The following is a 1,020,919-nucleotide window of genomic DNA, read 5'->3' on the forward strand; positions in this document are numbered from 1 at the left end:
TTATCCTTCCCTTTGAGACTTGAGGCTCACTAGCTCCTGGGAAGGCCAGCACCTTGCTGAAATATTGAACATATGAACTCTAAGCTAGTGATATACAAGTGAGTTGTGAACCAAGAGTCAGCTCTTCCCTCCAGAAGGCATTTCCTTCCCACTATGGGTACATCACACCATATCCAGGGCCACCCGGTTAACTAGGGCAATTATTTGTAAATGGTTAGAGCATGGTTGCCTCAAGGTTCTGATAGATAGGTCAAAGGAATATGAATGCAAATGTGTTTTTAAAGCACATTGCAGCTATTGTTGGGTATAATGGAAAGTCATTAAGCATATTAGCTGCTGATTTTATAATTAAGTGCTAACATTTTCTGGATGCTAACCTAAGTAACAGGAGATACTGGCCATTTGCAAAACATGGTTAAACAAAAAAGATTCAAAGACAAGAAGTGCCTCTCATCTTAATTATTTTTTTTTGCATCATAAAAACCTCATGAACATGCTTTTGCAAAGCATAATGGATGTGGAGCAGCTGTAGAAAACATCTCACTTCCTTTGTTTGGAAACAACATTTTACATTTGGAAAGAAAAATTCTGTCCAGCTGATTTTATTCCAAGGAGAGGGCGATTCTCTGCCGTCTGAGGAATATCTACCTTTGTCTATCAAACATTGGTAAAACTTTAGAGGGAATGGTTTGAAATTGTGTGCTTGTTTTCTGTCAGTGCTGCTTCTTCAAGGTCTCTGGGTGACTGCTGAGTCTGCAGGGGAAGGTGGACTGTTGAGCATTGCATCCTGCTCTTGATTGCCAAGGAGCAGCCACTCATGCTTGAATGAGTAGAGGGAGAAGTTCTGGTTCTCTTCTCTTTTAAGGAGTCATTCACAGGCCATCAGCATCAGCCCAGACTTGTTTTTCCAGATGGCTAAAATGAAATTACTGATCACATCACATCAGGAGCAGAACTACCCCAGTGCCTGAGCTGGTCATATATAGGCAGGCAGCACATCTTACCTTTCCAAGTTCTTAGATGTGAATCTGTGGCCAGTGAACTCTGCGTCCAGTGGGCTTAGCAATGGCCAACACAACCATGGATCCTCTGAGTCACTGTATTCCTTATCTCTCTCTGAGCTGACCTCTTTCAGAGGACAAGCTATCTGTCTCTATCCTGTATCAGTTAACAGTTATCATGTAGCAAACCATACCAAAATTTAGTGGCTTAAACAACAGCTGTGTATTACTTCTCATGAGTAACTGGTGACTGGGTGGTTCTGCTGATCTGGGTCAAATGGTCTGGACTAGGCTTGCCGATATGTCTGTGGTCAGTTAGCAGGTCTGCTTGAGGCTAGTTAGTCTAGGATGATCTTTGTTGGTATACATTAGCTTTTTCCCAAATGTCTCTGCTATCCCTACTATGGGTGAGCCTGGCACATTCTCATGGTAGTGGCATGGGTCCAAGAGAAACAGAATTCCTCAAGTACTTTATCAGGTCTCTGGCCCCATTAGCCAAATCAAGTCTCTGTCCTGACCATATTCAGTCACCAAATCAAACTGAGGTCCAGCTGGCCTGAATCAGAGTAACTAACATTGCTCTGCTCAGCTTCCCTTCCTTTCCTGGAGGGATGCGATCTTAATCTTTGTTACCCCTACCTATGGTTGGGGTACTGGTATGAATACCATGTATGATGTGGGCACCTAAGCGGAACAGGCCAAAATGTATTCTGGGACATGACAGAACATGGTGGATACTCAAACAGTGCATTATACAGTGGAAAAAGACAAATTCTGTATTCCCAAGATATAACTTAGTTAAATTCAGTTTTATCATTGCCCAAAATCTCCCACCAGAAAGGCCCTTGCTCCTGACTCAGTGTGGATATTTGCCTCAATCACACCTGAGTTCTTTTGCCTGCCTTGCCTGATACTGATAAACAGCCCTGGGTGAACTGGAGAAAACTGAATTGTCAACAACAAGTATCTGAGCAGTACACATGGCTCAAGATAAGGAGCCCTTTGGTTACCTTCCTCAAGATGAGGGAGTTTTTGAACTTCTTGGTCCACAAATTCAATTTACTTCATTCACCCAGGGAGTATTAGATCTGGGAAGGCTAGTTAGGTGTTCTTTCTACTTGCTTAATGTTTATTTAGCCCTTAAAGTTTTGCCTAACTATTCCTTTCTCCGTTAAGTCTTCCTCGAACAGGTATAACTAGACAACCTCTTGTGTATGACTCATTGAATTTATACAGTAGACTGTTTATTCTTCTTTCATTCATCTGTTTATCAAATACGTATTGAATACTTCCTCTGTGCCAGGCACTGAGTAAAAACCTTTGAACAAAAGCAAGGTCCCTGTGTCATGGAGCTTATGTTTGGGAGGGAGGGTTCTGTAATAAATAAATAATCAAATAAATATGTGCTATATTAGATGCTAAGAAGAACAATAAGATAGGGTAAGGGACAGACAATAATGGTGTGTGTGTGCGTGTGTGTGTGTGTGTGTGTGTGTGTGTGTGTGTGTGTTTGGGGTATGTCTTAGACAGTTGGTCAAGGAAGCCCTTTTTATAAGTTGCATTTGGTCAAGGATCTGAGCTATGGGCTATGTGGGCATTTGGGGGAGAGCTTCATAGGGAGAAGATAGTTCAGCACATGGAACAAGCTTGGCTCTTTTGAAGAACAGCAAAGAAGATAGTGGGGTTTGAATGAACAGAGAGAGAGTAGTCCAACATGAGATCAGAGAGATAGCAGGGCTCCTGATTGTATCAAGGGACAACTTAAGTTTGTTCTAAGTGGGATCATAAGTATGGTAGACAGAATAATGGTCTCCAAAGATGACCATGTCCAACCCTTGGAACCTGTGGCTATGTTATCCTCATGTGGCAAGAGAGTCTTTGCAAATGTGATTAAGCTAAGAATCTTGAGATGGGGAGATTATCCTGGGTTATCAGGGTGGGCCCAATGTAATTAGTAGGGTCCTTATAAGAGAGAGGGAGGCAAGAGGATCAGATTCAGAGAAGGAGATGGGACAACAGAAGCAGAGGCTGAGGTGATGCAGGGCGGTGAGCCAAGGAGTGGAGGTGGCCTATAGAAGTTAGAAAAGGCAAGAACAGATCCTCCCCTGGAGTCTCCAGAAAGGAATAAAATCTGCCACCACCTTGATTTTAGCCCATATGACCCATTTCAAACTTCTGGTCTCCAGAACTGTAAGATAATCAATTTGTGTCACTTTAAGTCATTTAGTTTATGATAGTATTTTACAACTGGAAGTCACTGGAGAGTTTTGAAGAGAATTGTCACATTTAATAGAAAATCCCTGGCTGATTATGTGGAAGATGGAAGGAGGAAGGCCAAGTAGAAGTGTTTGAAGGAGTCCAGAGAAGAGATTATGGTGCTTGGTCTAAGGCAGTGATGATGGAGAGAAGTGATGGAATCTCCATGTGTTTTTAAAACAGACTCTAGGACTCAGTATGTAAGAAATTGATTGTAGGTGCTGAGGGAGACAGAGGAGCATAGATGACTCCCAGATTCTTGACTTAAGTTCCTGAAAAGATGAAAATGTTATTTATTGAGAATGGTTGGAGGAAAATCAGTTTTGGAGGTTTGGTGTCTGTATGTGGAGGGGGAGAACTGATGAAGAATTCCACTTGGATATGTTATGTTTAAAATGTCTGCAAATCATCAAAGTAGAGGTGTCAAACAGGCAGTGGGTTTTTTTTTTTAATGAATTTGGAGCTCAGGGGAGTGCTCTGGGCTAGAGGTCTAAATGCAAGCATTGTTAGTGTAAAGATGATGCTTAAAATCATGGGGATGGATAAGATTGCCTAGGAAAGAAGTACAGATCAAGGAGAGCACAGGCTGGGGAGGGGACATGTCAGCATTCCATGTAGGACTTCCTAATGTCAGCAATACTCCCTCTTGTCTGGAACTTAGGCTGGAAAAGAGCTCTGCTAGAATGTTGGGATGGGAGTATAAAATTAAGGAGATTTCTTAGTTACCCATTTCCCTCCAAAATGTATAACATGACTGGACCCAAACTGATATTCCCTAGCACTTACTCATAATGGAAAGATATGATGCTTTCTTAAACAGATAAACAAAACCACATATTTAAGCAAAGGCAGCCATCATACCATGAGTACTGTGATACCCTTTGGCTGAGTATACCCATGAAAGTGCTTTAATATGGGTCCATGGGATAAATAATGATTGTAAGAAAAGGGTAAATACTTGGGAGAAGCAGACGAAAGTGCACTACGTGGAGGGCAACATGGCTTCCCAGATTGATTCATTTGCTCTTGTTGACTGTTTCTACACTATAAATCTCAGTTGAAGAGTCTTGCTGTACCTAAAATGAGGGCCCAGAAACCCCAAACAAGAATACAATGGCTCACCAGGGGAAGCATTAACCAACCTAAATGATGCTTTCCTTCCCTGAAGAAATCTCCTCCATCTGTGCCAGAGTCGTTATTTCTGCCTTTCTTGGAAAGGAGGAAATTTGCATCATCAAAAACAGGATTTGTGTGTCCAACCTGACTTTAAAGATATTAAATGATAGACTTTTCGAATAAAGAAACAGAATGAACTCAAAGTTCCCACTCCACTTGCTGGATGAATGAAGATGGAGCCTCAAGCAGAGCTCTAGAAGGAAGGAAAGCATGTTTCTTGGTACCCCACCCATTGATATGCTCTGACAAGGGCTCTATTTCGAAGACCTGGTCCAATATTAGAGCCACTAAGAAACTCATGATAATTGCTTGGTTATTTTCTATGTAAGTTATCTCTTATTTCAAACTGCTCATGCAGCTATATTCTTGCCATAGAGAGTGTATCAGTTAGCTATTGCCTCCATAATGCTGTGTAACAAGCCACCCCAAGCTCAATGGCATATACAATAAGTATTTATTTCTTGCCCATTTATCTGTAGGGCAGCTGGAGTTAGCTCAGGTGGCTCTGCTCCACATATTTTCATTCTTGGGCTCAGGCTAAAGGGGTATTAGTTATCTGGGAGGAGGTCTGTATGGTAGAGGTTGGAAGCTCTCAGAGGGGTGAATGGAATGATACAATGTCTTTTAAGGCTTAGGTTCAGAAGTAGTATCCACATTTCATTGGCCAAAGCAAGTCATATGACCAAGTCCAATATCATTAGGGGCAGGGAAGTATACTCTTCCCATGAATGTTGGGGAAAGAGAGTGAATATTTAATGAATGATAAGCTAATCTGTATAAGGAGGAATACTAATGTTTCTGTTTTTTATATGGGAAACTGAAACACAGTGAAATCAATGCCATGTCTGCAGTAGTTGAAATTTAGAGAAATCATTTTGTATTGATTACCAAAATGGTTATTCATGAGGCTATTTTTCTGCATCTTCATGTACTTAGTTACCAGATATAATTATTTTCTAGATGGGACCTCAGTGACTCTCCTGTTATCCATGGACTGCCTGGATGGCACTGACTATATAGTGACCTACTCAGGTAGTTGAAAGTTGATCAGAATGACCCCCAGACAATTTGGATGGTAGTATTGGAAGACAGAGGGAGCAAAAAATGCCCACTGAACTGAGGAGGCTCTTGAAACTGAAAAATCAGGTAGGCAGCTCCATACAATCAATTGATCAGTTTATTATAGGGTAACTTACAAGGTGACATCTGGATCAGGCAGACAATGATCTGGAAGCATCTGTACCTGTGTCTTAAATTAGGAATGTACATCCTCCTTCCAAGTAATGTACTTTATCACATTTTAACCTCAAAAATCCACTGATGCTTATCATGTCCATTTCACTGTTGAGAAAATCTAAGCTTGGAGTAGACGAGTAATATGCCCAAGATTGCACAACTAGAAAACTGGGGAAGTCGGGAGTGGATCCCAGGGTAGGGGACTCCAGAGCCCGTGTTCTTAACAGCTGTGCTGGGTTCCTAGCCAAGCAGATCATTAGCCAGGCTGGCAGCCCTTTCTCCAGGCAGCCTCAGACTCCCGCTTTTCCTGCTTTCTCGTCACTCCTGAGTGACTAAGCTTTCCATGCATAGCCCAGTCCTGGTCCATCTATGACTCTCCCAAGATCCAAGCAGAAGGACACTCCCTGCACCCCATGCTGCAACATCATTTATCTTCAAGCCACCTCTGTTTGGAATCAGGCCTCCCTGAGCCAGCCCTTTTATTAAAAAACCTCTGCCTGCCCTTTTGCTAACCCACACTGGGAGGCCAGGTCCACAGGAGACTCTCCTCTTCACCCTAATGATGGAGAGACTGATTACCCATCACTCCACTTTCCAGATTGCTGGAGCTGGTAGCGGCAGAAAAAACGCCATCAAGGCTACTGCATCAAAGCATGGACTTACCAGAACAATGATGAATGGGCTTGAAGAGGCCTGCATGTACTCTCATAGCATAATAAGGTGCTGGCTAGCAGACTCTTGCCAAGAAGGGCATAGACACTCCCTTGCTGGAATTAGGCCTCTGTTTTCTCTTTTGGGCTGAGGTCTAAGCTCCTGTCACTGTCACTCAACCTTGGTGTCAATTTCCAGGAAACAGTCAAATGCAGCTCAGAGAATTGAGAGGCCCTGCGAGGTGACTTGAGGTGAGAGAGTGGAATGGCAGTGAGCATGGAACAGGGCTCCTGACCAGCTGAGCCTGGACTCCTCAGTGCTTCCCCCCGTGGCCATGGCCTGAGGCCGGAGCTGATCCTATAGTTATAACTGAGGCAGTGTGTGAAGTAGTAGTCAGAGGTCTGCTGGCCTAGCTTGGAATGTTTGCGCCATCATTTCCTATTTATGAAACCATAAGTTAATTTCTAAACATCTGCAAGAGTCAGTTTTCTTAATTGTACAGTGGAGATTTTAGAAATAATACTGCTCCAAAAGGGGAGGACCTATGCAATCGGCAGGAAATTATGTAGCAGAGTCTCAGCTTTTATGATGTCCATCCTGGCCACCATGTCTTAAGCACGGCTTGTTTGGCCAGAAATAATTTTCAAGAGAACATTAAGGAAGTTAATCTACAAAACAGAAACAGAATCACGGACATAATAAACAAACTTATGAGTACTGGGGAGAAAGGGCATGGGAAGGGATAAATTGGGAGTTTGAGATTTGCAAATATTAACTACTATTTATTTATATAAAATAGATTAAAAACAAATTTCTTCTGTATAGCCCAGGGAAGTATATTCAATATTTTGTAGTAACCTATAATGACAAAGAATATGAAAACAAATATATGTATGTACATGTTTGACTGAAACATTATGCTGTACACCAGAAATTGACACATAGTAAACTGACTATACTTCAATTTAAAAAAGAGAGAGAGAGACCATTAAGGCCCTGGAAGAAAATTATGGCACAACCCATTGGTTTTCCTGTGGTCGTACTTTGGGGCTGGATTTGGAGAGAGGGGCAGGAGTAACCCTTGAAGCTACCCCCTTAGTTTTCTCTGCTGGTGAGAATCTGTCTGGAGCTAAAGGGTAAAGGAGTGAGGTTGTTGTGTTTTCCTCAGTGAATGAGCTGTCAGCTGGCCCTGTTCAATTGTGTGTCCATATGCTTCCCATCTGGAGGTGGCCCCTTACTTTTAAGATGGGAAGGACTGAAGAGTGTATTACTGTAGTTGAGATAGAGGCAGTGGTGGGGGGTGCAGAGGCCTACCACTAAGGCAGTGGGGAGGTTAGCACTGTGGCTTGGATTCTGAGAAGGGGAAGGGGACACGAATCTGCAGTGAAACCAGAGGGATTGACTTTTGCAATGAGGAAGGATGCCTCTTTCATTGCAAGAACACTTATAGCACCCTGGTCTAGTCCCAGGGCAAGCTTGTATTTTAAAAAGCTTAGTACAGACAGAAATTCCAGTCTTTCTTTGTGTTCTCAAACAAGGGTATTGTCTTGGTTTGGGTTTCTCCAAAAGCAGACTCTGAGCCTAGGATTTGAGTCCAAGGATTTTATTTGGGAAATAATCCCAGTAATTCCAATAGGTGGGTAGGGAAGAGACACAAGTGTGGTAGCCTGAAAAACGGTACCCAACAGCCTTTCAAGTCCTAATCCCTGGAACCCGTGGGTGTTAAGTTATGTGGCAAAGTCATGGTAGATTGTTAAAGACCCTGAGATGAGCAGATGATCCTGGATTATCTGTGTGGGCCTTAGCTGTAATCACATGTATCCTTATAAGGAGACAGAGGGAAATTTGAAGCACACAGAGAAGAAGGCAATGTGACTACCAGAGCAGAGATTGGAGTGATGTTGAGTACAAATCAAGAAATCCTAACTGCCATCAGAAGCTGGAAAGTTTCTCCCCTAGTACCTCCAGAGCAAGTGTGGCCCTGCTGACACCTTGATCTTGGACTTCTGGGGCCTCCAGAACAGTGAGAGAAAAAATTTATTTGCTTTAACCCACCAAGTTAATGATAATTTGTTACTGCAGAGCTAGGAAGCTCATACAACAGGGAGGCAAGGACGTTTTCAGGGTGTGTTAATAAACTGGTTTTCTCTGTGGGTGACTGCAGTTCAATCCCGCTGGGGGCCTCTTGAAGCTTGGAGGCCATGCCTCCCAGTTGCTTCACCTGAAGGGTGAGAAAACTGGAGTATTTATTCACCGAATCTTTTAGTCAATGCTCAGTGTCTGCTCATGGGGGCATCAACTCCCTGGCACCCCCAGCCTGCTCTGTGCACCAGAGCTTTACACAGAGAACTCCGTTAGGCAGAGTAGCTCTTGCAGTTTTCTGCAGTAGGAATTTGCCAGCATGTTTGGAGTGGTGAGTATTGAGGGGATAGAGTCTTCTCTGGAGGTTACAGTGGACCCTACCCGTGTTCATGATCCAGGTCAACTGTTTTTGTTTTTGTTTTTGTTTTTGTTTTTGTTTTTGTTTTTGCTTTTGTTTTTGTTTTTGTTTTTGTTTTTGTTTTTGTTTTCTAGTGTCTGAAACCCTCACAGAGCCAGCAGCCTCTGACTCTCCTAGCCCAGGACTCTCTCTGTCACCCACAGCATTCCTGTTCTGTCATCTTTGATACCTGAAAGCTCTGAGTCAGGGACAGGGAAAGTTGGTGAATACCTACAGGTGAAAAAATTTGGGTCCCATCATAAGTATAGTATGGGGCCTATACTTATGGTCCCATAAAAAGAGCAATGGATTCAGACACAGGATTGTAGAAAAGAATTTACTTTCTGGAACTCCTGATTGTCGGAGAGAAACATCATCTGAACGTTCTGTGGCCCAGCCTCTCTCCCTGTCATTTCTTCTCTAGAGTGTATTTCTCTGGATTTCAGGTGTGTTTAGGCAATACACTGTGGACATCACGAATATTAAGTACCTATGTAGGGTGTTTTACAGGTTACAACTCAGTTCTGATGATGAGAGGGTGAGGATGGTATTATAATTATTATAATCATACTGACCATTTTAACCATTAATCATTAACCACTGTCAGCCAAATCAATTTTACTGCAGAGAAAACATAAACTTATGGCCTTGCTACTCAAAGTGTGGTCTATGGACCACCAGCAGCATCACGTAGGAGCTTGTCAGAAATTCAGAATCTCAGGCTCCTCTTTGGACCCGCTGAACTTGCATTTTGCCCAGTTCATAGGTGGCTCATCTTTGAGAAGTGCTGACTTATTCATCCTGAGACCTGGGCCTCTCTTGTGATTCTGTTGACCTGGGGTCTTCTTTGCAGGCTGGAAGAGAGGGAATAGGGTGAGCAGAAGAAGACACTTCAGGAGGCCTCTTCTGGGGGATTCCTTGGGGTCTGAGGGCCTGATGATCCAGCAGGTAAATCTCTGTGACTCAACTACCTTCTCTTCCTTCAGATTGGTAGATGAGGCCTTTTTTACTGCTGGCCCCCAGTTGCCTGCCCTCTGCAATTGTGCGTTAAGAGGTGGGCATTGTGGGGGTGGAGAAGGACCAAACCACTTTTGATTTTTCCTGCTAGGCCAAGAATTTAGGGCAATTTTCTCAGCTGCTTCCTCTGGCAACTTCCCCTTTCCCTCTTCCACTCTGTCTTGAGTCTCTGAGGGGGAAGGGGATTATGCTTTGCTCCGCTCAAATTTGGAAACCCCTTTCTACTTTTCTTAGCCCCCTGTTCTGGCAGTGCCTGTTAAATTCTGCTTCCTAAACCTTCCCAGGCTCCAAATAATCTCCTGTGTCTTTCCCATAAGCTCTTTTGAATTCACTCGCTCATGTAACATGGAGAAGAGCTGCGTTGTTATGCCAAAGCCAGCTTCTCCCATGAGCCTTTGTCACACAGATAAAATAGATGTTTGCCTTTGTTGCTCCTGCTCCACTTTTTTTATATTCCCCTGGCATAGGCTTTTAACAGAGTTTATTAGAAATGGAAAAGAAAGCCTCTAAAGGCAGCGAAGGGCACCTGTGCATTCTTATGATTCTAGCTCCTGCCCTTCCCTGGTGCCTGTGTTTCCGATAATGAATGTCACAGGGGGATGGGGAGATGAATGGGGACTGATAAGTGCAAACTGTTATTGCGTTCAGCTCTTTGGAGCCTACAAGGGGTGCCACCACTGAGCTCTTGTGTGCTGCGGCAGCAGAGAGCACTTTCCTGCCACCTCCTCCTCCACCCCAGCTGAAAGGAGGACATTTTTGTAATGGTGCAGAGAGGGAAAAGCACTGGGAGTCCCAGTGATTGGGTTACTGGTTCTGGCTTTGCCACCAACATGCTGGGAAACCATTGCCGTGTGACTGAATCTTTCTGGGCTTCTGTTTCCTTCTGTGTGGTGAACCTGTAACCTTCTTTCTGCTTCATAAGGTTGCACAACTATATATGTTAAGATATTCCTCCTTGAATTAAGAAAGAAATATAGCTCCCTCCATGCACCCCAAAGTGCCTACCATTGGTTGTTTTCCTGTGGGGTTCCAGAGACCAAAGCTAACCTGACTTGGTGGGATAATAGACAGTTGTGCAAACACTTGGTGGACTGTAGAATGCTATGCCTGGGTGCAATCTTGCCATTATCTTCAGTCTGCTGAGGCAGCAGTGGGCCCATCGTGGGATGCTGAGAGGGAGAAAGTGAAGGAAGCTATGAGGGTTGGGTAGGCCTGCTGAGAAGCTATTGATGGGGGAATCTAAGGTGGGATCAAACTGGATAATGTGGGGAGACTGAGGGAAGTGGTGGGTGGTAAGAAAACAGGTCAGACAGTGATTAGACATAATGATTTTCTTAGTCCATTCAGGCTGCTGTAACAAAATGCCACAGACCAAGAGGCCCATAAGCAACAGAAATGAATTTCTCACAGTTCTGGGAGCTGGAAGTCTGTGGTCAGGGATCAGCGTGGCTAGTTGAAGGTCCTCCTCTGGGTCACAGACTTTTGCACTATGTCCACACATGGTGGAATGGTTGAGGGAGCTCTGCGGGGTTTCTTTTATAAGAATAGTAATCCCATTCATGAGGGCTCCACCTTCATGACCTAATTACCTCTCAATATTTCCATCTCCTAATACTGTCATCTTGGGCATTAAGATTTAACATACGGATTTTGGTCAGGAAGGCACGAACATTCTGACCGTAGCAATGATTGTAAAACACTTGGCATCCTTTTTATGCTTTCAGTTTTGATTTCATCCCTACTCTCTCATCTCTAAACCTACTCTGGGTTGTCACAGTCCCTCCTTATATGAGAATTAAGCTCAAATTTCTAGTCTGTTTTAACTACTTCAGTCATTGATAAGAGTATCACCTCCTTTAACAAACATACTCTTTAGCTATTAATACAGCCTAGAGCTACAATGGTTATTTTTGGTCTGTTTTTGTCAATCATGTTTTCCTTCAGACTATCTGAACTTGTGGACAACAAATGTAGTCCATCTTTTCTCTCATAGCTGGTGCCAATGTGGCTTTCACTGATTCTCTAATCTCACTGATTCTCTATTCTCTAGTTTTAAGAGAAAAGCTTTCCTCTAATTATGAGATTTATAATAATTTAAAATGTTGGCAGCTTTAAAGAGGCATGATAGTAAGGATCCAGCCAGGTAGATAAATCCTTTATGGGTATCCAGGGACATAAAATGGGGTTGGTGAAGTAGGTGGCCAGAACCAGAGAGGGGAGGGAAGGGTCAGATGGAAAAGGTGGGGGCCAGCCTCCTTGATGACCCACAGTGATCCTGGGCTCCAGGTATTCACACCTTTATGTAATCTCTTCCCATAATGACTCAGAGGGCCAGTCAATTATGGTGGTAATTACATTTGTGACTTCTGAGGCTACGTCATAAAAGGCATTGCAGCTTCCACCCTGGCCTCTTGGATCTCTCACTTTGGGGGAAGCTAGCCACCATGACATGAAGAAGCTCAAGGCCCAGGTGAGGAAGAACTGCCACCTCCTGCCAACAGCCAGCATCAGTTTGCCAGCCGCATGAGAGATCTACTTAGAAAAAAGCTTCTCCAACCCAAGTCAGGCCTTCAGATGACTGTAGTCCTGGTTAATCTCTTGGCCCTAATAGAGATCCTCAATTCAGAATTTTCCAGCTAAGGTGCTCTTGAATTCCTGACCCATAGAAGCTCTGAGTGAAAATAAATAAATATTTGCTATTATTAGCCACTGAGTTTTGGTGCAGCAATAGGTAATTAATATAGTGGGTACGAGAACTTGGTGTCAGGGAGAGCTGACAGAAATAGAGAAGCCGATTTTTGCTTTTAATCTACAGATTAAAACTTCTTATTTCTTTTAAAATAAAATTTTGTAGTTTATGAGAACTGCATTTTAGGAAGTGAAGAGGAGAGTACTCACCATTCAGATGCCTGGGACTTCCACACGCCAGACCCTTAATACATCAAGTACATGCTTTAAAAAAAATCCTTGAATATAACCAAAGGCTCCTGCAGACCTTGCCTTGTGGTCATCAGGGGAGGAGGAATCTTGTGACATTCATGGGGAGGGGGAGATGAAGCCCTGTGATGCTCAGCAGAGGAGAGGAAGGTGGTCCTTGCCATAAGTTAGCAAACATCAAAAGGCTTTTTGAAAAGCATACAGATAAAATATCTTTGAAAGAAGTCACTGTATTTGTCCAGTAAAACATGTAGGGTCTCTAAATGGGTTCTAGCATTTTTCCAAGAGAGTAAGTCTTTGAAGATCTATAAAAGGGTCATGGTGTCGGTCGAGCAGAGTAAAACACTCCGACTCTCTTGTTAGTTGAGGTTTTTCAGTTTCAGAATATGTGGCATGAAGTTCAGTTGACTGTGGACTGTCAGCAGCATGAGGACAGAAATAAAAGCCAAACCATAAAGCTCAGGAGCTGGGCAGAACTGCGGTGGCCAGGGCTAGGGCCAGGACTAGGGGCCAAGTGAGAAGGACTTGACAGTTGTTACCAACATGGCTGCTCAGATATTTTTAGAGGGACTTAAGCCTCTATGACTGGGATAAGCAATTCCCTGCTCTGTCTAGAGTTCTCCGATTTACTTTCCAAAATTTGGGGATAACAGGATTCTGTTAGTGCTTCCCTACTCTTGCAGTCTAGAAAGAAATCCATTGACTAGGTCAGGATGAGGCCACGGATGCCAGGCAGTGAAGGAGTCTGCTTTGCCGTGAGAGATCCACTGTGTACAGGAAGCCTCGGGTTGGGTTTCCATTTTCCTTCAGAGAAAGCAGTTTTCTTCCTTTCCCCATTTCTGTACCTGTGCTGCCCAGATGGCATGTGAAGACTGGATGGAGGGTGCTCATCAAAGCTGATGACACTGAGAATTACTGTTATTTTCAAGACATTGGGTCATGTTGCCTTTTTCATAAGATGGGCCTCTTAATAGTATTTTTTTTCTGATTTAAAATAAAATGCAACCAGTTGAAGAAATAAGTAACATTAGAGAAGTTTTAAAAGGTGATAATGCCTTAATCCAGGCACTCAAAAATACAGGTCATTTTATATCTCCTCTGGGCAAATAAAATGACCACAAGAGAGTTATGGCCTAGTCAAGAGTGATTTGGTTACAAGAGCCAAAATCCCACTTGAAACAAAATAAGCAAACCAAAGCAAAACCGAAACCAAAACCAAAAAACAAAGGAAGAAAGAAAGAAAAGAAAGAGAAATTGATTGGACTGTTCTGCAGGATGTTGACTTGACTTAGCTCCATCTTCCACTTCTTTGGTTCATATGCTCAAGAGGGAGAATTGGATTGGCAAGAGTGGTTCAGGATCCTTCCCGGGCAGACAGGCAGCATGGTGGTGGGGCCTGCCCTTCTGGGTAGATAGGAGGGCCATGAACTGGACAGACTCTCCAAAATGTCTTCTACAAACCTCTGCCCTGGTGGGGAACACTGGTTAGCTCATAAACATGCACACCTTGAGGGGTTGCAAGAAATACAAGGCTATAAAGTTGCCAGATTAAAAAAAGAGAGAGAGAGGAAGGGAGGGAAGGAAAGAGGAAGGTGATGGAAGGAGAAAGAGAGAGAGGGAGAGAAAATTAAGTATGCAATAATTGTGATATACTAAAACATTATTTGTTGTTTATCTGAAATGCAAATTTAACTTGGCATCCTGTATTTTATCTGGCAACACTACCCAAGGGTAATCCTTCTCTATTGGAACTGTCATGGAGAAGGACTTGGGAGAATTTAAACTGAGTCTCAAATTAAATTTTCTGTGCTCCAGGGCTGCTTGTGTCAATGTCCTGTTTGTTTCCTGTGATCTGGTTTTATTTTCAAGAGAAGCACCCTGGTATAATGAAAAAGCAGGTGTGATGAACCTGGCTTTGAGGTCTGGATCTGTCACTTAGGAACTAGGTGATGCTGGACAAGCCATTGGTTTTAAGGTGACTCTGTTTCCTCATCTAGAAACCAGGGATAGCTCTGCCTATTTCAGAAGATTTCTGTGGGGAACAAGTTCAGGAGGTAGAATCACCTAGCAGGATACAAGCCCCACAGCAGATGTTCAGCTAACATGTGTGTCCCTTTCTCTTTTCCTCCTCATTGAATGAATAGAAATACCAGTATCTATTAGTATTTATTGAATAGCTATAATCGTCTGTATGCCAGCTGCAGGATAATGCGCTGTACCAGCATTGTGTCATTTAATTCAAGCAACAGTGGAGTGAGAGAGCTACTATTTCCAATTTATTGATGATGAAACTGGGGCTCAGGTTGGTACAAGAGGATCTGAACTTCTAAATGACAGAACTGGGATACAAACCCAGGCCCATGGGTCTCCAGAGGGCAGGCCCTCAACCTTTGCTCAAATCCCCTTCATTGTACTCGTACAGCACACACCTCATGGCGTGGCACATGGAGTGTTTGCAGTGCCGGATCCACCCACTGCTGATATTTGTTGCGTGCTCGCGCCATCACAGGCTTCCTACTGGGCACTGAGGATGCAGGGATGATAAAGTCAAAGGCCTCTCTCATAGAGTTTCCATCCCAGTTAGGAAACAGACAGTAAACGAGTAAACAGACACAGGCAAGACATGGCATCCTACTGTGGTATGTGATACAAAGGAGAACAGGAATGAGAGGTGTGACCTGGGGCTAAGGAGTAGAAGAGAGGTATTTTAAATAAAGGTATTCATGGAGGGCTTCTTTGAGGAGGTGCCCTGTGAGACTAGATCTAAAAAAAGCAGGAGAAGATACAGGCAGAGGTGTGGCAAACGTAAACACAGAGACAAGAACAAGCCAGGGTGATGGAGCACAGTGAGGAGTCTTGTGTAAAGCACAGTGTGCACAACAGAGAGGCAGCAGGTGAGGTCAGACACTAGCAGAGTTGAGGATTTATTCCTCAGTGGTGGAAGATGCACGTTTGCCAGGGGCTGATCCGCCTGTGACCTGCAGCGCTGACCACAGCTTCAGGAGAAAGGCCCCTGTCTCCGAGAAGCGGCTGCGCCTGCACAAGGAAACCAATCATGCCACTTATCGCCCCAGTTTGAAAAGTAATTGCAGACACGTGTGTAAAGGGCAGGGCAATCTTTTCTGCCAATTACATGCCCTGCTATTAGGTGATTAGAAGCTGGTAAAGTCACGGTGTGAGGGATTAGCAGCACAATTCCCTCTCCCATCAGCCGTGCATTTCTACTTCTCCCAAGGGCGCCTTCTTCCCTCCCTGGGTGCCGGTCTCAGGTTGACCAGGTGCCTCTCCCAAATTATGTCCCCTCAACACACTTGTCCTTGTCTATAAAAGGAAAAAAGTCTGCAAGAGACCATTATAAAACTGCAGTTGAAAAACAAGGTTAGGTGTGCCTGGCTAGAAGACTGCAGACTTGTATTTACAGCCATATTTGTGAGGACTGTTTGGTCCTGGACATTTCCAAAGCTGCTTTCCAACCAGACTGTGCTGGTCCTTGCTGCACTTTCATGCGCCTGCTGGAGAGCCTGTGCACATCTGCCCATTTCTTTGCACCTTATAGTCCCTAATCCATCTGTCCCTTTGTTCTTCAAGTCAGTATTGAATTAAACATCTATTTTCTGCCTGGCATAGACTTGCTCTTTGAAATGAATAGTGAAGTCTAGTGGTTAAGAGCTTTAGGGTCAAATAGTCACATCGCAGCTCAGCTCCTTCAGTTACTTTTTTGCAGTCAGTTTTCTTCATCTGGAAAATGGGGATGGGGGCAGGGTGGGATTCTCTGCCTCTCCTACCCTTTCTAACCCTCTCCATCTACCCTCATTCTTAGTCCTGGTGGAGAGGGGCCTTCTAGCCTCTCACCCCACCTAGTCACAGCCTGAGAAGTCAACAGCTGCAAGAGGAAATTGGTTTGTAAGCATCTCACTCTGATGGTGAAGGTACAAGGGCAGGGCAGCTCCGCAGGACATGGGGTGGGGAGGAGGAAGGGAAAAAGAAGGGCAGGGGAAAGGAAGAAGGGAGCAGAAACAAAGAGAAGGTGCCTTCCAAACATGCGTCCAAAGGAGTCTAGACAGCTGTCCTAAACTTAGGCTGCTGCATACCTTGATTAGCTAAGGGAGTAACTTAAACGAGATTACTAGGGGTCAAGTTCTGGCTCTTCCCCTGGGTATGTAAGGCCTCTAACCTCTCCTTCTCGTTTCACCTCTAATAAGATCCTAACAATAGGACTTACCTCCTAGGGTGGCTGGAAGGATTCAGAGAGTGCATACATGCAAAATACTTAGAATAACACCCAGCACAGAGTAATCATGAAATAAACATTAGCAGTTATGGAATTTTCAGTCTCTTTCCATGGCTGTCTCCTCCTTTCCTGCCAGAACACTTGCCACCATTTGATCTTATCTCACAGATTTTATGTTGTTTATTACCTACCTACCCTCTGCCCACTCCACTAGAACTCAAGTGCCTTGAAAGTCTGGGGTTTTTGTCTGTTTTGTTCATGACTGTACTCCCAGCTCTTTCCTGGAACAGTGCAGGAAAGGGACACAATCGATACTTCATAATGATTGAGTGAATGAATGGGTAAATGAAAGAATGAATGAGTTATTATCCTGTGGACTCTAATTGTGTTCTTGATTAGCTCTGAGTGATAATGGGCTACCCACCCAACCTTTCAGATATTGTGAGCATAGTGGTGATGTTTTATGACAATAATAGTGGTATCAGCTTTCTGAGGACTGAGGAGCGTGGTATCTGTAAGATACCCAGGATAAGTGCCTGTCAGTGACATCATTGCTTTATATGGTGTACTTCCTCCTCTGAGACACCCGGGTGCCCACCAAAGTTTCTGAGCAAGGTGAGGAATCTATGAGAGATGAGGGAATTTAACCAAGCCTGTACAATCTGGTTCTTTGATTCTGTCCACATTGAGGGCAGGGAAACCATGTGGCCAAGTCCTAGAGCCACAGCTCTTTGGTGGAGGCTCCCTGGAATCAGAGAGAATTTTACCATCTTGTGATAGGTTACTGCTGTTCATGTACACTCAGTCCTTAGATGTGACAGAATTGGCTGAGACTGAAATATTTAGAAACTGTAGCTCAGTGGACAGTCCCATAAACTGTGCAGATGCCCAGCTCTGCCCCTGGGGCAGATTGCAAACTGACTCCAAACTCTTGATGGCCACTCTCTCCTCCTTCTCAAAGTGCTGGGTGGCATATGGGGTTCTTGAGTTCTGGCTGATTCCATAGAACTTGAGGATTGGAAGGGATGAGCTGTGAAACAGCCAGTCCAACCCACTCATACAGAGGTCAGTAGGTGTTTTACATGAGTCAAGTCATTTAATTTGTACAACAATCTGTGATGGAGAAACTGTTAGCAGCCCTTTTTTCTTAAGAGGCATCTGAGACTCAAAGAGGAGTTAGCAGTTTTGCTAGGCGAGAACTTGCAGGGTCTGTCTTTTCGTTAACATACAAAGAGAGGCAGATGGCGAGCTGGTCGAGAGTTTGTGTTCTATAGTTGAGGGGTCCAGGTTCAAGCCCTTTGTCCACTAATTTATGCCTCAGTTTATTCATTTCAAAGTGGAGCTAGAAATAGAACCAGCCTCTCAAAATTGTCATGTTAAATAATCTGACACATAAAAAGTGCTTAGACTAGTGAACTGTCACTATTATCAGTGAAAGTTAGCTATTAATTAATTATAATTATAATAAATAATTAAATTAAAATGAAATAATACTTCAAATAGATAATAAAAATAAATAATAAAACAGTAAAATTTTAAATAAAACAATTCTCAATTAATGTTATTTTTATCTCTGCAGTTACTCCCACCACACAGCTCAGACCTTGGCAGATGGCAAGTGCTCAGTGGTGATGAGTTAAGTAGCTCGCCTAAGCCTGTTCTAGCGAGTGACAGAGTGGCTGTCTGACTCCAAAGGCTGTGCTTATTAACAAGAAAGGAAACTGAGGCTTCGAGAATGCAGATCTGTTCTCTGCCAAGGCACAATTAGGCTGTGGAGACTGGCTCAGGACTCAGGTGCTTGGACTCCCAGTTCAGTGCTTTCTCCTCTGCCCCCAGCGCTGGTTTGTCTGTCATTGGTCACCAATAAAAGGGGATGATCATATTTTATATGGAGCTGGTTAGGCTTCATTGAGAAAAACATGAGTATGAAATACTTGGAAAAGTGCCTGGCACTTAATGAATACTGCAATTCTCATGATTATTTATCATGCATGCATTTATCAATGCATAGATGTTATTTTGAAGCCCTGTGTGTGTTGTGTTTGGCACTGGGCTTATTAAGGATGCAGATGAAAATAAGACTTGGTTCCTTACCTTAAGCAGCTGATATTCCAGAGAGGGATTCCAGAAAATTAATAATGACATGTTCTAAGTGCATTTAACTCAGCCTGTGTGGATCAGGGGCAACTTCCTGGAGTAAGTGGCATTTGAGGTGGTTGGTCCTTAATGATGAGCTATGACCCACCAATTAGACTTAGGCCTGCACAAGAGAAATCCAAGAAAGCAGTGCATGCAAAAGTCTTGTTGAATGAAATAGCTTTCTATGAGGTGGGGTGAATGGTAGAATGTCCTGTATGGCTGGGGCTTGAGCTTTGCTGGGGAAAATAAAGCAGAGCAGGCATATAGTATCTTTATGTATGACACTGAATGCCAAGTTTGGGATTTGGAATTAAAGGCAGTGGGGAGCCGTTGAAGATTTTATTCATATACCAAGAACAGATTCAGGAACAAAAGCCAGGAACAAAGTTGCTGTTATTCACTGCTAAGTAAAATAATGCCTAGCTCATAGTAGATACTTGATACTAATTGCTTTAATTAAAAATTCCTCTGCTAACAATGTGAAAGTCAACTGGGGAGTTGGAGGAGTCTGGCAATCTAGAGATTAAGCACTTAGCTTGATTCCAGAAAAATACCCCTTTTTTTGTTTGTTTACTATATATTGCTGCTTCTTATCAACACTATTGTTGAATGAATGAATGAACAAAGAAATGAATAAATAGTTGTCCTATTCTACTTTCTTTGTCAAGAGAGGAACAATTTTTGGGCATAGGAGGCATGTTAGCTGAAAGCAATAAAGTAGGTAAGTCCTGAAATAAGTAACCATTTCACCCCCAAAGAATAATAACTGGGTCAGGAGCATCCTCTGGGAATATGTCAAGACCTGCCTCTTCACCCATAAGGCTCCACGACAAGGAACGAGAATTCTTTGTCTTTCCTTTTGACATTCTGTGGTCTTCAGAGTCTCCTGGGTACAAAGAGTGAATCAATAGATTCATTACATGAACAAGAACCTGGCAGTTTGAAAGGGCTTTAGATGAATTCCTGACCTGTCAAGTAAGAGAAAATAGTGTTGAAAATATTCTACCATGTCTTGCTCAGGTGTGCCCCGGCTCACCTCAGCCTTCCCTGATTCACCTTGGGAATGCTGGGTCCTCAGTTCCCCTAGGGCATGCCCTGAGGCTCAAATGAGTTTAGTCTTGGCAAAGAGAATAGACTATTGTTTAGTTGGTTCACACAGGGCCCCTGGACCCTTGGTCTTATGTTTTACACAACAGAAGGCTTTGAAGTGTGCACTCTTAATCCTGACATATTTTTGAACACTGATTCCCTGGTGGTGTCCTGTAGTCATCAGCCATTGGACTACTACTTGGTATTCCTAACAACATGAATGCATCTAGAGACCCGCTGGTCCATCTACTCTCATTGGCCATAAGATCACCTGTTCATTCATTTCTTTAAAAAGAAAAAAAGGTTATTGAGTGCCTGTCATGGACCAGGCATGGTTAGGTCCTAGAGTACAATGATCAATAACAGATATTTAGTTGCCATCATGAAACTTAAATTCTAGTGAGGGAAACAAACAGAAAGAAGTGAACAATAAATAAAATAGTGACAAACGATGACAATTGCCATGAAAGAAACAAATAAGGAAATGAGCTAATAAAGAATCAACTGATAAGGGATGGCTTCTCCTCTGAAGCAGTGACATATAAACAGATTCTGGGAGGATGAGTGACCTGGAAGTAGAGGAATGAGCATTCCAGACAGAGTGACTGGAATGTGCAAAGGCCTGTGTGTAGGGAGAAGCTTGGCATGCTTGATGACTGACAGAAGAGCCGAGCCTAGTGAGCAAGGGCAAGGAGAAATGGCATGAATTTGAAGAGGGAGGCAGGAGAGAGCTTTGCAAGGCCTCAAAGGCTCTGGCCAGTTTCCCTTTTCCGTCATGTGTTAGGAGAGAATTTTATGATTCAAGACATTCTTACGTTTGAGTTTTATGCAATAGAAACAGTAGATACATAAAATTTCCATGTGGAGTGTTGAGACTGAATGGCGGTGCACAGTAGGACAACAATTTGAGAACCACTGCTGGAGAAGATGGATGCTGAAAGTAGAGGTGTATTGTTTGGTAGTTTTTTTTTTTTTTCAACTGTAATAAATGTAAGTATTATAGACAGCAGACATATAAGGCTAAACAGGACCTCTCCTGTGTACCTGCACTCTTTTACTGATGCACCCCACTCATGTCTGCTGAATGGCTACTCAGTGCCAGACAGTGTGTGGGTGAGGGGTATCCAGGGAGAGAAAGAGATAGGTCATACCTGACCCATGGAAATTACACATCATCCATTTTAACTCCATAAAACTCAGCTTAAGAAATGAAAGAGTCTCGAATTTGCCTTTTCTGACTTTCCTTTGGTTAAATTCTGGCAGCTGCCACACATACAGTATCATTAAAATGTAATTTTCTGTGCATAACTTGCTTCTGCAGATTGACTTTCCTCAACTCATTATGGTGGCCCTGACCTTGGTTTATTCATGAAAGACTAGAGAAACCATTAACTGGGTGGGCTTCTTTCTATAGGAGCAGCATAATTTTATCTACTAGAGGCATTGGCTGATTTGGGTTACATTGTAAATAAATTTATCCACTACAAACATTCATGGATCTGCCTGGCATTGTAAATAAATTTTCTCAAGTAATTCTTAAGTGATGGCCTCACAATTATGGTAGCATAAGAAAAACAACAAGAAACAGGTTCGGTAACTTTGCAGTAAATATTCAAAAAGGAACATAGGGATTTGCAAGGAGACAGCTGGCTTGGATTAGGTGGGTGGGAGGAGAGGACTGTGATGAGTAGAGAAAGTATTAAGGGCTTGAATTTGTAGTAAACAATAAACATTGGTCATACCCATGTAAACGTGTATGCTATATTTAAGTATTCAACTTTCAGCCCATGCCCTGAACTATTCATAGTCCCAAGAAGGGGGTTCATTTATGTATTAGTCAGCTGTTGCTGGATAATAAACAGCCACAACAGTGTCTGTGGCATGCAACAGTAAGCATTAATTCCTTTGGATCCATTGGTTGGTTGGAGTTTGGCTAATCTAAGCTAGACTCTGCTTCTCACTGCAGATCTGAGGATGGGTGGGGATGGCTCAGCTTTGCCTGTTTCTCATCCTCCTTGGGCCAGTTGGATAGCCAGGGCATGTTCTTTTCATGGAGATGGCAGAGGTGTAAGAGAGCAAACAGAACACAGTAGAGCTCTTAATACCTAGAATCGGAACTGCACACTGTCACCATCACCTCATTCTGTTAGCTGAAGCAAGCCAAATGATCAAGCCCAAAGTCAAAGGGGAGGAAGTTTACTCCACCACTAATGGGACATGAATTAGATACTGGGTAGGGTGAAGAATTGTAGTTCAAAGGTAATCTCCTGTAATTTAATAAGTATATTTAATTTATCTGTTATTATAGAAGGTTCTTTTATGTGCCAGGCAGCAGGAAAGATGGCCATGTAATATTCCCACACCACTCACTGGTTAGAAATCTAAGAAAAAGAATTCTGGCTCTTATCTTTTATATATTCTGTACAATGGTCTTCACAGAAGTCTCTCTTCCTTAGTTATGGCACTCGATGCAATTCATCTCCAATGTGGCCAGAGTCATAGTCCTAAAATGTAAATGAGCTATTGAACTTTCCGTCTAAGCAGTTTGGATGATTCCCCTTTGCCAGTATGACAGAGCTCAACCTCCAGATGTTGAAGTGTAAGCTGATTCTAATCTGTCCCCAAAACTGCCCAGACTTGTCTTCTGCCTTCCCTCTGGTCATCAGCCCCTCCCCGAAGTGTCTCCTCTTCCTTATTTCTCCCTTACTCTGGCAGTTCCCTGCTTGGGGCCACAGACAGGTGGGGACTGGAGGCATGGGGACTAGACTGTCATTGGAAGGCATCTTACTAAATGCTCACTAAGCATTATCTGTCAACTATAAATAATGCTCACCATCTCCCCCAGACACTGCCATTTGCAACTTTACCTAGGTAAGATTGTAAAGAATAAACTTCAAATTAAGGTAGAGGGAGGTGTTGAATTCAGCTGCCTTTTGCTATTATTTAGTTGCTCATCAACAGATACAAAAAGTACAACTCTGTCAAGCAGAGATCTGTGATAGTTTTGACATACAAAGGAAATCAACCACGGTGGAGCCCTTGCCTCTTCTTAAAGGCATCCTGCTCCCCCATAGCTCTGGCTTCTTTGACTCTCTCAGCATCTCCTGCAGCACATTGTAATAGAATGATGTCTTCCTCTCTGTGAGTCATATTTTCTGAGGCACACAAAACATACCTTTTCATTTCTCCCTCTGTTGCCTAGCTCAGTGGCTAATGTGCAAATAGGCGCTTTGTGGTATTTCTTGAATGAGTGAATGAATATATGTTAGTGAGTAGTGGAGAATTCTCTAGTGGTTCTCAAACTATGCATATGAAAAGCTTGTAAAACAGAGATTGCTGAACCCTAATCCCAAGTTTCTGATTCAGTAGGTCTTGGTTAAGACCTGAGAATTTTCATTTCTAACAAGTTTCCAGGTGATGCTGATCCTGCTGGTCTAAGGGCCACACTTTGAAAAGCACTGCTTTACCATATTGATGCTGAGATGATTCTCTGTGTAGAAATAACCCCAGTCACTAATTTTGGGTAAGGGAGACACCTAGAGGGGGGTTTTAACAACTTCTACTTCTTAGGATAAAATTGGTGTCTGAATGCCCAATTTTGCTACCATGGGGGACCGAAGTCCTAGACAGTTAGGCCAATTAAACTGAGATGGCTTAAAAGTCACTCCCCATTCTACCTCTGTGCTAGTGTTGAAGTCATGATTGTATTAAACATATTCACAAAGGATTCTCTATTAGTATAGTATCTCAAAAACCAAAGGAGTATTTTCTATCTTATTCTTAGATGCCTGGGCTCTTTACACATTGCAGAAATTCAGAAGGATGTCACAGCCTACATGTCCTTCACCGAAGAACCCAGACACCTCACTTGTTCACACTAGTCTCTGTGAAATGTTCCTTACTTTGTCTAATGCTGGTATAGACTATCATAAGAAGACCTAGCCTTGTCATAGGCTGAATTAGATGGCCACGGGAGGGGAGACTGTCAAAGTCAGAGGATGTTTTCCACATGGGAGGATTGAACTGTCACCATCAGGAAGTCTTTCTGGTAGGGCAGTACATGTAAGGGGGTTCATATCAGCATCAATATTTTCAATACAGAAGTCATTTAATTTATCTTCTCAGCATGAGTGTCTGAGGACCGACTGTATGCCGGACGCTATTCCAGAAGTTGAGCACACAGCAGCAAAAAGACAGACATAGAACTTATATTCCACAGGGATATACAGACAACAAACAAGCAAATGTAATTATTGGTTAGTTATTGCTGCATAACATACCACCCCTAAATTTAAAGCAATTATTTAGTTTTAGTTCAAATAACCCTGGGTCAGATAATCTGGACAGGACTCTGCTGGGCTTGCTCAAGCATCTCTGGGTCCAGGGGGTGCTCATCTCTCCTCCTGTGACCAGTGAGCTAGCCTGTGAATGTTCCCTTGAAAACACTGGTAAAGGCCCTGGCCAGAGCTGGCTGAAATGCACAGGGCCTCTTGGGGCCTGGGCTTATAGCTGGCACCCCATCACTCTGCCTCATTCCACTGGCCAAACGAAGTTTGTGTGTCCAAAGCCAAAGTCAAGGTATAAAAGGTAAGGTACATGGTTGGAATGAATAATTGAGACAATGATACAAGTGACCACTAGTAGTGTAAGGTCAAGTAACGTAAAGGGCTCCGAAGAAACATAAAGCAGATTCATGGCTCAAGAGTAATTAGGGATGCTCCTTCTGGGTGGCCAAGTGTTATGGGATGGTTTATTGTCATCAACCTGGATATTTTTACCAGCCTATCCCATTGGGAGGGGTATAGCTTCAGCATTGTGCTATGTTGTAAGGCTATGTAGGGTGAGTTTCCCTCCCTGCTGTCCAAGTATATCCCATACCCCAGTTATCGAGGGATCCTGGCATACATGATAACTGTCGTGTCTCGTAAGGGCATCTATCTGGTTTGTCACTGTTCTATTCAAATACCTCATCACAGCAGCACTTTCAGAGGGTGCCAAAATTTGAATAAATTATCTCTGCTGGATGATACACCAGTTACCCCCTTTCCATATACATACACCATGTGCTTGTTCACATAACCACAAACACTGCACTCACCCACACGGCCACCTCCACACACTCAGTAATGTCTTCAACCATGTCAGTCAATGAAAGGAAACAGTCTCACTCCCTGGCACCTCAGGAGACAGCCGCTGACTGTTGGATGATTTCATCAGCTCCAAAGCCAGGATGATGTGCCTGGAAAAGGAGTGTGAACCTGGAATGTGGCTCAGTGCAGACACAGCTTCTGGGGAGCCCACAGCTGCAAAAGCAGTCAGGGATTGGTGGGGGCTAGGGTGGGAGGAGATAGAGTGGGGATAGGTAGGGGGTGGTTTTCAGTTTCAATATTTACTTGCCACCATCAATCAATCCATCTGCCAAAGACCCTCATTAGGGAGCTGAAGGGAAAACAAGGCAAAACAAATAAACAAAAATGGATTTCTTCTTCAGAAGTCTTCTATCATTGGAGTGAAATGGTTTTTCTCTTGTCTTTGTTGAATAAAACCTGATATGTTATTGACAAAATGCACATTTTCTGAGAGTAGAGGGGAGTAGGGGATAAAGGGGGAAAATGACATCAGTTTTTATGATAATCCTTGGAGTGTTATGTTATTACTCCCATTTTGTTGATGGAGAAACTGATGCTTGAGGTGTAAAAGCAACTTGCCCAATATAAGTGAATTCTAGAGATCCCAATTCAGGCCTCATTTTATAGACAAATCTTTTCCCAGCCTTCCTAGCCTTCATGGGTTTCTAGAAGTAAGCCTCAAGGCCTAATAAGCCTCTTGAAGTTAACTCCCCCTGGGCCCAAAAGTCCAACCTGTGAAGACTAAGGTAGGAAGGAACAGAAACTGGCTCTTTGGACACCTGAAATCAGGTAAGCTGACTGGAGCCACTCTGCCTGCTGGTAGAACAGCTCAGGACGAAAGCCCAGGACCTTGGTGAATGTCTGTGCAGGTCCTGGCTGGAAAAAGAGTGAGCAGGATTTCAGTCAGGCAAATCTACAGCCATCTTCCCTGGTACCATCAGATGCACGAGGTCATCTGCAGCCTGGGAATCACAGGCTTTGGTTACCTGCTATGAGTCACATGTTAGTTTTATGTAGAGATGACAAAGCTGAGGGCAGATTGGAGTAGTGCCCTTGGCTGAACTGAGCTACCTCACCAAAGATTATTCCCCTCCTTGGAGGAACAGCCAACAGCTGGCCCTCAGGGGGCCACTCAGGCACGGCCCCTTGACTCTATTAGGCTCATCTCTAAAGGGCAACTCTTGCCTCAGAGCTCTGCTGGAATTGGCTGAGGCCTCTGCTGCAATTACGAAGTCTTCTACTTCTCCCTCTGCTGGACTAGTTTCCCTTCCTCTTGCAGTGGCTGCTCTTGAGAAAACTCCCCAGTAAGTGACTTGCACAAACCTCTATCTGAGCACCTATTCCAGGGACACCAACCCTTCTCACACTGGTGATTAAATGCTCCAGCCTTGAAGTGACACCTGTCACTGTTGCTCACAGCTCATTGGCTAGAACTACTTACTTGGCCCCATGGGGACCACAGATGGGCCAGCAAGTACAGCCCTGTCCTGTGCCAAGAAAGGAGGAAAACTGGACCTATTTAATGAACAGCAGTAAGGAGGATGGGATGGGGAGACCACAGAAAGGGCCAGAAGAACTGTAAAATTCAATTATACAGCTCTGTACTTTGGACAAGGCAGCCTTAGGCACACACTGCCATTCAGTGCTTCCTGGCCTGAGTGACTGCCCATGGAAAAGTGACTAGAACATCATCTGTTTTTGCCCTCTCTCCCCCTTATCATGATTGATCATCTTCTGAGCTCTGCTCTGCTCTCTTTGTCTTTCTGTCTGCTGAATCCACGGGCTCAGCTCATTTGGCCCCTGATTGACAAGAGGGCTCCTGCCCTGGAATGGAGAAAATTTAGGGTATTTCAGAATGCCTTGATCTGAAGCCTGTTTGATTCCAAAGTATCCTATTTTACTCTTACTGGTGGGGAACATGGGTGTGGGTCTCCACACACATGGTTTCCAAGCTGGGACAATCAGATCATCTGTCAAATACTGTGACTGCACTTCTCAGAGGCTCAGGGGTAGATGCCTACCTAGGCAAGAGGACAGTGGAAAGCTGAAGAGACTGGAAGAAGAGCATCCATCTTTCCTGGACTCTTCTGGGGGCTGTTTGGCCAACATTGCCATCTGTTGGGCCAGCACTGGCTAATGGAGCCAGGTGGTAAGACGGCATTGCATCTTCATCAGTGACCTTGGGACCACATGAGCTGACCTTGTGACCGAACTTCTGACAACGAAAGATTTTAAAAAGTACATCAGTTTACATTTATTGAGTGATTATTTTTCTAACCCTAACCTCATGAGTTCAGTAGAGTTTATATTTTCACTTAACTAGTGGACAAACAAAGGCAGAGAGAGTGAGCAATTTACTAGTCAGCGGCAGAGCTGGGGGTTAAGCTTAAGCAACGTGGCTCCAGATTTTTTGCCCTACTCCACCCTCTGCTACTTCTTGATTAAGTCCAAACATTTATTTCACACACACAAATGACTGTCTATATATTCCAAACCCTATGCCAGATGCTGGGAATACAGCTCAATCCTTTGAATCTCAGCATGGCCCATTGCTCAGTGTCCTGCTTTTAGATGTCACATTATACATTTATTCTAGTATTTAGCACCCAGGAAATTATGTCAGAAGATATATGTATGTATACATGTATCTGCAAGAACTCTGTAATTTACATGTTTCTCTTATTGCTTTGGCCACCAGGAAGCTCAGATTTAGCATTTCAGTTTTCTGATTTTTTTTTCCTGACCCAGATTTTTTATTTTGGTTGCATAAATTCCATTGAACAACTGTCCTTTATTATAAAACACCTTAAATCTTTTTTGTTTTTTTTTAAGGAGGCTGCATGGAAATGACAAAATAAGGTCTTTACTGCATATTCTTAAATTCCTCCTGGAAAAGTTAGACATAGATCTCCCTCTTACTTCACTCCCATAGCACCCCATTTATAAAATTTCTTGAGCAGTGGGTACTACTCTTTCCAATCTCTGGAGGCAGCTAGAAGCTTCTGAAAGAACACATCCAGATAGAGGGAAAAAAAGTTTCCTCAAATCAGTGTCAACTTTGGTGCCTGATGCACATTTGTGGAGTAGGCAGCCAGTCAGACTCTCACCTGAGCAGTTAATAAAATCTATTGCCCCTTGATGGATTTTTTTCTGTAAGCTAGAATTGATCGCGTCTTTGTGATTTGTGAGATGGTAGGGAAACACCAAACACCATCATGACTGGGCCACATTGGGGGGAAAAAAAAAAGAAAAAGGAAAAAAAAATCCACCACCAAGTATTTCCAGGCATAGAAAGGGCTGGAACTGTTGGGGTCATTTTATTTGATTTATTGGAAATAAAGTGGATCTTATTAACATTTTAATACAGAGAATTTTTTGCACTGGGCTGGAAGTGGCCGACAGTTCCCAGTGCAATTGCATTCTCTGGAAAAGTGGCACCAGCTGGCGTGATTTGTGGGGCTGGGCCCCAACAGTCCAAAAAAGCAAACTGGCTGCCTCCTCGGAGGGACTCGCTCTGTGCGAGGTGCTCGCCGCCGTATCTGCCATGCAAAACGAGGGAGCTTTATGAAGGAATCCTTCTTGTAAAGCCATTGGTCCTGGTCATCAGCCTCTACCCAATGCTTTCGTGATGCTGCCGCTGATCTATTTGGGAAGTTGGCTGGCTGGCGAGGCAGAGCCTCTCCTCAAAGCCTGGCTCCCACGGAAAATATGCTCAGTGCAGCCGCGTGCATGAATGAAAACGCCGCCGGGCGCTTCTAGTCGGGCAAAATGCAGCCGACAACTCCGCTTGTCCTGTACGTTCTTCTGTCCCAGGTAGGGAAGAGGGGCTGCTGGGCGCGCCCTGCGACCCGTTTCTGCATTCTGATCGCCTGCCGCGGGCTGGGCGAGGGGGCTTTTGGGGGTCGGGGGACTCTGGGTGCGGCGACGAAGGCAGCTCGGGGCTCACAAGGGAGGTCATTCCCAGCCCCTGAAATCCTACGGGGGCCCTGGTTTCCCACTCCGGCTTGCCAGTGTGTATGTGTGTACGTTCAGTGGAGGAGGAGAGAGCTCCCGAGTCCTTTCTTGTGCAAGCAGGGGCGACATTCTCGCCTACATCAAGTGGGGTAACTTTGATTCGCCGCCTCCGTAGGCTCATGCATTAGAGAAAGACTCAGTTGGAGGCGACTCCAAGGAGTCGTGGTTTTCCCCAACCCAGAGCCAAAAGGGGGAAGCGCAGCTCGGGTCGGGATTGCGGGCTGCCGGGCTGGTGAGGCCGGCCTGGCACCGCCGACTTCCCGGGGCGCCCGGGCCCCCTAGCCCAGACCAGCGGCGCGCTAGAAGGCGCCTCCGGCCAGCTGAGAGCTGCAGCCCGGCTGCCGCTGTCGCTCAAAGGAGCCGGCAGTGCCCGCATCGGGGTCCATTCCCTCCTTGACCTCGGGCCCAGAAGCGCCTGAGCGCGCCCCCCAGCCCGGGAGCAGGCCCCAGTCCCCCGCGCCCCCTTTGTCTAGCCCGCTGGAGCTCCGACCCTGAGTCCTGACTGCCGCCTCTCCTGCCTTCCCAGTCGGGCGCGGAGCGCGGAGAAAAGTTCAAGCCTTGCCCACCCGGGCCCTGCAGCTGCCTGTTAACCCTTGGAGCGCTGAGGCGCAAGGGAAGGGTTGGCGACGTGGTAGAGGGGGCGATGCAGACGGGGTTCTCCAGCAACCACCTCTGAATCTCGGAGATCTCGGGAAGTTTGTGTGCAGGAAAGCAGTACTCTGAGGAGGCCAGACTGGAGGTGCTGACTGGCAGCTGAGGGACACGCTCAGCCCTGCTCAGGGGCCTGTGGTTTCTGACAGCGCTGTGACCCAGTCCCCTCCAGGCCCCCCTGGCAGTCTGTGGGACTTGGCACGAGCTGGCAGCCTACAAGTGCATGGGTGAGATCAAGGAAAGACCAGGCAGGGAAGAGGGAAGGAGACAGGGAGTGCCTTGGGGTGCTGGGAATGGGTGTTGAATTCCTGGCCAGGACTCCTGGATGCCAGGGGATGAGGCACATGTGTCAGTGTGTGGGTGCGGTGAGAGGGAGGGAGAGGCAAGGGCTGGCTGGGATGCAGAGATGTAGTACAGCCTTCTGAGGGGAGACCACTGCCGTATCAGTGTTGGGGTTAGACTTTGGAAATGGGTCAATGTTCCAGCAAGCAGTGACCATGATGACTCACAGTGGGAGGTGGGGGTGGATGGTGGTGCCTGGAGGCAGAGTAAGGTACCTGATTGCTGAACAGCCCCCACCTTCCCCAACTCATGACTTCCTTCTTTCCTGGATATACAGCCCCCATTCAGGACTGCCCAGTTATATTCCTCTTCTACTAGGGCTTTGAGCTGATTCTCTTGGGGTCCCTGTAGCTTTAAGTCCTGCCACAAATCCTAAACCTGTCTGTGAACCAGTTTTCCAGACTTTCTGAACTCTTTCTCTGCAGTGGAGTATATGTGTGTTTGTGTATCTCTCTCTCTCTCTCTCTCGCTCTCCTGATTTAGCAGTGGTTCAGAGCACGCTTCTGATTCAGACAGATCCTCTCTGCCATATCCTAGTGGTACCACCTGGGTAACTTTCTTAACCTCTCTGAGTTTCCACATTCTCCACTGTAATTTTATCACTTTCCTAGGATTGCTAGGCAGATTGGAGGACATTCAACAGGATGTCCTAGGTGATACATCTGGCACAAGGCCTAGCACTCTGGAGCCTTCTATGTTGGGGAGCACTTACCACAGCCTTACCAAGGACTTTACAATCCTTTTCTCCATGGGCATGTTTTGACCTGTTTGGGTTTCAGGGTTTGCCCAAAGTTTTGTCTTCCTTTGAGTAAAAGAGACCACATGATAGCACCCAGCAGTCCCTATGCACTAGAGTCTTAGGTGATGCCTTTTGCAAAGCAACTGGTGTGTCTCCTCACCCAGGGCCTGACTGGCATAGGTAACTCCTGAAGGCTGTCTGCTCTCTCGGTTTCTTTAGGATCAGAGAGCAGAGGTTTTACTGTGAATTGCATTGCCTGCCCTGAGAGGCTTATTTCTCTCTCAGATTGTTATTCATAATCAGAGCAAATGTCCACATTAGGACAGTAATTGATATCCTGGTAGCAATAGCACCTTGCAGGGAAATCATTTTGGTGCAGATCAGTTAACTGGCAAGAGGTTCAAGTGCAGAGCTCTGTGTGCCACAGCGAAAAGTGGAGAGAGTCTTGGTGCCTTTGAGTCAACAAGCAAAAACAAAACTTTCCTGCAGCAGAGAGAAAACAGAAGAAGGGGAAAAACACCGTAATAAAGCAAATTAGTCATTTAGCCTTAGTGGTGTTCAGGCAAGTATGTGTGTGTTTTTCCACCGCAGTTGTGATACGCTGGGTCCAGCTTTGGAAGCCATCAATCTCTGTAAGTTTATTGGCTAGGGGGCTGGTTTAGCCATTTTGGAAGGAGGAAGAGGAATTCTAAGCAACAATGGCTGGAAGCTCACAAAGCAGAGAAACAGTCACTTCTCCTTCTCCCCTGGGGCATTTTGGGAAAGGCTGTCCCAGAAGTGGCCTCTGGAACTTGGCTATGATAAATAATGAATGTGAAACAAATCAAGAGAGGCATGAGTTAGGAATTCCACGGTAAATATGATTCCCCCACCCACCCACCTAATTTGGTAATCACATCTAGCCAAAATTTCTAACAATGAATGAGTAATCCCCTAAGAATTAGGGTTTTAGGGAGTGGTTCAGGTTTGGAGAACAGTCACTTAGGAGTGACTAAAAATGTTCCACAGAATTCTGAGATGTTGATTTAAAATGTGGAGGTCTTTCTTGGAGTCAGAATCTTGATTTTCAAGATTTTAAATGAGAATCAGTGTTGTCTAGTGCCCCTGCAACTTCATATCTTATATTTTTAAGGGCAGTGGTTATTTGCAGAACCCTTCTGATAAGGAGGAAAGACTTTGAGGGTTGCAGAGGGCATCTCCTGCTCTGAGATGGGTTCAACGTGGGACAGCCTGTAAGATTTTAAAAGCACTGGAGAAACAGAGATGTAAGTGGTGGAAGGAATCACGAAGTGCTAGAGTTCATGTGTCTGAACAACTTTTTAGCATATCCCCAAAGAGATTTAATAAACTGCAAGGCTGAATATGTGATCTGGAACTTATGCAATGCCACAGTCTATATTAAAAGCCCCAACAGTCATCTTAGCTAATATCTCCTACTCTGCCTCCCTCCCTTCTCTCCTTTTCTATCTTTAGCCTTTGGGCTTCCCATTAAATAAAATCTGTTTCCTTCTATGTGTTTCAGTGAAATAGCCCAATAAACCAATGTACCCAATAACTGCATTATCTAAAATTACCAGCATTTGGTTGTGTATATTGAGTCTCAGTCGGAAGTTCACTGTTTAGGTAAAAGTATAACTGGGTTCTTGTGAATATCTTTCTTTCTTTCCCTCCTTCCAGAAAGAAAGTTCCTTGAGGAGTCCAGTTAATTTCTGTTTAGTGGAAGGTAAAGAAAAGGACAAACTATGGATTCAGTTCACATCTAAGTAACAACAGCCAACAATATTTCATATTTCTGTGTTGTGCTTGTGTATGTGTTCATTTCTGTATGTTTTGATCTGTTTTAATACCTGTTGAAAAATTTCTCCAGAAGAGGGCTCCATCCACAGCATTACAAAATTCTAAATCTACAGCTCATATTTTAAAGAACTTCAATGTAGAAGCTCTGTCAAAATCAAACTAAAGTACTCTCCTTATTGTCAGTTATTTTCTACAAGCTCCCCTAATGAGAAGTCCTGTCATTTTGCACTGAGTATCTTTCCTCCTTTTTTCCCTATTGCAGTTGCTTCTGTTCTTTTCTTCAACTATGTATTCCCACTGAGTATGAGAGCAGGGAACATTCCAAAGACCCTTGTAGACAATGCAGTATGAAATGAGAGGAAGTTCTAAAGTTTCCCGGCATTTGACTTAGGTTGGACCTGGTTTTACTCTTTAGCTAGCCAAACAGCGTGAACAGTTCTGCCTGTGGAAGGAGATAATCTTCCCCATTAGGTAACTACCCAGAAGAGCAAATCATTAGCCAGATCCACTCGCCCTCCAACATGAGTTGAAAAGTAGAGGGAAATATCAGCCTGTCATCCAATTACAATAATCAGTTGGGCAGAATCAAATCAAATGACCACTGGTTTTGGCATTGTTTTCACTTAGCTGTCGGCAAGGTGCCCACATGCCTGGGAGAATCTGACCCTCCTGAGGTTGCTGCCAATACAATTCCCTGCAGCCTATCTCCTCTGCAGCTACCTGGGGACCCCAGATCTGGGTCCTTCTCTCTGAGCAGACTGCACAAATGATGAATGGCTGGATTGTAGGATCCCTTGCACCTTCACCAGACCCAAAGTAGTGGTTTTATTCTAGGGTGAGGGTAGAAAGTGATTTATTTCTCTACTGATAGAAGGAACTAAGGGCAAGCTAGAGGGGAGAAGCAATGACATTTCAAACTGGAAATGCAGACTGAGTCAGGGCTCATGGAGGTGAATGGGTTACTCTTTGGCTTAGCAGATTGAACCTCAAGATATCTTCTCAGTGGTGGGGAAGCCCATCCATCCTGACTTCTGCAACTTTAGTTTTGGGCAGAGGTTGCAAAGTAGCAGCCACAGGATAAATGTAGCTCATGGATGTATCTTGTTTGGCCCATGTTTTGAAAATAGGATATTGTACATTAAAAAAAAAAAAAGGTTTCTTGCATTTCTTATAATGTCAGAAGGTCAGGCAATCCTACAGCCATATTCCCACATGGCTACACTTCCCTGGAGTTGAGTCGTTATTGCCCACTTTAGGCAGGACATGCCTCTGAAGTTTGCCACAATCACCACGACTCCCTCCTATTCACCCAGAGCACTGTACTTACTTATTTTACCTACTTGCCCCTATAGGCATTTACGTTGGGAACTTCTGGTTTTGCAAATTTTGAGACTTGATCAAATTGATGTAGTCAGTTTTTCAGTGATAGGCTATTTGAAAAGGAAGAGACTAGCTTCTTTTTGGTCACTCTGATTGAATTTTATGGATGTGAACTTTGGAAGAACATGATCTAGAGGACCATGCCTCCTCCCTGAGAATGGTATTACTATCAATGCCACTGGGTAACTAGGGATACCCAGAACAGCATAACACTCAGTCATTGTTTCATGGGGAATCATTACACCCAGAGAAGTGACACACTGCAGCTTTGAGTCATTCTGAGTGCTGGTTCCCGAGTGTTGAACATCTAAAACATTGTTGTGTGTCAGCAGCCAAGGGGCTCTGAGACCACTGGATAATTGATAGGTAGGCCCTAGTGCACTCTACAGAGCATTACACCAAGGACATCACTACCCTTGGAGTACAGTGACACCCTAGGTGTTGCCATTCCAGCAGTGTTGCTCACCCACAGTATGTGTATCATCAGAATATCACAGTACCTTATTGGCCTTAGTCCTGTGGAGGACTCTGGGAGCGCTGAGTAACATCTGAGCATTTATAACTTCAGGGTAATGTTAGCACCAGAGCTTTGGTGTCTAGAATACTTTTATACACTGGAGTTTGTGTGATATTTTTATAACTGTTTTTAACAGTTAACACCCACCACAGTCTACACACAGTGCTAATGCTACAATTAATGTTCTCTGGCTCCATAAATGCTAGAATAATCTGTCCATTCATCCAATACTAGCAGGTAAGCCTCAGATAACTATTGTTTTCAGTAGTTACAGACCCCAAAGATCAGGGCAAATATAACTACGTACATATATCCAAAAAAAGTGTTTTTCTTTTGTCAGTTGCCAGCAGAAGTCAAATTCCTGAAAATTAGCATTAGCAATAAGCACGTTTTAACATGTCATGTCTCATTTCAAAGGCCCCAGAGAGTGTCACCCAATCGCTACAAAAGCACAAAGCCTCTGTGTCTCCCAGCTGAGTGCAGGCTGGGCTAGGGTGGAAGGCAGCAGCTGCTCAGCTGAGAGCAGCCCTGCCACATGCCTGGGCAGGGCCAGGAAGTGAGCTCAGCCTCTGGAGGAGCCTGGGGATCCTGCAAGAACTGTGGCAGCCTCCATTCCTGCCTAATGCGGCCAAAGTCTCTTTCCTCCGGGGATGGCAGGGACCTGCTTTTTCATGTGCTGCAGGAGATGGTGCCTGCAAATGCCTGAAGCACGAGTTACTGAGATCATCTCCTTGTCGGTCGATGTAGGGTCTGCGGAAAGTTGCTGGACCCTGCCACGGAGCCCATGGCTGAAGCAGGCCACACAAGCTCCACCTTCTACTGCCATGAGCTGCTGGGCATCTGGGATCATCTAACTCAGGGGTTGCAAACTGTGGCCTGTGGGCCAATTTTTTCCTGCAGCCTGTTTTTATAAATCGTTTTATTGGAACATAGCCATACCCATTCACTTATATAATTGTCTATGGCTGTGTTTGTGCTGTAACAACACAGTTGACACCATATGGCCCACAAAGACCGAAATATTTACTATTAGGCCTTTTACAGAGAAAGTTTGCTGACTCCTGTTCTGGCTCAAAATTACAGCGAAAGAGACTGCAGGGAGCCTTGTCGAAGGGCAGGGAGGCATTAGGGGTTTGGATTAGGAACTGTCCCTCCTGTGCCCCAAGCTCTCAAGCAACTTGACTTCAGGGGAATTCACCTGGGACGAAATGGATTCAATAAATACCTCTGATATCCATCTGGGACCTACTATGTGCTCAAGATAGAGCTGCTAGTAAGGCTGACTCAGTCTCTGCTCTCTTGGGGCTCAGACCTTGAGATCCCTTGACAGGAGAGATCAGTATCAATTAGTGAATAACTTGAAACAGAGACAACGGCTAGATGGAAGGAAACACAGTTGTGTGAGATCATGCCATTCTACATGTTTTGCTTGTCTGTGCCTTGATATAGGCTCCATCACAGCACATGTTGTCTAACTGAATCACTAATGTATTCCCAGGGCCTAGAACAGTATCTGGCAAATAGTAGGCCCTCAGAAAACATGAATGAATGAATGAATGAATGTAAGAAAGGCGTCAGATCCAGATGAAGGGTCTAGGAGGCATCCCTGACAGCTTGGTGTTTGGACCACGGTCTGGAGGAGTAGTGAGGCTTACAGACAAAGGAACACTAGGGTGTTCGTTGTGGGGGAAGCATTCCAGGCAGAAAGCACAGCCTGGGGAAGTCTCTGTGCGGGAGGAAACACCATGCAGCCCGAAGAGAGTGGTGCAAGGAGCAGCTGGTGGGGCATGTCAGCGTCTCAATGATTTTGGTGTTGGTCCTGGAGCAGTGGGCTGTCATTGACAATAATGAGGGGAGGGTCTAGTGTGACAAGGCCAGATTTCTATTTTGTAAAGGCAGTTTGGCCGCAGTGTAGCTAATGGATTGGAGCTGACCATGAGTGGAAGGGAGAAGCTAGGCTAGGCCTGAGATCGATCGTGGGAAGAGGCTAGGGACTCTTGTCACTCTAGACTAGGGAGTGACAGCACAGATGAGAGAAGCAGACACAGCCTGCTCAGGGCATCTGGGAGACATTTAGGGGAGAACTGGGCAGGGCTTGTTAGCTGGGTTTAAGATGGCAAGACAATGGCCAGGGAGGGGTTAAGGATACGAGCTTGAGTTCTGACTCTTCCAGTTGGCCAGAAGCTGGAGCCACTTGCGCAAGCAAGGAACCCAGGCTTTTAACATCGTAAACAGGGTCTGAGGGCCATTTCCTTGGGGGTGTTAGCCAGGCTGCAGTAATGCTCCTCCGAAGAGGCATCCAGGGCCCCAGTTACGCTAGTACTTGCGGGCCAGTCCATGCTTGCATCTGGGATGGGCCCTGTGGGGGCCTGGAAATGCCCTGGACTAGAGTGGCTGATGTGTAGCCTCTATAATTAACCAATCTCTAAGACTTTTCATGCAAAAGATATTTGGGAGAAACATTGCCAAGCCTTTTAATCGTTTCTTGAACATTCAATCAGCAGCACTGGAAATATTTCTTACATGAAGCAAATAATGATCTACAGCTTTCAGCAATCACTCTGCGAATGCTAACCAACCTTTCTTTCAGCATGCTGGATGTAGCCTTGGTGACACTTTTGTTTCTACATGTAGTAGCAGAATCTTCAAGTGGGTGCCAGGCAGTGGTGTGCTAGTAAATGTTTCACAGCTGGCCCTCTCTTAAAAAAAAAGAAGCACAGGTCCATTATCTTCAAAAGGTGAGGGATGTACAGTTGTCCACTTGCTAAGTATTAATGAAACGTTTGGAGAATTTGTAGGTGAACAAGATGGATGTGGATCCTGCTCTCATGGGACTTGCAGTCTGCTGAGGGCAGCCAATAAGAAACAAGAAAATAAATAGCTGAAATAATGCAAAGTTGGTAATTATTACAATACAAAACAATAGGGGCTAAATAAAATATTATTGGTGGAGTAAGATTGTTGAACCCTCCCTCCTTTCCTTCCAGTTTTTCCTTTCTCCCTCCTTCTCATCCTCCCGTCTTTTCTTCTTATAATTTTCAGTATCTAGTAAGTGCCAAGAATGCTGCTAATTTGGGAGTTCAGGGATGAGTACAACACAGCCCTGGTCCTCAATAGGGGAGGTGCTGGAGGTGAATCAGGGCCTATGGTCTCCTGGGACCCAGAGGAGTCAGAGTCTTAGCTTTGGAGCACCGGGGAGACTTCTGAACCTTTGAGAAGTGAATTTGAATCCTGACCCAACCATTTGCATGCAGTTTGACATGAGATGAATCACCATATTTCCCTCTTCTGTTTCCTCCTGTGTCTCGACACAGAGAGTAGGGCCACCTGCCTAATAGGGTGTTAGTGATGATTAAATAAGTGTATGCTCATGCTCACCCCATGTATGTAGAGTATATCCCATGATGGTCAGTGCTAGGAGCTTAAGGAACGCTAATTGCATTAACTCTCACACATAGTGTGTTCCAAGGCAGTTTATGGCTTGAAGGTACCATGGGGCCTTGGCCTTGAGCATCTGACTAATTTAGAGGGGAAAAATACTTGTATATTCAAAAATGCATGAACCTTAAATAAAATTTGCTCCCCAGGGAAGGATTTGCCAATTCCCATATTGGTAGCTCCCCAAAGATCTTTCCTCTGGGGACTTCATGCCTCATAAAATCATTTGGCCTGGTGGGGTGGAATCTTCTGGATGTATCTTCCCAGAAGCTATTCCGAGGAGGCTTTATCAGGGCAGTATGTAAGTGGGTTTGCATGCCAACACTATGAGCACTTATGATTATTATTGTTATTTAAAATAGGTTGAAATAACTATGGTAAATTTACCACACAATTTACTGCTAAGTGCTAGTTGCATACATTATCTCAAATCCTTCCTGCAGCCTTTAGGGCAACTATTCTTATCTCTATTTTGCATCTGATGAAAGGTAGTTCAGAGTGATTGAGTCATCTGCCTAAGGCCACACTAGCCATGAAGAATGGAGGTCAGGGTTTGAACCCATGCATATCTGATTCCTGTGCATGTGTGTTTTCCTCCGTATTTCACTAAGTGTATAAAAACTTCCTCCCTTGTCCCCTCAAATGATGTAAGAATTCTCTCCCTTGACTGTTCTGTTCTCTGGCTCTCTTGGAGTCAAAATAGCTGCCTGCACTGACCTCATTTTTGGATTCCTGATCTCTAAAATTGGTCCTGGGACCTGGACCTCCTCTCTGGGCTACTGGTTACAAACGCCATAACTAGGTTAGCCCAGGGTTATTTATATTCTTTATTGCTGAGTCTTTGCTTTTGACCAGGGACAAACAACCCACCCATATTGCATGCTTCCTCCAGCAAGAACAGACATCCCAGTGAGAACAGCCACACAGATGCCAGGACCAGCTCGGGTGTGGCTCCTTTGCAGCTTCCAACGGGCAGGCAAACTCTCTGGCAGTTTCCTGCCTGCTGCTGGGCCCTAAGGCTGGATGGCATCCCCTCCCCAAAGGTGCCAAGGAACTCCAGTGTCTAAGCCAGTGTCTCCTGAGTGTCACTGTCTACAATAATGCTTTCCCCCAATCTACAGGAAGATGAGAAATATAGAGCCCACAGCTTTATCGACACTCAGATCTATAATTAGTTGCAATTGGACTGAATCTAACCTGAAGTTTAGTTGTGTTTTACCAGACAAGTTCTCTTTTTTCTTTTAATTCAATTGAGGGACCTTTAGTCAGGGTAGCTATTGATTCAGGGAACATTTGTTGAGTACATGTTATGTACCGGGCACTATTTCATGTCCTGGCTATAGAGTAGTGAGTGTTCATGGAGCCTCTGTCCTGGGGGATGTACACACTCTCCCGCTGCCCAGTCCTCACCACTCCACACATTGGCCGTGTGTTTCTACCTCTCTCAGGATGTACATTTCATATGTGATTAAGTCATTCATTTAACAGACATTTACTGATCAATGACCATATCTCAAGCAGGACGCTTGACCTCTGGGTAAGAGGCAGTGGTTAAGAAAGATAAGGCCTGCCCTCGTGGAGTCTACGTTCTCATGAGGGAAAAAGAGAGTCAACAACAAAAATAAGTAAATATGATAATTTTGGAACGTGAGTGTTATGAAAAAAATTAAAATGAGATAGGCAGTTGTTTTGAGCTTATCTACTACTCTTTCTTGGAATGGGAATTCCATTGTTCTGATGCAATGATCTTTCTACTTTTTAGGGATGAAATGTCCTATATTTTGTGAAAGGAAGTTGATTAATAAACGGAGGGCATTTTTGTCCTTAGTGGTAAACTGTTGTTGGCAAAACTTTGTTCATTCTCTATTTTTTTGTTTTTCTTGAAATTTTGCTTTTGGGAATCCAAAACTATGGCAACCAATGATGTAAACCACGGATAGGTAATATTTTTCTGTAAAGGGCTAACAGGTAAATATATGGTCTCTCTTGTAACTGCTCAATGCTGTCAATGTAGCATAAAAGCAGACACAGACAATATGTAAACAAATTGGCAGGGTTGTGTTTTAATAAAACTTTATTTACAAAAATAGGCAGATGTAGATTTGGCTCTTGGGCTGTAGTTGGCTTACCCCTCATGTGAACCATTAGTCACCTCACCAGTTGGTTAAATTGGAATAGGGAAGAGGCCAGGGTGAAAGACTAAACATTTTCTTTGGCCTCTTGTCACCATAAGGATTGTGGTACATTTTTAGAGCCACAAATTATTGGATTATTATTTGTTAACTTTGATCAAGGTAAAGATGCCTGTAAAACTGTAGAACATAATTTTTAGACCAGCTCTAAAAGACATAATAATTTAACTTTTATAGTACTTAATCTGGTACCCATCGCAATTCTTAAGGCTTTCTCACCGCCCAAAGGTATACTGGTGTTAAACCCCGTATCTTGGGTTGAGTTCCCCCAAACAGTGATGGAGACATAGGCTTGGATGCAGGGAGCTCTTTTGGGAGATGACTCCAGGTCACAGAGTGAAGGCCATGAAGCAAGACAGAAGGAAAGCCAATAAAAAGTTTATCTTTGAGTTGGTTACTGTTGTGGGCAACTGAGTCTCATTGTTCATGGGGCCCTTTGGAAGAACTGTGTAAAACTTGCATCAGAATGGTCCCTCTGCAGGATAGGAGGCTAGGGTATGTGCACCCATGTCTATCTTACATTGAAGGTGGCCCCTGGGGCCAGTAATTCTTCTGAATTTCTCTGCTGACCTTTGTGGCTCTGGGAGCAACCATGGTTTTTGAAAAGTTCTGAGCAGAAAAATGAAGAGACATACCAGGTGCTCGGACAAGCAGTGTACCCCCTGGGTAGAGCATGAGTGTATAAGGGATTCCAATTGTCATCATTATGTGTTACTGGAAACTTGCTCAGTAGAGCTAATGACAAAGAAAGAGTTATGATGGTGGTTTTTATAAACCCTCTGAATTTGGTTTAGCACCCACCTGCAAATACACTCTCTCCCACTAGATGGTACCAGTATGCCAAAGCCCTGGAATGCTACATTAGGGCCTCATTTTTGATGTGGAATATTTTCCCACTACTTTTGATCAGTTAATGAATAAGCAAGTTGAGATTGGAGGAAAAGATTATGGGTGTTTTGGGGACAGAAGAGTGGAGCTTATCTAAATAAGTACCTTCATTCATTCCCAACAAATCTTACTGACCACCTACTAAGTGATCAGCTCTCTTCTTGGTGCTAGGGATACGGAAGTGAACAGTGTCCTCAAAGTCCCTGCCTCAATGAACGTCGATACTGGTTGGGCGAGAGACAGTAAAAAATGAACAGGTAGATCCATGACTTCCTTCAGGTGGTGATGAGTGCGGTGAAGGGTGACAAAGCAGGCAAAGGGATGGATGGGGGCAGGGAAAGCACAACCCTTCTCATACCTGTCTGACCTGTTGGTTGATAGGCTGCGAGATTATTTCCATCTGTTCCCTAACCCAGTTCTGCCACTCACCAACCTCTTAGGAGTATGCTTATGAGCTTTATTTTCAAAATGAGACTGTGAACTTGCGGAGGGCAGAAGTGGTGCTCTGCAAATGGGTGTTGACCAACTGGAATCTCCTGCAGCCTAACGCTCGGCTCCACCAACTCTTGTTGGTTGCTTTCATTTGTCTGGAATCACTATGAATTGCTATTGTTGTCGACACACAATAGAGTCACGTTTTACTCGAGGGTCAGATTATAAAGTCAAGGTTTAAGGCAAACACAGGGTCGTCATTAACCTTGAAATCTCTTAAGTTGCCCATTAAATTACAGTGTGTTTGATTTTGTGTATGCAGCCCTGTACTGTAATCAATGTGTAACAGTGTATAATGCATGCAATAATATACAGCGCATAATAAAGAATATAGGCAATATATAATTTTACAGCATTTAATTGCAGTATTTAAATTGTTCTTTTTCCTTCTCTTTTTGGAGGAAGAGCTCAATTTCCATTAGTTAAATGTGCATATGCTAAGACTTTACTGTGTTCATTTAAACTGGTTTTGTAATCATATAATCCTCACCAGGTTGTGCACTGGGGAGGGCAAGAGCTATGTACTTTGAGCTCTATTCATCGTTGATTCCCACCACCAGTCACATGCTTTGGGGCAGAAGAACAGCAGACTAGCAGTAGTGGTAGTAGTAATCGTAGTAGTAGTAGTAGTAGTAGTAGTAGTAGTAGTAGTAGTAGTAGTAGTAATGGAGGCTGACACCTAAGTGAGGCTTACTGTGAGCTGGGCCCTGGGTGAGACTTTAGATGTATAAATCAGCACATTTAGTCCTCCTAAGGACTCTGTGGTGTATCTAGAATGAACTTAATTCCATTTCACAGATGGAGAAGTTCCAGGAGAACTTGATAGAAGTCACACAGCTTTTGACATCTGGAGCTGAGATTCAAACTTGGGCACTCCCAGATACATAAGGCCACATGTTGTATGATTCCATGAAATAGAAAGAACTATTGCCCAAAATAAGCAAATCCATAGAGACAGAAAGTAGACTGGCGGTTATCTAGGGCTGCAGGGAGTGGGGAAGGAGGAATGATGGCAAGTGGGTGTGGGGTTTCTTTTGGAGGTGATGGAAATGTTCTGGAACTAGATAGTGGTGATGGTTGCACAACTCTGTGAGTCTACTAAAGACCACAGAATTGCATATTTTAAGAGAGTGAACTTTATAGTAAGTGAATTATGTCTCAATAAAACTGTTGTTAAGCTGAAAAACAAGCAAACCTTGGGCAGTCCAACCTCGGGGCTCCTGCATGAGCCATCCCTGAACACATGCCACCCTTCCTACAGGCGCTCACCACTTGCTAGTGGCATCCTGCTTGTTTACTTATATTAACTTGGCTGTTCCTCGAAAGGGCCCTATCATCTGCCCCATTTCAGAGATCAGAAAACCAAGGCAGAGAGATGCTGAGAAACTTGGAGCTGGCAAGTCACCCAGGGAGTTCTGGCCCTGAATTGGCTTTTGATTCACCATTTCTATACCGTTTTCATGTGTTTCACTCATAAAGGCAACCCTAGTGATTCAGAGTTGCAAGTGACTTTGGCCCATTAGAAATAAAACAATGATTCTTCTTTGCTTTTGTTTTGCTGATTTGCAAAGTGAATTAAGATCCATCTTTGTCTCATGGGTTATTATTCCCATTTGGCCCAGATGTCTCTGGTATAGGGTCCTGGCAGTAAGACCCAGGGACTATAGGAGAAGGAGGTGTTTAAAGTGGCTGACTTTTAAAAATAATAATCATAAGTGGCTCAAGAAGAGAGAGGGAAGATGGGGAGGGGGAGAGAAGGAGGGGGAGAGAGGTGGAAAAATGGGAGAGGGAATGAAAGAGGGAGAGGGCAAGAGAACTGAATTGACATGCTGTCGTTGTATTACAGTTGATACCAGATTGCTGAAAGGATTTACCCAAATTAGCAAGAATGTTTGGCACCCCTTGACTGGTTGGGTTGAAGATTTTCATAGGCTGGTAATGAGAAGGCAATCTAAAGCCTAAGGCTCATACTCCTTTTACTCCGCACTCATTATCTAAATCAAAGAACCCCTATTCCAAGCACACTCCTCCATCAGCACTTGCCACTCATCCCAGAACTTCTTTGATTCCCAGGCCCCCTAGGCATGGATTTTACTCCTCTCTGACCTTAACCTTAGGTTGCCGATTTGCATTTCTCATTCATGTTTAACATTCAGAGTGACAAAGCTCTTAGTCATGTGTGGTGCAACAGGAAAGGGCAGCAGGGCTTGCCCCCTGACCAGCCCAGGATGCCTGTTTGTGATTGTGGGAGGTGAGGATTTATAAAAGCACAGCTAAGGGACTGGAAATGCCTTCCTGGGTCTATAGTCTAGAGGAGCAGCCATAGTTTGGGCTGGGACAGGAGCTGTGGAAGGAAGGGGCTCTGGCTGAGACCTGGTCTCCTATGGGGCCAGCTCACAGGTCTGCTGGGCTCACTGTAATTCTTAAAGCCTTCTCAGGTGATAACAGGGGATCACACAAAGCCACATGAGTGTCTGATTCAGCCCTCTTGCATTGCTTTTCCAGCGCACTGTTTTGTAAAGTGTATTCCAAAGAGATACTATTTCTATGGGAGGTTAATAAGAGTTCTGGAAAACATAGGTTGCATGAGCTAGTATTTTGGGAAATTCTGAAGTTACCCAGAGAAGTGAACCAGCTTGTGTTTTGTTTTTCACGAACTGATCATCTCTGAGACTTTAATGTGCATTTAGTTTCAAAGAGGTGCTCCCCAAGCCTGCATTTCAAGCACTCTTCCCAAACTCCCAGGGGTAAGGGAACTCTTACAAAGAGGACGTCATGAGATAGCAATTCACAGGACACAGGTGGGAAGACAAGCTGTGTGGACTCCGGGGTCTAAGAACTTGGGACGTGCCCACCAAGACCAGCAGAGACAGCACCACCTGGGAGCCGTTAGAAAGGCACATTCCCTCCCCAGAGCCTGCGGACTCAGAGCTCCTGGGGTGGCCCTGGCCATCTGTGTCTTCTCACGCTGGCCCTCCAGGGGACTTTGACGCCCTCTGAGATTCGCAAACTGCTGATCCAGTGTGCTGTGAGGGAGAGAGAGCTCCTTGATGTTCTCTTGGGTGAAGGAGGGAAACAAAAGCTTAGACCAGGAATGTGGCTCCCCAGAAGAAAACAGAGACTGTAAAATAAAAACCAGTGAGACACAGAAGTAGGGGCTGACGGTTCTGCTCGGTACTATTATGACCATGGATGCTTGCTTCCATGAGACCCTGAGCTGGGTTTGTGTGCTGTCCGCACAGGCAGACCCAAAGACCTGGGGTGAGGACAGAAGAGACATTCGGGACAGTCTGCGGAGATAAGGCAGAACCCTTGTTAGGTTTTTAGCTGAAACTCTTTTAGAAAAAGATAGATTCATAAGAGAATAGCCAACAATGTATTAACACATACAACTCATATATACATAGGAAATACCCAGGGGATGTGAGTAACTAACTCTAAGAGGTGGCTTAGAACTCCAGTTTAAAAACTGTCTTAAACTAAAGACAAGAGAAAGAAAGGTGTATGGGAGGCTAGTTATGGGGAGGCAACCAGGAAAAGCAGGGTAAACAAGAGTAAGATTCGTTCTGCAGATTTAAGTCAGTGCCTTCTCCATTGATAAGGATCCCAAATTGTCTCTAGACATTAACCTTTGTCCTTGGGGAGGGAGAGAGGACTTCTTTGTAAAGTTATGTCCTGCTTTTAGGTAAATAGGAGGAAGGCAGTAGGCTTTTCTTGTAACTACTTCTTCTCAGTTGCCTTTAGCTCAAAATAATCCTCATGCCAAAGTGGTGTATTTTGGGGTGGCTTATGCTGCTACCCTTCATTTGACTTGGCAGCTACCTCCTTTGATTTTACATGTATGTGTGTATAACGTATAGTGAAGACAACTGGTAGCAAGTATAGTTTTTCAAAAGGTAAAAACCCTGACTCTTAGGTAAATATAACCATTAATTCATTAGTTTATGAGGAAACCAGTAAGATCTGATGATGGTTTCAAAGGGCATTTAAGAAGCTAGAGTTTATGAGCAATTTGACAAAGAAATGTTAAGAAGAGATTTTTGAGTTAGGAAAAAAAAACTAGTTAATGTACCACATGCCTTAATATTTGGGGTTATCTGTTACACTAGACAGAAATTATTTGCATCTCTACTTGGACACAATCATCAAGGATCAAGGAACTGGCAACTTCTCTAAATCTGGAGCCTTCAATCAAGAAGAGTAAACAACGCGGTGAACTAAGAGCATGGTCCTAGATATCTTCCTATGGCCTTTGTCCCTGAATGATATTCAAGGATTGCCATCAGTCATTTTGGCCTAGTTTACAAACTTTGGATAATTTTTTCTGATGCCTCAAACATATGACATTTAATTTACTCATGCTGCCTTACTAGAAATGGACTGTGAAATGTGGCACAAAGAAATCGTGGTCAGTTGAGGGCTAGAAATTCGTGGGAGGAGAGGTTATAGGAGGTCAAGGTGGTAGTATGCAGAGATGCCGTTTGTTACCTGCCTTTGATGAAATGTGCTCTGTGCTAGAGGCTTTCATTCAACCCTATCAGGTAGGTCTTACCATCGCCCCCACCTACAGATGAGGAAACTGAGTCAGGGAGAGTCAGGAATGTCAGTAGTGGACACGGGCAGAGTAAGAAGAAAATGGTGTGGGATCACGACCATAGTAGGGGAAATAGAATTTAGCCAGACAGTGAAGGGAGGGAGGGTGTTACCAGCTGGAGGGAAGCATAGCCCAAATTTGAGATAGAAATACTTGTAACATGTTCAGAGGGCAACGAGGAGGCTGTTCTGAGTGACAGTGAATGTGAAGGCAGTATGAAATTGGATCACTGCTACAGGAATGTCAGCTAATAATAGTATCAGTGTTATTTTAGCCAAAGGATTCTGATATCACTGTCGGGCAGTGCCAGGCAGTACACTGTGTGGGTTAAGGGCTCAGGTCTTGGGGGAAGGTGGAAATACTGTTTGAATCCCAGCTCTGCCACAGCAGAGCTATGTGGCCATGGACAAGTTGCATAACCTCTCTGTGCCTAGGTTACCAAATCTATGAAATGAGGGCAATATCTGCCTGATATGGTTGGGCTGGCGATTCAAGACAACCTTGTTAAGTCTTGGTCTCGCAAACAATGAGCCTTGGAAAATGGAAGTTGGTTCTTTGAGAAGGTGAATGAACAGGATTTAGCAGACCTTGGTTGTTAGCCATTTGTCTGTAAGTGTCACAGTCTCAGTCTGAGTTCCTTCAAGACCAGATTCTGAGAGGAGAATTTAATTGCAATTAATTCATCTGAGAGGTGATCCAGGGAGAACTGTAGGGTGGGTGGGGAAGCAAAGCAAAGTACAGAAGGAAGAGCAGCCACATAAAGGGTCTATTATGCAACCAATGGGACTGCCGGTGCCTGGACCTTTGGGAGCCAGTGTGCAATACCTCAGTTATCCCGCCTGAGGGGCAAGGAAGCTCCGGACTTTATGCCACAAATCTCTGTGGGCATCGTTTTTGGACTGCCCCAGATGGCATTGATTTTGAGCACTGCTGGACTGCTGTGTGTGGCCTCTGGTCCCAGAGAAAGCCTTCAGCAAAGAGGTGTAGATTCTTGCAGTGGAATATGGGTCAGCCCTCTAATGAAAGGCCAGAAGGGATATGGGCTTGGGGTGGGAAGCTGTCGGCATCTGCTGTAGTCAGTATTAAAAGGCATAAAAGCAGTAATGTTCTTTGAGCCAGTAATCTACATCTGACCATTAAAGAAACAGAACTAAATACAGAAAAAGATGTACAGAAATACTTCTCTGCATTATATGTGATAGCACAAATTGGAAATAATAACAATAGCCAACATTTATTGTGTATTTGCCGTGTGCCTGGCTCTCCTAAGTGCTTGACAAATAAGCTAAATTTCTAGCAAATGGAAACTGGTTAAGCAACTCTATGGAATATTACACAGGCATTCAAGAGGGCAGTTATGAAGACAGTGATGACATGAAAAAATCATTTAAGTGAGAAATGAATACTGAACAGGAGAATGTGTGTGGAGTAGGATTCCTACTAAACAAACAAATAAGCAAAAAGCTTCTATATGTGGAAAAGGAGAAGGGTAGAGTCCAAAAGGAAATTTTTCAAAATCCTAACTGCAGTTTTGTTCATGTGATGAGTTTCTAAGTGATTTTTTTCCCTTCTAGTTTATAAATCTCCATTGATGTACGTGTATTACATTTATAATGAAAAATATAATAAACTTGAAAAAGTGAACGAAGGAGAAGATTGAAAAAAATAGCTGGTGGAGATTCAGTGTAGGTTTTGAAGAAGGGAATAACATAATGGAAAATAATATTTCTGAAAAATTAATCTGGGGGTGGTATGGAAGATGGATTGGGCCGTAAAACCCAAGGCGAGAAGTCCAGCTTGTGAGCTAATAAAGGTCAAAAGAAGTGTTGAAAAGAAAGGGCCAATTTTAGAGGCTTGATGATGAATGACCTGAGGGGGAAGAAAGAAAAAATTGCCAGAAATGATTTCAAGATTAAAGGTTGACCGAGTGGGAGAAAATTAGCAATAGAACAATAAATATATGCTGAACACCTCTTTCAGCCAGGTTTCCTTACATCTGCTGTCCCATTTAACAACAACAATCCTATAAGTGATGCTCTTAATATTTGTTTTACAACTGAGACAACAGAAAATCAGAGAAGTAAAATACTAGTCCAAGTTTACAGAGAATCTGAGCTCAGCTCATTGTTAAATGAACTGGATAGATGATGGGTGGATGGATTGGTAACCACATAAGGGGGAGGAGATGTGGGGTATTATGATGTCAAAATAAGAAAGAGAATTTCAAGAAGGAACTTGCAGTTATCTTAGAAGGTAAAGAAGGAGGGGCTGGGGAAATCACTGGATACTGCAGGAAGAAAGAGTGACCACTGGTTCTCTTCTTTGAGAAGACCAATCTGGTCAAGTTATGGGAAGTTGACTTAGCTTCATGGGGGGCCATGACATAGTGGGGGAGCCTATGAAATGACTGCTCAGACCATGTACAAGCTTAAAAACAGGTACAAATGTAAGGAAGAGACACAACATTAGGAAGGAGAGGTGATGTAAGAGAACAAAGGGAAGGCAAGGGGATTGGAAGGAGAAATGGAAAAAGGAAAATTAATTACTGGTTAACAACGAGGACACCAGACTGCCTGTGCTTGACTCGCAGCTCCCACTGCCCTGTGACCTTGAGCAAATCCCATATACAACTCTCTTTGCCCCAGTTACCTCATCTATCAAATGGGAACAGTTTAACTCCATCTCATGGGTTTCTTAATGAGGATGAATTGAAGCATGTAACATGCTTAACACAGTGCCTGGTACACTATAAATCCAGACTGGGCAGGGATCTTGATGACTTAATTGTTACGATAATTGCTATTTCTGGGGAAACAGTCCCAAGCTATAGATCAAGAAACTGAGGCTAAGTAATTAAACAATGTGGCCCTAGGAAGTAGACCTGGAACCACACTGCCCAGGACAGCAAGTGGTCAGTTCTCCCATCCTTGAGGAGAAAATAGATTTTGTTTAACACCAGGTGCATAGCTTTATTAGATGGAAACTAACCTTCTGCAATTTGCAAGAAATGAGATACACTGGGTTTCACTTTTTTTTTCTTTTTGACCAAAGAGTTAATAAACAGAGGCTGCTCATTAAAGCAAAGTTAGGAGTTTCGGAGGCACTGGAGAATAGCTGGGGAGCAAAGTAATGAAGTACTTGGAAGATTTGGAGGGGGCGAAGGAAGATCCATCAGACCCCAGCAAGCACCACGAACTCATCACCCTTTCTCCATTCCAGAAAGCTTTATGCTCTTATAATTGATGCTTGGAGAAGTCTGCACACTGCAGACTCGGCATGAGGAACCCTAAAAGCCTTAATAACCCAGCCACTTAGGCTTTCAGAGAGCAACCCCTACCCTGGCTATTTTGGTTCAGGATTAACTGAGCCCCCAAGTGTTCCACTGTTGGGATGAAGAGCTTCAACTGAACACCTTTCTCTGGTTGCTCTCCTTCCAAATCCCCCTGCCTCTCTAGCGCTGGCTGCCGGCAAGCTGCATGGTGCTCAGCCTGCTTACTTCTGCCCTTTGCAATTGCGGAACCTGCCAAGGAAGCATTCTCTCTGAGGCTGAGCCACCAGAGAAATTGCACGCCCAAGATTGATTTTGCACAGTGTAAAAATCAATCTGCACACTGGGCAGTAGAGGCACCCTCTGAGGCTCCAGTCTGCAAGAGAACCAGTTCAGGCTGGTTGAAGGCCCAGTGGAGCAGTTTAAGTCAGAAAGTTAAAGAAGTAAATGGGAAAAAACAGGTGAAATTGAGGGGTGTGTTTTGCCAGGCTAGAATGGGCTTTCTCTTTCTGTGTTAATGAGCCTTATCTGGCACAGCTGGTCTCTACCTGTTGTATGGTTTTTTGGGGGAAAGGGGCAGTTGTAGAGAGCACCCCCCATTAGACACATTCCCTTGGCAGGAGGGGCCCCAGGGAGACACCGTCAGCTTGACATAGTGTCTCCAAGGACAGAACTTGAATTTGCTTTGGTGGTAAGACTAAGAACAACCATTATCATTTGTGCTCTAATAATTATTGTTTAATTAAATGACACTCTAATAATTATCTAAGTTAAAAAATAACATTTATGAAACATCATCTATGTGTCAGGCACTCAGCTAAGTATTTACATACAGAGTGTTTGATTCAACTTTCTGAATGTTGGAGTTACTATTATTCATCTCATTTTATGGCTGAGGAGTTCACCATTGGTGGGGCATGCTCACATACAACATCTTCATTGATCTTCACTCAACCCTCAGGAGGCTAGAGATGACGTTTTACAGTTAAGAAACCTGAACCTCAGGAACCTGTCTTCGTCAGGGGATAATTGGCAGAATCAGGATTCAAATCTGAATCTCCTGACTATTATTGCAATTTTATTGGGAGAGAGAGGTGGTGTCTATTCATTAAATTCCTTCTGTCAAGTCCAGAGAAAAGAGTTTATTGTGCATTATTGCAATCCTTTATCAGAAGGGCATGGCCTTCCCACTTTACAGATGAAGAAACTGAGGCTCAGAGAGGGGACTCCATTGGAACAAAGCCACATGAGTAGGGAGTAGAGCTGGGCCTTATAACTTTCCATTACAGCTGCCCTGCGGGTTTTCTCTGCCATCAGTGCCTCTCCAAGGCAGCACAGTTGATAGGAGAAACACCACATGATTTCCCAGTCAGGGTCAGAGGAGAGGGTGGTTCTGGCCTTGGACCTTAGGATTTAGGATGGGTCGCTGGTAATGATGATTGAACAAGCTGCTAGAAATGTGATCCTGGCCTGGAGGAACAATCAGACAGGACTGAGAATTCAGGAAGGACCAGCTTTGTCCAATCAGAAAAAATTTGAGGGCCTTTCATCTTTTTGAAGGCTATAGGTTAAAATTTGCATTTTGAAAGTAGCAACTTGCTGGGCCCACCTATTGTTGCTGCCTTCCTCTGCCAGTCACAGTCATCAAAGCAAAGTTCTCAGAACATGCGAATGTCACAGCACTTTCCAAGGAGTTCATTGTTCCAAGCAAGGCTCAGGTTCTAGGGAGGAGGGATTACGTTGTAGAGTTGGATCTCCATTTCCCTGGAGTCTTGTGCTTTAGAAAAGCATTGTTTGTCATTCCTGACTGTCACCGGTGACACCTCCTGGCTCTGAAAGATTACAGGAAAATAGCAGGCTTCTGGCAGTTTCCAGCAGATTCTCTTTCTCACCAGGGCCAGGATTGTGCATGTGCTTTTCATTCATGACTGGGATAAGGAGAGCTTGGTTAAATAAGGATCGGCTGCTCTTTGTACGTCTTCTTTTCTGATTAATGGCATCAGAAAGCCATTCATCTGGTTTGAAGATAGATAGGTGGTTGCCGTCACTACACTGTGGGCATTTGAAGTTCACTCTGCGATGTGATTACAGCACATACTTAGCTTGTGCCCCAGGGGGTAAGGTTGACCTTTGATCCTACTCCTCATTTAGAAATCACAGATCTTGGAAAATGAACCAGTCTAGGAAGAGGCTGGAAGCTGCATTTGCTGCTGAGGTTGGTTGTCAAACCAATTTAACTGGCCTGCTTTACCTAGAATTCTGTTTTTTTTTTTCTGATTAAAACAGATGACCTTTAAAGCCTTTTTTTCCTCTGACAATCTCTAGAGGACATCTGGTCTTTTGTGAGTTCTGATGGGAACTCAGAATTGTGCCACTACTGTGGGTTCCAAATGAGAAAAGTGCACAAAGCATCGATCAGAAGAAATTCAAGACCATTTTCCAAAATGAGAGTGCATGCTCATTACCTTTCTCTCTCTCTCTCTCTCATTCATTCATTCACTCATTTCATTCGTTCAGCATTTATAGAGAGCCTATCATGTGCTGATTCTGTGATGCAAGCAGCCATAAGGAGGTAACCAAATTATAGTCCCTGACCCCAGCATTTTATTCAGATTCGGAAGGTGAAACAGACAGACAAAAGTCAATATTGTCAAGATTGGATGAAGGGCCTGGGAATCTGGCTGCTTGGAAAACCAGTTTTGGCTTTGATAGATACCACCAGATAGTTTTCCAAAGAGCTTGTAAAGAAGGCAGAGGGGGGATTTTGAGAACCTGATAGTGTGTTATTTTTTGACCCCAGTTGCATGGTACCTTGTAGAAAATACTGAGCTGTACACTGAGGTTTTTGCACACTTCCTATAGTGCCTTGGTACAAATAAAATTAAAAAACTAAAGACATAAAGTGTTATCAGCTTCAGGCCCCTTGGGAGCACAGAGGAGTGGCTGGCCCTACCTGGGGAAGGAGTGCAAAGAAGAGGTGGAAGGACGGCTTTCTGGTGCGGACAATGGATGTTTGAAAGGATCAGCAGGAAGTAGGCAGTCAGATGTGCTTGCACAAAGCCCTCAGTAGGAAGGAAGGCATGGAATGGAGGGAGCTGGCAGTTGTGACTTGGGAAGGCTGTGAGTTGCTTGACGTGGGATGTGGCTGAAGCCCAGGGCTTGGTGCTGGCACATGTAGAGGGGGCATGGGATACGAGTCCAGAGGGGAGATTCTGAGGATACGGAGATGGAAGGGACCAATTCTTGTCCTCAAGGAGCCCCCTGTAGAGTGTGGGGAGACAGCAGGTCCGATTCTCTCTGCCTTAAACCTCAGAGGGTGTGTTTGAATTTACTTGGTGGTGTTGGTTTCCTCTCTGATTCAAGACCAGTTCCCCAGCCCCTGCAGTGTCAGTGATATGGCATTCCCCAAATCCCCTGCAAAAAGGATCCTTCCCTTGAGTAGTTGTGAGCTGAGCATACAACATTGCGTGCATGTTTGAAAACTTCTCCTGGTTCTCAGAATGCAATTCTGACAGTGCTGAAGGCTGCCAATTAAATGAAGATTTAGATAAAGGCTGTGTGGGAGAAGGAACGCAATATTCTTAAACCTAATAATGGTTTCCTTCTGTCTTTTTGAAGCTCTCGAATAATCCTGATTGACTGGCTCTCTGCTTTGAGCATTCCCATTTACTGGACAATTTAATAACATTTAAAATGTTTGACAACCTTTACTTGGGGGCAGACATCCCCAGGGGAGCAGACTGTGGGTAAGCATATGAATGCTGTATGGTTAAAAAGAGGAAGCGGGATTTAAATAGTTTTTTTTTTTTTATATTCACAAGTCGCCTGCATGCTGAATGGTGGGGGGCACAGGAAGGCTCTCCAATTATAATATTATAATATTAATCGTGAAAAACATGTAACAACTGCCATGTAACTTGCCTTGTAAGTCCTTTCCTCATATCACCTTATTTACTCTGATAGCACTGAGGTGAGTGCTAAGACTGTACCCATTATGCAGGTAATATAGCTAAGACCTATGGCCATGCAGCTAATAAGCTGGAGGGGGGATGCTGGTGGTTTGCCATCTTGTGCTCATTCTCTTGGTTCTGGAGTACAGGGTGGCTGCAGGAATTGGAGAAGGAATTTAGAAAGAAATCCAAGACAATTTCCTTCCCTTCCCCACTGTATCAGGGGATTCATCTGTTCATTCATTCATTCACTCATTCATTCAGCACATTTATTGAGTGCCCACTATGTGGCGGGTATGGTTCTAAGGCACCAGGAAAACAGCAGTGGGACACAACCAAGTCCTTGCCTTCACAGAGCTTTTGTTTCAGTGGGAGAAACAAATAGCAAAGAAAGTCCGTTAGTCGTAAGTGCTGCACAAAAACCAAGGCACTGTGAGGGATACAGTGTGATGAGGATGCTCTTTTCCATAGAGGTGGAGGGTTGAGGGGTCCCCTGGAGAGAGGACATTTCAGCTGAGATCTGCCTGTAGTGGAGGACACGGCCATGTGGGTCTAGGGGGACAGAATATGCCAGGCAGAGCAGAGAACAAATGTAAAATTCCTGAAGCAAGAATATAGTGGAAATAGTGAGGCGACTGAAGTGACTGGACCAAGAACAGGAGATGAGAACAGGAGACAGACTGGGCCACAGGGAGGGTTTGGATATTATCCTGAGAGTGAAGGTTATTGGTGGGAGGAAGGCAAGGCTGTGACATCATCTGTTACTATGTGCAGTAGAAGAAGCCAAAAGCAATTTAGAAGTCTGAAGAAGTTCACCTCCTCCACAGTCTATGGTTTCTTGTTTATATATGTTAATTTTGCATATATTAACTCATTAAGTTCTCACAACAACCAATGAAATAGGCATTGCTATTATTATTATTATTATTATTATTATTATTATTATTAATTTTACAGTGAGGAAGCTGAGGCCCAGAGCAGGAGGGTCACCCATATAGGAAGCAGTGGAAACAGGATGCCTTAGGGTCAACAGCGTACTACTCAAGTGTTTTAAGTTCATGCTAGCATTTGGTGGGCACTTGCTATGTGCCAGGGTCTGCATGAGGTTCTGAGATGCCTGGACACCCACTTTACACCCTGGCCTGTCACCAGGGAGAGGCAGAGAATTAAGAATAGAGTTAATGTGCAGAACAGCAAGTGCTGGGATAGCGGAGTGAGCTCTGATTTGATTTGGGAGTATGGGGAAAGAGCATCTGGCCCAGAGTGGTAGGGAAGCCCAAAGGTGGCATCTGAACCAGAGATTGGAGATGGTCAAACAGAGCTGGGGGTGTAGGGGAGGGGAGGAGGATTCCAAGCAGAGAAATCAGAGGTTCAAAGGGAGAGGGTGAAGAGAAAATGGCAGCTGGCTCAGCATAGCCAGAGAGAGTCAGGATGTACCTGGTTGTATCTGAATGGTGATCATTGTGTGTGTATGGAGGAGGGGGTTGTGTGTGTGTTGATATGGTGATAAGATAGGAGGCTGGATAGGGAGACAGGTTTGTACTTGATTGCATCTGTTTTTTTCAGTTTTTAAATAGATTCTATTTTTAGAGCAGTTGTAGGTTTACAGCAAAATTGAGTAGAAAGTATTCAGATTTTGCATATACCCCTTGCCCCCACATATACACAGCCACCCCTACTATCAAAATCCTGTGCCGGAATGGTGTGTTTGTTACAATTGATGAACCTACATTGACACATCATTATCACTTAAAGTCCATAGTTTACATTCAGGTTCACTATTGGTGTTGTACATTGTATGGGTTGGATAAATGTATAATGGCATATATCTGTCACTGTAGTAGCCTCTGGAATATTTCACTACCCTAAAAATCTTCTGTGCTCTGCCTTTTCATCTCTCCTTTCTCCTTAACCTCAGGCAACCACTGATCCTTTAACTGTCTCCATGGTTTTGCCTTTTCCAGAATGTCATATAATTAGAATCATACATTTTCAGATTGGCTTCTTTCACTTGGTAATATGTATTTAAGTTTCCTCCATGTCTTTTCATGACTTAATAATTCATTTCTTTTTTTTTTTTGCTAAATAATATTCCATTGTCCAGATGTGCCACAGTTTATTTATCCATTCACCTACTAAAGGACATCTTGCTTGCTTCCAAGTTTTGGTGATTATGAATAAAGCTGTTATAGTATTTGTGTGCAGGTTTTTTGTATGGAAATTAAGTTTTCACCTTCTTTGGGGAAATAGCAAGGAGTGCAACTGATGGATCATATAGTATGTTTAGTTTTGTAAGAAACTGCCAAATTGTCTTCCATAGTGGCTGTGCTATTTACTTTCTGTCAGCAATCAATGAGAGTTCCTGTTATTCTGTATGTTCATCAGCATTTGGTGTTATTAGTGTTTTGGATATTGGCCATTCTAGTAGGTGTGTAGTGGTATTTCAATGTTGTTTTAAGTTGTATTTTCCTAATGACATATAATGTTGGGCATCTTCAGTGTGATTATTTCCCAGTTGTATATCTTCTTTAGTGAGGTGTCTGTTAATGTCTTTGGCCTATTTTTTAATTGGGTTGTTTATTTTCTGATTGCTGAGTTTTAAAAGGTATTTATATATTTTGGATAACAGTCCTTTATCCGATATGTCTTTTGTAAATATTTTCTCCAAGTCTATGGCTTATTTTTTTTCATTCTCTTGACAGTGTCTTTTGCAGAGTGGAAGTTTTTAATTTTAATGAAGCCTAGCTTATCAATTCTTTCTTGGATCATGCCTTGGATGGAAGCCAGTGACATACCCAAGGCAATCTACATTTTCTCCTATGTTATCTTCTAGGAGTTTTACAGTTTTCGGTTTTACATTTAGGTCTCTGATCCACTTTGAGTTATTCTTTGTGAAGGATGTAATGTCTGTGTGTAGATTTGATATTTTGCATGTGGCTACCCAGTTGTTCCAGCTGTATAGTTTTTGTTGAAAAGTCTATCTTTGCTCTATTGTATTGCCTTTGCTCCTTTCTCAAAGATCAACTGACTATTTATGTGGCTCTCTATTCTGTTCCAGTAATATTTTTGGTCTGTTCTTCCATCAGTACCACAGCATCTTGATTACTGTAGCTTTATGGTAAATCTTGAAGTTGGGTTGTGTCAGTTGTCTAACTTTGTTATTCTTCAATGTTGTGGTGGGTAGTCTAGTTGTTTTTTTTTTTTTGCCTCTTCTTATAAACTTTAGAATCAGTTTGTTGATAGCCACAAAATAAGTTGCTGGGATTTTGGTTGGGATTGTTTGCTTTATAGATCAAGTTGGGAAGAACTGTCATGTTGACAATATTGAATCTTCTTACCCATGAACATGGAGTATCTCTTCATTTATTTAGTTCTTTGATTTCTTTCATCAGAGTTTTGTAATTTTCTCACATAGATTTTTTTACATATTTTGTTAGATTTATACCTTAGTATTTCATTTTTGCAAGTGCTAAGGTAAATGGCACTGTTTTTAATTTCAAATTTCTCTTATTTATTGCTGATATATTGAAAAGTGATTGACTTTTGTATATTAACCTTGTCTCCTGCAAACTTGGCATAATCACTTATTATTTTTATGAGTTTTGTTGTGTCCTTCAGATTTTCTACATAGAAAATCATGTTATCAGCAAACTAAGGCAGTTTTATTTCTTTCTTCCCAATTAGTGTACCTTTTATTTCCTTTTCTTATCTTTGGATAGGATTTAGTTAGGCATTAGATAGGCCTTCCAGTACAATGTTGAAAAGGAGGGATGAGAGGGGAACTTCTTGACTTGTTCTTGACCTTAGCAGGAAAGTTTTGAGTTTCTTAGTATTAAATATGATGTTATCTGTAGGTTATTTTGTAGATGTTCTTTATCATATCACATTCATCTCTGTTCCTAGTTTGCTAAGAGTTTTTAATCATGAATAGGTGTTGGATTTTGCCTAATGCTTTTTTTTTGCATCTATTGATATGATCATATGATTTTATTCTTCAGCCTGTTTGTATGATAGATTACATTAATTGTATTTGGATATTAATCCAGCCTTGTATACCTGGGATAAATCCTATCTTGGTTGTATGTTAATATACTTACTTTTTTCTGAATCTGTCTCAAGAGAGAGTATAGCTTAGTGGTTAAGAGTGGAGGCAGGCTACCTGAGTTTAAATTACACCTCTTGCTTATTAGATTTCCACATTTATCAAATAATGTATAACAGTACTGATACTAAAGGGTGATTGTGAGGATTAAATTACATCTAAAGAATTTAGGACTCCACCCAGTACATGGTGGATGAAATAATGGTTTGCCATGATTCTCTCTCTTCATTTGAATGTATGCTCAATGTGTTTTCTCTCTCCATTCACAGAGCCTGGTATAAAATAGATGCTCAACAAAATAGAGCACTGTGGAAAAAATACACATTTTCCCTTTTGTGTGTGTGCATGTGCAGTGAGGATTCTGTAATTCTACTTTGATTATACACTTGATATTCAGATAAATTAGCCCCAAAGTAGGTTCTCAAGGGGGTGAATTTTCTTGGACTGCTCTGATCATAGCCCCCAAAGCATTCTCCATTGTCTTATGCTGACTGTAACCTCCTCCTGGTCATCATCTCTGGTTGGTTCATAGTAGTTGCAAACAGGGAGCCTACCAATGAGGTGGAATAGGTATTATTATCCCTATTTTATAGAAAATAATGTTGGAATTAAAAACCATACATAGTTGCTGATGGTTCTCAAGGGTTTATAAAACTTCTTCAGAGATTTACCATCACCTATGTTCAGCGTCTAGATGGTGTAACTTCTCTATTTTACCCTGGTCCCACTACTAATTACTCACTTTTCATAGCACTGAAATCAGAATGCTCACTATCAACCTTGTAGAAATTACCCCAAAAGTAGAAACACGTAATTTATAAACAGATGTGAATAAACATTAGTCATAACAATGGAAGGATGGCCTTGGCATTGAGAGAAGGGCAGAAGCAAGGCCTAGAATCTCAATGAGCTAGCAGAGCTTATGTGTCGTCTGTGCGTCTTTGTGCAAAGTTATTAAAAATGGCAGTCTATAATCCACTCCAAGTGGAAATTGATACAAAAAATAATGTAAAAATAAGTTACAATGAAGGAAGGAGTATATACTAACTGATGTAAACATGGCAAAACCATTTGCATCAACATAAACTTCTCTATGGGAATTTTCCTTAAAGAAGTAATCCCAAAGAAATAAAACACCATGTTCACAAAGCCCACCACAGGCCAGGTACTGTGTGAGACACTGGGCATGCAACAGTGAGTAAGATGGACCTGAGGATTCATGGGAATGTCATGACAAAAGCCTGGGAAAATCTGAATGTGTAATACTAGGGGAGGGTTTCTCCACCGTAGCACTGTTATCATTTTGGGCATGATGATTCTTTGTGGTGGGGTCTGCCCTGTGCTTAGTAGGGTATCTTGAAGCATCCCTAGCCTTGATCCACTAAATGAGTTGCACCCCCCAACTTGTGATGACCAAAAATGTCATTGTGAATTATCTCCAGTGGGGGGTGCAACTTTGCTTCCTATTGAGAACCATTGGTTTAGGATAATAGTTAAGAAGTTATGGAACATTCATTCAATAGAAACCTAAAACTGTAATTGAGAGGCTTATACAGCAGCATTTGGAGAAAAGTAAGTTTAAAAAGCGGAAAGTAAGACTGCATTTATTCTGCAGATTGCAGCCAGCTTCACTGAGGTTCTAGGTCCAGAGGAAGCTGTTGAGAAGAGGGAAAGAGAAAAATGGTGGCCTAGAAGTCACAGGAGCCAGGGGACCTCAATGAATTGAGTATACTGGTTTGTCTAGGATGAGGAATGCAAAGATAAACAGAGGTTAGGTGGACACAAGTAAAACAATCAAACGTGGGGGCATGGAAAGTGAGTGTCAAAAGTGAGTTAAGTTAAAGCAGATAAACATGGGTATATCAGGGGTGTTATTTAAAATGTTTAACAGCCAAGTATGGCAGAGGAACCACCAGTCATAATGTCCATCAGCTGAAATCACCCAATAGGGGCTTTACTGTGTCTGCAAGGGTTCGCGGGGGTAGGAGGGGAAATCCACAAGGGAGCACCAGTTGGCCAGAGTGAGTCAATCTATCCATGGTCCAAAAGGGGCACAGGGATTAATCTTAGAGCAAGACCTGGAGAAATGGAAATGGTCAGAGGCCAGGGAGAAGTGGAAGAAATAAGAGAGCCTAGGGCCCAGAAGAAAATCTGCTGGAGGGTTGAGTTATATTTAATTCCATTCACTGTATACCTAGAACTGAAGACAGTAGAGCAGTTTCAGACATAAATTATGTATACACATGAACAAGACAGAAAGGGAGCACAGAAAAATGAAAACAGTTTGATTTGTAGGGCTTTCAGCATCATGGGTGATTTTTTCCCTTCCTTTATTTAGAGGTCTGTTGATGCTGCTACAATTTTCTTCCGGCAATAAAAGTAAAATATATGTGGATGTTAACAAAGATGAGAAGAGCCTTTGGAAGGATGTAACTGGTTAGAATTTTATATTCATTAGGTTAAAAAAATCTATTAAGTTCATTGAAGAAGTCATAAAAACAAACCAAACACCCACCATCTTCTTCCTTCCCAGGAGCATGACAGTGGCCCCTGCAAAGCAGGTCTGAAGGAAGGGGCTGAGTGTGTGATAACTGCCCGGGGGCCAGTGCGGTGTTTCATGCTGGAGGGATACAGCTGTTCATTTCCTTTGCCTCCTCTCATCCCACTCCAGCATCAGCTCATTGTTCATGCTGGCCCAGTGAGGTTGGCATCAAGCTCTCCCTCCCCATGTTGTATTAAGAGATAGTCCTGAGGACACACGCATCATCCATCGCAGCAGATTAGCTCTGGTCACAGCCTAATTACGTGAAGTGCAGCCAAACCCCTTATTTATGCTTTTCTGGGGATAGGCAGGAACAGATAGAAATGGGTAATTGAGGGACATTAAGAAACAGACTAAAATACTGCCTGCCGTGCTTTAATATGGGCACTATTAATGATGCAATATTGTAAGCAGTGAGTAAAAAGGTTGCTGCCAACTCGTTCATGCCAGGCAGCCAGCAGACCCTTCTTCCCAAGTAGGGGTTTAGTGCAGGTACCTCCTTGGTGGGAGCCTAGCTATCAGCAGAATCACCTTGTAGACACTCCAGCCTGTCTGGTGGTTTCAGGACAACTATGCAACTTCATAAAGGATGCTGAATGCATGTAGGAAGTTCTGCACCTTAGGGCTATTTGCAGCAAATATATGGGCACGTCTACCTTTTATTCCATCAGAAGTGAATGCAGTTTATAGGAACCTGGCTTATTATTAATAAAGAACACAAGGTATTGGAGGAAACCTCATTTAGAGAATAATGAGGTGTCAGAACTCAGGTATTCACACACACATAAATGTGCATCCAATCAGAATATCTAATGGAGACAATTTAGGAAAAACTAATGTATGCCCTTCAATTAGGGGACTCATTAGATCTGCACTGTCCAGTAAAGTAGCTACTAGCTACATGTGACTACATTTAAATTTTAATTAATCAAATTAAAGAAAATTAAAAATGAACAATTCAGTCCCTCAGCCTCATGAGGCATATTTCAAGTGCTCAATAACCTTATGCAGCCAGTGGCTACCAGATTATATACAGTGCAGATACAGGACATCTCCATCAGCACAGAGAAATCTGCTGGTTAGATAAATGATGGTGTATCCATATAATGGACTACTGTGCATATTCTCAGAAGAATGAGGTAAATACAGAGACTCTGACATGGAAAGGTCTCCATTGTGTATTGCATGTAAACAAGCTACAAAAATTTGTAATTAATTTTACTTAAAAAATGAAAGTGTTGTGTACACACACATACTTTTTGTGTTAGTGTAGCAAAAGCCTTGTAAGGATACTCAGTAAATTGTTAGCAGTATTTATCTTGAGAAGGAAGGCGTTTTTGCTTTTTATTTTCTCCACTTACGTATTGTCTGAATTTATTTCAATAAGAATGCGTTACTTTTATACTTAAAAAAAGAGATTAATTTGATGAATACACATGAAGAAGACAATTTAGAAACATGAATGAGGAGGTTTTTCTCTTTGGGACTTTAGTTAGTTAAAGCTTAGTTAATGGGGACACCTGAGTGGGGTTGACCAGATGACTTGTTCAGAAGGGGCACAGCAGGGGAAGAAGGGTACTGGTTCTGAGTGAATCCGTTCCTGCTATTCTCAAGACACACCCATAGGCATGCCCGGCTTGTCTTGAGTGTTCTGTTCTGTTAGGGAGACAAATGCACTTTATAGTCATTTCTGAGGACCTTTTTAATATAAATCTTTGGGTGAGTTGGTAGAAGCCTCTGCTCTGGGATGAGGCAGAAATAAACTGGGCTTAAATGTCAAATAGCACCTGGGAGGCATATCCAACCAGACTCATGTTGGACAGGGAGGGCTTCTCTGCCACTTAGAAGGGGAACAGAGGTGTCTTCCAGGCTGATGTAAAAGTGTTAAAGTTGTGTGTATGCGTGTGTTGGGGCATTTGAGGGGCCCTTATTCTTCTTGTCCTAAGGAATTTACCTTTCTGCTAGCTTGTGTGCTATGTGAACAAGCACGGGCTTGGAGAAGAAATGCTTTCTTTCTTTCAGAAATTTGTCTCTGCTCTCCAGCCTCACAGACTTTCTACTCCAGGTTGAGTCACTCGAACTCTTAGGACAGTTCTGGATCCACTTCTGCTCCAGTAGCTATGGGTCACGGGGCAGAGTTCCTTGACCTTTGGAATTCAGCCTCATTCTGGGGAAAGTAGAGTATGACTGGCCCCTTACCTCATAGGGTGGTTGCTCAAAGTCAAAGGGAGAAGAAGGGGGAGTGCTTGGCACATACTAAGTGCTACATAATGCTGCATGTTAGCTTCCACTGATGTTAGTGTTACTTTTTGCTGAGCAACACTGCAAAACAATTTGCTGCACCTGTGCTTGCGGATGTATTTCTCCTCTCCAAACGGAAGGAGTGTCCTTGGAGGGCATGAGTGTCTCTTCTTTCTCTCTCTCCAAGTCCCTGACAGTGATCTGCACTAACTAGTTGGTACATTCTGCACATACTAGTTGCCAAATGCCTGGTGCTTGAGAGTGAGATCTTAGTGCTGCACAGTGGGATGTGTCAGCCAGTGAGCCCAGCGCAGTCCTGGGGTCCTGTCAATGCAGTGGCTGGGTAAAAGATGTCAGCCATAATTTTGAAGCATAAATTTCTGAGAGAGAAGGCTGAAAGTCTTCCCATTTTGATGGCCGAGAGAAAGAATCCACATATTTTTTCTGCACGTTTTCTTAAAACAGCTACACTCTCTACCTGCTTTTTTTTTTTTCAGTTTTTTCAAAGTGAAGAAAATGTTGTTAACCTCTGACTATTGACTGTATTTGCAATTTCTTGCTTGTTTAGTTAGTGAAAATGAGGATTTACTTTTGCCTAGTGACAGATTTTCATATGAAACAATAATAATAATATAACATATTTTGAGTAAGTATGGTACAGAAGCTAGGCTAAAGCATTTTTTACACACATGTAACATGTATGCATATACACGTGATAGGATGTATAAATGTATATATATATATGTCTACACTCTCACACATACAGATTTCATCTTTATTATTTGAGGATTCTGTATTTGTGAATTTGCCTACTCACTAAAATGTATTTGTAACGCCCAAACCGGTACTCACAGCACTTTTGTTGTTATTTGCAGATGTGCACATAGCAGTGAAAAATTTGAGTCGTGTGACGTGCATGTTCTTGTGTCAACTAGGTCGTACTTTAACTTATTGTTTCAAGTCTCATAATACAATCAATGTTCTTTTAGTGGTATTTAGTGCCTTTTTTTTTTTTTTGCAGTTTTACACTTTTTGTTGGCAATTTTGCTCTTTAGAATGGCCCACAAGTGTAATCCTGAAGCGCTTTTAGTGTCCCCAAGTACAGAAGGCTGTGACGTACATTATGGAGAAAGTATATGTATTAGGTAACTTCATTCAGGCATGAGTTACAGTGCTGTTGGTTATGAGTTTAATGTTAATAAGTAAACAGTATATGTTAAAAAATTATCTTTAAACACAAACACACATAAAAGAAGGTTATACATTGATTGATGGACAGAAATGTTGTGACTAGATGCTTGCAGGAACCTAACCCTGTATTTCCACTGGGGTCATTGGTTCACTATTTGCTAATTCATTATTCACAGTGACTTTTTAGAACATAACTGCCATATCTATTGTATATAAAAATCATCTTAACTCCTCCCAGAGCCTGTATGAGAGAGAGTAGACTATGGTGCTTAAGTTCCTGAACTCTGGGCCAGCATCATGATGTGCCTCTCTGTCTACAGCTGTTGTGCACCTGGTTTTGCCACAGGGCCCATAGCTGCTGGTGAACCTGCTCAGGGAAGTTGGGGTGTGTTGATCCTTAGATATTTTCTGTCTTTCCAAGCTCCTACAGTCAGCTGTATACTTAGGGAAATGGATGCCTTATCATTCATTGTGCCAATTATGCCACAGGCAAAACTTTTTTATGTACATTAAATAATAGATCCACTTCAGTGAGGTGGCCAACCTCTCCTTCAAAGGTAAGGTCCCTGGATCATGGCATAGCAAGGCCATAACCAGCCCTCCCTCTCGGATGGATGGATGGCCACACATTGTGTTTATTGCTTCCATAGGAGAGCTAAACTTGGTGTGTTCCTTGAGCTAACCTCCCACTCTGTATGGGGGAGACAGTGGGCTGTGAGGGACAGCACAGGCGTTGGAATCTGGGCTGTATTCCATAGCAACAACAACAGTAGCTTTTAAAGATTAATGTATGTATGTATTTATATTTACTGTAACCCAGGCACTATGGTAAGTTTGGCATGTGGGTTATCTTTGATCTTTGTGTGCAAACTACCATAGTATGAGGATGGTCCTATTCATACCACCATTTTGCAGATGAGAACACTGAGGCTTAGAGAGGATCAATAGTGTGCCCAAGAACACATGAATGGAATGTGATGAATTCAAGGTTGAAATTAAGTTGTTTAACCCAAGTCAGCCTGCCTTCCCACCACCGCAGTGATACTATTCCGCATCCATGAGAGTCAGGGTCCTTGTCAAGGTGGTGATGATTCCAACAGATAACCAATACAAAATGCATTATGCAGGTCCTGTCACTGAGTTGAGTTCAGTAAGGGGTCCTAGTTCTATACCTTAAATATGTACTTCCCCTTCTGTCCCCCCTCCCCCCAGGCCAACACTGAGCATTCTTGTTTTTCTTCAGCTGTTTCTTCCTGGAGGAGAGTGGTTTGACTTGCATCTTTAGAAGTGATTTCACACCAGCTTATTCACATTGTCTCAGTTACTAGCAGCAGAAATTAAAGAATCAGGTGTTGGAATTTAGGAGGTCTGGCTTTAGTCACTTCCTTAGCTGGGTGACCATAAAGCAGAGGGCTTATGTGCTAATATTGTATGAGAGGAGATAATTCCAGAGAGCAGGAGTGAAGGAGAAGGGAAGTGAATCAGGAGTCTTGTGAGGATGTGCTGTCGAGCTGGATACCTCCAAGTGTAACTGATCAATGGGCTTCAAGATTCTGCCCCTGTGAGGCCTGTCTCCCTGGGTTGTGGGGGAAGGAGGGGAGAAGGAGGAGGAATTTATCCATTTATTCCCATCTGCCATTGGCTAAGTGTTTGCTCAAAGTGCTTTCCTTCCCTTGCAGCTTTGGGTTGTGTATTCAGGGATGAGGCTTCTCTATAGTCAAAAAGGAGGCCCTAAGGCAGGAGATGAGAGCTCATAGGCCAGACAGGAGCTGGGTGCTATCACACTGCCCCCACCTGAAGCTGCACAGAGGCACTCAGTGCTGGGACTAGGCACAAGGGAGGCCGGGAGGCTCCACAGCAGTGTGCACCCAGAGCCTGAGACAGTCATGAAACTGCAGTCACCATCACACTTCAGTCCATGCCCCTGCAGCTCATTCCTGCTCACTACCTCCCTGGGATTTTCCGTACCTCTGCCCTGCCACAGCAGGCTTTCACAACTGTGTTGTTAGGGAGCCTTTTCAATCTTTTTATGCTCTGCTTTCAAAGTTGCCTCAAAATGAGATAAGTTAAAGCCTAATACAGTTTTTCAGAAACACCTGTATTTGTCTGGCTGACCTAATATTAACACAGGTTCTCGTCTCTACTTGAATGTTACTCCATCTATTGCTACACCATTACCAGGGCTGTGCTCTGAGTCTTTAGAGCTCATCTGTGCACCTGATGCCATGAATACCAAGTAGATGTATACAGGATGGCTCAAACCATGCAGGGGAGACAGGACCCAGCTACCCAGTAAGTTTACGAAGACTCCCAAGAGGCAGCATACAAACCATGGGCTTGTTGCTTCCCTGTTCAACTGCTCCACTGAATTCTGTCATCTAAGACTTTGGTTGTTCCCTGTGCATGAGCCCTGATCACAAGGTGAGTGATACTGTCCAGGCTGCGAAAGCAGAGTTGATGAGAACTTTCAACCCCAGAGAGGTGTCAGACCCACTGATTAAAGGGCTTGTAGGACACATTGCCAAGTCTATTATTGATTCTAGTGGACTTCATTCTACAAAGGGCAAAAGAAGTTGACAGTGAAGGATTCAGGGCATAGGGGATGATGGTTTTTACCCTAAAGCTACAACCCAGGACCAGCCCTTTGGGCAGTGTTTTTCCTTAAGCAGCAGTCTGGACTATGTGCTTCAGAATCACTTAGAATGGTACGTATGAAAAATGAAGAGACTTTAGGGCCTGCCTCTGGCCTACAGGTTCAGAATTTATCAGGGTGGGGCCCAGGCGTCTGTTTTTTAACAAGTTTCCCAAGTTATTCTGGTGTACAGTAAAGTTGGGAACTACTGTCCTAGGTGTCATCAGCCATTGAGCCCTCACTGGAGGGCTCTAAGATGTGTCGTGGTCTAGCACAGCATCTGGGAGAGAACAGGGAGAGCCAAGGGGCGGCCCTGCCAAAGGGGCCATGAGCCCTCGCTTTGGACCTTTAGCAAGTTCCAGAATTTCTATGGATACGAGTTTCCCCCCTGTGGAAAATGGAGATGATGACAGTGCCTATAATTAGCCTAGGAGGTTGGGGGATGAGATGAGATGGTGTCCCTGATGTGCCCAGCACAGTGGCGTCCTGACTGTGTTTGTTATTGCTCTCAGTACCATCCACATCAGAGGGGCTGCATCGGCTGAGCCTTAAATCAGTGAAGCCCAAGATTCACTCTTAGAGCTTCCTGAGGCTCAGGCATGAGCAATATTTCCTAAGGGTATGGCAGGAAAGCCAATGGTCTGGGCACCTCTTGGGGATGCCATGCCTTTTTGGTAGCCTTTTGGGGGCATGTTTGGACAGGGGGACAGCATGTTGGATAAAAGTGATTCTCAGATCTGAGAATGGTTCCTTAGATGCCCAGTATAGGGCAGACAGACCCTGTCCTGGCCTTTCAAGCCCAGTAGATTATATTGCTTTATTAAAGCTCCTGAGAAATGGACATGGGTACGATGTATCTTATCCATGACCACATTAACAAAGTCTACAGAGAAAATAGTGGGTCTTTTAGGACTTACCCATTGAGCCTTTTATTTTAAGTGACACATTCTAGTACTAGCGTAATTGTAATTCTGATAACATTACTTGTAATACTGTCTTCAGTCCTCAGAATTAATTTGACTGGAAAAATTCCAGGACTTAAATGTTTCTCATTAAAAGCATTATAGATAACTTATTGGACATTGTAACTAATTGTAATATCACCCAATGTAAAGCCACCCAATTAAGATGCTGTTTCTTCTTCTGTGATTAGTTGGCAAACCTTTTCCATACGAGTATGCCCTCTAGAATCTAGACCAATTAAGCATATATAATTGGACTGAACCATTTGCTCCCCCATCATCACTCTCTCTAGTGAGATATATCCCAGCTGGGTTGGTTGGCTTGCAAAGACAAATGTCCCGAACTCTAGTTAGGGAATTGACAAATGGATCTCTATAAGCAGCTTATGTGCTAAATATTTCTCCTGGCCCTTTGGCAGAGATGTATTCTGTATTCTCAGTGTGGAGAATTTCTTGCAATTCATATATTTTCCCTTTAAAAAGTAAAGAGACATCATTATATGCTTTTCATTCTTGACCTGCCTTAAGGAGCAAATAGCGATAGGAAAGCGGCCTCTGCTGCGTAACTGCTGCTTGTAGCAGGGTTTGAGGTCCTGTCTGGGTTTCTTGAGTCACTGGGTATATGGGCTTCTGGCTGCACTCCCCACTCCCTGTGCCTGGGAATTTATTGGGGAAATTTAATAAAGCAAAGTGGGGATTTACCAGCTGCCACCAAAGTATTTGACTTCATGTTGAATTGCAAATTCTCCCCTAATCAGAACATTTGAAAGTCATCTAGAGGGATCAGGAAATAACCTGAAGGTTTTGTAGGAGAGTTAGAACAAGGACTGCTGTGGCCTGGGATTAAGAGGAAACAACAGAGAGCCATTTCTTTCCTCTTCCTTCTCTCTCCTTCCCCTCAATGGATTCTCCTGTGGGCACAATATGAATGTGAAATGAAAAAAAAAAAAATCACTTGAAACAAAATCAAAAGCAACAGTGACTCTGGAATCAATGAAAAGTTCCCATCTACAAGGAAGCATGAGTTGATAGGTTGTGTAACTGTATACTGCCCAGGTTTGCTGTACCTGGTGCAGCAGGGCAGATGTACACAGGACTGGCAGGTAGATGGACAGATGGACTGCAATTAGGGAATGAGCTTTCAGTAGATTCTCAGAATGGGCCAGACATTTGCAGTGTTCAGAGTATAGAGACTGGCACATAATCTGGGGTAGTCGGGTATGAAACTTAAAGGCACATCCATGGATTTCCCTTTAATAAATCATCTCCTTCAGCAGTCATTTTTCATCAACAGGCAATTCAGTAAAAGTTAGAATTGAGCATAATGTTGCATATCATTTCGGAACATCTGGTCCTAATATGTAGTAACAGCTGTTAGTACCTGAGATATAAACAAAACATTTTTCCCATGGCTGTCACTGTTTATCCTCCTGGAGGCGCAAAATCATTGAGGTAGGTCTTCTTCCCAGAGTCTCCTATCACAGATAACAGTAATAGTAACAATTTCAATGGTGCAATGATGATTATCATGTACTATTTTATTATGTGCCAGACACTGTGCCAAGCATGTCTTATATGCAATCTCATTAAATCTTTGCATCAGCCTTTTGTAAGCATTCAGATGAACTGAAAAGAAAGTCATAAAGCCAAAGATTATTGGCTCTGCCCAAAGTTGAACCCAAGTTTGTTTAATGCCAAAGCCAGTGCTCTTTTATCATTACAATAAATTTCTGCTAAGTAATGTAAATAAGAAAAGAACACAACTGTATAAGTCATAAATGACAAAGAAAACAGATGGGAACCCAGAAGGACTCTTTTTATGGTCTTGTTTCAAAATGTTAAGATTGATTTTTGCAACTGTATTGTACTATGTACACTGTCACCAGGTGGCGGTATTGTACCTTGGTCACATGAGCCAATCGACAAGCTCTGTTTTTCCCTAATATTCAAGATGGTAACTTTCTGAGCAAAAATCACATTTTTGAGCATGCCTTTACAAATATTCAATCAAAACTTTTAAAATAAAACATTAAAGAAAAGAATTATACCCATACACCCAATATCAAAAAAAATAAATCTTTAAAGCAAACGTCATAAAAAATAGTTTTAAGATACATAGGTGTGTTTTTTTTCCACTAACCCTTAACCATTACTCAAATGGCATAATCCACCCATCGTCTTCTACCTAGACTTGGATTAAAGTGCTGGGTTTTGTGAACCCAGTTGAAATCTGAATACCCTAGCTTCTCCAGAACTCAATTTCTTGGATCCATATTCAGGTTTCTGAAGACGTTAGTTGTTTACCTTCAGGGTTTTCTTAGGGATTCTTTTCCATTCATGACCTGTTGTTCTATTCAAGAGGAGATATATAAAATCCTCTTGTGTAAGCAGGCATGTCAAAAGTAACAGAAAGATAAATTTGTATACCCGAGAAGGCCCCCTTCTGATAACATTTACATTGTGCCTCACTGAAGAAGGAGGAATTTCTCCAGATGACTTCCTGCTTCCCCCTCATTGCCCTGCCACTATCACCTATTTTAGAAAGAATGTCTTCACTTCCAGCATGCTCCCAGGAATCATTCCTGTCTTCTCTTCTATAGTCTCCCTTGCTTTTCAGTGCCTAAGAACCAAGACTTTGAAGTGAGCAAATCTGTGTTCAAATTCTAACTCTGTAACTTTCTAATAGTTTGAGTTTGGCCAAATTACTTAATCTCTTAAACCTAAGTTTTCTCATTTGCAAAATAGGAATAAAGTAGGATAATAATAATACCCCTTGGGGCAAGGACCACCTGAGATAATGTGTGTGAGCTGTTTAGCAGAGTGCCATGCTTATCATTAACCCTCAATAAATGTTTGTTAATATTATTGTGAAGTTGGCTCATACACCTATTTCTTTATTCTGATTTTTCTCTAGGCTCCCATTTGTACAATATCACCTTAATTCAGTATGTCAGTATGCTATGATTACTCTCTAAAGTCAGCTTTAGTTCCTTTCTAACCACCATATTTCTATCACTGATATGGTTCTTGAAATCACCCAGAGTCAGAATGCCCAATATCATTCTTGACTCTTTGGACCCTCAGTTGATCCCTTTGACCCAAGTTATCCCACCCACTTTTCTACATACATCTCTGGGTAATCAGCCACTGATTCCCATCATTTCCTCTTTTATCTGCCCTAGGGGATGTCTCATATAAGCCTTGGTTCCATTCTCCTTGAAATAGTCCTTGCATTGAATTACTGATTTGCTGTTTTCCGTAGAAATCCCTCTGACTTTCTTGGTAGGTAAGGGTATCAAGTTTCACTTACGAAGGGAAACACTTTTTACTTCTTGTGTTTTCCCTCAGTGCCCAATAAAGCACCTGGCCCTGAGTAGGAATTTGGTAGATGTATGTGGTTGATTAATTTCCTCTTCTTATTGTTTCTTCTCACAGTCATTTGTCCCTTTCTTCTGTCATTTGTTCAACATTTCATTCATCCATTCATTCAACAAAGATTCTCTGAGCTTCATGCTCATGCGGGGAGCTGAGAATAATATAACAGCTCTCTCTAGGAACTTACCAACAGGAAAGAAAAGTATCTCCAAGGAAACAACCTTGGGAATTAAAATTTGCAGTGCAACAAACATTTACTGAACACTGACTGTAACCCAGGCACTTTATTGGGCCCTGGGCTTTCAGTAGTGAACAAGATAGACACAGAGCCCTGGTGGAACTCACAACCTATCAGAGAAGATGGTGTTAGATAATTATTCCAGGAGCCATGGGGATTACAAAGGGGAGAGGGAAACAGCTCAATGAAGTTTTTTTTATCATGTCTGAGTTGGGAAATGTCTCCTTGAAGAAACTGTATTTAGCCTGAAGTTGAAAAATTAAGTGTAACAGAACTAAGCATGGTGTGTGTTGGAGCAGAAGGAAGAGTGTTCACATTAGAGTGGATTGATCACGGAGATGATGCCACTGGCATGGGTTCTTGATGTGTGCACAGAAGCTCATCATTCAGTGTGGGAGCATTAGTAACAGAGGCAACTGGATGGGCAGCAACTCGAAATTCTCTAAAATTGCACGACCTTTTAAGATCTGCCCACATCTGGCAATGTTCTCTTTCATGCTTCTCTAGTATAAGGGTTGCTTTAATGTGTTAATAGAGTCTCCAGAATAAAAGTTTTCTTTCTCCTTCAAAACTTTGAAAAGTGTACTCCAGGGCTTGCGGAGGGGGAGTAGATCTGATTATGTTGGTTCTTATATTTGTGTTTTTCTTACCCTTTAAGAACATGCTTTTGAAGTTGCAGCCCTAAAATCTTATGATCAGAATTGGAAACAGGCTTTCACTTGTAACGGAAGGGGAATTAGAAGGAAATCCTAGCCCAGTTCAATAAACCTTGACCACTTGCGGTCACATTGTAGATGTTTTTTGCATACTTAGTAAAGTCACCATCTTAATTGGCAGGATTGACAGCTTAAATTTCACCCCTTTCTAAAGTGTCTTTATAAAGATCTTTCTTTAAATCAGACTAGAGATTGCACTACAACTCATATTACAATTGGATCACTTGGTTTTCATCACTTATTTAAGGTATTTATAATGAATGGGATGTCTAAGTAAATGAAGGTGCCTGAAAAGTGTTAACAGTTCTCCAGAGAGTTAGGAAGATCTCTTCTACCTCTGTCTCCACTATGTCAAAATTAAAATCCTTAGTTAACGGCAGCAGGGTCAAGTCCCTGGATTTGAAAATATCTTGACTCTTGTATTCCTAATTCTGCTCCAGAGGAGTTCTTGGATCACATACATAAAACCAGAGGGAAACTCTCACCAGAGATTACATAAATGGTGAATATTTAAATTTGCAAAACATTATTGAGAAATATGAGACATGTCAGCCATCTCCTAAGCTAACATTTTTTAAAAGTGAATTATTTTGTGGATGTTCTAGATGGAGGCATACTGGAAAGAAAAAAAGACAGGAGGAATGAAATTATTTATAATTATGATATGTATGTGTTGGCGGGATGGGGGCTGTCTTCTGAGACATAAGTGGATGACAAAGAATAAGTTATCTCTTTAAAGCTAGAACATGGCAATAATTGCATAGTTTCTGGCTTCAAAAAGTCATAATCTATTAATTTGATGGATATCCAAAAGCCATAATCTGTCAATCAGGTGTCAGAAGAAAGAGTGTCTCAGAGCTTTGAAGCATGACATTTAGAATTCTGCTGGATACCTTTATTTTTATTCTGATAGTAATAGGGAGAAAGGATTCAAACGTACTCAGCATAGTTAGGAAATAAGTATCGTTTTAGCTGTCTTAACAATTTTGCAACTTAAAAGTGGTATTTGATCAGTACACTGTATTGGAAAAGTGCATAAGTCACACTGCAGTAAATTAGAAGGAGATAATTTCATCCTAAGATTTTGCAGAGAAACCCACTGTGTCATTACTTTCTTGGTTTACATGTGAAGAGAGCCTGAGATTATTTCTTCGTAAATTCCTGTGGCCCATCTATTATTTCTATATACCATGTGGATATGTCCTTGAAACTTACTAATAGGCACTGGGGAAAATGCTTTAGTCTATCAGTGGAATATCAAATTGATGGAAGGAAGAAATGAGAGATGTCACACACAGAAAAGTAGAGCTTTTCCAGAATCCAGTAAGTTTGTTGGTACCAACGAATGAAGACCTCCTTCTCTGATGGGAAGAGAAGAATTTAATGCTGTAGCCGCATAACATTACAGTATATATTTCAAAGCTGAATGGAGTTGCATCTGTCTCATTACAATTTCTTACGTTTAAGATGCTCTTCTAGATACTTCAGAAATTTTATGCAAAAATATTTCTGGCAGAGGTCACCAAACCCACCGACTCACCTTCCTGCTCGCGACAAGCATGGCCAAGGAACATTCTGTGTTCCTTCCTGCCTTTCCTCCTGAGGCCCAGCTAAAGTTCACATTGAAGAGGGAATTATTCTGCATATCTAGTTTAGCTTTTGTGGCCTTTGTCTTTCTCACAAACACCTTGTTTGAAAAACCAAGAGTACCAATTGTGTCAGGGTTCAGAAGTCAAGAGAAAGGGGTATTACTCTTCCTGCAAAGAGCAATTCTGAGCTAGAGCATGTCCTCAGAAAACCAGAGCAGCTAGAGGTAGCAGACTGGCTCTTCTCTCCCTCCTCAGGAACCAGCTTCCCAGGGGGGTTGCCCAAATTCACTCATCATCCTATTGTTCAAAGCACAGGAAAAGAAGGAAGGGGGGGGGGTAAGATTTATTAACACCAGTCTGTTTCACATAGCATTCTAGATATTTTGTATGTGAACATTTATTTTATTTTCACAATGATCTCATCCATGTGCATGGTTTCAATTTTATCTACCTGACCACCAATGACTCATATTTAGCCCTTCAGTTTATTCATCACTGAGCTTCAGAACTGTATACCCTAACAGCCAGGTTGACATCCTCCTTTCATGTCTCAAGGGCACCTTGGACTCCATGCATTTCCCAGCCCAACATGTGATCTTCACTCGCATACCTTGCTGCTTCCTACTGTTCCCTACCTTAATCCGTGGCACCACCATCCATCCAGTTTTGCCCTTTCATTTCCAAATTTAAATCCTGCCTCCTAAATGTATTGGGAATCCATCCACTTCTCTCCATCTCTATTACCAGCACTCTAACTGAGCTACCATCATTTTTTGCCTTGAATACCAATATGGCCTCCCAGCTGGTCTCCACGTAGCTACTTATACCTTTCTCCAGTCTGCTCTTTTCTCCCCAGCCAGAGTGATCCTTTGAAAGCTTTGCTATGATGCATCTGATCATGTCACTCCATTGCTTAAAATCCATCAATGGTTTCCCTGTGCTTTGAGGATTAAATAAAAAACAGACCGTACAAGGCTTGGGATAGGATGTACTTACCAGTACCAACTTCTCCAATCTCCTCTCACACCACTCTACACTTTGAACTCCAGCCACACCAGTCTTTGTTCCTTTGCTGAAACACCATGTACCAAGGCCAAACTTCTTTCTCTATCAAGAATCTACCCATAATCTACCCCTGAGCCTTTTACCTAATTCAGACCCATTCATCCTTCTGATCTCAGCTCTACTGTCAGACTAGATCAGACACCCTTTTTATTCTCTCTCATAATGTCACATACATCTCCTCCATAGCCCAGGAGATAAACATCACTTCCATTTATTTATGGTGAATATGTGATTAGTGTTTACCTCCCACTGAAAAGCTCTAGAGGACAAGGGATTTTTTATTTTTTAAATTCATCATTGAATCCCCACTGCTGGGCACAGAGATTGGCAACTTGTGGGTAAATAATAAATTGACTGAATTAATGGATACATGAGTGAGATAGATAGAATTAGATCCTTTTTTTTAACAGATTAGGAAATCAGGGCCTACTCTAAGTAAGAGCTTAGAAGTATCAGAGGCAGGATTCAGTCCCAGGGTCACAAAATGTAAGACACTATAAAATCTACAGTAGCAAATGGCAGATTTTTTTTTTTGAAAGATCCTCTGATTGCACTACACTAACACACTGTTTTCAGTTAGACATACCTTTTTTTCTTTTCTTTTCTTTTCTTTTCTTTTCTTTTCTTTTCTTTTCTTTTCTTTTCTTTTCTTTTCTTTTCTTTCTGTGCACATAGGATATTTTGAGGGTGGGAGCCAGACACTCTAGTTGAAACAAAGCATTTCCTCCTCTTTTTTTTTTTCACTATCTTGATGTTTTCAGTGTGTCCTGGATAAGCCTTTCTTCAAATGCCCAATCAAACTAATCCAAGTGAACTTGGCTGCTGACCTTGCTCTCACAAATTTGTTATCTCAGAATGATTGATGTCTGCTTGGTCCCTGTTGGAAAAGTGGCTGCAAATATAATCCAGGAAATCTATAGTCACAAATCTAGCATAATTTTAGTCAGTCATGGTCAGAATACTAAGAAGCGCTGCATGGAAGTCTTGCATGAAAATTGCTCGTCTTCTGTCATCTATGCCCTTTACATCGGGCTCCCCAAGTCCCTGGTGGGGCATCCAGCATCAGAGACTTTTCTTTCCTATCAGAATGTTGTGACCAAACACATTTGTACTGGGTGGATGAATGCATGGATGGGTAGATGTGTGGATGCTTTATAATATATGTTTATCTCAAATAGATCACATATCTAGGACCAGAAAAAACGTGGAATAAATGTGGAGATTACTTTTATTAATCCTGGTTTAAAATGCAATGCATGGTATGTAGAAAAGATTTTTTTTTTGTCTTTAAAAGCTCAATTTTCACTTACATAATTGATTTCCCCCATTATAGTACTCTTTGCAAGGTGTGAGAATTTCTTGTTTACTTATCTGCTTTCAATCTAGAATGTTCACTCTCTAAGGGCAAGGACTAGGTTATGTTTACCCTTTTATCCTTGGAGACTTGCATAATCCCGGGTGTTTCTAGGTACTCAAATGTTCTTCTTCAGCAAAACATAGCCTTCTCATGATGACAGTGAAGCACGTTGGAAGCATGAGTGACTGGTTAGGAAGGTGAATCTCTGTTTTTCTTTTACTGAGGAATGTTTGAATCTCTCAGTGAGGTCAAGGATACATGCCTACTCCTGTGCAGTGGGCAGCTCTGTCTGCCTGTGGAGAGCACATAGTTTAAGGAGATTGTAGCCTGTGCAGTCCTCGCCTTCGAGATCTGGGCCACTCTGAGAGGAGATCATCTCTTAGGCAAGGAGAGTCTATTATTTGCCACAGATAGAAAACAAAACAATTCTTTCATCATTCCTGACTTAGCCTTCACTCACCCCAGGAGGCAAAGCCTAATATGACTGATTGTGTGATTCTAGGACACAGGTTGGGGGTGGGAGGAGTGAGACAGAAAAGGAAGGACCACCTTTTCAAGGGAGCAGATGCAGGTTGGTCACCACTATGGGCAACTGAGACACACCCTCCCAGGATGTTCTAGAAGAGCCACAGTAAATACACGACAATAATGCCTGTCTCTCAGGGACAGTTCCCGTCCCCCGTTGGTCAGGGCTTGTCTACAGGATGTCAACTCTCTCACTCCCAGGCTGTGCAAGTGTGAGTGACCCCGTGGGTTCCCTGGGGCATTCCATTCCATGGTGTCAGAGAAACCATAGGGCAGGATGCGAGAATGGGAGGTGCTATCTGATCACACCTGTGGGAAGCTGGTTATCACAGGCATGGCTGGGAAGCATGCAGCACAGGGTGCAGGAATGTGCAGAGCAGCCTACTAGTTAAGGTATAGACTTTAAAGGTCATATATGAGGATCTGCGTTCTGCTACAATGGGCTCCTGAGCCAGGAAGGTCAGGCTGGTGGGAGGCCAAAAGAGAGAAACTGAGGCAGAAGATATTTCAGGCTCTTGCATCAAAAACTGCTGGTTTTGAATTCTGCCACTGCTGCTTCCCAGCGTGAACTTGAGCTCATTATTTAATCTGTCTCGGTTACAGGTTCATCATCAGAAAAACGGGGATACAAATGGCAACCTCATACTATTTAAGTTTTGGATCTTTAACAAGGAAAACGTATCTACGTATTACCTGCATAACTGGAAATTATAATACTATGAACACATTTAAAAAATGGATCTGAAACAAATTTGCATCAGATCTTTAAAAGAGAACAAGACCTGATTAGATTGATAGGACCATTAAATGAAGTATGCTTTTAAGGCTGTTATCCCAGAGTAAACTTTCAACACGTGGTAGTCTTCTTGCTGGGAATGAAGAGCAGGGGGTGGGAAGGAAGGCCATCATAATAGCGCAGGGTGAGGAGGTCCCTGGGGCTCTTCTTGGAACGGAGGGTCCAGGGGAAGTTGCCTGTCTCCACATTCCCCATTCCCTCGTGAGGGGAAGAGAATCAGGTGCTGGTGTGCTTCAGCACTTGTCATCGTTGACTCAGAGTCTGGGAAGAATCTGAGCCAGCAGTGAGGACTTCTAACCAGTGCCAGGAGAAGCTGACAAAGACCAGGAGGGGAGAATGTGCGACCAGGACTAATGGGTGCTAACACAACAGCTGATGTTTATTGAGCACTTCTAATGTGTGGTCCTGTTCTGAGAACTTTCTGCATATTGTCTGCTAGTCATAATATAGGCACTATAATTCACATTTGGCACATCGTGAATCTGAGATTAGGTAATTTGCCCCAGGTCACAGTGCCAGGAGGTGCAGAGCTAAAAATTGAACCCTGGAAATGTGATTCCAGAACCCACATTACATAATTGCCCTGTTGCACTGCCTTCTAGCAATTACTGTGTAGTTCACATCTGGTCTGGGAAGTGGGGATAACACACAGGGGCACAGAGTATTGCTTGGTCCCCAAGTTATGACTATGCACTATGAAATGTGCTTTGGTAATTGGATAAACTATTGATGAGTTACTGTATCATCAGTTATTATTGCATTAGTCAGGGTCCCAGCAGGAAAGAGGCACACACAAACTGAAGATGTGAAGAAAGTTCAATGTACTGTTTACAAAGATGTGAGCATATTTGAGGAAAACTAATGAAGGATAGTGCACTGCTTGAGAGCTGTCAGCAGCAGGATGCTCTTCCTTCCTCTGGGACTGAAAAGTGCAGGGAGAGAGAGGGGCCAGCAGAACCTGGAGAGAAAAGCCCGGTGGAGAGGACCACTGACAGGAGCCCTGGTCTTCACAGAGGGACACAGTCAGTTTACCAGGAGAAAGAAATACCTTAGCTGCACTTGCTCGTGTCTGATATCCTGCCAGTAACTTCCATTAGCCAAATCTAACAGGAAGCCAGAGGAGAAGGCAGACCATAAAGCTAGGGTCTTGGAGCACAGATTGGGAAGGAGATGAGTGCGGGCGATCTCGTATGCCAGACAGGGCACACCTAGCACTATGGTCAACCTGCAGAGACACATCCTGGGGAAACCTCTGTGGTGTCCAGAACAATGAGAGGGAGTATAATCCCTACAATGGAAAATTGTTAAATCAGAAAAAAAGAGTGAAGCACTGACATGTTACGCCATGGATGAGCCTTGACAACATTATGCTGAATGAAAGAAGCCAGACATGAAAGAACACATATTGTATGATTCCTTTTATATGAAATATCCAGAACAGGCAAATCCAGAGAGACAGAGAGTAGCCTGGTGGCTGCCAGGCTCGAAGGAGGATGGAATGGAGAGTGATGACTAGTGGGTGCAGGGTTTCCTTCTGGGATGACAGAAGTGTTCTGGAAGTAGATAGGGGTGACGGTCACAAACACTGTGAATGTACTAAGTGACACTCATGGTAAATGTTACACTGTGCATCTTACCACAATTAAATAAACATGCAGATAAATAAATGCGAGAACTTCCTTCTCACAATGCTCCTATTTGTCTCTTAGCCACCATCTGAGCAGCGCACCAAAACGCACCTGATACTTTCTTGTTAGAAAGTTGGGGGGAGAGGCAGCAGATGCTCTTGGTGCCTCAGATGTGCTCCTCACCTTCATGCCGGCCCAGCCCCCCAAAGCTTGTGCCCACCCAACGTCCGCACACAGCAGTGCCAGGGAATTACCAGCCCTCAGGAGCCCAGCCAAGCACTGACAGGAGACAGTAAACACCAGACTCCCCACCCTCCATAGGGAATGAACTAGACATGAGGTGTGTGCTCCTCGCCTGCCTCCAAGGCCCAGCAGGCTTGAGCTCCAGTTGCCTGAGTGGTTCCCTGACAGCAACACCCCTTTACTGTACCCTCCCCTCCTGTCTCCCTTTCCCCTCACCTCTTGGTCCTGCCTGCATCTCCCACATCAGCCACAGCTTTCAAGCCCTTGTCTGAGGATTTATAACAACTATAAAATAATAGATAGCATGTATTGAATTCTTATTGTTAAAATATGTATGAGGAGATACTGGCTTGTGTTCGCTTTGCCTTTCCTGTTCCCCAAGATAATGCGGTCTTCATGCATCAGGCAAATTAACTACCACTGATTCTTAGACATTTGTATCAACAGAACCCCCTAGAAAGAGTGTGAACACTGCAGACTCCCAGGCCCTGCCCTCAGATACGCTGATTCAGTAAGTCTAGGTTCAAGGCCTTGGAATGTGCTTTTATCAAACTCTTCAGGTTATTCTTTTGCAGATTAGAAAAGGAACAGTCTCCACTGATAAACACGGGGAACTGTATAGTGAGAACTGAGAGGAGAGGCCACTTAATACAGGCATCCATGAGAATACCCCATGATACACTTAATCTATCTGAAACTGATGGAATCCACATCCACGTATGGAAGTTAATTTCAGTATTTAATAATCATTAAGTAAAGGGAGAGTGAAATATCTACACCATGTAATTATATAAAACATGCTTCTGGCAATATTTGCCCCCTTGGAAATTCTAATAGGAAGCCTCCAAGGAGCAAGGTTGTATTCTTGGAGGTGGACACAAAGTAATTGAGCTTAGCTAATGGATAATTAATTAGGAAATAGATGTGCTTGCTTCTAAGAAAAATATTGGAAGGATCTCCCAGAAGACCTAGCCCTCTGCTCTTACTATTTTGGAAGTCAGTGACACCTCAAGAGAATGGTGTTTCCTCTGTGCCATGGCCTAGCCTTGTTCAGGAATCGAGACAACAGAGGACAAACAGCCCGTGCCCACAGCTCGGCCCAACCCTGAGAGCGTCTGGGCTCCACCTGCAGGAAGCAGTGCCCAGCTCAAGCTGAGGTTCCAGTCCCAGCTCTCCACTCACTTATTAGCTCTCTGATCTTAGCCAGAGCCAATATGCTGGAGTGTGGCAAATTTAGCCAAGCTTGGCAAAACTTAAGACAAATGGTATATCTACTTTAGAGCAACATGTGTGTTTTGTGTGTTTACCTGGTAAACTTGTAAGTAATTGAGTATAGCCATTGGCAAGCAAGACCTACTTTAGAGAAATGATCCAGTGAGGAGATTGAAGCTTCAGTTTTGTTGAAAGATCATGAGATCATGTCTATGTTGTAAAAAGTGACATCTGGATCAAGAACTATTTGTTGTTGACAAAGATGTGTTTGTGCATGTATCCATGTGTGTGCATTTGTGTGTGTGTACTCCTGAGTGTGTGTATGTGTGTGTATGTACCTGTAGTGGTGTGTGAGCATTTGTATATGACATAAACTGCTCGGGCTTTGAGGAGCTCAGCCCATTCAACCAGACTTGGCTCAGGTAGTCTTAGCCTTGGTTGCCTGACCTTGTGCTCAGCCCTTGGGTCCCATGAAGAGGTCTGACCAATTCTAGAATGTTCACTGTGCCTAGGTGACATTTCAGAGGTCTTTAAACAGACTGTCTTTTTTTTTAAATTGAAGTATAGTCAATTTACAATGTTGTGTTAATTTCTGGTGTACAGAATAGTGATTTGGTCATATACATATATATATATTCTTTTTCATTATAGACTATTACAGAGTATTGAATATAGTTTCCTCTGCTATACAGTAGGACCTTGTTGTTTATCTATTTTAAATACAGTAATTAGTATATGCAAATCCTAAGCTCCCAATTTATCCCTCCCCATCCCCTTTCCTCCCTAGTAACCACAAATTTGTTTTCTATGTCTGTAGGTCTGTCTCTGTTTTGTAAATATGTTCATTTGTGTCTTTTTTTCAGAATCCATACATAAATGATATATGGCATTTTTCTTTCTCTTTCTGGCTTACTTAACTTAATATGATCATCTCTGGGTTCATCCATATTGCTGCAGATGGCATTGTTTCATTTTTTATGGCTGAGTAATATTCCATTGTATATACATATCACAACCTCTTGATCCAGTCATCTGTCAATGGACATTTAGATTGTTTCCATGTCTTGGCTATTGTAAATAGTGTTTCTATGAACATTGAGGTACATGTATCTTTTCAAATTAGAATTTCCTCTAGATATATGCCCAGGAGAGGGATCGCTGGATCATAGGGTAAGTCTATTTTCAGTTTTTTTCTTTTTAAGGAATCTCCATACTGTTTTCCATAATGGCTCCACCAAACTTCATTTCCACCAACAGTGTAGGAGGGTTCCATTTTCTCTATACCCTCTCTAGCATTTATTGTTTGTGAACTTTTTAATGATGACCATTCTGAGTGGTGTGAGGTGATACTTCACTGTAGTTTTGATTTGCATCTCTGATAATTAGCTGTATTGAGCATTTTTTTCATATGCCCATTGGTCATTTGTATCAGACAATCTTCTTGATATGTGGTTTTCGGGTACATGTCTTATGAATGACCCCTACTTATATATCACATGCCCCCTAGGGATTAAGTCATGACAAATGAGCTTGGTGCCTCCTCACAGAGAGCTGAGTACTAAGGTAGAAAAGAGTGTATTTCTCTTCCATGTTATCCCTAGTGAATTAGCATTAATATTTTTTTGCTAACTGTGAGTGGAAATGATAATGATCCTTGGCACCACCCTTCCACACCCTTCTCAGAAATTCAGGTAACGCATAATTATCTAAATCATCAACTGATGGTTACCAGTTGCAGAGAACGTGTTTTTGGTTTATGTGGGGCCTGGAGACAATGACCATGTAATTTCTAATTCAAACCAGGATACCCTTGAGAGCAAAAGGGGCTGCTATTAATATTGGAAACAAATGGACTAAACCAGGACATTCCTGGGCAAACCGCAACATGTAGTCATCTTACTTGGGTAAGATCTTTGAGCTCTTTCCCTCATAGTTCTGCAGAGGAAGAACTGAGAGGAACAGAGCAGATCACCAGATTCCTCAGGGGTGACACACTGATAAACGTGTAAGATCTTAATACTTATTTGGCTGCTAGCTTCATTTATGCCGTTGGTTGCTGGTGAGAGCAGAAGTTGTCAGGGAGAGGGACCGAGGAATGCAGGTTCCCAGCCTCTCTATTTTCCCCAGAGGCAGCAGTGTGGTATATGGATCAGAGAATGGTCTTGAAATCAACCAGTAAATCAACCATTTACTTGCTGAGGAACACTGGGCAAATTATTTAACTACTTTGAATGTCAGTTTTTCAGATCTAAAAATGAGACCATTTGTTTCCTCAAATGACTATTATGATGAATCCATGCGATGACTTCTGAGAAAGATTCTAGCACCCAGCACACTTTTCTTCCTTGTGTTGAAAACCCAGAATGTCACTTTATGCACAGGGAAAATAGAGTGACCAAGAACAGCAGTAATAAATGAGAATTTATTTTAGTAACTATGTCAAATACTGGTAATATATGTGGTCATAACATACCCCACTTTTGAATCATTCGGGAAAGAAAATTTCTTGTTCAAGTTATACCAAGAAATTTCCTCGCTGTATCTCCCAGAGAGAAGGCACTGGGAGATTCTCCATTTTTTATCAAAAGGTTAGAAATGAGAGCATTAGTAAGCTCTTACTTAATTAAACAAAGACACTGAGGATGAGGAAGCCACTGCTTCTCTCTCTTCACCGGTGTAGGGACCTGCCTCAAACATTGTACAACTGGGGGGAGAGAGGCAGGGAGCTGGCTCTTACATGTTACATGTAGGGGTCAAGAGTGCAGGTCAGTGGTTTACCTACGGCAGGCAGGCCAGGTCCTCACTTAGGATAGATTCTAGCCTTAAAGCTGATGCCAGGGGGAGGTTGGCACCCTTGGACAGCATAGTGCAAAGGATATAAAGGAGAAGGCAGGTTTGGCACAAAGAATAGCTAAGTCCTTAGCCTGTGGGGGACTGTGTGGTGAGATTTTGCAGTTCTTTATTCCTAATTTATAACAAGATGTAAGTGGCATCAATAGGAGGCCAGCTTTACTGGTCTATACAGGTAAAGAGATGATTTGCTGTATGGTTGCTTGCTATTCTGATCTCAGCCCATCAAAAGTGCGGATCCATACTGGTGGCCTAGCAGGGTCCTCCATTCAAATTGGCCATCTTTGAGGCAGGAGCAGAGCCAGGGTGAACAGTCATGAGCACTAAGTGATAGGATACCTGGCAGGCTTCTTCAGGACACACATGCTTGGGATTGTGTTGGTTGTGTTGGTAGGATGACATCACCTTTTCATTGCAGCACTGCAGCATTGCCATGAGGGACTCAGGCTCTCAGTGATCACAGACCTGTATGGTAGCAAGGGTCCAAGCACAGAAATGAGACTAGTGAGTGTGGCTTTGCCTTTACATGAAGTTGTTCATAACTGGGGCCGCTGCCTGGAATCTCTAAGTGCATAACCACAGCCAGTTGCTTGGCTTTTGCCTCACATGGACAAGCCAAGGGACCTCTTGTTCAACACTGGCATAACCTGTCAGTAACCACTACCTCCAGGCTACGTCCTGGATTCCCTATCAGGTATCTCCCCCCCGAAACCAAGTACCTAAAGACACAGCTGTCTTAAGTGAAGACAAACCATATAACTTAAACACACTTTTAAACCTCTCTGAGCCTTAACTTTCTCACCTGTAAAAAGGGGGCCACTATCACAGGGATGTCTGTGTACTGAATCAAATAATGACAGTTGCAAGCCCAGCACTGGTCTCTATTATTATTCAAGACTCTGAAATCCATCAAAGCAGAGTTCCCTGTTTCCTTGGTTGCATTTCCTGAGCTTGGCATCTGGTGGGGACTCAGAAATATTTATTGAATAAAACGTCAATGATGATAGCGTGGTTTAAAGTCTAATTATCAAAACATTATTCACTGGGTGACACGTGTCTTATAAACCATTTTGAGAAGTTTCTGTTAGTGTGTGTAAAAGGAATTAAGGATCCAAGGGTGATGCAAGTGAGTCTTCACCAATTATTTGCTTTGTTTTATTATATGTTTGCAATAGTTAGTAATTTTAAAAATACAGTTGAAAGAAGGTAAGAAGACTGGAAAGGCCTGGGTTGGTGGTTTGATGACCAGAGAGATGGATAATTAAAGGAAAAGGGGCCAGGATGGGAGTGAGAGGGGACCCTGGCCCAAGCTCCCTGACTATAGCCAATGCCTGGGAACACAGAGCTAGGCGCTGCTGGGAACCAGGGCGCCTGGATTTTCCCAGATCAGATGCTTCAGTTTAAGAACTGGGTCAGCCATTTTCCTTACCTGCTAGGTTCATCCTTGTGACAGTAACTGCTTAAAGTAACGGGCATGTTCTAGCAGGTTTAATGTACTTTTTTCAGGTTTAGTCCTCTAACTTGCTTGCATCCAGATGCTTTTTTCCCCTCAGAATAAAACCAGTGTGTCAAACTGTTCAGCTGACATTACCTGGTAGATTTGAGAAAGTATCTGAATTACAGATGGGCCCACACAGATTCCAGTGAGAATGAGTTTTTCAGCAGGTGTGAATCACTGTTATTAAAAATTTATTCTAAGGATAAATTGTTGGTAAGCTATCCCATCTATCCCCTCTTCTGCAAAGCCAGTTTTTTTTATTAGTTTTGTCCATTCTGATGACATCATTATTATAATCAGTTTAGTAATTTCCTTTTGCATAGCATTGGTTGCTTGTTTTTGTTTTCAAAGCCTCTCACAGCGGGCAGCTTGTGGCAAATTACCCAGGCTTGCCTCAATTTGAGACAGGCCATCCAACTCGGTGTTTCCTGTAGCTGGGAAGGGGTCTGCATAGACATTGATTTTTAACATACGTGGTAAACAGCTTCTAAAGTGGCCTCAATGGTCCCACCCCCTGGTATTCACAGCTTTGCATAATATTCTCTCCTTGAGGCACTTGCTTCTAGCTAATAGAACACCTCAGCCTCTAAGGATGTCACTTCTGTGATAGGATTACAAGACGTTCCAACTTCTGTCTTGCTAGCACACTCCTTTGCTGGCTTTGATGAAGCAAGTTGTTATGCTGAGGAGGCCCATGTGGCAGTGGAACTCAGGGTGGTCTTCCAACAGCCAACTAGGAACTAGGAGGCTCAGTCCAGCAGCCCAAAAGGAAATGAATCTACCTGCTATCATGACATGAACTTTCAAATGAGACCCCAATACTGGCTAATCCCTTGATTGATCCCCCAGGAGAGACCCTGAAGCAGAGGAACTGGCTAATGCGTGGCCAGATTCCTGACCTGTAGAAAACATAGAATAATAAATGTGCACTGTTCTAAGCCTCTTAGTTTGTGGTAACCTTTTATGCAATAATAGATAACTTATAAACACATGAAAATCTAGGTTTGGATATTATCTAGGAACCTGCTGGCAGAAACCTTGTACATGATCACACAGTTGTGTAGGACATTCACCCCTTTGCTGAAAACAGCATCCTTTGTCTCAGGAAGACCACTGCCTGGTCCAGTGATGAGCTCTAAACATTTAAGCATTCACCCTGATGTTCATGTATGGGGCATGAAAGGACACACATCTTCCAACGCCAAGCACTCTGCAAGAATCTCCGAGTAGACCATTTCATTAATATACCAGTGTGCAGGCCCAAATCAAAAAGATCTGTGCTACCAATAACACATTAATGAGTGCTGCTTTGCACACTGCATGTGTTAAAAGGCATAATTACATTCCAATATTGATTTGAGTTACTGCCACTTTAGGCATATTTCATAGAAGAGCAGGAGTAGGAAAACACGTCTGTTTTGTGCTGTTGATCCAAGGTGCTGTCAGAGTCATAAAAGCCTCCAGTAAAATTCCTGTGAACTTGTGGATTCTGCCATCTGTGAGTAATCTTATTACTTTCCTGGTTCAAACTCCTCATCTGTGTCTTCATGGGACACACCAAGGTACAGTGCAGACCCGGATTAAAATGCTGTCATTTATTTACTCAGTTTAAGGCCCTGAGCAAGTAATTTAAACACTCTGAAGCTCAGTTTCCACACCTGGTTAAAAATAAAAATAAATCATATACTTATACAATATAATCATTAAATTCACTGCCTGGCACTTAGTAGGTGCTCAATAACGCTCCCCCCCAATTAATTTATTCACAAGCCTATAGAGCTATTTATGCAGAAAAGTTTATGTGACAATTACCAGTTAAGGCTACTTTTACAGAAAATGTCTCAGCCTTCTGCCTTACGCTAAAAAACTGTGCTTGGCTCCAAGCAAATGAGATTGAACAGAGTTATCTGAGCTACTTATAATAAAATGTGACAGGCAGACTTTGGTATTTCGCCGCCCCAAGTTTTTTTATAGACTGCTCACTATCATTGCAACATTCAGCACTTTTTTCTGTGTCAGTGTGATAGACAATATTCATATTCTTCTTGGGTAATTGCCTTTTTAGTTGAATCAACAGCTTGTGGGCATGAGAAGGAGGCTATTTTATCTCAAATTTATTTATCTTATGATTATCCTAAGACTATTAAACTGAATCTCCCCTCCCGCCTTTCCCAGGCCTATTCTCAACCATCTCCCCAAACCTCTCAATACTTAGCTCTTTGGTGAATTTTCCCACTGCCATGTCTTGCATTCCCCAAATATTTCCCTTCTCTGGTAGAATTCCAAATTTCAAGAAGGGCCCAATGAATGAAGGAACCATTAGTATGATTCACACACTCATTCATTCAAAAAGTATTCTTTGAGGACTTACAGTGGGCAGACCCTGGGTTACAAGAGGGAGGAAGGAAGATGACATTATCCCTGTGTGTACAGGGACTACAGCAGTGGTGTGTTCTAAAAGGAAGTTCCTATGAAGGAGGGGTCTTAGGTATTCTCAGTGATCATAATAGATGCTAGTAACTGACTACTCAGGGAGGGAAGATTTCTCTGATGAAGTGACTCTTAAACTAAGATTTGAAGGACAAACACATAACTATGTGTATGTGTGGAGGAGGTATGTGGAGACTGAAGTTGGTGGAGGAGTTAAGGATACCAAGGCAGAGCGAACAGCATGTGCAAAGTCCTGGTGTTTGGATGAGGTGTGGGGTATTCTTTGAACTGGAAGCAGATCAGTAGGAAGGAGCCTGAAGACCCTGACAAGCAGGGTCTAGACCCTCGGGGGGAGCTGTGGCCCTTGTTGCACATTCTAGACTCCATGCCTGAGTGAACGGGGACTCCATGAAGGGTAAAAAAGATTCACATTTAACAAAGAACTCCTATTGGAGGTAGGGAATGGATTAGAGATAACCAGCTTGCATGTGGGGCTGTTGCAATATCCAGCTAAGATGTGATAAAGGCTTGACCTAGCATAGCTGCAGCATGGAGCGATGTAGATGGAATTTTGAGTTACTTAGGGGGTGAAATCCATATGATCTAGTGATGGATTGAATACGGAAAGTGCAGGAGAGATGAGCATGCAGGATAACTTCCCGATTTCTGACTTGACTCAAATGGGTGGTGGTGTCTGCCCTTCAGTTGTTGGAAAGTACTGGAAGAAAGACAGATTTGGAGGAGGGATGGTAGACCACTCTTGTATGTGGCTTTACATTCCCAGAGAGACTAGACTTCAGGAAAACAAGGCTGAACTGGTTAGGACTATGTTGAGTGAGCACTAGTTATATTCGTTTTGTTTTGTTATGTCCTCTCAGAGACCCTCCCAACCCTGGTTAAAGAGCAAGCGTCTCCCCACCAGTCTATACCAAACACACCACATCATCAGTCACAGATTATTCAGACAACAGGTGCCTTGGTCTTGCACAGATCTTTGACATACCTTTTCTCCTTCCTTGCTGCTGGAGACGCTAAAGCTGTATTTTCCTATTTGTTCACTAAAAAAAATTCAATCCCTTCCTAAATGTGTATTGGCAGTCCTCCCTAGCCTGTAGCCTCTATAATATCCCAACATCCTCAGTGATTTTGGGAATGACCATTTAGTGTTTCACCAAACTCTGCACTAATGAATTTAGGCAGAGGAGCTTTATCTCACAAGCCAGATCAGATTGAGTGTTAGTCGCTGCCTGGTATGTATGTGGAAGAAGATTCTGGAGCCATATCTAGGCTTCACAGGAAATAGTTCTGGCATTACCTGGTGGCACCTGTCATGGGCTTAGGAGGGGAGAACGGTGCCATATGAGCTGTTTGTTTCATTCCTCCTTTAGACTTTCCCAATTGCTAGCACATTTCTTTAATCTCTCTACATATTGGATGTTTAAAATATCCCAGACTTTGCCTCAATATGCTGTTCTTTAGATATTTCTGTTGTCTCTCAAACATACTACAAATTAATGACAGCAGATATCAGTTTATTTCTAATCCTTGGCCTCCTACTCGGCACTTGGCTGCCCAGAAGTGATTTAATAAATTATCTTTAACTCTACTTTTCACCATTTCCTCTCCCTTTAACCTATCTTTATATCTCTCCCACCCATGGCAGGGTTATCACATGGCTCCAGGACTGAGGAGGAATAATTTCATATTTTGTTTGTCATTTGGCTTTTGTGTGCACTGCTTCCAAAGGAATTAAGAGTCCAGAAGAGGAAAATCTGACTGCATTTTTAGGTCAGGTGTCCTTTGTCTGGGCCTAGGATGCATGCACTGCACCCTAACAGAATTGAGCTGAATAACTTTTGGATTTACAAGAGAGTGCATTTAATTTTTAACAGATTATGTACAAGGTATTGAGTGACATTAAACACGGATTTAAATCAACCATAACCCTTTTAAAGCAGCCTTGCAGATAAATGTCCCAAATCTACTAGCCTGCCAAATATATTCTTTATCTACACACATTTGTCAATTCTTTCCACAACACTAAGCCTTTCTAATGCTTCTCTAGGAGTTACTTTTTTCACTCTCAAGCCTGAAATATAGGTGACATCAACTCTTTGTGAAATAGATAGGACTGACAAGGGAAAGCCCCTGGATTTGTGATTGTTAATCCTTTGGTGATCACAGACCCTTTTGAGGATCTGAAGAAATCTTTGGGCTGCTCCCCAGTGGGAAAAGAAATGATGTAAACATTTATAAACACATTTTGCATACAGTCTATTGTGTTGATTGATTCTATTCACATTCATATCATAGAGTATAAAAAATAATCTTTACTGAAAAACAAGTGTCACTCTAGATTTTTCAGATAGAAATTAAGGGCTACTTTCCTTAAAAACATCAGAAAAAACACAAACTAAGCAAGTTAAACAAAAAGTAAACCTTAATTCTTTTCAAAAGTAAAAAGTAATGAGAACACTGCTGCTTTGCAAATGTAAGAAATTTTAAGGTCTTTGATTTGGCATCATGGAGGTCATCTTTAAAATCCAGTCAATTTCTGCACCTTTTTTGGGGCAACAAATGTGTAAAAACAGACTTTTTCATGCAGGTGGTAGCAACAAAATTAGAACTCCCATAGCTGGTGTAGGCTGGTGTCAAGGAAAGTGGACAAGAAGACTCTTCCCATTCATGTCCTATGATTTCTTTGTACTCAAGTCAGTTAGGTCAAACTCTGGCTAGTTTTATTCATTTAATGCTATCTATGTCTATTAAATATCTATTGCTGCATAAAAATTACCCCCCAAACCAAAGGACTAAGAACATATTTACTTTATGAACAGCTTAACTAGGTGGTTCTTGTTCAGAGCATTTCATGACACTGCTGTCAAGGTGTCAGCAAGGGCTGCAGTCTCATCTGAAGGCTTAGTTGGGGCTGGAGGATCTGCTTCCAAGACGGCACCTTCACATGGGTATTGTCAGGGGCCTCAGTTCCTTACCATGTGGGCCACTCTATAGGATTGCTATCATATCTACACAACATGGCAACTGGCTTTCCTCAGAGTGACATATCCCAGAGAGAGAAATGCAAGGAAGGAATCAGACTTCTTTCATGTCCTAATCTTGGATGTCACATACTATAACTTTTACCACATTCTATTCATTAGAAGCAAGTCACTAAGTCCAACTCCACACTCAAGGGGAGAAGAGTTAACTTTCACCTCTTGAAGGAGATGTATCAAAGAATTTGTAGACATGTTTTAAAACCATCACAATATGTCATCAAAGAAAGGATTGTACATTCATCTTTCAATTTTAAGTGGTTTGAACAAAGTTAACTCTCAGAACAGTTCATTCATGTTTCCAGATACTGGAGACAGAGACATTTCTCAGTAGGGAAAATGATGAGGCTTTGTCCCTCTCATTCTGCATTGTCCTGCAACACCATTTCATCACCTTTAAATGGACCAAGGCATTACTGGTGTGTGTGTGTGTGTGTGTGTGTGTGTGTGTGTGTGTGTGTGTGTGTGTGTCTGAATTTTTCATGTTCAATATAGCCACGTGGTTTTGAATATATAGAATCTGTACTTGCATTACTGAGAATAGATTATAATAAAGTTATGGAGCTATTTTATCTGCTGGTACTCCATCATGACAGTGCTGATGAGGAAGAAACAGGACTGGAGGACATAACCTACCCCACAGATAAGCTCCTTGAAGTCAGGGTTGTATGTCAGAGTTAGCATGGTGCTTGTCACATAGGAGCTACAGAGAAATGTTTTTGAATAAATGAATGAATGGAGACCCATGGAATGTAGCTTGGAGAGGCAGGTTCTAATTAGTGATGTTGGCTTGTCCAGAGTCTAGAAGACTGAACACTGTTAAGACTCAGAGCTCCAATTCCAGGGTTATGCCATCTCTATCTTCTTTAGTGTTGTCTGCCAGGTACGGAGAGTCCATAGATTTTAAGCATATGTTTGCATCCAAAAGCAAAGATGGGAACTGATAGGAATAACTTGCTCTCATTGAAGACTGAGGCAGAGAGCTGTATCTTTTGGGGTGTCCTCTGTAAGTGGTGGGGGAAGAAGAAAAAATATAAATCACATAGATTTTGGTGTGTAACAAAACCACAGTAGCATATGACTGGTAATATTTAGTGCTCGTGACTATGAGGTCAGCTGTCAGCTACGTCGCTCTGCTGATCTTGGCTGGTCTTGCTCACGTGTCTGGGAGTCAGCTGGCTATTGGCTGATTGATGTATGTTGATCTCGGCTGTGATGACTTGGGTGTCTTGGCTTTGCCCCATGACTCTCCCATTTTGTAGCAGACTGGCTTGGGCATTGTCTCAGAGTAGTGGCACAAGACAGAGCAAATACTAGTGCTTTTCAAGCCTGTTTGGCAAGCATTCCTTTGCTGAGTAGCCTGTAGCTGAGGCCAGTCTCAAGTGAGAGGGCATTGGTTATGTGGCACCAGCAGAGAAGAAGATCTGGGGACATTTTTGCAATCTACTACAGGAGGGTAAAGAAATATCCAATTTTTCTTTAAGACTGGAATCCACAAACTTTTCTGTAAAGAGACAGAGAGTAAATATTTTAGGTTTTGCAGGCCACGTATGAGCTCTGTTATATATTCTTATCTCCTTTCCCCTCCTCTTCTTTCTCTTCTTCTTTTAATAATTTTTAAAACATGTAAAAACTGCTTTTAGTGGATAAGCTGTACAAAAGCAGGCTTCAGGACAAATTTGATCCATAGGCCATAGTTTGCCAACCCTCGTTTTAAGAGGAAAGAAAATCATAATAATAATAATAATTTACTATGTTCTATTTACAAAATGCATTCACATCTGTTGTTTTATTTGACCATCACAACACTGGTGTGGGAGAGACATGGGGTTCACACTCATATTGAGAGAGAAGTCACCTGATTTGATAAAACTGGGATCTGGCTATAGCAGAGGCTGGGAGGGCCCATGATGTTTACCTAAGTTGCTCTGCCAAGAGCAGCTGCTCATCTCCACCGCGTCTGCAGGCTAAGCCTCCAGGAGGACTCCCAGCATGAGGAGAGTGGTCTGCTCCACCCTCCTGAGAGCACATGCTATGTAGGTGGAAGGGAGGCCATCTAATCATGTTAATTTCCACCCAAGGCAGGCTGAGATGAGGCTGATTGCACGGGTGCAGGAGGCGATGCTCTTGTTTCCTGGGGTTGCGTTTCCCAATCTCCAGTTCATTAGCACTGCTGCTTTGGATGTATTTCTTCCCTCTGCTTTCCAGAGAGGCTTCCTTTCTGCTAGGAATCTCTTAGAAATTATGTTTAAGGGACTGTGTTTAAAACAAGTCTTCATAGTGATTATGGTAGTTCCTTAACCCCAAATGTAATCAGTATACACACTTTGCTCTTTATACTTAATGCACAAACATAGCTTATAGTGTTTTTCCTATTCCTACCCACAACCCTAGACAATGTCATAGAACAAACGTAACAGAATATGAAGATCTCTTTTGTCAGTGGCAGGTGTCATTTAGCTGTTGGGAGAAGAAGGTCCAATTTAGTTTTCATGAACAGTAAACAGTACAGGCCTGTGTAGGTGGTACTAACTTGATGTCTCAACAGCTTTCTGAAAAAAGGGAAATAAAATGAATCAGCCAATTAGTTGGCTGGGCACTTACCTACAAGTTGTCAAACAGAAAGCTTCGTTCAATTATTTTAAATTGGCTAAGATTGGCTTACTGTAGAAGCTGGCTTAATTTAGAAGTATGCCTTATGGAAGCCTTTTCTAGGGTTATCCAAGGTATACTTTATGGATTTTAGTTCCTTAGGATACTGAAAGTATATGGAATCGAAGATACATGTGGATAAATAAGTTGGGGGACACCTAGGTTAAACAAAATTAAATATATGTTTTTTCTTTAGGACTTATCAAAGCCTTTAATATGTGAATGTGCACCCTAAATATTCTAGAAGGAGTTGGAGTGTGAGGTAGTTTCCCAGTCTACTTGACCATGGAACCCTTTTGTTCCAGGAACATCTCATGAGATAATATTCCATAGGACAAATTTGAGAATCATTACCTCAAGCAAAATGTCACAACAATCAGTGCCAGGGGAGCATCCTGGAAGCACTGTCACCAATGAAGAGCTACAGTGAATGAGTGGGCAATAATCTGTTTTTTCAAATAGTCAAATCAAACTTCAGTGTTTGGAGGAAGATATCATTATAAAAGTCAGGGCCAGTAATTGTGTAATATATGTATATACATCCCTAGGAATTAAGAAATTAAGATTGTGGGTTAAGCTTAATCATTTCTCAGATTCTGAGACATCAAGTCCTGTCCTAGAATTTTGAAAGCAGCTAGAGAAAGCAGCTGTTAGATCATCCTGTTGGGAGGCTGACTCTCCTCTTTGCCCTCATGCAAAATTTCACTGATGGTGTTGCTGACAGGATACATTTTAATTACTTTCTGGTATGAGTCCCAATACATTCAGCCTTGTTTTCTACAATATATAGTGATTATCCACAATGATTACTATTCAGAACACTAATCTGATATCTACAACTACAGAAAGAAGTAACATAGTTTGCTTCTTTTTATGATGGTTCATCTTTTTTTTTTTTTTCTCCTTTCTCACTGAGCATTGTAAGCAGCATTGTAAGTATGACTTTCCTCTCAGACTGGACATCGCCAACCTGCTGTCCTTCGAGCAGCTTCAGCTCCATGTGGCTGAAAGTGAGCTCATTATCTTCACTGTGAGTCAGTTCCTCTTCCTGTTTTTTTCTCACTCTAGCCAATAGTATTAACATCCCCTAAACCTCCAAAATTAGAAAGTTCTGAGTAATTTATTTCTTCCTCTTCCTTCCTTCTATTAGTTACCAAATCCTGTTGACTCTACCTCTGAAAAATTTTTTCAAATTTACATCTCCTTTTCATTCTCATGGTCATTGCCCAAGTTCAAGGTCCTATTTTTCTGAGACAGACCATGTGGTCCCTTTGCCATTATCTTCCCCCATCCAACTGATTCATCCACCACTGTTAACAAGACCCTTAGCAGATTTGAGCATGTGTCATCATTCTCCTCTGAGTGTTTTACATGCATTGTCATTCAGTCTCTACAATGACCTTCTGAGGTTGGTGTTATTATTATGCACATTTTACAAATGGAAAAAACAAAAAACCAACAACAGCAGAAAACTGAGACACAGAGAAATTAAGTGACATCCCCAAAGTCATACAGCTAATACAAGGATAGGTCTACAATTTGAATCTGGAGGGTTCTGTCCAGATACCTAAGCTCTTATGTACTACACAATGAACTCTGACAACATGTGGACCTTCTGAAAAATAATCCTGAGTAGGGAAACCCTCATCTCAAAAACATTCACTGGCTCTTCCTTTTCTATACAATAATATTAAGACTCTTTAGAATGGTATATACATTTTTTGTTTGAAAATACTCTTATTTTGCATTTATTTTTAAAATCAACTTTATTAAGTTTTACATTCAATAAAACACACCCACTTCTATGAGTTTTGACAAATTTTATGCACCTATGTAACTATCACCACAGTCTAGTCAAGATACAGAATATTTTATCACCCTAAAAAATCTCTTGTGCCCCTTCTAAGACTGTCCTCACACATGCCCCTGGTCTCAGACAATCATTGATTGACTTTCTTTCAGTATAGATTCATTTTTCTAGGATTTCATATACATGGAACTATACAGTATTTTGTGTTTGACTTTCTTTATTCAGCATAATGTTTTTGAGATTCATCTATATGGTTGCATGTATAAGCAATTTATTCCTTTTTGTTACTGAATAGTATTTTTATGAATACACCACATTTTGTTTATCCATTCAGCTGCTGATGGACATTTGGGTTGTTTTCATGGATAGAGCTGCTCTGAGCATTCATGAATGAGTCTTTGTGTGGGCATATGTTTAGTGTGGTATACTAATTAGGGCTTTTGGTTGCAAAGAACAGAAATCTACCCCAAACTAGCTCAAAACGAAAAGAAAGGAGGTTTATTGGATTCCACAACTGGAAAACATGGAGCTGTCTTAATTTCCATCATGGCAGGATCTTAAAAGTTATCATTAGAAAAATGTCTTATTTGCTTCCTTTCTCAGCAATACTTTCTTCTTTGTTAGCTCCACTGTGACAAAGCCTCTCTCATCATGGTGATAATGTGGTTTCTAGCAGTAGACTCAGATGTGCTGTCCATGCCCTCAGTAGCTCCAATAGGGAGAGGAGTTTTCTTTTCCCAACACATTCAATATGAATCTTTGAACTAAATTCTCTTTCATTAGGTCATGTGCCCATCATTGAACCAATTGCCAAGAACAAGGGGCTGGGATGCTCTGATTGTCCAGGACTTAGTCACATGTACCCTTCTGAAGCCAGAGATGGTGGGTTGTCAGCTTCATCCAATCACAAGGACTTATACTGCATGGGTGAGGGCGGCCCCCCAAAGAAAATGGAGCATTGTTATCAGAAGTAGGGAAATGGGTGAGTGGCCGGCAAACCAGCTAATGGTCATCGTTCATGGCACTCGAGGTGTTCTGTCCGGCCATTCCGTCAACTTTTCCCACCTCGTCTTCTGTTTCTGAATGCTAAGTACCAGATTTTCCAGTCCCTGTAAATGACTCGTTTCTCATCGTTTGCCGCAGTTTTCCTCATCCTGCCCTTATCCGTGCTTTTCACCTGCCGGCAACACCCTCTGTGGCTCTGGCAGGCTTGCTGACTCTGGAAGCCTAGTTCAAATGTCTTGTACCTTAGAAAGCCTTCTTAAACTTGCCCCTGCCTGGATTAGTCTCAGGGTACATTATCTGTCTCTGTCGTGGTTCTTACCATGAGACGCCTAATCAGGAAATTTCCTATGATCCCACCCTCCCCTACTAGACATGGACAGCATGACAGCAGGTCACTGTCTTGCTCATCTCAGTGCTCCCCAGGGCACAAACACAGTGCCTTTTACACAGTATGAGCTCCATAAATACTTATCGATTGATTCTGAACTTGCCATCCATTAAGAGAAGTTAATGGAGGTTTTCTGATTCCCAGCAGATGACCAATTTTGGAATGTTGTATCAGTCAAATTTCTAAGAATCGATAGGTCTTCATTTGGATTTTTCTTTCTTTCACTCAAAGAATATTGAAAAATAGTTGTATTTTCCCCTCCAATTTTAACTATCTGTAAGCATTGCAGAAAATTTACAAATATAAAAGTATAAAGATGATAACAAGCTTCTTCCTGTCTTTTGGCCATTGCTTTGCTATTTCCTCTGCTGCAGGCCCCTTCACCTACCTGGTTCCTTATCAGTCACATCTCAGCAAGAACTTCAGTTTCACACTGAGACTTTCCCCTGCTTCTCAGTTTTCTTTACACCACTTATCCTGATAAAAATGTATCCTCTGGGTTGCTTTGTGTGTTTCCGTCTCTTTGGACCATAATGTAAGCTCTACGTGGTTAAGAACCTCATTTAGCTTGGTCACGATGTATCCTCAGTCCTAGAACAGCGTCTTGCTCATAATATTTATGCATCAATTAATAAATGCTGTGATATATCAGAGATACATTACTTACATTTTTTTGTTTCTCCCACTCACATGAACACTTATACACTCAGATATGTGTGCTCATGTGTTATATGTGTGTATGTTATACATGCATATATATGTATACATACATACACATACTATATATATATACACACATGTAGGCTATCATAAAGTGTATGTAATATAATTCAGGGCTATCCCACTACCCTGTCAGTTTCCCATTCATGTTTACTTCTCACTCACCTTTCCTTCTGACAACTTCTCATGAGCTCTCGCTCTGGCTGCAGAAGCATTCTCAGCCTTCATGCAGGGCAGGCCAGAAGTGCTGGGGAATTCACATCCCAGGAGCAGCCCTCAACCAGGGACAAATAGGAATTGGAGGATAACTACCCCAGCTCCATCATCCCTTTGGAGGCATATCCCTGGGGAGCTTTCCACATTGTTTCTCAGAGTCCCCAGTGGATTGATGACCAAGTGGTCTTGTCTAGACTTATAATACTTTATTGGCTTCCTTCTCATGCCTGTGTCACCTCCCATCTCCAAATCACCACTTCCTGGAAGCACCTGCTAAATAAGCCACTTGCACATGACAACTAAGTCTGAGGGTTTGTGACTTGAGACAAGGAAAAAACTGTGAAAATCATTTTGTAAACAATAAGAAAATGGCCTTTGCTCCTTTCAAATCCCAGTTTGTAGATTTTGCTTTCCGCCTCCCCCTTCCTCTCTGCCCTTGCATGGAGGGAGTGGATACCAGCTTACAGCAGTGTGTCTTTTCTTTTTTGGGAAACCAGCTGTAGAGAGCCCCATTCATGTTACTTTGACTTAGAATGCAATCCTGTCCAGCACCTGTAGCTTTGCGAACTCTTGAGGCACCCATTATAGCCGCCTCTGTATTCAGCTTCGCTTTTATCTGTTTCCAATTTCTATTTTCAAGGCATTCTGCTTTTCTCCTTTCTCCTTCATCCCCTCCTTTATGACAGCACCCGATAAACAACCCATCACACTACTGCAGCTTAAAAAAAAAAGGCCTTTGAAAAAGGTGAATGTTGTGGCTCAAATGTTCCTGAACTCTAAAACTGCAAGTCACAGACAAATAAGGGGGAAGGGGATGGCAGAGTAGGGGTCTCTTAGTCCTATGGAAGCAGCTCTCAGGCCACAGCAGGCTCTGGGGGGCACAATCCCTCTCATGTGGTTTGAACATAGAGATTGGGGCATATGCCTTGCTGAATCTGAGTGTGAATTATAGATGTCACTGAATGAAACAGTAGGGCTGTGTCCATTGGGCTTGCTCTGGCTCTTGTGCCTGTTAACTTTGGTGCAGCATTGTTCAGTTTTATCCAAGCGTTACTTCAAGATTTTGTGTAGTGCTCTTTTCATTCTTTCATTCATTCATTCGTTCGTTCCACACTGACAGTGACTAAATGCTAGAACTACAAAAATGTCTAAGGCCCATTCTTTACACTCAAAGATCTCAAAACCTAATCGAGGGAGGTAGACAAGCAAATCAGTGACCTTGGTGCCTTGTGGTTGATGCTTCCCAGGGTGGGTGCTAAGTGGAACTGCTAAAGAGCAGGCACTGCAGAGTCAGCCACCCCTGGGTTCCTTGTCTTGGCCTGAGGGATCCAGAAAGGAATCCCAGAGGAGGAAGCAGGGCTCAGCTGTCAAGAACTAAGGCTATGATTAGATAGCCCTGGCTCTTCAGTCAGCTGTGTACTAAATTGACTGAATTTACTTAACCTTCCTGAGCCTCAGTTTCTGATCTGCTAAATGTCTAGAATGATATCTATATAATGGATTGTGCAAAGTAAATGAGAGAGTGTCTGAACTATGCTTAGCGGGATTCATAGCGTATAACAGCTACTTAATATATGATTATTAATTTTAACAATTAAATCAAGCACAGGCTACTGGGAGACACCCAGTGCAGACTGGGGAAGAGGACATAGATGTGCTGGATGAGGTGATACCTTGCTGGAACATGAGGATGGTGAATGACAGCGCCTTGCTTGCTGGACAGGCAAATAAATGGTTTCTTCTTTCTTTCCTCGTGGGCATCAGTGAGACCCAGCATATACATGTTTCAAAACCTGCAATTTATCAAAAATAAACCCAGAGACAGTAACAGTCTTGCTGGTCACAAAGGTGGGACGATCCAGGAAAACAGGCTTCTTCTGGGCCATTATTTCATGATAGGCTGTCAGGTATCAGCATGAGAGAGGATAAGGACCAGCTTTCCTCCTGGGGCCCCCATTGAGCAGGTGAGATGTCCCATGTATTTTTACTGAAGATTTGATTTACTCGCTCCTTCTCTCCAGCAAAAGGATGTTCAGAAATGTAACAATTAGAATTCAGTATGCTAATACAATGTCTCATTAGCAGAGCCATACAACCGCCTCTATTGGTACATGTGGGAAGCAACGCGGGTTCCTGGAAATTAGCTCAGCTTCCCACAGTACCCCTCTGAATCGAAAGAGTCAGGCTCATTTCAGCAGTGGAAATTTCACTAGGCTGGTCTCAAAACTCATTCAAAAAATTAATAAATTTTCTACTCCCTTAATTTTTTTTGTTTGGTGGGGACATATTTCATGACATATGTCTGCTTCTTCCTTGAAAGTATTTCATCCAAACTTAGTCTTCAAGTTTTCAAATTTTAAAGACTTAAAAATATCGATTATGGTCTAAGAGGATTAAGAGCTCTGTTTATGTCAGCCTTACATAATTCTGGAGAGAAGATATACTTGTGCTTTTAATTTCGTTTATGTTTCTGCAAGTTACCCTTTCTCTCCCGAGTGAATTCTGACTGCATTAGAAAAGTATAGATGCTTTTTCAACAGATTTTGGTCATCTGGTGTACTATTTAATGGATTAGATGGTGCTTTCCTTTGTGGGCTGCAGGCTTAAATACAGATCAGATATCAAGTTCATACTCATATTATTCACCCTCTCTCCTTCCCTCCCTTCCTCCCTTCTTCCTTCTGCAAACATTTATTCAATCCTGTTATGTACCAGTCACCACTCAAGGCACTGAGGTATACCAGTAAACAAGGCAGATGTAATTCCTCATATTATGCCGAGGATAACAGGTGATAAACAAATAAACAGCTCAAAAGATAAGAGCAATTCCCAGTAAGTGTTCTGAAGAAATAGAGAGACGCATAGGGAGTAACTTTGGAGGAAGCTGTGTGGTCACGGAGGTCTGAGAAAGAGCCAGCCAGTAAGCACTGGAGCAGAGGGCAGCCTGTGACTGCCCCGTAGTTAGCAAGGAGGAGAAAAGTGAGGAGATGGAGTGTCACATGGAAGGCAGATCACGCAACATGGCGGCAGGGATTTACAAGTCAAGATAATATTTGGAAAAACAGGACATTTTAATTTCAAAATGTTCTTAATGAGTGAGGTATATGTGCTGACCACGTTTTCCAAGCCAAATCTTTCTTTTTTCCTAGATATTTAATTTCAACTTTCACTCCAAAGTTAGAAAATTTGTTTGCATTTGGTTCTACATTTAGTTGAGTTCTGTATTACCAAAAGGAAAAAAGTACTTAACTCAGGAAGTGTTGCAGGAGCCTCAGACTGGAAGACCATCCACTGTGTGTACCATCCACTGGAAAGCAGGAAAATAACTTTTGTCACAGGCAGTTGCTTTGCTTCCTAAAGCATAAAGTCAAAGGTACAGTTTAGTCAAGTAGCTGATTTAGTTGTATCCAGCTTAACTAATTAACACCAATTCCATGCTCGATTCTTTTTTCACTAACTGAACAAAAGCCGTCTCTAATGAGGTATGTATACAAGGCCAGCTGACTTACTTTGTTGTGGAGATAGCAAATAAGGAGGGGGCTATAAATATTAGTAGGAAATAAATAGGCATAGACAGGATATTCAACATTTTTAACAACCGGTGCAACATAGGCACTGACCAGTCAGAATGCACAAAGTGCCACCAAGTTATATGGAGGACAAGGGGTAAGATGAATCCTCCAAACACAGGGAAATGACAGGAGTACATTCATTCCCTCCTAATACTTCCCAAAGTCTGATCTCCTCCCAGAATCAACTCAAAAGTCTAAAGTCTAAAATTTTATCTAAATATCATAGAAATTGGATATGAGTGAGACTTGAGGTATGATTCACCTGAGGCAAATTCCTCTTCAGCTGGGAACCTGTGAAATCAAACAAATTATGCGCTTCCAAAACACAGTGGTGGGAGAGGCACAGGATAGACATCTGCATTCCAGAAGGGAGAAAAAAGGAAAGAAGGAAGGGGTGACTGGTGGGTTCCAGGGTCTGAGCAATACCAAAACCCAACAGGGCAAATTACTTTAGACCTTAAGGCTTGAGAGAATCCTCTTTGGTTGATGCTCTGCCCTCCAGGTGTCCTGAGTCCAAGGTCCTTCCTTCCAGACACACTAGGGTGGGGTCCCTGCTCCCAAGACTCTGGGCAGCCCCACCCCAGTGTGTCTGCAAGGCAAGGGTGGCCATCTTGCTATGTGTTGCTGCGAGAAGATAGAAGTAATGGGGAGAAATCATGGGCAGACAGATTTTAGGTCAATAAAAACAGGCATAATAGATGGAGCTGCCCAAGAAAGGAATGAGTTTGAGAAAAATAGAAGTTCTTTTTAGCCAGAAGGTCTCCAGATGAAGCTGTGAGTTTGGATAATCCCTACAGCGATGTCCCAAAGTCAGCACTGTCTTCTGAGCTTGGTGACATATGGGTTAGGATAGACTGAGAAAGACTGCCTTAAATATTCTCCCCCCCATATATATATAAATATATATATTTTGATATATTTATATATGTATATACATATATAAAAATCTTATATTATATACATAATATTTATATACTCATGCATATAAATATATACATGTATAAATATTTGAATATATACTTTTCAGAATTAAATAATCCCATTTTAAGTATGCAGGAAAGGATAGTTTGATTTAGTATATCTTATAAACTGCCACCTGCTTTTTATCTAAGTCCAACATTAAAAAAACAAAGCTCGCGTATAAACAAGGTCAAGGAAGAAGCCAGTCATCTGACCTTCCTGTCTAGTATCAGTGTTATAATACGTTGCAGCTGAAGGTCTGGGCGAGTCGTCTGCATTGCATTGTATCTAAACACCTCTTGACATTTTCCACTTCCCTCTCCAGGTCTTCTAATAGGAATTGACATGAAAGGGCAGCGTGTATGTGACTGCATTGTGGAGTTCCTAATTATGATCATGAAGGGTACAGAATTTAGAAAGGGATCTTGCAGGGTTTACCACAGGCTTTATTTCATCTTGCCATTTGGACAGCACCTGATGATCTCTTCCCATGAGAATAGAATCTTCAAATCCCAAATGATCTTGCAGGACCTTAATCCTATAGTTTTTAAACTGTGTTCTATGGAGGTCTAGTACCGAGAGGGGCAATCAGGACTTACAGTGGGGAAAGTGTGAGAGGGATAGGGTGAAGGAAGTAGCTGGGACTCCAGCCCTGGGAGAAAACATCAATGGGGTAACTGTGCTTTAATCTCACTTAGATATTAGGGTTCAGGAGGAGATTCTATCTGATAAAAAAAGTGGAGGGATGTAAAAACAAAAGGGAGTTAGAATTCCAGTGCAGACCTATCTTCTCATTGTACAGACAAGGAAACAGGCTCAGAGGCATTGAGGGGTTCTTCTCAGGCACCCTTGTCCTTGGGAAAGCCAGGACTAGGATCCAGCACTCTGAACTCAACTATGGCTCTTCCCACCATTTGTTGCTGTTGATGAAATACGAAAGCTTAGTCTCAAGTCAGGATATCCCAGTGGTGATAATGAGGATAGCTAATGCTTACGAGTTCCTACTATGTGGCCAGTGCCTCAGAGACATTATTTTATTTAATCCTCACAACAGCGCTCTTGTTAATCCCGTTTTACAGTTAGGGAAATGAGATTCAAATGTTAAATCCCTTGCTGGACATCACACAGCTTCTAGGCTGCAGAGTTTCGATTGGAACCAAGGAGGCCTTAATCCAGAGGCCTCAGCATTAACCACCCTTGCTCTCTTATACTCCAAACTTCTCCCGGAAGAAAGAGGGTGGATACTATCATATTATTTTATCTAACCTTACCATATTTTTTTTCAACCAGCATAACAATATCCAGCAACCGTTCCATTATTGAATGTGCTACTTCTGTAGTGTTTGCCATGATGTAGCATGACCTTGTTGAAGACAATAACCCTTCCTGCATCAAATGGCCAATCTTCATTAATTTTCACTCATTAGGTAAAGACTGGTGTAATTTAGAGAAAGTCTAAATTATAGAATACATTTTATTTTATTACTGTTAAACACATACCTTAACAAAAAAAATTATATAAGAATGCTCCCTTCTGGGACTCACTTCAGTGATTTGTTATTACTATAGATGCTACTTACATGTAAATGAAAGGAAAGCTTAATGTGAGTACCTTGCTTATTCTTCTCTGTTCTAACTAATCCTGCCCAATAACCTATGAAAATGGCCTTATTAGCTCTCACCAGGCCTTCTACTACGATGGTCTCCAAACACGTTGCCCTGAGCCTCACCCATCATGTCTTTTCTGAGTAACTTTCTTAGGGGCTACTGTCAAAATTCAGTATTAAAGCACACCATGAGCCATGATCCACACCCCCACCTACATAAGTGTTTAATTTCACCACCAAACTTTCCCATCCTGCCCTCAAAGCCCCTGCTAAATGGCTGACTCCCTGGTCTCTCGGATTCTTGGCTGTTTCTGTGGCCTTGCTTGGGGTTACCTCCAGCAAGCATCACCTATTTTCAGTCTACTTACCTCCTGGAAGTCTTCCTAAGTTTCAGCTCTCAACCATCATTGGTTTCTCTTGCAAACTTGCCTAGGGCTTTGCCCCTCCCTGGGAGCTACCCTCATTCAGCTTCATATAGATCAAATGTTTTCTTATCTTATTTTCTTTGCTCTACTCTGAATTCCATGAGGGCAGCTATCTTTATAGTCCTGCCACCTGGGTACTTAGTAAATGCTTATTGAGTGAAAAGGATCCTGGAAAGCTGTAGTGTGTAGGGAAGGCAAATGATGCTTGGAGAGAAAAAGGAGTCAGGGGAGAGAATAGCAAGTCTAGGGGATTTCCTCTCATTTTGGGGTCCCTGTACCACCCACATTAGAATTCTTGGGATGCTGAATAAACGTATAGATTCCCCAACCTAGCCAAGGCCTATCAAAGCAGGGTTCCTGGGGGTGGGGGCCAAGGATTTGCATTTTTAACAAGTTCTGCAGATGATCTATACACATTAGTGTCTAAGATCTCTGCCCTCTGTGCTGTGATGCACATCCAGCCTGGTTTGAAGAATGTATATCCATCCCTGTGACACAAGGTGAACAAGAGAGCTTCTGGGTCCTCAAGTGTCTGGGGTGTGTCTCCTCCTGGGACACTTTCCTTGCCTTCTCCCAGAAGGGTTGGGTGGCCCATCCTCTGTGCTTCCTCTGCCGACACCCTGTAGAATGTTTCTGGGAGGCAGAATAGCAAAGAGGTCAAGAGTAGCAAAAACACAAGAAGAGGCAATTGGACTAGTGATTGCTGTGATATCTCCTAAGCAGAAAGTTTTACTGTGTGCTCTAAGTCTCCATCAAAAAGCCAACAATAGCAAACACATACTTAAAAAACGAAGACTAAGGATTGGAAAGCTTAGGTTCAAATCTCACCAAGGCCCTTACTGCTTCTGTGACCTTGGGCAAATCAGTTAACCTCTTTAAGTCTTCTGTACCAGCAAAAAGGGAGGAAAACAATAGTTTCTCTTTTGTAGGCCTTTTTTTGAGAATTAAATGAAATCATATATTGGAATTGCTGAGTTGAGGACTTAGACCAGATTAAATGCTCACTAAATGTTCCTGTGATGATAATTATTAGTGTCACTAGTATTCAAATCATGCCTTTATTTTTTGCATAATTAGAACCTTCTTCCTCATCTCTGTGCCCAGGCTTAGAGCCCAGGGCTTGGAAAGACCAGGTAGTCCTGGGTACTCAATATCCTGTAGAATGAAAGGACGACTGGCTGCAGTGTGGTCAGGTGGTAGAACCAGAGGGCAGGCTGGTTATGACTCTTCTGAGGGAGGGGACACTTCTCCTGCCTCTAACCATGCTGGGCTCATCATCCTGAGGGGCCCTTCTTTCCGGCATCTTCCTGTCTGAATGACAGAGCCCCTGATTGTCCATCCTAACACCTGACCCTAGGTGGGAAATTGAAGAAGGGATGAGTCCTGGAGTCTGCCATCACACAAGGAACCCCTGAAAGACCTCTGCTTGTGGCAATGGACCAGAAAAATCTGCCTTTACTGCATGCTTAGCTGAAAGTGATTTTTAGTGGGTGGTGTCTGGGCTCATTAAAACGAAGCTGGCAGATCCGTAACTTGTACTACCTAGCAACAGCCAGCCCCTCAGAAATCTGTGCAGGCAACTAATGATCTTAAAATGACTAGTAACCCCCCTTCAATACCCACTTTCCTTGCCAAATGGTTGAGATTCCAGGCCAGCTGGGTGTCTGCTTATTTACATAATTAATCTAGTATGAAGTCTTTATATGTCCCTTCTCAGCTTTCTCTTTTCCAGGATAAATAACCCCCAAATCCTCCATCCGTAAGCCCCAATTTTACAACCTTTTAATCATTTTTGTGACTCCCTCCTGAATTTTATTTGGGCTCTATTTAAATCTTATCTAAATTTAGCAGACATGCTACAAAGGCAATTAGGATAGAGGAATCCATTAGAACCTGGGACCATCTTAGCCCTACTTTGGATCTGAGTCTCTTTCTCTATAAGGGTCACATAGAGGATTCTCATCACCTTTCCTCCTGACAAACGCACTAGGGATAGGCTCTCAGTTTTGCTTTTTCTCAAGATGTTCTTTCAAGGTCTGGAAGAACCAGTGCCCATAAAGGCAGGAGCCAAAGGACATGTCTAAGCCCAAGAGGGAACTCCTTCCCAAATTGATTTCATGTGTGTGATTTAGTGTATGGAGATGGCAGGGGTCTGCTGTTGGCTGGACAGAGAGGTGATCAGTGACCTTGAACCTCAAACTTCTTGGAGACTTGAAGAATCCAGGCACTTTCTGATAGCTTGTGCAGAGTCTGCCAGGCAGGCCTACTGCTCTGGGTCCTGTGATCTTATCTGACCTTTTCTGGAAGTCCATTTCCTTATCTGACTTCTGGCTGAGCCAAAAAACTGAGCTGCTAGCAGACTGGGGAGAGGCTAACTCTTGAGTTTTCAACACCTCATAGCAGCCAACAGAGGGCTTAACTGCCACCAAACAGCCCATAAAAGGCATCCAGTGAAGTTATGATGCAGTTAAGGGAGAAAGGGCTTTTCTGGGGTTCTTAGATTGGGGATTTTCTAGCTAGGAATGTTCTGAAAGGAGAAGGAACAAAAGGAGGTAGGGCTGACTAAGGTTGTAGCTTATCATTTTGCAGAGATGAAATCCCGTCATCACCACTTTGTGCCACACATCAGTGTCCTCTTGTGGTTCTAATCTCTCCTGGGCTACAGATTTCCCCTCCTCAGCGTGGCCTGATATTTCCCAGGGACTCATTTGACAGGGTGCAAACAGCAGGGATGTATATCTGAGCAAGCGTTAGCAAATATAGACATTCCTGTTTTTGCTACCCTGTCAACATTTTCAAGGTGAAATCCCCATCAGTCCAGCAGCTAATTTGGTGAGGGAGCTTATTGTTCTGTGCAAAAATCAAATAAAATCCTTTGGGGCTTTTCTTAGGCAGCATTGCATATAGCGCTGGTCTGAAGATCAATAAAGCAGAACCTTCTCTTCGTTACATGTTAGTAATGCGCAAGCAGAAACCAGAGCAGGGAGCGGGCCTCTGTCTCCACACAGAAGATGGTCTGGCTTTGTCCTAAGCGGCGCAGGACTATCCCGATGATGGCCTAGCGACTCGTATGCAGCCGCAATTGACTTTCAGCCTGTAAGATCTAGAGTGCCTTCTGCATCGTGAAGAGCTTTTCATGGCACTCATGACATCCTTAGAAAAGCCCTATCCTGGCTGAAAGTGCTCTATGTTCATTAACCAGACATTAACCAAGTGAGTTAATGACAATTAATAATCAAGAAAATGTAGCTGAGATACCTCAGGAATAACCTTAGCAAGGGCTCTAAGTTCCCAGTGCTGCCTGAAGCCAGACCCTTTGGTGACTTTGGATCTAGACATGGCAGAAAGGGGTTGGGGCTTTGTACGAGTGTGCTAGGGCTGCTGAAACAAACTATCCAGCTTAAAACAACAGAAATTTATTCTGTCACAGTTCTGGAGGCAGCAAAATCTGAATCAAGGTAGAGGTTTCCCCTGCTACCCGGAAGTAGAACCATCCTGTGAAACCTTTCTGAAGCTGAAATGGCATAAAGCAAAGAAGCAATTCCCTTAGGGCAAATCTCGCACAAACGGTACACAAAGTAAATCAAGGTAAAGCACAGGTGCACAAGGGTGCCATTCAAAGCTATGGCGGCTCCATGCTGAGAGGCTGTGTGCAGTTCTCGGGGATGGAGCTTGGCGGCGCTACTCTTGCTGCCGGGGTGTGCGCTGCCTTTCTTAACCGCCTGCTGCAAAACAGAGACTGAGTGCTAGTCTGGATTTTCGACTTTTTTCGTGAAAGGGAAAATCCTCGTCAAATTTCTTTAGGTTAGCAAATACAGGTAGTAATGTAAGTTTTTCATAAAAGAGAAATGGTGTAAAAGCAGGGTATTCCTGTATCAGCAAGTCCACGCTCCCCCCGAAGCTCTGGGGGAGAATCTGCCCCATGCCTGTGCCCTAGCTTCTTGTGCCGCTGGCCATTCGGCGCTCCTTTGCTTGCAGGTGGATCACGCCAGTCTCTGCTCCATCACCACATTCGCCCCGGCGTGACCACATTGGGTGTATATGGCCAGTGTCTGTTAGAATCTGCTGGTGCCCTTGCTGTAACAGTTTTTAAATATTTTGAATACCATCCATGCCAAAGTCAGTATGTCTTTCCCTGGGTGGCTGTAAAGAGTAAAGGAGATATTCCAGAGGAAAGCTGTTTGCAATTTGTAAAGTCCTGTGTGAAGGCTGTTGCTGTTTTGTTGCTGGGGAGGTTTCAGGTTGAATCTGATAAGTTGAAAGGATTCAAGCCCTGGCACCAGTTCTCGCAGGTCTCCGTGAATAGGGCACTCTTAAATCCCTGCCATCAGCCTGTCATGTAATTTTTGGCCTGAGGCTTTCTGGAACTGAGAATATGGAGAGATCCATTCTGTTACTGAAGCCTTGAAGTTTGGGAAGTAAAAGTCCACTTTTTCCTTGGAGTCAGGCAGTCCTGGGTTCAAGTCCTGGCTCCACCATGGACCTCTGAGTGGCCTTGGGTGAGTCCCTGAGCCGCTCTCTAAGCATCTGTTTCCTCATCTGTAAAATGAAGTAATGACATCTAGCTCACAGGTTACATGAGGAGTGAATGCAGTGATGGACACAGAGTAGGGTCCAGTGCTTCCTCTGTTTTCAATCATTTGATTAAATAAAAGTCTTACTGTATTTACTGAAAGGGCTTTTGTTCTCACTGGCTATGTCTTTGTGGACCATTGCTTCAGTCAGTCACAGTGAGTGGCAAACATTGCAACTCACTGATTCACCCTGAACAGTGGTTCCTTAATCCAATACCTGGGACCTGCTTAGCTCTCCCAGATGTGTTTTCAACAGAGCAGTCCACTATAGGAGGACAGGTATGGAATCAAGGTCCTGAGCCAGCTTCCATACCTCTAACAAGTACGAAGTTGGCCAAGTGAAGCTCTCTGCTCCTCAGTGATAAATAAAATTCTCTTCTCTCAGGGCTGAGGTAGAAACTCTGTAGGTGAATGTACTCAAATCCATTATTTCAATGCTAGAGTGTCACAGGGTCTCAATAAATATGAGTGAATCTGATTCCTGGACTATAAGCTCCATGAGGCCTGGCTCATTCACAAATGGGTTTCCTGTGCCTAAAACAAGGTCTGGCAAGTAGTAGGTGCTCAATAAATATGCACTGAACAAATGAATAAATAAATGAATGAAGTTTCCTGGAGGTAGGATCAAGAACCTGCATTTTTGCACTTTGTCCTCATGATTATGGGATGCAGCCATGATTGAGAACTACTAGCACAAAACATTCATTTTATAGATGATGAAACTGAAGTCAAAGATGCTAAGTAATTCACTCCAAGAGCACTTGTTTGCTCAACAGTCATTCTTTCCTTTTGTTGAACACATATTCACTGAGCACTTCAACATTGCTGGTGGTATTTAAACCCAAGGTTCTACCATAAAGAATAAGAGATTTCCCTAGCCCTTGATAAACTCATGGTGTGGGAGAGGCTTCAGATATATAAACAAATGGCTGCATTACCATGTGCCATGGTATTTACACATATGGTGAGCTGAAGGAATATAGATGCAGGAGCATTAATTCTGTCATGTGGTCAATGGAGAAGTCACATTTAGGGTGACTGGGCACAGGGAGGCTAGCAGATTCTTAGGCAGCTAAAAGGGAGGAATAGAAGGCACAGAATAGAGCATGGCACATGGAAGGTCATGGAACTAGTGAATCATCCAGAGAGGTTAGAGCAGAGGGCCAACGCTTCTGAAACTGCTCATATGCACCAGGAGAAAAGCACTCCAACTGGAAGTAACAGCGAAGTCAAAGGCCAGTAGTCGGCAAATAGATTGAGAAGTCTAAAGAATTGAAAGCTAAACCCTGTGCGTGATGGAGAGAGTGGCCAGAACTGCAGTTTGATGACTAGACAAGGACCAGTGCATTCTGGTCGTTGTATGCCATGGTAAAAAGTTCAGGTTTTATTCTGATTCAATGGAAGCCATTCGTAATTGTAAGCAGGTGCTATTTAATGAGCTAAATTTTAGGGTCACTTTGTTACTATGTTGGAGCAGAGAGGCCAATTCTGCAGCAGGGAGAGTCATCAGGAGGCTGTGAATGAAGTCCAGGTGGGGAATGACAGTCAGGCTAGATTAAGCTGATGGCAGTGGAGATGGAAGGAAATCCATGCATCACTATGTGCTTTCATAAAATGTAGTGGGCATGTGCCATGTGCCTGAGTTCTGTACCACTGCCCTCTTTCACCTCCTCCATCCTCAGACCACACTTTAACTGGACTTATTATGAGGCAGGGACATGGGTTCAAGGAAGACTTCTTGGTTTGACTTGAAACCCAACAAAACATGTGTAGATAAAAATATTCCAAATGTGATTTTAATTTGATTCAATAAGCATTTTGAAATCTGTTTTTGTTAGGACCCTCTCAATTTTAGGTGATTATATGCAACTTAAAATGGGAAATGAATAGTTCACTGAACTGAAAAAGTCCAAGGAGTTGAGCTTCAGGAACAACTGAATTTGGGGCTTGACTATTGTCAAATTGGATTTGTTTCTCTCCATCTCTTGGCTCTGTTTCCTTCCATAGTGACTTCACTCTTAGGCAGGCTCTTCTCATAAAGCACCAAATGGCTACTGACGAGCCCACATTTGTAGCCTCAGTTTTGCATCTCCATAGATGTTGTTCTCCAACCATCCTTGCAGAGGGCTGACCATGATTCACCCAGTTTGGGTCCTGTGAACACCCCCAATACAGGCACAGTGCCTGGTGGACTGCTGAGATTGACCAGGCCAGGGTCATGTTCTGGAGCTGGAGATAGAGTCATCCTGAATTTTATAGATAAAATGTGGAGAGTGAGGAGGTTTCCCAAAGGCAAGTTGCATGCTGCAGCATGAAACGGAGATGGTGGGTAGACCAGAAGGACAGAAGTCTACTACCAGCATTTGCTGTCATGTGCAGAGCTCTGCTTAGCTCTCCTGCAAGGGAGTCAGAGATGAATAATTCAGTCACTGCCCTCCAGATGCTTGTGGGTATCAGTGTTGCAGATGCATACATAAGCCTCTGTAATACAACTTCGCCCATGGTAAGTGTCCTGATTTGGTGGCATCTCCAGTACCAACCATAAAGTTCTGACTGCTTATTCAGTGGGCACCTGAGGCTTGGCACATTTTCTCACATTTCTGTTTTAAAAGTCAATAAACTGTTTCTGGTACCTTGACAGGAAATTCAATCTGGGTTTTTCTTGCCCCTGATTATGGAGTTGAGATGTCCAAAGTTGACTCTCAGTGATAGCATTGGGTTAGTCTGACCCACCATCTGAGAACCATGGCTGTAGCAGTCACCAGTGTAGGCATAAAGGTAGAACATATAGACCGTGGGGAACAGGATGGTGAAGGAGGGGCTCCATGAGAGAGGAAGTTACCCACAGGGAGCACTAAGTCATCCTGAGTTCCAGCAAGATAATGACTCAGTATGTGTCCTTAGGTGGATGTATGTAGGGAGATGCTCTGCTCCTCCCTCCCACTGTGTATCATCCATCATGCACAGTAGGCTTATAGTTCTTTGCTTCTCATTGACATTCACTTTTCCATTCAACACATACTTAGTGAGCCCTGTGGTGGAGACTGGCTAGTTATTCACCAAGTCGTTTTCTTCCTTCTCCAGGGCACAGCTAGGTTACAGTTCCAGTCTCCCTTAGGCTGGGTTCTGGTCAGTGGACTTCAGGCTAATGTAAGGATAAGCCTGACTTCGTAAAACCTCCTGTGCAGTCTTCCATGCACATTTACTCTATTGTCCTGTCTTCCACCTGGAGGCAGAGGACCCAGTGGGACACAGTGGAGCCAGGGGATGAAGGAGGTTTCCATGACTACAGGGAGTCATCAAACCCCTCCCCCTCCCCCAAATGAAAAAATCCACAGAGTGGACAACCGTGATAGATAAATCTTCATGGTGTTAATTGTCAAAACTGAGGTTTTGGTTTTGTTTTGCTTTAGAATCTAGAATTTAGCCTACTTTGGCTAATCAAAGAGTCATAAAATACGGGAGATTGTGCTCTGCACTAGGGACTTGATGTTAAGCAAGGTAGGCGCAGCTTCCACCTTGATGGGTTTTTCGGTGTTACCTGTGACTTTCTCTATTCTCATCTCCTCCTTGCCCTCTTGTAGGCATTAACAAATAATGCTGGGAGCAAGAATCTTGAAATAACTTTGGTGAATGTCTAGCAGAGTCAACTGGGTTTTGGAAATGAAGATCTTACTTATCTGTGGGTCATAGCCTGATCCCATAGGCCTCTTGCAGATTGAGAGATTTTTTTTTTTCAATTGTGCAGATTAAAGATCTTTTTATTACACACAAAAACTTTACTTTTTCTTCTCTATCATTTTATCTCTCTAAACTAGTCCTTCTATTAGCTAGAATTTCATCCATCTGGTCATCCATCCATCCATTCTTTATACCTAGTTTTATTAATAATGTTTTCCTTTTCAAATGCTCATTTGCTAGGAGTTGTGCTAAGATATTGACATGCGTAGTCCTTTTTAATCCAAATGACAATCCTGCATTATGTAAGTGCCATCATTATCACTTAATAAATGAGGAAACTGAGGCCCTGAGACCTAATTTATCTATGCTGTAGGAAGTGGGGAGGCAGGTGTTACAGAGCCTGGATTCTTAGTATCTATGCTGTTCCACATTCCACTATTTATCAGGATGCTCTCAAATGTGTTTGATGAAGGGCTCACACAGGATAGCTGACTTGAAGGAGCTCATACCAAGTGTGTGTGTGTGTGTGCGCGTACACATGCATGCACACATGTTTTTGTGTGAAGATGGGGTGGCTGCAGGAGACTGTGTGTAAACAGCTAATACTTTGGAAAGGTGCTGTGAAAAACAGGAAAGAAAATTAAGGAGCCCTGCAGGAGACTGGGAGCCATCCTGATAATCTAAGGTGATGACAAACACTTGAGCTCTAGTCCACAAAGGGAGGGGTCAGGGAGAAGCAGGGATTAAAATTGTGCATTCTGGAGGCAGACTGATCTTACACCCTCAAACTTCCAGCTGCAGGGCGCGGGGTGTCTGAAGACAGCTTACCTTGTCTCTGTGACTCAGTTTCCCCACCTATAAAATTAGGATAAAATAAGTCATACCTAAGGGCTAAGGGTAATGTTAAGGATTAAATGAGATAGCATTGTCAGGAGTCACTGAGGTAATACACTTTGAACAGGATCTGGCATATGGTAAATTCTTGATAAATATTAACTTCTTTGTTGTTGCTGCTGCTGCTATGCTGATGATGTGGAATTAGAGGCAATAGAACCAACGTTCCTCCCCCCTCCCTTCTTCACAAACGGTGCACATGTGTCTTCACCCCTGTCTACAGTATTGTCTCTCAAGCTCTTGACTTGTCCCAGGTCCTGCCACCAACTGGTTTTGCATGGAACCTGTCTTGGCCTATTTTTATCTATAGGAGGTGTGGAGTTGTATACTCTGGAGCTAAAACTGCCTGGAATCACAGGCTAGCCCTTCTCTTAGCTGTGCGCCCTTGGGCAAATTATTCAGCTTCTCAGAGCCTTAGTTTTTTTCTTCTGCAAAATGGGAATAAGAGCAGTAACCATATCTGGGTCATTTCAAAACATGATCAAATGACCCACACTAGGTTATTAACCTATTCCTGCACAAGGTACTCTATCCATGAATGCTAGCTCTTCTCACTATAAAATCAAGGTCCCTTCAACTTTACTTGGTGGATTTTCCTTATGTGTTTTACCTCTGTTTTGCTTTGGATAATTGCATTCAGTTTCCCTGGCGGTGCATTCCTGAGTTATAAACTAATTTTGGCCCAATCTCCATTCTGGTTGGCTTTTGGAGAACTGCTGCTCTTTAATGAATATGAGAGCAGGGCTCACTCATTACCAGGTTATTTTAGGCAAGAGTGATTTTTAACTCGTTACCCAGATAATTATTGCACTTCTCTAGTTGTGTTTCTGTGCACTGACTTAATGAGCTCTGAGGATATGTGGCAGTGCTGAGATTAGAGAATTATTGAGGCTCCCAGGTGAAAGTGTGAAAACTTAGACGGGCAGAGGGTGGCCACGGCAGCCAAAAGGCCTGATATGACAGGGGCCAAGCTCCTTTGGGAACCTGGGCAAGCTTTCCCTCATGTGACATTTCCAGCCTGCCAGAGATGTTCATTTGCCTCCCTGAAAGAGGTCCAGAAATGAGTGGGTGAATGCGCTCGCCACATGCAGGTGCATAGTAAGTTATATACAAAGGGAAAGCAGGACCTAGTTAATTCACCCATTGGGGGGGGGGTGGTCCTCCAACACCTAGGGGTCAAGTAGACTGGTTGGCTGTGTTGTGTAGTGGCTTAGAGCAGGGATCACCAGACTTTTTCTATAAAGTATTTTCTGTGACTTTGCAGGCCATAAGGTTTCTCTTTCAGCTACTCAGTTCTGCTGATACAGTGTGAAACAGCAAACGGCAATATATAAATGAACGGATATGGCTGTGTTCCAATAACTTGAATTTCATATAAGTTTCATGGGCTACAAACTGTTATTTTTCTTTTAAAGTTTTTTTTTTTTTTTACCAATTGCAAATGTAACAACCATTCTTTCCTTGCAAGCCTTACAAAAACAAGTGGTGGACTGAATCTCACTAACAAACCATAGTTTGCTCAACCTTGGACCATAGTTTGTATCTGTATAAGCCCTACTCCTTCCATTAGGTGCTGTCTGACTTTGGGCACGTTTCTTAACTGCTCTATGCCTCAGTTTCCTCATTTGCAAAATGGGAATAACAGGAATAGCACCCCCTAAGGTGGCAGGGAAGACTAAGAGTTAGCAGAGGTGAAGTGCTTAAAACAGTGCCTTGTGCATAGCGCACCCCTGAGAAACATTAGCTGTTGATGTGATCATCTTCACTTTTATCATCTCATTGAATTCTCCCAGCCACACTGTGGTGGAGGTAGTATTATTATCCCCGTTTCCCAGATGAAGAAACTGAAGCATGAGATGCAAAGTCATTTGTTGAAGGCTAGAGTTAGAACAAGACTTATTTACACAGAGCAGTGGGGCCCTAATTTTGATAACTAACAAGGAAGAAATCTAAGTTGCTACAAAACTGTTTTTGTTCTTTTTCTAATGATACTCCAAGGATCCCCCTATCCATCCGAATTCACCTATGGCTATGAGAAACTCACCTTTGGCAAGGGGATGGGGTAATGGAGACTGATTACAAGACACGCACATGGTCATGAGGAAGGAGTGTCAAAGCAAATGACAGTGACAGAGCAGTGGTCGCCACAGTTTTTCATTTTCTCCCCATTGTTCTCTTTTTTGAACACACTCTGAAGTTTACTTTTGGGACATCCTTGTCAGGTTTGCAAATTGCTGGAGGTTGCAGTTGCAAGATGTGCATTTATCCTCTCCATTACATGATTTTTTCTCTCCCTAATGCACCAAATTAGAAGATTGGCTGATTTTCATTTTCCCTAAAAAGTAAAATTTCAGCTTAAATCATAAATGTCTGTAATGCACTTAGCAGCTACAACAGCTTCTAACTGGCAGCCATTATTCCTCATTGCTCTCTCTCTGAGAATAATCAGGTCTAGTTTGATTTAGAGATGCATTAGCTCCACTTAGAGCTAAAGATCAACTTTGACTTGTGGGGAAGTTACCTAAAATTTAAATGGTAAGAATCCATCCCACTTAGAGCTTGATATATTCATTCCTTTCCCTCCTTGCTCATGTAATTTATAAAAGGATAAGAGATCTGAGAAGATGTAAGAGTAGATTCTGGAGGGATTTAAGTTACTGGGACAAAAGTCAAATGTGACTGGTAGCTGACAAGTTTTGAACATTCTTATGCGGTCAGTTTATAAAGTCTTCCTCTCAGAAGACAGGTGGCCCCAACCTACAGGAATCTGCTCACCAGATTCCTTCACGATGGACCCCAGACCTACCCCACCCATCTTTGCCATCTATGTCTGAAGCATTTGGACAGACTCGCCCATTTTGTGTCATGAACCCTCTCATGCATGTTTTAGAGCCCTGTCTCTCTGCAGGTTCAAATTCCCCCGAATGAGAGAAGAGTTAACATCTTCTTCACATATCCCAGCTCCACCACTCATTAATCAAGTCCTCAGAGCAAGTTGCTTAATTGTTTACTGTCTTTGTTTCCTCTGTAAAATTGGGAGGCAATATTAAAACCTTACCTCAGGGGCTTGTGAGAATTAGTATTTATAAAACACCTAGAATGGTGTTTGACACGTAGGAATCACTCTAAAAATGTTTACTGGGATTAAAAACATTAAATGATAAGAGCTGGGAGAGATCAAGCTACTTCCCAGCTATAAACCTTCAATGGCATTTCACTTCTCATAGGATAAATCCTTATCTCCTAAATCTGGCTTACAAGGCCTTGCTTAGTTCACCCACTTGGCCTTATTCCACTCATCCATCTCTTCTCCCCAGCCACGCTCTATATCTTTCAGTTGGTTTAGGGCACTGATATGCTGGAGCCAGCTCATACCAGCCCTGAGAGTGAATTGTTACATTACCAGGAGTTAAATTATATAAACTCACAATTAACTATGCAAACTTACAATTAACTAAGTTATAGTAAAAACAAGGGTAATAAGTATACAAAACTTACCAGTTCCTAAATATTTTACTCCATTTTACCATTGTCTGTGCTTCTGTGGTTATTTAGGCCTGCTGGAGCCGTATGCTGACATCTGTGTAATGATGTGCTACTATTTCTCATCTGTTACCAATACTTCATTCCATGACGTCACACGATGGCGGCTTGAAATCAGCCGTGGTGGGTGTAGTTACACCACAAGAATAGGCAAACACTTCAAGTCAGCGCTTGATTTACTTTTTTGTGGGCGATCTAGAATATCAGTCAGTAAACTTTTTTCTGTAAAGGGCTGGATCATAAATATCTTAGGCTTTGTGGGCAATAAGTCTTCTGTTACAATTACTCAACTCTGCAGCTGTAGAAAATACATAGAAAGTTAACGAGCGTGGCTGTTTCAATAAAACTTTATTTACCAAGACAGACAGCAAGCTCATGGTTTGCTGACCTCTAGTCTAGACTTATAAAAATGATGGAGAAAATGTTAATAATGCCAATTAAAATTTTAAAACATATTATATCTGGTAACTGTTACATTGTGTATAGCCCCTACAAAACGTGAAGACACATTCTTCCAACATTTGAAAACTGTTGTATGACTCAGCACAGAAGATGCTCACATCACTGACAAATGAGTGCGCTTCTGACTTATGTCTTTGTTGTTTCACTTTCATCTTGTTAACTTTAAAGAAAAAAACAAAAAAACAAAAAAAAAAACAACATTTATATGGGAACTACACTCACTCACCAATTGTGACCATAGGTTGGGTACAGATAAATGAGTTTGGCAAAAATCAACAAAAACATTCTCTGAGAATCAATTGGCTATGTGTGGAATTTACAATAGAGCACAGTGTATATTTCATTATTGTTTGTAAATTATGTGTTACTTATCTCAGGTACCAGTAATATTTATAATAAACACATATGCATAGAGAAACACATATTGGTATTTGAAGGGAGCCAGTTAACTTTTACCAACACACCACTGCTTGAAGGGGACAGGTTCTTTCCAACCTCTGGGCCTTTGTTTGGTCCCTCCACCTGAAACAGCTCTCTTCCTTCCTCACTTTACCTATCTAACTCCTAGTCATCCCTTGGTTTGCAGCTTAAATATGACTTCTTCAAAAATGATTTCCTTGATTTCCCCAAGACCAGGTGGTTCACCACATTATGCCCGTTTTTCCTTGCAATGCTTGCCATAATTACAGTTAAAAGATGAATTTTTGTGGTGGCTTATCTCCTTTCACCAAAAAATTTGCAAGTGTCCCCAGGCAGGGATGGCCCATCTTCTTTATCATTGTGTCTTTGGAGCTTAACCCAGTTTCTGGAAAATAGTAGGCTCTCAATATATCTGTAGTTGAACTGAATTGTCATTTTAAAAAAATGAGCTCCATATTTAAGGGTTTCAGCATCAACTCCATCCCGCTGAAGTTAGGTATAAATTCAGCAAGTTAAGTAATAAATTGCTATCACTCAACTACGACATGCTCCAAATTCAGTTTTGAGGCCCCAGTCATTGCTGAAATCGATGCCCTCTTTCTCCAGGTATGGTAATTATTTCTCATATTGTTATTGACTGTCTCTTTAAATACCAGCCAGGACAAATCTATTTCTCATAGTGTTGTAAATGATTTGAAGCAGGAAGATGAATGGAATGGAAGGAGGGTTGTTGAAAAAAGATTTCTCCCTCCTCAAACTTGGTCAAGAAATGAGTGGTTAGTGCCACCAGTGCATCCCAGGTGAAAGCTCAGAAGATTTTCCAACCCATTCACTAGGGACTACAATTATCTAAGTGCTAATTCCTGATTGTAATTCTAACCAACAGCACATATTTTCAGATACACTGGGAGTCTGTTACTTGCTGTGGATTTCTGGTTTCATGGATACTTGTGTCAGGTGTCTGAGGATGAGCTAGGGGTCTGGGACTCCATTGTGCAGAAAGAGTCTTGTTGGGATCCTGGAGGGAGCTTCCAAATGGAATTTAAATTTAAGTTTCAGGGCTCCAGAAGGAGTAATGGGGGTGAAGCTTTCTTAAGCAGTGTATCTCCATTTCTCTTTCTGCTGTCCCCATCTAAAACAAATGCCAGAGGGTGACCAGGTTTATTCCACAGGTATATTCTGCAGTGTGTTGGTAATTGTTTCTGTCAACTGTGACAAGGTTTCAGGAAAGGGGCAGATAAGTTTACATCTCAACATACCCAGTTGATGGGAGGAAACTTGGAAAATCATTTCACTGATCATCCCCAATGTGTTAGTGATTATGTGAGGACAAGTGTGCAAAGTTATCAGTCCACCAGTGGGCACAGAATGAGCACTTAATAAATGGTCATTATAACTCTTCTGTATTTTTATTAGAATCTCTTTTAGCTATACATTAAAAAATAGTGTTCCCATGCATGTATATGTGAATTCTGATTAAAGGCACATGAGAACCCAATTTGTAAGCATGATCCTTGTCTTATCCTGGCAGAATGCTAACCAAAGGAAAGATCTAGTGATTTGGCTGATTATAACTCCCACGTACTGAGTGATTTCTAGATAGCAGGTTCTGTGTTGAGGGTTGTTCATTATCATGATCATATGTTATGTTCAATGTTGTGTCTCCATCTTACAGATGAAAAAACTGAGACTTAGTGAGGTCATATATATGATATGCTATATGTACAAGATCAAAGAGCTCGTAGGTAACTGAGCAGGGGTTTAAAACTCAGGTCTCACTAAAGGGCTTGTGCTTTTCATTCGCTCTCTCTGCTGGGATAAAATAGGTAAAAGGAACCTCTTAGGATATGAAGAGAACAGAAACACACACACACATACACACAAATACACAAAACAAAAACTGGAGGAAATGTTGAATTATCTGAGTATTCATTTATTTCTTCAACCATTCAACAAATGTTTACTTAGCAGCTATTTTGTACTAGTCACTGTTAAGGGCCTTAAAACAGATAAAATCCCTACCTTAATTGAACTTACCTCTTAGTGGGGGAAGATGAAGGGTAAACAAAAGAACAAATAAAATACAGTATTCCAGGTACCAATGAGTGCCACAAAGGAGGTAAGTCAGGAAAGAGAAATGAGCAGTGTTGGGAGCTGGAATTTTAATAGCGTGGTCAGGGAAGGAAACTTTTGAGTGAGGACCTGAAGGAAATGAGGGAGCCGGCCACGTTACTCTCTAGGGTTAGAGCTCAGCAAACCACAGCCTACAGGCCAAATCTAGCCCACCAACTGTTTTCATAAATACAGTTAATTGGAACAAAGACAGGCCTATTCGTTTTTGCATTGTCTGTGGCTGTTTTTGTACTAAAGTGGCAGAATTAAGTAGCTGCAACAGAGATTTTGTGGCCTGCAAAGCCTGAAGTACTTACTTTTTGACCCTTTACAGAAAATTGTTTACCTCTGCCCTAGAAGAAGAGTCTTGTAGGCAGAAAGAACAAACAGCCAGTGTGTCTCATGATGGGAGTGTGCCTGACATGTTTGAGGAGGCAGGTATGGCTGGAGCTGAGTGAGCAGGGCATGAGTGGGAGAAGATGAAGTGAGGGTGGAAGTGGGGACCAGATCCTGTGGGGTCTCCTGAGCCATTGTAAAGCCTCCGAAGACAGTGGGAGGAGAGAGAGTGTTCTGAGTAGGGTAGAGTCCTGGTCACACTTGGAGGTACGGGGATGACTCGGGCTATTTGTGATCCATGAACCATCACAGGCTGGGGAAGCAACTCTGAAGTGGAGTTTAACATGCAGGATGTTTCTGACCCCTTGGGATCAACTCCTGTGGAAAGGAGGGGCAAGAAACAGGATTGGGCTGAGAGAAAAGTCCAGATGTGACACAGCACAGTGACAGCCTTAGCCACTCACATAGGAGCTTCAGAATAGTCCCTGTTTAGCCTGAGATGCCCTGTGGTGTTGGTCAGTCATTGAATGTAGGTCATTTAATGGCAATGAAGATGACCATGAAAGAGCATGACCTGGACAACACCTGAGTAGCTGACAGCTGAGGTCTGTTTCCTGATTGCACTCCCAGAGGCTGAGGCAATGGGTCCTCCACTGAAATTGGATGTTGATGCTACATTGTCAAGCCCACTATGTAGAGGTAATGGGAGCAAGAGATAAAGCAAGACCAGTAAGTAGGTTACTCAGTAATCTAACTGAGAGATGAAGGCAGCTTGAACCGGGTGAACAGTTGGCAAATCCTGAATATTTCTGAAGTTACAGCCTTCATACATTCTTCATGTCCTAAGATAGTCTCGGAGGAGCACAGTAAAGGGGAGTAAGCAAAAGGGAAAATCTCCAAAGGTTTGGTCTAAGGCATAGAGTCTCCAAACTCAGTGATTATTGTCCATGGATGATCTTTGTTTCAGTTTAACCTGGGATCATCTTTTTCCAGGGTTTGTGGACAAAATGTGATGTAATCATCAATGCTTCAGTGACCTCCATGGGGTAGAACCTGTCGTGAGAGACAGAGCATACAAATCCTTGTCACATGGCTGGATCTGTCCCAGCAGTGACTGTACTGTTCCTAGACTAGCCAGTAAGAATGCTGTGCTGCTAAATTTGGCGTGAAACAATATAGTTATTCATGCATCTTCATGGCATGGGGTATTGCCTTGGATTTGAGATTCTGCTACCTGAGTGGGCAAAATCTAGAAATTGTATTCCATAATTTATCTCCAATTTGACGAAGAGCACTGTGTGTAATAGAAGGAGTAAGCTCGTAGATTTTAGCACATTTATTGCAGCATGATGTGGTTTGACACGGTGTCTATGAGCCGTGTGGGGTGAAATGGAAGGTTTAAATGGATTCCAATTTCATTATCCCACTGTGATCTGAGGAAAGCTGAGACCAGAAAGTTGCCACCCAATAAAGCACTTTATCAAATTCCCTTCTGGGCCAAACAGCATGGTTCTGCCAAAGAAAGCTATCTGCTGGGTAGACTGTTTAGCAAGTTGCATTTTTAATGCAGGTGCCCAGCCAGACAATGGAGTCTAACAGGCTTTGCTTACAGTGTGCATGGGTTGGCTATTTACGTGAGATTAACAACATGAGAAAAAACAGATTCTGCGCTCCCTAGGCTGATTTAGAGGCTTCTCTGCTCATTTGAATTTAGCCAAGCTGGTCAGACTAGCCCTGGAAAACCTGTAGAAGTAAAAGGAGAACCAATGGGAGTTATGAAAAACTTGAAGTGTATAGGAAATTAATTCCCCTGAGTTTTTAAACCAGTCCATGAGCCCCACTATGGTTTTGCTGTCTCTGTCTCTCCGATTGCTTAGGGGCTGGTAAAAATCTTGAAAACATTTGTTGACTTGTTTTTCTCTCTTTAGACTGAAAGATAGAAGTAGGGACGTTCAGGGTGTAATAGGCACACAGAGGTGGGGGATTAACTCCATCCTGGAGATGAGAAAGAGCTTCCTGAAAGAAGCAATGTCTGAGTTTAGACCTGAAAGACAAAGGGGAGTTAACCAAGTGAAGATAGGTAAGAACCTCTTAAAGGCTGGGACTGTGCTGTTCACTGATTCCATAAAAGTTTGTTGGGGGTCTTTCATGCCTCAGGCTCTATGGAAAATGCATTGGTGAATGACATGCAGTTCTTGTTCCAATGAGCTGATGGTCTAAATTAACAGAATATTACAATATATTGTTACATGTGTAGAAGTCCAGGTCTTGTTCTGCATCATATTCTAGTGTCTAGTAGGAACCTACTAAGTATTTGCTGAATTTAAGTTCATTGTGTCATAATATTTTTCTCTCTCTCCACTAGCTCACTGCCTTCATTTCAAGTCTTCTTTCCTTAATCCTCTACCAAAACTATCATTTTCTCAAATTTTTCACTAACAAATTTTTAGAAAAATTAGGCTACACTGTCACCATCTCCACCTCCTCATGATGTATTCACTCTCTTGCCCCTTCATTCCTTCAGGCAGCTCAATGTGATAGCTACGCATGTGACTTCAAGAAAAGGGCTCTCTTGATCGTCATCCCAGACCACCACGTTGCCTGGCCCAGGACTCTTTCAGTTCTCTCCCTCCTGAGCCTCTTTATTGTGTTGTAGTTATTGGGTCCTCTTCCCTTGCTTCCCAGATGCAGCATGATATTGGTTCTTCTTCCTCCTCTCTGAGTAGTCCTTCCTCTGCCTTTCTCAGTTCCTTTCCTTCTTCCCAACATCTAAATGATTTAAAAAAAAATTGTACTCTAACTCTTTGTACCTTCTCCATTAGCATTGGTTTCAAGTGTCCTATCATAGTTTTATTTAGGAGCTAATGCCTAAATCTCTATGTAAATTCCTGAACACTCTAGAATAATTTCACTTGCATGCTGGGCATCTGAATATCCCAGTATCCCATAGGCATGCAAACTCATCGTGTAAGCAACCAGACTCATCTGACTTACTTATTTCGTTTAATGGTATTGCCATTCACTTAGTCATCCAGGCGGAGGACCAAGAATCAAGATGGACCTCCCCCTTTGCTGCCTTCCAGATTGACACAGTGGCCATATCTTGCCAATTCACCTGTCTCTTTATCTCTGTTGCCTTTCCACGCCATTTCCATTTCATTCCCCTCATTGTGTGATGCCACAGAGGCTGTGTTATCTCCTACTGGACAAAAGGAATACAACCACAAAAATATGCTCCTTATTGTAGAAGGGAGGTGTTGTCTGATGACTCTTTTAAAATGATCTTACTATTAGCCAGTCAAGGGTATAACAGAGTCCCACAGAATGCCCCATAAGTCTTATATTTCATTCTTAAGCATATTTCAATGCAGAGGATCCATAAGGTGGCAGGAATTTGAGGGTGGCTTCTCAACTTGAGTCTATTTCATTCCTAAGTTCTTCCCCAGATGCAGGGATTTAACCCTGCAGGATCTACTCTAATAAAGTCCATCACCTCCAAAGTTTCCTCATGACCCCCTTTTTTGAGGGTAAGAACACAGCACAAAATATACCTTCTTAACAGATTTTTAAGTGCACAGTACAGTGTGGTTAAGGCATCGTGTTGTACAGCAGATCTTTAGAGCTTACTCATTTGCATAACTATCTACCCATCACACATTTACTAGATTCCATGTGAATCTGTCATCCAGAACAGGCTAAGAGTTCTTGGTTCTGTAAGAATCTCTTGCTAGAATATGATGGGTGTCTCATGGTGTAAGGTACAAGGGCTATAGGATAATCAGTCTTTTCTACTGTGAAAATAAACCTGTATCTCCAATACTTTATTATACTAAAACAGTCTGACTTCTTACCTGACTTAAGTTACATGACACAGAGCTCCTCGGTTTTTGTTGATGTCAAACCCAGGAAAGTGGAGATGTGGGAATTCTGTCTGAAACAGAACTAATGCCCTGGTTAGAGTCCTCGCTCAATGTCTCTCTCATTCTAATCCACTCACTTTTCATACTTTAATTATTTAACTAAGTTTAAAGAGTAAGCAAAAACCAAGTAACAGTTTACAAAGGTAAGAAATGATTCAAGCTATGTATACTCCCTGTTTAACTAAAGAGAAGATTCAACTTATTTAAAAAATATTAAAAGAGGAAGTGCTACTTCAAGTTAAATGGAAAGCACAGGTATTTGCTTCTAATTATTTAAAATAATTTAAATCTTGGTTCAACCATATTTTAAATAACACCTTGCCTTTGCAAAAGAAAAGGGAAATGTGGTGACATTCAGTCTATTGTCAGCCTTTCCAAAATATTAGCAAATTAAAAAAAAATTTGGTTCTGAATTGTGAGCTAAATATATGCCACCTGTAATATATTTACCTGAATAGTGTACGTTCAGAATGGAATATTGTTTAATCTCTTTTAACTTGCAAAAAAGCTTTCTTTTCTCTGAAGACACTTGAACTTGGCTACATATGAAAATATGTCAAACACCCAGATTCTACATCTCCAGATATTCAAAACTAATTATTCCTTAATTTGCATGTGAAAGCAAATTACAACCTAATAGACCATTTTCCTAGTAAACCTTTCTTTAGCTTAATGAACAGAGTGAGGAAGCCTGTTAAGATCTGATTAAAAGTCTCCATGCCATGCAACAGGTTGCTGGTTACAAATAACATGATCAGAGAAAGACAACAAAGATGTAAGTATTCTTATTTGAAACAGGGAGCTGAGCTCATGCCTGTCCGTTTAGTATTTTATTATAATGAATGTCAGCCTGGCAGGATCAATAGCCAATTGGCTTCTTATGTACTACATGAGTACTTTAATTCTGGATGAAAATTCATCAGCAACCTTCAGTTGATATGATGATGTTAACAATTAGAAGGACTGGGCTACATTTAATCATTACAAACTTCCATTTTTATTATCGCACTTTCCAGATAATGCACAGGGTATTAACCCAATCCAAGATCTTAATTTTTTTATTTTTAAAAATTAAAGTATAGTTGATTTACAGGGGTGATTCAGTTATATATATATTTTTTTTCATTCTTAGATTCTTTTCCATTATACATATTATAGGATATTGAGTATAGTTCCCTGTGCTATACAGTAGGTCCTTGTTTGTTATTTATTTTTTATATAGTATGTATATGTTAATCCCAAACTCCTAATTTATCCTTCCCCACCCTTTCCCCATTGGTAACCGTAAGTTTGTTTTCTATGTCTGTGAGTCTGTTTCTGTTCTATAAATAAATTCATTTGTATCATTCTTTTTAGATCACACATTTAAGCTATATCATATGATATTTGTCTTTCTCTCTCTGACTTACTTCACTTAGTATGATGATCTCTAGGTCCATCCATGTTGCTGCAAATGGCGTGAGAATTGTCTTTAAACAGCAATGGGCTATATCTAAGCAATTAAAGGACTGGAATATGCCAGTGTATCAGTTAGCTGTTGTTGTAATAACACTGTATAACAAACCATGCTAAAACTCAGTGGCTTACACACTGTAGGTCAGCCTGATTGGTCAGCCTGATCTAGACTAGGCTCAGCGGAGCTTGGATCCAAATTATTGGATCCAGGTCTGCTCTATGTGTTTCTATTTTCTGGAAACAGTGGGCCCCCTGGAGCACATATTTTCTTGGTGAAAATTGAAAGATTCCACACTAACATATGGACACTTCTTGAGTTTAAGCAGGAACTGTCACATGTCAATTCCATCCACTGGCCAAAGCAAGTCATTTGGGGAAAGTAATGCATTCTATCACAGCTACTGTGCTTTAAGATTTTTTAAAAAGGGATGATTATTCAAAAGGGGTTACTTCTTCCTCATGCCTATATTTTTTTAAGTAAATATATAGCTCTACATTGAATAGCTCAGGCTAAGAGTATCTTGCAGTTGCCCTTGGCCTGATTCTCTCTCTCTCATTCCCCAAATAATTCCAGATATTCCTGTCCTTCCCCTTTCTAGAATTCAAACTTACCATGTCTTTTCTCTGTTCAGAAACATATCAATGAATCCCTATTTTCCACTGGCAGAGCTTAAACCCTTGGCTGGCTTCAAAACATCCTTCACAATATGTTGATTGCCTCCTCTGTTGGGCTCTGCCAGACACTTCTTTCTCCCATGTTGGTGAATTCTTTTTTCTTTTCTTTTCTTTCTTTTCTTTTTAATTGAAGTATAGTCGTTTACAATATTGTGTCAATTTCTGGTGTACAGCACAATACTTCAGGCATACATGAACATACATATATTCATTTTCATACTGTTTTTCACCATAAATTATTATAAGATATTGAACATAGTTCCCTGTGCTATACGTGTGAACTTGTTGTTTATCTGTTTTATATCTAGTAGTTAGCATCTGCAAATCTCCAGCTCCCAATCTATGCTTATTCACTTTTCAGAGCCCGGCTGAAACTTTACAACTTCTGTATATCCTTCACTACTCCCCTGGAGAGTTTCCGGCTTCCTTATCTGTGGTTTCCTAGCATGTTTTACATATGTCTATGTGGCACTTATAATGATAGATTGGAATTTGTCTATTTTTCTATTAGACTGTGAAATCCTTGAAGATGGGGTCCATGTCTTATTAATTTTCAATCCTTGGTACTTATCTCTATGCCTGTAACATGGTAGACTTCAGATAAGGTGGTTGGATTGAATTGAAGGAGATTTTTTAAATGACTTTTTTTTTTTTTTTGGAAAGAAATAAAAATGGCCATGGCACAAGTAGATATGTTCAATTTCACTTGAACTATAAAGAAACAAATCAAAATTACACAAGATGCCATTTTTACTTTTCAAATTGGCAATTATGCGTTTAAAAGCTAAAACATAGCTTGTAAGGCTACAGATATCTGAAATTGCTTATGGGAGTTTTATAACAACTTTTTAAAGATTTTTATCATTCTGTTTCAAAATGCTTAAATATACTCATATGTGTTGACTGAGAAATTTGGCTTCAAATGATTTATCAAATGAAAATAAAAATGTGAAAAAGTTTTTACATAGGGTCATTAATTGTGGCATTACTTACAGTAGGAAAAAATGGAAACACTCTAAATTTCTAACAAGATGAGATGGGTTAGATAAATCATGGTGTAGATGTAACACTGAGCAAGAAAGTCTGCAGTTATTAGGAGGGATAGTTAATAAAATGGGGGAAATGTTTACTGCACATTTTCCAACAGAGAAATTAGGTTATAAAATAGAGTATACAGAATATACTGTACAATGCCAACTTTGTAAAATATAATAGGCCATTGAAATTTGCATCATATCTGAACAAAAAAGTGGACTTGAAAGAAATATAACAAAATATTAAGAGTAGTTACATCTAGGTATAGTAATCACAGGGTGATCTTAATTTATTTTTGTGCTTTTGTCTAAACTTCCAAATTTTCCATAATGAGCATACATAACATTTATAGTAAATGAAAAGATCTAAAAATATTTTTCTTAATATATCATTATGATACAGTAACTTGTTAAGTGGGCTTGTGAGAACTCTAAGTTATTGATTATACATGGCACATTACTTTATATGTGAGTTCTGCTACTTTTGAGCCTTTACTCTTGTTTATTTTTAGGCTAGCTTTCATTTTCTTCTGTAATTAACTAAGCACTGAAATGAATTTTTCTGAATAGAATTGTTCTTAATATAAATGCGAAATCCTGTTTTCCCTAATGTAATTGTACCTGAGTGAAAGTAACTGCAACAAGGACTATAAAGGAGGATAAAGTAGGAATATGATGTATAATTTCCCTTTGCATAATTGTAACTCTGAAGAATGCATGCTCCCAGCAGAAAGGTAATTTAAATTATATCACAACAAATGCCATATTTCAAAATAAAAACTATCCATCATGCATTGAGTAAAGCTGGTAGCAACTTACAAGTCTCAAGAATATACTGAAAATTCCTCCATGAGTCCATTAAAAATAAATTGCTTGGTTTAAATCTAGCACATGCTGAAATAAAGTCTAAGTGACATAATATAATTTTAAGTGCATAAATTACTAATTGTACATTTAGGGAAAAAATTATGTAAGATAGTAAGCAACATTACAAGTTCTTTTATTATAGAAATATTAAAACCTTTACCATGTAAACAGAATAGTATAATGAACTCCATGTATCCATCATGGACAGTAGGTTTTATTTTTTGTTTTCTTGTTTTTTTTCCTTTTTGGTACAATTCTCTTTAGGGTATGATTTTTAAAAATCTGAAACAATCATCTTATGGGCAAAACTAATTTTGAACAATTTGAACATTCTAATAGTTGTACACTACAGATTTTCCTAATTTTTGATGGGATTTTGTCCTAATAACCCATCATAAGTTGAAAATATCATAAGTTGAAATACATTTAATATACCCAACGTACTGAACATCATAGCTTAGCCTAGCCTCCCTTAAACGTGCTCACAACACTTACATTAGCCTACAGGTGGACAAAACCATCTAAGATAAAGCCTATTTTATAATAAAATGTTGAATATTTCATATAACTTGTACTGAAAGTGAAAAACAAAGTGGTTGAGTGAGAACAGAATGATTGTAAGTGTGTCAGTTATTTACCGTCATGGTCGAGTGACTGGGGACTGCGGCTCACTGCCACTGCCCAGCATCTCCAGAGAGTATCGCTAGACAGAGAAAAGGTCAAAAATCAAAATTTGAAGTACAGTTTCTATTGAAAGTGTACCACTTTCGCCATTGTAAACTAGAAAAATCACAAGGCGGGGTGCAGAGCTAATGCATATTTTGAAGGCATTGTTTGGAACGTCTTGGAACAAATGCTCTAACAAGGAAATTAAAAGGTTTTTCATCTAGACAAAGAATGGATACATCTTTAATTCATTTTCATAATTGAAAATACAAACCCTCACACTCAGCAGTCTTCTCCTTGACCAGCATGAAAGATCTGAATGTGGAAAAGACGTCAAGCATTGCTCCTTCCCCTATAGTTAATGTTTTCTCATATTCCTTTCCAAAATTTCTTCTCTGCAACTTTTGCATTTAAAAAAAATCATGCTTTGTATTTGTTTTTCAAAATAAAAATATTTTTGATTTTGTAGACATCAAATACTTATAAAGTATATCAGTTTATTCAAACTGTGTAAACTTGATTTTTTATAGAAAAATTTGAAATGGTTATTTTGATTGATTGCTTTGTCCATCCAGCATATATTAGGCCCCCACTATATGCCAAGTGCTGTTCTAGACTGTGGAAGAAATGGTGAACAAAATGGCTAAGGGATCCCATCTTTAAAGCATAGTTTTCTCTGGCTATTTCTTATTGGAGAGACAAGAGAAGCTTTTAGCTGAGGAAATTTTGAGTCTAGCTTACTTTCCCTTACTCGTTCAGGCCCAATTCTCCACCCCAGCTCAGCTAGCAGAGTTAGGATGATGTCTTCTATCAGTTTGTTTCAAGAATCTCCAGTTACTTCCTCAATAAAAGAAGCAAAAACACGGTTGAAACAATCCCCAAAAGCCAAGCAAAAGAATGACTGTTACATGAGTAATTATAGTAAACACTGAAAAATGGTGTCTATCTAGGGCTCTAATGTTCTCCCCCCTTGTAGTAATTTTCTACAGGTTGAACTTCCTGCACTCCAGAGAGAAAGAACCAAAATGTGTCTTATCTCTGGATAGCAGTAACTTGAGCAGTGGCTAGCTTCTTCTGGTTTCTAGTGAGTTTTTGAAATTCAGGAGGGGATTTTGTAATCCCAGTTGGTCCAGTTGCTCTATGTATGTATCACCCCTCTCTCTTTTCTGACATAAATCTCTGTGCTGGCTTCAGGATATCAGGTCCTTTTCCTCCCTCAATTTCCTTGTCACCTACTCTTCAAACTCCAAGGAGGAACTGTTACAGGATTGAGACAAAGATCTCCTTTCCCAGGATTCCTGGATAAAAAGTAGTAGCTGTGATTTTTTTGAGTGCTTACCATGTGCTAGGCAGTACAGTGACTATTCTATACATATATAGGTCTCACCACCTATTTCATGGGCTGGGTACGGTTAAACCTTTGAGGTGTAGATGAGGAAACTGAGGCACATGGCTCTGATTACGTGCACAAGGTGCAGAGCCTGTAAAATGGCAGTTGGGCAGTGATGCCAGATTAAGTCACTCTAATCCCAGAGCCCATGCAGGGCTGCCTCTCCCAAGACACAAAAATAGCCATATGGCTCAGAGGCAGCTCCACAGAGTCATTCTTTTCTTGTGCAGAGAGTAGTGAATTTTGAAAGGCTATATTTGTGGCAGAAATGCAGTCTAGTGGCAAAGCAACAAATGGTTAGAGCCTGAATTCAAACTTGAATTCTCTAACTTTAGAGTCTACATCTCGAACTATCACACTTTAAAACTTCTGTGAAACAGAAGGATGTAGTTTTCCCAGGCTAAGGAAGTCATGTGGGTGAGGTGATGCCCTTCTAAAGATAGCTTGGTTCATGGGGATTTGGATAGAAATTCAAGCTTCTGTAGTATTTCTTGCCTTAACACATTATTAAATAAAGATGAGATGTGTAGCTCTGGACTGATTTTGATTTTTTGAACATAATTTTTGTCTGTTAATAAAGTACCATAACAGCTCAACATCAATTAAAAAATGAGCAGAAGAACTGAATAGATGTTTTATCAGAGAGGAAATGCAGATGGACAATGGGCACATGAAAAGATGCACAACATTGCTCATCATCAGAGAAATGCACATCCAAACCACAGTGAGATATCACCTCATATCTGTCAGAATGGCCATCATCAAAAAGAACAGAAATAGCAAATGCTGGCAAGGATATGGAGAAAAGGGAACCTTCTTACACTGTTGGGAATGTAAATTTTTGCAGCCACCATGGAAAACAGTATGGAGATTTCTCAAAAACTAAAAATAGAACTACCATATGACCCAGAAATTCTACTCCTGGGTATGTATCCAAAAAAAGCCCCAAAACACTAATTTGAAGAGGTACATGTACTCCAATGTTCATAGCAGAATTATTTACAATTGTCAAAGTATGGAAGCAGCCTTAGTGTCCATTAACAGATCAATGGATAAAGAAGATGTGGTATACATTGGAATACTACTCAACCATAAAAAAGAATGAACTTTTGCCATTTGCAGCAACATGGATGGATTGGGAGAGCATTATGCTAAGTGAAATAAGTGGAACAGAGAAAGACAAATACTGTATGATGTCACTTATATGTGGAATCTAAAAAATATGACAAACTAGTGAATAAGACAGAAAAGAAGCAGACTCACAGATATAGAGAACAAACCAGTGAGGTGTGGGAGGGAAGGGGGGCAACATATGGGTAGGGGGAAAAACAGTTGTTACGGGATTATATGAAATCATGTGTGTGAAATTTTTGAAAATTGTAAAGTATCATGGAATTTTTAAAATAAATTTTTAAATGACCTAGAAAAAATAAAAACACTAATTTTAAAAGATATATGCACCCCAGTGTTCATAGTAGCACTATTTACAATAGCCAAGATATGGAAACAACCCAAGTGCTTATCAATACATAAATGGATAAAGAAGATGTGATACATATGTAGAATGAATGGTTGAAGACATGCTATGTATACAACAGAATATTACTCAGCCATAAAATGACTAAAATTCTGCCATTTGCAACAATGTGGATGGACCTAGGGAATATTATGCTTAGTGAAATAAGTCAAAGAATGATAAATACTGTATATCACTTATACTTGAAGTCTGAAGAATAAAACAGACGAATATACACAGAAAAACAGAAACAGACTCACAATTGTAGAAAACAAACTAGTGGTTACATGGGAAGAGGGAAGAGATGGGCAAGATAGGGGTATAGGATTAAGAGATACAAACTACTGTGTATGAAACAGGTACACAACAAGGGTGTATTGTACAGCACAGGGAGTTAAAGCCATTATTTTGTAATAAATTGTAATAGAATATAATTTGTAAAAATACTGAATAGCTATGTTGTACATATGAAACTAATATTATAAATTAACTAAACTTCAAATTAAATATTTTTAAAAAAAATTTTAGAAAGTACCATGAAGTCAGTAAAAAACATATTACAGAAAGTTTGAAAAAGAAAATAGAAGCTAAGACAATTCATTATCCTGCTATTTTGATATAACTATATTTTTGTGAGTTTCTCTTGTTCTTTTTCTTACAATATTTTACATGATTATCATCACAGGATGCATATAATTTTTAATTTTCTTTTTCTTATTTAGACATAAGTATTTTCCTGTGTTATCACTCCTCTTCATAGATGTGACTTCATGTGTACCATATAGTGATTTGACATTTGCATACATTATGAAATGATCACATTCTCTTTGTCGTTATCAGCTTTGCTTCAAAGTCTATTTTCTCTGATATAAATATTTCTATTCCAGCTTTCTTTTTGTTTCCGTTTGCATGGGGTACATTTTTTTCACCTCGCTTTCGTCTGTGTGTGTCTTTAGATATGATGTGTGTCTCTTGTAGGCAGCATATGTACGGGTCTTTTTAAAAATTCATTCATCAGCTGTGTGTCTTTTGATAGGAGCATTTAGTCCATTTACATTTAAAGTAATTATTGATAGATATGTACTAATTACCATTTTGTTAATGGTTTTCTGGTTGTTTTTGTATTCCTTTTACTTCCTTTCTTCTTCTTTTGCCTTCTTCCGTTGTTATTAGATGATTATCTTTATTGTTATGTTTGGATTCCTTTCTCTTTTTAGTGGGTGTATCTTTTATAGGTTTCTGGTGTGGTTACCATGAGTTTCATATGGCTCTTATATAACCAACCTACATCTTTACTCCCCACCTCACCAGATTTTATGTCTTTGATGTTATTCTTTACATTTTTGTTTTATGTACTCTTTACGTTCTGTGGCTATAGACAATTTTACTACTTTAGTCTTTTAACCTTCCTACTAGCTTTATATGTGGTTGACACTCTATGTTTGCCTTTACCAGTGAGATTTTTCTTTTATAATTTTCATATTTCTAGTTGTAGTCTTCTCTTTTCCACTTAGAGAAGTTCCTTTAACATCTCTTGTAAAGCAAATTTAGTAAGGCTGAACTCTTCTAGCTTTTTCTTGTCTGTAAAACTCTTTTATCTCTCCTCCAGATCTGAATGACAACCTTGCTGCGTTAGAGTACTCCTAGTTGCAGGGTTTTTTTTTCTTTCATCACTTTGACTGTATAGTGCCACTTCCTTCTGGCCTGCAAAGTTTTTGCTGAAAAGTCAGTTGAACGTCTTATTGGAGTTCCCTTGTTGGGTAACTAATTACTTTTCTCCTGCTGCTTTTAAGATTTTCTCTTTATCTTTAATTTCTGTAGTTTTAATTATAATGTGTCTTGGTGTGAACCTCTTTGCATTTGTCTTTTTTGAGACTCTCTGTGCTTCTTGAACCTGGGTGTCTCTTTCTTTCCCAAGCTTAGGGAAGTTTTCAGCTATTATTTCTTCAGGTAATTTTTATTTCCCCTTTTCTTTTTCTTCTCTTTCTGGGACCCCTATAAAGCAAATGCTAGTATGCTTGAGTGAGTTTAAGGTCTTCCTCCTCTGCCATCTTGGCCATCTTATTAGCTTGTTCTTTTATTCCCCTCCAGTTTGAGCCTGACAGGATTAAATTTTGTCTTCAATTATTTTACTTCCAGAGAATAATTTTATAGAACTAAGACTACCAAGTCACTAAGTACAAATATTTTTTCCAGTTTTTAATGCATACAAATTGCCAACTGTTTTCCAAAACTATTGGAAAATTTAAGAACACTATCAAATATACCCATTTATAAGTTTAATTAAAGTAGCATTATCCACTACCACTTTTAAAACATAATGGCTAAATAAACAGGCAAAAATATATTGTTCCTTTACAGACTTTGTAAACCATTCTCAAATAAATAGGATGGTATTTTAATGCTTTCTTCAAAGTCTAGGCAAGTCTGAATTTGCTTTCATCACTAAAAGCAGAAGGTGTCCCCATTATTGATAAAGCCCCATAGACTCATGAATTTAGGATTCTTTTCAGGCGAGCCATTGAAAATGAGAACTAAAGAATGAAACTAAGATTTGTTTTCCATTTTTAAAATAGCTTTATTACTTTAGGAGAAAAAAAAATTTTTTTTTTGCTTTTACAATTAATGGTAAAAGTTTCATTTGTGAGTGAAGTTATCCTACCAAATAATAAATTTTTATTTAAAATGCCAAGAGACATATTAGAATAAATTATTTCACTTAAAAATCTTCTAAAGTAAGTTGTTTATATACATATGTATCTCATTTTCTCAGAAGAAAAATCCAAACCTGCCTTTAAAAAATTTTTGAGAAATTGTTCAGTTTGCACAGAAATTGCAAGAATAGCACAATGATCAGAGCTTTTCTTAATTGCTTTGTGTTGTTTTGTCTTGGTATGGTATAAACTTAATTTTTAGTGACTGCTTATAGCAATTTAATGTCCTGGAATATTAAAATAATTATTAGGGGCTGGGTGTGTGATTAGATCAGCCCTATCTGCTTCATTTTTGTATCTCTGACAATGAAAATTGCTAGGCTAATAGTAGATACTCAGCATATGTTGTTAAATTGACTTAGTTCTCCTTTATGCCAGGCACTTTTCAATAGAATGTGATTGATCCAAAAAAGTGAAAATGTGCTTCTTCCATGCAAGGAGTATATTTCCTGTGGGACTGTTTAATCAGAATGTAATGTTGTTGAACCATGGATAATTGCCATGCCCAAAGAGGTTAACTCTTTTATTATGGAAGGCAAACTGTGGTTTTCAGACCAGCAGCATCAGCATCTCCTGGGAGCTATTAGAAATGCAGAGTATCAGGCCCTACCTGAAATCTAATGAATTGGAATCTGCATTTAACAAGATCCTCAGGTGATCTGTACACATTTTAAAGTTTGAAGAGTGTTTATTCTAGTAGCTTTGTTTGTTTGTTTTTTTCTTATATATCCTTTAGGTATAAAGGAAAGGGTTGGATTCTTTCATATATTGGGAAAAATACTTCTTTTTTAGTACAGTGGTTCTCAAAGTATGGTTCCCAGACCAGCAGCATCTGGGAACTTGTTAGAAATGCAAATTCTTGAGCCTTATCCCAGATCCACTGAACCAGAAACTGTGGGGTGTGGTGCTACTATTTAACAAGTCCTGCAAGGAATTCTCATGCCTAGAGTTTGAGAACCACTGTTTTGATGCTTACTAAACCTGAATTAGTTGTTTCAGTAGAAAGCTTAGAGGCTTTGAAACCATTTACAAATTAGTGTCCTGAAAGATGTTTAAAAAATGACTGAATATTGTGAATGTTGGGAATTATGCCAACTTTCAGGGTTTAGAAAAAGCATAATGTTAGTATTCCAAAGGCAAAACTGTAACTGTCTTTTCCACTTAGTTTTTCCCCACAAGTGACAAAAGGCTATGATTAACAACAGAAAGCCCATTTGTTTACACCCAGGTGACCTCCACTTTTAAAAAACCAAGGCATGGCTTTAGAAAGTTGATAATACCTGGAAAAGTTTGGGCTTAAGTGGAAGAAATAGGTTCCATTTGACTTTCCCTGTATTTCACAAATGCAAAAAATAAGAATTCATTTATATGTCTTCTGTGAGTCCAGAATTGTTTGCCCCATTCTCTGTATTTCGGTGTCCCCCATCTGATACAGCAGTTGGTCTGTCATATATGACTCACTGGCTTTCAGCATCATAGCTGAGGCTCTGCTAAAGCCCTAGATGCTTCTCCCTGGTGTGACGTACAACTGCCAAGAAAAGATACTGGATCCACAAACCTCACAGGAAATTAGTCTCATTACTGCAACTGAGTTTATGTTCCCATCCAGAAGAGGTCTTCAGCTGCAACTGCACGTGGCAGTTAATTTACTAAGCAGAGTGTGTTTTGCTTGGTATTAGCTTTTATTCTGACTTCCAGAACAAGATGATCGCCCATGTCCTTAATTGTGCGTGCAACTTGACAGTCAAAATGGGCTTCAAGTAATCTCTTGGCAGTGTCATCAGCAGAGAGGAAATTCTTCTCTAAGTTGAACTTTGATTCCATGAGACAGACTTCTGGGTTTGTCTTTTTTTCCCCTTGAACTATGACCTCAGTATGAGTCAGCAATGTGATACATCTGCAAAAAAGAGAGGGGGCAGGGAGAGAGAGAGAGAGGACAGAGAATGAGAGGGAGAGAGAGAGAGACTACTCTAAACTCTGTCAATAATAACACATTTTATGAAAGTGAGACATGTTGGTCCTACTGTGCTTGTAAAAATTCACCTAGAGAATTGCATATCTAGACACCCAAGTGTAATAGGTGATTCTCTTTACAGGGCCAAGATGGTGGGTGACCTGAGTACTAGACTTGAGCTACATTTTTGTTTGCCTGGCACCTTCTCCTTCCTACCATTGTATATTTTAAGCAATTTTACTTGAACTTTCAAATATGTGCCTCTGTCACTCCAAAAGATACCTATTCCAAGCTAGCCAATCAGATCTCTAGTTGTCTGGGCTAGGTTATTGGTATAGAGATACACTTATGACCAATATTGGGCAACTGAGACTTCTTTGGGGGAAGCAGTTTGAATTTGCAGAGTGTTGGCCATTTTTACTCCTCTCATATAATTCGTTCCAAAGACTAGTTGAGCCTGGAGCGCTGGGATCCAGCTTTGCTCCACATGCATGCAGTGAGTTGAATAAAAAAGCCAACAGATACAAGAAATGGAGAGAAAGAAGAGAGAGCAGTAAAAAGGAAGAAGAGAGAGAGACCTAATGGAGTTATTCAAATTCTTGGATCCAGATGTTCCAAAAGTTCACACCTCAGACTTTCCAGTTACATGCATCAATACATTCTCTATCTGCTTAAACAAGTTCAAGTTCACTTTATATTCAGGGAAGCTTGATTTATGGAGCCTGGAAATCCCATGCATGAGGAATGAGTTAAAGATAGAGACACCTATACCTAGAAAAAAGTGAGTCTTGATGGTGGCAGGGAACACCCAGTTCAGATGTGTCCAGATTTAGAATGCAGAAGAAGGTTTTCACAGGTTCTTGGTCATTCTGGAGAGCAGGACTAGGAACAGTCATGGGAGTGGCAGAGTAAGGGTGGAAGCAAGGTAAGGCAGACACACATATCTCAGCCTTATAGAACCCAGACACCCTCTCTAATTCTGCCATTTTCAAACTTTGCTCAAGTTAGTTAACTTTTCAGAGACTTCTTTCCTCATTTGTGAAATGTTATGATACTCTCAGCCCCTCTTATGTCTCTATGTCAAGTAAAAATGATGTAATAAATATTTATTAAGCACCTACTCTATGTCAGGCATTGTAATAGGCATTAAGGACACAGGGATGAACAAGGAAAACAAATCTATGCCCTCATATGGCTTAGAGTCTATAGGTGTTGGTAGTGAAAAGAATTTTTTTATTGTACAGTCAGTTACAGTGTGTCAGTTCCTGGTGTACAGCACAATGTCCTAGTCATGCATATACATACATATATTCATTTTCATTAAAGGTTATTACAAGATATTAAATTTAGTTCCCTGTGCTGTACAGAAAAAAAACTGTTTGTTTAAATCTATTTTTATATATAATGGCTAACATTTGCAAATCTCAAACTCCCAAATTTATCCAAGAATTATTAATGAGTAGCACAATCACATATGGATGTAGAGTTGTCACCATGATGGGGGTGAAGGAGAAGTGTGGGGGCTGTGATAACCTGTAGGAGGGGTAGCTGCCCAGTCAGGGGACACAGAGGAGGAGGTGAGCCCTGAGCTGATACCTGAATAATCAAGAGGAGCTTAAGAGTCAGAAAAATGTTCTTGGCAAAGGGAGCAACATGCACTGATTCACTGTGAAATGAAGAGTTAAAAATGGAGCCAGAGGGGATGGGTTGGAGTTCCCAGCGGGGAGCCTGGTATCTGGATTGGGTTGGAGAGTTAGGTGGGGAGCAGACCGTGAAGGTTGTTGGAGAGCAAATAAGGGGTTCTGTCTTCAGTTAAAGAGAAATGGGAAACCAAAGGAGAGATTAAGTAGGGATGGGCATGTTTGTAACATTCCTGTGGCCAGGTTGAGTACTGGCTGAAGGGGGACCAAAGTGGTTGTGAGAATACACATTATTCAAGAAATATTTATAAAATTACATTGAAAAAGCATAAATACTCTACAGATGCATCAACAGCACCATGGTGATGATGACAAATAGCTACCTCTAAACTGAGAACTTGATATATGATAACTCATCTATTCCTCAAAATAATGCTCTGACATAGGAGCTGTTATTAAGACTGTGCCGTAGGTAGGGAAACATCAGTTTGTAACTTGCTTAAAGCCACGTACAAAGTGGAAGAGCTGGGGCTGAAGCCCAGCATTATGCAATTGTTATAAGGAGGTATCTCTTCTCCTGAGATCTCATTGCATTGTATACATACCTTAAACTTCCTTAAACTTAATATACTTTAGTTATTTGCATAGTCCATAGAATATGCCTTGACCAGAGCATTTTTTTCTTCCATCTCTCCCTCCCACTGTCTCTTCCTTTCCTTCTTTTCTCACTCCCTCCTTTGTTTTCTCCTTTACTTCCTCTTTTTCATTTTCACCATCACCTAACATACATTGGACCCATCAAAGATTCTCAATATATTTCCCAATAACTAATTGAAAGAATTAATATGTGCTAACGTCAAGGCTCCCTGTCCCCAGAAGTACAGAGCTAAAGGCCAGCAGGTGTCTGTTCAGGCATTCAGGGTAGGGTGGCTGGGTTGGCTCAAAGATCAGATTAAGAATCGTCAAGTACCTTTTGCAACCAACAGTAACTGTTGGTGCTGCACCAAAAGGAGACTATCATCCTAAATACCTCTATGTGATTCCTGGAGGGCAGAGGATGCACTGAGTGAACGAACGGAGGTCACCTCCAAAGACAGTGGTACTCTAGGGGGCAGCGGTAAACAGAAATTAGGAAGCAGGTGGTTGGGAGCGAGGGGAATGTCTGTAGCCAGAAATGAGAATATCTTTATTGCTGAATAAGGAAACAAACCAGGTGCTGATCTAAATGAGTAGATGTTCCCTGAACATTTAGGAAGGATGTCTGGTCTTTAAGAGAGCTGGACTTGAGCATTTGTCTCAACTAGCCTTCATCTTTATCATGTGGTTTATTACCCGCTCTCTCCTTTGTCTTGTAAATCAATTAAAAGACCCTCCGCCCCTCGCACACCCACTTCAGGTCTGAGTGTTGCTAGGTTAGTGATTTGATACAAGACTGAAGAAGATTTCGAGGACTTGCCTGAAAGCTGAGCCCAGTTCTGCTCACAGTTCTCTTAAGAAGGTCCTCAGATGAAGAGAAAGCCTTTAAATATCAGGGCTTCTGTTTTTTGATAATGAAAAGGGAAAAATTTCTCAAAGAATGCTTCCGGTTGATCAGGGTTGGACAAGAACACCAAGGAGAAGTTCTCTAAGTTCACTTGAAGCTTGTTAACATTGAAAATTGCAAGAGATTGGCTTAAGCTGGTTCCTTTTCCCCAAAGCACAGGCAGACTTTGATTTCCACTTTTCTGTTATGGTTGAGTGCATTCTTTTGGCAAATACTTATGGAGCACTTTTAATGTTAGGATTGGTCACTTAAGACAAGTGGCTTCAAATATTCTTCATTTAGCCACATAATTCACATTATAACAATGATGGAATGAGAGACCATCAACAGCAATTTGCAAAATTGTGGTGCTGGTCCTCTTCCCAGACAATTCAACTGATCTCCTCCCCTTCTTCTTCCTGACCATCTTTCCCACTCACTGCTTAATCGTATGTAATCTTCAGCATGTGCTGTTACATAGAAAGCCAGGTGTGTACCAACTGGTGTCAGCATGACAGACAAGAAAAAGAGAAGTTTACGGTGATGATGGCTTTATGGGCATATGACATGTGCAGTTGCAAAGTGCCCCATGCTCAAAAGGGGGTCCTGTGTTTGGAGGTTTATGCTCTGTGGTCACCATCTTGAAATTTTTGATAGATTTTTTCTTTGCCTTTGTGTTTTGTAAATGAAGTCCCATGGGGCAATGGAGCATGATCTGGGGCTAGGGGCGTCCTTTCTCTGGTAGCTCCACTTCCCATGGCTTCCTCATCTCCCTGCAATGGGTTCTTGACTACCTGCTCCCTGACCCTGACCCTGCCCAGGCAATGCTGCAGCACCTCACTCCTGCTGGCGCACTCCAGGACAGGGAGGGACGAGTAAGGTATATGTGCTCCACTTGCAGAATCGAAGGGCAGAGCACCTGGGAGGGTTTATACTCCGGGAGCATGACATTAAATAACAAATAAAAAATACTATGACAGCTTCAGAGAGAGAAAGTGGAAAAAAGGAAAAATTTTTGCTGATTTTTGAGCAAGAGACCTCACATTTTCATTTCGCACTTAAGTTCTGCAAATTATGTGGCTGTCCCTACTTATAGCCTTTTGTTTATCACCATGAGGATGGGTGAGTGGCTGAGAAGTGTGAGTCCACCCATATGTGAGTATGGAAAATCATTCTTCAGTCTAAATGTACAGAAAGCTGGCCCCTGTAGGACAGCACAGCACTCAACTGGCATGCTTATTGGTTGTATCTGTCTCCCAGAAACATCCCTGCTAAAACACCATCAAATAATGACCATGTCTAACCACGTGAATATTCCTCTAATTCTGCTGCCAAATTTGGCGAAAACAAGATGATGACTGAAATTAACAGACTGTTCCCCAAAGCAGCAGCATGGGAAACAAGTGTGTTATTTACAGTATAAACTAACAAGGCAGGCTCTGACAATCGATACTTGCCCCTCCTCTCCACCAAGTCTCTTCTCATTATGTAAATAGGATGGCCTGAGGTGTGAGAACAATGAATAGAATAATAACTGGAAATGTAATGGAGCTAATAGCGGATTTCTCCGGACTGTCAACTTTTGTTCAAAGATTGTGGCAATGAAGGATAGAGAGCAGTGTGTAGAAAGGAAATCTTTCTCTGTTCCTGCTTTTGTGTGTTGCCTCCTGCAGCCTCCTTTTCTTCTCCTATCCTCCTCCCTCCCCCACTGCACCCTATGTGTCTAGAACTATCTCCTCTGCAATCCTTCACTTCCTAAATGACTTAGCCCAGAACCTTGTTTTGAATAGATACTTGAGCATTTTTTGATTGATTGATAAAAGTCTAAACTGATGTGAGCCCTAACTCTAAAACATGTGATGTGACTTTTCCTTTTGCAAATGTCCAGTTCTCAGTCATTGATTATTTGTTTGAAAGTAGCAAGCATCGACTCAAACAAGTTTAAGAAAAACAGGGAATTATTGAGAGGATAAAGGGCCAGGAAGTTCAGCTAGACTTTCCAAAGGGCCAGAACTAGGAGGCAGAATATTTGGTCTTGGGGACCCAGATATATCCAAGTCCTGATTTGTAGCATTTGCCTGTTTCTGTGGTAAATACCTCCATTATGGCTGATTTCAAGCTACCAAGTGTGATAGCTACCAAGCTGTCACTGAATGGGTGATAAGAAGAGGTGCAGAGTTGCACCCCATTGTATAGTATTTCTAGCAGAGAGATAAAATAGACATAAGTAACCTCAAAAGCATAGATAATAGTAAAACACAGTAAAATAATCAAGAAGTGATATATGTTGAGTATTTACTGCCTTTGCTTTTAATAAGATAATTTGTTTAACCATAAACACATAATTTAAAGTTAATAATATCTGTGTTTAATATCTGGGTTCACAAAATTCCTGAAAATTTAACAATCAACTCTTGGTAACAGTAAATTTTGGCTCCCATTTATCACTGTTTACTCCTTATGGGGCTGGGAGAGCAGCCTCTGTGAGAAGGTGGCAAAATGCAGAAGGGGCTATGGGTGTAGAAGGAAATGACTGGTAGTTCTGTCTCTACACAGATATTTTATTTTGGCATAATTCAAAGTCAGTATCTAGCTCCATGTCAAAAAAAATTCAGATCTGTTCTTGTCCTTGTTTTTCTCCAATCTCTCTGAACACCTATCTGTTCTTCTTCCTACCCCATAACTGGAGGCTTTCTGCTCTGTCTTTGGATATCATTTATCTTCTCTATGATGACAACACTTAAGTCTAAGAAATTCTTACTGTTCCTCTGCTGAGCTTCAGGTCTGCGTATTTAACTACTTCCTAGTCACCGCCACATGGATGTCCCACCATCACCTCGAATTCAAGTCATCCAAAACAATTGTATCTCTCCCTCCAAAACCATACCTCCCAAACAAGTGGCTGTGTGCTACAAAGGGAGGAATAGACTTTAAGTCTAGTGCCAGATTGTATCTCTAACTTCGCTTTGTTACCTTGGGCAAGTCATTGATTCTTCCTGATTTCAGTTTTGCCATTGGATAAATGGGCTTGACTTTGATTGTGGTCTTTATGCCATATTCCATGGAGACCTTGATTCTGGGGGTCCACCTTAGAAGTTGTCCAGGCATCAAGAAAAGAGAGCCTCCAGTGGAGTCCTATGCATCCCATCCTCCCTTTAGCCAGAAACACTCCACTTTTATTCTTTTCGTATGTTAAAATTCCGTGAAATATTTCTTTTATGAAACAGTTATCCCAGAAATTTTGTGAATCACTGAATTAGATGATCTCTTAGGTCCACTCTAGGTCTAAGAATTCCATGATTCTTCAGTTAGTGCTTAAGCTTCTGTTGTCTGTGAAGCTACTGGGATGGCAGCTCAAGATTATAGGACTGTCTATTACTCTCTGTAGTTCATTGCATAGAGTTAGGGGATGGAAGTTCCCCAACATTGAACATTGTCTGTGGTAACTGTAAAGCCTCATATCTGATTCTCATTTAGTGTTCTACAAAACCTTTTAATGTCTATTTCCCAGGGTCCTCCCAAATACAAATGGGCCCTCATTGATAATCATTGCTCAATAATGAACAAATGATTGTTGAAATGAGTGATTGAATACCATTAGGGAAAATTACTGTTTTGAATCCATCTCTGGGCCTGAACTTTAGGAGAGTAAATATTTGTTGCATTATTAAATAAGTCAGGTGTTAAATCAACCTTTCTGAACAGCTTCCCATTTTCTGGAAAAGAAGTAAGTTTCTTGTGTAAATTGTTTGAGGTTCCTGAGAATTGCTATGAAACATACATTTTGCTTTCTCTAATGCTAGGCATTATGAGGCAGAGACAAGCCTTTTGCATAGAGACAGTCTCTATTCTCTATTCAGGTCTGCTGGATCAATATTGTTATCATTTGGTTTATTTATTAATTTATTTAGGTTTCTAAGCAGCTCTGCGTTTTGTTGTGCTGATGATACAGCAAAATGCAAAACAGCTTCCCACATACCTTTGCTATCTAGACTCTTGATAATGATCTCTAAAAGCCAACTCATTTCATTTGCATCCTTTTATTACTAATACAAAAAATCCCCCCAAACCTCAACTAGTGCTTGTCACAGTCAGTGGGTACTTCACGAGCCAAAAGTGCATGAGAGGATATTTTTACTTCATTATTGGGTTTCTGTAATTGAAATGACATTTTGTGAGAGCAATTAGGTATTTTAAGGGGAAACTCAAACCAATGCAGTAGTTTCAAGGTCCTCATTACTATAACCATGAAAGACAAATTTGTTAGAAGTGTGTGTGTGTGTGTGTGTATAGACACTCACATACACACAAAGGCATGCACACATACTGGCATAGATGGACCTAATAAAATACATGCAGTGTTCTCTTTGTTCCAAATTCCGTTGGTCCTGTAGGGAGTAAATAGACAATTAGCTGTGGACTACAACCCTTCTCCAACTTTCCGCCTTTCTCTGATACTTGAGGCTTACCCACAAGGCCTGCAGGGATGTGGTCATTGGATTCAGCACCAAATGAAGGCTCATGGGGGTAAAGCGTTTACAAGCCTTCTCTTCTGACCCTCTGGTTAGATGGCAGTGATTGCTTAGAGAGAAAACCAGGGAATAACAAAGGAAACCACTTAAGCAAGTTGTGTTTGGGAAGATTAGAGAAGGGAGCGCACAGAGGATTGATTTGAAGTCTCTAAGGAAGTAATCGTGTTCAAATAATAGTTCTTGTAACCACATTTTCTCAGGTTGGTAATTTCTGATGGGGTCTCCAATTTTCTGAAATCTTTTTAAAACTTAGATTCTAGCTTTCTTCCTTTAATTTCCTTATTTCTGTTTTCTCATTCTGGCGCATCATCCTTTCATTTACTTATTCCATTGTTCATTCATTCATTCATGTATTCATTCAACTGACATTTACTAATGATAAGTTGAATAAAATCCCCGATTTCTATATACGGGGACAAAACAAAACCAAACACAAAACAAAACCAAACCCAAACCAGAACTTGCTGGGAATCCTGTTGTGGCATGGTTGACCTTTAAATGTGGGCATTCTATGGCCTTATTGGGTGTTTGGGCATTTGTTCTGATTAAATACCTTGTCAAATATTTTGCATGCCCAAATTGTGGTAGGAGTTACGGTAGTGACACGAGTACATTGAAGAAAATATGGAGGGATTCATTAAAATTATAGTTGGCACTCAGAGATGGGTCAGGAAGACTTTATAAGTTGGGTTGATTCCGCCTTAGGCAGACGTGAAGTCTCTGAGCCTTCTAGGTGGAGGAAGCTGCTTAAGTAAAGGCTGGGAGGCAGTAAAACAAGTGGTGTTTTCAAATTTAACTGGGTCCATTAACTTAGTTTAAAATGTTCAATGTGTAGGCTCTCTTGAGGAAAGGTTTTTGATGCGGCAGCTTGTGAAAGTTGCATACTTCATTTGTTGCTTGGGTAGCTTGGCCAAGAACCTGTTGGTTAGATGTAGATGTACTGTCTATCAATTAAATAAATTAGACACAGCCCAAAAAAATGAGGGAAAGAGAAGAAGGTCCCATGCTCCCAAACAGGCAAGTGTAAACTGATATCCTCCTGATGGGAGAAGTAACGATTCATGGGTTTGGACTGCTCTAGTAATAATAATAATGGCCACCATTGCTGATCACTTGCCACAAACCAGGCGCTGTGTGAAGTCCTCCCCATGTTCTGTCTCCTTTAACCTTCCTGGCAACAGAGATGACTGGGCAATGCAGGTAGTTTAGCAGTTCCTTGCCCCAGTTGCTTAGCCTCTTTCAGCCTCAGTTTCCCCTTCTGCAAATGGAGATTATAGGACTGTGGAAGACATTAAATGCGACAGAGCTTGTTATGTGTTTAGTACAGTGTCAAGCAGGGAGTAATAGGTCAGTGAGTATTAAAGTGTTAGCTAATATCAGCCCTCCTCTCTCCCTTTTCCAGATGAGGAAATAGAGGCTCTAGATGACCGTTCTAGATATGAGTAGTACCAAAAAACCATGCTCTTGTGAGCACTTATTAGACCTAAAAATCGTCTGATGCTCAGAGTGACAGCCAAACAACTCTCACCAACATGTGACCATCACCTTGCCATTTTTAAAGTATTTTACATGCACTTGATCTCATTTGACTCTCATAAGCTTTATGAGAGCAGATATTTGGGTTTTATCTACTGCTGTAGCCCCACACATGAAAGTTCCCAGTACATTGTCTGTCTTCCTTCCCTGGCAAACCTCTAAGTGTCCATCAGGAATCACTAAGCATCAACATTCCCCCTTCCTCCTAGCCTTGCCAACTCTCTGGGACTCATTCTGTCCTCATTTCCCACACAAGCTCTTAGTTCATTTTGTGGTCAGAGCATTTTCATGGGGGATTGTAGTATTTCTTCTTTCCTGTCTATTGCCCTACTTGCCCAGACTTCTCTAAGGAAAACCACTTTTTACCCCTCTCAGTGTCCCTGGCTCCTTGCTTAGGTTGGCTCACAGCAAGCCTTTGGAGATACTTGAATTAATAACCACAACTACCTTCATTGGTATCTGAACAGTTTTTTTGATATTTAAAATTCTTATCAAAACTCCCATACCCAAAGACCTTTGCCATTCACTCAGATTTTCAAAGAATGTTTACCTAGGTTTTGGGTAGCTCTCACATGCCTGGAAGTAAGCCCTGGAGCAAAAGCAATGCTGTAGCTCTGAAAGAATTATGTCAACATTTAATTGCGAGAGATCGTTACACTGCCCAGAGGGCTTCCAGAACAATTTAGCTTTTGATTTAAAGCTCAGTTTCTAAGTAATTGATCAGGTAGAAGAAATTTGACTATTGCAGCTTGGAAATGCAAGATTTGGTAATGCTGTGGCTTCTTAAAATGTTGCTATCAATGTATCTTGAGACTGGAAATCTCTCTGGCAGGTGTGTGAATTCCAAGGCAATGACTTTTAGGCTGTTTGGAGATGATCTACATCTTTGTTGATGACCCTTCAGCCTGACAAAGGCAAGAAAGACTGGGTCCATGATCAGGGCAATGGTCTGGTGGGTGTGGAAACACCAGACCCAAAGGGATATTTTCCTTGTATCAAATGGGTGAAGACCTGAACAAAACCAGGGAGTTGATGCATATTCTCCTGGCAGATGTTAACTGCTCTTTGAGCTGCAAGACAAAGGGGCATCCTTAGGTTATATTGAAATAACAGGGATTTGAGAAATAAGGGCAATGAGAATCTCAGGGAACTTGGGAATAACTGGACATCTAGGTCTCCTGGAAAAGGGAAGGTGATTGAGGAACTGGAGGAAAAGTTATGTTCCCAGCTCTACTGATGGTTTTCATGTCACCATGTTGGCCCAGAGGACTGTTGATACCACTCAATTTGCTTTGTTTCTGCATTTCTTTTAGTATGTGTCTCCTTTTAGCTGAGCAGTCTTTTCATTTTTGCCTAGTTCAAGTTCCTGGGGAAAATCCAATTGGGTAGAGCTTTTATACTATTGAACAGCCTATGGATGAGCTGCTCTTAGGTCACATGGCAACTGTGAACCAATCACCAGTGTCCAGAGGAGGAGTCATGTGATACAGAACATGGTTGCCTATGCTAAGGAACTATATAGGGCTCCTTCCTTGAGAGGTGTGACAGACTTGTACACTTTCAGATAAATGGGATATCAGCGTGGCAGGCATTGGGATGTTTCTATTTTATCAGAAGATAGAGCCATGATTAACCCAGTGAGCATTCAAGAATCATGGAAATTTAGGCATAATTTCAATTTAGGTAGCCTAGGATGTGACAATAACTTGAACTGATACAACTAAGTTCTTCTCAATTCTTCTTTTTCACAAGTAAATCTCTGAAACCCCTGCTAGTCTTTCCTTAAATGTGTGCAACAGCCACTGTGATTCTCTGTTCCTAGGCCACTGGCCCACCTAAGTTTTTCTATGCGAGGGAGGTAATTTGCAGCACTTCAGATGCATCTTTCTTTCTTCTCTAAGGGCTTTCTCAACACTGGGAACTTGCCAAGTAGAAAACAGGTGATTCCTGGAAATGTGGGAAGTTAACTCACTGGGGAGTTAACTCATCCAGTGGGAATCAGTGATAAATAACCCAGCTACCGTAGCCTCCTGTACAGACAACTCTGAGCCATATTACATGTTTTCACAGAGGGTCCCCAAAGGGGTTGCACCCCAGTTGTCCACAGGATGAACCTTATCATTAATGTAAGCTTTATTTGTGTATCTCCCTTCTCTGCCTCATTTTTCCACTTCCTCACTTGTGCTTCTTGGAATGAATTTCCAAATATATTACCTGTACCAAATTATTTGTCTCAGGCTCTTCCTTTGGGAGAATCCAAACTAAGACAATGATATACACCTACTTCAAGGAAGATTGTGTAGGCACCCTGTATTATGTTATTCAGCTAAATAAAATCTTTTCTACCTACTGAATGTTTTTATAGTGCCAACAGGCTCATAGGCAATTGACTAAATAAATGGGAATATCAGTATAGCATAAAAATTATTTTGGTGCATATGCAATATTCCCTAGAACACTGATGTTTTGCACCACTAAGAAGCAGCAGCTGAACAAAAGTATACTACTGAATGCAGCAAGCACAAGGGGAATGCAAAATAGTCTATGTGCATTTCATCCTAAGTTCCTCCTTCTGACTCACTTGACCAAATCCTCCCTCTTAGAAGGCCTATTGAGTAATTTCCTTGATCTTGCAACATTGTGCTTCTGTTTCCATAATTCAGCAGCCTCAGCCTTTCCTTACAATTCTTCCATAAAGCTGCATTCACTTTTTTAAAGTCCTATATTCACTGTACTTTTCTTTTAATTATTAAGAATCTATTCTGTCTTTAACAGTTAAAAATATTACCATTATTATCATTTGCATGGATGACATGGTTACAAATTTGCAAAGATCTGGAGTAGTGGCCTGTCCTCACTGTATCATTTCCAAAAACCCTGTGATTTTATTGCACAATTCTCCCAAGCATCAGGTTTTTTTGGAACACAAACCTTGTCCAGGGAACCTATTTCTGGGCTGCTCCAAGCATAGGAGTGTCTGTATCAGACAGAAGAACACAGCTTATCATTGCTACTTACCAAGGGGGTATAGGGAAGGAAGGCAGCACAACCCTGGCAATAACACACATTTAAATATGATAGGATTGGCAGTTAGCTTTGGCCCTCTGCCCAGCCAGCTCTCAAAACAGGAGGGTTGTATTCTTATCTTCTGCTAGGAGGTGGGAAGGGACGTTGGGTTTAGGAGGTGGTCACATCATGATCATTTGGTGTATTGTCAGTTACATCCAGCATAAGTTTCACCATTGCTTCTTTTATGATTTTATAACAATATGGACTAAGTGAAAAATTATTTTTATTAATATTACAGTGTTATAACCCCTTATTTTAAATGATTTCTGCCTGAAACCCTATTTGCAAAAATATGCCAGGTTTACAGGTTTATTAAATATTTCTACTGCATGCTAAGAACCATACTAAAAGGGAACATACATTATTTCCATGTAATTCTCATAGCAACCCTATGGGATAAACACTAGTATTTTCATTTCTTAGATGAGAACACTGAGGCACAGAGAGTTCTGGGTGGGGGACTAGCTAAGGTCTGGTATTCAGAATCAGCACTGTCTGAACTCACCTTCCATATTCCTTCCACCCAGGAGGCTGCTCTTTGGTAAATTATTTGAGGTCAGTTGCTTTCATCACAATGCACTGCATTATAGCTATGCTGGGTAAGCTCAAAAGTCACAGCAAACCGAGAGCTGGTAGAATTGTGACTTAGGCATGATTAAACGCCATGCGAGCTTTCAAACATATTTTATTCATCACTTGCTTCGTATCTAAACAACTTCCATTTGTTTAAGTTAGTGTTTACCAAGTTGCATTGTCATAAGCAGAACGTGACATATTTTTGAGGGGGAAAAATGAGAATGGTTTGAAGTGAAATTTGGAGTGATGTCTAACAGTTTTTCCTAACTTATCTGATTTTATTTATATTTTTATATATATATATGTCTGTGTGTATACATAAGTATAAATCATAGCAGGAAAAATATCAAAATACAGTAATTTAAAGAACAAGAAAAATGACTTCTGTTTACACTGAGTTCTTACAGGTGAGATATGCATTAAGGGCACAAAAGCTTAAAGACAAGAGAAATGGCAATTTAAGCACTTAGAAGGCTCGCTGAATTTGTTACAGATATGTCAAGAGGAGTTGCAAAGTGCAACTGCAAATCAGCATGACCAAGGAAGCAGCTGGGCAGTAGAATCTGCCATGGCCTGGTGGTTCCCTCCTATTCCCCAAGGACCCGCACCTTGGACTTCACCCACATCACTGTCATTTCTCTAAGACAAAGTGAGGGGATTGAACACAATGATCCCTGAGCTTCTCTTTCTGCTCCAAAGATACTCTGATTCTCAGGATTTCTAAGAGTTCTGTGCCATTAGAATTGATTACCTCTGAATTGTTACCTATTATTCATAAAAAGAAAATTATTCAAGCTTGTACTGTTTGGCACAAAATTTACCCACGACTTTTCTAAAATATTATCTTTTAATGCACACAGTTCTCAAGCACTGAAGCTAACTGGAACTACTGCAGAGTATTAACAGAAAATATATGCGAGAGGATGTTATTTAATAAACCCCTAAGTCTGTATTTCTAATGATTCAAATCAACTTTAATTTCCACTAATTAGAAGCCAGACTCTCAGCTTTGCTTCTTTTTATCTGTGGCTCCCCCTTTTTCAGACTGCTCAGTGATGGCTCCTGGCCGGGTCACTTCTTCCATGTCTACTGATTAGACAAGGCCAAACAGTGGGCAGGCTGCACTTGGGGGAGTGATTCCCTGGGAAACCGTGAACAAAGACTTGAGGACTTAAAGCAAAGACCGACTATATTGGAGAAAGAAAAAGGGAGCTCTGGTCTCTTTGTGTCTGTTTGTGTTTCTCTAATCAGTAGGCTCTCACTCTTGGGGATGCCCTGTGTGGTTTGGGTAGGCAGTCTCTTCATTGTCCAGCCATTGTTGTGGAGTGATTAAAGTAGCTTAATGACATTTCGAGGAAAAATAATTGTCTCCTGTGTTCTCCTGGAAGTTCACGAACTGCTCTAAGACTGCAAGTTTAAAGCAGGACATCCCTGGCCCAACTGTGTAAGGAATAACCAGCAGCACCTTGACATATATAGATTTTATTTAAGCATATGAATATGGGATTCCAGTGCACCTGTCTCCTCGCTAGTCCTAGAACACACCCATTCACCTCAGGGCCTTTACACATATTAGTCTCACTGCTTGGAATGCACCACCCCCTGCTTGATATCCTCATGGCTTGTTATTACTTTTATTAGTTTTTGCTTGAATGTCACCTTTTTACAGAGGGCATCCCTTCTGTCTTTAGTTACTATTTGGCCCCTGACTCTACTTTTTCTTTACAGCATTTAACACATCATGACGTAGTAGATATTTAAATGTTGTTTATTTTCCATCTTCTCCTCTAGATGCACGCCCCATAAGTATAGGTTCTTTGCCTCTTTTGGACCCTGTTTCATCCCCAGCCCTAGGATAGCAATAATGAGCACTCAGTAACTATTTGCTGGTGAATGAAAGAATGAAAAGATACACATGGAGATCTGAGCAACTCTCCAACAACTTAAGTCAAAGGACAGTCTTTACCTTAAAAGTGTGCAGTGTCTGCACACATTTGGCACTTAATAAATATTTAGTGAATCAATGGACACATGAATGGAATGGATATATGAATTTAATAGACATATCATTAAATAGGTATATAAATGAGCCCCTGAGTTTTAAAAGGAAAGTGAGAGTGGCAAACCCATGGTCCTTGGAAACCAAATAGTTGACAGCCATATTCAGTTTCTAGATGATCTAATTCTGAGCCCCATGACAATGCAAAAGCTACAATTGTACATTGTCTGTTTCCTCATCTATAAATGAGGGATAATTATTGTAACAATAATAATAATATAAATAATACCTTGCAGCTTCTAGTGAGGGTTAGGTGAGATAATGCATGAAAAACAATAATCTGGGTCTAGGGTCTGGGTAATAGTAAAATTTCCATGTATTATGCATATTTTTTAAAAAAGCAATCAAATGTTTAGAATGAGGGAGTGCAACCAGCTCTCGTCTATCTCTGACCTGCTAGAGGAGGTTCCAATTCTATGCATCCAGGTTCTTCCCCTTCCCCACCCTCCATTACAAGACCAGGAGGGAAAGTGGAAGGGAAAACTCAAACCTACATCTGGAAATGGAACTGTAAAACCTGAGGGTGCTAGAGGAGCAGATGTGAGAGCAGAGAGGGCATTTTGAGGTCCAATTTGCCTCCTTTATGGCATTAAAAACTATACGGTACAATTTGTGTCCATTTATTCCATAGATTTATCCGAGGCCATAGCGTGGGGCCTGGCACGTAGTAGGTGCTCAATAAATAGGTGTTGGATAATGGATGAAGGACACGAATCATTATGGAGTTAATTTTGGTTGTGGATTTGTGCGCCTTTACCTTATGAGACAGAACTGACCTCTGTCACTTTATTCATTCTTCATTCATTCATTTCTTCATGAAATCCCCATACTTCTGTATAGTTTGTGGATGTGTCAGGCAAATTGAATATCATTTTCCCTTTCTTAAGAGACTAGTATTTGGGTCCTCTGAGCTACAGAATTTCAGAATTCTTTCTGCTAAACATCTCTTGAGGTCCCATTTAATGAGAGTATAAACTCTTCTAGAACCATAAGGGTTTCCTTGCAAAGATACTAACATGCATCTTGTGAAAAGCCCCCCTAATTTTTAGCTCAATTCAACAAGCTTGCATTGAGTGCCCAGCGCTGGAAGTCTTAAATGGAAATTGATTCCCTAGTCCTTCTATTTTAACTGTCAAAATCATAGACTGCATTGTTTCTGACTGAAAACCCGCTAACAGCTCCCCACCGATCATCCCATTGCTCCTTCCCAGCTCTGGCACTGCCTGATACTAGTATCAATGGGGAATCTATATTGTGAACGGTATTTATTACAAGAAAATCATGTGGCATACAAGGAATAATTGCCTTCATGAGCATGTAATTTTTTATACTATGAGCTTCTCAATGGAAAGGCATTCTAAGGGAGGCATAATTGCTAATTCCAGTGTTAAACATACCTCTGCCGAGTATTTCACAGTCTGACTCTCTGAGTGTCATTTCTTCCTGTGGACCAGAGAAGAGAGTGGGAAGGAAATAAACTTCCATTGAGTATCTGCTCAGGGCCAGGCCCTGTGAGTTTTCAGACATGAATTTCTCCTTATGATGACTTGAGAATTACATGGAATTATCCTCATTATAAAAGAGAACTGATTCCCATAGGGCTTAAATAACTTCTCATAAAATCACCTCTTTATAGTTAAGTAAAATCAGGATGTAAGACCAAACTTCCTAGGGAATACTCAATGACTCTGTATCCTCTACCAATGTTTCTTTTACCAAATTTAAGAAAAGAAATGTTCCCAAGAGCCATCTACCCCAAAATATTTTCTTAGCACTTCACTTCCCTGTCTGGAAGTCCACTGTTAAAATCACTCTTATGACACAAGGCTGGAGTCAAAGTTCTTTAGGCTTCTGCTAAAATGTCTTGTGCTATATGGGATATGTAGTGTAACCTCTCTTCCAAGTCAAGGAAACTTTGCAGAATTTAGGTCAAGCCTTATGGAGAATAATATGCAAAACTTATCAATATAAAGCTGATATATTTAATACCAGGTCCGGATCGTTTCTGATGAATTGAAACTCCCACCTTCACTGTGGAGAGACTTGAGGTCCAATCTGAGACTAAGGAAACACTGTCCTGCCAAGAATAACTGCTGAGTATGTAACAAAGATCGAAGATGCTACATAGATTCTGGATTGGATAGACAAGGGTTCACCTCCTGGTCCTGCCAGTTGCCATCCATGTCCCACACACTACCAGCTCCATAACCTTCTGCCTGATTAGCTTTGGGCAAGTCAGCTAATCTATAGACACTTAGTTTCCTCATCAAAAAAATGAGATTATTCATTTTTGGGGGGTTGTGGTAGGATTAAATGACATAGTTCTTGAAAGCACTTAACCTATCACTTGACACACAAAGAGTAGTAAATAGATGGCAATAATAGTAGTATCCATGATTGTTGCTGTCTTTACTGTATATTATTATTATCCAGTATGTATTATCCATTATTCAATAAATCTGACTAAATCCCCGAAAAATTGCTTTCTTTCAGCTCTCCTCAGTGCAAAATGTGAGATGTCTTTTGACGGTAAAATAGACTGTTTACCTTAGCTTCAAAGCCCATCTGTGCCCAATGTACAATTTTTTTAAAAAAAAAACAATATTTTATTATAAAATTCTTCAAACTTACCAAAAAGTTGAATTTTGTAGCGGGCGCATGTGTACTCACCGCCTAGATTCTACATTAACATTTTACCCTTTGCTTTTCTTCTCTCCCTCAGCTCTCTATCCATCCTATGTTTTTGATTTGATGCATTTCCAAGTAAATTGCAGACATTGGTGTACTTTCCCCCTAAATACTTTAGCAAGAATTTTGTTTTAATATCTGTGTATAGTTTTTTTCTCTTTTGATACAAAATTTATAGACAGTGAATTGCATGTCCTCTGAGTTTTAACATATGTACACATCTGTGTAACCCAAACCTTTGTCAAGATGTAGAATATTCCCATTATCCCAGAAAGTTCCCTAAGCCTCTTCCTAGCCAGTTCTAACCCCCACCTACCCAACCCCAAAGCAACCACTGCTCTGATGATTGCATACCATGGATTGATTAGTTTTGTCTATTCTAGAATCTGGTATAAATGGAATCATGCAGCATGAGCTCTTATGCAAGGCTATGTTTTTAAGATTCACCCACATTGCACTAATGCACTCACTGAAGGAATACAAATTTTTTTTTAGTTGATGCAAGCAAAAGACTTTCTGGGTTTATCTTGTCCCATGTCAAACTTAAATTCCTTGTTCCAACTGCACTTGTGTCCCATCGTCCCCGGCCCTTTGGTTTCCCAGCTCAGTGCCTTTGCTCTTAGTCTTCCCCTTTACTGGGCCCTGGCCTCTGCTTGTTCATTCCCTGCTCTTCCTCCAGGGCTCAGCTCCAGTCCTAGCACCTCCCTGACTCCTCTGAGGACCACCAAGAGTTTCTGCCTAAGCTGTCTTTCCTTTGGACAGAATTGCCAGCCCACTGGTTGGTAGCGGTGCTGCTGGTGATCAGTTGCTGGTCATGGACTTGGGGGAGAACAAGGGACAGAGACTGGCACCAAAGGTCCCAGGGAGGGGAAGTCTTCACTTACAAGAGCCAAAATAAATGAGACCAGAGTGATAATTGCAAGACCTCAAAGAGAAAAGGAATGAGGAGAGAGAGAGAGGAGCCAAGGAGATCAGCTCTATCTGAGTAGTGGGTGTGAGTGGGTTGAGGCTGATGGCTCAGAAGGGAGATGCGGGAAGCTATGAGGAGTAACTTCTCATGTATAAGTTGTCTAAATATAGAGTAACTGGATTGATTTTCCTTGTGGCTGTTGGGAATGCTTCTCCTTGCTATGTAGTCATGCGACATATGTCTTAGTTTTTCAACTAAACTGCAAGAAAGTCTCTTACTATTGCCTGGGATAAAATTCCATAAAGTGTTTATTTTTTTCGTTCCCTACGGTGACCTGCACATGAGAAGGCCTCAGTAGCTACCCACTGATTGCAAGTGACACCTGTCACCTGGTCAGTCATTCTAGCAATTATTTTTATTGATATTTGGGGGGCTTGATTTAATGTGTATTTGACTGAATTGACTATTTCAGCTGCTCTATGCTTTGCAGCGGTTGTGTCTGTCAACTGTGCCAAGTAAATGGGAACTGGGCAATGGAGACTTTTTCCATTTTATTGCCATTTTACTACCATACCATTGTAGTGTCCAGCCATTAATGTTCATGGTCTAAACTGCCTATTTTGCCTTAAAAATATGGCATAGTATCAATCTCTGTTTTTGTTGCTTTAAAAATTAAAATAGAAAACTTGTTCCCAAAGTTTTGTCCATCAGACTTCCAGGCTAGTGCTTACATCTGTTTATAGCCCAGCAGTACCTCCACTGGAGGAGGGAAATGGTCTGACAGACACTGGACCTCAGTCTCTTACCTCTTTTTGTTTCTTACTTCCCTAACCCAGCAGACATCTCAGTTAAGACTGATTCTTATTCAGTCTAACAAAGAAGATCAGAAGCAATTCAGTGTCAGCAGACTCCCTTTTAGACCTTTAATATTTTGTATTTTGTCAATATTTCAAGGTAGTTTGAAGGTCCCCTGCTTTCTCATGAGGGCTGGGCATGAATGTTCAAGAGCGATCATTGTAATGACATCTCTCTGATTAAAAAGACAGCTAGTAAAATCGAGATAGAACATCAAATTCAGAAACATCATTAGCAGGATTCTATTTTGGCTAGGTCTAATCTTCTGTGGGGTCACCATGTTGCCTTCAATGAGTCTAACCATTTTATATCATTTAGATTGAAACAGACCCATCATGTCACAGGCAAATGGCTTTATCATATTTAATTAACCCAACACCATGTAATAATCTCCCTGGTAATTATCCCTCGCCAGCACTTGAAAGCATGCAGAAACAAATAAATCATCAAAGTTGCAGGTATACTTAAACTGTTATTTGATGCCATGGCAGAGGAGTATTGACAAGTTACTGTGCGATACTAATTATACTAAGAAAATGTAAATGGCTTAATCAAAAAAAGAAAGAGCCAGATGGCAGGTTTTGTATACTGTATCCTCATATGTTAGGAAGTGGGATATTAAAAAGGCATCATGCCCTCTGTATCAGGGAAGAAGGAGGAAAGGATAAAGATACCCGTGTCTTTATGGATGCCAGACTGAACCTCTGATTGGGGAAGCTGTTTGGAAAACGGTAACATTCAGGACATTAGTGGCTGTTGACATTTATGTCTCATGATGCCACCCAGAATATAGGTGAACGAATATTACTTAGGTGAATGCTAACTTTTTCTTGTGATAGTAGTTGCTGGAAAGAGAGAGGGAACTGACTTGTTTCATGGTGCCCTGGCTTTTCCTTCATGCTTGCAAATGATAAATTATTCATGGAAAGACATGCACCCACCATGTGGTGAATCAGTGGGCCTCCATTGAGCTGGTTTTTCTAATGCATCAGCAAGAACATACTTACCTGAATGTACTGCAGTTAAAAAACAAAATTCAGTTGGAAACAATGGACTTAAAACTACAGAATGCAACAGCATATGGCAGAGAGGAAATTCGATTTTGAAGGTGAGATTTGGCAAGCCTGTGAATGCACAGTGCAGACTACACAGGCAAGGAAGACTGAATTGGATTTTCAATAAGATAGAGTTCTGAATTCTCTTGTTCTTGCATTGCATACCATCTTACTCAGCTGCTGTTCCCAGCTAATGTCGCCATTGCTGAAGTGACAGCCAAACTGTAACTGTGGCTTGGGAGGTACTCATTTGAGTCTGATTCTTTGCTTAGGTTTGGCTGCTACCTGCCATAAAACATGGCTGTGATTTAGCCTTATTAGAAAACAAATTTGGAAACCATTAAACGAGAAGTGTGTTTGAGTAGTAATGTTCTCCCTTACTTTCCACTCCTTATTATTTCATCTGTGTATATGTGTGTTTGTGTGCGTGTTGCACTGTTGTTACTTAGCCAATCAATCAAAAAAGCTGTTTATTATAAAAGCAATTCTCCTTAATTAGAGAAAACTTGGAACATAAAAAAGAAAGAGAAAGAAAACCACTCAAGGGTTACAGACCTAATATGATCATTCTTAATCATTTACTGTAGTTACTTAGAGTCTTTCTCCTTTATGCATACACTTTTAACTTGGTTTAGTTTTTATATAGTTGGACTCATCATAAATCAAATATTCAATATTCTGCTTAAAATTATCATAAATTTAGTGCATATAATTAAATTAGCAATAATTATGCTTTGAGCTGTATTGCCATTCCATAGATAGGTATCATTTTATAATTTTAACACAGTCAGTTCTTAGTGGCCGCATAATATAATATTGCTCTATATGGATATATCATATATTAGTTAAGCATTTTCTGATTGTGGTATTTTGTTCTCAATGTTTCCAGTGTTTTTCCTTTGTATATTTTTTGAAAAACTAAGTTGTGACTTTAGTGGAAATTAAAATTTGTTTTACTTCACTTCATAAATCTTTTCACATTGTTTTATCATTTTTTATAAATGTGATTTTTAATGGCCATGTATTTTTTAAAATCAGAAGTCAGCCTCGTAACATTTTGCTCTTCTTTGTGTTTAACTGTTGAGACCAAGATGCTTTCTAACTTTTTACAATGTTAAATAATAGGCTGGCTCATTAGTTAATCAAAATGTGTTGTGTACCAATTACAGCACCAGGCTAAACTGATTATATTTGTGCATAAAACTTTTCCAAGTTTCGTATGCTTAGAAACTATGTCTCAAATTGGTACCATTGGATCCAATGGAGTGGGTGTTTTCAAGGGTCTGGGTAGAGATTCCCTGACAGTTTTTGTGAGGGGCACTTACTAATCTAATCCGCCAGCAGCACTTCACATGTGCTCATTTCACCTGGGCACTTCCTGGGTGTAAATTGCTAGTCCCTCCACGAGAAAGTGGAGATAGTGCAGCAAGGGACTTTATTGGATCATGAACAAAGAGCTGGCTCCATGCCTTCGGGGGATGCTAGTTACTTGTTGCACTGCTGTCTGGCTGCCCTGGTTTCCTGGGGAGGCTGGAGCTCAGGAACATGGCATACTTGGGTTTCTAGATTACAGAGCTGGTCCAGTGGGACCAGAGAATTTCCAGAAGACCCATTCCCTCTGTAGAGGGCAAAGATGGATGGAGGCCTGTTCCAGGAAAGGACATCCAAGGATCCTAAACTCTGATTCCAAAGGGCGGTCCAAGCTCAGGTATGGACCAGGATGTCACATAGTCCTACTAGCTGGGAGGGCTCAACGGTCACAATTCCAAGTGAAGCTCTGACCTAGAGGTCAGGCCAGATGCCCTCTTAATAACAATAACAATAGTAACAACAACAGCATTTATGGAAAATATATCATGTGCCAACCTCTGTGCTAAGCCCCTTAGATGGCTTAGCTTATTCATTCTCCCAACAACCCTACTGGTAGGGACTTATTAGGCCCATTTAATAGATGAAGAAATGTAGGCTCAGAGAGTTCATATAACTTTCCCAAGTCACACAGATTATATCAAAATCAGGATTTGAACTCAGAGCATTTGAAAGCAAGCTCTTAAGTACTGTCAGTTTGGCTCCCCAAAAGCAGGCTCTGGATGAGAAGTTGTGTGAAAGTGACTTTTTAGAAAGTTTCTGAGGAAACATCGATGGGGAAGTGGGGAAGTAAGACTGGGAAGGGAGGAGAGTGAGCAAGGGTGCTGTATCAAGAAGAGTCCCACGGAGGTAAGTTTGGCCTAATCCCCCAGAAAAACTGGAAAGGTGTGGGTCACACTTCAGTGTTGGCACATCAGAGGTGAGGGATTTTGCATATTTATATCTCTGAACCCACCAATCTGGGATGGGGGATGAACAGAGGCATAAATGCCCAGACAATTCCTATCCTCCCTGATTACAGACGAAACAGGTCCTGGCAGCCGGGATGCAGCCTTTGCAAAAGAGAAACACAAGCTGCCCGTGGTGTGCAGGCACTGACTTGAAACTTTGAGTGTTGGATGTTAAATTGGTAGGAATTTTGCAAGCTAGTTAACCTCACTAGCTTGAAATTAGCCATGGTGAGAGTAGTTACGCTATGGAAATTGGCTTACATTACAAATTAGGACTCTCCCATTCCCAGAGGTGGTTGTTAAATATTTACCAGCATACCACTGCAGGCGCCAGCTGTTAGCAATGAAAGCACGCTGGGAGTTGGTGTGCAGGAAAATGGCAAAGGGATCCGAGGGGATGTGGATGGGGCAGTACTGGTATGTGCTGCAGAGCTAATCTATACCAAGCACTATATGCAGCAGGAAGCCCATCCCAGCCTGCACACACACAGGCAAGGCAGGGGAGTCTGAGAGGAAGGGAACTGGTGAAAAGGAGGGTGGCCAGCTGGATTTCAGGGCAAAGTCCCTGAACCTGGAGGTGATCTGGGTAGGAGAAGTGCTAAACAGACAAAACCCAGAGCAAACTGAGCTAGTGGGTAACTACTGAGCTTTTACAGTGCCAGGCACTGTCAGATGCTTTGCTTTGGTTACCCTTCATAGGAGCCCTGGGGGGTAGATCTCACCACCATCTTCTTCACCGTCCCTTTTTTTTACAGATGATAACACTGAGAATTAGAGAAGTAACTTGTCCAGTATCATAGGGGAAGAGCTGAGCTTTGAACACATTAAGTCAATTTTCAAAAGCAAATCTTTTAATAATGAAGCCAGAATACTTCCCTGGTCCACTTTCTGTGGCCTGAGCCAACATGATGAGGGCATAAGATGGTAAAGGGGGTCATCCGGATGCCCCAGGAATACCCTAATCTAACATGGTCTTACATGGTCTGGTTATCAGACAAGGAAATGTAGATGGAGCACGGAATCCTAGTGGTTGGGTCTTGTTGTGGAAAGGATGGTACCCAAGTCCCATCAAGTGATGGGGCTCTGGATATAGTCCCTTTGTCTCTCAGAATCGGCTCAAGGCTAGGACTCAACACAAAGGATGCAGAGGCTGAGAAAGGCAGAGAAAACCTAGGACATGGGCTGAGCCAGCAGAAACATTTTCAGTCAAGCTGTCTGAATTCTCCTGTGGCAACAAGGATAAATGTCCCTCTTATTCTTTGTGGTTTTCTTTGCCTTGAGAGCTGCCACTTTGTGAAAGCCCCTCCTTTCCTTTCTCTGATTTGCCCATCCCTGGATTGATACAGAGGTCAGCTGTGAGGACAGGTGGAAGGGTCTAGAAAGCTGCCACTCTAGTTTTCTTACTGCCATGCTCTGCCCTTCTAGGCCCCTGGGGATCCCTTGACATAAACAGTTTTGTAGGGGGAGGTAATAGAGGGTCTTGCCTCTATGACAAGGTGGAGATATATCTGAAATTGAATATTAGCACATTACCGCTTTGTGTTTAGGGTACTTTTATCTTGTGTTTTATCCTGTAACAGTCTAGAGCTGCTTTTCAAATGTCACCAGTCTCCAATACATTTTGTGTTTTCTTCTGCGCATGTCTGTTTTTATGGATGTATATTCACTTATAATTATGAAGTTTGCTGAAGCAAATTGAAAATAAAGCCTTTCTTATGTTTCCAAAATTATATTTTTTCTTAACTCACCCAGGAATATTGATTTCCTTTACACTTAATTATTTGAGGGAGTTTCCTTTTAAAAAAAAAAATCTGTCTGCCTATCACTTGATCAGGTCTGGGGCCACACTGCCTAGGGTTTGAGATCCAGATCTTCCATTACAGCATATGACTTTAGTTCTATTCCTTGATTTCTGTATGCCTTGGTTTGCCCATCTGTAAATTGTGGGTACTTGTAGTGCTTTTCCCGTAGGTATTGTGAGAGAAGTGAGTCTGTATGCACAAAACCCTTAGAAATATGCCTGGCTCGGAGTAAGTGCTGCAGGATGTCAGTTACCACTATGCATTCTTCAAGGTTTAAATCTTGACCTTCAGAGAAAGAATTCTCTTCTTTTATTCAACAAGCATTTATTGAGCATTTACCATGTGCTCGGCTTTGTGCTATGCCTCTCCATATCGATTTTATCTGATGTAACTTATTTCTCACTACCACCCTGTGTGACAGTTACTATGATCTCATTTTCTCGGGTTTGAACCCTGGAAATGTCGTGCATCAGCTTTGTCTTTGTCGGCCAGGACAGGTGAGGCTATGCCGCAATCCCAGACCAGCACGGGTCTCAGAGCCTGTTCATGACAAAGCTTTAGTTCTCCCTCTTGAAAACCAAGTCGGGGAGCTCTTTCCTGTGAGGGGGCTGAACAAGCGAGGCTGTCCTGTCTCATCATGTCTCCGTTACCAAACGCGCTCCCACAGTTGCTACAGCTGGGGAAAGGGCGTTGGGGAAATTCTCCCTAGAGATTAAATGCTTTGACTTGGAAATGAAACGGGTTTCTTCTACCTACAGCCTATGAACAAGAATGCCTCAAGGGCCCTGCCCAATGGCCCTAGGACTCGCAATCCTCCCACATGTCTGGAAGGAGAGCAGGGCAGGGTATGGTGGGCATTAGGCGTGTCCCCTACCCGTTTGTGACTTTGAGCAAGTAGCTTAACCTTTCTAAGGCTGAGTTTCCTCATTCGTGAAATGGGGATGGCAGTTGCACCTCCCACATTCAGTTGTGAGACAAAGTGAGTGAGGTGAGTACGTGTGAAGCCCTTAGGACAGTACCCGGCACACAGGAAATGGCTGTTTTGTGGTCACTATTATTATCTACAAGAGAATCAGTAGGGCCTCACAGTTCAGTAATTACAGTAACCATGGCTTTGGGTTCAATCATGAGTGAGTTTGAATTCCAGTTCATCACTTACCATCTGTATGAGTGTGGAGAAGCATTTTGCCTTCTCTTACCTTCACTTTGCTCATCTACAAAATGGAGTGGAATCACACCCATCTCACAAGCTATGACGAGGGTAAGATCACTAACATTTATTGATTCCTTAGAGTGACGAGCTATTTGTTTAAAATCCGTTGGATCAGCTGAAGAAACTGAGCCACAGAGAGGTTAAATAAGATGCTTGATGTTCTGTAGTAAGTAAATAAATAGTGGAGCTATGATTTAAACCCAGGCAGTTTGGCTCCTCAGCCAATGATCTTAACTCATACGCCTCACAGCCTCCCTGAGGCCCACTGCAGAAGGCGGCCAGCACAGGGCCAGGCACACAGTTGATTCTTGAAACATTAATATTTTCCTTCTTTTTTGGGGTACATGTTGGAGGAAATATCCTTTAGCTTGTTCCTGGACTAGATTCTGTTTGGGACACATACTGATGACTTTTTTCCATGAATGGATGGAGGTGTGCAGGGAGCAATAGGAAAGGGCACTATTTATTCCATGTTCTTGGGAAAATATCAAAACCTGTACACAAAAATGCCCAGCAGGGTTAGTGCTCACTTAGTAGGAGCCTTTTATTATTTTCAGTAAGCAGCCATGCTTATTGGGAGTCTCTGAATCTGCAGACATTACTGTAGTAAGTGGAGACACAAAAGGACCCGCTGGACATAGTGCCAAATTTAATAATATGCAAACAACCTGCAAATATGGACCTTCTTTTCAGATAAGAATCTACTTAGTTTGGGGAGCGCTGCTCTTAACTGAATGAGGAAGTTAAATCCATGTTCTATCTGTTTTCTATTTTCATTGTCCCTAGATGAGTTGACTATGGAGTTGGTTTTCTTTCCAAAGTAAACACCTGGTACTTAATGGTATAATCAGACATCATGGGGGAATGCCTTGGGAGAGCAGAACTGGTGAGGTGACTTCATTCTGCCCTTTCTCTGCCAGAGGAGAGGTGGGAGGTTCCACTTCCAGCTGGAGTAAAGATAAAGAACTAACTGTCCTAGCACTTTGCACAGAACCAAAGCCCTGGAAATTTTGGATTAAGCCAGAGACTCAGAGTTATTGAGCTCACAGTCCGTTTCAGCTGTGGCCTTGTCTTTCTTGACAGTTTTGTACCCGAGTTCATAATATATCTGTGTTAGTTATCTAATGCTACTTTTGACAAATTACTCTAAGACTCAGTAGCTTAAAATCACATTTATTATCTCAAAGTTTCCGAGGGTCAGGAATCTAGGTGCAGCTTAGATTGGTTCTCTAGTTACAGTAAGAGCTGCAGTCAAGGTGTGGACTGGGGCTGAAGGCATCTCAAGTCTTGACTGAGCATGGGTTCACTTCCAAGTGTACTCATGAGGTTGTTGGCAAGATTCTGTCCTTGCAGGCAGTTAGGACTTATTTCCATATTGGCTATTGGACAGGGTAAGTCTTCAGTTCCTTGCCATATGGACTTCTCCATAGGACAGCTCACAACATGGTGGCATGCTTCTTCAGAGTAAACAAGTGAGAAGAAACAGAGATCCAAAATGTCGACAAAACAAAAGTCACAGTCTTTAGTAACTTAATCACACTTTTGCCATATTCTGTTCATTAGAAGCAAGTCACTAAGTCCATCCCACACTCAACAGGAGGGGATTACCCAAGGGCATGCATATGGAGAGGATACAAACTTATTGGAAGAGACTTAATATGTCTAGACCAATAAAGTTTGATTGCTATCCTGAATTTCCAAAGCCATTGAAAGCCAGACACTACCTACCACAATATTTGATATTCCTTTAATGGAAAATAATCCTTCAAGTTACTTAAACTGAGTAGAATTGTCCCTCCAGAAAATCTTGCTTGTATTGAGAAGTCATGCATCCCTTTGTAGCTGTCTACTTGCCCTTCATAGGATAAGGGTATCCCAGTCTGGAAAACTCGGAATAGCAATCAAACTTTACTGTTCTAGACATATTAAGTCTCTTCCAATAAGTTTGTATCCACCTGCATTGACCCATGATGCTAAAGCCAAGTGCCCTGCTAAGTTTTGGGTAGTGGCAGCATTTCCATGTTTCTGTCATGTCCTTTCTATAAAATAAGTGTTGGCCTTTGAAGTAGTCTCTCTGGAATGGAAAACTTTATGCTCATTCATGATGCAAACTTTGCCTGAGAACTTGTTGCAGCTCCTCTTTGAGAATGGCCTTTGGAATCACACCAAAACAAAACGAAAATCTGCCTCCTTTCTTTAAGATGTGATCACCAGCAAGTAAATATTACATATGGTTGGCAGGGAGGCATCCCCTTCTTCATTAATTACTTGTCATTCCATACATTTTCTTCCTAGAACTAATAGATTTGAACTCGGACCTAACCAGAGCCCTCTTTATTTACAGTAGGTTTTTGCTTTGTCACATAGCCTATATGAACCCATATTTAGTTATTTCCAAATTTAAGAAATGGCAAACAATACTGTCTTATTTCAATGGTGGATTTAAAATGCTTAAATTGGCTGAATCTCAGGAACTGAACTATCCTTGGTCTTGAATTCTGGGATAGTTTTAAATATGAGTATAGATCTGAGAAAAGAGAATAATCAGGAATCAGCCCTGAGGATTGCTGGGTATTCTAATCAATCTCAGATGGAAAGACTGAGATTCCAGAGGGTGCAAAAGGTGCTGGACTTTGTAGCAGAGATGAAAAGGAACCTCGAAGTGTAAGCTGAGGAGGGAGAAGGATGAGGCTTGAGTAATCAGCTCATTAGAAAATTGTGTGCTAAGTTCCATTCTAAGCACTTGACAAATTTAATCCCTAGGAGGTAGGTATAATTTCCCACATTTTACAGATAAGGAAACTGGAGGCACAGAGAAGTTGAAGACTTGCCCAATGTCCCATAGCTGGTACACAGCAGTTCAGCTCAAGAACCTAAGTCTCTACCATTGCACTTTGCTGCTTTCTAGCGCTATCCATCCAGAACAGAGCAGAGGCTGCTCCAGGAATTCCTGTACAGAGTCCAAGGGTCACTATCAAGTCAGGCTGCTGGAACAGCAGGGCTTATTGCCTGCTGTTCAGGAGGAATGATTCTTGTTTCCTTGGGGCAAATGGAATCTCAGATAGATTGTGCAGAAGAGAGAGTCTGGGAATGGACCTAGAAGGATGATCAGTGACTCCAAAGGGTGGGGCTGTAGGAGGCGGGAAAGAATGGCAATTAAGGATTTAAACTCACCTAAAAATTTACCTGTAACTGACCAGCTCTACTTTGGGAGTTTATCCAGGCGTTGTGTCCCACCAGAACCAAACTGTTGGAGTTGTTTATAGTCTGTGGGGTGCAGTGCTCCAGTGTGTCTGTGTGTGAGCACATGCTTACCCTCACATATCTTTTGTGCAGCATGTGGTGGCAGAAAGATATTGGGGGAGGTAAGTGCAGAAAAGAAAAAGGAGGAAGGTCATGGTTCTCTTATCCTGTGATGTTACACAGGTACCTTTGATAGCCCCAGCAAACTGATCAGTCCCCTGAAGAGCCAGACACATGTGTACATGTGTAGCAGGTTAGCTGCACATTACCCTGACAGGTACACCTTAGGGGATGCAGTTTCTGCCCTTTTGTGCCAAGAGCAAATTCATTTTGCCCATAATTTCAGGTAAGCAGGTAATTTACTTAAACAAAACAAGACAGCTAAAACCTGGATTTAAAATCAAGCAGTGGTGTTTGCAATGTGTCTAAATTACATAGACTCCTGCTCCCTTTTCACTTGCAGGAATTGAGGGGAGGGGAAGGTCAATATTATATATTTAAGAGGAAAACCACAGATACAGGCCTCAAGTGGTTAAAACAGAACTGGTTTATTTGAAGGCTCTGTCTCCACTTCTGCAAAAATTCAGGGATGGACCTGGGGATTCAAAGAGGTGGAGGAGTTCTCTCTCCTTGCCAATCCTTCCCTTGCTCTCTGATAAAGGGTGTATCGAGCAGGCTAGAAACAACTGCAGGGAAGCAAGGGATATAAATATTCAGTCATGACAGTCCCCAAAGAATAAATGACAGCAGCCCATGCAACGTGCTTTCTGCTCATTTTAAACTGACTCTTCTCCTCCACAATCGAGCTGACATATTAGTAAATTGATTCCAGGTATTGCTGACATTTTGTAATTATCACTATCTATAATTTTCATCCTATTCCAGTGAATATTTTGATCATTTAAAATAGACTAGCACACCTAATAGTGGTCATTAGTTTCACTCAAGGGAAAAATCTTGGTTTAATAAACTCTCATTAGAAATAACTTACTAAATTACAATTGGCATGATTAGCTTCCTATTTTTTTTTAATAAAAAAATAAAACAGACTATTTTATTCAAACTGACGGCTTTTCTCTTTCAAACTGGTTCATTGTTCTTTTGTTTTCTTGGAGGGAGGAAAGCCATCTATAACACAGTAGTGGTAATAAAAAACGTAATAACCCAACACACAAAGACAAGGATTATGTTTCATTCTACATGTGGCAGTAGTGCAATACTGTATGTTCTCTTATTTTCTGACTAACAATGAACTGGAGTGAGGAAAGCCGTGGGGCTTTGAAACAAGGTCATATTTGGGGTGTCAGAGTCAGAAGTCTTACACTGCTTGTCTGAAGGGACAGCGTGTGAGGACTGCCTAAGAAGGCAGCAGTTCTGGGCTTGACTCCCTATTTCCCTTGGTGTCAATTTTGTTTTAAGGGCATCTTCTGCAGCATGCCTTGAGGTTCATTTTAGGTATTATTTCTGAAGAATAAAAGGGGCGGTTTTAATATGTAGGAAATTATTTTGTAAAAGGTAATGGAACATGTTTGATTATTACCAGAGCAGTGCTGTTGGGTTGCCACAGGGAAACATCTTACCTCTTGACCAATAGGCCAAAATTAGAACATTCTGCATATTTCTTTAGCTCCAAGGAATATAGGCCACAAGGGGCCTGCCTGTTGTTTTACTTGCTGGTAGTTCAGGATTTGTGGATTTATTTAAGGGATTATTTAAGAGATTAGCTTACTGGAAGTAAGCTATGTTGTTGACGCACACATTGGCACCTTGATGGTTGAGGTCATTCTTCATTTATTCATCTAGCTACTCACCCACCCACTTATCCTCACTTATCAAGCACCCAATCGTCCTCTGTTCATCCCTCCATCCACCCGTATCTATTTACCTATAAACCCATTTATCCACTCATCCTTTCATGCATTCACCTGCTCACCTGCCCTCTCATCTGTCAATATACTCTTATCCATCCATACGAACACCCATCCTTAAAAAATAAACTTAGCAAGCATTTATCAGACCTCTAGGCATTGGTAGTAAAGAGACACATAAGTCACAGTTTTGTCCTTAAGGAGCTTATAACAGCATACAAGAGTCATACGTAAACCAAAAATTACATAGCAGAATGCTGGATACAACTGTAGAGAACTCTGCCATGTGGTTGTGGGAATTCTCCAGAAGGACTGGCTTACTTTGAATGATTCAAAATGGATGTGAATCTGTGAACCCTAATGCTACCTGTGGGTAAATATGGGGGTGACTACTGGGGTGAGGAAAATGAAACAGGGAACTGAGCAGTGGATGAATGCCCAGGCCCTAAGTTCTCTGTAAGAGTGTCAGTTGCTGTTTCAGTAGAACCATCCATATTTGAGAGGGGACCTTCCTTGGGAGGAGAAAGCATGGGGCTAGTATTAAGGCTCCAAGCAGGTGAAAGGAACTGAAGTAGGGCCTCAGGGAGCCAAAGAAAAGAACTGGGATTCCAGATGGGTCTCTGGTTCTGAATGAAGGTAAAGATAGAAGAATAAATAAATGGATGGATGAAAAGATGAACAAATGAACTGTAGGTGGATAAATACATCTTAGGTTACAGACCAAAATGCAAACTCATATGCAGTTAACACAGACACTTAACATAACCTTGCCTGATGACATCTTTGTCCAAAACCAAACCATTAGCAATAAAATCAACACCACCAATCACCTGCCAGAACTTAACCTTCTCTCTGCTTTTCTCCTGCTGTTGGTGAGTCTGCAGGAATCCCAGCAGGCATAGGCTGCCTTTCAGCTCCAAATGCCTGGCACTGAGCTTTGCAAAGGGGCCTGGGCAGGGTTTTTATGACTTTCCCAGAGGCCTCCTGTCTCTGTTGAAATACAGCAGCTGTTACCAGGGGCAACTCCATTTCCCAAACAAGAGCATAGATTTTGTGGAGCTTTCCCAGGTGCTGTGGGTCCAGCATTGCCAAAAATGCTGGAGACCCACACAGTCTCCTTCCCCCATGGAGCTTAAATAGATTGGAAGCAAATGCCTGTTGACAACAGGTGTGGCTCAATGTGAGAAAATGTTCCTTTCCATTGCCTGGTTGGCACCAGGGGACATTTCCTGTGGAAGAAACGGGCTTCCAGGAGCATGAGAGATCCACACCCAGAGCCAAAAAGTGCTCAGTTCCTCCCTTTTAAGGCCAAAGGCCCTGCAACTCTGCGAGCAGGTGTTCCTAATAAGGATAGAGGTTTCCATGGCCAAAGGAAGGCTAGGCAGGGAGGGGCGGGCGTCCTGGCCAGGAAGCTCCAACCAGCTGACTGATTAGGCTCTTTGTGCTGCTGGTTAAGTGGCTGCATTGTCATTAACTCAGCTAGATTAACTTGCTCAGCAGAAGCTTGCAAAACCATGAGAGCCTGCCTTCCGCTGAGTTTGAGTTAGAGTTTGGGCCCTGGGGCATAGAAAAGGTGGGACCTTAGCCCTGGGATGACTTGATAGGAACCCCAAGGACATAGAGGACTTTTAATTCAGTTGAAAAAATCTGTCTAGTGATTTCTTTCTCTCATTAAACTGTCTTAGGGGCAAAAGTAATTTCTGCATTGAACTAAATAGAATTGGTTGCTAGGTGAGATTCTAGTTTCAGTGAGAAAACAGGTTGATTTCTACTGCTTTGGGGAGTCATCCCCTCCTGACTGTGGGGATATTTCCTACCCAGGGCTTTATGTGCAATTACTTGGGTGTGAACGAAAAATACTGCAAACCATATCAGTAAACAAAGAATGCTGAAGCAATCAAGTCATCAGCCGCTGCTGCCACCCCTGACATTGCAGACCAGCCTGCAGCCCAGCTTCTGCAGCCACTCACAGTGGTGCCCTCTGAGGGGGCTCAGAATAAGAAAGGACAAGATACTGGCCCTAGATAGCTAGATGCTTGTCAAAGGAATGAATTCAATGAGCCCAAATGTTTGCTTCCTCCCATACATAGAAAAGCATTAAATTCTTTAACTTGAGATGCCTGTTTTTCTTTAGATAACAAGTAATCTTTTATTGTTCCAACTACCTGGTCTTTGTTGTAAATTTCAAATATATTCTAGCTCCTCCCCTACCTCTTCGGAGCAGTCCCTCAGAGCAATCTGAGAGGCTGTCAACCCGGCCAGGGTCTTCCCACCAAATAAAACATAACTCTCAACTTTTAGGCTGCGCATTTATTTTAGTCGGCATGGGCAACATGTGAGGAGAGGGAGAAACCTAAGAGGCAGTAGCAGCTCTCTTGTACAGAAGCACTCATAACTGGACTATTCTTGCTTATTAAAGATTGAGTCCATAGAGGGAAAGAATTAAGTGGTGAAAGAAAGAAAAAAATTTTAAATACAGATTTTTTCATAATATTATACTTTGTCAGAAATTCAATTTGTTTTTTTCTTCTACCTCTATATGACCCACTTATATGTTCATGGAGGTATGAGCGTATATGTGTGTGTGTAAGTGGGGGTAACCTTTCTACACTCACTTCCAAGGCCTGGAATCCTATGTATTAGTATCCTCGTGTGTTAATTTGGGTGCCCTAAGTTGCAGTAACAGACTGACCCTGAAAATTCAGTGGTTTAACAGCAGATGTTTATTTCCTGCTCAGCCAATCATTCTGGACCAGCAGTTTAGTCTGAGAGTTTCTTCCACAAACTCATTCAGGAACCCAGGCCAGTGGGTGTTCTTCCATTGTCAACATATCGACATCCCAGTCCCCCAGGATGTAGGAATATCATGGAGCTGCTCCGAGAGAGGTTTTTGAGGTTGGTCCCTAAAAGTGGCAGACATCACTCCCACAAAGTCAGATGACCACCTACTTGAAAGGAAGGTTGGGAAATGTAGTCCAGCTGTGAGCCCAGGAAGGAAGGGTCACTGATTTGGGTGGGCAGTGAGCCAGTGGTCTCCTCCACATACTGCTTTCATCATTGTTGTCTGACCCCATCACTTACTGAGGTTCCCACAGTGAACCCTGCCTTGTGCTAGGAGCTGAGGGTACAGGGAGGAAAAAAGTGTTAATGGCTAATTATAAAAGTAATGGATGACAATTTTGATGAGGCTACAAGGGGAAACTACCGGGCAACAGGAGAGCTGGTGACTACCTCCAGGGTGAGGTGAAGGGGAAATAAGAAGTTTTCTGGGAAGAAGTAACCTTTAAGCTACAGACAGGCAGACTAAAAGACTTAGCCAGGCTGGGATATAGGAGAAGGGCATTTTCAGAAGAGGGACCAGCAAATGAAAAGTCTGGAGGCAGAAACGAAGTTTGAACATTTTAGACCCTCCAAAGGGGCGGTGAGGCTGATGCACATTGAATAAGCCAGAGAGAGATTTGAAATGAAGCAGGAGAGATGGGTGGGGTGAGACTGAAGAGGTCTTTTTGGGTTTCTTTTGAACAGCATGGGAACCACTGATGGGTCTAAGAAAGTGTAATATGATCAACTGTGGTTTTCAAAAATCTGTTCTACTTAATGGAGCCAGACTGAGGAAGTTGTCGCAGTCTTTCAGGGGAGGGATGGGTGTTTGGTTTAGGGGCTAGCAGGTGAAGCAAAGAGAAGTGGGATGGATTGGAGAAGTATGTGGGAAGGAGAAGAAATGGGACTGTCTTATTGATACACGAGTCAGCAAGGCAGCCCTGAGGCCCCAGGTATATAGGCTTAGGTGGGCACTTGGCTCATTTGAGAGTGAGAAAGCTTAGCCATAACTGACCTGTCCTTTCCTTTGTAACAGTCTTCTTGACTTCACGCCTATTTAATAAAAGTCTCCTCTTTAGAATGGATATTTGGTGGAGCTCAGATTCACCCTCAATCTGCACTTCTGTGGACTTTGATTAGTATTCATAATAGAGTGGTACACCTGACGTCCACAGCAGGCAGTTCTAACACCAGTGGAGAGAATACAAGATAAATCACTCCAAGTAAACGACTAATTAATCATGCTCTTGATTTTAATAACATATACCGTCTGGCTCAAGATTCAGCTGTCTATAATCTTGCATTCTATTCTAGAAATTTGGTAATCAGTAAAGCCACCCATGGATTCCCAACTGACAACAACTTCTTTCCTTTCTTTTAGAAAAGTTAGGAATCAAGGCATGTTCTTGTGACTGTATGAAGGGGGATGAAGGGAGGAGGTGTGTGTGTGGGGGAGTGTTTTCTCTCAAAAGCCATCCTAGATATTTCAGGATAGTCTGTGGGACAAAACTGTCACTCTCACTGAAAATGTGTAAACTTGTTTCTGGAAACATCTATGCCAGAGGGCTTGTTTGCAATGTATCTGTGCTCCTTCAAATCAGGGAACTGTTATTTTCATGAGTAGTTGGACAAGAATCGTGGGTACTTAGTAAAACATTCCTCATTTGTGCATGGCCACAGAGACTTGTAAATCCACAGGGATAGGCAGCATGTGAGGATTCATAATTTCCAGTGAGTCATGGCTCTGCTTATTTGGAAAAGATAGTTCCATAAAATAAAATACAATTCACTTGTAAAGAGCTCCTTTATCTCACTTGACAAAATGAACCCATGGTCTTATTACTAAAGATCGTTCTCCACTGAGCTAGCCTCAGGCTGGGCAAGGTAAATATGTGTAGGTGGAATTCTTCTGGAAACAGAGTCTCCAAACTTTTTAAATAATTTGACTTTTTCATCCTACTCATTTAGATAGCAGGGCATGGCCTATCTACAGGTATATACACTGTGAAAAACAAAAACAAAAACAAAAAAGGCAGCAGAACATGTATCCTGGGTGGGTAACCAGAAAAGTGTGCCCCATTTGACTCGTTACATTATTTGGAAGAAATTCCCATTGCAAAGGTGTGATGAGGGGTGACTGATACCTGATGATGATACAAAATTTCTGAGTACATACTGACTATGTGCAAACACTTTAATCATATAGATCTGTGCTGTGGGCTTTAATCATATAAACCAAACAAAAATAGTTTAGGTGCTACTTATTGAGCACTTATTATGTGTTAGACATACGCATCGCCTCACTTAATCCTCGACATTAGCCTAAGAAGTAGGAATTATTATCCTAAATAGACTGATTAGAGAGATCGATAGCCCAGAGAGGTTAACAGGCTTCCACAGGGTATGGCAGCCAGTGGGGAAAGCAGAGCCCAATCCTAAGTCAGCCTCCAAGAAAATGACTCATTAATCATGCTCTCAATTTTAATGACACATACCGTCTGGCTTGAGATTTGTCTGTCTCCAATGTTACATTCTATTCTAGAAATTTGAAAACTGATAAAGTCACTCATGGATAACCAATTGACAACAATTTCTTTTCTTTTAGAAAAGTTAGGAATCAACAACCTCTATTCCAGTGACTGTGTGCAGGGGGATGGTGGGAGGAGGTGTGTGTGTGCACGTGCACGCATGTATTTATCTCAAAAACCATCATAGATATTTCAGAATAATCTCAAAACTTAAATCTGAATATCCAAAGCCTGACACATAATCCCTACACTACACCTAGGACACAATAAATAGGAGAGTGAGGTAATCTCCTTTTTCCTATGAAGTGTTCCCTTGCTCCATACCATTCACAAGATGCAAAATCATCTCTGAGTACCCTGTTTGAATAAGTGAATGCCCTCTGGAGACTATGACAAAATATCATTTGACATATAAAATTGGAGAAATGTGTGTCCAAGAAATTAAGAGAGATGCATTTAGGGAACAAGTGTCTCTTTTAGAAAGGGGATATGGGGAAGTGAGGCATGTCCTTTGTATGTGTCTTCTAGATTTTGTTCCCAAACCCTGAAGCTTTGGCTCAGCCTGGAATGATCCTCTCCAAGCAGCAGTGTAAGCTTATTACTGCCCATTACATCTGCCCACACTTCCAGCAGGTACCTGAGAGATAGCCAAGCTCCAAGAGCTACATGAGCCTCTGAACACCACCCCAGTGTGACTCAAAGTGGCCCTCACAAGGTCTGTTTTCCTCCTCAGGGACCACAGCCCCTGCACACACCCAGCCGTCTCCAGCACCACTCTAAGGAGACCCTCCCTCAAGTTCACAATCATGCTCTTTAACTCCCAGCTTAGGGAATCAGACTGAATTAGTTCTTTGTGTTATTAACCAGAGGAGCACTTACATTTTCTGACATCTCTAATCTTGGAGCTCAGGGAATAGCACAGAGAATTTGCATGAAATTACCCCTCATTCTATCTATAGGCTTAGCTGCCAGCATTTGTGAGTTTGGCAGAAGCCAGCAGATCTCACAGTTAATGTCTTCCTCTCCTGCCAGGCTCTTCAGAACAGGGTGCATTAGAGTGCCGCATGACAAAGAGCAGGATGGAGCCTGGCATGTGGAGCCCAGGTGATGCTATTTGCATCCAATTAAAGAAGCAAGAGTTGGTGGCATTATTCACAAGCACGATTCTTAATGTCTTTTGGATCATTAAGCCTTTGGATTAACTTTTGTAGGAGGATGTTGGTAAGAACCTCGGCAAGGCTTGGGTCCAGGTAGAGGTCAGCTTCCAGGTCAGATCCCCCTCCAAGCTGTCCATTGTATATGTCCTTTTTGGACTTGCCTCTGGGTTCCAAAGGAGGTTTCTTTTGCTGCTTTCATTATTTCTTGTTACCTCCAAAGAGCTGAGGAGCTCAGTTAGATTCAGGTTGATAATGCTGGTTCTGATGAGCTTCCAGTTCAGCCTTGGGGCTGAATTTGTCTTGGGGAGATTTCATACCGCACCCCACCCTCAGGGTGTCTTGGAGGGGTTGGAAGGCAAGCTCCTTCAGTTTCTATGTGGTGGGGTTGCTCACAGAAATTAGAGATGTCACAAAATGTAAGTGCTTCTCTGGTTTAATTACACAAAAAACTAATTCAGTCTGATTCCTCAAGCTGGGAGTTACTGACAACAACTGTGAACTCATGAAAGAGGATCTTCTTACGGTGATGCTGGAGGGTATACCATGAGTGGAGAGGCCACTGTACCCTGTGAGGGGATGGAACTTACCTTTGAGGATTGCTTTGAATTGTATCAAAGAGGCGTCCTGACAATGGATGGTCCAGACTTCATGGTGTGGCTTTGGCAGGACACTTCACCCTCTGGGTGCTCAGTATTTTTGCAATTTGTAATAAGGAGGCTGAGCAAGAGAAACTATGTTGAAGGGCATTCTGGGTTGCACAAAGATGGGGGCAACTGGAAGTTCAGTGGGCAGAACACCCCTGTTATACCATAGCCATCCACTCTTCTTTGTTTCTTTGTTTTAATCAAGAGAGTATCAAGTAATACTTTGTTTGAAAAATAGAGTTTTGCTGAGCAAAGCCTACAGGTCTAAATGATTTCTTCCCATTCTAAGTCTCAGGCCATCTCTAGACCAATCTTCAGATTCCAGGAGCCACTATATCTCAGGTCCCAATCTTGGGCTCCATTTCTGATCAGTCTGCACAGCGAGTATCTCCCGTCCATGAACGGGTGCCATGGGCACTCTCCTGGGGAGGGTCAGGGTAATGAGGCAGTGCGTAGGTGCCTAGGTGTCTCCCAGGTGCCACACCTGCTATCTCAGAATAGCATCCACTTTGGCTCAAGGAGAATATTCCTTCTTTAGCTACTACTCTCTGTGACAGGAAGGGTTGCTTCTTCATCGAGACATTCCTGAAGTTCTAGGTGGGTGCTGACTTACTGACCAGTGTGACATTTCAAGATAAATTTCACACACACACACACCCCTTATGAGATACATTGGGAGAATGTAGGATGTCTAATTATACTAAATACTTTGGATCAACATGTCTCAAACAGGGCTTCTTGAAATGTCAGTAGGCTCACAAAAGAATTCTTTGGTCAAGTAAGTGAGAGCAAAGCATAGACTGTACCTGTGGCAGACAGAGTGGCCCCCATGATTTCTCCCCTGACATTCACACCCAGCTTAGTTCCTGCCTTTTGAGTGTGGGAAGGACCTGTGACTTGCTTCTAGCCAATAGATTATGGAAAGGAGATGGGATGTCACTTCCTTAATAATGTTTTGTTATATTAGACTCAGTCTTAGCAGACTAGGGAGACTCCATTGCTGGCTTTAAAGAAGTAAGCTGCCATGTTGGGAGAGCCTGTGAAGAGGGAAAGGACCTGTGGGCAGCCTCTTGGTGAGCCCTGGCCAGTGGCCAGCAAGAACACAGAGACTTGATTCCACCAACCTGAGGAGATACATTCTGCCAGCACCCACAGGGAGTCTGAAAGTGGACCACTCCCTAGGTGAGCATCTGAGGACAGCCCCAGTTGACACCTGGATGGCAGCCTGGTGAGAACCCGAGACAGAGAACCTCCCACCCCCACGCTGTGACTGAACCACAGAAACTACAAGGAAATAAATGTGTATTTTAAGCAGCTAGGTTTGAGAGAATCTGTTACACAGCAATAGAAAACCACTGCAATGCCCTCAGATGTTTATGAAGAGCATTAGCAAAATAAAAGCTTTAAGAAGTCAAGAGTAAAAGAAATATATTCAACTATTTAACATGCATTTTCCATACCAATAAGAGCCCCCCCCCCCCCGCCCCCGCCTGGTTTTCCACAAAACACCTCGGAACACTGTAGGGAGATTTGGTATTTCATGAAGCCAAGTTTAGGAGAGTGATTCTTAAACATTTTGATCTCAAGACCCCTTTAACCCCTTTACATTCTTAAAAAGAATTGAGGACCCTAAGACCTTTTATTTATGGGGACTGTATCTATTGATAGTGACTATATTTGAAATTAAAACAGAAATATTTATATATATACTTTTTTTTTAAATAATGACAAACCCATTGCTTATTAGCATAAATAACATTTTTGAATGAAAAAGAACTGTATATTACAAAACAAAACAGCAGTGAGGAGAGCAGCACTGTTCTACAGTTTTGCAAATCTCTTTACCTCTTTAGGAGTCAGCTGAGTTCTCATATCCATTTCAGAATTCAGTTTGTTGTGATTTGTTGCTTGGGTTGAAGAAAGTAAAGAAAATCCTGGCTCACACAGATATTAGTTGAAAAAAGGAGGAGCACTTTATAATAGTCTTTTTGAAGAACTGTGGATATTCTTCTTTGATGCTCAAGAAGTATTAGTTTTCTTAAAGGCTGATTCCAAAGTGGAATCTTAGAAACCCTATCAATAACTGTACATTTGTGAGAGAGAATAAAAGTGAAAAAGAAATAATATCTTCAAATTATTATGACAATAGCTTTCACCTTATATCCCAGCTGAAAAGTGTTTCAGGGACCCTTGGGGGTTCTCAGACCACACTTTGACAAACATTGATTTAGGATACACTCCATTAATTAAATATGTGGCCTAGACTCATTTTAATTGATTCATCAATTACGTATTGATTACCTTGTATACAAGACACTGAAACAGGTACTGGAAAGATATGGAACGATGTATGGTACCTGCCTCATTGAGGGGGAGAAGAGAAAAGTAAGCGGATGACTGTATATTAATAAAAAGCTGAATGATAACTAAGTGGGAGGGAGAGAGAGAGAGGATTTATTCTGGTAGGTGGTCAATGGCAAGAGGTATTTCAGAAATGAGCTGTGCAAGCGTGTGGCCTCTTTAGGAAACGACTGGTGTTGAACTGATTCTGAAACATCAGGTATTTGTAGAGATGTGGTAAGAATTAAGATCAGGAAACTCAGTTGGACCAATTTATGAAAGGCCTTGAATGCCATACGAGGAATGGGTTTATTCTGTAAGGAGCAACGTTTTCAGAGGACTTCACTGGAATTGGTAACGAGAGTAACTGGGGGCAACTGGCGAGGACAATTGCATGTGGATGTAATTGCCAAAGGTGCAGAGAACCCAGGTGGTAGGGGCTGAAGCAATAAGACTTGGTGGTTGCAGAGAGGATGGTAGTGGAGGAGAAGGAGGGCAGTCAAATGGTGAGTTGAGAGCATTCTTCTACCTCATCAGATGTCCTAATAATTCTCTATCAGGGAAGTAATCATCTTCTCAAAGGGAAATGGAGAAATTTCACATGAGGAGCCTTTGATTAATACAAAGGAAGAGTCAATTTAGTTCAATAATAGGCAATACCTTGCAAGAGCCACATAGGAATGAGAATGGAGAGGAGAAAGATAAATGAACATGAATAGATTTTTGGAACACTTAAGTGGCATCAAACCATGGTAGCAAGTGTCCACTCTAATTATAGCCCTTTGACGGGATCCAACCCTTCCCTAGAATTCAATCCAAGCCCTATTTGAACAATAGCTTTGTGCTGTGTATGACTTCTCTCACTGACTCCTCTCAATAACCCTTTGAGGAGGTAGTGCTATAGCTCTAGTTTGCAGCTGGAGAAACTAAGCAAAGAGAAGCTAACACAAAATCAAGGTAGGATTTGAACTCCAGGCTGCCTTATTCCAGCCCAAATTCTTAAATTCTCCTTCAGAGCCTCCCTAAGTCTTTATTACCCACCACCCTCCTGTCCTGTCCCTGCTGCTGGTGTGTTTGCCTTATTGCTCTTGGTCCTTTATCTCTATGTCCTTTGACCGCTGGGCACTTGCTCTGGCTTGAAGCCTCTCCTTGCTTTGAGGACTTGTTTTGACCTCCTTCGCAGTTTCATTTTTCTTTGCATAAGCCATTCAACTCTGAACTTTCCCCAATCCGTTGACTTCTTATACTCACAAACTGATGATTCCACCACCTCTCAGTCCTGGAACCACAGGACCCTTGATGGCTAGGCTGGCCTGTGTGCCCTTCCCAGCATCAAAATCATCACCTACTAATTCAATTGCCATTCATTTGCTCAACATCTGTTGTCACATGCTTGGGGAATACAAAATAAAAAGATACTAGACTAGTAGATGGTAGTTTTAGAATCTGATAAAATCGTGGATCTATTACCCAGAAAAATGTGCACACCTGTGTGCATATGCTCATTTGTACAAATTCAGTTTATGTGCAATTCTAGAGGTTTCTTCACTCCCTAAGGACCATTCACAAGTTCTCTCAAGTTCTTGACTCCAGGTTAAGATCCCTTGCTCCCTCCACTGGACTGTAATACCTTTGAGATAAACATGGTGTCTTACATGCCACTGCACCAAGCACCAAGCACCAGGCACCAAGCAACAAGCACCAATCCTGGTACCTGTAGACCTTCAATCAGGGTGAGTTGAATTGAATTGGCTGTATGGCCCCTTTATCAGGAGCCCTTTATTCGTCTCTTGTATTCCTCCTATTTTTGTCACACTCCAGGAAAGAAATATATACCTCTGTTCGTCCAATACCATTAATTTTGAAATCATCACCCAATGCCTGACTGCACACAGACTGTGTGACATCATTCCAGACTATAAAGTGCCAAGTGCTAATTGATTTGTAAGAAAGTCCACATGTAATGCATGGCACGCTCCCAAGGGCTCCCAAGGGCTCCTAAGGGAGGGGCGACAGCATTGGTCTCTTGTGTCAGGAAATCACTCTTGCTTGCCTGTGTGGGACAGGATGACATTCTGTCCAAGAAGCAGTCTTGACTTTGGATCTGAATCTGCCCCTGATGGAGTTATTCACAGATGGCTAAGTTAAATGCAGCCTTCTTAGCACTAAGGCATTTCAGCAGCAGCTAAGCAAGTGGCCCATGAAATGGAGGTACCAGAAGCCTCTGGAAGCATTGCCAATGCATCACCCAGTGAAGCTATTGTGTCTCTCCAAGGGCAACGTGGGGGATTTCCATCAACCTGCAAGAAGGCAGGGTGTGTGGGCATTGTGGATCACGATGGGGAGTAAAAACAGGCAATAAAAGGCAGGGGAGAAATGGGGCCGGAAGCCAAGAAGACATTTTCCATGGAAAAGAGAGGGGGAAAAAAATAACCCCACCCTTCCTGTCCAAATGAAAAAGCATTTAATTGAATGTTCTTTATAGAGGTGAAAAAATACCCTGTGGAGTTCTCAGTGTTTCATTATCCAATTGAGCTCGGGACCTCAAGTTTCAAAGACCATTCTCCTGAATGATTATTCTTATTTCCATGTCAGTCTGCCCTGTGCTCAGTGAACCCCTACTGGGCCACATCATTTAAAAGTCAAAACCCGGAAAGTATTTTTATGCCCAATATAGTAACAGAGCACACTCTGGTATCACTCATTTTATTCTCCACAGCCTCCTTCCTCTTGTCTGTTATGTAGATTTCTGTGCTACTGAGGATGCTTGGAATCAACAGGGCTGTTCCCCAAACCCTTTCTTAATTCTGTGAAAGGCCTCAGGGGGAAAGAGATTAGAAGGCTTAGAGACGGCAGCATCGCAGGGCAACCACTTCAGCAGAGGATGGGACCCTCAGAGCAGTTCCTCTTGAAGTTAGAAAAATGAGGGACAACCTGGGGCAGTGTTGAGTTGCTTTTAGTCAGTCAGTCTATCAGGAGACACCAAGCCTTCGCTGGGTTGAAATAGCCCAGATAAAATTGTCTACAAAGCTCTTTTGGTGAGGGCAGCCCTTACTGGGAGAATCAGGGAAGGGAACGAGGGTATAGCCCCTCCAAGCAACTCACTAGTTCTGTGAAATAATCCTCTTCCTTGTTATTGAGAACACTGTCAATCAGGTTTAAATCATTTAAACTTCAAAGAGGTTATGTTTTTCTTCTCCCTTGAGATGGAAATCTAGGGGTGGGGTGGAGAATTATTCCAAATATTTAGAAATAAGCTACTAGGGTTGGCCAATACACAACATAAAATAATTGTTTAAAAGTTTTACATCTGACCCATGTAGCACCTGGCACATTTTGTTAATTTAGAAAATATTTGATGATACTGAATCCAAACCCATTTTCTCAAATGGTGGCTTAATTTCTCTTTGACTGAAATGAATAGTTATGTTGTCATACCTTAGGCAAACACCCTATAAATATAATACCCCTTCAGCCTTAATATTTCACAAACTATAGTTTTCATTTCAAACTGTTATGATATTTTATCCCAAGTTGTAGAATAATTTAAACCAATTTTTCCTACTTCAGTTCCTTCGAGGTTGATTCTTCTGCCCGAATTCTTCCCTCACAGAACATATAAACTTCCTCTTACCTCCTGTACTGGCAGAAAAGCAATTTGTTTCCAAGATACAGAGCTAAAAAAATGGCTGTAGAATAGTCCAGGAAGACTATTATGCTGATTCTTCCCAGCACTCAGCGCTCTCTGCATTGTTCTAAAGGTAAATCAGCACTCGTCTCAGATCTGAAGAAATAACACCCTCCCGGTGTTTCCTTAGCAGGCTCTCCTGGTGTTTGGTCTGCATGCTCATCTCCCACAGGCTTACCTGTCCCTTTGTCAACCTGCACACCCAGCGGGGTGAGGAGGAGCCCTCTTGTCTAGAGTGAGCTAACCCAGGTCTCTGCTAGGCAGTTTTAGCTTCTGATCTGACTGCCCTGGTTCATGGACAGTTTCCCAGTGGACTAGACATCAAGGATCCGTGCCAACTTCGATCTCAGTGGGTCTTCTCAGTTGGTTAACATGGAGGCCACATCCTCCATCTGATCTACCTAAACCAAGGCGAGGCACAATGGTGAGGGAAATGGAAAAGGCCAGTCAAGTGACAATTTGAAATCAGTCTGGGCCTAGAAGGATGAGGGTACCTCAAGGTGGCATCCCTACCTGATATTGATGACACCGTTTTTCGAGGCTCATTATAACACACTGGCCACCTGCCCTGCATTGTTTTGCCAAATGCTTGAAACCAACTCCATGGTATATGAATCATATACTATATTAAGCCCATTTTACAAATGAAGAGGGGCAGATAGAACACCTCACCTAAGGTCATACAATCAGTAAATAATGAAATAGAGCCCTGAACCCAAGCAGGTTATCTGTAAACCCTTTACCCTTAACCACCATGCTGTCAACCCATTCCACATCAACATCCACCTCTGGGCTGCTAATTCCCACAGTCAGATGCCCACCAGAACAAAACAGCAGCAGTGGTCATGACCTGACCCTTCTTGGCCAGGTTCCATCTTGGATCCTTATGAGCTCCTTGGCCCATTCTGGAAGAGTACCCTAATTCCTGACTCACCACCTCTTATAGACTTTGGGGGCATCCAAACAGATTGTGTCCCTATTCACTGAACACAATGCAGAAGTTTGTCACCATTCATTTATTCAGGTTGTTTTTTTCATTCAACAAACATTTTATTATGTCTATTTTTCAATAATGCTTCTGGGCCCTGGGATACAACTCAGTGAACAAAGTGGACAAACCTGTTGCCCTCTGGGAGCTTCCAGCCTTGTGACTGCTTCCTCTGGTCAGGTTCCTCACATACATTGTCTGATTAAATCTGACAGAGATTATTATTTAATCCCTGAGCGGCATTTTACAAACAGGAAACACAAGTTCTGGAAGGTGGAGTGGCTGGTCCAAGGTAATACAGCTAATAAATGAGCTCAGTTCCCTGACTAGCTAGAGCACTAGTCTCTGCCCTGTGGATGTGCAGAGGGCGTGCATGGGTACCTGGAGGTCCCAGGTTTTACCTAGAATCCTCCCTCCAATTCCTACTCATCTCTTCATTTTAGAACCATCTTCAGCACCTCCCCAGGGCACAATCCCTAAATAACCCAATATGTCATTTGTCATGTTATTGAACAGCCAGATACTGAATCCCTGTCCTGGGCCAAGCAGCTCTCTGGGAGCTGTGATTTAACAGGGAAGGACAGATATGGGCCTCACTACTATGGAATTTATGTATTTCCATTCTAAATGTGCATTTTTACATGTGTATTCTGCTCAGCAATTATCTTTTCAGTTCATACTTTTGACTATTAATATTCATTAGTGATATTTTAGCTTATGGGCATTCCGCACTTGAGTCTGGGGTGATATGCAAAATACTTAACACCTGGTTCAATCAGAATGGACACTGGCCCTAGTGGCCACAGAGGGTTTTTGGCACTTCCCTGCTGTGACAAGTATGAGCCCTTTAATTGCTGAATTATAACAAGGTTCTGGGGAATCCCAGAGGAAGGCTGGTGCATTAGGGCAGGGGAACTCAGGGGTCTCAGAGCAGCAGCATTTCCCAGGGGGCACAGAAATATTCATTGTTTCTACCGTGGCTGTACCTGTGTATGCTGGTTGAATGTCAGCCCTGCTCACACCACATATGGGAGTTTGCCCTTTCCAACTATACTGAATGCCCATGGGAGGCAAGGATCCTGTAATCTTTTCCTTCCTCCAAATGAACCTGGTACAGCACACATTGATCTGATTCATCCATGACTTGTACTTGGCAGAAGTAACTCCTCCTTGTTTCACAATCTGACCTCGAAGTTGAGCTGTCCAAATGAGATAAGGCTCCAGTTTCTATAGTGTAATGTCTCTTAACAGTTATTCCTGTAAGTTTCTCTTTCACTGTAGGAAAGGTGAAGGTGACTTTGCAGTTGCTGTTACATAAGGTTTGCCGTACAGGGTATATTACAAGTGTGATTTGGTAGAACCCAGCTTTGGAGCCTCGTATGATCCACAACTCAACTGTGCTCATTTGTGAACTGAGAGGCAGTTCAAAAATAAGTTTTGAGCCAGGGCAGCAGTAGCCACAGAAAGGACATTACCACCATGCACTGTCAGCCCAGAGCCCTAGATCAAAGGTACCAACTAGGTGACACTCATGCTGCCATCGGTCCCTTACCCTTTTCAAGAGCAGACATCACTAGTCCATGACCACTCCTGAAGACCTCAGAAAACTTCTCATCACATCACTTCAGGCAGCTGCTATCAGTGGATCTGAATTAGCTCGAAACATAAAACCTATCAATCATAGTCCCATATACAGCCTGCCTTTATACTAGAAACAAAGACTTCCTCTGCTCCACCCAAAGATATGCTGATAATTATTTACCTTTTTTGGGGGGGGGGAACATTATTTAGATTCAAGTTCATATAGTAATTTAACTTAATTTTCAAGCTCTATCTATCATTTGGGTGAGAATCCAGTAAATAATGGTAAGATTTACAAAGGCCCCTGTAGGGCTCTGTGTGTGTGTGTGTGCGTGCGTGTGCGTGTGCGTGTGCGTGTGTGTGTGTATTACCCTGTGGTAGAATTTCTTTAGATCTGCTGCTTGAAAAAACAGCCTTCTCAGAAGTATGTCCTTATCAATGGTTTGTGCTTGCTTTATCAAGAGCAAAGCTCATGTGCATGTAGTGGTCATCATCATTGGTCCAGATTTAAAATATCAAAGAGCCTTGGCAAAGTAATCAGACACTTTCTTCCTCAGGTAGCTCTGAATTGAGAAAACTTTCTCTGATGACTAAGGTAGGAGTAAAATCAAACGCAGACTCAGTATCTTGATCTGGAACCATGAAAGAAAAGAGGCTGGCATTTATTGACTCTATCTACTGGATGCCAGGTTATTCCTGTAACACCATTTCATTTAATGTGAATAATAACTATGTGGAGTGGTATTATCATGCCCATTTTACAAATCTAGAAAACAAGAGCATCAAAGCGATTAAGCATTTGAGTAGGAGTCACACAACCAGTTAGCTAATATTAGAACTCAGGTCTGTCTGATTTCAAAGTCTTTCCACAGTACCTAAAATATTCATGCACCAGATGAAAGCTTTTCTTTTTTTTCCCCTGGACTGTTTCTTAAATTTGTAGCTCTGCTTTCAATACGGGGTTTCTTGAAATGTGATGATGCGATTATATTTCTGGTTATTACTCCCCGACTGTCATTTCAAAGGGAATTGACGTGTGAGGCTGAAGGGATAATGGTGGGGTGAGCCGTAAATGCAGGTCAGCCTTTCTAACTTGGGCTGGGTAATGTCTGAATTACTTGGTACTGTTTTTGGAAGTCACTTCCCTACTCCAGGACAGAGGTTATAAGCACAAACGTCCACAGGGGCCAGGTAGTTAAATAAGTGCCACAGGCTGGCCTGTAGGAGGAGGTCAGAGGTGGGTTTGGGGGCTGGGCTGTACTGTAAAACACATGTCCCAGCTAGAGTGGGCGTCTCTATTCCATTAGGATGATTGCCAGGTCCTGCAGGGAGACCGTAGCCAGCTTCACTTGGGCCATTGGAAGAAAACTTAATGAAGGGGCTGTTTACAAAGGTGTGGGCAGAGAAATACATCCCCCAAAGTCACTCTCCTTCCTCTCTCCCACTCCCTACTGGCACTCCCCATTTGAGATTTGGAGAAACAGCAGAAGACGCAGCCCTGGAGAGTTATTAGTTCCGAGACCAGCCGGAGTCTAAGAGCTGCATATGTAGTAACTTACATATTAGATTGGAGTGTTTACAGATGTGGCTGTATTTTGTTTTCTTTTCAGTTGTAACTGTGGTTTACTGTTGGAGGAGAAAAATTGGCCATTAGGCAAGGAACCAGGCTGATGGAACCTGTTTTCTTTTGGGTGGTTGGTTAGCAGAGTTCCTGGTGGGTAATTTTAAATCTGATGTTTGTAAAGGAGATAAACACAAAGGAATGAAGACACTGATTGAGTGAGTGCTTTAAACAGGTCTATTTACCCCGGTCACTTGTGAAGACCAGAGTCTTTCCTTCCCTGTGTCTGAGGGTGGTGGCTTCAGTCTCAGCGTCTTGAAACTTATTGGTGGCTCCCACCTGTTATGTTGCTGTTAGTTGTAGACTGCAGGAACGGTGTGCATGTCACCCAGTAGTTTTTGTTGTTTATTTTTTATTTTTTGTAGCATTCTTCAAATCTGCATATTTGAGAGCATCAAGTACAGTTTCAAATAGAGACATGCTCAGGCAGTATCATTGTTTCCCTTCCTGTTTATCATTTCCTCCTTCTTCATCCTTCTGTTTCTCTTCATTATTGGAAGCAGCAGCATCAGAGCTAACACTTATTGCATATTTACCATGTGCCGGGCACTGTGCTATGTGCTGAAATGCATCTTCCTATTTAATATTTACAGTAACCCTAGAAGGTGAGCACAGTTTTGATCCTCATTTTGCAGATGAAGAAACTGAGACCCAGAGAGGTGAAGTAATTTGCCCAAGGACCCTGAGTTGTTTAGAACTTGGCAGAGGTGGGATTCCAACCCAGGCAGTCTGCCACCAGAGTCCTCCCTTAACCACTAAATTTCACACCTCTAATAATTGTTTAAGCCTAGCAATTCCACAAAGAGAACAATAGATAAACTTGGAGATAAAAGGCAAATCAATAATTTCTCCTCTCCCCTTCCCACCCCATTTCTTTTCAGCATCTTAAAAAGCACTAGGTGAATATGGCTAGATGGTGATCAAAGAAAAGTCTAATACATGTTTTTTGTTGTATGATTCAGTTGCTTACACATAATTCATTTGTAAATTGATACTATATGAAAGTTGGTCTTGAAATATTGTATACAGCCCAAATTAGGAGCTTGGCACCAAATCCCCACTTGGACCACAAATCATTTACTCTTGCCAAATTAGAATCTAGAGTAATTTACCATAAGATGGGCTTTTAACCCTAATATCTGGACGTACTCAGCAGTTTGCTATGAAAGCTCATTAGCTTCTAGAAGCAGCTCTCGTTAAGGGGATGCTATCAGGGTAAACATATCACTTGAGTCTTTTTTTTTTTTTTTTAACATTACTAATCCCACCTTGTAATAAAGGAACATAAATGGAAAACTCTTGTTCAGTATTAATTCACTTGGACCCATTTGTTTCCATCAGTGGCTTCTGAGAGAAAGTCAGTTCAGTTCATTTTCCCATGTTCAGTCTCTGATGTAGAGTGGGATTTTATGTTTCCATAATTAACAGAGACATTTTTCAAATAGGAAAAAAAAAGGGGTTTTTTTTGTGCTTTTTGAAAAAAAAAAGCATGGTGGATACTGAACATGATTTTCCTATGGATTTTGGCTTTGTGGCAACTCACTACCAGGCTGTCACTGTCAGAACTGGACAATTTATTGGCTCCTAAATACAAACAGTGAAACTGCTGCATTATCATGATATGCTGTTGCAAGCAAAGAGCATCTGTTTTCTAAGCGGATGTTTACTGAGGACCTGCCTACTGCACACAAATGAAATTGCAGTTTGTTTTAGTGTATAGGGTTGGTGCCATTGTGGTAGAAAGATGGGCAGACTCTTTGGTTGATCATTAACTGTTGCATATTTGTCTATCTTGTCAGTTAGAAAAAGCTTGCTTGTCTAAATCTTGCTTTTCATTTATTTGTTTATTTTGGGTTATTTGGGTTAATTTGAGATTATGCCAAAAGTCATTCACTGTTTTTTTAATGAATATCGTAGATTACTTTATTGAAGGCCCTTCACTATTGAATGAGTAAGTTGGAGCTCCTTCAGTGGGCTCAGTCTCTTTTAAAACTCTATGATTCTCTTATAGCAAGACTTAGTTAAATGGATTTCTCAGCCAACTTGAAATGGCTGAAATGGTGGCTATTCACTTCTAAACCTCTTTCCATCTGTGAAGAGATCCCCAATGATCCTCAAAACATAAATCAGAATTCTTAACTTGAGATCCACAAAACAGAGACTGAGAGATGGACTTTAGGAGGCCCATCAATGTTCAAATGTATGCAAAATCCTGCAGGTGTATACATGTTTTAGAAGGTGTCATCACATTAACAAAAGGGCTCATGACTCAGAAAGGTTAAGAACCACTGATCTTAGACAGTTCTAAATATTGGGGTCTGGCCAGTGAGACATGACTTGGGGCATATTTACCATATATTTGCTTACTGCTTGTCCTTGGTCATGTCATTCAACAACTGCATACCTCATTATATAAAAGAAAAAGAACAAGATTTACCTAAATCCCAAAGAAATACTGATCCTGTGCTAATTAAAGTTTGTTCTGGGATTTGGGAGTCTCAGATGAGAAACCCAGAGTCATGTCGAGTTTGGTTATTTTACTCATTTGTAGTCAGTATTCAATTATTTAAATTGAGCATGTGGATTTTGAAGTATCTTATTTCCTTTTTCCTCCTTTTAACTCCATTTGGTAAATTTTGCACCACTAAACAAGAATGAAAAATGGAATATGAAGTCTTGAAACTCAAAAACAGCATAAAGTTACATGTTTGTGACCCTTACTGAGCAAGTATTCAGACCAGTGTTTAAAATTTTTACATTTGATCACAGGAGTTTTTGTTCCTAGTTTTTCAGAAACTACAGTATGTTGGATCCTTTTATAAGAAACAGCAAGTGTCCCGGTAATGTGTAGCTTCCTAAACTCTCAGACTTCCTATCTACCCTGCAGTGACTTAAGGTGACGGCCACCAACACCCAAGACTTATATGCAGGTTTCCTTCTGAATTTTTTGCTCCAACCCATCTCCCAACATACTTTTAGCCTGTTTCCAATTAATCTGGTCATGGAATTCATGAATAACTGTCTCTGTTGTGGGTCCATCTAACCTGGCTTGGTGCTCCTCAAGGAATCTCTAGCTCTTACAGATTCAAATGCTTTGGGAAAAAACTCTATCTAACCCACCCTATCTCCAGGGAACTTTTAGCCTGGTGCAGTCACTCAAAAACATCTCTACCCCCTGAATTCCTATGAAACCAGCAACTAGCAGATTCAAGTCTGTGATCACAGATGTGAAGTCATGATGGGCAGTCAGGGTTGAGAATGGCAAGGTTACTACTTTTGACTATTGAGTCAATAGTACCTGACTGTTGAGTCCAGGGTGTTTATTCAAGGCAAAAAGAGGAGCCAGCATGACATTCTGAGATCAGTAATCAAGGAAAGTGCAAAAATTAACTGGAGGAAACTGGATAGGAACTTGGAGATGCTGGTTTAGTCTTTTTAACTAACTCATACAATTGATTCCAAGTGATTTTATTATTTTTTAACCCAAAATCTTTTAACAGTTCTTGAAATATTGACTCAATAGAGGTATATATATTGGAGCACAGGACAGGGCAGTTTTAAGAGTTTGCTATTCATACTCATGCCAACCTCCAGTGTCTTACGTTCTGTTCCCCTAAACAGATCCTGACAAAAGGACAGTGCAAATAATTTGTGAAGAGATAGAAAACTCCAGTGATGGAGCAGGGAGTGATACAGAGAATAAAAGGAAGGCAATAAGTTGTGTGTGGATGGACATGTAACTGTCAGTGGTGGGTGAGGCTCAGTCCCAGTGAGGACCTCTGGGAGCCTGTGTAGAGACACCTCAGAGCTGTGCCACACCCAGGGCAAGGAAGCTGGGGAATCCATCTACCCACTTACTGTCAGTGGTTGAGGGCTGCTTCTGGGACATTACCTCCTGGTGCACCAAAGGGTTATAAATGTGGGATAACAGGGGCAATGACAGATAATTGGGACTTGACCCTGATGAAGCTGGCTGCTTCTGCAGCTTTTCAAATCACTATTTTCTGCTCCTAGTGGCAGAGGCAAAACTGGGAGATGATGTACATCTCAAAGTTTTCTAAGAATGGAGGCATGGGGTTGAGAGATTCAGTGGCTCTTTTTTCTCATGGTACTAGAGCGAAGTAGTAGGTCCTTAAGGTGTAGTAAAATAAGGGAACATCATGCTGTACAACCTAAATATATACAACTTCTTTTGGCCAACTATACCTCAATAAAGGGGGAAGTGGAAAAAAAGAGTGCATGAGGACAGAGGTGATGTGACTGCATGAATATAGCTTTAAAATTGAATGAACTGGGGAGATGTGAACAGGGACCCTTACCAAATGTTCAGGGAGCATTCATATCTCCCTCTTTTGGCTGCCTTAAAAGTGTACTTCAAGTTGCTACGGAACAAAATTCCGTGTGTTTCCCCAAAAGCACAGAAGACTCTCTGCCTCCGTCTTTCTTGTACGGGCACTTCCCCTTTGCCACCTGCCTCACTTTGAAAAAACCCCACTGAGGGCCGTGTATAGTTTCAGAGACTCCACAACATCCAGTTAAATCCCTGGGATGGAATCATCGATCCCTGGTTTTTTTTCCTCCAGTGCGCTGTTCTAAGGCAGAAACTGCTGGCCATAGAGTTCAAACAGCACAAGTGCTCCCAGCTTTCTAAAAAGGCAGAGATCATACTGAAGTGTTTTCTTTTCTGTTTGTGGGCCAGGTCCTCTCACTGACCTTAGTTGGGTAAGTCTGGATCAGTCTCATCTCAGTTCCCCTCTTCTTGTCAGAGATGTGGTCCGTGGTACAGGGATAGCACCATGGAGACAAACTTAAAGGATTTAAGTTGACCTCAGTTTTGAATAATTCTCCTTTATCCTTGAAGGGGAACTATTATTTGGTTTCTAGAAAATACACACCTATTCATCCTTGCTGATCAAACTTTCTTCATCTCAGAATTCAGGAAGAGGCAGGGTGTTTGTTCTCCTCCTGAGTTACTGACTCAACATAGCACCCAAGACTCAGACTGGGATGTTTATTTGGGATCTCTGAGCAGCTCAGACTCAAAAAATATTTTTTAATGCTAACATATAGAGAGAATGTGAATTTCTCATCATTTTTTAAAATGGAAATTTAGAGAACAATTCAAATGCTCCTGCAAGTCAATTTAAATCTTTTCGGTGGTATAGGATAAAAAGGAGAGAAAGAAGAAGCACTTGGAATTCATGTTACCAGATCACCATGCAGTTGGATCCTGCTTGTACTATGTGCACCTCTTAGTTTCCCCATACGAAAAATGGTGGATTTAATATATGCCTTATACAGTCACTGTGTGGACTAGAGAGACCATATATATATCAAACAGCCAGCTCAAGACATAGCTCATGGTAGACACTCAATATTTGGTTGGACCCTCCCTGCTCCTACTCTCCAAGGTATCTAACAATTGCTAAAGCTATATAACTGAACACAATCCCCCAAGTTCGGTACCCAATGGAGAGAAAAAGACTATGGACTGATGATCTGTCAGCACAGTTTAGGGTTAAAAAGCTGTATCTAGATTAGAAGATATATTAATAAATTTAGAAAAAAATAATCCAAGATTGTCTCAAAGAATGTGCACCACTTCATCAAATGTGTTTTCTTTCCATTTTACCTAAATCCGTATTTCACTTCTATTTGAAGCAGAATTATTCATAGTTGTTTACTTAGGATATATCCAAGGTTGGTACTCTCTTACCCATCTTTCCTTATCCAGAGGCTTAAAGGAAAGCCATTAACATAATACATAAAGCATCATTAAAATTCCCAAGAATTTATTATCACAGAAGAGAGTATGGACTTGTTTTCCACTTTCACTTTATCTGTCTTTTGGGAGAACCTCTGTCTTCACTCAGCCACCTCTTCCATGTCTTCCTCTCTCTATTAAGAAAGAGATATGATGATTGGCAGATTGGTCTTGCAACCCAAGAGAGGTCATGCGAAGAAGAGAGATGTGATTAGATTATAAAGTTGAGTGGATGGCCCTCAAGACCAAAGTAACTGTGAATTTGTATATCTTTTGGCCTTTCTGCTCATTTGATGATTAAATACTACAGCTATCCAAATCCCACCCTTGGCTTATCTCATTGATGCAGAGTGGCATGGCTGGTCAAGCTATCTGTGGATAAACAGATATATGAGGCCAAAATCTAGAAAAATGCCAAAAGAGTACATTTGGGCAGGATAGCAAAATATAGTTCAAGGGGTCTGCATGAGCTGGGAGCAGGGCCAGTGGCAGATAATTGGAGACTACAATGAGAGATGCCCAAATATGGGTATGACAAGTAGAACGTCATTCTGTGAACTAGCGTCAAAGTCAAAAAGACTTCATAAAAACATGATTTGGGGTCTGAGCAGGAGTCTGATTTAGAACTTTACTCACAGGCTGGTGATTTCTAATGGTGCTTTTGTTGGAGAAAGTCCCTGGAGAGTCTAAGTTCTATCTTAAAGGCATGGCTTTGCAGTGTGACGTGGGGGTGATACTCCATATCAGATATGAATGAAGATAAGTGTAGAAGGCACTAATCTCCTGTCTACAAACTCTGGGGTGCAAATAAGACAACTGTCTTTGTCTCCTGAAACCTTACATACATTTCTATTGTGACCACCCTTTCTATTAGTTGGTAGAAACTTAAGCTAAGTCCATACATTATCTCCATGATCCTTTAGGTTTCTGTCTAATTTCTACTCAGCTTTATGCTGCCACAGCACACGATGGGTAGGAGGCACCCTGGCATCTGCTGAGATGCTGGTATACTCATCTGGTCTTCAGTGCTCTCCTTCTTCTATGCTTAAGGGTGATTTGATTCTTCTGGTTCTCTCTCCACTCTTTCAGTCCCTTCCCAAAGCATGTGCAGACCATTCTGTCACTCTCTTGCTGAACCAGAAATGCAGCTCAGAGAGAAGACGTGCCATTGTCCCTTTTACCATGTTTGTTGTATTTCTCTTTCTTCTTACAACCCAGGGAATTTTTACCTGGACAATAGGTGGGAGTGCCCTGGATCATAATCCTTTCTTCCATATCTGTTGAAGTCCAATGTATACTCAGATTGCTTTAGATACAGGGTTTGAAATAAAAAAATCTTGGACTCATACAACAACAACAAAATCACTTGAATGTTTAAAACTTTAAATTTGTTTGTTCTTGATCTCACTCTACCTTTTAGCAACAATATCCCTTTCCTAAGGGAATTCATGATGGGAAGTGAGGTGATGAAAGAAAGTTGGGGGGAGATCTCATTTAATTCCTGCCCAAACTTGTGGCCTGCTTGATTGGAACCTCAGCTGAAAACTGATGCTTTTTCTTGAGTAGGGATGAGTCCCAAGCAGGGAGAGCAGGAGAGTTTGCATATTGTTTTGGAACAAAAATGGGTAGAATATGCTGTGTTTCTCCAGTGGGAAATTTTGGGTCCATAGAAACAAAAAGCCTTTCATTCTGACATAGTGAGGAAGGACAGAATATAACTGAGGCACATAGCGTATAGGTAATAAATTTGCAATCACATCTTCTAGCATATTCCAATGGGGACTGGTGAGATGTGGGTGTACCAATCATCAGGAGGGTGGAAGCCAAGACAACTAGAGGTAGGAGAGGAAGTAGCTGTCCATGAGAGAGCAAGACTGATAAAAGTTTTACTCCAAATGACAAGTAACTTCTTGTTTCTAAATATATGCTCTTGCATTTGAGACCATGCTTTTTATTTTTTAAACAAAAGACTTAAATTGCTTTTATTGACAACAGACATGGCCAGATTTATCCACACAGCCAGTGTTCCAAATGCCATGTAAAAATGCAGCAATTGGCCAGATTGTTAAGTAACCTGCTATAATTGCTTCTATTTGTTTAATCCTTTTGAACAAATTGCCTTTTTCATTTTTTTTATCTAAAAGACAAAGAAGAGTTGAAGTTCTCTGGTTGTTTTGCAGAGAAAAGAAAATAGTGTTTGCTGGTTGAGGATGAAAGATGATTCACTTTAGCAGTGTGAACAGCATGACTGGCAGGGAGAGGCCTGGTGTCTGGGAAGGGCAGAGTGAGAAAAGTAGAGGATTCTGAGGTGAAGGGCAGGCATCAAGGGCCCAGGATTCCCAGCTGGAGTGGATGAATGGGAGGTAACACTTAACACTTACAAAGAAGAAAAAGAAGAGATCTAGGTAACAATGACATCATGCCTTTATTTTTGGTGCTAAGGATCCCTGGAAGATGGAACCACTGACCTCTTACCTTGGAGATTCCAAGGATAACCCTCAAACTAAAGGCTTTATGTTTTGCAAGAAGAAAGGGGATACTCTCTGTTTCTTATAAAGGGTAAAAGAAACAGTTAAGCTTAAGATCTTATCCCTCCAAAGCCATAATGAAGTATTTTGTATGTGGATGAAAACTGTTGAAGGGTAAATAAATGCAACTAGATCCATAGCAATGATTTTTTGGGATTTTAACAAATTCTGTTTTGACTCTCCTGAACTGAAGACATCATTCTCAACTATATCTCCGGTTATTTTCAAACCGTGTTTTCTTTCTCCCTTAAAATGATCAAAGGGAATTGCTTATTATCCAGGGTCAACTTATTAACTGGAGACAGAATATTTCCCAATTACAGTATCTCTTGAATCCCCATCTTACTGAGATGTAAGCAAATGAAATATTGGGGAGAAGAGGAAGAGTGTAGCCAGAAACCCCAGGGTCTTACTCTGGTCTCCAGCTAACTAGCTTTCTGACCTTGGACAACCCTGTGACTTTTTGCATATGTTTCCTCACTTGCAAAATGAAGTGAGATGTGGGTAATTTCAAACCTCCTTCCTTCTCTCTGTTTTTTTTTTTTCCCTAATTTTTTTTTAGAACTGCTGAATTATTGCATGCGTGAAATGATTTACTTTCTTCCTCTTTGAAATAATGGAGGCCATTTTCTAGGATCTCCATCTCCCTGTATTTCTGTTAAGCAAGATCTAACAGCCTTTGATATCTCTCTGTCTACTTTCTAGGGAATTACAGATATAATAACATTTGATTTTGTGGAGACACTCAGTCAAAAATTGTCACTGAATGGCTTATGCTTTCCCACAATGCTATCAGAGCTGAATCTTTACAGCAGACAAGCCAAAGGCGAAATAATAGGGAATGACAAGAAAGGGAGGTAGGGAGAGGTTGTGGACACAAATTGAAAAGGCAATATGTAAGAGCAGGAGAAAAGCCACTAGAAAGAAGCTTCTTTCTCCGTCCTTGAGTGCATAAAAATATTTATTTATGTATTTATTTATAGAATGATGTTGGAAAGGTGACAAGGGAAAAACTTCTAGTGCTTGGTGAACACCTGCTGTGTACCAGACACAGGCACAGACGTTTGTTCCCACTTCACAAAAGAGAATATTGAGGCACAGAGCACAACCAGTAATTGAATGGCACAATTGAGATTTTAAGCCAGAGAGCAAATAAAAAATTAAATAATCACAGATAAGGCTTCTACTATACCCTGAATCTGCCCCCTCTCCTTATTCTAAGATGTTGACAGCCTTACCATTTACTCTGCCCTGTACGTTAGACACCTTCTATATTAATACATCTGGAGACACCCCATTTGTTTTAGCTGCTATATCATATTCAGGATGTACCATAAATTACTTCATTTAATCTTTTCCCTACTAGTTTTCACTACTAAAAATGATCCTATAGTGAGCATAAGGATTCAAGGGTACCTGTTCCCAAGTACACATGTAAAGATGTTTTTCTAGGTAAATGTGAAAGATATATACATGTATATATATATGAATGTGTACATGTGTATAAGTGCATATATACGTATGTATATAACTTGTATATCTGTGTGTAACATATATATGCATTTTTTTAAGATCCTGAAAAATTCCCTTCCCAAAGGGGTTATACCAAATCACCTGCCTTCCCCCACAGCACTGTATAGTAGTATCTATTTCCTCATACTATCACCAGTACTTGATATTATCAAACTTTAAACATTTGCTAAGGCATTATTACATTATTTGTTCAAGTCCATTTCTCTGATCGTGAGTGAGTTTGAGTACCTCTTGAGTTATTTTCCTCCAAGAAGGGTTCTGGTAAAGGAAGGGAGAGCAGTTGAGCCCTGCCCTGTACTGTGCAGAAAGCCAATGTGTTTATTCATCAAGAGGATGCAGTGGGGTCATTTGCCTTGGAGATCCTGGAGAGGAGGGGGTGGTAAGATCTTTCCTTAGGAATTCACCCAGGTGCCATAAAGGAGGCTGAGCAGCTCCTTTAAGCTTGTAAGTGATGATACTCAAATCTGTCAGAATACTAACCATGAAATCAGGTCTGAATTTACAGCCATAATATCTATCTTTGGATTTGGTTTTATGTTTTTACTCTGATTTATGTGTGTGACTTCCTTAGCATCCCATAGCTCAAGCAACATAAATGTATTAAAGTAATGGAATTTAGCAAATATGTTATGGTTACCATCTTTGTTCCCAAGAGGGAATTTGGAAATCTGACAAATATTATAGCTTTCATTTTCAAGACCCATTTTCTGAGCAGTTTCACTAACAAGTCTCCTGATTTACCAGGCCATTAACAAAAATAATTCCTTCTGGACAGCAGTGGAAGATGTGGATTAGCACAATTTACGGCTTTCTCAAGATACATATAAGGTGCCTGATAAGAAAAAACAGACAGCCTTTTTATTAACTGATACATAGACTTGCTTTTAAGGCACCTCAGTTCATTCTCCATAAGCCCCTCTATTAAATAGCATCCCCCAAAGAGGAATTCTGCCATGGCCCTGTGTCTCTGCCTTGTCGCATGTTTGCCAACAGTGATTAGAAATTACTTAGTTGCTGACCTTTGTCATTGATTGAAAGAGGAAACCTTTTCCACTTCAAGCTGAGGACATGGTGCCCAGCTTTTTTCTCTTTAAATGAAACATTACCCAGAGACAACTCTTTGAATGTGTACACAACAACACATGGTTCAACAAAAGAGTAACCTGCAGTAAAGAGAGATACAGAAGACTGAAGATTGAGGGCCTAAGACTACAGCTCATTAGGCAAAATCTATCTTTTTTTGCGAAAGTCAGGGAGAAAACAAATGTCTGCCAAATGAGAGTAATGAGAGGATCCTGCCGGCAAGGAAGATACAGCAAGGAAACATTGGAAAGTTTCCTCTAATCCTTGGGAACCTTAATTATGTCCCCAATAATACTGTATTCAGAGGATTGCAAAGTGTTTGGAGACCCATTAAAAACTTTGACTGTGACCTGGGGAGACAGATGCCCCAAGGGACAAGGGTTCCTTTCTCTGACAGTGTAAATAGCACAGCCATCCAGACTGCAGCATTAGCCCACAACTCGGACACCCTGGGATCTGATTCCCAGCTGCAGCAGTGGGTCATAGGGTCAGCAGAGAAGATTCCCGAGTGCCTGGTGGTGGTGGAGGTAGGGGTGGGGGCCATCCAGGAGAGACACACAGACTAATGCCCAATGATTATAAATGCACCCTCCAGTCAGTCGTGAGCTGTGGATGTGAAAAGCGTGAGCAGAAGAGAGAAGATGAAGTGGGCTTGGCCTTGCATGGCTTTGTAGGTCATCTGAAGGATTTGGGCTTTATCCTAAGAGCAGTGGGAATCCATTAACAGGATTTGTGTGTGTGTGTGTGTGTGTGTGTGTGTGTGTGTCTTGGGGGCAGGCATCTGCACATGGGGGTCACAGTCTTAATCAGATTTCTCTTTGCAACTATTATTCTGAGAATGGCAAGGGCTCTTAACTTTTTTGTGCCATGGACCCTTCTGTCAGTCTGGTGAAGCCTGTGGACCCCATCTCAGAATGTTGTATTTAGATGCATAGACTCAAATACTTAGAATTATGATAGACTCTTGCTTATACTATATCTTATGTATACTGTAATAGTTTGATACGTTTTCTAATTATTAAAGGAACATATTTGTGATAGAGTAATATCTATGCAGCAGCGTACCAGAACTGGCTCATTCCCACCAGCTTGTAAGAGCTGATTGTGCACTTCGCTTTTTAACTCCATGTTCAGTGATATCATGTCAGTAGCTTGAACGTGGCCACGATGGGAGTATTTACACCATGAAAATTGGTGAACATTAAAAATCAAACCCACCCCCCACGCACACCAAGAGCCAGTTGTTAAAACATTTAGCACTGCATATATTTTATGTAACACATATAAGTATGTGTTAAACCTGCAATCAAATCCTGTTATTTAAGACATTAATAAAGAAGTGTATATATGAACTTTATTAATGCCTTAAATAACCAGATTTAATCACAGGCTTAATAACTATCATAATTTTGAAGTAGTGATGAGTATAGATTATATTTCAGAATATCAGCAACAACTGTAATGTGATACAATATTTCTTTCTATAATTGATGACACAGTCAGAGCTACTGCTAATATTGCTGTGATTTGTTGCCTACATTCATAGTTAAAGGAAATGCTAAATTTCAGTTAGAGTTTAAGGCATATAAAGATGCATTTTTCCCATCTAAAGAACCCCTAAACTACAGCGTCCAGAAAAGGGAGAAGCAGGGAGCAAAGAGACCAGATAGTAGGCCATTGCATTATTCCAAATAAGCAGTCATAAGGCATCTTGCTCTCAACTGAGGAGGCAGAGAGATATATATGGAATTAGAGGTGGTTGACGGAAAGAAAATCTACAAAAATTAGGGATGTATTAGTATAGAAATGTGGGAGATGTCGAGAGTGACACTTAGGGTTTTGGCTCATGCTATTGGATTTACTGAGAATGGAATGTCAGAAAGGGCCAGGTTTAGGAAGATGACCCTGAGTTTGGTTTGTCACATGTTGAGTTGGAGGTGCCTCTCAAGTATCCCCACAGAAATATGAAATAGACCGTAGGACATATGCATCTGAAGTAGAGACAGGCAAAGGTTCTATCCTCAGTCTTGCGGTGAGACCAGAGTAGGGGGAAGTTGTTCCTCAGTGGAGAAGCAAACTGTGTGGAAATGTACCACCCTTTGAGTAACTGTTTTCACACTGCGTCTCCTACCCTATTTATCTCTTAACAGTCATTATGTAAACAGATTGCCTTTGGGAACTGAGATGTCGTCACTTGGAGGGAATCTTACGCAAAGAAAGTAACTACTTTCCTAGTTCCTGCAGAGCTACCTTACTGGATCTGAAAGTCCACAGGAGAGGCCAGGGCAGTAGATAAATATTAGGAAGTCACGAGGATATGCACAGTAATTGGAGCTTTCATCCTATTTGAAACTGCCCATAGGAGATGGACTGAGTGAGAAGAGTGACAAGCAGTAACCTAAAGGATTTCCAAATTCAGTGGCTAGCAGAAGCAGACAAGGCTGAAAAATGAGACTAAGGAGGAACAACTAGAGAAATGGGGGAAACCCAGGTGAGGTGGTGGGGAAGACAAGAGGAGGTGGTGCTTCAGTAAGAAGATGGGAGACAAGTAAACAGAAAGTTGAAAAAAAAAAACCCTGAAAGTTCTTTGTTGGATCTAGTGACAACAGAGGGTGTTTATTTTTCTATGGGAGCTGTGTTGATAGAGTAATAGAGGTGGAAGCCATTTGGGAGGAGAGGAAATGGTAATAGAAATTATAGACACATCGTTTAAGAATTTTGACTGCTAAGGAAACAGATAGGAAGTAGTTGGAGGTAGACATAGAGACTTCCTTCCTTCCTTTCTTCTCTAGTAAGAGAGACTTGCCTATAAGAAGGATCCATTTTAGGCAGAGGTAACAATATGTAGGAGAGAAGGGATCAGTGATAGTTCCTGAGCGGATAGAAGGAGATATACTTCAAAACATGAGGGAAGTATTCACTTTTTATAGCAGAGAGTTGAATGAATGGTTCAGCTGCCTTTAATGGTAGGTGTGTCTTGACCCCATCTTAAAGAGAAGTCCTTCAGTTGCTCTAGAAGGCAAAGCAATTTGCTACAAGTCTTGCACTGGTGAAATGCAGACTGAAGTAGGTCTTCAGAGAGGACTTAGGGCCCTTTCTCTTGGAAGCACATGTTGTTAGCTTGGGAGCATTGAGTTCTAAAGGGCTTTATACACCTGTGGGACCTGTAGGTGAATGTGTGCTGAAGTGAGTTGGAAACAGAGCTGCTTTGTTAATGCTTCCTGAGTGAGTTTTGAAATTGGGATTGGGAAAGGCATTATCTAGGTAGGAAAGATTGGATTTAAGGGCTCTGGGTGGTTGAAAAATAAGTGCCATCCTTGGGAAGGGATCTGTGGTGAAGATGGGTTTGGGGCTTTAAAGCCACATGTCCCTCTTCCTGGGATCAGAGCTGCAGTATCTCTGAGTTTTCCAAGACTTGCTTTTGACCCCCACATCCATCTGGGGTTGCAAGCCTCTTAAGACTCAGATACTAAAACCTTATTGACTGATGTGGACTCTTCTATGCATCAAAGGGCCCAGTAATGGTATTAGCTGGCGGGCTCTTTTTAAGTGCAGAAAGTACTTCTCTGTAGATAGCGTGCAGAGATACCTGGGGTTAAGATAAAAGGCTTCAAAAAGGCAGCAGCTTCCTGGAGGCTGCCTGTGGCCACTAATCCTTCTGCTTTGGCCATGCTGACCCCAGACGACCAGGGCCAGCCTTTACATGTCTCTTTCCATCATCATGGATACTGTGAGCCCCAGATTTCTAAGTCTTCACCACTAAAACAAACTGAAACAAAATTTTTTTAGTTCAGACTGCCTGATGCTGTCCCTACCTATGACCTCTGCCACCTGCTCCATTTTAGAAAACATAGATCTTGAAGTTCAGTCTATCTTGATTTCAAATATCACTCTTTCCTAATTCACTCTGGGACCTTGAATAAGTCTCTTGTCCTCTCTAAGACTCAATTTATCATCCAAGCAGTAGGGAGAACCTTGCCTACATTGGAGAACCATTGTAGAGATCCATCCATTTAACACATACCCGAGTGCCTATTCAAATACTGGTTAACTACCCAAAGTGAGCATGATTCCCACCCTCACTGAACCCCTGTGCAAGAGTGAACATTCCAAAGTGCCAGACACAGGGAGCACAGTTAAGAAATGTCTCATTCATTTCTTTTCTTGCCTTTTATGCTCCAAGCTCAGTTGAAAATCCACCTTTGTGCACAGTGGGGTACTTTGAGGAATTGCATAGTTAGCAGACAGCCCTGCAGGGTATAGGGGCAACAATGCAGTAAGAGCTTGGAGTAGAGAAGGGTAAGGGTCAAGGCCCTACCGAGGACAGAATGTGAGCATCCTTTTCACAGCTTTCATCTGTTAATAGTCACAGGACCTCGGTTTCCTCACCCACACAGTGGAGACAGTAATGGCACATACTTCTGCAGACTGTTGCAAGGATTAAATGAGCTAGTGTGTGTCCAGTGCCTAGAACAATGCCTAGAACTTGGAAAGTGCTCAATAAATGTTAGGTATTATTTCCATTTTCAAAAACAAGCTGCTCTCATTGAAGCCTACGAAATCTCAATAGAAGTCAGGTGGGAATAGTGATTAGTTGAAATTCTGTTCCAAATGGTGCCCCTTTCGAACACTGTTCCATTCCCGGTCTCTCCTTCCCATTCCTGGCTCTCGAATCTCCCACTGTGAAGAGCAGCGTCCCTGACAGTAGAATATCGTTTTACTGGCACTGTTTGTTGACCAGTATTATACTGCGGGGTCTCAACAGCTTTAATTACAATAATTTGAGATTTCTTCAAAGCATTATATTTCAGAGAGTTCACAGATGCTTTTAATTTAATTATATGCAGTTTAACACCACAGATGACTGTTGGGAAAAAGGAAAATGCTGTTCTTTCTGAATGCAAGACACGTGTTTAGGGCTGGTAAAATACATTACTGTGTTTTGTTTCAGAATAAAAAGGAGTGCATTGCAAAGTGTGTGACAGTAAGCAGAAGCTGGGACACTTGGTCTGGGGCATTGCTGACAGAAATAGGCTTATTCTGGTTAAGAGGAGAGTATTTGCAGAATCGGCCTTGCACTCAAATTAGGGGCCAAAGGCCAGCTCCCACAGGGACCTCAGAGTTAGCCTCTCTCCTGCAGAAACCCACGGCCGCCTTCCTGCTATCACTGTTTCTTCCAGTGGTAATAACTGTTCATTGCCATCTGAATTCATTCATTCAGTGAATATTTATTGAGTACCTACTCTGTGCCAGGCACTGTTTAGGCCCTAGTCCCTAGTGATACAGGTGTGAAGACATAGACAAGTCTCTACACTCAAGGAATTCATATTCCTGTGGAGAGGAGAGAGAAAAATGGGTAAAATGTGGGCGTGTTTGTGCATGAGGTTGGTGAAGACTATGAAGAATCATAAAGCGGGGGACACTGTTGGGAAGAGATGGTTGTAATTGTGCATAAGGGGGTTGGGGAAGGCTTTACTGAGAAAGCAACATTTGAGCTAAAATTTGAAAGGGGTTAGGGAATAAGAATGTTCCAGGCATAGGTAACATTCCATACTGAAGTCCTGAGGTGGGAAAGTGCCTAGTGTGTCTGAGGAATCACAAGGAGGTTATTGTAGAGTGAAGGGGAGATAATAAAAAAATGAGGTTCAAAGATTAGAGGAAGATTGTGTGTAGACATTTTATCATCATCATCACCACCACCACTACCACCACCACACTCTCCCTACTGAATACCTCCTGAGACTCAGCAGGGAACAGACCATAATCCCCGCACTCCTGAAACTTAAACTCTGCAAAGGGGACAATTAAAGGACAACATCATTATTGCTACCAGTGGAATGAATACAGATTTTAAGGGAGTTCTGTGGTGAGAGGAGAGAGGATGAGGAAGAACTTCTGGAAGATGAGACGTCTAAGCCCTAATACACGTGTGAGGCCAATACAAATCAGCCAAGTGAACTGGTCAGAATAAGACTATTTTGCTGCTAAGAGAACCCTGAAATCCCATTCTGTAGCTTGCCTTACCTCTTTTTTCACTTTCTTCTACTCACTGTCCACCAATTCTACTGTGGGTACCCATTCCTTTTCCTGATCACAACTCTGAACTTGGGGGTTTCCTCTCATCAGTTATGATCCTGCTCTGCTCCAACAGCATCCAGGTCCAACCCCTCCTGACTCAGTATATTGACAAACAGCTCTTCTCAGGTCAGCTGTCCTCACTTTCTTTAGCAATGTATTTCTGCTAAATGCATTAGCTCTGTACGTATTAGCCCCGTGAAATCTACACTCTGGTCTCCAGCTGCCTCCAAGGAGGAGTGATGGCTGCAACACTGAAAAAATACTCACAGACACACACACACATATGTAGTTATACTTAAATGTCTGAGCATACACATACACGAGTTCGCACGTGCAGTTATATAGAATACATTCATGCACACATAAATGAAGATACATACACATATACACATCTCTGTTTATATATAAATGCATGCATACACACACATGCACGCACACCTATACATTTATATATAAGTGCATGGATATTTATATATTTGAAGATAGAGGGGCACTCACATGTTTATATATGAATGCATGTATGCACACATATATGTATAGGGTGATGTGTGCATATATGTGTTGTGTGTGAATGTGTGTGTGTGTATTTCAGAAAGCCTAATTCTGAAGGGAGCTTTCATCTAGTCTCCCTTTTTATGTACACCACAACCCTGCTATGTATGTCACATAGCGGAATTTGAGGCTCTGGAAGTTTAAGTTTCTTGCCCAAGTCCAAGCAGCTGGTAAATTATGAAGCTGACATTCAAACTAAGGGCTAAATGACAAGAAAGCTCATTCCATTCCAATGCTTAAATAATGTTAACAGAAAGAGGACAAAAGCGGAAAAAAAAAAGTACCACCATTTGAGTACATCTGGTCCTTGAGCTGCTCTTAGAAACTATACATGGAGAAATGATTAAGATATAATGCGATAATTTCCATGAAAAGAAATAAAAAGCTATGTGAGAGTGCAGAAGAGATAATGGCATCGGAACTGACTCTTGAAGGAGGAGTAGGAGTTTGCCAGAAAGGGGTGGGAGAGCTAAAGATTTTGCATTCCATTTAGAGTTTATAGTATTATCACAACAAGATGTCATTGTTGGCCTTTTGAATGTGCTTAAAATGTTCTAAACACTTTTGGATTAATAGCGACAGAAAAGGGAATATTTTACAAAGGAAGGCAGTGGTGGCACCTCAGATCTGGCCACAGGCATCTTTCAGCTGCATGCAAGAGGTCTAGGGCAAGTCTCCAAAAAAGGCTCTCTCTGCCACTGCATTTGCATATTCATACATTTGCACACAGAAAACAAGTCTGCTGTTAGTGGTGTCATTACTTTGAATAAGGAAGAAAACACGGTTAAAGGTGAAATGAGTTATGCTTTTATAAAGCATTTTCAATGGCAGAAGCTACTCCCCTCTGAGCACTTTTTGAGGATCAGTAATTGCACACTGCTGCTTTGCCAGGGGTGCTGTCGAAGACTGTGTGGATATTCTTTCAGCAGAACCACTGGGCATATGTGATTATTTCTATTTATTCAATACTGAGAAATATAAGATTGAGTTTTATGAGGGGGGGCAAAAAAAAGAGAGAGAGAGAAAACAAATTCTACACACAAACTGGATAGGTTTCATTGCTTGGGGTATTTTTATTGCCTCAGAGTAATCTCCTGATTGCTAGATGAGTAATCCCATAATTATAAAAACAATCAATCAATTGATCTAAATTAATCAGATAACATTTTATCCTGCTAAGCGTGAGGGTAGATTTCAGATAACCTTCCAGAAAATGGAGGCATTGAACCTTTATAGCCATCAGCCAGGGACAATGATACAGATTCAAGTCTCACATGCCAGTTCCTACATCAACATATTTTAGAATGAATATGTGAGGAGCAGTGTACTAAGAACTCATGAAGTCCCATCTCTTTCATTCTGAAAGAAGCTTCTAAACTCTTCTAAACTCCCTGCATCCACGGCTTTTCCTTCCTGTCTGTCACAGAGCTGTCCCTATCTAGGGACAGGTCCTCCCTAACTCTTTGGCTGCCTCTTCTATTTTCCTGTCTCTAGCCACTTTGTATTAGAAGAATCGCAGCCGGGAAAATAGGACACGTGCGTTTCTGGCAGAGTTATCCGGGAGGACAAGCCACTGAGCAGGGACCAGATAGCCCTGAAGCGGGTAGGAGACATCACCTAGCTTCCCCTTTTCTCTCTTCTCTTATTCTTTTCTTCCTTCCTCCCTTAATTCATTGAGTGCCCTTGATGTACTAGGCACTTTCATGACGTCTGGAATATATCGCTGAACAAAAAGGTCAAAGATCTCCCTGCTTACAGCCCTGACATTCTAACAGGAGAGATAAATAATAAATGATAAGAAAGTAAATCACATATTATTTTAGAAGGTGACAAGTGCCATGGGAATAGCAAAAGGAGAACAGAGTAAGGGGGCTGGAGTAGTAGGCAGAGCAGCTTGCTAGTGCCAAAAAGGGTCTTTGAAATGTTTCTGAGAAGCAGCAGCAGGAGTTAGAGGAGGGCATGCTGCAGTGAGACGGGCCGGAAGTCCATCCCAGCTCTGCCCTGTGCGTGTCGTTTATGTGAATACATCCCCGGTTTCTCTGAGTTACTTTGTCATTACAACAGGGATAATTGTATCTGTTACGAGGGACACAGGGAGGATCAAGTAAGATACTGCTGGAAATATCCTTGGTTTGTTCTTACCACCTCATTAAAATGGCAGTACCACCAGGAGGGATGTGAAATAGCCAGCAGTGCATGTAAAGCGCCAAGTGCAGGGCCTGGCACGTGTTGGGTATTCAGTGTGCCTGTGAACTTGTGACCAAAAATACGACACGAAGGGCTCGGATGTTGCACTCTTACAGTGCGTAAGGCACTGTTCCAAATGCTTCATGTATATCAGCACATATAGTCCTTTCACCCTGTGAGGTAGGAACTATTTTATGCCCATTTTATAGATGATGAAAGAACTTAATTTCTCTAAGGTTTTGTAACTAGTTAATAGTAAAGGCAGGATTTGAAACCAGATATTCTGCTTCTGGAACTTCACTGCAGTTATTCCCAAGGCCCCAGAAGTAAAAGATAAACCACTCATTTATTCATTCAACAAATACTTATTGATTATCCACTTTGTTACAGGTCTGCGGTGGGCACTGAGGATTTGAAGGTGAATATGATAGACAGGATCCCTTCCCAAAGGCATGCGAGTCAATGTGAGACTCACACTTTATCTGCCTGAGAGATTTAGGTCTGAAGAGACATTCTTTTTTAAAAAGATATCTATTTATGTATTTATTTATTTGACATGTAGTTGATTTACAATTTTAATAAAGACGATACACTAGTGCCCCAGATTTCCTGGGTGCGGCCCCAAGTGTAACTATTCCATCCCTCTATTGAGCCAGGAGTGCTGATGTTGGCTGCAGTCATGTGGTGGGTTACCTTTATTCATGTGGAGAAGCCTGCCCCTGTTCTTGAGGAGTCCTACCCAGTAAGTCCCTGGGACCTGCCTCTCCCAATGAGGGGTGAGCTTTGTGACTTTGAGACCGTGAGCTCCTCATTAGATAAAGTCATCAGTTACAGCAGAAACAATCATTATTGGCAAGCTGGTGCTGGCTGCTGTCAGGGAGAAATGGGCTCCCGTGGAAAGTTGCAAACTGATGAGTATTTAATCCTTGAACTCCATCAGCAACAATATTAGTTGAAGGCCCGTAACACATTCACAGTTCTCATCTGACATTTTCCTCACATCATTATTTGTCTGGTTATACTTTCAAATTCCCCATAGGATCATTGACATGAAATTCTGAGGGGAAATTTGGAACATTAATGACTGTTTAAAGCAAATGAATTAGTGTCCTTTCCAAGAGGAAATTACCTTTATGGTGTTGACATAAGGATATTTTAAAAATTTATACTAATGAGGAGGCAGTGCTAGGTAGATGACTACGTTTCCCAGGCTTGGAGTTGGCCCATGTGAATTTGGCCTGGGGTGCACTCTGTGTGGCCTTGCCAGGGTGGTTCCAGGTGAGGGGAGGCCTGCCCTCTCTGTGTCCCTCCTTCTCACAGCTGATTGTTGAGAGCCTTGACGAGCCAGGCTGGCCAAGGGGTGACACAGAAGTTAGTCTCAGAAGTCACAGTGTCACTTTTGCCACATTCCACTTTTTGAGATAGTTATATAGGGCCTAACCCAGGTTCAAGTGAGTTGAGGGGAAAACAGGCTTCACATCTTAGAGGGGAAATGGTAAAGTCTGAAAGAACATGTACAACTGAAAGTATTGCTGTGGCCATTTCTGGGAAATACAATCTGACAGTTACCAAAAGTGAGAAGTGTGGAACAAGGGAACAGGGAAAAAAGATTTTTTTGAATAAACTTTGTTTTGTAAATTAGAAAATTAAACTAGATAACAAGGCCATTATAAAATTCAAAAGTCAGAGAAAAAAACTGAACCTAAATGTGTACTCAGCAATGGCCATAACCCCCAGAGAGAACCCGACCCAAATCTCTCTAAAACACAGTAATTTGATTGCATCCATTAGAGGGTACACTTTATAAAGGTGTTTTTAAAAAAAACTGAAAAAGGAAATCTTAACTGTTTTTAGTAACACCATTGTTGAAAGTAGTGTTGATATTGTTACTGCTTTTGTTGTGTTTATTGAGAGCTAAAACAAATGAGTAATCACGTTAGTTTTCAGGAGGGTTAGAATTTTAAGGTGTTAAGAGTTAAAAAATACAGATGTAAGTTCGATGAGGTTAATTAAAAATGTTAAAGGGCAGAATTGGAAGTAACATTATCAATATGAATTCATTACATATTTTACTTAAAAATTCATGTATTCTATCTCTGTTAAAAAGGCCTACGAATACTGACCAACCCAATAACGATGAGCTTCCTTAGCAAATAGATTATGATCTCTAATTACCATTTCCCAGCAAATGCAGCCATGCCTCCTTGGGAAATGGTTCATTTCACCTCTGGGGCAGAAAATGTACCAGATAAATATGTAAAATCTTGTCATATCAAAAAGCAAAGAAGTTACCTGATCTTATTAGTTCACGTCCTTGAGAGACACCGACATCAGGAGGCCAAAGATGAGGCAATTTGAGCATCAAAACAGGATTAGTAATTTCTGTGGATTGAAACACATCAAATATGTTTAAATCCACAAGTACATAATGATAGGGAAAACACAAAAAGGCTTATTGGTCACCTTTCAAAGATGACAGAAACCTCTTATTATTTTAGAAACTGGTAAACTGAAAGGAAAGCAAGCAAACACTTATCCTGCCTTCCCTTTAAGAATTGCTCATGGAGCTAACTGCACAGTTGATAAAGGGAGTTTCTCTTTACAGCAAAGAAGTGAAGAAGTGATAGAATATTATGAATTCTCAACCCTTGCTTTAAGAGTGGATCTAGGCCAATGGCCATCATTGATTGCTAACGTCATAAAATAGCGAGAGAGACCAGCAGACATTTGTATTTCCTGAAGGAAATCTAGACCACCACCACCTATGAAGTGATCTTCAGCCAAAAATGTTGAACCTGAATCTGATCAGGCCTCTAGGATATAACCACTTAGTTGCAGGAAACACAGCAGACAGGGAACGTGTGCTGTGACACCATAGGAATGTACCAGCCAAATCTGCACTGTGAAAACAAGCCAGATAATGGATGAGGACTCTATGAATTAAAATCACGTAAGAGATTTATCACTTAACTATAATATTTGGTTTCAGTTTGGACCTAATAAAAAAAATAAGCTGTAAAAATTGTAAGATAAGGTACTTAGGAAAATCTGAACACAGACTGGATATTTAGTGACATTTACAGATTCTTGTTATTTTTGTTCAGGTGTGGTACTGTGCTCATGTTAAACAACAGAAAAAAAGGAAGCTTCAATCTTTTACAGACATGTGATATATTTACAGATGATAGTATGATATCTGGAATTTTCTTTAAGGACACCTGGGGAAGAGGAAGGGTGTTCATTTGAACCAAGGGCAGCCATGAATTCTAATATTGAGATGGAGTGATAGAGACAGAGAGTTTCATTATATGACTCTCTCCACTTTGATGTTTCTTTCAAATTTTCAATATGAAAACAGAAAAAACTTTTGACAGGGATAAATGACTTTTTTTCAAAGGGCTTCTCATCTATGATTTTCATCAGTAAACATCAGAAGGTGGTCAGACAACATGGGTCTATCTCCCCTTCAGCTGCTAGAGCAATGAAGGGGCACCCAGCTCTTCAGCCCCTATCCGTGACCCTATTTTCATAACCAGAATTCAGGAGTCCCCTTTGTGTTATGCCATCTTTAAATAATGCCTCACTTTCTAGGAATACAGCAATTCATTTTTGTTCTTGATGCTTCAAAATAAATGATAACAAACTTCTCATTAGCTGAAAAGTGTTTTTGATCCAATTTTAAATTTAATGACTAGTGAGGACTAAAATTTCTTTGGCCTATTTCTCCTAGATCTAAACAATTTTAACAACTATTTTCGAGATACATTGTCTGCTGAGGGAGAGGTGATTCTGATTCTGAATCACTTTGCTATAAATAGCCACACAAGAGCCAGACGAAGACCTGAAAGCAGAGGGTTGCTTCCACTTGAAGTCAGACTGTGTGAGAACTGCAATGCCTCAGTATATAGCAGGAGGTTTACACCGTCCAAATTGAACTTCTGATTTTAATAATGACAGGACACTGATATAAAATACTCCTTGTGGTTTTTATTTTCTACATACAATCTCAAATTCAGTCCCAAACTTGAAGCATTGATAAAATTTTAAACATTTTAGTAATTTTAAATTGTTCAACACTGCATGTGATCAGAGCTTCAGTCATTTTTAAAATAGGTTCTTCTACTATATGTATCTGTATAAAGAGTTCTCCAGAAAAGTTAAATTACCTCTCTCATCTCAGGAATAGAATCCCAATAACTTCCAGATTGAAGCATTTATGGAGGAAAAAAAAAAAAAAGGTGAAGTGCCCCAATAATTTTAAATTGCTTTGTACAATGAAAAGTCCTTGTAAAATTACTGAGTGTGGCAATTTGTTCCATAAGCTTTTTTTGATTTGTAAGTAACTTAGTGGATTTGCTGGTGAAAGACTTTGGCAGGCATCTTAGATAATTTCAGGATTAAGCATACACACCTAAAAGCGATTAAAATGTGGCATTAGCAGATATTGACCACAAGAAGGTGAGGTGGGTTTTCAAGTTTCAACAACTGGAGATGCTGAGAAAGACTATGGTTCGCTCTCAGGGGACTTGGGAAAGGTACTAAGAATGCAAAATTGAGCTAATTACAGAAGGATGCCACATGGCTGGGTTTGGAATGATTCATCAAGTCCTTGGCATGTTCTGCTTATCCTCTGCCAGTTGATTAGGTAGGGGTTATTTCTGTCTGTGGACACATTTGGCTCATATCTTACCCAGGCAACACAGCCGCAGCCTTGCTCTGCTGGTGGTAATTTCTTTAAAAAAAAGAATGATGTTAATTTAGTAAAATATGTCTGTTGGGCTATTAGGAGGGGGCAGAGAGAGTTTCAGTTTGTTATTGTCCAAGCAGATAGTGCTTTAGTCATCTTGTGAACTTCTTTCTTATAGGATATCTTCATCTTTACTGTTTTGGATAAGGATTTATTGTATAGCCACAAGAGGTCTTTGGTTACTGGTTCCAGAGACAGCTACAGTCTCCAAGGATACAAGGGGGTCAGTGTAGGGTCTGCAACCCAGACAGTCAGGGTTCTGACCAATGAGCCCCAGAAGATGATTGGGAAGGAGCCGAAAGAAAGTTTCATGATAGAGCGCTAAGTCCTGTGCTTTCAGTGAGGGTAGTTAGAGAAGCAGGTCCCACCCTTCTTGGAAGGACACTACAGAGGCAAGGGAGTCAGTAGACTGAGCTAGGCTAGCTTCCTTCTGGGCGGTGTCTGAGCTCCTATCTTTGGCTTCACAAAATAGTCCCCCACTGTGAGGAAACAGAGACAAGGCATGGTGCCTCTGGGGAGGATTGGGTCTAAAAACTGCTTTAAAAATATGCTCAGCATTGATGCCCTTTTCACTCCAAGGGAAGTAGGCCAGATATTGGTTGGGTTATTTGGACAGAACAGTAATAGGTAAAGAGGGAAATAATTGTGACAACTTGTGGTGTAGGGATGATCAAGTGGGGTGTGAGTGTGGCATGGAGCCAGAGCCTCCTGTTTATTCATGATCAGATCCGTATCCCTTAGAGGGTGAGAGGAATGGAGTGACCAGTCATCCTGGTTTATCTAAGACTGAAAGTCCTGCTTTCTGGGAGCCTTTCAGACCTGGGCAGAGACAGTTGATCATCCCATCTTGAAAGGTTAAAGAGGATGCATTTCTGGATGAATTTACTCTGGTAGTTTAGCTTGGGTATATTTGATGAGAAAAGCTTCCACTAGGGTAAGACTCAGTGCCATCCAGGAACCATTTCTGAAGCTGCATCTAGGAAGAGGGTGCAGGAGTTAGAGAGGAAGGTGGACCTCTGACATCTACTCCCTCTACAGTAACTCCTTCTGTATCTAATTCATGGACAAGGTTTGTAGATAAATTTTCAAGGGTCAGAAGCTTCCATAGTGAACACAGGGTTGGAATTTTTAGGCTAGGGTGATGGACATTAGAAAAAGGTGGGGACAAGAGGTTTATGGGTACATAGCAACATATTGTCCATAAGTAAGGATGGTACATGGAAAACAGAAGTGGTTGGGAGAACCCAGTTAAGTCAGCCAGAGGCTTGGCAATATACATGTATATGTGGACACGGGGACTGGGGAGAGATGGAGAAAGCGCCATCAATGAGCAACATCTTTGATTTTGACCCAATTTTCTTATTATTCCTTCCCCAAATTTCTTCTCTGTGCAAATCTTTAAAACAAGGGAGCGTATCACTTTTAACACCACCTAACTAGGGTGATGGATGTGGAATATGGGAGCCCTGCCTGCCTCCTTGTTAAACCACTTGTACATTCTTGGGCTCAGAGCACCTCCCAGGCAAGAGGGGCCAGAATTGCATTTGCCTTCATCCCACTCCTCTTTTCACTGCTACCCAAGAGGAAAGAATTTGATTTGGGTCTGCAGGGGGTAAGGTGGGAAAATGCAGTAGGAAGCCAGAGAAAATCAGCAAGAAAATTACTGAAAGAAAAAATACAACTGGCTACATATTTCCTACAAAAAGGGTTAATGAAATTCTGTTCCTTCTTACACAGCTGTATTCAGTTTGTTTTACATTGTTTGGTATGTAAAAGGATTTGGCTTTGTGTTACAGAACTAATTGCTTACTAGATATTACATGTATATCAAAATACTTTATAAATATTAATTAATCTTCACCTAATTCCCTGGCAAGCACAAATAACCAGTGGCGTATTTATTGAATGTGTAAGCAATAATCTGATTCTTAAAGAAATTTTCTCTGTAGAACCTTTCTCATCATCTCCTTGTGTCAAAATCCTTCATCTCCTTTGAGGGTTGTATCATATGCCACTTCTATAATAATCATTAGAAAAATAATAATAAAGATGCCATTACGAGTAACCGGCATTCTTACTTAATGAATATTCACTGTTTGCCAGGCCAGGGAGTAAGCATTTCACAGATATTATCTCATTTAATCCCACAACAATCCTAGGGGGAAAATAATGTTACCTTTTTTTTTTTCTTCCTCCAAAAGCAAGAACAAAGTTTCCAAGAGCTGGATGATGACAGGGTGGGATCTATACCCTACTGTGTCTGCCCGTAAAGCTAATAAGAGCCACTGTGCAGCACCTTTTCTGATTCTCACTACGGGGAACACACTTGACCTTGTACTTGTTGACACTTTCATTCATTTATTCACTCAGCACTGCCTATTTGAATGCCAACTTCGAGAGAGAGAGAGAGAGAGAGAGAGAGAGAGAGAGAGAGAGAGAGAGAGAGAGAGAGAGAGAGAGAGAGACGCCATTCGAGGCTTTGTCATGCACACACCACGCTGAACCCTGAGAGTAACTAATTTTGGAAGTCCTCCCCCATCCCTTGGAGTGCAGCCCCATCCCGAGAGCAGCGAGCAGTGTTGTTTGCATCAGGCACAGTGCCTGGCATAGTGAATGTTCTAGAACAAGTGGATAGTGACACAATAGAAGCAAAAAAGAGGATCTAGTTTCCTTTGCTTGTAAATGGGTGAGGAGTGGGAGCACAAAGAAGATAAGAGAATGCATTCCCTTTTTTCTAAGGCTTATATATTATACATATACATATATATGTAATTACATACTTCTTTGTGTTCTTACCAGTCAGAGTCTTTCTAGCTCGAAACTCCCTGAGGGCAGGAACTGTATCTATTTCTCTTAGCACCATATACCTACTGCTTAGCATAGTGTCCGGCACATAAATGTTTGTTAATTAATCTGTAAATTATTCCATGCATGAAGGAAGGCCAGTTACAGTGATGTTATGTGCATACTATAATGGCTGTGGAAATAATCCCAATCCCAAGCACAGTCTTGCTCTTTTCTGGATTGCGCAGAAATTTTATGCAGCAAGATGTGGGATGGGCCATTGAAGGAAAAATATTAATATATTTCCCCATTAACATAGTGCATGTAAAAATGCACATAGTGTTATAATGGGCCCAGCATACAGAAGGTACTTAACAAATCTTTCTTGGAGCTGAAACTGAATCATCTTGTGATCCAATTGCCTGTTTGGTCTCCCTTATTATCCAGAGCCTTGCTTCTCAAAGTGTGGTCCATGTACCAGCTGCAACAGCGTCACCTGGGAGCTTGTCAGAAAGGCAGAATCTCAGGCCCCACCCCAGGCCCACTGAATCAGAATCTGCATTTGAACAAGATCCCTGGTGATTTGCATGCACAATGGTTTGGAGCTGCATTAATGCAGGGACTTCTTTGCAGTCAGTGATTGTGATTTGCAAATTGTCTGCATTTCAAAAATCTTGACTGAACCCATACATTTATTCTGAACTAGGTCGACATCAAGTTTCTCTGCTTTGAGCCAGAATTCTATGATCTCAGCTTGGCTGGTTATCTAAGATGCTTCTATATGACAATTTGTATGTCTTTGATTTTTTTTTTTTTAAGTGTCAGGGTAGGGAGGTGCTGGGAAATGAAGTAATTATTGCTTAATAACTATAGTTTGCTTGGAAGACTCACATTTTTCAAAGTGTGGGAAGCATCAGAAGGAAACAACCCAAACAACAACACAAAGCTTTCCTGATGATGAAAGGGCTGAGGACCCCAGCTGTGGATCGTGCCACCCCGAGAAAACCAGCCACAAAGTAAATACAAGACAAAATAACAGTCACATCCAGGTCATTTCACTTGTGAAACAGAAGGGGAAAGAAAAAACATATTCTCAGTTACAAACATTTCTGTTGATCCATATGCTTCATTGGGGCTGCCATTGTGAAGACAACCTTTCTAACGATTAATTGAATTTCTCACCTTTTGTTCAAATGCCTTGGCTTCTTGATTTTGAAATAACATGTAAGGGCAAAAAAGTCCCAGGACTTTGCCGAATGACTTTTCACGATGCAATGACATACAAGAACACCCATTCTCCTAGGTTCTCTCTGTTAACGGTGAAATTATATCGAGGATGACCTTTTGAAGGAATAAAACCCATTATCACATGGAATGTGGTAGCCATAAAAGATCAACACTTGGAAGCCAAAGCAAAATCCCACATATGATAAATTAATTAGAGTAGAAGTTACACAAAACCTAGACCTTTTGTGTGACCCCTATCTTATAATTACCTCTTCTTTAAAAGCAGAATGGAATCTTTTATGTATGAAGATGTTACTGTTGGCCCTAAATGCATTAAGAGTCAAGGAGACATTTTTCATAGATTGAAAATAAGATTTGAGTGTTTGCAAGCAGCCTAGTGAAATCTCATTAAACCACTGTTTATTTCAGTTCCTTATAAATGGCAAAATATTAGCCATTAATTATGAACATGAGACCAGTTAGAAAATAAATTTTGCAAGGTCTAGAGCTTTAATTTCAACCCTAATTAATGCATAGTCTTTCTCATAGTTTTAAGTGTTTTAGAGTAAATAGGTACTTGCAACTTAGGCATAACGTCATCTCATCCTTCTCCTCTTCTCCTCATCTTCCTCCTCCTGTTTTCTGTTTTGTTTTGTTTTGTTTTGTTTTGTTTTGTTTTGTTTTGTTTTGTTTTTTGTCTTTTATCAACATGGTTACAAAAATCCAGATGAAAATTAGAAAATGCAGTCTACCAAATATCTATATGCTATGTGAAGCCTGCTGTCACTATCCACAGTTATAATTAGATTTATAAATCATGTGCACGAGTCACAGTGAAATATATGAATCTAATACTCTTTCAACTACTACCACCACAAAGAAACAAAACAAGCAACAATTTGAAATAGTTTTGATAACATTGCCATGTTACAATAAGTTCATACATCTAGATTAATCATCACTAAACAATAACTATATATTCCAAAACACAAATGGATAGAAAGAAAATGAATTTCTTGATCATCTGCTGGATGCCAGCCACTGAAATGGTATACAAATTTGACTGCACCAAGGAAGATGGCCAGATTTTGATTCAAGTGACAACTCCAATTATTTGGCAGTAGGTGCTAAAAAAAACTGTGTTGGGAAGAATTCTGATGTTGGATCCAGACACCATCAGAGAAATAGATGTAGCAATGGGTTGGCATTGTCTGTTACATTGGTGAGCTAGAAAGATACGACACATTTGCTACAAAATTCCCAACCCTGGATTATACTTTCTTACTCCTAAAATGAGTCAGTTGTTTATGGCAGCATTCCCAGAGAGCAGGCAGAGGCAGAACTGATATGAGAGACCAGCTGACACAAATCAGACTCCTAAGAGCCTTCTCTAATTTGTATACCAGCCAAACATCTCAGACTTTCTCGGGCTTTCTGATTTCATGTTAATAATATGAGTTATTAGGTAGCACTTCCTTTCTATGGTCCAAGCACATTAAAGTGCCCGTTCTTCACTGACCCTGCAGGAAACCAACCTGACCTTATCATGGATGTACCAAACTTCAGCCCTGGAGAAGGAAATGCCTCAGCAGAAGCTGCATAGGTAGAAAATGGTGGCATGAAAATTCATATCTGGGTCTGCTTGACTTCAAAGTCTCACCTCATCCAAGAATCCAACAGCCTCTTGCTCTACCATTCTGCTTCCCATGGAGCCTTGTCAAATTATTTTGGAAACCATGCTCCAACTGCATCCCTTTTGACCTTCTCTCTATTAACTACTCAAGGGCCTTGTGTTGCTTTGCAATCAGTGGAAATGGAAAATGATTCCCTTCCCTCCTTCTCTGTTCTTCTGTGTGTCCAGGAAAGAGCCTAATGCCAACCTAGACACTTGATGGGGTCTGTCTTCAATCCACTCCAATCCCATAGTCTTAGGGGGGTACCTGAGCCACAACCAAGGCTTGAAGGAAGCCCCAGCTCTAAGGAAGCTGACAACACAGGGGCCACTTAGAGGAGGAAGTGGGATTTGACCATGTAGAGGGTCTTTTCACAGTTGCTGCCATTATACTGTGAAAAGATCCCACGTGAGAGCCTAGAGCAGATGAATAACAATGCTATTGGCACTTTGTATTTGACAAAACACCTTTCTGAAAAATGTATTACTTGCCTAGTGGGTGGGGAATTGTCTCTGAACCCAATCAGGATTAGTCACTGGCCCGTGACTATCTCAGTTTTAATAAATAATAATTTTCTCAATTCAGTGCTAGCCAGCTCATCTGCTTGCAGAAGATAGGATACGACTGCTTTGTATTTCCTGTATTAATAACCTGCAGCATCAGAGGATTAACTCTTGATGCACTGAATGCAATTCTTGCTACTGGACCCTTAGAGGTCTTTTCTTCCCCCCACCTGGCAGGCTGCTTGTATCTTTCAAATGAATTTAAAGGTCAGTGCTTCATGCATGAAAGTAGGGGCCTGTACTAGATGGCTGAGCTACATAATCCTTGGTCATTTGTGCTGAAAAAGAAGCTAGAGAGAGATTTTAAAACCACTGGGAGGCCCCAACACTTATGCATTCTCTTTGTTTATTTGTTTTAAGAGCATCTATTTGGGACCAAGTATGGTCAGGGCTAATCTGACATAGTCATACAACCATAAGAAAGATTCTCCCTAAAAAATGAGAAAAGGAGAACATAAAAAGGGCTTTTATTGGTGAAGCATGGTGCTTAAGAACATGAACTTTGCAGCTCTGCACACCTTGGTGCAGGTTCCACCTGTCTCCTTAGCTCAGCTTTGACTCTGAGCCTCAGTCTCCACACACCTGATGTATGTCTGCTCACACAGCCGGTTCCACGCAAGTGGCCTGCTGGGTCCGTGAAGCTGTGCGTGTTGGATGTTTTGAGGCACGTTATGCTCTAGAACAGAGGTCTGCGTACTGTGATCGGTAGGCCAAATCCAGCCTGCTACGTGTTCGTTTACAGCCACGAGCTAAGAATGGTTTTTACATTTTTAAACAGTTCCATTTTAAATGCTTATTTAAGTACCTACATACTATCCTCCATTTTGCTTCTTGGTCCACAAAACCTAAAATATTTACTACCTGACCTTTTAAGAAAAAGTTAGCAGACCCCCGCTCTGGAGCAGTGCTGTGCAATAGAAATCTAATCCAAGTCATGTCCATAATTTTAAATTTTATGGTAACCACATTAAAAGAAGTAAAAAGAAACAGGTAACATTCATTGTAATATATTTTCTTTAACCTGGTATATCTAAAGTAGTGCCATTTCAACATGTAAGCAGTATAAGTATTACAAATGAAATCTTTTACATTCTATTTTCATGCCAAGTCATTGAAATCCAGTGTGCCTTATGCTCTTGCAGCACATCTTATAGGCACATGTGGCTTCTGTACTGGACCAGTCTATGCTCCTTCCAACATTCACAGAGAATATGCACTATAGATTCCCATCTCTTCTCTCTTTTTGAGGTCACATAGTGCCTGGATTTAAAATCCACAGCTGCCCTACGTTCGGATGCAGGGGCTGCATTTTAAGCTGCAAATGTGGTCCCCACCCAGCCAACTTCCTGGGGAAAGTGAACTCAGTTGCTGTAACCCTTGATGAGACAAAATGATCCTCTTTCTGCCCTTCCTCTTGCTCTATCATTCTCGAATCCACTTCAAGCAAGTTGACGCACAAGGACTATCACCTAGGATATGGCCCTAGAGGGTGAGGAATTGCCCTGCCATGGCAGGGCTGACCAGTGGCCTCATCACTCCTGGCCTCCAGATACAAGATGCCCCCACCTCTGAGGGTCTCAGCTCACACACAGGAGGAGGCCGGGCCTGCCTCGCTGTGATGATCAATCTGTATGCGTGCTTGCCTACAGCAAACCAAGGACATTTATTCTTGGCCAGAGTTTCATCAGCTCGATCAGTCTATGACAGTAAAATGAATATATGTCCTGGGCACACCCGGAAGTCTCCCTTGCAAACACCCCGGGAGATCCCGCTCCAAGCCCCAGAGCCTCTGTGTACAGCAGAGACCCATTTGCTCAGGCTCTGCTCATCAGAATTCACCATGATTCACTCACAGCATGTGTCCTGCGTCTTTAGTAAAATGTTTAAAATGTCTTTTTCCTTTGTGGCGTCCCAGGGTTTTGAGTGTGAAGTGAGCCTTGTGTGTAGAAGGTGTTTCATTTGCATTTATTGAATGAATGAGTGATTGGTGAATCATCTCATGCTGTGGTTCTCAAACCTGAGTGAGCCTTGGCACCTCTCCCCCTCCCCCAAGGGCTTGTGAAAACACAGATTGCTGGGTACCCCCTCCAGAGTGTCTGACTCAGTGGGTCCAAGGTGGGGCCTGAGAATCTGCATTAGTAACAAGCTCCCAGCTACTAGGGAAGCTTCTGGACTAGAGACCACACTTTGAGAAACACTGATGTAAAATTTAGCATGGCTTTACTGTCTTTTGATTCTGATTAATACCTACTTTCATCTCACTCTTACTGCCTTTTGTTGAAATTCCCTGTCTGCAAACCTTCCCAGAATAAGTTATCAAGTTCAAGGTTTCTCCAGCTTAAATCTCCTCTCCCTCTCTCTCTCTCTCTCTCTATATATATATTTTAAATAGAACCACATTTTCTTTTGTGTTTACTTTTATTTAAATCAATTTACTATTTGGCACAAATACATTAAGAAAGGACATTATCTGTCACTACCATAAATAGAAAATCGATATTGCTTAATAAAAAAAATATTGCTGACTATATATAGGAAGCAAACATTAAAATAAAGACATAATTATCAAATTAAAAAAAATGTTCATCTAAGTATACTGCCTAAAATTATCTCACAAACCACAGTGGTGTGTGTAACCCACTTTGAGAAATATTGATTACAAAGAAAGTCAGACCTAAAGAGATTTTTTTTTTCCCCAAAAGAATACAAGTACATTCCAGAGTAATGGAAGTAGTAGCACCTTGGCATTTTCTGCTGATGCCTTTAACAGCAGACATCACACTCCGTTATGAGGCCGCTGATGCGAGTGCCTGCATTCTATAACGCCTCGGACTCGGCTTGGTAGGAACCCACCCAACTCATACTTCTTTGTGACAAGACGAGCTGAATTCAACTCAACCAATAAAGTCATTCTAATCTGCATTTTCATAACCCACCCTTCCATTCCCCAAGTGTGACTTTCATTTTTAGGACAGAGTTATTCAGTCAATGGATATGCAGTCCCTTTAAAGGGATATTTATCACCCTTGAAGAATCTTATTGCCAAATCTTAATAGTCTTTCTTACAACAAAGGCTCAAAATCACTATCAAGATTAAGAGGTGGAGCTTGAATGAGCTTTGCTGGAGCATCTCATGGTAAAATAGATTAAAGTCTTAAAATGGGCAACACGTTGTGGTCGAAATCAAATGTGCAGAAACATCCCTGAGTTTTCTGCAGGCTGTGTGCATACTGTGGGTGAGCCCAGAGGGCAAATCATAGGATTGGGAGTTAAACCACTTGGATTCTCCCTCAGGTTCAGCTCAGTGACCTTGAGCAAGGTATGAAAACTCTCTGAATCTTAATTAAGTCCATCTGTAAAATGGTGGCGTTGATGACGGGGAGGGGTTGCCAACCTCAGAGACTTGTGGTGAAGATTACGTGAGAAAGTTTATGTAAAGTACTTTCCCTGGGTTCTGGCTCAAGAAAATGAATGAAATGCTGCCATTTGTGTTGAGGATCCTGAAGACCACCTCTACTGTCAGTGACCCCCTAGGAGGACTCACAGGACTCAGGATGTGGTCATACTCACGGCAAAGATTTACTATAGAATAAGGATGCTGAGCAAGGTCAGCAAAGGGAAAAAGTGCGTGCAGTCAAGTCAGAGGAACCAGGCACAAGGATCCTCCCCCAGGGGAGTCACAAGATGAGTATTCCTCCAGCAAGGAGTTGTGACAACACATGAGAAATTTGCCAACCAGGCAAGCTCACTGGAGACTGAGTGCCCTGGGTTTGTGCTGATGCTGGTCCCATGGGCTCCTTCAAGCTGGTATGGAGCAAAATTCCAGGCTCCCAGAAGGATGCAGTTCAGCATAAACCACACTTTATGTGCAAACAGTTTAGGCACATTGAGACACCCATATCTGTTGGGGTGGTGGGAACCCTCCTGAAATCTACGTTCCCAGATGCCAGCCAAGGGCCAACCTTGCAAACAGGCCATTCCAAGGCTGCATTCCCAGATCTGGTCTGTTAAATCCTCTCTGCACAACATCATAGGCCATAAGGCCTCACCTAACTCTCTGGCCTCATTCACCATACTACCATCCAGCTGACCTGGCCTTCCTCCCACTAAGGGGCATATCCCTGCAGCCAAGCCTTGCCTTTGTGCTTGCTGCTGCCTCTGCCTCAGATGACCTTCCCCACCCTGGAAGACAAAGTCTTCATTGTTCTCCTCATTAAAGACACTTTCCCAACTGCCATCTAATGTCCTTCTCCTCACCCCATCATTCAGTTTTCATTTCTCTGTAGAATTTCTCTCTCTGAAATTATCCTCATTACTTATTTTTCACTTGTTCACTGGTATCTCCTACACTTGAATTAAGCTCCACGAGGGTCGAAAAACATATCTGTCCTACTTGCTATGTTGTCTCCAGTACCCACTACAGGACTGGCAGATAGTAAGTGCTCAATTAATATTTGTCACTCAGCTATTGAGAATTACTGTGAAATAGTTAATTGTTCTTGTCCCAAAGAATAAACCAAACCCCTACATCCTGTTTACTAACTTATAGTACTTTGTTTGGATGTTGAGAAAAAGGGTATTTTAAAAGACTGAATTTACAGAAAATTCACCCAAATAATATTGTGAAGATGCTGAGTGCCTCTGGCCTTTTCAAATCCCATCTTTCCACAATTATACCTTCTCTGCAGGAGCCTAATTCAAAAAGGGCTGGTTCATGGATGGCTGCTTCAGAAGCTCATGATTTTGTTAGCACTCAGGGTAATTGAGGGGTGCCTCTGTTTTCAGCTTCTTGGCCTTGATTCTCCCAATTGTTCTCCAGACGTCACAGTTACAGAGTGAGCGGAGCCGCTTTGTCGGCCCCTCCAGGCCTACTCCTTTCCATTTTCCACCTCACTCTCTGCCCTAAGTGAAGCTCCCCTGCCCCCTGGCTTCTAGTGGGCTTAGCCCAGGAGTCGGCAGACTTTTCCTTAGAAGGCCAGATCATACATATTTTAGGCTTTGGGAGACATCAGGTTTCTGTCACAGCCACTCAACTCTGCTATTGTAGTGTGAAAGCAGATATGACAATAGGTAAATCAGTGAGCCTGGCTGTGTTCCAATAAAACTTTATTTACAGAAAACAGGCAGTGGGCTGGATTTGGCCTGTGGGCTGTGATTTGCTAACCAGTGCTTGTGCCAATGGGGGACTAAGGCAAGAGCTCAGAAGGAGAGAGGAGAGTAAGTTTCTGCAGCTGGTACTATGTCTCCACTGGGGTTCACAGCTCCTCCCAGGGAGCTCCCTCTACGCAGCTCTCTTTGTTGGGTCTGGAAACTATCTCTTCTCCTGGACCTTCAGGCTTAGATGAGATAAAGGTGCCTTACTCTTCCTGGGATGCTGTCCTGTGCCCTGTGCTCCTTCTCAACCCTGCCCATCCTTTTGCTAGTTTCTATATCCTTCTCTCTCCAAGTGACTCAGTCTGAGTATGAAATTAATTTCCTGCCGGGGCCAGGGTACCTGGGACTGAGGCGTTTCTTGGCATATGGGACTTTATGGGCTGAATCCCAAACAGTCTCAGGGAAACCAGGTCACCTTAGCTGCTACCCAGCTTTCCCTCATCTGCAGTCTTTTCTACCACCTTAGCTCTGCCCTCGGTACCTCCCACTTGGCTGCTGGCCTTACTGGCCATGTAACAGACAGAGTGTCCAGGTAGGGCCTGTGGATATCACATCAGCCTGCACTTCTCTGCTCGAGCTTCTTTCCCCTAGAATAAAGTCCACAGCAGATGTCTGACTATCTGGAGAGACTCGACTGTACTCTCCCAGGCTAGTGTGAAGGCCCTTTTACACTGTGTAATTTTTGAAGATCGCTACTTCTCCAGATATTACTATGGGAGATATATAGTATTTTTCCATTAGAAGACTCAAACTTACTTTGAAAGAGGAATAGGATTAGCAGAAACTTTGACTATTGCTTTAATCCAACTTGAATTTAAAATATTCCAAAGACCAACTCATGAAATTTCTGGTAATTGAACTTCTGGACTCAAACAGACATGAGAAAAAAATATATATGTGTGTGTAATGTCCTCTTTAAAGGACATTATTTTGGCACAGATGTTTTCTTTCTTCTTAGTTCAAAACCTGATAGATGCTTGCTTGATGGGGAGAAGAGACTGGCTCATTCACACCTAAATTTAATACAGTAATAAAAATGAGGCAGTTTGCGACTTAGTGTATTTGTATCTAGGGCCTTTTTTGTTTGTTTTTAGTGAGAAGCAGGTTGAAGAAGCTTCCTGCTTGTTGTAGAGATTGGTGGTGGGGGGTGATCATTTGACACTGCAGTGAAGTTGATGGAAGGGATATCTTCAGTCTTTGGAAACCAGCAATAAGCCACTTTTATCACCCTAAAATGTCTGTGCCTTGGAACAAGTGGGCTAAGGGGAAGGGTCTGATGCTCTGAAAAAGTGTGAACTTGAATAACGAGGCAGGCTGACTCAGCTCCGCAGAATACAGAAGACAGTAAACATGAAAGCAGTTTCAAGAAGAGAATCCTGGGGACTCTTTTATGGTGGCTGTAGTCTCACAACACAGATGACTTCTCTGTGACACATTCAAGGGATACCCTTTTCCTGGATTTATTAGTGGATAAGGAATGGAAGCTCAGGTGCTCAGCATGGCCAGGAAGGTAATGTAAAAGAATGAAGAGGCCTGGGAATAAGAAAATCTATATACAGACATGAATGCAAACCAGAAATCCCTTAAAACTTAATTTAGGAAAATTAAGAGCTCAACTGGGATAATAAAGGCAGATGTTATTTGTTGCCAGGACAAATAAAGAGGGGCATGGACGGTGGTCATGTGGAGATGAAGTTCTTCCCATCAGGAGGATATGCTTATCATGCATGGAGTGTTGTTCTGTTTGACTCCAATCCCAGTGCAATCTCAAACCCAGGTACTTAGTGAAAAATCCTTGGTATTTAAATGTTAGCAATTAATCCATGAACTAAAGGCCATCTAACAGATATAGTGGCCATATGGGGCCTGCTGGCCATCATAATTTGCACCCTCTCTGTTAGAGCCTGTTTGTCCTTGGAACAAAGTCTGTAGCTGATGTTTGAGTATCTAGGGAGACACTAGTGTGGCTGCTACGTCTGTGTTCTGAACATTAGTATGGTACTAAAGACAAACTTTCAAGGTCAAATTGATTATCTTCCAGCTTAGCAAAGTGGCAGCTCCCTAATTATGTCAGAAGGCAGGATTATCTCTGATCATTTGAGCTAGGACTCTGGATAAAACATCAAAAGCAATATTTAAATAACACATGGTCACGAATCAAGGATTCATTGCATTTTCTCTTACTGTAAAACCAAATAATGGTGGGCCATTTTGCTCCATTAGTGAGGGTTTTCCAAGCTGTTTTAATTCATGTGTCATGTAACCCCATCCTTGATTGCAAAATGTCGCCCTGGGGAGGAGGGGAGCTCTACTTGGTGGCATGGTGGTTCATACTCATAAAGACGCCACAAGAAGTCCAGGCAAGTTCTTGGCCCAAATAACCCAGGATTCAGAACTGGCACCCCCAGCACTGTGCTAGAGCTGCTCAGCACATAGGAACCCCTGTACTCATCTCTTCCCAATTCTGTATCCAATGACTTCACATTGGTAGCTCGAAATCAATCATAATGTGAGTAATTACACCATGGAAACTGGCAAAAGTTACAAATAGAAGCATTTCTTGGAGAGCTGGTTGTTAAACACCAGGACTCCCCTCGGTACCCCTCGCTGCTGCTGGAAGGCCTCTCTCCATCTCTCCCTTGAAGCCTGAGACCACGTTGTGTCCCACTTAGACATTGTGTCACTGTCTTGCTTGCTACTCTGAAAATATAAAGCAGAAAAAAGTTGCTTCTTAAATTATTTTCTGGTTCCTATCTTCTCAAGAATTTTTGCCTTTTAAAAATAAAGTTGTTTTCAAAGACTTTATAGGAATTTTTTCATCATCAGGAATTTTTTTCATGTCTTCATCTTGAGACATCTGAGTCTTTCTGAGTGGTTCTAGCAGCAGCACTGAGGGGGAGTTCAAGGATTCCCATCATTGCTAGTCCTTCCCGCTGTGCGTCGTCTTCTGTTTAAAAGATAAGGGTACACAAGCAAAATCGACCAAAATGATGTCTAGGATGACTGGTTTCTCTAGTGATCTTATTCCCAACACCCCCCCCAATTGTTCTTTTTTTCACTTTTTCTATTAGATTACTATTCTAGTAGATTTTTACACTTTTGTGTTTTAAAATTAGTTATTTACATACCAGTCTTTCCTACTATGCTGTGTGTTCCTAAAGGATGGGGGCCTTGTTTTCACTAATTTTTGTCTCTCTTGGCACTGACACATAATAAGCACTCAATAAGTGTTACTTTCACAAGTGAATGAGTCCTTCAGAATGTGATTAATTGGCACGTAACGAGGAGTCATTGTAATTCCTTCTGATGCAGGCAAACGAGAATTTGGAGAGATTGTTCTCTTACTGTATATTAATTAGGCAGCTAGATTTTAAAGAAAGATGCATATTACACTCTATGCCAAGAGAGGATACGATGTGTTCTATTTAATACAATCCATTCCTTGACTTTAACACCATCCACTCCTTGACTTTAACACCAGTTTCTTCTGGGTTTATTTCTCTTCTTCTGAGACTTTTCGAAGTAAGAAACTTTAGCAGTAAAAAAAACAATTTAACAAGATAGGCATTTAGCTCAATATAAGAATTTTCCTGGTGTGAAAAAATAAATTACAAAAAGGACTTTGCCTCCGAAAGATAATTAATAAAAACCTTCCGGTGTGATGACAGATCTGACATCTTGTCTAATGTCTGGCAGAGAAGAAAGTGTTCAGAGTTGCGCAGTTAGAATAAAATGTTCCACTTCACAGCAAGGCCAGGCAGGATCTGATAATTATTTCTAAGCAAGAAAAGGTCATAGTTAGTTGTTAAATGACAGAACATCAGGTCTGGATGTGTAACTATTGACCATCAGAGGGGTCTGCATTTAGATTTTCCTGATTTCATATATTTCCAGAAATGTGGGTGATTGTGGAATGACACCCCCTCAGATATTTTTGGTTTTGCTTTTTAATTTCAGCTTTATTGAGGTGTAATTGTTAATCAAAATTATAAGCTATTTAAATAAGACATCACAGTGACCTGACACATGTGTACATTGGGAAAGGATCCCCCTATCCAGTTAGTTAATCCATCATCTCACATGTCTGTCCCTTTGTATGTGTGTGAAAGAACATCTGAGTTCCCCTCTCACAGCAAACCTCAACCATACAACAGTGTTATCAGCCACTTGCTTTATTTCAGCTCCTCAGACCTTATTCATCTTATACCTGAAAGTTTGTATCCTTTTACCAGCCTCTTTCTATGTTCCCCACACTCAAGCCTCTTACAACTACTTTTCAACTCTCTGATTCTATAAGTTTGATTTTTTTTTTCCAGATTCCACCTGTATATGATACCATGGAATATTTGTCTTTCTCTGCCTGGCTTATTTCAGTTAGCATAGTACCCTCAGGTTCCATCCATGCTGTCGAAAATGGCCGATTTTCTTCTTTGTTTCTCATGGCAAAATAATAGTTATAAATAAATATATAAATATGTATATAATTATATTATATATACATATGTATATATATAATCTTCTTTATCCATTTATTCATTGATGGGCATAGGTTGTTCCTATACCTCTTTGAACAATTTCAAGTGACATTGTATTTATACAACATTTTCCTTCCCTTGTATAAGCTATTCATGGGTGGTAGTAGGCTGAAAAATGGTCCCCTGGACATGCCCAGGTCCTAATTCCCAGAACATATGACTGTTACCTGATGTAATCACAACCATCCTTATAAAAGGGATGCATGAGGAGTCAGAATTGGAAAGCAGTATAATGATGGAAGAAGAGAGACAGAGAAAAAAAGAAGATGCTATGCCTCTTCCTTTGAAGATGGAGGGAGGAAGTGTGAACTAAAGAATGTAGATGGCCTATGAGACCTGAAGTAGAAAGGAAACTAGAGCCTGCTGAAGGAACATAGCCTGTGGACCTGTTTTAGACTTCTGATACCCAGAACTGTAATATAAACTATGTTGTAAGCCACTAAGATTATGGCGATTTGTTACAGCAGCAGTATGTAACTAATACATGGAGGTTGTCTTATTTTGGATTCCCCTGAGAGCCAAGACAAAGGGCTAGATACAGGTGGTTTCCTTTGGGAGGTGACTCAGGAAGCAGGAGGGAGGAGCTGGAGGGGGAAACAGGAAGATGGAGAAAGTCAATGTAACAAGGTGTCACTGAGGTCACTGCTGTGGACAGCGGGGCTCAATTCACTAGGACCTCTGGGTGGCACTCACATCTCTCTCTCAGAGGAATCGGTCTGGAAGAAGGCAGGTTGGAGCATTTAACGAGCTGCCACTTCCCAGCATCAAGGCCAACTTTGAGGGCTTAACTCCTCTGAATTTCCCAGCACTGCCTGACCTCACATTAACCAGGCTCCTGCAGAATAGGAGCAAGCTCCAGAGCAGAACGTGAGGAGACCGAGGACTCCCGGCAGGGCAAGTCTGAGCTCTTGGGGAACCATGCACTGCAGCAGTGACTGAGACAGGAGGGTGGCCAAGGGGACTGATTCAGGCCCTGATCTTCTACTGAGCTGAAGCCTCAAACCCCAGACCTATTCATTTAGTATGCCTCCTGTGTTGTCTCCAGAGAATCAGCTTTTACGTATAGACAGAACTAGTCTTCTGGGGCCTGGCACCCAGTAGATATTTCGTGTTTGTTCAGCTGACCTTCCTGGGGCAGCTGAGCCTCACCCAAGAATATCTCATATGGGGACTGTTCTGCTTGCATTTTGCTTTGCTTAACGGACATTTGGCTGCACTAATTTAATTGCCACAGTTTCATCAATAGACACAAATACCATCAATTCTAGGGCAGGCACAGCCTCTAGTTTCTCCTAAGAGTCAGCCAAGTCTTCTTAATTTTGCATTAATGAAAATTCTTACAAAACTATTCTTCTTAAAAAAATGTCCAATTCAGTCTAGTTGATTAATCCTGGAGTCTTTCGAGTAAAGAAGTCATTCTATTTAGACAAAAAAATTATAGTTTCATTGAGTGAATTATTTTGGGGCTCTGTTTTGGCCAGACTCAAGGAGGACATGCCTGGTCAATTCAGTCCTGTTTTAGACCGCAACACATTTTCAAATAATCTTGGGAACAACCCAGAGCTTGTTATCCCTGTGAAATTGCTCCTTGTTTCTTCAACTAGCATGCCTTACTGTTTGCATTTACCAAAACCCTGCATGGAACAACATTCTTTCTTGTACTTTGCCACTTGAAAAATGTCAATCATCTTTCTAACATGGCCTTTTCTGTAACATGGTCCCATTTCCTACTCTCATCCAAAGAGTTTGTTGTTCCTTATTCTGAACACTTAATACATATTCCTCTATATTAATATAAATGATAATAACAGTTCATAGCATGTGGTACCAATTATGAGCCTGTTCCTGTTCTAAAGCTTTTGATTTATGTTAACTCACTGAACCTCACAATCAGTGAGAATAGACGCAATTATTGGCTGTATTATACAAAGGAGGAAACTAAAACACAGAGACGTTAAGTAACTTGCCCAGGACCACACAGCAGCTAAGCGGTAGAACTGGGATTTTATGTTATATGCGTATGTGTCTGCCTTTCCTTCTAGATAATAAATTTATCAAGGGCTGTGTTTATTTCTCCATCTCCAGCATCTAGCCCAGGGCCTAGAAGTTAATAGAAATGTTTAATTTTGACTAAAGGAATTAATGGGAAAAAAAAACCTAACCCCTCTGTCATGACAGCAAATCAAAACACCCCATCATTTAAAAGGAACAATTGCTAAGACAAAAGAAAAGGGACTGTTTATACTCAGGAATGGAACATGTAGGCATTTATTTCTACATCGACTTTCTTATGGTCTTGTCCAAGGGTTCCAAAGGCATGACCCTTTTTTCATCTTCCCTCTCTTTCTCCCTCCCTCAGTTTCCCTCTACTCTTCCTTTTTCTTTCCCTCCTCGGTTTCTCCCTCTCCATTGGTTTGCCCAAATTATATTTATATCTGGAATAAACAAATAAAGGGAACCAATATTTTCTGAGTGCCCATTGTGGGGCCAACACTATGGTAACTGTACAAGTGTCCTATGGCTGCTGTAAAAACTGACCACACTCTCAGCAACTTAAAACCACACACATGGATTGCCATACAGTTTTTAAGGTCAGAAGTCCAAAATGGGTCTTAATGGGCTAAAATCAAGGTGTCAGCAGGGCTGCATTCTTTCCGGAGGCTCCATCCCTTTTTTTGGTGCCTTTTCCAGCTTCTTGAGGGCTCTTGCATTTCTCAGCTGGTGGCCTTTTCTCCAACTTCAAGGCCAGTGATGGCAGGTTAAGTCCTTCTCACATGACATCACTATGACCTTTCACTGTCACATCACTTTCTCTAAATCTGCAGTTCTTCCTTCTATATGCAAGGATTCTTGTGACTACAGTGGGTCCATCTAATCCAGGATAATCACTATTTTAAGGTCAGGTGATTTTCAACCTTAATTCCCCTTTTCTGTGTAGTCTGACATATTCACAGTTTCTAGGGATTAGACTGAAGATATCTGTTGGGGACCATTATTCTGTCTACCAGATAGCCTTTCTTTTTGCGTTATCTCATTAAAACCCCCAGCAACTGTATGTTGTAGGTGGTCTATGCTCATGCAAAGAAAATAAAGAGGCTGTCCAAGGTTAAGTAATTTGCCAAAAGTCAGAGAAACGGCGACATAGCCAGAATGCAGGCTCACATGAATTTTGGCTTCTTGTCCCATGCTTTTCCAAATATACTTAGCATTCCTTTTAGTAACTGGAGGAAAAGATACTGAGTAGTATTCAACTCGAATTAAAGTCTTGAATGGTGGCCTCAAATTGTGTATGAAGGCAGCAACAGAACTCACCAAACTGTAAGGATTTTCCCCCTTTATATTCCCAGGAATCACAAAATCATGTCTAAGTGTCTTACATTAATGGCCAGGAAGGTGGCAGGTGTTCTGTGTCCGGAGGCTGAAAAGCACCAGGAGTTTTCAAGGAGGCCAGATTCAGAGGGAGTGTGGATGACATGAACTGACACAGTGACCATATCAATATGTGTGTGTGCACATGTACATGTATGTACGTGTGTGTGTGTGTGTGTCTTTGAAGTGCTTCTTTTCTCTGTGCTTCCCTGGCAGGCAGTGCGCCATTATAAACCCTTCCAGGACTCTAGGTTTTTGGTCCTGGCAGGATAAAGAATCAATCAAATACATTGCTGTAACATTTTTATATCCTGCAAGTCAGAGATAGTAGCCTTTCTTCCCCACCAATCTAAGCCCCTCCAAACTGATTGCAATAGACCGACTTTGACAAGAGTAAACCAGAGGTGTTTTGTGGCAAGGATAAAGTAACTGTCCATGTACCCTAATAGCAAAAAGCCAGTGAGGCAGTGTAAGGAAAACAACAAGGGGCCAGCACACACTAGCGAGTTCATTTGGAAAATACCATTTTGAAGCTGGCTTAAGAGAGGATGAGATCCGTGGTTGTTCACAGCCTGCTGAGATAATTGTCTGTGGCAGGAAGTTTCTCTCTTTTTATTTATGGCTGTTTCAAATACAGTTGTGTTAAGCTTTTCTTCAGTTCTGATATTTTTCTCTGGCCTCTGGGATAATCTGTGATGCAGTGTATAGAAAACCCTCTGCTCTAGTGCTGAGTTTAGTGCATAGTCAGTCAAGTGGTGCTGTAACAAACAACCCCAGACCTTAGGGACTGCACCCTGCACGTGGAGTTTCCTTGTTGGGCAGTTCTCCCAGGTGCTTGTCCTCTAAGCAGTGACTGATTTCTGGGCTCTTTCTATTAGATGACTCTACCACCTCGGAATCCTTTCTTTCTGTTTCCTAGATGGCTAAGAGAAGGCATTTCAGGGGGCAGGTCTAGTGGTGAAAATCCTTCCACCTCCTTTGGTTGCCAGTGCTTAGTCATATGACCAAAATCACTGCAACAGAGCCAGGAGCACATAGCTGTGGGTACTATTATGAGAAGTAACTAGACACTCTTAACAAGGAGAATTCTTTACTTGAAAATCTTATTTCCAAAGTCTAAAGCAGGGGTTGCAAACTCTAATGCCTAGAGGGAGCAGGAGCGGTAACAGGGAATGGTGCAGACGAGGACAGGGCAAAGAGGTGCACTCGATGGAACATGATAATTTAACTTTTATGACAGACTGCTCTGGCTGAACTAACCACATCTGCTGGCCAGATCCATCCCATATGCTGCCAGTTGGTAACCTGCAGTCTAGGGCAGAAAAAATCATTTTTTTCTGGAAGCAAATTCCAAAGTTGGCTATGCTCTTGAATCAGTACCTGTCAGGATAAATATAAACCCTTTCTTTTTAAAAGAGTATGCTGTGAACAGCAGCATGGAAGTGGAAGCTAAAAAAGAGAAGCAGGGATAAAGAGTGTGTTGTAAGGATTCACTATCCGTGTGTAAGTTTAGGGCAGTGGCTCCTGCATAAAGGACAGAGCTCTGAGCTGCCATTTTAAAGGAGGCTGGGTACCCCGCAAAAGCGGGACAACTCAGCCCACAGCAGGCACTGATGTTCTCACTGTGCAGCTGACTCCCAGGTGCAGATTCCCTCCTGATCTTCTATCTGATTCAGGTCCCTGCTGTTCCCCTCTGAATATTTCCCAGCACAGTCTGTGCACTGAGCAGTTTTATAGTAGCAACAGAAGGAATATTTTGATGCTGTTTGTCAGTGTTGACCCTGGGGAAGATCAGTGAATCATGTATATTGTTTTAAACATAATATAGAGCAATAATAATAGTGATAATAATAATAGCAAATATTTATTGAGCAATTACTATGTGCCCAATACCATGTAAGGCTCTTTACAATTATTAGCTCACTTAATCCTCATAATAACCTGTAAGATACTTTCATTATTTCCATTTTCTATCTGAGGAAACTGAGACACAGAGGGTTACTTGCCCAAGGTTACAGCTGGTAAGTGACAGCTGGCAAACTGGGATACGTACAGAACCAGTGTGGCTCTGTCCTGTGTTTATAGTCTGTCTGAACTGAATCTGCTTTCATAACAGGCTGATTGCAGTTTTCACATAACAAAAATCCTTTGGTGGTCATAAAATATGATCATTGCTGAGCTTTCAAGGGTGTATTTGTTACCTGTTGTTTATGAGATGCAAACTAATGCATAAATGAACAAAAGAACCATACAGGAAGACCATTACTGCCAATGCCTTAAAGATGAATTTGGACTGTTGCTCATAGCATCTATTCTGGAAATGTTAAAGAGAGTTTGGGGAAAAGTATGCCCAGGTAGTATATTTATGAGTGACATTCAATAATGTTGGAGAAGGGGTTGCTTAGTTTTGGAGTCATGTCTGTGTACTCATCTTAAACCAATGAGGGACTTGTCTTCATATTCCACCACCAAACTCAGTGCCACTGAAATTGAAAATGCGGCAAGTTCATGGACAGATGCCATTTGAAATCTGCTAGAAAGTCAAAAGGCAGCCAATAGCAGTAACTAGAACATGCCGGCACGACTGCCCAGTCAGACATTCAGCTATGGGGGAGCTCTAAATTAGTCTGGATCCTTTTTTAAATGCAGTTTTGTCATTTCAGAGATCTGTGACACGAAACCCAGAGAGGCATAAAGGAATTCACATGAAGACAAAGAGTGTGTTGGTTAAAAAGACAAGTCTATACTCCTCTCCATTTACCCAACTCATTCTGACCCAGCTTCAAGATCAAAGCAGAAATGTCCCTTCTGTGGGTTTGCTTTCTGCGATCCCTCTAGATGAAGCTAGACTTCCTCCCAGCTTTTACACGCTGCAAAAGAGACCCGTGAATTCCTTTCAAGTTAAAGTTTAATTTTAGTTCATCAGTTAGTTAAATTATGATTCATTAATGCCTCTCACTTTTTCTAGTCCATAGTAACAGTTAACACTAGTGACAACTTATCTTGCGCAGCACTAGTCTGATTGCTCCCAACACATCCCTCCATTGAATCCACATGGCCACTCTCAGTACACATCTTGTTTTCCGTGTTTTTCTACGTGAGAAAACTGAGATCAGAGTGACCATGAAAAACACCAAACTGCACAGTCATTAAAGGGCAGAGCCAAGGTTTGTACTAAGTAAAATGACTCTGGAGTCTGTGCTTTTTTCTTTTCTTTTCTTTTCTTTTTTTTTTTACCATATTTCTGATTATTTCCTTTATTATTATTTTTTAATTGAAGTATAGTTAATTTACAATGTGTTCATTTCTGGTGTACAGCATAGTGATTCAGTTATACATACATACATTATTTTTCAGATTCTTTTCCATGATAGTTTATTACAAGATATTGAATATAGTTCCCTATGCAATACCTTAGGACCTTGTTGTTTTATCTGTTTTTTATGTAGCAGTTTGTATCTGCTATCCCAAAGTCCTAATTTATCCTTCCCTTGCCTTTCACCTTTGGTAACCGTAAGTTTGTTTTCTATGTCTATGAGTCTGTCTCTGTTTTGTAAATAAGTTCATTTGTATCATTTTTAAAAATTTTACATAAAAGTGATATTATATGATATTTGTCTTTGTCTGATTTACTTCACTTAGTATGATAATCTCTAGTTCCATCTATGTTGCTGCAAATGCCATTAGTTCATTCTTTTTTAACAACTGAGTAGTATTCCATTGTATGTACACCACATCTCCTTTATCCACTCATCTGTCAGTGAACATTTAGTTTGCTTCCATGTCTTGGCTATTGTAAATAGTGCTGCTATGAACACTAGGATTCATGTATCTTTTTGATTTAGAATTTTCTCTGGGATGTATGCCCAGCAGTGAGATTGCCAGATCATACTAGTTTAGAGTTTGTGCTTTTAACAACTGCATTATAGGGCTTCTCTGTAAGCTCCAGGACAATGCCTAGTAAAGTGCTCACTGAATCCCATGAGTTTAATAAGTATTTGGAAACAAGTGAATGAATGGAAGGAGAAGGAAGTAAATGAATTATTTGACTAGTTATTACCTCGCTAGGTCACACTTGCCCAGGAGAGTGCTGTGTGTGTTCATGTTATAAAGCACTTAATTGGAATTTTGACTGGTGGATGGAGTAACCTAAGAATCTGCAAAAATAGAACTGAGCCTCTGGGAGTCCTCCCATCAGTCTCACCCTCCCTGAGGGTCTGCAGTAGGAAAAGGTTTAATTTTCCTTTATGATGACTCCAGAGGAATCCTGAGTAGAACTTGCCAAAGAATCAGAACAGAGACTGAGCCGCAGAGAGACAAACACCAGGAATTTAGCTCACCTGTACTCTCGGTCAGTCCTGGATTCTTAACTCAGGATCCCTGAAGAAATGCCATCTACCTTAGTTCCTATGGGATGACTGGTTTACTGGCCTGGAATTTGAGGGCAGAATTAGTTGATCAGAAGGTTAACATACAATTTTAGGCACAAGGTGCCTGGAGGCAACCCTTGGCCATTTGCTGTTTAACTGAATTAATGTTGGCCAGTTGTAGATCTTCTGCTTGCAAAATTGCCAGCAAATTATTCTGAGTCCTGAATCTGCATTCTTTGTGTGTGCTACTTAGGATGTCAGTGTTATGATGGCCTCAGAAGGGACCTACCCAGAGCCTGCTCTCAAGGCAAGAGGAAGTTTTACACACAGAACTGCTCAGATATGGGACTGTAGCCTCCTTCCCCCTTTGATTTTTAGAAGGATGATGTCGATCAGGGTGATGACTCTCCCATTTCAATTCTTCTGATGTTTCTCAGGCCGGCCACATGTGAACCTCGGGAGATTGATTCTTGCTCTTGTTCCTTGGGTTCAGTGCATATCAGAGGGCTGGTATTTAGACAGAAGCCCTGGTCCCACAGCTTCCAACCTTTTGTACACTCCTTGAGTTCGCTGGTGGAGATAATGAGTTTTCTTCAACAGCCTGTCTGCGGTGGTTAAAAGTTTGCATTCTGGTATCAAAGTTTAGTGTCCCAAGAAGCATATAATGAGTCAAAGACTTGAGTGTGAGTAGTTTTATTTGGAGGGTGGTGTCAGAAAAAATACCAACAGGGGGTGAGTAAATGAGTCAAAGAAGAGAAGGCAGCTAATGAAGGTGAGTTATGAGCCAGATACCACTGTGAGCGACTGCCCAAGTGGAAATTGGGAGACAGCACACTTGCCTCTGAGTTATCTCACCTGAGGGGTGAGGAAGCCAAGGTATTCATGCTCCAGTTCTCATCAATTATAGTTGAGGGCTGGTCCTGGGAATGTGAATTTCCAAACATTGTCTGCTGGCACCATACTCAGATAAAGCAGCCTCCCACAATTTTCAGAGAAATGGCCCATGCAGGAAAAAAAACAAAACAAAAAACAAAGTCCTGCCCTATGATATGGAAGGACTGAAGGATGTAAGCAGAGGGGCTCTGACATTGTGCAGAATCAAAGGGCACTGAAACCTGGATTCAAATCCTGGTTCCGCTCATTCTAACTGTGTAATTCAGGGCAAGATTGTTAGCCTCTCTAGAATGTCAGGGCCTTTATCTGTTAAATGTATCTTATAATATGCTAAGTACATCACAGAATGGTTGTGGAGACTGGAGGAGTTAATGCTTGTAACAAACTGAGCACAGTGCTTGCCACATAGTGATGTCTGAATGTTAGCAGTCCTAGTTTAGGTATTCTGGAGCATCTTCTCTGTGCCAGGATAATATGTGGTTGATACCTGGTATAAAAGGTGGAGAAAAAGATAATCTCCAACTTCACACTGCTTATAATCTTTGCCTACTAAGCCTACGACTGTTTCTTCCCTTACTAAAGTATCCGTTGTCCAAGAGTATTGACATATGCTTCTATGTTCCAAAAACCTAAATTTTTGACTTCTGGATGAAATGCCCCAAGAATTTGCAAAGACAGAGCTGAGCCTTCAGAGATACTGTAAATGTTAAATTTCCAAGTAGCCAAACATACTAAAATAAAACGAGAGGGATGAAATTAATTTTAATAGCAAATCTATTTTGTCTAATCTGTAAAATATCATTTCAAAGTGTAATCCATATAAAATTATTAATTATAGATTTTACTTTATTTTTCTTTTCGGTGCTTAGTCTTCAAAATCCAGTGTGTATTTTCTACTGACAGTTTCAGTGCAGCTACATTCCAAGTGCTCAGTAGTCACCTGTGGCTCATGGGCACCATATTGGACTGTGAAGGTCTAGGGGGTCCTGGATTCTTGTGAGAAGTAACTTCCAATGGGATAGTTCTGTTTTCCTCTTCTTCATCGATCATGTCATTCCTTTGCATCTATGAAAGTGAAGTTGATTTTAGCTCAGATATCATATGAAATTGACAGTTTCTGTAATGAAATTTCACACATGGAAACCATGGTGAGCTTCTTAGCAGGTGTAAAAATCTGACGGAGTTATTTCTTTAACTGCAACTTAATGGAAACTGCAGCAGCTGTTCCCATTTGTGTGTTTTCCAAATCTCATTGCCAAAACGAATTGTTGGCAGCCATAGGTGATATTAACTTACCTCTTCATTTGGGAAATGTAATTAAAACTTCAGCTCATTTCTAAAAGTCACAGATTTGGTAAAAGTTAGCAGGGCAAACATATAAGCCTCTGTTAAAATATTGATGGCTTTGGTTTTCTCAGGTGCTGCTGCTAACATCTGCAGAAGATTTGGACTGCACTCCTGGGTTTCAGCAGAAAGTGTTCCATATCGATCAGCCAGCTGAATTCATTGAGGACCAGGCGATTCTAAACTGTAAGCAACTGACGGTGCTTTTTGCCTATTCACCCATGTCTAAGAATGTGTCTCAGGGTATGGTATTCTAAACTAAATGATGTTTTCTGATCATTTTTCGTGTGTCACTGTTTGACTCAAGGTGGAAAGTCTTGAATTAGGGCCTTGTCAGCTTAGAGGTGAATAGAGTGGTGTGTGCCTCTTTTGAGTATTTTATTACCTGTGAGCATTTCCTGACAGCTCCCAGGAAAAGGGGCTGCTGCCTCCAATGTGAGTACTAGTCTGTGCAAAGGAAGTGAAATCTGTTTCCTCTGGGAATATCCCAAAAGCAAACCATTGCCTTCCTATGGGCTTTAGTTCTACCTGGATTTCTCATACATAACATTAGATCAAAATAATGGTGCGAGCAGGATGTTGGCTTCTGGGAAATTTTAGGCACAGGAATTTAAAATTCATTTTCTTAAGGCTTTAAGGTGGAATTCTGAAAGATTCAAAATCTCTACTGACAATTCTGTGGATTAAACTCAAATCCCTCCAAATTCCCATTGATTTCCTTAAAATATGCTCTCCTCAGATCTGTAGTTATAATCTCTCCCTATTTTTAATGCCAGTGTTGTATTGTTTTAACTTTATGATGGCATGGAGTGCATTGCTAAATGCATTACAAGCATAGTTTTAGCACAATGAAGTTAAAATTAGTAGTAGACAAGTAACCAGTTAATTGTAGGCTCTTGAGTACTATTCTTTAACTTTTGGGAGTGAAAGATATAAGAGCAGTGGTTTATTTGGTCAGATGCTCTATGGTCCCTTTAGGGAAGATAATTGTACATTTGCCCTTATGGTCCCAGGTTTGCCTTCCAGGCTAACCACATTCCTTTATTCCTGTGGTATGTGGCTGGCGTGTTTAAAGAAAAAGGAGGGAAAAACCCCCAGCCTGACTGAATGGATTGTTCAGGGAGGCTGGAACACATTTTACGAGTTGAAAGGAACACAATAATGAAGATGCAGTGTTGAGCATCCAGGGAGCTGTCCAAGGTGAAGCCCTTGCACATCTTGATGCAATTACACCAATGAAATCACTTCAATAATGAGAGTGTATAATGACAAGGTGCAGGACTGGCACAAGAAGTGAATTCCAATACGTGATTTCATGTTAATTTGATCCCTGTGTGTGACTCCTGGGTCAGGCCATCAGGAACCCTCATTTTTCTTTTGATTCTTCCATTTATCAGAATCAATATATTTCAAATGGAACTAGGTTTAAGAGAACCACTTTTCTGGCTCTCCTCTCCTCTCCTCTGCCTCATCTCCTATCTTTTCTTTTCTCTTCTTTTTTTCCAAGCGATTATCCCAAATGGCATCTATATTAACATGTGTGGAAATGTGAAGCCACCCTCAGTATGGAAATTAATAGAGTTGATATGCAAAGCAGGCCCATAAATGTGATTGCTTCTGTAATCTTCACGACACCAAACAGCTTTTAATTCACCTCTGAGAAGCTGGAAACAATCATACTTCGGGGGATCTTTTTGATTTGAACTAGACGACACTGTACATTCCAATATCACAGTTTTGTGTGTGTCTGTGTGTGTGTTTTTTTTAATCTCCTAATTTCGTGGGTTATGGTTGCTGATTCTGTGTAAGCTAGTAAGTGCTACATGGAACTGGGTGGGTTGATTATCAATGATGGCATATTCAGGAAAAGTCAGTGATATGGAGATTGAGGCTGTTTAAAATTCTATATGTGAATTTGTATGTGAATTGGCTAGATCAGCAAAATCCGACTAGCCCCCCTCAGTGAGATATATAAATAAGGGAGAAAAAACACAAAGAGCGGATTTAGTTCAATACTTTTGAGTTCACCTCAAAGCAATGAACATAGGTTGTCATGAATATAGACCCTGTGAATAAGGTGAATTGTGCCTGAATGAGGAAGAAAGTTTTCACAGACTTGAGAATACCTATTGAATATTGTTTGGGAAAATATGGCTTTCCAGAAGTCATAGCAATGTATTTTTCTCTATTTCATATGCAAGAGGAAATAAAAGGCCCCAAATTTTGAATAGACTTTTCCCCCTAGCCAACTAACATTTTAAGTCTCCCTCCCTCCCTCCTTCCCTCCTCTCTCCTTCTCAGTTTTCTCCATGCATTTCCTTATGGTTCAACACAAGATCCTTCTATCTCTGAAAAATGTGACTAGCCAGGAAACCAGTGAGTGGTGTGTGCTCTCAGAATGAAAACCCTATTGTCACAAGGCTAACATCTAGGTGAAAACTGAAAAGAATCAAACAGAACCAGAATGTTTTTAAAATACTTAGGTATTTGAGGTCACATACCAAGATCCAGGAAATGGTTAGGGATGGTTCAGTGACGTGTAAATATAAGCTGATGTTCTAGGTAATAACAGAGGTTAAAAGGAACCAGGTTAGTAACATTACCTTGGACTCCACTAGTGGCATTTATGCTTTTCATTTTTCCTTTATCGTTGCAATATTTAAGAGCTTTGGTTTCCAATCATTGTGAATTTTTGCCTTGCAGAAAGTGTAAAACACAGCATAATCAGTCATTTGATGTCTACACTTTTCACCATTCTGTAAAGTTGTCTGGTGGAAGTGTTGTCTCTTTGCCCGACAGACAGAGCCTATCTGCCCACACCCCAGACTTCTATTCAACTGAGTCTGTGTTCAGCTTTTAGCATGTTTCAGGGAATGTTTATTCTGTCCACGGCTCCGTGCTCTCTTTGTTCAGACAGTAATATTTCCTTTTATCCTTTTTCATCTTTCTCCTCAATTCTCAATGACTTATCTTTTTCTGCTTTAACTGTTACTAATGGTCAGCTCCACTCCTTTTATTTCCCTAATATTTTATTCACTCTTCACTCCAATACATCTTTCCCTCAGTTGTTCTAAAGCCTTTTATTTTCTTCACATCCAAATAAGTCTTTATTCTACTCTCCTTTCCACCAACTAGACTAGCTTTCGTCTTTAAAGGGCCATTTTTAAACAAGCTTCTAGGATCAAAACATGACATCCCACTATTTCTTCTCATATAACCAGGGGATCTTTTTCACCGTGTCTTTCACAGTGTGATGCAAAGCCCCCCACTCAAGATAACTTGGAAAAGTTCTCTTGCTTCATCTCAGTCTTTAAAGGTGAGCTGGGAAGATGTGATTTTTCTCATTTTTGATGAAAAGTATAAGAAGAAACAGGGAGACAGTTTAGAAGGCAGAAAATCAGAAAGGAGACATCCATTCAAAGTTTTTAGACTCAGGGAGAAATCAGTGAGGGGTGTGTTCCTGGAGGTCCCTAGGGGTCTCCAACACCCAGAATTCTCTTAAATTGTTGATGTGGTTGCTTCTCTTACAACACAAAAATCATGCGATTCTGGTAGTCACTGTCTTGGTACCACAAGATTTGGATAGCGACCCTGGTTACAGCCTCGCAGCTGACACTCAGGCTTCAGAAGAATAGCTGGCCTGGAAAACTGACCAGCCACCCAGCTGATGTGGAAGAAGACCAAGTGTCCCTGCCTATCTTGTTTTCTGCAAAATTATAGAGCAGAATATTCTGCCCTGCCCACATCAGCTCAGACAGACCTCCTTGGCATTATAGAGGGATCTATGATTATCTTGTTTGCGAGGGGAAACCACACTCATGATCCTCCAACCTCTGTTAGTGAGAGGTGTCTCCAACTTCTAGTGTCCAGAAACGACATCCTATCAGCCACCCAGCCAGTATCGGGTCAGCACTTTTCTTCCACCTTGTTCATCCTTCACGGATTGCTCCTCTTGGAGGACACATACACACAAACACAAATACACAGAGAGAAATCACCACATTTGAGTTAAACTAAAGTACAACCTGTGTAATTACACTTTTAATAAAGAACCTTCATTGGTTAGCATAGACTTGGTAACAAACAACTCCAGTGATCTAACATAAAAGTTTATTTCTCATTCACATCATGTGGATGCAGGTTGGCTGCTCTCCTGGGTGGCTCTCCTTCAAGTAGTTGTCCTCCATGCAGGAACTTGAGGACCCAAGCTACTTCCTCCTTGGTCCTGCCATCTTGTGACTTCCAGTCTTTCTTAAGTCACAGAGCTGGCAGATGGATGGGCAAGAAAACATATGAAAAAGGCACCACAGGTGCTTAACCACTTGAGCTCAAAGGGACATGTATCATTTCTGCTCACACTCAGTTAGCTGACCTAGGTGTACAGCCAGCCTAACTGGAAGAGAGGCTGGGGAATGTATCAGTGTACGCTCACAGTCTCTATGCAGATCCAAGCAAAACCATGTGATCCCAGTCAAAAACAGGCTCTTGAAAGAGACAGAAATAGACCACAAAGGAGGCAGCTGTCTCTGAGTAACCTGGGTCTACATGGGAAAAAAAGACAAAGTTGGTCATTCAAGCAGGAGAGCAAGTCATGCACTTGTGACTACCTCCTGCTTTTCTTATCAGGGATGCTTCCCACTGAGCAGAATCAGCTTCTTCCCTGCTTCCTCTTAGAAACACCCAAGGAGGGGACCTTCTGATGGCTTTAATAAGGATGGGCTCCAGTTGCATCCTCCTGATGATTATAATATTGATTAAGATCACATAGTTTTAAACTCATGTTGACTAGGGTTCAAATATGTGACATCATCTTGTGTTAGCTGTGTGACCAGGAATGAGTTATTTGAATCCTGCAAGTCTGAATTATCTCATCTCTCTAAGAAGGATAATGGCAGTCCTTCCTTCTAGAGTTGATGGTAAAATGCTTAGAACATAGTTATGACTAAATGGAAGCTGGCATTATTATTACTGTAATTATTGCTACTGTTACTGCTGCTGTTGTTACTATTGTTATTATTATTCATAGATCTTAGATAGGTTCAATACCCTTATAATGACCATCTAAACCTGGCTTTTTAGAAACCAAATCATGGACATTAAAATTTGAAGAGATGAAAAAACATTTAAAGCAGTGATTTAGGATTTGGACTTCATGAACCAATAGAATTTATTAAAAAATTTTTGAATTGATAGAAGTGTATTTTTAAATATCTTCCTAAGTATGAATATGAAAAAAAGAAAAAGAAAAGCAAACTAATAAATGTGATAGAGTGAAAATATTGCCATCATTTACTGTGGCCAGACTTTTAAAAGTGAGATCAAAAAACAAACAAAACAGAAGTAAGAATTAATTACCAAAGGGAGGGCTGCCCTTTAATTTGAGTAAATTTTGCTTTGCAAAAAATGCACCAAATGTCTTTATTTACCTCATTTTGGTGAGAAATCACTGATCTAAGGCATTAGGTTGATGTTACTTAATTTGCTCTTGACTTTTCTGATATTCTTCTGAAGTTTCAATATGTTCATTTTTCTGGAGAGGCAGAGATGGCTCTTGAGGGATTTCTTCATGAAGGACTATATACATATACTGACAGAAAAAAAAATAGAGAATTTCTAGAAAATGTAACAAGTATGCACACATTAGGGTCAGATGTTGGGATTTTTAAAAGGCATCCCCAGTGTTGGCCCATGCGGCTTCCATGACCTTCATAGCTGACATTTACTATATGCTCTCTAAATGTGGAGGGTCCCCTTGAGCCTCGTAACAGGCCTTAGGGAAAAACATACATTCACATGCCCATTTTACAGGTGAGGATACTAAGGCTGGGTTAGGTGAAGTTATTTACCCAAGGTTGTGTTGCTTATAATTGGTGGCATGAAGATTTGAACCCAGGATTCCAGTGTCCTGTCCCTTGCCCAGCATTCTCTGGCTTTGTGTCTTGTAGTTTTGGTGGTGACCTATCAAGGTGACCTGCCACTTAATTTTCCCACCTCTGTCCATCAACCTGGATGAAATGGAGACCTGATACTGCGTTACGTTTTTTCTGTTCAAAGGACAAGTTCATTCTTCCTCTATAATATAGAAAAACATAGAAAAAGGGCCTCTTTTTCCTGGTTTTGAATGGATCCAGTTACAGATTGTCCATGACCCTACACTTCTGGCTTTCTGCCCACCCCATGAGTTCTTTTCACCAAGACACTTCTTGGTCATGCCACCTTGACACTGACCTTGGTTAGTAGCCAGGTCACCCATGGAGCGCATGGTGTCGCATTAATCATGTTTGTGCTTAACATACATGAGTCATGGCTTTTGAAGGTGTTTTTAATTGACTATAAATCAAATAGGGAACTTGAAAAATGAAGGCAATTAATGAAAAAGCAATGTGAGAGGTGTTTTGCATCCTAACGCAGGAAATACATCGCCAGTGAATTAAATGTCAAAACAAAGGCCCTTTTGACCCTGCTGAAAAGATTCCATTTGATAGTAATAAATGAATGAACTTTCCAACCTGGCAGGTGGAGAAATTCCTGTTTCCTGAGTTCAAGCTGACTCAGAATTTTGTCTGTCTGCATTCTTTATCCTTGAAAACTTCCTAAGTTCATTTGCTTTGTTTTCAATTTTGGTGATTTAAAAAATAACAGATATGATAATTTCCTTTCCATTTTCTGTTTGTCCTCTGCACTACTAACTTGTAGTTACCCTCACGTTAGGAGATTGATTAACTGATTAGTGAAATTATTTAACATGACCTGTGCTACAGTCTACATAGATTTGAATAGGTTGGAGTTTCAAGTGGTATATTTGTTTTAAACTGTTGTGATATGCCAAGGAAAATTACTCTGGTGTCACTTAATTCACTCCATCATTATGAAGGTGATTATACTTTGGATCAGAATGTGGACTCCTATTTACATTGATGAGAATTTTTCCTATATTTCAGAGTCCTACTGAAATGTAATATTTTTATAGGTTTGCCCTTCTCTCCCCACCAATATATCTATAACAATCAAGTAATCAGTCAATTAATATTTATTAGGATCGTCATAAGTGCACTATACTACCTCATCTCATGTATGTAAGGTTATATAATCAAATAGCTGCAGAATAAAAAGAATATATATATACACCATGGAGGAATATGACAAAATGCTTCAAGATCCTTCCATTGGACTTGGGTCCTAAGTTTTACTTTGCAGATTGGGAAACATATGAAGTAATGGGGTCAGAGAGCCTTAGGAAATGAGGAACATAGGTGCAGGTGGAGCTGTGTTGGCGTAAGTTTTCTTATCAGTGGGATGGAAGAAATAAACAGACCAGAGGAGTCACACTGTCAGCTCTTGGACTAAATTTGCCCCACAGATATGTCCTGCTTGGCTGCTCAGTTTGAGAGTCTGAAGTGTTTAATGAAAGAAATGTGTTGTCAACATTGAGAATTTCACTTTTACAAATTCATAACTTTTGGGCTGTATTGGGCCTCTAGAATATAGATCCCAGCGGCAGGCTGCCTGGGTCTAAATCCAAGGTCAGCCTAGTATCAGCTAAGTAACTTGGGCAAGTCGAAGGAGATGAGGACCTCCCTATACCTTAGTTTCCTCCTTTGAAAAATGAATGTTATGATGGTAGCAACCTCAACAGGTTGTTCTGAGGATTAAATGTTCATCTGCAGTAAGCACTAAAATGTTAGCTGCTGGACGTAGTGTAGTAATAACAGTAGCTGAGGTCTTCCCTCTGGCTCACCGATCTCCTGTCTTCCTGTCGTACAGTTGTCTTCCCCCTTTATTCTGCCTGCGCCTTATAGGCATCTACACTCATCTCCATGAAGCCACCATTGCTCATGAGACTAGTGTGTGGGTCAAATGATATGGTGTAAAGGACCAAACACACATGTTTTTATCAAACCATTGCTGTCATTCGCTGTTATTGGTGGTCACGGAAGCAGAGGACAATGCTAAGAGATGGAAGGGCATGGGACAGCTGGCATTGACTGAGAATTTAAAATCTACTTTCAATGTTTTGAATTGTCAATACAGGCAGTGTGTGGAAAGGGGAGCCATGTGATCAGTCAGTGTGGCTTCTTCCTGGAAGTTTAGAATAGGAGCCAGGTGGGAGGGAAGAGCTTGGAAGGCTCAGGCATGCCTGGAGCCATTTCAGAAATTCTGAGATGGGGATGATTGGTGGGTATTTCAGAGGAGGGGTGCATAGAGGAGAAGGCAGGATGATTAAGAAGCACTGGAATATGAAACAAGGTTGAGAGCAGAGGCCCAGGGGACTCCCAGGGTCTAGTCTGGGGAAGACATCTAGAAGACAAGTTTTCCCAAAGAGATGCACAATCCATGGAGTCTAGCCCAGCTCACTGACTCATACGACCCTTTTCCTTTCTGGACTTCTGTTTCCCTATTGGTATAATGAGGGTATATTAGGGCTATTTTGGTTGTAATCTAAGTAACCCAGCTCCAATTGGCTTTAGCAAAACTATATAAAATTCTCAGCTCACGTGAATGTGAATTGCAAGATTTGACCTAATCTGTAGGAACACCTGGATCTAGATGCTCTAATGATGTCATCAATATCATTCCTCAATTCATTCCTCGGCTCTGCTTAATATAGTATTGGTACCCCTCACTCTCAGAGAGGTGCCCTCCAGGATAGCCACCAGAAGTTCCACCCTTTTATTCTTCCAGTTTAACAACCCAAAGCTTCTCTTTTCCAGGTGTCCCAGAAGACACCTTATGACTAATTCTCTGAGTCCACCTTGATCATGTGCCTGTCCCTAGACCAATTAAGGTATCCAGGAAGATTGGGGCTGGCAAAAGCAAGAGAGTCCACCATGAAGGTGTTTTAGTCTATTGCTAAGGTCTCTTTCAGTACTAACACTGTATGACTGTGGGCTATGTTCCATGCATGAGAATTTTTAGAACCCAGCACACACGCAAATTGTAAATGTCTCTTAGGTGGCAGGGGATAAGGACAGCAATCATGCCAGGTTTCTCACTGGTGATGCTGGTGAGCAGATTGCTTAATTAAGACTGTCAAATTCTAAGTGCTGCCATATGGCCTCACTCTTCAACCTGTTGAGTGTCTTCAATCACATGGTCTGGAGCTGGTATAAATCTCCCTTACTTCTGTTTTTCTTCGAGGGATTAAGAATACAGGAACGTGCAGATGTTTCAGGAGCATCTCCTAATTTAAGGTATTATACCACCTGAATTGTGCTGCTTAATGAGTATGACATCAAAACATAAATTTGGCAGGATTAAGCATGACTTTAAATAGTTTGAGAAGGCAGAAAATCCTATTATCCTGTAGCGGATCAAATCCATACACATTCTAATAATTGTAGTGCTCTCTGTCTGTCCTTTTTATCTTAATTTTCATGGAAATTTTTGTTGGCTTGAAAACAAAAGGGCAAGAGGTGAATATACTTGCCAATAAAAATATCCCCAGGCACTTTCTGTATTTGATCATATTCACATTCTCCTTCTGGAGATAGAAATGGGAGCTAGGAAAGGAAATGACGTATAGGGAGTGCCTACCATTTGTTTAGTCAATTATTTAAGAATTACAGGAATGGTCACCTACCCTATATTGAGTGCAAGGGATAAAACTTTGAATCAGATAAAAAAGATGCCTTCTGTGTTAGAGCATTCTTTTTTATGGAAAGAGAGAGACAGCCACAATAGAAATAAACACCTAGGAAAACAGGAAAATCATACGTGAATAGCTGATGATAAGTACTGTGGAGGAAATAAGACAAGGGGATTTGATAGAGATTTCTGGGTGGCTGCTATGAATGGGTGGCCAAAGGAGTTTTCTCTGAGAAGCCAAGACTTGACTGAGTGAGGGTACCAGCCAGGTGGAGACTGGGCCGGTAAACCTTTAGGCAGAGGGATCAGGTATTATAACAATCCTAAGATGAGAACAGGATTTTTAGTTTGAGATACTCTGATCCAGGAAAGGGGCTACCATTTTATCCATTTAATCAAATCAACTGCCCAGTAAAATAAGATTATAATCCCATTTTAGAGATGAGGGCATGAAGTTTGATTTAAAGATCTAGTATCTCAAAAGAAATACCAGTGGTGAAAAAGGAGCTCTGATCTGTCTCTGCGTGTTCTCCCCACGTGAAAAGCTGGATCAGACAGAAGTGCTCCTGTCTTTTCCTTTAACAGACGAGGATGCTCCTGAGAGCCTGACAGGACTCTTGGTGCCGGCTTCTGAGTTGGATCACTTATCTCCATCACTTACAGCATTGTGGTATTTCCAGTCACTCAGCCTCTCATTTCCTCAGTTTCCCCATCTGTAAAATGGAGGTAATGTTTTGAGGATTGATTAATCAAGACAACACATGCAAAAGTGTTAGGACAGTGCCTGCCACAAGGAAGCTCTATATAAAGGGTTGGCTGATTTATCATTTGAAAGAATAAGGCCAGGGAGCGGAATGTCTGCATAATGATGCTGTTGGAATAGGCAGCACCAGTGTCTACCAAAGGTGGCACCAGGAGTTTTCCATAAAACCTGACTCCTCTTAAGTAGGACATGTGTTCTTCCTGCTTCCTCTTAGTCCCCCTTTTAGGCATTTTCATGTTACAGGGGCACCTGCAGCCCTGCTCCCCTGCACTCCCCCCAGACACATACTACTTCCTCATTTTTGGTTTCTTTGGGCTAAAAATTAAAAGCATGTTCCCTGAAAAGCATTTGAGAAGTGATTCCTTCCAACCTTAGATCCAGATGTGTTTCAGAATTTGCATGTTACCCAACTCCACTGGGGGGTCTAGGGCAGCACCCTGTAATAAAACAGATATTTCTGCAGTAGAACATATTAATATTTACCCTAAGCAGGATAAATAAGGATGACAAATATCACCATGTCTGTTCAGGTTGGGTTTTGCTGCCAAACGAGTTATGAGGACACTTCGGTATGTGGAGCATCTTGGATTTCCAAATTGCTGGCTACCCTCCTTAGGAGAACATCCCCTTGAAAAGCTGCAGGCCTCAATTCTGCTGAAAGATTCAGCTGACCTCTCCACATCCCAGCTGCTTCTTGGGGCAGCAGAGTGTGTTGGTGGACCAGCTTCCATGTCCCAGCCACCCTACACAATCACGTTCCTACTTGTGAGCAACTTGGTAAATAATATCTTGGCAGAACACCCCTGTAAAGTGTCCAACCGCTGCACCAGCTTATTTCATCCCCATCCGAAGCCCAATAATTGTCAGCCATCCAGCTTCCTCTTAAGTGTGGAAGTCAGCTGCTTTCGGAGACCTCCCAGAGGATCTATTTTTAGCTAAAACTGGTCTTAATTTTCATATGTACACATTAAATTCCATGGGGGCAGGGGAGGATTCCAAATGAGGAAACACTGATTCTGAATAACATGAAAGAAATAATTAGTGCTTGAAAAACAGTTCAAAATAGAGTCAAAACCCCAAGGAATATGGTTAGCACTGCATTTTTCAGTGGAAGGAAGTTTGTCGAAATAAAAACAGAAAGTGAGGGTATGTGGGGAGAGATCAGGTTAGGAAAGGAATTCAGCATCATATTCTTGGCACTGAGGGAGGAAACTGAAATTAGGGGGCAACCGGGATTGTCAGGTAGATGCCCATGGGGATGTAGCCCAGTGGTCATTGTCATTCCCACAGTCCAAAGGGACAGGAAGGGCCTGGGCCAGAACCAGGCCCCGTCTGTGCCCAAGAGGGATGAAGAGCAATGTCTCCTAGGAAAAGGCATGGAGCGTCGTGCACAGCATCTCTGATTAAGCTTCCATGTGTTTTGTTTATTTCAGACTTAAGGTCAAGGCAGTTCTAGAGTGAGTGAGGACAAAGGTAAAAATGTACGTAAAAATTGTTTTATATCCAACATTGCCTTTGCTTTTGGAATAGCCCAATTCAAACTTTTAGCTCTTATCATGTACATTTTTATCAAGTATTTTTATGATGGGTGTAGCCAATTTGTGTACCTAAGGAGAGACTGGATTGTTCTCTGTTATACTTTGTCAGTAGCGGTTACAATTCAGTGACTATCAGTTATGATAAACCCTAACCAACTCAAGACTTTAAAGAAAAGAATTTAATGGAAGGAAATTGTGTGACTCATAGGTTCATCCAAAGCCCTGAATGATGAGGCCTCAGAAAGAACAGAAACTAAGGAAGTTCCAAGAGTTCCGTTCCAAGAGTTCCAACAGTGGGGACTCAGAGAGAGTGAAGACAGTGCTTTTTAACTTTCTATATAGAGAGACCAGTTTTTGTTTCATTTTGTTTTATTTCAGTGTATTACAGACTGATACTTTCAGAAAAGAAACAAATAACTGTCTAAGTATAATTTTGCATAAGTTAAAAGTGTCTCATATAGAAATATAAAGTGAACATAGGTCCAAACTCATCAATTAAAAAGCAAACCAATAAGATAATGTCTGACCCAGAGAATATTGGGAGAGCTAGGTATTTGTAGGTGATTTAATAATAAAGAAATATCAGAGTAAGTTTGCTAGGTTATATACAAAGCTGGTTAATGTCCTACAGGTCAAGTAATTATAACCTTGGGGGTTAGCTTTTCTACTGAATATTATTCACATCTCTACTATGCAAGAATTTACAGGTTAACATGTAATTTCACTAAACGTGCAACCTTCAATGAATAGTAAACTATGAGGTGAACAAATTATATTTTCCTAGATAATTAAACACACCTTGAATGGACCTGTTAAGTAATACCTGTGTGTGATATTGAAAGACCATCCCCCCACCACGACACACAAACATTTTTATCTTACTTTCTTCTGAGCCTTAAACAATTTTTCTTAACAATATAATAAACATTTTACCATAAGAATGAAAATAAACAACAAAGACAAATGAAATGTAAGCTTTAAAAAACTAGATTGAATAGGTTTTCCATCATGTGGCCAAACAGCTGACAGTACAACTTCCCAAAATATCACCAGACTCATGTTAATAAAGCAAATGTATAATTGTGAAAGCTCTCATCCATAGGAAACACCACCTTGACAGAATTTTAGCGATGTTTCAGAAGGTGGAAGTCAGAATGGGAGTTTATAGGGTTTGGGGAGAGGATCCAGGCTCTTGTGATTTAAGGTAGGTAACTCGCATTGGGTAAAGTTCATGACATACTAGCAAGGTCTTTAGGTAAATCTTGAAGTAAGTCTTACAAGTAAGTTATATTCTTGATAATGAGCTATTTGTCCAGGTAGCAGACTGTTCCCTCAGGTAAATTGATCTTAATAAATTTCCTGAAATAAACAGTAAAGTTTTTTTGTTTCATTTGTTTGTCTTTTCCTGGTTTAGAGTCTTATCTTTCTTGGGCAAAGATTTCTGGGAACAAACAATTAGGTTGACGCAGAGGGTCTCAGTTCTTAGTCTTAACAGCTAAGTCATGTGGTGTGGGTGGTCTCAGTTCTCAGTGCATGGTGCTTTGTATTTGTTCTAAGTCAGCATTTCCCAAACTTCTGTCTTTGGATCACTGTTCTACAGAATGATAATAGGAACGCACATGGGGAAAATATTTTAAAGTTAAATGACTTTGGGAAATGAATTTTTTTTTCCTTTTAACTGTAGGACTTCTCAGACTTTTAAAATGCGAAAATGCACAGTGAATGCTCCTGAAGGCCTACTGACATACCTCAGAATCTAATCCCTTCCTAGTCTGAAAATAGCTCACCTCCTTCACTCTTCCCTAAGTTGCAGAGCTTCTCCCACCTCCACACCATCGTTCTTCTTCTTCTTCTTTTTTTTTTTCCCTAGCAACTTCTGGTAGCTTCAGCATGCAGAAGGAAACCACATTTCCAGTCTCACCCGGGGCTGGAAAAATTTGAGCCTACCAGACTCAAACCTTTTCTTTCTTCTTGAGGAGAGGGGAAAGTGAAAATATTTTTCTTTTTTGTTCTTTCTCATTCTGCTGAGCTCATAGGAAATAAAAAAGTAAAATGCTTGAAAACATACACACCTGTAAGATTCAAAGCTCTGGACATAAAGGCTATAGACTTTGAGTAAAGCCAGACTTTCTGAGGCTCAGTAAAACTTCCTGTCTTGGCTCTCTGTCCAGTAGCATCCTCCATCTCCTTCACCCAGGCTGAAAAGGTCCCAGGGTGGGTGGGAACCTCTCCGTGAAATCTTGAGTGAGCTCTACCTTAGGATTACAGTGAAATATATGCAATGTAGAAAGCCTTTTTCTCTCTCAGTAAAGCCTGGCTTTCAAGACTTTTGTTTCACTAAAATCCTTAGCATGAATATTTAATCTCTCACTCTCATTGCATTCCTGATTCAACATTCTAATCCTCCCTAAGGCAACAGATGCCTCTGGCAAAAGAGTGAGGAGGTCAACTAGGAAAATCTGAAAAGGGTAAGCAGATAAATGTCCATAAAACGGTCCCTGTTCCTAGTGGCACAAACCACGGCTGACAAGAAGGCAGGAAGCCACCTGTAACCACCCAAGGGTGGAGAGCAGAGAGATTGATTCTGGAACCTCTCCTTTGGGTTGGGGCTTCTGACAGCCTGCTTCACCTGGGCAGAATGTTGTCAGGGACTAGGCAGGTTTGAGTGGAGGGAGAGGGATCAACGCTGGCCACGGAAAGTTGGAGACAGTAACAGCCTTTAGGGAATTTATAAACCTCTGGGAAGTTATTGGTGAACTGAGAATAAAAATCCAGATATTTTGGCTTTACCACTCTGAAGCACCAAGGCTCCACCTGTAGCATTTGTGCCCCTTCTAGGCATCACCTGAGTATCTTAGATGAAGACATTTTAGAAGCAGGTCAGGTCTGATATTACTGAGCATTTTCTAAAAGACAGCAAACTGGCTTTGCAATGTTACATGAGCTGCTAACCTATCTGAGGACACAAAGGTCTTTCTCTTTTCTCAAGTTCCCCCATTTGCTAATACAGTCACCGCCCACCCTGTAACTGTGACACCAGCTACATCCGTGGTCTGGACTTCTGGTACGTTCCTCTTTCCCAGAGTCAGTTCCCACCAGCTCCAAACCATTCCAGGAAGAGGAGCAAGCATTGCCTGGAGTTGAGCAGACCTGGCACATGCTTGTCACCATCCCAGCTCCCCATAGTATCTGTGGCAGACACCCAGGCTCTGGGGCCTGAACTCTTGGATTTAAATGCCAGTTCTAACCCTTACTAACTCTGTGATCTGAGGGGAAGTTCCTTAACTTCTCTAAGCCTCCATTTCTTCTAAAAGCCGAGCATACAGTGAGATGCTAAAGGCAAATTTGAAGCTGACACATAGACACTGCTCAGTAAAAGGTAGTGATTTATAACAATTAATGCAGTTTGGCGATGGGCACCCAAACCTCACTTTGAGCTTTGTGTGTAATGATATATACTGATAACACATACAGATTTTGTTCAGCCTCTTCCTATCACCCCAAATATTTTCCACTTTGCAATGGGAGTCACTCGCCTATCCAGTGCAACATTCTCTTTCTCGTCCTACATACAGGATTGCCCCGAAAACAGTCTCTGAGCACAGGTACCTGGCTGAGGGGTCTGAGTGGTTTTAGTTTATTATGAAAATGTTTGCCATTACATTTACATAGTACCCGGTTGGGTTGATTGCTTCATATATCGATGGTACTAAAGTGGATACTGAATGGTTTGCCTGCCAAGGGCCTTCATCTAGTTCAGCCTGAGCAAATATAAAAGTGATTTGAATGGGAGCGTTTGCTCTATTATTTTGGTGATGGATTTAGGGAAATGGAAAGTAGCAAATTGCTTTGTTTTTGGACCTTTGCCAGGTCCATCCTGGTTATGGATAACACTTGCTTGGTTGATTGAAGAAGGCCAGCTGCTATTCTAATAGCCTAAATCAATGGCCAGAGGTGCCTATTAGCAAGCATGTCATGTTCGCTGTAGTGAAAAGCATCTTACAATTATAAATTAATAACTTTCCTATTATATATCAATATGATGCTATATTTTTCAGGTTGATCAGCCCTTTAATGTTAATATTGATATTAAGGTCAACTCCATTTTTATGATAGCCTTCAGAAGATTTACAAACCTGGACTCACGTGAGGGAGTTCATCCTCAGAACCTCAGTTTCCACAACTGTAAAACAGATTGAATAATTTCTGATTTCTGGGACTGCAAAAATCCAATGGGATAAAGTCTATGAGAGCATTTTTAAAAACTTTAAGACTCTCTGATGCTTAATGCCTTTTTAGGGAAGATTCCCCCTGTTTATGTTGACTCTTTTGAATGGAATATGTGGTTGCCCTTACTATTTCCAACATTGGTTTCCAATGTTTTGTTGTTATTCTTTATCCGTGTTTAATATGTTTGGAAAAGACACATGGCCAAGGTTGACTCAATGACTGGACTTATCCAAGACTTACATGAGAGCATTTGAGTGTTAATACTTCAGTCTGCACCTTCGGGCCATCTTGCATGAGTGTCCAAGCCTGCATTTTTGGTGATATCATGGATTTGGATCTCAGAGACGGAGACTGGCATGCAGGAAGTTTATTAGAGAATGCTTTGAGGCTTGTCACCTGTGGAAGTAGGATTGGGTAGAGAAGAAGCTGGGCTATGATATAAGTCTCACCAAAGGCTCGGCCAATTCCCTAGGGAACTGTGAAGTCAGAATGGCCCTTCAGAGTGGTCCTGAACTGGGGTGAGGGTGCTAGGTTTTTTTTAATAACTCAGTGGTGATCTGTCATTAGATGTGAGTCATGCGAGAGGAACATGACCTTAGGGGAGAAGATAGTCTTTAGCCAAGGCAGTTCCATAGAGGACTAACAGCTGAAGGCTGTCCCCAAAGGCTGGGAAAACAAATCCTTCAGCCCTGAGGAGGAATCTGACAGGTGTGTTAGAGCATCCACTACAGTTAGGAAGAAAACTAAGCCATCTAATACTCACTGAGGTAGCTTCCATTAGTCACTGCTGCCCTTAGAGACAAACACCCACATTTCTAGTGTTGGTACCTGGCACACTGGCGGGCAGGAGAGAGATGGCTGTCTGACATCACCTGTGGTACCATAACTAATCACCTGGTGTGTGCCCCCTGCACCCCTTCTCTTCCCAGCTCCTACCCCTTCTGAGCATGGCATAGCCCTGGATCCATCCTCACCATGTTATGTGGTACTTGCTTTTTAAAAAAATCTGTAATTCCATCTAATTTTTATCTTTCAGGAATTTTATCTTTCAGGTGTTCTAATATTAACTTTCATATGTGATTATTTATATGTGTGTCTTCTTAGGCATCTATGTGTGTATTACTTTAGGTATAAGTGAGTTCTTAGCTCAATCTACCATCATAAATGAAGTATTATAAAGTTGATGCATTTTAATGTATAAAATAGAAGTATGTTTTTAAGCAGATGAACATAAAAATTTTAATGGTTTTTAAAATAAAGTATAGACTAGAATTTTCTAAAGGAATACAGTAAATAGAATGCTGAGGTCATAAGAATAATTTTCTTGTTCCATCCATGCAAACTCTTGAGAGTAAAGGCAGAGTTCACCAGGGACATGAAAATGGAAATTAGTTCTGGCCCTGATGGAGCATGTTATTTTAAGATGTGTTAGGCTATTTCAGATTATTTTCACACTATTAAAAAGAGGGGCTGGATGCTCCGGGAAATGTTTACAAAAATCTCCCCCCTGCTAACACACTCTTCCCCCTTGTTCCTGGTATTACATATTCAACCTGAACTCTCCATGAAGAGTAAATGCTGAAGCTGAGAAAGACTTCTCAAAAGAGAAAGGAAATCTTACTTAATCTGTGCCTAATGGTGATTAAGTTAAAAAGTCACCTACAGACAATATATTTATCTATATATGTATATGTATATAAATATATTGTCTGTAGGTGTATATATGTGTATACACACACACACACACACACACACACAAGTTTTTATGTGCAAGTATTTACCTGGGGCACAGGTTACAATAGGGAAGATTCAGAAATAACTCTTGGAAAAGTTATATAAATTCTGGTACATCTGTATGATCAAGTAGCATGTAGTCATGGAAATAATGTTTCTGAAAAATATTTAAAGACATGGGAAAATGCTATTATTGAAAGCAGAATTAAATAAAGTAAAAAAAGAATGCAATATAATACATTCATAAAATCAACTAGATTTTAAATGCTTTGTTTGTAAAAACCTACTAGGATACTCCTCTGGTGATTCTTCAACATTAATATTAGGCTTATTTATAAAATGTTAGTTACATATTTCATATTTTTTGTAGCCTAATGAGTACATGAAGGCTCAGTGTATGACTATTTTAACAAAATGTTTAAGTTTGAAAGTAAAAGAGAACCAAAATGTATTTCCTATACAAAACTCAACACCATGGGGATTTGTTCATCATCCTTTGTGTCCAAGTCTCTCTTCACTATTGGCACACCTGTTGGGTGGAGCCCTTTGAGGGAGGCAGCACAGCTGGTCTGACAGTGCTGGGTCAATCTAGACAGGCTCTGTGGGAGGATTCCTTTTTCTCACCCTCTCCAGCATTTATCATTTGTGGGTTTTTTAATGATGGTCATTCTGACTGTTGTAAGCTGTTACCTCATTGTACTTTGGATTTGCATTTCTTTGATAATTTGTAATACTCATCATCTTTTCATATGCTTGTTGACCATCTGTATGTCTTATTTGAAGAAATGTATACTTAGGTCTTCTGCCCATTTTTTAATTAGGTTGCTTGTTTTTTTTTTTAATATTAAGCTGTATGAGCTGTTTGTATATTTTGGAAATTAATTCCTTGTCGATTGCATCATTTGCGCATATTTTCTCCCATTCTGTAGGTTGTCTTTTTGTTTTGTCTATGGTTTCCTTTTCTATGCAAATTAAGTTTAATTAGGTCTCATTTGTTTATTTTTGCTTTTATTTCCATTACTCTAGGAGATGGATCCAAAAAAATATTGCTGCAATTTATGTCAAAGAGTATTCTTTCTATGTTTTCCTCTAGGAGTTTTAGAGTATCTGATCTTACATTTAGGTCTTTAATCCATTTTGAGTTTATTTTTGTATATAGTGTCATTGAATGTTTTAATTTCATTCTTTTACATGTAGTTATCCAGTTTTCCCAGCAGCACTTATTAAAGAGACTGTCTTTTCTCCATTGTATATTCTTGCCTCCTTTGTCACAGATTAATTGACCATAAGTATGTGGGTTTATTTGTGGGCTTTCTATCCTGTTCCATTGACCTATGTGTGTGTTTTTATGCCAGTACCATATGGTTTTGATTACTGTAGCTCTGTAGTATAGTCTGAAGCCAGAGTACGTGATTCCTCCAGCTCTGTTCTTCTTTCTCAAGATTGTTTTGGCTATTTGGAGTATTTTGTGTTTCTGTACAAATTTCAAATTTTTTTGTTCTAGTTCTGTGAAAAATGCAAATGGTAATTTGGTAGAAATTGCATTAAATTTGTAGAATGCCTTGGGTAATATGGCCAATCAATATTGATTCTTCCAATCCAAGAGCACAGCATTTCTTTCCATCTGTTTATGTCATCTTCAATTTCTTTCATCAGCAAGATACAGTTTTCAGAGTACAGGTTTCTTGCCTCCTTAGGTAGGTTTATTTCTGGGTATTTTCTTTCCTTCATATTTTAAAAATGAGGCTGTACTATTTTTATTTTACAAAAATGATATTACTTTAAAAAAATCACTCTAACAGCTGTAGAGAAATACCTTAATTTCAACCAACTTGATTAAGAAAAGCCTGAATACACACACACACACATACACATACACACACACATTGATTTCTTTAACATAAGATTCACATTGGAACTTTTAAAACTAAATAGCAGAAATTTCTAGAGCATGCACATTATGATTCACTTTACAATTCTGTTTTTGTAAGCCACTGCCATGGTGTGAAGTAAGGTGTGCAAGTGTTAGAAAAATGTTAACAACATAGTAAGTGTTGATCTTTACTAGTAGAATATGACAAGGAATAGGCAATGTCCAATTGCTGTGCCATGAATCCTCCCAGCCTTCCAGAAGACGGATACTAAAAACGTCCCCAAACTTGGAGACTAAGTGTGAAGAGCAACTTACTTCCAAAGTCACAGGGATCAAATACATGCAGTCTGGCTCCAGAGTCATTACCGTCTCTGACCCATGCGTGTACATGTAAGGCCAACTGTTTACAGTGGTAACCTCTGTGGGGTGCAGCTGCAGGCTCACAAATGTTAACTATGCTGGAGAAAATAGTGGAGGGACTAAGGGTGGTTTTTATTTTCTTTGGCTTCCTTTCTCCTTCCTCCTCTCACCTCCCTCTGCCCTCCCTCCCTCTTCCTTCCTTCTCTTTTTCCCTCTCTCCATTGCTTCTCCCCTTTTCTCCTTCCTTCCTTTTTGAAAAACACAAACCTAAAGGGCAAATAAAACCTGGTCTTTAAAAAAATTTTTTTTAATTGAAGTACAGTCAGTTGCAATGTGTCAATCTCTGGTGTACCACATAATGTCCTAGTCATGCATATACATACATATATTTATTTTCATAGTCTTTTTCATTAAAAGTTATTACAAGATACTGATATAGTTCCCTGTGCTATACAGAAGAAATTTGTTTTTTATCTATTTTTATATATAATAGTTAGTATTTGTAAATCTTGAACTCCCAAATGTATCCCTTCCCACCCATTTCCCCTGGTAATCATAAGATTGTTCGCTATGTCTGCGAATCTGTTTCTGTTTTGTAGATGAGTTCATTAGTGTTTTCTTTTTTCTTTTTTAAGATTCCACATATGAGTAATATCATATGGTATCAAAATCTGGTCTTTAATTTTAAGAATTATTCATACCCTTAGTAGGATTTTTACTAAGCTATTTTGTTTTCTGTTCACTCTCTCTGATATGCATAATGCTCTGCCTGAGGTATTAGAATGAAAGTAATACTTTGCTTTTATAAAAAGGGTACTGTTTGAATGAAGGAAGCATGTATAAACCTAGCCCTTTAACACAAGGATTCAATAAATCCTAGATGTTGCTTCTAATGTGTAGAGGTCTGAAGAGATGTGTCCTATGAGAGAGTTCACTAATTCCAATTATCTGGATTTTATTATCACCTTCTATGGGTTGGAGAGACAGGATTTTATAGAATACCATCACCTGAAGCTTTGACAATGGGGTTTCACTCCATTAAATCCAGAAATCAAAAGAGAAAGGATAAGAAATGAGAGGGCTTAAAAGCCTTGCCAGTTTCACCATGGAAAGTATGACCTACTAAGCAACTATATGGAATAAAAGCAGGGAATGTTCACCCATGATCCATGCTGTTGTATGTGAACTGCTTTCTGTATTATTTCATATTAAGTATTATAATCATCACCATACACTGCAGTTGTATTAGCAGCAGGAGAAAGAGCCAGCACACAATGTAGATAAAACTCTGAGACTTGAGTGTGTATCAGAATCACCTGGTGGGGAAAGGGGGCTTGCTCAAAATGCAGGATGCCAGGCCCCATGTCCACTGGTTCAGACTGAGTATGACTGGGGTGGAACCGGGGATGTGTATTTTGTCAGACATCTCAGGTGATTCTGATGGAGCTGGTATGAGGACCACTCTGAGAAACACTGATACCAAGCCTATGCTGTGTCACTTGCCAGTCTAGACACTGCATTTTTCCATCACTTCCTGCACAATATTTCCTGTAGATTTCAATTCCTCATCTGTGTGAGGGGTGCGTATAAACACACTATGCTCACAGAGCCTCTGTGAGGATTAAGTAAGAGTGTGCCTGGGATGGGACAGCCTCTACTGTTCATGCTGCTGCCTGTAGAGACCAAAAGGGAGACCTCCATCATGTTGGTCACCTTGGTCCTCACCCTGTGCCTGGGTTACTGAGCACAGCATGTTGCTAATGAGCTCACTGCTGGAGCTCAACTGCCTGGATCCAAATCATGACTTTTTGCTTTACTGTGTGATCTTGGGCAAATTATTTAACCTCCTGGTGCCTGAGGCCTAATTATAATACCCACTTCATGGCTTTTGAGGGGAGGTTGGGGTGTATTTTTAAAATTACTCTAAGTAAAACTTTTAGAACAATGTCTGGCTAATAGCAAAGTGTTGCTTGTGTTAAATAAGTAAATACAAACATTGTTGATTGAATTCATGCAGCACACATGCTAATCCTCTTTCCTTTTCCCTCTTTTTTTCCCAATACAATGCAGATGTATTCTTGTAGCTGACAGACTTTTAAAGTGGAGACCACTTTTAAGAGCCTCTGCTCCTGGGGGCAGGAAACCTGCAGGTATTAGATGGGTTTGGCAGCCAGCAGAGGCATGCTGTGGAGACAGGGAGGCTCCCTGGGTGAGGGTGTTAGCAGAGCTGACAGGTAACAAAATGAGGCTCCCTTGCAGCAGACAAAGCAAGATATTTCATTAAAAGCAGCAACCTGGCGCCTATAATTTTCAAGTCCTTAGAGGCATATACATGGCCCAGGGTAAGCCGAGGGACAGAGGAGAGGAATAAGGGAAGTTAGGAGGAATCTATTTCCCTTGTCCCTCGTTGCAGTGTTTGACTCACCTAAAGTTAACACTAATAGAACATTTGCTCAGAAATGTCATCGCTGAAATGAATGCGTTAAATTTAAACTCTGACTGCCTCAATTCATCTCTTATGCAATCGGACTAGAAACAGCTCAGACTTAAAAGGCATCTCCAAGTTTTTCTCAGCCAAAAAGACTTAGGCCGCTTTGTTTTCTCAGATTGTTCAGCCTTGTCCAATTTTTGGATGAAAGTCCTTTGAATACCATGCTATTTTTCTTCCAATCATCAACTTACAATATAAGGTCTAAGATGTGGGGGGAAATAAAAGAAAGAAACCCAAGTTCCTTCACATCCTTATTTTCTAGCCAACTATGGCTTTAGACTAAAGCTCTCTCTTTTAGGGAGAAAATCCCATTTGCACATTTTCTCTTATTTGGCTGGACTTACCCAAGGATTCTTGGGTGATATTCAGGAGGCTGCTTTGTGTTTTGGCTGTGTGTCGAAATTTTTCTTCTGGGACTACTTATAGCAGTGGAAGGGGACTGTTGCTCAGCTCTTGCTCAACCTAGAACTAAATCACCTTTTTGCAAGAGATGAATACAAAGACCATAACACTTTGAGCCCTATTTTTGGCCTTGTATTGTAACTTATTTTAATATAAAATATATTTCTGTAGTCTGGTTACAGAAGCAATATATTGTAGAAAATCTGGCTATGCCTGAAAAAGCAAAAAGAAGGAAATAAAACCATGAAAGAGGCACTAAGAAATAACTAGTTTTATATTTTTTCTTTCCTGACTATCCATCTTTCCATTTATCCATCTGCCCATCTTCTATCAGTTCATCCATCTACCTACCCTTCCATCTATCCATCCAGCCATCCTCCATCCATCTTTTCATCCATCCATCCTTCCTTATACCCATCCACCCATTCATCTATCTATTCATCCAGCTTTCCAAAATGTATGCATCTATTCATCTTCCCATCTGTCCATCCCTTCATGCCTCCATTCATCCCAGGAAGAAATAATAGTACTTTAAGAGTATAGCATAGTGGTTAAAAGTATAGGCTTTTCAGTGATTTGCTTTGTGCGTTCATGTCCTGGCTGTACCCTGCACTTTCTATGTAACCTTGGACAAGTTTTTATGGCTTCTATTCCTCCTTTATAAAATGACATTAATAATAGTATCTACCTCATACAGTTGTGTCAGAATTTAATGACATAATCCATATAAGATGGTTGGCAAAGTGCCTGGCATAAATGAAGATCTCAATAAATATTAGCTATCCTTATCATTGTTATTACTCCTCATTTAATAGAGTTGCCAAGATCTGATAAGAAAACATGTAATACTTAATACAGTCCTAGCTATTATAATTATAAATGCAGTAATAAATATACACATGTATATTTTGTTTATGTTACTGATGTCCATCTATTTCATAAACTCATTTCAAATGCATTTTAATGGCTAAATATATTCTACGATACTAGTATTTGGAACCAAACTGTTAAAGCTATTCATTTAGACTATATCAGATTTTGTTGTTACTAGTAATGCTGTGATGAGCATCCCTATTCATAGATATTTCCTTAGATTAAATTCCTAAAAGTGGAATTGCTGGCTATATGTTGTACATATTTGAAAGCTTACCCCGGTGCCCAGCAAAAAGCCTACACCATGTTGCATTTCCATATGGATGTGACGGCCTGACTTGCTGCACTCTTGCCAGCCTCATGTGTCTCTGCAAATGTTTGCTGTTCCAGTAGACAAAACATAGGACCTCATTGCTATTTTATTACTTGTTTTTAATTACCAGCAAAGTTAAACTTCGCCATGTTTTTGACCATGTTTATTTCTATTTCTTAAAACTGTCAACTTATAATATTTGTGCATTTTTCCATTGAGATATTTTTTCTCTTCTTAATGATTCTGCCAGAGTTTAAAATGTTAACTTTCTAATGGGGAGGTTTTGGAATTTACTCTTTTCCAATTTATGAAAATTGGTCATTGCCTATCTACAGTATACTGAACCTTTCCCTGTGTTTGTTAGGATTTCTTAAACTTCACTGTGTCCCTTCAGCCAAAACCATATTCAGCCAAGTGCCATTGGACTTGAACTCATTTCTGAGTGCCTGAGACTTCTTACCTCCCTACCTTTTAGTGGGCCTTCTTTCATCTCTGTGTTTTCCTGGTTCTTCTAAATTCCAGGTTCATTCTATTCACTGACGAAAATAATAGTTAACAATAGTTGGTAACTACTCCTCTTACTATGGCTTTTATGTGTCTCCCTTTGGTTGTGTGTTCCTCTTTCTTTGTACTTCTTTTTAAACCTGTGCTTGTTAGACAGATCTCTGTACAATGACGTCTGTGTAGGGTTCTCACCCCAGAAACCTCCCTTTAACTATGGTGAAGAACCTACCCGTTTAATACATGGAGAAATCACTTTAGACTTTGTGCTCAAAGATTCATATTCTCTAATGGTCTAATGCAGAAGTCAGCAAACTTTTCTGCAAAGGGCCAGATAGTACACTTTTTTGGCTTTTCGGGCCATGCCATCCATGTTACAGCTACTCAGCTTTGCCCTGTAGCACAATAGCAGCTGTAGACAATAAGTAATGGACATGCCTGGCTGTGTTCCAATAAAATTTTACTTACAAATACAGGCAGAGGTCCAATTTGGTCCATGGGCATAGTTTGCTGGCTCCTGGTGTAAAAAAAGAAAAGAATTGTAAAGGGAATGGCATGGGAGGAGGATACATTTTAGCTCATTGCTATTAACAGTAAGAGCCTTCAACACTTTCATGGCTGTAGGCTTGATTAGGTAGAAAATTCCCCGGAGGACTGCCTGTCCTTCCCCTGGCCCTAGACATTCCAGCTTGGGGAGAAGGCCCTGGGCAGAAAACACCTGGGCAGATGAAGAAAGGAAAATGAGACGAGTGTTCCAAGGACCTTATTCCAACAGGGGACCCCAGCCACCCACAGCATCCCAAAGTCAAGGATGACTTAAAAGCATGGGTGAATCCCCATTCTGGGGCATAAAGATGGCGAGTTGTGGAGGTTCTGGCTCCTGAATTGCATTTCTGAACTTGAGCAGTTTCACTTTAACACATCGTTATTCCAGGAAGGTATGTGTGGTTTAGCTGAAAGAGCGAGCAGTCAGGTATTTTACTTGCTGATCTTGGTGGGTTTTGCTTGTTTGTTTCGGTTTCTGTCTCTTTGGTTAGCCACCTAAGGTATTATTTTTCTAAGACCCAAATTTCTGACCTAACGACCTTTTGGAAAATGACCTTCGAGCTGTGTAGGCCCTGCCTGTCTGTGTTCTCCGTGGCCTTGTCATAGAAAGGTAAATCAGACGGGCATCTCCATTACCTCATTACAGGCTGCCCTTTTCATTGAGAGCTTCATGAAATCTAGAGGAATAAAGGCAAAATTATTTGATCTGGCTGAGGCAGGGACTATAAGGAAGAAACTGGACCGGGTTCATGGGACCCCTATGACTTCAATCAAATCCCTTCTCCTCTGAATGTCCTAATTTCCTCCTCTGTCAAGTGAGAGGATTGGACTAGAAACAGAATGGCTGATGAGTGACAGGTTGCCCGTCCACTGTCCTCATCGCCTCTGTCAGGCACTACTGCTCTGCCACCGTGTCCTTCCTGGCTACCTGGAAAGAAAGCCTTTGTGATGTGGGCCAGCTCTAGCTGGTCATTCCTGCCCAGCCTGGGATGATCTCCAAGGGCCACACCCCCCCACCCCACCACTATGGTTCTTACCACATGTGGATCTTAAACGTGGTCCACACTTAAACGGAGATTATTCATTGTTTTGGAAAGCAGCAGTGCTAAAACATTGTCCATTTAGCTACTTGCGTGTAGTTAACCCCTTGAAATGTAACCTTTGCCAAATGAATAGACCTTTGCAATTTGCCTGTTTTCTGGGTGCACTAGTTTTCCATTTTCCATCTTGTGGTCTGTTACAAAGCTGGGGAGTTGGGGTCCAGCTTTCCATTCACTCAAGTCTGTTAATGGTTCATTGCCTGGGGTGTTTTAAGATCCTGTACCTTTAATAGATTTCCTGAGCTAACAGTCTGCCTTATTCACCTTCCTGGGCTGTAATCATTATTGTGGCTGACCATTTTGATAAGTACTTCTGTGAAACATTCTCATATGACTAAGGGTCCTTCTTTAGGTGGTTATTCTCCTTAACCTTGTTTTCAATCACCGAAAATAATTCCCACAGAAAATGTTATTTTCTTTTGTTAAAAATCTTCCCTCATATTTAAATGCCATCATCTTTTCAATACTGAATAACTCTGAACTGATTTATACATGAAATGAACCACACACTCTGGTTAAGGAAGCTTGTGCTTCTCTCTCTCGTCTCTCTCTCTCTCTCCCACTTAGTTTTCCTGGCTTCACAAATGAATTAGGGTGACTCACTTTCAGTGGAGTGGAGTGGAGAGAAAAATGCAAATAAGAAACTAGGATAAAATTGGGGGCAGCTTGGCACCCACTCTGTCTCTCACGTAGACACTAGAGTTGGAAATTTGGGATCTCATTAACAGCCAAAACAAAGAGGAGACTTCTTCCATGCCTTTGGTTCATGTATCCATAAGATAAAACCATTGCTCAAATGATGTTTCTGTACCATAATCTTTGGGATTAAAACCTGAGCTACATTTCTGATGTGGGTCCTAATGGAGGAGGTACACAGGATAGAGTTGCCTCTGTCTCCATCATATTTAAATATTGCTTTAGACAAAAAAAAAAAATCTGGTGTGTCTTTTTAAAAATAATTCAAAGCCTTTTTCTTCCAAATTAAAGTACACAAATTTAAGGTTTTCTAGTGGGAATACTGTTCACAGAGAGGCATGTTCAAGAGAGTAAAACTCTTCTTGGGGAAGTGGTATGGGCCACAGACCTCCATAGGAAATTTATTTAAAACATAAATGCATTTGAGATACTGCCTCCCAGTACTTTGTTTTTTGTGTATTTGACCCTCTGTAGATTCAATGATATATCTAATTGGCTCAAAAATACAAAGCATTAGTATTTGAGGACATTTCCAATAAGTCTCCCAGGCTTCTGGATTCTGGAGACACTGATCGTTGGATGCTGATTTCGGGCACAAGGGATCATTTCTCAGAACCTTGATGTGGATGGACAGAGAGAGATCACAGTTAGCATGGATAACCTGACAGCCTGGTCCCAAATTGGTGCTCAGGGCAGGAGACCTTACCGAGAGCCATCCAGAACTGTGATTGTCTGGGATGGGCCTTTGCACAGGATGGGAAGACCCAGCCCCTTGAGTGAGGAGTGTGAGTTTGGTCACACCGCCACTCCCAGCCTCAGACTCCTTGGAAGGCCCAGGACTTAATGACCATCTCAATCCCCTCTTTTTTATTGCTCCTTTGCTAGAGTTGGAAATAAATAACTGAGGTGGGTTCTCTGAGGTCAGCTTTTCTAGTACATCAATGGAACCTGAGGTCTCAACTGTGGGGTCATCAGTAGATGAAAGTGCTCTTTGCAAAGAGTGAAATAAACGGCATTGTTAAAGTAGCGTTAGCAGGGTGTGTTCATTGTGTTCATTGTCCTGCTGAGCCTTCATGGAAACTACACAACTGGCCGGGTCGAGGGTCTTGTCTCCATATGGAGTGCAGACACCTGAAGCCCAGAAAGTTTAAGTGATTGTGATGTTGAGTCATTGAGGAGGGCTTTTTGTAGCTTGTTCTTATTGTTTTTATTCAATTTTAGTATACCGGGACTCACTTCACACTGCCCCCAGAGCACAGCATCCAGCCTTCCTCTCACATAACCCCCTCCCTGTTGGAAGCTCTAGGTGAAATGCGTTCCATTCTGTACTTTATTTGAAAAATCTGTATTCTGCGTCTCTCTCTTAGAAATTCTCAGTTGTATGGATATCAATGAGGACCCCCAAGAAAGAAGCTGGTTTCCTGTAACACAGCATTTCCTGTCTTTTTTTTTTTTTTTTTTTTGTCTCACAGTGCCCTTAGAATGTGGAAGAATAAAGAGCATGATTTGGAAAATCCTGTTCTGGAACTATGGGCTACAAGGCTAAGACTCAAGGGCTGTTCTGTATTCATCTTAGGTTCCCCTGCATTTAGTGTTGTAGGAACTCAACACATTGTTGAAAACACACTAAATTTCTTGGTCATGTGTCTTGGATTGTCCAGAAGATTCCATGAGTCAAGTAGACGGCTCCATCATCCTTCTGCCTGCTCATGAACTTATCAGATACCTGTTATCATCTTTGAATCAGAAAATACCATTGTAATAGAACCAGGAGTGATCAGTGTTACAGGGAATTGTGTGCTGTGGTTGTGAATATCAGTGACCATGGTTGAACAGAAAATGGGTTACACTTATTCTTGTAGTCCTAACCTGAAGAACAGGCCATACTTTAGACTCCTATACAATCAAGCAAAATGGCATCCCACTCAAGAATGAAGTGACTTAGAAATAGCAAGCATCTACCATGAGCTAGCAAGAGTGCCAGTGCTTGTGAGTTAGGGACGCTTCTTAAAGCTTCACTCTAACCTTGAAAAGTGCTTACCACTCATCCCTGTGGTACAGATGAGGAAAGTAAGGCTCTGAGGGCACTACTGTTGCTTAGTAGAGTTTTGACTCCTCATTCATAACTACTGGCTCAGAGCTCTGTGACCTTAGACAAGTGACTTAACCTTTCTGTGCTTCAGTTTCCTCATGTGTGAAATGAGGATGAAAATATTTCCTGCTACGTTTGTCATGAAGATTAAATGAGTTAACACTGTATGATGCTTAGAACAATGACAAGCACAGAAAGCACTCAATAAAAATTAGCTGTTACTATTGCTATATATATATTATTTTCTCATTTGTATGCAGCATATGTGCACGCACACCCATGCACGCTGGTCTCAACCAGCAAGACTGGTTCTGCATGACATTTGACTGTTTCCAAAAATCAAATCTACTTTCCCTGAGCAAAGATTTTCCTTCATAAAACTTAGTCAAAGAGGGAGGGTATATTGCCTCCCCTGAACATAGTTCTCATGGAGGAGACCAAAAATACTTTTTGGCAAATAGACATTTTGGCAAATAAGTCTGACTAGAGTAAGTGAGTTACTAAATGTCTACTTTGAAAGGAAAAACAGTCATTTCAGTGTACAGATTATTGTCTCATGACTTTATTACATACCAGAAGGGAGTTTGGGGTGGAACATCTAAAAAGCATAACAAAACCACTACAAGTTGTTCTGTCATTTAACATTTAATAAAAAATAGCTAGGAAAACAGCTAATTGAAATGCTCAATGCAACTTGTTTTTTGTTTTTTTATTTTTTTGTGATACAATATGTTGACTGAGTTTTCCAAATTACTAGAAGCATTCAGGCAGTTCTGGAAATTTGGGTCTAGTAACCCATCAGCTGTTTTTATTTAGAAGGTTGGCATTTTATATTAGTGTCAGATATGATAATTATTTTTCACAGATACTGAATTTAATAGAGTAATTGCTAAACACATTTCCACATTTCACTCTGAGAGAGAAAGTCTAAAATTTGCGAGCTGTAAGCAGTAACTTTATACTGAATATTTGCCTGACATTTGTCTGAGAGCTGTGTCCTCAGTGATTGAGAGGGGAAGAATTGAAACAAGATGACAAAGTCATTACAGTTCTAATCGTGGACAACTGTGATCCCTGAGTTCCACATAAGTTAGTCATCATGGATTGGAAACAGACAAACAAGCAACCCAAACAGATAAACTAAAGCCAATTAGATATTCAGAGGAAAAGTCTCAGTTTTTAATACATTACAAAATCACACAAATACATGTGTTGGCATTAGCAGTTTTGACAGATGTGGCTTAAGATAGGAAAAATGTAAAACAGATACAGGCAACTTTAACGTGGCCCAAGCAATGGCAACCAATATTTAACACATGCTGAACCTGCACTCCAAAATGAAGTGACAACAAATTTTAGAAAGTCAGAATGCAGACTGAATCAAGTAATGGGTTTCTAATAGTTGTAATGTACAAAAGTGATTAATTTATGACGAATTTTGATATGATAGTGTGATAAATTTTCTTTGTGGGTAATTGCTATAGATTGAATGTCTATGTCTCCCCAGCATTCATATGTGGAAGCCCTAATCCCCAATGTGATTGTTGTTGGATATGATGCCTTTGGGAGATAATTAGGTCATGAAGGTGCTCCCCCACGGTGGGATTAGTGCCCTTCCAAGAAGAGACATGAGAAAATGAGGAAGGAACCAGGAGGCTGAGTCAGACCCAGATGTTGGTCTGACCCTGAGGAAAGGAGAGAGAGAAGAGTAAAGCCTGGGGGGAAACAGTTCTAAGGAAGTACAGCAATGCCATCAGGGAGTCCTTGAGCCCACACTGGCCATCCAAGGACTTATGGGCTCCCCAAGAATGACACTGGCCATTGTCCTTGTGTGTGGTAACTGGCGGGGAGCAGCATGTGGAAGCACGGCCATGGTAAGAAGTGTGGTGAAGGATTTTGGTGCACAACAGCTGGAGCTGTGGCTCAAAATACTCCCTTCATTTAGAGCTCTGAGAAGTACATCTTCATGGCCCCACAGAGGTACATACGAAATATTAGCTCAGCGAATGAAGAAGGAAGAAAGGAAGGGAAGGTTATATTCATACTTGCCTCTTCCTCCAGGTTTTCAGCCTTACTTTTTATTTTGTTAGCTACCTTTTTATTAAACATCTATTATGTGCAAAGCCATTCACCTGCAGTGCCTCATTTGGTTTTCATAGCAGCCCTAGGCACCCTTATTACTCACCCTTGTTCTATAGGTGAAGAAAATGAGATTCCAAATAGGTTAGGTAATTTTCCCATCTCAGAAGCTGCTACATGGTAGGACTCTGTTTCATAAATTTTATACTTAAAGTCTAGACCCTTAGCTTTTAATGCTATACATTATTACTGTCCAGGGAACTGTTACAGGTACAGAGAGATGTGCTGCTCTGCAGAGGATGGTCCCCAAAACAGCAAGGAACAGGAGCACAGGAGTGAATCCCAAGCTTAGAAGCCAGGAAACCAAGGTGTTCATTCATGAATTTGCATTGATCCTTCTTTTATTCATTCACTCACCATTGTCCATTCATTCACTTGTTAATTTATTCTACAAACATTTATCAAATGCCCTTGCATGCCAGTCCACAGACTAAGTTTTAATCTTTATGTCTTTGAGGCATTCATTGTCTGCACTGTCCAATATAGAAAGCTACATGGGGCTATTAAACACTTGAATTGTTGTTGGCCTAAAACGAAATGTGGTGTGAATATAAAATACACACTGGATTTCAAAGGGCTAGCATGAAAAAATTGTAAAAAATCTGAATAATTTTCACATTGATTACATGTTTAACTGATCATTTGTGGTTATATAAAGTTAAGTAAAATATATTATTAAAATTAATCCCACCTGTATCTTTTTACTTTTTAAATATAGCTATTAGACTATGAAAAATGCACATATGGCTCATATTATAATTCTCTTGGACACTGTTGGTCTATTGAACAGTAAAGACAAGGGCTTTAATAGTACAGATGGCTCTCAGAGCACAAAACAAGAAGCAAATTACTGGGTGGGATGTTTACAGAGATGGGATGTTTGAACTGGACCTGGACCAAGAAGTTGGATTTTGACTGATGGATAACTGGGAAGGGCAGTCCAGGTGGATAGCACAACACAGACAAAAGTGTAGAGAACTGAAGATGAATGCTGCACCCAGTCATTTGGAGCTGAGAGTCTGGACGAGACTGTTGTCTCAAGTTGGGTTCCCTGGGAAGCAGACTCTGAGCTGAGATTAGGATGTTTATTAAAGTGCTTGTTTATTAAAGAATGCCCTTGGCTTGAGCCAGCATTTGGATATGGGCTGCCTGGGGAAACGTCAGGTGAGGCAAGTCTCTACAGTTGAGACAATTCCTGGTGGGACCAACATACAAAGACCTTCCACAGAGAGCATCCCTATCAGCTGGGCTGACAAGACCTTCCTCGCAGGGCAATCTGGGTGGCCCATCACTGTCTACCCTTCAGTTGTCTATAGAAATGGAGAACAGAACATTAACACAGTGACTTTTTCCTTACTCCTTGCTCGGTGCCCAGGGTCTCATATTAGCTGAGTAGGTGGGAGAAGAATCAAGTGTCTGTGATGTCAAGTGGGAACTCTGCAGTTTGTATAAATTACAGCCAAGGCAGTGGTGAATTTGTATGTGTAATGCATTTACCCACAGCCCCTAGAGTACACTAGAAGACAATTTCTTGGTGTTTAAAAGATTATCCTTTTAATAATTCATTGATCTTAACAACACAATACATCAATGGTTTAAACCAAAGCCGTGTTTCATCTGCAATGCACTTCCAAATTGAAAGGTACCATAAAATAGCACTTAACTTTCGGAATCCTTATGTTATCTAAAGCTCAGTTTCATATTTGTTTGATGATAACAGATATCTTGCCTATTTTATTATCTAGTACAAGCTCTAATTTAGGGGCTTAGGAGTAAATGAGGTGATGCCTGCAGGTGGGTGGCATGTGTGTGTATGTCCTGGAGTGTGTATGCAGGGTTGGTCTTACAGTTTATTTTCAGCATTTTTACATCAAATAATCATGCAGTGTAACATCTGCATTTCTGTCTCAACTGACCCATTTGGTGTGAACACATTTAAAAGAAAACCGTTTCTCTGCTTACAACACTTCCTGACGCCAAATGTGTGGGTTTTCCACACCAAGCAATTTCCCAACTCTCTGGACACCTACTGGGTGTTTTACAACTTAATTTAACTCTGACACTAACTACTGGAGATAGAGCAGACGACGGCACAGGTTAAGGGCTGAGTCCCATAAGACTTTCTCCACCTCAGATGCCAGTCACAAGCAGTGGGTCCCCAGGCTACCCACACTCCTCTCTGACTTGGCTACAAATCAAGGGATCCCACAACTCCCTTCATAGTTTTGATTATTTGCCATAATGATTCATGGAACTCGGAAATACTTTACTTACATTTACTGTTTTATTGTAAAGGATATTATAAAGCACACAGATGAATGGTTGGATGACATGGTACATAGTATGAGGTCTGGAAGGGTCCCAAGTGCAGGAGCTTCTATCCCCATGGAGTTGGAGCACACCATCCCCAGGCACACGTATTCACCAGACCAGATGCTCTCCAAATCCCATACTTCAGGGGTTTTTATGGAGGCTTCATCTCATAAGCATGAACAATTATCACTGACTCAATCTCTAGACCCTCTCCCCTTCCCAGAGAATGGAGGGTGAGGCTGAAAGTTCTAAGGTTTTAATTATGGCTTGATCTTTCTGATGACCAGATCCTATCCAGAAGCTATCCAGGAGCCCACTAAGAGTCACCTTATGAGAACAAAAGTTGTCCCTATCACCAAGGAAATCCCAAAGTATTTGGGAGCTCTGTGTAAGACACTCCATCACCTCGATCACTCAGGAAGTTACAAAGGTTCTAGGGGCTCTGTGTCAGATACCAGGGCAGAGACCATGTATATATCTCTCATTATGTCACAGCATTCCTTTGACAACCATAGCATGGGACCTACAATGTCTTCCTTTGAAAAAAATAGACTCAATTGTTAGGTTTTCACCATAAGTAGAATTGAGAAGTCGCCAGACTTCTCTTTTCTTTTACTTTTTCTTGCTGGTCCTACTATTTCCTGGCACATGGAATTCTGGGTAGTGGGTATGTACTGGTGATTACAAGCACCGAAGGGTCCCCAATGTTTCCCATTGCCTGAAAAGGAAGGTCAAAACCTGTACATATGGTCGACCTGGACCTAATCTGCCCCTCCCTGCACCTGATCATCCCCTCCCTGCCTCTCCTTCCCAATCTTAGACTGCTCTCTCTCTCACTCTCTATGGCCAAGAAATACAGCTCTGCTTTCGCTTTACCAAACATATCATGTTCTTTCCTACCCTAGTGCTTTTACACCTGCCATTTCCTCTGCCAAGAATGCTTTATCCTGAGTCCCTTGCAGATCACAAATTCCTACCCATCCCTCTGTTTAAATGCCAATGCCACCAGAAAAAAACCTTCTCTGACTCTCAGATCAAGTTTGAAGTTTACCCAGTCCCAGAGCACTGCCCTTGTTCCTAGCAGTCACCACCTTCACTGACATCTTTATTCCTGATGGACAGTAAATACCAGGAGGGCAGATCCACAGTTGTCTTGCTGCATAGAGAATGTGACTAAGTGAATGATCATAAGAGCAAATGGAATCCCATAGACAGGCCAAGCAGAGTAAACTCTGGAGTTGAGTTTTACTTGGATATTGATGATCTTTACCTTAAGAGCTTCAGCGAATTGATGAAGCCACAAGGTAGTTTGCCCTGGTTCAAGGAGTACGTAGGTGATGATATAGAGAAGACAAATGGGGAATGAATTCTATCAAAAAGTTCAGCTATCTTGAGAAGGTAAGAGATAGGGAAGTAAAAGGTGAGTAGAATTGAAAATAATTTTTTTTTAGTTTCCTAGAATAAATAAGACTTAAACATGTGTGTAAGCTGCCAGGAAATAGCAGTGGAGAGGAACTGATTGAAAGTAGGAGAGAAAAAGGGTGATTGATGGAGCAACGTCCCCGAGGAGACGTGAGGGATGAAATCAAGAGTGTGGGGTCAAGAGGTGAGGCTGGGAGAGGCCAGCGCTGAGGCAGGTGATATTTCTGCCCAGCCTTTCGGCTTTTGTGCAGAAGAGTGAGTAAAGCATCAATCACTTCCTTTCTGGCTGGGTAAATGCCAGGAAATTCTACGGCAGAAACTTCCCTAGGCAGGAGACTCAGAATTAATTGTGAGGATTAAGCATAAACTAAAAGGAGCAGGGAAGTCCTAAGCACTAAATCCCAGAAATAGGGCCTTTTCAGATCTTGGAAATGCATCTAAGAATGGTTCAGTAGTCCAGAGTGCTGCGGGAAACCTCTAGGTACTTGGAGATCACACGAATGCCCCTTCATAAGATTGTTTCACATGGGCTAAGATGTATATTGATTTTTTTTTTTTTTTTACTGTGGTTATACTTTCAGAAAGGGAACATAATCTCTGGAATCTGTTTAGAGAATAAAAATCTCTGTACAGGAGAAAAAGATGTTTTTCTGACCTTCTGCTGCCACTGTCGTATTGTTTTTGTCCCAGTTTGTTTGCAGGTGATTCAAGGCCCCCAAATTAGGAATCTTCTTGTAGTTCTTCAAATATGATTTAACTTATTAACAAAATCTTGGTGGAATACAGAGGACTTGCCTGGAAGTGTGTGTGTGTGAGTGTGTGTATGTGTGTGTAAATGAATAAATGAGGTTCTTGGGTAGCCAGGGAGCAGGGATGACAAGCTGACCTTGCATTTTAGTGGGCCAAGCTAGCAGCCTAAAACCGAAATATGACATTTAATGAACAAACAACTGCGTGGGTGAAGAGAAGAATGAATGGATAAGAGAATTAATTATTCTACCCATTACACTCTAGGCTCTAGAAGGATTTCCTCCCCAAGAAGCCACATTGTTTGGGGCATAGTGCTTAAATATCTTTATGCAAAAGATAAGTGAATAACAGTCATGCAACCAACAAATATTTACTGGATTGAAAGAATCAATGGTCTGATAAACATTTAAAACAGATCTTTGCATATACTAGGTACGATGTGAGTGTTAAATACCTAAGATGGATATCAACTGTACATCAAGCCCTGTGCCAAATGCCAAGCTGTAACTCAGAGTAAAACAGACACAGGTCCTGCCCGCATGGAGCTTAAAATCCAGTGGATGACTTCACTGAACTTGTAGGACATTATTTCCATCACTTCCATCTGCAGAGCAGACTTCTTGTGCTAACTTTCACACATTCAACCTCTGATCTTCCCGGACAATCTGAGAGGTATTAGCAATCTCATTTTCAAATCTCAGAGGTTTGAGCTAAATTTCTGAGATTTCTTTTAGTGACTTGCCCCAGGTCACACAGCTTTAGGTGGTAGAGCGAAGACTCAAACACTCGCCTGTCTGATTCCAAAGTGTGGGCCATTTTCCCCATATTAAACTGCCTCTAATTTGCCTATTAAAGTAGGAAAGAACTAAAAGTCTCAGGTTGACAGATTTAAGGTGATTTATAAAAGTTTGAGACTGCCATTTTTAAAATAATATCTGTAGACTTTATACAGCTACATATCCTAACCTCCTAAACAATGTAATGCAGTTCTTTATGTTCTGAGGGTATTCCCCTTCTAAGCTAAAAATTATCAAACCTTCTGGGAAGGAGGGTTCCTTGGGGATTTTCTTTATAAAATAAACAGAAATCAATTTTGACTTGTTTTCTAATCATGATAAATGAAGCCAGGTTAGGGAAAAAAAAGTCCAGCTTAGTTGAGGATCATTTTGCCAGGATGCATTGGTCTTTGACAAGCAATTAAGAAGCCCTCTGATTGTGGCTGGCAGTGCCACGGCTCAGCACACTCCTGATTAATTCTCATTTTCATTCTTTCCTTGGGATTTATTTACTCATTTCACCTGCAATGTGTTTAGCTTCTTAACCTCCCCCTCCCCCCTTTCCTCATGTGTTTCTTTGCTTGGCTTCCTCTAACTTCACCTCCCCATTTTAACCAGTGCCATAGTCATTCCTGCTGTCAAAATATCATACCATCTTGGCACTCATTCATGTTCCTTCGTTCATTCGTTCGTTCATTCGTTCATTCATTTTCTATCCGATCTAAGCCCACTTTGACCTTTATTTCTATCTAGATACTCTTTTAAAATGCAGAGGATGCTTGACTTGAGCTGCTTGGTAGGGAGGGGTTTCGTCCAATGTGGCAAGCTGTCAACAGTATGGTTTTGGGGACATTTTTTGCATTCTTTTTTTTATTGATTTAGAACTCCCAATTTATCCCTTCCCACCCTCTTTACTCCCTGGTAACTGTAAGTTTGTTATTTATATCTGAGTCTGTTTCTGTCTTGTAAATAAGTTAATTTGTGTCTTTTTTTTTCTTTTAGGTTCCACATATAAGCAATCTATGGTATTTTTCTTTTTCTTACTTGACTTAGAATGATGATCTCCAGGTCCATCCTTGTTGCAAATGGCATTATTTAATTTTTTTTTTTTTTGCTGAGTAATATTCCACTGTGTGTGTGTGTGTGTGTGTGTGTGTATCACAACTTTTTTATCCAGTCATCTATTGATGGACATTTAAGTTGTTTCCGTGTCTTGGCTATTGTAAATGGTGATGCTGTGAACATTAGGGTGCATGTGCCTTTTCAAATTAGAGTTTTCTCTGGATGTGTGCCCAGGAGTGAGATTGCTGGATCATATGGGAAGTTTATTTTTAGTTTTTTATGGAACCTCCATACTGTCCTCCATAGTGGCTGCACCAATTTACATTCCTACCAACAGTGTAGGAGGGTTCCCTTTCTCCACACCCTCTCCAACATTTATTTGTAGACTTCTTAATGATGACCATTCTTACCGGTGTGAGGTGATACCTCACTGTAGTTTTGATTTGCATTTCTGTAACAATTAGCAATGCTGAGCATCTTTTCATGTGCCTATTGGCCATCTGGATATCTTCTTTGAAGAGATGTCTATTTGAGTCCTCTGCCCATGTTTTGATTGAGTTGCTTGTTTTTTGGTTGCCTTTTTTTTTTCTTTTGATATTAAGCTGTATGAACTATTTGTATACTTTGGAAATGAGTCCCTTGTCGGTGGCATCATTTGCAAATATTTTCTCCCATTCCGTAGGTTGTCTTTTCATTTCGTTGATGGTGTCCTTAGAACAGTAGGTTTTGAAATACATATCAGTGAGAAGTCTGAAGTCTGGATAGAATATAAGTGTCTTGGAGAAGCTACAAGAGATGGAACCAACATCACTGTCCTCAGCTTCATGGCTGTTAACTATTGAATCCTTTCACTAGTCCAGGCACTGTGTCTGCCTGTCTCATATGTTGTTTCTTTTAATCCTTGCAACAACCTTATGAAGAAGGTAATGGTGGCTTTGATTTACAGACAAAGCAACTGGGGCTCAGAGAATTTAAAGCACATAAGCAGTAAGTGGTGAAACCAGCCCTCAAGCCTCTTTCTCTGAATGATTAATAGGATAACCCACAGCAGACACTAATTCACACATAGCATGGACAGCAGCAGCAGGACTGGACACCTTCAGTGCCAACCATTTGACCCAGCACCTTGGTCAGGTTGAGTTTTCCTGGTCATCCTATTGAATCATGAGTCTCCCGGGGCTGAGATCTACATCCTGCCATCCCTCTCAGCCTGCACCGACTGGGACAGGAGTGACTCGGTGGTTGTTTGGCCCTCTGAAGGGTCTTCAAATGCCCTGGCTGTCCCCAGTGGACAGTCTCACGTGTAAAGTGGGAGCGCAACTTCGTGGTCTCCGAAAGTCTGTCCTTAGCCGTTCCTACTACTCCATTCCTTCCCAATTCTGAGCCTCCCAGTTACTCACCCAGCCATTTCTTTCCTCTTACCCTTGGGACTTGAGCCTTTTCCTCTTCATTTTGATGATTCTTTTATTCCTAGCCCTCTCAACCTCTGGAAATGTTTCTCACAGTTCAGTTGACCTAGGAACTTTCTACTTGGAACCCAGACTCTACCATGGCTCTCTTTCCTTAGAGGGCAGTGCATGTAGGAAAACAGAAATGGACATTTAAGTTCTACCACGTGTGTGAGAGGCTTTACAGAAACAAGCCTGGAATAATCCTTAGAACTCCTTAATGAGGTAGGTTTGTTATCTGCCTTTCATAAATGAGAACACCAAGGTATGGAGAGGTGATATAGATTGCTGAAGACCCTATAGGTAGGAAGTGGTGAGTCAAAAATGGGCCCCAGGTCTGGGTTCTACTTCAAAGCCTGGTCTCAATCTCTCCTCTCTACTTCTCTCTGGGAAGTCATGGGACCCTGTGATTTTCTTCTAAACTGCTGTTTCTACTAAAATTATAACGCTGTCATTAAAATATTTAAGCACACAAATTAACTGGTGCTAATTATGATATTTCAAAAAGTGACAAGCAATTTAGAGTGAGATTTAAAGGAAAAAAACACCCAAATATAACTTGGCATCTTTTGTAATGAATACAAACCTTTGTCAATCATGACTTTATCTAACCCTGATATGCCTCACGTCTAAACAGCACAGAACATTCTGACTCATCCACTGTTTTACCAGGCTCAGAAGCATGTAAGTGGTTTTTGTAAATTTTGGTACTTCAGAACATTTTGGCATCCAAAGCTGTTGCCAAGTAGCTTTCTATTGAGTCACTAATCTCCTCTCTGAAGAGAGGTCAATATGATGAGTTTCAACTTAAATTGGGAGGTGTCAAGTTTTCTCCTAGCCACCCTCATTAATTCACATCCCTCCGGATCTTTTGTCTTTTCCCACTTTGTGGTAAATTAAGACAGAGGAAAATGACCTCCCAATAGGATAGTGTGGTCCCGGGGATGAACGGAGCAATATATGGATGGGCAACCATGCATCGCCGTCTTTGCTCTGCAGCTCTGTCACTCGGGCCTCCCTTCCCATCAGGGCGGGATGCACCATGAAGCACGTCAACAGTAGTCAGTGTCTGCCGGAGCCAGCCTTCTGCTCCTGACCAGCTGGGCGACTTGACTAGCAGGTCGTTACACCCTCTGGGCCATAATTTCCCATGAGAAGAGTGCTGCATTGGAACTACATGAACCTAGTTTAGGTTTCTCAATGGCTCCGACATCCTAGAGGCTCCAACTCTAATTACTGCGCTTTGTCTTTTCCCTGGAAATTTCTTACTGAGTCTGTGAAAAGAATGGCAATGATTCTCGGGAGAAGTGGGAGGAAGCGGAGGCAGCACTGTTAGTGCAGTGAACTGCTATTGCTGATGGCAGTTTCCCAAAATCGTCCGGGATGTTGAAAAGAAAGGAAGAGGTTGAGAGTCACTGTTTTAGGAACCATCTCTAGACCAGCTAATTTTACAGGTGATGATACTGGGGCCTAGAGAAGTTAAATAACTTGCCCAGGGTCACACAGCAATTCATAATATACCCAATACCTAAGGGCAAAATTAATCTTATTTTATGTCTGACAGGTATTTTTAAGAAAGAGAAAAGTTACCATAAAAAACAAGCCTAGAGTGTTACAAAATGAACCCTCTGTGTATGCAAGGATTCTTACAGAAAGTTTTTAAAAGAATCACTTGTAAAGGAACTTCCTGAGCAAAAATGTTCAAAATAGTGACTAAATAAAAGGTATCGGAGACCACATATCCCTTAGACCAGTGCTGTCCAATACAAATACAGTGTAAGCCATATAAGTAAGTTTAAATTTTCCAGTAGCTGCATTAAAAAAAAACCAAAAGAACCAGGTGGAATTAATTTTAATGGCATATACTTTAATCCAATGCCTCTAAAAATTATCATTTCAATATAGATTCAATGCAGTAAATTACTGAGATATTTGAGTTTTTTGTACTAAGTCTTTGAAATCCAGTGTGCACTTACCTTACACTTTAAGTACACATCAGTTTGGATGAGACACATTTCAAGTGCTCACATTTCAAGTCATTAAACCACTTGCTGCTAGTGGCTGCCGTATTGCAGTGGGCACCGTTTCTCTCCCTGATTTTCTCTTTTTCCAGGATCTATTAAAACTTACCTTTCAAAGAATATCTAGATAGAATGTATTCTGATTTTTAAAAAATTCATATATCTGTGTGTATGTATGTAAGTATATATACATGCTATATGTATACATGTATATACATATTTATATGTATGTACATACAGAGAGAGAAGGAGAGAGGTAACTTTCACACAGCAGCATGGAAAGAGACTTCCTCACATTGAATTCTCCTAAGCCAAGTGCAGAAGTTCCTGTAGGTTCCATTGTTGCATCTCAGGCTTCCAGATTTTTCAGAAGCTCTTTCTTCGGAGGCTTACAGCTTAAGAGTCTCGCCACTAAGCTTGCAGTTTAGCAGACCCCCAAGGTGGCAGCGATGAGGGTATGTCTAGCATAAGATTGGCCCTTAGTCCCATTTCTCTGATGTGAGTTACCAGCTTTGAGAAGTTAGTTGTTGTTACTTCCTCAAAGTGTCAGCCATTTGTGCTGGAAATCCTTCAGAAGCAGAAACAAGCCAACTGGCATTGTAACATTTGGTCCCTATCAAGTCTTGAAAAAAATGAGAATCTTAAAAGGATATTTTGTAAAGAACTTGGGAAAGAGGACTGTGATAGAGTCAGGCTTCTTATTCCAAGGATTCAAATGAGAGGATGTGCCTGAAGATGCCTCGTACATATTAGGTGCTAGTTCTAGTGCCCTGGAGCTGTGGCAACAAATTCCCGCAGACCGGAATGGTTTAAAACAGCAGGAATTTGTTTTCTCACAGTTCTGGAGGCTAGAGCTCTGAAATCAGCAAGTTAGCAGGGTTGTGCTCCACCAGAAGGCTAAAGGGGAGGACCCTTCTTGCCTCTTCCAGCTCCTGGTGGCTGCCAGCCATCCTTGGCCTTCCTCGGCTTGCAGATGCACTACGCCAATGCCAGTCTTCAGTTTCACAGGGTCTTCTCTGATGTCCCTCTGTGCTGTGTGTCCTCTCCTCTTTTTATAAGGACCTTAGTCATTGGATTTAGGGCCCACTCTAATCGAGTATGACCTTATCTTTACTTAATTACATCTGCAAAGATCTTATTTCCAAAGAAGATCACACTCTGAGGTTCTGGATGGGCATGAATTTGGGGGGAGACACTATTCAACCTTGTGCAGCTTTCACTGAAAGTTTCCTTCCAGGAGCCTTCACTGTAGTTCACTGGGTTATATCTACCATGTGAGGTCTACTCAGTAACTTAATTTGGAATGTTAATTTTACAAATAGAAATGGGATCTGATGATCACCTAGTTCAGTGGAATCCTTTCTGTGGAAGGAATTTTCATCACAATGAAAGCAGAAAAGAAAACAGAGCAAAGCACAGATGTATGCTTGTAGGAGGAGGGGGAAGCCCAGCATTACCTGTGACGCCTTCCTCTTTGCCCTTCACTAGGCGCTCTGAAGATTTCCTTAGCATCCCTAGGGCTCCATAAAGCTCTCTTTAATCATAATCCCTTTATTGTGTAGATCAAAACCTTATGTTTAGAGGGATACAGTAAGTTCTCCAAAATCATACCACAACCTCAACCTGAGCCTTGCTTCAGCTACAAAATGTCCAGATGCTCAGCCCATCCATCTCTCTTTTACTAACAAGTATGAGTGACAAGAGCCAGTGGTGTATTTTTTTGGAAAAGGAAAAACAAAACATCCCATGCTTGGCAAGTTTCATTCTATGTTTTGCAAAACTGTAAAGGAAAGTTCATGATGAAGTTGAAGCTATGACAACATCTCTGCTGCCTCCGGTGGGCTTTCTACTTCCAAGTAAAGGAAGTGGCTGGAGCAGCCACCTTTGGGTCAGTGTGTGAAGAGGGAGTCCCTCTTGTCAAGGACCCTGGTCTCATTCTTCCTGCCATCGTAAGTCTGTGCCAGGCTCTATTTCATTCCCATTTTTCACAAGTATTTTGAGTTTTTTCCCCTTAAGGTAGAGATAGTGTATCTTAGAATTCAAACCATGGTCTGAGACTTCCAAATTCCTTTGTAAAAAATCAGCTCTGCAAAAAAAAAATGTTTAATTAATAGTTTTTTTTTTTACAGCAGTTTTGGGTTTTACGGAAAATTGAGCCAATAATAGAGAGAGTTACCTTGTACTCTTACTTCCCCTCTCATAGCATCCTCTATTATTACCATTTTGCATTAGTGTGGTACTTTTGTTACAACTGGTAAAGCAATAGCTATAAATCTTTATTAACTAAAGTCCATCATTTACATTAGAGTTTACTCTTGGGGGTGTACATTTTATGGGTTTGGACAAATGTATAATGGCTTGTATCCACCATCACAGTATCATGCAGAATAATTTCACTGCCCTAAAAATCCCCTGTGCTCCATTCATTCACCCTTCTTGCTCCTGAACCGCTGACAACTACTGATTTTTTTAACTGCCTTTGTAGTTTTCTCTTTTCCAGAATGTGACACAGTTGGAGTTATAGAGTATATAGCCTTTTCAGACTGGCTTCTTTCACTAAGAAATATACATTTAAGATTTCTCTATGTCTCTTTGTGGCCTAATAGCTCATTTCTTTTTCATCACCAAATAGTATTCCATTGTGCAGATGTCCCAAGTTGCTTTTCATAATTTCTATAAAATTACTATCTTTGACTATAAAAGCCAGACCTACAGTAAGATTAGAGCATCCTTCATGGGCACAGCCTCTTTTGCAGGATGCAGAGAATTCAGCCCCATGCATTGCCCTTGTGTCTGAAATACCCTATGCTTCCGCTCAAAGACCCTTCTAGAAAGTTGTATATTTTGCTTAATTTAAAACACTGTGTTATTTGGGGTAAATAATATATCTGTTGGATTTGTTTTGCTCCTAGTTCTATTGGACCATATTATCTTTAACCTGGAGAAGAGTCCTGAGGAAAGAGGAATTAGGGATGGGAAGAGGATAGGTCAGTTTTGAAATAAGGAAGGAAAAGGCAAACATCTAGAACCGTGACATTCCCCAGGGTATTACCCTATGGGTGCCAAAGTTGAAGAGAGGTAGAACCTGAGAGAAAAGGTGACTTCACCTGGAATTAAAATTCCAGGATGTTCCAGAAAGTATCAGATACAAAACGAAATAGGGCCAGCTCATAATGAAAATCCCTCCCAGGTGGACAAGGTTGCCGAGCACATGGCTGGTGCAGCTCATGGAGATCAAAAGTGCCCTAAGTCACCTACCTACAGTGAACGTGGCACCCCAGGTTAGCACAGGGGTCACCCAACCAACAGCCATGGGCAACAGATAATACCTTTTTAGAGCACATTTGAAAACAAAAACAAAAACAAAACCTCAGAGGCTATATATGAATTCGTTTTTATCTTAAATAATTCAGAAAAACAGAACCCCCCTTTTCTTCCCTGTGACCGTATCCCCCTCTTAGAGGTAACCACCATTATTAGTCTGATGGACATCCTTCCAGAATTTTTTCTGGGCATTTAGACACATATATATCTGCCCATTGATACATAGAGCCCTGTGATATGGGTGAGGTATGTATAAGAGAGGTACTACTCTGTGCAGTTTCCTGCAATTTGCATTTTAATTTTTTAAGTTTTTTTTAACTGTTGCATACTATCCTTTCATATGGATATATTATACTTTATGTACAGATAAGGAAATAGTAAGGAAATACTTAGGTGCTTCTTCCCAATTTTTGCCATTACACATGTGGTGGATGCATTAATGTTCACCAATATCTAGTGCTTTTCTACTTCCTGGTCATAAGAGATTATACTTCCCTATCTTCTTGGTGTTAGCCATCACCGTGTCACTAGATCACACCACTGCAATGTATGTGGAAGTGGTATTTGTCACTTCCAGGCCAAAACACATAATTGTTGGTGCCCAATTCTCCAGTCTTCTCTTCCGTCCCATGAGACGCTGCCATCTTGGTCATCTGGGTCCCTAAGTGTCTATGATCATTAGAATCCCACTGCTGACCTGCCTAGGGCATGGGGCATAGGCAAGAAATAAATTCTCGTCCTAAGTCATGGATACATTAGAGTTCTTTATTACCACTGCATAACCTACCCCATTCTGACTGACACCGCCATGAGCAGCCTTATGTGTGCTTGTTTCTGCACAGGTGACAGCATTTCTCCAGGAGTGAATGTCTGTCACAAGATCAAACCATTAAACTGCTTTTAAAGCATATTCTTATACATCCAGCTCCTAACTTTTGTCTCCTGATGCCTCTGCATCTCTTGACTTTAGACTCCTTTCTATTATTTATTCATGGTTTATTAGATAAATGTCTTCCCCAGACGAACTAGGAGCTCCCTGGAGTCTGCTGGGTTTTTCACCCAGGCCTCCAGTGTTAGCGACTGTTTCATTAAACTCTAATCTCAAGGCTAATCCCTGCTGGAAAATATGTTCTGTCCTATAAGAAGGCTCCTAGACTCCAAGTCTCAAACCACTGAACAGGCTGTGTGGGTGTTTAGTGGTGCTTATTAGTGGTCACGTGACATTGTTATTTTCTCTGAACATTTCTATTATGATTCACATTATGTAAAAGGATTACCTTTGGGTTCGGGAGGTACCAAATTAGAGAATGGGACTTCCAAACCCTACATTCTCTTCCAGAGCACAGCGAAGTAGTCATTCCTACCCGGGAGGCCAAGTATGCTGCCAGCTTCCCAGCTGATGAATTTATTGAGCTCTGACCTGTGCAGCTGGAGCAGGGGTTTCTTTGAAGCTAGTATGCTCTCCACCGGAAGTTAGCAGTGGGGCCAAAAAGGTGGGGTTGATGTCGACTCAGAGCTCAGCCCAGCTGCAGGACAAAGACAGCCCAAACATTTCCAGGCTGTAGCCCTCGGGGTAGGGCGACCTTAGATCCTATGTTGTAGGAAGCATAAGAAGGTCAGAACCAGCCAGAACTTTGAGAGCTCTATAACTGAATCCTATAACTTCCCTGAGCTCTCAGATTCTTTGCAACTTTAACTTATTCACACATCTCATCGAAGTGTGAGGCATAATGTGGTTTGTATGAAAAATAAACTTCTGCCAAAAGAGGAAAACCAAGAATCTATGGCAGGTTCAAGGGAAGATTTGTCAGATTAGCTGAGTATGACCACTCTATTTATCATTCCCTCTCCATTATGCCTCTCTTCTCATCACAAAACTGCAGAGGCTCCTTGATGTCCAAAGCATCATGGCATCACCTCTTTTAGGACAAAGTGACCTGGAGGGGGCTCTGCAGAGGCTGAAATCTGGACCCTGACGTTGCCTCTTGCTTGCTGTACAATCGTGGGTAACTCCTTCTTTCTCTCTGATACTGTGTCTCTAACTGTACAATGCGGACAGTGACAGTGTGTACCCCACAGGATGACAGTCAGGATTACATGAGCTAAACCCAACACAGATGATTAAGATGTTCTGACATAGGAAACAAACTTATGGTTTTCAGGGAGGAAGGTGGGTGGGAAGGGATAAATTGGGAGTTGGAGATGTGCAGATGCTAACTACTATATATAAAATAGATAAACAAAAAGTTTCTTCAATATAGCACAGGGAACTATATCCAATATCTTGTAGTAACCTATAATGAAAAATAATATGAAAATGAATATATGTATGTACATGTATGACTGAAACATTATGCTGTACATCAGATATTGACACAACATTGTAAACTGACTATACAACAATTAAAAAAAAAAAAAAAAGATGTTCTGAGGTTTCACTGGGAGCAATGCTTAGATACCTTGATGCAGACAGCACGCAGTAAATGTAGACATTTGTCCTCATTCTCCTCTTTATGCCCCTTCACTCGCCACCAAACATCACCTGCAGGGCCTGGACCGCCTTCGCACCCATGCCCTAGGCTCCTGGCCTGGAATCCTGACTTTTGCCACCAAATTCCCTAAGATGCCCATCAAGTGCCTGTTTTAAGCCGCCCCCACCAGTGATGTCCTGGAGACTTAGCTGTGTCCAGTGCTCTGGCCTTGTCCGGCCACCTGGACTTCCAGATGCCCCTCCTGAACCTCCTTGATACATGATTCAACTGTGGTATAGTCCTACTCCTCACTGCACATCCCTCAGAGCCCCCACCTCTCCCTGCTCTGATTTGACAGCTGTTCCTGCTCTCTCCTGAGCCCTCCCATCACTATGGTTACTGGCAGGGAGAGCGGCTTTTCTTCCTTCCTCTTCTTCTCCAAATCTCTGACCTCTCTCCCTCCTCACATTCCTTGTCTGAGCCCCTCCTTTCCGACTTAACCAAGCTCTGCCTCTTTGTGTTAACGTATCACTTTTCACATGTTTGTCTTGTTTTCTTAACAATTTAAGAACCTCATCAAGGTAGGGGGGTTGACATTACTGGAACCCTCTGTCACATAGCAAGGAAACTAAATTTGAGCCAACCTAAGTTAAAATTTCCTACTCAACTCTAAAATCTTTATGGGTCTCAACAGCACATAAATGAAGTTCAGACAATTAGGAAGTTAATGCATGGATGAATGCAAACAGGCTGACATTTACTCAAATAACAAGGGTCTTCCGATCCAGTGTAAAATCCTCTGCTAAGTCAAAACATTCCTTAAAGTAGGTAAATGATTAATTTGAAAGACAGGGAAGTACTTAAAATACTTTGATTAAAATACTCTTAGCTGTATATACTTCATTGACTCCCAAAAGGAAGAAACCAAGTATAATTTGTATCTTCTGTTATTGCATTTAAGGACAGCAGTGCCCCCAAATTATGTCTTTTTAAAATGTTTGTTGTCTCAACCTTATAAAATCTGTATTTTGTCCTAATTTATTTTTTGTAATTTTTTTGTTCTTTATTTCTTTTCTTTTTTATTTTTTAAAATTTGGTCCTAATTCAAACTGCATGAAATTGGGTGTGGGGCTGGGGAAGCCCATTATCCACGTTGATGAATGAGATTCTCTGAGTAAATATTTGTTTAAGAAAAATAAATAAATAAATAAACTGAGACTTTAAAGTGGACTTTAAAATGGGCTAAAACCTGTTTTCTGATACAGAGTGAATGATAGTTTAACTTTTTTCCCCCCAAAGGATAGGTAGTAGGCCTAAAGAGAGAAGAAGCAGACAGTAGTGAGATGTTCTGGTAGATGTGTGCTGCTGGCCAGCCCGAAATACCCAGGGACGTTCACATGGGAGCATGGAACCCTGCAGCCACACCCTGTGCCTTGAGCCCCCGCACTTAGCGCCTTCTCTTCCTCAGCTCTGGGTCTGCCACCTGACCTCCCTCCCCCACCCAGGGCTATGCTAGAGGGGACCTGAGAACCAGCATAAAGCCTCTCAGAGTCATTCCACCTGAGGGGCAAGGGAGCCCTGGGGGATTTCTACCCTGCTTTCTGTCAGTCATTGTTTAAAAGCTGGCAAAGCACAGGTTAGAGAGAGCTCTCTGGCAATGAAAGGAGAGCTGCGCTGAGAGACCAGTGGCTGCACTGAAGTTACTCTCCCCCTGCAATCTCTCCACCCCATCCAGCCATCACCATATCTGATTAAAACTCACATCCTTGGTATTTACCTAAGGGAGAAGAAAACTTATGTCCACACAAAAACCTGCATGAGGGTGTTTGTAGTAGCTTTATTCATAATTACCAAAACTTAGAAGATGCCCTTCAGGAGGTGAGTGGATAAATGAACTACGGCACATCCAGACAATGGAATAGTATTCAGCACTAAAAAGAAAAGAGCTATCAAGCCATGAAAAGACAAGGAGGAACCTTCAACACACATTACTGCATGAAAGAAGCCAATCTAAAAAGGCTACACACTGAGTCACTCTAACAGTATGGCATTCTGGAGAAGGCAAAGCTATGGAGACTGAAGAAATCAGTGGTTGCCAGGGGTTAGAGGGCAGAGAGGGCTGAGCAGGCAGAATTCAGAGGGTTTTTAGGGCAGGAAAACTATTCTGTAGGATTCTGTACTGGTGGATACACATCATTATACATTTACCCAAACCCATAGAATGTACACCACCGAGAGGTTGTACTAAGGAAAATTATGGACTTTGGGTGATAATGTGTCAATGTAAGTTCATCATATAACAAATGCACCCCTCTGGTGGGGTAAGTTGATAATGGGGAAAGCAATTCTAGTGTTGGGGCAGGGGGTATTTGGTAAATCTCTGTGCCTTCCTCTTAATTTTGCTATAAACCTATAATTGCTCTAAAAAAATTAAGGCTTTAGAAATAAACAAAAAAAAGAGCAATGATGTGGTCAGGATAAGAATGGGAGAGGATTGTCCAGAAAGGGAGCTTTGAGAGATGCAGACAGAATTCTAGTCAGTGCCTCCTTGCTACCAGTGACTTGGAAGACTTCTTCTAAAAACTAGATTCAATTTCAGAGCAAGCTTCTACTTTGATACAACTGGTACCACTACCCTACCCATGAGGTCCCCCACCATGGCCCACTTATTAGTAGTCATAATGCATAATCTGTGTTGAGCACTAACTATGTGCCCCATGTAATATCTTAACCCAGTCACAGCAATGTCTTCAGGTGAGTATTATCATCATCCCCATTTTGTGGGGCAGGAGGAAGCAGCAGAAGGTTCAGCAATTTTAAGCAAATTATCTGTTGTTACCCAACTAGTAAAATAGTGAAACTGGTCAGTTTTTTTTCAACTCAACTACCTGCAAGTATCTTTACCATAATACCTACCAATTGTTTTCTCTCTAGAAGAACCCAGGTACCTACCAGTAATGAACAAATCTAATTTCCTCAGCGATGAAAAACAATTTCCAAAAATTAACAGAGAAAAGAAGCTGAAGTTGTAATGATTCTGGAAGGCATGCTATCCTTTTGTGAAGCCTGGTGAGAGCTGGTGCAGCAGAAATGCTTTCTGATCTCAGTGTGGAGCCGGTAGTGGGGTCTGGCGCCCTGGAACCTACCCCTCCTGAGAGATCAGAGAATGCGAGAGTCACACACTCTGTTCAGGTGTCAGTGTTCTCTATTACACAATGGTCCCTGGGTTCATTAATCAGACTCTCCCAATTTGTTTAACTCATTATTTATAACATCATTAAATCCAGTGACACCAAAAGGTGTCACTGTGAGCATCAGGCGAGTCCAATTTTAATCCTGAGAATATTGTGTAAATGTCTTTCTTTCCCTCCTTCCCCCACCCTCATCAGGGAGGATGGATGGAAGCAAATGGTAAATTTGCACGATGTGCAGTGGTCTGAACTTTCACTGAATCCTAATCAACTTAATATCCTGTTGCCTTTTTGAAATTGGATGATGAAATGTAACCCTGAGACTGCTTAAACAGAACTCAGGCCTGGATGCTCTCCGCAAAATGGCCTAATTTGGTGGTTATAGCACTAGTGTTGTATGTGCAGTGATCAAATCCTGTGTTTTCAATTGTCCTTTTTATGGTCAATTAAGGCAGTCTTAGGATATAGATTTAATATCGGAGCAGCCTAATGTAACAGACTAAAGCGTGCCCTCCAATTATGGAGAGAATGTCTTTTTGTGACAGTGGTTCTCTGGGTAAGTTTTACAGGCTTCTATTTTTGAACTTGCCTCTAAGGGCCAAAGCAGCACATTTTGAAAATGGTTTTGTAAACCGTAACGAAGGTATCTTTCTTTAGCAGCTTCCTGCCCAAAGATGGCAGAGTGCTTTACAAACTTATCAAAGTGATATACAGGGATCGTTTTATCCTCTGCTGAAATACAGGGACCTGGGGGGAAATGCAGTCACTGATGAAAAATCTTAGAGTGCCGTGTGGACAGCAGGCATGGAGAGTGTAGAGCATTTAAAACACCCTCCTAAACTGGAGGGGCCGGTCAGCTGGGCAGGAGAGCTGTGCCCTGGGATGCCACATGCTCCAAGGTGACACTTCCTCAGAAAGGGCTCATGGAGTTTTGGTGATTGTCTGTTCAGATAGCTTGATTGTACAGCTCCTTGTAGAGCTGACACTTCCCTTAGATCATTCATTTCGTGTGAGGCACTTTAAGGTACCTTCTGATATACACACTCTAAAAATGGGCACAATTCACTGCTCTTCGTTTTTTTAGCACGAGATCATCTGGGGGAACTGATACATCACAGCTTCTGGAATGCCAATTAACTATCGGGAAGACCTGTCTGAATTGTAACATGAAGGAAAGGCAGTCTGGGCTTTAAAGGAGTTTAAGAAATGTTCAAATCATTTCTGAGCAGAAGCCTTTTTGGCTCTGTTTTTATTAATAGTTTAAAATAATTCATATTTAATATATCAGATGTTTCTGTGTAGATGATGATGTTTAAATGCCTCCAGACAGTGAATTCCTTTTTATCCTATTGATTTTACATAAAGTCCAAAGTTCAGTTCCATGGAGTAAGTATTTATTTGCCACTTTTCATGTACATTACCACGTTCAAGACGCAATGGGGACACAGAAATGAATTAATTCATAGACTCTGAGGGGCTCAGTATAGTAGGTAAGAGATTGATATATAAATAATTCAAATGAAAGGAGGACTCTGGAAACTGCTGCGATAGATGTACGCACAGAAAACCCGAAAGGATATCGAGGGGTGTTGTCAGCCTTTTTCACACTTGTTGAGACATTTAACTGTCATACATCTTGATTTTGGTTATGAATTAAGGAAGCAGAAGATCTAAAGAATTTCCCCCGTTAGGAGATAATTATGAAATATAAAGAACTTGTATTTCTGCATTTTATGTGACACATTTGGGTTTTTCCTAAACAAAATTAAATTTACCATGGTTCCAATTAATACGTAGCAAACTGAAATATGTGGCACTATTCAAACACTCACGAGCACTGGAAAACTCCCACATCCACCCTCACACAGCCACTCATTGTACATGTGACTACTGATCAACATGAGGGCACAAGTGAAAGCATCAGGCCTTTGTCTCTAAGCTGGTTTGACATAAGAACAGTTACTGATGGGGAGCAGGAAGGTGAGGAAGGAAGGCTGACTCTGCTCTCATCAGAGACCGTAAATGGAAGGAAGGTGCTCACGTGTGGGAGGGAGGAAATGGCCACATTAAGTGCACAGCAGGGGCCAGTGGATGCTGTGGAGCTGATGGGGCAGTGGAAACACATGACCATGCTGGCCTCATGTGTGAGAATCCAACAGAAGGGCCCACGGAGTTAAGCCTGACAGGTGCCCGGTTTGGGGAAAGACTACATCAAGTCAAAATCAGAGGAAAATGCAGACATTTTTAAAAAGCAGATATGCTAACACAGAACACAGTGAGGAAAGAAATAAATGGTCTTAAAAGGGAAATCCTGATTATATAACTGCAAAAACCTAACATGGTTGAGAAAGGAAAGAGAGAGAGAAAGAGAAGAGAAAAATATATCCAAAGAGGCAAATTGTGGCAAAATAAGGACTTCTCTAGTAAACTTGGCTTTTATGAGGGGCAACACCCAAAACAATGGTAGAGGTACCTAAAGCTTCTCGACCACAGCAAGTTTTAACTCAGCCAATGACACTGAAAAGAAGTTTGTGCAGGTAATTGTGGACTGACCTGCTGCCGGGCAGATGGTGCCCTGGTAAAGATGGCAGAGTAAAAGCAGGACCAGGCAGGCTCAGGTTACCTCTGTTTTTTTATGGCCAAGGAAAATAATCATCACCCTGTAAAAGGGTTGAAAAATATAAATAGGAGAAAATTGGAGTCCAAGATAGTTGAGAAGATGATAAAAGTGCATCCTATTGATTTAAACGAGTTCACATCTGTAAGACTAGATGAATTATTTGTCACAGAGGACACCGAGAAATTGGGATTACAATCTCAGCAACAGTTTCTGTAATTTTTGAGACATTGTGGAGAAGAGAGGTGAAGAGAAAGGAAATGGGCATGGCCAACATTTTTAAAAAGATAAAGAAGATAAGTCCTGGAAATTAAAGACGAATGAAGCTGAACTTAAACCCTAATAAAATTCAGAACAGAGCTGTCCACTCATCATTATTCATCCATCTGTCCATTCCTCCAGCATGAATTTCTCTTCTTTCAGCAAATGTTGATTGAATACTTACTGTGTGCTAGGCACTGGGGATAAAGTAGAAAACAAAACATAAATGGTCCTGGTTCTACTAAGACTTAGCTTCAAATGGAGAACTTAGTGTGATCTGTGAATTCTAAGGTGAAACTAACATCAAAATCAAGGCAGGGAGGGTATCACAATCCCTGAGTTAGGTAGGACTTTCCCCCCTTTTTAAAATTATTATTATTTTATTTTATTTTATTTAGTCATAGTCAGTTTACAATGTTGTGTCAATTTCCAGTGTAGAGCACAATTTTTCAGTTATACATGAACATACATATATTCATTGTTGCATTCTCTTTCACTGTGAACTACCACAAGATCTTGTATATATTTCCCTGTGCTATACAGTATAATCTTGTTTATCTATTCTATGTATACCTGTCAGTATCTACAAATTTCGAACTCCCAATCTGTCCCTTCCCACCCTGGACTTTTCCCCTTGCAGATGCTGGAAACTCAATTAATATTGGCCAAAGCAAAAGAGTATTTCATGGCTCACATATGTGAGAAGTCCATGGATAGTCCTGGCTTCATGATTGGCTGGATATATAAGCTCAGACAGCACCTGTCACCAGTACTTTATCTTCATCTCTTTGCTTGGCTTTCTTCTACATTGGCTCCATTCTCCTCATTTTTTAACAGTAAAGATAGCTTCCTGTAGCTCCAGGCTCAAGTTCTATCTTCATAGCAACTCTAACTTCATAGCAACAGTGGAGATAGGCTATATTTTTCCCCACAGCTCCAACAGAAGTCCATAATGAAGTTCACTCTTATTAGCATTGCTCATACATTGATTCATGACTTCCATGAGTCAGCTATATGACTAAAGACCAAATAAACTCATGGTCGTGGCTTGGGTCAAATTCAGATGTTCCCTCCTGCACGAGGAATAGAGTCAGCCTGTCTATCCACATGGACTGAGAGTCTGTTGGGGAGGGCAGTTCCCTTTGGAGAGGAAAAGGATGTTCAGTAGGCAAAGCCAAATCTTTGGGACACTGCCCCCATCGTCTGTGCTGGTCAGAAGTTTTAGGGAGCGTCAGGATTCATTTTCTAGCTTATACCTTTCTTTCTTTCTTTCTTTCTTTCTTTCTTTCTTTCTTTCTTTCTTTCTTTCTTTCTTTCTTTCTTTCTTTCTTTCTTTCTTTCTTTCTTTCTTTCTTTCTTTCTTTCATCTTTCTTTCTCTCTTTCTCTCTTTCTTCCTTTCTTCTTTCCTTCCTTCCTTTCTTCTTTTTTTCTTTCTTTTCTCCTATTTGCACTGGCTAGAACCTGCAACATAATACTGAATAAAAGTGATGCAAATGAACATGACTGCCTTGTTCTGATCTTAGGGAGAAAGCATTCAGTCTATGAAGTAGTCATACCACTAGGTATGATGTTAGACACAGGTTTTTTGTATATGTTCTCTATCATGTTGAGGAAGTTCCCTTCTATCCCAAGTTTGTTGAGAGTTTTTATCATGAATGACTGTTGGATTTTACCAAATACTTTTTCTGCATCCATTTCTTTATTTGGTGCTCTGTGTCTTCTCCCTTTGTTCTTGGTCAGTCTAGCTGCAAATTTGTCAATCTGGATATTTTCAGAGAGCCAACTTTTAGTTTCATTGATTTTCTCTATAGCTTTTCTACCTCATACTTTAAAGAGGCCAGTGGCAAACTAGATTTTATCTGGCTGGACAACTCTGTCATATAAGGAACTGGGAAAGACAAGGAAGACCCATGAAAATGGAATTCAAGTCTCTGAAGGACTGCATTACAAAAGAAGAAATGGAAAGATTCTCTCGCCCTCTAGAAGGAAGAACTCAGATCAGTATATGCAAGTTAAAGAGAGGCAAAGAGCAGTGTTGTCTCCTCTTCTAGAATCCAGGCTTCAGAATCATACAGGGAGCAAAACCCTGGCCTTACCCTCTGCTGGCTGTATGTATTAGTTAGATAATACATGCTGCTATAACAGACCTCCAAAACTCAAGAGTTTACCAAGTACAAGTTTATTTCTTGCTTTCAAGAGAAATGCCCTTAAGGATTTTATGATCCAGGTCTGATTGTGGTGAATTCCATTCCTGTGCACTTTCTGTTGACAAAACTGAGAGAGACTGCGGAGTTAGTCCAGCCACAGGCCCAGGAGGATAAGAAAACCTCATTGGTGAATCACTAGCCAGTTTGTGCCACCCTGTGTAACGTGAGGTTTACCTTTCCGAGTTTCTGTTTCCTTATGTGTAAAAAGAGGATAATAATACTTGTCCCACGCGTATCCCCTTTGCAGCTCAGAATCTTGCACATGTGAAAGTTTAACTGAACACTTGTGCATGAATGAATGAGTTAGTGAATGAATGAGTGTAAGGATTGGCATATGTAGTACACATAGAACTGTATTTGGTTTATAAGGAAGGGTTCAGTACATGAGAGTAGTTATTGCTGGTGTGGTTCTTGTGGCTTTATATATAAAGGAACAAAGCCAGGTAAGAAAATTTTGAGCTATAGTTTGAAGACTATAATCTCTCTCTCTGGAAAGTTGAAGGCAAAGACCAACTCTTAGGCATGTCATGGAGTAGACCTGCCCTTAAATGTCCTGTGAGGCCATAGATGATCGAGTGGGACATCAGACAAACCATAGTTCCACTTGCTACCTTGTGACCTCGAGTAAGCTTTACTTTCCGGAGACTCAGTGTACTCGGTTTTAAAAATGTAAATAGCAGGCCAGCCATGACAATTCATCGAGATAAATTGTGTGAAACTGTGAAACACAGCCTAGTGCATGGAGAGGGTGGTGCTTGACAAACATTTCTTCCCTTCTACTTTCCTGCTTTGTGGCTTCCTGTTCTATGATACAAACAATAGTCTTTATTAGTTGCATTTGAAATGATTATTGTAATTAAAGATAAAGAGAAAATTCCTGGGTTGGAGATGGATTTTGTAGTTCTGCAGTTTCCAACTCTTTCCCTCTGCAAATGATCACAGAGGAACAGAATCTTGGCCCCAAAGGCAGTGTTTCCTGTTCCTTGGATTCGGGCTTACATCTGTCTAGCAACTGGCTTCTCAGAATTTCCAAGAATTGTTAATAAGCAAGTGAGTCATGAATCAGTTCCTTATATTCAACAAAAGTTGATGGAGGAAAACCCATTAAATGAAATATTTCCTAGGGAAACTAGTTACATACAATATTTTCTGTAAGAAGATGGTAATGAGAATCTAGAAACTCAAATTTAGCAAAACAGAAGCTAATGATTAAAGGTTTGCTTTCTATGAGCTTGCTTTTCAACATCCCCCTCTACTCACTGATAAAAGTCAACATTATTTAAAAACAAAACAGGTTTAGGATTAGGACAAAACCCATCTAGTAATTCAATGGTTTTAGGGTGAAAAATGTCACAGTAATATTTACTCAGCTTGTTGTGGTGGTGGTTTGGCCTTTTCTCAACTGCTGTGCATTTGTGATTCTCACTTTGTTCGTCAGTGCCATCACATCCCATCCTGTGTCGTCTGAGGTTATTCCAGCACCTTAAAAAAAGCCACCACCTACCTACTTTTAGAGCTCTTAAAATAAACCCAAGAGCGCTAGGAAAGCGGGTAAGTTACCGTTATCAATATGGAAAGTGAGGCTTCCTGTACAATAGCACCACCTCTTCTAAGCAGCGTGGCTGGTGCTTTTCAGAACGCATAGTGATATAATAAATAACGTGTGTGCTGAGGGAAAGCTTTGAGTAATGGAACCAGCTAACATTTAGAATTTTATTAAGGACGAACTGTCTCAGATGTTCTTAGTGATGTTATTACCTCCTCGTTAAAGCTGGTAATTCTTGTTTTTAAAGCACTTTGGAGACACTGATGTATGCCTGAAAAAAAAGTATATATATGTGTATATATATATATATAAAAGTATATATATATATATATACACATACACACATACACATCCACTTTTTCCTTTAAAAAAGTTCCCATAAGACTTTAGAACTGTGCAAGAATAATACTCTGATTACTCAAGTGGGTGGATTTTGCGGTCTCTATTTTTCATCCTTTAATCGTCTTAAGAGATCTGAGCTTTCTTCACCATGAAGTTCTGACTGTGATGCATGAATCCCCTCTTTGAGAGGAAGAAGAAGGACTCAACCAGAGAGCCTGGTCCTCTGGTGGCACCTCTGTCAGCTCTAAATAACACCCAGCAGCTCCTGAGCTCCTTATCAAAAAGGGAAGAAGGATCATAAAATGAGAAGAATGGCCCAGAGCAATCTGGCCACACAGAGCACCCTCAGCCAGTGTGTAGAGGGGAGCAGTTGCTACACCAGTCCTGCAAACGCTTGCCACATGGGAGAGTAGACTCGGTGTTGCTGGGTCCACACATTTATTAGGGAAAGCTGGAAATCAGCCATAGTATCTGTATTCAAGGAAGGAAGAGAGGGGAAAGGCAGTGCCAGCTTTTAGCAGGAAAGCCAACACTTGCCCTGGAAACCCTTAACAGACTTCTGCTTAAATCTCATTGGCTAGAACAGATCATGTGGTCACCCTAGCGTCACAGGAAGCTACAAAGTTATTTACCTGCTCAGCCATTGTGCTAGAAGCAGGCCAGGAAGAAATGGAGTTAGGAGTGGGTGTTGGAACAGCTAACTTGAACTGCCTGCCAACATGTAGTTACCATATTTAAATATTGGCTCTACATTAAGAGAAACAAAGGCATGTCACTGAGCCAGATATGGCCCACAGACCTTGAGTTTAGATCCTCTACGTAAGACAAACCAATGTCAGTCCTTAGTATCACTCCACCTGTCACTTCAATAACAAACTGTTTTCTGATTCAGTCGCTCTTAGCCTTCTACTACCAAGGAATTGTCCTACTTTTTTTTTCCTGTTTTCTCCATGAAATCCATCTGTTGGAACATTGTGTCTACACAATCCTTTTGTTAGGTAATAACGAGTTATTCTCATTTTAAAAAATTTAACAAAGACTCACAGAACTGCCAACCAAAACCTCTGAACGACACAGGATAACCAGCAGGAAAGTTGATATAACTCCAGACAACATTAAAGAATATTAAAAAGACATTTTAATTAGACTGTGCAGTTTTATCTTGGGTAAGTGGATAAATTCCACTAGGACAGGTTAGGAAATATTTTAGGCTTTGGGTTACATGGTCTATGGTACCACTATTCAGCTCTACACTGTTACAGTGTAAGAGCAGCCATAGACAATATATAAAGGAATGGGCATGGCTGTGTGCTCATAACACTTTATTTACAAAGAAAGACTGTGAGTCAGATTTGGCCAGTGGACCATAGTTTGCTGACCCTTTCACATGACCTTTAAAGGTATTAAAACATTTTTACACTCTGGTTCCCACTTCCCTAAAACTTTAGAGGACCTGAATGGAGACACCAACTTGGATAATAAAGCCTTACCCTTAGCCACTCTCAGCCTATACTGTCTTTGCTTAATTGTTTCCTACACTTTGGATCCCAACAATATTCTTAGAAATGATGTCTCCCCTACCTCCCTACTCTATCAAGGTCACTCTTAGCTTTGGACTTGAATCTTTCTCTAGAAGTCTTCAATAGATCACTAAAGGGTAGAGGCAAAATCTTAGTTCTTTAGGCACACAAGCATTGGAGGCTGATAATCTTGGTAGAAATTCTAACTCTGCTGCTCCTCATCTTTGTAGCTGTAGTAATTTAGTTGACCTCTCTGAGCAATCTGAGACATGGTCAGGAGAGTCCAACTAAACCAGAGTTCTCATCTCAGCTATGGTGATGAAGAGCTGTCACCAGTCCACTAGTGACTAAGATAAGATGCTATACCTGGCTGCATTTTCCTTTGTGTCTGGTTGTAATTGTATAACAAACTGCCATAAACTTAGTGGCTTAAAGTGACATCGGTCATTTATTTTACTCATGAATCTGTGATTTGTGAGGTCTTGGTGGGAACTAGTCACTTCTATTTTTCACAATGTCAGCTAGGGCTGCCTGCAGGCTGGGGAAACTAATAGCTGGAGGCTGGAATCATTTAAGATTTGTTTCTTAATGTTTCTGGTGGTTGGTGCTGAATCTTAGCCAGAATATCCACCCGTGACTGCTTGGGTGGCCTCACAGCATGGTATCTGGTAGCAAAAGTGAGCATCCCAGGAGAACAAAGTAGATGGAAATGCATGGAATTTTATGACCTAAGCTTGGAAACACCATTTTACCATATCTCTAGTGGTTGAGGTAGTGAAAACTTTCACTCAGTTTCAAGGAGATGGGACATAGACTTTACCACTTGGTGAAAGTTGCATCACCATCACCCTTCACATTGCTATAAGATAAAATTGCTACTAAACTCATAGTCTAGTTGTGGTTTAGTAATCAATTACATTTATTAGTTCTTACTACATATGCGGGGCACCAAGTGCTTTTACTATATTTTTAATTTAATCCTCACAACAATCCTTTGAGGTCAGTCTTAAAATTGACTACATTTTATAGATGATGAAATAAAAGCTCAGCCAGTGAATGGCAGAAGCAAGATTCAATGCGGGTGTAGACAATGGGTTTCTCCCACTGTGTAGACAATGAAGTGAGATGCAGTGCTTTAGGTAAAATGACAAAGGTAAAATGACAATGGAGAACAGTGGGCATGCAAAGGAGGGAATCCCTGGAGGAAGTAATTAAAAAGTTAGGGGTTGGTTGGCCAACTCTGCTAGGATGGATACCCTGGAATTTTCTGGAAAAGAAGACAGGAATGTGGGAAACCTATACAGGCAGGCACCCAGGTAGTTCATCAATGCATCAAAGAAACTTTACAGGGAAGAATGGGAAGGTATGGGCTGCTGGTTTAGTATATCCCTGGAGTTTGGAGTGACTCCAGGATCCAGAAGGCATGGACCCAGAGAAGCCAATAATAGCCAGGAAAGCAGAGGCCTGGGGGGAGACACAGACATGTTGTCAAGGACAACTCTGAAGGTGGAGACCCTTAGGAAAGGATCACAGGAACCATTGTGGTCTAGGAGCAGAACTGTGGGTGTGGCAGTAGCTGCCAAAGAAAGCAAAAGTTGGGCAATGAAGGGATAGGATTAATCAGAAAGCAAGGGGCTGTTGGTAGTCCTCACAGAGATGAGGCAGATTAGGTGGGAATAAGAACTACACCTTCAGCTTTAAAGTTCTGTTGTTTTCTACTCAGTTCTCCTCTCATAAGGACAGGCTGCTTCATAGATGCTCAGACCTCTTTACTTACTTCTAAAACTATGTGCTAGAACTACGTAGATGTTTTGTATTGCTTTATTTTCAAGCAGTAGTTATTCATTTGCTTTCTCTCCTTTTACATTTTTCAGTTTTTTTTAATTGTAAGCAGTATGTATGCTTTTTGAAAAATATAACAATAAGGAAGTATAAAAATTTAAAAATGAAAATGTCTACTCTCTGCCACTCCCAATGTACTGTAAAAGGGGTAATGCCTATTAATAATTTAGTCTGTGTCTTTCTAGATGTTTATTGAGCTACAAGTCAGCAGATACAAAAATGAAGAAATACATTTAGTCCTTGAACAAGAGGGAGTTGGGGTGCCAACCATCCTCCATTGAAAGTCTGTTTATGACTTGGAGTTGCCCCTGAGTGTTTTGGTTCCTCCATATCTGTGGATTTCACCAAGCTCAGGTTGTGTAGTACTGCAGTATTTATTACGGAAAAAAAATCCATGTATAAGAGGACCCACACAGTTCAAACCCATATTGTTCAAGGGTCAACTGTAGTTTTGTTTAAAAATAAATGTGATCAGATCATTCATACTGTCTGCCATTTTTTCCATTCAATAATATATATTATGCAGCCTCTATGTATGTGGAGATGGGGGAGAATCTACCTAAGGCTTTTTGATGACTGTACATTATTTCTCATTACTGTAAACTCTAATTTATTTGACCACTCCTCTAACTGATGGACATCCATGTTGCTTCTAGTTTTTCACTCTTATAAGCACTGCAAAAATAGCATCTCTTCACACAGAACCATTGAATGTAGGATTTAATTCTAGAAATGGCATGTTGCGATTAAAGATAGGTCCATTTAAAATTTTGACAGATACTATCAAATTGCCTTTCCAAATGTCATACCAATTTATATCACCACCAGGAACATTTGAAAATGTTCTTGTCCCCATAGTTTCACCATCTCTGGATCCTATCAACCTGATTCAATATTTTCCCATCTTTTGGGCAACATGGACTATTCTAATATTGTTTTCCATATCTAACTCTATCTTGAGAATCAGTGTCTTCCTACATAAATAAGAATTATCCAAGGTGATGGTTTTACCAGTTCTCTAAAAACCCCTCAGGTATTAGTAAATCATAGATTGGAATGGTTGCATTTCTTTATTGTTTTTAAATCCTGAAGTAATGGAGGATTTATAAAGAGCGTACACTTTCTATTATATCTGACATTTAATGAGAAATCACTGGAAAGGTTGGAGATTGGGATAAACACTGTGTTTATGAGATTAACTGAAACCCCTTAGTCTCTTCTCTTCATGACTCCACTCTCCTGGTATGGATCAAGCCTCTGTGTTTCTGACACTGGAATGGGAAGAACTCACTATACTGTTCTAGTCTGAATCCTAGCAATGTGGATAGCATTGTGTTCAGTGTTTGCAAGGCACTTTCTCTCTTACAGATTTCTGATCTGTAGTTGTATGGCTGGCTTTCATTATCCATTTTGGGAACCATTATGTGTATTTTTTAAATTATCAGATCACCTTCAAGAAATGTTTCTGTTATAATTTGAATCAAGTTGACGCTGTGTTTTGAACTGTTTACTGAAGTGTAACATACATATAGAAAAGTGTAGAAGTCAGAACTCTATAGCTTGATGAATTTTCACAAACTGAACACACACATGTAACTAGCACCCAGGTGGATAACAGCATAGCCAGCCCCTGGAAGGCCTCTGCACCCTCCCAGCCACTGTTCCACAAGGGTAACATGCTTCTGACTGTTAACAGCATGGATTGGTTTGCCTGTTTTGTACTTTATGTAAATGGAATCATACAGTGTGTTCTCTTTTGTGTCTGGCTGGCACTCTATCTTTTAAAATACTGTAATATATCAATAGCTAACATTCAACAGTCACTCACAATGCGCCAGGTACTTTTCTAAGCACTTTATGTGCATTATATTAAACACAGGTATGTTAAATATGGATCACATTTGGGTGCTTTATGTTTTACTTTGAAGTAACTCTAGCTTGTATAGAGATATCAGAGAGGTATATTTCCTTTTCACATGTCCAATTTATATATTTTCTTTTTTATAAATAATTTATTAATAGTAGGAAACTCTTCAGAGCCATAATTGAACAAAGAGCTCCCCATCAGCTCTCTTTGGAGTAAAAGTTTTTTAATTATCCTTTAATAAACATGTTAAGATGTTCTTAGGATTCTGAGCAGTTATGCCTCTAAATACATCACTTTAAATTGAGCACTTAAAATTAATTCCATGAAGGTTTGGAAATGCCTAAATAAATCAATGTCCAAGTTCACCTTAGTAAAAAGGGCAGTGAGGATTAAACACCTTCCTCTGCCCATTTCCTTTTCAGGAAATGATGACTTATCAAAGGGGACATAAATCACTCCTATTACCAAATTAGATTAAAATTCTGAGGCTTAAAACTTGCCTTTACCTGCATACTCTAATATTAGACCTCTCCTCTGGCTTTATCATTTCTCCACAGGGGCAGCTTTTGCTGATACTCACAAAACAGTTCTGTTTCTATTCTGACGAGGTTGAATGCACTCCTAAAGCTAATTCCAAACAAAAAATGTACCATCTCCTCTTAAGAAAGATCCCCTGGGGGATAATCTTAAAGAGATTCTCTGATTAGATAATTACTTGGGTCACTCTGCCCAAGAAACCTGCTTTCAACCTCACTTATACTTAGGTTGTACTCTCCTCCTGAGCTACAAGGTGTACCTAACCTCAGTTATCTGACTCCCCCTTGTAGCATTTTCTCATCATGTAATTGAAGGTAAGCTAGAAAATAATATTAATTTTTATTTTAAAATCATGTATGATAATAAATAAAGAAGAAAAGCAATGGTTACAGTCACTGATAAACATAGAGAATTCTATTTTTCAGTGCAAACACACACATCTTCCCTGGGAAAGATTTGAATCCACATCAGGCTTAGCAAAATGCCTTGACTATTCAACTCTCGATACTCTGAGATTAAATGGAAGTCTGGCAGTTCTGTAAGCAATGCAGAAGCAAGAACTGGACCTCAAGGGTTTCTTTGCTGTGGGGAGTTAAGACAGCTGTGGAGCGGGGAGCCCTTCTCCACCTCTGCTATGTCCAGCCCAGAGCCTGGCCATGAGTGGATGTTCAGAAAACACCTGCTGAATAAAAAGGGACCGTGGTCCCACTCCTACCATACTAACTTGTGAAAAAAAAGTTGCTTCAGTTAGTGAGAGGAATGCAGCAGCTTTGAATAATTTACTATTTAAAGGAAGCTTTCAAGGAAGGCATTCAACATTAGTGGTCGAGAGAATGGGTCATATGAAAAAAAAATCTTATTTATCTGAAATTCAAATTTAACTTAACTGGATGGATTGATTGATTGATTGATTGATTGACAACCCTAACTCAGTCCCACTAGCCCTATTTTTATAATGTGTAGTAATCAGGCAATAATTTCTGAAGAGGTAAAGGGATTATTTTTCAAGAGTCATATGAGTGTAGCGCTTTCTAGCTAGTTTGTAAAGGACAATCTTAACTTTTTCCATGAACTTCTCCATTAAACAGAGGATTACACAGTTTTTAGAGACTTGGGTTAGAGCTTCCCAGAACAATACTTACGGACAGAGTGGAGACTATCATCCAAATGTTGGTCAAGTGATATCCACTGAAGATTGTGTGCATAACCTTTACTGACTATATGGTTTTTCATGGGGCAATGTCTACTGGAGGACAGTTCCAGATGGTAGGCCCAGTGTTTACCCCTTAGCATAGACTTTAACATTTTATAACTGGTATCGATGAAGACATGGCAAGTAGAAATATTTGATACATTGATGGCATGTCATTCTGGTTGATACTTCTTTTTTTCTTTAATTTTATTGAGTTATAGTCAGTTTACAATATTGTGATACATCTGATAACAGATTCAGGAATCAAAAATAATTTGGGAGGCTGAAATGGTAGGCTGAGCTATTAACAATTGCTTAAGTCCATATAGTGAACTGCACTAGATAAATATGTGGAGCCATGACTTAGTAGAAGCATAAGTGAAAGCAAGAGTTAGCATTTAAACTTAACTATAAGATCAGCATGTTGTTTTACCAACTTTCATTTCTTCTCTCTCTTTTATGATACACCTTTGAGTGATGGGGTTGTACGAACCTTTAGGGTGGCTGAATCAAATGTGTCCGGGGATCTGATTTCAGTTGTGGAATAAAATAGCTCACAACTACTCATGTCAAGTTCCTTTGGTCTCAAGACCAGTGTGCTCTTTGGATAAATGAGGCATAGCTGCTTCTCAACATGTTTTCCCAGCACTGGGTGGTTAAAGAAAAAAGAAAGTTAAAAGGACCTATGTGGGAAAATAATTCAGAAAACTCTGGTTCTTTGGCCAGTGGTTCTCAAACTTGAGTGTGTATCAGTATGATCTGTAAGGTTCATTAAAACGGTGAACCACACTTTTGGAGTTTTTGACTCAGAGGCAGTTCTGGGGCCTCACTTTGAGAACCACTTCCATAGGCCATAAAGTTCATATTAAAAACTTCCTGTGCCAAGGACAGGGTGGGGGAGATATCTTAGTGGTGGAGCATGTGCTTGGCATGTACTAGATCCTGGGTTCAATCCCCAGTACCTCCGTTTTAAAAAAACTAAACAATATATGAAAAATAAAAAATTCCTGTGCTACTGCACTAATTATAGAAGTCTGTGACCAAGGCGATTTGGACCTACACTCTGAGAATAGATGGAATCAGCTCCACCTACGTGTCTTATCCACACAAGGGGTCATACTTGTGTAGATTTAGGGCAAGGATAGATGGGGAGGAAGCTTGGTCCTTCCATTTGCCCCATGGGTATCATGTTTTGTGGATCTTCGTTGACTCCTCTGGGAGTTCACCTTCGAAGTCTGAGGTAACATAATGCCCAGAGTAGAGATGCCTCTTCATCAGGGCTCTGTGCCACACCGCAGCATGGCATCACCATAACCAAAATGGTGCCCCAGAATGTTGTGCAGCTTCTTGTTAAGACCTCATGTACCATCAAACAGATGGCACCTGCAAAGTTCTCCATTCTGTCTTGTTAAGAAAATAAAAATAATAACTTATATTAAATTACATCCTTTAATGCCTGTTTCCTGCTGATGAAGTGGCCACACTTGTTACCCTGCTTTCTGGGTTTTCTTTCTGGAGCTGCTGTAACACGAGCCATGACTCGTGCAGTGTGCCAGCCTCAGAGATTTCAAGACCTAATTACATAAATATTCACAATCCTGTTTCCAAAGCTGTTTCCTTATTTCCCTTTGTTGCCGTTTTACTTTTCATTGGAGGTTAGGTGAAGCAGTCTTTAATTGAGGCTATTTTCACACACACACAATCAGCTGAATTATAAATTCCATGAGAACAGGGTCGGTATCTGTTTTCTCAGAGAGCTACTGCTAACCCTAATATGGTACCTGGCACACAGTACAGACACACAATTTGTGACTGACTGAAGGAATAAATGTATATATCTTTGCAAGTCAGTGATCACGGAGGTTACCTGTGGAAGGATCCTTTACGTGTTATCTCTGGGCATGCAGGAACTTTGTTTTCGCTGTGAACCAAATGCAGACAATCTTGAATGAAGCATGAAGAATAATATCTGCTTATTCCCTACTAAAGCTATTTTGTGGCAAAGACAGTATTTTGATTATTTATAGGTTTAATGTTGTTTATTTAATGATCATATCTACAGCATTTATTTTTAAATATTTTTGTTTTCAAATAGTTTATTAAAGTACTATTGCACAAAGGTAGATTTTTTTAAAAGATGTGAAATATAATACAGAAGAACAACAGTGGGATATAATTACTAAACTTTAGTACCAAATTTGTTTTGAGTTTCCATATAACCATGGAGAAAGTAGGAACATGTTGGCTTAAATAGTTCTCATTGTTTGATTAAAAAAGAAGAAATATGCCAATTAATAGGAAGAGAAAAAAATTTCCCCTTGTTATTTATTTCTGGTAGGAATATATATATTGTCAAGAGCTTTTGCTGAAAAGGGCTCTGCATACCCAAGGAAGAGCTTTTTCAACAGCTATTTTGCCAAAGGGGTAAAAACATTCTTTCCCTGGTTACTTTGTATATCTTACCTCAGTAAAGACATGAAAAGAAATTGTGATAAGATGAATTCATTCCCACAGAGACCTAAGCTTCCTGGTGATCAGACTTGATTTGGGAATAGAACTCAGTGAACTGAGAGGATTAAATGATCAATGCTTCTTTTAGATTAGCACTCTCAAATATCAATGGTTTCCGCCAGCCTTAGAGGGGATAATGAGGTAATTTTAATATTGAGCATTCTATATGGAGTGTTTGAGATATGGGAAGTCTGTGGATGGCAGCGTCACATGGCCTGCATCAGCGCTGGCCTTCAATGAGGACACAGCTGTCCAAAGCCTGAGACGCTGGTCCAGTGGGGGCACACGAGATGATACGAGTGTGTGTGTGTCTTCATCGGGGTCCTCCAGAAGAGACAAAGGTGTGAGTGCCAGTACTTTCTTACAGAGGGCCAGAGGACACCAGAAATGGATGGGAGACAACGGGGAAAGGAAAGAGTCAATGTAGGGTGGATTTTAAGCTGTGGTAGGTAACTAAAGTATATCCTGAAGGAAAACTGTGGAAACTGTAGAAGACATACCTCAGTTATCCCACCTGAGGAAAGAGGGAAAGGGATACTGATAAATAGTTCTCTTTAGGTGAGTGTATTTACTCCAGCTCCTTTGGTGTGGGCTACTCCCGTGAAAAGGGTGTTAATTCCTGGCACTTCTCACCAGAGGGGCTTCAACACTACTGTGTGCGCAAGCAGACACAGAACACAGAGCTGCAGACCCGCCATCAGAAGCTGCCTGGATCACAGCCTGGGGTGCAGTTTGAGGGGCTTGGGTGGGACTCTGGCAGCTTCTCCTCTGCTGTGTCAGATGGCTTTAGGAGGCAGTGGTCACAGTGTCAAATAGCTCCATAGACTGCCAATTCTCTGTCAGAGGAGCCATAGCAACTTGCCTCCATCAGTTCTTTTTACCTCAGGTAGAAAGTCTCACCATAGTTTCTGAGTATATTTAATACCCCTCCACACTTGCTAATACGCTTTTTTACAGAAGAGAAAGCATACCTCAAAATTATTATTTTTTGTAACACCATCTTCTAGTTAAGAATGTCCTAACATTGCTTTGTTTCTACTGGGATTTATCTTTAAAGGTACCTTCTATTTAGGTAAGACCATATTGCTTTCTTATCTATAGTAGCGATGTGGTTTCTTTTTTAAATTAATGTATATTTAAGTAAAAAATGAAACTCAGTGTGCAGATAAAATAATTACATTAAAAATATATCAAGCAATGCGCTGCTATATGTTTGACAATTGGCTCTCCAGAAGAAAAAAAATAAAATCTGTGATTTGTATCTTTTGCCTATTTCCATGGTTTAAATACTCTCACTATGACTCAAGCTGGAAATAGCTACCAACGTGACATCACTGAATGTGGATTTGGGAAGCGTTGTGCACAGCTGGTTTTTGCCAGCTCAAATAAGCCAGCCCCAGGACACCTCTGGGTGCCACCTAAAAATAATTGGCGTCATAAAGGTCATGTGCTATTCACAAAACACTCTGTGGGTAAAATGAGGGCCAGAATTTGTGTTCTCTTCCAAATATTCCAAAAATTGATAGGTAGGTGAGTTATAGGAGTACCAGCAGACAGAATAGTCACAAATGAACAGTTACCCACATAGCTAAACCAATATTCAGGTGAGATCCCTGAGTATACACTTTCAAGTACAGAACTGAGGATTTAACCAATAAATAGGTAGAAATTAAATGTTACCAGTCTCCTCTACAGTCATGGTGGTTTCTTATTTCGTCCAGAATGGATGTTTTTAAGAAGCACTTCCTTCCCACTGGTTCCCACTAACTGGAATGGCTAGCTCCAGACCCCCTAATCTCTGAATTTTTTAAAACTCATTTCTCAAATTCTGTTTATAAGTAGTATTGTTGATAATATTTTTAAGCCCTTGGCTTGTGTGGGTATATTTCATTCCATTACAGGTCAGATGCTAAGCCTAATTTGGAAATGAAGACCTCAAGTAAAAATCCTGATTTTTTCGCTTATATATATTGCCTTGAGTGAATTACTCTCCTGCTGAATTTCAGTTTTTTAAACCTGATAAAATGAGGATGATATAATTGACAACCAAGTCATGGAGTAATTATGAGACTAGAATGAGCTAATGAACATCATTGTACTTGCACAGTGGTAAAGTGGGGTACACACTTCAACGGTTGTAACTGTGATTGTAATTATTATTATTATTTCTATTTACCCCAACTGAGTTTTGCAATCAGTTTAGTCCTCTGTTCCATAGTTACTTTTTACATTCCAGATTCGATTCAGATAAGGTTGGCAAAGCAGAGAGAGCCGGATTCTTCTTACTTGCCTCACCTTGGCTGGCTCCTGCTTCACACATCTTTCAAGATGTTTGTAGAAAACTAATCAGCATCTACATTTGTTTTCTAATTTTCTTTTGCTCCGGCATACCATGGCCACTTGATTAGCAATCAGCGCTGTGTTGGCAGTCCCACACAAGCCCCATTCCTCCTAATCAGGGCTGTGGGAAGCAAATGCTGGTGTTAAAAGGGAACCCTTTTTTGAGCTCCTGTCCCATGACTCCTAATTGTTGTATTTCTCAAACTCAACCCAGCTGCAAGCTTTATTAGGGAAACATTTATTCAGATAACAGGCCTCGTGTATGAAAGAGGAGTAATTATTTTGCAAATGTGTTTGAATCACTGTATACCATAGTGCGACTCATCTCCCAAATGGAGAAGATGCACATTTGGGCTGAAATGTTGCTTTGTAGATGGACAATACAGCAAGCATATGACCGGGAGCTTCTAGCAAATGATAGCAAAATGGACAAATGAAAGGACACCAGGCAAAATAAGGGGTAAAAAAGTGATCAAAACTTTGAAAACTCATCAGGGTGAACAAAATGTAAAACTCATTCATGAACATGCTTGTTCATTCATTCATTCATCCATTTTCTATGAAATATTTTTGAGCTACTATTGTATACTTTGCTCTCTAAGAGCTTAATGGGAGAGAAGCAATCACCTCAAATCTCTTATCCTGTAAAATCTAAATAATATTGGTACAAACCTCTATTCCATGCTTTGGGAATGCTCAGTGATATCTGTGAAATTCTGGGCATTTCATGGAGCTCTCACACCAATGATCACATCTAGCTCTAAGATCATGTTTCTGCTTATTTAGTTGTTTTGCCTTATCATCCTCTTCATATTCTATAGTCCACACATAGAAGGTAGTCCCTCCTCTTTACTGTCACAAAAGTTTTACAGAAAGCATTGTGTGGGTGACACACTTTAATGAAATTCTAGAAACTTGTATCTGGAGATTGTATCAATTCCCCATGGAATATTAAACTTGACTATTCTTAAATGTCTTTCAGGCACCAGACACATTTTCTGTGTCTGTGTACACCTAGCTCTCTTTTTCTCACATCTCATCGTTTTCTTTTCCCACCTCCCTTTCCATCTCTCCTTCCTTTAGTTTTCCACCCAGGGTGCTGGATCCATTACATGGTATGAGTCCATTCTCTGTTCCTGCTCCTTCACTGAGTTCCAGTCTCAGCTGCTTATATTCAGACCCAAGGTGCTCTCCAGAATAAACCAGCTTTTTACATTTGAAAGGAACTTCCCTTGATAGTAATTTAAGGAGTTCTTTAAATATTCTGAATTTGTCTTTGTCAAGTGTATGTATTGAGAGTTTCTTCTCTTAGTCTGTGGCTCGTCTTTTACTTCCTTATTGGTGTCTTAATAAACAGGTGTTCTATATTTTATTGAAGAACAGTTACTCATTTTTCCTATTATATTTGTTGCTTTTTTGTGTCTTGTTTAAGAAATATTTGCATGACTCAAAGTCTTGAACATTCTCTACTGTCTTCTAAAAGCTTGGTTTCTTTAGCTTTCATGATTAATTTTTATCTCAAATTAATTTTGTGTGTAGTGTGAGGTAGGGATCAAGATTTTTTTTCTAATTTCTCCAGAACCGTTTATTGAGAAGACCCTCCTTTTCCTCTACTGAATTACAGTGACCTGTTTGTCATAAATTGAATCACCATGTATATGTGGTCAATTTCTATATTCTGTTCTGTTTCCTTGGCTTTTATATCCATTTTATGCCAAGACAAAAATGGTAATTTTAATCATTTTCTTTTACATAGGCACTTAGAATATCCTGTGATGAGTGATTTTATAGTAGAAATACAGGCTATAACACATGCCACAGGACCTAACCTAGTGAGGTCAGAAATGGTTTTCCCAGTGGGTATTTCATTTAGGTTAAGTACTTCACAGGTTTGCACTCCAGGGCATGTCTGCCCAGCAAGTTTTCTCAGTTTATGACAAGTGCACTGATTTGATGGATATGGATCATGTTGTATATGTACTGGCCTGGAATAATAATGCCAATAAAACAAGGAAGATCCCCATGTAGAGGTAGAATAACTTTATTGGAAAGATGTGAAACTGAAGCTCAAAGAGAATATGTGATTTGCCCAAGGTCCCAGAACTGGTGAGTTATGATGCCTGGATTGAGACTCAGGTTTTCCAGTAGATCCACCCCCTTCCGATGATATTGCATTGCCTCTGGTGATGGATGCCCAAGCTCACAGAGCCAGCTTGTGATCCCTAGATTTGCCCTCCATGCTGTTTAACTCCAGAGTCAATGCTCTATCCAGTGTCCTTGACTGCCTTCCTGGAAAAGCTAAATTATTTGTATGCCTAAAAAGGATGAGCTAATTGATTATCATTTTAATATAATAACTCTGCTTTAACACTATCAATATGTGTCCAAAAAATCTTATGATGCATGACTAATTGCACTTTTGAATTATATACATTTAATTACATATTTGATTTGATAATTTAGCATTTAGAATTATTGTCACTTCCCACTTACTGATCTTCCCTTCTTCCATTCTAATTGTCTTAGCTGCAGACTCCTTTCTTCTGCATAGAAAAGAAATATAGACATGATTTCTTCTTTATATACATACATACATATTATATACTGCTTTAATGGCCTGATTCTGACACTATAGTATAGAGCAGATCAGTTTTCATAATGTACCTTTTGCAGGATAGACCTCCTAAAATATAATTTTGTTAGAATGATTGAAATGTCTGTGAAAGATTTTGTCTTTTAGTGTATAAGACTAAATATCCAATAGTGAAAGTTTATATGACTCAAATGGAAGAAGAATTCATGATAAAAAAAATGTGTAATTACTAGCATAAGACTCTGAAAATCCTTTTGGGGTGAAATAGGCAGCTCCTTCCTTCTATTTGAGACTCTGAGGTCTTGGCTGTTATCAGACAATGTATGTTTGATGCAGTATCTGTGTATAAAACTGCTAGCTTCCATCAAGTCGATCAAATATTTATTGAGCACTTACCATGTCCAAGACACTTTGAGGAACAAAGAAATATAAGTCCATCCTTGCCTGTAAGGATATATCAAATTGAGACACAGTTTACTTTGCTGAAATCAATTACACAGATGTCTCTAAATTCAGTATCTGAATACTTAGTGTAAACAAGACACAATGTGCTAATTAATGAAACAAGTTTTCTTTCTCGAGTGATTTGGTTTCCCACATCATCGAGGTAATCTCACATTTTCTTGCTTCCTCTGCAGTTATCAGCTTTAACTGATTCCACCATCTTTTGAGAAAGAGGGTGCAGGCGGTATTGTCGGTCTGCGTGTTATTCAGGTCTTGCTTCCACTGCTGTGAAGGCACTTAAATAGCCCTTTATCAACTCAGACCCCTTGAGATTGAGTATTTAATTTCTCTTGATCTCCAGCCTTAGGAAATAACCCAATTCATTACTTAGCCATTATTTGATTCATTACTGTCATTAGAGATCAGGAGAAATGTCTTACCAGGGCTGAGAGTACATGACAGACCTCACCTGTCTTCATCTAGCGCAATGAGCAGGCGGTGGAAGGGCCCCGACTTGAAGTCCCATCTATGAGGTTTGGTTTTATTACATTCTCCAGTCCAGGGCTTCTGCTGGGTGACTCACAGAGGCATGGCCTAACCTGATAGAGGATGCTGCTGGACAGATTCACCAAAACGTCGGGTCTTCGGTGAGCTGTGACAGACTCTGTGAGATAGCTGATCTCATAACAGAACAGAGCATGGACAAAAAGGTGTAGCAAGAGAGAATGCACAAGAGAGCTGCTTTCTCTAGCTTGGGGTGGGTGTGGGGGGCTGTTTTTCAGGGGACTTTTGTCTGAAGATAAGTTTTGATTTCCGAGTGGAAGAGGAGTATGCTTCTGGTCTCTGGTGGGCAGAGACCAGGGATGTAGCTAACATCTCACAATGCATAGGTCAGCCCCCTGCCCCTCCTCAAAGAATTGTCTGGCCTGAAGTGTTAATAATGCTTCTGTTGAGAAATCCTGGGCACCTGCCCAGATATGAAGAAATTAATCAATATGTTTTGATTTTGTTATCCATTAGAATATAGATTAAGCAGAGCTTTTGTAGTTCAAAGGCATTTCTTAGTTAGAAGTTAACATAGCTAAGGGATAGCAAATATTTTTTCTGGTAAGGACAAGACAGCAAATATTTTTGGTTTTGGGGGCCATAAAGTCTCTCTGCTTCAATCATTTAATGGTGCCACTGTGGCCCCTAAATGGCCACAGGCAATATGTAAACACACGGGCATGATGATGTTCTAATAAAACTTTATTTACAAAAACAAGCTAGGGGCCACACTTAACCCTGAGGACATAGTTTGCAGACCCTCAGTGTAGATCTCAGCAGCACCTGTAGATCAAGTGCAAAACAGGTTTTAAGGTGAGGTTTCCTAGATTACTGAGTGAAAGCTGAAAGCCTAACCCTCTGGGGTGTGAAGCGAGGCTTTCATACCATTGGCTGGCAATTTCTATAAGGGGGAAAGAACAATTACAATAACAAACAGCTTCATCAGGCTTCTTACAGGTAGATATGCCTCAAGGGTTTTGTATTGTTTTATTTGTTTTCATTTAGTTTTGCTTTGGGCCAGACCCCTCCTTTTTTGCTGTGGAGATGCCCCAGTGTGATGAAATCCCTCCCCTCTGATTTTAAGTCTTGTTTGCAAGGAAAGGAAGGTTCGCTTTGTTCCTTCCATGTTGCTGTATGTTTAAAAGTTATGGAAGTGAGGCATCGTGATAAGGCAAAAGTATTAATTCCCTCAAAAGTATTTCAGAAGATTTAGGCAGATGGAGGGACAGTGCGAAGTGGCCTTGACAAAATAGCTACCTCCAGTCTCTGCCTCAGAGTTGTTTCCCAGGGATAGTCTCTGTTCTTTCGGTGGCCTCAGCTTGGCTGTCACCTTCTCTGTGAAGGTTTCATGGCCTCTTGAAGGAAATCAGTAGTCTTCTCATTTGGACTTCCTGAGAGCTTTGTGCTTTCAGTTTTTATAGCATGTTTTCTGATACCTTGTAAACTTCTTTTTTTCATAATCAATTAATCTCCTTGAAAGAAGATTATGTGTCTTTCTGATCTTATACTCTCCCTCCACGTCTATTGCAACATTTAATACAAAATAGGACAGCCTATGTGTTGAGTATATGAATGAATAAATGGAAGGATGGATGGATGGATGGATGGATGAAGGGATGGATGGACGGATGAGTGGATGGATGAGTGGATGTATGAGTGGATGGAGAGGGGGAGGGAGGGTAGGTAGATGAATAGAACAATGGAAGGAATGATATCAGCAGTTTCTCAAACATAAGTAGCAGTATTACTTTTAAAATATTTTACCAATTGTCAGACACTGACTAAAATTGTATGTCCTCATATAAAATTAATCTTAATCATGGTTCTGTAACAAAATAGAATCTCAAGCCAACATATCTTATCTATATTTTGGTAATAAAAAATACATCTGCCTACAAATTCAGTGAAAGTCAAAATGATTTATATATGCAATCACTGGAATGCTGTTCAAAGTGGTTTTTAAAATACATATTTTTACTGAAGTAAAGTCAGTGTACAATATTGTGTCAATTTCTGGTATACAGCATAATGCTACAGTCCTACATACATATATTCATTTTCATATCCTTTTTGACCATAAGTGCTTTAAGCCAAATCTACATTTAGACTGCATACACACACACACACACACACATATATATTACAAGAAATGCAACTGCAGATTAAACACAATTATTGTTAACAACACTAGGCCAAAGTCTTTATAAGTATGTACATATATTAAAATATATGAGAAAGTTTAAGACTGCCTCTCTTCCTTATTCCTAACTCTGATTACTCTGGATGGTAGCAGGCTGACATCAGCAATACCAGCGCTGCTATTTAACATTGTATTTATCCTGTAGGATCTACGGCTCCTCAAGGAGAGCTGGCGGTTATTCCTACTACCTATTTGGAGGTCACATTCATTAGTCTGCATTTTGCACTTCTCCAGCTGTCTTCTCCCACCGTCTACATTCACTCTTCCTAACTGACTGCTGCTACTTCTACACAGAAGGGCTATCTAGGGAGTTGCAGAATTGATATTTTTGGAAAAAATGGAAATATTGGATAATGGAATCAGATATCATCCATGCTCATGTCTTGATTAAAGTAGTTATCTTATGGTGTCTTAGTTTTCCCATTTGTCTCTTATGTGTACATCTGCCTCCATGAATAAGAATGGTACGAAACTAAGTAAATTTTACAAAAAGACACATTCTGAAAGAACTTCTCTCTGTTCAAAAAGGAAACCTATCAAATTAAAATTTTCTTTGGATATAGAACATCAAAACCCATAGCTAGATAGCCTATATGTGTTTTATTCAAATACTGAACTTGCAGGTTGGTGGGTGTGTAGACTTTTGCAATGCACCAAAAATTGTTTTGACACTATTTTCCCCCGACTAAGAGTTCATCTTCTTCTATATTTCCAATGAGAATCAATTCCTCAAATGGAATTTTATTACAAACTGCTGAAAATAACTATTTAAAATGGAAACCCTGACACGAATGGGTGTCACATGGCAGTAATGAATTCACGATGGGACTAGTTGGAAGTGTATGACATTTTAAGTGCCTCATCACTCTGAATTCATTTGGCATTTATTGTAATAGAAATGACCATATTGAATTCATTTGGCATTCATATGGACTTCACATGTATTTATGGGAGATATAACATGGTAATTTCACATTTACTATACTAAGCATTATTTAATGGACATTGAAAGACACTGTTATACAATGGTTAATAAAACCAGTACCTCTAAAGTTAATCTTCTGTCAAAACAAAGAAATGAAAAACCATTTTAATTCCCCAAGCATATGAGTAAATTATTTGGGTAAGCCAAAATTATGTATTTATTCCTCCAAATCTGCTTTCTAAATTTTTAAGCTGGAAGGTTGACTCTAGGACCAAGACAATAAAGCAGATGTTCAGTTTCAACTCCTTTATATTCTAAAATTGTCTGCAAATACATTAATCTCAGTCTAAAAATATTAAGGAAGATTTTCTTGGAACATCAACAGTAAATTTAACACATGGCATGCCTTCAGGAGATTTATCTTTTTTCCCCCTTTAGACTTCAGTGTGCTCCCTTTAACAGAGTCCTGAAAAATAAATTTCTTTTTCATCCTTGCAGAAGAACTATTTTTAGACCAAACAAATCATTATTTGGGAACAATCAAAAGATCAGAGTCATGGGGATCTTTGCTGGAAAGTGTAGGAAGACTTCACCAACTATGACGGCAGTCTTTTCTTTTCCTTCTGAGAACAGCATTTTAATGACACAGTATAAGACAAAGTTCGCTCCCAGTCATTTTTGACAGGGCATTTAGGATGCCTGATCCTTCCTTGAGTTTCTTCACTTGTCTTCTTTACTCCACTCAAAAGCAGAATCTTCACTGAAAATTTAACAAAAGACACCGTGTAACTAATCCTCCTGGCTTGAATTACACCAGTGCTCAGCTATGATTGTAGAATATTGCTTATTTTAACGTTAATTTACTGAAAATATTTCAATGAGGACTTGAAAGAGAAAAAAAGTTACTTATTTTTGTATATATCCTAGCTAGACTTTTAAAGTAATTATTCTCACTTTCATATTACCGTGAGAGGTTTGGCTACTGTGAGTATCTTCCAACTCTACTTAGTGACAGAGTTTACAAATTGCTGTCAAATCATCCCATCCTCCTCTGTGACTCAGGGCAAGATTCTGAGAAGGGGGGTTTTGAATTTCCTGATGCTGCCATAACAGAGTATTGCAAATTGGGTTACTCAAAAGAATAGAAATGTGCTGTCTCACAGTTCTAAAGGCTAGAAATTCAAAGTCTAGGTGTCGGCAGGGCCAGGCTCCACCCAAATCCTCTCGGGGAGGATCCTGCCTTGCCTCCTCCAGGCTCTGTTAGCTCCAGGTGTTCCTTGGCTTGTAGTTGAATCACTCCAGTCTCTGCCGCTGTCTTCACATGGTGTTTTCTCTGTGTGTCTATGTCTTCCCAGGGCATTTTCCTCTTCTTATAAGGACATCAGTCAAATTGGATTAGGACCCATACAAATGACCTCATCTTTATTACATTTTCAAAGACCCTATTTCCAAATAAGATCTCATACACAGGTACCATAATTTAGGGCTTCAACATATTTTTTTGTAGCACACAGCTCAACCCATAATAGGAGAGCTCCTGTCAATGTGTAATAGGATTAATATCTCAATGTATACATTTATTTTTATAATTGTCTTTTCTATGAAATTATAGACAAAAATCAATTTATTTGCCCATAAGGATTTCTTTGTTTTCTGCTATTTGTGCTAGCAATAGTCGGAGAAACAAAGCTTTCTTTACAGCAAACTGTTTTGCTCATCCTTCACATGCCTGAGAAAGACCATTCTGTAGTCATCTCCTTTTTGGTCTAAGTGAGTCTCTTTGGTCTCTGATACAGCGTCATTGTGTTAATTATGAGTTGCTGTGCTTCCCAAACTCAGTTTTGCTTTCACTCTTTGATAGGAGTCACAACCCTTACAGGAACAGTTGGATACTAAATTTGAAATCAAAATCAGTCTTCACCGTGGTCTACTTGGATGATCAGTTAAATTTCTCTTGGTAGCAGGCAACAGCAATCCACTCTATTATTAGGCGTATAAGGAAAATGAAGAAAGAAGTGTATTATTGGTGTATGGTATTACCATGCTAGGGCTACTCAAACAAGGTACCACAATTGGTGGCTTAAACAACAGAAGTTTACTGTCAAACAGTTCTGAAAACAAGAAGTCTAAGAATAGTGTGCAGATAGGGGTGGTTCCCGCTGAGAGCTGTGAGAGAATCTGTTCCATTCCTGTCTTTCAGCTTCTGGTGGTTTGTTGGAAACCTTCAGCATTCCTTGGCTCGTAGACGCATCCCCCAATCTCTGCCTTCAACTTCACATGGTGGTCTCCTTGTGTGAGTGTCTGCATCTGTGTCCAAATTTTCCCTTTTTATAAGGACTCCAGTCACATTGGATTAAGGCCCACCCTAGTGACCTCCTTTAACTTGATTACTTCTATAGAGACCCTGTCTCCAAATAAGATCACATTCTGAGGTACTGAGTATTTGGACTCCAAAATATTTTGGGGGAGACACAATTCAACCTGTAACAGTGGGATAGTGGTATGTGTATGAAATCAGAGGAGGCTATGACTCGCAAAGAGAAGGAGACAAAAACATATCTAGATGCTGGAATGTGTGACCCTCCTAGGACTCTCTCAGTGACTTGCTTCGGCTTGGATATTACCCATTGCCATATTTCCGTGGCCTCAATTTCAAATCCCTGAGGATAATTTTATTGATTCAGTTTGGTTCAGGTACCTTTTCTTGGATCAATCACTAGTGACCAGGAGGGGAGGGTATAGAACAGAATAGCCATGTTTTGCGGTGTGTGTGTGTGTGTGTGTGTGTTGTACCTAGGGGTCTGGTCTCAAAATGAGTGGAATCATTGTGAGACTGTGTACTAACAAGACAGTCTCTCTTGACTGTACTTGCCCCACTGAGTCACCTGTAGGTACCTCTGTGTCTGTAGTGGAAAGAGTGTCTGTGTTCCCAAAGAAGGGCTGGCTTTTCATTGATTCAACACATATTAGCTGACCTCCTATGGTGTATCCCACCTTGTTCTGGAGGTGTAGACATGAGCAATGGGTGCTGATATTTGCACTGGTAAGACTGAAGAAGGACAGGTCTCTACAACTTCTCCCCAACCCAACAGAGCTCACCATTAAGGTGTTGCGTACCTGACAGGCAGCACCAGAAGTGACTGCATTCAGACTCTCAAACTAGAGGATGGACAAGCTCCGTCTACGGCAGTCAGTCTCATTGTGTCAAGATGCTCAGTTCCTCTATATGCAGCATCTTCAGGGCTCTCAAGTGCTTCCCAAGGCAGTTGCAGGCCTGGTTTGAGTGGAAGGAAGCACAGAGAACTCCAGGGAGGGGATCCATTCCTCTCTGGCCCACGATCTCTCCAATGTCAGTGACTGTGTCCCCACTGGGGAGGCTGGTGAATATTCAAGGACATGAAGAACATAAATCCTCTTGCTAGTACAGCGATCATATGCCCATAGGGCCTGAGGGGCTCAGTATGTCCTCCTAAGTGTTCCATTTCCTTCCTGGGAGCCACAGAGGTGCCACAAAGAGATGAGGCCCATAAACCACTGCATCTGTTTGTTTGTCATTTTTCTTTAGTGCGAGTTTTACAAGACTCCTTCCCAACAGGGTCACAATCTCAACACATGTCACTTTGCTGTATGCTTCACTAGAACACTGTGTTGTGCTGGGGCTGAATTAAATATGCAATTACAGCATATTTTCTTGAAAGGAGTTTTGACAATGATAAATGCATAGACATTTTTTCACACTCAGACAACCTGATTCCATGCTCATCAAGTTTCTCAGGATTCTCTCTGAGGAATCTGTCTCTTGTGAACAGAGAATTCTGGATTCTAGTTGTGGATATGTGGGCCTGGGTTCTTCTACCAATTTTGGACCACGTGAGCTTGGGAAGCTTTCTTAATCCTACTAGCCTACTGAGTTTTCTCATGTGTAAAAGGATGATTTTAAATTACTTCCTTAATGGTATTGTTGTGTTAAATGAGACAACACTTGGAAAGTAATTAGCACCATCCCTTGCAAATAGTAAGCTCTCAAAGAGTCCTGGCTAGTGTTTGTGCAGGTAATTTGTCCTCTTAACTGTAATGATGGCTCTAATGTGAATTCAGATCCCAAGTGTGTGGGAAAAGGTGCTTTTAGTTCACAAAGCAGGGAATGAACAGGATTTTTCTACAGACCCTTGAGTATAATAATAGTAGCTAATGTCTATTAATTATTTATGATGTGCTAGACAGTGTATTAAGTTTTTCTGTGGATCAGATTATTTAGTTCTCATACCAACCATATGAATTTTGTGTTATTTATCTATCTTACATATTGGAAATCTTAGAGGGCAAAATATAGTCCATTGGTGCCTCCAGAACCCCTGTCCACCAGTTTCCATTCTCCCTGTGCCACAAGATGCTGACCTGCATGGACCATATCAACCTGGCTGTCTTGCCCTCTAGTTTTTGGTTAGGTTCTCTGGATATATCAGTGAGGGTCCTGACAGGTAACAGATGATGTGCTTAAATTAGTTCATTTGAAGAGAACGTAATAAAGTGACTATTGACAAGGATGGTGAGCAATGTGTGGGCAAATTGCAAGGGATTGTTCAGCTTCCTGGGCCTTAGCAATGGTGGGCACCATTATCACCACAAAGCTTATGGGGTAAAGGGTGAGAGTCGTGACCAGAATTAGAGTCAGAGAGAGACGTGTGAAAAAGGCTGCTTGTGACAGGACTGTGGTCCTCAGGTGAGGAATGCAGCCAGTCTTCATGACTTTTAGGAAGGAAACCTCCTCTTCTGTCTCTGATGTCTTGCTGGTGCTCCTCATTTGCTGAACCCAGCTGGAAGCCAGAGGAGACGGCTTCCAGGTGATCTACTACTGAAGGACAGAGCAGAGTAGAGAAGGGAGAGTGAATTCAGAGGGCCAAGGGCATGGATGCAGCCCATCTGCCTATGAACACAAGGCCAGCAGATATTTGCTTTATATAAGCAATGGGGAATTACTCCTTTGCTCTTCTGTTCTAAACTGCTGATTTTCTCCTCCCTCTTTCTCTCTTCTTTTTCCTCATTGACTGTGATATCTAAATATTATAGTGGGAAACTTGAAATGATTTGGCATCTTAGGGTAATCCAGCCACTCTCAGATTTGAGGATATTTCATTGTGAAAAGGTCAAGATAAAGAAAATACATTACTAAAAATTCATTTATCCTTTATTTTCTCATCAGTATAAGGAAAGGTTACTGCCAAATATGGCAGTAAAGGTTTTATTGCTGCAATTTTGATAACAAAAACAAGCATCTCTCTTAATGAATTTTGGTTTATTAGATCAGCAGTTGCCACATGGGGTTCCAGGGTCTTAGGAGACCATGATGGCAGCAACAGGGGTCTGCAGGCTATTTTAAGTATTTCAGAAAATCTAATATAATCATAGTTCTACAAGTGATAAAGCTTCACAGACTAACAAAAACATCAAGATTCTTTGCTTTTACTGAAATGATATTAGCTCTGTCTGGTGACCCTGCTAATTTCATGCTGATCAGAAGCTCTGATTGGCAGTTATGTGTGTCTTTGATTAATAAAACATGGGAGAGCAAATGAATTATTACTCAATCTGTGCAGTTTGCTAGATAAAGTCTTTGAAAACCCAGAGTCAATTGGGGGAAAATAATTAACTGAATGCTCAGTAGTGAAATAATAAATGCAGTACTGACTTGGTGTTTCTCATATGTGTAGGGAGGCCAAGGCAGGCTCCTAGATGGGCCAGAATCTGATGAAAGTTTTAAGTCAATTATTCGTTTTCAATAATAATAATAATAATAACATCAGTAATAATAGTGATGATGGCTAACAGTTCTTATTTTTACTGAAGTAGAGTTGATTTACAATGTTGTGTTAGTTGCTGGTGTATAGCTTAGTGATTTGATTATATATATTGTATATATATTATTTTCCATTATAGGTTATTACAAGATATAGGAAATAGTTCCCTGTGCTATACAGTCTGACCTTGTTGTTGTTTATCTATTTTAAATACAGTAGTTTGTATCTGCTAATCCCAAACTCCTAATTTATCCCTCCCCCTGCCTTTCCCCTTTGGTAACCGTGAGTCTGTTTCTGTTTTGTAAATAAGTTCATTTGTATCATTTTTTTAGATGCCACATATAAGCGATATGTGATACTTGTCTTTTTCTTTCTGACTTAGTTCACTTAGTATGATAATCTCTACGTCCATCCATGTTGCTGCAAATGGCATTATTTTATTCTTTTTTATGGCTGAGTAGTATTCCATTATATATATATACACACACACACACACACACACATATATATATATACACACACACACACACACATATATATATATACACACACACACACATATATATATATACACACACACACATATATATATATATATCTCACATATTCTTTATCCATTCATCTGTTAACAGACATTTAAGTTGCTTCTATATCTTGGCTGTTGTAAATAGTGATTCTGTGAACATTAGGGTGCATGTATCTTTTTGAATTAGAGTTTCCTCTGGATATATACCCAGGAGTGGGATTGCTGAATCATAGGTTAAGTCTATTTTCATTTTTTTAAAGGAATTTTCACACTGTTTTCCATAATGGCTGCTCCAAACTACATTCCCACCAACAGTGTGGGAGGGTTCCCTTTTCCCCATACCCGCTCCAGCATTTATTGTTTGAGGACTTTTTAATGATGGCCATTCTGACCTTTGTGAGCTGATAATGCATTGTAGTTTTGATTTGTTTTTCTGATGGTGATGTTGAGCATCTTTTCATGCACTTATTGGCCATCTGTATGTCTTCTTTGGAGAAATGTCTATTTAGGTCTTCTGCCCATCTTTTGATTGGGTTTTTTTTATTGTTGTTATTGAGTTGTATGAGCTGTTTGTATATTCTTAAAGTTAAGCCTTGTCAGTTGCATCATTTGCAAATATTTTCTCCCAATCCATGGTTTCCTTTACTGTGCAAAAGTTTTTAAGTTTGATTAGGTCCCATTTGTTTATTTTTGCCTGTATTTCTATTGACCTGGGCAAACATTGCTACAATTTATGTCAGAGAATGTTTTGCCTATGTTCTCTTCTAGGAGATTTATGGTGTCCTGTCTTATATTTAAGTCTTTAAGCCATTTGGAGTTTATTTCCGTGTATAGTGTGAGGGAGAGTTCTAACTTCATTGATTTACATGCAGCTGTCCAGCTTTCCCAACAGATGGCTAACAGTTCTTAAGTGGCCAGGCATGGTGCTGAAATGCTCAATGTGTAATATTTAATTCTCCCAATAGTCTAAAAAGAAGACATTCTAATTATCTCTTGTCTTAAGTTGGGTTTCCTCAGAAGCAGACTCACAGACAAGGATTTGTATGCAGGTAGTTCATTTGGGAGGTGAAGCTGAGAAGCAATGGTAGGGAATGAGGTGAGCTGGGAAGGGAGGGAAAGCAGTAGAAGACACGTTAAGGAACAGGTTGCTGCTGTGAGCAATGGGGGATCAATCCTCCTCAGTGAATCTGGGAGATAAATAGGACACCACTGAGTTTCACCACGTGATCAGTGAGGAAGATGGGGTATTGATCCATCAGATTCTGTTTGTAATTGGTTGGAAGCTACTTCCATGGGTATTGACTCCCAAGCACTTCTGGTTTGTCATGCATTGGGGCCAAGCATGTTTCTACAGCTGGAGAAAGCCACAGAGGCTTGCAGAAAGAAAACTTTGGTGATGCAAGAGAATATGAACAGGTACCAACAGCATCTGCTGCGTTCCTGTCCTGCAGACGAGGAACTAAGACTTCATGAGTTGAAATAGCTTGTCCAAAGTCACAGAGCACTAGTGATGAAATGCCCTTCCATAGAATCTTATTATTACCTATGACTAAAGCCTACCAATATATAATAGCCTACTAAGCGAGTTCTTACTCTTAGAGTTTATATTTTTCCAATAGCTTTATTGATATATGATTCACATAGCATACAATTCATTCATTTAAAGTCTATAATTCCAAGGTTTTTTAATATATTTACAGAGTTTTCTGTCACCACAATTGATTTTAGAACACTTTAATCACCCCATAGAAACCCTATTTCCACTGGTATTCATGCCACATTTTTTGTATCTTACCCTCAGCAACTGGGAACTGATAACCTACTTTCTATCTCAGTGGATCTGTCTTTTCCGGACATTTCAAATAAATGGGATCCTACATTATGTGATCATTTTGTCTGCCTTCTTTCACTTAGCATAACGTTTTAAAGGTTCATCCCTATTGTAACGTTTATCAGTACTTCATTCCTTTTTATTGCCACAAAATATTCTATTACATGGATATATCCAATTTTGTTAATCCATTAATCAGTTGATGGGCATTTGAGTTGTTTCCACTTTTGGCTATTATGAATAATGTTGCTATGAAGGTTTGTTTATAAGATTTTTTTATAGACATATGTTTTCATTTCTTCTGGGTATCTACCTAGAAGTGAAATTGCTAGGTTATGTGGCAACTCTATTTTTAACCTTTTGCAGACCTGCCAGGCTCTTCTCCAAGGTTGTCTTGGGGTTTATTGATGACTTTAATCTGCTGTTCAAATGAGCCGGCTGCCTGCCTCACGTTGTTTGGCAAAGGAGAACAATCACCACCACGCACTTGCATGCATAGTTTTCCAGAATTCCTAACATATTCTAAAAGGATGGTATCAGTGCATTATCCAAGTTGACTTCAGCTGATCCTGGATCTCAATGCCTGCATTTCTTGCTTTTTACTTATAAATGATTAATACAATGGCTTCGTCATTATCCACTTAGTTTATGATTATGGGTTGTCTGGTTAACCCTACTGGGTATAGTGATGCATGTTCTCACCAAGAGTATTTTTGGCCTTCCGTTTCTAAATAGCTAGAACTTAAAGCATATACAAGTGGCAGTTCATTAAACATGCATTCGTTTTGTTTTTATTCAGCACCTGCTGTGAGTCAGGCACTGTGCTTGGTGCTGGGAATACAGTGAGGGGACAAAAACAGACAAAATTCATTTAGAGAAGAATAAGCTTTGAGAGGAACTGCACTAGAAGATGCACTGCTGAATGATTGTTGGGGTCCTTATCTCAGCAAACAGCTACTGCATCCCTGTAATTCACCCCGAATCTTTGGGAATCTTTGCTCAAAAATGCTACATAGTCAGTTAATGATGTTGTATGGCTAATTATAAGTCACTCAAGAAACAAATGGAAAACCTCTTCCCCAAAAGGGGCTTGCAGTTTAACAGAGAGAACGCTTTGCTGAGTGGCTTCCACCTAGAATAATCAAAGTAAATAAAATCTGTTAATCCCTACAAAGGCAGCAATGATTGAGAGGTTTCTGTCTTTTTCTCACTGTATTCTCAGTATGATTTAATTTGGGGAAAAGTATGGTGGTTTTAATGGTTATAAGAATACTAAATCAAGGTTCTACATGAACACTCTTTTCCTTCACTGTCATTGTCATGAATTTAATATTAACTCTGCCTACTGGACACCACCTCTTGGATGTCCCACTAGCATGTTATACTCTAGAAGTACAAAATTAAACTCACAATCTGCCTACAGCTCCACCCTCAACCCAGCCCCAAACCTACTTTTTCTCCTGTGTATGCTTCCTATTTTAGCATATTAGGGCTGTCACTCACCATGCTGTTGCTCAAACCACGAATTTTGTTATGACTCCAGTTCCTTCTGCTAGCTTCCTTCATCTGATTACCAGTCATCAAGTCTTAATTTAGCCTTCTATGAGTCTCTCACACAGATTTGCTTCTCTCCTTTCCTGTTTCCACCCTATGTCAAGACCGCCATCATCTCTCACCTTCTAACTCTTCTCCCTAACTCTAGAGTCTACTCTACAGTCTTTGCTCCAAAGAACAATCAGTGGGTCATTCTAAAGCTCAGAAGTATCATGCCACTTCCTTTTAGAACTTCTCTGTGGATAGCCATTGCCCCCAGGTTCAAGTCCATGTTCTTTAACCTGGGGGGAGCACAAATTTTGTGACCCGGCACCTGATGACCCCTCCAGTTTTATTTTTACCAGTCGCCTTGCTGGATGCTCTAAGTTGAGCAGAGCCAAACCCAACCTCTTACCATCCCTTAATGTGCTAGGTTCTTTTGCATTAGAGAGTTTGCATATGCTGAACTTTTGATAGTACTTCTTTCAATAGCATTTGGCTCAGTGGCTTTCCATTCTCCCTTTATATGAGTTATGGTGTGGATTCATATGTCATCACAAAGATCCCAAGTGGCAGTGGCTTCAGTAAGATGAATGTGTGTTTCTATCTTAAGTGATAACCCAGACATAATCAGTCCTGGACCAATGTGGTAGCCCTACTCTGTCACTTAGAGAGCTGGTGGAAACACAGATGGAGAAAAGAGAATTTGTCTGAGAGATATGTGCAAGTCTGATTTTTTAAGACGTCTTCCCTCATGTGGCATCTGTGGAATGTTGCTTCCGTCCTCATGGCTCACCACCACCCCTTATCCAAGTTAGTGGGAAGGGGGGACAGGAAGGACATATCCCCATAAAATATGCAATTGAGAAGTTGTATCTACTACTTTTACTCATATCTCATTGTCCGGTAATTGGCCACAGATCATATCTAGCTGCAAAGATCAGGAAATAGTGATCTTTCTTTGGGGGACCAATAGTTTCAGGTGTTTTCTTTTATGCAAAACTAATCTGGTAAAATATGTATATTTTTCTTTCAGTATGTGCAATCTTGGCAGAGTTATGGGCACAAGAGTCATACCCTTTTTTGCCAAATGAACAAATTTACAAACCAGTGGTATCAGATGTTGGAACTTCAAGATAGATATAAGCCACCAGGAAGGTGGCAGTAGCCCCTACTTTACAAATGATAAAACTGAGCTCAGAGATGTTAAGTACTTGCCCCAGAACACACACAATTTGTCCATGCCACCTGCTATCTTCTGAATCCATAGCCCGTGTTGAACAAATATGCAGGGCAGTATATCACTATATCATAGGGGTTAAGAACATCAGCTTTGGGCTCAGAAAGTTCTGGATGCATCACTTACTGATAGTGATATTTATAAAGTTCCTTAACTTTTCTGAGCTTCGTTTTCCTCACAAGGATGTAATGGACATTAAGTGGGATAATGCCAAGGAGAATGCCTAGCCAATGATAAGCACTTAAAGGATGGCTAGTATTAGTTACTACAATTGACATTTCTTAAAATTTTGTCACTATTGTTATCAGTTATTGCCACTGCTGGAGATACAGCAGCCAGGGAATGGGTTCTCCTACCTTTGTGTATGTCCATTTCTTCGTGAGGCAGATGAAAGAAACCCTGTAACAGAATCCTCTTCACTTTTCCTTGATCTCCCTGCCCCAAGGTGTCCACATTTGTCTAAGGGATGGCAAAGGTGGACTGAGAGACCACCACTCTGTTTCACTCTCAGTAAATTCACAGATCAGTAACTAAACACTCTGGCTCAGGAAGGAGGCATACTTAAGCTAGAATCCCAGTTTAGATGCTATCTGGCCTTGACTTCTCTTAGCATCCCTTTCTGCTTCTAAAAGTGAGAATAATATGAATATACACCTCATAATGAAGGTGAGAGGAATCACTGAGATCATTCACATAAAAGTGCTCAAGACAGTGTCTAGCATGTTGTCCATGTTCAATAAATGTGCGTAGACTTCAGTTTTCTCCTTTAAGCACAGATTTCAGCAGAGGCAGTAGGGTTAGAAAGGAGGGGATGCAGAGAAGAGAAACTGAGAAGGTAGAATTGAAAGATCTGGTGGTGGTCCAGTGTCAGGGGAATGGCAGAGAGAGAAATCCAGCAAATTTATCATAAGAAAACTGGTTATATGATAGAACAGTTCACCAAGAAGAGAAATGCAAAGAAGGAACAGGTATGGGAGGAAGACAGTGAGTGCATACTACACATGTTGGGTTTTAAATGGTCCAAGGATTCACTCATGGAGAGATGACGCCAGCATTGCGTAGTTGGGTCCCCAGCTTTGCAGAGGAGGCTAAGCCCAAGATGCCCAGTTAGGAGTCATTCAACTCAAAAATCACCAGGCACAGGTCACAGGCTCAGTTGTCTTCAGGGACCAACAATGGTCAGGTGAAAGGTAGGAAGGAGTGATGGTTAACACAGGCAGGGCATGCCCTGTCGAAGGCCTTTGGATGCTTTTATCTGGGTGAAATAAGCACATTTTAGGAGTATTCCACCTGAGGGCTGAATGTGACTTTTCATCCAGGCAGATATTGAAGTGCTTGAAATTAATGAAATCTACCCCAGGAATTGCCTAGTGCGAAAAGAGAAGATTAAAGATCAAATTGAAATGGGCGTAGACTTCCAGGGTGTCACTGAAATCTACATTGTATGGTATTTTGGCATGGAACAAGGCTCTCCCAGCAGTGTTCATGGTCTGACAGCTGTAACCAATACCTAACATTTCCTTTTCGGATATAAATAATTATCTTTCACAGCAATGGCATATATAAAACAAGAAAACTTCCCCTGTTATTTGGAAAGCCTCTACTTCACAATTCGTGTTTATCTTCCTACATCTTTCCTACATTTCAAACTCAAGTTTTGTTTAAAAAGAAGACTGAGACAAGAAATCATTGGTGATGGAAATATAATTACAGGGCATTTATTTCACTCAGTTCTTAAGGACATTTCGGGGAGAAAAGTGGATGTTTTGCCCCCTGCAGCAACTTCCTTTTGCTGCTGTAACAAAAAAACACAAACTGAGTCACTTAAAATAACCCAAATTTATTCTCTCACAGTTCTAGAGGTCAGAAGTCCAACATGATCTCACTAGACTAAAATCAAGGTGTCGGCAGGGCTGCATGTCTTTCCAGAGGCTCCAGCAGAGAATCTGTTTTCTTCCCTTTTCTAGCTTTTAGAGGCTCATGGCCCCTCCCTCCATCTTCAAAGCCAGCACACTGCATCTTTCTGACCACTTGTCTGTAGTCACTTCTCCTTTGATGTTTTCTTCTGCCTTCCTCTCCACTTTTAAGGGCCCTTGTGATTACATTGGGCCCACCTGGATGATCCAGAGCCTTCACCCTATTTTAAGGTCAGCTAATTGACAACCTTAATTCCACCTGCAAAATCCCGTGGCTCTGCAAGTCTGCACATTCCTTCCTATTGCTGAGCCGTATGTGGATGTACCAGTTTGTTTAACAAAGGATGCCTGAGTCGTTTCCAGATTTTAGCAATTATGAATAGGGCAGCTATGAACATTTATGTACAGGTTTTTGTTTGAATAGGATTTTTCATTCTCTGAGACAGATGCCCAAAATTGCAATAGCTTGGTAATGCAGTAATAGCATGTTTTGTTTTATAAAAACTGCCAAACTGTGTTTTAGAGCAACTGTACCATTTTACGTTCTATTAAAGAATTCTGAGCATTGAAGCGATGTGATACTATGTATGATTTAAAATCATTATCTGGTGGGTGGGTCCAGTGTGCCTACAGGGAAGGCAAAGGTGGAGGCAAGGAAATCAACCGTGGTCCAGGCGAGACCCGAGGGTGTCAGCACAGGGTGGGCGAGGTTCAGGTGGTGAGAAGCAATTGAATACGAGGCATGCGTCTAAGCTAGTTGACAGTCGCTGTAGAACTGCTCATGTAAGTGAGAGAAAGAGAGGGTTGAAGGAGGACTCTCATGCTTTGGACTTCAGCAGGTTGGTGAACAGTTTCCCTATTTGTCTTGAAAATGAGAGGACTTGGGCAGAATTGAGCATGAGGAGGAGGTGAGGTCCGTGTGAAATGTGATGTGCCTGGCAGGTTTCCGAGTGGACACTTGTTGAGTAGTGGTTAGAAATGGGAGTCTTGGCCTGGGGAAGGGTGGGGAGGCTGGAGCTACAGAGAGAAAAAAGATGGTGTATCGGAACATGCCCAACACAGAGCATGGCCTAATCACAGCCAAGGACAGGCCCTCAGTCTGATCTCTAAGAAGAATTTTTTTCACCTTCTGAGCGTCACAAGGAAAATAGCACCCTAGGTTTTATTTTCAATAGCAAGTACCTTAACGACAGAAACGTGCAAATCAGAAACAAAGAGTGATGGACACCAGTGTTTTTTCTTTATTTCTGATCTCTCCCAGGGAACTTCTTTGTGTACCCACATCCTAAAGAAGGTTTTGTCTTTTGTTCGTTTGTAGCAAGGTTGCCATGTGTTTTAGCTTTTTTTAAAATAGCAATTGTTAACGCAAACAAGCCCATTGTGATTTGGAACTGTAGGGAGAATGCTGTACAAATCATTTTTAGTATGAGTGTTTCTATTTTATGTTGTGATTTTGAGGGGTGAAAAGGATAATACGAAATACAGATAATTGCTTTGTTGCCGGAGCGTTGGACTCGTAGTTTCTGAGGCTGTCTTGGCGCTGACCCTGGTGAGTTGCAGCTGAGAGGGCAGAGCAAATGTTCCACTTCTATTGATCACTAGGAATGTGGTATGTGATTGTACCTCCACTTCCCCACGAAACCCAGATCACTTCCCACCTTCCCAGGAAGGAATCTGAGGCCCAGAGGTGGACATGACTTCCCACAGTCACTCTGAGGGGACAGCAGAGCTAAGACTAAAAGCCAGGCCTCCCGATGATGGCCACCATTCTCTTTCCCCCACACCCATCTCAGAGCGACCCCTGGAAAACAAAAAGTTGCTAACCCACAGCTCTTAGGATATTGCAGTCTCTTTATTTCTTTAGATTTCTTTCCACTGGCTAAATCCCCTAGATATATAACATAGGAAATTCAGGCCCTAAGTGATAAAGAGTTGAAATGAGCTCCTACAGTTCTACAAACTGATGGATTCCTGTCTCCAGTGAGGATTCAATCTTTTGTCCATGAGAATTGCCTGAGGGAATGGGGGAAAAAAAAAAACTGTTGGTACCCGAGCTTCATCCTGGACCAATTAAATCAGAACTTCGGGAATCACCCCTTTCTTGGGCATAAATTCATGGAAAGTAATAGCAACGCTGTGGTAGGCCAAAAAGTGTTCCACCAAAAGACATCCCTGTCAAATCCTGGGAACCAGTGAATGTTAGCTGTTTCGAAGAGGTGTCTTTGCAGAGGTGATTATGCTAATAAAACTCCTGAGATAATCCTGGATGGTCCAGGTGGACCCTAGATCCAATTACACGTTCTCTTTCAAGAGACACAAAGGAAAACAGAGACACGGGAGGGGGTGATGTGACCGGGAGGGCAGAGATGGGAGTGAAGTAGCAACAACCAAGGACCACCTGGGGCCACCAGGAGCTGGAAGAGACAGGAAGGATCCTCCCCAGAGCTCCTAGAAAGAACTAACACTGACCACACCTAGATTGTGGACGTCTGGCTCCAGAACTGTGAGAGAATACATTTCTGTTGTGGTTTTTTGTTTGTTTGGTTTTGGTTTTTGCCACAAAGTTTTTGGTAATTTATTATAGCAGCCAAGGAATCTAACACAGAGGCCTATGTTTAGTTTGCAAAAATGAAGAAGGAAGATAGGAGAGATGGATAAATGAAATGGGGTGGGCCCAGGAGATTTCTGAGAGGGAAGGACAGGAGTGGTGTTCTGGAAAACCCGGAACTAGAAGCTGATGAGCAATTAGGTAAAACTCAAAACATGTGGCCGATGTGGCAACGTACTGAAGACCAAACAGACTTGGAACTGCCCTTCTGTCTGAGCTTCATTTCTGAAAGTAGATTGTTCCATTAAGTCTTTTAAAAGAAGTTCAAGGTGTTAGTATGTGTGACAGTGCCAAGCTTGGTTTCCTGTGAAATAGAAACAAACTTATTTTAAATAATTGATGTACTAATGGTGATTATTGACCTGGGATCCAGAACAAGTATCTTTAAACAGTCAGATCAGGGAAATGATGTATACACAAAATAATAATTCAGGAAAGCACTAAATTATTTTTGGGATAAGACATAAAACTTCCTTCATCTCTGTCCCTATAGGATAACATACATGATGAAGCAGTTATGTTAGAGAAAGAACTGGAAAGAAAGTACAAAACTGGCAAAAGGGGAAGAAAAAAAGGATGGAAGGAAGCTAGTTAGCTTTATGTGAAGGACAGCAACCTCTCAAAATTCCAGTGTTAGCTCAAGTATTACAACCTCTGGGAGGCCTGCCTGTGGGTCCAGCTAAACATGTGGCCCCTAGTCCTACTGGCCTGTTACCCACGTCTCTAGCATCATATGACTCCCATGGGGTTGGGTCATTTCTTGCCTTTTCCCTGTAGGACTGGACAGCCCAGCCCTGCGCCGGACAAGCCTCTCAGAATCCATCAGCTTGTCTCCTGCTCCTGTCAGCAGCTTAGTTAAAGTGGCTCTCACTTTCTGTTTATTACTGAAACAGTCTCCAGTGCTCTCCACCCACATCCTCTCCACCCCTTTCTTTTGGAGCAGCCAGCGTGGGGGTTAAAAATGCCATTCTGAGCATGTTGTTCCAACCCCTCCAACCCAAGACCCCTTCTTCTTGCAGTGGGTCGGTCTGCCTCCCTCCTGCCGCAGACCTCTGCTGGGAGCTCTGGGGCGCCCCCTACTCTCCTCCTTATGCCTCCATCCCCTCTGTCCATCAGCTGGGGAACCTCTCTGTCTCAGCCTCCTGCACCCCCTGCCCCGCCTGTGCTTTCACCCCTCCCATCTCAGGAACTTGCCCCCAGTCACATGTTAGGTGAGTCTGTTCCCCTTTGTTCTCAAAGTCTATCTTCCCTTGTGTCTCTAATTATAACTGTAATTATATAATAAATTCTATGACAGTTGATTTAAACCCCAGCTTCCTCACTGGAATGTAATCTCCATGGGGACAGAACCTATAACTGATTTGTACTTGCCCACCGAGTCCTGGACACCTAGAATGATCCCTGGGGCAGGGTGAAAGCTAGCTGAATGCTCCGCATGTGCTGGTGAAATCCCCAAAACACTCATTTCCCCTTGAGGTGAGGAGTGCAGGAGCAGCCTTTCCCTGCTTCGTTTCCAAAGCCCTTACGGTCTTGCTCCTATAGGAGCCGTAGCGAGCCCACAGGAAAGCCACGTGGAGGAACAGAGACACCCAGCTTGTTCTCACAGTTGGACACAGCAACATGACATTCTTTGTGGGAGTCCCACGCTCCCCTGTTCACACAGGGAACAACCAGCGCCCGGCGGAGCTGCGGGCTTTTGAGACCTCCTGAGTCACTTTGTGTGCACAGCGATCTGCCTCTCAATTGGTACAATGTAATCCTCAGAACGCTGGAAAGGAAAGGACTGCCAGAGAGCAAAAGAAATGGAGATGGCTGAGATCTAACAAATCCAGAGTGGGCCCGCTCTGTACTTATAAAACAATCTGGATGGTAGGAAAAAAGAGGAATAGACTAATGTAATTTTCTTGAAGTCCCCTACAAAGGATTTCATCCTGTAATACAGCTAAATTTATGAAATGACTTTATCTTGCAAGATCCCAAAGGGCTTACTAAGCTGAAAAGGAAAATATCAAATATACGGCAATCTCAAAACACAACCAATGTACTATTGTGATAAGGATTGGGGGCTTCCTGACAGCAGGTAGCCATCTTAAGCAGATAGTGCCTTATCCTATTAAACCTTCGGGGAGAAGTAAAGAGAGAGGGAGAGAAGATAATTGCCCGCATGGGGTAAAAGTCACACGGGTTTTCTATAATAATAAAGGGTATGGCTTTTTTCCATTCTCCATGTGAATTTAAGTGCTTCTGTCAACATCACTCTCCCTGCTTGGAATAGGGGGTGAATATCAACTTACGACATTTTTTCACAAGGAGAGAAAACATATCTAAAAATTCCAGGGGTGAATGGAGGTCAGAGGCAGAAAGCATAATGTAAAAGCCGTGCATTTAAAGATGAAAAACATAACAATCTACAGTTTACCGAACAGTTAAAATATCATTTCCCTCCCAACATTTACCTAATCCATTCCTGCCAGGTTGCTAGTACTAGATTTTTCTTTGTTATTGTCCTGGTTCAGATATGGTGGCACCAACTTTCAGTGCATTGAAGGAGAAGGTTTTTTGGGGGTTGGGTGGGTAGAGAGAGGGGAGAGGTGAGTACCTGGCAGGGTGGGAAAGCCCTTCTTGGTCATCTTCCAAGAATGTCACCTCTCCAGAAGCTAAGAAAGGAAAGTGGAATTGGCAGGCAATGTAACTTCAGTTACAAGAAGTGTTGTAAGAAGGGAGTCTAACAATGAAAAGTAAATAAGATGTAACTCCCTTCTCTTCAAGAATGTTACCTGATCCACCTCTAACCCAGAGTGAAGGCTTCCTCCTCTTCTCCTTGGCAATTCTCCCAGCCAACTTCTACTCCCAGCCAGACCACCCCTTCTGTTTTCACTCCTCTCCTTCTTCCCTCCCCACCTTCTCTCTAAAAGGTCTAGAAACCGGGTTAGCAAAATGCTCTTTTCAGCTGAAGGAGAGAGAAGAGCCATGCTGAAAAAGATAAAGGTATACAGCACAATTCTTCAGTCGTACATGAATATACATATATTCATTTTCGTATTCTTTTTCACCATGAGCTACTACAAGACATTGAATATACTATGTTAAAAAAAAAAAAAGAAAAAGAAAAAGATAAGGATATTAAGCTTTTAGTTTGACTATTATTATTCATTAAGTTTTCTTTGGAGTAGTATTTTAAAGAGAAAGTTGCATGGCACCCTAATGGAGCCAAGTGTATAGGTAAAGCCTGAAGTTTGCAGGGCACATAAAAGCCCATCAACCAATCAGGCCACAAATTGACAGAGCATCCGGCCCTCCCTGAGGTACCTTGTGGGTCAGGCTCAGGAGCTGTCCAGCACCGTGTAAAGTGCTTTACACACAGTGACTACATCATCCTTACGTTAACCTGGGAAATACGTACTAGTCTATTTTATTCATGAGAAAATTGAGGCTTGGATAGTAGGTAACTTGCTCAAAGTCACACCGCTCATCAAAATGAGCTCAAACGTTCCAATCTAGATTGGTCGGACTCTAGAGCCTCTGTTCTAGAAGTCTGCCTTCCAAAACATACGAAGTTTTATTTTTTACTTTTTATTTTGAAATGAATTCAGACCAACAGGAAAGCTACAAAAAGAATACAGATAATCTCATTATACTTATCTTTCACTCAGATTTCCCAAACGTTAACAATTTATCACATCTACTTAATTACTCCTTCCTCCCCCGAACCATTAGAGATTAAATTGTAGACCTAGTGCTCACTTACCTTTAATCTGCAGAGTGGTATTTCCTAAAAACAAGGTTTTCTTTTTGTTTTCTGTTATAGAACCATGGACTAATTATCAAATCAGGAAATTAACACTGTTGAAAGAATAGTATCTAATCTACAAACCTGATTCAAATTTAGCCAATTGTGGTACTAACGTTCTTTATAGCGCAAGGAAGAACGTATTCTGGTTCAGGATCCAACTCAGGATCTGACACTGTGTTTAGACCTCATCTCTTTACCCTCTTTTAATTTTGAAAACCTCTTCAGCCTTGTTCTGTCTTTTATGACGTTGATGTATTTTTAAATTGCAGGCCACTTACTTTGTAGACTGTCTCACAATCTGGATTTGTGTGATGTTTCCTGTGATTAGATCCAGGTTATGCATTTATGGCAAGAACACCACAAAAGCATCACAGAATCCTAGGGCATCATGTCAGGATGCACATAGTATCTACCTGGGTCATTACTGTGACATTAACTTTGATCTCTTGATTAGGGTCTTATCTGCCAAGTTTCTTCTTTATAAACTTAATATTTTTCCCTTTACTTAATCTTGTGAGGAGGTATTTCCAGACTCACAAGTATCTTCTTTCCATACCTTCATCCACTAATTCCAGTCTTCACTGATGATCGTTGCCCAAAACTGTTATTATGGCCATGGTTGCCAAATGGCGATTTTCTAATTACACGATTCCTTCTACCTTTACTAGCTGGCATTCTGTTTTAAGGAAGAGTTTTCCCTTCTTCCCCATCTGTCAACTTACTTTCATTTTTAAAAGTTACATTACTGTGGGCTCATGGATTGTTGTTTTATTCTGGGGGCTTATAATCTTTTACTATCATAATTTCTTCTCATGCTCCAAATTGTCCACAGTTTGGCCAGTGGGGATCAAATACACAGTTTTTATACCTAAGGATCCTAACACTTCAACTTCTATTGCTTCACTTAAAATGTGATGCCTTCCACTTTCCTGTCTTAAATCTTTTATCTAGAGAATGTGTTGTTTTCTGAGAAGTCCTCAGACCCAGTGATCCAGTTACTGTCTGTTCTTGCTGACTAATTCTTGAAAGAAAATTTTTTAAAAAGCTGGTGGTAGAGGTGAGGGAGTTAAGTGGCAATTCTCCCAGGAGGCCACACTCATGGCCCTGCCAGCTCCTTGGAGGCACAAGGGAAGTAAACTGCAATCTTCCCTGAACACTTTTTGCTTTCATTTCTCTAACCTTTTGAACACATTCTCCTCTCCGCCTAGGTGAATTCGAACTCCCTACATTAACCCAGAAATGGACTCAAACTTCAGACCTATCCCTTCCTCCTAGAGAGTGAAACCATCTCCACTCCCTGGGCAGAACTAATTAGCCTCTACCTGGCAGCTCAAGAAACCTTTGCTACAGCCTTTTATTACACAGTCAATCACATGGCATTGTGCTTATTTAATTTTTTTGCCACTTTGTTCCCCTCAATAGGCTGTGAGAACAAGTGGGTTCCTACACATAACTGTGTCAAGCAATAATACATATATTAATGGTTTAAAATGCAATATAATCTACTTCCAGGTCATTATGTAAGCCAGAGGTCAGGAGATGTTTTTCAGCAAAGGGCCAGTGGACATTGTGGGTGATAGAAGTTGTCTTGCAGCTCCTCAGCTCTGCCACTGTAGGGAGAAAGCCCCATACCGTACACTGTGGCTGTGTTGCAGTAACATTTTGTTTACATAAACAAGAATTGGGCTGGATTTTTGTGCTAGCGCCATAGTTGGTTGACTTCTGGTCTCTCTCATCTCAAGATCTTCTCAGTGTTTGAATCACCCTACCCTGGAGATTCCTAATTTTCAGTGGTTAATGCCTGCATATCCTTAAGGACTCAAACCTTACTGTTTGCGGGGAGGGAGGAGCTCCCTGATCTGTATAATGGATTAAGTTCCAGTGCTGTATTTTCCATAGCACCCCCCACCCCCATTAGTTCCCTACCCTAACATTCTTTCCTGTTAACTGTAAATATTTGCTTTGGGTCCTTCACACTTGAGTGAAATTATCTCAAGAGCAGGTCACTCACCTCCTATACCCAGCACCTACCAGGGCTCACTCAGCTCAGGGCACTCTGAAACACAGAATGTATGAATGGGTGACTTCAGGCTGTCACACAGAGTGGCTTGCACAGTCTGCAGCAGACACTGCAGGTGCCCCACCCATATCCCTGCTTTTTATCACTCCAGGGCCTGCAGCCCTAATTTAGGTTGCTGGGAAACAAACACACCTTGGGAGCAGCCTTCAACCAAAGACCAGAGGGGAAAGTGTATAAATAACGCAGCTCCCTCACTTCTCAGATGAGATAACCCCAAGGCTTCCAGAATTCCACAGAAATTCCAGAAACAAGAGCGCAAAATTTGGCTCTCATTTCCCACACTGACAGGGGATTTATAACAAACTTTTTGTGGCTGCACTGCCTTCCTTTGCTCATTTCCTAGTCCCATATAGGTGCTCCCTTTACCTCCCAAATAAACTACCTGCATTTGTTTCATGGTCAGCTTCTGGAAGAGGCAAACGTAATCTTCACAACAGCCCTGTGGGTTGTCTATCATCAATTGTATTTTTTAAGTGAAGGACTACAGGGCACAGGGATTAAAACCATCCAACACACACATGGAAGAGTCAGAACCTAAGTCCTAGTCCTCTGACTCCAGACCCCAGACTATCATGCAATTGACAACATTATTCCTGACAAGTATTCAACCAGTGTGCATTGAATGACTGGACAGCTGAATATAATTCTGATACAGACTCACCTCCCCGAATTCAACCCTGAATTCAAATGGTTTCCTCTTAGTCATAGTACAGTGCAAAACAGATCACCCTGTTTAGGTAAGAGTGAAATCTAAAAAGCATGAACATTTAAGTCAGTTGGATTATTTCCCCATAACCGTCTGTGCCCTTAGGTGCTACCTCATTCATATCCTATTTGGACAGGGAGTTATTTTCAAATCCCAGTCTTGCAGCAGTTGATTCCGCATGACCATTAATTTTGTTTGCAGTGACTGCTCTGTTCCGTGGAGGATTACTTAGGGGTGGAGCCTCTGTGGTGTTTAAGGCATTAACCCTCGAATCCAGGAAGTTCCATATGCTGGACCTGGCTGTGAGTTTATTTGTATTTTAAGCCCCCTGTGTGTAGATGGGTTTTGAGCAGAAGAAGGTCTGTCTAGGTGAGGGGCAGCATAGGGTGAGGTTGATTCCCAAAGCCCAAACTCAGGGGGCACTGATGAGGTACAGGTTAAAAGCATGTGGGAAGTAGACAAATGCAGGAGAGGAAGACAATCCCTGAACAGGCTACATCACAGAGAGCTGCTGTAGAGGAAAGAATCTGGCAAAAAAATCCAAATGTGAGAGCTGTGTTTGGGTGAGAAACAGAGTGGTCAAAGAGTAAGACAAGAGGGATGTTATTCCCTTTCTGCAGAGGCTCTTGCATTTCTGAGTTCCATTTCTACAGTCGTACTGCCCAGCTTCTAATGTAAAAATTCTTTAGCAGGAGAGCACGCTGGGCTGGTTCAGTCCTGAGGGCCAGATGTTGCTAGCTGTGGCCCTGGGGAAGATATTTCACCGGTCCGTCCCTCACATGCAAAGTGGGATAATAACATCTCCTTCCCCATGGAGTCGCCGGAGGGAGACAAAGACTAGGGGTGAGTTGTCGAGGACAGTGCCTGTTACGTGGAGGGCATCCAACTCACAGCAGCCGCTTTTATTATTATGAGTGGTGGTATTATTCCAGAAACATCCGTCAGGATTGGCACATTCCAAGAATCAGTGCCATTCTGGTGTGACCATTGAAGTGGTTATCAAGGCAGACATCCACCTCATCCTTAAAAATCACTAAGGTAGTGCTTATCAAATTCTTAGCTGAAATTTATGGAAAAGATCTACCACAAGTCTGTCTTTTGCCATTTAATGTCCATGAAGGAAACCAGGTCACTCAGGCACAACTTGATTTTTAATGAACCCTCACAGGCTTCTAAAGATCTCCCTTCTATTTTTAAGTGTTCAAAACCATTGCTTTAATGATCAGTTCTGGAGTCTTGACCCAGAACAATGTCAGTCTCATTACAGAATTGCAGAGTCTGCTGCCTCTTTGGAAATATTTGGAGGTTCTCTTTCTGCACCCTGTCTCAGTACCCCCCTTATTCTTCTGGATTGAATTATTTAGAGCAACTAGATGCAGTCTTGTGCTCCCTTTACTCAGCTGGGGGTATCTTTTCACTCCTGTGTGTTCTGCGTTTTCATTCTGATGCTCATATTTCTTGGCATTTTGTCTCGAGGAGTTAGAGGCGAAACAGATGCTGAGGAGGGCTGCATTCTCTTTGCCACCCCTCTCCTTTGCTCACCTGAAAGAAACAGGCTTTATGATTCAACTGTCTGTTCCAAACTTAGCTTTAAAGCCCATTTGAGTGTCCTTAGAATTTTTTCTACGTGTCAGCTCATATGAGACACCCCACTCCAGATGTCTTATTTTCCCACTGTTCACCTTAACAAAACACGTATTAAGTACCCACTGTGAGGCAGGCGTGTTACGCTTCAAAGATACAAAGGAAAACAAGATAGAGTCCCTGTTTCCAAGCAGCTCTGGGTAAAGTGAGAGATGCTAACAGACAAACGCAAGACAGGAACTCTACTTAAGAGCTACGCCGCAGAGCTGGGCACCTGCACCTGGGAGGAGGTGATGTTTCAGCGAGTCTTTTATTTTTATTCTCCTTTATTCCCTTTATCCATCCAGCCCACCCCCTTCCCTTCTGTAGTCCTACTGGCAGCCATTGACAACGTGTACACATGTGTCCTTTTGTTTGTATAGTATTCACGCAAAAGACATATTGCCACTGTATGTCCATGCGTTTCATTTTTGTTTTTAAAAATTTTTTATTGAAGTACAGCCAATTACAATGTGTCTGTCTGATGTAAATGATCCAGTGTTATTTACCATACCTTATTCTGTTTTCTCTTTTACTTCATTAAGTTTTTTTTTTTTTCAAACAGACGAGGATAAGCTTTATTTTTAGGATGCGTTCATACCAGTGTGTGAACATCTAGGCTGTTACTTTAATCACTGCCTATTCCTCTGGGCTGCGTGTCCTTTTCATTTCACTTTTCCTGTGTCTCAGTGTGGAACTTCCATTGTAGTTCCCAACGCCCCAAATCACTCTGCAGTAACACACTTTATGACTCCTTTGTGGATCAGTGTGAGAAGTTCCTTGGATCATACACACCCAGGAATATGATTGCTGGGTCATAGGTGTGGCAGGCACAGTAGTGGCCCCAAAGATGTCTACTTTCTAATTCCCGGAACCTGTGAGTATATCGCCTGACATGGCAGAAAAGACTCTGCAGATGTGATTATGGATCTTAGGAGATGGGGAGATAAGCCTGGATTTCCCAGGTGGGTCCAGTGTAATCGCAGAGGTTCTTATAAGAGAAAAAGGAGAGACAGAAGGGTCTGAGTCAGAGAGAAATTTGAAGATACTGTACTGCTGGCTTTGAGATGGAGGAAGGAGCCATTTAGTCAGAGTCAAGGAACCTGGTGGCCTCTAGAAGGTAGAAAAGGCAAGAAAACATAGTTTTCCGTAGAACTTCCTGAAGGAAAGCAACCCTGCCAACACCTTGATTTTAGCTCAGACTTTTAACCCCTAGAACTGTACACGAATACATTTTTGCTGTTTTAAGCCACTAAGTTGGTGGTAATTTGTTAGAGCAGCAAGAGGAAACTTACACATAAGGCATGCCTGGACTTTGAAATGGTGCTGGATTCCTCTCCAGAGTGGCTGCCCTGGTCTATACCCTTATAGCTGTGCATGAGGTGCCCCTGTCCACACCCCCGGTATCATCTGACCTAATCCAGCTCTCGGATTTCTGTCAGTCTTGTGATTATAAAGCGCAAATCAATATTGAAGAGAGAATTGGAATTTCCCTCGAGCCCCTGGCTGGATTGGCTGGTCTGGGGCAGCAGGGGTAGGGGGCATGTAGGTCATCAGGGCACCCGAGGTGGGGCTCCCAGGGGCCTGCATAGATACCAAGTGGAGATAAAACCCATACCCTCCATGAGGGGATGGGGCTGGGGGACTCTGGGAGAGATAGGCTCAGACAGTGGGGAGGGAGTGTAGAGCAGTGGTCAGAGGAGGGCTGGGTATCATTCCCAGTTCCCCAGTGCTGTGTGACTTTGGGTAACTTTCTAGCCTCTCTGACCCTTGTTCTCTGTACGACAGGAATAATAATACTGTCTGCCTCATAGCACTGCTGTAAGGGTTCTATGAGACTGTGGATGTAAAACCCTAACCATAAATGGGGAGCACCCAATAAATAATACTGATAATTATAACATTCTCATCATCACAATAATTGTAATAATAATTATAGATTCTTACAGTTTTCAAATCAGCCCTTCCAAAATTTTAGTATCCATTGCAGATCTCACTCTCCTCCTGGAGAGTAATGTATTGTGATACCCTTTCACATATTTAAAGACAAATAATTTTTTACGTGGTTTTCAAGTAAATCTCCCCCTCCTTGATTGCTTGTTCCCCTCACATGTACACCCCCATCTCTGAAAGCTAGGGGTCTCCATTTAGGGCTGTCCATGGCATAATGCAATTGGACACAACTTATTTTTCTGACATCTATCCTACAAGCTCTCTCCTCCACCAGTTTTTGGCACTAAATAATGCAGGAGGCGAGGGTATACCCGGGTTGTATAAACGGCAGAAAACAGCGCTGGAAGGATTCTGTGTTGTGAAGAGATGAAAGCGCCTGGTCAGAAGGCCAATAACAAAGTGAAAGAGAAATGCAAAGGCATTGACAAGGGAGGAAAGAAAGGCGTTTTTCGAGGTAAGACTTGCGGGGAGTTGAAAAGCAGATGGCTCGGGAGACAGAGAAAGAGACTTCATTAGGCAGGAACTGTGGAAGAGGTAGACCAGTGGGGACTGCCTTTTGATGGGCCCGGGCTCTGAAGAAGTTAGCAAACAGGAGCCCCACTTCCCGGTCCCCTGAAGCCTGCTCTCAACCTGCCTGCGTGAGGCGGTTTCTTCTTCCTCGGGGTCCCCGACTCTCCATTCTTCCTCCATTAATGAACGGATTACCCTCAACTGTAACTGTGGATTCGTATGTCTCTTTCCTTCACTGCCCTGAAGCTCCAAGAAAGACTGTATGTTTGACATTTTTCTAGTCTTCTCATCATGGATTACTAATTACTGGCCACTCACCCTGTCCCTGTTCTAGGTGCTTTGTGTGCACATAGAAAATATTGCACAACCTCTTGACGACCACGAATGCCTGTTTTACAACTATGGAAACTGAGGCAGGTGGAGATTGAGACTTGTTTATAGACATGCAAGTGGTAGGTGATGAAGGTGGGGTTTGCACTCACTCAGGCATCCTGACTCCTGAGTAGGGTACTGAAGTTCTGTTATCACCAAAACCAAGCGTGGTGCAGGGCACAGAGAATGCACCCAGCAACTGTTTGATTTGTGAACAGATTAGAGCGCCTGAAACTCAGCCGGATGGTCGTGTGGCACCAGGAGTCAGGGCTTCCTCCCCCCAGGGCTGGCCATGAGCGGGTGAGGCAAGGGGTGGCCAAAGCAAGGCCAGTTCTAAGACGAGGGCATGAAGTTCGTGGTTCATCAGTCTGGCTTCGCCCTGTCTGTTTTGGGCAGTCTGAGCCCCCAAAGACAATGAAAAGAAGGGAGAGCAAGTTGTATCTTTCTTCTTAAAGGATTTTTAAAACAAATAAATACCACTGGAATACATTTTGAAAACGTATTCTTAAATATTCTTGAAGACATCTGCACCAATCAGATTAGCAAGTTCCCAGATGGAATTGCATTTTGAATTTTCCACGGGCCTGCCCTCCCTTGGATTGCTAAATGGAGAGTTCCAGTCATGGGCCCAACATCCTTCGTGGGCTGCGGGGTTAGATGGAACCTGAGGGAGTAAAGGGAGCCAACCCTCAGCCCCGGGAGGCACAGAGAGGGCCAGGCTATTAACCGGAGCTTAATAGTCATTTTACTGTCAGTGTTACGTCACCCAGACCAACAAGGAGAATGTGGTAAGGCTTTTCCTGCCAGGCTTCCCTGAAAGAGGAAAAGAGAAAGATCGGACTGAGCCTTGCGGAAATGAGCAGGGAGAAGTGTGGCCTGGGAGAGGCGCCATCTGTAAGCGTGTGGGTGGGCCGTAGGGGAACCACAGAGGATGGTGCAGCAGTTCCCAGCCCGCCCCTGGCCTGCGGGGGCGAGAGGGGGATGCTCTCCCAGAACTCCTAGGGAGACGAGGCCACTGTGCAGAGGGCCACCTGATAGGCACTGGGACTTTCAGGAGGGAGCAGAGGAATAAACACCTGCATTTTCCTCCCCACCTTCTCTCTCCAGTGTGTTTTGCCCATAGGTGAAAGTCAGGGTCAGGGAGCAGGTTGACTGAGTCCATAAAGGCCAGGCTCCAGGATGGAGAAGGTCAGGGTGAGGCAAAGTCATTCAAGGGCTGGACTCAAGATGGTGCATTGACGACGAGTAAATAAAACACAGCTTATACACTTCAGATGACTAAACTCTGCATTTTAAAATTATTGTAAATGTGATGTGTGAGGGTTCATTCCACAATAACACCGTGCTGAACGCTTAAGTGAAAACATCTCTTTTTAATCCTCCCAACAATCTGGTGAGGTAGGTGACGATTTCCACGACCTAGAGCAGAAGCAGCTGAGAGACTTCAGATTCAGTGATTTGCTCAGGGCAAAGTCCCATAGCCACCTCCAGAGCCCCTAGACCTCATGAAATGTATCCATGAACCTCTTGTCTTGTCAGCTCCTCGTGTTCCAATGCTCACAACTTCCTAATAGTCAAGGAAGTGTTTCTTTGCTCGTTTGTTTGTTTCACTAGTCATTTTGAGTGCAAAAAGAGAACAGTTTATATTGAAGTCTCTGTGTCAGGAAGTTCCTGCTGGCTGCCCTCCTCCTTAATCAAGTGTCTTGAAGCCCTTCTGATGCTTTGTAGTTGGATAATACAGGACTGGTGCTTTTTTTTCCTCCCCCAAGTTCTGTCATTTCAGCACAGAGGAAGGCTGGCAGCCTCAGAAGCACCATCATTGCAGGGCTCAGCCTCCTGTGATTGGCCTACATACATACAAATATCAGCCCAAGGCCATTTTCAAAGGGGCTCCTTTTCTACGGAATATTTTCCATTGACCTGGTTGCTGACTTTCACTTAGTCATTTTAAAATAATTCAAAGGAAGGGAAATAATAATACACTTCCATTTTGCCTTTCACTAGCATGTCGCAAAACTAGATGAATCCTCCACACTTGTGAATAAAGTTTGTGTCCTGATAAATGTGTTTCCTCCAGAATTTATTCATCTTTTCTCAGTTCCCTGGCTCACATACCACAGTTCCAAGTCTCCAGTCTTGAGGCCCTCTCCCTGATGCCCACCTCTGGAAGGGGATGTGGTAAATCCACTCAGGTCTGCATGAACGCCCTCACCCTCCTCCCATCCCCCAGTGATATCCTCCCCTCACCTTCTCTCAGAGGAAGGAGTGCCTTTTCTTACTAAGGCTTAGCCCTGCTCCATGGGGAAGCCTGTTCTCTATTTGGTTCCTTTCTCTCCAGCCCCTTCAAGTGTTTTCCTTCATTCTTTTTGTCAAAAAGAAGGAAAAAATCACACATAACACCTATCCATAAAAACATCAACAACAGATTTTTTTTTTCACTCGATCCTAATTTCTGCATTTTTTGCAAGGCTCTCTTATATCTTCATCTTCCCGCATGCAATGCGCATAATCAGCCTTTGCGGCAACATTGCACCTACTTTTCTGAATGTTCTGCCCGATTACAGTGAGCCTCTCGAAGGCTGCTGCTGGCTTCCCAGTGACTATTCCACAGCCCATGCCCCCCAGTTTCTGCAGCTTCAACACTGTTCTTCTTGTCTTACCCCAGCCTCAAAATTGGTCCTCCCATGGCTTCTCTCACTTAACACTCAGTCCCTTCTTCTGTCTTGCTATCTGAATGCTCTTCCTTACCATCCTTCCATTCTGAAAAAGGAAGTAAAACGTTCTGTTTAGGGACATGAGCTCTGAAGCCATATTTCCTTGATTCATCTTTCAGCATTTGCACTCATTAGCTGTGTGATCTTAGGCAAGTTATTTGGAATTTTTAGTCTTGATTTATTCGTCTGTAAAGTGGGGATAATATCTACTCCATTGGGTTGTAAATGAGAATGTATATAAAACGTTCAGGAAGGTCCCCGGAAAATAAGAATTTGTGCCATTAGTATCTATAAGTTCTCTTTCAAGATTCTGACATCAGAACTGTATTTCCTGTTGTGTAAACTTGTGTAACAGATTACCACGAGCTTAGTGGCTTAAAATAATAACAATTAAAAATATCTTAAGTTGTGGCGATCAGAAGTCCTAAAAAGATTTCACTGGACTAAAATCAAAGTGCCCTCCAATTCCTTCTAGAGGCCATAGAAGAAAATCAATTTTCTTGCCTTTTACAACTTTTAGAGCTACCGTCATTCCTTGGCTCATGGCTTCTCCTTCCATCTTCAAAACCAACAGCAACATTAAGTCTTTCTTTGACCCTGACTTTGTCCCTGTCATTCACAAGGATCTTTGCTATTACTTGCGCCCGCATAGATAATCCAAGGTTATCTTCCCATTTCAAGTTCAAGGGATTAGTGACCTCAGTTCTATCTGCAACCTTCGTTTCTTTGCCATGTACCCTAATATCATCACAGGTCTCAGGGATTAGAATAGACGTTGTTTGGAGAGACCACTATTCTGCTACTACTAGCTTGCTGCTACAATAATTAATTTGTCTCTACATAGTTTCTTTGGACAATCATCTGAATTTCTATGGTTTCAACTATGAATTCCATAGAGAAGATTTCCCTTTTTGATTTCAGCCCAATCTCAGTCTTTACTGCAGACTTTTATCCCAGTGAGATGCAGGACATTTTCTCCTAGTTGCATTCCACACTAACACAAGTAAACTCTTTGTAATTCCATAACCAGTTTCAGCTCCTTCTCCTAAAGAAGCTCCTTCTACAAGTGGCCCAGATTTCTCAATATTTACTGAAGAAAGAGGAATCTTTTTGTCCCCTTTGAGTGAGCAGAAGTATTTAAAGTTCTGGTGGAGACCTCCATCAACCTGAGTGGGAGAGAGACTCCTTTCAATAGTACCTGTTACATTTGCTCAGTGTGACAACCAGGAGGATATGCTTGCCGACCTTTAACCACAGGGAGCACAACTGACCAGTGGCTCCAGCTGCTGAGCTCCCAAGTCCATGGCAGTGTTTGGGCTGAGGTCATACGTCTTAGCTGTTCTCACAAATGCCTCAGCAAGGTTCCTGGGAGTCTTGGGACTCATCTGACAGCTGACCTTCATTCTGGGACTCCCCTAGAGCCTTGCAGTGCCTCCTGTAGACCGCAGGGCACCCCTTAGACTTTAGTACATTTCTTCTGCCTGCCTTCCCTCTCTCTTTCACTCCAAGTCAGACTTGCCTCTCAGTTGATGGCTTTCCTAGGTGCTCCCAGCTCCCTGACCATGTTCTCACTGGGTGTTTCCTTAATCAAATCACTGGTTTTTAATCCCACCTTGCATCTGCAGATCAGGGATCTAACATGCTGTGTGTCTGAGCTGGAGAGTTGAAGAGTCATGTTCTAATGGTAGAGTCCATCTCCTTGGATTCCTTGGATTTTAGGCAGACACAGAGGATTTACAATTGACAGTAAGGGAGTATTCAGACAATGCAGACTCTCTGGCACAGGAGGAGAAAGTGGGAGGAAAATGAGATGTTTTAGAAACAACAGAGGGATCCGTGAGACAGGACTGCTGTGAGCTGATGTCACACCTGACATAAATTGACAACAAATTGACTAGAGATTTTGGAACCGTTCAGCAGGAGTGTGTGTGTGAGAGAGGGAACATGAGTACCCTGAGCAGGGGGATGAACCCATGCTCACTTCAGAGCTTGTCTCTCTGGGTTAATGTGCCCTTGACCGCTTGGTACACCATCTCACCGCCACCATCTGCCAGGAGCTTAAGGGGGAACGAATTTGTTCACTGAGCTTCCCACGTGAGGAACAATGGGTGGAAGTAGACCTGGGTTCATGGAAAGAGGGCTTTTCCTGTAGGCAACGCATAGTGGAGTCACATCTGCCAAAGACACTGGCTTCCAGTCGTGGGTGAGAAGTTGGACTGGGCAGCTCATAAGACTTTTCGTACCAGAGATATGAATAGATTCAACAATCATTAGAGTGCCCTATTCTAGGAGATTTTCAAATGTGGTGGATTATCTGAATCACTTGGGAAGCCATTAAAAAAATCAAATGTTCTAAGTCAGAATCTCAAGGGAAGGGGAATAGAAAACTGGATTAAACTATAATAGATTATTTCCCTTGCAGTCCTATTCTCCAGCCCACTTTGGAAACCACTCTTCTGCATTCAACAACACAGTCCCTAATTTTAGATAGAGTTCATTGTGTTTTCACATTGGAAATATTTTATGCTGTCAGAAGTTCATTTGTTTGTTGTAATGTGCTTAAGAACATGTGCATTAGAATCTAATAGGAGTGAATTTAAACTCTAGCTCTGCCACTTACCTCCTAAGTGGTCTTGAGGAAGATACTCATCTTCTCAGAACCTCAGGGTTTTTTTGTTTTAATTTTTTTTAGCTGTAAAATAAAGGTAAAAATGGTACTTCCTCCCTAGGTTTATTGAAATGATTAAATGGGATAATGATGATAGCTAACACTCACATTCAGCTTGCTCTGTGCCAGTCACTGTTTCAGGCACGTTATTCGTTCATTTATTCCTAACAACGCTGAGTTAGATTCAACTATGATTCCCATTTTACAGATGAAAAAACTAGGTTAAGTAACTTGCTAAATGTTGCACAGCTAATAAAAAAGAGGTAGAGAAGAGATTTAACTCTAGGTGATTTACCTGGAATGTTTTTGTGAGGACTCTGCTATAACACATGTGTATAAAGCACTTGGCTCAGAGTTTAGAACACTCTATGTGTTTGATAACTATTAGCTAATGTTACAATCACTACTTTTACCCTGGGGCTTAGAGTGTAACTGTCACAACTCCCCAGCATCTGGAATATTCCTGATAGTTACTTGTGAAGCCAGAACACCTGTGTCTTCATGTCCCCTCCTTTGTGTGCTCAGCCCTGTCGGGGTGATAGAAAGGCAGCACACACTGAAGTGTTGACTTACTGAGACCAGGAACATAAAATGTAAAACCTATTCCTGTTGAATAATGTCAGTAAGTAGTATTATTTGCTCTACTTCTCCTAAGTGTTGAAAAAGAATCTTACAGAAGTAAAATATGAACCCTTTGATCCCAATGTTCCTTGACTTCTGTAGGACACACAAGTGTCCAGGGAACTCTAGTTTGAGTATCTCTAAGACCTTAGGAAAACTTTTGTTCGGAATATAAGGGAGGGGGGTTCAAAGTCATCTCTATTATAGCAAAGAGCAATTAGGGGATGACTCATCCTATTTGTGGGGAAAGCAAAACTCAGAGATCTTGAAATAAGCAAGAGTTGGTAGTTAGTTTTGGAGGAAAAGAAGAGGACCATCAAATTTATAATCTGACAGCTCCAGTGAGGAGAATAAATGGTGCTTGGTGACCACTATATTCACTAGACACTTTGCCAGTGTTCCTTTTCATTTCTCTTACAGAGAAATCTTTGCCCAGGCACTTCAGAGGTAAGTGCACAGGTTTTGGAGAGTCAGCTCTGGGGTGAAGAATGGTTTGCCACATCCTTTGTGTGAGGCCTTGGGCAAGATTGTCTTTTTCTCTGAACCTCAGTCTCCTCCTTTCTAAAGTGTTGATACTACTCTTACGCATATTGTCAAGTTGCTCTGGGACAAAATGTGACAATGTGTAAATATAGTTAGTCCCTGGGTTAGAGTTCAGCCACACACTCTGTAGGTGATAGTGATGTTCACATGATGTTGTCTTCACGTTGGTGCATCTGAGCCTCTGCAACACAGGGGAATCAGAGTGAATCCCAGAATTAATTTACACTGAGTTTGATGACAAGACTTTGACATCTGATGTCATGGGAACAAGAATGCTTTGTTGAAAACATCCATTCTTGCTTTCATTTTCAAATGGGTACCATCTCCATCATAAATATGTGAAGTCCATGGTCATAAAAGAGCTTTAGTAGACTCTAGCTTGGCAGTTCTCTCAGATTTTCACTGTTGTCAGGGTCAAAACTACCTCAGAATTTTAGTGCTTTATCACAGCAAGCATTTATTTCTTGCTCATGCATCTGAGGGTCATCTGGAATGTGGCTGAGCTTAACTGCTGGGTGTAGCTCTGGACCATGTTCCCTGTGTCTCTCATTCTTCTGGTTATAGCAGAAACAACCTTGGGAACACATCTAAAGCCTCAGCTTGCATCATATCCAATTACACCTATTGGGCAAAGCAAGTCACAAGACTAACCCCAACTATAAGACCATGGCAAGGGAAGAAATGTGTACAAATACTGCAAGAGAGTGAAGAATTTGGACCATATCTCGTGCTACCATATCTGGAACTCCAAACCCCCTCATTCTTTTACACTTTTATTAGTTAGTACTTTCAAGTTGTGTAGGGCAAATCGAGGTGGTTCCAGTGACTTAAGTCTATCAGAAGATCACAAAGACCCTGTAGGGAAATACTAGACACCATCTTCGCTTGATGGAGTTAGGATTCAGTAACTTGCTCTTCAGGAATCAACAGTACTCAGCCAAGTGCCTGGTTCAAAATGGCTGTTCCATAAATCTTTATTTAAAGGACAAACAAGTGAATCACTCAGAAGCACTCAAGTGACCGATTGGTCATTTTCCCAGAAGCTACCTCCGTTGCTCCCTCCTTAGTGGCCATCACCTTACTCAGGTTTCAGCTTTTCTGTCTTTGGTCCTTTCTTGGCTTCTTTTTTACTTTGCGTTTACCCCTTAAATTCCCCCCAAAGAAGGGTTCTATTGCATTAATTAGCCATCTTTAGATCTTCTGGGCAGAGATGTCAGGACACGCTGTCTCTTGTTGCCACAAGTTAGCAAGAGATACTGGCTCCTTTTAAAGCTGCTCTTTACTGTTGCAGTCACAACAGAATGGTGAGGAACATGCAATGAATTCCCTGTGGCTGCGTTTCTCAGCAGGGGCCTGTGGGGTTCCACTGTCACACAGAGACTCAAGGACTTTGTGTTGGCTTGCCCCATCCCTCTGTCTAATGATGCCTGGTCCTGTGATTTGAAAAGACAGCCTCTCTCCAGCACAGAGAGATCTTTCTCCCTCTGAAGTGTTGATCACAATCTGATGAGCCAACAGCCCTTCAGCTCATCATTTCCTGCCACAAGCTGCTGGAATGCCATCCACTCCAGCAAAGCGTTCCTGCCTGAACATTGCACTGCCCCGCCTACTGAAGCAGAGCTATTTTTTGGTTTCTGTTGTTAGTATCTTGTAGTGACAACCCTCTTTCTTAAATCACTGAAGATTGGTGAGGACCCAAGGCAGCTGGGCCAAAACTGAAGCAATGAAAGTGCTCTGTGTGTTTGTATGTATTTTCTTATAAATGTAAGGAACTACTTTTAAAGAAGGAAACATGTTAGAGACCTCCAAAGTGAAGAGAGTGTAAAGAATGGAGTTTTTCTTGGTGAGTCAGTAAAGAACAGGAGGATAGGGTCGTGACCTGTGATGTCAGGTAGAGAAGTTGGAGGCTAGAGCTCTGGTTGTAAGCGTCTAGCAAAGCTGGTAAGGTCCAGAAAGAGAGCAAATAATCAAGGGCAAATTCAGCATTACAGTTGGATGCTCGCTTGATAAGTTCCTGTGTTTCATTAGACAGAAGATGCTCTGAGGTGAGAGGTGAAGACAGAAGTGACTTTAGAGGACATCGTCGGGTGGACTGTCAGCTCCTTGAGGCCTCCACTGTCTCATTCCTCTTTATACCTCCAGTGCTGAAGACTGGGTGGCACCTTAGTGAGCCCTGGGGGTGTTAAATAACAGATTGTCTATGGATGAATTAAATAGGGAAGCAGCGAAGCTATTATTTTGAAATTGAAATCTGAGATGAGATTTGCACTTACACAGAAAAGAGACTTTCAAAAATCTACAAAGATGAGAGAGGACAGGGAGAAAGAGAATGAATGAATGAATGAATGAATGAAAGGAAGGAAGGAAGGAAGCAAGGCAGGAAAGAAGAGAATATTCAGCCTCTACCTGGACATGGCAGTGTAAGTAGTTGAAAAAGGAAGAAGACCCCAAGGAAGACTAGTTTCCATCAGCCAGTAATGTGACAGACTTTTTTCCTCCACTATGAAGTGTAAAGATATCTCAGTATTTGTGCTATATTCAGAGTGCAGGGTCCTCTTTTTGTACTTACATTAGCTCTCCAAGCTTAACCCATCTATCTAGAAGTGATTCATTTTCATCCCCCTCCTGGCTGGTTTTCTCTCTAACCAAGCATTGTGATTTACATTTAGAATTTAGTTTAAAGCCTTAGTGTCAGAATGAAACTGCCCTTGTTAAAATCCCTGGGATCATATTATAGAAATTCTCTCTAGGCCCTATTCTCCAACAGCTGTTTAGCCAGTTTCTCTTCTTCATCCCCGGTCTTCCTTGACCAGCTCCTCTCAAGAGCCATTTCCTGTCTCCATAATTTTGAAGCCCAGATCCTTTCTTGTCAGCCAGTGGCTTCATTTCAGCCCATCTAGGGAACTATCATGACTGCCCTCTGCCTCAGTGAGTGCACACCCAGCCACATCAAAATTTTCTTTTATTTCTTAGCATCCACTTTCCCCTCTCCCTAAACAATTTCTCTTTCCTCTTTCCCAAGCCCAATCCCTCATGGCTGGAAGCCAGGAAGCCCACTGCCAATATTGTCAAATGCAGCTTTTCCAAAGTTCACCCTTGGATTCAATAGCCTTTTGTTCTGTAGGAAAGCAAGGGTTCTAGAAAAATATACAAACGTCATTTCCAGGAAGGTGGCATATTCTTTGTGCCCTGCTCTTCCATTGGAATGAGTCAGCAGTGAGGAAGCAGGAAAGGATTTCTGTGGTTCTCACTCTCCTCTGCCCGCCACAGCCCATCACAGAAGAGGATTCATCTGGGTCCCTCCTGCACATTTTCAGGATTTCAAGTCACTTGTGTGATAATAACACAGGGAGCCAAGAAGTTCTTGTGTCTTTTAAGTTGTCAGATTTCAGCCCCAAGACCCATACGTCTGTTAGCTACAGAATAAAAGGTAGCTTCTGTTTCATTTGCCAGCTCCAATCAGTGGCCCTGCTTTGGGAACAACTCTGAAGCCATACCGATCTCACTGGGAAAGAGGGCGGTAATGGCACCTGCCATAGGGCTTGAGGAAGCAGTGGTAGCATTTCTGCCGTGTACATGCCGTCCTTGGTTTGATAAAGTCCAGGAGTGGGTGTACCTGGCCTCCTATCTGGGGGAGTCAGTCCATCTTGTGCCCTGGCCTTCTGGAGGAGGCGCGCCATGTCTCTTTGCTGTCTTCATCGGAGATTTAAACATAGGTCATAGAGTTTTTGTTGGTTTTTTTTTTTTTTTTTTTTTGGTGGGGGGTTTACTTGTACTAGCTGGCTTCTTTGTACCATTATTCCTTCCCTCCCACTTTACCATTCTCTAAGCAAGAGTGACAACTTTGATGGCCTTGAAAACGTTTTCAAATGAATAGCAACATATTCATCAGTAGCTCCCTGTAAGCACCCATTCATCTGAAAAACCGATCACATGCTCATGTTAGGTATCACATGAGTGATATTTATAATAGTTTTTTTTTTTTTTTTACTACTGAGAGGCAGACTTAAGGTAAAAATCAAATATTTTCAAATATTTTTAAAATCTGTATTTTAAGATGCCTTCCTCTTGATGCACCCTCTGCTGGGGAAGGGGCAGTTTTGATCTAGATCTGTCAGCATCATGTTGATTCATCATCAGCACAGATTTCAAGTCCTTTCCTTCACAAACCACCTCCTGCAAGACCCTTCTCCAGTCTGGCTTTCGTCTCTTTCCTGCCCCTCTCAAGTCCAATTTAGCTCTTAGCCAACTACTAGTCCACTCCAATCCCTCATCCCACAGCCACCTCTGGGGCATAATTTATGGAACTTTTCCTGTGGTATGTGGGTGGCTGAAATGAACTGTTGAGGGACAAAGCATAATTTGGGCGCCTGGGCATCTCAATCAACTGCTGAAGCGGACATCACACGTGGCACAGTGCTGCTTAAAGGACCGCTGACTTTGGCAATAACACGATTGTGTCTGTCAAGGGGGAGAATTATAGATGTTTGAACACAGCCAATCTCAGCCTTGATCAGGGTAGAGGAAGAGGGAAGGAGAAATTTTAAATTTTAATTCTGCCAATTTAGCAAACTTCACTTTATATCATTATCTCGGATGCAAGTGGAAGGCTGTACAAATTTACCCAAGAAATTTAAATTAATCAAAAGGAGTATAGTGTATGAGCTATACAGAAATATCGGAAGGGGATGAGGAAACCATTTCCAGTGGGAACTTTTCAAATAATAAAGTACATTTTCATGGAGAGGGGAAGTAAGGGAGGAGCACTGGAGGATGGAAGTGTGTTAGGGAAGCGAAACTCCAGTGATTAACTTCATTAAGGTCATGATTCCTGAGGTGGGCAGTGGTAAACTTCAGAACAACATCAGGCTGGAGTTTTCATGCAGCGTAGAAGTGTGTTCTTGTACAGACTTTTTCACAAACTGGTTGTGGATGCATCACCTGTGTGTGGATACATCACCTGTCTAAATTTCACTGTCTATATTTGTGAAATGAGGAGCTTGGCTTGAAATCAGTTCTCAAACTTTACTGTGAATGAGAATCATCTGGGATGCTTGTTTGTTTGTTTTAATGCCAATTCTCCAGACTCCATTCATTGGAGATTGTGGCACATACAATCAGGGCTAAGTACATGTATGTAGGAAAAAGAATCTTCAGGTTAGACTCACATATAAGTGGGACTTTGTTCTATACTTGGAGAAAGACTGTCCTAGAACTGGTCATGGAGCATTGTGGGGAGGGCTGCAGAACCTTAGAGCTGGTGTAGCATTCTAGGAGCCCACAGGTCCACAGTATTCCAGAACTACACCCCCTATGTCAAAAAGCAAAGTAAATGTTTGCATGATCAGCAGTTTGGTCTGATGTAACGAATGAACCTATCATTTCTGTACTGACATTTTGTGAAGCAGCTGCTTAACTCAGTTCTAGGTGTCAGTGGGGTTACAAACAGGAGAAAAAGATGCATTGTGGTTCTTGTTATGCAGGAGACTAACGTTTACTTTAAAATAGTGAAAATAGTAAGTAGTTCACCCTATAAAAAAGTGAACAGTAATGGGCAAAAGAGTTCAAGGTACAAAAAATTCATTCAATCTGGGATAATAATCAAATTATTAATAGGAGTGAAGATACTTGTTAGGCATGACCTTGTACAAACAAGAACTTGGACTCTGAGGTTTAATGGCCTCTGGCTGAGAACACCTCATGTGTTCATCTCCCCCGGGATCCTTGAAGTCTAGTGATCTGAAGAGGCATCTTCCTTGGACAGAGCTTAGATGGGCCATGCCAACTTTTTTTCTCCTTCTGCAAGACTTACTTGCCCTATCTTCTGATTTATACATTGGTTCGTAGGTAGGTTAATTCGGTTGAGCCAATAACTGTCTTCATTCCCTCTGATCTTGGAGTCTGTTTCCTTCTGTTAACATTGCAGGACTCTTCTTTATGGGCTAATTTTATGCTTGATTTTCCAAGGGCAGTCTGTTTCCTCCTTTTGAAATGCCTTGGGGCATCTCATCACAGTGCACTGGCACTACCTCTACCATTGTTCCTTGGATTTGGAGGGCATTTTACATCTTACAAATACTTAATCTCATGACTCTGTTTCAGGTCTAAGGCAGTGCTCCCTTTTAACCTAGCTGGGAGAAAAAAAAAAAAAAAAAGGCCAGGGAGAGAGAGGCATGTAAACTGACTCTGTGCAGACTCTAGACTAAACTGATCTTAGACTTCCTTGCCAGCCTTGTTGTCAGGCCAAAATCCATCATCATTGCAAAGTAGTGTTTTGGGTAATATCAGAGGACTTTTCCCACAAGAACTTATTTTAGATCAATAGCAAACAATTGTAGCTGAATCACTGTCAACGGCATGTTATATTAAACTGTGGCTCATAGTTCATAGGAAGCTGCTTCTCAGCTAGGATTTAGCTGAGCACGACTTCTCACATCAGGGAAACCGTCTGTGTCATCATACTGTAAAACACAGAAAAGAGGCCCTTGAAACAAACAGCAGCAGGAACAAACAACAGCAAGCACTAACGAGCCAGTTTTCCTGAAATGTCCTTAGACAGGGTTCTGGTCAGGGGGAATCTGACCTGGCACTCGGCTGCTTTGTGCACAGAATGGGGGTTGGCAGAGGACGAACACTGTTACCCCATCTCCAAGAAACCCTGAAGCCCTGATTCTTTCCCCAGTATGATATTCCTTCTCAGGAACGGAAATGCCTTCTGCAGAGCCAGCCCATTCCCTATGGTGCTGGTCTTGAGGGAAGTGCAGCATCTGGCTCCCACCCTCCATCTAATTACCCATCTGTTCGCCGGAGAGAGGGATGCTCTATTCCCCTTCCCCTCCCAGACGCCTCAGTGTGCTGACGCTCAGAGACGACAGCAGCTGCGCCGCAGAGCCCACCCCTCTGTGTTCCACTAACGGGTTTAGCTCTTCTGTTCAGCTCTTGGCCAGGGCTGCCCCAAATGAGAGACCTCATCTCATTGACTCTGTACAAGCTCATGCGTTTGGCTGACCCAGATTCCATGTTACTCACTGGCTCAGTGCTCTGCACTGAGCCAGGGTGCCTGAGGCCCCCTCCCTCAGGGATGGTCAGAGGTGTCCCTGCTCTGCTCTCATTTCCCCCTTGTGTCAGCACTGGCAAAGAGGCCCTGTGGTAGGCAGTCTTTACATCTTCATTCCCCAGCGTTTACTGATGCCTTTGGTTGTTTCCTCTCACTCTGGAAGGTTTAGAAAGAGCTTTTATCCCAAACAAATTGCACTTAATAAACAGTCATTCATTTTTTTTCTATTTTTTGAAGATTAATCAAGGTCTTTGTCAGGGCTAAAACCTCTTATTAGTCTTTGACAAATGAAGGACCAATCTAAATCAAGTATATTCAAGCCCTACCAAACACCTTTATCTAGTTCAGATGATCTGATTATGAAAGACTTTGTAGTTTAGTTCAGCTTTTTGAAATACGGAAACAGTTCAGACCACCCTTAGCATCTAAGCAAAGTGGTTAAGAGAATATTTTAGAAGTAGAAACATATGGGTTTAGGTTCCACATGGCTATGTACTAGGTTCATGGTCTTGATCAAGTTTCTGAACTTAATGCATCTCAGTTTTTTGGGGGGTAAAACTGGGATAATTGTTCTATTGATTCAGTAGGATTATCATGAAGATATATAATGTTTACAGAGTACTTTAGTATCAAGAGATGTCAGGCAAGAAATCAGTAAATGTTAGGTGCTACTATCTTGATTTTCATCATTTTTGGCAACACCATCAATTATCATCACAACCCAAGATGCTTAGGAATGGAGATCCCAGATCTCTCTCCATTCTTGGGCAAATGTTCATTCACTTCAACTGTGGCCAGGACTCCTAGTGATTCCCACTGTGTCCATCCTCCCTTCTTCAACAGCAATAGGAATTTTAGCTGCGCACATGGCCCCCTAGCTAAAAACTACTTTTTCCAACCACCCTTGCCAGCTGTGGCTATACAACCAGGTGATGGCCCATGAGACACGAATAGATAGGATGTATGCGTCTCAAGTAATGCTCTCGAAATGAAAGAATATGTTCTCCTTTCCGTTTTTCCTCTCCCCTCCAGCTGGAATGCAGACATGGTGATAAGTCATCTTCAGTTAAGCCAACAAGGGCACATACTGGAGATGACATGGTAACAAGATAGATCCTAATACCATGTAGCCACCATTCCGGTTCTGGACCACCAACGCAGACTATGGCATGAGGGAGAAAGAAACCTCTCTGTTGCTTTAAACCACTGAATCTTGTGGAATCTTATTATAATACCACTGTGTGTCCTGAAAGCACCAACTGTTTTCAAAGCAGAAGTGATACTCTTCCCACATTATACAACTTTCTGGGGTACAAAGCCACATCAGCCCATAAGGGCATTCTGGTTGGATAGAACTAGATGGCAACAGGGATCATGTTACATCTGTTGAGAAGAAAGATTACTGAGCCCCTGTAGGCTGCTGGGGAATCAATATCTTTTAATTATGAGAAAGCACACTGTGTTTACATTTCACACAGTGGTGAGAGGAAGGTCAAATCACAATCCTCACCACCTTTATCAAAACCATGTACTATTGTTTGTCAAGTGGGATTCAAAATTGGATGAACCTGAAGCGTTTTCATCTTTCTGTTTTCTCCTTTGTTTATTTATATGACTATACCTTACAAGATTAAAAGGCTTACAGAGCAAAGCATAGCAAAGGAAAATGGTTAACACTGGGCAGATAAAATTCCTCCATTTTAGGAAAAAGGGCAATTAGTGACTTGAGGTTTTCTGGGTGGGGCAGTGACTGGGAGTTATTATATTCCTTTTCTGTTCTGTATCTAAAAACATTTGAGAAATAACCAAAACTGTAATGCACGTACACACGCAAAACAGAGTAAACCTTTTCCTCTTCCCACCGCCTCTACCCAGTGACTCATCAGTTTCCTGAACTGGAACAGCACTGAGCTTTATAAGTATGGAAATGTCAGCTCTGAGAACAGTGTGTGCTTCTTTGTGTGAAAATCTTAGGCAGCCTTATAAAAGCCAGTCCAGGACACAGAGCGTCCCTGCCCTATTGCTCTGCCTGACTGCGCCCCATGTTCATTAGAGTCATCTGATTTCTTAGCAGACTCACTGGCTTTTCTGTGAAGCCAGGTCATACAATGGAATCAGCATCAGCAGTAATGACAGCAACAACAAAAAAACTTGTTTAGTTTTTACACCTTGTAAGGAGATAGTATTAGTCCTACGATAAAAATGAGAGAACTGCAATTTAGAAATATTATGAAATTTTCTTAAGATGACTTACAAAATCGTAATAATTGATTATAATGGTGATGGCAATGATAATAATGACAGTAATGATGGTGATAATGGTGATGATGATATGTTGTTGATGATAATGACGGTGTTGATGTTGGTGATGGTGATGACTTACTCTGGTTTAGGTACCATGCTAAACATTTACTTACAGGCAAATGTGTAAAAGTAAAGTGCTCAATGCAGTATTTGACTGATTGTAAGCATTCAGTAATTGTTAGCTTTGGGGGTCAGGACTAAGATGAGGCAAGTGAGGCATTCTCTTTGGGCACAACATTTAAGAAGGGATGCCAAAGAGTCAATAATAAAAACAAATAATATTTAATGTGACATTTTATTAAAATAAAAATTAACGTAAAAATCCATGGTAAAATATCAAGATTTTAAGTAAAGTTTTGACTTTCTACGTTTATACAACTTGCCCAACTCTCCTTCCCCACTCCTGTCCCAATCACTCTTTTAATGTTAATCTCATTTCATCCTCACAACAAGCTTGATCCCAAGTTGCTCGTATCCCCATTTTGTGGATGATACTGAGGCTCAAGAGGTTTGTTCACAATTAACATAGCTGATATGCAAAAAAACCCTGGGATTTAAGCTCTAATCTACCGAGCATAGATGCCCAGATTTTGCCCATTAGTCTTCCTGGCTTCTAAAATAAATTTCTGTCACATCATTACAATATCCATTGTAGTTTTCTAGGTCCTTTTAAAAAGGTGGAGTGTAGAGAGAGGCTGACTGCCAGCTACAGCTCTTATCAGGACAATGATGTCAGCTAGGGTGATGCAGACACTTACAGAACTTGAAGAATGTGCATTTGTTAAACATCCACTCAGAAGTAATCCATCTAACCTACTTAGAAATTCTGCAAAGAAGGCATCGGTATTCCACTTCACAGATGGGAAAACAATTTCAGAATGAGACATTAAAAGCCAAAGTCAGTCCATGGCAGAGCTAGCAACCAGCTCAAGCCTTCCAGGCTGATGTAATTCTGTCCTTTCTACGGCTCCAGAATTGTCCACGTTTGTCTGTTGAGCCCCAGTGCTCTTCATTCCAGCATAGAGATCTTCCTTGGAGAAATCCATTTTGCTTGTATCATGCATTATTTTCCCTAGAATTATTTTAATTGCATTAATGTATTGATTTTAATAATATCTTGTGTCTTACGTGATTTTAAAATTCACATGTATTAATTGAAGAAATTTTGGAAAATAGTTAAAAAAGGAATAAGGAAATAAGTACTTCCACCATTCAGAAATAAGCAGAGGGGTGTCATTCTGGTGATGTTCTTTTCCTAGTTTTCTGGGTTTTTGTTTAGCGTGATTTGTTTTTTTCTGGACAACCCATCCTCTTAGAATAGAAAATTATGATAGAAAAAAGGGAAGATCTCAGGACTAGACGTTTCTGCCAAGGGCTTACCTTCGGCTCTGTCTACTCTTACCTCTGCTTGGACATTGTTCAGTTGAATACCTGCTACCACTCTCAACCTCCCAGTCTTGGCCCTTTTATTGGGTCATTATCCTTTGCTATAAATTAGCAGTAGTTTCCTCTATCCTATGACAAAGTAGTTCTTAACACTTACTGATAATTGGATAAAAAAAAATCCGTATCTTCAGAATAACATACATAAACACACAAAAATTAAATATAATTTTAAAGATTTTAAAATCCCTTAAATCCTTCTTATATACCCCCAAGGTGTTAGTGGAACCCAGGATTAGAAGCTCTGATATGTAGTTTTTCCCTGAACCTTTTTTCCTGATGATACTGTCCCTTCTCATTTCTAACCTTCACCAGCACTTTTCTTGATAAAGAAGCTTTTATTTAGTGCCTCTAGAATTGGTCTTATTCACATGACTATCTTAATCTATTTGCACACTGATAACTCTTCTCTTCATTCTACCCAAAACACCTCTTCATACACCAAAATGCACATCCTTTCAAGTTCCATCAGCAGTAACTTTACTACTGCATTTGATGCTTGAAGAATGTCACTGTTGTGGAAATGTCTCTTTTCTTGGTTTCCATTGTGTTCTATTTGTTTGACTCACCTCCTTATCTACCTGTACGCTTTGTAACTCCTTTTCTGTCCCCTTTTTCTCTTTCTACTTCATCATTGTGAATATGCTCCAATGTTACTTGTGCCTGGCTGTTTTCTTTTCTCCCTTTTCAGTCCCCAAACTTCTACAGCTCAGCTCTTGGCGCTTGCACCTCTGCAGAGGTGATCTGAGGAATGTTTACCAGAATATTGTACAGCTCTCTCCAAGTAATAAGACTCAGGAGAATACCAATTTTTCTTACCCTTTTTCCTTTGACATTTTAAACAAGGAACACATACCATATATAGACACATAATGTGTGTTTGTGTATATAGACATATCCTCACATCAAAATGAATTCCTGATGGTACTAAGATATATTTTTAAGGAAACCATTAAAAAATGGAAGAAATCCATCAGAGGTGAATTTTTTATAATCTTGTGGTGAGGCAGACTTTAAACATGTCACCCAGAAGTCAAAACTATAACTGAAAAATTGATATAGTTGACTACATAAAATTTTAATGTTTCTGTACAGTAACGAAAAACTCTATATAACTAAGAATGAAAGCAAATGACATATGGAAATATATATGTTTGTACCGCATATCTCAAAGGACAAGGATCCTTTTTCAGTAGTATGTCCTCCAGCACATGCTTTAACCTTTACATGTCTTTATTTCCTCATCAATAAAACGAGGCTAGTAATGCTGCCTCAGAGACTTCTCATAAGAAGCAGATGAGATAAAACCGTATTTATCAGTGGTTCTAACCTGGGGCATTTTTTCTCCCCACAGGGGCATTGGGCAGTATCTGGTGACATTTTTGGTTGTCATAACTGGGGATTGTTACTGACATCTAGTGGGTAGAGGTCAGAGATGTTGTTAAACATCCTGCACTGCACCTAACATCCAACCAGAACAGAGAATTATCCAGCCCACAATGTCAGTAGTCATTGTGGCTGAAGAACTCTGGTCTCTACAGAGGATGATGCAGAGTACCTATCACATAGGAAGTGCTTAGTGATTGGTCGTCATTGTTAAATCTCTTATCAGTCACCTCCGTATGTGTGTCCTGCCCTGGGTGCATTCACTCACCACCATTTCTCTCTTAAGCACAGAACATCTCACTCATTCTGCACCCATTTTCTTTTCTCCGTTTCCTCGGCCCTTTTCATTCCCAGCTTCCCCTTCCATCATGACTTGAACTACCGACCAGATGAATCATCCCCTCCTTTCAAAATCCAGAGGACTTCCTTTGTGAATTCTCAGTACTCTAACTTTCCGTTTTTAGTCTGCATGTAAGTCTGTTGCTCTGATCTTCTAGGTAGACTGTAAGGGACTTGCAGGAAGAGATGGCTTTATATTCTTTCTTACAAACCCTTACAGTGCCTACTCAGCATAGGAACCTGCACAGAGGGGACAAGCAACTTATGTTTGTCCACGTGAACCACGTTAACAATTCCATTTTTTATCATTCTTGCAATTGAGAATGCATTTATAGCCCTCTATTTGGACCACTCAGCACAAGTAATCTGGCACTGGTTTAAATTCCAAAAACCCATTCAAATGAGTTTATTGTCCATGTAAGTGAGGGTTATTCAGTGTATCCGCGCAAATAGTGACCAGTGCTGATAATGGATATTTTTCATCTCTTCCTGCTCCAGTGATCCAGTATTCACACCATCATTGCTCACATGTGTGTGGAGCCACCAGACCGTGGCCGGGGCTGCAGCCGCAGAGCTGCCACTTTCGTTTTAATTTAAGAAAAACAGAAATTGACTGGGAGGTATTTATGCAAATCAGGACGTCTCTGAGGAATTATCTGGCAACTGGGTTAATGGACATGCTGTTCTTAGAAATGAACCTCACTTTTTGCTTCTCTTGTCAAAGGGGTTCTGTGTGGTCCTTTTGGCCTATGGATGACAGAGGACGCTTGATGTACTTTGTGCTTGGCAGTGAACCTGGATCCTGTCCAGTCGGAGGGCACCCCTCACGCAACAATGGGGGTCACTTTTGATTGGGGGGTCATGGGAAGGCCTCCTATCCCTGCATTCCACATCCACTGTTTCAACCAACCAGAGATCAAAAATATTAGGGAAAAAAATCCAGAAGGTTTCAAAGAGCAAAACTTAAAGTTGCCACATACCAACAAATATTTACATGTTATTCAAATTATATTTACAGTTATTTCCATAGCATTTCCATTGTATTAGGTATTATAAGGAATTGGGAGATGATTTAAAGTATACAGGAGGGTGTGCATAGGTTACATGCAAATACTACATCATTTTATATAAAGGACCTGAGAATCTGAGGATTTTGGTGTCTGTGGGATCAGGGGCCTTACAACCAGTTCCCTGTGGATACCTCAGGTACTGAGTGATGACTGTTCTGCCTTTGCTTTCTCATTGAATTTCTCTTAGGAGAGCTGTACATTTCATAGACACCTGAAGCTGTACTTCAGGTGAGAAAAGTAATCCCGTTAAGTCCAACCGTGTCCCAAGGTCTGTTTGCATTTATTTAACAAGGAACCGAGCACCTCGCTGTGCCTCTGGTAGGTACTGAAGCTATACCAGGGCATATAGTCTGTCGAATGGTGGCCCCTCAAAGGGTGTAGCCACATCGTAACCCCCAGAACCTATGAATATAACCTTATTTGGAGAGAAGGCCTTAACAATTGGAATTGAGTTAAGGATCTCAAGATGAGATGGTCCTAGATTATCTAGGTGGGTGCTAAATCCAATGTCGAGTGTCCTTGTAAGAGACACACAAAGCAGCAGCACAGGGAGGAGGAGAAGCTTGTGTAATGATGGAGGCAGAGAGGGAGGTAGAGCAGCCCCAAGCCGAGGAATGCCTGGAGCCACCAAAAGCTGGAACAAGCAAGGAATGGAATCCCCCCTCGAGAAGAAGTGCGACTCCGTTGATTCCTTGATTTTGAAGCCTCTAGAATGTCAGGGAATATATTTTCATTGTTTTAAGCAACAAAGTTAGTGATAGTTTATTACAGCAGCCCTAAAAATCTAATATAGTGAACTAAACATACAAGAAACCCTGCCCTTGTGCTGTTTCAGTCTAGCTGGGTGCAGACAAGCATAAACAAGTGAAACATATTGGATTCTGGGTTGTGACCAGTGTGGTCAGGAATAACCAAGCAGGACAAGGGGACTGGGATTAGGGGAAGAGGTGTGGTTTGAAAAATAAGTGATCATCAGGCAAGACATTACTGAGAAGGACTTTCAAGCAGTACTTGAAGGAGGTAAGGGAACACATCACGTAGATGGCTGGAGGAAAAGCCCTGTAGACAGAAGGAAATGCAATGGCAAAGGCCCTGATACTGGAGGTGCCTGGAGTGTTAAAGGAGTTACAAGGAAGCCAGGGTGAGGAGACCAGATCATGTAGAGCTTTGACTTGTGTGTATCCATTTACTCAGCATACGTTTATTGAGCATATACTATGTGGATTATTCCTTGGCAGTCTTATAATAGCCTAGAGAGGTGGTTATAAAATTCCCACTTAATAGATGAGAACACCAATATTCTGCTCAAGATTATCCAGCTGGTATATGGCAGCACTGGAATAGGAATCCAAATGGAAAGCCCTCTCCCCAACAGGGAAACAACTTAGATAAATATTTGTTATCTCATTTAAAATTCATCTGCGAGTGTTTAGTCTCACATGACTGTCTTGATAAGCTCAGTTTGCCTCAAGGCTCATGCAAATATGTTTTGAGCTGAAAATTGCTGTTGGGAGGCAACAGGGGTCTGTTACCTTGGCAAAGGTCAAGGGCTGTGGGTTGCTATCTCTCATGATGTCCTCAAAATCTTGGAGTAGCTCTGTAACTCCGGGTAGCGTTGAACTGATAATTTATCTCTTGAAATGCTTTAAGTGAGTTTTTTTCCCTTTTAATATCTCAAAAAGCCGGATTCATAAACAGGGACAAAATAATGCTGTGTAGAGAGAATAAATACATATCAAATCAGGATAGTCACTATTTTCATGGGTGCAGCCACTGAACATGAAAAGAGGACAGGGAAGTCACCTTATCTCTTATACAAGCAAGTGTTACCCAACTGCAGACCTCTCAGACCTGCCACATCGACCTCCTCTCAAATGATTATTATATGCCATATTCTGTGATGTTGCAAAAAGGAGCCGGAGAAAGACAGGTGAAGGAGCCAAAACTGAGCTCTACCTACTGCTCAGACATAGTGTTAGAGCACATTGAGGATTATTAAGCCCCATGGGCAACTTCTACTGTTCTATTCAAAGGAGTCTCTGAATGTTTAATGGAAGTAGTTTAAAATCTATGAACAGTGCATTAACTGGCGTAATCCATCTCCTAAGTAATTCTGTACAAACAGGAACTTACCTATTTATGACACCTCTCTGCCACTTCTTTTATATCCTCCTTTGGTTTGTTTCTGAGGACATTCCAAGAAGATTTGCACGATATAAATTCTGTACCTCTTCGTCATATTAACAAGGGAAGAGGTGGAAGAATCAAGACAATTGAATCAGCCTAAAGTAGACACTCAATAAATGCTCCCTGAAAAAACTGACCTGTGCAAATGAGAAGGGAATTCTGATCCAGGCAGGTCATCTTCATGGGTAATAAATGGACTGTAGAGTTCTGAGTCTGGCAGCAGCAGCACATTCAGGTGAACTGGATTCCATTCCCGACCCAGTGGATACTGGTGTTCTCTTACCTCCGTTATAGTAAATGGCAGGGACTTTGATGGGGAAGGAGAAAGAGAGGGACAGGGAAGGCTGCAAAAGGCTCTGTAGGCTCAAAAGAGTGTGTGCTGGTAAGAAGTCTGAATTAACAACAATTGTGCGAGCTAAGACCTGGGCATCCAAACTAGTTAAGGTATTTATTGGCTAATAGCTATAATAAAGATACCCCAGCCTTATCCATCCTTCAGGAACGGGAAAGGGAGGAAGAGGAGAAGAAAGCTTTTTTTTTTTTTTTTTTTTTAAAGGCCACTGACTGCAAGTCTTCCACTTCCCTTCATTCTTCCAGGGACCAGAGCTGAGTCACATGATCACACTCAGCAGCAAAGGAGGCTGAGTACTGTAGTTTCTAGCCAAGTAGCCACGTGCCCAGGTAAAACCCAGAGCTTAACAGGTGAGATTCCATGGCTACAGGGAGACACAGTTTCTGCCGGAGCCCCAGCCAGGGGCTCAACCCTTCACTGCTGGATGAATATTTTGTTTTGCTGTCTCCACTTAAAGATTAGGTCAGGAGGAGAGAGATATTCTCTACCAAAGCTCATAAACTTCTCCCTCTTTGTCCCTCTTCAAATCTCATTTCTTTCCAGTTGCCTACATTCTGCTACACATAGATGTACTTAAAGTGGCATTCAAAATTCCCAGACCTGCAGGCCCCCACCCCATAGCACATCCTCTCTCACAAAGTGGATGGGCCTCTCCCACCCACAGCCTAAGGTTTTTACCTATCTGATATCCAGGTAGAACACTGAACGTTTTCCAAATGTAAAGGACAAAGACAGAGGAGAGTCTCCAATTATGTGTGTGTTTACCTTTTCTTCCTCCCAGATACAGAGGGCTTGTCTCACAATGCAGGTTGTTTCAGAAGCAGTGGTGAATTCTCATCACAGCTCATGCTCACATTCTCACCAGGAGTGTTCTAACTGATTCTCCATCTCAGATAGGAGGGCTTGGCTCCTATGGGTTTGGCTTTGTTTTGTTTTGATTTGTTTCCTTTTAAAATATTTGCAGTGAGTTCAGTGTCTTTAAAATAATTCCTGCCAGGACATTTACAAGTCCTGACAAAAATGATAGCCAGTTGTAGGGTCATCCTCACTGAGAGTGGTTCAAAATGAATAGCAGATACTGAAAGATTTGTTTTAAAATATGACCTCTGCTGTACTGTTCAGAACATCCTCATCCTAGCATTGGTGTTTTGTTTATTGTTCATTTTTAATGAGGTAAAATTCCTTAATTTACAATTCATAATATGATTTAAAATCACTTCAAAATGTACTTAGTACAGGGTCAGCATTGCATTTTGTGTCCTTGAGGTCAGTAGCTTAAGATGGCTGGTGCTTTAAGTGCATGTTGCTGAACTCAAGTGTCCCTTAACTTGAACTTGATTTTCACCTTCTGGATGCTCAATGAGAGTACTTTCAAGTCGCAAGCACATCTTTACCATAAAAAATGTCTCAACATAATAGTTAATTACCATGAAGAAGTTTATTGTCATATTAGGTATATGTTTTTAGACCCAAGTGATAATGTAACTTTTTGTTAATACAGAGAAAGAGAGAAAAAAAAAAGTGATCTGAGACACCTTCTCCCAGATGCATAAGAAAACAAACTTCAGACACATCTCAAACAGTTTTGACTGACACAATTTACTTTCCCCCAAGACAGCTCCTTTGTGAAAAATGCCGAAGCCTGCCTTTCTGGGGAAAATCAAAGGCTAATTCTGAGAAAGATGGGTTAAGTGAAGGCTGGCCCAGCGCTTCGCTGCTCCGAGTGGCTCTAATGACACCACTCCCTGTGGTGTCGTTTTCTCAGTCTTAGTTGACAGACCAGAGCCAAATGAGGATTATTCACTGTTGTAATCACTGGTTTGCTTCTGATAGTGTCTATACAAGAAACCAAGTGAAGTGAGCTGTAACTCTAACAGTGTGAGGGGAGTCAGGAGCCATTACTGATGTTTAAAAACTGGGTCTTTTCAAAATGGTGGCAGTTTTATTTTCAGAAATTTGTTTCACCCCAATATGATGATGGGGTGAGTCAGAGTAGAGTAACTCCAGATCCTTAAATTCACTAAAATTGGAATGATCTGATTTGCCATAAAAATACTGCACCTGTTCCATTTTCTCCAGATTGGAGTGACTTAAATTCCAGTGTTAGGGAGCAGTGTTTATTGACCGTTTACTCTAGACACAGTGGCAAGTGATCTATGAACGTTCACTTAACCTTCGCCCTAGTCCCATGAGTTATATATGTATTAACACACAACCCATTTCACAGATGAGGAAACTACAGTTCAAAACTGTGGATTAGCTTATCCAAGTGTCCATCACTGGCAAGTTCTGAGTTCTGATTTCAGACTTGTTGCTCTAAACTATTGCTTCCCCGAGAAACTTCTCTAAGAGCTGCAAAATATTTTGTGAAGAAACACCTTAAAATTATTATTCATTTAACTTTTTCTTTCTTTTTTCCATATTCATACCTGGCCAAACAACAATTATACAAGGTCACATTATATTTGTCCTTCTCTCCAAGTGGTTACCTACCTACTTACTTTGCTAATTTTATTTATCATTCAGTGATTGGTAGATGATAATAGCTGAGTAAAGGAATAAAAACAAAGGAAATTAATCCATCCATTGATTGATTTACTATCTATTGATTCATCATGTGCCAGGCACTGTTGCAAGCTCTTGAGATACTCTGAGTTTGCATTCTTGAGAAAGAGGAAGACAATAAGCAGTATAAATAACAAGAATGTACAATGGGTTCATTTTGATAATGAGAAGTGCTAAGAACAAAAAACACAGAAATGCCAGAGTGGGTGAGTATTGAAATGTTAGGTGGGAAAACCACATGACAAAGGTGACATTTGAGTAGATACCTTAGAGGAAGCTAGGAAATGAGGAAGGTAGCCTTGGATATGTAAGGGAAAAGTGTTGTAGGCAGCGGTTATAGCATATGCAAAGGTCCTGAGGCAGGGGCAGGCCTGGGAGTTTGAGAAAACTCTGGAAGGCCAGTGAGGCTGGAGGGACTGAGGGCAAGAGTAAAAGGACATAATGCATAATATGACCTAGGTTACGTAGGGTATTGTAGGTTAGAATAAGAACTTGGCTTTGACTCCAAATGAGATGGTTTTGAGTAGACGGGTGACATAAACATAAACTATAATGGGACCTTTCTTTGCTGTGTTGAGACCATTGTGGGTTGGGGGTGGGTTGAGGGGGAAACTGGGAGGCCAGGTCAGGAACTACTGCAGTAGCCCAAGCGAATACCATGTAGGCCTGAGTCAGGAAGAGGTCTTCCTCCCTCCTTCCTTTCAGCTTCATAGATTTGTGCTTCATGTCTCCCTCATTCAAGAGGATGAGTCACTGAATGACACTTAATTAGCCCTTTTGATGTTAGCATCTATTATATTGCATTTTCTGAGAGAGACATACCTCCTTTGGGAGACAGTGTTGCAGAAAAACAACCCTCTCAATTTAAAAACAGTGGCTCAATAAGAGCTGTTTTTCATTTGCTTAGATTATGATGTTTATTAAAAGAGAAGGGCTGTAAACCAACTGTGGTTGAGTCCATTATTTTAATAAACTCACACTTGCAACTATTTTAGGTGTCTTCCTATGTAATAGGTGTCTTTTTTTCTTCAAGATAATTCTAGACAGAAGACATCATTGTTCCCATTTTATAGATCAGGAAATTGAATGTCAGAGATTCTGTGCTTTTTCTCATGCAGCTGGGAGGGAGGACTCTTCACATCTGTGCATTCCGGATCCAAAGATGATATCCTCTCTGTATATTTAATAAATATTCTTATTTTAAAAATTTCATATCAGATAGTGTATATTTAATACTGGATAATATGTTTTTAATTGAATCATTGAATCGTGTAGCTATTCATCATCTGGAAGATTATCTGTGCTGGGGGTTATTACTCTTGAGCGTGAACCAGAATCTTCTGGAGGGCTTGTTCACATGTAGATCACTGGGCTCTGTCCTCAGAGCTTCTGATTTAATAGTCTCAGCTGGGGCCCAAGAGTCTGCATTTCTAACAAGCTCCTAAATGGTGCTGATACTGCTTGTTCTGGACCATACTTTGAGAATCCCTAGTCTATGCCAGTTCTATTATTCCTGCAACAAACAAATTGAAGATCAGAGAGGTTAATGTTTTCAACTATCAGGAAAAAACCCCTCCTGCCTGAATTAACTCAGAGAAAAATTGAACTACAGAGATACATAACTAACTCTCAGAAATGGAAATTTAGCGTTTGTTGGCTTCTTTGCTTATTTTAATTCAAGAGTATAAACCATAGGATGTCTTTGTTCTCACATTTTCTCCTAATTTATTATCTTCTTTTGAAAATTTAATCAAGAGGAACCCTGCCCCCTCTCACAAACATTTCATTGCTGCCACCCTTTTTTTTTCCTTTCCACTTTGAAATTTGTGCTATGCTTTGTAGTTTCTCAGAATATTTTCAAAAACACCATCATGTGGATGGATCTGTTACAGACAGGACTGGCGAAGGCTCTAGATAGCTACCCAAACCCCTACTGAATCAAAGAATTACTTTTCTTAAAAAAAAAAAAAAAGAATTAGAGATGATTGCATTTGAGACCAGAAACATCCTTTGGTGAAATCTATCGGTCTGTTTTTGATGTCAGCCACCAATAGTGCTGCTTACGTGCAGTCAGTTGTGGAAAACAACTATTTGGTTCTGCTCATCTTTCAAGGTGAAGCTCAAAGGTCATTTCTTCTGGGAAGTCTTATGTGGCTCAGGCTTCAACCAGACCACTTGCTCTTTTTTCCTGCTCAGAGAACTTGGTTCACACTTCTCCTGTGTTCCCCATTATGCAACATTGTCAGCTTCTTTTAAGTGGATGATGGGCTCACTGACCACTTCATTATCATTAAAGACAGGAGATGAGCTTTCTTTTGTTTTATGCATCTGGAACCCAACAGAATTCTTGAGACTAGTTTGCTGAGTAAGTGAGAGACAGCGGAGCCAAATAATAAGAGGTATAATCTTTGCAGTTGGGCAGACTCCTTAGGAAACCAGGTTCTCCTACACCTGTCATACAGGTGTAGCTTCACACATAGACCTGTCACACAGCGTCCCTTTGGACTCAGTTTCTTTATTTGAAAAATGAGGGCATGCTACCAGTATCAAAACACAGTTGTGAAAAATTAATAAGATATTGAGATAATGCATGCAAAGTCTTAAAATGCTGCCTGACTCACAGAAAGAGCTGAATAAGTAGTAGATGCAAATGCAGCATTCACAGACCCATTCTAACCCCTGGAGGGTTAGTTAAGTGGGAATTGAGCCCCTAACTTCCATAAACTGTGGAGATCGAAAACCATCCCCCTAATTTATACTGATTCCTGGGAGCTTGTGTCTTCATAACCTGTCTTGCCTCTGGGTCCTGTGCCTTAAAGGCTGTCTCTTTCTTGATGTACACCCACCAAGCCGTAAAACATAGCCCTGAACCAGGCTGCACAAGAAACACACACATATATCATTCATGACCAAGGTAGATTTTACTGAGGGTTTGAGGATCGGGGGAGAGATTCATGATCTTCCACTGCCTCGCCTTTCTCTTCCCTTCTCCAATCTACCCCAATTCTGCCTCTTATATCTTCTTGCCTGATTTCTTGTTTTTTCCCAATTAGCCTTTCGTCATGCAGAGCTCTTTAGCAACCACTGTGTTTTATCCTCCCAAACTTCCACACCCAAACCCAGTGAGTGGCTCAATGAAAGCAAGGGTCTTGCCCTTAGCAGGACCCATCTTCCTCAGAGAGCATTAGGGATGAGCTCAGCAATTGTTTTATTCATTGCAGCTATGATGAACATTTTCAAAGTTGTTCCTAGTGAAGAAGTGACTCCATTCTGCCTTTATTCCTTACCCATTGTTGTTAATTATCACCAGATTTCATTTTTATACCCATTCCCGTCTAGAACTGGATCCTCCTTACTCAGGACCCTTTGAATACTGGAAGAAGAATTTATATTAATGATACTCAGACTTAAAAGGCATGAAGTAAGAACTCAGGAAACCATCCAACTCAAAGAAGTACAGAGGAAATATGTGCTATAGTTCAAATGTAGTACTTTTCTGAGTTCATTGGATTTTTAAGTACTTAAAATACATAGTGACTATCCCTTTTTGATGTTCCAGTATAGTTGCTAACTTCGTGGAAATGTAAAACAATTTGAGGGTTTTTTGGTTTCTTTCTTTTGCCTCTTTACTCAAAGAAATGAGTTCCTTCTTGCTAATGAATAAAGCTCTCATCAGAGAAAAAATAGAATGAAAGAAAATCACTGTTTCCCTTCCACCTTTGGGCTGGATAATTCCCATTTCATTTTCCAGGAAGCTAAATCTTCAAATGGCTTCACTTACAGAGTGAAGAAAATCAAACATCTTTGTCATTTTGGGAAAAATAATGACAGACTCTCTACAAGAAAAGAAACAAAAATTAATGGCAAATCATATGAGAAAATGACAGATCACTTTATGTGTGTTAAACAGACCTTGAAGACAGTTTTCTGTATGAATTTGATCAAAAGCATGATTCTCAGCTAATTTCTTGCTTCTAAATTAAATTATTGCTTCAGAGACATTAAAAAAATACAGATATACACAATTCCCTTCTACTCTTCTGGGTAGATTCATCTTCTCTGTGTTTGTCCTTGTATTTAATGACTGCAGATAATGGATTCTAGAAGTGTATTTAAAAAGTTAAGCCTCTTGAGATTCTATTTTGAATGGAAAATATCTCCCAGCAGATTTTAGTTTTGAAAATTAAAGGTAACACACAGGCATTGAGACAACATTTAGCTGAGTGTTTGTGAGTCATTTTCCCCACTCTGCTGATTGTCTTTGTGGCTAATCATGCAACTAAGGGTGCAAAATATATCATGGACAGTTTACTTGCCTCAGCACTCAGATGGCTTAGAGTAGATTTCTTGAAAAATGTGGGAGAAAGATGTGACCTGGGCCTCCAGCAAGAGTCAACAGACTGTAAAAGGTCAGAGAGTAAATATTTTAGACTCATGAGCCAGATGCTTCTGTTGCCAGTATTCCATCCTGCAGTTCTAGAGCAAAAGCAGCCATAGACAGCATGTAAACAAATAGTGTGGCTGTGTTCCAATAAAACTTTATTTATAAAAGAGGGAGTTAGCCAGATTTAGCCTTCAGGTCATAAGTTCCTGACTCTGGGTTTAGAGGGACATGTGGTCATAAGATGATCTAGAGCTTTTTGTTTCTCTCAGCTGATTTTAGATCTTCAGTTCAGCCTATATGAGTATGAATTCAGCTCGAGGGTTCAGAATCTCGAAGCTGGGCCCACTCTAGAAAGTCTGCAATGTAACTTTCTCTACACAGCTGCCATGAAAAGACATACAGGGCGGTGAAGCCCATTTACCGGTATCATGATACCATTTTCCTTTCACAAGCCTCAACCCTGGCTCACAAGGTGGGACTAAGAATCTCACTCAAAGTCTTGAGGTCCCTCTACCCATCAGCACAGGAGATGAACAAAATAGCAGAAATACCTTCCAAAGCTCCAATCCACCTTTAAAAGTTGGATGCCAGCATGATTATCTGATATAGAAATAGATCATAAAACAAAGACTGAATTCATTTAGAAAATAGGCCCTGAGTGCCTACTACTTGTCAGGCTCTGTGCTAGTACTAGAGATGCAAGGGTTACTGGGCTGACAGGGTCCCTGCAGGTATGGTGGTTCTGTCCCGTTAAGGGAGGGGACCAATACAGGACAGAAGGTAGGGAGGGGATGGAGGGAGGAGGGGTTGAGCTGAGTTTCCTCTTATAAAGCGGGACTCCGGTCAGCAGCTGTGTAGTAGCATAAAGGAACAGCCTCATCCATTGAAACATGTATTCATTCCACAAAACACGGATGCCTGGTCTCTGTGAAGCCATGGAGAGAGAATGGCAAGCAAGACAGAGTTCCTCCAAGAAGCTCACAGTCCAGTAAGGAGAAAAGCGAAGGAACACGCGATGACGAGTTGAATTCCTGAGTACTCTGGCACAGCATGAAATTCACAGAAAAGGAAATGAAAATGGCCAATACTGTGAGACAAGGCCCAATCTCACATTTCATCAAAAATATGCAAATTAACACCATACTTTTTTCCAACTATCAAATTGGCAAAAAATATCAGCCACTGTTGGTGTGAGGAAAGAGAACTCGATCACACTTTGGATTAGAATTAAGTCCATAAAATCTTTTCTGGTGAACAGTTTGTCAGTGCTTAACCAAATTTTAAATGGGCATTTCATTTGAATCAGCAGTTTATGAGATGGGTCTTAACTGTGGAGAAATACTTGCACATATGCACAAAAAGGCAGGTGTGAAGGCTTTTAATTACTAAACAGTAATTATGAAACAGGAAAAACCTGTGACCAGCAGTAGGCGATGGCTTTTATGATAGCATATTCATGCTAAGAGGTATTATCCAGTCACGAAAAAGAATGAAGTGGATCTATATGGGCCAACATAAAAATTTTGTAATAGATGTAAGCGAAAAACTACTACACCATATTTGTGTGTATGTAATTTGCTAATCTGGTCAAATATACTTCAAATTGTGTGGTTAGGGGACAAGTGAGGGATGGATGGGAGGGTAAATGGGTGCATTTTCCATTTCACTCCAGAGAAATTTTAAAATGTTGTTGTATTTGGAAAAGGCTGCTCAAATAATACGTGTTATATGATGGGTGAATAGTAAAAGGATATTCACTGTGTAAGTTCACCATTAATTCTAGATGGGGCTGCAATTCGGTTATCTAAAAATAACCAAATCTATACTCCTGGAGTTCCTTGCTTACTTTGAACACTATACTTCTTTAAAGTGGAAAAAAGTCATTCCTTTCTGCCTGATATTTTCCCGGAATATGGAAAGTCATATTCCTAGTGTTCGTATCTGAAAATCAACATAATCCAAAGGTCTTCTCTTAGCAATGTTTGCAGTAAGATTTCAGCATCTTAGCATTTAAGTGTTTTCAGAGTACATCTATTTAAACATCTGTGATTCATTATCGTAAATATCACAGTTGTGTGGGACCATATGCTTCAGCTTGCAGCATATATACGTAAAGAAAAAGCACGAGCAATAAATCTCGGGAACCTTAGACTTGCCATGGGTATGTGAAAAAGAATGTTTCCAGACACGTGGGGCCTTCTATAATCACAGTAATATACTTGAGATCCCCTGTAAGAATCCTTCAATTGCAAAAGTTGCCACTTATGATGGAAAGCCGTGATTTACATTTGGCTCATGAGCGTCCCATAATTCAGGTGGGATGGAAAGCAGCACAAAAACCTTCACCTACACTGACTTTCACTTCTTAAGGAGATGAATGTGGGCTATTGTTGTCAAGTGAAAAAAATCACAGGAAAGTGGGATACCTTTAACAAGTGATGAGATACTCTTGGCAAGCATCCCCCTCCATTCCCATGAGGCTAAAGCTAGGGATGATGCCATATGGCATAAGGGATGCAATAAAAATCTCTTGGCAACTGGAGGATGAATAGGCATGACCCACAGGGCTGATCATTTTCTTGCTTACATCAGAAACCCGAATATGCATACAAGAATTAATTGTGCTTCATGTATTGTAAGCCAGATCATTTTATTTTAATTTCCTGATAAGGTCTTGTCAACTAGACAGAACCAATTTGTAATCACAGCTGGTGAGCACCTTACCCACTGCAGTTAGGGAGGAGGTGGATGAATCAATTGGTTACAACCAAAAAGAGTCCACTAATAGTTCCGATTGCCAACTTTTACCAGCGGTAGCCCTAAGATGGAGTTGGAGATGAAGCTATAGGAGCCCTTTGCTCCCGGGTCACCAAAGGATAGGTCAGGAGATGATTGTGGAGAGGTAGAAATTGGTGCTGTGTACTGGGTTGCAGTTTGATTGGCATCCCTGCTGGTTATTAACAAGCCACCAACCTTGTCAACATCTCGGGCATGCCTTTTAGGAAGGATGTTCACTCTTGCCTCAGACAGTGTACTTGAGCCCTCAAACACTAATCTGCAGGTAGCACAAGGACATCGCTGCATGACAACATCCTAGGTTTCCTTAGGGAATGAAAGGTGGGATGTTTAAAATGCCTCAGGATTTTTTATACGAAGATGTCCATCCACACACTTTTACAGATCACCTATGAGTTTTATTAAAATCAAACCATTCTGAAAATCATGGATCAAACTTCCATGCTGTTTTTCCCCTCCCCCGTGATGTTCTGTTTGCTAAAATCTGGAGATTTGTGATGATTTTGTAGCAGAATAGCAGGGCTTTGGTCTGCAGAAAGTCCAAATCTCTAAAGTTCTTCAATAAAAGTTATAGGTAGATCTATAGTAACAAATTCCACACGTGTTTTCTTTCATCCTTTAAAAAAACATACTAATAAAAACTCTTGAATACTTTTAGATATTTTGGGGCTGCATAAAGCTCTGGCTAGGTTCCATTCATATATTTTCCTAAACTTTCTTTAGAGCTTATGTTCCCTGAACTTTGATCTACAGGGTCTTCTGGCTTCTGCTCTATGGGTTTTCCTGCTAATTGATTTAATCATTTACTTCAAGATTCGACTCATCTCTATCTTAGCACCTCTTTCACCTCTAGACACAGACTGTTTAACTCTCTGTTAATCCACGTGCTCCTAAGCTGCAGAATGACTTCTAACATTTACGTTGGATTTCACCATCCTGGAGTAACCCTACTTCTTTCCCCAGGACTTGGGACAGGACATTAAAGCAGATGCACAAAGCAAAGTTCCAGCTTTGCTACTTAAAGATGTGTGGCCTTAAGGAATTTTCGTAAACTCTCTGAGCCTCAGTAGACAAAAGACAGATAACTCTGCTTACCTGCCTTTATGTGGGCACTTATCCCTTACTGCCTCCTGTCTTTCATCCTGTAAGTAAACCAATGATACTTTTAATAGGTTAGTGGATGAATATGTTGACATTTAGAATCATAGAATTTCCCAAGTATAAGAGACACCATCCGATGCTAGAGTCTCTTCTACAACAGAATTTAGCAGTCACTTAAGTTCTACTTGAAATTACCCAATGACCAGCAAGTTGTTTCACTCAGAAATAACTAGACCTTCTGAATGGTACCCTGAATTTCTTCAGGCTTTTGTCATATTTGGACAGTAATGAGATCGTGCAAATATTAGTATTTGCACTGCACCAGCTTCTAGCCCCAACCTGTACAATTGTCGGACCCCAACCCACCTTCCTCCCTTGGCTTTTATTCTGGTTAATTCTGGAAGTCCCCAAGGCATCTCCTACACAAACTAACAAGTCATTCTTCCATGACCTCTCTTTATTGATTAACCTTTCTGGAAAGCTCTTGGAGGAAGTGCCTCCCACTGCTCTCTATGAGAAGGCTGCTTCTCAAAGTCCATCTCTAGGATCCCCAAAGCAATGAACCCCTCAAGATGTCAAAAGACCCCAAGGCTGCTTTAGTCTTCATTGCACCAGAGCAAAGGCAAACTGTAGTCCATTCAGAAATGGGGCCAAGCTGCCATTCACAATAGTTTATTAGGAACCAGAGTAATAGTGCTTGAGATTACCTTAATCACCTTTGCTTTCTGGATCTTTGAGCTTGTGTGTATAGTTTATTCTCTCCCTGAACTACAGACCCATGGGGCTGGAGTAGGAAGCCAATATTGTGTTCTCCTCTTCACTTTCACTGTGTTTCTACATCTTTCTAGGTGCTCATATAGAAGCTGTCCTTCTTATAGGTCCTTTCTTCCATATGTAACTCTGCTCATGCAATAGAGAGGTACTGAGCATCACACACAGTCAGGATCTGAATCTCAGGATAGGCTCAGCCAGTTCACTTTGTCACATGTCTCCGGACAGCTCCAACAGCAGACCAAATATCTTAAAAGTTATCATGGAACAGATTTCTTTTTTCATTAACTTAATCTACAGACACTTGGAGAGGAAGGCGTGTGCACACATAATTATTAGATAAATCAAAAACTATGGACTTTGTAAGAGATATGGGCTAGTAATATGAAAACACTGAGAAGGAATCTATAAATCTGAGACTTGGTGATTCTCAGAGTTGCTGAATCAGTGATTTCTGTTTTGCTGATCAGGTGACTTTCAAATCGGCTTACTCAAATCTTCACATGAGTTTGGGCCATCATTCTCGGTTTTGTTTGGAAGTTTAAAATTTGCTTAGCTGCCAAATTGCAGTTCTGCTATTTATTCATTCAACAAACAGGACTGAGTATGTACTGTGTCAGGCGCTGTGCCATATAAAGTAATTCCAATCTGAAATACAAATTCATAGTGATTATAACCACCATGGGATAGAAGATGCATAGCATTTTTTCAGAAAACAACTTGCCAGGTTTTAAAAAACCAGTAGCAAGAGGAAATTGTAAGATCCTGGCAGAAAAGACTAGATCCAGAGCTAGCAGCTCAGTTTTTAATGGTAGGCAGAGAAAATCCCCTGAAAGCAAGCAAGGGCTCTCTTTCCAAGAGGAACCCCTTAAGGGTTTACATGGCAAAAATAGTTTTCTGCTGAAGATCACTTGATGGAATCATTCATTATGATGTCTTTGGCTGACATGATAGAATTGAAACTCTATTTTATCAAACTTGGGATTGACACATGAGATGGTATTAAGGCCATTTTATGTACATTCTGTACCTATCAAATCTACAAAGCCTTTGGGGGTGAAATTCACTTCTGGGATAACCAGTCACGATTAGGAACATGCCCAGAACTTTACAGAAGCTCTGTGGATGTCAGTGCTGACTCCAGGCCAAACGTGGGACACAGGATATGGTTCCATGCATTCAGGAATCGGGAGGGTGGATGGAATCGAGGCTGGAGGATGTATCATACAGGGATCTGGCCCATTGTGGGTGGGATTGAACATCTGCTAGTGGAACCTCGATTGACTAGAAGGCTTGAGTAATGAGGGTGTTCTGAGAAACCAAAGGAGATGTTTTGTTTCTCTCACTTGGGCAAATCCAAAAAGCCTCTGGACTAAAGTCCTCTGAGTTCTTTCAGAGGAAGTTGGGCCCCAGTAGGATATTGAGGACGTGAAAAGCAATTAAGTGATGGTCTGTATCCTGGGGAGAGTCCATCTGATGTTTCTGAACTAAGTGCTATTTCAGTTATTAGAAAGGCATGGCTTTCCATGCCCCAGTGAAGACTGCAGATCAACCAATATGCAGGCGCTTCCTGCTAAATGGAGCAATTGAATTGTTTTACTAACTCGGCTCTGAGTGCTGGGATATATGGTACAGTCTTAGGAGAGGGCAGATGATTTACGTTCTGTTATTGTTAACCCACATACGACTGAAACAAAGCCACTCTTCTCTGTGCAAGTATAGATTGCTAGAAGTAGATCTGAGCACATCTGACTGTGGGAGGAATACAACTCTCAGGCTGACTGGCTCAGAGCCCACACTACGACTGATCCTCCCTCAAGTGTCCAAGTGGAGTCTGGCCACCAACTTCTGAGTAGACCAGTTTGCAAGTCTCTACAAATGGATATAATGTATTTAGGACCATTTGCCCTTATAAGATGTGAGTGCATGGATCACAGACTAACTCCCAAAACATTTACAAGAATAGCACAAATTCCATATTTAGTTCATACCTATATCTACATGAGCAGGGCTGCTCTATATTTTGCAGATAAATTTAAATCCATCTGCATTTTTATATTTCGTGGGATCGTAATATGGCTTAATTTGCTTCCTCACACATTTCTAGATGGTAAGAAATCTATGCCTTTCCCATTTCCATCCCGAAGAACCACATTCAAAAGAAAGAAATAGAAAAGCATAAAATCAAGGTCAGGAAGATTAAGCCTCTAATTCATGAGCCAAACTTCCCATTTCAATTGTGGTTTTGTCTCCCAGCTAAAGTTTGTCTTTTTGTGACATTTGCGTTAAGCCCAGAGGACATTTTGAGTGGAAACACGCTGAAAGCATAATTGAAACGCTGAGTGGTGCCATTCATCTAATTTGCATTTTTCCCCCAGGTGGGGAGTGTTCACCTCCCCCCTTTCTTCTCCTGGGGTGTTCAAAGATTATCTCAAAGAATGATGTTGTGCAATTGATTCCAATATATCCCCATGTATAGTATATTATATGTATAATTTTTTTCCAGAAGCTATGTTAAACACCATAGTGACAAACTGTGTAAGGAAGTCCTTGGCAGGTTCAGAATAGTACAGATAGTTCCTTGCAATCCCCCCCCCCCCCATAGAGGTTTTCAGTATTTGTTCACAAGTTTAATTGTTTATTAGTATTTTTCCTTTCACTTCTCCTCATAGTGTTATTCTGAGCTGCTTAGGAGATTGTCTCTATAGAAACAAATATTTTTAAAATAGATAGAAACTATTCAGTTTCCTCCTTAATACGTTCTTTGAACTCTGCATCATGAAACATGCACTGGCTTCATCTCTATTTAAAAGTTTGAGAATCGCTGACATGGTGGTCGTGTCAACGAAGTTCATAATACGAAACAATGATTCAGAGCTGACACTATCAATTAGTTGCCCCTTTAACAGGAAATGTGAGGGGAGATTACCATCAGTGGGGAAGTGGAGTCTGTTTCCTCCAGTAGGAAGAAGAAACAATGTGCTGACCTATTTCTCTTTTGATTAAGTATTCTTCATATGTTTCAGATCTGTTATTTAGGTACTGTCAAAATCACAATCATTGATATGGTCTAGATTCGTGCTTTTTCTAAGGTTTGTGTCTTTCTCGAGACCTCATTATTTATGTTACATGTATTTTTTCAAATAGCAGAAGCCTTATTAGATTATATCAGATAATTGTATCTAATTGTATCACAGCCCTCCTAGATTATAAGCCTGAGTAGGATGAAGCCAGGCATGAGTTTGTTTAAATGAAGAATGAGCAAGAAAGGAATGTAGCCCAAGCCAGCATTTCTGGAGAGTCGGACACACATCATTGTTTGCATGGTTTTAGTGCATACATGGATAAATGTATGTTTTTACTGCTTAAGTTTATTTTAACATTATTCGAAAAGAATACATTTGGCACATTCATCATGTATTATAGAGGTTATCTTCAGATAATTTTATAAGTTAAAAAGTGAGTCAATTAAAAGAAAAATATTAAGTGAATAATAGGTCAGGTTTGAGAGTCTGGCTAGGCTGTGAATCTGGGGCTGGATGACCGGAGGCAGGAACACATTCTTAGGCAGATTGGCCTAGACTAATGGCCTTAACCTCATTCGATCTCACTAAGTCCTCAGATTCCAGAGAGGAAAAACTTACCTCAAACTTGATAATTTATTGCAATCCTGAATGTCAAATTCTCAGCACACCATCCTTCTTTTAGGAAAAAGAATACCTTAGATTTTTAGGAAGTTATCTTTATAGACAATCCATTTGGAGAATACTGAACACAACTTTGTGGAGTCTGCTATGGGCAGAACACGTAATTTCACTCCTTTGATGTCATTTTTTCCTGCATGACCGTTCATGTGAGAGTGGTAAGGCTTTGCCAAGAAGAGTGGGAGGATCCAAAGATGGGCAAGTTTGCTTCAGAATTATCTGCCTCACTCCTTCAGCCTCAGCAGAAATGTAGTAACCATCTCCATGGTAACCACACAGACCAGAGCATGGGCACCTGACTAGCAGGAAGTGGAAGGACCCAGGAGGCAGGCAGAAAACCAGCTAGAAGAAGGAAGCTGTGTAGAAAAGAAAAGGGAAGCTTCCTTAATGCCCAGAACTACAGAAATAATGAGGATAATAATTCTTATTCATGGAGCCCCTGGGTCTGTCCAAAGTGCTTTATGCATGTAGGCGCATATTATATTGTTTAATGCTCACCATAAAATTATAGTACCTATAAGGGAGGTACTGTTATCTGTTCCAGGTTACCTTAGGTTAAAGGGACAGATGGTTTGCCAAAGGGCTGCTACACAGGATTAGAAAAGGGCTTAGAAACCTACCATTACAACTGCCCTTTCTTAGGGCACAGGAATAGCAGTTCCTGGAACACTAGGTCCCAGCCTCCTCGCTCTGCCAGGAATCACTGGGAAATGTGGAAACCTGGCATCTTGACAAGCATTCCTTGTCTGAGCTCCTGGTTCTCAGCCCTGGCTGCATTAGATTCATCTGGGAAATCTTAAAAAAGAGATGCCAGTGCCTGGACCCAGCCTAGCTATAGCAGCATCTCAGTTAGGGGTTGGGGCAGGTATTGCTAGATTTTCAAATATTCTCCAAGTGATTCTCATAGCCTTGAAAAAGAACCACACCTGCACCTAAATTGGTAAAAGATGTCTAAAATAAACGACCCAATTATGCAACCCTTAGTTACTTGATGCAGCAAGTTGGGAAGAGATCTAGAATACGTTAAGGGCCTACGATGCGCCAGGTCCTGAAAGGAGGTCTGGTCTCTCAGTATGCTCTCACTTGGAACCCCTGACAACCCCCGAGGGACCAGTGAGAGGCCTGAAGGGTGGGGATGGGGCAAGTGCCCTCTTCCCTCTCATTTGTCCACATGTGGGACATGGATGTGCTGGGAGCTTGAACTGCAAAGATAGACCGATCAGACTGGGGACAGGTGTCTGCCTCTTCTGGATGTGTGGTCTTGAGCATGTTAGTTTCTCCAAGGCTCAGTCTGTTCTCCTATAAGATGGAAATGATGCTTATAAATTGAGCATTCTCAGTGGGGCTATATGTCACCAAAGGGGTGACATGGGCTCTTGGGGCAGAGGAAAAAAAATTGTATTCCATGTGTGTGTAGAGTACACATATGCATGCAGCAAATAAACAGATGTACAGTATCCCTGGGACACTGACATTTCATGAGAGTGGTGGCAATTAGGCAAAGATAACTAAAAACTCTCCTGGGTAGGGGGAAATAATTTAAAAAAAAGTTGGGAACTGTTGCTGTAGATTAGAATTGCTGTGAGATTAAAAGGGGAAGCTGGATGCACAGTCCTTGGCACAGAGTCTGGCACTGAAATGCTGCTCAGTAAATGGTAGAAGTTGTTACTGTTATTTGTCAAAACTTCGTTCGGCATGCACACACTGATCCCAGCTATGCATAGGGGCTATGTGAAGCTTTACTGGGATTATGAAGAAGGCACCTATGACTTTACCAATGAGCTGAGTCAAAGCTAAGCCCAGGAGGCGAAGAGCTTTCATGAATGGATGTATATAGAGCCTGGGGAACTAAGGGGAGACATGGTTGAGTCCCGCATTTCCTCCTACCTGTCCTCACTGCGGGGCTCAACCAAAACAGAAGTGACTAGGGGCCTTGCCTGCAGTATCTCCTTCTTCCAGTGTGGAAGAGGTACCCCCAGTCCACCACTTACTAGAGCATCATTTTGCCAATAGAGATTAATTGGGTTAAGTGGAATTGTTATTGGTGGCCTCCTGTATGGAAGAGCTTTCTGGTTGTTGCTGGAGATGTAATAAAAGAGTAAGGTCCAATTTCTGCTCTTGGTTCTGATGGGGAAAACAGATACATAAAGTAGACATGTGGATATGATATGACATTGAAGGCTCTATGTGCAGGAAACACTTGAGAACACAAAGAGGATATTTAGAGAAGTGGCCCAAGCTGGCTCTCGAAGAATATTGAGTTAAGAGGGTGAAGAAACTGGGAAGTATCTTCGCCACAAGAGGGAGCAGTACGATTGATCGATGGGGTGGGAGAGTGTAGTGGCTGTAGGAAGGTGCGGGAGCGGGTAATATGTGAGGCACAGAGTGAAGATGGAGGCCAGTGGGGAGGCCAATGGACAGCTTGAACTTGGAGGACCCTGAGTGTTAAGCATTATTTTGCCATGGGGAGCCATAGTTGTGTGAGACTCAGGAGGAGGAAAGTCAGTTCTGTAGTTGTGATGGAAGGGTACAAATTTCCTTCAAGAAATAGTTCTTATGTGGCCTTCCAGACCCCCATTTCCTGGACCCAGTTAATCTCCACTCATTTCCTTGGTTTCTCCCATCCCTTTCTGGGCCCATCTTGCTGACTTATTTGCAGTTTCCTGAATACCACAGGGCATTTGCTTGTATTACAGTTCCATCAGCCTATAACAAGTATCCTATGAATGTCTCTCTCCTCCATTAGATTTCAGGCCAGAGACTATGTTCAGTGTTATAACCCCAACATCTAGCATTACATAGGTTCAGTAAATATTTGGGAGGGAAGCAAGGAAAGGGAAAAGGAAGGAAGGAAAGAAGAACTTAGCTGTGAAACTAGAACTGCCACAGAGTCTTTCTTTTCTGGGAAGAGAATTCTTAAGGTGGTAATAACTATATTAGTCTTCATATGCCTTCCCTCACCTCCATCCATCCCCAGCTGAGACTGTCTTCCTTGATTCTGCCCAGGTACCAGGGCCAGAACCAGCATCCTGGCAAAACAGGCAACAAGCTCCCAGTGGGCCCTGTCCTCTGAGCCATGTGTTTTCAGTGGATGAATGCTAATTGATGGTGACAGTGAAGGCATCCTCCATATCTCTCTTTCTTAGTTCACTTCCCAAACCTGAACCCAGCCATGCCCAGTCACTCCTCGCTACCAAGATGCTCAGAGGAAGCCAAAACTGTAGTCATTATAGAGAAGCCAGGACTGGGCAGCCAGGAAGGGTGCTGGAGTCCTGACACAGAGGGACCCTGAGGGGCACCAGCACAATGCAGAATGCTTCTGGGCTGGGTGAAGACTTGGGAGCAGGACTGAGCTGGGGACTCATGTCCTTATATTCAGGTTCTGATGGGATTTCAGGAGGGAGTATTCCATTCAGGGCTTTGTCTTCACTGAGAGCAAATAGTGGTGAAAGGCAGACCGACCAGGGTTCAAGTCTTGGTTTTATGATTCACAAACTGTGTTGGGCACCTCCTTCTCCCTCTCAGAGCCTCAGTTACTTCATAGACTGCAGAGCGAGGGGATCAAAATTGTTGTAAAGATTAAATAAGATCATGTATGTAAAATGCTTAGCTCTGAGCCTCATGTGTAGAAAGTGTTCAATTCACATTAGCCATTGTAATTAACAGCTAATATGGTCTCATCACCATAAGAATTATCTTCCCAGAATAGAAAGACCAGCTTAATTCACCAGACAGTTATATGGCTCTAACTGTGTACTTGGACTCAGGTAGATGTTGTCACTAAAAGACACACAAGAAGGTTCCTAGTAGTAGTATTTTAAGAATCCCGAACTAGAAATAGCCCATATGCCCATCAACAATAGAACAGATGAATGCACTCAGTGTAGACACCGGATGGAGTGCTGCATAGCCAGTAGGATAAACTGTTACACTTGCAGCCACTTGGATGGATCTCAGGGACACAGTGTTGTGTGAAAGAAGCCAGACGCACAAGAGCATCGGCGGTGTGATTCCATTTGCATCAGGACAGTGTAGCCTCTGAGGAGGGAGGATAGGGATTTGACTCAGGAGTGAGAGGAGGAGGGGGACTGACAACATTTGGTGTCTAGGGTTAGGCGCTGGGTACATGGATGGCTACTTGGTGAAAATTCATTGAGTTGAATGTGCATTCTGATCTGTGCACTTTTCTGCGTCTATGCTATGCTTCAATGAAAGGTTTAGTAAACAGCAAATAAGCCTGTTCAGCTGAGAGCTATGAAAACAAAAGTGGGGGTGGGGAAGAAAGTAAGTAATCCAATTCTGTGCTTCCCTATAGGATCCCCAGAGTTTACAGAGGAAGGCAGACGGGCAGACACAGGCACAGACAACAAGTGGTGGTGCCTGTAGTGACAGAATCGGGCACCGGGGACAGACGCACTGCAGAGGGGAGGGTGATGGATCAGCTGTCACTAGCTGCCACTCACAGTAACAGCCCCGAGCTCCGAGCAGTTCCTCCAGGATGGCCGCTTCCGGCACATGACTTAGCCGTGCAGTTGTGGGAATTGCACTTGCGTCTATCCAGCCACTGCCCTAATCCGGGCCAGGCATCACTGATGCGATGCCAAACTAACAGTTCTCTTGGCCTGTCTTCTTGGCTTCCTCTAAACCACTCTCTAGAACCCAGAGCTGCTAAATTAGAATCTTTGGATTGGGTACCTAGCACTTTTAAAAAATCTCCCACGTGATTCTGCGGCATCCCAGCCCTTGGGAAGCACTGCACTACACTGGAACCAGAGCCCATACCTGACCTAGACCTTCTCCACGCTAAAGATAGTCCAAGGCTACAGGGCTGCACCTCCCCTTAGTGGCGTTTCCCACTTCATCTCCAGACGACATGTTCAGCTTCATTTCCAGCCTCTTCTGCCTCTCCTTCATCCCTGCTCCACTGCAAAGGAGCCTCTGGTCTGAGTGAATGTTAGTTCTCTTTCTCCGAGTCTTTTTTTTTATTTCAGCACCCCTCCCATCACACATGCCTTTGAGTAACCTAGAATGCCTCCACTCTCTTACAGACCTTCTAATTTCCAGCTCATCTTCAAGACCCCACTGGAATGTTGAAGCTGTCCCTCAAGGCTCCTGAGCTCTCTGGTTCCACCATAGCACCTCACACACAGGGGAAGAGATCACGTCCCTAAATGTCACTCTGCTGTATCTGTCTGTACGCTTCACCCATTACACCCAAGGGCAGAGAAGACATTCTGTTTGTGCATCATCAGTGCTCAGCAGCTGCCTGGGACATGAGGGTGATTTAGGACAAGTCTTGACTGAGGGAAGTCCTTCAGCACAGACAAAGCCACGGGGCTGCGAGAGGGCACTGGGGGATAGGGGCAGCATTCATGGACCTGGGCTGCAGAGTGGTAATCCACAGCTAAATGCCGGAGGTATCTCCAGGACTAAGCTGCCCAACGTGCTCACATTCTGTTTTGTTCGTTTGTTTTGTTTTCACCAGTGATCTTCAGTGACTGTAAGGGAAATGACAAACTGCACTACGAGGTCTCAAGCCCATACTTCAAGGTGAACAACGATGGCAGCCTAGTTGCCCTGAGAAACATAACTGCGGTGGGCAAGACTCTGTTCGTCCATGCACGGACTCCCCATGCGGAAGACATGGCAGAACTCGTGATCGTCGGGGGGAAAGACATCCAGGGCTCCTTGCAGGTAACATAGCTGCTTGGAATGAGTTGGGTCCAAGGAGGAATGCTGGGGTTTGTGTCTCACATGGAAAATGAGTCTTTGGTTTATTATTGGCCAAGATTCTTTTGTTGTAAATGATGGAAACCTAACTCAAAAAGCAGTGTGGCAGGGAGATTTGTTGGGCCATGTGACAGATATTTCAGGGCTAGCTCTGCCTTCCAGCGTGACTGTGAACCAGTGCCCAGATGATGGCATCAGCTTTGATCTTTACCCATCTGTGGTTCCATGTTCCTTCTCTTGGCTTCACTCTTAGACAGTCACAACCCTCCCCGCTTCCCTGTGTGGGCATCTCAGCAGCTCCACTTCATTCTCCTAGTCTGAAGTCATCTGAGAGAGCATCTCTTCATGATGCTGCCAACTGAAGCTTGAAATCAAATCTCACTGGCTCTCCTTAGATCATGCGCCCATCCCTGCACCAGTTACTGTGTCCATTGGGTCCTGATGCTATGGTTGGCTAAGTCTGGGTCACATGCCTTCTCCTGAAGCCGGGTGGACTCAGCCCCACCTAAGACATGTGGACTGAGAATGAAAAGGGGTAGTTACTCAAAATAAATTAGGGTGCTGTCATCTAAGGAAGAGAAATGGGTGCTGGGCAGGCAAGAACCTCAGTCACCCCCTAGGGTTGTAGACAAGGCAGCCATGGCATGTGGTGCTGCGCCTTTGCCATGACCGGTGCCCGTTCCTTTCCACGTGCACACGTACACAGCTCTCTGCACCAGCACACACGTGACTTTAGCAGTGCCGCAAACTGCCCTTCCGGCGTCCTGATTGGGTCAGCCAGAGGCGTTTTGCTACAATGGGCTTACCTCCTCCTCCTCCTTCACCAGGGGCTCAGAGACTCTGTGGCTTCTCAGTTATAGACAGGGAAGACACGCAGCAAGACCCTGGCAGGTTGAGAACAGTAATAGCGGTGCGTCCGCAGCTCAGTGCGGCTGGCCTTTCCTCCTGCCTGCCGCTGGGCTGCTCTTGCCCAATTTCTCACAGCCTGTGATTCCCCACTGCCTTTTTCCACCTGCCTTCCTCCCTGCAGCCCTGCTTGATCTGTTCATTTTGTTCAGTGGCGGAGTAAACACCAGTTCCACAACTGGGGAGCAGAGATTACAAACGGCAACAGGAGGGTTGCTTTCCTGCCGATGCTGTCATTAACTTCTTATCTACAGATGAGAGGGGCTGCATAGTCTGCAGTGCCAGTTAAGTGGCACGTGTGCTGCCCCCTCCATCACCATGCACATGGCACATAATCACCTCTGGCTTGACCTGGGTGTCTTTCCCTGGGTATCATCTGGAAGCTACTATCCATTGACCATTTAGAGATGTTTCTAAGGCCAGAATATATTTGCCATCCCTGGACTGGACAAACTGCATAATTCCCTTTCCTATCTGTCAGTCTGTGAGTCTAGGGTGGGTAGCAAGCTGAAAATGAATCCACAGTGTGCTACTGATGTTTTCAAAGAAAACAGGACATACCAGTGTGGAAACCCATTGGTGCCACAGAAGTGAGCTTATTTCTTATTTAGCCATGGTCATTTTCACAGCATCTCACTAACTTGTGATATAAACAACTTCTAAATAGCAAAAGCAACAAAACTGCCAAGAAGGTGCAGCACAAAGTGCTTCTTGGAAACAAGTAAATGGTACAGAGATTTGTGTAAGGGGCTTTGCATGTGGGATGGAGTGTGTTTAGGTGAACATTGTTCATTGTTATTGGTGACTCAGCTTTATATCTGGAAAAGACAATGTCATAGTATTTAGCTCCAAGCAGAGCAGAAGGGCTTCTGGGCACTTCTCGGGACAGACTTCACCCTGATGGGCTAGGAGACCTGGGGTCATTACCAGGCGATTCGGCCTTGAAGAGCTGGACTCTTCAGTCTCAGAAAGCTACCCTCGCGGAGGCAAAGCTCCTTGGAGCCCCGGTCATTTCTCATTTGTCGCTGTCAGAACACATCGTCAGCATAACTTGGCTGTGACTGTTTGCTTCTTATAAAGCATGGAGGAAGCCGCTGGGCCGTCAGTCTGCCAGACTCCATCAGAACAGGGCATTCATCTCCCGCCTCCAGTAATCTTATGAGGTTTGAAATTAGGCCTTGTGATGTGTCCATAATAAAAAAGTCAAAAAAAAAAAAAAAAAAAAAAGAAAGAAAGAAAGAAAAGGAAAAGAAAAATGACAAAGAAAAGAATAGGAAAACAAAACAGCCAGAGAATCCCTCTAAGGAAAGCACAGTCCTTAATAGATATCCAGTTGGTATTTTTGAGGCCCTTCTGTGTGTGGTGAGGTGGGCCAGCTGCTGGAGAAGGAAAGTAATGAGTGCACGAGTCAGCTCAGCTTCTGGCTGGGGAGAGAAAATGAATGTGTGTACTGATTAAGTACCAGGTAGGGAGGCGATGGTGATGGCTGCTCGGTGCCTTTAGGGAGGAGAGAGGGCAGAGGGGACGGGCTGGTAATGACAGTGTTTGCGTGGCACTCACTGTGTGCCAGGTGCTGCTCTCATGGGCCACAAATGCTGACTTGTCCTATTTCCCACCATCTATGAGGCACATGCTATTGTCCCCATTGCACAGATGGGGAAAACTGAGGCACAAAGAGGTGAGTGAGAACCTGTATTATTTAATGGGATTCTCGTAAGTGTGTGCATCTCAGGATATGCTTTAACATGCATTATTCTAACCCTCACAACCTCCCTGTGAGACTGCTGACCGTATCCCCTTCCTACAGGTGTGAAAATTGGCTGAGATCCCCTAGCTTGGAATTGGCAGAAAACAAGTTGAGATTTTAGCCTCTCTGTCCAAACTCCCATTCTTGTTCCTGCCACTTTGCTCACCAGAAAACTGTGCCACTTGGGTGGCTACCTAGTGGTCCAAAGATGAGGGCATGCATTAGACCAATACAGTAGCAATGGAGGAAAACAACAAATGGAAGGTGTGGTTTGAAGGAAGAAAGAGCCAAGATGCAGCTTCCTTATGATTCCAAATTGTCTAGCCTTAGGAAGATGGAGCTGGATTGGACCAATCAGGGAGGGGATGGGTGGGAATGGTGAACAGTCCAGCCTGGATGTGTTGACTTGGTGGCTCCTGGGGACATCTTGAGAGGGCTGTCCAGGAGACAACAGGGAACATGGGCTGGATCCCAGGGTAAACATCTGGGGGAAGAGCAGCAGAGTGGTAGGTAGGGCTTTAGCTTTGGTGTCAAACTTAAGTGAGTTCAAATTTCTGTTCCACCACTTATGATTATGTGACCTTGGGCAAGTCACTAAACTCCCTGAACCTCAACATCCTCATCTATGAAGCAGGGATAAGAATAGTGCCTGCCTCCCAGAATCATTCCATTGGGCGCAGCACCAGATAGTGTCCTATCTGTGGTATTATTTTGGAATCTCTCAAGAAAGGATGAGAGACCATGGGCTAAGTGACCTCACTAAGGCCAGGGCACAGAAACCAGAGATTAGGGGCAGGAAGAGAAAGTGAAGCCAAAGCCAGAAAGTGAAGGTATTTCCAGAAGGGTCCTGAGGCACCCAGTGCAACCAAAACAAGAGAGATGTCACAGTGGCTGGTTTTACATCACTGTGCTTGGGAAGGAAGGATTCTCTAAGGTAAATGTAACCCCAGTGAAGCCCAGTTCAGCTGCTATAACTGGAGCCCAGCAATTCTTTAACAAAAGCATGTACCTCTCTTATTTTACCTGCTACCTGTGACCCTATTTCATGGGAAAGCCTGTAGCCCAAATCTGTGATGTCTGATTGTTAATGGTTTAATTTTAGACTCTCAAGCTATTGCTACATTTTTAATGAACTGCCCAGACACTAGTACCTGCCTGGGCTGTGTAAGATCATCTTAGATCTGAGTGGTTGGAGGAGCAGTTTAATCCCTTGTCTTTTGACAGTCAGTGAGGAGTTGTTCAGGAGGGGGCCAAGGTTAACCATGGCGTGTTCTAGCCCGTGGAACGTGATGAGGAATCGACTCACAGAGTTATGTCTGGATGGAACCGTGCCTTGTCCCCACCAAAGCGGCTGATGGCGATGAACACAAAGACAGCAGTGTTTGCTCTTATTTACTTATTGAGTGAGTGAGTGAGCGAGTGAGTTATTAATTTATTTTACCTTGAATATATGGGTCCAAAGATTTACATGGAAAAGCTCTGTGCTTCATTCTGTATGCATCTTGGATAGATACCTTCACCTGCTGTGTAAATGGGACTCATCAACCTCATTTACAAATTTGAAGCCTGGAAATTATTTATCTGTTTGTTTGTTTGTTTGTTTATGATTTAAGAATTTGTAGCTTCCATAATTGTAGAATTCTGACATCAATTAAGAACTTGATAAAGTCAGGCTGGGAAGTAAGTACATCATGGAGCTTGTAGGAATTTATTTTCAGTTGCAGTTTGAGGGCTAAAGACTTGACTGGCTTTGGCAGCAGCATCTTGAAACGTGGGAACTCACGCTCTAAGCAACTGTAGGATTTACATACCTGTGACCCAGGCAGTGGGTCTCATGAGCAAAGCAGGAGACACACATGTAAAGGAAGGGAGAGTTGTGGGGGCCCACAGACTAGAGGCCTGAGTCAGGCTTCCCTGCCCACTGCCTGGGGTTATTTCATCAATGCATTTCTGATCACATCAGTCCTCTGCTTCCTCATCAGCCTATCTGGCCCTGGGGATAAATTCTGAAGTGTTTATATATGCCTGAAAAGGTCTTTTACAGTCTAGCCTGGTCTCTACAGCTTTCCTCTAAGTCTGATTGCTCTTCATTTTTAGGTGTCTTGACCTGCTGAAATGTAGCTTCCACCAAGGGCCTTCCCTGGTCCCTGTTCCAAAAGAAGGTCTCACTCCTAGCACCCCTTCTCTTCCTCCCTGGCCTTCTTCTTAATTTGTAATTAAGTGTTTACTTCCTTGTTTAGGTGTTTGAAATCTGGCTCCCTGATGAGACTGTAAGCTCCCTGAAGGCAGGAACATAGTCTGTTTCCTTTCTGTTTTCCTCCTTCTCTCTCTCTTCCTCCCTCCTTCTATTCCTTCCTCCCTCCTTTCTTTCCTTCCTCCCCTCTGGTGTGTTCACGGCTCCAGCCTCAGCACCCAACACAGTGTTCGCATATGGTTGGTTTTCAGTAAGTGTCTTTTGAATCAACACAGGAGTGGCCTGAGTCACTGCTTTCAGACCACTCCGTGAACTGAACTCTGCCCCCACCCCTAGTACCAAGCCACATGTGGTTTCTTGACCTGGCCGAGCTATCCCTCCCATTCATGCCGGCTGCTCCCCGGTCTGGATCATGGCCTTGGCTGCCACATGTCTAGCACCAATCAACAGGGCTAACTCCTTTGAAATTTCTGGACCTGCTGAGATTTCTCTTCTTCGCGGACACCTCTCTGACCATCCCCTGGCTGATTAAGTGATTTTTCCTCCAAGTTCCTCATGGAGACCTGCCTGACTCCCCCATCACAGCACTGAACTTTGAACTTTGTCTCATTTATCTGTGTTTGTCTTCATCTCACTTCTGAGCTCCTCAACGCAGGGCCCTGGCTTCCATGCAGGGAGGCTGAGAACACTGCCCTGGAGGTGGATGCCTTGGCCCAATTCCCGGTGTCACACTTGCAACCTCTGCTCCTGCTCCCTCAGCTATAAAATGGGCTCATAATAGTATCAAGTCCATAGAGATGTTGTGAGGATTAAATGAGTAAATGTATGCAACGTATTTAAAACAGTGCTGAGCACCAAGTGCGTGCTGTGGAAATGCCAGTTATTCTTCATCATTGTATCGTCAGAGTCAGACTGTCATAAATGGTCATTGAATGAACCAGGCAAATCCAGACAGCCCAATCCATCCTCCCTTCCCAGTATGACCAAGTTCTGTCACTTAGACAACCTGGGAGAGTTCAAGATGATAAGTGAACTTGAATCTTTAACACTCCCTTTCCTCAGGTGCCCACTTTACAAGAAATGCTGACTAAACTTCCTGGAGAGGATTCTTTATTTCTATGGGTCCACTTAACAAACATGAGAAGACTTAGCAGTATTTAAAAGTTAATTTACACTTCTTAACTGGAAATCAGTGCTTGGTGTTCTCAGTAGAGGGAAACTGGTCTCATAATCAAGTTGCTTAACTTAAATGCAAAAAAAAAAAAAAACCTCCCCCCCTCTTTTTTGTCATTTAAAAAATTCCTGAAAAAAAAAAAAACAGAGAAAGATATGACAGAAACTGAAAAGGCTAAATTTCAGGCTTGTTTACCTTGGTTGATCATCATCATTGTAAACATGTAATTTTAAAGACATAATTTTGGCTCCTAATCCAGTTTCAAGAATCAGGATAGAAATAGTTCCAAAAAACAAACTAAAAGGAGCAATCGGAGGAAGGAGCAACTTGAGAGAAAAACTTGTTTTTATTTTTAGTGGCTAAAATAAAAATATAAAATATATCATCAGCTGCTCAGAAGCCAATATTAATATTATGGTTAATTATGTATTTTGACCCCTAGGGGGATTACACCTTTTATAACCACTGCTACACAGAATCTCAAGGTTCCATTTGTTAAGTAGCTCTTGGAACGGTGGATCTAGAAGCTCAAACACAGCGGCCGAGTGTCCCTCTGTTACTGTACATGTATGTGCTCTGGGACATTTAGCTGAGTTATGGGTTATTAAGGGGAACCTGGAATGACCCGACATTGGGCTCTAACCACACATTTAATATTTATCAGTCATGTGACACTGGAAAGTCCCCTAACTCCTTTGAATTTCAGTTTTCTCATCTGTACAGTGATAATGACACCCTGGCCTTGTTGAAGTGTCATAACGGGGTACATGAAATTAAAAATATATATCATGCCCAACGCAGTACTGACAGAGGATTCTCTGTCACGGATTGTCTATTTTTCACTGAAGCACCCAGTGAGTTGCTGTCACCTCTGTGTATTTTTTTCCCATCTTTCCTAATCTCACACATTCTAGACAAAAGTATTTTTGTTACTGATAAAAAGTCCAATTTGCATCTTCCTTGAGCCAACCATTTGAATCCTCTGTTTGGGCCATTGTACCATCTAACCTCCAAGGCATCCATCACACTGCACCCATGTGACTTGACTTCCTTTGTTTAAAGCATGCCTGAGAATGAGAGCAACCAATTTATGGTAAAAGTAATAGCTTTGCCTCAAGATCTTATCACATCCCCTGGGAAGGGCTTGGAGTCTGTCAATGCCATTGATTTTGCTCTCATGAAATATGTTTTACAGTCATCGCAGTGGAGAATCAATCTGTGCATTTACTGTGGCCATAAAGAAATAAAGAGTTAAAGCTGTAGATACTTAATATGCTCCGATTTAACAAGCACGATAACTTCAAAAACCTGCAAAGTACCACTCTTCATGGCTAACGCCTCCCCAGTTAATATTAAGGAAAATTAGTATCCATTTAACTGTCACCAAAATTGGGTAAAATATACAGCTGGAAAATTATTGTACAGATCGAAGAATTGGGCCTAGAAAGGGTATTAGGCTGTTACATTTTGACACATGACTAAATTGTTATGTTTGATTCTTAGCTCCAGGATACTACTCAAATACAGATAAAAGACATTCTTCAATTCATTAGTTTAAGTAGATAACAGATTGCTTTGTGGATCAGAATGTAAGAAAATTATATATTCTGAAGATTAATTTTAATTGAAATGTTTGGGAAAAATAACTGATCCTATAGAAAATCTAGATAACTAAAAGCAGCTTCTTTTTGTCTTGTGGAAAGTCAAAATTTCATATTGTACAGTAGTATGGTCCAATAAACAAGTAACGCGAGCCACATATGTAATTTTAAGTTTCCTTAAAGTTACATTAGAGAAAGAAACAGGTGAAATTTTAATAATATGTATTATTTTAGTATTTTATTATATATTATTTATGTATTTAACATATATTTAACCATATATATATATACCCCAATGTATATGTTGTATATTTTGTATATATACACATACCTAATATATACATATTAGGTTAAATTTCATACATATAGGTATTTTCTATCTATATAGATGCATCTCTGTATACCTGTATACAGATACTCTTCACATCTATGTAGATTTCTATATATGTATATATATAATATATATGGCTGTCTATATAGATATATAGTATCTGATAATATGAAATGTGTCTGTGTATATATACATACATATATATATATATAAAATTTTTTAAATTGGAGTACCATCAGTTAGTGTGTCAGTTTCTGGTGTACAGCACAATGTCCCAGTCATGCATTATCCAACATATATAAAACCCAATACATATTATAATCATTTCTCTAAGATATTACGTCAGCAGATAATCCCTAAATGTTACTAATTTTCTCATTCGTTTTATACTAAATCTTTGAAATTCAGTATGTACTTTACACTGACAGCACATCTCAGTGTAGATTGGCTAGATTGTATGTGCTTAATAGCCACAAGTGGCAGTTGGCTACCAGTTAGACGGGCTGCCATTGGAACTGTGCTGGCATATTTGTACATTTTGAAAGAGAAATGGGAAGCATGATTCACTGCATGCCTACCACACATGAGGACACTTCCTTAGAAACTCTCACACATATGTCTGTTTCTCTGATCCTCATAGCCACCCTGTGCCATCGGTGTTTCTGGTTCCTACTTTGCTGATGCAGAAGTAGCCCAGGCTCAGAGAAGCTGAGAAATGTCACCAGTGTCATCATCCATCACCAAGTGGGAACGGGGCCTGGGCATTCTGATTTTATGCAGTTACTGCTATTTTAGTAATACTTTTACGACAGAGCTAGTGCTTTTCTGTTCTATTGTAAAGACTGTGAAATAGGAAAATTAAAACATGGCTAGAAGATAGAAAATGAATGCCGAGCTGAGCAAAAACTCCTAAAGAAATTTCAGGTAGTTTCACAGGTCCTGTGTTGTCACGACACTTTTAAAACCTTTTCTCCTGATTAGAATCTTTAGAGAGAGAACCTCTTGAGAACAGCACAAAGTTTCTAAATATGTGTCCCCTAGGCCCTAAGTTCCTTTATTTCACACCTATCTCATTCATCTTCATAGTTCTAGAGTCTAGGGAAAATGCCTGACATCTATATTTTTTTAATTATGATTTAAAATTTTATTTTCATATGCATTTTATGGATTTGATCCTCACAACAATGTGTTGAAGCAGATGGTGGTGTTCCTGTTTTATGAGTCAGGCAACTGAGACACAAAGAAGTCAAGAGGTTGGTTTTCAGGTCAAAAAGCTGGTCAAGTGGTACCTAAGCATTCCAATTCACAGCAGTTCCCTATGTCCAGTGTTCTATATAGCATCACCACAAAGAAATGTTCACCTAGTATCTTTGATGGGATAAGATAGTGGGACAGAATGTGTATTTTTCTAGGCTCTCTGGTATACTTCTAACCTCATATCTTTTGTTATTACCAGAAATTGAATATTAGTGAATCCTAAGCATAAATATTTGGGTGGTAACCTCTTTTTTAAACTCCCCTCTAATCTGGCACATGGAGATACAAGTCACCACAGGCTTTGCCAGTTGGCGTGGATTCTCTTATTAGAGATGAAATGACACAGGAAAATTTCAAACTGATCAGAAATCTTAAAAATCATATAAAACTAAGTGATAATCCTGAGAAAATTTTTGTTGTCATGACACTTTTTAAAAACTTTCCTCATGAGTGAAACCTTTGGAAATAGAACTGCATGGAAATAGCACAAAATTTCCAGAGGTAAATGTCTCCTAGGCCACTTGGTAAAGACTGGTTCTCAAAGCTAATTGGGGAAAAAAAAAAAAAACAGTGATAACAGAACACAGTTGTTGATACAGACCATGGATTATCTCCATTTAGTTGTTTGGTCCTGATACTCAAACACTCAGTAGCAAAGGAACATTGAGAAGATGTACCATTTATTCAGTCTCTCTCCACCCAATTACATGGGTTGATTAAATTTAATGGCCTCCACCCAGTCTTTTAAGGAAGAAGCCTGAGCATCTGGAGAAAATAAAGCAAAGAAGAACATTATGGCCACAGCCAACCATCCTCTAATCCGCCCATGTTTGACGGATGCACGTTAGTTTCTGTGGGCTGGGCTTGCTTTGTGATAAATTTCAGGGGGGCAACTTCTCTTGGGCCATATTTTGATGCTGTCTGACCCTCAACTCAATTGCTTGTTCAGACAAAGCCAAGTCTCGTCTCAAGGTCTCACACAGACAGGAAGCACTTACAGGCTGTGGCCAGGGTCCAGTCTCATCAGAGTTTATTTTGTCTTTTTCTGCTCCTGTTAACAAAAGTAGAAACCCTCAGGTCCATACCCCCTAGGGGTACTTTGGGGAAAAAATAATAATAATCAAATAATGATAACAAGAGTGCCTAAATCCTACTGGGGTCCACAACAGGGGCTGATATTTTTATTTGCCAAACTGTTTCTTTCTTACTATGGCAAGAAGTAGCAGTAATCAAAAGCAAATATTGTGTGTATGTGGTCATCAAAATATGATTTTTTTAATGGAAAATAGACTTTATTAATCCTTGGTCTTCTTTATCATACAAAGAAAGATAAGTTATCCAAAAAGTCCTTGAAATAATTTCACATATACCATTTCAGAATTTGACCTATCAGTAGACTGACACATAGGCAGAGAAATTTCAAATGCTGACAAAGATGGCATCTTAATTCTCTTGGCAATTCCCCATCTCCAAAGACTGGTGGACACAGCCAATTGGAGAGGACTTGAAGTGGAGAAAGAGCTTCCCTAGGACAGAGTAACAGAAGTACTCAAGGGCTACTTAGGGCCAATAGGACTCAAAAAATGTGAAACTGCCTTCAAAGCAATCTTTCCAAAATACCCTCCTTGATTGAGAGGCTGCCTTCAGTTGGACTGAGCGAATTGCTCTAACTCCTTTGACCCCACTGATTTCCCTCCAGCCTTCTTACAATTCAGAAGGGGAAATTGTGGAATCTTCCTCGCTGTTCTTTGTCTCTTCACCAATGAGAGAAAATTGGACTTAAGATCCAAGAGGGGGCTTTGCCTTCCCTTGATGTCGACCCAGTTTCTCCTGCCTCCCAGCTATTTATGGAAATCAGATGCTTCCTTCCATTTCCCATCTTTTTGCAGCAAATCCTTTTGACAAAAAATTGTGTATTGTCAACCATCCCCTTCATCACGTCAGGCAAATTGGGCTTCTGTTGACAACTTTTTACAACTCCTTTCCTTTGAAGTTAAAAAAGCTAAAAACAATGGTAGTTCTCCAAGAGACCTAAGGAATGGTCTGAATAACTAAAACTAGGCTTTTCCTGAAGATCACTGTATGCTAGTATTTTTAGCTGCTGCTGTGAGATACAAGAGAGCAAATCAGGATGCATTATCTTCTTCCTTTCATTGTCCATTCTCACAAACTCCGCTTCACACAGATAATTGAGACGGGACTGCTTTTTTATTCCAAGTCTTTTATTCAATTTGGACTTTGTTAGCAAAGCCTAATCTCAAAAAGCATGACCATCAGTCTTATTTGCCTGGTTTTCCCGTGATTTCCTCTTTCACTCAAGCCTTTGGGTAATATTTTCCCTAAAGAGGAAAAAAGACCCAGGAACTGAATCAAAGAAAAATAAATGCCAAAAAACCCCAAAAGTCAACTTCTATATATTTTTCAAGTTTTACATAAATCTTACAGTTTTAGTGTTGGTTTATTAGGTAAAGTAAAATTATCTGCTCCATAGGGAAGAGACTGTGACTGAATTGTTCATTGCTGTACATCTAGCACTGAATATAATACCAGGCACTGAATAAATATGTATTGAATGACTAAACAAATGCCAGAGATGGAATGAATATTAATGTTAATAATGCTGATCATAGCCAACATTTATTTAGCTCAAAGTCTGTGCCAGGCACCTCTCTAAGAGCATTTCTTATGTTAAGTCATTTAATCATTACAGCAACTCTATGAAATAGGTACTATTATCTTCATTTTACAGATGAATAGAGTGAGACGTGGAAAAGATATGTGACTTGCCCGTGGTTATACGACTGGGATATTTCAGAGCCATGCTTTGTACTCAGACTGTTCAAAAAGCATTCAACAAAACATTTTATCCTTGTTTGTCAAGGTAGAGACATAGGAGCTGGATGTTATTACTGAATATTAGTAAAGTAGATTCAGATTGGTTGAACAGCTGCATCCAAAAGATCTGAAAAATAATCTCTGTGAGCCTAAAGAAAGGGCTCTTGCATGCAGTCAGTGGCCCTAACTGACTGAGCTCGTTCCCAATCATGGAAATGAAGATATGAAGACACGACTTGTAATTTGTAACTTTCACAGCTCTGGGATCCTAACTGAGTGATTCCAAAAGAACTCAAATATCTACAGGGATGCACTGAAATTAATAAGGTGTTATCTGTAGGTATAGATGTGAAACCCCAACTACAGGCCAAAAAATTCTGGAAAACAGGATGGGGCGATGAGAGAAGGTCTCGGTTGATGAGGCTTTCACCCTCATGGAACCTCAGCAGCTCCCTCTCCACAGGCTCCTGCATTACTGCTACCCTGTAATTATTCGTGCTTAATTTATTGCCCATCACCTTTAGCGCCACTCCAAGACTTTTCCATTTGCCTTAGGCACTAGGCCCTACCCTACTGCCTGCAATTTTCTGCAGCTGACCCTTCATTTCTCTTGGCTGAAAAGTTTACACTGTCCAACTTGAGCTTTTGTGATTCCCTCTTCCATCTCTGCCCACCTTCAACCTTACCCTCCCCTGTCAGAGGAAGACCACCTCTTCTGCCTCTTTTGGACCCTTCACTTGTGCCCTTGAGCCCACTCCTTTCTGCTTCTGTTTCATCATGTGCTCCCTTTCTCTGTCTTACACCTTCAGCTCTTTCCTCCTCCTGAATCCTCCTCTCTGCCTTCAAACATGCTCACACCTCCCCAGATTAAAACAAATTTCCATGGAGCCATTTCACCTTCTCCTCAATGCCCTTCCCTTCACCAGTCTCCCTGAAAGCGTTGTCTTCACTCAACGTCTGTACTCCATCACAAAGTGATACTTAACACTCCAAAATGTGGCTCCTGCCCTCAACATTTTGCTGAAATTGCTGCCTTTTGAAGGTCATGGAAAGAGCTGATAACTAAACTTTGTCTTAGTCCTGAGCCCACTTGAATCCTCTGAAGCATTTGGCAACTTATTTTTAAATTTTTATTTTATTGAGATGAAATCCATATAACATAAAATTAACCATCTTAAGTTGAACATATCGGTGGCATTTAACCTACTCATGATGTTACACAAACACCACCTCTAGTTCCAAAGTATTTTTACCACTCCCCCCAAACAAACTCATACCTAGCGAGCACTTGATCCCTCTAGTCCCTGGCAAACACTGATCCACATTCTGTTTCTGAGAATTTACTCATTCTGGATATTTCATATAAATGGAATCATAATGTGTGGTCTTTTGTGACTGGCTTTTTCCACTGAGCATAATGCCTTCAGGGTTCATCCATGTTGTAGCATGGATGGCTACTTGATTTCTTTTTATGGTTGATTAATATTACTTTATAGATAATGGTATAGCAATATCTATAGTGGTAAAGATAGACCACCATTGGTTTATCCATTCATCCATTAACAGCCATTTGGCCATTGAGAATTGTGCTGCTACAGACATGCATGTACACGTGTTTATTTAAGTACTAGGTTTCAATCTTTTTGTATTTATACTTAGAAATAGGAATGGGATTGCTAGGTCATATGGTAATTCTATGTTTAACTTTTTGAGGAATCAGCAAACTGTTTTCCACAGGAACTGAACCATTTTACATTCCCACCAGAGAATTTGACAGTTTTGAAATGTTCCTTGAAATGCTTTCTCCTCTGCTTTCAGAGATACTATACTATCCTTGTTCTCCCACTCTTTATATATATGGCAACCACTTACATTTTTCTTCTCTATTTCCTCTTCTACTCTTCCTGTTTTTGGAGGTATTCTTAAGATTTCTGTCTTGATTCTCCTCTGCTGGTTTCTACCATTCCCAACAATCTCATCCAACCTAGTGGCCTTAAATATCTCCTCTTTAGGATGTCTCCAAATTCACAGCTCCATTTCTGACCTCGGGTTCCTTGTGTCTGTCTGTCTATAGTATATTTCCACTTGTATGCCTTGCCTCTCAAGGTCAGTGTGTGGGTGTACAAACACTTACTCTTGTGAACCTCTAAACTTCATCATTTTGAATTCTCTCTTTCTTGCAATGGCATCCTTGTCTTCTCAGGCACCCAAGCCTTACATTTGTCTTTGATGCCTCATTCATTACTCATCACTGAGATGTCAGTGGCACTTCTCATTCTTTCTCTCTTCCATGAGGTTTTTACCTGTACACCCTTCTCCATTCCAGTGGCAACAGCTCATTAAGGCATCACGTCCTGTTACATGACCTATGACAGGGCTTTGTGAAGGCATCTCTCTTAAGTCTGACTTCTTTCCTTCCCTTGTGATCTAATCCACATGCCTGTTATTGCTGAATTGTCTTTCCCAAAGAACAGCCAGGTGCTTCTCATGCCTACTGAGCAACATTCAGTTTGACCCCAACCTAGCTTTGTCATTTTCACCCTTCACTGCTCCTCATCACTCATGTGATTCTCCCACTAAAGGAAACTTTTATCCTCCACAGTCACTTAAAATGATACGGTCTCTTCCACATTTATTTCTTGGAGTAGTAGAAATGGGTTGCAACAAGCATACAGGAATGAAGACTAGATTAGGAGTTGTGATGTTAGCAGAACCATTGATTTATTCTTTAATAATATATACTTTAGCCAAACAAATGCTAATGCCAATAGGTTAACCAGTGCTATGAATTTCTTTTTTTTTTTTTCTTGGAGATTTGTAAGTAATCGTGATGAAAATAATGCTACAATGTTATAATGAAATATGACACACTTGCAAGTCTTACACATTATGTAATTTGCAATGTTTGAATGCAGGGAGCTCTACGATCTGGGTGGGTCTCCTTCGGATGCTCAGGATCCTTTACAGATGTGCTAGGGTTGCCACTTAACATTAGATCTCTCAGCAAATCTCTGCTTGTTGACCACAACAGCCAGATATGAGCCTTATTCTACCTACCATCAAATGTAGCTCTAGGTGGAATTTACAGTACCGACCATATTATTTATCATCTCATTGAGAATGAGGTATTCAAATTCCTGAGGGAAACTAAGACCCAGAATTGGATTGTTTCCCTTCAGGGATACAGTTCTCTTTTCTAGGACTTTGCTCTTTGATTTATTTTGTCTATGGCTTCTTTGGTCAACCGTTTAAATTTTTTTGTTGTTGTTGTTAACTTTGTCCTTGCTGCTGCTAATGCAATCCTGTCATGTGGAAATGAGGAAAATTCAGATATTGTAAGAGGGAAAATGGTTAGATAAATTAGAAGCATGAATAATTTATGGAGAAATAATTCAAGCAGCTAACTATATCATGCATTCTCTGCTTACTTCTTGAGTGATCCATATGCCAAGTCCATACAAGCTAATGTTTATTTCTAAAAACCTTTACCAAAATGAGCAAGAAGTAGTAAATGCCTCATTATCCTTTCAAGCGCCTAATGATACATTATTTTCTGTTATGAAACCTCAAGGTTTCTGAATGCATTGTTGTAAATCCAAACTGTCAACATTTCTTTGGCAAGAAAAAGAACAGCATCCTGTGGAAACAAGATGTAAGATTAACAATTCAGGCTCATATATTTTCATCTCTCCCTGAATTCTGCCACACATGGCAAAAAACTACAATCCATATTTTTTATAGAAAACACGCTATGAAGATCCATAAAACATTTAAGAGCATTTAGAAAAGCAGAAATAGGAACTTCTAAAGTAAAACTTTCAATAAGAACAATGGAAAAGATAGACCGTCAGCAATTATTAACAAAACAGACATTTTATAAAATAATATTTGGCAAAGTAAACAGGTTATCTACATTGGACCACAGTCTAAAGATATCCTGGTTTTTCTTTCCACATAAGACAACCTACTGAGAAAGGCCGAAAAGTGAGGGATTTAATAGCTAAGCCACTGGAGTAAAACTTCCTGGGTTTAAATCCCAGCTATGGAATTCATCAGCCTTGTGATTTGTGAGAAATATTTTTCTTTTTCTTTCTGTTTTTTTGTTTTTTGTTTGTTTGTTTGTTTGTTTGTTTTACCATTTTAAGACAATTTCTTTTTTCTGTGAAATCAGGATAAAAATAGTACCTCCTAGGGTTAATATGAGAGCTGAATGAGATAATACATGTGAAGTTCATATAACAGTGCCTGGCACACAATAAATACTAAATACTGTTATGTAGTAAAGAGAGAATGACCATGTCCTAATATGGTACATAAAATGTGCAGGGTAGAGCATTGTGACTTTAACTGTAACTTACTATAGGCAATAAATGGATATTATAAGCTTAATATAGGGGCTCTGTATGTGTCATAAGGACCAGTTTTTCTTTCTCCACTTTTCTGGCTTTGGACGTGTCCTTGTTTTTACACATTCTCTCTCCTTGTGTATGGAAGACACACTCATATTAGGCTAACACAAACACGATCTATTCACAAGGAGATGATTTACCAAGGTAAGGTGGAATATAGAAAAATAACACGAGGACCCAGGGATATAAGTTGATAAATACTCTAATTAAAAGCAAAGACTATTACACTGGATTCTAAAACAACAGCTATATGTTGCTTAAATTAGGTATATCTTAAATGTAAGGACACAAAACGATTAAAAGTGAACAAATTTAAATAACTTTACCATATAAATGTTAATCAAAACAAAGTTGGTGCAGCTATGCTGTTATAAGAGGAAATACAGACGTTAAAGAAGTATTACCACAGATTAAAAGGGTTATTTCACAATTATAAAACCATACAGCTGGAGATTCGACAATCCTAAAGCTGGATGCACTCAATAACAAATATAAAATAAAACTAATACATAAAGCAGAACTAATAGTAGAAATAGAAAAACTAATAATCAGACACGTTAACCTGGCTTTCAGCAGCCAGTGTAACAGTCTAAATATAAACAAGGATAATGGAAATTTCAATAGCATATATAGAGCACTGTACCTAAAAACTTCAGAATATGTATTTTTTTTCTAGTGTGTATTAAATAGTTACTAATATATCATATGCTGGTCATAAAGTACATCTAAAAAACTTTTCAAAAGATTGAAATTATACAAAATATGTCTTCTGACCGTTGTGAATTTAAAACAGGAATCAATAACAAAAAGAAAACTAGAAGATCCCATGTGTTTGGAAACTAAGCAATATGCTTTGAAATAGTTCGTGCGTGAAGGAGATAATAGTAGAAAGTGGAAAACATTTTGAATGGAATATAATGAAAATATAACAAAACTTGGGAGATGCAGATAAAGTAGAGAAAAAAATTATAGCTTTGAATGCATAATTAGAAAAACTGAAAATGAATGATCTAAATCGGAGGATGGTCAATTTAATTCTAGGAAAAGAGGGAAGGAAATAATAAAGATAAAAACAGAAGTCAATAATATAGAAAGTAGATACAGTTAGGAAAAATGAAATAAAGTCACAAGTTGGTTCTTTGAAAAATTCATAAATTGATAAGCCCCTAGTAAGGATACCCAAGAAAAAAATGGCACAATTTACCTATTATATGAATGTAAAAGCAGGTATCATTAGGGATCCTCCAAATATAAGAAATACAAGAAAAGAGCATTGTGAAAACATTTCTGAAAATTAAATTGCAAATTAAACAAAACTGACAGATCCTCTCAAAAAATAAAAACAAACTTATCAAAACATATACAAGAAGAGAAAAAAATCTGAATAGTCCTATATCTAGTATTTTAAAACTCTGTAGCCTACAAAAACTCCAGGCCAGGTGACCTCATGGTGAATTCTACTACTAAACATTTAAGGAAGAAACTAAACCAATTTTATTTTTAAAAAATAATCTAGAAAATAGAAAAAGTGAAACCCTTTTAAACTCTTATTAAGGCTAGTGTAACCTTTATCAAAATAGCTGATATGAACATTAAAAGAAAGGAAAATTATAAGCCAATTTCTATTATATATATAAAAGGAAAATAAATAAATCGGACTTCACTAAATTTTTTTAAAATGTACTCAACGTGGGAAAAATATTTGTAATATACATATCTATTATAGGATATTTGCTGTCAACTCCTGCCAAACAATAGCTAAAGGCTGATAACTCTTTTAAAAATGGGTAATGAATTTTAACAAGCCCTTTATAAAAGAGGATCTTGAAATGACCAGTAAACATATAAAAGTTTTTTTTAAGTCATTTAGCCATCAGGGAAACACAGAGATACCATTACATTCACACACCAAAATGGTTTAGAAATAAAACAACTACTAATACCAAGTGTTGGCAAGGATGTGCAGCAACTGGGACCCTCACACACTGCAGAATGAATATCCCACGTCCTAGAAATTCCACAGCCAGATTTGCACCTAGAAGAACTGTATGCTTACGTACAGCAAAAGACACAAGAATGTTCAGAACACTATTCATAATAGCTAAAAACTCAAAACACTCCAAAAGCCCATCAGGAGATAAATGGGTAAGTTTTAATATGTATATAAGATGAGTATTATTTAGCAGTTAAAAAAATTACTCTTATGCTTAAGAACCTCATAGACAAAACATCATACAAAAGAAGCCAGATATGAAGGAGACTGTCGCAGGTAGATAAAGTTCAGCAGTGGACAGAACTATGCTGTTAGAAATCAGAACAGTGGTTACCTTTGAAAGCATGATGACTGCAGAAGGCATGAGGGAAATTTCTGGGGTGATGACATTATTGTGTACCTTGATCACCAAGAAGTTATCCAGTAGTATTCACTTCACACAGAAGAAAATCCATGAAACTGTACACTTAAATTTTTGCAGTTTAATATATGAAAGATAAGTATTATGCTTTAATTGAAAGATTGAAAGTAAATAAAAGTGACAGTTGGCTTACTCTGCCTTTTGGTGAGTTAGCAAATATTTCTTATTGTCTCTCCAGATGTAAGACTACATACCCACCACTGAAGCTGTAGCCTGAATCCTTAGCCCGACACGCAAAGCCCTTTAGAACCAGGTCCTAGTCTCCCTTCTAGACCATTCCCTCTGGCCTGCGCCAGATTGAATCTTCTTGAGATCTGGCAGTGTTAATTTTAAACCTGAGATAAAATCACCTCCTACTCTGGAAGTGGGAGAGAACGGAAGTTGAGACCAGAGGGTGAGGCCAGCATACCTGTATTTTAGGTACCACTAAGAAAGAAAAATACTGACACTTAAATTTGGACCCAGTCCTTCCTTAACATCAATTGCAAGATATATCACTAATTTTTAGAGACAATGAAATGGGGTAGAAGAGATGGCTTAAAAATAACTTTTTAAAAAAGGTTGTCTTAAATTATCATGGTTCCCAAGCAACTTTATTTTTAAGAGTAAAAATACTTATTTAACTCCATGAAATACTTATTGTCTTAAACACGCAAATCATTAAATAATATTTTTTAGCTTCAAATACAAGTTTAGTTTGTTGTGCTTTGTCAGTTAAGTGCTGTGTCAGGTTTAGGGTGTGACTTTAGCCTCTCCCCTTTTTCAGAGCTTTCTAAAGTTTTATGTTCTTTTTCTTCATCTTTCTCATTTATTGAAGAAAACTAGGTTTTGCTTCACTCATCAAATAGAGACCCGGGTAGCAGAGCCTCTGTGTTTGATGTGAGTGGGCTTTCTCATATATGCCACTGGCCAAATTCTTGTAGGAAAATATTTGTCCTTCCCTGATGGTCTGCAATTTTTGTGTTTCAATATGTGGATGTCAAATAATTTGTTTCTCTTTTTCTGAGTACGTGTGTTCTCGTGACCTCACGGATTACAGGGATACCTTTTGTTCTGACAAAGGCTCAGTGCTGAAGGATGGTAGGGACAGAGGGTTTGGCTGCCAGGCAGACAGGGGACAGGGCTGGGCCTCAGGAGCCAGTCTTCTCTTCCAGGAGTCTTCTGACCAGGGCAGGGAGAAAAAGATAATGACGTTTCCACGATAATAATGTTTCTCTTGTGTGTCTTCCAGAAATGGAATTGGACATGCAGGAAAGAACAAAGAAGTCTTATATAGCACATTACACACTAGAAAGCTTTTGAAGTCAGCATCTGGGGCAGTCCTAGAAACAAATATGCAGTCAGGAAAAAAGAATTACTGCTGACACACACTGACCTCAGAGAAACCGCCTGGTGATGAGATTACCTCTCTCTGGGACTCTAACAGAGCTTTGGAAGGATCCTCGCTTTGCTTTATTTCCTCCCAACCCTGCTGCCAACCTGACAGTGCCTCCTTGCTAGGTTCTAATCCCTTCTCATTCAAAGATGGATGTACTGGTTGGACTGTGTCTGCTTTCATTTGGGTTCCCCAGAAAGCAAAGCCCAAGCAAGGCAAGGGTCTGGGTGCAGGAAACGTACCTGGGAGGTAGTCCAGGGAAGCACGAGTGAGCGAAAGGGTAGAATGAGACAGGGAAGGAGGAAAAGCCAGTCAAAAGGTGTTTGATTGAGGTTGCTTCTGTGGGCAACAGGGTTAATTTCTTCAGTTCTACCAGGACCTCTGAGAGTCCTGTGGAACACCTCCCAGAATCATCCACCTAAAAGATGGACAGGCAGGAGTCTTTATCCACAGGCTGCCCACTCCTCATAGATTGAGAGTTGCCCCAGGAGGTGTCAACTGCCTTGCATTTAGAACAAGTTCCTCCATGTGTCTGAGCAAGTCCAGGGCAGAATGACCTGCCTTCATGTGAGCTTGGGGTAGGACCCTAGGACAGCCCGGTTAGTCTATGCCCACAGAGAACTACGTTGCATGGCTGCTGCTGAAGTCACAGATGGCTGAGGGGATGTGACCCGGGCACAGTGCTGCCACAGCCTCAGGGAGTCCAGCTCTTCAGAGATGTCACATTCAGAGTGGGCACGGGATGGTTTGGCACCAGTGTGGTTTGAGTCAGGCTGTTCGAGGACAAGTCAGTCAGAGGACAGCCCGGCTTACAGGGCTGACTTTCTGGATCTGTCACACACATTGCCTCTTCACTGGAACTTAGAGATGGAATGCTCACCCTTTCTGAAATGAGCAGGTATTCAGTTAACACTGAATAATAATTCAGACCTCCGTGTTTCACCATCTTTCTGAATCCAAGACTTTGGTCTCAAAATCCAAAGGAGCTGTGGTTTCTGAAATTCCCAAGTCCTCCTCAACAAGCCAGTTTCCTGTGGTTTGTCAATGTTTCTTAAATTGATAAAATAAATCTTTTTAATAGAGATATAGAGCTGATGCTTTTTCTCACAACTTCAATGGACTAAATTAGAGAAAACTGGATGTTCAACCCAGACATTCAAATTATCTGAAAAATTACAATCTGTCACCAAATATCTAAATGTCCATTCCTAAAATTCTAGCATTACTATACAGGAGCCACCTGACTTGGATTATGAACTGCAGGACTCCTTTGAAAAAAGGAAAAGCAACAAGGATGGGAAGGGTGAAGGGCTTCCTGACTTTACTGAGCCCTGGCACCCAGCAGACCTGTGCCAGTGCTGTCCCAGTATTTGTTCGTGTAATATCATCTGATGCACAGAAGAGGCGCAGAGAGGTTCAGTGACCTGCCCGACAGTTCACAGCTTGCAAGTAATGAAATTCCAGGGAGAGTTAGGCTCAGGTCTGAGCCCGAGCCTGTACTCCTAACCCCGTGCAGTGCTATCCTCACCTCCTTGAACACTGTACATGCATCCTGAATCTCTGGGTTAGGACACATGGGTGGAGGTAAAATAATAAAGTGGATGAGAAATGCCTTATCTCATACCTGCCTTTGTTTTCACAGCCTTCTGTTACCCCATGGGTTCCAGCTGGGACACTGCTGTCCTCCCCCCACCACACACAGGCTGGGGTGGTCTCTACTTACCTTCCTTCTGTTTCCCCCTTAACAACCTATTCCTCTCACGTGTGATTAGCCACCGAGGTGCTGACCCTCATCTTACACCACCTGGCAGAGGGCCTGGCACATCGTGGATGCTCGATACGTCTTCTCTGGCAGGGTAAGCACAGGAAACAGTGGATGGACTCATATATTAGTCTCTCTGTTTTAGAGATGAGAAACGTAGTCTTGTGTCTCTGACATTGAGAGCCTTACCCAAAGTCACACCAGCCAGTGGAGGAGAATTGGAACTAGATCTCAGATTTCCAGGCTCCTGGTCTAGTGTATTTTCCGTCTCTGATAGTGTGCTTACTTTTTGTGATCAGGAGTACTTTCATGAGCATCTCTTGAGGACAATCCAAAAGGTAGCTCTAATGGTAGACCATTGAGGCTTCACACCGTGGTGGCAGAGGAGCCATAATGTATTGACACGGGAAGATTTTCTGTGTCCTTTAAACCATATCATGTGAATTCCCAGAATCATGGTTTATGTGAATCCTCTTTCCAAAATGGTTTCCCATTGACTTTCTCCCTCTGCCCACTCTGGAATACATGGGAATGAGTAACTGGCAGGAACAGATAAGTGAGAAATGTCTTTCCCAGCTGAAAATTCCTCTTACACACCCATCACTGGTGTCCTAGGGAAGATACGCTCCCACGTGCCAAGGGACAACATCAGAGGGTGCAGGGTGCCCACAGCAAAATTGTCACCCAATTATTTTAACACTAAGGAGCTCATTTTTGCTTTTTCTACCACAGCTAAATGAAACCAGGGACCTCTGGTTATAGTTAGTTAACAACTATGCAGTAACATTTATAAACATTTAAAAGGAATAGAGAAAAAAATAAATTGCATCCCAAATGTGGCAATTGTGAATAATCTTTGCCCAACAGAACTAAAAGGTAATTGGACTTTGGGTTTGCCATGGTTGTGTTAATGTCTGTGCTGATACTGGCACTGAGGTGTCACAATAGACCAGGAGATGATGCCTGAGAGCAGGGTCTTCTAGGGAGGCTGTGGGGGCTAGGTTTGGAGGCTGGAAGCTGAGATAGTGAGTCTGGGCAGAGAAGCAATTTATGGAGCAGAGGAAAATGAAGAAGGAGGTATATTAGCAAAATAAATACGTTAGCAGAATGGTTGAGACTTTAGGACCAGGGGGAGTTGTGAGGTCCCCCTTGGGCTTTGGTTCTGCGCTTTGCATCTGGAAAGATAGAGCCTAGTCTAGGGATAATGACATCAAAGTCTTTCCCTTTTAAGCATCTGATTAAACATCATCTCAGAGAAGCCTTCTCTCATCACCTTACTTAAATTGTGTACACCATGTTAGTTTTCTGTGACAGTACAGTGTGTGTGTGTGTGTGTGTGTGTTCCATTCCCAGCTTTTGTCACAATTTGAAATGTTTAAAAGCATTCTTTCTTTTCTTGCTTTACTCCATCTCCCATGTCAGTTGGTTCTCCACTGTGTTCTTAACACTTAGTTCAGCACCTGGCACACAGTCAGTGCTATATAAAGAGGTATTGAATTAATAAGTGCATTTCTAATTGAATAGCTGTTAGACCATAAATATGCAGTGATGCTTGTGATGTCTGATGGCTGGGTTCCAGGATCAATGGAAAGAGTGACAGAGGATGGAGGTTTAGTCTTCCTTAAAGGCCAGTGAGAAGCAAGGGAGTGATCCTCGGAGTAACTAAGATGACTGCCATGTCACAGATGAGTTGGAGCTAGCACATGAATGGAAGAGAGATGTTTTAGTTACCTATCACTGTGTAACAGACTATCCCAAACTTACAGACTTAACATAGCGACCATTCTATTTGGTCATGTTTCTATGGGCCAGGAATCCAAGCAGGGTTCAGCTGCATATTAAATGGTCTTTCACTGAGCTGTTGTCAGTAGCTAACTTGGCTGGGCTGGAAAATCCAAGGAAATCTTGGCTCGTCGGGAAAATCCAAATCTTGGCTAGGGTGGAAAATCCAGATTCACCCATAAATTGGGCACCTTGGTGCTTCTTCATGTGGCCTCTTTCCACATGCCATCTTGGGCTTCCTTGGAGCTAATCAGTGGTCTGGCATGGTGGTGGGCTTCCAGAGGGAGCAGCCCAAGCATGTGAAAGCAGAAGCTTCATCTCTTTTAAGACCTAGCCCTGGAGGTTACACACCACTTCCACTGTGTTCTTTTGGTCAGGGTAGCCCAAAGTTACCTTAAATTCAAGGGAGTAGTTATAGACTCCACCTCTCGATGGGAAGGTTCATAAAAAATTTACAACCATTTTCAGTTCATCCCAAGGGAAGACTGGCTAGGAAGTTGTCACAGTAAACCTGTCCTAAAGTTGCTATAGTGGTGGAGATGGGGAGAAGGGGGTGGGCTTAAACTATCATTGGAAGTAGACATGACAGGGCTGTGCATTTATCTCTGTTGGTTTCCTATTACTGTTTGAAAATATTATCGCAAATATAATGGCTTAAAACAACATAAATTTATTCCCTTACAGTTTGGAGGCAGAATGGGTTTTACAGGGCTAAAATCAGGGTGTTGGCAGGGCTGGTTCCTTCTGGAGGCTCTAGGGGAGAATCCATTCCTGGCTTCTTCCAACTTCCAGAGGCTGTTTGTGGCCCCTTCCTTCATCTTCAAATCCAGTTTCATAGCATCTTTTTTGGTGGGAGAAGCTCAGGAGCAGTGAGATAAACGGGAGAGGTGAGGTGAGGGGACTGGATCAAGATTTGAACAGGCTATGGATGGGAAATTTATGAGATGCCCACGTGGAGATATGCAAAAATGTCAGATGAATGTATGAGTCTTACATTCTGAGGTGGATTTATCGATCCAAAGTTGTCTGAGGATTGTTAAAGTCATTTAGGGGGAGATTTTATGGCAGTTTGCCCAATTGAAATGTAAAGCGAGGCACATATGTAAATTTACATTTTCTGGTAGTCACATTAAAAAAGTCAGAAGAAACATACAATTAATTTTAATAATATCTTCTTAAAACCAGTTTATCCCATGATTATAATTCCATCATTCAATCCATATTTAAAAATGAGATATTTTATATTACTTTTTTCACACTGAGTCTTAGAAATCTAGTGTGTCACAGCACACTTCAGTTCTCATTGCTTGATGGCCACGTGTAGCTCCTGACTGTCCTGGACAGCAGAGCTTTAGGAAGAGAGGAGATCTCAGAAGTTAGCCCAGAGGAATCCCAGCAGTTAGAGGTTGGATATAGAAGCAGCTTGAAGGTAGAAGAACAACTGGGAAAGACTGGTATTGCAGAGGCAAGGAAGCCTGGAGAAGTGGGTATGAAAGCTATGGTGCTAGAGCAAAGATACGTGCGATGGGACAGGGAGTTAACACAGGATCTTTAGAAGAAACGGAGAATAAAGACTGGTTGTGGGTGTTCATGTTCCAGGTGTGTTGCTGTCTCCTGCACCCTCTTCCTACTTCCTTTGGGTAGTAGAAGGAAGCATCCACAGCAAATTCTGCTGGGGAGACTTCCATTTGCAAACCCCCTAAGAGGCTATATTGCACCACTGCGTAGCAACTGGCAAATGGCTTTGGGATCTAAAAATAAGAATGCAGACTGTCTTAAGCCAGGAGGAACTGCGGTTTGGATGTGGTCCAGGTATAAAGCAGTCATCTTAACTCCTATGTGTTAGTGTAAAGCTTGCCTCCTGTAAAATGTCTTAAGTTTAAGAGCTGTAAAATAAAATACTCATGGATTATATTTTGGTATAATATCTAGGAGTCATAAGACAGTGACAGCTTAAAGGTCCTTCTAAAACTAGATATGAAATTTGAATTTGGCACTTGTAGGTGATTTCTGAAGCACTTTGGCTCTTTCTCAGCTGCATGGTGATGTTGGGTTTTCCTTAACAAGTAGCTAAGTTGTTGGATTATCAAGAACTAAGGGGCTTCTCGAGAGAGATGCAAAACTATCAGTTTTAAAACTGAGAAAGTCCTAAGCAGGCTGCTTTGGTTTTCCTGAGACAGAGGAGGTTCCCAAGCTTGGGGACTTTTAGAGCTAAAACTAGGAAAGTCCTGGGCAAATGAGGACAATTTGGTCACCTAGCCAACCAGGAACCTCCTGATATTGTCAGCCCAAAGAGAAGAACTGCCGCTTAGGTCTGATGCTTTACAAACACGGTTATAAAACCTGAACGCCAATTTATTAATTTGCAAAGAGGAACAAGTGTGACAAGGACCGGAACAGTCAAAATCCGTATGGTCAGCATTTTCTCTTCCTATACGAAGCCAATCTATTAATTTAAAAAGGAGAATAACTGTCCTAGGCGCTGAGGTACACACAGCACAAATAATCAGCAGATTCTCTCCCTGTGTGGAGCTGATCTGCTAATTTACAAAGAGAAATTACTGTCCAAGAGACCGGATACTCAAAGACCACGCAGTCAGCATATTTTCAGCGTCTACAGTACCCGTAGCAGAAAGCCAAATAAGAAGGCTGCTTAGTAAGCATGGGACATGGTCAGAGTGGATGTTCAAAGGAGTGGCACTAAGAAAGCCTGCTAACTCAACTCCACCAACCAGCCCAGACAGCCTTCACCATCCACTTGTTAGGTCTTTGCCTCAGTGGCACTTCCTGCCTCCAGGATGGACACTGCCCCCCCACCCCATGGCATCTCGATTTCTCTGCTTCCACTGGTGGCCAGCCTCCTTAGGGCTGGCTCATTCTTTAGATGTGCTAACCCCTTCACACAGATGGCTGAGTTTCACTTCTGTTGGAATCATTTTTTCTTTGTTTTGTCTATCTTTGTTCTTATTGATAATTTCTTGATTTACAGATTTCCTTCCAAAGAGCAGCCTTCATTCCCTTACTTCTAAACCTCAGGGCAACAGAAGGCAACTCATTCTATGTCTCAGTCATCTTGATCCATTTGTAGAGAGGCTTGCTGTGTGGGGCAGTGGTGAGGAGCACAGACTTAGAAGTGAGAAAAACCCACTGCCTCCTTTTCTGCTACCGTTGAGAACTTGGCCAAGTCACCTTAGCCTTTGGAGCTTCAGTTTCCCCATCTGTAAAATGGGAACCTTTTAAACTGGGTTGTGTCAAGGGTTAAATTGATAGAAATCACATAAAGGGACCAACCTAGTACTTGAGACAAAATCAATACTTAATAAACAATAACAAATAACCATACAAAGGACTATTGTTTTCTATGAAAATTTTGAAGTACTACTGTTTTCCAGCCTAGACAAACTAAGGTTAATGATCCAAGGGCCTGACTGAATCTTAGCTTTAGAGATAAAATGCACACCCTATGGAATTTTTAGTGCTATTGATTTATTATAGTCAAGGGAAACATAACATAAATATGTTAGGAAAACATTGAAATGGGACAGGATGAAGAAAAGTGTTTTAATGAGGCAGAAAAGGCAGAGCAGTAACATGTCTTGGCTCCCCTCCTTCCTCCCTGGCCAGTCCTTCTCAGCTCGCGTCCCTTTTTCCTCTTCCTCTCCCTGGCCTCTAAACCTTAGAGTGTCTTGGGCCTCACACATCTTCCTTCCTCCATTCTACCACTTAGTTAAGCCAAAATGGAAGTAGAACCTAACTCAAGTGTTCATAGCCTGGGCTAGGATGCCCTCACCTTTGTTCTTAACTCCAGGGCTACCAGTGCTTAATCAGCCCAGCACCTCAGTCAGTCTTCCCAGCTACTCTGTGGGATGGGGCATCACTACTATTCTCCAGAAGATACCACTAGGGCTTAGCAAAGTGGCAGCCTCAGCAGGAATGGACAGCTCAGAACATCAGTGGGAGACAGGTGCCATGTTTAGACCTTGAACCATAGCAGGTGCCAACTTCCAATGGGATGATGATGGTAATTATGATGATGGTAATGTTTTTATACATTTTCTAAGTGCCAGACATCGTCCTAATCACTTTATAGGCATTATTTCACTTAGTCTCTAAAACTCCCTGAGACATTGTCATAATGGTGCTTATCCGCACTTTGCATAAAGAGGAACTGAAGTTTATGGATGAAAACTAACTGAGACAATGTCACAAAGCTGTTAAGAGGGACATCTCAGAGCTCTGCAACTTCAGAGATCAGTCTCACAGGAATATGCCACACCCTCACTCCTGCAAGGGCATTCAGAATCTGGCAAATGTAGGTCACGCTGGCCAAGAATGGGAGGCAGTAGAATTCTCACATTCATTGCACCTTATTTAAAGAGTGAGGTGTGGTCTTCTGAATCAGCCACTGACAGTGCGCATGCCTGGCTCATGAGTCTTTGTCATCACTAACAGAGGCTTGCCCCCATGGTCTTCATCTTTAATGCTATTGTTTTGAATATACTCATAGCTCTGCAAGAGGAATTAAGCAGACAGTTGGGATGGGAGGGGTTGGAATATTTTACATCCTTGCAGCTGCACTATTGTATTTGAAGACTGCAAGCTTGTTGAGGGCATGGTCTGTGTCCAGCTTGCTCACCACTTTTTTCAGTCTTATCTACCCTCTACTCCTTTGTTCTTCAGTTTCTGCCCAGTATCTAAATTTTTTGAACTATGGCCTTTTGCATCATGACACATGATCGCCACCCACTGGTCAGAATGTTTTCACTGCAAAGATTTGTAAAATTCAAGGTTAGGGGCAAAAGTTGTCCACTTCTCATGCTCTTCAGTTCAGAGTCCAGGTACCATAGAATAAGGGGCAGTAACTGCTTCGATTTAAGAAGGATTCTCAGAATCCCAGATGCATGTTCTTAAATTATCTTGTAAAACATCCAAAAAAATGATTTCTTAATCACACATCTTGAATTATATGTGTCAGTGTGCTTCTTCCATTACAGGAGTAATCAGGAGTCTCCGTCTCATTCAGATATGGCCACTTGTATTTAGGATTCCAGCACAGCCCACAATTCACACAAGTGGTTCTCTAACAGAATTGTGAGGCTGAAGGTGTATTTCAAATTTTTTATTAATAAATGCCATTTATAAATATGATCACATCACTTTGGCAACACCATTCTTTTTAAGAAACTCCTATGGAGATAGCACCTACTACACTATGGATATTGTTTTATGTGCTTTACAAATATTGGCACATCTAATCTATATAACAACCCTCTAAAGTAGAGACCATTAATTATCCTTATCTCCAAGATGAGAAACTGAGGCATGAAGAGTTAAGACAGCGTCCCTGTTCGCCTATCTGGAAAATGCAGAGCCAGGATGATTCAAACCCAGGAGGTCTGGCACTGGAGCCTTGGCCATTAGGCTCTGCTGTCTTTCAGAAACACTGTCAGCACGTCCTCCAGCCCCACCGACTTGGGGACGTCCTCATCCTTACCAGCTCTCCCCAGATGCTCACTCTGACCCCCGATCCAATGAAAACCCTGGTCAGCAAGGACAGGGCTTTGTCCAAGTGTCTTTTGAGACCTCAAATTGTACATCCTGGGTTCTGTCCCTCACAGGAGCAAGCAGTTATCTTTGAAATAAATGTTGATTTCTGTCTTCTCTCTTGAGATCCAGGTGAAGCAGGTGGTTTTTGTGGTTGCCAGGGACCAGGTAAGGAAATGAAAGTCAGGAAAGGAGGAAAAATTGGACCTACGGCACTTGAAAAATCTTTGAGGACAATTTTGCTTTTTTTCTAAGGAACTTGATGCATCTCTGAATTGAAAAAATTTCACCTAAAATATCTATCTGTTCTGGAATCCTCTTGTTTCTTGGCATGCTTACTAAATTCTGCTCTTACATCAAAAAAATCTTAGCTTTCTTAGCTTCTGGAAAACTTTAAAATCATTAACTATTCTTTAAAAATGTAATTTTGGAAATACATGTGATCTCTGTCCCTATAACTAAATACTCTGACATGAACCACTGTAAATTTTATACTCAACAATTTGAAGGTGTTGGATGTAATAACCATTGGGATCCCTTCTAGCCATAAGCAACAATGGATCCACGAATTTGGATCAAATAACAAAAACATTAAAATTTCCCTTTATTTTCCTTTGTTCTTAAAGAATAAGTTAACATATATTGATCTTATTTCACAACTTGCATGGAAATGAATGTTTCACTGTTGACATTTTTATGATCTATAGTCTCCATTCTTTTTAATAGCCTTGGTACAGTATTTTAAAAAAAAAATATCATGGGCATAAAAGCTGTTTTAGAAGCAGAAGTCATTTTAGGATAGCAAACATGACTTATATAATCCACTTTCTCAAAAAAAAAAGAAAAGAAAATCTTGTTATCAGCGTGATTCAGGAGGGGAAAAATGGTGAGATTGGATGGAGAGGAAATACCCAAGATGACTGAACTTCACTTGTTTTGGAGGGAATGACCAAATTATTTATATTTATCTGTGAGACGTTGTAGTTCAGAAACTATGGAAAAGCTTTGTAAATCCAAGTCAAAAGACCAGTTCAGCAGAGGTGTTGCCTTAGGCAGTGGTATGTGAATCAGGTTGGGTTAAGTTATGCTGCAATAATAAACAGTCCTCCAAATATTAATGGCTTAAGCAACAATAGCTTATTTATTACTCATGCTACATAACCAGTATTGGTTAGAGTGGTGCTCTGCTCCATGCAGTCATGACCCATTAGGTTATGGCAGTACCATCTTAACATGATGCAAATGGGTTTTCCATGGCAAAAGGAAGAGAACACTCCAGATTCTGCATTCACAGTGAAATGCTCTGTTCTGGAAGTAACAGTCCTGACTTCTCACTGTGATCTATTGAGTATAATAATGACATAACTCCATCCTATTGCAAAGGGGACAGAAAAGTGTGGTTCTTCATGTGCTCAGGAGAGAGGAGACCTGACTACACATGAGCATTAGATGTCTCTACCACAACAGCCAGAGTGGAATTGGTCTTTTCTGTCAGAAGCTAGATGGTATTTGTGTTCAGGGGTCAGTGGGACCACAAACTTGGAGTGAAAACACCTGAATTTTAAATTTGAGTCTTCTTTTACTAGTCATGTAGTCTTGGGCGAGTCCACATCGGGGTTCTGGGTCCTGTTTGGAAGATGAGGGCACTTGTCTTCTCAAAGCAACATCCGTGGCCCTGCAACATCTGTGGCCTTGCATCAGCCTCACTCTCAGTATTAGAAAAACAGGATCTCAGGCCTTGCCTACCTAATCTAAATCTGCGTTTTAACCAGATCCCCCAGGTTGGATAAAAGCTGGAGAAAGGTTGCCCTGGAGGATTTCTAAAATTTCCATGGGCTCTAAAATTTGCTTTCATCTACATTAGAATGTAATGCAGCTATTTTAAGATAGTGTGGCCTTTCAGAGAGTAGTTTCCTATACCAGGATCTGAATACTAAGACCACAGTAATGACCACAATACTAAGATGTCTTGTGTGCTTGCAGGTGTCAGGTGCTGAGCTGGTCACTTACTCACAGCAGCTCCTCAACTCCTCATCCTAATAACGGGGCCCTTGGAGGTCCTGCTGCTATTCCCATTTTACAGATAAGGAGACAAAGGTTGAAAGAAGTTAAATAACTCAGGCTTGCACAGCTAGGAATTGTGAAGCTGAGATCTGGGTACAAGTTGTCTGGTTGTAGAGCCTGCACTAAAATTGCTGTCCTGGTCAGAAGCACAGCTCATGGCGGAATCAAGGGTGTTCAGCACCAGCAAGTGGGTTCTTTCCTTTGTGTGTGTGTGTGTGTGTGTGTGTGTCTGTGCACACGCACGCACGTGTGCACATGTGCTCTGGCATGCATGCAGATCTGTATGTGTGATCTTTTTCAATTACTGCTCTCTATTTCCTCCCTTTTGTATTAAACAGAGCATTGGAACTTTGATTTTCTCTGTGTATTTAATTAGGAAACACTATTTAATAACCCTGTGACAAAAGTGGAGCAGGCCATCACCCACATGATGATGAGAGTCCCTAACATCTCCCTCTTTGCGGCCCTCCCTAAAATGCCCCTGGTAACACACCAGCTAGATTTAAAGAAGCTGCTTCCAGAGTCCCTACTAAAGACCTTATTTATATAAAATGAATACATTGACTGCTGGGAAAGCAGAGAAAAAAATGTGGCCTCCCTGGTGATGAAAGGATCCTGTATCGGTTACTCTGATATTGTAGCTCTCCACATTAACTGTAAAATATGATAATATAATTAATATAACATAGCATACTATGTTATAATGTGGTATGATCTGTATGCACTCTACTATAACATAGTATATATATTTATATATACATATATAACATAATGTGTATACATATATGTGTGAGACATACATGAAATGAAAATACAGGCACAATATTTATTGAAAAATATCTGCATTTAAGTGGAGCCACACAGTGCAAACCCATGTTGTTGAAGGGCCAGCTGTACATGGAACATACAGGACAGTGTAACAACTGCACACCACCCATGATTTCTGTGTGGAGGGGTCTCTGGAGCTCTCCACCGCAATCATCGTCTCCCTTAATCTTCCTTAGATACTATTATTACAGATGAGGAAATGAATGCCAGAAGCTTAAGTGAATTGCTAAGCCAATATTCAGTGATATACATATTCAGTTATAAGTCAACAGTCAAAGCCAGATCTACTGATTCCAGATGTTAAATGTATTGTATGGAAAACACCGAATTAGACCAAGAGCAGAGAAGAGATCATTGCCCTCTCTGTGGTGTCCAGCCCTCATCCTGGACTCACGTGCAAGTTCGCCTGGGCCCTTCAGCATGGTGGCCTCCTACCTCCAGAGCCTGCCTCTGCCCCGACTGGACAGCTTGCTGAGTGGAAAAAGCCAGTGAGGGGAGTATCTTTGGACTGACTCTCCCGCATCCTCGTCCTTATTGGATGATTCTGAGGCATGTTCTCCACTGTGTCTCAGAGGGTCGCAGTGAGATTGAGTTCCACACTGGTAACCTTCCCATCACTGCACCTTTATCCGCTTGTCTCCCTGCCCAAAACTCTCACCCAAGTCCTTGCCTCAGGGTCTGCTTTGTGGGGAACCCCAAGGAGAGAGACTAAGTGGCCTGATGAAGATCAGCTTGTGACAATGGCCTGACCACGGTCCACCACCTGAGATCTTCCTCTTGGCATTAAAGTTACATTTCATCAGAATGACTTGAGCTGGGCTTTTCCATTCCAGCCCCTTCCATCTGTCCTAACCTTGGGGTGAACAACACTCTTGAGCTAGAATGGCTCTGGCAGAGCTCAATAATGTTACTGTGGATGCAACGGGAATGGGGTTGTGGTTTCTGAGCCTTATGTAAGATGCGTAACTTGTTATGAGGCTGCACGCTTGGAATGTCTGGGTTCAGATGACCTTTGATGTCCTGTGAGGCAGACTTTGGCCCTGTAACTGTTGAATTACATCAGGATTCCCAGTAAAATGATTGCTGGGAAATGCCGTATGTGGGATTTCCTGAGTTTTCCAATAGAGACTATCAATCTCATTTGGGAAGTCTTTCTCTTCTCCTTTGTGATCTGATGTCCCTGTGCTTCTGGAAAAGGTCACAGATTTGTGAATTAGCTCTGCAGATGGAAAGGATATTATAGAAGTCAAACCAGTTAAAGCTCTTTGACACTGAACATATTCATGGGCAGAATTGCTGCAAAAATCCTCTCAATGCAGCTGCCGAGCTAGGTTTTACTGTAAGTCAGCTTTATGACCAAACCATGAAAGAGAAGGAAAAAATGGTCTAAATGTGTTAAGAAAAGTATGCAAAATGGCTGAAAGCTGATAAATGGCAGAGTCAGGACTCAGGACTGTGGATTCCAGACATCCTGCCTACCAAACATAAAACTGGAAGGAAAAAACGAAAAAGAGCTCTGAGGAGACCAAGCAGCCCATATGGGCATCAAACTCAACGTGATGGCACGACCAGGCTTCTTTCCTCTGGCACAAAGAGCTTTTGTTTGATTATATTTCAAAAAGAAAATAAAAGAGCCAAGTTTCCCAAGTGTTCCATATAAAAACAGGAAATGGCTATAGCATTTATCCTGCCTTCTCAGTATTCCCAGTGTCTGGATCAAAACCCATCACCATGCCTCACTGGTCCAAAGCTTACTGTAGGGGGTAGGGATATTTAGACCTACAAGTCTGGTGTCTCCTTGGCTAGGTGTGGACCATTCACAGCATTGAAGGGAGGGGGGCTGTCCTTCCATTTTATATAATAGCTTTTGAACTATCATCTCTCAACATTGTATTAGGAATAATTATAAACAGAGTTGAAATAACTTCAAACTGAACAACCGTGTGCTCATAACCTAGATTCTACAATGTACATTTTACTTGTTTAATCATACATAACACACACACACACACACACACGCACATCAATCCTCCCTCTGTATTTTCACCAAGTATCTCATATTTTTGCATTTCACAGTAAGTGACAAATATGTACACCACCACCCCCTGATACTCCTGCCTGCACATTATTAATTAGAGTTCAGCATTTGTTTATGGTTCTTGTTTTCCTTTTGAAGTAAAATTCACATACTGTGATACTATGACACCCACAAATCTTATATAAAACATGTGCATTCTGACCAATGCGTACAAATGTGCAACCCAAACTCCCATCAAGATAGAAACCATCTTCATCATCCCAGAAAGTAGCCTCATGGCCCTTCCTAGTCACTATCTGCCTCCCCTTCCCTCCCACCCCAGAGGCCACCACTGTGCTGACTTTTCCCGCCATAGGTTACTTTTGTCTGCTCTAGAACTCTGTGTGAATGAAATCATAGCGTATGTATTTTTTTATTTGACTTCTTTTGCCCAGTATAAGGCTTTAGAGTTTCACCTGTGTTGTGGCATACATCAGTGGTTCTTCATTACTGAGTAATATTACATCGCTTAGATTTAGCACATTTTTAGTCCACCCTCCTTACTGATGGACACCTGGGTTGATTCCAGCTCTTGGTAACCATGAATAAACCACTATAAACAATCATTCAGTACAAATCTATATACGGATATGTTTTCATTTCTCTTGAGTAAATCCCTAGGAATAAAATTGCTGAATCCTGGGGTAGAGTCATTCTGAGTATTATAAGAAACAGCCTGTCCTTTCTCCAAAGTGGTTGTTCCACCCCTCAGCTACACAAGAGGGTGGCAATTGCTGAACATTTTCCCAAACATTTGGTGTTTCTGGTCCTTTTACTCTTCGTTATATTGTGGGTATGTAGTGGCATCTCACTGTGGGTTTAATTTGCATCACCCTAATGACTTGTGTGCTTATTGGCCATTCATACATCTTCCTTTAGAAGTGAAGTGTTTTTTCAAATATCTTACTCACTATTATTTTGTTTTTGTTTTGTCTTTTTTAATCATTGATTTATAGGAATTTTTTTTTAAATTTATTTATTTATTTATTATTTTATTTTGGGGGGAGGTAATAGGGCTTTTATTTACTTGTTTTTAGTGGAGGTACTGGGGATTGAACCCAGGACCTTGTGCTTATTAGGCAAGTGTTCTACCACTGAGCTACACCCTTTACGTAACCTGGGCACCATTCTCTTGTCAGGTATATATTTTGCAAGTATTTTACCCCAGTCTGTGGCTTGATTATTTATTTTTTTAATGATTTTTTTGATGGGCGGAAGTTCTTAATGTTAATAAAGTTTCATTTTAATGTTTTTCTTTTATTTTATAGCTTTCTGTGCCCAGTCTTTGAAATCTATGCCTACACCCAGAGTAGAGAAGATATTCTTCTGTGTTTTCCTTCAAAAGCTGTGCAGCTTTAACTTCTACTTTAGGTCTATGACCCCTTTAGACTTAATTTTTATGAATAAAATAGAGGTCATATGTGTGAATTTCTGGCTGCTATAAAAGTTTTCTCTTCATCTTGGGTTTTCAGATTGACTGTGATATGGGCCTACATGTAGTTCTCTTTGTATTTATCCTTTTATGGATTTGATTCTATAATTTTATGTGTATCACTGTATCTAAGAAATCTTCAGCTGCTATTTCTTCAGACATCTTTTTTTTTTTGCCCCAGTTTCTAGGAAAAAAACATTACCTATGTTAGATCTTTTGATATTGTGCCACAGAGCCTGAAAAAGAACTGTTAGTGCTTTTTCTTTGTTTTCTTCATATTGAATAATTTCTACTGATTTATCTTCAAGTTGACTGACTTTCTTTCATCTTCATTTTGTTGCTAAGACCAACCAGTGAATATTTGATTTGATGTATTTCATTTTTCAGTTCTAAAATTCCCATTTGGTTCATTTTTATTGTTTCTACTTTCTCTGCTGAGATTTCATATCATTTCATCATAATTTCTTTTAGGTCCTTGATTATAATTATAATAGGTGCTTTCCAAACATTGACTGCTAATTCCAAAATCTGGGTGGCCCTTAGAGTTGGTCTCCATCGATTGCGTTTTCTTGTGAGAATGAGTCATATTTTCCTACTATTTTCTTTTTAGTGTCATTCAGACATTGGACTGTATCCTAAACATTGTAAAAGATGTGGTATAGAAATGCTGAATTCTGTTCTGTTCCCCGCAAAGAGCATTTTGTTTGTTTATTCGGTTTTGCTTAGCTAAACTCAAGCTTACATACTCTACCTCCCCTGCAGAGAGAGGCAGCTCAAATACTGATTCTTGGAGATTGCCCATCCACGCAGGTTCAGGGGTCCACAGCAGCAGAGTTTTGGGCAGAGTTTCTGTACAGAAGTTGGAGCTCTCTGTCTCTGAGTCTCTCCTGTCTGGGTTTTCCCCATTTACTGTCTGGTGGCTGTTGTCCTGAACCTTATTCTGTATTCTGAAAGCTACCAACACTGGGTTTTCCATCAGACTTTTAGCTGTCCACCTGACATTGACTGGTTCTGCCTTCACACTGAGAGGCATAAAAATGGGAAACTCACCCAATATGGTCTTCTTCTTCCAAGTGTTCACTTCCTTCCAAGTTCTTGCTAGTTGGTTCACTCTCCATGTCTTTCAGGTAGTTATTTATTGGGTGTTGTCTAGAGTTTACGGCTGTCATCTATAGGAAGGTTGATCAAATAGGAGCTACTCAGCTATACCTGAAGTCAAATCCTCTGCTCTACCATCATCAATGGCTCCAGAACATTCCATTGTAAGGATGCACCATCATTTATTTACCTTATCTTATGGTGATATTATTCATGTTATTTTCATTATTTGCTATTATGATAACTTTGGTTCTGACATAAAATCAACCTCGCACAGATGCATACTTGATTTGGAACTGAAGCAAGGGACTTTTCTGAGCTAAAGTTGTCCCATCTGTAAAATGGGATGATAATAATCATAGCAACCATAATGTGGTTTACTGAGACTGAAATGGGGATAATATTTCCACTAAATGCAAGCAGTAATATAATGGAACAATATATTTCAAATGCCGAGTACAGCTCTGGCACGTAATCAACTCAAATTAGATGCTAGCCTCTCCTTTTTTTGGCCTTGTTGTCATTATCCTTGTTGTTAAATTTTTGCTTGCACTCATAATTATATAAATAAAAGACTGGAAAGCACATCGCTTGCAAGCAAATGTGTTTATAAGTAAATATATCATGAGGGTTTTCTTTCATCTATCAGGTTGTTTTTGAGAATGTGATTTTAGTGGCTGCATAATAGTCTAGAAAAAATGTCATTCTTTATTTGGATTATCCATGATTTCTGAAAAAATCAAAGTTACAATATGTATATTATGTAAATTCCTCTGGGGGAAAAACTCCTTCAAAACAACCTTATTTCTAATTGTAGCCTAGTACTTAGGAAATAATGTCAACCAGCTGAAGTTAAGTAGCAAATTTCAGAAGGTAGGCTGCTCATTAAAAGTACTTTCACATTTGGGCTAATAAAAATGACATATCTACCTCATCCCTTTTTAAGGAAATTGAAGTGCTTCATCAACCTTATTTCATTAAGATCCCCACAGCAATCCTGTGGCATGGGTGAAGGTCAAGGAGGCTCTGCCTTTTGCAGACGGAGAATCAAGTGTCATAATGATAAAGTGCTCTCTCTAGGACCATCCACAGTGGAAAGAGCCCTTATCTCATTCCCCAGGTTTCTCTACTCTAGACGCAGCTCAGGGCAGCCACGAGTCCCAGATCAGGGGTGACAGCCAGCTATCGTGATTAGCAGAGGCTAGAAATGCAAACCCAGGAAAATCGGAATGCCTGTGTGTGACAAGCATGGACAAAAAAATTTGGTTTCCCTCCCACTCTTGCTCACTCCAAATGTTTATTAAATGAGCAGATGAATGGGGAGGGGGGTTTCGACTACATCTCCTCCTCCTCCTGCATCGAGATACCCCACCAAACACCAGGCAGGCGCTCTGACTGTCCAGTGCAATTCTCATGATGAATCTGTGAGATATACTCTATTATTAGCCCCACTTTAAAGATGAGAAAACCAAGATTTAGATAGTAACCAGCCCCAGTGTCCACAGCTAATGTATATTTATGAAGAATCTCACTCTGTTAAAATCAAAGACATCTGCTTGTGTCTTGCAGTCTTGAGTAGGGAAAACTGTACCTCTCAAAATACAGAGGAAGCAATGAGAAGAACTTTATTCTAGCCCACAAGGGAGATTATCTAGTGAATGTTATGGGAAACTTGGCAAGAAGTGGGTTATTTTACAATCCCTCTTAGTAAAGAAGGCTCTTGAGGGCTATGGAGAGTTTTCTGACTTTAAGAAAGTAGATCCAAAACTATCTGATCATTTTAACTGTATTTACTAAGCGCCTACTATGTATCAATGACAGTGGGAGACCCAGAGGACACACTGTAAATGATACAGAAGTGATCTGTATGGCCTGAGTCTACTAGTGTAGAAGTGAGGACAAGGACCGAACATGGGATTACAACTGTGCTAAAAGGGGAGGTACAGGATGCTTGAGACATGTATCAGGGACAGCCACCTAGACCAAGGATCATATTTCTAGAGTTTAAAGACCAGGGTAGGAACATGCTTTTAGATAAACAGAGTGTCCGAGCTAATACTGGAGATGAGCTTTTTCCAGATTCAGAAAGATCTCACTAGGTTGGAGCAATGGATTGGCACCATGAAGATTAAATTTTAGTTCTAGAATTAGGAGGTACAAGTAAGTAGAGAATCAAGAGATTTGGTCTGAGAACAGCTTTTGCAGGAAAGACTGAAAAATGTTCCTCCACTACAGGGTCAATATTAATTAGCAAGGCATTTGATTCTGCTGTTTTAACAGCAATAATGAAGTCACACATTTGTTTTAAAAAGCATGCGAAGGAAAAAAATATGTTTTATATCTATTCCCAGATGGTATGTTTTGAATGGTGTCTTTCCTTTCCACAGACTTTTTGGTAAGATGGTTGCTTTTTTTTTTATGGGAAAATAAGTAATAAGTTTGGGAGCAATTAACTTGATCCTTAATAAGAATGATTCAAAACCACAATAGAAGCTGATATGCTTCCATGCTCTCTAAATCTCTTCACTAAATACATAGTAATTGGATATTTATAAGCGTTCAGACTCTCCCATAACTAAAGTAGAAATGATAATGGGTTGGTATGGATACACAGTTTTAAATACAGTATCTTACTTGATTCTCGAAATACCCTCGAGGGGAACTCCCAACGGGTGTTTTTACGTGTATTCACTGTTTGTCCCGCCTGCTTGAATAAAGCATTAGGACAATTTACATAACTTCACACTGAACAGGGTAAACAAGGATGTGATGGAATTAGAAAGGATAATAAGGACGGGAAAGCCAGAAGGAAGGCAACGTAAGTGCACCCAGTTCTCACATGTGCGGTCCTGCACGCTCGCTGGAGGAGGGACAAGGTCACCATGCTGTACCCCAGAAACTAACTCAACGTTGTAAGCCAATGATACTTCAGTTAAATAAAAAATAAAATAAATTCTTTAAAAATGATCACTGTCCCCATGTTGTGGATGTGGAAATTGAGATTTAGAGATGTTCCTGAAGTTCCCAGTATTGTAGAACCTGTAACAGACCGCAATACACATCCATCAGCTCCACTAAAATTCTGTTTCTCTCTCTGCTACTCTCTGCCGCCTTCCAATAACATGAAAAACGAAATTGGTGTTGGAAAAGATGCCAATTCAAAGAAACTCAATAGAACTGTTGTTAGAAACTTCTTTTCAACATGCACCCCAAGCTGTGAACTGATGAGACTTCTACTCCCTCAGTGCTTATAACTTTCTTAATCTTAGCAGCTCACAAGTAGTTTAACATGCCTTCTATTAATCATCTGATCAGAAACTAAATATAATGAAAGGCATCAGGCTATTATAACACTCTTTTGCCTATCCCAAGTTATGGTTTATTGAGTTGAGTTGTCAATATTAAATCATCCAGAAAGATGGCTCCAGGTAAGGCTCACCATCTCATCAATAACACTTCACCAACTGTGGCTCTTTAGAGACACAATGAAATTCACAATGAGCTTGCCACACTGCTGCACACCCGTCATAATTTTTATCATGCTTTGTGGCTGCACTGACTTCTAGAGGAGGCCGTCCTAAAAGCCTAACGTGACCCAGATCAATTTTCAGATGTAAATTCGGGTGCTGTTGGTAGCATTTTTCACACCTAACAAATTGTCTCTGGTTTTGAACTAATGATCACATAAAAGACTGAAGCCAATTGAATGCATTATTGGTTGGTGGCAATTTATGTGGCTGGGGCAGGTTTAGCAAGAGCTAGTCAGGGAGAGGATTTGTGACTTTGAAAATGTTTATATCAATAGGAATGTCAGGTGTTTTTGTCTGCTTCTTCCTGCCTTTTTCACTTTCATGTTTATCTAGAAGGAATCACCTTTCCTTTGTAGTTTAGGTGCTCTGTGTAGGGATGACTGTGAAAACCCCATGAGAGCATGTTTGTGGAGGAGAACCCGTGATTCACCTTCAGAAAGCAGTGTGCTTTCCACTTCCAAGTTGTAGGAAAATGTATTCATTTAGTCCATAAATATTGAGCAGGTGTCAGTTAAGGATGCATTTGGCCAAGGAGTTTATACTCCTCTGTAACTAAAGTGGAAATGATAATGAATTGTTATGGGATACACAGTTTTATTTTATTTTTTAAAATTCTGTATTTTTAAACTGAATTATAGTCAGTTTAAATGTGTTAATTTCTGATGTGCAGCATAGTGATTCAGTTTTACATGTGTGTGTATATATATATATATATATATATTCCTTTTCATATTTTTCTTTATAGGCTATTATAAGATACTGAATACAGTTCCCTGTGCTATATCTTGGGGTAGGACCTTGTTTATATATTTTATATATAGTAGTTAGTATCTACAGATCCTGAACTCCCAATTTATTCTTCCACTTCCTCTCCTTCACGGTAACCATAAGTTTGTTTTCTATGTCTGTGAGTCAATTTCTGTTTTGTACATTTGTTTCTTTCTTTTTTTTAGATCCACATATGAGCGATCTCTTATGGTACTTTTCTTTCTCTTTCTGTCTTACTTCACTCAGTATGACAATCTCCAAGTCCATCCGTGTTGTTATAAATGGCATTATTTTATCCTTTTTATGGCTAAGTAGTATTTTATATATATGTATATATGTGGTGTACACACACGCACACGCACACGCACACGCACACACACCCACCCATCTTAGATACACAGTCTTAAGTCCAGGATCTTACTTGATTCTCAAAGTACCAATCAACAACCCTGATTAAGAATATCTTTTATTGAGTAGGGGTTGTATTCCCTATTTAACATGAGGTCCCAGGATGGATGATTGTTGTGGTTGATTCAGCTGTTGGATAATGCCATGAGAAAGCCAGTTGATTCCTCCATTTCATCCCAGTATCCTTCATTTGATGGCTTTAACCTTTATTCTTGTCCTCATGGTTGCAAGATGGCTGCTGCAGGAGCAGTTATCATGCCAGCAAGGCTGGGAGAAGGGAGAAGGGGCAGCCAGCCATATCTGGGGAGCCCTGGATTTATTTTCTTGCTAACAGGACTTCTTAGAGCTTTCAATATGTTCATACACGTTGAGGCTCTTGATGGGGGAGTGTTATTATATTCTGCTGAATATAATATTTGCCAAAATAAACAAAGAAGTCAATTTCTTCCTCAGAACACCCATTAATTCAGAAATGTTCCAAGTGACACTTGAAATGCTGCATTATTCTTAGCTCACACCCTTTCCTGAGAGAGTCAAACTCATTTGTCTCCAGTCATTGCAGCCTTCTACAGCTAAGGCAGGTGTCCAACTGCTCTAACTGAGAACAAATCAAGGCACCAGGGCCTTTGAGTGTGTCCCATCATGGGTAGATGGTGGCCTAAGTGCAAAATGATTTATAAAATAACAAACTCAGGTAGCAGGGCCCTGACCTCTTGAAATTCACATCAAATTCAAGGCAAAATTCAGAGAGACAGAGGCATAGACTTGAGACTGTGAGACAGTCTTATTTGCCCAAGAAAACTCAGTAAACCCTTGAGCCTAGACAATGTAGAGTGTGAGTGACTGCAGGGTACAAATCCCAGCTCTGCCATTTATAAGCCATATGGTCCTAGGCAAGATACTCTGAGCCTCGGTTTCCCAGTCTATGGAATGGGGATAGTCCCTGCCTGCTGGAGCTATAATGAAGACTCCACGAGAAAATGGTGGTAAAATGCCCACTGTAAGATGGGAGGAGGCCATTTTCAGCCCAGATCCTCATTAAGAGCTGAGCTAAGCTGAGTCCCCACTTTTTCAGGTCTAAATTGAATTCTCCATTCCTTGAGGTCTTGTATGACCTTAACTTCAACTTTTCAAAGCAAGATGTTTTGACACTGCTGTTTTGACCTTGGCATTTGGACCATGCTTTGAATTCAGGTGTTATGTCATTACTTTACTAATGCTCTTACTCTAAGAAATAGATACACACCACTGGTCTTGAATGCAATTAATATGTTACTGCTAGAGACAGAGATAATGCACACGAAATAAAACAGGCAGTGGCTGAAACTGCAAGCAGTAAACTTTGTTGTGGAGGGAAAGTAGGCTGAAGGATCAAATACTGCTGGCATCATGGAAAACCACACACAAAAAAAAATGTGCTGTGGAAAATTAGACCTGGTCGAAAAAGGAGAACAAAATAAAATGACAATGGCCAGTCCTGTACCAAGGAAATTTTATTATTCATTAGAAATTGATGCAAGAATCAAAACTTCTTGTCAAAAATATAGAACAGCAAAACTGGACTTGGTAGAATAAAGCCACAAAACAGAACCCACAGATTAGACGTTGCCTTTGGAAAATTTTAATTTGGCAAAAACCAATCAATGAACCAAATATTTGGCATAAAATGTATACACAGTGCAACTAATCCTGAAGAAAGTAATTCCATCAGTAAAACTGAATTATTTGTAAATTTGAAATTGTTGAACTATGCTGTGTAGAAAACTGAACAGTGACTTAATTTGGCTTCATACAGTTTTCTTGAGCAATATTACTGGACACAAATTGTTGATACAATTCTGATTCATTTTAACTGCTTTGAAATATATATTAAAAGCTAGCAAGTTCCTAATAATGAGATTAAAACATTCTACACTTACTGTAAGTATAATGCTTAACATGGCACCCAGGGTGTAACAAATCCCTATTATTGTTTACTATGTTCTTATGCAGTCACTGAATTTTTAAACCTAAGAATGTTTTCTTCAAACGCTTAAGTCCATTTATTATTGAATACAAGATGGGTGCTAATTATAAATGGTCTTATCTATATATTGAGAGATGCTTAGCAGGATGATTTTATAATGTTATTAACAAGAGAAGCAGGGTGGAGAAGAGATCTGATTATCACCTTCCCTGAGAACTTGCTATGGAACGGGTCCCAGGCTTGGGAAGGGCTTTGTTAATGGGTAGCTTCCAGCTCCTGCAGCACCTGGGCGTCATAGAAGTATTTCTTCTTACTTCGCCTTAGCTCAGATGTGCACTCCCCAGCGAGACTCTTCTAAAGTCCTGCGTCTTTAGCTTGTGTTGACACGTGGCAGGTTCGAGTCTGACGTGTTACTTTCTTATGCTGAGGGTGTCTTGTTGAGTTTCACGGGTTTTGTGCTTCCCTGCTGCCTATTAGGCTTATAACTTACAGAGCTTTGACTTTAAATGTCAGGATTGTCGCTGTAACAATGGAGCAAAAAGCAGGCTGTTGACATTTTTGGACACAATTTACAATATTCTTTTTTCTTCCTTTAACATTTTCATGTTAGCAGGTGACACTTGCCCACAGAACCACAACACAAAGCCCAGGGTTTTAGTGAAATCCGTCTGATCTAGAACCAGTAGCCCTCAGCTCCAAAAGCCATGTCTGATACAACTTTATGTAAACTGGTTTCCCTTTCTGAGCCTGGGCCCCGTCTTATAAAGTAAAAAGGTACTACCACCTATTTCATGGGGTTAGGATGAGACTAAAGTTTTCAATGCCCTATATAATCAGAGCTTCTCTAAAGAAGTGTGGTCTTGTACATGATTCAACGTGTTTAGAGCTCTCTATATGTTCTCATCCAATAGTTTACATTTTTACAGATTAGAAAATACTTCAAACAAATGCATGAGCTCTATGGCATGTTTCCTGCCAGCAGTTAGAAGCTGGAGGGTAATGACTATTAATATATACAGAAGTTTAGAACAGTGGTTAACCAGCCACAGCCCACATGCCAAATATGGCCCACCACCTGACTTTATCAATGAAGTTTCACTGAAATGCAGTCACGCCCATTCAGTGATACACTGTCTGTGGCTGCATTGGTGCCAGGACGGAGTTTAATAGTCGCAGCAGAAACAGTATGGCCCACAGAGCCTACAATATTTATTGTCTTGTCCTTTACAGACAAAATTTGCTGACCCTTGCTTGGCTTAGAGTTTCAGGTGACTTTTCATCTCTATAGATTTAAATACACATTTGGTTAAATGTCACAGCAATCTTGGATGTGAGTTTATCAACCCCATTGTATAGATGTGTAAACTAAGGTGCTCGATTTGTAAATGGAAGCCAAGGATTAATTCCAGCCCACTACCACCACATCCCATATCTGACCATGAGCTCACAGGCTTTTAGTACTTCATCAATTTTATTTCACAAAGATGTTTTCCATTGTGTATTTAGTGTCATGACTATGTCATTTAATCATTACTCAAGCATCTCCTGTGGCAGGCACTCTGCTGTCCACTAGGGTTCAGCTGTGAACACTTCCTGCTGTCAGGAAGCTTACGTTCCCGACTACTGTGCATGTACTTCACTGGTTCCTGGGGCCTAATCACACTTGCCCACTCCATCACTTTGGCTCACTGAGTGTGACCACATATGGTGCCAAGTTTGGCTGCTACAGTAGTGAACCACATGGATTGGTCCCCTCCCCTGGAGGTAGGAGGATTTCACAGCCTAGTGGGAAATTGCCTTTAGGGCACACTCTTGATCTCTAGAATGTGATAAGACTGGAGATACCGTGAAATACAGTCTGATGGCTTCCACACGTGCATTTCTATCTCAAGACTTTGTTCTAAGGGCTAGAAAGAGGAGATGAAGTCTGTGTAAACAGAGTCAGAAGTCTTCAGGAATTATGCAGATGAGTGTGTCTCAGGCTTTGACGGACATGCAGATTTTAATGTGGGGATCTTGTGAAAATTCAAGTTCCAATTCCATGCCTCCAGGGTGGGACCTAGGGCTGTAACAAGCTCCCAGGAGATGCTCTGAGTTTCATGCTTTGAATAGCAAGATACCAGTGAAAAGTCCCCTGAAATCTCTCACCCTTGATGCTAGAAGCATGGAACATGGATAGGTTCTCAGAGTTAGAGACCAGGGTTGGAGCCAACATGCTCGGGCATGGACGAAAACCAAGATCACTCCCTGTAGACGTGAGACTTTGGCGGGTAGTCGGTTACCAGTCATTGACCGCATTTACCAGTTTTCTCTCCCCTCTCACTAGCTTCCCCTTTTCCTTAATTTTAGGCTCCTCCTTGCCCCCAGCTCAGCCTGCAGCCTGTTCTGTGATTCAGACCACTGAAGCCAGGTCCCTGGTGGAGATGCGAGACTTCCTATTTCCTCTGCTGAAGTTCAAGTGAGGGAAGACAGCAGCTTCTAGCGCAGACTCTTCACTCAGTAATCCTGTCAGACTGACTTGCACGTCTTCCCAGCCTGTCTGCTCCGACTGCACAGGCTGGTGATTAAAACTTAGAACAATAATTAGACCCTTTATTTTCAAAGCAAATTTGGTTTCCAGACCAGACTTCAACATTCATTACAATACAGGCTAATAAAAACAAGTCTGGGGACATATGTTTTGGGTTGGTTTTTTTTTTAAGTTTCTGTGTTGTGAAATCTATAACAGCATTAAAACCATTTTGAAAAAAAATCATGATTCCTCAGCAAAACACTCAGTGAATATTCCCTTCTGTTTCTTATCCAAATATATTTCACATATATATACATAGTGTAGAGGCAAGTTTGTTCTGTAATTTTTCTTTTTATTCTTTTTCTCTTTCTTCTTTTTATTCTCTTCCTTATGGTTTGATGACTAGAGAAGTTCCTTTAACATTAGTTGTAAAGCTGGTTTGGTGGTGCTGAAATCTTTTAGCTTTTGTTTATCTGTGAAGCTTTTGATTTCTCCATCAAGTCTAAACGAGAGCCTTGCTGGACAGAGTATTCTTGGGTGTAAGATTTCCCCTTTCATCATTTTAAACATATCGTGCCACTCCCTTCTGGCCTGTAGAGTTTCTGCTGAAAAATCAGCTGATAACCATATGGGAGTTCCCTTGTATGTTATTTGTTGCTTTTCTCTTGCTAGTTTTAATATTTTCTTCTTATCCTTAATTTTTGTCAATTTGGTCACCATGTGCCTTGGTCTATTCCTCTGTGGGTTGATCCTGTGTAGTACTCTGCACTCCCTGGACTTGGGTGACTGTTTTCTTTCCCAGGTTGGGGAAGTTTTCAGTTATTGTTGCTCCTAAAATTTTCTCGGGTCCTTTCTCTCTCTCTACTCTTTCTGGGACCCCTATAATGTGAATAATAGTGCATTTCATGTTGTCCCAGAGTTCTCTTAAAGTATCCTCATATCTTTTCATTCTTTTTTCTTTTTTCTGTTTTGCAGTAGTGATTTCCACTAACCTGTCTTCTAGCTCACTGATCCGTTCTTCTGCCTCATTTAGTCTATTCTTGGTTCCTTCTAGTGTGTTATTCATTTCAGAGATTTTATTCTTCAACTCTGGGTATTTATATTTTCCAACTCTTTGCTAATAACTTCGCTCCGTGTATCTATACTCCTCTTGAGTTCTCTAAACATCTTCGGCATCATTACTTTAAACTCTTTCTCAGATAAATTGCTTATCTCCTCATCACTTGTTTCTTCTTCTGGGATTTTATCTTGTGCCTTGGCCTGGGAAATATTCCTTTGCTACTTCATATCCTCTTTCTGTGTGTTTGTGGACTCCTTCCACATGCTTTGGGATTGTTGTTTTCTTATTTCTAGCATCTGACCCTGGTGGATGAGGCTGGACTAGAGGCTTATGCAGGTTTCCTGGCAGGAAGAGCCAAGTGCCTGCCCACTGCTGGGTGAAGCTTGGTCCTGGACCTCTGGTGGGTAGGGCTGTCTAGAGGCTTTTGTGGCTTAGGAAGTCTGCTGATGGGTGTGGCTATGTTCCCACCCTGAATGTTGTTTGGCCTAAAGCTTCTCTACAGGCTGTTGGGTGGGGCTAGGTCTTGATGTTAATGATCATATCAAGATGTCAGCCTCCAGGAAAGCTTATGTAGATGAACACTCCCAGAATGTCCACAGCCAGCTTTTCTGTCCCCTGGGTGAGCCGCAGCCATCCCCCACATCCCCAGGAGACCCTCCAAATCCATCAGGCAGGTCAGGCCCAGGTTACTATGAAATTACTGCCTCTGCCCTTGGACCTGTTGCACGCAATTTTCTGTGTACGCTTCCCAAGCGAATAGAGTCTCTGTTTCCCCCAGTCCTGTGAGGCTCCCAGAGCCAAGTCCTGCTGGCCTTCAAAACCAAATGTCCTGGGGTCTCCTTCTCTTCCCAATGCTAGAACCCAAGCTGGGGATCCTGAAGTGGGGTTTAGACCTCTCACTCCTGTGGGAGGGCCTCTGCGACCTAACAGATCTTCAGCTTGTGGGTTGCCCACCTGGAAGGTATGGGTCCCAATTAAATTGCGAGCATGCCCCTCCTACCATCCTGCTGCGGTTCCCTCGTTATGTTTCCAGTTGCTGAAGATCTTTTTGCTGGGTTCCAGTCCTTTTTTCAATGGTTAGCATTCAGTTGTGGTTTTGTTGTAGTCGTGAGGAGAGGCAAGCTTGTGGTCCTACCACTCTGCCATATTGACCAGCCCTCCTTGTTCTGTAATTTTTCAACTTATTTTATGATGACCATATTCTGTGTTGCTACATGATCTTATTATTTTTAAAGGCTGCACCTTATTTCTTCTAGTTGACAAGCCAGTATGTTTGTAAACACTGAACAGTTCTTTATGGAACATTTTAATGGTTTCCTTTTACCTTTCCTTCCTTCTTCCCTCCTTCCCTCCCTTCTTCTTTCCTTCCTTTTCTCTGTCTCCTACTTTTCCCTCTTACTCTCTCCCCTACTTTCTCTTACTTCATCATCTTCTAGCAGAAACAGTGCTCTGTCCGTGAACCATTTGCTAACTCTTTATCTTAAGTTGAATTATTTCCTTACAGTACATTCTCAGCCAGCAGGAAGAGATGTGTTTTGTTCCCTTTTGGTAAAGTTTGAGAATTCCACTGGCCACATCCGTATGGTATTGCCGTTCCCTATGAAAATCCCAAGGGGTGACACCCTAAGCGTGCTTTTGTCTATCAGACCAAAGGAGTGATTCTGACATTAATTCTGTTCCCTTATACCTGCATTCACTCCTGGGCTGTTGGAATGAGTCTCGGCTCAAACCATGCTTAACTCAGCCACTAAGTCATGGGTTGGTCTCACACAAGTTACTTTCTAGTTCCATTTTTCTCTAAATATACAGTTTAGATATTTGTGCCACAACACATATGGTTATCCTGAAGAATAAATCCACTAGATATTAGCTTATTGAGAGACGTATTTTTTTTCTGTTTGTTTCCCCAGTCTAACCCCAGTATCAAGAACAGTGCATGGCATGTAGTAGGTGTTGAATAAATATCAGTTTTATGAATCATTGAAAAAAAACCCTGTAAGATCAGAAACAATGTAAAAAAGTAAGTCTTCACTCCAAAGAGTTTAAATCTGTGGTACTTAAGCCTTTTGAGAATGAGTGTATCACTCACATCTGTGTGTTAACAAATAGAATTTCACAAATAATTTTGATAGAGAACATGGAAATTTTCCCATGGACACCAGAGAGTGCTGTCATTGAGAATCCCTGGTATAAAAGAACCTCTAAATTCTAATTCATTTGACATCGTTCTACCAAGTAGAACTTTGAAATAGTAAGCAATCCATGCCTTATGGCACCTTCAGTCTTTATTACAGTCTGTTAAGATAGGCATTATTATTCCCATTTTATAGGAGCAAATCCTGGATTCAGAAAGATTCAAGGGAGTTACTTAAAGTGACACACCTACTAAATGTGGAGCAGGGATGAGGGTTTTCTAACTCCAGCGCAGCCTGGTTTCGTTAAAGGCCCCCATTGCCCCTGCATTGATTTGCACAACCTTTGTCTTCTTAGCACTTGATTGATGGTTATTGTTAGTGCAGATAATTCGGTCTCCTTTGTAATGATCAAGACCTTTATGCGAGGCAAGGTCTCAGATGATGAGGACGAGGCAGGTGCTGACACCATTCTCAGCTTCATCTGGAAATTTCTAACTAGAGTTCATTAACTTGTCAGCTCTAGTTCCTTTCGAGCACCATGCTGATACAATAAAATAGTGCCGATCGACAGAAACCTTAAGCATGTTTCATCTGTCTTCCTTTGTTACATTTTTCTTTCTTCCTTCATCTTTTATTACTACTTTTTTCCCCTCCACTTTAAAAGGAAAACTGCTATGCTTCTCATTAGCTGTGCAGTTCTGTTTTCCCTGTGTATTCTGAGTTCTTGGAAATCCAGGGACATCTTGCTTTTCCCAGACACACCTATTATTGCCCCGAAGAGAAGGAAGCTAACCTTATCTAGACTCACTGAGCAAACATAGACTCTCCTGTAAAATCATTTTCTTAAGTATGACCTGGCTTAATAACTCCGTGGGGGAAGATGTGATAGTTTTGCAGGACTGCTTCACTTACGAAACTGATGTTGATAGTGTTTTTGCCTGAGCTCTGTACAGAAGCTAAATAATCCTCTGAGTTGATAGGGGAAGGCATTGTGGTTACATCCACTGATGGGAATGTGAGAGTGAGGGTGGTTTCTCCTTAATATTGCTTACTTAGCTCTGTTGGCAATTTTTAGGCTCATTCAACTTCTGTCTACAAAATAAACAGTCACACCATTCCCATTCCTGGTGAGATGAACTTCTTGTTCTAACTCCTCCTCATCCCCTACTCAGTCTCTGCCTCCTCCAACACTTACTACATCATTGGGGTATTTGACTCTGTGACATGAATTTCTTCAACTGAGCACATTTGGATTTGTTCTGGGGAAACACCGTGACTACTTTAATCTGCTGATTTTACCCACAACATGGCAATCAGCCCAACCATCATGAACTATCATATGGGTCCGCAGTGCTCTCTCGGAGCAGCCCAGAGACCAAACTAATGTTTAGGAGACTAAACATGATCCCAGACAGAAGGCTTGCTCAGGGATCTGCAGCTGGAATCTGCATGCTTGAACAGTTCCCCTGTTCTCGGAGAAGTTCTCCAACAGCTCCTGTAATGTGAGACGGAAAGCATCCACCCTGGACCATAGCTAAAGGACCAATCACAGGAAGGAAAGTGCAGTTGCAGAATAATTATCCCTGGGCCATGACCACATTTCATGAGCATTTTATTGCCATCACGACTCATGATTTCAATTTTCAGGACTGAGAGTCCCTGCTGGAGCCCAGTTTAAATCCTTAATATGAGAGTCTGTGCTTTACAGGCATGTGTCAATGCAGAGTCAGTCAATTTACATATAGTTCTCTTGGACTGACCACAGTTATGTGCTGGGAGGGGACGAAAAAGGCGGCACGCGTAAACAATACTGAGCTAATCAAGTGTGATCTTTTCTCTTCTACTTCTGATCAGCCACAAGGCTGGATTCAAGACTACTGTTCAATTTGAACTTGAAAGTGATGATGTTTACACCTGAGTTCTTGATATCTGAATTTTAGTTGAAAGGAAAAAGTACCAATGCCTTTGAATGTCAGGGCCCTGCTGAAGTATTTTCCAATTCTCATAAAAAGTCCCCTGAAAACCTTTGGAAATGAAAAACAAGTCTTAATCTTGTCCTTTGAATAATGTCAAGATCGAGTGTACCTCTGGAGAAATATTGATAGAGACTCAAATCAATACTTCCCACTTGTCACTGATTTTCTGTGTGCTTTGGACTAGTTGCTTAACTTTGCCAAGCCTCAGTTTTGCTCAACAAAAGTTGATCTGCCACATAGATGGGAGATTCAGTTGCTTTTGTTTTTATCTTCAAAAAGAAGTATTTAGTCTAACAGATATGAGACATCCCCCCACATATACACACATAACCCAAGACCTGTTAAGTTTCATGTAATGAGAATGTACCATTCCTGGCAATCCAGTAATCTGGATATGCCTCTAAGCTATTACAATGCTGGTCTTTTTTCCTGAGTCTGGCCCTTTGACCACCTCATACTGTCTTAATAGGGTTCAAGATTATGGGCTTACTGCCGTATACAACATTGCTCTTCTTTAAAAAAAAAGTGAATAAGACTTTGCAAGCTGGAAATTCAAAAAGTCAGTATAGACGTGCATGATCAAAGTCTGTAAAATAATTAAAATCATTTTACAATTTTATCAGAGTTACTACAGCAGGGTTCTAAGGGTGATCTCACTGGTACAGCCAATAACCTGCTAATTACTAGCGACAGTCTGGTTGCCTGGGTGACAACTTCCCCTCCCTAACTTCCACAACTTGCTTGACTGGGATGATCAGGGAAGGCTTCTGGGAGGAGGCAGCATCTTTTGAATTTAAGTGGGAAGGACATTCCAAGTAAGACGGATGCTATGAGGTAATATACAAAACAGGAAAACATAAAACCTGTTCAGTGAACACAGCACCATAACATTTGATCTAAAGCAGGTGATTCCATTAAAGAAAGAAAATTAGAAAAGTTGTCTGAGCTCCAATTTTAGAGGAGCCTTGAATGTCAAGCTAAGAGGATAGAGTAGACCACACAACAAGCAAAGAAGACTCATGACTTCATTTGTTCATTTTTTTTTTGCAACAAATATCCACCGAGTACCTATTCTGTGCTACCTTAAAGATAACCTTTGATAAATAGTATTTCAGAATGCCTAGTGTATGAGAATATCTAGATGGGCTGAAGGAGCATGAGACTAGGACAAGAGGGTAAGAAAGTTGGGAGGCTATTGGGATGGTCCAGATGTCCCTAGGATCTGGCCCGTACAGTAAGAAGTAGCATCAGGAACCAAACTGAAGAGCGTGGCCTCAAGAAATAGTCTTTAGTAATTTCAGTGGTTGTGTTGGGACTTTTAGTATCTATACTCATCACAGTTTGTCTTCAAGTAATATTGAGCCCTTCACATATAGTGTAAGAAGCTTACAAACAGTGTACTTCTGTTTCCCCCTTTCCCAGCCTTTGCAGTATGGCTGTAACATTTTACTTTTCCATATATTGTAAATAAACCCTACACTAGAATGTCATTGTTTCTGCTTTAAGCAGTCAATCACCCTTTCAAGACATGTAAAAATAAGAAAAAAAGTCATATTTTCCCACATATCCACAGTTCCTTGTGCTTCTCATTCCTTTTTGTAGATTTATATTTCTATCTGATATTGTTTTCCTTTCTGCTGAAGGTGTATTTAGCATTCTTTATAATGCTCTTCTGCTGGTAGAATTCTTTCACCTCTTGTATGTCTGAAAAAGTCTTTATTTCACCTTCAATTCTGGGAGATATTTTCATATTTAGATATTTAGAATTCTAGATTGACTTTTTTTTCCTTTGAGTATTTTAAAGATTTGCTTCACAGTCTTCAAACTTGCAGTTTCTGACAAGACATCTGCTGTCATCCTTATCTTTTTTTTACTGTTTGTGATATGTCTGCCCCCATCCATGCCGGCTGCTCTTAAGATTTTATTTTTATTACTGGTTTGAAGCATTTTGATTATGATAAGAAGTATTCTGATGTGTGAATCAAGAAAGCATTGAAGCAGATAAGATGTGAGCACTGGGAAAAGAGGTAAAGTAAATGGGAGTCTACCCAGATTAATTGAAACTGATAGTTGCTTCTTTGAGCCCAGAACTATCTCTACATGTATGGGAGAAATACCTCTACAGAGTGTACCCTAAATGTACCCGGAAAGAAAAACAATAGCACTTAAAGAGCACTATATATACATATTTGTGTTGGTTTGTACACACACACACACACACACACACACACACACACACACCAGCACCACCACCAACAAAAACCCTATGATGTAGATACTATTAAGTCTCCATTTTATATATGTTAAAACTGTTGCACAGAATGATTGAATAATTTTAGCACATCACTAGTAAGTGGCAGAGCTGGGATTTGAACACAGACCATCAAATTAACAGTCTATTAATCACTCACTATTCTGAACTGCCACTTACAGTAAATAACAGCCAAGTATACCTGAAGGAAGATATTGACAGATCCAGAGGGCAGCATTGTTATAAACATTCCATGTTAAAGGAGGGAAAGATGCTGCTTCTTGGACAGAGAAGATACTACTTTCAGAGCAGTGTCCTCCTGTCTGATCTTCCAGCCTCTGGCTTAGATATTGAAGTTCCTTCAAATATAAAATGCCCATAATCTTAGAGCCTAGACATCTAACTAGACACTAGGGTGTCCTCAAGGTTGCTACCCAGTGTGTCCAACATAAGACAGAAACTTCTGCAGATGAAAGGGAAGGAGTTCACAAACATGTTTGACCTCATGCATCAGTCCACTTACAAGGCATGAGAAAGAAGGGAAATAACACCAAAATTCTTGTTGTAATCTCTGTGGACTACCTATTTACTGATAATGACAGTCATGTTTTAGTGAGAATCTTCTAAGAGCTAAGTGCTTTACTTCTATTACTTCTAAACCTTAGAATAAGGGCCCATACTGCCACTATTTCAAACCTTACGTTTCCTTTAACTTTGAACGATTCTTTCAAGATTATTTAACTGTACCTCAGTTTCCTCATCCATATCATGAGGTTAATAATAGTAACTACCAAAATGCTGTTTCGAGGGATTTTTGTATACAGTGCTTGGGATAGTGCTGGCACCTGCCAAGCATTCAGTGAGTATAAGATGCTGGTATTATTATCTCTGTTGTTTCTACCTGGGAGTTCCTACTTTGTCCATCCAAATCTTAACCGTCCTGCAAAATCAGCTTAGCATTCAGCCCTCCTTCCTGATCACGTGACTCAGGTGCCATCTCTGCTTCTGCTAACAGTCAGTCAACACACCGGAGCATCTCAGTTGACTGTGTTACTCCATAAAGGCTCATTTTGCCTTCTCAACTAGATTAATTCATCATTCACTGAATTTTTATGTTGTTTGAGCACTAACCAGGTGCCAACGACTGTTCTGGTTTACTAGCATTAGAACAGTAAATAAGAAAGATAAAAAGCAAATTCCTGCCTCATGCATCTTGTGTATTGGTTTAGAGGGGAGAGGGCGCAGACAAAAAGTAATATAAATAAGTAAAACATGTGGCACATTAGACGATAACAGTGATGTGATATAAATAAAGCACAGAGGAGAGATAGCAGGTGTTGGGGATATCATGCAATGCTCAACACTGGCATCAGGGAGGACTTGGCTGACATAAGAGCACAAGCCATAGGGACGCAGGTGTAGAGCATTCTTGGGTGACCGTGCAGCAAGAGCAGAGGCTCTGAAGTGGGCACAAAGGCAGAGGCTGGGGGACCAGTTAGGAGGCTTTTGCTGTAATCATGGCAGAAGAGGATGTTGGCTTGGACCAGGACTGTGAAGTTGAGAAAGGGGTGGCAGAGTAAGAAATTCTGAATATATATTGAAGGTGAAGCTCATAGACCAGATAAAGGATGAATGTAATGCATGTAAGTTTAACTGGAAGAGATCCTGAATATGATTATTTCAGTAATTAAAATTTTAATTTTAATGACAGACACGGAAGACAAGGAGTAGATAATAATGCAGTCTCCAAATATAACAGTCAGGATTCAGATCCTGGTTCCTCCACTCACCAGAAGTATGCCCTTAAGCAACGTTCCTGGACCTCGGTTTTCTGATCTGTAGCATGGGACTATGATGGTACCTACAGAGACTGAGTATTAAAGAGAAAAGTGCTTTGTAAGACCTAGTGTCTAATCCATAGTAAATGCTCAAAAAATGTGATTTTCGAAGATATTTTCCTATTTGTAAAACTCTTTAAGCACTCAATGTGGAGAAGTATACGAAAATAAATGAAACCTCCCTTCCTGTGGGACACATTCACAGAATCGCTGGGATGCGAAACATTTCTCGTGGTCCCTTAAGAGATTCTCCAAGCTCCATTATCAAATAGTTGCTGTATCTGTCAATCCTGACTTTGAAAAAGGAGCCTGATCCTTCAGTCCTTTAAGGAAGAATGAGTGTTACACGGCAACTGAATATTTATAACACACTCTCCTCTTTTTTAAACAGTTGTTGTTTTACCATCCTAACATCAAACCACTGGGCTCAGGGAAACCTCAGATGTTGGAGAATATCAAATGTGCTCTCTTTTTCCCTTTTTCTGGGTAGATCTGACACACCTTTGAACCTTCAAAGGCCTCAGTAATCAATGATGTGTGAAGACACGCGACATTGCATGCATCACTGCAAAGATGAATTTATTAATGTAAACTGTGTCATGTGGAACAGCGGTTGGGGCTGAATTAAAATGTGAGGATCTGTAATCAAACAAAAACCACAGAACAAAGGGAGGAGAGAGACATGGAACGGGCTGATGAAAGACAACTGTGCCAATTCCGGACTTCACTGAAGAGAGCCAGATAAAAGGGAGATTACTGCTTAAGTAGGTTAATATAACCCTGGTGTCTTCATTAAAATGTCTTTAACAAAAGAGGAAGAGGACTAGTACCGAAAGTTTGGGGAGGCTTCAATGAAAGAAAGGACATTTTAAGAGGAAAAAAAGGAGGAGGATTTAGGTTAAATATTGAGTCTAACTCCCTACGCAAAATAATCTTGAATTTTAGTCATGAAGGATATTTAAAAATCGGTTGGACAAAGAAAGCAATCGACTTTGGCGGCCAGTGTGGGAAATAGCTTTCTAATTTTAGGATTTGCAGCCATAACATCAACCAGTTAACAACCAAAAACAAAGCAAGTAGGTTAAAACAGGAGGACCAAGGATCTCAACAGTAGACCAAATCTAGAGGGTGCATCCTGGCGCTGTGTGCTTCCCTCTTCTTAAATGCAGGACTGCCTTAAATGTCCTCCCTCTGTTCCTTTGTCTGAGACGGAACACTCCATCCTTAAGGGGAGGGTTGATGTCACCCCTGCCGTTGGGGAAGTTTGACTTGGGGCCCTCCTTTCCCTGCAGCATCAGAAGATTCTTTAGGGTAAAAAAGTAAAGAAGCACTTGGTTTTATATTTGATCCAGTCATACACTGGGTTTCTCTAACTTCATCCTAGAATAACCCGGTGACATCAGCCATCATCCCATCTCTCCTTGAGCCGGGCACACGTGAGGTCAAGCCTCACTGCGGGGTGGCTGTGCCGTCCACACCCACAGCCCGTGCTGTCTGGTGCCAGTTAATGAGGCAACTCAGCTGCAAGGGAGAGGGGATAATGGGTGTCCCTTCCAATCTGATGGACAAATGCATTGGGTGTTAAGTGAAACACAAGGTTTTTCTCTTCTCTGAGGTTGCCTTAAGGAGTGGAAAACAAACTCAGAAACTCTTTTGGAAAAAGAAGAAAAGAGATGCAATCGGCTTGCCATCTATTTGACGGCATTCATTAAACAAATATTTATTTATTAAATAATCTTTATTAAAGTTAAAAACTGAAGCATGTGTTTGCATACAAGTGGGACCTGGCAGAAGAAACCTGAAGTTACTAGAAACTATCCAGAAACCACTGCATACCCTGAACTCAAGAAGGACACACATAATATGCAGTAGGTGCCTGTTGTGGGGTGTGTTTGTGTGTATGTTTGTGTGTGTGTGTGTCTCTATGTGTTAAGGCAGGTAGAGGACTACAGGTGAGTGAGAAGAGAAGAATATCCAAGTCAGAGGAACACAGGACAAATGAAGGCATAAAGTCATGAGAGGGCGTGGCATGTTTAGGCAAAAGCAGTTTGGTTGGAGCCATAGGAGTTGTGGCCAGAGGGGTGTGTCAGAACCACTGAGGATGCCCGGACACGGCAAGATCAGAGCTGTTTCCAGTGGTGATGGAGGGGTTTGGCAGTATGTCACAGGTCCTTTAAAATGTTCATCAACTTGACCTAGGAATCCCATTTTCGCTAGTCCATTCCTAAGGAACCCTTATTAGAGAAAAGCAAACACGTAAGCAAAGAAAACTACATACAATGATATTTTATTTGCCTTTTGATGACAGAATTGGGAGGACCTAAATGTATGGGTAACAGGGGCTGGTTAAATACATGCCAAGGCATCCACGTGGTGTACTGTGCAGCTCCCAAGATGATGTTTGTAGGATTTGTGACAGGGGAGGCAGGAAAGCTTATTTAGGTTTAAAAAGCAAGATGTAGAATTGTTCAGACCTGTCAGTTTCAACTTAAGCAAAAAGTATATTAAAACCAGGAAGGAGGGACAATGAAACATTTGTTTATCTGATACAGGGTTGTGAGTAAATCTTTTTTTTTTTTTTCTGATTGTAAATACAGTGGGTTCATTCTAGAAACTTTAGAAAAAATACTAAAATACTACTTGCTTTCAACTTTTTATCTCAATGTCTGCTTCCGGGAAGCCCAGACTAAGAGTGTTGAGGCCCTGGGCGTTGTGACTGAGACTACTGTCCAGTGGGCTCATGTATAAAAGGGGACGGAGAGTCATGAAGGACCTGCAGGCGGGCTACAGTAGCAGGCAGAACATGGTGATCAAGGCAGGAATGCGGTTCTGGAGACGGAAAGGATTGGAAAGTCCTGCAGGTGGGATCTTTAGGCGTTGGCATGCGCTTAAGAGTGCAGTCTGGTGGAAACGAAGTAAACCATCCATAGATAGTAAGTGTCTAGCCCTTTAACAGCTGAGAAGCGGGAGACAGGAAACCTTGTGGGTGTTGGCAGGAGCGAGTGGGAAGGGCAGGACTCAGTTTGGTTTAGGACATGTTGAGTTTGAGGTACCCGCGGTATAGTCACGTAGCATTTACTGGGAAACTTCCACGGGAGAAGCATCTGGCAAACACCCAATAAACACCCACTGACTTGAAAAGGCATTGTTTTTCCACATGTGGGTTTTCTAACGGGTGCCTTCTCTGAAGGCTAATCACACATTTATGGGCTCACGCAGACCAGAAAGCATGGGACCTGGGGTCCGTGCTCACACACCTAGAATACATATGCAAATTAATGCAGCTGTTGAGGCGGACTACATACGTGTATTAGGAAAACAAGCCCATCTGTAACACTCGGCAAGATGCCTCCAGGTGCTCAGAAGTAGCTCCTTAACATGAATATTTTATCAATGCCAGAGCAGAGAGAGGAAAATTGTATCCATTATATCCCCATCACCGTCACACGTGGCTGAGTGGACCTCTGACTAAAGAATCTACATATGTTTAAAACATTTTTCACCTCCAGTGAAACCAGCGAGTCTTGATCTGTGTTGTGCTGTTCCTGCTGGATTCATGAAATATTTCAGAGGCAATTCTGTCTTGGAAGCGTGGTTTGGCAAATTTTCAGCCAAAGCCTTTGCTTTTTTTTTTTTTTAGACTAGCAATTCAAACATGGGAAAGCTAACATTTTAGAGCAAGTATAGAACATGTGTGTATGAGTGTGGAGCGGTTGTTTTACTTGTGCTTTATTTTTGAGTTCAACTTTTCAAATAAGGATAACAGGGAAGAAAGCTGTTCAAAAAAATGTGTTCTTGGGGATGGCCCCTCAGCTCTGGCCGGGCAGGGTCAAAGGCAGTGTGAGATCCCAGACTTCGGCTTAAAACCATCAAGGGCTTCTCACAGTCCTCAGGACGCAGAACCGTCCTCTGGATGGAAGAGGTCTGGCCTCTTTTCCCATCAAACCTTTTTGAAGGCTTCTATAGCCCTACCCTCTCAGCCCCAGCCCTTCTGGTCTTTGGCTAGGCTCTGCCTCTGTGCCTTTTCACATGCTGTTCCCCAGGCCTGAAATTCTCTCTCCTCCTGGTTTCCCTTTACCTGAACGAATTCCACTTGGCCTTCAGGTCTCAGATCAATTGTCATTTATTCCAGAAAGCAACAGTCTTCTACGAGGTGATCCAAGGGGTGAATTTTCTAAAAAAAATTTCTATAGATTGAATTACTTCACAAAGCATTGAGCACCCTAGGATGAAAGAATCCAAACCCAGTATGGCAATTGTCATGTAGGAACCATTTCTGTCTTGAGGAGGAAATCAATGTGGAATCATAGGCATCTCACTTATGTACTTGTCAGACACAACTATGGAGCAAATGCTCTGAACCAGATGCTAGATATGCCCGTTACCTGGATTATCCTAATTCTTACAATAACCTCATATTCACGTAATAATTTTTTATTTAATAATGTTTTAAAAATACTTTTTGGACGCCTGCTATAGGCCTGGCCCTATGCTGAGAACCAGGGGACATAGCAGCAATCCAAGAAGATGTGGTGCCTGCCCGCCTGCGCAGATGGCAGACATTGATCACTGACAGCACTGAATGGATGTAATTAATCGGGGGAGGGCTCTGGATGTAAAGGGCAAGCTGAGGGTCTTCCATACCATGAGGTGATATGTAGAACCACTGGACAGTTTCCACATCACTCCGTTTTACTGTCAGCATAACTCTGTCCTCTAAACCTACAGCAGATGACTCAGCTAGGCTGACATTTGGCCCCTAGCATATTGGGGAAATAAATAGTTGGAAATGAAGCAAGTTGGCCTTCCAACCTCCTCAATTTGCTGCTGAAAGTTTGGTGTTTGTTGACTGTTTCTTCCATTCAGTAGGCAAGCTTCAGCCGCAGGAGGTAATAAAGCAAACTTTAAATCTGCCCCCAGGTACAGCAAAGCTGGCTGAACATGCATTTGATTGCAGATGCCAGGCAAACTGAGTAGAGTAGAATCCTCCTCCTGGCACCTTTTAGCACAATGGGATCAGCAGCAAGAATGGAATGAATTGGAGATTGATTTCTGCTGTTCCATTCATTTGCAGAAATTTGCAGACAATTAAGCTGTCCCCCTGCAGTTTGGGTATAGCTGCTCCTTTTAGCCCAAGGCTGATGGAGATTTTTGACCTATCCACTGCAAAGCTTAGAGTTGTGATTCTCCAATTACCCTTGAGTAAGGAACGCTCTGCAGGCACAGCCCGGAGGAGGTGAATAGCATCCAGCTTAGAACAGGGGGCTCTGGAGTCACAGAGGCCTGGGTTCCCTCTTTCACTTAAGAGCTCAGTGACTTTGGGTAAGTCTCTTACATCTTTGAACCTCAGGGAAACAGGCATTGTGGTTCTACCTGCAAGTCACTGAATGGGTTAAATGAGATAATATTACAAGATGTCTAGCACGGTGCCTGGCACATAACAACTCAGTAAAGGGCCATGTTTCCTTTGGCAGACTCGGTGATTCCAGGACCAGGATGCCAAATAAATCCTAGGATTAGAAAGATAACAAGGAAACAAGCTGTGACCTTCAGACTTGAGTCTGAAACTCAAGCTTAGAACTCTTAAAAGAAGTAAATCTCAGGATCCTTCAACCAGGCATGGAATTCAAACGCAAAGCATCATACCTTTGCATGAAACCAGTGAAGGCTCCCCACTGCCTGGGAAGCACATCGGACTGCTCACAGTCGGGCTGGGCTGGCTGCTTTAAGTCTCAGCTGGCTCTGCTGTCCCTGAACTCCCTGCTTCGGCCAGGCCAGAGGAATGCTTCTAGCTTCTGCAGTGCCTTTTCTTTTTAAAATAGCTCCTCTTAGCACATAATTTTGCCCCAAAGTTATGAAAGTAGGAAAAAAGAAGCAGGGACTTGTGGCTTCTTTATAAAATTGTGGCTATTTTTCCCTCCCATGTATTACCAAACATAAAGACAGGGACAAGAAGTGGGGAGGGCGGGGGAGGGGAAGTATGAGTTCTTTGGTTACTTTTTGCCCACTTGGGTGTTGGAGACCCTCTGACGGGTTGCAAGACAGATCCAAGCTGCTTTCTGGGCTTGTGTTCAGTGTGAGGAGAGCAGGCCTGTTCCTCTCAAATCTAATCACTCTCTTGAGGTGGCCCATGGATGACTTTTAAGTCCTCAGCTGGACGTGGAGGGAGGGAGCAGTGACAGCCAAAACCTAGAGTGTGGTCCAGGTGTAGAATGCCCGTCTGGTCACAACCTTTCTGTTCCCCTTCCTTCTGGGGCATCCGCCCAGCTAGTCTCTACTCTGGGAACCTTGTCTTGACAATGTCGTGGGTGGGTTCCCTGGAAACAAACCTTGTGACTCAGAGATCTGTGTGGAGAAGGTTTAGGTTTTTTTGGTGGGGGGAGGGGTCTCTGCATCCACCCCTATGCGGGGATGAGGACAGCAGGAGGGGCAGTGGAGGAGGTGAACTGAGGAGCCATCACCCACGGTGACAGCGGAGATTTTAGCCGTTCTGAGACCAGCGGGACTGGTGTCCCTGAGTGTGGTCCCACCTCACACCTTACACACCCCTTACCCATCACAGGAGGTCATCTGCACCCCTTTCTGCTTCAGAATCTTCAGCTCAACTCTGAAATGAGGCGGAGTCTGTGAAAATACTATGAAAACATATCGTGGTTCCCTTTCTTGAAATGTCCAGAGAAGGTGAATGTGTGCAGACAGACAGACACATGGTTGCCAGCGGCTAGGGCCTGGAGAAGGGGAGTGAGCACGTGGGCATGAGGTTTCTTTGGAGGATGATGGAGATGCTATGAAACTAGTTTGTGGTGATGATCGCACAACTGGGAAAATGTCCTGCTAGTCATTGCTTTGCACCCTTAAATCGGGTGAATGTAGTAGTACTTACTTCACACCTGGGTAATGAAGTGAAGGTGTTGTGGGATGTGGAGAGAGTACAGAGACTCCAACTAGGGAAAGCTGACCCCACCTCCCCTTCTCAAATCAAAAGCTCAGATTTACATTTTAGGAGGAATCTTAGTGCCCTGTGAAGACAGGGTTGTAAAAAGGAAGAAACCTAACAAGTAAACATGTCTTTACTTTGTGCCTTCAAATCTGTTCTTCCCACAGTGGCCAGCTTGGGAAAAAAAAAAAAAAAATATATATATATATATATACACACTTTTTTTTTAATTGTAAGTGGGTTCATATTCTTCAGCTTAAAACCTTACCACAAAAACAAATAATGTGCTTTTAATGCACTGCCACTTTCTCCTGAGACTGAGAAACACGGAGGAAAGCAAATGAGATTGTAAACCCTGGTCCCCTCCAGTATAGAGACAAAGGCCCGGGTCAGCCCCAGGAGACCAGAAGCGTTAAGGTAAAGGTGACAATTCCCTGTAGTAAAATGCAGCATAAGTGAGTGTCCCCGCGGACCCAGTTCTGCTTCTTTGACTTAAACAAGATTGGTTGAGGCTGCTGCAGGCCTCCAACAGTTCCAGGCCCAAAGGTGCTGGTAAATCATTGTTGACTTCAGAGTTGTAGGGAGAGTCTCACGGGGGGCACACGGCCAGTCGCTTACTCTCCTCTGCACATCTTCTCTGTGTGTGCGTGTGCGTGCGTGTGCGTGCGCGCATGCTCGCACACACAGATGCACATGTCTGTCCTTCTGGCTGAGGGAACTGTTGGTTTGAAGTAGGAAGGTGTGCTTTATGTGTCCTGGGGTGTAGGCATGTGATGTATGTCAGTTGTATGTGCATCTGTTAATGAGCGTGTCAGTGTACGTGTGTGACAGGTGTGTACGTGTGTGACAGGTGCGCACGTGCACATGAGTGTGTTTGCTGGGAGAGAATTTTGGTGTCAGTGTGCATGTGTCTAGTCTGGAATCTGGAGGTGGCTGTGTGTTTATAAGTGTCTGTTTGAGATCTGGCCTCAGGCCATCCACAGCTGAATTACTCACTCCTAAAAGGCACCGAGTGGCTTGTCTTCATTTCCTCACTTCCGCTGTCCTGGTATTAATAAGACCATCCTTCACTTTTGTGCTGTTCTTTTGAGAGTGCAGCCCAAGTCCATGTGTGATTTCTCATTTCATTCTGATGACCAGGAGCACAGGCAAGTCATCCTTTACAGATGAGAAATTCCTCTTAAACCTCTCCCTGTCCTCCTCAAGGAAAGTGGATTTGCCATCCTTTCCTGGGCTGATCCACTCGCTTCCCGCCTCCTCTGGGCATCCACCTCCACCAGTGGTCCCTCCATTCTGTGTTTTCATTCACCCAGTGCTATGCTTCCTCCCTCTGGCCCTGCCTCTCAAGCCCAACATCCTTCCTGGTCTCCCTTTGCACTGGCAGACTTCTTGCTATTTCCTTCCTTTCCTTCCCCACCAAACTCCTCACTTCTCATCAATTCCTCTGACAGCTGCCCTAACACACTCTTAAGTTGCTCTTCTGAAAATCATCAACTACTTGCTCATCGCCAAAGCCAGCAGTCTCCATGTAGTATTTAGCCTGTTGGCGGGGAAGCCTGTGTTGTATGATATGATATGATATGCCGTGCGCTCCCTCCTTGGTGAAAGCTTTATCTCTTGGTCCTTTTGGTTTTCCTCCTTTTGCCATCTAGCCTTTCTGTGGTCTTTGCTGGCCTTTTGGAAACCCATTGAATGGTTGAGTTCCTCCTTTTTCTTTCCCCACATAATTTGGGTGGCGTCAGCCTCTTCTTCATGTCTGTTACTCTTGTACATGGATGATTGTGACATTTCTCTCCTGCATTCATCTCTACCTCTTGATTGTAACTATTTATACACCTTCTAGAAATCTCTGTTGGATGCCCAATGGCCCCTCAAAGTCAGCGACTCTCTGGCACCCAGCATCTGTGCCCAGACCTGCCTTTTCCCTCTTTCCCCACTATCTTGGTAATGGCAATACCAGAAGGCAGGGAGTCCTAACACAGCCTCTCCTTTTCCCTGATGTCCTGTTCTTCCCCACACCCATCTCCTCTTCTTCTATAAACATCTCTGAATCAGTCACATACTTTTTAATTCCACTGCTTCTGTCTTATCTTTTCTTGAGGTTACAGCCACAGCCTGGTGGGTTCAGGGGCTTCACAGGATGGATTGACGGATACAAACACATACACACACATTCTCGGTTACACACACCTGCCCCTCAATATGCACATGGTGTATGATTGTCAGTCAAATCAGTTGCTGTGGCTCCTACATAGTCCTGGTCCCACAGAAGCATGTGGCTTCAGAGCACACAAACTCATCACCACAGATTTTTTTCAAAGGTAGACATTCGTCAACAAGCACACAGTTAATAGATATACACATAAATCAGAAAGACAGAAATGGAGCCATAGACATAGAAGCACACTCATGAACAAGTTTTTGTTGACGTCCCTGCCATTGTAAGGCAAAAAAAGTTGAGTTGGAAGGAAAAGGATGCCCCAGTCCTGCTGACCATGGTGAGCTCAGAGTCCCACGCACACAAGCATCACTACAATTGGTCACTCCCCTTCGAGCCCGTCCCTTCCAGGCACTGTCTCCCGTCTTGAGACTCAGAGCCTCCTGCTTCTCTCTGCAAGCACTTTAGACCCAGGGCTTACACAAGTGTCCTTACTATCAGGCTTCTGGGATGTTGTGAGGGTCGAGGAAATGAACTTGCAGCTGCAGGCTTGACTAGCTGATGAGCTAGGAGGACACCAGAGGCAGAAATGAGGACTCAGGGACCTGATATTCCGGTCACCCTCGAGGACAAAAATACCACCCATTCACAGACATGCAAACAAAAATAAGTCCCTTACTGTAAACAATGGAAATGTTGTTACTGACAATGAATGTGCTTTTCATCATTTCAGATACGTTTACACATACATTGTCATAATGAATGGATCCTACTTTTGCTCGGTTAGGGAGCAGAGTCACTGACCCATACATTTGCATAGGACTTTACATCTTTTCAAAGTGCTTTCTTTCTTAGACATTCTCTCCTCTGAGTCTCAAGATGTTTTTTGTTGTAAGTAAGATTCCTATATTGCCTATATTTTACATATTTTTCATTTCTTTTCCTATTCTCTAATAAGCCAACAGAATTGTTATAGATGTTATACATCGGTGTTTATGAATATAGTCCACTCCGGCCCATTTCTCACTGTCTTCCATTCTCTTTCTCTGCTGTTTTCTGTATGTTTGGGCTGGGTTATTTATCTGTTTATTTATCTGGTTGATTGGTTGGTTAAGTTTTTGTTGTTTTAATCCTTCTTACTTTCTTCTCATTGTCTTTTACATATGCACACTCCGGTTTTCTCTCTTTGCCTGAATATCGAGTCTTTCGTGTTCTTAGAGACCAGGCTTTTGTTTGGACTTATTCATTGAGGTTTTGAATATGATTCTTCTGTGCTCAATATAGTTTATATAAAATGGAAGGCAACCAGGTTTCCTATGGCATACTGTATTTTCATACACAATTGACCTTATATATTATCTCTGCTAGCTAGGTGAATTGGAGCAACTTATATAACCTCTCTGAACTTAACATTCCTCATCAGTTAAGGAGGATTAAGACTTACTTGGGAGGTTTATTGCTGATATCAAAGTGGGTACATGTAAAGTGCCTAGCACATCACCCAATGCATGTTTAATACATTGTTGTTATTATATAGTTTGTAGTGGTGATTTTAGAAGCAGTCAAATGATGATCACAGTGGTTAGAATGTGGTCATCACAATTGCCTTATTGGTGACTAAGAGTGTCTCTTGCTGATGGACCCAAATTTAACCTTGTCCTGCTATTGAACACTTAGGCAATTTGCCATTTTTGCTGTTTATAAATAAGGTCTCACTAAATATCTTCTGGCATACAGTTTTATTCCTCTTTTGAATTTAGTTCTTGGATGTCTTCCTAGGAGTAAAATTACAGAGTGAAGGGATATGTACAATTGTAAGATTCTCGATAAATAAATATTGCCTGATTGCTTTCCACAGGAATAGCATCAGTTTACAATCCCACCACAATCAAGAGAAAGACTGTTTACAGAAGCTTTCATAGCCTTAGGTAGTCTTGTTTTCTATTTGACATTTCTTATATAGAATTTCCTTTAAAACTATATATATATAGTTTATATATACATATCCATCATATATATGGCCTATGTACATATATATACACATACTTTTATGGAGTGCAGCTCAGTGATTTGCATAGGAATCTACTGTCCAAAGTTTGAGATGCTTTTTGTGACACATAAGCTAATTTCAGTTAGTGTGTAGCAATGAATGCAATTGGTTTCTATATTGGAAATGATATCCCATTTTTAATTATTTTTCAGTCCTCTAATTGGATCAAGAAAGTCTCAGCTTGGTGCTACCAACCCTTTAAAACCCCTCTAGCCCTTTTTTAATCTCCTTTTCAAAAAGAGGAAGGTTTCCCCCCCAACCAAGCTTCCAGCTCAAATTTAATTAACATCATCTGGCCTCCAGTTTGTTTATTTTGATGTTTTCCTACTTTTTATGGAAAGCCAAACTGGTAGTGTGTTTAAAATAATGACACGTTTCCTCTTTTGCACTCGTTTATTTAATTAAAAAGGTAAACTACAGATAGGACAGACATTTTCACAGTGCTGTTCAAGGGGCTGAAGTCTGGAACACACTGTGTGGGGAGCTTTGCAAGAACGTTGACTTAGTCTCCACAGTGCCTGACATAGTTTGCAACGTTGTGCCTGTCCCTCATCCCTACTCGTTCATGAGTGTAAGGACCTTGCATTTGGCCATGAGGAGGGTCACTTTTATATCCAGCAAGTTCTGTGGGTTAGTGACCAGGTGAGTGATCTCCTCACTTGGCAGATTAAGAATGGGAACACAGAAGCACTGAAGGGTATATAAATGGAGACTGACAAAGCGAGTAGAATGATTCAGAAGATGGGATTAAATAGCTTAATGATAGTCATTGTGAATCACAGTGTCAGCTTTAGTATAATTCTAACGATGTACTTGCTAACGCTAATGAGGTTTGATAGAATAAAATTAACAATGTCCAAACAGCTGTATGCTTTCACAACAAAGGAACCATATCTCAGAGCAGACTGATATATCGTCTCTGTGGGGGATTTTAGTCAATTGATTTGTTTTTTCTCTTCTAGGATATATTTAAATTCGCAAGAACTTCTCCTGTCCCAAGACAAAAGCGGTCCATTGTGGTATCTCCCATTTTAATTCCAGAGAATCAGAGACAACCTTTCCCAAAAGATGTTGGCAGGGTAAGTCAGACAAAAGACAAACATCAAATCATGTTTTTATTAAGAGATGAGCACACACGAGGCAAAGTGACTGTGACTGGTGTGGTGACCTGCTGGAACTGGCCTCAGGTCTTCTATGGTAAGAGGCCAGAAGGTTTTGCCAAGAAAAGAATGTCAAAAGATCATTAAAAAATGGAATTTATGAAAAAAAAATAACATCTTTGAAAGTCATGATTTGGAAATCTGTGTGGTAGATAATGATGCTAAAGTGGTGACAGGAAGATGTCACCGGTTAAGAAATAGACTCACTGCTTTTATAGACAATGCCCAGGCAACCAGCCTGATGAGTCCCCTCAGTATAGCAGTATGATAATATATGTCCTTTCATTTAAATCCATGGAGATTTCAAATGTGTAGGTCCAGGAGCACCACTGGTCAGCTCTCTGAAAACAAAACCAAAGGAACTGAACCATACTAACCAGATCCAGAAAGTACTGCTGCATCAATCAGAGCAACTACTTTTCCAGAAAGAAATGCTCCCTGTTAAACAGGCAGGAACGTTGATGTTGTCCGGTCAACACACCCTCTCTCCATAGGAAAGCCGACATGGAAAATCGACTTTTAACCAGTTCGTATTTTTTGGCGATCTTGGAATTTGAACAGTGGTAGTTAGTTGAGTGGATGGTCTGAATGGCTGGTGCTGTTGGACTACGTATTCACTCATTAAATAACCGAGAAACACCTGTTATATGCCAGACTCCAAGATGGGAATTGGTGAGTGGCTGGATGCGTGTAGGTGTGCACAGGCACACCAGCCCCTGTAGTGACAGGGGTTGCTTTGTGCTGTGGAGGCAGACTTGTCAAAGGGTAAATAAGTAAACAAGAAAATCACAGAGGATAACAAGTGCTGTGAATAACACAAATAGGATGATGTGAGAAAGAGTAAATGGCAGGATCAAGGAGTAGAGGGAGGAGGGACACTTGACCCAGATGGCTGGGAAAGGCTGGTCCAAATCTCTGACGTTTGAGTGGAGGCAGGAAGGCGGAGAAGGGGACAGCCGTGGGAAGATTCAGGTAAACCACATTCTTGGCAGAGGGAGCTGTGTGTGCAAAGGCCTGGAGTGGGAAAGAATGAGGCATATTTGAGGAGCAAAGCACCTGGTTGGCAGCAATGCAGTGAACAAGGAAAGAGTGACACAGTCCTAGGGGCCTTGGAGAACATGGTGCAGAGGGGTATTTCATTGTGTGTGCAGCCAGAAACCACTGGAAAATCTCCCAGATGGGGTGTGTGTGGGACTGTGGGTGTGTTTTGAAATGTCCCCCTGGCTGCCTATATGGAATGATTTGGGGGAGCGGAGTGGTAGGGAAGAATGGACACAAAGAAACAGCCAATAAGGGGTTAGCGTGACTTGGACTATTGCAAATCTATTTCTATTGGAAATTAGAAACGTTAATAATTCACTATCCTGATAAGAACCATAGTTGTGATTTTAAACTACCACTATGCCAAAGATGATTTCTTTAAGCAAAATCTTACCGGGAGTCCAGGATATGATGCAAAGAAGGGAAGCAGACTGTCCTGAGTGGACAATGGTAGTGCTGATGAGCCCTGCCCTTTGGACCACCCTAGCCTCTGTGATGGCCTTTGTGGAAGTTTCCCTGAAGCCAAGGATAGTACTCGCCAAGGAAACAGAGTCCTCAAATCTGCAAGGCTCTGCCCCCAAACAGTTTCAGAGACACAAGTTGCATCCTTTTTCTGTAGGTCTCCTTTCTGTACAGTTAGTGTTTTCAGCCCTCCCTGGGTGTCAGAATCACCAGGGCAGTTAAAAACAGATGCCCAGTCTCCACCCTCAAAGATTGATTCAGATGGTTAGGAGGTAAAATACCAAGCATCAGCATTGTTTGAAAGATCCTGGGTGTTTGTTTTTTCTTTTTTTTTTTTTTAGATTCCACATATGAGCGATCTTATATGGTATATTTCTCTCTCCTTCTGGTTTATTTCACTTAGAATGACATTCTCCAGGAGCATCCATGTTGCTGCAAATGGCGTTATGTTGTCGGTTTTTATAGCTGAGTAGTATTCCATTGTATAAATATACCACATCTTCTTTATCCAGTCACCTGTTGATGGACATTTAGGCTGTTTCCATGTCTTGGCTATTGTAAATAATGCTGCTATGAACATTGGGGTGCAGGTGTCATCCTGAAGTAGGGTTCCTTCTGGATATAAGCCCAGGAGTGGGATTCCTGGGTCGTATGGTAAATTTAATCCTAGTCTTTTGAGGAATCTCCATAGTGTTTTCCACAGTGGCTGTACCAAACTGTGTTCCCACCAGCAGTGTAGGAGGGTTCCCTTTTCTCCACAGCCTCTCCAGCATTTGTCATTTGTGGACTTTTGAATGATGGCCATTTTGACTGGTGTGAGGTGATACCTCATTGTAGTTTTGATTTGCATTTCTCTGATAATTAGTGATATTGAGCATATATATATGTTCATGTATAATTGAAAAATTGTGCTCTACATTGGAATTTGACACAACATTGTAAAATGATTATAAATTAAAAAAAAAGTTAAAAATAAATAAATAAATTAATAATTAATTAATAATAATTAATTAATTAATTAATTAATTTAAAAAAAAAAAAAAAGATCCTGGGTGATTGTGATGTGCAGCCTGGGCTGAGAACCACTGGTCTAAACCAGAACTACTTCGAGAGTGCTTTTGATCATCAGCATCAGCAGCTCCTGGCTGCTTGCTCGAACTGTCTGCTCTCTGGTCCCACCCTAGGACCACGGAACCAGAAGCTCTTGGGATGAAGCCAGAAGCCTGTTTTGTTTTGTTTTGTTTTTGTTTTTTGTATACATATATGTTTATTAGAAGTATAGTCAGTTTACAATGTTATGTCAATTTCTGGTGTACAGCACAATGCTTCAGTCTTATAGGAACATACGTATATTCATTTTCATATTCTTTTTCACCATAAGTTACTACAAGATATCAAATACAGTTCCTTGCACAATACAGCATGAACTTGTTTATCTATTCTATATATATATCAGTTAGTATCTGCAAATCTCTTAACTCCTAATTTATCTCCTCCCACCCACCTTCCCCTCTGGTAACCGCAAGTTTGTTCTGTATGTCTGAGAGTCTATTTCTGTTTTGCAAATAAGTTCGCTTGTCTTTTTTTTTTTAGATTCCACACATAAGTGATATCATATGGTATTTTTTTTGAAGTATATAGTTGATTTACAATGTTGTGCTAGTTTCTATTGTACAGCATAGTGATTCAGTACACTGAACACTGAATGTATATATGTAATATATATACTTTTTCATTATAGAGTATTACAAGTTACTGAATGTAGTTCTCTGTGCTATATATTAGGACCTTGGTGTTTATCTATTTTATATATAATAGTCAGTATCTGTTAATCCCAAACTCCTAATTTATCACCCCCCTTTCCCCTTTGGTAACCATAAGTTTGTTTTCTATGTCGGTGAGTCTCTGTTTTGTAAGTGAGTTCACTTGTATCATTTTATTAGATTCCACATATAAGTGATTATATATGATATTGGTCTTTCTCTGCCTCCCTTCGCTTAGTGTAATAATCTCTAGGTCCATCCACATTGCTGCAAATGGCATTATTTCATTTTTTATTGTGGCTGGGTAGTTTCACATTGTATACATAGACCACATCTTCTTTATGTCAGGAACCTGTTTTTTTTATTTGCCTTCCAGGTTATTCTGATATACACTCGAGTTTCCAGAGGTCTGATCTAAAATATTCTCCTTCCTGCCTACCACTAAACTATAATACTTTCAGTACTGGAGTTTCAGTTCCATTGGTTAGGTTATGACAAGGGTGATAATACATCTCAGTTACCTGGAATTTTAATTGTCTTGGCATAATTATTATTAGAACCACTTTCCCCTTAAACATGTCCAGCTTTGGACAGTAAATTTGTGTTCATCCTAAAGCTTCCTTCAACCCCACAAGTTTCTCCCCCTGAGTATATTTAGGGAGTTTTCACAAGGCTCGTTCCTTGAGATACATAACGTGTCAGTAAGGATACAGCTAACAAAGGGCATTCTTTTGCATGGTTTCTTACTTGTTACAGCCTCAAAACACAATTTGGTTTCCAAGCTGAAGGCTCACCTCTCCTTAGCCCCTATGAACCACCCACGTGGGCTTTCAACCTGGATTCTCTACAAACAACAGCTTTTCTAAGTCTAACATCATGACGTGTGAGATCCTCCCAAACATCCAGATGGCTTTTACGGAATAATTGCACTGCTTTGCAAAAAAATTATTTGTTTTCCCATGCTTCTTAGGCCTTTGAAAGAACAAATTTTCCTCTTCGTGTCTGCTTGTCTTTATTCATTCCTCTTATCCTTGTCTTTATGTCTTATCCTAGTCAGCTCCACCAATAGCTGACAAGTGATGCTCTGTCGAGCTGTGAGAGGGTATAGGAGTCTTCAGGCAGTGCTGCGGAGGCTGGGAGAAGGGAAAAGAGACCAAAGAGGCAGGCCTCCACATATTACCACTCTCACTCACCCAAACTGTGAGTGAAGAAAGGCAGCTGTAGTTTTATAAATATTACATATCAGAGTTCAGAGTAGAATGCCATTTGAAGAAGAGATTCTGTGAATATAAAAGTATAAGGCAGTTGTCTGTCTTTGGGTTCCCTGAGACAAGAATTCAGATGTAGGTGGTTTAGGTACCAGTAATACTGGTCAGGGAGTGAGGGGGTGAGGGAAGAAAGCAAGAAAGGGAAAGCAGCCAGTTAAGAGGCTGTTCACCACTGTGGTGACTGGATTGTAATCTCATGGAGAAAGGCTAGGAAATGGTGCAAGACACTCTCAGCGTTATCTTGTCCATAGGGGAGGGAGCTGGGGTACTTATATACCAACTCCTTCAGTCTCGTTGAGGGCTGCTCCAAGAGGTGTAAATTTTCCAGTACACCCTGTCTGCTGTGTACAGGCACAATGGCCTTCTAGGGCTTGGGGGAGAGCTTTAGGCATTATGGCAGCTGGAAGTCTGCTGGTCTGCACAAAAAAGGTGATGTCCAAGGGACTGGGACAGGGCACTGATGAATTCTGCTCCATTACTAAAGTTCATATAGATGCTTCTGCTTTGCAAGCTAGGTTTTCTCTGTCTATATCTCATCTTCTGCTCCTAACTTAGCTCCTCAACTAACTTTCTTATGTCTTGTGTCTTTGAAGCTGACTGTACTTGCCTCTCTCCATTAATAAGTCCTCACTGCATTCCAGGAGGGAAAATCTCTGATATTCAACCCAATTCAAGTCAACAAGTATACTCAGAATCTGCTGTTTACAAGGCACTGAGCAAGGGGCTGCTGATTTAATGACAGAGGAAGCAGGGTCCTTGATCTCACAGGATTGCAGAAGAGTAGGAAAAAAGCATCACAAATTCATTATTTTCTCCATTATGGTAAAGTGTAAGCACTTTTTATCTATTATGTTGAATTTGCATAATAACAACTCCATGAGGACCATCTCCCAACGTGCCAAATGAGGATAATGAGACTCAGAGAGATGAAGTCACCTGTCCAAAGTCACACACTTCACAGCAGAGACAAGCTTTGTGCCAGCTCTTTGATATTTCAAAGTCTGTGCTCTTAACCAATATGCTCAGGGCTACTAAGTGCTATCTGAGAATCCTCTTCCATGAAATGAAATATCCTTGCTGAAAATCACTTTCTTTAAAATATCATTATAACTAAGTTTAATTCCTTGAAATGCACCAAAAAAATAAGAGGGTCAGAGGGATAGATCAATGGATAGATATATGACAAAGCAAGCATAGCAAAAGGTTAATGGTGAAGTCAAGGTGATGACATAGCTGGTCACTGTCAACACCTTTCAACTCTCCTGTGTGTTTTGAAATTTCATAATACAATGTTGGAAAAAATTAAGTTTAACTAAATATAAGGTTGTTTTAATATAAATAATATAAATTATTATAATAATATAAAATTGTTATAAAATGTGCAGAGCTGGCATGCTGGCACAAAAGTACTCTGTTCATTTGTCTAACAATTCAAGAGGGTGAACGGAGACTAGCTATTTCTTTATTTTCTTTTTTATCATATTTTATCACAATCTGAATTTCTTTTAAGAAAGAAGACCCATATACTAAAGGGTAAAGATGAAGATATCAAAAGCAAGGTGCTGCAGCAAACTTGTCCTCCTTAGGGGATTTCTCACAGTCGAGGGCCATGCTGTGCAGAATTGCATATTCACAAAAAGACTATGCAGGCAGCTCTAGGCATCAAAGTTTTGACATATACATGTTTTATCTATCTGCCAAATAATTAATTAGTGGGTAAGTAGCTAAATTCCTAGAATTTGGGGGCTGCTTTTCCATCATATTTCTCAATGTTTCTGAAAAAATAGTAAAACACCCAGTTGTAAACATACTTCCTCAAAGCAGTGATTTCCTCCCCATTTTTGAATTATAGACAGCAGGGAGGATCTGGGAGTATGTGCCCTGGAGAGAGAAATGTCGTTCCCAACATGTACTTTTTCCCCCCTCCCCCTTCAAAGTCTGACTGTTTCAAAATTTGGATCATAAATAATTTCTCGGTCTTACCAATTTTCACTGATAAATATTTGATTGCATCTTTAGAGATTTTTGAGTTCTCAGGCCCGATTGATTGAGAGCAGGGGACTTAAATCTGTGAGGCACCAAAAAGGTCTTTGGGAGATGTATTTTATTCTGTTTTAAATTAAGTTTGAAAGACAAGTCATTTATGAAATGCTTATTAGAGATTCTCCTTCTATCACAAACCCTTTTCATCAAAACCAATAAAAGTACATTTTACTGAAAATCCTTTTTTTATATCCCCTATAAATTGGTAGAATGGGCCTTTAGAAGGACATCTTTAACCCAGGATGGAAGAAATATGTAGTGGGACCATGTGCTCTTTGTAAAGGGAATCAACATAGATCATTAGACCAAATCATGAAAACCACTCAGCCAGGACTCTGCTTTGATTGTGTCATGAATGTAAGTCACACATGAGGACAATTTATGGCAGATCCTAAATATTTCTCAGAGTTCTGGGTGCACGGTTGGTTAGAGGTCTTCCTGAATCCAAGTGCTCTGTATCTACTGTTTAGCCCACAGATGCTAAGGACTATGCAAACAGATGCTAAGGACTCTTCTGATCTTGGAATTGAATTTGTTTTACTCTATTTAGTAGTCCTCTGCAACACTTTGAGAAACCAGGTGGGCCAAGCTATCTCCCCAGAACCTGGACCAGAAAGCTGATTCTAGATCCATCTCCATCCAGCACTGCTCCATCTCACCTTTCTACTAAAACATAGACTTAGGGTGCCTCACTCTATCCTATTGCCTGATTTTTTTTATGTAATCACCACCAGCCTTTTAAAATCCATTGTTTCACACCTTGTATTCATGTCTAACTACATGCCTCGTCTCAGAAATTTACATCTGTTTAATTTCCTCCTTTAAAAACAACTCACAGTTTTATTCAGTGACTGAAAGTCACCTTTGGTTGTTGCCTAGGAGAGAAATTTAAATATAGGTGATCTAAGATGTCTAGAAGCTCATTACTCAGAAATTCTTGTAGAGATGAACAGCAGAATTTATTTCTACATTCAGCAACCCCAGTTGTACACATGCCTTTCATATTTCTATGACTTTGAATTCTTTCCTCTTTCTGGAACACACCATCTTCATCGTCTTCATCCTCACTCCATAGGGCTGCCCCACTTACATTCTAAGGTTGCATGTCCAATGGAACATTTACACCACTGAAGAAAGTTCCATGTCTACACTGTCCAACATGGCAGCCTCTAACCACCTGCAGCTATTGAGTACTTGAAATTTGGCTAGTGCAATTGAGGAACTGGATTTTTACATTTTATTTAATTTTAACTAAATTTAGTTTAAACTTAAAAACTACTTGATCCAATTATTAAACAACTTGGCATGTGAATCTGTCTTTTCAACTGTACATTTTTTTTGAAGTGTAGTTGATTTACAATGTTGTGCTAGTTTCAAATATATAGCAAAATATTTCAGTTATATATAGAAATTTTTCAGATTGTTTTCCATTATGAGTTATTATAAGATATTGAATGTCTTGTAAATTTTAATGTAAGTACATATTAAATATTTTTGTTGAAAATGTAATGTCCAAATTGAGATGTAAGTATAATATGCACATACGATTTTAAAACTTAGTACACACACACGAGTGGAACATATCTCATTAATAGTCCTTATGTAGATGTCATGTTAAAATAAAGTTATTTTGGATGTATAGTTATTTTGGATGTATAATTAAAATTAATGTCATGTATTACTTTCTTATGGGGCTACTAGAAAATTTAAATTATATATATGGCTCACATTGTATTTCTATTGGGTAGTGTGCTGGGATAAAGCCTATTTTTTCTTTTTCTTTAAGATAAATATTCTTTTATTCCCAGACTCTGTTGTGAGCCTATTTTTGATACAGTCTCCTGTAGAGAGTTTTTGTTTGATCTCCTTTACACGTTGTTTATACCACTTTGACAACACTTAACACATTTTGAGCAGCAATATAGTTTCTTTTGTAATTTTCTTATCTTCCTATTAACTGTAATTTTTCAAGGAGCAGTTAGTGATCCAGCACAGTACCTGACACATAGTAGGGATGCATATATTCTTTGATTTGAATTCTAGCCAGGTCTATGGCTGGTCAGCTGAGGCATTCACTGGTTACTAATTTAAGTGATCATAGCTGGTTTGTTGTTAGAAAGGAATTAACAGACCATTATATGATCAGTCTGGATATTTCTAGTAAATTTTAATTTTGCACAACAGCAGTGGGGGTACCAGATAAATTGCTTGGCAGTCAACCATTGTGTCAGGTCATATAAGCGTCCTTAGCAGATTGTGATAGATTTGATGCTGATGGATTTGTGTGTGTGTGTGTGTGTGTGTGTGTGTGTGTAGAAAGAGAGGGAGGGAAAGGGAAAGAGTAAGGGAGGGGTAAGGGGGAGAGAGAAAGAGGGAGAAAGAGAGAATGAGAAAAGAGGGTGCCTGTATTTCTGCATTTGCTCATACATGCAATAACATTTTAAATCTACTTAAATAAAAAACTCAAAACTTCTATTCACAGCTGAACAGAGTTTGTTCCAACTTATTTTGACTAAATCTAATGAAAGCTTATGTTAACCATTAGCAAGTGTTGGCCTCTTTCTGCAAAGTTTAATTAATAATAAAGCACAATTGAGTTGTTCTAGTTCTTTGCCAAATACATATATATGCAAAAATGCCCTTCATGATATACATCCAGCAAATAAAGGCATCTGAACCTATAGAGGAAGCAATAATTTTAGCCCTGAGTTTATCACCCTTTCAGTTCTCAATGTGAAGGCTTCCCAGGGCTTTATTGTCATGTACATTTGGCCTCAGACTGAATTTATATTTAATTATTTGTGAACATTAAAGGATCTGGCATTTCAGCTTGAAATAGCACCCTGGGGGAGGGAGAGTTGAGGAATTTTCAAATTTATCTAGAATCTCTAACCTCTACTGAGTGTCAGGATCTAAGCCAGACATGACTATCCTTGTTGTCCTGTTCAGGTCTTAAAACAACCCTATAAAGTATGACACCCATTTCTCAGCTAGGCAAACTAAAATTGAGAGAAATTAAGTAAATTGCCCAAGGTAGCTCAGTTAAAAGAGTGGCAATAATGAAACATAAGACTCTTCAACAGTTTCTGCCCCACGACATCCATGAATGTTTAGTTTCCAGGGGTCTATGCTGTTTGAATAGCATGAGTACATGCATGGTCATTTGAGTGTCACACATGCTCTCAGAAACCAGTATTATGTCCTCATTGTACCATTGAGGGAACTGAGACTAGAGCACCGTGCATAACAGTGTGCTTGTAGTACAGACTGAGTTGTTGTGTAAGTTGAGTTCCTTCGGCGTTGCCACCTGCCATGCACCAGGGCTCTGGATGGATTTTTAACAGCATGCAGCATGGGTTAAGGAGTAGGCTTTTTGGAGATAGAGGGCACGTGTAGGGCAGGGGCAGCCGAGAATGAGCAGCTCTGCTCTGCGTTCTCCGTCACCCTGCAGAGATGTGCTGGGGGCTGGGCAGACAGCTAAGCCCATCAGATAGTTTTGGTGGAAGAGGCATTCTCCTCCCAGAGTTCTCCTTCTAAGTTGGCCAGTGGACAGGCAACAGACTTCTAGGGTGTCTGGTGGCCTGAGTGCAGGTACCCAGGTGTACAGGAGTTGTCTGACATTTCAGATGCCTAAACCAGATGCCTGGGGGCAGTGGTATATTGGTAAACCGGCTCTTGGGGGTGAGGGGAGCCCTGACTTGTAGTGTTTGCCACATTCTCTGGTGTAAAGGCTCCCACAGTGGCCAACTACAAGCTACCAGCTTGCACAATTATTGACTATTTAACAGTTAGCTTTCAAGAAGCAGTAGGAGCAGGCTTCAGCTCACCCGTGACCTTGGGACCCATAGAATGTGGCACTAGATGGGGTCAGGGGACGCAATGGTCCCTGGGGAGCAGTGCTTGAGTGGAACCTCCAGGGGGAGGGGTGCCTTACACATCCACCCATCCACCCCAGGTTTTAGCTTATTTCTTTTGGGCACCAGGGGTGATTTTTGGACACCTCTGCTCCTTCGTCGCATGAAGTCACTTGTCTAAGGTCACAGCCAGTGCAAAGCAGAAGCCGACCTTGAACCTGTGCTCTTTCAGCCTCTCCACACCGTGCCTTCTTTACACAAAAACCCCAACTCTGACAAATCGACAAACCCTGTGACAGCTGTCCCAGTCCTACCTGGAGAGTGAAGAAGAGAGGGAGAAAATTCTCGGCGATGTGAGGGGAAATGAGGTTAACCTCGCAAACCTTTCCTTGATGTGCGTGTTTGTGCACGGAGTCGAGGCCAGAGGTCACGTCTTAGTTTGACAACTAGACCATGTGTTGACAAGCAGGAAACGGCTTTCTTCACTGTAAGGGAAGCCACGTTCTCGCTTCAGACCACACATTTTTTTGTTGGTTTCTCTGCTGACAACCTTGTTCAAAGGGAGCCACAAGGAACAAAAGTGAAAGCAGAAAAGGCTAACTTTGGTGTAATTAAGAGATATCACTGCTCATTTTTCACAGCTGACTCAGTCAATAGGGCTGAAGGAGCAGGGCCTCCGGCGCTGTGGGGAACAGATTGGCCCTTTTGTGGGCAGACCTCCACTCCCAGCTGTGAAGAGGATTGAGGCAGAAGGGGTTGGAGACAGAAACAGGCCAATAAACGGTTTTCTGAAGAGGGCGAGGGATGCATGGAAAACCCACACTTATTTCTTGTCTAGCTTGGAACAAGCCCTGGCTTCCAAATGGAGGTGTTGGGCAGAGACTTCCCCGTGGGGCTGGGTCACTACGGACAGTGCCTTCCCGTCATCTGGGCTTGACCTGCCTCTGTGAGCAGCAGTGGGGGAGATGGTGGACAAAAGACCCTTGTTGCAAGTTGAAACATTCCTGTCTGTGGGTGTTTCATTAGGGATGCTGGTGTTTCCAGTTATATTGGGTGGCTTGGATCATAAGATGAAGAAAAGCCTCAGCTTAGGCCTCTGGGGCAGGCCATATTCTTCCAATGCTGAAAAATCAGGCCTCATTCATTCACTTACTCATTTATCCGTTCATTCAGAATTTATTTATCCAGCAACTACTATGTGCCAGGCATTGCACTGGCTACCGCTCATAGATTCCCCCTCCGAGAACATCCACTCTAGGGGTGACACAGACCTCTAAACAGGCAGATAAGCACTAGGAGAAGGAGCTGTGGGGTGTGGAGAAGTTGAGGAGACAGAGAAAGTCACTCCCAAAAGGATTCCTGAATGAGGGGCACCAGTAGGCAAGGTGAAGGTGGGGTGGAAAGACAGAGAATCCGGATGATCCATTGTCTAGAGGCAGGAGAGAAGACAGTGTGTCTGGAGAGCTGAGAGTAATTGGACATGGCTATGATTCGAGGAGGGCATCTCACACATCAAATTTGAGTCATAATGAAGGGCTAGAAGACCAAGGACCATAAAAACGACCTCAGGATTTGTACCTTAGTCTACAGGTGACAGAGTTATAAATTGGGGAATGGCGTGACCAGATTGGTATTTTAGGAAGATTAGTCTGGTTGCAGTGGGTCATACCCAAGGGCTGATCAAACCAGCAACAGGGGAGAGACCCAGCTGGAGGCTGTGACAGCAGCCCTGTGGGCAATGGATGTCAGCCAGGCAGGGACAGGGGGCGCTAGAAAGAAGACACAGGGTCAAGAGCTCCTCTGGGGAGACGAGGAGGCATCAGTGGGTGATTGTGTGGTAGGGGTGACGGGAGTGGAGGAAGAGCGCTCTTAGCTGGGAACATCACGCCTCCGTAGGATGCTGAGCAAAGTCCCCTGGAAGGAGAGCGTAGCTGTGGGTCAACAGACCTTTTGTGAAGCCAGAGGGACTATTTTATCCCTCTCCCCAAATTTATTCTTCACTGAGTCTGCTGTGCTGCCCCTCTTTGACATAAGAGGGCCCTGCTCCCAGAGGGATCAGGTGTACCTGCATGCTGAGAGGTAGATGTGCAGACCAGGAGGAGAACCGTGCTTGGGGGCATGAATTCATTTTGCACCAGCAACGGGCTTGTGGGAGCATCAGACTCTCAGATGTCGCTTCCCCGTGTCTTCCCAAATCTGAACACAAATCCTTCCTGATCCGTGCCTCGGGATTTTAGTTTAGTCCTTCCTTGCTGTGGATTTAAAATTTTTTTTTTCCCCTGCGAGCTCAGATACATATAACAGCTGTGTTCACTGTTGGCCTTCTAGCCTCAAATTCATTCTAAATACATTTCTTCTTAGTAATTTCTTCTTTGAATGCTGATGTTTGGCTGTGAATTAGTATACGCAATTCACAGGCTCTGTGTTGCTCAATCTTTAGTTTATTTATTTGACAACTTGAAATTCCTCACAAGTGGTGCCTTTATTTTGTTATTTGCATCTGGAAATCATTCCTAACATACCACAGAATAACTCTGTCTTTTCCTTTTTTTTAGTAACTTTTTCCCTTTATTATAAGAATAATAGATTCTCATTGTAAAAACTTTAAAGAAAACCCCCCACATATTTAGCAATAACAATACAAAAATCTCCCCAAGTCCCCTGACCTGAGATAACCACTGTTGCTATGCCATGGCAGTGCTTCTCAACCTTTCAAGTATGTACAAATCTGTGAAAACATGGATTCCTGGGCCTCATCCCCAGAAATTAGGATTCCATGAGTCTGGATTGGGCCCGAGAGTTACCATTTTAACCAGCACCTTGGTTCTACTGATGTTCCCAGTTCGGTGGCCCACACTTTGAGACGCTCTGTCCTAAACATACAATACCCACTCCTGACCATCTAGCATTCAGTGACTTTTCAGTCACCAGTGTCTCAGAAACACCAGTCACGTCCTCAGATGTCTTTCTTCAACGTCACATTGAGAGGCTGAGTGGCGTGGCATGTGCTGTCCTTCAGTTCCAGGGGTTCTTAATGTGGGGTCTACAGACCCTGGAGGGATCCACAGATAAATCAGTTCCCTTTGTAATCCAATGTAGCTTTAAAAATTTGTTTTCACTTAAATTATTCTGAGAAGGACACCACCAACTGCCACAGAAGTCCTTGACTCAGAAACGGTTAAAACCTCTTATACTCTCCCAACAGATGGTGTTTAGTTGTTTCCCTCTCATATCTTCCAGCTGTAAATTACATCACCGTGAACATCACCATTCTTTGCGTAGATATATACGTACGCAACCTTGGCGTAGTTCTATATGTACAAAGGCACATATGTGTATGTGTGTGTATACATATATATGATAACAGTGGTTAGTTACCTTATATGAGACTTCAACCTGCACACAGTCAAGAGCTAGTCTAACAGCATGTCTCAGGGAAACAGCAGGCTGACTCATTCCTACACGGGAGAGGCGTAAATCCTCGGTGTCCATGTTCGGATAAGTCCCTTGTTCTCTGCTTCCGTCTGGCACCACCTGCCTCCCCTCCCCACCCATCCCATACCCCCTAGGTCTAGAACATCTTTGTGCTCATTATGCTATGCATTTGTCATCTGGGGCAGTACAGCCTCAGCCCTGTTGAGGATTAAAAAAAAAAATACAGCTAACTGGATATATGCATCCCATACATTCTTGGGACTGTGAAAGAATACACCTGAAGCCTTCCAGTTGTACCTCTGGTACCCCCGTCACTCTCACTCGCATTCTCCTTCTCATCAGTAGAAACATCTTCGATCTGCATTGTCTCCTTCCTGCCACTGAGAATCTCCCTCTCTGAAAAGGGCACTGGGCTCAGTGCTATGCAAACTCCATCACTGATTGCCCCAACAGCCATTCCAAGAAGGTGTTTTCACGGTCTTTACAGAGGAGGAAAGAGTCATTGGTGGGTGTCTCTGATGCCTTGGAGTGGTGAAGCTGGGATGCTTTCTTGGAGTATAATATATGGCCACAAAAGTGCAAAATCATAAACATACAGACTGAATACACCCATGAGATCAGCACTCAGTTCACAAGATGGAACAGACCCCGTCCCCAGAGGCCCCTTCATGTCACCTTCCAGGCACTAAGTGCACATCCCCGAAGTGTAATCAACCCTGGCAACATTTTTTACAGATAAAGGAAGACTTGCTACCTGGTAAATGACCCAGAGTCCTGGCCTGCTCATGTATAACTGTGGAACGGACAGTTTGCACACCCATCCTCATTTGACATCCCCAGTGATCCACTGAGTGTCTGAAGTGTCCCCTAGTCCTTTTCCTAAGTCAGAGGGATCCACCTTGATGCTCTTGCTGCTCTTTGGTTGTGTTTGTATTTATCGGTATTTTAATCTTACCCCTTTCTCAATTCAGAGAGATCATAGAATATTACAGCTAGGAGGAACCCTGGAGATGGCCTGGTCCAAACACCTCACTTTATTAATAAGATGGAAAATGACTTGTCCACCACCAGCAGGTGGGAAAAACCCTCATCTCCTGCTGCTCATCCTGGTGCCCTTCTGCCTACACCTGTTCTGAGCCTTCCTTGTGCTAAGAATGGCTGTGCCAGCTTGGGGACGTCCCAGGTCTTTAGGAAGCTCAACACAAGCTCACCATGACTAATGTCGGGTGTTCACAATTGCTAGTATTGTTTTTAAGACTGATCCCCTATCTTTTCACACTTTTAGCAGAATTCTTAGAGGGTCGTCCAACTTTAAGAGCTCAGCTGATGTCCCCAACTGCCCTTCCAGGGTCAGAGAACTCTATAGGACCAACTCGGCCTTTGACGGAAAAGAGCTCGCTGAGGAACTCCAGGAAGTGGGAATATAATAGTGCAAGATCCCACCTGTTGAGCACCCTGTTTTTCTGAGGAGAGCCACTTATGTAACCCCAGCAGGATCCTTTGGAAAGCATAATTCTTGCATTGTTTGTTTGCCCATGTAGTTCCTAATTTTTGTCCTCAACATCTAGCATATGTCCGACACAGACTAAGCTCTCAGTAATTAGCTGTTTAATGAATGGATGAATGAATAATCAGAAAGTGTCAACTCCAGTGGTCTCTGCACACTAGGTTAACAAAGGACACACCTTAACCTCTGCCTACAGGTACTCGTATGCAGAACAAATGCTATGAAGTTAGGGATTAGTAAAAATAATTTTTCTTTATTATATCAGTTAATAAATAGGTAAAATGATTAACTTGGTAGAAGTAAGGATATATTTGGGGAAGGTTTCAGAAATTTAAATGAGTATATGAGTATGCATTTATAATACACATATTAAATAATTCATATTGTGTAACATGTAAAGTACATTTTGTGTTGTGAGGTGATGCTTGTGATATTTAGTTTTGTGTAGAGAATGGTTCCTTGTAGATAAATATTAGAGGTAACTGAAGCAAAAATGTTTTTAAGTGTGAACCACTTGGATGCCAAGACCTCTTTGTAATGTTTCATACAGTAGTTCCCTTCCTTAAAGAAAACTGAAGTTAACATAGGGAAACGTGGCATCGATCATTCTGGCTGTGCAAGTGGAACTGTGTCAGACTCTCCGAGGCTGAGGAGTGTGGAAGAGGTCGTATGCTCCCACAGTCACTGGCTTCATTCTGCTGTGTATTTGTGTGTGTGCTGTTTATCCTTTCCTTATCTCCTTTGCCATTTCCCGACTCTCTCAGTAGCCACTCATCTTTGCTGTCCTTCTGCCCGCTTCTAACAAGATTAACTAGTCCTTGGAATTTGCTGCTTTGAAATTGCTGTGGTCTGGGAAACTGGCATCCGTGCATGACCCAGTCCTGTGATCTAGACTCAGAAAAATGGAATGAGACAGACTTGCGTCTGGTTTCTGTTCTGCTGGTGACCAGCTGCTTGACTCTTAGACAGCCACTGACACCATCTGCATTCCCTTTCTTCTTATATGAGACAAGGCTAGTAACACCTACCATCCACGTTTGGGGCAGGATAAAATGAAATCATCTTCTTGATCATGCTGAGCAGATAGCAAGTGCTTGGCCAACATGTCCCTCCTTTCTTTCTCTCTCTTCCGGGCCAAAATCAGCCTACAAAGGTGTTGAGCGGTTGTGAAGATTTCTTCCATGAGGAACTGAAATAGGCTTTTACTTATTTAGATGTTGAAGGTGTCTTTTGTTCCTACCCTTGCAGAAAGTCAAAGTTACCGTATAAGTGAACACAGTTTAACCAACACAATAAACATGATACTTTATTTATAAATGATACTAACTTGATTAAGCATTGTCCAGGCAAATTTTTTTTTTAAATTAAGGCAATAGTCTAGTTTGCCCATCTGCCACTCTCTATGTTCTAGTTGAGGAGATGGGAACACATGTTCAGCAATAAATTCAAATATAAGCACTATGAGATCTGGGCCTGGAACAGCATAGACACATCATAATTTTTTTTGACTTTATAAATAACTATTTCCTGCAGTTGTTACATTACTTATAACTGTGCCGAGATCCTGCCAAAGGAAAAATAAAAGGCAAAAAGAGAGACGCTTAGACCATCTATTTGTCCATTTTTCCCTGAAAAAAATCACACAAGATTCCAGCTGTCAGAATGAGTTCATTACCTGGGTTAGCAATTCCAGCTTCTGTGAACAGAAGACTCCACCTACCCAGGTGTCCGTTTCAAGAACAGCATCCTCTTTTGCAAAACATTGGAGAAATGGTCTTCTTTCTCCACAAACAACAGCTACAGAGCCTGCTTCCCCTGTGCCAGTAGGTCAGTGGAGGCAGGGAAGCCCACGCCCTGCCTGGGGAACAGTGGTGGGAACAGGATTCACTCTGCTTGGGCATCATGAGGTTTGCCATACAGATGGCCCGCTTGCAGACAGTGATACCGTGGATGTGTTGCTCTTTGCCCTTGGTAATATAAGCGTGGGGACATTATATTCAATTTTTGCTCTCCATCCATATGCTGCTCCTCCAATTTATTTGTCCACATGAAGGAAGACAGAGCAAAAAGCAGTAGGATATCCAGTTCTGCTGTAATTACAGTGCTAAGCTGTTTGTCCGGTGCCACGAGCTGCAGCACTGCCTTGTTCCCTGACAGACTCAGAGCAGGGTTGACGCCGACCCCCTGTCGGCCACCAATCTCAGCAGCGACAGCATTTGGTTGGATGTTTATTGTTTGAAACCCACCACTTCTGACTCTGCCAAGCTTAATGAAAAGGAGAGAGTCACTATCAGAGAGGGTGCAATTTTGAAGATTGGGGCTTTTGAACAAAGTCACGTTGCTGGGAGCATTCCTGACATATCACAGGCAATGTTGTCATTAGGAGCAGCGACAATGCAGTCATTATTTTCGCGGTGGTTTAATTGTTCAACAGACACCGAGGGCCATGTCAACACAGGTCAGCAAATGGACGGAAACGTACCGTCATTCAGGGTCCTGTTGCCTTGCTGCTCTGCACCTGGTTTATTTATTTTTTCTTAAAGAAATTACTACAAATTGAAAGAATTATTCCTGGATCTCTTATTCATTTCAGACATCATGCTCTCCCTTATTCATTTATTCATTCATTCAATATTTATTGAGTAGTTATTATTCTAGATCTTAGCAACACAGCAGCTAACAGACTAACTTGTACTCTGCCCTGAGGGCTACCACTCACATTCCACTGCAGAAGACCTCACTTTTAGACTGAGTGATCAGAGAAGGTTCCTCAAAGGACATGAAATTGAAACTGTGACTCAAAGGATGAAAAGAAGCCAGATTTGTAGCCAACAAAAGAGTGTTCCAAGTCAGGGGACAGCATCTGCTGAGGCCTCTATGGTTGTGTAAGACTGTGTAATAGAAAACTCAACCACCGTGTCTTATACAATGCAGGGGTTTATTTATCTCACATCAAAAGAAGCTTAAATGTAGGCAAAGATTACCTGTGCAACTATATCAGGGCCACAAATCTGTAATTCTTTTAGTCTTTCCCTCATGGTCACAAGATGGCTGCAGAAGCTCAGGCCATCATATCTAAGGTCAAGTAAAGAGAACGTTATAAAACAACCATTTGTGTCCTTTTTTTTTTTTTTTTAATGGAGGGAAAAACAAGTGTTTTCCTAGAAACTTCAGTTAGATATCTGCTTATATGTCATTGATCAGAATGGTATTCCATGGGCATCTTGAATTATAGGGGCAGCTGGGAAAGCAAGTGTTAGCTGGGAATACTGGCATTCCAAATGAAACTGGGATCTGGTTATTAAAGAAGAAAGGAGGACATGGATATTTTTAGAAAGTATTATATTCAATGTATTAAGAATAAGACCTGTAAGGCTGAACTCCAGTAATGGAGAGATGGAATACTGTAAGCTAAGATTAGAGACATGGATAGGAGTCAGATCCTACAGAGCCACAGTAAGCAATCACTACATGCATTCAATCATGGATTAAAATTTGCTTGTTCCACCTTTTAAATATTCCTCACGTCTCCCTGCCGTCCCTCCACGCTGCTTTCTGAAGGTCCGAGTTTAAGGCACGGTCTTGCCTTGCTGAGACTTGCGGTAGTTTCTAACTGGGCTCCTTTGCCTCCATTTCCTGCCTACTTCAATTCATTTACCTCCAGTGGCCTTTTAAAAGTAAATTTGCTGGGTAAACTACAGACTTTGGGTGATAAAGATGTGTCAGTGCAGTTCCATCAGTGATAATATGTGTTCTACTCCAGTAGGGAAGGGACTGTTTATGTCTGGGGGTTTGGGGTGAGTATATGAGAAACCTCACTACCTTTGCTTAATTTTTCTGTGATGAACCTAAAATTGCTCTAAAAATGAAATCTAATTTAAAAAAAAAAGTAAATCTGTTCAAAATTCCATAGGGCTCCCTGCTACTAAGTTCTGAGCTTCTCCATGTGAACTTCAAGTCACTTCTGACCTGGCCCCTTGTACCATCCCCTATCACCTTCTCCTCCCATGGTTTGTCACAGCCTTCCTGTGTTGTGTTCAAGAAATATTCAGGATGAATTTTCTCCCCTCCCTCAAGTACTTTCCTTCTGGGAAATTCCAGTCAGAACAAGCATCCTCTACTCTGAGTTTTACTTGAATTGTTCGCTTAGAGGGAGTGTCCCTCCCATCCCACTTCGTGCTCCTCCCCTGGGTTGGTACCCATCACACTAGAGCACTTCTGTGTGTTCACTTGCCATGTCCCACCCACTGGTCTCTGAGGTCATGGAGAGCAAAGACCTTGTCTTATCCATCTTGGTTCTCTGGCTCTAAGCCCAACACCTGCACACCAACATAAGCCATGGCTGTGAATTCAGTGGAATTGACATGAAGGTCCAGAGCCAGTAGGCTCTGGTTACTCCTTGAGGCATTACTCTGTCAGGGACAGAGAGATGGTTATAGCAGAGCGGCTGAGAGAACATGGCAGCATGTGGACTCGGAGTGGCTGGCAGAAGAGAGCAGTAGGAGCAATGGATAAGATCATGGGCTGTGGAGCAGGACTGCATGGGCTCCATCCCACCCCTGCCGTTTGCCGGCCAGATGACTGGTCAAGACATGTAATGTCTCTGTGCCTCAGTTTCTGTACCTGCACAATGAAGGTGATAACAGTACCTGCCTCTTAGGATTTTCCTGAGGTTTTAATAAGACGGTCATTGAGAGTATTCTGGAATATGATAGATTCTCAAACTGTATGAACTTTTATTGTATAGTGTTATTATTATATGATACAGTTAATATCTTCAGACTTAGGACTTACAGTGGGCAGTGTGAATGTCACTTTTGAAGACCTTGAGATAGATTTACCCTTAACCTGTAATATTTATCCTCAAAGACACTATTTGACTTATTCAAAAATATTCATTTTTAAAGGCCCTTTTCAAGTCATTTTTATACAATAAGGAGTTCTATTTCAGTTCTAACAAAAATGCCCTAAAGAAAATCTTATTATAGTCATCATCTTAAATTAAGGTAATTGAAAACCACTGTTGAAAAGTAAACCCCAAATGTATCAGGAAATTAATTCAATTATAAATAACAAGAATTGACTGTACTTGAATGTGCACAAAGTATAGAATCACAGTTAAGCATTAAGGAGTATGTCCTTATCTTGTTACTATGGCTACAGGTGACTCCAAGATGCAGTGGTTCTGTGGTAACAATGGAATTACATTATTTCCTGTCCATATTGAAATATTCAGCAACTAATTTCCTGTAGCTTCATAATAAATCTTGTTAATGACCTGAGAGGTGGAAACCAAGGTGGTGAGATCGTCTCCATGTTCTAGGATTCTTCCATTAAAACAGAAAAAGCCCGTTTATACTTATTGGACCAGGAAGTACAAGGAAGCTTTTAATAAGAGATGGCAGTGACATCTCATAGGGAGATGCTAACTTTAACTCAAGTGTCCAATATTACTTATTCATGGGGTCCATGATGGGACCACAACTGTGAGAAAATTAACTTCTTATGGGGAAAGACTGAGAAGGAATATGGTAGAATTCAATTCAATTCCGCAAAGAAATAGTGGAGACCTATTATGTGCAAGGTACATATTAGGAAGGACCTGCTGCATAGCCTATTCTTTGTCTGCTAAACATTTCATAATTTTTGTGTACCACCAAACATTCAGAACAGTAGGAATCATAAAGAAAGCAAGTGTAACTAAGGTCTAAAATCCCTATCATCAGAATCTGTTTCTCCAAAGTTCCTCGTACAGTCCTGCAGACACCAAATGATTAAAAGCATCGTCATGTTGGAGCTGTCTCGTGCCAGCTTGCAGCAGCTTGCGTCTGTTCCCAGCTCTGTGTCCACTGATGTCATATTAGCAGGTTGAAGTCAGCTATCATGGGAGTATTTATACCATAGAAATTGGTCAAAGACCTAAATGAAAAATGCAAAACTATAAAACTTCAGGAAGAAAACAGAGGAGTGTCCCAGGTGACCATGGGTTCAGCCATGAGTTTTTAGATTGGATATCCACAGCATGATACAAGAAAGAAAAAGCTAATAATCGAGCTTTATTAAACCTGCTGCTCTGCAAAAGACACTATTCAGTGACTGAAGACAACTCACAGAATGAGAACACATATTTGTAAAACCCATATTTGATAAAAAGTTCTCTTCAAAATGCGTAAGGAATTCTTTTTGTTGTTGTTGTTACTTTTTTTTTTTTTTGGAGGGGGGAGGTAATTAGGTTTATTTATTTGATGGTGGTACTGGGGATTGAACCCAGGATCTTGTGCATGCTAAGCCATGCACTCTACCACTGAGCTATAGCCTCCCCTTGCATAAGGAATTTTTAAAGCTCAACAACAAAAAAACAAATAATGGGCAAATTAAATAATGGGCAAAAGATATGAAAACATAGTTCATCAAAAAAGACATACAGACAGGAAACAAGCATATGAAAAGATGTCCAGCATCATTTGTCATTAAGGAAATGCAAATTAAAACAACAGGATGCCACTACATACCTATTAGAGTGGTGAAAACAAAAAACAACAGCAACAAAAACAATACCAGTGCTGGTGAGGACACAGAGCAGGGGGAACTCTCATTCAGGGCTGATGGAAATGCAAAATAGTACAACGGCTTTGGAGAACAGTTTGGTAGTTTCTTATAAAGCTAAACATAATCTTACCATATGACCCAGCAATTGCACTTCTAAGTATTTACCCAACTGATTTGAAAACTTATGTCCACACAAAACCCTGCATATGAATGTTCATAGCAGCTTTATTCTTAATCACTAAAAACTGGAAGCAACCAAGATGTCATTCAATAGGTGAGTGGATAAACAAACTGTGGTACCTCTGTACAATGGAATGCTATTAAGCCATGCCAGCTTGAATGAATTTTGAATGCACATTTCTAGATGAAAAAGCTGTACGCTGAATGATTCCACTTACAGGACATTCTGGGAAATGGGACATTATTGAGGCAGTAAGAAGGTCAGTGATCTCCAGAGACTTAGGGGAGGGGGTGGTAAGGTTTGAGTAGATAAAGACAGGATTTGTTAAAATGGAAGAACTGTAAGTTACTGTTTGATTCGGAGTGATACTACAACAGTGGATACCTAACACCGCGTCTGTCAATACCCCTAGTGCTTGACATAGGATCTCAGGATGGGAAGCAGAATGTGGCAGAAGAATCTGTTTCACAAATACATGAAATGACCTCACAGAAGAGAGTAGGGGAGAAAAACGATGACCTAAAGAACGCTGGAAATGAGTGAAGCACCTAAGACTAAAATGAAACAAAACTGTGCTGAACACTATACGCAAGTGATTAAGTTCTTTCCCATGAGGGTACAAGTTGCCAGTTCTGAAACCATGACACATGTATACTGTAACTGAACCTTTAAGCACATCAGCGGAGAGCAGTGGGGGTCAGGTTTCTCACAGCTGGAGGGGTTTACAGATGGGCTAGGGGAGGAAGCTCAAATGAGCCACCTGGTAAAGGCAATGCTGGCGACCAGTATAAGCGATGCCTGGTCTAATGCTTCCCTGTTGCCATCTTGAAATTCTTAATAATGTTTAGCAAGGCGCCCTGCAAGCTCATTTTGTAATGGGCCCCACATGTTGTGTCACCAGTCTTGCAATTAACAACCAAGCTCTAAATGTCAGTGTTCCTAGGGTTCCAGATGAGGCTCCCTTTTTCCTTACGTTCTATCCTCTCTCTGCTCACCCTCACCCATTTTTGTGACTTCAGCTTAACCCAGGGCCCTGACGACGCACGCTTCTATGGCTCTGCTCACTTGGGCTCTCCTGACACCCAGACTTGAATTTCAACCGCTTGCTTCATGTCTCCAGGATTTTCTCCAGATCTCTTTACTCACTGGATCCTCAAATGAGCTCACGAACTTCTTCCCCTAGCTCCTAAATCTGCTTCTCTTATACCGTATCATAGATACATAAAAAAATCCTGAATTGCACAAATGAAAAATAAATCTCAGAATCACCTTGAAACCTGTCCTCTCCCTTACCCACATTCAACTATCACCAAGGCTCGCTAAGTGTGGCTGAACTTCCTCTGCATCAGTTCATACTCCCCTTCTCCACTGTACTCCACTGTCTCCCCTCCAGTCCACAGTAGGAGAGAGAGACCCCCCTACCTCCTTTCCTCCTCTGTTCTGATCTAACTATTCTCAAAATTTCCTCCAGAGTAATTTTAGCAAAACGCAAATCAGGTAATACCAGTCTCCTGCTTACCACCGCCTTACATGGGCTGACACTAGGTCAGGATGAAGTTTAAACTCTTTAGTGATCCAGCAGCCTCTCAGTCTCACCTGGGCACCCTACCTTCCTGCCACCTGAATTCCCAGCATTCCCACCCTATCCTACAGGGGTGTGATGCCACAGTTCCGTATGCACTCTCCACTGGGGATGCTGCCGCATGTCCATACACACGCTCTGTTTTCCTGGAGGGTCTACGTCCCTCTTCTCTACTTGGCCTGAAGACCCCAGTGTAGGGCTGTGAAGAGCCTTGGAGCCTACACTTGATCTCATCTTCCAGCTTTGTTCTCCCTGGAATCAGTTCCCCACCCAGCCGCCAGATGGAGCTCTCCACACTCCAGATCTGGTCCCATCACCCTTCCTTGAATCATTCCACTAGCTCCGTGTTGCCCATAGGAGAAAGATAGAACTCTTAATGTGGCTTACAAAGCCCTCATTTTCTGATCTCTCCTGCCTCAGCATCTCTTTCTCTCCCAACCCCCTGTTTCCTTCTCCTCCCATCTCTCTCACTCTTTCTGTCGCTCTCTTCTTCCCTCTTACTTTCTCTCTCTCACTTATTTCTTTTCCTTTGTCTTTTTAGTCCTGGTCTTTCTCCCTTTTCCTTTCCTCTTCCTCTTCATTCTTTGGTCCTTCTCTTCCTGTTACGCCCACATCCTCTGTCACTGTCTCTGTCTCTTTCCATATTCCCTCTCCCTTGTCTCCCCCTGCCCTCATAATTTCAGTTCTCAAAGTGTGTCTCCCCAGGCCTCACATGGAGAAGGTTTTGCCTTTGCTTCTCCCATGTCTGGAAAACCCTTCACTTCTCCAGTGACATCACTGTCACCTTCAGCTCCAGATGTGCTCCCAAACTCACATACTGACTCAACCTATGACTGTGACTCACACCTGCCTATATCTTGTTGATCCAGGACTCAGCTATGAAATTGCTTCCTCCACAATGTTGTCTCTGAACTTCCCAGTCCTGTTCAGACATCTCTCCTTCCAGAGCTGCTTCTATTCCCTACAGCTTTTCCACACTGCACCCCCACTCAGCCACCAGAGGAATTAAAGTCTTTGTAATACTCCTTCATAACCCCTTCCCATCACTCCCCTCCAAGTCAGTCAGTCACCAGTCCCTCCAGCAGGGCACACACTCCTGTAAAGTGCATCACTGGGGTGATGACCATCATTGCCTAAACCTGGAAACAGATTATTCTAACCCAGCACATGTAAAACGAACTGGAATTTGGACAAGCAATTCCAAACAGTATTTTCTAAGAGATGTTACCATGTTGCAAGGAAGCAGCCACTTTTTTTTCCAGTATAGCCTTTGAAAAATAAAAGCTGAAGCTACTTAGTCTGCTAGAAATAAAATCAGTAAGAAGCTTTTTGCAAGACAAAAAGAGAAGATTTGTCGTTCAGTCTATAGCAGTCAACTTTTGGAAACCCCTTCCTTCCTAAGGAAAAGTAGACCAAAAAAGAGCTTAAGTCCCTTTGTAAATGTGCACGAGGAATAGCACTTGTGATTAAACCGTTATGAGAAATGTACTCAGAACTGTGGGAAATTCTTGCCACGTCTTTCTAAAATTGCTGTTTGATGTTTTATATGCCAAAAACGACTTTGTGAAACAGTGCTCTCTTGGAAACCACCTAAATGGCCCACAATAAGGAAGTCATTAAATAAATTACAGGGTGGATAAGATGGACTATTATGCAGTCATTAAAAATCATGTTCTCAAAGAATTTTTTAAGGAAAAATATAGGAAAATGCACAAAATAGTATTGAAGGAAAATACAGGTTACAAAGCAGTATTACAACATTGTTCTGTTTTGTTACAAAATTATGTGTATACACCAGAATGTTAATAGTAGGATTTCAAATGGACTGGTTACTTAAAGGTGAATCCTTTAAATTTTCTACTTTTACTGTTTCTATATTTATTCAAAGTCTCTGTAATGACCATGTATTATTTTTAGGGTAACCATTTAATTGACAGTGAAAGAAGGATCTCTTGTAATAATGTCATCAGGGCCACTGCAGGAAAAGGGGCTGTTCTAAATGAACATGATATGTGGTAGTTATAGGTTGAACCACTCCTGAAAATCCATATGTTAAAGTCTTAACCCTGAGTACCTCAGAATGTGACCTTATTTGGAAATAGGATCATTGTGGACATAATTAATTAGGATGAGGTCAGACTGGGTTGGCTTCTAATCCAAAGTAACTGACTTCCTATGAAAAGGAGATATTTGGCCATGGGCATACACACAGCGTGAACAGTATGTGAATGCAGAGGCAGAGACTGAGCCAAGGAACACCGGACATTGCCAGGAAACCACCAGAAGTTAGTGGGGAGGCATGAAGCAAAAACTCCCTCCAAGTCTCGGAAGGACCAATCCTGTCCTCGCCTTGATTTTCAGAACTATGAGACAATACACTCCTGATGGTTAAGGCACCTACTTTGTGGTATTTTTTAATGGCAGCCCTAGAACATTAAGATGATGGTTACTGTCATTATTTTATATTTGGAAATCAAGAGCAATCCCAGGGCAGGTAGAGTAGAATGAAGTTCCACACAGTTAAAAAAAAAAAAAAAAAGTTCACTTAACTATTACTGTGAAAAATTATATTATTATTCAGAAATATTTGCTCCTTTTCCTTTCCTGGTCTCTCCCTACGAACCCTTGCCCTAGTGATGTCATGCTTGAACGTGTGACTTGCTTCAGCCAATGAAATGTGAGTGAAAGCAATACGTGTCGCATAGAAGTGGGTGTTTGAAAGGCAATGCCATGAGTTTGCTGTCTCTGCCTCTTGCCGTGAGACTAGCATGTCCTAGAGAGGAGCTGCTTCTTTAACCTGGACCCTGAAATGCAAAAGATCTAGAACAGAGTTGAAACTGATCTGTAATGGACCTTTAACATGGGATTGGAATGGATGTTGGCTTATTTAACTCACTAATGTTATGAGATCGTTTGTTACCCCAGCAGAATTTAGCCTAAGTTGACTAATAAAACATTGACTGAGCAACTACCAGGTACATGCCAGTGATGAAACAAATTATACACAGATATTGCTAGACAGGAGCTAACTTTAAAATGTATATCATTTGCCTTTAAAATATGATCATTTTTGGCCCCAGGTGTTGTTCTATATATATATTTGGGGGGGGGGGGTAACACCTGCAAGTAAATGCTAAATCATGTTATTTCATTTGGTTTTTCTATAGGAAAAAATCTTGAAATGCTCTCGTATTCAAAGTGGCTCTTGGAATCTTGAACTACATGTACAGATATAAAGTTTGCCAATTAAAATTTTATGATTTAGGGAAAGAAACTCCTGTGAAAAACCTAAGTTAATTAGTCAGTTATTTAATTCTCATTTGGAAAATGAGATGTTCAGATACTATAAAAGTTATATTAAAGGGGTAAAAACCACTTTTGTGGAAACAGTCAAATTTACTTACTGTTCAAGGATATTAATTCAAAGAGCAAGCTTTGAAAGCAACCAAATAAGTTATCAGAGGCAAGTAATCACTCACTGAGAAATGTCTGAAAGCAACAGATTGTACAAGGAAAGTACAGAGGGAGACCTCTCAAGTGGAGGTCCAGGCAGAGGCAGAAGGGTCAGGTTCTAAAGCCAGCACTGTAAAGCAAAAATTGCATGGTGTCAGATTATCCTTGAAAGTCCCTTACATGGCACTTAAAATGCCAAGATCTGAGCCTTTAGAAGTTCAAAAGCCAAAAATTAATGTCTTTTGTTTCTCTGGGGCAGTGAAGGCCAAGGTCTAATTTGAGAGGGGCAAAGGACAATGGGGAAAATAAAGAGTCTCCATTTTTCTTGGTTCCTCTATCGGTCTTCCGTTCTTTTTCTGGGTGACTCTCCCTCAAGCACCTCTCTCCTGACTCTTCCTCTCCATAGTACATGTTGCTGAAGTCAAATAAGTTATGTGTTATATGCATGCTAAGCAACTCCAGTTTTCATTACAGTTTTAAAATGTAGAAGGAAACATATTAAGGGCCCATTGTGTACCCTGCCCTGGGGTAGATGCTGAGGAGATAAAGGATAAAACAACAACAACAAAAGGGGACCTTGAAGGAGTGGAGGAAACTGAAATGCAAACAAAAAATGTGAATACAGAGTGGGCCAGTCCAGGCAAGAGGTCAAATTAAAATTGCACCCGACAGAGTTAAATAGGCAACGATGACTTTATTTAAGACTAGTGCAATATAGGAGATAATTTGAACTCAACTTCACTGAACGAAAGGTGGGAGGGTTTTAAGCATTGGGATGATCTGGTGGAAAAGTCCTGGAGAACATTAAGGGATGGGTCAGTCAGTGACTGGCCCATCTGTGGTTGCTAATTGGCACTATGGGAGTTCTCCCACGGGGACAGAGGGATGCGGTGCAATCCCCTTCTACGATTACATGTAAACTGAATGGTTTTTAGGTTTTTACGGAAGAGATTCTTGGATGGTAAAACTAGCAGAAGCAGGGAGAAGATTTACATTTAAAAAGGCAGAGAAAGAATTATAAGTTTTCTAGAGTAAAATAAGGGAGGATAAGGGAGTCAAGGCCCATAGGCAGGAGGAAACCTGATTATCTTGGCTATTCCTTAGGATAATTTGAGCTTCCACAAATCTCAAAGTCCACAACACATCCTGGACATACTCCAATACCAATTGCTTGCAGATCTCTGGGGGAGACTCAGGCATCAGCATGCCTTGAAGCTCCCTGAGTGAGTCAATGCGCAGCCAAGGCTGAGACCAGGTGCTAGAGCAAGGAGAAGAGCCTCTGATATGAGTGTGGAGACTGGGTCGAAACTAGCCAGGGGGGAAGAGCATTCCAGACTGAGAGAAACTCCATTAGCAAAAGGTTTTCAGTATGAAGTGATTTTGTTTGTGCTTTGAACACAGCGCTGGTGTAAATTAAAGAATTACCAGGCCCCTTGAGTTGAATCAATACACAGTCATAATACATCGGCCTGCTTCGACAAGCCAAGACCTTTTCATCTCTCTTTGTTAAGGGTCGCTGGTTCTTTAAAAAATCACGAGTATTAATGGATTCTGACTGATGATGACTCACTCCACAGTTCCAACATGCATCCTTAACCAGTATAATGAAAGCGTCTTCCTTTCAAGGGTGTAATCCTTGCATCTTGCTGCATCTATGTCATTGAAGTACGCACAGATCTACAAAGGTGACATGTCCTCTTACGGTACAAAGCCTTTCCTTTAGGGGAGTAGTTGCCTAGGTGTCCAAGCTGATGAAGGGTGCTCTTTTAAGCTGAGGAAAATTGATTTTGTTGTGGTTGTTGCACAAAGGTTGATGTTTTCAAAGACTCCAGATAAAAGGCGCCACAGGCAGCTAACAAGCTCCTAATAGGACTGGATCAAGTTTTACTTGCCTGCTTCTGGGGCTTGACTTCAGTGTCTTGGTGACAGGAAACTAAGCTATGACAGTGTTCCTTTTCGTTGCCTCCTTCGATAAATCTTTTGCTACTTTATTCCTTATTCATTCAGCACAGATGTTTTTATGGCCGTAATATATTTATACTAATTCAAAAGCTTGTCATCCAATAGATAGGCACATCTCTCTGATCCAGAAGGCAGCAGAACCTCTACTTCTGATACTGCAGGCAAAAATAAAGGCTGCTTTTTCCCCACACTGCTCTTTAAAGGAGCAATTTTCTAAAATTTGAACAAGGGTGTCATAGTTAATAAGGTGGTGTTTTCCTTTTCTTTTTCTTATCACCTTGTCCAAATCAAGGGCATTGGATGCCAGAACTCAAATGATGTCAGGCACTGCGGTTCCTTCAAAATGTTCCCCTCAATCAGTTTGCTTATTAGCTAATCTTGATTCCATAGATTGTCACAGAATTGACTTTTTAGATTAATCTGAGTCTTTTTTATTGCTTTTTAATAGCTAATTGCCATACAGTCCATCTCATTAACAGTATTGTGATTCAGATCAACCGTTGAGATGATTACAGATAACAGACCAATGTTATCAGTTGGGTGTTCTCCTAGAATGATCACCAGCCACATAATGAACCATTTGTGGATTCACTGGGCAGGGTGTGGGCGGCTGTGAGATATTCAGGATGCTACAATTTGGTATCTCTTCCCATTTTGAATGAGTCAGAGATTTTGGAAACATCTTCAGGCTCACCCATTTTACATTATAGTTACATCTTAATTGCATTTTAAAGTCTAAATGCAGTTGATTGTGAAAACTGTCCTATCATTTAAGAGAATAAGAGTTCTCTTTTTATGGAAGTGCAAAAGGACCCCTCAGGATAATACTACATTACTTAAGCAGCAAAGGAGAGAAATCTGGCCTCAGCGGCCTCTCAGATTTTTATAGAAAAGGTTACCAGCAGCCCCCAGCCAACACACGGGGTGGACTCATTTCAGGCACCACACACCTTTGATCTTTTCATTCTTTCGTTTAATCAAATTGTTATAAGGTGGGTTCTCTATTCCAGGCTATGAGCTGGGTAAATTCGGGAAATATGATAAGACAGAGGTCCTTCCTTAATTCTGGGAGCTCACAATCTCTTTGGGAAACAAACAGGGAAGAGACAAGTCCAAGCCCCCATCCTTCTCATCTTACTTCAAAGAAGAATTTCTCGTTGTTGTTATTCTTTGCTTTCTGCTTCTTCACCAAGGTGACCTCAGGCTTCCCCCTCTGCCTCCTGAATGTTGTTTCTTCTTGTCCCGCTCTGCTGGTTGCCTTTTTGCCCCGGGATAATCGACTGTGAGGCTTGCTTTGGGTTTCTTCCCAGGCACTGCGTGTCTTTACTTTGCTCACTCCTGAATAACACCATTTACTCTCAGGCCCTTCAGTAGTACCTATATGTCAGTAATTCACGAATCTGATTCCGTCCTTCGCCTCTCACTTCAGTTCCAGCCGTATTTTCACCCTTAGTCCCTAGATAGTCAGATACCTTGAACTTAACATGGTCCAATTTTGATTCTCCATTTTCCCTCCCATGTCTTGTAGTCTATTTTTTCTGTCTTGGTGAAATCTCCCATTTGCCCAAAGTAGAGGACTGAAAATAATCTGGTTTTTAAAAATACCCTGGAAAAAAATAGACCATTCATCAGTTTGCTGATTCTATATCTCTAAGCAACACTGAATTCCTATGACTCTAGTTGAGTTAAATTTATTCCTAGCTTTTTAAAATGAAGCCAATGAAAGACCAAGAAGATTATTACAAAGGCTGCATTCTGGTGAAGTTGCTGAACTGATGATTTTATTTTAGTCAAATCACATTTTCATATTTCAGAAATACTTTAACTAAACGATTAATGGATACCATGAGGTCAGTACTATGGGGTTTATGATTTTGCAACAATAAGCTAAGGTCTCCATGAGAAAGATAATCAGGTTGATTAAAGCATCACACTGATCAAGAAGTAGGCATTGATGTCTGAATCTCTTCTATGAGAGAGTAAGAAACATAGACTTTTAAAATGTTGGGACATGTTGGTCACTAAAAGGGATGTAACTTCAATTTCTTATTTAAACATTCATGACATTGATTTAACCAGTTCATTAGCAGCATGGTCTATCAAGCCTGTAAAATCACGTCAAATTGGGCTGGATTGGTTTAAGGTCCTTACGTAAAGCATGTTAGCACACAATCTTAGATATGTCATAATTTAAATCAAGAATTCTGTAAGAAAGCTATATTTTTAAAAAGTTTGATCAGTGTGATTTTTCAAGATAGCAATTAGGATTGTGGTTGTCATAGGGACAGATCTGTGACAATGAAGGTGAAGGATGACAACTTTGCTTTATCAGAATGACAATTCTTCATTTTTGTGAATGTCAGTAAATGAGTTTGACCCACCACATGTGGACTTAGGTCAAAGGTCACCTTTAGCATATGGTCAGTGTGACATGTGACCTTACAAAAGGCCAGATCCACAGTGATAACCACCGTTGATAATTCTGTAAACTCTCCTAGTTGCCTTCAGTGATGTGACTTATGATCAGGAGGGAAAAAAAGAGGGGTGATACTTTATAAATACCAATTTTCAAAAATTTCTGATCTGTTAGTATTAGCTGATGAGATCAGAGATGCTTAGAAACCTCCTTGTCTGCACAACTGTAACTATGGCAACCTGATTTTTAAAGGATGTTGAAGATGTTTTTAAACATAAGGTGAGAAAAACAGTTTCTATACAAATGTTTGCCTGGGACCTCATGTCTAATTCCACCAGTACACTTGCTTTTTCTTTACTGGGACTTGATGCAATGCCAGAGGCTTTCTTGTTTGAGGAAAAAATTGTCAATCCAGGGTAGTCACAGGCAAATCCTGAGACCACTGCATTGCTGTGGGAATGAGACTTGCCTTTGTGCCAATACTCAGTGTCAGCACGCCTAGCATTCCTATATATTATACATGAAAAAGATCGGCAACTCTGTCTGAAAGCTTTTGAATTTTTGATGTCATTTGTTCCACTGATTTTTAACGGCTATGTTAGACAACACTATATTCTAGATCAAATTAACTAAGAAACACCTCAGATTTCCAGGGCAGTGTGCTAACATCTGCATACAGTTCTGGATTTCAGTAGAAGATTGAGAACAACAGTCATGCAGTGTTCAGTATTTGAATGTTGAATTTCAATACTGAAGTAATCATCAAATGAGTGAATAAGGTTTTCTTAATAGTCAAATTTAATTTTATTTTTTAAACAATTATAATTCTGTCTGAATCGCGTAGTGAGAGGGGCCGTTTTAAGGAGGCAGACTATAATCAAAGATTCCTACTAACTTCTTAGGGCTAGAAGCAGATTTAGTTCAAACAGACAGAGATACTAAACAGGCAAACTGAGCATTATGGGGGTTTTGTTCCGTTTGCCACTTACTCATCCCTCTTGTCTTGGCAAACCACCACCATTTCTCTCCCCACCTTGACTCTGCGTGGTTTGCATATTTATAGAGTTAAAAGGGCTGCCCACCAGGGTCCCATTTCTTATCCGCATTCTTTATTTCTTACCCATCCATCTCTGTCACTCTCACAATGTAGCTCTCCCCAACTAATTACATGAATCAACAGCAACAAACATCAGCTCTAAAAATCTGCCCCAGATGGGAGTTTCAAAAGCCTGAGATACTGTGGGTTTCAAATAACCCATCATGGTTGTTTGAGGACATTGCAACTCAAATGAGGAAGCAATCGAACCAGAGAACAAGCTGATCATTATTAATATGACTCTATACTTAGGAATCCATATTTTTCTCTCAGAGCCAATTTCTCTCTCCACTTTCTTGGCTCTAATTCAGATGTAAATAAGGCCAGCTAGCCCTTTTGTTCTGGGATTAGGTCTGTTTTACAAGAAATAAAAGGAAAATAGAACCAGCACTGGTTAAACATGAGCTATATCTCAGACATGACATTACATATACTCCTAGAACTTCCTTACCCATCATATAATCAAGTGCCAAACTCCATTTTATAGACAATAAAAAGTAACTGTGTGTCCCATCTGTTACACATGTGAGGTCCAGCCAGTGACCAGAAGATTTTCATCACCATTGTCATCATCATCGTCATTTTTTTTTTTACATAATATCATTGAATCATTTCCAAAAAATGCCAGGCTATTTTACTGCACACATTTTACAGATGAGTAAACTGAATTTCAGGACTGCTGAGTGGCTTGCTCAAGAATACACAGCAAGTAAACGACAGAACTGGAAACTGAATGTGGCTTTCTCTAGTGCTCAACCTCAGTGCCTTTCCCCAGCATCAGAGGTTGGACAGAGCATGGTGTTGAAGGGGCACCCTGAATCTGAGAGTCAGAGGTGGTGCCCATGGGTAAATTGAGGGCAGGAAGTATCCGTTTGCATGGTTCTCAAACTTCAGATGACCTAAAAGTCACTAGGTGAGCTTGTTAAAATACATATTGCAGACTATACTTCCCCTAGCCCTCTGCATGCATGCATGCATGCACACACACACACACACACACACACACACACACACACACACACACACACACACACACACAGATTCTGACTCAGTAGGTTTGAGACCAGTCAGAAATCTACATTTGTGATAAATTCCCCAGGTGATTGCTGTGAAGGTTGTCTGTGGATCACACTTGAAGAAATGATTTTATAGATGGATTGGGGACCTTTGAGATGCCTGCTTCCCCACATTTTGGCCTATCTGGGGCAGTTGCAGAGTCCAGCTTACTCATCTATGTAGGGAAACCCCTACTATTTCTAGATTCAGTGCAGAGACCAGCTCTTCCCTCTGGGCCACTCATCTTGTTACCCAGCCTGTGACCAAGACTTGTACTCAGTTAACCTATGATAAAAATAACAACGGCTACCAGTTATTAACTACCTGTTGAGTCAAGGTTCCAAGCTGGAATCTGATCACCTTGTATAGTTGTCTCTGCTGTTATCCGTGTGCTCACCCACATCCAGCCCTCATCACCTTCTTGGATACACAGAAAACTGTATTTTCCAGCTCCTTTTTTGTCTGCTGGAGCCACGTGACTGGTTCCGGCCAAAGCAGGCCATTTGCACCCTCTTTCTTTCCCTGCTATGGTGGCCCTGGACATATTTTAGATGGTACCAGCTACCAGATGGTGGAACCTTCATCAGCCTGGGTTCTTGAGCTGTTGTATAGTATGAAGCCCTGACCAGCCACCCCAAACTCACAACATGAGCACGAGATAAATAAGCTGTTGTTTGGTTAAGCCTCTGAGATTTCATTTTGTTTTGTTCTGTTTTTATTTCTATAGCCTAGCCTAGCCTAACCAATAAAACCAGCACCACCACCACCATCACAATAATCACATCATTAATGTAACTTATTATATGATAATAAATGCATACTATGTGCTGAACATGATGCCAAGCACTTTGAAGACATCTAAATTAATAATCACCCAACACTATAAATAAGGCACTTAGTATCTATATTTTATAGTCATACAACCAGTAACTGGTGAGACACAGATAAAAACTCACTCTGATTCCAGAGCCCATGTGTTTCACCAAAACACCATAATGTAAGTTACTTTAGTGCCAGGGTTGGTGCTTTAGATGCTTATCACATCTGATCCTCTGCCAACCCTAAAAAGTAGGCATTGTTGTCTTAATTTTCCTGTGGAAATACTGAAGACTGGAGAGTAGAAGTGTCTGCCCAAGGCCACATGTGGTGCAATCAGGTCACTAACCCAAATCCCTCTCACTCTTAAATGAAGCGTCACCCTTGCTTAGAACTGGGGTGTCTAAGCAGGTGATTTTGACTTCTCTGACCTTGTGACAGAAACATCTAGGGGCCCCAAACCGTATAAAGTAGAATATTTAGCATGGGCGGAGGAGGGTGTCAAGATTTCGGAAATCTGAGTCAGATTTTCCAAGTTCAAACCACTGCTCTGCCATGCACCCCTGTGTGACTCTGGGTAAATTAATTAGCCTTTCTCTGCAAAATGGATTGAATGAGATAATTCTGGTTAAGTCTTGCAGCAGACAGAGGCAAAGCACCAAATGGAGGCAAAGGAATATTGTGACTCGAAGACTGACAGACAGCTCTATCTGGTAGGGTTAGCAGTGGGCCCCAAGGTCAATCAGTCTACCTTCTGGACAGGCCCTTGGATGTTTTTCTCCTGTAAAATAAGGCCCGTGCAGCTATACTTTGTGTTTCTTCTAAATCCCTTTGCGTACAGGTGGCACCGGGTCTGCACTTTCCAGCTTCTAATTCAAAATGTGCAGTAAATGATGGCTCTTCTAAGATCTACTGCAGTGAAGAGACGAGTTTGTGTGCTTAGTCCTTCATTTCTAATTTGCTTTTGGCTACAACACCCTTTTTATTCTGCAAAACCTATCAACCTCTCCTAGATGAAAGTTTGGACAGCTATCAAGAAAGGCATTTGAGGAAAGAGTCTTTGAAGGCTCCAGAGCAGGAAGCCAGGGTCTGTGGGAAGACAGTTTGTGCTGAGGGATGCAGTGAGCACAGGTGGGGGGAGCTGTTGGGAGGCTAACAAAAGTCTAGGTTCAGAACGGTGAGACTCTGCCTGAACTGGTGATCACAGCAGAGAAGGATAAGGGAATGAATATTGGTGACATAGACATAAATTAAAGATGGAGGCAGAGCTAGTTTGCAGGAAGGCTTAGAAATATGCATCAGGTCTCAGTTTGGCCTTAAAATAGACATTACAGCCCTGGAATTAAGAAGAGAAGTCAGAACTAGAAATGGGACTTTAGGTCATTGCCTTCTCCTCCTGGAGGGACTGTGGAGAAAGGTTAACAACAAAGGTGACTTTGGAAAGAACCATCTCCAGATCTCTCTACAGAAAGCAAAGAGCAGGAGAGGAGCCTGAAATAAGCAGTTATCGGAGAGGAGGGAGATCTGCAGAGAACCCAAGGCATGAGGGTGGTTAGCTTTTAAAAGTGGAAAAAAATGAAATTGTGGGTAAAATGAAGAATGTGCCCTGTTTGCAGACAGATCACATCCCCCTCAGTCAGAAAGCATCTTGCCACTAGCAGCGGGCAGCGATGCTGACCATGCTTAGTGGGTGACCAGCTCTTAAACTATATTTGGGGCAAAAAAGGGTGTTTAACAAGCCGATTCACAGCAGATGTTCCCTGGCATTAAGAGAGTGAATTCTTCCCACTGTAAATGAATAACCAAGTGCTGCCCAGGTTCAATGAGGAGTGAAATACCAGACCTGACTGTTTTATGTAAATCTCCAAGGCAGTGTTTAAGCGGAGGGAGCAGGAGGAAAAAGGGTCTTCAGCGGAAATGGGTTTTGAGGACCTGTCAGCCTTGACTGGAAGAGTAATTGGGCTAAGATGCGAGAAGAGTAAAACGAAGCACACCTCCAGAGCGTCCAAGTCAGCAGATAATTAACCTCTGGATTCCTCCCTCCCCTTCTTCCAAGATCAGATTTTTATTATCTCAGAAACATTTAAACTTCAAGAAATTGTGAAGAACACAGGTTTTCTGAGCCAACTTCCACTGACACGCCATTTGGTTAATTTATGTGGTTGGGCGAGCAGTTCAGACAGATGTAGACTGTGCCCTCTCCTAGCCTCATTTCCATACTTAATGTATTCAGGTGAGCTTAGGATAGAGCATCCCATGTTTATACTCAACTCTGTGTCTTTTGAAGTTCACATTTCACTTTGAATTGATAAAACATCACTTTCCAATTCAGATTTTTAAAAAATGCCCATTGGGCATCAAATAGTATTTGCGGAATGAGATGTTTTCAGGTTTACTATGAAGCAAGAACAAACATGTATTCTTCCCGCTCATGAAACATATTCACATTGCAAATCCCTCAACTAGTAGGAAAAAAACAGAGAAGTTGCCTCTTGCACCTCACAATTACCTCCCTAAGATTTTATGAAGGAAGCAATTGGGTTTTTATATTTGAAAATGTCTCTATTTGCTGCATTTTTATTTTGAGAAGTGGGAATCAACATGAAAATGAATGCACTAGGTAAGGAAACATGGCAGATTTTTCCTAGTGTTTTAATAATCCCATTAAGATTTACGAATATTTTAACTTACATTGGCAAATATATTTACAATAGTTCGTTCCTCCTATATACTTAGGCTTTGATTGCGTACTAGATTCTTGTCAGGAGATACAATTGGTAGTCGTAAAAGAAAAAAAAAAAAGATGTTAGGATTTGGAAAAACCTGGGCTCAAACATTGGTTTTATTACTGAGCTGTGTGCGAATGCACATTTCGCTCAATCTTTCTGAGTTACACTTTATTGTGCCCCTTTTTATCCTCTCCAAAAGTCTCTTACCAAACTTTATCAAGCCACCTTCATTTTTTATTCTTTTTTCCTGATTATAATGTTTTCAACATTTGTCTCTGTCTCTCTGATCCATTGTCAAATAGCTCAGCTGGGCATTAAGCACCATCAAATGGATAGTGCTATCCAAAAAAATAAAAATAAAATAAAATAAAAAGCTGTGAATGACTATATTTCCAGCAGAAAGTCTCAAATGTTTCTCCCCTCCCTTAGCCCAATGTTAACATAAAACTAGCCATTTCATAAATATTTATAAACATATTTATAAAATGACAGAATCAACTCTCACTGCCCATACTTCCTGTTGACTTCAGTATTTTATTTTTAAATAAACTTATTCTGATAGTGAAAGCAATCCCTATTTATTGTTGAATGAATGAATGAGAGAATGAATGAATAAAAGAGGAAAGTAAAATTAGCTTGTAATTTTACCACTCAGAGACAGCTTCTGATAACATTTTAGTGTTTTGTATCTATTTTTGCTATCCATAGGAATATTTGATACACACACACACATATACATATATATATATGCACATACACACACACCTGTGTAGGAGTGTGTGTATGTACAAATTTACATATGTGTGTGTATGTAGGATCAAATTAAATATATTCAGGTTGTATTCTGCTGTTAAAATTTCACTTTATTTTGTGGGAATGTTCCTGTCACTGAGTTCTTCAAACTGTGTCCACATCAGAAAATTTCTTATGGACTACCAATTTGTTTGTAAAGTTTCCACCCATTATTGGTTATTTAGTTTTCCATCAAAAATTTATTATTTCAAGTAATTCTGTGATGATGATTTAGGTATATGCATGTGTGTCCATAGTCATCTAATTTCTTAGCACTGATCTGTAGAAGGTGAAGTTTGTATTAGAAAAAATAAATTTCTTTGACAATTAATACATAAATATCAAAATGCTTTGCAAAGGAGTAACACTGAACTTTAATCTCACCTACAGTATATGAAAGTCCCTGTTTACTTTTTCCTTGCCAGCATCAAATGTTAAGGTTGGCTAAATCTCTCTGTTTGGTAGATGAAAATGATAAAATACTGTTACCTGTGTTTTTTTTTTTTTTTTTTTTTTTTTTGTCATTTAAAAATACTGGTGAATTTCTCTCTCTCTCTCTTTCTTCCATGTCTTGTGAGGTAGCTGCCTTCTTGAGCCCTGTTCCCTTTCCTATTTGGGTATAAATAGTTTCCCTATTGATTCTTAAGGGCTTATCACTTATTGTGGATATTAATTTCTTGCCTGTCATATATTTGTTGCACCTTTTTTTGTCAGCATGTTATTTGAATTAATTTTGCTTGAGATTTTGAGACACCAATTTTTTAAACCTTTAGTCAGACAGAATATCATTTTTCATTATGACTTATTCCCTTGTTTTTGCAATTAACATCCTTGGCTTACTCCAAAATTAGAGTCTTGCTAATATATATGTTTTTCCAAAGTTTTATGGCCTCATGTTCACATTTGATTCTTCAGCCCATTCTAGAAAGTATTTCTTTAAGTTGAAGTGTAGTTGATTTTCAATGTTTTGTTAGTTTCAGGTGTACAGAAAAGTGATTCAGTTATTCTTTTTCAAAATACATTTCAGAATGTATTTTCATGTATGCGTTAATGTAAAGGCCCATTTTGAATTTTCACCCTCCAAATTCATTTTCCTTCCAACTACTTTTTTTAAAGTTTCCACTCATTTTCTGGTTTTGTGATATAGTCTTTGTGTGATATTACATTATAATTTACCAGAATTAATTCTGAGATCATCTCATCTGTTAAATTTTGGAGTAATTCCACATTGTTCTAATACTCATAGCTTTATAATGTGGCTTAGTACATAGTAGATCAGGCCCTTCTGAAAATGTGCTGTTGTCGAAATGGCTTTAGTTATTTTTGCATTAATTTTTCCTCCGGAAAGAAAAACCATGATCATTTTGCAGGTTCCTGCTGTCACTGACTGTTACTTGTTTTCTCAGAGCTGATGTCATACTTTGACACAGAGGCGGTCAGGGGAGGTGAGAAATCAGGATGAACAGAAATGTTTCCTTGACTCTGAAAGAGAACTGGGCTTCCCGATCTGGAAAACAGACATACATAGGACAGGGCCGTGGCATCTCACTGTTCTGCAGTTGGAGATGCAGCTCTGCTTTATGAGGCAAAGGATGGAAAAGTCCTAATTCATTTTTTCCCAGTTCCATTCCATCTGTCGGTGAGATTCTCCTGGTAACTGTCAGTCTTAGTACTTAAAATTGTTGGAATTTTGGACATATTCTATTTCTTCAAAGTTGTTTTAGTGAGCAATGAGAGATTGTGCTTTGGAGAATCCTGGATAAAATCCCTAAACAAAAAGCACTTCTAAGCACCCGTCTCTGTAATATATCTAAATTTTAAAGACTTATTGTTGCTGGAGTAAAATTAAAAGTCCAAGAATTCATAACATTATCTGGCAAGAGTGTGGATGATAAGTATAGGAGACACAGCAGGTGCCCATTTCCTGATTGGACTAAATTTTTCCAGATCAATGGAAACTAGTTTCTTGAAAATTAAGAGAGAACAGGGGCAGAATCAACCAAAATTACAAAAACCTATTCCTTAGCACTCCTTCCCCATTTCTGTTTCCTTTCCTACCATTCAGGGTCTCCCCTGCAGATTTACTTCCCTTTCTGTATTAGGAAGGTTTTCTAATAAGGTTACCCATTCCATTAAAATAAGTTACTCATAAATAATCTGTCTCCTGGATTAAGGTTTGACAAGCCCTGTGCTCAGCAAGATAAGTGCACAGTAAATTTTGAAATATCTCTGCCTCTATCTGCATTTCCCTATCGGTCTCCAATTTCCTATGTGCCATCAGGGAATTTAGGGACACTGCAAATAGCATGCATCTCCCATTTCCTTAGAATCTGTATGTGTTTCTGAAATACACATGGCTGTATGTTTCCAGGCAGTATTGTGGGATGATTAACAGTTTCCTGACATCTTTCTTGCAAAGATTTGAATACCATTTCTAGTGCAGGTCAACATATGGAATTGCACGTTTACCTTGCAGCTTTGTAGTGCGATCAACCTTCTCACAATCTTCCCCCCTACGTTCTCTTATTGAAGTCTCATTACAGTCCTGTGTGGTGAGAAACACAACTGGTATCTTCCCCATCCGAGAGGGAATCTGTTTTGGTTTAAATTGTGCCCTCCAAAACTTCTTATGTTGAAGTCCTAACTCCTAGTACTCAGAGTGTGACTTTATTTGGAGGTAGGGCCTTTATAGAGGCAATCAGGTGAAATGAAGTCATTACAGTGGGCCCTAATCCATTATGACAGCTGCCCATGTAGAAGGGAGAAATTTGGACACAGAGACAGACACACACCTGGGGAGGATGCCACGTGAAAATCAGAGCAAGGGTCAGGGTGATGTGTCTACTCTCCTAAGAATGCCAAAGATTGCCAGCAAACCACCAGAAGCAAGGTGAGAGGCTTGGCACACATTCTTCTTCACGGCCCTCAGAAGGAACCAACCTTATAGAAAGCTCGATTTTTCACTTTTGGCCTCCAGAACCATAAGACAATAAATCTCTGTTGTTTAAGCCTCCCAGTTTGTGGCGCTTTGCTGTGGGAGCCGGAGGAAACTAATACGGAAGCTAATAAAAGACAGAGGAGGCTAAGTAGCTCCCCATGGCAGGGCACCGTTTCATTAGACAGTTTGATTCATTGAACCTTCTGCTGCCCCAGGAATTCCCGTTTCATCACCTACAATGAGCACAGTGAGTTCAAGGCCAGCCAGTCTGCCAGGGAAGGAGATACATTCTGTGCTGGACCAACCCAACACTCTCCCTGCCCTGTTTTGATCTACCTTCAGCATGTCCCAGATTGTATCTGCTGGTTCCCCTGGATGTAAATAGCCAGTGTCGTGGAAGGTTCCTGCCACCGACGTGACTGTTAAGGCTCCTGTTCATGGAACAGTCACCCTGCTCCAGGCTCACACTGAATGCTCTGTGCTAATTCATGTGCTTCTCAGCCTGGGCCTGTGCAGGGGGGGCTCTGTGATTGTCCTCGTCTACGGATGCCCAGTCCCAGGCTCTCCTTGTACCTTATCCCTGGTCACAGAGCCACCACTGTGTTGTGAATCCAGCACTTGAACTCAGGCAGTCTGACCCTGGAGCTGCCATTTAAACTACTTTAAGCACTGAGCAATATGTTCTCAAAGTTTGGAAAGTGTTGTGTTAAAGAGAGTGAAAGTATTTGCTGTAGAACTTGTCAGAGCTTTTAATGTGCTATTATCTTTCAGACTCCCCAAGAGGGTGACAAAGTTAGCAGTGTTTCCAATGCATAGTTAGCCATGGGGTCCTTTTTGCCCCACCCCGCTCCTTAGGCAGATCTCTTGGGACCGGTGTTTCAGGGTTAGAGTTGCCAGATAAAATATAAGACTCAGTTAAATTGGAATTTCAGATAAACAGTGACTAATATTTCAGTATGTCCCAAATATTGCCCTGGGACATCTTGTAATTTTATTTGCTATATTCGGCATCCTATTTGAAAGATGCTTTGAAAAATATGTGGTACACTGCCAAAAACTCCACAACTCTCCCTATCTTCTGGTGACATCTGTCTTTAGGAAGTAAGTAAAGAAGATCTGCCTCAAACTGAGGTTCTGCCCTGTTACATTCCCAACATCCATTTCATTACTCCTCATGCTTCCAGCAGTGGAGTTATGGTTAGAAGCTGCTCCTTGTCTTCTGTGACCTAGGGCACCCTACCACAGACCCAGGGAACAGGCACATCCTAGATTATTCCAAAGTGACTATCACAACAGCGCCTAGAGGGATGGCCAGAAGATCACAACAATCATCCAGTTTCACCCCCAAAAATGGACTTCCGGCAGAGGCCCATAAACACCAAATCTGGTGCCTTGAGTTTGGTTGGTTGGTATGAAATCTCTCCTACACTCTCTCTCTGTTATATTTCCATTCCAGGGGAGCTGGAGGCTTATCGAGTGTAGGAGGAAATGGGTTTCTAGAAGAGATCAGTTCAGCTCAGTGTCTGTCAAACCACTGGAGTGTGTCTTGAATCCTGAATCCTCTCATCCATCTCATTTCAGAATCCATCTTTTCTTATTAATGCTGCATGTAGTGGTACCGTGCATAAGTCACACTTTCTTACTTGGCATTGCCTTTTTTTTTTTTTTTTTGAGAAAAAAAGATTCAGTTGTCTTTCTGATAGGTTTCAGTTATCTTGACCAATACTTCAGAATTTCTTAAAGCTTAAGAGGTTGAAGCAAAGCAGAAACAAATGACCACTCGTCTTTCAGAACCTCTCCAAACCAGATGAAGTTTACCCTTCCTGACCGTGAAGGGGGCTCTTCGCGTTAGTTTGCAAGAGCTCAATTCACACTCCAACTCTGCACGGCCAGTGAGGTACCCACTATCCACGTGCACCTACTTAAATTTATACTTAATTAAAATTACAGAAAGTAAGAACTTTAGTTCCTCAGCCACACTAACCATATTTTAAGTATTCAAGAGCCGCATATCATTACGGCTCTTGTATTGGGGAGCTCCGGTAAAGACTATTTCCATCATCACAGAACGTTCAATTGAGTGGCCCCTCTTCCAGAGTCTTGCTTTGTTTTCAAAATTAGCAAAGAATAATGCCTCTGATTTTTTGTGAATACCAGTTCTGTTTGGTTTGGGCAGAAGACATTAGGACAGATGTTTCTAAAACAGAGAGAAAATTTAGATTATTTTATATTTTATATGGAGCTGTTCACAGTTTATTAATTCACTAGCTTAGTTAAACATGCCAAATTAGGTTCTTAACTTCCACTGTAGCCCACTGGTGAAGGCAGCTCTCCAAAGACACCATGGATTTGGTTCCATTTCCATAGAAATAACCTTAGGTCCCAAACTATGAGCAGGAGAATGTCCCCCTGGGCACAACAATTAAGAGGTCCCTTACCACTGTATGCTACCCCGAGTTCTAAGGCAGCCCTGTGTGCTAGAGCTTTTTGTGCTGATGGAAATGTTCTATGTCTGCACATCAATATAGAAACCACTGTAAATGAAATGGTGGAGGGGCACCATTGACCAATTCAGAGATCGTAATTTGAGCTGGATGACCACTGTGACCGAACAAACCCCTATCTTGCTGATCATTAGTTTTGAGAATAGCTTTGAACAAGTACACTTGTTCACTGAGAAAGTGTAAGAGTGAAGTTAAGGAAATACATGTATGTATAATTCTTACCCTGCCAGCCAGATGATTACAAATACACCAAATGTATTAGAGATCTCTACAACTTCCTTTATGCATATTGTATATATTATAGTCACAAAATGTGACTGCAGTGTGCATACTGTTTTGTCACTTGCTTTTTAAATTAATATGCTCCAGTACCTTTCCAAGTCAAGATGGTATGTGCAGCATTGGACTTGGAGGCATGCGTTAGTCTGTTCTGTAAGGGTTTTTAACTATTGTTATTAGATATCTAGTGGGTTTGCAGTTTTTCCCTAATTGTAAATACCATTCCACTTAACATTCTCAACTTTATGCATAGCCCTTATTACTGTTTCCAAGGAATAAATTCTTGGAAAGGAAATTATTGTCATAAAAAGGGATCCAGAGGTAGGTGTATATTATTGATGTTTGGGATGTGTCATAGTTGTCCTTCTATAGTTGTCAGAGTCCTGGTTTGTAGCTTTGTTGCCGTTGGGGATCTGAGTATGAGCAAACCCTTAGCTCCCTTCTTCTCCAAACAGCCTGACCTAGAAATCACCTTAGGTCCCAAACTATGAGCAGGAGAATGAGAATGTCCCCATGGGCACAGCTATTAAAAGGTCCCTTACCACTGGATGCTACCCCAAGTTCAAAGGCAGCCCTGTGTGTTCGAGCTTTCTGTACTGATGGAAATGTTCTATATCTGCACATCCAGTATAGTAACCACTAGCCATATCTGGCTGCTAAGCACTTGAAATATGGCTGGTGTGACCAAAGACCTGGATTTTTCATCTTATTTAATTTTAATACCCACTTGTGGCTCGTGGCTACCATTTGGACAATTCTAAGGACATACTTCTGAGCCTGAGATATATACTAAAGTCTTTCTCACTTTGTCTTATTTTAAAGATGGCAATTGATAACATTGCTCATGCATCCATGTCATACTAGGTTGCTTGCTTTAAAAATACCTTTACTTCCCCAGTGATTCCTCAAGGGCAGGCACTAACTGACTAGCCACCAGTTATACCCCAACCCCCCACCCAAGTCTCCTACATCACAAAGGAGGTCCTCATTTAATAAGTCAAAGTCAGTCACCTCCCTCAGAGTTTAACTCAGCTATGACAGACTGAGTCACATCCCCACGCCAAGCTACTCATTGAAAATTAACTGGGGATTGTGCTGACAGTAGTACCTACCCATTAGTGTTGTAGTGAGGATTAAATGGAAGGAGAGAATTTAGTACAGTGCCTGGGCATAGTAAATCTGCATTGAGTGGTGGTATTACTATTACCTCCAACCCTATTGTAAGGTTCCCTCCAAGATAGAGGATTACTTGTCAGGACCCATGCCTGGTACCCAAAATCTCTTTCAAGGCTATTTGAATGCATGGTGGAGTGTTTGCCTTAGGAGACTTGGCTTGAGAACAAGGAGGTGTCAAAGTGAATTGGGTTCCCCTGGTTGTGTGCTCTCCTATGGCACTTGTCACAATGATAGTTCTTTGAATGGTTATCATCTGCCTTTCCCACCATGCTATAGACACAAAGGAGAAAGACTAGGTTTATCTTGTTCACTGCTGCATTCACTGAGCCAAACACATAGTAAGCATTTAATAAATCATGGATGATACATTGAGGTTAAGTGGGCAGAGGCAGGAAGGAAGGAGCTATAAGAAACCTAGTGGAGGGGAAAAAAAAGCTCCTGGAACCCTGAAATCTAATCAACAGCTTACCCTTGGTCCATGGTCTCAGCTTCTCCATTTTGCAGAATGAAAAAGGTTGATTTACGTTCGGGGTTTCTAACCTCAGCACTGTTGACATCTGGAGCCAGATAGTTCTTTACTGTGGGGCCCTGTCCTGTGCATTGCAGAATGTGTAGCAGCGTATTTCACCTCAGCCCACTAAATGCTGGAAGCATCCTTCCTCCACTTGCAACAACCAAAAATGTCTCCAGACAAGGCCAAATTTCCCTGAGGGGGAGGGGAGAGGGTGGGGTAGAAGGAAGGGAGGAGGGAGACAAGATACCCGCCAGTAGAAAACCACTGATTTAGATCACATCTGCGGTTGATAGTCTAAGATTCTGCTTGGGACGATGTATTTCTGAGCATGTGAATTTTCTGGCATTTCATAGATCGTTATAGAATTATAAGAATATTTTCAGCTACTCATGCAAATCACTGTGGCCTGATTATCAATTTAATATTTGGATCACTGGGCCATTAAAATGCTGATTTGAAATTCAATTTTCTATTTTTAAAAATGATCACTTTGTGAAATTATATCTGTTATGCGGTTGATTTTATTTAAATGGATTGTATAATTTTGCCCACTCTGTGTTCATGAATAATGCTTTATAGTTGAATCTCAGAATGCCTGCTAATGACCCTAACAATCATAGCTCATGTCTATGGAATCCATACTGTGACTGACAGGTTGACTTGATTTTTTTCATCTTCTTCTGTGTTTCCCGGAGTGTGACCTTTAATTAGTGCTTATTAAGATACACAAATTGCCTGGTTTTGGTCCCTCTTGCCCTCTGCATGTATAGTTTACTCCCTTCTAACTTATTAAAGTTTCTTCTGGAAGCCACAAAAAGACATGCACTTATTTTCTGGAACAGTATGTTCATACATTTCATTATACAGGGAAAATATACCTTGGCCAAATGTGGAAGTATATTTTAGCAGAAATATTTGTTGCATAGAACCTGTACACATGAAGACTCAATAAATGTGCCACTATTTTAGTGATTATGGAATTGGAACCTCACATCAGAGCTCGTGTGGCAGTGGCCTGGCAGGGCTTTCAAGCCTCTTCATTGGAAAACCACCTTAGGAAGTGGGTTAGGGAATCCAAGAAATGCAAGGGGCTTCTGGAATTTGTACGTTCCATGGATATGAAATCAACACTTTCTGTGAGACTGAAGAACTTAGTATGTTCCAGGCAGTATCCCAAGCACTACTTTCTTTTTATCTCATGAATTCTCCCAACCCTGTCAGATGAGTTCTGTCACTACCACTATTTGACCAACAAGAAAAGGGAGTCTTACTGGGAGATGTTAAGTAACTTGCCTGAAGTCACAGAGCTGGTATGCCACTGAGCCAGGCTATGAATTCAACTCTCTATATTTCTGGAATCTGTGTAATTCTCCGTAATATTCCTATATTGCCTCTAGACTTGGGATAAAATGGAAATCACTTTTTCCACTTAAAAGAAGCATTCCTTAGCATCAGAATTAACTTAGTTCAATATATATTGATATCAAAGCAAGGTAAGTTTTTTTTTTTAATGTGAAAATGCTGATAAATGGGAAATTATTTGAAAATAACTAACTTTTAATGCTTTCTTTGGGCACAGGACTTTAATCCATGTATTAATTGTAGTTTACTATTTATAGCTTTGAGAGTATGATTTCCATCCCTTAAAAGTAATCTTTGTTTTGAGGGAAGGGTATAGCTTAGTGGTTAAGTGTGTGCTTAGCATGCACAAAGTCCTGGGTTCTATCCCCAGTACTTCCATTAAAATAAACAAACAAACAAACAAACAAACCTAATTACCACCCCCTCCAAAAAAGTAAGGGTTTTTTTTTTTAACATTTTTTATTGATTTATAATCACTTTACAATGTTGTGTCAAATTCCAGTGTTCAGCACAATTTTTCAGTCATTCATAGACAAGTTTTGTTTTATTTTGTGAGAAAACACAACTTTACCAAATCACAGTGACTTTGGAGCATGGTGATTATGTATTTTTAAATTTCATTGGGTTCAGGGTAGCTTAGAAGTAAGGTTTTTATATGTGAAAGCATTCTCTTCATCACACAGCACTGAATCAATCAGAATTTTTAAAGAAAATTGAAATAGTCTTTAAGTGAGTTCATATTTGTTGGTGTATTCTTTGGGAGAAGTAAGTGCAATTGGAAAAAACAGTTAAAATCAGATCATCTATGTATTGCCCTTTATGTCTTTTCCCTCATGAAGATGTAATTAGGGGAAAAAACTTGCTAGAAACATTCTTAATAAAGAATATCATATTCTGTTTTCTTTTCAAAAAGAGTATAAAGAAATGAAACCAATGTAAATGACTTGGAGCATCAGACCCTTATTCCGGGACCCACAATTTGAGGGTAGCCACATGGATGCCAAAAAGTCATCAGAGCTGTAGAGAAGTGTCCCATCAGTAAGTTTTCTACAGTTATAGTCTGAAAGGAGTCATATGCAGATTACCCCAGAACTGTCCAGATCCCTAAGAACGTGCCCCACTTTTCATATGCATAATGGTTAGACTACGCATGCCAATTTTAATTCCACAAAAATGGTCACTCTAGATAATGATTTCTGTACAACAAACAAGGCTGCTTAATCCATGTTGTTGTCTGTAGTCATTTGTCGGTTTGTTTATTTTAATCCACAATTTGCAATAAAATGTGGTTCTTTTTTTTCTTCTGTTGGAGGAAACACAATGCTATTAAAAGCAGTCTTCCTCTCTAAAATGAAGCCATTATAGCAGATTTAAATTCATGCATTTTGGTGATTTAATAAACATCCTATTTGGGGACATTAGTGCTTTAAAGAAATAAATCACAAACATTTCATTTCACACTAGCATTGAGTATTTCAAATCCATTTTCTCAACACAATGATGTGTTTAAATGAATTGCTGGATTGACTGAATTTTGATCACACTATTGGGTATCTGAGATAAAAATGTGTGAACGGGTGTCAGGAGTCATTGCGTCTTGGCCCGGCTCTGCTGCCAACCAGAAGGGAGACCTCAGGCAAGTTATTTAGTATTTGGGTACTTAGTTTTTCTCGGTCAAAGGGGGGCTCCACTGCAGTGTGCCCTGAATTGACTAAGCGGTTTTGCTGGCAGCTTCAGTGAGCCCCGCCATCACCTTCACATTCAGATTCAGTAGGTCTACTGTGGGGTCCAGAGATCTTGACAACAAGCTTCGGGTGATTCTAGCTCACGTGCCCAGGGACCCCATGTGGGAACCCCTGCTGTGGACAGTGCCAGAGCCTCCTCAGGCTCAAAGCTTTTCTGACCACCTTTAGGACGGTAGTACTTGGCACATGTGCTTTTTTTCAGTGAAGCAAAAACACCCCTTGGTTATGTCACCATTAAAATGAATGTAAGCTGGACTCTTGTGTCTGGCTGGTTCTGTGAACCCATGATGGGTGAAACTGAGGAAGGTTGAGTTGAGCTAGTTGTTAAAAAGAAGGAGGAAGAGGCGAGGGCCACCAGGAGCCAGTAAGGTTTGTGGAAACAGTTTTTAACCTGGTGTGTCTGAGCCTGGATCCATGGATGGATGTTAGGCATCTGAATATCAGAAATGATACACTCTGTGTGTGTGTGTGAGTGTGTGTGCGATCATGTGTGCATTTACCTGGAGAGAGAAGGATCCCAATTTGCATAGATTCCCCAACGAGATACTGACTCCTGAATGGTTAGGACCATCCTCCTTACTGTGTGATGGCTTGGATCCCAGGCTTTGGGCATAGAAACCCTGATTTCGGGCCTGTCTCTTCTAATTATCAGCTGGAAAAGACCTGAGTCATCCTCTGAGCCCACTTTACCAACATCACAGAGTTGCTTGTGGCTCTGCATAAGAACATATGAAAATATGTGTTCCCTGGTACTTAGTAATGGCTCAATAAATATTGGCTATATCCTAATTAATATTTTATGGAGGCCTGTAAACGGAGCAAAAGCAGTTTGTGTGTGTGATGCAGTGAGAAAGGAAGTGATGACTAACTAGTATCCCCCCACCTCCCGCTGGTCATGCCGTATGTCACTTTATAATCCTTTTCTCTTGACCCGGAGCTTCCGCCAAAGAATAACAAGTAAAGTTTGCTTTATCCTCATGCCTCTGGTCTCCCACCGAAGTCATAAACTGTGTATTGTCGAGGCTGCAAGAGAAACTGAAAATGTTATAATGCCAGGTTTAGACCTGTAGGTCTTCTGTCTGCCTCGGGTTTGCTGTGCTCTGCTGGGAAAATAACTCATCCTTTGGACCCCCCTGGGATGTTTCTGTGAGTTTCAGTGAACGGTCATGTCTGTTTACTTTATGATCTCCACATGAAAGGGCCAGAGCTCAGGGCCGCCACTGATCTCCACGCTTTATCAAAGTCTGTGGACACTTGAAACCCTCAGTCAGTTCTGCCCAACTGTGACCAAAAGGATTTCATTTAAGAATTTATACTATGGACGCTAATTGAGATAGCTAACATTTGTCTAGCTCTTTGAGGTTTACAAAGTACTTTTCTTATGTTTTCTCATTTAATTCTCACATAGGACTAAAAAAATTTAGTGGCACTAATGGGAACCAGCGGAAACCAATTTCAGAGAGTGTTAAATACACAGAATTATAAAGTAAAATGAGACTGACTTTCTCTAGTCATAAGGAAAAATTCATCTTTACTTTGTGATCTTTCTTCATCTACTTAAAGGTGTTTACATTTTCACTTTTCTGAATTTTCTGCCTTGAGTCTGCCCTCTTATTTTAGTTTCTCAATATAACTGGCCAATTGTGGCAGTTTTCAGCTTGATTCAAGACAGAAAAAGATCTTTGACCTGCAATGTCCAAGTGATTAAAATTAGCTTGGATTTTTCACATAATGTTCCCTTTTTTAAATTATAAACACAGCCTTTTTATTTTAACTGAGCAGGAAGAAACGTTTAAGGAAACTTCCCATCTTATTTGTATTTCAGCCTTAAAAAAAGGAGAGGAGATATAGTGGAAATTTTCAGTCGTTTAAGTGGGAAGTGCTTTATTTTAGATAAACACAAAAGGTTTTAAGTATCTTGATATTCGTCAAACACAGCAGCTCTTGGCTATTGTCTGAAGAGCTCTCATCTGCCGAGTTGCAGACCTGTGACCTCTAGATAAAGTTTCAAAATGCAGAAAATATTTATCTTCTGCTATGACCTTCCATGCACAAGACATGAGCCATGGATTTGTTTCCTAGGGAACTAGTGACTGAGGAAGATCTATAATTAAATCTGTGAGTTATATGCTACACATGGGAACTGGGTACACACCAAGTCCTTTAGAAAAATCCCATAATATTACTATAGATTCAGCTGGTGGCATTAAAGTCAGCTTTTCCTGGGATGTTTTTAGCGACATCATTTAGAATCTAAATATTAAGGAGCTCTGTGCTTCTCTCAAATGTCAGTGTGGATTCAGGCTGGCTTCCATTTCCTCTGGCCCCGATGTCCCTCTGCCATAGGACAGCACCTGTCACTGTGTCCAAGAGGGTACCTTGTGTAGGAGGCTGGGACATGTCAGAAGCCAGTCATCTGATCTTAGAGCATCACAGTGTCAAAGCCAGAAGGGATCTAAGCCAGTGGTTGTCAGATGTTTTCTGAGCTTCAACATTTGTTCTTCAAATAAAATTCTAACCCCAAATCCAGTAGGGACAAGCGGATACAGGTGAATTTGTTTTGTCTGGAAGTAAGGGAGGAAGAAGGGTGGAAGAATCCTGTTAGGCCTTTTAGCTACACTCCCAGCCTCCCAGCCCCAAAAGTCAGGAGCAAGACATCCATCTCTCATTTTGAACATCAACATCCAAGCCAAGTCAAGGATTGGAGAGAGGAAACTGAGATCCAAGATGGGGAGATGTTTGCCAACTCACTGGTTGGACGTCTTACAGCTTCTACAGTTCAACACTAGTCAAAAAGAAAATAAAAGAAAATTAAAGGTCAGAAAAATAAGTAGTTTCCAAACCTGGCCTGAATATCTTTTCAAATTGAAATTCCCTGACTGGAGGCTCATGAGAGCCAAGCTTTCACTTTGGTGCTTTTATTTTTCATCTGTTAAATCCAATAATAGGTCTTTTACTCTAACTCCTTAAAAATAAATCTATTGACTCCTTTTCTTTTGGTGGGATTGTGTTCCCCATATCACCCCATAACCAAAAGGAGGGCTCTTTAAAAGTGAAGGCAGGAGCATGAGAGAGATGATATTTGTAGATAACAGAGGCTGAGTGTGAATGTAAAGACAGAGGATATTGATGATCATGGTAGTAATACTTGACACTCAGAAACCTGCTCCGCACTGTACAGGTATTAACTCATCTAGAGTCTGTGATGTCTAAGCACTTCATACGCATGTGCATTTTATACATTTATATATGTATTTACATATATATAAGTTGTACTATAGGGTGTGTATATAATTATCTATCTACCTATCTTTCCATCTATCTATCTATCTCTTCCCAATAACCTCATGAGGTAGATAGTACTATTACCCCATTTTACAGATAAAGATACCAAGGCACAGAATCCTAACGATTCTGTAGCTGGTGGTGGCACAGCTGAGGTTCGTGTTCAAGCAGCCTGGCTCCTGAGTTTGTAGCCTTTGCTATGCAATATTGATTCCCTTTTCTTGGAGTATAAGCTAGGTAACCTTGAGCAAATCGCTAAACCCCTATCAAATTCATCATGAGAAAATGAAATAAAAATAATAGCACCTCAAAAGCTTGCTCTGAGACTAAAAGGAGCAAATGGGAAGCACCCAACCCATTGCCTTACACATAGTAATTTCTCAGTAAGTTGCTGTGTTGCTGTGGAAATCATCCGCCGTGTGCCTAAAGACATCTTCGAAAAAATTCAAAGTAACGTAAAGTGATAGACTTCAGGATCGGCTTGTCAAATTTGATGCTAACCACAATATATTCTCTGAGAGTGTAAAATTCTGCAGGTAGTTTAACTTCCCTCAATGGTAAATTATGATTTTTCATATTTAGACGTAATCACTTCATCTGAGGAATATTCCCGAATGCAGTACATTCCCACCGGTGTCCTGTAAAGTGTTTAGTTAAATCTGTTTCTACCACTAACTTGTTGACCCAGTCTATGTCTGGATATGTTTTGTAGGTTATCATAACAAGAACAGGAATAATCAATAAAATAAACAGGCACAGTTGTTTGGTTTAATCACCAGGAACAGGATTGTAAACGGCGACAGTTCAGAACAGAAGAATCCTCATGCCTCCCCAACACTGATGGACTAATTCATGCATCTGACACATTTGTTGCTAATTTCCTGGCACCGCTCATTTATTTCCACCCTGAGAGTGTCTACCTCTTATCCATGGAAAGTATCTGGAAAACAATTAACCATGTCCCTTCTGCTACTGCACTGTCTTGTGAAAGAAAAGAAATTATACTTTAGAGAAGTTTTTTTTTTTAATAAAATAGAATTTCGTCATGAAATTAGTGCTTTTAAAATTGTACCGTTTTATTTTGAAAGGCATCCTACTTGTTGGACTCTCAAGACAGCATTCTGATCAGCCTCTGGTGTTTCAGTTTCTTTTGTTTTATTTTTTGTTGTCGGCATTGTTTTGTCTTTGCTTTTTTGTTGAGTACCATTTAGGAGTGTATAATTTAAAAAAAAAAAAATCCATGGTACATCCAGAGGGGAACAACAAAGTTGGGAAAATATTGAGCACATGTGTGTCTCTTGTGATTACATGCATGTCAGTATCACATTTACACAAGCACCCTGTCCCAGGCACATTCATGGGGGAAATGGGTGGAACAGGACTCCTGGTTTACCTTGAGCATCCACTGTGAGCCCAACTCTTTGCTCACTGCCCTTCTGGTTGGTCGGTGTGAATCCAGATCTCATTAAGAGGCTCAAATGGATCTGTTGACATCAAGATAGACTGCCAACACCAGTGTGTCTCCATTATTGATCCAGCTTTTCCTTTCACAGCTGCGTCTGCATGTTGATAGCTGGACAAGCACAATTTGGGGAATTTTTGAATGAAGCAGAAAAGCTAAGCTGCCCCCATGGTGCCTTCAAATTTTCGCTTTTGGCAAAAGTTCTGTGTTAAGGTGTCTTATCTCCAAGAGGCCCAATTTACATCTGAATACCTTTCCTGGAAGGGTCAACACGAGTGGTTCTGAACCCAACAGTACATGAGAGTCACTCAGATTCTAGAAAAATCCTGGCACCCAAGCCCCACTGCAGCCCCAGGAACCCACCTGTGTAGACAATCTTAGTATATGATCAGGGTTGAGAACCGCTGGATTCAGAGTTAGAAAACGTCAGATTTCCCATGCTAAAGCTATATTAGAGAAGCTCATTGTAACCTAGGAAAATCCGGAGCTTGACTTGCAGAATGGGACAAGGGGAGGATGTGTTTTGATGGGGAGTGTGAGCTAGAGGAGGTGATGTCCGTGGAAGCAGGAGGCCGTCCCCAGGGACGGAGGGGAAGGACAAACGGGGAGGCAGGGATTTTAAACGGACGTTGTATCCTCCTATTTCCAAAGCCTAGTTTTATTTAATCCGTACAACAATTCTTTGAAGGAAGAAGGACATTTCACATCACCAGAGCACCTTCATGAACCTGGCATTTCCGCATTCCTTATTAAATCCCCTCAAATGCCAGCTTTCTTAGGTTCCACTGCTTCTTACTCAGTGATGAAACTGTGGCTTATAGCAAAGCTGGTCACTCAAACCAGATGCTCTGATTCTACCAGCTTATTCTACTATCTGGACATGGTTCAGCCTGGAGCCTCGGGGCCTTTAGGGTGTGCTGGCAGGGGAAATCTTGGAGAGGGTGCTCTTTTATGGGACAGGTTTCTGTAGCTCTGGAGAAGCAGTTTGCACCCAGAAGCTCCAGAGTGACCCAGGGAGTTTGGTGGCTAATTCCTCCACTCTGCAGAAATGTTCCGAGTTCTGGTTATGTGATAAGGATGGTTGTACATTGTACAGGTACAGCAGCAAACAGAACAGACCAGTTCTGCCCTCTTAGAGTCCACCTTTTAGAAAGGGAAGCTGATAAATCAAAAGTTAATAAAATAAAGATCACGATCAAGGATATGGAGAAACAAGGGCTGGAAAGTGGGGGCCCTCACTGAGAACACCTGATGAAGGCATGATGCAGGGATACGTCAACCTGGGAGGTGAGCATCCTAGATACAGGGAACTAGGAGAGCAAAAGCCAGAGGCAGGTGTATGTCTGGAATGTTCTGGAGACAGCAGGAAGCCCAGGGTAGGGGGCTGGGGAAGAAAGAGCATGCAGATATGAGACAGGAGAAGTGTGGCCAGATCATGGAAGGCCTTATAGGCATGACATTGCCTTTTTTCTAATGGAGAGAGAAAGCCATGCTGTGGTGGGGTGGGGGATTGGTGGAAGAGAGATGTGATCTGGTTTGTGCTTTTACAGGACTGCTCTGGCTGATGGAGAGAGAGCAGACTGTAGGGAGAGGGAGACGAGGTGGGCAAGGGGGAGCAGTTGCAATCACTCAGGTTCTAGAAGTGATGGGGGCTCAGCCCAGAGGTGTCGTGGTGGGAGCGGGGATCAGTGATGGTGATCAGATTCTGGGTGCGTTTGGAAAATGTTCTGGAGTGATGACTACAGCTCTGCAGGCCAGGCTGTGTGCCCCTGTGAACTTTCTTACATTTTTCTCTAGTCCTTCTTGTGGTTTTGCAAGGAAGCTGGCACCATTCCTGTCTCCTGATAAGGAAATGAAAGCTCAGAGAAATTCCGTTACTTGCTTAAATCCCCGTGTCAGGCTTTGGCCACGCATCTGACTCTCACCCCTGTCCTTTTTCTACTATAACAGGCTGCATCCGCTCCAAAGTCTGCAAAAAATTTAAGACTTTTGGAATTTCTTATTGCATCAGTGTGAATATTATTAAATTTCCCATAAGCTCAAATTTTGTCTGTTTAAAGGGACCACGGATCTTTCTTTTTAGAAATTGAAGTGATTAAGATTAATGACCAACCATAAAATTTTACAAGCAATTATTACGGTTTACTGTGCCTCCTTCAGCTGCTTGACACCACCTCCTTTCCTTTCCCTTGTTAGAGTTCCACATCGCTCACCAAGACCTCAGGATGGGGAGAGGGTGGACCGAGGCCATTGATGAACCCATACTTTAACTTCCGCAATAATGATGGGCTGGGGGGAGTGTATAGCTCAAGTGGTAGGGTGCGTGCTTAGCATGCACAAGATCCTGGGTTCGATCCTGGTATCTGCTCTAAAAATAAATAAATTAAATAAATTACCTCTTCCCGCCAAAAGGAAAAAAAAAATGATGGGCTCTCAGTCAAAGAAGTTCATTAGCATTTCCTCACCTTGCATTAGTAATACAGCATGTTGCATTTTCTATTTTCGTTAACTGTGTTTGATAGACTCTTTAGAAAGGAACTCAATTCTCTGTTTCAACAAAACTAATTCCTTTTTTTTTTTTTTGCTTTGTGACAGATCATGTAAAAGCTTTCTCTATTATGTGTGTGGCTCTCATCCTAATTTGGGACCCCTCTCTGGCTTTAGGACTCTGTGGATTGCTGTTTCTTATGTCCTTCCGGCACCCCAGACACTCAGCTGCAAGTCCATCTCTTCAGGTCCTCACGTACAATCATTCCTTTTGAGCAGGGTTGCTTTGCATCAGCTTCTCTGGGATTCCCCATAGTCTCATCTCAAAGTTTTAACCCCCCTCTACAGCCTACCTCCTAATTCCATTCTCAACCTCTAGTTCTTTCTTTTTCTGATTGCCTGATATTAACAAACTGAAGCAAAAATAACTGTAGCAGTTGGAAAGAGATTCTCTTAGTCAGGACTTGGAGATTATATGTGATGGAAACACATACACAGAGCTGAAGTAAAAGGGAATTTATTACTCCCATAATCAGGAAATCCAAGGGTGCATCTGGCTTTAGAACAGCTGGATCTCAGAATCAAAGAATCACTCTTTCTGCTCCTCCTTTGAAGGTTGGCCTCATTGTCACCTTTTGTACATAGACTTTCTCCAGACAGCACAAATGGCCTCCCTCTAGCATCACTCAAAGGCTCTCGCAGAAAAGCCCTGGGGATAACATAGTCTGGTCCAGCTTTGGGCATATACCCAATACTGGAGCTGTCTCTGGGGGAGGCCAGAGAAACAGGTTTGGTTCGGCCAGGAGTACATCCCCATGAGAGTGGGGTGGACGGAAGTCGTGACAGGATGATTGTGGCGCTAGCTGTTTGTCATGGGGCAGGTGGGAGGGCTGATACCAGAAGGGCTTAGACAGCCTGCTAGCTAAAGAAATCTATAGCTACACCCTTCACTGTATTTATACCAAAGTCAAATCGCACATATAGCTCTAGACCTCCGATTCAGGGAACTCGGGGTTGGGGGGACAGACCTCAGCATTGCTTTTCAATATTAATTCAATTTAGCCAGCATGTTTTGAGCACCTACCCTATGTCCCCACACTGTACGAGGTACACACAGATGATAAAATGATGAATGGCATGTTGACTCTGCCTCAAGGCGGCCGTTCATTAGGAGGGGGTCTTCGTAGATTATAGGGATTGATCAATTCACATTTCTCCCTTTGAAGCTAACTAAGACAAAGGAGAAATAGCCCCAAGTGTTAATACTCCGACTTTTGAATTGAGTTATTTTTCCAAGGCAATAAAATTTGAAGATTGCAATTAGTTAACCATTATGAAGACAAATCTTCAAATATTTCTCTCACTGTGGTGACATTTAAAATGCTTCCTGCTCTACCAAACAGTCAATTGGATTTTTTTTCCCCCATCTTCTCATAATGGCTAATTGCTAAGCAATTGATTGACTCCCCTATTGTTCCTGTGTAATTACTAAGCTTGCTGAAACAGCTGTCCTGACCATGTCTCGGTCTGCTCGTTGTGGTCACATAAAGGGCAGGTTTGGGGTAGGAATGTTCTTATTTGGTTAATCTCATTGCAAATTATCGATCTGATTGCTTAATGTAGTGATTCAGAGCAAAGGTTCAGCGGGCAGAAAGGTTTGAACGATCCTTGGGGAAAGTTTCTTAACCTAAGCGTCAGTTTTTTCAGCCTGTAATATGGAGAAAATGAGTCTACTTCCTCAAGTTTGGGGGAGGGTCATATAAGATAACAGATTTAGCACTGCTGGGATATGAGCTTGTGATAAATCATGAGTGTTTGTAGTTCATCTCGGAAGCTTATTATGCGTACTTATGGCAACTTGGTCCAAATTCTTAACCGTTTTGTGCCCCAAGTTTCTCAATCTGTAAAATGGGGCTAATAAAGCCACCTGTCTCCTGGAGTTTCTTTGATGATAAAAAGGGACAGAAAAGCATACAGGATTAATGTGATAGTAAAGGGTATGGTGAAGGCACCTAAAGCACCAAGCCCAACACCCATCAGCACTGACGCCTTAGCCACTACTGTATTAATTATAGCACCTGGCACCGTACTCGCCAAGGGAGAACCCTTCCTCTTGCTCCTGCACCCTTGGAAACACGTGGTAAATACAGGGCAGCTGATGCCTGTGTCTACACAGCATTCCTCCATGCACGTATGCTCACAATATCCAGCAGGTAACTGCTAAGTGCCAATTACATGCCAGGGCTGGGCTGTGGGTTCAGCTCTGCAGAAAATGTGGGGGAAATAGGGAATACAGGGTCTTCTTCCTCAAGCTCTTTGGACTTGTGGCCTTTGGAAGAATTGCTTAAAATGATCCCAGTGCGTTTTCGACATTTCTGGCCATTATCACCAGATGAATTCTTGTTCATGGTGCTTTGTGTGATTCCCAACCCTCTATCCACATAAAAGGGACATCATGCTCTGAGAAAAGTTATTTCCCCAGAACCACATCCAAAGAAGAAATGGAGAAGAGGGCCTGGCAGCACCTGAACATCCCTGGTTAATTGCAGGGACGTAGATCTGGCTGCTCTAGGCTGCTGCCTATAGCAGGGTGCTTGAAATGTGTCACTGAGCAGGCATTTGCCTAGGGTGTCATCTGAGCCTCCCCAAGGCTGTAAATTCCAAGAGATTGATGGCGTTTTCATTTCTGGGTGGCCCCAAATGTGGACCTCAGTGCACTCTTGCCCTGACAAGTGCCCAGTAAGTAGACAAGATGAGAATTGCATTAAACACAGAGGAAACAATGCATCTAAAAGACGAGGGTCTGACTGCAGAGTTTAAATGGTACATGTGTCTTCACTCCAAAGACCACAGAAACTATGTCTCTTAAAGAGAAGAAAGGATGGCTTTGTATGTACTTGGGCTTTGTAGAGGGAGATAGGCCAAAAGGGAGGCTTCTGTGGTGGGTATATGCGTCAGAGGACACAAACCCAGGGCACCTGGGTCACCTGGTGAGTGGAGGTGCCTCTGCCCTGACAGGCGGCACTGTGACCTGGAGGCCTGTGCGCATGCAGATTAGCGTGGAAGCTATACTTGAAGGAAGGCAGCGGGGCGTCTGTGACAACAGCTCCCTTGCTAACTGGTGCTAAGCCACCCCACACGTGCCAGCTCTTTACCTGCATTACCTCATCTCCATCTTTTAAGCAAACCTTCAAGTGGGGATTAGCCCCATTTTACAGTGGAGAGAGCTGAGGGTTAGAGATTTCGTAGTGTGTTCTTTGACACCCAGATAATTAAATGGGTGAACTTGAACTTGAACCCCAGCTCTGCATGCTAGTTTGCACTCTGACCCTGCCCCTTGAGTACCGGACAGAGACCCTTTGTATTTTCCTCTTCTCCACTGGGGAAGACAGGGCTCTATTCTTTCAGAGGAGACCTGGGTCTCTGCAGGATGGGTAGGTAGACGTGACTCCACTGCCAGTGGAAGCAGGCAGGTGTCCCTGAGTCCCTTTCCCACAGTCTCTGAATTCCATTCATTTGTGTAGGAGTGACATTCAAAAGCAGGGAGCTTGAGGGCTCCTATCTTTGTTACTTCTTTGATTTATTGTTGTATCTGCTCCTCTAACTCAAATCACTGGCTTCTTTTCTATCTTCCTTTGCCTTCTCGCCAAGGAGCAGTAGAAAAAAGAACTCAACCCAGCATCAGACCGACCTCACTTTGACTGACAGCTCTTCTTGGAAAATTCGCTCCAGCCCTGTAGTGTCCTGCTGCCTCCTCTATGAAATGGGGCTCACAAATGCCTCTTTAGGATATGAAAATTAGTAAATAAGAGAAGCCCCTGCTAAAGTGTCTGTTCCACAGCAGACACTTAAACTCACATCAACTTCTCCTCCTCCTCGCCCCTGCCCCCACAGTACAGAGACAGAATCAAATATTTCCATTAGAAAAGCCGTTATTCACAGAAGGGCTTTTTTTTCTGCATCCCAGTGTTGATAGTTTGAGTGATTCTCCACCTTTCAATCCTCAAGGACACCCAATCCCAACATTTGAGAGTGCGAAGACTGGCTTTTCAAAGTAATATCACGTTGGGGTGGCCCACCGGTGGCCTTGGGCTGTCTTTTCTCCTGCTGCAGCTGTGCTGGGTACGCAGAAGGATTTAAGTGCACCCTGACGTGGCTCCAGAGGTCACCTCTGTCCTGAGTCCTCAGAAGAACCTCTGCTTTTAGGATTCACATGAAGATTATCATGCCTGCTATTAGCGGTGCAGGTCCAGCACAGTTTGGGTTTTTTTTTAAACTATTATTATTGAAGTATAGTCAATTTACTATGGTTGTATTAGTCTCTGGTACAGTTTTAAAAGCAAAATGACTGTGCACAAAGAAAAAATACATTGTTTTCCTATCTCTCCATGGAACCTCTACTTCCATTAGAGAAAAAGGAGAAAACCCAATTAGGAAGGATAGAAACATAAATGGAACCGTGTCAGCCTCCCAAGCTGTCATTGATTACTCCACTGGGCAGTTATTTCTCACCTCCCATTCAGAGCCATCTCCTAGAACAGCCATTTTCATGGCCAAAACAATAAGGAGATAGATTAGGCTGGTCAGTTTGTCCCTGTCCCTTTTCATGGGTAAAAAGAAAATGACTTAACTAAATCTTTTTTCTTTAGGATGAAAAGAGACTCTAAAAAACATTTTAGTAGCAAATAGCTGTTCTGAAGTAGGTGAAGTAGGAATTGATTTTTCTTACCTGCCTTCACTGTCGAGAGGGTCACCTGGGAGCAGGTGGGTGGCACCACGTGGAAGCACTGGGCCAGGTGGTATTATAGTCATCACCCTGGGAGGCCTGGTTGCTACATTAAGCATCATTTCTACAATCTCCCTGTTCTTCATTGATGGGCATTTTTCCTACTTTGTCATTCGAACTCATAGGAAAATGAAATTTTAAAGCTAATGGTAATGTTTTTCGTACATTGGTAAACATACATGAAAGAATATCCAAATAGAAATAACTGTAAGAATATTCTTCCCCTTTGTTTTGAGTAAGGCCGCTTCTGGGAATCTATCCTAAGGAAATAATCCAAAGGGCAGAGAATTTTCTTCCTTTGCAAGATATTCTTAGTAGCTTGATTCACATTATTCGTAATTGAAAAGAGTCAAATGGCCATTATTACTGAAATGGTTGTTAAGTGATGGCATATCGATTTTAAAATGTTGGGTAGCCATTAAAAAAGGAGTTAGTAATAATAGGGAAAATGTTCGTGATATAATATGTAAAAAATAATGTAAAGATATGTTTATGCTTTAATGCAATTCTTACAAAAATCCCAGCAAGGCTTTATGTAGTCATGGGCAAGCTTATTCTAAAATGTATGTGGAAGGGCACATGCCCCAGGAGAGCTAAATCATCTTGAAGAAAAAGAATAAAGTGGGAGGAATCCCTCTACCCGATGTTAAGGCTACATTGTCACAGTAATCAAGACGGTGCAGTACAGCAGAGAAACAGACACACACACTGATGGAACAGACTAGAGACCCAGGAAGGGGATTCACACAAATATGCCCAATCGATTCTTAATAAAGATGCAAAAGCAATTCAATGGAGGAAGGTTAGCTCCTTTAGCAAATGGCACTGGGGCCATTGGACATCCGTAGGCAAAAGATGAACCTCAACTTAAGCCTCATGCCTTATACAAAAGTTAACCCAAAAAGGATCATGGATGTAAATGTAAAATATAAAACTATTAAATCTTTAGGACAAAAAATGGTAGGAAATCTTAGGGGTTCAGGGCTAGGCAAAGAGTTCTCAGACTTGACACAAAGGGCATGACTCCTGAAAGTACATTATGACAAATTGGACCTTATCAAAATTTCAAACTTGTGGCCTATGAAAAATTCTTTTAAGATGATGAAAAGAGAAACTACAAACCAAAAATATTTACAAACCACATATCTGACAAAAGAGTAGCATCTAGAATATATAACAAACTCTCAAAGGTCAACATCAAAAGTCCCAGTCAGACTAATTAGAAAATGGACACAGGACATGAGCAGACATTTCACCCAAGAGGATATACAGATGGCAGATAGCACATGAAAAAGTGTTCTACCTCATTAGCCATGAGGGAAATGCAAATTAAAACCAAGATGAGCTATCAGTACACATCTTCTAGAGTGGTTAAAAAAAAAAAAAGTAGTCATAACAAATACTGGTGAGGATACAGGAAACTGGACCAATCAGATATTGCTGATGGGAACGTGAAATGGTACAGCCACTCTGGAAACCAGCTTGGCAGTTTTTGGTAAAACTTGTGGTTACCATAGGACATCAAAATTGCACTCCTGGAGGTTTATCCCAGAGAAATGAAAACTTAACGTTCATACAGAAGCCTGTCCACACATGTTCATAGCAGCTCAGAGCAGCTTTATTATTAATTGCCAGAAACTGCAAACAACCCAGGCGTTCTTCAACAGGTGAATGGTTAAACTACAGTATGTTGAGACCATGGAACATTGCTTAACAATAAAATTAATGAATTATTGATACACAACAACAACTTGGAAGAATCTCCAGGGAATTATTTATTTTGAGATAATTGTAGATTCACATGCACTTGCAAGAAATATCCTTTACCGTTTCCTCCAAAGGTACCATTTTGTAAAACTATCATAAGTAGCACAATCAGGATATTGACATCGATGCAAATAAGTAAAATTATGAGTGAAAAAAGAAAACAATCCCAGAGATTACATACAGTATGGTTTCATTTATGTGGTGCTTTCTAATGACAAAATTATGGAAACAGAGAACAGGTTAGTGGTTGCAGGATGTAGGGATGTGAGGAGAGGTGGTATATGGGGGGGGGGGGGGTATGGTTAGAAACGGCATCATCCTGTGGTGACGGAACTGTTTTGTAGCTTACTGGTGGTGATACACAAACCTACATGTGTGACAAAATGGCACAGAACCAAATGAACACACACACACATACAAATGAGTACAAATAAAATGAACCGCTGAATAAGATCAGTGAATTGCATCAATGTCAATATCCTGGTTGTGCTATTTATGATAGTTTTACAAAATGGTACCATTGGGGGAAACAGGGTAAAGGATATTTCTTGCAAGTGCATGTGAATCTCCAATTATCTCAAAATTTTAAAAATTAAGTAAAAGATACATATGCAGTTTTATGCATTTAAAAGCCTGGAAGGGAGTCATTGATATGTTAAAAGAGTTGGGACTATTAAGAGGAACGTCATGGACCATCTTGTTTTTCTGTCTTTTATCTTGGTTTGCTTTCCAGCTTTTTCCTAGTGTCCATGTGTTAGTTTTGTAAAGAGGAATAATACAAAGCTGATTTTTTATTTAAAAAAGAGTTCATGGCCAAGTACAGTCATTTTCAGTATTGTTTGTAGTTTATTCTGAAACAATCTCCTCATTCTTTCCTCTCCTTTACCCTGAGCATAGACAGATCTGGCACACACACACCACACACACAGACACAAAGACACACAAAATTACAACCCACTCATGAGTGAGTAGATTGGGGCTCTGCGTTCAAAGCTTCACACTGGCAATTTGCAGCTGAAGTTGTAACGAACTGCTGTTAGTCTTGACGGGCATTTGACCTGCGGGGGCTGTGAAGTTGGATGCCTCACTGCGGCTTCTATTTATGATTCACAGCTCAAGTCTAGTGTCGAGACGGGAGGTGCATCTTGATGGATAATAAAACAGTAAGGACTTAACAAAGGAAATAATGGGAAAGGGACTATTTAGCCACACATTTTACCCTTTCCACCCCACTGTGTAGCCCCACCCTTTGGTCCAGACATAATTTGAAGAGCCCAGAACGAATGATTGGTAGTAATTGAATAAATTTGTAGAATAGGAACAGGGCTCAGAAGCCTATAAAAGATTCAACTCCTGCTTCCCGTTAGGAGAGGTACCCAACCAGTATTAATATTTTAGAAATACTAGAAGGTAGAAGAGGAGTCATTATTCATCACTAGCACCTCCGTGGTCCTAAAATTAAATAATGGATTTTTTTTTTAAAGACAGAATTGCTAGAGTTGTGGAACTATAAAAAATATTCCTCTCTTGAGGATGTTGCATTTTTTTGCTTTTATCTGTTCTTTTCCTCTTGAGAACATTTTGATTTACTTCTGTGATAAGCTTATAACAACTAGGGAACTTGGGAGGCAGGATGCACTAGGCTGGGAGGTAGGGGGTGTTAAGGCAGCTGACAAATGAGCCTGAGTGAATTTGTTTGGCTTCAAGTCAGAAAGCCCAGGATGGACGTGCATTCATTTCCGTCGTGTAGACTGTCCATCTGCACGTCTGGGCCGGGGCCCCAGGCCCTATAATATAGGGAGCGCCCAGTGCACCACCACGTGGGCGTGGGGTCTGAGCAGGCTTAGGCTGGTCTGTTCAACAGGAGCCCTTCAAAGAAGGCCCAGCCTTTCCCTTCAGAATCCAGTCCTAGCCTTGAAATGACCACCCCTGCTCCTTGAGGAGGCGTCTGGCTGAGCTGTGAGGAACTGAGCAGCCAAAAGTTGGCTTCAGATCAAAACCCAGAGATCTGGATTAACTCAGCTGGGCTCAGAGGTTTCCATGTCCAGCCCTGTCCCCAAACCAGCTGTGTAACCTGGTTGGACACATGACTTCACCTCTCTGAATCTCACTTTCGCCATCTTTGAAACAGAAATAATAGTAATTCCCTGGTAAAATGCATATGAAGCTCTAGCATGGAACCTGACATTTGTGAGACCTCAACGAAAGCAGTTACTACCTAGGGTACAACTTGAAGGTTTTTAAAAATCCTCTTAATTACCAAATTACTCTTCCTGGTATTGACATGGTGTTGTGTTTAGATGTACTTAGAGGATGATTACTAGCATTAATTGAGTGCCCACTGTGTGCCAGCCACAGTACTCTGTACTCACCAGGACCTCGGGACCTGGGGTGTATTGTCCTCATCCAACAGAAGAGGGAACTGATGCTCAGATGGGTAAAGAGATTTGCTCCAAGTCAAAAACCAAGGATATATTAGAGCCAGAAACCATTTTCTAGACCATTGCCCTGCAGAGGCAAGAATGACAGATACTGCTCAGCACCTGGAGAAATGAAGTCACAGGGAATGAAAGAGAATCCTTGCCCAGCTGGTGGGTAGAAAGCAGCTGACCTGAGTTTAAACAGAGATCCCTGGACAATGCCTCGTCCCTTGCCTCCTTCACATGGAGCTGATCCACACACACACATGCTCAGGGCTGCTCCAAGTTCAGACCCAAGGAATCACAGCAGCTGGGAGTGAGAAATGACCTCAGACTCCATCTGGTATTGATCGCCCCTATACCTTCTTTACCAGGTGGGTGGGAGCCTGGACCCACAGGGGCAGCCTTCTCCATCAACAGGCAGCCTGTGCCGTCAGCAAAAGCTCTTCCACCTCAGGACATTTTCCTTCTTTTGAGCTGAAGTCTGTCTGATCTGTATCCTGCATTTATTGGCTTTTTCACAACAACAAAATGAAGCCAGTCTCTTCTGCTGCAGGTCTAGGTGATGTCCAGAACTGTGCCTCCTGCCTCCCTCTTTCTACATTTCCAATCACTTAAGGGGCTCCACCGTGTTCATCTTCTATAGAACAGACTGCATGGCTTCTCTCCTGAACACATGCTTCCTCTTGGGTCCCTACCTCATGTGGCCTCTGCCCATCCCTGTATCCTTGGGCTAGAACACTCCACACAGCATGGCCTGTTTTAGGAGTCATCACCCACAAGGCAGCTTTTGGGCAGTTGTGTTTCTCCATGGCTGTTTAGTGGATTCATTATCATTACTTGATTGGAGCTTGAAGCCTGTACACACCCGCCACTGAGATCTTTCCATTTATTGTGCATCTTCTAAAACACTTTCCCAAAACCTTCATTGACTCAGTTGATATGATCCTCTCTTGTTGGGGTTTCCCTTGGGAAATCCAGGCAGCCAGAAGCTTCAGAGGAAGATGTTTACCTAAGTTGATCCCATAGCATCCATGGGCTTGTTACCTTTCAGGGAGCATGCAGCATTATTCTTGGAAATGGATGTCTCCCTGGGATCATTTATAAGGAGATGGCTCCATTGGTAGGATACCAGAGCATCCCTCAGAACTCAAACCCAAGAAGCAGAGATGGTTCTTACCAGAAGTCAATCAGCCATTTTGAAACCAGGGTAGCTAGGCAAGTTCATTGATTTATAAACTTTTGTAATTCCCTTTCCTCTCTGACCATATAGTCTTTCATTTCAGTTTCTCTATGCATAATTTTATTTGTAACAAAATATTTGTGTCTGTTATGCACCATGAACTGTTCACAGCCAACAAACAAAAGTCCCTGATACCATGGAGCATATATTTTAATGGCAAGGAAAGATAACAAAGAGACAACTATGTCAGGTGATGATGGGTTATGTGAAGAAAAACAAAACAGTGTAATGAGTATAGAGGATGATGCTGGGAGGGGAACTACGATTTTTTTTTTTTAATAAGATAGTCAGGAAAGTCCCCTCTGAAGAGGTGAGTGTAATTAAAGAATTGAGAGACAAAGAAGGAATGAACCATACAGATATCCATTAGGTAGGATCCTGGTGAATGAAAGCCATTCACCAGCCACCACTGGGAAAGGGAACCATGATATTTTGGTCTAAGAGTGTAATTTGGAGGCCAAGGCTGAGGTATAAGATTGAGTTATGTTGGAGTGAATTATTTACCAGATGCAGGGTGTTAACACTTCCCATACCTGAGCCTGAACTGGCTTCAGATACACACAAGTATATATTTGTTACTCTCTTTTTCCATTTTCCATACAGACTGCTTTCTTTGTCGAAGTCTGCACTGATGGCCCAATAGAGTCTCCCCAAAATGGTAGACTCAGCCTTCAAGCTCATAAGACTTTGATGGTCGACAACCCTCAGCCAACTGACTCAGTCTCTTCCAGTCCCAATCCCAGGCTCCATAAAGAGATGATTGGATTGGCCAGGCTCAGAACCTGGGTCTGTGGGTCAAAAGAGGGACAGCCCAGGGCTGAAACAGGGATAGACCCAAGCATGGCACTTTGGGGATAAACAACAGCAAATCAGGATAGGGGCACGTACATGGACGCAGCAACAGCTGAGCCTGAAGACAAAGGCAGGAAACAGGCCATAAAGAGCCGTAAGTGCACTTCTGAGAGAGCCTGAACTGTCACTGAAAGTGATGGAGTCAGGGGCCCTAGGAAAATTTTGATCACGTGTTATCTGATTATGAGAGAGAGTAGCTGCTTCAGGGAAGGAGGAACTTCAAAGCCTTACGCAGGTTCTTCTAACTGAAGTACATGCAAGGCAGAACAGAATGTCAGGCTTTCAATTGAAAATGATTGAAATTTTACTTATGTTCAACACTGCTTGTGTTTCCAAGCATCAGGCTTAACATAAAAATGTGTCCTGAATTATAAGAATGATAAGAATAAGTGTTGAAATTCTCAGTGAAAGGGCAGCCAACATGCATTTCCAGGGAGAAGTTGTTCAATTGTTCGTGTTTATTACTTCCAGATGGGAATAGCTCCAGGTTCATAGTGCTGATTTTGTTCCATTGCTTTCTCTGAACTGTGGCTCAGATGAGTGCATAAATATTTGGTTTAATATTTCTTTGGGAACCGTAAAAATCTGAACTGATGGAAGGGAGAGGAGCAGAGAAATGTCAAGGAAGGAAAAGTTTGGCAAGTTGGTAAGAGATTAAGTGTGCATATTTCAACAGTGCCCAAGGGCATGATTAATTTATTATCCTTGTAGATGGCAGAATGCATGCAAAAACCTCCAAATTGCTCCATTACTATGACAAAGCCCAGAGCCTGTGAGAAGGTAAAGATGTTCCTGCCAGGAATTTGATGTACAGAAGGAATGGGTGACCCACTGGGTACATATAAATCTGGGAATTGAGACTTGAAAGTCCTTAATCTTGGCTCTGCCACTGACATGGGCCCAAGATGAACATCTCCGCTCCTAGTCTTCATGGGGTGGGCGTGTCAGCAGGAGTCCAAACCAGGGGCACTTTGAACCATGCCCGGTACTGATGTTTTGTTGATTCTACTCCTGGGGCACTCCCACCACCCTTCAATCAGTTGGCCATATGGAGTGGGGGTTAGAGCCATGGACTGAATATTTGGATTCAGATCCAAAGCCATTATCTAGCTGACTTTGGCAAGGTTGTGTGACTCAGTTTCTTCCTCTGTAAAGTGGAGATTAACATCAGTACCTACCCCCATAGAATTGTTATAAGGACTGAATAAACTAATGTATGTTAAATGCTTAAAACTGCATGTGTCAGTGTTAGTGTTGGATAAATGGTAGCCTTTGTCATAGTCATCATTACCATCACTATCATCACCATTTAATAATCATAAAAAGAACAACTGCCTTACATTATTGAGCATATTTATATATGTAAGCATTTCATATCTCTCAGATCATTTACCCACCATAACCCTTTTAGGGTTGGCATTATTTCCCCCATTTGGAACAGGATAGGAATGAGGCTCAGAGAGGCTACAAGACTCCCAGTATGTCTGCATTGTTAATGAGGTCCAAGCTGCAAACCCTCATCTCCTAAGCACTCTGTGCATTAGTCAGGATGGGTTAGGCTCTGCAGTGGTAATAAGCAACTCCAGTTTCAGTGGATCAAAGTATAAAAAGATTTAATTAACATTTATGTCCATTGAGGGTTAGGTGGGGTCTCTGCACTTTGTCTTCTTCCTTACTTTGGGTTCCAGGTTGATGAAGTCGCCACTATTTGGAACATAGCTGGTCACCTTGGAGAGGGAAAAAAGAACCTGGCTAAGAACATCATAGTTCTTAAAGCTTTTGCTCAAAATTAGCTAAAGTGGCACGTGTGACTTTCACTTACACCTCATTAGCTAAAGTAAATCATACGGCCACGACCAACTTCCAGGGCTGGAGAAATGTAGTCCTACTATGTGCCCAGAAGACGAGAAGCCAAAGTATTTAGGAACAGCCTCAGTGACTACTCCCCACTACCATAAATCTGATTCATAAATAGAAGAGACAGCAGGTATAGAAAATCTAGAGTTTATACCAGAAGTTCTAGGGACCATATTGATATTTGGTAGACAAAGTCAAGAGACCAATGAGCAGGAAAGTGAAGCTCACAGTCTGCATTAGGAAACCAGAAATTCAGGAAGTGACACATAAGGATCCCAGTTATTCTCTCGGACAATAAAGAGATGCAGAATCGTGATACTGACAGGCAATGAATGGACTTCGGGCCCAGACAAGTAAGGCACGATGACCGAATGCCCCAAAGATGACTTCCTCTTTCTCTGATCTGCTGTGGCCTCTTTCAGCCCATCTCCCATGATGCATAATGTGAACTTCATAGAATGTATTGAACTGTGGGCCCTTGAGGACACTGAGAACTCTGGAACTCGTAAATGGGCAATGAATATTTTGAATGGAAGAAAAGAAGGTAGAGGGAAATATATTAGAGGAAATTTTGCTCAAGAAGGAGACATCTTATGAAAAGTTGTGGGAGAGAAACAGACCATCAGGCTAAGTGAATGGTGGTATCAGTTTGGATACATTAACAAACATAAACTGAGTTCCTGCAGTGAGAACAGCATTGTACTAATTATGTATATTTAAATATACATATAATATTTGTCCTTTTGTGATTGGCTTATTTCACTTAACATAATGTCTTCAAGGTTCATCCATATTGTAGCATGTGTCAGAATTTCCTTCCTTTTTAAGGCTGAATAGTAATACTGTATTTTATGGATATACCACATTTTATTTATCCATTTATCATTGTTGGACACTTGGGTTACTTTCATTTTTTGGCTATTGTGACTGATGCTGCAGAATATTCATTCTTTCCACATGTCAATGGATCTTTTAGTAAAGATGATATTGCACTTGGCCATTAATAATTTAAAAAAAAAACCCTCAAAAGTAAAAATTTCATAAGCCACATTATTGTATGGTTAAGTTGGAAATAAATAATTAAAATGTTGTAAATGCTTGTAAGTTAAGTAATACTCTCATTTAAAAAAATTCTACAGCCTACAGAAAATAACCAAAAAATAATAAACAATCAGAAAAGAATGCAAAAACCCCACCAATTAACACTGAATCCTATGGAACTCAGCTTAAGCTGTGTTTAGGGGTAATCTCAGATGCCTTTGTTATGAAAGAAGGGAAAAAAGGCTGGTGCAGTGATCGTACTAAAAGGTGAAAGGTAGGGACAGTGGATTCAGATTTCCTCTCATTTTGTGTTACTGGAGTTTGATTTTCCTTCCCAAGTGCTCCATCCTGCCCTTAACCACAGCAACCTCCACGGGAGATGGAAATTGTTTGAATCTGGTGGCAAACACAGTCAGCCCCTGCTAACATTAGAACCACTGGGTCTCTGGCTATCACGCGCCTTCGGTGGAATACTGGAGCCTTGGTTCTGTTTCTCCACCAGGGATTTTGGAGTCTCTTGGCATTGGGTTTTCCTCTTATTAATTTATGACCTAATGGTTGAAAGCTGTTGGGCAGCATGGGGGTGATAGAAGGGCATGGATCTAACAGCTGCCCAGACTGCTGATTGGCTAAGTGTCTTCAAGTTCAAAGGCATGTCAAGGACTAAACCACAGTCGAGAATTAGTTAATGCTTATAGATCACCTTAGAGAACCAGTCTACGGATAAAACGAATGCCTTCTAATAACTATAGGTGAAGGCAATAAAATGATTTTTATCTGTTTAACATGGAGTAGAAAACATCTTCTAAATTAGCATGTTACACCAAGCTCCAATAATTACTCTTCTGTGTTTTAAAAAGGTTGTTTTTGTTTGTTTGTTTGTTTGTTTGTTTTACTGTATAAGTAATATAGGCTTATTTTATGAAACCAAAAATATTCTAAGAAAGAAGGAAAAAATATCACCCTTACCTCCATCCACAGAGACCTATACTGTTCACATGTGATTTATTCCCTTTGGTAGTTTTGCAGGGAGGGATCTGGTTATTTTCTAGTTTTTCATCCTTTTGTTCATATTGTTTGCATACATGTAGTCTTCTATCCTTTGGAAAGAAGTATCTCCTGATTTTCTCAATTGGGAGAAGATAGAATTAGAGCACCAATTTAGTTGGCAGTGGCAGGGAAGAAGTGCTGGGGTATTTGTGTTGGAGCTGCTTTGCATAGCGAGCACAGTGTTTGCTTAGATGGAGGGTCCTCCCACAAGGGGACCCTTTGCTGACTGTAAGGATGGGGAGGTGTTCCATGTCCATTCATGGCACCTGGGCATTACCACTGCCTGGAAAGTTAACTTCGGGGGTTTGTAAAAAGAGAAAAGAGAAGGTACTGATGTGGCACAGGTAAAGTGACCACATTTTCCACAGGGGGAAAAAAAGGTTAGTACAATAGATCTTTTTAAATTTTTATTTATTTATTTATTTAGGAGGGGGAGGTAACAAGGTTTATTTATTTATTTTTTAATGGAGGTACTAGGGATTGAACCCAGGACCTCGTGCATGCTAAGTGCACACTGTACCGCTGAGCTATACCCTCCCCCTCCTTGTTTTCATTTTTAATAAAATAACGTTCATTTACTTATTTGGTATGCAGATATGTATTGAAAACTTACCGTGTAATGTGCATTGTTCTTGGCCCTGACAACAGAACAGTCCAAAATCTCTAGTGGAGATCTGAGTTAAATCACAGGTCCGGGAGATTGGCAGAGGGCAGGGCTGGAAGCTCCTATAATAAAGACAATACACAGGACTTGGAGACTGGCATTTTGATATAGCAAATACATTTTCCATAGGGGGAAAAACTGATGTCAGTAAACTAAGGGAAAATCTGAGCCCACAGGGAGGCACGATAAGGGGCAATTAAAAACCATGCCGCCTAAAGGCAATGTGGGGTTCTGGATTGGATCTGGGATCAGAAAAAGGATAAAAGTAGAAAAATTGGTAAAATCTGCTTACCTAAAATCTGGAGGTTGGTTAGTTAACAGTCATGTGTTAATTTCTCAATGTTAATTTTTCAGTTGCAACCACTGTTCCATGGTTATAAAGGTTGTTAGCATTAGGAGAAATTGGATGAAAGGTATACAGGAACTCTACACTGTCTTGGCAATGTTTCTGAAAATGGAAAGTTCTCCTCCCCCTCAGAGTCTGTATCTGTCTATCTATGAAATATATAATATGTTTATATTATATAAATATAATAATATATGTAAAATATCATATACTACATATTATATATAGTCTCCAACCATATTGAATAGAAAATTATAGAATACTGTATACAGAGTGGTCCTCTTCATGTAAAAACATTCGAAATTGTTATATATTCTGTGAGTACATATATATGTATGTAAATTCATAGAACACCTTAAAAATATATACAACATGGTATCTTTGGCTACTTGGAGCAGAGAATGGAGGATGGAGGGGGAACAGGACTTAACAAGGGGACCCAAGGGGGCCTTGGCTTTGTCCATAATGCACCATACTCTGCTGGAAGCAGGCAGGAAGAGCCCCCTTTGAAACTCAGACCAAGCATCTCTGCCTGCTCCAAGCCTTTGTATTTCCTTCCCCTGCCTCGGTGCAGAGGACTCTGGTCCCAGCTGATCCTTGCCATCCACACAGCTGGCACGCAGGCCACTCCCCACTGCTGCCTGGGGGGCTGCTTTACCCAAGGGCGCGGCAGGGCTCCTGCGTGCTCTCTACATGCCCTTCCCAGAGAGCAGGCAACCAGGGTCCAAGTTCTTTCTCATCATTAGCTATCTTTTCATTCCAATTCAGAGGATAAGGGGAAAAAAATCCCACTGTGAAAAGCAGTATTGAATTACAAAGAATAATAGGAAAGACCAGCTAATTGTGAAGCCCTGCTCTGTGGCGTAATGGGTGTTAACAGCTGCTGCAGGAGCAGAGACTCAGGGCAGGATTTGTTCTGGGCAAAAGGAGTGCACTGGAGTTCTTACATTCTATCACATAAACAATGAGAAAAGGACCATAGCCTTGGGGGCCACAGCCAGGGAGTAGCACTGGGACAAATTTCAAGAGTTGAATGTAGTATAATAAAGGTCGTCTGGTCGTCTACCCGGCTTGCATGGAACAGCTCTGATGTGTGGTTGAAGCTTTTTTTTGTGGCCACCGCACACCTCCTCTCCAGCTCAGTGAGCTTGGAGTGGGCTGGGGTCCCTCTGAAACCCCATCTGGGGAACAAGAAATCAGAGAGCTGGTGGGTAATTCCTGAATCTAAATTGAGCCAAGGCTCCCACGTTTTCCCTGGAGGGTGACACCCCCCTCCAATGCTTTCTTCTCCAAGTTTCCTCCAAGCCCTCGGGTGCCTTGACACACGTGGAGGTGTGGGACTTGGTGAAATATCAACTCTGCTATACTGATGTTCTAGAAAACAGGTTTTTAAGAGCTTCTAATAATGGTATATGTTTAAAACAGGTCTGGAAGTAAGGTAGCAAACAGACCCAGCCTTTTATCATCAAATCTCCCAACCGTAACAGTAGAAACCAGCACCAGTCATAATGAGCGTGGATGGTGCTGAAGTCTGTCTAGTTCGGTGGTCCTCAATACTGCGTCTGCATAGAGTCATCCATGGGGCTTCTCAAAGCACAGATTTGCCAGGCCACCCCCAGGGTTTCTGATTCAGGGGGTCTGGGTGGTGACTGAGAATTTGCATTTCTAATGAGCTCCCAGGCAATGCCTGTGCTGGCCAGGGAACCACATATTGAGACTAGTTGCTCTAGGGAGAATGAGATCCTCACTTCCCTGTGCTGGTGGCCCTGTAAGGCTCGTCAGTTTGGGGACACAGTGCCTGGTATGGCTGTGAACACTCCTTCAAAGTGGACACAGCCCTCAGGACCAGGAGGCAGGTTCAGCTGATATGCTCAAAGCCAGGCCTTGAAAAACAAAACATTGAAAGCGAAACGGGAGACTTGTACGGTGTTAAGCAGAGGTCTTGCTCCTTGCCTGGGGGAATAAGCCATTTAACTCTAGCAGCAGCACTAATTAAACAGGGTTCTCCCTCCGAGAGCCTGCTTCCATGAGGTCAAGTGGTTCAAGCTCTCTGAGAGAAAGAATGGGAATGACCCAGACCTGACCTTCACACAGGAGGAAGAGTCGCCCTGGCGGAGTCTCTGAGTCTAGAATTCAGCTTTCCATGTTGAGTGGCAAGCAGAGAAATGGGAGGATGGCAGTCTTCACCCAAGAAAGCTTTCAGGCCTGTATCCCACTGTGTTTCCTCCGGAAGGTCTGGGGTGCTGTGCTCCCAACACTTTCTGAGCAGGGAAGGGTCAAAAAAGGAGAACAGATCACAGCAGCTTCTTCTGACAGGTCCTCACCAGTGGGCTGTGTCTGGGAGACAGATGGGGTCAGAATCCATTCTGAGGAAGCAGGACAGCCCCCCAGTCCTTGTAGGTTTCCCGTGTCCATTTCCCTTCAGTTAGTGTGGCCTTTGGAGAGGACCTGTCCCTCGGGTGTGTGAAGGGGAGCAAGAAAGAGGTTTTAATCCATATTTGGGCCAAAGTCTGAGGAAGGGGAGGGTTTCAACAGTAAATGTGAAAGAGAAGAACGAGATGCCCCTTCCCACAGCAAGTGTTTCCAGAGCACTTCTTTCCTCAAACCAGAGACATTTGTGAGTTTGGTTTTTAAAAAGGAAATGCGCTCCCTTAGAAAGGGACTTTTTCATATTATGGCCAAGACGTTTTTCATGCCTGAAGGTGTCAGTCTTACCCATTAACAACAATGGCATGATTTTGTTATGATTATTACTCTTAGCTTTGGAATTGTTAGCTATGATGTGTTGAGCCCTTTCTATGTGGCGGGAAGTGTACTTTGCACACACTATCTCATCAAACTCTCAGCAACCCTGGGAAATAAGTGCCTTTATCTTCATTTTATAGACGAGGAAATCGAGAGCCAAAAAGGCAAAGAATCAAAGACCTGTTCAAGGTCACAGGACTGATAAGCTGCCAAGCTAGGATTGGGGCATATGTTTGTCTAAACAGTGGGGTCTTCATTAAACAGATGCTGGCCTTGGTTCCTGCCGTGTGCCAGGCACTTTGCCAGGCTCTGGGGTCCAGCGGTGAGCCCGACATGCCGAGGCTGTTGACCTCATGGAGCTTCCAGGCAGTGGGGATAATGTCAATTGGACTAAATTGAATCAAGCAATGACTAAAAATTCTTTCCATCAGAAGATACCACATATTTTTAGTCTTGCTTTAGATATTTTCTGTTAATTTCAAAAATGCAAACAGAGGTAATTGGTGCCTCATCAAAATTCTCAGTGTATTTTAATAAAGAGTACTTGAAATCAGGAAAAACTGTACTGCCATATGGAACAGTGTCATGCTCTTACCCTACTTCCACTGGTCCTGGCAGAGGAACCTTGTTGTGAGGAACAGGCTGCCTTAGGTACCACTGCCACCTGGTGGCATGCATCAGAATTGCAGGCTTGGTGGCCATAGAAATTCCACCCTCTCCCCACCCTCCACCCCAAAACAATACACACCTCTTCCTGATTCCACTAGAAGGCACATTTCTGGTCCTGGCCACCTAAACCATCCAGGCTCGGTTGACTGTATTCCTGTTTACTTGTAAACTGATTACAGCCAGACTAATGTCAGCTTTCTTTTATCTCTATGTTTTGAATTTCTATTGTGTTTATGACCTTTCGATTGTTATAATTGAATTAATGTTTGCAGGATGACAAAGTGATATTAAGTATACGTGAATATTTGGTAAAACTCGAGAACTAACCTGTGAAAATAATAATTTTCTCTTTAGTTGGACACTTTTAAAGGCCATCAAAACAAAACAAAACATAATTTGGCTCCTTATTACCTCTCAACCTCACCTCTATTCAAACCATTCTGGAATTTTCTAGGCTCTCTCGCCTGCTTGCTGCCTGTCTGTGCTGTTTCCCCTGCTTGGAACTATCTTCCTATATCTTTACCTTTTGAATTTATTCTTCAAATGTCAAACAAATCAAGGCTGATCACCTATAGGGAATTACCTTAAAGTAAATTCAGAAATGATGTTGCATAGCGTTCCTCTAGAGAGGTGGAAGATGGGTTCTGAATCTCATCTTTGTGTCTTTACTAACTGTGACCACAAGCTTGCTTAATCTTTCTGAGTCTCAGTGATTTCATTCATTAAGTATGAATAATAATGTTCCCTGCCCTCAGCATTGTTATGAGTTTTTTTTAGAATGTGTGTAAAATGTGTTCTCAGCATCATGCCTGGCACCTGCTAGAAGCAATGGGGTGGGTGGTGCTGTTAAGGACTGGATACGTGTAAATACCTAGAACATTAATTACTGTCTGCCCAGTATAGAGCTGTTGAATAAATGTTTTCCATTGCCTATTTTGTCTTGCTTGCAGGAAAAAAGTCTGTTCCCTGGGAGTGAAAAATAATATAAATGTCCAACCTTGAATTTCATGAAGTTGTTTCCCTCCTAGATCCCTCTCTGTATGTCACCCGAGTGCTGATAAACTTCCCAGCTGAAAGAGGCAAAGCTTTGCATATTAGCACGAAAGGTGTTAGGCAATGATGCTATTTTTGGTGAAGCCGCTTTAGCTAAGTTCATCCAGTGCCTTTGTGTTGGCACCTGTGGTTAGTGGATTGGTCGCTGAGGTGTGTTTGGAATGTGTTTTCTCTGTGTTTTCCAGCCAGAGTCTTAAATGTCGCTCTGTTTCTCTAACCAGGTAGTGGATAATGACAGACCAGAAGGATCCAAGTTCCGGCTCACTGGTAAGGGAGTGGATCAAGAGCCTAAAGGAATTTTCAGAATCAATGAGAACACGGGTAGCGTCTCCGTGACACGGAACTTGGACAGAGAAACGATCGCTACTTATCAAGTGAGTACCCCTCGAGTGCCCACCTGCACAGAGGGATATGGCTTTGAAAGACTGCTTTCCTCCCACTGAGCTCATTATTTCTGTGCTTCATCAGACCCGGGGCTGTGTGACTTTAAGTGGGTCTCTGTGGGAGCTGAGTGGCGCTGAACCCTGACAGAGCAGCATTGGGGGCCCCTATCTCATCATCGGAGCCCCTCTGGTCTGCGTGAGACTTTGGGCACTAAAAAGCAAGAAGGGGGACTTTCAGAAGAGGTCAGAAACCTTATGTTAGCTTTGGTTTTCCAGAAACCAGCTTGATAATGAAGAGCTGTAAAAAGTCTAAACCCTTGGTCCTAATCATTCTACTTTTAGAAATCCATTCTAAGGAATTAGAGAGGAATTTAGTTAGATGTTTGTACAATGATTTTACAGCATGACGTGGTCCTTAAAATGGAAACAGTTGCTAAATATTCAGCAATATATAATGGTTAAAGTATGGTACAATTTTGCAAGGAAATTTCCCACAACCATTTAAAATATTTCCAAAGAAGTTCTAGTTATATGGGAGATTTTCAAGATACTGAATGGAAACAGACACACCAACACATATGGTGTCCTCATTACGGATGGAGTATTTACACATACCACGATGGATATATGTTTGAGAGGAAGCACAATGGAAGAAAAATCGAAGTGTTAGTGGTTGGGTTTGGTGTTATTGATTTTTCTTTGGTTTTTTTTTTTTTTTCTGATTTTTCTGCAATGTACTTGTTCTTTTATATGGTGGGGAAAAAAAGGTTATTTGTAAAAGAGTAGTTACAGAAGTTGACACCCGTTCAAGATTCAGAGACTAAAGTAGTTGCACACAGATATCGGGGTGAGCACTAAATCCCATATCGGCTTCCGGTCAGTCCTGTCCCCTCTCTACCATGACCCCAAGAGTCCAGTTCACACAGCCTGGGTTATGGCCCCAAGCCTCTGGGGACAGTAAGCTCATTTTTCCAGGAATGAGACAGAATTCCCAGCCGTTTGCAGGAAAAGCCCCCTGCAGGATGCAATGTGCTGAGCTGGGAGCAGGCACTGTGGGAATGAGGCCCAGACAACGTTTGCTTTCTATCACCATCGCCTACCACGTATGCATCACTCTGATCGGGGTCCAGGGGTGTTGGCCAGTTTCTCAGACCAGGCTTGGCATCTGTGGTTTTCTTGGTCAAAACACCATGTCTGAGCATCCCAGTCCCACTTCAACAATAGTGCTCCCTCCTTCCTTAAAAAAAAACCCACAGTATTTTTGCTTTTCTGCAGACGGAGGATGGAGGGACATTTCATTGGAGAGTCAAATGCTCTGACTGAAATGGGTACCCTGGGTCTAGCCTTCTCTGTCACCATGAGATATTGACCTTGGCAAGACCATGTAAGTGCTGGTCCTCAGGATCCCATCCATGTAATGCAGATAACACTTGCCCACCTACCCAAGTGGATAGCTGTGAGTTTCCAGTGAGGAGAAGACAGAAGAGGGTGTTAGAGGCATTAAAATGCTGGACAAATAGAGGCCAGCTGCGTGATGTAACGTGGTGGAATCTACATCCAGTCTCATGCTGAGCAATGTGTTCAAAGGTCCCAGGTCCTGGGAGACCCTCCCTTTCAGAAGCTTTGCCAAAAGGCAGATGCTGTGAGCATCTGCAAGAGGTCCCAGCTGTCAGAGAATGCCAAAGGGTGACCAGGATGTCCTCCACCAACACCCAGCGGGAGAGTCTGGTTGTTGTAGAAACTGAATGTTGGCACCCTCTGAAATTCTCAGGTCCAGCTGAACTTGACAGTGACCAGAGGTGACCTGGCAGTGTCCAGCTGCTGCAGGAAAAGCCCACAGGTTACTCTGGGTAGATGCCGTCTTCTCTTTCCCTGCCTATTGTGGGAATAGCCATTAATTTTCAGACACAAGGGACTAAATATATGATGCATTTCATGATTTCATAGCATAGTGATTCAGAGCTCCGGGGTTAGCAAATTGCCATTCAAGTCTCCGCACTGCCATTTACTGTGCCGTTTACCGTTTATCTTGGGCGACCCACTTACCCTCTCTGAGAATCTTGTGATTCTGGTCCACAAAGTGAGGACAGTACCAGCATTTCTAAGGACTGTAAAAAGTGAAATAAATTTATTTTTGCAAATGCAGAGCACAATGCCCAGAACCCAGCAAGCATTCAATAAATCATAGACTCTCTTATTCGTTTTTTTTTCCTGAAAATGATTTAAAATTTTTAGCTAAACTCCAGAAGTTTTTAACTTCAGTTTCCTACCTTCAACTGTGAGAAGACTGACATCTACCATAGACTTGTGTTTTTCCTTCCTATCCTGGTAAGAACCATCATAGCATTTGCTGCCCTTCTTTTAAGTATCAGAGAGAGATTCCAGGAGGAAGCTGGAGCTCTGGAAGTCCCTGGGGGATTGAAGACCTACAGGAAAAAGAATAAAGGAGCAGCAGTCTTCTTGGGAGTGTTCTGTAGCCTGGAAATAGGACTGGCATGAATCAGAGAAACTGGAAAAGGAGTAAGAAGTGGTGAGTGAGAGGCTGGAAGATGCCTTTTTTGGGTGACTCCAGCCCCCTAGGAGCTATTGTAAGAGCTAAGCAAGAGTTTGGATGCTTGCATGGCTAATTGATCCTGTGTGATGTTTGCAGGATCCAAAAGTGGTTTAAGAATTAAAGTCACCTTTTTGGGAGTCCTTCCATGTTCAGAGAGAGATGTCTGGACTCCATAAACCAGGGCCCACCTCAGTGTGAACATTCTCCTTAGATGGTGAGGAATTTCATCTCCAGGGACAGTGAGAAAGTCCTCTGAGGGGAAGACATCTTGGAGAAGGGAAAAGAACTCAAAAATGAACTGATAGGGAGTGATGAGAAGGTGGCCTTTGGTCAGTCAGTTGTCTTGCTTTTGATGTTGCCAAAGATGCCAACTGGAAACTTCTTTAAGGAGAATTTTTGAATCATGAAATATCCCTTTCCTCTGGCCTTCACCAGCTGAATGCAGGGCTGTCATCTATGGTTGTGCCGGGATTTTATGACACAAAGTGGGTGGCTGAGGAATGAGAAGGGCTAGACCCAGCCCATGGTTTACTCACCAAAAGCTGAGCTGCAGTTCGGGGCTGTGTCCACTGGGAGAGGGCAGTCCCTTTCTAATTGTCACAAAGGCATCAGGGGCTAGGATTGAATGAAAACCCCACTATTTTTTTTTATTTAAGTCATTTTTTAATATTGCCTAAGTGATAATAGTGACTAAGATCCATGACTCTGGGGTCAAAAAATCGTTCAAGTCTCAGTACTGCTGCTTACTGAGCTGTGTGATCTTGGGCAACTCACTTACCCTCTCTGATCTTGTGATTCTGATCCATAAAATGAGGCTAAGACTAGTACCTTTAATGATTGTAAAAGATGAAATTACTAGTTTTTGCTAGCTAGTAATTGCTAATCAGCTAGTAAAATAGAGCCTGATCTGTGGTATAAAACTTCTCATGTTTTTCCTTAAAGTGAAGCCATGTAGTGTATAGGAGTTAGAGACATAAGTCTGTAGGTAGCTAGGCTGGCTGAATTAAAATCATGACTTTTAAGGACTAGCTATGGGAACTTGGGCGAGGTATCTGTGAAGTGGGAACAATAGTAACACTGACCTCATAGGACTGTAATGGATTAAATGAGTTAATACATGTTAGGCATTTAGAACAGTACCAGGAACAGGGAAGGCCCGGATAATCTTACCATGTGAGTGAGGGATTAACGATGGGGATGGCAAGGGAGAAAAGGAGAACTCCAAGGATTGAGCCAGGGCCCAACCTGCCCTTCTCAAGCATGGACCTTCCTTGAGTAATCTTGAATTTGTTTTGTGGTTTCATCATGCACTCCACAGTATGTTGATTGATGGATCAACTCATTCATGCTACACTGAGCAGCTGCAGGGTGAAGTGTACAGTGGCAAACAAGATACACCAGGTTCCCTGCCCTTGTGGAGCTTTCATTTGACTGTCTAGGCTTTGTTTCAAAATGAGCGGATTTGAATTCCTCACCACCGTGTCCAGGTGATATGCTGGGAACTTGGGCTGTGTTCGTTGTGTGTCCGTGCCCAGTGCAGAGGATGCTAGTGCTTGGTGGGAATGCAGTGTCTTGAAGGAGGAACAGGGCCCCAACGGCCAAACGATGCCTGAGCGTGAGCCACTCTTCACCAGTCCTCGCGAGGGCCCAGTTTCTAACACCATGCCCCAGCCCTCCACAGCTGCCGCCTTTCGTTCTTCAGTCCAGTCTTTGTCCTGTTTTCTTCACGTCCTTGCTGGGGAAGTTCTCTATTACTCTGTGTTTGGTTCTCCTATGAGAACTGGGTCACGCTCTTCTTAATATACTTTGGGCTCTAGAAGTCGCAATTCTGGTTCATTTCAAGCACCTGTTTGGAAAGAATTTTCTGTCTCGGCAGTACAGTTAGACCCATCATGTCCCTAATGGTCACTGGGGTTGGTAGCAAACCTGCTTCCTCAAAGAGCAGAATCCTTGGTCTCCGATACCTGTTTTCAGTTTCCCGTCTTGTGAGTTTAAAAAGCAGACAGCACATGGGTGAATGGATTGACATTATAATTGCTCCAGTGCCGCTATTGTTTATTTTAAAGGTAATGCTATTCACAGGCAGGTCTGTTCTAGGGTGTTAACATTTCACAAATCCAACAAGAAAGCATTGTGAACTAAGCCTCAGGATTTGCACAACAAGAAATACCCTGGGATAAATTTGTCCTTTGACCCCTGAATGGGTATCGTCAAGCGACCATTTATTGGACTCTACATGGCTGATATTGTGCTAAACAATTCATATACATTCTCTTATTTAATCCATTTCACACAGGGGACTTAAGAAGTAGGTGTTAACACCATTTTACAGATAAGTAAGTAACTGTTAAATAACTTTTTCAGGGTGTCCCAACTAGCATGGGATCCATGTCTGTTTCTTTCCACCTGCAAAGCCCGGCCATTTCAATTACTAAGAAACACTTCTGCCTCCAACTAGACTCTGATACCTAATCTGCAAATTCCTAGACCTCTTTCCCAGGAATTACACTCATTGGAAAGGGATTAGACTCCCTGGATAATCTATTTCTTCTTAAATACTGTCTTTTCCCCAAATCCACTGCCACCTGCCCACACTCCCTCAAGCCCCCAAAACGGCTTCCTCTGGTTTTGACCTGAAGTGGCACCTGGCAAAATAATTTAGCTCTTGCAGTATTGGAAGCTGACATATTAATGCAAAGCCTCCTGAAATATTACTCATTATTATGCATTTTGCCAGCATTTGAGTGATTTGTGAACTCTTCATTGGAATAAAGTACTGTAAATGATTCATGAATGACCAAGTTTATGAAATTCTATAAAAATATTAGCAGGTGGTAATGATTCCCTCACACTGTGACTATAATCTGCTGGCTGCAAATTTGTCAATACGGGAGAACAGGAGCAGAGATGGTGACAGAGTCTGTTAGGCAGGTGGGGTCAGGCAGGGAGGGCTTGGGTGGGGCCCAGCAGGGGGAGAGAGGCAAAACAGGAGGCAGGACAATGGTAGTGGACACATGTCGCAGGCAGGAGACCTTCACCCTGATCCATTGTGCACAATGGGTGATGCACCAAGAATTGGGAATGTCAGAGTAGGTTGGGAGAAGACAGGCGTGCTTGGAAAGAGGGAAAGAACTAACATTTACTGAGCACCTATTAAGTACCCAAGAACTCTAGAGTTCTGCATACAAAAATCTGTGAAATCGGTTTATTATCTTGCCTTCGCTGACATGTTAGAGGGCCCCAGTGGTTCCCAAGATATATTATTGTTTAATGTTGGCGTTAACACTTATTGAACATTTATGACATGCCAAGGCTCTGTGCTAAGTATCTCAATGATGATCTCATTTAACCTTGATAAAGGTGAGCGTAATATGGTTTTCATTCTCAGTTATGGACCTGGTAAGTAGAACCACCTGTGTTCTTGGCCGCAGACCACGAGCAGGATATCATTGTCTCCTTCTGAATGTTTGTTCACATTTTCTGGAGTATAACTTGCTCTTCTTTGAGCCAATGTCTTGGATTAGTTTTTGACTTTGTGGTTAAGGGTATTACTGTAAAATTAGAATATACCTGACAGACAAAGGGTACCCTGGCTCCTGTGTTTCCTTTCACTCATGTGGCTCTGCCCCAATTCTTACCCATAAGTTGCTCCAAGACAATTTGGCAGAAAATGCATTAAGGTAAAAAATGCTACTGTCATGTGGAAATACATGTATCATAATTTTAGTGGTTGTAAGGCAATTGAGAGATGTAGGTTTACCCAGACTGGAGAGTTACTGAGGTGATTCATCTGTTTGTAACAATGTTTATGTTATACGGGGATGATGCACGTGTTACCTTGGTAGAATTGCCCTGCCCCGGATAGTATTTGTACTTGGAATGCTGCTCCTGCAGCCCTCAATTGTGGGGACAAGCTACTTCTTTCTTCATCCTCTAGTCTGATTTCCCCTGTGGCTGTCTTTTTTAGTTGGTATTCTTGGTGGTGGTCAACAAAATCTTCTCCAACTAATGTAGAAAGAAAGGATTCATTAAAGGGTACAGGGAGCTTATAGGATTGTCAAAAGGACCCAACATGCACAACAACCAGAAACAGCAGTGCTACAGAAAATGCTCAGCTGTATATGATACGATTCTAGAGCAAGGGTTCCCAACCTCAGCACTGTTGACATCTGGGGCTGAATACTGCTTTGTTTGGGGGCTGGCCTGTGCATTGCAGGGTGTTTAGAAGCACACCTTGCCTGTAACCACTAGATGCCAATAGTATCCCCCAATCCGAGTCTTGACAATCAGAAATTCTCAAGATACTGCCAGTTGGCCCATGGGGGCAAAATTGCCCCCAGCTGAGAACCACTGTTCTCAAGTCATCATTGTCTCCATTGTCACCACACGTGGCTACCACCTCCTCCTGTCACTCTGCTTCTGTGATCTCAGAACTGGCCTGTAGCAACTGCATCTGCCTGGGCTGCCCAGAAATGCCGGGTGACTAATGCCATGCTTTCTGGAACCTCTGGTGTCCAAACCAGAGCCACCGCCTCTGTCTCTCACTTCCACTGCCAGGTCTCATGCTGGAATGTCCACAGGGAAGAACCTCTATCATGTCAAGGACTCCAGCTGAGCTAGCAAGAGGCCTGGGGCAGGGCTGTCACCTACAGGATCAGCCACGTCATCAGTACAATTTTACTCCAGGTGAAAGGCAGGCAGTGATAGGCATGGCTGTCTGAGGGCAGGTGACCAGTCCTCCTTGGACAGTGTGGTTCACTGTGATCTTAGCTCAACATTACAGTCCTATCAGTCAATATGACACATGGCCTAGGAAAGAGCCCTAATCAGGAAGAGACAGAGAACTCGAGTTAAAAGCTCAGGCTTTGGAGTTGAACCTACTGAGGTTAGAATCTCACCTCTGCTATCAGAGGCTGCATATGAAATTGCCATTTTTACGGTGGAAGAAAGGGTGACTCTTGGCCATTTCATGGTTTGCTCTAATACTGTGTCACCTTTGGCAAGTTATTTACTTCTCAACCTGTTTTCTCCTCCTAAGAATGAGGGTGAATTGCAGGACCGTCTGCCATTGGTTTTGTAATTGGTACATGGCATGTGTGAGCGTACTGCTCGATACAGTCACTTACAGAGTGGTCCAGAATTGGGAGCCATCATCTCATGTACCAGTTTTGTAGGCGAAGCTCCTTGCAGGTGAAAGCAGTTGCTAGGCATTTCAGCCAGCAGTTAAATTGTTGAATGTCAGTCACACCATGTGTTGCTCGGTAGAATGAAATCATCTAAATGAGTGGTTTTCAAAGCGTGGCTCCCAGGCCGGCAGCATCATTTGGGAACTTGTTAGAAATACAAATTCTCAGGCCCAACCTCAGACCTGCTAGATCTGAAACTCTGGCCCCAGAGTCTGTGTTAACAAGCCCTCCAAGTGGTTCTGATGCTCGAAGGCACTTGAGAACCTCAGGTCTAACTACACTAAGTGTTAACATCAGGGCAACTGGCTGGCTTCAGTTAATTTGCTCCAGTGAAGTTAGCCTTTGAACCACTTCCATTACAGCACTGCTGGGGTCACAGATTGATGCCTGAAAGGTACTTATGTCTCCAGGTGCCCTGGTACGCCATCTGAAAGCCCTCTCAATCCAATCCATCCTCCTCAAATGTGCCGTTGTTTTTATCTCGTTAATGGCTCCTGCGAGCTGGGCAAATTTGTCCAGGTTTCTTCACTCTCTCCTGTCTCAATTTTGGATGATGGCTAACTACCATGTTACTGAGTGTCTGCTCATTTCTCAGAAACCAGCCTTTTGGGCCAGAGATGAAAATGTCTTCAGGAGATTTGAGGCGGTCCAGGTAAAGATAATCCCTGATGAGAGGAACTGCTGCCCTGGGCTTGGTAGAACCAGCCTTTCTGCCATATTAGATCTGTGAGCCTGAGGAAGTTACGTGTGCTTCTCAAACTTTGCTGCACTTAAAAAAAAAATCACCTGGGGAGTTTTTAATACCCCTGATGCCCAAGCTAAACTCCAAACCAATTAAATCAGACTGTGTTGAAAGGGACCAGACATCAGTACATTTATAAAACTCTTCAGGTATTTCCACTGTGAAGCCAAGTTTGAGACTCTCTGAGTTACTATAACTCATTTATACCCCAGTTTATTCATCATTAGGACTGGGGTTAATGACACCAATCCAGGTAGCTTTGTTGTGAATATCAAATGAGATCACACAGGTAAGAGTTTCTAACACACAATAGCAGAGAATCAAAGATCTGATTTCCTTTCCATCAACTGCCTTACTCTGAGTAAATATCTGAAATGAAATACTCTCTGCCGTCTCTTTGGACACAAGCACTTATGAAATGGAAATGCAGAGAAACCCAATTTGACAAACAAACAAAAGGATTGTCTTCTGACTCACTTGAGAAAAAAATAATTCAGGGTTTGGTCGCAGTATCTCCCCACACCAGAACCTCCGAGCATCTCCATCCAACCCTCCCGTTCGGCTTTTCTGTTTCTAATCACTTCATTTTGCAGCCTGACCTTATCTGTGAGGTGCACCTGGTCAACTGAGGCCTAAAGAGGTTAAACAGCATCACGGTGGCAGCCACATACCTGGATTAGACCACTGAGTTGCTCCTGACTGATTATTTGGTCCACTAAGCAAAGCTGCTGGCTCACTCAGGGCCGTGGAAATGTATTTTTCGAGACTTCATTAGCTTAAACTCCTCAGAAGAAGTCGAACTTGAATCTTGGGAGAACCCTACATTCTTCCCTCAGCTTTCTCCTCCCAATGCTGGGCCTCACATCCGAGGCATCGGGCCCACAGCCTGGACCTACCAGACAGTCAAGGAATGAAAATGTGTGTGGTCATCAATTCTTCTCTTCTTTTTTTTCTGCTTTAATTATCTAACTACAACCAAAGCTCTTTCATTGTAGCTGCTTTTCAAATGACTTAGCAGCTTCTTTTTTTCCCAAATGCTGAAGAACCACAGAATATCAGGACTGCAAGAGCCTTTGGACCCATTTTCTCTAACCTGCTAAATTTATAAATAAGAAGCTCTATAACTGACCAATGGTTTTGACTCTCCACACTGAAGAAAAGGTTGCCGCTGTTCTGTTCTCCCTCCATAACAGGCACTGTGGCTGCCTCTCCGGGGCTAGATCCTGCAAACACAGACAAGACACTCCTTCCAGCTCCCACCACTCACTCTCCATATATTCGCATTCATCAATAGGCATTAAGGGTTTTCTTCTTTTTTTTTTTTTCATTTGTAAAAATGAGCAGGGGAGGGAAGGAGTTTGTTGGGGACAGGGACTAGGAGGAGAAAGAAGCAAAAGAAGATAAAAACAGACTATCCTCCTCTGGCCTCTTAAAGTGGGTTTGACACTTTGAGGTTAGAGGGCAGAAAATTATGGAAATTATTTCTTTCATGAACTACTATACAAAATTGGAGGTGAGGACCAGAAGCTAATTAAACCAATGGCAAAAGACTGGGTAAGATTCTAGGTTCAAGCACTACAGCTGTGAAGCCAAGTGACAAATGATGACACAGTTCTAAAGAGAGCCATCCCCCTGCCCAGAGATTCCTGCGGCACCTCGGCATGAGAGGGTGGGTAATTAGGGGTTGGATCACCATGGCAATGCTCCCTTCGAGTGGCCCAGATGAGGGGGGAAGATGCTGACATTGATTGGGGGCACTTGTGAAGTCAGCCTTGGATTTCCCAGGAAATACTGGAATGATGCTGTAATGGAGCTGGAGTTCCCCTTGAGCAGGTGGGAACCCGGGGTCCTGTGAAGGGGGTTAGTGCAGATGTGACCTATGTCCTCACTGAGGGTAGAGAGCTGCTGACCTCAGTTCTGGCCAGGGCCCTGCTTTGTGTTTAATTGGAGCAGACCACCTCAATTACAGATTTAAAGTCGAGAGCGTCTGCGAGCAAAACTCCAGGAGACGAAAGAGAGTGTGTAGGAGCCTGATCTTTGCCAGTTGAGACTTCTCTTCCAGCCAAGAGAAGCATAGGGGAAAGTAGCAGCGCCTGATGGAGAGGCAACTAGGAACTGCCCCAGGGATGTGCGCACGCCACGGCCAGCACACACCCAACAGCCCCATCAAGCGCAATTCAGATCAACTACAAGATTGATTGACTCAGCAGACCTCAATGGGATGCTTAATTCATACCCAGCCACTGTTCCAAAGTAGTGGGGAGAGAGCAGCAGACCACCACCAAGTTTCTGCCACGTGGAACTCTGTCAATAAATGAACTTTAGTGAGTATATAACACAAGAAGGTGGTTGTACATACTGGGAATAAAAATGGAGCAGATTAAAGATACAGAGCATGGAATGGAAGCAGCTGCATGGTCCAGGCAAGCCTGATGGAAGGTCTGAGGGCAGGAATACTGTCCTTCCCTTTCAGGTCTTGACACCAAGGGTTCTCATCTAGGGTGACTGTGCACCCCAGGGGACGTCTGGCAGTGTCTGGAGACATTTTTGGTTGTCACAGCTTAGCTTGGTGCTACTGGCATCTAGTCAGTTGAGGGAGAGATGTGGCTCAATGTCCTCGAAGGAACAGGACAGATGCCACAATGTCATGCTCTGCAGGCACCAGCGTGGGGCTGGCCTCTTAGAGGGTCTGAACATGTGGTTTGTTCACTCAAATACTCACCAGGCATGAATAGACTAGAGGTCTGTTCATTTCTAGGGCACAACAGCAAGGACACTGTCCCTGTCCTTGCAAAGCCCATGGTCTAGCCTGGGGATGATTTGTATCAAGACACCTCCTCCACCACAGGACGAGAACAGGGACCAGGAACAACCTTCCAGAGGCAGGACAGCAAAGCAAGTGCCGAAGAATGAGGAGAAGTTAGCCAGGTGACCGGAAGGGGACAGGGCGGGAAGAGTGTTCCCAGGAGAGGGGACAAAAGAGTTGACGATGCCTCTGCAGGAGAGTGAGGCCCCTGAGGGAAACAGGACTTGAACTTGACACGCAGGGAAGGTAGGACCAGGTGCTAAGAAATGAGCTTAGATAAGACAGCCCTTGGTGACTGGTAGATGTTAGCGGATTTCAGGCTGGAGTGACAGTGGTCAGATGTGGATTTTGCACAGATGGCTCTGGTTGCCAGTAGAGGACAAGTGAGAGGTCACGAGTCCCATCTCTGGGTCTCTGAAGCCAGAGTGGCATATATCAGATAAATGGCATTCTCACCCAGGAAGACCTGGGAGGTGAATCCAAACTCATAGTGAAGATACTAAATATACCTTTGGATGAAATAAGTAGCAAGAATTGTAGGACCTGGTCCTGCCAGGCCTTGCAGAGTAGTCACCCTTCTTTTGGTTTTTACTCTCTGGAAGCCTTGGAGAGTTGTAAGCAAGGGAGTGTCATGCAATTTGCATTTCAGGAAGATAAGAATTGTTTGAGAAAGTCAACAATAACATTCAAATTGCCATAAAATAGAAATTAATTCTAAAAAATGCATTGGTTTGTTGAGAATTTACTACCTAGTAGGCCCTGGGGAAGAGAGATAAAAGATAAACCCTGCCTTCCCTGAGCTCAGCCTTGAAGTTCTCTTCCAGACAGAGTAAACAAGAATACCTTTCTTCATTCTAAATCCGCGTATGTGGAGGGATGGGGAGTGCATTATGTGCTTGCCTGGTCCTTCCCTTGTTTGGCTCAATCTCCAGGCCAAGAGAGCATTCTCTGTTAAAATTCCAGTCTTTCAGTTCTTTCTTCTGTGGGAGTTTATCAGTGAGCTATCTCAAAATTATTTATTAAGCACAGTTGGCTAGAGCTGTTAGCTGTTGATTTGTTTGATTGGCATCTGTTTTTAAGATCTTTATTTTGAAGAAGGCTTATCTTGTTCTTGCAGTAAGGCATTAGGTGCCAAAAAATCACTTCCACATTACTTTTCTTTCTTCTGAAATTATGAATATTTGCATATCAGGCTCCTTAAAGCAAAGTTCATCTTTTCTGGTACCACATGGGAAAGATTACATGCTCGCTAAAAGAACTTGGTTGTGCTCTGTCACTTCCAGGTGCTCATTCCCTGCCCGCAGCTGGGGCCAGACAGAACCTTGACCAGGCACTCCAAAGATGGGATAAAGTCAAAGGCTGGAGAGAAGGCATCCTCAGTGAATGATGGGTTAGCATGTCAAACATTAACAGATCCAAGACTGGGTTGATGATGTTTGCCAATAACAAGTCAGGAGAGCTCTTTCAATGTTGAGCATCCCCTCCTGGCTTGAGGGGCACACTGAGTCACTGGCTAACACCTGGGGGAAAGCAGTGGTCAAGGTGGTAGACCCAAGGCAGAGGACCTTGGCCAGATGATCATAAAGTCTTAGAAACCTGAGGACTGGCATTTCACAGTATATTGTGTATGCATTTTCTATTCCTTTTGAGTTTTTAACACAGAGCCTAATCATGAACTCTACTCAAGTCACCTTAGTTCCTGTTTCATGTTTCTTCCTTTCTGTTATGTGAGGCTCTGTTAACTAGCAGAGCTGTTTCAGCTTCCAAATAAAAGGAAATATATTTCCAAAACATAAGTGTTAACTCAAGAGATCAGGGCACGTGAAGGACTGGATTTCTCATTCCTGATGTCACCTGTGGGATGGGTGCAGAATGTAGAATTTCTGCATGGTAATGGGGGCTTCCTCCCAAACCCCCTCATCCATCTACTCCCCTGTTCCCAAGTCTATGCTTATGTCTGGGAAGTGACCGCCGAGGGCATTGAACCAATGTGACAGCTATTTGCTGGGAACGCCACAGTGTGGGTGGCATTATTTGTGATCAGTTCCAGGAAGTCCAGGCCCTGAGACAGAAGGAAGGAAAAACTGCAAGTTCTGTTATTTGGGGTGTGGATCAAGCATATGCCAGCATCCAGAATACATCTTGGAAATACCGTTTCCATCCTGAGTGGTTCTTTATTTGCCTTCATCTTCCCTGGACTCTCTCACCGGGCTTTCTAGACCTGAGCTACCACCCAGAGCAAGAGCTGGTGCTAGGCATTAGGGCTGGGGGGAGACACAGAAATGAATAGGAAGGCTGTTCTCTAGAGGACCTGGACACCAGGTTCCCCCTCCTAGAAGGGTGCCCTCCCTCATCCTCCACCCCCATTCCCACCCTGACTCCCTCTATGAACAGTCAGTTAATTTTGTAGGTCAGATCATGACACACTGATCTCATGGGGGTGAGGGATAGTTACCTTTCCCCTGGGGGGTCCTTCTATGTTGGCAGGCCAGCCACTTGGAGAGTTCTCCAAAGAAATCAATGGGAAGAGTTTGGGCTTCTCCCATAGTTCTGCTTCCTGACAGGTGTGAGGAGGAATGGCCAGGTGACCAGCGTGGACAGAGTAGGTGTCCTGTGTGGTAGTGAATCCTTGCCAGGTGATGTGTTCAAACACCACCTTCAGAAACAGCTCAGAGGGGTTCTTACATTGAGAAGTTAGATTAGAAGTAGGATTCACAGACATAGTAAACAATCTTACATTTACCTGGAGAAAAGGGGTGGGAAGGGATAAATTTGGGAGTTTGAGATTTGCAAATGTTAGCCTCTATATATAAAAATAAATTAAAAAAATTTTTCTTCTGTATAGCACAGGGAACTATATTCAATATCTTGTAATAACCTTTAATGAAAAAGAATATTAAAATGAATATATTTATATATATGCATGACTGGGACATTGTGCTGTACACCAGAAATTGACACATTGTAACTGACCATAATTCAATTTTTAAAAAGTAACCTAAAATAAAAAAGAAGTAGGAGGTCTGCAAACTATAGCCTGACCCAGACTTGCCTGTTCATTTATTGCCTGCGGCCACTCAGACCCCCAGAACAGCAGAGCTGAAGAGTTGCTGCAGATCACGGCCAGCAGAGCACAGTGTCTCCTCTCTGCCTGTCTACAGAAGAAGTTGCTGACCCCGGACTGGATGGGCCCTCACATCCCTTAGGAGTTGGCATCTCCACAGCCCTTCGATAACCTAATTTTAAGTTTTCTGAGACCATCTTCAGTCCCAAAAGGGAGCTTATCCATTTCCCTTTTCCAGAGATCTTGGAGGAAAGGCTGAATGTGTGGGGATGCTGTTAGACCCAGAGGCGAGCTAACTCCATTGGGACAGGCTCCCCGGAGGCATTTTCATGGAGATGCAGTGAACCCCACTTCCAGATCAAGTGCCGGGGCTGCCCAAGTTCGTCTGCTCTCCGCTTCCTGAGTAAATGAAAGTGTGCTTGGAAGAGGCTTCACTGAGGGAGAGCGAGCTGGCAGATGCCCAACACGCAATGAGATTTACACTCGCTTCTCTTTCCTGGCAGGTTTCTGTTCCCAGCATCACTCAGGGAGCTAGGGGCAGGCCTGAGCTGTCCTGCCTGCGAGCTCCACCTGAGGCCGACTCTTGCTCTGAGTCATAGAGTAACAACCACTCCGGGGATGATGGTGGCCCTTGTGGGTTCCGCTCAGCCCTCAGTAATCCCTGGCATTGACTCAGTGGGTTAGGTAGCCTGTGTTAGCTTCCTGTTTCTGCCATAGGAATGACAGCACTCTTGGTGGCTTAAAACAACACAGATTTGTTACCTCACAGTTCCAGAGGTCAGGAGTCAATTAGGGGTCTCCCTGGGCTAAAACCAAGATGTCCATAGGAAGGGCTGATTCCCTCTGGAGGCTCTAGGGGAGAATCAGTGTCCTTGCCTTTTCCAGCTTCTAAGAGGCCATGAGGCGCATTCCTTGGCCTGTGACCTCTTCCTCCATCTTCACAGCTGGCAGTGGCCAGTTGAATCTGCTTGCACTGTTCTCTCTCTGCATTTCCTCTCCCCATTGTAAGGACCCTATGGTAACACCAGCCCACCTAGATGATCCAGGATAACCTTATTTTTAAATTCAACTGATTGGCAATAGAGGGACAGGGCAGGTTAGGAATTGATCCAAGATCACACAGCTGGTAAGAGAGATGAGCTGAACCTTTGGCCTCAGCTACCGTCACCTCCAGAACCTGGGGACGGACGGCATAAGCAGCAGTGTGAACAAGGGGCTCCCCTCTTCTGTTGGCTGCAAATAGGGCGGTAACTGGAGGGAGCCATAGCTCGCAGCCAAGCCCTCAGGGGCACCCCTATGATTCTCTCTCTTAAGGTCAGAGGCAGATTGTCATTTCTCTGATGTGTTTTCCTATCAGAACGTAAATGTCCCAGCCTCTTTCACACTCTCCTCATTTCTCTTCTTGAAATGTCATCTCGGTGTTTCTCCAGAACAAGTGAGAAGCAGGCAGAGTCGGACACTGGGTTTTTGTTTGTGCTTGGAGCAGTCTCAGGCTCAGAGCTTCTGTGGCACGAGGTGGGCCCTAAATGGTGGCCTGCCCTGAGGCCCTCTTACCCACTGGAGAGGTAGGGGAGACTGGGTAGAGTATTGATGTCTCAGCCTAAGAAGGCAGGTACCAGCACACCTGGTCCTGACCCTGACCCTGATGCTTTAGAGGAGAGCATCCTGGCATGAGACCTAGTCAGCTCCAAGTCCAGATCCCTGCCCCAGCACCACTTACACAAGATACCAGCAGCCAAGCTTGACCTCACACTGACTGTGTCCGGCTCGATTAAGTCCTCTTCTTGGATGCTCTCTTCAAAGTTCAGTGTCCCCTAGCCTGCTAGGGATTTGAGAGTGAACGAAACACATCTTACGTGGAATCTTAAAATATGACACAAATGAACTTATTTACAAAACAGAAACAGGCTCACAGACATAGAAAACAAACTTGTGGTTACCAAAGGGGAAAGGGTCGGGGAGGGATAAATTAGGAGTTTGGGATGAGCAGATGCTAACTACTATATGTAAAACAGATAAACAACAAGCACAGGGAACTATGTTCAATATATTATAATAACCCATAATGAAAAAGAATACAAGAAAGAATATATATGTATGTATAACTGAATCACTATGCTGTACACCAGATACTAACAAACATTGTAAATTAACTATACTTCAAAAAAAAAAACAACAACACATCTGTTGCTCCCTCAGGAACCTTGAGGCAGAGACCGTTTTTGTGCATTTTTCATTTGGAGAAACTAAGGGGAGCATCAGGAAGCAGCTTACACAGCTGGTAGGTGACAGAGCCAGGTGACAGCCTTCTTCCCCATCCCGAGCCCAGGCTCTGCACACTGGCTCCATCGCACATCATTTAAATGCTTGCTTTGCTCACTGTAAACCGGTGGTTCTCACTTAAGAATGATGTTGGCCCCCAGGGGACAGTTGGCGATGTCAGGAGACATTATTGGTTAACGCAGCTGGGAGAGGGCTGCTACTGGCAGCTAGTGGGTAGAGACCAGGGGTGCCATTAAGCTTCCTGCCATGCACAGGACAGCCCCCACCACAAAGGATGAGCCAGCCCCCGATGTCCTAGTAACACTGCTGAGAAACCCTGGTGGAACATGAGAAGAGTGAAACACCCTCTGGGGTTGCTGTGATCTTTGAAAGTGGTAACGTGTGTGTTAAACATGGTAAATCTTCTACCTAACCAAGTCCTGTTTTCACCAACCAGACTTCATTTTAGCTGGAATCTTGGCTCGCTGGGGGCTCCCCACCCTGCCTAGAGATCCCCCCCTTTAATTCTGAGAAGCACCCAGTAATATGGTTTTAGAAGAATTCGCCAATACTCATTTTTTATTTGGCATGGTGTTTTAATTTTTTTTTTCTCATTGCAGAAGACAAATTCCATTTCCTTACTCCTGAGGGAAAACTAATTCCAGCAAAGGCCATTTGTCTTTGGCACCTTAAGATCTAGATAATTTGCTGCAAGTTTATTTTTATTGAAAATTATGTAGATATTATTCAGAAACACAATTTCCAACTCTACGGCACATTTCAGCAGATTTTATCTTAAGTGTTAATACATCTACTGAGGATATATGCTCGAATGTCCATTTCTTAAAGATACCCTTTTTTATGACTCTCTGCCTTTGAGATCCTCAAACTTGTGTGCTATGGAGTGCTGAAGGATTAAGATATTTTCCAAAAGAAAATTGTGTTATAAGTTATGAGCTGTTACCATTCGACTGCAATTCAGACTCATGACACTTTATATAGCTTATATGATTAATTCAGAAATAATTTGCATTTAAATGCATTTAAGATATTTAACTGTGTCTCCAAATGTACCTATTTTAAGCCTAGCAGAAGTACTCCAAAGTGTGTGGACACCCCTCCGCCCGCCCAGCAATTACATAGACCTGAGAAGGATTCAGATGTTAATTTAGAATAGCTTTATCAAACTGTTTCTGGAAAAACAAGAACTAAGAGATGGCCCCCTAACATACACAAACACACACACACACACACACACACACACACACACACACACACACACACACACACACACACATATGCAGACCCACACTCTCACATGAAAGGGAGTCCTGTGCTCTCTTGGGAACAATTGGGAAACATTGAAAGGCTGGGAAACATTGAAAACTCTAATTGCTTCTTTAAAATTCACAGTGTATATTTGACACAGTAAAGACAATTTGAAGGCCTTTAGTTGAAAACCTGTTTAAGTGAGCATAGTCCACACTTTTAAAAACTAAACCTTGTAACAATGCTCTCCTGTAAGAAGTATTAACCAATACAGAACTCACACTCTGGATAATGTTACTGAGAAAAAAATTTAATTGATGAGACCAGAAAGAAACAGTCAGTGTGGAGTGCCCAGTGGATGCCAGCATGCCTTCCTGAGATGTTGCATGGTCCGCCATTTTGGAAAAACAATTCTGGAGACAATTTGGCATCAATATTCTCTATTAATGTAGTGGAACCTAGGCTTCTCCTCCTTCCTGTTGTTTTAGCTCATCAAGAGGTAGGGGAGTCTCTGGACTAAGGATGGATAAATGAATGTTGGTCATCCACTCAGTGGGCTATGATTCAGCCATTAAAAAGGAACCAAGTACTGATGCATGGTACAATGTGGGTGAGCCTTGGAAAGATCCTGCTGAGTGAAAGAAGCCAGACACAAAAGGTTACATGTATGATTTCATTCAACTGAAATGTCTTGAATAGGTAAATCATAGAAACAGGAAGCAGATCACTGGGGACAACTGGTGGGTATTGGGTTTCCTTTGGGGATGATGAAATGTTCTGAAACTGGACAGTAACGGTGGCTGCACAGCACTGTGAATGCACTAAATGCCATGAATTGTTCACTTTAAAACAATTGATTGCACTATGTGAATTTGACCTCAATTTTCTTTTTTAAACAATGGAAAATAAGAAATGGTGAGGGAGGCAAGAGTCAGAGGACAGAAACACTCAGGTTTCCTCCTCTCAGGAGGAAAAGGGTGGGGCAGAGGGAGAATCCAGGGGCGGGGTGTCCTGCACATTTTCCATGGTGGCCTGGGCACCTTGTCCATATCTGACAACAGCCTGAAGAAATTACATCCTAAAGGGATGGATATTCAGTACACAGAGTGGCCGCTGAGAGACAGGAGAAGGGCAGTATCTGCCCAGCTCAGCAGAGAGCTGACCAGGAACCCACACCACAGCGATGTGTTCATGACGGGAGCCTGGTGACCCACACTGGTCTTTGCTCCAGAGTTGGAAGCAAGTGACCAGGAAACTAAGCTGGACTTCCAGAGCCCTTTACTTATAGTGACCCCTTCTGCAGCCCCGCTGCCAAGGTTGCATTGCATGTCAATGTCTTCTGCTTAAAGGAAACCCTCCCAATTGCATAATCTTCGGCTTCTTCACAACCTGAACCAGCCTCTGTGACTTTAGCCTAGTGGAGCCCAGCTGAGGAAGCATCCCAGTTCTCTTCTGATTTGGTCAAGCCTCACATTCACTAATGCCTCCTGAAAGTCAGGCTCCATACATATTGGAGAAGGACTAGACCAGTGTGGCCCAATAGAACTTTCTGCAGTGATGGAAATGTTCTGTATCTTTGCTTCCCAGCATGGTAGCCAGATATATGATCGTCTATTACCAGTGGCTTGAGCCCTGGAATGACGGTCAGTGCAACCATGAAACTGATTTTTTTTAAGTTCTGTTTTTGTTAGTTTTTATTTAAATAGCCACTTGGCTGATGGATCTGGTATTGGAAAGTGCAGATCTAGGAAGAAGTCGTGGGTGAAAGTGTTGTTTTTAGCATCACACAGGTCTATATTTTGATATTAGTTTTGCCTGTCACTAAGAAAGGTAGTTTGAGGCAATTCACTTAATCTGTAAGCCTTGGTTTCCTCATCTATAAAAAGGTAGAAATGACAGGACCTACTTGCTAGAGCTGTTGTCAAGAGGAAGTAAGACATTCCTCGTTAAGTGCGCAGGACTGGGCATTTAACAGTGCTTCAATAAACATTATTTGTGCTTTTTGCTATCGGTTGTTCATCTCTGCTTTACACAGCGGGGCTTTGAAGAACTGAGGGCTAGGGAGGTGAAGTAACTATGCTCAGGGTCGTATAACCAGAAGGCAGAGGAGTGGGAATTTATTTCCGCATTTCCGATGTCAGAGTCCATTGGGTTGCTGTGGTGCTGGTCTTCCTCCCCTTGGAAGCCTGGTCATCAGGTTCATCCCCACCTAGATACGAGACAGGGACTGAGGAACAGGTTATGTTTCTCCGTATAAGCTGGTCCATTAAGTATGAGCTATCTGTTGTTTGTTGAGAGTGGGTCAGTAGGAGTTGAAATCCTCGGGAAAACATGTGAATGTGTGAGTGGATATCTTGTCTCCACAGTGGTCTTTGTTTCTTGGCTGGATTGGTTCTAGCCAGGTTCCAGGCTGGATGAGCACAGATTGGTCTCTGTCGTCTCAGCCTTCTGAAGATTTTGGTTGAGTCAGATTTTTCAGACACACTATGTATTCATCCAATCTTGATTCATGCAGTAAGACTAAATGTCCCCTTTTGAATGTTTTTTCTTCTTTCTACAGAAAGTTGCCTCTAAGTCTAGAGAACCAGGTCTGGCATAGAGGCAGGACAGTTCCTTTTGCTCCAAGTTTAATTGTAAAGAACATGTGTATCCCACGGTCTTCACCTGTGGGCTGAGGGTCGGCTTGGGCTTGGGGTGAGGTACATTCTGATCTGAGAGGTGGATCAGTCATTGCAAAATCCCTGTACGTGCTCTTGCTAGCAGGGCAGTTGCATTCTCAAGGAAAGCTTAAGGAACCAAGAATCAGTGCTGGTCTAGGGGCTAATGCTTCACTTCCCACTTTAAATACAGCACCTGTCTTGTCACATTGGCTGTTTCACAGCCCTGCCCATGTCATTTCTTAAGAGAAATAGAGGGAGGTTTCATTAACGGGAGAGATCAGCAGTCGTTCAGTTATAAGTTATCACTGCAGAGGGAGAGCAGCAGGGTTAGCTCCTCAAGTTGGAAATAAAAAAGATGAATGGGAAGAGGAAATGAAGTTAGTGCTTTACTGCCTGGATGCTTTGCACTGGTGCTTGAGAAGGGAGGGGAGAGCCCTTTCTAAACACAAGATTGTATACCAAAGGCAAAGACTAATTTTTATCTGTGAAAGATCCACTTGCCATGTTAAGATTCACAGGCCTCTCTCCAATGCCGTGACCCCGGGACGGTCTTATTTTGTGACCCATCAAACAGGTGGCATCCCACTGGCTAACTCATGGTAGCTACAGTGGAACTATAAACCTTCCCCAAAGGGTATGGGGTTCCCCGCATGTCAAGAAGACAGAACAGTATGGCGTCACTGCAGCCAGTCTATTTCCTGTGACTGACGTGCTTATTCTGAAGTGTATCTATCTATTCCACCTGCCCCGCGCATTCACTCTTTCACACTCATTAATTCAGCTGGTGATGACTAAGAGCCTCCTGCCTTTCGGGTACTGTTCAAGGCACTAAGCAATGCATTTAGGGTATCTCTCCCTCTTCCTCCCTCTTCTTAGAAGGACACCAGTCAGACTGGATTAGGGTCCGCCCCTTATGACCTCATTTCACCTTAATTACCCCTTTTAAAGTCCCCATCTCCAAATACCTTCGTATAGGGCATTAAAACTTCAACATGTGAATTGGAGAGACAGTTCTGTCCCTGAGAGAGACCTATGTTGAGGAAGATTCTGAGGCCACCTGCAGGTCTGCAGGAAAGAGAACCGCAGTCATTGACTGTGTCTTTCTCGGGAAATTGACATTCACGCCACTTGCACGCTCTGCCCAGCTGAGCGGGGGTCCCCGCCTCCCTGGCTCAGATGGAAATACCTTCAAAAACAGCTAACACTTTCAAGTATGTGCGATGTGCCTCCTGCTATTCAGGTAGCTTTTCTTCTTCTTTGTGAGAACCCAGTGGGGTAGGTATTACTATTATCTTCAGTTGACAGTTGAGGGAAGTGGGGCACTGAGAGGTTAAGTAGCTCACCTGAAACAGGCTTAGTAATCGTGGAGCCTGGTCCTGGCTGAATATATTTGAATGTAAGACTATCATACTTACTGTCAGTGTGTATAGGAGATCTTAGCCTCAGTGGAAGTGAAGCTTTACTGGAATAAGAAACCTCTCAGACAAACACTTTAACTGACTGGCTTAGATTTAGATTTTTGGGGAAGTATAGCATCACCATTTTAAGCATATTCTTCTTCCTTAGCTATGAAGCTTTCTCCCATAAGGGTTTATCAGCTTCATAGAAAAGGTTTTTGTGGGACCACCTAATTCCCATCTCTGGAAATTCAGAATTCTAAAGTCCATCCACGTGTCTGCCTCTAAAATTAGGAACATACCAAAGTGTCAAGCTTTCTACTTCAGGGAAGTGTATTGACCGCTGTTTTTTTGGGTTTTTTTTTCCTGCATCCATTTGTTTTTTATTGCTGAGTTTTCGGTCTGTATCTTTGTCTACAGCTCTGTCTTTACTGATGGTGTTTGTTTTAGATTTGTGAGCATCGAGGGAGCTGAGACAGCACACTTTAAATGGGCTTCACCATGTTGGCACAGCACTTTGTAAATAAAGGCCCAATAATTCATTCAACAGACATCTAGTGAGCAGTTGTGCGTGGAACAGTGTGCAGGGCACGTGGCTGATGTTCAAGGTGTGGCAAAGAGGGCATCTCTTTTCTCAGAATTATAGTAATATTAATAAAAATGTTGGGGTAACAATATTAAGGAATACCACTTATAGAGCCCATCTCATCTGCCAGAAACTGTGCTCCAGTTTTTACATACATTCTCTTAATTCACCTATGCTCTTGAGCAATTGTTTCCCTCAGAACACAGTCTAGCAAAATGGTGATGGATGCTCTGTGTGTCAGGTATCCCCCAAGACCACCGTCACTTTGGATAATTCTCTAGAAGAACCCACAGACTCGGCATGTTGTCACACTCATGGCTAGGATTTATTACAGCGAAAGGATACTAAGCAAAATTAGCACTGGGCAGGGACACGGGGGGATGTGGCAAGGAAATCGGGCGTAGGCTCCCAAGGTGCCTTTCCTGGTGGAGTGGCCCAGAATGTGCTTGACTCTCCCCGGCAGGACTTGGGCCAGCACACGTGAAATGGCTGCTGGGGAAGCTCATTGCAGACTCCTTGCCTAAGGTTTTTGTTGGGGGCTGGTCACGTAGGCGTCATCTGCCTGGTGTGCAGCAGGACTCCAGACTTCCAGAAAGAAAGCAGGTGGTTAGTAGAAACCATATATTTTCGTATAAACAGGCTGGGTACTGTTAACCAACCTTATCTGTTAGGAAAGAGTGGAAAACCCGTCCAAAATCCAAGTTCCCAGATGCCAGTCAAGGGCTGAACTTGGAAGCAGGCCTTCCTAGGGACAGCAGTCTCTGCTGTGTTAGCTCTTTTCTGCACATTTTGCCATAGACAGACAGACAATAGACAGATAGATACAAACAGAAAGACAGACATATCCATAACCAAGTTTGAAAAACCAGTTGATCAAAGTTAAGCCCGTTTCTTTACCTCTGGATTCTAATAGTCCAGACTCATTTGACCAGGGATATCTCCCTTCGTCTCCCAACAGAGCAGCTTAGAAGACTTTTGCTTTGTAGGAAATGACTTCAAGAAGTTTTTTGGTGAGAAGATGACATTGGTCTCATTAGGGTCAAACACTGGAGAAATTCCACTGCAGGAGAAGTCACTTTAAAATGTATGATTTATCTTTTACTTTACACTTCAGCACTGACAGATGATTGTTGACCTAAGTATCATCTCAGATGTTGCTCAGAAGTACCGAGAGAGAAGGGCTGAGGCTGAGCTGGCCTCCTTGAGATGTAAAATCTGAGAAGTCCACTTAGACTTAGAATTATTAGCTGTGGTCTTTACAGATTTATCAAGGGGTCACCTGTTAATTAAATAATTATCTTTTTCATTTGAAATTAAATTCAGATTGTTTTCCTATGCAAGGGACTTTAACCAGGGTTAGATCTGGAGCTATGAAATGTAATTTAAACATATTTTCAGCATATTGAAAACCTAACCTAATTGTTTCCTTCTATCATTGAGAAGTTTTTTGCCTAAAACCCAAATTAGTTCTTATTTATTGTTACAATCAAGATTTGAGAATAGGCTTTTATTCAGTTAAGTATCTGGACTAGAATTTATTCATTCTCCAGATGCATTAGTTTTGGAATCATTGAGAAGACAGGAACCCAGTTTCCACTAACATTTCCAAGAGGGATCTTTAAATGTTCACCTGTGGGAAAAATTTTATGTGAAATCTTGAAAAAGACGTAGTATTTTTCTGTTAGTAAATTATTGTTTTTTCCCTGTCAGAGTGGTGTATGATTATTTTATTCCTTGATTTCTGCTTCCATCTGCATTTGCAAACTTCACGATACTCATCTCCTCATCAGGGCCTCATGTTGATTGATTTACTGATTTTCCCCAATGATGCTCTGCAATCTATCAGTCCTACCTGTAGCCTGGAGTGTTTCTTCATCTCCTCACTTCTCCATGGTTCATTCATCTCCATTTGTCTTTGTTTTTCTTCTAGGTAATCTACTTTAAGAAGCAATCACTAAATCCTGTTGGAGTGATCTATAAAATATTTCTTCCTGGGTTCCCGAGCATTACTTTCTCAGTTCTAACTGTCATTTTCACCTGAACAGGTGAGACTCTTCCCTTTGGCTTTTAAGCACTGGTCTGTACTCCTCCCCAGTGTTCCTGCCAGAGGCTTAACACTAGATCTGGTCCTTTCCTTGCTTAAGCTATCAGCACTTCTCTGCTAACTTCAGGATAAGTCCAAGTGGGACACAGGCCCTTGGCCATGTGTTTCCTTCTTCAGTTCTTCTTCCAGTGGTGCTTCTGCTCTGCCATACTGAACTGCTCATCATTTCCTTAATGCACCTTGCTGCCTCAGTGCCTTTGCACATCCATATCTAATGGGTTGCTGGGATGGCTTCTGCAACATAGGTGATGACTGACGTGAACCAGGAAGGACATCTGATTTGATTTGGGGGAGGGGTGAAAATAGATGCAGGAATCTTTAGGTCTTTAGCTCTAGGCAAAGGGATCCTGTGGATATTAGGATTAGAGATCATTCGATCTATGCCATCCAAGGAAAGAGAGGAGAACCAACTCACAGACTTGATTTTAAGGAAAGGACAGATGGGGTCTGGCAGGTCCTTTAATTTAAGCCCACAGGAAGGTGGCAGTGCGGGACACAAACTGGCGATATATTCTGTACCTGGTATCATTTACTTGGACACTTGGATAGGATATGCTTCCGGATGAGGATCTCAGTGGCTGAGTTGCAAAGAGCTGGGAGTGTTACAGGGTTTGATGAGGTCTCAGGCTTGTATGGGCTTCAGTAGGGCACACACTGCACTCTTGTGTCAGGACCTAGCGCCTCTCCTTCCTGCTTCATTCTGGACATATTGAGAATACAGTCCACTCTATCCTCGCTTTTGTTTTTTAAAAAATGACCACAGTGGCACACTACCTATAAAACATGTGTTAAACACATATGTTATTGAGATCTGGATATCACCCCCACCACCACCCTGCATTAAATCACCTATAAATACTTGCCTTATTGTTTCTTTTCCTCTGGGGTTACTTTTGGATTTCCCATGAAGCCTAGGAAAAAGATAAGAAGTTATTATCTATACCATTTTTAACTATTGGGTTTATTTTAAATTTAATCTTAGAGACAGGAATCAGCTTTCCTCATTCATCATGTTCATTCCACCTGTAATTCTAAATCCTTTCAATGGGCAAACCAAACAGTGCTCCAATATCAAATCCAGAAATCAAGCCTAAATACACCCCATGAATATCAGCTAGTGAGTTACAGCAAATAATAAAACACGCTTCTGAAGGACAGATGCTTCTTAAGGAGACCTGCTGCTCTTTAAATGTCACCCACGGATTAGGGTCCTTTGTTCTGCTCTGTCTCTACAGCTCTGTTTAATAAGTCCAGGGGACACCAGGCTGTTGGGCAGGGGACTAGAAAAGGGGGGGTGGGGAGAAGGCAAGATGAAGCCATAGGGGAAGGTTGATGTTTTCTCATTTCTGAGGGCTCTTCCTGATGAGGGGGTGCTGAGGAGATGGGGGGTGAGCACTGTGAGAATCCACGGGCTTTGTTCGACTCACAGCCCCAGATTGCTGCCATCAGCGGGGCCAAGGGGAGGGCGTGCTCCAGGAAGAGGGCAGAAAGATCAGGAAGGGAGAGAGCAGTGTCGGTGTGTTTGTGTGTGGGTGAGAAGGAGCGAGAACAGAGAAAAATTAAAATCCCAGACTCCGGGACCGCGTTCTTCAGGAGTGGGTGTGTTTTTGCTGCTGTCCGCAGCCTTTCCTAAGCTTGTGGGAGCTTATCGGAGACTTCACCGAGATCCGCAGCACCAAATCAGCGACAGGAAGTACTAAAAATTACTTCACAGGGCTAAGAACTTAAAATGAAAGTAAGCCTAAGGAATCATCAGTAGGTTGGTAGATGAAGAGAATTCTCTCACAATGTAGCAAGTCTCTTTTCTCTCCTGCTCTGCAACGTTAACTTTCCCGTTCCCTTTCCGTCTCCTGGAACTTTTCCCAAAAGCACTCAGGAACTTCTCTGCTTCTCATCTCTTAAACAGACCTTCCCCCAAGTTTCTTCCTTTTCCTTTTTTCTATTTCTGGCCCTTCCAGTCTTAACCAAACCCAAAGCTCCACCCTTTGCTCTGTGCAGGGAAGTCCGCTGCCCAGCCCAGAACTCCTACCGTCCCGTGTTGCCGCCTGCCACGCGTATCAGCTCCAAGTGATCTTTTGCCGTCTTGCCCTTCCTGTCTTCCCAAGCTGAACTCAACATCCTTGTGTCTAATTCTGGCAAAGAATCTGCTAATGTCTTTCATTTTTTAAGCTCACAGTCTCTCACCCCATTTCTTTGTCCTGAAAGACTGGACTGGAAATCATAGTCTCTGTGTGACCCTTAGGAATCATTTTGAGATGGGGAAAGGTGCACTTCCAAGTCCAGGCTACTCAGGGATATCCCCCAGAGTTTTGTTCCTTACACACAACCGTCGTGTGCCTGGACCTTAACCTTAGTCTTCCCTGAGTCATTGCCAACACTCAAGTCTCTTTAGCAATTTACATGTCATACAGAACCTGTTTTTGAAATACATTGACCAGACCAAGTAGAGGATATTGTGTCCTTTAACCAAGGGACGATGTGCTAGAGCCAGCTCATCCACTCTCCTGCAATGCTTGTTGGAATCTCTTTCCAATTCCACATTCAGTGTTTATAGCTTGACATCAGTCACGACAGGAGAGTTTACACCCTGGAAATGGGCAGACGCTGCAAGCCAAGGCTTTTTCACTTTTCCAGAAAGCTGGTGGTTAATCATTTACCTGCATACCCCTGCCCCTACCAGCCTTACCAAACAGAACTTAACCTTGTTAGAGGTTAGCCACAAAAAGAGTTCATGAGACGTCCAGTGTTCTGTTTGGATGAAGAGTTCCCAGTAAAAAAACTCCATATCTGTCCAACTGAATAAGATTTTAAAATCCAAGTTTCTTTCTATAAATGTTTAGCTAACAACCCCTGTCCCCCAAAATAGCACTGTCATTGACCAACCAAATAGTTGTTTCTGTGCAACAGGAACAAGAGACACGAGAGAATGAGTAACTCAAGATACCTGAGGTGGTTAGCAGCAAACCCTTTAGCTAAATGACTGTACTCATGGGGCGTGAGAGTGATAGTGATTGTGACTTATCACCGCCTTTAAGATATAATGCTTTTGGTCTAGGGTAGGTTTCCCAGAACTGTAAATCTGAAAAAATATTAGGAGGAGAGTCAACTGCCTCTGGGGTCTTATCTGAAAGGGCAGGCCTCTGAGATCTGGATGAATGGGCTGCATGCCAGAGACCCTGTCTCCCCGCCTTGGTAACACTGCTGGATAGCAGCTGGAGGCTTGGTTCCTTCTGAGGAGCAGGCGTGTTCTGTGGGAGATGAGGGCGCTGTGTGAAGTCGCCTGGCTGGGACATCAGAGCTGAGGCTGCCTGGAGGGAGGCACATACCTAGAAAGCCATCTGCCCAGCCCAGCGGAGCTTTGTGAGCATTTAACGTGCAGACCCAAAGGGTATGCCTCTTTCTAGTCCCCAGGGAGCCGCTCCAAGGCTGGTGCACCTGCGTAGACTGATCCGTGGGTGGGAGGAGAGGGTTAAGTTCTGTTGTTATCCCAGGCTTAACAATTTCCCCCGTCCATCTTTACACTCCTGTGCCAAGCACCATATGAGCTAGCATCCTTACGCCAAGTGTACTTTCATTTTAGGATATGAGTGGCATTTTTAGAATCTGAAGAGAAAGTTTTAATTTCTCCTGATGTGTTTGCTCTACCTTTAGGCAAGTATTTATTAGGATATTATGGTTAATATAATAATGGCCATAACTTCCTAATGAATGCAAATGGGGAAATAAGATTTTATTAAGCAAGAATGATCATCTTAACACCATTATAAAGTTGTGTTTACGGAAAACATTTTAGGAGTACACCTGTTCTTAAAAGCGAATCTTACCCTCCTTTCTTGTGCTGAGGACACTTGGAGACTTACACTGAGCCAGCTCTGGTGTGACGAGCAGTTGTGTGAGGTAGTGAGTGGTGAACGCTTGCATCTCAGCTGCCCTGGGAAGTTAAACTCAGCACATTGTCTGAGGCACACCTGGTGTTGGGGGCGATGACCCCCACCCCCAGGGGTCATTTGGCAATGTCTAGAGACGTTTTTGATTGTCCTGAATACAGAGGGGAGTGCTACTGGCATCTAATGCACAGGTTCACTAGTCCCCAATGTAGGGGACAGGACAGCCCCCACCAGAAAGAATTAACTTGTCCCAAATGTCAGCAGTGTAAGAAGTCCATATGGTAAGAGGTCAAGTCTTATAAAGTCAAGTCCCAAGTTAAGATAATACACTCAGGTGTCACAGGGACTTGTTTCCATATCCCAAATTCCAAGACCTCAACTGTTTGAACTTCTACATCCTGGTTTTTAAACCAAGCAGTGAGACTCAGGAATCCCTTTGATAAAGTGCCTCATGTTCTCCACCCCCATCACCATCAGCATTCACTGGCCATGTTTCTCCTTTTCACTTTAGCCAACAAGATGCACGGGGTCAAGCTTGTGGTTCAAGCATAACAGCTACATCTGTGGACGGCCTATCGTGTGCATTTCTCTTTTATCTGATCCTTCTTCTTATCTATTTGTAATTCCACATTAATTGCGTTTAGATGTGCAGGCTCCCTCAAATCCAGTGTGGATTCACGTGTGGTATAAATAAATTTTTTAAAAACCCAAACCTTGAATCTGTTCAATAATTCTCCAGGATTTTGCTTAGCTTTTTTTGTGCTTCTTCCAATTTGAGACCCACAATAAAAGTGCATCACCTAGCTTCTCTTACTGGCTGACCGTAACTATAAAAATAACTGATTCCCATACCAAGTCTAATAGGATCAATTAAATTCCCTGTAAAAATGTCTCTAGTAGGGGGAAATGCTGGGTGAGATGCTAACATTCATCTGTCCAAAAGCAAGAGGCCAGCTCTTTCTTGTTTTTCTGAAGCTGATCAAAGTGCTCCTTGAGCTCTTTGTAGCTTCTTTTTGCCCAAGGTGTCTGTGACAGATGGCTTAGGAAGCAGCAGGAATGCACAGAACCTCTTTTTAATAAAAACTGCTAACTATAAAGGAAATTGACTATTGAAGAGATTGAGTATTCAGTCATTGAAAACTGTGCCAAGTCAGGGCACATTACGACTTTCTCAGCGTGGGCTGTGTGGCCATGACGGTGGGCTTTGAAATTAAAAAGAGAAGTGGAGACATGCCCCCAAAGGCCGGCCCCCTCCCCTTTCTCCAGCTTTAAACTAGGGTCAGTTGCAAGATGCCTATTTTTATTTGCATCGGAACATTAGGACTGCGTGCAGAAAATGGCTTCCTCACAGATAAAGACAATTAAGCCTCTTAAACGTTGGGAAATGTCTTCCCAAGCATATTCAGATATTAGGCTTTTACTCCACTTGAGAAAGTCCCTGCCATCCTGCCCAGCTTGGCTCCTCCTGAGAGGGCTGTGCTGGCCCAGATGTCTGTGCCTCATTTAACCCTTGAGAGGCCCCTTCCTGGACTCATTGCTTCCCTGGTCCAGTAGCAGGATGAATTCAGCAATCTGGGACAACTTTGGTTGTGATATTTGTGATACTTGTAATGGAGTGGCACTCTAGTGTAGACAGGGCTGGGTTCAAAGCCCAACCCGGCTTCTTCCCGACTAAGCAAGCTGTGTAGCTTTATCTGTAAAGTAAGAATATTGGCTCCTAATTCATAAGGTTCATCTAAAGGTAATAGGAGACAATGTTGGTAAAGCACTTTATGGTAAAATCTACTAATATGCTAGACGCATGGTAGGAATCAGAAAGGGGAAGTTGACAGCCTAAGTATGGTCAAACCTAGGAGAATTTGATGTAGACCCAACCTCATAGGGCTGTTAAGGATAAATTGCTCGTTGTAAGTACAATTGTATTTTTAAAAATTCTAAGTATTTATGAGGAACTGATGCTCTGAGATTCAGAACCCATTGTGCCTTCATCTTAAGTATTGCCAACTCGGAGCCCTTCGAGGCCACAAGGACATTCAGGATAATCTTTCAAAACATCACACATATTGCGAGGCACCTGCAATGGCGGGGATATGATCCCTGCCCACAAGCAGTCCCCAGCCCCTCCCGAGCCCCTCAGAGGTCTGCAGCCTGGCCGTGCCCTCAGGAAGCTGTGATGGGCCCTGATGTGTCTCATACTCCCTAACTTTCCCTCTCTCCTACAAATGCGTATTGCTCGCCCGTTATGTCTCTCGGGGCCTGTATGCTCTGTGTTGTGGGGCAAAGGTGGTTGTCCTTGGAGCTCATTATCTGGTAAGGAAGCAAACATTGAACAAGTAAGATAAGTGATGAGTCTCTGAAGGAAAATACAGGACACCATAGGAACACAGAATGGGAGGTCTTAACCAAGTCTGGGGATGGAAGAAGGCTTCTCTGAAGAAATGATGTCCAATCCCTCTTGCCTGAGGGTGAGCAGGAATGAGCCACACAAAAAAGGGCTGAGTCATGGACAAAGGGACAAAATGTGCAAAGCCTCTGAGGGGGGAAGTGATGGCGCATTCGACAAATTGAAAGAAGCCCCTTGCAGCTGCAGCTTCATTAGAATTCATCTGTATTTCCTGTTTTTGTTTACTAAAAGTGAAATGGTAAGATAAGAAATACAAGGAGCATTGAAGTTGATCCAAAAAGCAAAGGTTCAAGGATGCTGGTCTCTCCCTTCCCCACCCCCTTCTGCTTTTAGGTTCAATTCATTGCCTCCATCGGTCCCAGTTCTTTGGTATTGGGTCCATGATGTAAGAAGTTTACAAAACTTCTTCTGTCAGGGAAGGTATCTCCCTGAGTCTCTTAGGAAGATGAATCCCCAGTGGGTGGGGCCACACACCAGCAAAAGCTGATTGTCTTAAAGATTTATTATTGCTTTACTCTTTTCTTTAAATATTTGTTTATTTATTTATTTATTTTCTTATTGATGTACAATCAATTACAATGTGTTTCTGGTGTATAGCACAGCACAATGTCCCAGTCATGCATATACATACATATGTTCATTTTCATATTTTTTCCATTAAAGGTTAAGATATTGAACATAGTTCCCTGTGCTACATAAAAGAAACTTTTTCCAATCTATTTTTATATATAGTGGCTAACAATTGTAAATCTCAAACTCCCAAACTTATCCCCTCCCACCCCTGTTCCCTGGTAACCATAAGATTAAATGTGTGAGATGATAGATGAAACCAAGCACCTTTATAACCGAGCACAAACTGGTGGTGGTTTGTGGGATATTTTTTATTTAGGCCACGAATTATACTAATATTGTTCATTAAGATGAATGAAGGCGTTGATTTGGCTGAAAAGCATAGCTCTCCAGAGGCATGTCAAAGTCTGACTATTAAAAAAAAATTTCTACTGCTAATATTTTCAGCTGAAGTAGCCAAAAAAGGTGTATCATATTTAAAATTGCAACACCCTACTAAGAATGGCCCTCTTTAACAGCCCTGTTTCCTGATTATTAAGATGAACCTTCTTAATGTACCCAATAAAAATTAGGCTCAAAGATGCCTACCAGCTTTAGTGGCTGCAATTGGAAAAATACGCCAGTGAAACCCAAAAGCTGAAACTAGTGTGGTCGCTGCAGATCAGGATGAGAGAAAGGCAGCCTGTGAAAGATGGGGGGCAGTGCTCTGCCTGCTGCATGGCTTTCTGGAGTTGCATGGAGACCACTGGCATGTCTCAGATGTGACCAACATGTGGGTGCCAGGGACAATTAACAGAGCCAGGGTGGCAAAGCCATTAACTCAAGAAGAGAATCTGCCGTTCGGAGACGTTAATTTAACATGACACCAACAGGGGTGTTTATATGTGCTCATCGTGGTGTCAGACATTCTGCTCTAATGGAGTTAATTAAAAGTTAATGGCATAGAGCGCATCACCAAGATGCTGTAAATGACAGGCACGTGACCAGTCCTCATACCCTCTTGTTTGAATGCATCTTTCACTCACTGTCAAATTCCACTTCTGAAAGATTCATTCCAGCATCACTGCCTCTCCCTCTCCCTCTCCCTCTCCCTTTGAAGAGGGTGAGTGCTGTTCCATTTGATACATAGACAAAGGGAACCGGGAAAGATTAAAGGAAGCTTGTGTGCTCTGTCGTAATATCGCCCTTAATTGCCAGCCGTGTACTTGAGCGTCTAGATCAGAAGAGGGGTGCTCCTGTTACAGCTGTGGTGGGACAGGGAGGCGGGTCCCTGCTGGAGGTGGCATGAAGGTGACGAGAGGGGACAGTGGCTCAGAGGACGAGGTTTCAGTCAGGTTGGTGCAGATCTTACGAGGTGGGAAAGCCACTTAGCCTCTCTGAGCTTCCTTTTGTCATCTGTGAAATGGAGATGAGAAGAGGGTCCAGTATCCACATCATCGGATGCTCCGCCCAGTGAAATGGGAGAATCTCTCTCAAGCCCTTGACACAATGTTGGGCATGTAGTGCATCTTCAGTAAAGGTTGGGTGCTGCTGATTCGAGAGTCTCTTTTGTGAGTGGGGAAACAAAATCCCCAGGCATGGTTTTACTGTGCTTTCTGCCTTTGTTTGGGCAGCCAAAGGGGCTCTGCGTGTTAGTTTTTATATGCTGGGTTGTTTGATTAATTTATGTTACAGATGTCTCTAAAAGGGGATGTTGTGAGGAGGGTATAGCTCAGTGGTAGAGTGCGTGCTTAGCATGCATGATGAGGTCCTGGGTTCAATCCCTCGGACCTCCACTAACAAAAAAAATAAAGATAAAAAAAAGTTTTAAACTTTAAAAAAAAAAGGTATGTGCAGCATACCCACAGTACAGGCAGAGAAGCACTGAAGAATCATTCATGTGAGACAAGGCAAAGCCAAACCAAAAAGGTCTCAGTCTTGCATCCTAAGAAATGCACTGGCTGACTTAAAACTGAGCTCCACGCCTCCCAGCATCTTACTCGGGCCTCGTGTTTACCGTGCTGCGAACCAGAGCACCTTTTCCGAAAAAGGAGGCAGACTTCTTCAGGGGTCTAAATTCTAATGACCCATCACAGAACCCAGTGAACATAATTTTTGAGTAATTTTAACAGTTAAAAGATAGTGAAATGAAAACAAGTCTTAAATGGCTCTTTCTTGGGACAACTTTTGATGAAGGTCAAAGGTAGTGACTTTTAAACTTTTTTGATAGAACCCCTACAGTCAAAAACGGATTTTCCACCACAATCCAGTACCCTCAACACCCACGTGCACACACACACACACACACGAAATGAATTTTATAAGTAACACTGACTGTCTTTACTATAGGTGTTGCTTGCTTTCTAGTTTCTCCTCTGCTTGCTTCTGTTACTTGAAGTGCTGGCTGTGACCTATAAATTGATTTCATAATCTGGAAATGAATTGTGACACTCGGTTTTAAAAACACTGATCCAAGGTGTTAGGTAAGAACATATTTCTGTGAAAGTACCTAAGTGGAGAGACAGGAATGAGTGGGGCTAGGTGTCTGGGGTTTTGGAAGGAATTAAATCTTTTTATTAGCATCCATTTCTCATCTTTCTGTCTCCTCCCAGGCATGGTGGCTTCTGCATGGCCCAGAGTCCCACCAAAGGGAGGCTGTGGGCGCTTTGATTTCTTTTAATCTCAGCCTCTCTCAGGAAGTACTTCAACAAAGAATCAGCTGGGATCTTAGTGGGCCTGGGTGGGGCCTAAGATTCAGCTCTAACCGGCCCCCAGGTGCTGAGGCTGCTGGGCCCCAGACCATACTCTTTAGAGTGAGGAGACGTAAACACAAAGATGGCACCTGTGTTTCCAGTCAGACACCTCAGCCCCATCCACTGACACCCCTTTGTCTTCCAAGGCCATCTTGTCTCTCGCCACTCACTTTTAGAGAATGATTATGTCATTTATTTGCTTTTGCTGAATTTTTTTTTAAATCGCTTGGATGAAGTTGAAAATGAAAAAAGAATGTACTTGAAAAGCTCTCAGAACTGACAGTAAAACTGATGAGATAGATCCTTAGAGAGGCTGTGAAGCCGAGGAGCTCCAGGCTTTGGTAGCAGGAACTGGTGGTGCTCCCTTCAGATGAATGAACCCGCACCAAGGGCCCCTTGACAGAGACACTTGAATTCCAGAGAGGGTCCAAATGGCCTAGCTTGGGTAACAGGTCCACCCCTTAGTCCTCTCCTAGGACAGGGCATCTTGACTGAGAGACCCACCAATAGGGCGATTATGCTTTAGCCACCATCCAAAGGGCCATGTGTGGTTGACCATCTAAATGGCAGTGAGAGGGGAAGAAGTGCTCTTTGCTGAGTTCCAACTCTGTGCCAAGCACATGACAGATAGTATTAACTTAATGCTCATCTTAAGCCAATGGTTATCAACTAGGAATGATTTTGCCTTCCAAGAGATGGTTGGCCATGTCTGGGGACAATTTTTGGTCACTGAAACTGGGTTGGGAGTGCTACTGGCCTCTGATGGGTAGAGACCAGAGAGATTGCACTTCCTTTCAGATCTCATATGGTCCTGCTAAATGTTCTACTGTGCACAGGACAGCCCCCTCAGCAAAGAAGTTATCCAGTCCAAAATGTCACTAGTGCCAAGTGGAGAAATCTGCAGTAACTCTGAAAGATGTTAGTGGTTTCCTCTTGTCTTCGATTTATGAATGACAGAAAGTTAGGTCCTTGTCACAAGGTCAGACCTCAGTTAGGTAACTCGCAAGTTGCAGAACTAGAACTTGGACCAGGAGTGGGGTGGTTCCAGGACACGCCACCTTCTTTGCTGTATCTTTGAAAAATAGCCTCATGCATGTAAAAGGGTGGAGGGGAGGAGAGGCACTCAGACAGAAATTCTGTAACCCTCATAACAATGCGCAAGCCCCGCTTTTGCTAATCAGACGTGTTCTATCCCATCTGGAGCCATTCCAACCTAGCAGGTTTTCATTTAACGGTAACGTGTGGAAAGGCTTTGTGTCTGAGGTTACCTGGTGCAGCTGTCTTCACGCTGGCACAGTGAGAAGTTACCAAGTGATTAATAGCCATGGTGTTTCCCGAAACATCCAGGTGGAAGGCACAACCAGCTTCTTCTCTTTTAATATTCAGTCGTATAAATTGAATATAACAGGGTAACTGCAGGCACCCCTGGAGACCTGGGAGTGAGCTTTAGACTCATGTGACCTCCTCCAAGTATAATTTCCCCAGACCACATGGTGGGTAATGGGCCTTCCATCCCTCGGATTTATCCACAGGGAAGAGGGCATTAAGTCTGCACGGTTGTGCTATAATCAGATATGCAGGGAGACAGAACTGGAGGAACCTTTTCCCCATGCTGTCTCTCCTGAAGTGCTTGTCAATAAAAGCAGACTTGGGGCAGACATTTTGTTTGAAAAGAGGAAATGTCACTTCCTTTCGAATCTCGTATGGTTCAGGTGAAGAGCCTGGAGTTTTTCTAATTATGCTGTGAGCCACAGGGAAGTATGAACACGTTTTGCACATTAAAAGACCTGGATTTTCTTGGAACACCCAGGGGAAATGTTCTTGCTGTAGTGCCCCACCTTCACCTTAGGAAGAACCATCCGAATTTAAAAAGAAATCTGCAGCAGGAGAGAAAGTATAAAGAAAAATGAAAAAAAAAATCATAACTTTCAAGTAAAAGGGTTTCCTAAAACATTCATGAGATGGGGCATAATAAACAGCCTGGAATAACTTGAAACCAAAATATCAACAGGTTTTCTTCTGCAGATGTTTCTAATGTATTTGGGGTGGTTTTTGATGGTCAGTATTTTCTATTTCGAGCAGTTTTGCCCATCATTTTTTATGTTGCCCACTGGAACTACTGATTGATACGGTTTTTGCCAGTTAGTCTAAATTCATTAGACCTGAATGTGATTATATTTCAGACCAACCAGCTAAATTGATACTATGTTGTTTGTCCTAAGAGTAATTGAGTGACTCATAGGAAATAGGGACATATTCTTTTAAATTTGATATTCGTAGTTCTTGATATCGTCTGGTATTAGTAACATTTTGCTAAGTAAATGAATACACTACAGAAATAGACATAATTAAGTAAGGTGGGGAAAGATGGATGGGCTGCATGTGATTACATGAGAAACACAGGAGCCATGGCTCCTAAAGAAACTTGGGTTTCACTCCAGTGGAGTCGATGATACGGGTGCTTCCATGAAGTCTCAGATGGGAAATAATTACAGAAATCAAACATTCCACCTTTTTGCACACAGCATCCTGTCTCTTGGTTGTCCACTTTCTCCCCAAATGCTTGGAGCACTTCCCGTGATCAATGAGTGTGCAACAGCAGCCTTTCATTTTCAGAAGTTCAGGCTGTAAGTGCCTGCCTTGTACTGCGTGCACATCTGCCTTTTCAGAAGCATCCCTTTCCTCCTGGTTCTTCCCCTTTGAGATACACAGAGATCTTCCAGCCATTCTACATGACAGATCCCAGGTATCTGGGGCAGATTCTTTGACCATCCTTCAAATGAAGGGTCTTGACTGTTCCCTCACCACTTTCCACTAAATGGTTGATGTCAGAAAACAGCTCTTTAAAATAAGATCTCCAGGATGTGGTTTGCCCATAACATCGGCTATGATTAAAATTCATTAGTGGCAGCTACATAGACTGATTATAATGGCCGTTTCAGTGTGTTCATCACCTTCCAGAGATTGGCTTCTGCTGGCCTGGTCTCGCCTCTTGAAGCTCCTGGGAACACCTAAAAGAATGGAAAGGTAGTCCTTGTCCTTTATTAAGCCTCTTGACTCAAGACAAAGATGCCTAAATAAGGAGAAAGGGTAGAACAGGCGTTAAGCCAGTAACTCCCATGGGGATGTTCAAGGCACCAGCACCACAGACATCACACACAGCGGGTGTCTCCCACCTGACTCGTGGTGGTGGGTGAGGTGCACATGCTCCTTGAGCCCTCTCTCTGCCCGCCTCTAAGTGCTTCTAGTTTTCACTCATTATTCCTGGTCACAAGTGGAAGTGTCTCCTTGTGACCTGCTCTGTGACTCACAGACACCTCCACCTCTCTGCTGAGTTTCAGCCGATTTCTCTTCTCCAGTCATGTTCTGATTGCAGCTGCCGGTGGTTGTGATTGCTGTTGCCTCCGATCGCTTGTCTGATTAAACATCTTTATTTGCCAGTATTTCCAGCCTCACTTTCCTCCTCAGCAGCAGGTATCTGGGGGGAAGGAGCTGGTGAAACCCAAAAGTAGCAGCAAGGACCTACATTGTTTGTGGAAACAGAAAGCCTTTGGAAACCAGTAACAGAAAATCCCAACCCAAACTGTGGTAAACAATAAGGAAAATGTATTATTTCACAAAACATAGCCTGGAGCGAAGCTCCAGGAATGGTTAATTCAGCGCCTCACCAGCATCAAGGATCGGGTGCCTCCTCTCTCTGCTTTGTCACCCTTAGCCTGCTGCACTATCATCAGGCTATTATCACAGTGCGCAGGACAGCCACACAGCCACAGATGTCGCAGGTGGGCATGTCAACTCGAGGTGAAGGAAGAGAGCACATCTTCCTTGGCATCTGATGTCATCAGTTTCCCGGAAGCCCTCGTCCCCATCATATGTACCCTCATGCCTCATTGGCCAGACCAGGTGAAATGTCTCCCCCAAACCAATCACTAGCAAGGGAAATGGGGTGACCATGAATGGTGGATTATCAAGATGCATCCCTTTGTTTGGGCGGAGATACCTTCCTTGACCACATGGCTGTTTGGGAAATGGTGTAGCCCAAATATAACTGTGGTTATTCTACCAAAAAGGAAGGATTTCAAAGAAGTAGTGAAAATTGCCTGCCATGTTTACATCACCTCACCTTCCTTCCTTCACTCATGTGTTTGCCTAACCATCAATGTACTTTCTATTCTCGGCATTATATGAGACATCAAAAATGGAATCATAAATAAGATATGTTCCTGGTTCATGAAAAGGAGGCCTGATAAAATGGTGGCTAGTTGCCCAGGCTTTGGAATGCCACTGCTCTGACTGTGATTGTGGCCCGCCTCAGTCAACTCCAGCTGTGTAACCTGGAGCAAGTTACTTCACCTCTCAGAGCCTTAACTGATTCATCCAATACATGATGATGACAATATCTCCTTTCCAGGGCAATTATACAGATTAAAAGTTTATAGGTAGATGGCTAGAGATAGGTAGACATACACACATACATATTCACATGTGTTTACAGTGAGAGGACCAGAGTAAACCCTTGATAATGATAATTGACTTGATAATAATAAAAAACAGTCAAAATAACCGCATCACTGTTTGACCTAAGTACAGTGATATATATATTTGTATACATGCACACCTATATACATATATGTATGTATCCATATCCCTATCATACGTAACCTTTGCAATATGTAGAAAGAAAGTCAGGAAATTCCATGGGAATACAAACTAGAGACCAACTGGATGGAAACCGTCTATGCCTGAGCCGCGTGCAGCTGATGTGTCTGGCGCATCTTGGTTCTGTTCAAAGCGGTGCCACCGCCAATTGGCTCAGTAACACCAGGGCAGGCGCCACAGCTGTTCCTCCAGTTCCCACATTTTTTCCAAACTAATAGGACACACAATCTGTCAGATACTTTTTTTCTGATTTGTGAATTCATTTATGTGATATGAATTACAAAAACATTCCATATTGAGTTTAAGTATATATAAATTATATTTATATCTAAGCTATATATATATATATATATATATATATATATATATATATATAAACTATATATCTAGATCTATAAGCCTATATATATAAATGTGGAAACTATATTTATCTAGATATATGGAAACTATATAGATCTGTAGATCTAGGTATATATGTAGACCTATAGGTATATCATATTTTTTTGGAGAACATTAATGACATGAAATGAAATACAGATTTCAATGTCTACATGTAGCATCCTGGTCTCAATAATTTTCCTAGTATAGGCATTCCTCCTACACTAAACATTTATCAAAATTTGAATTGAACACAACGTGACTGAGTAATTAAGGACTGTGAGTTCTATTCCATGATCCACTAGTGGGTAGACAGTGGAAACTGGGCACCAGTTCACAGGAAATGAGTGGTGAGAACACAGCAGAGAGGCCCCAAGCTCCTCCCTGTCCCATACATTCTCGGGTTTTGCAAATCATTCTTTGGTTCTCCATTGTTGGAGGTAAACTTGGCCGCAGCTGAACTGCAAGGCCAAAGCAGGAAGCTTGGAAGGTCGTCAGAGAAGCTCTTTGGTTTGTTTTGTTCCAGTCTGACCAGCCAGCTTCCTCAGTTTTAGCTTTCAGTAGTCAAATACATTTTATCTATAAAGATGTCTTTATTTTTAATGTTTTAAACAGAAAAACAATAACTTAGTGAGTCCAGAACTCTCTAGCATCTCCTTTTCTGTTAGAAAAGCAGTTCCTTTTCTATGACAATTTTAGAAAACATGAGACTTCTTAGAAACTCAACTCTTGTATTTGTAGCATAACATAATATTTACATCATTGCAGAGAACTCACAGGGTGGCATGCCCCTGTGTCACAGTCCGCCTTCCCAGGACTCCTGAGAACATCTGAAGTGCCAGGAAAATCCTGTCACCTCAGATTTGTATTATGAAATTTCATTAAAATATGATGTAATATTATTTCTGTAAGCATAGTAAACAGAGTCCTTTAGGTCCTACATATTGATTATCTAAATCATGCCAGGTCATCTTTTTGGACCTGGGGATGGAAGATATAAAGATGCAGTCTGGCGAGAGAATAAAATTCCTAAACAGTTATCGGAATAGTATGGAAAGTGCATGGGAACTCAGAGGAGGGATCCATAGCCCACCAAGGATTCTGGGGTCACCCCAGTCCAGGAGGCCTGCAGAGAAAGTATGAAAGTGTGCACCCCTGGTGATTCTGCCTGCATCAGGCTACCCAATTCACAGATCTCTGCAGTTGGTATTGACCTGGTTCCAACTGTAAAATAGTTCATTGTGTCTGCGCCAGAAAGATTCTTACAACTTGGTGGTCTTATCAGTCAAGGTTGCTGCCTTTAGTTAATCCACCACCACATGTATAGTGTGGGTAACTGGATTTTCTTCACAACACACCATGCCTCTGTGTCTCTCCATCTTCTGTGGCTCCACTGGTGAAGGGGTGTGGAATAGAGTGTTTTTATTAACCTATCTCACTTATCTATCCTTTTATTCTTGTCCCGAAGAACCACTTTCTCAGACATTGAATCTTTCCAGCCCGCCTCAGTCATGCTAAATCCTTCCTCCATGGTCTGGCCCCATGGTCAGAGCAGTGTGAGACTGCCCCAGAAAATCCTGAACAGACACTTGACAAAGTGAACGCTGTATGTCTTAAGAACATGGGACCTGGAATAAGTTTTGGATCTGAGTCCAGCTCTGTAAATTTACTAGCTGTGATGTTGGAAAAATCCCCTGATTTCTCCACACTTAAATCTCCTCATGTCTTGGGTGAGTTTGATGATGATAACACACACGCCCTAGGGATGTTGTAAAGAATAAATGTAATAATATACGGTGTGTAAAAAGCACTTTGTTAAATAAAAAAGGGTAACGCTGACCGCAGTGGGTGGTAGTCATGGATTAGGTCATATTACTTCATACACTGCTCGTCCCTACCCAGGACCCTGAATACAGTTCCCATGACCTCATCTTTGACCTGTGACCAGCTGCCTTCCAAACGTGCTCTTCACCGTGCAGCCATAGATAACACAGCAGCTCAGCATCCAGAGAATTTGGCCGCTGGAGAACAGCTCCATCCCTCTGTGCTTCGGGGATGGTCTGATCTGGTTTGTCTGGCCTATTTCTCTAAACTCCTATAAAGCATTTCCATGCTAACAAAATTGACTGAGGCTAGATTTACTAAGTCCTTTGAAATGGTTCTATTATTTCAAGTGCAAGAAAAGAATGGACTGCACCTCCTGAGAAATATATCTTCTGCAACATTTTCATTAATCTCTTTATTAAACTAAACTGGTTTCTCTTTGGAAATTAATTACTGAAGTAGTATTGAGAATTTTAATTTTCACAATATACCAGCAAGAGATACTGCTGTTTCTTTATACACTATTACACAGCAGGGCAATAATCTATTGAAATAAGCCCGAAAAGGGGGCAGCTTGTAATTAAAACAGTATAACATGAGTATTTAATGACTCTCTTAGTGCTAAGATGGCCCTGTCATGCTGTGTTTGGGTGGAATAAAATGTGTATTTACGAAACAGCTCTATATGGAAAAGTCGACAAGCTCAGGTTTTACAGTTTGGGATGTGGCTGTGTTTCACTGAGGAAAGACACCCACAAGGAAATATGGCTTGTTTAGGGCATCTGAGAATTACAGCCACCACTGTACAATGGGAAGCTTCCCTTATTAAGCCACCCGCATTGTGACGTTTAAAATATTTATATCATGAAGTAGAAAGCGTGAATTATAGATGTTGGTATCCATGGAAAAATGTGAGTGTGGGAATTCCTTGGACTTACACACAACAGACACGTGTAGATGTGACTCCCTGTGTGTGAAGACAGGTCCCGCCTGTACGTGTGAAGACGTTCGTCTATGCAGATTTCACATTTCATCATTCTCCTTCAAGTTTAAAGGAGGCTTCATATTTTTAAAGACACGTTCCTATCTATCATCTCTTATCCTCCCCGGCATGTTTTCTCATGGTAAGAATTATTTACACATCATTTACATTTATAGATCTGCTGCTCTTCCTCGTGCCAAAGACATTTGTGCAGATTCTGTTTCTTCTCTTCCCCCGCTCCCTCCTTTTCCTCCCTTTCTTTTGTAAGAACAGTAACATGATTACATTTCCCCTTTCTCTGTTCCTTCCTCCACATTTCCACTACCTGGGGAGTCACTCTCTATAAATTTTCTGCAAACAAAAACTCTATTCAGAGGCAGCTCCAGACCCAGCTCCAGAACATTTTTTAAATAAGCAAAGGAGAATTCCTGAAATTGGCAGCAGAATAAGACAAGGCAGCTGGTACTTTTCAGGAACTCAGGGTGGTCCAGTCACCCCAAATCAGCTCGACAGCTGGAGACCCTAACACAAGACGTTTAATGCCACGTATTTCATCCGCTCTGGTGAGCATGGCAGGCTGGCCGTAATGTTTCCCCAATTTCAGTTGCTCACTTCCCAAATTCATGATTTTTGCTCCATTTGGGTACCAGCTTTACCTAATCCTAATTCTATAATATCTGTATAAACATAGATTTTGTGTAATACTTATTGTTGATGTATCGCACATAAGCAGTACAATTCCAAATTTCATCCTTGTACCATCTAAAATAGTCTTGCGTACCACTGAGAAAAAGTGTTTTATTATCATTCACAAACATCTACTGGTTTCCCTCTGGCCCAAGTGTTTACTGACTCGTTTTAGAATTCTGCCAGGAATCAGTGTCAAGTCATGGACCCATCCTTTCTCTGTTCTGTTTCTGTCTGAAAATCAGGCCAACAAGCAACACAGAGAACCTCCAGAGGGCTCTGAGATGAGATGGAAGAGGTAGGCCCGCCTCTTTGCTAACCAGGAAACTAAAGCATAGAGACATGACAATGAACCTAAGCCCAAGTATTTGAAAACACGCCTTGAACCAGGAGACTCTTGCATTATCAAAGAGTTCATTGTTTACCTAAGAGGGGTGGGGAATTCAGGCTCTTGGCCTATCAGATTAAAATAGGAGTTGATGGTTAGAGAAATTGATTGTTGTAGGAAGCGAACAACTTGGGTTGAGCAAATAGGATTGAATAGAGCCTTGTGTGCCCTGGACAGGCGAATAATTTGGTGTCATTTCACACTGATATCCTTTAGTGATGTTGTGTATTTATTAGGAAGGAGAGGATGAGCCCTGTGTGCGAAGAAGGAAGGGGACCCTTTTGTGGAGTCCTCCCCCTTCCTTTCTCACCTTAGTAATTCAACTCCAGCCTTGAATTTCAAACATTTCTTCCACAGAGATCTACCCTGTGCTTGCAATGACCAGGCCCTGCTCAGTGTGCTGGGATTACTGTTGTGGACAGCACCAGGCCCCTGCCCTCAGGGAGGGTACATTCTGTCCCACTTAACAAATAAAATCCTCCAGGTGCTGCTTCTTAGAAGGCAGTTTGTTGATTGTTACCACTGATCCACATTCCTTTGAGGGCTTAGGTCCCATCCCCAGGAGTTTTTCAAAGAAAACATAGTACATCTGAATCACGTGCTCTGAGAAGTCTAGGAGCAAAAATGTTGTTCATCTCATGAATAAAGTGATATTTTTATAAGTGATATTTTAGTCAATCTTATAGGTGAGTTTTCAAGGCAGCTTCCAAACTGGGCTGCTCCTTGTTCTGGTTTAAGGCCACTAGCAACGTTCTTGAATGGAATTTAGACAGCATCTCTGCCCCCCCGGGAGGCAAAAGTGACCAAAATTATGTCTGTTGTTTGAGCCCCGATCCAGGATAATGATTTTCTATTTAAAGAGGTGGTACTTGGAAGTAATAGTTAAGAAAAGAAGGACATATTACATACCCAAGACCATAAAATGCTGAAAATCATAATATTGCTGGTTTCTCAATAAAAATAAAATAACTCATGGTGCTTGAGTGGACTGCAGCCCTTATGAGCCAGCCTTATTTATAGAACCGCCTTCTTTCACCTTCCCCTGCAAAGCTTTTGACTGGAATTGTTGACTTAGGATAATTAGAGGAAAATTCCAAAATAAATCCTGTATGAATATTGACTACAAATCAATTCCAATAAAAATGCTTCTGTCCAATCACCTGTGCCACTGCCACTGGGAGGTGAATAATTTATACTCAAACCTCTTTAGCTGAATTAATCTCTTCAGACCTAAATGATCCCTATGAAGATTGTTGTCACTGCAAATTATTTTTGATCTGATGCAGCTGACATGTCACGACGGTAATAAATAAACATTTGGGTTCTGCCTCAGCCTTTACAAAGTGCTTTCCCATCTGTTATCTCTCTTAATTTTCGTAACAATTTCTAGGTAGTTAATTCATTTACCCAATAGCTGAGTGTTTCTTGTTCATTCATTCAACAAACATTTATGAAGCCCCCCTCCGTGGTAGGCACAGTCCTCACCACTGGGGATCAGGGCACATAAGACAAGGTCCCCAGTCATGCAGGAACTATATGCTAGTGAAGGAGGCAGATGATAAGTGTAAAAATTACACAGATGTCTGACCCAGCACTGGGGAGTGGTGAGGACTGAGAGGCCAAGGGACAGAGATTGACGAGGAACGCTGGTCCCTCTGCTGAGTTAACGGGGGTAGTCCTGAGTGACGTGAAGGTGTGAGGGACAGTATTTCAGGCAAAGAGAATATCCCGCTCCAGGTTCACGGACAGTATTGCATCCTGCACTTCCAGCTAATACCGCGCGAGCATTTTCCCGTGTTGTTAAAAGTTGAATTTGTAAAGGTTGAGAAAATGCTGTTTTATGAAGTCCTTATAGATGTTATAGATGTCCAAAAGTTGCAGTCCAGAGCTCATCAAATCTCTCCACTCCTTTTGGGGCCCACCAGTCTTCGCGGGAACAACCAGCAAATCATAATCATGGGGGTTAATAGGCCTGCGTGGCCCCTAACGATTTACTAAGCTGGAGAAGTTACCCCCAATGCCTGGAGATTCAGCTGGACACGCTTAAATAGCTTTCCTCAAAAATTGAGGAGGGGGGAAGATAAGCTGCGGAGGAGACAGCATGGGAAATGGGGTCTACTGAACGCCTAGGACTTCCAAGCACAGCCGTTCTGTGTGGACCAGTCACCAGGTGGGGTTTTTAGAAGGGCTTGCACTGCCAGGGCCCACTGATGAGATTGCTGGAAAACAGCATTTCCATTTCCGCATACACTCGTTAGTATATGATGTGTGCAGGCTGCGCTCAGATAACCCAGCCTCCTGGGCCATCGTGTGTCCTGTGCTCGTGACTGGGGCTCAAAGAACAGGCTCTGGTCTCATAACTCCAGCACCTGTTTTTTCAGGGACCCACAGAGATGGTATTTGCTGAGCGTTCTTCCCCCGGTGATGGTGCATATCACTTCTGTAATCGAGCAAAGTGGCTCTAAAACAACGCCAGTTCTTAAGAAGCCTGCAGGGTGGCCCATCTGAAAGCAGCCACTGAGGGCTGTGCAAAAGTGAACATGTGTCCTAGCAGCGTGGTTTCAAGTGACTCTACTGTGTGTGGCTCTGCGGTGCTTTCCCTGCGGGGAGCACGTCAACGCTATGGAGCCGTCGTCAGGTTTCATTTTCACAACCATCCTCGGAAGCAGGTTGAGTTATCTCCACGTTCAACAGATAAAGACCTGGAGCCTTAGAGGGGTGAAGAAAACTGCCCTTGATCAAACAGTTGGTACAGACCTGGAGCTGGGTCCCGTGTGTCGACATCAAAGGTCTGAAGCATTGATGTGTGTCGGGTTGCCGTAGGTCCAGGTGCGTCGTCTGACCACACTGCTCACGCGTTCTCCTCTTCCTCGGCATCGCTTACCTGGGGTTAGGCCCTCTCTCCTCTAGCTTAGCCCATTCCAGCTCCAGTCTCACACCCTCCGCCTGGCCCCCGGCTGTGCCATCTTCCACGTAGCCAATACCACCATCCTCCTAAGGGAGCAGCCCATCGGTCCACAACCCAGGTTAACAGCCTTCATGACCACAGTTCTGCTGGGCAGGGCTGTAGGCAGAAAGGTGGCCTCAGGGGAAGGACTGGTGTCAGCCATGGCTGGGGGTGGGGAGAATGTTCTAGAAAGCCCATGTGGATGGAAGGGGTTGTCCAAGACCTCTCATTCATTTCAGACCCTTGGTACATTTTTTTTTCTTCCTCCCACTCATCGTTTGACTCCTACCCTGTAGGAGGCCACTCCTGACCTCCTGCTCAGGACCTGCTGCAGGCTCCTTATGCTACTCCTCTGTGAAGCTCTTACTGCATTTGAACTTGTTTGTGTGGCTATGTAATTAACTTCTATAAATCCCATTAAACAGTGTACTCCTTCAAAATATAAATCCTGTCTTCTCTCCCAGAGAAACCCCCACTCCCAGCACATAGAGTGATTTGCAGAACTTGCTGAATGCAGTGAAGAAAGAAGTAGTCATTATGTAAATTTATTCAAAGGGTGTCCAGCTCCTAAAGCTAAGGTTCCCAAACACGCTGAGGTCAGGGAATGTGTTGTTAAATATGCAGGTTCTCGGGCTCTTCCCAGGATTTACTAATTAGAAATTCCCAAGTGTGGACTCCAAAGTGTTTGTCAAAAAAGCTCCCAGGATGAATCTGATTTGGATGAGAGCATAGGGACATCCTTCTTAGCAGATAACAGCTGGTCTCTGCGTACCTTTATTCTGTTCAGCTGTGTTCACGGTGTACTCTCAGTGAGTTCTTCTCTGACCCTGCTTCCTGTTTAAAATTCCAAACTTCACCCTCACCCACCTCACCTAGTTTTTTCTATTTTTATCCAGAGAACTCGACTGTCACCACCCACTAGTATAGAAACTCACCAGGGCAGGGATCTTCATCTGGGTTGCTCCTGCCACATCCTCATTCCTTAAACAGGGCCTGGCACATAGTAGGACCACAACAAATATTTGAATGAATAAACAGTTTGCCCCATAGAACATTTAAAATATTCAAGGCCCTGTGCAGCCGGGAAAGGAGAGATGCCAGACCACTGCAGCTTGAAATAATGTTGACTTTTTTTTTCCATTTTTTTTTTTCCTTTTGATTAGATGACACTTGAGAAATTAGGGCAGCCATCATACTTTCTCTTCAAATGATGTTGGGTCGTGTCCACCTAATAGAAAGGCAATTTTGGCTGCTAATTTCCTGTCTGATCAGATTAATTGAATTCAGATGGTGAGCAGAGTGCCTCTTTAGAGTAAACAAGACACCGCTGCAATTAATCCTCACCCAGGCTTCCTAACTTTCCTCTGATGAAGAGCTGTGTTTCATTGTCTTGATATGTTTAAATTTCTGGGAAGGAGGGCCAAAGAGAGGAGGGAACTAGCAGAACATGCAGGAGGGGCCCCGAGGGCAGGGACTCCATTTTCCTCACTGGCTTTAGTGAAAACGTAGAGATGAGCCTTGTGGCTCTAGGTTGGGAGATTTGGAGTGTGTGCTTTGTTGATTGTAATGATGGAAAGCTTTGGTTACATGTCATTTCTGAACCACAGTGCCTACTGCCTGCTTGATGTGAGTTAGACCTTCCATTCCGAGAAAATAATTCCCGTGCATGAACTGAGTACCAGACACTGGGGTAGTGGGATGGGTGGGTGGGTGGGAGGTGGGAGAGGCAGAGCAGTTACGAATAGGACAGAGCGACTGCCCTTAAGAACTTACACACTAATGAAATGCTTTCAATTGTATGCTTTATGTCCCGTATTAGGGGGAAAAAATTGAAGTGGCTTGTAATGAAAAGCACAAATTCATTATGACCATTTAAATAATCACAATAGAAGAAAAGATGTATATAAGAAAAGAAGCCAATAGACCCTGAGTACCCAGGGCAAGACTAGTTTGCAGGATCCTAAAACATCAGGGGTGAATAGGCTGATCCTGACTGCTCGGTTCAGAGTCTTCCTCATACCCTCAGACTGTTTCCTGAATCCTTTTGAGAGATAGTCCACTCTGTCCCAACCACTCCTTCTCTGAGTAGCTCTGTTTAAAATATTTTATTTATCAAGCCAAGATCTGTTTTCCACCCATTGATCCTAGCCCCACTCCTTAGGAGCCACCCAGGAAACTCCCAGTCCTTCTCCACTGAGTCCATCACTGAGTACTTCGAGGATGTCGTCTTCCCTCCAGTGCTTTGGTGTTTCCTCATATGACTTACAAGCATCTAAAGCCAGTGATCATCCCTCATGTACTTTGAGTTTGCAAAGCCAGCACAATACCTGTTGTAGACCAGGTGCTCAATAAACATTGGATAGACAGATGCTTTAGCCCCCTTCTTAAAGGAAATTCCTCTCGCTTTGCAGAGGGAATGCGTAGAATTCAGTTGGAGGTTTCTTGCTTGTGGTTCTGACCCCGCAGGTGAATGGGAGCTCATCTAACTTGCAAATGTGTTTTAGCCTTCACAGGCTCGCGGAAGATTGAACAAAGCCTGCCTGAAGCTTGCAAGATGAAGGTCTTTCTCAAAGTATGGGGAGTTTGTTTATAATACAGATGCCTAAGCTGACCCACTGAATAAAGAATTCTCTCTGTGGGGCCCAGGAAATCTGCATTTTAACAAGTTGTACCAACTGTGTACCATACAGTTTGGGAATATTTTTAAAGGCTTAAAAATGGCAAGCATTTCTTAAAATGTTCCTGGGAAGCCCTGAGACCTTCTCCAGGGGTACGTAGGGCCGAAACTATCTTCATAGTAACACTAAGATGCTATGTGCCTTTTCCCCTCTCATCTCTCACAAATGTACCATAAAATGTTCCAGAGGCTACCCGATGGGTAGACTTGCGATAGACTGAATGCAAAAGCAGCTGAGAGAATCTAGCTGCCTCCCATCAGTCCAGGCATTGAAGCCAAGCAGAGGGCCACTCTTCTTACTATATTTTCTTTTGTTTAGGGAAAGACGGTGATTTTTTTCACTAAAAAAGTATCACTTATGTTTACAAGTTATAGGTTTATTACTTTAAGCAAATTAATAAATGCATATTTTTAGGTTCACGGCTTTAATTTCTAATATGTAAATGTTGATAAGCTATAACCCACACAAACAAAAGGCCCTTGGGTTCCTCATTTTTAAAAGCAAGAAGGATCTTGAGACCAAAAAATCTGACAACTGCTGCTAGCAAGAAAGAGACTAAATTTGTTTTAAAAATAATTTCTCTGTCTTTATTCACCTATAGCAACTAGTTGATCCATGTCTATTCAATTTGTACAAAATTATGATTTCTACTGGTATGAGTTGTGATATTTTCCCTTCTCTAAAGAGGCTGAGGTGTTTTTGCAGTATTGCAGCATAGCAAGGAATCTGCAACAGATTTTTTTTCCTTGCTTAGAAAAAAATACTTTATACTATCCCCCAAGACTTGCCCCAAATTCATCAAATTTGAAATTATCCAGTGTTATGTGTATGGAGGACAAAACCTGGATAGATGAAAAAAATGTAAAACATTGGGGATTTAGCTTCAGGACTTGATGAGGTCACATATCTGTCTGGCTCCTTGTCATTCCCAAGCCTAAATCAGAGCCAGCCTGAAGCCACCCCATGATTTCCTCCTTATCTTTCCCCGTCCACTGTGAGCCCCTTGAAACAAAAGCATCTTCTAAGCAAAAGACTTAACCTCCTGAAATAGTGCTTCCAAAGTGGGGAGATAGTGGGGTAGTGATAAATGTTTCATAACTGGGTGAGAAGTGGAAAGCCAAGCCCTGATTGGTAGCAGTTGCCAGTTTCCATAGGGTGAATGTTCTCGCCTTGGCATTGCTGGGAAGGGATGCACCTGGCAGGCTTGGGAGGAGGAAGCAGGAAGACTGCTGTAATCCCTTAGCTCCTCCCACCAAAGTTCTACTCCTGGATCCTGGCAGAGTCCATGGATTTGGTTTTACTCTAGGGGAGTCTTTCATACATGAGCAGAGAGGAAAAGAGTGCAAGTGCAGGAAAATATACTAGAGAGCTGAGGAAGCTTCCTGAGGACTTCTCTTTCTCATCCCATTAAGATGCGGCAGAGAAGGGAGACCAGGACCAGCTGAGTTTAAGACTACGCTCTTCCTTGCCAGGAGATATTGAGCCCCAGTAGCTTCATTAGTCTTATCAGAATAACAATAGCTAGCATGCCAGGCTACTGTGAAGACAAGCCATAAATAAAGCAAGCACACAGCACTCTGTCTGGCTCATAGTATGGTAATGTCCTTTTTATTTTATTTTTTTTATTGTAATGGATGCTCTTCTTGGCAGAATGAATCAACTAATTCTGAATTCAGGTTCTGACTACTTTTGTGCAGGTTCATCTCATTTTAGCATTTTTTTTTCTCTTCACATCGTTAGATTTGAATTGAGTATTTAGTCACAGGAAATTGCTTTAAGTTTTCTGGGAGTCCAAAGGTAAGAATTCTATATAATAGACACAAACAGGTCTAATGTCAGGGCTAGATTTATTTTAATTAAGTCATTGTGAGCCACATATTTTTATAGATTTGAGGTAGAAGGAAAGTAAATACACCATCCCTGAGGATTTGTTAGTGGAGATTTACATGCCTCCTTTCCACTGTTGAGTTTAAATTTAAAATATTCCCAATGCCAAGGGGCTCCTGGATGCACATACAAAATAATTGTTTTAAAATTCTATTAAGGGAAAACCACAGTGCAATAGCTGAACTGCAAATGCCAGAGGTTAGGGAAAACGTAAACATCAGTCAAACACCACACATAGCTACCAGGTTCTGGAGACCATTGCTGAAAACTGGTATTAAATCTCACCTTAAAGGTCAGGGACAATTTACCCATTCTTATTAATGGCTCTAAATTGCCCCAGAAGGAGCTAGCTGTTCAAATATGTGAGATTGGGACAATTGTCTATATATCTAGGAAAAACATCGTTAGCTCCCTACTTTCCAACCATAGCAATATGCACTTTTAGATGGATATGAGGTCTAAAAATGAAAAACATACCATAAAACATATCAAAAGATAATATAGGAGAAGCTGAAAATATAATCTTGGACTAGAGAAGGCTCCAACCGCAGAAACTATAAATGAAAACATAAAAGCAACTAAAACTTCTGTCTATTTGGGAAACCATAAGGTTACAAGACAAATGACAAGATGACAGGGAAATTTTTCAACATGTATAACAGATAGCAATTGTCCTTAATATAAAAAAAGCTCCTGTAAATCAATAAGAAAGAGACAAGTAACATGGAAGAAAAATTGACAGGGAAATAAATTCCCCCAGTGCCCTGAGAGAGTAAGTCTTTCCTTCCAGTGAACCCGGAGAATTACAAGGGCTTCTAACTGCCTGTTTGCCCTTCAGTCAGGGATGCTGCTGGATGGATTTTTATCAGAGCACATCTTCATCCTGCCCAGATGGCCCCAGTGTCTCTTCCATGTTGACAGGCTAACATGAAACCTCATAAACTTGGCATTCAACTAAATGAGATAATGAATGCTCCTAGTACAGTTTTAGCTGTGGTAAGCTCCCAGTGAATTACTTTTGATGACCTAGTCTGCTGGAACAGGCTTGACACATAGTTAAGTCCTCAAAAACTATTGAATGAATAAATGAATGTCAGTGAGTGAGGACAGACACATGTCTTTACACAACCTTAGGACAAATCACCATACTCTCTGGGATCTGAAACCAAGACCCTGTCATCTCTAGGCCATCAAATGCTTGTCTTCATAGAGACAGCCTTATTAGCCAACTCAGCTGACACTTGTCAAAGAGTGTAGTTTTCCTGTCAATCATGGAGTTATTGTCCATCATGTAGCTGAATCAGATTCACTATCATTTGGGGGCTTTGTAAAACCCTTGCTGTTGTCTTCTCAATTTGGATTTTCAACCCTGAATAAAGAGGTCACCTGGAGGAGGAGACTCAAGCAGTCAAAAGCAGGGGGTTGGCATCAAGTGGTGTTGGAGTCATTAGCTGTTTGACTTTGGGCAAGTTGCCTCTCAGACCTCAGTCTCCTCATCTGCATGATGAAATATAATGCTATTGCCTGCCTCACGGGTAAGAATAAAATGAGACCATTCATAGGAATATATTTATCATACTATAAGGCACATCATGAACATTCAAAACATGATGACCTGCAGGAAATTAAAAAAAGGATTAAGATTAAAGAGCACAGGCCACTCTGAAGAGAACTGGGGCATTTTTCAGTGGAAGAAGGTAGGGAACTAACATTTCCTGACTGCCAGCCATGTTCTAGGCTAAGAACTTCTCTGCTTAATTTAGTGCTGAAAAATGGCAAATTATTTAAATGTATAACATATGATACTATGGCATAGTCTAACATAACACAATATGATGTAACTGTAAAATATATTGAGGATGATTAACATAATAAATAGTATACTTAATATATAATAGATATAAAATAATTAGTATATGATCAATCAAATATAAAATAATATAATACACTGTTACATCATATATTTTGTATATGTCTTTTTGAACCCTTTTCAGAGTAAGTTGGAGAAAAAGCCCAGAGTTTGGTAGTGAAGTGATTTTGGTAATAACATGAGGAAACCGAATATGTTCTGTTGGGCTGGTTGCAGCTGTTTGGTGATCGTATTTTAATTATAAAAGATCTGGCCAGTTTCCGCACACACTCTCCCTGCACAAATGTTAGCTCCGGCTCAGAGGCCTCTTTCCTACAACCAGTTATTCTCCCACGTGATTTTTTTTTTCCCCTTTGTTTTTTGTTTTGCTCTGGAATGACTCCTTGACCTTTAGAGGAAGTACATTTTGTCTGGGGGACCAGGAAATCTGTGCGATCCTATCTGTAGACTCTCAGCAACAGGAAAAATGTCTGTATTAAGGAGTCAAGTCCTAAAGAAAGTGACAACGGGATCTCACGGAGGAAAAGTCATTTCTCGGTTTTCTCTGTGCTCCTCATTCCCTAAAGGGACCTGATCCTGGTCACTTTCTCACTGGTGCTTCTAATTATTTCTGTCCGTTAGAAGTAAAATCTTGAGAAAACTAATTATGCGGTTGTTTTAGAGGCTCAAGTGTCACCCTCAGGGGCCTGACTGAGCTGACTGTTCTGTGGTTCGTTTTGGGATGGGGGTCTCAGTGCTTCATTAGTTACTGATGTAACTGGATTCTGGAATATGTTCGGGTTTGTTGGCAAATTGAATGGCTGGATTTGCATTAAAATACCCAATGAACTATTGGAAAAAAAAAAAAAGTAACACCATCCATTGTTGCCAGGCATCAGAGGAGAGTGGGAAGAGGGGGGACCAGTGAGTCTGGCCAAGAAGCGCGAGGAGGTTGGAGGGTCCCTGCTTCCAAAATGACCCCTTTCTGCCCCAGGCTTCTGAGGAGCCAAGAGCTGTTGCATAAGAAATCTCCAGCTCAGCCGTCTTTACTCTAAGTCCCCTTGCCTGGCAAGTCTGTCTGAGTACCTTCCCTACCTCTGCCCCTCTCCCGATGCTGGAACAGAACAGGTGACTACTTCTAGGAGTTTCCCTCAGCCCAGGACCTGGGTGAGCCCTCATCTCCCGGTATCAGCCGCAGGGGACCCTCCCGAAATGCTGTCAGTTACATACTATACTAGGGTTGGTTTTTCTTTGACAAATACTTTTTCCATATTTGTGGGTGACCCCAAAGACGACTATCTCCAGGGCTTCTGCCACTCTATGTGGTGTCTTTGTGCAGATATAAAAAGGTGCCCCCTCTGGGTACAGGCATACTCTTAGTTACATATCATCAAAGTGTAAAATATATTCTTTACTTGTGGGTGGACTCAGGCTCATGGGCTGGATTTTTGGTCCCCTTGGCATGTGCACCCTCTTTTTGTATTACAGCTCTGAAACCATGGGTGGGACCCCTGAGAACACTCCTTCTTCCCTTTATCTGGGAGATGCTCTTCCTCCATTCTAGGGTCACCTACATGAGACAGAGCCTGCAGGTTATCCTGGAAGACTAAGGTACATGTGGGGAAAAGCCGTAAATGCTCACAAAACCACAGGTCACCTTATAAGTCATGCTCTTTCAGCCAAAATTAGTGGAACACTCGGGAAGCCCAGCACAGACCAGAGTCCAAAAGTGGCTGGGGTGGAGTCAAAGGTTTCCCATAGGATGTGGTAATCGCCACAGGAGCCCAGATTAAGGTGAAGTGAATGATGACCATGGAGATGCTCATCTTGGGGACACAAATCCTCAGTCATCAAGAGAAATAACATTTTAATGCCTCACTTTAAAAACTCAGAAGTCATGCAAAGGAAGTCCGTGATGAACAAAGTATCAAAAAATTTAAATGAAGACAGATCAAAAGGAATACAGAAAATCCATAATGAACAAAATCTCAGAATTTTACATCCAGACAGCAGCAGTACTGCTGAGTTTTCCTTTTGCCTCACAGCTCCAGTATGGTTCACCTTCGCACCGTGACTGATCCTGTTTTTATTTAAAATTTTGAGAGTTTGTTCATCATGGGTTTTCTGCATTCATTTTGAATTTGTAAAATATTATAATAGTATTTATCTTGATGACTGAGTTTTTTGGTACTTCCTTCCTGTTAGTGTGAAAAGCAGGTGCATCACTCCCCTCACCCCAGTCCAGCTCTAATGGCTAATTGCAGGTTAGTCCCCCTTGTTGAGGGCTGTGCCAGACACTGTGCTACGAACTGAGCATTGCACCAGCTCCTTTTAGTCCTGACAACCGTAGTGTGACGTGAGATCTCTTATTAACAGAAGAGCAGACAAGTTGAATAATTTGCCGAAGGTCCACACGAAGGGGAGGGGGAGGGAATCAAATTAGGTCTAAAGCCCATTGCTTTGGTCACGTTTAGTAACAAGGGAAAGAAAGGCATGGAGGAAGCAAGGGCAGATGCAGAGGTGTGGGAGTGAGTGTAAGGCAGCTACCTTCACACCCCGCCCCCCAGCAGAAGGGTCCCACACAGCCAGCTGCACTCCTAGGCCTCTCCAAGGTGACATTTTACACAGCAGAGTGTTACCGAGAAGAATGCACACATCCAGGACTATGGATGGAAGCTGATTACTTAACCTTTTCCGAAAGAGTCTTCGACAAATATGGCACACCCCAAAATGAATTATTTTTTCCTTTCGGGGAAACTCAAGTGGACGCATCTCCCCTTCTCTGCAAAAAAGAGCAGTTGCCGCGCGATCACTCGAAATGCAAAGTCTGAACAGAAATTAATGCGTTGATGAAATCAGGGGTCTAAAACATGAAAGGATATTGGACTGAAAAAACAGTGCCATTTGCATCCTTTTGAACACTCGCCTAGATCTGTGTAATGGAGATGTCAGTTGTATTGCAGGAGAAAAATCAACCTGCCTGGGCTCACATTAACTCTGCCTGCTCCATACATCTCCTCTACGGGGTTAGAATACCACCATGCCCTGCCCTTTTGAAAGAGAAAAATGTGCAGCCCCTACATTCAAGTGAGTCTTTAGTGAAACAGGAGTGAGACACGTCATGAGCTGGTACCTGCTCCCCCATCGGCAAGAAGCAACAAGACAAATTTCTGCTGGACGCCAGGACCGGGAAGACTCACTGTCTGCATGTGAATGTGCATTAATTTGGTTGTCAGAAAATGAACGGTACATAACCCAACCTTAGACCTAGGCCTGTTGGCTTCTACTGCTAGAAATCAGAATGTCATCTCCAAGACCCAATTCTATTAATCTCATTATTTTTTGGTGTCTGCGATCAGCTTCTACTTGGGCTTCTGTTTAGCAGTGTTTGTCAGCTGTAGGTAGGTGGATGTCAAAACCGCGTGGAGTGCGTTTTTAAAAATGCAGATGCTAGGGCCCTGTTTTAGTGTTGAATCCAGGCATGGCTATGTTTTCGTTTGCATTTTCAAAGACTACTTTGTGAACCCAATGGAAAGACAACCCAAGGTAGACTATTAGTAGATTTATTTCCAAAGGGGCAAAGACAGGTTTTCTGGTGGCCTTGTACTGTTTGATGTAACTAAAAATAAAACTAGCCCTGACTACTCTTAACTCAAAACCACTGAAAGTTATGGCAAGGGAAAGGTGAATAATTCAACTCCAACTTATTCAGACCCAAATTGATGCCAAATTATTCAGAAAAATGCCCTGAGTTGCCCCTCAGTACATCTTGTATAGCTGGCCCCATGTATATTCAAAAAGTGTTTTCTGTGATTATTTTCCATGTTGCTAATGTCACCTTGACAAGATCAAAGTTCCCACAAAGTTTTTTAATATACAAATTTATTCCATCCCTTTTAATCATACCCGCTCCCAGTGGATATGAGTGATTGAATTCATCTCTAGAACAGAGTTAATGTATAATGTCCTCCAGGTATTTGTCACTGCTGGCTTATGTCACCGCCTTTGTTTACATTTAGCTCAGAAAGTACAGATTTAAGAAGTGGCAGGTTGTAACTAGACATAAGATCAATGTGGTTAGTTTCTGTTTAAGCTTTAACAACATGGTGGCTGTCAACTGAAGCATGAATACAGACATCAGTAAATCCCAATGAATATACTGTGGTCATACTCACAACAGGAGTTAGTGGTGTTTTCTCCACAACACAATGAAGCTCTTAGAAGTAGCATCATTGATAGTACACTACTGGTTTTGTTCTGATTTTCTTCTCATTTTACCCCATTCTGGGCTCTCTGTCCTCTATCCTGGGGTCTCTTTTCATGTGAAGCTTTTTTAGAGCTGATGTTCCTTCTGCCATCCTGCTGTCTGAGAATCTCAGTCTCTCTCCCTAAGATTGCTTGGAGCATGTGATTGAAGTGAGCAGCTTTCAGCCACGATGACATCAAGTTCTCATCTGTCTTTGTCTTGTCACCTCTACTTCTGTTTTGAACAAGTCTGCCCAATTTGGAAATTAAGAGCTCTCCTGAATAAGTCCCCTCACATATTCTTACCAAGTTGGCGATTTCTTTTGTATGATAAAAATGACTATGAATATTTGAATTGAAATCATTGAGATGCTCATTTAAAAAAAAAAAAAACACTATCAGTTAGTACCACATTTCTGTCAATTCCCTCAGGGCACATTCAGAAAATCACTATTGTAAAAGCTTGAATAGTTGTATCAGTTTAGCTTGATGGTACACGGATTCTTTTTTCTTTATTTATAAGTACATGAGATAGTACATTAATAAGAATTAAGTAATTTTATAAAAATGAAACAAGAGGGTTTGCTTTTAGAAAACAGTTTTGCAATTCCTGTTGGGTAATTAGGTCCCAATCCTTTATGCCATGATAGAATCTATAATTAAACACGTCCCTTGGACTGAAGTTACTGAGCAGGTACTTGGGTCCATTACACAGCAACAACGAGCATTGTGATGTGATCTCAGCAATAATTACTATGTAACATTATATTCTACTTTAAAACACTCTTTTTTTAAGAATGGGTTATCGGTAACGGAGACCGCATTCAGCTTTTATGACAGGTTTTGGCACTACGCGTTTCTGATAAGGACCGACTCCTCTAATGAGAAGTGAGAGACCTGTCTTGTTGTGTAATATTAATAACTTTATTAACTTACTTCTAACAGCAAACGTTTATTGGATGCTTACCGTGTCAGGGGCTGAAGATACAAAGACATCTAATTGGACCCATGCCTTCTGGGGCTCACGTTCTAATTTGGGACCTACTGCGTGTGCAGGAAAAGGTAGTTGTGGCAGCCTAGCCATTTGACGAAAAAAGAGCTCAAACTCCCAGTTGTTGCTTGATGTGGTCAGTTATCATCTGGGGAAGGTCAGTTACTGCCCGAGACAAGGTCGCTTAGGAAAAGACCTTACCATGTCCACAGCCCAGTGTTTAGCCCTCTTCTTTATAGACTTAGAAGCCCGATTTGGTGTCTACATCCTGGGGTGATCTGTATCTTAGAGATAGACTTTTACTAATTGAGCTCAAGGGAGATGAATATGTAAGCCAGAATGCAAATCTATTCATTTATAGTGAGAAACCAAAGCTCTTCTGACTTCTGTTGATAGACTATTTTTAATTCAGAGAATTAAATTCTGTCTGGAGGAGTCTATTAATCTTTTAGAAAACTAAACTCTGGTCATTGAATAAAATCTCTCTGTTGCAGAAATTTCTATAACTTTCTATGTACAGATGATTTCATACGGCAAATTTTTCCAACCAGCAGCTTTCTTAGCACATTCTCAGCATTTTTTTCCGAGTGACAATGCCTTCAGTCCTAACGTGCATCCGTCTCCTCCTGTTCTTTGTGCTACTTTCCCTCAATCGCCTTCTTCCCTTTCATCACATTTACTAACCATGTCAAGCATTGCACTTGCATTTTCTCTTTTAACCTTCATAACTTTCCTGTGACAAATTATACCCCCATCTTACAGAGAAGAGAATCTATTTGTACTGACATTCAGTAACTTATCCTCAGTCAGATGGGCAGTACCACAGTCTGGAGTCATATTCTGTGGTCAGTTCCTGGAAGATAAGTGTCAGGAAATGGAACCCATCATAGGAGCTCAGGATGAGGAGGAATCAGCCTGAGAATAAGCAATGAGAATGGTTTAAGGGCAGATGTGTTTAGAAAAGGAGAAAGCATAGGACGCAAGAGCAGGAAAATGGAAAAGGTCTCTGGTCTGCTACTGATGTCTGCCAGAGAGGGAGGGGAAGGATGTGGTGGCCAGAACATCAGGCATTTACCCTCTGGGCTGGAAGTTGTCAGTTCTCAATTAGTGCAATACACACACTATGGGATCCCGGTCATCTCGGCAGGGCATACAGTTTACAAGACAGAGGTAATGGTTTTGTAATGAACTATATGCTAACCAAGCTTACTATCATTTGAATATTCAGCAACTTATTCCAGCTAAGTCCAACAGCAGATTGAATTTAGTCCCAATAATACGTGAATGAATGTACCTTGTCCTGGGGGAAAGGGTCCTTTGTGTATCAGCATGATGGAACCCAGTTTTATGAAGGTTTGGAATATTCCACAAATTGAGAACAATTACTGGAGAAAATAGGGAGCCACTGGAGGCTTCCTAAATAAAGAAGTGATGAACTCAGAGATGTGTTTGGGAAATAGCTCTGGGGTAGACGGAAGGAAGGAGGAAGGATGCCTGGTGGGCTGAGGAGCTGTTTTCCTTGCGATAGAACTGACAGGATGTGAGGAAATGTGTGACTAAAAGCAGGGAGATCTGAGGGAAGGGCCTGAATGCGAGAAACACTGTTCTCAAAAAGCTCTGACCCACTGCCCCTGCACCAGGACGCTGTTTTTCCTTGAACACTTTTTTGAATGCCTCCTATATACCAAGCCCTGTTCTCGCCAGATTTTGAAGTCAGATGCCTCTGCCAACATGTTGGAGAGAGCACTTGCTGTAGTGGAGTGTGTGCCAGGCTTTCAGTCAAATAGAACTTGACTCACTTCGAGCAGTCAAGGAGGCTGTAGTGGCAAATTGGACTTTGGTGTGGGTCCTTCTAAGTCCTGTCGTCTGCACGGTGCCCAGAACGTAAATGCTTAACATGTACCCTGCAGTGAATAGATGGACAGGTGGCCCAAGGAATGGAGTAAACAGACTAATTGAAGGACCTTAAAGCTCAACTTTAAAGTGCCTGAAACTTTCAAACTGAGATCCAGACCATTCTTGTGGAAGCATATTTCTGTATTCCAGTCTGTGCAGTTGGTGAAAATAAGAAAAAAGAGGGAAGACAGCAATACAGATAAAAATATTATTTATCTTAGAATGTATCCAAGCCAAGCAGAATGATAGTTTTTGAAAGTAGTTTCCCATCTGTAGCCCTTAGACAATAGATACTGAAATTTCCAGAGTGCATGGGTTAAAGTATGGATTCCTAGGTCCTGCCCCAAATCTACAAAGTTGATCCCTCACAAAGGGAAAGAGAACTTAAACAAGCTCCTCTGTTTATTCTGCTGCACTAGAAAATAGTGAGAATCACTTTTCCAGAGTTAAGGCCAAGCTTTCTGAGGACTTAAAAATCCCCAGGAAGGAAGGGTCTGTCATGGAAGCAGCTCATACGATAGTTGGACCTCCTTTGAAAACCTTTTAAAACATCAGGGGCACCAATCTCTCTTGATGAACCTTTGAACTGGGAAGGACCCAAGGTTCAGGGGCCCTGATGGCCCCAGCATGAAACCCAGTGACTACTGCATGAGAATGTTCCAGCTACAGGATCCGAGGGGAGTTTCATTCTACGCCATGTGATGTCTTTTCCAATAGTAGTATTAACAGGGAAGTGTTATCTTTAGGGCATCTTCCTTGTTTTATATATTTAGCAATAAATTTATATAACTTTTACTGTTTATGAGTGTAAAAGTAATGCATGTTTGTTGTTAAAAAAAATTAGAAGTTTCTAAAAAGCATAAAAAGAGTAAAAATCACCCATTGTCCCACCAGGAAAACATAAGCACTGTCAGTATATCTCCTCCCAGACTGTTTAGTATGTGAACACACATACACTTTTACCAAAATGAAATCATGTCCTATGCATTGTTTTGCAACCTGCTTTATCCAGTCTGAATGGTGATAATATCTAAGTCATGTATACCGTCATTTTTAATGACCACAGAGTACATCACAGTGTGAATGTTCCTCTTTATTTTACTATTCCCTTATTTTTGAAGTTTGAGTTCTTTAAGATTTCACTTTAGACTGTGGGGAAAAGAGATGAAATTGCAAAAGGAAGGTACATCAAGATGGCGCTGCCCTGTTGTAAACTTCCTGGCTCACGTCATAGCCCAGAGGCGAGGACTTCACTTGGTTCTGTGCCTCCACTCTTACTCTTTTCATTCTTTGTCAGAGGCTCCACCATCTTCCTCCAAGGGCCCCATCACTCACCTGCTTTTCTCTGGCATGTCATTCAGCATCACTAGAGATCATCTTGCTTCACTTAATTATTCATCATTCATTGCACAAACATTTACCAAGTACCTCCTGTATATCAGCACTTTGCCAGACCCTCACTTTATTCAGTCATTAAAATGTTTACGATCCTGCTCTCATTAAGATTACAGACAAATGATAAAACCTGAGCCATTGACCAAAAGGCTAACTTAGAATATGCCAGGCACTATTACTGTCATCTGAAGTCCTGGAAATCTGTGGAAGTTTTATTAGTTAGCTATTGCTGCATAACAAATTATTATCCCAACACTCAGTAGCTTAAAACAACAGGATTCTTTAGGTCAGATGCCTGGGTGTGGCTCAGCTCTCCTTCGGGCTGCAGCGAAGGTGTCAGCTACCTCCAGGCTCAAGTGAAGAATGGTCTACTTCCAAACTCACACGGTTGTAAGAAGAATTGAGTTCCATGTGGGCTGTCAGGCTGAGAACCTCACTTTCTTGCTGTGTGTTGGCTGGAGGTCACTGTCTGTCTGTTGCCATGTGAGCCTTTCCTACGTGGCAGCTTGCTGTGGCAAAGTGTGCAAGCCACTAAGTAAACAGAGAGAGTACCAGTGAGATGGAAGCTCTAGTCTTTTGTAACCTAATCGCAGGAGTGATGTTCCATCCCTTTGCCAGATTCTATTCATTAGAGGCAGGTCACTAGTTTCAACCCACACTTAGGAGGAGGAGATTACCCGGTGGTCTAAATACCAAGAAGCTGAGGTCATTAAAGACCGTCTTTGAGATCAGTGCTGCTCTCATAGAACTTAACAGTTAATGATCAAACCAAAGCTATTTAATAAAAAAAGTTAACTCAGAAAACACTCTGCCATCTGAGGTACTGGCAATTCATGGAACGTCTCATTTTGACTCACTTTTAAGTTTAGGGATATGAAGAAAGAGGTCGATCTATTTACACTTGCTAAATGTACACTTAAAGATTATTTTTATGGGTTTTTGCAGCTGGCGCTGTACATATTCTGGGTCAATATTTCTGTTAGGTTTTTCAAACCTGGGAAGTAGGGACGGAAGATGTTATCTCAGATTTAGAGACTGATGAACTGAGCCCTGGCAGGTTACTGGCTGAGTCGGCTACGTCTTGCTCCCAGTTCATTTGCTGGTTTGACAAACATGTACGAGCAAGTATTACATGCTCGGACCCATACCAGGCAGCACGTGGGGAGGATGCTGAACAAAACCACTTCCTTCCCGGCACCGAGCTCCAGTCAGGGTGAATGTAAATCAAATAATCTCCCCAAAAATAAGGTTTCAAACTTTAAAATTCTGTAGTGGTTGGAAAGACCGTGGTTTATGCAGTGTTCACATATACATGTTTACATATAAAAAGTCACCCACTGCACTTTCAAAATTTGTACACTCAACTGGGTGTCCTCTCCTCCCCCTCCCCCTCCCCCTGCCCCCCTCTCCTTCTTCCAGAGGTGATGGGCATGTTCATGGCATAGATTGTGGTGATGATTTCACTAGTGTATACTTATCTCCAAACTCATCAAGTTGCGTACATTAAACATGTACAGCTTTTCAGAGGGAGGGTATAGCTCAGTGGTAGAGTGCATGCTTAGCATGCACGAGATCCTGGGTTCAATCCCCAGTGCCTCCATTAAGTAAATAATATATAAATAAAACTTATTACCTGCCCCCATAAAAAAAATGTACAGCTTTTCTATGCCAATTTACCTCAATAAAGTGATTTTTTAAAAATAAGGTTAAAACAACACCAATCACCTATTCAGAGATTAAATTTTAATTTCAAATTTCAAATGAATTTTAAGATATAATTTTAAAAAACAAGTTTTCATGCAACTTGCCAAGACCCAGAATTTAAGTCAAGAAGGTATTTTTCACACTGCACAATCAGGGCACCTTATATACCCCAAAATGAGTAAATGTAAGAAAAGACACAACATACATTTTCTCCCAACTCTTATTCCTTACCTGGTAGCTATTCAGCAAAGTCAATTTTGCAAAGCTTTATAAATATCTGCCATTTACCAGGAACTAGGAGAGGAGAGACTAATAAGATCATGGTCCCTGATATTGGGGGATTCATAGCCTAATAAGTGGAATCTGACAAGTCAACACAGAATTTCAAAATAAATGCCAGGACAGGCAAAGGTAAGGCAAGACAGAGGGGGGCCCCAGCCTAGTGGAGGGAAGAACAGGACTGTCAGAGGAGGCAATGAAGTGCAGATGCTTTAGCTTCAAGGAAAAAAATCTCTACCTCAAACTTGACACAAACCTAAGAGTGGAAAAATTTCATCACACTGGGAGGTGAGAAGAAGGGCAAACTCCCAGGTGCAGTAAAGTAGAGTGGCTCAAAATTTCCATCAGAGATCTTTCCATCTATGGTGGCGCCTGCCACTTTCAGTCTAACACTAGCTCTGGGTTGGTGTCAAGGCGGCTGCAGCAATTGGAGATGTGACGACATCAGAGAGAGAGAAGAGGGGATACAAGGGCCTGGGATTCTCATGGCGGCTGGGATGGGCGTCTTGGGTGGGACTGACGGGTAAGCCTTCACCATTACCAGGAAAGGTGTTCCCTGAAGACTTCGGACCTGGCCTGCATTACAGGATGAATAGGACCTTTCTGGTCTATAACTGTTAGAGATGGAGAGGGAACCGTCTCCAGGTGTGCAAAAGCAGAGGGCACAGAAGATCACAGTGATTCTGGAGATTCCAAGTACTCTTACTTGACTCAACTGTAGAAGAGGCCTAGAGACCAGTGATAGGAGGTTAGGCTGGAGGAGAAGGTAGAGGATGAAATATGAAGGATCCTACAAGCCACACTAAGAAATGTGGCTTTTTTCTTGAAGGAACTGGCAACCCACTGAAGGGTCTGAAGCAGGGGAGTGCATGAGACTGGATGTGGGAGTTCAATATAGAACAACCCACTAAACGGATTGGAGCATGGGGCAGGATCAGAGTCTTGGAAAGTGAAGTTCCTGTTGGTAGTTCTAGAAGGAGTTGGAACCAGGACTAGGTCACTGGATAAGCGGGTGACCTGAGGGGAAGGAAGGGAACTCAGGGCGATGATTTCAGTTTTTTCTTGGGTTTCCAAGATTCCCTAGAGATTTAGATAAAAGTGATAATGCATCTGGGAAAATCAGAATCTAAGAGCTGGCTACTTAGATCTGACTCAGTACTGTCGAGTGAATGTCAAATAATAGATATTGGTTCTCAGGATACTGGCTGGCTGGATAAATGAAAAGCTTTTATAAATGCCCACTGGCACATGTTATTGACTTAAATGAGGAACGGTGATAATACTTGCCTCACACAAAGGAGAAAGTGGGTGTGGTATTTACAAGCAAGGCACTAAGCAGATAATCCTATGGGTTAACAGGCTAGTGATTGAATTCATGCGATTTAATCACCCTGGTGAAGCTGCAGATCAGGTGAGCTACACTTTAGTGGCAACCACTTTCTCCCTCTGTGTGTGCGTGTGTGTGTAGCTCATCGAGTCTTGAAGCACTCTATTCATGGCAGAACTTCCCTGCTTTGCATATTTTGCAAAGGAGCCTTTTCTTTAAGCCTCAAGTGTGTGTAATTGGAATGAGCTATGCATCCCCCCAGACCCACAAGCCTTTGTCATCTTAACTAGAACACTCCTGTGTGAGGTCAGTTTATAAAATCAGATCTGACTCATTTGTAGGTGTCCTGTCCCAAAGGCAAAAGGACTGTCCTGCTTCTGATGACTTCCCACTATGTAAGCATGGTTCAAACAGAAGCAAGGAGTGAGTTGATCCCTTGATATATTTACCAACATCTGTTTGTGGGCATCCAGCTGTGTAGGAGGGGACTACTGACCGCAGAGAGCTCCCTGCTTGGACCCTTCCGTCTAATGTCTTTCCTATGGAAGGAACTTTTAGTCTAAATGTGTACCCTGGAGTTTTGATGTCTTGAAGTTTTCGGTCTAATCTCAGAGTATTTACAAGTCATGTGTTTTGGGAGGGTTTTGTTTATCCTTGTGTGGCAACAAGATACCATGGAAAAAGTCTGGAAGTTGGAATTATGCCTTCTGAGCCTGAATCCCAGCTGTGCCCCTTAACTGCTATAACCTTGACTCGGTGGGATATGGGGAAAAGGGCTTGTGATTTGGTGCCGGGCAGAATAGAGTTTGTATCTTAGTGCTGCCAGTCAGTAGCTCTGTGACCCTGGACAATTACTGTTCCGTTTTCTTTCATCTGTTAAGTGGGGTTAATACTACTTAGTGCTCGTGTTCATGAGGCAATAGCACACAGTGAAGCACTGAGTGGAGATGCAAGCACATGTCTTGCGACTCCATACATGACAACTACCGCAGTTCTTGACCTCTTAGGCGCTGTGTTCTAATCGGGAACATAGGAATAAAACTATCTAATCTGCGTTTTTGATACGAGCACTTCGGTGACACTTCTAGAACAGGGTTTCTCAACCTCACCCTTGGCCCTACTGACATTTGGGGCCACCTAATTCTTTCTCAGGGGGGCTGCCCTGTGCATTGTAGGGTGTGTCCTCACCAGATGCGAGGCACACCCGCCAGCCCCAGGTGCAACAACCAAAACCATCTCCAGATACTGCCTCCTGTCCTTGGCTTGGAGGTGGCTTACTCTCAGTTGAGAACCATGGTTCTAGAATGTGGAAGGAAGCACCTGGCACTGGGGAAGCGTTCCATAAGCAAGAGGAGCCCTATTTCTAACCTGTCTATAAAACTGTGAAAAGAAGTAGAGAAAGCAAAATGTTGTATTTATTTTGTGAGACCCCAGGTGGTAATGCGAAAATGAGAAGAGTGGAACAAATTAAAGTTCTTTTCAGCATGAATAAACTGCCCCAAGTTCAGCTCCCAATACAAACCACAGTTGGGTGGTGCTACCAGTCATCAGAAAGCAGCTGTGGTAACGTGTGGTTTGCAGTCACTTCTGCTGGAACCTGATGAGTCCAGGGAGTGAAAATGGTGACCCCGACCCCACCAGCCCCATCGTTGGGGGGGGTCAAGTTCACTTTCATTCTAAGCACACCTCAGGGAGTCAGCACAGCCTGTTTTATCCCCGGCATGGTTTTTTTTTTTTTTTTTTCCCATTATTTATTTATTTATTTATTAGCCCTTCCCCTGGGAGCAGAAAGATCATTTAAAACCTGTATCACTTTCTCTTAACTGATCAAATCTTAAAGTAGCAAGAATATGCCAAAATTCCTCCATCCTGCCATGAGAAGTACGAGTCCACGGATGTGTGGGTGGTTTCGAAGTAGCTCTGACTTCACATTTTAAAATGATTTCTCTAATTGGAACATCCAATCCTTTGGTCCATGAAAACTTTATTTAACTATGAATTTCCTCCTTCAAGGTTTCATTATGTTGGTAAAAAATAAAACTAAAAACTACACTGCTTCCATGTCTGGAAAGGTACGGGGGCACAATTCAGCCCGTTATTAATAAAAAGTGAGAAGGATTGTGAAAGGTATTTCTGTTAACCTTGAGAGAAGGGAAAGATACCCACCCACCCCACACACACTCACACACTCCCCGACCTGCCTCCTCCTTCTTCTTCCTCTTCTTCTTCTTCTTCTTTTTGTCTATAAGATTAAATGAAGAAGCAATTTTTTCCTCCCCAGAATGTTACTGCTCAGAGCGGCATTTTAGCGCTGCGATCATGTGATAATATCAGGGCCAGGGAGTAATTATTTTCTGATGATTCGTGTGCTGTGCTGGCTGGGACTGTGCTCGTGTGCTGAGATCTGTGAAGCATAGATTATACATTTCAACACTTATTCAAAATATGTATTTTTATGATTGATGAGGACATTGCAGCATGCCACCTTCATAATTTGCATTTTTTTTTTAAAAAATGGTTCTGGGTGTAAGTCATTGGCATGGATTATCTCAATCATAAATCAAATGGTTCTCATTGTAAGTGCTCTGAAATATGCTTTTATTAAGTAGATTGTGGAAAAATCAGGCATAAATATGCCTTAACAGACTTTTTATATTTTATTAATATTCAGTATATATTTTTCGCTACTTTAACAAAGAAAACGCTGACTCTTATGATACCATTACTGTCAAATTAAAGATTAGCCTTTCTCTTCCCAAACCTATGTATTTTGTGCTTAGCGTAAAGCCAGGAATGACCTTTTAGGGGATTTAACAAAATGCTTGACAGAAAGTAAAAATTCTCTATTTAATCAGAGAAAACAAAAATAATGAGGCTAAATTCAGCTTTAATCAATCCTGGCACTTTTTTTTTTTCCTCGTAAGATCTCAAGCCCCAACAGAGGGTTCTAGTCTTATCCAGAGATGTCCTATAAGAAAACCTTCAAACTTGAAAATTGCATTTAATCTCTTCATAAAAGGAGTAGGAGTTTTTCAGTGCAAGGCAAATGGCAGGAAAAAGACAGTTGAGATCACAAAGGCAAAGATACTATTACTTTAAAAGGCTTTAAGAAAATGTTACTGCTGAACCTGGATGGTTTAAGATGGAAGTCCATGTAAAGACTTCCTGAGCCAACAGTTTAGCAAGAGCTTTGGCTAGATGAAGAAACGGAGCCCTTGCTGATAGGAGATTCCTGCCTCCACCCCCAGGGTGTGGAAAGTTCAGAGCTGTGTAAAAAACAGGATGGAGAAGAACCAAGACTCTAGAAACACACGCCCATGAGGGAGCCTGGTCATCTTTGCTAGAGCTGCAGCTAGAACAGGCCCTCACTACGATGTTAGGACTTAAAGAGTAAAATCCATAAGCTGGACTGGAGGAGGCAGGAATCTGGGAAGGCTCCAGGGAACCCACAGGCGAGAATGTTCAGACAGAGGAGAAGTGGGAAGCAGCCCAAGACATGTTGGGTTGATTGCCAAAAAGCATCCCTTCCTCTGTGTCCTGGATCCAGTCCCTCCTGTCGCCTCACTGCACCTCAGTCCCCGGAGCCACCCCTCTTTGGTCTCGGTGCTTATCACTCTGTATTGTAATTCTCTTTGTCTTCTATTAAGTCTGCTGTTTCTTCTGCGTGAGTGTGAGCCCCGGGAGCATAGAGCTTGTGTCTGTTTTGTTTACAGCTTTCTACCAAGCGCCTGCCTACTGGTAGGCCCCAAAGAGATTTTGCCACAGTTAAGGTGGAGATTGAACTGGGGATACCTGGTGGGGATACTCAGTGGTAGAGTGTGTGCTTAGCATGCATGAAGTCTTGGGTTTAACCCCCAGTACCTCCATTAAAATAAACAAACAAACAATTACCTAATCACTTCCCCGCAAAAAAAAATTTTTTAAGAATTGGGGGTACTAGCAAGTTCAGAGAAGCTCTCTATCAGTCAGATCGAGAGGGTAAGGTCTCTGTCTTCAGCAGATGTCCTTTAAGTTCTGACTCAGCCTCTAAAGGCATCACCTTCCTCTCTTGAAATGGGCAAGTGGTGTGTCTGATTCCATCCCACAGAGAACGTCTGCCAAGAGCATGAAGTAGCTCATGAGTGCCTTGGCTTCCTCCTTCTGGAAAGGAGGTCTTCTCTCTCTGCATGACTCCTGTGGGACTTTCATTTTAAACTTTGCCTTTGTGGGCTTCAGAGAGCCTTCCAGACAAATGGCTGCTTCATTTCTGAGGTGGTGATTTATATCCCTGGAAGAATAATTCTCAGTCAAGGTGTCTCTCCTTCATCATAAAGGAATAACAAAACATTTATAAAAGGGAGACTGAGCTTCAGATGAGTGGGTATAAAAGTTCTGTACAATATCAATGGTTGAAAAAATATGCATATATTAATTAAGAATTCCGACATACTTCTTTTACAAGGTCCCTTATGAAAGATAGACTATTTTCCACATTTACTTTGTGTTGGAAGTGACAGATGAAATTAATATGCTTCATAAATTTCCATCACAGAGGGTCAATTAACAAGCGAACTAACCTTGTGAAAGTCATTTTGAAAGACTAGTTATGTCTATAATATTCCCTGTCAAATTAGGTAAAAGTGAGAAAATTAGAAGGCTGTCAAATAAATAACAGTGTAAGATACTGAGTAATTGCATTTTTGATAAGGTAAATTAGTTTCCATGATTGTTGGCTAAGAAACAGGAAATGAATAGAGGAGGTACTAAAGACTACAGGGCTGTGCGTGTGAGTACACAGGTGTGCACATAGGTGTATGTGACGGATGTCTGTTTACTTCTGCACACACATGTGGACAGGGAGGCAGAGCGGAGAGTCATCTGAAGGTTCAAAGTGGGAGTAAGTTGGGTCTACGCTCGGTGTTCAGCCCATTCCCCATTCCTCCACCAACGCTGCTCTCCTTCAGGTACCCAGCCAGCTCCCACCTCTTTCCTTCGGTTCTTCAAAATGAATCCTTGCACATGTGCCCTGGGCTGGACAGTGTCCTTGGCCGTGGACTCGTGGTCGCCCCCACCCCCCCTGGAGCTAACACTCCCGAGGTGGGGATGGTGTCAGCCGTGTCTGAACTGATGCTCTATAAAAGTACCAGAGAAACAGACCCAACTGGGCCCAGTTTGGAGACTGAGGGAGCTATGGCAGTCTGATTCTGAGGCTATTTTCAGCCCAATCCCCAGTACAGATGGTTCCAGAAAGGCTACAGAATGTACCCAAGGCACTCTGATGGAGAGGCTGTCCTCTGTCAGGGCAGACGCAGCTGTGGCCAGGCCCCCTTCCTTCTTCCCTGTGGGAAAAGGTTCCTACAGGGAGCCCCCTTCTCTCCTGCCTCCTCTAACATCTCAGCTTCCTTCGTCATGGCTGTGATGTCCCGCTTGTGCCAATTAGATCCTTGAATGGGTCTCCAGTTCCTATTTGTCATACGAACCAGTAGAGCTTAAAATTCATCTGAAGTCTTGGTCGCCTGTCCCCATCCCTCCATGACCTCTGTGAGACTTGGAGCAAGTCTTTTCTCTTATCAGGATGTGTGCTCCCCAAGTGTGAAATGCGGCTGCTTTATAGCAAGGAGATTTGTTTTAAAAATTGTTTTAAAAAATGTTGTATTTATGGGTACACCAGACCCACATGTGTATGCAGAGCAAATGCTTGGTATCAAATCCTGTTCCTTCCCCTGCACTATCTCCTCATCTCTCCCATGTCAGGGAGTCACTGAAGGTATATAAATTGCACATGTGTGTGTATAGTGTACATGTGCATATATTCTCACAAGTGTACACAAACATAGTTTTTCCCCTAGGTTCCCCATTTTACAGAGTCAGAAACTGTCTCAGTGGGGGGACATGAGTTGTGGGTGGCCACTCTGTCAGGATCGGCACAAGCGTTGAACCCAATCAGTGTGTTCTAAGACCTGTACTCTCTATGATATGCTGAAGGCTCATTTCTTCACAGCCAATTTCCTCATATAACCTCTTCCTAATGAAGGAAGACTCTTGGGAGATAATAAGCCCACGCATTTTATTTTCGATGGGCTGACTGATACCTTTCGGTTCCAAGTTCCTTTTTGTATTTTCTGCCCTAAATTGCACAGTCCACTTCTCTCCCTGGTCTGCCCACTGCAGGCAGACGCAGCTGAGCTGGCCAAGGCTGGACACACGCAGATGTGGACCAGTTCAGAGTAACGTTCTCTTGTGAGCTGCTCAGGGTTCTGTGATCGAAAGAAAAACACTGGCCAGCTTAAGCCATAAGAGGTTCATTGGATGAATGCTGGCCATATTCTACACATTTAAAATCTGACAGCTGAACAGGAATGGGCTCAGTTCTGGGGATTCCAGCCAGAAACTCTTGAAGCCTCTTTTCTGAGGCAGAACCAGTGGAATAAATCCTCTCCACCCACCTTCCATCTTTGCACCCTTTGTATCACAGTTCTTGGGAGAGAGCTTCTGATTGGCTTAGGTTGGGACATGAGCCTGCCTCTCTTGGGCAGAACTAGAGGAAATAACATTGTGATTAACAGTCCCACCAGAACCACGGGGAAGGGAGAGAGTTAATGGCCCAGGGATCAGCAGGGCACTGTTACTTAGAGAAGGGGGTCAGGATGAGAAAGTCAAAAGTTGCACATATCTCCCACACCACATCATGAAAAAAAAAACTAAAAACCTTAATTTCTTATCTGCTGCTTCCAAACCTAAACTGCAAATCTGCATGCAAAACTTGGCAGCGGTAAAGGTAGCAGCTTGTGGGTGTGACAAAAGCCAGGAGTTCAGCTCAGAAAACCTGCACTCATATCCCAGCCTGGCACCTCTAGTTGTGTTACCTTGGTTTCAGTGTGCATCACGCCAGAGCCTGCTGTAAAGTGCAAGTTATCCCAACACATCTCCCAAATCACAGGGGGATCACATGAGATGCAGCTTCTCAAAATGCATGGAAAGTCAGCACCCACCCACCTGGGCCTAGAGTAGGAAGGATTGACGTTGGGGATGCAAATAACAAGTGAAGCCCCAGAACCTGGTCATGGGTCTACACTCTATTTTAAACACTTGTAAATATCTCACCTGGGCCATGTACTTTTGTATAGTTGAGAACTGAATAAATAGGTCTTTTTTTTTTTTTTTTAAAGGAGAGTCTTTGAAGGACTGGCAGATCTCAGAGCTATTGATATTTTGACAGATGTGTTGGTGACTTGAAATCTTTGCATGCAATTATCTTTGAAATTGTGGATGCGACAAATGTAGATATTGATAACCAACTTGATATATGCAACCTTATCTCCACACCACCCAGTGTCCCATAGCATCCTTCGTCTGCATACTGCCACTAATCTTTCAGCTGGCCAGAAAGCTAACAGCTATCTTTTCCGGTAAGGTGGCTCCATACTCATAACCCAATAAAGCAGTAAGACTCCTCAGAAAAGAGTGAGTCATTTTCAGAAGTTCTCAGCCTGTAGTTGAAGAGCCTCAGGCCATGGGAAATTTTTAGCGGAAATGCTGGTTTAGAATGTTGGGTGGGCTGAGCAGATGACTGCCAAGGATTTTCACCAGCATGAAATATTTGAAGTCCTTGGCATCACCAGCTTAAAAAGTGAGTTTTAGAGGGACACAACTTATAATGAATTATAATTGCTTTATCTTCCATTATTTTAGTTGCTGTTGTTCAACAATAGAATCTGGAATTGGCTAAGAAAGAGCAGTTATTTGAAATATGTGCTGTTTTGTGTAAACTGATCCTGACTTAATGAGCTTTTACAGGGTTTTATGCACGACTTACTCCCCATATTACATTGCTAAGGTAAGCTGCTTAAAACTATGGTGCAATATGATGTTTTTCAGTTCATTTGTCTGTTGCATTAATGATGGAGTGTATTTTCCAGCACACAAATCCTACTTATGATCAAGACATTGTTGTTCTGTAGATCAACTTAAACCCTTCCACGGTGTAATTTACCTGCTGTCAGATCTCATTTGAAGAGTTGTTGTCTGGCGTTGCCCTAATCAAAAATATGCCCGGGTGTAATGAGCTATGCATGTTATGTCTAGTATTATTTATTTTTAATAAACTTTTGTCCACCGCCCCCCACCACACTTTGGGAAACTGATAAGCTATGTTTTCTGTGTTCTTCTTCTTTTTTAACCAATTATCTTCCCAACTGGGGTAATGGGTCACAAAAATGTGAATACTTTTGTTCTTTTCAATGTGTCTTAATGGGAACAGCTTATTAGAGAAATGCACAAATGAAATAGCAAAATGATTTGGTATTAGAAACAATACTGATGATTAATAAGACAAGTAATCTTCTGAACCAGGAGAGCTGGGGTGACATGTAAAATTAGATTGGCTGGCTTCAAGGACAGGGGCCTCTCTTGGGTTTAGGGAGCCAGGCTGATTTGTGAAATATGATCACTATGCACTGTTATGGGCATAACATCCCTGGAGGATGCATGTCAGTGTGTTCAATTGCCCAGGGCATTAAAGCAATTTCCATTTGCTCGAATCACACAGCTGCCTCTAAGTGGGTAGATAATACCACAGACACCCTTCACCTATACGTGGCCCTTCCTAACAATATGTGGCCAACAGACACCTACCCTTCATTACAGGCAGAATATCCAAGCTCCCCAAAGCACTAGGGTGTAGTTACGTCACATGTGCACGGAGTTTATGCAAAGACATGTATTTTGCTTGGAAAAATGGGGGGAGAGAGAGAGAGAACCATTTCAGTCGTGTGGATGGTTCCTCCCCTTGTGAGCAGAGGAGCAGCCCAAACAACTGTTCCAGTCTCAGAGTGAGAGCGCCTTGGAGCTGCGTGTGAGTTCAGCATCTAAGATCTGGTGTGTTTTGTTCATCTACACCCTGTAGAGATAAGCCCACAGCTTCACCTGGGGCTCAGCTGAAGGTCAGCCATCTGTTCCGACAATAGAGAAAAATGGCTGTGTTGGACTTATTGAGAGATGATGCTGCACTGTACTTCCTGGGTGAACTTGCTGATTTCAGGAGTAAGTTTTGCTGTGGTCTTCATTTCACGTGTTGACTTTGCATCCCAAACCTTGTGTGACACAGCCTCACTCTAAGAGCCTTGGGGCCATGTACCAGAAATGGGGTCTGTGCACAGCTCTCTCATAATATATTCCATTTTAGTTGATGGTTCCTGTGGGTTTGGGGGCACTTTCCTTCTCATCTTCAGCCCCTGATCTGGGCAGTGTGGTATATCCTAGAAAGGACGTGGTAGTTTGAATCCTGTCTCCAGCTGGTTTGTCTTCAGGCAAGGCATTTACCCTCAGCCACCAAGTGGGCACTCCTGCAATGTTACAGAATGGTGCTGAGGAGTAACAGAGTTCCAGAACACAGGGACATGTCCACCACAGAGGCAGCCTTTCCACGTCTGATGCTTATGATAATTGTGACCATCACTCACCCTAGATTCTTACGTGGGAGCCCAGGTAAGGTGAGAGGGCATCTTATCAGCACCTCTACTGAATCCAAGGCAGGCCCTTAGGTCTTTTAGCAAAGTGAGGTCCACAGGGCTGAGAACTACATACGTGTGGGATTTACTGATCTGAAGGTGAATTAATTACACTACACTTTGATGTCATAGCTAGCTCGTGCAGGGGGCAAAGAAGCAAATCTGGAACAATAGCACAGAACCTTGGAGCTAAAGTTGTGCATAGTGAAACCTCACCTCCAGCCCCACTCTGTGTGCTAGGTATTCCTCTGACATCACTGCTTCTTCTTCCTGAGTGACTCCATAGTGACAGATGTTGTCTGACTTCATAATCCTATGTAGAACCTATAGACGTGTACTTCACCATTGATGCTTTGTGGCAGTTTCTTTTGAGGGAAATAAAAGAATCACTGAATAGATCACCAACTCTGGGTTTAAGGGAAAAAAAAGAAAACAACCTAAGCTTTAGGAAAACTTTTATCCTTTTCTCAATTGTCTTCTTATCTTGGAGTGTTTCTTTTCATGTTACCTAGTGACATTTAGTCTGGGTAACCCATTTAAATCTTATGGTTGTAAACAAGGTTCTTAGGTGACTGTCAACTTATATATATATTTATTGCAGTATAATCAGTTTACAATGTTGTGTCAATTTCTGGTGTACAGCACAATGCTTCAGTCATACAGGAACATACATATATTCGTTTCATATTCCTTTTCACCATAAGTTACCACAAGATATAGAACATGGTTCCCGGTGCCATACAGTATAAACCTGTTGTTTATCTATTTTACATATATCAGGTGGCCATCAATTTAGCTCTAAATTATTAGGGTGCTTGTTATGCTTGGGTGTGTGTTCTTTCGGCTTATTTGCTCATTCATCCATCCAGTCAGCCAGGATTCCGTGCCAGAACTGTGGTAGGTTCTGGCTGCATATAGAACAGACACAAAACAGTCTTTGCGCTTGTGAGAGGTTAATATTTGGAAGTCATATATTAAAACATACATACAAACACCAAATAATTACCACGGAAATTGGTATGCTGACCAAGTTCAGTGGGGATCTAGTTGAAACTATTTCATCTGTATCAAGGCTCTGGATTTTCAATTCATCATAAACTGGGAGAAAAGCGGAATGATGCCTAAGACAGACAAGGCTACTGTCTGAAGCCAGAGGGAATCCGCCCGACTATGAGTACAGGCTCCAGCAGCGGGTGTGCGGCAGGTGGAGGGTAGCTGGGTGCAGCCATAGATGTCCTAGGGAATGCAGGTTCATGGAGCAGAGGAGTGGGGGCTGCTGAACAGGCTTTAGGGGGACAGCTCCGCAGAAGAGAGGAGATCCATCACAAGCTAACTCATTACTAAATGTGACATTCCGAATGGAGTCTAATAATATTAATAATGTCTGCAGTCCATGCCCTCATTGCACTCGGGCACTCTGCATGGAATTCTATCAAATATTTGATTTTGTTCATGTAACTAGACTGTTAGTTGGAGTTTTTACTGCAAAACAAAATCACAGTGGTTTGCAGCAATACATGTTTAAGTTTTTTGTCCACGTGTCTGTTGGTCAGCTGAGGTTCATATGAGATAGGCTGAGCTCCAGTTTGGTTTGGATTCCAGTAAGTCCCATGTGCTTCCTCTTTCTCCTTGAGCAAGTGGTTACCCAGCTGTGAGAACATAACAGAGTGGATCTCAATCAGGGGTGATTTTGCTTTCCAGGCATCATTTGGCAATGCATGGGGACATTTGGTTTTCACAACTGGGAGGAGAGGGTGACTACTGGCACCTAATGGGTAGAGACCAAGGATGCTGCTAGACTTCCCACTGTGCTCAGGATGGTCCCCCACCACATATCCCCAATATCCATCCCCAAATGTCTATCATGCTTAGGTTGAGAAACCCTGTCATAACACACAGCCAAGTCAACCCACGTGAACACATTTAAAGCCTTTGCTTATGTCATAGCTGCTTGAATTTCATTCACCAAGGCAAATCACATGGCCAACTCCAAAGTCACTGGGGTCAGGCTGTGTACTCCTTCCAGCTTTCCTGGAGGTACATGGCAGTGAGAGCCGGCCAAGAGCCACAAATAATCCTGTCTGCTGCAGCAGTGCTCCCATTCACAGATGAGGAAACTGAGGCCCAGAAAAGACTGAGTAATTTGTTCAAGGTCACCTGGCTAATAAGCAGCATGGCTGGGACTGGAACTCAGGCTTTTGTCCTAGCCTCTTCCTAAGTGGTCTACACTGCCTCTATTTGGATCTGGAGTTTAGCCAAGGGAGAGGTCACTGGAAGCAGCTGCAGTCAGCCTCAGTTTCCTCTCTGTGTAATGGGCGTAATATGGTACCTATCCCATAGAGTAACTGGAGGTATTGAAAAGACAATAGTGTTGACAATAATTCAGTGTCTGAAACATACACAGTATTTAATAAACTTCAGCTGCCACCACTGCTACAGTTGTTGAAAAAGACAAGATGAAGTGGGGTTCATTTCCAGTGAGGATGCTCTTACCGCGTTTTCTTGGATGTGAGTTGTCTGGGGACATCAATCCAGCCTCTCCCTTTTTTTTAAGCTTTAAATCAGATCACCTCATTTCGTATATCCCTTTGGTGAACTTTAGCATTTGAGGCTGTCTGCCCTTCAACTGTTGATTAAAGTCATTTCTGCTGTTAAAACTGACTTATCTAACTCTCATCCTCTAAAGGCAGTAAGCTAGGGACTCACACGGAGTTTAGACAATGAGAAATTTTGAAGTTTGATTTGAAAGAGGGATCCCAAGTGAGTCATTCTGGTTCTTTCTGTTTAACACAAGTGACTACTTTCACTTGGTGGCTCTAACTCGACCTCTAGGACACCCTAAGAGCAAGCTCGGTAATCTCCGTGTGGCTCCCTGACTCCTGCTGAGAGGCAGTTACCAATCTCAATGAGTTTGCTGCATGAGGCACCCTCCCTGTGTGGCTTCATGCAAATCAAAGCAGAGGTTTGCTTGGTGAGTTCTGGTGTTGTCCTTCTGAACCTTGGGATCACCTTCTGCCAGGAGCAAATGGCCAGGCATCTCCAATATGAGCAATTTTCTGTCAGGGCCCAGACAGTGGCGCCACCTCCGTCTTAAAGTCACTGCAGGCATCTTATGGGCACATTTGGGCCAGTCCAAAGGATTGCTCCAGACCTGTGCTGAGTACTAAAAAATCGGAAATAGGTAAGACCTTGTCCCTACCTCTGAAGGGTCCCCAGAGACAAACAGAAAAAAACAAAACCAAAAATCATTATTCAGTCTTTACTCATTAAGGTATATACAGAACTGTGTGAAGGCAGAGTACTGGGCAGACTTTGGAGAGAGAGCGGTGACCAGGCATGGTTTGCAGGACAGATGAGAGCTCTCCAGGCAGGCATCCTACAAAGTCACACTCCTTCCTTGCCTAGTTTCATCCCTCATTTGATGACAGTTGGGAGGGCTATGTTTTATTTTGATGCACATGTTTACCTACTAACATGATAACTGCTGTTCGTTTTAAAAAATCTTAGTGTGTTTGGGGGTCAAGGGCTTGACTCCTAGGATTTTCAGACACTCCCCCTGTTCATTGCCTAGTTTTACTCTTAGTAAAGCAGACCCCTAGAAGGCATCAAAACCATGGATGGGAAGTAGATGGATCTATTTCCCGTGAGCTTGTTCCTCTTATCCCAATGTGAGCATCCTCTCTTGTTCCTGGGGGTGTGAATAATGGAGCAGATTGAGTATCAGAGAATAGTAAATCATTCCTTCACAATTTACTTCCTGGAGAGTGAAATATAAAATATTGCACTCATCCATATTTTTCATTAAGAACAGGGAGAACAAGATTTAAATTACTAAACAAAACAAGTGATAAAGGAGTGAAGCAGGTTTCATAAAACATCATGTCATATGTGCAAAACTGTAACAGAAACGGGAGAAGCCAAAAAATATGCCCAGTAAGGGAGAAGACAGATGACAAGAAAGAAGTTGTTGATGGATTTAAGAATGAAAGGACAGGAAAGTTTTAAAAGGCTCTAAGTTAGTGACCAGGTCAAGGTTAAAATTTAGGGGATAATTGAATGGATCACTGTTTACAGTTCTCCACCTGCTCATTCAAAACCTTCAAAAACTCTAAATGAAGTGACTAATGCCAGCAGGAGGGGACAGACATGGGAACCAGGCTTTGGGGACCACTGCACGTGGAACAAGAGGTCATACATGGATTGGACTCGGCCATCTCGGGCTATATGTTCTTCTTAGGAATCAGTCCAAGAAATCTTTTCATCCAAGATTCATTTGGGGAAAGTGTAAACTTTGAGACCCACACACTGCTAGCATGTGGTAATCTGCATGTAGGATGAAGCCACTGTCTGATTTAGTAGTAAAACAAATAGGTCAGAACAAACGGCAGAAATCAGGTAATAATTTTAAAATGTTTATCACCTGTGAGGGTATTTTCCTATTCATCTCAATTCGAACAAATAACATAAAAAAAAAATTATTTCCATGAGAGGTGATTTCTTTTTTTCCTCATTAAATATTCTAAAGCTGTGTTTTTCGATAATCAGCACTGGAAACCAAAAAAGTAAGAATTCCAGCTACTCTTGAGATGTTCTACACGTTAGTTCCAGTCACAGATTAGAGGGTGTGGACCAAGTGTGAGGAATGAGAATAAAAACCTGTCCTTGCCAGGCAAGCAGTCAGCCCCAAATCGGAGGCCACTGGATCTTCAGCTTGGGTTGTAAAAGTTGGAAGTTACTGAACTGATTTAGGGATACAAGGGTTTAGGAACTGTTATAGAAGATATCCCAAGGCCAATATCTTAGTCTGATTTTGAAGTCTTTAGAAAGTCGAAGTTATGAAAAATCTAGTAAAGAAAACATAAGTCATATGATGCCACCAGGTAATCTTTAACGAGAACTGAGAGCTAATGAAACATTCCATAGGGTTCATTGACAGAGTGCGCGATCTACAAATAGAAGGAGCCTGAAACGAAGGGGCGCTGCTGCTGTCTTCCCTTATGGCTTTGAAAACTAGTTTGTAAAGGGCTCAGCCTGAAGTTGTGAAAACAGGCATCAGTCCCCTTGCGGAACAATTGTCCATTATTAATATGCTAATTTAGATCAGCTCACCTACAATTACCTTTCTAAAGTTGATTTTCTCTTGCACCGCTTTCTTGACAGACTTGGCTGGAAAGCTCTTGGCAATGTGGAATTGTACAAAATTAATGAGTAGCACAGCAAACTGATCAGTTTGCAAGCGCGTCACACATCATTCAGAGACGATGGGATTATTTAAATCAGTGTTGACCGCTAGCAGCTACGCATCTATTTTTCTTGCCAAATGCTAAGGTAGTAGAAAAGGAGATGACAAGTACCGCTTTGAACTCAAACAATAGAAAGATTTCCTAACTTTGGAGTGGAAAGGAAGTGAGGGTTGGCCTGAAACCCGCTGTCACGGGTGTTAGGAGCACAAATACCCAAACCCGTGACTTAGGAAGTTATTGCAAATGAAGGCAGGTCTAAGAAAACCGCAAGACAAGCGTGGAAATAAAAAGAAAATCTCAAGCAGCCTTAGTTTTGGGGAAAAAACAGGGAGTTATGAGCACCAGGGGGAAATAGAGAACTGTTCAAATGAGAGTTCACTGCCATCTTAGCAGGTTACCTGTAGAAATGACAGCCACCAGGCAGTAATATCTTCTTTAATTTTTTTTTTTTTTTTCTGGAAAATCTGGGAATCTGGAATCTTATTTCAACACTCTCGCTTTAAGATGTTGGCAAACAAGTTTTCTAAATACTGTAAGGACTAACCCACGGGTCACCAGCTGGTGGGAGCCCGGGTTAGGTGCTCTGGGTCAGTTACGTGAGGCCATTGGCGAACGCAGGACATTCAGCATGGCTGGTTGTAGACTGGAAACTCACTTGGTGGAAAAGGCTAACTGGCCTTAGGAAAATAAAGGGCCCAGAGCCTGGGATAACTGAGAGGCTCTGGGACACCTGAGGAGTGAAACCACGGCCTCCAGCTACAGACACATTATGTCTGTTGATGAGATTGGAGATGAGATTAGAGCCTGTGACATTTGCGGGCCAGCGTCTCCCTGGAGCAGCACTTCAGCAAAGTGGAGACAGCGCTGGCCGCGCTCGGAGGTGACGGGAGTGATGAGGGGGGTGACCCGGGCGTCCTGCGATGAGACCTCTGCTTCAGTGGAGACGGAGCAGCCGGAAGACAGAAATGGATGGCTCGATTTGGGGTGTATTGCTCACATCTGTCTGCCCAAAAAGACAAGCTCAAATGCCCTCTGGTGCATTCATCGGTCAATGATTGTTCATTTGTTCATTGATTGATGGATTGATTTCATTTCTTCAGCCAACAAACACTGAGCATTCTAGTATATGTGAGAACTGGGGAGGCCGAGGGGAATACACAACCAGTCTCACTCTAATAGCTCAGGGTCCACGGGGGCCGAAGCAGTGTGTGCTTGTGAGCAATGCCCGGGTCTCTGCAGTCAGCTGTGGGCATCCGAGGAGGAGGAATTAACTCCGGGCCTGTCAGAAAACCTGCCAGACGAGGCAGCATCCCAGACCTTCTTTTGCTAATGTATTTCTTTTTAAAAGCTTCATCCAGCCTGTGACACTACAGCCATTATGATGTCAGGACCCGCTCCTTCTTTCTCAGTACCTGCAGCTTATAATTAAACACTGATATTCATAACAATGATTCCTAGCCCCTTGGGAGTTTAGGAACTGCTTCCTGAATTTTCAGAGAAAGATTATACTTTGTTTAGTTTAGTTGGTATTGAGTTTTTGTCCTTCAGTTTTAATTCCCTGAACCCTGGCATCCACATGGAACACACCACGCTACACTGAAAAATACTCTTACGTACATTTATCTGATTTGCCCCAGAAAGGAGGAGGGTCAGGTGTTACTATTGCCATTTTGCAGATGAGAGAATGGAGGTGATGGTTAGGGGGCCCCCAAACCAGCTAGAGCTGTGACAGATCTAGGATTAAGACCAGAAGCTCCTACTCTCAACCTTGGGTGCCAAAAAACCAAGTTAAGTAGAACCTACCCTTCTCTAAATGTTCTGAATAAACTCCTCACCATTATTCCATAACTGACATCATTACCATCCTCAAGTGATCATCATCTTGCCCCTGGACTCCTTCCAAAGATTCTCAGGGAGGCTGTCCAGCCCCCTCTTGTACCTTTCAGTCCATTCTCCCCACATCTTCCAGAATGTTGTCTTAAAATTCAAATCAGAGTTTTTCCTTCACCACCATCCCCTACTTCCTGACCCCTAAGAAGTTTTCTTTTTAATGGCTTTATTGAGACGGAAATTCCCACACCATATGTTGAGAGTTTAGCTAAGCGTCCATATCGGCTGTTGTCTCCACATTGGTTTTGTTTGTCGAGGGGCCGCAGGGACCTTGAGCTGATACCAGCGCCTCATGCAGGCGTGTGCGCTGGATAGCAGCCGGCAGAGTCACACAGTTACAGAGACACGTGTAAGGTCCTGGTATGACTTCCCCAGCAGGCCAGGCAACCAGTATTCTCCCCTGACTCCTGGGGCCTTCCCCTTGCTCACATCTTAAGTAAGACCCCTGGGAAGTTACCAAAACCCTGCTCTTTGGTTTGAATTTGCTAGTCCGGCCTTAGCCCAAGAGCTGCATCCACTTACTTACTTTACCTTGTCAAGACATGGGCCCCAGGTCCTCTTGCTCTCTGTCCACCTTCCGCCCGGACCTCCCCATGGGGCCCTCCTCCAGGACTTGTGGGTGATAAATTTCTCTATTTCAGTTTCTCTCGTGGTCCATTATGGAACCACGGCTCACCATCAGACACCCTGGGTTCCACATATCAAATGTTAATTAACTAAGTCATAACACCATACAACTCCCTCATTTAAAGTGTACAATTCATTGTGTTTAGTGTATTCACAGAGTTGTACAACCTTCACCACAGTCACTTTTAGAACATTTTCATCACTTCGCAAGACACCCTGTCCCCATGAGCAGTCACCCTCTGTTCCCCTCCTGAACCCTAAACAGACACCAATCTACTTTCTGCCTCTATAGATCTTGCATATAAGTGGAATCATAGAACACATGGTCTTTTATGACTGGCGTCTTTCACTCAGAGCCCCGTTTTCAAGGTTTTCCCATGTTGCAGCCTCTGTCTGGCTTCATTCCTTCTTATGGCTGGATCTTGTTCCGTTGTGTGGATAGGTCTACACAATGGACCACATTTTGTTTCTCCGTTCACCGTGGATAGACATTTGAGTTATTTCCACCTTTGGGCTCATGAATAATGCTGCTGTGGACATTCAGGTCCCTGTTTTTGTGTGGACCTGTGTTTCATTTCTCTCGGGTAGATGGTTAGGAGTGACTTTGCTGGGTCATATGACAACTCTCTGCTTAACTTTTTGAGGAACTGTTTTTCAGAGTGACTTCATGAGAGGGTTTTAATGGTGCTGAGTTGACCTCAGGAAAGAGGCCAAAAATGCTTAACACTGTCTGCAAGGCCATGCCTGGCCTGGCCCCGCCCCCCTGTCCCAGCCCACGTCACTCTTGCTGCTTTTCTTGTTCTGCTCAGTCCCTCTGAGTTCTGCACAGTTTCTCAAAGGTGCAGGTGCCATACAGACTCTTTCCCTCCTCTGCCCCTGTCAGCCTCCTCCAGAGAGACCTTCCCTGAGCATCCCCCACCCACAGTCTAGACGGAATCTTCTTACTATATCCTTCCTTGTTTAATAATTAGTTACATGATGCTAATTTAATGGCTCTGAATGGTAGTTCTAGATGAGCTAAAAAAATCTTGAGACTTTTTAAATTATTGTAAATCAAGGATCTTGATGAGGGAGGGGTATAACTCAGTGGTAGAGCGCGTGCTTAGCATGCACAAGGTCCTAGGTTCAATCCCTGGTACCTCCGTTAAAAAAAAAAAGAAAGAAAAGAAAAAAGGACCTTGCATAGCACTTGACATATAGTAGGGGCACAAACCTCTGTGTTGAACCAATAAATACTGAGAGGGAGTTTAGCTAAAGAGACCTCAAGTTGTCAAGGTAGGTTTATAATCTACCTCAAAATTCTTATTTCTCCCTGGGTATTTTCCTGTTTCCTGCTTTTATTTTAAAGGGCCAGATAATAAATACTTTAGGCTTTGTGAGTTATACAGACTCCTTTGCCCCTCCTCAATTCTGCTGTTCTAGTGGGAAGGCAGCCTTAGACAGTAGGTGCATAAGTTAGTGTGCCTATATTCCAATACTTCATTTACAAAAACAGACAGCAGGCTGGATTTGAGCTGGATTTACCAATATTTGACTATCTTTGACCTGCAAAATCTGCAGCTTCCTGTGGTTCAACCTAACAAAACTCATAGGAGAAGGGACATGGCCGATAAATGATGGTTCATTAGCTCTCACTCTTCACCCAGCAGTATTGTGTTTCCTGGGCCATTTGCTGCACAATCTAGGTGGTGCATAGGACCCCTGCTCCTCTCTGCACGGCCCAGAAGCACACAGGAAGGGGTGTCGTGTGTTAAGTAATGAGTGACATTGGCACTTTCATTCTGGGCTGGCTGGGATACTTGAGGAAGTCGGGTGTCTCTATGCCAGGGGGAGGCTGACTGCAATGTGGACTGTCTGTACGCCAAAGCACAGGACTTGTGCACCAATCTGGGATGGGGGCATCTGGCCAAAGGAAAAAAGATGGCGCCGTCTGGGTGGAAATCCAGGGGAATCTAACAGAATGCATCTATCTGATCATGATACAGACATGTCTGGCTGTAGGAGGCATTTTTGAGCACAAGCTAAAACTCAAAGAGATGCTGAGCTAGGGTTATAAGAATGGTAAAGAGGGATTTATCTAAGAAATATGAGTCAATTCCTGGAACTCGCATTGCCTCATTTATAAAGGCAGGGACAGATGGGATCACTTTGGCGAGCTAGAATTTGTATTAAGTTCCAGTTGCTTTATTTTCTTTCATTTAAATATGCTTATTAGTAATGTGTGTGGCAGAACAAAATCATTTTCTATCCGTCATTGCCAAACAGTGAATAATCCCATGTAAAATATGTTTGCATACTCTAGACAGTTGTAACAACTTCACTGAACTCCGTTTCTTCCTCTGAAATAGGCAGACTGTGCTTTTGCTAAATCCTTCATGCGTTGCCTTTTAACTGGGTTCCCCCTCAAGGAATTCTCAAAAGACAGGTGTTATTTCTTGTCTATCGATCTGTCTGCTAGAAAAAAGAGACTTCCATGTAAACTCATTGCGCTTAGCTCATCCATTGTTCATTGGCTACATTTATTGAAAACCTCCTATGTGAAAGGCACTGTCCTGCTGTGCTGTGGGAACCACACAGGCATTCCCCATCCTCATGAGCTTACACTCTAGTACGAGTGGTGGGGAGTAAAGAAATGACTGCAGAGTAAGCCTGTAACAAGAGCCTGGAAACAGCCTAGGATGAGGGGGCAGTGATGGAGGGATGGCTATTTTTGATCAGGTAGTTAAGGAAGGCTTCTATTTTGAGGAAAGATGTATGAAATGAAGGAGCAAGCCATGAAAACTTCCTGGAAACGGGTGTTAGAGATGAGAGAACAGCACTTTCAAAGACCCTGAAATGGAAATTAATTGAGCAGTCTCAAGGAACTCCGAGGAAGGTGTGGCTGGACTGGAAGGATTCTGGGAGAGTGATGGAAGATGTGGTCAAAATGTGTCCAAGTTCATGGCAGAGACTTGTAGATCACAGTGAGGACTTGGGACACAATCCATGTGAGATGATTGGGAAGCAGAAGAAAAGCCCACTTTCTGTTTTTAAAGGTAACCTGGAAAGCTGTGTAGTGACCAGAGTGTGGGTGTAAATTGCAGCAGACAGAGCAATTAAGAGATCCTCGTAGCAACGTGGGTGAGAGAGGGTGGCTTCGCCGAGATGGTAACGAACAAATTGTGTGAGATGGTCAGATTTCGGGTAGAGAAAGTACAGATGACAGGACCAGCTGATGGGCGGGTGTAAGGAGAGAGGACTGGGCATCGAGTTGATGGGCCCCAGGCTTCTTCAACTCAGTAGCTACACCACCATTCACCTAATGGTTAAGTTTGATTTCTCTCTTGCAAAGACACTGTCATTGTTTGACATCCTTAAGGAAAAAATGGGAAAGAAGAAAAGGGACAACTCAGCTGCATCCTGGCAATGATGAAAGTCATATGGTCTTAATTATGTGTGCATCTCATTACCATAAGGGTCTTAGGCGCCATAAGCAAGTTTGTTAAGCCTTTGCCCTGCTGGTCAACCTGCCCTAACCAGGGCAGTCTCTGTTGGGTCTTAGTACATTCTGTTTAGTAACAGAATGAGGAGACTTAAGCTCACCCAGAGTGGGTTTTCCCAAAGTGCAATCTTTAGGCCACTGTATCAGAATTACTTGGGGTGACTTAACACAGAGATTCCTGAGCCCTGTGGAGAATTTACTGAATCCCCTGGGTTGGGTCCCAGGAATCTGCATTACCCAAGTTTCCAGGGGATTCTCATGCAAATTAAAGTTTTTCTAAAGTCATGGTAGAAAAGGGGGGCACATAACGTAAAAATGTCCATCTTAATCATTTTTAAGTGTACAGTTCCTGTTGATTATATTCACATTGTTGTGAAACAGATCTCCAGAACTTTTTCATCTTGCAAGTCTGAAACCTATACCAATGAAATAGCAATGAATTTTCCCTCTCCCTTTAACCCCTGGTAGCCACCATTCTCCTCTCTGTTTCTATAAGTTGGACTAATTTAGATACTTTATATAAGAGGAATCATACAGTATTTGTCTTTTCGTGACTGGCTTATTTTACTCAACATAATGTCTTCATGGTTCATCCATGTTGTAGCACATGGCAGGATTCCTTTCCTTTCTAAAGCTGAATCATATTCCATTGTACTTACATATGACATTTTGCTTATCCATTAATCCACACTTGGTTGCTTCCACGTCTTGGCTATTGTGAATAATGCTGCTGTGAATACAGGTGCGCAGATACCTCTTCAAGACCCTGCTTTCAATTTCCTTTGGATATACACTCAGAAGGGGAATGCAAATTAAAATTTTAAATGCATTGGTCTCTAACACAAGGGAAACTTTTAGAAATGGAACTGTACTGTGTTTTGATTGTGGTGAGGGATAGATGCCTAGAACTAAATCCATAGGCACGCATGCATACACACACATACACGAATACAAATAAGACTGAGGGAATCTGAATAAGACCTAGGACCATATCAGCATCAGTGTTCTGCTTGCGATGGACTGTAGTTTTACAAGATGTTACTAATGGGGAAAACTGGATAAAGGGCACAGAGTATCTCTCTGTGTCATTTCTTTTTTTTTTCCTTTTTTCAGTTTTATTATGTAGAATCATTACAGTTTGACTGCACATATACATTATATTGCATGTAAATACATATGCAGCATACTGCACATTTTTTCACTTTACATATATGTACTAATTATTGTTTCTAAGAACAGATTAGATCTTTAGCTTTTTAAATGTATTACATAATTATCAAATTTACAAAGTTATCAACTACAAAATAAGAATCAACAGAATGAGGTAATCCAATCATAAAGGACAGTCTAATGTGCTTACACATATTCAAGAAATCAAAATAATAATTAGTTCATTTGTGTCCTTATTATTATTGTTATTATTTTTTAGATTCTTCATATAAATGATATCATATGGTATTTTTCTGTCTCTTTCCGGCCCACTTCACTTAGAATGACAATCTTCAGGTCCATCCATATTGCTGCAAATGGCATCTCTGTGTCATTTCTTACACCTCATGTAAATCAATATTATTTCAAAATAAAACGTTTAATTAAAAAGAAAGCATTGCCCTCCCTGCCCTTGAGTTAGAGCGTGCCACCCAAAGGGAGGACCCAGTCTGGAAAGATAGGCTGATGAAGGCACACCTGGGAGGTCAAGGCATCCAGGCGTTGTTACAAAGGAAAAACTGGAGTAGGAATTGAGGCCGCCCAGAGGGCTAAGTGGCCCCGGGGATGAGAAAGCCCAAAGTCCAGACAGTGTGGGGACCAATAAAGCAGCAGTGAGGAACTGGACATTTGAGGAGAGTCAGAAAAACAGTGAGGTCATCTCACAGCTGAGTCCCCAGGGTGTGGGTCCAAACTGGCTCCTAATCACCCTCCTCAGGTCACACTGGTTCTGAGTTCAGGGTGGAAGCGAGGGGAGGCAGATATCGGGCGGGGCCCCGTAACCTTAGCCAGATCCATCCTCACGTGGAGATCGGAACAGGGGACTTGGCACTGAGAGGCTGATGTAGCTTCTTGATTCTAAGTGAGCTTCAGCTTCCTGCAGGCAACGTATCTGAGACTTCCCGAGATGCTTGAGATTGTGAACCCTCATCAGAAACCTCATGTAATGTTTTTCTTGCTTCACAAACAACTTCAGGATGCTGGCAGCTTCTATTTATTTAGCACTTGCCTGCGCCAGATGTTTTGTGAAATTCTTTACGAACATCACGTATTTTACCCCACGACAACCCCGTGAGACAGGTTCCATTCTCCCATATTGAAGATGAAGAAATTGAGATTCTAAGAAGGTAACTGAATGGGTTTAAAGTCACAGAGCTGATAAGGGTTAAAATCAGGACTTGAAGCCAAGTCTCCCTCAATCTAAAGTCCATGCTTGGAGCGCCAGCTCTTTGCTGGTTCTCAGAATTTATCAGTGAGATTAAAAGTGAAGCTTCAGAGGAAAAGCAGACATTGATATCAGTGATGGTTCAGAAAATAAAGCTGATGAGACCAAGTTTCATATTATGAAGTTCTGTCGAGTGCATTGAGACTCTTTTTCAGCCAAAAAATCAGAGACCTGTGAAGATGAGAAAAGCCAGGCACTCTGTTCTACCATCATAGTGGTGGTCTCTCATATACCTGATGTGCACCTGTTTCTCACTGATGATCAATCCTGAGAGATGCTAGATGCTCTAAAGTTTACCAGACTCCCAGAGCTCCCCATCTGTAATAAACTATAGCCAATCTGGAGTCAATTTTAAGATAAATTCTATAGATTCTTTTTAACTATGAAATTAACACATACTCATGATAGGAAATCCAGAGAAGCGTAGAGAAGCAAAGTAAAAAAAAATTACCTGTAATAAAAACCACTGTTAATATTTTAGTATAATCCTAATAGTGTAATATCTTTGCCTGTTTTTTAAAATTTTACCATATAGTACTACTTTGCAATCAGATTCTTTATTTCATACTATGAACGTCATACCATTAATATATTTTCCATCCCCTAAGGTGTTTTTGCAGTGTAGTATTCAATTTTGTGCAGATACTATAATCAATTTCATCAGTATCCAATTAGAACATTTTGTTGTTTGTAACTTTTCCTATTTTTAAGCAATATTGAAATGCATAAACTATACATGTTACCAAACGTCCCTTATTCTGCGCTGCACACATGTAGCAAGTAAAACCATGTTTTCAAGGCTTCAGATGGATATTGATAAATGGCATTTCAGAAAGATGTCTTAATAGAATCAGTAATATATGAGAATTTGTTTCCTCACAAGTTTGTCAAACACTATTAGGTTTTTGTAATTATTTTGGCAATTATATAAGCAAAAAACCATCTCATTTTAATTTTATAATATGGTTATCACTTCCTTGTTTCCTTGCTTTGTTCATTGTTGTTTTTTCCCTATTGATTTTTAACCAGGTCTTTGTATATTCAGGATAGTAAGCTTCTGTTTCACATGATGCAAATATTTTTCTCAGTTTTCTGTTTATTTTATTTATTGTGTTTTAGTCATTTTTATATAAAAAACTTGCATTTAAGTAGTTTAATCTCTCAATAATTCACATAATAACTTATGCCTTTAATAGTGGTTTAGAAAGGCCTTCCCCACTCTATTACATAAATATTCAATGGCTTTTTTTCTCCTAATACTTTAATCCATCTGGAATTTATTAGGCTATAATTTAAATTTTATATATCAACCTTAATTCTTTGGAGAACATCATGTTTTGTAAAACACATTTTAATACTTATTTAACTAAATGACTTTACGTCTGTAAATTAAAAAAAGAAGAAAAGTATTTTATTTCATTCTATTCTGAATTTCACTTTTGGAAGGGAGAAGGGTGAGTGAAAATAAAATCCCCTGTAATTTTCTCCTATGGCTTTGTTTTCAAAAGTATGGTATTTCTCATCTTTGCACAAAAATCCCCTTAACCCTTGTACATATTCTTAATGGATCTGGCATAATTCCAACATCCATGATTTATATAAATTCTACCTGAACCAATTAAAATTTTCAGCCTGTGCCCCCTTTTGGGGTAGGGGATATTCACTGGGACTTTACCCAAGCTGCTTAAAAAATTATTTTGAGTATCTATATAGATTTCTTCCACATAATTAAAGTTACTTCAAAAGTTAAGTAGAAAAATACTCTCAAAATCCAGCATGATTGTGAGCATACATACAGAAGACAAAAATGTGTTTTCATTGTGTTTGGTGGAAAACATACTTTAAAAGTAAAATTTCAGATCAACAAAGGAAATACTATAGCTTTAAGCAGAGCAAGCTTTTCAAAGAACATTTGATAATAGTATCAAGATCTTTAATTAAAAATCTAACAAGAAGGAAACTTTTATCTCCCCTTTGATCATTTTTTGAGGGAGCTGTAAACACCACTTCCAGTCCATCAAGGGGGAGATGACATGCAGAGCTGTGTAAATGAAGGTGGAGGTATGTTACAAAAGGCTAAAAATATCTTTTCCCTGGGAACTCTCCAGGAGTTGGTCCATAATGAGATTCGACTTTGATAAATGAATAAAGCTGAGAAAAATAACTTGAAATGCAAGTGACTAGTGTCAAAGAGGAAATGTGGATTACTGTAATAGGAAAGCAATTTTGAGGGGGTAATGGCGGACACATAAGAATTGAATCCAGGGTATTGCATCCACATTTGCAAAAGTCTAAAGAAAGCTCTACTGGGAGTGAACAAGTGCCAGTCACCAAACCTCGTCTGAGCTAACAAAGCTTTTTTAAAAATTTTCCTCTGTGCCGGTAATTGTGCTCCACACACTCAGTTACCTTTTTATCCCTTTACTAAAAAGAAAAATGACATTCTAAACATCGTTACATATGCCAACTGAGATGTGGAGAACGGAAGTTCCTTAGTCAGACAGGATCACGTGTGACCCAGGTAGCCTAGAACGGTCTTGGTTTGCACCTGTTGCTGTGGCTTAATTGTTTATAGTGTCTGCTTTCATTCTAAAATGTGTTCCAGTTTGAACAATTAATTATGTGACCATCGTATCAATTTTCTATTGCGACTGTAACAAGTTACCACAAATGTAGGGATTCAGAACAACCCAAGCTTGTTATCTGGCACTTCTGTAGGTTTAGGGTCCAACACAGAACTCGCAGGGCAACACCAAGTGCTGACAGGCCTGCAGTCACTGCCGGGGGCGTAGAGGAAGAGCCTCGACTAGTCTAGCTTCTGGTGGCTGCTCACATTCCTTGGCTCATGGCCTCTTCCTCCAGGTTCAAAGCCAGCAATGGCTGGTCAAGTACCTCTCCTTATCAAATCACCCAGACCTTCTTCTCTTCCTTAGGGACCCTCATAATTACATTGAACCCACCCAGACAATACAGGCTGATCTCTCTATTTTTTTTTTTTTACATCAAGGCTTGTTCCTATTTATTTTTGCCAATGAGGCACATTAAAAACCTGATCATACATTGTCTTAGGATTTATCAAACACACTGTTCTAAATAGCAACAACACGAAATAACTCTAGATGGGATTGAGAACATTTTGATAATGCTTTGACTTCAAACTGAAGAGGAATCAGTCAGAAGTTCTAGCACCCAAATCCTGAAATACTGTTATAAATATTTAAGATGTCTCCCCCTTTTCATCCACCTTGTAACTACAAATTCAGGTAGGCTTTTGCCACTTACTACTAGGGTTTTAAAAAATTATTCTAAATTTATTTTTAATTCAAAAGCAACACACCAATTCATTTTCACTATAAAATGTCAATAAAATCAGATTTTAAAAATGTTCTCCATGATGTGTTTCCTACTGTTTTCTTTTTTATTGATTTATAATCACTTTACAATGTTGTGTCAAATTCCAGTGTAGAGCACAATTTTTCAGTCACACATGAACATACATACATTCACTGTCACATTTTTTTCTCTGTGAGCCACCATAAGATCCTGTGTACACCTTCCTGTGCTGCACAGTACAGTCTTGCCCATCTACTCTATAATTTTAAAATCCCATCTATCCCTTCCCACCCTCCACCCCCTTGGCAACCACAAGTTTGTATTCTATGTCTATGAGTCTATTTCTGTTCTGTATTTATGGTTTGTTTGTTTGTTTGTTTGTTTGTTTTTTAGATTCCACATATGAGCGATCTCATATGGTATTTTTCTTTCTCTTTCTGGCTTACTTCACTTAGAATGACATTCTCCAGGAGCATCCATGTTGCTGCAAATGGCATTATGTTGTCGGTTTTTATGGCTGAGTAGTATTCCATTGTATAAATATACCACTTCTTCTTTATCCAGTCATCCATTGATGGACATTTAGGCTGTCTCCATGTCTTGGCTATTGTAAATAGTGTTGCTATGAACATTGGGGTGCAGGTGTCATCCTGAAGTAGGGTTCCTTCTGGATATAGGCCCAGGAGCGGGATTCCTGGGTCATATGGTAAGTCTATTCCTAGTCTTTTGAGGAATCTCCATACTGTTTTCCACAGTGGCTGCATCAAACTGCATTCCCACCAGCAGTGTAGGAGGGTTCCCCTTTCTCCACAGCCTCTCCAGCATTTGTCATTTGTGGATTTTTGAATGATGGCCATTCTGATTGGTGTGAGGTGATACTTCATTGTAGTTTTGATTTGCATTTCTCTGATAATTAGTGATATTGAGCATTTTTTCATGTGCCTATTGATCATTTGTATGTCTTCCTTGGAGAATTGCTTGTTTAGGTCTTTTGCCCATTTTCAGATTGGGTTGTTTTGTTGTTTCTTATTAAGTCGTATGAACTGCTTATATATTCTGGAGATCAAGCCTTTGTTAGTTTCATTTGCAAAAATTTTCTCCCATTCCGTAGGTTGTCTTTTTGTTTTACTCATGGTTCCCTTTGCTGTGCAGAAGCTTGTAAGTTTCATTAGGTCTCATTTGTTTATTCTTGCTTTTATTTCTATTGCTTGAGTAGACTGTTCTAGGAGAACATTTTTGAGATGTATGTGAGATAATGTTTTGCCTATATTTTCTTCAAGGAGGTTTATTGTATCTTGTCTTATGTTTAAGTCTTTGATCCATTTTGAGTTCATTTTTGTGTATGGTGTAAGGGAGTGTTCTGATCTCTCTATTTTAAGGGCAGCTGATCAGAAAGTTAATTCCATTTGCAACCATAATTCCCCTTTGCCAGGTAACCTAACATACAGCTTCCAGGATTAGGACATAAAAATCTTTAGGAAGGTCATTATTCTGCCAACCACGGCCACTCTATAAGTAGCAGAGCTGAAATTTGAAGGCAGGCTTTCTGATTCAAAGTCTAGTGTAATTTCAGTAATTGACGAGGATGTCTTTGGTGGAAAAGCATTGTTCAGTCTTTATGAGATGTTGGTAGGTGAGGAGGGTGTGAGAATTGCAAATAAAAAGTCAATAAAAATATCTGTCAGTGCTTTCTTTACTCAAGGCACCTAATTTTGGAGTTCATCTGTTATAAATAAACTCACAATAGCATGCTTAAACAAATCTCTGTGGGATTTTTTATTCCCATGAAATTTTTTAAAGCTGTGAACATCTTTAAGATTCTTAAGATGTAGGTTCAACTGCCTTCCAGGAATATTACATCAAGTTTAGATTCCCCCAGCATGGATGGAACTTGATGCTTATTTCACAGCACCTTCATGATCATTAGATCTCATCTTTTCTTTGTTCTTGTCCTCTAAGGAGGCAAATGCTGGCGTCTTATTTTTCATATGTATTTCAAGGTTTTGTGTGAGTCTTTGTGTCTAAACTTACAGTTTTGTATAACTGGAGATGTCTAATATTTGTCAGGCCTTTGAATACCCCTAATTGCATGCAGTGAACTTCTAGTTACTATTTTATATTTCTAGCATTATAACTACTCTCATTATAAAAGATGGGATTAGGAATGAAAAGGAACAAAGTCCACCTTTGTGACTTATCGACTGGTCCAAGTAGAAGTCCCTAAACAAGTATTTCAAAGATGGTGTAAATTGCAGCATCCATGTCAAAAAATGTTTTAATGTCCCAAAGAGGTAACTGGAGGGAGTGTGTTTATTTGAGTGGGATACGTTATATCTGGATCCAGAAGAGAAACTGAGTCACATTATGTTAGAATCATTGCTCCTAAGTTCTTTTCATTTTCTGTGATGCAAAAACATAGGGTTGAAAAGCACATGAACACACACACACACACAATCCCCTCATAACCAGAAGTTGAACTGTATCATCTCAAATAAGTAATTGACTATGTTGCATGTGTTTTACTTCATTTTAATGTTTGGCCCAAAGCAGAATTATGAGAGTTCAATAAGGTCACTGAAGTGTTTTGTAAATTGTTTTACTTCAGCATGACTCATGGATCCATGGACTGTGTGTCTCCCACTTAGAGCCTTATTCCATTGATCCAGCTTTGACATCTGTTACCAGGGTCATCTCATACTACAAAAATATTGGGTTTTAAGAGCCAGCTTCTTCATTTTGGCCTTCACTCAAAAAAAAAAAAATTTGTGGCACATTTTGTTTTTTTGTCAGTTCATCCCTTTGGATTAGATCACAGTATCACATTTTGTTTGACTAACTTGTGTCTTTCATAAACAGAGACAGAAGGATAAGCCAAATGAAGGGGAAGATATTAACAGCTGGCTGTGATGCTGAAGGCCGGTGTACTTGTACGTGCTTTGTAATTTGGTTCACTGCACTCCTGTAGTTTTTTTTTTTTTTTAAAGGATTCTTGTCTATGCGTGTGTTCAGCCCATCTCCAGTATTACAGTGCATTAACTGGTCTGAAGAATCATCAGTTTGCATGTTGTGACTTGATAGCTCACACCTCTAGTGGAGATACCCCCAAGATATAGAAAGAGAATAGAGAACCTAGGAGATGGGGTCCCGAGAAGGGTTGCCAGGGGACCCTATGCGCATCAGCAAGGGTGATTCTGGCAGCGTAGCTTCTACTCTGGCTCCTGTGGCTTCTTGTCACCTCCTCCCCATTTCAGAGGTCAAGCTCACTCTCTCCTCGTATACACAGGACTCAGAACATCACACTAATAAGCCGGTGCCCATCTACCACGACCCCTGAAGTGAGCAGTTAGCTCAAGTTTGTGCAATACCTTCATGTCTCTACTCTCGGATAAACTATTTTTGTTTTCAGCAGATTAGGAGTGTTTTGCCTACCTCGCCCTCCTCCCCATTTTACTTACTTTGGTCCTTTGAGAGCCAATTTATAAGAGGTACAATTCTTTTCTTTTCAGAAAGTCTGTGACATTCCAGAAGGGAGCGTGTTGTAGCTAGGCTGATGCTGTAATAATCCCCAGCCTGTCATTTGTGGCAGGGTGTCATTTTATCCACAGAGGCTCAGTGTGTTTTAATATGCAGTTTCATGTATGTTAGGAAAAATTTATAATAAGCTCATCATCCCCCTAAATTCATGGATAATTTTGCCTTGGATGAGTCATCAGTGAAACACAGCAATCAATGTACGGCAGTACTATTGAGTAAATAACACAGTTAGTAAAGAGAATAAAACAAAAACACACAGGAAGTCCACGAAAGAGCATTGAACAAACAAGGGCATGGTGGGAGAAAGCAAAGATTTTCGAGTCAGATCTAAGTTTGGAACCAGCTGGATCACAAACTAGCTTTTGACCACAGACAACGTACTTCAATTTCTCTGAGTTTTGCTGCACTGGATGTTTCTCCAGGTTGAGCCAAATGAGACAATGCAGAAAAATCCCAGACATGTATTGCACAGCAAATAAATGTTAGTTCCCTTCTTTTGAAAGGCAGGTTATCAATTTAATGCACTTCTATGTTATTTACCACTGTGGTTCTTGTTCATGAATAAGACTGCACACACAGTCAGCTGGCCTACAGTCCGTGGAGTTGGGACTGACTGTCAGCTCCTGTGTGCCAGGATTGGAGAGAAAGGACAGATGGCCAAAGCTGAGGCCAAAACTTTAGACTCCAGTTTCTTAAAGAGGTATTGCCTCTTGCAAAGAGGACTTTATTCAATGTGTTCCATTGGGTGCCTGCTATGTACCAGGCACTGAATCTCAGCCTTGGGGATTTGCTGTTGGGCGGGAACACCCACCACAACTCTGCCTGGAAGGGGCCAGAGAGGAAGATGCTAGTTGAGCTGTCACACAAATAAATAAGCAATTACATGTTATGGAAAGCATTATACTGGAAATGTACTGATGCCGTGGGAATTTCAACCGGGGACACCCAAGCTAGGGATCTTCCCCACCAGTGACATCTGAGCTGAGATCTGAAGGATGAAGAGGGGCAGCAGATGGGAGGCTTGTGCTTGCTAAGAGGGCTGCACCTGAAGATACCTGTGTCAGGAAGGAGTGGGATAAGTTGGGATAACTGAAAAAAAGATTGGTGGAGTTGGATAATGACGAACAGAGAAGGTGTCTTGTGACATGAAACGAGTTTGGAGAAGTGGGCTGGGACCAGATTATAAAAAGATTTGTCAAAGTAAAGGAATGTGCTGCCAGTCCTAAGAAGGATGAGAAACGATTGCGAGGTGTCCAATCTGGAGTGACATCAATACATAAAAATTTTGAAAAGACACCCTGGAAGCCTGTGTTAGTGTTCCCCAGAGACAAAAGCAGTAGGATTCTCTTATAAGGAATTGACTCACAGTTGTGGAGGCTGATCTGCCAACTGTAAGCAAAAGACCCAAGAAAGCTGGTGGTATAATCCAGTCCACGTCCAAAGGCCTGAGAACAAAGGAGGCCAGTGGTGTAGATTCCAGTCCAGGCCTTCAGGCCACTGAGGGCGGAGAAGATGGAGGCCCCAATTCAGCTGTCAGGCAGGAGGACAAAGGGCAAATCCCTCTTTTCTCAGCCTCTTATTTTATCTATCCACACTGTGGAGAGCCATCTACTCTCCTGAGTTCACAGATTCAAATATTAATCTCACCCAGACACACCCAGAAATAACGTTTCATCTGGGCAACCTCATGGCCAGTCAAATTGACACATAAAATTAACCATCACAAAACCCTTTAGGGGATGGATTGTCGCAGATCTTGAAGATTGCAGGGACATCCATCAGGTCCCTGTTGCAGTGGCCCAGGTGAGAAGTGACAGAAGCCGATCTCTGGAGCTGATGATGGATTTGGAGAGAAGAGGGTGGATTTAAGAGAGATTCAGGAGTATAGCAGGGTAGACAGGACTTGTTCATGAAGTGACTGGGAATGGGAGACAAGGATTCATTTGAGGAACAGGATGGCTTCTGAGTTTCTGCTTTGATCCCCAGGAAGAAGGACCACCCTCTGGGCAAAGTTTAGAGCAAAAGGATTTGCATGTGACTGTGTTTATTATACTTTCTTGTTGCTCAAAAATCCTTGCCTCCAATAGTGACATTTTAGAATATTTTGACTGAATTATGTAAATGTGAAATAGTTCTGCCTCCTCTAGCAAAGTCTGAATGAAGCTGCCCTTTGAAAACAGGGCAGCAAGAGTTGGGTTAAAATTCAGCACCCACTTTGTGTCAGACATATTCACACATCATCTTTCCCTCTGCTGCACCAAAATCCCCTGAGGTCGCCGTGGCAGGCTCTCATTAGTAACACAGAAACTCAGATGAAGAAGTACGTGCCAGCCCAGAGCCCAGGCTCGGCACATCAGGAGGACTGGGTATCGAGTCTGCTGACTCCAGGTCCAGTGCTCTCTCCACAAGTCCTCAGAGTCCTCCACGCAGCCTTCAGAGGTGTGCCTCCTGCCCCTGGCAGTGCTCGCTCCTCCCGCCTCCACCACCAAATCAGGATGGTTTCTCCATCTCCCCTCTGTGATGGGCTAAGCTTCCCAAAGTGTGGGCTGGACCCGCTAACACCAGAATCTCTGGAGGGGCTGGTTTAAACACAAATTCCTAAAGGACCTACACTCACAAGTTCCCTAGATGACCTTGAGTGCCATTAACGGTAAAGCTTAATTAGTTACTCCTCCTGGCATATTCCATCTCAAGAGAGGAGATGCAGTGTTGGGGTCCAAAAATCACACCACTACCGCCAAGGCAATTCAGTGCCCCGGCCTGTCGTGCACCCTTCCCCACCAGGTTTCCTGCCTCCAGCATCTTTCTTTTACTTTGTTTCTGCAACTTTTCACTTTTCATTTAGTGAACAGTTCTCTTCTCCCTCCTGCCTGACAGCTTTATAGAAGGTGGTCAGACAAAATATGCTGTAAGTGTTCAATATACAAAATTGAAGGTTAGAAGGTTGAAAAAATGATTTTTATAGAAAATGTGTGTGTATGATTACTTGTGTTTTGTATCTGTATGTGTCTGTGTGTCTAAGTGTGTCCATGTGTTTGTATGTTACATACATGTTTGTGTGTCTCCATATTTGTGTGTGACTTGTGTATACAATGTGTTTGCGCCCTTGTGTGTGTGATGTATGTTTGTGTACATATGGGTATGTGTGCACGTGTGTGTATGCATATACAAAGCCTCCTTCCACAGTTCCACAGAAAACATCCATTCTGCCTTCTGTTTAGAAGTTATTTTCACAAATCTGAACCTGGAAATGCCATTCCCAGCCTCTACAAAACTCTTGAGTTTCCACCTCAATCCCTGAGCCCCATCACATCAGCATCACACCAACAGTGATGTGCTCCTGAATCCCCTAGTAATGGGCTGAAAGGTGGGGCTGCCTGGTTTTGAGCAGGACCCGAGACTCTGCATTTCTAGCCAGCTCCCAAGGAATGCCGATGCTGCTGGTCTCGTGACTGCACTTTGAATAGCAGATACTGGAACACACAACACAGAGGCTGGTCAAATGTGTGATTTCAGAGTTCAGGCTCCCTGCTATGGAGGAAGCATTGGACACTACCTTGTCCAGGAACCTTGGGCAACTGTTTCTTGTTATAATTTGTTGAACGTCTCTCTTTCTAGTTCCACAGTGGACCTTTTTATATGTCACCCCCCCCCACCCTTATTCCAAGAAAATCAGTCACTGAAGCTAAGAATAGAAGTCTTCGCGTCTGAGAAGGTGGTGTAGAAATAGGTGGTGAGAGGCTGGGTGATCTCCACCTCCTTTGAGAAATTATTTCATTGTTTTGGGCCAGTGGCAACCTATTTGTTTTTCTCCCAGTAGGTTTCTGCTAAGTGGCATCTCACTTCAAATATAAGGAACAGACATTAGAATTTCTCCCTTTGAATGCATTCCAGTTTGTTTTGTTTCCCAAGCTCCAAACACAGCCTCTGGAATGTTATCTTGTAACTCAAAGGAAATAAACATTGTCCATCTTTTCAGACTAAGGGTTTGTGTGTTTTAGGTATTTCCATTAGGAAGGTGGAAGGGAGGTAAGAACATCACTGAACATTAATTCTCTGATACTGGAGGTACCCTCTGAAATTTAAGAGCCCCACTTTAACAAGTTTGGCATTTGCTGTCTGCGGGTCTGACCTTCATGTGAGAGCAGTTAGGAAAATTCACTGGAGGTGTCAGATTTCTTTATAGTAAGTGATCGGGATGATAAGGCTGTATTTACTAACAACTTCTTCATGCCTATCCACATGCTTAGTTTTCACCCACATTTTTAATATGCCTTTTGAAAATTATATGGACTACCTAGAAAAATGTTAGTGTTTCTTGTTCCTTATTTTATTCGGTCTATTATGTTTTCCTTTGTAAAGAACAAGCGTGATGTACGTTTCCCTTCCTCATCTCTGCCTACCCAGGAATTCACAGAAAAAAAAGTCTTCTCACTTTGGCCAAGTTATTTTTTGCAAAGAATGTTACAGCAGGATAAAGCTCAGTCTCCTGGAAGGGGGTGCTGCCCCCTTACTTCATCTGTACCAATACCGTCATGCAGTGCCAACCTTGGGGCCTTGGCATCGCCATTTCTGCTGTCTAGAACTCTTTTTCCAGAACTTCTTTTCTAGAACTTTTGCATGGCTAGCTTCTTTGGCATTCTTCAAGTCTCAGCTGAAATATTCCCGCAGCAGTAAGGCCTTCTCAACTATTTTATCGAAATAGGTACCCCCTCCCACCAACACTCACATACATGCTCTCTCAATCATAATGTAACCCCACACTATCCAATAAAACTCTGCAATAATAGGAATATTCTAGAGATGCCTTGTCCAATATGATAGCCACTAGGTACATGTGGTTCTTGAGCTCTTGAATGTGCCTCGTGCAACTGATGAACTGCATTTTTTATTTTATTTATCTTTAAATTTAAATAGCTACATTTAGCTACTGGCTGCACTGAACAGCACAGCTTTAATGTATCAACCTGTTTCATCCCTTTACATCCCTCACCTCTAACTGAAATGACTTTATGCATATAGTTTACCTTGCCTACCAGCTGTCTCTTCATCCCAGAATGTCCTTTTTCTTACCTGCTGGTTATCCGGTGCCCATTGTAGGGACTGACATATAGTAAGTCCTCCGTGAATTTTTGTTCAATTAACTTCAAATTAATATATGCCCCTAAGAGCACTTTGCTGTTTATAAACACTGTTCCGAAGGTCTTGGTTTCTAACAATGCTGTTTTCCAATACAAAATCCAGGAATCAAAGTCTGGGTAGTGGTGTAACAGAAAACGCTGTCAAGTTGACTCCCTTTACAGTTGGTTTTATGAGATTCAGCCCAACACTTGGCATTCATCCTCATCGCTTGTATCTCCTTCGTGTCTCTCTGTCTTTCCATTATGTTAAGATGGACCTAGAGTCTGCCCCGTCCAGTTCCAACATATTTGCACATTTGGCAAATGTGAACTCCGTCCCTCTGTCCTGCTTGTTGCTTATGAGACTAGCCAAGTCTTGTAGGATGTGGAAGCTTAGGATTCAGATCCAACACATGTTGTCTTTGGACTAGGTTTTGGTTGTAATAAAGTCAAGTCCTTGGCTATTTTGGGAGGACAAAAGGCCAGACCTTGATTATTACATGAAATTGCTCCCAAAGCTTGCTTTTCATTTCCTTTGTTTAGCAGGATTCTCATAGCGGCTTTAAAAATGAACAGAAAAGTACAAAAGTTCACTTGTGTAGCTCTCCTTAGAGTGCAGATGTTCTAAGGCTCTGCCTATTGAATTTTTTCTTAGCTAAAATGTGCATGGACTATTTAATCTACCCCAGAAATCAAAGTGGTGTGTGTGTGTGTGTGTGTGTGTGTGTGTGTGTGTGTGTGAATTTGCTAGTGAAAGGATGAAGTAATGTTAAAAATGAAAAAAAAAATCTGCTGGTTTCATTTTTGTTTGCTTTCAAATTCTGTCCAAAAGTGTACATCACACATGCATAATGCAACTGCTGTGTTGTGTATTTTCACATAATATTCCAAGTAGATCAACAAGGTTTACTAAGTATTGTATCTAATGGCTGTGTTCTGGCATCTTGCTACAAAACCATTCATTCAACAACTAGCCCTTTTCCACTGGACATTTAGTGGATGCCAGTGTTATCTCATTATTAGAAATAACACTCGGGTGAATATCTCCATGTGGGTAGTGTCGCCTGTCTCAGATAGACCCAGGAGTGGTATCCAGACCGAGCAGTGTGTTAGTCCTTCATAGATTTGTTGAAGTTTGCCATGCTACTTTCCAAAGGATGCAATCAGCTTATACCACATTCATGGGGAGTGAGACTGCTGATTTATAACAAAAGTGTTTCTCTTTATTTTCCTAATTCGGGCTAGTTTTGACAACGGCGTTGATGGTAACAGCAGTAGCAACAATGCTAGCAGCTAATACCCTTGAGCCTTGTGACAGGTATTACAATAGGTACTTTAGAAACATCGTTTGTGGTGATTAACAATGTAAACTCTGGAGACTGACTTCACAGGGCCCAATGCAGACTGCACCGCCCAGCCTCTAATTGCTTCCATTGCCTCCTCACCAGTAGTCCTTAGGGTCACAGTGAATATTCCTAATTATAAGTGTTTATGAACCCATTTTACAGATGATAAAACTAAGAGATTAAGAGGTCACATAGCTAGTGAAAAGTCGTGCTGGGATTCCAATTTCAGAGACCCTTTCCCAAGGATTCCAATGACAGAGACCTTTCCTGACTGAAATACTCAACTGGCGCCCAATGCAGGGACCGCCACTAATATCCAAGAAGTATTACTGTTGCCACTGAGTTAAATCAAGGCAGAATAACACAGAATTGAGAGAATAAGATCTCTGTGGTTCACTGGAAAAGCCATAACATAATTCCTTGTTTCCAAGCAACAGTAAAGCTGGTTTTTCTATGCTATTTTCTTCATTCGTGAGATCTGAAGGTAGTTCCTTACGGAAGTGTCTCATGGAATTGTGAAATCCCCCGTGGATTATAAAGGCCTGGTGGGAAGGAATCATGAGGTCTCACTCAGGACCCCTGCAAGCGCCTTCGTTGCCTCCGAAAAGTTTTCTATAAATACTGACCTGAATTTCTCCTAAACATTACCATAAACACTTGGTTATTTCTTAATTTACTCTGTTCATAACTGCTTAGTTAATTATTTTTATTAGCATAACATTCCTTTTAAGCATAATGATGTTGGAAAAACAGAAACAGTGGAAACACATTTTCTCAGCTATGACTGATGGCTAGTGTTTTCTTTCTTTCCTTTCTTTTTTTATTTCCTTTGCAGATTTGATGAATTAATTGTAAATTTCCCACGGGGGACCTAACACGAACTGATCTTTGTCTTTTATTCTGTAACATTTAGTTTCTATTCTAGTCCTGGCGACCATCCATTGAGACCTAACTGTGAACATTGCCAAGGACTCATAAAATTGCTGATATAACCTACTTTCTTCAGAGAACCTGACTCCAATTTTCATAATGAACTAATGCCTTCTTTCTCTCCCAATCTCTTTGCTCCAATAGCTATTCGTGGAGACCATTGATGTCAACGGCAAAACTCTGGAGGGGCCTGTCCCTCTGGAAGTCATCGTGATTGATCAGAATGACAACAGACCAATCTTTCGGGAAGGCCCCTACATCGGCCATGTCATGGAAGGATCACCTACAGGTATGTTAAGTTGGCTTGCTATTAGCATAATGCGTGGGAAGTGGCATACTGTGATCTTGGGGGATTCTAGAGTTGGTTTTATCGCCACACTAACTTATTGGTGGTATGCATCGACGGTGACATGTTATTTCCCTGGATAGAAGCAAGAGCTGAAAAGCTGCAGCTCTGAACATGAATGGGGTGTTGCAAACGATGAGAATATCTTCCTTTGTGTTCAGAGGTGATCCTTCAAGGATAACTGACATCTGAGACTCCGATGTAGGGTTGATGTTGGACACCATGTAAATATCTAGCTCACCCTTGTGAGGGCTCAAGGCTGGACGTGGTGGTACAGTGGGACTTTGAAGAGAATTAAGATTCCCCACAGCAAGCTCCCTTGTTATTTCTTTTAATAATTGCCTTTTAATAAGAACCATTTTGGGACAATGGGTAGGACTTTTTTCTCTCTCTCCTTAGAAGACGTGCATGGGGAAATCTTTTGTCTTCAATCAAAGGGCCAAAGGCAAGACATTTTCTTTCTCTCTCTGGCAATACGGGTACCTACTGTTATGGAAATCACTCCAGGTTACTGTGGAGCTCCTGCTATCTTTTCCCCACATTTAACCTTTTTATCAGGGGAGGTTTTAGAATTTAGAGTGCCCTTTTTTGGCCCACAGATACTAATTAAAGCATTCCATGGCCAGCGGCAGAAGTCACTCCTGAGTATAATGCTTAGACAGGAAAGGGCAAAGTAGAAGAATTCCTCTTGTAAGGCTGGACTTTGATTTGAAGCTTTGCGTTTGGTGAAAGCAAGCTGTATTAAGGGTATCAGTGTTGCTGCATCTAGATTATGACCAGTTGTCAGCAAAAGAGTCATTCCTCCGTTGGGACAGGAGATGGAAGCTCAGGGGCTGCTTTGGCTGGTTCTTTTACCCTCTTTGATAAGTTGATGGAATGTATCAATAACATGTAGGTATGTGAGGCTCTGGAAGCGTTGTCATGGCAACCCACCTAGCTGACCAGGTGCATAATTGTATGCAAGGTGCCTAAAACCTCCCTTCTGCCTGAAGGAGTGGGGCTTCTGTGCGCCTCATCACAGAGATCCCCAGGGGCAGGAGCAACCCTCTCCCTTCTGGGATTTGAATGCATTCTGCATAAAGGAGAGGGCAGTGGGGTTAGCGGCCTGGAGGGGCAGAAAGCCAGCAAGAGGAGGTGGGTCGGACCACTTCGGGGCAGACCTTCCCTGTGGTGCCGCTTAGTTAGGCTGATTTGGATGGAGAGACAGCTTCCAGTGGAACACACCTTGGAATTTGGGTTTGATGTTTACAGAAATCTTAAGCTGATGAGCCAAACAAGTTAGGAGAACCGATGGGAAAAGCTATTAAAGAGGCTGGAATTGGAGCAGAGCAGAAAAATGATTCCCAGTTTCCATCTGTGGTACCCGGGACCTGTATGTGAGTGAGTGGAATTCAGGATGGTCCGGAAAAGTGTTCTAAATGTAAATGACAATGGTTACACCCGAGGCGGCTGTGAGACTGCACGTCCTTGTATATTATGTATGTGTATGATTAGACAGTGTCCAATTTTTCTCCACTTCATTCTTCTTTAAAGTTTCAGAAAGAATTTTGATTTTATTGCTTTATATATATGTCGTATTTTCAGAGAAAAATGGAATCCTTTATGCTCATTGAATTTCTGAAAGCACGGAGCAATTTGGTCAGGGTGGATGCATATCCAGGAAAACATAAACCCCCTCAAACTTCTATTTATGATTGGTATTATCCTATAAAAATACATAAAGACTCAGATGTCTGTATGGAGTGGTTTCTTCCAGCTGTGCAGAATTTGGCCTGAATCATTGTTTTCCTTTTGGGCACCCTCTGGGTTGGACTATAAAGCAGAAATTGAAACGGAGTCAGTCAAATTTGGGGTCAGGAATGTAGAAATGTTGTGGAAAACTAGAGGAAAAAGCACTTAGACTACTTAGTGCCTTGTGAGAAAGCTCAGGCAGGTGGTCCCCCAAGCATCCATGGGGACAGTGGGAATCTGGGAAGGAAGGTGGTACCCCTTTTCCAATCCCCTTCCCTGGCTGATGCCACTTATAAGTCATAACAGCAAACCTTGACCAGCTAGAGAAATGATGGCCTCTTCCATTTCCACAATGTCCTGCTCATTTGTGGCTTGTGGAATCCTACGTGTTGCATCCATTTCACAGAGGGGGTTGCTAACCCCAAAAAGAGTTCATCGGCTTTGCCAAGTTCACACAAATAATAGTTGAGGGACAATGCTCAGGACTCAACCTGCATCATCAACCTTCAGATCACGTGCTGTTTCTACTGACCCACAAACTGCGTGGTGAAAACAGCCATTGGACGATTTCACGTGTGGGTGGGCACTTGCCATGCGCCCAGAGGTTTCTATACTTGGTGTCGTTTCCTCCACTCTACCATTTCCCACCCTCAGGGGTGGATCCCACCTTCCCGTCATGCAGATGAGAGGACTGAACTTCACAGAGGTCCGGGAACCTGCCCAAAGTCACCCAGCTCGGGGATGGGCTGGCACCGCTGTCCGCGTCTGGCCTCGAGGCACAGGCTCTTTCCTGGGCACTGTGCTGGCCTTGGCCACCTTCTCTCACAAGGACTCTCTGCAGGCCCAGCTGAAGGGAAATATTTGTGCAGTTTAGTTCCTGACAGAAAATGACCAGCTCCTCTGACCAAATAGTCGCTTTTCATTTAACGTGAGCTGTTGCTCAGCCTCTAGGGTTAAATGGTGTTAAACGCCAGGGCCCTTGTCATCGCTCACATCACTTTCTTCTGAATTCGCAGAACCAGCGCCAGCCCCACACTCCGAAGGGCTCCACGCTTGGTTTACTGCTCCACTGCCACCACCTTAAAATTGTTAATAACTGTTCAACAAAGTCCTTGCATTTTCATTTTGCGCTAAGCCCCGAGAATTAAGTAGCCGGTCCTGTGCATAGCACTGGAGCCTAGAGCTGGGGTTACTGCTCCGCTTAGCTCCTTAACAAGGTGAGACCGCCGGCAGGTGACAGAACCTTCTAGAAGCCTCAGTCGCCTCATCTGTAGATGGGGTAGATGGGGTGGGTAGAGTAGTACCCACCCTAGAGAACTGTACACAATGATAAGATGAGACAATGTGCTTCACTCAGTGTTTGGAACATATGAAATGTTTAAGATGCGCCAAAGTATTGTTGAAGCTGCAATTATTCTTATTATTCTGGCTGCATCCCCTTTGGGGAAGGTAAGGCAAAAAGAAATACACTTTGAGTGAAGGAACATCCATCTCCCAACCAACCAGGCATCATTTTCGTGTCGCAGTGTACCCGGATGCCATCAGCACCAATCCATCACGGAGGAAGGTCACCCAGATTTATCTGTCTGTGCAGACAGGAGACCATTTCTAGCTGCTCAGCACTAAACTCCAGGGTGTTGTTTTGGGGAATCATTACTAGATGAAGGAAGATCAACAGAAAATAGTAGTCTTTGAACTTTGCAGATTATGGACTGTTCTTTTGTGGAGTCACAAGGCATTGATTTATGGGACCCGAGCCCAGGTCCTAGCTGCTCCTCAGAGCCAATCAGAGCTCTGGGTGAGTCTAGTGTTTTCTGAATGCCCAGTGCATGCCAAGATCTTATGTGCAGGGTTAGGTAGAGGGCTGGGACCCTCGTAGTTCCTGAAGGACACACACACCAGGGCTCCAAGCGTTTTTAAATATATTAAAAACACACATCTATATGTCTATGTGTATAGACATATATATATATGAAAAATATATATATATACATTCTTTACCTGGCCCTTTACAGGAAAAGTTTGCAGACCCCTGGGTTAGAGCTCCATACGTTTTGATTACATTTTCAATTTAGTAGAAAGCCCTTGGGTGGTTTTAAACAGGAAAGTGGTAAAAATCTGATTTTACTATTAAAAGATGACTTGTGCTACCCTGTGGAGCACAGAAGTAGGACATCCAGGGCTATTTCAGCATTTCAGGTGCAAGAGGACCGTGGCCTGGATGGGGTGGTAACCGTGGAGGTGACGAGAGGAGGTCACATAAAGTTTCTGTGGCGAGCCCATGACCAATAGGGGAATACTTAATACTGACCCGTTTTATGGTGCTGGATTATTGTAACCTATGCCAGCTATCTGGAATTATGGTAATACTGTAAACCTTAATAGGTTGATAAATTTTCCTCAAGTATGAACTTGGTTTTGCCTTTGATTTTCTTTTTACGGCATAAGCTTGAGGCCAGAGAACCAGACTGTCCTTTTGTCATCGGTTGTCAGCATTTAGCAGAGTTCCAGGCACACGGTAGCCACTCAATAAATTCCATTCAATGAACAAGTGGTCCCAAGTGGCAGAAAGTATGAATCATAATAAACTTCCCTTTTTATTTGATTTTTAAATCAACGTTGTCTTTATTGGAAATTTAATTTATCCTTTAACAGACATCTCTGGAGTGCATTTTGGGTACCAGATAGGCTGATGCTCAGTAAACATGGGACTGGAGTGGAGATGCTAGTAAAACTAGCACAGACCCCAACTCCGTGGAGTTCACAGATGAGTGAGAAAGGCAGCAGACAAACATCCTGATCCGTCAGTGCTGCTCAGAGAAAGGCAGGAGCCCACAGGAGCATCTTACTAGGACTGCGGGAGAAAGGCAGCTTCTGCCCTGGGGACTGGAACCGTGATAACCGCCCATATATTTTTTCTAGTACTGGATACTGGTCTAGATTCTATGCCTATTTTTTAATGAAATCCTTCCAATTCTTTTACAATTGTGAAAACAGAAGCTCAGGGAGGTTAGGTTCTTCCCCCAAAGCCACACAGTTGGTGGGTGATGATGCTGTGATTCAGATTCAGTCAAACACCTGTACCCTTTCATTTCCTCTCCGTCTACAGCACCTGCGATCCTTTTACCACTTTACCCATGAAAATACTAAGATCCATTCAGAGCTGCCCCCCACCCCGTAGTCTAGGGAGCCCTTCCCTATTTGCATGCATATGAGCGTGCATGCATGTGAGTGTGTGTGTGTGTGTGTGTGTCACCTAGGTGAGAGAGAGAGGGAAGGAGAGAAGCAGGAAGTGAAACTACCAACTGTCCTTACTCCTTTGATCACAACCTGACTCGTCAGGTAACCCTGCAGCCCAGAGTGACAGGCGACAGACTTCGCCAGCAGAACCAGACCCTCCCCCCTGGTGGTCATCTGGGAACCGCTCAAGGAGAACTCTTCGAGATTCATAAGGCAGCTAGGCCATCAATCAAGACAGTCCACAAACATCAGTGAAAACAGATTTATAATCAGCAGAGAGCCTGATAAACCAGCTTATACTGCGGCACCGCGCCACTAAGAATCCCGTCCCTTTTGAGGGCAGAATCGAGAGCGGCTGCTTCATCCATCTCTACAAATACCTTGGAATCACTTCACCTTAATATATGAACTGTGTACTAAAAGAAGCCCTGAGTAATTTATGTATAGAGCCACCTCCCTTCTTAAGTAAATGGAAGAGATTCAACATTCTAAGTTCAGTGGGCAGAGGGCATATAAAATCTGTTTCAAGTATATGTTCTCTAAAATATAGGTCATGAATTGAGTTTTCCAGTATCAAAGAAAAAATTTTAATAGACTTACAGCTTTCTTACTTTAATGATGGCTGCCTTTAAAAAAAAAAAAAACAAAACCAATCATAGTACCCAAAGCTATTTTATTATTCAGAAGTCTGTCTCTTTTCAAAGACTTCTTAAAAGTTTGGTTTGGGGAATTTTACATGTTTTCTTCTTGCTCTGTTTGTTGTTGTTGTTGTTGTTGTTGTTGTTGTTGTTGTTGTTGTTTTTAATGTGTCATAGTTTTTATCTGCTATGTTCATGGTTAATAACAGGCTGCTAACAGGATAACAGGGATACCCGCTTTGTGAGGAGGGCAGGCCGGAGCTCACGTTTCTGTGGTTGACCTCTGTATCTTCAGAGGTGCTCTCTTTTCAGAATGATGGAGGACCTCAGGGTCTGTTCCCTTGGCCACCGAAACCAGACTCATGAGCTGTTTGCTGTCTGTCCTCCGCTTCTCTTCCCACTTCTGCAACTTCACCCTCTCTCTTACTAAGCAGGTTCCATGCTCCTTGGCTGGAACCAAAGTCATGATCCAGGGTTTGAGGTGATGACTTGAATCGTAACCTAGATACACAAAATTAAGTTAATTGGGTTCTTTTTGTGTGTGATGCATCATTAAAAAATGTCAGGGTGAATTTCCCTTAATTTCAAAAGGCATGTTTGATGTGGTTTAACTTGAAATATTGATCCATGCAATGAAAACATAACCCAAGAGACTCATGCTGCTGCTGTCAAAGAAATCATGTTCTCTGAGTTCAGACATTACAGATCAGTGGTCCTGCTGAGGATGATTTGCCCCCCTCTTCGGGGGCAAACTAGGGGAGAGGAGTGTGCAGCTGGCATCTAGTGGGTAGCAACCAGGGCTTCTGCTACACATCTTACAATACAGAGGATGGCCCCCACAACACGGGATTATTTGGCTGAAGGATGTCAATAGTGCCCAAGTTAAGAAACCCTGGCCTCAATGGAGAAAATGAAGAATATTGGTTATGAAGCCCAAATCTAAAGTCTGGAGGGGAGATGCCACAGAGTGTCAGTACCTCTTTGTGGTAAGCTTGGGGAGCTCGGGGATGAGAGATGGCAAGAACCTACTCCTCTGAGGACGGTCAGTGAGCATGTCACTAAAGTTTACAGTGAGCACCTTCTGAGCAGGAGCTGGTGCTGGGGCCTATGCTAAGGGATTCCTCTGACTCACCACAGGAGCCCTAAGAAGTAGATGCAGTGATCATCTCCACGTCTCCAGTGAGGACATTGAACCATAAAGTTAGGAAATAATTTTTCCAGGGGAGCAGAGATCTCTTCCTCAGTATCTATTCTTGTCTCTTTTTGTAATGGACCCCAGTCTACTGCAGGGGCAGTGCATATATCTAACAGCTCTATTGTCCAGCCTCCCTTGCAGCTAGATGCAGCCGTGTGACGAAGTACCAGCCAGCGAGCTGTACACAGAGTGTTGTGTTGGGCTTCTGGGATGAGTTGGGAGCCAAGTCAGCTGGGAAGAGTGCCCTTTTGTCCTCCTCCTGCCACCTATTTCTTATTGCTACCTGGAATGAGGATATAATGGCTAGAACTTGTGCAGCCACTGTGCTTTGTAAAGTGGTTTTGAGAATGGAAACAGTGTCCTATGAAGGTGTGCAAAAATGGAAAGATATTGGATGGATTCCATTGCCTGTGGAATGTCATGCTGGCCCTGGACTGCACTCCAGAATTATTTTACGTAAGACAATAAGGAGATTCCATCTTATTTAACTTACTGGTACCTTGGTTTCTCTGTGTTTGTTACCAAATCTAATAACAACTGACCGAGGCAGTGTCACTCAACTGGTAAGAATTATAAGCCAGACTGTGTGACTCCAAGTCATGCTTTTTAACTAATATGCTGTGCTGCTCAAGACATTCAGACCCACTTACTCCTCTGTATGCATCCATGCCACCACTTTTTTATGGTAATCAGAAAATTGAGCCTTTATTGGAACAAAAATGGCCTTCATCTCCTTCATTATCTTAGAGTTCTTTCCAGAAAGCATTCTAAGGTCTGTTTGTCATAAGATATTTTTATTAGATTAAGAACATACTTATTGCCTTATGAGGGCAACTATCTTAGCTTGATGGTTTTGATTCCATTCCATTCCAGTAATTTCAGACCACAGTCCAGTGCTGAATTTACTCCAATAATGCACGTCATCACGTGGCTGTCAATTATGCCAACAGGCTGACGACCTGACCACGTCTCAAGGACTAGTGAGGGAGCGGGAAAGGAACAGGGCATGTTAAGGGGCTCTAGAAGGTTTTCAGAGAATATTAATTTTTTTCTTGCCAGTGAGTCAATTGGAAAATGCATCAGGAGGATGTTCTTGTCAGTTCATCAGAGAGATCGATGCATTCTGACAAGAACACAGCACAAGGGTTGAGTCCAAAAGACTGGGTCTCCGGTTATGTGTGCACTACAAATTGCGGGACCTTGAACATGTTGTCTTACCTCTCTGAGCTTTGGGTAACTCCTCTGCAGAATGGGGATGACGGGTTAGGGTTAGGGTTAGGGTTTGAACATGCCCCCAAAGGGTAGCTGTGAGGTTCAGTAAGAAAGTGGGTATCGAGCTTTGAGCACTTGGCCTGACAAAATGCTACTTGTGCCATCAATGTTAGCAGCTACTCACCACTTTTTTCCCCAATGGTGATAGGTTCCAGAGGGTCAAAGGCTGTCATCTAGCATCTTGTTGGGGAGGAATGAGCTCTTCCAACCAGCAATGCTGAATTTCAATCCTGGCTTCCTCTCTTATCAGCTGTGTGAATCCAAGCCTTTATTTCCTCATTCTGAATTGATGATCAGGCACTATGGCAGAATTTTGTATGCATTTGAATTAGACAAATGGAAATGCTGCAATATGAAAATATTAACAAAGTCTCATTTGTGCACAAATTTAGACACAATGCAATCTCCCAAATTGCAAGCATTTGCCAGGAATCACAGAATTTTCAAAGTGGCTGGCAGGGTTTAACATAAACTTTAATGAAGTAAGTTCACATGCCATACAATGCACTGATTCACCCATTTAAAATGTGTGATTCGTTGGTTTTTAGTGTATTGACAGACTTGTGCAATTATTACCACCATCCATTTTGGGACATTCCCATTATCCCCAAAGGAAGCCCTGTATCCATGAGAAGTCATTTCCCATTTCCATCCCTCCAAACTCACCAGCCCTAGGAAACCACAAATCTACTTTCTGCCTCTATAGATTTGTCTACTCTGGACATTTAGTTTAAATGGAATTACACAATATGTGGCATGTTGTGACGGGCAGCTCTCATGCAGCAGAACGTTCATCTGTGTCATATGTACCAGGTATCAGTACTTCATTCCCTTTTATTGCCAAAGACAGGGTTTATTCTTAAATAAATCTGCTCTTGCTACGGATGATGCCGCTTTAGCTGATATAGATGAATACATACCATTCTTTGTCAAGATGAGTCTTGAATTATGCACATTTTCAATTAGTCGAGATACTTGAGAATATGTCCATCACATAAAGTATACCTGTTCTCTACTTATCCTGCAGTTTCATTATGAGAATTAAATGAGATAAATATGTAAGTTTTGGGCAGAGTTCAGTAATAGTGACCTCTCAAGAAATGGTCCCTCCATTTGGAGTTCTTTTATACCACATCTATTTGTCATCTGCTTTTGTGTTTCTTTCATCCTAAAGAATTCCCATCAATAAAGATTCCTATCCTGTGAAGTCACAGAACTACTAAGAAGTGTTTTCTAAGAAGATTGTTTACCAAGTATCCCAAAAATTCTTTTTAAAAAATCCAGTTCCCATTAAAATGTCGAATTTTTAGAAACAGATCGGTGGCTCAAGTTAGATACCCCTGCATAAATTTCCGCCAGTACCCTTCTAGTCATGAAGTAATCTGAGACCTTTACTTTTGCCACCCTGAGCACATTTCTGCCATGCCATTGTCATCATCGGGTGGATGAGACGTCATGAAAGATTTGAAAACAACTATACTATGGTCCTTCCTGACATATTTCAGCAGGGTGTGTAAATGAAAGACATCCAGGCATCCTCCATCCTTTCCCCTCTCCCTTTGCCCTTGGCAATTAGGTGCCATATCGGACATCTCGGCTCCTTCAACAAGCCATCACGGCTTGCCTCGTAGGGGAGAGACATTGGGTTGGATACTTTGAAATTCATCATTCCATTTCATCTTCCCAATGATGCTGAGTGTTATTATCTCCATGTTTCAGATGAAGAAACATAAGCTCAGAGACGTTGGCACAGATAGTCAGAGGAGAAACTGTGAGTCTGGCTCTGTGTGACCTTTAATCCCACCTTCCTTCCAGGAGACTGCATTTCCTCTGTCTCAGTGTGGGATAATTACTTCTTAGAATGCCTGCTTGTCCTCCACAGTAAGACTTCTTTACCCTTATTCAGTGGTCTCCGATGTAAGCACTCGGTGCCGCTCCCTAGCCAAGGCTGTGCATCTGAATAAGAAATGTTTATTTTATTGCTTATGGGGATGCAACGGGCAAATAACGAAGACTGCAGTGCAGTTTCAACTGAGAGTTTTCAGGCTAAGAAGCTGCTCTAGGTCATGACTGTTCACAGGGGTTTTTCCTTATAGTGTGAAACAGTCCAGCTCTGCCTGGTCCTAATTGCAACTTAAAGGGGAAGGTCAGGCTACATGACACAAGGACAAATACTGCCAGGAGAAAAATTTCTAGAGCCAGAAAAACTGTAACCAGGGATGCAGCCATTCAGTTCAGCTAGTAAAACCTCAATCAGGAACGCTTTCAGCTGCAGGTAACAAAATAGCAATTAAAATGGCTTAAATGTCTCAGCTTGATTTGTCTCCTATTTCCTGAAGCTAGAGAGGTGGGCGGCTGCTGCTTGTGCTTCAGTGATCTGACAGTCAGCATCTCTGTGAGTCTTTGGCCTTGCTCTTGTGGCTTCAAGTCTTGTCACAGTGCTAAACATCACACCTGTGTTCAAGGAAAAAGAAAGAATAGAAAATAAACAATGTCTATGCTTCTCATTAGGAATGCAGTCTTTACCACAAGCCCTCAGTGGTCTGTGATTAACCACTACCCTGAGTAGAACTGTTTGGTTACCCCTAGTTGCAGGGAGAACCATCTACAAGGCAGAATTTATTTATGTGTTTGTGTAAAGGTATACGTGTGTGTGTGTGTGTGTGTGTGTGTGTGCGCACACGCGCGCGTGCATTTGTGTGCACATGGCAGGCTAGGGATGAGAGGCTTGGGAGCAGATTTGGGATTAGCCAGTGACTGGTCCCAGTACCCAAAAGATCAAGGGGCTTATTTAACTTTTAAAAGGTTAAAATGCAAGAGAACCCAGCATCTTCCAAGATTTTATTATGAGTTGGAGAATTCTTTGGAGGGGAAGGCCTGACTCAAAAGATTTCCTGGTTAAGTCAAGGAAAGGAACAAAGTCAGACTGGTTTCTCTCTGGTTCAAGTTCTCAGAGACTTCAGATCTAATGGTCATGTCAGTCTCTAAGATGATGCAGCACCAGAGCATCTGTTATGAGCAGGAAGTTCTGTGAGCTTGGCGTTCAGGAGAAGGTAGATATTTTGGAAAGGGAGCTCTTGGTACTGAACTGAATCATCATGAGACACCTGAGAAGGTGTGCTCCCCTCCACAGAGGAGTGGTCTGAGACCCAGGTTGAATGTAAGATGGTCTGAGAGCAAGACAATGAACCTAGAGAGGGTTGCAGAGTGCCAGGTAGACATCTGACCTCAGGCGTGTCAGGACCAGCAGTGGAGGGAGAGAAGCTTGTGAGTAGCCTGGGTGTAGGGACCACATCACTGATGCTTCCTGATTCTTGATCGTTCACCCCTTTGGATGTAGCTAGCCTCCTTCACAGAGCTGCAACTCAAAAAATAAAAACTGTTGAATTATTTCAATGTTATATAAATATTAACTGGGAATTTTGCTGTTTCATTTGTTTTGGAGAATCACCTCACCTCTTTTCATGAAGACCAAACTTTTGGCCGGGTCCTTGGTAGGAAATTGACCATCCAGGATCCTGAAGCTAGACATACTAAACCCAAATGAAAAGTGACAGATGTATTTTCTGCCAATGGCTCTAATGTGTTTTGGCCTTCGAGGCAGTCTCTCCCTCACTCTCCTACTTACTACTGAACGCCCAGCTTTGCTGTAACTATAATATGCAGGATATGCAGCTGTGAGTTTCATACATATCCCTTCATTTCAGCCTTGCATAATCTCCCAAAAACAGATAAAGGAATTCTCATTTACAGATAAGCACCTGAAACTTAGTGGGCAGGCCACTTACAAGACTCTCACAACTTCCCTCCATGTCTTTCCTTATACCATCTAAATTCATCAGCACAAAACAGACCATCTAAATGAAAAGTTTTATTTAAGACGGAAAAGGTGACTTTAAACCCGTGGTGGTTTTCACCATTGATCCATTGGAAAAACGGGCCAAAACTGCAGTTAGCTTGGTTACTCTAGGGACCAAAGAAAGTCAAAAGGTAACTTTGGACTTTATTTTATGCATGCTTGTATTAGTCAGGGTTCCCCAGAGAAACAGAACCAATAGGAGATGATAGATAGATAGACAGACAAACAGACAGACAGATAGATAAAATAAGGAATTGGCTTACACATTAATGGAAGCTTACACGTCCCCAGATCTGCAGTCAGCAAGCTGGAGTCCCAATAGAGACAATTGTATAATTCCAGACCAAAGGCCAGCAGGCTTGAGATCCAAGAAGAACCAGTGTTTCAGTTGAAGTCCAAGACCAATGTCCCAGATCAAAGCAGTCAGACAGGAGAAGTCCATTCTGACTCAGCCTTTCTGTTCTACTCAGGTTTTCAGTTGATTGGAAGAAGCCCACCCATTTTGTGGAAGGCAATCTGCTTTACTTAGTCTACTGATTCATATGTTAATCTTGTCCAGAAACACCCTAACAGACACACCCAGAACAATGTTTGTTGAAATGACTGGGCACCCCATTGTTCTGTCAAGTTGACATGAAATTCACTATCACAATGTTGTAGGCAGAATTCTGGCCTGCATGATCCCTACATGCAGGTCTTACCGCTATGGTCATGTAACATGACACAGAAAATTTTGCAATGTAATAAAGGCTACTAATCAGCTGACTTTAACGTAGGGAGATTATCCTGGATTATCCAGGTGGATCCAAATAATCATATGAGCCCTTAAAAGCAGAAAAAGCAAGCAGGAGAATAGTGAGAGATGAAGTAGCAGAAGAAAGTTAGAGAGATGAGGCAAGAACTAGTTCAGGGAATTTTAAAGCCTGATAAGGACAGAATATCTTGTTGGCACATAGATGGAGGTGGGCTGAAGGGAGGCCTAAGAAGGAAATCCACTCTGCCCACCTCCTGAATAAGTTTGGAAAGGATTTTTCCTCTGAGCTGTCAGCAAGGAACACAGCCCTGCTGACATCTTGATTTCAGCCTCGTGACATCCTTAGTAGGCAAACCCTGATGAGCCTGACTGTGCCCAGACTTCTGACCCACAGAAGCTGTGAGATAATAAATGGATGTTCTTTAAACCACTAAATCGGTGGCAATTAGAAATAGAAAACGAATCCGCTATGCGGTTTGCATCACCATACACACCAGCTTATGAGTGAAGTTGCTTTTCCCAAGAATGAAAACCAAAAGAGCCAACCAAATAACAGAAATAAAGAGAAACACACAAGCTCACCAACTGTTCAACAACTGTCAAAAGTTCCATTTCCAATGAGTTACCAACTCATAATTTTCGAGTACTCCCAATACCAACATCATTCTTGAATTAAAACAGCATCGAAAACAATTTTCAGGACATGTTTAGCAACACACCCTAATGAAGCTCCCGTAATTATGAATGCTTTTGATATTCCTGTGATGCCACTAATTACGATGAACTCTCCTTTGAGGAGGTCACACCGACTGCATTAAGGAGCTTTATTGGCAGTTTCCCCGACTCACTCAGCTTTCAGAAGTAACGTTACCACTTGCCACAGTTCACCTCACTTTCCCAGAGTAGACATCTTTCATAAGATGCTAGAATTTGGAGAGGAAACAACATGGACAAAGCATCATTATCCTTGCAGTTGGGATAAACAACACGCGTTAATGAAGTTCAACAAAACCTCAGCTGAGTTAACAGCACACCAGTCAGAGGTCCGAGGACTCTACAGTCTTTCAGTCTCTCCCGGGATGTTCTCCTGCAAGATGCACAGGGAACCCATGTGTGGGAAGTAACCTTTCCCAATAGGCCCCTTAGCACACTTGTTTAGGAATATAACCTTCCCTGGCCTGTCTTCCAGTCTGAAATTCCTAGAATGTCTGAACTGTGGATCAGAAAGGATCACATGACCTTCTCGGGAGTGCAGTGATTGCTAATGTAAGCATAACGATCCACAGAAATACTGTAGAAATGAAACACTAAAATCATTTTCCCTACGTAGTTTGTGGTTGTCGCAATAGAACTGATCATCTACATCGCCATTTTCAATCTTGGCTTTGACAATTTTTCCAGGATCAGAGTTTGGGAGTATTTGGAGATTTCCACAATGATGAGAAATGAGATTGAAAATGTTTGCTATATAACAACATCTCAATAAGAAACAAATGGCACCCTCAAATTAAGACTGTTGAAGGAGGGCCTATTTTACAAAGGGGAAAAGCAAGCTGTAACCCTGAGCCAGTACCAACAGAGCTGTTTTTGTCCCCATCCCTGGGGATTGAGGGCACAGTTACAGGGCAGGAAGAAGAGAGTCGTGTAGGGGGGCCCCTCTGAGAGGGCAGAGACCCACAGCAGGGGATACAGGCAGCTTAAGGCAATGCAGGAGGGAGGAATCCTGGGAAATAAACACCCTGACCTCACTCACCCCTACACCTTCTGATCTCCAAACCCAAGAGGAAGTCAAGGTTGAGTGTTTCTTTGTATCCATTTAATCACCATGAATGAATAACCACAAAACCTTTGCAAAGATTCCTTACCATATTCCGTTGGTTTCTAAACTGTTAGAGAGACTTGCTTTTGGCAAAGTAAAGAGTTACTTATTTTTTATTCATCCTTTAAAGAGAAGACGTTTTCTTTTCTGATAAAGTCAACGATCAGCATGTGTGCTGCTATGTCCACTAATATTTGGTTAAATAAGATAATACCTGGGTAGAAAACCATCCTCACATTGCAGTTTTCCTGGGTTGTGCATTTTGCATTGTCAAGGTATAAGGAGCATCTGAGTTGAAACCCATATCCTCTTCAGGATATGAGAGGATCCGGGTCAGTGAATCGTTTCAAGGTAGAAGAAGTTTAATGAATACACCTTGGGCTGTATGTTCCTCCATTAGCATTTGTTATTACAGAACCATTAGTCTGTCTCCGGATGCTTTCCCACACACCTGATGGTGTCAGAGAATGACAGGTCTCTCATTACAGATGCATAATATCCTGCTTCCCGTCTCCTCTCAAACTCTGACTTATCCTAGTGTAAATAGTATACTGCTTCCCTGAGAACTCGCAGCAAACCAGCTGGATCCTACTCAGAATATCTCCTTTCTGCCACATCTCCATGTGGGTAGCATGTATATACATGCTATATGTGTGTGTGTGTGTGTGTGTGTGTGTGTGTGTGTATTTGAGCTGCAGAGAGTTTGAGTCAATTCTTTAGTAACTGTGGGGATTTTGCATCTCAAGAAATTCTGAAAATGGTGTCACGATGTAATGTAGCAGCAATTTAATTTGCTAGGTAGGGATTAAGAGCTGACAGATTCCCTCTCTTTAAGTTCCTTTAATTCCATCTATGCAAGTCAGAGAGTTCTGCATATTCCCCTGCCTCCCAGATGATGTGCTAAAAATGATTTCACTGTACTGCTCTCAGACATGCGACAGGCTAGGCAAAGCTGTTTAGTTACTTGCGATCTGTTTACATTACATAGAAGGTTGGTTAATTAGAAATAATCATGTTTCTTAATTAAGGAACAAATTAATTTTTAAAGAAGTGCTGAGACCCCCTTGGGTTATGGCTGATAAGGGACTGAGCACGTGGTCTGTGGTTGTGTAATTCTTTGCAAAGAGGATCTAAAATGTGCGGTGACACAGGCAACAGCAACTTTGGAACTAAATATTTGTGGATTAAAAATTGTAAGCATTCCACTGACACCTGATGAATATCTTTTGTGTTTGAGGAACTGTGCTGGGGGACTCTGGAAACTCGAAGATGAGTACATCAAAGTCAGACTTTTAATGGAGCTCAGGGTAAAGTGGAGGAAATAGGCTCATACATACAATACTTGCCAAAAAGATAAATGCTGAAAGAGAGATGAGTGAATTACCCCAGGAAAACACTGAGAGCAAAGCAAGCTGATGGGATGAAGAAAGGCAAGTATCATGCAAAGTAGGCATGTTAGGACAGTTTTGATTCCTGGTGACAGAAACCTAGTGACAGAAGCCCCTGTGAGTTTAAGCAGAAAGAGGACTATATTGGCTCATTCATTTAAAAAGCCAAGAGGGATTTCAGGAATGGTTGTATCTAAGTGATCGAATTATGTCATCAGGAATGTGTCTCACTCTATTCCTTGGCTCCCCTTTTCTCAATGGTGGCTTTCTAACAGGTGGCAGCGAACAACACTGTCCACTGGGCACTTTCCCTACTACCTGAGTAATTTCAGTCTCCCCTCACACTTTATAAAAGCATTATTTACCTATAATTCCATTGAAAGTCTTAGGTATGACTCTGTCACCCCAGTTTAAGTGTGTGCCCATCTCTGAAATGATCAACGTATGCACAGGTGTGGTAGATTCCAAGCGGCCAGACCTGGGTCATCTGACCACACCTAGAGCCAGATGTGTGGGAAATGTGATGTCAGCTCTCCCTGAACTACAAGGACTAAGAGTTGGGGGCGGGGAGGTGGTAACTCAAAGGAAAATGAGAATGCTGTTACCAAGAGCAAGGAGACCAGATGCAGTTCATAAAAAGAAATACTACACAACGTCTACTGGAGAGTTCTTGATGAGTTTCAGGTAGAAACACAGCATGGACATATTTGCATTGGAAAGAAATTATTCTGGCTACAGTGTGGAAAACAGGTAAGAGCAAAGAAGAGACAGACACTGCATGGGCAGTGTGAGTGTTAATGAGGGCCTGGTCTACAGTAGTCATGGTAGACATGGTGAGGGTGAGGCATATTCGGGTGAGATTTAGGAGGTAGAAGGGATGGACTTGGGAGTCTCTGGTGGATTATAAATAGCTACAAATTTTTTGAGAGTCTATGCCCCCTCTCTCTGAATGGAGGTGGGCTCTTTGACTGCCTTGACCAGTAGACTATGGTGAAAGTAACACTTGCCAGTTTTCACGTCCAGGCCTAAAGACATGGGTAGGTTTCATTTTACTGTCTCTTGAAACACTTGCACAGAAGCCAGCACCATGTAAAAAAAATAAACAAAGTCTGATTATCTGGAGACCATCTTTGGAAAAGCTCAGGTCATTTGGGGAGGACTTGAAGAAGGAAATGCTACTTGGAGAGAGAAGCCAAAGAGCAGTGAGACCTCAGTCATATGACTGCAGGAGCCACGTGCGGAGAGATTCTCCATTCCCTGCTGGCCGCGTGTGGACCTGAGATGAACTAGCTAGCTGAGCCTTTCCTGAATCTCGACCCACAAAATCATAAGCAAAAGGAAACGGTTATTTTAATTCATTATATATGGGGAGTGGGGGGTATACTGCGCTGCAGCACTAAATAACCAGAATGGGAACTGAATTAAAATGAGAAAGAGGGAAGGGTCTGTGGCACCCATCATGGCAAGGACTATAGCAAATGCTAACAAATGTCAGCACAAAAGGTGAGACCACATCTAACCCACCCCTGTCCTGTGTTCCAAAGAAGCCTGGTCCATCCCATCCTCTCCTTGCTGAATCCCAAAGCGTGTCTCTCTCTGTGGGTGTTAATTACAGACACAGGCTGCAGTCTCTTTTCCTCCTGGAATTCCCTCTTTGATGGGGCTGTCAAACATTTGGTGGATTTATTGTCCGTCATGGGGACTGTCAGTCTTCTTACAGCTGTATTTCATTTAAGTCCTTTAATGCATCTACTGGAGGTGACACATCCTCTAACATGCAACCACAGGCCATAAATGTAAAAACAAAAGTTACTGGATTGAGAAACAGAAGATACTTTTTGAGGCTCCAGCCAATGGGCTCTCATTTCTTCCACCTGATCATGACTCTCACATTTATGCTAATTTGTAACCAGAATTATAACCAGAAACCCTTGTTTTGGGAGTCAGTAGTATAGGTCTTGGGAAAGACAAAGGTAGGAGAGGTGAGACTGGTCTTCGTTTTGATGTCAAAGTGTCTCCTGGAAAGACCCTAGCACACAGCTAAACAACAAGACACTTTGTAAATATTAGAAAAATATGTCCCTTCTGGAGAGATGAATTACAAAAAAAAAAAAAAACCATCCCTCTGGGTAGAAGCAGACAGTGATGTCTTGGTTTTATGAGTGACAGATGAGTTGGTATAAAGAAAAACATACCTCTTCCTCCAGGAAGTAAGAGGAAGGCAGGCTGCTCATCAGTACCCTTGGGACCCCACAACCATATGAAAGAGCCAGGTCTTTGCTTCCAAGAAGCCTGCCTCACAGCAGCAGCAGTGTCGCCATCATCTCTGCCACTTACTGAGCCCCAACCATGTGGTGGGCATTGTGGTTGGATTTGCATAAATTAACTCTAATCTTTGAAACAACCATGAGGTATAGACGCCACTATTCACTCAAAACCTCTCCCTTGCCCTGAAATGTACTAAGACTAGGAGTGGGAGCGCTGTATCACAGACCTGACCTTTCTAGCCCATGTGTGCCTTCCTCTTAAGTGGAGCGCGGTTTCTTGGAGAGATATACTGAGGGAAGCACACACTGGCCAGGAGTTTGTGGCAGTATTGGCTCTCATAGAGATATTATTTTGTTGTGGTGCTGATTAATGGTAATATATGTTGTTTTGTTTTCCATCCCTCAAAAATGGGTCGGTCCCATTGAGTTAGGCAGGTCACATCTTCAGGTGGGATCCAAGTGTGGGTCCATCTACGTAGAAGCAGACATAATGCAGCATAGCAGAGCATCAAATAAGCCGGCTTTGAATTCCTGCTCCATCTCGTATTATTTGCATGGCTTTAGGCAAGTTACTTGGCCTCTCTGAGCCTCAGTTACTTTCTCTTTAAATCAGAATAGCTGCAGTTAGTTATATGCATGCTGTTGACAGTGACTTTGATTTGTAATAAACACATATTAAACAGTAGAACTGTCATTTACTATTGCCCAAAGTTCAGTAAAAACACCCCAGTTCAGCCTAGGATCCAGCTGGTGTTCTTAGCCTTCTAAGCTCACAGCACTGTCTCATAGTGAACTTGTGCTCAACCAGAAACTTGAGTATTTATTTCTTATAACTATTGCCAAGATAGATCTCTCAAACTTAGAACTAGTATATACATATGTTTGTGTACGTATTGGTGTGTACATACACATATGCTTTTTCCTGATGTCACATTTGCTGATTATAAATTTTATTTAATCAGCTTTATGCTATGGAAAGAATTTGATATCTCATCTCGTTAACCTGGCTTATTGCCAAGTATTCCCAGTCCCTTTTTTAAAAATCTTAAAATTTCATATACATGTATTCTGAATCTTCACCAAAGTCATAGCATCTCTATAAGTTTGGGAGGGCACTGACCACATCTCTCTGAAGTATCAGCTAACAAACATTAATTGGATACCAGCTTTGTGTCAAGAACTTTGTGTGAGTCCTGTTGACTCTTCAATGTCCAATATCTACTATGGAGCCTGGTACAGTGTTACTCAAAAGCACTGGATGGACGGATGATAAGGTTATTGAATTAATAAAGTTCTAGATCTCTGTCAGACCACAAAGATCTTTGCCTAGAAATCACTTATACAGTGTTTCGGTGAAGCTGATCAACCAGTTATAAATTCACCTGTAAGAACATGATCACCCAGCCCACATTTTCTCCATTGTATCCATAATGTGACCATAAAAGGAGTTTTCAAATGCCTTTCTCAAGTAATTATGCTCTATCGTTGACATTCCCCTGGTTTATCAATTATGTAGCAACTGGCATCAAGAAGGAAATTAACATACATGTGCACCAGGAGACATCTGAGGATATTTATTGCTACACATGTTAATCAGCTTGGTTACAGCGGGATTTCACAGTGACACGTATATGAAAACATCAAATTCTACAGCTTAAATCTATACAGTTTTTATTTGTTGATTATACTTCAGTGTGTCTGGAAAAAATAATTTTGGTTGCATGCAGGAGTAGAATGTCATACAAAAAGGATAACTTTTTTTAAAAGGTGTGTATTTTCTTGTTAATGTGCCACATTCTACCTATTGTCCCTGAATCTTCAAATTGTCGTAAGAATTGCTGTGGATCAAACTCACATACCATACCACCTTGTAGGTGTAAGTTCTAGGATAACAACATATTGTTAACCTATTTTCAAATTTGTCTATTTTCCACAGAGTATGTAATAATTCAAGCATCTATTGAATTCTTTTACATTTCTTTCCAAAAATAATGAGTGTATCGACTGTTGGAATAGAAGAAAGGAATAATCTTAACTTGGAAAAAATGGCAATAAATTGAAAATTGCCTAAATAAGCATCAATAGGGGGATGGTTAGATAAATGTAAAAGAATTAAATATTAAACTGCAATAGTTTGTATATTACATGTATATATGTATTTATACATATGTATTCAATGAAGGTAGGGCTCAGAAACAAGAAAGCCAATTTTAGTGCATATTCCATATGATGTAATTTATTTTAAAATTAGTAAATATATACATTATAATATGTTATTCATAGAATTAAATATACACCTAAGATGACCTGAAATGGACCAGAAGGTTATATACTCTATACAGTGGTTCTTGTTGGTGAAAATGTTGATGGGGTGGAAAGAGAATGGCGGATATAAGGACTTAAGCTAGATCTAGTGTTTTACTTCTTTGAATAAAACAAAGACAAAGCAAATATGACAAAATGTTACCAGTTGGCAATTCCAGATGGTGGGTATACAGATTTTTATTCTATTGTTCTTTGTGCTTTTCTTTGTTTTCTTAAGATTCTCAGAATAGAGAACTGGAAAAGGAAGTTAACCCTGACTGGTTACTGATCATCAGCCCATTCTTTCTATTTTTGTCTCCAGATTTTTTTTGAAGATATAATACATGACATATAGTTGAGACCTTTCTAACTACCTGCATCATTTAGGATTAAGCTCAGCTGTCTGTAACAGAAAACCATCTGTACTAATAGTGAGAATTTTCTCTCTCTCACATAGAAGACACCCAGAGGTCATGTAGGGCAGCCCAGGAATGCCATTTGGGATTAGGTTCTGCTATCTAAGGGCATGGCTTCCACCCTCAAGACCACTTCATGTTTCAAGATGGCAGGTGGAATTCCAGCCTTCACATCTGTATTCTGTACCAGCATGCCCTTCCCTTGCCAAAGCATACCTCTGCTTACATCACATGAGCCAGAATTTATCACATGACCACATAACAGCAAGGGAAACAGGGAAATATAATGTTTCATTAGGGGACATTACCCAAATGTGTGTGTATGTGCTTTAATTAAGGAAAAGTAGATAAATATATATATAACTTGTATGTTCTTCTCCTCCATTTATTTACTTATTTATTTACTTACTTATTTATTTACTTACATCAGTGTGGACTCGTGGGAACTTAATTTTATTTACTGGGTTGTTTTCTGTTGCTGTCTTTTTTTTAATGCTGTGCTCAAATTATGCCTTGTTTGGCCAGTGGGAGCCAAATATTGGGGCTTTTGATAGTTCCTTGTCATTTTTTTGGACTACTTTATTACTTTTTTGTATAATAAGGTACTCCAGGCTCATATTGTACTTTTCCTGTACCAACCCTGGATTTAACCACTTCAGCAAGGAACTTCGGTTTCTTTCAGTGAAGAGTAGTATTTAGAAATTAAGGACGGGGAGTTTGGTGAGCTTATTACTGCTTGGGTGTCATTGCTTCCAAGCCTTCTCAGCAGACAGTGAGTATACACACACACACACCATACACACACATACACACACACACACCATACACACACACACACACAAGTATACACATGTGTACATATATACATGCATGCACATAGACATCTATAACTATGATTATTATCAGTATTTTTATCCATATATCACGTTTTAAAACACAAGTTCAAACCCATATTTCCAATTCCAATCCAATGGCCCAGGGCTTTTTCTATCTTTCCCACCTTTCCATAATTATAAATACCTTCTTCAACAATGAGAAACCAGACTGTCAGTATCCTCAGTATATTTCCTAACTGGCTTGACCAATTCACTCAGTGTAACCAGTCTCCCAACCACACATGTGCCTGCCACATCCGCTCCTTCTCCCCCAGCATCTACAACTCAGGCACCAGCAGGCACTGGTCTCTCCCTTCATTCCACGAAGCCATGCATCCATCAAGTCTCCATCAAATCGTCTGTGCCTGTAAGGAAAGGGAAAAGGTTAGTCAGGTACAATTATAGACAGAACGATGTGGGTCACTAGGAGGGTTAAGCCCAAAATAGGGGTAATCCAGAGAGGCTTCCTGCAGGAGTCAACACCTTGAACTCTCTCAGGGACAAAGAGACATTAACAAGGTAAATACCAAGAGGATGGGGGAAGAATGGGTGTTCTAAGCAGAGAGAGCTGGTTAGACAAATGCATGTGGGAAGAAATCTTGGTGATGGCTGAGAAATGCATGTGGGTCAGTGGAGCAGGAGTGAAGTAAATGGCTGGGGTGAGTGGGTGGGGTTGGTGAGAGAGAAGGCTAGACAGGTGAGCAGGGCCAGATGGTGAAAAGCCTCACATGTAGTAGTTTGGGGTAATGGTGAGAACTTTCATTTCTCGCTTTTCAGATACACATTTGGCTTTCAGATTCTCTCAGTACCCTCAAATGAACACATCTGTCATTTCCAAAGTTCAGTTTCACCAATCAGATGCCAATCTCATGAGAGAGGGACTCTGTCTTATTCACCATTGTACCTCCAACCTTTAAGAAAAGTCCTGGCATGTAGTATATGCTCAAAAAGGATTTGAATCACCAGTGTATAGTTTTATTTCAAATAGGCTCTCCTGGTCCCCTATCAAAACCAGGCAGTTGGCAAATCTCAGCCAACTCCCAGCTCAGGCAGCCCCACTGTCTCTACATTTGCATGGAAATTGTAATGGGCCATAAAATTGCATCCGTTAGCAGAGGCTTATACATATATTTTGCAAACATTTCACCCTATAAAAATATGGGGCCAAACTATAACATTCTTGAGAGGCAGCAGCTGGAAGTATTAGTTGAAATTAGACAGGATCATCATTCCCATTAAGTAGTGCCAAATTTTGTAATGCAAGTAACAGCTTCATGTTAATTCTAAGAAACTGCCTGCCTCATTAGGCAGATAAGGCATTCTATGATTTGGATACAGAACAACCCCCCTGATAGATGAATCACCTGTTAGAATAGCTTCTGCATCACACTTTCCTCTTTTTGCAAAATTGCTACAAGCAAGATGGCCTGATCACATTTCAGAGACCCATTTTATTAGTCAGGATAAGCTCAGTTCTGCTACAATAATAAACAAAGCTCACAAACTCAGTGTCTTAACAGCACAAAATTACTTCATAATGAAACTTGGGTTATGAATAGGACTATCCTCCTTCATCTTGTAGATCTAGAACATTTACTAGTTCATTTACTTTGGATTTTTAACTGATCAGGGTGACAGTCCTCAGCAGTATAATTTCCCTCCTGTGCCCAAATCAATAAAATGCACCCAAGAGCTAATTGAGCTCCACTGAGGCCCAATACCTTCCAGAATCACAGTGGGACATCTAGAACATCTCTGTGGTCTCCAAGTTCAATTATGGCAGAGGAAGAGGGATGGAGGTAACATTTGGTTCTTACCTTGTTCAGCTCAAGAAAGAAAGGCATTTGATTCTCAGTGGAGAGTGAGAAACATCTTGTGCTTCTGTTCTCAGTGCGGTGAGCAGTACTAGTCATGTGGCCCCAACTCAACTGTAAAGGAGGCTGAAAATGCAGGGAAGCATGGAGACTAGTTGGTGAACACTGACCATTTCTGCCGTTCCCACCTTGTCTCACTCTCTCCATTTGGACTGGGAAAAGGAAGAACAACTGAGACACTTTTGTGTTGGCTTCTTTCTAACCCAGGACCCATCTGGAGGTACTTGGGTAGTTGTCAAGATGCACTTTATCTTAGTAGCGTAGACTGTGAACCTTGACAAGAGGCATCCCCAGATTCTAGTCCCAGCGTCTCCATTTCTAGCTGTGGGTTCTTGGCCAATCACTTTAGCTTTCTCACTCTTAGTTTTCTCACCTGAAAATAGACTAAGCAGTAGTACCTACCTCGTAGGGCTTTGAGGGTTAATTAGTTGGAAATATGTACATGTTCAGTAAACATGTGCCACTATTTATTTGAAGTGATGCTGGAACCAGAATCACATGGGATCCTTTACTGTGACAAAAATTAATCAGCCTCAGTCAGTGTGGAAAAAGTGTATTTGGCTACAGTCTCTTGACCAAACTTAGCATCAGAATCTTCCAGATAAACCAGTATTGGGCCATTGGCTTACAGAGGAATGAGAGTGTGATGGAGAATCTGATGAAATGTTGGAGGCAGAGATATTTAGACACCTAGACACTGACCTTGATTTCTTCCCATATAGCTCAAGATGGGACTTGATAAGAACAACTCTCGTAATTGGAAGAAACTTTATTTGTGTAAGTTCTTCCAGTATGATGCTAAAACTCATGTATAAAAGTGTGGAGGGCAGTAAGTGGGATTCTGAGTTCCACCTACTCTACCTTGGTAGTGTTACCAGCAAAGCCTTCTTCTAAGGACTCTAGAAGCCAATTTAAACCACAGTGAAATATAGCATCTTTGCTCTCTATGGCCACTTCACTTCAGGTAAGATTTTGTATTTCCACCTAATTTTATGAAGAGTTACACATCTGAGGGTTTTTTTGTACAATAGGAAATATGAGCACTGTGACTTAAGCACTTTGTGGGTTATTTTGTAGCTGCTATTCAGTCTCACAATGATGTCATGGTTGGCCTGGTTGTAATTCTTTTAATCCTTTCCCTCAAGGTTGCAAGATGGCTGCCTCAGCTCCAGCCATCACATCTGTATTCAAGGTAGAAAGGAGGAGAAGGAGTGGTGCCTATCTCATCTTTTCCATTGCATCTGGAAAGCCAAAGATTCCCTGAAATATTATCCTTAGCCCACTGCTACAGTAGATTTCTGCCTATATTTCATTGGCTAGAACTATGACATGTAGCCACTTCTGATTGTAAGGGAGGATGGGGAAATTAAATACTTGTTTTCTAACAAATATCATTGTCTGGAAATGAGTGTTAGGCCAACCAACCCATAATGTTTGCCCCACAAACTTATCCACATAAGGGAGGGAGAGGAGGCATAGCATCCATTCCCCTGCTCAACTGGAAATTCTGTAGTCACTTCCCTTTATTTATCCCTTTATCCCATAATTCCTCAACTTGAGGGTTATGTCTTCTGCAGGAGGAAAGCACAAGATGTTTCTTACTCACCACTGAGAACCAAATGCCTGTGGCAAGTCTCAGCTCACTTCTGGTTGTTTACTGTTTTCCAAGCCACTGTGATTCTGGAAGGTATTGGGTCTCAGTGGAGCTCAAAATGGATATTAGCTCTTGGGTGCATTTTATTGATTTGGGCACAGGAGGGAAATTATACTGCTGAGGATTGTCACCCTGGACAGTTAAAAATCCAAAGTAAATGAACTGAACAAACCTCCCCCTTAAATAGTGCTCAGAAATCAAAGAGCTGAAAAAATGTAAATGGGATTCATTAGAGGCTGCAGAATTAGCTTTCTTGTAGTGCTTTGATATGGTTTTTTTGTTTGTTTGTTTTCTTGCAAATCTCAAGAACTTTAGTTCACAGTGAATTTTGGACATGGTTGAGACTGTCTGGCTTGTGAGTGGGCTTAGCGGACGCTGGGGGCCAGTGAGAGAAGTTTCTCAATATGCCCACCTATGCCCACTGGCCCTTACTAACTGCCCTCTTGACACTTCAGCTTTCTGGTCCTTTTATCTGCCTGGAGAGAGTGCTTACCCAGCATGTTAAAGTGCTAGCTGGAGTTAATTTTCTTTGTGCTCATTTTAACACAAAGGAGTTGAATATTCAGGCATTTCTGTTGTGTTTTGGATTTTGCCTTTAGTGTCAGCAAATATAATGATTGGTTAACCTTTATCCTGTGGTCTCATTGGCATTTAGTTATCAGAACCAGGGATTTGACTCCTACTGTGAGTAGGACCAACAGTGCAGCGCTGATGGCCCTAGGCTGGATCTAGCTGGCAGATGTGTTTTATTTAGCCTATGTACTGTTTTGAAAGTAGGAGACGAAATCACATTTCTGGCTTGTTTTGCAAAAATGGGAAGATTTGACGACACTGGACAAGTGTTTGCACATGACACCGCTGGGCGGGAACTGAGCAGCAGCTGCCCGTTTGGGTCATGGCAGCCACAGCCCCCATCACACCCTACTGCCTCGCACTCTGCCTGTCTCCTGTTCACTCTCCCTGCACCGGCGGCTTTTGCACTGTTGTCCCTGTTCCAGACTGCACAAGGAGAGTGTGTGTGGTGAGCCCAAACTTTTCTCCTCCTGACTTCTCACCACCTCTCCAGCCTTGCTCCCCAGCATGGTCTAGATGCAGCAGCCTCAGAACCACCTGGGAGTTCTTAGGAACGCAAAATCTGGGACCCTGCCGCAGACCTGCGGAAATCAGAATCTGCATTTTAGCAAGATCCCCTGAGGATTCATGTGCCCACAAAGTAGGAGCAGGTCTGGTCTAAAGTAGAGTTTTTCATCCTTGGATAGTAGGAATCACCAGGGAACTTGTGAAGAACCCACCTCCCAGGCTGCACCCCAGAATCAGTCAGATCCCACAGGGCTGGGGCCTGAAAACCCACATATTTAACAGGTGCCCCAGGTGACTCATAAGTTAGAAAAACACTGCTCAAAGAGCCGGCTCTCAAATGTGGATATGCATCAGAATCACCCAGATGCCTTCTCATTTTTTAATTTAGTAAAACACTTTATTACACAAGCATCACGTGAGCATTGTAGAAATTTAGAGAAGTCAGATAAGGAAACATAAGAACATAAGAACATCATGGTCATTCCACCCAGAGACTAACAATCTTAACACCTTAGTGTATGACCTAATTTTCTAGGCAAATATAGATTTTATATCCATTTTAACCAAAATTAGATAGTGCCATCCATATTTTCAAACCTGCTTTTCTAAGTTACTAATCTCCATTTTTCAATTAGAAAAAAAAATTCATTTTCCCCAGTTGACCCCAAAATGTTCTTTACAATTAATTGTTCTGTCTAAACTGAAATCCATTCCAGGTCCACACAGTGGTTTCAATTATTCCTTCCCTATGTCTTTATAATCCAACACATCCTTCCCTCTCCCCACCCACCCTTTTTCTTTTCTCTGCAAAATACTGACTCATTAAGGGACTGGACTATTACTGCACAGAAAGTCCCACCTCTTAGGCTTCTTATCTGGTTACTTCCCCGTGGTTTCCCTTAGCTTGTTGCTCTGTCCTAGAGTTTTTTGTCTGTCTGTCTGTCTGTTTGTTTAGTGTATGGGAACTCCACTAGAACTTCCTGAATTAAAGTCTTCAGACAGTAGGGCCTGGCAGTCTTTAGTGTTTATAATTCTCCCGAAGTCGGAGTTTGGGAACTCAGTCACCCTGAGTGTGAGAACTCAGTCATCCTGATTCATTCAGCAGGGAAAGATGACACGTCCCCTAAATCTACTAGGAATGTTGCCTCCTGCATCTGGGTTCACATAATGTATTGCAATGGTGTGATTTATTTAAAATGTTTGTATTTTGTCATTCAGATGACCAAAATACATTTTTGTCATGTATTTGGTGTTCCTTCAAGGTTCCCAGCTCATTGATCCCAAAATCCTTGGAATTTCCAAAGTGTTCAGAGTCATAAAGGTGTCTCTTGCTGTGTTAATTAGGTTACTTTTGGACAGCCCCTAAAAATGGGGGCTGGTTGACAGTGGAGCCAACCATGTGATTAGAGGGTTAGAAGTTTTGGTACCACCCTCCGACCTCTGGGGATGGGAGAGAGACTGGGGATTGAATTCAATTGCAATGGCCAGTGAGTTAATCAACCACACCTAAGTGATGAAGCCTCCATAAAAACCCAAAAGGATGGGGTTCAGAGAGCTTCCGGGTTGATAAACAGGTGGAGATTTGGGGAGAGTGGCGCCTCGGAGAGGGCCTGGAAATCCATGCTCTTTCCCCTTACCTTCCCCCTTGCCCTGTGCATCCCTTCCATCTGGCTGTTCTTTAGTTCTATCCTTTTGCAATCAACTGGTGACCTAGTAAGTAAAGTGCTTCTCTGAGTTCTGTGAGCTGTGCTAACAAATTAACTGAACCCAAGGAAAGGGTCATAGGAACTCTGACTTACAGCGAGTTGATCAGAAGTAGAGGTAACAGCCTGAGTTTGCAGCTGAGGAAAGTAGTAGTCTTGTAGATCTGAGCCCTCAACCTGTGGAATCTGAAAAGCTCTCTCTGAGTAGACAGTGTCAGAATTGAGTTGAATTCTCAGAGCGCCGGCCAGTGTTCAAGAATTGCTTGTTGAAGGTATGGTGACCACCCCCTCAACACTCCAAATTGAAATCAGGAGCAGACACCAACAGAGATACTATAACATCAAAGTCTGGAGCTCTCTCTCTGATGCTTTGACTAATAGAATCCAAGCATGGCTGTTTGTTTAGCCATATTCTGTGATAAGAAAGTCAACTTTGCTGGAAGAAGCCTCTATCTGAGGCTGGCAGCTGGGACCCTTTCTAAGGCCTTGGCTATGCTTGTAATTTTCCCAGCAAAATTTCACTCTCTCTGAGTTCCAGCTCATGCTAACGGGTGATGTGTGACTGAGGAGGGATACAGGAAGCCTGGTGCACTCCAGAAGATCTTCAGACACTGGGTTTGAAGCTGAGAAACTCAAAAACACTTGCCACGCCTAAGTCCCTTCACATGGCTTTGAACAGAAACATGATGAAGTCTGTGGGCTCAGAGGTACGAGTGCTCTGAGCAGCCTCCTCCTCTCCTGCAGGCCAGTGGGCAGTGGTCTCAGGTGGAGAATAAAGTGTTCTAAGGCTCTGCATGTCCCCAAATCTCCATTTGTCTCAGGGAAGCAGTATCACATGAGGCTAAGTGGGTCTTATGTCCCATTTCCATGATTAATGTGTTCGTTTTTTCCATGAGGACAGCCACAAAGATTTTTAATTTGCCTAAAGGTAATGTGTGATTTTGAGATGTGATTAGGAATTATCACCCCCACAGTGAACATTACCAGTACTTACTGCTAGCCGTCACTTAATAGGACTCCTGGCTCCAAGTGCTGTTAATCCAACCCTCCTCTCCTCGACAGCCACATCCAGAGATCAGGCTGTCTCCATTGATTCTTTTTTTTTTTAATTGAAGTATAGTAAATTACAATGTGTCAATTTCTGGTGTACAGCATAATATCCCAGTCATGCATATATATACATATATTTGTTTTCATATTCTTTTTCATTAAAGGCTATTACAAAATATTGAATAGTTTCCTAGGTTATACAGAATAAATTTGTTTTTTTACCTATTTTTACATATAGTGGTTATCATTTGCAAATCTCAAACTCCCAAATTCATCCATTCCCACACCCTTTCCCCCAGTAAACATAAAATTGTTCACTATGTCTGCAAGTCTGTTTCTCTTTTGTAGATGAGTTCATAATGTCCTTTATTTCCCTTTTTTTTTGATTCTACATATGAGTGATATCATATGGTATTTTTCTTTCTTTCTGGCTTACTTCACTTAGAATGATGATCTCAAGGTCTATCTGTGTTGCTGCAAATTGCATTATTTTATTCTTTTTTATAGCTGAGTAGTATTCCATTATATAAATATAGCACAACTTCTTTATACAGTCATCTGTGGATGGACATATAGGCTGTTTCCATGTCTTGGCTATTGTATATAATGCTGCTATGAACATTGGGGTGCATGTATCTTTTTGAATTAGAGTTCCCTCCAGATATATGCCCAGGAGTGGGATTGCTGGATCATATGCTAAGTCTATTTTTAGTTTTTTGAGGAATCTCCATATTGTTTTCCATAATGGCTGCACCAAACTACATTCCCACTAGGAGTTTTGGAGGGTTCCCTTTTCTCCACACCCTCTCCAGCATTTGTCACTTGTGGACTTTTTAATGATGGCCGTTCTGACTATATGTGAGGTGGTAACTCATTGTAGTTTTGATTTCCATTTCTCTGATAATTAATTCTAATTATCCACTGATTCTAATGCCTGGGGAAGTTAAGGAAACTGCGTTTAAGGATCTGATTCTCAAATGTGGGCATGCATCAGAATCCCCTAGATTGCTTTTAGTTTTTTAATTAAAGAAAAATACTATCATTATGAAAACATTATATGTGCATTATCAAAATTTAGAAAAGTCAGAGAAGCAAAACGAAGAACATGAACTCACCATAGTCATGCCAGCCAGAGGTTACTGCTGTCACCAGCTCAGTGTCTGTGTTTGTAGATAGTCTTCTAGGCAGGTTTACATGTGCACTTATATGGATCAGCTGTTTCTTTGGAGTTTTTTCTCGGGAGAGGGCTTGATCCATCTCGGTGCAGCTTCCCTTTCAAGGAGCTCACACCACTGGCTCACCCCTCAAGGCTCTGGATAAATTGTCTGAAAGGCCAGGTTCACTCTTGGTTATCTGGAGTGGTACCTAACCGGCACCCAGTGACAGCAGCCAGCTGTGCAGCCGTGATCAAGCTCCCGCTATCCAAGGGGGGTCTTTGCCCTTCTTTCCCTTCCTTCCTATTTGCTTCCAGTGGGGGCTTCCTCCTCCTTGCAAAACTGCATGGCACCTGTCCTAGCTCAGGCTGCTGTAACAAAATGCCATTGATTGGTTGGCTTAAGCAACAGACATCTTCTTCCCATATTTCTGGAGGCTGGATGTCCAAGTCACAGTGCCGGCAGATGGATATCCAGTTGGCTTCTCTTAAGGGAATGAAGCCAGGGAACAGGAGCACCCTGGAGATGTAATAGTGACAGACTAGATCCTGCACACCCTCCCTGTCTGTCACCGTGGCTCTGGGGCTCTGCGTGCTGCCTGCACGGGTTCTCAGAACACAAGCAACGCTCCTGTTCCCCACATCTGACTGGATATCTGAAGGAGGTGGCTCCTCAAAGGGGTAGCTGAAGTGGAAGAGGGGCAGCCTCAACCCAGGGCAGGGCTGCTTTCCCCACCTGTCCTGAGCAAGAACCAGGAATACACACTGGAGCCAACACCACTGGGCTGAGCGGAGAGCTGCCTCCTAGCAGGCCAGCTTCTGCACCCGGCTCCCCCTTCTTAGCTTTCTGAAGATTTCCTTCCTAATTCACACCATGCAATGGCATCTGCTGCTGGGGCTGGAGGTGTGGGTGCACACCCACATAGCCTGGAGTGGCCTCTGCTGCCTCCAGCACCAGGGACCCTGAGAATCTGGTAAACACCTTCTAAGACATTCTCCATACCCCTCTGTGACGTTCATAACATTTCAACCCACCTCCACACATTCTTTAAAAAAAAAAACCCAAGTGTAATATAAAGGTAAAAAATAATTTCTAGTATGTTGTCTAGGTGAATGTGTAAGTGCTCAAGTGCGACCGCCCTGGGAGACATAACAAGTTACATCCGCTACCGATGCAGGTGGACACAGGTCTGTTTTGTGTTGATCACTCAAATGACACTTAGTGATACCATCAGTCAAAGAATTTTCCAGAACTGGTTAGGTTCTGATCCAAACAAAAAAACAAGCCCCCTCCACCTCCACTGACACAGTAGCTGTGTCCTGATGAAATGCACAGTGCCTACAGCTATGCTAAAGGGTTTGTTTTGGGGTTTAAATGTTAAATTGAGTTAAGTTCTAGATGCAGATGATTCTAAATCAATGAGAGCTCTTCTTTACCCCACCAAAGACTGGCCATCAGGTCATTCAAAATTTCTGTGGGACAGTTCTATACGGTACAGGACCCCTGGGTACTCTAGGCTACCTGGCATCTACCGCCACCTCCCACTAAATGCCAGTTACACTCCCAGTTATTGTGAGAAACAAACAAAAAAAACCTTCGTGCACTTTGAAAACAACCCACTAAGCATATTGCTTCTGTTGTCTTCTTTGAATGACTTCAGTGGCCTGAATTCCCATCCCAACCCCACTGCCTAATATCTGCTTGGCCTTCTGCAAGCCTCAGTTCCCTCATCTATAAAATGGGTGCATGGAGGAAGTTAAACAATATTTCCTATCTCAAAGGGTACTTAGCACAGTGCTTAATGAGTACTAAGTATTAAATAAATGTTAGTTATTATTTATGATTTATATTCTATATTGTTTATGAGTGTCCTTAAAATTATAGTGAGTAAGTGCTTAAAAGCAAAGAGCTAAGATTCTGGAGGCTATTACATGGATTTTAGAGGACTGAATTAGATTCTAGAGCCTCAGTTATGCTCATCAAAGCGATGGAGTTCTAAAGCTGTTTCTCAATGAGGATTCACAGCAAGAACATCACAGGAATGTTCGCCCTTTCTTAGACATGAGCTCAGAATTGCTTGACATCTCCCTGAATGGCTTCAGGCCCTCACCCAGGACCACAGCTTCCCCAGACCGAGCCCTAAGCTGAGATATAAAACAACAAAAGATGCCAAGAATACTGTCTGGTTCCAAGACAGAAGCAGCCCACGTTAAAGAATAACAATGTAAGAGCTTCTGCAATTACACACTAAATTATCTGGTGCCGTCTTTGAATTAGGTAGGAAACAGAAAACGGAAAAGTTCAGTGTAGGCGGCAGAAAGCTGCGAGAAGGAGGGAGGCCGCAGCTGGCTCTGAAGTACGGATGGAGGGAATCTAGGGCTGGAGAGGGTGGAGGAGGGAGGACGAATGGATCAAGGAACTGGGAGAAGGGAGGCTTGGGTGGCCTGGATGGAGGGTGCTGGGGTGTTGGTGCCCAGGCCTGAGCCACAGCCCTTTCAAAAGCCAGAGAAGGTTCCCTACTAGGGAAAAAAAACATATGTATTTATATATATATATATATAGAGAGAGAGAGAGAGAGAGAGAGAGAGAGAGAGGGAGGGAGCGAGCGAGAGAGAGAGAGCATGTAAGATGTCCTTATGGCGTGTCCCCAGGGATACAGCTGGTGGTATTTCCTGAGACCATGGCATCAGGTGCTAGGCTAATGCCAAGTGGTACCCGTGGAAATGCTGCCTCTGAGTGTGCAGGAGCGTTTGGCTCTGCGCTGGCTCCTGTAGTCTGGGAAAGGCAATGTTCTCATGAGACTCCTACTCTTGCCTTTGGGAGGGGCTGTGGGAACAGCAGTTACGCTGGGGACTTTTCCGAGCATGCATGCTTGTTCACGATGATGAATAGCAGGCTCAGGACTGAGCAAAGTGGTTCTTTTTCTGGAGGTGACATGAGAATCCAGCAGGAATTTCTGTTACAATCTGCTGCAAGAGTCCAGTGACTCAGAGACAAAGTTCATGTTTACTGGAATGTCAAATCTGCTTGGAACCGGGGTGGCTGCTAAGTAAGCCACTGCCCCTGGCACGTCTTGAGTGGAAGGGGCATGAGCCTGATTGTGACAGCAGTGGTATCTCCCCTGATGTCCAGGAACCACGCTAAATGTATGCATTCACTTACTCATTCATTCATTCATTCATTCAACAAATACTTGGTAATACCAGGCTTCTGATTTCATGGAATATATGTCTCCCTCTAGTGGAGGGAAATGAGCAATAAATTAGGTGATTAAGAATGTGTAGAGAATATTAGGTGATGAGACTTAAAGAGAAAAATAAGCATGAAAACGGATGGGCAGCCCTGGGGTAAAGGTGGCAGTGGGACACTTTCAATAGAGTGACCACCAGAGGCTTATCTGAGCACAGCCTGAAAGAAGTTAGTCACATCCATACAGGAGGAAGAGCATTCCAGACAGTAGAAATAGTATGTGCAAAGGTCCTGAGGCAGGGCCACATCTGGTATGTAGGAGGGACTATAGGAAGACAGTGAGAAGCAGAAGATGTGTTTGGAAGAAGCAGATCAGATCCATCCATGTAGGCATCATAAGGAGCCTGGCTTTTACTCATAAGGAAAGGTGAGTCATCAAGGAATTTGAGAAGAGTGACATGGCCTGACTTTCATTTTCTAGGACCCCTCAGCTGATGTCTGGAAAAGAGAGTTAAGTGGAGGAGAATAGAAGCAGGGCGACCCGTGAGGGGGCTCTTTTCAGTCTCACAGGTGACTTGAGCCAGGTGGGCGCCATGGAGGTGATGAGGGATGGGAGGCTTCTGCATCTATCTGGAAGGTGGAGCTGAAGGACTGGCTGATGTGTTGGATGTGTGCAGCGTACAATGTGTGAGGCAGTTCTGCTCCCAGTGACCACCGGCCCTTCCATCAGTGATACGTAGGAGGTTTGATGGCTGGGCGTTACCTCTTTCAAAGTGGCTTCTCCTGCCAGCAGCAACAGCTGTATGAGGCTTGACTTCCCGGAGGCCTCGGGTGTGAGGTGGGATGGTTTACTGTCCTGGAGACCCTCTGCTCAGCTCCCCCTCATTGAAGGGAAGAGCAGGAGGTCCTCACAGAGTTCTCCCTCAGCCTGGTCTCTGGCCAAAGTCAGTGGAATATACATCAGTAGTTCCAGCAGGCTGCAGGTGTTGGTCACCCTAAGGTAGGTATCATGTAGTAATTAAAAGCTGAAGTCAGCTGGAACCTGAATTCTAAATAATGTCCACATGGAAAACTAACAAGTAACAAATTAATAATTCGTTGATTCATTCCGGTGAATTTATTTTCCCATTTTTAACATTAGTTTGCTGATCTGTAAAATGGAAGTAATCCAGTCCCTACCTCCTAGGATTATTGGGAGGATGATGAAATACTTAGCACAGAACCTGGGGCTGTGCCCAGGACCAGTTATTGAGGACGTGAACTAATGGTCTTCATCTGTCCTGTGTCAGCTAATTCCCGCCTGTCATTTCCCAGGGATGGAGAAGGGAGCCCAGGCCCCTCCTTCTGCTGCTGTCTTGCTGGTCTCCTTTCAAACCCTTCTCTGGGTCGGGTCATAATGATTTTATTTTGAATCACAGCAGCCCCTTTTAGTTAATGTCTGTAAACTAGGGTTAAGCCGTGTGTTAGGGGCTATAAGCAAACTCTCTCTAATCTCCACCTGCTAGCAAGGTAACAGGGGTGACAGTCACGAACAGAGGAGCTTCCTGAAGTGAATGGCTTTTCTAAGCAATTGAGGGGGGAGGATCAGAGTTAAACCCTGGGTTTGCAAGCATATGAGGTGACACTACGAATGATGATAATGATAATGGTGAAAAGACAACAGAGGAGGAAGAGGAAAAAGAAGAAACAACAAACATATACTTCCAGGCTTTGTTATTAGAACGTTCTATGTTTAACATTTTTTAAAATTGAAGTAGAGTTGATTTACAATCTTGTGTTAGTTTCTGGTGTACAGCATCATGATTCAGTTATATATGTTTGTATTCTTTTTCATATTCTTTTTCATTATACATTATTACAAGCTATTGAGTGTAATTCCTTGAGCTATAAAGTAGGTCCTTGTTGTTTATCTATTTTATATACAATAGTGTGTATCTGTTAATCCCAAACTCCTAATTTATCCCTCCCCCACCCCCTTCTACTTTGGTCAACATAAGATCATTTTCGATGTCTGTGAGTCTCTTTCTGTTTTAACTTTTTAATCCTCATAATGACCTTGTCAGGTAGCTCCTGTTATTGTCTCATAGAACAGTGAGGACACTGTGAGGTTATGTCACTTGCCCAGTGTCACACAGCACTGAGTGGGGCTGCAGGCTTCAGGATCCAAGTAGCCAGGTGTCTGAAGCCCATAGTCTTGATGCTCTGCCTCAGTGCCGGCCTCAGGCTTCCATTTGTGCATAACCTCCCAGTCCTATCCCCTGGCACATCCCTCCGTGGTCATGGGCACCCCTCCTTCTTCCCAGGGCTTACCTCTCCCAGCAGCTTGTGTGGTCACAGTGGTACATGTGTCACTTTAAGAAGACATACAGCGAAAGAGAACTAGCCCCACCTTCTTTACGCTGAATTTAAACCAGTCAAGAAGCTCAGTCAAAGGCGGGGGGGGCATCTCTCATCCACCTATGTGTGTTCTTGCTCAGTCTGTGGCGTATTTTGATTTCTCTCAGGGTACCCTCATGTGCTCTAGTTTGAAAAAAAAAACCACTAGAAAGCGTATCCACAAGTGAACATTCTTCTGCTCTGATGTGACTTTTAGAAAGTCTAGCTGTTCTTGATATGCAAACTAATCTGTAGGGAGCACAGGCATGGGAGAGAATCAGGATGCATTATTCATCGCGCAACAGCATCTTGTATCTTAGAAATGAGAGCACGCCCATGTTGATTTCATACCACCCCAGTGCTTATGAGGAATTCAGTTAGAGGTACCCTTGTAGCCTGAAGAGTTGCTTATTAGATAAGTTATGAGGGTGTTTCAAAGACATTATGCCCTGTGAAGCTGGAGATGGAATGGTTTATCTGTGTATCTGCTTGTCCTGTTTCTCCAAGGAGCTGGCAGCACTCTTGATGGTAAGACTCAAGTCTTACACATACTTATGCCTGCAGTGCCTGGCACAATGCCCTGGGCCTATTCCGAGCAAAAGAAAACATGGGTTGTAAATGAGGAAACTCCCCAGGAGAGAAAGCCTTGGAGGACTGACCTGGAGAGATTCACTTACCTGCTGAGACCCTAGGCTCACTCTAGATGTTCCATGTCCACACTTGGTCTGTTTGAACAGATCTAGAAAGGCCTCTGCTGTCTGGTAGGAAAAAAATGTCCATGTCTTTAGCCAATCGTAAATGGTCATTTATTCAATTACTTAGTGGTTCCCAACTTTGACCAGTGGTTCTCACCCTTGAGAACCATCTCACCATCACCAGAGGGGCTTGAAATACTGATTGTGGGACCATTACCAGGGTTTCTTATTCACTAGGCATTAATTTCTTAGGGCCTCCATAACAAGTCATCAGAAAGCCAGAAGTCCAAAATCAAGGTGTCGGCAGGGCCATACTCCCTCCAGAGGCTCTGGGGGGATCCTTCCTGCTTCTTCCAGCCTTTAGTGTCTGGTGGCGGTTCCTTGGCTTGCAGCTGCATTACTTAAATCTCTGCCTCCATCTTCACATGGACTTCTCTCTCTGTCTCAAGTCTCCCTCTGCTTTTCTCTGACAAGGACATTTGTCATTGGATTTAGGGTCTACCCTGATAATCCAGGATGATCTCTTCTTGAGATCTTTAACTTGACTAAATCTGCAAAAACCCATTTTTAAAATAAGGTCGCATTCATGGATTCTAGGGATTAGGACCAGGACATATCTTTTGGGGAACTGCCATTCAACCCACTACAGCAGGGCTGGAATGAGGCTTGAGAAAGTACATTTTTTTTGCATTTCTAACACGTTCACAATTGATGCTGTAAGTAGCTCAGAGGTTGGAATATGAGGGCTGGGCTGCTATTCTGAAGAGAAAGAAATAATACAATGCCTTCTTTGAAATAGCACCTTTTCTTTAGAGTTCTTAAAATAGATTTTATCTCATGGGATTGATTTATGGTATCCATTAAGTAAGATGCATAGCTATACCACTAGAATTAATTTTTAAGTTGCTAACCCTTAATTATTTGTAGAAGATAGGACAGGAAAAAAATGTTAGAAGCAATTTGGAAATAGTCTTTATATTCAGTCTATAATGGATGCTATTTAAAACAATGGCTTTTCATATTCTCATATAAATGCTGCTGCTAACATTCAAAGCCATAGACTGTTCAAATGCTTTGTATCCTAAAAAAGATACAAGGACCATCAGACTGTAAATTGAGCTTTTTTCATTGCCATGACATGTTTCAGTAAAATGGTGCATTTTAGAAGAAATAACATGCAATTCTGGATTCAGATCCTGAGTGTGCTCCCTTTTTGTCTGTGAGAAGTTGGATCTTGGTTTTCTAGTCTAAACTGTAGGCGATAATATTTTGTCCAAATAATTAGCAGGCTTATTATGATGATCAATTAAGAGCACTTTGTAAACTGTCAAGTGTTTTGAAATATGTTATTTCTATAATGATGAGGTGGAGAATAAATATAAAGTGAAATTAATTCATGGAAGCCTATGTACTAAAGATAGTTCTTAAGAAAGAGTCTAGTCCAAAGTATGTTAATCTGGCTTCTCCCAGATTTTTCAAAGATGACACAATGGTCTTCACTGTGACCTTGACATTCCTTTCATTAAGTTATGGGGACTTTGTCCCATCCTCTTGGATCTAAGTGGACCAGAGACTTGCTTGTAATCAATAAAATGCCAAAGTGACTTCTGAAGCAAGGTCATAAAAGGCCACACAGTTTTCACTTTGTGCCCTGGGAATCTTACTTTTGGAGTCCTCCTACCCTGAGGCCACCATGCTGTGAGGAAGCCCAAATTAGCCCACACAGAGAGACCACACAGAGAGACCCTGAGACCACATGAAGAGAGCAAGGGACAGTTGCCTGGCAGCCAGTCCCCACCCCACTGTCCCAGCTACAACCATCCTCTGACTGCAACCAAGAGACACCCCAAGCCAGTACCTCAGAACCAGCCCAGCTGAGCCCTTTCTGGATTCCTGAGCCACAGAAATCCTAGGAAATTAAAAAAAAAAAAAAAAAGCAGCTTTGTTATTATTTTGAGCCTCCAATCTGTAGGGTAATTTATTACACAACAGATAACTGGAACATAAGGCATTGTAACCAATGGTCTGATTATCAATTACAGGTTGAAAAGCCCATTAATGGGGTAGTTAATTAAATGTGCTGTCCCCTCCAGCCCCACACACCCCCACCTGCAGCCCTTTTGCTACTTAGTTATCCTTTTTATTTCAAATACACCTTCCAGTAGCAGTCTAGATGAGAGTCCCTTTTAATGTTAACAAGTAAGCACAATCCTTTGCTTTCCAGCCCTACTTTCAGTTTGTATTAAAGCCTTTATTTGAGTGAAATTAATTAGTATTACATCTCTTCTACTAGACTCTGGGCTCCAGGATGACAGAGACTCTGTTGTTCTGTCCTCACTTTTCTATCCCTTGTACACAGCACAGTGCCTGGCACCTGCTAGGCATTCAGATAAATAGCCATTGTAAGAACGAACAAACCAGTGAGGATTGTACCCAACTCAGTGTAAATGTTTTCAAGTTTATATAAAGGACATAAATAGGACATCATATGAACAAATGCCAAAAAAAAAAAAAAATTCATGATGCAATACAGCTCCTTATTAATTTCCTTTAATTGTATGGTGCCTAAAGGTAATATCTGTCTTCTCAGTTGCTCCCTTATAATCAGAAAGGAAGGCATCCTCAGGCCTGGAGAATTTAGAAGGATTTCTTTGGAAAAGTTTTCACAGATATCTGAGAAGACTTAAAAGGCATCTTGGGACTCCTTGATGGCCACAAAAAAGAATGACTTTTAAAGAAATCGACCTGGGAATATCTGTGGGGCTGCCCTTTTTCTTCTCATTGTAAATTTCCTCACAGTGAACACAGATGTTGGAGATCAAGTGTTTCGCTTTCTGTCATTCAGGTACAGGGAGTTTGTCTGCTTTCTTGGGCCAGTTTCTTATCTCTTTAACTATAGCCTGTGAGCCAGGAGGGGTACCAGATGGCCTGGCTCCAGGACACCAGTATGATGTAAATTCTCTGAACAGTGTCCCCTGGAGTTGCCACATGAATGGAGCCTCCTCAGCTAAAGCCACTTGGCAACCTGGGCCTTCCCCATCATTTCTAGGATATACAAACCACCCCATACCTGTGTGTTCTCCATCCTTTGATTCTTTACCACACTGAGGCTCTGATAGGTCCCTGAGAACGTAGGCTTAAATATAGGCACATACAAGATGGTGATTTGAATCAAGTGTGAATTGAGTCCCATAAATCCATAGTCTTTCCATTTGGCCAACAAGTCATCCTTGTTCCTTAGCATGACTAGTAGCCTTCACTTTAGATTCGCTCAAGCCTAGTGTGATTATTTTAAATTTTGGTGCTATAGCCAGTCTGTTTGGATCATCCCTAGGACTAATGATGGTAGTAATCACTAGTGTTTCCTGAACACATCCTTTACACTAAATTCTTTACACAAGTGATCTCAGATTCTCCCAACAACCCCATGAAGTGTATATACTAGTAGTATTGCCAATTTAGAGATTAAATTGAAAAAAGCAGAGGCACAGGGAAATTCAGAGATTTTACCAGACACACAGCTAGTAAGCAGCAGAGCTAGAGTTTGAACCCAGTCTGGCTCTAGAGCTCAAGGTCTTGAGAGGTCCTAGGACTCCAGTGGCTGTCAAAGAATGACTTAAAAAAAAGGAGAGTGATCCCAGAATGGGAATGTGGCTGTCTTTTTCCCTTCTTGTGTATTTCTTCATAGCAAACAAGGTGTCAGAGGTGTTCTGCCATCCAGAAGTTTACTTTGAATTGTGATGCTATAGACTAGCTTATTATTATTATTGTTGTTATTGTTGTTGTTATTAATTCAGCTAAACTGTCTGGCTCGCAGAGGACTCCGTACTGCCCATCTGCTCGACCACCTCCCTCAACTTTGTGTCTTACACAAGCTTATCCTCATCTGTTACTGACAACTTGTGGAACAGGCCAGATAACAGGGACCCACCCTCAAAAAAGCTCCCGCTGGCATGTTGTCATTACACCAGGGGGACGTGATTATCTAATCCACCAGGTTTTATTATCCAAACCACAGGTTTCAATCCACAGAAATACTGCAGACCAGTTTCTTTTGCTGAAACTAAAAATACACCTAACCCAGTAACTCTCTCCAGAAAGGATGGCTGGTTTAGCATGATTTGTGTACAGTGAGCTCTGGCTAGCTCCTGCACCTCGTTTTTCTCCTTTACAAAATAGTGATAATACCTCCCTTGTAGATGGGTGCCATTTAGATGGTCTGATGCAAGTCATGCAGCACTGTTGTGCCAGACACGGAAAAGCTTGCGGGAAGTTAACAGTTGGATCTGTCAGTACCATTACTAATAAGCAGTTTGGGTCTTAGTCTTCCTTGAATTAAATTGTATTACCTAATTTAAGTAATGAGAATGTATTTTTTTTCCTACCCCATTCCCTTTAAACCTAGATAGCCTAGATATAATAGGTCCCCTTCTCCTTGTTTGTGTGTCCAAAAGTTTTAATTTAATTTGGATCCTAATTTTTAATCTCATCAATAATCAGTTACAATCTGTCCTTCTGGAGGATGCTCCTTCTTAAACATGTCTGAGCTCCCTTTGCCACCCTGATTTATATGTGATATTTAGCACCATCAGCTGTTTCTAAAACTCAAGGGGCAAATTGGTTACCTAGCAACCACATAAACACGACTGCTAACGATATAGTTTAGCCCCATTTTGTTATAATGAAATAATGTCTTATGAGAATGAAAAGCTGAGGTGGGCTACGTGAGGTCAGTGCTTCAGAGAAAAATTGCTTCTTCAAGACAGATTAGCAAAGCAGGAACTGTGCTGGTCACCTCTGGTTTTCAACGACTCACCATTTTCTAGAATGGAGGTCCCATCTGGGAGTCCTTGCAGCCGCATTTGGTTTGCCCAGTAATCTTTAAACAGATTGTAAATGTGGATACTGCTGAGTGGGGCAGGGTGTCCACAAGTGGCAGTATCATTCCCAGGCCACCTCACACAGGCCAGCCTGGCTCCCAAAGGCATCTGACTTTTAACTCCTTAGTGAAGAACATCATCATGTTCTTTTCTTCCCCCAAACTGAAATTCCATGGATAATATTACTGCCGACACACAGAATTTGGAAACAATTCTCAGTATTATGCCATGACTTTAATGCAGTTATAAAGGAGAAATAAAAAGGAAAGTAATTTACAATTAAATAATATATATGTTAAAATGTAAACTTTCAGGCATGACTGAAATGGAAGATAGTATGATGTAGTCAAATGTTTGTACCTATTTACAATGAATCAGCTCGGATTCAGAAGAAGGAAGATGACTCAGAAACCGTTCTGAAGAAGAGATTCTGGAACAGGGAAGTGCAGAGGGACAGATGAACATGAGGATGGCACAGTACAGATTAAAATCACACAGAAGACCTTCTGTTCGTATATAGTTAGGTTCTTCACTCAGAGGATTATATGGAAGCTTTTCAGCTCTAAGGGTGCTGGAATGGACCCTGAAAGTCAAGTTCAAAATGGGATAATTCTTTGTCGAGGGGACTGTCCTTCAAGTTTTAGAACTTTTGGTACTGAAAGCCAATAGATTCCTCCACTGATTGTAGCAACCAAAAACCACACTAAGAATTTCCAAACTCCCCATCTTGGATCTCAGTACTGGTCTGTTCTACCTGCCTGAACTTACTTCTTTCTTCCCCCAAAACACTAATCCATTCATCCATTCGTAATCGATAGATTACATGATCCATGGGCAATGCTTAGTTAACACAGAGTCTGGACTGGAAGAAGAGCTTGGTAAAGGTTGTATTATTGCTGCACTGAATGCATCATTCAATACTTTCTTCTTGTAGTACCATAAGACATGGGCATGATAAAATTTCATACATATATAGTATTTTACATGCACGCGTCAAATATTTCATAGGCATATATGGTGACAAATCCTGTGTCCAAATATTCCTCGTTACCCCTCCCCAGGGCAGCCACTGTGTATTGTGTGTCTTCCCAGAAATTTTTGTTCAGAAGCAAATACATACATCCTTTTGCAGTGTTTTTCCAGTGATGGAAACCTGCCCTACAGCCAGTTCAACATTCTGCTTTTCCACCAACACTTCCTCATGGAAGCCATGCATGGATCTTCCTCATTCTCTTTAATGGTTATGTGGTAGTTCTTTTTATGGATGAGCCATCATTTTTATAAATATTGGTTAGGCTGTTGTTTTTATAATACAGAAATGTCTAAAGCAGAAAACAAAGTAGCCCATAACCTCAGGGTCCAGGAAACCAAGGTTACATTTTTCATTTAGCAAAAGAAAATAGATGCAGATGGTAAAAAATACAAAGGGGGCACGGTGACACACAGCATGAAAAGTAGAAATCTCCCTTCCTCTTCTAAAGTCCCAATCCCAGGCTCTGAGAACAGTCATCTCAACAGTTCCGTGGGTAGTCTTCCAGAATAAAAGAAAAGATGTGGGTGTACTAGCTGTGTAGGATGAATGATGCCCCTCCCCAAGCCCAGCAAGAGGCTTGCCTCTCAATTCCAGAGACCTGTGACAATGTTACCTTAGATGGTGAAAGGAACCTTGAAGATGTGATTGAGTTAAGGATCTTGATTTAGAGAGATCATTTTCATGGCCCCTATGTAATCACAGGGTCCTCATAAGAGGAATGAATAGAGGTGGTCAGGGAGGAAAGAAGGTGCTGTGCTATTGGCCATAAAAATGGAGGAAAGGGACTGAGTGGCAATAAATTCTAGTGGTCTCTAGAAGCTGCAAAAGACAAGGAAACAGATTCTGCTCTCAAGCCTCCAGAAAAGAATGCAGCCCTGTGGACCCATTTCAGACTTCTGACCTCCAGAACTATTTATTAGAGAAGAAATATGTGTGGTTTTAAGCCTCTGAATTTGAGGTCATTTGCTACAGCAACCACAGGGAACTAATGCTGTAGCAAATATTCATTTTTATTTGCTTAAGGACTACACTCTGCACGTGAACTCAGTTGTGCTTTACTAAAAGCACCCTGTTACCTCATTTTTTCATGGGCCCAGGTCTGTCCCTAAGTTAGGTTTACAGGCACCTCGGAGGCAAAACTGTGCTTGGTATCACCTTGCATTCCTCTTGGTTTCCCTCTCATAGGAGGCAACATAGCTACCTAGCTAAAACTCAAAAAGGACACAGATGAAGTTAGAGCAGGCAGCGGACATTCTGTGTCCTGTGCCAGGAGCCCTCAGGCCACCCTCCACACCAACATCTTCTCACTCAAGTGATTTTCCAAAGCCAAGAGCATTGGAAATACAAGCAGCCCAGAACGGGGAAAGTTAACGTCCCCAGAGGTGGCCGCAGCTAGTGAGGGGGCAGGGGCCAGGGGGTCAGCGTCCAGCCCCATCTACGGAAGGGCAGTTCTGAAATGCACTCCACCTGCGTCCTCACAGGTGCCTGGTGGGACTGAGCCTCTTTCCCATGGTGGCGACCAGCTCAGTAACACACCTATACAGACATTCCTACTTCCTTATCTTCTGCTCCCTCACCCCTACTTTCTGAATCCACCTACCCATCTCCCCTCAAATAAACCACCTGTTCTCAACAGCTTGTCTCAGACTCAGCTCCGGGGGAGCCCAAGTTAAGACAGGAGCCTCAGCGTTGGCCTTTTTTCTAGCTGACTCTTTACCAAGCCGTTCTCTATCTTTCTCTTTTTAAACTAACAGCTTTATTGAGGTATAATTCAGATATAAATTCACCTTTGAACAACTTTAAGACTTTTTTCCCTAGCCTTGTTTCCTTTTTAAAAGTTTCATACTATTCAAGAACTGTAACTTTTAAAGCCAACAATAATTCTTAAGTTAGATTTCTTTTATTGAAGTAGAGTTGATTTACAATGTTGTGTTAGTTTCTGGTGCACAGCATGGTGATTCGGTTATATATAAATATATTCTTTTTCATAATAGGTTATTACAAGCTATTAAATATAGTTCCCATGCTGTACAGTAGGTCCTTGTTGTTTATCTATTTTACATGTAGTAGTTTGTATCTACTAATCCCAGACTCCTAATTTATCCCTCCCTCTTCCTCCTTGGTAACCATAAGTTTTCTATGTCTGTGAGTCTGTTTCTGTTTTGTAAATAAGGTTTTTATTTGATTATCTCTAAAATGAAGATAACAGATTCTACCTCAATAGTTTGTTGTAAAGTTGAGAAGAGATAATGTACACGAAGCATCTGGCACATTATTAATAAGCTACTATTGTTAAAACTATTTGGTGACTATTACATAGCAGCAATTGCCTTGCAAAAAGTAAATTAATAAAATGCATACATCAAACTACTGATAAAAGCTGTGCTTTTAAAAACTGATTTTGACCTTCAAAGGGTTTCTTCTTCTACCATATTTATTCAACAGAAACTGTGAGCACCTACTATGTGCCAGCCTGTCCTCTAGGTGTGGGAATCCCGCCATGGACATAGCAGACAAAATCCTTGTCTTCCTAGAGCTCAGGTGCAGGTGGATCTTTTCAGCAAATGGCATTTGTGCCCTGGTCTCTACCAAGACCAAGAGAGCCCAGTTGTAGCCCCCATCTCTGCCATTCCTCTGCCCATTTAGTTAAAATATACTCAGTTGAAAACACTGAGGTAGCTTTATTTATTTTATATATGCTTATTAGGGTCCTACTATCTGCCAGGCACTGTGCTGGTCACCATCCTTATATAAAGGTAAATACTTTTGGCCCCTGAACTTAGGAAATGTACAGGCTGCTGCTAAACCAGGTTCATGAAAAAGCTCTGCCCACTTTTTCTAGCTAACTTATTTTGATTTCAACTCAGAAAAAAAAAAAAGTCTTCTAATCACAGGTTCTAATACAAATAAAATATAGTAATTCATTAATCTCTTTAGCCTATAATTGCAAATTGGGTTTTCTCTAGAATATACCTAAAAGAGGTGGGTGCCCATTAAGCAGTTCAGGAGAGTTTTATTTAAGCTGCAAATAAAATTAGTTTACTCGGTTTTAATTTAATCCCCAGGAGGCATTTTGGAAGCCTTCCCTTCCCATTTGACCTAAAACCATTTTTTAAAATTATTGTTCTCCTAAATTGAAGCCCTTTCCAGCATTGCACATAAGAAGTCTTAAAACTCATCTGTTTTCTTTTTTGTAATTGACTTACAAATGCATAATTGACTCACAAATGCATAATTGACTATGCATGGCATTTTAAAAGGGCAAAGTTTCCATTTGCTTCTTGATTTCTTTGGAGTTTTTCTGTTTTCTTAAGCCCTCTTCCAACAATATTCCAAGTGACTCCTTGGGTCTCCTCCCACTGGTGGCACCATCCTGCTGGCATCTTAATGGAGGGACCACTTCTGTTCCCAGCAGTACTGGCACCACAGGATTTGGCCAAGATGGGGACAATTTTCAGGGTCCTTATTTGCAACTAAATGTGCACCTGGCCTCATTCTTCTGACCCATGCACAATTTTCTTCATGAGTCAGGTGACTATAAATTATTGCTGTGATCACTGTTAGAATAAGAAGTCATCTAAACAACCCAAAATTCTATATTTCCCACTCACAAAATTGTAAACCCTATTCACGCACACACAGATACAATGCCCATGCTCACAAACCGTATACTTAAGTGACTTTAGAAGAGGCACAAAAAATGTCACAGTTGCGATTTGAAAAAGGACTTTCTAAAGATAATGTTTAGTTCAAGCAAGCCAACTTAGCAGTGGACATGGCTGGCCCTGCTGCCTTGTGTGGCTGTGAACTCTTATCTCCTCCTGGTATGAAGAGGAATCATGCAACAGGAAGCAAGGAAGAGGGCAAAGGAGAAAAGGCAACACAAACGCTCAACCGAAGTTAGGGCCAGAAGGCTTTGCTACTTAATCCAGGTGCCCCTTCTATCTGGGAAAAATGGCTTTTCAGTGACTCAGTTGAATCAGGGCACAGAGAGGGTGTATTATTCTCGGTTTCCCCAGAAACCAACATAGAGGCAAGAATTTGAATGGAATTTGGTCTATTTGGGAGATACAGAAAACACCATTAGGAAAGCGAGGAAATAAGACAGGGAAGGAAAGGCAACCTATAATATAATCGGTGATTATCCAGCCAGTTACTTCCATGGGAGACTGGAGTGCAGTTCCATCAGAAAACACTAGGAAACAGTGTTTAAAAAAAAAAATAAGGCTTTAAAGAGAGAGATGTGTGGGAGCTGGGGTGTTTATACACCACTTCCCACCAGGTATTCGTTGAGGGCTATTCCTGGGGGATGTTAACCCCCAGTCCTCCTGGCCTGCCAGGTGCTAAGTAGAGTTGCCTCCTCTGTCTTTGAAGAAAGCCCTCAGGGGGAAGGATGAAGATATTACATCTAAAGTCAGCAGTTGGGAGTGGTAAGACCTGGGCTATGGATGGGGCAACAGTAGGGTTTACTACAAGAGATGGAAAGAGTTCAGCTTGTATGGCAGGGTTCATGCCACCCAAGCAGCACCTGGGTGACTTGACTCAGATCTCAGTAAACACTTACTTGAGTTTCACTATTGATCTTAATCCATCAATTAATCTACCCATTGCCTGTGCTTCACAAGGACTACATTACCAACATACATTTCTCTAGCCCATATCCTCCTTCAAAATGACATCTCTCACCCAGTGAAATTTCCTCCTTGATTATATAGAACGTGACCAGTGAGTCATTCATTTTTACCCAGAAGCAGGTTCTCGAGTAGTATAGCCTGCGTCATGTTATTTCTCAACAAGACAGAAGGGATTTGATTCTAGGAATACCGTTAAGTCCAGGTTATTTAACTGGCTTCTTCTAAATCCCAATTTGTGTCTGGTTGCTTATACATGGTAATGTGGAATTTCTGAATTACAAGATGAGAAATGTTTCTGGAAGATATTTAAAGCCTCCTTAAGCAGGTTAGGGTCTTATTATCTGTCTGAACCAACTGTTATCAACATGCATTTGGCATTGGGCATGTGAGTAAGTTGGTGAACGGGTCCCTGGGAGTTCCTAGCTCAAATCCTGTTAACAGGTAATAAGATTATGAGCGCAACCCATGTAGAACACATGGTTTTATCAACTGAAGCGGAGCTCTGAGATGCCAAGTTGTTAATGGAATTCAGTGTCTGTGTTTTTCATGGCTTTCTAAATAGACCAAGTTCACTGCTATCCAAATTACCAACAGAATCAAAGCTACATCCAAGTGTGGAGTGGGCATTTATTTATTTCTTCTACTCCCTTAAAAAAAAAAGAAAGGTTTTTTGCTTTCTAACCTTTTCTCTCTCTTATACTGCAATTTCCTTCCCCCTTCTGAAAATGTTAGAAAATGAACCAAGTATGAAAACTCATGTTGCATTTTGGAGTGTCTGACCACAGTCTATAGACCCAGGTAATGTCAGAGTCTAATTGCAGTGTTTAGGAGGGTACAGGTTATTGGCTTATGGCCTTTGAGAACAGATAAAAAAATACTATATTGAATGCAATACAAACCCCCATATTTTGTATTAGGGTCTTTTGTAAGCTCTAGCTATATGGTGCAATTGTAAGATGTTCTTTTATGTCTTTGTGGGTTGCTTTAAATATGCCTCATTTATCTATAGTACTCTTAGAAATTATTTTTTTATTCTGCATTGAACTTTTTTGAAAAGTATTACAAAGTAGGTTTGCTTTCATCACATTCAAGCAACTGAGTTGTTGACAATTCACTGCCAAAATTTTGGCTGTTTTCTTGCAGAATTCAGTCATAGTATTGAGTACCCACCAGTACCACCTAAGGTACTCACCCAAATCACGATGCTGGTAAGCTACAGATATTGAAGCAGGATTGGAGCAACCGTTTATGCTCCAACCAATCTTTTCATCTATTAATGCCCCAGTCTTTGCCCAAATACACAGTATTGAAATTCAGTAGTCATGCCTGAGCACCCTTTTGCTCTCTCCCATCCAGTCGGTCACTTGGTTCATGCTGATCCATCCACAGCAGCGATGGGTCCCACTCCTGCCCGCCTTTAGCATCCTCTGGACACGTTGGGCTCCTTCTATTGGTCAAAGGTGCCAAGCTCCTTCCCATCTCAGGGACTTTGTCCCAGATGCTCCTTTAGCCTGAAGCAAGCATGCACTGATCTCTGAAGAGCTGAGTCTTTGTTATTCAGCCCTCACCTCAAATGTTACTTCCTTGTAGAAATCTTTTCTGGTCACCCCACCTAAATTAGCACCCGACTTGGCTGCACTCTGTCAAACCGCTCACTTGTGTTTTCTCTCCAACATTTACCACCGAGTGAGAGCATCTAGGATGTATAACCATTGACTGTCTTTTGTTGGCCTCCCTGTTGCTGCAGTAAGAGCCCTGTGACAGCAGACCTCGTCTCTCTTGTTCTCAGCAAAATCGTTAGTGCCCCATGTAGGGCTTAGCACGCAGTGAATGCTGGATAAATATTTGAAAGACTGAAAACATTTGTAAACAAAACATTGAGACATTTTTACCATCCCTTTGACACTTAGCACATGCTACTTTTAAAGGTGATGTCTCAAAGAGCCTATGATGCTGCTAAGACCATTTTTATCCCTCAGTATCCTTGGTACTTAGCACAGTATTTCACACATAGTAGGTGCTCAAATAGACAGGTGAGTGCATGGTGTGAAAATGCAGGGAAATCACGTACAAGGGAAGGAATCTAACATGTACGGAGCATCTGTATGCCTGCTGGTATCTGCTTCTCATTTAACCCCCATCACAAGTCCATAAGGTAGATAGAGGCATCACTGTTGTAGATGAGAAGCCCAAGCCTGTGGCCACACGGCTCATAAGGACAAATCGGGGGTCCAAACCCACATTCCCGGCAGTGCTCCGTCACGCTGCTCGCAACCTGCTAAGAGCAGGATCTCTGTAAATGTTTGTGAAGGAGGTGGAGTAGATCCGATCGTTCCTGACTCTGTCACCAGAACTGCAACTATAAGCCATTAAAAAAGAGCTAAATGCACTTACACATATGGAACGATGGGTCTCTTCTCACACTGTAAGGACATCTGCAAACAAAGGTATTTGAAAGTATATGTATTGCCACCATAGCCATATTGAGGGGGCCACCTTGGACTGGGAGGCGGGTCACCCATCTGTACGGTTCTCCAAAGGAAGAAGACCCCAGGGGAGGGGGGCACATTGGCTCATCGCAGGTGGAGGTCTTGACTGCCACGTACAGGCTACTCTAAATGCCTGTCATCGACAGTTCTTATCCACTGTGAAGTCGCGAGCCTCCTTGAGAGCGGATAAAAGCAGAAGCATCCGCCGTGCACATAGACATGCATTCAAGATTTCAGGACACCATGAACCCAAAGTAAGAAGTGAAGCTTTAGAAAATCCCCAGAACTATGAACAGTGGAAAAATTTAAATAAAGGAAGCAATACTTCATGTTATCTCCTTTTAAAGGAAAAGTAACTGTAGTACACAGCTCATAGACACATTTAGGGGAGAAAAAGAGAATTAAATAATCACTTACAAGCCTGTCATCACAACATAGCTACTGTTTTGTTTCTGTCTGATATAGTGACATTTTATTTCACTGTACATACAATTCTACATTTGGCTTTTTTTTTTTTTTTACTTAACACATCAGGGCATCAAACAGTTGTAATGGCATTTCACAATCAGTATTTAATTGGAAGTGTTTAGCTTAATGTTATTGTAATATTCAAATGTAGAAGCATGGTGATGCAACGAATGTTGGTCTCTGTTTTGTCTAAAATTATTTTAGAACCCATTAAATTTTGTAATGTGCATTCTCTTCCATCTAGAAGTCCCCCATAAATGGTTTCAGATCTAACAATCAGTGATGTTTTAAAACAGCACATAAGAGCATTAGCTTTAATGTGATCACTGCCTCAGGCCATAATAAAAACAGAATTTCCCCCCAATTATTATCAGTCACTCCTCCTTCATCCTCCATCACGATAAGACTGAACGACTTTCATTCCTCACCAGGCAACTAATCATCCCTTTGCCAAGCATTCTTTATAAATGGAACAGAATAAATTTCATTAGGCAACCCAGTAATGTTCCCCAACTAGAGAGCAGGGTGTAATGATCTTGGGGAAAGTCACAGGAGTATTAAAACGATGCAAGCGGAAGAGAAACGATACCCTCATCAGACAGCCGGTAAACAGACCGCACCTCCCGCACATCCACAAAGCCACCCTCCCCCACCTTGCTCACCTCATCCACCTGCCGCCCTCTCTTTGTGTCCTTGGATAACTTGAGAAAAGTTGACAGTTCACTTCCCTTAACAAATGCCCACTTGCCAACCTGTAGGGTTTAGTAGAAGTACTTTCCAGACAGTTCCGAAGATGTCCCGATCGCTAAAGCCACTAGCCAGTTCTCCTATGTGTTTTGCCCTCCCCATAAGGACAGTCATACCTTCCTGAGCGTCTTCTCTACCTGCCCTCGCCTGGCTCACTTGCAGCTACACCTCCGTTTCCCTCGCTGGGTCTCATTCCTCCTTACGTACGTATCCCCCACTGCTCAGTTAGCAGCACTTTCTTGTCTCCTTCGGTGGAAATTCCGTACCCACAGGTTAAGCCATTCTGACCAACCCCTGCCAAGGGAACCACTTCAAGCTTTGACCTCTCACCTAAGCGTCCAGATTTGAATTTTCAACTTCAAACTTGAGACACTATTTATAGCTTGAAAAGAAATGCAGACTAGAGAGGTGGATAAAAGCCCAGAGGCAGGAGCCAAATGCCTGGGTTTGAATCCTGGCTTTGCTGCTAACGATCTGTGTGTCCTTGGGCCACCTAATCAACTACTCTGTGCCCCAGTTTCCTGATCAGTAAAACGAGTGTAAAAATAATACTTGCCTTATAGGATTCTTCTGTTTCTTATAGGATTCTTTTATTAGTTACGCTAAATAATATATGCACATGGACAGTGCCCAGCACATGTTAAATAAACTTGAAATGTAAGCCCTAATAAACTTTAGTAAATTTATCAGTGATACTATTAACTAACCTTTCCTGAGTCTTATCTAAGGGCCTTACCTGGATTATTACATTTATCCTTAAAACAATCCTATGAAGCAGCCACTATTGTTATTTTCATTTTACAGATGAGAAAATGGAGACACAGAGAGATTAATTAATTAGCTCAGGGACACACAGCTTTCTCGATGCCACATAGTAAGTGGCAGGGCCATGATTTCAACTGGGGTAGTCTGACTTCAGAACCCCACTCTGACAGCTTCACTGTGCTCCCTTCCCTGATTAACTGAAGGCTGGAATCAAGTTATTTTCTTCTTCTTTAAGCCGCCATCCTCTCCTACTTTCTCTGCCCTCCCAGGGACCACCTTTAGGCTCCCTTTCTCTTTGGCTGCCAGTCAGCCCAGAAGAGTTCCTTCATCTTTTCCCCATTCTGTTCCCGCTGCCACTGACCACTTGAACCCCCCACTCTCTAGCTTAACCTGCTGTAACACCCCCCGACTGGTCACACCGCCCTGGCCTGGTCTCTTGCCTTTGCCTTTGCAATTCATCCTTCTCACTGACACCACAGTTACTGTTTAGAGGGGAAAGAGAGAGAGAGAGAGAGAGAGAGAGAGAGAGAGAGAGAGACTCCAGCTTTCTAACATTAAGGCAGAGAGTTTGCAGCAAACACTTGAGCAGACAAGACAAATATGTTTTAAATATTTTCGTAGCAGCCAGAGAAATTCTAAAGCCGCAGCCAGTGATTTATACCCATCACCAAAGACTTCTCTTATGAAGCAGACAGGCTGTGAGATACAATTCCGGACTCAGCGGACATATCCCATTTTACTTAGAGTGGAAGCAATGAGAAGTCTCTATTCTATTTGGGTAAATCCCTCTCTGCTTTGATGTGGGGAAGGGCCTACGATGTCACTGGAATGAAAAGTCTGTTTTGCAGCCAAATGGTTTCAGTAACCCGGAGAGAGAAAGAGAAAGAATGACTTCCCCACTCCTCCCCTAGCATCCTTCCCTACCTCTCAACTTGGAAAACTTCTATATATCCTTCAAAGCCCAGGGAAGATGTACCTTTCCTGTTGGAGTCTTTTGTCAGCTCTGCCAGACACTTCCTTCTTTTTAATCATGCAGCTGAGCATGGGGGTTAGGAAAACAGGCTCTGCACCAATAGCCAAGGTTCACATCCTGGTTTATTAGGGATTTGCTGTGTAGCCTTCAATGAGTTACCTCACCTCTCTGTGCTGTACCTTCCACATCTGGAAAATGGAAGGCTATACTAGCTCTAGCTTTGTATGATTGTTGGGAAGATTTTTGTAGAGATTTTTTTGTGAAAAGCATTTAGCCTGGCACAGTGTAAGTATCGAGTAACTGTTACCTGCTAAACTGTATAGCCCAAAGTAAGTACAGACATCCTGGAAAATTACAACACCCATGGCAAGCATTGGATTCTTTTTCCAAAGCAAAAGAAAATATAGTAGTCTTAGTTTCTATTCTTCTTAAAGAATAAAGAAAATGTCAGACTTTCTTACATTCTGTTGTAATGTAGGTTGTCCTGCGGCTTGGGGACAAGGAGACAATACAGGGAGGGCATGGGGCACATCTCCAGTTACAAGCTGAGGTCTGATCCAATGTTGTGGGCATTTGACTGAATCTATACAAACCAAGATTCTGTTCAAGAACTCCTTTGAAGAGGAAGTAATGTCAGAACTTGGCCTGTGATCCCTGCCTCCTGGGAATTCATTTTTTAAAAAAGAAGATGACAGAGAGAGAAAATCACAGTGACAAGAGCTCGGACACTGTCATAGCTTTTTAAAGTATGACTCACCAGGTGACAGTAGGAAAGATGGGATGACAGGAAGAGACGCGACAGTTCAAATTCGAGTGATGACCCTAGGGCTTCTTCTGCCTTCTTTTCTCTCTGTGAAGGTTATTTTCCTTCTTTGGGGAGTTGCAGGCCCATCTGGTAAATGACGTGTCATGTGGAGGATGTTCGGCAGGTGCTCCTGTTCTGATAGGGAAGGGCAGAAGCACCCGAAGTTCACGAAGCACCTGCACGTGCCACCAAACCTCCTGACACCTCACCTGTTTTCTAACACAGCGAGCAACACACTGTGCTCTAGGGAACTGAGCAGAGCTGGGGCTAAGGAGCAGCATGGGGAAGTGACTCCTGGCCTCCCTAAAAGCTGTCCTTCATGGATGCCATTCCTTCTCTTCCACGACGTCTGTGGCCACCTCCATCCCCATCCCACCCTGTGGCCAGGCTTTTAGGTCTACACATAGAGGTGTCATTGAGTTCTTCATTAATGCCATCTTCAGAAGATTTCCACCTACCCAGCCCTAACACATCCAGGAGATGCCAAGTGATATGTTCCACTTTAATTTCTTTGAGTCCAGGAAACTATCCTTCATTAATTGGTTACTTTGTTGAGTGGATTCCAAAAGCATCCACTGGTGGTTGCATGCCTAGTATTGTAAAGTACTTGATACCAATAAGATGTCTGAGATGCTGTTCCTGCCCTCAAAGGACTTTCAGGACAGTGGGAAATCCAGTTTCCTGGATGACAGCAGCTCAACAGATACACCCTATTGAGACCTTCCTCCATGTCAAATTCGAAACAGTCAGTCTTGTGTGGCTTATCTCATTTAACCAAATTCTATTTTCACCTCTTTTTTCAGATCAGGATAATGAGCATGAACAAAAGTAAGTTGCTTACTTGATCTCATTGTTAATAGGGGAAGGTCTAAGATTCAGATCCAGCTGTGCCTTGCCTCTAGTTCACATAGAACTAGTTCACATAGAACCTCGGAAGTCCGGATATACAAAGTGCTGTGGGTGCACAAATGAAGGGGCAGTCAATCCTACCTTGTAGACAGGATGCAGAAGATCCCAGGGAGGTTTTCACAGGAGGGAGTGTTTGTACTGAGCCCAGAAGAATGAGGTAGGAGTTTGTCAGGAGGAGAGGCATCTCATCTTAGAGAACGCGCTGATACAAATGCCCAGATGGAAGAGTGCACTGCAGGACTCAGCTGGAAAGGAAGATCAGAACCAGATTATGAACAGTCATCTGAGGCATTGGATAGATGCGTGGATGGATGGACAGATGGATGATTAGAAAGGCAGTTGGTTGGATGCAGTATTTGACCTCACTTACATGTGGTACTCATAAGAATTAATCAATTAAATTAGTCACTTAGTACATGTGGTTATTAGTTACAGTGTGATTGATCTACTGGAGGCCTAAAATAATAGTAACTTAAAGAGCTAGAAATATATATATCTCCTCTCTCATGAAATAGCACAGTGGCAGAGAAGTTCAGGGCTAGTACAGTAGCTCTGTGGGGTCGGAACCCAGCTAGGTACCACCCTTATCTACATGGTCCATAGTGGCTGACTACACATCCATGTTCCAGAAAGCAGGAGAAGGAAAGAGTCAAGGGGATGGCACACCCCGCCCCCCACCTTAAAGGAATAACATAGACATTGCACACAATAATTGAATTCACATCATGTTGGCCAGAATTTAATCATATGTCCACAACTAGATGCAAAGCATTCTAGAAAATGAAATTTTTATTTTGGACAGTCGTATATCTGGCTAAAAGTTATAGTATTATGGGAGTCAGTGAGGGAGAACAGATGTTGGAAACAACCAGTCATTTCTGCCACTCCTTATGTACGTGGTCAATCACTAGATACCCAGTAAAGTAGGGATAATGTTTTATACCTGCATTCAGTTTCCCTTCTGAGTACCAGCTGTTCACCACAGCCTGCATGGATGGCAAGGCATTGGGGGCAGGATTACAAGTCCTTTACTGACAGCAATTGAACTGACCATACTAATCATACCTAACATTTGTTGAGCCAGTAACATCTGTCAGCCACTGTGTTATCCCCTTCCATTGACTAGGCAAGTGCTATTATACCAATGAAGATACTGAGGTCTTGAGAGGTTGAATGTCTGGTCCAAGTTCACACAGTTGGAAAGTGGTGGAGGCAGGATTCACTGTCAGACTGGAAGAGCAGGGCTATAGTTTCAGGATATATTTGGGCCATCCTTTGATACTGATAATCATCTCCTGGTATCACCCATTATTGCTTTCACACTGAACCATCCATCACAGTGGACCACAACTGTAGTATTTTTCTTACACAGAGGGGAATTTATGCAACCCCATTCCTGCTATGCTGCCCCAGATCCACAGTATTATATAAGGTGATTTTACTGAAAAATTATCCCAGGGCATTAACATAGTTATACCAATGTGATGGTTATACACTAAGATATATATATTCTAAAAGACCTTTTTGTCTGGTTATTTCCTTCAGCATGTTGAGGAGGCACCTTAGATTATTGGACACTTTACTTCTAATCCAAATAAACTATATTGCACACTCAGCTTTAAATAATGACAGAAATTTCTTTTCTCTGAAGAGCTCAATCTTTTGAAAAGATTTTGTTTGTTTGCTTGCTTGTTTGTTTGTTTTTAGTTCTGAATGCCATATACCTAGACTCCAGCTTGAGAGAACTGATGACTCAAATTTCATCTTGGGAGGTAGATTAACTAGACATCAATTTTAAATAATGATATTTAAATAGAGGACAAGGAATTTCCTACTACAGATGAACAGAATAAAAATATATATAATAGAAGAGAGACTCTGGTTATTAAGGCATGGAGCTAGGTACTGTAAATGTTAGCTAGACCCTCACCCTCAAGGAATTAAGTTGAGTTGTCATAGTCAATTCCAAGGAATTAGGCAGGTGATTAAAAACATCACTGAACTCCACCAGGTGAGGACATCAATTAAGGTCAGTTAATGTATAATTTGGAGCAGGATTCTGGCTGGACACAGATTTGGAAAATTAGAATTAGTTGAAGTCTCCAGCATCTTTCAAGCCCACAGATTAGCACCGGTGAGAGGGGAAACAATTCAGTACCCAGGATAGCTCCCAACAACGCTATTGTTCCAAGAGATCTGAGGATACAGCCAAGAGGATTATGTCAGTAGACTTCACTCTCAAGGCAGTTCATTGTTCGAGGGGTCTCTCATGATAACATTTACACACAACTCAGCACATATTAGGTGTGACTAGATGGCATACTTCACCATTTTCATGAGTGTTTCAGGAATGGTCATGGCTTCAGCCTTGGCAGGAGGCTTCACCAGGGCCCCGGGTCTCCCAATAGCTTTAGAGCCTTGACTTGTTCTCATCAGCAATTTTGTTGTCTAACATTCACTTTCTTTAATGCTGAAAATATAGAGAGGGCCTTGGATAAAGGCTAAAAGAAAATAGAAGTTATATAATGGTACAAGGGTTAGGAAATAGTCAAAGAAAGTAAGCAACATCACAGTGTCAGTTCCCCCAAATGAAGACAACAGCAAGTGCTGTAACAGTTGAATAATGCAAAAAAAGAGTGTAGGAAAGTTAAAAAAAAAGATTTGACTTTATTATTGGAATTGAACATTTTTAATACTTTCTAGTTCTTAATGAGCAGAAAGAAATAATCCTTCATTCAGAAAATTGAGGGAGCTAAGAAATAGATCCCACTGATGCCTGCCTGTCTCCTGCCCGTGGAGAGCATGGGGTTACTCCATGAGTGAGAGTTCTTGTGGATGGCCCCAGCCCAATCCACCCATTACAGCTTTATGGTTTATATCATCATGATTAAGGAAATAAGTCAGGTTTGGAAGTTATTTGCATGTAGGTTATAGTAAAAGCTATAGAAGTGGATAGAATGAATAAGGGAGAATGTGAAGGAAAGTGAGAACAAGGGCTGTGTGTAGAACCTAGGGGGAATACACATCTTATAGGGTGGGAGGAGGAAGAGGAACTTGTTAAGAATTGGTTCAGAGAAGAAGAAAAAGCTCAGGAGAGTCCAGGATCAGGAAGAGTGAATACCAAGAAGAGGGTTGATTGTTTAGGCTATATTGAGCTGAAAGTAAAGGAATCCGTCCCACAGTAGATTACACAATAAAGACACTTAATGAGTTCATATAAAGTGACTGGAGGAAGGCAGTTAAGGGTAGTGCAGCAGCTCATCAGGCCATCAAGAATGCAAGTGCTCTGCATCCTTCCACTTCATCATCCTCAGCATGTTTGCTTTTGTCCTTGGTTTGTTGCCTAATGGTTGCAAGATGGCTGCTGCAGCTCCAGACACATCAAGATCACATTGAAGGGGAATGAGGTGACAGGTGAGAGTAGGCAGTGGAGAGAAGGTTAAAAGTCCTTTCTTCTTCCCTTAGGAAAGAAAAACCTTTCCAGAAACTTCTGCAGACTTCTTATAACTTTTCATTGTCCAGGACTGATTACACGGCCACTCCTACCCACAGAGGAGGCTAGAGAAGTCTCTGGCTTTTCTGGGCCCTATTCCCACAGTGCAGTAAGAAGAAGGAAGTTGGGAGATGACATTGTGGTGGCCAACTAACAACAATTGCCATGGTAAAACTAACAATACCAGCATTCTCCCTGACATTAAAATGCTTCTTCTGTTATGTTAGTTCTTTTAAATGAGCTACTAAAATAGTCAAGATCACCCAGAGCGCCTTCTCAAAAAGCAGAAAACAAAGTTTCGTCAATCCTCAACTATGAAACTTCAGTTGTTAAAATTGATGGCATTTCTTATTTGGTAAAAACTGTCACTATATGAACAGGCATTTAACTCATCTTTTTCTGACATGAAAGTTAGGTCATAACTCACTTATAGTAGGAGTCTTAGTTTTTAAGAATCAGTCATTCAGAGAAGTTGGTGGATTTCATGGATTTATATGAGAGCAACTTACCTGAGAATTTATTATAGCTTAAAGGCCATTTCCCCTTCAATTAGATATTCTAAGACCTCAGGATTTTTTCACAGTACTATTTTCCATAAGTTATATGGTACTGTGCAAAAATAATTTACTTTGAAGATGTCATATCACTGATCTACAAATCATATTCACATCTAAGAAATCATAAACTCATTCTCCTTAGCAGAGAAACTTAAAAACCAGGGACATTTCGTGTTATGTTTAGGAAAGGTTCAGTGAGTTTCAGTCCTGATAAACTTGAGCATCAATGATTCTAATTTGGGCCAATGGTTTCAGAAAAAATAGATGGTCTGGGAAGGTGTTTGAGATGATGAATCAGCTGGTTCCTTACAGGATCAAATGCTTATCATTTGAAACATAATAGATTTTAATTTCTTGCATGAAATAATTACTGCTTATGATAGATTCCTTTAAAGCTTTTTATGGTGTCTGATCAAAAATAGCACTTCTTCAGATCTATTAATTTCCTTTAAAGTGGACAAGCAGGAAAAGGTTGAGTCACTGTGCTACTAAAGTGATCTGTGAATTAAAGATTGTTTGACTTCTGCCCTGCCCTCCAAAATCATAGAACCATCAGCTGATATGGCATCTCACTTGCATGTCTCATAGGAATTGTGAGTACAATGCCGCCTCGGTGTAAATGGAACCACTTGCCCCCAAACCTAGGATGTGTCCCTCTTTCTTCTCTTTCCCTCCTGTCCCACTTCCAACCCATCCAAAACATGTTTCAAGTCTGTCTTCTTCTTGCCATCCCATCCACCATCGTGGTTGTCCTGGCTGCTGTTACCCCTCGTCCGAATCGCTACAATAACAGTGCTATCTCCACGTGGAAGAATCTCCTCCTCAAAACCCAAGTCAGGTGATGGCACTCCCTTTTGGGCTTCCCACTGCCCAGAGAATGAAATCCTAATTCTTTGCTAGGGCTCAGAAAGAACAACGTCCCAGTCGTCATTCTTCTCTGTAGCATAAGCTCCCCAGCACCTCGTGTATCTTTATCACACTCACAAAATGCACCTGGCTCAGGACCCTTGCCCCGAATGTTCCCTCAGCCTCCCTCTGCCCTTCTGCCCTATCTGTGCTTGCTGGTCTCCTTCTAGCCATTGAGGGCTCAGTTTAAATACCTCATTAGACAGGTCACCTTGACAACCTGTGCTGGATGTTTTCTGTTTAGATCTACTCTCTACCCTTGGTGGCCCTGTTCTGTGCTCCAGGAGATTGACCTGTTTGCACTATATCAATGGGCTCCCTTGCCTTCCAGCTTCCTGTTGTGTTTAGCCAATCAGGAATGCAAGCAGGAGACAGGAGGGAGGCCTAAGACGGGTCAAGAGACTCCATTCTTCTATTCTCCATCCCTGTGGTGTTGCTGCTGCCTGGCTGTGTCCCTTAACCAGAAGTCATGGTTCTTACCCAGCGGTCCTATCTCTGTCCCCTCCCTCTTCTCTCCTCTTCCTTCTCTTCCTCTTCCTGTTCTCCCTCCTCCTCCTCTTTTTCTTCCTCCCCTTCTCTTCCTCTTCTTTTTTAAAAAAATATTTTTATTGAAGTATGGTCAGTTTACACAATGTTGTGTCAATTTCTGGTGCACAGCACAATGCTTCAGTCATACATGAACATACAAATATTCATTATCACATTCTTTTTGACCATAAGTTACTGCAAGATACTGAATATAGTTCCCTGTGCTATACAATATGAACTTGTTGTTTATCTATTTTATATATATTAGTTAGTATCTGTAAATCTCAAACTCCCAATTTTTCCCTTCCCCCACTGGTAACCATAAGTTTGTTTTCTATGTCTGTGAGTCTATTTCTGTTTTGTAAATAAGTTTGTCTTTTTTTTTAAATTTAACATGTAACTAATATTATATGATATTTTTCTTTCTCTTTCTAGCTTACTTCACTTAGAATGACAGACTCCAAGTCCATCCATGTTGCTGCAAATGGCATTATTTTATTCTTTTTTATAGCTGAGTAGTATTCCATTGTATAAATATACCACAGTCCACTCCTCTGTCAATGGACATTTAGGTTGCATCCATGTCTTGACTATTGTAAATAATGCTGCTATGAACATTGGAGTGCATATGTCTTTTTGAATTAAGGTTCCCTCTGGATATATGCCCAGAAGTGGTATTGCTGGATCATAGGATAAGTCTATTTTTAGTCTTTTGAGGAATCTCCATACTGTTTTCCATAATGACTGGAAAACTCCCTCTTCTTCTTCTTTTTCCTCCCATTCTCCTTCTACTTTTCCTTCTTCTCGATTTCCCCTTCTCGCTCGCCTTTCTCCCTTCCTCTTCTTCCTTCTCCCCGTCTGCCTCCATTCTGTTCTGAAGACGATTCTTTCAGGTGCTGGATGGTAAATATAAAATCAGCCCTTAATAAACTTCTCTCAAATTATCTCCATCTGAGTGTGCTGTATATATCCTTCTGGGACCCTGAGTGATACACAAGCTAATAAAAAAATTATTTCTTATTCTCTTCCATGTCATCCCATTTTAACTCTTTATACAGCTCTTTACATATCTTTCTGACATTACCATTTGTTTTCTTGTTTGATTGTTATCTGTCTCCTCCCATGGGAAGGTAGCTGCCAAGGGAGCAGGCATCTTATCTGAACACTGAAAAACTGAGCTAATATTTGATCAAAATTGCATGCTAATAAATATTATAAACATTGAGTCAGGATTGTGTGTGGGATTGCATTAATTGTGCTTGTCATTTAGTAAGGTCTTCATGGCATAAACCAGAGAGAGAACAGAGACCAGTGAGAGGGAATTCACAACTGGAGAGATAACTGGGTACCAGACAAATTCAGTGTCACCTCATCATTTACTGTACTTCAATAGTGTTGATATTTTCGACCCCAAATAGAAAACCAGGAGACAAAGTTTGAAAGGGGAAAACATACCTGAGACTGGTCTCTGGGAAACAGGTCATTTGCTGACTGTTGTATTAGGGCAACTTAATATGACTCCTTTTAATCTCATTCGGGTACTTCTTCCTAAAGAAGTTGGTTATTAAAAGGACTGAAAGTCATGGCCGAAAAAAAAATAGCCAACAAAACAATCTTCTCAACACCTGCTAGTGGAGGTGGTATGAGCCAAATTCCTTACAAACTGAATGCAAATAATACTTGTGACAAGATAGTTATAATGGGGAGACAGGAAAAAATGGATGTCAGCTGGCTTCACTGGTCTCAGTTAGGTCCCAGGGCAAGTGGATATTTTAGTACTTAGATGAGCTGTCCTGGAACCTGGACTTCCTGAGGGGAATGGATGTGGGATGTCTCCTCTCACCATGTGCCCGTGGTTTGGAGGACAAGACTCCAGGACTGTTGTGTTGGCACTGGGGAGAATTTGGGAAACAGAATGAGCCTTGGAAGTTCTTCTTTAGTCATCCATCCATCTGAATCACAGACACAGAGACTTTCCTAAGGAGCTGAGTCCAGTAATGGGACATAGACACTGACTGAGTTAATCCCTGTAAAACCCCTGTGAAGTAGGACTTAACACTTTACAGTGGAAGAACACTTGCCATAGGGAGCTCAGTCCTACAGCTTCTGAGTGACAGTGGACATACATCTTCTAGGTCTAGGACCTGTTGTAACATTGTTTTTCAAGACACATCTTTCTTGGAGTATTGAAATTGTCACCATGGAACATACATAACACGTGTGAGGGAGTGAGGCAAAACCAAGGTCTCCATTCAACCAAAGGCATATTTTCAGATGTTTTGGGCCTTTAAAGTATCAGCCTCCAATTGTCCATCTCCTACTGAGACAAAGTAGAGGTTTTCTAAAAAGGCAAAGACTTCCTACATTGTTCAATAAGAGTTTCTGCTCCATTCAGGACACACCTTGAAATAGCTCAGGATATCACGTTGGGCTGTAATCTTCTGTGTCGTTTGTATACTATTCAGACCCTCTGGGTACAAATCTTCTATCAGTGACTTACTAGCTGAATGGTCTTGGCCACTAGACTGCAAGGTCCACAAGGGTGGGGATTTTTTTTACCGTCTTGTTCACTCTACGTCCTCACGCCTAAAACAGTGCCTAGAAACACAGGTGCTTGATAAATGTTGGGAAGAAGGGAGGGAGGAAGGAAGGAAACGTTGTTGGATATACCTAAGCCCTAGGTTTCCCATCTTTAAAAGGAGGATAAAAATGGTATTTTCTGCATAAGACTGTTTTGAGGATTACATGTGATAATGCAAATACAATATTTAGAATGGTGCCTGGAACATAGTTAACAGTAAACTATGATGAGGAGGAAGAAGAGGAAAATTTGGCAATTATCTCCTGAATGCCTCTTATATGTCCGGTGCTGTGCTGGATACTGAGATTACAAGAATAAATTAAATATGTAGTATTCACATTCTATAGAGCTTTGTTTTTTTATTCTTCAATTAAGTACATGTATTTCTTTCTTTTATAATTTATATAAAACTGCAAATTCATTGGAAACATGTTTCTTTCTTTCAATTTCTGCTAGACTAACCCTGCATCTAAAAATAACAAGGGTCCCACAAGAATCTCTGTTTCCTTTTCTTTGCAGATGGATAAGGTTTAAAAAGTATGTAAGTTCCCAGCAGCCTCTGAAGCATTGCAGACATTTTCAGCATAACACATACATGCTTACCCAAGAGAGCATCTTTTAACTGTCTCATTATTGAAAGTTCTCATTTTATTAAATTCTTATGAAACACTGAGGGGAAAAAAGGCCTAAAGCAACTTACCCCTTACTCTTTCAATAGCAACATGACTGAGTGATCTACCTTCTGCCTCTATAAGGAAATCCCAGTAATCCTAGACCCCTCACCTTTTAGAACTGATTTCTCAGAGAGCAATTCACCAGTAAAGATTACTGTCACCCCTGTCAGGAAAACAAAACAAAACAAAACAAACAAATGAAAAAGCTTGGGTTGAATGGACCTTTTCTAAAAGTCTGAAATAAATTTTTAAACTGATTTTCAGGATCCCTATACTTCCAGGGGCAAATATATAAAGAATAAGATTACAACTATTCACAAAGACATCTACTGCAGTCATGGTCACATATCTGTTGAACTGGAATTCTTTATTATAAATGATTGCATCTGAAGTCCTAATAAATGCATGAGATCAAAATGTATTTCTCTGTTTTGGTGAAAGCCACAAGTCCTTTTGCCCCTCTTCCAGTGTCCCCTGGGGCATCCCTGACAATCTTTAGGGATCCAGGAAACATCAGAATTTGATGGAAAGTGAATCCTGGTTGCCTACCCCATTCCCCATCACCCTAAAGCAGCCTAGCACTTGGTTGGGTACCATGGCTGCACTTCCAGACACCCACCAACAAAGGATGTGAATGAGAACTTCACTCAGGAAAACAGTTAAGGGGAGGAAACTCTACCATGGACTGAAGTCTTTCTATGTGCCAGCCTACCTCTTGCTTGTCTAGTTACCATGTGTTTTATACGAGCAGGGGCCCAGGTCTCCATCACAAAAGAAAGCATCCTTAGAGCCATAGTCAGTTAATTCCAATTCCACAAACCAGTTGGATTTCCAAGGCCCCAGCCATGCCCCCCACTTTGGTAACCTCTCTTACTGTTTCTTTTTTAAAGCTGCTATAATAAGAGGTACTGCTGTCTGGCGTATTGCCTGGATTCAGGTAAATGAACATAAATATTTTGTGGCCATTTTCTTAGTTTTGAAAGGATCACTAAGGCCGATCAAGGATAAAAAGGAAGAAATTAAACATTTTCCAAAATGGTTTTACAAGAATGAAAAAATAATCCTTAGTCCTAGACAAATGCTCTTGGAATATTATTATGTAATGTCTGATTTTTTTCCCTCTCAATTATAGTTATTTCATGCATGTTACAGATGAAGCCATTGTAGCAGTCAGAGACCAATTTTAATCCCAAGGTTGATTAGACAGTTAGCTCTCCCGGGCGTGAGCATCATCTCTTTGTTCCACATCCCTATGCCATTGATTTATACACGAATAAGGATCTGGCCTGATTCATTAGTGGAACGTCCTAATGAACACTTGGTTGCATTTAACCTTTTGCTGCAACAGAAGTCTCAAGGTTGCCATAGTAATGGGAAATTAAATCCATGGAGCTGTTCCTCCTCCTGAGTGGCTCAAATCTGCTATCGCACCAGAGCAAGCCTACAACCGGGGTCGAATAAGAGCTGTGATTCCACTGTTTGTCAATCGAGTTCCAAGCTGTGGGTGATACTTGCAAAAGGTCATTCTGTTCCACCATCATTAAAATGAATGAAACAACTGGAGTGTAAACTGGAAGGAGGAGGGGAAGAATGTCTCTTTGGCCATTTGATGACTGAGGAATTGCAAGGAGCCCAAGATGTCATCGAATATTGGTTCTAGCCAGTGTTTGAGCCATAGCACATCCCTGAAAGATGGCCGTTAGGCTGTTGCTTGAAGCTGTGTGGAAGGGAGAGTCTAGCTCCCGAGATGCACAGCTCTTAGTCTTCCCCTCAACCAGCCACTGACCCCTTGAGAGCCCACCCTCAGCCAGGTGTCATTTCCTGACTAAAGACAACTCTGCACTCTGGAGCCTCAGAGGGAAAGGTAGCTAGTTTAGAGTGTCCCAGCTTAGATCACACTCTCAAAATAATTCTCACTTAGCTCATTAACTCCCTCCAAAATATCTGTCTCCTGCTGATTTCTCTCTCTTGTCCTCCCTTCCACTGTTGCCTTTGGAACTTACTCTCTGTTCTCAACTTCCTTATGTCTTCAGTCATTTTCTAGAATGCCTCCTTCCTCTTCAGCTTAGAGAAGCTGAGCCCTTCCCCAACTAACCTGCAGGGCACAAATAAGTCACTTTGTCTTTTTCCCCTTCCTTCATCCCTTCTTTCTTCCTCTTCCTTCCCTTTTTTTTTTTTTCCTTCTTCCCTTTCTTCCATTTATTCTTCCATTCGTTCACCAGTTATAAAGGATGTGATACTGTCCAGCACTGTTACAGACACTAAGATATAGACTTGAACCACTCATTAAACTTATATTCTATAGGGGAGACTTAAAATAGACAAAGTTTTAAAAATAAATTGTATAATAAGTCAAATGATAAGTGCAGCAGAGAAAATTGTTTTTCTTTGTAAGTGGAGTTGGTTTTTTCTCCAATCCTCTCAAGCCCAGTATTTCAAAACTAAGAGGTAAAGTCAACATTCTTGGGGATCCCTTGGAAGAACCTTTCTTCTGTTACCCTGTTTTGTCAGCTCCTTCTCTGAAGCTCATGCCACCTGATTATACTATGTCCACACCTTCTGGCCTCCCAGGTTTCTCCCCCCGTTCATCGGGATTCTAGAACTCTGGGTCCTGGTTTCCCTGTCTACCTTTTCTCCTTACATCATCAGAGTGATTTCAGCGTGTGGAAGGGAGAGTCTAGCTCCCGAGATGCACAGCTCTTAGTCTTCCCCTCAACCAGCCACTGACCCCTTGAGAGCCCACCCTCAGCCAGGTGTCATTTCCTGACTAAAGACAACTCTGCACTCTGGAGCCTCAGAGGGAAAGATTTGAAGGCCCAGCTTCTTGACTTCCATTATGCCAGTGACATTTATCTCCCTTTCATTGGAGCAGACAACTTGTAAGACCACACTCTAGACTTTGCTCGTATCCCAGCTCCACCATCTTCCATCCTAAACCGTGACCTTTTGTTCATCCCATTTTCCTTTCCTACTTAACCAGCTCTTTGACTTGATCAAGATCACAAACACACATACTTATCTTTTGCTCATTTCCCAATGTTTTTGGCTCACTGCATTCTAGACTCAATGATTATCTTTATTCTCCTGTAAGCCTTCCATAACTCTAAGCCCCTTCCACTTGTTCTATCAAATCTAAACTCCTCTTAAGACAACCCCTCTATTTTCTTGCTTCTTGCTCTTAAAGTGTTTGGTAGGCACAATGGTGGCCCCTTCAAAGTTATCTTTCTCTTAGCCCCCAGAATCTGTAAATATGTTATTGTACATGGCCAAACGGCCTTTGCAGATGTGATTAAAGTTAAGGATTTTGCAACAGGAATAATAGCCGGGATTATCCAGGTGGGCCCAATGTAATCACAAGAATCCTTATAAGATGGAGAGACAAGGGTCAAAGTCAGAGAAAAAGATGTGGCGAGAGATATAGAGGTCAGAGTGACGTCACCGAAAGCCAAGGAGAGTGGGCAGCCCCTAAAAGCTAGCAAAGGCAAGGAATTGGTTCTCCCCTGGAGCCTCCAGAAGAAACCAGCCCCAATGACACCTTGATTTTTGCCCCTTAAGACCCATTCCAGACTTCAGACCTCTAGAACTATAAAATAATAAATCTAAGTTGTTTTAAACCACCGATTGTGGCACTTTGTTACAGCAGTCATAGGAAACTCAAAGAGAGTAGAAAACACTGTGAGGCACACAGGGACCTCCCGGACCCTGCCTTGGTGAGGTCTGGGTGTAGTTAATCGCATGTGGTCAGCTGCCCACCCCTCCACCTCTCTTCACACAGTTGGCGAGGACCCATTTGTAATAACACGAACCTCTGTTCCTCTAATAATATTCATAATTATGCTTCTACAGCTCCTTTCTGGGCCATGGAGATGTTTCTTCGAGCCAGTCAAGAGCCTCTGACAGCCTTGGCAGCTCTGTGTCACTTCCCTTGTGAAAGGTGACAGAAGGGCCAGGGTGGTCTTCCGGTCAGTCCCACTTGCCTGAACTAAAACCTTCAAAGAAGCGGTCTCAGGTGTATTTTCTATCCATGCATGACACAGAGAGGAGTCATTCATGTTTGTAAAGTTAACGTGAAAGCTTCAGTGGCTAAATATCAGCATATTAATAGAGGGAGAAGGCTGCATTTTGATGGCTCGTATTTATCCTGAGAGGGGAAAAAATGAGCTTTGTTATTAGGCTTGATACGACCTTCCATGGGTCTTGAGGGGATTCCGTGCCTGGGAAACACTGCAAAATAGCAGGAGGCAAGAACAGTTGATTATTACGGGAAATTCATTTTTTACTTTTAAAAACATGCTGTAAGTCACCATTCATCTGACCCCAGCAGTTAGATTATTTTAACCTCAATATTTTCCTGCATTGTTTTTTTGATTTGTTTGTTTGTTTTTTCATTGACAAGATTTTCTTATTATGTTGTCAAGTTAGAGGGTAGAATTCTGTTGTTTTTTTTTTTTTAAAAAAAAAAAACCTGCCTAGTATAGAGAGGATAGTGACATTTCCTGATTTATCATGCTTTGTTAAATAGTTCCCTGAATAAACCATGAAAATGAGCTCTCACCCACAAAATCAGAACTTGTGGTGCTTGGCCCCTAGGAGGTGTGTAAGATGCTCAAAAATATTTTCCAGAAGAATGAGACACAAGTAGACATATTAGAAATCACTCTGTAAGACAAGGGAATGGACAAGAGTCTACATTTGCTTGACAGTCTCTTCTTGTCTTTGTTTGTGGAATAAGCCACACATATTCATTTGTTTATGTTTTCAGGGAATTCTATTTTGTGCATTGATTCTGTCGTTTTCAGGTTAAATCGGTTGTTTCAAACCTCCCTATTTCCAATGCATTCAGCCACTATTTTTGGTTTATTTGTTAAAATAACCATAGCACAGGACCAATCCATCACATTTATCTTTAGTAACCAATTCTAGGAATTTGTTCTACCTGTTTCCCTCTTAAGGGGCACTCATGTCTGCTCTCAATGTATTTCCTGGAGGTAAACATCTTTACCTGTTAGATTAGTGAGACAGTTACAGAAGGAAGAGAGTGGAAAGTCTATCCCTTTAATAGTATTGGTATGCATGCATTGGGTAGCAGGACAGGGTATTGCTCTCTGGGTCGATTGTGACTTCTTGGTACCCTCCGTACGTCTGGGTCGAACGGCAGCTTTCACAGGAAAGGTCTCTACTGCGTGTTGTGAAATCACTTCGTGACCCAGAACTGTCACATAATTTGTGAAAGGAGGGGCCCATTTTCCATGATCAGCCCAAAGCAGGTTTCTTTGACCTCTCTTTTGACTAGGGTCAAACACGACATGATTTCTTTATGAGGCATGGATGGGGGAAGGGTATAGCTTAGTGGTAGAGCACATGCTTAGCATGCACGAGGTCCTGGGTTCAATCCCCAGTACCTCTATTTAATAAATGAATGAATGAGGCTTGGGTGCCTTCCGCAAATCTCTCCTCTGATAACCAGTCCTAAAGGAAAAGGGTCAGCACCTTCTGGCCAGAGTTCATTCATGCCAGGTGCCCGGTAGATCTGCCATCATATTTGCTGAATGAACCCACTGAATTATACCCTAAAAGGCAATAGAGAAACTAGGGAAATGTGTGCACATACACACACCCATTTGTACAAAACATTTAGGATGATCCAAAAGAAAGAAAAGTGCATGAGGGAAATAAATAAAACTCTGTGACCTGGTTTCCTGCCCAACAACCTAGTGTGTCATTTGGTAATTAGAAAGACTCCCTTTTCTTCAGTTAGGATTGAGTGTTGGTTATACCTCCTCTGGACAGTGGTCTCAAACCTTTCACTCTGCCCCACTTCAGCTCCCCCTCAGAACGCCAAGAAGAAGGTGACCAATTTTGGCTTATCATTCTAAGGAACTGGTATTTTGCTTCAGTACTTTGGCCCAAGCAGGGATCATCCTGTAAAACACCTTTGCAGTGTTCCACTATGATATGCACTCTCTGCTGACATTTAATTGCTTTTACAGTTGTTGAAGCTAAAGCAGTTGATTCTTATTTATTTTCCCTCTATTCTTCAATGTTACAAATCATAGACTCTCTGGGTTAACAGAGAAATTAAATATAGTCTCATCACATCTACCTTCTGATGTTTGAAATCTTGCTTCTCTCATAATTTTCCAGTCTCTGCTTGAGTCTTTGCAATAGTGGAGAATTAACTCTCTCGTGAAAGTCCATTCCATTCATTGTTAAATAAGATTGTAAGAAGATTCTTTGTCAACATTGATCTGAAATTCCTATATTCCTACCCAGCAGTTGTATTTTTACTTAGTGGTTTCCCCTCCCATATTCCAGGCATTTGAGGGGAGAATAGTGTGTCATGCTCTTCTGGTCTACTTCCATTTAAACACCAATTCTTTCAGCCATTACTTAGTTGGTTTGATTGAACCAAGCGTGGCAAGTATGGGTTAGAGTTCTTTGACCATTTTGGTCCTGTCTCCTTACTGCTTTCGTTCCTCATTCAAGCACCGTAGCAGGAAATAATGGCAGAGAAGTAGGGCAGAGGTGTGCAAACTGTGGAGGTCTTCATAGGGCATTTACAAACTTAGGATTTGCTCTGAGTGATATGGGGAGAAGCCACAAGAGGCTTTAGAGCAGAGGAGGGGTGTGATCTAACCTACATTTTTAGCATGATCCTTTTGGCCAGTGTATTAAGAGACAGACCACAGAGGGGGGCAAAAACAGAAGCAAGGATTAAAGTTAGGAGGCTTTCAAATCAACCAGACGCAAGAGGATAGTCCTTTGGTCTGTGGTGGAGCCAGACTTGCTGATGAGAGGTGGTCAATTGTAGGTGCAATCCAGCTGCTGCTTTGGAAATTGATGATTCGCAGCGAACACAGCTTGGAAGCGAACTGGGATCCCAGTCATGTGGAGCTCTGTCTTATCCACCAGGCCACCATACATGTTGAATAAGAGAAAATGAATTGTCAAAGGAGCTGGGATACCACAGATCCACACTCAGAGCACCAGTAGCTGCAGTGGTCCCTGTTAGAGCTATTCCGCTCACATTGCGTTATACGGTTTAATCCTATGAACTGCTTGAGTGGTAGTTGTTATCCTCTAATCACAGGTGAGGAAACTGAGGCTGAGAAAGATTGGGAAATATGTCCCAAGTGGAATGACTAGCAAATAATTGATTGGGGACTGAGAGTTGAGATGTTTTCCCGTAGTATAGAGAATAGTGACCTAGGATCCCCAGCCCACCCACCGCCCACCGCCTTGATCGCAGCTGCTGTAAATACAGTGGTAAAAATTGATCTTTAAGGAAAACTTGTAGACTGAAGTCAAGGTGAGTTCTGGCCTGCAAGGGCCACCGTGTTTCTCTGCCTGTGGGTGAACAGAGATCTAGAAAACCCTGAGGCTCACATGAATGTCACAAGCTGCCCTGAAGACTCCCCAGGAAAGTTTCTGGAAGGCGAAGTTGCACGACACAGGCAGCTGGGTCTCTGCAGCTGCGCCTTGCACACAGCCTTGGAGGCTGCAGGTCTGATCAAGAGCAGCAAACAGGTCGCTGGGAGTATTCTCCTCATTTGAAAAATGGCCATGACGTCTTAAACAGGTGCTGTTTGAGACAACTGCTCATCGCCCTGTTTGACTTGATCCTTATGGCCCTTCTTCCTAGTTAGGGCTGGTAAGGATTATTTTCATTTTTCAGAAAAGAAGCCAAGGGCTAAAGAGGGTGCATTCCTTACCCGTGCTCTCGGGGAAAGCCTGGTGTTCTGCTTGCCGATCCCCTTGCCTCTCGACTGCACCGTGCCTCAGGGAAGGAGCGGCACAAAGCAGCAGATTTACTGAACACCTCCTGTGTGCTGGATACTAAGGAGCAAAACCAGACCTAGTCCCTGTCCTCCTGGAACTTGCTTGTAGAGAGAGTGTTAGGATCAAGGAAGGAGCTGCCCTGAGTTCTAGTCCTGACTCTTGTATTACTTCGGATGTGATGATCAGTTGGTTCCCCAGCATCTTGGAGCTTCACTTGCCATATCTGTAAAATGGGGGAACTAGAACTTATCCTGCCTTGTCTTTAAGCTTGTCGAGTGGGTCTCATTAGTCAGCAGAGAAAAAAGCTGTGATGTCTAACTCAGCTTCCATGTGAATAGGGCAGTCTATTCCATTTAATAGAATCCGTGATGTAAAACTATGTGACAGACTACACTGACCCAGGATAACAAGATCATGAATTGTTCTCTTTACCTGCTCATTTTACCAAAGGCAGTTGGCTTCAATGTCTGTGACTGGAAGAAGTTCCATTTTCATTAGCTCAGGGACCAGATGTGTTTTCTCCTAAAAATCTTAGACTCAGAAGCACCGCCACCAGAAGATTTGTTAGCAGGCACAAGGGAAGGGGAGCCCTCTCAAATTCAGTGGTGCAGACCTGATGGGCAAATGTGGCAGACCGAGGCTGGTGTAGATTCCTTGACTATACCATTAGCTACTGTCAGGTCACATTGTATGTGTTTATACAAGAACTATGCAGGAGATGAGAGCATTTAAATGCCTTTATTACTCAGCATTGTGATTTTGGTAATAATTTGCAGTGATTTTTTTTCTCCCTCAGTGCAAAACACTCTTAATCTCATTGAAAAGTATCTTCTTTGCGTGGGGTGGAGGGAAATCAATTTTTTCTCTTGCTTATTTTTCTTTTCATCCTAGCAAGTTTAATATTCAGAACATGATCTGAGGGACTTTATTTTATAAGGTGAGAGGTTTCCCAGAAGTGCTGTGGAGGGCTCATTAGTCCAGTGCAGAAGAAATTGTTCAAAGCAATTTGAAGGAGCATCGTTAATAGCTCAGTCTTCTTTGTACATAAGCCGAGGTCCCACCTTGCAGCTCAGGTTAATGAGGATTTTCCTGTAACTAAATTCTTTCTGCACGGGTTCAAGATGGACCCTGTTGGAGCCAGTTTGTGTTACATCATGGAAAGACCATAGGGATTGGCATCATAAGACCTATGTTCCATTCCCATTTGCTGGTCCCCATTGGCTAACTGGATGGCATTGGCTCTGAACTTACTTCTCCACTGGCATGATGGGCATAAGATGAAGGAATGTTTTCCTCAAAAATTATCAAAAGATGAAATGATTCAAGTGTCCATGCTCAAAATCTAACTTAGAACCTCTCCTCCACTCCCTCCACCCCAAACTCAATAAAAGACCCAGAATCTACTCAATGTCCAAAGTAAGACACCTCTTAGTAACTGTAGATACAGTCCTTTCCCGTATTTCCCCCAGAGCCTACCCACGCCCCAGCCTCTGGATGTCACCCCTTAATTTGTCGGAAATATGTCCATTTCTCTCTGTGTTCACTGCCACCACCCTAGCCAGTGATAGGCCATTGCTTCTCTCTTGAACTATTGTAAGAGCCTTATACTTGGTATGCCTGCATTTATTAAGCCCCCATTTAATGTGCCCTTATTGGCACAAGCAGAGTAATCTTCTTCCCAAACGCTGATATCGTGGCACTCCCTTCAAAGCCCTCAGAGCTCCTTGTTGCTTCTAAAATATAAACCAATGTCTGACTCTGACGTGGTCCAGCTCTTGCTTCCTGTCCTCACCCCCTTCATTCCACTCTCCCATGCCCAGTGTGCTCTGCCCCAGCCTCCCTTAAACATGCATGCTGTCCCCACCCCGTCATGGGGTCTTGGTTGATACTCTTTCCTCTGCCGACATGCTTGTACTTGACACCCCAGTCTAGATGAGTCTGGCTCAGCCTCCAGGCTCAGCTCAGCTGATGAAACTTGGCTGTGCCCCTAGCTGAGGCTGAGCCCCCGTGTTAGTCCCTCCCTCCACACTTAGCACAACTGTCCTTCTGCACTTACCGTTGTCGTGGATTGCTTGCCTGTCTTCCTCATTACATTATAAGCTCTGTTATGTGAAAGAAGGAATCTTGTCTGTTTTGCCAGCCATTTCACCCCGACTAAGTGGCTAATGTCAGGCCTGGCACATAGTAGGCACTCAGTAAATATACGAGAAATGAATGGGGTATAAATGCATATCGTTTATTTTAATTTGTTAATGAAATAGACTATTTAGAGTTTACTTTGTACCAGGCCCACACTGAGTGTTTCCTAATAAGCAAAGTTGTGGAGAAGCCAGCTCATACCTGGTCGTGAGAGCCAATTGTGTATGTTTCTTTCCAATACCACCTTCAGAGATTTTGGTACCTTGAAATCAATTGGCCATAGTGGTAGTATTTACACCATAGAGATCGGCAAACTTAGAAATCAGGTTGTCTCCCCCCCATACCACACCACCCCGAGAAGAGCTGGTTATTAAATATTTGCCAATGTATCAAATGAAATGGAATTTCAGATCAAGAGCAATTGGTGTTTTTATAAAGAGGTAGTATTATATTAATTATTCAGAACTCCAGTGTAGTTGATACGTCAGTGGAGAGGAGAAAAGGGTAAAAAGGAAAACTGCCTCTGGATGACTGAGGTTGAAGTTGCTCCTTGTCTTCCAATCTGTTCTCCCCTTCCTCTAGAGGAATAGAAAGATCCTTGGGGCATATGTCCACCCAGAGTAAAGAATACATTGTTCAGCATCCCTTGCAGCTACATGTAGTCATATGGCTAAGATGGTGCCAATGCACTGTGTGGCTACCTCTGGGGATCTCCCGTTATAAAATGCTGGTGCTTTCCCCCTGTCATTTTCTTTAACCCCTGCTTTCCTTCCTGCTCGGTGAAATGTGGACAAGAAAGTGGGCACATAAGTAGCCATCTAGGGAATGGAGGGCCCACATGGCAGAGCAAAAAGGCAGAGCCTGAGTCTTCCAAGATTGAAGAGCCCTGCACCAGCTCAGGGATGCCTACATACAGACTTCTACATGAGAGAAAAACTTCTGTGTTTTCTTTAAAGGTTCTTGGTCACAGCTGAACTGTCTGCTGATAAGGAAGGATGTGCATGTGCTTGTGTGAGATAAATACATTTGTATGTGTATGTGTATGGGGTGGAAGGTGTATTGAAGAGATTGACTCTTCTACACCATCTAATGAAGAGACTTCAGACTACATCTGTGAATAAGCTGCTTGCAAAGTTTTAGTGTATTTTTTCTTTTGAATAGTTACAAATCTTATCTATCTGCAAGAGATGGCAAGAGTCAAATCAACCTTTACACCGTTATTAAGCGATAGCCCATGTTCACTATATTTTGCTCACTGCCATTTCATCCAAGACTTTCCCTTCACCTGACATTTACCAAGCACTCAATAAATAGTTGTTTAATAAATGAGCATGTGGTCTCATATGCCCCCAAAACAATCCTTTACAGAACAGGCTTTCATAGCCAATGCTGTTGAATAGTGATGTTCTAGAGTAGTGGTTTTATCTTGGAATGATTTTGTGCACTCCCCTCCCAAAGACATTTGACAATGTCTGGAGGCACTTTTGGTTGTCAGGACTGGGGTGTGCTACTGGCATCTAGTGTGGAGAGGCCAGAGATGGCACTCAATATCCTACAGTGCCCAGGACAGCCTACACCACAAAGGATTATCTGGCCCCAGTGTCAACTGTGCCAAGGTTGAGAAGCCCTGCTCAAGACTACTAAAGGTGTGCTTACCAAATTAAAATTTTAAGGAAGACTATAACAAATATTCTTCTTCTGAAATTCCATTTCATTGGTTATCTCATTCTCAAGCAATTTCACTATATATGTTCCTCCATATTGGGGTTTATAGTGATGTACCATGCATGGTGTTTATTATTCTAAAAAAAAGTCAATGAATAGTAACATGCCCAAGTACTCAGCTGTTTTCTTTGGCTCAGGAGCGTTTATGCTTTATTTCAAACTGGTATGAGGTCATGAATCCAATAGTGAATACGTTAGACTTACCTGGACAGATAAAGTTGGATCTTTGAAAAATGTTGGTGCTCTAAGTGACTATCAAAATGCGATACACTAAGTAATGTATTCCATCTGTAATTTCAGTTACATGATAATAAAAAGAAAAGTTTGAAAACTTTGGTCGACTTCTGTGCGTACAGCTGGGAGACCTTCCAGAGTCTTTCAAGGTCTGCCGTGAATGTATGATTTAGACCACAGCTCCTCAATTGTGACATTTAATCCATAGAGATAAATCATCATGTGCCATTGGTAGGGCTCTTTATGGATAAACAGGCTTAAAATAATTATGTTTAAAACTCCATCAGAGCCTCCATCAGAAACTCACCACCTTTTTTTTCCCTCATGTAAGAGACTAGGATGATGAAACTGTTTCCTGATTGTGGTGCTTGGGACCAAATTTAATCAAAGTCAAAACAATAAAACCAACTTTCCCTTGGCTGTCCTTGAGGTATGCTAGGTCTCATGCCTTTCCCACCAATAGACTGATGTTCATAAGCATTAGATCCCGATTTGGGCCTCCAAGAAAATGTTGAAATGTGTAGTGGTTAAAAAGCACAGGCTCTGGAAGCCAGCTCTCATTTATTGACTGTGTGACCTTGGGCAAATTACTTGACCCCCCTGTGGCTCCGTTTCTTCATCTGTTAGATGAGATAATAATAGTCCCCACCTCATGGGGATATAATAAAGATTCAATGAAATGATATCCATAAAACACTTAGAACAGGTAACATGTTCAGCTTAATATACACATTCGATAAATAAAATAAAGGCTTTACTCAGTGACCCACCTATCTTTATGATTCTTCCAATATGTATCCCAAGCCAGGAAAAAAGTGAGCATCCTCAATTTCCCCTTTTCCCACTTACCTCAGATCCACTCTATATAACAACAGTTCAGGACTAAATGTCCATTGATGAGTGAATGGATAAAGAATGTGGTGTATACATAAAGTGGACTATTACTCAGCCTGAACAAAAAAGGAAGTCCTGCCATGTGCAGCAACATGATGACGTCATGCTAAGCGAAATTAGCCTGTCACAGAAGGACAGATACTGCGTGATTCCACTTATAAGAAGTATCCAAAATAGTCAGACTCCTAGAAGCAGAGAGAAGAATGCTGGTTGCCAGAGGCTGGGGGGAGGGGAAACAGAGAGTTGCTGTTCAACTAGTATAAAGTGACTGTTAGTTCTACACGATGAGTAAGTTCCAGAGATGTGCTGTTCAACACTGTGCCTATAGTTAACAATATGGTGGACTTAAAATTTGGGTAAGAAAGTATGTCTCATGTTAAGTGTTCTTAAAAAAAGTGTTCTTGAAAAGAAAAAGTAGAAATTACTGTGGGATTCAACGTAGGGTAAAAAGCAAGTAAAGAGTATTCAATCTAGATAAATGCATTTTCTCACTCCAAGACAGCCAGTCAACACCCATCATGTCTGCTCCTCGATGTCTTTCATATACTTCCATCTCTCCATCCTCCCGGCTACTCCCGCGGTGCACGTTCCCACCCTCTGTGCGGCCTGCCTTCCCCACTCAATCCCACTCTCCCCCGCCTCTAAGACAAACCTGATCATGCCGCTGTTCTGATTAAAGCCCCATGATGGTTCAAGAGGTGTGTACCCTAATCAGAGACCCTGGGTTGCTGTATCGAGCTACCCAGAGGAGTACCCTTAGGGACTTGTCCTAAAGGCTTTTCTAGAATCAGATGAGACTGGAATGTTTGGTCTTTGATATTCACCAAGCTCTATCAACCCAGCTGCCCAGTGATTTCCAGCTCATGGAAATTTCAGACCACAGAATGGAGGGGAACTGATTCAGATCAGGTACCAGATGCTGTCTGAACTACTGGCACCAGGTCTATATTACTGACTTCTTCTCTTCCTATGAATTCATTTAGGAATGCAAGCATCTGAAATGAATGTATTGGAGATGGCATTGATGAAAACACCTAGCACAGGGCTGTGTTCACTGTTGACTCTCAGTAATGATCTGTTAATTCTAAATACCCATATATACACACACATAGACACATACACACACATATATTTTCTTCTTTTGTATATATATATATATATATGTATGTATAGTCAGTTTACAATGTTGTGTCAATTTCTGGTGTACAGCATCATGCTTCAGTCATACATGAACATACATATATTCATTTTCATATTCTTTTTCACCATAAGTTACTATAAGATATTGAATATAGTTCCCTGTGCTATACGTGTGAACTTGTTTCTTATCTAATATATATATAGATATATATATTAGAATCTGCAAATCCACATATATTTTCATTTACCAACAACCTTGAGTTTAATTTCTGAGGAAACTTAAATTCAAATTCATTCATTTGTCCGATCTCAAAGACAAAAGGTAGAAGACATTATTTAAAGAGCAATAATACAACATACAGAAAGCTAATGAACTCTCTCATACTAAAACCTGTGTGGAGAATTACCTTTCTCACAAATCCATGTTTTTAAATATTTTCTCATTTCACAGTTGCACTCCCCTAAATGGCAGAGTGATTGTCTTAAAAGATTTCCTCTGATGATGAACATATTCTTGAACACGTTCTGTATGTTCGAGATTGTGCCAGGAACCTTGTGCAGCCACGACATTGAAAGGGCAGAAACCTAAAACACAAACATTCACAGCGTCAAGACCATCAGGAATGTTAATCATTTCCAATTGGGAAATTAGTGTAGGGAACACATTTACCATACATATCCTCATTACTAGCTTAGAGCACCCAACATCATTTCTAAAGGAAAAGGAGAAAAAAAGAAACGCTGTAATAATGAGAAAATATACAAGCTTGAAGTTAGGAAGGCACAGTTCAAATGGCGGACTTCCCTCCAGTAGGTGTGTGACCTCGGGAAAGTACTTATCCAGTGTGAGCTCAATGTCCTCAACTTTTCAATCAGAATAAGAATAGTAACATCTATATTCCAAGGCTGTTTTATTGGAAATAGTGGTGTCCAGCACATAACAGTTACTCAAGAAAAAGAAGCTATTACTTATTATTATTTTTCCACTGTCATTGCCTTTCAGCCAGAGGCCACCAGGAACACACCTGTAGTTAAACAAGTTGGGTTTGTTGCTCATTGGAGGGAGGAAGACCATTCCGTGGGGAACGTGAGCATCCTTACAAGAGGGTGTTAAGGAAGACTTACAGAATCAGGGCTCATAGTAACTGCGGGAAGGTTCATAAAAGTGGAGCATTGCTCCAAGTTGCATGCTTTGGAAGTCAGGGGTAATTCTATGACTGGAACCTAATATATCTATCGGTAGGTAGGGTGGACAATGGTGAGGTGACAGCCGTAATCAGCAAAGGAGCAGCTCACTTCTATGAGCCAGGAAAGCGGGTGGCTTGGACAATGTTCAGACTCAGTCGTGAAGTGGTCTGTTCCCACCCTGGGCCACCGTGGTCACCTAGTGGCCTCGTCTGATGCAGATGTTCTGTGAGTTTGTTCACCTTCAAGAAAAGAACGCCAACATCCACCTACTGGCACCAGGCCAGCTCCTGGGTGCCAATGGCTAGTTTTTCTTTCCTCCCCACATTCATTCAACAAGTATTTTGTGAGTGTTGTCGATCTGAGGTCTCCACTCATTGTCATAGTTTATATGGTATACAACAATCGTAAGTCAATAAAACATGATAATGTTGGGGCTAAATGAAAATAAATAAGACAGTATGGTTAAGAGTCCCTGAAGAGGAGGGCACCTTGAATCAGTGTGGTCAGACCAGTGACTTCCAAAGAAGAGACATTGGAGCTGAGGTCTCATAAGGCAAGAAGAAATTGATACCAGGGGACACATGTTCCAGGCAAAGGAAATAGCAAATTCAGAGGCTGAGACCCAAAACAGCTTAGCTAAAGGAAGGTCTGGGGGGAAGAGCATGCCAGGCAGAAGAAACAGGATTTCAAATGCTCTGAAGTAGGAATGAGCTTGAATAGGACTGTGGTTTTCCTGCCAACGCAGTGGCCAAAGGGGAGGATGGGGCTGGAGAGGTGGGCAGGAGTAAGACTGCATGTGTCTGTGCAGAGAGTAGCAGAGAGGCTGGCTTTTATCTTAGAGGAAGGAGAAATCATTGGACAATTTACATTTTTTAAAAAGTTGCCTTGGTCCCTGTGCAGATGGAAACTTGATTGTTTGAGGGGTGTAGATGGAAGGGAGGGGAGATTGAGGATGTGAAACAAAGATTTCAGTAATAAAATGCAGGAGCATTCGAATGTGGGGCACAGAATTCAGACTCTTAGGCTGATGATACCAAAAGGGAACAGATTATTGGTCTGACCCAATCATCTCCTTTACATGTAAGAAAATCACCCCTGACCAGGACAGATGGAGTGGCTTGCCCACATCTAATTATTTCGGCAGTAGAGGCACCAAAGCAGGGACAAGAGCCCCAGAAGACTCCTCCATCCTAGTGGCCCCAGGTACTGTGGAAATCAGAGCTCACTACATTGTGGGGAGGGTGTCTCTGCAACTAGAATCTCTCCTGTAACAGAGCACAGTCAGGAGACAGAGGGAGGAGGGGTGTCCTGCTGTCCTTCCCACACAACTATTTAGCCTTTCTTAGTTGTCCCCTTGGGGCTGTTTGCCAAGGAAGGAAACATGAGCCCATGACTGTGACCAACCTGGAGGTGGGTATCCTGGAAAGCTCACCTTCCATCAACATTCCAAACTTGTGCTTCTCCTTTGATCAGCCACCACACTTCTAGGAATTCAACCTCATAATTTAGTTAAAGATGCATGTCGGGATGTTACCATCTGCTGATGGTATTGCTATGACCAGAAAACTTTCTTAAATAAGAATGAAATGTTTCAAGTCAGAAACAGGTTATAGCACAACTATGGCCAGTGATCATCTGGTTTACCCTGTGGTTCTACCAGCTGTTTCTCCCCCTTCTGAGTGGTTGGTAATCACACTTGACCCGTTCAGTGCTTTCCTGGTAGTGGAATACGTGAATGACGGAATACTGCATATCCATTTTAAAAGCAGCTATTTAATTACTTGGGGGAAAACTCCTCAATGCATTTAACATTGACAAAAAGTAAGGACCTGTTTTGTTAAATCTGTGTAAAATGTGTTCCTATCGAAATAGTAACAATGACTTTCACTGAGTGGTGGAATTATGAGTGGTTTTTATTTCTCACTTTTTTGGTCACTGATATTTTCTAAATTTTCAAAAAGGTACATGAATAACTTGTGATACATGAGGAAAGTTTATTTATAAATTTTTCCATGCTATTCTTTAGAGGTAGGCAGCTTCTATGAGTGGCACTAGGCTAAGCTTTTCCTGATGTGACTTCTGACGATCACAGCTGCCACCAAGATGCTGCTTAGCAGTGTGACACATTAAACACCTGCATTTTCCTGAACCAAAAGGGAAACAGGGTTTGAAATGTATGGAAGTACCCATGAAATCTACACTACAAGTAGATTTTATGACAATTCAGCTCTAGAAAATCTAGGTTCCCCTTATGATGGGCCCCACACCCTAGTCCAAGAGAAAATGTTTTAGGACATCAAAGAGGATAAATCCAAGCATGAGCCTTTGTTGTGTGTTATTGTACACAAGCCTTTGTTCTGAGTCTTTAAGTATAGAATTTCATTTGCATGAAATTGACACATTGTAATTGACTGTACTTCAATACATATATATATATATATATATACACACATACATCATTCATACACCATCCTTATGAGGTGGGGATTTCGTAACGGGGTTTTATTTATAAGGAGGCTGGCACTGAGAAGATTTGAAGGATTTGGCCTGAGTCACACAGTCAGGATTGAATCACAGTGTAGAAACTAAATGTGTTTTGTATGTAACGAGAATGGCTCTACGTACCTGTCAGCCAGAATGGAAGAACACAGGCCAGCCCTGATGTGTGTTCTCCCTGCGACCCGGTGCTACCTGCATGTTGACTCTGGCTTTGTTATTGGTGCACTAAAGGACACACATCATGTATTCTCTCTGGGGCTCAGTTTTCTCACCTGTAAAATGGGATATGGAGGTATTTGAAGCTGATGGACCTTAGCATCCCCTCAGCCTCAAAAATCGTAGGATTCTGCATGAGTTTAGGTGAGATTTCCGCAAAGAACTTCACACCCTGTCTTCCCACTCCATGGGTAGCTATTTCAGAACTACCCTCAGGTGACTCAGCCAAAATACCCATCTTCCAGGGGCACAAAGAAATCCTTGGCCAATATCTCTCTGGATGCAAATGCTTTGCTCCTGAATTGCACATCCCCTTGAAGAGCCTGATGATAGATGAGCAGGATTCAGCTTTATCCTGGAAAACTTTTACGTGGTATTTTTTCCCTATTTCTTTACAGATTTATGAAGTCAATACTTCAGTTTTTCCACGATGTGAGGCTTGTATTTTCCTGGGCTAGATGTAACAAAGAGCTTTCCAAATGATCAGTGACACCTCAAGTTAGAGCTGCGTTTTGAAATTGTTCTTTGGAATCTCTGACTTCACTGGGAGCAGTGAAATGTGAATGGTAACTTAATGCTCTGCCAGAAATGCATGGAGGAGAGGTAGGATGTTTATAAATGAACATCCACTGATGTGTGCTTGGTAATTTCATTCAAAGATGTAAAGTAAGAGCTATTACAAGGGACATTTCTGTTATTTTGTCAAATGCTGTTCACCGAAAAAATGAAATTTCAACCTATATTCTTGACCTTCAGGGACTTATTTTAAGATCGTATGGCTTTTCCTAAACAGCTGAATTATTTAGTGAGATTGAACTGTCAAAGACTTTAAAATAAAGCCCACCAAAATACCAGCCACTCTGGAGTGCTACAGCTGTTCAGGACTCGATCTGCATATTTTATCTCAGCCGACTGAAGCTTGCAACTGAAAAATAGCTCAGAAAATACTTATCACCTCCCTTGCGAAACGCAAAAAGGAATTCATCTGAAGCTGAAAATTTGATATAGTGGGTGACCTACTCCCCCAGTGATGCTTAGAACGGCTGAGGGAGTTCTAGCTACATTTATGCTACGTCACCCCTGTGTGTGTAGGCCACACCTTTGAGAAGGTGGTCGGTGGCCCCTTCCACAACGGGTGCAGGAGCCCGAGTGACTTCATATAAGGAGTGAGCTTGCAACGCTGTACCCGCAGGCGTGACCATCATTGGGAGCATGTTTTCAATGTGTGTAGAAGGTTACAAAGAAGTTTAACTTGTACATTTGGGGCCTGAACAGAGTGAAATCAACATTTTTAGCTCATAGGGAATTTTTATCGATTGCTAGTATCTCACTTTTCCCAAAGGATGGGAAAAAGAAACAAGAATTCAGGATCATTGTGTTAAGTACCAAGGAATCTACAGACTCCCTAGAGGGATCAATGGCACCTCCCATAGAGGCTGACAATTATGACAGCGGCGGCAGCAGTGACGATGGCAGTGATGGTGATGAATGACTGTGATGATGACAGTGATGGTGATCATGACAAGAGTGACCATGACAGTCGCAATGATTGTGATGAGGATAATGATGGTGGAGACTGACATTTACTGAGCCCTTGCTATGTACCAAGATGCCAAGCACTGAACAGTCCTTATCTCATTTAATCTTTAGCACCGTCGTATAAAGTACATTATAAGCTAGGATTTTCCCATTTTATAGATGGTGAAACTGAGGTTTAAAGACATTAAGGAACCTGCCCAAATCAATACTCTAAAATTTTGCTGTGCATTAGAATCCCCTGGAAAGACCTTTCAAATCTTGACCCACAGGTTAAGGAACTTGTCCAAGGCTGCCCAGTTGTTGAGGAGCCGAGCCAGGAGCCATGGGGCACCAGATTCATGCTCTTGCCCACCTCGCTGTGCAGTCTCTCTTGTGAAGAGCCCTTGCCAGCATGAAAGTGCTCAGGGGCCTTTTATGGTCCCCAAACATTCCCCCATCAATGTTTTCAATAATAAAATAGTAACAAGGAAGGAGCTGAAACACAATGCTTCACGTAGTAGACCTTTGTTGGACAGTGTGCTCAAACCAGTTTGAATCTCTGTCCACCAAGTTAATTTTGGTTTCATTCACCATATTCCACTCTGTTGAGAATATGCTTGGGGTTATTTTTGCCTGAAGGTATAAAATTCCAACCAAATATTAGCTGCTTTTTAAGTGTCTGCTAGTAGTTAGAACGCTGAGTCCCCAGAGATGGTGACAGAACTCATGATGTATGGGGAGCCAGAACTTTCCTCTGATGAAAAGAGAAGTTCACAGAGAACCTCCAACCCCCCGTCCCAAATGCCTACATTCCCAGGTTTCAGGTGAGAAATTAAAGCTCTTAAGAAATGCTGGCACTGTTTATCCACATCCCTAATCCAAAGGGCTAGGATTTTTGAAATGAGGCCATGCTAGTTAATTATGATGTTGCCTCCAGGGGATTAATTATATTTTAATTTTTTAAATTTGATTTTTCAATGAATATTTTCCATGGCAGTGGAGACTGCTTAGACTCACCTGATCGAACTTCCAAGCTGGCTCCTACTTTTTCCTTTAATTCCCACAGAATACTGACAGGTGGATAACAGTGTTCCCATTTTGCAGATGAGAAAACTGAGGTTGAGAGAGATTAAATAATTTTGATGAGGTGAATAACTGCCTCATTTTCACCCAGTTGAGCCATTCTTATACAGGTGAAAGAAAAGTTCTTTCAGAAACACTTTCTAAGTTTTCCCTAAGATGAATGTCTGGCGGAAAAAAATCAGATGCTGCCGTTTTCACACTTGGCCCTAATTTGTGCACACGTGTGTGCCACAAAGGAGGTGGCTTTATCACCTGGGTGCAGAAACAAGGCAGCCAGGACTCTAGGTTGATAGCCTTCCCCAACTACACTAACATTCCACACAGGTGTCAGGGAATTTCACACTCAGCTTTAATTTCTCCCCACACATTTATGTTGGAGATAAAGACAGTCATGTTTTTCCGCTCCCTGTTCTTTTTTCTTTTTGCCTTTAGAATTCAGAATAGATGCCTTCATCACTTGGCTGAGTAAAAGTGAGTGGTAGAGATTTCTAAACTTCACAGTGAGAAGCTATCATAAACATCTCAAAATTTGTCAGAAAGAAGGCGAGGAGAAATGTGGAGTCGAGAAACATAACTCAGAGTTCTTAGTCTTCACTGGTGGAGGCAGCTGGGGAGACGCTGAAGTAGAAGAGACGTGATTCCTGCTGATGAACTCAGGCATCAGGTATCTCATAAATATCTGTGCCTATTGATGCAAAAGTGCAACTGAGACTTTTGCAAGGAATTATCCCCTTCCTACTCACCCCAGATATTTTATTATGTATAAAAATACACAAGGATGTACATTAAATTTAGAAATAGGTACTTAGGCTTAGATGGATCAGCTGAGCCATTTTTAATGGAAGTTGCTTACTGAGATCAGAGTCCACCATTTAGCCTTAGGGTCCCGTTCCTTTGGTTTGATTTAAAAAAAAAAAAAAAAAAAAAAAAGCTTAAATCATTCCCAGCCTTAGGGAGGAAAAGGAGGGGCAGAAAATGAAAATTAGCCAAGTAAAGAGGTTCTTTCTTCTGAACAATGGAAGAAAACCCACACGGGGTTACACCACCACTTGCCTCCGAGGCTATTCTGTGACTATTTCCCCATCTCGTCTCTTTCTGGTATTAAAGAAACCAGAGCTCCAGACAGAGGAGTCTTCCTACTAAATGATTTAAACAAGGTCAGTAGACTTCAGTTGTCTGGTCTGCTGCAACATAGTGGGGTTGCTGAGAAAGGAATCCCTGAGCAACTTGAATGAATTCCTTGATGACTTCATCAAGGAGTTAATGTAACATATCCGACTATAAGTCTTTCAGTTATGCTGTTTGGGCTTTTTAAAGTTATAGTTTCATACTAAAATGAGAAGTGGACCATGTTTGGTCCATTTCTCCAGTCTATAATTAAAACATTGATTTGGTTCACCCTAGTGATACATTACTGCCACCTGGTGGCAGCATACCTGCACTGAAGGGATTAAGAAGTGAGGAAACATTTTCAAGAAAACAAATTCATCACCATCACCACCATACCCCTAAGTCCCTAAAAAAAAAATTGCCAGAAGAAATGAGAGAAAGAAGCAAGAGCCAGACTGTGGAAAAGCTCATCCAAGGGGCACATAAGCCTATGGAAAGTGTGAAGGTTCAGATGAAATCAGAGCTTTAGGAAGATGAGGCTCCTGTCTGTGTGCAGGAAGAGGAAGAGTGTGAAAGCAGGCAGAGATCAACAATAAACCAGAGTTGAGAAGATCAAGATATGAAAAGGGTAACAGAAGCAGGAATATAAAGTTTGAAATAGATAATTTTTAAAAGCCACTTACACGTACTGTGTGCCAGGTACTGTTCTAAGCCTTGAGCAGTGTACAAAGACGAGAAAGACCTGTTCCATCGCTCAAGAAGCTCCCAAATACAACTGTGTTGATCCAAACTCTGGCCCTCACTTTGATTCACTCAGTGGTCTCCGTGGGCTGCTCCACCTCTCTGGACTGCAGTTTGCTCATTTGAAATGAGGAAGGTGCACTTGAGAGTTTGCAGAAGCCCTCTGGGCTCATACAACTGACGTGAGTTGGTCTACAGGTATTTCCAAGGGAAAATAATAGGAAGACAGCTGCCTGACTCTGTGTAGGAGATAGTGGAGCTGAGTGGGTTAAAGTTTGGTTTTTTCCATGGCAAGCCCCAAGCCAACTATGGGGGAATTGTGGTGTCACTGATACATAGAGAAGTCAGTAAAGAAAGGCTCATTTGCAGATAAAGAGGGAAAAAAGCAGGGTAGGTATGCAGACAGCTTAGTGGCAGTTAGACGTGCAAATGCAGGAACCCACTTCCCGCTGAGAGCAGCAGCCAGGAGTGGAGAAGGGGTCCAGTAGATCTGTGCAAAACACTTAAAGTGCAGAGAGTCCCAGACTCCTGGCCTGCTCTTCCCTAGCTGTGTGCCCTTGAACAAGTAACTTAACATCTCTGAGCTTCACTTTTCCCCTGGGTAAAGGCGGCAGGATAACAGTGCCTCCTTTTAGAGCTGTGATGAGTGTTCTGTGGGTCGGTACGAGATCAGTGCCAGCCCCTGGTGAACATTCAGTGACCATTAACTGGGGTTCCTATTCCTGTCCTCCTCGCCATCATCATGTCTTATAGAAACAGTAACCTTTCTCAGGGAGGATTGGTAGAGTGAAGAGTAAGAGGACACATCCATTCCTGAATGAAGGTCCAGCTGGAGGAGATGAGCTTGGGGGAGAGGGAGGAGGGGAGGGAACAGAGGAGAGAGTTTTCGGGAGAAGAGAATTGCACTGGGTTCAACGCGCTGAGAAGACGTGAAAGATCCCAGGACTAGGTGACTTGCAGGTGTTCGGCGACTTTCCAAAGAGCAGTGTGCATAGAATAAAGGACTCCTCACTTGGAGACTGAGGAGATGACAGAGGAACGTAGGGTGAAGGCGCAGAGGCACGCACGCTCCTGGGTAACGCATCACATCGCCGCAGTCCTCAAGCCGGGAAGACCGGGTTCATTTCACAGCGTCAGAAATAGATCAGCGGCAAAGTGCGCATGCTCTGCGGGCTGCAGCTTCCGCCTCCACCCATAGCTCAAATGTCTTAACGTTCCTCCTGACAAATCAACCAGCCGTGATGCAATTCGTTTCTACAGTGATCTGTAACAATCTATGCTGTGTCTCTCGGTTAGAATGCCAAGCCTGCAGGGATTGGGGCCCTAGATGTCTCTTTGAGACCCAAGACAGGAGTCACTAAGTCCCTGCCCGCATGCCCATCCCACCGGCTGCCAACTTTGCCACGTCCCCGGGTACTGCTGTGACACTGAGCAGGAATTGTTGACTTTCTGGTAAGGCGCTTACTCTGCAAATATCACTTCATGTATCAAAGCAGAAATTAATTTTCTCCTGTAGTCACTACGAGCCTGAATTTCTAATCTTTGGCATTTCACCTCTACCACCTGTTCCTTCAGTCTTTTGGTTCAGTACCCAATTCTCACCTCATCCCCGTCTGAACAGGGCGTTGGCTGATGGTTGTGGTGGTGACAGGGCTCTGGAACAGGACTGATGGGGGCAGGTCTCCCTTCTGCCACCCCCACTTGCTGTGTGATCTTGCACGAGTCACTCATCCTCTCTGTGCCTTGATTTCTTCACCCATCAAATGAGGACATTAATGCTCTTACCAACTTCACAGGGTTGTTTTAAAGAGTAAATGAGTTACTGCAAGTCAAGTGATGCTCAGACTGGAGCCTGGTGCTTGGAAAGTGCCGTAGAAGTGGTGTCTGTTGTTATGCTTTAATTATGAGGGGACCACTAATAGAAAGAAAGAGCATTCAGTGCTGAATCACTGTCTTCACTAGCAGAACAGAGATGGATGGTCTCCCTCTTGCTGCTAATCACTAGGGATGCAGAGATCAACCTCGCCCCAGCTCTCTCAGCGGGCAGCCAAGTGGAGCAGGCAGATGTGAATACAGCCCCCTATGATCGATGCTCTGCAGGGAGGTGGACAAAGTGTATGTCCCTGGTGGGTCCAGCAGGGAAGCTGCATGATGCCCCCAGTCCCACAACCTTTGAGACCCACAACCCACAGCCCTGGATGTTCTCGCTTAGCCATCTGGGCTCTGTTCTTCAAGGAGTGAGGTGTGAATGGCATGGAGCATGTTCTGTGAGTTGGAATTACGTGGGGTTTGGAGTTAGACTGGCAACATGTGACTCAACCTCTTTGATGCTTTATTTGCTCATCTGTGGAATGGGCAGAGGGGCAATTTTCTATGTGATAGGATCCCCGTGAGGATCTACAGAGCATAGTGTCTGATCCATTACAAAGGCTTGTATGTCTTATAGGAATGCCAAATTACAGCTGCATCTTCCTTGGTTGAATCAAAGAAAAAATTTTGGAGATGAAGTCTTATGTTAAATTTGACAAAGAGAGCTTGTGACTTAAAAGAGTGGTTCTCACAATTGTTCATGTCTCAGCAACACCAGGAGGGCTTTTTAAAATCCAGATTGCTGTGCCCCACTCCTGGAGTTACTGATTCCGTAGGTCTGGGTGGAGCCTGAAAATCTACATCTCCAAAAAGCTCCCAGGTGATACTTGCAGTCAGGACCCCACCTGGAGAAACACAGACTTTAAGGTATCCCATGCTTCTAAAGTAGAGGAGAATCTTTTTTTTTTTTTTCCATATTTATATTTCCCACCACTCCCAATTTTTATTTTCAAGCCTGAAATTTTGCTGTTTGAGGTTAATTTAAAAAGAAACTTTTCAGTCTGTCTGGTGTGTGTGTGTGTGTGTGTGAATTGGACCCAGCTCGGGGATTTTGCTCTTCCGTTTAATCTTGGCTTATCCCCTGTGGATCCATGAGTGTCAGGACTGATACTCTCAGTCCCCTCCTTGTGCCAAATTGAGGCTCATCCGCCTGGTCAGTCTTGATGACACATGCGCCCACTTCATCCCTTCACGTGACAGGAGACACATTTCAATCGGAGGCTCCAAAAATGTTATTACTCCCAAGACTACAGAAATAAATGTATTGGAAATATTTTCTTAAAAATTAATGTTTATCATCAGCCTTGTGATGGTTGGTTATATGCCAGTCAATCAGGGAAAGTTATGTTTCCTGTTTAATTGTGCATCTGATTTAGCCACTCATTATCAGTTTTATAATACCTTACTCCTACATGAGATGATTCATTCCTTCATTTATTCACTCATTTGTTCAGCAAGTATTTATTGATTAACCACTCAGTGCCAAACTATGCTAAGCTGTAGAAATGGAGACATATGTAGACATTGTCTATTTGGGCAGTAAGAACTTTATAATAGGTTTGAGTTGTGTAAGGACGATAGCACTGATGATTTTGGTTTCACGCAGCATCTCACTTCCTTGGTTAGCTCTGTGTTGGGTTGATTTTATTGTTTGTTTAGGGGAGGTATTGATACCCTGCCCAGCAATTCATGTAAGTAATAATATAGAATAATCGGATATCAGGTTCCCACAAAAATGAACAAGATATTTAAAGAAGCTTGCAATTAAATAGAAAAATTAAATATCTGTAAATATAGTTACAATGCGCTGAGATGACAAACACTGGAAGAAGCTCAGTGGAAGAGATGGTTCATTTGTCTAGAGTGCTTAGAGAAAGTGCTTCCTAGATGAGGTGATAGCAGAGCTGAGTTCTGGAAGCAGAAAAACTTATTCCCACATTAAATGGTAGTTTCTGTCCACTTCCCCTCATGTGGCTCTGGGACCACCAGCATTTCACCAGATTGAGACATACATGGCATAGGGCCTCCATCCCAACTGCTACTTTTTCCTGGGTGCCTTTGACCAAGGCTACTTAATTTTGAGCCTCAGTTTCCTCAGCCAAAAAAATGGGAATAGCATTACATCCCACACAAGATTATTAAAAGGGATAAAATGAGACTATATTTTTAAAGTGCTTAGCATAATATTATAAGTATTTAATAAAATGATAAGTACTTTAATAATTATAATTATCAAAAATGTTGATGGGTACAGTGTCTTTTTAATGGAAGGGTGTTCAGGGCCTTTTTCACATACGATGGAGCATTGAGAATGGACAGGAAGAATGTCCTTGGCTATATCCCCAAGCGTGAGCGAGAGGAAATCCACTGTACATCTGTTAGAACTAGGGTTCCACAGATCACTCTTTGGTTCATAGTCCCCCATGTTAGCGCACTTAGACTGGGGGACTTTGTTTGCATGATAATGTTTCCTTTGAATTTCGTGGTTGAAATTGACCACGGCTCAATGGTTCCGGTTCAAATTGGCACCACTCTGTGCTCCCTGCTTTCCAAGGTGGGCTGTGCCTGCAGGTGCCTTCTGAGGAGCTGGGTTATGGACATCTTCTCACCTGTATTTTTGCAGCTTCATCTACGGTGGCCTCTAAGGGACTTGGGCGTGCCATAGTAGCTGTCCGTGGAAACGTCTGCTTTTAGGAAAGATTATCCAGGAGACATGTTTGAATTGCATGCGTTCCTGGGCATAGTTTGTATGTGTCTGAGAGACTGACTCAAAAGTAAGTTCTGTTTTGTATGCATGGTACATGTCCCCAAATTAAGTCCAAAAGAAATCAAAACAGCAGTTTGACTTACCTTTTTACATTCAAAACACATCTTTTCAATATTAACATTTAGAAATCAGCCCTAATTGCCCCACTCTGACTTTGCTATTTCTGTCTTTCCTCCTAATCTGTGTCCACTTGCATGCTACATATGTCATTTTATATTTGACTTTTTTACCTAATATAACATAAGCACGTCCCAGCTTGCTACCCAGTCATTAGAGTTATAACCTTTAATGACTACATAATGGTCCTCCAAGTAGCTGAATCTAATTTATTTGGCCATTTTCCTTTGGTTAAACATCTAGGCCATTGATTTTCAGACATTTTTAGCTGCAGAAACTGTGTCTTAAGAAACCATATGTAGAACCTAAATATATTCTATGGATTCTTTTTTTTCTTACATATCTAAAGTAAAACATAATCACCTTTATGAAAAACTCTCAGGCTATAATAATAAAAGCTAAGTTCCCATTACTACTGCCTCCACATCCCTAGTCTGAGATAATCCCTGTATTAGCCTAATTGCCCTTCTAGACATTTTATTCTACATTTACAAACCAAATAGACATATTTTATATACACGAGATTGTACAGGGCATATTGTTTGTAACTTGCCATTTCCACACTTAATATGTCTTGAAGATGTTCCTTGTCATCGCATTTAGATCTGCCTCCTTCTTTTTACCTGCTGTGTAATACTCCACAAAACGGATATACTCAGGATTCTCCCTCAGGCCCTTCCCAATAGGTAGTTAAGCTGTTTCCAGTTTGCCATCATTACACACAGCAATGCTGAGTGCCCCTGCATCTGCTCTGGTGGTGCTTCTAGCAGTTCCATTTTAAAACTTTCAATTTGGGAGATTTCCTATTTTCAGCTGCTATAGATAATGGTGCAATGAGCATCTAAAGCATATTATACTTTTTTTTAAATCTCTTTCTTCTTCTGAATTTCATCAGGAAAAATGACTGGGCATAGAATAAAGGAAATAGTGGCACTTTTTTGATGAATGATACCTCCAGTTTACCAAAATTAGTTTTGCCATTTGCTCTGACTGTGGCGTCATGGGGAGGACTCATTTTCAGGGTTCCCTCACTCTCCAGCCCAGGTCCCTGCACATGATTCAGTTCCCAAATAAACATGTATGCATCTGTCAGAGGACCTCTGTATCCTTTACCACCTGTGGCTCTACATGCTTTTCTTTAAAATGTCTAGTGCATTTTCCAAATCAAACAGTGATAACAATAGCAGTAGTAGCAGCCAACACTTACTGAGTGCTTCCTGTGCAGCTGGGGGATGGTGATGCCTTTACAAATACCTTAAATAAAAATTAGCTTATTCAGTTTTTAAAAGTAACTTGTGAGACAGGAGCCATTATTATCTCGGTTTCCAATGTGAAAACTGATGCTCAGAGAGGTTCCAGAGTTGACTCCAGGTCGCAGACCTAGTAGATTATGGACTTCGGTGGGACATGAAGCTGGGTATATCTGACTTCAGAGCTCAGACCATGAGGAACGTGGTAAGGTCTGAGTGACTTACTATAGCCCCTTTACCTGGTAGATGGCAGCTGGACATTCAATCAGAGACAAATATTTTCTGAGCGTCTAAAATGCACACAGCCTGGTGTAAATGCTGGTCTGCCTGGAGTCTGGGGCATGTCCCCCAAGTCCCGCCCATTCTGTTCCATTTGCCCAGTCACAGCCTTGTCTCCCTTTGGCCTCCAGAAGCCTTCCTCCCCAGGGATTTCAGCGCAGTCTTGTGTGCTCCTTCTGGACTTCCACTGCTTCTCTAAATATTTGCTGTCTTGTGTTCCCACTCGGGAGCTCCGGCCAGGCTGCAGGTGGATCCTTTGTTTGCCATTCACAGCTCTCAGTTGCATTTCCCCCAAAGGCCACTCATATCAGCAAATCCCTGGATCACTGAGAACTTCCAGCTCCGCAGTATGTCCCTCCTCAGATCCTCCCCACCAGCAGCTTTGGGAGAGGGGGCTGCTGCTGCCTTTCAATTAGTTGTCCTTTGTCACTCAAAGTACAGACCCCGGCACCATCTCTTTCTGCCAGCCGCCCTGCGTCCCCTGTGGACGTCTCCCTTCTTTCTCTGTGCTCGCTGGAAACAAATCACTAATTGAATTTCACCTTTTATAGCTCTCAGAAAATGGCAGGCTAGCGCCTCCAATTAATTTCCTAGACGGTATTGAGGAAGAGGCATGTTGCATCCTCACGAACATGGCAGGGCTGGGGTGGCAGAGTCTCCACTGCATCTTACCTGCCATTTGCAGGGAGGTTGCATTTGTTCTGGGCCTTTCCGGACTGTGTTCCAGCCGCTGACCCTGCTGGTTCTGAGTTTACATTCTTTGATCCACCTTATAGTGATGGGCAGTCAAATATGCACTAGGCACTGGGCACCTGCTCCTGCTGGGTCCTGGGTCCTGGGCCGGCTTGATCTCAGATCTGCTTCTTCTCTTGGTCTTAACACCTGGTCCTCCGGGCTCCCGCTTTGCTGGCCTGCTTGATTACTTACTGACTACTTTTTAAATTTCAGTCCTTTAAATTACCTGATTCACACCTGTGGTAACAACTCAAAGCACAAAAATGACTAAATCAAAATGAACCTTTCCACTCCTTCCGGTCTCACCTCGACATCATCGCCCTTAACAACTTGCGTACATTCCTCTTAGACAGTTTCCTTTTCTTATTGACACATACATATCTACACACAGGACTTGACTTTGTTTTGATTTGATTTGATTTGATAAAAACATGGTGTCATAGGATACAGTTTATCTTATAACCTGTCTCCCCACCCAAGAGGAAAATTGTGATCATGCTTCCATGAGAATACAACTTGTTCTCTCTCTCTTTTTTAATAGCTATAGGAACACTGTAATTTATTTATCCATTTCCCCTTCTCAGGTTTCTTCCTATTGTTTTGCAAACCTGAGCAATCAACCTTCTTTGTGGACTATCTTTATACACCAGCACATTTCAGCCCTACTGGATGAATCCCCACCAGTGGGATTGCCTGTCTCTGATATTCAGTCCCCTCATCCTGGCCCCCACCACCTGTTGTCTCTTTCCTGGACCCAACCCAAGTTTGATGAGATCTCAGTTCCACACCACGGGTTAGCAATGAGAAACCACCCTCAGGGACTGCCCCGTATAGTGTCTAAAATGGAAATGTTATCATGCAATAGTGTCTATTTACAGACTATGAAATGACCATTTTTCATGGGTTTTTCTTTTTCTTTGACATCTCAGCTGTCAATCTCAAAACTAGTTTTTGCTCTAGGACTAGTCAGATTTAAATATCATAACAACCAACTACACAGTAGCAACTTTACTTTGGTCTTGTAAATACAGCAAAATTATGTAAAAGATTCCCAATTTCACAGTTTTATAAAAAGAGGAAAAAATTATCATAATGAACATACTAGAACTCAGAAAACTCACTGGCATTTTGTCCAAAATTATTCTGTTAGCTTTGGAATGTAGCAAGGCTGTTGATAAGAAACCCATCTTGATCACCTGGTTTATTCTTAAAGAGCTCAAAGACTTTTCTTTTTAGCACCATTCCAATGGGAGAGAGGACAGAGGAAATGTGATTAAATTATCGGGCAGAAACACATGACTATAAATAATTGACTCTCTCATGTTTCATGAGCCTTAACATCACACTTCAGAATATTTATTTCCTTTATTTCAAAATGTTTACTTACTTTTCTCCGTCGACTTTAATTAATTTTGCCTTTGGCTCATAAGCAGGTGAAACTGAAAACTTTTTTATTTGCATTTTTATCTTGGAGCAAGGTAGCTAATTAAACTTTCCAATTTGGTTTCACTGTGCTGTACCAGGGCTGTAGGAAAATGGCTAACAGATGCATAGATTTGTGACTGTTTTTCTGAGAAAGAAGTGGAAGGTGCTTCTGGAAATTATGATTGTATTATGGAAATGCTAAAGGTGAAACATGTATTAAGGTTCTCTCTGTCACAGGAAGAGAGATGAACAAATGAGTTACAAAAAGAGGTAAAAGGAAGGGTCTAGAAACTACATACTGGTGAATTTCCCTTGAGTTCCAGAAAAAGTATAGAATGAATTAATATAGAAATGGATAGTGGGCATATAGTTTTCAGTAGTGTTACTTAGCTGGTAGAAAATAGGAAAGCCCAAGACATAATATATGTAGACCTCAGCCTGATTCGTGACAAGTTCATCCATAAAATCTTAGGAATTATTAAAAAAAAAAAAAAAAGGAAGACGCCGTTTAAAAAATGGTAAAAATCTGAGGCATTATCTTAGAGAAGATATTTGTAGCACATGTAATTAATGAAGGATAAGTAACCAGAATATATAGAGAACTTCTAAACTCAGTAAGAAATAAAGCAAAAAAAAAAAATTGCAATAGCTTAAAGATATAGACAGTCATTTCTCAGAATAAGAAACTTAAATCACAAATAAATGTCTAAAAATCCATTCAACCTCATTGGTCATCGTGAAAGTCAAATAATAACCACGCTTTGATATCATTTTATGTCTACCTGACTGGTAAATATTCAGTCTAGAAACACCAAGTGTTGGCAGTAATGTGGTTAAACAGGGACTCTCATTCACTGCTGTTGGGAGAGTAAATTGGAACAACTTGGAAGAACAGTTTGTCCTTATCTATGAAAGTTGAAGATATGTAATGTATTCCTAAGTCTGTACCTGCAAGGACCTTCCGTATGTGCACCTGGACTCGTGGACAAGGATGTTCCTAGCAGTGTGGCCAGCAGCTGCAAAAACAGGAAACAATCTATACACTCGCCCAGCAATGCATGGAGGGTAATTACAGTGCTGTCCTCTGATGCTCTGACAGCAGCTCCCTGGAACAGACTCTGCCGAGAAAAACACAATTTGCAGAAAAATTCATACAGTCTGATTCCATTTCTGGAGAATTGAAAAACATGAAAAACTAATATGTTTAGATAAGATAAGAAGTAAAACTATGAAGCAAAACAATGGATTAATAGATACAAAATTCCCCATAACCATTTTCCTTGGAGGGAATGAACAGGCATGAGATCAAGGGGAAATGTGTAGGGGTTCCAGTGGCGTTGTATGTGGTATTTCCTCAGCTGGGTGGTGGGTAGAAGTGTGATTATCTTCTTTCTCATATCTTGCTATATGCTGTGTGTGTGTGTGTGTGTGTGTGTGTGTACATATTGTATATGTACATATGTATGTACCTATATTCCTATGTGTATAAGATAATTTATAATTTAAAAAAGGAAAGAGAGAAATATGAGCTAGATGACACTTACCAGGCACTGATCTTATCTCATTCAACATTTATATCAATAACTTATCAAAATCATGCCTCATCCAGAGTAGATGAGGGAGAGCTAATCTGTCAAATGACTGGCGGAAAAACCAATTGAATTTTCCAAAAGGCATGGACACACGGCAACCAGGAGCTGATGATTTAATGTTACAGAGATGAATGTTAAGTCTTTGCCCGAGAGTCTTAAAAAGCAGCTCACGAAATCAGGGTGAGACCCTCCCGTGTTAAACAGTAATTCAAGTGAAAACAATGTTGGGGTCCCAGTTGACCACAAGTTCAAAAGACAGGCACTTCTACATAAGTGCCTTCTGAGAGAGCAAATTTCCGCTTTAGGAACAGTGATCATCCTCCCACAACCAGCACGGGTCAGGCTACATGTTACCTATTTTGCTCTCGGCTCCCTGCTTTGAGTAGGAAGCTGACAGATTGTAGCAAGCTCAGAGAATGGTGACTAGCAATGAAAGATACTTCGACATATAAGCTTTCAGTTCATCAGAGGCAGATGTGGAAGAGCCAGAGCAGAGCAATAGGTTTCCAGAAGATTGGATCCAGCTTAGCGTGTGCAAGTTCTCACCAATTAAAAAAGCAGTGGAGAGTCTTGTAAGGTGTGAGCTCAGGTCCCTGGGTGGTCAGACAGGGCCTGGGTAACCCACTCTCCCTACAGTCATCCTGAAAGGTGGACTAACCAAAGATTAGTCCCGGGGGAAATAGGAAGCCATGTGGTCTAACAGAGGCCCAGGTGGAAGTGTGGAGCCTCACAGGGCAGATGGCTGAGTTCGTTCCCCCCACACCTGCCCTGCAGTTCCTCCAAGGACAACAGCTGGCCTGCAGGTGAAACCTTGGTCTATTCAGCAGGACCTGCCTCTGCTGGCCCTGGACCTAAGAAAGGGCCTGCTGTAGCTGGTTTCCATCTCTAGACAAGGGAAAGAACTTGGACATGGGAGTCGGAAGACCTGAGTTTGAATCTCCCTCTGCCTCCTGTTTGACTCTATGATCTCAAATCCATTGCTACCTTTCCCGAGTCTCATTTTCCACTGTTAAATCAAGGATGAGGAGTTCAAGGAGTAGAGAGGATTAAATAAGAAAGAGAAGTGACTGATATATTTAACCCAATACCTCTGAAAATTGTGGATAAGAACACTTGTAATTCTCTTCACTCATTCACTCACTCATTCATTCATTCATTGAGTTGTCATTTCACCCAATAAAAGTTGACACAACGTTTATATCCCAGGTCCCTGGTGGCCTCCTAGCCATTAGGAATAAGCCTGTGGAGATAAGCCCTTCCCTCGATCCACCGTCTAGCTGACACTGACCACCACATAGACAATTGCAACCCAGGTGTACACAGGCACTGGGGTGAGGATAACCCAGGAGAGAAGTGGGTTCAAAGAGGAGGAATATTCAATTCTGCCTCAGGAAGGAGATTGGCGGACAGACTTTTCAAAGTGTTCTAACAGATAAACAGAAATGATTGAGCTAAAGCAAGACCAGCAGAGGGAGAAGAGCATGTAAGAGGCTAGGCCTGAATGAATGGCATGTGCCAAGGCCTGGCTATGACACACAATGGCAAGTTTGGGGAAGTTCAAGTTCAGTGCATCAGCCCAGACGAGCTAGCTTATACTGCTATAGCCCCCAAATCCAGTGGTTCTCCAAAACAGTGGTTGATTTCCTCTGTGATAATATCTAACGGGGGCTGGCTGGGGGCCCTGCTCCCTGTCACCCTATGGGATTCAGGCTGACAGAGCAGAGCATCCCCCTTCTGGAACACTGGCAGTGGCTGTGTAGAGGGAGAGATAGCATGGCACAGGGACACCCTCTTAAGGCTTTCCGCTTGAAAGGGACACGCCTTCCTTGTGCTGACGTTTCATAGGCCAGCGTAGGTTGCAGGACCACACCTGAGTCCAACAGAGGAGGCAAGCACAGTCCTTCCATGTGGCCAGAAGGAACTGGAAGTATTTGTTGATAACAGTAATGACCACATTCGTTATGGCAGGAAGGGGAGGGGACAAAGATGAGGTAGGGGCAAATGACAGAGAAACACTGGCCAGGTCAAATAGGTTGTTGTGCTACGTTGTAGATTTTTTTACTGGATCCAGCAAGAGGCACTGAAGTATATGAAGTCTGGAAACAGCACAAGGAACTGCTCATTTTAGAAAAGTCAGATTGGATGTAACAGGGATGATATTCATCTGTTTGTTCCAGAGATGTCTGCGTGGGTGACACAAAGCAAAGTCGCGTTACATTTGCTGAAGGGAGGGGGATCATCAATCCACAAAGCAAACAGATGAATGTATAACATTTCAGAGGCTTATAGGTTGTAGGAAGCAAAGTGAAGATGGGATAATAGTTGAGAGCCTGTTAGAGAAAACAAGCTAGGAGCTCTAAGGTGAAAGAGGGGGACGCATTAGAAAGCTAGCAGGAGGTACAGCAATAGAACTAGGTCGTCTTATAGAATCAGAAGAGGTAAATGAGGTAAGTTCTCTGGAAATGTCTAATACAGGAGGCTTCAATGAACATTAGTTGAATCTGAGTTAGGAATTGGAATAGCTCTTCTGAAGCATTCTGTCCCCATGGACACAGATATGACATCAGCCCTTTTCAGGAGAGTGGATAACAGACAAGCCACTCAGCTGGCTTATTAAGATGGAAATTTTCACAAGGGCTTAAATAAAGGTCTAAGTCAATGGGAGCTGCCTTTATAATTGATAAGAGTGACTCGGAGGTAAAGGGGATGTGAGATGCTTGCTGTCTGTGTGGCTATAGCATTGGGAGAATTCTTTAGAACACTCTTGAAGCAGACCTCCCTGTCAGCTAACTGTGAATTGATGGTCTGTGTGTGACCTTGTGCACCTTTCTGTAGAATAAATGGATGAAATAAGAAGCAAAGTTGCCTCTTTTACTCCCTTCCTTCCATTCCTCACTCTGGGAGTCAGCTCAGTTCGCAGGTTTATCAGCTGAGGAAGCATCTAAAAGACTCTGTCCTCTCCCACTTCCATGCCCGTTTGGCACTGTGAACTTGAAATTCCCTGGCATGGTTCTGTGTACCCTGCTAGAATCTCAGGTGCTGCAAGTTGAGAGGTTTTTCCAGAGGTGATCTGATGGTTCATCCTCCCCCAAAAGCAGGATTCCCTTCTGAGACCCCATAGCAAGTGTTGTTCAATCTACACACACAGTCACACACTCAGTGATGGGAGCTCACTGTTCATCAGGAAGGACTTTCCATCATTGGACAGCTTCCATGGTCGCCATGTCCTTCCCCAAGACTCATCCTCTGGTCCTAAATGGAGTTTTCCAGTATAAACCTGAAATCATGTGAGTATAGGAAGGAAACATGCTCCTATTTTAGAGCACCTACCAATCATGTTAGGCTAATTCCTGTATTTCTTTTTATATATCCTTTCTTCCCTTTCAGTCTTAAAAGGACTGAAAAAAAGAGCCCAGTTACTAGAGCTAATCCTTGCATTGCAATAGCTCCACCATCTAGACTGCTGTCCCCTCTCCTCCTGACAGTCTGGTTTGTCTATTTTCCTTGTATATTATGGGAACCAGGATGATCCAGGATTCCAGCCATGATCCTAATAGAGCAGAATCCAAGGGCAGGGGTGGATTGACCCTTGACCATAAAACTAGTTGCTCAGTACAGGCAAGAAATATAACCCAGAACAGCTGACATTCAAGGAAAACATTTGTACGGAGCTCCTTGGACTGGATTAACTTCAAAGCTGCTTTCTGCTCAAATGTTTCATGGTTCAAAGAGAAAAAAAAATACACTGTGCACATTTTTCTTTCCTTAAAGATTGTAAAGAAATGAGGAAAAAGCTTGTCTTGTCCATGTTTTTATAAAAATATAAAGCACATGTCCTCTGTGACAGAGATATTTCTTCCCCTCAAAATCCAGCGGAGCCCATGTCAGAGCTTAAGTGTGAGCGAATGTCACGCATTCATCTTCCTGGGCCAATTTGCTGCATTTCTGAGGAGATAAAACAGCTTCTGCAGGACTAGAAATCTTGAGATTTAGGAGCTGGCCCCTCACACATCTCTGGGAATTGAGCCTGGAAAATGTGTCCATCACTAGCTGACCCCAAGAACAGAATTTACATCCTCTGAGGGCAGAGGCCCAGGTGCCTGTTCTTCACTGAATTAATTCTCAGAAAATTGACCCTGAAACATTCCTGGGGCCATAGATATGTGTATGTTTCTCACCTGACCCTGTCCCTGCTGTCTGCCTCCATCTGCCTCCTTCTTGGCTGTACCACACAATTCTAGCATAGACTCTGCATCCTTAGATGCCTGGTACCAACCCTGGCTCCACCAGGCACCGGCTGCGTGACCTCAAGCCTGTCCCTGCTCTTCCTCCAAGGACAGCATGGGGTTTAAGAGCAGAACCTCCGAGTTCACGTGCTAGAGCTTAACCCAGCTCCCCGTGCACTGTGAGCAGTGTGCTAGGCTGAATCCCGGCCACCCGAAGAGATCAAGTCCTGCTCCCCGGAACCAGTGAATGTGACTTGATTTGGAAGAAAACTCTTTGCATATGTGATTAAGGTAAGAATTCTGAGATGAGGAGATTACCCTGGATTATCCAGGTGAGCCCATAGAATCACACAGATCCTTAGAAGAGAGAGGCAGAAGGTGTCAGCACAGAAACACAAAGAAAGATATGAAGGCCAAGCAGAAAGAGATGAGGCCACAAGCCAAGGAATGCCAACAGCCTCCAGAAGTTGGAAGAGCAAGGAACAGACTGTCCTTTGGGGTCCCCAGAGGGGGCGGGACTCTGCTCACTCCTGGCCTCCAGGACTGGGAGAGAATACATTTCTATGGTTTTAAGACACCCAGTGTCTGCTAATTTGATACAGTGGCCCTAGAAAAGGAATGCAGTCAGTGAGGGGTGAGTCTGAGCATCCTGGGATATGAGCCCAGAGGGGCCAGAAAGCTGGTCACACTGCAGGCAGCACACGGCAAATCCTCAATGTGAATCTGAGAGAATTCACAGACTGCTGACTTCCAGCCTCTCCTTTTCACTCTGTCTCTCTTCCCTTCTTCTGTCCCTGATGAAATTTAACCGCCTGCAAATCCTCCCCCCAGTATAAACTTCAATCTCTCCTTTCTTTGCTAGCTGATTCCTTTCTTCCTTCACCTACAGGGGTAGGCTTCTGACTGCTTGCTTGCCTTTTGGTGAAATGAGTTGCTTAGGACTTTGCCATTTCTCTTAGTGTTTCTTTTCTCTCCGGAGATGAGGTCTTTTGGACCACAGTATGTTCCCATTTCGAGGGGCCATCTGTCTGGGGCGGCGTACATTTAGGAGGTTAATTCCAGAGACGCTGAATGTTAAGAGCATGAAAGGCAGTGGGTGGTGCGATGGGTGCTCAGGACCTTGAACTCGGTGCTTTTTCAACTTGACTTGCAAATACAGCCTTGACACTTCCAGCTAAAAATATCTTTAACGTGCCCACTCTTAGCAGGAGGGAGAGTTTGAACAACCAGCGGTGCTGTTTTGCCAGCTTTAATACCTCTTTGTGCTCAGTGAATGGGCAAGTTATTCTGTGGAAGAAAATGTTTTAAAAACTGAAATGCTAAGCAGTAATCAAATAGTCAGGGGTACGAGCAGACCATTCACGGTCAGTCAGTCATGCAGGAAAAACAACTTGAGACCATCCCCGCCCTAAATCTCAGCTGGGAGCAGCTGAAGACAATATTGAGTCAGTCCCCTTACCCCAAGGGAGATCCAGGGTGCCCGCCACGCCGTGTTCTCAAAGTGACCTTGAACGTGCTTTTGTCCTGGGTATGCATCGCAGAGCACTGCAATTTTGTGTTTAAGCGTCTCTGTCTCTCCCAGCTGTACACGAGCAATTTGAGGAGCCAGGACTGTCTTATTCACATGGGTATCCACAGTCCTAGCACAGGGTGCCTCAAAGTGGCCCCAGTAGAATGTGGAGTTGAAATATACGAATATTTGCAACACACCGCCAGAATTTCCTGGAGTGGGCACAGGGCTGGCCCATGAGAGCACATCTTATATTGAAAATGAGATTCTTAGGTTGTGCCCATTACGAAGGGTCCATTATGCACTGATGAGGCAGCCGTGGTCTCTCCAAGCCCCTCTGATAACATGGGCTGATGGACCACAAAGAGACCCTTAGAGGGGGCAGGTTTGACTCCTGCCGTTTTCACTCATCTCTTCTGCCTGTCCCCAAGTGGTCTCTGCGTGAGTCTCCTTTGTGTGTCTCCGGGTTATGTGATCCGTTCATGCACAATTCTCTGACTGGATGATGGTGAGGTGACAGGGCAGTGTCACAGGGGTTAACATTATCAATCCTTAGGCGCCAGCAGGTCTGGTGGCTACCTGCTCATGGTCATTAAGTAGTTAATTTCTTCCATTTAGCGGGGGTTTTAGCATCTGCAAAACAACTCAGGAAATGTTCATCAGACACGTGATCTGGGTACTTCAAAGAGGAGCTAGAGCAGTGGGTACAGGGGAGGGGGGTCTGTCCCGGGAAGGCCCCATAGGGTCCTGCTCCCTTACGCTGTTACAGTACAAGGTGCCCCATTTCAGATCTGCGCGGCTCTCCCGGGTCTTTACTTGTGAATCCCCACCACATACACACACGTCTGTTTGCACACCCTCACTTTAACTTTCAACTCTCTGTGTATTTCCTGCTTCCAGAACCCTTGATCACAAAGGTCCTTATAAGAGAGAGGCAGGAGGGTCAGAGTCAAAGAAGGTGATGAAGGAGGCAGAGGTCAGAGATTCAGAGAGAGATTGGAAGATGCTGCGCTGCTGACTGTGAAGACAGAGGAGGGGCCAAGGGGCCAAGAAAGGCAGGTGCCCCCACCCAGCACAGCGTTCCTTCTGCCACTTCTTACTCGTGACCTCAGACCTTTGGCTCTCCTGGCCATCCCTTTGCAGGGCTCCAGTGAAAGTGTGTGAATTGAGCTTGGTTGACAGGAAGAATTTCAGAAAGACAGACAAGGCTAAGGGAAAGACCAAGATCAATTTGGCAACTTGGCAATTTGACAAGAAGGGGCTACATTTTGATTACCTCCGAGTCACCCAGGGCATAGAATAGACCCTGAAATATTATTGAGGCTTAATATTGTGTCAAAATGATGACCACCTCCCTGGTACTTGCTAGTCTACCTCTATGTATACAACCTAAGATTACTTTAAGGGGGGAGAAAAAAAGAACAATTCCACCTAACCTCGTATTCATTCAAGACTTAACTTCTACTTCTTTATCAAAAGTGGAGACTGTGAGCTGTGCCTCTCTCATGTGTAATAATAATCGTATTCTTAAAGAACGCAGAGTCCTGGGCTGAATATTACATATATTAACTTCATTTAACCCGCAGAACAACCCCATCAGACAAGTACCATTATTATCCAGGGGAGCATCCAGTTGAACCAGCCTGAGTCATGTGCCCCCTATCCCTCCCGGCTTGGGAAGCAGATGCCTTTGGTGTCTCCCCTGCCAGAGTATTTCCAAGAAGAGAACATTCCAATCAGGAAAGACAGCCCCACTAGGAGGCTGAAATGCACACACAGGGAAGACAATTTAAAAACTCAAATGAAATGGGAAAATATTCCTACAGAATGAGCCAGATGCTCTTGGATCTATTTTCCATTTATTCCATAACTAAACATTTACTGAGCACCTACTGTGTGCCCTACCCTGTCCCATTTCATGGGATTGCAAGGGTGAATCCCACACATGCATCGCTTAGTTTTATGTCTAAGTTATTCCCTGAGTGCTGTCCTGATGGCCTGGAAGAGGTAATGCAGTTTCCAGAAGTGACATTCCCTGTGGAGAGAAATGAACATGATAGGTGGAAATGACTCTCCAGTTCCTCATGACAGAAATGTCAGGGTGAAGCCTCCCCACTCTTCTCCAGGCTGAGAGCCCAGACATAGAGAGGGGTCCCTTTTAGATTTCAGTCCCAGCACATTCAATTTCAGATTTGTGTGACCCTGATTAAGCTCCTTCATCAAGTTTTATTCTTCATAAGAGATCCATTTCCCCAGATTCATAAAGCAACTCCTTCTAATTCCATGTTATTTTATAAATACTTTCACTGCTAGCATCAATCACAGGCAGCTGACTTCCCTGCCGTAAAACAACAGCTTGCAACATCACCATGTTACCCAGTATGTATTTACTTATCAAGTTGAAGAACACATGTTTGCAAAATCAGCAACATTACAGCTCTACCAGCAATTTGCCAGCACTTTCTTCCCATTGACGGCGGTCTTGAGTCTCGGATGTGCCAGTATTTCAGCATCCTGCCTCATTTTTATCCTGTTACTGCAGTCATCACGGCCCCCCATGCAGACCTCCCTGGGCCCTTTGTTGATCATGCCCGTGACTTCAGGCAGGTTATTTCCCTAACAGGAGCAGTTCTGGGGTCATTGATCATCTGCTCTGTGCTACAACTCGGGGATGTCCACCCCGTCTGTCCTTTGGGCTCCCGACATGGCTCAAAGATGCCCAAAGATGCCCCAAATGCCAGAGACAAGCTCTTGTGGGTCAGAGCAAAGGTAGTTCAGTAGCCAGTCTGCAGGGAGAGTTCTTGAAAATATTAATTATTCCACCTGTGAAAGGCAATTTGAAATGCCTAAAGGACATGACATGTGCTGGAGAGGAGTGGGACATAAAGGCACCTTGGCTCAGCCACTTACCATAGGTTGATCTGGTCGGGGGGGCGAGTGATTTCACCGCCACCCACGTTACTTCCCTCTCCGTAAAGTGGGCCTAATGACACGTACCTCACAGGGCTATTGGGAGGGTCACATGACTGCAGTGCCCCAAACAGTCTGGTTAGGTCTTAGCAATAAAGGTTAGGTTTTTGCTTCTGGAATCTTCTCTGTGTCTCCCTGAGTCCTTGCTTAGCCACTTGCCTGCAATGATCTTGGGCAGCTTGTCTGATTTCTCTGAGTCTTTGCTTTTCCTTCTTGAAAAATGGAAATGACCTAATTCCCCTGGTGGGGCTGTTGTCAGGACTGTTGCTGGCACACAGTAGGTCCACATGTTTATTTCCCTCTCTGTGGAATTACTGCAAAGGCTGCTTCATCAGCCCCCCCCCCCGACTTTACATGAATCTCCAAACCCAGTGTACACAGCGGCAGATGTCTGCCCATTTCACAGGTAAGGAGACTGAGGCCATACACGCCCACATAGATCACCCAGATCACAGCAGCCAGTGAGTAGAGTGTCAGAGGCTACATCTGTCTGGCCCCATCTCTTGCCAGGATTGTGTTCTCCAGACTCCATGCCAGGTCAGTAGATTCAGAATCTCAGAGGGTGAGTTTCAGGCATTCAGAGTGTTTTTAAATCTTCTCAGCAGATTCATATGAGCAGCCAGGGTCGCAACACATGGTGCCACATAATCCTTTAATGTCATACCAGTGTGTGAGCCACATCTGGTGGGACCCAGGTTGTCAAGGGAAAACTAAGCCTAAGTATCTAATTAAAAAGAAGAAGGTGGCCTAGGGTCCAGCGTATCCAGGCAGAGGCCCGGAAAACAGCAGCCCCCTGGGGTCTAAAGTGAGCTCAGGAGCCAGGAGCCAGAAGAGAAGTAAAGGGTTGAAGCTTGTGCAGGTCTCCTGGGGCAGGTTCCCCGGGACAAGGGACCAAGATCTTGGGAAGTGGGAGCCGCAATGAGCAGGTCTGGTCCCAGAGCAGGCCGTGTTTAGACTTCTTGATTGAGCTGTTACATGATGCTTCTCACCCAATAGGGATGAAAGTGTTGGGGGAGCTAAGAGTTCCGTGAGCAGTAGTGTCTGGAGCCCTAATGAAGGAAACGAAGGGCTCATGTCCTGGCTTGATTGGCAGGATCTCCAACCGAGATGCCCACGGCCCCCTGGGAGTCTGGTGCCCTGTGTACATTTCCCAGGCTTCTCGCAAATCTGGCTCTGGGCTCTTAACCAGTACCAGCTGAGTGATTTGTGGAATGAAAATGCAGGGCCCCTTGTTCAACCATTATTAAGAGTGTCAAGAGGGTGACAACAGAGCATGACAACAAGCACAGAGCCCTTCTGATCCCAGCTCCCTGGATGACCAAAGCCACTCCCCCTTGAAGCCTACCCTGCACTTGCCTTAGACACTGACCCGCCCATAGGCTGCTGGCGGTAGCGGTGACCTACACCATTTCTGGCTAAAGCACTTAGTGAGTCTGCGTGTGGCTTTGCACCCACCCCCACTATCAGGAAACCCCGTGTCCCAATGGCAAAACCACAAGATGCCAGAGTCTAGATCACAACTGGGAAAGGAACCCCTTGAAAGGGAGCCCCTCAAATGGACTGAATCTGAAGGAGAAATTAATGCAGATATTAAGCCATTGAAATTTCAGATTGAAATTTATCTCAGTCTAGACCAGCCTAATATAGTCCATGTTTTTAATAGCAAAACTGCCTCACTCTTGTCCTTAAGATAGATATGTTAGGGAAATTAGACCTATTTTCAGAATTTACCTAGGAATTAATATTTAGTGCAAGGCAGACATTAATTATTGACCTGTTTCCTCTTCCACCTTCATCATTACCTCAAGCTTTAATAGAGGAAAATGATAATAAATAAAAATACTTAATTCTGTATTTATTCATTCATTCATTTATTCATTCATTCACTTTATCCATTTATTTATTCACACATGCCTTCAACAAATGTTTACTAAACTCTTACCACATACAAAGCATTATCCTGGCATCTTTGAAGATTTTCACACCTTGAGTTACACAACACTTAAGCAGAAAAGCTTAATGATGTTAGTATTCACATATTCTTAAACATCATAAACTATATATATTTGCATATTCAGTGGTACTAGTATTTGAGCCATTGTGAGGAGAGTAAATACAGAAGAAACAGTATCTGTGCGCTCAGTAAACTTCAAATCTACAAGAGTTCCAAAAGAGAAGCAGATTGTTTCAATTGCTAGAGTATAGGATTTTAAAAGTGTCGTTTCTTTTAGAGACACTGGTATAAATGTCTCTAACAAGACATTTTTCAGCCTCGGCACTTTTGGCGTTTGGAGCTGCGTAATCCTTTGTGATGGGGCTGGTCTGTGCATTGTGGGAAGTTAAGCAGCATCCCTGGCCTCGACCCACTACATGCCAGTTTCACACCCCCGCCCCAGCTGTGACCACCACCAGTGTCTCCAGACCTCACCCACTGTCCCCTGAGGGATAAAATCACACCCAATTGAAAATCATTGCTCTATGGAGAACTAGTCACTTTTAAAGTATCTCTTAAATTGGCTAAGCAAACAAAAAATACACACACAATTCCTTTTGTTTGTTTTTCCCTTGAGTTTTATGGGAAGATATTTTCCTATTTGAGAATTTCAGCTACTTGGTACTTACCCTATACAAAGATTTCTTATTATAGCTTTGGAATATTGGGGGTAGAGATTCTTCTAAAAATTGCTTTTTAAAAGTGTTTTAGGAAAGATCAGTTCATTCAGCAGTTTCGTAGATCCTTTTAAAAGAGCTACCCAGAAAGGAATTATAAAGAGATTAAAGAGAATTTTGTAATAGGTTTTGAGAACAACATTACCTTAAAATTCTGGATGAAATGAATAAATTAGGGCAATAGAGTCAATCCTGACAGGAGAGGACCCCTGTTTTACCATGTGTTCCCCTCTATCTCAAAGACACATCTATTTCCTAACATCTGGGTGCTGCAGCTCATACAACCGCTCACCGGAGAAGTAGGGCAAAGATGCTGTGAAGATGGAACGATTAGGAGGAGCGACTGAAGGACTGAAATCATCATGAGGTGGTGCTGTCGCCACCATCTCTTTATCACTATGAAAATAAACAACCTTTGAAAACAGACGGGAGACAACCATTGCTCAACTTGTCATAACTTATTACATATTTGACTGTCAATTTGTATTTAAAAAACCAACGAGCTGCCCGGGAGGTTGAGCAAATTTGAGAGGAGAATTCGACCGCATTTCAAATCAAGCCTGTGCTAATTGCAGCTACACAGAGGCCCCCCTGGCTGCGATTAAAGGAAAGCGGGTAACTGTCTCAAAATTTCAGGCGTTCTGTCTCAAAATTTCAGGCGTTCTGTCTCAAAATTTCAGGCGTTCTCACTTTTAAGAACAAAATCGTCGTCCTATTTAAAGGTACCTACACATCTCAGACCTGAATCAGAAGTATATCCTTTCTGCTACTTCGATTCAGCACTTTCCCAAAAAAATATACTCACTGGGCAACCGAAACACTCGGTGGCTGACATATTGCAGTGACTTATGGTGACACCATCAGTGGCCCCAAAAGCCTAGTATTTGGGGGGAAAAAAAAGCCTAGTATTTGGGAAATGGGTCATCAGTTTCTCGCCTGCACCTGTCCCTTTTTATTTTGGTCCATCCCCTAAATATATTGTGCTATTTGGTTAATGAAAATGGCAACTTCCACACAATTTTTAAATTCCACAACATTTTCTAGCTTATGTGTGGAGATTAGTCCGCTTATACTCCTTTACCAGTTACCTATTGCTGCATAACGATACACACTCAAACTTAGTGGCTAAAGACAACAGCCATTTGTTTTTTCATGAGTTTGCAAGTTGAGATGGGTTCAGTGGGGTGGTTCTCTTGCTGGTCTTGCCTGAGGTTGGCCATGTGGCTGCCATCACGTGTGGCTGAACTGGTCCAAGATGGCCTCAACCTTCACGTCTAATGGTTAGTGAAGGATATCAGTTCCCAGACAGGTGGCCCCTCCAGCAGGACAGCCCAGATATCTTTAGTTGGTGGCTGGGTTCCAGGAGGACGAGCTTCAGTGAACAAGCACTTCCAAACCTCTGTTCCACTGGCCAAAGAACGTCACAGGCTAAGCCCACACTCTAGGTGGAAGGGATGATATAAGAATGTATTTAAAAGGAGGTGTGGCTTGCTAGGGTTGTCCCACAAATGGGACAATCTTACCATCTGATAGAAAGATTGTTTCTGAATTCAAGACAATTTAGGTGAATCAAAATCAACTTGAATATTTGAAATTATCTGAAGAACTGACCATGTGTTTCCACTTTTCTCTAAATTAGTGCCCTCTAGTTCCAGGCTAACGCAACAACATTTACTTTTTAGAATAATACTAAGTATTTAACAAAACGTATTTATTTTCTTTAATCTTTACTTCCTTCTTTTTCAGAGAAGATTATTTGTGGCAGCATAGAATTGCAAACCCAAAATGACTATGTTTCAAACAAGACGGGCTTTTACTTTTCTTTCATTTATTTCTTGCTCATGTAAACAAAGCCAAAGGGAGGAATTCCAGGCTTCCCTTGAAGCTTCATGGTCATCAGAGACTCAGGGACTGAAATTCTTTCTGTCTTTCTGCTCTTATTTTCTATCATGTAGCTTCCATTTAAAAGGCCACCTCATGGTCTAAAATAGCTGCTGAAGCTGTAGTCATCACATCTGCATTTCAGGCAGCAGGAACTGAGGAAAGGGGGTGTTATAAAAGCACACACATTCTGGATGAGATCTCTTTAAGGAACCTTTCTGGGAGTCTCACACACATTACTTCTAACTATAGCTCATTGTCTAAACCTTAATTCATGGCCACAGTAGCTGGCAGAGAAACTGGGACATCTAGTATCTCAGCTAGTCAGCAATGTGGCAACTAAAATCAGAGTTACTAAAGAAGAAAGAAAGAATGGGTACTGGGCAGCAACTCACAGTTGGGGCCATAGTCTCTTTCCTAAAGCAGGGTTCAAATCCTGTTTCAAGGGGTGACTAGCTATATGATCTTCTTGGTCTTTGCTTCCTCACCCTACAGTGGGTTTAGCAACACAACATACCTCCTGGAGTCATTGTAGGATCAGATAAGTTACTGCATAACACCTGCGTTACATATTTGTGTCACTGCATCTCTACTGCCTCCCACTTTGCTGGGGCTGGGGCTGCACAGGGGAACTTCCCTGTCCTAACAGGGAGGTGGAAGGAAGAAGGGCGAGCTCTTTCTAGTGGATGTGCCATTTTCCTACCTTGCAATCACCAGAGGATTTAGTAACAACATTTAGTCTTTGTCTTTGGGGAAAAGAATTGCCACTACCTACAGTCAAAATCAAAGGTTGAAAACTGGTGAGCCCTGTCATGTTTGGCCTTCTCTGTCCCACTCAGTGGTCTTTTGTTTGTTTTTTTAATTTGAACTAGTGTCCAACATGTAAATATTTTGGTATATATGGAAAATCCATATAGGAAAATCCAAATTCCCACCTTTTCTTGAAAAATAAAAAGGTCTGTCTCCTCCAGACTTGCATTTCAAAAATAAAGCAATTACCTTGGACTAAAAGATAGCTGCCCCTTAGGTGGGACATCCACCCTCCAATTTGCCACAGTCCTCACCACTCGCAATTGTATCAAAATCATGTTACTCATGTAAGTTACCTGTGTGGGTGTTGGGTGAGCATTTGAGCTTCTCACCTCAGGCCCAGCTCCCATAACTTTGCTCTGGGAATGGGGCCAGAGAGTCACACCCTTGGGGCCAGTGGGTCTGGGCTGCTGTCAGAAGAGAGGCCAAAGGCTCATTGGCATCTTTATCAAAACTCACATTATTAAGAACTTTCTAGGTCTGATACACAGCCTGACCACCATGTGAAAAATATGAGGAGTCTTTGTGCTGATGAATGACAATCCCTAAATAATTGGAGGACAGAGGAAAGTGCCCCCCAAAGGAACAAAACTAAATCTCCAGGCTAGATCTAAGCCTGCTTTTCCCCTTCCTGGCTCCCCGAAGTCAGAGTCAAAGCACCTCTTTTCTCTCCTGAGGATCTGGGCAGGACTTTCTTCAACAGTCTCCTCACCCAGAGCAGAGAGCTCACCCCCTTCTCCCATTCCACCTGCTAATAGCGTGTTTTGGAGATAAGCAAAAAAACTGAAAGTGAATTATGAGGAGCAGCTTCCAATTGGGCAGCCCCTCAAATGGCGATAAAGCAGGTCTGAAATGCTAATGTAGGTCAATGGTGAAATAAGACATTATTTACGATTCATCACATGGGTGACTTTTCAGGATGCATGCACTACAGAATGTGTGCTGCCTCCGGATACCTATCAGATTGGTTGAGTATCTTTTGTCAACTAATCTTTGACAGTTTCCCTATTAATTCCTGTGAACATGGAAACACTGACAAGACCAGAGGAGGCTGCTTCATGCACGCCTGTGCCCAACAGAAGCTTTTAGGCTTATCTAAGGGAAGAGAGGAATTGTTTCCTTATGAGATTTTAATTCATCCCTGCTTCTGCAGACCCTGGCTGTGAGTCCCAGAACTAGGATGAGTTGAACCCTAAGGGATGGGGTCCCCCAAGACATCTGGCTCACCACCATCCCACACAGGTAATGAGTCCCCCCAGAACTGAGTTGCAAATTGCAGCAGTCAATAAAAATAACAATAAAACTCTCATCTCTTCAGTATTTACCACTGCCCAGACAGACTTCATATTCCTTAATTTATACATTCTCAATGGAGATAATATCACCTCCAAGGGGGAGAAAATTGGTACTTGGGTGAACATTCAAAATTAGAGATATTGCAATGATTCGTGGCCCTCAAAGGGCTATCATACACAAACAGATATCTATGGGGAGCAAGTAGGAAAAAATATCTAAGAAGACTCTTGGTGGGTTGATAATGAAAAAAATAAAGATTGAGAAATTCTGCATTAATTCATTCAATGCCCACGACAGCCGGTTAAGGGAGATGCTGTTTTGTAAATGAAAAAAGTTGGAGTTTCACGAAGTAAAGGAATTTGTCCAAGGATGCTCCAACAGTTCCTGGTGAGGCCAGGATTTGAAAGTAGACACTCCACATCCTCACCGGTGCCTTTGACACCGTTCCAACTGCATTTGCTCACCTGGTTCTCTCTTTGCTGCTAAGGACCGTTTTGAGAGAACTGGGTTGTGTCCACATGCATGGTTGGAAAGCAGCTGCAGACTGGTTGACCGGTAAGGAGCTGAATGTCCCAGGCCACTGGAGTCACAGTGGCAGCCGGTCACACATCTGTGCTCTGACAGTCATGGCCATGAGATATGTATGTATCTGGAAGCAGAATTTGTCCTGTAGGGACCCTCTCATTCTGGCTTGCTCAGGGCTGTCTCGGCAGGCCCCCAGTCCCAGGCAAACTGGCTGTTTATTCATCCCACATTGAGAACTCCAGTTGAGCATTTGGAACCAGGATGCCCAGAACCCCTTCAACCTGAAGGATTTCAAGACAAATTATTTTCAAGTTAGCATCTGTCAGACTAGACATACATTGAAATGCTTCTGTGTCCCCTTCACAAGTTGAGATGCTGATAGTTAAGGGCTTCCTTTCTTTCACGGGTGAAAATAAATAAGAAGGAGTGGGTTATGTCATGCAATGTCCACTTAGGATCTTCCAAGGCCAAATTCAAGGTGTAGGTAAGGCTGGGCTCTTATATGGTGGCTCCGGGAAGGAATCTGCTTACCAGCTGATTGAGGTTGTTGGTAGAATTCAGTTCTTTGCAGTCAGTCCCGGCATGCTCCCTCCTCCTACTCAAAGTCCTGGGAATTTGAGCAAGAGTCTTTGGGGTCATTTTAGAAGTCAGCCAACCACAGACCTTGTTGCAAATGGATAAGGCTGAGCCAGCCACTGAGAGGGCTTCGTGCAGAGTCGTGATCTCTTCTTAGTAACCTTTGAGGCACATGGCAGAGATAGTTTAGTCACAGAGATCAGCGTTTGGGTGCACTAGATGTACTACCTCCACTCATGGGTTGGATGTTCTATGATAAGTGCCATGTGTCACATCCGGGGAGCTCAGTTGGTGACGCCTGCCATCTCTGATCATGTTGATTTTTATGTTTGGCATCCCCCTGAAAAGCAGACATTTGCCTTGACTGTACTCTCAGAAATCGATGCCAAACATAGACTTGAATGTCTGTGTCTTGATATATTATTCACTTATAGGAATATCCCTTTTTAAAAAAAGAAAAAGGAGTCTGACACTTTTGATCACGTGAAGGAAATGAAATTTCAAGAACAGAAGAAATTTGTCACCTGCGGCACTGGGCGAGCTGTCTTTTGGAACCTCTCACTCTCGAGGCCGGCTGACCTTTCCTGGAGATTGAAAACAGCCCCTCCCCTTCAGATCTGCCCTCCGCTTCTCCAGGGTGTGACTGTGCTTGAAGTCACAAGGAAGCAAAACTTCAAACACTAGCTTCAAGGTCAAGACACCAGGCGGCACTTTTCTTTAATCAGAGAAATGCAGCCAAGAGGAAGGGACAATCCGGCCAAGACGGAATCCTCATAATTGTTGATCAGGCTGTCACATCAGCCACCATAGCCTTTCGATGAAAGGAAATAACAGGCCAACTTGAGGCGTTCAACCAGCGGCCTGTAATTCTTTTATTTGGCTTTGGAGGAACCACTGCTAGTTCATCTGGCTCCGGGAGTGACAGAGTGATTATCATTTATTTTGACACTCGGGAGAATACTGCGACGGGGGAGAGACAGAAATGTACTATGTGGAGGACCCACACTTGTGTCTATCATGTAATTATCATTTCTCTGCCGTCGGGAAGCGCACCTAGGCACAAGATAAGCACGGACGAGAAGCTGACAGGCTGATGGAAAGGAATGAGCCCTTCTTCTCAGAGTCCAGGATGTGGGCTTGGGCAGGGTAAAGCCATGGGTGCACCTACAGGCACTGGAACAACCGTCCTGGTGCCCACCTGCCCTGATGTCAGCCCTGGACTTGGAATTGGTGTCTGGGGCTGAATCCAGGTCCAACAAGGGCTTCTGGGAGGGGTGAGGGGAAGAGCTCAGAGGTGCCAGGGAAGCCTGCCTGGTTATGAAATATGTTCAGGCAATGTTGTCCCTTCTTCTCAATAACAAGTCGTCCACTGCTCTGGTCGCTGTGGAATATGGACAGAACTGCAACGAACTGCAACGAACTGCAATGAACTGCAACGTGCAATTCTCCCCAGAGAACACTGATGGAGGGCCCACTGTGTGTCAGCACCTGAGCTTATCAAGATGAACAAAACCCTTCTGCCCCACAAGGGTTCAAATGTAGGACCGCGTGACCCATCACATGAAGATGTCCTTAAGGTTTAGAAGAGGCTCCCTCAACAGAGAAGTCTGGTAAAAGCTACAGACTCCATTCTCTCCTGGAGATTTACAACATGCATTTGCTTATTAAGGACGCCAGGAAGTCCTCCAGGAGGGAGACCTGCTTAACTGTGCTTACTGTGTATTTCTCAAATGTATTTTTCTGCTGAGCCCACAGAACCAGAGTTCCCTGGAAACAATGGTAGGAAATGCTGGTTTCGGAGGCTTATCTAGCCATGGCAGGACCTGGAAGTCTGAAAATCATGATCCAGCCCCAGGGGAGGAGCTGACAAGAGCAGGGTGTCAGGCACACCTAGATGGTCTGGGGCTCAGGATAGATCCTTGATCCTAGAGGAAGGACTAGGGTGCCCTATGGAGAAGCAGTGGTGGCTACAGAATGTGTGTGTGTGTGTGTGTGTGTGCGTGCCCGCGTGCACCTGGGTGCACGTACGTGTGTATGTGTTAGCAGAGATTTAGGATCTCCCCCATAGAAACCCAAATCTATGAACACAGACCATGGACAAGGTGAGAGGGAGAAGGTGAGGCAGGGCGACTCAGAGACGATGGGCAACGGGACTCGTCCTCTCTGTGGGCTGCTTCATCCTGAGCTCCTGGGCTCCTGAGCTCCTTCGTCTGCGGCATTGCCTGCACGTCAGGTTCAGACCCCAGGGCAGGTCGATGACAAAGGCCTCCCCACCTGGAACACTGACACAGCAGGCACTGGGCCAAGTTACTTAATACATTATCCTGTTACATGCTTACGAGGACCAAAGAAAACAGTGTTGATAATATCCTCATGTTATGAGGGGATGAATGGGAAGCTAAGGCTTGGAGAAGATTGATTAACTTGCCCAAGTTCACACAGTTAAGACTTGAACCTAGACGTTACCCAAGGTGGTTTCCTGCCATGCTGCAAACCTATCTGGGTGACTCAAGCACTATCATTCTCCGCTGAGTGGGCCTCAGAAGTAAGTCCAGGTTCAAGGCTGGGTGAAGACCAAGGCAGGGCTTAAGACCAAGTTCACTTGCTCCCTAACAGTTCCTTAAAATGAAAGGCATTTTCTGTGTCATGCTGGGAATATTCCAGGAGCACTTTTTCCTATTTCATGTTAGCAAGTCTGTGAAAAATCACAACCAAGAACAAAACTATCCATGAATGTCCTGGTGGAAACTGAAAATTTGTCAACCTGAGAGGTCTTTTCTTCCCTTCCCAAGAAACCATGAGAGTCACAAACCGTGACAACCTCATTTTTAATACTTTCTTCTGCTTGTTTGTGTCTGACTTCCACTAAAAGTAGATTAGATTACATGGGGCACAGTCAAGAGTTCGTTAGACACTGACGAAGTGCAAGGCACTAGGTCGTGCATACTTACCCAGAGACCATTTCCCATGGAATCGATGCTGGGGAGGCCTCCTTCCAGGCCTTTGCCCACACGGAGCTCACTGAGTATGTCCCAGGGCGAGCTGTGGGCCTGGGAACTGCCTCTGATTTCTGACGGAGGCCCTCAAGTAGGCCTGTTTTCTAGACCAGAGAGACAAATGAGTATACCTTTCACGCTAACTGGGACAGACTGGGCGTGGCTGCGTGGACCACTGCGTGGAGAAAGAACCCTGATCCACTGGGTGGGAAACAAAGCACAGAAACCAAGTGGCTTGCTGACATCTTCCAAAGGCAAGGGGAGAGGAAGCTGACTGCACGTGCCCAGAATTTTCTGTTCTTACACCAGATCTTGAGGCCAGCCTGGTGATAATTTCGGAAAGAAACAAAGAAGGACAAAGACACAATGTGGAATAGAAGAGGTGTCTGGATGCATCTGGCCTAGTGGTAATATTGGTGAAATCAACTGAGACTATTTAACAAATCAACCCAACCTCAGGATGGTCCGATCCTTCTCATTTGCCTCATCCTTCAGACCTAATGGCTGATAATCTGATTCTGATGATGGAAAAAAAAGTAATTAAGTGGCTTTGATGGTTTGAAAGCGCTGTTACAAAAGGGAAAGGAATACCGAGATGGCGGCTGAGCTAGATGGATTCTGTGTTTCCGCTGAGCTTGAATATTTTCTGTATGTGAATATTCCTTCCGGTAACTATAGGTCTATGGCTTCCGTCTCTTACCAGTTAGCTCACATGTTGTGAGTCCAGAGGATTTGGAATCAGAAGGTGGGTCCTTACATTCGTGGAAAAGTAAACCACAATTTAAAATGATGGTTGGGCAGGTCACCCTGAGCCAAGTGTGGTGGCTTGAAATTGTCAAGATCAGCAAGCAGATGTGCCCAATTCTGCCCTAGATCATGATTCTGTTGGTATTTGTAATTATGATCCCTTTAAATTAAATTTAACCACAAAAGCAATACATTCTCCTTGTAAGAATGATGAAAACATTACAGACTGGTCCAACATCTTCCCTGATCACTACGGGTAACCCTAGCCATCTCTCTCCTCTGCCCTGATTTAACCACCAGAGCCAGTGTGAAGTTCACCCTTGTACACATTTATGAGCATAAACTGTACCTGCAGAATAGATGCATAAAGCTGGTGGAATTTTCTGTGTGCCAATATGTTCACAAAAATGATGTCATAGCGTGGGTAACATCCTTCTCCAGCCTGATATTTTTCAATCATGGCGAGCCCTCCATATTAAAACACATTAGAGCTTCAGCCTTTTTAACTACTGCAGAAGATTTCACAGGGACTGGATACCATAATTTTGGCGATTCCTCTGTGTTGGACAGTCAGGTTGTTTCCAAATGTTTCACCGTAGTGGAGAATCCTCCATGAACATCCCGACAAAAACCCCTTGTGGACACGTGCAAGTGTTTCTTGTGGGTAGATGCCCTAAGAGTAAATGCATTTTTTTTAACTAGTTGCTTTTCAGTTGTCTTCCAGAGACAGTTGCGCTTCCTATCAGCTATGTGTGAGCAAGGCCTGGTATCTGACACCCTTCTCAATCCTTGTCATAAACGAATAGCCTGTGCAACCCTTTTCTTCACATTGTCTGTGTCTCTCAAGTGCCTAAATCCTTGTGGCCGCATACAGGGTGCTCAGACAACACTTGCTCCCCTTCCTTTAGCCGGAATTAACCAGAATACCTTGCCCTTCGAGGTCCCCTCTCTGCCCTTTGCTCACACCTACTCACCCCTCTGGCATCTGCATCGAGGACCTTCCCTGAGCCCTGGTTAGACAAGTCAGTTCTCCATATTCACAACGCCCTCGCTCAGCGCCCGCAAACGCTTTATTATTTTCATACGTTATTTCTCCCACTTATGGCTGATCTGCCGGACACCAGGGAATGTGCCTTTCTGCACCTCTATTTCCCCAGCACCCACCCCAGTGCCCCCCATAAGGTAGGCACTCAATAAACGCTTTTAAAATGAAGGCCATTGTCACAGAGCCACATCTACCATGGAATGAAAACCTATGGAAATAAACAGCATGTCAGCAGAAGGAAAAATTAAGCTGTCAATCTGCTGAACAGCAAAGATTTCTTGTCTTTATTTCAGCTCTTTCAACATGATGGAGCAGAGAGGGAGCAGGGAAGGAAAGCTAAAACTTATCAAAGGCAGGGAATGCTTTACTTTTTTTTAATTTGGAAAGTGACTGACACATTGTTCCACCGTGATTGCCTTGCCGGGGGGAGGGGCTCTGCCCATCGCTGTTCCCCAGGTGACCATCTCCTGCTCTCCGTCCCGCCCCCTTAGGGACTACAGTGATGCGGATGACAGCCTTTGACGCAGACGACCCGGCCACGGATAATGCCCTCCTGCGGTACAACATCCGTCAGCAGACACCTGACAAGCCATCTCCCAACATGTTCTACATCGATCCTGAGAAAGGAGACATTGTCACCGTCGTGTCACCTGCCCTGCTGGACCGAGAGGTGAGCCAAGTGGTACACAACTTCTTTCTCATGAGACTCGAACGTGGCTTTCACATGAGGGGAGATGTAGGGCTTTAGTCAATGGCACTTTATATGGTAAAAGCAGAAATGAGAAATTCACACATGGTTGGATGGGGAAAACCTGTAAGGGAGATGGGTATTATGTGACCCAAACACTCACACACGCTGGAAAAGCCACATCCTTTGCTGTTATTTGTATTCAACCCGATGCCTGTTTCCTTACAGACCACTTATTCTTGAGGCCCGGGGGCTCATGGACCTACCTCTCTGCACCTTTCTGCCAAGAGGGAGCAGGAGAGAGGTGACTGTCCGAGGTTCCTGACCCTCTCCTTGTCAGTGTCAGGTGTCAGAAGCCAATTCTTTCTTTCTCAGACCCTCCGCTGCCTGCACCAGCGTTTTCCCCTCGAGCCTCTCTCATCCTTCAGTCCTGTGAGGCTGTCTCTCTGGGGAACCTCATCTACCTTCCAGGTCAGGTGTCACACCAGGTGTGCCACGGGCCTCCATCAGCCCACGTGCCTGCTCTTTGGTTTGGCCAAGGGTGTTTTCAAGTTTTCATCTTAGTTGCCATATCAAAATATTTCAATTTCATATTTCTTTTTTTAAAATTCCACTCGCCAGCCTGAAAATCAGAAAGGCTGGAAACTGGGGGCCCAGTTTCCACAGGTGGAGGATTAGTCATACCAGCTGTGACACTCCCAGGAGGAAGAGGATTATGTCAGCTTGTACCCCCGCATAGTCTCAGTCCTTAGCTCACGAGAGGTGTTCACAAAATCTTTTTTGAGCAATGAATGGAAGGAAAGATGTGGGGAGGAGAGAGAGCTGGGCAGCATGGAGTGTCTGACATCTCTGTGTGCACAGGCCACGGTCTGGCAGGGGGCTCTTCCATCGCCTGGTGTGTTGGGGGCTGGGGTGCAGCCTCCGGACCCAGATGCACACACAGGGCCGAGAGCGAGACCAGCCATTCCTCACCCACTCTGGGCAACATGAAAATGCTAGAAGGCAGCTCACCAGTTCCCCAAGTAGCCAGCTGTGTGACCTTGAGCAAGTCATTAAACCTCCCTGAGCCCGTTTCCTTATTAGTAATGACTGATAATGACATCTGCATTACCAACTATATCACCTTTTTGAGATGTGCGCAACCCCTCTCCTTTTGTAAATAGCAAAGCTTTGTACCAACAGTCATTACCACTCGTCACACTTTCTCTGACTGCAGAGAACTCAGGCTCCGGTGCCCATCAGTCACTGCTGAGAGGTTTGCATACTGTTTACTCACATGTCACAGATATAAGAAGAGTCTCCCCAAATTGTGCAAACCGAGTTCACTTTATTCTGTGGGTTGTACCTCTTCGCTTTTGCTAGTGCTGGGCTGGGTCTTATGGCAGTTCCTTGGATTCACAGCTGAGGCATGAGAGCAGCTGCAGTGACCGCTTACTGTCCTTGCCTTAGTGTAAGCTCGGGGTTAGTAGACCTCAAGTTTGACTTGGTAACATGGTGTATTTTCCATTACAAGCTCTTCCATTTGCTTTTTCTGAAACCATACCACAATATACACTTCCTAAAGAAAGAGATCTTGGTTCTTTGTCCCATCTCTGTATTCTCATTTCCAGACATAGTGCCACGTCAATAATAGACACTCAGTAAAGATATGTTGGATTGATGGATGGATGGATGGATGAATGGAGGGATGAAGGGATGGATGGAGGGATGAAGGGATAGAGGGAGTGATGGATGGATGGATGGCTCCTCTTCCTTCAGCATGGGTATATAACCAGAAGAAATGGTTTTATTTTATCTGAGAGCTTACTCTTTCCCTTGTGTAATCATCCAGTAATCTAATTTATTCACCTTATACCTACCCAGTGTCAGGAAATGCACTAGCCTCTAAGAAATACCTTGGTGAATAGGAGGGTCATCAGGATCTGAGTCTCTTGCTTCAATGTTTGAGGAAATGTTTGGAGAAAATAAGAACCATATATCCTACTAAACGAAATTGGGTTCATTGGGGGCACTGTTTTATTCTTTTCTGTAACCATACTCAGCCCCTCATTCTGACAGCTCTATCTGTGTTTTTAAACTATGTCAGACTGCACTACAAAATAAAATCAGATAAAGGTCCCTAACATTTGATAAATGGTTTATTTAGTTGATCATCTTGGCTCTGCTAGACTGAAATTCATCAGCTGAAATCTGCCAGCTTTTCTGAACACAGCCACAGTTTGCCACCACTCAGCATAGCTAATGGTCAGTTTGCTGAGAGTTGGGGAGGGTTGTTTTCTTTTTCTTGCTTTGTTTCTTTTCTTTTCTTTTCTTTTTTTTTTTTTTTTTTTTTGCAAATGGAAACAGTCTTTAAATGAGGCCCTTAAAATGCAATCTTAACATTTGCATTGTGAGTGTATAGTTTGTCTTTTCAAAGAGTTTGAGCTGAGTACCTCTCTTTGTCTGAATTCGCCTTCATCTTATTGTGTATTATCTTCCAGAAAAATCTAAGAAAAATGATAGCCTGTCCATAAAAATGTACATACAATAAAAGCTGTTAGGACTGTGAATGTAATTTATTTTCTATTTTTAACCAATAAAGGATTTTCTGAAACTTTATAATGCCCCCAATTTTTAGGCCAAATGTGGAAACTGAGAGAATTTCCTTCCTTCTTTCCATGAGAAGTGTCACCCAAGGACTTATTTTCAGATTTAAGTGCATTTATTTGCTATGAGAGATTCAAGAGTCCTGAAATATGTCAGGGAAGAAAACTGAAGAGTGTTGATGGGAACATCGTATGCAAAATAGTCAGTGAAATCGAATGTGTATCTGCAGGTTGAAAGGGAACTTTGTGTTTGGTCAAGATGATCCCACTTAAACTGTTGTCACATTCTGCATCTCCAGAAACATCCTACAGAAATGTGTGAAAATGACGATATCAAGTCAAGCTGCCTGGATAAAAAATCATCACCATAATAAGGGATGGCCTTGAATGAAATCTAGAAGTAGTCATCTTAGTCTCAGGAAAATAAGTGTTTTGAGGCCGCTCTGATCTAATGCTAATACTTTACTCATTTTGTTACAATACTTACTCATGTTTAAAACATTGGCAGTAATTGCACACGATTCAATCACGCTGTCAGGAATATTCTCTTTCTTTGTTTTGGTGGGTGGGACCAGAATTATTTAATAAGAGCGTCCTCTCCATTTCTGCAAGCTATTTACTCATAAATATTTTGGTCAGGATAATTTCCTCCTTTTGGGGGGTATCACTTGCTGCTGAGAAAACAGAAGGGGAAAAAAGTAGATGTAAATAAATTGTCTTCCTATTTTTTAAATAACACATTATCCTTGCAAATGAAACACAGATGGTGAACCACCCTATGAGAATCGAATCCGCTTGCTGTGTTTTGACAGTAAATAGAAAAGGATGGGGCATCATAAGGCATGATGTGGAGCCCTGGGGTCTGAGATTCAGCTGCAATTATGCCAACCTGCTGATGGCAGTGGGGTTAGAGTCAGAAGGGCAGGGCCTTACCTTGGGGCCACCTCTTCTTCCCCACTCTGGATAGATTCTAGCAGGAAACCTTGATGAGTTACAGGACTCTACTTGTGACCCTACCCATTTGCCCCATACCTCCAAGGTTGGCCTAATCAACCCATGAAAGCTAAGGCTTTGTCCAGTCACCTAGCATGACCTCAGCTTAGCTGAAAACTGGTCTGAGAGGCGTAGGGCAAAGGCATGCATGCTGGCTTTAGACTCCACGGATTCAGAGCCCATCTCCACCTCCGATCAGCTACGAGAACTTGGGCTGATCACTCAGCCTCTGTAAACCTCAGTTTCTTCATCTGCCACGATGAGTCTAATCAGAGTCCCTGTCTGACAGGTTTATCAGGAAGATTAAATAAGATGTGTCAAGCACTTAGCAGGGTGCTTAATGTATCCATAAGCACCCTGTAAATATTAGTTGATATTACTTATTTTCATGGTGGACAATGTGAGGCTAGGATCGCATTCTTCTGAAGGGAGTGTATTTTTGCTTCTGCCCACATAGCAGAGAACCTGGCAGGCTCCTAACACTCAATGAAACACCAAGGTAATTTAGGTGCCAAAATGCAGGGACAAATGTTGACACTTAGGAACTGAGCACCTCCCAGTGTCTGCTATATCCAGGGTACAAGGCTGGACCTTAGGGAAGCGCTGACCGAGCTGACTGGTAAGGATGTAAAGCAGCAGCATGAACAGCAAACACACACAAAGATGTGCTATTTGAACTAAGCCTTGATGGATGAATGGAGATACACAGTGAGGGAAGGGCATCGTGGGGTGAGGAATAGCATGAGCGAAGTCATGGCATGTTCACATGTTACTTGGAGAGAGAGTGGGGATTTGAGGGTGTGGTAAAGAGAGATACCAGAAGAGGGTGGGGAGTTGGTTCGAGATGGCAAAGGGCTTTGCGGATCATCCTAAGGACTGTGGACGTATCCCACTCTAAATGTGATACCACCAACCATGTTTCAGTATTCAACCCAGCCTTCCCAGAGCTGTGACTTGGAGAGAAGTCTGGGTAAAACTAAAGGAGAGGTGATCAGTGGAAAAGCACAGGCATTTTGAGGCAGACTTGAGGCTACTTAGAGGGTGATGAGTTGGTTCACAGAGATTTCCAGCCTTATCAAGGGGAGATAGGGAGTTACTGCTTGAATCTGAATTCCGCAGATTGTTAAAGAGATGAATAAACAACAGCCTATTTTGTCTTCTGTTCCTGTGCATCTTAAAGTGTGAGACAATCAGTAGTGCTCGGCACATGTTAAATCAAGAGACACTTAACTTTGTCGTTAAGAGAGATCCAACTTTTGGATCTGACAAATGTTTAATTCTCTAAACTTTTTCCTTTTTTCTTTCCTTTTATTTTTTTTTTTCTCATATGTTAAAAGTCACTTAAAATGCAGGGTGGTGATCAATGCAGAGTTCTTCTGTTTTCTTCTGTCATTTCAAATCTCCCCCTCTTATTTTATGTGAAGTACCCTAAAAAAGCTGAAGAGCTTTTTCTTTTTTTGAGAAAAATTTCTTTTGGAGAGCAATTTATTTTTCTTTATTAGCCAAGAACTATGATTAGCGTGTTAAGGCAGGTTTCACATCATTGACAGATTTTCCAGTTATTGTACTTAAATAACATTGTTCTAAATTCAATCCCTATTGATTGTCCCAGTCATAGAGATACTTCTCAACATAGAAAGAATGTCTAGTTCAGTTCTGGCTTCAAACTGGAGGGGAGAACAAGGAAAATCTTTGCTACAACTGTAATAAGGGCAACCATCATTTAAGGAAAAAAAAACACTTGATTGAGAACCTCTGGAAAGTAGCTATTTTATACTTACCTTTAATAGGCTCAGCTCTGGCCATGAACTGTTTTATTAGGATGCTACCACTGAAAAGCATTTTAAGTGAAGCTGACCAGAAAGTAGAACGCTTAGATTAAGCAAACTAGCAACTGATCATTTCAAGACACAATGACACTTGAAAATACCAGGAATTCACATCTCTTCCAGTTTTGTTTTAAGAAGATATCTTATTCACTATTCTTTTCCAAAGGATAAAAGTTCATCAATACTATTACTTGATGTTCTAAAGGCTCGATCATCTTTATTGGATCAATGGCACTGTGATGTCACATTCAACAGTGAAAGGACTTCAAATTATAGGATCATCTATTAGATTAAAGATCAGCAAACTTTTTCTTTAAGGACCAGATAGTAAATATTTTAGGTTTTGTGGGGCAAGAGGCAACGTTAAGAATGTTGTGTAGGTACTTAGGTAAGTATTTGAAATGTAGCCATTCAAAACCATAGAGAGTATTTTTAGCTGAAGAGTCATGAAATAGACGATGGGCTGGATTTGACCCACGGGCTGTCATTGGCCGACACTGATCTATTAAATCATTGGTCAAAATGATCAAAGAGCAGCAGCTTCATCTGTTGATTGTTACAGGTATTCATGTGCCTCTGTCTGAGATCCACTCTCAAAATGTTGAATCAGAGTTATTAATCATCACCTTGAACTTGGTTCTGGGTACAGGAACGAAGTCATGTTTGATAGGTCTGATTTCACTTTTTTTTTTTGGCAGAACAGTCCATTTCCCCATGATTAAGAAACAGATCATTTCAGATCCTTATAATTAATTCTAAACTGAAAATTTGGTTATAATAATTAAAACAATTAGTTCAATCCAAAAATAGTAAAACAGAAAGTGTTTACTTCTGCTCTGTCTAGACATAGACTACATCCTGATGAAATCATTTGGAATGACTATTTTTGTTATGTCAGGGCCCTGATGGCAGGAGGAATAGGGTGCCAGAGGACCCCAGATGGGAAGGGAAGAATTCCCGGAGGAGGGAGCTCTTCCTTGAGCTGGATCTGAAGTCCAGATGGACTGGTTCATGCTGGCATTGCTAGAGGAAGGCGATTCAGAGGACAGGGGCTCTTATCCTGTCTCTCGAGGCTCTAAGGAAACTCTGAGGGAAAAATGAGATTTTTCTGGTTATCAGAATAAAAAAGAAACATCCTGGACCAGAGTTGGGACACTTCCAGAAGGTTCCTCAAGACTTCTCAATGCCTTTACTGTCATCCTGAACTTGAGATCAGGGCCATGATTAAAAAGAAACTGAAATGACACTTTGAGCACCTGCTCTAATTCACCAATGTGTCAGTAAATATCCTAAGCGCTTTATGTTTAATTTAATCTTGGTGACAACCAATAAGGTGGGCAAAGCATGCCCGGTTATAGAGGAGGAGACTCTTGACATCACTGAGACGTGAGCCTAGATCAGCCTGTCTCCAGAGCCCATGTTTTTCCCCTAGGACATGAATCAAAACGGTTGATTATTTATTTGGATGGTAACCACACAGAGGAAATAGATTTTGGACTTTTTTTCAACACAGGAAAGCAAAACACAGTGCAGTTGTGAGGCGACTTTTGTGATTAAGATGCGAGCTTTTAATACCTGCCAGGTGGCCTTCTTCCAAGTGACTGAACCCAGGTGTCTCCAAGAAACCTGTGCAAAAAGTCTAGGGAGAAAAATTCTCTGCTGCCTTAGTGTGGAAATACAAATCGGTCCTATTTGTTTGTTGGGTATTTTGGCAATAAGAATCAAATGGCTTTTTAAATGCCTCTAATATTCTTTGACTAAGCAATTCCACACATCAAAGATGTGTGTAACATCCACCAAATGGTGGATTTAAATAAAGCCACCAAATCCAAAAAGTGAGAGTTTTTGTTGGATTTATTTAAAGAGCTAAGCTAAGTATCCAACCATCGGGGATCTGTTTGGTATATTGTGCTATATCCCAACATTGGGATTCCATTAAGTCATATAAAATATGTGGTAAAAGAGTATATAATGATATGGATTTTTCACAGTATATTAACAAACTGGTTTGCAAAACACCGTGTAAGCTACGATTCTTTTTTAGATCAGGTGGCTTAAAAACAGAAACTTACTTCTCACAGTTCTGGAGTCTGGATGTCCAAGATCTAGGACACTGGCCAATTCAGTTCTTGGTGACAGCCCATGTGGCCTCCTTCTCCATGTGTCTTCTCCCGGCAAAGACAGGACACCCTGGCCTCTCTTCCTTTTCTTGTCTGGATAGTAGTGCCATCATGAGGGTCCCACCCTCATGTCCTCGTCTACATCTAATTACCTCCCAAAGGCCCCACCTCCCTATACCATCCCACTGGGGGGTTAGGACTTCAACATATGCATCTTAGAGAGACAGACACAGTTTGTAACATATATCGTCACAGTCCAAAATGTGAAAAGATTTGTATAAATGAATTAGGAGTGGTCATTTTAGGACTGCAGGTGATCCTAATTTTCCTATAGTGCAGTGTCTAAGACGACTGTCTTCAGATCCAGGTTACTTGAGTTCGAATCTCAGCTCTGCCTCTTCCCAGTTCTGTGATCCTGGGAACGTTAATAGCTTGAACAAGCAGTAGCCATAACTGTAATTTCCATGTCATTCAATAGTCTTCTCCAACATCACTGTTAATGCCCCCAGAAAGCTCCGTTGTGTTAAAGTAGCATAATGTAGAGAATGTGATTGGAGCTTTTCCTCAGTTTCTTCATCAGTAAAATGGGAATGATAATAGAGTTCCCTCGAAGGTCTATTGGAAGGATTAAATGAATTAATAAAGCACGTACTTAGAAGAATAACAGGTCTGGGTTAGCTGTTGCTCTTATCTGTATTTTCTAGTTTGGGTACAGTGACCAGGTATTGTTTTGGTCATAAAATACATTTCTGTTCATCATTTTGAAACACAGTTGTATCTGGGTCCTGATGGCAAGGGATTCCAGGTCAGGAGCACATGGCAATGAATTGAGGAGTGGTGTGACTGTCACCTTTGGGTTCAGAGGCTGGTTCCTACATGCCAGTTTAGTCATTGACCAAACAGTGGGAGTCTTACCAGGCATCGTGGCCTCTGCCAACATTGCTAGGATCCCAGGCAATGAATTTCAAATGCCAGGAAAGAAATATGTTCTAGGGTGTATTATGGGAAATCCTGTCAAAACTTCCCCACTTGTAACGATAAGCATTCTCATTGCTTCCCAGTGACACGACCTCGGTGGTGGCTGTCCTGGTCCTGCCGCGCACTGACCCGCTGCCTACCTCTGCCTATTCCAACAGGCAGCTTCATAAATGTAGTGTGCTGTGTGTTTCTGTGTTTTGAAGACAGCCATGGGAAATGACTTTTTTTTTTTTTTTTGATCTTTGCAAAGAACAGCTTTAGAAATGACTGTTGAAATTCAATGAACGGCATCTCTATTTACGGACCTCAAAAGGAGGAACTGAGATTAAATTCCTTTAGATAGTTCTCCCCTGTGTCTTATGAACTATTTTGCAGACTTCTCTTTCTCCATGAATGACTCCTTGGGTCCTAATTCTTGGTTTTTGTCTCCTTAACCTCTGGATTTCTGGGATAGGGAAGGATGGAGAAACTTCTCCATTCTTCCTTCTTGGTGTTGATTATCTAATACGTGAGGGAGGGTAAGTCATACTCCCACTGGGCAGGTAGTGTGGGAACAATGACAGCATCCATTTTTTCCACCAGGCATTAAATCAGGGTCATCACACTCCCAGGACCACCACACCCATTTTCCACAGGGGTCACCAAGTACCTGAGGGCTGATGTGACCTGCTTGATTCACACACTGGACTGGACTTGACCCCAAAGCTTCTGCTTTGTCTACTCCTGCAGGCTTCCTGAGAGAAAAGTGTGGGCCATATTGAGGGGGAAATCTTGATACCTAAATGACACATTGTAGTTTATGAAACTTATATACAGATTTCTTTGTTCTTTGCTCTGAGACTCTTCACACATTTGGAAAGCTTAACTCAGTTTTCCCCAGTTCTCCAGTTAGCAAGACTGGGTGGTATGTGGCACAGAGCCCGGGCCTCGAAATTCTAGAGCCCTGAAGAGGAAGCCCGGCTCTGCATCCTGTTAGCTGTGTGACCTTGGACAAGTCACTTCACCTCTCTGAGCTTCAGTTTCTTCACTTATAAAATGGAGCTCATAGGAGGGTGGGTATAGCTCAGTGGTAGAGTGCATGCTTAGCATGCACGAGATCCTGGGTTCAATCCTCAATACCTCCATTAAAAAAGAATTTTAAAAATAATAAAAATAAAATAGAGCTCATAACATGACATGTGGGGTAGATAGAATAGTGCCCCCAAAAGATGTCCTCATCCTCATCCCCAGAGTCTGTGAATATGTTACCTTACAGGGCAAAAGGGCCTTCACAGGTGTGATTAAGTTAAGACTATTGAGATGAGAAGATTATCCTGGGTTTGCTATTTAGACCTGATATAATCACAAGGGTCCTTATCAGGGGGAAGCAGGAGGATCAAGGTCAGAGAGAGAGTTAAAGATGCTATGCTACTGGCTTTGAAAATGGAAGGAAGGAGTCACAAACCAAGAGATGTGGGGAGCTTCCAGAAACGGGAAAAGGTGAGGGAAACAAGTTCCCCCGAGGACCTCCAGAAGGAATGCAGCCCTGCCAACACCTTGATGTCACCCAGCCAGACCCACTTTGGATTCCTAATCCCTGGCACTATAAGATAATAAATCCATGTTGCCTTCAGGTCACTCGGTTATGTCACATGTTACAGCGGCCACAGGAAACTGATAGAACCCACTTTGCGTGGTTTGGAAGACTGGAGGTGATGACGTGTGAAGCACCTAGACTGTGGCACAGAGAAAGCTCTCCACCAATAGTAGCCGTTGTTACCAGTAATAAAATAACAAGATGTAGAGACTCAAGGATGACACAGATGTGCTCTGCCCAGAGGTTCAGTCCACTTGGCCAGATGTTTATAAGGTACATCTGTTAGTAGGTCAGGGTTGTTCTGGAAGGTTGAGCTTCTGCCGTCCAGCCCCACCCAGTCCGCTTGAGTCAGTGGAAGGAAATGCCAGTGTTACCTTCAGGAGGTGGCTTCCGTTAGCTCTCACTAAGGGCACAGTAGAGCTTGTTGGTTCTACTTTAGTTCTGGGCCTTACACAGTCTGCACGGGAGTGTGGTTCTCTGCATCTGGAGGTCTGTCCATCACAGGGGCTCGATGTATATGGATGTGAAGGCCTGTGTCCTCATTAGTTAAGCAAAGGGTATAAGGTGAGGCCTTCATTCATTCAGGTAAATGCTGATGTGTTGGGTGCTGGGAGTCCATCAACAATGACCTTCCTTCTCCTCCCAGATTAGGAACCCCCTAAGGAATAAGACACAGGCCAACTGGAGACCAAGCCAGAGGCTCAGTTTCCAGTGCAGCTGATTGACAAGAACAGCCTTGAGTCTGCAGCCAAAAAAATTTGCTAATACTTTATGCTTGAATTAGAGACTTGGCCTCACCCAGTCGTGGGCAGAGGAGGACAACCACAGGCTACACCCACCTTTGGGGAGCCCATCCCAGGGATCCTCTGCCAGGCAGAGGGGCAAAGCCTGGGGCAGAAAGAGATGGGGGCAGGGAGGAGACAGGGGAAGAGGCAGCTGGGGAGATGCCACTCTCATAGTCTGATACCTCCATCCCCTTCCCTGGGGTGGAGTAGGGCCAGGAGGACACTGCAGGGCAGCCTGTAGCCCATAGACCACTCTTGTAAGGATAAGAAAAGGCACCTGCTCCTCTGAATGGATGCCAGGCACCCAGGATGTGCACAACCTCAACTCCCTCCACAAAGAAACCAGAGGATGGAAACATGGTGCCTCCAACCTGACCCTTAGGTCTTCTCTTCTGAGGGCTCGCTGTGCAGGAGGAATTTTGGAGGGGTTTCTTGAATCCAGCACACAGCAATTTCCCTGTTAAAGAGGGAAAAATGGTGAACACCATCAAAAAGCACTCCACATGCCAAAAATCCCCACTGTTGGATGGGTAGAAGGGGACAGTCACAGCTTGGCTGACGGCTTCTTTAGTTGTGGAGAGTAGAAAATGGAGCAGGATGTTGATGACCTGGCCTTGGTGTTTCCTACTCTGGCAAGAGGGGACCCGCCCCTGGAGCTGGGTCCACCCTGAGTATCGCGGGGACTGGCGCTGTGGCTGCAGGGGCCGGAGATAACAGCATCCTCCTCTCCACCGGACAGGATGTCCAGACAGCTTGGCCCTGCCAGCGGCTGGTGTGAGAGCAGATAATGAGATTACCTGGTCCCCCGGGGTGACAAGCGCAGTGGCTTCAGAGAGTGTTCCTCTTCAATAACATTTGTTTATAGTGTTTTTTTTTAATAGGGAATATATGCATACAAGCCAGCAATTAGTGTTCTGCCAAATAATGGTGACACGTGAATGTAATTTTTAAACAGAAAAATCAGCCTCAAACAGAGCATCAAAATGTCCTACTTTAAAACGTCCCTTCTCTGTAAAAAAAAATCCTGTAATTTTCCCTAGAGCCAGGGCCCTAATCTGAGGTCCGTGGACAGAATGGGGGAGGGGGGGTGCATGAACATAGATGAGAAATATGCTTCATATTTATTTTCATTAACTATTAATTACAATTTTTACTTGCTTCCTTTGGGAGCAGTGGGAAACTGCTGTTTCGGCAACTGTGAATAACCAAAGTCACAGATACTTCCATATCCCATCACAGCGGATGCAGATATATCCAAAAATTGTCCCCACAATTTATTTCTATGACTCTGAAGTAACGTCATAATTTGATTTAACACTCAGTCTTATTAGTGATGAGCTGATAAAGGAGCACATGTACCACACCACCTTACATACATTTTGATGACTGTATGTAAATATAATTGTCTTCCTTTGTCCTCCTATGCATTTATTTTATGGGTTTAAAAAAGTATTCTGAGAAGGTGTCCACAGCTTTCCTCAGGCCACTGAAGGTATCCATGGCACAAAAAAGTCTAAGACTCCAGCTGTGTCTCCTTTGCTTAAAGCTCCCTCTTCCCTCTGGGGGGCCCATGTATGTGGGGCTCATTTTCCTGCCCTCCATCTCACTCATCAGACACATTCTTTGCTTTGCCTTCCCTGTGTCTACCTACCACAGAGCCCAAGCATAATGGGTCCCCAGGGGATGCTTCAGTATGTGACCTTCCAATGATTCTCTGAATTGATAGGAAAGGAAATGGGAAGACCTCTTAGATGGCAAACTTTAAACCTTGGGTTTGTGTGGCCCCCAAGTGAATCCATTGATCTAGTCCAACACTTGGTACTGGAAAGGAATGGCAGCCTGGATGTTACTTTGGTGCAGTACATTGTTTGGTTGGCCGATCTTGTAGCCAAGGACAGAGGGAGCCACGGTCTACACACCTAAAAATGAAAGAGAACTTTAAGTTCATGTGCCTACTCTGAAGGCTATCAGCAGCTGCGTGGAGTACTAAGGAAGGATTCTGAGTCACATTTGGTTTCTTTGGTAGTTGATTAGTAATGTCTTCCCTGAGAGAGGAAGGTGGGAGCTGGGATGCTCTTGTCATGTTATTTGTCATCCATGATATCGACAGATAGATTAGGAAAACCTGGGATTATTGAATCTTTGACTGGAGGTGGTTAATGTTTACTGACTTCATCTCCTCTCCAGCATACTCTCCAGCATATTGGAATGGCAGAAATAAATAAGTCATAGTTACAGACTTTGAGACACTCAGCCAAACTCATGACCTCAAATACAGAAAGAGTTATGAGATAGTACTTCCATGCTTACTGCTACAATACAGGACCATGCCAAGAGCAAAAAAGAAGGAATTCTCTGACCCCTTGAAGATGAGAGCTCACCTGGTGGCCACATTAGCCCCTGAAATCTGCCCCCTCTCTCAATATTCTAATTTTGATCATCCAAACAACATCTTCAGGCCACTGCCTTCTACATTCAGAAGCAACACAGTGATTCTTCATCCAAGCATGGGTGCCAAGAGAGTCTAACAACAGTGCCTCCAGAAAAGACAAATAGTACTTCAGTGAAATAATAGTATCTAGAAAAATGCCTTCTGCCTAGTGGTCCTGCTTGGCTATTTGCCCTACTTAGTTGCAAATAACAAGTCAAGGAAAAACGTTTAGCTGCCCGTACATGCTCACCAGCCTTCCACATATTTATCTTGTTGGTTTGCATATAAAGGAGGGGAGCCAGGATGTGAAGACATGGTGAAGGAAGGGAAAGAAGGAAGGGGAGGGTGGGCATAGTCAGCCAACTGTGACACCATCTCTGTCTTTGCCTCTTACTCTCATGCAAAGAGGAGGTAACGTGGTTCTACCTGATCCCAAACTCTGAACTTAGACTTGAACTTAGGTGCCCCTGTCTCTGCATTAAGTTTAAACAAATATGGCCTCCAGGTCCCACACTACCCCTCCTCATCCCTTCAGCAGCCCCTGATGTAGTTCTCTTACTCCCACCTTACTCATGAGAAAGCTGAAGGTTGGAGTGGAAATCCATTTTCACGGACTAGGGGTTAAAGTGGAATTCACACTCAGATCAATGTGACACCAAAGAAGCTGTCATCATGATTTGCTGTTCTACTCACAGCAAACAGGATTGGAAATCATTCCAGACCAAGACAGGCCATCAGACCACATAGGAATAGAAAGTCAAAGGGGTGGGAATAAGTCACTGTCTTTTGGGTCCCTAATCTCTAAGTTTGGGACTGGGGGAAGGCCAGTCAGAGTGGATGGTGTGGAAAAGCTAGTCTGGATCCTCTCAAAGATGTGGAGCCATCTGCTGTCTCTGAGAGGCCAGTTCATAGGGAGGGACTCACTGCTGAAAGTCCAGTTCTGCTGTGAATGCCCATGGCTCCTCGGTCCAGATTCCAACAGATAAGAAGGAGGAAAGACCAGTGGGTACAGTGGCTTCCTTAGTCTAACCTCCTTGGTATAAACCACAGTCTGACTTGAGCTTTCTGACTTTATCTCCTGCTATTCTTTCCCTAACTTATCCTACATTCTGATGACGTCAACATTTTCCCCTTCCCTGTAAGATGATGCACTTCTTAGTTTTGCAGATTATGGCACCCAGCCTCCAAGATGGCCCCCACTGATCCCCACCTCCTGGTAGCTGTGCTTTTAGGTAGCTCCCTCTCAAACTGAAGAGGGATGACCTGTGTAACCAGTAGGATCTAGCAGAAATGATATTGTATGACTTCCAAGCATTGATTATTCTTGTTCTTTCTTGCTACGGGGAAATCCAGCTGATATGTTGTGAGGACACTTAAGTAGCCCCATGGAGAGAGCCACATAGCAACTAACTGAGGCCACCTACCAACAGCCAGAACCTACTCATGAGCAATGTGACTGAGCCATCTTGGAAGCAGATCCTCTAGCCTCAGTCAAGCACTTAGACAGTGAACCAGAATCACCCACCTAAGCAGCTTCTAAACTCCTAACCCACAGATATGGTGTAAGATAATAAATGTTTATCATTGCTTTAAAGCACCAAGTTTGGGGTAATTTGTTATGCAGCAGTAGATAACCATTACACCTATGCTGTTTCCTCTGCTAACATTGTTGCTCATTTCTCTGTTACCTTTCCAGATCTGGTTTGAGTATCTCCTCTAAGGAGCCTTCCCATTCTTCCTTGACTAAGCTGATTGCTCCCTCTTCAATTTCACACATGATTATATATCATCCTATTAATGCAATTAATCACAGGAAAAACAATGTTTTGATTATAGTATTTCTCCTGTGTCAGTTCTGGGCATCCTGAGAAGGTTTACAACATAGTCATTAATTCAAAGAAGTATTGTTCCTAACAGGGACTCAGAAGATGGTTGAATGAATCAGTGAAAAGTATGTATAGGAGTGTGGTGAATTTTAAGTCAAATACATTTGAAGCCAATGGTATTTTCAAAGCATTTTTCATTAGAAAGACTAAGTGCTTTAAAGGGGTTTAGAAGCAGAATTAACCAGTTCATACTCCTAATCCCATTTTTAACAGTAGAATAATGATTAATTGGTTGCTTCTTTGGAAGGGAATTAAAGAACCAAGAAAACATTTCCAAAGGCAATTGGAATGCTTAACAGAGCTAGACTTTTGTTATCTAATGCCACCCTGCCCGTTGACATAGCTCTCTGAATTGCCTAATACTGTCTAATGGAATGTGCCCAAGCATCCTTGTTTTTGGATAAAAATTGACCAAGAGTCTTATCACTTGATCACTTATCCCTTAATTTAAATATCACTTAATTTAAAAATAATTTTTGCCTAGAAAATGTAGTCTTCTGAATTAGGGCAATAATTTCATTTTGGTGTCCCTGGCTCAACAGCTTACTCACTGGGATTCTGAAGGGGAGAGTGAGAAGATGAAAGGGAAAACTAGGGATCAACCTGCTTATGCAATATGGTGGTGGCATCAGCCCTCTGATTCTTGGCTTAGACAATGTGGCAATGCCCTAGCATTCACCATCCCCATGCAAGCTGTTGGCTTCTTAATACCTGCAGCTGTCATCCTTGGGGCTTCCTCTCCCCACAGGAATGTGCTCAGTCTGCTTGGGGAGTTCATGTTCAAAGAGCAACCAACAACCCTTGAGAGATGAGATTTGGAAGATAAATATCCTTTCCTCGCCCTTTGAGTAGAACAGCTCTGAGATGTGTTCTACCCAGTCTCCCAGGTGACCTCTGTGGGATTGAACTCCATCTGCCCACAGCAATAACCTGTTCATTACCACTCCATGTATTGGGGTTTTTTTTCCATTTTCTGTCTCACTTCTACTCCCTCACTGTGCTTCTTGGGATCACCTCCTGAATAAGCTGTTTGCACAATGAGCTGTTGTCTTGAGGTCTGCTTCTAGGAGAACAAAATGAAATCAGAAAGCCAGCTGGATCCCGGCTTTCCTTCTGGTCTCTGTATTTCACATGTCTTACAACAGGCACAGGCACAGGCACCTTGTGGGGCTGAGGTGTGAAGGCCCACCTGATCTGTCTGCTTATGTATGTTGCAGTGCTGCTAACAGGTGCTTGGAGTTCAGGGCATGTGCAAAGTCATGTATGCGTGTGCAGAACTGTGTGCACAGATGTGTGTAAAATTGTCTGTGTTTGAGCACCAGGAGGAGGTGTGTAGTATGCACGTATCACAAAAGCCCTCTGTCCTCCCTTCTCAGATCTCTACCAGAAGCTGAGATTCCAGAGTCCGTCCATGCAAACATCCTCTCCCCCACCCCTCAGGGTCTGCCTTCTCTGAAGGTCTGTGCTTTCCTAGCCTGGAGTTTCAAACATATGAGAGCTGATGCCCACCTGCCTGGTATTCATACAGTGTAGCAAGGAGGCAGGCATGGAGATGATTCTTTACAGCAAAGTAATATGTGGGACCACGGACTTGCATGGCCAGAGAAGTAACTTTGTCTCAGAGGACTGGGGAAGATGGCCCGGAATGGGATGACTTGAGCTGGGGATTTAGAGTAGTGATCTGTAAACTTTCTCTGTGAAAGGCTATATAGTAAATCTTTTAGGTTTTGTGGGCAAGGTGGTCTCTGTTGCAACTTCTAAACTTTGCCATTATAGCACAAAAATAGCTATAGACAGCATGGCATAAATAAATGAGCATGGCTGTGCTCCAATAAAACTTTATTGACAAAAGCAGGTGGTGGGCCATATTTTGCTGATCCCTGACTTAGAGAGGAAGAAGAAGGTTTCTGATAAGAGAGGGAGGAAGACTGTTCCTGGCAAAGAGAAAAGAACATATAAAGGCAAAGAGTAGGACATCAAAGGAAGTAAAACAACTTAATTTATCAAAAAGTCCTGATCTGGCAATAAAACTTAGTACTAATAATAGAACTACCTTTTATTGAAGATTCAATATGAGCCAGTCATTGGGCTAAATACTTCCCATGAATTCTCATTCAATTCTTACACTCTCTGAGATTGGAGGACCATTATTTTCTTCATAGTGCACATGAGGACACTAAGCTCAGAGAGGTAGGTAACTTGCCCAGGGTCACACAGCTTGTAGGCGGAGGGTGGCGGGAACCTGGCCAGATAGTGGAGGCCTGGTAGGATTCTGGGCACATCTCCTGCATGTCTATCATCAACTCGACTTTAAAGGATTTTTTTAAAGTGTCTTTGCTTTGTTTTACAAGTGGGATTTGATTTCTCAATTCAGCCCAGTAGCCCTCTGAATAGATGGCTGAGATGTGATGGACAGGTTTCTCCTGGGGCTGTTTTGTAAGAAATAAAAGAAAAAGAGTGAGATATTAAAATTCTTTAGGGATATTGGTTTTGAATAGATAAAGTGGAGAACATTTTTTATTCCTATTAGAAGTGATAGTTGGACGTGTGTAATTTTTTCCTTTCCAAGATGGAGAGAGAACGCAGCACAGATATTACAATATGAAATATGAATTTAGGTGACATTTTGAGGAAACTGATAAACACACCATCTCATAATTGGACTTAACTTGCCTGTGAAAATCCTTTTGCAACCCCAAAATGATACAGTACAATTTGAAATGACAGAGATAAGTGGGCTAAGTCTAATGGAATATTAAAAATACACAACACATCATTGAAAGAGTAACTTTCTTTGGCAAGTTTCCGCTTCTCAAAATGTTATCAGGAAATTAGAGGTACCTTGGCTGCTAACAGTTACCCTGGGAGTCAGGAATTTTAAGAGAGAAGGACCACAGTAGTGGAATCTGCCCAGAATTCTTCCATGGAGAGAGTGAGCCCCAAAGGTGCAGAACTAGAAGCTGAGGTCCTCACCACCAGGGTTTCCTTTCCAACATGTGCTTGGGGTGCTTGTCCACCTACTTTAGAGAGAACCAGACTTCCTAACCCAAATAGCATGCTTTCTTCCACCCACCTGTGTAAATGGTTAGTTTGAAATATGGTGGGTGTCCGTGTGTGTGTGCTTGTGTGTCTTGGAATAGTCAAGTTCAGAGAACTACATGAAAACAGTTACATACATCAAAGATCTTTCTGAGAATTGGTGGTTCCCAGGCTTTGAAATTTCACATAAAAGCCCCACACACACACAAACTTTGAGGACTGTCAAAAGGCTAAGTTTGTACTTTGCTTAATTTTCTAATGTCATTATTACCTTCTTCTCATGATAGAAAGGATGTTTTCTACACTCACTCAACACACGTGCACACACACACGATTACATATCCATATTCATTCACACACGTGCACACACACAGTCATGTAGACGGAGGCAGCGCATAATCTCAGAGTAGATACAACTGGGTAAATGGAATCATATAAACAAATTCATTGTGCTTCTGTTGCTAGAGAGCAATAAAAATTCAGATATGATCATCATATAACTTAAGTTAGGAAGAAGAAGAAAAGATTTCAACAGCCCTAGGAGACAGAATGAAGAATAAAGGCTGAAATAAAAGAGGAAGGGGTTGAGCTAGGATGCCTAGAATACTGCCAGCAGAGCCTGAATGTACAGTAAAAATTAGCCCAATGCCAGTGGTTGCTAAGGACCCCGGCTCTGGGCCCATCCCTCCCTAGTGTCAGGGTCTGGGCAGGCTGCTTAACCTCTCAACCTCTCATGCCCTCAAAGGGGGTGATAAAAACACCCACCTCGTGGGGAAGCTGCCTGGTGAGTGGTCCCAGGACACGGCCAGCCCTCAGTAAATGTTAGGTAGGAGCGCTGAAAACTACTTTTTCAAAAAAGGAAATACTTGGGGGAGAAATGTTCCCCTTGAGCATTGCTGGAAGACGGTTGATCTGGACTGTTCTCAAGTGTGTACCAGGAAGATCGGCATCACCTGGGGACCCGTTAGAAAAACAGACTCTCTGGCCCCACCCGGACCTCCTGAAGCAGAATCCTCTGTCGGGGGAGACCCACACTCTGTGTTTTCAACAAACCATCTCAGTGACACCAGTCCACACTAACATTGAGGACTGCTGATCAAACCCCGTGAGGTTTGTAACACTGATCCTGAAAAATCAGCTAAATCCAGGAAATATTTCAGAGTGGACAAAAATACGGGATAGAAAGAAAAGCCAAGATCTCTTTCGCTTGAACCTCATGTTAAGCCCCAGGATTAGGCTGGCAAAACAATTCAAGAATTCTCTTTGAGCCTATAATGCCTACTAGTACCACTGGAAATGGATTTCAAAACATCGTAAGTTGGGTTGGATTTACTTTTATCCCAGGTTGCAAAGCATCAAGCAAAGAGAAATGGTCAGGTCTGCGTCTGACCTGAATCCCACAGCCTGTCACTCAGACCCTGCCCCTGGGGTGCCCGGGGTTGGGGGTCGGGGAATGATGGCAACAGAGCACCAGAAATGCTGCTTGCTCCAGAGTATGAGACCCACTTTACAGACTGATCAGTGGCAGTTGTGTCCCCAGGAAATTTCTCCAAAAAACACAAGACAAACTTCTCCTCTATCAGGTTCAGAGACCAACACCACCATGAAGCAGGTTCCAGATCAGGTTTTTGCCAGCCCTTCTCCAGGCTCTAAATAGTTGATAATGACTTAGATTAAAGAATAGGGAAGGAAAGGACAGAAAAGGTAAGAGGGGGTTTTGGGCAAAAAGTCACCTCATACATCCAACAGGAACTGTCTCAGAGGTTAAAAGTTTGTTACTAGAAGCTGAAAACATTGACATGACAATGAAAATATCTTGTGTGCTATGCAGGGATATGACCTGGGCTTAGAGTCAATTACTAACATGGCCAACATTTACTGTGCTTGTGCTTTGTGGCAGGTGCTGCCCTGTGTTCCCTGGAGTCCTTTACATACATTCAGTGCTCCCCACCCCTCTGCAGTAGGTGTCGTTATCACTCTCCCTACCAGGTTGAATAGTGTCCCATAAAAATTCATGTCCCCCCAGGACCTCAGAATGTGACCTTACCTGGAAAGAAGGTCTTTGCAAATGTGTTAGGATGAGGTCATATTGGATCAGAGGAGGACTGATAATCCAACATGACTGGTGGCATCTTTAAAAGAAGAGGAAAGACACACAGAAGACCCAGGAAGAAGACATCTGAATATGAAAGCAGAGACTGGGGTAATGTCTGAAGATCTGGGCACGAGTGAACCACCAGAAGCTGGGAGAGAAGCCTGGAACAGACTCTCCCTCAGAACCTCCAAAAGGAACCAACCTTGCTGACAACTTGGTTTTGGGCTCTTGACTTTCAGAGCTGCAAGAGAAAGTCTGTTGTTTCAGTCACCCAGTTTGGGGTACTTTGTTACAGCAGCACCAGGACCCTCATACACCCCCGGTGCACATGTAGAAATGGGGGCTGAGAGAAGTTGTCTCCCGCCTAGGGTCACTGAGCCCACTGGTGTCCAGAGCAGCTGGGGAGGGCTTTGGGTGAGTCATTTCAAGTTTCTGGGCTCTCTTTTCCAAAGAATTAACACATTTATACATGAGGACTCAGAGCTCATCTTGGTGTTGGGTTGGATTACTTTTAAGGATTCTCCTAACCAACTTTGAACCTCTTTGATTAGATTCTGGAAGCTTTGAAACAGCCACTTCAAAATTCATTTACATGGCATTTTCCATTTAAGTGTTGCTCTTTTCTTTGCAGTAACTTCGGAGTTACTGTCGTTTTATGGACTTAGGAAGAGTTAACAAGCAGTAATAAACAGTCAGGAGTCATTCTTATTTCAAATGTCTGCATATGTTTGGTCTTCTCAGTGACAATTGAAGAACGGTTCTATAATCAGGGGAGAAAACTTACACTGTATTGTAATTTCCCTTGTTGCAAGCTAGAGCAAGATACCAGTTTAGATTCACTGGGGTGAATGACTAGAAAATTACCCCAACTGTCAAAGTTTTCAATGTTAAAAAGCAATGCAAATTTTCTCAAATACTTAGAATTTCTTAGATGTCAAACAGAGATATCACCAAAATATGAGAACTGAGGTTTTATATGCAGGTTAAAAAAAAAAAAGCAACTCATTCTTTTTCCAAAAGCCACAATATTTAGTTGAGTGCATGAAGGAGTGAAAAAAACACCAGGTGAAGTATTCATTTTGTTTAGAAATAAATTAAATCAATAACTTACTTTTTATAATATACTCTTCCGTAATATTTTTAAAAAGTATGTGTATGTGTATACCAGAAAAAAAATAATGAAAAGCTGATATATGTGGGTATAAATCTCATTATCCATTTCTTTATATTAGATGAGTTGCTTCTATTTATAGTCCAACCCAGAAAATTAATCCAAAACTTGCTTCTAGTGGTTTCTTTGAAAACTTGGTTTTCATCCAAGAGTATGTAGGAGCTGTTCTGTGCCATGAAAGTGTGTAACAGGAAGGGCTGTTCTTGGATATCTCCTGTCACTTGTTGGCTCAGAAGAGTGGGTAGAAACTTTCCTCAAGTGTTTTCCACTGTTAGAAATTTTCTTTTGTGGTGCTAAAGAATGGAAAGCCAAAACAACTTGACACCGAGACTGTCTGGAGAATGTGGCTCTGTTGAGGTTCTTGTATCCTCAGAGTCGGGAGAAGTCTCTATAATTCTGAGATCATGAGCCAGGCTTGCATGGCATTTCTCTGTGTGACTACTCCACTAATTTCTAGCCCATAAAAATCATCCCAGCCTCACAGTAAGCTAATGTATGAGGCAGAATCAAGAAGCCAAGGATCTGATTTTATTTCACATTTTCAAAATGGAACTAAACTTTGCAGAAAGCAATTTGTGGGGAACAATTCTTTACAGTACGATGAGTTATAGGCTCTCTCAAAGGAGAGTCATCTCATTTTAGATAAGAGATTTTAATGTGAGAGCTGGCTTACTCGTGCTGGGGTAGGGGGTAGGATAGCTCTCTGAATTGTTCTCCCTCTTTCTTATAAAGACAGCTAATTTTTATGGATCAACAGATAATTTTTGAGCACCTATTCTCTTCCAGGTGCAGAATTTGGAAATAATAATATAGTGGTAAATAAGCCAGCTGCAGCTCCATTATCACAGAATTTACAGTTTAGCAGAGAAGACATTAAACAAGAAATTCAAATGCTCTGAGTATTACCCAGGGCAAGTTTGGGAGTATGCAACAGATGAATCCTCACTATTTGGGGGAATCAAGGAAGGCTTCCTGGGGGAAGTAGCACTTATTTTGAGACTTGGAGATCGTTAGTTAGAAGAGGAGGTAAAGGGACGGGTAGAGATTGGAGCACAAAAACTACAGATAAAGGGACCAGTGAATATAAGAAGTTGCTGGGATATTTAAAGAATTGAAAGAAGTCTAGATACGTTGACTACCATGTTTTCCTGAATGAGTGTCTAGTAATCCTGGCAAAGGGGAAAGTGAGATGAATTCCTAGAATCTCTTACTGACTCCAGAAAAACTCTTCAGGGTCTTTGGCTGTGACCAAATCTTTCACTGGGCAAACCAGTTCTAGCATTAAAAGATGCTCAGGAAGGGGGCTCTGAGAGGGCCCTCGGAGGGTGGGCTCTGTTCAACCTGAAAATCCCTCCAGGACAGTTCATGAATGTCGGATGGCCAATAGAGGCTCATTAACAGATTGTCCATCTGAAAGCAAAGTTGGTGTTTTAGTCAGGGCTAGACTAGGTCAGGCTGCAGTAACAAGTTAACTCCAGCACTTTAGTAACTATAACACAACAAAGGTTCTTTCTTGCTCAAACTATGTGTCTACCATGGATCTGCTGGAGAGCTGCACTCCACAGAGTTGTCAGTGGACCCAGGCTACAGAGGCTCTGCAAACTCGTACTGGGTGAGTCCCGTGACCTCTTTTGCTGCTGCAGTGGAGGATGAAAGAGCCAAGCTATTGGATGCCTGCTCTTAAATGCATCAACCTGGAAGTGATGCTTCCTGTGGGCTAAGAGGAGTCATGTGACTGCAGATAACTGAAACGGGGTGAGAAATTTGAGAGGGCACATGGGTCGTTGCCAGGAAGGTACTCTGTTTTTTGCAGTTGGAGCCTGGGAAACTAGGGCAAATTGGTTGAGAGGCTTGAAGATGGATCCGAAGGGCAGAACTCAGAGGAGAGAGAATTTCTGAGAGTCTATGACAAGATGGTTGGAAACAAAGTAATATATAAATGGAGAAAATGAACAGTTTGGAGGCTTTCTTTTAGCATTAATACTAGTAATAGTCAAATTGTCGGTTGTACTCACTGACTGCCAGTTTACATAGATTGTCCCATTCAAATTTCACAGCAATCTTCAGAGGTGGGTACAGTTATCGCTTCCATTTTCAAGATGAGGAAACTGAGCCCTAGTGAAGTGACTAGTCCCCACACCTCAAGTTAGTAACACTGGAGTTAGGATTCGTTGATCCCAGGTCCCAGAAGCGATCCCAGTTCTCAGAGACACTGAACTTTGCCGTTGTCCTCAAATCATGACCTGGAAGCCTGTCAAATCTGGGGAAATGGAGAATGGAGTTTTAAAGAAATTGGACACATTGGCAATCCAAGGTCATTTAGTTAGGTTAGAGATAGTTTCTACTTAGAGATGGAAAGAGAAATGCCAGGAGTCTTGTCTTGCCTCAGCAAAGCAGGATGACTTTGGAGGGCATGATCAGAAATACAGGTTTCTCAGGCCCAATGTTAAAGCCTGGTAATAACCAAAGGCCTTTATGGGGCAGTTTGTAACATGTGGCCACAAAGCAGACTTTGGAGCCTCCAGAAGAACTACTGAGTGGCCTCAGTAATATTCCAAATCCATGGAAAGAGCAAAAACTTCCAAAAAAGAATCCAAACACTTCTATGAAAATGAATTTCATATCATATTTTACGTTCCTCATTTGAAGGAATTTTCAGTGAGCTAACAGAAAGAAAATTAGCCACTTTAACTGTAATACCTTGACTATTAGACTAATCCAGTTACTAGTTTATAGACCCTTTGATCAGGAGCCAGAGAAGTTGCCTAGAAAATGAATTAAAACGATTTCTAAAATGTCTGGAAAGAGGTGTTCCAAGAAACCTCTTTCCTTGAACATAAAATAGTGTAGGCAAGAGATAATGGAGGCTGAAGGAGAGCAGAGGTGGTGGGAGAGGAGAGAGAAGCACCCCGATACAAACACTACAGAGATACAGTCCCCCAAATCTGAATGGCAGGAGAACAAGAGTAACTCAAAATTCAGGATTTTCGAGGATTTCAGCTTCTAGGGAGTTTCTTGGAGCTAGGAGATGGGGGAAGATTTACAAATAGTCAGAAAGGAGATATGAGTCCTCAGCTGATAATGTTGACTTTGAAAGATACAGCAAAAGAATTCAGGTGAGAACAGCCAGCAAGCAGTAGCAAATAAAGGTCCAAAGTTCAGGAAAAGGGACACGGTCTGGAGGCTTAGGCTTGGGTACCTTCAAGATATCAGTATTAACCAATGCTGAAATTGGAAGGACTGACAACACTAAGTGTTGACAAGGATGCAGAATGGCTGGGAATCTTGTGTATTGCCGGGTGGGGTGGACATTGAGTCACTTTGGAAGTGTTTTGCAATACGTACTAAAACCCAAATATCTGTATACCCTATAATCCAGCAGTTTATCCTCTTAAAATATCCCCAAAGAGAATGGAAAGCTTATCTTCACCAAAAACACAATAATAGTTTCAGCAATATTTTTTATAATGGCCCCAAATTGGAAACAACAGAAATGTCCATTAATAGTAGAAAGGTAGGTAGCTAGGCAGATAAAGTGAAGTAGGCAGTAATGAAAAAGAATGAACTACTCTACACACAACATGGGTAAAATTTCTGGGCTGAATGTTGAATAAAAGAAGCCAAACACAGGAGTATATTCTGTACGATTCTACCTCTTTGAAGTTCAAGAACAGGCAAAACTGATCCATGGCAACAGGCATCAGAACAGTGATTCCCTTGGAGGGATGGCAATGGGAGAACCAGCCAGGGTGGAGAATGTTCTATTTCTTGATCTGGATGGCGGTCACCTGGATGTTTCCTAGAGTGGGCAGGAGGGTTTGCCCTGTGGGAGGTGTGTGGACTGCATTTGGTCTTGGAGACCATGAATGAGGTGCTGAAGAAAAGATCATCACGTCTAGGTGTCACAAGCGTCCACTTTATGAAGGTGTTAGAGCCATGCTCTTGTTTGCATATAATTTTGCCAAAGTGTATATGCTTGCTGCTTAATTGCCAATTTTTTTAATTCTTATTTTTTACTGAAGTGTATCAATGGCCAATTTTGATTATAGCTTCCTAGTCTGTAAAACTGTTCTGTAAGGGTTTCATGGAATGCTCACAGGAACGTGATATTATCAACTTCAGAGCCAGGAGGGGCTTGGCTAGCTTGGCAGCCCCACCCAGCTCAGAGCCTTCATCCAAGTGAGAAAAATCCCTCAAAAGGAGACCCGCTGAGGAGAGATTTCACAGGACAGCCCTCTTCTTAGGTTTCAACCACTGTCTCCCAAGGGTCTACTTTTTAAGTTTCCCCTTCATGATTTTTGCCAAATCTGTCTCGTACCTGTTCTGCTATTCATCTGCTTTATAGCAACACACTCTCTTTTATTCAATAAACATGTCTAAGTAGGAAATACCATCTCACCATTGGGCCATGTTAATGGAAATCCAGCATTTTTCTGACACATATTAAGTCTCAATTATTGCACGTGCCACCTCCTGTAGTAGCTTTCAGGAATTATTTCTCATCCTCTTTGGTCTCTTCTGGCTTGAAGGCTTTATAGTTTTACATTTTAATCATTCCCCCATGTGTGACTGGGAAGTCTCTCAAGAGAAAGTGTACTCTTTGCTCTCCAAAGTTAAAAACAAAACAAGACAAAAATGGAAAAACCAATAATCAAAAAAAAAAAAAAAACCCTGAATTCTTGTGCTAATATTGGTATTAATAGCCAGGGACTCTTCGTGGTGTCAACAACAACACTAAAATGCGGGCTGAAGACAGCTTACCCCACAGTCTCCTGTGAGAATTGGATGACAATACTGCCAAAGCCCCTTGTCAGGGGTAAAGGGATGTAAAATTTTACAAATACTGACGCGATCACTGGCTGGTGCAGCTGGATATTAGAGAAATCGATCTAAATTGTGTGTGTAGAGGCCAGCCACCGGCTGAGGGGAACGTGACTGGGTAATTCTTACACCAATTCCTGTTGGTGTTTCCATGGGTACCAGCTGGCTTCAGAGTCAGATGGGCCTGGTGAGTGCTGCTTCTGCCTCTGACCTTGAGCTGACCGACCTTGAGAAAGTCAACCTCTTGGCTCTCCTATATCCTTACCTATAACACGGGGCTAGTAGAGAAACAGCAGAAAGGCTGCGCTCAGAAAGTGCTGTGATTTTTCAAGTGATTTTCTGAGAGTCAGCAGCCCTTGGTAATTGATCCCTGTTGATGGATCGTGTCCAAACAGGTCCTGCCATTTTTTCAAGTCATCTATTATTTACATACTTAAGCTCACGCTTCCATCTTCTGGCAGTTCATGTGACAGACTGTCAAAAGTTAAGATGAGCAGATGTAATAAAGCGTCTTGGGGAGGAAAGTTCTGCTGCCTCAGATTCAACTGCAGAGTTTCTAATGTTAATAATTCAGTGAGTACCCACGAGGCCTGGTCTTTATTATAGACTTCAAGCAGGTAATACTTCATTTTTAAAAAACGGCCCCATTTTTGAGTAGCAGGAACGCAAAAATGGTCTGTGGCCAATAAATGTCTGGTTTTTATACTGTTCAATAAATGAAAATAACCAAGCACAGCAGAGTCGCTAAGCGCACTGGCTTATAAACACCTGTGGAGTCGGTCATCCTCAGCAGGTGGGTGGCGCGGATTTCACAGCCACTGGCCCCGTCAGGGTCCAACCTCCTCCAAATTCAGGTGGCGACAGATGGTGTCAGGCTGACCTGGATTCCAGCCTCAAAATCATGTGTTCTTTGGGGATTTCCTATGGAAGCCACCGGGACCCACCTGCAGGTTCAACCCAGCTCAACCCCAGTGACTTAAATAACTCTTTTCCACACTTTAAAACTCAGCCCCAGAACTAACCACCCTGTGACTATTCTCAGTGTGACCCCTGCCAGTAGCACCAAGCCCCTTTCAGACACACAGCCTTAGCAGGTGCTGTTCCCTCTGCCTCGAACTGTCTTCATTTACGTCCTCACCTGGCTAACTTATGATCACCCTTCAAGTTCTGGCTGGAAAGTCACTTCCCCAAGGAAGGTCCTTCCTGACACCCAGACCCCCTTTACACTCTGCACTAGTGCCCCGCCCCCATGATCGTGCGTGTCCTCTGGGCACCTGTCCCTGCCGCACCTAATGAGTACTGAAGGGCCTCCCCACCCAACCCTGATGAGCCCAGGACCCATGCTTGTTGTATTCGCCTGGCAGCTCCAGCACCCATCCCTGTTCCTGGAACATCCACAGTAAGTGCCAGTGAATGAGTAGCTGACTGTGGGGGTGGTGGGGGGCCAGGCCAGCTGGTTGGCTTTTTGCTCTGACATCACACTCCACTCTCCATGACTGAAAGGTGGCTCTTTAAGCCTGACAGAGGAATCCTGATCAGATTTTCTAAACCCAAGCTCCTGTCTCATCATATGCCCTGATGTTTCTTTTCCTTTAGCAGAAACCTGTATCCCAGCCCACAATCCATTGCAGTAGCCTGTGCGGTGCTGACAAATGTTTCCCATACCTGGACCCCCTGCCACACACGTGCATTCACCTGGGGCTCATCAAGTCCCCGTCCCTGAGTTGGACACACTCCGGGGACACCTTATCCTGTGGTCGACCCTTGATGGCCATTGCCCTCTGTGTCCAGGCTGTCTTCTGAGAACCACCCCCTGGCACCTGGCTGGGGCTCCTCCTAGCTCCTGTGAGTCCACCCTATGGCATATCCACTTGTACACCCTACATCCTGTCCATCTTTCCCCAACCTGCTGCCTGTCTCCAGAACGCACAATGAACCTTGGGAGAAGGAGGCCAGAGTGACAACAAATTCCATTCCAATAATCGAGTCTCACACTATTACAGCTCCTGAAAGCATCCGCTGTTGTGGGAGGATGACACAGCCAGAGTCTGAACCAAGACCCTGGAGTGAAGGTCACTATCTCTGCCCCAGCCCAAAGGGACAGCCTCTTGTACCACCAAAGTCACCAATGTAGTTGGCGCCTTCCAACCAAGATCCTCAGATCATGGCTCTTAATCCCTTACGGGGCAGTCCACCCCCAGGAGGTGGGTATTATTTTGGTTGTCTAAATTAATGAAACAGAGATCCACAGAGTTGAAATGTCACCCTATCTGTCGTGACCTTACCATTCAGTAGATTTGTTTTCATAGAGATTTCTTGTGGATTTGCATGATGTGTAGTTAAGAGGATGAATAATGCATTGTTAGAAGAATAAATCAGCATATAATATGCATGAGTAATATATTCATACCAGGCCCGGTGAAGGAGTAGATACTAATTTAGTTTGTTTATACAGAAATAGATTCAAAGATGTGTAACCACATTGTTACGAATCCTTTACAATTATAGAAGCAGAAAGTTCAGACACGACTTCCAACCATCATAGTGAGTAGACCAAAGAGGTACAAATTGTGTGTCCTAACACTCCCTTTTACTAGCTGAGTGAACTTGGCAAAGCCCTTAGCCCAGTGAACATCAAGTTTCTTCATCTTTAGTGAGGGGGCACAACACTCACCTTGCAAAGCCGTGAAGCCCAGAGAAGGGATTGTTGATGGCGGGGTTTAGTGAGCTGCGAATCCCACACGTGCAAGTGATGGTGGAGTCCACAGACCAAGGTTTTTCTCTTGATAGATTCTTACTGTGTCAACTTGGACAAAATGCTTTTTGGGGTCCCTAGTTTTTTCATCTGTAAGGAGAAGTTACTGATCTAATGCTTGCATGTGGAACCAGGTGGCAATTTGCTTGGTTTTTTGTTTGTTTGTTTTTGTTTTTATTGAAGTATAGTCTATTTACGATGTTGTGTTAATATCTGGTATACAGCATAGTGATTCATTTCATTCTATATATATATATATATATTTCTTTTCATATTATTTTTCATTATAGGCCATTACAAGGTACTGAACATAGTTTCCTGTGCTATACCGTAGGACCTTGTTGTTTATCTACTTTATATATAGTAGTTAGTATCTGCTAATCCCGAACCAAGAACTTTTCTCTCCCAAAATCTTTATTGCAGACTTGGGGACTGACTCTGATTGGCTCTGTTTGGTCACATGCCCACCCTTGAGACCAATCATGGCAGCTAGCAGAATGGAGTACTTGGGTCAGCTAGGCATCTTAGATTTAAAACCGCTTCCATCGATTTCCTGAGAACTGTCATTCATTTACCAAGCACTTTCTCTGTGCAAGAACATACATGTGCTTCAAGTACATCAGCTTATTGAGCCTTCTGACAACAACAGCCTCAAACACACTCTAATGCTGCACCCATTATAAAGATATAGAAAATGATACAGAGAGAGGTTCTGTAACTTGCCTGGGGTAACACAAGGAAACAGCAGTAGAGCTGAAATTTGTTAAACAGGGAATTGTAGGTGGTACTGACTAAGCTATAATAACAGGCAGGAGAGGGGTTTCCAAACAGCACTGCTTATTTTCAAGCCATTGTTGATTTAAGCACAGTTCCTTTCCAAAACCTCATTACTGCAAACATCATTTCTGGCTTTACATCCATTGTTGACAGAATAATGATGCCCAAAGAGGTCCATGTCCTCATCTCCTGAAACCTGGGAATATATTACTTTGCCTGAGGACCTCTGTGGAGCAGTTGAGGGGCCCCTGAAATGAGGGGATTATCCTGGATTATCTGGGTGAGCCCCATCCAATCAAATGAGCCCTTACAATCAAAGCACCTTTCCTGGCTAGTTTAAAATGTGAGGACTAAGAAGAGAACCAGGGAGATCCCCACATGAGAAGGACTCTGCCCACCACTGCTGGCTTTGAAGATGGAGAAAGGGGCCATTAGCCAAGGGATGTGGGCAGCTTCTTGATGCTAGAAATGGCCAGGAAACAGGTTCTTCCTTGGAGCCTCCAGAAGGAATCAGCCCTGCTTACACCCCTGATTTTATCCCAGTAAGTCTCATGTTGGACTTTTACCTCAAGAACTGTAAAAACAATACATAAGCTTTGTTTAAGCCACCATGTTTGTGGTAATCTGCTACAACAGCAACAGGAAACTGATTAACACAATGTTCAAGGCAGAACCAAAAACACCCAAGATGTTGCCACCACACCTGAACATCACTAGTCATCAGAGGCTTCCTGTGATCGCGATGGAATGTCAGGGGGAAGTGCTGTGAGTTTTGAGGGTTTGTTTGTTTGTTTGGGGATGGGCTTGTTTTCCCACTACAGGGTGCCTGTCTCACGCTGAAGGAAAAAGAGCTACAGAACACAGCCCAGATAGTAAAATTTACTGCCACTCAGAACCACGACTTAAGCATCAGAAGTAAAAGAACTGGGATATAAAGCCCCTACTTCTCATTGTTTGGACTTGAAACTCTCACTGCTCAGAGAGGGGCTGTGACATGGGGCAGGGGCAGGAGAGGGAGTGAAGCTCCAGGGACAGGCAGCCTGCTTCAAACCCCAGCCCTGCAGCGTAGGTTACTTACATTCTCTGTGCCTCGGTGTCCTTATCTGTAAAATGATGTTGATAATCGTAACCGTACCTGCCTCTCCAGGGTATTTTATGTAACCGAGCAGAGAGGTTAGTCCAATACATAGTAAGTGCTTAATTATTGTTGTCTGTTATTATTACTCTGCATACTTACATAATTTTGCATCCCCTTTCTCTTGATCTTTCGAACCCAAATCAGGGGCCAATGTCTGGCGTCTTAGAGCTGAAAGAGTGTTGACTGATTTCATCCTTGAAGCATCCCTACAAGGTGGTGCTATTTGATGCCTATTTTACAGGTGCAGCTCTGAGAAGCTAGACAGTTAACCAAGGTCACAGAGCCACCACGTGGTAGCATTAGGACTCAAGTGAGAGCCTTGAAGGAGGTTGACCACTCTTCACCTCCCCCAGCCCGAGCTCAAGGTCCCCCTGTACTTTAACACATTGTCCCAGTTTGGGGGACAAGGAAACATCTGCCGAGTCCCAATTATGATCTCAGAGCAGACAGACAAAGTGGGAGTTTGGAGTCAAAGAGAGTTTTTCTCAATCGCCGTAACTACAGCACAGGAGGAGAAAATTTGAAAACAGTCAATCTTTTTTTTTTTTTTTTTTGGCTTTATCTGTCTACCCATCGCATTAGAGGTGACTCTGGTCTGAGTCTGTTACCTCATTTATAAAATCGGCATAAACATTACACCCAGGAGGACCTGTAAACAGGCTGAGACAACATCCAGGAGATGGCTTGGCACCGATGAGCAACCCCATAGATGCTAGTTCCTGTTACTGTCACTGTCACCCTCATGGTGACAGTGGCATTCACCAACTTGAATGCATTCGAGATCACAGGTATCCATATCATACTGTACCAGGCCAACAAGTCTATATATTTTCTCATTAATACTTTAATATTAACTTAAGTAGCAGAACTTCAAACAATATTAGAACCAGAAGAAACCTTCAGGACTTCCTTTGGGTGGGTTCGGTGACTTACCCAAGGGCACACAGGGAGTTTACTGGGAACACCAGGGCTCAGCTCTGCAGGTTCCAACAGAGCCTTTAACTAAAAGCACACCTGGTAAGCCACAAGCCTGCTCCCCACCACACACAGACACATATTTAGCTCCATCTACCCATCCAAAATTCGCACAAACTCCTTCACAATCCTCTGAATAGCTGTGATAACTAAACATATTCAGCTTTAATAACAGTTTCATGCATGCTTTCTCCCTTAAATCTAAATAATGCCCCTGCTGCTATTCCAAAAGGAATACTATAACCGGCTATTTGCCGTAATGAAGATGGGGAAATTTGGGTTAATCACATTCTAAAGGCGAAAGTGTACTTAGAGAGATTTTTAATTGCAAAATTGAAAATGCAAACGTGGAATGATTTTTCCATTAATGTCTTCTCCTTAGGGAAATGTCTCCTAGTACAGTTGGGCTGTCTGAATGGGCTTGTTACCCTTCTGCGGGGACTTATAGTGAAACATCAGCTCATACGAGGCTCATTCTCAAGGTGCTGCAGAAATAAAAGTTTCTAATGGGCTCCTCTAAGAGCCCTTTATGACAGCGCTTACATTCACACATATATGTTATAGATTTTGTTTCAGAAGTGATTTACTGCTGCAAATACAAGATCATCTATTTCTGGGTACCCCACCTACTGCTTAGATATAAGTGCATTTAACAATATGAAAAAATGGTACTCAAGGAGAGGTGAGGAAAAGCTCAGTGGTAGAGTGCCTGCTTAGCATGCTCGAAGTCCTGGGTTCAATCCCCAGGACCTCCATTAAGAAAAGAAAAAAAAAAAAGAAAAATGCTACTCAATGAAAAACTTTCCATGCTAGATGTGCTGTTGTCCTCATCCTTATTTCTAAATAGTCCATTTATGTTCAGCATTGGTTTTAATCAAGATAGACACTGCTTAATGCAAGTTTCTCCAAGTTTCTTTTCTTTGTTAACCCTTATGGCTGAGGAATCATGGCTGTGTAACTGTTGAATTAGCAATAATCACTTTGAGAAATGTCCCCAAAATGGTCATGCCCAGTTACTAACAGAGTAGTTATATCTAAATTGCTTGGCCCACCAGACTGAAATACAGTGGATTCATGTTCGAGAAGATGAAAATCTCATAGTAGAAGAAAAGATGGAGGTCATTCCACCTGAACCCCCTCCCCAGGAAGCCCTCTGCCTTTTTTTGAACACTGGACATCTAGGCAAGCTTGCTGCTTTGTGAATTTCAACTTTATGGTTGGACATCCCTGAAGTTAGTGAGGTAGCATCGTCATATTCATGGTTGGGACTTTAGACTCTGGAGTCAAGTGTCCATGGATCTGAATTCTAGCTCTGCCAGTTACAAGCTACTCTGGCAATATGTGCTAAAATGATTAATAGGCATTGCCTTTTACACAACAATCCTACTTTGGGAAAGCTACTCTAAAAATATAAAACCTCAGTACTTGACAATGGATATGCAAGGATGTTTGTTGAAGCATTGTTTTCTGCAGGTGCAAATAATAAAAGGCTGAATGTTCATCCATAGTACACTGTATTACATCCATTCTGGAAATATGGTGTAGCTTAAAAAAATGACCATTAATATCTCTGAATTACTGGCCCAGAGCAATGCAAAAAATTGAGTAGAGAAATGTACACACCATTTTTTGTAAAAAAGAAATCATAAAAATTCTTTGTATAGGTTTTTGTAGGATTATGTTAAAGATCATAAAATGCCTGGGTGGTATGCACTACTGTTATCTCTGAGTAGTATAAATGGACAAGGAGATTTTAAAAAACAAGAGTGTAAATCAATTATTCTTATAATAATAATAATCATCATCATCATCATCTCATTTGCCTTGGTAAAAAAACAAATAAAAAATTTAAAAACAAGCAAAAGGGAAAATTACTCATGGAATAATGTTACAAATGAAAATTTTATCTATAAAATGACCAGATACAAGAATATGCTTATTAAAAAAGATTAAAAAGAATATCAATAAGTGAAACATTTACTCAATTAAGTGATTACAGAACTGTAGCTAATGTTTTTTTTTTAGATTTCTGTTATTTTAATATTGTATTTGCAATAAGATGTTACTAAAATCCCTTATAAAAGAGAAAGTTGAAAATTCAGTCCTAGCTAAGTAGGTGAGAAAAGGGTGGATCAAGAAGATCATTTTAAAGGGGGTCCAGGAAGAGTCCAATGGCTTCCCTGGAGCAGGGAGTGATGGATCCAGATGCTGAGCTGCCATGAGGAATGTTCTCTGAGCATCATCATCTCTCCTCCATCCAACCTGTAGCCCCGCCTACTTGCTCCTGTTGGCCCTTGAAGAGGTTCATATACATGAAATGAGCATTTTGGGGGTGTTCAGCTTGTTGCTATTTATGATAATTTGTAATAGGTTAAATACTTGCAATTAAAGCTTAAGATGGTGAAGCTCTCAGTTGAGAAATATCATCAAATTGAGTGGACGGTAAAATCAGTCTCTATAGGGCTCCATTGCTAGAATTTTATGGAGTCATCATCAAGCTGACCTTGTGCTGAGTTTTATGATTCTCACATTGTACAATTTCTTAAACATTTGGATAGCATTTCCAGCTGAGTGTCTGAAGTCACTTTGTCATCCTCGAATCAGGACCTCAGAATAAAGAGCCCACATCGAGCTGGGGGTCCTGGCAGAGCTGTGGCTTTCACCTTGAGGACCCTGGTGTTCTGCGACCCCCAGTTTGGTCTCTGTGAGTTTGATGATGAGCTGTCAGGAAACCTGTTGTCAGTCTGCTGCTTCTACTACCTGCACCCACCTCTGACTTCAACTCCTCCTCCAGCCAACTTCACAGCAGTTTCTTTCAGTTTGACCATGGTGTTGACTAGACACACAGAGCTGCAGAGGGAACAGATAGCTATTTGCCTTCCCAAATTGACTAGAAGCTGCATTCCCACATCAGGATAATCCACCTCTCGAAGTTACCATTCAAGCTCTGGCTTACCTCTCTTTAGAGTGGCCAGTGAAAGGAATTCACTCAAGAAACTGCATAAACACCCATGAATAGCCATGGATCTCTTTGGCATTACAAATCAAGAAATCCACTCCATAAATATCTATTGGGTATATACCATGAGCCAAAAGTATGCTAGTTGCTATGGAAGGAAAAGTGAGCAAAAACTAAACATGTGTTGTTTTCATGTAGCTTAATATCTATTAGGAGAGACCAACATTAATCAAATAAAAGATACTAACCAAACACATAAGAGGGATGGTCACGGTTCCCAGAGGGAACCTATAGTAGGGTGGATGGACCCGACCAAGAAAGTCATGGCAGTCCTTCTTGTAGAAATGATACTCGGGGTGAATCAAGAGGATGAGGTTGTGTTAACCAAGCAAAAAGGGGTAGAACTAACATTCCAGGAAGAGAGAGAGTATGAGCAAAGGTCCTGTGGCTGGTGTGAGCATGGTAAGTATATAAAAGACTAAGTAAGGGCCATGGAGAGGAACAGGAGCCTGCATGCAGATGAGCCTGGCAAGCTTGGTAGGAACTGAGCTCTGAGGGGCTTGTGGACCACATTTTGTCTTTATCCTAATGGAAATGGGAAACCCTTTAAATATTTTAAGTCGTAAGGAGACACACTCAGAAATGCATTTTGGCAATATCACTCTGGTTTGAGAATTGAAAAGAGGTAGAGGTAAGAAAAACACCAACTATGAGACTTCTGCATTGACCCAAACAAGAGACATGTGCCAGCCTTATGGTGGAGACAGAGAGAAGGGTGCAACTCAGAGAGCTGTTTAGGAGAACAAAATCCGCAGCACTTGGGGTAGACTGACTACTGAAGGGTGAAGGAGGGACAGGTGGCAAGGGTGACACCAACCATTCTTGACAGGTGCAAGGAGAATTTGAGATAGGGAGCTGGGGAGTGGAGGTAACTCATCACAGGAAACTCATGTCTTAGTAAGGCAGAAGCTTGTCTCGTTTGCTGGAGAAAAAAAGGTATTAAGGGAAATGTGGATCTTAAGGACATACGAACATTTTGGAATGACAGCTATGGGGAATTCGAGGAACAAGAATGACTTGCAGAAGTAATGGCTTATTTGAAATCAAATTGAAATAGGGAGAAAACATAGATTTAGAGTGGGCATTTCATCTGATATGTCTCAAAGGCCCTGCAGTGTGCTCTGTCTACATAGCAGGTACCTGGTCAGTGTTTGCTGAGCAAGTAGACAGAATCAAACAGTAATGTCACATGACTTTCCCAAGCCGCCTGAGACAATAAATGGCTCATCAATACCAATCAATTGGTCCTGCTACGTTTCTCTTGGTAGTAATCCCTGGGTAGCACTTTAGGCTGCAACCTGAACGGTGAAATATACTTCATTTGGCTTGACTGTTTTATTGGAATGTTTCCCTTATCAGTGAGACCTGAATATATAATATGCTAGAAACTAAATTTGGTGGATATACAATTGTTAAATTCTTAAGAATTAGAATATGAATGAGAAGGAGAGAAAAGAAAAAGAAACCATTTACCCACACCCTGCCTAACCTAAATAAGATTTAGGTTATTACTGCAGGACTTTTCAGAACATTTGTAATTCTAAGGCAAAAGCTCCTTAGACATTATTAATTCTGTGGAGAAAATGAGTTGCAAATAATAGGTACATAGAACTATCACCTGATATAGTGGCATCGTTGGGGGAAAATAAGTCTATAGTAGATGGATTACCTTGAATTTTTATAATATCAAGTTTTTGCTCCTTGGAAGGGATTGTACTGCAAAATTACATCTTGGGAATATTTGATCAGGCCATTATACTATTCTTCCCATGTTTTCCACCATCTTTCTAAAAGAATATTATTTTATGCCATAACTATATTCAAGATTGTGCCTATTTCTCGATTGCCTTCCTAGGAATTTAATTTTGTTGTCTAGATGGGGGAAGTCTGTTTTCTTTCCCAGTTATGTCCCAAATAATAAATGTTGATGTTACTGTGCTATAAAAATATGTCCTCTATAAATTGCTTTGCTTGTCATTAAGATGTTTCCTAAACAAGTTGAACACACGCTATGTTTTTGTCAGACACTTGCAGCAATCTTAAATTACCTGCTGGGTCTATACATATTCAGAAGGCCATAATAGAAATGTGCCAAGTGGCTCAGGAGAAAATCACTTATAAAGATTAGGAGGGAACTGGAGAAGCTTTGGCTTTTGTTGCTTGGAATGTACACAAATGCATTTGTTTCTGGGTAACTTGAGGTTATTTCTTTCCAGATTTATTTTGGTCCGCACAGTTTCCCAGGCATTAGTCATCAGTGTCGCCCAAAGCATTTACACACTTCTCATCTCCATAGATAATCAATCAGAATTTTGAGACTGAAATGACCAGTTAAGACAGATCAACAATCTGTTGATCTAGTGGAGAAAAAAAAATGCGGTTTCAATTGAAAGGACTTTTGTGAGATTTCACGCAGGCAATTGAGTCCAAATTTATACTCAAACAATAGAACAAAACTTGAGAGAATGTTTTAAAGAAGGAATGTAATCCTCAGATAAGAGGATGTACTGTGGATGGGTTACAGAAAATGTGGTCTAAATTGGTGGATTGGTGTCAGTTTAGTACTGTCATGTGATTATTTATCAGTGATATGGATTTAGGCACAGAAAGAAAGGCATAGTTAGTTACCACATCATCAGTTGAGGCAAGGTTAAAAGGGATACTTGTCCAATTACAACATATAGTATTCAAAGACATAGTAAACTAGAATGATCCATGGGCAAGTATTTCTAGGTTGGATACCTTGAATTGGAACTGCTGGTTGATGAGTATATCGAATTTTTAAAAATTATAATTAGATGATGACTAATTGCCCATCACCAATATCATGCCAGCTGAACATTTCCACTAATAGCATACACACATGACATCATTTAAACAGTTCTCTATGCTGAGGACTTTTCAGAACCTTTATTGTACCAAGATACATTATAAACCTTTAACGGAAGCAGCTGGTATACAAAGTGTTTCCCAAACTTTGTTTTTCAAGGAATTACTACTAATACCTTGAGGGGCTATTATCCTTAGAACAAAGTTTGGGAAATGATAGTTCAGATGAAAGTTAAAGGCTTGGAACTCTACAAGAAGGAAGAGCTGAAGAACTGAAAGGGGAGAAATCTAACAGGAAGAAGACATGGAGGCAAACATGAGAGGCATTTTTGGAAGGTTCATTGAGACTAATAATGATAACCCTAGCTGTTGTTTTCATGGCACTTTCTTTATGTCAGTTATGCATTTTGTCCTCACGAGAGCTCCATGCAGGAGAGGTACTGTACTCAGCCCCATTTTACAGATTATGACATTGCTGCAGAGACAGGTGATGTTCTTTGCCCAAGGTCATGCAGGTAGACTAAAACCGTTTTCTCTGTGTGGGCTCAGAAAGGGATGGGGTCCACAGAAAAAGATTTCAGTTCAACATTTGAAAGAGGGCTCAGGCAGTTAAAAACTGGGCATCAACTCTTAGGAATATCAAAGAGAGAATTTTTTGCATCATCTGGGCATCGTCCATTCAATTCCCTGATATTCCATCCACTATTCATCTCTCCACAACTCAGTCTTTGACCTTAGATACAATTCTCTTGGCCCTGAATCTTTCCGATATTTAGGTGGCTTTTCCTAGATGAGATCTAATTAAAAATGTGTTGTGCTACTGTCAAACCAGGACACTGATCTGTTTGGTCAAGGTGGCTGTGGAGACCATTGTGAAGAGATGCCAATAACACCTTGGCTTCCTGTTTATTCTCACTCTTTCTCATTCCCCAGTGCATATGCCAGCCTCATCTCAGACTCTAAGCCCAGCCATCAGCTCCATCCTCTGGCCTGTGTTCATGCCCAGTGACCAAGGATGATGGGAATAAGTCCAAACACATAAACCCCATCTGCCTGTTGAATGTTAGGGAGGAGCCAACACTCTTCCTTAGACATTTTTTCAACTTTTTTATTTCGGTAAAATACACATAACATAAAATTAACCATCTTAGCCACTTTTGAGTGTACATTTCAGTGGTATTTAATACATTCATAATATTCTCCAACCATCTCTACCATCTATCTCCATAAGTCTTCCCACCTTGTGAAACTGAAACTCTCTACCCATCAAACAATAATTTCCCATTCCTCTCTCCCTCCAGCCCCTGACAATCATTTTACTTTCTACCTCTATGATTTTGATTATTCTAAATATCTCATATAAGTGGAATCATACAGTATTGTCTTTTTATGACTGGTTTATTTCACTAAGTAGAATGTCCTCAAGGTTTATCCATGTTGCCTATTCTGCGTATCGCAGAATCCTCTTCCCTTTTGAGGCTGAGTAATGGTCCATTATGTGTATACACCACATTTTGCTTATCCATTCACCTGTCACTGGACACTCTCACATTTTAGCTATTGTGAATAATGCTGTTATGAACGTGGATGTACAAATACCTCTTCAAGACCCTGCTTTCAATTCTTTTGGGTACCCAGAAGTGGAATTGTGGAATCACATGGAAATCCTATTTTTAATTTTTTTGAGGAGCCACCATGCTGCTTTTCACATTTTACATTCCCACCAACAGTGCACAAGGTTTCAATTTCTCCACGTCCTTGTCAGCACTTGTTTCTGCGTTTCTAATAGCCATCCTAATGGGTGTGAGATGGTATCTCAAGGCTGTTTTGATTTGCATTTCCCTAATGGTTAGTGATATTGAACATCTTTTCATGTGCTTATTGGCCACTTGTCTATCTTCTTTAAGGAAATGTCTATTCAAGTACCATAGAAATGTTTTAACATGTCATTATTGAAGCATTGAAGACCCAAGTGGATAACCATTATTGTTCTTATAAGGAAAATTGTAACCAGAGAAGCTATGGGAATTTGATTAATATATTATCCTTTACCTAACATTCATTGTATGTTTTTGGTACCTCACCCTCTTACTAGTCCCTCCCTTTCTTCATCCAACCAACCTGACTTCAAAATGTATGGGAAATACAATGTGTTCACCAAACCCGTTTCCTTTTCCTCTGGCCATGGAGTTAGACTTAATTTCCCAGTATCCCTCACAGCTTGGCAGAGCCATGTATCAGAGAAAACAGAATTTGGTAGAAGTCAATAGACCACTCCTAGGCCTCCTCACCCTCTTTCTCCATCCACCGTTTGAACTGAGAGCACCCCAGGGACAGAAAGTGCGGCAGAGGCCAAGATGGAAGGACCTGAATACCAGAATCCCTCATGGCGTTGAGGATGCCAGAATAAATTAATGTTAATTTGTTAAGCTGTTGAGAAATTGTAGTTTATCTGTAACAGCATTTAGCATTGCTCTGCCTGATTAAAGAGCTCACCATTAACAGGTACCTTCACAGATTTCGTAAGTCCTTTCCTATGGGAATCCAAAGACCCTAGGCAGAATGTAGGCCCCACAATTGGCATTGGGAAGGCACTCAATACGTATTAACTATTATTACTGTCAACTTTTGCATTGGTACTACATGACCCTTCTTAAAGCGTCAGTATCAACCCAGAGCATGTTAGAAATGCAGAGTCTCAGCCCCACGCTAGCATTACTGAATCAGAATCTGCATGTTCACAATACCCCCAGTGATGCCATTCCTGCTGAGCTATGCATACTCACGTTTGAGAGTCATTGCTCGAGACCAGCCGTTCTCAGCCTTCATTGCACATGAGAAGCATCCTATCAGAATTCCTGTCAGAATCTCTAGGATGCTATTTCTGATTTTGTTTTGGTGTTAAGGCTACCCAGGTGAATGGAATATGCAGCCAGGGTGCAGAACCACTGCCCTTCATCATAGCTCCCCCAGTCCTCCTTGCACCAGCATCCCCAGGAGGGCTTGTTAAGACCCAGAGTCTGGATCTCTGTACATACCACAGCGTATGATTCAGTAGATCTGAGGTGGGGACTAAGAATTTGCATGTCTACCAAGTTCTCAGGTTCATTGGTTTCCTAGGCTGCCATAAAAAGTCACCCAAAACTAAGTGGCTTAAAACAACAGAAATCTATTCTCATAGTTTTGGAGGCTACAGGTCTGAAATCAAGCTGTCATCAGGGTGGTACACTCTCTGACGGGTCTGGGGAGACCCCTTCCTTGTCTCTTCTATCTTCTACTGGTTACCTGCAATCCCTGGTGGCCCTTGGCTTATAGCTGCATCTCCCCAGCCCTCAGTATTCACAAGGCATTTTCTGTGTGTCTTCACATAGTCTCCCCTCTACAAATATCCGTCTCTGTGTCCTAATTTCCCCTTTACATAAGGACACCAAAGGTAATGGATCAGGGCCCACACTAATGACCCCATTTTATCTTGTTTACCTCTATAAACACCCTATTCCCAAATAGTCACATTCTAAAGTACTGGGGTGGGGGGTAAGACTTCAACATATCTTTTGGGGAGTATGGTTAAATCCATAACATCAGGAGATACTGATGCTATTGGTCCAAGGACACCACTTTAAGAACCACTGCTTTATCATAAGCTCCAAGAGTGTAGTAACAACATCCTTTTCTCTCAGCCTGTTCTACGCAGGGCCTAGCTTGTGGCTTGGCACATAGTAGGTTTTCAAAAGCTGTAAGAAAAATCAATTAGTATTCCTTCCATGAGGAAATTTGGCTGGCATAAAAGACTTCAACCTTTTCCTGATACTGTTAGAGGCTTAATATGTGACATTCCATGTAGCAGGCACTCAATAAATGTTGGGTGAGTGAACATAGCTGTCACTCCTTGTTAAAAATGTGAGAGAAAACCTTAGTGGGTTCTTATGCTTTTATTCCACCTTATGGAACCAAATGACAGAATGCTTATTAAATGACATGGCTCCTTTAATGAGAAATTAACAATCTACAAAACGCTGTGGATTGGTAGCAGGAGTTTGATGAGCTAACTGGCTATGGTAATTTGTTGATTGGCCTGTCTTGGCTTCCCAGTGAGAATTCATCTCTATTCAGCAAGTGCTGTGAAATATTAGAGGAAGGGGAAATCTCCCTCTTTGAATCCTAGGAGACTCTAGTTTGGTCTTCAGCTTCATAAATCACTGTTCGGTTTTTTGGGTTTTTTTTTTTTTTTTCATAAATCACTGTTAATTTTCACCAAAATCAGTGACTCTTTACTGATGGGTAACTGTGCCCCCAGTGAATAGATGGCAATGTCTGGAGACATTTTTTGGTTGTCACAACTAGAGGTTGCTACTGGCATCTAGTAGGTCGAGGCCAGGGATGCTGTTCAAACTTCTACAATGCACGGGACATTATTTGGCTCTGAGAGGCAGGAGTCCCAAAGTAAAAGAAACTCAGACCCCCAAAAAAAATAAAATGGGCACCTTAATGGGCAACTTGAATTCAGCACCATCTCATCAGTGACATTTGGTGCGGCCAGGGGGAGAAGTGCCAAGAAGAGCATAGCTTTGTCATTTAGTATCTGGTTGTTTGCAGTGGTGTTGGATTTCTCCTGGATTAAAACAGAGACCTTTCAGTCGTTCCTGCAAGGTGGAAAATGACCTGAATTGAGGATTTCTAGGTGTCAGGCTCTGGGCAAAGTGTGGGCATATGTCTTCTCGTTGAATGTGAGAGGATGCCTCTACTCAAAATGTCTCTGAAATAGGAACTAAGATGATCCCACGTTCCAGATGAGAATGCCCCAGCTTTGAGGCTGAACAGTTAACCCAGCATTACGTGGTATTGAGGGGTGAACTTCTACAGTTCAGTCTATGGGACTCCCGTGTCTGTATATTTGATCCCTGTTACATTCTGTTTTACCCTGGATTAAAATCCCGGCTTTGCTACTTACTGTGTGGTCTTGGGCACCAGATTTAACCCTTCACTGTCTTTGTTTCCTTATCTGCAAAATGAGGATAAATAATAGTTCAAAGTATTTCAACTAGGATATAAAATACTTTTGACAATGTCTGGCCACAGTATGAGCTTAATTTTAGTCAGTTCTTCTCCCCCTTACCAGCCATTACAATTACAGATATTAAGAAAGAGAAATTTACAAGTATGATATATAATTCTTAGTTGATGAGACTTTCTTTAAACTAAGTAGGAGACTCCATTTACTGGAAGGATATTTAATGATTAAGCTTTTATTCTGTTCACCTCCCTCAGGGAGTACTTAAAAATACCTCACAAACTCGCTGTTAGAAACCCATGTTCTCTACCCAGTCGGGACTTAATTAGTCCTTCAGCTTCTTAGCTTCTCTTCTAAGTTGTTCAGTGTGAAATCCCAGATGACCCTGGTTGGGAGGATGTGGAAAGCTCCCAAGCACAGTTCAACCTGCCCAGTGCCTAAGAAGACTTTACAGTAACGGTTGGGGGATTTTAAAGGATTTCTGAGGTCAACAAAGAAGAAAAAAATATTTTTGTGGATGTGCTAAATTAGATGCTTACAAATGATGTTCCTCTCTCCTGGGAAAGATTCATTAATTTTCTCAGTAAGCAGCCTCATTCTTTCAGGCCACCAGAGGAAGATTTGCAGATTAGAGACTTGGCCTCACTTTTCTCATGCTTTAAAAAGTCTCATTATCTGCAAACATCCTTAGAGGGAAAAATCCACTCTCTGGGTGTGACCTTCACACCTGTTCACAACCTGCCCCAGCCTCCTGTCCCACAAGATCATTCCTGCCCTCCTTTAGACTCTATCACCCCTCTTCCTGTCACCTCCAAGTTTATAAATATTTGCATGTAGTGACGCCTTCCGTATCCACCCACACTTTGTCTGCCAAGTAAACTCCTACTTCAAGACCCAGTTCAAGTGTCACCTTCCTTCTGTAGCTTTCTTCAGCCTCCCAAGGGAGAACCTAGTGGATTTCCTTGGGAATATTCATCCATCCATCCATCCACCCATGAATTCATTCATTCATTCTGTGCCAAACACCTGCCAGATGCTGTTTTAGGCACTAGACTATGGAGGGGAGCAAAAATAAAGCATATACATTCTAGCTGGGGAATCATTATAACACAAAACATAAACTAGTAGTTAATTCAGAAAAGGGTAAGCACTATGAGGAAATTATTATGGACTAATGAAGAGAGTGTGTAAATGGCAGAGGAGAGTGTGATATTTGGTAAGGTGATCAAGGAAAGCATCTTAGTAGTGAGGTTTGGGCTGAAACCAGAATAATGAGATGGAAGCACTTATACCCCTCAAAATAGCACTCGGTACATCTGTGCAGAAATTAGTGTGTCTCTAAGAGGCTGTGGACTCCTTGAGGTCAAGACTCTTGTCCTCCTTGTCTTCATATCCCCAGAATCTTGACGTCCTCAGCACCTAGCACAGAATCTACAGGTAGTGAGTAGCCACAGATGATCGTTCAACTGACTCAGTTTAGTTTAACTTAAAGCTATATTTCCAATTGTACCAGTTACTTGTCTGTTGTCTATGCCACTGATTTTTTTTAGATCAAATAAGAAAAAAGCTATTGTTCCTTATTTCTCTGAGTTCAAGACATTCTGAAAACAAACTTTTGGCAATCCACTTAGGGAATGCAATATAAATGTCAAATAACATCTTAGGATTGATGCCATTTCTACAAATCAATGACATCTGGGATAACTAATGTGTTATGCTGTGCTTTCCAGTCTTTGCTCAAAGAAATCCAACTCCTACTTCCTGAGGAGTTAAATCTGGGAAGAAACAATGGTGTGGAGGAGAGGCTGTGAAGCCTTCTCTTCCCATGGCCTCAGAGAACCTACCAGGCATCTGCGTATCAGCAATGCCCCTTCACAGTCCTCACAGGCTGTCGTTACTTGATTGACATAGTCTATGCTGCTAGACAGAGGACAACATCATGGCCAAATCTGTCTTGTCTGAAATATCCGGTGTCAATCTGCATCTGGTACATAGTAGATACTCAGGGAAGACTTGTGAAAGAAAGAAATACATGAAGACACAACAACAACAGGGAATGGAAGGGACACTCTGGTCCTGAAAATCCTTGACTCCAAATTCAAGGACCACCGTTGGCTTGAATTTTGATCCATCAGGCCATCTTCATGTATTTCCATCCCTTCAGTGAAGGTTTATATGTCAGGCATTGTCCTGGGTTGCAGGGATATGATGGTGCATGATAACTCATGGAGCTTAGAGTCTGGTGGGAGAGGCAAACTTTAATCAAATGAGAGCACAGATAAATGTGGAATTATGAACCGTAATAAAAGCTAGGAAGGAACGACATATGTTGCTTTGAGAGTATCTGGCTGGGAGCCTTGACACAGAGGGATATGGGAAGCTTGAGACCCTGGAGAAGTGATTTTGGAACTTTGATCCAAAGACAATTAGGTGAATGAGTAAGAAGGATGTGTAGTAAGAAGGATGTGTAGTCAGAAGGAGCATGGGGCACAAAGGACCTTTTGGGAGCTGATGGGAGAAGGAGAACGGCGTGAGACAAGCAGGCAAAGCAGGCCATGCCAGATTCTTTTAAACTCTGTTCATCTTCATCTCTATCTTCAGAACATAGGAAATCTTCCAAAGGTTACATATGGGGAGATGCTATGAATAGAGTCAATTCTGGAATCATCACCTGGGCTGCTTGTCTGGAAAGTGGATTGGAGAAGGCAGGAGTAGCATAAGATTGGCTGGAGCTGGTGTCCGGGTGGGAGGTAATGATACCTTAAACCTCGTGACAATGGTGACAGAGTGACGAGGGTCAGGTAGATTGAGAAGATAAACCCAGCAGGACTTGGTGGTGGTTTACTTTAGATCAGTGGTCCTAAACCAGGGACAATTGCACCCCCCAGGGGATATCTGGCAACATCTGAAGACTTTTGGTGGTCGCACCTGGTGAGGGGTGGGATGCAGATGTTGGGGTGAGGGTGTGCAATTGGCATCTAATAGGTAGACCTCAGGGATGCTGCCTAGATGTCCTAGTGCATGGGACAGCCCCGTCCCCAACAACAAAGATCTACCTGGCCCCAAATGCCAGTGGTGCTGAGGCCAAGAAACCCTGCTTTAGATGTAGGACACAACGTCAAAGATAACCCTTAGGTCTTGGCTTGTCAGCAGGGTGAAAGGTCATGCCATTCTCTGAGAACTGGAGACCCTGGGGAACCAGTTCTCTAAAAGGGGGATGTGGGAGTAGTGAGGACCAGGAGAGGGTTTTTGAAGCATTTTGGAGGCATCCAAGTGTAGAGATGGCTTATCTTCTTTCCAAATCTTCACCAGTCTAGGAGAGCAGCCTTCTCTACTCTGTTGTGCCATTTCCAGCCACCTGACTCTGGATTCTCACCTCCCCCTACCCTAACTTCGAATGTCCCATTCACGCCTTCCTTCTGCCTTGAAAAGAAGCCTACAGCTCTTTTGTTCTAAGGGTTTTACTACCCTCGCCGTAACAGAATCGACAAGGGTAACAAAGCGCTTCACTGGCACTTTAATTTGAGAATTTTATTTGCCTCCTCATGTGTCATTTCCTCCTTAAGAAAACTAAGGAAGAAGTGTGATTTTTTTCCCCTGTCTGCATAATTTCCTTTCCTGGCTGAATGCTTGTCAGCTGCTGGCAGACCAAGAACCACTCTGAAAGCATGGAGGAGCAGGAATATGCCAAGTGAGCCAGTGAAAGCCAAGCTTAACCTCTGTTCACACATCATTAACTGTGCCCTCTCAGCCCTCAGGACACGGACTCGGGGGGAAGGACACAGGCGTGCTGTGATGGGGTCCTTGGGTCTCACCTGTGAGCACTCAGGGCCTCACCTAAAGTCAATCCCCAGAAACAGCCCTCATCTCCAACACATCCATCCCTGCTTCACCTCATGTCTTTCCTTGCTTTGTACCTAGCACCTACTTGGAAAGAGGGGAAAAGAAAGGAATTTTGGAGAGAAGTACCGTGTCAGCATTTTGAATGGATTAAGCTGTGTGCTGGCTGCTCGACCACATGGTGGGCACACAGTAGAATGATGTGGACCCCCAGGCAACACTCTACCCGTCACAGCTACCATGTGCTCCTCCAGCCTGCGTCCTCGAGTGTCCCCCGCGGGGCTCCCCAGTCTGGGGATGAGAATATTCCAGTGTAGAGCACCGTCCCCTTCACAGCCCTGTGACTACAGCTTCACTTCTCGCATCACACTTGTCCACACCCAAAAAAAAAAACCCTCCACACAGCATGAGAAATCAAGTTAATGAAACCACTACCACATTGAATTTCCAATAAGAAAAAGGCAAAATAAAACCTATCAACTGAAGACAGAGGTGTTCTCTATAATCCTTTAGAGGAGCAGTAGAAGCAGGACTAATATAAAAGCTTGTTCCTGTAATCAAAGCATTTGTGACTGTTGGTGGCACCAAGAGGGAAGAGGGGGGCCTGACAGGGGGAGAATAGAAGGTTGGTTTTATCTGGGTGTCTTGTCTTCCCTGCTGCCTTGCTGATATGATCAGGGTTGTTTATACCAAAAGGAAATTTAGCTGACCAGGCAGAAAATGCTAATTAGCACCAGCTGCCCTGGATAGGGGGCGCTCTTGCCTCCTAGAGAACAGGTCACAGCTTGTCCTGACTTTCCAGGGATCCATCACCTTAGCGCACAGAATGCACTTCTGAGAAATGCACTCTGCAAGGCGGCAAGCACGGTGCTCCGATGCTGTTAGAGCCCCAGCCGAGACACAAAACCTGCTATCACATTTCTTGGTCAGCTGACCAGCGGGAGCTTCAAACCAAAGAGAGCTAGAAACATCGAATGTCCTAAAGAAGCCTCTTTCCTCCAGGAGGTGGGGATGGAAGTTGTCAGTGCTCTTGGCAAAGCCTTGGAGCATCTGCTTTGATGACTTAATCCTTGCGTGAGGAGTGGTGTGATTTCACAGCAGTGTGTGGTGGGAGCCATCAGTAACATTTGGTGACTGAACGCTGCTGACAGCAGCGTCTTATTGACAGATGATTGATTGATAGGAGGTCCATTGCCAAACAGTTAATTAGACGGCAAGTTCTGCTCTTGATGGAGGAGATGACCCACGTGTGCAAACTGACTTGGAGAGACATTCCTGGGTGTCCCAGCCGTGGGCCCATCCGGAAGGAGAAAGACAGCAATCCTTCTGACAAAGACATAGTAATGTTTTACGTGTGAAAACAAGACAGAAAGTTCCCTGGGGGCAGAGCCATGTCCATCTTGTTCACTTGTATCCTTTGTGGCTGACACAATAAACATCCCTTAAATAAATGAAATAGTGAATGAATAGGAAGCTACCATACTTAGCCTATTTCGCTTCCATGATTCTCCATTTCCACTGATGGTAAACCAAACTCCCAAGTTGGAGATCTCTGGGTTGCCTTAAATTTCTTCCCTCTCCCTACCATACCAGGACCTGTGTATTCAACCTCCCAACCCAGGAAAACATCCCCAAAATGCCACCTTATCTCCTCCCACCCCCTGGTGAATGACCCCACCTCCAGTCTTTGCTTCATGCCTGCCCTTTTCTCCTTCTAACATAAATTCCATTATGTCATGACCTTGCTTTAAAACAAATGAGTTTGACTATAAGCTCTGCTATTGTATGATTGTACCTGCCTTCCTTCACCTCTCCCAGCCTCATCTCCTCATTTCAGCACACACACCAGTGCTTCACCTTGTGCTTTTTCTCACCTTTCCACTTACCTGCCTTGCATCTTCATGTGTCCTCGTCTTCCATCCCTCTCTTCTCTACCTGGAAAAATACCCTCATTCTTTAAGGCATGTCATCTAGGGAGCCTTTTTGGATCTCTCTCTACTCTCTTGGTGAGATCAAATCAAGTCCCTTTCCTTTCTTGCATTTTTCATCACTTTGCGATATTACTATCCATCTGTTAACCCACTTCACCTACTGTCCTCTGAAGGCGTCAAGTCAGGAGCCATAACATCTTCATTAGTGACTAATATGGTTCTTAGCACATAATTCCTTAGTGTTAGTTGGAAAAAAAAAAAAAGGATAGATAGGTAGATGGGTGGAGGGGTGAGTGGCTGAATGGGTAGATGGGTGAGTGAGTTTATAGATGGGCAAGTTAAATGTATGACCAAATGAATGGAAGAAGTGTTTGGATAGATAATAAATTGATTAATTCCAGAAAAATACTAGTGAAATAATTTGACAACTCCACCACCTTCCACTGTGGGAAAAATGATAGGACACCATCCAAGGAGAGCTGAGTGTCCTCTTGGTCTGTTTGTCATTTGGACTGGGAATTCTGGGGTTTGGGGTACACAGAGTGTGATCTAGAAGGGAGCCTACGGAACCTGGGTGGGCACATTTCCTTGGCCCTGGGGACTCTTTGTACCCTGGAGAAGGGCGCAGTTGCCTATGTCTAAAGGCATTGCTCACCAGGAAAATGTTGAAGACGTGTGGTCAAGGAAATGTCAGCGTGTTAGCCAGCGTGTTAGTGATTACTGTAACTAAATCAGTTACAGTGAAGGACGTATGAATTGCGTGGTGCTCACATGATAAATGCTTCCTCAAGACATCATTCTGGCACAACCCTCAGTGCCCTAGTCAGGCATTAACTAATAGGGGAAATGCAAAATGTTGATACTGCAAAATATAGAGACAGAAGAGACTTATACTGAAAGTGCAAATTACTTTCTTTGCAGTGAGTGGAAAGTCACATTACTTCAAGACGCTGCCTAATTATCTGTAATTATGCCCAAAATAGTCGAGCTAGTTTGCCAGCCAGTTGAGGAATTGCATCTTAAATGAATTTGTCACCAGAGAAAGAATATTGGAATATGGCAAAAAGAGATTACTATATTTAGGGGAAAGATGGAAACAGATCACATCCCAGTTCCTTCTCTAAAAACCTGTGATTCTGTGTAAACATTTTTGCTGAGGGAGCATTTATTACAGTTACTCAATTTAGCATTTTACAATATTCAGTAGAAACTCTAATGTGAGTTCCAAGCTGTCCTCATGTTCAAATAGTTAAGATTATCTGTGAGTGGGATCTAATATCTAAATTCATAAAGTACACTGTTTTTATATTTAAGATTTTTTTTTGAGATAAAGGAATGCAGTTCTATTGTAGAAAACACGGGAAATACAAAAGTTAGGAAAATAACATCTATTATCCTGTCACCCAGAGAAAATTATTACTGTTCATAATTGGGTGTGTGAGTTCTTTACTCTGCATATTTTAATAACATTGGAATTTTAATATATGCATCATTGTCTAGTTGCATTCTTTCACTTAACTTTTATGAACATTTTCACCTAATCAGTAGGCATTAAAGCACAGATGTTTAATGCCAAAATTATATCCACTGTTTTGAGGTACCATCATTAACTTTAACCACCAGTTTATTTTAGACAAATTTTTTTTTGCTATTATGAACAATTCTTCAATAGACGTCTTATACAGATATCTTTGCCTGCATCTCTGCCTGTTTTCTTAATAAATGCCTAGGGGTGGAATGGCAGGGTCAAAGAGTGTGATCATTTTAGGGGGTTATAGATTTAGATCTTAGTGCAGTGGTGCCACTCCTGTTTGAGCCTTGCTTCCTTCATCTTTCTAAACCTGGGTGTAGAAATAGTAGTCTTGGGAAGTAGAAAGTCTTGGGAAGAGAAGAAAGGAAGCTGTGAACACTGTAGGGTTGAGGGGAACCCAAGGAAAAGCTGAACTCAGCTCAAGAATCATGGGATCCCTGGAGACAGGAAGACCTAGTGGCAAAAGACAGCAAGTCACACAAAAATGAGACTGAAGAAAAGATAAGGAAAAAAAACTTTTAATGGGGGCATTGGAGGGGGGATTTGATGGTGATGGAGGCAAGGATAAGAAGGCAATGGGAAAGCAGAAAAGAAAGATGTGAGACTAGCTCCGATGGAAGAGGGCACCACTTCCTAAAAACATCCATTCGCAAGAAGGCGGGACTCTGCAGACCAGGAGCCACTGGATGCAAGGACCAGTCAAGATCTACCGGATGCAGCCCCTCATGGCCATCTTGTAATCAGACAATGCTATTCTGATCCTTTGCCAACTAGAACAGTCAGGCAGCTTGAAGGAGGGGAGGTCATTCACTGTAGCTCAGTGACTAGTTCATCTGCAGTGTGCAAGACCATGGTTTATACAGCAGTAACGCATGCCCGGAAGCAGACCCACCTGTATCTTAGAACCTTGTCATTCAAAGTGCAGTCCATGGGCCCACAGGATGGAAAACACCTGGAGGTTTGGTAGAAATTCATCATCTCAGACCCTGCCTGCCCCAGACCTGCTGAATCATGGTGTACATTCATACAGGATCCTCCAGGTGATTCATACACACGTTAAAATTTGAAAAGCACTGTCTTAGAAGACATCTTTTTATGTGGATTTCAAACTTTGCTGGTGCTTAGATTTAAAAGTGCTGATCTCTCTGATTCCGTGTTCATTGGAAGAGCCAAAGATTTATTTGAGCACTCGTAGTTGGCTGAATCGCGGGTCCTTTAGAAGAATGATTTCCAGATAAAAAGTGAAAACATGGTGTAAGATGATTAGCATAGGTGGAGGAAACCAGTCGATAAGCCCAAGGCTGCTTGACTGACATTTTGAGAATAGTAATCTGCTTTGAGGATACTTTCCAAAGTCCATCAGAACGAGTGTTAATCTATCTCAGGTTTTAAGCAGAATATAGCAGGCTGGCTAATGTTGCGTGTCCTCTCAGCTCCCAAGCCCAGAAAGTAAAATATTTGCCATTCCAAGCACTTTACATAAAATACCCATGCATACTCTGTTTATTATCATCTTTTCATGTTTCTTCAATGAGAAATAATTTTGGAACTGTGGGTTTACCAGAGGCAGGCAAAGCTAAGGCCTGGAGAAGCAAGATTAGTACCTGGAATGTTTTAACTGTTTTCCCTACCATCCTCAGTAATTCCACCTGTGGACAATATTAATTTTAAATGTAATTACACAGAGATTTAATGGAAAAAATGATGTGGGCACAGTATAAAAGTTTCAGTTTTTCATTTTCTTTCTGCCTGCAGCACTATTCAAAGTTAACCATTAGGAGGGGTTTGCAGACAATTTGGGTCTGGCATCAAGTCAGATAAATTATGATGTTTAACTATTGTTCTCATGATAAAGACTTCATAGGCTTTAAAGTAAGCCAGCCCTAGAAATCCTTGCCTATAGTTTTGAATGGTAAGAGAGATTCCTCAGAGTTAGTATAAGGAAGGGAGAAGGGAAGCAAGTATTAGGGAAGGGATATCTTGAGATAAAGAAACTCCCACAGTCATCACAACCATGGACAGACATATGCTGAGCACCTGTTATGTGCCAAGCAAGAGGCAAAGTGCTTTACCTGCATCCTCTCATCTAAATTAATATGATAAAATTGAAGCTTGGAGGGATTAAATAAATCGTCTAAAATCACACAGCCATGGCTGTGGCTAAGATGGTGGAGTAGGAAGACCCTGAGCTCACATCCTCCCCAGGTACACCAAAATCACAACTATTTACAGAGCAACTATCAATGAGAATGTGACCTGAAAGTAGCAGAAAAGATTTTCCACAACTAGAGACATAAGCAAGCAACAGCAACAAGAAGGGTTGGAGGGGTGGAGACACGGTATAGTCAAGACCCACACCCTCCGGTAGATGACCCACGGGTGAGAAGATAGTCACAGCTGCAGAGATTCCCCCCAAGGAGTGAGGGATTTGAGCCCCACATTGGGCTCCCCCTGCTGCCCTGGGGTCCTGCACTAGAAAGACAAGCCCCCAGAACATCTGGTTTAAAGGCCAGCAGGGTATGCACATAGGAGGGCCAAAGGGCTATAGGAAACAGAGGCCCCACTCTTAAAGGGCACATGCCAAACCTCACATGCTCTAAGTCCCAGGCAAGAGGCAGTGATTTGAAAAGAGCCTGGGTCAGACCCACTTGCTGATCTTGAGGCCCTCCTGGAGAGGCAAGAGGCAACTGGAACCCTTCCTGGGAGACACTGGTGGCAGCCATTAATGGGAGCTCATTCTACCTTGAAGACAATGGTGCTGTCATGTGCCATTTTGGAGTCCCCCTTCTAGCCTATCAGTCCTGGGGCTTACCCACCTGCCAGCCAGTCGGCACCAGTCTCAGAATCCCCAGGCCAAGCAGCCAACTACACAGGACCCAGCCCTGCCCAACAGCAAGCCTGCACCAGCTGTGGCTCCCCTCCTCCCAAGTCCCCAAGCCAGTTTCCCTGGGAACCCCTGAGCCCCACAGCCAGTTGCCCCAAGACATGGCCTCACCCATCAGCAGCCAACAGTCTTCACATGAGGCAGAGCCTGGCAGCCACCCAGGCCAGAAGTCAGCTCCACCAACCAGTGTGCCCTCACCCAACAGAAGAGCCCACACAGCCCACATAGGGGGCACCCTAGAGCATATAGTTCTAGTGACCAGAGGGGAGTACACTACTGGGCCTCATAGGCCTACATAAGACCTCTTCTCCAAGATCAGGCAATGTAACCAACCTGCCTAATACATAAAAATTAAAACATAAGAGTTAGGCAAAATGAGGTGAGAGAGGAATATGGTCCAAGTGAGGGAATAAGATAAAGCCCCAGAAGAAGAACAAAGCAAAGCAAAGATGAGCAATCTGCCCAATAAAGAGTTCAAAGTAATGATCATAAAGATGCTCAATGAACTTGAGAGAAAGATGTATAAACACAGTGAAAAGTTTAATAAATAGTTAGAAAATATGAAGAAGAACCAAAAGGAGCAGAAGAATACAATAACTGAAATTTTAAAATACACCAGAAGGAACACACAGTAGATTAGATGATACAGAGGAATGAATCTATGAGCTGGAAGATAGAGTAGTGGAAATCACACAAGTTGAACAGAAAAAAAGAAAAAAGAATTCTAAAATTGAAGACAATTTAAGAGACCTTTGGGATAACATCAGTTATACTAACATTTGCATTGTAGGGGGTCACAGAAGGAGGAGAGAGAGATAAAGGGGCAGAGAACTTATGTGAAGGAATAATATCTAAAAACTACCCTAAGCTGGTCCAGGAAGCACAGAGTTCCAAACAAGATCAACTCAAGGAAGTCCACAGCAAGACATACTATAATTAAAATGGCAGAAATTAAAGATAAGGAGAGAATCTTAAAAGCAGCAAGGAAAAAGCAACTAGTTACATACAAGGGAACTCCCATAAGATTGTCAGCTGACTTTTCAGCAGAAACTTTGGAGGCTGGAAGGAGTGGCACAATATATTTAAAGTGATGAAAGGAAAAAACCTACAACTAAGAATACTCTATGCAGCAAGGCTATCATTCAGACTTGAAGGACAGATAAAGAGTTTTATAGACAAGCAAAAGCTAAAAAAAAATTAGCACCACTAAACAAAATATTGGCAAACCAAATTCAACAATATGTTAAAAAGATCATAGACCATGGTCAAGTAGGATTTATCCCAGGGATGCAAGAATGCTTCAGTATCCACAGATCAATCTGTGATACACCACATCAAGAAACTGAAGAATAAAAATCATATGAACATATGCAGAAAAAGTTTTTGACAAAATTCAACATCTATGATTATAAAAACTCTCAACAAAGTGGATATAGAAGAAATACCTCAACAGAATAAAGGCTATATATGAGAAGTACACACCTAACATCATAACCAACAGTGAAATTCTGAAAGCATTTCCTCTAAAATCAAATGTAAGACAAGAATGCCCACTTTGGCCACTTTTTCTTCAACGTAGTACTGGAAGTTGTAGCTACAGCTATCGGACGAGAAAAATAAGTAAATAAAAGGATTCAAAATTGGAAAGAAAGAAATAAAACTGTCACTGTTTGCAGATGACATGACACTATCTCTAGAAAAATCCTAAAAACTCCACCAAAAAGCTATTAGAACTAGAAAGTGAATTCAGTAAAGTTGCAGTATACAAAATTAATATACAGAAATCTGTTGCATTTTTATACACCAACAATGAACTATCAGAAAGAGAAATTAAGAAAACAATCCAATTTACAATTACATCAAAAAAATAATATGAAATACCTAGGAATAAATCTAACTAAGAAAGTAAAAGACCTGTCCTCAGAAAACTGTGACACTGATGAAAGAAATTGAACATAATACAAACAAATGGAAAGAGATATTGTGCTCATGGGTGGGAAGAACTAATATTGTCAAAATGACCATACTATTCAAGCAATCTACAGATTTAATGCAATCCCTATCAAAATACTAATGACATTTTTCACAGACCCAAAACAAATAATTCTAAAATTTGTATGGAGACACCAAAGACTCCAAATAGCCGAAACAATCTTCGGAAAGGAGAACAAAGCTGGAGGCATAATGCGCCCTGATTTCAAACTATACTACAAAGCTACAGTAATGAAAACAGTATGGTAGTGGCACAAAAACAGACACATAGATAAATAGAACAGGAAAGAGAGCCCAGAAATAAACTCACACTTTTGTGGTTAGTTCCTCTATGACAAGGGAGGCAAGAATATACAATGGGGAAAAGATAGCGTCCTCGGGGAAAACTTGACAGCTGCATGCAAAAGAATAAAACTGGACTACTTTCTTACAACATATACAAAAATAAACTCAAAATGGATTAAAGACTTAATGACCTGAAACCATAAAACTCCTGTAAGAAAATATAAGCAATGTGCTTTTTGAAGTCATCAGTCTTAGCAATATCTTTTTGGATATGTCTCCTCAGGTAAGGGAAACAAAGCAAAAATAAACAAATGGGACTACATAAAACTAAAAAGCACAGCAAAAGAAACCATCAGAAAAATGAAAAGGCCACCCACTGAATGGGAAAAGATATTTGCAAACTCTGTCTGATAAGGGGTTAATATCTGAAATACATATTTTTAAAAACCTTCATACAACTCAACATCAAAAAACAAACAACCCGATTAAAAAATGGGCAGAGGAACAGATTTTTTTCCAAAGAAGATATACAAATGACCACCAGACACATGAAAAGGTATTCAACATCGCTAATCATCAGGAAAATACAAATCAAAACCATAGTGTAATATCACCTCATGCCTGTCAGAATGGCTACTATCAAAAAGACCACAAATAACAAGTGTTGGCAAGAATATAGAGAGACAGAAACCTTGTGCACTATTGGTGGAAATGTAAACCAGTGCAGCCATTATGGAAAAAGGGGTGGAGATTTCCCCCCAAATTAAAAATGGAACTACTGTACCATCCAGCAATTCCACTCTGAGTATTTTTTCTGAAGAAAACAAGAACACTCATTCAAAAAGATACATGTACCTCTATGTTCATTGCAACATTTATTTATAATAGGTAAGATATGGAAACAACCTAAGTGCCCATTGATAAATGAATAGAAACAAGATGTGGTGTGTATATACAGTGAACTATTATTCACCCATTAAAAAGAACAAAATCTTGCCACTTGTGACAACACACATGGACCTGAAGGGTATTATGCTTAATGAAATAGGTCAGACAGAGAAAGACAAATTCCACATGCTGTCACTTAGATGTGCAATCTAAAAATATAAATGAACAAACATATCAAAACAGAAACAGACTCACAAATACAGAGAACAAACAAGTGGTTGCCAGAGGGGAGGGAGAAGGGAGAATGAGTGAAATAGGTGAATGAGATTAAGAGGTACAAAATTCCAGTTCCACAATGAATGAGTCACAGGGATGAAGTGTACAGCAAAGGGAATGTAATCAATAATATTGTAATGACCTTGTATGGTGACAGATGCAAGCTAGACTTATCTTGGTGATCATTTTAAAATGTACAGAAATATCAAATCACTATGTTGAACTAACATGGTGTTACAGGTCAATTATACCTCCATTAAAAAAAAATCATATAGCCCTAGGTGACTCACCCAGGATTTGAATCCAGAGCTTAAGTGCTTCATCACCATACTCTCCTTCCTCTCTCATTTTCAGTATTTCTGACAAATCAAGGGACATGGAGAGCAACAGGAAATATCTTCACAGCATCAAGAAAACCGCTTAGAATCGACATTGATCCTGACTTCAGTCATTTATCCAGCAGAGGGGCAAGCTTGTCATGGGGCACCCCACATCTCACTCCATATTTGGGCAACAGGCAGATGTGCAGGGTGCCAGCTGATGCCAGGGAGGTTTTTAGCAAAAGAAGTGTTCAGGCGTCTGCCTGCCGATGCTCTCGCAGTCTGCTGAGGTCATTTCTTCCTGATGCAGGTTGAGTGTTCACACAGCGACAAAAGTCCTCCTGGGTGAACATAATAAATCACCTCTTGTTGAAGGGATGAGAGTTGGGGACCATCACAATTGCTTTCTGCAAGCCCTTAAGATATCAGAGTGAACCTACATTGTCTAGTAGGATGTTGGAAGGTCATAGGTCGTAGGTCACAAAATTGGATCTGGATGTGCTAGCAGCCAGCAGCAGTTAGCAGAAAGTCAGTGCTTTCAAAGAGACCCCTCCAGTGACCACACATCTATCTGTAGAAGACAAGGACACATGTAACACCTGTGTAAGATAGATCCATGAAAAACAGAGTTTAAAGGCAAAAAAAAGAGGAGGGATTTGAGAGTCTCAAATTTGTCTGTAATAAGCAACAGCCTCTTTCCTGACTGGTTATGCCTTTGGCGGCATCAGTGTGTGTGTAATGGGTGCCCAACACGTGAATAATGTATGCGTAATGTGTGTGTTGCTGCCTTAGAATAAGAAACATGGGCGGCAGGTCTCGGGCACTTTAAATAATTTACATTTTAAATCTGCATCCTGTCGGAGAGTAATCTAAGCCTGCATGTAACATTTATGAAGGCAAGTGCAACTTCTATTTTTCTTTCAAAACCAAATTGCCTTTATTGAGCGTTAGTAGTTGAGTAAATTTAGTTGGCATCATTTCAACTCCATTGAAATACCTAGTGCTTAAAGTGAGTGATGTGGGCCCTTGATATGATTTAGTGAGAGCAGCAGAGAAATTACTCTGGGAAAGAGTACATCTGTAAATAATTACTCATGTTGTAAGTGAGAACAGAGATCCGTGGTCATGCTCACTGTGTTGGTGTCCAAAGGCTGGTGTCTGCAGTAATGTCAGGTCCTCTGTATCTACAGCAACAGCACGGAGGGGTCAGTGTCCAACACCGTGAAGAACCATATGCTTGCCTCCCACCTGAGGTCAGCATCTCATAAATCAGTCATGCTGGAGGCTGCAGACGCAGGAGCCCTCTCCAGGAGCTAAAGGGAACACCCACTCATGTGTTTTAAACACTGCTGTTATGATCAGAAGCGTTGCATAGAACTGGGAAGACAGTGAGGAGAGATAAATGCAAAGATTTCATTCTAAAAAGTTAATGAAGCCGTTCTGTAGCTAATGATAGCTGGTAATAATGTTGTTGAGTTATTACTGTGGGCTAGTCGCTGTGCTGGTTTTCTTACCTATGTTATTTTATTTCATCTTTGTTTAAAAAAGCAAAATCCTGAGGTAGGCACCCTAACGATATCCATTTTCCAGATAAGAAGCACAGAGTGGCTAAGCAACTTTCCTGCTGTCAGAAAAAATAGGATTTTGAACTGAAAGAGTTCAACTCACAGCATTTTCTCAAAACTTAATGCTTTTGTGCCTCCCCAGATTCTCTGATTGGGAATCTATTTTTTTAATAAAATGTAAACATTAAATCAGATCAAACAACTGACTGGTATACATGTTGGTTACACAAATGATGAAGGCCACACTGCCTATTACCTCCCTTAATGACTGTGGAAACACTGGACCTTAGGATTTGAAAGGGTTTTGAGCTCATGCAACCCTCATCGGTTCAAGTTCCTGCAACACCCCAGCTCCTTTGGAACATGCTACCTCTTAAATTATTTATATGAAACATACATACTGAGTGGTTTCTCTTTGCTGGTCCCTGGGTGAGCAGCTAAGCGAAGTCAAGAACTAGATACACGAAACTCATCCCAGTATGGAGCTTAGACTTTGTTCCATTCATAGCTCTAACTGAGCTGACATCTTCCCTCTTACTTTTGTCCATAGTTCCTAGCCCTTTACCCTGAAGCCACAATGCTAAAAGTTGCATTGCTGCCACATAACAACTTCGAGTATGTAGAAGCACAGTAGTACCCCCTGAATCTCTGTCAGACACAATCCACCTTCTCTCATTCTTTCATGTGCTCCAAGCCTGGCACCTTCTACCGAGCAAATACACAGCAACTTCTCTGTAATCTGGCACTCAGAAGTGAAAGCAGAATCACACAGCCCAGTCATATTGTAGTATACGTTGATTGGGTTGACTATAGGTTTTGGCAAGGATTCATTTGGTTGGAGGGAATAGAAACCGAACCCATAAACTCAGAGAGTAAAGATACCAAGTGGTTTCCCAGCTCTCCAGGAAAGATAGACCACTAGGCCTCAGGTAAGGGAGGATCTGGTTCCCTGGGCCTTCCTCCTGTGTGCTCTACCATTAATGTAACTTGGCTGCTTTTTCTGTGTCAGCATCCTTTGCTTTGCTACAGACTTATTCATTCTATCAGAATCTCAGTTCCAAATTCCCAAAAGGTAACTACATTTGGCTCCACTATAACTATGAGTTGGTTTCCCTCTGGGGTGTCTCTGCCTCTGACCCAGGAAGCTATGACCCATGGCATGGATTCATGTTCCATAAGGTCACTCCCTCCAGGGGCTGAGGGTTGAGCAGATTATCGCAGAAAGGGAAGGGAAAATTAGAACAGCCATGAAGGATAATCATTCATAAACTCATGCTGTGGCCCTTAAGAGTCTATTTCTTTCAAGTCTCATCGCAAACTTTCTGTGATTCCCAAGCCAATAGATCATTTTTGCTTGACTATTCTTATTTTCTTCCCTTGAAAAAATCCATTCAAGTTTGTCTGTCACTCCTTCAAAAGAAATTTGGAGGCAGAGAGGGAATGCTATCAAAGTATACTTCCTTCCCTCTGTGTGGAGGCTCATTATTAAGTCAATGGAAACACAGAATGAAAAGAAAGACTACTAGCAGTTAACATTTATTGAGTTTTTACTAGACTTTTGACACTGTTCTAAGCACTTTACATGTTTATTTCTTTTCTATAGTGATCTTAGGCACAACTGTTTAACTTCATTGAGCCTCCATTTTTTTCATTTGCAACGTGGTGATAATACCTGACCTACAAGGTGATGATGAAATTCGAGAGATAATGTAGCTGAATTTCTTATTAGTGCATAGTATGTGCTGAATAAATGGTTCCTGGTGATTGCTGTGATGGTGTCATCAGCTATAACAATGCTTAACAGCTCAGTGACAATGCTGTTTTGTAATTCTTTGAAAGAGACCATTGCTGTGCTTCAGACTAAATCATTTGAAGGCAGAGCACCAAGCTAAGATAGGGATTCAGATATCCAAAGGGTGGGAGATGAATACTAAAAATGGTTAAAGTGATGTGTTGGAATCCAGAAGGGCTGCAATCCTGTAGAGCCAGGATCCCGGAGAGCAGATTTCTGGGAAATCTGTCCAGAGAATGTGGTCAGGACCCTGGAGAGCTCACAGTGGCAACCAAGTGCCTTCCATACTCTTGATCTCAGAGGAAATCGTAACTCCATTAAGAACCCCAGCCTTATAAAGGGTCTATCTAGTCTTTTGTTTTATGTGGAGGTTTTGATGACAGCAAAACTCTAGATGCTGAAAGGCTGGTTCAGAACCAGAGTTCTGATCTGAAGAGGGCACTGGAATTCTTGATTGAGTTAGACGGACATGGGTATCCTTGCCAAGAGTAAGAACTTTCCATTACTGGGGAGTTTAGTTTGAGTAACCCAGAATAGCAAAACACACACACACACACACACACACACACACACACACACAACTGGCCAAAAAAAAAGTGGTGGGGTGGGGGTGGAACAACGCTAGCTTCTTTTCTTGTGTAACCCAGAGTTGACAAGAGGCAAGTATCTGAATCAGTCTCAGAAAAAAAAAAAAAAAAACAATGGGTTACATTTGGGTTCTGTATAATATTGGATCTTCAATTTATATTTGCCTAGTTCATGAAAGATCAGTAGCCATAATATGAAGTTGTGTAAGCAAAAAGAAGTTCATAAAAATAAACGTTCTTGCAAATGTAAAACTCTGGATAAAATATATTTTGGCTGAATGGATTGTCTTTTCTCTTAATGAATCTTCATGCAATGTAGGCTGGGTGAAGAGTTTCTCTGAAGTTGATATGATAATACACACATGGAGTGTTTCTGCCTATCTATTTTGGGTAGAAGAGACTTAGAACAAAAGTATTCTTTTTTTAAACAGCTTTATTATGGTATGATTCCTGTATAGTAAAAGTATTCTTAAAGGGAGGAGAATGTTAAGAAATAAACTTTGTTTGTGCTGTGTTAGAGCTGATACCAACACTGCCAATATGCGTCTGAAACATAGCTAGAAATGCTATTCTACTGGTAGAATAGACAACCCTGAGTATTATATGTTTGGTTAAACTGTGGGGCAGCCAGATGAGGATCTGAATTGTGTCCTGAGCTTGAGCCTTAGACAAGTCCCTCTCCTCTCTCTCTGTGTTCATCCACTTGTCTGTAACAGGGGGAGGCCTGGATTAACTAGCTTGTAAGGTCCCTTTAATGGTCAGAAGTTTGGCATATGTGAATGATGGGTGAATGAACAAATTGTTTCCTGTTGCCAGAAATAGTTGGTGGATTTGCAGAAAAGGGCAAGAAGTGGTTTATACTGGTTGCTTCCTATTCCTAGGTCACCCAGAAGATTCTTAACATGTGGGAAGGCATTATTAAATTACAATTATGTGATTTGAGGTAATGGTTATTGTTTAGGGAGATGTAAGCAGTTATGGAACCAGAGTAGATTCCTGAGATGGACAGTGCATTTATTCACCTCAAATTCAACATGAGATAAATGTTTTTAAAACTCTATTTTTCTATCCTGAAAAATAGACTGAATTTAAAGCAGAATTCAAAGGGAAAAAGCAACTATGAGCATATGTATTAGCTAGATTTTAAATATTCACTTTTTTATGTAGAATTCATCCATTGGTTAAGCTGACGTCTTGTGTGAGAGTTGTGGTAGGGGATCCCACTCTCCTGGTTATCCATGTGCTTGAATCACACAGATTGCTGAAAATTGTACATGTCATTCTGTGAATCCTCTTGACTGCAGGGTGGGTTTCCTCTAGAAAAGACCACTTTTAGGAAGGCACATACATACAGAATAGCAAGAGTTCTTGAAAAAGAGATCAAATAGACTATAACTACCCCAACCAAAGTTGCATGCCCTATTTTCTGCCTTCCCTCTACCTCCTGACAGGGTTGATCCACCCTCCACCTGGGTAACTTGGCACCACAGCCATCCAGGAGAAGTAGCAGGATGTGTTGTTTTCTTTATTTGGTGAAGGGACTGTGAGTGTGGACCCTGGAATCTGAGACATCCAGGTCTAAGTATCAGTTCCTTCCAATCCTGCCCTTATAACTTCAGAAAAGTAATCTCCACTCTTAGTTTCTTCATCTATAAAATGGGGATGTAGATCCTTCCTCACAGACCAGTTATGAAGCCTAATGAGATCAAGTGTGTGAAATGATTAGCACAATGCCCAGTACTTTATAGATGTTCAATGTATGGTAGGTACTACTCATGTTATTACTGTTGTTATTTTTCAAGTGCCTTCTGTGTCCCAGGCACTGTGCAGATCCCTAGGGATACAAACATAGACCTAGTCTGTGATTTCAAGGAGTTCAAAACTTAGTGGAGGAGAGTATTAGGTAATCAAGTAATTGTGGAACAAGCTGTTAAGTGGTGTGACAATAAAGCAATGGCATAAACCCAAATTACAGCAATAGGAGGTGAGGGGGCACTTCTTGGAAAAGGCAACATTTGGGCTGAGTTTTACCTCAAGTAGCAAAGAGGTGAAAATATTATGTGACTTGTTTAGGGAACTCTAGTTCCAAGCATAAGGCAGAGTAAAGAATATGGGGATGTGAGAAAGGAGGACAGCCTTTCCCCTGCCTGGCTCCTTGGTTCTCATGCCCAGAGTCCCCTTGTAAATGCTGTGAACTGTCCTTTCCAGTGAGAAGTGGTCTCAGGTGGAGATAGAAAGCCACATAGGGCCACCATGGCAAAAGGAATCTTTTGTTCTGTCTGTTACTTCTCAATGTCTTTGCATTTCTGCCTGCATCACTCCTGTGCCCTGAACCTGTTAAGTGTCTGATTATTTTTGTGTGTTTGCAGTTCATCAACACCCTTCAGGTCCAGTGATCCTTCTCAGACTCTTCACCTCTAGAGAAGCAGGTCAAACCTGGCCCAAGGCTTACTCCTTGGTTTCTGGCTAAAATTGACCTCCTCAAAGAACCCTGACCCCAGACTCTTACTGGACACCATGTAGTGGAGTTCTCCGAGCCCTCATCTCTGCTGCAGGCACACATTGCCTTTTTAGCCCTGACTACTCTGATCTCAGATCCCTCTCTGGCTTCCCATCCCTCTGCCATTGCTCTTTTTTCATTCTCTGTATTACTTTTCTGGAAAACTGATGACTAAGCTTTTTGTCTCCTTGTCACAAGTGGTTCCATTCTTTCAGGACATTTGGTAACATTTAATTGATCTCCTGCTCTCTGCTTGAATGAATACTCGGGAACTCCCTGAGAGGAAGGATGAGGCAGTGAGACATCTGAGAAATGCAATCTTTATGTGGTGGGTGAAGGTGATGGATTTTCACCTTCTTTCTTATACTTTTTCCAGCTGCATGGGGCCCTCTGAGCATTATTCCTCCTCTTCCCTGCTCTTAGCTGACTTATTCTCCTATTTATTATTTTTCTTTTCCATGTGTGCCTTGTCTGATTTTTCTTCTTTCAGTGTCCAGTTCACATTCTGTAGCTTTTTCAGTATATCTATTACATGTTATTCAAGACTAGGGCTTGGCTGAGTTTTAAAGCAGGCCTGAGAAGATCTTCAAGGCTACTGAATTGAGTTCATCCCTCTCTTGACTTGAAATATAGGAGTTTCTGCCTGCTTGGATGTCCTAAAAGGGTTTGTCTATGGGCCTGGCTGTTCCACAGTGCCATTCCCACATCTGGAGGAAATGCCAAATGCCTGACTGATGATTGGCAACTCTTCCCACAGTAGAAAGAAAGGGGCATTGCTCCCAACACACACCCTTTGTTGGGAAGGGAGAAACTGTTCTTTCTTCAACTAGTACCTTAATGCATAGAGAATGTCTTCCATATGGGGCAGCAGTAGCCTGCTGGGATGGGGACCTCTGCCCCTCTTTGAACCTCTTACTGACTCTTATAGGAGGAGGAGTGGCTAAATGATGGTGGATCTGGAACCTCCTTTGCGCCGTTTACTCTTAGATAAGATCCCTGCATCTCAAAGTCAGTATCCCAGCTCCATTCGTCATCCCCCACCTTTCATTTCTCCATCCAGATACAGCTGGCCTTTTGTGCCTCCTGCTTCTGGTATCTGAGCAGGCTCCTGCGTGGCCTTGAGGCTTGCCCTCACAGTCTTGTCTGATGAAGCAGGATAGAGGATCTGGTGAAGTCTCCATCTCCAGCTTATTTTTAAATGGAGGTCTGCCCTCAGAGTTATCAATCACCTGCTCATATATTAATGATCAAGTTCATTTCTCATCTGGCTGGTTCCTTGCATGTCACCTCCAGAGGCTGAATCCCAGAGGAGGAACCTCCCTTGTCTCTCATCTCATGATGCCCCCTGCCTGCATCTCTCTCCTTTTCTCTCTTCACTTCTCACATTCACTCCATCCCTAGAGGATTTACCCCCTGCCATTCCCTACACGTGCTATTGTCCCACGTTCCCCTGGAATGCCAGGTGGTGGACAGCTTCCCCCATTTACCATCCAATTACCATCCAACCAACCCTTGCTTGTCCTTCAAAACTCAGATTCAGCTTCACTGGATCTGATCAGATTCCATGTGATCTCTGACTTCCCAGGCTGGCTGAGTAGCCCCTCCTCTGTGCTTTCCTAGTGCCTAGTCCACATCCATCACAGCTCTCATCACCATGTGTGCTAAGCCCATTGATTTACTCCCCTGCTCCCCTAATAGTTTGAATCTTTTCAAAGAAATACTATATTGGTCTTACTTTCCATCCCCAGGGCTTGGCACATTATGGGGAACCAAAAAAAGGCATAAGGCACTAAATCAGAGATTCAAAAATGCCCTTTAATTCAGAGCATGTCTATTAACGAGGGAACATCTGAATGTACAAGATACAGAAGGGGAAACCAAGACATAGGAAGAGTCTCTGGCAGAAGACTTAGCTAGTAAATGGCAGAGCTGGTACACTGAAGATTTATAAAATAAAAACATGTAATATTTTAATTTTTCAAAAGAAAATGTCTATACACAACTTTCTGATCCTGTAAATTCTATTGCTTCCAGCTGCAACCAGAGCAGTTTGCCCTGTTCTGCATGGAGGGATACCCATCACCCTGGGGGGTCTGTCTCCTTACCCCCAAACCCAGCTCACAGCAGACCGCAGGCTCATCAGCTGTCCAGTTAGCAGAGCTGCGCATTTTAATCAAATCCCCTTCTCCTTACAAGCTCATTTCAAAGGCATTTCATTGGTCTGTGCTCAGGTGCTTGTGGAACGAAATGAAATTCACCCCAAAACAAAGGGAAAAAAGCCGATCTGAGGCAAAATCTATCTGCATCTCGGAAGCTGTCAAGATGAAAAATGAAGCCACAAGTTTGGCCTTTAAAAATATTAATTTCTTGTAGAGATGAACTGGAAAGTGGGAGAGGGGAAAATTCCCTTTTCTCCTAGCAGGGGTGAACAGGGCCGAATCCTGATTCCTCTTCCTGGGTCTTGAACATCGTTTCCAAACCCCGTGATTACTTGTCTGCACTTCATTTGTGGGGTTTCTGAGCATCACAAATGTCCACATGTGTCACAGAGTTTTCAGTGAATCTCCTCTCCTGTTCTGAACTTAGTTGGAAGGTTCAATGTGCTTTGGCTTTATTGTTGTTTTAGGGGGTGATGAACACAATGGAAGTAAATCCGGCTAAATTCTTACTGGGGCAGGGGTTGAGGGTCAGCTAAGGGCACCAGTAATGGATGAGTGAATGGATGAATGAATGAATGAATGGCTCACTTTTAATAGACAGGAAGGGCCAAGAAGACACAGGGGAAAGAAATGCATTCCGCTAACGTTGGACGGTCAAACTTTAGGAGATGGTGTCTGCTTCAATAAGGTGTCTTTTCCAGCAGTTATAAGGGTCCTCCCTCTCCCCCTCCCCCCTTCCGCCCCCTCCATCCCCCAGAAGCTCCTTATGATGCACTCTCAAGATGTTCACTGCTCCGCACCTTCAAAGCTTCTCTCCTCTTTCTGCCCCTCACCTCTCTCATCTGGACCACTGCAGAATCTCCTAACTTCCTCTCCATGCTCCCAACTCCCACATCCTCCTCCTACCTCCAGAACACCCTCCTTTTCTAAAGCACCCTCACCTGCTTAAAAATACTGATAACTCCCCTGCGCCTAGTGCATCAGCTCCCAAGTCTTCATGATCTGGTCTCAAACCACTCTGCCAGCCTCCTCTCCCTTCCCTCTTCCTGCTCACTTCACATTCCTGCCAATGGTAGCATTATTCCCCAAACATGCGGGGCTTTTCTGTGCCCTCTGTCCTTTGCCCATGCTGTTCCTTCAGTCTATGTGCCCTTTCCACTCTCTTCCACCTGAAGAACTCCTACACATCCTTCCAGACCCAGCTGACACTCCCCACCAAGCCTTCCCGGCCTCTTGCAAGTTGAATCAGCTGTGCACCACACAACTCCACCATGACGCTGGCGGCATTGCATGTGGTCTGTCCGTTGACAGACCAATTGTCCCCATGAGCCAGTCTGCTCAGGGCCATCTCTGACAAATTGCTGTCCTCCCTTCCCAAACACTCACATCAGGCAAGTTGCAGGGGATTGTGGGCTATGAACTGGCCGCTCTTGTTTCCCTGGAAATGACGCTCCTGAGATATTCAGTTAAATGAAATAATAAGATGTGCAGCAAACATGCATTTTGTTCTACATTTTCCAAAAACCTCATTCCCAATTTTCGTCAGGTTCAAAGGAGAAAAATCCTCCAAGTTCCTAATCATCTTCTTCCCAAGATAACATGGCTCTGTCCTCTGTTCTTATAAACTTGGGATGTTCTCAGAGATGTCTGGGCATCTGGCTGACTGCCTCTCTGCAGAAGCCAGTGGTTTTAAACTCATCACCCATTCTCTTTCTCAGACTCAGGCCCGCAGTTCTATGGGGCCTGTGTTTTCTTATAAAGTGTACCAGTGCGTGGGGAGAAGTTCCAACTTGTGGCCAGGAAGCGAAGCAAAGAAAACCAGGGCATTCAAGGCCTGACTCACACCATTGATTTCATCAGTGCAGGTCCTGCCTCGTAGATGCCAAATAGTCTCTATGCCCTCGGTGGCCACAAAACTGCCTAGACACCTGGCAGAAGAGCCACGTGGAGTCCTTTCTGTCTGCCCCTCCATCTCCTAAAGCCCCCACCTCCTCCTCTTACTCTCAGGCTCCCTTGGCTTGATGTGTATCTCAGGGGCTTGACTCGTGTCTCCCCTTGAGATGATGTCCTGATTTGCCATGTAAGCAAACACGTCCTGAGCTGGGACTGCATCCCAGCACCGCACCGAACAGTGGGGACAAAACCAAGGAAAGTCAGGTCCCTGCCCTCATGGCACTCGTGATCCAGTGAGGTGAGAGCCTGGCCCTTCCTAAGAAGCTGCTGTGAGAAGAAATGAGGGCAACATCCCGAGAGAACTGGAAACAATGGCTGCAGAACTCAGCCCAGGAGACAAAGCCCATCCTGGAATTCCAAAAGGTTCCCTTTTGTCCTTCTCTTACCACCACCTGTCCCAAGCCAGGGACTGGCAGCCCACAGTGCTCGTTCGAAAGCGAAGAATGACACCTACCAAAGGAAACCAAAATATATCCTGCAAACACGCACCAATTTCCACACTCATAATAGTCCTTTTCACTTTGTGTAATTACCAAAATGTTTGGAATTCCCAGTGGAAATCATCACCCAATTTGCTCCATATGGATTCTTTAATATCATATTGCTACCAAGAAAGCCACCTCAGTGTTTTACCTGCAAAGGAATTAAAAGACAGAAAATGATCACTCCCCAGCAGCCCATTCCAATTCAGACGTGGCAGGACAAAAGCAAAACTGACAGTTGCTGCTGGTGGAAGCTTGAACAGTCTTCTTTGCATTTCCCTCACCAGGCATCGGTCTGATGTTTCATTCCCTTTTTGAAAAAAAAAAAAATTCTGGCCCTTAAAGCAATAGATATTGATGACCTAAATGATCTGTACATTGAATTGGACTAATAACCTAAATTTAAGCAAATTTGAAAGCATGATCTTGACAGCAAAACAGCAGGCCCTGACCTAATGACTTGGAGGCCGTGGTGGTCATGTCCCTCTGCCCTACCAGATAATCAAGAAATCCTGGGTCTGACTGTCCCTAATGTGATGTCGGCATCTGCCCTGAGAATCTAGCCCAGACAGCTGGCTCTGGAGGAGGAGCAAGAATTTATTCTCCCGTTCTCTTTCTTCTCAGTTTTAACCCATCCTTAAATTGGCCGCACTCTTGTTCTCCAAACCTACTTTTCTTTTTCATACTGATTCCATAGTCGGTCTTAACTCCATCAACTGAGGGGCCCCAGCTAGAAAGTGCCCCCTTGCTCATCGTGTCGAAGGCACACACTGACTACAGGGTTGAGAAGTTGTTCTGCCTGGGCACAGATCCTGGGTCTGTTACTTCATCCTGGAATGACTTGGAGAAGTCATGTAAGATTTTTGAGCCTCAGTTTTCTCATCTGTAAAATGGGTGGGGGCACTTGTGGTGGTGGTGATGTTCCCGTCACAGGGTACAGTGAAGGTCAAATAGGATAACGTTCAGACAACTGACACAGCCTCACATTTCTTCAGTGATCAATAAACGTTATCTCTTTTCATAACCATCATTATTACCCTAATTGAAAACTAGGTCTCTTTGATTTCACTCCCTAAAATTTTCTTTCATTTCTCTCCTACTCTCCATTCTGAATCATCTCATCTCACTTGGATGAATATAGTGTTGGTGTTGAATTCATCTCTTAAACCCCCAGTGCTGAGCATGGGGTCTGGGAACCTCACAGGACCTCATTAAGTCCCTGTTCCATTGAATTGAATATTTTAGCCCTAGTTGACCAGTTAATTTGTGTGATTCCTGGGTTCTTCCAGGACATGGGTGGTGGAAAAGCTATTGAACATGGCCGTCCTGATTAGGAAGAATGTGTAACAGACCCAAAATATACTTTGGAAATTCAAATCATCTCTCGCTTCTGCTATAAATTTCTGTAATCATTTCTGTTTAGTCTGTTTTAAGGATTTGATGCATTTAAAGTTTACATGTGGGAAAGTTATGCCTTTCCCCCCTTGTTTTATTTCCTAGCTCTATGAGCAATGAGGCAAAGAATCCAAACTCATTAAGTTTCACACATAAAGAACTGAAATGTGCACAGTACTTACAGGCACTGCGGGCTGAGTGAAGATGCTCTCTTCTTAGGCCTTGAACATGTTGACACACTCAATATTTTTCATCCATAGAATGTGGTATGAGCATCATCTCGCACCACGTAACATTAATATTATTTTTACGACTGCACAATGCAGTGACACATTGCTGAGCTGCTGAGAAATTTAAAGAATAAAAAAGATTTAGACACCAAAAGCACCTTGAATCACTGAGTTTGGAGAAGTAGAGGAGAAGCTTGAAATACGTCTGGGAGCTGATTACATAGCTTCCATCAAATGGACTGCAGCCAGCAGATGTATTTCTGAAATGGCTTGGACCCTTGGATTTAGTGCCAGTGGGTGTGGCTCAGCTCAGCATGGTCAGAATTTAGTGGGTTGGGACTTGCACTAGTTCAGCAAGAGGACCAAGCCAACCATCTATCAGCGTGGAGGCAACGATGGAACTCGCAGAAGGTCAGGAAATCACCTGGGGAAGGAGGCTGGCAGACACAATTTTGCTGCCCCTTCCTGCCCCCGTGGGAAACATCACTCTTTGATTGTGGCACTCTTGCCCTTTGAGTTCAGATGCAACCTCAGAGTCCTGCTCCTGGCACATAGTTGCCATAACAAAATCTGATTTTCCATATGGATAGAAACCTACTAGCATTTCTAAAACTATAAAAAATAATAATAAAATATAAAATACAAATTAAAGGCAGAAGGAATTCCAAGATTTGTAAATAAGGCTGCATTTTTGTAAATGTGGGTAACTCTTCTTATGGCCATAACAGATTCTTTATTTTTTTTTTTTCATAACAGATTCTTTAAAGGCGAAAAGACCAGGTTTCCTTAATCAGCTTACTCTTTTCTTTGATGAACATTTACTGAGGACCTACTAGATGCCAGACATATTCAGGCTGATTGAGTAACTGTCCACTTATCTGGGCAGTTCTAAGCACTGAACCTTGGGACAGGGAAGCCCAAACCATCTTTCCCCAGATTTGAGTGAATTGGATGCCCTGGATTTAGGGAAGAGACTGGAGTCCCCAGTGACTTTCTGCCCAGTCTCCAGGTACAAGAGTATCTCCAAGCTATAGCTTCCCCAGGACACTCCCTTGAGCCCCATACCCCCTGATTTTCCAGTTGCAAAATGGGGATGCTACTGATACAGACCTTGTAGTGTTGTCATGAAGCTTCAGACAGGGTATAAGTGCTTAGCTCAATGAAGATGCCCCAGAAATGGCAGTAGATAGTCACCATGGTGATGTTGCTACTGTTGTCATAGCATTCCTCTTAATGTGCACCCTTGATGCTTCAGACATAGGTACCCAGCTCACTGAGCTCAGATGCCATGCTCGTACACTTGAGTTTGCATCCAAAGTCTACAGCCTTATGATGGACACATTTGACTGCCCAGCTCCGAGCGGAGGTGAGGCCCTCATTGTGCTGTTCTCTTGGAAGCTTGTGCCTCAAAAACCCTGGTGAGAAATTGCAGCTGGAACTCCAGACGCGGAATCAAATCCCACAGATGAGGTTGACCCTTTATGGCTGCTCTGAGGTCAGACCAAGGCTCAAATCTTGACCTCGCCACTGACCCAACTACAGGATTGTGAGTTATTTCATACCCTCAGTGATCTCATCTGCACTGGAGATTGCACTTAGTGATTCACAGTGAGTCTTGTCCTAGAAGTTCCATCTCTTCCCAAATGTGACCAAGTCATGCCAGGCTGTTAAGAATCTGATGTAACACTTTCCCAGGCAACAGTATACAAGGGACCATAATTTCACATGCAATTTTTGGGGGTTCAGCAGAGCTCCCAAATTCATCCCTAGGGTTGTCCATGAGTTCCAGTTTTATAACCCCAATTCATGAAGAGTAATTTTTAAAGAGATCAACTTGTATGCCTATATCCAAAAAAAAAAAGGCGAACAATATGACCTAGAAATTCCACACAAGAGAAATGAAAATGTAAGTCCACGTGAAAAAGTGTACATGAATTCTCATAGCAGCATTATTTATGAATGCCAAAAAGTAGAAGTAACCCAAATGTCCACCTAGTTAATAAATGGATAAGTAAAATGGGGTATATCCACAAAATGGAACGTCATATATCATATGATCATAAAAAGGAATGGCATGCTGTGGGACAAGAAATGTCTGTTGCTTTAAGCCACCCAGTGCATGGTACTATTACAGCAGCCACGGGAGACCAATATAAGGACACTGCTAATGGATGTGAGATTTCTCTTTGAGGGGATGAAAATGTTCTAAAATTGATTGTGATGATAGTTGCCCAAACTTGGTAAATACACTGAAAACCATTGAATTGTACACTTTAAATGGGTGAATTGTGTGTCATATTATATCTCAATAAAGATGTTACCAAAAAAAAAAAAAAAAAGACAAACATCCCACACTACAGCCAGAATGATTGTATTATCATATGAGCCTCTCAGTACTCCCATGGGGGTCCTGTTTCTCTTAGGAGGCCATCCAAGCCCATCTGTGAGTTTCTGCAAGGTTGGCATAGTCTGGCCACCTCTGTCCAGCCTGTCTCACCCCACACCTCCCTGCCCCACCCTCCAGCTATGTAGGTATTTCTCCACTTCACCCACTCCCATCACAGGGCTTTTGCACATGCTAGTCTAGACCTAGAACATCCTTTCCATGCCATCCCCTTACCCCCATTCTCTCCTAATCTTCCTTCAGTTTTCAGTTCCACCATCAATTCCTTGAGAAGCCTTCCTGGTCTCTGAGAGAAGCTCATGTCATTCTTGTAGGGCTTTCACAACACCCTGACCCTCTTCTTCACCTCTCGCTTCATAGGTAGAACTTGACAAAGTTGTCTGTCCATGTGGACTACACAAGAACTTAGTCTATAACTGTTTTACTCACCTTTGTAGTCCCAGCAACTATCACATAAATGCATTTTGTAGTATTTTTTATTCAGATGACATTTACAGAACATAAAATTAACTTTTCTAAACTGACCCATTCAGTAGCATTTAGTACATTCACAGTATTGTGTGACCACCTCTATCTAATTCCAAAACACTCTCATCACCCCCACCAGAAACCCTGGACCCATTAAGCAATCTCTTCCTATTTCTCCACTCCCCCCGAACTCCTAGTGACTACCAGCCTGCATTCTGTCTCTGTGGATTTACCTATTCTTGATATTTCATACAGATGGAATCATACAATATGTAACGTTTTGTGTCTAGCTTCTTTCACTTAGCATAATGTTTTCAAGGTTCAGCCACATGGTAACATGTATCGATACTTCATTCTCTTTAATGGCTGAATAATATTCCATATGAGTGGATCACATTTTGTTTATCCATTCATCCACTGATGGACATTTGGGTTGTCTCTACCTTTTGGCTGTGCTAAATAATGCTGCTAGGACCATCCATGTATATGTATGCATTTGAAAACCTGTTTTCTATACTTTGAAGTATGTATCCAAGAGTGGAATTGCTAGATCATATGGTCCTTCTGTGTTTAACTTTTGGAGGAACCACCAAACTTTTCCACAGTGGTTGACCCATTTTAAATTCCCACCAGTAACATATGAGGGTTCCAATTTCTCCATAGCCTTGCTAAACTTATAATCTTTTTTGAAATGAAAGCCACCCTAGTGGGTGTGAAGTAGCACCTCACTGTGATTTTTGACTGTCCCTTCCCTAATGCCTACTGATGCTGAGCATCTTTTCATGGGCTCATCGGCCATTTGTGTGTCTGCTTTGCAGAAATACCCATTCAAGTTCTTTGCCTAAATGTTAATTGGGTTGTATGTCTTATGTGGTAAAGTTGGAAGTGTTCTTTGCATATTCTGGGTAGTAAATGCTTATCAGACACGTGGTTCATAAATATCTTCTCCCATTCTCAGGTTGTCGTTTCACCTTCTTGATCATGTCCACTTCATTGTTATTTTAAATGCCAAAACACCCTAGTAAACCCAGTGGCCAACATTTAGATGGCATTTGTGGACAAAACGACCAAGTGCTTCTATATTTGATCAGTAATTTGTATTTCTCTGGATGCCTGGGTATGTGGAATGAGCCTGCTGTTTTCATTTCCATCCAAACATTGGGTATCACGGGACAATCACAGGCACAGAAGAGCATGTGGATAATGGATGTGCTGGAGGAGGAGGGAGTGAGACAGCTCCTTTCCTCCTGTGCTTACTGACCAGATCGCCTCATGATTTATGGATGACCACATTAAAGGAAGCAAAACTGGGAAAAGGAAAAGACAGAGTTCCCCAGCTCAGCCTTCAAGGCCCCCCCATGTCACACCTCGGTGCCAATTAACATTTAGTCGAATTCTTGGTTCACACCCCAACCAGCTGTCGGACCTGGCTCTCTGGAGAAGTCTGCGTGTTTGCTAAGATGTAAATGTGCAGGCCTGCACACTGACATTTAGAGAGCCAAGACGAGGTGTGTGCTCTTTATTTAGGACGCTTTTTCTATAGTGATGTGAGGACCTTGCAGATGCTCCTGTTGGAATTGCTAATGGCCATCGCTTCCTTTCCTTCCAAGGACACGGTTGCCTGCCTTCAAGCAAAGCCTGAGTCTTGGGACTTGTGGCTTTGCACGGTGCCCAGGATGTGAGGAGGACAGAGGGTCAGAGGCCCCATCCAGAACCACACACCTTGCGATACATCCCCATCAAAACAAAGATACATCCAAGACACCTTCACCTTACATTTGAGTTCGGGTGATAAAACTTATTCTTTTTCTGACCACTAGACAATGTTTACTATAAAAAAAAAATTAGAAAATTAGGAAAGGGCACAAAGAATAAAATTTAAATGGTGTAACCGCACCATTCAGAGATCATTGCTATTTGTTAATATCTTGCTGTTTATAATTCTCCTGCCCTATTTAAAATTGTGTATAGATAAGTCCATTTTTTACAAAAATGGAATCTCTATGTTCATACAATTTTATAACCTGTTTTTTCCTCTCAACAATATAATAGAAACATTTCCATGTCATTAAATATTCTCCAACTAAGCATTTATTTTTAATGGGGGTGCCTCTGGCTTAAACAGCAGCCATCTTCAGTGCTACAGAGAGCTTTGCTTGGTCCATTTGAGTAGATTTGTTTCCTTAGAGTATTATGAGGATGTTTAAATGGTACATCTGTGAGAATATCACTGGCCGGCCATTCCTTGACTAGGAAGAATGTCCAGCCATTCTTAATTTACTTGGACCCTGTAAAATTATCCATTCCTCTTAGCCACAGGGCACTTTTCTGGGACCTTAGGGCTCCTGGGTACAGGCCGGCAGTGAGTGTCTGGCTGATTGAGAGTTCTGTCAAGGGGACACAGCTATGCAGACACACTGCATCTTGCATCTTTCAGGCTGGTTGAAATGTAAATAACCTTTGAAGGTTCCGGGCTGAAATATGTTACAGGGAAATGGGAAAATGTAAGAGACATGCTGTTCGAAAGCAGATGCCCTAGAGCAGGGAGGAGAGAAAGATTTCAGGACGCAAGGGGACACTTAAGCCAAGCCCTCAAGGATGGATACAGTTTGGAGAGATGGAGGGCAGTGGACATTTGTTCATGCACCAGGTCTGTTAGTGTTTAAGGAACATCCACTGTACACCTGACAAGAGGTAGGTTCGAGGATGTGCCAATGAAAAGACATAGGTGATCCCGGACTCCGAGCGGCTTACAGCTTCATAAACACACGGCACAATTCAGCGTGATGGTGGGCCAACAAGAGAGCTTGCTGGGCACAGTCACAGTATCAATAGAGGCTCAGTAAATGTTCGCTGTTGGGTGTTGTGCACGTGTCATGCCATTTAGTCACCATGACAACACTGTGAGGTGGCTACTATCATCCCCCTCTTTTACAAATGATAAAGCTGAGGCTCAGTGAGGTTAGCTGGTCCACGGTCCACACATGCCGCTGGTTGGTGGTGTTCTCTGCAACGCTAGCATCCTCTTGCTTCATCCTCATGGCAACCTTTTAAGGTAGATGATGACATTCCCATTTTTAGATGAGTTACTGGAGGCACAGAGAAAGTTAAGTAATTCATCCAGGTCCGCACAGATGGAAAGGGGTGCAACAGGGCCGTATCTCATGCTGCCTGATGCTAAAGGCCACTCTTATCTCCATTACACTGTGTTATTATGACCTCAGCAAGAGGTGGGTCCTGACTGGTCCAGAGGACTGTGACTCACCAAGATTCGGAGAGTCTCCTACAGCTGACATACTCGGTCATTCTTTCCATCATAAGTGTTTATTGGGCACCTTGATGCCCAAGAACTATACTAATGTTCCTAGAGACACAGCCCTTGAGAAGCTCCCAGGCTAGCCTGGAGCCAACTGTGCGTAGGCGCAAAGAAGGCATGGTACACCTACAGAAAAGTGGACTCCCAGTTAGACATGGCAGACTTGGGGTGGGAGCAGTGTTTGCAAAGGCATCGAGGTGACAAGAACCTGGTTTAAGAAACCATGGCCAGCGATTAAGTATCGCTGGCAGATGACAAATGAGGGGAGACGTGGTAGGAAGTTGCAAGTAGAGGGGAACACATTTCCAAAGGCCTTCCATGCCAAGCCACTGAGCTTAGACCATATCCTGGGAGCACTAGGGAGCCACAGAAGGATTTAGAGCAGCAGAGTTGAGTGTTAGAAAGATAACTGCCATGAAAATGCACTTGAGGTAGTGAGGTCGCACTCAGGGAGACCACAGAGGCTTATTTTTTGTGCGCTGAACTAAAGGAGAAGTAACAGGAATAGAAAGAAGAGGATAGATGTGAACAATTTAAGGAGGTAGAATTGAGGAACTTGGTAACTGATTAAATTGGGCCCAGGAAGGTCCTAAATCTGAGATCAGTGCACCACTCAGTTTTCATTTCTGTCCATTTCATTACTTCACTATTTCTTCTATGCTCTCTTGTTATAGTTCCATGATGTTGGGGTTGACTATAATAAGAAATCTGAGACTGGCCAAATGTTTGCATTGGTTGCTGGGCCAGATATCAACACTGAGCGTCCCTGTTAGATGACAGATCTCTGTTTGTGGGAGTTGGGATTTATAAAAGAAAGAAAAGGGCATTCCCCATACAGGGTGCCATTTATTCTGTTTATTTTTGAAATACTTTTCTGTTGTTAAAATTCCAGCCTTTGATTTTATGTCAGTCATGATATTTGGGCAGATTGTCTTTCAGCTGGCACTGAAGGAAATGTGCTTTTTATTTTTTGCGAGATGATGAAAGTCTTTTTCTCTTTTATGAAAATCACAACTATCTTTGTTCATCCATCCAACAAATGAATATGGGACATTTGGAAGAGAGGTATGGTCTCTGCCCTCATTAGGCTTATAGTTGAGTCATCCATCCAAAACTACATCCTCAATGTTTGCTCCTATTTTAAATAGGTAATCCTGTCATTGAGCATCAGTAGAGCAAAGAGCAAGGATGTCAGAAGTCAGTCCTCAAGAATTACTTTCAGTGTTTTCTAAATATTTCAGACTTAAATATCCACCCCACATGCCTCTGCCCCAGGACCTTTGCACTTGCCAATTCATCTGCCTGGATTGCTCTTTCCCAGGATACCTTTGTGGCTTCTCCCTAGTCTCTTCATGGCTTTAATCAGTTGTGACCTTCTCAGTCCACCTTAGTTAAAACTGAGCCTCCACCCTCACCCCAGAACTCTCTATCCCCTTCTTCCTTAATTTTTGTTCCCATAACATTTATCTCTGTTGATTTTGTCACATGCAGTCTCCTTTCCTAGAAGAAAAGCTCCAAGAAAACAGGGGTCTTTGTGACTTTTGTCTATGGCTCTATCCCCACTCCAACAAACATTTGAGGAATAAATGAAGAAACCCTCTCTGAGCCTCAGGCTCCTCACCTGAAGACTGAGATGTGAGAGTGAGAGGCGGGCAGCTGAGTCTCAGGATGCTTGGCTCTGCAGGAACCATAGCCAGCACCATGAAAGGTCAGGCTGCTTCAGCAGGACGAAACACAGTCAATGTCTGTCTTACTTTATACAGACGTTTTCTGGGTTACATAGCTCTTGGCTTAATACATTTTTCTCCATTGGACCCAAAATACAATTTAAAAGGAAACCCCCAAAATTCTAAGGGTATAGATCTAATGTCATAAGCATCACTTTTAAGAGGTTTTGTGTTTATTTTGTGATTTTTCTTTTTAACATTGTGCCTTTTAAAATGTAAAGCATTTGAGATGGACATTTGAGGATGAGAGAAATCTGCCAAGTTTGATTGCAGAGATTTGCATTCTGGACAAAGGGAAGGGCATCTATGAAGAAATAGAGGAGTGAACAGACCACCTACATAATCCCTTAAAGAATGTCCAGGTGCTTCTGTAGGATGTAGTTATGATGTTGGTATTTTGTACATATGGAGTCAGCTGGAGAAATCTCCCATTGGCCAATGGTTACAGCTTCTGGTGCACGATGTACTGGGATGAGCTGGGTGGTCTGCCCTCCATCAATGACATGACGCTACTAACCCAGGACTTCTTCCTACCTCCCTACACCCTATAACTACCCTTCCCAAGTTGCTACAAAATGTATATTCTGCTAGCTCAGGAAACAGCAGTCAAAGTGGGACCTGACAGGGACCCACACTCAGACAAGGGCAGTGGGAATATTAAGGATGAGATAATATGAGACTCCTTTTCAAGAGAGAATCAGGGGGGATGAGGGGGGATGAAGGAGAATACTGGGGGCTTCTGGTTTGGTGGCCTGGGTGGCAGGGGACACCAGCCAGGACAGGAAAGGGCGTAGCTGGGAAGGTCCTGAGTTTGCTTTGGGATGTGCTGTGTTTGCAGTGCTTGTGAAACGTTCGGGTGGAAATGTCAAGCCAGCAGTTAGAAGTGTGTATCTGGGAATTAGGAGAGATTTGGACATAAAAGAGACAGGTGGTAACTGAAGCTGTCAGAGTCAATAAGGGCGGGTAGAACAGAAGCTGTGGGAGTGATGGGGTCTCCAAGAAGGCAGACGTTTAGACTAGGTGGACAGTGTTCAAAGAGCTGCCCACACCTGGTGACCTATCCAAAAAAGGCCCCCATGCTTCCAAGCCCAACCCATACAGGGCTGGTGTGAACAGCTGCAAAATGGGTTTCCATTTGGAATCCATGGGCTGCCACCAGGAGAGGCTATGAGGTGATGAGGAGACCCCAGAGTGTAGCAGTTAAGAGTGTACTGTGGACCCAAGATGTACATACCAATCTCAGCCCCATCATGAAAGAGCTGTGTGCCCTGCGGCAACAGACTCCCACCAATACAGTGGGAGCTACAGTCTTAACCAGCTCACAGGGGTTTCATGAGGATCAGCTGAGGTAATTCACACAAAGGGTTAAACACCACTTCCAGCACATGGTAAGCGCTCAGTGGACCTAACCATGATTATTATAATGACAGAGGGTCAGAGTGGAACCCAGATGGGCTGACAAGGATTGAGTACTTGTGGCCTAGAGTAGAGAGGTTTCTTTCTATAGGTTAGAGTTAGAGCCAGGAGGGAGCAGGAGGCCCGGGGGTACATTCTCTTCCCAGGGCTGAGGTCTGTCCCCGCAAGGGGGACCGGAACTGAGGCCTGGGCTTCCCTCCCAGAGCACTCTGTTGGTGAGGGAGCTCAGTTCCACCCCCCTCACTTTGAAAAGTGCTCTGGTGAGAAGCTGGAGGAAATGCAGAAAACTCTATTTATTGTCATTTAAAAAAAAATAAAACGGAAAGGAGCCCTCTGAGGACATGTTTGCGGGTTTTATTATTTGTAAGGAAAAACACACTTGTCTTTATCAACATTCTGTCCAGCGAGGCTGGGCCGGCAAAGGGCAGGACCAAATGTTAAGTCATAACATTTGACTCCTGTTCCCCGCTCGACTCGCGTTCAAGGGTGTTAATAGGCTTAGCTCTTGTCAGCTGAGCCAAGACAATTTCAAGAACAAAATGAATGATGGAGCCAAGATCTTGAAAGGGCCGCCTCATGCAAACAGGGCAGGAGATTGTGGTGCACTCGGTGGTCTTGTCCAAATAATGCGGAAGGAAGGTGAGCCAAAGGACTCACTGCGCCAGGCATGAGAGCCTTCCAGAATAATCCACGGCCAGGTTATCTTCGTTTCCTTCTCTCCCTGGTATGCGAATTCACTTTTGGAACGACAGCAGTGCTGTAACTGGAATCCCTCTTGTGTGATTTTCCCTCGGATGATTTAGAATTAGTTCAATTTATTTTCAGAGAATATAACCCAGTGACAGCGTAGAAGCCAGATCTTGAATTGCTTTCCTGTCCACGGAGAGGGGGAGTGGGTGGGTGTCGTTTGCTGATTCATTACTCTCTCTGTGGGATCTTTTGTTTCTAAAGCTACCTGGGATTTAGTTACAGCAACAGAACTCTAAACCAGAGTAAGCTTTTCATAAAAATGCATTTGACTTAAGAGAAAACATATAATACTGATTAATAGTAACCCTGGATGGCAGATTCGATTAGGAGATCACGTCTGAATGGGAGCGGGCTCTAAGAACCATGCACGAATCAAGCTTGCCAAAGGCCCCTTAGACTTGCGCTTTTCTAAGTGGAGGAGGTGATACTGATTAAGCGCCTGAAATTAATGGGCAGGGGCCGTTAACATGCAGAAGTCTGATATCAGACAAAGGCTGCAAAGCTGAAATTGCTCCAAGGCACAGGCACTGAGAACCTGATTTTAGAAACATCCTCTAACCCTTGGTGGGCTCATGTGCTTTTGTCATTGGGAGTCAGTAATTGAATTTTCTGGGCGCTTTGACCAGTATGTAACTTTGTGAAGCTGATTATACAGCAGAACACAATTTTTCATCTGACCTTAAAAGCATTACCTTCTGCCGTGTGATTAGAAAACATGCAGAGAGTGCCGCCCTTCCAACTGCACTTGATCTAGGAGAGAGGACAGAAAAAAAACCACCTCGCTATTCCAGGGAACCTAGTAAGATTCATTTAGATTCTATGCAGATCATTTAATAACAGATTTCGTAAAACCTTAACATAAGGAGCCACCATAAAACGTATTATCTTTTATTACCCATACAGAGAATGACATTTTAGATGGTAATAAATCGAAACCCAAGAAAAGCTATTTGCTTTCAGAGGGTGCTTAGCGAATGACAGGAATACCAGTTTCCCGATTTTCTACTGTGGCAAATATGCCCCCCAGGGTCACCTGAGATGGCCCTCTTATGGGTTTGCAGAGGCTGATCTGAGCAATATTCTCTGGTCCTCTCTTTTTTTTGAAAGGTCATTCCCATCCAAACCTTACTGCTAGGGATTTGGTTGTTCCCCCTTTATCTTCCATCTTATACACCTTGGGATGTGTGATGGGCCAAGAGCAGAGCCTGGGCTTGGGACCAGCCATGGGGTGTCTGCCATGAGATGAAGGAGACCCACCCAACCTGCACCAGAGCATTCCAAGCCTCCCTTGGCACAGATGCCTCTCCAATGGGGAAGGACTTTCCCTGCTCACTCCTGCGAAGCCAGAGCCTTGTCACCCCTCCCTACTCTGCATCACCTGGCCTTCCAACCTGGCTCAGGCTCCACCTTTGGACCAGTAACCTCTGTAACCCAGAATAGCAACCCTGAGGCCTAAGTGTTCTGTGTTGTGATCTACATAACATCCTTTGATTTATTCATTTGTCAGTTATTAACAGAGAGTGTCAGACACTGGACTGACTATGTGATTTTTTTCCCCCAGGGGAGGTTAGAATTAGTTCAATTTATTTTCAGAGTATAACCCAATGGCCACATAAAGGCAGTATCTTGGGGCCTCAGTGTCTTAATGGGCCAGGAGTTGGGGATATGGCAGGAATAAGTCAGAGACAGGGTCCTTGCCCCCATCGAGGGCTATAATGAATACTCAGAAATTGCCTGACATATTAGAAACCAAATATATTGAAGAGAAGATTGTCCAATAAATTGATTTGGTATTTACCACTTTGTAGATGAGAGGAAATTCATCTCATCTTCCTACTAAATAGTTTGTAGGAAAGGTCTGCTTGACATTACACTTCAAAGGATTGAAATGGAAATATTTTCCAGAGGAAAGATAGTGGATGCTATTCTGGGATGGTCGGCAGTCCTGGGAAGGAGGCAGCTAGGAGTGAACTAAAGGTGGCAGCTGGTGACAATGAGCACCGCGTGGTTCTGGGAGGCTGGTGAGCATCTCAACTCTCCAGGATGCTTGATGAGCACCCTCTGGAGAAGCTGCATCCTTTTCCTATGGCTTCCATAGCAAGACCACAAAATCTGTGGCTTAAAACAATACATTTATTATCTTACAGTTCTGGAAGACATAAGGCCAAAATGAGTTTCACTGGGGTAAAATCAAGGTGTCAGCAGAGCTGATTCCTTCTAGAAACTCTAGGGAAGAATTTGTCCCCTTGCCTCTTCCACCTTCTAGATGCTACCTGCCTTCTGTAGCTCATGGCCTCTGAGATAGCAGTGTACCATCTTCAAATTTCCCTCTCTCCCTCTCTCTCATAAAACTCACTCTCAGGTGAGTTTTAAGTTAAGTAAGGGTACATATTGACCTGCAGCTTGTCAAATGTTCATTCAGAAAGATGCTCATCAAAGTGTGGTCCTCAGATCAGCAGCATCAGCATCTCCTAGAAACTTTCTGAAAATGCACATCCTCAGGCTCTCTGTTGGACATCCTGAGTCCTAACCACTGTAAGTGGGCTGAAAGTATGTGTCTTAAGGCACAAGCAAGTTCCAGAAGCACTGACTCAGACAATATGTCTTACGCACCTTAGGTACTGAGCATAATGGTGCTATGGCAGTTCAGGGCCAAAATGTTAGAAGAAACAGGCTAATGCAGTAAACAGTAGATTGTGTAAATGTGTAAAAATCATAGAGAAAGAATACTTTAATTACATTTTATTTTATTTCAACTTTTAGGGGTCTGTACTTCCTTCTCTTACTCAAACAGATTAAACCAAGTAATTCTTTAGCATGTTCAGATCTGCCCCAAACAAGGTACATGGGCTGGGATTCCCTAACTCTGTTCCCTCTGGCTATGAGTTCCTTGAAGGCAGGCCAGACTAGATGATGTCTAAGAGACTTTCAAGAAACAATAGACTGTGTCTCTTCATGTCACAAGCCTTGACTTCAGCCACACTAGTGGTCCTGTCTTAGCTGGCCTCCTCTGTGCTGGTTCTTCCCCTTTGAGTTCTCTGCCCTCACACCTTCCTTCAAAGCTCAGCTCCAGCCTTGCATTAAGATATAGCCACTTAAAAGCCATGGTAGCCCTCCCAGCTGCACCATTCATATCTGACCCTACTGAGCACACATTCAGCACGGACTGCCTCGTGCCTTGTGGAGCCACTTACATGTGTTTTACCTTCAGCCAAGCTGTGCGTTTCTTGAAAGTAAACTCACAGCTCTTTATATCTCTACTTGTTCCCATGTAGACTTCCACGCCAAGATCCCACTTCTTATCCTATAGTAGGAGATTCTCCTCTGTGGGAATGTCTCCCTCCTCCCCACACCAGTGTTTAGGCTAAGTGGCTCTCCTTTGCAATATCACAGCACTCTTCTTACTCCCATCTTGTTCTACTTAAATCTACTGAAAGTATCTGGGAATTATCTAGCACTAGATTTGGCTCCCTCTACTTGTTGCTAGTCTCTAGCATGATGCCTAATGTGTTGTAAGTGCTCAATAGATGCTTGGTAAACAATCTTCATATCGCCTTTCTGAGAACCTCATGTCCTGACCACCTTCTCATAGACCTTAACTGGTGCACTTCCGGTAACACTTATCTCATTGTACCTTACATACTTGGTTTTTGTCTATTTATCTAAAAATATACCATATAAAAGGAGACAGTATGTAAATGTTTCAGTGGAATCAACCTGAATGTCAAATATTCATCACCTCAGGTCTAAAGGGAGTGATTTTTCTCCAGGTATGCTATCAATGCCTTTGGCATTTTATTTACCGTAACTCATCAGTAACATCAGAAAAGGTACATTTTGCCTGGAAGGTTTCATTTGATTTTGGTGTCCCTCAACCTGAAATCTATCACTTAGGTTATTCCAACTGCATGTGTCTAAGAGGCAATGTTTATTTCCCTGCTGCTTCCCCACCCTGCTGGCTTTGTCAGCAACCAGTAAATCTGGGGAAATGAGCTCTGCCTTCTCCTTACCCACCAGACCCCAGCCAGGAATGAAAGCACAGCAGGTGACAGCCAAGTGCATGAAAGTTCACATTAGCGCTGAGGAGCAAGGTGAAAGGCAGCTTAAAGACAAACACAAATTGCCCTATTACATAGGAAGCTGGAAGAACATCACTCGCCCTCTCCAGTGGGAAGGAGGCACCTTTTACAAGGGGATTTATGCAATTTCAGCTGGATTTATGGACTACCCATTCCCAGGGTTACATGGCCAGATTTGATAAATCAAACTACAGACAGGCAACAACTCGTTCTGTCCCAGATAATGTTTTCACCAATCTGTTTGCAGTATTTATAGACCAGGTGTCAGGTGCAGCTACCTGGAGAAGAATGTGGTCCCTGTTCAGGTGCCATATTGCAAGGAGTCTTACTTGGCTCAGCCTGTCCAGGCAAAGCTGATGAGTAAATAAATAAATGAATTGCATTACATCTTTGCTATAAATCTCGTGTTAATATTTCTCATTAACAATACTTCAAACAACAGGATTTATTGAAAAAGACTCTTACAGATTTCTTTGACCCTTAAAGCACAATTTATAAGCTGGAGCCAGCTCTTACCAGCTCATAAAAGCTGACTGTGTATATCACTTTCCAACTATGTACTCAGTGACATCATGTTGGTAGCTTGAAATCAGCCATAATAAGAGTATTTAAATAACCAAAAATTGACAAACACTGCAAATCAAGAGGATGTGTTGTTAAACATTTACAGGCACAACACTCTATGTAATTCATTATTTTATAAAACTATATCAATAATTGATTCATTATTGCATAACTGCAATGTGCCAGGCACTGAATTAGTGGCTGGGAGATCAAACTTTAAACAAGACGAGGTCCCTGACCTTATGGAGCTCCAACGGTCAGAGTCAAGATAGTCAATAAACAAGTAATCAATAAACAAGAATATTACAAATTATGATAATACTGGGGGAAAACTGTATTAGTTAGTTATTGTAGTATGACAAATTACTCCAAAATGTAGTCATTTAAAACAATGCATACTTACTAGCACACAGCTTCTGTATTCAGGGATCAGGATATAACTTAGCTCTGTCCTGTAATTCCTGGACTCTCATAAAGCTGAGATCTACATGTTGGTCCAGAATACGCAGTCTCATCAGAAGGTTTAACTGGAGAAGGATCCACTTCTAGGCTCTTTCTGTGGTGGTTGGCAGCATTCAGTTCCTTCTGACTGGTCCTGGAGGCCACGCTCAGCTTCTTGCCACATCTTTAGAAGACTTCCCAAAGATTCTACAACATAATTACAGCAGCCACCCACTGAGCATTTACCATGCCAGGCTCTGTGCTTGGCACTTTACATTATCCACTTTAATCCTCACGTATCCTAGAAGTAGTATCATTCTCCCTATTTGACAGGTGAGGAAACCGAGGCAAGAAGAACTTGAGTCATGTGACCAGAAGCACTCAGCTACTCAGAGGTGGAGCCAGGGTAACAGTGATTGATCAAATGTTTATTGTCCCTCCCCAAGTGTCAGCCACCTGTTTATGCAATAAGTTCCCTGCCTTCACGGAGCTTCAGTGCAGTGAAGAATGATCATCCACAAATGAGCAGGAATTCTCTTGGAGGAAGAAAAAGAGGTATAAATGTCAGAAGTAAGAAAAAGAAGGGGGACAGTGGAAAGAAATCTAGTCTGGACAGAGTGTGAAGAGTGATATGGAGAGAGACTCAAGATGAAGTGAAAGAAGGATGGGGTGCCGCACGGGTTAATGGCAAAACCTTTCTCCATGTAACATTTACTCATTGATTCCCCCCACAGCTACCATTATGCCTGTTATTAGTGATAAATGTTCCGTTAAATGCATACTCATATGGAAGTTGCAGTAGCTGTGTAAAACATCAAGGGCCTGGTGATTGATTATCTGCCATATATACTGACATGGCTTGATTCTTTTTTTTTTTTTTTTTTTATTCCAAGACGAAATGTTTGGTTTTCAAATCAGTGTGATCAATGAACCTGACCCCTGTCTGTGGAGATACACCGGAAGCTTTTTCTTGCAGACACACCATCTTCCTTTTGTCTCTAGGATATATATTAACGGGTAGCAAGCAGACACCCCCGAGGAGAAGGCAAATGCAATAGAAATGCATGACTGCAGAATTCAAACCAGGAGAGCAGCTTGACTCTTAGCTATGTCTTACAGATCAGATAGCTTAAAATAAAATCAGAGCAGCCAATTTAATTTTCCCAGTTTTGACACAGTGCCTTTCTTGGTCAAAATTGTATCTCCTTGAGCTAGAGTTCCCCAAAGGATAGCCATTCCCGGAGAATAAATGGCTTTGGTTTGAAAATGCCACAGATATGCTCAGACTTTTGAGATATAATTTAGTTCAGGGAAACAGTAATATATCATCATTATCAATAATGAAAGTAAATTGCCCAGCTTGTGTGCTGCATGTACTGTCTAGGTGTGAGGGTCAAAGGCATGGTCTCTGCCCTTGAAAACTTTGTCATCCACTTAGGAGATAGTAAATGGGCATTCAGAATAAGACGAAACAGGAACATAGCCTTCATATTAGTCAGGGTAGGCTAAGCCCTGTAATAAACCTCCCTTAAACCTGAACAATGGCTTGTTTCTTGTTCACATCTCAGCCTAAAGCAGGTCAGCGAAGGGTCTCTCTGCCACATAATCATTTAAGGAGCCAGGCTTCTTCCTGTTTGGGAAATCGAAAATATGGAGGATTATGTGGGAGGTTTAGGGGCCATGCCAAAGATATATCACTTCTGCCCATATTTCATTGGCCAGAACCACTCTCACAAATTCCTCTTACAGTCTAGCTATATGCCCTGCAGTCAAAGGAAGTAGGATTTGGTGAACAAGTAACCTTGTCTTCACTACAGCTTCCTTAGGTGTCAAGCAACTGAAACTGATTCTGGCTGGCTTCAGTGCCAAAAAGAATCTCTTGAATAAACATGAGGGTGTGTTACAGAACCCAAGGGAGAGCTGAAGTCAGGAGCAGTGCAGTCCTGGATCTCAGAGCAGAGCCTGCATTCCTTCTGGGTAGAGCAGTGCCTCCAGCATAATTCAGTCTGAAAGTCTCTTTCTCTTGGGGTGGATCTCACCTATGTCCCCTCTGAGCCTGGAACCAACCAAGAGAAATACTCCCGGGAATCAGAGTGCCATGGAGAGTGCAGCTTGGCCTTGAGAGGGCGACAGGGTTCCTACCCCCGGTTCAGTTCACTCACCAAGTGACAGAAGAGCTGGACAGCTGCAGGTCTCATCCCCCAGAGACAGGGTGCCTCCTGCATGGGCAGAGAGGAGTGCCAGGGTGTTACATGCCCTCTCAACACATTCAAGATGGCACAGTCCTTCTATGGAGCCCAGGAGTAACGTGGGAGAGCCAGAGGGTTTGCCCTACATTCTGTCTCCAGGATGCCTGGTTTCACATTTCATACTCCCAGAATCTGATTGTCCCAGTTGGGACTAGAGTGTAGCTGTGATTCAGTCAACTAGTGCAAGGGAGACCCATGGGCCGCATCAGTGGTTCTTTCCAGAAAATGGGCAGCTGTTGGCTTCCTAGGAGTCTTTTCCAGCAGGGTAGCAAAGGCAAAGTGACCACTGAGTGGTACAGAAATGTGTGTGTGTGTGTGTGTGTGTGTGTGTGTGTGTGTGTGTGTGTGTGTGTGTGTGTGTTTCAAGTCAGAGGAACTACTTGAGGGATTTAGGGGTCGACTTCCTGGAAAAGTCTCAGCTGGAGTAGGAAGCAGGGTCTGGTTGTGCAGGAGCGAGGGGCTTCATGTAGCATTTTCTCTAGGTCTTTCACACTTACAAGGAGGTGCTTTTATTATTGGTTGCTTGGTTTTTGTTACTTTTGTCATTGTGAAAGCCATGATGTTGATTACAGAAAAAAAAACCAAATATGTAGGCCACTGGACTTTTTATCTTAAGGTTGCTTTTAAAAGTGAAAAGTTGGAAACAGCTTAAACAAATGACCATCCAAGAGGGAATGACTGAATAAATTATACTGGATCCATACAATGAACTGTTACACAGCTATTAAAATGAACAGACAGGTTCTAAGCACTGAAATGGAAGTCATATGGCAAACAGATTGTGCAACTGTGTGAATGGTATCATGTCTTTAAATATGTGTGTCTCTAAAATGTGTGTGTGTGTATGTATATGATGTGTAGCAAAAAGAAGGGAGATACCAGACTACTAACAATATTTACCTCTCAGACATGGAGTTGGGGAGGATGGAAAGGTGTTGGCAGCCTTGAACGAGTAGGCCGTGGGACCCAGGGCGAGGGTCACAACAACATGCCTGTGTACAAAGTAAACGCTGTATGCATGCGTCAGTTACATAAGTCTTAGAACAAAGAAAGTAGAAGTACGTATGTGCTAGTGCTGTTATGTAAGCCTCATGAGCAAAGAAATAAACACTGCACATGCAGGCAAAGAGTAGATAAAAGCAGGACAAGTGCGCCATGGAGTGGGGCCATCTTGTTAAACTAGAAGAAAATGCTGAGCGCCACCGCCGCTCCCACTGCCCGCCGTGCGCACCACCGTGCGGGAGTAGAATAAAGTGCTGTTCCGCTCCATGTCAGCTCCTTGTGCAGTCCGTCTCAAGGTATGGCAGCTCCTCACGCATTTGTCCAGTTGAGCGGCTCACCTCCTCTCAAATCCCACTTCAGCCCCACCTCGGCTGACAGAAAGGAATCCTCACTTTCTACTTTAGAAATGGTTGTGGCATTTCTAGTTGCCTTACAGTAATTGGACACTCTTCAACAATACATTGTCTTTGGTAGCCTGAAGTCTGGCAGAAAATTGAGACTTTTGGAACATCTCATCTCAAACCTTATCATTTATCTCATTAATAGTCTAACTGATTTTCCACTAGGTTAATCGATCTGTTTCCCATTGCAGTCATAAAGTTTTATTTATATCCGGAGATGGGAGCTGGCTGGTTCATTTTTTAAATTATTTATAAAGTGTGTTAAACTACAAGAGAGTGCGTCCTTCCTTTTGGCACTGTCCTAAGAATTTGTCCATCCCTCTGCTTAGCTGTGACTCTGTTTTGTTGCAGTTATATGTGAACATACCTGTGCTCAACCCTAAGCACCTCTGAACACCTTGAAGAAAAGCACCCTTTTCTACTTCTGTATCCCTAGTAGCCAGCACCATATTTAGACTAGATGTTCAATGACTTCCAATTAAATCAATGCATAAACTAACAAAAGAAAAATTGTAATAACTTTCTTTGGTCAAAAAAATGTTTATGTGGAGGAGAAAATTTTAGAAAGGAAAACTAATATAAACAAAATAATTGGGATACTGTTGTGGAGAGCCTATTGTGATAACGTGATACAATAACACTTAAACTGTCTTGCAAATAGCCAGGTAATTGATCATGGCATTAATTGCAATATTACTCAGAATCCCCTTGTTGCTATTCATGGAACATCTCGTCTGAATATGTTAAGGAAAGGAGACGTTGATTTGCTCATAGAACTCACAAAATCTGAGGGGTGAAATCTGTCTTCAAGGATGGCAATTAAATGAGGTTAAAAGAACCCCTTGCCTACCTCTCGGACTGTTTGTGACCATTAGGACCTTCAATAACAAATACAACAAAATCGTAATAAAAATAACAAAAAGAAAAGATTTTGTCATTGAAGGTAGTTCAAGACTTGAACTCTCTGCAAGAGTGATTATGAAACTAATCCAAACTGGTTTTAAGAAGTAACGAAAATGAATGAATGTCCTAATTAGCTGAAAAATCCACAGGCAAGGCTGGCTTACAGTATGGTATGATGTAATGGCTCCAAAGCAATCACTGGGAAACATGTTTTTCTCCAGGGTTCAAATCTCATTCTCTCGGTAGGCTGGCTTCATTCTCAGATGCACATTCCCTCACCCTACCCCTGCTGTGACGTGAGATGGCTCATCTAGCTCCCAGGCTAAATGCTCCTAAGTTCACACCACAGGGAGACAGAGCATCCTTCTCTAAACTGTCAATCACAGGCCCTGTCCCTGGACTAGACACAGTGCCCCTGGGTTGACATGTATTTATTGCCTTCTTCTAATCAGAGTTCATTCCAAAAGTTGGCCACAGTGGAGGGTGGGGAAAGTCAATCCAACCCAACCTCATGGGCAGAGAATAAGTTACAGGTTGGTCCCCAGAGGAAATGCCTTACTGGAAGAATGGTGTGCTTGTTGCCAAGACAAGCAAATCCACTACTGAAGGCAATTTAAATGCAGAGTTGTCATTTACCAATCACTGCATGCTTCTTCATCTTGGAATCAGAACCATTTGGTTAGTTGTTTTAAGTATTTAAACATGGTAGCAAAATACTTTTCAAGTACTCAAATGAAAAATATTGGGAGACAGTAGTGCAGTATTGCCTATGTTCAATTTATCAGATCATGATTGGATTAATCAACATCGTTCAAATTTAACATGCCATAAAAGACTAAAATGACTAAAAATGACATGAAGGAAGTGCAGTACAAATGACTCTAAACCTCAGTTGGTGTTTTTTTTACCTGTAAAGTGGGAGTAGTAAATGCAGCTGAACATGCTTGTTGGAAAAATTGACGCTGATTTCTGAAAAATACACCATAATCTGATGGCTCACCCACGAAACTATGCAGTAATGCCAGCTTCTAAAGCTGTTATCTTTGTCTTGACCTCATCATCAAACGGCCTCATTTCCAGGTCAGTTTCACGAGGCCACTGTGAAATGACACATGTGGGTATAAACATCAAACATGCAAAGTATACCCACAGCCCAGAAATGAAACATTCTGGAATGTATCATGTGGCCACTGAAGTAAGGACAGAAATTAGATTTACCCTCCACAGCCAACTCTTGTCTATGGATAGTGACTGTCTTGCCTTGGCGAGATTCCAAAGGCACAGTTACACGCAACAGGCGAGAGTGCTCAGCCTGACCAAAGGTGCCTGCCCTGGACGAAGCAGGGCGCACAGCATCAGTCCCAGCAAGATGCACGTCACCTGTCCCCAGTGGTAACCCCCAACTAAGGGCTGTTGTGTTTTCGCTTTGTAGACTCTGGAAAACCCCAAGTATGAATTGATCATCGAGGCTCAAGATATGGCTGGACAGGATGTTGGATTAACAGGCACAGCCACAGCCACGATCATGATCGATGACAAAAACGATCACTCGCCGAAATTCACCAAGAAAGAGGTGAGCCCCTGCTGAGCACCACCCTTGCAGTCACAGCCACGAGTGCCGATTATTATGAATTCTGTGTCCCACAGCCCCGCCGGCTCGCTGTCTGCAAAATCAAAATACTCTTTTGTGGAGAGAGGATGGTGTTTTGCTGGAATACTTTTCCACATTTTATCTTCTTCTTTTCTTTTTTTTTTTTTTTTTTTTTGTAAAGCTGAAAATACCAGAGCATTGTGAGAACAAAAGCATTGAATCTTGTTCAAGTCCATAAGAAAATAAGTTTTAATGCCAAAGTGCCATTTTCATAGTTTTTTTGGTGTTATTTAGTGCTGAATTATGTGAGTCCCATTGTGATTTTAGCATAACAATAACTTTTTTTTTCCAACAAGTACACCGGAGAGGCCAGACGGAATGGCAGCGAGAAGGTACAGCAGATTTTCTTGGCAATAACAGGGTGGCCCAGGAGCTTATAAATAACCAAGTTAGCTTGTCTGGGGGAACTATTATTTACTCTCGGCTCCAGTGCTTTTATGATTGTGAATTGTGGTGGTTGTTTCCCACTTATTCCAGTGGAACCATGTTTGGGGACAGGCTGGGTACTCAAGGTTGCCTTCAGTTGCTGAATTTGTATCCAAACTAGGAAGTCATTTGCACTGTGCAACTGATGGAAATGTACTAACGTCTTGGTTTCTTTGGGGGTCAGGGCAAGGGCCAAGGAAGGACTTGACACCCCTCTTAGTGACCAAGAGCATAGAACCAGTCATTACAGCCCGCCGTTTACCAAACCTTTACTCTACACCCATCACCACCACAGGGCTTTCCACCGTCCATCCATTGCCTCATTTGATTATGTGAGGGTGGCTTCATGAACCACATTTTTTAACCAAGGAGGAAGTTTATCTTAAGCTCAGAGAATCTGGATCTCCAAGGTATGGCCAGAGTAAGTGGCAGGAACGGGGTATGAACACCACTCCCTGTGAACCGTGCTCTGAGCCGCAGTGCTGCGCCTCCTTGTCGGCCGAGGATGTTTTCCCCCATGTCTGGATTTGCAGTTGCCTACCCCACTCTCAGGAATCCCAGGGCTGTACCAGATGGCCCTTCTCAGCCCCCTGGCTCCCCAGTGACCTCTCCACATCAGCATCCCTACATGACTCATTCAGAGGGTAGAAATCTCCCCTCTCCTAGGGATGTCTCGGACACTTAGGATTCTAACCTCAAAACTGCCAAGTCCACAGTAGCTGATACGGTCCGGTCTACTGCTCCCATGACAGTGTTTCTCTAACTGCTAATATAGATTGCTCATTATTCCCCTGCTTCTCAAACTGTGTTCCAAGAAATTAGTTCCACAAGTTCTATCATCATAGGGCAGGGGGTATGGCGGGATTGGTGGTGGGGGAAGATTTCAGGGTCAAAAAGATGTGGAGAACACTGAGGTGAACAGTGTGAAAGGTTCCTTTTACTCTAGGGCTTCAGGGTACCTTTAAAATGCTTCCTATTACTCTAAGAGGCATAGGTACAATCTATAGGGCTTCTTAGGCCAATGTGGCCTGGGAATACTTTTTCATGGACTGCCTCAGATGTCTTGTTGAGCTGATGTTCATGGGATATTCATTGGGAGATACTGGTTTATCTGTAGAATTTCTTGTGAACCTGTTTCAAACAAATAACTCAAGGCACATTGTAATATTCAATATAGACATAATAATAAAGATAGAAATCAGATAACCCCAACCTGCAGTAAGAAAACCTACCAATGTTACCAAGTGGGTGAGATTAATTAGTTACTTCAGTGCAGCCTGAATGGAGCTCAGAACCGTGTACCTAGTTACAGATTAAATACTGTGGGTGAGAGGCTTTGGTGGTGGTTGTTAACACCACTGAATTCAAGGGAAAAATTTAACATAGATCTTAAAGTCAAGTCAGAGGCCCTGAGTAGCATACTGGAAACTGTATTCACCTGTGAATATTGGCAAGCGCACAAAACTCTCTTCAAATGGACATTGGACAATGAACTTGGGATTCCCACAGGGCAGGGCTGATGGCACATCTCGTATAGAGACATACGTAATAAAATAGAAAAATGGGTAGCTGGCAAGTGCATCAGACTCTCCCTTAGATATGAGATCTCCCAAAGGAGCCTTTGCCAATGTTGGGTAAATCAAATTCACAGTTAAATTTTCTAACATGTTCCCGGAAGGCTGACGTTCTTCGTTCTTGAGGAGGGATTCAGACATCCTGGACACCAGAATGCTAAAGGTAGACCAACAGAGATGTGAAGGAGTGGGCCCTGGGCCAGGAGTGGAGTCAAATCCCACTGACCAGCCACCAGACATGGACACTTTCACCATCTACATTCTTGTTTTGGCACCTATTTGCCTGGTGGTAAGGCCCCCCTCATTGGGTTCTTGTAAATGTTAAGTGAGCTGTTGGTGAAAATCCCTGGTGCTTGTCACCTTGTGTTCTCTAGAGTGTTGGTGATGGGGACAGCGGTGGCAACTAAGAAGGTGGTGGTGAGGACAGTGGGAGAAAGGCAGGGATGAGGAAGGTGGTGAGGAAGATGGCAGCAGTGAGATGATGGTGTGATGAGGGCAATGTTTCTCAAATTCCAAAGGCCAGCTACCATTCTTATCTAAAGGGCCATCTCTCCTCCCTGGTGAAAGACTTCTGTTGTCCTTTAAAGTGATCAAAAAAACTTGTTCAAGCACTTCAAAAGACATGGTTAAGATCCTCGAGTTTGCAAGGAGAAGGAATTCTGGAGGAGAGGTGCCAGAATCTGGAAAATTCATTGGACAAATACTATGGACAAAAGCAGAGAAGATTAAGAGAAACCTGTTAGGTGGAGAAGCAGAAGTGATGAGGACTCAGCCCAAATGTAGTGATCTCTGGAGTGTGGAAGAAATCGAATGTGATGAACTAGAAACAGAGAGGAAACATGGACCTGGTGACCATGAAGGTGAAATAATTTTCAGAGATGAAAGCCAAGGTTTAGTCATTGCAGAATGGACATGGTGGTCTTTTGGGGTTGAAGGTGTCTAGAAATCTGTCGAAGAGGGTGTTGTCTTGTATACGTTTCTACATATATTTGGACATTTCTTAGGAAATTCATAGAAATATACAGTTGTTGTCTTTTTTTAATTCTACTTTACATGGCCTTCCATCTCCAGAGAAATTCATTTTTTGATTTATTTAAATGAGAGGCTACATTTGGCTGCAGATAACATACTGGAAATAATACTGTGTTAAATGAAATAGAAGTATGGTTTCTCTCACATAACAGTCTGTATCAGACAGTCCCAGGCCAATATGGTGACACCAATATGGAGTTTACCATATTCCTCTTATCTTTCTTCTCTGCCTTTCCCAAAACTGCCTCCTTGTACAACAGGGTCGCTGCTGTGCCAGCCATCATGTCCATGTAACAGGTTGAAGGAAGCAGGAAATGAGAAGGGCAAAGGAGGATCTGCCAAGTAAACGTATTTAAAGAGCTTCCTCAGGAAGTCAAATAACATCTGCTTGCATCTCCTTAGCCTTCCTGATCTGTAAGCAAGACTGGAAACTTCAACTATTCTTAGCTGGCAGCTTGCAGCCCTTGATAATATAGGGATTGTTACTAGGGAAGGACATATTTTAAAGGTTATTTTAAAAAGCAAATTCTTAGTGCAGCCTAAGGTCGTTTGCTGTTCCCCTTGAGTTTATTCACACCAACTGTAAGCTTGCTGAGAGGCAAAGCCCACACCTCTCATTCTCTGTCGCGTTCCCAGTTGGCACTGGATAATTCAGGATTTGCTGAATGTTCCCTGAAGGTAATTTTAAGTTGAGAACAATGTCACTGGATCTGATGAACCAAGTGCTTAAAATTGTTACTGATACATGAAATCAATTTTTAGTCATTGATTTTCATGAACGCTTGGATTAGAAACACTAGTCTCCTAATGCAGAGTCTTCTGTGAGTTTTCCTAGTTTTTTACACATGGCTTTCACTGTTCGTTTAGGTTTAAATGTTAGTTGTGACTGTCCTAGATTAGGTCCTTTTTGAAGTGATTTTAGGAAATCTAGGTAAACTCTCCAAACCCAGATTTTGAATTATAGTTGGGAATCTCAGTCCCATTTAGACCAAAGTGACTTGTTCATTTCTGTCTCTAAAGTTTTTTTGTTTGTTTTGTTTGTTTGTTTTAAGGAAAGATACCTGATCTGTACCTATAACATAGTTGATGCTCAACCAATACTGACTGAATAATTCTTATTTTCACATAAACCCCAGCTCATGAGGATCTATGAACTCCCTATTAACTTTAAAACAATGTGTTTGCAAATGATTATAAGATTTCTAAAAATTTTTTTTAATTTTTTTAACATTTTTTATTGTTATAGTCATTTTACAATGTTGTGTCAAATTCCAGTGTAGAGCACAATTTTTCAGTTATATATGAACATGTATATATTCATTGTCACATTTTTTTCTCTGTGAGCTACCATAAGATCTTGTATATAAGGATTTTTACAAATCTTATGAAAATGAACTTTTCTTCACTTATTCCATCAATTGATTTTCAGATTTTACCTTAAAATGTCCATTCATAGTTTAGAATGGATAACTTCGGGTTTGTTTTTTTTTTTTTTTTTTTGGCTCTTTGATGAATTCTTTCTAAGGTAAATGTTTCAATGTTCGAGCTATAATATTACAATACTTGTGATAAAAATGGCATAAAACTTAAAGGGCCCTGTCCTCCAGCTAGAAGATGAGAGATGATTAAATGCTCAGATTTTCATAAAGAGGTGAAGATAAATAAGTGAACTGAAAGCCGGCAGGCTGAACTGAGCCCCCGGCAGGTACCTGCATCAGGTTATCTAGTGGGTGCTGGAGTCCAGACTCCCAGTTCCTGAAAGCCAGGGTCAGGTCTTTAAGGACCGTGATGCTTCAGGAGTCTTATTTTAGTTTGGACTATTAGCTTTCATAATAAAAAATATTTTACTAATTAACTGCCTAATTCACCCTGTAATACTTTTCCTCTTACGTGTTTGACTGCAAACTCTACAATCCCTTCTTGATATAATAATTATGTAAAACCATTTTCTATAGGAAGTGAGCAAGAGACTAGTCTTTCTTCTAGCAGGGTTGATAGAAATGCACTCTGTATTGTTGAGAGCTTAGAAACATGTTTTCACCTTTACCACCTATTTCATTATTGGAAAGGTCATGTAAATTTTTTAAATTGTTGTCAAATTTGAGAAAATATCTATCAAGTTTCTGTCATATATACATGAGCTATGCATTTTCAAATGTTGTCTAAAGGTGAATCATTGGATTGATGTGACTTGTTAATCATGTCACCCACATCCTTATTTTGAGGCTTATTAGGAGTTTTATGTTGTCTTTATTAATGCTGTTATTGCAGGTAAATCACAAGAAATTCAGATCTTTACCCATATGTTCATTATGATTCACATCTCTTCCTTAGCAGGCTTATTGATCAAGGAGCTATTTTACCTCTTACGTTAGAAATTTATTTTTTCCTCTTAAAGAAATGTCTGGTGTAAAATGATGTCAGGATAACATCTATTTTATTCCTTAACTTTATCACTTTTGCTTCATATTCCATTAAATTTAATAACTTTATTGAGATATACTTTACATTCATAAAGTTCACCTCTCTAAAATGTACAGTTTGTTGGCTTTTAGTATATTCATAGTTGTGTAACTATCACTTCTATCTAATTTCACATGTCCATCAGCCTGAAAGAAACCCCATGCCTGTTAGCAGTCACTCCCCATGCCCCTTTTCCTGCAACCCCTAGAAACCACTAATCTTCCTTGTGTTTCGATGGACTTGCTTATTCTGGACATTCCATGTAAATGTAATCATTCAATAGGTAACCTTTTGTGATTTGCTTCTTTCATTTAGCATAATGTTTTCAAGGTTCCTTCATATGGTAGCCTGTATCAGAACTTCATTCCTTTGTATGACTGAATCACGTTCCATTATATGGATAGATGTACCTATTTCTTCTGTTGTATCAAAGTTTTCTTTGAATAGTTGAAGCTGTTTTATTAAGTGCATGTAAATTTAAAATTGTTATAGCTTCCTAATGTTTTGATCCTTTATTATTACAAAACTTATTCCTCTATCTCCAAAAATGCTTTTTGCTTTAACATTCACCTCATCCGATATTAGAATAGTTACCCTAACTTTCTTTTGGTTACTGTCTTCATGGTGTATTTCTTTCCATCCTTTCTTCTCTCGAGTTTTCTGTAGTCTTATATTTAGAACATCTCTTATAAGCAGTGCATATTTGGGTTTTAATTTTTTTTTAAGTTCCAATCATCTTAGTCTTCTTACTCGAATTATATTGTGTATTTACATTTCATTCAAGTACCATATATTTAGGTTTAAAACTACCAACCTTAATATTTGGTTTCCATTTGTTTTACAGTTTTTCTTTTTCTTTTTCTTTAACTTCTTACCTTTGTCTGAATTAATCATCTATTTTTATCATTCTTATTCTGCTCTAATCATTTATTTGTATGCTTCATTTTCATATTCTTGTGGTTTCTGAGAAATTAAAATATATGTCCTTGACTAATAGAATCTAATATAAATTACATTCTTACCACTTCCTGGACACTGAAAAAAACCTTAGAACATTTGAGCTCCCTTTATACCCCTTCTGTCTCTTGAGATACTGTCATATGTTTTAATTCTACATACATTTTAAATTTCACAAAAATATTAGTTTATTTAATAAATATTCATTTATATTTGCCCATTCATTTACTCTTTATATTAGTATTTATTCGTTTGTGATTCGGTACTTCCTTGTGGGATAATTTTCCTTCTGACTGAAGAATTCCTTTTTATTTTAAAAATAATGCAGGTCTATTGGTGACAAATTCTCTCATTTATTGTTTGTCTAAAAACATTTTTTGCCTGAATTTTTGAATTATATTTTCACTGAATGCAGAATCTCAGTTAACAGTCATTTTCTTGCAGCATTTTAAAGATGGCATCTCATTGACTTCTGATAATCTATTCATGTTTGTTGGAAGGTCAGTTGCCAGTATTACTTTCTTCTCCATTGAAAAAGATGTGGCTCTCTTCCCTGTGTGTTTTAAATAATATTTCTTTTTCTTTACCTTTGAACAATTTTATTATGCATGCTGAGGTATGGTTTAATTTGTATTTATCATACTTGTTCCTTAGCATCTCAGTTCATAACATACCTCTTCAAATACATATTCTGACCCATTATCTCCTCCTTCGTATCTAATTTTATATATATATATGTTAACTTTCTATGCTTCTGTTGATCTTTTTTCCAGTTTACCAAATCTCTCTTCTGCTATGTTTAATTTACTATTATACCCATCTATTGATTTCTTAATTCCAGTCACTATATTTTAAATTATATCATTTTCATTTATTTTATAGATTAAAATGTTGAAATTTTACATTTTATGTATTTCTTTAGTGTTTTACTCAGAGTTATTTTAAATTCAACATCTGGTAACTCCAATATCTAAATCACTTCTGAGTCTATTTCTATTTTCAGTATTTGTTTCTTGGTTTTGGGTCATTTGTTATGGTCTCTTGGCATGCCTAGAAATTTTTTAAGTTTATTTATGAACACTGTATGTGAATTTTTTTAGAGATAATTTGGGGCTCTGGGTGATGTTGTATACCTCCAGAATGGATTTATTTTTACTTTCTGTAAGCCAAAAGAGTAGAAAAAGAGACAGCTGTACATCAGCCTGGGATTGAGTTGGTTCATCAGTGGGCTTCAGTCTTTTGCGAGGACTAATCTACTTCCTGGTTTCCCTTACTCCCTGGGTACAGCCTCTCTGGGGCCCCAACTAAAGACGAGTATGTTTACAAGGGCTCTTCCAGCTTGGAGACCCAGAGTTGCAGTTTGTCTTCTTAGCCCCCTGAGATGCTGAAAGCTCTGCTCAGCTTCCTGGTCTCCTAGCAGCACTTTCTGCTCAGATGCTAGCCTCTTGTCCCTGTGCCCTTTCCGCTTAGAAACTGCCTTAAGAGTAATAGGTCCATAAAGTATTGGCTTCACTTCAGTAAACTTCCCTTCTCAACAAGATCTTGGATTCTCAAGTTCTGGCTACATTGGTAGCTCTCTAGTGCTTTCAAATTGGCAGTGGAGGTGGGGGGTAAGTTGAACACAGTCCATATTCTTGAGTTATTCTAGATTTGAAAGATGGTCTAGAAGAAGCTTGCCCCAGTTACCACAAAGAAAAATACGGATTAGTTTTTTAATCTGGATTACCAGGGGAAAGCAGTAGATACTATATGTATGGAATTTACTGTAGCACAAAACATCATAATGTTTTCATTAAAAATATGCATTGAAGAAGTATAATTAAAATATTTTGACAGTGCCCACCGCGTCATACCATTTGCTTCAAAATCAGCTCATTTTAGTAAAAAGATTTAAAATGTTGTGTCTCCTCATTGATATTGACAATCAAGAAATAACTCTAACTCTAAGGGAACTGAGCTATATAATTTGAGGCAGACTTTACTTTCCGGTTTCCTCACTCTTGAGTTGACATGAATATCTGAAATTTTCTTAACTCTTCTGGATCTTTTCATTCCTTTATGGTAGTTGCAGGTATAAAGCTAGTAAACATACCTTTGTGTGCCATCTTTTACCAAGCTTCTAATTAAAGTGGGTATATTTATCCACTCCTCCAGGACTCCATGCAATATATTTGGGTGCTTCAAATGAAACTCTCCTATTTCTGTAAGAGTTTATTTCCCTTAGGAGAAAAATTCCCTTTAAATTCAGAGGAGCCTGTGTCCAGACACTGGCCACATAATTACACATTCCACTTGCTCAATAGAGCTTAATCTAGAAAGCCAACCATATATTTCTTAGAAGATTGAACCCATTTCAATTATCTGACTCAAGTGACTTTCCTGGAAGGTGGAGTCTAAGACATTTTAACAACCAGATAAATCTTAAAAGATGATTAAATGTTATTTTAAATATTCTGAACTCCCCCTTCCCATGAAACTTTTCATAACTATTATGATGAAATATGCGTTACTTTTTGCTGTGATGTTGTGAAATCACATATCTGACAGTTTTCTATGTGGCTGAAGTTTTAAATAAAACCAAACGTATACCATTGGGATCTTTATCTCATGCTTTGTGTGGTGGATGGAGGCATCCCAATATGTACAGAAATGGACTATTTGAAGAGAATAGAACAGTGTTATTTCTTTGCACAGAAACCACCTATTTCCAACTGTGCAAACAGCAACATCACTCCCAATTACATCAGTTCCTGGTCCATTTTTGTCCAGGCCAATACCTTCTCTGAGGACTCCAGGAGTCATCTTTTGCAAATTGCATTCCCAGCTTCCCATAATATAATTGAAGAAGGGTTAGCCGCAAAACAGCCAACACCCACATTCCCCACTTATCTTCACTTGGAAGGGGTGAGTTCGTTGCTTTCTTCTCCTGCATGAAGGTCATAGAAAAACATGAAATCATCAACTAAATCCCCTAGTGTTCAAATTTCAGAGGTACTTGCAACAGCAAGTCTACAGCTGGATTTCTTAACTGAAAGAGAGTGAAGGGAAATGCTGGTATGAATATAAGCGGTGCTCTATAAATAGAAGCTGTTGTCCAAACAGGATTCTTCCAGCTAAGGAAAAGAGTGGTGTGTGCTTTCTTGGATTTAATTGTTCATAGACAGCAGAGTGAGAAATCTTGCATTGTTGAAAATTCCCATGTCAATTATAAACTGTGTTTGTGATGTCAAAACATCTGAATTTTTTTTAAGTGGAAAAATGTAACCTACCCTGTGGCTGGATCTTCAAGGTGCTTGTTGAGGTAGACCAGACAGCCAGATGATTTATTGCAGTAATCAGTCTTTCATAATTATATTCATGACATGTAGATCCTCATCATCCTTGTGTGAACCTCTGTGCAAGTTCAGTGCCTTTGCTAACCCTTTGGTTATGCTCAGAGGGTCAGCAGCAGCTCAGTGGCAATAAAAGCAATTTTTACTACACCTGGCAGTCTCACCACTGAGCCACTCCATAGCACAATGGCCTCTGAAGACTTCACGCATCTGCTTCTATTCAAAGACAGCAACAACCACAAAGCTGTAAAACGTCTATTTTTTTAACTCTATGAATGTAACATTTCTACACCTCCACAACACAGCTTGCAGAATGAGAACTCAAGAGTTCAAAAATAGAAAGCCAAGAGTAACAGGAAGGAGATGTTGGAAAATGATACATCCAAGCCCCCACTGCTCCTAGAAACCATTTTGTGCCAAGCAAGGTTGGAAGTAAGATCACTGGGTCTTCTTCATGGATGATTTTAAACACTGTCCACTTGGTCACAATCTACCTTCATCTCAGATGACACTGAAATTTTAGTTATTATTCCCCATACGTTCCAAGCTTTGGCATGCCTCCACACCGCTGCACATTCTGTTCCATTCTCCCTGGAATGCCTTTCTCTTCCTTTGTGCCTGGAAAACTCCCAATTTATCCTTTTTATAAATTCCCCAATTGTAAATCTCCCAGGCAGACTGTTTCTTCTTCCTCCTTGGTCCTATACACACGAGGAACCCTCAGCATGGTATTACCACACTGCCTTTTAATCATGTACTCATACTATGTCTCCCTAATACCGTTTGGATAGTTTGATATTTAGGGACATATTCTTTTCATCACTGTCTCTAGTGGCAACATCAAAAGCTTAACTAGGAAAAAAAGAGAGAAAAAGAAAAGTTTCACTAGAGATGAAATTATTATTCACGCAGTAAATCCTTATTACAGTCTGTTGTATCTCAGCTTCTAATGTACTATCAAATATTACTGTGTTCCATATTACATATAGTGTTATGTGTATACAATCAGATATAATATTCTTTCACATATTCTATTCTTTTCTAATACATACACATCCTCATGTGTACATATTTTATTCTAGCAACATGTAATATTCACCTAATGTGCCATACAATTATTTATTCACTGATTGTCACTGTCCCCAAATTAGAATGTAAGCTCTTTGAGAAGAGAAACTTTGTCTCTTTTGTTCCCCTGCTCTGGCCCCAGCACGCAGCCCACCAAATAACCCAAAAACAGGTGAATGAGCAAATAAATTATGAACATTTGATGGTAAGCAACAGAGGCGATCAAAAACTTAAAAAACCATGTTGCTGAAAGGGACTTTAGAAAGAATCTCATCCAACCCACTGGTTTTAGAGATGAGGGTGGCTGCTCAAGGCTGGTAGCAGATCCCAGGCCAGATTCGTTGTGGCCCAAAATACTGCTGCTGGTGAAAAATCAAGGCCCCGCAGTAGCACCAAGTCATGAGGGACCTTGAAGTTTATCACTTTACTGTGGTGCCCAGAGAGCCAAGAGGGCTGGAGTTCAATTCCTTTCCAGAATGAATAAACAAATCTACATCAACTGCAGAGAGCCCTAAATCTACTTCCCTACCAGTCAAGTAAAAAAAGAAAGAAAGAAAACTCAAGGTTAATAAATAATACATAAAGGAATCATTACAGTGGAGACAGGCTCAACTTACCCTGCAAACTTAAAGATGAGAAAGAAAATACTCCACAGCCCCAGAGTTCTGTATGGGTTCGTTCCTCTAAGTGAGATTAAACAAAATCATCCAGAATTGTTTTTAATGAATTCGTTTATTTCCAAACTAAAATCTATTTCAGTTACAGGCTGAATATCAGTTTTCCCAGTACAGGCAGCATTTTATTTTGCTGTCGGCCTGCCCAGATCTGAGAAGATATGAATTTATGAGAAATATCTTCTTCTGCCTGTCTTACTTGAATGTACCTATATTTATATACTGTATATAATAACATTATATTGTTACTTTCTGAAGTGCATTCATTCATTCATTCATTCACCAGCCCATCCATCAGAAATATATCCCGTGATTCCTCTTTGCCAGGCACTGTGTTAGGCTGGGATGCAGTGTGGTGAGCACAACATCCCAGCCTAACAAACACGGTCCCTGACCTCAGAAGGTGACAGTCTAAAGTGGGGACAGCCAACCAGCAAATAGCTACAGATGGCCCTAGCGACAAGATGGAAAGGAGTGAACTCACCAGAGACGGGCACAGTGTGGGCACCTACCATGGAGCTCAGGGAGGTCGCCCTGAGGAGGTGACATCTACAATGACTGTGTTAGTGTCCTAGGGTGGCTGTCACAGTGTCACACACTGTGTGGCCTAATCAACAGACATTTATTCACTCACAGTTCTGGAGGCCAAAAGTCCAAGATCCAAGTGTTCACAGGGTGATTCCTTGTGAGGAAGAATCTGTTCATGCCTGTGTCTTAGTTTTCTGGTGGTTTGCTGGCAACCTGTGGCAATCATAGGCTTGTAGATGCATCACCCGATCTCTGCCCTCGTCTTTGCGGGGCTTCTCCCTGTGTGTACGTCTATGCGTAAAGTTCCCCCATCCTCTTCGTTATTAAACAAACATCCAGAAGCCAGTGCAAATGTATGAAAGCGCCCGCTTTGAGCCAGGCAGTGTCTAAGAGCCTAACATATCCCTGTCGTTCATTCTGCCAATCCTGAGATACCCGTTTCGTGGGTGTGGAGATTGAAGCTCAGAGAGCTGAAGAACTTGCCCACAGCCTGGGTCCCACGCTAAGGGTCCCATGCTAAGCTGCTTCTGCACCGTGAAAGGGCTAACAACTCGCTGGCACAGCGCCTGCAGACCCAGTTCTCAGAGCATGTCCCCCTGAGTCAGGCACAGCTGTTACGTTTCTATTCCACGGCTGGCCCTCCGGGTCAGCTCCCTAGCAGTCCTTGCCAAGGCTGCTCCTCAGGGAACAGCCATCCAGTTTGCGTCTTTACACCTGTGCACCAGGGACTTGCTGAAGACGCAGGTTTAGAACCTCCAGTCTCAGCTTCTACTTGAAGTTTTCTTTTTTTTTTAATTGAAGTATAGTCAGTTATAATGTGTCCATTTCTAGTGTCCAGCATAATGTCCCAGTCATGCATATACATACATACATTCATTTTCATATTCTCTGCTTGAACATTTCCAGTGTCAGCTCACCACCTCCCGGCTTCCTGTGGCTTCACCTGCCTCTCCGTTCAAATCAGGACAATGTTTAGTGCAAGCCCTAGATACAACTATAACACACTCACACACACACACACACACAAATTCTCCTATGCTTGCTAGCACAAGTCTAAGCTACTCTTTCTGCTTCCACAATTTCTTCAAATTAAAAGAAGCGAGGTCTTCAGCAGTGTGTATAATAGTTCAGTGGTAGAACACACGCTTAGCATGCAAAAAGTCCTGGGTTCAATCCCCAATTCCTCTGCTTAAATAAATAAATAAATAAATAAATTTTTTAATGCTAAGAAAAAAGAGGGGGAGAGGTCTTTTAATAGCCAAATAATTTGATTGGTGGCCTTAGGTCATATTCCCAGAGCTCTCTGAACTTACCTGTGGGAGGCAGCCCTCTTGCACCACTTTAATACCTGTCCTCCCACAAGGCCTTGCCCATCTTATTTAAATCTTCGGTTTTCCGCTCACTGCCTGTGTTAGTGTAGCACTAACATATCTCTATTTTGATAGATCCAATGGGCAAATATAATAATCATTTCTCATAAGCATAGAATAAATGCAAAAATGTTTTCACCCAGATAATCAAGTTTTTAGAGTTAACAGTTATTAAGTGCTTCTCTGTGGGAGGCTCGGTTCTAAGTGCTTTAGGCATCTTAACTCATTTCGCACAAAGCCCTACAACATAAGTGTTCTTGTTATCCCTATTTCACTGATGAGGAAACTGAGGCACAGGAAAGTTAGGAAACAGGCCCACGGCTACAGTGTGGTGGGGCAGGGATGCCACCTCCAGGCTCTGGTTCCAGAGCCCAGCTCTCAGCCACTACACTGGACTCACCTGCTGAGATTCTACACATTGTTCCGGTTCTACAGGATTCAGAAGTGAAAGAAGCCAGGCCCCTGATACACTAGACTTCAATTAATTTCTCAGCAGCCAAACCAAATAACCGATGTTGAGCACAGTGACATTCTGGGGAAGATATTGACAGTTCCACTAAAGATACAGTCACGTGCATATCTCATTCACAATCTTCCCACATCGCTGTCAGCGGCTTATCATAGTCAGCTAATTATTAGACATCTCGATCGAAATCCAGGTTTGACTCATTGGAGAATTGAGGCAAAGTCCTAGGAAGCCAGAAAAACTTTGGTTCATTAACTAGGGTCATTTTTATCCTAGTCTGCTATCTCTGGTAACAATTTTTAAATCTGTTAAATTTATGACTGTCGTTACTGCAGTTCCATGATCATTAATGAGATAATGTGCTTCCTCGAGTCCACAAATCTTTGTGCATTTGATATACTTGTTCTGAGTTAGCAGAGTCGAAAGTGGCCCCAGCTCTCATTCTCGCTCTCACCAAGTGCTACACTAACACAGGCAGTGAGCGGAAAACCGAAGATTTAAATAAGATGGGCAAGGCCTTGTGGGAGGACAGGTATTAAAGTGGTGCAAGAGGGCTGCCTCCCACAGGTAAGTTCAGAGAGCTCTGGGAATATGACCTAAGGGAAAAAGACAGTCTGGGAGCTAGAAAGGTGAGGTCCTGAAGTAATTCTTCATCCTCCAAGTCGTGGGTTTGCTAAGAGAAGTGAGGACGGACGGTGCAAGGACAGTTCATTCGGGGCAGAGCACACAACATGTGCAAATGCCCTGAGGCATGCAGGGGGTGTTTGAGAGGCTGAAAGAAGGAGCTGGGACTAGCCTGTATGGTGTAAGCACAGGGATGGGGGGAGAGGTGGCCCACCCTGCATGAGTCTCTTCCCCCAGTAATAAACTTCTGGAAGTCATGCATTTCCCTCAAGCTCCCCCAAATCTCCCAGTCACAATTAACTACCTCTTTCATCAGCATTGTTCCTGCCCCTTCCCAGCAGGTGCTGGATCAGCATTCTAGGTATCCATTTCTGCCTCCTCCAGACTGGAGCTCCCACATCTGTCACAATCTTCCCCTTCGGTCTCAAAACGCTGTGCACAGGGGGAGCACAAAGCATATTTGTTGCATTAAATCCAAGCTAACAAACAGCACTCCTTCCCGGCAGCTCTGCAAAGAGGAACAGATGCCTTTGCTAATCGCTCCTGGATGCATGGTTTAACACAGGTTCAATTCGGCGCTATAAATCTATATATCAGAGCCAGAACCAGTTAGCTGCCTGGTTTATAATAGCCCAGCACTGGCCTCCCACATGATGGGCACTGGGCCCTGTCACTCAGAGGAAAACCTCAACAAACCCCAGCGAACTGAACTGACCACTTGTACCAGCCTCGTATAGAAATGGTCAAAATATCTTTTTTTCCTTCCACTCTGGGAAATTGAAAAGACAAATCAATTATAGTAAGACAGACGAGAGGCTTACTCTCCCTCAAGAAAATCTGCTTTCGGTTTCTCCAGAGTTAAAGATCCTCTACTTGCGCTCATTTTGTTGTTGAAGGCAGAGCCCACTTTGAGCTAGCATGAGAACATCCTGGAAGGCATCGGTACTCCTCCCCGGGGAAGGCACAGTACTCCTCCCCTGGGAAGGTACTCATCACTAGAGAACATTGTACTCATCACTAGGGAAGTCTAAGGGCTTTTTGACTTCAGATGTGGCTGCCTCCCAGGCTCGGGCAGCATCATCAGGATGCTATCTACATGCCACTCCGTTTCTCAGCTCTGCTTGTCCCTATGTATTGGTTTTATTCTCCAGTAGGCTCTCTCCTCATGACAGGGAATGTGGCCTCTGGTGCCCATAAGCCTAAGTCCCCATGGCTTATTACAAAGGGAGACACACCCACCCTTTTGCCCAGAACCAAACGCTACTCTCACAGAAGTCTTTGGTTGTGCTGGGTCGCAGGGTCACTCAAACCAGACACTGAGTGCCAGAGAATGATGAAATGCTTGGCCCACCCAAGGTCACAAGCCCATTTCTGAGGAAGGAAGTGAGACCTGCGGTTGACAGCACCAATGTAACCCTAAGTGATGGGGTGGGATCATTCCCCAAAGAAAGAGGTGCTGGCAGATCGAAGCTACATTTTCCATCTACCTAGAGCTTGTACAAAGAGAACCAATGAGCTTAGCCTAGTCCATCAGGAGCAGGGCTGCCCTGAGCTGCCCGGCACTTGCTTTGCAGGATTTGAGTGAAAGCATCTCTTCCCAATTTTGTGTGCAGTGCCATCATGTTGGTAGTTTGAATCAGCCTTTGTGGGGCATTTACACCACAAAAGTTGGCACAAGCTACAAATCAGGGCTTTTTTCCTCCCCTTGAGAGTCAGTTATTAAGCATTTACCAGAACACCGCTGTATAAAAGTTAATCATGTTTCCCCACCTAAATACAAATAAAAAATATGTGTGTATATAACTTTAAGCCAAAATGATGAGTTTTCTTGTGTTTTTTTCAAAGATCCATGCTCTCAGGAGATGCTTAATTCTCCCAGATTGGTTTATTGGCTTCTGTGTTCTGACACCCCCAATGCATGTGTTTAAAGGATGGCCATTCACACCCTGACCAGCGGGAGAGTCCCTCATTGTGTATTTTTTTAGATGAATTCTTTCTGTTCCCCCTCCCCCTCATGACAGTGACTATGACTAACAAGCCTGTTACCTGGTGTCACGGTGACAGGACTGTCTCCTTCATCTGCCCATCCTAAGGATTTGGTATTTACCTCTCAGACCTGCAGGAAATAAGTTCTTTTCTCTTTGTAAGTTCCACCACTTGTGTTTTTCCCCCTTTCTGCTTCAAAACAATGCAGGAGGCTGGGGAGGTTATCCATGTGTATTGAGCTGGAGAAACCCTGGGCCACAGTCCCCAAGGGGGTGGCTCAGCTGCTGTTGCCTGGGAAGGGTCAAGTCCACCCCTTCCCTGCACTTCCTGAGACCAGGTCTGGAGCTTTCTGCAGGAGGCAGCTCGGGCCAAGGGCTGTGAATCTGAGCACCACATCAGCCTGCAGTTGTGGGTGAGGCATGCACGGAAGAGTGAGGTGGGGCAGAAAATGCAGCATCTCAAGCCAGGCTTGTGAAAGGCCTTTCCATCGGAGCAGCTGAAATGCCAGGGAACAGTGTTGCTGCTTATTCCTGGGCTTTTTAAAAAATTTCTTTAGCTAATTTTGCCATGCAGTATGTGGCTGTTTCATATTCTTCATCTTTGTAACTGTTTTAAGGCCAGACTCGCTGCCAGAGGCCAAGGAATGCAGGGAAACTGTCAGCCAGTCTGGGCGTGTTAAGACACAGAGCCATCTCGGGGACTTCCGGTAAATAACACGATTGTAATTGTGTTGCCGGGCTGTTGCGCTGGGTGGATGACTGGGTGAGGGATCTGAAAGTGCTTAGACATATCTGATGTTCAGGTATTCCATGAGCATTAATTAAGCACCTACTAAGAGCTAGGCACTGCGATGGGGGGAATTCAAAGGTATGTGAATCAACTGATGATATTTGAATGTAAGTCATAAACACATGATTTCCTAACCCAGGTGGGAGTGGGGAGGGGTCTTCTGTTCTTTCTATTTAACTCATAACAGCCCCTTTTGCTCCTTGCTTGGTGGCTGATTTCAACCTTCTCTGCTCTCTTCAAATCTCTTTTCTGTCCCATCTCTCTTTCTCAGAAGATGGCTTTGTCCCGTGTCCAATTCAAAATAGATCCCATTGGAGGAGGCAGCAAAGCCATGCTCAAGAGTTAACTCTGGGTCCAGACACTATTGAAAACCTTAAAGAGATTCCTATTTGCTGATCCAGTAAAGGCACTTCCAGGAATGCAGCATGAGGAAGGAGGCGCAGACCAACACAGATGTATGAGAACAATTCCCAGGAGGCCTCTGCCCAGAATCATTCCAACTCTAGGCCTAGGTCCACAAAACATGCTAACTGCAACATTGCTAGGGGCTTTATCTTCCTGTGTCTGGCCAATACCCACCCCACAGTCCTGCTGTGAGGAAAGTGGACAGTTTATTTTTTGCCTTTACATCTCTGACTGTCTCCACCGATGAGTCACATCCCAGACCCCTTGTCCACGTGACTTCCTGAGATATTATCTAGATTCCCTCAAATCTGGGGAGAATGTCTTAGCTGTTGGGGCAAAAACTGGCCTAAGAGAATAGCTAACTGCCCTCAGTTCTGAGACTAAACACAACCTCTGCATAATCTATGTTTTTCATCTGCAGGGTTATACTGTGTCATCTGTATCTGTTCAGTGTTTCATCAGGAAGCAAATAAAACATATTCGGGGTGGTCAGGGGCTTGGCCTAGCTGGGACTGTGTTATCCGTGGCCAGTCGGCTCTGCTGGTTTATTTGAACTTCTTTCCCACCAGAAACCTTGAGTGGCTAATTTGTGAAATAAAATTGAAATTGCTCACTCTGTCTAAAAGCTTTCTCTGGGCTTAATACCTATTTCTGGGGAAATTTTAATAATGCTTTGGTTTTAAAGTCAGCAGGAAACCTATAATCAGGATTGTTGTGTTTTCTCCAAAATCAAGCATAAGGCTCACGTGTAATCAGAAGCTCAGTACTATTCATTGAATGAGTAATTTTTTTTAATTTAATTTTTGTTTTGTTTTGTTGGGGGGAGAGGTAATTAGGTTTGTTTATTTATTTTAATAGAGGGACTGGGGATTGAATCCAGGACCTTGTGCATGCTAAGCGCACACTCTGCCACTGAGCTATGCCCTCCCCCACCTTGAATGAGTAAATTTTGAGGCAACTGGTAATTACTGGTCTCTAAAAGTTCTCTTTTTTCTGTCTCTACTATTGAGCAGAAATGATTTTTGTATTTGTAACAGACTAGACTCCCTTCGAATGGAAATATGAATCTACCATTGCCCTTGAACACAGAGCACCAAGTTCAAGGCAGAAAGAACAAAGCCAGTTACCCATAGGTTTCATACCTGCACAATTTACCTAAATAGAGATTGCCCCAAGAAGTTTTATCAGCCATATGAAAATTTTCTTGTAAGATTTTAAAATCTATATTTTATGGTCAAGATGCTGTAGAACCCTCCCAGGACTAATTCATACCTGGTCAAGAAAAATTGCATTTTCCCATTTACATTCCAAAGTCTGAACTTTTATTTTATAAATGAATTTTCCCTCCAATTCAAAAACTACTGGCTGCATTACGAATTTTAATGCTACTATTATAGGACCATAATTTTAAAAACCCAGGGTTCTCCAAGGGCTGCCGCAGCATGCCATCTCTCCACTTTATTAAAATGAATGAACAGATGTACAATTTATTTCTACCAAGCTATCATCTAAATTCATAAGCTATTTCTCATGTGTCTGAAATCCACGTTGGTTTCCCATTTTCTTTGCCTTGGAAAAAAATTACACTCCCTCATTTATCACTCTGGGGACATAAACGAGAAGTCTACTCTCCACTTCATTCACTTTCGACTAATATCCTCGGCACAGTTTAAATCCCATCTCTTCAAGGCTATTCAGCTTGAGCCAGGCAGTGGAACAACCCAGCATCCAATTGGAAAACTCCTCAGCCATCTATGTGGAAAACTGACAAGCTGAGTCACGTGAGCTGATGCCTTAGATGCAGAAGGAAGGGGCTTTGCAACAAACCTGGAATCAACAGAGTTAAACATCAGTGTCAGTAACTGAAATGCATTTTAGTTTCTGTCTTTTATAAAACCCTCAGATCACCCTTATTTCCCATACACTGCCTGTTGTCTGACTGGCAGCAGGAGGCAATTAACAGATTCGTCTTGTGTTAATAGACATTTAGTCAAGCTCTGAAGACCCACGTGTTGGTCTCAACTCTGCTTTAAATCCCTGCACTGCCATTTTTCTGGCTGTGTGAGCTTAGACATATGACCTAACCTCTCTGAGATCTGGTTTATTTATCAGTAAAATGGAGATAAATGTACCCACCTTGTAATAAGGATTAAATAAAGTAGAGCATTTTCACATCAAGGCCAATAATATATGGCAAGGATAGTGCCTGGCATGTGGCTCAATAAAGCGGCCATTGTGATGATTATAGCATCCCAGAGACATATTCCTGCCCCATAACAGCTGGGCTGAAATTACAGGGCACTCCCCCACCCTCCGTGTTCCGTCTTGAGTTTGCTGGCATGGTTCAAGGGGAACGTAAGGAAGGCATTTTGTAGCCAGCAATGCAATCAATGAATGTAGGTTGGAAAGGATACAGAATGAAACCCTGAGGTTATCTGACAGAACTCTGCTCCCTGAAGAATTCTATTTATGAGATCCTGCCATAACTGGGCAGTAAAACTTGCCTGAGTTTCTAGGTTGGCATGGAAATCTGCCCTGCATCCATAAGCGCATCTCGGGATTAGGGCTTTAATAAGATTCTGAGTGGGTATTTTTCCCCCTTTCTGTGGCCCTGTTGCCTGCAGAAAAACATCATGTTAACTTCATTTGCTTGAGCTCTGTGACCATCCTGTAATTTCAAATGTGCCTTTTTTTCCCACGTAACATTTTGATAGGGGAAAGGAGGTTCTCCTGGGGTCTGCAAGACTGGCACAAAAATGATGGACTTCTTTCATTTAGCACTGACACAGCTTCATGTGGACCATGTCAACGGCGCAAGCTCCCTAAAGAGCAGTAACACTTCAGGAGGGAGGGAAAGGGGAGAGTTACCTCAGAAGGGGCCTGCTGGATGGCTCCACCAGCAGCCATTCGAGTGACATTTGTCAGCGTTCTCACGAAAATATTGTCGAGGGGAGCCAGCCATGGTGACCTGTAATAGCTCCTGGCAGCTCTATCTGTACTTTGTCAGCAGCCCCTTGACTAAAGCAGCTGTGTTGCTACCAACGTGTTTGTTGGCTGTTGTGGGATATGGGGCTCCAGGCAGTTCCTTCATCTCTGCTTGAGCAAACCAAGTGTCATGGTCATGGATCCCAGATCCGATCCCTCCCACAAAAAGATTTAAAAGTATCATTCACCAGCTGGGCAAAGTAATAAGATAAACTGTCCATGTGACAAGGCTGCTTTGGGGTCTTAAAATTCCAGCAAGGAAGCAAATGCCACCAACAGCAGTGTGATGGAGAATATAAGATTTTTTGAAATAATGACCCAATTCTATGTCACAAGATGGAACCAAGGAGGTAACAAGATGGGGAAGGGACTTCATTTGCCTGGTTCCCAGTTGTCTCTCTGTTCACATTGTTGATTTGACCAGAAGGACTGTTTTAATGACCTCAAAATCCCAATTTTGTTTTTGAGTCCTTTCACAAGGTAGGATGGAGTGATGTGTGGAGATTGGTCAGATGCTAAGATCAGATGACTCTTAGCTTCAGTTCCATCTCCATCATTCGCCAGATCTTGGATATTACTTGAGTTCCTTAACTCTCTTGGCCTCAGTCTCCTCACCTGTAAAATGGGAATATTGACGACAGTGGCCAGCAGCTCTGTGTAGGACCGGTTAGAGAGGTCAGGCAATATGCCTGGGTTACAGCTGGTCCACCATGGAACTGGTGCATTCAGTTGGACAAATTAGAAATTTTCCCCAAGTTCAGCCATGGATAGTAACATTTTGTCACCTTTGAACCCACATCACTGAGAAATCCCATGCTCTTGGGGGAACAAGGGCTGCACCAGGGTTAGTTGTCTTGACTAAGAACCTCAGAACTGTCTCATTGTGTGCGTTGGTTCACAGGGTCAAAAAAATATCTTCTCTCCTTACTCACTGTTGAAAAGCATATCTGAGAATTATTGCCTTTAACATGTTGATGTGCAGTCTTTTCAAAGTCCCTACCACTCTCGTAGCTACATCAGCACAAAGGCCGAGTTAGCCAGATTAGGAAAGCATTTGTTTTGATGTTGCAGGGCGTGTCTTCTTCTAGGGGCTCCCTTCTCCACTGAAAGGTTTTTTTGTTTCGCTTCTTTTATTATGATCTCCTTTACTCAGAGGGACAAATGGTGTCTTGCTGAGCTACTTGCTCATGGGAGAAACACATTAGCTTCCTGTGGTTCTCTCTCTCTGTTTACAAAAAAATGTTGCCCCTCAAAATGGGTGCATTTGGATCAAGAATCTGAGTCTGGTACAATGTGTGGGAGCCCAAAAGTGGATTCTACCATGAACAAGTTGGTCTCCTTCCAAATTAACAGTAAAATCAGCCATGTAGCACCAAAATGCGTGATTTCAGGCTTACATAGGAAAGCAACTTAATTTTTTTAACTTTTCATTTTAAAGTGGTGATGGACACACAGGAAGTTGCAGAAACAGCACACAGAGCCCCTTAACCCCTTTATTCAATTTCCCCAATGGTAGCATCTCCTGTAAGGGTAGTACAGTAGCAAGACCAGGAGGTGGACATGGGCACAATGCTGTCAACCAGACATGATTCAGTCTCCATCAATTTCGGGGGGGGGGGAGTATAGTTTGTATGTGTATGATATAGTTTATGCATTTGATCACTTGTAGAGATTTGTGTAACCACCACCACATAAGGATACAGGACTCCCCCATCACCACAAGGGGCTACTCTAATAGTTCATAGTTGTCCCCACCTACCTCCCACATCTGGTCATCACCAATCTGTTCTCTACCTTTATAGTTTTGTCACTTCAAGTACAGTACATAAATGGAATCGTACAATAAGTAATTCTCTGAAACTGATTTTTCTTACTAAGCATATTGCCCTTGAGAGCCTTGCAGGTAGTTGCATGTATCCATAATTGTTGCTTTTTATCACCTGAGTAGTATTCCATGATGTGGACACCAGAGATTGTTTAACCATTCACCCACTAAGGGATAGTTGACTTGTTTCTAGTTTGAAACTATTGCAAATAAAGCTGCTATGAATATTCATGTACAGGTTTTTGTGAGAACATAAGTTTTCATTTTGCTGGAATAAGTGCCCGAAGGTGTAATGACTGGGTCATATGTTAAGCACATGTTAGTTTTATAAGAAACTGTCAAACCGTTTTCCAGAGGGGCTGTACTATTTTCCATTCCCACAAATTATGTCTGAGAAATGCAGTTTCCCCACATCCTCACCAGCATTTAGTGTTATTATTACTTTTAATTTAAGCCTTTCTGATAGGTGTTAACAATATTTCATTATGATTATAATTTGTGTATGTAATTTGTATCTCCCTACATGACTAATGATACTCAGCGTCTTTTCATGTGCTTATTTGCCATCTTTATTCTCTTTGGTGAAACGTCTGATCGTGACTTTTGCCCATTTTCTAACTGGATTGTTTTCTTACTGTCAAGTTTTTGGAGTTGTTTACATAGTTCATATACAAGTCCTTCATCGGAGATTTGGCTTGCAAATATGTCTCTCAATCTGTGTCTTACCCTTTTATCTCTTAATAGGGTCTTTCACTGAGCAAATGCTTTTAGTATTGATCAGGTTCAGCTTATCTTTCATTTTTTATATATATATAGTAGTGTGTCCCAAACTCCCAGTTTATCCCTTCCCCTCCCCTTTCCCCTTTGGTAACCATAAGATTTTTTGCTATGTCTGTGAGTCTATTTCTGTTTTTGTAAATAAGTTCATCTCTATCATTTTTCAGATTCCACATATAAGTGATATCATATGATATTTGTCTTTCTCTATCTGACTTACTTCACTTATTATGGTAATCTCTAGGTCCAACCATGTTGCTGCAAATGGCATTATTTCATTCTTCTTTATGACTGAGTAGTATCCCATTGTATAAATATACAATGACTTCTTTATCTGGTCATCTATCGATGGACACTTAGGTTGGCCATTAATTAGAAAATTGATGGTGTATCCTTTCCCATTCTTAAACCACAGCCACATGACCAGGGGGAAACACCTACTGCTGACTCCTTACCCCTGGGAGAAGGCTTGGCACTGTGCAGATTGGAATAGTGAGAGGTGAGGGTAAGATGCTTTCTCACTGTGCCCCTGGGAATGTAGGACCATCCATGGAAGCCGCCAAGAGAGGGTAGCGCATAAACTCTGGACTCAGACAGACCCAGGCGTGAATCCTGTCTCTCTGCTTCCTAACTCTGTGACCCTGGGCAAAGAATGGACTTCTCCATTTCCTCACCTGTAAGTTGTGGTTCATAATAGAACCTACCTCGTGGATGAGCCATCAGCTCAGTACACGACATCGAGGAAGCAGGCAAATGTTAGCTTTTCTTATTACCATTCCACTAATAATCATTATGCAGCTTTTAGTCTACAGATCATTAATTTCTTCAGAAAACAGGCGTCGTTGCACCCAACTATTTGAGTTTACTCAACTCAGCCAAATCCCCATCCTATAGCCTGTTTCAGCAACTCTGGGGCCACCAAACCCCCTCTGGTAGCCTCCTTTCTAGCTGGTCGTTACATCAGAAGGAGGCAGCACCCACCTATCACCTTTAGCTGCTAGTAAGCCCTGGAACTTGCTGCCCTTGAGCATGCATGGTTTTTTCTTTTCTTCCCGGGAGCTCTGTACCACCCTGCTGTGACTTCAGGACTCTGCGCTTCCTTGGGGCTTAAATGGCACTGACCTTCCGCACGTTCCCTGACTGTAGAAAGCGCAAGGTTGCAAGCCAGTAGCGAAGGAAGCTTGTCTTTGTGTTCTGTTTGTGAAGCCGTCTTCCTCTTTCACTTGTGTTACAACAATGCTAGAACAACAATGCTAGAGGTGGACTCACTCTGGAAACACTCCCTTCCTGCAAAAGGTGCGTGTGTGCAAGTGTGTGTGTGTGTGTGTGTGTGTGTGTGTGTGTTGCATCAAGTTACTTATGAGCCTCCTTGAAACCTAATGGTCGAGGGAACTCTTGTTTCCATTCAGAAGTTGCTATTATTGACAGAGAAGGCAAAGTACTAGCTTTTTCTATGTTCTGATCTTCTGAGGCTCATCAAGAAAGCCCCACGAGTGACAGGGCTGTCCCTCCTCCTCAGAGGGATGGTGGATCTAGACCCCAGCGGCAAGACTCAGGTCTCTGCTGCATCTGAGTCCACTTGGCACACACAGGCATCAATGTGTTTATTGAAAAATGAGAGGCAGGCCAGTGTCAGGAAGAACTACCTTTCTTCTTTTATAAAAGGGATTATCAGTTGCTAATCCAAAAATTGTAGAGTAATGCAAACTACATCAATAATTTTCATAGTAATTATAGTCTTTAGTTTTACTCTTGAATGTTTTTCTGGCAATGTCTGATTCAATTACTCTGGAAGATGTTATTATGCTATTTCAGTGTCTGCCATGAGACTTGAGTCTAGGACCAACTTGCTGGTTAATCTCGCCCTGAGGGAGCTCACAGGCTGCTGTTTACAGGCAGATACTTGTAGGGAGCCTCTGACCTGGTTTAACTAGATTAGTGACTCTCAGGATTGTGTATGCACACACATGGTCCACTGGGACATCTGGCCATATCTACAGAGTTTTTAAAATATTTTTAAATTTATTATTATATTACTTAATTATTTTATTTTGGCTGGGAGGGAGTAATTAGGTTTATTTATTTTTAAAGGAGGCACTGGGGATTGAACCCAGGACCTCGTGTGTGCTAAACATGTGCTGTACCAGTGAGCTGGACTCTCCCCACAGACATTTTTGATTATTACAACTCATGTTCCTGGCATCTCGTAGGTGGAGGCTAGGGATTCTGCTCAATATCATATACAGTGCGGCCCCCACCCAACAAGCCCTTATCCAACCCAAAAAGTCAATAGCACTGAGGTTGAGAAACCCCAAATTAGATTAAAAATACAATTAGAAACCAAAAAGTACTATTGCTCAGGACACCTCTGATTATATGTGACACCAACTCCAGGTAGTTTAGACAACAAGGGAAATTTATATTAACTGAAATATTATTATTTAGTGAGACTAGGCTACTGAAAACCAAAAAAAGAGAAAAAGAAACCCAAAGAGCAAAGTTTATTTCTTTGGTCACATTTCTTATCATGATGTGTGCTGTAACAAACTTCACTTCCTTGTTCTTTCTGTCTGTGTGCATTATAACAAAGTGCCTGTTTTGCTTAAATGTGTTGGGCATTCATCTTGACATTTAGAAATATTCTCAGTTATTCATCAAAATAATCCAATAAGAGGAGGTACTATTTTTATTCTCATTTTGCTGATGAGAAAAATCAAGGCACAGAGAAATTAAGTGACTTGACCAAGGTCACACAGCCAATAGGTGATCGAGCTTTGTGAGGTGTTAAACATGAGTAACTTTCCCTCATTCATTCTTTTTAATGTGAAAGAACACCAGTGGGGCAGCTCCGTCCCCACATAGACTTCTGGTGTTACTCCACCCTGGGATCAGAGCCCAGAAGGGACAGAAAATGATTTTCTTAATCCTCCCTCTCTCACCGGATCTGATTCCTAAGGGAATGATTCGCATCCATCTCTTCTCCCCATGGGACTCAGATGTTTTCAGAAACTCCACAAGTCACCGCTGTAAAGAAATACACGGCGGTGCCAATGGGAATTACAATTGGGCCCACGGGGTCTATTTGAAACAGGAATCAATGGTGCAGACACAGACAATGGATTTAGAGCAGTTTCTTCTGACGACAGCATTTGGGATTTAAATATAAATTAGAAGCTGTAAGTCAATTCCATGTGTGAATTTGTACAAATCCCTTGTAAAGAAGGCAGAAGGTTTCTCTTGTCCTTATTTGTACTGGGGCATTAGCATCAGGAGCCTAACCAAGTGTGTCAATTTTCCTACCGCTCAGGAGATTAAAGACGTACTTTCTCTAGTTAGAAACAGCTGTAAGGGGCTCGCACGGAGCAGGGCTCGTTCTCTGTGAGCTCCGGGGTGTCCGTCTCGTGTCTGCATTAAGCTGAGCAATATCCCATGCAAGTTGGGAAAAAGGAGGCTGCTTCCATGTGGGTTAGTCAGAGGTAAGGCTTTCACAGATCCTCCTCCTTCCTGGCCCCTCGTGCCATTGAAAGGAAGCTTCATTCTCAAATACTGCCTCCCCTCACATGGGATGAGGGGGAAGTGTGCACTTAGTACACAGAACACAGCCTCATGTGTTTAAATGTGCAGGACAAATGCTCCATGAATGTTGATGACTGACTTAGATCCACACCACCTTAAACACAGTTGCCACATGACCCAGCGATTCCACTCCTAGCTATCTGCCCAAGAAAGTGAAAACATACCTCCACGTGAAACGTTGTCCCTGAACGTTCAGAGGAGTCTATTCATAATCACCCAAAAGTCGAAACAACCCACATGTCGATCAGTGGATGACTGGATAAATAAAATGTGGTCCATCCATGCAGTGGAATATTACTCAGCCACAAAAAGGAACTAAGGGTGGACCCAGACTACAACATGGATGAGTCTTGAAAACACCATGCTAATTGAAAGACACCAGATACAGAAGTGAATACTGGGTGATGCCATCTCTATGAATAGAGACTCTGTAGCAACAGAAGGTGGATTAGTGGTTGTCAAGAGAAGAGACAGGGAAAGCAATGGGATGACTGCTTAATAGGAACAGGATTTCTATTTGAGATGATGAAAAAGATGACCTCTAGGAGATAGCCCTGTGATTTTACCAGCAAATATATTCCGTTGACCTGCTTAGCAATGCCTATGAACTTGTAGGGTAGAGAATTCTCAAGGATCCCACCAGCAGCCTCCTGTGGCTTTCCCAGTCCTGTGGTCTTCACCTGTTAGGACCCACACAAGCTAGGACAGTCACAAAGATCTTCTTTAAGTTTGATCCTTACACTAGGAGGGGACCTTAGTCATCATTCCAAGCAGCTGTTCTCATCCCTGAATTAATCATCTAGGGGAGATTTTAGAAATACAAATGCCCAGGCTCCAAAGAGGAAAATCTCTCAATGTGTGACTGCAGGTCATGAGAAGTTTTTGAAGGTTTGAAAGTGATTCTAATGTGTAGTCAGCGTTAAGAATTACTGCTATAGTCCGATACCCTCAGATAAGCAAACTGGGACTCAGAGAAGTTACAGAATGTACCTGTGAGTTAGAGATAGATCAGAACTTGCCCCATTTCGTTGAATTTTCCATTCCTGTAAATTCACAGAGTTGCATAAACCAGATTCTAAAGTCTTTAGAGCAGATCATGCTGTTATTCCTACAAGAAGTCATTCTTCATCCAGATTCAGATGTTTGCGGTCAAATGCATATGCCTACAGAAACTCTCTTTGCATCTCAAAATTAAACTATTTCCAATTATCTCATCAAATGTACAAATGCCTTTTGTCTTTTCTTTCATTTTTTTAAAGAGAGGAACTCGACTGAAGGAGAGATGTTAATATCAGATGAAATAAAATTTCCATGTGTGGCATTTAGAGAAAAAACAATATAAGCATATTTGCTCCTTGGTTTTCATTTTTCTCTTACCATCAAATGTAATATTTATTTCATCATTTCCCTAAGGCAGTGATTTTCAAACTTCTTTTCAACAGCAAAATGGGTTATTTTCAAAGCAGAATATTAGGCAAGAACTCTAATATATGAAACAGATAAAATATAATTAACAGATTCCTCAGGCTGTTTAAATCTTTATTGCTTAGAGGAAAATACGTGACTCACTGCTCAGACTCCTTCACCATCTCTCAAACACTCTTGGTTCCTAGGAACATAGTTTGAGAATCACTGCCCAACTGCATTATTCTCCTGCCAGTCTTCAGTGGCTATGTGTTTTCATTTTGTTTTGAGGAGAAAAAGGCATTTTATGATTTAAGCCTCTTCTTTCTAAAAATTCCCTTTTTTTAAATTGAAGTATAGTTGATTTTCAATGTTGTGTTAATTTCTGGTATATAGCCACTATGGAGAACAGTATGGAGATTCCTCAAAAAACTAAAAATAGGTTTACCATGTGATCCGGCAATCCCACTTCTGGGTAGATATCTGAGGGGAACTCTAATTCAAAAAGATACATGCACCCTAATGTTCATAGCAGCACTATTTACAATAGCCAAGACATGGACCTAATGTCCTAAATGTCCATTGACAGATGACAGGATAAAGAAGTCCTGGTATATTTATACAATGGAATACTACTCAGCCATAAAAAATAGTAAAATAACGCCATTTGCAGCAACATGGATGGACCTGGAGATCGTCATTCTAAGTGAAGTAAGCCAGAAAGAGAAAGAAAAATCCCCTATGATATCACTCATATGTGGAATCTAAAAAAAGAGAGAGAGACAAACATAAAAGCCTCCACAATTGGCCGCAGAGGCAGCCTTGGATGTATGACAGTAGACACGGTAGAAAGCAAATTGTCTGGATATGTCAGGAGTGAGCAGGAGGGAATGAGTCAGTCTCCTGAGCTGGAAGCCCCTGAGGGGAGAGAACAGTGTCCGTCTCCTTCACTGCTGTACTTCCTGTGCCTGGTAGACTTTCTGACATGCAGTAGACTCCTAATGAATAGCTATTTAAATGAGTTCTTGCATCTTTCTGTCCCGGGATGAACGCTAATCGTAGATAGAAGGAAGCCAGATACTTGACAGATCTGCCTCTTCCAAATGGGGGTTCTGTAGGTTAATATCATTCATCTCGGTGGTAAAGGTCTGTTGGTACAGCAAGACAAGGACAAGCAAGTCTGCGAGTGTCAGGTACACGTAACTGAAAAGCAAAGAGCTTCTTCCCACACCAACCCAGGGAAGTAACATATCTACCTAAGACAACTACGTTGTAAGGCAGACCACGATCAGAACAGAACGAGTCACAGGGGTTTGAGCCACAGTCTCCAATTTACTAGTAAGAATTTCATCCGATACAGAACAAAATCTACCATTACCACCATTGCTAACAAACTAATACTGAATCCTTACTCTATGCCAGGCAATGTGCCAAGATCCTTAAATGTATTATCTTATTTATAGCGATCACAGTTTCTACCCATGAGGTTATCAGCAAGAAGGCAGATTTTTCCAATAAGCTGCATCCTTTATGTAAATATAGGCTCATGGAAGTGTTTGCAAGTTAAATTTCCAATGACATCTCCCTCACTCTTTTATCTTCACAAATAGAAATGTAAGTATATAAGACTTTCTGGGACCTTATTTTTTAATATTCGAAAGCCAGGGTCTGGATGACTACATCCCAGCTTTTCAAATTCATCATCAATTCTCCATGATGCCACAGGGTTGACAGTTCATGAACCCAGACTCCAATTGTCAAGCATGTGAGCTCACCTGTGTCCTGTCCCTTAAAGTCATCAGCTGTCACTTGTTCGCCACCTGTGGCTTTCCAGCCTGCCAATCATTATTTCCATCTGTCAGGTTAACCCTAACCTTGAAGACCAACTCTTTGCTCTTTAGAGGAAGTGTTCATTCTTGGTGTAAAATAAAATGCAGGTCTCTCTCCCCCTGATGATGGATGAAGTTTGTGGCAAGTCCAGGCAGTCTCTCCCGAAATGTCCATCACAAAACTCACCCCACCTTGTCAAAGAAAAGAAAATAAAATAATTCAGTTCTGAACTGAGAGGAGAGACCTAATGAAACTCTGTCCCAAGCCAATCACCCACGCTGATTGTGTAAAAACACATTTTGCTTCTCATATTTGATTGGCCGTGCATTTTAACAGAAAAGAAACTTTATTTTTTTCCAATTTAACAAAGTCATCTTACAATCAATAATTCCCCTGCTGTGATGTGGGAAATTAATGTCTGTCTATTGTTTTTAAATCACAAAGTGAGCATTGCTATAGAAATATAAAATGGTACTATTTTGTTTTAATCCATTTAATTTTCCATTCTTAAATTACATAATGGGGTTAAAACATCGAATAGAATTAATGGAATGAGTGTTTAATTAAGCAATAATGAGTTTCTAAATGGATGCTCAAGGAAACTGGCTTTATAGTTTATGCAAGAATCAGATAATGGTCTTAACAAAGACTGGAATAATTGTGTTGAATGTTTTCCATATTTAAAGATTTTTTTTTTTTCTGAATTCTCTCCGGAGTAGATTTAAACATAATCCAATTCCTTGATTAGACTTCTCTTTGCTTTCAAGGTAAATTCCAAATGCCTTTGCATGGCCCACAAGGCTCTGCACAGTCCAGCTCTATGCCCCCCTGGAGTCCAAGAGCAGACAGTGCCCCCTAAGCCCTCCAGCCACACCCACCTTCCCTCTGTTCCCTCCACCACTGGCCTTTGCACCTGCTGGTCCAGACCAGGAACACTCTCTGCCCTTTCACCTCACTGACGCCTCCTCTTTCTTCAGTTCTCATGGAATCCTTCCCTCATGACCCTCCCGAGACTGGGTCAGGCACCCACCCCCTGTCACCACTCCCCTCAAGCTACAGGCTCTCCAACATCTATATTATTTCTTTCGTAGCACTTAACACTTTTTGGTATTTAAACACATACTATGTCTGTTTCGTTTACGAGTCTATCTCTAGAATTTGACACTATATCATACCTGGGACACAGAAACCACATGCCAGACATTTGTTGGCTGGCTGGCTGGCTTGCAGGAATATGGATGGATGGATGGATGCAGGATGGATAAATGGATAGAGGGATGGATGGCTGGATGGAGGACTGTCTCCTGCATCTGTTTCTACGTGACGGCATCCTCCGCGTCCCTCCTCACCCCACCTCTTTTCCACTCCGCGTGCATCTTCTAAGAATGTCCCAGCACCCCTTTCAGGGAAGGGAAACAGCTTACCCAGGTTTGCTGAGGTGTGATAGACAAATTAGTTCCCGTCCCCATCCCGTCCCCCTCAAGGCACCAAGATTAAGGCTTGTGATTAATGATTTGCAAGTCAATTAATCAGCCACCGCTCTTGAAACCTCATTTCTCAAATTATTTTGCTTAGAACACCAGGGCTTTTTTACATCATCTCACTGTCTCTAGATTCTCTTTCCTACTAATTGAAATTCCAGGATATTTCTTCTTCTTGTCAGCTTATTGGTATTACTTGTTTGTAAAATATTTGCAAACAGATTACTATTCACCTGTAGTGTATCAGAGGTAAAGCACCAAAACAATACCTTGTGCTTCCACCTTAAAGGGATATGCTAACGATAGCTCGTGAAATTCTCTATCTAGGGGAAAGCTGATATTTCATTTATTGATTTATTTTCACCACACCTCCCTGCAACAAATATTTAAGATGTATTACAATAAAAACACAGGTACCACAAGGCTCCAAGAAATTGATTTATGTTTCCTTAGAAAATGCTTTTTTAAAGTCAGCCTAGGTGTGGGCAAGGGGCGGGAAGGGTGAAATCGGTTTTCTTCATGAGAGAAGGCGGTACAGTTGGACAGAGGCTCCGGAGGCAAACCCTGGGGTTCCAGCCCCAGTCCCTCCACATACGAGTGACGGCCATCCGGTTATTTGGTCACCCGGTCATTTAGGGTAGGTCAGGCTATGAGAACAAATGCCAACAAAAATTCATAAAGGCTCAAACTCAAGACAAGTTTGTTTCTCACTCAACAACAGTTCACGTCAGGCTCCCACCCACCTCCATGTGGTGTCTCAGGGACCCAAGCTCCTTCCCTGTTGGGGCTCCGCCCTCCCCTGGAGTCTGGTGGTTGTTTGCATCCGGGTAGAAGGAAAAGGACCCAGAGAAGAGGCACAGCTGTTCGCTTAACCCTCCCCCAAGCTAAACCCAGGCCGGCCCTGGCAAACGTCTCTTCTGCCCACATCCTGCAGGAGAGAATTCAGTCCCTTGGCCTCACATAAGTGCAAGGAAGGCTGAGAGAAGCCGAAACGTAGCCCCTGTCGGCAGAGCACAGCATCCCCATCTCCCTGTTATTTACGATTAAATGAGATGCTATGGGTCATGTACCCAATACCAGGCATATGGTAAGCACACCATAAATGGTCTTCACTGGTTTTTGTTTTTGTTTTTGTTTTTGTTTTTGTTTTTCCAAAACAGTGACAGTCACCGTCTGCTTTGTTTTCAGTTTCAAGCCACAGTCGAGGAAGGAGCTGTGGGAGTGATTGTCAACTTGACAGTTGAAGACAAGGATGATCCTGCCACAGGTGCATGGAGGGCTGCCTACACCATCATCAACGGAAACCCAGGACAGAGCTTCGAAATCCACACCAACCTGCAAACCAACGAGGGGATGCTCTCCGTCGTCAAAGTAAGAGCACCCCCAACTGCTCCTCCCTCCTCGCGTGAGCTCCGAGAGCCCCAGGTCAAGGATACAGCAGCCCTGGTCTCCCCCCTTCAGAATTAAAATAGAAAAAGTCTCCAGCTTAGGGGTGTGCTCGTAAAACCAACCTGTCCTATAGGTTTTGGAAAACTTAAACTTATGTGTAACCTTTGAAAAAGCAAACTTAATTTTTAAATGAGATTCTCTGTAATCTGATAATGAATTATCAAAGATATGCAGAAATGGGATCTGTGAAGGTTTTTCAAAGATGCATGCTGAACATGTGGATTATTACGTTTCCTCTTAATCTTTCTTAGCTGAGTCCCAATTACTCTGTTAAAACAGCAATCATGACACACGCGAGCTGATTTTCAGTGAAGCTGCCTGTGAACATTGCTGCCCAGCACGCTAACCTCTCTCTGCCACAGGTGGACTGACAGGGAAGCATGACCACGGCTGTAAAGCGAGTGCCCAGCGATGTGGGAGGGAGGGTGGTGGCAGCAGAGCGTGTGATGCTGGGGGTCCCCGTGTCCTGGAGGAAGGGATTTTCCCACACTTCTGTTCTCTCCAGGATACTCTCAGAGGGCTGCTGCCAGACCAGGGCGTCCAATGGAACAGTTTCTTTTCTGGTGGGTGAAGCAGTTTGGAAAGCAGGGAGCAATTGTGTTTATAGAAATCATATCACATGGCTACCTATTCCCCGGGCATCCTTGGTGGGGACGCCTCCCTGTTTTCTGTGCCTCAGTTTCCTCATCTGTAAAATTAGATTGACAGTACAACCCACCTCTCCAAGCTCTTGTCAGGAAGTCACAAGCTAATACGTAAAACGTTTAGAACCGTGACTGGCACCTGGCACCTGTGTGAGGGTCCAGTGGCAGCTGGAAAAAGTGACCACAGACTCGGTGGCTTAAAACAGCACAAATTTATTCTTACAGTTCTGGAGGCTGGAAGTCCCAAATCAGTTTTACAGGGCTATGGTTGGTGGGGCTGGTTCCCTCTGGAGGCCCCAGGGGAGAATTATTTCCTTGTCTTTTTTAGATTCTGGAGGTGCCTGCATCCCTTGGCTTGTGGCCCCTTCCTGTATCTTCAGAGCATCTTCATCTGTCTCTCTGACTCTGATCCTCTGCTTCCACTGTCACATCTGCTTCTTCTTTTGACATTCCCACCTCCCTCTTTTAAGGACCTTTGTGGTTTTATTGGGCTCATCTGGAAAATCCAGGATCCTCTTCTCAGCTCAAGGTCCTTAGCTCAATCATATCAGCAAAGTGCCTTTTGCCATGTACAGTCACACTCGCAGGTTCCGGGGATTAGAACATGGACATACAGCGGTGGGGTGTCATTATTCAGCCTAGCGCGGGGCCATAGAAACATCTGCACCAACAAAGTTCACAACGTCCGTGGGGCAGGAGCCAGAGCTAAGAACGGCAGATCTCCGCAATGCTTCCAGCTTTCTCCAGAGGGTGAGGGGTGCAGGTCTCTCCCACACTCTGCCCTTTTCAGAACCTCATCCGAACTGAACCCCAAACGTCTGTGTGAGAAGAGCAGCCTCTGGGTCTTCCCAGTTCTTCTCTGTCAGGACTCCCAGGAGATGCTGACACTGCCCTGCTGCATCCGCCGCTGTAGGTTCAAAGCTGTGAGAGTCGTAAAATAGCACAGCCACCAGCTGTTCTCTGCGGCTAGTCCTATAGCTACAAAAGGCGTCAGGCAATTTTCCAAACCTGCAGCTGGAAGAAGAGCTAGGGTAAATACACATTCCCATCGTAAACCCTAAAGGAGCACCGTTCTCCTGGCCTGTGTTTGCTACGGCTTGAGGAAAATAATACAAGCAAAACCAGACTGGGGGAGGAGTGCCCTCACAATGCTGTGAGTCTGAAACGCAGGCTTGGAGAAGAGTCACCTGGAATGCTAGCTAAAATGCAGGTTCCTGGGCCCGCCCACACCTGCTGGGTCAGAACGTAAGAGAGAGGTGCCCCAGGAGAGCACAGCCTTGTGGACAAGCACTGCTGTAGGACAAGGAGTTTCCACCTGCAATTCCTGGGACAGGGAGGCGCCCACAGAGCCTGGGGCCCTCCTTGGGCCTTCATTTTACTAGTAAGTGGTCTCCCTTTGCTTCAGAATTGGGATGAACACTCCCCCTCCAATGGGCTGCCTGCCACATGAATCCATAGGAAAGGCCTTGACGTCTCTCTGCTTCTCAGCACACCTGAGTTAAAGCCCCAGGTGGCCTTCTGGCAGCAGGCCTAGCCGTGCTCCCCATGCTCTCCACTTTGCTAGCAAGCCAGTGCATTAGCTAGGAATGTTTCAGGTGCGAGTAACTGAATGCCAGGCTGATAGTGGCTTAAATAGTAAGGAAAATTTCATGATCTTCCTAACTATATGAAGACAGGCCAATCTAGGATTGGCTGGCAGCTCCAGGTGTCAGAAAGCCAGCAAGGGGCACCACAGATGCTTCTGACTGCTTCCTCATGGACATAAAATGGCTGCCAAAGCATCAGGCATCACATCTTCCTGCTGCTGTGTAGATGAGACTAGTTCTATGGTGCAGTTAAAGCTCCAGAGCTCCCCATAGCACTGGGCTGAAGCCAGACTCCAGAAAAGACCATGGCCTTGCTCACTCCCTCTCTCCTACGAGTGCACCCCACTCAATCACCTATATCTAAATCCCTGCCTTGGGCTCTGCTTTCAGACTCTGTTGGAGTGTCAGGAACCAACTAGAGATACACATGTGCACACACACAGACACACAATCCTAACATAAATACACACACATAGGTACTTAACGTATACATACATACACAGCTAACCTAAATTTGCACACTATACATCTTAACATAAATGCATACATTTAACATATAAATATGTATATTTGATATAAATACACACATATACTTATGGAACATAAATGCACACATGAACATATCTAACATATAAAGACATCCATTTTAGCAATACATGTTTAAAGGCTCTGTGTAAAAGGTCAGATCCCCCTTCCTCTCGGGACCCCCACCTCCTTCTCTGCCTGAGTCCACTCCACTCTATCCTGCTGTGAGTAGCTCAGCTTTGCTGCTGACCATGCTGGCCTCAAACCCTGGCCCCACATCTGCTACCCATTAAGAGCCCTTAAGAAGCAACCCCCCACCCCCCCAACCCCGCCCCGCTGGCATTTGCATCACAGTAGAAAATCTGGTTCGATTTGGGCTTTACAGTGTCAGCGTGTTCTCCTTAACTTTATTTCCAGGAAGTTATTGTGTTCCTGGGCTGTGGTATAAAAGAAATCCTCTGTTCCTCAGGTTCCTCAGTGGGTTCTGCCCAGCACTCGGGTGGGGTCGAGAAGTTTTTCAGGAGACTGGCGCACTCTGTGGGTCCATCCTGCTCAGAGTGCTGATGGGTAGACTTGCCACGAACCAGCAAGCCAAAGCCCCTGTCCCCTTCAGTGCCCTAATTGAGATGAATAACTCTGCCTTCCAAGCATGGCAGCTCCCTGGCCTGTGTTGGAAACTTACTTCACTGGGGTTGCATAATTGGGGCATCACCTGGGGAGTACAGAGATCTGTTATGAGAAAGGAGGGTGGAATGATAAATTATTCTGTGTGACAGGGATGGAACCACAACATAATTGGGTGACGACTAGGTAGCAACTGCTTTATACCTATCAGCTCTTAAAAATCCTAATGCTAACCCAGCTGGGAGTTGTTCTAGGCGAGGAGGGTGAGTGGAGGCCCTGTTAGAACCGGGAGACACTTCGATGCCAGTATCTCCCATGTGTGTGCACGCACGTCCATGCACATGTACATACGTGTGTGTGTGTGTGTGTGTGCACTTTCATAGGTGTGGAGCACCCTGCATGCATGTTAGCTGTAACTATTATGAAAGATAACATAATTTTGCCTAAAGTCATCCCAACTCAACCTGCTGGATCCCATACTCCACCTCCTGTGCTGGCAGATCTCTTTCCCGGCTTTGCCGTTCTCACCTCCAGTCCCACGTTCCCAGATCCCTGTTTGCTTACTTCTAGCAGAGTGTGAATCACCCCCCTGTACTCCCTTTAGTCTTGTCCTCCAGGCAAGAGTATCTGTGACATAACAGGTCTAATAAGTTAGCTACTTGTTTTTCCAGTAAACATTAGGAAAATAGCTTGGAATAAAAATTGTCCTTATCTCACCTAAGTGTCTCCCCCATACCCCACGCCCCACCATCAACAGAAAATGTCATTCCCACTGCATCTCGTGGTTTGGAAAGTGGCCGAATGAGTGTCCTCTGTGACATTCTATGATGGGCAGGACACCATATATTAATAATGTCTACAGTGTGGTTTCCTTAACATCATCTGATTCCATCTATACAGTAACTGGGGGAGGTGGATACCATCAGCCCCTTTGCAAAATCACCTCGGAAGGGCCTCAGCACGGCTGCTCATTGGCGGGACAATCTGCCGTGTGTGGGACTGTCCTAGGCATCCCAGGCAGGGCCGTGTATCTGGCATCACTGCCCCTAGCCCAATAAACGGGCCCCCAAGTCATGGTGACAAATAAAGATGCTTCCACATGTTTTCCAATACCTCAGGTGGGGAAGGACCCTGCAGCCTAACCCCTGGTGTCTCAGCCTCCCTAATCCTTTTAAACTCTACATGACACCCTACTGGAAAGTCTGCAAAGTGCCAGGGATGCTCTACATTAAGTGATGCAGAGACCAAGCCATTAGACCTCGTGGTGAGTGAGTGGGAAACATTAAAAACGGAACCTTTGTTTGCCCTTTCATTTGCTCTCCAAAATAACAGAGGCAGGGGCGCCAGGAAGTAGACGAAGCTTAGGCTTCAGAGTCTCCCACCCACCAAAGAGCCCATGAGGGTCGGAGTTGTGGAATCACAGGCTCTGGGTGGGAAGCCTTTTAATGCTGGCGTTGCCAGTGAGTCACCTAAAGAGATCTCTCAACGAAAGACCCAGATCTCTGAGGTTCACGTAATTGTTGTGAGTTATCTCTCAGTCTAAGAAACTGAACAGCTTCCGTACCTAACCTGGTATCTGTATGTTTCATACTCTTTTTCTTAAAGAGGACCCCAAATTGTATAAAGCTTAGCCCACAAACCCTGGATCCCGGAACACCCACCACAGCTCATGAAATGTCAGAGGGACTTTGTGCAGAAGCACCTACCCTTGGGGGCAGATACACGTTCTGACACCCTCTCTCTGTTTTCCAGCCTCTGGACTACGAGATTTCTGCCTTTCACACCCTGCTGATCAAAGTGGAAAACGAGGACCCACTGGTGCCCGACGTCTCCTATGGCCCCAGCTCCACTGCGACAGTCCACATCACCGTCCTGGATGTCAACGAGGGTCCGGTTTTCTACCCCGACCCCATGATGGTGACCAGGCAGGAGAACATCTCCGTGGGCAGCGTGCTCTTGACTGTGAATGCCACGGACCCCGACTCCCTGCAGCGCCAAACCATCAGGTGGGTGAGCGGCCCTGGGAGGGAGGCGGGTGGGAATTGCTTTTCTCTTCTGGTTGCGGCGGCTGGTTATCAGGATCAAATACCACTAAATTAAACTGGTTAATGATCTGGGTGAGCAGGAGGTACATGTTATAATGAAGTTGGCAGCTGATGGCACCAGGGGACCAGGCTCACTAGGTGGGGATGCTGCCCCGGTCACAGATGGGCCCAGGAGGAAAATGGCTTCAGGGCCAAGTTCCCAAGTGACCAGAGGGGTCTGCTGGTGCTGAGCACAACCAGGAAGGGACAAAGAAAGGAGCCATTGTAGATGGCCCCCTGCCTCTCAGACGCTTAACCTACCTTATCGTTGCCACAACTTTATGGGAGAGGCTTGGATAACTCCACGTACAGATAAAGGTGTTGGGAATTCAGAGAGGTTCAGTAACTTGCTCAAGACTGCCCAACTTAGTAGTGGAGGAATCAGGAGGGAAGCGTTGCAGTACAATCCACAGAGTCCCTGCTCTCTGCAAAGTGGTCTGGGCTCCAAACTGTCAGAAGGGGAAGGAGTAGTTATTGCCTGGTACTTAAAAATGGACCATTGCGGTTGGGTCTTACAGTGATACGAGCAGGCCAAAGGAAGAAGGCTTCAAATTTTTGGTCTTCATTTCTTAAGGCCTGTCCGGTACTTAGAAAGGAGGGATATTCATAATGTGATTTTATTAAGTGATGATTATCGCCGGTACATCTCATGCTAGTGGCGACGAGATGTCCTCATTGGTGCGATGTTTCACAGTAAACACAGCCGCGTGCGGGTCCACATGTGCGCTCGTTGCAGCAAAAAGAAGTTATTCACCCTTCTCTTCCAGAGTCTAATCTTCTTCTCATGTGACCTACAGATAGTCAGGTATTAGATACACTTCCAATACACATGCGTCTAATCTTCCTTATTTAAAACGCCTGAAAGTGTGCCGCCGTTTCCATGTCAGCCGCCGTACCGCGGAGCGAGCCGGCAGGAGTGATTTTCCAACCCCAAAAGGGGATTTATTTTTACAGCAAAATTTTCTGAAATGTCAGATGAACCAGATAAAACTACAAAATAGTATCAAATCCCGTAATAAGGTGAATCTGAATTAGCCGTTCCTTTTGTTAGTTTGTTTTCTCCCTTTTTTTCTTTTCCTGCTCAGTATCTGGCAAAGGAAACATACAATTTAAACATTAAAGAGAAAGCTTTCCTTAAGTGCTTAGATGGGGAAACCTGTCGCTTAACAGACTATATAAGGTAGTTGTACACATTTAGGATGTCTTCAGGGGAGCTTGGCTGTGGTTTTATGCTTCTACAACAGGAGGTGGAAGAGGTGACTCCTGGATGGGCAGGAAATGAACTTAAATGGTGTTGATGTTTCCAAGCTTGAAGCTCTGCCTTTGTTGCGGAACTTGGGATGCACCAGGCGTGGAAGTGTTAATGTGATGGGATGGGGCAGAGGCCGGTGTCTGGGGTCTGGGGTCTGGGAGTAGGGGTCCCACTTAGGTGGGACAGACAATGGAAGAGATGGGTCTGTTGGGATTCTTTAAGACCAGATCTGCTTGACCTAGGCAAATGGGGGGATTTGCTGGAAGATTCTGTGAACACTTTATAGAGTTTTTTTTCCACTGGTAACCACTAGTTTTTTTCTCTGTATCTGTGAGTCTGTTTCTGCTTTGCTATGTACATTTGTTTTCTTTTTTTTTTTAGATTCCATATATAAGTGATAACAGAGTATTTGTCTCTGTCTGACTTATTTCACCAAGTGTAATATTCTCTAGGTCCATCCATGTTGTTGCAAATGGCAGAATTCCATTCTGTTTTATGGCTGAGTAGTATTCCTTTATACACACACACACACACACACACACACACCACGTCTTCTGTATCCATTCATCTGTTGATGGGCGCTTGGGTTCATCCTGGCTATTGTACATAGTACTGCTATGAACATGGGGGTGCATGTGTATTTTCAATTAGTGTTTTTGTTTTCTTTGGGTAGATACCCGGGAGTGGATTTGCTGGCTCATATGGTAGTTCTATTTTTAGTTTCTTAAGGCACCTCCAGACTGTTTCCCATAGTGTCTGCACCAATTTACATTTCCACCAACAGTGTACAAGGGGTTCCCTTTTCTCCATATCCTCACCAACATTTGTTATTCGTGGTCTTTTTGATTATGGCCGTTCTGGCCGGTGTGAGGTGATACCTCATTGTGGTTTTGATACCCACTTCCCCGATAATTAGCAATGTTGGGTCACTTACAGAATTGAGGAGTACGTTTGGAAACTGGCTGAGATAGCATGGGGACTAGGGTGCTGTTGAGTCCCTAGGTAATGGGACCCGATGGCGGGCACTTCAGGACCTCCTGGGGAGAATGAGCCACCTCCAGCCATTGTCCACTCTTGTCACTGGGCTCACAGTTCACCTGCCCAGGGGTGAGTCTGCTTTGCCTGAGCTGGAACCATGTGCCCCCAACTCAGGGCATCTTAACAACAGAGGTGATGCTCCCAGATGTGTCTGCCAACCGTGGCAGGCAGCCAACTGAGAAGACGGAAGGAAATTCCATCTGGCAAATGAAGTGTGGTGCTCGGAGGAGGGCAACAGGCCCCGGAAAGCAGCCCCAGCAAACCAAGTTAGGGGACAGGATTCCAGCCTGGGCAGGGAGCAGGTGACTGGGGGAAGCCAAAGGACATCAAGGCCAGGACCTGCACCCTAGAGAACAAAGACCGGTTACTGGAACAGGGATATGATGGTTCCCATTCCATCTCGGGTAGAGCCACTGGCGCCCACGGTGAGAGGAGATCAGAGAAAACAATCTGTAAATTACTAGAAGTGAGACTCGCGGTAAACAGCAGGAATGTAGAAAGCCCTGAAGAGCTTCCTGCTTCTACAGTTTGGTCAGCACAGGTGTGACCCTCAGTCACAAGTGGCCAGGACCCATCTCAGAGTGACTTTTGCCAAGAATCATAAACTGGCATATGAAATTGAAGAATTGGTGGGGACCTGGGCACCTGGCATGGGAATTCGGGTGCTCAGCACTGACTGGACCTCTGATCCCTTCCCTCTCCCCTTCCGTCCACCCTTCCCTCCTGGCGCTGATTCTGGGCTCATCAAAGGCAGAGATGACATCACTGACAGGTTGAGCTCTTGTCACAGGAACTCTTCGGGGAGAAAAGGCTCATTAATTATTTGCCTCCTTTGATCCTGTACGCGAGAAGCACCGTCCCCTGGGGCTGTGTGTGAGGAGCATGAACAAGGCCACGGGGAGGGGCCAGGCTGGGACATGGCTTTCCAATAATCTGCGCTTGGCTCCCCAGAATTCTCAGAAAGGCACGGTGACCTTGTAAGTGTTGCTGTTGTTGTTGTTGCTGTTGTTATCTTCTTAATGATTCTTCAGGGAAGAGCGTTGGAAGAGGGAAGAGCTTTATGCCAAGAACCCCTATCTTACTCTCAAGGAGAACTCTGAGTTTAGCTGACAAAGGCATATGCAAAAAGATGCTGCCTGGGTCGTCTGCCCCTGGTGGTCCTGAATCCTGGCGGTAGTGCATCCCTGGGCTCTGTAGTCATGTAGGTTATGCTGGGCATCCCTGTCTGTGTGCACGACTCCGTACATGTCCAAGCGTCATCCTCTCTGTGTCCCTCTCTGTACCAATTACTCTTGGTATATCCTCAGTCTGTCCATTTCTTCCTTGCCTCCCTCTCTGTCTCCCTCTGCCCTTCCTCCCTACCCATCACCATCTCTGTTCACATTTTCCCTGGCCTATGTGTCCATCTCTCTCTCATAGCAGTCTCTTCTTTTCTGTCTGTCTCTGTTCCTCTCTCCCTTTCTCTCCATCCCTCCCACTCCTCTCCTCTCTTCTCTTTCCTCCTCCTCCTCCTTCTTCCTCCCCCTCCATCACCTCCCCCCCCCCTCTTCTTTCTCTTTCTCTCTGTTTCTGTCTCTCTCTCCCTACTCCACCATCTCCATCAATATTTCACCCCAAGAGACAGAGAGCTGTGTCTCAGCCCCAACAACCCCGTTTCATCTCAGATGACTAACCAGGCACTCAAGACGTTTTCGCACAGTGGGAGATGCTCTGCCCTACCGAGATCCTGACAGCCTGATCCAGGTCCTGCCCCAACCTCAACAGGCACTTTGGCCTCCGCCCTGAGAGTGGGCTCCTTCCCTGGCCAAAACAGGAGCCCTCCTCCCCACCCCCAACTCCCAGACAAGCTAGGAACTCACTTCTAGCTAATTTCTGGTCCCGTCTCCTGTGATGGAAAGCACGTCTCAGGCACAGGGATTCCACTGCTGCCACTGCTGTCCACCCTTTTATCTCACCAGGGAATGTTAAATTCAGTGAATGGCGCCTTGATCTCTGAGAAGCCTGTAACTCTAAAGACAGGAGGTGTCCAGGCATCAGAGTGAATTTTCTCACTAAAAAGCCTGAGTTATTTAAACTTGTTAAAAAGCCTATCACATTGTGCTCTTAGCCAAATCAAAACGGACAGCAGTGGGCTAGGGACAGATGAAATTCTTCTCTTTAATGACTTGTATCTTCTTATCCTTATTATAAAGTTAAGACAGTTCATGGAGGAAACTTTTGAAAAGGCAGTTGGAATAAAGAAGGTAATAAAAAAATCTGTAATCATCCCACTAAAGGAAATCCCCCTTTTAACAGCTTGGGTATATATCTCTAGTCACGTGTATGAGTACTTCCTTTTTTTTTTTTTTTTTTTTGAAAATTGGCTCACATCATCCATTTTGTTTCAGAACCTGCCATTTTTACTTCCCAATAGATGGTGAACAGCTTTCATGTCAATAAATAACCACTATTTTTAATTACCAACTAGTACATACTCTACCATTCTATACAAAGATATACTCATTTATTTATTCATTCCTTTGTTGTTGGATATTTAGACTGTTTCCAAACTTATGCAATTCTATTTTAAAAGGTCAGTGGGCATGCTTGTAGCTAAATTGTTTAATGCATCATTAATTTTCTGAAAATTTTTCTGAAAACTCTTAGCAAAAGTGTTGACGCTGTTAATGCTTTGGTCATATGAAGAATTCTCTGTTTTTTATACCTAGCAATCATATTTAGATTTTCCCTGATGATTTGAATTGATGATTAGAAAGTTTCTCTGCTCCAGGAGCATAGAAATGTTGTAAAACTGAGTGGGTTCTGACAGCCTGTCCTCTCCACATACAGTGACAACGAGGGTAGAGCCTTGTTGAGCCTTTCAAGGTAGAGCCTGCCTCCACGTATGCAAGACAGGAACCTGGCATTTCTCAATAACATTTTAGTGTCTCTAATGAGGGGTGGGCTTGTGCAACTGAACTTGTTGGCTAATTATGGTCAGAACGAGCAGCTCGATGATAATCATGCTAAAATGGAAATCTCTGCATTTGCCCAGCATTCCCCAGCAGTGAAAGGAGAAACAGGGACTAATCGTTGCATCCAATCTGTTGCTTTGGTTACTCTGGGGAGGCAGACAGCAGCTCAATCATTTTGAATGGCCTGAGAGGACTTATTTCATTCTCTGAACAATCAGGGTATTTCTATTGAGGCAACCAAGTAGCAATTCCTATTCCAAACATTCTTCAGACAGAACTCATCCAAGGTCTGGAGTAAACAACTCTGCAGCAGAGACTTCTGCCCACACATTGAATACATAAGATATGCATTGAGGAAAAATATTGTCCCTACCCGTGTAAAATTACCTACTACTGCTCAACATTTTTTTTGGAAAGAATCATTCGTCCTGGGAGCCCCACAAGCATGTGTCCAGCAGCACTGTGTCTGTAAGGATTAAGTTTGGCTGAAGATAAAAGAAAAATTCAGAAATGACACTGGCTTAGAGAAAATAGAAGTTTATGTATTTTTTTTCTCACATAAAATAAGTGTAGAGCTTTAATGACAGTCCAGGGCTGGGATGGTGGTTCCACAAAGCTGTCAGGGGCCCAAGTTCCTTCCTGCTCATCACCCTCTTCCTCATGGATTGTTATGGTTGCTAGTGCCCCAGCCTTCACATCTGCATTCCAGACTGTAGGATGGGAGAAAGCGGAAGAAGAAGGGAGCCTACTATCTTCTAAGGAGACTTATAGGAAGTCATCCACATTTTATTGAAATCTGATTGACCACAATTATTCACATGGCCACACCTGGCTGCAAGAAATACTAGGAAAGATGACCATTTAGCTGGGAAGCAGCCAGCTTTTAAAACTGGGATTCTTACTAAGGAAGAAAGGAGGAGTGGGTATTGTGAGGTAACTAGAAGTTTCTGCCATTAACAGATTTGGGGATTGAACCTATCTATGTAATAAAAAAAACTACAGGGTATATTTTAAAATATGAAAACATGCTATGAAATAACATTTCTACACAATCAGAATAGTAGATAATTGTATTGCCAAAGACAACTGCTTGAAAAAAAGCACAAGGAGTGTAGTTTTCCATTCATTCCTTTACTGAGTTCATTTACTGGTGTTTATTTAGAACCTGCTATGGGCCTGATACTGCTGGGTGCTATGTATTCATTTGTGAAACAAGTGGTCTCTGCCTGCAGCCTCCAGGGAGCTTAGAGTATTTGCTGCAAACAAAGATGCCCCAGGAAAGAAGGGAGAAGGAGGGAGGGAGGGCAAGGAAGGAGGGAAAGAACTAAATTGTTTCCCTGGGAAGTGGGAACCAGGAGTCCCCATCTAAGGAGAAAAAGCCAAGCAACAGAAATTGCTTCTTTCCAAGCATCATTCTGGTCTCGCTTGTCAACAGATTCCCGAATTCCCCAGAAACCTCGTTTTCCCCATGCCTTTGAGCAGGTCTCTGTCTCCTGGCAGTTGGGTGCCAGACCAAACGAGGCAAAGATTTCTGAGACCCTCTGGACACATGTCTGTTGCTAGTACTCTGACTGAGATGCCTAACATTTTTATAGAAAAGTTTACCAAAAGCACTGCCAAAGTCTTATTTCATTCTCACAACCACCCTGCAAGTGAGAAACGGTGTCTCCCTCTTTGCTGATGACAAGAGCATAACCTCTCTGAGCCTTGGTTCATGGAAGGAAAACACATGAAGGAGGTGACTTCCTGGTGTTTCGTGCGCCACCACCTCGCCCATCCTCATGTGTCCTTCCAATGCTGATTTGGGCATCACCTCCACAGGGGGCCACCCTGACCTTCAGCCTCCACTCACAGGGCTTTCTGAACATCTAGTGAACATCACACTTTACTGTTATCTTTGACTTAATTGTCCATCTTCCACTAAAGCTCAGGCTCTGTGAGGGTATAAGCGTCATGTTTGTCTCTGTCCTTAATGAAGCACCATGGCCTTATCAGTACCGCACAGTTAATTAAGCCCTTCAGGCCCAGCACCAAGACCTTCAAACTTTCCAGGGGCCTAAAAAATGTCCGGGACCTGAACACATCATCTGCCGTCTCCAAAGTTTGAAAACAGCAAAAAAAAAGAAATTAACAAAGATCAAGTATCCACAGCACCATGACAACTTCAACGGGTTGAAGTTAACATTTGCCAAAATGCCTTTACTTTTGCAAACTTCTGTGGATCTCACCTTGCTGTGCCGTGAAGGCGCTGAGAAGGCACTAGAGAAATCATAGGGGATTATTAGTGAAATAGCCCCAGTAGCCAAATAATTCCAAGAACAAAAGCATAAAAATCAATTCAAAAATTTTACAGGAAAAGAAAACGTATTTTCAATGTGGGTACATTCCAATAGGGTCGATATGACTTTGGAGGGAGGCCACCGTAGACAGAGAAAATTCTTAGAAGCTGAAAGGTCTTGAAACCACCCAGCACTGAGCCTGGCCTATGGAAGTGCTTGGTAAACAGGTATAGCATGGATTTCTGGCAGATGGGGTGGGTTGTCTGAGTGCAGGCATGTTTGTGCATAAACAAACATGGTTTATTGTGGTTACTATTATTTTCCATCTTCAAACATTGACTAATGTCTACCAACCATGGAAACATTTACATGTGGCCTAGTTTTAAACCAATCCCAGGACTTTCTGGGTCAATTACAGTAAGGAGTCATGTCCAACAGCCTGCTCTTCTTCCAAAGCTGTGATACAAATTGAGCCAATTCTTTGAACACAGAATATCTGAATCAGATCCAAATTAGGCCTTCATCTCTCTGAAAACCACTGCCTACTTTTTCCTGATTTCTTTGGGTCTTTTGAAGTCATTTCCTTTTCCCTCCTCCTTTGGACTTGGAAGCTTTTAAGCTCTAAGGTAGAGTCATTCATGGGCTCAAACTGGCACAGAATGCAACGTGCAATGATGAAAATTCAGCCCCAAAAGATTTGTTAAAACACCCAATTTTGGTTTTTGCTGGTCTTCCTGTGAGTCATCAAGCTTTTCACTTTAACACCTCATTTAATCTAATACTGGAGCCCATTCAAAGGATATCACAAAAAATGATAGGGAATTGAGCAAAAATCATCAGCTGGCTATGGGACATTTTGTTCTGTATCTTTTAAGACCTTTGGAAGCAGATGGCAAAAATCAGTTCACTTAGAAATTCAGATTCTAGAAAAATCTCAAATGAACAGCCTAACATATCACCTAAGAAAATTAGAAAAAGAAGAAGAAACAAAACCTAAAGTCAGCAGAAGGAAAGGAATAATAACAATCAAGGAGGAAATAAAATAGAGATTTAAAAAAAAAATAGGAAAAAATCAATCAAACCAAGAGCCGGTTTTTTGAAAGAGTAAATAAAATCCACAAACCTCTGGCTAGGATCACCAAGAAGAAAAGAGAGAGGACCCAAATAAAAGAAGAAATGAAAGAGGAGAAATTACAACCTATACTACAGAAATATAAAGAACCATAAGAGAATATTATGAACAATTATATACCAACAAATTGGACAACCTAGAAGAAATGGACAAATTTCTAGAAACATATGGACCACCAAAACTGAGCCAAGAAGAAGTAGATAATTTGAACAGACCAATCGTTAGAAGCGAAGTAGAATCAGCAATAAGAAAAAAAAACCACCTCCCTGCAAATGAAAGTCCAGGACCAGATGGCTTCACTGGGGAATTCTGCCAAATGTACAAAGAAAAACTTACAGTGATCCTTCTCAAACTCTTCCAAAAGATTAAAGAGGAGGGAACACTTCCAAACTCATTCTGTGAAGCCACAATTACCCCAATACCAAAACCGAAGACACTACCAAAAAAGAAAATTACAAGCCAATATCTTTGAGGGATATAGATGCAAAAATTCTCAACAAAAGCAAGCAAAATCCCAACAACACATAGAAAAGATCATATACTACAGTCAAATCAGATTCATCCCAGGGACACAAGGATGGTTCAACCTATGCAAATCAATGTGATGCACCATATCAACAAAAGAAAGGACAAAAACCACATGATCATCTCAATAGAAGCAGAAAAAGCATTTGATAGAAATTAACATCCATTCATGATAAAAACTCTCACCAAAGTGGGTATAGAGGGAACATACCTCAACATAAGAAAATCTGTATATGACAAACACACAGCCACCATAATCCTCAACAGAGAAAAGTTGAAAGCCTTCCTGCTAAAATCTGGAACAAGACAAGGATGCCCACCTTCACCACTTCTATTCAACATACTATTGAAAGTCCTGGCCATAGGAGTCAGACAAGAAAAAGAAATAACAAGGATCCAAATTGGAAGGGAAAAGGTAAAATTGTTACCAAATACAGATGACATGATACTATACATAGAAACCATAAAGACTCCACACTTCTAGAGCTGATAAACAAATTTGGCAAGGGAGCAGTTTACAAGATTAACATACGGAAATTTGTTGCATTTCTTTATGCTAATGATGAAATATCAGAAAAGGAAAGTTAAAAAAAAAAAAAGTCCATTTTAAAATTACATCAAAAAATAGATAAAATACTTAGGAATAAACCTGACCAAAGAGGTGAAAGACTTATATGCTGAGAACTATAAAATATTGATAAAGGAAATTAAAGATGATTTGAAGAAATGGGAAGATATTTCATACTCTTGGATTAGAAGAATTAATATTATGGCCATACTACCCAAAGCAATCTATAAATTTAATGTGGTCCCTATCAAATCACCCAGGACATTTTTCACAGAAATAGAACAAATAATCCTAAAATTTATATGGAATCACAAAAGACCCAGAACTGCCAAAGCAATACTGAAGAAAGAGAATGAAGCTGAAGGCATAACCCTCCCAGACTTCAGACAATATCACAAAGCTACAGTAACTAAAACAGCATGAGGTTGGCACAGAAATAGATATATGGATCAATGGGACAGAATAGAGTGCCCAGAAATAAACCCACACACCCACGGTCAATTAATCTTCAACAAAAGAGGCAAAAATATACAATGGAGAAAAGACAGTCTCTTTGGCAAGTGGTGTTGGAAAAGCTGGAAATAAATGAAGTGAGAACACTCCCTCACACCATGCAAAAATAAACTCAATATGTCTCAAAGTCTTTAACATAAGACAGGACACCATGAATCTCCTAGAACATAAGCAAAACATTCTCTGACAAATCATAGCAATGTTTTTCTAGGTCAGTCTACCAAGGCAGTAGAAATAAAAGCAAAAATAAACAAATGGGACCTAATTAAACTTACAAGCTTTTGCACAGCAAAGGAAATCATAAATAAAAGACAACATAAAGACTGGTAGAAAATATTTGCAAATAATGCACCTGTGAAGGGTTAACTCCCAGAATATACAAGCAGCTCATACAACTCAATAACAACAACAACAACAACAACAACAACAAAATCCAATCAAAAAATGGGCGGAAGACCTAAACAGACATCTCTCCAATGAAGACATACAAATAGCCAGTAGACACATGAAAAGATGCTCAATATCACTAATGATCAGAGAAATGCAAATCAAAATAACAATGAGGTATCACCCTACAATGGTCAGAATGGCGATCATTAAAAAGTCCACAAATGATAAATGCTGGAGAAGGTGTGGAGAAAAGGGAACCCTCCTACACTGTTGGTGGAAATGTCATTTGGTGCAGCCACTATGGAAAACAGCATGAAGAATCCTTTAAAAACTAAAAATAGACTTACCATATGACTCAGCAATCCCACTCCTGGGCATATATCCAGACAAAACTCTAATTTAAAGAGATGCATGCACCCCAATGTTTATAACAGCATCATTTACAATAGCCAATACAGGGGAGCAATCTAATTGTCCATTGACAGATAACTGGAAAAGAAGATGTGGTGTGTATATACAATGGAATACTACTCAGCCATAAAAAAGAATGAAATAATGCCATTTGCAGCAACATGGATGGACCTAGAGATTATCATACTAAGTTAAGTAAGTCAGAGAAAGACAAATATCATATGATATCACTTATATGTGAAATCTAAAAAAAATGACACAAATGAACTTACTTACAAAACAGAAACAGACATAGAAAACAAACATATGGCTACCAAAAGGGAAAGGAAGGGAGAGGGATAAATTAGGAGTTTGGGAGTAGCAGATACAAACTACTATATATAAAGTAGATAAACAATCATGTCCTACTGTATAGCACAGGGAACTACCTTCAATATCTTGTAATAACCTATAATGAAAAAGAATATACATATATGTATAACTGAATCACTATGCTATACACCAGAAACTAACACAACATTGTAAACCACCGATATGTCAATTTTTTAAAATATACATGTATAAAAGAAATTCAGATTTTGTCATCACTGTCATTCCCAGGAACACAGAGATTTGAAATGTGTAGTAGTTTACCATTTTTTGGGTGGCGACAGGAGGGTTCCAATTCCTTTTTTGAAAAAAAAAAATTCAAAACTGGATTTAAGAGTTTAATTTGGGGTGACTCCCACCTTTCAAATTTTAATCAGAAGTTGAAGGCCGAATAATAACATTTCTACCTGGGGAAATGAAGACAGGAACCTCCATCCACTAGAATAAATTATTAACACTCCATCTTAATTAAATGTGGTTACTGACCTCAATGTTAGGATTTGGGGTGAGGTCATCTTTGTTTGTTCTTTTTTTTTTTTTAATGAGTTATTTCTTTCTTGAGTCAACACAGAGCTTGAAATGTAAATGAATTGTTTACAGGGGTGCCTTTGTAATTTTTAATTAAAGTGATGTTCTTCCATGGGAAGTTTATGGCAGCAAGACATTTCATTGCCTTCTCTGCTGTAGAATTTTAATTATTTATGTAAATAGATTAGCACAGCTGACTCTTATTTTTAGCGGTCAGATTTTCTGTTATGAGGATGGCAGTGGGAAACAAAGTTTAATAAATTAAACAACTAAATTTTTAAAGACTTAATAGCTTCAGTGGCTAAAAGTAGAATTCTGGCCTTTATAATGATCCAGAGATGGAAGACTTTCATTATTAACCTCAATTAAAGGTGCTCAATTTGGTTAATATGAACCCGCTGACTATTTGGATAAACAGCTGAAAGGTGATTTTACAATTCAACCACCTTTTTAACATCCATCTACATATGGTGTTATATACTAGCCATGGGCCAGACTTTCATTATTGAAAACATGGTTTCGATTTGCTTATATTTTAATATTATTATGATGGTCTCTCTTGGCAGCCTAAGAAATTAATTCTCAGAACCAATAAAGAAAATATTGGCAAATGTTAATATTGTTTCTTGCTCAGTGTCTTCTAAGCTGTTAAATCTCCTTAGCTTTTTTTTTTTTTTTTTTTTTAGTAAAGGCATTTGAATTAGACGAGGTTTAATTGGTTGCTACAGAAGCTACCAATATAGCATTGATTGAGAAAGCCACGCACTTGAGGACAGCAACAGAAGTCAGTCAAGGAAAATAGCTGATTTATTCTATTATCTCAGTTGGTCTGTCAATCACCAGCCAACAAACACACCTCGGGCAGTCAGGGAGGGCTAATCACGGCATTCGCACTCACACAGGTAACAAAATCGTAGACAGGGAGTCTTCTAACTAATTCAAGAAATGCACTTCATCTCTGCTCCCGGCTTGCTTTCCAAATGAATTGTGAAGCTTTTGTTTTCAAGTGATCAGACTCTAGAGTTCTCCTAATATGTTTAATTCGGGGGTTTCCTTGTGTATTCTAATGGTGTTGGCAGAAATCTCACCAGAAGATCGGACCTTGTGTAGCCAGCTTTTAACAGCCTTGGATCCCGGTGTGAGAGCTGCACATGTGAAATGGGGCCTCTGGATATGGACTCGGGATGGGATAAGCTACCTCTTTAATTGCTGAATCATTGAATTTATTCATTCATTTCTTCATTCCACAAATGTTTAATGAGAACCTACACTACCCAGGCCCTTTTCTAAGGACTGTGACTACAGCAGCAGTAGAAACAGTTAAAAATATCTGTCATCATGGAGATTAGATTCTAGCAGGGGAGAGAGAAAACAAACAGGAAAATAATTTTTTTGAAATAGCATTGTAACTGTATAGCACAGGTAACTATATTCAATATCTTGTAGTAACCTATAATGAAAAGATATATGTATGTATATGTATGCTGTACACCAGAAATTGACACAAAATTGTAAACTGACTATACTTCAGTTTTTAAAAAAAATTGCATGGTAGCAAAGAAAGAACATAGAGAAATCAGTGGGCCCTGACATCTCAATCAACAATTGAAGGAAGCTAAGGGTGAGCCATGCAGCTGTCTGGGGAAGAGTAGCCCAAATGACAGGTACAAAGGCCCTGAGGAAGGGTGGGCAGGCATGTGAGACGCGGGGAGTTGGGGGAGTCAGGGTGCTGGTGCGGAGAGGGAGGAATGGGTCGAAAAGGCCAGAGGTGTGTTTTAGAAGAGAGTAGGTGGGGAGGGGTTAAAGGGAAGGGAGAGAGTGGAAGCTGCAGTAATTCAGGTAAGAAATGGGAAAGGTTTGGACTTGGCTGTAGCAGTCTGTAAGAAGCAGGCAAATACTGCAAATGTTTGGAAGGTGATGGCAATGGGATTTGCTAACCATTCATGTGTGTGTTTGTGTGTGTGTGTGTGGGTGGCGGGGGTGAAGGTTGACTCCAAGATTTTTGTCCTAAACAATTGGAAGAACAGAATGGATGTTTATGAAATAGGCAAGCTCACCAGAGAAGTGACTTGGGGGTGGGGAATATCAGGAATGCGGTTTTGATCACACTGAGCTTGAGACGGAGCTGGGGATCAGGCGGCCCATCTAGCCAGGAGAGTCCAGGCCAGAGATGAAAGTCAGGGTATCAGCCACATATAGGTGGAATTTAGATGCCTGAGCCTTTGAGATCCCCAAAGAGGTGAGTGAAGGTAGAAAAGAAAGGAGACCAAGGGTGGATCCCTCAGACATTCTAATGTTCCAAGGAGTGGCCCTCTCGGCATGTTCTACAGGACGTGGCTGCGTGGGAATAACTGAGCCAGGAGTTAAATACAACACAGACTCTCAACTGGGCACCTGGAGCTGAAAGTGGCAGATCCAGAGTCCGTGCACAGGCCTGCTTCCTGGGCCCCAGGGTGGTGGGGACACTTGCAGCCAGGAGCTGATCAGCCCTAGGTCAGCCTGGCCTGTCCAGCTCCTTCTCCTCTGCCATCAGCATCTTGTGCTTCCTCCTCTGGTCCACTTTCCTAGCACATTGGGTTGGAATCAGCCTCTTTCTTATGGCCTCGCTGTTGTGCTCACGGGTACAACAGAGTAGCTGGCTTTTAGTTTGTCCCAGACACTGTTCTCCCTGCTTTATGTGTATGATAATCACCTCTGATTTCACAACAACCCTGTAAGGAAGGTGCTACAACCGCCCCATTTCACAGGTGAGGACAGTGAGCCTCAGGGAGATTAGAGAACTTACCCAAGTTCACATGGATTCCCACACGGGAAAGGTGATCGCAACCCAGACCTCTTCCCGCTCCACCCTCTGCCTCCCAAACCAAACTAACGCCAGAGAAGCCCAGCCCCCACCCCCCACCAGTGTGAGATTGCAAGCGGACCCAAGAGCTTTACTCTACTGGATTTCTACTTTTCATAATAAAATTGTACATTCTTAATTTCTGATTTTAGCTGACAGTCCTGAAACCTCTGACAACTCCTGCCTGTGAATACCACAGCAAACATTGCTGCCGCCCAATTGCCCGTAAGGACCACAGAGAAGTGGCTTGGTCAGAGCTGCCTGGACCAGAGGTTGCAGAAAACCCTGGGGCATGCATGCACCCAGGCACGCTCTCCTCCTCCCACAGAAGGGCTTTCCACTGTCATTGGACAGGGACAGCCTCACCTGCTGGACACCCACCTGCTGCACGATTGCAGTCTAAACATTTTCCTTGGCTGCCTCTGTCTCTGGGCTTTTTCTGTTTAATTCTATCATGCCCACCTCCCTGAGCCTCCTCTTCATGGTTGCTTAGAGAGAATAGCATTCCATCATAAAATCACTTCCTGATGTTGCCAACTTATTAGAGGAGATTAGGACATCTCAACTTTGAAAGATGTGTCCTCTCAATGCATAGGCAGGACACAGCTTTCAACTTTTCAGTCCATCAGGGACTCAGTCTTGTCTCCAGGGGCTGCTTCAGAGGGCTGTCCTACAAATGGACAGGCTCCTGGTCTCACATGGGCTCGCAAAACCAAGTAGTAGAGCCCAGTGGCTCTAGTGGCCCAAAATGCCAGTCTGGTACCCAGCTTCTTGAGCACAAATCTCCATTCATCCATTTTCCAGATGTGTAAGCTTGGGCAGAAATTTCATTTCTCTATGCCTTGGTTTCTTCACTTGTAAAATGGGGAAAGTAATACAGGTGATAGAGTTACTGTGAAAAATAAACAGATAATTCAGGAAAAGTGCTTAGAGCACAGTGCCTGGCACATAGTAGGCACTTAACTGATTGTCATTCTCAGCAAAGAGTATAAAACATAGCCATTCTCTGAAGGTGGCTCTTTGAGGAGGGAAGGAGTGTTTTCCTACAATCCATGGTTTTCATGTAAAGCAAGTCTATGGAAACACTTAGTAGGGATGTTAACGGAAGTTAGCCACAGTTCCCAAGAACAGTAATGGGTTTTCACCTTTGCTCCTCAAGAACCCTGCTGGTGGCCCACAAGCCAGGCCGAGGTATCTCACTGCTAAAATCTCATGGTGGCATTTCCTAGGACTGGCTAAAATCCCTGTCCCTGGAAAAATGGAAGGGAGGAGATAGAAGTTTTTAAATATTAAGTTTTACCATCCACCTTGTGCTTGCCTGCAAGCAAGTACTCAGAGATGACAGAGCCAATGGATGCTCAGGTGAACCACTATGAAAGATAAGACTCAAATGACTGCTTTTTGAAGGTTTGCAGCTTGAATTTCTGGTGGACAGGTATGCTTGATTTTGCCATCTTTCTAGATCAAGCATATAACATAGTCATATTTTTTGCTAGTGAAACTGTTCCTAGTTTAGGCATCAGGATTAAATTTAGCAATATTTAAGACACTCTGCAAAGCATATGATGCTGTGCAAATAACACCATGACTCACAGAAACTCTGTGCCCCAAACAAGTTTAGGATCTGGTCGAATGTTTGGAGGTGAGATAAAGCAAGCAGACCATTACCTACGAGCAAAAGAGGACATTACAGTTCAGAACCTCTAATTATCTCCAGTCCAAGAATTGTCAGGATCCATGGCTGCAAGCAACAGAATCAACATCAGCTATATTAAGTGGAATAAAACAAGAATTTACTAGACTGAGATGGGTGATCACAGGTTAGACGGGAGGCCAGAGGATCACCCGGGAAAAAATGAGTGGCCACTGAATAGAAATTAAGAGAGGAGACAATGGTAACTGCATTGGTTCTCAAGCGACACTTCCCTTGCCATGAATGTGAATGCCGCCATCCCCACCCCCACCCTCACATCACTCACTGAGAGAGCATCAGATTTGCTGGAGCTAAGTTGAATGTCCCATGTCACTCCTCCTGCATCCAGGCAAGAATGGGACTAGGCTGCGACCTCCCACCACCAACACTGCACAAAACTGGTCCATCCAAAAGGGAGCCTGAGGTGCTGTGAGAAATGATGAAGGATGACAAACAGCCAGAAATGACAATGTCCGCTAGAAACCCTTCCCCAAAATGGAGTTTCCCACAATACCTGTGACCACCCAGTAGCTGACCACAGCTCAGACCACAGCTGTCCCCAGGAAATGGAAATCCATAGCTGGGCTCAAAAGGAAGAGAAATCTGTGAATTAAAAAAAAAGAAAAAAAACTAGACTATAAAAATAACTATGTTTAAAATGGTTAGGGGGAAAGAATAGGAACCATGAGTTAAAAATAGAGCAGAATGAAACAGAAAAGGCAAATGTGAAAAGAAACTAAAATGTACCATCCAGAAATCCTGTCACAACTCTGGGCACCCTTGAAGTGGGCGTGGTCATCTCAGTTCTACAGATGAGAAACCAAGATACCAAAATATGTTGAGGGTCGGGCAGTTTGTGAGTGGCTGGGATAAAATTCAAATTCAGATATATTTATACCAAAGAATTTTTTAACAAGAAAATATTTCTTTTATCATTAAAAAAAAATTGGGCCCAGTAGAATGTTCAGCTTCTTTAAATTCCCATAAAAGTTCTTCAAAATTCTATCCCAGGTGAGTTCTTTATTTCATCAACTAAGCTGAGGGTCAGTGTTCAGAGGATCCATTTCATCTCTGTTCTCCGTTCGCTTGAATTCTGGGGCATCTTTTGAAGTCTGTGATGGTAGGAGGGCCAGGGGATCCAGTAGACAGAGAAGATCATGAAAAGAAGGTGTTCAGAGCCCACACTGGCGTCCATCTGAGTGTCCTTCATGGAATGCCCACAATGTGCTGTTCCATGCAAATGGAAATCTATGAGCTAGTGTTTACTGTTTGATGTTTTACCCAGACTGTCTAAAAATTAAACATGTGTAGCTCCAAAAGTAAATATTTCACAAATACTTGAAACATAGATTGTCTAGTTACTGGTAGAACACATCAACTATCCTAGTGGGTCCATCTCCAGTTAGGTCTTTCATCTATGCATTTCTTGCACCTCAACTGTACATACTTGGTCTAAGCCACACTGCCGTTTGCCAGGATGACAGTAATTACTCCACTGGTCTTCCCTTTCCATTCCTGCCTCCTCATAATGCACTCTCCATGTGGCATCCTTCTGGTCAGCCCTATTCCCCGACCTTTCTCCTCTCTCTCCTTCTGGCTGTCTCCAGGCCAACCACATGGTCCCCCTCAAGCACTTCCCCACTCAGGAGCTGTCCAGAAATCATTCTCTCTGCCTTGAATCACAGTTGATCCTCAAAATTCACCCATTCTGTATTTGCAAGTTCACCCACATACTCAAATTTACTTGTCACCCCAAAATACTTGTGGCACTTCTCAGACATTTGCAGAAAAACTCAGAACAGGGAAGAATTTGAGTCACCCAACATGCACATCCTGAGCTGAGGTCCAAGATGTGACACTCTGCCCTGTGGTTTCAGCTCATACCGTAAACAAGTGTGCTTTTCCCAGTCTATTGGATGCCATGTTTTTGTTTGTGTTTTTTTTTTTTTAATTTCTGTGCTTCTTATTGGTGATTTTGCTGTTTAAAATGGTCCCTGATCATAGTGCTGAGATGCTGTCTAGCATTCCTGAGATGAAGGAGGCTGTGATGGGTCTTGTGGAGAAAACACGTGTGTTAAATAAACTTTGTTCAGGCATGAGTTGTGCTGTCAGCCATGAGTTCAGTGTAACAAGTCAATTATATATATACATATATAAATATAATAGGTGTATTTAAACAGAAACACACATAAAAGAAGGGAAGGTTATGTATTGATTGGTTGATGATAATGTGACCAGAGGCTCACAGGAACCCAAACGTTTGAGTGCAGTTCAGTGTTGGCTAATCATTGTTGGAGGTGACTTGATGACTATAATGAGGGCCAACCTGCCTGCCTGCATGTTCACTGCCCATCTCCCCTCCCTAGACTCCCCCCTGCCTCTTGAGGGCGGGAACCACATTGGTCTTGAACAGAGCCTGGTACACAGCAGGCACTCAGTACAGTTTTGTTCATTTAATGAATAAATTCGAATAAACAACTTTCAAAACCAAATTTTAACCAGGGTTTAGACTATAGTGAATCCTATTCAGAGGTTAATATTTAATACCTTTCTGCAAAGTCTGGAAAGAGATTTCCATCAGGGTCTGGCTTTAAGAAGCAGCTCAAATGAATGCTAATTTAATTAATTTGATAATGACTTGATGCTCTGCCTTGGTTTGAGCCTCCCCTTTGAGCTTGAGAGTATGAAAGAAGATGTTCTTCTCTCTCCCCGTGTCCCTGGCCAAGCACTTTAGCTCTGCTGAGTCCCCCTGAGGCCACCTTGAGGGAGATGGTGTCACCTGAGTGTGCAGGTAGTGCTGATGAGGGTCCGTCCGTGAGCACCTGTGTTTTCTTCCTCCTGGGGAGAGAGAAGCTACCCTTGGAGGTCCATTCTGTTTCTCACTCAACCACAAAGGCAGTAAAAGGAAGATTTTTCCTCTACCTGGGCCCATTGGATTGGAGCACCAAGAGCTGGATTTGATAGCCAAAAGGGTCAGAAACTCCTGAACTGAAGCTTTAGTCACAGCTTCTCGCTCTGCGCAGTCTATCGGAGAACGAGTTGGCCAACTTTCTCCACGAAGGTTCAGATGATAAGTAATGTAGGACCCACAGGCCACGTGGTCTGTCTCAGCTACTCAGCTCTGCTGTTATAATGCAGAAGCCACAACATCAAGCAATGGGTGTGGCTGTGTTCCAATAAAACTTTATTTACACAAGTAGTCAGAGGGCCAGATTTGGCCTGTAGCCCATGATTTGCCGCCCCCTGCACTGTGGCCCTTCCCTTATGATGATGCCTTTGTCTGTCTGTGTTCTGCTCTACTCTGTGAGCTTTTTGAGGAAGGCCTGAATCACATTCACTGTGTTCACCTCAACATCTGGTACAGAGCCTTACCCACAGCAAGCCCTCAGCCAACAAATGCGTGACTTGTAAGACACGGCCCCCGAAACACGGGTGTTGTCAAACATGCCAACCAGATGAGGGATGATCCAAGCCCCCATGACAGCCCATCCATCATCATCCTGTCTCCTTTTGTCAATACTCAAAATCGCAGTGCTTTGTTTTCCTGACAACAAGTGAAAATAATATTCCTATATTTATTCAACAAACAGCCAGCACATGTGGGTGCAGCATTCAGATGTCAGCTGGAATCTGCCTGCCCTTGAGACTTAAATAAACTTGTGATAAAACCTGACTCCATGCCCTGGAGCAGACCAAAATCCTCCCCAAGATTTATGGAAATTCCAAGGGTTGAAGAAGGAGGCCCCACATTTCTTGCACTCACTTCTGGCTCCAGGTGTCCACTTCTGACAAGCTAGTTCTGTTTCTTAATTGTCTCACTAGCCTGTACCTGCCAGTCTGGCATATTCTGCATTCAGTGCCCCCTTGGCACACACACACACGTGGGCACATGTACACACATGTGCACACACTGACAAGCATCCTCAGCATGTGGTTCATGTGATCCACTTAACAAAGGATGTTGGAGGAGTGTGCAGTTACATCACATCCAGTTACGTCAACTTGAGCCCTGGAGAGCTGTCAGCTGCAAATTCTCCTCACTGCCCCATCCCTCTGTATTTTTCACAGGACACATCACCCCACCCAAAGTACCCTAGCCTCAGCACATGTGGCAACTTCTCTCCTCTCTCTGATTTCCTTCTCTCCTCCCCAACTTTTCTTTTTGTAACAGCTTTATGGTTGTGTTGTTGACATAAACTGCACATATTTGAAGTGTATAATTTGATAAGTTCTGACATAATGCACACACCCTGATCAGGATATGCAGGTATGCAGCACCCCCAAAAGTACTCCTTTGTCACCCTCCCTCCTGCCCATCCCCTCCTGCACCCCCACTGATCTGCTTTTTGTCACTATAGATTAGTGTGCATTTTCTTGAATTTCACATAAATTGGATATCCTAGAGTAGTGCTCTTTTTGTCTGGCTTCTTTCACTCAGTACAATTATTTTGGGGTTCATCCATGTCACTATTTTCTCTTCAGAGCAAAAACAAGGATCTCCTGCAGGAATAATTCGTTTCTCTCCAGCCCCTGTCCCCAGTGAGCCTTAGCCTCACCTCTAACAAATGGAAACATGTCAGAAAACCAGAAGAGCCCCACTCTCTTTGGAAATTCCCAGTGGTTTTTAATAGCGCATTTTCTCCCCACGTATATCCTTTCGTTCTTTATTTGATTCAAGACCTGTTTAATAAGCACCTACTATATGCCAGGCACTGTTGCTGGGGACATAGTGGGGATAAGGGAACCAGGGCCTTCCTCTTGGGGAACAGTCAGAGAACAAGTGAGAAAACCAGCAGAAGGATGGTTCCAAATAGAATAGGTGTTATAAAGAAAAAGGAAAATGCTTCAGAAGTTGTCTGAAAGGACACATTTCTGAGGAGTAGAATGAGAGTAGGGGGTTAAGAAAAGCATTTGTTTACAGGTTTTTAAAATGTAATCTCCTATTTCCTTTTTTTTAAGTTACTTAAATGCTGTTTAATGAGCAATATATCCTCATTGTAGAAAAATTAACAAACAAAGAGAAGTATAAAGAAGATAATCAAAAATCACCTTTAATCCCACCACTCAGATACGGCCACCATTATATTTCATTTTGTTAATTCCACAGTAGAGAGACAAAGGAACACGTTTTATTTCACTTTGTGTAATTAAACGAGCCATGGGAACTGCTATCAGCTTCCTGGGGAGCTGAGTTGTGTTTTATTTTTTTAAAGAGCTACTAATTTTTGATTAACAAGGATGAATGTAACATTTAAGAGGAATCTAATTACACCCTCTTCTCCTTCTCAACAAAACAACATTATTCCCCATGAAGTGTGGAGTCAAGACTCTGAGGATGTATGGCTCCAAACTGGGGAATTATAGGGGACATTTTTCATGTCACTGCTCAGACATTGTGAGCATTCCAACAGTGAGGTATCTCAGCTGCAGGTAACATCCCCAGCTGAAGCCAGGCTGGATAATAACTCACTTTGTCATTACTTAGTTCTGTGATGGCTGTGGTTACTGAGCCAGAATAGAAAGCCTCAGTCACTGCAAAGATGAGGCACTGGTGTCAGGATGCCTAGGAACAGAAAAGGCAGGGGCAGCTAAATGGAGCACTGGCATGGCTGCATCAAGGAACCTGATGATGGATGGAGCACTTCTGATTCACTTATTTTCTAAATGACATATTTGCATGTCTCATTCATCAGCTTGCTTAGTTAACACATATCCAGGGAGTGCATCCTGTGCGCCAGTCATTCAAGTACAGGCGAAGCCCAGTATGCAGCTGTTCTCCCACGAAGTTGACAAACAGGCCTTTGAGGGTAGCTGTGTATAAGCCAAAACTAGAATTCCAGGCCCCTCTGTGAATTCACCATCTGGTGGTTCCCCAAACATGTCACATTCTCCTTTGTCTCTTTGCTAGGATGTCTGCTCGCCCACTCTAGCTCCTCCCCCAGGACCTTCTAGAGCCCCCTTCACATTGCAGCCCCACTTCAGCACCACGGTCAGCGCCCACCAATTGCTCAGGCCCCATCTGTGCACAGGATGCTGAGTATTTGCATATCTCCTCCTCTCTGTGCCTTTGCTCCTGTTGCTCCCCCTGGCCTCTCCCTCCATGTAACCACCACATGGCTAACCCCTGCTCATATGCTGGCAGTAAGCCTGCTGAATTTGATATCCACTCTGCCACTGAGAATTGTGGGACTTCGGGCAAGTTAACTTCACCTCTCCTGGCCTCATTCTCTCCAGATATAAAAGGAGATAATACCTAGAGTTGTTGAGAGGATTAAACAGGCTAATCTGGCATCTGGAATGTAGTAAGAATTCAACGTGTATTAGTTGTTATTATAATCCTTCAAGAAGTATTCCAAACACAGCCTCATCCTCCAAGCCTTCCTTTATCACCTACTCCCAACCCCAGACGGGGCTTTCCCTCTTTGCGTAACTTAGCACAACTTTCACCTCACACACACATACATGCACACACAGTTTTTAATTGTCAGTGAGAATCCTGTAGTGTAACACTAGCTGCTATAACATATAAGCCCCCATTCTCAATAACTTAACATACAAATGCTTTGCTCCCTCATGTCAGAATCCAATTGCCAATTGGATGGGGGATGGGGGCAGGGAGATGGCTCAGATCCACAGTGTCATTCAAGGACCCAGGCTCCTTGGCTCCTTCCATCTCGTGAGACTTTCTCTTCAATGTGTGGCCCCCAGGGTCTCTATGGAAGAAGGAGACAGGGAGGAGGGTGTTTCAGGGGTCCTGTGGCCAGATCCAGAAATGACACTATCATGTCCACCCACTTTCCCTTGGCCAGAATCAAAGCCCCAGCCTAGTGGAAAGGTAAGCTGGGGTATTGCAGCCTACCTGTATATCCAGGGGGAAATAAAATGGCCTCTGCCATACAAGTGCTTCTCATTACCCCCACTAGGCCAGGAGACTCTCGAGGGGACAAGCCATGTGCCCTGAGTCTGTCATCCAGTGTTTGTTCACTTCCATCTTCCCCTGAGCTAAGTCTTAAGAATTAACTCCAAAGCTGACCAGTTGGCAGCATGGAAAGCAGCTTTCCAAAGCCCAGGTGATGGGAGGCACAAGTGCATAGAGAGGTAGCAAGGAACTGGCCCCTTCAGGGAACTGCAGGTAACAGCGGCACTCCCTTGAGCCACACCCATTATGGCATAAAAATGGCTCATTACCACACCAGCCTAGGAGGCCTGTGGAGGTGGGGGCAGGGATGAGGTGCAGCTCGGGAGCTTGGAGCCCAGGCAGCGTATGCCAGCCCATCTGCCAGGGCCATGGAGCCTATTTCTCCTGGGTTCTGATGCCAAGACTGATAAGAGCATTCTTCCTTGGTTTGAATAGAGCCCCCGCTCTGCAACAAGAAAAGTATTGTCTTGTGTGGAGTGATACGTTTAAAAAAAAAAAGAGTTGGGGGAGGAATTCAAATTGGTACAAATTTTCTGAATGACATTTTGCATTATGTATCAATTTTTTTCAGTTATACTCTTTGATACCAGTAATTCCACTCCTAAGAATTTATCTCTACAAAATAATCAGAAATGGTGTCAAAGATGTATGTACTAGGAAGCAGAGATTTATGTGCAGAGCCCTTCACTGGAGACTTATTTATGATAGCAAAAAGTTGGAAAACAGCCTCAGTGTCCAACAATAGAAGGCTGGATAAGTAAATTATGAGATAGCCATATGATGGAATAATACGCAGTCATTTAAACTGTGTTTTCCAAGAAATTTTAAACCAGTGTTCATTCCTGGTATAAACTTAAGTGGAAAAAGTAGGGCATCAAAGTTGGTAAACTGTATGGTCCCAAGTGTATGAATTGCATGTGGAGAGACTTTGAATAAACCCAAAAGGTTAGGAGTGATTCTCCTGGGTTCCTGAAAGTACTGATGATCTTTAATTTTTTCTTCACATCCTTTTGTATTGTGAAGTTTTCTATGCTGAACATGTTACTTTTATAAACAGAAAAATATTTTTCAGATTATTTTCCATTATAGGTTTTTACAAGATTTTGAATATAGTTCCCTGTCCTATACAGTAAATCCTTGTTGTTTATCTGTTTTATATATAGTAGTGTATATCTGTTAATCCCATACTCCTAACTGATCCCTCCCCCACCCCATTTCCCTTTGGTAACCATAAGTTTGTTTTCCATGTCTGTGAGTCTGTTTCTGTTTTGTAAATAAGTCCACTTGTATTATTTTTTAGAGTCCACATGTAAGTGATGTCATATAATATTTGTCTTTCTCTATCTGACTTACTTTACTACTTCACATACTTACTAGTATGATAATCTCCAGGTCCATCCATGTTGTTACAAATGGCAATAATTCATTCTTTTTTATGGCTGAGTAATATTTCATTACATATATATATATACACACACACCTACCACATCTTCTTTATCAACTCATCTGTTGATGAACATTTAGATTGCTTCCATGGCTTTGGCTATTGTAAGTAGTGCTGCTATGAACATTGAGGTGCATGTATCTCAGAAAAATAATTTTTACAAGAAATTGACAGTTGAAACTAACATTGTGAATCGAATACACTTCAATAAAAAATAAGAATTTTTTTTAAAAAAGGAAAGTAATTTTATAAGAGAACAAAAACAAGGGAATATTAAAAAAAAAAAAAACCTTTCTCTCAGCAGACTCTCTCAGAGAGGTACTGTGGTCCTTTTCTACAGACATATGAGAACTCAAATACTGGTCTATACCACCAGCCCCCTGAGTCCGTAATAGGCACAAACTACCAATTGCTGCCTGGGACACATCACTCTCAGCTGTCATAACATCCATTCAGCTGCACAAAATATGTTGTCTAAAACCCCATCCAGATAATCCTACAGACAGCACTTTTCTTTACAAGGAGAAATGAAAAACCCTTATTCCTTTGTAAGTTCTGTAAAGACATTTCTTGGCATCTAAAAAATGACAAGGACCCTTCACCCAGATTTCACAGCATCCCCACCCCTAGCCTTGGTTATGGTTCAAAAATGCTCAGGGGAATTTGAAAAGCATTTCTCCCTTTTCACCTGGAGCTGTGATTTCCAGTTTGATCTAGAGGAATAAAACTGCCTTGAGACAATTAAAGGATAGATAAGTGTTTCAAATGTTTTCTCTTAGGTGGGCTTTTCAATCCACTGTGTTTAGGTTGTTAAGACAAAAAGATATAATGAAGAAAAATAACACAGATTACCCTAAAAGGTACAATAAAATGCATTGTCGTTCTCACATTGATGTCAGAATATAGCACTCCGAGAGTTCTTCAAATCCCATGGAACAAGCCAATTACAACCTTAAACTTGCATCATAGGAAATAAAGCCCAGGGAAATGTTCACTGCATGCCCTGTGCATGGATTCAGCAGCACATGTGCTGGCCTGGGACCCGCAGGGGAATCGTTTTGAGACCCAGCCCACCACGGCCCAGCTGCTCCAGGTCCCAATGCCGGGGAAGGTGTCATTTCCCCATCTGTGCATTTCCAGGAATTAAGTGCCCCTTCCTTGCCAATTATATAGTGACTATTCTTAGAATTGAATTTAAGCTCTGTTAGAAAATTGTTGAAAGCCTTCAGTGCTCATTCTTCACCAAATTGAACCCTGTAATCTTACTGTAATAGAAAAAAATCTTCCAAAGTTCAATTGGAATTTTTTTCTATTAACTTAGTAATAAGGGTCCAATTTCAGAAAAACAGTTTCAGAATGTGAGTGAGATCACGCTGTTTGTCATACCACATCAAAGCCATCCTCCAACACATAGCCAAGGCCTGTGCTCCCTGGGTTTGAACTTTCTGGGAGGCCAACACTAATTTGGGAACTTCTAGATTTTTCTGGCATCATCCAGTGACTTTTCTGTGAAACGGACATTTGCCCTTTCTAGCACCATGGTATTATGTATTTTGACTAGGTTTCTAAAATATATGCTTTCATGATTCTTAAGCAGTGTATTAGAATGAAACCAGGGTCACTTGAGGTCATCATTCTTACAGGTTGTTAAATGCACTGAAGCAATGTTGTACTTGATTTGGGGTCTTTTGGTCTTTTGTGCTTTCAGAATATCATACTGTGGTCACTGTACCTGCCTCTAGGAATCTCCCTGGAAAATAAACTAGAAAACTAGGTTTCTTAAGATTTATGACTTAAAAAGAAAAGAACAACAGTGATATCAGATGGAGAGGCTAAGAAAAAGAGAATTACGCTTTATGGAGCAATTACTAAGTGCCAGGCATTTTCTGTGCGTTTTATTGTTTCATCTTCCCAACAACCATTAAGACAGGTCTTACTGCCCCTATTTCACAGAAGAATACAGCTAAGGCTGAGAGATTAGACACATTCGTTGGGAATCACACAACTAAGAAACAGCAGGTCCAAGCCAGTGAGCTCCTGCTGTGGCTCTCAGGGCATAGACCTATTCTAAGATTTCAGCAAATGATTGCTATTTCTTCGAGCTTGGGGCTCGTGCCCTCAAGGACTAAGGATGGTCGGTGCTGACTCCCCATAGTGATGGGGTTCAAGCGTATTTTGTACTCAGTCTAGGGCAGGGCTTGCCCTGGGCTCTCTTCTGTGGACAGATGCTCTCATATATCTCCTGCTATTTGTCACCATGCAGCCAGAAACCAGCTGCCTCTTCCTAGAAGAGGAAGAGTAACAGAGGGATGGCCCAGCTGTATCTCCTTTGGGGCATCCTTGGCCCCAAATTGGTGGCATCTCTGTTCTGCTGGGGGAGACAAAAGGAGAAGGAAATGGACAGTGTCCTAAATGAGCCTCTCTCACTACTTGCAGAGAGAGAACTGGGCATAACATTCTTTTATGCATCCATTCAATGGGTCGATCAATAAATATTTATTAAGAACTTGCCATATGTTAAGCCTGGAGCTTTCCATCTGTGATAAGGATATCTCTGTATGTGCTTTTTTTTATTTAACATTTTTTATTGAGTTATCTGTATGTGCTTTTGATGTTTCTGGGGTATTCGTACTCGTGTGAGAGCTACAGCCTGTCAAGGAAATATCTTAATCATGCATTCACTTAACAAGCATTTAGTAAGCAGCTGTTAATTTTCCGGGCATTGGGCTGTGTACTTTCTCATCCCTTATCTCTCTCCATCTTCACTCACCACCATGAGATCAGCATAGCAATTCCTGTTTCCTGGGTGCGAAAACAAAGGCTTAATGTCCCTTGAGTAACTTACTGTGATCAAAGCCAGATGTTAAATGGATGCTCCAAAGTGTGAATTCAGGAATAACTGAACTTGTCTCAGATGAAGACCACAGCATCTCCCTGCAGGCTTTTGTGGTTGGAAAATACATACCCAAAACCTGCTCTGGAACAGGGAGGAAATGCAGTCTTGGAAACCATGTGAATCCAAACAAGGCAAGGAACGTGATATTTAGATGTAGTAAGACTGGAAATCATAGCATCTAATTGGGAAGTCCACTGTCATCTTTCAGCTAAAACTGATGATGGGATGGAAATGAATTAGTTAAGCTGTAAACCTTACTAGTACTGAAACCTCCACCAATTTCCAAGACCTCATACTCTGCAGGCTCCTTCCCTAGCAGTCCAGTCTTCCAGCCCTTCTGGCCTCCGTATCCTCCTCATGAACTCCAGCCCTTGTCCTCCTCAGTCTTGACCCCCAGTGAGCAATACCTGCTTCTGACCCATCGTGGCATCCTCTCCCCAACATCCCAGTAGAGCTCCAGTTCAGTGTGCACTGGGCTCCCAAGTGTACAGCTCAAGCTCCCTCACCTCTCCTGCTCCTCTGTTCCATACAAACAACTTCTGCTGGACATCTCCACCTGGGAACCTCACAGGCCCGTCAGACTCAATGTAATCAGAACTAAATTCACCCTCACCTTTTCCCCAGTGCTCCTTGTGTCTGTGATGGGCAGGACCATCCCTCATGCTCCAGCCAGAAGCCTGGACTTCATCCTCAGTGCTCCCCTGCCCTTCATCACCCAAATATCCCTCCCCATCACCAAGTCCAGGGGACTCCATCTTTTCAGCATCTCCTGAGTTCACCTGCCTGTCTCCAGTCTGCTACTGCCCCCTGAATCCCACCCTCCAGCCTGAGGAATACAGATAACTCCTCTTACTGCAGGTCTCAGCTCAAACATCACTCCCCGAGAGAAGCCTCTCCTTAATCTACTAACGACATTCCTGTAGCCTCCTGCATGTACCTTTCACCCCCACAAATCTCATTTGCAGATCTTTGTTTCCTGTCTGTTTTTCCCACTGGACTATATACTCAGTGAAGGCAGGAACTGTCTCTGTTTTCAACCATTGCATCCCCAGTGTCTTCCACACAGTAGACCTCAATATATAATTTCTTTATTAACTAATTGCTAATGATCATCCATAGATCCTTCTACCCTTGGTCAATTACTGGCTTTGGGTAGACTTTCATTGTATTTTTTCTGCCCCCTGCTATATCTTTGATAACCCCACTTTCCATGCCACAGGGCATCTGTTCCTGGGCATTTCATCTTAATTTTAGACCATGACCTCCAGAACTGTAAAATAATAAATTCAAGTTAAGTCACTAGGTTTGTGATCATTTGTTACAACAGTCATAAGCACCTAATACATTAACCCTCATATATTTCTCCTTCCAATCAAAGAGCATTCCCCCATTGCATCCCCCTCTGATCAATACTGTTCACTCCACATTCATCCCCACACACCAAGAATCTCCCAGAACCAAGGGTCCTGCGTGTGCTGCATTTGGGAAACACCACCTCAGCCCAGGAATTGTGTCTTAATCATCCTTGTGCCCTGCCTTCACGGTGTCCACAAGGGCCTCGTACAGAGCAAACACCCAATAAACACTCATTTAACTATTTAGAGAGCTAGTGTTCCTTTGCTATCCGCAGCAAGCCTCTTAAAACACTTTTATCACCAGACCTATTTATATTTGTCTGGAGCTAGTCACACATGATGGGAGGAGAATGAAATGAATAATTTCATTTTTGCTACAAGGAAACAAACATTTTATTCATGGACTTTATCATCCTCTGTAACAGAATCTGAGTGTTCACTCTGCATTTTGTGTTGGCCGTCTGCATCAGACATATGGCAGATCTTTTTAAAGGGTGTTTCTCAGCTCCTGACCCTGTCAGCTATCTCAGTTCATTATTTTTGTCCCTTTCTCAAGTTATCTGCACTCATAGAAAGAACTGAGATTTTAAGAAGCATTATTCGTTCCTCCAGAATCTTGAACATCCCCAAGTAGTAAAAAGCAAGTGACCCCTCCTTAGATGCCTGAAATATACTAGAACAGTTGTTCTTAACCAGATGTGATTTTTGCACCCCCCCCCCTCAGAAGACATCTGGCAATATCTGGAATATTTTGGGAGGGGGTTGCCATTGGCTTCTAGCAGACAAAAGCTAGAGTTGCTGCTTAATGTCCTATAATGCATAGGATGGCCCCTCTGCAACAAAGAATTATCCGGCCCCGAGTGTCAGCAGTGCCGAGACTGAGAAACTGTGTGCAAAAACAACAGGCTGCAACTTGACCAAATGACCCCTGCTTCAAAGCAAGAGAGCTGGCTTAAAACCCATTCAAGGCAATTTTTAAGGGCCTGGAGGCTTTCACTGACTGTAAGCTTAGTCTTGGGCAAAAGTATCATGTGGCCATTAGAAAAGCTAAGAGAGTCTCAAAATCCAACAACTGGCCTGGAGCCAAAGCCACCTGGCTGCTCGCTGGGCTTCTGTGTTCCTCCTGATGCCTCTGTTTAAAGGGGCTGCCAGTAAACTCTAGTTCATTCAAGGAGGACAGCCTGGGAAAATGAGTGTGTAGGAGCTAAGGAAGAAGGACTGTGCATTTCTACAAAAAAGATATACAACTGGCCAATAAACGTGTGAAAAGATGCTCAGCATGGCTAATCACTGAGGAAATATAAACCAAAGCTACAATGAGATACCACTTCACACCCATTAGGATGACTAGAATCAAAAAAAAAAAAAAAAAAAAAAACAGAAAAAGATAAGTGTTACCAAGGATAGTGAAGGAATTGGAACCCTTGTGCACTATTGGTGAGAATGTAAAATGTTATGGAAAATAGCAAGGTGATTCCTCAAAAAATAGGATTATCATATGATCCAGCAATTCCACTTCTAGATAAACACCCAAAAGAACTGAAAGCAGACTCTCAAAAAGATATTTGTACACCCATGTTCATAGCAGTATTATTCACCACAGCTTAAATGCGAAAGTAACCCAAGTGTCCCTCAGTGGGTGAATGGATAAGCAAAATGTGATCTATACAGGCAATGGAATATCATTCAGCCTTAAAAAGGAAGGCGATTCTGACACACGCTACAACCCAGATGAACTTTGAGGGCATTCTGCTAAGTGAAATAAGCCAGTCACAAAAACATGAATACTGTCTGATTCCTCCTTATGAGACATGTAGATTAATCAAGTCCATTGAGACAGAAAGTAGAATGGTGGTTGCCAATGTCTGGAGGAGGGCGGGGCGGGGAATAGGGAGTTAAGTGTTTGATGGATAGAGTTTCAGTCTTACAAGAAGAGGAGAGTTCTGGAGACGATGGTGGTGATGCTAACACAACCTCATGCACATACTTAAAATGCCACCAAACTTTACAGTTAAAATGATTAGGAAGGTAAATTATATATTAGGTGTATTTTACCACAATTTTTAAAGAGTTGGGGGAAAAAAAGAAAGAAGACTTTGGAATCATAGAAAACCAGAATGTCCAGCCCTTGGCAGTGATGAGACATGGGGGAACTGACTTAGTTTCCCAAACCTGAGTTTCCTCATCTGAGATGGGATTAAAAACAAGGTCATAATGAGTTAGAATTCAACAAATGTGAAGCACTTAGCACAGTGAGTGCCACCCCCTTAGCCCTTAGGAAACAGGGCTATTGTGCTTGTTATGAAGAATAGGAAAGGACTTCGCAGTCTGTGATGGAAGGCACTCGGGAGAAGTGAGGACTGGAGAGGGAACTCTTGAGGGACAAGAAGTCGCCATCTTGCTGATATTTGAAGGAGGAAGGAAGTCATCTCCAGTGGGTCAGACTGGAATGAACAGGGTATAATTATAGGGGATGCATTGGGGCTCAAAATAGAGAAGACTGCCCTTCCTGGCTGCTAGAACACTGACTCAGCGTTCTGGACCCTGGGGACAAACAGAGGGTCCATGGCAGACCCCGCCTCCCACAGGGCAGTGGCCCCTGTCTGGGTGGGGAACAGGCACCTAAGTGGCCCTTCCCTGGGCTTCTCCAGATAGAAGTCCTGTGAATTCAGGCGCAGGGAGAGTTCAGGGTATCCCATCGGAAAGTCAATACAGTTGTCCCACCTTACCTACGGGGTATTGGTTCCAGGATCCCAGCGCATACCAAAATCCACGGATGCTCAAATCCCTTATGTAAAACGGCGTAGTGTTTACACAGAACCCACGCACGTTGAAATCTTCTTTAGATTCCTTGTAATGCCTAACACAATGTAAATGCTATGTAAATAGTTGTAAATACGATATAAATGCTACCTAAATAGTTGCCAGCACACAGCAAATTCAAGTTTGCTTTGTGAAACTTTCTGGAGTATTTTTTTCCTGAATATTTTTGATCCACAGTTGGTGGAATCCTCAATGTGGAACCCACATATGCAGAGGGCTGGCTGTAGTCGGCCTGCCTCCACCTTCAGCGGTGATGCGCGGCCGTGTAATTAATCAGGCAGGCGGAAGGAGAAGCTTCTTTGTGCATCGCCTTCTGTGAGCAACCAGTACCGGGGAACAAACCCAAACTGGCTGTCGTGAGCATAATAGATGGCAGAATAGGAATTGGTTCATTTCAGCGGCTTTATCTTAATGTAATCGGCTCAGTTAGCAAACTTGCCTAATAATGGAGAGGCACACCGGCTAGCATGCGTTCAGACACTTCAGAGACCCTGTCTTAGTTTGCTCGGGCTGCCGAAAAGTACCATTGACTTGGGGGCTGAAGCAACAGAAATGTATTTTCTTACAGTTCTGGAGGCCAGAAGTCTGAGATCAAGGTGTCCACGGGTTTGGTTCCTCCTGAGGCCTCTCTCCTGGGCGTGTAGACGGCAGTCTTCTCCCTGTGTCATCACGTGGTCTTCCCTCCCTGTGTGTCCGTGTCCTGATCTCTTCTTATAAGGACACCAGTTACGCTGAATCAGGGCCACACCCCAATGACCTCATTTAACTTAAACACCTCCTTAAAGACCCTGTCTCCAAATATGGTCACATTCTGAAGTGCTGGGATTAGGGCTTCAGCACGGGGATTTGGACACTGTTAGAATTCAGGGCAGTGCCTTTTAAAGGGGACTTGGGTGGATAAGAGAGAATCCGTGCATTACAACAGCTCTTGGAGATTTTGTGGCTCTTACAACTCATGAAAACCAAGCTCCAGGACCAGGCACACCTGAGTTGTGATAGACCTGATTCAGATTCAGAAACGGGATCTATTCAATGCATGGCAGGTAGAGTAAGAAAAAATACAGCTAAGAAAAATCCAGGCAAAATAGAAATCCCCATACTTTACCTTAATTAATGGTATGTTAGAGAAAAAAATATCCTGGGACAAGAAGGTGGGGGAAGTCCTGTTGTTGCCTCTACACCAGCCACCTTGCTACACAATTTGAGGCAATGTTTCATATTTTACCTCCATTATTTGATTTGTGGACACATTTCCCCCTTTTTTGGAAGAATACCATATTGCCTCTTAATTTCAATGTTATAGACGTTGTTTTGCTCTGGGTGGCTAGACTCTATTCAGTTCACCATGTGTCATATCTGCCACATGTTATGTTAAACACATACATAATAAAAGTGTAGAGATATGTATAAAACAACATGGCTTCTCTAGAAATTCAGCCCTATTAAGTTTATTCATACATCACTTGGATTTTTATCAAAATAGTAAAAACATTCTGCAAAGTGACTTAGGAATGACAGTGCATTTTGAAGCCACTAGTGAAGAAATGTTAAGGTGGGGAGACTTTTGGTTTCAAATACCAGCATGATTCAGGCCAAATGAGCCTCAGTTCAAAATAATCTGAGCCCTTTAGATTCTTAATTAATGGACTGATTATAGTTCAAGCCAGTAGCAAGGGAACTGTGAGTTTTAGCCTCTGTCTCTATCACCACACAGCAAACAGATCAGCCCAGCTTTGAAGCAATTGCCAGCATCTCTTCTCTCATCCTCTCTCGGTCCAGTAGGCTCAACTCTTTGACTGAGAAGTCAACAGTTGGGAGTGTTATAATCCAGCACCCACCAGAAACAACCCCTCCACCAGGGGGAGCTCACCTAATAGTCGGTCATCACCCCCACCATCTGTCTTTCCCACTTGGCAGTGTGAATGCCTCACTTGAGTCCAGGTAGAGCGTACCTCATTTTCATGAGAAATGAGATTCTATTGACCAAACGTATTCTTAATGAAGCCAGGCTAGTTCCTAACGAGCACTGCACTCCTATACAAAATTGGGGAGGAAGGGGCATTTCAAAGAAGAAAAAAAAACAATCCAAATAGATCTTTGCATCTCTTGAATTTCCCTCTCACCAAAAAAAAAGTTTAATTTTCAAATCTATAGGCAGAAAAGCTTGTTACTTAAATTTTCACCCTCACAAATGGTGGATTTATCTGTCAGTCGAGACTATTTTAGTAACAAATGAAACCTAACTCAAACTGGCATGAGAAGAAAACCAAAAAGTGGACTGATTAGCCCACATAACTGGGCAATGTGATTTTAGCCAGAGCTGGATCTGAGTATTGGTGGGAAATATGCAAATAGGAACCATTAGCAGTGGCGCCAGCCAATTAGAACAGTACCCACTGGTGACGTCAGCCCTGCCTGGGCCATCAGGGCGGGACTCTCAGGAGTCTTCTCTCTGTCTGGGCTCACTGTACCCCCCATCACCTTCACTTTCAACCTTGACCTCATGTAGCAAATGCCAGCAATAGCTCCAGGAATACAGCCCCAGGAAAGTTCCTTCCCAGAGTTCCAACAGAATTCCTGGGTCCAGAATGCATCAGGGGCCCAGCCTACACCAATCACTGGCCACAGGCCTGGGTCAACTCAGAGGATCTAGTGCGAGAGCAAAACCCTGGGGTCAGTGTGGCAGAGGGCTGGCTTCTCAAAGGAAAGGCAGGTGATCTGGCTGGAAGAAAAGGGAACAGATACTGCAGAAGCCACTACAATCATATCTACACAAGTCACATGATAGTAAATGGCACTTTGGGCCCTGTCTGTGGTTTCTGGAAATGCTGAGAGGAATATGTTGATTTAACAACTTACCTCGAATGCTGTTAATATCCTTGTCCTTAAAAAATGGTTTTTATTATTGACAGAAATACTTAATAGATATAAAATAATACACTCTAAGTAATATGCAGTTGGCATTAAAACACACATATGTACACTGTGACACATGCTTCCAAAGTGACCAACTACTTGAGCCGGCTGCCCCTAGGATCTCAGGTGTGTTTTCATGGCGGTATATGGTGGCTGGTGGTGGGGGGCTATCCTTCAGTTCCCTACAACCAGGTTGCTCTGCAGATATCCAGTAACTAACCATGTGATGTTTTCTATTTCCATCACCAAAGCTGAGGGGTTTTACCTATTGATAAAGGGTCTCAACCACCAGTAGGAGAGATGGTTTTAAAGCATTGTTTATGGAGACCATAACTCAAATTAGTATCACAAAATAGACTCAGGAGCTATTAAATATTCATGAGTTAAATAGGCAGAGTGTTTGACATCCTGGAGCCTGTGGATTTTTTGTTTGTTTGTTTGCTTGTTTGTTTACATTTCGTAGCTTTTTTATTGAAGACAGAATAGGAAAATGCCTTCTTAATCTCCTATAAGGAGGGGTTCTGATGATATGCATTTATTTTCATCTTCAATGACAGTATGTCTTTAATTTTTAATTAGAGATTTTGCCAGCTACCTTTTCCCACTTCTCTTGTGTTTTTAAGAGGAAGGAGAAGCATGAGTGTGTTCCATATGCCCATGTGTTCCCACACATCACTTATAATCGCAGGTAATTGTTATTTGCTGAGCAAGGCTTTCCAGCTAGGACTGGGTAACATGGCAGCTGTGTTCAAGAATGGGAGCTTCGTTGCTGTCGTTTAGTGTATTTCTTCATTTATGCATGCACACCTTCGCTCATAAATGCCCCCACCTCATTCCACAAAAGGTATGAAATGGAGCTTTATTGCTATGAGTGCATGCTGGCATAAATACTAAATTCTCTGTAATAATCTCTTGGGCTATTCCTGCACTTGGCGCACAGCTACTTACAGCTAACACCAAGTCTGTCTTCTCATCCGAGGTTAACATTCCCCTTTACTTGATCGGGATTAGATAATGCTTCCTTCACAGCTATTCTTCCGTTGCAAGAACCCATCCACTTTATCTTCACTGACCTTACCCCAGCAGGCGCAGGGATTTCCTGCAGGCAGTTGTTTGTTTCAGCATTTCCGAGCATTTCTCCAGGCTGCAGAGTGGGAGGGGGATTTTAACACCAGCCTGGGGCTCCTGACTACCAGGTCCAGGCACCTCTCCTTCCTAGTAGCAGCGGCAGCACCAAAATGCATTTCCAAATAGGGTCCTGTTTCTGAAATGGGCTTTTTATCTATTGGAATTGGATGCAAGCAACAGAAATTAACTCTGGAAAACTGTATGCAGAAAAACCCCAAAATGTATCAGAAGGCTATGTAGCCACCGACAAATTCAACAAGCAGGTGGTCCCCATCAGGTGGGACCCAGAGTTGGGTGGGAGACCAGGGGCAGCAGCATCACAGACAGGCTTGGCCCCAGCTGTCTACCTAGGCCTGGAGTCAGATTTGAGGGTGGTTTTGATGGCCTGGTTTGGGTCAGGGCCCACTCCACAGCCAGGGGATGGTTGACCTTGATGATAGATTGATTTGGGGTGGGGTAGTGGCAATCAGGGTATTTTTACCAAAATGAAGGGTGAAGAAATGTCATGTGGGAGGTGGGGGGAGGGATATGTCCACTCCTCTCCCCCTTCCCAATTTGTGATTATGTTCCCTCCACGCTTAATGAATATTCTATCAGAAATCTTTCACCTGTGTATACAATTTACCTTTAATATTGTATTCTTGATACAATCTTCCATTTTGCTGAGTTAATCTTGTTTTCATAAAACTGGAGAAACCTAGACTTACCCAGTTTTTTTAATAGACTATTTTTTAGAGCAGTTTTCGAGTCACTTTTTCGAGCAAAATTGAGGAGAAGGTGCAGAGATATCCCTGATGCCCCCTGCCCCCACACATGGACAGCCTCCCACGTCACCAGCATCCCCACAGAGTGGAGTATTGGTTACAACTGAAGAAAGTACATCATACATCATCAACCAAAGTCTGCGTCTACGTTAGGGTTTACTCTTGGCATTGTACGTTCTATGGGTTTGGACAAATCTATAAGGACGTGTATCCACCGTGATAGTTTCACACTGCATAGCTTCACTCCCTGAAATCCCCTGTTCTCTGCCCATTCATTCCTCCTACCCCCCACCAACCCTTGGAAACCCCTGATTTCCACTTCTTTCTCCCCCTGTTGGCCTCTTCAATGATTGTTTACTTGAATAGGTATAATCTTCTAGTCTTGCTCCTTTTTTCTAACATCAAACACCCTTTGGAAATGACTGAATTTTCAGACATTGAATTTTGACAACATTACCTGCAAAACTCTCTAAGACTCCCCTTGAAGTGGGGTAAAAGCCATTAAGGATGTGAGGAAATGAAGACCTGTGCAGATTGCTGTCTGTCCTGCAGTCTCTGTCCAGTCCTGACTTCTTCCCCATTTTCTGTCTGTATATATTTTCCAGCACCTTATGTTTAGTGGGAGGATTGGTCTGAATTGCCTACTTCACTAGTACCAGATCTAAGAGTCCCATTTTTGTCTTTTTTCTGTCACATGAAAGAGACTCAGACACCTGAGAACCAGGCCAGGCCGTTGTTCTGAAGGAGCGCACTAGCACATTAAGAAGAAACAGGAAATATTAAATGAGCACCTACTATGTGAGGGAGTAAGCCGGATGGGGTTCCACATCTATGACCACATTCACGTCTCTTGGGGACCAATGAGGCCCTTTAACCTTTCAGTGTTTCAGTGTCTGCTTGTCTCCAGGTGGCAATGAAATACCTTCCTCTAGAGCTTTGGTGAGGGTTGAGAGAGCTAGTTTGGGGGAAAGTAGGTCAGTTAACCATCGCCCCTGCAGGCAAAGCCTGCTATCTCTTTGTAACTCCCATGAGGCAGCTCTTTAAAACCTCAGCCTGCAGGTGCACCAGACACCTTTCTCTGAATTTTCACTCGTGGAAACCCATTCAGTTCCAGCTCTGCTCACCTTGTTCTCATATTACTGAGACACTCAGGAGAGCCCACTGGAATGAACCCACCACTATCCTGGAGGAAGTCATTCCATGCTGGTCTAGGCACTGGCTTCTGGAAGAATTAAGCACAGTCTGATAGGAATTCTCTTGACACAACTGTCTCAGTTTTGATTGCCCTGGAAGCAGACAATGAGACAAGGATTTGGGCGCAAGTTGTCGATTTGGGAAGTGATCTCATAAAAGACCAAAAAGGGAGTGGGAAGTGGGACAAGGAAGGAGACCCGGCCAGTGCACTCTGCAATTTCCAGCCAGCCACCGCTGTTGGCAAAGGGGCGGCTGTCCCACCAGGGGAACCCCAGAACCCCATGAAATCTTGGTCCACGAAAAGCAATGGAGCCGGGGTATTTACACATCAGTTTCCATCAGTCCATTGGTGAGGGTGCTCTGAAGGGGCTGATTCCCCTGCACATCCAGGCTGCTGCACAGGTGGGCAAAGGACTCTAGCTCCCAGAGCAAGATCTCAGACATGGAAACAGGTGCTGGCAGGTGGCACTAGCCTGATGTGCCCTGTGGGGGTAAGAGTGCCAGGGCACTGTCAGTGTCTCTTAAAACTAACTCATTGCTCTCTCCTGGTCTCTGTCTCTTTTTAAGACAAATTATTAGTGAGAAGCAAATGGTCACATGGTATGCCATTGATCAGGCACAAATGACAGTGATATTTTGATTCCAGAATTTATCAAGCTTTGCTCTCACTGACTCCCACACCCTGAGAGAAGGGGGAATTTGGCTTCCTAGAGCCAGATGTGGACTCAGTGCAATCCCAAACCCAGGGCCAGTCCGTTGTAGAAGATGAATCCCATGGGGCCCCTTCTAAGGAGCAGGCAGCATCCTTGCATAATGTTCTCCCTGACACAGCCTCCACGGAGTGGCTCTGAACCATGTCTGAGGTGGTTCAGGCTCCAGCAGTGTGTGCCTGGGGGTGGGTGGCCTTGGCACTCAGGCATGGGTCTTCCTGACCCAGGGAGTTTCCATGTTTACACCTACATCATCATCAGTAGTGCCGTGTTTACACAACATCAGGACCCCACGCTCTCTTTCTGGCTGGAGTGGTTGTTATCTGTGAGCTCAGTGGTGCGCACTGGGCTCACCCAGCCACTACTAGGGAAGGGTGGCCATGCTTCTTCAAAGCACCACCAAAGTCACCTGAAGGTCATGGCTAGCAGCCATCCAGACCAACTTACACTTGGCAGCCCCATCTACTCTCCAAAACTCTGTGGATTGGAGAGTCGAGTTATGATATATCTTGTATCCCACACCCAGAGCACAGATGAACTCATATCCTTTGTACACCCAGCCACAGAGAATTTGCCTTCTTTTATTCTTCGTAACAATTAAATACAGTTCAAAGGGAGGAAAGAATGAGATCTGCTGTTTTAAAATATTTTTTAATAAATTGAGTTTGTTCTCGTAAGCCTGCTCTTGGGTCTGAGACCCCAGAGTAGCAGCATCATTCCTTACAGTTACTCTCAGGGGACAAGTCAGGTACATTCTGCTCTGGGCACTGCTACTGAACCCCTGTCTGAGCAAGAGATTCTTTATGACTCTTCTATAATTATGTAGACCACGCTGTCTCTACCCTCGAGTAATCTGTGGTATCCTGGAAGCAGGAAGAACTCCACCTCAGCAAACAGCAGAGGTTTTATACGAGCCACTGCTACCGAGGGCTGAGCGAGAGGTCCAGGTGGAAATGCTGTAGCAACTCCACAAAGGAAGAGAGCCCCAGGGACTAAAGTGGCCCAGGAGGGCTGGTAGGAGGGGCCAGGACTTGAATGGGACCATCACGGATAAGCAGGGTAAGGAGAAGCTGAGGGGAGAGGGTGGTCAATGATTTCAGGCACATCCGGGGACAGTGGGCCAATCCGTTTCACTAGAGTAAAGGGATTGCATGAGGAAGTACAGGCTGTACTCTGGGGCCAAGCCAAGTAAACCAGACTTAGCTCTGAGCTGGGCAGACGGGTATGTAAGCTGAAGAGCATGGTGGGAGGACCCCAGGGACGCTGCCGTCATGGAGCCTGTTGGGAAGCAAGGCACTCATCCTGGGAAGAAACAATAGGACTTGGAATGGGGGCAAGGGGGAGGGTGCCACTGTGAGATGTGCCAGTAGCCCCACATCCCAGCTCTGCCACTTTCTCATGATGGGAGCCGGTGCCAGCCCCACAGTCCCTCTGAGCCCAGCGCCCTCCCCCCTGAACTGGTAGTAACAGTCCCTGCCTCCAACCGTGGTGGTTCCTGTGCTGTGAGCTACGTGTGCCGTCCTGACACCGCGCCCAACCGGAGTAGGTGGTCATGATTTTAGGGTGATGGTGCGGCCATGGGGTCCCCGAGCTGATTCAGACCAGCTCATGAGAGCCAGTTGTTAGGTCTCTTCCTCATTCCGCACTCAGCAGCCTCAGGAGTGACTTGAAACCGGTGCAACGGACATATTTACACCGTGGAAACAGGCACAGGCTGCTCGTCAGGGCCTTTTTTTCACTCTAGAAAACCAGATGTTGAAGCTAGACCAGTGTACCTCTGGCGATAGGAAAGGAAAGTAAGAGCCAGATGTGAATGTCATCAAAAGAGAGAAGCCTAAAATATGAAAATATAAAGTAGCAAGCCTGAGCTTGTGTGTCCTATTGTCCCACACCCTTGGAAGGTGCGTGGTTTTCCTCTTGGTTTGGTTTTGGGGTTTGGGGGAGATTTTATCCATCAGGGTCGTAGCTGCCTATTCAAAGTCTCTGGCTCTTCCTTCTAAAGCTGAGCTGTTTGGAGACTGCAGGAGGAAAACGCAGGTTCAATGTCATCTTACTAAAAACACTGACTAATAAAAAGTTCAGTGTTCATATAGCAGCTTAAGATTTCTCCCAGCTTTTATTCAGCAGCAACGGATTGAACCATTGACTTGATTTTACTACTCTGTGGTTCCACCGAGGAAGGCCAAGTCCCTAAATCATGTGCCTGACAGGTGCCAGTATTTCTGAACCCAGAGCCAAGCTGTGACCTTCTAGTTTCACGGTGACTAGAGCCGGCTGACATGCATAATAAAGGGAGTACACCAAGCAACTTTAAAATATGGAACAAAACCGAAATCCAATAGAGGTGTCGGTCTGAAACTGGTTACCAGAACCGAGGTGATCAATCTTTTCACCTGTCTGAGGATGCTGATGCCAAAAGTACGGCAACTTTCACTTGGCAAAAGGATTCGGAAATATCTGGGTTTGAGCAGCTACCCGCCCCGCACCCAGCCAAGGACCTTGCTCTACCTATAATGTCATCTCCACAGCCACCTGATGAGTCAGGTTTGAGTCTCTCTCTTTTAGATATGGGGAAGTAAATGCTCCAACAGGTTAGTACCGCTCCCAGTGACGCACAGGTGTTAATGACTGAGCGAGGATTTGAACTTGGGTCCACCTGCTGGCATCTGCTCTAGCCACTCTCCCCAAACTGCTTCCCAGTTGGAGGATCCTCCCTGACGCACCAGCTCACTGTGGTTTCCTCTGCCTGGAGTGTTCTCCCCACCATGTCTCCACCTGACTATCTCCTTTTCACTTGGGTCTCATCTGTCATCTCCTCTGAGAGGCTTTCCTTGGTCATTTCTCACTAAAGAAGCCCTGCCCAGCTCTGCCCACCTGTTCCTAGTTACTCCCTGTACCATTGCCCAGTGCAATGGCTTTCAGAGCATGTGTCACTCTCTAAAGTTACCGTATAGTCTGTTTACATGTGGTTTGTGATCTTGCTTTCTCTTCTAGAGCATAAAATCTCTGTCATATGTGCAATAGACATAAGAGTTGCTATCACATAATAGCCATATGATGAATATTGAAATGATTTATGGATACATGGATGGATGCTTGGATGCATGGATGCATAGATGGATATATGAATGAGTATATGATGGATACATGGATGGATGGATGCATGGATAGATAAATGAATGGATGCATGAATGAATGGGTGAATATACAAATGGATATATGGATGGATGGATAGATGCTTGGATGGATGCATGCATGGATGGATATGTGAATGTATATATGGATGGACACATGGGTAGATATATGGACACAAGGGTGGATGAAGTTGAACAAGCTCAAACTGGCCATGGGAGAGTCCTTCCTAGTTCAGACCTCCTGTAACTATGTTGAAGCCCATCTCCTACAGTCCTCCTGAAGGGGTCCTGGGGAGCTCTCCTAGAGATCTGTATCCTTACCTCATCCTTCCCTACCTACCTGAGCAGTGCCAGGCTCCCCACAGGAACAGTGTCATTGATGGAGAGAGATCAGCAGGGACACAGGCTGCTGGTTGAACAAAGGCTGTGTTGGAACCAGGGCAATTCCAAGAGGAGACCTGGCTAAGAGCAGCTCCCTTCGTTCGGCCTTTGGGTGAGCTCCTGTGTATCTTCCCAGCCTTCCTACCATTTCCAGGATTATCCTACCCCAGAATTCCCTCTGGGCACCTTCATTCACTGAGCAAATGTGAATTAACCCCTAATTCACAGAGACTGGGAATATACAGACATCAAAACATAAATGGCCCCTACTATCTAGTCTAGAGGAAGAGGTAGCTGTATAAACAAACACTTTATAATCATAAATACAAAAGCTGTGATGAAAATGCAAAACAGGACCATCTGACAAGGGCAGCAAGTCTGCTATGAGAGTCAGGGAAGGAAGAGACAGCCAGGCTGAGACTTAAAGGCAGACCAGGGAAAGGATGCACAGGCCCAGGAAACAGCATAGGCAGAGGCACAGAGGCTAGATCTGCACCCTCAACAAGGGGGCACAACTGTGCAGGGTCTCGTGTGGTCCGCTCTGGGACTCAAGCCTCAATGTGTAGACCTTGGGACACCTGAAGGACTGAGCTCAGAGGGATGCTGTGACCAGATCTGCTTTTTAGAAAAAGCTCACTCAGGCACAAGACAGACATTAGGGGAAGAGAGAAGAGGCTGGGAGGCCACTTAAGAAATGATAGCCATCAGGACTAGAGCAGCAAGAAAGAGAATTCAAAGATGTGCAACAGAGCTGAGAAACATGAAGGAAGCAGCAATCGGTGATCTGACGATTCACTGGACATGAGGAATGAAAAGGAGGCTTCATGGCCAACCCCTCCTCAGAGAGACGATTCCTGATCTGTTTGCTGACCTCCCTTAGATCAAATCCCCTGGACTCAATGCTTTATTTGAGTGCCTCAGTCTTACAACTGCTTGCAGTAATGGCAGACCCTGGGCTCCAGTGAATCCCCAGTGCCCATCCCTGGACCAGCTGCATCAAAAACCCATGGGAGGTATTAAAATCACAGAGGCTTAGCCCCTACCAAATCAAGAACTCCAGTGTCAGGGCCTGGGAATCTGTATCTTTAATTCCACAGGTGATTCTGGGGCCAGGACCATAGGGTACCCAGCCTGGGAAACACTGCTTCAGTCTTTCCACTAATATTAAAGGAGGAAGGTCAGGAGCCCCTCTGTCTCCACTTGCTTGAGGCCAGCACAGTGCCTCCCACAGACCAGGTGGGAGCTCAGGGCACCATCCTGGACAGAGTTCTCCTCATCCCACTTGTCACCTGCTGGACACTGATTCCCCATCACCTACCTTTTCATACATGGGTGCACAATCTCTGCAGGGGGGCCAGTAGTGAGATGTGTCCTGGGCACAGTCTGGCTGGGGATTGGGAGTTAAATCTAGACAAAGAAGTTGACCTAGAATGTTCTAAAGCAAAGGCAGTCCTTTTCCTGCCCAACGCTGTCAGGAAATTAAATGACTAAAACAGCAATAAAGCAAGGGGCCAAACAGTCAAGTTTGGGAACAGCTTTAACGACTGATTTCTAATGAGAGTTTCAAAACACTAATTTTCCAGAGCAGAAAATCAAGTTGTGCTCATTTATAAGCCGTCATCTGCAACGAGTCCGAGGATATTTCTTTCTGTGTTGTCATGTTAACTTTCTGAGCCCGTCAGAATACCAAGTAGGGTGGTTGGGCCATAAATCAGCTCTTTGGGAGCTGATAAATGGTTATTGTACAAATCCTGCATTTGCATTGGATCTGGGAACATAAATCTACTTCTCGTGATCTTACTTTAAAAAAATTATCCCCTGAAGTCAGAGTGAGCAATTTATACAGGCATTCTTTCCTGGATGTTAATTTTTCTCACCTTTAATGGCTGCCTTTTCACTTTCTGCACTTATACTCTATTGTAAAATGTTACATGTCATGTAGGAAAAACCACGAGGACTTCAGTTTGAATCTGCCCACCAGGAATAATTTTATAACTTTCTGCTCATCCATGAATAACTATCACTTGGGTAAAGACTGTCATAATTTACCAGGGTTGGAAGGAACCTTAGAGACCATCGTTTAACCTGCCCTTCATTTTATAGATGGGAAACCAAAGCCCGAGAGTGGCAGTGATGTCACCAGGTCAAATGTGTCACAAGACCAGGGCTCCTGTTTGGACTTGGAGGAAACAAGGATCTTTGATAGCATGAAGAAACAGCTGTAACCCTCATGGTTAAGAAAAAGTGAAACATTCATTCCAAGACAGCGAGGGGGAAGTAATAGGAAAGGCCAAGTTGAGGGCAAGGTGTTTGCTCATTCATTCACTCATTCATTCACTCACTCACTCATTCACTCATTCATTCACTCACTCACTCAATCATTCATTCACTCACTCACTCACTCATTCACTCACTCATTCACTCACTCATTCACTCACTCACGCATTCACTCACTCACTCATTCACTCACTCACTCACGCATTCACTCATTCACCAGGCAACTAGTGCCTGGGGCCCATTCTACTGCAGTCATTACAACTAGGAATGAAGATCCTGTAGATGAGTCTCAGAGAGTTCTTCGTTTGACTCCACATTTGTCAAGAGAGCAAAAATGAAAGAAAATCAAAACATGCCTGTCATTTTTTGGCCGTCTGCAATTCATTAGTAGAATATTCTGAACAGCTTCATGGGTAGGTGTCTGGGTTTTGTCCTGTTTTGTCCTGTTCTGCTGTGCTTTAATAACCTTAGCAAACTCACTTCCTTGAAGGTATTTTTCTTACATCTAACAGCTTTATTGAGACATAATTCACATACCACACAACCCACCCATTTAAAATAGACAATTCAGTGGCTCTTAGTATATTCATAAAGCTGTGCAACCATCACCAGGTTCAATTTTAGAGCATTCTCATTGCCCCAGAAAGCAATCTACTGTCCTTATCCATCACCTCCATTCTGCCTTCCCTCTGCTGTGGCAACCACTCATCTTTCTACTAATCTACTATTAATCTACTTTCTGCTTCTATGGATTTGCCTCACCTGGGTATTTTATATGAATGGAGTCATACAATATGTGACTTTCTTAAGGTTCTTGGTCCCTTGGTAGAAAGACATGAATGTGGGAACATATGCTGCTTACTGTCTCAAGAAAAGACACATCCATCAATTTTTTTCCTCAACTTTATGAAAGTTTCAAGTGCACAGAAATATTGAAGGACTGTTACAGCAAGCACCCATTCACCCATCACCTAGATTCTCCCATTTCATTCCACTTGCTGAATCACAAACCTACCCACCTACCCCATGGGCCACCACCTTAGTGGTGGGTGCTCAAGGAAGCAACTTCCAACCTTCCCACATCGAGAAGGAAAAATACCCAGCTTTGCAAAATAAAATGTCAATGTAGGAGATTTTAAAAGCCAAGAATGTTAGCAAATTGACGTTAGAGGCTCTGACAGTCAAAATTATGTTCAAAGGATAAAGAAGATTTGGAATAACTTTCCAAGAAAGCATGCATTCAGGGCGTGAGGCCCAAGGATTGACCCAATTTGGAAATGACATATCTCTTGAAAGGACCAGCTGGCAGCCTGGCTCAGCAGTCCACACTGGGAGAACCAGTGAACCACATGGTTTTAGGAGATGACAGCCTTTTCCTGTGTCTGTGATTTTTTGTGATTCCAGCGCTAAGTGTCAATTTTGACTCATGCATTTGAAGGGAAGGTGCTTTTCTTTTTCTCTTGCGTATCAGAAGCTTTTTAGAAACATGACTGTACCCAGAGCCCCAGCTCCTCCCAGGAGTAGGAGCCTGGCATCACGTGCTCAGAGTGGGCATGGTGTTTGAGGAGGGGTCAGGACACCGGGCAGGCTCTGGGACCACACACCACTCACTCTCTGCCTCCCAACCCACCCTTGACCTCGGGGTGAACATCCTTTGTGCCACCTGTGAGCCTGGGGAGAAGGTGCCTGTGTGTGAGTAGTGTGACTCAAGAAAGGTTGGCTGACACTGGGCTGTGTGTGTGTGTGTGTTTTGTGAAGACGCATTTAATTTGTGTTGCTATGAAGTGAGAAGAAAAAGTCTTGGCAAACAGTTCAATAGTTCCTGCCAATAAGTGCAAGGTAATTCTTTTTAATGAGAGAACTAGCCTTGATATAAACCATGTTAAGGCTTCTATTGGAACAGGAATTCAAAATGTTCATCTTGGTAATTTACTCATCAGTCACCAGTGTCTACCAAATACCAGCAGAAGCCTGGGGAGAAGAGAAAGCAAAGATTAAATAAGATGTGTCTCCTGGACCTCAAAGAACACTGTCCAAAATGGAGAAAATGCACAATTATGACATGTCATTTTTATTGTATGTACACTTATGATTAGATTGGGCTGTATGAAACTGCTGATGTGATGGGTTTTGACCAGTAAAAATGGCAATGTCATGATTCAACCTAATATTTATATAGTATTGCATTAGCTTGCTAGGGCTGCCACAACCAAATACCACAGACTGGGGGCCTTTAACAAGACACACTTACTTGTCACAGTTTTGGAAGCTGAAGTCCATGAGCAAGGTTCTGGACAATTCAGTTTCTAGTGAGAGCCTTTTTCGTGATTTGAAGATGGCCACCTGTGTTCCCCTGTGGCCTTTCCTCCCTGCGTACATGGTTGGGGGAGTGTGAGTGGGGATCGATCTCAGATGTCTCCTTCTTCTTATAAGGACACTAACTCTGTCAAATCAGGGCCCCACCCTTGTGACCTCAGTTAGCCTTTATTACTTTCCTAAAGGTTCCATCTCCAAATTCAGCCACACTACAAGTTAGGGCTTCAACATATGAGTTATGGGGGCGGTGAGGGCACAAACATTCAACCCATAACAAGTATGTAATGAATATATTATATATGTGTATGTACACCATATAGAGTGTTAAATATCATATATAATATAATACAGGCATATTTTTGTAGACACCATTTGCATAATATACCATCTATGGCAGTAAGATTGCACAGAGAAGAGAAACAGTGACTTTGTCAAGAGGGAAATGGAGGTGTAGGGATGCAAAAGAAGACGTCTTTATCTTACTAGTTTTTTACTAAAAAAAACAAAACTTATTGCAAAAGGACCAGAGGCTCATGGTAGAAATTTTAACAAATCTGATAAGCAAAAATAAAAAAAGGGGTAGCTCCCACTAGCCAGACACAGGCACAACTACTCTAAAGCCAAGGTCAGTCAGTGAGGCATCATAGCTCAGAGTGTGGGCACTGGAGCTGGATGGCTCCATGACCTACCAGCTGTGTGACCTGGAGCCAAGGACTGAGCCTCTCTGTGCCTCAGTGCCCTCATCTGTACAATACGGCAATAATCCCAACACCATGAGCATGTTGGTTGTGAGAATTAAATGAGTTGACACACGTAAAACACTTAGGAAGTTTCTGGCACAAAGCAAGTGCTCAATAAATATTATCTTCTATTTTATTATCACTGTCTTCATCATTGTCATGATTCTTAATGTGGTCACCACCAGCATTCCCTACTGAGATATTTTCTCAGCCAGGTTGGCAGATGGGTTTGGGATTACGTGCCTAGACGAGTGATAAGAGGGACTGGGCATACAGGGTACAATGTGGGGAGGGATTTTGAAGCTGACCTTGGACTCACAAGGAAAGATGCCTTCATCAGTTACTGATGTTGGTGAGAAGGAGGCAGTGAGCACACCACGTGATTGCCTGTGGGCCTTCTCTGTTGTATATAGTAATAGGGAAGGTTTTGATCTGTCACCTTCATTTCGGGTACGTGGTCATCTCGCCATGCTGTGCCTGTCGTGACTTTGAACATCTGCAGTAGAGTTTCATTATCTGGTAGACACTTATGGTAGACAATTACCTGGTACTTTGTAAATTTTTTCTGAAATAAACAGTGAAAGAAGAAACAGTCTTGTAGCTAGATAACTCTCCCAAGGAAGTTTGAGGAATGCTTTATCCTGAGGCGCTTTCTTGGATATTCAGAGTGTGAATCTGCATCTCCAAGGCTCTGAGAAGTCCTGCAAAAAAGGGGAAGCTTTGATTTTATTAGCCCAGCCTTCCCAAATTTTGGAAATTGCTCCCTTTATTTCTTTAGGCTAACTTATTAGAAAAGGAATTTCTAGAACAAAGAATATGTACAGTTTTTAGGGATTTTCATTTCTTTTCTTCTAGCATGTTATTTCAGGAACTGATGAAATTGGACACAACTCCTCCTTCTGGGCTAAATTAAGTCTTACTTTTAATCACAAATGAAAAGTTCACGACACTGAAAGCATATGTGATATTCTTTCTAAACATTCGAACAATCAAGGCTAGTGCAAAGAATTGCCTGGGTTCTTTCTGAGTCTTCTGGGAAGTTAGTTTAGAAGAAGCTGATTTATCCAGAAAGCTTAAGTTTTCCTTTTCTAGAACTCAGACAGGAAAATACGTAAAATGAGTAAAACATCCCTCTTATGGACTATCTCAGAGGGTCATGGGAGATTTAAATGCTGCATGATGTGCAGGAGACCCTTGAGAAATGTCCATTGTAAATACTACTTTTGATATAAAACAAGGCTCAAAGTAAATGTTTTGGACGGGCCGGCTGCCCTTATATATTCTTGTATTCAATGCAGCCATACCAGCTTGTTTATGTATTCATAAACACTTGCTAAACTTGCACTACGAGCTGGGCCCTAACTAGTCCCTGAGGACATCAGTGAACAAGACCCCGTCTTCTTGTGGAACTTCCATTCCAGTGGAGAGATGGGCAATGAACAGGGAGATCAATACAGAGCCATGTGGCCAGGCTGACCGCAGGGTACAGCACATGCCAGTAGGAAAGCGAACAGCATGATGATACAGGGAGTCATTGGGAGAGGCTCCTTAGCTGAGCTGGTGAGGAGGGAGGTGACATTTGAACTGAAATCTGAAGGGTGATAATGAGCCAGCCAGGCAGAGAGTTGGGGACAGAACTCCTGGCAAAAACTGGCAGCTAAAACAAAGGCTAGGAGGATGGAGGGCTTCAAGTCTCGGGAGCAGGATGCATGGATGGTGGGGAGGCCAGAACGTGGAAACAGCTGATATCCTCAGCCCAGGCCCATCTTCCACCTGGCATGGCCCTTGCCCAGCAGGTGGGCTCAAGGATAAAGGCTCTGTGAGGGCGTAAGGGTGATCCCTGGGGACCAGGCTGCAGAGCCCTGGGCAGGCATGGGGGCTGGACCCTGGGCAAAGCTTAACTGAAACTCTTAAATAATTAGACCTGGGGAATGTGGACCTTCCCTGGGCATGGGGAATGTGAAAGACAGGCCCATGAGCAGCCACTGAGAACGGTACCCATCACACAGCCTAAACGTCAGCTGGTGGATGTTAGAGTGAAAAAAATCTCCATCTAGTAAGCCTGATAAGAGAATCCTGTCATCAGATCAGAAATGCACAAAAATAGGAAGGGCTTGTTCGAGGGCAAAGGGGAGACTGATGTCAAGAGTGGTGCCTTTACTTTTCACTATTTACAAACTCTGAGGTTTTCCAGGAAGAAGTGGCAGGTTCTCTAGAGCTGGACTTAGCAGGTATTGTTTCCCTCCTGGGAATATTTTTTGGCATGTGGGGAGCAGAGGTCTCAACGGCCCTAGGTGGATACGTGGGAGCCTGGAGTGATTTCTTAGGGCACGTCTGAGCGTGGGGCTCAGAACCCCAGAGTCCTGCCTCCACGGCCTTTGTCCAGCTCATGTTCTCCAACTCACGACTCCTTCAGGAGCAGGTACCTCCAACAGCCTTTATCTCGAGAAGTAAGGGAGCAGAAAAGGGCTACTGACAATGAATTGATTTAAAATGGGGATGAAAAGAAATGTTTTTCTAAGTTTGTTTTAATCCCAGCCATAAGCTATTCTCAGAGTGAACACAGATGAACCAAGGAGTGTTTTGCTTTTGACATAACTTTTCCAACATCCCATGACAGCACACACTACACTTCACATGCAACCTGCCTGGTTCCCAAGCCACCCCAGGGCTTCGTTGACTTTGCAGAGGGCCTCTCCTAGTCCGCTGCTCAAATCACCTTTCTTTTAAATTGAAGTATAGTCAGTTACAATGTGTCAATTCCTGGTGTACAGCATAATGTTTCAGTCATACATATACACACACATATTTGCTTTCATATTCTTTTTCATTAAAGGTTATTACAAGATATTGAATATAGTTCCCTGTGCTATACAGAAGAAATTTGTTTTTTATCTGTTTTATATATAGTAGTTAGTATTTGCAAATCTCAAACTCCCAATTTATCCCTTCCCATCCTCTTTCCCCCCGGTAAACATTAAGTTTGTTTACTGTGTCTGTGAGTCTGTTTTGTAGATAAATTCATTAGTGTCTTTTTTTTAAGATTCCACGCATGAGTGATATCACATGATCTTTTTCTTTCTCTTTCTGGCTTACTTCACTTAGAATGATGATCTCCAGGTCCATCCATGTTGCTGCAAATGGCATGATTTTATTCTTTTTATGGCTGAGTAGTATTCCATTGTATAAATATACCACGGCTTCTTTATCCAGTCCTTTGTCGTTGGACATTTAGGTTGCTTCCATGTGTTAGCTCTCTTTTTAGAGGCCCTGACAGACCCCATCTCCTCTCTCTTCTTCCATCGGTGACTGACTTCTCTCTGCTGCTTCCTCATTTGTCCTAGGTCTGCTTAATCCAATATCAAGTTGAGCCTCCTCCTGGAACCCTGCATCTTCTATGAGGTTAACGTGGTACTCTGTGCTGGATTGCTGTGTATTTGGATGGTTCTAGCTTCTGAGAGGCCAACTCACTAAGCCTGTTGACCAGGGTTAAGCAGGGAGGGATGTTAGAGACAATTATAGACGTGGCCGGAGGTTCATTCACGATGTGGCCAGTACAATATTTGGATGAACCATCCCTGCCAGTCTTGTTCACGATTGCATTCTTGGACCCAGGAACACAGTGAAAGCAAGATGACTCTTCCTGGAATGAGCAAATCAGTGAACAAGTGGGTGAATATCATCACATGGAGGAAAGCATACGTTCTACCAACTTGTACCAAATGCCACATCATCCTGTTCACTTCCGCGTGAAGTTTCTAGTACATGGGAAAGTCACCCGACATGGACACACACACGTGGGAAATTTAACCCTGATGCTGACACCTAGGAGGAGCCAAGGAGCCAGTCTTCATCATTAATAATGAAACTAAAAATAATGATGATCATTAATAATGCAAGCCGTCTTGTGATTGCATTTTTAAAGCAGTGGTTCACGACTTTCACCAACACTGAGGATGTTAACTCATGTTCTCACCTGGAGTTGACAGGTGTGTTCTTGGATTTCAGAAATCCGATATGTTTCTCAGGGCTCAGCCTGTTACTGAAAAGAGCCACATATGTAGTTACTATCTCGGGATCTCAGTTCCCTGACTTCTCTGACCCTGTTAAATTCATGGCTTTTCACATGGAATCTGTTTTGCTAGATTTTCCTGTATTTCTTTGAGGTCATTTTGGCCTGAGGCAATAATGAGTGGACCTGTAAAGACATCTATAAGCGGGGCTGAGGGGACTTTGCTTCCTTTTTTTTTTTTTTTTTTTTTTTCAAAAACAGCTGCGTTCATGTCAGTTTCAAAGGCAGGTGTGAGGCCTCATCAATCATCTTCAGAAATAAGTAGTGCAAAGTGGGGATGGGACTCTGACTGGGAAGAGCCTGATCCCAAAGTCATGTCACAGGCACAAAAGGTCCTATCGCAGCCTTTGTAAGAACACCCGCAGCAAATTACAACGCAGGATTAATGCCCTCAAACAAGAGAGCAGGAGTGACCTTTGCTGGAGGAAGCGAGGAGCAGACTTGCCTTGCCTGGAACAGGTAGGGAACTGGTGTTTGGAGGTGATGAGTGTGACCCCAGAAAGTAGCTGGTGCCGGGAAATGTTGCTTTCCCTCTGTATGGCAGGAAGGCTTCGTGCACGCAGGGCTAACACTGAGGACCAGTCAGGAGTCGACAGGAAAGGGGTTTTCTGCAGGCACATCTCTGACTCATGATAATCTCATCAAGGTCAGTAGCACGATCGCTGGGGCCCCACCCCTTTCTGTCCCACTAGTGAGAGCAAGCAGTGACTAAGAGTGACTATTTTCTAGAGTAAGTCATCCTCAGACCTCAGTTACCATGGATCTCTCCATCACAATGGAGTAGTTTATCCCAGTGGTCAGTCTCTAAGTTTGACCTAGAAGTGGCAATATGAGCCTTCCAATAAAAGAACAGTTTAAGCCAATATTATTTGAGAATTTCTAGTGATAAAAATATTAAATTCATGCACACATGCTGTATTTTATTAAACCTTTCTCAAATGTGTATGAATTTTTATAAACAGAAGTAGGGTTTTAAAAGAGTGTTATATCAATTTAATAGTTTGGGGATTTTTTTTTAGGAAATGTTTTGTAGGTTCCAGCCCCATGTTCCTGAGTTAATCCTCTAAAGCCACCAACAGGACATAGCCCCAGGGTTTCCACTCCAAGTTTAATCGTTGTGGGTAGATTAGTGGATCTCAAGCTTTGGTGAACCAGAATCCCCTGGAGAACTTGGTAAACATGAAAAGTCTCTGTCATACTGAGCAACCCAGTAACCCTGATACACCAAAACCAGAGAGCCAATGGCATAGAAAAATTACCAACCCTCATGGGCTACACTCAAGACAAACCAAAATACAGACTACATTCAGGAGACAGAGAGATCTGCACTGGAACCACAGTTCTGCTGCTTGATAGCTACTAGCCTACTCTGAGCCTTTGTTTCCTCATCTGTAAAATGGGATGATAATATCTACCTCCCAGGCTCATTGGGTGATGGCACGCAGTAATGTACACACATCTTATGGCTCCTCCACGGTGATCAGTGAATGTGTGCTTCCAGTTCTAGATACAACAGAAAGCAAATGCTGAAAAACAGAAAAACTTTCCCTGCACATGATGTATTATGCAAGAGAATCTGCCTTTGCTGTCCCTCATCACCAGTGTAATTAAACAGCCAATCGTGCAATTGCTAATTAACATCCTCTCTCCCTGCTGGAGTGTAAGTTCCAACAAACCAGAGACTCCACGGCTGCACACCCAGCACCACGCTTAGGCAGAGCCTTGGAGATGCAGTCAGGAGTTTGGATTTTATTCTGTGCCCACTGGGAAGTCATTGGAGGATTCTAAGCAGGGACTCAGAGGACAGGAAATATAAATTGAAAACAGTCAATTTTCAATTAGCTGCTTTTTGAAGAATTGACTAAAGCAAGTAGAATAGAAGCAAAGAATCAGGGTCATTGAAGTGGGCCAAGCCAAAGATAATCCTCAGGTGTCTCACCTCCTACTTCCTATGACAGACCAGGGATGATGGATTATACCAAACCTACCTTGGTCCACTGAAGCGGGGGAAGTGCCCCCCTTAGGTCAGGCTGTGCATGGTTTGTCGTTATGATGGGGGTCAGAATGTCTGTAAGGAACCAATCAAGCCTTGGCCATCAGAAGATGGCAGCTGCTGAGAGAGTGTAATGGTCAGAATTATAATCTGGGGGCACCTCACACAGGATGACCCCAGGATTCCACCGGGAGCTCTGGGATGCCTGGGAAGGGCCTACAGATGTTAAGAGCCTCCCCCAATCCCCGTCCCATGGAAGGTCACAGAGACAACCCCATGCTAAGCTGGGCAAGCTCTATCTACATCTCCCCAACCCACTCGTTGGCCAGCTCTTCCTGTCCACGTCTGCTGGTTGTGGCATCTCTCCGGCCTGGGGAAGTCCTTCCTCTTACCAAGACTGCTCTGGTTCCCTAGGAGAGGGAAAGGACGCTATCTGCCAGCTCTTCACAAACCCTGTGATGGCCTGTGCCGCCTCACTGAACCAGGATCCTGGAATCCACTGGTCCTTCAGTCTCTGTATGTCTTGTCAGAAGATTTGAGATACCCCCTCTCCTTTGTACTCAGAGCCATAGCTCCATGAGCTATTTTAAAACACTGTATTTCCTTCTGCTGCAAATGCCTTTTAATTCTTTTTTTTTTTTAATAAAATGGTTGATGTGAATCACCCAAGCAGGTATTCCATCTAACACAGGGGCTGGAATGAAGTGAGGAACTGAGCACACACTGCCTGTTTCCCTTCTGCCTTGTGGTTTTACACAGTTGTTTGCTTCCCTCAGTGGGAACAGAAAACCAATCTGTACTTCCCCATTCCTGGATTTCATTTTCCAGGTTTTCGTAATCTTTCCTATCCTTCCTGACTCCTCTTTGAGAGTGAGCTGCAGTTAGACTCATATGTCAGTCTAAGAAAACCCACGCTCCCCACAATACGTGGTATCACCCAGGGTATTTCTGATGGTTCCCCCATCAGACTTTGTTCGAGATCAGCAGTTCCTCTTCCTGCTGTGCAATTACAAAGCCCTGAGGATCTTGGACTGGCTTCTATGGCACCAACCCCAACCCATATCCCTTCCCCAAGGGAATCCATGCTACCAGTTTGTGAATAGATACCCAGGCCTTTCTTTATGCATTTATATATATTCTAATACGTCCAAAGACCAAAAGGCATCAGAAAGATATTCAAATGGATAATGAGTCAACACAATTTATTAAGTGGCTTAACTTTTCCAAACAATCCAACAGGCCATCTACATTAAAAAGTAAATTTCCAGAGGGGGAGGGAAATAGTTCAGTGGTAGAGCACATGCTTAGCATGTACGAGATCCTGGGTTCAATCCCTAGTACCTCTATTTAAAAAGTAAAAAAGTAAATTTCCAAACATGTGTATGTATATAATTATACATAAAGTATCTATCTATATAGATCCATCGATCTCTAGGTAATACATGGGTGCATAGACACATACATGTGTGTGTATTAGGTACTTACTACATTAGGTATCTCTACCTACCTCTGTATCTGTCTATCATGTATAACTTGCCCATTTCTAGAGCTCCCTTGTATGGCCGTGATCCACTTGGCTGTGCCGGCTCTAACAACACAGTGTTAGAGACTAAAATGTAACATTGTAACATTGTTAAGTCTAAAATGAAAGCCAGGCTGTGCTACATCATGAGTTTTGGTGTCTATGCTGAACAAACATGGATCCTCTTTGCGGCAGAAAGTGAACCCAAGTAGCTTGCAGGTGGCATTTGTCAAAGTCTTGAGTCTCTCTCCTTCCCACCCCTTCCAGGTCGACACCAGGCCCCAGGGCTTCTGAACTGGCAGCTCCCTTCCCTGCTCTGCCAAGGCCCCACAGCAGTAAGCCCGCTTCCCAGGAGAGATGCAGGCAGTGAGCCTGGTTAGATGCCCCCACCCCACCTCCTCACCGCCCCGATCCGCTAATCAGCTGACCCTGAGTCCTCCGAACTGACACCTGGAAGAGGTTGATCCTTGGCGCACACACAAGCAGCTCCTGTGAAGTTCCTTACAGATTGAAATGAGTCCAGGTTTTAATTTGATTTTTCTTTCCCAATAACCAGTAAAGTTCACATTACAGATAAACTGCCTGGAAATTTCAATTTAATAAGGCATATGCAGTTTTCAGGCCCAGAAGCACAGAAAACATCTTGCATGCCTGTATTTTTTACACTGAAAGGTTATTAAAAAGACAGCTTTGAAAATTCAGAAACTTACATAGAGTACCCAGCCAATCGGTGCAAAGGGCTGATTTGACCAAAGGGCCCATTGGCCAGGAGGTGGAAGTGCAGGCTGGTTGACTGGTGTTGAGCCGGTTTCCCCTTTGGGATGGAAATCTCCTGGGTTGGGGAGGATCATACCTACATTCGGGGAATTCCATGCAGTTCTTAGTTTGGAGGGTGTGGGCGAAGTGAAACCCAGTGCTGGGCACTTGGGGATGCTCAGTAAATGGAATGACCTTGTCCTCCTCTCTCCATGATTCTGAGTCAAAGCAGCAAGATGGACATTAAGGAGATCTGGGGCATGCACCTACCTCCTCATGGTCTCCAATGGAAGAGGCGCTAAATAAAATATATCAACTCATAGAGGGAAACAGAGGGCCCAGCAGAAATGCAATTAAATAGAACAGCTATGGAGACCTGATTATTTTTTTCAGGGGGGAGAAAGAAGCAGTGGGATGTTATCTTGCAAAACCACACAAGCTCTTGCTTTCACTGGGAATGTGATGGGTACAGGCCTAACCCCTTCAGCACTGTTCTAGGAGACAGCTGCTTTTTTTTTTTAATTGAAGTACTGAAGTGTTGTGTCAATTTCTGGTGTACAGCATAGTAGGTCAGTCATACATATATGTACATATATTCATTTTCATGTTCTTTTCCATTATAGGTTACTACAAGATATTGAATATAGTTCCCTGTGCTATACAGTAGTAACTTGTCATTTATCTATTTTAAATATAGTAGTTAGTATCTGCAAATCTCTAACTCCCAATTTATCCCTTCCCACCCCCTTCCCCTGCCCTGGTAACCATAAGTTTGTTTTCTATGTCTGTGAGTTGATTTCTGTTTTGTAAATAAGTTCATTTGTCCTTTTTTTCAGATTCCACATGTAAGTGATATATCATATGGTATTCTTTCTCTTTCTGGCTTACTTCACTTAGAATAACGGTCTCCAGGTTCATCCATGTTGCTATAAATGGCATGATTTTATTCTTTTTTATGGCTGAGTAGTATTCCGTTGTAGAAATATACCACAGCCTCTTTATCCAGTCATCTATCAATGGACATTTAGGTTGCTTCTATGTATTGGCTATTGTAAATAGTGCTGCTTTGAACATTGTGATGTACGTATCTTTTTGAATTAGACTTCCCTCCGGATATATGCCCCGAAGTGGGATTGCTAGATCATATGGTCAGTCTATTTTTAGTTTTTTGAGGAATCTCTATACTGTTTTCCATAACAGCTGCACCAAACTACAGTCCCACCAGCAGTGTAGGAGGGCTCCCTTTCCTCCACAGCCTCTCCAGCATTTATTGTTCGTGGACTTTCTGGTGATGGCCATTCTGACTGGTATGAGGTAATACCTCACTGTAGTTTTGATTTGCATTTCTCTGATAATTAGCAATATTGAGCATTTTTTCATGTGCCTATTGGCCATTTGTGTGTCTTCATTGGAGAATTGCTTGTTTAGATCTTCTGTCCATTTTTGGATTGGGTTGGGTTTTTTTTATTACTAAGTTGTATAAGCCATTTATATATTCTGGAAATTAAGCCCTTGTCACTCTCATCTTTTGCAAATATTTTTTCCTATTCCATAGTTTGTCTTTTTGTTTTGCTTATGGTTTCCTTTGCTTTGCAAAAGCTTATTAGTTTAATTAGATCCCATTTGTTTATTTTTGCTTTTATTTCTATTGCCTGGGTAGACTGCCATAGGAGAACATTGCCAAGATTATATTCAGCTGCATGTAAATCAATGAAATTAGAATACTCTCTCACACCATACACAAAAATAAACTCAAAATGGCTTGAAGACTTAAACATAAGACAAGACACTATAAACCTCTTAGAAGAAAACATAGGCAAAACATTATCTGACATAGATCTTAGAAGACAGCTTCTAAGTTAACATCTGTAAGCTTTTTACTGAATATTCCTTATAGAAGAAGCAACCATGTTCATTGTACTGCAAAACCGTAGCATTGTAAGACCAAAAAAATGATAGGAGAACCAAAGAGCATTTGAAAAGCTAGATTACTTAATTCCATTTTTATTTATAATCTAAACTCTGAGTAATCAGGGAATAAAACACAGTCCATTGAAATTTTTCATTATTTCAGATATGTTGAACTCTACAAATCACTCCAGGACCAACTGTGAATTTGTTACCTAATAAGAGGGGAAACAAGTATCACCATTCTTTGCATTTTCCATTTCCATAATGGTTCCAACTGAAAAAGAAAGGATGCAGTACCACCTGCTGGGCGGCCACTGTGTGCCCAGCATCCCGCCCACCCCGGGGATCCTAGATGGCCAGCACCCGCTCCTGGGCATAAACACACTGTATCCTGATTCAGGTCTGGTGCCTGGAATCCAACACACCTGTATTGAATTCCCGCTCTGCCCCTCCTGAGCTGTGCTGCTTTGGGCAAGTTGCTAAGCCTCTCTGAGTCTTGGTTATCTCATCTTTAAAACAGAGATGATACCAACTTCATCAGGTTGTTGTGAACCATAAAAATAAACATGGTGCTGCCGATGAATGGTTAGCATAGAGCCTGGCAGGTAAGCATGCGGTAGTAGAGCCAACTTTAACCTCATCCTGACATTGAGAAGCTTGGTGAAGGCAGCCAACCTCTAAGGGTTCATATGACGCTCTCAAAGGAATTTTAATCTATGCTTGTGCCCAGCAAGGACCTAGAGAAGGGAGTGACTAATTCTTCTAACTGGGAAACTCTTACAGTGTGATCGTGGGGAGACATTGCAGCTGGGTCTCAGAAGATAGCATTTTGCCAGGTGGAAATGACTATCAAGTGAATGACTGGTGTTTTTGAAGCAGTTCATTCTCATGAGTAATACGTTTCTCCTGTTTTTAAGAAATATGGAAATGTTCGTTGAAGTGTCAAGGGAGTGTGGGAAAACCTATGTTAGCCTTGTTTTCTCTCCATCTGTTTCAGCTTCAAAAGCTTCTTTCCCCAGGGCTCAATGAGTCAGATGTTCCCAAAACATTCTGGGGAGACGGTGCAGATCACATCCAAAGAGGGCACCTTGGGCCTGACCCAGGGGACCACCAGCACACACATCAGCGACCTGACACTGACAGCCGCACGCACTCTCCGTGCTCTGCACGGAGCACACACATAGAATCTGGCCTCCCTTTGCTCTCACCGCCACCCTCGAGGTCCCTGGGATTGTGCCACCCCACAGAGGAGGAAACGGAGGCACAGAGACTCACCTGCCCAGATCACACAGTCAGAATCCAGGTCTCTTTCACTCCGAAATCTATGCTTTTAACTCCCGTGTGATGCTGACCATGTGTGTGATTGGGCAGAGCTAGAGTGGTTAAGAACAGGACCCTGGCCCCCAGGCAAGCTCAAGTCTTAACATTGCTACACACTCACTGTTGACCTTGGCAAAGGCACTTATCTCTCCGGGGCTTTATTGTTGTTTTGTTTTTGCACTAGAATAATATTTATCTTTTTCCTTGGCAGAAAGCCAAGTGCTACATTTTTTTAATTGAAGTATAGTCGGTTACAATGTGTCAATTTCTAAACAACTATATATGTATATAAGTGCTACATTTTTAAAAACAGAATATCCTACTTAAGATCTTTTTTTAAATATGTAAGTCTGTTCAAAATGACGAAAGTTCTGTGAAAACTAAGAAATCTACAGCCTGTAATTTAATCATAGGAAAAAATGAAGACAATGAAAAGATTTATAGCATCCAGCATCCTTCCAGTTTTCTCCTCCGTAAAGTGGGAGTAATAATATTATTGACCCCATGGGGCTGAGGCAAGTGCTTGAAGGAGCAGATTGGGAAGCTCTTAGAACAGCGCCCAGCACGAAGTAAACACTCAGTTGGACGTTGGATGCTGCTGTGTTGATCCGATGACTATTAAATGGGTGTTGTGCCGGGAAAGACCAGACCCGACGCTTCCAGGAAACATTTACAGCGCCCTCTCCCTGGTGTCCTTCTGCAGCCCCAGGTCTGCTCATCGGCATGCAGGATAAACCCTGAATCTGACTGGTGCACACAGAGGTGCTTGGGTCTGTTCACGTGGGACTGATATAAACCAGGGACTGATATAAACCAGCGTGACTCTCTATGAGTTAAAATGAGAGTACTCTGGTGGAGGGTCTTTTGGTGCCTCTCAGAAGCCCAAAGACATCCAGGGGTCGGTGCTGAGGCCGCAGCAGAGCGCAGGGGCCAGTGGAGGGTCACCCTCGCTGATGGTCAGGTTAAGACCGTGGATGCAATGCTGCCTGTGGTGGGCAGCCAGGCTGCTACCAGAAGTCTCCTGGAGGCTGCTCAGATGTTCATTCCCTTTGATAGCCCATGCTTCTTACTCCTCAGCTCCCCTTCCAGGACCCAGCTGACCACCCTTCTTTCAGTGACCGCAGCCTCCCTCAGGTGACAATCACGCAACTACCCAAGATTACCTCCAAGACAGGAAGGGACGAGGAACCCTGACGGCTCCCGGTCTCCCTGGCCACACGTTTGTGGACAGTCCCTTGGTCTCAGCTACACATGAGTGATCTGACTCCTTATACATAGAGGAACCCTAATTCTATTCTTGGAGCTCACCTTGTCTCAAAATTCAGGATGTACCTTCTGATAACCCACTAATAAATTAGCTGGAAAGTGGCTTAGGGTGGGCGTTCAGAACTCAGGGTCTGGAGTCACAACACCTGGGCCCATGTCCTGAGGCCAAATGTCCAAAAGAACTCTCACTGGGCTAAAATCAAGGTGTCAGCAGGGTGGTGCTCCCTCTGAAGGCTCTAGGGGAGGATCTTCCTTGGTCTCTTGCAGTTTCTGGTGGCTGTGTCACTCCCTTCTCTGCCTCTGTGGTCGTATGGCCTTCTCCTCTCAAATCTCTGCTTCCCTCTTACAAGGACATTTGTGATTGTATTTAGCCCCTTCCTCTCCCAGTCATCCAAAATATTCTCCTCATCTCAAGATCCTTAACTTAAGTTGACCTGCAAAGTTTTTAGCCATTTAATACTCACAGGTTCCCAGGATTAAGACGTGTACACCTCTTCCACTGTGAGACTAGGATGGTAATCTGACCCAAATCTTCATTTGGAAATTTGCAGTCTTCTGGGTTAAATCTGTTTTTTTTTTTTAACTGAAGTACAGTCAGTTACAATGTGTTAATCTCTGGCGTACAGCACAATATCCCAGTCATGCATATATACATACATATATTCAGTTTCATATTCTTTTTCATTAAAAGTTATTATAAGATATTGAATATAGTTCCCTATGGTATAAAGGAGAAATTTGGTCTTTTAATCTATTTTTCTATATAGTGGTTAACATTTGCAAATCTTGAATACCCAAATTTATCCCTTCCCACCCCCTTCCCCCTGGTAACCATAGATTGTTAACTATGTCTGCGAGTCTGTTTCTGTTTTGTAGATGAGTTCATCAGTGTCCTCTTTTTTCTTTTCTTTTTTTTTTTAAGATTTCACATATGAGTGATATATGGTATTTTTCTTTCTCTTTCTGGCTTACTTCACTTAGAATGACAATCTCCATGTCCATCCGTGTAGCTGCAATGGCATTATTTTATTCTTTTTTATGGCTGAGTAGTATTCCATTGTATAAATATATCATAACTTCTTTATCCAGTCATCCATGGATGGACATTTAGGTTGTTTCCATGTTTTGGCAATGGTGCATAGTGTTACTGTGAACATTGGGGTGCATGTTTCTTTTTGAATTAGAGTTCCCTCTGAATATATGCTCTTAAATCTGGTTTTAAACATTCTTAGACCCAAGCTGGCAGTATGAGGCAGAGATGGTCAACTTCAGGCCATCTCTACCAGACTGATAAGCTAAGAGTTCCCATGTTTCCTCACGGGCATGTATCCAAACATTGGTGGGGAGTGGCAGAAAAACACCAATAAGCATCTTTCTAGTTCAAGTATGAAAGTGGCTGGAGCACCAGTGATGTGTCACTGGGACAGTCCCACACTTCTCAAGCCACCCAGTAGAAAGAAATCTGAGTCATGGTCTGTTAGAGTCTCCTTGATAGCTAAGACTTTCACTTCTTACTTTATGCACCTTTATATTGTTTGAACTTTTTATGATAAGCATGTATTACTTTTACAACAACCTCAAAAATAATAATTCTAACATTTAAAAAGTCTTTGATGGTCTCCCGCTATTCAGAATCCAAACCCCTTATGACAGCGGTTCAGGTTCTTTGTCCAAACTCATTTACTTTCAGTTTCCCCTAGAGAAGCTGTGTTCCAACCACAACCATCTACCTCTCTAAATATTCATTCATTCAGCAACTATCTATTGAATGTTGTGTATGTGCTAAGCAATATTCTAGGAACTGAGGTCATGACAGTGAACGTGCAGATATCCCTGCTCTCATGGAACTTACATTCTAGTGAATATCTCAGTTCCATATGTTAATTTCTATTGTTCTCTCTTCCCGATATGTCTGTCCTCTTATTCTCTGACAACATCCCCCCCATCCCTTCTGTCTTAGTTCAGATACTGCATCCTCCGTGAGGACCCCAGGGTTGCCCTCCATCAGGGGTAATTACTTCTTCCTCCAGGCATCCGTGTGCCCTGCCTGTACCTTCCTGACAGTGCTTCTCCTACCTGGTCTGCATACAAGATGCATCCAAGGTATAAAAGAAACAGAAATGGACTTGGACTTAGGAGACAGGCTGTGAACTCTATCTCTATGAGAGCTGGGCAGATAACAGCTCCTTCCTCCCAGGCTTGTTATGAGAAATAAAGGGGGAGCATGTCTAAAATATTTAACACAGAGAAGGCCCAGAGTTGATGGTCATTCATTACTTGCTGAATGAACAACTGTATTGTAATTATGTTTTGGGATTTGTGTTAAAAATTATCTGGCAGCTAGCATGGGAGCTTGTACCAGCTTGTACCAGTGAACACTTCTTGAATCTATTTTGAATGTAACCTGACGTTATTTGGGGATTTTTTTTTCAGATATTCTGTTTACAAGGACCCAGCAGGCTGGCTGAATATCAACCCCATCAATGGGACTGTTGACACCACAGCTGTGCTGGACCGTGAGTCGCCATTTGTCCACGACAGTGTGTACACTGCCCTCTTCCTGGCAATCGACAGTGGTGAGTAATTTTTTAAATGTCATCAAGTTATAAATATATTTTTACATTTTTGCATTTCTTCTGACATACCTAGAGGTGTTCTTGGGAAGAATACAAATGTGTGAGGGCCGTAAACACACAGTGAGTCAGTAAAATCCCCAAGTCCTGGATTCTCGGCTGTTGTCTAGTTAAGAGGTCAGAGCAGTGAGCTCACTGTGCTCCATCTCAGGCAGATGCCAAGGCTGGGAAGCCACACTGATGTCACTCATCTTGATAGCATGTTGTCACCTACAGGGAGGGTTCTTTCACCTGACGCAAGTTGAAAGAAAGTCCCAGAGGACATCACCCATCCTGACAATTGAATTGTTCCCACAGCTTTTTCCCTCTTATGATCTATACCACAGAGAGATGTCAGGTCCCCTCAGCCAGTAGCTTCATACACAAAACAATTGTTGTTCATTCAAAAGCTAATAATGCAACATCCTCAAGCCAGACTCTGTTCCAGACCCTGGGGATACATAAGTGAACAAACAAAAATGAGTGTCCTCATGCAGCTGAAACACACGTGGAGATAAGAAAGGACACTGAGTACGATACATGATATGCTTTTTGGAAAAAAGAGAAGACATACTATTTATATATGAAACAAGAGAAAAAGACAGCAAATGAAAGGATGCTGCAGGTTTAACCAGATAGCCCTGGAAAGCCTCACTGAAGAAGTCACATCTGAGTAAATGTGAAGAGGGTGGGGATGGGGTTCCTGAAGCTGTCTGGGGAGAGCCAGGTGGCTGAGGGGCTGGAACAGAGAGTGGTGGTATGTGAAGGGAGTGGGGATGTGGATGGTGTAGGGTCATGTGCACCGCATGAGACTGTTGGCTTCTACTTTGTATAAAATGGGACACTGTTGCCAAGTTCTGAGTGGAGTTCAAAGTGCCATGATCATTCTGCTGCTCTCTTGAGAGCAGACATAGAGGACAAGGGCAGAGGTAGGGAGACCTCTTAGGAGACTGATGATGATCTAGGAAAGATGGCAGCTTGGACCAGTAATGGTAAGGGAGGGGATAAGAAGGGATCAGATTCTGGAGACAGTCTGTATATTTCAGACACAAAGCTAACAGGATTTGCCATCAGCTGAGACAGGAGGCTCAGAGTTGGTTTTCGTGTATGTTAAGCTGAGATGTCTGTTGTGTCAATTACATGAGGAGTTTTGCTCTCCCTGTAATTCCTAAAATCCAGCTGTTCATAGCTGAAGATTCAGTTTTGAATCCTATATGTATATCAAAATGAATATTTATAGGTTCTTTATATGTGCCTTCATTACTCAATAGCAGGTGAACTAAGAATTCTCGGAGGCTGGGTACTTACATATAAACCAAGGAGGAGGGCACATCTCTAAGAAATGAGTGATCAGTGTGGCATACCTCAGGCAGAGTGGGCGTCGCAATGAAGTCAGCCTTGGATTTTGGCCTTGAAAGACTGGGAGGATTTGGATGAGTGGCAGGGTCCGCAGGTCAAGGTGCCTGAGAGCGAAGAGCAGAGGAATCAAATCCAAAAGGGAGTGTGGCACGGGAAGTAAGAAAAGGACAAAGAAAGTTTGCATCTACTGTGAGTAAATATGTTCAAATGTATTTGGATGTATACAGAAAAGTCATACCTTTGAAACATCTCAAAATGCAGACAGGGCATCTGATGGAGTGGGCACCTAAAGGATTCCCTAAGTTCTAGAGGAGGAAATAGATGTGATGAAATAGCACATGGACATTCATCAACAAAGAGCTGGACCAGACACTGGGCTTGGTCCTGGAGACTCAGAGATGAATGATACATTGTTCTTGTGCTCAGGGAGCTCATGAGTTACCTGGCAAGTTAGGCTAGTAAACAGAAGATGGCCGTAGAATGTCACAACTGTTCTAATGGAACTAAGCCCCCAGAGGACCCCCTCGTCCAGCCTCAGGGGTGGTCCCAGGACGCTTCTTGGTTGAGGGGCTCTCTGAACCGAGTGATGGCAATGTAGCAAATAGTACAGTTATCACTCCCTTATGAAATAGTTCATGCAATTTTTCATCAAGAAAAAACTAGAACTGAAGAACACTTTTAACTTATGCCAGAAATAAGAGTCTTCTCTCCGGGTGTAACTGGGCAAGCTGCTTATAGACTCCGAACCTCAGTTTCTACTTCTGCAAAATGAGGAAATGAGGTGCTGTGCCCTCTACACTCTCCATCTAAAGCCATAGTAAGTGTTCAATAAATGTCAATCCCACCCCAGGGGGGGGTTACAGAAAGAAAAGAACCAAGAATGGTCCTCAAGAAATAAACAGTTTGAATTCTACTTCTGGTCTAATTCTGTTAATACTAATATCAGACAAGGAAATGCAAAATCTGGTGTCACAGATGTTTCCAAAGGATAGAAATGTCCCTGAAGATGGAGTGGTAAATAAAAAACAGGTTGATAATAGTGTATAGAACCATCATTAGAGGTAATAATCTTGAACAAGGCCCAAAAGACTTAGAGCAAAAAGAACACACATTTTAAAAGAACTTATAAATCAAAGTAACTTTTGTTTAAAGGTTCCTTTTTGTCACTCACTGAAAACTTATCTCTATGCATTATGTTTAACCAGAAAAAACCAACACTTACCTATTAGATCCAAGTTAATAGTACTAACTGATGTCTCAATATTATACAAGTAAGTAAGATTTTATTAATTTTATAGAAATTGGGTGTATTTGATGGAATACAAGAATCAGAATTTTTTTGCCATATAGCACACGGGAAGCTAAAGCAAAACAAATTGATTTTTCTCCAAACAAGGAGCCGCTCAGGAATTTATACCAAAACATGTCAGTAAAATATATGGCTTTGGGAACTTCCAGGGAGGATAAATAAACCAATGTCCCCATTGCAAAAACTAGAAAAACCGGGATAGATTACAAAAGCCTTTATTGTTAAGACATCAGAGAGCTACAGAAGCAGTGAAGCCTAAATCAATTAAAAACCAAAATATCAAAGAGGAAAGACCCATTCTACAAAGAGAGTAAGGCAGCCAGCCATTTTTTTCTCCCTTCAGACACTTTCGATTCTGGGTGAGGATCAGGCTTGAGCCAGGCAGAGGGCTCACGATGGAGAGAAATAAATAAGAACCCCTTGTAACAGTCATATGGATCTGGTATGACAAAGTGAAAACTTGAGGGCCCTTAAACCCATGGTTGCTTTTCCCATGTGGACAAGTGTCTTTTAAAGGGCAGGGTGAAATCTCCTGGGGTCTCATGGGAAACAAAAACCTACCTAAGCAAGCAAACTCACCTTAAACATACAGCCATTCTCTCTTTAAGACATTTGCCAGATGTTGATGATGTAAGGGGTTGGAGGATGGGATGGTGAATGCTACAGACTGAATGTCTGTGTCCCCTGAAAAATTCACATGTTGAAACTTAATCCCCAGTGTGCTGGTATTTGGAGGTAGGGACTCTGGGAGGTCCATGAGGATGGAAACCTTCTTAAACGGGATTAATGTCCTTATAGAAGAGACCCCAGAGAGTTCCTTCACCCCTCTCACCACGTAAGGACACAGTGAAAAGACTACACTGGAAACTATGAATCACAACCAAGAGAAGTTTCTAATCCTGTGTAAATAGAGAACTATACCATGTTCAGAGACTCAATGCTATTGAAATGTCAGTTCTCTCTAAACTGACCGAAAGGATTCAATGCAATACAAAGCAAAACCCCAGATTTTGGTTGTGAGTGGAAGGGAAAGAAACAGATTATGAAATTCATATGGAAATACAAGGGGCTAAAAATAACCAAGGAAATCTTGAAGAATAAGTTAGAGGACTGACATTACCATATATCCAGGCCTATTAGAAAATTATAATAATTCAAACAGTGCAGTATTTGCTCAAAGACAGAAAAAAAAAAAAAAACAACCAACGAAATAGAAGAGAGTTCAGAAACAGATCCACACACACAGAGTCCCTTATTATGACAAGAACAACATGGTAACACAGATGAGAAAGCATGGTCTTTTCAGTAAGCAGTGCTAGGGGAATTGGACACCCATATGAATAACATTATCCTGACCCCTCTCTTATACCGTATACAATCATCAGTTCTAAAAATGCCACAGATCAAAATCTGGGAGGTAAAATAATACATCTTTTAGAGAAAAACACATGAGGACATATTGATGTCCTTGACATAGGCCAAGATTTTTTTTAAAGAGGATTCAAAAGTACTAACCACAAAAGGGAAAAAAAATAGATAGATTATATTAAAAGTAAGAACTTCAGTTCCACAGATTATACCATTAAGAATGTAAAAAGGTAACCCACATAGTAGAAGGTGTTTACAATACAAAGGAATCCTACAATCTGTATGCAAAAGACACCACTCAAAGAACAATGGGTAAAGCACTGGAACAGATGCTTCACAACAGAGGATACTCAAATGCCATGGACAGGTGAAGGGATGCTTAACTTCATTAATCAAGGAAATAAAAATTAAAGTATCCAAGAGAAATTAAAATACAAATTAATCAAGGGAGTACAATGAAATTCCATACTACAACACACCTACAAAATGACTAAACTGAAAAGATGGGAAATGCCATTATCAGCAAGGAGATGAAATAATTGAAACTCTCATATCCAGCTGGTAGACGAGTGAATTGGTGCAACCACTTCGGAAACTGAAAGTATCAAGTGAGGCTGAACATATATGGTTACCCTATGATCCAGGAATTACACGCCTGGATATACATCGAACAGAAATATGCGTATCTGTTCACCAAAACACAAGTGCCAGAATGTTAGTAGCAGGATTATTCCTGATAGCTGAGAATTGGAAACCAATCCAAATACCCAAGAAAAGTAGACTAAATAAATATACGTGGTACACTCACACATTTGAGTCTGTGTGGCACCAAGAATGAACCATCTGCAGCTTTTCACAACAACCTGGATCTTGCAAACATAATATTGAGTAAAAGAAGGCTGAAGCAGAAGACCACATGCTGAATGATTCCATTTATATCAAGGTCAGACACAGGCGAAACCAGTCCCCTTGCTTTGGGCTCACCTTGTGGATGAGTCGCTTGGTCCTGTGTGTATTGGACTACATGGGTGTGTTCAGATTGTGAAAATTCTTCAAGTTGTGTATTTATGGAAACATGAACATTTCTAAAATTCAATAAAACTTAACCAAAAAAAAATATATGACTAAACAGAGAGTGTGTCCCTGGTCCACTGTGCCTTCCCCGGGAGGTTGTAACCATTCATGCCATTCCTGAAGTATCTTTTTACCCTAGAGATAGACTCTCAGCTTCTTTTCATTCTAAGGAAGGACAGTCCCAGCTGCTGGGGGGCCAGTGCTGCCAGGAGAGGTGGGTGATAGGATGTCTGCAGAGAGAACACACACTCTGCAGTTCCTGTAACACTTTGCTAAAAGCAGAAGTCCCACCATCATAACCCGTACAGACAGCCCCACTTACTCATTTCAGGACAGTGGTATGGCAGCGCCAAAAGAGAAATTTTTTAGGTACCTCTTAGAGACTGGAGACTGTGAGATCAGAATGGAGGAATGTAAAAAGATAGGCAGAAACAGGGCTGGAAATCTGAGGTTAACAGAAATTTAAAAGTCTTTGGCCTGTTTGATTGAGGCCCCAAAGCGAATCTATACAGGTTTCGGAATCATGCTTCATAATAATATTGATAATGCCCAGGTTATAAATGATTTGGGGAGGAAAGGACACTAGTCACTGCCTACAGATGGAGCCTAGGTTGTAACCCAGAGAACACTCGAAGATGTACAAGGCACTTTTTACAAACTGTCATCAATGTTAATAAGCTATAAATTACCTAACAACATTGTTTTATTATAACGGAAATGCTTTTGTTTTGCTAAAGCAGAACCAGCTGTAGCTGAATGATTGGAAGAGTAAAGCCTTTAATTCTACAGATTAATAAGGTCTGACCTTTTGTGTTTGGCAAGCATTTTATCTTTAGAGATGAATATCATCATTTACCTTATGTGGTTCAGATTTTCTGAAAAGGTTAAGACAGTGCTTTCAGAGCACAGGAACGCCTTTATTAAGGACTTCAGCACACACAGAATTGCTGGCCTGTCTTAAGAAAGGGAAAAATAATAATAACTGTTAAGGAACATACCAAGACGGAGAGAGAACATTCGGGAGTGTAATAGGACGGAATCCCGTGGGGGATGTGCTGACCATGGGGCAGAGCAGCAGCAATTAGCACCGGGCAAATCCCAGTGTAATTCTTGCTCCTGCTCAAGTAATCACCAGGAAGGTCAGATGTTAGTCTCACTGCCTTATGTGGGCTGAAAACTGTCACAAGCAATTTCTCCTAAGAGTTCTGGGGTCCCAGCGGGACTGTCACGGGCAGGAAGGCACAGCCAGCTGCTGCTTCCCGGTTTACTGCCTTCTCATCAGGATCCTGTTAGGCTGGTCTTCCTGCCTCCTTCTCACCTCTGACCTCATCTTTCACTCCTCCTTCTATTCTGAAATTGCATGGGGTTCAGCGCTCCACAAAAGATATCAAATGGTTCTTCTGCCCTCAGAGAAGATCTAAATTGTGTCTACAAATGCCAAAGGCAAATATTTTGCTTTGCTAATTTCCAATGCCCTTGCTCCCAGTGCCCATGCTATGCAGAGGGTTTAAAGAAAAAAGAAATGTATATATCCCTTTAAGTCTCAGTGCATATGAAATAGTTTGAATCAGGAAACACGTACCATCTCTGGCATCCATAGGAAGTCTTGATATGATTATCAAAAGTGTCACATCCCCATCTATTTTCATTTAAAAGAGTAAGAGAATGGTGGCATAAAAACAAGCCCAATTATCCCTAAATTCAGCAGCATGTTTTCATGACTTAGCAACTTATGCAAAGTACGTTAGAGTCTGTCAGTGAAAAATGATGTGGGTTACCGAGAAGACACTGATAAAGCCCCAAGCATAACAGCTATAAAATTAAAATGGAATCGACTAAGATAATGATTTTTCATAGGCTCAGATAGATCATGTTCCAACCTGTCTTTTCCTTCAGTCTCCGATATAATAGATGTTCTGATAACTCCAGCTGATACAAAATTGAAATACAGTGCAGAGAACTTTTAGATTGATTAAAAGAAATACAAATGTTATTCCGCCCTATAGTGAAATGACCCCTGAACTACTGGGTACCAACAGCCCCCGAACTGGGAGTGGTAGGGGAACTGAACTTCAAGAAGATGCCTCGCTTTATGGCCTTTCTCTTTTTGTAAATCAACCAAGACTGCATGGGGGATGTAGTAAGATTATTTAGATTAATTCTACTTAGAAGATGCTAGTTTGGATAAAATCAAGCTATCAGTTATGACAGCAACCCAATTAAGCCAGTTTAACACCCTTATCTCAGCTGTTCTAGTAATTGAGGAAGAAAAATAAACGGAAGGCCCAGCCATCATTCCTCATTACTTTAAGTACCAGTAAAATATCAGTCACATTGAAAATACTAGCTACAATTTTGTCACTGACAAAATGGCCCCATAAAAGAACTCTTGAGATCTTGGAGACAGAAAGACTGTGATCAGAGCCATTTGTAGGCAACAAGTACACTCCAGAGAGATACTGGGGGCCTACGCTCTGCTGCCCCTCGCAGTGAGCCAGCTCCCCAGCTGAGCTGGGCCACCATGGGCGTGAGACTTGCACTCACGCAGCCTCTTTCCCCTGCTTGCACAGTGAGGCTGACCTGGCCACCTGCCCTGCTGAGTTGTTACAGGGACTGGACATCATGACTGCAAAATTCCCAGTGGCTCTTCAACCCCTGATAAATATTTAAGTCAACCAACTTGAGCTGAGTCACGGAGTGGTTTTTCTCAGCTTCTCATTACAGAATCATCAGGGTCTGAAGCAAACTATGAAATGCCATCTGATGACCACCCTGGTGGTGGTGGGCTGAGCGTTTTTCTAGAGAAGGGAGAGGCTGTAAGAGCCCTCCACTCGGAGTAGGGCTGTAATCAGCAAATTAGCCAGAAAATGCTGCCCTCGCCTGGGCATCAGTTCATGGAGCTGGCTTCCGTCTGACTGGGGAGACTTCAGCCAACCTTCAACTACCTGACAGCAGGACACGTCCACATTAACTAACCAAAGCAACCATTTTAAACATGATGTTTTTAAACATTCATTGGGAGGAAAAAAAACTGATTTGGGCATTAAGATACTATCTGCATTGCCCATCTGTGAGTTCAGTTCATCCTGCCAAGGCATCTCTTAGCTGGTCCTCCTCTGTATTCCCTCTTCCCCACCTTGGGAAATGGTATCACCATCTGCCCAGTCTCCAAGCTAGAACCCCATCCTGGCTGATGCGGCCTCCCCCATCACTCCCAATCCAGTTCTCACGGTCTGTTCAGCCTCCTGAATTCAGCCTCTGATCCTGCACCCCAGTGCCCTCACCTAAGCCCACGTTGTCAGTCCCCACTACCGCACTGGCATCCCAGCTGGTCCTCCTGTGCCCTCTCTCCTCACTCGAGTCCACTCCTTTCTCTGCCTCCCACATCCCTGCTTTTACCAAAGCCACCCTCCTGCTTAAAAGTCTCTGCACTCCTTCCCACCAAATGGCCACACTGTTTCCTCCTCCTGGAGCAACCTTCTCCTGCTACACAGTCTTCTCATTTCCAGTCACCCATCAGGAAGCCTTCTGCTCTATCCCCAGGCAGTTAATTATTCCATGCCACAAGCTCCCATGACACTTTATCCTCACGTCCCTTCCTGCACTTACAGCGCTATGCTGCATCTGTTTACATCTCTGTTCCTGACACACCGTTAGTGTTTCAAGAACAGGCACCCTGTATGGTTGGCTTTTGTGCATATCCAACCAGGCACAAGGCAGAATCCCAATAAATGACTATTGACTGAATGAATAAAATGAAACTGTCATGTTTCAACATGGCCTTCAAGTCAACTCATTCCCTATTTTTGCTTTTTCTTTAAAGTCTGTAAAACAGAAACAAAAAAGCCAAAAGGTTGATTTTTTTCTTAAACAGTTCAGGTTTCAGATTATTTCTCCTCCAGAAGACTTTTTGAGTCTGAATTATGTGAAGAATTGCCTCAGTCCTACATCAAGTATTACACACAGAAACCTGGCATTGTATTTTACAAATCTATTTTCTGCCAGGTTTTTGGTTGGTTTACTATTACATGTTTTCAAGGTAGAAAATGAAATTGTCAAGATCTCTACTCACAAAGCAATAGGGGAAAAAATGCTTATGAATTAAAAAGCAACAAGATTCTTGGCTTACAAGGCACACGCCCAAAAAATGATCTGTAAAATACCAGTCCTGAAAAGCTATAATAAATAGAACACGGAGATGAACAAAACAATACAAAGGGTAACCATACACAGAAGAACCCTGCTTCACTCCCACTTGGAGCAAAGGCAAAGGTAACTTGGAGCCCTGTTGCCAGGAAACAGAAGGTCTGGAATTTACTTGCTCACAGCTGCTTAGTGAAGGTTCAGATGCCCAGCAATGGCTGAGGGAAGTTGTGGGGAGATTGCCCTGCCCCCCACCATGCATCTTGCCCCTACAAACAAGCCTCAAAATCTCATAGGGATGGCCAGCCTTCGCTCACAATTGATCTGTGATTCGTCTTAATTGGCCCACCCTCCTAATTTTCCTCCCAGAGTTTGGGCCTCAAGCTTCCTTGAGACACCAGCTGAGGTCTCCCTCCTTGTGCCAGGTGTGGGCTCCCTGCTCTGAGCCACAGTTCCACAGACCCCGTGCCACGTACCCCCTTGTTTATCTCCTCGCTGGGGTAAGGGAGGACTCGAATAGTCAGTATTCTCAGCATAGAAGGAAACCTGTGGAGATGGAACCGTGTGTGATGACGTGTATGGAAAGAGCAATACATCCTTAGCTTTTTCAAATCAGCCTAAATTTAAAACTCTACCAGGGACCTACTTACTATAAACCAGAACGGAGAATAGCCCTGCTGCTCGGAGGCCCTGGAACTCAGAATTGAGCTTCCTGTCTTTCCCTCCTCTCGCTCTCTCTCTTTCTGCATTTTGTTCTTCATGTAGGCACCTCCACTTTGCGCGCTATGCCTCATCCAAAACCACCTGCACACATGATTCCCAAGGTAAGAGATGCTACACGCCACTAGGCCAATGCTAGAAAAATCTACTACTTTCTTGTACTTCTCAGGACTAGCTCCCAAAACTTCTTGCTGAGATTCACCTCTCTGCACACAGAGGCAGCCCATCCAACTGTGGAAAGACCAGGGACCCTATTCTTCCAAGGGGACTGTCTCAAAGAGACACATTTGGAGTCTTACCTTACTAGTCTAGGGACCTTGTAGCACGTGAAAATCTGTCCCTTGTAGGCAGATGTTCATAGCAGCATTGTTCATAAGGGACAAAATGTAGAAAGAAGCGAAATATCCATTAGCTAGTGAATGGATGTACAAAACATGGTCGATCAATGGGATGGAATATTATTCAGCAAATAAAAATGAATGGGTTACTGATTTACGCTATAATATGGATAAACTTCAAAAACATCATACTAAGTGAAAGAAGCCAGGCATAAAAGGCTATATGTTATATGACTCCATTTCTAGAAATGTCCAGAAAACAAAAATCTTTGGAGAAAGAAAGCAGATTAGTGGTGGCCTGGGACTGGAAGTAGGTGCAAATGGGCCCGAGGTTTATTTGGAAGGGTGATGGAAATGTGCTAAAATTAGAAGCAGTGGTAACTGCACAATGCTGTAAATTTACAAAACATCAATTTGCTGTAAAAATAAAGAGAGAAAAGAAAGTAGAACTGGAAAAAATATTTTTAAATCCCTGTATAACTTTTGAGTTTACATCCTTTCTGTTTCTGATTATTATAGTAATCATGGTTTTTATAAAGGGATTGAAAAGAGAAAAAGTGTTCTTTCAATGTTAATTACCTGGAGAGATAATCACTATTTAAGTTTGGGTATGTTTCTTTCTAATCTTTTTCCTAACAATATATATGTATTTGTTTTTGTCCCTTACTGACAAGATATATATAGGAAGGCTTCATATGCTTGGAGTTTTGCTCAAATTGAGGCTTTTTTCTGATTGAAATAGAAAATCCATGATGGGGGCACAGTCCCAGCCATGCTCTGGTTCTGATGTTTGGTTATGCAGCGTAGTCCCTTGGGAGCTCAGGGTTGCTGATGGAAGGAGTAGGGGTGGTGAGGGATTCTGGCTGAGTGCTGGGAATTCCTAGAAACTTTAGTATTACCTGGGCCCACGGAACTGTTGGAGCCAAAAGGGCTTGTGAAGAACTATTACAGTTTGAATCACATTTCAGTTTTGGATGCTGATTTTTCTCCATCCTATGCAGATAAACTGGGAGAGGCTTTCCCTAAGGATTTTGAGAATCCAGTCTTGACCCTATCAACCAAAAACAAAAAAACAAGCTCACTTTACTTGAACTTCTGAAAGAGACATCACCACCCTGGTCTGAGAATAACACATGAGGAATTGAAGACAGTATAATTAAGTTCACAAAAGGCCGATTTTTATGGCCATATTTCAAGTACTCAGAATGCCTTCTCATCCACTCTACCATGTGACTTCACTTCCTATTATATTCAGAGTGAAAAAAAAAACTATGGTGGATTCCTCTGAGATATTCAATTAGTTCAATAAGAAGAGAAAAATAATTTTTCTGTAAAGAAATTGAACCAAATGACTAAAGCTGACAGTGAAAAACCAACTTCAAAGTAATCACGCCTTTCCTTTGAGTTCTTGCTCTAACAGAAGTTGACAGGTCTGTCACATTAGAAACACCCATCCTTCTGATGATTAATTACACTCGTGTTCCTATTTTAGCAGATATTTATTTGCATGTTTATCCTGGAACTGTCTTTGGGTGTTGATCTGTTTATATTTCCACCAGCCCCAGAACAGAATATCTGTTCTCACTGCCTTGTGAATCACTGATCAGCTTCCTTCAAGCTGGTTTCTTCCCCATGAATGGAAACCATCCCCCAGGAAAGTCACCAGTAACATTCTCCTTGCAAAAGCCATTGCTTCTCTTGACTCCTTATCCTTTTGGGAATCATAACATGTTTAACGTTTGATCACTGCCTCCTCCTCCAATTCATCTCCCCTACATCTTCTGTAAACTATCACCTCCTCGTTCAACTTTTAATCTGCTCTTTGGGGTTTCCTTGGTCTCCACCGCTCTGTCATTCCACACTTTCACCTTGGGTAACCTAATTTGCTAGGAAGTTTTCAACAGCATCTCTGCTGACAACTCCCCAGTAGCTAACTGAGCCCTGGCATGTCTCCCGAAGTTCTGAGCACTTCTTTGCGGGTGTGCTGAATTTGAGGGCCTCTTGGCACAATCAAAGCTGGGTCCTTCCATTCCCACTACCTTCTACTCTTCTTCTGGCCTAATCACCAAAACGAGACATTTCTTACCTGTTCAAAATACCCATCATGACTCAGTCTATTGCCGGTTCACCGTCTCCAATGCGCAGCACCTCCTGTCAACCCCACTGTGTGTTTCTACCAGTAAGTCAGATCAGATTGTTCCGCTGCCTTTCTGAAAACCTCCAGCGGCTTTGTGCAATCCGGAGCGTCAGTACAAGCAACTAGTTGTGACAGTTAAGGCCCCTATGCCTGATCAGACACCTCCAGCCTCACCCCGTGGCCATCCCTCCAACCGCTCTGCAGTAGGAACAGCCCCCTAGTGGTGCCTGATGACCTGAGATGCACACGTCCACACGAGCCAGGAGGGAAGGCTTGAGCCACAGCCAACCCAAGTGTTGGCAGAATGTCTCATGAGCTTCCCAGAAGTGTGGGCCCAGGAGGCTTGTGAGGAGCCACTACAGTCCATTTTCCACCCACCTCCCAATGCCCCGGGGAGGCTGTCACAGTTTCTCATCACCTTCCCAGTTCCGGCAGGGGACCAGGCTTCCTGCCCACCTCATCGGCTGCAGCTGCATGCTGTAAAACTGCTGACAAGCAGCTTAAACTGGGCTCCCCAGCAACAGGACAGTCCCTTCATCCATGTTGCAGTCATACACCCCATTTGTTTTGGCATCACCTGCCAAGAGCCACCTTCAACAACTCGTCCCTTTAGTGACTGTGTAACTAACAAACTGCCTGAATCTACAAAGGACTCACTGTTTCTTTAACAACAGACTCCATCAGACCTTGCCTTGCCCTTGACCCCATACCTCGAGCTCAGATATTCAGCCCCTTCTAACCCCCACGTGGTTCATAACTTAACTTCAAACTGATTGTGTGTTTCAACAAATAAACATAGTATGAGATAAAAATAAACTTAATCTTGGAAATCTGATTAAGTGCAAACGAGGATAGGAGAAAACAAAATGGACCCAGACATTAGTTTAGTCCTAGTGTGTAAAATGACGGTACCGTCATTTCAGAGGTACGTCACATCCTTTTTGAAACAAGGCAAATCCATGCACTTACTATTTGTGGCTTGCAAATTTGGCTCTACCTTTTCTCACAGAGAATCAGAAACTGTTAATGAATGGTTTGTCCCAAGAGCAAACCTCTAATGCACAGGTGATTAAAAATGAATGTAGAGGAAGTTAAATAAAGCCACGCTGAGTCTCATTAAGATTAAACACCCTTTTCTTTAAGTGAAAGACATTCTTGCATGGGTGATTATAAGGATGTCTTAAAATAATGTTCCCTACAATGAAAAGCATTTCCGGAATTACAGAAAATATTGAAAAAGCAAGGCTTTAAAAATAAGGCCCAAAGATTATATTATGGTTGCTCAAACTGCCCCAGGTACCAGTTAGTGATTTTATTTCTCATGGCTGACCTGCCTTTCTAAATCTGTCCTGTGCTCCCACCTAGCCATGCCAGCCCCCAGGGGCACCATCAGCCCTCCCAGGTGTACAGCAAAGTGATTCCGTTATGCATATACATACCTATATATTTTCTTTTCAGATTCTTTTCCATTTTATATTATTAGAAGAAACTGAATATAGTTCCCTGTGCTTTACAGTAGCTCCTTGTTGTTTATCTATTTTATATTCAGTCGTGTGTATACGTTAATCCCAGACTTCTAATTTATCCCTCCCCTCCTTTCCCCCTTGGTAACCATAGTTTATTTTCTATGCTCCCAGACCCTCTTTTTTACCTACAAAAGGAAACACTAAATGAGCTCTTTCTCTCTTGGTCAGCCTCCCAGTTAGTATAGAGCTATTCCAAAAGGAACACAGTCTCCTCTCACCAAATCTCCAGCCTCTCCATACCACTAATATATGCATACTTGGATATTTAGATTAAAAGGTTTAATTCAATAAGCAAGGAAAAGTTCTATTTGTCATCTCCGTTCTTTAAGTGACTTTCAATTTGCTGGTATGACTTGTATTTTTTTTTAAGAATCTTTGGAAGAAAACATTTACTGAGGTATCACTGACATACAATAAACCAATTATATGTAAGTGTACAATTTGGCAAGATTTAACACATGTTTAAAGCCATGCCATCCCCACCACACTCTCTCCTCCTTCCTGCTAGTTGTCCCTCTTCCTGTCCCTCCCTCCCACTTCCCTGGGCAACCAGGGATCTGCCTGGTATCACCTTAGATTAATTTGCATTTCCTAGAATTTTACATTTGACTTATGTGTTTAAAGCTTAGTATGCCAAAGGTAAAGCCTGAAGAACTTCAATCAAAAGTCTAATGTATGATAAAAAGCTTTTAAACCACTAAACTCTAGACAAATATGGAAGGTATTCCTCTTTTGTCCTGTTTGAAACCTGGTAACAACAGCAAAGGTGTCAGAAAAGTGCTCTGGAAAAGTACTCTTGCATCAGCCCAGCTGTGTGCTGACATCTCCCCCCTTTCGCTGTAGGCAACCCTCCTGCTACCGGCACTGGGACTTTGCTGATCACTCTGGAAGACGTGAATGACAACGCTCCCTTCATCTACCCCACGGTGGCCGAGGTCTGTGACGACGCCAAAAACCTCAGTGTGGTCATTTTGGGAGCATCAGATAAGGACCTTCACCCTAATACAGATCCTTTCAAATTTGAAATCCATAAACAAACTGTTCCTGATAAAGTCTGGAAGATCTCCAAGATCAACAGTAAGTCCCCGAACAGTCTCTCGTGGTTCTTGGGCTCAGAAGCCTAGATTCCCTGGTATGGTTTCTCTTCCCAGACTCCTCTCCTGCTCTCTCATGCATCCTCACGTGATTTATTTCAAATTATTCTAGCATTACAAATACTGACAATTTTCCCATCAGCACATGAATACAATATGTAAAAATATTGCATCTTAGTTCTTAAAAATGCAAATATGAGAGTTTTCTCTTTTGCTTCCTCTCTTATCATTTTGGAGAGATTTCCTGTGCTATGCCGGCTTGTTTTCTCAGGAGAAGACCAGTATAAGGGCCTTCCAAAAATGTTAACCTCTCATCCTCCGTCTTCCATTTTGTGCTGCTGGTCTCCTCCAAACTGATGCAGCCTTTATAATGACCTTGGTTTTTACTTTTGACTTTGATATCTTCTTCCATCTGTCCTGTCCCTCATTTATGAAATTTGCCATCAATGTCCCTTTTGGTTACCAGTCCATCCACATGGACAGGTGGAATTTAAAACTTGGCCCAACATTCATCATCTGCCTTATTAAGACGGAAACATCAATGTATTGAATTATGAAGGATCCCTGTATCACCTCCCCTCCTCACCTGCCTCCCCTTGGCAAATGGGAACTCGATACTAAAATACCTCACCTTGCAATAAAGCCCAAAACCAGAACTCACACATTATATACACTTTGCCATCAATAGCAAATTCATCCTGCAACTGACCCAGCCAGGGCCAGGCTCCCTCTTCTTACTTCAGTGGTTGAGTTTCTGAGAGGGGTGGGGAATTACCCATTTCATTAAGTTTTGAAAATATATTGTACGATTGTGCATAAAATTTTCTATTAAAAAATCTCATCTGCATTGTTATGGCCTTATCTCATATCTCATTTTATTAGTGCTTTTCTCTTGTTATTGATTCTATTTGCCTGTTTGTCTATTTTATTGCTTCTTAAAGAATGAATTCTGTTACACTGATTATTTTTAATTAAAACAGCCCGTCCCTTGTTGGAGGGAGTTAGTGTTTTATTTGCTAGTTTTTGTGGCTGGAGCTGATTTGAATAGTCATCCCCAACTCCTTCCCACTGGAACTTTCTCACTTAAGAGTCTCCCCTCCACTTGAGGGGGATCGGAGAATGTTCCTTGGGTTAATCTGCCATCTCACTGTGGTAGCATCCACGTTTGTTATTTCTGCCCTTGTCACCTTCTGGTTCGGATAATACTTTATCTATTTTTGTTTTCATATCAGTCACACTCTTTTCCCTCCTGGTTTTATGAAATAGATAATATGCTGTCTAAGTTATTTTTCTTGTCCCCCAATTTTTTTCTGAATACTTAGCATTATTTATGCCCAGAAAGGGGCAGTTTTTTTTTTTTTTTTAATCTTAATCATTTGAGTAACTGAAAGGAAAATAGCCTGAGGCTAAGAGCAGTGGCCAGGTGGCGTGGCCACTTCTGAGTGCTGCCCAGTGGCCAGGGTAATGACAGATGTCCCCACCAAACATGGGCTTAAAGATCCAGTCTCCGTGTTGTGCATTGTGCTGTGGATTTCCACCCACATCTCAGGGTATGGGCTGAGGTCTGATAAAGACTAGACCGTAGAACCCATCCCCATGGCAACCCCCCCAGCGAGGGGGCAGTCTGCCCACCTTAAGAGTGAGTGGATTTTTGTTGTTCCTGTTCCAAGAATGTATTTTGATTATTTGAATTTGGATTCTTATATAAAAGCACTCTGAGCTGATAATTTTTTTCTTTTTTTTCCAGCTTTACTGACACATATATAATTGACAAATAAAAATTATATTTACTTAAGATGTACAATGTGATAATTTGAGAGTGGATTTTTACATTATTTCCTCCAGATGTTGAATGTGATCTTTGTGAAGATGGCTTTATCCTTAAATTTGCAGGGAGGAGTCCTTGGTCCTCAATCATCTTCACAAAAGTGAATCCCCTTGAAATTGATTGATTATAATAGCCATGAACCATGGAACTCCTTGATGATGGAAATGTTTTATCTTGCGCTGTCTGATACGGTAGCCACCAGCCATGCGGGGCTGCCAGATACCTTAGATGTGGCTACTACAAGTGAAGAACTGAATTTGAATTTTTATTTGATGTTAATGGATTTAAATGTAAACACTCTCATAGTCAAATGAACGCACTGCCTGTTTCGTGTGCATTTAGTTGCCAACACCCCACTCTTTTCTTTGGAAAGGTCTGAACCTCTCTCATCAAGGCCCTCCTTGTCTTCATAGATACGCATGCCCTGGTGAGCCTTCTTCAAAATCTCAATAAAGCAAACTACCACCTGCCCATCATGGTGACAGATTCAGGGAAACCACCCATGACGAACATCACAGACCTCAGGATACAAGTGTGCTCCTGCAAGAATTCCAAAGTGGACTGCAACGCGGCAGGGGCCCCGCACTTCAGCGCAGCTGCGGTCCTGCTCCTCTCCCTCTTCAGCTTAGCCAGTAAGTTGGCCAAGCTGCAGTGTGTGCAATGTGAAAACGTAATCAAAGCCACTGTCTTTCCGTATATCTCTCCAAAAATCAATCCCAGAAGTGTTCATTTTCAGTTGATGTCTGTGTAATGGAGAGTGTTATGTGTAAAAGTGCTCCAACTGATGTTGAAAGGCATCTTCACATCCCCCTGCCCACCAGTCTGGGGAACTGTGCAAAGGCACTCGATGCTGTCCTACAGCCCAGGTGGTGAGAAAACTTTCTACAGACGCCCCGAACTTGAGCTCATATGAATGTGTCCAGATTGGTTAACTGGTCTACCAGGGCCCTGTGTGTCTCTCCACCTTGTGCAGAATAATTTTTAGCAGAGTTAAAGTAGATACCATACCTTTTTAAGAAGAGTCATGAGGATGCATGGATGGAGGCTGAGGCCATAGGAAAAGAGATAAATGCATAATGCACACATTTTTTCACTGACTGGTAGTAATGACTATAACATAATGAAGTGTTATTTTAAACAAAAGAATTATTATGCCGAGTTTTATAGTTATCAGCACAAAATGAATAGATACATGTATCAAACATTTCCTATTTGAATGGAATAGGGGTCCATTTTATAGATTATGGAATACTAGTCCAATTTTAACTTTAGCAGTTACTCACATATAGCTAATGCCATTCAAAAGCCTTTTGGTCTTAGTATTTTCATTTTGAGAAAGTTATTGGTGGGAATTCTGAATTCCTGAGGCTGAGAAATTGATGATTAGAAAATAAAGAACAGAAGTTATTCTATCCTGTTAATAGTGGTGAGTGGAGTCAACAGGAAAGCACACGTTCCAACATTAGACACTTACTGCGTGTAAAGCTCTGTGCTGAGCCAGCGTCCTGTGGGTAGAGCTAAGGAGGATGCCTTACAATGAGAAATGTCTCATTGGATGGATGGATGGATGGATGGATGGAAGGATGGATGGACAGATGAATGGGAGGGAGTGAGGAAATATACATTCCTCTCTCTCATTCTTGTATTCTTTTCTTCTTTCTATTTTTCTTTCTTCTTCCTTTTTTTCTTTCTTCTTCCTTCCTTTATCTTCAGGAAACAAAATATTACAGATGAAGCTGAAATCCCCTGTCTTCCTCTCCCCAGCTTCACTGCCTGTTCTCTCTCCCTAGAGACAATAGCTACCATGAGCTGGAGTGTGTGTGGACATTGTTTTATCCTGTCACTACACACACACACCCCATATAGGTCTATGTTATGCAGTCTGTAAAACTTGATGTCATCCATATTATATTGAGCCTGATGTTCTGCAACTGGCTTCTCTTCATTTCTACATTACATATCCAAGCTCCATCTACGTTACTCCAGCTCAGGGGTCAGCAGACTTTTTCTGTCAATGGCCAGATGGCAAATATTTTGGGCTCTGTGGGTCCCATCAGGTCTCTGTCACATATTTTTATGGCTTTTTTGTTTCTGTCTTTTATGTTTTACCAGCCATTAAAAGTGTCAAAAGCATTCTTAGTTCAAGAGCCACATAAACACACTGTGGCCCACCAGCCAGTGACCCCAGCACTGGTTGATTCATTTTAACTGCTAGAGAGCTTCCCATCCTAGGAATATGGTGCAGTGGATCCCGTCAACAGACACATGTGGATTATCTAGTGTGCTGCTCTGACCAACACTATTGCACTAAACCTCTGGAATCTGTTTCCCACCAGCTTCTCAAATGAGCACTAGACAGTGAGCCCAGTGCTGGGTCTGGGTTCTGGAACCCACTGGAACTCACATGTAGCAGTCTGGATAAAGTAAAAGGCTGTACTTCCTGGGTGATTGTACAGAAATAAAAATTCTATGTATGTGTATGTACATATGTGTATTATACGTGCACGTGTGTGTGTGTGTGTGTACACAGAGAGAGAGAAGATAACTGAGTAGCCACTCACATAAACCCTCTATAAACCCAAACACAACAGCAAATCCTGACTCTCAATGACTCCCTTTGAAGAACCAAGGCCCCGCAGGACCTGCTCACTTATCAGCCACTCTAGACTGCCAGCGAGTTTTTCTCCTGATTGATGAAATACAGATTCCCAGGCCCAACCAACCCGTGGGACCAACATCCCAGGTGACAGTGGCCTCCAGCACCCAGACCTAGCATTTGTATATTTTTACACAATATTTTTTTATAATCATACACACATCTGCTACTCCCAATCCATATATTAAATATTAGTAAGACTTAATCTACCCATTTAGATTAAAAGGAATACAAGGAGACACAGCAGTATTTTCTTCTAACCAACAAGGGATTTTCTTGTGCCCCCTACTTTGGAGACCCCTGACCTACAGACATCAGTTATGAGCAGGTTCCCAAAGATAGCCCATTTCTCATCCCTCCCGTCTAAGCTCTTGGATCATGGTTAATCCAAGGCAGAATTGCCTGGTAACTCCTAAAAAACTCATGTCTATTTTATACTCAAAATAATATCACTGAAAACAGACAGATGCAGGGATTTGATGTGTGAGATACCAAAAGTGCTCTTTGTTCTCTCCTAAATGGAGAGCCACACGGTTATCCTGCTGTAGTAAGGCCAAAATCATCCCCCAAAAGGAGCCCTAATCTCCCTACAAAGCTGGAAAGGTACTCAGCTGACGCTGCAATGTTTTGCACCAGAAGACTGGTAGTTTCAGCCCAAAAAACAGTTAAGAACAGGTGTCACCACTCACCTGTTTGGCTTCAAAACGAACCTCAGTCTGGTCGTATATAAAAGGCATAAGATTATTTAATATTGTTCATTTGAACAATCAAGAGACCTGCTGAATATAATGATTCTTGTCTTATTATAGACCTGGCCCAGGATGTTCTTCCTAACAAAAAAAGAATGTAAAAAATAATGTAGACATGTGAGAAACCGGATTGGAGGTAGCAGGAGTAAGTAACCACGGGTGTCCTACAGCTCAGACTCTCTCCTAAGAGCAAAGTCAAAGTGGCTGACCCGCCTGTGTAGTTGTTAATGTGACTTGACAGGAGGCAGCACAGAAACAGGGCTAAAACATTAAGCTGGGCAGGGGCTGGGGGAAGAGGAGGAGAGGGGGTCCTAAAAGCCCTGAAACTCGATCATAAAGTGCAAGGGTAAGATAATGTCCCAACTGAGCCATAGCCGTTGGATGAATCTGGGGATCTGTTCGAACCTGTTTGACGTTTCTTTAAAGCCAGGGCTGGCAAACTCCAGCCCGAGGGCCAAAGAAGGTCCACTTCTGTCTCTAAGGTCTGATTGGAACACAGCAGTTCCGCACATCTATTTACAGACTGAGGCTACTTTTTGCTACTAGTGCAGAATTGGGATAGTTGCCATCAAGGCCAAAAATTGAAAATCTTTACTCTGTGGTTCTTTGCAGAAAAAGTGTGTCAATGCCTTCTTTAAAGCCTTGTTCATAAAACCACAGTAATCACATCATCCATTGTGGGAAGAGAAAATGCGTTTTCGTCCTCCGCTCAAGTAATAATTCCGATCCAAGTAGACTAGCATTAAACTGGACACCTTGTGTTCTGTGGCTCTTCTCTTTATTTCCTTCATGGCTCTGGTGGTTTTATCCCACTCTGCAGATGAGACACTGATGCTCAGAAAGGCCCCAAGGTGAGTCAGCAGTGAGGGCGGCATTTGCCGTCAGACTGCCTCCCTTGGGGGAAAAGATATTAAAAGCATTTTCGTTTATTATGATACCCTTGGTGGCTTTATTGCAACTGAGAGTTGGACTGAGACATCTGCACTTCCTTCTCTGACATCTAAAAATAAAGGAAATAAAACTAATGACATTGAAAGTAATAAAAAATGTAAATGAAATTATTTTTACTGCCAATTTTGTTGTTGGAATTACATGTTGATGACATTGAAAGAATGCAGAATTCTCCCCCTAGGACCTTCCCAATGAAGCGGGCTGGTGTCTCCATTAGGCCGTATCTGTAGGATTTTTGTAGGGCTCTGTGTGGCATGAGCAAGTTCAAGGATGAATATGGTGCTGCAACCTTTTCAAACATTGTTTTAGGTATAATAAATCAGCAATAATAAGAATATAAAAGGACAGAGCAGGGAGCCATTTTAACAAGTACCGAAGTCAAAGGTCTGTACATTTGAAACGAGGGGGCATTGAATTTTCACCTTGATCACAATGAAGCTTAAAGAGGTGACCAAGATGAGCGAAAAACAGCCACTGAAAATACTTTTCATTCTGATGCTTTGTATTAAGGTATTATTTGCCTTCCATAAAATGCACCCATTTTAAGGGTACAGTTTGATGAACTTTGGTAACTGTACACAGTTGTGTAACCACACCACAATCAAGATACAGTTTCCTGGTACCCCTTTGCTTTTGATTCCCTCCCCCCTATCCAGACCTTCATTGATCTGCCTTCTCTCATTCTTGCCTTTTCTAGAATTTTCTGTAGATGGGATTGAATAGTACATGTCATTGAGTGTATCAATATTTGTTCCTTTTTATTGTGAAATGTACTATGGGCCAAGACGGGGCCTGGAGAAGCACCAAGCCCGGGGAGAGTGGCCTGTCCTCTGCCTGCAGACAGAGCTCGTCCCTCCAAATAGTACAGCTTCACAGACAGTGATAGTCGGCCTCCGACCTCCCAGGGCCTTCTGTGTGCCACGCACACGCACAGCTGTGAACATCACACAATGAGATGGACTATGTCACGTAATCAACCCAGCAGTCACAGGAGCTGTGCTACAGTCTAACTTGACTTAAACAGGGATGGGAGACTTCCAACTGCAGTATTTTGGGATTCAGCCAAAATACTTTTTCTCTCTTTCTCACTGACCAAAAGGATACTTTTAAGTGACTGGTACCACACTGGAAAACATTTTTTAAGTAAAATGAGGGATGTCATTTAATGTGTTCTCTTCCAGTCTTTCTTCAGATGTGGGTAAGTCTAAAAGATATAGTTTACTGCAGCCCAGTAACCAAAGAGTTTAAGGTGATGGTAGCAAGGGCAATGAAACATTCAACTGGGAAAAAAGGACGTAAATGAGTTCAGAAGACTCCTAACGGAAAAGGACTTCACTTGTCAAACAATCTAAAGGTCCCCAGGTGTAGAAAATAACCAGAAATTGCATCTGAATTAGCATGCTAATGTCCATGGACTTTTCAGTTAAAGACAGTTTTAACCCTTAACCTTCTCAGCATCATCTTATTTATACTTGAATCACATTACAAAGACTTCTTATCTAGAATTTAGAGAAGCTGCTCTAAATTTTCCAAACAGATAAATGACTGCTTTAAACCCTAAAATCAGTTAGGTGCAGAGTAGGTGGGTCCGTTTTATGTACCGACCTCCCGCCCACCAACAGGCTTGGAATGAAAAGCTCTAAGCTTTACAGAATAACCCATTATCTTCCAGCAATCAGTTCCTTCCAAGATGAACTATATTTCCCTCATGGGTTGACCTTTTACACATTTTTATTTCTTTGATTGTAACATGAGTTTTCAGTGGTACCATTTCCCTGTACAAATCCAAGATGTAATAATCATTAAGCAAAAATGGCAGAAACTGGGCTATTTCCATTCACATTGTCATCAGGCAGAGTGGAAGTCCCTGGGCTGGTGTACAACCCAGAGGATAAGCACAGTCTGGTCTCGGTAAACTTTGATGCTGGCCACAATGTGCAGGCCACAAAGAAGCAGGAAGGGGCCACAACCAAACACAGGCAGCCTCTGGAAGCTGGAAAGGGAAGGGGTAACTGCTCTCTCAGAGCCTCCAAAAAGGAACACAGCTCTGCCAACACCTTGACTTCAGTCCCATAAGACTCACTTTGGACTTCTTTTCTCCAGAAATGTAAGAGAATAAATTTGTGTTGTTTTAAGCCACTAAATTTGTGGTCATTTGTTACAGCAGCTGTCGGAAACTCATACACTATCTCTGAAGAACCACCAATGACTAGCTTGCTCTTCTCTGTGACCAAAAACCATCTGGGATGATCATTAAGTTCCAGGCTACCCAGTCAACTTATTCACAATATAGCCAAGCCCTGGGCTGCTGTGCAGGAATAGGCAGGGCTCAGAGTAGCAGCAGTAATGGCCACTGTTGGTCTGAAATGAGATGTTTGGTATGTGCATTTTCAGAGAAGTCCAGCTTTTTAAGACATAAACCAGTACAACTATTCATTTTCTATTCGAATGTTATGCCTAAGGAAAAAAAAATTTCCCCCAAGATAGTGCAATGTTTATAAATGCATTTATTATAGCTTGTCAGTCATGTATCTACTGTTTGGCAAAAATGTTTTGAATCAAGTTGTTATATTCATTGACTTGACTCCGAATCTTTTCCATTCAGGTCTGTGAAAACTCCTGACATCTGAAGCTTGACTGTCAAATTTCCATAGCAACAGGAAAAAGATTCTAAAAAAATCCAAATCTCAAGATTGCCGTTTACAGCTCTCGAACTCCACAACCAGGCTTCAGTTGTCCCAGATTTTTGTTTTCTTTGCAATTTCACTGGGTCTGTACTTCACCATTTTGACAGCATCCTCCTTTCTCCTTTAATTAATGGACTCTTCTGCATCTTCCCCGGGTGTTTAAAGATCATGGCATATAACTTGACCTTCTGGAAGCAGGAACAATGACTACTCTTTCTGATGCGCCACCATGTTGCTAGTCAGCGCCCCACACATCCTGTTTCGTCTGTGGGTTAGTATTTGTATATGTGTGAGTATCTGTATGTGTATATGCCCGGTATTTATAGAGATAGACTATAAAGCTCAGTCTTGATATGTCATCCTTTCTTGAGAGGTTAAACAGATAAGGGTAGAAACTACAGCAGCTGACCCCTCCAAGGCCTCAGCATCAAACTGACCACTAGTCCAGATCACAGAGCTGAAGCTTCTCCACCGACCCGTTCAGTCTGAGCGCTGCCACCACCAGCCAGGCAGGTCCGCGGGAGGGAGAGCAGAGACAGAAGCCCTTTCTCCTTAGAATGAGGACAACGACCAGTTTTCACTGCCGTGATCCTGAACGAAAGGGGTGAGAAGCAGAGCTGGATATTTTACCATCAAATGCTTGGGCAACGATCTGCATTTGTAAGTGTCCAGAATCCAAAGTCCCAGTGATTTTTCTGGGGATACGGATCATGACAGAGAATCTCGCCCTCCTTGGTATATGTACAACATATATGTCAGCATGGAGGTCATACATGCGTATGAAGAGGTCACCAGGTACCATGTATATACAGATATCTGCCCACATGTATAGACATACCTTTATGCACATATGCACCGTTTGTTTCCTATAAACATGCATACAATAGAGTAAATACAGGTAGTTTTAAAAGTACCCTTTTGTGTGACTCGACTACCGTCGTTTGCAAACCTGAAAATAAAAGATGTTCTTGATGTATGAAAAGTAATTGATTTTTATTCTGTGAGCATGTAAAAGTCAGAAGAAAAGTTAGCGCTTGTACTAAAATTATCTTCTTGTCAATAAGCTATAAATGCACCATCAAAGCTCACACCAAATTTTTCTATCAGATAAAACTAGTGACAGCCTGTGGCTTTTTACTAGAGCTTGCCACAACCTAGGGTAAGGTAAGTGTCTTAGCATATTTTAATACTGTTGCTTACTAAAGGTTTTAATCACACGCGCACACACGCTTTCTTATGCAATCTTTGTCTGTACCTGTGCTTTTCAGTTCGCTTTCTGTAGAAGATAGAAGTCACATGTTGTCTTTATTGTAGTGAAATTATGCAGCTAGAGTTCCATATATTGTATTTGTTTTGATAGTAAATCTTTTTGGAGCATATAGAATGCAGAGGTTTTTTTTTTTTTTCCATTAAATAAATGGGTATTGGTGGTTAAAACTGCTGGACGGTAGCTCTTCTCTGATTTCTGTGTTGTATCTAACGTTGCTGATGCTGGGTCTTGCCTGGTGCAAGTTCATATATGTGACTGGCCGTTTGGGTCCCTGACATCCCCTGTTAGGTGGATGAGTCTGTAAAGCAACAAGACCCCGCTCACAGCTTGGGCAACACACTCATCCCACCCACCTTAGTGAACGATTTGAGCATCTTGCAGTCAGCTGTGACGATGATCAAATACTCCAAAAGGAGTGAGATCATCCTAAGTTTGATGACCGCATGACACTTAGTCCCAACATCTGTCCACCGTCCAGGACGTGGATGTTTTTCTCTTGAACAAATCCTGTTGGTTCACCAGAAGATGCCACACCCTGAAAGTGATAGCACGGTTCTCCATGAGTGCATGGAGCAGGCTCAGGGCCAGGGATCCAAGCCTGCGCCATCACACTTGACCAGGCTTCCTCTTCTGTCTTTACAGTGCACAACCCTGTGTCTCCCTGGTGGACCTCGCGCCCCTCTTCCCACGAGGCAGGGGGAGTGCTCCCTGGGAACACACCCAGGAGCATCCTCAGATGGCCGGGTGGTCAGCAGCCTACCCCACAGGCTCACTAACTAACCATCCAACAGCTCACCCTCCTCCATGGGCTGGGGCCATCCCTAGGGAGGAACACAGGCATCAAGTGACCATCCACTCAAGACACAAGTGCAAGACTCGCCCTTTTCTCTCAAGCCAGCGGGCTCTCTCTCACTTTACAAATCAAGCTGGTGGCTTAACTTAGTTTAGAACACAGAGAAATGGGAGAAAAGTGCATACTTCATTAACAAGCAGACTATGCCTTAATTTTCCCCTGTTTACGTATATTCCTGTGTCCCCAGAGTTCTTATCAGGACAGAGACGTTTCTATAGTGTCATTCTTTCTAATCCCTTCAACAACGACAACAAAATAGACCAAGTCTTAGAAGCCAAAGTGGTAGCATTTCCTGAACCACAGGACATTTTTTAACTTACTAGAATACACTGACATCGTTTACTGAAAGCAAATGTAGAATCAAACGTATTTCATAATTACCAATGCATTTTATTTTAGTCCAAGTTATTGGAAAAAAAGTCAAGTAAGAGGCAGAAATAGCTCTTCCCCATTACTGAGTGAAAGATTGAGGATTTTCTTTTTTTTTTAATTGTATTTTAATTGAATGAACAGTCACACCTTCTTCATCCTTTTTATTAGTGCATTAACCACCTTTGTTAATTAAAAATTATATTTTCCCCCCATTTTATGATTTATGATGAATTATTTGTTTCAGATCACTTGTTTCAACAAGCACATGCAAACATTTTCTAATTTCAATCACAGTTATCTTGCATACTGCCAGTTCTCTCCAAATGAACATCAGTTCAGGTCAATGTACCTGCAATGACTCTCAGCCAACACCTGCAAATCTGAACATCCTGACAAAATAAATCCAGCTCAATCTTGTGGTAGGTATCAAATAAGACTTTGAGTCTTAAAGAATGTTTTTAGAAATTGTGATGACTCATTCCAGATTTTTAAAACAACATTTTAAACAGTCTGATAAATGGAATAATCATTGACCATCGAACTCTGGAAGTAGATCAGATTGCATTTTATGCAACATAAATACATGGAGGTCTTGATCTTAAAATGTGGCAACTAAAAAATTGTTACATAGGCTATGTTTGATGCTGGGTTTAGTGCCGCTGAACCGATACACAAGCTAGCCAAGTGATTCTGCAGAAGAGTCCACAGTTCCCCTGGAGTGTCTGAACAAGGTACAAAAATGTAATTAACAATAATAATAATAATAGTTTACATGTATCAATTACTTCTTATGGGCCCACACTGTATAAAATTCTTTGTACCTTTTAACCCACTGCATCCTTACAGTAACCGTGAGGCAGCACTATTATCTTACAGACAAAGAAGGCTGAGGCTCAGGAAAACCAGACTGGATACCTAAGGTAAGGGGCCTCTAGAACCAGAACCCAGGCCACGTGGCTTCATGGGTCATGTTGGCCCTGTTGTATCACATGCCACTCCCAGTTCCCAGACAGAAAGTCTGCTTCAGACCAGAAAACCCTCGTCTGAAGCTTCAGTTAGCATGATTGTCCATACCCACTAAACAGACTTTCTACCATGTCTTTTTATTATTATTATTATTATTGAAGTATAGTTGATTTACAATATTGTTATTGGTTTCTGGTGTACATATATCTTAATTCGAGGAACTTTCTGTTAAGAACTGTTAACACTAGTCTAAATTAATTCATTCCTCTACAAGATACCATCATGTTCTTATTTCCTCCCTTCCCTTCTGTGGTTGGTTAGCAGGTACATGAGGGGCTTCAACCCGATTAATTAAATACCCAGTTATCCCAACATTCATTCCCATCCTCCCAAATGCCCGGTCCCTGCAAGACCAACTAAGGGGAGGGGAAGGTGAGGCAGAGAGTGGTATAGGATCTTCAAGAGCTTGTACTGTGCTTGGCTATAGACAAAATCTAAAGGACCTGCAAGCGGTTTCTGATTTTGTAAATGGAGCAGCATTAATCTATTCATGTGGAGTTGACTTAAGCAGGAACCAACAGGAAGATCACTCCAAGGAGGAAAAAAATCACACCAAGGGAAAGGCAAGCACTGAAAAAGGACCAACTACTTTTTCTGTTTAACAACTAAATAATTATAGTGATGATAATAATAACAAGAGTCATGATGATGAAAATCTAATGATCTGGCTACACCTTTTGCAAAGACGATACCTCCTGTCTTCCCTCCTTAACTAGCCCTTAAGACCTGGACCTTCTCATAATCCAATGAAAAGATGCTTTTGTAATCCTTCATCTAGCACCATCAACAATTCCTGTTGCATGTATGATGTGTTACCCTTATTATATTTCCTACTGCTAATGGCGAGCCCATGACTGAAAAAAATTCTATGGTGTTGACTGTATTCATGTAAAGTATATACAAAATAGGTAGAGACAGAAAAAACGGATGTATGAACAAAGATTTCAGGTAAGAACTTTAATTATCTCAGTTAAGAATAAGTCTATAATGTAAGCAGGAATCATTTAGCTACTCATCAAATTCAGGAGGCAGAAAAGCCTCTTCCTACTTTCACACCGCATCATTATCAGAACACGAATTGGTGGAGGGTTGCTGATCTTGGTCAGCCTTTGAAATTTGGTTTGGCTCCCAAGTGCTTGCTGGGCAGTAGGGATGCAGTGAGAAGCAATGGGTGTCAGAAAATCACAGTAATTTTTCACCATGAAGCCACGAAGCCTCTGAGAAATTGGTCACGGAAGCACTATAAATATATGCTGAAAGTTTCCATTTTCTGCTGTTTTTTTAAAGCTTTCCCTTTAGACAATAATCAAGTCATTCTTTATCTACAATATACATGCGATCAGATTATTAAAGAGTTGAAAATAAAGGCTATACGAAAACAATTTTTGCGTCGTCATGCACATATCAACACTGTTCTGGTCTAAAATATTATTTATTCCCCCCAAGATAAAACATTACAGAAAGTTTAAATAAATTTGTTTCATAAACACTCAAAAAGGATGAAAGTTTATCATTTAAAAATACTTCAGTTCTACCGCGGATTTAGTACCTTTGGGCCCTAGTTGCTGAATTGCTTAGTTTCTGGGCTATAAAGTAACATGTGACTTACTATGTAGTCGCCATGAAATTTGTAACTTGTCTGTGAAATAAAGGTTATCTGGGATTTTTAACATGTGTGCTTGGTCTTAGACTGGCCTTAGTACAGTTTAAACACAGTGACAGAACAAAGGTCTATGTTTTCAAATGGTGCTCTGGCTGGCTGATAATTAAAAGAGCAAGAGTAAAATCAGTGCTGCCTGCTGATAATTAACTCTTTTCCTTTCTTCTTTCATGGCAGTCAAATCCTTCTGATTTGGAAAAAACATACAGATGACTGATAGGTAGACAGACAGACACACACATACAGAGGTGCAGAGTGAGATAGATAAATAGACACTAGATGGACAGACAGACATCAAGATTACTTTAGTGAGATCCTTAACAAAAAAGAGGAGGAAGGCGCTAGTACTTTATAAGTGCCTCCTTGGCTAGATATTTCACATGTTGATGTATGTATATGTGTATTTACATATTATGTTATACATTTTACATGTAATATATAACTCTGTATTATATGTATAATTTATGTAATTCACAGACTATTGAAAGAGATTATCTCCACTGTACAGCTGAGAAAATGAGGTTCACAAAGTTAAAACTATCTTACACCAGGTCATACACACCTAGTAAGTGGTGTGTATGACTCCAAGACCGGTACTTTTTCTACTGTCTCCTAAGACAGCACCACTCATCTGTCACCAGGAATAAACAGAACCAAGTTTGTATCATCACCTACGTGAAATTGATGATGACAAAGCCATTGGCTAATGATGGGATAAGCAAAGCAGACGATAACCAAACTTGGCGTTCAGTCTCTAAGAAACATTTCCTTCCCTCCCTTGGCAGTTGGCCTCTAGGAAATTGCTGGTTTGGGTGAATAAATAGGAAATTGATTCCTTGTCAGCTGTCAGCCAATCACAGAGACATGAATTTGGAAAATCACCACAATAAACATGAGAAACATAAATCAACACTTCAAACTAAAAGCAAAATGATTTGAGATGTATCTGGACCCTGCTGGTCACACTGGTCCTCCCCATGAAAGCAGTTTTCTGTTCTTTGTAATCACAGCCTCAAAGAGACCCTCGCCTGCTCATCTACCCAAGACAAGGTATCCAGTGGCTCTAGCCAGGGTGTGCTCCAGGGATTCTAGCAAAACTTGATCTCATGGGAATCTAAGCCAAGAGGATTGTGCTGGGGTGAAGGCATGTCTCAACTAAATTTGCCCAAATTAGACTCTTTTCTCTACAACACAAAGCTCTACCTTTGCCCCTCTGCAAGTTTGATTCTGAATCCCTCCCTGCCCATCCTCACCAGCAAGGCAGTGTCTTCACTGCTGAGGGTCATTGGTGCCTGGAAGGATTGTTCTATACAAAATGGCACCTGCAGAAACTCCCAACTGTCCTTTTGAGATTTCTCCCCAAGGAGAAGTGACTTGTTACCCTGATTCAGCAGCATTTCCCAAAGTGTGCAATGATATACTTAAAATTTGTTACCAGGTTAGACCTTATGTTTACTGTTCTTACCACACATAAAAAATAAAAATAATAAAGGGGCTGGAAGGAAATTTTGGTAGGTGGTGGATATGTTCACAGTCGTGATGGTGGTAATGATCTCATGGGCATTTACTTACCCTAGACTCATCAAGTGAAGACATTACATATGTGCATCTCACTTACAGAAGGCATACCCACATACCACCTAGCATCACTTAAGTGCATTTTAATAGAAACAAAACAAGCAAAAGCACACAAAGAGAGGTGAGGTCCAGACCTGGTAACTGCAGGCAGCACGTTCTGGTGTTTCTAGAACCTTGGCTGTGATGTGCTCGCACAGGAAGGGCACAGGCTCACCAGGATGGAGGTGTTCTGTTTTCTTTCTTTCTTTCTTTCTTTCTTTCTTTCTTTCTTTCTTTCTTTCTTTCTTTCTTTTGTTTCTTTCTTTTTGTTTCTTTCTTTCTTTCTCTCTTTCTTTCTCTCTTTCTTTCTTTCTTTCTTTCTTTCTTTCTTTCTTTCTTTCTTTCTTTCTTTCTTTCTTTCTTTCTTTCTTTCTTTTTAACCACTTTCAGCCGCTGAGAGGAAGGAGTCCATGAAACAGGGGAGGTGAGTGGAGGAAGAGGTTCTGATGGGAGCTGGTTGGAGAAGCTGGGAGCCAGGGCCCAGCTCTCAGTTTTGGATGAACCTTCGGGCCTGGGCCAGAGGAATGATGCTGCTTCCTCTGAGACAGAACGGACGGAAGTGATACAGGGGTTGAGGGAGGGATGTGTGTAGCTAAGGAGGGCGGGATGGAGGGGGTTTGGCAATAGTTTCTATTTTTGCCACAGAACAGAACAGTGTAAGGTCATCCTCTGAGAACTGAGTCTGAAGAGACTGGAAAAGTCTGGAATGCCCACTAAAGGCTGTAGTCAGCATGGCCCGGGCCACCAGAAGGATGAGGTGTCACATCCTGAAAATGTCACAGGGCCACGTCAGCAGGTGTGTGATTCTCAGCAGCACCTGGTGACCTGGGAGAAAAGCAAACCAGGTGCCCAGCAGCTTCAGCTAGGGTCAAAATGGAGCTGATGCAGGGGCAACTTGGGAAAAAGCGAATTAAACGTTCTCAAAGGCCCTGCAATGATCATTCCTCCTCTGCTCACAGAAGGCCAACACAACACCTCACTGCGGAGCAGGACACATGTGTATCCATACCTGCGCAGCGCACAGCTGAGGAAGGTGTGAACAACAGCCCAGCTTGAACCAAAGAGCAACCAGGAAAATACCACATGCAAGGCACATCAACCCAAACCATCTTGAAAGGGGAAAAGAGAATTGCTTGTCAGGCAGTTCACTTAGAAAGAGCCAAATTATTTTTTTTTTTTTTGGTAATACTTTTAATCCTAAGAGGAGATCCCTCTCATCTGAGGGTGAACCCCCACCCACTCCGGGAGACACCCAGTACTGTCTGGCGACACATTTGGTTGCCACAAATTGGCAGGAGAAAGGGGTTGGGACATGCTACTGGCATCTAGTGGGTAGAAGTTGCTCAGCATCCCACCGTGTACAGGACACATCCCAGCTCCCCACAGCAGCAGAGAACAATCTGACCCAAAACGCCAACAGTGCAATAGGGGCTGAGGGGCTTCCATCCCCTCATGTTTCTTGACTCGGGGGTGGTCACAAGAGTGTGAGGACTTTGTAAAAAGTCACTTAAGATGTTCGCACCATCCAGAACGTCTATTATACTTAAAAGTTAAAATCAAAGCGCCCCACCACTTAGGCACCACCACTCGACCCTCTGGGGGAGAAGGAAACACTGGGTTAGGCTGTATCCAGGGACGCAGATGGGTGCTGGGCCCGTGGTGGGCACGCCCCTCACCCCGAGACCTCAGAGTCTCCTCCAGGAACCCGACCTCTTCTCCCTTCTCGGGATTTGTGGGGTTTTGTTGAAGAGCAAGGGGAGACACAGGTCTGGACTTGGCACCTCGCAGGCGCCCGAGAAAGGAAGCTCGGCCTTTAACGACAGCCTGGCAAGAAAGCAAGGCCACTCCTTGCGTTTCAGTTTTCCTCCCGGGGCGGGGCTTGGAGCGGGGTGTGGTGGGCGTGTCCTGGGCGGAGCTTAGTAGAAGGGGCGGGGCGCGCTGGGTGGTGCCGGCGAGGCAATGAGAGGAGGGGCGGAGCCTCGCCTCGGAACGGAAGCGCGAGACCTCAGGCCTTTCCGTCGCGTGACGCAAACTACAGCTCCCACAACACCCCGCGGTCTCGCAGTTGGCCTCTGTGGTCGCGAGAAGAAGCTGCTGGGGGCGTCTGCGGAGACAAACGGAAGTGTAGGTGACGGTCTGAGGCAGCGCCGCCAAGCTGGGCACCGGGGAGATGGCCGAGACTGACCCCAAGACTGTGCAGGATCTCACCTCTGTGGTAAGGGACGGCTGTGAGCGCCCGAGGCCGCGGCACCCCCGGGCGGCGCCGGCGAGGCCCGCGGACCGAGGCGTCCCCTCAGCGGCCGCTGGGGCCGGTCTTTGGAGGCCCCGTTTCTAGAGGCTTCAATGGCCGAGGCCTCGCCACCCTGAGCCCCGGGCCGATGGCTTTAGCCCCTGCCTCTGCTGACGCGCGCAGGCCAGACCCCCCGCAGCCCCATTCGGCTCGCTGACCGCCGGGTCTCCGCCAGCTCCCGTCCCCACCCCCTCGGCCTTGCGCGCCCCACCCGGCGAGTCCTCCCTCACACCCGGTGTCTCGGAGCCGTCCGAAGCTCCCAAAAGACCCAACAAATTGTGAAAAGCAGCGGGCCCCCCAAGTCTGATTTGACAGGTGGGGAAACTGAAATCCCAGGGACAGGGAAATTGAAGGCCACGGAGCCGCGGAGGATTGGGGCTGGAACCTGGGATCCTGGCCTCTCCCTGGGACCAGGGCGCCTGTCCTGATCCCGTGAAGGTGACTCGGATGAGCGTAGGGTGTTGTGTTTTGTTGTTTCATAGGTGCAGACACTCCTGCAGCAGATGCAAGATAAATTTCAGACTATGTCCGACCAGATCATTGGAAGAAATATCCTTTATTTGTAGTCAGCCTCTTAGGGGTCTTTGAATCCCATTTTCTGGGTGGTGGTGTCTATAAGTGGGTGGTTTGCAGGCCAACTTCCGCCAGTCATTTATCAAATTTTTTTACGGAGTTTGGAGGTACTCTGAGAAGTGCTTGGCCAAGAGCTGGAGATCACAGCTGAGCTAGGCTAGGTCCCTGGCTACGAGGAACTTACAGTCTATCTATAGTATTGTCGGGTATGATTGACTGTGGACTGTGAGCTATGTGTTTGATGTGTATCTCTCCTCTGATCCTCACCTGAGGGAGAGATGGTAGTGTTAACCTTTGGGGGGTTGAAGAAACGGGAAGCTTCGAAAAGGGAAAGAACTTGCTCAGGTCCCATCACTAGCAAAGGGCAGGGCTCTTAACCAGATACTAACAATATCCAAAGGAAGCTGGAAAACCCCACTTTCATTACGTCGCTGTGTTGAAGGCCGTAGTCTGCAGGGCCCTGGAGGAGAGGAGTAAGAAATGGGAGCTGTTGCATGGTCCTTAGCTTCCCTACTTGACGACATGAGTAGTCGCATTGATGACCTGGAGAAAAACATTGCAGACCTCATGACCCAGGCCGGGGTGGAAGAAGTGGAAGGGGAAAACAAGATCCCTGCCACACAGAAGAGCTGAAGGTGAGGGGGAGCGGTAGAAGTGTGGTGCACTCAGTGTGATTTTTGATGTAGTCAGATTTTCTTCAGATCTGTCCCTGGGCCCTGACCCAACAAGCATCCCTTTATTGGTACCCCTGTGGACTCCAGGCTTTGAATTTTCCATGCCAAACTAATTCTTTATGTAAAATTTATTTTCCCTCTTTTATCAATTAGACCTGGATCTCTAATGTTAAGACCCTTGGTTAACATTAAATAACCACTGAGTTTATTTCATTACAGCTAAAGCAAATATATTTTGTTGGCCTGAAAATTCTCATCCCTGGCAGATTTTTCAATAGGTTTGGTTTTTTTCAAACAGATAACTCAAACACCCACATTGCCACCTTGATAAAGGCCGTCAATTCTGAGGATTCTCTGGGGAGCACCCCCTGCAATAGGTACATGCCAGGGCGATGACTGATTATGACTTAGATGACCTAGATTATGGTCACTTGAAGCCTTCACTCTAGAGTTGATTTAAATTTCCATTGTTCAGCTACAGATATCAGAAGAAAGACTAAAATCAAAAACATCCATTATAGGAAGATAGCTAGACACACAGGTGACAGCCTTATTCTCACCAGAGTGGATTTCTTCAGGATAAGCCTTTATTTTTTTTTTTCATTAAATGATATTACAAGATATTGAACATAGTTCCCTGTGCTATACAGAAGAAACTTTTTAATCTTTTTATATGTAGTGCCCAACATTTGCAAATCTCAAACTCCCAAGTTTATCCCCTCACACCTGCTTTCCCCTGTAACCATAAGATTGTTTACTATGTCTGCGAGTCTGTTTCTGTTTTGTAGATGAGTTCATAGTGTCTTTTTTTTTTTAGATTCCACATATGAGTGATATATGGTATTTTTCTTTCTCTTTCTGGGTTACTTCAATTAGAATGATAATCTTTAGGTCCATCCATGTTGTTGCAAATGGTGTTATTTTATTCTTTTTTATGGCTGAGTAGTATTTCATAGTATAAATATACCACAACTTCTTTATCCAGTCATCTGTCAATGGACATTTAGAGGATAAGCCTTTAAACTCCCTTTTCTCCCATCCCATTTTTAGCATTTTAATTCCCCATGAAAGTAAAGTTTACCAAGAATGTTTAGGTAACTAGAATGCCACGCAGAATATACAGTAAAAGACACCAAATTCCTTTTTTATTTCCTCAGCATGTGCTGGCTGGACCAAATTATAGGTAACTATGAAATACAGTTGCTTTGAAGTCCAAGAAAATAAATAGAGGTTTGGGAGGTAAAAGACTTTTAAATTTGCTGTTATCTTAACAGTGGATTGGTTGGTTGGCTGTGAGTAAATCACAGAGTTGTTTTGTGAGGGTTGTCATCTTGATCCCTCTGTAGAGGTGACATGGCCAGTGTCCTGCCAGCCCTAGGAGCTTCTCTTGGTCTTACCATGCAGCCGTCAGAAACCCCATCAAGTGAATAAGAACACCCTGTTGAGAAGTGCAGGGTAGAAGAATTTCCAGATACGAGGCTAATTCAGAGAAAGGAGTGGGAATAGGATACAGATTGACAAGTTTTTTTGTAAAGATTTCCATCTTGTTTTTGCTAGAATATGGTGCAGAGAAAATATGTTTAGTTCAATAGAGGATTCTGAAGGGATATTTAGTTGTTAATTCTGTCTTGTTTTTATTTGTCCTTATAGAATGAACAGCACGTTGATGGCTTTTCCTTTTTCAGCAGGTCGCTCATTTACACTGAAATCTGGAACACCCTTTGTACAAGCCAAGAGAAGACGGCTTTTTGCAACTAACTACTATGTGTAGACAGGTTTTATATTACAAAGTGTGCGTTCTTCTTACCACGTACTATCTAGTTAGTTTATAGAGTGATTTCCCTCCCCAGCTCCCATGTTTCTTGAACATGGTAACTTCACATGTTGGACCTTGATCAGTTGTGCTATTAAACACTAAAACTTTGGCGGTTCTTGCATATAATTGTCAAATTTTTTAGTGTATTTTTGTGAAGTCATTTTTTTCTCTATCATTCCCTTTGTAGTAGTTGCTATTTGATAAAAGTTGCTATGTAATTTTTTTTATTAGACACATAGTGGATCCTTCGGTTGTAATTAGATTTTGTGAAGTAAGACATTTATAGTTAGGGTTCTCAGACAGGGTGACTGTTGAGCGAACACCAAATAGTGTGTTGGTGATATTTCTCAAGTGGTTAGAAACGTTTAAGATTGTGTATTCATAAGTATCTGACACTGCTCTGTTTCCAAAACTCAGAATTGAATCTTGATTTTATGTCTTGAGTCCCTGAGGTCAGATGCTAAAGTAACAAAGAGTAACTACTGCCACTTTAGTGTTGGAACTTCTGAATACAGAAAATGACAGAATTGCCTGATGTAATGAGGCGTTCAGTAGTTACAGTTTTGCATGAAATTTGAATACTTTAGTAGGACCTACGTTGTCCATCTACAGTAGTTACCATAGGAAATCTGGCAGGATTGTTCAACTCTTTTAATTCAACTTGTGAGCTGCTGGCTGGGAAGAAACAAAAAGGAGACAGACCATGTTAAGCCCTTGTCAGTTGCTTGGCTCGAAAATGATAAATGACTTGTAGTAGGCTTGAGTTTTTAAGAAAGACTTTTTCTTTAAACTGTTTCTTACCTAAATTCGTGCAGAGTAATGGTTTTATTATTGATGAATAAAGACAGGGACAGTAACTCCTGCAGCAACAGGGGTGCTAGGCCTGAGAGTCAGGCCTGCTGTGAGGGAGACCCTGTGACTGTCACAGCAGGGGGATCTTGTGTACAGAAAACTGAAGATGTGGAGGGATGAACTAGTGCTTTAGAGGAAAATCCCTAGTCAACACAGAATGATTTTTTTAAAGTTTCCTATGTTACCAGTCTTGATTGTTTGTATTGCAAATATATAATAGTATTAAGAAATAATTTGTCCTATTTATAAATTATATGGGGAACACAAAGGAGTCAGTTTCTTCTGGGATAAGATGAATTACTCACTATTATTACTAAGCTGCAGAAACTCCTTTGCTGGGCCAGTGGGTCGTGCTGCGAGGTGTAGCCCTGAGCACCCAGAGTGGACTGGGCTCTAAAGACCGGACAAAGCTGTGTGTGGGATGCTCCCAAGCCTGGAAGATGGCAAGTGGACAGTCGGGATGGAAGGAGTTGGCATCCTTGGAAGATTTCAGAGGAAGCTCCCCTGACCAAAAATACCTGCCATGAATAAAGGTGCCTGAAATCCTGCTCTTGGCACTTTTTTTGTGTCAGAAATATCTGTTTGGTTTTCCATGTTTCATACCCTTTCAGATGATCAGCTGGAATCAAAACGGGGTGGGAGGCATCGGGAGGGAAGGACCGTGCCACCAAGAGGGAGGCAGAGGAGCAGGGAACCTCCGACTATGGGTTCACCCAATGATGGTGAAGGAGCGGACGTCTGATGTGGTCCAGAGGGAAACCTTAGCCAGGTGTACCCCCTAGGACGCTTATCCCTGGAGAAGCTCCAGCAGAGAAGGGTCTGTACTCACTGGGAGGTAGAATCTTGCCCGTGGAGGCGATTCACCCAGTGCAAATTAGCACCAGAAAGGCTCTGAGCCCATGGAGCAGAAAGGGGATTTAACTCATCTGCCAATTTCCAAGCTATTTGGCCAGGGATCTTTTTTTATACTCAGCACCTAATTAACCTCTCATTGAGCCAGCGTAAGGTGTGAAATGCACCTGCGGAGATACTAGTTAAAGCCAATCAGTAGCCCTGTGGTCACTTCCTAGACTGCACTCCAAGTGCTCTCTTGACACTTACCCAGCCTTGGCCTCCTGTGAAATGGGCTCTGTGACCCTGGGAAGCCTTCACATCATCTGTGCTTTCCCTCAACCTGAGGGTCCCCAGGTAGTGCAGAACGTGGTACCTGTAAGTTACCACAGCGCCGCGCACCCAGGTGCTCCGGCCACAGCCTCCCCATCAGGCTCAGCCTTCTGAGCACAGCCTGGTTTTGCCAGAGAAACACCTCTTTCCCCCTCTGACCCTCCCCCCAGGGTTCGGGACACCCTGCTGGTCCTGGAGTCTCTGCTCTGTGAAGGCTTCTCTCAAGGTCAGCATTGCCTCTTTCTAGTTCCGGGCATAATCTTTCTGTGCAGGAATATCTGTCTACCCCTCTTATTCTCCAACTATTTTTTGTTCATTTATAGGCCAGTGAAGATCCCACTTAGAGCTAAGGACTCCAGCTAGCATGCATGTGCTTGCAGTAAGCAGAACAGCCTTAGATGTGATTAAATGCCCTCATCTGCTAAGTCCAGACGCCCCATCAGCTTCCTCATTTGGCCTCTAGTTAATCCTGCTTTTGTTCAAGACATAGGAGTTTTAAATGCTTTAATATTATTTCATCAGTTTATTTGTATACTGTTTCATGTCTAGCTAAAGTGCCACCATGTTTGACCTTATCAGAACAAACGTACAGCGTTTCAGGTAATTAAAGTTTCATTTGCCTTTGTGAATCGTAACAGCACTTACAACATCATTGCTGTGGGGACATAGAGTCCAACAAACCACTTAGAATGAACTTAACATTCTGTTTGTAAATGGAAAGTTTCCTATGTGGATATTTATGTTCCTTTTTTCAATTCTGTAGTCTATATATTTTAAGTAAATTAAAACAGGAATTTGCACAATATGTTGTCAGATCTAGCCCTGTGAATTAACTAGCAACAGTTAACGATTAGTCATAACTAAGAGCATCTATGAAAGCATTGTAAACCACTGTGCTGCGCTGGCATTTTGTTTACGTCACTTGGCTTAATCCTCACGACAGCCCTGAGTTAGGTTTTTATCTGATCAGCCGTTTTAAACAGAACCCAATGCTGGGTGACAATTGACCGAGGTGTCACAGCTGTTTCCTGCCTGTGGTTATGAGAGCTAAGATTTCCAGCTCCTCACGTCCCAGGCTGTTTGGGAATCAGCACCCCACTGCCTGGGTGGATCTTGAAATTCGTTTTCAAAAGGCTGATTTTGCATTTTCAATTAAGCATGACCTAAGTTAAATAATAAACAGGCTTGATGTGAATTTTTGTTCAGAATTAAAACTATTCAGGGCTGGTAGAAATGCTCCTGGACTATCTTCTTCCACCCCACCCCCACCCCCAGCCCCAATCAGTTATTTGAGAACAACTGTAGAAACAAATCCAGTTCGGTTTCTCAAATGTCTGCCTTGACAAACCGCAGGGAATACTAACTACTGGTTTTCACAGTGATTTCCTTGCTAACAGCCCTGTCATTTCTCACACAAAAATTATCCCTTGAGACCCACCTTGGGGGACAAAAAGACTGCCTCCCCCAGTGACCTCTTTGCTTACTATCTTATCAAGTCTCTTTGTTTAAAAAAAAAAAAAAGTGCAAAGGTCTTAAGGTACCCATGCATCCATCACCTAGAACCTTGTCTCCTGGGAGTGATATTAAGGGTCTGCCTTTAGCTGCAGCCTCTTTAAAAACTCTTTCAATGAATGAAAAGCGGGTTGGGGGTAGAGGGCTGTGAGTCAGTGCCCAAAAATGAAAACCAGAGGGATTGTGACTGAACATCACTCATTGACCTCACAAATCACTTTGGAAATAGGAAAGGAGTTTGTTTCTACAGGTCGGGTTGAGTCTGTTAGAAAAGAATCGTTTCTAATGCTTTGCCCTCACGCTGAGGCTTTCGCCGAGAGAGGCGCCTGGAAGCTCCTCAGACACCTGCCTAGGATGAGGTCTGTGTCTAATAGATGCAGAACATCTGCTTCCACAGGCCCTGGCCACTGCTGTTGGTCCCTCCTTGAGCAAAGCCAAGCATGTTCACATGCACATACGTAAACTGCGTGTGTAAACCTCACAGAGATGCTCCGCTGCTTCGTGGTAATAATCGTGGCTGTATGTGTATGCTTTCCTACTTTGTGGATGCCTTTTAACCAACTATATGGATCAGTGGCAAAATGTCTACTTTCCAAAAGAAGTAATATCGTTTCCAAATAGTTAAAAAGAGTTTAGGATCGAGCCGTCTGAAAGAATTCAGCTGCAAAGGAGGCTAGATTGTCTCACAAGGAAACAGCTGCCCCAGGGAGACTGAATTCCACACCTGCCAGACCATCAAAGACGCAGAATGCACCACCGAAGGGTATCCCACAGAAAGGTATGCCTTGCTCCTTTCCTCTCATCTCTGTTTTAAGAGTGAAGACAGCATTTCCCCAAAGTTGTTCCTCTTGCTGTGCCCATACCTAACACAACCCTCAGCAAGGCACCAGGCGCAGGGCGTCGCTGAGCCCAGTGAATGCTCATGTTTCAGTGCCACTGGCATCCGGTGGGCAGAGGACCAGGGGTGCTGCTCGACACCCAACAAAGCACAAGGCGGCCCCACCATAAACAATGATCCAGCTCCAAGAGTCAACAGTGCCCAGATGGAGAAACCCCCGCTTAACCCATTGAGGATTCAACTGCGCCTGGTATCAGGTGTCTTCTAATAGCTCCCGGCCCCTCAGAGGAGAGGAGACTGAGAACTGGACTGGGGTTCTATCCAGATGGAAAGGGAAAGCTGCTGGTTCCAGACTGCTTAGGTGTAGCTTCTCAGTTATAAATTGTAACACTGGAGATGGTGAAATAAGAAGCCAGGTGGCTCTCAACCATGGCGGCACATCACAGTCTCCTGACCAGGTGGCACCCACATGCCCTGCTTCAGAATCCCCGCAGGTGGACCCTGACAACAGGGTTTGTCTTAGCATCAGGGTTGAGAACCGTTGCAGAAGGTGTCCTGCCTGCTTATCGGGTGAGGGAGGGGCTTTCGCCTGCAGCATCTCAGCTCCTCAGATACTCAAAGGTCATTGACATCGAAAAGTTTTCCAGCTAGAATCCTTCTCCCTCTAGTCAGCCCTCAAAAAACCCATTCCTAAACCATTACTGTAGTTTTACTACCTCTTACCTTTAATGGGTCTTTAGAAATTGCCATCAAAACCGAGTGTTTCCAGAAAGAAATTTTAAATATTAAATATCTTAAAACTACAGGCCTGTTATGCAGAAGGAAAACCCAATTAACTTTAATGCGCTGGGGCTAATCATCAGAAAATTCATTTCTGGAGATTTGAAGGATATGGTTGTTTCTTCTACTGATACATTCTCATGGAAATAGACCACTTGACTGTTTCTGCTCCAAGGTCCTATTGAGCAAAGGATGGGCCCAGATTCTTTGTGGAACAGAAGCCTGAGACTGGCCTGGTACACAGATTGCAAGGCTAGAAAATCTGCAAAAATGATATTCCAAAGAAAAAAGTCAGACCTCCCACTTGATAAGGCAGTCAGCTCTGATGCCCTCCAAATCCAGATGCCCCTCAATCAGAACCTGTGTTCACTGGGCGTAATTAAGAATCTTAAAGAGAAAGACTCTTGAAACCAACTGTCAAAATTACTTTGTATTGCAAGCAGAATTTCAAAAAAGTTTATGATTACCACGGGTCAGCATTGGGATCCATGAGCCCTCGTCACTGTGGCCAGACCTTCTATCAGAATCCTTTGTCTGAGAGGCTGATGACCAGAAACTTGCATTTTGCCAGCATCATTGAAAGGAAATACAGTAAGAGTCTTTCAGTGGGTCAATCTCATTTTCTCAAGGACAGACAAGGCTTCACAATGACCTGCCACTCAACCTTGCCCTCCTAAGGAAAAGCAGAGCCTGAAGGACCCCCTGGCACAGCTGAGCCAGTCTTTCTGGAATCACTGACTGCGAACATTTTCCTCTCCATGAACTGCCAGAAATGTCTTGGGTTTATTCAAGCTCATCTGTATTCCAGAACAACTCTGAACCAGATTTGTTAGAACTACTTTTACAAGTTACTGTTTGGCAAGTTCAGAACTTACGGAGTCTTTTTTTGTACTAAGTAATGTAGTAAACTGGGTAAGAATTCTTTGAAATTATATTGATGTGGTTCTAGGTCTGCTTTATGCCGTATTTAACACCAGTGAAATGTTAAGCGTTTTCTTCCTTGGGAACTAACAACTATTTTGTTCTTACATACATGGAGAAAACATTTCTTCCTCAAAGTCAGTTACCTTAGGGCAGTGGGTCTTCAAGTGGGGTCCCCAGGCCAACAGCATCAGCATCACCTAGGAACTTGTTAGAAATGCATGTTCCCAGGCCCAGCCCCCCCAGCCCCACTGACTCAGAGACCCTGAGGGGGAACCAGCACCCGAGTTTTAACACACCCTCCAAGAGATTCTGATCTCCCTCCCGCGTGAGACCCGGCGCCTTAGGGTGACAACTTCCTTGTCCAATAGCTTGGGGGTCAGACTAATCTAAGCACATGACACCTGCCGGGGCATCGATTAACATGCAGATTCCCAGGGACCTGAGATCAGTTCTCCAGTTGTTTATTTTTTTATGTGACTTCCTACTTAGGCGGGAAAACACTGCATGGAGGAATGAGGCAGCAGGGGAAATAGTTTCCCTCTGAGTCACTGGGGCCAGGCCCATCCTAAGGTAATTTAAAGGGAATTGATTCTTAATTACCCAGAACACCAGAGCTTGAGGATAGCGCGTGACCTTTCCGGCCCCGTGAAATGAGGAGTTCGCCCTCCGGCCCAAGGAGCTGAGCCTGAAGAGCCCTCACTTCACGAAGCCTTGAATCATTTTAAATCAATTTGCTTCTTATTAAAATGCACTTCAATAAAAAATCATTTCTACTCTTAAGCCGACAAAAGGCTGTGCCATCATTTAAGGCTTCCTGAGTGTTTCAGTTGATTAAAAAGGTTTTAAAGAGCATGGTAAATATTTTACCAGAAGGCTAAGTTACTCAAAAGGAGATTATTTTTTAAAAACTAGTAATTTATTAGTTCATTTATCTCTATTTTCATGAAGACACATTCTTTTAATCTGGCCGGCACGCTTCTTTTCTATTCCCACAGCAGGTTAGCATGTGAAGTTGCTAATTCTGTAATACATAAATGTATTGAAATATAATTTAACTTGTAAAAGTTACAAGATTTTACTAATAACAAGCAAGGTATCTATAAATTACATTTCAAAAGAACTTTTGGAGGGTTTTAAGCATAGGTTCATGTACTGGAAAAAAAATCGTATGTGCTGTTTGGAGGAAAAAAATAGGTTTCTCATTTATCTTGTGAGTCATCCATCCCAAAGGAAATAACTAATGCATGACTTTTTTTTCTACTTATTGGGAGGAAGGAAAGGATTTAATGCTGAGGCCCAAAACCAAGGCGCTGAGTTCAAGTACTTACAGTCAAATATTTTATTTTGATAATAAAAAAATTAGAATACCTTCAGTTGCAAGCAATGACTAAAAATGGCTTTAACAGTAAGGATATTTAATGACCTCTTAAAATGAGAAGTCCGGAGGTAGGCAGTTCTGGGGATGTTTAATTTATCAGTTCTGCTACGTCCTGGCTCCAGGCTGGCTGCTCTGTGGTTCCTTGCCTTGCCCCTCCATTCTGACACACAGTGTCCAAGCATCACATCTGGGGACCAGCTGAACAGCACTCCCCAGACCCTCTCTCCCTATCCATCTCTGTTATGGGTTGAGTTCTGTCCCCTCAAAAGATACGTTGAAGTCCTACCTCAGGACCTCAGAATGGGACCTTATTGGGAAATAGTCTTTGCAGATGTAATCAAGTTAAGATGACGTCATGCTGGATTATGATGGGTCCCAATCCACAGGCTGGGGTCCTTTTAAGAAGAGGAGAAGAGACACAGAGACAGGCAGGCACAGCACCGGCTGATAGCAGAGGCTGGCTAGGATGCATCTGCCAGCCAAGGAGCACCAATGATCGTGGCAACACCAGAGGCTCGGACAGAGGCAGGGAGCCAGTCCTCCCTCAGTGCCGCTGAAAGGAACCAACCCCACGGACACCCTGATTTTGGATTTCTGGCCCCCAAGTACAGTGAGAGAATAGATTTCTGTTGTTTCAAGCTGCCCAGTTTGTGGTCGTTGGTTGTGGCTCTTGGGAGCAAATACATTCGCCAACACAGAGGCAGAAAGCTAAGCGCGCACTTTTCCAGCTTCCTTGCATTTTGATACAGGCACTGAGGAGAAGCTCCCTAAATCCTGCCTGGCGGCTCAGAGGTGACATTGCCTCTCCTCTAAGAGGGGCAGAGGCGGCGGCTGCCCCACTTCTTCATCTTGCTTGAACTTGAGGATGCTCAAAGCTGCAAGAGCCCTGCTAGGAGCAGGAGGGGGCAAACGTGAAGCTGGAACAGCAGAGTGGGAAGATACCAAGATGGAAAGAGTCTGGACCCTGGAAGTCGGCCCTGAGCGTGAACGAGCCTGCCATCTACCTCTGGACCCAGAAGAAGAACCCTGCGTATGGAAGGTTCGCAGTTTCTTGTGGTCCAAACCATCCCGACCTGAATGGGAGTCTCCCAGGCCCCGTCCAAGGCAGGAAGGTACGAGGTGGGACTTGTCCTCATCCATTCTCTTTCTCCCTCCACCCAACCCCGAACCGAGCTCCTCCCCCTCCCACTTCCCCTCCTTCTCCCCATCCCCTCCCCCTTCAGTCCCTACTTGCTGATTTCCCTAAAGATTTTCACACTTTTGAAAGTGGTTAGAGCATCATATTCCTCGGCTGCATTTCCTTGGCGCCCACATCCCAACCCACCCATTACCAGGGCCCAATTTCTCTTTGCTTCTTGGTGCAGCTGGTTCTGTACAGTCACCGTGGTCCCCGATCCTGACACACACTCTGGGCTCACCTTGATTTCTACTTGACATCTACCCCTTGGCCCTGAAGCACTGAACACTCCCTTATTTCCCCAGACCCCATGAGCTCATTCAAACTCTCTCAGATGACTAGCTTAGCATTGTACAACCAGCTTTTTAGAAGAAATCAAGACTAGTATATCAAGGGTTGATTTGGTTTGGAGAGATTAAGGTGTTTCTTTTTCATAAGCAACTCAACTGGGAATTAAGTCTAAAGTTCATGAGAGGCTTCTGACTCTTGTTTGCAGACCACCTGGACTTGTGACTGGAGCCTGAAATGGAGGGTGGTCACGTAGGAATCGACCCTTAACCTGTGGAATCAAATGCTGTCTCTGAGTAGACAGCATCAGAACTGACTTGAATTGTGGGACACCCAGCGGCTGTCCGGGGATAGCTTGGTATGAAAAAACCCACCTGTGGGAATTGAAATCTGAATCTTACCCATCCCGCACCAACACATTTCCTGTTCACTGCCCCTGAAATATGTCCCCAGCCCAACCTGCATCTCTGCCTGGTAACCTCCTATTCAATCTTTTAGCCTCAACTCAACTATTCCCTTTCAGACAAAAATAGCCTCAGTTCTCTCAAAGAGGGAGCCTCCTCCATCTGTGATCCCCAAAGTATTTTAAACATGCCTTTATTTTAATGTTTGTCACATTATGCTCAAACTCCTTGCTGTGTGTCTGTCTCCCCCACTGTCTGAGAGAGAGAGAGAGAGAGAGAGAGAGAGAGGGAGAGAGAGAGAGAGAGAGACCCTGGGGGCCTCTGCCTCTGGGGACTTATCTTCAAGTTCCCTTTGGAAAACTTAACGCAAGTCCCGGCCCCTTGCAGGTATGCACGTGTTAGGCAAATGGGCCACGAGAGAGCTAGCTGGAACTCTCGAATAAACTAAGTAGCCCCACTTGTAAGTAGACAAACCTAATCAGAAGGCTCATGTCAGAATTTCTTTTAAGTTCAAGCTGCCTTGTCACTCCTGTCTTCACTCCCAGGAGTGGACCAGCGTGAACCACTGCATACAGTTGGCAAAGCTGCACACCATGTCCCTCTTCTGTGTAAAGGATAATTCTGTCGCAGAAACATGAAACAATATAATGTTCAAGCAGGTGTTTTCGAAAGAGTGGCTAAAAATAGCTGCTCCTCAAAAAAAAAAAGTTCAGAGGTTAAGCTGGAGAAACAGTGCACTAAGCAGAATGCACAGATTTCTTTCCTACAGGAGTTATGATAACTTTCAGCCCACTAATGTCCAGCATGAATTCCCAAGAAGCAGCTGTAGAGAAGGGGTTTCCAGAAGAGAGCCCTTTGGCAAAGCATGGAAAAGGCCAGAGCTGCAGGGACACACCTTGGAAGACCTCACCGTCAATTCTGTTTACCTGCTTTGCTTTCTGCCCCTTGACCTTCATCAGGTCGTACATTTCAGGCTTAACGTTGAATTTCTCATACTAAATATTGTGCTAAACGTGGAGATGATGGAATTTCACTGGGCTTGGCTGTCTCTCCATTAGGACATAGCCTGTTCGTTATTTAGCTTAACTCAAGGGATCTGATGTGGCACCAGTCAGCAGGAGGCCGCCAGAAGAGGAAAGTTCCAGCCACTCTCTGAGAAGTGTCAACATCTCAGAAGAAACCTGTCCTCAAAAAGAGCCTGCGTTGTCAACATGCAAAGCCTTCAAGAGGCCTGCATGGCCATTGGAATCCCTGGGGAAATGTCCATCTTTCCCCATAACCCCAGCGTCCAAAATCAAAAGGATGTATGTCTCTTCTTTTTGTCAGTTTCATCTCATGATGCAGTAAAATGTGGCCCCCTGGTACCTATCTGTATTTTAAAGTGTGCAATAGGTTTAAATTTTCTTGCAACCTTTTAAGTAAAAATAAAATTTTAATGGACAAATAAAAAGAATGCTTTCATACCCTGCAGCTCACAGTTCTAAAAATGTGTGACTGGCTGTACTGGCTTTTCTGGGCTGACCTGCAAACACAGCCTGGTAGAAAGTAGATGGCTCCGTAAACATTTGATGGTGCTATGTATTTGTATAATAGAAAGCTGTGGTCTGAGAGAAAGTGGACACTGATGAGTCAGTCTTAAAGATCCGCAGTGGCCTGATGGGGGAGAGAGATTCTCAGGATGTCATTTTGGCTTAAGGGAAACTTCGGCTCCACTGCTGTCTACCTGAGACCAGGAAACCAGCGCCCCCTGGGTGCCCATATCTCTTTTTGCTCTGGGCTGGATATTCAGTTCCCCCACAAATCGCTGCTGGTGAGTCACCAAGCAAGGGACAGGGAATTCTGTTCAGGGTATTTACATCTTTTATCGCCATCATGCTTTCAGCTACGAGTGACCAGTAATCACTCAGGGATGCAAGAAAGGGCATTTGTTGACTCTTGTAAATGGGAGTTTGTCCTGGCTGAATCCAGGTCCTCATCACCATCAGTCAGCTCTGCTCTCTCTGCATTGGCTCCCACCATCATGGTGAAATGAACACCAGCAGTTCCAGATGGCATCCAGTCTTCTCAGGTGCTGACCCTGAAGCTCTTCAGAAAGAGCTTCACAGGCCAGAGTTCCTGCAAGAGTCCCTGGAAGAGTCCCGGGGTTGCCTCTCATTGGTCTGATTTGGAGCACGTGCCCATCTCTGAACCAATCACGGTAGCCAAGAGGGATGGAATGATCTGATTGGCCAGGCCTAGGTCAGTCCTTCCCCCGAGACCCGGGTTAGGATTAACCAGCTCTCAAAGCACTGGAATTGAGAATGGGGCAGAGTTGCGGCTAAAATCAGATCAGGTGCTATTTCCCACAAAGAGGGAACCAAATATTCAGTTTAGGAAGATTCTAATTCCCAAGTGGTTCCCACTCTTTCCTTCCCTTTCCCACTGAACCACCCTCCCCTCCAGCCAACTCAGGTAGGTCCCCCATTGCCTGAAAAACTCCGAGCCCTATTCTGACACAAACACAGAACCCAAAGTGTGTCTCTTGTTCACAACTCAGTTTAACGCTCAACCTGAGCCTTCTGGTCAATTCATGACTCGAAAAAATTGGAGGATATTTATTAAACACCCATTGAACGCCAGACACCAGGTCAGGCCCTCCACCGTCGTGAATCCAGCCTGGCTCCTCATTAGAATCACATGGAAAATTTGTGCACATAACAGTGCTGGGGCCCCACCTGCGGAAGTTCTGATTTTATTGCTGCGGGCGGATTGCCCAGGGCATCAGTATTTTCTCCCAACTTTCCCTCTTCCGGGTGTGTATTGCCGGCGTTAAGAATCCCTGCAGTGCGAAATGAGATGCTTCGTCGTCTTACAGGTAAAGAAGAGTCGTCTTGGGGGCTAAACAGATATATGACAGTTGTGCGTTTGAGAAAGAGTGATGGGCTGGGGGCAGCGATAGGGCGTGGGGTTTGGAATGAAGTAGATCTGAGTTGAATACCAACGCGAAATACAAGACTGGTCACCTGGCTTGCGAGGCCCAGGGCAAAATGAAATGCAGGTCCTTTACTCAAAACTATTAAGAATTTCTAAGGGGAGGGTTCCCCTGAGCACAAAGCCCTGTGCACAGGTGGCAGGCCATGAAGCTGGCCCAGTCTCATTGCTCACGACCTTGGGAAGGTCATTGGACCACCCTGAACTCCTGACTCATTTCTGTGAAGGGGTTGCTGGGTAGATCCCAGTGAGAGCATGGATGTGCAGTGCGTTGATGGGTGAAGGGAAAGGGAGAGAAAGGGGAAGGGAGGGGAGCCTGACCATCTAGAGTGGAGGCTCCATCTCCACCCACAAATTGAGAAAAGAGCCCTGTGTTCCGCCCCTCCCTAAGAGGTACCCTCCCCCGACCTCTCGCTCTGGCCAGCAGAGGGCAGCTTTGCACAGCTGAGGCCCCAGGAGTCCAGCAAGAAGGTCTGTCCGTGAGCCGATGTAATTTACTCCTGATTCTCAAAACTAAAACAAAGACCCAAGAAACAAGGCCTACCCTGATCTTCAGCATGAAATCAGAATAATCAACACATTAAAGCAAAAGGCACCTGACCCACATGCAATAAAGAGGCAGCGTAAAGTAATCACTTTCCAGGAACCTATAACCCAATTCCCCCTACTCGTCTTTCCCCTGGATGTGGAACTTCAGAGCCCTCCCAGTCTGGTTCTCCCAAAACGGGAAAGAGGAAGTGCTTGATGGTTACTTTCTCAAGCAGGATTTCATTGGATATTCACAGTGACCTGGAGAATAGGCATTTTAAAATATTTGTTTCTAAACAGAAAAGTAAACAACACCCAGAACTAGCTCTAGGATGTGCTGGCTCCCTTCCACCCCGGGACCTTTGCATGTGCTGTTTCTGGGGGGGGGGTTTTGGGGGGGCACATTAATTAGGTTTTTATTTAGTTAATGAAGGCACTGGAGGTTTTGAAACCAGGACCTAAGCACATGCTCTACCACTGAGCTATACCCTCCCCCTTGCATGTGCTGTTTCTTTTGCCTGAAAAGCTGTTCCTCCACTGCACTTATCTGACTGACACCAGCATCTATTTACATCTTGTCTCCCTGGTGAGTATGTTTGAGCTCTCTTCAAAATCTTGCAGACCTTACCTTGTTCATCACTTTCGTAGAAGCCTGTCCTTATCTTTCAGAGCTCCTTTCATGGTGTGTAAGTCTATCTGTGGTTATCTGATTAATGCCTTTCTCTCTCACTAGTCTGCAAGCACCAAGAAGGCAGGAACTTGCCATTTTATGCTCACCAGTGACTCCAACATCCCAGACATTGGCTGGCCCACAGCCATGATACGTATTTGCTGAATGAGTGAATAAACGTTTCTCACATCACACAGCTCATAAGAGGCAAAACTGGCATTCAACCCAGATCACCTGACCCCTAAGTCAGTCCACATTCCCACTTTATCTTGTTGCCAAATACGAGAACATACCAGTTACAAATAGGATAAAGAAAATCATTTTTTTCTTTTTCAGTGATAAAATTTTCCACTGTGTTATCATGCCATGTTTTCTTGAACCCATACAAAAAACATGAGCCTGCCCCTCAGAGACAAACCCCAGTTTCTATGCCTTCTCTGCCTCAAAAACATTAATAAATAACAAATGTTATAATAAATGGATGAACCAGGCAAAGAATTTGTTAAAAGTTGGGGGTGGGGAGGAGCAGGCTGCAGGGATTCCAGGGTCCCGGAGACACAAAGGGTTCGATAGGTCGTGTGGTCCCCCATCACCACTCTAAAGAGGGGGAATGGAGGCACAAAGAGGTTAAGTGACCTGCCCCAAACCACACAGCTAGCTAATCCAACGTGAATCTCCTACTCCCAGACATACGCTTTTCCCAGTGTCTGTGTTTCGGCAGCCAGATTGCAGCAGATGCCTTTTTGGTAATTCAAGAAGATGCCTGCTTTTAAGCCCTACAGGGCTGTGCCTTCTCCTGCCTTCCTGTCCCAGACGAAGGACTGCTGAGTGCTTAGTATTGTCTTCTGTGGGTTCCCGCCGCAGTGGACCCTTGAATAAGGTGCAAGCTTGTGGGAGGTGAAAGAGAAACATGGAGAATTGGAAAGTGAGACAGAGGAGGGAAAGCAGCTAATAAAGGGTGGGTTCCAGCTACCGCTGTGGGCAGCTGGAGCTTGGTACCCCCAGAGTACTCTGGAGGCCTTTTACCAGGGCGAGCATCAGAGTTATCCCCCTGAGGGGTACGGGGACTGGATTATTTATACACCAACTTCCATTAGCTATTGCTTGAGCTCCACTGGGGGCGGAGACGTTGGGTTTGAAGCAGTGTTAGTTGCACTTGTGACAAGAGGTTCCAGTGGCAAGAAAAAAGCTCTCAGGCCAAGAGATGAAGGTTGCCGGCAAGTCAGGGGTCAGGCTGGTGTTTGCTGAAGTGGCAAAGGTCGGGGTGGAGGGTGGGACATAGGAAGGACACTACGGTGAGTAGAACTGTGTCCCCACGCAAAGGTATGTTGAAGTCCTAACCCCTGCTACCCGTGGGTGTGACCTTATTCGGAAATAAGTTCTTTGCAGATGTAATCAACTTAAGATGGGTCATAAAGCATTAAGGTGGCCCGAAGTTCAATGAACTTAGAGGAAGGAGAGAAACCCCAGGAGAGGCCATGTGAGGACGGAGGCAGAGATGGGGGGGGTGATGCTACCACAAACCAAGGAACACTAATGATTGCCAGGAGCCACCAGAAGCTGGGAGGGGCAAGGAAGACCCTCCCTCAGCAGCTCCAGAAGGAATGTGGCCCTGCTACACCTTGATTTCAGATTTCTGGTCTCCAGAATAGGAGAGAATACATTTCTGTTGTTGTAAGCCCAACCTCCCCCCCAGATTATGTCACTTTGTTGAGCAGCCCCAGGAAATTAATCCAGGCCCCCCCAGCATGACTATGATCAGCTATTGGTGATTAAAATTCCCACACGGTGCCCAGTGCTTGAAAGACACTCGTGCTTGGTCATACAGTTAACAGTTGGCAAAGCCAAGATATTTATCCAGGTAAGTCTGCCCCAAAGGCCATGGGATAAGTTTTTCTTTCTTTCTCCAGTCGGCTATTCCTGTCCAGCTTTGTGGCCAAAGGAGCTGAGCTGACACTGCCAGGGCCCTCCTTAACAGGTCAGAGGGCAGACAAGCCCAGAATATTATATACGGTAATTGTTTTAATGCTTCATCCCCATTGAGGCAGAGGCCTTTCTAATACTCCGTACTCAGTTGAGAGAATGAGAGAAGGGGACTGGGGCCTTTGTACTGAAGATAAGAGGAAGGTCAGGGAAGAGTCAATGGCAGACACCAAACAGGGGTTCCTGTGCTGTAGCAAAGGCCTCTGGACCATGAGCCAGCTCTGCACAGACCACTCTTCCACCCAGCTGACTCCTTGTTACCTGCTGGGGGCACAAGCATAAGAAAGATGTTCTGCATCTGCCTATCATGGGATGGTAAAGAGGTACTGTCTCCTGGGCTGACACTGGGCCCATCAACATCAGCAAGAAGGAATAGGAAGATGTTGTACATATATACAATGGAATACTATTCAGCCTTAAAAAAGAATGAAATTATGCCATTTGCAGCAACATGGATGGAGCTAGAGATCATACTAAATGAAGTAAGTCAGACAGAGAAAGACAAATATTATATGATATCACTTACATGTAGAATCTTTTAAAAAATGACATAAACCAACTTATTTATAAAACAGAAACAAACTCACAGACATAGAAAACAAACTTATGGTTACCAAAGGGGAAAGAGGAAGAGAGGGATAAATTAGGAGTTTGGGGTTAGTAGATACACACTACTATATATAAAATAAACAACAAGGTCCTACCGAATAGCACAGGAAACTACATTCACTATCTCATAATGAAAAAGAATCTGAAAAAGAATGTATATATGTATGTATAACTGAATCACTATGCTGTACACCAGAAACTAACACAACATTGTAAATCAACTAAAGTTCAATAAAAAGTTTAAAAAATTAGAAAAGAAGGGATAGGAGTCCTGGCCTTTGATGACAGGGAGAACCCATGTAGCATGGGGTAGCTCTTCCCTTCCACAGGACAGGTCAAATTTAGTATAAGGGATCTTGGCGTATTTTTAGAAGCCTCTATCTCTCCACTGACTCCAGAAACTCCAGGGAGGCAACAGCAGCCTTGCTGGGAAGGAGAGAATTCACGTCCTAACAACTGCACAGGAAAGATTTTTCAAGACCACAGATGGTTTGGCCAGGCCTCTCGATTCAAGAGAAATGTGCGCTTAGTGACAGCAAGGAGGCAGAGGAAAGCGGAGATAATGTTAACCTACAAGGAGGCAGGGTGAAGGGTGAGCTAATATCTTTATTTTGTACATTTCTTTACTGTTTGAATTTCACAATGGTTATATTAGTGCATTACTTCTAAAATAATTCTTTGTTTTTAATTTTCCAACATGCACCATGGCCTGAGCCCCCATCCCTCCCGCCGTTTTCCCACGGTAACCGAGCTGCAGTGATTCGCAGGGAGAGGCACTCTAACAAGGTATTAATTAGGACCCGGTCCCTGGAATGACGGAGAAATCTTTATTTTAAGAGAGCACTTGGTTAGTTCTACTCTGCTCTGTGGCAGCCCGGCGAACTGGGTGGGCAGTCCAAGGTCACAGTCACCACAAGCAACCCTAAAAGGCTGGTTGGTTGGATTCACACCCAGGTTCTCACTCCCCTGCTGTGCTGTGCCACAGTCACCCACGCAGACCCACGGTGGGCCCGAGCTTCCCACGCCCTCCGCCTGGGCTTGGCCACGTGACTCGCTTTGGCCAATGGGAAGTGGCGCCGGGCCTCGCTGTGAGGGGCATGGCCCCGCTGCGCCGCCGACAGGCGGACAACAGGCCAGGCTTCTTTCCTGCGGGTCTGCAGGCCTGAGAGCAGGAAGCGGAGGTCAGGGCCGTTCGCCGCGGACCTCGGATGCAGGTACGTGCATCTCTGTCGTTTGCCCGCGGTTGTCTCCTGGGTTAGACTGTTCCTGAGGGGAGCGGGAACCCCCAGAGGTCACCTTGGCGGCTGTGAGAGCTGGTCTGGGGCTGCCGCGGCCCCAGGGATGCTGGCAGAGCCGTCTCGTGACCTCCTCGGGTCCCCAGGCGACCCGTGGCCAAAGGAGGCCACGCAGAAGCGGTGTCAGTACCGATACCAGGCTGCGGAGACGATCTCTGCTTCTAGTCCGAATAACGAGCTGTCAGGAGGCCGGAGGCCAGGGGTCTCTCGCAGCTGTCTCGCTATTTTGTGGGAAGTCTGTGGACCCTGAGCACTTAGCCGTTTATTCACTGGGCATCAGTGGTCCAGGGCGTGGGGACCGCGAACTTTCCTGGACGTATAGGCGTACTGGGGAGAAGAAATGTGGAGTGGACCCCAAAATACTAAAGGGAAATTGTGACGACCAACACATGTTTAAATAAATTATCTAGAAATGAGGTCGTGGTGGTGCTAAGCTTTCTGAATGGTTATGGTAGGTCCAGAGGATGTCACTGTCTTTGAGAGTAACGTGCAGCTTTTGTTTTCTCGTGTCACAGAAGTTCCCAGGTGTGCGGGATCGCGGCAGAGAACTTGTAGCCAGCTAACTGAGGCTCTGATAGTGAAATTGTTTTGTTAGGAAGGCTTCAGTGGTGATTATCAGGCCCCCTTGATGCTCGTTCAAATGGATGGGGGGTGTTTTTCCTCCCATTACAAGAAGTCTGGAGGGGGTCAATTCCCTCTTGCGGTTGTTTGACTGGAGATAGTCACATATCCGTTCCTGAACCAAATACTGGTGAAACGAATGAGGTTGGCTTTGTTTATTTAGTGAAACTCTTACTCTGTGCCAGGCATCATCCTAAGCACTTTACAGTACTAACTCAATACTCTTCCAAGCCCTATAGAAAGGGGGTAATTATTAGCCACACTTTACAGATGAGAAAACTCTGGCCCAGAAAAGTTAGGTTACTTGATCAAGGTTGCACAGCTTGGTCGTGGAAAAGCTGGGATTTGAGCCCAAGCCGGCTGACTCTAGAATTTACATTCACACTCTACTTCCTCTCATTGCCCTTGGGTGATACAGATGCATCCTGGAGCCAGCGGTGGGAGTAGCATCTCCTGAGGGGTGTCTACTTTGAGGACGGGGTAGCTGCTGAATGAAATCAGAATGCCTTCAGGAAGAGAAATGGGACTGATTGCCCAGTAGGTCCCAACAGTGGCCCCTCCCTCTCCCTCCTCGCCTTCCTCCATCTCCTGCCTCCCCCTGTGTAGGTCCTTGCATGTACTGGACAGTAATAATTGCTCCTCTCCTGGGTCTGTGACCTTGTCATCCCTTCTGCCTTTTCCCGTCACTTTCTTCTTCTCACTCTTTAGTCATGTTACGAAACGACTTTTGTAATGTCAGCCATAAATAGATGATGAGAAGAAAATCTTTTGTTTAAACAGAAATTCTAATTTTCTGAGAACTGGTGAATAAACACCACAGAATGCATTAGAGATCAGCAGATCTTGTTTGCACAAAATCATGCTTCCATTTCTTTATACAAGCAGAAAGAGGCACCTCCAACGACCTTGCCAGAAGACCCTTTGTGTCAAAGGACTGGTCTCACTGTTTCGATTCGCGTTGCTCAGAAGACACTGAGCCTTCTTATCCAGATGGGGAAAACCTCATCTAATAGGGCCAGGTGGGTCGCAGGCTTACCGCAGGGCACTGAGTGGCTTGGTCCTCCTTTTCTACTGTAAGTGTCCAGTCCCTTCAAGAAAACGTATTCTCAGGGGTGAATTATAAACTGCCTTTACTGATGAGGAGACGCACCCATCCATGGACTGGATGCTGGAGGACTGAGCCCCAGGCTTGGAGGAGCTCTCGGCAGTAGTGTAGTTTTTGGTGGTTGTGTAGTTCTGTCAAAAGCAGAATGTCCACAGGCCAGAGAGAGTCTTCAGTGGGACACTGCACGGTGGGTGTCATGGAAGCCACCATGGCCACATCTACAAAACAGGGGAGTTTATTACAAGGGACGGGCTGTTCTCGTGGTAGCGAGGGCAGGCAGTATTCCAGATCCCCGCGCTGCGGAGCCCATCATCCCAAAACCTCGTGGTGTGAAACGACCATTTTTTACATGCTCCCAGATCCTGTGGGTCGGGCCTTTGGACAGGGCACAGCAGGAAGGGCATGTCACTGCTCCACGATGCCCAGGCCTTTGCCTGGAGGCTTGGAAGCTGCCGGCATCATCTTTCACGTGGCTGGTGATTGATGCTGGTAGTCGTCTGGGACCTTGGCCAGGGCTGTAAAAGGAGCACTGATACGTGGCTTCTCCCTGTGGCCCGGGCTTCCATGAAGAGATGTCCCTAAGATTGCTGACTGCAGGGAGGGTGACAACTCCATGGCCCCAGCTGCCACATTCTGAAAGCCATTGCCACGTCTGCACCAAGGCGGTGCCGGCCATGGGCTGGGCTCAGCCAGTGCTGGACTGCAGCACAGATACTGAGCCTGGCCGTTTCTGGAGGATGCCGGGCTCCTCTGTTGGGTGACCCTGGCTGGTGGGCTCCATGATGACCCTGCCAAGCCTTCCCTGAAAGTGCACTCTTGGGGAGCAAACCCGCCCCCCCCCCATTCTTTAGGTGTGCATTGCTCAGAGTGAATTCCTTCTGAAGAGTAACTGTCCAGTGGGAAAACCTGACAGACACAGCTCAGCCGGGTGAGCAGGGTCAGCATCACCAGTGATCAGTCGTGTTGACGGCAGGCACCCTTGATAGGATGTGGCAGGAAAGACGCTTCACCTCTGAAAGTCTAGGTCCCCCAAACTCATAACCAAACCCTTACCTTGAGAATAACATCAACCAAATTCCCAAAGGGAATTCTGCAAAATACCCAGCTGGTACTCCTCGAAATGGTCAAGGTTCTCAAAACAAGGAAAGTCCTAGGAACTGCAGTGAGGGTCGTAAGGAAGCACATGTCTGGTGCAAGGAAGGTTTTACAGGAGCTGGAAGAGTTGGACTGGCAGAGGGGGGATGGTTCAGAGAGTGGTCATTGTGGGTGAGGTTCTCAGCGCGAGGGAGCCTGGAGCTGCCAGAAACTCAAAGACCTCTGTGGCCAGAGCCTGAGACAGGAAGAGGGTGCCCTGAGTGAAAGCGTGCTTTCCATGGGACAGATGACAAACGACTGTATCAGGAATTTATTCTAAGACACGCAGGAAGCCGTTAAGAGGTTTTAAGTGCAAAGTGACTTGTTAGGATTTGTCTTGTTTATAACCCACCCTTGAAGTTCCTGGATGGATAAAGCCTGGGCACCGTAAGCATTAGGTGCTGTCCTGAGTCATAGGAAACCCAGGACTCCAAATGATACCAAGAACAAGGAGGTTTCCTGTCTCCCTTTGCGTGGAGCCCGGAGGAGGAACAGACTCAGGCTGGTGTGTCCGGGCTCCAGACCAGTTCCCACTCCGCCCCTAGTATATTGGCCTTGTCCTTGGGCTGGTGGCACAATGGGGGCCCTTCTTCCAAGCATCACATCCAGGTCCAACAGTATCCAAAAGGAAGGATATCAACGCCTCCAGTGACTCTTTTTTTTTTTTTTCAAAGCAACGAGGTAACTGTCCTCATGGCCCATTGGCCAGAACAGTTTGATGTGCTTGCTTCAGACCATTGACTGTGAGGAGAACAAGGCTACCCTGATTACCTTAGACTAACCAAAATCTCCCCCTGGGTTGGAGATGGAGTCACTCTCTCTTGAGTGTTTTGGGGCTTCCTGGCAAGGAGGGAGATGGTTACCAGATTGGCACCAAGCTGCGTCCACCACCCAGAGCAGGAGTGATGCCCCTGGCGGTGCCACTGCTCCAGGCAGCGGTCCAGACAGAAGGTGATGGTGAGGAGCAGTAGACAGAGAACTGGGTGAATCAATGTATATTTGAGAGGTGGAGTCAGTAGGACTTTTGCATGGATTGGATAGCTTGGTGCAAGAGACAAATTCTTTACATGGGTTAAATATTAAAAGGTTGTTTCCCTAAATTCAATTCTGTAGTAATCACACCCTGAAACCACAGAAAACCCTGTTCTCTTATAAATGAGAGCCTTCCGAAAGGGGTGACCGCACTCCCTGTTAGTAACGTAACATGAAATTCCGTAAGAATTAGGACCTAGTTTACTGGCGATATTTTCGATCTCCAAATATTCCAGTCCTGAGCACTTCGAATCAATTCAGTCCAATTTGGAGCAGTTTTTAAAGGGGGAAAAAAAACCTTTGTATTCAATCAATTTCACGTTTAATAAAATTATGCCACTTAAGACTTCCACTTGATTAAATTTAAAATATAAGTGTCTAGGTATAAAGTAAAACATAATGGCTTTTATTAAACCAGCTCTAGGCAGAGGCCCAGCTCAGATTTCACGTGGTTTCACGTCAGCATTTCTTGCTGAGTCATTCTTTTCATAAACAACTTCTGAAATCATAAAGCCTGCACTAATCATCGTGGATATTACCGTCGTATCTTGATGAATACAAGGAAGAGAGTATTACCACATTTACTCTGCTCAGAAGGAAACGGTGGCCTGCCAGTTTGTGTTATTAGCCCAAAAGGAATTCTGAAAGGAGTAAGCCCTGGAAAAATCATAGACTCCCCGTCCATGTATGCTCTTACTCTGGTCGGAGCCTTTTAAGTACTTTGAAATTCCTTTGAGCTGTTTCTTTGATATCCTTTAGAGCCATACATTTCGCTATAAACCTTAAATTTCTTTCAGAGGCAGTTTAACCCTCAATTTATCCACAAACTTTTAAAGAAAACTGGGCAGTTTCCCAAAGCAGATTACTTCTGCAATGTGAGATAATGTCTCATAAACTCAGCCACTTTCAAGTTGACAAGGGAGGACTGTCCTGGAAATGAGGACGGTTCAAATTCAAACTAACTCGACAATGATAAATCAGGATTGGAGTTGTTTTCGCTGTGGTGGTTTGAGGGGTTTGGGGGCTTTGCAGCTTGTTAAATATTTCAATGATTGATATATTTAGTATGGGCAAAGGAGTGGATACTCTCATAATATGTTGATAAAGATACAAATTGGTACAGCCTTATTTGAAGGGGTTGTGTGGCAGGAGCTGTTAAAATCTTTAGAATGCCACCACCTCATTTCTAATGTTAGGCTAAAGAAAAACTTACCCATGTGCCTTTGCAAGAACAAAGATGTTCCTGGGAGCATTGGTTGCAAAAGGAGAAAGTTATAAAGAACCTAAACTCCATCAAGATTTAAATAAACAGTAGTGTACGTACATTCAGAAGGAATGAGCTAAACCAGTCAATATTGATGGTGATTAACAAGACATGTGGTTGAAAGTGGTAACAGTGAGAGGGAGGAGGTGGTGGTAAAAAGTGAATCAGGTTTGAACCCATGTAGATGATGCCCCCCCCAACTAATTTTCTGAATGGGTATATATTTAGGGAGATGCTTGGAATGGGTCTGGAACTCTAGGATCTAGTCAGTATTCAATAGTCGAATGAATTAATAATTGGACTAACATACATGGCGAATATTTGTTTCTATTTGGCATCTGCCTTTCTAACTTTGTTCTGCAGCTTTAAACAGTATAACTTACTTTCAAAACCTCTAAGTGATTTTCCTAAGAGGGAGAATTTCCAATGAGGTGCCCCTCTTTGCTGCCCAGCATGGCCCCATCTTTCCCCCAGTTTCAGTTTCACTCCAGTGTCCTCAGTGGTGATTCACAAACACTGATGACTGCGCTCGTGGGACCTCTCTCTTCTCCCCACCCCTCTCCCTTTCCCTTATTATTTCTTGTACCCTTTAGATGGGAGTTTGAACGTCCCATCTACGGAGAAGCCTTCTATAACAACCTCCCAATAGGAGAGGTCACTCTGTGACATTTGCCCTGTTGGCACCATGGACCATCTTTCTTCGTATTCAGCACAACCATGATGATACAATCATTGTGTAGTTCTTTATGTTCAACTAAGAAATGTTCCTAACCTGTAGGAAATAATGGAAGTGGGCTTGAATACAGGCCACCTAGACTTTCATACACATGTCATTTATTCAATATCTGTCTCTCCTAGATCCCACGAGTTATAGAACCTCTTTGTGCTTCTGTTTATTCATATAAAAATGGGGCTCATACTATACATCATAAGGTTGTTGTGAGAATTGCATATCCTAATACTCATAAATCATTTACAACAGTGCCTGGCACGTGACGTAGTAAGAACTCAACCAGTGTAAGCTATTGTAACTAATTGTCATTACGAGACTCGATGCTGTGAGAGGGCAGAACTCTATCCATCCTGTTCACTCTGGTGAATTGCAGACTGTGGCCCTAAATCCTGTCATCCTGGTATGTATGCCCCTCTGCAGTGTGATTTTGCCACTCTGCGCATCCAGAAATGGAGTCCTAGTTCCCCCCCCCCCTTACATCTGGGCTGGCCTCATGACTTGCTTTGACCAATAAATGTGCAGAAATGGCCATCTCCAATCTCCAAGGCCTTAAAAGTCCTTGCAGGTTCCTTCATTCTTGTGGATGGCTGCTCCCTAAGGAAACTAGTCTAACCTAACCTCCACCTGGAGGAGAACTGAGGTACCCCACCAACACCCAGTGCCAACTACTATCTATGTGAGTGAGGCCATGTTAGGACTTCTAGTCCAGCTGACCATCTGGCTGAATATAATCACATTCCCTGGTGACACCAGGGACCAACCCACCCAAGGAATCATAAGTAATAAAATATCACTTGTCTCAAACTAAGTTTCAATACTAAGTAATAGTGTAACTTGTTACCCAGTGAACACTGACTGATACATTCATCATTTGTTTCTTTTATGCCTGGCAGGGGGCTGGCACTGGTAAATGCTCAATAAATGCTTATTGAATGAATGAATGGGTCCATGAGCAAAAAAAAAAAAAAAAAAAGGAATTGATGAACGAATGGGTGAACGGAGATATGAGGGAAGCAACACTTTAATGCTGTTGGACGGATTAATTCCACAGAGTAGGAGAATCAAGTTACAACAGTGATCTCTTTTTAATTGCCGATTTCATAGACTGTATGCTTAGAAAGAGAAATGTGATCAGACATAATCTTCTAATCACATTAGAACAACTTGTCACGTCTTTTCTAGGGATTGTAAAAGAACATCCAAAGTTCTGATTCAGGTCCCCTGACTGCTTTAAAAACCAAACCATCTATTAATACATTTTAGGAAATTACACTCAAACTGGTTATCTTACTTATTAGTAAGGTTGGTATTTCTCCTCCTCTCAACCACAGAGTTTTAAAAGCGCCATTTGGGAACACTGACAATAATTTGAACTCTGTGGAAATCTTTAGTTTATCGTGTACAACAGAAATCTTAATTTTCCACTAGTGTTAGATTTTTCTACTCCTGAGGCAAAACCAGAAGGCAGAAAATCTTCAAAGCCATTGAATTGTGTTCTTGTCTTCTCGGGTTTCAGCTCTAAGACAGTTGAGAAGACAAAACAGATTAATTAATTTAAGTGTCACAATTATAATTATCTAATTTGCTTTACTCCCCAGATTTTTCAACATTTTAAATTTAGCCAATAGTTAAGTTTGGAGGATTTATATAGCGTAAACATTTGTTAATCAACTACCATAAAACCCAGTTTCCATTTTAAAAATGATTTCCTGGGGCTGGTGGGGAGAGGAGTAGGCAGAAACAAATTAATGGGCTAGTTTTCTCATTTTTCATGCCAAAAAGTCAATAAACATCATCTAGAGTTAAAACATAGAGTCTTAGAAAAAGTTGATAACTTCAGCTTCTATGATTTTTATTATTTTTCTAAACTTTAAAGGGAAAGTAAACTTGTTTCTCTTGAGTGTGTGTGTGTGTATGTCCAAAGGTGGCAGTTTCTTTAGTTCAACTTCAGATTCTTTTATTATTAAATCTAAGCAAAATGAAATGCTTTCTCATTAAAAATAACATGTGTGTTTATTTTTGTGCATGGTGTGAGGGAGTGTTCTAACTTCATTGGTTTACATGCTGCTGTCCAGCTTTCCCAACACCACCTGCCAAAGAGACTGTCTTTTCTCCATTGTATATTCTTGCTTCTTTTGTCGAAAATTAATTGACCGTAGGTGTCTGAGTTTATTTCTGGGCTCTGTATTCTGTTCCATTGATCCATGTGTCTATTTTGTGCCAATACCACGCTGTTTTGATTACTGTAGCTCTGCAGTATTGTCTCAAGTCTAGGAGGGTTGTCTGTCCAGCTTTATTTTTCTTCAGTCTTGCTTTGGCAATTCTGGGTCTTTTGTGATTCCATATAAATTTTAGGATATTTGTTGTAGTTCTGTGAAAAATGTCCTGGCTGATTTGATAGGGATTGCATTAAATCTATAGATTGCTTTGGGCAGTATGGCCATTTTAACATGTAATTCTTCTAATCCAAGAGCATGGGCTATCTTTCCATTTCTTTAAATCATCTTTAATTTCCTTCATCACTTTAACTAATTTTGAGTTTTCTTTGATGTATTATGTGAATAGGTAAAAAGTATTACCCATTGTTAAATGCCCCAAAATCAACTTTAATAAATAATACATACAGTCATTAAAAAAAAAACAGCATGTATGGTCAAATTCCCCCCTTTCATCAAAGCATATTACTCATTTTTTTCATCCACAGAATGAAGACCAAGTACCGATCATGGTGATTCTTTGGGGGGAGTAGGGTACTGAGAGTGTTTTTTCTTGGGCATTATTCTTTGCACTTGTATACATTTTTCAACTTGAAAAAAAACAACTCTGTATCTTTTTAGGAAAACTATAAAGGTATTAACTTTTTTAAAAAAAAAACAAATGACTAAAGTATTTTTCCTAATTTCCTCCAAGTTAGCTCTCCACCTCAAAACGTCTAGCTTTAAAAGCATCCAGCAAAGATAACGTGTTTGGAAGTGATCAGCACATTAGAGGTTTGTTGTAGCTGTGGGGGAGGAGGTGACCCAGAGGCAAAGGAATTGCTGATGAGAAGAGCAGACATATCCTTCCTCCCAAGACAAGCTGGCCCCCAAAGCCTGAGACGAGTGAGCTCGGAGGGGTCGGGACAGAACAGACCCTCCTGCCTTCAAGGGTGCAAAGCTTCCAAGAAAGGGGACCTACAGCATCTCCCTCCCTCCAGGGTGCTCTCCAGGTAGCACATATGTGGATTTCTTGAATCCCAATGGGATAGAAATTGTGTGCTGGAGACCTGTCACAGGGTTTCACACCCCCTTCTTCTGCAGCAGATACACTGTCTGGAAAACCCAGGAGGAGCCCCAGAAGTCCTCCAGCCCTGTGCCTGTGCCAGGGTGGAATCTTACGCAGATACTCTCCGGGGCTCCAGGGTGGCACTGCCCACAGGGCTGCTGCAGAAGTCCCCCCAAAACACAGCCTGTCCCTCAGTCCCTATGGAAACCGCTGAAAACACCTAACCACAGACTTGATGCTTCAGTTGTCTTTTTGGTGTTTTCCCTGGGACAGACAATGGGCTCATAGCAAAATAGTAACTACGTGACCTGTTGCCTGGACCACAAAGGGACAAGTCTACTCCTAATTTGCATGTCAACATACATTCTCAAAAAGCAAGAAAAAGGAGCACAAGAAAATGCCTAAGAATTTGGGTATCATCTTGGAGGAACGAAAGCTAAGTGTGAGCCATGAAGGAGATGGAGACATTTGACAGGAGACCGAAGCTGTTCTGCAGGTTCTGGAGGCCACAAACAAGTCACAGGATGGGACAGACTGGGGAAACCTATCTGCATCTCCAAAGGCCTGATTTCTTTCATATGAAAAGAGTTCCTATGAATCACTAAGAAAAACATAGACGCTGCTATCAACAGACTGTCCCCAGAAAGAAACAGCTACTGACTGTTCTTAAATCAATGAGAAGAGGCTCAGTCTCACTTGGGAAAAGAGAAATGCAAACCAAAATGACACCAGAGTAGCTCTTTCCGTCTCTTGGACGGGCAAGGGAGGGGTCTCCCTGGATGGGAGGAGACACTGAGTGTTTACTGTGTACACTTAAGCCTGTGTCTCTTTCAAGTTTTCTTCTGGTGCATTTTTACCTTTTCAAAAATAAATGTTGAAGTGCAAGCGTGCAAAATGCCTATGCAAAACAGCTTGAAATAGAGAATTTGCTGGGGTTATTGCTTCTTCCGCAGGGTGGCACTTTGGCCTGTTCATTCACTCACACAACAAATATCCTCTAAGCAATGATTGTGCCGGCATCATCCTGGGCCCTGAGAAACAGCTAACAAAGGCCCTGCCCCTGTGGCCCTCACACTCTGACAGCAGGAGACGGATACTGAATAAACCAGTCAGGGTGTGGGGTGCAGGTGATGATGAGACAGAGAAAGATAGACAGGGAGATGGGGTGGAACTTGCTTGTTTTTTGACATAGGTTTCTCCAGAACGTCCCTAAGGAGACAGTGACATTTGAACTGAGGCCTCAAAGAAACGAAGGAGCTGGCTCTAGGGATATCTGGGGCTGGGGGAAGTGTTCTAGGCAGTGGGAACAGCAGGTACAAAGGCCCTGTGGCAGAAGGGAAGCCAGGTTGCCCCAGGAGAGCAGGGAGGCCAGCAAGGCTGCTGCTACATGAGCAAGAGAGGCCTGGGAGGAGATGAGGCTGGAGAGGCAGTGGGGAAGCAGGCTATGGTTTAGCACATCGCTGTCCGGACCGGGAGAGGCTGGCCCAGGCCCTGGCGCGGTGCCACACACAGAATGCATGCTCTTCCTTAAATCTGTTGGATTGGAATTTCAAATGCAGCGTGTTGTTGGGTTAAGGGAAAACTCCCTTTAACCACTATTTTTCCAGGCTTTATGGAAAGGAGGTGTTGAATCATTTTTTTTAAATTTCTGCTTCAATTATCAACACTTTTAAACATTTTCTCTTATTTAGTGATAAACTACATTAAGAACAAAGTTAATTTGGTCTGGGCGACTCTTCTCTAATGAGTTGTTCTATGCTGCTCGGTAAACTGTTATCAAAGCCTTCTGCATTTGTCATTACAGGTGCTATTGATCTGTAATATTTTTCAGAAATAAGCTTTTTTCATGGTTCTACAACATTCCATCCTAAGAGGGTCCCAAAATCGTTTAACTAAGTTTCTAGGGTCAACTATTAGTCTCTGGTTTTCTCCCTACCCACTTCCCAGATGACTCTGAGAAAGTGCTCTTGAGAAGCAGGGTTTCCAGCACAGTTTTGTCAGAACAAAGAACATTAAACAAGTCTGGGATACATTTCTTCAAGGTCCCAGAAAAAAACAGACCAGCACGTACACAGCGAGTCAGTGTGGCCTTGACACCTGGGAAGGGAGTCTTACCATCAAAGGAGGACCAGCACTGGCGTCCCTGGAAGAGGGGCATTTAATCTTGTTTTTAATGTGGACATTCTTTGCTTCTAGTCAAGGTGTCCTTTTCTTTAGTAATTAAAGCAGATGTGCAGTGTAGGTCTGATAGGCCACAAACAGGCGATTTTCGTTAGCATCAGATTCAAGGTCACTCATGTAAAAGCCGGAATGACTTCCCTGTATCTCAGTATGTGGACAGTCCTTTTCTCACCATGCAGCTCCTCTCTGGGTCCGTTCAGGCTGAGGAGGGCCGGGGCTCCCTGCTTCTGCAGCCTTCAGCCTGGCACTCACCCTCACTGTCTTTGCTCTGCTCAGCCCACATCTTGGTTCCCAGCTTGAACTGAGTGTCTGTTTCCTGCCAGGACCCTACACAACTCTCAGGGCCTTCTCTTCTCACCTTGTGCCTCACCAGTTTCACCCTGATGTGACCAGGATCGCCCAAGATGCAGCCCCCTTCCAGATCCTAAGTGGGAACTGGTCGGAAGCCCTCAGGGACCCCCATAACTCCTGAACAAGGGTCTCCTCCCAAGGACCCACTCACTTGATCTTCCCCTCTGCTCCCAACATGTTTCCTATTTTCCCTGCAGTCCTGCAAACTCATCAGGAGAGGGCTGTGCCACGTGGCAGCGTCTACAGTGTCTTTGTGCGATTTAGAAAGAGGTGTCCCCTCCTCAGGATCCTTTGCTTCTATCTGGCAGAAAATCACTATAATGGACTGATTTTTGTATCTGGAAAACTATCAGGAGAAATATGCAAATCTACAATGTCTCTGCCATGAATGGCAGGCCCCCCTTAGAGGACATCTTTGTGCAGTGCACAACCTGCCCTCCCAGGCACGGCCTTCCTGGCTTTTTCTCTCTCTATCCTATGTGTGTTCTTCCCAGCTCTACTCTCATGACTGAGCATTAGGCATTTCAGCATCTTGGGAGGAACTCTAAGATCAAGTGGTCCAAACTAACATCTTGCCAGAAAGATCAAGTACCCACCCCACCCTGCCCTGTCCTATCCATCTAGAGGTGATAACTTCCTGTTTATTTATTTATTTTTATTGAAGTAGAGTTGATTTACAATGTTGTGTTGGTTTCTGGTGTACAGCATTAGTGATTCAGTTGTATATGTATATATGTTCTTTTTCATATTCATTTCAAATGTAAGGTATTATAAGGTATTGAATATAGTTCCATGTGCTCTACAATAAGACCTTGTTGTTTATCCATTTTATATATAGTAGTGTGTATCTGCTAATCCCAGACTCCTCACTTATCCCTCCCCACTCTCTCCCCTTTCATCACCATAAGTCTGCTTTCTATGTCTGTGAATCTGTTTCTGTTTTGTAAATAAGTTCATTTGTATCGTTTTTTTAGATTCCACATTTAAGTGATATCATAGGACATTTGTCTTTCTCTCTCTGGCTTACTTCACTTAGTATGATCATCTCTAGGTCCATCCACATTGCTGCAAATCGTATTATTTCATTCTTTCTTATGGCTGAGTGATAACTTCCTATTTAGTCTTAGGACTGTTTTAAGGAAAACAGAGTAAAAGATGTCAACCTAAATGTTGGCTGATATATTTTCTCCTTCACGTGTGCTGGAGACGTGACTCATCTCAGTCCTCACCGGCTTATGAATTCATTCTTTCCCCCATTTTTCAGATAATAGGCATCGGGGCACCCCGGGACTGAGCAGCTCCCCCAGGGTTCACCTTGTGAGATGCTGTGCTGTGTGGTCTTCGCACCTTCTGGTCCCCTAACTCAGGACAATAGAATGAGAGACCAGAGAAGACGGGAGGTGTGTCCAGGAGGACCTACTGTTCCATCCCTACTGCTTTTCATGTAGCCGCTGGGCGTTTGGGGCTGAGTACCCTACGGTGAGAGTTTGGATGTCACTTTTCACTTAGAGAAAATTTTTACACTGCAGTCAAAAGCCATTTAAGAAACAAAGGCCAGTAAGATGATAATGGAAGTGCTGGTAACCTTTAATGACAGTAGCACTTGCAAAACGTACAGTTCAGGAAGGGCTGACGCTTGATCCAAAAAGCTCTTGTTAAAATCCAATCATCCCCAGCAATGAGCATTAGCAGGAAATGCTTGCAATGAACAAAAACACAGGAAAGGTTAATGGCCTTCTTTGCTAAAATGATTCGGGGGTTTTATTTCACGTTCCAACTCAGCCTCAGATCGTGCATACAGTGAAGATCTTTTTTTTTTTCCTTTTTGGTAATCAGGAGAAAAATTGATTACCAAAATTATAATTAAGAGCTGGGAAAATATGCAACAATTTGGCTGCTTCATTTAGCACATATTTCAGGTTAATTGCATGATTTTACTAATGAAGATATTTGCATGAATATTTTCAGTGGCTACATTCAATTTATTGTGTAATGCTAAGCAGAAGACGTCACTTTTTGTTGGATTTAGGATAAGACAAAGGCTGAAACTCTCAATAAGTTTCTGGCATCACGTGTCAGGAGCTTAAGAAGTAATCTGTTAAACTCCCCTAGTAGAATTTACACTGCCTACTTATACCACTGAATCCTTCTCTAATCTTGAAAAAGACTGGGAGATTCCAAAGAAAGTGGAAAAAAACCCTTTATTGCCATTTTTTAAAAAAAACTATTAAAAGGTATTTCACCCATGCCTCTCCAATTCTTTCCACAGGTCATTACAACTTATTTCCATTTTAAAAAAATTAATGTGATATCTATAAAATGACAGAGAAACTAGAAAATATTGAAAAATCAAACAAAAATAAAAATTACCCGTATTTCTACTACTCAGAGAGAACTACCGTTAAAGTTTGGAGGTGTACTATTCTATTGTACTAAATATTTTTCCTTTGTGAAAATATACTTTTCATTTTTTTTACCAAAATCAATTTACTGTACATACAGTTTTTTATTTACACTCTTTTTTTAGCCTAACAATAAATGGTGAACACTTTTTACATTGGTAAACTTTGTCTCTACAGTTGTGTAAAGGTACAAGTTTTTCGTGGTGTGAACGTGCTGTGGTTTATGTAAATGATCCCCTTTTGTTGGACGCTTAGGTTGAATCTGTTGTTCATTATTATAAGCAGCAAGCAGTGAGCATTCTCAAAGCTCTTTGAGCATACCTGTCATTCCTTCCTTAAGATAAATGCATAGATACTAAATGCTTAGAAAGCCTTGATGGATGTTGCCAGTTTGCCCCTAGAAAGAGAGAAATTGAAAATCCCACCAGCACATTTTCCTACAGTCTCACCAACATTGGGGCCAATGCTGTCACTTGAAAACAGCAGCTAAAAAATTTCTCTCTGTTGATTCCATTTGTGTGTCTTTAGTTACTGGTGGAACGTGTGATTATTTGTCGGCTGTTTATGGTTCTTTGTGAATTGCCAGCTTTGCCCGTTTGTGAAAACTGGGTTCTTACTTTTTCTTTTTCTGTTTTCATAGGATCTTTTGATGTTGTTAAGAATATGATTATCAATCTGTATATATGGTACAGACTGTGACAGGCGCATGGGGGTTCATGTGAGAAGCCATTTAGCTGGTTAATGAGTAAGACAGGGTCAGCAGCACACACTTAGGGACTGTGGTTTGTTTAATTAACAGTAAGAGAATGGTACAGAAATCAATACCTAATTCCACTCTCAAAGCCAGAGATGCCCCACTGCTGCATGGGTCATTCCTGCCATGGGTTAACATACTCCCAAAAAGTGAAGCAAGTAGCCATCTTTCAACAGACCCCTGCCTCTTCCTTTAGTCCTGGCTGGGAAAACGGGAGCCCCTGGCTGCATTTTTCAGGGTTAGGAGATCGATAAGGCGCCGATTACTGATAGACACACTGCTGGCAGACCAGACCGAACAAACTACGTGAGGGCTTTCATGGGAGCGATTGCTGTGTTCTCTAGAGCAATGGCCATACAACCCCAGCTTTCAATTCCCTATAGCATATTCAAGATTTATGGAGCTTTTGTAATATCTAATTGGGACTGGTGACAAGACCCTGGCTTTCACTCTGTGGGATGTTTTCAGCATCCATCAAATCTAGACAAAAAGGACAGAAGAAATGAAATTTCACCCAGTCTTAGAAACTAGAGGGAAGGGACCTCAGAATAATTGAAGGCTTACCTTATGCTCGATATACATTGTTTCCTTTAGTGGTCACATGTTGGTGTCTCGACCTCCCAGGTGATGGGAATGAGGCTCAGAAACGTGAACTAACTTGACCACTGTCACCCAGCTAAGCAGTGGTGGAACTGAAGTTCAAAGGGACAGCTGACGAGGAAGGCCACTCCCTCTCCACTGGGCTCTATCCCAGGTTCTCTCAAAGCCCTGATATTTTCGTGATGTCAATTAAGATGCTCGCAGAGTGAGAGGGACAGTGATAACGGGGAAGATAGGAGGGCTCAGTAACAGTAATAGTACTAGTTAGATCCGCAAATCAAGAGCAACCGCCTCTCCAGTGGGACTATCCCCTCCCTGCATTTGGACGCGATACCTTTTTTAATAGAGCCAATGAGTTGCATTTACTTTACGGCTACCACATCTCATTGCTGGTCTGGAGATACTTAAACCTCCCAGGAATTTTTCATATGAACCTCTCTTAAGTTAGGTCTCCTTGTTGGAGGTTGCAGGTATTTAAGACTTATTCTTAGTGTTCACCCTCATTTGATTAATTTGAGCTGTTCTTCCATGCTTCCAACCTGTTAAGATTTTTCCAGTCTTAATCCTGTCATACAGTGTCAGAGCCACCTCTTTTTGTTTTCATCTCCAAGTCTGATAAACATGTCCTCTGTTTTATCTGAGATGGGCAGACAGATGCTGTACACGTAAAAATGAGCTGTCAGATGCATCTCTGCAGCGCACCAACACTTGGCTGAGAAGCGCAAGGTCTTGCCAGAGTTCTGTGACTCCTTCCAGCACATCCTGACCAGCTATGATGAAAGCTCCTCTCCATCTAATTATCAAAGACCCTCCCTCTAGCCTGCATTAGAATCCAGGGCGGGAAGCCCCATGAAGGCAGGGACTGCATCAGATTCTGCTCGCCCCTGGGTCCTCAGTGCCAGTGTGCACACAAACAAGTGTTGGTTGAGGGAAAGGGTGAGAAATGTCTTCACACCATCACTCTGTCTCCACACCATCACTCCGCAGCTCTGCCTCTGCCCTACATCCCAGCAGGTGAGTCTCTTTGGATGCAGCCAGTTCTATTGGGTTTCCAGAGTAGTGGCTCTTGAATGGGGGAGTTGTCCCCCTCTGGGAGATGATCTGGAAGCTTGCGGGGAGGTTTCTGGTTGTCACAATGCCTGGCGTGGGCAGTGGCCTTCAGAGGGACACAAGATATCCTGCAATGCATGGGACAATCAAGAAAAGTTTGTCTCTGTCCTCTGAGACCTTCCATTATCTAGATGGGCATTCATGAAGGTAGACACTTCTGCTGACATGTGAACACAAGGCCTCTTTTACACAGTTTCAATACACATAGAATATACTAGTTTATATTCTTACGTGGATGAGTACAAAGACAAACAATAGAGGTGCAGCTGAAACCTTCAAGGAACTTCTGCTCTGGTTAAGGAATTGAGTGTAATGAGAGAGCAGAAGAGGAGCACTGACCCCTTTGAGTGGAGAGGAGGTGAAATGGAATGAGGAAGGATGAATAGGGGTTAACTAGGTGAAGGGAGAAAGGCAGAGTGAGCCACACAGAGGAAACAGTATGTGTAAAGGCCCTGTGGCAAGTAGGACAGGACATTTAAGAGGGGTCATATTTTTCCCATTATGCCTTATATTTTTGCCAATATCTTTCCACATCTGACCCTCACATTGGATTGAAAGCCTCTCAAAGGCCAAGATCACATCTTATCCATCCCTCCATCTTCCCAGCACCTTGCACAGTAACTGAAGTCCCCTACATACTCCAGAAATGTTCATTTCGTGAATTTTTAAGTCAAGAGAAACTACAAAGACCAGTCTGTACTTTGAGAGGGAGGCAGCAATCAAGATTCCTGGGTCCCCTTCCATAACCGACCACTTCTCTAATTTCATGAAGGATTGCCTCCCTTCGGGCTTCAGCTTCCTCTTCCATAAAATACAAGTGTTAGATGAGCCAATCAGAGCCTTCCTGCAAATGGAACCTCATTGCCTTGAGTTACTTGAAACATGCAAACCTGTGCCCTGATGAAGAGTGAGCACAACTTTTAATGACAGTGTTTTCATAGAAATGAGATGACAGCATTCTCTTTTGAAATGGACCTGACCATTTGAGAGGTGGAGAGGCAGGGAGAGGGGTCGTAACCCACCGTGCAGGCCCCTCTACTCACGGTTAGCTTTGGGGCTTCGGAGGAGGAGGAGAGGGGCTTCCATCCCTGTTCCTTATTCCCTCTAAGGAAACTGAAGGACTTCGTCAGACTCAGAAAGAACCACCAAGGGACCAGAAAAAGGTTCTCAAGGCTCTCTGTGCCATCCCACAGGCTTTCAAATGCTCACCATTATAAACCCCATCATAAAGAGAGTGTCTTTCTGAAGATCTCTGCATTAATTACCATCCTGGGAGAGACATTATCTATATTTACATAATGGCTTCCCAGGTTTTGCTGGTTCTGAGTCAAGCTAACAAATTTGTAGCTGTTAAAGAACACAAATTGCTCTGCTCTGCTTTAAATTCTACAAATGGAAAACTTGGTCTGTTTAGAGAGGTGGCTGGAACCCAGAGCAATTAGTGTCTAATAATTCGTTAATGTTGGAGATGCACAAAGATATGGTTTAAAATGTCTGCTTTAATGACTTCAGTGAAAAAAAGAAAGGCATTTGAAAAAACCGTAATCAGGTTAGGCATATTAATATAATAGCATATTTTTAGAAAATGTGAAAGGCTCCTGTTATGTCTTTAAAAGGAACAGCTAAAGCTGCATCCTTATTTTTGCCACTTAATTGCCCTGTCTTGGATACTAATGATCGGCTGATTACGGTTTAATTATGGAGGGATGGAGACGGGAAGGCCACTGGATTGGGAGGGAGGGGTCGAGGGTTGACAGACACCTGGTTGGAATGCACCTGGGGAAGGCTGGTCATCAGGCCACCCCACCCCCTGCTCGGGTCCTGGTGACATCATCACACTGCAAGGTCTGGGCTCTTGGAAGCTCCCAGAACTATTGATCAAAACATTGCAAGAACTCAAGCTAACCCGGCTCAGAGAGGCTGATGGTGATGGATAATAATTCACTATTTCCTGCCCAGAACCCTTCTCTTGCTCTGGAAATAGCTGCTCCCCTTCATCCAGGGCAGTGGTTTTCATACCTGCGCCTGTGTCAGAATCACATCCATACTCTTTAAACCAGCCTCTAATTCAGTGTTTCTGAGGCTGCCCGAGAATCCGGAATGAGTCAGAGTTGATGCCGCTGCTTTGGGCCAGTGCTCGGAGGACCAGTGATGTGGTGGATTCCTTCCCTGGAACCCAAGATGGGCTTTCCCACGGATCCTTCTCAAGTCTGAATTAAAGAAAATGCCCCTCCCTTGCTCATAGAAAAATGTGAGTCTGGGAACTGGGCCCAATTGATGGGCAGAGAGACGGGGGCAGACGGGGAGAGGGGCCGGCTTCCTGGTTCCAGTCCCTGAGGCCCGTCATTTCCAATATTTGACAACAGCGCATGAGCTGCCCTTTTGCTTAACTGGTTCACTTTGGATTTCTGTCACTGTAACCCAGAAATTTCTGACCACCACTGAAGTGCAAAGCAGCATGCCACTCTATGAATGTACAAGGCGCCTGACTGATAGGATGGTCTGTGCAACGTGCTCTCTTCCTGTAAGAGGTGGCGGGACAGTGAAATGGAACGAGCAAGAGTTTAGGGTTGCCAGATAAAGTTCAGAATGCACAGCTAAATGTGAATTTCAGATAACGAGTGATTTTTTAGGATAAGTATGGCCCAAGTTTTGCATGAGATACACTTATCCTAAGAAACTAATTTCTCATTGCTCTGAAATTCAAATGCAACTGCACACCCTGTATTTTTATTCACTGAATCTGGCGACTCAGGAGCAAGGCAGACCTGACTTTGCCTCTCAGCTCTATTCTGACTTCAGCAGGCTCTATTCCAGGCTGCATGCAGGCTGGTCTGGGCAGTGGAGGCAACGGCAGTGATCAGAGGGCAGGAGGAAGGGAGAAGCCAGAGAGTTTCTGGAACCCTCTTTGGCAGTGGCTGCCGTTCCTTCAAGGTCCCAGCCTCAGCTGGACAGCCCGGCCTGGATCCGGAGCTGCAGAGGCTCCTGTCCTGATTTTCTCACCCTAGATCTTGTGCTTGTGTAGACCTTCATATAACCAATCATATACAATACACTTGGGGGTCCTGGCCTCTTTCATTCAGCATAATGGTTTTGAGATCCATCTGTGTTGTTGTGTTTATCAAGAGATGATTTGTTTTATTTTTTCCAGCTTTACTGAGATATAATTGACATATAACACTGTGAGTTTAAGGTGTACAAGGTGTTGACTTGATACTCTTGTAAATGATTACCACCACACCTAACACCTGCATCACATTACAGAATTGCCATTTCTTTTTCGTGGCGAGAACTTTTAAGATCTACTCTCTTAGCAACTTTCAAGTACGTAATACAGTATTATTAGCTTTAATCACCCTACTGGATATTAGATCCCCAGAACTTAGGCATCTAATATCTGGAAGTTTGTGCACCTTGACCAACATCTCCCTTTCCTCCACCCACCGCCCCTGGCAACCACCAGTCTAGCCTCTGTTTCTGTGAGTTCAGCATCTTTTAGATTCTACACATAAGCGATATCATATAGTACTTGTCTTTCTCTGACTTACTTCACTTAGCATAACACCCTTAAGATCCACCTATGTTGTTGCAAACGGCAGGATTCTTTTCCTTTTTGTAACTAAATAGTATTCCATTGTCTATGTCAAATATGCTGCATCTTCCTTATCCAGTCAGCTGTAGATGGTCACTTAAGTTGTTTTCCATGTCTTGCTTATTGTGATTAACACTGAAATGAACATGAGAGTGCAGATATCTCCTCAAGATCCGGTTTTCATTTTCTTTTGATATATACCCAGACATGGGATTACAGGATTATATGGTAGTTCTATTTTTAATTTTTTGAGGATCCATACTGTTTTCCACAATGGCTGCACTGATTTACATTCCCATTAACAGTGTACGAGGCTTCCCTTTTCTCCACGTCCTTGCCAATATTTCTCAACTTTTAGGGGATAGCCATTCTTACAGGTACAAGGTGATACCTCATTGTGATTTTGATGTGCATTTCTCTGATGATTAGTGATGTTGAGCATCTTTCCATGTACCTGTTGGCCATTTGCATGTCTTCTTTGGGAAAATGTCTTCAATTCCTCTGACCATTTCTTAATGAGATTGTTTAGTAATCCATTCTGTTTCACTGCTGGTTGGTATTCCATTGTCTGAATATATTACTTTAAAAAAAGACTCGTTCTCCTGTTGATGGACACTTGAGGTGTTTCCAGTTTGGGACTATTATGAGTAAATCCATGGGGAACATTAGTGTATATGTCTTTGTATAAACGTGTGTTTTTATTTCTCTTGAGTGAAAATCTAGAGATGGAATTGTTTGGTTGTAGGGTAGGTGAATGTTGAACTATAAAAGAAACTTCTGGGCCTTTTTCTAAAGCATTCTGCCATGAGACTATGTAGGAGCATTGAAGTTTGATTAGGATGACACTGGTCCTCCAATGCTGAGGCTACAAATCAGGGTCTCTGAGATCCTTTCAAGTCGGAGATTCTGTGCTCCTGTAATGCTGATGTCATTGTCTTCTAACACTTCTGGGTAATTAGATATGTGGAAAGTTGCTGAGTTGGCAGATCCTCTCTTTCCCCAGAACATCTGCAAAGATCAGAAATAAGAGGCAAGTACTCTCATCACATCAGGACATTTTTTTTTTTCAGCTTAACTGAGGTGTAAGTGACAAATAGAAATTGTATGTATTTAAGGTGTGTACCTTGATGTTTTGATGTAAATATACATGGTGAAGTGATGATCGCAATCATTAATGTGTCCATTGCCTTGCATAGCTACCATTTGCTTCGTGTGTGTGTGTGTGTGTGTGTGTGTGTGTGTGTGTGTGTGTGATGGGCACACGTAAGATCCACCCTCTTAGGAAATTTCAAGTATATATTACAGTATTGTTATCTATGAGTAAATAGAACATAATTTGGGAGGCGGGTATGCAGCCAGTCCATTCCAGGTTAATGCCATCAGCTTCAGCTTGGAGAGAGGACTCTGAGCAGGACATCTCCATTCAGGCCACTGAGGACCCTGCCAGTCACAGATAACCCACAGGACAGCCTGGATGGCACAGTCCCTCTGCCCTGTGCCTTAACCCGAGACCTTTATAAACAGGAAATCAGCCTTGAAGATAAAGAACAGGTTGTAATGGTTCCTCAAATTTTCTCTATTTTGAAAATGGCTATAAACAACCCAAATAGCCATACACAAAAGACGGGGGCATTTTTGTTCCACGTCCTGGAGGGCAGGCAAGGGTGAAGGAGGAACTAAAACTACCCCATCAGGCCTCCTGTGTTTAAGCAGACTGCCTTCCTTGGTGGACCAGACTTACATCCTCGGGTGCAGCAACCTCGGTGGAAAAGCATCTTTTCTTTCCTAATGTTGCAGCAGAACCCTAGGTTTGAGTCTAATTGGCCTGGCCATTGGTCATGTGCCCCTTCATGAGCCAATCAGGGCCAGGAGGATGGAATAAGCTGATTGGCTGGGCCTGCCTCTGGGTGGGCTGGGGTCGGTCACACAAAAACGGCAGTCCTGAGAGTAAAAAGCAGGTGTTTACTCTGCATGAAATCGAGCTGCGGATGGTGGGGACCGGGAGTGGATGCTGGGTCAGCAAAGCACACGCCTCTCTCAGCCTGCCTGATGTTAGGCTGGTAGAGATTAGCTAGTGAGAGTCGAAGCTGTCGTGATCAACAAGACCTTGGAAAACCCAACTTCCAGGATGTGAAGAAAACCACTCCCACACACAGTTTTTTTCAGTATTATGTAAAAATCAGACAATACTCAGTACTTTGTATAACTTGGCTGAATATAATTATAAATGTACAAAAGTCTCTCTTGAGATTTCTGAGTAAAAGGCAAGAGAGACACATGCCATTGGGGAAATGCCTGTTCTTGCTGTGGCAAAAAATATGTAAAATAATATAAAGAGAAATGCAAAAAGTAAAATCTGTCCCTTTGTCAGCATTGCCATCGGAGAAGGCGTAAAAAACACTGAAGATCTGAACAAACTAGAATTAAAAGAAAGTAAGCTGTGTGGGAGGTTTTCTACACAACTGGTTGAGAGCATAGGTTTAAAAAAAAAACCATGTCATAGCTAATGGTATTTGCTAGATTTTGTTTCAATAAAGAAATACACAAAGACCACTCCCTGTGAGCCATTAAATGAAAAAAGTGCTGTGAATACATATTCTCAATAGAATATTACTTCTTTAATAACAATAATGTTTTATGGAAAAACTGTGTAAGTATAACTAGCATTCGAATAGGAGAGCTCAGACCGTGTGTGCATGTTTGGGTTTGTTAGAATTTAATATGCAATAAAAGTTGCTCCACAAATTAGTGAATAAAAGGTAGATTGCTTAATAGATGGTATAAGGAAGACTAACTCACTGAGACAAGCTCGCCATGTAACATGTTACATAAAAGTGGCCTCTGGTGAATTACAGAGTTAAAAGTGAAAGATGAAACTATAAAGCTAATACGAGAAACTTTGGAACATATCTGTGGGTCAGGACAGAGGAAGAAATTTTCAAAACACATTTCAAAGCCTAAGCCAGAAAGCAACAAAATCAGTGAATTTGACTACATCAAAATTAAGGCTTTTTTGAAAATAAAGGACAGCATGAATAAAATTTCCCCCTTTTTATTAAAAGGGGACAGCATGGGAGATGACATTTACAGTGTCAAAAATGGGCAGGGACTTCATATCTAGCACAGCACTTTTCATGGAAATAGAATTTAAGCCACTTACGTAATTTAAAATATTCTTATAGCCACATTTAAAAACATAAGAATAAACAAATGAAAATAATTTTGGTAATGTATTTTACTTAGCCTGATATGTCCAGAATATTGTCATTTCAACATACAATCAATATAAAAATTACTAAGACTTCTGTTTTCTCCTTTTCATACTGAGTCTTCAAAACTGTAATTGTAGTTCTCGACATTCGGCACATCTCAGTCTGGACGAGCCACATTTCAAGGGCTCAATAGCCACATGTGGTTAGTAGCCACCATAGTGGACAACAGGATTAGAGATTATTCACAGAACTCCTGAAAATCAGTAGGAACAGAGGGTAATCCCAATAGGAAGATGGACAAAAGACATCAACCAGCACCTTATAAGAGAGGAAACCCGGTGGGAAGGGTATAGCTCAAGTGGTAGAGCACATGCTTAGCATGCACAAGGTCCTGCCTTCAATCCCCAGCACCTCCTATAAAAGTAAGTAAATAAATAAATAAGCTAATTATCTCCCTCCACCAAAAAAAAAAAAGGAAACCCGTAAAGCTCACACACATCTGAAAAGATGCTCCAATTCATTAGTCATCATGGAAATGAAAACAGTGAGATAGCATTTTATACCCATTAGGCTGATGATTAGAAAGCTGAATAATGCCAGGTGTTGACAGGGATGTGGGTACCTGGGATCCTCGTGTGTGATGGTCAGGGGAACAGAAAGGCATAGCTGTCCTGGGAGGAGAATTAAGCACTTGGTCTCATAGAAGAAGCACACGTGCCCAGAAGCTCAGCATTGCTACTGTTAGGTCTCTATTTCAAAGGAAGGCTAGCTTTACGAAGGGCTAGGTGCAAGGTGTCCAGTGCATTATTTTTTGTGGTGGCAAAAAGTCAGACAAGTTGGGTATCTGTACCTGGGAGGAAAGGAAAATACAGGGCTGCACATGGTGGCAAGGAGTGAGAGGAAACAGTTTAGGGGCACATACAGCAATATGAATGGATTTAAAAACAGGTGCTCAGTGGAAAAAGTAATGAGATATATAAACATTTGCATACATTAAAAATACATCACACAGAACAATGATACATATTTTGCAAGAACACATTACCCACCTCCCTGCAAATAAAAAAAACCCACATTAAATTCATGAGAAGAGTTACTTGATAGACTGGAGAAATGGGGATGACCTCTGGGGACAAAAGGCAGAAAGGTTTTTCCGTAATGAGAAATCTCAGGTGGACCGGTGATGATGGTATGTGATGTAACCCATCCAGCTCTACCCGAGGTCAAAACAGGAGAAAAGGAGGAGGATGAAGAGGGGAAGAGGAAAAGGGAGGAAAAGAAATTGGTGATGTCAGAAGTACACCACGCATCAATGCCACAGGTGTCACTGGCGTGGTTAACCCTATACAGTCCAGAGCTCACAGTGAGATGGGAAGAAAGTTCCTGATACCTTGAGTACCACATGGCCGAGGCCATAGGAGTGTCGGAGCTTAAAGCAGTTAACACTTTTTTAAAACAAAATGACAAATGTTTCAAATTTGCTGACATTTTTTCCAAAGACAAGTAGCTCTGAGGAGTATATAACCCAACAAATACTTTCAAAAGCATAAACATATCAATCTGTCACATAAAAATTCCATTTTTAATACAAACGAGAAAGGAATTGCTTTTCTAAAGAAACTCCTGCTCTGGAGAGAGTATTTGGGGGAAGTTTTCATTATTATGTCCCTTCCCCACCCCCCCAAAAAACCACCACTTTAAAAAATCACCTGTATTTATCACCTATAAAAGTGCCCATGGCTGTGTGCCTAAAATCTTGGAAATAAGCCATTCTAACTATTTACAAAATCTCTCAGAAAGTTTGAGTAGGAGTTCAGTAGGAAAAGTTCTAGTGGGTTTTGAACCCACTTGTTAAAAATATCAAAAGAAGTGCCTTCCAATTAGTTTGCTAGAACAACATCAAAGATCAGAAAAGGTGGAAATTTACTAGCCCAGATGTCAACAGAAACCTTTGCATAATTGGCGGTTGGGATTGGAAAGTGATCATTAGCTTCTTACACATACAGCCATAAATTGTAGGGAATACTCTTCAGTTAAGAGATGGTCGGAGGGAGGGTGTAGCTCAAGTGGTAGAGTGCATGCTTAGTATGTGCGAGGTCCTGGGTTCAATCCCCAGTACCTCCTCTAAAAATAAAGAGATAAATCAAATTACCGCCCCCCAGAAAAAAACCACATAAATAAATGAATCATTCTTCAAAAAAGATATGTTAAAAAAAAGAGAGAGACAGTCTTTCAAACCATGTATTAAAATCTCCTGAACCTCAGAATCAGGTCCTTAAGTTTTGATATAAAAAAGATGTTAAAGAGTTTAAAATCTAAGGAAGCGTATTCAATCCTTTACTCTGATTAAAAATACTATTAATATATTAATACAAATAATTGTAATTTTAGCCAAAGGGGGTTTTGTACTGTGAAAAACTTGAAAATGCATTTTGAAATATTTCTTATGCCGCCTTTATTTTTTCCTTTTTTACTTGTTTTTGTTTGCTTTGTAATTTACATAATGTATCTGTGCAGTGTTAAATATTTTTTACTGATAGGTATGTATGACCAAAAATGTTGGAGACTGTATCAGTTCCTCTGGCCTCTGTAACAAACTACCATAACCTCCGTGGCTTAAAACAACGTAAAGATATTGTTTTATAATTCTAGAGGGCAGAAGTCCAAAACAGATCTCACTGGGCTGAAATCAAGATTTTGGCAGGGTTATGTTCCTTCTGGAGGCTCCAGAGGAGAATTGCCTCTTTGCCTTTTCCAGCTTCTGGAAGTACCTGCATCTCTTGGGTCCTGACCCAGCTTTTATCTCGTCCAACTCTGACCCTTCTGCCTCCTTTTTTTGAGGACTCCTGTGATGACACTGTCTCCAACCAAATAATCCTGGGTCTTCTCCCCATCTCATGATCCTTAACCACATCTGTGAAGTCCCTTTTTCCATGGGAGGAAACGTATTCATGGGTTCTGGAGATTAGGCTGTGGACATGTTTAGGGGACTGTCATACAGCCTGCCACAAAGACCTGGGAAGAAAGAAATCGTGATGGCCAGAGTCAGACTGGGTGGAAGGCTTCCCTGTAGGGCAATTCCCACAAGGTCACTTTCTGGGCTGTGCTCTGAGGGGCGTCATCTTTAGCTATTCATGTGATATCTCTTTTGTCACATTTCTGTCCTTTTGGCTCAAAATAAGAAACCTCTTGTTTAGGTAACAGGAGGTTGGGATGATTCTTTCTTTTGCTTCTTACTGAGTCAGCTAGACCAAGGTTCAGATCTTGATTCAGGCTCTTACACCCTCCCTGTACAATCTGGACAAATTCCCCAGCCCCTCTGATCCTGTGTTATCCTCTCTTTAAAGCAGAGAAACTAATGGGGAATTGGCAGAGTGGTGGGGAGGCTGAAGCCTATAAACTGCTTGCACAAGGAGCTGTTGAAGAAATGTCAGTTTCTCTCCCTCTTCCAATAAGAATTTCCGTCTATGCAATTTTGCATCCAGAGAACAAGCCTCATCCGTAACGATGCAGAAACGTGAGAGCAAATTTGAGTCCAAGAGTGAACGCCACTTTGTTGCGATTTCTCGTTTCATCTAGGGATGAAGAAATAGCTTCATTCACGGCTTCCTCAAAAAAGAGTGCCAGGCATGACAGTGAAAGTCAGGCAACTTCAGATGAAACACACACTTGACACGGCCATGGGTACCAAAGTCATTTCCCTAAAAAACCCTTAAAAGCAAAGGCCTTACTGATTTAACAGCATTGTGTTTTAACAAGTTCCCAAATCTCAGAACATGAACAAAACCAGCCAGTATTTGTTCTACAGCGAGCCATGGTTCTCTGCTGAGATCTCTAGCAGGGTGGGTGGTGGAGCAGCCCTTCCACGGGTGGACATCCTTTCCAAGGAAACATCTTCATTTCCCTGCTCTGCAAAGTGGGACTTGTCAAATCCTATTTTCCTGCCAAAGACTTGTTCTTTCATGCAATAACATCCCCCTCTGCTGGAAATTGTAGATTTTGCCGCAATATTTACTAAGAACATATACAAATTGAATACGAGATGCATTTTGCAACCAAATGGATGGTTCTTAAACTTTCCGTGTGTGTCAGAATCTTCTGAAGTGCTGTTTTTTTTTTTTTTTAATGGAGATTTTTGTACCCCATGCCCATCTCCTAAGATTTAGAAAAAGTCTGGTGTGGAGCCCAGATCAACATGTGAACCCCACTCAACGCCCACCCCCACCCCTGCCTGTCCCAGTGAGTCCAATACACGTGGAGTTCCCAGGAGAATTTTGCTGAATTCTAGATGAAGGAGGGTATGTTGGGGAGAAATGTGGGCATCAAAGTTTTTCCTCCAAGAAGATTCAGTGGGAAAAAAGGGAGATTTTCAAGCCCAAGAAATCTGTATCTTCTCATTTGATTTCAGCTTTACTGAGGTGTAATTGATATATTTAAAAACTGTACGTGGTTAGTGCATACAGTTTGATGAATTTGGGCATCTGTGGACACTCATGAAACCATCACTGCAATCAAGGCGATAAACATGTCTGTCACCTCCAAATGTTTCCTCGTGTCCCATCTGTTTTGTTTTTCATTGGTTTTTTGTGTGGTAAGTTCACTTAAAATGAAATCTACCCTCTTAAAATTTTTTTAACTGCACAATATAGTATTGTTGACTCTAGGCACTCAGTCCTACAGCAGATCTCTAGAACTTACTTGCATAACTGAGACTTTCCATCATGGAACTACCTCTTCCATTTCCTTCTCCCCTCAGCCCCTGGCCACCATCAGTCTTTTCTCTGCTTCTATGACTTTGATTATTTTAGATGCTGCGTATAAATGGAATCATGACGTATTTGTCCTTCTGTGTCTGGCCTCTTTAACTTAGCATAATGTCCTCCGGGTCCATCCACATTGTCGCAAATGGCAGGATTTCCTTCCTTTTTAAAGTTAGATGATATTCCATGGTCTGTATACACCACATTTACTTTATCTGTTCATCTGTCAATGGGCATTTGGGTTTGTTTTCATACCTTGGCTGTTATGAATAATGCTTCAGGGAACATTGGAATGCAGATACCTTTTCAAGGTCCTGATTTCAGTTCTTTTGGAAATATACCCAGAAGTGAGATTGCTGGATCATATGGTAATTCTGTTTTTAGCTTTTTTAGAAACTTCCATGCTATTTACCAAAGTGGCTGCATTGCCACCAACGGTCATAAGGGCTCCAGTTTCTCCACATCCTCACCAACGCTTGCAATTTCTTACCCTTTTGATGTTAGCTGTCCTAACAAGTGTGAGGATATAGTTCATTGTGGTTTTGATTTGCATCTCCCTGATGATTAGTGATAATGAGCACCTTTTCATATATCTGTTGGCCACGTGTACATCTTCTTTGGAGAAATGTCCATTCAAGTCCTTTGACCATTTTTTAATCAGGTAATTTGGGTTTTTGCTATTAGGTTGTAGAATTTTCTTACCTATTTTTGATATTAACCCCTTACTGGGCATTTGGTTTGCAAGTACTTTTGCCTGTTCCAGAAGCTGGCTTTTCACTCTGTTGATTGTTTCCTTTGCTGGGCAGGAGTTTTTTAGTTTGATGTGGTCTGAATTGTCTATTTCTGCGGTTGTAGTCTGTGCTTTTGGTATCATTGCCAAGACCAGTATCAGGAAGCTCTTCCCCTGTGTTTCCTCACAGGGGTATTACAGTTTCCTGTCTTATATTTAACCCATCTTGTGTTGATTTTTGTGTTTGGATAACTTCTTGAAGGAAGACTTAAAAAAAAGGGGGGAGGAAGAAGAGATATGAAAAATAGTAATACCAGCAATAATCATAATAATTGTATCAGTTTCCTATGGCTGCTGTAAAAAAATTACTACAAACTTAGTGGTTTAAATTGACAGAAATTTGGGGGAGGATATTGCTCAGTGGGAGAGCACGTGCTTAGCCTGCACGAGGTCCTGGGTTCCATCCCCAGTGCCTCCATTATTAATTAATTAATTAATTAATTTAAAAATCTAATTCCCTTCTGACTCGCAGACATAATGAACAATCATATGGTTACTGAGGGAAAGGGGGTAAGAAGGGGAAAATTTGGGAGTTTGAGATAGGCAAATGTTAACCACTATATCTAAAAACAGATAAAAACCAAATTTCTTCTGAATATAGGGAACTATATTCAATATCTTGTAATAATGTTTAATGAAAAAGAATATGAAAATGAATATATGTATGTACATATATGCATGACTGCGACATTATGCTATACACCAGAAATTGACACATTATAACTGACAATACTTGCAAGGAAGGAAAGATGGAAGAATGGATGGATAAATGGATGGATGGATCCCTTGGGGGAAAAAAAAATCTACCCACCCAAAAAAAACTTTAAATAAATGACAGAAATTTATTCTTCTATAGTCCTGGAAGTCACAAACAGTGGGAAAGAGTTTGGGGAGCCGAAGTTGACAGTGTTACGGGGGTAAGGAGGGGCTAGATCACAAAGGGCTTTGTGAAGAGCCACCATTCTCTCTAGGCCAAGGGTTCCAGGTGTTCAGCAGAAGGATGGACGGTATTCCCACAGGCAGTGCAGCCTGGGTGGGCACTCTGGGTTCATGCAACTCCAATTATACTCACTCTAGCTTCACCCCTTCTCCTCAGCCCCCCAAAAGCTTCTCAGAGTACAAGTAGAGTGATGTGATGATTCATGAGTGGATAACTTCAAACCCACTGTTTCTATGGGGCTACAGTGCCCAAACGTTAAGAGTACAAGTCTATAGTTTTTACATAGACATACATCTGTATAATCCACTCAGATAAAAATATAGAACTTTGAGGTGAGGGGTACAGCTTAGTTACAGATCTCGTGCTTGGCATGTACGAGGTCCTGGGTTCAATCTCCAGTACCTCTGTTAAGGGAAAAAAATTTTTAATTAAAAAGTATTTTTAATTTTTTAAAAAACAAAGTAAAAAATATTTTTTTAATATACAGAACTTTTCTGACATCCCAGAAGACTCCCTTCCCAGGGAATATACACACATGCACACCCAACAGATATAATCCCAGTTCTGACTTTTGTCACCATATGTTAGTTTTTCCTGATCTTTCATTTGATACAAATGGAACAATCATTGCCCAGTCATTATGTCTGGGCTTTGGGTTTTTTTTCGCTCATTATTAATGTTTATGAAAGACATCAATGCTGTTTTGTGTATTCCAAACTTGTTCCTTTTAGTGCTGAGTAGTATTGCATTATATGAATAGACTACAGTTGATTCATCATTCCCTGTTCATGGACATTTGGGCTGTTGACAGTTTGGGCTGTTACAAACATTCTTACAGATACCTTTCAGAAATTGCTAAGTAAAAAAAAAATTTAAGTCATCTGTAAGCAGACATGTTTTAACTTTTAACAGTAACAAGTTATTTGAAATGGACTCACAACTGCTCCAAACCCCAAATGCTACAGCTTTGAACAATTGCCAGAAAAGTCTCTTTTGGGTGACTGAGGGTGTTGACAAGCTTTGAGCCATTTCTTCATGGACTCCCACTGCCTTCAGAAAGAACTGCCTCATAACCCAGCTCCTCTGGCAGTCGCTGGTTGCATCAGGGCTGTGCCTCTGCTTCGGAACCTGGAAACCATTCAGAGATGCTTCACAACCTCCTCTGGTCCCTCTCTCACAGGACAGGTGAACTGGGAGATGAGAGAGGACTGTGTGTGGCTGTTCACGGAACCAGTAACACTGCTGCAGACCCTGGCATACGGCAAAAAGCGAGGCACATGTGGTCCCTGCTTTTGGGGAGCTTACCTCCTAGTAGGGAGCAGAGAGACACAAATCAAATTAAAAATGAATCAGTGAAACAGTTACATATTTGTGATAGCTGTGCTCTGATGGAAGCAAAAGGCTCCAACAGAGAAGCAGGAAGGGTGAGGGAGATGGTCTTGATAAGGATGATTACCTGGGAGAGGTAATGCTGTGATATGGAGCCAGTCGGCTGAAGAGTGAGGGGACGTGGTCCAGGCAGGGAGGTGAACCCGTCACGACAAGTTTTCAGTAGATGAGCACATCCTTGTAACCAGCATCTAGGTCATGAAACAGAACATTACCACCTCCCCAAAGCCCCCATTGTATCTCACCCCAGTCGGCAGTCTCCCCCAGCTCATGAGTGACCACCATCTGACAGCTGTGTGACCTTGGACAAATGACATAACCTATCTGAGCCTCAGTTTTCTCATCTCTAAAATGGAGTGGTAATAAAACCCCTCCATCAGGGGGGTCATCTGAGATTTAAATGGAACCAAACACGTGAAAAGCTTTGCACTATTCCTCACGCGTAATCAGTGCTCAGAAGATACGAATATCATCATTAATGCTGAACAGCAAGAAATCATGACCATCTAGACCCCTCAGTCTGAGAAGTAAGTGAGCCCGTGTGTTGCCAAGCCCCCAGGAATGTGGTGAGGTGCCTGTCGTAAGACAGGAATTTCAACCCTACAAAGGATTTCATGCTAACTTGGGGACACTGAGTTACCAAGTAGATTGAATTGTGTATAGTTATTAAGGCAGAAAACG

General features: G+C 42.2%; 2 protein-coding genes across 4 annotated transcripts; both read left to right on the forward strand.

Moving 5' to 3' along the window:
• Positions 1–28,885: 28,885 nt before the first annotated feature.
• Positions 28,886–960,923, forward strand: CDH13 (cadherin 13). 2 transcript variants are annotated; one of them, XM_006183956.3, is made up of 14 exons: positions 28,886–29,154; positions 234,132–234,243; positions 379,542–379,750; positions 447,168–447,284; positions 523,837–523,989; positions 625,905–626,049; positions 743,125–743,303; positions 833,897–834,037; positions 866,876–867,058; positions 872,268–872,521; positions 935,364–935,506; positions 950,360–950,593; positions 952,852–953,070; positions 959,400–960,923. In XM_006183956.3, exons 1-14 carry the CDS (start codon positions 29,110–29,112, stop codon positions 959,405–959,407), a joined length of 2,142 nt encoding a protein of 713 aa, XP_006184018.1. In that variant the 5' UTR covers positions 28,886–29,109; the 3' UTR covers positions 959,408–960,923. The 2 variants fall into 2 exon arrangements, with proteins under 2 accessions (XP_006184018.1, XP_032342748.1); XM_032486857.1 differs by lacking the exons at positions 28,886–29,154; positions 234,132–234,243 and adding an exon at positions 311,825–311,855.
• A 7,414-nt stretch (positions 960,924–968,337) lies between these two features.
• Positions 968,338–973,032, forward strand: HSBP1 (heat shock factor binding protein 1). Of its 2 annotated transcripts, none has more exons than XM_014558599.2 (4): positions 968,338–968,494; positions 969,052–969,118; positions 969,657–969,777; positions 971,502–973,032. In XM_014558599.2, the coding sequence occupies exons 1-3, from the start codon at positions 968,450–968,452 to the stop codon at positions 969,773–969,775; spliced, it is 231 nt and encodes a 76-aa protein (XP_014414085.1). In that variant the 5' UTR covers positions 968,338–968,449; the 3' UTR covers positions 969,776–969,777; positions 971,502–973,032. The 2 variants fall into 2 exon arrangements, with proteins under 2 accessions (XP_014414085.1, XP_006184020.1); XM_006183958.3 differs by having other exon boundaries at positions 971,505–973,032.
• The last annotated feature ends 47,887 nt before the right edge of the window (positions 973,033–1,020,919 follow it).

The sequence above is a fragment of the Camelus ferus genome, chromosome 9 (genome assembly GCF_009834535.1).
Source record: "Camelus ferus isolate YT-003-E chromosome 9, BCGSAC_Cfer_1.0, whole genome shotgun sequence".
Taxonomy (NCBI): Eukaryota; Metazoa; Chordata; class Mammalia; order Artiodactyla; family Camelidae; genus Camelus; species Camelus ferus.

Coding starts and splice junctions, on each gene's coding strand:
- CDH13 (XM_006183956.3), top strand. CDS start 29,110: ATGCAGCCGACAACTCCGCTTGTCCTGTACGTTCTTCTGTCCCAG. Junction 523,990..625,904: donor AAACGATCGCTACTTATCAA/GTGAGTACCCCT, acceptor TTGCTCCAATAG/CTATTCGTGGAGACCATTGA. Junction 626,050..743,124: donor CATGGAAGGATCACCTACAG/GTATGTTAAGTT, acceptor CCGCCCCCTTAG/GGACTACAGTGATGCGGATG.
- HSBP1 (XM_014558599.2), top strand. CDS start 968,450: ATGGCCGAGACTGACCCCAAGACTGTGCAGGATCTCACCTCTGTG. Junction 968,495..969,051: donor TGCAGGATCTCACCTCTGTG/GTAAGGGACGGC, acceptor GTTGTTTCATAG/GTGCAGACACTCCTGCAGCA. Junction 969,119..969,656: donor CGACCAGATCATTGGAAGAA/ATATCCTTTATT, acceptor TAGCTTCCCTAC/TTGACGACATGAGTAGTCGC.